The sequence below is a fragment of the Lepidochelys kempii genome, chromosome 2, assembly GCF_965140285.1.
Source record: "Lepidochelys kempii isolate rLepKem1 chromosome 2, rLepKem1.hap1, whole genome shotgun sequence".
NCBI lineage: Eukaryota > Metazoa > Chordata > Testudines > Cheloniidae > Lepidochelys > Lepidochelys kempii.
The window spans coordinates 252,942,119-254,095,551 of record NC_136381.1 but is presented as its reverse complement, the minus strand read 5'-3'; the positions used below and the strand labels follow the sequence as shown (position 1 = coordinate 254,095,551).

Below are 1,153,433 nucleotides of genomic sequence, written 5' to 3'. Positions count from 1 at the left end.
ATCTCTTTTGTTCTTGAAATACTTAAAAAACTCCTCCTTATTTGTCTTTTGCCCTGCCAGGCATGGATTTTTCCATCTTTAGCTTATCTTATGCATTTTCTACATTTCATAGCTTCTAATTTATATTGATCGCCATCTATGTCACTCTTTTCTCATTTCTTATTTTTTTTTTTTTATTATTTCTAATTGCTGCCTTCACTTTCCCTCTTAACCAGGATGGGCTTCTAACCAACATTGTCCTCTTTCTTGATTGTGGAATCATGACTTTTTGGCCATCTAGAAAAATCTTAAAGAACTCCCAATTCTCATGTGCATTTTTCTATCTAACTGTTCCCTCCAAATCAGCTGCTCTCAATTTTTCTCAGCTTTGAGAAATTAACCCTTTTGAAGCATCAAGAATATATTACTGGTTGGGACTGTCCTGTTTGCCTGTGTTGAATGTGATCAGGTTATGAACACTTTTGTAGATAACCATAAACTTCCAGTCCCTTGCAATCCTTCCATCTCTGGCATGGTCCCTCCTCCTGTGACACAGCCAGTCTTCCTCTGGCATAGTTCTTCTTGATCTCTGCTTCTGCAGTGTCATTCCTAAGGGTATGTCTACACTACGGAATAAGGTCGAATTTATAGAAGTCGGTTTTTTAGAAATCGGTTTTATATATTCGAGTGTGTGTGTCCCCACAGAAAATGTTCTAAGTGTATTAAGTGCATTAACTCGGCAGAGCGCTTCCACAGTACCGAGGCTAGAGTCGACTTCCGGAGCGTTGCACTGTGGGTAGCTATCCCACAGTTCCCGCAGTCTCCGCTGCCCATTGGAATTCTGGGTTGAGATCCCAATGCCTGATGGGGCTAAAACATTGTCGCGGGTGGTTCTGGGTACATATCGTCAGGCCCCCGGTCCCTCCCTCCCTCCGTGAAAGCAAGGGCAGACAATCATTTCGCGCCTTTTTTCCTGAGTTACCTGTGCAGACGCCATACCACGGCAAGCATGGAGCCCGCTCAGGTAACCGTCACCCTATGTCTCCTGGGTGCTGGCAGACGCGGTACGGCATTGCTACACAGTAGCAGCAACCCCTTGCCTTGTGGCAGCAGATGGTACAGTACGACTGGTAGCCGTCATCGTCATGTCCGAGGTGCTCCTGGCCACGTCGGCTAGGAGCGCCTGGGCAGACATGGGCGCAGGGACTAAATTTGGAGTGACTTGACCAGGTCATTCTCTTTAGTCCTGCAGTCAGTCCTATTGAACCGTCTTATGGTGAGCGGGCAGGCGATACGGACTGCTAGCAGTCGTACTGTACCATCTTCTGCCGAGCAGCCATGAGATGTGGATGGCATGCAGTCCTTCTGCACCATCTGCTGCCAGCCAAAGATGTAAAAGATAGATGGAGTGGATCAAAACAAGAAATAGACCAGATTTGTTTTGTACTCATTTGCCTCCTCCCCTGTCTAGGGGACTCATTCCTCTAGGTCACACTGCAGTCACTCACAGAGACGGTGCAGCGAGGTAAATCTAGCCATGTATCAATCAGAGGCCAGGCTAACCTCCTTGTTCCAATAAGAACGATAACTTAGGTACACCATTTCTTATTGGAAACCTCCGTGAAGTCCTGCCTGAAATACTCCTTGATGTAAAGACACCCCCTTTGTTGATTTTAGCTCCCTGAAGCCAACCCTGTAAGCCGTGTCGTCAGTCGCCCCTCCCTCCGTCAGAGCAACGGCAGACAATCGTTCCGCGCCTTTTTTCTGTGCAGACGCCATACCAAGGCAAGCATGGAGGCCGTTCAGCTCACTTTGGCAATTAGGAGCACATTAAACACCACACGCATTATCCAGCAGTATATGCAGCACCAGAACCTGGCAAAGCGATACCGGGCGAGGAGGCGACGTCAGCGCGGTCACGTGAGTAATCAGGACATGGACACAGATTTCTCTGAAAGCATGGGCCCTGCCAATGCATACATCATGGTGCTAATGGGGCAGGTTCATGCTGTGGAACGCCGATTCTGGGGTCAGGAAACAAGCACAGACTGGTGGGACCGCATAGTGTTGCAGGTCTGGGACGATTCCCAGTGGCTGCGAAACTTTCGCATGCGTAAGGGCACTTTCATGGAACTTTGTGACTTGCTTTCCCCTGCCCTGAGGCGCATGAATACCAAGATGAGAGCAGCCCTCACAGTTGAGAAGCGAGTGGCGATAGCCCTGTGGAAGCTTGCAACGCCAGACAGCTACCGGTCAGTTGGGAATCAATTTGGAGTGGGCAAATCTACTGTGGGGGCTGCTGTGATGCAAGTAGCCCACGCAATCAAAGATCTGCTGATATCAAGGGTAGTGACCCTGGGAAATGTGCAGGTCATAGTGGATGGCTTTGCTGCAATGGGATTCCCTAACTGTGGTGGGGCTATAGATGGAACCCATATCCCTATCTTGGCACCGGAGCACCAAGCCACCGAGTACATAAACCGCAAGGGGTACTTTTCGATAGTGCTGCAAGCTCTGGTGGATCACAAGGGACGTTTCACCAACATCAACGTGGGATGGCCGGGAAAGGTGCATGATGCTCGCATCTTCAGGAACTCTGGTCTGTTTCAAAAGCTGCAGGAAGGGACTTTATTCCCAGACCAGAAAATAACTGTTGGGGATGTTGAAATGCCTATATGTGTCCTTGGGGACCCAGCCTACCCCTTAATGCCATGGCTCATGAAGCCGTACACAGGCAGCCTGGACAGTGGTCAGGAGCTGTTCAACTACAGGCTGAGCAAGTGCAGAATGGTGGTAGAATGTGCATTTGGACGTTTAAAGGCGTGCTGGCGCAGTTTACTGACTCGCTTAGACCTCAGTGAAACCAATATTCCCACTGTTATTACTGCTTGCTGTGTGCTCCACAATATCTGTGAGAGTAAGGGGGAGACGTTTATGGCGGGGTGGGAGGTTGAGGCAAATCGCCTGGCTGCTGCTTACGCGCAGCCAGACACCAGGGCGGTTAGAAGAGCACAGGAGGGCGCGGTACGCATCAGAGAAGCTTTGAAAACCAGTTTCATGACTGGCCAGGCTACGGTGTGAAAGTTCTGTTTGTTTCTCCTTGATGAAGCCCCCCGCCCCTTGGTTCACTCTACTTCCCTGTAAGCTAACCACCCACCCCTCCTCCCTTCAATCACTGCTTGCAGAGGCAATAAAGTCATTGTTGCTTCACATTCATGCATTCTTTATTCATTCATCACACAAATAGGGGGATGACTACCAAGGTAGCCCAGGAGGGGTGGTGGAGGAGGGAAGGAAAATGCCACACAGCACTTTAAGCACAGCACTTTAAAAGTTTACAACTTTAAAATTTATTGAATGACAGCCTTCTTTTTTTTGGGCAATCCTCTGTGGTGGAGTGGCTGGTTGGCCGGAGGCCCCCCCACCACGTTCTTGGGCATCTGGGTGTGGAGGTTATGGAACTTGGGGAGGAGGGCGGTTGGTTACAGAGGGGCTGCAGTGGCAGTCTGTGCTCCAGCTGCCTTTGCTGCAGCTCAACCATACACTGGAGCATACTGGTTTGGTCCTCCAGCAGCCTCAGCATTGAATCCTGCCTCCTCTCATCACGCTGCCGCCACATTTGAGCTTCAGCCCTGTCTTCAGCCCGCCACTTACTCTCTTCAGCCCGCCACCTCTCCTCCCGGTCATTTTGTGCTTTCCTGCACTCTGACATTATTTGCCTCCACGCATTCGTCTGTGCTCTGTCAGTGTGGGAGGACAGCATGAGCTCGGAGAACATTTCATCGCGAGTGCATTTTTTTTTCTTTCTAAGCTTCACTAGCCTCTGGGAAGGAGAAGATCCTGTGATCATTGAAACACATGCAGCTGGTGGAGAAAAAAAAAGGGACAGCGGTATTTAAAAAGACACATTTTATAAAACAGTCGCTACACTCTTTCAGGGTAAACCTTGCTGTTAACATTACATACATAGCACATGTGCTTTCGTTACAAGGTCGCATTTTGCCTCCTCCCACCGCGTGACTACCCCCTCAACCTTTCCCCCTCCCTGTGGCTAACAGCGGGGAACATTTCTGTTTAGCCACAGGCAAACAGCCCAGCAGGAAAGGGCTCCTCTGAGTGTCCCCTGAAGAAAAGCACTCTATTTCAACCAGGTGACCATGAATGATATCTCACTCTCCTGAGGATAACACAGAGAGATAAAGAACGGATGTTGTTTGAATGCCAGCAAACATACACTGCAATGCTTTGTTCTACAATGATTCCCGAGTACGTGTTACTGGCCTGGAGTGGTAAAGTGTCCTACCATGAAGGACGCAATAAGGCTGCCCTCCCCAGAAACCTTTTGCAAAGGCTTTAGGACTACATCTAGGAGAACCGCAAATGCCAGGGCAAAGTAATCCTTTCACAGGCTTGCTTTTAAACCATGTATAGTATTTTAAAAAGGTACACTCACCAGAGGTCCCTTCTCCGCCTGCTGGGTCCAGGAGGCAGCCTTGGGTGGGTTCGGGGGGTACTGGCTCCAGGTCTAGGGTGAGAAACAGTTCCTGGCTGTCGGGAAAACCGATTTCTCCGCTTGCTTGCTGTGAGATATCTACAACCTCCTCATCATCATCATCTTCTTCGTCCCCAAAACCTGCTTCCGTATTGCCTCCATCTCCATTGAAGGAGTCAAACAACACGGCTGGGGTAGTGGTGGCTGAACCCCCTAAAATGGCATGCAGCTCATCATAGAAGCGGCATGTTTGGGGCTCTGACCCAGAGCGGCTGTTCGCCTCTCTGGTTTTCTGGTAGGCTTACCTCAGCTCCTTCAGTTTCACGCGGCACTGCTTCGGGTCCCTGTTATGGCCTCTGTCCTTCATGCCCTGGGAGATTTTGACAAAGGTTTTGGCATTTCGAAAACTGGAACGGAGTTCTGATAGCACGGATTCCTCTCCCCAAACAGCGATCAGATCCCGTACCTCCTGTTCGGTCCATGCTGGAGCTCTTTTGCGATTCTGGGACTCCATCATGGTCACCTGTGCTGATGAGCTCTGCATGGTCACCTGCAGCTTGCCACGCTGGCCAAACAGGAAATGAGATTCAAAAGTTCGTGGTTCTTTTCCTGTCTACCTGGCCAGTGCATCTGAGTTGAGAGTGCTGTCCAGAGCGGTCATAATGGAGCACTCTGGGATAGCTCCCGGAGGCCAATACCATCTAATTGTGTCCACAGTACCCCAAATTCGAGCCGGCAACATCGATTTAAGCGCTAATCCACTTGTCAGGGGTGGAGTAAGGAAATCGATTTTAAGAGCCCTTTAAGTCGAAATAAAGGGCTTCATTGTGTGGACGGGTGCAGGTTTACATCGATTTAACGCTGCTAAATTTGACCTAAAATCCTAGTGTAGACCAGGGCTAACAGTCGCTCCTCCTCCTCCTCCTCTTCCATGGTCCCTGGCAGACCCTCCTTATGCAGCACAGTCCCTCATCAAGAACTGCTGGCATCACAGCATTGTTGCATCATCTTCTGTGATGACGTATGTCAGGGACACAAGGGGCCCAGGGTGGACAGGGTTCAGACAATGAAGCAGCTGTCCAATATTTCTTTTTATCCTCATTCTTTAGATACCACAATTAAAACTGAACAGACTAGAATGTGTGTCCCCAGGGAGGCTTTATTTACTGTACACCATCTAAAACCTGCCTCGAATTTTGGGAGCACTGTCCAACTCAGGGACACTCTTTTCCTTCTCTCTTCTCTCCCAGCTGTGGGGCAAACATTTCCCTCCCAACACAAGCACTGAGACATTGGTAGTAGCCCAAGGCATCAAGTCTTATTTTTACCTCCCATTGGATTGTGCTTCTGCTATAACCTGTGTGGCTCCTACAGAAATTGGTGCCTTCGCTTAAAGAACTTTAGTACCACGAGTGACTTTCAGCTCCATCCTGTAGAAACAGATGTGTTCCTCTTTCACCTGGTTGGAAAGAGTTTTTGAAAATGATTTTAAAAAATATTTTTAAGCAAAGGTCAACTCCTCCCCTTCAATTCAGGGGTCAGATTGGAAAGAAAAGGTGGTGGGACTCTGGAAAAATGAGACACACTCACAGGAGATGGTACAGACACTCAAACTATGATTTTGTCCTGCTGTCCCCTAGCGTTTACCTTGACCAGGTAACAAGGGTTAGAATTACAGCTGCCTGTTCTCCACTAGAAATTTACCATGGGTTAGATAACAAGGATTAGTTTAAAATGCAACTTTTTCCCCAGTGAAACCCAAGATCAAGGAGATTCTCTATACTAGGGGTTTGGTTTTTTTACCTCAAGTCAGTTGATTGCCAGTTAACTCAAGGGAAATCACATGCTTGTAAAGGGGTGGACCGTGTCTGTGTAGGCCCTCCCCAGACATCTGTTGCAGGATACAGACTGACAGGTTCACCCTAGCCTGAGCCCTGTGACCTGGCAAGAGAGAGAAAGGGGGAACAGGATGGCGTGTGACCTGTTCAGGGGGGATGACTGGGAGCAGAGGGGAGGGAAGCTGCTTCTTCAGTTTCAGGAGGGACAGAGGAACCACGGTGGAAGGTAGCAGAGGAGTAGATGTCAGGGAGCCAAATATAGTGATTGAGGAAGGGGGAAGAGCCCCCATTTGCTGAGTTGGCTGACTGAATTTCTTTAGGGATTAGAAATGATTGGTGGGCAAGGGAGTCAGAAATAATGTTTTATTGGTGTTATCTGGTTGCCCCCACCCCATCATATGAGAGACTGTTGAAAAGGTTCCTGATACTGCATACAATGTATTGTAGATACCATTAAAGGTACTGTGTTAGGAATATTATCTGCCCAAAGCCTTCAGTAACTCAGAGTTAAGGTTGCCCAGTGGTGCTTTGCCCCCTTCCAGAATGTGGGAGGTGGCCAAATTTAAACCTCGAAATATTAGCGAAAGAAGAATTAAAGTAACACAAATGTAAACTTATGGAAATTAGTAATTACAAAGTTCAGGCAAACACCACTCCTGCAATTCAGCCTTAGCTCTGCTCTGCTGGAGCTGGCAGTAGCCACTGGGAATGGGTCAGCAATGGTGATACAAAGGGTAATAAACATTCAAGGGAAGTGATGGATTCTGTATCTCTTGAAGTCTTCAAAGCAAGATGTGTTCATAGATTATCAGGGTTGGAAGGGACCTCAGGCGGTCATCTAGTCCAAACCCCTGCTCAAACTAGGACCAATCTCCCATTCTTGTCCCAGATCCCTAAATGGCCCCCTCAAGGATTGAACTCACAACCCGGGTTTAGCAGACCAATGCTCAAACCACTGAGCTATATGGAAAATATGATCCAGCCAAACACAAGTTATTCGGCTCAACACAGGAGTAACTGCTGAAATTCTATGCCCCTATGTTATGCAGGAGCTCATACTAGATGACCAAATGGTTCCTTCTGCCTTAAAGATCCATTAATCTATAAACACATACGAGGAAGGACTAAGAGAGCATGTCTGTTTTGTGTTCCATAGATTTGAATTCCAGCGTTTATATGCATGCATTCCAGCTGCATTTATTGTGTTATGTGTAGACTGCATTGAATAGCAGAGGGATTAGCTGGAGCAGCTTAGTGGAGCTGTGACTGTAATATGAAGAGAGATGCATATGTACCTTGAGGGATCAAGAATGCTTCATTTCAGCTCTGAATTCTGTGGTTTGTCAGTAGAGGTGCCTCAAAATGTCATCCTGTTATGGGGATTGTCGGCAATCTGGTGACAACTTGACAGTGGCTTCTGGGGCTTGATGAGGGTAAGTGAAGGCAATGTGTCCAAGGAATCAACAGGGCAAGGGCGAAGGGGTGGTAGATGTGATGGAAGTGGAGCTACTACACGTAGATTGTAAGCTCTTTGGAACAGGGAGCATCTTTTTGTTCTTTGTTCGTACAGCACCTAGCTCAGTGGGGTCCTGCTCCAGGAGTGGAGCACCTAGATGCTACAGAAATATGAATAATATGTAATACTCTAAGAATACTGATGATTTCATGAACACTGTCTGTGATCTGGTCAATGAGGGGAACTTATTGTATATTGGGTTCTAAGGCCTTCCCATACGAATGCATTGTTCTAGCGTAATAGGGGGCTGTGGGAAGAACAAACAGGAAGAGTACAACAGTACTAGATAAGGATACCCCGCACACATATGAAAGACAACAGGCAAACGGATCAGCTTTAATGACCTTGCTCCCCATCACCAACAAGTTGCAAGCCTTGTGCTGCCAAGGCTGGGAACTAACAGATCACAGGGCTACAAATAGTTTAAAAAGTGACTTATTCCCTGGGCAGCATGGTGATCAAAAGGACCAAAAAGCTTTTAAAGGGGATTCCCCCTGAAGTAGGGGGAGAGAACTGGTTTGGGAGCTGAGGGAACAGATCTGCCAACCAGACCCTAGAGGTCTTAAGGGGTCTACAGGAAAACTTAGACCTCCCAGAATCCCGCTGTGAAAGATAGACTCCTGGGAAGGTGGATATGTGTATAGCCTGTTTTTATTTTTAAGACCAGTTTTGTCTTAAATGCTTTTGTTCTAAATAAATGACTTTGCTTTAATGAGGCTGTTTGGTCACTGGGTACCAGCCAGTACTCTCAGAGGGAACAGATTTGCAGGTGCCGGACATAAGTCAGACCTGCTAAGGTAATCACAGTTGATACACAGGAGACTGCAGTCAGGGCCCAGTCTGAGTGAGAGAATCACATGATTCCTTCCCAAGGGAGGTGAGGGCCTGAGACCTGACAGGATAGCCAATCTAAGAGACCAGGATGGGTCAGAGGTACAGTTAGCTGGGTAACTGTGACCATAACATTTACAAGCCTGGGTTGGTTTGTGTGGAGCTGGCTCAGTGTTTGAGTGTACATACCTCCTGTTTACTATACCTAGCCTAAACCCAGGTTTTGTCTAAGCAAAGAAAAGGTGTTAGATTGTGTCATACAGTGGTCATGTGCTCTGATCCCAATGGGTGTGGCATGCGTAATGACAGAAGGCAAGTGTAATGCCAACAGACCTTGGTTGTTGGTGGGCAGGGAACCTGGGAACTTTTGGAGCTAAATGCAGGAGCCTCTACTGCATGAGCTAAAAGCCACAAGGCCCTTCGCTAAGGCTGTAGCAGACTCATTAATCTTTAAGTGGTTTTGGTGCCACTACCTGGGACAGAGCACCACACGCAGGAGGTGTGTTGGTTACACTAGTATGAGTGTTATTGACTGGATGGAGCAGCTCTCAAAGATACAGTGTTAAGGTTGCATTTAAGGGATGTTAAGTACCTTAACTTTGTATTTCCTGCCCTTCAGAGGTTTCAGTTTAAGCATTCTCCATTCTGGAAGGGCACGAGACACCACTGGGTAATCTTTACTCTCTGTTATCAAAGTTTTTGGGCAGTTATATTGACTGTTATATTGGCAGTTATATTTGGGCAGTTATATTGGCAGTTATATATATATATAAAATGCAAAATTTTGCAAAGGTTAAGTTTAATTGAAATCCTGGCAGTTTTATGGCATGAAATTTGCAGTTTTGCTGTTATTACTGAAGTTCAAGGTGGAAATTTAGCTGAGTGTCTGCCCAAAGCCCACTGAAGTAGAAAGACTCTCATTGACTTCAGTGGGCTCTGGCTCAGACCCTACATCATATCTGATACTCCCTCCATTGTTAAAATCAATGTCAAAACCTGCTTCAGCGGCAGCAGAATAGAGCCACAGGAAATTAGTAAATGTTTGTATGGCTTGTATTGTTTACCTGGCACATCTCCATTGGATTCCTTGAGCAAAGATGATTTAACATAGCAATTCCACAGCCACAACTTCTGGGTTTTTTCCCCAGAATATTATTCCTCTAGAGCAGTGTTTCCCAAACTTGGGATGCCGCTTGTTCAGGGAAAGCCCCTGGTGGGCCAGGCCGGTTTGTTTACATGCCGCGACTGCAGGTTTGGCCAATCGCGGCTACCAGCTCCCGCAGTTTGCTGCTGCAGGCCAGTTGGGGCTGCGGGAAGTAGTGCAGGCCGAGGGACATACCGGCCGCTGCTTCCTGTAGCTTCCATTGGCCTGCAGCGGCGAACCACGGCCAGTGCGAGCCGCGATCGACCGAACCTGCAGATGCGGCATGTAAACAAACCGGCCCAGCCCGCCAGGGGCTTTCCCTGAATAAGCAGCGTCCCAAGTTTGGGAAACACTGCTCTAGAGAGGAGACATGCTGTTTTTACTATTTGCCTTTTCACTCTGTAGGTTGACCAAAGAGGTTACCAGTGCAAACTGATCTATTGTTACTTCAGCAGACACTTTCCAAAATGACAGGTTTCAGAGTAGCAGCCATGTTAGTCTATATTCGCAAAAAGAAAAGGAGTACTAGTGGCACCTTAGAGACTAATCAATTTATTTGAGCATAAGCTTTCAAAAGTGAGCTGTAGCTCATGAAAGCTTATGCTCAAATAAATTGGTTAGTCTCTAAGGTGCCCCTAGTACTCCTTTTCTTTTTACTTTCCAAAAGTGTCCCGTAAGACACTGGCAGCATTTGTCTGAAGCACACATCTTGTTTGCAGGCATTGATCCTGTTGCAAAACGGTTAAGTGGGTTTTGCTGACTCATTCATGCAGGTTCCTCATTTCTCATACCCTGATACCAGGGAAGTGGGAGGGGCTCTCTGAAGGCTTGTGTTCATTGCAACAGTTAGCTCGAGTTAATACACTCGAGCATCAGCATCACTTGAGCTTCAGCTCCTCCCGCCACCACCATGGGCTAGTTACCTTATGCTTAAAGCATCAAGTAACTCAAGCTAGAGATTTTTGCATTTGGATGGGAGTCGAGTTGGGGTAATACTGCAGTTATAACTCAAGCCAACTGTGCTGTGAAGACATACCCCCTAGACCAGTGGTTCCCAAACTGTGGGTTGCACTCCAAAATGGAGTTGCACCATCAGCAGATGGGATCATAGTGATCCCTAGTGTGTGGAGGATGTCATTTTGCTCTGCACTGCATGACCTTGTGTGTACAGTGCGTGCAAGGCCACGATGCACAGAAGACACCATTTTGCTCTACAAAATGCATACTCCACACAGCATGGCATGACCATGCACCATATGTACAAGGTCACGCTGTGTGGAGGATGCCATTTTAGAGAGCAAAATGGCATCCCACACAAGGTGTGACTTCACATATACCATGTGTAGTGCTCCCTCTTCACCTGGTTACCTTTTTTAATGCCTATCTGCTTACAGGTTTTGATGGACAGGTCTCAGTTCTTCTGGATCCCGCCACCCACTCAGCAGGATGTATCTTCTTTATTTTTCCCTATGAATGTATTTGGCGGTGCCTCTGCCCCCCTTGCTCCTTCATGGCAGAGTCACCAGGGCAGCTTGGGAGGAAAATTCTAACCACAAGGTAACCCCCACTTACTTGCCAAATAGTTGGAGACTCCCAAGAAATAGCATAAATACATACAATGTATTCAACACAGTAATTATATTAAACAGGAGACAAATATAACATAACAGGGTAAAACACTATTTTTAGGGTCACTGGTGCCCACGCTGATAATACCCATGACTTTCCCCAGTAACGGGACCTGATGTAGCAAATGTAAGGTTAGTGTCCTGTTGGTATGCGTACTTTGTTGGGGCCCTTTTTGACCTATGACCACGATATCTTCTCTGCAGTGCTTTAGCAGGGTGTCTGACTGGCTTCAGTACAGCCCAAAGGACCTCACAAGTGGGAGGAGGTGGTAAGTCCCTCCACAGGTTTAATATGCAGCAGGTTGTAAAATCCCCAAACCCTTACTCCCTGGCTTGAGGACAGAGTTCAGGGAGTAAGGGGTCCCCAAAACAATTTCCCTGACTGACTAACTAAAAAGATGGTGCACTCACAAACTCCATGAATGATCCTCAGGTTCAGAGATGACTCTGGACTCCTCAGTCACCGAAGAGGGGCTGATCTCTGCTGGCAGGGATCCTCTTCAGGCAGGAATCAGGGTGCTTCTAGTCCCACCCAGGATTTCCCCTCACCACAAAGGGATGCAGGGGTCCAGGTTCAGATTACACAACTATACTAAAATCCAAACCGTAGTCTCCTAGCCCAGCGTCCAAGCATACTCACAGCAGGCAGAAGCCCTGAACTAGCAGTCAGAGCAGAGCTGACCACGTGGTGACTGGTCTCACCTAGGGAGCTGGGGGACTAACTCAGCCCAGCTGGGGAAGTTTCCCAGCAAAACTCTACAAACTGGGAGTCATCAGTGGAGAAGGAAAAGCCCAGCTGAGGGATCTTGCTTTTAGGTCCCTAAAGGCCTGTTCTCGGGGAGAACCTCGGACTCACCAGCTCCCCACACAGCCACTCCTGCCCTTGCCCTGACTGGCTCCAGACTAACTCAAAAATGTCTTTCCTGAGCTCCCTGGGAAGGGCATCTCACTCCCTATTGGTTGCCAGGCAGATTCTGAGTCTGCCTTGGCTCCCCCTCCCTACTAGGGACAGTGTGCCTCTCCCTGAGCTGCCAGCTGACAGAGCCCCACGAATCTAGGTAAGCTCCTTGGGGGTTATTCGGGTGTGCAAAGTCATGCTGTGTGGAAGATTCCATTTTACTCTTCAAAAAGGCATTCTCCATGCTGTCTGGGGTCCTGGAAGGAAATAATTAAAATGGGGTTGTGCCAGCAAAAAGTTTGGAAACCATTACCCGACTCACGGGATATAGGACGTGAGCTGAATGGTTAAGTCTAAAGAGAAGTTTTGAGAAGAACTTTGTTGTCTTATTGCTGATTTCTTTGTAAATAAAATCAAACCTCAGGATAGGAATCTAAGTTTGGACTCTGCATACGTGTTCATAGAGCATATTGGGAAAGGCAGCTGATCACATGTCCCTTGCAAGTACCACTTTTATACACACATTGCAAATTACACTATCCTTTTCATATATAGGAAACAATGTTGTGAAGAGGTAACCATTGCACATGTGTAGGGTTGTTTACTTGCAGCATTTTCTCTAACTGATCCATTCAGGAGAATTATGTTGGTGGTGTGGGTATAGCCGTTCAGTGGTAGATTATTATTTCTGTCACTGAGCTCTTCTGCAGATGTGATAGACAGAAATTTTGGCAGGGGGTTATGGGGTTTGCAGAATCTCATTAGCCTTGAGCTGTAAACATACTTGTATGCCACTGAGATAAACATGAAATACAACATCCATAAACACTAAACCCCAGGGCCCAGAATGCCTCGTGAAGGTGGACTGTGTTTCTGTCATTTATGTGGATGTGAGACAATGCTACATATTAATTGAAAATTAAGCAATAGTCACTAAGCATTCTTTATAAACAACATTTGTGTTAACACTTACCTTAAATAATACATTATGATAACATCTGCTTACAACATTTTAGGAAAATTATTGCCTTCGTGTCATTTAGATAAATAATCCTTCTGTCTCTAAGTGGCAGTTTGCTGTCAACATTTGCATCTTTTACCCACATCATGACAGCTTTGGCACTTTACCTTTCAAGCCCATTAATATTCAGCAAAATATCAATGTTTGTGTTGGATGTGACTTATTTATTTTATCGATCCTCTATATAGAAGCCAAAAGCAAAATTAAATGAGTTCTGGCTCAGGCTAGCATGCAAAGGCAGTACCTATAAAAAATCAAACTGCAATGTATTGAGAAGATTAATTGAAGAATAGTCTCTTGGTATTAGGCTTACCACATTAAACAGATCACTTTAGAAATCATGCCATGTATGTAATATTGCATTTATCACCATGGTGGTGAAATTTCTGTTTAGCTTCACTGCCATCAGTTTTTATACAATCTGTGATTTGGCTACAATTCCCAACAGCCTAATTGTGTTCTTTTTCTACCTGCCCTTGTTATGCTGCCAGGAGTTTATTATGTGTAAATTAAAAACGAAAATATATCATGTGCAAAGTGTGGAGTCAGCTAGAGCATGTATCCTTTAAACTGCAATGTACATTAGTCCAAGGGCTTGTTTATACAGAGCAGGGATGTGATTTCTAAAGCTCACTAATGTGCTGCACATTAATTGGTCTGTTGGTGTGCAGTAAAGGTTCCCTACTGTGCTTCAACATAGTATTGTTTGAAACAGGTCCTGAGAGAGAAGGAGGGATCAGGGTCCCCTACAGCCTCCCCCAGCCAACAATCTAGCCACTGGTCTGCCTGGCCACTGATGGCCCTATCACAGGCCTGTTTTTCAGAAGTGAGTATGAAGCCTGATTCTAGCATGTCTTTTTAAGGTGTCTCAAGCTGGGTACCCAATTACTGAGACACCCCAAATCACCAGGCACTTTTGAACATCTTGGTCCAGTCAGGTGGTGATTAAGAATAGTGGTCTTCACTAGCAATCCAATCACTGCAGAGCTGCACCACTGAGAGTCCAATAATGGAAAATCTGAGGAAAAGTGTCGGAGTAGACAAGGGCTAAATGAAAGACTAAGGGAAAAGTATGTTCACAATGACAACAAAGATTTTTTTTACGTTCTTTGCAGACTCCTTTCTTTCCTCTTGCCAAAATAAAGTGACAGTGTGGGTCAGAGAACAAGAAGTCACAGAGGTTAAGGGAAGAAGGGACCATCTAGTCAGACCTCTTATAGTACAGGCCATCAGCACCCATGTGCTTACTCAACAACCGAAATCATATGAGACTGAAAACATGATGTGGAGCTAGACTTGAATCCAAAAAGCATGTGCTTGGAGAAGGAAGATAGGAGCATGGCCTGAGCAATAAAATGTTGAAAGCAAACCACAATACATGGAATATTTCCTATTTTGATGTACCAAGTTAACATTTTATGAGCCCCAACATGCAACTTTAGGAGTTTATTTTTCTCTTCACTGGGTTTTGTTGAGCCTGTAATAAACTATGAAATTTGAATTTTTTTTAATAACCCAACATTCTGAGCAAAAGAGCTAAGGAAAAATTCATGCCACTAAAGCAAATTAGAGCCTCACAGGGGTTCCTTAGTTTGCTAAGTGCCAAAAGAATATTTGTTGCCAGTAAATGCTGGGTAAATAATGTGTAACAACTTACAAATATAGTATTTGACCTATTTTGTCTCCGTTATTTTGCCTGTGTATTGATCACAGTTTTCAGCTCTACCTCTGGGCTTCTTTGTAAAATGGGTCTCATAGTACTTCCTTATCACACAGGGGTCCTGTTTGATACTCCAACCCAATGCTGCAGGATCACTGTAAGTTCAGTTAACTCCAGTGTCCAAGAGGTCAGCTGGGAAACCATCTCAGCAAAGGTCTGAAAGCCTTCTGAGAACATCAGACTGAGGGTTGTGAATGTGTTCCATGCTTGAATGCAGAGCTCTGTTTGAGTCAATTCCAGGTTCTATATAAATATTTTATATAGCTCCAACTGTGAGGTTTTGGTCATTCAATTCTACAAAGTGTTGTGAGCTCCTGTGGAAAGATGAAAGGTGCTAAGAATATCAATTTATAATAAACATATACATTTTAAAAATATATTCTGAATATGAAAAGACCACATCAATTTGGGCAAAGTCCATGGATTTTCCAATATTAGTGTATGACTAGGGACTATATACTCCCCTTGGCTCATGCAGAGAATCCTTTGGCATTATTGGGAGTAGCATACGTGTCTCAAGGGCACCATATATGTGTAACTATGTCCTAATCGGGGACCTAAGCTAATAATATTCCTGCCCAGTGTGCAATTATGATTGTGGTCCAAACACTGCGTGCAGTACTCACTTGAGGCTTGATCCTACGCTCATTTAAGTCAGTGGAAAAGCGGCCACTGACTTTAATGGTGTAGCATCTGGAACTTGATTCTTGCAATGGACTCAGCTAGAGTGGCCCACTGGGTCCTGTTCTAAAAGTTTACATTTCAGGATTGAGGCCTTACCCACATAAATGTAAAGGAGTTTTGACTATGTAGGATGTAGCCTTAGGGTTAACAAATAGGTAAATTGCTAAATTGAGTCAGTATGGGAAATTTTTAGAGGCACAACTGATCTTGTTCAGTCCTTCCTACTCTAGAAACTCTGCTGGAAATGTCACAAGAAAAGATAATTCTGGTACCTTCTGATTGTGGCTCGGTCAGAAATGTTGTGACAATAAACTGTCTGATAGTATTTTTGATTCTAGTCACAGCCAAATTTAAACCTGTGAATAGGAAAAAAATAAATAGCGAGCAAATGAAAGTTAGCTTAATATTTATAAAAAGAAAAGGAGTACTTGTGGCACCTTAGAGACTAACAAATTTATTTGAGCATAAGCTTTCGTGAGCTACAGCTCACTAACAAATTTATTTGAGCATAAGCTTTTGTGAGCTACAGCTCACTAACAAATTTATTTGAGCATAAGCTTTCGTGAGCTACAGCTCACTTCACTACTGCTCTAAGGTGCCACAAGTACTCCTTTTCTTTTTGCGAATACAGACTAACACGGCTGCTACTCTGAAACCTTAATATTTATGTTTTCACAGCCACTCTAAATGACTTGGTTCTGTGGCTGGGCATTGAGTTGGGTCTGTGCTTAGTTGCATCTGGCAGTTGGTCCACTAGAGGATTACAGCTAACTACTTCTGCCAGCTAACAGAATTATTCCATTATTTCAAATGATAGCTGTCTGTGATGGGGTTCAACAGTTCCAGGTTCAAACCCTGCTAATGATCCATCCAGAGTGTCATTATTACACTTATTAATTTGAAGTGATTTGCCCAGGATTCCCAAATGTTGATAACCCAGATCTCTATGCCACTATCTCTCATAAGAAGAGCATTCCAGCCTTTTCTCCTAAGAAAGTGTTAGCAGTAATTTTGTTGCAAAGAAGAAAATTCTGCATAATACAACATAATTTATTTGGAAGAAATATGATGGAGGGGTTATTTTTAAATAACATAATAAATAGTTCAGCAAGAAAATAAAATGTGTTCTGAGTCTGGTAGGCTATCATCTGAAAATCAGAATCCCATGCATGAGGAGTACGAAGACAGAAAAAGGGCAGCATGAAAAATTGATCATAGGTATAGAAGCCTTAGCTAGAAAACATTTTTTTCAAAGAAGAACATCTTTTGCACTTTCAAAGGGAGCTCTAACAATTGAAAAGACATTTATAGGAGACAGGAAACTAGTAGAGCTGTGTGAAACATTTATATTGAAATCTAAAGCCTGGTAAAACACGACTGGCTTCAGGTTTTGTTGCAAGCTCAGAACTTGGAACAAATTCACCGAAACTTTTGGTAAATTTTGACTAAGCTTTGAGCAAATTTGGGCTGATTTATGGGTTTTGGTGAAAAATAGGCAATACTTCAGAGAAGAGCAGGGTCTAATCAGCATATTTTGGGAGGCTCAGTCAGTGGCACAGATGAGTATGGTATTGTGCAGTCTATTGAACTCTGATGTCATTTCCTAGTGAGCATTAAGTGGTCCTACTATAATATTACAGCAGTGCCCAGTAAAAGTCAGTGGGAGTTGTGGGTGCTCAGTACTTTGGAAAATTGGCCAGTTATTTACAAGCTTATTTATGGACTAACTTTAGAGGCCTGGTTTTTTTTTAATTGACCCCTACTTTAAGACAATGGTGGGTATCTGTGAATTATTTGGCGTCACTTTTGAGAATTAGGACTTTATCATCTCTTTTTGTGTATTACTGATCTGCTTTAGAGACGAGACTCTTGGCATTTTCCTCCTTCTGTCATAGCTCAGTAACAACCATTGTATCTTCTCTTGTGACTCCATGAAGTTAGCACCACCTGGCTTTGATATATTTCAATAAAGAGATTTCACAGTGAATCTTCACATGGCTCCTGTCACCTCAGACTGAGCTGTGCATACTTTGGGCCTCCTCTTGCAATATTATGAGGGCCATATTCTGATACTCTTACTCATGTTGAATAGCAACTTATTCTGTGAGACATCCCACTGTCTTCAAAGTTAGGTCATCAATAGGATGTCTTGCAGAGTAAGGTGACACTGGGTGTGATCTGAGAGAATAAGGCCCAATGCAAGCAGACCTATGGATTTCAGTGAGACTGTTTGTGTTATCAGGTACTACTCAACATGAAATCCATGGGTGTGCTATGTATTAAGGTACTAGTCAGCCTGAGAAAAGGCAACAGAGCCCAAGTCTTTTGTGTTGGACCTCTTTTAATTTTGTTAGGTTTTTTTTATTTTTTAAACTCCAGTTAGACTTTCCCTTTTGCCCATGTTGGCACTTATGCCAACCCAGATGACATAACTGCAAAGCTTTCCTGGAACTGCTGATAAATCTGCTGCAGGTCTATTGGAACTGATTCCAGCTATGGGGTGTATCTGTATGATACTTTAAGGACTATTGTGAATGCTATTCTTGAGCTTGCTGCAAAACAGTTTGCTTCTTGGTCTAGTGCATCATATTAGTATTTTTCCTTAACTTTCATTTAGATTGGTACCGTACATCGGTACTAATTGCATACGGAGGTGATTCATGACTTTGGGCAGCATTTTAAGGTCACTCTGAAGGAACTGTAATCTGGGGACATTTTGTGGTATTTGTGGCTTTTTCATCAGTTGATCGCAGAAGAATCGAGTCCAAGGCTCCAGGGATTCACAACTCTACTAATCAGCAGGCAAGTGCTTCCCTGCTCCAGGTTCAAAAAGCTGGACAGCTAATGAAAGTGATTTTTTGCTTTGAACACTACTGCCAGAGTTAGTGATGCTACATCCAACAAATGCCCTCGTTTGTCAATTTTTTAAAAATCTGAAATGGGTAGTTTTTTTTCTATTCATTCTACATCTGGACAAAGGGCTAGATCCAAAATCCACTGAAATCATTACAAAGATTCCTATTGACTTCAGTGGGCTTTGGATAAGGCCCATATGGAGCTGGGATTTTAATACATTAAAGCTCACATTTAGAGGGCAGAGAAGTTAAGCTGACTGGCCTATAATTCCGCAGGTTGTCATGTTATTTCCCTTTTTATAGGGCCCTATATTTGCCCTTTTCCAGCCTTCTGGAATCTCTCCATTCTTCCATGACTTTTTGTAGATAATCGCTAATGGCTCAGATATCTCTTCAGTCAGCTCCTTGAGCATTCAAGGATGTATTTCATCAGGCCCTGATAACTGAAGGCATCTAATTTGTCAAAGTAATTTTTAACTTGTTCTTTCCCTATTTTAGCCTCCGATACTACCTCATTTTCACTGGCATTTATTATGTTGGTCATCCAATCACTGCTAACCTTATTGATGGAAACTGAAATAAAAAAGTCATTTAGCACTTCTGCCATTTCCACATTTTCTGTTATTGTTTTCTCCCCCTCGTTGAATAATGGGCCTACCCTGTCCTTGGTCTTCTTCTTGCTTCTAATGTATTTGTAGAATGTTTTCTTGTTACCCTTTATGTCTCTAGCTAGTTTAATCTCGTTTTGTGCCTTGACCTTTCTAATTTGTCCCTACATACTTGTGTTATTTGTTCATATTCATGCTTTGTAATTTGACCTAGTTTCCACTTTTTGTAGGACTCTTTTTTGAGTTTCGGGTCATTGAAGATCTCCTGGTTAAACTAGGGTGGTCTCTTGCCATACTTCCTATCTTTCCTATGCAGTGGGATAGTTTGCTCTTGTACCCTTAATATGCCTCTGAAAAACTTCCAACTCCCTTAAATTGTTTTTCCCCTTAGACTTGCTTCCCATGGGATCTTACCTACCAACTCCCTGAGTGTGCTAAAGTCTGCCTTCTTGAAATCCATTGTCTTTATTGTGCTGTACGATTCCCTCCTACCATTTTTTAGAATCATTAACGATATCATTTCATGATCACTTTCACCTAAACTGCCTTCCACTTTCAAATTCTCAACCAGTTCCTCCCTATTTGTCAAAATCAAATGTAGAACAGCCTCTCCCCAATAGCTTTCTCCACCTTTTGAAATAAAAAATTGTCTCCAATACATTCCCAGAACTTGTTGGATAATATGTGCCCTGCTGTATTATTTTCCCAACAGATGTCTGGGTAGTTGAAGTCCCCCATCACCATCAAATCTTGTGCTTTGGATGATTTTGTTAGTAAAAAAACCCTCATCCACCTCTTCTTCCTGGTTAGGTGGTCTGTAGTAGACCCTACAGTGACATCATCCTTGTTTGTACCCCTTTTATCCTTACCCAGAGACTTTCAATAAATCTGTCCTCAATTTCCAACTCAACCTCAGTCTAAATGTTTACATTTTCAATATATAAGGCAACATTTTATCCCTTTTTTTCCCTGACTGTCCTTCTTGAGCAAGCTGTACTCTTCTATACCAATATTCCAGACTGGAAATATTCCAGTCAAGCATATTATCCTACCAAGTCTCTGTGAGGCCAACTATGTCATAGTTGTGTTTATTAACTAGTATTTCAAGTTCTTCCCGCTTATTACCCATATTTCTTGCATTAGTATACAGACATCTAAGATACCGATTCGATTTCCTCCCAGGTTCTCTCTTGTCTCTCCCTTATCCATGCTATAAGAGACCATGCTTTCCCCAGATTCTGACTCTTCTCCCAGATCTCTATGTTTTTGACTTACTAGTGGACTTTTATCACCTGCCCCCATTGAACCTAGTTTAAAGCCCTCCTCACTAGGTTAGCCAGTCTATATCCAAATATGCTATACCCCTTCCTCGATAGACCCCATCTCTGCTTAGCAGCCCTTCTTTCTGGAACAGGATCCCATGGTCAAGGAAGTGGAAGCCCTCCTGGTGACACCATCCTCTTAGACAAGCATTCATCTCATTTAGGTTGGATATTAGGAAAAACTTTTTCACTAGGAGGGTGGTGAAACACTGGAATGCGTTACCTAGGGAGGTGGTAGAATCTCCTTCCTTAGAAGTTTTTAAGGTCAGGCTTGACAAAGCCCTGGCTGGGATGATTTAATTGGGGATTGGTCCTGCTTTGAGCAGGGGGTTGGACTAGACGACCTCCTGAGGTCCCTTCCAACCCTGATATTCTATGATTCTATGATCTCCAGGCCAGTCCCAGCTTTTGTCAGTCAGAGGTTTAGGGACACCCAGAGCATGGGGTTGCATCCCTGACCACCTTCACTAATAGACATTGATGGACCTGTCCTCCATGAACTTATCTAATTCTTTTTTGAAGCCACATCCCATCACAACATCCCATGGCAACGAGTTCTACAGGTTGAATCTGCATTACGTCAAGAAGTACTTCCTTATGTTTGTTTTAAACTTGCTTAATTTCATTGCATGATCCTTGGTTCTTGTGTTATGAGAAGGGCTAAATAACACTTATTCACTTTCTCCATACCATTCATAATTTTATAGCCCTCTATCATACCCCCCTTAGTCATCTCTTTTCAAAGCTGAACAGCCCCAGACTTCTTAATTTTACCTCATATGGAAGCTGTTCCGTACCCCTAATAATTTTTCTGCTCTTCTCTGTACCTTTTCCAATTCTAATATATCTTTTTAGAGATGGGGCAACCAGAACTGCTGCAGTATTCAAGATAGGGGTATATCATGGACTTACATAGTGGCATTCTGATATTTACTATCTAATTATCGATCCCTTTCCTAATGGTTTCTCATATTCTGTTCGTTTTATTGACTGCTGCTGTACATTGAGCAGATGTTTTCAGAGAACTATTCACAGTGACTCCAAGATCTTTCTTGAGCGGTAACAGCCAAGTTAGAACCCTCCATTTGTATGTATTGTTTGGTTTATTTTTTCCATTGTGGATTACTTTGTGCTTATCAATGTTAAATTTCATCTGCCATTTTGTTGTCCAGTCATCCAGTTTTGTGAGATCTCTTTGTAACTCTTCAGTCAGCTTTGGACTTAGCTATCTTGAGTAACTTAATATCATCTGCAAACTTTGCTACCTCACTTTTCAGTCCCTTTTCCAAATCATTTATGAACATGTTGAACAGCATAGATCCCAGAACAGATCCTTAGGGGACCTTACTATTTACCTCTCTCCCTTGTGAAAACTAACCATTTATTCCTACCCTTTGTTTCTTATATTTTAATCAGTTACTGATCCATCAGAGGACTTCCTGCTTATCCTATGACTACTGACTTTACTTAAGAGCCTTTGGTGAGGGACCTTGTCAAAGGCTTTCTGAAAGTCCAATGACAATATATCCACTGGATCACTTTTGTCCACATACTTCTTGACACCCTCTGATAATTCTGATAGATTGGTGAGGCATGATTTCCCTTTACAAAAGCTGTGTTGACTCTTCCCCAGCACATTATATTCATCTGTGTGTCTGATAATGCTGTTCTTTACTATAGTTTCAACCAATTTGCCTGGTACTGATGTTAGGCTTACTGGCCTGTAATTGCCAGGATTGCCTGTGAAGACTTTTTTTAAAATTGCTGTTACTTACTACCACCACCACCAGCCCCCCAGTGTCATCTGGTACAGAAACTGATTTATGCTATAGGTTACATACTACAGTTAGTAGTTATGCCATTTCATATTTGAGTTCCTTTAGAACGCTTGTGCGACTACCACCTGGTCGTGGTGACTTATTACTGTTTAATTAATCAATTTGTTCCAAAACCTCCTCGATTTACACCTCAGTCTAGGACTGTTCCTCAGATTTGTCACCTAAGAAGAATGGCTCTGGTGTGGGAATCTCCCTCACATCCTCTGCAGTGAAGACTGATGCAAAGACTTTATTTAGCTTCTCTGCAATAGCTTTATGTGCTTCTTTTTAATATGTAACAACATTTCACTTCCATTTCCTAGCCTGGTGCAGGACTAAAGGTTTAGTTGGGGGAATAACATGGAAAGGGGGTTGGGAGAACCATATAAATAGCATAAGAGAGTAAAAGATTGGAGGTATCTAGCTATCTGGAGAAAAGTCCTTCTATCAGAAGCCATGCTGCTGCTTCTCCCTTTAGAATGTGAGTTAGTTACCTCTTTGGGGGTCACAGTGCAGCCATACTCTCTCTAACCTCCTACCAGATGTTTGCTTTCCTCCTCTTAAAACAGGTATAAATCTCTATAGCCCCACGCAGAGGAAGAAGAAAGTCTAGTTTCAGTCACCTTCTTTGCGGACTCCTGTTACAAACCCCTTTAAAGGAAGGAAGATGATTTGTGCTTACTGTGGGGTGCTTTTCGGAAAGTGTTGACTATCCGGTGAAGCATCACCCCTGCTTCACAGAAGCTGAGGCTGAGAGGTTATTTGCTCATAGTTAAATAATAAGCCAAGGGCAGAGTCAGGATTAGAAGTGCAGTCTTCTGACAGTGGTGCTGTACTGCCTCTGCTGAAATCCCTACAGCAACCCACCTTTGCACTAAGAGAAAACACACATTCCCCTGTGAGGAAATAATCCCTTTCTCTGACTTACCCCTTATTTTAATAGCCGCACTAAGCAGCTGGAATTGAACCTAGTTGCACTATGGTTTTGATGGTGAGCATCTTTGTACACCCATCATTTGGTTTTGAAGATATATGAATCATCCTCCTTTAGATCCTGAGTGTCATATAGGTTCCCAGGCCTTTGCCAGGAGAGCGTTCTACTGTACCACTCAATCCGACCCTTCCCTTCTTTTCCTGTACTTATTGACTTGCACGGAATAATACCAAGAGTTGACCCTTAAAACTACGCTCAGCATCATTCATTAATTTATAACCCAAGGCTGTGTGTATGCCCTAGTGCCAGTTCCTTAGTGCAAAGCTAGAGAACAGGAACAATTGCCTAGTTAACCTGGCCTTGTACATCTCAGGCTAGCTACCTATGTCTGACCTTGAAAGCATTAACCAAAGTGAACCATTAAATAACATACAGCAGGGCAGGCAGGGGCATGCAGCTCTGAAAGCAACATAAACAAATTGATTCTTTAAGCTCCATGAATGCATCATTCTGTCTCCGCTAGCACTTCTGCTATTTGCGGTACTTAAATACAATCCTTTTGTGCCCCCTAGGAGTGAATGGGAAGTTACAGGTTATATTCAATCTGAAGTTTTATTGCTTTACAGCAACAGTTGTCGCATGTTTCCCAAGATAGGTACAAAGTCAGGACTCACTGAGACTGACAGTTACAGGGTTGCAAGATTTGTGATCAACATTATACGAAAGGCTCTATCAAGAAATATGTATGCAATGTTATTACACTGCCATCCAATTAGGTACCATCCCTTGAAAAATCATGAGCATTCCTTGTAGGCAACATTACAGATGTTACATTGGAACATAAATACAACATTTATTATGGCATATTGATTTTATACAGTCATTAAACTAATTTATCACACTACTACTTATGGTGATGCAAAACCAAGGGGGTGATTCTAGAGCACTGAATGGCAGCAGGATCAGACCCTAACTAATGGAAAACATTTTCCAATTTTCTTTGAAAAGCAGGAGAGAGAAACCGTGCCATTTTCACTGTGAAAAATCTGATTTGCTGGGTGATAGCTGTTCACCAAGGTGAAATGTTGTGCATTTTTTTACTACTATGTGTGAAAGCTTCAGATTTCTCACTAGAATAATCAACATTCAAACAAAGACTGTTGGGTGCTAGAACCCTTTATAGGAGTGCACAACTTATTTTGCTGACTCATCTTGGCAGCTGAACCAAGTGGGTCTTATTAACATACCACACGCAAGGAGTTCGAGTATATGTCTTTGAAGCAGACAGAATTTGTGGCAGGAGCAAAGAGCTCTAGAGGGAAAAATCCTAAGAAAGGCCAACACTAGGACAGAATTTAGGTTGAGATTTGTTTCCTGAGATTTGTTTAAGATAACAAAGACAAATCACAAAAAGGTCAGTGTGTAAATATCATGTTAAGGGCAAGATAGGAAGGTCACATGATTAAAGGTATGTTTTCTTCCCCCGCCCTTCTTCAAGCTTTCTTGTGTTTACATTGTACATCAGGGTTGAACATCCATCACTTTGACCACAACCACTTGAAAGGTCAAATGCAGTCTGAGTATTGACCAATGACAATGTTTTCTTATTTCCTTATAGAGGTTAATTAGTGTCCAGCTGACTACCTGATTCAGGGTGCATTAAAGATTTTGTCTAGACTGTGAAAAGTGATAGAACTAGTTACTTAGGGTTACTTAGGTGCTAAGTGGCATTTTAAACCATGTCAATTAGCATGTTTTAAAGCACCACTCTTTTCTCAGTCTAGACAAAACCATGGTGATGGTGGTATGCAGAAGCACCCCTGTTACCAGGTATGCCCTCTTTTGTGATTGCCTAGTCCCTAGTGTCCCACCCCATGGTGGGAATTCTTCTTCTAGGAATGTTACCCCAACATGCCTTTTTGGAAGTGGCCCTTTAAATTTAGTAGAGATGTGACTATTTTACAACTTCTCAGTGGTTTGTTGCATCTTCCTTTCATCCTGCTAGTCAGAGTTCTTATCTTTTGCTATGTTTTTCCTTTTTTACATCTAAGGAGATAGCACATCCCCATGCAGGAAGAACATTAAATATATGGTAGTTGAAACCTTTTAAGTAGATAGGGGCCTAAACCAACTTCTAAACCCCAAGGGCTTCCAAATGTCAATAATGATGATGTTGAACTCTCTAGTGAGAATGCATAAATGCACAAACATTTGACAGTCTGCAAATGTTAATTTTCATTTACTGCATTCATAAATCTCATATTACAAAATTAGCTCTTAAAATGAAAGCATTAACTAAGCCGTACAAATATTTGTCAACTCTTATATCCTGTAATTATCATTCGGGCACTGGTACAAAACACAGTACATGACCTATATGTGAACGCCGTAGTCCATAGGAGCTGCTGTGTGCCCAGCAGCACTTCTGAAAATCAGTCCAGTAACTTAGACACCAAAATATGGACTTAGCACCCTAACTTTCAGCATCCATTGAAAAATCTTGGCCCTATATTTTTAGGTTCACTTTTATTTGTATTTCTGCATATTCATTACTGCTAAACTATTTGCTATAACTATTGCCTTCTGTATTCATTATTTGTGATTTATTTGCACGAGTATTTGACATTCCATCAACTTCCTTGAAGACAAAGATTCCCTCTTGATTGTTTGTATAAGACAAACATAAAGGACCATGAATGCTTTTGAGATTTGTTTTTGTTGAATGAATGAATGTTTGCAAGTGACTTTGTGTACCCTATGACCAGCCCTAATGATTACAGTGCCACTACAACTACTAACCTGTGCACAAAACAGAGAAATATTAAAAAGGACAACCATTGTTTTTACAGAGATGCAGTGAATGAAGCTCAGCCAGGCCACTGAATTTATTAGTGGGATGTAGGGTAAGGTTGCTAGATGACATTCATTGTGTGGATCAGTGTGTTGGGACAGGAATAACATGCTTTGCAATGTCACTTTTCATCTGTTAAAATATATATTGGCTGAATCCAACAGGAATGTGCTGACTGCAGATCAGTGGATGCAAGTCCCAGTGATGAGAATTGCTGTGAGATGCTTTGGTTTTGAATTCTTTTCTGCAAAGCCCAATATTTTCTATAAAATAGAGTACAAAATACATATCAGTTACCGAAGAGAAGAGCAACTTTGATCAGACATGAATGAAAGAGGAACAAGAGATTAAAGGAGCCACAGAGGCAGGGAAGCTTCTTGTGGGCCCGAGAAAGAAAACCCTTGGCCCAAAGGATTGCTTCCCCTCCTTGTGGGTTTTCAGCTTCTTATGGTCTTGCGGAGGGGAGGTTGGGTAGAAGGGTACAGCAGACGCCCACTGGCTCCTGTGCACCTGAGGGGGAGGCGAATACTCCCTGCCCCTTTTCCCTGTCAAGGGTGCTATTCTGGAGCAACAGCTTTCCACGCAGTCACCCTCTCCTCAGGATTAGAGTAGGAGCAGTATCATACTAGTTGCCTTTTGGGGGCTGGGAAGGAATTCTTCCCTCACCACCAGATTACACTGGGCGGGCTGGTTTTGTTTTTTGCCTTCCTTTCAGCAGTCTAGGGACCTGTTGAGTAGGTTACGTCATAATGTGTTCATGTTGTTGCATCAGGTGCCCAGGGCAGGTATTTGTTCACTAGGGGATCCAGTTCACTGATAAACCAGATTGGAATCAGGATTAGGGCAGGGTATCCCATGCCCTAGAGAAGGTGGGGAAGGGGCTGGGGTTTCTAATGTCTGGTTTAGCAAAGGGTTTCCCCATATACCTTTGCACAGGGAGAGGGTGGTAGGGTTCCAGCAATGCTGCAGAGACCTAGTTACAGGTTTGGAGGGTGGCAGGGCTGAGGCCAGCCCTCCACAGGTGGCACAGATTATGGAAAGAAGGATGGATGAATTATTGCTGGCTAGTTTCCCAGCAGTGTTAAATTAATAAAGTTAAACCATATTGCAGGAGTCTTGTCAGCCTTCCGGTGGTGTCCAAGACTGGGCATGCTCAGAGGCATTGCCACATACTCAAATAGCCCCACAGCCTCCTAACTCATTGTAGAATCCAGCTCAGAAATTGCACTTCTTGGGTCTAATCCTGCAACCCTTATTCATTTGAGAATCCCCTTAATGTCTGTGATTGCTTATGTAAATGAATGGCTTAATGACTGGATCCCTTGGGCCTGATACTCAGTTACTCCATTTCTGTGCTTGGGGCAGGATGGGTAAAGGTGGTTATAACCACCTTTATACTCCTCAAATTCTTTGGCCACCCAAGACCCTAAACTGGAGCTGCTTCAGAACTGCTCTAACTTACGTTTTGTTTCTCATGATCCCATATGGGCCCTGGAAAGTAGAAAATAATTGTACTGCAGTGCACGCCAGCTACACCCCTGACCGACTTAAGCAATTCCCTACCATTGCAGGGGACTTCGTGTACCTCAGTCCTTCCTGTGGCACACAATAGTCACCTGAGGGCTGTAATTCTTTCACCTGATTCTGGTTGTGGGGCTTGATGTGGAGGTGGCTAGGTTGGGTTTAGTGGCCTGTGATGTACAGGAGATCAGACTAAACGATCTGGTGGTTCCTTCTGGCCTTAAACTCTCTGATATAGTACTTCCTATCCTGGGAGCAGGGCTGGCTCAGAACCCTTAACCAGTTCAAGACTGAGCAAGGGGCATCCCTAGCATGGTGTTTCCACCTATTTAAAGCCTCTTTGCACTGCCAGTGTGGTGTAAAAGGGCTTTAGCATAACTACGAGTCAGGTCTTTTGTTTTCAAAACTTTCCATGGAATTTCTGCAGCTTACATGCTAAACTGCTTCTCTAGTTCTGCCCTTTCTGTCCCTTCATGTACTCCCAAGGCGGTTAATGCAAGAGCCATCTCCTCTGCAGCTCCTGTCATCTGAACAACTGCCCCCCTCCACACTTTTTTCAGTCAGCCATCCCTTTGGAAAACTCATCAGATAATATATTTTGCCTGTGCCACAAATTTTTCTTTTTGCTACCGTTATGTCAAGGGAAGGAGTGGCAACCAAGGTAGAAAAAGTCATTTGTTTTGGGATTTTTTCTCTTAAAAGTAATTGAATTTCCTAAATACACCCTCCATAATAGTACTAATGGGTAGTAAGAAGTAGCAGTATTATTACATCCCGTATATTTTGTGTCTTGATATCATTTATATTTTATTAGCAGGTAAAGTATTTTGTTTTTTGGTTATTCTCTAGGACATAGCTCTCTTCTCAGATCTGCAGAGTAGATCTTGACTCTGAATTTGTCCTCTTCTTAGGTATGTGGAACTGATATTGATGCCAGTTCATTTAGAGAGCTTTCTTCTAAATTAATCTTTTGTTCACTGGGGTATTTATAACCAAGTTTCCAGGCTTCTGTGATGTAATGTTCTTAGAACACAATGATATCTAAATTTTAAAATTCTGATCAATGGAATGACTTGCTTGGGAACTGCTGTGTTAGCATTTACTTCTCTGACAATTTCTCTGAACAGTTCTGGAACCCCGATAACATAATCTATATGAAGCCAACTGGGAAATACCAATGTAAACGTATGCATTCCTAATTTTATGCAGAAAGGTTCACTGCATCTGTGGTCTCTTCTCTGCTGGGGAATATCCAGTGGGGTGTTCCAAAATACTGTAAATATTCTCCTTACAAAAGGACATCAGTTAAAGCCCAGGCTTTTCTAATCAGGATGCCATTGTGATAGATGGATACAGTTAAGAACTATTCCCCAGTCTGTCTTATTACCACAGCTAGGGGCCACGTACCCACCCCCTCCCTCAGCACAGAGAGGTGTGGAAGGTCCCTCTTGCACAGAAGGCTGTCCAAGGGGCTGCGTGAAAGACAAGGGCAGCCATATGTAGCAAATCCAACCATGTAGAATTATCTCCCTCTCTCTGTAGATGCCTGTAGCCTCTTATATGGGAGCTCAGCTCTGTGCACCAAAGAGGGGAGATGTCAAGACACAGTCACGATCTGCCATGTTCCCATCTCTAGGCAGCATTTTGCTCTGAGTAGCATTTTTTTTTCCTTTCTCTGGCTTTAACAGACCACACAATATATGAGAGCCTGGGAAAGGTGTGGGAACCAGCCAATGGCAGTTCTGTGAGCCATGCTGCTATTGTTTGGGTGGCTGGTGATTGGGTAATATAGGGCAGTACAGCTCTACCAGCGAACCTTGTGTATGACTAAAGATCCATTGGAGCGGGCGGCGCTTCATTAGTATTTCCTGTGGATTGCAGACGTATGCAAGTTTGCCAGGCCATACTGCCTGCCTCATTTCGTGATCAAACTGGACAATTTTAGTTGAGATGGAGCAATAAAATTGAAATCCCACTTCTTCCACCTCTTCATTCTTTTGGTACCTTCCCACATAGCAAATTTCTGAGCATATTATTGTACCATCTCTTAACAATATAAGAGTGACCGGGGCAAACCAGCTCCATCGTTCTATTAATGTTAGATGAAGCTGTTCATAAATCACGTCTGAATTTCCTATGTTCCATTATGGCGGAACTGCTTCTGGCAGTGCTCAGTATAATTCAACTAACAAACAAGGATAGATTTATTTTTAAATTGCATATCTACATAGTATCTATACTAAACTCTTTTGGAAAGATGCAAATAACTTAAATGCGTTAATTTATATGAATGCCATTGAGTACAGGTTACAGTATATTTTAATGCAGAAAAATGTTAATAGGCAGCGTACCTAAATAATTAACACAAGCGAGCAAACAAATCGCTGAGATCTCCTCATTTCCAAATTCCAGAGTAGCAGCCGTGTTAGTCTGTATTCGCAAAAAGAAAAGGAGTACTAGTGGCACCTTAGATTGGTTAGTCTTTAAGGTGCCACGAGTACTCCTTTTCTCATTTCCAAATGCCATCCAGTCACATTTGGAGCAGGGTAGATACATCTGCGTCTGTCAATCTTTCAAAACAGTAAGGTTGCAAGCTGAAGGCAATAATGGGAAGATTTATATTTCTTTTCTTGCCTTCCACCTAAAACAATTCACTTAATGCTGCAGCTGTAATGATGGAAGTAATAAGGGAAATGTTAATCTCTCTGAAATGGTCGAGACACGAATTACTTTAAATGAATGTTTAAATTGTGTCATTATTTTATTGAGAGATTGGAAAATGAGGAGTCAATAGATATTTCACAAATATAGATAGATATTTATTATGAAATTATTATTATTTATTTTAATTAGTTCAATTTATACCAGTCGGAGTGGTCATTTCCATGCACCAAACTAGAGTTTGTTATGTCCTGCCCTTACAGGGCTGAAAATCCTATGTAAGACTTAGGACACAAGGCCTTGTCTAAACATACAAGTTGAATCAGTTTAATTTAGATCAGTTTTTAAACCAGTTAGCTAAAGCAATGAAAACCACCGTGTGAACACTCTCATTTCAATTTGAATGGTTTATTTCAGTTTATCTTAAACCTGTTTCTTCCAGACTTAAACTAATCCAAAGTTAGTCAGCTTTAAACTGAACTAAGAATACCTGAAAAAAAGAAAAGGAGTACTAGTTCTGCGGAAAAGGACCTAGGGGTGACAGTGGACGAGAAGCTGGATATGAGCCAGCAGTGTGCCCTTGTTGCCAAGAAGGCCAATGGCATTTTGGGATGTATAAGTAGGGGCATAGCGAGCAGATTGAGGGATGTGATTGTCCCCCTCTATTCGACATTGGTGAGGCCTCATCTGGAGTACTGTGTCCAGTTTTGGGCCCCACACTACAAGAAGGATGTGGATAAATTGGAGAGAGTCCAGCGAAGGGCAACAAAAATGATTAGGGGTCTGGAACACATGAGTTATGAGGAGAGGCTGAGGGAACTGGGATTGTTTAGTCTGCAGAAGAGAAGAATGAGGGGGGATTTGATAGCTGCTTTCAACTACCTGAGAGGTAGTTCCAGAGAGGATGGTTCTAGACTATTCTCAGTGGTGGAAGAGGACAGGACAAGGAGTAATGGTCTCAAGTTGCAGTGGGGGAGGTTCAGGTTGGATATTAGGAAAAACTTTTTCACTAGGAGGGTGGTGAAACACTGGAATGCGTTGCCTAGGGAGGTGGTGGAATCTCCTTCCTTAGAAGTTTTTAAGGTCAGGCTTGACAAAGCCCTGGCTGGGATGATTTAATTGGGTATGGGTCCTGCTTTTGAGCAGGGGTTGGACTAGATGACCTCCTGAGGTCCTTCCAACCCTGATATTCTATGATTCTAGTGGCACCTTAGAGACTAACCAAGAATACTTGCATGTTTTTTGTGCTGCTTTAAAATGAGAAGCTTAGTTAACCCAGGGCAACTTTTTTTTGTAGTCAAGTCCTGAGTCTCCACAGTCTTACAGCTTATACAGTCATTTGCATTTCTGGTAAATGAATGCAACACAGGTGCAAAAGTCTCCCAGTCTGATTCGGTAGTGTTCATACTTTTTGTTAGTCACATGGCACAGGTGGAAATGTTTACAAAGGGCAGTAAAGAATCAGTCCATTTGGGTTAAGTGGGCCCAAGCCACCTTCAATTGACTTGAATAGGAGCAGGATGAAACCCATGACCCAATTTTCCAATGCCTTGTGCAGTCACTTGCACCTAGCCAATTGGTATGCGAGTATTTTACACCAACTTCATATAGGTAAAAATAAGAACACAAGGCCCTGGAGAATCAGGCCCCCAGTATTCCTAATATCTCTGAGTGAGAGTACATGGGATAGGATTGTATGGCCAGTTCTTCCCTAGAAAAGGTCACAGAGTATATTGGAGCATGGCTGTCTGTCATCCCTGTGAGAGCTTCAGTGGAAATGGGAAATCTTTGTATTTCCTTTTTTTTAAGAGCACTTGTTTAACTAAAAAAAAAATCAGATGATTTGTGGAGAAATATTTACAGAGAATGAAATCTCTGTAGCTCTGTGTCATTTTTATACTTGCCAATCCTCCCCAAGGGCAGTTTTCCTCTCGTTCAGAGGTTTAGCAAAAGCCATTAAAATTGGCAAGAAGCTGTTTGTTGTTAGTAATATTCCCATGTGTAATAAACAGAGAAATGTTACTTTTAATATATTTAGTTTTAGTAAACTCTTTTCACTCTCCCTAACTCCTGTTCCTCTTTAATGATGTGAATTATAAACAAGTATCAGAGTGGTAGCTGTGTTAGTCTGTATCAGCAAAAACAACGAGGCGTCCTTGTGGCACCTTAGAGACTGACAAATTTATTTAGGCATAAGCTTTCATGGGCTAAAACCCACTTAAATTTGTCAGTCTCTAAGTTGCCACAAGGACTCCTCGTTGTATAAGCAAGTATGTGACTCACAAGTCATTTATGTAAAATTGCTTTAATTCCTGCTCATGTTTGATATTCTATAAATCTATCAATTTTTCCAGAATGAACAAGCAAGATTAGTATTTCCTGGATGTTCCATAATCTATACACTTCTTATCATGAAATCCATATCAGTGATTTAAAGGAGCAATCATAAGATTATTTATGTTGTGTCTTCCATTCGACCAATAAAAGTGCTTTACAGGCATTAAATAACTATGCCTCAAGTAGCAAAATTCCTAAGAGGCAGGAACCTGTTGAGGGCTGATCCAAAATACACTGGAGTCAACAGAAAGACATTAATTAATTTCAATAGACATTTAATTCAGGGGTAAACTGAGGCACATTTGTGACATTATTTGGATTGTAATCTCTTTGTGGCAGAGCAGGCCTTCTTGTCCTGTGTTTTGTCCAGTCCCTGACACAGTGGGATCATTGTCCATAACTGGGGCTCCTAGATGCTGCCGTAATACAAATATAAGTAACATCTTTGTGCAGGTAATACAGCATGGAAGGATCAGAGTCTGTGAGGAAGGCACTTCTGTAGCATTATAAATACCCAGTGCTGACAGTATGCTTGGTGACCCAGGTGAGTAAGTGGCCCCTGCTTAAAGGAGCTTATGAGCTGATTAGACAGAACACAGTGGGAGATCCCGTGGAGAAAGTTCTATCAAGTACAGTTATTTACCACAAACCTCTAATGGGTGAGGGATGGTATTTTGTTGTTGTTGATGTGGATTTTCATTGGTAGGATTCACAAATGCAAGGAGCAGCAGCATGGAAGACATGGAGTTCTGTGTGAGAAGAATACCAAGGGCAAGGCAGGCCTTGAAGAAGATGAAGGGCAGTGAGAAGAAAGGAGAACAGGATGGAGTTAGGCAGGGCCTTGGAGGCAGAGATGAGAAGCTCAGACTTAGTATAGAAGGCAAGAGGAAGCCAGAGGAAAAACTCGAAGAAGGGTGGGGCTTACATGGGGAGACCTTCTAATATTCAAAAGCACTTTACAAGGAATAACTAAGCACAATGCCCTTGTGAGGTAAGGTTAGAAGCCAGAAGTCCTGACTAGCTATTTCCTGCACTCATCATTGCACAGTGCTACTTAATAGGTATAATCTCCCTTGTTAGTATGTAATGCCTCATCATATTAATGTGAGTGACAAGTCTCTACAAAGGGGCAACTAAACACCTTCAACATCAAAGGGAATGGAAGAGGAACTAGAGTCAGATCTCATCCATATTCCTTCCCGTCACTCCTAGGAACTAGGCCTGAATGTGTAATTTTTCTTTCCAGAATGCAAAACCACCTTCTAACAGCATGCCATATTCTTCTGAACAGTCACAAAGTAAGGTAAACAAAGATATGAGTTGCTGAGTGCTCTGAGCAGCTAAATATAACAGATTCATGGAGATCAGAAATGGGAAATACCTATTAGGTCCTCTAATCCATGCAGATTTTTCTACTGCAGGATTATTCCCTATACTATTACTGCCTTTACCTTCCACCCCCCACCCTCCAAAAAAATTATAGGAAGGAGAAGACGGCAGGCTAAAACCTCCATTTTCTCCCTGCCCCTCTACCCATCCCCTGTCCTCCAATAGTTGAGCTTGTTCAGTGTCTTAATGTTACTTGAAAACTGTCTTGAGAGTTTTAAGAAGCTGAAGTGGGAGCTGGTTTAAGTAACAGTTCAATGAGAAGCAGCCCAGGTGCCTCACAGAGGGCTTTCTCCTTTTGAAAACGTCCCTTACAAATGCTGCAGGGATGCCTTTAAATGGAAAACGACACTACCCCTCTCAAACCTGCAGTGAACTATTTCTAAATATTTCGAAATATTAATGGGAGCAGGACTGACTACAGTTTTCAGTTAATTACAAAACTTTAAAGGTTAGCTTGTAGGCAGGAGAAGAGGCAGTCTGAATCATGGGCAGAAGGAGAGGGAGGACTGCTACAGACTGTGGCTGCCTTTACAGCTGAAGCCTGTAGGGTTGTTCATGTATATTTAAAGACAATGATACTTCTGCTTCAGGTATTATCCCTGTGGGTGCTCCACTTCAGGTGCCCATGCACCCTATGTGCCTTTCATGGGAGACTTTTGGTAGCAGTGCCTACTTAGTCCACACATGCACCCTAGCTATCCTTATGCCCTATACCATGTTTATAGGGCAGTGTCGTATAAACAGACCTAAGTTCCTTCAGAACCACTCGGTTTGAGACACAGCAACTTGCAGTGCCCACTTCTTCATACTGGTTAAGTTTTTATGTAGCTTTCCCTTTCTCTTCTGTTCGTTTGAGTGGATTTTTTTTTCAAGAGACCTTTGTCTCCCTCCCCCCCACACCTCAGTTTTATCTCCCTGTTCCCCCCCTTGGGGGGGGTTCCTTCTTCTTCCAAAGGAGTTTACTTTTTTCCTCGGGGTTATGCCTAGATCCCCCAGTATTTAAGCATTGCCTAATTTGTCAGGAGTCTCTCCCATTCTAGCTGTACGTGTTGCTTAGGAGCCACCCATGTCCCTTCTAAGGAAGGTTCAAGACAGGGAGATAAAGTTAAGGCTTCTCATCATGGAGTATTCCTTCTGTCCTCCTTCGAACCCAGGCCCAGATTCCAGCTCCTCAATACATCAGTTCTGAGAATCAGAGTGCCTACTTGCCAGGGAGGTCTGCCCAGGAAAGTCTGTGAGGGATGATTCTAAGACTTCTATGAAGAGTAACTCTGAATCCCTTCTGAAAAGAGTCAGAACTAAGAAGCTCTGGTCACCTCAGAGACCTGCCACGTGGGAGACCTCACATCCTAAAGAGAGTACTGTTGAGGTTCCAAGATCCTCTGGTAGTGAGTGTCTTGTGAAAGACCCATGTACCTCTAAGGCTCACAGTACCCATCATCTCTCAGTACCTAGGCTAGTCTTGGTACCATCCAAGCAGGATCAGGGCTCTAGAGACTCTAAGCTCTCTGCATCAACCAGACCAGTACCGATTCTGGTGTCAGTGGCTCCTGCACTGCCAGCGGTACCCAAAAACATGTTAGACCAGTTCTTTACAAATAAAAGTCATCCTCAATACTACCAGCATTCAGCTCTGAACCACACCAGGTTCCTGAACAGCTTCACCTGGTACTACAGGAGTTTAGGTTCTCCCAAGGCTTGATTATTTCGGACAAACCCAAGTTACCTCTGTTGATGGGTGCTGAAAGACTCTCACACCTCATTTCTTGCCAGTGCCACACCATTTCACCAGACACTCTCTGGTACCCACTGGCATAGATGGACACCTTGTCTCAATTCCCCGATCACTTGTCCCCATCTAGACTTTGGGGAGGGTAGCTCCTTTGACTCTCACATATTGTTCAGACTTGTTAGATTACTAGTCCAGAGGTGCCTTTTCCAACAGCCTTTCCTTAAGAGAATCCTTGAGGCACAGACATGCATGGGCCACCCCACACTTCTCTTGGTATGAGCATTCATGGGTGCCCCCCTCCCCTTATTGACCACCCCAGTGGTCATTCTGGGATCCATGGGCTGCCTTTAGGGGGCAGTTCTCCAGAGCTCCTAACTACAGCCATGGTGAGCATCAGAGGCAACAACCTCCTACTCCTCCAGCTCTTCCATGTCAGTCACCTCCTCAAGAGGAATTTTTCAAGGATCAGGAGAGAAGGTCTGATGAGGAAGCTACACCCCTGACTAATATCTTTCTCCTCACCTGATGAGGCAGTAAGACCTCCTCCACAGTCACATGCAGATGGTTTTAAACTATTTCATGATCTCATTTAAAGAATTGCAGATTCTCTCCCAGTCCTTTGCAAGGAGATTCATAAGACTCAACACAAACTGATTGACATCCTTCATCCTGCCTTCTCTGGCAGGGTAGCCCTGCCTATAAACTAGGCTCTGCTTGAACCTGAAAAGACAATTTTGCAGACTCCAGCTACCATACCCTGCATGTGCAAGAGGGCAGACAAGATGTACTATGTTCCCACCAAGGGTTCAGAGTTCCTGTTCACATACCCTACCCCAGCCTCCTTGGTGATTGATGCAGTCAATGACTATAACAGGCAGCACCACTCTATGTCCACCCCTCATGATAAATGCCAAAAACAATTAGGCTTGTTTGGCTGCAAGAGTTATTCTTCTGCATCACTATAGTTTAGAGCTGCCAAATACCAAGCCCTAATGGCGAAATATAACTCCACCAATTATGGAAAGTTCAATGTTTTTATTGACCATCTGCCTCAAGAACAATGAGAGCAATTTCAGGCTGTCATTGATTTATAGTGAGGAGTTCACTACAGTCCTCGCTGGATGTAGCAGACACAGCACTCTCTGGCAACAGTGATTGTTATGTGTGGGGCAGGTTGGTCAGAATGCTGTTGGGGATCTCCCGTTCAACAGATCCAAGCTTTTTAGTGAGTCCACTGAGTCCTTGCACCCTCTAAAGCAGGGGTCGGCAACCTATGGCATGTGTGCCAAAGACAGCAGACAAGTCCATTTTTTTTGGCAGGCTGCTGCCTGCCAGGGCAGCAGCAGCCTGCCATTAAAAATCCTGCCCTGCCCAGCCCGCTCTTCTCCGCCCCCCACCCCCTCCGGCAGGGGCAAGGGACAGGGGGCAGAAGCTTTGTCCCACCGGCTCCCCTGCCTCGTCCCACAGTGTGCTGGGTTCCTGCCACTCCTCCTCCTCTCCATCCCTCCCTGCCAGCCGATCAGCTGATGGCCCTTCCAGGGGTGGGGGAGGAGTGGGGTCAGCGTGCTCGCTGCTCCCGGTGAAGGCAGAGAAGTGGGGGCAGGGCCTTGGAGAAGGGGGGGTGGAAGCGGGCATATCCCCTCCAGCCCCCTGCCGTGAGCATCCCACAACCCCAGCCCTCTGCCCTGACCCCACCCTCACACACACACAGCCCTCTGCTCTGAGACCTGCAGCCCCGCACACCCCTCAGGCCCCTGCCCTGAGCCCTGTACCCCCCTCACACATACCCAGCCCTCTGCTTGACTCCTCCCCTTGCCCCCCACGATCCCAGCACCTCCACACATACCCAGGCCCCCCACACCCCATGCCCTGACACCTGCACCCCCCTCACATGCCCCCACCCCTCTGCCCTGACTCTTGCACCTCCCACATACCTAGCCTCCCCATGCACCCACCACATCCTGACTCTTGCACCCCCCACGTCCCTACCCCCACCCTGAGCACCAAACAGGAGCTCCTGCACACACACACCCCCACATTCCCACCTGCACCCCTCCCACCAAATGGGAGCTGCCCAGGTAAGCACTCCACACCCAAACCTCCTAAACCCCCTCCCTCATTCTAGCTCCTGGCCAGACCCTACACCCCAACCCCCAGCCTGCTCCTTCACCCCCAGCCCTGTGCTCAGTGCACTCCCACCGTCAGCTCAGTGCAGAGAGAGGAAGAGGAAGAGAATGGGCCAGAACCAGGGAGAAGGTAGGTATGCACTGTATGTGGGCAGGGTCGGGACCCCAGACCGGCAGCAGGCTGAGCGGGTCCAGCAGCTGGGATCCCGGCTGGCAGGAGCTGGCGGATGGAACCCCTGAGTCGCAGTGGGCTGAGCCGCTCAGCCCACCGCCGGTCTGGAATCCCAGCCGCCGGCCCTGCTCAGCCCGCTGCCGGTCTGGGGTTCTGGCTGCCGGCCCCTTGCCAGCCAGGGTTCCGGCCACAGAGCCCGCTCAGCCCGCTGCTGGCCTAGGTGAACGAAACCCCAGACCAGCAGTGGGCTGAGCGGGCTGGCGGCATAAGATCAACATTTTAATTTAATTTTAAATGAAGCTTCTTAAACATTTTGAAAACTTTGTTTATTTTACAATACAACAATAGTTTAGTTATATAATATATAGACTTTTATAGAGAGAGAGACCTTCTAAAAACATTAAAATGTATTACCGGCACGTGAAAACTTAAATTAAAGTGAATAAATGAAGACTGGCACACCACTTCTGAAAGGTTGCCAACCCCTGCTCTAAAGGATTCAAGCACCAGCCTCCAATCTCTCAGTATTTACATTCCTGTGAACAAGAGGAAGTTCAGTAGGTCGCAAATCACAGTACAGAGGTTTTGCCCCATTCTGTTCTCAGTCTGTCATACACCGCTGGAGCCTCCCAAGAAGACACTCAAGCAAAGGGACTGGGGCCAAGTAACTTGGAGCGAAGTGAGGAGCACTAAAGATGTATATATTTGTCCCCTGTGGAGAAAGGATTAGCAAAACCTACTGTATCACAATTCCTACAGCACCTGGCACAAGGACAAAGTTAATGTTTTGCCCTATAAATAAGGCTACAGATTTGTCATGGACATTTTTAGTAGAAGTCAGGGACAGGTCACGGACAATGAACAAAAATTCATGGAAGCCATGACCTGTCCCTAACTTTTACTAAAAACGTCTCTGACAAAATGGGGAGGGAGGAGGGTCCAGCACCCTTCCCCACTGCATGCAGCAGCAGGGAGCTGTGCCCCCCACCCACCATCACTACCCAGTGGCTGGAAGCTGGGAGGGACCCCTAACTATGGGGCTGGGAGCTGGGGGGGGTCCACCGCTCCTGTGGTAGCTGGGCTGCTGCGGGAGGGTCCCCCTGCTGCCGGCAGTGGTTGGGCTGCTGTGGGGCTCCAATGTCATGAAGGTCTCTGGCAGTCTCAGATTCCGTGACTTCCACAACCTCCGTGATGTACTCGTAGCCTTATCTATAAGTCTAGTGAAGAACTAAGAGAAGTCCTTGCTCATAGGGAATTTCTCTCTTGCCTTCAAATGTAGTTGTAGTTTCAACTCGCTATGAAGAATGGCACCTTGTTACTCAATATAATGACTCCCTGTGCATGTGCACATCCTCTCTGCTTGCTTTGCTGATGAAAACAAGCGTTCACTTCAGCTTTCAGGCTATATTGGCTCTGCATTTCAAACTATGACAGCCATGGATGAGCGAGCTGCGTCTAACTCTGGATTGTGCACCATCATTGATTTAATGAGGAAAGCTCCAACTGCAGATTGTTAACTGCTATTGTGGTTAGAGGCAGGAAGAGTACAGCTGGATTTTCCGATCCCAGGTAGGGAGCACAATTAGAAAAATCACCATAACCTGAGCACATTTGAGAACGTGGTCACTGAGGCAATATTATTCTTTTCACCAGTAGATGATAGCCCACATTTCACTCCACTTCTCACCTGAAAGGGTTAAGGTAGATGGGAAGGGGCTAATTAACCTGACAGGCTGCACTTGAGGGGAAATTAGGCTGGTTAGGCAAGCCCTCATAGAAGATGGAGCCCAGCTGGACAGGAACAGGCTCAGGTGGTCTAAAACTAAGAAGCTGAGAACAGCGTAGGTTATAGTCACTCTCTAACCTTTGAGAGGGAAAGGAAGAAATTAAGGGGAGACTAGAAGTCTTGGGGTCCTGGCCCTGGAAGAGGAGCCTGATAGAGACAAAATAGGAGCAGCCCAGGGAGACAGTAGCAAGGTTTGGGACAGTGTACACTTGGCTGCTGGTTATAGGGTCCCTGGGTTGGTACCCAGAGCAGTGGGCAGGCCTGGATTCCCCTACCAGCCACTGGGGAAGTGGCACAGACCAGAAGACAGCCTAGGACAGTTATTCAATGGGACTTTGGTACCCTGGAAGGGGAGGGCTATAGTGACCTAGCCGGAGGCCAAGCCATGAAGAGGGCCCTGCCTGTGTCAGAGAGAGAGAGAGGTGGCAGAGCATGTGAATGAGCAGCAGAAGTGGGTGTTGGACCTGGAAGGAGCTAATGTGCAGAGCAGCCAAGAGGAGGCCCCCTAGTGGTGAGTGAATCCCATGACAAGGTGGCAGTTGGGTCGAGTAATCCACCATTTGTGCTCTGTATTTGATTTTGTTTTTCCCTTAGTGTTCTCTTTCTTTTAGACCCTTGGTGGCCAGTGGGGGTAGGGTGCTTTCTTGGCATTGTGTATGGTCAAAGATTAGAATTGTGTCAACATATACCAGCACACATGGGAAACATTTTCACTTGTGCCCAATTCTGTGTGGCCTGGAATCAGATTATTTCAGTGCTTGGGGCAAGCCTTCTGACCAGGATGGCTGTGTACTATTTCACTGAACACCATAGCAGGAAACATGCTAACACGACACAAAGTGGCACGTATTAGTGATTAGGAAATCGTCTATAGGAGCATAAAGCCACCTAGGTGGGTAGCATTTGGGGGCTCTTGTTTTCATGCACTGTGTTGTAGTGAGCAGTGCCAGTGTGTGTGTTACCCAAAGTTTGTGCCCAGAACTGCTGGAGCCACAACCACTTCTTTGTTACTCTGCGTTGCTGTTACTGCCACCTTCGCTGGTCAACTGTCACTTTCCAACTGCCACAGAACCCGTGGACTCCAACATTCCATCAGGTTCTTTCTCACAGGGCCCAGTGTCACTGAACCTGGTTATATATTAAACAAAAAAGGGCTCTCAGCCATGCTTGTAGCTGCTTCCATTGCTTCACACTGACTCAACAGACTCAATGACATGCAGACACAGTGACGATCCTGGAAGATTTGTGTTGGTGGCAAATGTGTGCTGCGGTGAGGAGTTATGGGTGCTTGGGGTTATTGTGTCTGTTGGCTGTGTCGTGTGGTTGGTTTTGAAGAACAGTGGCAGTCGGGCCAAGTAATCCACCATCTGTGCAGTCTCCCTCCTGCAAACAATGACATTTGTTGCACGCAAGTTAACTCGAGAATAAGAGTCATGATTGGTTGAGTTACCTCTGATATCACAATGATGCCTATCTCTTGGCATGACATAGATGCATGCCTTACTGTAGCTGTACACTGCAAGAGGTATAATTTGTAAAGTCAAAATGGCTGAGAACCTAAACACTGGCCAGTAACTGTCTGCGAATACCAGTGATAATTCAATCTGGTGATATTCTGAACAAAAATAGCCTTTAGCTATCCTTGTAGATGTTTCCACTGCTTCACACTGAGTGTATAGACATTCTAGGATTCAGAGTAACAATCCTGGAATCTTATTACATAGATTACATTAGTATCACACCATGGTAGGTGTTACATGAACATGGAGCAAGAAATAGGCCCTTCCCCAAAGAGCATATAGCTAAATAGACATGCCAGACAAAAGGTGGAAGCAGGAACAGATGCCTCTGTTCCTTGTGACTTGCCCAAGGTCATATGGCAGGCCAGCGGCAGAGCTGGGAGTAGAATCCAGGTCTTCTGTTTGCCAGCCCAAAATAACCTAGCCATTAGACCACACTGCAACAAGGTATCAATTTGATAATCACTATAATTACACATCACTTTTATTGCATACTTGATCACACAGCCTCACAGAAGCGCTTATCACTTCAATGATACATAAAAGGGCAGGTGCCTACCATGAAGAGTTCAGTCTAAATAACACTCAGTACAGTAAAGCAATAAAGGACAATAAATAAAAGGAGAGGGTTGGGAGGGCTGTAACATTAAATGCATTTTGAGATATCAAAGGACATATAACAAAACCCCAATCTGAGGGCAGTTAAATTGACCTAAATTGCATTGCTCAGGGGTGTGACACCCCCCCCATGACACAAGTTTTGCGCTGTCCACACTGGCACGAGATGCTCTCCAACCGACATAGCTTCTGCTTCTTGCCAAGGTGGAGTAATTAGGCCAATGGGAGAGCGCTCTCCCATCGGCATAGCACGTCTTTACCAGACGCACTACAGCGGCATAGCCGCATCAGTGCACATGTGCTGAGGTAATGCTGAAGTGTAGACTTGCCCTGTATTATCTTTCATCCATAAGGCAGGACAGTTTGCAACAAGGGAGAATTAAGCTTAAATATGTCTCAGACCCTTTGAAAGTTTGAGAGCACCTTCCTTTCTGCCTCTGCTGCCATCGAGGAAACTCTCCCAGCCAGGTGTGCTCCCACCTTTTCTCCTCTTCCTCCAATATCCATTAAGTGATGGGTTTTTGCTTGACATTCTGAACTCCTTCCCAAGTGAGGAAGTCCAGTCCACCCATTAAATGGAGGATTAGTTACCGTCAGCACTGTGATCCATTGCCACCTTCTGCTCTTCCTTGGATTTGTTGCTGCGCCTGACTGAGGACTGTGGATTCCCATGCTCTGAGTATCCACGATAATCCACTAGTGGAAGCAGGAGGTTGCTCCTAAACATGAGCTGACTTCCTGGTTGGTGTATATGTTACCATTAAATGATGCATATGAATGAGCTGGATCAGTTGTTGGGTGAAGGCAATGTGTGAGATGCATAAAGGAAGGTATGTGTTTGTGAGAGACAGACAGATTGTATTTCATACAATTGTACTGGAAAAGGAAGAAGTAGCATCCAAAGTGCATAAATAAACTGTTGCCCAGCTCTGCTTTATGGTTGCTAAGACTTCACACTCCATCAGGTCTAAAAAGACCTCTGCTCCTTAACCAAACAGCAGAGGCTTATATACAACTGGATACCATAACTCACTAAATCTTCATCACTCTACAGATCAAATTCAGCTCTGGTGATTTGAAGCCAACAGATTTGCACATATTTACAGCAGGGCTGAATTTGGCCCATAATCTTCACTGTGTCCTTTGGCACAGCCTACATATTAACTAGAACAAAGCATTTATGTCCAAAATTCAACAGACTAAAGTTATGAGTTAGCTGAATTATGTAATAAGAAAGGGAAATGCAACTTCATTTAGAGAGCTACAGAGATAATTTACAAAAAGAAAAGGAGTACTTGTGGCACCTTAGAGACTAACCAATTTATTTGAGCATAAGCTTTCGTGAGCTACAGAGCTGTAGCTCACGAAAGCTTATGCTCAAATAAATTGGTTAGTCTCTAAGGTGCCACAAGTACTCCTTTTCTTTTTGCAAATACAGACTAACACGGCTGTTACTCTGAAACCAGAGATAATTTAGTGTTCCCTAGAGCCTCTTGACACGATACCTGAAAAATAAGGGTTTCCTCCTCACTCTGTTTAATAACCTAGCTTTCCTAGGAACTTTCAATTCAGTCAAACAACTTAAAGCCCAATCTAGCAGCTCCCCACATGGTACTGGGATATTTATAAGCAAGTTACAGCTAAATTAATTCAGCCTTTGCTAAATCTATAAATACCACTTTTGGAAGTGAGGCATCTGAAAAAACTGGGCTGCTCATCATAGTTCTCTTAGAGTATCTTCCAGCATCCAGCCTTCATATTTCTTGCCCCACAAAATAACACAGGCACTGATTAAAAAATGACCTATGCTGGATTATCTGATTCTGATTTATGGTGATCAGAAAGGATGGCTCAGTGGATATTTATACACGTTTCTCCAAAGGCCTTTGACTTAATTGTCTTATGAGCTCTTTGGGGCAAGGACTATCTCTTTTATTACAGTGCCTAGCAAAATGGGGCCCTGATCCTTTAGGATGCTCTTACAGTATACATAATATTTAATTTATCCTAAGAAATATATTAGAATTGCAAAAAACAAAGGGACACTGAGGGGCTTATTTCCAGTGGGACTCCTCAATTGAGCCCACAATATTTGCACTTGCTTTCATTTCTAGGGATGTGAGTTAGAGCTGAGCTGGAAATTGTTCAAAATTTTTCCCATTTTGTATTGGGATGAAACTGAGATATTTCTCAAAGTTTTGCAAAGTTCCTGCTCCGACTCAGGCAGGAATTTGAACTTGGGTTTCCTACACAATGCCCTTACCTCTCTCCCTGTCTCACATACCCATTCACAGTGAAAGTTTAATCAAAGCTGATACGTTCCTATAAAAAGTTTGTTTTGACAAATCAAGTGTTTAGTTGAAAAATTCCCATGCAGGTGTATCATGAATGAGCTTGGATGGTTTTCTGGAGGTAAACAGTGGTTGGGAGAATGAGGAAGGGCCTCATTTGGGAGTGAGGAGAGGTTGGAAAGGAACAGCCATCTGAACATAGAAATGATCCTTGATCATTTTAAACTGTTTGCATGTATAAATGTGAAGGTTTGATTGTGCAACCGACTGTGTGCACAAGTATTAGAGGACATTGAAGAGGCCCTTTGACAATTTGATCCAACATATTTTTATTAAAATATGAATCCAGATAATAATAAATGACTGTTAACTAACACACAGACAGAAGTGATAACCTATTGAGATGTGCAGTTAAATACCTTCTGCAGCTTCGAAGGTTTCTTTTCATTAACAGATACATCACTGGATTTGTTCGGTTGTTATGACTTAGGACAGGTCTACTCTACAAACTTTTGCCAGCATGGCTATGTAGCTCAGAGGTGTGATTTGTGACTGACGTAGCTGTCTTAGTGTACACAGTTATTTTGCCAGCCTGATTAACCTAAGTTTCACCAGCATAAGTGGTAGTGCGGACAGCACTATGTCGGCAGGAGAGTGTCTCCCGCAGACATAGCTACTGCTGCTCATGGAGGTGGTTTTATTATGTTTATTATGTTTACGAAGAGAGGGAAGAGCATCTTTGCGAGCAGGCTGGCTAACCTAGTGAGGAGGGCTTTAAACTAGGTTCACCAGGGGAAGGAGACCAAAGCCCTGAGGTAAGTGGGAAAGCGGGATACCGGGAGGAAGCCCAGGCAGGAATGTCTGTGAGGGGAGGGCTCCTGCCTCATACTGAGAATGAGGGGCGATCAGCAGGTTATCTCAAGTGCTTATATACGAATGCACAAAGCCTTGGAAACAAGCAGGGAGAACTGGAGGTCCTGGTGACGTCAAGGAATTATGTCGTGATTGGAATAACAGAGACTTGGTGGGATAACTCACATGACTGGAGTACTGTCATGGATGGTTATAAACTGTTCAGGAAGGACAGGCAGGGCAGAAAAGGTGGGGGAGTAGCACTGTATGTAAGGGAGCAGTATGACTGCTCAGAGCTCCGGTACGAAACTGCAGAAAAACCTGAGTGTCTCTGGATTAAGTTTAGAAGTGTGAGCTCAGGCTGACTGGCCTGTAGTTTCCAAACTTTGGGTAACACACACACTGGCACTGCTCACTACAACACAGTGCATGGAAACAAGAGCCCCCAAATGCTACCCACCTAGGTGGCTTTATGCTCCTATAGACGATTTCCTAATCACTAATACGTGCCACTTTGTGCCGTGTTAGCATGTTTCCTGCTATGGTGTTCAGTGAAATAGTACACAGCCATCCTGGTCAGAAGGCTTGCCCCAAGCACTGAAATAATCTGAATCCAGGCCACACAGAATTGGGCACAAGTGAAAATGTTTCCCATGTGTGCTGGTATATGTTGACACAATTCTAATCTTTGACCATACACAATGCCAAGAAAGCACCCTACCCCCACTGGCCACCAAGGGTCTAAAAGAAAGAGAACACTAAGGGAAAAACAAAATCAAATACAGAGCACAAATGGTGGATTACTCGACCCAACTGCCATCTTGTCATGGGATTCACTCACCACTAGGGGGCCTCCTCTTGGCTGCTCTGCACACATTAGCTCCTTCCAGGTCCAACACCCACTTCTGCTGCTCATTCACATGCCCTGCCACCTCTCTCTGAGCTCAGCCTCAACTCAGTCCCCGGAAAAATCATGGAGCAGGTCCTCAAAGAATCAATCCTGAAGCACTTACATGAGAGGAAAGTGATCAGGAACAGTCAGCATGGATTCACCAAGGGAAGGTCATGCCTGACTAATCTATTCGCCTTCTATGATGAGATTACTGGTTCTGTGGATGAAGGGAAAGCAGTGGATGTATTGTTTCTTGACTTTAGCAAAGCTTTTGACACGGTCTCCCACAGTATTCTTGTCAGCAAGTTAAAGAAGTATGGGCTGGATGAATACACTATAAGGTGGGTAGAAAGTTGGCTAGATTGTCGGGCTCAACGGGTAGTGATCAATGGCTCCATGTCTAGTTGGCAGCCGGTGTCAAGTGGAGTGCCCCAGGGGTCGGTCCTGGGGCCGGTTTTGTTCAATATCTTCATAAATGATCTGGAGGATGGTGTGGATTGCACTCTCAGCAAATTTGCGGATGATACTAAACTGGGAGGAGTGGTAGATATGCTGGAGGGCAGGGATAGGATACAGAGGGACCTAGACGAATTGGAGGATTGGGCCAAAAGAAATCTGATGAGGTTCAATAAGGATAAGTGCAGGGTCCTGCACTTAGGACGGAAGAACCCAATGCACAGCTACAGACTAGGGACCGAATGGCTAGGCAGCAGTTCTGCGGAAAAGGACCTAGGGGTGACAGTGGACGAGAAGCTGGATATGAGCCAGCAGTGTGCCCTTGTTGCCAAGAAGGCCAATGGCATTTTGGGATGTATAAGTAGGGGCATAGCGAGCAGATTGAGGGACGCGATCGTCCCCCTCTATTCGACATTGATGAGGCCTCATCTGGAGTACTGTGTCCAGGTTTGGGCCCCACACTACAAGAAGGATGTGGATAAATTGGAGAGAGTCCAGCGAAGGGCAACAAAAATGATTAGGGGTCTGGAACACATGAGTTATGAGGAGAGGCTGAGGGAACTGGGATTGTTTAGTCTGCAGAAGAAAAGAATGAGGGGGGATTTGATAGCTGCTTTCAACTACCTGAGAGGTGGTTCCAGAGAGGACGGTTCTAGACTATTCTCAGTGGTAGAAGAGGACAGGACAAGGAGTAATGGTCTCAAGTTGCAGTGGGGGAGGTTTAGGTTGGATATAAGGAAAAACTTTTTCACTAGGAGGGTGGTGAAACACTGGAATGCGTTACCTAGGGAGGTGGTAGAATCTCCTTCCTTAGAAGTTTTTAAGGTCAGGCTTGACAAAGCCCTGGCTGGGATGATTTAATTGGGGATTGGTCCTGCTTTGAGCAGGGGGTTGGACTAGATGACCTCCTGAGGTCCCTTCCAACCCTGATATTCTATGATTCTATGATTCTGTGTTGACGGGAGAACTCTCTCCCATCGGCATAGTGCAGCTACACAAGTGATCTTACAGCGGCGCAGCTGCATTGGTACAGTGTGCCACTGTAAACTTGCTAGGGTAGACATGGCCTAGAATAAGCTATCCCAGCAGTTTTGCCTGTATAAGCTGTGTCCACACGAGGAGTGCTTAACATCCCTCCAGTCATGGGGAGGGGAAGGAGCAAAAAAGCCGGGAGCCACTTCACCTTGAATGGTCCCTTGAAATATGTGTTAACTAGTTATGCTAAACAATCCATTCCACCTTGTATTCAGCTGTGACATTCTAGATATATCTACGCTGCTGCTAAACACCAGTGGCTACCCTGAGTCAGCTGATCTGGGCTCGCAGGGCTCAGGCTGTGCAGCTGTTTAGTTGCAGTGTTGATGTTACAGCTTGAGCTGGGTTCTGGGACCCTGTGGGATGGGTGGGTCCGAGAGCCTGAGCTCCATTGAGAGTCTGAATATCTACACCGCAATTAAATAGCCTGGTGAGCCTGAACCAGCTGACACGAGCCAGCTGCAGGTGTTTAATTGCAGTATAGATAGACCCTCTGAGTACATGTCCAGACCTGAAGAAGAGCTCTGTGTAAGCTCCCAAACTTGTCTCACTAACAGAAGTTGGTCCAATAAAAGATTACCTCACCCATCTTGTATTTCTAATATCCTGGGACTGACACGGCTACAACAATGCTACATGCTTTATTAGTTGCACACTTCTATCATTGCCTTGATCAATGTACTTCTACAGTGTGCTGCATCCCTGGTCCCTTTCAGATTGTGAAATTTTGGGGTTGGGGACTGTTGTCCCCATTCTCCACAGTGCTAATTGGCTGTAAAACTGCACCATTCAGATTTGGTAGCACTTTGCATAGCTGTGAAGGTAGACACAAGGTGCAAGGCTGCAGAGACTCAGGCCCTGTGTCTTCTTGAATGAGCCCTTCACACATGATGGGTGTGCACTGCTGCAGTCTAACTAAAGAATAATAAGGATTTGATCCAGAGCTCATAGATGAGCTACTTTTTCATGTTCCTATGGAAAAACCAAGTATGTTTTAAAACAAATACTTTTGTTATAAGTTGACTGAGCTACATGATTATCATGATTTACTATTTGCATTAGGATAGTGTCTGGAAGCCCCAATCATGGAGCAGGACCCTGTTGTGCTAGGTGCTGTACAAACACAGAATAAAATGAGAGCCCCTGCTTCAAGGGGCTTCCAGTCAGGACGATAAATCTCTGCATTCAGAAAAACATAGATGGAATCATGGCACTGGGGCCTTCGTATGTAATTTACTTCAGAATTTAAACTTCTCTGTGTTGTTTTCAAACAAAATTACTTGTAGACCTTTTGGTTCACCGCATGAACCCAGGGGGATTTGGCCAGATCCCAGGAGGTGCGAAACACTCTTAGTTCCCACTGACAGCACTGGGTACGTGGGCACTAAGCACTCACTATGATCAGGCCCCCATTTCTTTGAGTCTCCAACCAGAGGGACAGAAGCAGGAGTACCAACAGAGTTATGCACTACCTGCTGCCCCCTCATTTATCTCCACAGAGTGTTACTTTTGAAGCTTAATTATCAGCATCCGTGATCCTGAGCAGACAAGCTAAATGTAAATTTCATGGCAATGCAAATGCAGAATTTCCATTTCATGCTTGGAGGAGGGAGATAGGATTGTGAGACCTTGTCCAATTGCAGCCCCTTCCTGAACTAATAGATCCAATCTGATTCAAAGCTGCTGCTGCTTCTGCCCTTGAGTCTATAAAATCTGCAACTTCCCTTGCTACTTCTGTAGCTTATTCCTTGAATATGATACTCTACTCTTCCCAGTCCCCCAGAACTGATTCAGTTTCAAACACACTGGCCTCTCCCCCACCTCCCAGGATTTTAATCCATGACCCTGTGTTGCTGCATGTAAACTCAGTCAGGTCCCTGGCCATTCAAGCGCTATAGACTTATAGTGAGTCTACCCATCACAGAATTAATATCACTGTGCCCTTACCCCGTCTAAGGACTCCATTGCCCTGACTGGGAAAGATCAATTTTTAAAGTGAATGTTAATCTTCTTTCTGTGCTGCTCCCATTGCTTTAGGCTGCCGTCCAAATTTGTTACTGTACTGAGTTGGCTCTCTTCTGCATTCAGTACTTCCTTGTACTAAGCACACTGTGTGTGTCATGAAGCAAACAGTGCTACACAGCTCCTGAGTTACAAGCTGTTTAACACCTTCAGGGGCAGCATACTCCTATCTAAGGGCATGCCGACACTATAAGCTTAAGTCAACCTAACATAGGTTGATTTACTGCCACCGTCGTAATCACCGTGGTGGTTCATGGCCACTCTGCCCTTCTTCTGCGGGTGGTGTGTGTCCTCATAAGGAGTGCTTCTCTGAGGGGTAGTGAGGTGGTGGGGATGAGAGCCACAGCTCTCAGTTCCATACACAGATCCTTTTGCCCCCTCAGCTCCCTGCCAGGAGCCCAGCTGCCCCCCCCCCCCCCCGGCTCTTGGCTCCCTGCCGGGAGCACAGCAGCCAACTGGACTCCGGGCATGGAGATCCATGCTGGGCACAGCTTTGCTCCCAGTGGAGAGCAGGAAGCCGAGAGCCTGCGGGGCAGCCGGGCTCCTGGCAGGGAGATCCACACCTGGAGTTTGGTCAACTACCGGGCTCCCAGGGGGGAGCTGAGAGCCCTGGCAGCAGCCCAGCTGGGAGCCCTGGCTGCGGGGGCAGCTCCAGCTGGGAGTGGGGAGCTGGCTTTCTTGTTAATTTCATGGTTGGAGCAGAGTTGTGAAATTGACAAGAATGACACCCAATAGATGTAAGTCACCTGGTGTCTACAGGGAACACAGTGTCACCCTAATTATACCAACGTAAGCCCTATGCCTCTTGTGGAGGTGAATTATGTCAATGTAGTAGGGCCCTTACATTGGTGGGAGCAAGGCTGTGTACACTGACATAATTAGGTCGACATAAACTGCCTTACATTTACCTAACACTGTAGCGTAGACCAGGCCTTAGGGCTTGTCTACACTTACAGTGCCACAGTGGAGTACCTGCCGCTGTAGAGCTTAGTGAAGATGCTATCTACGCCAACGGGAGAGCTTCTCCTGTCAGTGTAGGTACTCCACTTCCTTGAGAGGTGATAGCTATGTCGATGGGAGAAGCCCTCCTGTTGACATAGCACTGTCTACACCAGGGGTTAGGTCAGTATAACTGCGTTCCTCCAGGGTCTGGGTTTTCCGTACCCTTGAGTGACATAGTTATACAGACCCAAATTCCTAGTGTAGACCATGCCTTAGGTTCTTCTATGGTCCTCATCTGAGCTCCTCACAATCTAGAATGTTTTTATCCTCATGACACCCCTTTGAAGTAGGTAGTACTATTATCCCCTTTTTTCAGATGGGAAACTGAGGCATAAGAGGCTAAGTGACTTTCCCAAGGCCACAAAGGATGTCAATGCCAGAGCAGGAAATTGAATCCAGGTCTCTCAAGTCCTAGGCTAATACTGGACTATCCTTCCTCTCTACTCCTGGGTGCTAAAACGTTATTTTAAAAAACACCTTCCCTTTTCCCCAGCTCAGGCTACAGAAAAACAGCAGGCAGTGTGAAAAAGGCAAGGTTTGGAGAGAAAAAAGGTGATGTAAGGCAAAGAAAATACCCCTCTCCAGTATTTTATTCAGGCACTCAACTTCTTAGGGTTCTGTTTCCCTATCTGCATAATGGGGCTATTAAAACCTACAAGAAATTAAAACCTCCCTGCTTTATAAGGATGTAAGGCTCAATTTATGGATATTTGCAATGCACTTTGAGATCATGGGAAGATCCTATAGACATGCAATTTAAGTGTGAAGCGCCAGCAACAATGCTGACAGATATTCAGAGGGCAGAACCCTCAGAGAACCATATAATGCCAGTGAATTCCCCTGTAATTGTCTAGCAGCTCCTAGTACAATCTCGGCCTCCAAATCATGAAAACAAAATGTGGCCATTTCAGTCCAAGTATTCCAGTGTTTCTGCATTTGTGATATGAGAGATGGTGAAGAAAGATTCTTGCAAAAATACACCCTGGCATGTAAGCCATGGAGTGGGGATATGGGGGGGGAGAATAAATGCTTGTTCTTTGTCCTTCTCTCTCCTCCCATACTTAAATCAACTTGTGTAATGCCCCATGATCTACACCTCTGATCATTGTCTTGAGAGAGTGCATTGCATATATATCAGAGCTTGGGATACCAGAACACTCTAAAGCAGCGGTTCTCTAACTTTAGTAACCTGAAGGCCCTCATTTTGATTTAAAATTTTTTCTCGACCCCCTCCCCAAGTCCTCCACGCCACCCCAGGCCTTGCCCCCACTCCACCCCTACCCCCATAAGGCCCCACACCCACCCCTCCTCTTCCCTGCCTCTGTCTGCCCCTCCCCCTAACTTGCCCCCCTCCCCCTCCCTTCCAGTGCCTCCTGCACGCCACTGAACTGCTGTTCCCCAATGTGCAGGAGATGAGGTGAGAGGGAATTGATCAACAGGACCTGCAGCCCCCTGGAGTACTCTCACAGACCCCAAGGGGTCCGTGGACCCCAGGTTCAGAAATGCTGCTCTGAAGGCCTGATTCTGATCACCCTTTCGCCACGGTACCTCTATTCACTTAATTACACCCTTGTGAGCAAGATCAGAATCCTGACCCCTCAAATAAATGAAGCATACTATTTGTTTCTTTTGGTTTGCTTTATGCAGAACATTTATTAGTAATCACTAAGAGGTGTGTGCAGTGCATGCAGGAGATACTGTCTTATGTCCTGCTGAGCACTCCCTTTTAATAAATAATTGAGACAGCAAAAATCCATTGCCAGGCTGCCAGATACAGCAAACCCTTAACAATTCTAGGTTACCTGCAGTTCTGCCCAAAATATGTTTAGTTCGTAATGATTTGAAGTGAACACACTGCTTTTCCTGATGACTTTGCACCTTTTTGAATTGCTTTCTCTTCCAGTGACACAGATGACTTGCTCATTTAATGACAGAAAAATTCTTTCATTTATCATTTCCTCCCCCCTCCCTTCTTCTGCATTCTCAACTTTTTACGATCCTAGAGGTTCTATGGGGAAAGTCTGCATTGAATACATGACCAGATTTGTTTAGTAACAAATTCCTGAATATGTAACTAAATATAAACTGGTACTAAATTACCAGCAGCTGGTGAGAACATTCACTATACAGATGAATTAAGAAACAGAATTTAAAAAATAATTCTGTTTTATAGTTGTGATTAATCTCTGGGGGTTTCTGCTCTGTGATGTTGATGTAATATGTGAATACGCTCATAGGTGCCAACTCCATGGGTACTCTGGGGCTGAAGCACCCAAGGGAAAAAATAGTGGGTGCTTCGCATCCACCGGCAGCTCCCCCGATCAGCTCCTCCCCCAGCACCTGCCTGCCTGCCAGCAGCCCCACCAAGCAGCACCTCCTGCCCACCAGTGATCAGCTGTTCAGCGGCGTGCAGGAGGCACTGGTGGGGAAGGGGAAGTGGGAGGAGTGAGGGCGGGGTGCACGCAGGGGCAGGAAGGGGCAGAGGTGGGGGCTTAGGCGAAGGAGTGGAGTAGGGATCCAGCAACTCAGATGGTGCCTCTGAATGCAATATTGCTGTTGGTTGGTCGATTCCTTATGTAACCCCCCACCCACCTTTCCTCCTAGGGTTACTCAGGAGCAGGCAACACTCACCTATGTGCCTGGGCTCCTGCTGTTGTTGACATTAAAGAAGATCCTGAGTATCCCAGTGGTGATGTTGGAGAGGTGGGAATCCTCTATTCACCCCTCTGCTGCAGCAGTCCCTTTACTCCGAGAGGAAGTTAAAATTGGCAGTGTCTCCACCTGGCTGGCCCCTGTACACACTCAATGGCGTGCCTTGGGAACCTCCAGGAATAAACCCCTTCAACTAGTAATAATAATAACCTGCGGCATGGGTCTAACTCAAAAATACCAATTATAAATAATATACATCCAATGTAGTTAAACTAGCGTTAGCACACCTTTACTTAACAACTTAAAGAAACAGGGTATAACGGACTCAGATAAAATGTCACTACTAATTTAAATCCACAGGGGGCAGTTGAATAAAATCAATTAACAAATATAATATACAGTAATAAATGAAACTTATCTAACTGGCATGTGTACTGCCATCATTCACCCTACCCCGCAGTGTACACCCCTCTGGATTTCAGAGTCCTAGACGCTTGCTTGCGTGGGCGCGCTTGAAGATCTGAAGCTGGAAGAGCACTCTGTTGGTTTTGTGTATAAGTCCAGCGAAGGCAACAAGCTGCACAACCCCTCTGACAATTGGAGCTGGCCCCACCAAAGGTCAGCAGCTCTGGGTCCTGGTTCGGTGGGAAGATCACTCTACCTCTCCTCAGACTCAGTCTCTCTGCTGTGCCCCTTTCCATGCAAGTACTTTCCCAAACAAGAGTGTGGTTACTCACAGTCCCTTCACTGCAGACTCACCTCAGTCAGCTCTAGGCACAGCAACAGCCTCTGCCTCTTTCCCCAAGGCATCATAGAATATCAGGATTGGATAGTCTATGATCCCATCATGGGAGTTGTAGTCTCTAAGGCTAGATTGCAGCACACAGGCTTTCCCCCTGGAACACTCCCAATAAAGTTCAGAGGCCCTCTAGTAAAGGGTGCATGCACTTATTAAACATTCTGTAGAAAAATATGTACTGCAAAAATATAACAAGAAAATTGGAATATTCAAAAGTAAGCTTCCTCCTTTCATCCACTACTGCAAAGTAACCTCTTTTACGCTGTGGCCATGTATCATAATGTGCAACAGTTATGGGCATGCTAGAAACAGGGCCAGCTCTAGGCACCAGCCTAGCAAGCTGGTGCCTGGGGCGGCAAACAGGAAAGGGTGGCACTGCGCTGGCTTTCGGCGACATGCCGGCGGCAGCTCCTCCACTTCCCTCTTCGGCAGCATTTTCCTTTGCCACTTGGGGCGGCCAAAAAGGAAGAGCCGGCCCTGGCTAGAAAGAACTATTTTCTGTATAAACGAGGAGTATGACTCAATGGTTACAGCACGAGATTGCAAGTCAAGGTTCCTGGGTTTTATTCCAGACTCCATCGCCATCTCATTGTGTCATTTAAGGAAGTCATTTAGCTGTTCTTTGCCTCAGTTTACCCATCCATAATGCAGGTGTAACAGCAAAATAATTATTACATGTACTTCAGTCTCAGAAGTGTTAGCTGTAATTAATAGATATTTATAAAACCCTTTGAGATTCTCTGAAGAAAAGCAATATATGTGCAAAGTATTATTATAATCATGGCCTAGTACTTAAAAAGGAAAATTGCTATTGGGTTGGATGCATTTCAGCAGAGCATAAAGTGATCCCTTTATATGATTGTATATCGGTTTAGTTTTTAATGTGCTTTGGGATCTTTCAAGATGAAGGGTGCTATATAAATAAAAGATTATTATTGCTTCATGTTGCTGGGGCTGGAAGAGCCTTGTGGGATAATGGAAAAACAAAATTCTAGCACAGCATTCCATAAATGGAGTAGAGATGATTGTTTTTTGAAGCAAACTACTCCGAGATGAGCATTTGCAGAATGACTCAGTGGCTGTCTTAATCCAGCTTTCTGAAATTTAGAATATTGACAGAGATTGGGCAGATACACGCCCCAGACTGTGAAGGCAGTTCCCATTGCCAAGAGTAAATATCTTCTCTTTCTGGGAATGACATAACCTGCTAGAAACGTGAACTCAGCCTTGTCTCATTTGGGAGGTTGCATCCAGAGTGATTCTGTTTGCAATTAATGATTCCAAGAGAGGAGTTTCATTTACCGCGTGCTGGGTAATAACATGAGAGGACTCCATGCTTGCATAGCTAAACGGGCTCTTTATTTAAAAAAACTAATTACAGAGATGCTGCAGCTAGCATTCCAGTCATGTGCACACAGATTTACCTCCTGGTGCCTCTCAAAACGCTTCCTTCCTGCAACCTTGGCTCCTCCCTCCAAGTTCGATGCAGGTTGTTACAGGAAAGATCACCCAAGTTGGCAGTAGTCACTCTGCTGTAGTGGGAGTGGAATGGGTATAACATTTGCTGCATTGTTGCAGGTAATTCCTCGTAATGCGGCCAGCTTCACTGGTACATTCTGGGCGCTCCACTGATGCGTAATAGCCAAAAACCTGGCTTAGCTGTAGAAGCAGGTAGAGTAGTCTTCAAATAGCAAAGGACAATTCCACTATTGCTAGTGCCATATATGATGTCCACCATCTTGAGCAAAAGAGCCAGGCTCTCAGGCTGAGAGCTGTGACTGACCCATATCTCTGGGGATTGGAGACATATTCACTAGTTAGTTACATAACATCACAGTGTTTGATTGATAGAAGTAACTATTCCGGGTTGCAATAGCATGCATTTTACAAAAAGTGGAGGTAGCAGGCCTGTTGAATATGCTTCCAGCCTTTCCCAGAACAATCTGCCGAAAAATCTGCATTTTTTTTCTTGTGCCTAAATACATTTTGTAAAATTCCAGTTCACTTTTTAAGTCGCAAAACATCCTGCTGTTTTTTTCTGCTTTCTAGCTTTAGCCTTTTTTAAAATAGGAGCATTTTGCACTCCTAGAGGTAGATGTTGTTATTACTTTATCCCATTGGAAAGCTGCAGTTCCAAACTTCCAGATGCTGTGTGGCATTAACGTTCGCTTTAAACTTTGCGTTCCTCAGATGAAGTCGATTAAAACCAAGACAGTGAAGTTGATGGTGGAAGGAGAGTTGGGGAGAAGTAGCTGGGAACTGGAATGGAGTCCGTCTTTAAAGTCTTGATTCTGCAATCAGTCACATATATACTTTCTGCACATTAAGTCAACGGAATTACTCAAATGGTAAATGTATTTAGTTTTTAAACTAGCAATAGCTTTTATCCCTGGTGGTTCATTGGATATTGTATCTTAAAATGGAGCAAGGAAAAATACAAGCTATTTATCTTTCAATACTCCCATCCCCCTGGGCCATTCCATAGATTGGTAGGTGATATAATGTCTATTAGGCTTGGCAGAACCTGAAGTTTTTTATAATTTCAGCAGATAATTTTTTAAAGCATTTGTTTTTATCTGTTTAAATTTTTACAGTTGTGGGGAAATTAGGGGTGGGGTGTCAGAAAATAATTCTTCAATGACAGGAAATGTTGAGATTCAAAAAGTTAAAGCTACCTCAATGGCGTCTCCGCTCCAGCTCCACGAATGCCGGCATTATGTTTTATACGAACTAAGGTAGGACTCGAAGTTCTCCAGCAGCATTTTTCTTTGTTTGCCCATCTGTAATTTCGATTAGTATTGATGGAAATTTTTTTGTCAAGTTGGGTGTGTACACTGTAATCAATGTTTACTGAGATTTACCAATAAAAATAGAATCCTTCCAAGACTATATATAATCTGCTATATTTACTGTACTTTAATTCATCCGTTTATCAGTGTAGTTATTCCTATTAATATCAATCATGGAACGATCACAAAAGTAAACATCCTTGTTCTTACCCCTCACATCTGCCCCAGTGAAGACAATGTAGCCTACTGGATGCTGCACTGAACTGGTACTCAGGCAATCTATATTCTAGTCCTGGCTTTGCCACTGCCTTACTGAATGATTCTGGGCAAGTCATGTCACCTCTTGTGCCTCAGTTTCCCCATCTGTAAAATGGGGATAATGATACTTATCTCCTTTATGAAGTGCTTTGAGATCTACTGATAAGTGGTATTTAAGAGCTACTAGGTATTGAATTTATTTATTCCAAACCTTCTGGGAATGTCTCTAACTGGATTCCTATTTTTGACATCTTTTATATAAACTTGTAGGTAAACTCTGTCATCTTGTTTTATTTATGCCTGTCTCCATCTCAGTTCAGGGTATACATTTTGTGACTTTGACCCAGCATGAACTGACAGAGAAAACCTTTCAGGCTAACTGACAGTGGGTATCTTTAATCCATCCTCACCAAATGTGTATCTAATTTACTTACTTTAATCCTAAATCACAGTTGTTCATTTTCACGCCTCCACAGGAAGGCTAATGTTTCCATCTTGAGCCTTGAGAATAAACTAGCTGGAATGCCCAGTGGAAACACTGACAGTAAGAAATGCATGCCCAGAAATGCATCCATTTGACAGCACTTGTCTTTTCCCGGAGGCCAAGGTCTAAGGTTTCTCATCTTTTTGAAGTGCTCAGCTAGGATTATGAGTTTCCAGTGGTCTTGCACTACATTTGGGAGCCCCTCATTTAACTTTGTGCACCAATATAGTACATTTCTGTGTAACCACTTAAATATTCATGCAGTGAACAGTGATGGAAATCAGACTTTGGACAAATGCTGTTTTCTTGATATATTACCAAAATTGTTAATCATTTCCAAGGACTGAAGTTTTGGGATCCTTATCCCAGCAATAATAGTCTCATTTCTGATCGTAGTCCTGAAGGTGAGCCTGAATGAAGTCCCGGATCTGAACACCTCAAAATGTACTACTTTATCTCTTTTATACTGCACAAAGGCAGAGAAGCCTAATCTAGGCCGGGACCCATTGTTCTAGGCATTCTACAAGCATATCATAAATGACAGGCCTTGCTCTGAAGAGCTCATAGGCTAAAAAAGTTAGAAGTTGGGAGCTGGATCTAAATTTTGGGTAAATTTTTCAAAAATGCCTAAGTCCTATTGCAGGTGAGAGCGATACCATTTGTGGCTTATACTCTGGCCTATTAGACTTGCAGCGTGCTGTCCTGGATAATGGTATTTACCAAGTATGGAAAGCATCCACGGAAAGCCTCAGACCTCTCAGTGCAGGCAATTAGCCAGCCTGTACAAATGTCTAGTGCAGCACATGAGTAAGCTGGCTGGCGTCACAATTAGTTACCCTGCTCCAATAGTTTTGGAGAGGAGGGGCTGGTGGTGATAATGGGGTAGTTAAAGAGCAGTATTGCTCTGAAAAGTGGCTATGTAAAAACAAGGGTTTCTTACTCATCAAATCGTCTCCCTCTGATTCAGAATCAGATCTGCTGATGTCAGGAGGAAAACTAACTTCTACTGCCTTTTGCTCTTGTTAGCATTCGCCCTGCAGCAGAGAGCTGAATTCTGTTCCTTCGTGGGCATCTACAGCATCGTTTGTGAGTTTACAATAGTCCAATCATTTACGCCTGTGCAAGAAGGAACACAACTGGAAGACTATAAGGTTGCATGGGTGTAACATAGGGTATAATATGGATGACAGAATCTGTTAATGCTTGAGATGGGAAGAACTCACTTGACTTTCAGATTCCAAGGTTGGATTATAGAAATTGATCATTATAAAAACAAAAAACCCACCACCTTTTCATTTGTGAACTAAGCACATTTTCTATGGAATAATGAAGAGGCAGGAGTCGGGGTACCCATTTGACACAGCCACTTTTCTGAATAAAACCATACTTAATTTTTCTCCTTTGACTCCATCTATTACCCCTTGGTGTTTAAGTGTGTGCAACTCTTGTTAAAGTCAATGGAAGCAGTGACAATTTACACTAGGACTGTATTTATCCTCTGTATTCAGATATGGCTGAGTTCACAAATAAAATGAGTCTGGTTATCTCTGTGTAGTTCACTGTTGACATCAAGGAATGGATTTTCAAAGGCAATCTCTAAATTCTGACACTTTCTTCTAAATGAAGAAATTGTCCATGCAACAACAACATGCATTTGATTATGAAAACAACATACATTTGGTATAATTGCATTCACAAAACCATGGGATATTTTTGTTTCGCCATGAGCCATGGAGGTGATCAAATGTGAATAAAAGAAGTGGAGTGTGGTAGATTGAGGTTTGGCACACCTTGTAGGGAGAAACTTGTTTAGCACTTTCTTGCCTACAAAAAACTTGACAAAGGTTAGGCAGTGGTGTGCTATCATGCTGACAAATAGTGTTTCATATTTCCTTGTGCTCTGCTCTCTGTACCCACCTGTCATTTCTTGTGTTATACTTAGATTGTAAGCTCTTTGGGGGCAGGGACTCTTTTTGTCCTGTTTGTACAGTGCCTGGCAGAATGAGCTCCCGATCAGTGACTAATAATGCTGTTTAGCTAGTGTTATTCATCTTAATTTTGTGAGCACTAAAATTCATCCAAAAGGTATTTATTAAAAAAAATAAGAGCTGTCAGGTAGAGTTATTGAATTTCTTATTTGTGAAAAATGGCGTGAAATTAAATACTTCAAAATGTTTTCACAAAAAGAAAAGGAGGACTTGTGGCACCTTAGAGACTAACAAATTTATTTGAGCATAAGCTTTCGTGAGCTACAGCTCACTTCATTGGATGCATGTCTTCCCTCCCATCAACACCATCAGACTCTGCTTGTGCTGATAGACAAGAAGATGTGTTGTTCATTGGTAATTTTATTTCCATACCTATTTCTTCAGAAGAGCGGGTCTAGTTAGGAAGATTGTCTTTCAAAGATATAGTTTTAAGGCATGAATAATTTAGCAGCTTCCTGGCACACTAAATATTTATTTGTGGCACCAGTCTGGGCAGAAATGAAACAAACCAACAAAAACAAAACACATCTAAAACAAACTTTACATTGGCCAGGGGGATATTTACAGTAGATTCTGCTTAATAGCAATCCTGATATTAGCAACTTCCTGTTAATGGCAACATCCTGCTGGGAACCAATCCTGTCCCATGAATATCAATGTTAATAGCATTCAGATATTAGCAAGGCATGCTGCTTATTCCCAACTTTTTGGGGGAAGACTGGTTACACCTGCAGGCTGGTTTGCAGGGGTTCAGTCCCAGAAGGTAGCTCTGGGATGTGCAGAACACCCTTTGCAGGCAGGTTTGCAGGGCTACAGCCATGGAAGGAAGTGCTGGGACATGCCATCTCTAGCTGTAGCCCTGCAAACTTGCTTGTGGTCAGTGCTCAGCCTCCCCCAGCCTTTTCTTCTGGGTCTGCAGTCAGGCAAACCTGCTTGCACACAAGCACAGGAAGTAAGGGGCTGTGAGGGCAGGCTGGGAGCAGGGCAGTAGCAGGGAGGAGGGGTGCAGCTGAAGCTGCTTGGTACCTCTCACTGTGCTCTGTGGGCTGCATCCTGATGGGGGACTGTATGAAGGGAGGGAAGTGCTGGGATGTGCTGAGCCCCAACCCCAACCCCAAGAGAGGGCAAGGAGAGGTATGGAAGGCAAGTTCCATGGGCATCAGTGCCCCTGATCCCCATAAAAGCCCCAGCATCTGGACTACAGCCCTCCCCCATTCCTGCCCTCCCTGCAGGCTGGTTTTCAGGGCTGCACGCAGGGAAAGAATCTCTCAGTGCTTTCTTCATTGTGAGGCTGCAGCTTCATAAACCTGCCTTCCACTTATTAGCAACAGCTGGTTAATGGCAACTCTTTCTGGCAACTGAGGGGTGGCTCATAAGCAGAATCTACTGTAATAATGAGCAGATTTACAAAACCACTTACAAGATTTCATAGCATAAATGTCATTGCCAATGGAGCTTGGATTCCTAAATCAATTCAAGAAGGATGCTGATAAACTGGACAGGATTCAGAGAAGAGCCACAAGAATGATTAAAGGATTAGAAAACATGCCTTATCATGGTAGACTCAAAGAGCTCAATCTATTTAGCTTAACAAAGAGAAGGTTAAGGGGTAAGTTGATTACAGTCTATAAGTCAGTACATGGGGAACAAATATTTAATAATGGGCTCTTCATGCTAAGAGAAAGGTATAACATGATCCAATGGCTAGAAGTTGAAGTTTGATGTATAAGGTATAAATAAGGTATAAAACTTTTAGCTGTAAGAATAACTATTGGAACAATTTGCCAAGGGTTGTGGTGGATTCTCCATCACTGACAAATGTAAATCAAGTTTCAATGTTTCCCTAAAAGATCTGCTCCAGGAATTATTTTGGGGAAGTTCTATGGCCTGTGTTACACAAGAGGTCAAACTAGATGATCACAACAGTCCCTTCTGGCCTTGGATATGCGATACACCCAGGCATGAAGCTTTCTTTGCTTAGGATACTCCAACTAGTACAGAATGCTGCAGTACATTTCTTCAGCAACACAGGCTATCACAGGCACGTCAGATCTGTCCTCCATTCTCTCTCCACTGGTCACCTTCCCATAGAATATGCAACCCTATTCAAGGTCTCAGCCTTTACCTGCAAAGTGTTCCATGGCCTGACCCAGGATGTCTAAAAGACTGACTAAAGCTCCTGGATGTCAGCTGACAAATTTGCTTCTCTGGCACAATGGAACTCCCTCCAATAAAGATAAAGCTTGCCTGTGTGGGAGATAAATTTTTTCTCAGAGGCTGGTCCAAGACTGTGGAATTAACTCCCCCAGGAACTAAGAACCATCACAAACCCCACCACCTTCTGTTCCAAGGCTCATCTCTTTGACCTTGCTTTCTCTAGTATAAACACATTACAGTAGGTATATTTATTAAAATATAAATATCCTCCCCACCTTAAAATCTACCAAAACAAGACACTCCACAGCACATGCTTCTACCCCCAGGGAGAGGATGAGAGAACAAACATATGACAGATGTGTATTCATGGTGCTTAATACTATGGTGTTGAGGATGGTATAAAAACCTAGAATAGAGTGCAACCTTAATTCACCTCATTTATGCATTTTGATGATTTTTTAATTACAAAATGAATTATGCATTTAGTTTTGATACTGTCATTAATTATATGATCCCACAGGAGTTTTGGGGGCAGCAAAGCATTGGCAGGTGGGGCCAGAACAACCACCATTTCCTCTGATCCTCAGTTTCTTCCCACCTCTGTTTGGGATTGGTGGTGTCATGGCACTTCGGTGAATGGCTCTGCACCTTATGTGCTCTCTCTGCCCCCCTCTCACTTACAAACGTTCCCTGTAACCAGCTCATTTGCTCTGATATTTAGGGCAGGGGACTGTGTGTGTGTGTGGGGGGGAGGGGGTGATTACTTCTTTGTGTCACTCACATCACTATGAACTATAGCCAGCAATTGTTGTATAAGCTGCTTAATAGCTCAGCCATTTCACATTCCATTTGCCTCCTTCAGGTCTCTCTGACCCACATCTTTGCTTTTGGTCATTGTTCCCCTAAAATCTTCTCACTGACTCATTAAGTTCTAATTTTGGAGTGTAAATTTGAAGTGTTTGTGAGGGGAAAACTGACTGCATTGGCTAGAGCCAAGCATAGTTCATGGGTATCTATAGGTTTCTTCATAGAACTCTGCTATAGAAAGGAAGGATGGTCTAGAGACCTAGGCTATGAGTGACCAGTATCAGTTCCCTACTCTGTAAAAGATTTCCTGTGGGACCTTGAACAAGTCACTTAGTCTCAGTACCCACCAGCAGAATGGAGATAAAAGCATGCTCTACCTCACAGGGCTGTTGTGAGGATAAATGCTTTAAAAAATGTGAGTTGTTCAGTTAGGGCTATGATGGGGGACTATAAAAGTGCATTAGGTAGTGTGATGGGGCACCTGCGCTGTACTGGCCCTGAGAGGGTTAAAACTAGCCTAGGGAGGCTGTGTGGCAGGCAGCCAAAGGAGTGGCTGCCGGGGAACCGGCCAATCAGGGTGGTGGCTGGACTGGCCAGTCAGGGCCCAGCCAGCTCATATAAAACAGAAGCTGCAGACCAGAATGAGGAATCTGCTGCAGGGAGCCCTAGGGTGAAGACTGGCTTCCTACAGGACTCCTGGTGGGTTGCCAGGACTTAGGAGCAGAGCAGCAGGAATGAAGGCTGTGGGGAAGTGGCCCGGCCCAGGGAATAGAGACAGTGAGCTAGAAGGAAGAGGCAGCAGGAAGCTGCTGTTTGCAGGGTCCCTGGGCTGGGGCCCAGAGTAATGGGTGGGCCTGCCCTCCTCTCCCACCCCCCACTAGCGGATGAAAGAGCAGCCTGCCTGTGGACTGCCAAGCTGCTGCAAGGAGTGGCTGCACTCTTGCTGGAAGAGTCCCCTGGAAGGTGGCGGGGGAGGGAAACCGAATGGTGACACAGCTGGAGGGCTGTGCCGCGAAGCAGATGCCGAGATTAATGGGTCTGCAGGCGGAGGTGAGGACAGCGGAACCACCACCGCCCCAGGATGCACCCGCTGGGACTCAGCTAATTCACAAACTGCCCAGGAGGAGGCTCCAGTGTGGTGAGTGACCCTGTGACAGTAGATAGAAGCCCTATACAACATTTAGATTTTAGATTGTAAACCATTTAGATTTACAATCTAAAACATTGTATTTCTGAAGCATATTTTATGCATGCAACTGTTCCTTGTACCAGCTGCAATAAAAAATTCACATGAGCCTCTGCAGACAGAGTCAATAGGGAGCTGTCTGCCTACATGTGGTTTTCAAACATGTTTCTCATAAGGGTGTTGTGAGGCACTCATACTACAGTTATGGGGGCTGTATCAGTAACTTAGTTGAGATACCAGCAAATCTCACTCAAAGCCTGTCCAGAAACACCTTTCTTGAGCCTGTCCAGAGCAGAAGCTGTTAATTATAACACCAAATTTAGTGGTGGGTTTATCCACTACAGACTAGCTTAACTAATTTTCACTTGTTCTGTATAGAATCGGAACCTAAGTCTCTTGAGCCTTAGCCCATATCCTATTCAACTTCTACTCCCACTGTTTTGGTATGTCTTCTTCTGTGGGCTTAATTGTAAGCTAGGATCCACAGGATCCTATCACGTGTAAAAACAGTCACAGAAGATGCAAAGGCTGACTTTTTCTGCCCCTCTTTTGCATGTTGCCCAGTGATAGGTCCCCCCACCTACCTGAAAGTAGAATCAAACTCTTTGTTTACTGCTAGGTGTGTGAAATTGTTCTGCTCGAATTTCCGAATGGTTAGCTTGCAATCCCTGGATTTTTAATTACTCAGTACTGTACACTGCATCTGTTAAGCATTCTCATTTCTTTCCATAATCTGGATATCTTGACTTCTTCTGATAACTGTAACCTCATTATCTATTATTCACAGTAACCAGCCAAAGTAAAATCAAGGTAGGAATTCCAAGTATGAGAACTAACAAGAGCCTTGCATATTAACACCATCACTTCTTTGCACTTGGTTCACTTTCTGTCCTTCCATTGCTGTCTTCTATCCCCTATCCTATTTAGTTTCTTCCTATATAGACCATGCTGGTCTGTGAGTTAAGGATATTTCCACAACTTATCCCTACATCATCAGCGCTGGACATTGTATGACTGCTCCATTTCACATGTAAATATTTTTTAGCTAAATGTTAGCTGTTAGTTGCCATTTCATAGAATCATAGGCATTTAGGGTTGGAAGAGACTTCAGGAGGTCATCTAGCCCAACCCCCTGCTCAAAGCAGGACCAACCCCAACTAAATCATCCCAGCCAGGACTTTGTGAAGCCATGTCTTAAACCTGTAAGGTTGGTGATTCCATCACCTCCCTAGGTAACCCATTCCAGTGCTTCACCATCTTCCTAGGGAAATAGTATTTCCTAATATCTATCCTACACCTCTGACACTACAGCTTGAGACCATTTCTCTTTGTTTGGTCATCTGCCACCACTGAGAACAGCTTAGCCCCATCCTCGGAACCCCCCTTTAGGTAGTTGAAGGTTGCTATCAAATCCCCCCCCCCCCGCACTTTCCATGTCTCTTAGAATCTAGCTTTGTTGTTCAGCATCATTTGTTCTTCCAGGTGTAGACAGAGTGAGTGGGTGACGCTACCTATATACATGTGTGCTGCAATACCTAGGCACAACAAGTTGGTGGTGGACACTCCCTTTTGGGTAGGATTTTCAGAAGTGTTCGGTGTTGGCCTAACTCTGTTCACATTGGAGTCAATAGGACCATCCTTCACTGTTCTATTACCTGTGGGTTTTTAGATATTTTTAAAAACCAGTGTGCCCATAATTAGGTCCTTAAATCCATATTCAACTACTTCAGTGAAAGCGGCAGGTGCTCAGCACCTCCAAATCGGGCTACTTACTTGAGGTGCCTAAAATGTGGATTTGTAAGCCTCATGTTTGGAGGCCCGATTTGAATATGTTCCTCTGTGTGAAAGAAAATTTCCTCTGAGAAGGACTGCCTTACCTTCCTCCAGTTAATTAAACTGATCTTTCTTGAGAGGAATAACCTTAAATACAGCATCCAGTGAGTGTCTGGCTCAAAATACTTAGAGCCATTGAGAACAGAGGAAATAATCCATGACCCAAAACTTGCCACCTCCCTTAAGAAATATACTTAGCTTTTCTTGATATGTGGAGAGTGTGTTTAATGACTCCTAACTTTATACAGTCAAAATCTATAGTGCTGGTGCTTTTCTACAGCATGACAATAACTCTTTTTTTAGGGGAAATGGTAAATATGTAGCTTTTTATGGCTTTCTGAGAATAAAAACTAAGTCAAATGCACTGAACCTGTTTGCAAAAGAGGAACCAATGACAAAGATGTAAGGGATACCCACAAGTGCCTTTCATCAAACACTGCACAATCAATATGACACTAAATGAAATCTAGACTGCTGGGGTAAAAATAACACATTCAAGATCACTTTGGAAATTGGGCTAAAAATAAAGATTAGGTTTTGTATTAGGATTAGGTGGTTTAATATTTTTTTTAAACAAAGGAGGTTTGGAGACACAGTGGTTAATGTCTCTCATGGGATATAGGGTTTTTTGTACGTGCAGCTCAATAGAAAATTTAAATGCCAAGAGAATCTTCATCTCATTCTGAACACCTGCTTTTCCCACACACAGATCCCAGTCCTGCAGTCCTCCCCAGCCTGTGTGCAGTGTAATCTCCCTGAAGGTAATAGGATTGCATTTGTGCAGCTTCAGGCCCTCAGATGTGCAGGTACAACTCCATTTCCTCTTGTGGGGGTTGCACCTGCATGCACTACTCGAAGGCAAAATTGCTTTCTTGATAATTGGGCACTTAGTCAAAATACCGCTGGATGCCGGGCCGCAAATAAAGGAGTGGTTAGAACCACTTAGCTAGAGTGGGGGTGTGGGAAGGTGGCTCAAAACTCACTTTCAACTCAGTCCTAGCATTTAAGACCGGAAAGGACCACCAGATCATCTAGTCGGCCCTCCTGTATATCACAGGCCACCAACACTCCCCAGCACCCACACACTAAACACAACAAGCGAAATTCGAGCAAAGTATTACAGCCCATAAGAGACTGGAGCAGAGGTCAGCAACCTTTGGCAAGCGTCCATCAGGGTAATCTGCTGACAGGCCATGAGACACATTTTGTTTACGTTGACAGGCCACAGGCTTGGCCCTCCCGCAGATCCCAGTAACCATAGTTCCTGGCCAATGGGAGCTCTGGAGTCAGTGCTCTGGGTGGGGGCAGCGTGTGGACACCCCTGCTCTTCTTCCCCCCCCCCACCCCACAGGGGCTGCAGAGATATGCCTGCTGCTTCTGGGAGCAAAATGACACAGAGGGAGGGAGGCAGAGCGGGCAGGGAGATGCCCTAGCCCTGCTACTTGCACGTCTGTGCGCTCCTTGGGGGGCAGAAATGTGCCAGCAGCAGGCCGCTTCTGGGAGCAGCGTGGGGCCACAGCATGCATGTAGCCTGCCTGCCTGAGCCCTGCTGCGCCTCTGGCTGGGACTCAAGGGCAGGTTGTCAGATATGTCTGGCATTTTGGGGGCCCCCTGTCATTTGGGGGGGGCCCTATGCCACCGCATGGTTTGTTTCACGGTAAATCCGCTCCTGCGGCAAGGAATACTCTTCTGGAGACAAGATACAAAAAAATTCCTTTTAAAAACATCAGAAACAAGCTTCCTAAAACAAGGTAGTTATTGCTATTGTTAATTACACCTGAGACAGTAAAAAAAAAAACTGAGTTTATCGCAGAAGGGAAGGGAAAGAGTGAATATGAGCGTGCATGTGAACCCAACATTTTGTCTAATCTTAGTCTTGTTCACAGTGGGAATTCAGGGAAAAACTAATTGAATTTCCATCTCGGATGCTACAATGAGAAGTGGATTTTAACTGTACAGTGCAGTAAAACAATTTAAGTGAGATTAGTCTTGGGGGGGGGGGGAATATTTCATTTGTCTTGGAGTACAAGATAGTGGTAATTTTCCATCAGTTTTATAGTGTTACTTATTCCCTCAAAAGAGCTAGTGTACAGCTAAAAAAATAGAGTGCTGAGCATAATGTGATAATCCTGTGAAGCTAAATAGAAAAGGATGCTCCTTCAGTAAATCTAAGGATTCATCAAATATTGATATGTGGGCTTGATTTTATTCATCATTTGTTCGAGTAAAAGAATAGTTTAACTGTTTTTGCTATTTGTTGTTTCCAAAAAATGGAAATATTTTTGTACTTTATGATTACATCTAGTGCTATTTTTCTAGCCATCTTCACTGGGAAGAAGAATAAAGAATAATAGTTAATCTGCCTGCTAAATCAAAGGGCCATACTCTTCCCCTCTGAATGCAATGAAACTTAATGTAATTATACCAGCAAGGAACTTTGGCTCAAAATATTGGTCTACCTGGTTAACTCTAATGTGTCTTCCTGAGGCATGCTGGTATGTGAAAGTATAATAAGGAGTTCTGTACATATCTTCTCCCATCTCTCTCTCACTCATTCGCTGTCTCCAGAAGTCCAAATCCTACATTCTCCCCCCTCTGGTCTTATGTCTTTATTGACATGGATACAAGACTGTGAGAAGGACTTTTATGTTCTGTCTTCAGTAGTCTTTTAAACTTAATGCTTTGCGTATTCTGTTTATCTTTTCAGGAAGACCATTATTTCCAATGGAATGGGTGGGTATCATGTAGGCATATCATAGGTTCACACTAAAATGGGATGTACAAGACCAAATTCTGTTCTATGGTTTTTTACCACTGTAAATACAAACTAATTCTAATAGTCAGTGGTATTGCTCTGGATTTACATGGTGTAAAAGGCAGCAGAATTTTATACCCACTGTATGATCTTTCACTAATTTACTGTGGATGTATGTATTTCCTTTTCAATTGATTCATCTTTTCTCCCATAAATGCTAATTTTTTTGTACATTACAGTGGCTTGTGATTCATGGCTGTGTTTAAAGCAATGTTTTCTCATACAGTCTGATTCAGGAGACTTCTGTACTTGCTGTATGAAAATGGTTATGTTCACCATCCATCATCAGCATGGAAGTCACAACGTGAGAAAGGTGTCACCTAGGTTAGACTTGCCTTGTCAGTCTAATCACATGGTCCCTGTTAAGACACTGCTGAGCTGCAGTAAGTTATCAACCTGCCAAATGAAGTCAGAGGTTCCAGAACATCTGAATTTCCTTACTCAAGCCAGCAATTTCTGAAAGAACAAACAGCTCTGCATACATATGGATGGGAGGGAAATCTTGCTGGCCTCTACAAATTGCCATTTGAATAACCATGTTGATTGTTCTTCTGCTCTTTGAAGCAGACATCATGCAAAAGATTGAGGGGAAACGCATTTTGAAGGACCACTCTTCACATGTATGCAATTATTTAAAAATGCATTTCCCTAAAGCCCTTGAATCTCTCATTTCCCCTACATTTTTTCTCCATCACTGCTGATTGCCAAGATACTTTCCTGTACATTGGAAACTCTCTCCCTATAATCAGCTACCTGTTTCTGTTTGATTTATTTCTTCATTGATGTCATACTTAAATGTTTCTTACAGCAAAATCATGCCTACCATGGTGGTAAATTATAATAGATGGGCTGTGACTTGATTGCAAATACTGAAATGTGACATTGCTGAGAAAGAGGGAGGTGAATTATTATTAGGAAGTACATTAGTGTCCTGAGTACACTTTCTAATAGCGGCAATGGAAAAGAAATCACAAAATCCGTATGCCACAGCTTTGGTAAAAGGAGGGTGTAATAACTAATGCTTACCTGACCTCAGGACACTGCGTATTAAGGCTTCCAAGATCTGTCCTCAACTCGATTGCTTAGCTTCTTTGTGCCCCATGCACCCTCCTGTAGAGCAGGCACAGTACTTTTTTCTTATTTCAAAGGTGTGTTGGAAAACCCAAAGACTTGATTAATAAGCATCTTATGGAAGATACTGTATGGGTCCAATGGGATGTCATTGTTAAAGTGTATCTGGCAGTGGGGGCAACTCTTCAATAGTGGATCAGGTTGTTTTGGTTGGGTTTGAGCAGTCTCTTTGTAAGTGATCTGAGATTCACCACTCTCTAGCTCCAGACATGGAATAAGCTGTAAGATTGTTCAGAGGGTTTGCTACTTTGCTGATGTAGCTATGTATATAAAATGTGATGTCCTTGTTTAAAAGCACAACACACAAAAACACATCAGTCTCCTGTGCAGATACAGGGGGCAGCTGTGAGAGCTTCCATTTTGTAGTTCAGTTAACATGCAGAATGTTGCTGAGTGAGTCACTGTTCTTTCTTCGTCTGTCTTGGAGACTTTACATTTGTTCCTTCTTTCTTTGCTCTTTTCATTACTCTGAAAATAAAAATTCCTGAAGCAACATGTTTATGCCGAGTGTCATCTGATTTACTGGTGAGAGCTCTCAAATATGTTGATGCCAAATGGTTAAGACAAAGTGTCTGGCACTGTCTGCACCATGTTGTAGTATAGTACTGCAGTTTGGAAGCTCTGTAACAGTAATTGTCGTCTTAGATTTGAGAAATCGTTTTCCCAATATAGAAATACAAATATAGCAGAACTGACCTTGGTTCTAGAATGTATCCCATCTTACAGCAGAGTGGAGTTCAAATGTAGCTTAATGTGGGCAATAGTCTGCTCTTGGAGTTTGCCAATTGTTTAAACAGTAGTGGCCAGATTCTCAGTCCTGCTATCGCACCACTTTAAATATGGCTTAAAGAGCCCCTGAAGAGTCTTTTGGTGGTCAGGGGGAGGGGAATGTTTGGTTAGTGCACAGCCCCTATATTGGTCTCCTGGGCAGGGGGTGTGGCTTACAAGCTGGGGGCAGCCAGCATGATGCAGTGCAGCCGATTAGGAGCACAAAGTGGGTACAGATCTTAGATTTAATCTTCTTTTAGACTAGGAGCTGCTTGGAGCAGGGACAGTCACCTACTGTACATTGGAGACCTGGCCTGGTTAGGCAGTAGGTGCTGCCACACTATTAATGTCAGATAGGAATAACATACAAAGCCTTGGCTACAACAGGCATGAAAGCCCAGACCCCAGCATCTGACCCTGAATGTATTAAAAGGACAGGTAGTTTCTTGTTTGGGGTCCAAGCCCACAGTGGGGCTTTAAACCAAGTTTCAAATACAACTATGCCCAAGCATGGTGGGTAGAAGGCTTGTGCCAATACTCAACACCATTACAAGTCATGGGGCCTGGGCCTGCCATCCTTTCTTAGTCCTTTGCCCTTGAAAAGTTGAGATTAATGGGAGTCCTGACAAGATAAGGACTGTAAAGACTCAAGAATTGAGCTCCATGATACAGTGGTGTTAAGGAGCCATGCAGAAACACTGCTACTGTGTCATTAATACACTCTCACATAGAGAGGAAGGCTGGTCTGGTGCTTTGGGCCCTAGTGTAGGCCTTGGGTGATGTGGGTTCAAATCCTTTCCCTGCCAAAGACTTCCTCTGTGACCTTAGGCAAGTCACTTAGCCTCCTTGTTCAGTCGATTGTCCTCCATTGTAAAATGGGCGACAGTGATTCCCATATCACAAGTAGCGGTAGGGATAAATAAATTAGGCAGTGTTGCCTAGTGGATAGAGCAGCTCACTGGGGTTCAGGAGATCTGGGTTCCATTCCCAGCTCTGCTGCTGGGTGACCTTAGGCAAATCACTTCACAGCCTGGTGCCTCAGTTTTCCCATTTACAGATGCAGGTAATGATACAGATCTACTCTAAATGCTTTAATCTACTGTAAAGAGCAAAGTGGTATTATTATTCAAGACAGTGAGTTGCACATATACTGTAGCAATGAGGGCCATGTAAGTACTTTAGATAGCAGACTTGTTTTAAAAAATCTGTCTGCACTGGAGACCCAGACTGTAGTAAAGCCATAACAATTAGGGCTGTGGATTGATTGCAATTAACTCACACAATTAACTCAAATTAATCATAATCAATCTCACTGTTAAACAGTAGAATACCAATTGAAATTTATGAAATATATTTGGATGTCTTTCTACATTTTTTTAAAATATATTGATTTTTATTACAACACAGAATACAAAGTGTACAGTGCTCACTTTATATTTTTATTACAAATATTTGCACTGTAAAAATGATAAACAATAGTATTTTTCAATTCACCTCATACAAGTACTGTAGTGCAATATCTTTATCATGAAAGTGCAACTTACAAATGTAGAGATTTTTGTTATGTAACAGTTTTGGTTTTGAGTGCAATGTAAAACTTCAGAGGCTACAAGTCCACTCAGTCCTACTTCTTGTTCAGCCAATCACTCAGACAAACAAGCTTGTTTACATTTGCAGGAGATAATGCTGCTACCTGCTTCTTGTTGACAATGTCACCTGAAAGTGAGAACAGGCATTTGCATGGCACTTTTGTAGCCTGCATTACAAGGTATTTGTGCCAGATACAATAAACATTCTTATGCTCCTTCATGTTTTGGCCACCATTCCAGAGGGGATGCTTCCATGCTAATGCATTATTTTTTTAACTAGCATCAATTAAATTTGTGACTGAACTCCTTGCAGGAGAACTGTATGTCTTTGGCTCTGTTTCACCCGCATTCTGCCACATATTTCATGTTATCACAGTCTCAGATGATGACCCAGCATGTTTGGTTTTAAGAATCCTTTTCTTTGCATTTGTCAAATCTGCTGTGAAAGGTACCAATGTGAGATTTCTAAAGATAGTACAGCACTCAACCCACAGTTTAAGAATCTGACGTGCCTTCTAAAACCTGAGAGGGACAAGGTATGGAGCATGCGTTCAGAAGTTTTAAAAGAGCAACACTCTGATGCAGACACTACAGAACCCAAACAACCAAAAAAAATCAACCTTCTGCTGGTAGCATCTGACTCCGATGATGAAAATGAACATGTGTCAGTCCGCGCTGCTTTGGATTGATATCGAGCAGAACCAGTCATCAGCATGGACGCATGCCCTCTGGAATAGCAGCTGAAGCATGAAGGGACACATGAATCTTTAGCTTATTTGGCATGTAAATATGTTGCGACACCAGCTACAACAGTGACATGCAAATGCCTGGTCTCACTTTCAGGTGACATTGTGAACAAGAAGCAGGCAGCATTATCTCCTGCAAATTGTAACCAAGTTTGTTTGTCTGAGCAATTGGCTAAACAGGAAGTGAGATTGAGTGGGCAGGTAGGTTCTAAAGTTTTACACTGTTTTGATTTTGAGTGTAGTTATGCAACACGTAGATTTTTTTTTAAGTTGTACTTTCATGATAAAGAGAGGAATTGAAATAGTATTTATTACAGTGCAAATATTTGTAATAAAAAATATCAAGTGAGCACTGTACACTTTGTATTCTGTGTTGTAATTGAAATCAATATATTTGAAAAAGTAGAAAACATCCAGAAATTTAAATGATATTCCATTATTGTTTAACAGGCAATTTAAAAAAGAATCGCATTGACAGCCCTAATAACAATACATCATCTCTCTTGCCAGTTCCCTATTCACAGTTGGTGACTTTTTGTAATAGCCCTTTTCCAAAACTCCTCATAGTACACTAGGCTGTCCTGCAGATTGATCTTTCTGAGGTCCACTGATATCTGGTCCATGTACTAAGTTTTTGGCGTCCGCCTTGGTCATCTTCATCCACAATGTTGCAGGGGCCATCCTACCGATATAACTCTCCACTTGCTGCTGGATATTCCCATACCAACCTAACCTAGCTTCCCTCAACATGTCTTCAAGTGGAGCAACTCGCATTAGGCCCTTATAACCTGTTTCTTTTCCTAGCGGGGCTGTCCAGTCATTTCTGTGGTGGAGAGCATATTGATTTCCTTTCTTGGGGCTGGCCAAATCTCTGTTCCATACATTAAGAGGGATCAAATGTATACTCACCTTTTAGCTTTATTGGCATCCCTGGGAACTATATCTGTTTGCAAACACTTCCTGTGAAGTTGTTGGACAGGGTGAAGGATCTTGCACTGAATTCCATAATGATGACCTCTCTGAAACCCGGATGTTTATTACTATGACAGAATCCTGTTTCGTGCACTCAGTGAGTGCTCCCAGGAATACTTCTGAGATGCATTGAGAGAGTTCATCTTGGAAAATATAACTTTTTTTATTGAACTTTTGTGGCTGAGCATAATGAAGTCTCAACAGAATTTTGAGTGAGTTGCTTTTGATTTTTTTTCATTGTTTTCTCAGTGAAATTTTAAAAGCAAACACTTCTGCAGATTTGACTAACTTGTTCAGCTCTTAGACATATCAGCAATAATAACGTCTCTGCCATATATACCCCAGCAAAACAACTCAGAGTAAATGAAAGTGATGTGACCTCTGAGTTTATTTAGGCACCTGGAAATGTCAGTCTTTTGTTGGCATTCTTAATTATGGGGTGAATATTCAAAGTGGTGCATAAACTTTAGCTTTCCATCTCCTCCCAATAAAAGGAATGGAATGTAGTGCAGCTAAAACCATATTCAATGCTATAAAATCTTATCCTTTGTACACCTATGCTTAAGCATCCTTCTCAAATGGAGAATGACAATAAGTTTATGAAACTAAGTTTGAGATGCTTATTTTCCAAAGCCCCACTGAACAACTCACAACAGCTCTATATGTAGTTGAAGGTGTATATAACACCTGGGATATAAATACCATCTACTGAAATGTAGTTGATCAGAACAGAAGACTTTTGAGTAAAGGAATCATCAGATGAGATGGAGAGACAGAGCTGGGAGTCAGTCAGTTCCTGATGGACCATGGTTCCTCAACCTCCTAGGAGCTTCACTAGCACATTGAACAAGCAGACAATCACATAGGACAACCCTCTGGGTTACTTCAAAAAGAAAGGAGGGAGCAATTCTATAGCAGGGCTCAAGGAATTTGGTAGCAACCACAGATGTCCTCAAAATGTCATGATCACCAGTGTCAAAGGCTGCTAACAGGTCTAAGAGAAATGAGAATAGATGAATCACCAAAAAGATGGCATTGACTGATACTGGTGCTTGTGGCACCTTAGAGACTAACCAATTTATTTGAGCATAAGCTTCTGATGAAGTGAGCTGTAGCTCATGAAAGCTTATGCTCAAATAAATTGGTTAGTCTCTAAGGTGCCACAAGTACTCCTTTTTCTTTTTGCAAATACAGACTAACACAGCTGTTACTCTGATACTGGTGCTGTTTCTCTACAATACCCTAATGTGAAAATAGACTGAGGTCTCCTGAGAGTAATAAGTTTGTGTCCGCACCTTTCCACCTACCTTTCTGAAATAACCAGTGAGGTTCAAAAGCAATCAGTCAGATAACCGGAGAGACAGAGGTTCCACCAGTGCTTGAGGCCTCTGCAATGTCAAGGAATTCATTAAATGAGAGATGCACGGAAGAATTTCCCACTCTGCAAGAAGCAACTGATTACATGAGAATCTCAGCTTTTATTTACACAAAGTTTCTGTCCTGCATGGCTGCAAGTAAAGCCTGAAAATATGAATCATTTGGACCCTTAATGGCTAGAAGGCAAATAAAAAGAAACCAAGTGGGGTGTTGTTTTTTTTTGTTTGTTTGTTTTTCAAATCTCACTTCTTGAGGACTCGCTCATGATTTATGAACACTTGAGGTTGGCAAGTCAACTAAAATCATCCTCCACAACATCCCTGTGAAGTAGGGGAATACTGCTATCTTCCTCTCATGGGTGGAGAACTGAGACACAGCTGAATCAGGGTCTGGCTGACTCGCCCAAAGTCCCAGTCAGAGAGAACTGGGAATTGAATCTATATCTTCTGAATCCCATTCCACTGCCTTAACCCCAAGAACATCCTTCTTTGTTTCAGTTTTCACCAAAAAAGTAACACTGATCAGAGAACATCAGTGTAAATGGGGTAGGAGCTGAGGTTAACATAGGAAAAGAACAAGTTAAGAATTACTTAGACAAGTTAGATGTCTTCAAGTAGGCAGAATCTGATTAAATACATCCTAGAGTACTTAAGGAACTGGCTGAAGAGATCTCTGAGCCATTAGCAATTATCTCTGAACTCATGGAGGAAGGGAGAGATACATGAGAACTGGAAAAGGGTCAAATATAGTACTCCTTAATATAAAAAAGGAATAAGGACAATCCAGGGAATTATAGACAAGTCATCTTAACTTTGGTACTGGAAAGATAATGGAGTGAGCAAACAATCAATTTTTGAGTACCTAGAAGAAAATAAGTCAACATGCATTTGTCAAGAACAAATCATGTCAAACCAACCCATATCCTTCTTTGAAAGGGTAACAAGCCTTTTGGATTGGGGGGAAGCAGTAGATGTGATCTATCTCAAGGCTTTTTTGATACTGTCTCACATGACCTTCTCATAAACTAGAGAAATATAGTCTAGACGAACCTACTATAAGATGGGTGCACAACTGGCTGGAAAACTCTACTCTGAGTAGATTTCAGAGTAACAGCCGTGTTAGTCTGTATTTGCAAAAAGAAAAGGAGTACTTGTGGCACCTTAGAGACTAACCAATTTATTTGAGCATAAGCTTTTGAGAGCTACAGCTCACTTCATTGGATGCATACTGTGGAAAGTGAGCTGTAGCTCACGAAAGCTTATGCTCAAATAAATTGGTTAGTCTCTAAGGTGCCACAAGTACTCCTTTTCTTTTTACTCAAAGTAGTTTATCAGTGGCTTGCAATCAACCCAGAAGAGCATATTGAATGGGGGTCCCCCAGGGATCTGTCCTGGGTCAGGTTCTAATCAATATCTTCATAAAGGATTTTGGATAATGATAGAGTACACTTAGTGTTTGCAGACAATACCAAGCTGGGATGGGTTGCAAGTGCTTTGGAAGACAGGATTAGAATTCAAAATGATCTTGACAAACTGGAGAAATGGTCTGAAGTAAATAGAATGAAATTCAATATGGACAAATCAAAGTACTACACTAAAGAAATAATCAATTGCACAAATAAAGGGTGAAATTTCTGCAGTACTTAGGCGGTCAAGAATCTGGGGGTCATAGTAAGTCACTAACTAAATGTGGGTCAATGTAATACTGATGCCAAAAAAGTGAACATCATTCTGGGATATTTTAGCAGGTGTGTTGTAAGCCAGACACAAGAAGTAATTCTTCTGCTCTACTCAGCACTGATCAGGTCTTAGCTGCAATACTGTGTCCAATTCTGGGCACCACACTTCAGGACCGATGTGGACAAATTGGAGAAAATTCAAAGAGCAACAAAAGTGATTAAAGGTCTGGAAAACATGACCTACAAGGAAAGAATGGGCGGGGGGGGGGGGGGAATAAGCTTGTTTGGTCTGGAGAAGAGATGACTGAGGAGGGACAGAAGAGTTTTTTCAAGTACATAAAAGGTTGTTATAAAGAGGAGGGTGAGTAAATTTTTCTCCTTAACCACTGAACAGGACAAGAAGCAAGGGGTTTAAATTTCAGCAAGGGAGATTTAGATTAGACATTAGGAAAAACTTCCTATCTGTAGTTAAGCACTAGAACAAATTCCCTAAGGAGGTTATGGAATCTCTGTCATTGAAGGTTTTTAAGAGCAGGTTAGACAAACACCTTTCAGGGATAGTCTAGATAATACTTAGTCCTGCCTCAGTGAAGGGAACTGGACTAGATGACCTCTTGAGGTCCCTTCCAATCCTGTGTGTCTATGATTCTTTAGACAGTCCTTGGTTAGCCAAGCTATGAAGTGGCCATAGCCATCAGTGTTGGCTAGCTGCTTTTCTTGGAATAATAGCATCAGTGAAGACCTCCCTTTATACCAGTGTTACTCATGCTAGTACATTTCAGTTGTGGCAATGGAAGAGCAGCAGTGCACTCCTGTCCCTTCTGACATTGCAGCCTGTTAAATGATCCCAGGGATCATTGGCAACATCACTATCACTTATTGTGGCCATGGTCAGTGTGAGGGCGGCATGTTGGCAGATGATAGGCTGGTAGATGGGACACTTCTGTTGGTCCATGGAAAACATCTGTGCCTTAATTTAATCAATAACATTAGTCCTTCCTCTCTGTCTGGACAAATGGCAAGGAGATGTCCACTGCAGCAGTGAGGGTTACTGTGATCACTAAATAGTCAGTATTTGCATGATGTTACTTACCACGCAGTTACATACCATGCATATTTTTCCATATACTTGTTATAGGAAATACTCTGAATAGGGTGGGACCTGATGGAAAATACTGACTATAAGTGATCACTGATTTAGTCTTTTCCATGCCTCATCCTCTTGTAGCTTGTCAAGAGGACAAGCTGTTCGGTTTGGTATTTTTTTAAATACATAGTGTGGCCTGGTAGAGGTCTGGGTTTTTCTTGCTGGATTTTTTCAGTTTTTCAAAGCTTAGATAAATGGGACAACTGCTTAAGAATGCTGTTTCAGCTATGACTACTTCAGTGACAACTATAAAGGGCTTTGGGAGGTGTTTGAAGCATAGTCCAGGCAGAGCAGAGAACAAAATTGTACATGATTTGTTAAATTGCTGTCTCATAAAGACTGTTCAGTCATGTAGTAGGTAAAATCCCATCTGGTCTGTACACCCTGAAGAAACTGCTGCACTGGACATTTTTTTTTCTCTGGTGGATCTAGGTAAAAGCAGTCTTGCAAAACTCTCATGAGAATATACCAGTTCATACACAGATTAGACTTGCCCGCTCTTTGTCATGATAACTCAAAAAAATTATGCACGTTATTTGCCTAGCAAAAATATATATTAGGGCTGTCAATTGCAGTTAACTCATGCAATTAACTCAATCACTACTAAAAAATTTATCACGATTAATTAGTTTCAATCTCACTGTTTAAACAATAAAATACCAATTGAAATGTATTGAATATTTTTGGATATTTTTCTACATAGTCAAATATATTGATTTCAGTTACAACATAGAATACAAAGTGTACAGTGCCCATTTTATATTACAAATATTTGCACTGGAAAAATGATAAAAGAAATAGATTGCACTACAGTACTCGTATGAGGTGAATTGAAAAATACTGTGTCCTGAAAGTGCAACTTACAAATGTGTAACAAAAAAATAATCTACATCTGTTTTGTTTGAGTGCAGTGTAAAACTTCAGAGGCTACAAGTCCACTCAGTCCTACTTCAGCCAATCACAAAGACAAACTAGTTTGTTTACATTTACAGGAGATAATGCTGCCCACTTCTTGTTTGTGTCACCAAAAAGTGAGAACGGGCATTTGCATGGCACTTTCATAGTCAGCATTGCAAGTTATTTAGGTGCCAGATATGATGATCATTTGTATGCCCCTTCATGCTTCAGTCACCATTCCAAAGCACATGCTTCCATGCTGATGCTTTTTTTTAAAGTGTTACATTAGTGACCTCCTTAAAGGAGAATTGTACGTCTCCTGCTCTGTTTTACCTGCATTCTGCCATATATTATATGTTATAGCAGTTTCAGATGACCCAGCACAGTTCGTTTTAAGAACACTTTACTGCAGTTTTGACAAAACACGAAGGTACCCATGTGAGATTTCTAAAGATTGCTACAGCACTCGACCCAAGGTGTAAGAATCTGAAGTGCCTTCCAAAATCTGAGAGGGACAAGGTGTGGAGCATGCATTCAGAAGTTTTAAAAGAGCAACACTCTGATGCAGACACTACAGAACCCAACCACCACAAAAGAAAAGGAAACCTTCTGCTGGTGGCATCTGACTCTGATGATGGAAATGAACATGCATTGGTCAGCACTGCTTTGGATCGTTATCATGAGCATGGACACATCCTCTGGAATGGTGGCTGAAGTATGAAGGGACATATGAATCTTTAGCACATCAGGCACATAAATGTCTTGCAATGCTGGCTAGAACAGTGTCCTGCAAATGCCTGTTTTCACTTTCAGGTGACATTGTAAACAAAAAGTGGGCAGCATTCTCTCCTGCAAATTGTAACCAAGTTTGTTTGTCTGAGCAATTTGCTGAAGTGGGACTGAGTGGACTAGTAAGTGCTAAAGTTTTACATTGTTTTGTTTTTCAGTGCAAATTTGTAAGTTCAACTTTCATGATAGAGACTGCACTACAGTACTTAGGTGAATTGAGAAATACTATTGTTTTTTACAGTGCAAATCATTGTAATAAAAATGAGCACTGTACAATTTGTGTTCTGTTTTGTAATTGTAATCAATATAGTTAAAAACATAGAAAAAATCCCAAAATATTGAAATAGTATTCTATTAATGTTAGAGCAATTAATCACAATTAACTTTTTTAATTGCTTGAAAGCCCTATTATATATTCACTATGGAAGAGAAGAATTTGCAAGGCTGTGTGAGAGGCTCTTGAACTGAATGGCTAAGCTGAATGCAAATTTCACTATATATAGGAAAGGCAACCTACTTTAGTGAAAGGGGCATTAGAGTGGGACTTGGAACACACACAGGTTCTATTCCTGGCTCTGTCACAGACCTGTTGTGTGATCTTGAGCAAATCACTTCATGTCCCTGTTTCCTGCCCTAGTCTTTGTCATGTCTAGCTAAATTGTAATCTCTCTGGTGTGATGACAGTCTCTTAAGATGCATCTGTACAGAGCCTAGAACAATGGGGTTCTGATCTTGGTTATGGGCCTCCTAGGAGCAACCATCCTATAACCAATTGATAATAGCATGGTCACGTCTAACAAATTACAGACTGTGGATGTAAATGAGTCCAGAAGCACCTAGGGAGATCATGTTTTACTGATACTATTTTCTGAAATGAAGAAGCCTTCTGAAGTGAGCTAGTAGTTTACAACATTTCATCAACCCCATCCCACAACAAGAGCAGAAGGAAATGTCACCTGGGAGCACAGCCATTTTCTCTAGCATGTGTCGCTGCCAGAGTGTCTACTTAGGGCTTGTCTACACTTACATTTTATAGCACTCTAAATGATGTCACCAATGCCTGGTCCTGAAGCTATGCCAAAATAAAGAATGCTAGTCTACCCCCTCTCAGTCAAAGACAAACTAGTATGCTGTTAAATTCCAGGCATTTGGCTATTGGTGCACCTGTGTATCAGCCTGGCTTAACATAAATAACTTGCCTCATTTCTTAGTGGGCATCATTGTGAAGGTGAATGGTGTAAATAGGGGCTTGACAAGCAGTATTATGAGGTCAGGATATCTGTATCAGCTAAGATAAGCAGCAACACCCTGATGCTAGAGACAATGGACAAGATAAACGTGGAGTATAAAGATCAGGTTTCACGTGGACAAACCATACTGTACAGGGATTGGTTCCTGCAAAGTAACAAAGTCAAGCCAAAAATGTGTGGTGTAATTTTTGCAAATGAAACATGTAAATGTATATCAAGGAAGAGGTTTTTCTGTGTAACTTTGGATGTATGGTACAGCCTATACCTACATTTGTGTCTGATCAACTCAGCGTGGCTTTGCTGTATGCCAAATAAAGGAACTGAATGATGAAAATCTGGAGTCAAACTGAGTATTTTGGATTCTAGAGAACTGGATGAGGTCTTCTGGATAAGATGAGTGAAAAAGGTCTCAGAGGGAATCCCAGCAATGTGTGGCAGAATGTATGATTTGACTTGCCTGACAGGTCAGGGATGTAGACAACATTTTTTTTGGCAGGGAGGGAAGGCTACAGTTTAAAAATAATGACTATCATTTTACGCTAACTTATTGTAGCACAGATCAGCGCCTGGTAATTCAGTTTATTCTCTTCAGTCCAGGTGAAGGCAGTGAAAGACTCCACCTGGTCTCATGAGGACATCTGGCAAGAACAGTGCAAGGATATGAAGTTATGTTCAGTGCACCAACAGATATACCAAAGGAGACCCAAACTAGAGAGATTGAATGCAGTTCAGGAATGACCATCCATTGATCCACTAGCCTCTTAATCTTGATCCCGGACTACCTTAAACATGGGTTCTCAGGAACTCAAAATCCTCTAGATTGACTCCAGAAAGCTCACTAGTTCAGTTATATCAGAAAGAGGTACATGTATGGTGTATGAAGGTAACAGGATTGTTTTGCCAGCAAGCTTACAGAGATTAGTACTGGAATGCCTTCATGATAAAGCAGCAAATCATGTGGGGTATGAAAAGACACTGAGCTGAGTGTCTGATGGGGTTGGTTGGTTGGTTTGGGGGATTTTTTGGCTGGTCAAGACTGTAGAAAAAGGAGAGTTGGGTGCTGTGACTGCTCTCACTCAGGGTTCCTCTGGTTTAGGCTTAGTAATGTGCCTAAACATTAGGCACATTACATAATGGGGGTTGTTGGTAGGAAGCCCAGGCTCTCCCATCCACTGGGCTCTGACCCAGGGCCCTCTGAGGGCTATCGGTTCTCTGACACCCAGGGATGCCTAAGGCAGTCATCCCTGAGCCACTTCCTACCACCTCCCTGCAATTGTCCAAAAGTCACTCTCTGGGGACATGAGGACAACTGCCTGCTCTTGTGGTATGGCCCAGCCTCCTGGGCCAGCTCAGTCCAAGGCTTTCCCATGCTGGGGTAGTCCAAACAAAAATAAAGGGGATCAATCAAGTCTGGAATTCATGAGAGAGGGGAATGCTTCCCTCTCAGGTTGTCTCTGTAGCAGGCCTTCTCTTCTCTCAGGGATGGGCCTTTGGGCAGTTGTTTAGAGAGAGATTCTGCCTTCCCTCAGCTCGTCTCTCCTGGAGTTGCTGGTAGTAGATCTGCTCTCTTCCCTGGTCTACCCCAAATGAGGTGCTCCCATGCTTTAACTCCTCCTCCAGTTGGTGCACTTGCTACAGGTGCAGCAGGGCTGGCTGAGCCCAGAGTAGTTCCTTAACCCCTTGTTGCTCAGTGTGGGTTTGTACACCCCATCACAGGAGCCCATTGAGAAAGGAGAAAAGGTGTGACTACACAACTGGAAAAAGCAGCCTGGAAAAAATCCCAAACGTACAGCTTTTTGGAGGGGACCTTACACAGTAATTAAACTGAACAACTTGTCCTTGGTGATATAGGATCAAGAGCTTGCCCCATTGTAGTGCACAGAGAACTACAAACACCTAGGAGGCTGAACCTGCATCCCAGATGGATGCAGAAGACAATATGGAGGTATCCCAGCAGGTTCCTATGGCCATAATGGGAATTGGTTGTGGAGGAGGAATTGCCAGGGTGTCTCAGGACCTCAACACACCAGTCTTCAACAGAGTCTGTGTACAATGGATAGGCCTAACCCTATAGGACATGAAACCTGCACTCAACAATAATCTAGTTCTAACTGCAATTGGTGTTGCAATGTCTGAATATAGGACTCAAGTGGCCAGAGCAACATGGAAAACTGTATGGATGGCAGAGGCAGTACTGTTTCAGGTAGAGAGGGGGAAGTTGTAGTGATTAGTGTAGAGAACATCTCCACCCAACAGATGTTCTGTGTCTTTATCTTAGTGTTACATTGTTGTCCTGTATATTAGTAAGTTGTATCTGATGCGGGAGGGGGGGTTAGCAGAAGGTTCTGTAGCCCCAGAATTTGACAGTACTTCAGTAAGCCCTTTTGTATGTTCAACCACTGCCAGCTGAAACCCAAACATCACATAGCTAGGGATAATGTTAGGACCATGAGATGCAAGGCTGTGCAGCTGCATGTTTGCAGCTCTGCTAGTCCAAATGGGAGGTTGGGATAGGGAGTTTAAGGTTTCATGAAAGTAGAAGCAACGTTTGGACAGCTGTTTTAAGCATCTTTGACAAGTAAGTTTTACTGTTATGATTAGAAATGCTTTGCTGATAAGGAGAATAATTTGTTTTTGGCTGTTTCTAGGGAAATTGTTAGCGTGTTAGGAGCTATTATGAGTTGTGTGCTTTGTTCAGAGAAAATTTATAAAAAGTTTAGTTAAAAAGTGTGTTTTGGGTGCAATCTGAGGAAGCTTTCTTTGGGCAAGGATCTGACACCTAAGTTCCCCAGCAGCTAGATGGAAGGAGCTCCCTCCCTCCCCTTGCCCGAAAGCCTGGCTGTTGATTCCTTGAAACCATTTTAACTTAAATATAATGGTTTAAGATGCTCTGAACCTACTGCTACAGCATAGATAAGTGCTTGAGGACTAATAAAAGTTGGTTTAGGTGAAAGTACTCTTGTTTGTATCAATCGTATATCAGACGGTGGTGCTGTGTCCCCATTTGATTTATTCCTGACATCACTTGGAGTGAAATAGTTAAGTTACCACTGTTTTGGGTTTTGAAACCCTGGTAACAGTTTCAATCCTGTCTGTGTGTGCTGGAATTGGTTCTAGCCAATAAATCTGTGTGATCCTATAAGCGAATAGTACAGTATTTCAAAGGAGCTGAAAGAGTCAAGAGAAGTCCCATTATTCAAAATGAGATAATGGAAATTATGGCTCTTCAAATCATGGGGGATATTTCTGAGAAATGTCTGGAAAATGGTATACAGTTATGGTAGATGAAACAGACTTCTCCAGCAAAGAGTAAGTGGCTTTATGCTTGCGATATGTGGACAATGACAAATGTTCACGAAGAGTTCATTAGATTGTACAATGTAGAGGTGGTAATCTGTAATTAGAGATATTATTGAGTCTAAATCTAAGGATTGACAGCTGTTGTCAATGCTATGATACTATTGCTAATATGAAAAGGAGTACTTGTGGCACCTTAGAGACTAACCAATTTATTAGAGCATAAGCTTTCGTGAGCTACAGCTCACTTCATCAGATGCATATCGATATGCATCTGATGAAGTGAGCTGTAGCTCACGAAAGCTTATGCTCTAATAAATTGGTTAGTCTCTAAGGTGCCACAAGTACTCCTTTTCTTTTTGCGAATACAGACTAACACGGCTGCTACTCTGAAACCTATTGCTAATATGGTAGTCTGAGCATTAGGTGTAGCAACCAGACTGCAACAAAAAGAACCATGAGCCACATGTACTCATTGCTATAAGTACACTTTGAATTTGGCATGCCAGGACAGTTATGAAAAATAATGTAGTCCTAAGAGATACTAACAACTGTTTACAGAAATCACACAGTTAATTAAAAATCACCCAGATGGTCTGCTGCATTTAAGGACATAATATATGAAGTGTTAAGTACATCACATAGCATCTGTGTCGTCTGTCAATCCAGAATTCACTCTCCATGCAGAAGCATTGGCTTTAGTTTCTGAGCCCTATCTTGAACTGTCTGCAACTTGGGAGGTTGTGAAGGATGCAACAAAAGATCTTGTAATAAGGGCTTGAATTGGTGGCTTTATGGCTCAAATGAAAAAGTTTAACTTCCTCTTTGGTGGTGTTCTGGGTCCAGATGCCTAAATATGGTAGACAATCTGTCCAACTCTAATGGATAGACGTTGCAGCAAGAGAAGGCCAATCTCTTATGAAAATAACACTTCAGCCCCTCTGATCAGAGAAAAGTTATAACTTATTCTGGGAGAAGATTCATCAGAAAAGTTTGAAGTTGGAGATTTTGGGAATGCCTGAGCTTCCAAGGAAGATAAAAGGTTCCCAAGAAAATGCAGATGGAGACAGATGTACCTAGCTACCTAAATTCCGCAAAGGAATTTTATATGCATATCTACTTCAAAGTAATTGATTTTACAATGTCTAGTATTCAATCATGATTTGAGCACATTTTATAAAATCTTGAAACTCTTATAAGAACTCCAAATGTAATAGAAATGAAAGTTCAGATGAGCTTCAGGTGTATGGTTCCAATTTCAACCCTGATTAACTAATTATGGAGCTTCATCTGTTGCAAGCCAGCCAACTGTCATCTTACAACAAGATAATTGAAGTGAGTTCAGAAACATATCAGATTGCTCAGCCAAACCATACATCAGCTGTTTTTTCAAAGTGGTGAAGCTGATAAAAATGATTTTGATGGTATCAGCCACCAGTGCTGTAAGTGAGCATAGTTTCAGTGCTCTATGCTATGTTAAAACATGGCTGTGATCCACAATAGGACAATCACAGCTCAGCTAGTATATGATTTTACATGTACACAAGGATAAAACTGATGACTTACAGCCTATAGATGTTGTAGAAGAATTCATTTCAAGAAATGGGACTTTCATATTTATAAGTTCTTTTTAATCATGTTTATAAAAGTAATACTTTCATGGATACTCTTATAGTGAGAGAAAACCGCTTCTGTTCCTTTGAGTTCCAACTGAGAATATTAATTCAGGATGAATTGCTTAGAGCAGGACAGTCACAGCCCCAGGCTGGTGGTTCTCCACCTCTAAGGCACACCAAACCAGCCAAACAGAGAGGACTTCTGGCTAACCATAAGTCATACAAGGAATTCCTTTAGACACTCCAGTTTCCCAGTATCACCACCAGTGCCACTTGTTATAGGGATGAATGGTTATGAAAACCAATACCCCAGTAAAAGAAAGGGTTCTCCTGATCCCAAAGGACCAAGCCCCAGACCCAGGTCAATATACAGGTCAGATCTTACCCACAAATCATGCTGTTGCCAATCCTGTAGAATCTAAAGGTTTATTCATAAAAAGAAAAAATATAGATGAGAGCTAAAAATTGATTAAATGGAATCAATTACATACAGTGATGGCAAAGTTCTTGGTTCAGGCTTTTAACAGTGATGGAATAAACTGCAGGCACAAATCAAGTCTCTGGAGTACATCCACAGTCCTTTGTTCAGAGCTTCAGTTTGCAGCAAGGTTCCTCCAGAGGTCAGAAGCAGGACTGAGGACAAGATGAAGGAGATGCAAGAGACTATAAAAGGCTGCTGCCATGTGGCCTCTGCTTTCTTTGTCCTAAAGACAAGCTGTCCATCACATGGTATGGAAAAACCTTAGAGTTCTGGCCATAGGCATGTCCCTGCCTGCCTTGCTGAGTGATAAGGTGTATCGGCCTTCTCTCAGTGGGTCAGTTGTATAACTGATGGTCCTTAATGGGCCATAAAGCAGGCTAGGCCTTGCTGACACCAAATTGTCTGGGGTGTCACCCAGAAGCATAGCACAAGTTTGAAATACAGGCAGTATAGAGCCAATACTTATAACTTTAAATGCAAAAATGATAGGATAATCATAATCAGCAAACCATAACCTGGTCTTAGACACCTTATTTGACCCCCTTGATACAAGATTTGGTGCCACTACAGGATCTTGTTTGCAACAATGATCTATACAGTCCCCATTTGTGTCAATAATGTCACAAATGCACTCTCTATTTTTTGGGGGATGGCACTAAAGCCCTCCAACCCCCCAGTTGTCTATGTCCATGCAGTTTAATCAACAAGTTGTCAGAAATACAAGGTACTGCAACAGGTGAGAAGAGTTTTCTGATTGGGATACAGTAGCTCTTTATGCTGCAACAGCACAAATGGGAGTGAGTAGAAATTAGAGCAGAACCCATTGTTTTTTCTTAATGGGGAGGGGACATAAATGGCTGGTTTTAGTACTAGCTGGTACTGTCCCTCCCCCCACACACACACTTTTTTTTACACACCTGAATTCCCTAATAATGGTGGAGCTATCTGCCGCTTTTATGCTAACAAAGGCCCACGTGTTCTATTGTATGAGATGGAAGGAGATAGTTTGATATCAAAAGGGGCAGAAGAGGCAATAAGCTACCACCAAGCTGCCATCGATCCCAGTCACACATTCTCCTTACAGCAAACCGTCCTTGAAGAAAATAATACGGTGGCCTGTAACCAGGGTAGTGTGGTTAGTGCAAGGTGAACTTGTGTTCAACAAATTATTTTTTTATTTTAATATTGCATCCACCCAGCTTAAGTATGGCATGCAACCCTTCATCTGCTTAGCATCACAGTGCCTTGCATTGCAATGTGAAGGTTGACGCTTCAGACTCTCCACCCATCTCTCTCATAACACTAGCAGCTACTCCACACAGGTAAAAAGAACGAGGAGTACTTGTGGCACCTTAGGAGACTAACAAACTAACAGAGTAACATGGCTACCACTCTGAAACCTGTCTCCACTCAGGTAGAAGTCAGAGAACCACAGCCTAAAACAAGCTAAAATAGTCCATTAAGGTTTGACCTGAGCAGGTCAAGACGACAAGGAGTCCTGCATGGATGAAAGGACCCATTTAAATGCAATAGGCAGAGACATAAGCTGTAACAGCGTTACAGACAACTGGTACAGTCTAGTCCAGATGCCACCCTTAAGTCATTTGAACTTTCCAAGATGCAAATTGTGTGATTCTCCTAGGAATCATTTGCAGCTTGGCAAATTCAAATGACTTAAGGGTGGCATCTGGACTAGACTGTACCAGTTGTCTGTAACGCTGTTACAGCTTATGTCTCTGCCTATTGCATTTAAATGGGTCCTTTCATCCATGCAGGACTCCTTGTTGTCTTGACCTGCTCAGGTCAAACCTTAATGGACTATTTTAGCTTGTTTTAGGCTGTGGTTCTCTGACTTCTACCTGCGTGGAGACAGGTTTCAGAGTGGTAGCCATGTTACTCTGTTAGTTTGTTAGTCTCCTAAGGTGCCACAAGTACTCCTCATTCTTTTTACCTGTGTGGAGTAGCTGCTAGTGTTATGAGAGAGAGAGTTACTTCCCTTCAGGATCTTGTTCTTAAAGTCATCACAATCAGCTAGATTACAGGATCTTGAAAGACACTTAGCTATGTAAGAGCCTGAGGCACACGGTATTACTATCAGTCAGTTTCAAAGAAACAAACACAACATTAATTGTTTGCCTGCTGTAACAGTTGACTTTTAAACTGATAAAGGCTAATTCAAATCATGCCTTCATTAAAGATGAAAATGCGCTTGGACAATCAGAATAAAAACTCAAGCACCATCCAAATTAAACTGTTAAGTTTAGAATTAACAGGCCATACATCTCTTCTGATTGACAGAAAAATTAGTCATTAAGTGCTGATTATGTTGATTGATTTTCACTACGTATATTTTCTAAATTTGCAGCATGCTGCTCGGCCATACTAGTTGGAGAATCATAAAAATTGAATCCTGTTTACAGTTTTGTAATAACAATCCCTGCCATTCCTATAAATAAGAGAAAAATATACAGCACCCAGTCAGATATGCTTTCTAAATAGGATACTAAGAAAACGCTACATTTTGGTATACTGTATAGCTTATTTTTCTGCCTCTAATTGCCAGTGGAAATTTGTTTACTGAACACAGGATCCAAACTGGGTTAAGATATTAATTTTTAACTGTCTTGTGTAAGTGGCTAATTAGACACACTTCCAGATTCAGTTACATGACTGATGTGCACCATTATGCTACTTGCATGTGCAAATTAGGCGCACAAATGTGTTTCTAATGTGTGCATGCAGTTTTGTAGCTAATATGTTTGAAAATCTTTCCTCTAGTCTTTATTATTGAATAATAGTTTTTTAATATCTGTCTGAAGAGAGAATCTGGCTATTTTTTTTACCTGATGCAATACCCATTGAAGTCACTGGAGCCTTTGCATTGATTTCACTGAATATTGGTTCATAAAACCATAGATATGTAGGGCTAGAAAGGACCTTGAGAGGTCATCTATTCCAATCCCCCATGCTGAGGCAGGACAGAGTATACCTAGACCATCCCTGTTAGGTGTTTTTCTAACCTGTTCTTAAAAACTTCCAATGGCAGGGATTCCACAACCTCTTTTGGAAGCATATTCCAATGCTTAACTATCTTTATAGGTAGAAAGGTTTCAGAGTAGCAGCCGTGTTAGTCTGTATTCGCAAAAAGAAAAGGAGTACTAGTGGCACCTTAGAGACTAACCAGTTTATTTGAGCATATGGTTAGTCTCTAAGGTGCCACTAGTACTCATTTTCTTTTTATAGGTAGAAAGTTTTCCCTAATATCTAACCTACATCTCCCTTGCCACAGATAAAGCCCAGTGGACATAGAGAACAATTGATCACCACCCTCCTTAAAACAGCCCTTAACTAGGGCTACTGATCGCAGTTAACTCACACAATTAACTCAAAAAAATTAATTGCACTGTCATAAATATAAAGGGAAGGGTAAACCCCTTTAAAATCCCTCCTGGCCAGAGGAAAAATACTCACCTGTAAAGGGTTAAGAAGCTAAAGGTAACCTCGGTGGCACCTGACCAAAGTGACCAATGAGGAGACAAGATACTTTCAAAAGCTGGGAGGAGGAAGAAAAACAAAGGGTCTGTGTCTGTTTGTATGATGCTTTTGCCAGAGACAGAACAGGAATGGAGTCTTAGAACTTAGTAAGTAAGCTAGCTAGGTATGTGTTAGATTATGATTTCTTTAAATGGCTGAGAAAATAGCTGTGCTGAATAGAATGAATATTCCTGTCTGTCTTTTTTTGTAACTTAAGGTTTTGCCTAGAGGGATTCTCTGTTTTGAATCTAATTACCCTGTAAGGTATCTACCGTCCTGATTTTACAGAGGTGATTCCTTTACTTCTATTAAAAGTCTTCTTGTAAGAAAACTAAATGCTTTTTCATTGTTCTAAGATCCAAGGGTTTGGGTCTGTGGTCACCTATGCAAATTGGTGAGGATTTTTACCAACCCTTCCCCAGGAACCCCAGGTGGGGTACAAGAGTTGGGAGGAATTTGGGGGGAAAGACGTGTCCAAACTACGTTTCCCAGTAAACCCAGATAAAGTTTGGTGGTGGCAGTAGAAATCCAAGGGTAAAATTTTGTACCTTGGGGAATTTTTAACCTAAGCTGGTAAAAGTAAGCTTAGGAGGTTTTCATGCAGGTCCCCACATCTGTACCCTAGAGTTCAGAGTAGGGAAGGAACCTTGACACACTCTTAATAAGAAAAGGCGTACTAGTGGCACCTTAGAGCCTAACCAATTTATTTGAGCATAAGCTTTCGTTGCATCCGATGAAGTGAGCTGTAGCTCACGAAAGCTTATGCTCAAATAAATTGGTTAGTCTCTAAGGTGCCACTAGTACGCCTTTTCTTTTTGCGAATACAGACTAACACGGCTGCTACTCTGAAACCTGTTAAACAATAGAATACCAACTGAAATTTATTAAAATTACAACACAGAATACAAAGTCTACAGTGCTCCCTTTATATTAGTTTTTATTACAAATATTTGCACTGTAAAATGATAAACAAAAGAAATAGTATTTTTCAGTTTGCTTCATACAAGTACTGTAGTGCAATCTGTTTAGCATGAAAGTGCAACTTACAAATGTAGGGGTTTTTTTACATAACTGCACTCAAAAACAAAGTAAAACTTTAGCACCTACAAGTCCACTCAGTCCTACTTTTTGTTCAGCCAATCACTAAAAAAGAAATAAGTTTGTTTACATTTATGGGAGATAACGCTGCCCACTTCTTAATTACAATGTCACCTGAAAGTGAGAATAGGCATTCACATGGCACTGTTCTAGCTAGCATCGTAAGATATTTATGTGCCAGATGCACTAAAGATTCATATTCCTCTTCATGCTTCTGCCATCGTTCCAGAGGATATGCTTCCATGCTGATGACACTTTTTTAAAAAAAGGCATTTAATTAAATTTGTGACTGAACTCCTTGGGAGAGAATTGTATGTCTCCTGCTCTGTTTTACCTGCATTCTGCCATATTTCATGTTATAGCGGTCTCAGATGATGACCCAGCACATGTTGTTCATTTTAAGAACACTTTTTCACTGCAAATTTGACAAATGCAAAGAAGATACCAATGTGAATTGTCATAAATATAAAGGGAAGGGTAACCACATTTCTGTATACAGTGCTATAAAATCCCTCCTGGCCAGAGGCAAAACCCTTTCACTTGTAAAGGGTTAAGAAGCTAAGGTAACCTCGCTGGCACCTGACCCAAAATGACCAATGAGGGGACAAGATACTTTCAAATCTGGAGCGCGGGGTGGGGGGAGGACAAAGGGTTCTGTCTATCTGTGTGGTGCTTTTGCCGGGAACTGATCAGAAATGCAAGCCTTCCAACTCCTGTTAAGTTAGTAAGTAATCTAGCTAGAAAATGTGTTAGATTTTCTTTTGTTTTAATGGCTGGTAAAATAAGCTGTGCTGGAGGGAATATATATTTTTGTAACTTAAGGTTTTGCCTAGAGGGATTCTCTGTGTTTTGAATCTGTTTACCCTGTCAGGTATTTACCATCCTGATTTTACAGAGGTGATTCTTTTACCTTTTCTTTAATTAAAATTCTTCTTTTAAGATCCTGATTGATTTTTCATTGTTCTTAAGATCCAAGGGTTTGGGTTTGTGTTCACCTGTACCAGTTGGTGAGGATTATTATCAAGCCTTCCCCAGGAAAGGGGGTGTAGTGCTTGGGGGGGATATTTTGGGGGAAGACTTCTCCAAGTGGTTTCTTTCCCTGTTCTTTGTTTAAAACACTTGGTGGTGGCAGCATACTGTTCAAGGACAAGGCAAAGTTTGTACCTTGGAAGTTTTTAACCTAAGCTGGTAAGAATAAGCTTAGGGGTCTTTCATGCAGGTCCCCACATCTGTAGCCTAGAGTTCAGAGTGGGGAAGGAACCTTGACAGAAATTTCTAAAGATAACTATAGCACTCGACCCAAGATTTAAGAATCTGAAGTGCCTTCCAAAATCTCTGAGGGATGAGGGGTGGCGCCTGCTTTCAGAAGTCTCAAAAGAACAACACTCTGATGTGGAAACTACAGGACCCAAACCACCAAAAAGAAAATCAACCTTCTGTTGGTGGCATCTGACCCATAATGATGAAAATGAACATGCTTCGATGTACACTGCTTTGGATGGTTATCAAGCAGAGCCAGTCATCTGCATGGACACATGTCCCCTGGAATGGTGGTCGAAGCATGAAGGGACATGTGCATCTGGCATGTAAATATCTTGCGACACTAGCTACAACAGTGCCATGCAAACTCCTATTCTCACTTTCAGCTGACATTGTAAACAAGAAGCAGTAGGACTGATTGGACTTGTAAGCTCTGAAGTTTTACATTGTTTTATTTTTGAATGCAGGGGATTTTTTGTACATAATTCTACATTTGTAAGTTCAACTTTCATGACAGAGATTGCAGTACAGTACTTGTATTAGGTGAATTGAAAAATACTATTTCTTATGTTTTTTACAGTGCAAATATTTGTAATCAAAAATAAAGTGAGCATTATACACTTTGTATTCCATTGTAATTGAAATCAATATATTTGAAAACATCCAAAAATATTTAAGTAAATGGATTTCTATAATTCTTTAACAGCATGATTAATCTTAATTTTTTTAATCGCTTGACAGCCCTACCCTGAACATATTTGAAGACTTATCAGATTCTCTCCTCGGTCGTCTTTTCTCAAGACTAAACATACCCATTTTTTTAAACCTTTCCTCATAGACCTGGTTTTCTAAATCTTGTAGCATGTTTGTTGCTCTCCTCTGGACTCTCTCTCTCTCTCTCTCTCTCTCTCTCTCTCCAATTTGTCCACATCTTTCTTAAAGTGTGATACCCAGAACTGGACACAGTACTCCTGCTGAGGCCTCACCATGCTAATTAGAGTAGGACTCTTACTTTTTGTGTTTTACAAGCAACACTCCTATTAACACACGCAAGAATATCAGCCTTTCTTGCAACTGCCTCAGATTGTTGACTCATTCCATCTGTTATTTACTATAACCCACAAATCCCTTTCAGCAGTACCATGCCAGCCAGTTATTCCAGATTTTATAGTTATGCATTTGATTTTTTTCTTCCTAAGTGTACCGTGCACTCTTTTATTGAATTTCATCTGGTTCATTTCAGACCAATTCTGCAATTTGTTGAGGTCATTTTGAATTTTAATCCTGTCCTACAAAATGCTTGCAACCCCTCCCTGCTTGGTGTCCTTTCTAAATTTTATAAACATATTCTTCACTCCATTGTCCAAGTCATTAACGAAAATATTGAATAGTTCAGGGCCTTCCATTGTTCAATACAATGTAATAGCTTTGTTTTGTGTCTCCCTCCAAATGCTCAGCTAGCTAAGCCCTTCTCTATCTGTATAACTGCGGTTTCAGTAAATCGGGGTCACCTCAGTCTTAAATTGATGGGTCTTTAAATTAGCATAAGAGCTCAAATCTTCCTTTGAAGATTATCAAGATATAAAAGTCCTTCCTCTTTAACCACAGAAAAATTTGGACTGACTAAGGTATTCTAGAAGGACATTTAAAATTGTGAAAGGAATTTTGCTAAATGAATTTGCATCCCACCCCTTATGTGTCAATTGTTGTCTTAGATTATAAGTATGTAAGAGAAGGGACTGTCTCTTCTTACCCACATGGTGTATACAGGACCTAGCATTCTGGTGGCACCATGGCTTACATTTTCAAAAGTGCCTTGTGATCGTGGGAAATGACAACATCTCTGTGCCCACCTGGAGAAACTTTAAAGGAAGATGGTCACCAGAGGGCAGGTTCTCAGAGCTTTGTAAAATCAGGCTCCATCAGATCTCGGGTTGAGCACCCGGTCGTTTTTGAAAATGTAGGCCTGCATAAATCACAAATTTAAATGAGATTGCAAAGGATCTCCAGGGCAGGGCCCATATTCGTTTTTTACTGCAAAGAGGCCCCAGGTGGTAAATATATATATATATTGTTCTTTCCAGTAATCTACTTGGAGGGTAGGGTCAGAGCAACCCAGCATTCCCTAGAGTGAAGAGCTGCAATTCTGTCTGGGCATTAGGCAGGCCATGCAAGGAAGGAAAGTTTCTAAGGCCCCTTCCTCACTGCACATCAGACTGGCCTAGCCTAGGTCTTCTGTGTGATCCATACTCCTGTTTGCTGTCTTGATAACTAAAAATTAAAAATTCAATGTAGGTGGTGTGTTCATGTCTGGAATGGGAGTGGGTCAGTGGGAATGGTGCTTCTGGTAATAACCTCCTTCAGCAGAGAGGTAAACCTGCCATCTTGAGTTCCTTTGTACATTCTCCCAGCTCCTCCACTGTCTTACTAACATGGCAGACCCATGCCAAATGGAGGAAATGGGAGAAGGCGGCAAAATAAAGAGTGTCAGCCCCGCCCACACAGCTGGGGAGGCAGGATAGGATCACGAAGGTCCTTCGTGGTGGTGGCTTTGGAAATTGTTGTGGTAAATCAGAAGTCTCCTCATAAAATCAGGAGGCTTAACAGACAAGCGGATAAATTATTAACATTTTTATGTTAATATTGTAGATGCTCACTGATATTTGCTGCTGCTTGCCACTCCTTCAAGTCCTTCCTAACAAGCCATTCTTAACTAAAGCCTTATGCTTTCATCTACCCCTCCTCTCATGCCTCCCCTCTAATTTAGCTCAATGACATTTTTCATATTAAATTAAGTCAATGGCACTAACAAGGGGCATGTCAGACTTAGCAGCTCCAGCTCTTTATTTTTACATTGCATTCCTTTCCCCCACACTTCCCTGGGCTGAATTTTAGCTGCTAAGAGCTAGATTTTGAAAAAAGAGCACAACACCCCACCAGCCCCCATTTAGATCTATAAATAAGGGTATGTTTACATTGCATTTAAAAATCTGCAGCTGGCCTGTGCCAGCTGACTCAGGCTTGCAGAGCTCTGTCTGCAGGGTTGTTTAATTGCAGTGTAGACTTCTGGGCTTGGGCTGCAGCCTAAGCTCTGGAACCCTTCCACTTCACAAGGTCCTAGAGCCCATGCTCCAGCCTGAGCAGGGAAGTCTACATTGCAATTAAATAGTCCTGCAGCCTGAGCCCCATGAGCCCGAGTCAGCTGGTATGAGCCAGCTGTGTGTCTCACCTTGCAGTGTAGACATACCCTTAATCGGCAGATTGTCAGAAGAGACCAGCTTCCCTTTAGGCACTCAGTTGACCACAATCCACTGTACCTTAGAGTTAGTGATAGCTCAGTGTCTGATCAACGGTAACACCAAAAAGAAGATAAAGACAAGGGTTAACATCCTCCAGAAGCTTGCTGGCACATCCTGGGGTTGTGATATATGCACACAATTCAAACAGCAGTACAAGCCCTAGTATTGCCAATAGCAGAGTATTGTGTGCCAGTTTGGTGCAACAGCTCCCACAGCAACCTCATTGACACCGAAATCAGTGCTGGGCTCAGGACTGCTAGCAGTTCTCTCCAATCAATTCCAATACTGTAGTTCCCAGTTTTGGTGGGCATCATACCAGCCAACGTCAGGTGAGATGCTGCTGTGATCCAGGAGAACAGGATCATGGTTGCTCCAGGCCTGCTGATACACCGAGACCTCAGTTCACCACCACTCTACCAACCCAAAGCCAGGAAGCCTTTCTGGATTTATGTGTCAGTACTAGAGACCAACAGAAAGGATCTCAGGACTCAATGGCTCAAATCATGGGCCCCTTGTGATGTCTCAAACAAAGACCTGATTGAAGAACCAAAAAAAGAAGTGCTGGGATACTGCCTTTCCAATAGGCAGTGGATTTCACTCAACGGCATTGGACAATGCACGGAAGGTGTGGCTATCTTCTCCACAAATGGAAAATCACAGAATCGCCAAACTCTGACTGTGATGAGGTACAAACCATGCAACACATCATAGTCAACTGCCCCATTCACACTGACAGTGGTGGCACAAGGGAGATCCACCTAGGTATCCCAGAAGCATTAGAATGGCTTTTGGATATCAAGATTCATTTATAATCCCAGCCTGTTCCTTTTCAAATGCCATATGGAAGAAGATGATGAGTTCTCAACCTGGAGATTGCAAGCAGGTTTCAGGGGTTCACAACCATCATCCCTGTCTTTATAGCTAGATGGAAAGAGGGGTCTTAAACTTTAGGGGTTCCTATAACATTTTTCTGTTTGTAATGTGGAATCACAATATGGAAAAGGCTGAGAACCACTGACCTAGTTGGCGCCTTCAGATTTTCCTACGTGTTTCACATCCATCATGTCACTGCCTTCTTCATATAGGTGTTTCTTGAAAATATGATCCTGTTTGTGGGTGCTGAGCTCTGGGAAATCAGTCTTAGATTATAAAATCTTCTGGGCTGGGAGCTTGGCATCTTAAATGTCTGTAAAGCTTCATGGGTCCAATGATACTTAAGACATATTGTTAATATGATGCTGAACTTTTAGCGTATGTGTGAAACGTATTTCGTTGTCTTAACCTTTATCTCCTGCTTTTGTACATTCAGTGATTATGGTAGGTCATAGCTAATCCTTAGAGATAAATTGTTTAAACTTGATTAATATTAATACTTTTTTGCTAATTAATATAGCATTTCTATTTTTGCCTAATTATCTTTAAGGGATTATATTTTTTCTCTCAGCATTTGCAACCCCAGAAGCTCAGTGTTTATTGATCAACACTTTACTATACATTTTAATGTAACTGCAAGGTCAGTGTAATACAGTTTGATCCTTCTTCATATTGGCAATGAATACCCAGTACAGGCAAATGAGGTTAACCTTGGCTTTAGTATCTCATGGAGATCCTTTGGAAATGTATGAAATAATGTTGCAGACAATAGTCTTACTGGTAACTTAAAAGTTCATTACAATCATGCCCAGAGATCTAATTCTAGTTAGATTTAGACTGGCGACTTCCAAATGAAGGTCTTTATTTTGCATCAGCAAATGAGGTCCATAGCATTCTGCAGCACAGAAGCAAATGTGGGAGGTAATGGACCTTGACTCCATCACTGCCAAGGGAGAGTGATCTGGTGGAAAAAGCAGGAAACAAAGTCCGGACTTCTGAGTTACAGGTTAGCCACGGATTTGTTGTGTGACCTTGGGCAAGTCGTTTAACCTCTCTCCACCTTGGTTTCCCCATCTGTAAAGTGAGATGCTATCTATCTAAGCAGGGGGCTGTGAAGCTCAGTAGGAGTTTGCCAAAGCAGATGTGTCCTTTCTAGAGGACAGGAGTAGAAGCTGGCAAAGGGGAAGGGCTTCTGCAGGAAGGAAAGAGGAGAAGGGAGAGCTGAGGCTATTTACCTTCAATCCCTGTGTGAAGACCACTGAAGTGTTCTTCTGGCATTCCAACAGTTAAACACTGAAGGGAAACCTTTGGGTTAAACATCGAGAATTGGGAAGCCCTTGATGCTACTGGGGTAAGGCCTAAATCAGATGGCCCTGGAATTAGTGCTGGAGTTTTTTGTTTTGAGAGAGTGGGTGGATCCTAAGGGGGAAAAAAAACTTGATGGGAGGGGTTGGTTAAAAATGGGATATGTGGATTCTCAATGCCTATGAAGTCTAGGCCCAATATTTAGGTCCCTAACCTAAGAACCTGCAGGTCTAGAGTCTGGACCCATGGGGGTTGTGGGCTGCTGATGCTGCCACATCACCAAAGGAAGCTTAGGCTAAGCTCCCAAGGAAAGACTCTGTGAAGCTGGGCTCAGGAGGAAGTACTGCTCAGCAGGACCTGAGTGGTAGCTCCTTACACTCCACTGATTGGCTGGCACCAGAACCTAAGCCAGGAAGCCATGATGAGCTGTCTGAGCAACAGCACAGCTTGCATGCATGCTTCAGAGCCTGTGTGCAGCAGACCCCAGACTCTGGCTTCTGACTCTGCATGTCTCCTGATACCTGACTCTTGGTTTGTCCTCTGGTCTGTCTTGGACTCTGGCCTTCTGGTATCTGACCCAGCCTGACTCCCACATTCTGATCGTGACATCCAAGTTTGACAAATTTGTTCTTGAAGATGATCTCTAGTACTGGGAGGCATGAGTGGAAGTGTGCGCCAGTCCTGAGATCTCATGTGATTTCAATTGAGATACTGAGAAAATCATAGAATATCAGGGTTGGAAGGAACCTCAGGAGGTCATCTAGTCCAACCCCCTGCTCAAAGCAGGACCAGTCCCCAACTAAATCATCCCAGCCAGAGCTGTGTCAAGCCTGACCTTAAAAACTTCAAAAGAAGGAGATTCCACCACCTCCCTAGGTAACGCATTCCAGTGCTTCACCACCCTCCTAGAGAAATCTTTTTCCCTAATATCCAACCTAAACCTCCCCCATTGCAACTTGAGACCGTTACTCCTCGTTCTGTCATCTGCTACCACTGAGAACAGTCTAGATCCGTCCTCTTTGGAACCCCCTTTCAGGTAGTTGAAAGCAGCTATCAAATCCCGCCTCATTCTTCTCTTCCGCAGACTAAACAATCCCAGTTCCCTCAACCTCTCCTCATAAGTCATGTGTTCCAGTCCCCTAATCTTTTTTGTTGCCCTCCGTTAAACGTTTTCCAATTTTTCCACATCCTTCTTGTAGTGTGGGGCCCAAAACTGGACATAGTACTCCAATGTATTATCCATGAGCCATTTCATAGGGCATTCATGGATTGTGGTCCTCAGATTTCATTTCAATATTTCCCTAGCTCCCAAGAGTGTTTGATTAATGATTGGTTTCAGAGTAACAGCCTTGTTAGTCTGTATTCGCAAAAAGAAAAGGAGTACTTGTGGCACCTTAGAGACTAACCAATCTATTTGAGCATAAGCTTTCGTGAGCTACAGCTCACTTCATTGGATGCATACTGTGGAATATACAGAAGATGTTCTTATACATACAAACCATGAAAAAATGGGTGTTTACCACTATAAAAGGTTTTCTCTCCCCCCACAAACCCACTCTCCTGCTGGTAATAGCTTATCTAAAGTGATCACTCTCCTTACAATGTGTATGATAATCAAGTTGGGCCACTTCCAGCACAAATCCAGGTTTTCTCCCCTCCCCTTCCCCCCCCACAAAACCACTCTCCTGTTGGTAATAGCTTATCTCCAACACACCTCTGAACAACATACTAATCCACAGAGACCTCCCTGCCAACACTACAAAAAGAAGGATTCTAGGTGGACTCCTCCTGAAGGTTGAGACAGCAGACTGGACTTCTACATAGAGTGCTTCCGCCGACGTGCACGGGCTGAAATTGTGGAAAAGCAGCATCACTTGCCCCATAACCTCAGCCATGCGGAACACAATGCCATCCACAGCCTCAGAAACAACTCTGACATCATAATCAAAAAGGCTGACAAAGGAGGTGCTGTTGTCATCATGAATAGTTGGAATATGAACAAGAGGCTGCTCGGCAGCTCTCCAACACCACTTTCTATGAGCCATTACCCTCTGATCCCACTGAGAGTTACCAAAAGAAACTACAGCATTTGCTCAAGAAACTGCCTGAAAAAGCACAAGATCAAATCCGCACAGACACACCCCTGGAACCTTGACCTGGGATATTCTATCTACTACCCAAGATCCATAAACCTGGAAATCCTGGGCGCCCCGTCATCTCAGGCATTGGCACCCTGACAGCAGGATTGTCTGGCTATGTAGACTCCCTCCTCAGGCCCTACGCTACCAGCACTCCCAGCTACCTTCGAGACACCACTGACTTCCTGAGGAAACTACAATCCATCGGTGATCTTCCGATAACACCATCCTGGCCACTGTGTATGTAGAAGCCCTCGACACCAACATTCCACACAAAGATGGACTACAAGCCGTCAAGAACACTATCCCCGATAATGTCACGGCTAACCTGGTGGCTGAACTTTGTGACTTTGTCCTTACCCATAACTATTTTACATTGGGGGACAATGTATACCTTCAAATCAACGGCACTACTATGGGTACCCGCATGGCCCCACAGTATGCCAACATTTTTATGGCTGACTTAAAACAACGCTTCCTCAGCTCTCGTCCCCTAACGCCCCTACTCTACTTGCGCTATATTGATGACATCTTCATCATCTGGACCCCTGGAAAAGAAGCCCTTGAGGAATTCCACCATGATTTCAACAATTTCCGTCCCACCATCAACCTCAGCCTGGTCCAGTCCACACAAGAGATCCACTTCCTGGACATTACAGTGCTAATAAACAATGGTCACATAAACACCACCCTATACCGGAAACCTACTGACCGCTATTCCTACCTACATGCCTCCAGCTTTCACCCTGACCACACCATACGATTCATCGTCTACAGCCAAGCTCTGCGATACAACCGCATTTGCTCCAACCCCTCAGACAGACAAACACCTACAAGATCTCTATCAAGCATTCTTACAACTACAGTACCCACCTGCGGAAGTGAAGAAACAGATTGATAGAGTCAGAAGAGTTCCCAGAACTCACCTACTACAGGACAGGCCTAACAAAGAAAATAACAGAACGCCACTAGCCGTCACCTTCAGCCCCCAACTAAAACCCCTCCAACGCATTATCAAGGATCTACAACCTATCCTGAAGGATGATCCAACACTCTCACAAATCTTGGGAGACAGGCCAGTCCTTGCCTACAGACAGCCCCGCAACCTGAAGCAAATACTCACCAGCAACCACATACCACACAACAGAACCACTAAGCCAGGAACCTATCCTTGCAACAAAGCCTGTTGCCAACTGTGCCCACATATCTATTCAGGGGACACTATCACAGGGCCTAATCACATCAACCACACTATCAGAGGCTCGTTCACCTGCACATCTACCAATGTGATATATGCCATCATGTGCCAGCAATGCCCCTCTGCCATGTACATTGGTCAAACTGGACAGTCTTTACGTAAAAGACTAAATGGACACAAATCAGATGTCAAGAATTATAACATTCATAAACGAGTCGGAGAACACTTCAATCTCTCTGGTCACGCGATTACAGACATGAAAGTTGCGATATTACAACAGAAAAACTTCAAAACCAGACTCCAGCAAGAGACTGTTGAATTGGAATTCATTTGCAAATTGGATACCAATTATCTTAGGCTTGAATAGAGACTGGGAGTGGCTAAGTCATTATGCAAGGTAACCTATTTCCCCTTGTCTTTTCCTACCTACACCCCCCCACACACACCCCCATTCCTCAGACGTTCTGGTTAAACCCTGGATTTGTGCTGGAAATGGCCCAACTTGATTATCATACACATTGTAAGGAGAGTGATCACTTTAGATAAGCTATTACCAGCAGGAGAGTGGGTTTGTGGGGGGAGAGAAAACCTTTTGTAGTGGTAAACACCCATTTTTTCATGGTTTGTATGTATAAGAACATCTTCTGTATTTTCCACAGTATGCATCCGATGAAGTGAGCTGTAGCTCACGAAAGTTTATGCTCAAATAAATTGGTTAGTCTCTAAGGTACTTGATACTCTGGTGTGAGGGCCATATGAGTAAGTAGAAAGACATCAGTACTTGATGGGAAATGGTACAAGAAATAGGGGGATAATTTATTTTTTGGGAGAGAGCTTTTGGTCCTGTTTTTTATAAACATGTTATGTTCCAAGAATCATGAAACTCAAGCCAGGGCCATTTTATCAGTTAAAACACTATGGCCTGAGGCTACTGGGTGATGCCATTAAGGCATTTCACCACTGTATCACTGGGTTGTTGGAGGATTTTTCCCTTTCGATTAGCAGCAAATGGCATATTGCCCTGGATAAACTAGAATGTGTCCCTGTCCTTTAAGCAGAAAAGGTATGGGACTAGCTGGAACTAGCTACTTTATTGAGAAAACTGAAAACAGCCTTTGGGTGTGCTCATATGCTGTCAAGGAGAAGATAAGACTCCAGACATTCAATGTAAAAACATTTTGCCACCAGATTCAAACAGTTCAAGGGAACTATCAGCAATGAACACCTTCCCCTGCCCCTCACACAGTTTGTTTGCTTTACATGTTTATTCCCACTTCGGGAAGCTCAGCAACACGTTGTCGTCCTGCTGCATCTGGGTCCGACACGATGGTGACCAGTGCTAAATAAGCACTTGGGCAGATGGAGCTTCTCTAATTCCTCAACGTTCACATTTCAGTGTCTGGAATATATTCTGAAAAGTCAGGGGTTGGATTAATACTGCTTCTACTGTACAGCATGTGTTTTGCACTTCTTTTATTTATTACTGGCCAAAATCTTCAAAACAGGGTGCTCGAAGATAGGCTCCTAACCCCATATTTAGGCACCTAAATCTAAGTGGCCTGGTGTTCAGAAGTGCTGAGTGCGCACAAAGCCCATTGACTTCAGCTGAGTGAGTTAGAACGCTGTAATAATAGTAATTTGTTCTTCTGTAATATCTTCCGTTGGAGGAACTCCAAGGCCTTCACAAAAGAATTAAAGAATTGAACTGCATGACATCCCTGTGAAATAGCTAAGTTAGTTTATTGATGGGTGAAATGAAAGACAGAGAAAGTAGGTGACTTGAGGAAATTCACACAGAATCAGACAAAGAGCTGGGAGTAGACGCTAGGAATTGTAATTTCCAGTTTCCTACTCTAACCATTTAGTACCCTTCTCTCACTAATGCTAATATGCTCTGCAAACTATTTCAGATTTACTATCCTAATTTCCACACATTTGGAGAAACTCCTTCTGGGGTTGTAACTACCATAATTTTTTTTCTATACCACTTTTCAATTATGATTCCACCTCTCATTTAAATTTACCAGACTTCGCAAGTCCTTTCTATGTGTTCCTTACACCTGTGTCTGTTAAATTAAATTAGGACGCATGTTTCTCACTTTTAATACCATGTTTAATACAGGAAGGTAATTGATCTAATATTGTGCGCACTTACAACTGGTGGAAGGGAAATGAAGGACCATCCAGCTGAAATTGCAATTACGCTGCATTTACGCTGCATTAGCTTGAATCGTGTCCCCTGTTATCACGGATATTACCCTATCAGTATAACAGTTTTTGTCAATGTTTCAATGTATCGAGGGTTTTTTTGCAATTCTATATTTAGGAATAAGGATACATAGCCAGCTATGGATTACTAATATATAGTAAAGTTGCCAATTCACAGGCTCATAGATTTTAAGGCCAGAAGGGACCATTGTGATCATCTAGTCTGACTTCCTGCACATCACAGGCCACAGAACCTCACCCACCCCCTCCTGCAATAGACCACTAAGCTCTGGCTGAGTTAGTGAAGTCATCAAATCATGACTTAAAGACTTCAAATTACAAAGAAGCCACCATTTTCTCTAGTTTAAACCTTCAAGTTACCCATGCCCCATGCTACAGAGGAAGGCAACTCCCCGCCTCCCTAGGTCTTTGCCAATCTGACCTGGCGGGGGGAAGTTCCTTCCTGACCCCAAATATAGCAATCAGTCAGACCTTGAGCATGTTGGCAAGACACACCAGCCAGACGCCTAGGAAATAATTCACCGTAGTAACTCAGAGCCCTCCCCATCTAGTGTTCCATTTCTGGATTTGCTAGGAGCAGTTGCAGATTGGCCATATGCCATTGTACACAGTCTCATCATACCATCCCTTCCAGAAATTTATCAAGCTCAGTCTTGAAACCATTTAGGTTTTTTGCCCCCCACTTCTCCACTTTGAAGGCTGTTCAAACTTCCAGTTAGTCCACTGCTGGTTAGAAACCATCAAATTTCAAGCCTAAACTTGTTAATGGCCAGTTTATATCCATTTATTCTTGTGCCAACATTGGTATTTAACTCAAATAATTTCTCTCCCTCCCTAGTATTTATCCCTCTGATGTATTTAAAGAGAGAAAACATATCTCTCCTCAGCCTTTGTTTTGTTAGGCTAAACAAGCCAAGCTCCTTGAGTCTCCTCTCATAAGGTAGGGTTTCCATTCCTCTGATCATCCTAGTAGCCCTTCTCTGCACCTGTTGCAGGTTTGAATTAATCTTTTTTAAACATGGGGGACCAGAACTGCACACAAATACAGTCTCAATAGTGGATTGTATAATGTACTAACACTTCCCTGTGTCTACTGGAAATATCTTGCCTGGTGCAACCTAGGATTTCATTAACCTTTTTCACAGCTGCATCACACTGATGGCTCTTAATCATCCTGTGATCAACAATATAGCCAGGTCTTTCTTCTCCTCAGTCACTTCAAACTGATTTATCCCCAGATTATAGCAAAAATTCTTGTTGTTAGTCCCTAAATGCATGACTTTGCACTACTAAATTTCATTCCATACTCCCACTTTCAAGGTCATCCGATCTTCTTGTATATATTCCTGTCTTTCCAACTTCATGTCCATTTGCAGATTTTATTAGCACACTTCCCACTTTTTCGCCTAGGTCATTAATGAAAGATTGGTCCCAAGATCCATTTTTGAGGAACTCCACTAGGAACCTCCCTCCAGCCTGATATTTCACCTTTCAGCATAACCCACTGTAGTCTCCTCTTTAACCAGTTCTTCATCTTTTGCATTTCCTTTGTATAAAAAATATCAGTTATCTTCTTCAGGAAAGAGAGAGACTGTGCCAGACCAACCGATCTCTTAAGCCCATCCCCACTGAAAAAAATCTCCTTTAGAATATAACATACTAACATTTTTAACTACTCCATATAATTTAATAAAAAATTATCCCTGCTATAGAATTCTGTAGGATGATTCCAAATATTTGTAGAAAGAATATCTTTCTCTGTCAAATTCTCCAGGTTTTTAATCAATTTACAATTCTGTAGATTTCATCCCTATTTACATTCAATAGGAGTTTCCTATACAGGATCTCTTTCTACCACAGTGTCATCTTTAGGAAACTGGTCCAGAACTCATGGAAGGTATGTAGTGCCATCTTCTTTTATCTCTCCTACTTCTTCCAGGTATGCTGGGTGGACTCCCAGTTAATTCCTTTCATTTTTAATTGGGCCACAGGATTTGAAACTGGAAAATAGCTAACCGCTCAAGTCTACCCCCCTTGTGATTGCAGGACACAGTCTCCCCAGCTGAAGCTATATTGGCTATTAAATTTATGGTGCACTTCATCTTAGCTGAGCTGCTGAGCAATAAATCACTGTGAAGCAGTAGAAAGGGTTATGCTGCAGCTGAAATGTTGGCGCCACTGGTGCAATCTGGAGGTCATACTGAGTTAAGCGCACCGTAAGCTTCCACTGTTGCTGAACAGGAGGTCAAGAAAAGTTCATCATAATTAATAGTTAAGAGATACATGGGATGGAAAAGTACTAGGCAGCATTTATTTAAGGAACTATAAAACTAGTAAGAAATAGTTAGCCTGACAGAGAGGGAACTATTAGATTCAGTCTTGGTTGGGAAAGTTTCTGTAATAGTGTTGTGATTCCATAAATGTGTGTGAAACTGTCTGAATAAAACCACATGAAACTGATTTCAGCAGCCCAGGAGCCAAGAGAGTACCAACTACTATTACTAGCTCTTTCTGCCATATGAATGTGTGTGTTTGGGATGCTACTGACTCTTAAATGGCCAGCATGCCATGACACACTAATAATCATTCCCAGCTCTTCTAGCCCTTTTCAGCAATAGGTCTCAAAAAGCTTTACAAAGGAGTTCAGTATCATTACCCCCAATTTACAGATGGGGAAACTGAGGCAAGTGACACAATCGCTCCAGGTCATCTAGGAGGCCAGTAGAAGAGCTGTGAATAGAACCCAGGTCTTTTGAGTGCCTGTCCAGTGCTCTGTCAGTAGGCCCCCTGCCTAAGATATTTCTAAGGGGCCTGCTACTGTAGTATCCAAGCACTGCCTAAGGGAAGAATCATCACTGTACTGCGGTCACTATATATTGACTCTATCAGTGTAAAATGGCCTCAAAGCAGCCACAGTCCCCCTACCCTCAGGACGGGTGCAGAACCAACCCCATGGGCTCTGTACTGCTTTGCAGAAGCCCCATACTCAAGAGTGTGCCCATAGGAATGGGGAGGGCACAGATATAGCAAAGCCATTCCTATGTCCTGCTGATCAGTTGCTGGCACAAGCCCCATTGGTGCTATAGTAGCATGGAACATAGTTTAGGGAAGCACTCAGGCTTCCCCAGCTTGCATTAGGATCCAAAACTGGGCCACACACCAGCTGAATAAGGATGGCACAAGCCACTTGCCTTTAATCCCTGCACTGGCCCTCATGCTGCCACAAGGATGAATTGGGCTGAGGAAGGGTTACTTCACGTCATCTCCCACTGCTAGTGCCCTTCCATTGAACTGAAGGGAGAAGGCTTTCCTCCCTTTCTGATGGGGGCAGGCGGATGGGATCAACTCAGTAAAGGGAAGGTGAAAGCTGCAAAGTTCAGATCTGCATGTGAAATGCCACAATGTTTCAGTGGTGTCTTTGAGCTGGGGGTAAGGGGTTCGTTCATTCCATTATAAAGTCGGGAGGTATTTTCAGAATACGAGCACGTGTTTTCCAAGCTCCCAAATGTGGCTATGCCAGTGAACTTCCATCCTGGCGGACAGCACCAATCCATGCCTGGGACTCCCTCCCATTTATTGCTCAAATCTAATTGAATTTTGTGGCTAACTAACGGTGACCATCAAATTCACTTGACCTTTGGGAACCAAACCAAGGTCTCTGGACGGGAAAGGCTAGTACACAGAGCCACTTAACTATTGCTGTGCCATTAATGTGAAAGCTCTGCTTGTCTAGTCTGGATGCTGTGTCTCTATCTTCTAATGCAAATCCATAAAACAAAAACTACAACGTTTGAGCTAAGAGTTTTGCAGAACCATGCTCTTAAACACCTATAATGTCCTTGATAAGTATCCTTGAAAGCTGCTGGCATTCATTTGTAAACAGAATTCTATTATCTTTGCTGGAAGTTAGTTTAATATTTAATTTGATAAATCTTGTCTTAAAATTGTTTTTCTTTCTTCCCTCCATTATAAATCACCTGTCAAGGTATCCATGGGACTATAAAGCATCAGAAATAAACAAAGATACTATATTAAAATGATGATTCAGATTGCAAAAATAACAAATGACCTGCCATTATTTAATGTGGACATTAACTCACACAGATAGATCAAATGCCCCTTTTAGTGTGAATATATCACTTGGTTAAATTCATGCTGTCCTCTATTGCAAGTGCCCAGCACGCCTTGGGTGCTATATAAAATAATGGCCATCATTAAATTCTGCCACATGTATAAAGTAGAAGTTTTCCCTCAGTCAGAACTGTGTAAAAACTACAGCATTTGGCTCACTGTATTTTCCATTTTGTACAGTACTTTTATATACGTTTTTGCACTTGCAAGAAGAGAATGGAGCCTAGAATGGAAAAACTGATCCATGAAATTTCACATTACTATAATTAATGGGGGGTATTTTTATTACTAATATAAATTTAAACCGCACTTTGCAAACCTAGCAAGATATTGTCTATGCCCTAAATACCTTATGGTTTTAGAGAGACATGCCAAATCATGGATCAGTCATTCATGTTCAAAGCATCTGAAATCATTCTCTGCAATGTTTGCATTTGAGAAGAATTTCATAATCCTTTTTTTATAACTATGATTGGCAATACAGACCCTTGTGGCCTAAAATGGGGGTCTTGGTACACCCCTATCTTAGCTTCTCCAGTAAAGTGAGGAGGCATTGCTCTAGGTATTGAGTCAGAATGACTTCTCAGGAATTCCTTGTGTGGTTCAGAGAATATCACCCTTTGGGAGTCAGGCTGTGTAACTGTGTTGAATTTCTAACACAGTAGAAACATTCTACAGGAGCTTGTAAAGGCAGAGCAGACTCCCAAAGGAAACCTGTTCCCATTTACCCAGATAGTTTAAGGAATTAACTTTGTTGAAATCAACATCTATGCTGAAGGTGTTATATAGCTAGCCCCGTGGCACTGGGCAGATCATTTGGGTCTTGATGCTGTAAGGTGCTGAGCATTCTAGTCCTGATCCATCAAAGCATTTAAGCACAGCTTACCTGTAAGCATGGGACAGAACTGTTTATATGCTTAAAGTTATACAGTGCTTAAGTGCTTTGCTGATTGAGAGCCAGAGTGCTTAGCACCTTGCAGGATCAGGTCCTGGAATCGGACTACCTTTGTATGTTTCATGTTTCCAAACCTAATAAATGAGGGATTGTAAGACATAATTTACAGTACTTTCTTTTCTTTAAGTGGAAGAGTCTGTGGTGATTTGTAGTGGGGAACAAGAGCTCTCTGTTTGTGGGTGTCCTGTTTCTTCTTCAGAAAAAACATCATTTGACTTTAACAACAAAATCTAAAAGCTACCACCTAAAACTTCTCTCTTCCTTTTGTGGTACCATGTGAGAGGCTGTCAAACAAAGGTTTAAAAGACTCGATACAGAGTGAGTGAATGATGGGAATTGTTACAAAGCAAGGATTACTACATGACTTTCTCCATTTTCTTTTCCTGTGGTTTGATGGTGAACAGCAAGCAAAACTCAGTCCCGATCAAGAGAATGCTGAATGCAAATTATTAGTCACATTGTTGCAGTAAGAAAAGTAGCAGCTGGGCTCATTTTAAAAACAGAGCTGTTTGATAAAGGGAATTTTTGTCCTGTGGGAAATCCTACTGTTTCAACAATTCTTTTCTTCCCAAAATGAGACCAAAAATTTTGGAACGAAAAGTTCTGAAAAATTTTGATTCGGAAGTATCAAAAGGAGAAACTCTGACCTTTTTGATCAAAAGGAAACCGGTTTTAAAAGGTCAATGTTTTTAAAACATTGAAAATGTCGATTCAAAATTAAACATTTCCATTTGAATTTTCCTACTGAAAAATTGGAACACTTCATCAATGTTGACGTTTCCCATGAAAAGTTTCAATTTCAACTAAACCCCATATGTCATCGGGGGGGAAAATGGTCACAATTATTTCAGCTGAAGTTCTACAGTGCAGGGACTGTAGCTGCCCCTGACCTTGGGCAGGTTGTGCTGGCTGACGAGAACTCAGTGCTCCATCCAGCCACACACACACACATCCCCACTCCCCACATGCACAGAGCACTTACATCTGGTTTCTGCTGGGAGCATGTCCACCCCAATCCCCATAACAAGAGTCTGATGTATGATGCTTATACTCTAGTTCTTGTTTGCCCATTACTGCTGCTCCAGGTTTAGTACAGCTTCCATCCAGTCAATGAGAGTCTGCAATTGTCATAAATCAAAGTGAGTTTGGGACCTATAGCAGGATTATTTGTGCAATCTTGTCCTCGGTCTCTCCTTGTGCTCCCCTGTCTGTAAGCATATGTTGTCTTTTGTCTTATACTTCGGCTACGTCTACATTACGAGGAAGGGGTGTGATTCCCCTGCTCCGGGACACACGCCCGCACTCGCTCCATGAGAGCTGGCATGAGTATAAGTGGCAGTGTAGCTGCCATAGAACAGGTAATGGCAGCAGAGGCACAGCTGAGCCATGCCAAGTACAAACCAGCCTAGAAACCAGCTGTCCGTGCTACCATGGCTACACTCCTATTTATCCTTGCACTAGCTCTCAACGACCTACTGTGAGTGTATGTACACAAGCAGCGGAGTCACACCCTTAGCTTGTGGGGTAGACATAGACTTAGATTGTAAGCTCTTTGGGCCATGGACCATGTTTTTGGTCTGTGTTTGTACAGCGTGTAGCACAGTGGGGTCCTGGTCCATGTCCTTGACAATGCGCCCCCCCCCCCCCACCGCTGCAGTGTCTTAAGTCCTGCAAGCCTTTCTGGGAGCATTCGTTTAGCTTCATGCAATCAGTCTATGATCAGAAGGAGGCTTGGAAATCATATTGGGCTAAACAAGGCTTAAAAAATAAGCACCTTGTGCTGGATCCCGTGCAGAAAGTTCCTGGGTTTGACCTTCCATGGTCATCTTGGTCAACTCTGAACCAAATCTGAACCAACCATGATAAATGCGCACATCTAATGCACAAATGGAAAATCAAGGACTCCCCAGCGTGCGAGTGTGGTTCCCCACAACGGACCATCAGACATATCACTGTCTACTGCCCAATTTATAAATATAAAGGAGGCATTATTGCAATAAATTCTGATACTCTTGATGTAGCCATTTTGCCCAATCAACTTCAGATGAAATTGTACTTGCTGGTCTACACCAGCCATACGAAAGAAGAAGAACTGGGGCGGGTAGGTGCTACAATCATACAATAGTAATAACAATCTCCTCAGTGTGAACATAATGGATTTTAATAGTATGCTGCAAATGATTCTTTGTTGGTTAAGCACCAGCACTCTACTTGGGTTTGTAAGTACTGAAGCAGTGACTTGTTTTCTAAGGCGTGTATTTGTTGTGACTGGGTGAGGGTCAAAATGTGGTTGTTAGTACATAACTTTAACTCTTCATGCTCCATCTGACAAAGTCATTATTCAGCAGACACTTTGGTAAGCCAGGATTTTCCAATAGTGGCATGTCTGGGTTCATTACTGCTTTAATTTTCAAGTGTTTATTGACAGTTAGCCATTCTTATAATAATGTTACAAAACGCTAAAGATAAGGGATTGATTTTTTTTGGTGGTTTCTATACACAGAATAATCGGTGTCCTGTGTTATGTTAGCATTTTTTCTAAGTCCCCACAGTTACTACCTTTACACCATAAAAGTACTGTGTGTGTTGAAGGCAAGCTGCCCAGTAGCGGTCACAACTCACTGTGGACACCCAAACTACCATTTCTTAGGTTAATCAATGATAATTCTGAGGACTTTATTGATCCGGTTATTAAAAATGAATTCAGCAACTTACAGAACATGGGCGCCAATCCTGTTCCCACTGAAGTTAACTGGAGTTTTGTCACTGATTTCAATCAGGATCAGATATGACTTCAGTAGGAGAACTGGCATGCAGGGTACCATGTAAGACCTGTAAGCTTGGTCAAGCTTTTGTGTTTATCCATGGGATCAATTCATAGCAAAGGATGTTACTCTGTTACAATGCAGGGACTCTGCTTTTCAGTCTTTAATCTTTAAAGAGTTGTGTTCTGTCATTTTGAGTGTTTGGGTTGGGTATTTTTAATACTATAAGCTGTTCAGACACATCAGTGCTGAAACTTCTAAATATCAGTTAGCAATGGTGTTTAGTGTTTTATACACCTACATTTACGTTAACCATCACGCTAATCTTTTGTGATTCCCAAGAGAATTTCCAAGCACCCTGATGCACTTTACAAGTACTAGGTAATTATTATTTATCAGAAGCCTTTGAAGAGTGGAATGAGAACAGGAGCCATATAGCAGTCAGCCTGTCAAGATCCCAGTTCCGGAGCCTGGCACAGGTTGAGGTTGGGGCCTGGATTGGAGCGGGTTTGAAAATGTGGTCTGAGTTCAGTCTAGAGGATCAAGGCCAGAAGCAGCAGTCCATACTTGTATCACATTGTAGGATAAGGCTGGAGTTGAGGTTGATGAGCCACACCACATTAAAGCCCAGGGAGTCAGGTTAGTGGAATGGAGACAGGGTGAGTGGTCAGGAGTGGAGCAAGGCACTGGGAATCAGGGCCTGGAATGAGACCAGATATCAGGAGTGCAGAGGAGGATCTGTTTGCAGCAGCAAACAAGGGATCCACCTATTTGCACAGACAGCCTCCAAGTGTTTTCCCTAGGCCTTAAATAGTGTGCCTGAGCCATTCATAGAACCATAGGATTAGAAGGGACTGCAATCAGGGAATGTTGTAAGCTCTGCCAATAAGGACCTCCAGGAGCAGGACATCCACTGGTGCTTGAACAGGTAGGGCTCATAGGCTGCAGGTCTCCATTTCACCGGAGCTGTTGGGCACCAGTGTAGACACAGCAGCCACCTAGGCAGCAGGAGACCAGCTCCCAGACCCATCATCACATGGGCTTTTTAGAACCTTTCTTCTTAGCCACAAACAAATGCTTAATTATCGCAACTCCACCAGACCAGTATCTCCCATATACCTGTGCCATTTTGTGAACTCCCACCAGGCATTTCACACTAAAAGAAAAGACTCAGGCCCATACGCTTGGCCAGGGCCGTAATCGGGGCAGGGCAAGTAGGGCAATCACCCAGGGTGCAAAGCCCATGAGGGAGAAAAAATGGGGTGACATGGGGGGCATGCAGATTCATGTGCCCCCCCAGATTTCTGCCTTCTATTTAGCACACAGATTTTCAAATGGGGTGACATGGGAGGCATGCCCGGGGGGGTGCACCCCACAGTTTGAAAAGCATTGCCTCCTGCCATGAGCTTGTGGATCAGAAGCTGATGGGAGCCACCTGGCCCTATCAGGCCCCTGGCTGTCCACACTGTGGGGGCAGGGCCATTGGCTGCCTGCCCAGCAGCCCTCCCTGCCTTGCTTTGCAAGCCAGGCTGCCTCTGCATGGATGGGTGCTCCCCAGGCAGGGTGGGTGGCACAGATCCAAGCTGTGCCCCAACACGCTCTTGCCTCTCCCCTGAAGGAGCCCAGTGCCAGCCCCTGCCTGTGGAGCCCAGCTGGTGTGAGATGCTCTCTGAGGCTCTCTCTCACCCCGTAGTTTGAAAACCTCTGTGCTAAATGGAAGACAGAAATTGGGGCGGGGGCATGTGCCCCCCCATGCATTGCATCTGGGGGGTGGGGAGGTGTGGCAAATATGGTCTCTCCGGGCACTAAAATGCCCAGTTACAGCTCTGGGTTTGGCTGCTTTCTTCTTCCAGCTCACCACGCTCTGATAGTCCTCCTTTGTTCTGATCATTTGGCCTACTCCTCTGCTTATGATTATTACTTATATAATGGTAGGGCCTAACAGTCCCAACTAAGATCAGAACTCCATTTTGATAGGCACTGTTCAAGCACATAAGTCCCTGAGCTGAAGAGCTCACAGTATAAATAGGCACAATGGACAAAGTGGGGGAGAAAGGAAGTATTAACCCCAGTTTTACAGAAGGGGAGTAAAGACATTAAAGGATAAAATTTTCCAACATATCTAAGTCCTGGAACTTAGACTCCTAAATCACTTCAGCCCCAATTTTTAAAGGTACTGAGGCATTGCTCCACTCAGCGCTGCAACACCCAACTGATTTAGGATCCTAAATGTCATATTCAAAAATGACTTAGGCCCAGATTTTGAAAGGTATTTAGGCACCTAACTCCATTTACATTTAGTGAGACGCAGGCTCCTAAATGCCTGTTACTTCAGAAAATGAGATTGAGGCTCCTAAATTAATTCGGCATTACAACACTGATTGAAGCCATGCCTAAATACCTTTAAAAATCTGGGCCTTACGCACTTCTGAAAATGTTATCCTAAGGGACGTGCCGAAGGTCATGCAGGAAATCTATCAGAGCTGGCAAATAAATCCAGATCTCCTAAGATCTAGTTTAACTGCAAGAGCATCCTTCCTCTCTCTACTTCCACCTGCTGCACTTTGTGAAACATTATGAGCTTCCCCTTTATTCCATCTAGCTACAAGTAAAATGCTCATCATCCTTCTGCTATAGAGATTTTCTTGCCTCTCACGTTTCAAATTTCTCTTTATACAGTGCAAACCAAAGAACAAAATCGCCTCAGTCCCCCAGTGTCACTTCCGCTTTTGCATGGTTCATCTTTTGTTCAAATCCAACATTTTTGTGTGAGGTAAATCAAGTCCCCAAATGTTGCCAGTCTTTCCCATTTCTCACCCTGGGCAATTAAATACATGAATTACTTAGACTTCGATAGTTCATCAAAGGTCATCATAAGCTGCCTTATCAAAATAACTCAGTTTTTTTCCTTTTAGTGATGACATTATGATGTCATGGGAAGAACTTGCCAGAAGTGCTTTCTGATAGGTAATAAATTCATGTAGTAAACATCAGCTCAAGTAATATTGAAAGTAGAGGCGCTAATGGAGATTAGCCAAAAGTAGCTGTGTTTTAATACTAGCAGATGTTTTGCATCCACAGCTATCATATTTCACAGCCAGCGTGTTATAATCAGAAGTATTTTGAGACAATAAAAACAACAATCACACTCGCTGTTTCCAATTTGCTTATAAACCATTCAATCTATCTGGCCAATTTCCAGAAAATCAGCTCTGTATCCCTTTACCTTAGCTATGATGAGCACCAAGGCAACCACTGGGAAAGGTTCTTATTTGCAGCAATATTCCACACGAAACCCACATCACAAATACATGGTCTTTCCAGAAGATACTGCGTCCCCATGCAGCCTTGTAGTACTATATACACAAGCACTTTAGCAATCAACCAAATAGATTTACTGATATTTTGGGAGAGAGGCATTGTGACAGCAAAACATAACCACATACACTGAAGTCTGTTACCATCAATACGAAAACTATTGGATTAACATTTTTTAAGATGGAAAGGGACACTGTCAAGTACTGTACCTTTAACTCTGTTTAACTTGACTGTAGTTATGTGATTATTTGGCAAGTTCCATCTATATGTTTAAAGGAAGACATGGGTCCTGCCCCTAGGAAATTTGTCTTCTAAATTAGAGAGAAGATACAGTTTGATATATGATCAAATGAAAAGCCAGCATCAAAGCAATGTTGGTGACCTTTTTTAAAAACAAAAATCTTCACCAGATTATCATTTGAAGGCTTTATAGCAGGTATGATTTTCGGCGAGGAGGGCTGAATGATAAGGGTGGTCAGTGTGCATAATACTTATTTAGAAGTTGGTTGTCATGGGTAAAACTTTCAAAAGTGCTTAAGTGATATAGGAGCCTAGGTCCTAGCCTCAAAAATGACTAAGGCACTTAAGTGCGGATACAGGCCTTGAAATCAATGGGAGTTAGGTACCTAAATGCCTTTGAGGATCTGGACCTTAGGAGCCTAAATCTCATTGCAATGTCATTTGTAAAAATGGGTCTTAGGCTCCTGAGTCACTTGGGGTATGTATGTCTATTCTACAAAATAATGATGATCTAAGTTGTGTTGGCATACAGCCACCACAGTTGTTACATCACTTGTGCATGTCCACACTACGCTCCTTGTGTCGATGGTGCACGTCCTCACCAGTGCTTGTAGCAAAGTAACTTGCAGTGCACTGTGAGTAGCTATACTAGCGTACAACTTGCCTCCTTGCAGAGCAGGATGTTTTGGGAAGTTTTCACAATGTCTCATGGGGCCAAAACAAGTTGCGCAGGGAGCATGGATTCAATTTCCCGTCATGCAATGTTCTCCATCCCATAATTGCATCTACACTCCGTAATGTTTTGTGCCTCTTTTCAAAATCCCACAAACCCACGCCTGCCTCCTTGCTGTCCACCATCTCCCACAGAAGCACAGAGCTTGCACAGCTCTGCACTGTTGTGAGGAGGAGTGCAAACATGGGTCTACCTGGTCCTGCCGTATTTACAGAGCCACAAGATGAGCCAAAGGGACCATGACTATTCCTTGGAGTTCAGATTGCTGTGGGACATAGACACAATTCAAGGTTGTTGGTGGCATTCACAGAGCAGCTTCAGAGGGTGGAGCGCTGGTTCTGGGCCTGAGAAACAAGCACTGACTGGTGGGATCACCTTGTCATGTGGGTTTGTGATGACGAGCAGTGGCTGCAGAACTTTCAGCTGCACAAGGCCACATTCCTGGATCTGTGTGCTGAGCTCACCCCAGCCCTTCAGCACAGCGACACCAAAAGTAGAGGCATTTGTCAGACCCAGATGGGAATGGGTCAGGTGGTTGCCTGGTTAGCATTTAATTCCTAGAAAGGCTGAAAGAGCTCAGTTGAAGTGGAGAGTTATGGGAAGCAAGTTGGTTATTGCAGCAGGGGAATCCCAGATAGATGGCCTATAAGAGGACTGGGGAAGAGGTGCCATGAGCAGGGAGGCTCTGGCAAGGAAGCCCATGGGCCAGGGAATGGTAGCTGCTGGATTTATGTAGAAGTTTTTTATTTTGGGGTTTGCTGGAGATTGTTGGTGCAACCAGTAAATGGTGCCCTGAAGGAAGGGCCTGAACAGCCTGTGGGTGTGGTGCTACTGTGTCCTGGGCTGGGGAAACAGGCCAGCAGCCAACAATAACAAACAGCAAAGACTTTACACTCCTCACTCTAGCCATGATGTGACGTGTGAGTTCTCAGTCTGAGGACTGTGACCCTTAAGGAGGCTGTAAACAGGTCACGGGGTTGCAACCACCCCTCCCTAGTGGCTAGATGGGAGGAGACTCCTGAAAGTCTGGGCGAGGCTGGAAGATCTATTTGCCATTGTAATATTAGTTCACAGTGCAGAAAAAAGTCAACATACCAGCAGAAAGAGAACGCAGCAGGGTAAGGTCTATGTCATATAGTTGACCATTTCTGTTTCTCCCTCTCCTCTCTGGAAGACGCCTCAGCACCGCAGCATGAAGAAATGGAAAGCAATATTTTTCAGTGGTTAGGGCCAGGGTGTTAGAATTCACAATACCTACATTCTATTTTCATTTCTGCCAGTGACACATGTGACTTTGGTCCAGTCACTTAGATCAGTGTGCTCAGACATGGTTGCCTAAAAGCCAGGCACCTAAATAAAAGGCCTGATTTTCAGAGGTGCTGAGCACCTGCCATTTTTATTGACTTCAAAGAGACTTCATTACAGTGAACCATTTACAAAGAAGCAACATTTTGGGGTTAGCTGTTTGCTACTCTTTAAGTTTAGTTTTTAAATTGGATGTAAGTTTTCTGACCAAAAAGGAATGATTCCCATTACAAATAGTTTGTAACCTTCCTAGAAACTAAGACACAATCCACTGAGTATTTCTGATAGAGAAGAGTACTCTCTCTAAAACTGAGAGAGGAGAGTACTCTAGAGTATGGTGTTTTTAACTCATGTAAAAATAGAATAATAGAATCATAGACTTTAAGGTTAGAAGGGACCATTATGATCGTCTAGTCTGACCTCCTGTACAACACAAGCCACGGAATCTCACCCACCCACTCCTGTAACAAACCCCTAACCTATGTCTGAGCTATTGAAGTCCTCAAATCATGGTTTAAAGACTTCAAGGTGCAGAGAATCCTCCATCAAGTGACTCGTGCCCCACGCTGCAGAGGAAGGCGAAAAACCCCAGGGCCTTTGCCAATCTGCCCTGGGGGAAAATTCCTTCCCGACCCTAAATATGGCAATCAGCTCAACCCTGAGCATGTGGGCAAGACTCATCCACTAGACACCCAGGAAAGAATTCTCTGTAGTAACTCAGATCCCACCTCATCTAACATTCCGTCACACGTCATTGGGCATATCTACCGCTAGTAGTCGAAAATCAATTAATTGCCAAAATTATGCTATCCCATCATATCATGTAGCATTTTACTAGATCTTCAAATCACGCAGCATATACAGAACAACTTTTTGATACAGGGAGTATATTTTACAGCAATATTTAATAGTTGTGGAAATGAAAAGCCTGGGGGTGGTCTAATTAGAATGTTTGTTTAGTTTTTTTATAGTCAGAGTTAACAATTATATTGTTTTTTATTTTGCATGAGCTAATTGCTTTTCTAATGAGGATAACCAGAAGTGGACTTTCTTTGAGATTGTGACGGAATGGTTGGCGTGTGTCGTGTTTCAACTGCTCATGTCACTTTGCATTGTATCAAACTTTGAAGTGTAATGCTGTTACACTGCCACGTGCAGTAAGATACATTTGTATTTGAACACTACAAATCCAGGGCCTGCTCCTGCTCCCGCTGCAGACAATGAGAATAGGACTGGGCCTTTTAAAAGACTCCTTTTAAATTTAAATATCAGCATTTTTAGGTGAATGAGCTATCTATGGTGGTAGTATTACTTATATCTTCCATTTCACAAGTTTATATATTGTTTGAACAGTATGAACCTGATCCAAATCTGTCAACGTCAATGGTCTTTGGATCCAGCCCTATATGAATCCATTCACTTCAGGATTACAAGTTCCTGAGCACTAGTTAAAGAGCCAATATAAATGAACTCTGTTGAATATTGTGCAGTATCATGTTTATTACGGTACTACCTGAGGCCTCATTCTTGGTTGACCTTATTGTGTTAGGTGCTGTACAAACCCTTAGTAGCAGATAGTCCCTGCCCCAAGGAGCTTACAACTGAAATAGACCAGACAGGCACAGTGTGTGGGAAGGGGTAGAACACACAAGCAGAGTGAACCATGTAATGGCAGTAAATGGCATGTTAGTCCTGTGGTTTTATGTATTTATTTTTGAGGGGGTGCATTTAGGAGGGGATCAACTGAGTGGAAAGAAAAGTGAAGGGAGAGGGCACGTTGGGGGAATGGGAGTAAAGGGGAGAGGGTAGGAGGTAAGAGGATCAGGTGTGGAGTGAAGCTGAGGTTAAGAGACTCTGAGGGAAAGAGTTGAAGTAAATAGCCAATCAACACAGGAAAGAGAAAGGTCCCTGCTTCGGCTGCTTCTGCAACTGCTCCTTCTGGCTGGTTCCTACCAGGAGTTGTTCCCCAAAACTATAAGAGAGGAGGCGGCACCTGGGTCCTAGTGCTCCGAGCGTGTGTGGTTTTGGGTCTACGCATACAGTTCTGGGTTGGGGGGTGTGTTGAAAGGAGAGGTTCCCCATTTCACCCCTTTTCCTCATTACTCCAGATGTTTCTATTCTGTGAAGATCTGATGGAAAAATTATTAGGGGTCTGGAACAGCTGCTGTATGAGGAGAGATTAATAAGACTGGGACTTTTCAGCCTGGAAAAGAGATGACTAAGGGGGGATATGATAGAGCACGTCCCTTGGCCCGCGCCGCTTCCCGCAGCCCCCATTGGCATGGAGCAGTGAACCGCAGCCAGTGGGAGCCGCGATTGGCCGAACCTGCGGACACGACAGGTAAACAAACTGGCCCGGTCCAGCAGGGGCTTTCCCCAAACAAGCAGCGGACCGGCTTTGAGAACCACTGTGATAGAGGTCTATAAAATCATGACTGGTGTGAAGAAAGTAAATAAGGAGGGAGGAGGGATAGCTCAGGGGGTTGAGCATTGGCCTGCTAAACCCAGGGTTGTGACTTCAATTGTTGAGGGGGCCATTTAGGGATCTGGGGCAAAAATTGGGGATTGGTCCTGCTTTGAGCAGGGGTTTGGACTAGATGACCTCCTGAGGTCCTTTCCCACCCTGATATTCTATGATAAGGAAGTGTTGTTTACTCTTAAAGAACTCTAAAGAACTAGGGGCCACCGAACGAAATTAAATAGGCAGCAGGTTTCAAACAAAAGGAAGTATTTTTTCACACAATGTACAGTCAGCCTGCGGAACTCTTTGCCAGAGGATGTTGTGAAGGCCAAGACTATAACTGGGTTCAGAAAAGAACTAGATAAATTCATGGAGGATAGGTCCATCAATGGGTATTAGCCAGGATGGGCAGGGATGGTGTCCCTAACCTCTGTTTGCCAGAACCTGGGAATGGGCAACCGGGGATGAATCACTTGATGATTACCTGTTCTGTTCATTCCCTCTGGGGCACCTGGCATTGGCCACTGTCGGAAGACGGGATACTGGGCTAGATGGACCTTTGATCTGACCCAGTAAGGCTGTTCTTATGTTCTAAAACAAATTGCAGCTTGAAAAATCTTTCAAAAACTTTGATGAATTGCTTTAAGAAAGTGAAAACAGTCCTTGGAATCACTCAAGTTTAGGAACAACATTTATTTGGCACATGTAGTTCTCTGTGATGAACCCTTATGAATTTTGAAAAGGGTGCCAAATGGAAGTCAGACCGCAACACACTTCCATTTACCCTGGTGACCTTGTTACAAAAGTTGCATTGCACTGTACTTGGTAACGGATTGCATCTGAATTCTATGCAAAGTACCAAATTCTTGCTGTCAGTGACATTAATTTAAATCTGGAGTAGGTCAGTGGAATTACTTTGGACTAAGGCTAATGGAAGTGAGTGGAGAATTTGATCCAGAATCTCTTCTTGAAACTTGTAATATAGATTGATTGAAACATTATTTCAGAAATATAGTATAGTCAATACCATGACTTCAAGGCTCAATGTCATCTTAGCTCTGCTGGCATGAGTACATGACATTTATTAATAGAGGTACAGAAGGACTAGCATATTTAAATCCAGTTGATGTCATCAGCCAAATTACTTCTCCATTACTTATTGATTAAAGATGTGCTTGGCATAGAACATGTGCTTTCTTTTTCTACCAATGGGAAATAGCAAAATACAATAGCCAACCACCCAGGTAGTTATCCAGTTCCTGACACACCTTAACCAAGGCCAACTAGAAACTCCAGCTTATTCAACATGCAGCAATCCACCTCCTAAATGGGAGGCGCCATCAAAAACATATCACGCTAGCACTCCTCATGCTTCAAATGGTCTTTCCCACCTGATACTAGGCTGAATTCAAACTCCTAGTTCTATTCTACAGAACTAGGACAGATTAAGTCAAGGGCCACTTTGTCATGTGTGATCCCCAAGTCAAGAGGGGGTCATCAGTAGAGCTGGTCAAAAAATGTTGACCAAACTGTTTTTCTCAAAAAATTGCAGTTTTATTGAAATCATAATATTTTGTGGGAACACGTTGATTAAATTTTCAATGGGAAAAAGTCAAAATGAATTGTTTTGACTTTTTTGTTTTGTTTCAATCAGATAAAAACATTTCATTTCAATTCATTTCATTTAGATTTTGCTGTTCTAATAAAATATTAATTTTAATAGATTGTGACAGTGCCATATAGGAGCTAGGTAGTATTATTTTATTTTATTACAATGTTTCAACATTCTCAAAATGAAATGTTTTTTTGTTCTGTGGGAAATTTTGAAATTTCAACTTTTCATTCTGGTTTGGGATGAAAACAAATTTCAAAATGTCGTAATTTCACATGGCTCAAAAGTTCCATTTTCTGGCCAGCTCCAGTCATCAGCAACTTTAACTAGAGGGTGACTCTTCGGAACTGGGGATAATGCATTTTTGGTACTAGGTCTAAGGTTTTGGAAACTATACTTGGCTCTTCTTATGCGCTTTAGTCTGACCACCTTTCCGAGCTTGATGCAAAACCCGCTTTGTGTGAAAATACCTAGAATATTATTATGATGTATTCATTTGTATTCCGGCAGCACCCACAATATAAAGTGTTTTCTAAACACGTATGAGAACATAGCTATGAGGACCAAGTGGGTTCTTATTGTTTTTAAGCTAGCTCACCCCTCCCTACAGAAAAATCCATAAAAGGTGCACAGCTATTATTCCTTCTAAATAAACCTTCTTGTCTGTCTCTCACTCAGAGGTGGTGCCTGACCATAAACTTTATCCTCTGGTTATTTATGTTCTGGATGCTTTCAAGCCTTTCCTAAGGAGAATGTACATGTAGCTGCTGCTCTGCTGTTGGAACCAGCAGCTGCTGGTCAAGAATGTATTATAGATAGCTGCTGCTCCCAGCTGAAGTACAGTCATCTGCTGAGATGTATTTTTCATGTTTGTGCAGAGAAGGCTCTTGATTTAAGGTATCTTGGAATTATTTGAAAAGTTACTTGGAGGGTTGCTGGGTTGAACTCTGCTCTGATTTATGTCCTATGCAGTCACAAAGACTTCAGTTGACTTGCGTGGGGAGTAAATCAGGACAAAATGTGTCCCATTGTTTATGCTCAGTGAATATGTGACTGAATGGAAGCTCTTTGGATCTGGCAAGCAACAGCTGTGGGGCTTCATGAGCAATTTCGACATCCTGTGAAGCATAATGCAATGAAAAAAATCTGTATTTTTCAAACTAAAAATCTATGCTCCTAGGGACAGAGCTGTCTGAGTCACTGGCAAAAAATGGTAAATGAATTGAACTTCTTAGGTTGAAAGCGAAGAGTGCACAAGCTGACTTACTTTGTTTTCAAGGCACCTAGTAACAGTATTCTGGCTGTGATCTAGTCCTTGAGCAGCTCTAAAAGAAGCCTCTCCATATATTTATTTAAGAAAAACAATAATACAGAAACTTTGCTGAATATAAGTTTTAAAGGGAAAATTGTGGCCGTCACTATACTATATAGCAGGGGTCGGCAACCTTTCAGAAGCGGTGTGCCGAGTCTTCATTTATTCACTCTAATTTAAGGTTTCGCATGCCAGTGATACATGTTAATGTTTTTAGAAGGTCTCTTTCTATCAGTCTATAATATATAACGAAACTATTGTTGTATGTAAAGTAAATAAGGTTTTTAAAATGTTTAAGAAGCTTCCTTTAAAAATTAAATTAAAATGCAGAGCCCCCCAGACCGGTGGCCAGGACCCGGGCACTGTGAGCGCCACTGAAAATCAGCTCACGTGCCGCCTTTGGCACCCATGCCCTAGGTTGCCTACCCCTGCTGTATAGACATTGACCATTCTAAAGCGTTCCTAATCTTCTAACAACCATAACTCCACTTCAATCCACCTGTTTTCCTGAATACAAGAGGAAAAATATTATAAGCAGGGGAGGTGGGACTCGTAGGATGCTATTTTGTCCAAGAGTGACCTGTACTGAGTGAGTGACTAAGTTATCTGTAGCTACTGGTGGGTTCATAAATGCTTTGTCCTCATGGTGCCTGGCCAGCTGTTTACCATGGATGTTAGTTAACATCATGAATGGTTAGAAATGGCATTTTATAAAGAGCTACCTGAATCAGTGTCTAGCAACCAACATTAAGCCCCTAAAATTAGTTGACTGGTAACTTTAGTTATCACTAATGAATCCAGTCCTGCAAGTGCTCCACAGGCTTGCAGACGTGGGCCCTTTACAGGCCCAGACTTGGCTGCTGGATAACCAGTCACTTGTCAGGTGGACTGGTCACTTGTTGCATCTGTAGGTATGATCCACTGGCACGTAGGCATTAGTTGAACTGCACCATCTGCCCTGTTCCATCAGGGGATATTTCCACATGGACAGTTAGGACATGACTGCTGCTCTCTCTTGCAAAGGCCCCACTGCTGCCACCCTATGTTCCCCGGGCTGGCCTGCTGAGATCTGCTGCCCAAAGGCTCCTGCCTTTAGTGCCTGGGTGTTCCATACATGTATTCTGAAGCAGGAGAGGCAAGGGTATAATATCCGTACAGGAGCACGGCTACATTATAGCACCTCCCTGTTAAAAAGGAGGGTTGCTGTTCCTGTTTCATTTGTCTGAACTGGGTGTAGCCTCCAAGCTTCTGATAATACGCCAGTTCAGCGCTTGGTTGGGAAAAGCTTGGGTATCTTGCCTTATAGGGTACGTTATTAGCCAGGTACAAAAGGTGTTACACAGCCATGTGCCATTATTTTTAACAGGCAATAATGTATGTAACTGTTTGTGCCCCATGCTGAAGATTTAACCACACATCCCAAAGCCCAGTGAACTGATAGTTAGGAGCCATCTTTCATACCTGAAAGGCAGATCAATGAAGAGCTGTGAGCTTTTTATTACAGCTTCTGTATCTGTAAATATAGCCAGTAGATGACTACCTTAAGCAAGTTAAGTTGGAAATGTAGTACCATTCTGTGCTCACCGAAGTAGAAAGGATCACTTTTCTGGTGTGATGGGGAAGTTTGAATGCTATTACAAGCCCTGTGAGCATGGAGGTTTTAAGATTACAATTCCAGAAACTGAATCAATTGAGTGATACATCAGAGACTTGAGTCTGAAACATGTGTCATGTGTGGGTCTGTGAACAGAGGTCAGGCCTGTGAAAGGCATGTAAAACAGCACCCAAAAAGTCGGCACATCTTTAAAGCAATGGGCTTTAGCAAAAGCCAGGTAGATTTTTAGAGTTTCCATGGGGTTTCCAAAGATTTCTCCTCCGAGAAAATTGAGTGCAAGGAAACTGAAACAATAAGATGAGGTTTTAATGGTCATGGATAAACACCATTCTTCCCTACCCCTCTAGCATGGGCAGTAGACAGAATGGGTGAAATCAGGGTCCTATTGAAGTCAATGGCAAAACTCCCATTGACCTAAATGGGATCAAGATTTCACCCAATAACTGTACATTTCCAGGTTTCAGAGTAGCAGCTGTGTTAGTCCATATTCGCAAAAAGAAAAGGAGTACTAGTGGCACCTTAGAGACTAACCAATTTATTTGAGCATAAGCTTTCGTGAGCTACAGCTCCAGATGATAGATCTCAGTACCAGATACCTGTTTGCCGAATGTTTGAAATGCTTTACAGAATGAGAAGATACCTGTAGATCAGTGATGTCTTATAGTGGCTTGTTTCTCATACAAAAACTTCACTGCAGGCGGAGTTTCAGTATCTCAGATGAGGACCTGTCTGACAAAAATGGTATCAGAGGAGTATATGAGATGGCAGGCGGGACTCTGTTCCACTCTTGAACATGTGAAGGGTACACTGGAATCTGTGAGGATGGGAAGAGTGTCTCTCTTAAGAAGTCAAAACTTCATTCCCAGTGGCCAATAGGGGGCAGCACCCCTTCACAGCGCACTGACACCAGTTACTGCAGAATGGGGAATCAGATATTATTCCTTCCCCATGTAACCATTTTTCTTCTCCTCCTCCTTCCCCTCAGGTGGAGGAGGAGGAGGATCTTACTGGAGTGTGTGGCCTTCACACCTACCAAAGGGCTGCATTCCATTGACATTAGCACAGCGGAACCTGTTTATAGGGCCTGATCCAGAGCCCTTTGAAGTCAATGGAAAGATCCTCACTGACTTCATTGGGCTTTGGATCAGGCCCATAGTGATGTGAGGCTATAAGCAGGGTGAGACTTTGCTACATAAGGGGAGTGGAAGTGCATTGAAACAAAGTTAGGAGTAACCCTGTGTTCAAGTTTGTACGGGGAGGTTACACTGTCTTTGATCAAATTCCTTTTTATTGCTGAGAAGCTGACACAGGAAGAACATAAAACAAATGTGTGCAAATCTACTTAATAAGTAGATAAAACAGGTGCATTATTACTTCACCAAGTACAATTTGCTTCATCAGTGTGGTGACAGCAGCTATCTCTGATGTTTCTCAGGCTTTTACCCGAATTGTCTGTATACAGGCAAAGCAATACAGATATTCTACTATTGTTCAGCAATGCCCTTCCTCATGAGCATTTGGCCCATGCTCAGCCTTCAAACATACTTCACACAACAATACAAAATATAGCTGAGACAAGTAATAACACCACTGCGATTCTAAACCTCATCCGCATTCCACTGCATGGGAAACAAATGGGGAATGAGATAAAAAGATTAATACAGTAAGTGCTGGAAAGATCTTTTTAAAACAAAAAACAGAGGGATAAATGTCAGCCCAAGGATCAAAAGCTTATGATGCTTGGAGACAGGTTGTCGACAAGCAGAACACAGCCTGCCCATAGAGTAGCATACAAGCAATTAGAAAATGTCCAGCTTGAGAAACCTAAGTCATCTTTAAAGAGTGCCAAGAACTGATACATAATGGATTTGATTCCTCATTCCTTCCGCACCCAATGCTCTCCTTGGAGTCAGAGGGAATTTTAGTCATGCCGGGAGAGTGAAATTAACCCCCACGCAGAGGTCCAGCATAAGGCCCAAACACCACTTAAATTCCACTCACCCCTTATCTGTCCAGGGGTGGTGATAGTCTGTGTCCAGGAGTGAATCTCTATCTATTTTAGGGTTTTATATTGCTGCCCATCACCCTATTATCTCAGCTCCTATCTCAGCCAGAAAACAGGCCAGGGACCTATCTAAATAAGATTGTACTTGATTTTGCTTCTGTCAAGGTTCCTTCCCCACTCTGAACTCTAGGGTACAGATGTGGGGACCTGCATGAAAACCTCCTAAGCTTACTTTTACCAGCTTAGGTTAAAAATTCCCCAAGGTACAAGTTATTTTACCCTTTGCCCTTGGATTTCCACTGCCACCACCAAACTTTATCTGGGTTCCTGAAGAAATGTCTTTCCCCCCAAAATCCTCCCAACCTTTGCATCCCACTTCCTGGGAAAGGTTTGGTAAAAATCCTCACCAATTTGCATAGGTGACCATAGACCCAAACCCTTGGATCTTAGAACAATGAAAAAGCATTCAGTTTTCTTACAAGAAGACTTTTAATAGAAGTAAAAAGAAATCACCTCTGTAAAATCAGGATGGTAGATACCTTACAGGGGAATTAGATTCAAACATAGAGAATCCCTCTAGGCAAAACCTTAAGTTACAAAAAAGACACACAGACAGAAATATTCATTCTATTCAGCACAGCTATTTTCTCAGATATTTAAAGAAATCATAATCTAACACATACCTAGCTAGATTACTTACTAAGTTCTAAGACTCCATTCCTGTTCTGTCTCTGGCAAAAGCCTCATACAGACAGACACAGACCCTTTGTTTTTCTCCCTCCTCCCAGCTTTTGAAAATATCTTGTCTCCTCATTGGTCATTTTGGTCAGGTGCCAGCAAGGTTACCTTTAGCTTCTTAACCCTTTACAGGTGAGAGGATTTTTCCTCTTGCCAGGAGGGATTTTAAAGGGGTTTACTCTTCCCTTTATATTTATGACAGCTTCACTGGAAGAGAAGCACAAATGCTTGCAATTAATGATGTGCAATTAATGATAACACTTAATCATGTGTTTAATTTTAAGCATATGTTTAAGTCCCATTGAGAACTAGAGTCCCATTGATGTAAATGCCTGTGCTTAAGAATCCTTCCTGAATAGGGGTGCTGGGGAAAAAAATTAAAAACACCTAGGTGATTTAAGATCCTAAGTTGCATTGGAAATGGTGACATTTAGGCTCCCAAGGCTCTTAGGCACTTCTGAAAATGTATCCCACTTTCCTGAATGAGGGCCTAACAGAAAGTGGGGAAGACTAAGGATTAATAGACCAAGTAGGTACCTCATTATAATATCCAATAATATCTCTTTCTTCTCTCATGCTTTACAACTGCTCTTTAGAGTTGTACATAGGTGTGGACAATACCTTCCCTCTTGTAGACAATGTCCAGAAGAAAAAGTTACCATATCTCACCCCCTGCCCCACACACATACAGTGTTTATTTACAATGCCGGACAATTGTTTTAGGAGCTCTCCAGAAGAACTTTGATAACTTGTTCAGTCAAAAGCTCACCATTGTCAATGACAGGAATGAAACATGACAGCAGAGTAGACAGGGACATATTTCATCTGAGTGCCAGAGTCAGACACCCCTTCCAATTTTCCCTGGTCATTTATTTTTTTGGTGGCTGTTTTATTTGGGCATCTTGGTTAAAGGAGAGGGGAAATCAGGGCACATAATTCCCATGATTGGAAACATTTGGGTAACCTCCCCAATCTTTGCATCTCCTCCTGTTTAGAGTTAATGGTAGGAGTTATGGTATAGACCACAAGGGCATATATTACATGTGAACATCTGTCTCGTGTACAGCAGTTGATGGATCTTGTATGTTTAATAATAATATTTGTCACTTGTATAGTGCTTTCCTGTTGAAGGCCTCCAGGTGCTTTTCAAAACTGGGTGATTATTATTGTCTCTGTTTTACAAACCAGGAAGCTGAGGCACAGTGTCTGTGATGTGCTCAAGGTGACATGGCTTGCCAATGGAAGAATAAGACATAGGACTTTTGTGTCCTTATTTGCAGCCCTGTCTATGCTCCATCCACTAGACCACAGCTGCCTTTGTGTTCAGTAAATCACGGGGTAAGCTTATGGGCTCTATTATAAATAATAATCCTCCATATTTATAGTTTGATAATTTGAGTTTGTGGACTGGAGCATGAAATTGTTGCAGTAGCCTACAGGCTTCTCACAGAGACAAAGGAGAGCAAAATGAATCGCCTGGTGCAATTGTTAGGATAGGGGAGAAGTTATAGATGCTGAGCTGTATTTTAAAAGAAATTTTCAATGACAATCAATACACACTTGTCCTCCTGGCCTCAAATGAAGGTCAGACACAAGAAGGTGAGCTTTGCTTCCTTTCAGGCAGGCTTCATTGACATCTGGGCATATCTGACACCTGTGCTTACCTCACCTAATCAATTCCCTTCCACTACAGGGGCCATATATACAGTGAAACCTTGGTCTCTCCTGTTCTCTGCCCATGGCACACAAGAGATTAGTATCCTGGGGACTGAAATGTTGTAGTTATTGGGTTCAATATGGGGTAACTGGATGAAGTTTAATAGCCTGTGATATATAGGTCAGACTAGATGATCTACTGATCCCTTCTGCCCATTAAACTACTACACAAAGGGAGGACTAAACCAGTGTTTGGACAGGAGCAGGGGTGCTCAAAGGTGATTTAAAACACTTCTGCCACCCTGCTATGCCAAGTGGTCCTTGGTCTCATCTGAGCATCTGGGCAATAGCCTCCTTTCAAAAACCTAACCCAACACTGTATGGAAGGGAAATGGATTCAGAATCTAGGAATCTGAATTCTTATATCTACAACATTTCTGGTCACCAAGTACCTTAACTCTGTCACATACCAGCTCTTCAACTCCATCACAGACACCATATGTATGTTATAAAAGTATCAGTTAGTGCCAGTTACTTTAGACTTGATGACAAGAATTCCAGAATGGCAGGTGAGCCAGAGAAGGAGACCTCTGAAGGACCTATTAGGAGTTGGTGGCATTCATTTCCATTAACAGAGCTTAGAGAGATGTGTAGGTTATACTGATGTATGGTGCCTCTGACTGCTGGATGTTGGGACTGGATGACAGGGGATGTATCACTCGATAATTCCCCCTGTTCTGTTCATTCCCTCTGAAGCATCTGGCATTGGTCATTGTCAGAAGACAGCATAGTGGGCTAGATGGATCCTTGGTCTGATGCAGTATGGCCATTCTTACATTCTTAAAAGGAAATCAACTGCTATTTAGCAGAGCTGTGTCTTTGCAATGTTAGAAAAAGTCCTACTTATTCTTATACAAGAAATTGTGGGCCAGATTTTTTAAAGGTATTTAGATGCCTAAAGATGCAGACAGGCGCCTAGTGGGGTTTTCAGAGTTCCTATGTGGATCTTCAGGTAGCTAAATACATTTAAAAATCTGCTCCTGCATGATCGGATTAAGAGCAGACAAGGTGACTACAAATTGGATCACTACACAAAGGGTAAAAAACCACATTGATTTATTTGGGTTTTCTCCACACAGCTGTTCACACCACCACCACTACCACCATAAAGACAAGACTTTTTTTAGTTTAATAGAATAGATATAACTTGAAGTACTGGAATGAAACTGGGTGGAGGGAAGACCAGTATAGTCTGAATATTAGTAAGTATTTCATAACACTGGACTAGCAATGGTCTTGATTACAGTCCCTCAGATAATGGAAGCTTCACCCCTGGAGTCACTTAAAAGTGGACTCAAAAAAGTACTGAATATATAGACTATTTTCAAAGCTGCCAAGGTGATTTTGACATCCAGTTGCCAGGCGTTCAAATCTTCCAGGAGGCTTTGAAAATTTCAACCACATTGTGATGAAAACCCCTGCACTAGTAGCACAATGAAAGCATGAAGAGTAGGCCTCTCCTGTCTCTAACGTATAGGTTTCCCTTTCATTTGTTAGATTGTGCAAGAAGTGGAAGTTTCTCAAAGGCACAAATGGCAGCTGCGCTCCTAACTCACTTGGTAAGTCATTGGGAGTTGGGCACCTAACTACTGTTTGTGCCTTTGAAAATCTCCCCTGCATTCTCCAGGTTTTGATGACATTGCCTTTTATTACCATGTACTCTGGTAACAGGCATTGGGAAATATTCTCTGCTCAGCTCATGAAGTTTTAAGTGTGAATCTCCATTCATCAGAAAATATGCCCTTAAACAGAGAAACCTGTCCAATTTTATCTCCTTAACTTTTCTGTCCTCTGAACGACATGAGTCAGTAGCTAGTGCCAGTGGGTGTGCCTGGATATTGTTTTCAGGGACTGTGTTAATGTTAACATGTTCTGGCTTTTGAGGAAGAACTTTCTGTGCTATGGGATCGTGCTTTTTCCTGTTTGATGGTCTCGCTGATACAACCAATGGAGGGGGAACGGAGGCTGGGGACATAGTACACGCAGTCTGACAAAGAGTGAAGACTTTGCTTTCCTTTTGAATTCCCTTCTGGCAGTCTGCTGTTATCAGAAGCAATAATGCAGCAGCCTAAATGCCACAGTACTATACAAGTTAATAAGTGCTGGTGTTTTACTTCTACATGATATTTTTCACACTTCCAGCTCATGAGCTTTGTGTTTGATCTTTGAGCCCTTCAGCATGAGTTTTTATAGTCTCTTTAGTGTACTTGTGTGGAAAAAAATCTATTCAAAAACCTTTTGCAAGAATCTCACTGAAGCTTCCTCTTGAGGATGCGCCAAGCACCACACATCAGTATAACTTCTACACATGACTCCAAGTTTTGTTAATGGAAATGAATGCCATCAACTCCTAATAAGTCTTTCAGAGGACTTCTTCTCTGTCCCACCTTCCATTCTCGGGTTCTCGTCATCAAGTCAAAAGTTACTGGCACTAATGGATACTTTCTTAAAACATACATATGGTGTCTGTGATGGAGTTGAAGTGCTGGTATGTGATAGGGTTAAGGTGCTTGGTGAAAAGAAATACTATAGCTATTAGAATTCAGATTACTAGGTTCTGAGTCTGTTACCCTTCCATACAGTGATGAGTCAGGTTTTTGAAAGAAAACTATTGCCCAGATACTGAGATGTGACCAAGGACCACTTGGCATAGGAAGGTGGCAGAAGTGTTTTTGAGCTATATTTGAGCACCCTGCTCCTGTCCAAACACTGATTTAGTCCACATCATATATTAAATACCCTGTTTATTTCTCTTTGTCTCTCTGCATCCTAATGTCAAACAAGTTGGTTACTTCAGCCAAGGGTTAGAGTTGTAGAAGATAGGGTGTAGAGTGGAAGTGTAGAGTTAACTATGAAGTTGCTACCATTCCCTCCATAGCAAAAGGTTTAGACATAGTAGATGATGAAAAAGTCCCCCAAGGAACATAGTGGATGCTCCATTGCCTGAGTTATTCAAATTGCACTGGACTAAGCACTAGAGAATATACTTTATTATCATTATTATTATTTATTAGTGATCATTATTGTATTATATTATTAATAATAAACATTTATATTAAAGTAACTCTAAGAGGCACCCAGGCCATGGCTCCACTGTGCTAGCTGCTGTATGAACAAATTAAAAATAAAGTCCCTGCTCTAAAGAGCTTATACTCTTAAAAATGACATAACAGGTGGATGAGACAAACAAATGTGTTGGGGGGGAGGTCGGGGAGACAAGACAAAACAACACAAACAATTAGCAAATCAGAGGCAGTACCACCTGCCTAGCCATTCCCTTACTCTAGGGAACAATCCATTACTGGGCAGTGAATAAACTATATGATGTAATTGGTCTATCCCATCTGTAAATTAATCACTCTATGCGACTTTAAAAATATGAACTTGGTTATGAGAAGGCGTTGACTTTTCCCAGCAGTAACGTTGCCAGTGGTTAGTTTCATTGTGTGTCATTCTAAACATTCCCTCTTCTTAAATAGGTGTTCCTGTTTGCTTCTTTGTTGTACACACTGTCAATATACTTGACAATTCCAAGGGGGAGGTTATTTTAAGGCACATGGGGCAGTGAGGCACCCAACTCCTACTGAATAGCAAGGGGGGTTGGATATCTCATTTCTCTTTGTGCAAAGGAAAATCAGTCCCCTTCTTGTATTTTTCTCACATGGCTGTGACTGGATGTCCTTGGGCAATAGATCTCAGTATACCAGGAATCTTATCTAAGTACTACGATAAAGTATTATACAATAAACCCTTACATAATTATTGATGCTTCATTTCCCTTAGAAAATCCCATTACATCTGACTTCACGAGATAAGGATTTATCAGATATACTAGGACAGCTTGTTACTGTCAGTAAATTCCATGTCCAATACCACCTCTTTTTTATTAAAATGTAAATTATTTTGTTTTATTAGCTGGTATTTCCCCCCCTAAATACGTTGCATAAACATATTTCAGTCACTGCCAAAGCACCAAAGCTAAGCTATGCAATGTCACTTGCAAAAACCGGACACTTACTGGCCCTCTTCCACAGAATGTAATGGCAAAGGCCCAAATTCTGTCCTCAGTTAAACCAATGTAAGAGGGAGGAACCTCACTGATGAGTATTATTATTTATTTTGTATTGCAGTCACACCTAGAGGCTTGATCTTTAGAATACAAGGGTACCTCAAGATTAGTGCAGATCAGTGTGGGTACGTTATAGGCTGGAAGCATCCATGCAGAGCTCTCTACACTGCATGCCTCCCCACTGTCTCTAGGTTTTCCTATCGTCCCCTTATCTCCTTCCAGCTCCATTGGAATCACATTGGCACAGACTCCTTTGCCCGCCTCTGCCTCTGGAAAACACCTCAAGGGGCTTTGTCAAGGTTCCTCCCCCACTCTGAACTCTAGGGTGCAGATGTGGGGACCTGCATGAAAAACCTCCTAAGCTTATCTTTACCAGCTTAGGTCAAAACTTCCCCAAGGTACAAAATATTCCACCCTTTGTCCTTGGATTGGCCGCTACCACCACCAAACTAATACTGGTTACTGGGGAAGAGCTGTTTGGACGCGTCTTTCCCCCCAAAATACTTCCCAAAACCTTGCACCCCACTTCCTGGACCAGGTTTGGTAAAAAGCCTCACCAATTTGCATAGGTGACCACAGACCCAGACCCTTGGATCTTAAGAACAATGAACAATCCTCCCAACACTTGCACCCCCCCTTTCCTGGGAAATGTTGGATAAAAAGCCTCACCAATTTCCATAGGTGACCACAGACCCAAACCCTTGGATCTGAGAACAATGAGAAAGCATTCAGTTTTCTTACAAGAAGACTTTTAATAAAAATAGAAGTAAATAGAAATAAAGAAATCCCCCCTGTAAAATCAGGATGGTAGATACCTTACAGGGTAATTAGATTCAAAACATAGAGAACCCCTCTAGGCAAAACCTTAAGTTACAAAAAAGGTACACAGACAGAAATAGTTATTCTATTCAGCACAGTTCTTTTCTCAGCCATTTAAAGAAATCATAATCTAACACCTACCTAGCTAGATTACTTACTAAAAGTTCTAAGACTCCATTCCTGGTCTATCCCCGGCCAAGACAGAATATAGACAGACACATCGACCCTTTGTTTCTCTCCCTCCTCCCAGCTTTTGAAAGTATCTTGTCTCCTCATTGGTCATTTTGGTCAGGTGCCAGTGAGGTTACCTTTAGCTTCTTAACCCTTTACAGGTGAGAGGATTTTTTTCTCTGGCCAGGAGGGATTTCAAAGGGGTTTACCCTTCCCTTTATATTTATGACAGGCTTCCACAGCAATGAGCTGGCTTAGCTTCTGTTTGCATTCATTTATTATTATGTGGTTTACAATAATGCCTCGAGCCCCAGTCAGGCATCAATGGGATGGTGGCAGGGGTTCTAATATGCAGATTGTGTGAACCCTGGACAAGGAGATGTACCTTATATCATGTTCTAAAAGTGGGGAAATTTGGGATCACATGTACATTGAGTGGGACACCAAGAGGCCACAAATGAGAGTAACTTGTTTCCCAACCTCTGTACTTGGGACAGACAGCTGAAAGCATCCCTCCTGCTGCTGTCAAAGTGAACACAGGTAAAGCCTACCAGTTGTAATGATGGGGCTTAGGAAAAGAGGTGGGATGATTAAGACCCAGGCCATTTAGGGCTTTATAGATGGTATCCAGTATAGATGGGTCACCAGCATAGAGCACAGGTGTGATGTGCTCTGGACAGTGTGCTCTACTCAAGAGATGACTGGCCAATATGGCAAAAGAGCAAATTTTCCCAAATAATATTACTATCAATTAGTTACCATCTCCAGAAGCTGATGTTTGTTAATTGCTTTACCACAGGGGTACTGCTGTGGCATGTTTGGTATTATCTAATTTGGTAAAATCCATATCTATTTAATATTGAACTAAAGTTTAATATAGTTTGGGTTTTTTTAAGTAATAGCACCCAAAATCAATGTGTTTGCATTGTTAGCTAGCCACAATGCAATAGTTAGTCCTTGTGTGCGCATGCTTTGTGTGCTGTCTGCATAAGCTATGCGTGGTACACCTACCTTTCTCTATTAAAACACAGAAATATAGGCAGTAATGACAATTTCCAATAAGTGAACTCCATCATAAGTGAGTTAAATGGTATCTATTTGTTTTAATTTGGGGTTGACTCTAAATTAACCTACCAACCTTGCAAAGGGAACAGTGACCTCTTCAAATAAATTGACTGCCTTAAATTTCCAAGTGTCTTATGATTTTGGATGTCTTAAATTTTGCGTGGGCAACTTGAGATGCATTAGGTGGGTAAGAGTGCTCCTACCTGAGTTGTACTGACACTTAACGTCAAAAATAAAAAAGTGACCTATTTGTTCTTAGAAACATATAATAGACTCAAGTTAGATCTAGTGGTCTTCCATACCAGAAAAACAGGCTTAAGGATGGATTGTTGGCAAAAGGAGCACACTGTCAGAAAGCCATCTGTACAGTACTTTATTACATGTAGTTTTTTCCAGCAACTAACAAGTTGTTGATCTAACTTAACTAGCCACAAGATAGTGTGACAGGGTAGCTGGCCCCTTAAATTAAACTGGGCTCAGCTCTCCTGTTCCCCTCCAGTTGCCCTAGTACAGTGTAAGGAGGAGGGTGGGCTGCCCCTGGGAGTTATAAATGAGAGTCCTGAATCCTGAGAGAGAGAGAGAGAGAGAGTGTGTGTGTGTGTGTAGAGGGATAGTTCAGAACCCAGAGTTTAGAAAGGGATGGAGTCCAGAGTTCTGATTGCTCAGAAGACAGACAAAGCTGGGGTGAGAAGATGCCCCTGAAGGAGGGAGCAGTGAAAGTTCCCTGGTTGAGCAGTGGCACCAGATCAGGCTGGTGAAAGCGGAAAGCAATTGGGGGTCACCTACAAACTTCCCCAGGCCACAAAGCCATGGTCAGAGAGAGCTGTGAAGCCTGAGAACAGCAGAGGGGGATGCTTGCTGGCTTTCTGAGCCAGAGAACTGAAGCCAGGGGACCAGAGAAGGCTGATGGCTGAGGAATGATGGAGGTTGAGTCCACTGATGTCTCCAGGCTAGATCGGGACCCTACCTGGGAAGGAAACAGAGCTGAGAGACATGGTGAGAGATGCTAGAGCGATAGTTTGTATTGGTCTGTTGGGGTGAATGTATTGTTTGGACTGTGCTGGGGGGATTCTGGTTGATGGACGTGAGACAGTGGGTGATAAATTAACTCCACAAAAGGGCTATTTATATGCTCTGAAGGCTGTACTCAGTTTTTCTGAAGAATCAAGAGATAAACTACAGTGAAGAGCCACTTGCAGAGCTGCCCTACTGGCATCAGGGGATGCCTGAGAGGAGGCCACTTGTTTACAGACAATCTTAGAGACTTACAGTGTTGCCCACTGTTGTGATTTGTATCACAAGCCTGGTAAACTCTGTTTTTTTCGAACCCCAGCTCCTGAAGTCGTGTGATCACCTGAGAACCTCAACTTTCTATTTTTAAAAAGTAAGTTTCTAGCTTTCCTGGAGAAATGCTTGGAAACATGACTTGAGTGCTCCCTGATCGCTTTTGTCATAGATGTCATTTTGCTGATGCTTTTCTCCATGGCTTTGTAGCATGGCTCATCTTAGGAAATAGCAGAAACTTGCTACTGGTTGTCTTTCTGAGTTCCCATAAAACATCTTTTTGTCTTTCTCCACAATCATTAGAGTGGCTATTAGTGTGCTGCTTACAGGACTTTGCATCTGTCCTTAGGAGGGAATCTACGGTAGTGTTCAGAGTACATTTTTGGTCCTCCTAGAGGCCAGACTCTAACAGAAGAGGTATTTTACTTTCTACTAACGCCACTATTTCCTGTGTAGAGAGAGAAGAGGAGTGGGCTGAGGTCAGGGCCTTGGAAAACCCCCACAAAGAAGAGGATGACAACCCATCAAAAGAGATGCTGAGACAAATGCTTCTGAGAGGCGGGGAATGGTGCTTTATTGCCTGAATACAGCCGTGGGTGGCAAGGTACCTGGGTTCTGATCCCAGCATTGTCATTCTCTTGCTGTGGCCTTGGGCAAATCTGTAACCACTCTGCCTGTTCTCCCATCTGTAATCTGAGGATAATAATGTCCACCAAAGAGAGTGCTGTGACTAGTTACTGTTTGTGAAGTGCTTTGAATGTGCAAAGGTCTGTGTAAATGCTATGTTTAAATATTCCTGTAATACAGGATTATGTGAAGTGGAAATAATCTTCGAATTCAGACCTTTTCAAACAGACGTTTCTCAGTTCCCAGTAAGTGATCAGAAAGTAGAGCATGACAAACAGAAAGTATTTTAAAAGCTTTCACTTTCTTTACCTTGGATCTGATATCTCCTTTAATCCCACACTTTTTATAAGTGGCAATGAAATTCAATTTACAGAGACTAGCAAACTCAGTGGTTTAACATTTCAGATGTGTGCCATTTTCTGGAGGTATTATCCTCTTTACCGACAAACCAAGTGGAGTTTAGTAATTAAACCTCAGAAGTTTAATGTGAGATTATAAAACTTCTGCCTTGAGATTTTTTTCCCCCACAAAGGTATCCATCTGGATGCTGTTGTCTTAAAAATAATCCTTTCTCAGGGTTTGGAAATAGCTAGGATTGTGACTATTGGTTTAAAATGATAAGGATTCCCCTGCCTTTTTCCACTCTTGTTCTATGGCACATTCACTCCCACTAGAACCTTGTCACTCTTGGCCCTGTTTTTATAATCATTGTTGTGTCATCTGCTACACTGCCTGATGTATATTTCTTTCCCTGCAGTCAGTAGCAGATATCAACAGTCTTCATCAGTCAGCAGGCCTGGTTTTAGGGATTTTATGTTCCCCACCGACCTGTCAGACTACTCTATCCTATCCCAATGTTTGCTTTATTATAGAGTTATTTAATTTTAATGTTCTGCCAGTGAGCTGGAGAATGTGGGGAAGAAAGCATAAGTGTAAAAGGCTGATCCGGGGGCAGAACGGGCCCTCCATCCACCTGCTGCTATACTGTGTTGTATCTGGAGCTTACTAATAAACATATTTGGTGAAGGTCCCTCAGTAGATTGGGTGTGCTGTATAATTCACCTGGAGGGCTGATCAGCCTGGGTCTTCAGGAGCTTCACAGGGGGCAAAAAGGGGTAGTTTGCCCTAGGCCCTCTGTGACGTTCTGTATCTCAAGGGAACACCCTGCACCCCCATGGTCATTCTTATAATATGATTATGTGGTATCCAATGCAAAGGTTATCATGTTGGATGTTTTCGGAAAGCTCATGATGCACTGAGCATTGTTGTTATAGTAATGTTATAGGTTGTAATTTCATATATATAGCTGTGAGGCTGAAAATGTGTCCTCATGGCTTAAAACAAGCCCAGGCAAAAACTCTCCAAGAGCAGAGGGGCAGTTCACACCTCATCAGGGCTTGTATGGGATGAACCCAGCCCAGCCTCACAGGAACAAAGGACACTGCCCTAGGCAGCAATAAAGGAAATGTTGGACTCTCGAGTGAGTCACCCCCCTTCCTTTGGTCAGTTTGAGACTGCGATGAGGTAATGCTCACATGACTCCGAAGAGGGGGGCAAAGCCAAGAGAGAAGAAAGAACATAATAAAAGGGAGAGACGTTTGCCATGCTCTCTCTCTCTTTTCCACCTACATCTACAGACTCCACCACCAAGCGACTGAAGCGCTGATCAAAGGGGAGAGCCTGGCTGAAGGGCAACCAGCTAGCCTGTGATGAGAAGCATCTAAGTCTGTAAGGGCACTGAAAGTGTTAAGATCAGCTTAGAATGCATTTTGCTTTTATTTCATTTGACCAAATCTGACTTGTTGTTCTTTGACTTATAATCACTTAAAATCTATGTTTGTAGTTAATAAATCTGTTTGTTTATTCTACCTGAAGCAGTGCATTTGAAGCGTGTCAGAGACTCCCCTTGGGATAACAAGCCTGGTACATATCAATTTCTTTGTTAAATTGACAAACTCAGATAAGCTTGCAGCGTCCAGCGGGCATAACTGGACACTGCAAGATGGAGGTTCCTAGGATTGTGTCTGGGGTCGGAGATATTGGCTAGTGTCATTTGGTTACACAGCCCAAGGAGCAGCTTACATGCTAGAGGCTGTGTGTGAATGGCCCAGGAGTGGGGGTTCTCACAGCAGAGCAGGGTAAGGCTGGCTCCCAGAGTCAAGGATTGGAGTGACCTAGCAGATCACCAGTCCAGATAACACCAGGGGAACCTCACACCCTCCACTGGAGAGGGGCCCCAAACCAGAGTCACAGTGCCACTCGGGTATGACCTGGCTTCCCGTCCATCTGTGAAGGGGAAAATGGGCCAAATCTGAGTGGTGCTGCAGCCTGCGTTAGTCACTTGAAATAGCTGGAGGTATGCAATAGGCAGGGGGCAGAGCAGGCTCACAGTCCCTGAGTGGCTTTGCTGTGATCTCAGCTTCAAACTGCTTCCACCAATGAAGAGGTGAGCACTTGCATTTGTAATGCATTATGGGACATATCAAGACTTCATTCAAAGGCAGCTTCTGCTTTGGACCGTCTGCAGGGTTTGAACCCAGGAACTTAATCATCTACTGGTTGAGCTAAAGGAGCTATAGCACTAGCCGATAGCTGTAGTAGACTCTTAACTTCTCACACAGAGTAGCCACAGCAGAGAGAGAGAGACAGTCAGCCAGCATGGGTTATATAAGCAGGAAGTAAAAATGTATTGTACAACATGGATGAGAAAAATTATGGACGTCAATAAGATGTTGATATCGCTCTAGAAAGAAATTCTCTCCTTTCCACCCCATATATATATACAAAACTCATATGTGGTCCCTCAAATCACGTTTAATGTGTGTATGAGTCAGGCACATGTTCAATTCTGCATGTGCCCTTTGAAACAAATGCCTGTTTGTATGTTGTCATATGTTCTTGGGGAACATAATTACAGAAGGGCGAGTCCTGCAAAGTGCTGAGCATACAGGAGGTTTATTCTAACAACTCTGTGCTGTAACAATAGTGTTCTTCTCTTTCAGCATGGGTAACAGTGAGACCTTAGACAACTAGAAAATGATACTGTGTTTTATCTAAGCAAATGAGCTTTCTCCCTGAAAACAAAGGTTTGTGCTCTTCCTTAAAAAGGCGGTCCAGTGACTGTCCTTGCTCATAGAAAGCAATTGACATGGGAGAAAAATTATCATTAGCAAATTCTCCTGGAGATCTTCCCAGGAAAAATCTCAGGACTGAGAGGGTGAGAAATGCAATCTCCATCAGTTACACCTGACTGTCCAGGGAATTAAGCTTGTCGTAAGAACAATAACAAATGTGTTTTCTGTCAGTGGGAAGTTCACTGCACAGACATGTTACAAGTTATTTCAAGAATTGCTTTAACCCATGACGGATGCTGTTAATGTTTCCTTATGGAGTCTGGTATGTTTGGATTTCCTGCAAGGGCACCAGACAGCTTTCTGCCTTCTACTCTCAGAAATAGTGTGATCAAGTGGCTAGAGCCCTGGACTACAGCTCAAGAAACCTAGGTTCTGGTCCAGGCTACATTGCTGACCTGCTGTGTTATGCAGTGCAAGTAATTTCTCTTTGGTGTTTCCCCTTCCATCCTCTGCCTCAGAGAGGGGCTGAAGGATTGTCTCATACTGTGTGTATGTACAGTGCCTTGCATAAATGTCCCAATTCTATTATGTGTGTTGTGGTAGCATTTAAGAGCTCTTGTCATTGACCAGGACCCCATTGTACTAGGTCCGAACAAACCCAGAACAAAATGACAGTCCTTGGCCCCTAGGGAGCTTACAGTTATTGGGGCCTTGAGGTGCTACTATAATACAGATAATAATTTGTAGATATAGATATTGGCCATTAGATTGATTTGTCTTGTTCTTATGTAATGTCATGTTCCTATTGCTGTCAGCTTTGGGGGCCTCCTCCTTTCCTCCATTGGGTTCTGTACTCAATGGTGATGTCACATCCCTGCTTAGGATCTGATCCAAAGCCACTGATGATCAGTAGAAAGACTCCTATTTGCTTCAAAAGTCTTTGGATTGGGGTCATAGATGTAAACTCTCTGGGGGTGGGATTTTAATTTTGTTTGCACAATGTCCAGTGTAATGAGGCCTGATCCTGATTGTGATGTTAGGATTGAGGGGGGACCAAAGGAGGAGGATAAAGAGGGGAACACAGGCTCGGGTAGAGGAGGAGGAACCTCTGGGACTCAAAGCAGAGGGGGTACATTAGGTGGAAGGGATCCTCCTCAGGGCTAGAGAAGGTTGAGAAGGAGGCTGCTAGGCTTAAGGATTGGGGTACCTTAGGGATCACAAGGTAGGCAGAGGAGGAGGGAAATCTGCAGTACAATAGGAGAAAGGGAGGCCCTCCCTCAAGGCTTGAAGAGGTTGGATAAGGTGAGAGAGCCTCCTAGTATTCAAGGAGGCCCAGGGGATGGGGAACCTCAGTGATCAGAGAGCTGTCAAGGAGGAGCAGCACTGTGGATGTTTTTGGAAGAGCGCTGTTGGGGCTCTGTGTTGCTGGGGGTGGTGGGTTTTGGAGCAGAGAGGCTGCATGTTGGGATGGAAGTTTTCTTTGTGCTCCTTTCAGCAGTGTCTGTGAGCAGAGTTCGGGGCTGCTCTGTTGCAGAACCATTGACAACTGGGAGAGCAATTAGGGCAACGAAAGAGTAGACTGCCTTATGCCATCCTTACTGCCTCTGAGCAGCATGTACTGAGGGAGAAAACGTTATTCGGCTCCTGTCAGAGCTTTGTGATTATCCCCTTGCTAGGGGACAGAGTCTGTAATGCTTATTTATTCCCGCTTCCCATTTCCTTCAGCGGGACTACCTGTCTGAGATAGCATGACTCATGATGAGTGAAGGCTGCAGGATCTGACCCATAGGGAAGAGCAAGATACCTGCATCATCTACAGTAAGTGAATAAACACAACTGAGGGCAGGTCCAATCATTAACAAGCCCACAGAAGGCAGATGGAAATGTTTTCCATGAGGATGACATTTCCCATGAGCCTTTGCAGCGCTGTTTGTTTTCTCCATCACTGCTATGTGGGTCACATACAGACTTCTTGCTCCCGAACTGTCAGGGTGTTTTTTATCTGCCAGACAGACTGCCTCAGTTCTACTTGCTATGCGCCTCCCTGCCTTGTTTTTGCTCATGACTGTTAACCCTTTGAGCACATGAGATATGGCACGAGCTGCATTTTTCTCCAAAACCATATTCACACTTTACAGAGTAAAAGGAAACTACACACAGCTCAGAGCAAGGAATGGAACAAAGCAGATCTCTCTCCTTCCACCCCAGGAGCCTCCCCATGCTCCCTTGTGTGCAGGGAAAGAAACCCAGTGCTACAAGCCCCTTCAGCAGGTGCAGCATGAACCCCACTGGGCATTGCCCCTGCAGCAGAGGCCAGTGCAAGGAGGGGAGGTACAGCTCTACCTCACAACTCCTTGGAGGTAGACTGCACCCCAGGGTCATAAACAGGAAGCAGGTCCTTTTCCCCGCCAGACAGCCTCCTGCCCCTTCCCTGTTGTGCAACTGCTGTTTTGCTGGTAGAATCTTCAGGACAGGGACTCTCTCTTAACCTCGTCTAAACAAACACTTCATTCACCGCAACCTCGGGTGTAACTCTACTCTGCACTAGCCTGCCGCATGCCAAGTGTCCACCTGGGCCCTGCTGCTCCACACTAGAAGTTCCCTAGTGCACTTCAATATACGTCCAAGCAGGTTACTGAGGAGTAGATTTACACTCCAGCTTACTGCCCTTACTGAGTGTATGCATGTGCAGCACCTGGCACAAATGGACCTTGATCCCAACTGGGTCCCTCCAGGTATACTGCAATAGAAAGAGTAATCATCTGTCCCTCACTGTTCAAAGCATTTTAGCAGCCTGGCAGAGGTGGAGGATATTTGATTTGTGCTTTAGCTAGAACATTGAATTAGGCTGTTACGTACTTAAATGTATTTAAATTACTCCTCCATCAATCACTCTAAACCCATTTATTTTACATAGCACAGAAACACAGTGCAGATGGTTGTGCAGAATAGGTAGCCCAGGGGGTTTGGGAGCCTTCCCCTTCCTGCCCTTTCCAGAGGTCAGCCAAGGTCCCAGTCTTTGTGCTCTCTGATCCAATTCACCTGCTGTGCAGAGTGGGGGGCAGCAGTAGGTGAATGCACTGATCAGGTCCCACTCAGACTTGAAGGATGCATAGCCCCTGCACTGCTCTGGACTCACCCCCTTGGGGAGGTGTGAGCAAGCCCGGCAAAGGAAGGAGATGATGAGGCAGCCTGTCATTGGGCCTGTGCTCCTCAAGAACTTGTCAAAGATCCTGAGCATCTGGCTCAGTTTGTCACTAATAACACAGGTGCTGCAGTCCATCGGGGAAAGGCTCAGGCCCATTGATTTGTCCTGCCCCTCATCAAACTGGGGGGAAAGGAACAGAACAAAAATAAGCAAGCAACAAAACACCCCTCTCAGATTATCAACAATCTCTATCACCAGCCCCTGGACAGCGCTGATTGGCTACCCTGAACTGAGGTCTCGTCTCCTTTCAATATGCTGTCTTGTTAACTTGCTGCAGATGAGAACTCAAACCCCAATAGCCACTGGTAACCAACACCTCATTCCCGGGTGCATACAGTCTGCCATGACCATCCAGACCTGTAAATGGAAAAACAAACAAAGCCCCAGACAGTCTCTTAAAGCACCTGCTTCTGCCGTGCTGTAGGGATCTAAGAAGAATTGTGGCTGACACTGCTAGAATTCCCACACTGGCATCTTCTGCTTGTCTTCAGATTCCTCCCTACACCCATTCCCATTTCCTCAGCCCATGCACCTGTTTTGTGAACCCAGAAGAACATAAACCTGGCAATGGCTTCTGAAGAGGCATAAAATTCCTGTAAAGTTTGCCCTGAACTTTAACTTTTGTGGTGCTGGGTTTTTGGGGTTTTTTTTACCAAAATGTAGTTATTTCTGGGTGTGCAGGATGCTTAGGTGTGAGCATTTCACATTTTTTCCCTGTAATGCATCTTTATTTTAGGAAAAGGGAGAAAATGAGTATTTTGGCTCTGATATGTAATGTAATTGTTTAAATTATTGATATCCATGAGATAGAGCTGCTGTTGGGATGACAGTGCAGCTTTAGTATGCACTTGTATTTCCCTTTATTCTCCAATAAGACAAGCTTTTTTTGTTTATGCCTTGTGCAATCTGTCTTGCCATCCAGACAAACAGGACTTTGTGATAAAACGGTTACTTACACCAAAAATCACATCATATTTAATTTGCTTCCAGTCCCAAGAGACCAGTTACTTACCCCAGATCAGCTGGTAATCTAGATCTTACAACAAAGACAATGCTGATAGCTAATTCTGTAATAAACTAATTAAAGGTTTATTAGCTAAGAAACAGAAATGAGAGTTATTGAGAGGTTAAAGCAGGTAAAATATATATACAGGTAAATTACAGGTTTCAGAGTAACAGCCGTGTTAGTCTGTATTTGCAAAAAGAAAAGGAGTACTTGTGGCACCTTAGAGACTAACCAATTTATTTGAGCATAAGCTTTCATGAGCTACAGCTCACTTCATTGGATGCATACTGTGGAAAGTAGAGAAGACGTTTTTATTTGCAAATTGGATACAATTAACTTAGGCTTGAATAGAGACTGAGAGTGGCTAAGTCATTATGCAAGGTAACCTATTTTCCCTTGTTTTTTCCTACCCCACCCCCCTTCCTCAGACGTTTTTGTTAAACCCTGGATTTGTGCTGGAAATGGCCCACCTTGATTATCATACACATTGTAAGGAGAGTCATCACTTTAGATAAGCTATTACCAACAGGAGAGTGGAGTGGGGGGAGAGAAAACATTTGTAGTGGTAATCACCCATTTTTTCATGCTTTGTGTGTATAAAAACGTCTTCTGTACTTTCCACAGTATGCGTCCGATGAAGTGAGCTGTTGCTCACGAAAGCTTATGCTCAAATAAATTGGTTAGTCTCTAAGGTGCCACAAGTCCTCCTTTTCTTTTTGCAAATACAGACTAACACGGCTGTTACTCTGAAACCTGTCATTATGCAAGGCACTGCATTTAGCCGTATGGAGTGGAAATCTATCAACTGCATGAAAAAACTTGTACAGATACAGACAGACATCATCTTCCTTTCCAAATGCAAACAGATGGACATCATACCAAAAGGACTGAAGGTAAAAAATCCATTACAATCTACATACCACACAGACTATGCTGACAGCTTGTGCCACACGCTCTCAAAGAAACTGCAGAATCACCTGATCAACATCCTCTACAGCAAACAGGGAAAGATAAAGAATGAGCTCTCAGAACTGGATACTCTCATAAAAAACCAACCTTCCACACAAACTTCCTCATGGCTGGAATTTACTAAAACTAAAGCCATTTACAACACACACGTTGCTTCTCTACCAAAGAAAAAGGACACTAAACTTTCTAAACTACTACATGCCACAAGGGGCCACAGCAATGGTTCCCTCAACCCACCCAGCAATATTGTTAACCCAACCGAATATACTCTTAGCTCAGCAGAAGCAGCTGTCCTATCTCGGGGCCTCTCCTTCTGCCCCTCCACCCCCATGAACATGATATAGTTCTGTGATGACCTAGAATCCTATTTTCGACATCTCCGACTCAAGGAATATTTCCAACACACCTCTGAACAACACACTAATCCACAGAGACCTCCCTACCAACACTACAAAAGGAAGGATTCTAGGTGGACTCCTCCTGAAGGTCGAGACAGCAGACTGGACTTGTACATAGAGTGCCTCCGCCGACGTGCACGGGCTGAAATTATGGAAAAGCAGCATCACTTGCCCCATAACCTCAGCCGTGCGGAACACAATGCCACCCACAGCCTCAGAAACAACTCTGACATCATAATCAAAGAGGCTGACAAAGGAGGTGCTGTTGTCATCATGAATAGGTCGGAATATGAACAAGAGGCTGCTCAGCAGCTCTCCAACACCACTTTCTATGAGCCATTACCCTCTGATCCCACTGAGAGTTACCAAAAGCAACTACAGCATTTGCTCAAGAAACTGCCTGAAAAAGCACAAGATCAAATCCACACAGACACACCCCTGGAACCTCGACCTGGGATATTCTATCTACTACCCAAGATCCATAAACCTAGAAATCCTGGATGCCCCATCATCTCAGGCATTGGCACCCTGACAGCAGGATTGTCTGGCTATGTAGACTCTCTCCTCAGGCCCTACGCTACCAGCACTCCTAGCTACCTTCGAGACACCACTGACTTCCTGAGGAAACTACAGTCCATCGGTGATCTTCCTGATAACACCATCCTGGCCACTGTGGATGTAGAAGCCCTTTACACCAACATTCCACACAAAGATGGACTACAAGCCGTGAAGAACACTATCCCCGATTAATGTCACGACTAACCTGGTGGCTGAATTTTGTGACTTTGTCCTTACCCATAACTATTTTACATTGGGGGACAATGTATACCTTCAAATCAATGGCACTGCTATGGGTACCCGCATGGCCCCACAGTATGCCAACATTTTTATGGCCGACTTAAAACAACGCTTCCTCAGCTCTCGTCCCCTAACACTCCTACTCTACTTGCGCTATATTGATTGACATCTTCATCATCTGGACCCATGGAAAAGAAGCCCTTGAGGAATTCCACCATGATTTCAACAATTTCCATCCCACCATCAACCTCAGCCTGGTCCGGTCCACACAAGAGATCCACTTCCTGGACACTACAGTGCTAATAAACAATGGTCACATAACACCACCCTATACCAGAAACCTACTGACCGTTATTCCTACCTACATGCCTCCAGCTTTCACCCTGACCACACCACACGATCCATTGTCTACAGCCAAGCTCTGCGATACAACCGCATTTGCTCCAACCCCTCAGACAGAGACAAACACCTACAAGATCTCTATCAAGCATTCTTACAACTACAATACCCACCTGCGGAAGTGAAGAAACAGATTGATAGAGCCAGAAGAGTTCCCAGAAGTCACCTACTACAAGACAGGCCTAACAAAGAAAATAACAGAACGCCACTAGCCATCACCTTCAGCCCCCAACTAAAACCCCTCCAATGCATTATCAAGGATCTACAACCTATCCTGAAGGATGACCCAACACTCTCACAAATCTTGGGAGACAGGCCAGTCCTTGCCTACAGACAGCCCCGCAACCTGAAGCAAATACTCACCAGCAACCACATACCACTAACCCAGGAACCTATCCTTGCAACAAAGCCCGTTGCCAACTGTGCCCATATATCTATTCAGGGGACACTATCACAGGGCCTAATAACATCAGCCACACTATCAGAGGCTCGTTCACCTGTACATCTACCAATGTGATATATGCCATCATGTGCCAGCAATGCCCCTCTGCCATGTACGTTGGTCAAACTGGACAGCCTCTACGTAAAAGAATAAATGGACACAAATCAGATGTCAAGAATTATAACATTCATAAACCAGTTGGAGAACACTTCAATCTCTCTGGTCACGCGATTACAGACATGAAAGTTGCGATATTACAACAGAAAAACTTCAAATCCAGACTCCAGCGAGAGACTGCTGAATTGGAATTCATTTGCAAATTGGATACAATTAACTTAGGCTTGAATAGAGACTGGGAGTGGCTAAGTCATTATGCAAGGTAACCTATTTTCCCTTGTTTTTTCCTACCCCACCCCCCTTCCTCAGACGTTTTTGTTAAACCCTGGATTTGTGCTGGAAATGGCCCACCTTGATTATCATACACATTGTAAGGAGAGTCATCACTTTAGATAAGCTGTTACTAACAAGAGAGTGGAGTGGGGGGAGAGAAAACCTTTTGTAGTGATAATCACCCATTTTTTCATGGTTTGTGTGTATAAAAACGTCTTCTGTACTTTCCACAGTATGCATCCGATGAAGTGAGCTGTAGCTCACGAAAGCTTATGCTCAGATAAATTGGTTAGTCTCTAAGGTGCCACAGGTAAATTACAGTTTATAATTCCAAATGGCAGCAGTGATGTAATAAACTGCCAGTTTCTCAAAACTCTTTTCAGGGTATCCAGATTTTCTCTAAGGATCTCTGCTTTGCATCTGGTACGCTTCTCTGTAAGAGGGCAAACAGTCAAGAGATCCAGGATCTTTCCATGAACCCATATTTATAGCTTATTCTCACAGAAAACAAGCTGTCAGTATCACTACTCATGTGGGCTTTTCCTCTGATGACGGAGTGTGAGGAATGCATTTTGAGCCTTTGACCTCCGATCATCACATACAATGACCACTTGCTTTGAAATGAGCACTTTTCTGTTAAAGTTCTTCATTTGCATTCCACAAGGCTTCTTGTTCATTTGATGGGTTATTTAGTTACAGGAGTATACACAATGTAAACATTTGCTACTATATTGTAACATGATACAGATAAGTCAGAATAATGCAAGTAACATCCCACTAGTTTTCATGAAGTTCAAACACCAAATACACTCTTATACATTTAACAATCACTTTGATCTATACTAACACACAGGTGATTTTGTAACCCGTGCCTGCTTCACGTGCTGCTTTGTCCCCCTTTAGTGGCACCTAGACCATCTAGAACAGTGATTCTCAAACAGGGGTACATGCACCCCTGGGGGTACACAGAGGTCTTTCAGAGGGTAGATATTTGCCTAGTTTTACACCAGGCTACATAAAAAGCACTACTGAAGTCAGTACAAACTCAAATTTCATTCAATTGTTTATACTGCTCTATATACTATACACTGAAATGTAAGTACAATATGTATATTCCAGGAGATTTATTTTATAATTGTATAGTAACAATGAGAAAGTCAGCAATTTTTCAGTAATAATGTGCTGTGACACTTTTGTACTTTTATGTCTGATTTGGTAAGCAAGTAGTTTTTAAGTGAGGTAAAACTTGGGGGTACACAAGACAAATCAGACTCCTGAAAGGGGAACAATAGTCTGGAAAGGTTGAGAGCCACTGGTCTAGAGATTGATGATTCTGCTACAGCCTTTGCTAAGAGCCATGTGGTTTTTAGCTCATGTAGTAGAGGCTTATACAGCAAGGTTCAGAGCCCAGGTTGATCCTGCCCGCCGACGACCAGGGTCTCTCAGCCTTTCAAATTGTCCTGGGGCTCTGGCATGAGGTGGCACCTCCTTGTCGATGTCACAAATGGCATCCTGACTGAAAGTACAGGGTTGTTCTTTGTTTGTGGGAAAACTATGAAATCCCTCCCATTTCCTCCTGGGGCGTAGGAGTAAAATCGCAGCTGTCACTGAGGAAGACAAAAGCTTTCTGTTGTGAGGATACTAAATTAGCTTCAGCTATTTCAGAAAGGTGCTGAAAAATCAGGTCGGATTGTGTGTGTGTGGGTATATACATAAAAGAGTTGAAAGAGTGTCAATATTCTATTAGCTATTTAACATTTTAGAATGAATCACTGTAGTTTACCTTTCATGCATCATCAGATGACAATAACCTTAGGAGTCAAATATATGATAGGTTCAACAGATTACCTCATTGTAACAAAATACTGTTTGGGATTGTTAAAGAGTATAAGTGAAACCATGACTAGGCATGACAGATGCTCCATTGTTATACTGTCTACTTTTAGACCTTCTTATGCTGTTAATAAAATGTTACAATTAATCTGTAAACAGTGAGTAATTACTACGATCCCATCACCTTAACAGCAACCACGTGGGTAGTCAAAATCAAGGATCTCTGCAGCACACTGCATATTGTGCATTTCTTCATGTATGCATTAGCGCATGGAAATATACAAAGGCCCTGTCATGATGCACTAGAGCACCAAATCACGGCACATGGAGAGATGCTTAGGGACTCACTGCAATATTCATGCAACTATATGAGCAGTCCAGTCACACACCCCAGATACCAGCTCCCTGTTTGAAGTGCTGCTTGTATCTTCCTGCACCTCTGCCAGTTGTCGCAGTCCGTTCTGTTCCACTGGATCGGATATGTAATGAATACAGAAGCCTGCCTTGAAACTGTAACTTCTTGTTTCTGACCCCAATATGAGTAGTTCAAGAAACTGAATGATTCTGGAAGACTTAAACAAAATGGGGATTAACTTCTTTCCAGTTTGTAACACTCGCTATCTCAGTTTCATGGTTCAGCACTGGATCCTCAATAAATAAGTTACATTACCAAACCCAGTGTGGGCAAAGGTAAATATGTGTTTAAAATGAAGGATTTTTCTTGGAATGGGAGACAGTTAAGAGGTACAGCTTTTTGACCTATATTGTGCTGCTCTTTTTCTGGTGAGAACTATCTGAATTTTGCTAAGAAAGCCAGATGCCAAATGGGAAATCTTGCCATAGGCAGCAGTTGCAGTTAGTCACCAGTGCTCGTGGCTAGTGACTCAAAGCACAAGGCTTTTAGTGATTAGTGCGTTTTTATGTAATGTTTCTTTTTTTCACTCTTGTTGATGACAAAGTCAACAATTGTTGGACTGAAAATTATCACATTTAGATTTCTTTTATGCAAAATATCTCACTGAGGCAGCAAAGTGCTTTTTATGTCACTTCATTGCCCGAGGCATTTCTTAAAACCTCTCTTCATGAGCTACTTTCCCCAATGTATGAGCACAGCTATTCATTTTTAACACACATTTTGATTTTTTTCTTAAATGAAAGAGACCTAGGCTGGGAATATTATTGGTGCTAAAAGTCCTCTTCATTCATTCTAACTCACGTAATCATAGAGATTAGAGACAGAAAAGATTTATTGGGTCACTTAGTTCATCCTCTTACCATTACTGGACTGTCATCTAGTGCACGTACAGTGTTTTGTCCAGTTTAAAATGACTGGAATGATGCAGTTTCAAACAGTTCTCTTAAAATAATAATTCCACACTCTCATGTTGACCTGAATAATAGGAGAAAATGTTCAGAATTTCTTTACTTAATTATTATTATGTCTAGCTGTACCGTTTGTACCACTGTAAGCTATTATCAGCACTTATACCTTTTCAAATTAACTCCTAACAGTACCACACAGACAAGTAACTGTGATTTTGCTTTCTGTGCGCTGCACCTTTAAGTCTTTAAGAACTCTCCCTAAGGCAGTTGTCCGCAAACTTTTCAGGGTCACGCCCCACTTACCCCTGTCCGCACCTCCCCTGCCCCAAAGTCAGGGCCAGGAAGGGGGCCATGGCTCCAAGAGGGGGGACGCAGACAGGGGTAAGGGGGCCAAGGCTGGGGTTGCATCGGGGGGGCGGGTCTGGGGCCGGAGCCAGGAGTGGAGCCCCAGCTGGGGGCTGCGGCTGGGGGCTGCGGCTGGGGGTGGGGCTGGGAGTGGAACCCTAGCTGGGGGCAGGAGCAGGGCCGGGAGTGGAGCCCCATCCAGGAGCTGAGAATGGGGTGTGGGAGTGGGAGTGGAGGCCAGGGCCAGGTATGGGACCGGGAGCTGGGGCCACAGCCATGGCTACAGCCACTTTAGGTACCAAAATACCAGAATCAGGCCCCATTCAGATTAAAAAACCACTCAGCTGCCACTGAACCTTGTAGGCACCTAAACCCAATCAGCCCCTACATTTTTGCAGTTGAATTTCCCTAGGTACCTATATTTCTGCTTCTGGACATGAGCACTGCCACCCCAGGGTGATGCACGAGCCAGGTGAAGACAGCTTTTCCTCCACCTAACTGACCTGCAGGGCCCAGTTTGGTAGGTGGGCTCACAGCTTGCCTATTGGATCAGGCCTCTATAGATGAACTTACCAAAAATGGCTGGGGTGGGATGAACTTGAACTGGGGGGGTCTCCCACACACCAGGTGGGTACTTTAACCACTAGGCTAAAAGTTACAAGGGTGGGCTCTGTCGTCCTCCACTTCTTGCCAAAAATGGCATAGGTGCTTAACTCCAAGAGAGGGTTTGTTTGCAGCTGAGAATCACATGGAGAGTGAGGTGCCTCCCTGCAGCCTGGACTTAAGCCCCAAACTCCCTTCGGAGGTAGGACTTAGGACACACTCCTCTCTTCAACATCTCCCATTAGGTAGCTTAGGTGGACAGCGGCCTAACAAGCTGGCTTTTGTGTATCCCATTCTGAGCCACCTGTCTCCGCATTGATTGTATAGGGAGTCTCAGTCTCTGTGAATCCCAGTGTTTTTTATAGGTTCCCGAAAGTCAGGTTTGATGATGCTGAACACCTCCATGCCTAAATTTCTTTGTGAATCTAGCCCTGGGTGCTCTCTCCTAAAGACTTTCCTTTTGTTTTTGTTCTCTTGGGATAAGATGATCTAATTGAAAGCATCTGGGTTTGTTCTTTGTATGTGATGACTACCAGTCAGGGTATGTCTACACTGCAAAAAACCTCACAGCAGTGAGTCTGAGCATGGGTCAGCTGACTTGGGTACATGCTAGATGGCTAAAATTAGGAATGTAGACATTCTGGCTTGGGCTGGATCCCAGGCTCTGAAATGGGGGGAGCGTCTCAGAGCCCAAGCACCAAGACCAGGCCCCCTTGCTGGGTTGGAGCCCAACTATCTACACTGCTATTCTTAGCTCTGTAGCACAAGCCTGAGTCAGTCGGCTCTGAGACTTGCTGCCATGGTTCTTTCTTGTAGTGTAGGCGTACCCTTAGTGTTCATGTCCTGCTCTATTCCCCCTCCAGACATCCCTTTAGCTGTCATTTGGCTATATATTTAGATCTCTTTAATCTTTCCTCACAATTCTACTCCTCCAGATCTATAGTCAAGTCAATTGAGTCTTTAAGTTCCTTTCACTTTGTTGGTATCTTTGTGCAGTCTCATCAGTGCCATAGAGATAGCAGCTCTTGCCTCTCTGCAACAGGATGTGGAGCCGGTGCATGTGTAGTGCAAAGTCGCAGTGTCTTTTGTCTGCACCATTTGAATTACAAAGTCATGGCTGTCTGATAGCCAGACTACTCAGATTTCTCAAGTTAGTGGGGCAGTATAGAGGTAAGCCAGAGCACAATCTGGCTCTAAGCACCCCATATTAAATGTGTCTTTCCAGAGAACTTTTTTGAAAAATCAGAACTAAAATTTTGACTCAGGTATGGCATTGACTTTAGTATCTTTTAGGGCCAGAATATAAACAATTCAGTCATCTGGTACTCAATCCTCATGGAAGTGCTTTATTTTTTATTGGAAAATATTGTGCCACTCAAGCTTAGGTCAGCACAGTCTTTACTATCTGTATATTTTCCAGTTTCCATAAAACAGCAAAAGTCCTAGGAAAGGTGCTGATTGTTCCTGTCCCCTTATATGGATTAGGGCCAGTTTAACAGGCAAAACTCTTCACTGGTTCAGTTTCTCATTCTGCGGCTGATGGCACTTTGATGTATTACAGAACTCCCTTCCTGGACTGGTGCAGGGTTTGCTTGATACCTTGTGTTCCTGGCTGGCCAATGAGTGGGATGGTAATTGCATCAGGCTTCCAGCAGATGAGGCCGTTGGTTCAAAATTTCAACCAATGGATAAAATATGATTGCAACAGCTCCTGGTGGGAGTGAGGGAGGAAGAGTTTGGAAGGTTTTGCCCCCAGTACAAGAGGGATTTCTATCTCCATCTGATCCAACATGAATCTGGGCTGGGAACAGTGATGGGTGGAGAATCCAGTTAGGTCTCTGAAAGGAAAACAAAATTCTGAGTATGGCAAATTGGAAAATTGCACTTGGGAGAGCAACGTTGCTAAGAGGGAGTGATCTGTCACGGAGGGTAAAAAGCTTGTTTGGCTTTTTACTAGTCCATTACTTGTGTGTGTGTGTGTGTGAATCCTAGTGCCCATGACTCACCTGCAATGGACAGGAGACTGTTGAAGTGGTCACCTGTAAGCATTCCCAGTGTTCCCAGGACAATAGTATTCAACGGTTAGTTAAATACCGTCTCTGACAGGCATCTGATACTCTTCATGTCTCATGGGTGTTCACTTAAGAAAGGCATCAGTGTATGGAACCAAAGGGATCATTTCAAACTTGGGCCCCTAAGCCCCTATTTAGACACCTAAAAAAGTGGCCTAATTTGTCAAGGGTGAGCATAGGCGTCTCCCATTGACAGAAGTGGCAGCTGTGGGTGCTCACTGTCTCAAATCAGGCTATGTATTTAGGTGTGTAACTTTACACACAAGTTTGAAAAGTTTGGCCTAGCACTCTTAATAGCCACTAACCCCCAGACCCTCCAAAGCCTGGAAAAAACAAAAACAGACTTTGCATTGTACCCCAAGTCAACAGCCCACTCAGCAGTAGGTCTCTACGTTACCTGTGATACTAACTGGCACTGCTATTAGCACTCTCCGTCAAAAAGCTAATAATGCTTTTAGCCTTTCTGCTACTACATTATGGAAGAGGAGTCTGGGGCGCATCCTGATCTCTTCTGGAGGGGAGTTTCACAGTCTAGGACCTCCCAATAAGTAGGCGCCTTCTATGCCTCCTGTGAGTTTCCCCTTGGGGGCTGTCAGCTGGTGTCCTGTTCGATTATAGCTCATGCAGTGGTAAACAGAGGAAGAGGCAATTCCTGAAACATCTTGGGCCTAGTCCAGTGGGGTCTCCAAAGGGTCTGTTCTTGCAATGGATACAGAGCCAGTGGGGAGCATTCCCTAGCAATAAGTGATCAGGCACAATTGCAGGAAAGAAATCTTTATTAACTATGGCCAATAGCCACATTACATGCTGAGGTGCTAGAGTTCTGTGTGCCAACAACGTGGGACTAGCTTACATTCCTGAGCCTCCTGGTGCCATGCCAAACTTTGTCCCTCCAGACGTCTGACTTTGTTTCTCCATTTCCACTCATCGTATTTCAGCTACGCCCTTTCTTCAGTCTCTCGCTTAGGAGGTGGGCTGCTGCAACCCATGGGGGCTACACTATCAGTCCCAGAGAGAGTGCATTTGCAGACACCCAGGCTGATGGTGACAGTTGCATATAGCACAGTGACTAGAAGCTCTTCAAAGAGGAAAGGACAGTGTCTCTTTATGGGGTCCATATTGTCCCTTGAGACCACTTGAGAGATGATTGAGTCCTGCAGCACTCCAGAAATGGAGCCCTTAGAACAGGAAGAAGCTGCTCATTATGACCATCTGCAGGAGGTTTGTTCCTGATATATGTTCACCGTTGGTTTGTCCTGGCCAATTTTAAATAACAAAAGCAATGAAGATTCCACCTTTTCCCTTGGACTATCCCATTAGATTGTAAGCTCCATGGGATGTGGACTGTCTCTTTGTGCTGTGTTTGTACAGTGCATAGTACAAGGGGGTCCTGTACCATGACTGGAGCTACTAGGTAGTGGTGGTTGTGTTTTTGTTACTGTAGTGCCTAACTGATTTCACTGTTGAAAACTTTTCCTGATATTCAGGTTACTTTCTCCTTTATTTAATTTCATCCCATTACTCCCCTTCACCTCCTACATGCAGTGTGCTTTGCAGCACCTATTCAGTGAAGAAATATAAATCTCAACAATCTGTTTTTGAAAAAAGAAAAGGAGGACTTGTGGCACCTTAGAGACTAACCAATTTATTAGAGCATAAGCTTTCGTGAGCTACAGCTCACTTCCTCAGATGCATATCGTGGAAACTGCAGCAGGCTTTATATATACACAGAGAATATGAAACAATACCTATTCCCACCCCACTGTCCTGCTGGTAATAGCTTATCTAAAGTGATTTCCAGCACAAATCCAGGTTTTCTCACCCTCCACCCCCCCACACAAATTCACTCTCCTGCTGGTGATAGCCCATCCAAAGTGACAACTCTTTACACAATGTGCATGACAATCAAGCTGGGCTATTTCCTGCATAAATCCAGGTTCTCACATCCCCCCCACCCCCATACACACACAAACTCACTCTCCTGCTGGTAATAGCTCATCCAAACTGACCACTCTTCAAGTTAAAATCCAAGTTAAACCAGAACATCTGGGGGGGGGGGTAGGAAAAAACAAGAGGAAACAGGCTACCTTGCATAATGACTTAGCCACTCCAAGTCTCTATTTAAGCCTAAATTAATAGTATCCAATTTGCAAATGAATTCCAATTCAGCAGTTTCTCGCTGGAGTCTGGATTTGAAGTTTTTTTGTTTTAAGATAGCGACCTTCATGTCTGTGATTGCGTGACCAGAGAGATTGAAGTGTTCTCCGACTGGTTTATGAATGTTATAATTCTTGACATCTGATTTGTGTCCATTTATTCTTTTACGTAGAGACTGTCCAGTTTGACCAATGTACATGGCAGAGGGGCATTGCTGGCACATGATGGCATATATCACATTGGTGGATGTGCAGGTGAACGAGCCTCTGATAGTGTGGCTGATGTTATTAGGCCCTGTGATGGTGTCCCCTGAATAGATATGTGGGCACAGTTGGCAACGGGCTTTGTTGCAAGGATAAGTTCCTGGGTTAGTGGTTCTGTTGTGTGGTATGTGGTTGTTGGTGAGTATTTGCTTCAGGTTGCGGGGCTGTCTGTAGGCAAGGACTGGCCTGTCTCCCAAGATTTGTGAGAGTGTTGGGTCATCCTTTAGGATAGGTTGTAGATCCTTAATAATGCGTTGGAGGGGTTTTAGTTGGGGGCTGAAGGTGACGGCTAGTGGCGTTCTGTTATTTTCTTTGTTAGGCCTGTCCTGTAGTAGGTAACTTCTGGGAACTCTTCTGGCTCTATCAATCTGTTTCTTTACTTCTGCAGGTGGGTATTGTAGTTGTAAGAAAGCTTGACAGAGATCTTGTAGGTGTTTGTCTCTGTCTGAGGGGTTGGAGCAAATGCGGTTGTATCGCAGAGCTTGGCTGTAGACGATGGATCGTGTGGTGTGGTCAGGGTGAAAGCTGGAGGCATGCAGGTAGGAATAGCGGTCAGTAGGTTTCCGGTATAGGGTGGTGTTTATGTGACCATTGTTTATTAGCACTGTAGTGTCCAGGAAGTGGATCTCTTGTGTGGACTGGACCAGGCTGAGGTTGGTGGTGGGATGGAAATTGTTGAAATCATGGTGGAATTCCTCAAGGGCTTCTTTTCCATGGGTCCAGATGATGAAGATGTCATCAATATAGCGCAAGTAGAGTAGGGGCTTTAGGGGACGAGAGCTGAGGAAGCGTTGTTCTAAATCAGCCATAAAAATCTGTTTTTGAGTTTCTTATAAGTTTGGGGTTGAGAAGAGACGGCATTAAAAAGTCCTGACCATTCCTCTCAAGTACCAGGGTGTGGTGGAGGAGCAGTTGGCTTAGGCCAGTGAGACCTGCAGCCATACACACATTACACATGGTGCATACCATTGGCAGAGGCAGGGCCACCCAGAAGGGGGACAGTATGCAATAGTGCCCCCAATTGAGAGGGCCCCCAAACTGAGTGGAATTTGCTCCGGGTTGCAATGCCACTCATTGAAATTTGGCACAGTGGCTCCTCTGTCATGACGGAGGGCCAGCCAAGCCAAATGGAAGGGGGACACGCTAAGTTGAAGGAAGAGAGTTTCAGTTGTGCATACCATGTGAGAAATTTCTGGGGCACTCTGGCTGAGACAGTTCCATTCAGGGACCCAGGGTTGAGGAGCAGCTGAAGAACGGAGGGAGAATGGGGAGTCATTTAAAAAGAAGACTGAGAATAATAGTTCACCTCTTTCTTGTGAGTAACTTTAGCTGGGAAGTGTGGGGTTGTTTGTTTTTTGGATGAAACTTGATAGAAGAAGAGGGAAGATTTGCTCAAATTGAAGAGATTTCATCAAAACTTTGCTCTACTGAGGTTTGGGGTTTTTTGGTAGCTTTCCCATCACAAAAGATTATGAAATGCACCATGACAGAGACTGGGAGGAAAAGATCAAGGCAGAAAAAAGATAATTTTCTAATTTAAACTGTTGCTTCTAGTAATCATTTGAGATGAAAAGCTGTCAGATTGCCCTGCCTAGGCTTGGGGTCATAGAAAGACTGCCTGAGAAATGAATGTACAGGATGTTAATCCTTTTAGTGAGGTTTTTATAGACTTTCTGGGACTGAGTCTCCATTCACATTGCTTTTACACCACTGTTACCATCTAACTCCATTACTTTCCATGGAGTTTCTCCTGATTTACATTAGTGAAAGGGAGATGAGGATCAGGCCCTCAGGTCTATGTAGCAATTAAGCCCAGGGTTAGCAGAACTGAAGTTAGCAGACCCTGGGTTTGTTAATCTAGGGCTTGAGCATCTACTCATTTGTAACGTTAGGAATTGTTGAATACTAGCTCCCAACTTGGGGATCTAGTGTCTATACCTCATTATGTGGGCCCGAGTCCAACCACCCCTAACCCAGACTTCCCAGCACCATCCTAGTATGTGGCCACTCTCACCCTTTGGTGGTGATGCAGTGTGGGAAAACTTGACTGTTCACAAAACTTGACTGTCCAGAGGACAAAGACAGTTGGCCTGTGGGATTGCAGGATACTTTTGGCCAACTCCCAGAGCAGAAGTCCAGTGGGATTGCATCTACACTGCAAAGCAATAGAGCTTAAACCCTGGGTCCTGGCTTGACTCAGTCTCAGAACCTCCACTGCCAAGGGGGCCTGGGACCCTGGGTCCAAGCCTTAGCTTAGGGCTGTTTGTGTGTAAAGGGAAGAGGGGGTTAGACTTGAGCCTGAGTTTGAATCCTGCAGTTACACATAACCGGCAACACGCACAGCTGGGCTGTATCACCTGACTCAATGTCATGGGGCTTGGACTGCAGTGCTGTAAAATTGAAGTGTAGACATTTGGGCTCAAGTGGGAGCCCAGGCTCTGGGACCCCCAGAAGGTGGGTTGGGAGGGTCCCAGAGCCTTGGCTCCAGTCCTAGTCAAATGTCTATTCTACATGGCAATTTTATAGCCCTTCAGCCTGAGCCCTGTGAGCCTGAATCAGCTCCCCTGGGCAAGCAGCGGTGTTTTACTGTAGTGTAGACATACCCTCAGTATCTGGAAAAATCAGTATTAGATTCAACTGGCCAAATTCTATCCTACGTCCCAGTGCAGAACACTCCTTGGTATAAATAGGCGCCACAGGAGAAGATGCAGGTAGAATACAGTCCTTAAAGTGCAGTCTACATTAATAAGGTATTGGGACACTAACTCCCTGCATTTTTAATGAACTGTGTGGGGAATCTTGCTGCACAGTTCCCATTAATCCAGGGAAGGCTCTTTGCTACACTTTGTGATTACCACTCTGAAATTTTGAGATTTGCTAGATTTGTGTAGATTTGACCTAGGAGCACGGAGTATATGTTCAGATGACTTGGAATGGGTGGATAGAGCTGAGTACAGTTTGTGATAAATCACAGTGTGGTTAAACATGTTGTTGTGCCAGATGAAGTCAATGGAACCATGCCAGTTTATGCCCGATGAAGATTTGGCCCACTTTTTGTTTGATGGATTTACACCAGTGTTACTGTCTAAGGGCTCAACCCTGCAAGGCGCTGAGTACTCTGGCACCAAAGTACTTACGCCTGTGCTTCATTGTTAGCGTGTGAATAGTAGGGTGATCAGATGTCCTGATTTTATAGGGACAGTCCTGATTTTGGGGTCTTTTTCTTATATAGGCTTCTTACGCCCTGTCCCGATTTTTCACATTTGCTGTCTGGTCACCCTAGCGAGTAGTCTTGTTGAAGTCTGTTTACTTGTGCATTATTGTTTGTATTACCATAAGCTCCTAGGTGCTCCAGTCCCCCATTGTGTTAGGCACCATACAAACACAGAACAAAAAGATCATCCTCACCCTAAGGAGCTTACAAACTGGACCACAGGTCTGAGTAGCCTAGGCACAGGTGTATGGAGGGTTTCTGCCACCCTGTTTGCCCGTGCACATGCTCATCTAGCCCGCAGGGAATAACATGCAATCACTGTTGCTTCTTGGGAGGATGGGTTGGGCTGCAATCCCCTCTAACCTTTAAGGAAATGAAATGGCATTATAAAAAAAGTTACATAAAATAGAATATCAGGGTTGGAAGGGACCTCGAGGCCATCAAGTCCAACTCCTGATCAAAGCTGGACCAATCCCCAATTTTTGCCCCAGATCCCTAAACAGACCCCTTAAGGATTGAACTCGCAACCATGGGTTTAGCAGGGCAATGCTCAAACCACTGAGCTATCCCTCTCTCCCACCCAATACAAGTATTTCAAGTACAAATACAAGTATTACAATAACATAGTATAGCAGGGACACTCCGTCCTGCTGTAGTTCCCAAAACATCACCATTCATTTAATTTTTATAAATAAGAAAGATGCAAGAGATCACTGAGTGGAAAATCAAAGGCAAGTTCAGCAGTCAACAGGATATAATAAGAACAAATAGAATATCTAAAGAGCATAAAGGGACCAGGACCTGCCCTTATAATACCACATGTGTAAAATACCACATTTATTTGATAGATCTTCATTATCTCCCTATGAAGCAATAGACTGATTAGACTAAGATTGTATTGGTGTGAGGAAGTGTTTGGGAAATGATGTGTTACTATTGTTAACTCTGAAGCACAGTGGAAACTAGCAGTGGGCTCTTGATGATACATCTGAGGAAGAACAGTTGTGAGGAGCTTTGCATAGAAACTCAGTATGAAAAAGGCTGAGAACTGCTTTCTCCAACTCACTGTCTGTGTCATGCTACATAGAATCAGTCTCTTAAAGTGTAGGTGTATGTTAAGGTAGCTGCAAACTACAGACACTAACAAGCTTCCACACAGCTTGAGTTCCAGTGCAGGAGGTCAGACTAGATGACCATGATGGTCCCTTCTGGCCTTAAAGTCTATGAGTCTCTCTTGTTTACGTGGGACTGTGGTCTGCCTAGCACGCTGCAATATAGAGAGCTATCTAGTGGCTGGATAATGTACTGCAAATAAACATGTTGATGAGAAACTAGCTTCCTTTTACTGTCCCCTCCTCAAGCTAGGACGCAAATGTTAAGTTTCACTTGTGATCTTTCAGGTACCATGAGTCTTACTGAAGGAAACTTAATCCGCTTTTGGACCGCTATGTTTCTAAATCTTCTGTGATTGTGACAGTTTGGGAAATCTGTCTGTGTGAATTCTGGGTGAATTCTGGGTGATTTTACAAACTGTATCATTGTGCCTCAATGTATACGGATTCAGCCATTTGCTAACAGGGACTGTGGCGCATACTGCACAGACCCTACCTAGAGAGCTGTTACAGGAACATCAAGACTCATTATGAGCATAAATTTGATCTAGTTGGTATTACTGAAACCTGGCAAGATGATTCGCACAATTGGAATGTTAAAATCAATGGTTATCACCTATATAGGAAAGGTCAAAGGAGAGTGGCACTGTAAAACTAGTATTGCCTGTTTCTGAGTCACTCATCTTGAATGCTTATGGCTCAACGTCCTAATAGATAAAGCACAAGATGAGGTGTTAGTTGGCGTCTGATACAGACCACCACATCACACTAGGGAACAGGATGACCACACCCTTATGTGTCTGTCTATAATGTGTAAGAAAACAGACTGCATGTTCACGGGTGACTTCAATTTGAGTGACCTGTGCTGGAAGTCTCATGCTGCCAGTACTAAAACATCGCTGGAATTTTTAAACATTATAGATGATGATTTCCTATCTCGAAAAGTGTTACAGCCAGCACAGGGGAATTCTTTATTATACTTTGTCTTAACAGAGAGAAAGGAATTGCTTACAGAACTAAAAATTAATGGTAGCTAGCTACAAGTGATCATGACTTGATCACATTTATAATCAATTTACAATGAAGTACAAACCAGTAATATATTTACTTGGTGCTTTAATAGGACCGGTTTTGCAAAGCTGAAAACAATTGAGCCAAATCAGCTGAGAGGAAGAATTTAATCAAAATATGTGAATTGTAATTGCGAATCATTTAAGGATACCTTACTAGATGCCCAAATAGCCGGTATCCCACAATTGAGGGAAAAGACTGTTAGTTTTTTAAAAGATCTGGTTTGGAAAGGAAGTGAAGGCAACTATAAAAATAGCATATAACAAATGCAAGAAAGGGACAATTGACAGTAATGAATATAAATCCAAAGTAGGAAATTTTAGAAAATTGATAATGGAAGCAAAGAGACACGACAAGAAATCTATCACCAGCAGAGTTAAGGACAATAACAAGGTTTTTTTAAAAAAAAAAAAATATTAGGAACAAAAAGAATTCTGACAAGGTCCATTTCAAGCTAGAAATGATAAAATTATCAGTTATAATGCAGAAAATGCCAAAGTATTCAATAAATATTTGTTCTGTATTGGGGTGGAGGGACAGATATACTTTCATCATATGGTGATAACACTCTTTCCATTCCACTAGTATCTCTAGGGGATGTTAAACGGAAGCTACTAAAATTAGACTTCTGGACCTACTAATTTAAAAATAACTTGTATTCAAGAGTTTTAAAAGAGCTAGCTGAGGAGCTTTCTGTACTTTTAATGTTGCTTTTTAATAAGTCTTGGAGCACTGGGAAAGTTCCAGAAGACTGAAAGAAAGACTATGTTGTGCCAGTTTTTAAAAAGAGTAAATAGATGACCCAGATTTTTATAGGCAGTCAGCTTGACATCAATCCTAGGCAAGATAATGGAGTGGCTGATATGAGACTTGATTAATCAAGTATTGAAGGAGGGTAATGTAATTAATGCAAATCAACATGGGTTTATGGAAAACAGATCATGTCAAACTAACTTGATACCTCTTTGGTGAGATTACAGATTTGGTTGATTAAAAATAATGATGGAATCTCCCATCGAGTTTGACAGATGAGTTGAAATCACTTATCGTGAGTCCTATGAAGAAGTAATAATGTTACTTAGACTTGTGTAAGGTGTTTAACTTGGTATGACACAACATTTTGATGAAAAACTAGAATGACGTAAAATTAACATGGCACACAAATGGATAAAAAAACTGACAAGTAGGTTTCAGAATGTGATTGTAAATGGGGAATCATCGTTGAGCACATAAATTTCTAGTGGGATCCCATGGAGATTGGTTCTTGGCCCTACACTATTTGATGTTTTTATCAGTGACCCGGAAGAAACATAAAATCATCACTGATTAAGTTTTCAGATGACACAAAGGCTGGGGGAATGGTAAAGTAACTGAAGAAGACAGGACGCTGATTCAAGCAGATCGGCATTGCTTAGTAAACTGGGTGCAAGTAAACAATGTGCATTTTAATATGGCTAAATGTATCCATCTAGGAACAAAGAACGTAAGCCGTACTTACATGATGGGGGACTCTCTCCTGGGAAGCAGTGACTCTGAAAAAATTTGGGGGTTGTGGTGGATAATTAGCTGAATGTGAGCTCCCACTGTCAGACTGAGGCCAAAAGAGCCAAAGTGATCCCGGGATGCATAAACAGGGGAATCTCAAAGGAGCAGAGAGGTTATTTTACCACCCTATTGGGATATTGTGTCCAGTTCTGGTGCACACAATTCAAGAAGGATGTTGATAAATTGGAGAGAGTTCAGAGAAAAGCCACAAGAATGACTAAAGGATTAGAAAACCTGTCTTGTAGTCATAGACTCAGAGAGCTCAGTCTATTTAGCTTAACAAAGAGAAGGTTAAGTAGTGACTTGATTACAGTCTGTAAATACCCACTTGGGGAACAAATATTTAATAATGGGCTCCTCAGTCTAGCAGAGAAAGGTATAACATGATTCAATGGCTCAAAGTTGAGGTAAATAAATTCAGACTCAAAATAACGTGTACATTTTTAACAGTGAGAGTAATTAACCATTGGAACAATTTACCAAGGGTTGTGGTGGATTCTCCATCACTGACAATTTTAAAATCAAGATTGGATGTTTTTTCTAAAAGATCTGCTCTAGAAATTATTTTGAGTTAGTTCTGTGGGGTTTATTATACAGGAGATCAGACTAGATCATCACAATGGTCCTTTCTGGGCTTGTAATATATGAATCTATTAACATTTGAATAGGTCTACCTTGGCCATACAAAGAGTTGGCTACAGTTTTTGGTTGGTTGATTTTTTGTTTCCCCAGTCTGGACTTTAGGCGGGTGGTAACCAATCAGCAAATCACTTATTGGGGGAGGACTTCATCACCTGAGGGGGGCTTTGAGGCTGACCAACTGGGTCAGATGAGAGGGAACTGCAAAGTTATAAAAGGACAAGGTATGCTCTGAGTAGCACTCTTTTTCACAAAACAGATCAAGAAAACAAGACTGGGCAGGAGGAAGGAAGGTAGGTGGAGAGATGATCTTGGGACCCGGAAAGTACTGGCCAAAACCCAAAGGGCTCTAAGTAGTGAGGACGCTGGAGGAAGGTTTTTTACATCCACTTATGTGTTATTTTTGCAAGGATCTTTAAGTGCCTTCTGCCTTCTGTGAGTAAAGTGAGTGTGTTTGGAAATTCCTTTGCAGAATCAGCATGTCTGGCTTATAGTGCTGCACAGTCCCTGAAGCAGGAAACAGAAAAACAGAGGGTCCACAGTTTCTGTGGATCCCTAAGAGCATGCAGCCTTGTGAAAAGTGACAGTAGTTGCAGGGCCTAGGCAATTGGACTGTGGGGTCCCCACTGCCAAGAGGGGTATCAGACATGAAGTCTGTACTTGGAGTGTGCATCTAGGAGGTCTGGAGCTCTGCCCGGCCTCAGCAAGCCAAGTGTACATGGTTTGGGTCCAGTACAGCAACGTGGTGGGTATCCAGCAGGGGGAGCGCCTTAGGAGTGGAGCAGCCATATTTAAATTAACCCTGCATGTATCACTTTAAAATGTAATGTATTTCTAACCTTGTGCAGTTTGACTAAAGCGCCATGCCTGGCATGCAGGAAACTTGCCTGTGGAAACATAAGATTTGTACAGTGTGTTTATGTAAAGAGAAGCCAACAATGTGCAGTTTGGAGACAAAACAAAAACCATCATATTTAGCATGGCATGAATACTAAAAGGACATTAAAGGGCAACAGCAATGGTTCAGGTCTCCCGCTTACCATGTATTATATAGTACGTTACACAACCCAGGCTCTGCTGCTGCTTCTTTTATGGCCATAACAGGGGAGTTGAACTTCTTCCTCGGAATCTGGCCCTGTGATGTGGCCCTCGATAGAGTCAAATGGGAGCTGTACAACTTCTACCGGAAGCCAGTGCCAAACACTGTATGACAGAGACAAATAGAGCCACTCTTCCCCTCCCCCGCCACCCCAAGGTATCAGAGTCAAGCAAGTAAAAATAACTTGAATTATCAGAGGCCTGCTGAGAAACCGCTGCAGAAAAAGACAAACAGAATAGCCTAGTATTACAACAAAAGTTAGGAGTTAATCATCAGGCAAATTAAGCCTCTGCACTCAGCAAGACCTAAGTTAGATGACTGAGAAACAGACCTGGAATTAAAGTGCTGCAAGAAAAGAAAGAAGCTGGATCTTGGAGTGAATTTAGAGTGCTATTAAAGATGGTAGAAGCAGCTGGGGTCATCACAGACAAGTCTGAAGAGAGAGCTTTGGATGGGTATAGATGGTCACACTTAGCACAAGCCCCACTAGGGAGAACAACTGGGTGCTTAGAACCAGTGTGGAGAGACCTTTTTCCTCTAGTGAAAAGACATGATTATATCTTGAATAGTAGGGAAAGTGGCCTGGTGTTCATAGTCAGAAAGGAAGATTACTTGCCTCAAGCTGGAATTCTGCTATATTGCCTCTGTATCTGAGAAGAATAGACCTCTTTGGCCATGCCCACACCCTGTCATGGAATTGAGTCTTCATTGTGAAGCTTTCTGACAGACTTCAGCCACAACTGCTCCACTGGCAAAACAGAGGAGACTCAAAGGAGGAAAGTGAGTGAGAACTCCAGTTACAAGTAAATAACTCCCCCATTAGGAATGACTTGTGCAGATTCACACTTCTTTTGGATACGGGAGCTGTGGCAGATGAGTGAAGAGATGGACTTTTTAATTGCACAGGGCTGAAAGCCCTTCCAAAATGAGCATTGGACTAGTCTCCTGAATTGAGAATGTTACTAAGTAAAGGAATGCACTGAGTTACAGGTGTCAAACATTTCTCAAGTATACCACAGAAGTTTTCTTAAACCTAGTGTAATGTGACCTTAGGCTGTGATACTGTCATCCCTGCTGGAGAACAGCACAGTTGACATAGCCTGGTGCATTCAGATGATCTCTTGGTAAAGGTTGCTTCTTCTCTGGAGTTGTCCCCCAAATGCCACAAATAACTTTGGAACTTTACAAAATGAGTTTTTGTTTTGTTTTTGTTTTCTGCCAAGACAATGCTATTGTATAATGCTCTTGACATCTAACTTATTACAGATAGATTGTGAGGTTTTGGGAATACTGAATGATTAGGGCTCTAACTGTAGGGTGACCACATTTCACTATGCTGAATATGGGACATCTGGCAAAACTACTCATGTTCAAGTGAGTTCAACAGCAATCAATCAGATTTATGCAGTACAAACATTCAAATTAACATCAAGTTGACTGAGGTGCCGTTAAAAAGAAATACTGCATAGTTGGACTCTTTTTACTTACCTTCTTATCTTTAAGGCTTTAGGGTTCACACGGGAAGGGGTGACACACACTCCCCTACCTCCCCACACACATAAAGGAGAGGTGACACACACACACACTTCCATACACCTCTCTCACACAGGCGGGGTAACTGACTGACCCAACCCTCCCTACCCAGCGCTTTCTGCCCTCCATGCCTGGCTGGGCCCCCGGGATGGACCCTCCTCTCCTGGTACTTGGCGCTGTGTCTTCCTGAGGCAACATGTTGGGGGAGCATGCAGGGTCACATGCCCCCACCCCCCAGATTTCTGCCAGGGTTTCACACCAGAATGTGGCCAACAGCAACCTTTCCGCACTGTGTGGGAGGGAATGGATGGGAGATGCTTCCAGCTGCAGGGGAGAAGCGGGAGGGAAGGGATGACCTGGCCCTTGTCTTTGCAGAGTTTCTCTCTTCTCCCGCACAGTGTGGCTGGAAGCAGCTTGTTCCTTTCTGTCCACATGGTGTAGAAAGCCAGCTAACACCTCCAGGCTGCTGCTGGTCGCTGACCTAAGCAAGCTGCCTCCCGCTACAGCACAGGGAGGAAGGGGTTAAGCCCTAAGAATTCGTTGTGCACCAGGGCCCAGGGAACCTGCGTGCAGGGGTTTCAGATAACCTGGCCATATAGAGGTGGCTCAGCAGGTGAGGGTACCTAGGGCAGGACCCAGGGCGGAGGAGAGGGGGTTGAAGAGGGTTGCAAAGCCCCTGCCCCAGGGAATGCTGTGGAGCCTGCAGGTTCGGGGCATAAACAGGATGGCAATCACTTCCTCCCGCCACCACCACCACCAATTTAATCAACTCAGAGATCCAAGTGACGATTCAACCCTTCAAGTCTAACTCTTTCAATTTGCCTACAGCCAAGTTGCCTGTCCAGTACAAGGGCTGGTCAGGAACGTGGACTTTTGCAGTCTATGATGATTATCCCATCCCTATGCTGTTGGGGGAAGACTTGGCTAATCGTGTGAAGCCAGCCAAGAGGGTGGGAATGGTCACCCGCAGCCAGGCTAAACCAGTCGTCACGCCTAGCTCTGTTCTGGAAACTTCTACCAGGACCCGGTCAGAGGTGATGGACCCAGACCCCAGGCCAATGTCTGCAACAGCAGTAGTGGATCCCGTCCCAGAGACCCAGACAGAGCCAATCCCAGAACTGGAACCAGCGGAACAACTAGCACCAGACCCATTGCCAGCACTGAACCCAGTACTTGCAACCCCAATACCAGAGGGCCCCACTGAACCTAAACTGGCAGCAGCTGATAACCCTACACAAGAGGCTCAGCTGGAGCCTGAACCCCAACATAGTGCACCAGCGGAGAGCGGTTCACAGTCAACAGAAACAGCTCCATCCCCTACATCGCTTCCAGAGGGACCAAGTGTAGGTCCACAATCCAACGAGGAACTGATGTCTCCAGCATCAGGGGAACAGTCCCAGACCGAACAGGAAGCAGATGAAAGCTTCCAGAAAGCTTGGACGGTGGCACGGAGCAACCCACCGCCTCTCAGCTCTTCTAATCGGTCCAGGTTTGTTGTAGAAAGAGGACTTTTATACAAGGAAACTCTTTCTGGGGGACACCAGGAAGACTGGCATCCTCAGAGACAGTTAGTAGTTCCAACTAAGTACTGGGCCAAGCCCTTGAGCTTAGCCCACAATCATCCTAGTGGCCTTGCTGGGGTGAACAGGACCAAAGACCGTTTGAAGAGGTCATTCCACTGGGAGGGAATGGGCAAGGATGTTTCTACCTATGTCTGGTCTTGTGAGGTATGCCAAAGAGTGGGAAAACCCCAAGACCAGGTCAAAGCCCCTCTCCAGCCACTCCCCATCATTGAAGTTCCATTTCAGCGAGTAGCTGTGGATATTCTGGGTCCTTTTCTGAAAAAGACACCCAGAGGAAAGCAGTACATACTGACTTTCATGGATTTTGCCACCCAATGGCCAGAAGCAGTTGCTCTAAGGAACACCAGGGCTAAAAGTGTGTGCCAGGCACTAGCAGACATTTTTGCCAGGGTAGGTTGGCCCTCCGACATCCTCACAGATGCAGGAACTAATTTCCCGGCAGGAACTATGGAAAGCCTTTGGGAAACTGATGGGGTAAATCACTTGGTTGCGACTCCTTACCACCATCAAACAAATGGCATGGTGGAGAAATGTAATGGAACTTTGGGGGCCATGATACGTAAATACGTAAATGAGCACTCCAATGATTGGGGCCTAGTGTTGCAGCAGTTGTTCTTTGCCTACAGAGCTGTACCACATCCCAGTTTAGGGTTTTCACCATTTGAACTTGTATATGGCCGCGAGGTTAAGGGGCCATTACAGTTAGTGAAGCAGCAGTGGGAGGGATTTACACCTTCTCCAGGAACTAACATTCTGGACTTTGTAACCGACCTACAAAACACCCTCCGAACGTCTCTAGCTCTTGCTAAAGAAAACCTACAGGATGCTCAAAAAGAGCAAAAAGCCTGGTATGATAAACATGCCAGAGAGCATTCCTTCAAAGTAGGAGACCAGGTCATGGTTTTAAAGGCGCTCCAGACTCATAAAATGGAAGCGTCGTGGGAAGGGCCATTCACGGTCCAGGAGTGCCTGGGAGCTGTTAATTATCTCATAGCATTCCCCACCTCCAACTGAAAGCCTAAGGTATACCATATTAATTCTCTAACGGCCTTTTACTCCAGGGAATTAAAGGTTTGTCAGTTTACAGCCCAGGGAGGAGATGACACTGAGTGGCCTGAAGGTGTCTACTATGAAGGGAAAAGTGCTGGTGGCGTGGAAGAGGTGAACCTCTCCATGACCCTTGGGCATATGCAGCGACAGCAGATCCAGGAACTATGCACTAGCTATGTGCCGACATTCTCAGCCACCCCAGGACTGACTGAAGGGGCATACCACTCCATTGACACAGGTAATGCTCACCCAATTAAAGTCCAACCTTATCTGGTGTCTCCTCAAGCTAAAACTGCTATAGAACGGGAGATCCAGGATATGTTACAGATGGGTGTAATCTGCCCCTCTGGCAGTGCATGGGCATCTCCAGTGGTTCTTGTTCCCAAACCAGATGGGGAGATACATTTTTGCGTGGACTACCATAAGCTAAATGCTGTAACTCGCCCTGACAACTATTCAATGCCACGCACAGATGAACTATTAGAGAAACTGGGACGGGCCCAGTTCATCTCTACCTTGGACTTAACCAAGGGGTACTGGCAGGTACCGCTAGATGAATTCGCCAAGGAAAGGTCAGCCTTCACCACCCATGTCGGGCTGTATGAATTTAATGTACTCCCTTTCGGGCTGCGGAATGCACCCGCCACCTTCCAAAGACTTGTAGATGGTCTCCTAGCGGGATTAGGAGAATATGCAGTCGCCTACCTTGACGATGTGGCCATATTTTCGGATTCCTGAGCAGAACACCTGGAACATCTACAAAAAGTCTTCGAGCGCATAAGGGAGGCAGGTCTAACTGTTAAGGCTAAGAAGTGTCAAATAGGCCTAAACAGAGTGACTTTCCTTGGACACCAGGTGGGTCAAGGAACTATGAACCTCCTACAGGCCAAAGTGGATGCTATCCAAAAGTGGCCTGTGCCAAAGTCAAAGAAACAGGTTCAATCCATCCTAGGCTTGGCCGGTTATTACAGACGATTTGTACCGCTATACAGCCAAATCACCGCCCCACTGACAGACCTAACCAAAAAGAAACAGCCAAATGCCGTTCAGTGGACCAAAGAGTGTCAGAAGGCCTGTAACCAGCTTAAAGCGACACTCATGTCTGACCCTATGCTAGGGGCCCCAAAATTTGACAAACCATTCCAAGTAACCACGGATGTGTCCAAGCATGGTGTGGGAGCATTTTTAATGCAGGAAGGACCAGATCAAGAATTCCACCTTCTAGTGTTCTCAGAAAGAAGCTGTCTGAGAGGAAAAGCAACTGGTCAGTGAAAAAGAATGTTACTCCATTGTCTACGCTCTGGAAAAGCTACGCCCATATGTTTGGGGGTGGCGTTTCCACCTGCAAACTGACCATGCTGCGCTACAGTGGCTTCATACCACCACGGGAAATAACAAAAACTTATTTGGTGGAGTTTAGCTCTCCAAGATTTTGATTTCAACATCCAACACATCTCAGGAGCTTCTAACAAAGTGGCTGATGTACTCTCCCATGAAAGTTTCCCAGAATCAACTGGTTAAAATCACCCTTGAGATGTGGAAAATATTGTTAGTCTTTATATACTTGGTAGTATATTTAGAGGTGCATTTAGAGGTCTTATTAACTCTGTTTTTCCTAGAGCTCCAGGAAGAAATCCCAGCCAGCGTTTCACCCTATCTGTGATTTGGGGGGCATGTCATAAAAATAAAGGGAAGGGTAAATACCTTTAAAATCCCTCCTGAGGAAAGGAAAAACCCTTTCACCTGTAAAGGGTTAAGAAGCTAGGATAACCTCACTGGCACCTGACCAAAATGACCAATGAGGAGAGAAGATACTTTCAAAAGCTGGGGGGAGGGAGAAACAAAGTGTCTCTCTCTCTCTGTGTGATGCTTTTGCCAAGGATCAGAACAGGAATGGAGTCTTAGAACTTAGTAAGTAATCTAGCTAGATGTGCGTTAGATTCTGATTCCTTTAAATGGCTGAGAAAATAAGCTGTGCTGAATGAAATGGATATTCCTGTTTTTGTCTTTTTGTAACTTAAGGTTTTGCCTAGAGGGATTCTCTATGTTTTGAATCTAATTACCCTGTAAGGTATTTACCATCTTGATTTTACAGAGGTGATTCTTTTTACTTTTTCTTCTATTAAAATTCTTCTTTTAAGAAACTGAATGCTTGTTTCATTGTTGGGGTGTGTGGTCACCTATGCAAATTGGTGAGGATTTCTATCAAGCCTTCCCCAGGAAAGGGGGTGTAACATTTGGGAGGATTCTTGGGGGAAAGACATTTCCAAACGGACTATTTCCTAATAATATACTGGTTAGATGTTTCGTGGTGGCAGCAAAAGTCCAAAGGCAAAAAGTAAAATCATTTGTACCTTGGGGAAGTTTTAACCTAAGCTGGTAAAAGTAAGCTTAGGAGGTTTTCATGCAGGTCCCCACATCTGTACCCTAGAGTTCAGAGTGGGGAAGGAACCTTGACGGGGCAGAAGGGTTGCAGAAAGCAGACTTGTCTCCCACCGCATGCCAAGTCTGAGCAGCAGAACAGGCTGTTGATTGACTCCCTCACTTCACAGGAATCTCCCTCAGAGATCTCCAGGAAACTGTTGTGGAGATACTGGGCAATCCACACTGCCACAGATTCTTTGGCAGAGCTGTTTTGTTTCTTGCCCCATTAACAGCAACTTTCCTGCACCACTGTGCCATCATGGGGAGGGAGGGATCATTGCTGCACACAGGCAAGCCGCATAGGGGCCAGGGCAGAAGCCGCAGGCTTGGAGAAGACCTTCCATTGATTCCCTGCTCACCCTCAGCAGCGAGATATCTTCCATAATGATCAGATCCTGTGGAAAGTGTAGGGACAGGAATGATAATCAGGCCCCCCCTACAGTGCTGGCTCTCCCCAAGAGCAAGGTGCCCAGTGTACAGCAGGATCCGGGAAGAGTGATTTACCCTGCCCCTGCAGCTACTCACCATTTTGGGGGTCCTATGGCTCATGTGTGCTTGCCTGGGGTCAGCAAGTTAGTGACAGGAGTGTGAATACTGGCTGTGTTTTAAATCACTGAATCAGCGTTGTCTATGTTGCAAATAATACTGCTTTTATAAAATGTTGCATTTAAACTTCACAGAGATGACCTTGGGATCCCAGCCTCCCTCTCTGTTTTCGGCAGCCGAATGGCTGTGCAGAATTAGAAAACAGCCAAGAAGAACTAAGGAGATGTTATGATGCACTCTGCCACCGAGAAATAGGAATTGAAGGAGTGGCAGGACAGCGAGAAGAGGGACAGAAAGGAGAATGCGGCATGCTAGAATGCTTTGAGCAGGGGGTTGGACTAGATGACCTCCTGAGGTCCCTTCCAACCCTGATATTCTATTCTATTCTATTCTATAAATGAAGCCGCAGAGAGGCTTTTAAAGGTTATGGAGCACCAAGCAGACACGCTCCAGGCGATACTAGCTCTTCAAACTGAGCAGCTCCACGCCTGCCCTCCCCAGCAGCCGCTTTTGCAAAACTCTTTCCCATATGCCCCCCAGACACCACCAACATGCTCTTATCAACCTTCTGATTCCAGTCTATACCTGCGGCATTCCACTCCACCCCCCTCACAGTCAAGTACTGTGGACTCCCACTACCCAATGCACTCAACACTCATCCCTCTGCAGTTTGGCCCTGCTGAAGTACAGTACCCACTGCAATGTACTCCAAAGGAGAAAGTTGGATATGATCTCTGGACATACACAAATCTTTAGCCGTCCTGGGACCCCTTCTCCTCCTGGGACCTTCCCTACTCCCATCCCGCTCCCTGTTGATGGTTTGTTTGTTTGTTTGACTCTCTCCTCTGGTTGTTGTCTTTTCATAAAAGAATTGTGTTGGTTTGAAAGCAATCTTTATTCTATTAATTGAAAGTAAAAAGAGCCCTGCAAAGCAACATACAATTATGTTAAACCCCCTTATTGCATCATGTGCACCAGGCATTGAGGTTCTGCAGTGAAGCTTTCACTCTTTCCTTCACAAATATTATGGAGTGTACAGCACATGGCTATAAACATAGGAATATTGTCATCAGCCAGGACCAGCATCCCATAGAGGCAGCGCCAGCGGGCCTTTAAACGGCCAAAAGCACACTCAACAGTCATTCTGCACTTGCTCAGTCTTGCTTCATAAGCCATGGAATTTAGGGGTAGGCAGGGACTTCCAGGATCACAATGGGCATTTTGACTTCCCTACAGTGATCTTCTGGTCCAGGAAGAAAGTCCCTGCTTGCAGCTTCCTGAACAGGCCAGTGTTCCGAAAGATGCGTGCGTCTTGCACCTTTCCAGACCAGCCTGTGTTAATGTCTGTGAAATGCCCGCAGTGATACACAAGCACCTGGTGAATAATTGAGAAATATCCCTTGCGATTAATGTACTCAGTAGCTAGGTGGTCTGGTGCCAGAATTGGAATATGCTCGCCATCTATCACCCCTCTGCAGTTAGGGAAGCTCATTTGTGCAAAGCCATCTATAATGTCACACATGTTGCCCAGAGTCACGGTCTTTCAGAGCAGGATGCGATTAATGGCCCTGCACACTTCCATCAACACGAGTCCAATGGTAGACTTTCCTGCTCCGAACTGATTAGCAACCGATCGGTAGCAGTCTGGAGTAGCCAGCTTCCACAGTACAATCACCATGCACTTCTCCAGTGGCAGGGCAGCTCTCATTCTTGTGTCCTTGCACCGCAGGGCTGGGGCGAGCCCCTCACACAGTCCCATGAATGTGGCTTTCCTCATCCGAAAGTTCTGCAGCCACTCCTCATCATCTGAGATGTGCATGACGATGTAACCCCACCACTCAGTGCTTGATTCCTGAGCCCAAAAGCAGTGTTCCACTATGGTCAGCACCTCCATGAATGCCACAAGCAATCTTGTGTTGTAGCTACTATGAGTGGCAAGATCAATGTCGCACTCCTGTTGCCTTTGTAGTTTAAGGAATAACTCCACTGGTCAACAGTTCGGGATCCATTCCTGCAGCCTGAAGAAGCAGGGCGCGGAATACACAAACCATTGAAAGATGGCACCAAATGCAGATGGAAGCACAGGGATTGCTGGGATGCGAAGCAATGCATCACGTGGCATTGGGACAGGATCTAGGATGTCCTGCGACTCGCTCCGCCTTCCCACAAGTCTTAGCGGCAGAAGAGGAAGAGGTGCTCGGTGGTATAGCTGCCCAGAGTGCACCGCTCCAAATACTACTGCAAGTGCCGCAAGTGTGAACACGCTATTGCGCAGGCAGCTGACAGTGTGAACACACAACAGTGGTTCCCCTTCAGTGCTCTCTGAGTGGTGCTGTAACTTTGCCAGTGTAGACGTGCCCTAAGAGACTGACCTACAGAGGTCACAGCAGAGAGGCAGGTGGCAGCAGAAGGTGACTGACGAGCGGCCGGTGGGAGCAGTTGGCAAAAGTGGCGAGCAGTCAGCTGGCAGGGCAGCCAGGAACAGCGGCTGGCGGCACGGTAAGCCGGAACAAGTGCTCAGATGTTGAAGCAAGCCAGGTGCCTTCTTCCACGGGTGGAAGGTGAATTCACACAGTTGCACTTCTGGGTCAGTGAAGATCCTGGGTTCAGAACAACCACTGTGCGTGGGGTGTGGTGAGGGAGCAGAGGGGGGCACAGTAAAGGAACTTTTGGTTGTAGAACTCAAAAATAGAAGGCACTGCCCCACGCACTCTGGGGTGGGTGTCCTCCTAGAGGTTTATGATTATGAATCCTGCTTGCAGCATTATCCCTAATTAATGTTGGGGGATTTCTCTCCTTTCATTAAAAGTTTCTTTTCTACACTCAGACTCTGTGCTTGCAAGTGGGGAAGTACTGCCTCTCAGAGGCACCCGGGGTAGTGTGTAATTTTCCCAGGTTACTGGGTGGGGGTTCAAGCCAGTTCTGTGTTGTATTGTTGAAAAGGAACAATAGGGTATTGAACCCAGCCCTGCTTGCTGCCGGCTCCACCTGGCAGAAGGTTACAGTAGTAATAGTATAGCTGCTTAGTTTAAAAAAAATTATTTTCTCCCTTATTTTATTTAGATACTAGTTAATTAGTAGTTCTTACTGAGAGATTATGCCCAGTTCTTCCAGCTTCAAATGCTGTGGGTTGTGCCAGGAGGTGATCCTAGTAAGCGACAGGCACTCCCGCTGCTTCCTTTGCCTCAGGGAATCGCACGTTGCCCAGAAGTGCAATTTTTTTCTGGTGCTGAAATCAGGAGCCAGAAAAAACAGAGATAAAGCTTCGTCTCCTCATGATGGACAGCTCTCTATGCCTGGCTTCTGAGCCAAGCCAAGGGACCCCCATATGGTGGTCTCTGAACAAATCTGCTGCCTCCATGATATCAGAGCCGCACACCTGCAGGGCATCTGAAAGCAAGACACAGGACTCCTCTCATAAACCCTCAAAGGAACGTGCCTCTCACTCACCGGGCAGAGAATCTACCTCTAGAAAGCCAAGGTCGTCAGTGTCTTCAGCCAGTCCAGTACCATCAGCTCTCCAATAAGGTACTCACGAGGCTGCTGGTTCCTCAGGTAACCAGGGCTTGGCCTGACCAAAAGATGGCAAAGCCTTGGGCCCAGAGAGGTCATTGGTACTGTTAGCAGACAGAGGTGGCAAGAGTGCTTCCTCTGCACCAAAAAGCCCACTTGGGCTCTAACCATGCTTCCCTCCACACCTACAATGCTGTCAGTGTCCTCGGCCACAATCACCTAGGTACAGACTACAGGCTCCGTACTGATACCACTCGGTACTGCAGGAGTTCTGTTTTCCCCAGGACCTGGCTGTATCTGAGACTCCCGAGTCTCTGTTGCTTGGCTCCGACATGCTGTCAGTACCAAGAACATCAAGATCTCCTGAAGCTTGCCTGGTACCGGTGGTGTCACCTCCGATCTCCCCAGGTGGAGACTGACTAACATGCACACGTGGGCTGAACAGACACTACTGTGGGAAGTCTCCAATCAAAGACGCAGTGCCGCTAGTGGCCCGAGAGTGGAGTACCCATAGGGAGACACATCTTGAAGAACCACAGTTACTGCACAGGGTGAGTAACCATTTCTTTCTGAGTCCCAATCCATTGTCTTCTCCACTAGATCACACTGCTGCCCCCAATGTAGCCTGCCAAAACACTACCCAGTGGTTAGGCCCTGGAGTGTCATAATTATTGCTGATCAGGCTGACCAGTTCCATCTCCTTGTTACTTTGTGCTCCCCTATGTCTGTTCATGCCATGTCCTCAGATTCTAACCTGTTCCAGGCAAGGACCATTTTCTTGTTACCTGTATGTACAGCACCTAGCACAATGGAGCCCTGATCCATGACTGGGGGCCCTGAGTATTCCACACTACAAATGACAATGAGGGTTTCATTCTTTTAAGTTACTGTCTTTCCAGTGGAGGAGGGAAGGAAGTCCGCTGTTCATCACTTCTTTTATGCTGTAAGCAGATTTACTGAAAAAGCCCCGTCCATAACTTCTTATTTACTGCTGTATCATTCCTACCTCTGTTCTGTCCAGAATATTTTATCTTCAATTGTTCTCCTTCTATGTTGTTGTTTTGGCTTTGGTTCTTTTCTCCACCTTTTCTCCACATAAGCTGTGTGTGTGTTTGTGTGTTCATTGTTTTGTCTCCATATTGTCTTCCCATCTACTTTACTTTCTTCTTTAATTCCTGGGACAACACTCTTTGCCTGTGATTTTTTTCCCCTCTTCCTCCCCACTTACTCCCTTAAGCTTACTACAAAGCGTATTGTCCTTCCCTGTAATGTTTGCAGCTCCAGCTTTGCTGTTATCTGTGTGATTGTCTTTATTTCACGTTTTCCCTTCTCTTTAATTTGTATTTTTTACAATATTTGGGGTGGGGTTTTTTTCCCCTTGTGGAGAGTTTCAACATTGCACTTGTCGCTCGCTATCTTCTCTTCATTCTATTCCATCTGTTCTTTTCTCCTATTTCCAGTATCTTATTTCCTGGGGATTGCCACTTTTCTTATTAAAATTAATTCTTTCCCTCTGATTTTATTTCATTTTTTCCTGTCATTTTATATTATACTACACTTCTGAATTTAAGCTTCCATTCCCTTTTCAGCAGCATATTTCTGACTTGTCTGTATATTCTCTCACCCACCCACCCTGAGCCTATCTGCATTTCTTCTCTGTGTATGATAATATGACTCACGTCTCCTACTCCTTTCTGAAGTTGGGGGCTTGTTTGTTTTCCCTTTTGCTTCCTATCCAATTTGTCTGCACAGTGATTGTGACATTGATTTTGTATTGTGTATTCACAGCCATGTAGGCCACACTCCTCCACAGCACTAGGGAGCTGATCCTGTACTCACCAAAGTCAATGGGAGACTTGCCATTGCTATCAACAGGAGCAGGACTGGGTTCTTAATGTTGTGCCCATTTACTTGTTTCAGCCTGACTGTCACAGAGCTGTGATGGTAACTACACAGGATCCCTCACCACTATGCAAAGTCCAGATACAAAAGGACTTTCTTTGCCTGCAAGCAAAGTAGTAAAAAGGAAGCAGGGCTGATCCTCACATGGTGAAGTCAATGAAGCTGACACTAGCTGAGGATCTGCCCAAGGAGGTCTGAGAAGTGACATTCTCATTCCCCCACATGTGCTTTAGGGCACTGGTGCGACTGATCCACTGCCGCTGTAGCTAAGAAGTAGCAGATGTCTCAGCTGCTCCCTCGCCAGCAGGGTACTGGGGGTGTGGAATTCTACTGTGTGACCAACAATTCCCACACATCTCAGTTTGCAGTTCACCCCTTGACTTCTGCAGGGAAATAACGTGTACTTGGAGCGTCCATGCCTTGGTCCACCCCCCTCCACACCCCACACCCCTCCACACACAGCAGAAACACATCATTTTCATTGCATTAAGCTTTTATAGGCCTGCCTAAGCATTTTCAGTATTTGGGATCTAAATCATTATTTTGCTGTCAAAATGTTCCATTATCTTTTCCTTCCCCAGTCTATAATTCTTTTGTGAGTGATGACTGCATAGTTAATCAGCAATTCATTATACGGGCTGTCAAAAATCCAAGCCTATGTTCCTCTTTATATATTTAATAAGTGTCCTTGGCTTGTGTACAGTAATGTGTGGTATTTTTTAGATTAAACTATTGTTACTGGTTTTTAACAGGTTATACATCTAAAATGTAGTCATTGCAGGACATTGGAGACGCCTATGGATTGGAAGGGTTGGGGTGAGCGGCAGAAAAAACACAAGCTATGGTGAATGAACAGGGAAGTGAAGTAAACTGAGCTCTTACTACTTAGTTCAGTCTAGCCCAGATCAGTAGTGTCTGAAAGACATTCCCCTCTGATGGATGTTCTGTGCTTTTTGTCAAGGGTTTGTTGGTTTCAATCCTGTTTAAAATTATGCTGTGGAAAGAGGTGACAGCAACAGGAGACACCTAGTGGGGGAATGAGAATGAAGAAATTGATGCACCCAGCAAGTCTCACCTTCCCTTTAAAAAATAAGTCAGACTGGCACTGAAGCTAGAATGATAGTGTATCCCAAATCCATCTCTTTACGCATATAGCATTCAGAGACCTTCGCCTGGGAAATGACGTACAGCTAGATCACACAATTCCATCTTTCACCTTTAGATTATTGTCCTAGGATTCGCAAAAAGAAAAGGAGTACTTGTGGCACCTTAGAGACTAACCAATTTATTTGAGCATGAGCTTTCGTGAGCTACAGCTCACTTCCTAGGATTATTTTGGTTGGGCGGGGCCTCCAGTGTGAGCCTAATCTAGCTGCATTGTTAAGAATTAATTGCATTAGGTTGCTCAATTCAAAAAGATATATAAACCTGGACTGTTCATAAGTCACTACAGCAATTTTCCTCTTCATTCCAGTTCGGAAAAGTACATTACTAAGTTAAAGGCAGTGTAAATCAGTCTACACCCAATGCAAAGTGTCAGCACGTTAAAAAAATATACCCCTTCTTAGCTATTCTGTGTATGTCCAGCACCTAACACAATGAGGTCCTGGCCCATAATTGGGGCTCCTAGGCACCACCGCAATACAAATAATGAGCAATAATCTTCCCATACAGAACCCAGTTCTGCCATTGTTACTCTTGTTGAAGAGGACCTTTTCCCTTAAAATCAATGGATCTACTCATGGAGAGATTCACTGCTCAGTATGGGGAAAGGAAGCAGAATCAAAGGGTCTTTCCCAGATGAGAAGACATGGATCAGAGGAGCAATGGTCTCAATTCAATCATTTGTGTTGGGTGGCTAAAACCTACTGATCCCAGAGTAGAAGCACACAAGTGATTTCAACATGATCTGACATGGGATGGTGAACTACAGCCAGCCAAGTAAGAACAGCTTTGATGCAGAAGAGCTTTTTCCTTCTCTCTTCTGGTAAGAGCAGCATGTGATATGAATCACAGAAGGCACTGGGCTGCTATTAAAACAGGTGAAATAGTTTGATAGTAAAGCTTCTGATGGATGGGAACTTTCAAAGCCAGGAGCCTCGATTATGCGACCACTAAAATTTTAAAACAACCAAGCGACTGTCTAAATTACTGTTATAATGCAACAAAATGTATATTTATCTCGTTTTGGAAAGATTCGTTTCTTTTCAACTGGTAAAAGCTCATCAGCCTATAAATCACTTCTGTACCTATAGTACCTCTAATAATAGCATATAATCCGTCTGCTTGGGAATCTAGTACAGAAACTCTTGGTGAGAAAATAGAAAATCCAGGCAGGTCCTGAAATACAGGTGTCTGCCTTGGAGGCAGAGGCAGATAGTATAGCAGTGCTTACCACATTAGCTAGCTAACATAACATTGGTTGATTGGGGATTATGGACACTTTAGACTCCATATAGTTAGAGTGGAAGCTACTTGGTCATTGCAAGCCTGACTTTGATAAATACATGCCCACTCCTGACTTTGCCAAAATGAAAATTACCCACCTGCGATTTCACCTGAGTGACCCGGTGACAGATCTGAACTCTTCTGCAAAGCTTAAGACAGAGAATAAAAGGCACCGGGGACAGAGAAGGGTTCAAAAATGGAGCTCATTTTGATATTTGGAAATTTTCCTAATGTCCTTCTGGCTTGTAATATCCCCACCGCGCAAAACCCAGCGTGGTCTAGAAACACCAAATGTGTCTGTTATGATGTGGACTAGTGCCTTTAGCTAGGTATGGAGCTAGGCTGAGGGAGTTGTGTGGCTATTAGACACAAGAGCAGTATTTCTGGTAGCACACAGTGTTGATGCAAGACTTAAGAAGCTTGCAGCCCCTGACGGGAGACCTCCTAGAGCACAGCTCTATGCTACAGCATGTGAATATCAATAACTCCACTATTAGTGGATGTCGGCTTCCTGCAGCTGCAGCAGCAAACACCGCTGTGGCGTTTGCTCACTGCCACTAGCAGCATGGCCTAAAGAGGAATGAATGCAGAAACAGAGCTGTCTTGAGTTCTAGTCTCACTCCTGCAAACTGGTCTTCACAGTATTTTACACATATGAAGTAGCACCCCTGTAAGGTAGATGAATATCACTGGCTCAGTTTTACAGGGATTAATGGCTATACTTTTCCCCAAAACTCCATCTACTTTTTGGTGCGTCCCTTCTTGGGTCTATTGACATAACAAACTTGCATGTTGTTGAATTGGCACCCAAAACATGGAGGCACCCAATACTGGATGCCACTTTGGAAAACATGACGCTCATTGTCTCATCAGGACCCTAAGCTTTTTGCTCTGTGGCTACGTCTATGACTTCCCACCATGGGGCCTTTTGGTGCAACTGGCAAGTCATGTACAGTAAAGGCTGCTCTTAGTCCTGCTGCTGACCATGTCATCTCCTCAGCCCTCTGACTGGTGTGAGAATCAAACCTAGGCCCACTGAATGACACTCTAATGTAGTCACTAGACGACGAGGCTGACAGTCTAGCACCAGGAGATCAACGTATTTATACAACAAATCTTGCTATTGTACTAAAATGGCCCCCAGAACCATAGCGTTTGCGCACCTCAATCTTTAGTGTAGATTTCCTCACAACACCCCCTGAGAAAGAGGAAGTTCTGTTATCCCCACTTTAGGGATGAGAAACTGAGGCTTGCAGATTTTCAAAGGTAATTAGGCATCAAAAGCTGCAGATAGGTACTTTCAAAATCCACAAGGCATCTGTCTGCAGCTTTAGGTGCTGAAATACCTTTGAAAATCTGGCCCTAAGTGACTTGCTGCCCAGGGTCATACAGGAAGGCTGTAGCAAAATGGGGACTCAAACCTAGGAATACGGAGACCTAGGCTAGTGGGCTAGCCACTGCGCCATCCTTCCACCTTCTACCAAACTGGCACTGATAGTCCCCTTACATTTTTATTAGGCAAGTACTGGACTGTTATACCAGTTTTAGTCTATTTATACTCTCACCGACTTGAGACCTTGCCTCTATTGTGTATAAGTGCATTGAGGCAGCCAGATAGCAGCTGGTGCAGTTGTGACAAGCTCCACTGGTATGTCTACACTGCAGTAAAACACCTGCGGCTGGCCCATGTCAGCTGACTTGGGCATGCAGGGCTCCGGCGGTAGCGCTATAAAATTGCAGTGTAAACAGCAAGCCTCGGGCTGGAGCATAGGTACGCCTTTTACTGCACTGTAGACATACCTTCTCTTTACTCCTGGATGTAGTAGGAAGATGCTTTCTAACCAAGCCCTTTCTAACCAAGCCCTTCTAATGTTACCTGAAGAGCAAATAGAACCTGTAAAATTATGGATTCTCTTTTTAATACATGTCTGAATATTGTCATCAGTTCACTATTATTTTTGTAGATTGGTTACATCTCACCCAATTTGCTGTCCAGCTCTATTTCTTCACCAGTGTTGACACTAGTTTGGTTTGTTTGCAGCTCAGGGTTTGGTTTCGAAGGGGTGTATAGAAGGAGGAGGAGGGACCTCCTTCTTACATACTCACAATGAGCCTGGTTCTGTAAAGTGCTGAGTATCTCCTGCAAAGTGCCAAACTCCCTGAGCTCCCACTGCACTCCGTTAGAGTGGAAGGCGCTCAGTACCATGCAGGATTAGGTCTGCAAATTGGAGGAATAATTCAGCCAGAAAAGATGATCCAGTAGCAGTCAGCAAGGCCTTTCCCAGGAGAATTAACGTTTATTACAAGAAAGCAAGAGTAGCTGGAAAGGAAACAGAACATTCTGCAGCATGGAGTCCAATCAACGTCTCTTACTCTGAGTGCAGAGCCCCACCTACCCACTGCCAGACTCCCTGCTCTTTCTTCTAAGCAGGATATCTTTGCTTAAATCATTCTCCATGAAGCGGGTGTTCACATCTGAATTGTATTTTTATAGCACTGATGTTTCCCCATGTCAGGTGCTATAGCTATCCAACTGAGTAATTGGTGACTATGACATATGGCCCTCTGTGCATGTGTGCACCCGCTGAAAAACAACGTACACAGCAAATGAAATGTTCATTTGAGCAGACCTCCCTTCCTCTGCACAGTAGGCTGATGTGCAAGGTGAATATTTAGGCAGTGTTGAGTATAATATTTCTATAGCAAACAGAAATATGGCACTTAACATGCTCCTCCTCTTGGTAACTTCCTGCAGCTTCCAGTGTGCACTTTAACTAAAGACCCAGGTCCTGATTCTGATGTTGCTTCTGCCATCTTTCCTCAGCCTGTTGACTTTGGTGGAGTTGCTCTTGACTTTCACCAGTGGTGAAGCCAGAATTGGGCCCTCCAACCTGGATGCAGAAGGCCTTACTGGGCCTCCAGGCTCTATCACAAAACAAATCAGCAGTGATAACTGAAATGCTAGTGATACTGGCTTGCTTAAGGACCGGGGGGAGGGAAATGACATTGCAGTTTGTACTATTATGAAGGAATCCCAGCCTAAGTGAACGTGGAACCATATATGTGAGCTTGGTGGTGGTCTTTGCATTGATAAAACAGTGATCTGCTCTACAGCACCTCTTCCTTTCTAATTGGATACACCCATTAGAAATGAAACTGTGATGTTAGCTCGAGTAATGCTGTCATCTAAGCCTCTGTAAGTAACTAATGTTCCCAGCCTAAAAAATCTTAATCTCATGGACTCCTGACTTGGTTAAATGTAAATGGTTTGAAGAACATTTTTCAGGAAGGGATTGTTTGTTTTGATTATATGCTTTAAACATATTACTTGAACAGTTCTTATCTAAAAGCTGGGTTGTTAAGATATCATTGTACTTCCAAGAGCAGTGGTGAAAGACTGATAGATTGTCCGTGCAATGCATGAGCAAAAGAGGCAAGTTAAACATCAGGGTCTGGATGAATGATTATTTAATCTGTTTACCAATGGCAATATATTATCAGCCATTTTTGATAAATTCATTTTATCCACATCTGCTTTTCCATAAGAATGAGGATATTTAGCTTGATTCAAATTTCATGGTCTGAGGGAGCCTTTAATACCAATCATGCCAATAATCTATGAATATAAATAGGCTAAAGTACTAGAGAGATGTGCAGAAAAATGTTATCTACCAAATGGAACTGGGGAGAGACAAAGATCTTTCTGCCTCCCTTGCAGCTGCAAAAGGGGCAGAATCTTAATGAGTTTTAAGCTAGTATCCTCCCATCTCTCTCTCCATTTGGGTATCTCTGGCTACAGTCAATCTCTGAATGGGACAGGAACTGTATGTCTCTATTCCCCTGTAAAGTACTGAGCACACATATGATGCTATATAAATAATATAACAGCATCAACTGCTAATGTCCTCTCTAGACTGCCCTAAGGGTTTAGCTGATCATGGGTACATACCATGGGCATGTTACAAAACCTGTGTGGTCTAGGCTTTTTTGGTCCACAGCCAACATAAGGGCTTGAGCGTGCAGCTGACAAAGCCATGTGTAGTGGGCTTTCCAGAGTCACCTCACCCCAGGAAGACCATGAAGAACTGCGTGGGGCACATGGGGAGTGTGAGGTCTGTGCCATCCCTAGGGATCATGGAGCTTGTTGCCTCTGGTGCACTGGTGCTCTTCTGTGGGCTAAGGGTGAGGGTCGAGGTGGGGCATGGCCCCAATTTCTCCTTGCCCCTTTGAGGTTGCTTTGCTCTCTGGAGGGAGTAAGGACCATATAGTCTCTGCACAGATGGACTGCTGGTTTTCTCTGCTCTTCAATGTGCAAGAGATGATCATATCTCCCATTTGGAGACTCCCAGCTCTCTGAGCTAGTGGAATTTTCTGTATCACCATTCAAGCTCAAGATGGTGGTGAAATATATGCGGCCACCATTTCTGCCTGCACACTCATCAATCTCTATATCAAGATTTGAGTAATACAGTGGTTTTGGTGTTTTTGTTCCCCTCTGTCTCAGACAGACAACTGCCCAGTTAGGGAACGTGAGCCATCCAAGACTACCCAGGAGCCGGTAGAATGCCTTGCTGTGGTGCAGTTCATAAAAACAGTTTCTTTCAATCTGGTTCTGGAGGCCTCCTATAGCTTCTCTGTTGGCTCGGGGAGTGAGTTATTTAGTCCACAAAATTGCTTTTTCAACATAGCAAATTTTTAGCATGAAAGCAAGATATACTAACACACAGGGCTTTTGTAAGTAATGAGAACATGACTTGTATCAGACGTGTGAATTTCTCTCCCGCCTGCTCTGTAGTCTACTTACAATCTACTCTGCCCTTTCAGGAAGGACAGACTGCACTGGTCTCAGAAGTAGGAACCCTTTCTCAGCCAGTGGAAGGCCAACTGGTCTGGAGGGAATAGCAGCAAGGACAAGACTGATGTCCTTGAATCCTCCATTCAATCTGTTTATAGAGGTTAGATACCAGCACATTATTCAAATCCCTTCAGACTGTAACATTGGGGTGAGATGGTATTCAGATATATCCTGCAAACTCCAGGCCCCATTTTCTATTCTTAATGCAGTTACCCTTACTACATAGAGAGAAAACTCTCTCTCAATAAACACCGAGGAAATATAACTTAATAGGCAAGTTAGAACTTTGTTTAAACATCTTGTTTAAATGTTGTTGTTAATACCCTACAACAACAATGATAGGTTGGAGCATGTGTGCATCACAACTCCTATACTGCAATAGTAAAATAAAGGAAAATATTTTTACCACTTATTATACAGAAAAGGGCAGCTCCCAGATTTAATTTTAAGGCAATATGTACTTGTCAGTAGTTTAGTTGTTTGTTGGTGGCTGAAAATTACCAGTTTATAAACTGAGAAGCATTTAAAAAAAGGTAGAAATCTTGGCTAGATACAATGATATAGAACAGGCTATTCCTTCTAGTGGCCTTGATCCTGCAGTCATCACCCCCCAGTCACCCATCTGGCTTCAGTGAGACTCCTTATGGGTGCAGGGCTCCTCCACATGGATCCAAGCCCAGGCTCAAATGGATGCTTGTAAAATCAAAGTCCTGCTAGATGTAGCAGGAATCTGAGTGGTGGCACTCATATGCCCATTTCAGAGCATTTTAAAAGTATTTAGTTGTAAAAAATTCATAAATGAGTCTAGAAAATATCTGAACCTATGTTGACTGATGAGAATTTGAGACTAACTTGACCATCTAGAAATGGCTGCTTACAAGAATTGATTAACGGTAGCATTCTCTGATCTCTCATTTCATCCAGCAATTCCCCTTGGCTCTGCTGTAATTCCTGTATAGCAAGTAACTCAGTCACAATTTTACAACCACAGCTGGTTCTTACAACTCTTAAATCAGAACTTTCCTGTCTCTCCAGTATTTCTGCTGCTTCCAAAACAAGGCTAAACTTGCACTAGACTTGAAATCTTTGACTTAAAATCAGTCTTGCTATGACAGTCGGACTTGATTAAAAATCAATGGGTCAGCCAACAACTAGCATATTAATTCACTTGAAATAACATTTAATCTCGCTTTATCCTTCCCAAAATGCAAAAGGAAAAACGAGCTAAATGTTTGTCACTATTGGTAAAAAGGTGAAAATGATCAAACAAAAGTTTGTATCGCAAATCCAACTAGTGGTACAAAGCAAGTAATATAACTAGAATAGGAGCGAAGCAACCATGAGGCAGGGGCTTTAGAACAATACAACATCCTCATCTTGGCCTTTGAGGTTCTATGTAGATCTCTTCTAGATAGTCTCTTTGCTTCATCTTTCCACTTCGCACCTTCTGTTTGTTCCAGGTAGAGCGAACAGACTCCAACTTCATTTGTGCCATCCCCCCCTTCACATCTTTTCTGTAAATCAGCTTTCTCAAAGCCATTCTTCAATGCACTACATTCAGTGTCGAAATTGCAATTCATATAGGTTCTGAGAAACTAGTTTGGAAATCTAAGAGTAGATCTTAATTAGACTGTAAGCTCTTTGGGCAGACTACTTTTTGTTCTGTTTTTGGACAAAGCCTAGCACTGTGGGGTCCTCGGCCATGACTGGGGCTCCTAAGTGCTACTACAACACACAGTCTTCATGCTGCTAGCTTAGACAATTGTAACAATTTAGCCCAAGCTGAGCAAAGTCGTCTTCTAACGTCTGGACAGCAGAGAAGCATGTAAAATCTTTGGCGAAATACAGTGAAGCCATCTTAAGCAGGAGGGTAGTGACTATGGCTGCTTTGTGTCTGTGATATGAGCATTTGTTGCAGTTCACCCTAATTGAGTAACTCCAGTGTGGCTCCCTGGGATCCCGGTCACACAGGGCAATTGCGTGGGGGCCACACGTCACAGGGAGCCCCATGAAACTAAGTTGCTCGGGCTTCACCTTCAGCCCCAGGTGACGGGGCTCAGGGCCCCAGGGCTCAGTCCCCTAAGGTTGGGCTTTGGCTTTCTGCCCTAGGCTCCAGCAAGTCTAACACTGGCCCTGCTTGGTGGACCTCATGAAACCTTCTCACAGCCCAAGGGGCCAGGGATCCCTGGTTGAGAACCACTGCTTTATTACACATTATATATACATGAAGCTATGGACCAGAACTGTCAAAAGTAACTAGTGATTTTGGGTGCCCAACATGAGGAACCACTAGGGGACTTGATTTTGAGAGTGCAGTTTCTGAGTATCAAATCCCTTTAGGGTGTCTGGAGTTGGGCACCCAAAATCACTAGTCATTTTTTAAAATCTTAGCCATGTTCCTTGGAGAGAATTGGGGAAATTATCAAGGCACAAATGGTAGTTAGGATCCCAATTCTCGCTTCAACTCAACGGGTGCTGGACACCTCCCTCCCCTCTGTGCCTCTGGAAATATTCCCTAGGATCTACAAATTGCATAATGGAAATGGGAAATCAGTGCCCAATAGTCTGCCTGTGTTTTGGTGATGCTGTTTCACTGCCCGGCTAAAGGCAGTTAGATGAGCAAGCATAGCTGCCCCCCCCCAATAGTAACATTTAATAGAAACAAAAATAAATTGCATTTAATAGAAACAAAAATGAATTGCATTAGAATAAACATATTTCCTTGCCCTTGAAGGGTGATTAAACTTATTTTACTGGTGGAAAAGGGAGCTTAATAGAGTTATAGGTGTTTTAAAACTCATAAAAGAAATTTTCACATTCCCCCTTCACGGGTGAGCTGTCATCAGGCATGTGTTTGCAAGCTTATTACCTTTCGCCATTCAGAGACTGGCAGCACGGTTAGAGAGCTTGGCGTGTACTCTCTTTCCTTTCCATGCTTCGCACCATGGGTTCACGAGTGCTTTTTCTTCCTTTCAGGGAATTCTAGCCATCTGCAGTCCTGTGTTAAGAGGACAAAGAATGGATTCAGGAGCTCACTCTTTTTCTTGATTCATCCAGCTCTTTATTTGCCAGATATCCAGCCCTCTAAGCTCCGGTTGGTTTTCTTCTGTCAATTGTTGAAAACTGTATTGGTGAAATTGGTGAAGACATGTTAGGCTGTAAGCTCTGTAGGCCAGGGACTCTCTCTTCTTGTTTTATGCTTGTATAGTCCTTAGCCCAATGGGGTCCTGCCCTGGCTCATAACTGGGGATCCCCTAAGGATCCCACAGTACAAATAATATATATGTTCATGTTTTGACCGGTGGTGTCAGATTCCTGTATTGCCTAATGCTTGGAATAGGAAGTAAATGCAGCACCTGAGACATCAGAGTGTCTTTGTTTGAATGGTCACTATTGTATCTACATAACTCAGAATTTAAAAGAAATATTCCGCAAAAATATAAGGACTGGAGCTTTAGCTCTGTGGGCTACATTTCCATTGTGGAAGTGACTCTGTTCAGTTGAAAGATGGATTCCATAGGCTGAAACGGTGGAGAACTAGGGCTCCAAGCCCAGAGAGAAGTCACCGAGCACCGCTGGAATTTTCAGAAGGAGTTCGTATGCACACACCCAGAGCAAGACTGTCGAGACCTCAGCCCCTATTGAACCAGCTTCGTAAGTGGCCTGCTCTTCAAAAGCTCTCAGCACATTGAATTTTTTTTAGTCTGCCTATCCCATGTGTGAAGTGCTGAAGCCTTTAAAAACTATTTATCAACACAGTAGCATGGTGGGAGAAGCACATGGCCTAGAAATCACCCCTGCAATGGTCTAAAAAATTCTCCCAACAAGGTCTGGAGGCATTTATTTTAAATACACTGCAGTCAACAGAAAACATAAGCTTCTACACAAGTGTTGAGTCAGTTGTGCCCAGGTTTTTCTATTAAACGATTCTGCATCATTCATCACGTCATTAACTTTCTCCCCTTCTACGCTTCAATAAGCACTCCATACACATCACACCCCACATGCACAAACACATACTTTAGAGAGAATTTATCTTTAAAGTGCTCAGATACCACACTAAGGAAGGCAGTATATACACCTGTATACATCTATCATCTTCATTATATTTTGCTACATATACCAGAGTTCATTTCAATAAACCTGCTAAAGAAATAAAGCAGATTTTTATAAAATCTTGGTACTGAAAATAACTTCTGAAGCGGTACAAATAACCTTAAGTCAATGTTCTTTTACAGGCTTAGCTCTGCCACAAGATAAAATATTGTGCAAATATTGTCTATGCTGACATACACCCGCAGCAAACGTCAATAAACTTGAATGGGGGTACAAATCCCAGAACTTGGCCCTATATGTAGTAAGATCAAAATGATAGTGAAATTTTATCAATGCATTATCTAGACACAAGTCAACTACACAGAATGCTAGGATGGAGCCTAGCACACGTGGGTAAAACAAACTTTGGAGAAGAATTTATTATTTTAGTTCACACAGGCTATATAATTAACAAATGTCTCCATCAGTCACAAATTCAATAAGCTCTCAGCATTCTGTATGGAGCCCAAAAATAACAGTTACTTGATGCCTGCCACTTTACTGCTCTCTATTAAACAACTCTCTAGTGTGAAATACTGTTAATTGATCAGTATGAAATATTGATCATTTTAGTGCTGCTGTAAATAAAAAAAATGATTTTGTACTTGAGTTGCAGTGAGGATATTATTAACTCTTACAATGTGGGAAGGATTTGGGGGACCCATTTGATTGGTCAATACTAGCTTCAAGCCCTGTATGTAAATCACAAACTCAACAGATCATAATTCATTAACCTGCATACTTAATTGCTAATAAAAAGGGAAGGAAAAAAAGAACTGGAGGAAAATCTTTAACTCCATTCCCTTTTGTTGTGTGGTGGTGTCTTGTTTCAGAGGAGTATAAATACACTATGAGCTTTAGCTATGTTGGTAGCTTGATGCTGTAGCGTCTTCAAAGGATCTGTCTGTTATAGCCACAAGTTAGCTGACTCATCAGTGGGCTAGCTCTTTGAAGTTGCTGCAGCCTAGAGGAGAGGCCAATGTGTTCACAAGAGACTGTTCCATTAAAAGACAATTATGTTGCGCGGATCCAAGTTCTGAAGACAATGCACTTCCTAGAAAAAGAACTGCATTTCCAGACACCATTGCAGTGTTAGTCACAGCAACTGCAAATCACCCACTGCCTAGGTAGAGGCAGGCTGAGAAGAAACTTGGCATGGTCTAGTGGCTTGACCATCACCAAGGAAACAAAGAACTCCTGGGTTATAATCTTGGCTCTTGGATATAACTTGCTTTGTGGCCTGAGGCAAATCATGTAAGCCAGCATTTTCAAATCCAGTAGCATAAATTTAAGTATGTGGCCTGACTTCCCTCCACCCCTCACCAGTGCTGACTATGCAGAGTTGCCATTAAAGTACCAGTGTTCAGCATTATGATATCACAGTTATGCTAACTGTTCTGTCTCATGCTACATCTCTAGACAGATATATTTGAAGTATCTCCTATTTAGCTGCACCATTCTCTGCTGGAGCCTCTTGCATAAGTTTCCTATTTAAACAATAAATTAAGAAGCCAAATATCAAAGGGGTTTGGTGCCTTGTGTTTCTAAAAGGGCTCCTGAAGTTTGCACTGGGAGCATCCATTCAGAATTTGTGGTGGGTTTGGAGAACCTACATTAGTGATAGGCCCTGTATTTTCAGCTGCTCCAGGCCATGCTTGGCCTTAATCTGACATTCGCCTCCACTGAAATGGCTTGCTGGGGCACGTAGCTCCAGTGGTGCTGACCTGAGCAAAGAGAACTTGAAGAGCATTGTTTGTGGCTTCAGATACATTGATCTGATCACTCTGACCTATCACTCATTCAGGATAGGTATTGCTGCTGTTACTGGTTTCGAAAACCAGGGGCTGTATCACTCACATAGCAAAATCCTTAGAAAGGGAAAAAGTAAACTCCTGGAGCTTTTCCATACATCTTTCTGTTAGGGGGCTAGAAGGCTGTGTTGGCATGAGAGACGATTTTTGCTCTCAGTTGTGCAGAGCCTCTGGGATCACTAGAAGGGCTATGCACAGTGACTCCACTCCCTATGCAAGGCTCTGCTGCCTGGTAATGGGGTGGGGCTGATGAGCACATGCCTTGTGTGCCATTACTTCCATGAAAAGATGAGCAGGTGAGCCAGATGCTGGAGTCTGGCAGTTTGATTTCCGCCCATTGCCCATTAGGGAATATTAATATTATGGTTTTTGGCAGCTGAAGCACACAGCATGCAAACCTCTTGCTAAAACAGATCCAAACACAAATTGAAATGGAAAGAGCACTGACATAGCAGTGGTTTTACCCCTTAGCTGTTCACAAACATGCAGTGGGCGTAGTGTTGGAGAGAGAGTGGAAGCTGGCCTGCTGCCACTGTTTTTCCAGCATTGCTGACTTTTTATTGTATTTCAGCCAAGCAAAGTAATATAAAAATGTGGTCCATACTATATCAGACCCCACTGGTCTACCTAGTTCAATATCTCATCACCTACATTAGCTTCAAAGGAAAATGCCCCTCCCTATCTATTACTATAGAGGCTGAATACCTCACAACATCCTGTGAGGTAAGGAAATGCTTTGATCCCTAGTTTTATGCAAGGGGAATGGAGGCATAGAGAGACAAGCTGCTAGATTGTTGAAGAGATTAGGCACCTATCTGTGTCTGAAAATCTGGCTTTAAGTGAGTTGGCCAAAGTTACACGGAAACAGAGCAGGGAATTAGGTGTCCCAAATCCCTGACTAGCACCTTAAGTGCTAGATTATCCTTTCACTCTGTGGATAAATACATACCAGCTTCTGGGTAGAGAAAGTGTATCCCTATCCCTAGGCACATAGGGTTTGGTATTTGCCTTCTGTGATGGGCTTCCCATACCACTCATGGAGCCTCCTCCTGGCTGTCCTGGGGATTAGCTCTGCCAGGTGCTACACTCTCCTCAGCAGTCTCTCTACCCATCTTGCGAACCAGAAGCTGCTGCTCTGAGAGCGGCTTGGCCCTCCTGCCAGGTCACTAAGGTCCTCCCCTCCAGGGAAATCACAGTCCCTCCAGACCAGCTATCCAGCTGACATCTCCAACACCCTGTGCCACAACCCAGCAGCTGGTAGGGGAACCCAGGCCTGCACTCTACACTGGGTTCCTGTAACATACAGCCAAGGCCTGTACTGTCCTAGCCCTTGCTGCTGTTTCCCTGGGCTTCTTCCTACATAACTGGCCCCCCATTTTGGGTTTACCAACCCACTCTCCTTCCTCCCAGGGAGAAGTAGCAGAGACCTTCCCTGCAAGTCCCCTTTGCCACTTGCAGCTCCTGGGCCCTCCTGTTCCTGCCCAGCCAAGCCTGCTTCTAATTAGTGGCCTCTTTGTAGCCTATGTCTCTCTCCTGTGTGCTGCTTCATTGGTTAATTAGGCCTGCCTGGCCTAATTTACCGTCTCAGGGCCAGTATGGGGAATATACATCACATCTTCTTGCATGAAAGTTCCTATTGCTTATAAATGTATCATCAATGTAATGTCTAATCCTTTTTTAATCCTACTAAACTATTGCCATGAGTTCCATATTATTCATAATATGATCCAAACAATAATAATAATGTATTTGTGAATCAGTTTTTTTATTATGGAAACTGTTTTGAAACATTAATTATATCACTTGTTACCCGTGTCTCTTCAAATTAAACCAAAAACAGGTATATATATATATATGCTCCTTGTAAATACAGTTTGAAATACGCACTTTGGGGAAAAAAATAAAGCTAAGGAAACAGCAGATTTAGGAAAAGTAATAAAAATGCTTTTGTTTTTGTTGGAGCAATCAGGCATGACTAGTTCCAAGGTGGGATTAGAGTAACAGAAGAACCTGTATTAAATGGGAAGTAGCTCTGTTTGCTCACAGTAAATGTAAAGAAATTGTGAGATCTTCTTAATTTATTGTTGAGAAGATGAGGCCAAAAGCTGAAGTGATGTCAGTGCAAGAATTATTAACCGCAGAGGAGTAATTTCTCCTATCAGTGCTATGGGGATTCCGTTAATGTCTATGGATTAAGCACCCTTTGTAGTAGGTTTCTGCACCCTGCTGATCCAGTAGCCATGAAACACAGCTGAGCAGTGGAAATTGCTTTAGTTCATTACTTCCCAAAGACTCTCTGCTTCTCGTCTATACGAGAAGTGAATTAACAGCCATATTCATTGGAAGGAGTGGGATCCAAGTCATTCAGTCCTCTGGGCTTCTGAGCAGTGGAAATTGCTTTAGTTCATTACTTCCCAAAGACTCACTGCTTCTCATCTATACGAGAAGTGAATTAACAGCCATATTCATTGGAAGGAGTGGGATCCAAGTCATTCAGTCCTCTGGGCTTCTGCGCATATGTCTACACTACAGTGGCGCCGCTGCAGCGCTGTTGGGTAGACACTGCCTACCATGATGGAAGGGTTTTTCCCGTCAACGTAGGTAGTCCACCTCTCCGAGAGGTGGTAGCCAGGTCAGTGGAAGAATTCTACAGTGAGCACGAGACCAACCCAATTATGTTGCAGAGGTCACGGTATTTTTTTACAGCACTGAGTAATGTAGCTCGGGGTCGACCCAAGTTTTACGTATAGACCAGGCCTCAGTGAATCTTCTTGTGTACATTGTAAACTCTTAAGGGAATGGCTCTGTATCTTGTACAGTGCCAAGCACACTATCAGCAATTAAATAACTCCACAGTGGCTTCCAGTGGGGAATCAAATCTCATGGTTTTATTTTAACTCATTTTTTTAAAGCAAAAAAAAAAAAAAAAGAGTTATTCCTTTATAACCTGCTCTTTGGAAGAAGGATTGTCTTTTCTCTGCGTTGTACAGAATCTGGCACAGTGGGGCCTTGGTCCTTAATTGGGGCCTCTAGCTGCTACCATAATACATAATAACATGACTATCAATAATGTTACTTCAATAGAGCAGCTCTCTTCTCCTTTAACACAGATGGGTGAATTCAGGGTGGACAGACCTTTAAATGTTCTTGTGTAACTTGTGCCGTCGGCATTCACATCTGACTCATCTACATAGTCTCTTGACTGCTCCCACAACCATCTGTTTACATGGCATGCGGCCCACTCAGAAACTGGTCATACCCTCGCCCTTGGATACATAGTTGCTGCCAGTGATGAGCTTAGAAAAGGCCAGCCTGCATGATACTACAAGAGACCTATCCAGCAGGGATTCCCTTCCCTGTGTCTTATGGATGAGTGTATGTGGGAGCTCTGCCTCTTCTCCCTTCTAGCTTTTTCTTAGTCCCTGCTGGTGATGTGAGAAGGCCCAGGAAGTGAGTCTTTCATTTCTTCCTGAGGCCACTGAGGTCCCTGACCATTCTCTGCTCAGGGGCACTCTCTCAAAATTAACCCCAGTTTCTAGGAAGAGCCTGCTCCTGCCCTCCTTAAATCCAATGGCAAAGCTTCCATAGACCTCCATGGCAGCAAGACAGGCCATAGTGAGTAGAGCACTGGGGTGATGTACTCACAATGGCTGGTGTTGCTTAGGAAGACCAGCTGCTGTTTTTTGAGCTGACTGGTACATGTTTTTCTTTATGGAGGGTGCCACTATTCAAGTGCTCTGGTATGAATCTTGGAGGTGCAAATTGTATCCATGAGAAGGAGGCTGCCCTTCTACAGATCTGCCCCAAATTAACGAGAAATGACACACGACATCAGGAGGATTTTCTTTCATGTATTCGTGCAGGTCATTTTTCACCATGTTGAATGTGAACAGGAGTAGTGAGCACTGGTCCTTCATTTTTAAGGCGGGTTAGAACAAAGAGACTTATTTGAAGGGAGTAAACATCCTCAGAGGAAAGCAGGTGGCAGGTCCAATTCAATGCAACATTAATTAAATTAGAGATTCTGGTAACCAACCGTCAACTTGTCCTTAGGTAGCTTGTAGGAACTTTTTGTATGGATTGATTTCAGAGAATGTTTATTGCAACTTTTTATTACAGCTAACAAAAGCTGGTCATATACCTTGATAAATCTTTACCTCCTACCATGATCATGAACTCTCCATGAACAGATAGTGATTTACGCTCTGTGGTGGAATCCTCACTTTTATAAGTAGTTCTTGGTCAGTAGCTTGACCAGAAGGTGGTTCATTGCAAGTATCCTGGCTGGGCTATTCAAAAGCACTCAGCATTGACTTAGCTCTGCTCCCCTTCAAGACAGTGGCAGTTTTCCCAGTGACTTCTGTGAGAGTAGAATTACGACCACTGCCATCTTGGCTGACACAGCAAAGATTGAACTGATACCTCCAGAGCCAAAAGCATAAGTCTCTACAGCTTGAACTAAAGAATTTGTCAATGTTGTACCTACTCCTTTTAACATACATGTTATATGTTCTCCCCTCAAGTCAGTGAATTGTGTCCAACTGGTATTTATGGTGGCCATTGTTTTATATTGATCATTTTTGGCTCTTAATATTCAGAAGTAGCAGGCATTTTATTGACAGTCAGTACCATATCTAACTAGAGAAGCACTCTGATTACAGTATTTAATTAATTAAGGGTAAGTGCCTGAGCATTAGGGTAATTGGAATTATCAGTGTTATGCAGTGTACTACTGTAAACTGTCATGCACTGAAGTCCTGCTCGCCTGACTTATGTGAGTAATCCCATTGAAGGTAACAAAACTACTTGTATGTGGGATTTCCCCCTAAGGGCATACCGGGTTGATGTGATATTTAGGTTCTGCCTTTACTGAAGGTCATATTAGCTGGGTTTTTAATCTGTTTCATATTAATATTCAGTTACGAGTGTCATGTAAGTTTCAAGGTCACAAAAATATCACCATAATCCTTGATTCTGTGCTCCATGCTCAGGCAAAGCTCTCATCAAAATAAATCAGTAAGAAGTATAGGATCAGCTTCTTGTTATAACTTGCTTGTCTTTAGGATCTAGTTGAGCCCTGCTTAGTTGTATGATATCTCAGCTCCACTTCCCCATTACTGTTCCTGAATTTTTCCAAGAATAGTATTAAGACTGAAGCCAAACAAATATAAAATACTACAAATAATAGATTCAAGGCTTATCTGGGTTTCTCCTCACACTGGCTGAAATGCAGTTCACTGTCTCCAAGAAAGCTAAAATAGCTTTTATAGCAGTCACAGATATACGGCCTGGATGCAGTTTTTACCTCCCAGAACCAGCCTTGCCTCTTATACTTGAGTGGGGATCTACCCCAGGGAGGGCAGGGAGTTTCTATTAACTAGGAGTAGCTTTAAAATCTACCATGGATTCCAACATGAAGACTGAGGAGAGGATAATTGGCACAACCCCTGCCAACTCTGCTTGTCCGTTCCCCCCCCCCCCCCCCGCACTAACCAGTTTTGCTCGCTTCTGAGTTGCAACCATTTTGCATTGCCATAAGCTCTGCTTGACCCCATCACCTTGACTACTGATCAGGATCTATGATGGACCATGGACTGAATCTGCAAGCTTTGCTTAAATGCATAGCCTGATAGATTCACAGATTTATTTTTAAAGGCTAAGTGCAACCACTCGAATCATGCATTCCAGTGGTTCTCAATATCTTCATAGTCTGACCCCATATTTCAACAGAAAAAAGTTTGGGAGCCCTCCCTCACCCCAACATCCCATCTAGCTATAAAGTAAGGGGGAATGGTTCCAAACCCTAGGCTGAAAACACCCATTGTCTAGCCTGATCTCCTGGCCAATACAGGATGCCTGATCACCAGGCCTAGATGCCACAACCACACAATAGTTGAAGATGGCCATACTGATTAAAAAACTATCTGGTTTAGAGGGGAAGTGAAGGCAGCTATAAAATATAATATAACAAAAATGGAAGAAAGGGGAAGTTGATAGTAACGATTATAAATCAGAAGTTAGGAATTATAGAAAATTGATAAGGGAAGCAAAGGGACACAAGGAGAAATCTCTGGACAGCAGAGTTAACAATTAAAAGGAGTTTTAAATATATTAGGAACAAAATGAATCCTGGCATTGGTATTGGTCCATTACATTGACCATTGGTCAATTATTTGTCTACCTTTATGCCTTGTTCCCTGTCCTGTGCATTGAAGAAAGTGGAATGACCCAAGTGAGGTGTCAGAATCACTCAGCCCCATGATGTTTGTCAGGCTATTAGAGATTAAAGGATTTAGATCACTTAGTCCATCCACCAAGCCATGTGCATGCTAATTTCATACTGTGTATTTGTACAGTCTAGTTTTATAGAAATGCTCTTATTCTAGGGGTTCCCATAACTTCCCTTGGAAAGCTATGGCTAATGATCTCAGTGCTCAGAAAATGAACCAACAGCAGGAGCAAAGAGAAGCTGGAATGATATACACTTTAGTGTTCAGATCTTGGGAGAGGAAATACCCTTAATGGTATAGAGAGAATAAACTGTACTGCTGCAGAACAATAATAAAGATGGGAAAAGGTGGAGGTGGAAACAGTTTTCTACAAAAAATCCTATGGTGAAAAAGTAGTAGGTATCCAAAAAGGGCAGGGAAATATATACAGTATGTATTAAATACAATTAAATCTAATCTCTGAAAATAAGAGAAACCAGTGGGGTGGAACAGTCATGCAAAAATCACTATAAACTATAAAGAACATTAATCCTTCCAAAAATATATCCTGTAAGGTTTGGGAATGTTAATTATGGCCTGATTCTGAGAGGTACTGAGTGCTCATCACTCTCCTTGCTTTCATCAGGAACTGCTGGTACTTCCCGCCTTGTAAGGGAAGCTCAGCCTCTTTCAGGAACTGGGCCAAAATTAATGAGCAGTTAAGTTATTAGTAAAACAGAGGAACAAAACTTACAAGTGAGCGTTTATTAAATCAACCTCCAATCTGAAATCATTCCTTATGTGCCTTGTCTGGGTAAAGTGTCCAGTTATAAATGGAGGATCAAACATAACATAGTCCAAGTTAACTGCTATACTTATTTAGCACAGGAAACAAAACACTTCAAACCTATGTTTGGGAAAAGAGTACTGATGCATCCGGCCGAAATAACACTAACCACATGTGGCAAGATTTTCAGAAGTGCCGAGCACCTAAAATGCCACCAGAAGCTGTTGGAGCTGCAGGTTCTAAATGCCTCTGAAAATCAAGCCCATATTGTTTCCATATTCTAAGTAACATAAAAATGTTTAACTCTCCTGAATCCTTGCTAGGCAAGTAAATATTATCCCCATTTTCACAGATCAGAAAACAAAGGCAGAAAGCTTCAAGTGCCTAAAACGGATATTAGGAGCCGAATTTAAAAGTTTAAAAAAAAGTTTACTGTTTAAATGTAAAATCTCCACCCTAGTTGCTTTGGGTATTCTTAGAAAGGCAATGATCAAAGTCCCAGGACTGTATGGTGTAATTGCTGTATACACAAACTTCCTTTCAGATCAGTAGGACGGCAATTCTATGCCACCTACCGTCAGAAGAGCTCATTTTTTTCAGAACTGTCAATGAACTAAGCCTTTACAGTATTTCACAAGGAAACTGAGGCACTGAGAAGTCATGTCACTTGCCAAGGTCATACAGGAAGTCTTGAGACAGATCTGAGAGTAGAAGCTAGTTCTGCCAGACCTCCTAGCTCTTAGTCCTATGCCTTAGCCACAACACTATTCTTTCTACCCTCCTATGAAAATCAATGGCTGAATGTAGCCCGCAGAAATGTATTTCAACCCCTTTGTATGATAAATCACCCTTCACTTTATGGGGTAGAGAATTGATACCTCTGCTCCTACACTTCAGAGATTTCCTTAGAAAGAAAATTGTTTCCGTCTGTTTTGAGTTGTTTGGTTTAAGGTCTGGAAAAAGATAGGTCTATTTACATGGAAGTAAATTTCATTTTTATTCCTAGCTGCATCCATAATCCTGTCGTCTACTGCGGTTGAAGCAAAGTTCACATGATGTGCTGCTAGAGACAGGTTTATGATTGTTTCATTAGAATTATCTATTTATTTATGGACTAGATTATCCCATCTTAAATAATGTACTTGATAGTCCCCATTGTTTGTCAGGAATATACGATGCCATCACCATTCAAAAGGTTCATTCTGAATTAATGCTCAACCCATTAGAAATAGTTTTCGGTGTAGTACATATTAGTGTTCCTCTCAAACCTCATTCATAGTCGTGACTGGAATAGCTTTCCAAAGGAAGTATTGGGAACCCCTAGGATGAGAACATTTTCTGGCTCTAATAGTCTGGCTAATTCATAGGGGCTGAGTGACTCTGTCACTATGACTCAGGCAGAGCCCTCCCACTTTCTTAAGTGAATAGGACAAGGAGCTAGGCATAGATCTGAACAAATAATTGACTCTTTGTTTCGGTTAGCACATGAGAAAATATTTCCTTCAATTCTGAAAATGTTTAGAACTTGTGAGCAAATCAGAGAAGGCCACTTCAGGCCAGCAACGTTTGTCTGGGCGCACACCTGCCTTTGTAACCTTTAGCCCAGTGATTACAGCACTTTCCCCGGGATGGCAGACTGTATGGCAGACCCAGCTTTGAATCCCCACTCTGGACCAAGGACTTGAAGTCAGATTTCCATGCTGCAGACTGCTCCTGGGTGAGTTGCTCTCACTTGCTCCTGCTGTTGGGGCTGTTCCACTTTGTATACATGTGTAAAATATTCACTGAGCCAAAGAAGCGGTGAGTGAGAATGACTTAGGATAGCCTGTCCATTAAGGCACTCACCCCAGAGGGAGTCAGTGGGGATTCAAATCTTCTCTCAGCTTGATCCAGAGGAGGGATTTGAATCCATAGTGCCTACCTCCTAGGGGAATGTTTTAATTGCCAGAGCCATTCTCTCTCTTTGGCCCAATGAATATTTAAGTATTTACGGCTTCAACAGGAGGAAGTGAGAGCACCCCACCCCAGAACAGCCTATAGCCTGGTGGTTAGGATGCTCAGCTGGTACGGGAGTGATTTGAGTCCATTTGCTGCTCTAGAATGGAGATTGCAGGCAAATGCCCTAACTGCTGGGCGAAAGGTTATAAAGGGGCTCATACACAAAATTTGCTGGCCCTGAATAACTTTTCCCAGCTGAAACTATCAGATCAAATTCGCATATAGTTTTGAGTCAACCAAAACTGTATTTTTCAGCAAATAAATGATTTTGTCTGAAGATATTTGCCCAGCTCTAGCTAGGAGCTCTGCCTCAGACTCCCTGTATGAACCTGGGGAAAGTCCTGTAGCGTCTCTATGTCTGCAATGTAGAGTGTTGTGAGGTTTAATTCTTCAGTGGTGTTCCTCAGAGTGAGGAGCTATTCCACGTGAGGGGGGGAAGAATCTGACTCTATGCTAGCTTCTTTTCTTACATTTTCCTGATTTACTGCTCTCCTGTCAAGGAAACCACTTCACTCCACCAGGGTTTCACAAAAAAGCTGCTGTAGTTTCCACTTTGCAGAGAAGTAAATTGTAATATTTTTCCACGTTGTCAGTTTCGGTTCTGTTACTTCCAGATTCTCCTCTGCAATAGTTAGCCTTGGGCACTAAGAATCAATTCTCATCTTCAGAGACATTTAAGCAGGTGATAAGGTGTTAAGGTCTTCGGATGAAGCTGGTCAACTTTTGGCCATGTCGCAATAGCTCCGCCTCCACTAAAGAAAAAAGCTGAAAAAAATCATCCCTTTGCCCAAATCCAGTGCTTAATTTGTGCCGGGGCTTTCCAGGGCTAAGGCCCAGCACCTCTAGGCTTGGCAGTTCAGAGCCCCAGCACTTCTGGGCTTGCTGCGTCAGTTATGAAAGTAAAAAAATTACTTGAGCCCCGGCATCTAATTGGGTGAGCCCCAGCACTTCTTTCATTACAAATGAAGCACTGGTTAAATCCCATAGTCCTTTGCAGCCACAAAGAATTGTGGGATATGATTGGTCACAGAACAGTTTGTTGGCCATCCTTTGGGTTGTGGTCCACAGGTTTAAACTATTGAAAATGAAATTCTGGGCATCTAATTATCTGTCATCTCCTACTGTAGTTACCTCTTGTATCTATCTTAATATCTAGGTATTTATAGCAATGCCTTATTTCCATTGTATTTAGACCCAATCTTCCCACTCATCACCACAGCAGTTTTGGGTGTACAAGGAATGGAGGATTGGGCCCTCTATTTAGAACAAAAACTGGCAATAACTAAGGAGCATGCACAGTCTTCCCTGTATAGGTGGGAGAACGAATGGTTGCAGAACCTCTGTGCTTCCTCTGCACAAGGGAGGCAGCATTTGGAGTGGCTATATTGGAGGGTTGAGCACAGAGGTTTGCTCTGCAGGCTCAGTGCACAGGAGCTGCCCAGGAGTGGGGCAAAGATGGGAGGGAGATGCAGCTCCAGTTACTGTGTGGATCTTTCAGGCCTCCCAGCAACAGAATGGCCATGTCACTGAGTTTGGCAAGGACAAATTTCACATTGATCGTAGACTTCACATTTGCATAAAAATTGTAAATATATATCAATAAACCATTGTGTTTAACTGATACTTATACATATTGTGACCAGGGAAACTAAAGTTCAGCATTTCATTTTAATCACAGAAAAACATGGGGTTTTATGCTTTTTATTGGAGAATTTTGGGGGTTTTATCACAGAAAAACTAGGGTCCCTGGTGTTCACGTAATTAAGACATAATGTGTGTGCGCAAGGGGGCCAAATTAAGGTTACACAAGCAACTTTCATTCTGGCATTTTCCTAGCTTTTGAGTACTTCACATTGCAGCACTATTGTTCTTTTAATATTGTGTGTGTGTGCGCGGCTGTGTGTGCACACGTCTTTGTGTGTGTGTGTGTGTGTGTGTAATTTCCTTGATTTATAAAAACCAAACTAAATTAATAGAAAGTCAGTCATGTAGCATCATTGACACCCATATGGTTCATCAGCAGGGCTGGAACCTTTAGGTCCAGTGCACAGACCTCTGCCACTTGAGCTAAAGGAGTAATTGATAGCAGTACTAGGCGGTCAGCTGCTATGTGGACCAGTATTACAAGGGGATGGGACACATTACCAATGGGTTTCATGGATATTTGCTGGCAGCAGCAGAAGGATGAGACTCAGGAATTTTGGGTTCCATTCCAGAGCTGGAGAGGAGTGTGAATTAGTGGGCACAGACTCTTCTGCCCATTTACCCCCAAATTTGACCCCTTTTGATGTGTTCCCTTCAAACTATCTTTGTCCTACCCTTGGCTCCTTGTCCCCAGTCTCCTTGCTCAGCCAGTCCCAATTCCCCCTCCATAATACTCATCCTCTCTCTCTCTTCTCTGCCTCCCTGCATTACTCATCTAATCACAGTCTCCCACTGCCCTGTGCAGGGCTCCTTGTCCAGCCCAGTCCCAGTCCCCAGCTACCCCCAGCTCCTTGTGCAAACTCAGTGCTCCCACCTTGGTCCCAGTCATCCATCTATCCCCCAACCCCACTCCACCCCCACATGCCCTGTTTCCCTCACTGTCTCTCAGTTCCAGACCCTGACTTCATCCCCCCTTCCCTCTGGTCCGGATCTTGCCCCTCTGCATTTGAATCAGAAGGCTTCCTCCTCCAGGATGCTTCGGTGCCAGCAGAGGAATCACTGAGAGCACACGAGACACAGGCTCCCTGCGCTCAGATCCAGTGCCTGGCCCAGAGGAGCTGGAAGCAGCCATTATAGGGAAAGTCAGGCTTAGCCCCTGTAGCCTTGGGGCCAGAGGGCACATGTTTAGTCACTCTGTGGGGATGGCGCATGCACAGTCTGGTCAATACTAGGAGCTGTGAGAGGCTTGAGCATGCTCAATGTGGACAGAATATTTGGAGATTTTAGCTTAGCTCTAGCTAGTCTCTACTGAGCATGAGCAAGCTGTGATTCTTCTCCCCGCACCAAGGCTTATAACTTGGCCAAATTTTGGTGGATTTTCATGGGGGATGGCTGACATAAGGGCCACCCCCACCCACATTTCAAGTCCCTGTTCCACAGCATGTGCGAGGATCATGTTGCCAGAATTTTTCAATATGGGCAAAACAATGCCTTTTCCCCTGGCCTTGTTCTCAGTATGGCTGAACTACTTTGGCTGAAATTTTCCCCCAAAATCCAGGTGGAAGCAGACACCTGGCATGTCAGCCCAAATGATTAAAGTTTGGCAAAGTTAGAAGCAACTGAAAAGGGGTCTTATAATGGGAAGGGTCGGGCAGCCTTAATAATAGGCAGAGCTATCAGCCCCGCCTATGGTGTTTGTGTAATAACATGTCAGGGGAGGTGTTTTCCATCCGGTAATCAGTTAAAATAGCCAGGGTGACCCTTTCAGTACAGAATCAAAAGCCACCCAAAAGACAAGACATTCAATCCCCATGTCAGCCTACTTTAGGGTGACTGGACATTAAGTGTGAAAAATCGGGACAGGGAGTGGGGGGTAAGAGGTGTCTATATAAGACAAAGCCCCAAATATCAGGACTGTCCCTATAAAATCAGGACATCTGGTCACCCTAGCCTACTTGCCTCCAACCCAGTTGAACAAAAATAGCTGGACTGGTTAATTAAAAAGTCATATTAGTCAAACCAAGGAAGGGATCTGCACACACACACTGATAGATTACCAGGCAAATTCAGAAAATGGGGTTTCCTGACAGACAAGAGCAGTGAAATCAGGTTCTGACCCTGAAAACTCTTGTTTGCATGAGTCATTCTGCTGAACTGGCAGGATCAGACTAATAAAAGGAAAAGAAATAGTGACCCACACTAATTCCTCTAGTTTGGGCCATAACATACTCTGCATCTTTGTTCAGAATTCCCACCCATGTTATGTCACTTGGTACAAGTGTAGAAGTATATGGCATTGTTCCTTTTTCAAATGAAAATGGTAGGTGTTTATCCAAATCATTAATCCGATTTTAAAGCCCAGCAAAGGATGGGGTCCATTTCGGAAAACCCAGGTGACTTCAGGAAAACCAGGTTATGCTTCACTAGCTTGTTAAAATTCTTTGAGTTTTACTGTCAGTGTAAAGGCTGCTGTAATGAAACTGAACACTACACAGTGCTAGGATATTCATAACGCTTTTAAACACAAATCCTTGGTTTCCAATTAAAATAACATCTAAGGGCAGAGCTATGGAGCCGGGAGATATTAGCGCAGTGCTTTAAATTAGACTAGTGCTAGAAGCAGTAATGTTTTGTTTCCTTTAAGATTGTCAGAAAAACTCCACAGAAAGCAGCATTGGGACATGAGCTTTGTTACTGTTTATATTAACAATGTGCATAATGACACTGAAATCAAGGTTTTCAGGTTTGTAAATTATGCTAAAGACCAACAAATGATAATGAGCTTTGAAATTGGACTCCGAAGTAATATCTAAATGGCAAATGTGATTAAATATAGATAAACAGAGAACAATCAGTCATGGAACAAAGAACCAAAAGAGGAATTGCAAAATGGAAATGTACTGCTGCATACTGCCAAGAGAAAAGCTTTGGGAGTGCTTGTAAGAGGGGGAGAAAATCAAATCCAGGATGTCCTAGCTCAGGCTGTGGTTTCTCTAAAGAAGGCAAACAGGATTGTGGGTTGTGTTGCTAGAGAAATATAATTATACAGTAAATCAAAGGAAGTGGTAATACAGTGTTTCTATATTAGGTACTGGTTACAGGTCACCTAAAGTGTCTGTCAGTATACCTTTGGAAGAATATAACTCCTTCTAATGGGGCACAGCATGGAAGGAGTGAAAAGTTACACATCTCAAAGCTTTGAGTTATGAGGAAAGAGAATGAAAATTAAGCTTATTCCTCACCACCTGTGATTAAAGGCGACCAGGCAACAGAGATCTTAAAATTCTCAAATGAGATTGATGAAACTGCATCAAACTAACACTTCCCCCCACGGATATGATAACCAAGAGGGAAATGCATTCAACTCAGAAAGCTAGCGTCTAAAGGGAGTCCTGCATCACACTGGGAGTGGAGCTGTACACATAAGGGAAAATGGACATACAGTGTTCAGCAGTCATCTACAGTTGTGACTTGCTCCCCAGGAGGACAGATGTTGTTTGGATTGTTGTTGTTATTAACTACTTTTATTTCACTAGCATCTTGAGGCCCCAACAAGTTAGGGCCTAGGAAGAGACTGCCCCTGCAGCAAGGGTTTACAAACTGATGGGACAAGATAGAAGCCAGACTTACCCATGGTCAGTGGGGGAACCAGGAACAGAACTCAGATTTACTGACTACTAATCTGGTGTGTCTGAGTCTAGGGTCCTAGCCACAGACCCACATTGCTTTGCTAAGGTATAGAATTGGCTGTAATTTGATCCTGGGGTCTAGTCCCACCTTTTCCATAGCTTCTTGAGTAACAATCTGTATCTGCAAAAAGAAAAGGAGTACTTGTGGCACCTTAGAGACTAACAAATTTATTTGAGCATAAGCTTTTGTGAGCTACAGCTCACTTCGAAAGCTTATGCTCAAATAAATTTGTTAGTCTCTAAGGTGCCACAAGTACTCCTTTTCTTTTTGTGAATACAGACTAACACGGCTGCTACTCTGAAATCTGTATCTCCATTTCTCCATCTGTCGAATGGTGGGGATGGTATTTCCCTGCCTCCCAATGGTACTGTGAAGCTTAATTCAGAGTATGTAGAGGGCTTAGAGATCCTCAGAGGACAGGTGCTGTATAAATACAGAGTATTATGCATGGATTGCCAGCCCTCACTAGATCCCACTCTCTTTCCCATGTCACTGCTATTCATGGGTCTTGCACGCAAAGTGGATAAGGACCACAATGCAAAGGACAGGGAATTAGAAATGAATAAAACTAAAATTCCAGATATGGTATTGCATAATGAATGGTGACTTTCTTCTTTCTGAAAACTCTTTCCACTTCATGTTCAAATCAAACCAATTCATTTATTACCGTCTCTAAAAGAAATGCCTATTCTGCCCCCTAGATCCTAATTGCTTTTCAGATTGTGTATATCATTAGTACAGTATATCTTCATTTATGTAGTAATTGAAAGTTCAGTCATTGTTATACTCACCATTCTGTCAACATTTATTAAAATAGAGCAATTAACTATTGTCTTAAATGGAGTTTAGAGGTAAGGCTCATTGGGTTTAGACTCATTACAATTAACTGGGATGATAAATGTAAAAGTATTTTATTGAAGCTTTGTACAGAAAAGTTGTTCGAACTGATTATCTAGTGTAAATGGTCTTTCTGCACAGTGCGTTTAAACTAATGTTTTTTCTGGACCTGTTTAATAATAAAACTCTGTAACTCTAAAATGGACACTGAAAAACAGTAAATCTCACAACTGCTCATGTAGCATTTGAAACACCATTCATCTTGCCCGCTGCAAACCATTGTCAGAAAATGAGGATTAGCTCTGCTGCTTTTCGAACGTACTCAGACTTTCAATCCCTGCGTCCATTTCATTCTTCATCCTGGCTCCTTTGGCATTTGATTTTTCATTATACTAGTTATGAAGACCATAGTTCAAAATGGTCAGAGCAATAGCACAGAAAGGTTATTCTTCTTCTATTCCCTTGGCAAGTGCTCTCTGTGTTACCATAAATACTGTTCTGTCAGGGTTAATTGGCTCCAGTATCAGGAGGCCAATGAATTTTCAGGTTCCACAGCCCTACAAAGCATGGTACAGAAAATCCTCCTTCACTCCCATACGTAATGGTTAGGAATCTGTTACTTTTTTTTCTGTGGGTCATAAAGAGCAGCTGGTCAAACTTATGGGTAGGATTTTCAAACCTGGATGCCTGACATAAAGCACCTAAATCTAGCTTTGGCATGCAGCATGGCCAGACTTTGAGGCTCAATGCCCATCATTTTCATTTAATTTAATGGGAGTTGTGGGTGCTCTGCACATCTGAAATGAAGGTCATTTTCAATTAAGGTCCATACCATGGGGCTAGGCTAGGGGTGGCCAACCTGTGGCTCCGGAGCCACACGCGGCTCTTCAGAAGTTAATATGCGGCTCCTTGTCTAGGCACCGACTCCGGGGCTGGAGCTACAGGCGCCAACTTTCCAGTGTGCCGGGGGGGGGGGGGGCTCACTGCTCAACCCTGGTTCTACCACAGGCCCTGCCCCAACTCCACCCCTTCCCACCCCCTCCCCGAGCCTGTCATGCCCTCGCTCCTCCCACTCCGAGCCCCCTGCACTCCATGAAACAGCTGATCAGGAGGTGCGGGGAGGAAGGGGGAGGCGCTGATCAGCAGGGCTGCTGGTGGGCAGGAGGCGGGGAGCTGATGGGGGCTCGCTGACGTATTACTGTGGCTCTTTGGCAAGGTACATTGGTAAATTCTGGCTCCTTCTCAGGCTCAGGTTGGCCACCCCTGGTCTAGGCCCTGATTCAGCAATGTGCTTAAGAGCATGCCCCGCTTCAAAGATCTGAGTAGTCCCATTGAAGCCCAATGGGACTATACATGTGCTGAAAATTTTGGCATGTGGCAAAGTACCTTGCTCAATTGGGGTCTTAGGTGCTTAGTTTTAAAATATTGGCCCCAGCTCTTATAGTGTGTTCCAACTATGGTAACAAAGTTGTTGCCAGCTCTATATCAATGCTCCAGACTTCATTAAATCAATATGGAAGACATTGCATTTGCTTCTCTCTTTGAAAGTTTCTAGTCTTTCACATAACTTCCAGAACTTTACTTAATTACTTTCCCTCATTTAAACAGACCTTTCACTATTAAAACGGTGGGTGGGGGAGGGGAAAGCAGTAGGGATATTACTAATACATAAGAAACCAGAGACTGGAGAAAAACAAAACAACTATCAAACTCAATAAAAGCTCCTCTAATGGTCAGACCTTATAATGTAGTCTCTCTGTCTCTGTCCTTTCACAGGCTTCATAAGTGCTTTGGAGGTCTGTGAGAGATCCAGACAGTATGCATTCTTGGATTCATCTTGGGAGGAGCATATTGCAGCAGCTCAGATCTCATTCGACAGGTAGGCTACAGCAGCAAACTTTCTAATACTCCTTTAGGGCAGAGTAGAAAAGCAATGGGAGGGGGGAAGCCCCTAGATCTGTCCTCTTCCCCACCACCAACACACACACTGCAAACAAACTGATGTGCCGCTGGTGAAGGTTGTGGGTGGCTTCTTGAAAGCTGCCTGTCTTCTCCCACTCTGCCAATAAGTCTTGAGGACTCCCAGAATGGTGTCCAAAATTCTGCTATTGCAGTGCTCGCTCTGGCCTGTCCAAGGCCCTGACCAAAAAAATCAATGGGAGCTTTGTCATTGACTTCAGTGAGGTCGGGATCAAGCCCAAAAGTGCACAAGTAAAACCTGTCAATTAAGAGAACGACCTTGTTCATCATAAAAATATCATTGACGACCTAGAAAAGTTGCCTCTGTTTTCACAAATCTGAAATGTAAAAGATTTGTGTGTCTGCCAGGTACATTTCTGATGCTGAGCAAGTGTTCAGTCTTGAGGAGACACGCTATGTGACAGTGGTAGTTTTAACAAATAAATTGGTTAGTCTCTAAGGTGCCACAAGTCTCCTTTTCTTTTTGCAGATACAGACTAACACGGCTGCTACTCTGAAACCAGTGGTAGTTTTGTTATGCAAGACTCTGGGGACCTATGTGGGAAGCAGGAGAATTGACTCTCAGCTGTGGTGTCTGACAGGAATCAATTCTTGATGCAGAGCTGCTTCCTAAGAACTGGACACTGATGGAAAAAGCAATTGCCCTGCATGCTGTTTAACCATCTCTGCTCCAGGGCTAGTATAAATAAAACAAGTTACACTTGGCAGTATTCCCAGACTGCATCACTGATTTTTTTCCAGTGGGAAATAGACCTGCAAAGCCCCAGACATCTGCTACCACTCAACAGAGGAAGGAGAGATAGTTCACAAAAAGAAAAGGAGTACTTGTGGCACCTTAGAGACTAACCAATTTATTTGAGCATGAGTTTTTGTGAGCTACGGCTCACTTCATCGGATGCATACCGTGGAAACTGCAGCAGACATTATACAGATCCAGACATTATACACACAGAGATCATGAAACAATACCTCCTCCCACCCCACTGTCCTGCTGGTAATAGCTTATCTAAAGTGATCATCAAGTTGGGCCATTTCCAGCACAAATCCAGGTTTTCTCACCCTCCACCCCCCCACACACACAAATTCACTCTCCTGCTGGTAATAGCCCATCCAAAGTGGCAACTCTCTTCACAATGTGCATGATAATAAAGGTGGGCCATTTCCTGCACAAATCCAGGTTCCCTCACCCCCCTCCAAAAACCACACACACAAACTCACTCTCCTGCTGGTAATAGCTCATCCAAAGTGACCACTCTCCCTACAATGTGCATGATAATCAAGGTGGGCCATTTCCAGCAAAAATCCAGGTTTTCTCACCCCACCCCCACCCCCATACACACACAAACTCACTCTCCTGCTGGTAATAGCTCATCCAAAGTGACCACTCTCCCTACAATGTGCATGGTAATCAAGGTGGGCCATGTCCAGCACAAATCCAGGCTTTCTCACCCCCCCCCCCTTTCCCCGGGACACACACACACACACAAACTCACTCTTCTGCTGGCAATAGCTCATCCAAACTGACCACTCTCCAAGTTTAAATCCAAGTTTAACCAGAACATCTGGGGGGAGGGGGGATAGGAAAAAACAAGGGGAAATAGGCTACCTTGCATAATGACTTAGCCACTCCCTGTCTCTATTTAAGCCTAAATTAATAGTATCCAATTTGCAAATGAATTCCAATTCAGCAGTTTCTCGCTGGAGTCTGGATTTGAAGTTTTTTTGTTTTAAGATAGCGACCTTCATGTCTGTGATTGCGTGACCAGAGAGATTGAAGTGTTCTCCGACTGGTTTATGAATGTTATAATTCTTGACATCTGATTCGTGTCCATTTATTCTTTTACGTAAAGACTGTCCAGTTTGACCAATGTAAATGGCAGAGGGGCATTGCTGGCACATGATGGCATATATCACATTGGTGGATGTGCAGGTGAACGAGCCTCTGATAGTGTGGCTGATGTTATTAGGCCCTGTGATCGTGTCCCCTGAATAGATATGTGGGCACAGTTGGCAACGGGCTTTGTTGCAAGGATAAGTTCCTGGGTTAGTGGTTCTGTTGTGTGGTATGTGGTTGTTGGTGAGTATTTGCTTCAGGTTGCGGGGCTGTCTGTAGGCAAGGACTGGCCTGTCTCCCAAGGTTTGTGAGAGTGTTGGGTCATCCTTTAGGATAGGTTGTAGATCCTTAATAATGCGTTGGAGGGGTTTTAGTTGGGGGCTGAAGGTGACGGCTAGTGGCGTTCTGTTATTTTCTTTGTTAGGCCTGTCCTGTAGTAGGTAACTTCTGGGAACTCTTCTGGCTCTATCAATCTGTTTCTTCACTTCCGCAGGTGGGTATTGTAGTTGTAAGAAAGCTTGACAGAGATCTTGTAGGTGTTTGTCTCTGTCTGAGGGGTTGGAGCAAATGTGGTTGTATCGCAGAGCTTGGCTGTAGACGATGGAGCGTGTGGTGTGGTCAGGGTGAAAGCTGGAGGCATGTAGGTAGGAACAGCGGTCAGTAGGTTTCCGGTATAGGGTGGTGTTTATGTGACCATTGTTTATTAGCACTGTAGTGTCCAGGAAATGGATCTCTTGTGTGGACTGGACCAGGCTGAGGTTGATGGTGGGATGGAAGTTGTTGAAATCATGGTGGAATTCCTCAAGGGCTTCTTTTCCATGGGTCCAGATGATGAAGATGTCATCAATATAGCGCAAGTAGAGTAGGGGCTTTAGGGGACGAGAGCTGAGGAAGCGTTTTTCTAAATCAGCCATAAAAATGTTGGCATACTGTGGGGCCATGCGGGTACCCATAGCAGTGCCGCTGATCTGAAGGTATACATTGTCCCCAAATGTAAAATAGTTATGGGGGGGGTGAGAAAGCCTGGATTTGTGCTGGACATGGCCCACCTTGATTACCATGCACATTGTAGGGAGAGTGGTCACTTTGGATGAGCTATTACCAGCAGGAGAGTGAGTTTGTGTGTGTATGGGGGTGGGGGGGTGAGAAAACCTGGATTTGTGCTGGAAATGGCCCACCTTGATTATCATGTACATTGTAGGGAGAGTGGTCACTTTGGATGAGCTATTACCAGCAGGAGAGTGAGTTTGTGTGTGTGGTTTTTGGAGGGGGGTGAGGGGGTGAGAGAACCTGGATTTGTGCAGGAAATGGCCCACCTTGATTATCATGCACATTGTGAAGAGAGTTGCCACTTTGGATGGGCTATTACCAGCAGTAGAGTGAGTTTGTGTGTGGGGGGGTGGAGGGTGAGAAAACCTGGATTTGTGCAGGAAATGGCCCAACTTGATGATCACTTTAGATAAGCTATTACCAGCAGGACAGTGGGGTGGGAGGAGGTATTGTTTCATGATCTCTGTGTGTATATAATGTCTGCTGCAGTTTCCACGGTATGCATCCGATGAAGTGAGCTGTAGCTCACAAAAACTCATGCTCAAATAAATTGGTTAGTCTCTAAGGTGCCACAAGTACTCCTTTTCTTTTTGCGAATACAGACTAACACGGCTGTTCCTCTGAAACCTGAGAGATAGTTCAGTGGTTTGAGCATTGGCCTGCTAAACCCAGGATTGTGAGTTCAATCCTGGAGGGGGCCATTTAGGGATTGGGGCAAAAATTGGGGATTGGTCCTGCTTTGAGCAGGGGGTTGGACTAGATGACCTCCTGAGGTCCCTTCCAACCCTGATATTCTATGATTAACAATAATAATATCCTATGCAATTTTTAAAATCAAATGGTCTGTTCCTTAAAAGGCTTTGGCGCAATTTGAGTATAGGCAGCATATTAGCAGCATATTCCATTTCAAGTTACTCAATAATGATCACTCCATCTAAGATACTTATCTGGCCCCAATCACTGTAGTAGTAGCTGAGCCCTTCACCAACTTTAACATATTCATTCTCACAACACCCCCATAAGATAAGGCAGTGCTGTTAACCCATTTTACAGAAGGGAACTGAGGCTAAGTGACTTGCCCAAGGTTCCACAGGATATCTATGACAGAGCACCGAACCCAGATCTCTGGCTAGCACTCTAACCACTAGCCAATCCTTTTTCTAATGTTGCATTACTCTATCGTGTAGACACAGCAACAGCATCATAAGGCTCAGGAATTCAGGATTCTCTCAATAGCCTTCAGATGTAGATTACAGAATGTGGGACAAGTCTATGAAAAGTCAGGACCATAGTACCAGTATGGGAATGGGCGTCACTGCTTAGCAAAGCCTCTTCCAGTGGCAGCGGGCATCGTGGGTGCCAGAGCTGGTGCTGTTCTGCATATTCATTGGGACTTGCCTAAATTCACTGATCAGCTGAATGACTTTCTTGCTGAACAATAATTAATAAAATCTAAATTGCTTCAAAATTATAGGCAGAGCTTTATGTCTCAGAGCAGCAACAGGAGAAAAGATGATATTTTTCATCTGTTTAATGGACAGGAACTTGAGTTAAAGATTTCATTCTCTTCAAGACAATTATGGATAATACCCATCTTTTATTCTACTCACATTTTTATAGAATGTTTTTCATATTTTAGAAACAAAAGGGGATAGTGTACAGAACAGACAGATGATAATAGTGGGGAGAAGACAAAGACATGTTCGTGAGAAGTGGGGGAAGAGAGGGAGGAAAAAGACTGAATAAAATCTTGGGCTCCGTTGAAGACAATAGGAATTGTGCTATTGACTTCAGTGGGATCAGGATCCCACCCTTTGTGTGTGTACACATACATCTGAATACTGGCAGGGGGAGACTTTTCAAAGGCAAAAAACAAGAACTAGATCCCAACTCCTAATGAAAGGCAACGAGAGCTAGGTGCCAAGCTTCCATTTGTTCCTTCAAAAACCCTGCTAAACAGGGAGCAGGAATTGACTTTTAAAGTGTTTTGTACGGCGCTGAGCACAATCCAATCCTAACTGGAGCCTCTGGGCTTTGATTAATCAACACTGTATGGTATTGTTGAGAGTAACAATACTGTATAGTATCACTGAGAGTGAACAGTACTTGAAGTATAACTACAGAGGTTATATTATGTTACTTGTAGAGCTGGTCAAAAATTTTCCAGGGGAACAGTTTTCCATTGGAAAATGCTCATTCAACTGAATTGAAACGTTTTGCAAGGACATTTCAACTTCATTGAAAACATCAATGTTAAATTATCAAAACATTTCTATAATGGTTGAAATGTTTCGTTTCGACTTGTATATTATAACAAAAAAATCATTTCAACCTTATCAAAATAAAAAATATGATTAAAGCAAAATATTTCAGAATATTTTGTTTTGTGAAAAATTCTGATTTTAGCTTTTCATCTGATTTGGGATTAAACCAAATTTTGGACTCTAGGAATGTGCCATGGGATCAAAATTCCAGTTTTTGGACCAGCTCTAGTTACTAGTGTGCTGAAGGGGCAAGGTGAGTTAATGAGTTAGCAAACCAGAAGTTAGAAGAGTTACAGAGATTCATCCCCTCTCAGAGAACAGATGTCCAGAAACCTTGTAAACCTTCGTTAGTGAAACAAATATTCTGTGCAGTTTTGAATGGTTTTGGTCATATGCCACTGCATTGCTGTAACGAAGAGAAGAATTTAGCGCTTTCTAGGGAACATTCTCAGCACCATTTGCCTCTGTTCTTGAGAACCAAAATCACTGAAGCCAGCAGATTCATAGTTGTAGCAAATACGAATAAATGAAGCCAAGCTACTGGCTTCAGCAGTAAACTTCCTTCCAGCATGCCTCATTCCTCTTGTTTGGAAGAGGAATTTATATAAAATACAAAGAATCAGACTTGCCCTATCAGCCTGTGAATTCTCTTTAATCCCTGTAAATTATTCCCTTTCTCCAGCTTTCAGAAAGGCATATCATAGACTGTCTACTCTTGACACTTAGCCTTGTGTTAAAGAAATGCTAGATGCAGGTGTGGGCAGCTTTGATGGTCTGTTATAACCGAGGCATTCTGTATTTATAAAACAGACTGGAGGATTCACTGAATTACTAGATTAAATATTTCATATCCAGCTCAGAATAGAGTGACCGAAAATCATTATTAGTTATTATCTGTGAAATGTCCAAAGTGAATTGAGACTTTGTGGTCTCATCTAAATCCCTAACGGACTATAATCCCTAAACATAGGGGTTGAGATGCATTGAAATGACGTAATATCATCTGTAATTAGGTAGCTTGGAATAGCAAAGCTACGTCAGCCTGCAATGTAAATCCTGCATTCATCAGGCAATGTTTTTATACAGAATAAAGAGAGAGCAACAAGGAAACCACACGATTTAAAAAAAGAAATTGAACCAAATACTTCTATAGCTCCAATTCCCCGCCATCCCCCCGCTTCTCTGTTTGTTTCCTAGTTTGAAGTTGAATGATAATGTTTAACATTGGCTTTTATTTCAATAAATAGCACCTCCTTCTTATTAGAGGTGATTTGAATAACTCAGTTATGAGTGTCAAGAAAAGGAGAGCAGTACCACATTAATTTAGATCTCCATTTCATGCACATTTAGATCATTGCTGACTTCAGCATCTTGGGAATGAATATGTTCCTACTGGTTGCAACTTATATGGCTGGACATCTGATTATAAAAGGCTTTTTCTCAGTCTTTCATGCTATTTTTTTACTGCTAGCATTGATCTTTGTTCTTGACTTTCATGGGAATGTTGACAGTAAAAGGGGAGTTTTGCATGAGTTAGGATTGCAGGCTCCAGCCCGGAGCGCTGTTTCACATTGCCTGCTGACATTTCAGTCACTCTGCTGCATTTTCACTGTTCAGTATCCAATCCAAGATTATCTGTGTCCATCTGTTATCTGTCCTGCTGCTTACGTGACCTGTGTATCACCCTACATTTATTTTCAAACCTAGTTCAGTTTTGTATCCATTCATTATTTGAGCTTTGTTACCTCTGTCCAAAAACTTACAGCACACACTTTCCTCTAACATGTATTTTAAACAAGAGTAACCTGCAGATTATTATAATAGAGGGATGTGTGTATATGTATTTAAATCATGTTACGTGTTTTACACTGGGTTACATCACCTCCCCGGGTTTATATTACCCTTGTGCTAAAGGGGCAATGGAATCATAAGAGCCAAATGATTGCAGGATGCAATGCCTCAGGAAAGCCAGATGGTCATCGCATTAATCTTTGCCCATGAACCTGTAATACAGCCCCCTTGTGCATATGCATTATGATACAGTCCTTAATTACATGATTGCATACTATTTTTCCCACAGGACCCCTGCCTCATTCAGTGCACAGAGGGGGCCTGCTCTGGGGATGGAGCAGGGCTGTGCGGTGAAGGAGAGTTATCTGTGGACTTGTCTCCTCTTCATTCAACTTGGATGGCTTTCCTCCTCCATGCTTCATGGATACAAACGTAGGCTCCCTGTTCTGGTGCTCAGCCCAGACCTGCAGTGACAAGGAAAGTACTTCTCAGCCCCTATGCAGATGGAATCTTCCGGAAATTTAGCTGTGAAATTCTAGCAAGCACCTGCTGAGCATGTGCAAACTGTGACTTTTCAAAGGTATAAACCTGGCCACATTTGGGTAGATTTTCATGACTGCAACAAAAGGCACATCCCTGACACAAAGGCCACCCCTTTGCTAAATGTCTTGTCCAAAGCACATGTGCTTAAGAACGTCTCAAAAAAGAGGTTGCCAGAAGTTTTTGAACAATGTTTTTTCCCTAGCCTTGTTCTCAGATGGCTGAACCAAACAATTTAGACGGGGGCAGACATCCAGCATGGAAAACTTTTTCCCAAACACTTTAAAGTTTGGCAAACTTATAAGCAACTGAAAAGGTAGGTCTTATAATAGGAAGTGTCAGGCATCCTTAATAATAGGCAGGCAGTACCAGCCCTGCAGGTGTTAATGATTGCTATTGCTAATCCATTTAAAGGGGGCATCATACTTTCTTCCCCACAACAGCTTCCACTCACTAGTGATACAGAATGAGGTCTGTGGTCACACTTTGCAGGGGGTGTGGTACTATCTGGTCCCACGTGCCTGCGTTCATGCTTCCCTGCACATTATGCTCAGGGTGCAAGCTCCAGAATTCTAACCGCTACTTGTAGAAGTCAGGAAGGGCATCCTGGCCTCTTTCCTTTCCCACCCCACTCCAACTTGTGCACCTGTGCATGAGCAGGTGGATTCTTGCCCAGCATGCAAAGATGTCTCTGCATTTTGGAAAACAAAGTAGCATCTCCACAACACCAAACTAAAGGCAACTTTTCCCGCCCCCAGAATAATTTACAAACCATTGCCCGTCTCAGCCAGAGTATTACTGAAGCCGTCAAGAGAAAGGAATCCATGTAGAAACATCACTTTGCTGGGAAATATAAAACGGCAACAAATGGGTCCCTCCTCAGCATGTCCAATACTTAATATAAAATGATGTACAACTAACCTGCAATGAGTTCAGTGCAGCAGCTCTCTTCTGGGCTGCCTAATAGCAGGTATTGTGCTTGTTCTGAAAAACAGAGCTTTTAAAAACAGTGAATAAAAAAGCTATGTGGCATATCAGTTGTCAATGTGAGCATGGTTGGGAAATGTTTTTTTCATTCCTAATTATTTCAACATAGCTTTAACTCTCTCCTCACCTTAACATGTGTCTTCCAACCTATTGGCTCTCTTGACAATTAAATTTATCAAGTCAGTGACTGAGTCCTTTCCACTTTATTTTCTCCTCTTCTCTTGATACCTTTGCCCCTCTCTCCCTATGCATAGTCTGTTTCTCCAAACCCATCTTACACCCAATATCCAATTCATCTGCTCTTAAGCCGCCTCTAGAGAAAGTTCCTAGTGACTTTATGGATGTCTCCCACAATGAGTTTGTCTTGTGCTCTTTCATCTCTATTTTCTTTGTCAAACAAACACTGTCTTTCCACCCACATTAATTTCCACACCAACAAACCACATTGTCACTTGCAAACCTTTCTTAACTCTTTTTTTCAAAAACAACAACAAAAAACCAAAATCTTGTCAACATCTTCAAAAGAAGATTGACAAGATCCACCAAAATGTCCTCTTTCATCCCCTCTTCTTTCTCTCTCTGACTCTAACGTCTCTTGCTTACTGTCTTCCTCCACACTATAGACTTCACCCTGTCCTGGCTTCTGAACTCCCTTCCCTCCTCTTTATCCTCTCTCTCCCCCACTCTTCTGATTCACCCAGTCAGAGTTCAAGTATGGTCTGGTGTTCCATCCCCACCTGCTTCTCCAACTAATACCACATTTCTAAATTCATTGTACATGCCAGGTAAAACAATCACTTTGAGTTCCTTGTCCCCACCACAGTCCTGAATCCCCATCCCCTTCACCAAGACTGCTTTCAGCAAGGTTTTGAATAATCTCTTCCTGGACAGATCACAGGGTCTCTGATCCCCATACTCTGACACCTGCTGCTTTTGACACTGCGTGATGCTCTTTCTCAACAACTTGTGCTCTCCAGACTTCCACGCTATTGGCTTCTCCTAGTTCTCCACATATGTCTGTGGCCATTTCTTCAGTCTCTCTTTCAGTGAGTCCTCCTGCCCTCTTCTACTTTCTGTGAGGGTCTCCTGGGCCACCTCTACTTCTCCCTTCACATTTTTCTGTGTGATCTTATCAGCTGATGTGGCTTCAGTGACTCTTTATACTGATGACTCACAAATGTACCTCTGTACTCCTAACTTATCTCCCTCCATTCAGTCTTGCAACACAGTCTCTGAGAGCATCAGGGTCAACTTAAACACAAGATGACCCAAAATGGACTATTTTTCCTCTAAAGCCTTCTCCTTTCTCCATTTTCTGTCATAGTTGAACACACCACCAGTCTCCCTACTGCCCAGGCCCACAACCTTTTACTCTCCCATTTTCTCTCACCCCACGCATCCAAGCTGTGTCTGAATTCTGCTGTTTTTTCCTCCATGGCAGTCATCATCATGGCAAAACTCAAAGGGGCATAGCTTCCTTGCAGATCAAGTGACACCACGATCGATCTCTAGCTAGGTCCTTGAGATGGCAATAAGGCAGGGTGTCCTCCTGAGATGGGCCTCTTCTTCTCTTGATTAATACATGGAGTCTCCATAGAATTATTGCTGAGAAAGCACTTCATACAGGAAATATGCAATGTGTAACTGATTTCTCTGTGTTCTGCACATTCAGCAGAGTTATTTGAACTTAACTGTTGCAGGAAATGCACTGAGTGTGGTCCAAACATTTGTAAAAACTAGGTCAGAGTCTAGCACTTCTTAATAGTGTGGCAGAAGTCCTAAGGCAGGAATTTTCCAGTTCCTACTAGACATTATTGCCTATTAAGATGATCTGTTGTAACCGCTGTTCTTCCCTTAGGAAGCAGTAGAGAGTGACTCTTATAAATTATCTGAGTTGAGCTCTAGGATGAGTAAATATATATGGTAATCCTGAAAGTATCATTTTGCACCTCACTCCTTTTGTTTTAATCATGGTTGTAAGACACTTATTTTGCAGGCGTTTTCCATCATCAGATCTGTGGGGCTAATAGCAGATCTCTAAATGTGATATATGCATTTTGACGGGGAGGATACAGAGAACATTTACATGGAATTGATTTTTAAAAAATAAATAAGCCAAGGTGTTTGTCACCCAGACAAAGAGACAGCTGTGTATTGTACAGCTATGTCACTGCTTCTTAAACTGTCTGTATTTGAAAATCAACGATAGAGGAAGGTGCAAAATCCCTCTGGGCTTCCTGCCATTCTATTATTTTAATCATGCTGTAACTTCATGTTCATTAAGAATACAAAAGGATTTTCAGTTATACTAAGGCCCCTTTACACCACGCTGTAGAGTAAAGGGCATTATAGTGAGTAGGCCTGTCACAGGAGGGCTGGCCCTTTTAGAGGAGTTTGATTCAGCCCCACCTGTACCTAGTCATCTTGTTTTTGGGTGATTTGGGGTTGGGGTGGTAGTTGGGTCAGGTGACCAGGCATCAGTTGGGGCGTTGCTTCTGATAAAAGGCAGCCAGATCACCTGGGAAAGACAGGCAGGGTATCTAGAGAGGCTCAGGAAGGGGTTCTCCACACTCACCACAGGGAAAAGCTTAGCTACACTTCCCTGTAGTGAGGGGCAGGTGCAAAATTTCTTAGTAGGGAATTGGTGGCCATGAGAAAGGGTCTGGTCCTTCCAGAAGGAAGTAGCCTGGATTGGACAGAGCAGATGGATAGTGAAGGAAGTTGACACTTGTTTAGGAATCCAGGCTGGGACATCCAGTGAGAATGGGAGGTAGTCCACCTTCTCGTGCACTGGGCTGCTGAGCCCTGTGAGGGCACATAGACCAAACAGGGCAGGACCCAGCGTGAGGCTGCTGGGCATCTGTCCAGTTTGTGTTGAACTGTGCTGTGTTAATAATAAAGTAGATCCTGGCAGGGGTGGCCACTTGACTTGCATGGTGTCTGGGGCAGTTTTGAGAACCCCAAGAATGGGGAAACTAAGACAGCAGCAGGGTCTGATGCTGGATGAAGTGAAACCTTGTTACACAGCCCTTGTCTATTACCAGACGGGTGTAAAGAGGTGATAGCGCAGCTGTCCCTCTAGACTAGAGAGGAGTCTTTTTCAAGGAGTTGTTTGCCCACCCCAGGCACCTGCCAGCTTGGCTGGCTGGCTAGTCTGGGTGTAGGGCGTGCTGTGCACTCCCCACCCACTTACTCATAGAGAGGATTAGTGGGCACTCAGTCCTCATTCCCTTCCCCCACTCCTCAGCTAACATAGTAGTTTGAGCAGGGCTAAGCATGTGAGCCCTATTCCTCTGCCTGGCTGAGTCAAAGCCTCTGTTCAGAAGGCTAGTCTGGTGGTTAGCACACTAGGCTAGGATGCTGTAGAAGCAGGTTCAATTCCCTACTTTGCCACAGATGTCATGTGTGCAAGTCACTTAATTTTTTGACTCAGTTTCTTGTCTGTAAAATAGGGACAATCATCCCTAGCTAGCAGGGGTGTTGTGTGAGGATAAATACATTCAGGAGTGGGAGGTGCTCAGATACTATAGTAACAGGGGTGATAGCTGTACCACAGACAAGACTGTGACAGCCTAGCCCTTCATTTTTAAATAAAATACAGAACCTTTTCTCTGAATGTCTCTGTTGCTGCTGCAGAGTCCATGCATATGTGCACACACTGTGCAGTAATTTGATTAGGGAGACCAAGATAGTAACAATTAAACAAGTAAAGCTGCATATTTATTCTGTCAATCCGACTTGCTCACGCTTCAGTTGATAAAATTCCACCACTTGAGAGAAAACCCTGTAGCTCAAAGGCATCAGAGGGGGTGAGGAATACCTAGACGAGATTTTGGTTTGTAGGGAGCAAAGCTCCCGTCTTGGAACTTTTGATTAAGATAGGGACCTTTGTGTCATGTCATCCTAATGTGCCCTAATTGACTGCTTGGTTAGTCCGAAGGATAGTGCTGTTCAGTTGATTCATGCAGGCTGAGATTTGCTCTGAATGGTTTAATGAATTTGGGCTCTCTTATTTCAACAGGGAAAAAAAAGTGGGCATAGGTTTGGATCATCTGGATCTGAACCCAGGTATTAATTTGAGGTATCACGTACAAAGATGCTACAGCAAGTATTTCTGGGGGTTATGTTTTTCACAGCTGGAGAGCTAGTTTCATGTTTTGGCTCTGGGCTTATGTGCAATGTGTTGGTTTGCAGGACTCTTTGTCTTTAAAAAGGACATCTATTCATCCGACATTACCATCATACTGTTGAACTCAACTTGGCTGTTTGCTCTCAAGGGGTCCATGCCTGGGATAGCAAGGAGGGTTGCATGTCAGGCATGAGATATACCAGCATAGGAGTGGGGAGGAATCAGAATATCCAACCAATGTAACTGTTCTTCAGCAATTCATTCTCTGATCCATAGAATCCAGTGGTCAAAAATAGGATCTTGGAAGTGGATAGATAATGTAATATAAACCTACTGGCTCTTTCACATAACAGCCATGCCCCACTAACATACCACATTTAAGTATATTCATAACATATATATAAAAGCACTCTCGGGAATGTATAGTATTTGCTTAGTAATTGCTCAAGCGCTGCAGAAAATGTACAAGTAGTTTCTCACTTAAATGAATAAATAAAGTGATGGCAAAACTTATGGTATGATCTGATTGTACATACACACTGCTTGTCAGGTGACGCTGCAAAGCACGGAATACCTAACTCCCATTAAAGTTAGTCGAGAGTGTATTTACTGAGGGTAGTATTGCCTAGTGGACAGAACACTGAACTACGACTCAGAATACCTGGGTTCTGTTCCCATCTTTGCTGCTAGCCTGCTGAGTGACTTTGGGAAATTCACTTCACTGCTCTGTGGCTCAGTTTCCCCAGCTGTAAAATGGGGATAATTATACTTTTGGAAAGTGCTTGGAATTGTACTGATGAGAGGTGCTTTATAAGAGCTGGCTATTATTCTACAGCACCTTGCAGAATTGAGCCATTTGTTGTTGTTCATTATTTAACCTTTACATTGTGGTAGTAGATAGGTCTCCATCAGGTAAGTCTCCCATTGTGCACAGGTCTACAAACATATAGCTTCAGCAGTAGAAAACAGTTTACATGGATGTCTTTTACTTTTAATAGAAGTAAATTTATCAGCATGTGCACAGTGTGCCCCACCATTCAACAGCATCCTCAGCCAGATGTGGAGCTGGTAGCCCGCTATTGATTAAAGTCAATTGGCACTCATCAAGGATATGAGACAGTCTGAAACTGACCACAGCTGCATTGCAGGTCATTAAAGAGAATGGCTGCACAGTTGTCCTGTCCTGTTCGAAACAGGAACGTAGTACTCTGCTGTTGAATAGCAGAGGGCTAGAGCTAATGTTCAAAGTATCAGAGTGCTCACACCCCAGGTTGAACTGGCCAATTTTCTGGCAAGTTGTTCTGACTACTGACTTTGACCATCAACTTCCTCAAGTGGTTGCACTATATTAATGACCTGTCCCATGTCACACTGAGGTCAACGGGGTTTGGGTCATGCTGCAGGCACTGGCCATTGAAGAAAGTATTTAACTCATGTCGTGTGCTTGCATTATGCAGATGAAATACACTAGAAACCATCTTGGAAAAGCTCAGCTACAGGCACCACTGACTACAATAGGCCGCCATGAACTTCCTGTCGCTCAAGACTGTGTCAGTTTGAAGGAGGACTGAGCTTGGTAGCTGCAGCAGATGTCGTCAGTATAGATCAACTTGCGTGAGAGTGTAGCTGGCACAACTTGCGTGAGAGTGTTGATGTACACATTGAACAGGATCAGTGAAAGAACTGAGCCTTTAGGAAGGCCATTGCACTGACGCTTCAAGAACTACCGCCGTTTCCCATGTGTACTCTAAACCGCCTGTTTTGGAGAAAGAGCTCTCCTATTTTGACCACTCAGCAACTTGAGAGAGTTTAAACAAAAGGCCTCTGTGCCAAACTGTGTCATAGGCATAGGCATCAACTCCATGGGTGCTCCATGGCTGGAGCACCCACAGGGAAAAAATGATGGGTGCTGAGCACCCACCGGCAGCCCCTCTATCAGTTGCCCCCTGCAGCACTTCCCATCTGCTGCCAGGCCCCCACTCTCTCCCTGCGCCTCCCGCCCACTGCGATCAACTGTTCCACGGTGTGCAGGCAGGAGGCTCTGGGAGGAGTGGGCAAGACATGGTGTTCTTGAGGGAGGGAGCAGAACTGGGTGGGAAGATGCCGGGGCAGGGGTGGAGTGGGAACAGAGCCTAGGGCAGAGCCCTGGCATTTTGGAAAGTCAGTGCCTGTGGTCATAGGGGGTGGTCAAATCCAAGAAGATGGCTCCAGTCATTAGATTTTGTTGAAAACCATTTTTGATAAAGGTGGTCAAGGCCAGGACTTGATCTCAGGTGCTACGTCCTTTCCTGAACCCTGCCTGCTTGACTTGCAAGACATCCAAATCCGGAGCAATTCACTGGTGTCTGAGTGTTTGATCCTCCTTGAAACACACTGACAGCAAGGATATTTGGCAGTAATTTGATATGTTGTAGGGGTCCTTTTCTGGCTTAAGAATGGCAATAATCTTTGCTGGATGCCAAATACATGGTAAATTCTTCTCATTAGTGACCCGTATGTAGAAGATAGTAAGTCACTCTGATGCCTTTGGTCCAAGGTGTTTAATGATTTCCTGTAAAATGTTATCATACCCCGCCACTGTGCCTGGCTTGATGGAGTTAAGGGTCTTATCTAGCTTGTTGACTGTGAATGGTGCTGGTTGTCTCCTACCCACATTCTGATGTCGCAGTTGGTGCCATTTGTCATATACTTTGCATTTCAATCGCTTCTCCAGCAGGACCTTTGCTGCCTGCAGTAGATGGATTGAAGTACAGACAATATATGAATACATCAGCCTCTTGGGTTGAAATTCACCCTCTTTCCAGGTCTCTACAGAGATTCATCGATTTTAAGTCCAGAAGGGACCATTAGATCCTCTAGTCTGTCCTCATGCATAACACCAGCCATAGAACTTCATTCAGTCACTCCTATACTGAACCCATTTTGAGTGCGTATGTGGTCTATAGGGCTTGTGTGAGCACACTTTCAGGAGGGGTGAATTTCACCCTGATATTGCTAAATTTTTTGAAAATGAAACACTCTCTGGGCTACAAATTTACAAGCATCAAATTCCAAACTCTTCCCTCCCCCTTTTAGCACATGAACACCTTTCCAAGGTGAAGATTTTATGGCACCATCGTTTGAATTTTCAAACTCCTGGGATTGAAAGAAGTGGGTACTGTTTTCTTCCAACCATGTATAAACTTGGCAATAAGCAAGGATGGAAGCTGGCTCATTTAAAGTGCAATGGAACAGTGGCATTTTGTGGCACTTGTCATGCTTACTAATGAGCTGCCTCTCTGTAGTAGTAGGTCACATGCAAGCAGGGATATGCAAGACTTAGTGGACCGACTGTGTCCTGATAGAGAGCACATGAGTTACATGAACTTTTACTGTGGCATTGTAATGTTTTTGATGCCTATTGTTTGAGAGAACTCATTTAGAGCAATCCTTTGGATCACCTGGGGCTCTTCTCTTTTGGCCCTAACGTGTATGTTTCAGACTACAACCCTGCAGCTGATTCCCAGGGCTGCATATGGGTGCAGATGGTCCATCTGTGTGGACCCAGTTGTATGATCAGGACCTATGTAACCACAGATAGGCAAGTGATCATTATAATTTCAGATGATAAAAATTAGGTAAGTCAGTTCCATACTTGGCAGATCAAATGTTACCTTGAACAGATAAAGTATACTCAACTATAGCCACATATATACACACACACACACTTATATATATATATATATATTAGCTGAACAATGACCATTCATTTCTGGAGTGTGGCACTTCAGACTTCTTCCCCATCCTTCAGGAAAGGTATTAGATCAAAGCTGTGCATGTCAGGGCCTGAACAGAGACTAGAATAAAGTTGAAAGCTAAGTGAAAATCTCCCAGATGGAAGAATTTCATCCTGAGTTTGGATTAATATTAACTAAAACCATTTCTGACATGTCTTCTCTTTAAATACATATATAGTTAAAGACAGACTGAAATACAATATAAGGCCAAACTGTGGAATCTTTAACTCATGTTTGATAGTACTTTTGCTCCACAAACAGTTCCATTGACTCCAATGGAATGTCATCTTGGAGTGAGATACAAATGCAGGGCAAGCAAGGGCATTGCAATTGCCCTTTCAAAAGCCTGTATTTTAAAAAGCATTTCCCTAATCCTTAAATATCAAAGACTCTTATATCTATTGGGAATCTAACTTTCAGAAGAGATTAATAGCATCACTGTCCATATTTGCATTTTTTGAGCTCACTAGAATATCAAAGGGATATGGACATAAGAAATTTTCAGACTTTTTAAAGTGGTTATTAAAACAAAAAAGCAGCTTCCTTGCTCTCTTCCTTTGTGTCATTATGGGAAACATGCTATATTCTAGCATTAGCCTAACTTTGATACTTGGGAAAATATTGGAACAAATTATTAAACAATCAATTTGTAAGCATGGAGGATAATAGGGTTTTGAGGAATAGCCAGCATAGATTTGTCAAGCACAAATGAAGCCAAACAAACTGAATTTCCTTCTTTGACAAGGTTATTGGCCTAGGGTGTAGGGGGAAAGCTGTAATTGTGATAGATCTTGATTTTTAGAAAGGCTTGACACAGTCCCACATGACATTCACATAAGCAAACTAGGGAAATGGGTCTAGATGAAATTACTAGAAGGTGAGTGCACCACTGGTTGAAAGACCACACCCAAGAAGTAGTTATCAATGGTTCACTGTCAAACTGGGAAGGTGTATCTAGTGGAGTCCCATAGGGGTCAGTCCTGCGTCTGGACCAATTCAATGTTTTCATTAATGACTTGGATAATTGAGTGGAGAGTATACTGGAAGGGGTTACAAGCATTTGAGGATAGGACTCAAGTTCAAAATGACTTTGAAAAATTGGAGACTTGGTTGAAAATCAACAAGATGAAATACTATAAAGTCAAGTGCAAAGTACTTCACTTAAGAAGGAAAAAAATCAAATGCTCAACTACAGAATGGAGTAACTGGCTAGGTGGTAGTACCGCTGAAGAGGGTTGGGGAATTATAGTGGATCACAAACTGATTATGAGTCAACAACGTGATATGACTGCAAAGAAAGCTAATATTCTGGGGGTGTTGTAACAGCATGGCACCCACCTCTCATAAGCATCCCTTCTGGTCAGGCTGTTTGTGGACTTTAAATAGTCTCAGCCCAGGTATTGGGCCATAGACCTAGCGCTTTGTCCCTGGAGGCAATAGTTTTGCCCTCCTGAGCTATTCTGGTCCCAGCTGGGGCACTAAGTGGTTCAGTTCCCATTCTGGGGTTTAATCACTGTCTGATTGTAGGCCAATTCCCCAGTGACCCATGAAGTCCACCCTGTCACAGGTGTATTAACAGGAATGTCTATATAATACACAGGAGGTAATTTTCCTACTCTCCTCAGCACTGGTGAGGCCTCAGCTGGAGTACTGTACCCAATTCTGGGTGGACGAATTGGAGAGCTTCCAGACGAGAGTAACAAAAATGATGAAAGGTTCAGTAGAAAACCTGACCAATGAGGCAAGGTTACAAAAATTGGACATGTTTAGTCTTGAGAAAACAAGCCTGAGGGGGAACCAGATAACAGTCCAAATATGTTAAGTGCTATTACAAAGAGGATGGTGATCAATTGTTCTCCATGTCCACTGAAGTTAGGACAAGTATTAATGGTCTTAAGGCAGAATTAGGGTAGATATTAGGGGAAACTTTCTAACTATAAGGGTAGTTAAGCTCTGGAATAAGCTTACAAGGGAGGTTGTGGAAACCTCCTCACTTGAGGTTTTTAAAAACTGGTTGGACAAACACCTGTCAGGGATGGTCTAAGTTTGCTTGGTCCTTTCCAGCCCTACATTTCTATAATTCTATGATTTCTATGATTTTATATTCAAGACGCAATTCTGGGGAAATTACAGCTTCTATTCAGCAAAGCACATAAGCACATGTTTAAGTCTCATTGACTGCAAGGTTAAGCATTTGCTTAAGTGCTCTGCTGAACTAGGGCCTAGTACACCTCTTATTACGCCAAATTAGATAGTATTAAATACACAGGGCTAGTGTCTAACCAAGACTGTGCACTCAGACAGGGACCTAAGGGCATGTAAGATAACACTCTTCGATCAAGGGGAAATGGGGGGAGAATCTTGGCTCTCCCTGTTATGGTGCAGTAATGCACCGCTCCTTCCTATGAGCTGTATCCCAGGGACATAATCTAGCCCAGAGATATCAATTATGATTCTGTGTTTTGAAAGTCTTTGGTATTGTGACTGTTTTTTAATGTGGAAGTTGTGCGTTTCTAAAGGTAAAGTTTCCCATTAATGCATCTCTCTGTCTTTGCCAGTGGAACTAAGGTACACAAGCTTAGTGCCAGGAGATAAAAATTATTGAAAGTAATAGCAGTTGATCTTTCTCCATCTGATCTGTTTTCATTCTGTCTCTCTCTCTCTCTTTCTGTGTTATTTTTCAATGCTCACTCTTGAAAGTGAAGCTCTATCAGCTATCAGGCATCAACACTATCAGAGAGAAATTGTTGAGGTACATCGGTCTGCAATCTTTCTCATGTTGCTTGTTTTTTGTGTGTCCCTTTGCCAACCAGTGTAATGTTTTGTTCTTGTCTGTCACTGTCTCATTTTCTTTCACCCTCCCGGTAATGAATGTGCTTTACAGGAGTTTGAAAGCTACTTGGGATTCTCTGGGTGCCACATAGAAAACAATGGTCTCTCTCTAAAGATAGGCTAACAAAATGCACTATAGTGAGAAAAGGTAACAAGATCTGACTCCTTCAACTGGAAGCTTTGCTCACACTGTGAGACAAATTATTTTTCATCAATTTAGAAAGAATGTTTCTTGCTTAATACATTCCTGCTGCTCTTATTTACTCTGTACAAAATATATATTGTGATCATTTCACTTCTGTTACCTATAGCCTATGTAAGCAGAGTCTGAATGAGTTCTCCCCTGACAGCTAGTTCGGGAGGGGGAGAGACTTCAGGAGCAAACTGTATTTACATGAACACACCTACTCTGTGCAGGTATCTAGCAGACAGGAGTTGTGTAGCTCCAAGTGATCAGCTTTGGCTGGTGTTGGGTTACAAATTACTTTAGTATGGAATGCGGGGGTAGGGAAATGTTGTTATCAATGTTGTTGTCTTCATTGTATGACTAAAGGGGAGCAGAACTGTGCTGAGCTTGTTCTGATTGAGGGGTCACCCTCAGCTGAAAAGGAACTCGCAAATCCAGGAGCTTGACTGCCAGACCCTTGTGAAAATAAGAGGGTAGGGGACAAGTGTCCCAGATAGGCGGTGTGGATTCTCCCTAAGGGTTCCCGGTCTGGTTTTTAACCTGTTCCTCCCCACTGTTCAAAGATAGAGCTAAATAGGCTTTATGAGGAGACTTTTCTTATCATAAAGTACTCAGTAAGAGCTGAAATCACTTGTAGTGGGGCAGTGTTTCTGCCCAGGCTGCAAAGAACTGAAAATCACAGCAGAGAGGCAGGTGGCAGCAGAAGGTAACTGAGAGTTGGCTTGCGAATGAAGAGGTGGTGAGCAGACTGAGTGGCTGGCAGCTGGCAGGACAGCCAGCAGAGAAGAATCGTGGCTGGTGGGGCGGCCAGGTGGCAGGAAACAGTGGCTGGCGGGATGGCCAGCCAGAGCAAGTGCTCAGATGGTGGAGCAAGCCAGGTGCCTTCTTCCCTTGCTGGTAGGTGAACTCACACAGATGCACCTCTGAACCCTGGGTCCTCGCTGACCCAGGACAACCACTGTGAGTGGGGTGTGGTGAGAGAGCGGGGGGGAGGGGTCAGAAAAAGACCTTTTGGTTGTAGAACTCAAGAACATGAGGCAGAAGACTGCCCCACGCACTCTCTGGAGTGGGTATCGTGCTCAGAGGTTTATGATTATTAATCCTGGTTGTGGCATTTTCCCTTATTAATGTCCGGAGACTTCCTTTCTTTTATTAAAAGTTTATTTTCTACATTCAGATTCTGTGCTTGCGAGTGGGGAAGTACTGCCTCTCAGAGGTGCCTGGGGTAGTGTGTAATTTTCCCAGGTTACTGGGTTTGGGCTTGAGCCAGTTCTGTGTTGTATTGTCGAAGAGGAACCCCTAGATATTGAACCAGGCCCTGGTTGCTGCTGGCTTCACCTGGCAGAAGGATTACATCTACCTACAAAGTAGTGTCCCTTCATTTCTCTGTTTTATTTCTGTCTGAACAAATTGTGATCCTAATTATGACACTCTTACTCTCATTGAGCTCTACCTTCTTCTACAGGCAAACCCAATTAAGACCCCTGATCCTGCAACATGCATATGCAAGTTTTACTCATGTGAGTAGTAGCATTGACTTCATTGAGTAAAGTTGCACACATGCTCATGGGGCTGCGGAACTGAGGCCTAAATTAGTGGAGCTACTCACGGAGTAAGGTACTACTCACTGTGAGGAAGGGTGAGAGTTCTGGGCCTTATCTACAATTAAAAAAAAAAACCTGCCAGAAAATTAGATGAACAATGGCATGCCTATTTTGCATGCCTAATTTTTTCTCCAAAATAAGGGAACTACCCACTTCAATAATTGGCCTCCAATAAATACATGGTTTTTTTTAAAAATAATGTTGGTATCAATGGACCTATGCCAGTTTACACCAGCCCTATATAATATTGCTGTTCTGCAATTAAGGACCTGATCCTGCAATCCTTTCACATTCAAAACTCACTAACTATGTTATACTTCTATTCATTTTATTCTGCTAGGCACTTTAATGTACTAAAATGGCATTGACAAAAATCCAGGGAGTATAGTGAAGAATAAAATAAGTGTAATGTACATGGCAAGCACATATGGAATCATACATACTCCTAAATATACACAGTTCCCCACCATATCTTCATTTAATTCAGAAGATTTCAAATACAAGATATACACACACTATCCATTTCTTTTTGCTTTAATTTTGTGGAGGAAAGCAAATTTCTAAACCGCTGTCAGACATACTCCTAGCCTTCCCTAATGGTTATCTAGTTAATGAACTGTTTGGTGTGGAGATGAAGAAATGACTACAGGGTTATTGCTCAGCCCAGTCTACCATTAACTAGTGGGAATTGTGTGCCTTCAATTGGTAAGTCTCTTTAACTACTGTGTGACTATAATGCTATGCTATATTTGGAGTTTACAATATTGGGCATTAATTTTGCAGTATAAAAAAGGGTGCAAGTCAAGCTAGATCTTAGTGCTATAGAAACATTTTGATTAAGATATTTTAAAAAGTTTTGCTTTTAGTATTACTTTTATGTCAGCTAAGTAATTTGTTAGTCTCTGGGAAAGCAAATGAAGTAGTTAAAAAATGAGAACATCCTGTTAAGCCTTGAACTGTAACGTTTTTGTTCGTAAAACAGACACTTAATAGGCACAGTCCTTCAGTCATCCACATGCATAACTCCAACAGACTTCAGTGGGAGTTGTGTTTGTGTAAGGACTGTGGTACTGAACCTGTAGTGATCTCAGGTACAGCTTTAGATGGCAAAGGGCAATGCAGAAACCAATTACTGTGTTTCAAAGAAGTCCTCCATAATTTTAAACTGTTGGAATAAGACACTACAAATACGTCTGCGCTTATGGCATCGTGTAGAGTACTGACACTGCACACCCAACTAGGACAGAGCAGGCAACTGAACCTGGTTCTCCCACATCCTAGGTTAGTGCCCTAATCCCTGGCTCTCAAATAATTGTCCGGATAGATGTTCCAGGAGAGGTGTATCCCTGAGGTACACAAAGTCCAGTGTAGATGTACATTGAATGCCATTTAATAAGACAGCGCTGACAGAGTTACCACATTGTGATATCTGAGACACGACAGTTATACCTTGTGATTGGGTGTACTAACCCCACACTGGACAACAAGGAGTTAAGGAACTGCTCTGGGCTCAGCCAGCCCCACCCTGTCACACCTGTAGGAAATGCACCAACTGGAGGAGGTGTTAAAAGGCAGGGAAGCAGCCTGCTTGGAGGCAGACCAGGGAAGAAAACAGACATGCAATCTACAGCTCCAGCAGAGAAGAGCTGAGAGCAAGGTGGACTCTCTCCCAATGACAATTGGCCAAAGGTCCTTTCCTGAGGGAAGGGAGGGCGTACTACAGAGACAGCCTGAGAGAGAAGTATTCTCCTTTCCCTCTCATACAAACTCTGGACTTTGGTAATTCCCTTTGTTTGGTTGGACTACATGAGCAGGGGAAAGTCTTATGACTGGGCTGGCCCAGGAGGAAGGGCCATACCACAGAAGGAGGCAGTTGCTGCCTGAGAGAGGAAGAGAGCTACCACACTACACGTAGCCTCCAGAAGGTACCTTGGGGTATACGGTCACCCTTCACACTACCTTAACCCAGACGGTGACTTTGGGACAATCACAGGAGGGAGATAGGATGTGGCCCAGTGAGGGCAGCCTTAAGCAGCCCCTTGGCTGTCAGAGCACTGATAGCCTTCAAAGGGCCTGTGTGAGAGCCCAGTGAAGTGAGAGGGCCCCATTCCCCTACCAAGTCCTGGACCTAAGCCCTGACCACTACATGATGCTATCCTACCACCCAACCTCCCAGCAAGGACTGTTGCATACCCCTATATTTTGAATAGGAAATAAAGCCCCAGTTTAGCAAGACACACATGTACATGCCTAACTCTAAGTAATAAGAAGCCTCATTGAAGTCAGTAGTACTGTTCACATACTTTGTTAGGCATGTACTTAAGTATCTTACTGAATCTGGCTCTAATTGCAGAATCTCCGTTACACCCAGGTATTACATATCCCATCAGTAAGTGTTGCCACCTCAGTGGTTACCACAGTCAGCAGGTGGACATTTTTGCTTCACCAATGTAAGCAGGGTCTGAATGAGCATTTAGTGATGGGCTGGGGGGAGAAGATTTCAGAAACTGACCTTGTTTGCATAGACACACCCACTCTGCCTACATGCACAGCATGATGAAGCTGCTTTGCCCAAATGATCACTTTGGCTCGTATTGGATTGCAAGTCACTCTGTTATTTGGTGCAGGGGTAATAAAGTGTAGTGTTAAGAGCTGTGTCAAGTTGTGGGAGCTCAAGACATCCCAGAGATTGCAGTAGAGAAGGCAGTGGCAGAGTGAGCAGCTGACAGAGTAAGCAGAGCAAGCAAGCAGCAAATGGTGGAGTAAGTGAGCAGCTGGACAACAGCCAAGTGAATTGAGAGCAGCCAGACAACAACAGCACGGCCAGGCGACAGCAGAGGCATTGCTCAATGCCTTCTCCCCCCACCCATAGGTGGGAAGTGAATTCAGGTGAATGTACCTCGGTACTCTGGGTCTTCACTGACCAAGGACAACAATTATGTGTGGAGGAGGGATAGGGGAGTGGCATATTGAAGGCACTTTTGTTTGTTGAACTTTCTTACCGCAAGGTGAGAACCTGAGGCGAAGGACACTGCCCAACGTACTCTGGGGTGGGTGTTTTGCTCATTATCATATACTTCTGAATTATGCTTGCAGCGTTTTCCCAAATTAATACTGAGTTCCTTTCTGCTTTTTATTAAAAGTTTCTTTTCTACACACAGACTCAGTGCTTGCGAGAGGGGAAGTACTGCCTCTTAAAGGTGCCAAGGGATAGTGTGTAATTTTCCCGGGTTACTGGGTGGGGGCTCAAGCCAGTTCTGTGTTGTATTGTTAAAAAGGAACTTTAGATATTGAACCTGGCCCTTGTTGCTTGCAACTCCACTGCTTTGTTAAGCAGTTGAACTACTGCTGATGTGTTCATCTCATGTTTTGATAAGTAATAGTTGAGTATTTTGGCAATATAGATTGGTTTAATCTCTCGCTTCATCCCTGTACATAGTGTGGCTACAAACAGCAAATTAAAGCTGACTGCCTCTTTTTTAGCTATCAGCTCTGTTGGGGGAGTGGAGAGGTTTTTACACTTCGGAAAGAATACCGAATGTACTACATATCTAGAGCAATTCAGAGGTTCCGTCATAAACTTTCCTAGTGACGGACATGAGCAAAATCTCTTTAGATGGATAGTAAGAAAGAGAGCTTGCCTTTTTCTCTCTGTGTGGGTGTAATCAGGACCATTACCCACTGAAATCGAGTAGTAAATCTAGTGTCAACTTCAAGGTTAGTATCATCTGGGGGGGTTCCAATAAAACCCAGGTTTGCTGGGATGAAAAATTTTGACTAACCGCTGTTGAGCTACTCTTGATGTAGTTCTTCAGCCTTCTGAGCACATCTCTGGGGCAGCGTCCCATCTCTGCCTCCTTAAGAAGATTTGCGGGGGGGGAGGCCATTTATGCACAAAGGATGACTTTACACACACACACACACACACACACACACACACAGCCAGAGCAGGGGGAAAGCATGGAAGGTCTGAGGCCAAGGCATAGGGCTGCAGTGCCCCACAGCCATTCCTCCCACTCCTGGACCAGGGGTCCCCAGTTCTGTTCAGCAGAGGGCTGCAGCCACTTTGGGCCACTTGCATGGGACCGCTGCAGCTGTGTAAACTTGGACCCTATAGCCTCCTCCTTGGGTCTGTTCCCTGTCCTCCCCACTGGCTAGTGGGACACCATTATGGGCATCCTTTCTCTAGCATGCAGCAGGTGCATAGACCTCACTGCACAGACACAATCCATAGATCCCTCCCTCCACACACTCCCGGTGTGGGGCATTAGTGGAGCTGCAGCCAGATTCACAGAACCTGACGCTGCTGCCCATCTCTGTTTGCTCTGCCGTCTCCCTGGGGGAGAGTGTTCCTCCCCTTCCCTGACTGCCCCCAGGTAACTTGGGGATGAGAGGGGGATGGGAGCACAGATGTTCCTTCCCTTCTCCCTGCTGGTGCTTGTACCCTGTATCTTCAAAAGGATTATTGTCCCCAGTCAACCCTTCTGTTGCCCATAATTCTTAGGGGAGAGGTAGGAGTACAAGCCCCCTTCTCCCCTTCTTCTAGTCGTCTTAGAGAGGCTGCAGAGTCTGCAGCCTATACCAGCCGCCCATGTTATGGCACAGATGGCCCTGCATGTACTGATGACATAGGAGCCCATGTAAGCAGGGGGTGGAGTTTTACCTCCCAAAAGAAACAAAGAGGAAATTGTTGGAGTCTCCAAAGCCTCCCAAACATACATCCAGACTAGGAGTGGCCATTTGCTCATGCTGACCCTCCTTCAACTCTTTGAACAGTGAGTGGCACGAAGGAGTGCAGCCACACTTCACACTAGGGCCTCCTCTCAGGTGCAGGGGGTGGGGGAAAGCCACCCAACCTAAATACCTAGATCATTCACGGGTGGTTGGGCGGCTCTGCTGAGCGGCCATTGATCTCCTTTATCTACACCTTCTCCAACCTCCCTGCACTCAGGGCTGGTTACTAGCTTTCTCAGCTTGTTACTTCACTGAAAGATTCTTAAAATTGCCTGCAGCATGGCTCCAAAACAGGCTTTCATGGTCCTCCTGCTGCAGGCCCTGAATCAGCAAAGCCCTTGAACACATACTTAACTGTAAGAAATAGGAGTGGACTTAGGCATTTGCTTAAAGTTAAGTATATTGTTGCCCCTTTTCAACCTGAGTGGCTAGTCAAGGTTTGGGGCCTAGGGAGTAGAAACTGGTGAGAAGTATTTCTTTGATGTAGTTTTGTTTATTTACAAAGTCCTCTGTCTCTAAACACAAAAGGAATCAAATATCAGGAAGCAACTTCTTTTGCTCATAGCTAAGGCTGCGAGTTTGTCACTGACATCGCAGATTCCATGACTTTCTGTGACTTCTGCAGCGGCCAGTGTAGTTGGCCTCGGGGCTGCCTGAGCAGCTCAGGCAGTCTCTGGGTCAGCTGCACTGGCCACTGCTGGGGCAGTCTTGGGCCACCATCCCCTCCCTCCCAGCAGCAGCAGAAGGAGTTTGGGTGGGGAGCTCAGGGTTGGGGAACAGGAAGGGGTGAGGGCTCTGGGCAGCACTTACCTCAGGGAGGCTCCCCAGAAGCAGCAACATACCTCGGCTCCTAGGGGGAGGCACGGCCAGGGGGCTCTGCGTGCTGCCTCCGCTGGCAGACACTGCCCCTCTGTTCCTATTGGCCGCAATTCCCAGCTAATGGGAGCTGCGGAACCAGCACTCAGGGACGAGGCAGCACTCAGAGCTGCATGGCTGTGCCTCTGACTCCGTCTAGGAGCTGAGGGATGTCGCCACTTCCAGGGAGGCACGGAGCCAGGTAGGGAGCCTGCCAGCCCTGCCAACCTCTCCCTCACCACTGGGAGTCCAGAGCTGCGTGCTATCCCCTGCCCCTTCCAGCACCAATGGGGTTCCTGCCCCCTACCCAGCACCTGCATGCCGCCCCTGGGCTGCCACCACCCCAAGATTTAGTTAGGGGGGTATATAGTATAAGTCATGGACTGGTCACAGGCCGTGAATTTTTGTTTACTGCCCGTGACCTGTCCATGACTTTTACTAAAAATATCTGACTAAAACGTAGCCTTACTTATAGAACCCACAACTCTCTTTTCAACCTGCACCCCAACCTAAAAATCTTTCTCCTGGGGCTATTCCAGAATCACCCCTGTGCTTTCAGCTATTCCTGTAGGTGCACACGTGCTCTCTCTCTCTCTCTCTCTCTCTTGTTTTAGTTTTCTATGTTCTCTCTGTAGCCACCCACACCCCTGGAGTAGTCACAATACCCAATCAAACCCCCCATCAACCTGGGGCTAGTTTCTGGGCAGACTAATAGGCTTTATTTTATGTGTGACCTCTTAATTGTCTCTTACAGCTGTCTTAAATGGGGGATGCATTCACACATTTTTAACTCAGTCCATAACAATATGCGGAAGTGTTTTGCTGAATTAAGGCTATGTGGCTGAAGGATTTGATGTTCTCTAATGCTGCCTCGCCTCCAATTAGATTTGAAAGGTGTCAGTGCAGCAAAACCTCTCCAAAAGAAACCAGAGAGGTTTCTCCAGCACTCTCACTTTGTAAGGCTGTATCCACTTTCTTATCTTACCACTTTCTTGGCTTATAAATGGCTCCAAGGCCTCCCGGGTCCTAGCTCTCCTACTGAGACACAAATCTACTGAAATAGAGAATTCTGCCCCAGGGGGATTATAAGGGCAAGAGCCTCAGATTTATCATAATAAAGAACTGATGAGACTGTAACTACAAATTAAAATTTTTAGCATAGATTCTGAGGGGGTGTAATTAGAGAAACCAAATTATACATGTTGGCTGGCATTCCAGAGCAGCAGGCTTTAAATGTGGAGGGTCAAAACACAATGCTCAACAAATAAATTAACGGGAAGCCAGTGAAGGCATTTAACTTATGGAGTACTTGTGGCATCTTAGAGACTAACCAATTTATACTCCTTTTCTTTTTGCGAATACAGACTAACACGGCTGCTACTCTGAAACCTGTCATTTAACTGATGGAGTTGCAAGACAGTGAGAACAGTGAAAGCAAATTTCAGCCATTTTGATTACTGAACATAGTTGTACTATGCCTACAGTGATATGTTTTGTATTGCCTGAGCATAGCACAAATGTTAAACAATTCACCCCCACAGTATCCCTGTGAGATAGAGAATTGAAGTACACAGAGGTTAAGTGACCTGACGCAGGTCACACATGAAGTCTGTGACAAAGTCAAGGACTGTTGCTAGATCTTTTACGTTCCAAGGCCCAGACTTTATCACAAAACCACCCTTTCTCCCCAGCTGATACAGGAGAGACACCAATGAGGTTATTCAAATAATCCAACCGGAAAAGGACTATTGTGCCATCTTGTTTGCAGTATTGTTGTAGCTATGTTGGTCCCAGGATGTTAGAGAGACAAGGTGAGTGAGGTAATCAATACCTTTTGTTGGACCAAATTGTGTTGGTGAAAGAGACAAGCTTTCAAGCTCCACAGAGCTCTTCAATCTTTCCATCTTCTCTACAATGCTTTATTCCCTCCTAACTCATTAAGACATGCTTGTAAAAACTATTGAAAGTACTGTTTTATGGCTTGTGGCTAGAGCCTGGGTTTACTCTATTGTTACACGCCAACCCAAACATCAGTAAAGAGAGTTCTGAATAGTTTTTTTTTCCTTTTCTTTTTCTTTTTCTTTAGTTAAGAAAGTACTTGTGTAAGTCTGTCTCTGTGCTATATTTCATGAATCTTTCCCTGACTTAATGTTACATGGCCTTTTTTCAAGCTTGACTAACTGTATTATGGCAAAATGCTCATGGAGGTAATTGAAAGGGTCTCCGGTTCCGAATTGTGCAAAATGCTCAGAGTAAGCTAATGCAGTTATTTTTTCTAATATGGTTGAAGTCACCATAACTCCCAAACAAATTCTGCTCTCGTTTTGCCCCTGTGCAGAATTTCAGCCATGATATTTCAAAGCCACATTTGAATCACAAAAGTTTTTAATTTTGCAGAGCTCCATCAGACATTGAGGGTCAGATTTTCATAATCCCAGGCCTAATGCCCGTGCGTATTTTCCCCCTTGTATACCTACTTTTATGCATGCAAGTATCACAGCTGCCTGGGCAAATCAGGATTTGGTTCATGCAAATGGGTGCTTAAATGGCTAATTTGTACACATATGGCTGTACTTGTACCTGCAGAAAATAATCATGCAAATGCACAAACAGTAATGCACGTGAAACTCGGGCTTCATTTTATGAAGCTCCAGCCTGTTTATTAGCAAACATGGGTGAGAAACAGAGTTCAGCAAAGATCTTTGCATGGTTGATTTTATAATAAATGCCTGAGGCCTGCAATTGATTTTAGTGAGAGTTGCTGTCTCTCTCCACCTCTCAAGATTTGGTCTGTTAGCATCACTCTAGATCAGGGGTCGGCAGCCTTTCAGAAGTGATGTCTTTCAGAGTAGCAGCCGTGTTAGACTGTATTCGCAAAAAGAAAAGGAGTACTTGTGGCACCTTAGAGACTAACAAATTTATTTGAGCATGAGCTTTCGTGAGCTACAGCTCACTTCATCGGATGCATTCAGTGATGTGCCGAGTCTTCATTTATTCACTCTAATTTAAGGTTTCGCGTGCCAGTAATACTTGTTAATGTTTTTAGAAGGTCTCTTTCTGTAAGTCTATAATATATAACGAAACTATTGTTGTATGTAAAGTAGATAAGGTTTTTAAAACGTTTAAGAAACTTCGTTTAAAATTTAACTAAAATGCAGAGCCCGCCCAGACCGGTGGCCAGGACCCAACACCGGGCTGTCTGAGTGCCACTGAAAATCAGCTCGGGTGCTGCCTTTGGCACACGTGCCATAGGTGCCTACCCCTGCTCTATAGAATTCAAGGTTTCTGTCGCTTGAGAAATGGGCTGAAGCATGGGTAGAATGGGTTTCCCTTTACCTTCCTAAATAGAATGTATATAACATAACCCAAAATAATAAGCCTGTCTATGGTTGCTGTAGGAACTGCATACTATTTTCTCCTCAGGTTGCTCGCTGGCATGATAACTTTATTTGGTAATACCTCATAACATGATTGACATGTCCATGTCTCCTTGTAGGGTCAGGATAATGGGGGGTCTACAAACAACATTGCCATGGCTTACTTGAAGATAAAATACAGTGTGTGCTATCTGGTAACACATGGACCAAGTTGATATTTGCAATATAGCATGTTTCCTTCTTTCTTCTTAATGTTGTTAGCCTAATAATCTGTAACATACAATTATAATTTATTATAACTAATAGGCATAAATACTATCAAACCCAATCACAGATGCACTGAAACATGAAGAACACAGAAAAATAATCAAGCTGTGATTCTAACTGTTATGATGAATCAGAGCTCTACAAATGCTTTTTATGAATGAATACCTCAGCATGCTTTGGTGGCTCAGAAAGAGAGTATTACAACTGTGACAAGGACAGGCCAGATGGCTACAAGAGAGTGGTCGAAGGTAGATACATTAGTTCCAGGTTAAGCAGGTCCCTTTTCCCTGGGTAAGATAATAGGGACTATTCCAGAACACCCAGGAACTTTCTAGAACTAATTAAGGCAGGCAGGCTAATTAGGACACCTGTAGCCAATAGGGAAGCTGCTAGAATTAATTAAGGCTAATCAGGACACCTGGTTTAAAAAGGCTGTCATTCCAGTTAGTGAGGCGTGCGTGTAAGGAGCTGGGAGTGAGAGGACATGCTGCTGGAGAACTGAGGAGTACAAGCGTTAACAGACATCAGGAGGAAGGTCCTGTGGTGAGGACAAAGAAGGTATTGGGAGAAGGCCAAGGGGAAGTAGCCCAGAGAATTGTAGCTGTCGTGCAGCTGTTCCGGAAGGCACTCTAGACAGCTGCAGTCCACAAGGCCCTGGGCTGGAACCTGGGGTAGAGGGCAGACCCAGGTTCCCCGCAAACCTCCCAACTCCTGACCCAACACAGGAGCTTCCACCAGAGGTGAAGGTCTCTGAGCTGGTCCCCGACCCACATGGTGGATCAGCAGAAACTGCAGGGATTGTTCTTACTCTTTTTTCCCCATGCTGGCCAGTGATGAGGTTATCTGAGTGAACGGCAGATTTGAGCCATGAAAGTGGCCAAACTGAGGGCTGCCATGAATCTCTGAGGTGAGCAAAATTTGCCAATAAGCGCAGGACCCACCAAGGTAGAGGAGGAACTTTGTCACACAACTAAATTTTTAGGAAACCCGAATAATTCCCAGTAAGATACTGTGTATTATTATTATTATTAGGCTTGGCAGAATTTTATTTTTATTTTCTGTCATTTTGATGGATAACAATGTTAATTTTTAAGCATTTTTCCTGTTTTTTCCATGCAAAATTATGGGCTTTAAATATTTATCTATTAAATTTTCACAGTTGCGAGAAAGTATGGAGGGAGATGATTATTTAATAACAGTAGATAGTGAGATTCAAAAAGTTAAATCTTTATAATCCTTAAAACACAAATTGTCAACATCAGATGTCCCAATATACAAAGTAAATATCCTTAAACCAAACTAAGTTTTCAAGCTGCATTTTTCTTACTTTGCCTACTCTCAGTTTTGATTATTAACAATGGAAAGATTTTTTTTCATCAGTTTGTGTGTATGTGGTGAAATAACATTTACTGATAAAAATCGAAGCCTGCCAAGCCTCATTATTAGTCACCATTTTTATGATACTATATGTATCCCTATTCAGGAATGCACTTAAATATGTGCTTAACTTCCATCGACTTCAGTGGGATGGAACATGCTGAATGCTTTGCTGAATCAGAGCCTTACTCTGAAAGTAAGCCTATGGGAATCCACAGCCTTACTCTGAAAGTAAGCCCATGGAAATCCTCAGCATAAGTAAATGTACCAGAATCAGAGCAGAAGGATGCTCCAGTGGTTAGAATGCTAGTCCGGGGCTTCGGAGCCAGTTTTAATTCTGTTTGACCCAACAGACTTCCAGCGTGACCTTGGGCAAGTCCCTTAGAGCAGTGTTTCTCAATGGCCAGACCCTGGGATCTCCCTGATACAGTTTAGGAAGACAGCAAGCCAGTCCCTGGTATCGAAAAGGTTGAGAAACAGTGACTTAGGGCGAGAGTCACAAAGGGCCTTAGGTGCAGTAAGTCCAACATGAAGACGCCACTGGCATTCACAAAACCCCCGCTCAGCTACCACCTAACTCTGTATGTGCTGAAGTCTCCACCATTAAAGTTCCCAAGGTGCCTATAGTTTGATAGCTGGGCAGGCATAGAGTTGCCTCAGTCTTGTCACTGCCCTGCAGCTTGGTACCTAACTCACATCTAAAGTTCCAAGGAGGGTTGCAAATTGAGCATTGCATCACTTATGTCTTGCTTATGAATCCCACCGTGTGTGCCTCAGTTCTTCACTTGTAAAATGGGGATAATAGCACCATCCAACCTCACAGGGATGTTGTAAGGGTAAATAAATTAAAGACCATGAGGTGCTCAGGTACTACAGTGATGGGGGCATTTGAGTACATTAGACACGTAGAATCAGACACTAAGGAATTGCATTTCCCTGAGATGATCCACTTGGAGGGAAAACCAGATCAAAGTCAAGAGGAAAATACAAATGGAAGGGGGGAGGAAGACCACCTCCACCCCTCAAAAATAGAAGGATTTCTATCTTAACACCCCACTGGCTTTGTAAAAAGAATAACCCAATACAACAAACCTCCATGAAAATGGCATTGCTACTTTATCCCACAGTCTAGCTACACTCTAAAACAGAACGTAAAACCAGCGTTTATATAACACATTTATGTCTATAGTTTTTTGGAAAATGTTACAAATCCAGCAAGAAAAATCTGTCTAATTTCCATGTTCCGCAGGTAGGAAAACACACTTCTTGTCGTTTCATGAGTCACGTTTTCTTGATTTTATCCAGAGACCCCTCAAAGTCATGATTTATGACTACATGGTTTAACCTCAAATCAGATTGTCGGAGAAGATTAGCTTTCCCTTTCTGTCCCATAATAGGCATTTAAAGCACATAGATCTTTCTATTTAACTGCAAGCTTCAGCCCCATTCAGTCAAGTTTTTTGGTTTTCCAGCGATCCTGTACATTGTACTTTAGCTTTCATAGATAACAGCTAAAACTTGCTTTGGAGAAATATGTGAATGAATAAATTTTTGATACAAAATTAAAAAACTAGAGACAGATGAACTGTACTTTAAATTTTCTGGCCACTTCATAATTTTGAATGAAAGGCAGAGTCAGAATAAAGGCTCTGATAGATGCTTGGAGGCCAAAGTCGATTGGAGTTGTCCTTCCTTGTGCATCATATTGAAGAAGTTCAATTACTGCAAAAATGCAGCTTACTGGAGTGGAACTTCTTGCAGAACTGGGGCTTTAGTTCCACATGGGCAGACTCCATTGAAATCAATAGGGTGTCACACGGATGCAAGGAGCTGCTGCCTGTATGGGGCTCGTTGCAGGATGAGGACTCGTGTGTGTGTGTGGGGGGGGGGGGGGCCTTCATCCCACAGTTTGGTAATTCTGTTAAGAACCAACTCCGAAAGTCTGAGACCCATATACTGACAAGTCTGCTGTTGATCATTCAGAAGCTCTATTCTATGCTGCCATTGGAAACATTTCTGTGTTCATGAGTGTTGTTCCTTGCATATGAATTCAGAACACTTTCCATGGTCTGTAATAGCCCAGATGCCTTAACAGCATGATGCAAGGCCTATCCTTTCTTCTGGGTCCAGTGGCAACTGGGCTGTGACTGCAGGTGGATTCTGACTGTGATTTTCTTAGAGACTTACTACATTTCTTCCAGTTGTCTGTGCTTTTTTATAGTGCTCCCTATGGATAATTGCTGGAATTCATTTATTTTAAAGTATACATTTTTAAGAGTTTGAGGGTGCCCACAGCTTAGGATGTACACACTTTTATTTACTGCACCATACATTTTAAAATAAATACTCCATGAAGAAACTTTGGTAAATATACACACTGAGACCACATTTACTTGCTAGAATTGGTATTAACATTGTATAATAATAATACAGGAATTCAAGCTCTTTGGGGCCGGGCTCCCTTCTCTTTTTGTGGTGGATGCTGTTCAAATACAATGAGCCTCAATCCTGACAGTGAGGTCTGGCTCTACCACAATATCAATAATTAACAGTGGATCCTGTGATGCTGTATAAAAAGAGTGATAACCAGATATACACTACTGCTACAATCATTAATGTATCATTACGGTGACACAATTGCACTAGATCTGATACGAAGTATGTCATTTAAGGTATCAATGGAAAAGTAATGTGCTAAGTATGATAATCCTGTTTAAATGCATATATCATCTTTGTATCTGAAGTTATGAATATTTGCCATGTATGTGTTTCTCAAACATGCATTGTGTTTCTGTGTGACACCTCGCCCCCAGACAAATTTACATTCAGACTAACCATCACTGGTTGATGGGTCATTGAAGGGAATCAGCTCTTCAGTGAGTCTTTCCTGAGGCTGCCTCAGACAACATGGAGCCAATGGCTACCCCTAAGAATCAGTACAACATGTAAGGACATACGATCTAAGACTCCATCTTTTGCCAATAACTTTCCATGCATGTAAGCTGAGCAATAACTTGTAAGCTGTGACATCACTGCTTTGTCTTCATTCCTGCTTCTCTCTGGACTGTGATTTTTCTAAGGAAGCTTTGAACAAAGGATGGAATGAACCCCAACTTGTTTGGGCAAACCAGAGAGACTCGTTACAAATTAGCAGATTTAACATCACTGCTATTATCCTGATCTGCAAACTCTGAAAATGAGTTGTAATATATATGATTCCTTAACCATTTGATAACTCTCTTCTTTTCTTTTTATATTATTAAACCTTTAGCCTTTAGTTACTAAAGGATTGGCTACAAAAGTGTTGGGGTTTTTTGGGTAAGATCTGAGCTATATATTGACCTGGGGAGGTGGCTGATCCTTTGGGATTGGAAGAACTTTATGAATCTGGTTTTCAGAACCTCTCATCATCATCATAAAGACCAGATGTCTGGGTGGTGATAAGGGCTAGATTTCCTAAGGGGACAGTGTTTTTTGTCTTCTTGTTAACCAGTGTGGTGCTACAGAAGCTCGTTTTGTTACTGGTTTGGTGAACCAAAACTTCCAGTGGAAATTAAAGAATGCAGGTCCTGCTGTTCTTAAAATAACTTTTGTATGGAACATGGTTTCTTTTTTCAATGAAAGGCCTGATTCCAAATGTTATATGTGCGTGTAACTTCTGTTGAAATAAATGGGAGTTTTATGGGTAATGTTTCTTCAGTCCTCCCTGCACAGACTAATTCAAAATGTAACATGTCAAACAGAGCACATAAAGGGTTTTATCTGTAGAATCAGGAGTATGTGTGTTTTGATTGCTGATTGCCAAAGTGTACTTCTAGGGTCTTGAAGCTGATTGTTTTTCATTTTGAATAATTCATCGCTAGAGGATCAACTGGTGTGTGTTCCTTTAATGTTAATTAGAATAAGATGGCATCTGCTTGTCCTGAAAGCCTCTTATATTGTTATTATGATGACTTTGTTATAACATCACAATGTAAATTAGTCTTTATTGATCTCTCATATGGTGGTGGCGGAGGAAATCTAGATGAGTTTGATGTCAGCTATGGGCCTGATCCACTGACATCAGTGAGAGTCTGTTCGTTGAGCTTTGGTTAGGCCCTGTATGATCTGTGCCTTTTATTCAGTAAGGGTGTTTCAAAAATTGTTTATTAAAAAGCAATTATTTCAAAGACAAAGAAGCCACATTTGTATGACTTGGTTTTTCTTTTGTAACTGTTCTAACACCTGCACTCCCTCACATGCTTCATTCCACTCATAAATAACACAATTGCTCCATTTGCTGGGCTTGGTGCAATGAGAATTTTTGTCTCAGAAAACCATGGTGGTCTCTTCTCACTCTCTGAACAAATTCTAGGATTCTGAACACTTCTTTCACGCACTGTGGGTTTTCTCATCCTCTCGCAATTCACTTCTAGGACCACTAAACTATCTCTGTAATGACTCACTCAAATAGGTATTGAAAGATAATATGCCCTGCTTTTTAAAAGGATTCAGCTGAATCATTATAGATTTTTTTTTTATTTTTTTAGTGCTCAACTGGATGTTACTATATGCATTTTAAGCATTCACACTATAATACCACATTTACTTACCAATTTCTTTATACATCTCTGATCATCAGTAACTTTTAAGTTAGCAGCAGCTCTATAAAGATAATACTATACAAGATACTGTCAGGGATGCTTGAAGAGGTGATTATATTTTCTTTCAGTGTAATGAGTGATTGTGTTTAATATATATGGCTAAACAGGCTTACAACGTAACACACCATGCCATGTAATGTCATGGCCTCTCAGGGTCTTTCTCAAAGATTTCATGTATCAGCCCCCTGGTGCAGTTCTTCCAGGGGGAAGAAGTCCATTTATATCACAGTTGGCCTGGACTTTTATATATGAAGATCATACATCTAATTTCCTCCTGATTGCCCCCTCCATTAGATTTTTAGCAGCCTCCACTAGTCCTCTGAAGATGGTCTCAGTTTGCAAACCAACACGCTGGTATTGGGGTTGTTTTTAGTCTTTTAGTTACAGTCGGTGATGTAAATGTCTTCTCTTTCATCATTTTTTTTTAAAGCCTCAGTGGTAAACCACAAAGTTTTGTAACTTATGTACTATAGGGAATAACTCAATAAAATCTCTTGCTATAATGATAAGGTAAATTATGTACGGCCCAATACAATTTGTACAGAAAGTGCAAGGTAAAATCTTTAAGACATACAATGCCTTCCATGTAGTATTTATGAGCAATTATTGCATACATTATGTGGCATTTGTAAGACATAAGGGTGAATGCCATATGACTTCATGTGAGCAGTACCTTCCCTAGAAATACATCTAGAATTTTTTATTCCTGATAAATTTGTTTGTGTGGGGGTAGGTCTTATAGCACTTATGCTAGTGATTGCTATATTTAAGGATGCAACACAACTTCCATTCTAATCCTGTTTGTTCAGTTGCTCATAATTTTTGTGAACAAATTTGTTAGTGTGAAGGTCAATGAAATTTTCCATGTGTGGGCTTTTCCCAGATGTAAATTTTATTTTCATTTCCCTGTGGTTTAAAACAAATAAAAAGATACAACACAGATTCAGATCCTAAATTGTGAACATGTATGAGTTTTGCTCAAAGTTGGCTTGTTTTGTAAAGCTCACTGAGAGAAAAAGAACAAGTAAGTTTTTAAGGAAATTGGTTGAATGGTTTAGATTTTGAAAGCTTGAATGCCACAGCAGGAGTTTCTGTCGAGTCCTGTTGCTCAATCTAGTGTTCAGAACACTAGGGGCACACGTGCAATAGAATCTTATGCTGCATAATATTTAGTCCATCTGAAGCTGTAACCTAATTTGGAAGAACTTTAAAAGTATCCATAAAACCCTACAAACACCTAAAGAGGTTTGCAACATTGTAAATCCTGAAGAGGATGAAACTCTTTGACGGGAACATGACCTACATGAATAAGTCTAGGCTGTGAGAACAGAACTCCTGCATGTGGTTTCCGCTTCAAGCCCTTGATAGTGCTGTACACAGCTTGACACCACTCCTTTGAAGGAGATAAATACCTTGAGCCTAGCTTGACAGATGGTAACACTTATTACACCTTGGTTTCCCCATTTGAATAACTGGGCTGACAGTACTTACCTTCCTCACAACCCTGTTCCCTAATGTAAATGGCCCTCACTTTACTGGCATTTCATCTGTTGACTTGGGAATTGTGTGGGGGAAACAATTAATCATACAGACCACTGGCAATAAACAGTTGTTAACCTGCTAACACTATGAGTCTGATTTGCAAGAGGTGTTGAGGACCAACAGCTCCACCTGATGCTAATGGGAGCAATGGGTGCTCAGCATTTCTTCCAATCAGGCCAGGCCTGTGAGCACATTCAGTTGGTCAGCAAAAAAAAGGGGGGACGTTACACGCTGGGCATCTAGCTTCCAATAAATAAGTAACATTCTACCTATAATCTGCACAAGATGAGGCAGGTAATGAATGCATCTACTGCCTCTCTCTACCTTGGGTTTGTGGCCTAGAGCTGTGAAGCCAAGGGAAATTGTGTAAGGTTTTACTTCTGGGGAAATTCTGCACCACTGCGCACACATAGAATTCATGTCCCCTGTAGATTTTTGTTTTCTGCAGAATATAGATTCTACTGGAGTACACTGCGGTCACGCCTCTTGCCCACCACGGGCTACTGTGGTGCCAGAAGAGAGGGCAGCCAGCCAGCGGCTGTGTTTCTTACAACGGGGCCAGGTAAGGAGGCATGGGGCGGACAGAGTGAGGCACTCGGAGCTGCTAGGGGGTCACAGACTGGGATTCAGAAGGGCTAGTGGGGAAGACAGATGGGTGTGGCTCAGGAGCTAGTGAGGTGACAGCACTGAGCCAGGGCTGAATGGGGGGGGGGGCTGCAGAGCCACAGGGGATAGGGAGTGCAAGGACACATGGGGGCAGAGGGTAGGGGGTGCAGGGATACACAGGGATGGGGCAGATGTGCCTGACTGAATGGGAGAGGCTAAGGGTCAGCCAGGGTCTGCATGGGGGAGGTTCCCCAACTCCCTAACAATCCCCCCCCAAACCTGTTCCATACTTCTCCAACCATACCAAACAACCCTTGAGGTCTGCTTCCAGGCTCCTTTCTACTTGCTTAGCTCCTCTGTTATCCCTGACTCCTCCAAGCCTTTGTGCTGCTTCTAAAGGGTGCCAGAAATACATTTCTGTATTGTAGTTTAAATCAGTTACTCAAAGTTCTGTATTAATATGCCTAGTAAGCAATCTATTTGTCAAAAAAACATTTCCTGAATCTTTTTTGTTGTCTTCTGTATTGATATAGACATACTTGCTGACAGGTATTTTGAAATAAATTACCCAAATAATTGAAACTGGTGTGACTATATTGTGTTTATTTTGAGAAATAAAATATGCAGAATTTTGCAGACTTTTAAAATATTGTGCATAGAATTTATAAATTGTTGGCTCAAATTTCCCCCAGGGGTAATGTAAAGTTTGTAGTAAAGTGGATTACTCAGCATATTATGGGTTGGTGTATGCTTGACCCCTTCCCTTCCCTCTTGTTTAGAGAGTGGGAGACTCCTCCACCAATACCCTATTGTTTGTTATGTAGCTGAATACAGCCGCAGGTTCACAGCCTGAAGTCCTGTGAGTAGTATGTGTTTCTTGTGCACTCAGTTATCCCTTTACAAGAATGTTGTTGTGTAACAACTGAGCTAGACAGAGGCTCACATATGACATGGTTTGGGGGACTCTTGTGAGAGGTATATAGTCTACTGCAGTGTTTAATCAACCTTTTTGACACCAGGGACTTGCTTGCTGCCTTCCTAAACAGTTCCAGGGAGATCTCAGGGACCGGCGTCAACCCACAGACTGGTCATTGAGAAACACTGGTCTACCGGACAGGGCCTGTGACTGGGAATTACAAGTCTAGAGTTCTGTGCCCGTTTCTGCCACTGACCTGCAGTGCGACCATGAGCAAGTCATTTCACCTCTGTTTCTCTGACCATGCTTTGTCTCGTCCATTTAAATTGTGTGTGGTTGAGGTAGAGATTGTTAGATTTGTATCTTTTATATTGTAGTGAAATTGAGAAGATGGATAGTCTGGTGCCGTGTTAAAGGAATCTTATCTCACTGCATCATTGGCTGTTTCTAAAAAAATGATGTTACCTCTAGACAAGAGTGTCTTTCTGTGTTGTGCCAGATTGTCTAATTTTCCTGCTTGAGTCATACCCATTGCTTTATGCAAACTTCACACCGCTGGGCTTGTAGCTCTGGAAAGGGTTTAGAGAAATGTTTTCAGCTTGTTCCTCTCTTTGATATTGTATTATTGGCAGAAATTACTCCAAGAATGTCTTGACAGATGGAAAAGGGTGTTTTTCAATTAACATAAGAATGGCCATACTGGGTCAGACCCCAAAGGTCCATCTAGCCCAGTATCCTATCTTCCAGCATTGGTCAATGCCTGGTGCCCCAGAGGGAATGAACAGAACAGGTAACCATCAAATGATCCATTCCCTGCTTCTGGCAAACAGAGGTTAGGGACAGCATCCCTGTCCATCCTGGCTAATAGCCAGTGATGGACCTGTCCTCCATGCACTTATCTAGTTCTTTTGTGAACCCTGTTATAGTCTTGGCCTTCACAACATTCTCTGGCAAGGAGTTCCACAGGTTGACTGTGCATTATGTAAAAGAATACTTCCTTTCTGTTTGTTTTAAACCTGCTGCCCATTAATTTCATTTGGAGACCTGTACTTCTTGTGTTTATGAGAAGGAGTAAATAACACTTCCTTACTGACTGGTGTGGAGAAAGTAATGATTTATAGACCTCTATCATATTCCCCCATCAGTCATCGCTTTTCCAAGCTGAAAAGTCCCAGTTTTATTAATCTCTCCTCATATGGCTGCTGTTCCATACCCCTAATCATTTTTGTTGCCCTTTTCTGAACCTTTTCCAATTCCAGTATATCTTTTTTGACATGGGGCGATCACATCTGCATGCAATATTCAAAATATGGGCATACCCTGGATTTATATAGAGGCAATGTATTTTCTGTCTCATTATCTGTACCTTTTTAATGATTCCCAACATTCTGTTTGCTTTTTTGACTGCCGCTGCACATTTGAGTGGATGTTTTCAGAGAACTATCCACAATGACTCCAAGATCTTTTTTGGGTGGTAACAGCTAACTTTGACCCCAATTGAGTTAACTTAAGATGGAGGCAACTCACATTTGAAGTCTAGGCTTAACAGGACTTTTTGAAGGTTTTGAGCTAATTTCATTGCAAATGTGAATTGGAAAAACACTCCTTTTTAGCCTGTCAGGGCAGAGCTCTGGTGATCTGGAATTATTGTCTTAGAATGGATTCATTTTCTGGTTTTGTCACAATCAGTGCAATAATGAAAGCTGAGGGCCAAAGCCCTTCTAAAGATTCCTCTACTTAAAGCCATGCAACGCTCTTGGGACACATTCTGCTCTGTCCTACTGCTGTAAACTTGGAGTAACTCCATTAACTTCATTGGATTTACACCAGGATAACTCAGAGCATTAATTTCCTGTACATACTGTACGTCACTGTGCTTATCTAATCCTTCCATGTTTCATGGAAGGAAAATTTGGATTTAAAACACCTTGGATGAAATCCTGATCCCATTCAAGTCAATATCAGTGGGACCATTATGTCAGCCCTTGTGCTTCTCTTAAAACCAAATGTACAATATGGGCTTGATCCTGCAAGGTGCTGAGCATTCTGGCCCTGCTCCAGCAAAGCACTTAAGCATGGAATTGACTGTAAGTGCTGCAATGGGACTACTTACCTGCTTAAAGTTAAGCAGGCACTTAAGTGCTTTGCTGGATCAGGGCCAACAGAGAATTGGGCCCATGGAATTTTTGTAAAGAAATATGAGGTTGGTTCTGTAACTTAGCTGGACTCTGCTGAAACACTATGTATATATTAAACATTTTTGTTAGTGAATTTAGACAGATTGTCCAATAGAAGTATAAATGAAGAAGTGGAGAGGTGCAATAGATAATCCACCTGCTCCGTGAGAACAGCCTAAAACTGAAGAAAGAAAGTCTTCAGCTGGTATTTCTCCATCAGTGGATATAACAATAATAATATAATATTGAACTACTACAATATATCTTTTGTCTGATTATCTCAAAGTGCTTTATAAACACTTAGGAGTAGTCCAATTGATTTAAATGGAATTGCTTACACTAGTAAAATTAAATATGTGCATAAGTACTTGTAGAAATCTGGAAGTGTTGAACATAGTGATGATCTTCGAGCTACTCTCATGTGTAAAAGAGAACAAGAGTTTTTTCCAGTACCATATATCTACTAAGTACAGTTAGTCTACCAGAGTCTATTCCTGGTCTTACTGAAGTCACTAGAATCACTTGCATTGATTTAAATGGGAGCAGGACACCTGAAGAAGGTTAGATCAAAAGACTCAAAGCCAGACATCATAATGATGACGTGTCTTGTAAATTGCACTCATATTTTTAAAAAAGTCTTTGATTTCATAGTTAACAAACATAATACGATTTTCACAAGTATATGACCCTCCCACACCAATTACCACATGTAAGTTCCTGTGTTTGTTTATATTTATATCTGTATACAAATAAATATAGGAACATACATGTGCTAATTGTTACACAATTGTAGGCAAAGCTACTCTTAAACAGTGTTCTTAATGACCTATAAAGGGGTATTTAATTTAAAAATTGGTGAGGTCACCAGGTATAGAGAAACTTTTTAAAGCTCTGTATGAGTGAGAGCAGAGGTAGAGGGATAAGGTTGTATCGAAGAGGACTAGTGAAGCCAGACTGAGACAATCCGAGATCTATGTTAGTTGGAGGTGGGGGGTGAAGTGTAGACTATGTTACACTGTGAGCCAGAAGCAGTTGTTCATGGTCTGTGGCAAACTGGTTGGTCCCATGATAGTGACTCACCACCCTGGTTCCAGCTGCAGTGTTAAATTGCATTAAGAGACAGCTAAAAATACATTAAGGCCAAGATTTTCAAAAGCAACTCTATTGTTTTGGGAGCCCAACTTGAGGCTTTTTAAAGGGGCCTGGTTTTCCACAAGTGGCTGATCACTGAGAGCCAGGCCCATTTAAGGTTTCAGAGTAGTTGCTGTGTTAGTCTGTATCCACAAAAAGAAAAGGAGTACTTGTGGCACCTTAGAGACTAACACATTTATTTGAGTATAAGCTTTCGTGAGCTACAGCTCACTTCAGAGCTGTATTTTCCACTGCATGCATCCGATGAAGTGAGCTGTAGCTCACGAAAGCTTATGCTCAAATAAATGTGTTAGTCTCTAAGGTGCCACAAGTACTCCTTTTCTTTAGGCCCATTTAAGTTGTTTCAGGTGGTTAACCAATAATTGAGGCATCCAAAATTACTGGTCAGTATGAAAATCGTGGCTTAAATCTTTTTCTGCTGTCACTTTCTTGTGTAAGCAATTGTTGTAGTTACCTCAGGGATATTCTGTGTCCATGACGCACACTCTTCATGTTAAATACAGATCACATAGAACGTGTAGGAGAACTAAAAGTGGTCACAAATTTTTCATTTATACTGTTTTTGATAGAAAATTTGGATTTTGATGCAATAAACTTTTTCATGAGAAATTTCTGCTTTCTGTGGAAACTTTTCAGTTTTTTTTTTTTTCAATTGAAAAACCAAAATATTTTGACTGGAAAACTGAAATGTTTTGATTTGGAAATGCTGCCATGGCACTTCATAGGAGCCATAGTTCAGTTGCCTCATGTCCCCATTCTTCTCTATGGGCCAGGCTCCCCGGTCAAGCTACAGCTCCTGTGATGCACCATAGCCAAGGACTCCCATGATGATCTCCAAGAGGAGAAACTGCAATGCATCATGGGAGATAGTCTGACCATGGAGCCTGGCTGGTAGAGGAGAATAAGAACACCTGAATTACAACTCCTGTGAGGCACTGTGGCAGCATTTCCAAATTGAATTTGTCCAGTCTTAACCTGGAATCTTTGTTTTTGAATTTCTGTTGAAAAATTGAAAATTTCTATGGAAAACTTAAATAAAAATTATTTTTGTCAAAATTTTCTTCCGGGAAAAAAAATGTTAACCAGCTCTCTTGAGAAGCTCTGGCTAAGAGACAGTCTTTCGATTAAACAACTTTTCCTCCCTTTTATGAATTTTCCACCTGATTTGAAAGATGTGAACAATGGAAATTTCAAAATTCTCTAAGTGATTAGGAGCACAAATCCTTTTGATATTTTTTTTGTGTGTGTGTGTAGCAATTGGTCACTTTTGAAAGTCCCACCCAATTTGTACACTGCTAAAACACTGCATAATCCTGTGGATGGTCAGATTAATAGAATCACAGCATAAATCCTCCTCTCCTCCCCTTATCCTACATGTGGTGCTAGATCCTCAGCTGGTATAAACCGCTTCAGTGACTTCTCTGCAGCTGTGCACTGACTTGCACCAGCTGAGGATTTGAGAGTTACGCTCTTAACCTGCACACTCCTGCAGAAGTGGATCTAAGTAAAATTACTTTTTATGGGCCTGTTCGAGTAAAAGACAATCAATGTATTCTTAATCTAGTCTCAGAAATATTCAAAGGAAATGTACAGTGGGTGATTTTTCTGATGTTTATATAATCTGTAGAGATTATGCAACATTTTTGTTATATGCCATATATCGTGAGGTGGTTTAATACCCTTTAGGAAGAATTTCAGACACAAGTAATGTGAAGATGGAAATCTAATTTATTGATACTTAATGGCCTTTCATAGAGTGAGATCTGTACTTGTACTGAATGAATAACCACCCTTGATAATCTTATGGTCTCAGAGGTGTGAGTGGATTATTACTAAAAGCATGCTAAGTGTTTTACTAACAAAGAGACAGGGTCCCTGGCTCAAGGGTCTTACAATCTAAGGCTCCAGGTCTGCAGGCTCCTCTGAACAAGTTGAACCATGTATCTGCATGGAGTGCCACTGAACTTAATGGGGATTCAAATGGATGCAAGGATATGTTTGTGAGCAGACAAGGTCAGACTGAAAAAGACAAGCAGGCAAGGGAGTGAGTGAGCAGAGTTATCTGCAGGCATTCATAGAATAACAGAGTATCAGGGTTGGAAGGGACCTCAGGAGGTCATCTAGTCCAACCCCCCTGCTCAAAGCAGGACCGATCCCCAATTAAATCATCCCAGCCAGGGCTTTGTCAAGCCTGTCCTTAAAAACTTCTAAGGAAGGAGATTCCACCACCTCCCTAGGTAACACATTCCAGTGTTTCACCACCCTCCTAGTAAAAAAGTTTTTCCTAATATCCAACCTAAATCTCCCCCACTGCAACTTGAGACCATTACTCCTTGTTCTGTCATCTGCTACCACTGAGAACAGTCTAGAGCCATCCTCTTTGGAAACCCCTTTCAGGTAGTTGAAAGCAGCTATCAAATCCCGCCTCATTCTTCTCTTCTGTAGACTAAACATCCCCAGTTCCCTCAGTCTCTCCTCATAAGTCATATGTTCCAGTCCCCTAATCATTTTTGTTGCCCTCCGCTGGATTCTTTCCAATTTTTCCACATCCTTCTTGTAGTGTGGGGCCCAAAACTGGACACAGTACTCCAGATGAGGCCTCACCAGTGTCGAATAGAGGGGAACGATCACGTCCCTCGATATGCTGGCAATGCCCCTACTTATACATCCCAAAATGCCATTGGCCTTCTTGGCAACAAGGGCACACTGCTGACTCATATCCAGCTTCTCGTCCACTGTCACCCCTAGGTCCTTTTCCGCAGAACTGCTGCCTAGCCATTCGGTCCCTAATCTGTAGCGGTGCACTGGATTCTTCTGTCCTAAGTGCAGGACTCTGCACTTGTCCTTGTTGAACCTCATCAGATTTCTTTTGGCCCAATCCTCCAATTTGTCTAGGGCCCTCTGTATCCTATCCCTACCCTCCAGCGTATCTACCTCTCCTCTCAGTTTAGTGTCATCTGCAAACTTGCTGAGGGTGCAATCCACACCATTCTCCCGATCATTTATGACGATATTGAACAAAACCGGCCCCAGGACCGACCCTTGGGGCACTCCACTTGATACTGGCTGCCAACTAGACATGGAGCCATTGATCACTACCCGTTGAGACCGACAATCTAGCCAGCTTTCTATCCACCTTATAGTCCATTCATCTAGCCCATACTTCTTTAACTTGCTGGCAAGAATACTGTGGGAGACAGTGTCAAAACCTTTGCTAAAGTCAAGGAACAAAAAGTCCACTGCTTTCCCTCCATCCACAGAACCAGTTATCTCGTCATAGAAGGCAATTAGATTAGTCAGGCATGACTTGCCCTTGGTGAATCCATGCTGACCCATTGTATGGATCAGTGTTTGTTTTTCTTTTCTTTATGGTAGTTTTGTGTGTCTTCTCCTCCTCCCATTCTCACCAGCATCTCCTGGGGTTTGTTGGCCTTGTAGAAGAAGTAGGTTTGAGGGGGGTGGAATGAGGGCTGTAGGTGTAGGGGCCACATGGAGGATGGCAATACTGGTTAAACATGGTATCGTATGTGTTCTTTATATACTGCATGGGTTGTCAAAACTTTTGGAAAGATCAATTGAGATACACTGGGAAGAGTAAGTGCCAGTTCTAGGTCAAAGTTTTAGGTGAGTTTGAATAACTCACATTTGTTGCTTGTGTCCCTATTAATAAAGTCTGGAAGCCAAAGCAGAAAGGTCTTTTCAGTGCTAACATCACAGAGGCTGTTTCTACATTAGCATTTTCCCATCACTGCATTAGCACTGATTCAGCTCCACAGCTGGTAGCAACAACAGGAGCTCTAGTTTAGACCACCATTAGCATTTTACCACTGTGTCATCTAACTTTGCTTAGAGCAGGCCTAGAGAACTCAGCCTTTTTTTAACCAATTTACTCATGCTCCCCACTGTTGCACTTACAGTGGTGGAAACGTTGAAGCAAAATGCTAGCACAGATGAGGCAAAGAGGTAGGGGGCATATACTCATCGGGGACATCCTGATTAATTAGTTTTTTCATTTCGGCCTTAGCTGAGATTGTGAATGATAATGTGACTCTCATCTGTGAAATCTTCTTGAGCAGGCTTGATACAATTCTTCTCTTGCCAGGCTCTCTGCATTAGCTGTGTCCACTTCAGTGGATTCAAAAAGCTCAGCCTGGCTCCTGGCTATGACTAAATCATCTAATTATAGCATTCCCATGCTGTGCTTTTTGGGTTCATTCCAAATCCATCAACACATTGATTTTTGGAATGGCATTCTTTACTGCTCCCTAGTCTTGTTTCTCAAGACCTCCTTGTTCACTGTGCTCCTTTCACGTGTCCCGGTTCTCCATCTGCAGGCATCTCCTTTTCTCCAAGCCTTGCCTTTATTTTGCTTGCCACCACGTATTTGCCCACAATTCTCCTCCTAGATGGAGCATCCTATCCAATGAAAATTGTTTCAATCCATGTGGATTCCTACAGTCTGGGTCTGATTCTCTATTGCCTCTACTTTTTGCATAGTCACTTATACCTGTGCAAAATGGGTATATACCAATACCATTCAAATGTGATTAACCCATTGTGCACCGGTGTGATTGACTACACCTGGGGCAGAAAAAGGGCGAATCTGACCATCACCGAGTTTTGTACTCCATTTGCAGAGAAGACAAATAGAAAATTTCAGTCAAAATTACATCAAATCTGCAGGGTTAAGTTGAAGACCTGCAATACCATGAAGTGCATATAACAGTGAAGCAAAACCCTACGGAAGCCCAATTCTATGTGACCATGAGCTACCTTAGAAGGCTTATAAACATTAGCAAATCTTTCAAGGGGCCTGGTCTAAGTCTGGAGCTTGTGATGACACCAGGTGAGTATCGCAGCATTTCCAATTCTTGTAGTCCTATCTCAAGTCTAGCAATATGTGGGATTTCTCTTAAAGCCCTCACTCCTGCCTTTGAGGCTGTCAGCTTTTTTTGTTTTTTTTTAAATATGTTTCTAGTCCCTCAAGGATACAGAGAAAATCTGGGACATGTGTAATCTATAGGCTCAAACCAGAAGGCAAATAAAAATCTACGGTATTACTTTTTAAACAAGAATCTCATGATTTTAAAGCCAATGTAATGAGATTTCCTTTTAAAAATAATACATTTTGGGTTTTTTATTTGGGGGGGGGGTCTAACTAATGCCTTGAGTACTTACAGTTGAGAAAATGATTTTGCATAATTTTGAGTTGGGTTGTGAATATTTTGTACAGCTGTAACTCTGCTCCCCAAACAAAATTATTAGATGTTCTTAAAAGTAGGATTAAGACCTCTCCTTTTTAATACTGTTCTCAGCTGAGTGTATATATATAATCCTTTTCAAAGTATAAAATGCCCGAGGATGTTTCAGCAGTGCTTCTTAAATGACAGCATGTTTGTTCTTTTGCACTTCACTGAACAGCCTATGTTGATCTATACACTACTTTTTTTGTCATACACATTTTAAAATTAATATTTGAATTTGTGCCACTGCTGGCATTTCTGTTTGCATAGCTTGCAAAGTAAGACGCGCAGTATCTTTTAGCCTAAAAAGCAATATACTGTAATTATTTTAGTTGTATTATGGTAGTGCCTTGAGACCCCCAACTGAGATAAGAGCTGAATTATGCAAAGCACTCTGTGGATACATAACAAAAGCCAGTCCCTGCCCCCAAAGAGTTTACAATGTAGACATGACGGACAATGGCTGGGAGAAAAGAAGTCCCCATATTGTCCCCATTTTGCAGATGACGAACTGAAGCACAAAAAGTTCACTTCCTTCAGGTCTGTGGCAAAGCTGGGGACATAAGAATGGCCATATGGAGTCGGACCAATGGTCCATCTTGCCCAGTATCCTGTCTTCTGACAGTGGCTGATACCAGATGCTTCAGAGGGAACTGAACAGGGAATTATCGAGTGCTCCATCCTCTGTCATTCACTCCCAGCATCTGGCAGTCAGAGGCTAGGGACACCCAGAGCATGAGGTTGCATTCATGACCATCTTGCCTAATTGCCATTGATGGACTTATCCTCTATTCACTTAGCTAATTCTTTTTTGAACTCTGTTATAGTTTTGGCCTTCACAACATCCCCTGGTAATGAGGTCCACAGGTTGACTGTGTATTGTGTGACAAAGTATCTGCTTTTGTTAGTTTTAAACCTGCTGCCTATTAATTTCATTGGGTGACCCCAGATTCTTGTGTTATGTGAAGGAATAAATAACACTTCCTTATCTACCTTTTCAACATAATTCATGATTTTATAGACCTCTATTATATCCCTCCTTAGTCATCTCTTTTCCAAGCTGAACAATGCTAGTCTTTTTAATTTCTCCTCCTATGGAAGCTGTTCATACCCCTAATCTTTTTTGTGGACCTTCTCTGTACCTTTTCCAATTCTAATATCTTTTTTTTTTTGAGATGGGGCGACCAGAACTGCACACAGTATTCACAGTATGGGTGTACCAGGGGGATTACCACTGGAACTAAATTAAAATCTCCCAAGTCCCAGCCAGTGCTTTAACCACAGGCTCCACCTTCCTCTTTAATATTTTGATGTTTATTAGGGCTTTGAAACACTTAGACACAACCAAAGTATTAAAAGATTCTTTAAAAGCAAAGTTCTCCTCTTGTGAACATTGAACTCTAAGCTAATTGGGGGCTGCCATTTTTTTATGGCAGTGTGGTCCAATGCTCTTTTTTTTTTTTTTCAGGGAAACAGATGAAATCCAAGATAAAACTGCCCATTGGTGGGGAGGACATGTAATACCGGGTAGCCCTTTGTGTGGGTGAGGGATAGAATGCAAGACTTCCCTTCCTGCTCAGGGGCTTCTAGCCACCCCCCATGGGTGGCACACAGGGAAGGCAGAGCCATAGCCCTATGTCTCTCTCTCCCCCCGCCGCACCAGCTAGTGGAGCTGGTTTGCTGCAGCATTGTAGTGATTCTCCATGCAGCCAGTCTCTTAGTCCTAGTCTACACTAAGGGCTTGTCTCCACTACAGGGAGATTGATGCTGCTGCAATCGATGCAGCACGGGTCGATTTAGCAGGTCTAGTGAAGACCCACTAAATCGAAGGAGGACTGCTCTCCGGTCAACCCCGATACTCCACCTGTCTGGGAAGAGTAAGGTAAGTTGACCGGAGAGATGCAGCGCAGTGAAAACACCGGGATAAGTCGACCTAAGCTATGTTGACTCCAGCTATGTTCACGTAGCTGGAGTAGCATAACTTAGGTTGACTTACCCCGGTCGTGAAGACAAGACCTAAGAAATTAGGTCGGTATAACTGCTTTGCTCGGGGGGGGGTGAAAAATCCACACCCGTGAGCGAAGCAGTTAAACCAACCAACCCCCGAGTGTATACAGCACTAGGTCGACCTAGCTTACAGCTCTTGGGGAGGCAGATTACACTACTGTGTTTTAAGTGTAGACAAGCCCTTATATCTGCTGTGTCCTGCCAGTGGTCTTCCGGTGGTAACTCCTTTAAAGAAACAAATTTTAAATACAAAAGCCGTTCTGAAAGAAGACGACCTGCCAAGTATTCAGTCTGTGAAACAACAGTGTATGTGAGAGACTGGGGAGGAATATTGCTTTTAACACTCTTTTGTGTGGCATTTACTTTTTGCAGATCTAAAAGATAGGAGGAGAGCAAAATAATAGAACTTTCTTCTATTCCACATCGTTGGCAACAGGGTTTAAGACATTTAAAATCTCCTTTTGCAGTATCCCTTCCCCCATTGCATTTTCTAACTGCAACTGCAGATTGTTTCACCAAGGGGGTGTACTGCATGTCTCAGAGCAGCAAACTCTGCTAAAAGAATAACATGCAGCACTACCAATAAAATATGCAACTCGCAAAATATATCATTTGATTTATTAGGCAGCATCTTGCTCAGTAAAGTATGAAAACTGAGCCAGAAAACTATCGGGCCAGATCTGTAAACTTTAAATCTTAATCAGTATGAAAAGGAAGAGCCACCAGAGATGTGAACCAAAACAAAAAAGAAAAACAAACCAACCCCAAACAAAAACATCACTGAGTGTATGGTAAAGTTTGCCAGTCTAAGATACCTGATCAGTGACTGTAATGCTCAAAGTGAACCGAAGCTTACTGATGCTGCTTCGCAGGAGGAGCTGAATGACATCACTGGGAATTAAAGACTGTTTTACTAAAACAAGGGAAAACCTACTGCAAATTACAAGAACAGAGTATGAGCAATAAAAGGTGAGAGCACATTGGGGAACAAGGGTTGGCCCCCGAGGAGATGGTTTCTTGCCTGGGGCACCTATTTCTGCTATTGTATGTCCCTGGTGTGGTATATGACACTGCCGACTCCCTTAAAGCCCAGGCCACCCTACCAAGAGGGAGGAAGAGAAGCTATTACCTTCTGGATCAGGGACCAAACACTTCCCTGGCTCAGAAGTTAGAGGAGCGGCTCTAACTGTGCCTTTACCTTCTAGCTAAGCTGTTTTAGGGTTAGCTATTTCCATGACCCTATTCTTGCCCCAAAGGTCTAGAGTTGGAAGAATATGTCCAGCCCCCGCCCATCCCCCCAAGCACACTACATGGTAGAAAGAAGAGCTCTTCTGGTTCCTGGGCTCCTCTTTGGAATGGTTGATGGAGGGAAAGAATATTTCTCTGGCCCTCTGGAAGGATCCATTTTACCACCCCTGGTGTGTGTGGTGGGGAGGGGAGGGAAGGAGAGGGTAAGGGCCATATGAACAAAGGCTGTAAGGGGGTCTTGTGGGCAAAACTGCACAGGCCAAAGGATGTAATCCACTGAGTCACCTTCTGTATCACATCAGAATCTTCAGTGAGTCTCCATTAATGTGGATCCTTTGTTGTCACAGGAGAAACTGGTGGCCCAATAGACAGCCGAGGGGAGGAATTTTGGTGACTGCAATGTTCAGGTTGGGAAAGTAAACATACAGAAGTCAGGAAATCAAAGTTGGGAGATTGAGACATTATGGGTCCTAAAGCAGCTTTAACTCAGACACATAGGCTACACACATAATGGACTCGGGTCTCTCTCCTTATGTTTTATCTTATGGGCCAAATGGACCCTGGGGCAACCTCTGTGAAGTCAATGAAGTTACAGCAGGAATGAATTTGGCTCTATACTTGTAAATTTTTACCATGCCGTGTCTGGGCAGTTCAGCATTATCATCCCCCTGCATTCATGAGGGAGGCACCCCAAAGCAGGCGACTGGCTTAAAAAGGGTGAGATTAATAATAGAAGTGTTGGGTTCTTTTTCTTTGCCCTAAGGTTTCTGAGTCTTCAGGGTGCCTTCGGGTCACATTTTCAAACTTTTCTCTGCAATCATGGGAACTACAAATGTATTTTTGTTTAAAAAATGAAAGCTGACATTTTTTTCTTAATTGACTCCCAGAGATGGGACTTTAAGAAAAATACCAACTACAGTGAGACTTGCAAGCATATTGTGAGTGATGGCAATGCTAAGGGTATGTATACACTGCTTCCCCATGCAGCCCCACCCCAGCCCATCCAGCACCTGGATCATGGTACTATTTGGTCCCCAACCCCAAACTGTACAATCTAAACAGAAAACAAGTGTAACTGTTCTTAGTCCACTGCAAACAGCTGGACCCTCCCTGATTCATCCAACCCAAGAGCAGCTGGAAAATGCTTCTCTGATTCCTGCCAGTTTTTAACCTCTCTCTCTCAATGCTGCTGGCTACACGGGAATTAAATATAACTGGTCCTTGCAAACACCCAGCTCTTGTTGCAAAGAGCAATAGACGTTCGGGGCCCAAACTGGGCCGGATTCAGACTTTGGAAGATGTTGCTGGCCCCAGCCCTGCTGCCATGAGCCAGGGCTCGCTGTGCTCAGAAAGTGGCCACGGTGCTGGTTATTGCAGGCGCAGTGGGGCACAGGAGTGGGGCACGGGACCCCGCACGGGCAAGGCGAGAGGGGTCTGGGTCTGGCTGTAGCCTTGGCGGGGAGCAGCCAGGCGGGAGGGGCTTCGCCAGCGCCTCCCGCCCGTGCTCTCTGTTGCGGCTGCTGCTCACGGGGGTTGGGGGGGCAGGCGCCTGGCAGAGCCTCGCGTGCCACCTCCTGACGGTCCCGGGAAGGGCCGGAGCCCAGCGCGGGAGGAGGCGGGCGCGCGGCGCGCTCGTTAACCCTTGCGCGCCCGGCTCTGAGGCCGTGCCCGGGACGGGAGCGGGGAACACATCCCTGCGGAGCGCTCCCAGCGGGACGGGAGCGGAGGGAGCAGGGCTCTGCCCTCGCCAGGCGGAGGGCGCGGGGGGGGGGGTCCCGGCTGGTGCCCCAACGCGCATGACTCGGGGCCTCGGAGCGGGAGCACGTTGGGGAGCGGACAAGGCGGCACCCCGGAGTCTGCCAGCGAGTTGTCTCCTCCTGCTCCCCGCCCTCTCCTCCGCCCGGGGCTCCTCTCACCTCCGGCCTTGTCAGCGGCAGCCGGCGGAGGCTTGCGGGCCGGCCTCTCTTCGGGGGGGGACTTGAAGCGCCCAGGGCTTGCTCCGCAGCCCCCCGCTGCTTGGGCGGCCGGGCCCAGAGGGCGTCCCGAGGGCGGGAAGCCCTGGGGAAGTGCCCCGCCCTGCCGGAGCCCAGCAGCGCCCCCCGCGCCTCCTGCAACTCTCCCAAGTCAGCCCGCGCCGCGCGCCTGCCGGGGCGGAGAGGGCGCTTCGTGCTGCCGCGGAGCGCGCCGGAGCGGAGCCTTCCCAGCAAGCGGCCGCGAAGATGAACCAGACCGCCGGGGTGTCCAACAGCGTCCGCTGCCCCAGCGGGAAGGGGCCAAAGGTAAGGGCAGCTCCGCGGCGCGCCCCGCGTTTGCAGGGGATCGGGCTTCGAACCAGCCCGTTGGGAAAGTTGGGGGTTGGTGCAAAGCAGCGGAGGGCGGGGAGGTGGCATCGGCTTGTGATTCCGGGCCCGGGACGCACCGTTGTGACAGTAAGACAAGGGCAGTTCGCCGGCCCGGGCTGGCGCTTGGAGCGCTGGCCGCTTTAGACGCGGTGTGCGTTTGTTTTCCCCGAGGAGATGTTTGGGGGAGAGGGGTTTCAGCCGCGCCGCTAGGTCCTTTACTCAGCCCGTCCTCGGCATTAAGAGGTGCTCGAACTGCTCCCATCTGATCACTTCCGCGCAGTGTGCGGCGTGGTCTGCTGATAAATAGCAGCGTCAGTGTTTCCAGAGCGGAGAGCCTTGCTGGAGGGATGAAACTGGGATTTAGCTGCGGGAGGCTGGGTGGGCAACATGGAAAGCTCCTGAGAAGCTGGAGTTTTGCCTTTCCCGTGTGTCGGTAGCGAAAGCGCTTGTCATTAGCGGGTGTGCGTCCCGCAAGCCAGTGTGCCGCCAACAGTGAAGGGAAACCGTCTCCGGCGAGGAATTATTGCAACCCAGGCAATGCGAGGTACAGCGAGAGGAGGAAATACACGAGCACATGGGGCTGTGATGTGCAGGAACGAGGGGAAGCTCCAGGGAAAGGATCCTGAGTCCGATGAAGTGAGCTGTAGCTCAGGAAAGCTTATGCTCAAATAAATTGGTTAGTCTCTAAGGTGCCACAAGTACTCCTTTTCTACTTGCGAATACAGACTAACACGGCTGCTACTCTGAAACTTTGCTCATAGTTATTCACTGCACAGCCATGAAAACCAAACTCCTCTGTTTTTCATTTAGCCGTTTACGCGAGGAACTCCGGCATCTTGATTTCTGGAGCATCCCTTGCTGTAGCTGCTAGTCACTTCATGCAAAAAAGCACCATCTTAAACTTTCCTAGAGAGACATTGATAATCCATGTGGTGTACTCCGGGTTAGCTGCTTAACATGACTTAAAAGTTTCCTTAACAGAGACAAACGCTGCTAACCATATGCTGTGCTATTTAACCAGGTACAGACACTTTGATTGCAGCATGCCTGCTCTGTTCAGGATAACTTTTCTGATGTTTCCATGTCAGGTTTTCCGGTTTTTGTAAAGAGTTTCAAATACGTGTCTGTAGCTGGAGTTTTGTATTGGATGTTCTGTGATAATGCACAGTTATTTTTCCTTGCATTTTTCAGCACTGAAATCATGTTCTCTCTTCTGGGCTTTATTTCATATAGTTTGATTCAGTACTGATTCTTGCATGTTCTGCAGTTTTGCTTTTTAACTAGTGGAGTTCTGACCCTGCAAGCATGTGTGCATGTTAATCTATCCTGTATCTTAGTTCCCTAGCTGTAAAATGGGGATATTATACTTCCCCTCCCCACAGGAGTGTAGAGAGGATAACCTCCATTCATGATTGAGTTCATGTTCATATTCACATGATGAAAGACCTATAAGTAAGGCTATGATTTAGTTCATGGGTATTTTTAGTAAAAGTCATGGACAGGTCACGGTCAATAAACAAAAATTCATAGCCCGTGACCTGTCCATGACGTGTACTATAAATATCCCTGACTAGATCTTAGCTGGGGATGCGGGGGCGCTGCTCCGGGGGGCTGAGGGGTCGCTGCTGCTGGGGGCCACCGAGGCCAGCGGCACGAGCCGCTGGGGGCCACCCCCAGGGCTGCCTACCCGCGGCTGCTCCTGGGACCACTGCCAGGAGCTGCGGCAGCTTCCGCTCCCCCTGAGACCGCTGCTCGGGTGGTCCCTGGGGCCACCTGAGCAGCAGCCAGTGCAGCCGGCCCTGGGGCTGTTCCAGCAGCACCGGTGCAGCTGTCTGCGGGACTGCTTGAGTGTCTCGCTGAGGAGTCGCTCCAGCAGTGGCCGGTGTGGCTGTCCACAGGGCTGCTTTAGCAGCTGGACCCGGAGCCAGCCTCACCGGCCGCTGCAGAAGTCACAGAAAGTCACGGAATCCATCACTTCCGCAACCTCCACAACAGACCTAGAGCCTTACCTATACATATCTAGAAAAATTAGATGAGCTCACTGAAATGACTAAGTCTTGTAAATATTTTCAAGGCAAGGCCTCCTTTAACACCCCTGTTTTTATTTGCGTGAAAAATATTATTTATTAATTTAATAAATCATATCAAATGCTGGTCTATCATTTATTTAGTGGAGGGGGAAGAGAGTGAGTCCTATTTTTTTGTTCTGCATTTTTCAGTGCCTAGTACAGTGGAGTCCTGGTCCTTGACGGGGCTCCAAGGTGTGATAGTAATACTAATTAATAATACAACAGTTTGACCCAGTAGGTCAAACCCCAGTATACCTACCAAGTAATTCATATAGTTTTAATTTAATTCAAAGACACCTGCAGCATATTTTCAAACATTGTAAGCTGTAGCTATTATTTCCTTTGGAATTGTATTTCTTTTCAAGACAGATGACTGATGATTTAAGCTTTTTAATTAAAACATACAGACTCCATGCGTGACTAATTTTGTTGCAAGGAAGCCCTCCAGAGTTCAGACATAATATCACACAGGAAAGGGATGACAACCTCCTGTCTCTTTAAAATTAGTTAACTTGCCTGGGATGCTAGGTATTGAAGAGCATAGAAGTTTTCATGAAGTTTATTTTTCCTCCCAAGATGTGTTGGCAGACAATGTAGATTCAGTGCCTTAAAAGAAACACGATTGCCAACTTGTTGGGAGCAAGGTCAGGCTGATTCCTGGCTTAGCTGTGTTTTTTCTCTCTCTGCAGAGTAAATCACTCAGATAATAACTTTCCTTTGCAAGATTTACAGCTTTGTATGCTACTCTGAAGCTTTGTATGGTTGCAATGAGCAATGGAGCTAACATTTTAAAGATGGAGATGCTATTAAATGAATTATAAAAGTGAATAGATTGATTCATTGATTGTAGCAATATGTAAGGATCCGCTAAAACCATTTGCATCTTATTGGCAAGACCATTTGACTTCGTTAGCTGGCTTAATAAACATCTGACTTCATGTTACTCACAGTTACCACTGAAAGACTATAACTGGTTGGTACTGGTTTTGAGGAAATATTTTGTATACACATAAAGGGCATATTCTACTTGCTTTATGCCATGTGTGTAACCCCATTGCCTTCACCAGGACAGCTGGTGTGAACAAGATGAGAAGGATTTTTTCCACAATAGTACTCTTTGGGAAACATCCTCTATTTAAGGCTTCCTAAATTTGCAAATACTATGGGTATGGGGTCCACATCTGTTTACAATGAAGTCACTGGGGGAAATCTATAGATTTCAATGGAAGCAAGATTGGACCCAAGTTAGTAAAGTCTATATTAAAGGAAGGATGGTCCAGTAGTTGAGGGTTTAGCTTAGGACTTGAGAGACCTGGATTCAATTCCAATTCCCTGCCCTACCAAACTTTCTGTGTAACCTTGAGCAAGGCATGTTGCCTTTGTAGCTATGCCTACATAGGGAGGGGCAGCCCGTGGCAATGAGTCTCAGAGGCTAGGTCGATGGACTTGCGCTGTGGTGCTAGAAATAGCACTGTAGACTTTGTGGCTTGGGCTCTCAAGTGCACCCCCCTTCCTAAGTTTCAGAGCCTGAGCTGCAATGTCTGCACAGCTATTTTTAGGACCATAGCGCAAGCTTGACTCTGTCACTCCACGCTCTGAGGCTCACTGCCACTTGCTGTGTAGCTGTCCCCTCTGTGCCTTAGTTCCCCATCTGTAAAATGGGATAATGTCACTGCACTGCCTCATGGGCTGTTGTGAGGTTAAATACAATACAGATTGAATCACTCACGTACTGTGGTGATAGGAGGCATGTAAGCAGAGCTAGGCAGGAAATGGGGTTTTCTTATCCTGCGGATATTTTGTAGAATCTGACTTTTTTTTTCCCATCTCAGAATAGGACAATAAGTCAAACTACTGAAAATATTCATAAGCTGATAGCTGAAATGTTTTTCATGTTGGCTCAATCAAATGTTTCATTTTGATTTCAACCTTTTTTATTTAACCTTTTTTTGTTAAGTATAAAAGAAAATAATTTTGAACCAGAAAGCTGGAATTTTTCATTTGGAAATTGTCTGTGCTGGTTTCAGTGAATTAGCATTTTTGATGGAAAAAAAAACAATTTATTGAAAATTTCTCAAGCAGCTCTACCTTAGCTATCTAGAAAATAGAAAGGGATTCTGAAAACTTCCAACAGGAAAGCATTGTACCTGTCACAGATACAAGTAATACCTTCAGTCACTGTCACTGAAAGAAGCTGCGGTGGGGGGGGGAATATATCTGTGTCTTGTTTCCATTGTGCCTTTGACAGGACCTTGTGCGTAGTCAGCTTCACTACTTTGCTGATGGTCAGTGTCACTTCCTGTCTCATGCACTCATGTGATGACTGCATTCTCTAGTGCTGCCTGGAGGGTTGCTCAGGTGCACTCTCTTCCACCGGTCTTTCAAGAGGGAGTTTGGGGCCAGGAGGATTACTCCTTTTCCCACACTCCCTGCATAGAGCTGAAGTGGGGGAGGACTATGGGGAACTTCCTCCTTCACTCAGTCCCCTGCATAGAGCTTGGGGGAGGGGGCGGCAACCAAAGGCAACCAAACTTCACTCCCCAGTTCCCTGCATAGCGCTGGTGGGTGGGGCTAGGATCACCTTAACTCTTTGCATCTGGACTCGTAGCTGGAGTGCAATGGAAAGTCTAATGGGGAGCAGCTGGGGACAGGGTCCTTCTTTCCCTGGCACTCCCCTGCAGATCCCAGAGAGAAGTTCAGAACTAAGAGTGGAGCTTACCTGAATGCCTGGTAGGCAGCAGGCATAGGCACAGATGTATCAGATGTAACAGATGTGGGGAATGGGTATGAGAAGCAGAGTGCTCCTTTCTCACTTGGTGAAGTGCACAGGAACCTTCCAACCATTATCGGGGAGATCAAAAAAAAGTGGGGGGGGGGAGAGAGAAAGAGGTAAATTTAGGACATATTGAGGATGTTCTCTCAGAAACCTCAATTTTTAAAGACATTAGTCCATTCAAAAAGCTCATCTCAACAGTGTCCCTTTAAGGGCCAGATCCTATGCCTTTTGAAGTCAATGGGACACTTTCCATTGTCTTCCCAGCACACTGGGTCAGATCCTATAAATGGCTAGAGTATAAATCCAAATACTGAAAAGGTTTGAAATCACTCACAAATAGAGTAAGCATGAATGATGCATTTTGGTCAAATCTAATAATATTGCATTAAAGTTGAGCAAATGGGAGCTCAAGTGGTGGAAATAGTCACTAAATGCTTCTAGTGGGACACACTGTAGGCTATTGGGGATGTTTACTAAGCATGAGCCATATCTTGGCATTAAAAATATAAGTAACAGGAAAAGTTAGTGCATTAAAGAACTGTGTTTTTTGGACAGCAGTCCAAATTATTGTAACCTGACCACTCTTTAGCAATAAAGAATGCCTATGGATAACAACGAACGATTTATGCAGACTTTGTTTTGAGGAAAAACAACTGTACTAATTAGCAATACCAACTTCTAAAAAAGAGGCTGGAGAAAACAATTAAAGGGTTTTTAAATTGCTTCCTGCCCCTATATGAAGTCCTTGCTCCCTTAAGCTTAGCCTAAATAAGATGTTCAGGACTCAGTGCGCTGTTGGTAACTACCCTATTGCTGTGAAAAGAATACATTTCGTATATAGAATCATAGAATATCAGGGTTGGAAGGGACCCCTGAAGGTCATCTAGTCCAACCCCCTGCTCGAAGCAGGACCAATTCCCAGTTAAATCATCCCAGCCAGGGCTTTGTCAAGCCTGACCTTAAAAACCTCTAAGGAAGGAGATTCTACCACCTCCCTAGGTAACGCATTCCAGTGTTTCACCACCCTCTTAGTGAAAAAGTTTTTCCTAATATCCAATCTAAACCTCCCCCACTGCAACTTGAGACCATTACTCCTCGTTCTGTCATCTGCTACCACTGAGAACAGTCTAGAGCCATCCTCTTTGGAACCCCCTTTCAGGTAGTTGAAAGCAGCTATCAAATCCCCCCTCACTCTTTTCTTCTGCAGACTAAACAATCCCAGCTCCCTCAGCCTCTCCTCATAACTCATGTGTTCTAGACCCCTAATCATTTTTGTTGCCCTTCGCTGGACTCTCTCCAATTTATCCACATCCTTCTTGTAGTGTGGGGCCCAAAACTGGACACAGTACTCCAGATGAGGCCTCACCAATGTCGAATAGAGGGGAACGATCACGTCCCTCGATCTGCTCGCTATGCCCCTACTTATACATCCCAAAATGCCATTGGCCTTCTTGGCAACAAGGGCACACTGCTGACTCATATCCAGCTTCTCGTCCACTGTCACCCCTAGGTCCTTTTCCGCAGAACTGCTGCCTAGCCATTCGGTCCCTAGTCTGTAGCGATGCATGGGATTCTTCCGTCCTAAGTGCAGGACTCTGCACTTATCCTTATTGAACCTCATCAGATTTCTTTTGGCCCAATCCTCCAATTTGTCTAGGTCCTTCTGTATCCTATCCCTCTCCTCCAGCGTATCTACCACTCCTCCCAGTTTAGTATCATCCGCAAATTTGCTGAGAGTGCAATCCACACCATCCTCCAGATCATTTATGAAGATATTGAACAAAACCGGCCCCAGGACCGACCCTTGGGGCACTCCACTTGATACCGGCTGCCAACTAGACATGGAGCCATTGATCACTACCCATTGAGCCCGACAATCTAGCCAGCTTTCTACCCACCTTATAGTGCATTCATCCAGCCCATACTTCCTTAACTTGCTGACAAGAATACTGTGGGAGACCGTGTCAAAAGCTTTGTTAAAGTCAAGAAACAATACATCCACTGCTTTCCCTTCATCCACAGAACCAGTAATCTCATCATAAAAGGCGATTAGATTAGTCAGGCATGACCTTCCCTTGGTGAATCCATGCTGGCTGTTCCTGATCACTTTCCTCTCATGGAAGTGCATCAGGATTGATTCTTTGAGGACCTTTGAGGATCTATGAGGATGACAAGCTGCTAATTTGTATAGAGTGGAATCCACAAACATACTTTGGTGCCTGAACGCCATATTTACACATCTAAGTCCTGGGTTTAGGCACCTAAGTCCCAGTTTTGGCTCCACTGTGATTCACAAAACTCTCATCAAGCCCTGTGGCCACATAAGCGCACTTGGCGCCTAAGTATTTTCAAGCTCTGGGCAGGCATACTGCTGCTCCCCTTCAGGCATCCGTGCACCTATCTCCCACATAAGCCTCAGAGTGATTCATGAACCAGAGGAAGATTGGTTACCACATACCACTTAGACATTTGGCCACCTATCTCATAGGTGGCCTCTGAGCTCATCTATCAAATTGGGTCCAGTTCAGAAATCCAGCTGTGAGGGGAAGGGGGGAACATTATCTTTTAACTTTTACCCCATTGGTTAGAGCACTTGCTTGGAATATGGGACACCCAGGTTAAACTCCCTCCTCTAAGGCAGAGGAGACATGATTTGAAAAGGGGGTCTCCCACCTGTCTCATGAGTGCCCTAATCACAGGACTACAGAGTTAGAGTGTCTCTCTTTCTCCCTCCCACCCACCCACCCACTCCTCGATGACTGTTCCCCTGTGGATAAATGCTTAATACATCTTGCTGTGTCTACATTAGGGTTTTGAAATATGTTAGTTGGGGAATTTTAAATATATACCTCCTATCCTAGTCTAGTCAGTACCTTAGTAATCACATTTCTGTCTGAACATTTTAACCTATTAATGCGATATTACCGTAACACACTGAGATCTATTTTAGGTTGGATATTAGGAAAAGCTTTTTCACTAGGAGGGTGTTGAAGCACTGGAATGGGTTACCTAGGAAGGTGGTGGAATCTCCTTCCTTAGAGGTTTTTAAGGTCAGGCTTGACAAAGCCCTGGCTGGGATGATTTAGTTGGGGATTAGGTCCTGCTCTGAGCAGGGGGTTGGACTAGATGACCTCCTGAGGTTCCTTCCAACCCTGATATTCTATGATTCGGGCCCCATTGTGCTTGGTGCTGTACACACACATAGTAAGAAACAGTCCCTGCCCTAAAGAGCTTACCATGTAAATAAAACAGTAAGTGGGAGAAATGAGAATTGTAATCCTTATTTTACAGACAGTGAGCTGCGGTTTGGAGATTAAGTGACTTGCCCAAAGACAACAGGAAGTCTGTGACAGAACTAGGAATTGTTTGTTAAAAGTAACACCTAAGGCTACTATAATGACGCATTAGAAACATTTGTTTTGTGTGTGTGTATGTGTGTTTCATTTAATAGTATTTATGTAGAATCAATTTCACTCTTTCCTCTGTACAGTCAGTCAGTTTTCCCACTTGTTTGTTTGGGTCTTTCACATGGCAACAGAGGAGAGAAAAACATGTCAAAAATAGGAAAAAAATGTCCAGAAAACTAAAAAAAATAAAGAATTGACAGCCGGACTCTGGAGGGTCTAATCCTTGACACTGCTTTTATCTTTCTTTTTTTTTCTTTTCCAAATTGATGCTGTCTCTTTAATGAGTAAATATGGGAAATGTGTTTTGCAGCTGTTGATGTAAATTAAAAGAAGTTGCTTTTGTAAGCCTTTTAGGCAGACGTTAATTAATGCTACAATGAGGATTCTAGTATTAATGACGCCTTGTGAGGTTCTTGGCCAGAGCTTCTGTCTCATTTTATTTCAGACTTTAGAGTTTCTGCCCTCTTCATACTTTTCCTTGTAAGACTAGTGTTCATTTTCAGTGAACTTCATAAATGAGTCCCCACTAGCACATATAGGTCAGTTCTTCTATCAGCCTTCCTCCAAACTCCCATTACCATTAATGGGAATTTTACATGCAGAACAATGGCAGATTCAGCCCCGTAAATTGCAAAGAAAGTCTTTAGTCTTCCTTTTAAAAACAAAATAACCCCCTAATATATTTTCTCTTCAAGAGAAGAAGGTGACACCGTAAAACTTACTGGCAACATAAATATCTGCTAGACGCTAAATAACTTTTGAAAGTTAAATGCAATGACTGGCCCATCAATTTGTCTTCCTTTATCAGTCTTTCCAGGTCTTGAACACTCCTGCAAGGGGGGGCAACATGATCTAGTGGACACAGCACTGGACTGGGAGTCATGGTTAGGCCACACCCCTCTCCTTGGCATTTCCTATAGGTTAGTTTAGGCAGCTCCCTGCTTGGTCTGCTGCAGGAGGGCTGGAACCATTTTTATAGTGGGAGTGCTGAGAGCCATTGAACCAAACTGTAAACCCTGTTTATAATGGAAACCAATCCAGGGGGTGCAGCAGCACCCCTAGTTCCAGCACCTATGGTCGGCTGGATTTTGTGAATCCCATTTTTGGGCTCCCAACTCTCCCCCTGTGTTGTATAGGGAGACTGGGTACCTAATTTGCAGTTGTGAATTCCACCAGGTGGCAGGGTTTTTAAACACTGTACAGCAATGCTCTGTGTTGCAGCACCTAAAGGTGCTAGCTAGCACACTAAAATAGCCGTGTAGATGCAGTGGCATAGGCAGTAGGATGGGGTAGCTGCCCAAGTAAGTACCTGCAGTCCCAGGCAGGATGGTATTTGGGCAGCTAACCCATCCCACTGCCTGTATCACTGCACCTACACTGCAGTTTTTCGTGCACTAGCTTGATAAAGCTAGCATGTGTATATGTACCTGAGCTGGGAATGACACCTCCAGTTCGAGTGTTGACATACCCTAAGTCCCCTTTGTGAACCTAGCCCAATGTGTTTGTACAGGGTCTAGTGTAATGGGGCCCTGATCATATTTGGGGCATCAAGGCATTACTATAATACAAATAATAAAAGGTGCTGATTGCGTAGTCCCCTCAACTCCGCCTGACATCAGTAGGAGTGGAGGGTGCTCATGACTGAGCCCTTTAAATCTCCCACCCCAAAGTAATCTTTCAGGAATACATTAGTGAGCCAATGTAACAATGAATGGGAAAGAAACTTAGAATGAGTCTGTATCCAGCCTGATGCAGGGGTTCATGAACTGTGGGGCTTAGAGCTGGGCAGGGGTTGGAAGGGTTAAGCACAAACTTTCCTTGAATTTCTTTCCCAAACAGGTTTAGAACTTTTTTTTTTCCCACTAGCACTGTTTTTTAATATTTTGCGTGGTGCAGTATAAAGGGAGCGAGGCGCTCCTTGTCCCTGGCCTTTTCACCCTCCGTGTGAGAGCTACCCAGAGCTTGGGTTGCTGTTACCTCCAGGCTCTGCCAAGTGGGTTGTAATGGGGAGAGGGATGGTGCTCGCTTCAGCTCCGGCAGTTAATGTATTACTGCCTGCTTCAAGCACACATCCGCTCTTGGGTGAGTGTATCACTGAACTGACCTCTGACCCAAGGGGGTGAGAGAGACCTCCGTGTATGTATCGCTGAAGTTGCATGTCAGGTCAGCGTTGGGAAGATTGCAGTGCTATTCTGGTCTGTGTATATCCGTGGGTGCTGATATCTGCTGCTGGTTTTCATCATTAATGAGAGATAAACACATCATAAAATTTTATTGGGTGTTCGTGCTAACAAAATTAGCTAACAGTTGGTGCTTTAAAAACCCAGGCAGAGCACCATCACTAGAATATGCAATGGCTTTTTAACTAGCATACAGCAGAGAGCAAATGTCTGAGAACCTAATATGATGTAACAGATTTATATTTTTATCTTATTAGTTAAAACAGGTGAATGGAAATTCAAGAAAAATCTTACTACATATGCACAAATTAAGCGGCTTTTATCAGATTAAAAACTCCTTAAAGGAGCTCAGTCATTAAATAACTATGAGCTGTATTAAAGTAGTGATGTTAACTTGTAATATCGAGAGTAGTGCACTACTCAAAAATAAACTAGCCTACCAACTTCAGTACTCAAACACTAAAATCAAATAACGTGAAGAAGATTTATTTTAGCATTTAAATGATTTTATGTCCCCATAAGCCAAAAATGATATGCTGTGAATATAATATGGGTCATCTAGGGCCAGTACCATTGACTTCATTGGGAATCAGACTGGTCCCCTAAGCTATGGGGGCGGGGGAGAGGGAGAGAAAGGTGACTTCATTTCAGACTCCTTTCCTTGGTCACTGGAATGTGGTTGGGTCATTTTGATATCAATGTTCTATCAAGAGGGGAAAGATTTATTTATTGAAACTTCACCAATGCTGGGCCCTTTTATTCTCAGTGAATATGCTGTCTGGATAGAGTTTGATTTTTAATCTCTAAATTGTGAAGAGACTCTATAGTTCTTCATTCCCACCTTAAACAACAGGTAACTCCACACAGGTGGGTCAACCTTTTTTTCTGTGGATAAAGTAGTCTGAGTATTAGTTAACTTGCACTGAGTAAGGTGCAGGTGGGTGTCTCCGTCTATGGGTCTGGGTATTTGTACGGCTGTCATCTCAATAGTGTCAGAGAAGAAGGATGGCCTTGTGGCTAAGGCATTGGGCTGTGATGTGAGTGTTGGGTTGATTCCTGGCATTAGGACAGTCTTCCCCAGAGACTGGGTAAGTCACTTAGACCAGTGGCTCTCAACCTTTCCAGACTACTGTACCCCTTTTAGGAGTTGGATTTGTCTTGCATACCTCAAGTTTCACCTCTCTTAGAAACTACTTGCTTACAAAATCAGACATAAAAATAAGAGTCACAGCACACTACTACTGAAAAATTGCTTACTTTCTCATTTTTACCATACAATTATAAACTAAATCAATTAGAATATACATGTTGTGGTTACATTTCAGTATATAGAGCAGTATAAACAAGTCCTTGTATGACATTTTAGTTCGTACTGACTTTGTTGGTGCTTTATATGTAGCCTGTTGTAAAACTAGGTAAATATCTAGTTAAGTTGATGTACCTTGGTTGAGAACCACTGACCTAGAGTCTAATTCTGCACCATTGAATCAGTGGGAGTTTTGCCATTCCAGGATTGGGGCCATTATCTGTGCTTCATTTTCCCAGTCATAAAAAATAGGGATGATAATATTTACTTTGTCTGTTTGCATTGTAAGTTATTAGGGGCAAGGATTATCTCTTCCAGTACCTAGCTCAATAGAGCCCTGATCCCAGCTGTGACCAGGTGGTACTACTGTAATATAAAATAATACAAATCTGAGCACCTCACACACCTTAAGGTCATTAATTAAGGGCATATAGTCTTTTTTTTTTTTAAGGGAAAAAAACACCTAGAAGGGACAGAAATACATACAAATGTGCACAAAATATGCATAGGAAGTTTCCATGTGTCATGCCATCAGATATACAGAAAGATATAAGTTGTAGCAAACCAAAGGTATGTTCCCTGTGAAAACCCCAGAGAGCTGAAACCTGCAGATCATGGGCTGGGGAAGATCTTAAGCACTGTGATCCTTCAGGTGTGTCTGCAAATTGAAAAGGAGGCAGGGGATCAATGTGTTTGAGCCCCTTACTGTGTGAGGTCAACAAACTCTCACATGTTTGTAGATGGCCTTTCTGTGCTTGGTATTCCAGAGACTTTGCTGAGAATAATTTGCTGCTACCCAAGGCAGCAGTAACTTGCAATGTATTTTTTCTTTTAGTGAGTTAGGCTGTGCTTGCAGGTTGCTAACTCACGTACTTTGGCTTTTCTCTGACTTCTCCCTAGACATCACAGACGCATCCTCATGGTTGCAAATTTTGGGCTGGATATCTTATTAAAGTAGGAACTTGCTCAATGTGGCATCATCCCAAATCTGAGGTTTTAAGACTCACATGAGCTTTTGGGATGGAGTATCTGCCCTGCTCATCTGAACCTATGGAAACCTATGACTTTACACAAAAAAACAGAATAATAAACATTCAATAACTGCTACTCCACTCTAATATTATGATTTGTATTGAACTAGCCCCTAGGAGTCCCAGTCATGGGCCAGGACCTGACTGTGTGGCTGTACAAACACAGAAGAAAAAGATGGTCCCTGCTCCAAAGAGCTTAGTCAAAGCTAGTTTTGATTTGTTTGCTGGTTTGTTTTTTCATGTGCTTATACCTTAGTCACCTGAATTAAGCAGCATCAAAGTAAATATTACCAAACCGCACAAGCATGAATAGCACATCTGCTAACCTTTCATTCCCTCGTGTGGTGTTCATCACAGCTTCTTCCCTCTTCCTGCTCTACCTCCGCTGTATTTTCATGGCAGGGGTGGACGCTGCATATGCTACTTCTAATGAAGTATTTTAAAAGTGAATTTAGCCTTTGTGAATATAGTGAAATTAGTCTTGCTTCTCCACAGAACAGGTATCCTTCCCCAGCTGTCCTGATGATACCCCTCAATCTTGACTCGGAGGTGCCTTTGGGGCCCCTCTAGAAGGTGTAGTTCAGTCTCCATTCCATTTTAGTCGGTGTGGCCTGTAATGAGAGGGTTTTGTTTGTGTGTGTGTCATTTACTGCTTGCAAAAGGCCCTAGATGGACAGCCTCAGAGAGAGGAATGTTCTTTTTTCTACCACAGAAACAGCACAGCCAGCAACAACTGTAGCTACTCCACACTGCCGTGGCAATGCGTCTAACTCTTGACCCGGAAAGACTGCTAATAGATACCTGTTCACTAGGCACTGGACTGATACTGTCACATTTCTTCTCCCATAGAATACGGATAGGCCTCACAACTCTTGGTCACTCCTGACCTGGGCCCTTTAAGATGCCTCCAATTGGACATCCAGAAAAGCAAGGCACCTAAAATTACTTGTCACTCTTGGAAATGTTGGGCCTGTTCTAGCCAGTGATCTAGGTGAAAGACTCCACAGGCTGCTGTTTACTAGCTGTTTCAAAGACTCTATTTCTGACAATGCTTTGAGTGGATTTTTTCTTGCAGATGAATGGAAGACTCCAGTGCATTACTATGACTTTAATGCAATGAACTAAATGTTATGTGAGCTCACCTTATTATGATAAAAATATCTTGTTTGAAATTACACCTTTGACACGAGGACTATAAGTAACCTTCAATTATTAGCCTTCCTCAGCCAAGTATTTTTCATGTTGTGGTTTCAGTGTATTTTACAGTTGATTCTACCCTGAGAAATTTCGATTGCTGACCGACATTGACACACAAAAGATTAGAGACTTCTCCTTTTTATGCAATGGGGATTTACGTGTCTTACTCCCATTAATGTTAATGGAGCATCACACCTAAATCTGATGTTCATGGATAGGAGAGAATAGCCACTAAAGCTTTTTCAGAGTATAAAGCATAATGTTTATTAAAGAACTGGTAAATGAAAACTATGCTTCCTGGCACTTATATTTCGGTGATTGTACAAAAATGAGGCCTCCAGCCCCTTAAATTGTAGTTTGCAGTGACATTACCACAAATCACTTAATTTGTTTCAACACTCATCTATTCTAACTTCCTTGTAGGCATTTATTTGGATGGTCTCCATATCAGAATCCGCATCTGAGCACAAATATCAATGTGTTAGCCATGAGCTGTCACTTGCAGGTTGTTAACTCATGTACTTTGACTTTTCTCTGACTTCTTCCTTGACATCACAGACACATCTCTATGTTTACAGTTTTGGGCAGGGTATCTTAATAAAGCAGGAACTCATTCAATATGGCACCATTAAAATCTGAGATTTTAAGAATCTTATGAGCTTTTTTGACAGAGTTGTTTTAGGTCCTATCTCCAGCAAGGAACGTGATATATTTTTTTGAGCTTGTAAACATTCACAACACTTAATGTATGCAGCTGAGAAATATCTACTTCTTGCAAAAGCTAAAGAGACAGATGCACCCAGATATTGAGATGAAAAGAGAAGATGTAAGTGTAATCAAAGCGGAGTCCTATGTGCAAACCGGGATATATGAGCCCGAACCCTGTTCCACTCCAGATATAGGAAAGTCAATATGCGTGTAATTTTCAATAATACAACATAGTTCAAGCACCCATCAATGCATGTCAAAAAAGAGAACCATGATGCAACTGGGAAGAGGACTTGAGCACTGGACTGGAATTTGGGGAACTTTGGTACTATTCCCAGTTCTGCCACTCACCTGCTGGGTCGTGACAAGCAGTGACGTGACTTGCCCAAGCTCACCCAGCATGCTGTTGTTAGAGTCAAGAATAGAACCCAGGTCTTTTCAGTTCCGTTCCAGTCCAGTGTGCTAGGCCACAGTGCATTCCTATGTATTGCTTAAAACGTGACTCAGGACTTTCAGCAATTTTATCCTAGATATCTGTGACTACTTTGTCTGTCCCACTCCCTCGCACACACTTTAGCCCACCTTGCATGTGAAGAGGGGCCCTAACTCAGGGCAGGATTGCGCCTCTCTGTGTATCTCTGTATTTGGCTACCTTTGTTTTAAATTGATAGTGACTGCTACTGAGTGCTCTTCTAATGAAAAACAAATGTGCTAAAATTAATATACTGAGCACCATGGCTTTCCTTTTTTAAACTAGAATTACGATTTAGCTTTTTTTTGTTTGCATGTTTGTTGTGATAAAGCCATAACTCGCCCCACTCCTTTCCCCCTCATGACAAATAACCAGCCTTGATCATAGCTGATCACAAAGCTGTCCCTTTTATTATTTTTGTCAGATACTCAGCGTAAAAGCTTTAGTGTTTTTGCAGTTCTGTTTACTTGTGGTGTTATATTTAGCAACTGTTTTTTGTTTTTTTGTTTATTTCCAAGAAGAGGGTCTATATCGGGCTCACTTCTTTCCTCGGTTGTTTAACATATATCTTGCCATTTTCTGCATAATTACAGTGAATGGCCAAGATTTTCAAAAGTGACTGATTTTTGAGGTCTTTGGTGTTTTGCCTCCCCAACCTGAGGGGAGCCTGTGTAGAGGAGACAAGGTGAGAGAGATAATATCTTTTATTGGACCAACTTCTGTTGGTGGAAGGAACAAGTATTCGAGCTAGACAGAGTTCTTCTTCATGTCTGAGGAAGGAAACTAGAGTCCAAAGAGGGTCTGATTTCCAGAAAGTGCTGAGCCTCACACCTTGTGAAAATCAGGCCCTTTTAAATGAGTTAGGCAGCCAAAATGTAAGGAGTTAAGTACCTAACCACCTTTATAAATCTGGCCTTTATCTCTCTTGAAAAATCTTGGCGAATGTGTGTGGATTGTTATTAACCATTTGGTTGGTTGATTTATTGCATTAAGAGAATTTGTTGCGTCCATTTTAACAAAAAACAAATGTTCATTCTTGACATTTCCTCCTGAGGAAAGTTCAGTTTTTGAGTGTTTGGGTATCTCTTACAGGTGCAATTTATCTGTCAAAGCTGTTTTCATTATGCATTTCCCGCTGCCTGGCAATTTTTTTTTTTTTTTTTTTTGCTGCTAACAAAGGACATTTTAGATCAAGGCCACTAACTAATTGTGTAAAATGCATGCAGGAATGCCAAAGAATTTGAATAGAGTATTTCTCCTTAAAATGTGTGTGTTTTAACAGCATATGGCTTGCAAGAGTGTATATACATTTTGGTTAGCTAGGTGCATAATTACCTGTTTCTGGACTATAAGCAGCTTTCTTATTACAAATTGAGATTAGGATTCCAGTTCCCTAAGGTCCAAATCTTTTTGCTCAGAGCAGTACTGCTCAGGATGCAACAGAAGTGCTGTACTTCTGCTGTGTGGTGGGAGGAGGCAGCATGTGAGATGTTTACACTCAGGGCTTTCATGGACTACCTCACTGCTGCACTCTGCAACAGACCTCTAACCCCTAGCTGAAGAGCCTGGAAATGGGTCCTAGTCTGCCCCAAACCAGAAGGTCTTAGTCTTACATAGCAGCCTTTGTGTAGTCCTCTTCAAACACTGCATTTCTGGGGGATATTTTATACATGCAAAATATTCCGTGAACCAGCTGCAATAAAAATTCACAAAAGCTGCCTCAGACACAGAGTCAACAGGGAGGTCTCTGCCTACATGTGATTTTTTTTTTTCAAACATCTTTCCACTAACTTGGAAGTCCAAATACAAAACGCAGAGCATGGAGATATGTGGATTTGTGACACATTGTACAGAACTGTCTAAGGTCTATAAAGCAATGAATGAATGACTGACTTCAATCAGTGTAGTTGTTTACTGTGATATGTATAACATGTATTCTTTGTTTAATAAATAATCTAAAGTAATATTTCAATACGTGACTGATATGGTAGAAATTAGAGCTGGGCTTGAGCTAAAAAGTTCAGCTCCGGGAGTCAGAGGTGTTCAAGGCGGGGATAGTGGTTTGGCCAGTGATAGTCATGGGGGCCCAGTGCAGACAAAGTCAAAAAACCAAGTGTCCAGCCTGGTCCTCTCTGATTCAGTTTAGTGCTGCTTTACAGTGTTCTCTGAAGCAGGGAGGATTTCCCCCCTCAAAACTGTCTCTCCTTGCAGTGTGCAGCCTTCTCACTGAACACTTACAGAAGTTAAGTTAGTTGCTCCTTTAAAGAGACAACACTCTGCAGCTCATTCATTTAACTAGGGTTTGAGTAACACTTTTATTTCAGTCACATTACTGAATTGGTTTATTGTAAAAGTGAAACAAGTGTATTAAATAAAAAGTCCTAGGTTTTAAGTGATAGCAAATATAAGGAGCAAAGGCAGAAAGGATTACAAACAAACAACAGTAAAAATATGCTTTTAAGACTAAAGTCTGCTTTAAAACACATTAGAATCTTTGAACAAAAGAATTGTTTCCCAATAAGTCTCTTTTCAATCATGGCTGATCAGACCCTTGAGCCAGGACCCAACACACGGCACTCAAAGCGCCGGGCTCTTTGACTCGTCTGGTGAGGGGTAATTTAGGGGTTCACTCCCTCTCTCTTTATAGTCCAGTAAACCTTTGAAATGTATTCTTCTGAAATGTATCCTGGGGATGCCTTGCTGTTCGGTGTATACTCCATGCTGTCTTCGCCCCCAGAGGTGATTTTTGTAATGAAAATGTTCTTTTCCTGCAACCTCTGGTACAGATGAATAGCCTACTGAATTTGGCCACACCTGCTTTGAGGTGTTGCCCTCTTTCATTTGTCTGAAGAAAACCTGTTTATCAACGCCCCCTGACATGCCTTGTTTAAACTCATTTTAGTCACATTTCCACCATATTACTATGAAGTTCTTTCTGGGTTTACTCTAAATATATCAAGCAAAAATATTAATGATCAGTGAGGTTTTTAGTTTTCCAGTGATATTATGCGCCACCGTTTGGGTATATATCATGACAACAGTGTGTTAGGTGTAGTGAGTATGTCACGCCTGACAAGAATTGCTGACAGACTAGTGAACCACCAACAGGCCTGTGTGTGTCAGGGTTGTACCACACTGTCTCCACACAGGAAAGTGTTAGTCTGTCCTTTAGGCCATGCCCATTGTATGTTTTCCCAAAGCCATTTCCTATTACAGTCATGGCCTCTGGGTAAACAAGTTTAGGCTCTTTGTCTGGTACTGATGGCTGTTGTGTATGTGTTGCTCATCAGAGCTAACTTGGAAGAGGCAGACTTCAGCAGTTGCTGGAGCCTGTTTTAACTTTAGAGTGTGATCATCTATTAACATTTGGTGCAATGCTTCAGCTTGTCTCAGTGGTGAACGGGCTATCGCTCTATCTTGCTGGAAACTCCTGACGGTGGAGTTCTGTTGGACAACCCTGAAGTTCCTCTCCAGCATGTGCAGTTAGTTCTTGCCCCATTTAACTCAGCTGTGATGTTCCTAATACCACTCTAGACCAGGGGCGGGCAAACTTTTTGGCCTGAGGGCCACCTCAGGTTTCTGAAATTGTATGGAGGGCCGCTTAGGGGAGGCTGTGCCTCCCCAAACAACCAGGCATGGCCCAGCCCCCGCTGCCCCATCCACCCCCTCCTCTCATTCCTGACTGCCCCCCCAGGACCCCGCCTCATCCAACCACCCCTTCTCCCTGACAGCCCCTGCCTGCCCACTGCTGCCCCATCCAGCCCCCCCCCTCCGCTTCCTGACAGCCCCTTGGGACCCCTGCCACCATTCAACTCCCCTGTTCCCCACCCTCTAACCACCCCGACCCCTATCCACACCCCCGCCCCCTATCCACCATGCTGAACTTCCCTGCCCCCTATCCAACCCCTCTGCCCCCTGACCGCGCTGCCTGGAGCACCGGAGGCTGGCAGCACTACAGCCTTGCCTCCTAGAGCGCCAGGGTAGGCAGCCATGCCACCCGGCTGGAGCCAGCCATGCCACCGCGCAGCACAGAGCACCGGGTCAGGCTGCGGCTCTGCAGCTGTGCTGCCCAGCAAGAGCTCGCCGCCCCGCCACCCAGAGCATTGCGCGTGTGGCACCGTGAGCTGAGGCTGCAGGGGAGGGGCCAGGGTTTAGCCTCCAGGGCCAGGAACTCAGGGGCTGGGGCAGGCTGGGCCTGATGTGGCTTGCAGGCCGTAGTTTGCCCACCTCTGCTCTAGACCCTCTCTTACTATTGCTCTTAACACACCAGTATGGAAAGATGAAAAACTTGCCCTCTTCCATATAGACATTTACAAAGCCATGACCTATTCATTGTGTTGCCCTTATAATGCCCAGTCCAGCTGTCATAGAAGCAAATGGACAAAGTCCTCTGACAATGGGAGTAGGTTCAGGACCACCTTTTCTAGTCACACTTTTTTCATGCAAAGGACAGAATTAAGACATAACTACAAAAATCTTGTGATTATCTGGCTCCGATCCTGAAATTTCATGTGGGGGGGTGGGGAGGATGAGAGGATTGCTGAGACCGCTCTGAGCCTGAAGGCAGCAGGACTCTGATAGCACAGCACTCTATACATGGTTAAGAAACTGCAGGATTCGGGCCTTAACATCTCTCCTAAATGTTGGCACTCAATCTGAGCATTAACTCTGTGCAACCAGCTTAATTTTACAAGAAAACAATTGCAGCATGCAGTACAGTCATGCACACCTTTCTCAGGGGCAAAAAGAGCAGACCACCACAAAACTAGGTCCCATAAAAGAGAAATATTTTATTGCTGGATGGTGGGAAATTGTAGAAGTATAATTAGAGAGATAGTCTGACTCTGGAAGCAAAGCCTTAGATTGTACCACTGAATGCAGTCAGATCCTCAAGAAGCAATATCCATAAGGCATCGTAACACTATTCCAACACTTTCTACACATTGTATTGTAGATAATATACACTAAGTGGGATGACTTGTTAGACTACAGCTGCCACATAAAATCATAGAAATGTGATGTATCAGAATGAAGTATATACACCTGCTAAGATCAGAGCTGAATTTGGCCCATTGATTTGACTCCAGTTCTGCATTTGCTAATGTGAACAAAGCTTCTAACACAATTAATAATATGCAGTTAATACAGGGCCAGATTCACCTTGGGTTTTTGCCAGCTTCAACTGGGATAAATCCTAGCACAAATTACCAGCAGTGGAAAGTCCACCAGTGACAGGGGAGTGGCAGCCTCCTTTCTGCAGGTCAGAGGGGTGGTCATCCTTTTCTTGTCACATCCCTGTGGTGGTGGTCTTGTCTTCACATAGGACTAAATGATGGCATTTAGTTACTGGCCTGATGTAGGAGTAGTATCCAGACCATAATAGAATGCATGGTGTGATCTGAATGCAAAGCCATTCCCTGGCATGTGTTTCCAACAGAAATTTAATTTCTTTGCTATTTTTTTTCATTGGCCCACTTAAACCCATCTACATCTGCCTTAACCATGGGGGGCCAGCAGCCAGACATTGGGAAATGTGCTAGCATATTTAAAATTTACTCCTGCTGCAAAAGAACCCTTATACATTTCTGACTGTTAATTATAAGAAACTACTTTGATAGCAGCAAAAATAAATTAACTGTTCTCTTACCTCTCAACACGTGGCATTGAACTTGTCATTGTGTACAAATGCATATCTTAATACAGTTTGATCACAAAGTGGAATAAATGGCTAAGAATAGGCTGTTGTAAATGAGCCTATGAAAACCTGAAAACAATATTTGGAACTCAGTTTCTGTTGGAGTTAATGAGCATAGTGCTATAAATATCCAATTCCCATGAATCTGAGAAATGAAATATGTAAGGGTGTCAGTATTATGAGGGGCATATTTATTCATGCTGCTGATTGCATGATATTAGCACCTAGAGGCCCCTCCTAAGATCAAGGTCTCAGTGTTCTGTAGGTGCTTTTTAAAACACAAGCCCCTGTTTTGAAGAGTATACAATTTAATATCAAAGATAAAGGATGGAAGAGAGATATGAAGTAACTTGCCCAAGGACTCACCCAAGCTCCCAGAGTAAGTCATTGGCAGAGCCAGAAAAAGGAACCCAACTCTTCTTCCCAGTGTAGCGTTCTAGCCCTTAGACCATGCTGATTGTCTTCAAGAACTTCTTTTTTTTGTGTATATAATATCTTCTACACTTTCCACAGTATGTATCCGCTGAAGTGAGCTATAGCTCACAAAAGCTTATGCTCAAATAAATTGGTTAGTCTCTAAGGTGCCACAAGTACGCCTTTTCTTTTTGCGAATACAGACTAACAGGGCTGTTACTGAAACCAATAACTACTGTGAAGCTTAGGACATTGGTACCCAAACTGTTATTCTTGGACTATTTGTACTCCATGGAGCTTTATTGGTAATCATGGAGATCTGGCAAGTCACATGTACTGTCTCTTCCTTGCTTCCCAGTGCTTCTATAGGCATCAGTGCAGAATCTATAGATGACCTATAAATGTAGCAAGAAGCAAGGAGGAGAGGGCAGCTGGATATGAATCTTCTCCTCCATTGCATTTCTTAACGCTTTATAGATTTGAAAAGGAGCTCTTCTCTGTGAGAATATTGGATTTGCCATTCTGGCACATTATTCCATCATATTCACTATCCTTGCTTTGGCAGTGACCATTACCTGACACTCCAGAGGAAGGCAACATATCCCATGTTATTCGTGTGGCTAATGGTGCAGAGGCCCACGTGGAGGGGAAAGAAGCCCTGCCGATTGCTGCAGAAAGTAGGGAAACAACCAGACATGGAAGGCCTGATTACAATGGCTTTGGCATTCATACCTACTCATAGTAATAGACCTAAATTACCCAGTGCCCAGCAATATTAATGAGACTCTGATCCTGCATGGAAGGGAGAATACACCTCATACAGTCTGCTTGAGGAGCTTAAAATACATTTTGTTCTGAGCCTGTAGGATTGCTCATACCAGGGTAAACCACTGGCAAGGTGGGTTACAGGATCCCGTCTGTACCTGATCTTCAGAAGAGATGAATCTGGGATTACTGCCCCAGCCGGAAAGTATTGGCTCTTTAACACAAGATATAGCCACTCAAAGAATTAGACTTTAAGACCAGAAGGAACCATCATGATCATTTAGTCTGACCTCCTGCAGGCCACAGAACCTCACCCACCTACTCCTTTAATAGATCTAACACCTCTGCCTGAGTTACTGAAGTCCTCAAATGATAAACACGTTAAAGTACAGCAAATCCACCATTTGTACTAGTTTAAACCTGCAAATGGCCTATGCCCCATACAGCGGAGGAAGGCACAAAAACCCAGAGTCTGTCAATCTGACCTGGGGAAAAATTCCTTCCTGACCCCAAATATGGTGATCAGTTAGACCCTGAGCATATTACCAAGACCCACCAGACAGACACCTTGCAAAAAATTCACTGTAGTAACTCAGAGCATTCATGCTTTTAGTTCTGCAGATCTCCAATTCACTCCCCTGTGCGTGGGACAAGATGGCAGCTTGAATACTCTGAATGCTTCAAGGGGAAGGAAACCAGAGAATCACTTGACTCTCAAAGGAGCTTACACAGAAGAATAAGATAAACACCATATAATCTGTGGATGAACACTTTTCACAAAAGGATCTCTCCATATCTGATCTTTCAGTAGTTGTCCTCAAAGGAAATGTGCACAACACCTTCAAAAGGTTAGCTTGGGAACTTAAATTCATAACAGTGCTAGACATTAAAAATCATGGACTCCACAGGGCATTGGTTTTAGGGCTCATTACAGCAGTTTGTAACACACCTGGCTGCTCCTAAAGAAACAGTACATCCCACCAGTAATCTTACTAGTTACACCTCAGATCACTGCTTGGCTTGACACACAGCACTTAGATAACTTTGTTAAATAAACTTTCTACTTTATAGTGAAAACAAGTAAGAGATTTGGGTGACAGCAAGTAGAAATATTGAAAACAAATGGTTATGTATACAATAAAATCATAACATGCTTTCTAAAGCCTAGACTTAACAAGATACTCATTTCTAACAAAGTATTGCTCACCAGCATTTTCCAGCCACCTCTGTGAAGGATGCCAAGTGTTTTAGTACCTGTAGGTATGTTAGGTCACTCCTTTGTTCTTTTTCATAAGCCAGACTCCCCCTGCTGATTGTTTTTTCCTATAGCCTCCCTCTCTTGTGGGCTTTGCAATATTTTAATCAGCATCTGGCTCTGTGTGCAAATAAGCTTCCATTGTGAGACAGTACACAGTGACCAGACAGGGAGATAAGCATCTGCTACCTCCTACTTGAAAGGGAGGTGTTAGCTTTTTGTTTACCTGCCTTAACTCCAAGGCTTTGAAAACATAGTTTCCAGTATAGATATCCAACATTTCAAAATGATTATGATGGCCAGTGGCTACTGGCTTTTGATACAGACCTTACTTTTGGTGAATTTAATCTGACCCAGTGGACCCCTGTAAAACCCTATGCATCCCCCATGTCCTCTGCCAGTTAGTATCAAGAGGTTCCTGGGTCACAGTCACTACCTGCTGTTTTCAGTTCACAGAGGAGCTATGGTAGCCCTCCTCATGGAGCCAAATACAATCTTACATAATCTATTAATTTAAAACAATGGACCCCAAAGATACTGCATTGCAATATTGGTCACATCTCCCCTGAAGAGAGGTTACATTCAATTCCAGCCCACAATATATAACCTTAATACCAGAAGGTCTGTCAAAGAGATTGACAGATATGTCAATTTCCTGCACGCTTGTGTGTTAATCATTCTGAATTCTAAGGAATAAAGTAGTGTTACTTTAAAACCTTACAGCCAGAGTCTTTGTTTTTTAATTTAGCTTCTCTGTGTGTGCTGTGAACATCATAATCCTGAGAAGCAGGGTCATTCAGTTGCTCATATGGTGCAACTTTGCTCTAAAAACCCGTAGCTGGATGGTCTCGTGTTGAAATAGTTCTTTTTAAAAAAAAACGCACATGATAAAAACAATGTAATTCCACTTCTTTCAGTGTCATTAAACCATTCAGCAAGGTATCCCAACCAAAAAGATAAGTTTGAGAGGAATATAGCTTGGTAAATTAGTTTGCTGCTTCCAGACGTCTGGGGACAAGACCAGAGTACACTTATCCCTGCTCAAACTGCTGAATTGAAACTGCAAAAAAAAACCCTGGACCTTTGTACTTCTGGTTTGCATTTTAACTCTGTTATCAGAACTAGTACATTTAGCATAGACTGTACATAATTATTGCTGGACAGGTTTCGAGGATGTGTGTGGTGGTATAGTCTGAATAATTTGATACTTGTGAAAGTGTTAATTCAATGACATGTACCCACAGCAAGATTCCCTCCCCCCTGCCCATGGTCAGCCCACCAGCAAAATCAGGCAATGTCAGGTGCTTTAGGTTCACCAGCAAATAAAGAAAATGTGGAATCCAACACAAAACAGTTCTGGAAATAGCCCAGCACAGAAATAACTAGCACCAGCAGGCACCCTCTAGAATATAGTGCCTTCCTCAGGGCACTCCTAATTAATGGAGGCCTCCACAGCATCACCCTACACTCATATCTATGGAGGTTCCCAGTAAAAGTTAGGGCTGACCCTAGCATGGGGCTGGATGGGGGTCAGAATCAACGGCAGAGGCACAGGATTGTTGTGTGGCAGGTCTTTACCATGACAGCCTTTTGTAACCCTGACTTATGTCATGGGTCTTGAGCCAGGCAATAAAGATCAGACTTACCAGTATACCTGTGCTCTTGTTACACCTCAGTTTCCCCATTTGGGGGATAAGCAGGAGCCAGTGTGATCTGGTGGACAAATAGGGTTGCCAACTGCCTAATCGCACAAACCCGAACACCCTTGCCCACCCCTGCCCTGCCCCTTCCCTGAGGCCACGCCCCCTGCTTACTCCATCCCCCTCCCTTTGTCACTTGCTCTCCCCCACCCTCACTCACTTTCACCCGGCTGGGGCAGGGGGTTAGAGGGGGTGTGGGCTATGGGGCTCGGAGTGTGGGAGGGGGATCCGGGCTGAGCCTGGGGCGGGGTTTTGGGGTGCAGGAGTGGGTGTGGGCTCTGGGAGAGAGTTTTGATGCAGGAGAGGGCTCAGGGCTGGGGCAGGGGATTGGGGCATGGGAGGGGGTAAGTGGTGCAGGCTCCAGCCAGGTGGCACTTACCTCAGGCGGCTCCTGGAAGCAACCGGCATGTCTGGCTCCTAGGCTCGGGCGGCCAGGTGGTTCTGCGTGCTGCCCCTGCCTGCAGGCACTGTCCCTGCAGCTCCCATTGGCTGCAGTTCCTGGACAATGGGAGCTGTGGAGTCAGCGCTCAGGGCGGGGACAGCGTGCAGAGACCGCCCCCCCCCCGGCTGCCCCTGTGTCTAGGAGCTAGAGGGATGTGCAAGTCCCTTTTGGGAGCTGCAGGGAGCCTGCCTTAGCCCTACTGTGCCACCAACTGGACTTTTAGTAGCCTATTAAAATCTCCTGGATGGATTTCAGTAGCCACTGGGAGATAGATTCCAATTCCAGGAGACTCCCGGCCAATCCGGGACGGTTAGAAACCCTGTGGACAAAGCACTGTACTGGCAGCAGGACACCTGGACTCTAATCCCTACTCTGCTGCTGATTTGCTGTGGGACTTTGTACAGATCACCTCACCTCTCTCCTGTCTGTTTTGTTTCTATAGCATGACCACTCTTTGGCACTCACTCCTGAATGTGTTGGTGATGATGAGCTGTAACTCCCTAATGCCTCCTGCAGTGGCATTACATCCAGGAGCATTGAAAGGGGAAACTATTGCTGCATAAACAGTTTGAGTAAATCTGAAGCTGGGCTCAGCATCCTTGGTGCTTTCCAGTAACACTAAGTGAACAGGAATTAAAAAGGAAAAATAACTTTAATGAAAACCACTAATGAGGGCAAGCTGCAGTTCCCTGGCCTACCCTCCAGCAGAGTCTTAAATATATGGGGAACAACAGGAAGGAAATTACCTAACTGTAAACAGCTTATCTGTAAGTCAGCACCTGGAGAGAGCATCTGCCTTCCAATAATACTGTTAAATACACAAAAGGCAAAAAAATCTTGCAAATATATGCATCTTATGAGGGTGAGCTACAGCACTGCAGTGTTCATGGAAGATCTCTTTATAGGGCTACTTCAGCAATCCTAATAAATCACAATAAAATAATTAGCAATCTGGGCCCATTGTTGTAGCATAGTATCTAAGGCCGAGTAGTATTAACATATTTAGTATCCCAATTGATGTCACTGGAACTGCTCCAATGAGTAAATAGAATTAGTGGAAGTTGGGGATACAGAATCAGGCCCATCTATTTGTTTTTTTCTTTCACTTCATCGTTGACATTTTCAAAAATACTTTAGGAGTCTGGATAAGATAGTTTAGGAGCAGACCCTCAGCTGGTGTAAATCAGCATAGTTTCATTGAGTTCAGTGGTGTGCACTGTTCTACACTAGCTGAGGATCTGGCCTTAAACAGAATTACTTTCCATGTATGCTACTGGAAGGAAATTACTCCTCTCTCAAAAGAGAAGGATTAAAAATGAATTCTGTGCTGTTTTCACTTGGTAGGTAGTTTTTATTAGCATGTAGGTAGGGTTTCTCTCTGTCCTACCCCAAGGGACCCTTATCCTGAATCTGTACAGTATTTCTACTGTCCTCAAATGAGGAGTCTGCTTGGATTTTCTCCAGTTCTTTTATAGGACTTCTCCTATATACTTTCTGGAGTATTTCTTGGAATCTTTCTTGGTGCTTCTGTGTTTATGAGTCCCATTCTAGGTTAGGAGTCCCTCAGAATCCCAGGTGGGGAGCCCTGAGGCTGTAGTTAAACCTGTAGGAGCTCAAGCTCTTAGCTGTTCAGGTCCCCAGTTTGATCTTTGCTGTGTCAGCCAAAATGGCAGCAATTTACAACAATTAATCTGGATAACAACAACACTATTTGCCATCTATGAAGCTTACCACTCTATTACAGAAGGCAAGTATCTGGATTTCTGTTTTACACACATGGAAAAGAAAAGTTAAGAGTAGATGAAATTTTTTGGCCAAAATGGAGGGTTTAAGTGAAAATGCTATTTTGGCAACACCAAAATATTTTGCAAATTCATCTCTATTCAATTTGAAAAAACCCCATCTTTCCAAACAAATTAAAACATTTCATATCAACATTTTGAACATTTGAAATTTTCCTTTAATTTTGTTTAAAAAAAATGCTCAAGATAAAAATGAAAGAGTTTGTTTTGGGTTGAACAAAATGTTGCATTTCACCTGAAATGAATTTTTTGTACTTTTTGATTTGCCAAGGTCTTAGAAAATTCTTGGGTTTTTTTTTTTTTGGTCCAACCCAAAATGAATTTCGTTTCAACTTTTCAAAATTGCCAGCAAACCAAGAGGTCGGTTATTCTCCCAGCTCCATTAAGAAATATGATCTGCTGCTCTTACTCATATTGAGTAGCATCTTACCTTCCACGATTAGTGGGATGCAGAGATGTTGAGTGACTTGCCAAGCTCTATTTGTTTGAGGTGCTGCTATAGCCCCCATTGCTGTAGTTTGGGCACCTCACCATCTGTAATGTTTTTATTCTACAACTCCTGAGATATAGAAAAGTGTTCTCCATGTTCCAGAGGGGCACACTGAGAGGCTGTGTGACTAGCACAAAGTCACGCTGCTTGTTTGTGGTAGACCAGAGATTTGAATCCAGGACTCCAAAATTCGAGGGTAGGAGCCTAACCACTGGAGCATCTACTGCTCTGCAACCTTCTACACAGATTGAAACTGTAGAAACCTAGCTAGGTGTCCCTGCAAGGGTTTTCTCTGTGTAGAATGAGCTCTAGTTCAGGGGTTCTTAGCCTACAGGTTGTGACTTAGTCTGGAGTTTTATAAGCATCTTTATCTCAATGGCTAGAAGGGAGAACTGAGTCCTGAAATGCTTTGTTATAATGTGAGGGCCATGGTGTGGAAAGGTTCAGACCCACTGATGTGACTCACTGATTTCTCAGAGGCAAGAACTGAAAAACAGCAAACAAAAAAAACCCTAAAATGTTGGGTCTGCAATCCTTGATAGAGTTCCTTGAAAGATGATAGACATGAGTTTAAGAAGTGGGCGTCTTGTTTTCTCTTTTAACATTTGTAGATTTCTCACCCTGAACTGTTTTATAGTTAGTTTAAATACTGCAGCCTCTGCATTCACCTTATTTTGCTCTGTACTACGCTATCAAAAAGCATTGGAGCCGTTCCTAGGTGCAATAACCAAGGCTAGGTAGAGTACGCTAGGAGAGGTCTTACCAGTTCCTTACAGTATATAGCAGTGCTTTTGATTTTATTATATTCTCCTAGCAACCAAACATTCTGTTTGCCTTCATTTCAGCTACATATTGCGCTAACGGCTTTAGGGATTCCCCCCAATAAAACATCTTTAATCTTCCAAACAACTCCACATCTTTTTCCTGGTCAGGATGCTAGGGCTTTTTTTTTTTTAAAGGCTTTCCCCCCGCCCCCTTATTGGTGTCTTGGACTTTATTGATTAAAAGGTCTGGCTGTAGTTTTGTTTGTTCTCCCTTTGTTTATTCCAAGCTTGTATTTGCAAATTTGCCAATCTTATCCAAGTCTTAGGTGCAGATGTTGAAAATCAGGCACCCCAAAGCTTATGTTCCACCAGCAACTTTTTCCGTTGCTTCTGCAGCTGTTTATTTCCCTCCCCACCCACAGGGCATTCACAGCAGAAATTAGTTTTCCCACCCCCCTTATACACAGGGAAGACGGAGCATTTCTGCTATTGTGGTTATAATTTATGATGGTTTTCTAAATTTTTGTACTACGAAATGTTCCTTTGAGAACAGGCAGCTTTTATAGTGAGAGCCATCTGTACAAAACTGAACTCAATTTAATTTCTGTATTTATAAAACACAGCTCTCGCTCACATCCCTGGACCTGTACACCATAAGAACAGACACCAGACTTCTCACTATCTTGTTACGACAGCATAGGGCTGTATAATTTGGCACTTTCCATGTGGCATAGTGAGCAAATGGCAACCTCTGTGACAAGAGTCTGGGCCTGTTCTGGCTTTTAATACTTTGAGTCAGAGCAAAACTTGACTTGCCTGTGCACTACTATTTCTGTTTATGTATCCATAGTGAAGCAAAGACTCACCGGCACGGCACCTCCTGCTGGTTGTCTGGGAATTAGCTCTTTTCCAGCATACAGCACACCCTCTGCAGGTTGGTGTCTCACCTGCCGCTGGCCCCGTGTCCCTCCCGGACCCTGGTGTCCCTTTACCTCAGGGTTCTGCCCTAGTAGTACCCCCTTACTCTGGATCTCCCCTCCCAGGGGAACCTCCAACCCTCTTTCCCCACATTGCCTCAGTGGCTACTGCCAGTCATCATGTAGCCCCCACTCACTGGGGCAGACTGCAGTCTGTAAACCACTCATTACTGGCAAGGGGGTTTGGACCAGCTGCCTCTGCCTAACCCCGGGCTGTACCTCTGCAGCCCCAGTACCTGTGTAGGCCTTCACCAAGGCCTGCAGCCTGGGGGGTTGCCAGGCTGGAGCTCCCCAGCTCCTCTTGCCTTTCCCCCAGCACTGCTCTATTCCTGGTACCCTAAGCTCCCAGGCAGCCAAGTCCTTCTCTCTCCAGAGCTAGAGAGAGACTATCCTCTAGCTTCTGGCCCACAGCCCTCTTATCAGAGCCAGCTGGGCCTGAATTGAGCTGGTCACAGCTGTGGCTGCTTCCCCAATCAGCCTAGCTTGGCTGCTTTTAACCCCTTCCCAGGCAGCCACCCCACTACAGTATTGTATTTATTATTTGTATAAAGCATAGAACATGTGACTGGCTCTACATTGATCAATGAAGCCAGACCCTGCTTTGAATAACACTAGGGGAAAAAACCCAACATTTTCCACAATATTGTGCAGACTCATGAAGCATGGATGCTGGCCTCCCTTCTGTGCTGTCATATCTCTATTTCTTCTGTTCTATGCAAATGAAGGGCTGATCCTGCTGAGATGCCCCTGCTTAACTTCATGCAGGTGCGTGGTCTATTGACTTCAGTGAGACTACATGTGTGTATTACGCCTTTATCTCCTAATCCTGAATGCACAACAGACTTTAGAGTTTTCTATCATGTATAGTCTCACTGGGATCATTCAAGCATTGTGCATGGCCATGAGTGTTAGCAGGATCAGACCTTAATGCAATCCTTATGCCTCCTGAAGTCATTAGAGCTACATATGAGTAAGCACCATTGAGTGAATTACTGTTGCAGATGCAGGCCCTGGAATGGTGATTTTCATGAACAAGTGTGGCTGCATTTCAGGCCCCTTTCTGCTTTCAAGACCCTTTGTGGAAAATTCAGAATTGGTGTAAACAGTGACTTCACTCGAAGTGACTAACATGTGACTTGAGCTTCTCTATAGTTTACTCATTCTTGGGGTATGTCTACACTGCAATCAGAGGTGTGACTGCAGCACTTGTAGACACACTCAAGCTGGCTTTAATCCAGTTAGCTCAGATAATAGCAGTGAAGCTGCAGCAGCACCTTTGAATATGTACTGAGGGTACTGGGTGGGCAGGGCTAGCTCCCCTTCCATGCTGCTATGGCTTAACTGCTATTATTACTGAAGCTAACTTTGATCTAGCTAGAGAAAAGCTAGCTTGGGTATGTCTATACGTGCTGCAATCATCCCTGCCCACTTCAGTGTAGAGATACCTTAGCTCTGGAGTTGACCCTTTGCATGGGCGTACAAGTCATATTTAAAATATTCCTGGATGAGTAGAATTAGATGCCTTTATTTTGTGGTATGTCAAAACCTTCCCAATTTCTGAATGCAATTTCAGAGTTAAAGTTGCCACAGGCTTCTTATAAGCAAATAAAAAGCACCCTCCGTTTTTCTTGTATTGAATGTTGGCAGAAAATGCAGTGTGTGTGTAGTGTATACCTAGAATGCTGTACCTTGCTGTAAAATAGGTAGGAACATGGTATCTTGGAATCAAAGGTATTGAATTGTTGCCAGTTGTTCTTGTGTTGGTGCCTCTAGGTATTCTGGGGGTGGGATCTATCAATTAAAAATTCTGTCTACTTTGCATAGCCCTTGGCTTTTTAGAACTAAAATTTTATAGGTATGTTTAACATAAGAATTCAGGATTAGAGTCTCACAACTCCCTGCACATTGACATGAGATGATATGCCCCTTAGGGCAAATGCCCCAGATGGATTCACATGCTAGATGTAAGAAAACCCACCAAAGACTGACAGAAAAAATGTTAAGGTGACAACAGAAATCCCACTTGCCCAGACATTAGAAAGTGGCTGTGTATTTCTAATGGGTATTTTTATTATGCTGTTCAGATTACACGTGAACTGTGGCACAGGTGTTATAAACAGCCTAAAGAAACAGACTACATAGCAGATCTTTGTCACGGTTTCTAGAGACATTAGTCTCCTTTTCACACAGTGCAGCTGCCTTTAATTACAAATGCAGGCAAACTATCAGGAAAAATAGTTTAATAATATTTCTATTTAATTTATGTTAAAATGGAATCTGTTACACTGTATTCAAAAGACCCGTATCTAAGCAATGTCTTTTAGTTTTCATTTTCAAATACAACTTCTTCCTGTGACGCTGGCCTCTTGGATAATGCCCTGAGACAGTTTCTCTAGGCAACTTGTCTTAAGCCAAGTGATTACTGGGGAGACGTTCATGATTTACGTAACTACAAAGGAAAAATGAAATTGTGGTTTATATATATATTGTGTGTGTGTAAAAAGTCATTTTGGGCAGATGACTGATGTAATCCTACATTCCATATCCATTTCAAATGTATTAGTGGAGAACATATCTGTTTCATAGATTCATAGATACTAAGGTTAGAAGGGACCATTATGATCATCTAGTCCAACCTCCTGCACAACACAGGCCACAGAATCTCACCCACCCACTCCTGCGAAAAACCTCTCACCTATGTCTGAGCTATTGAAGTCCTCAAATCGTGGTTTAAAGACTTCAAGGAGCAGAGAATCCTCCAGCAAGTGACCCATGCCCAATGCTACAGAGGAAGGCGAAAAGCCTCCAGGGCCTCTTCCAATCTGCCCTGGGGGAAAATTCCTTCCCGACCCCAAATATGGTGATCAGTTAAACCCTGAGCATATGGGCAAGATTCACCAACCAGATACTACAGAAAATTCTTTCCTTGGTAACTCAGATCCCACCCCATCTAACATCCCATCACAGGCCATTAGGCCTATTTACCATGAATATTTAAAGATCAATTAAGTACCAAAATCATGTTATCCCATCATACCATCTCCTCCATAAACTTATCGAGTTTAATCTTAAAGCCAGATAGATCTTTTGCCCCCACTGCTTCCCTTGGAAGGCTATTCCAAAACTTCACTCCTCTGATGGTTAGAAACCTTCGTCTAATTTCAAGTCTAAACTTCCCAATGACCAGTTTATATCCATTTGTTCTTGTGTCCGCATTGGTACTGAGCTTAAATAATTCCTCTCCCTCTCCGGTATTTATCCCTCTGATATATTTATAGAGAGCAGTCGTATCTCCCCTCAACCTTCTTTTAGTTAGGCTAAACAAGCCAAGCTCCTTGAGTCTCCTTTCATAAGACAAGTTTTCCATTCCTCAGATCATCCTAGTAGCCCTTCTCTGTACCTGTTCCAGTTTGAATTCATCCTTCTTAAACATGGGAGACCAGAACTGCATACTGCATTCCAGGTGAGGTCTCACCAGTGCTTTGTATAATGGTACTAACACCTCCTTATCTCAACAGGAAATACCTCGCCTGATGCATCCCAAGACCGCATTAGCTCTTTTCACAGCCATATCACATTGGTGGCTCATAGGCATCCAATACTCCAAGGTCCTTCTCCTCCTCCATTACTTCTAATTGATGCGTTCCCAGCTTATAACTAAAATTCTTGTTATTAATCCCTAAATGCATAACCTTACACTTCTCACTATTGAATTTCATCCTATTACTATTACTCCAGTTTACAAGGTCATCCAGATCCTCCTCTATTATATCCCGGTCTCTCTCTAAATTGGCAATACCTCCCAGCTTTGTATCATCTGCAAACTTTATTAGCACACACCCACTTTTTGTGCTGAGGTCAGTAATAAAAAGATGAAATAAGATTGGTCCCAAAACTGATCCTTGAGGAACTCCACTGGTAAGCTCCCTCCAGCCTGACAATTCACCTTTCAGTAGGACCCGTTGTAGTCTCTCCTTTAACCAATTACTTATCTACCTTTCAATTTTCATATTGATCCCCATCTTTTCCAATTTAACTAATAATTCCCCATGTGGCATGGTATGAAACACCTTACTGAAATCTAGGTAAATTAGATCCACTGCGTTTCCTTTGTCTAAAAAATCTGTTACTTTCTCAAAGAAGGAGATCAGGTTGGTTTGACACGATCTACCTTTTGTAAAACCATGTTGCATTTTGTCCCATTTACCATTGACTTCAATGTCCTTAACTACTTTCTCCTTCAAAATTTTTTCCAAGACCTTGCATACTACAGGTGTCAAACTAACAGGCCTGTAGTTACCCGGATCACTTTTTTTCCCTTTCTTAAAAATAAGAACTGTGTTAGCAATTCTCCAATCATACGGTACAACCCCTGAGTTTACAGATTCATTAAAAATTCTTGCTAATGGCTTGCAATTTCATGTGCCAATTCCTTTAATATTCTTGGATGAAGATTATCTGGGCCCCCCGATTTAGTCCCATGTTCGAGTTTCGCTTCTACCTCAGATATGGTAATATCTACCTCCATATCCTCATTCCCATTTGTCATGCTACCATTATCCCTAAGATCCACTTTAGCCTTATTAAAGACTGAGGCAAAGTATTTGTTTAGATATTGGGCCATGCCTAGATTATCCTTGACCTCCACTCCATCCTCAGTGTTTGGCGGTCCCACGTCTTCTTTCTTTGTTTTCTTCTTATTTATATGGCTATAGAACCTTTTACTATTGGTTTTAATTCCCTTTGCAAGGTCCAACTCTACTTGACTTTTAGCCTGTCTCACTTTATCCCTACATGTTCTGACCTCAATAAGGTAGCTTTCCTTGCTGATCCTTCCCATTTTCCACTCCCTGTATGCTTTCTGCTTGTTCTTAATCACCTCTCTGAGATGCTTGCTCATCCAGCTTGGTCTACAACTCCTGCCTATGAATTTTCCCCCCTTACTTGGGATGCAGGCTTCTGATAGCTTCTGCAGCTTTGATTTAAAGTAATCCCAGGCCTCCTCTGCCTTTAGATCCATAAGTTCTTCAGTCCAATCCACTTCCCTAACTAATTTCCTTAATTTTTGAAAGTCAGCCCTTTTGAAATCAAAATCCCTAGTTGCAGATTTATTTTTGTTAATCCTTCCATTCAGTTTGAACTGAATTAGCTCATGATCACTTGAACCAAGATTATCCCCTACAACCATTTCTTCTATGAGGTCCTCACTACTCACCAAAACCAAATCTAAAATGGCATCCCCTCTAGTCGGTTCAGCAACTACTTGCTGAAGGAATATATCAGCTATCGCATCCAGGAAATTATTATTACTAGTACTCGTCCTCCAGTCTATATCTGGGAAGTTAAAGTCTCCCATGATCACACAATTTCCATTAGTATTTACTTTATTAAAAACATTAAAGAGGGCTCTGTCCATATCCAGATTAGATCCCAGAGGTCTATAGCGCACCCCAAGCACTAGCCCAGGGGAGGCTCTAGTAGTTTTCTCCCCCAATGTAATTTTTGCCCAGACGGACTCTGTCTGATCCATTCCATCACTTCTTATTTCTTTACATTCTACCTCATCATTGATATACAGTGCTACTCCACCGCCTTTACCTTTATTTCGGTCTTTCCTAAACAGCACAGACCCTTCAGTACCCGTAGTCCAGTCATGACGACTATTCCACCATGTTTCCGTTATCCCCATAATATCTGGTTTCACTTCCTGCACCAGTAGCTCTAGTGCCTCCATTTTGTTACCCAGGCTCCTCGCATTGGTTACAAACACCTTAATTTTTGCTGTTTGGCCTCGCTCACATTCTGTACCCTATTAGGCCCGGTCATTCTACAGCCAGTATAACCTATTAGACTGGTATCCACACTGCCCTTCCTCCTTGTATACATTCTCCTACCCACAGCTGTATCCTTTCTTACTTCGTTTTCTTCCCTCTCAATGCTAAAATCTGGCGTGGAGATTACCTGGACATCTCCCCCAGATTCCTAGTTTAAAGCTCTCTTAATCAGTTGTGCCAGCCTCCATCCTAGAAATCTATTTCCTTCCCATCTCAGATGAAGTCGAACCCGAGAGAACTGTCCTCTGTCCATGAATGCCTCCCAGTGTTGAAGGAGGATTGATGTGAGCGGTTTCACCAGAGTCGCTGAGAGCTCACCAATGGAAAGCAACTTTAAAAAGAAATACTGAAGTATTCTTTTGGTAATATTTCAAGTGCTGCCATACTAGTTAAGTTTTGGAGCCTTGTTATAGTACAACAATGGAGTCAGTGTTTAGGAATGTGAAATAAACAGCTGCCTGTAATTGCAGTCTTTCAAAGTAGAAAGATCTTTAAGGGACATGTGATACAGACCTACAGGACTGGAATGAATGGCCCAGGAATTCCCATGAACATCCTTTCGAAGAGTTTCCATGAGAAAATACTTCCTCAGGAGGAGAGGCAGGCAGGAGAGGAAATTGCAGACCCAAAGCATGCTAACCCCGCCATGGTAATAGCTGATTTCTTCCCACCAACCTCAGTGCTGACATAGGTAAAAGGTAAGGCTTAATGATACTTGGAGAATTATGGCCTGCACGAATATCCACCATATTTGGTGGGGAGCATTTTACAGAATGGTGGATATTAAGGCCCCACTCTTGTTCCCCTCTGACATGCTCATGTCTTATCTGAAGATCCAGAATGCCATGGACTTGGGGCAGAGAGGCTTCCATTGCACCAGGAGTGGGTGGAAGGCAGAGCATGTACAGAGCTGCTATGCCACCTTTTATACCTTCCAATCCCATTCTGTTTTTGCTCCTCTCACGCTAGTGGAAGGGAACAGAAAAATAAAGCATCTGAACGCATCTCCCTGTGCAATGTGTGCTCTCCAAAGCAAAAGCATAAGGTCCTTTTGCCTTTTGACTTGCTTCTCTGCCAGGGCACAACTGAAGAACATATTATGAGTGGGATTTTCTAAAGCACTTCATCTAATTCTGCTCTCAGTGAAGTCAGTTTGGGTTGTATTATGAATACTTTTCAAATATCTTTATATCTACAGTTCTGTCTCTTGCTATCAGAGATGTAAGTATATTTAGCCACCTATGGAATATTTAATCCTCAGCAGTCTAATATTTATGCATTCTTTTATTACATTTTGGCCTTTGAAAATCTTGATGTGCCTTTTTTAAAGTTTGCCTTAAACTAGTAGAAAGATGGACATGCAGAGTGAAAGCTAAAATTCTAGCTTTGCCTTGTTCCATTCTCTCCGTTACAGGTATAGTTTTAAATGACCAACTTGTCAAAAAAAAAATCCTTTCTTGTGCTGCAAGTTCTCATAATGGGCCTTAAGAGCTTCTGTGGAGCCATTACTGTTTCTTGTGTACAAGAGATCTGTAAAATACTGACCCGGGGCTATGCTTAATGGACTGAACTCTCTTAGCATGATTTGTGAATCAGCTTATTTTCCAGTGGAACTGGGAACCTTTGCCCTCAGCGTGCGCGCGCACACACACACACACACACACAATATTGCAATCTGTTACTTCTTTGCTTTGAAATGGTTTCATGTTGGAGCCAACTGTTTAAAAAAGCCAAAACACTATGCACTGTGACACTATAGCTACTGTGCAGTGAGGTTAAGAAAAATTAAATTTGTATTCAGATTAAAAGAGGTATGTGAGAGGAGACTGAACGAGATATATAAAAACGAGGCCTCCAGAAGACAGCGGATGCCACAAAACCATATGACTCTCAAAAACAAGAGACAGGAACTTAATTAGAACCAAGAAAGCTCTTAAGTAAAAGCAGCTTCAGCAAGTTATAGACCAGAGGGCAGTTCTTTCTGCACAAATTCAGTGAAGTTCTTAATTTTGTATTTGGTTGATACATAGAAGGGCAAGGAATGCATTGAAATGTATTAAACAGAAAAGAAAGGAAGATGATATAGCAAGAGCCAGGAGAAATGTATTCTTTAACTGTCCAATTTTATTTTTATCACTGAAGATTCAGGATTTCTTAGGATATTAGTGTGGTTTTTTTTTTTCAAACAAACAATGCACAATGAGTTTGTGGAACTTATTTTCACAAGATGTGTGTTCCGTATCAGTCTGACGCTGCCACCCCCTTCTATCCAATAAACTCCTACCAAAAAAACCCACAAACAAACAAATAGAAACACTGTCCCTAATCCCAAACAGAGCTTTTACCCTATATATTGAGAAATACCTGAGACTCCACGAAGCCCCTTTGGACTTGGATATTGTTAATGATTTTGCAAACAGGGCACTTAGATCCTATGCTGATGGGCAGCAATATAAAACCCTGAGGGCTTGTCTACACAAACAATTAAACTATGGCAAGCTGGGGCGTGAATCTATCCACTTAGCCTGCCCTGGTCTAACTATCCATGCGCACCCTGCTGATGCGGATTACTGTTGTTAATGTGCTTTGAGCTAGATCTGTTTCAAAGTGCTCTAAGGAACTGTTAACATGTGCCAGTGGGATGCACGTGGACCGTTAGACCATGACAGGCTACTGTGGGGTAGATTCACACCTCAGCATGCCCTGTTCTAATTGTTCATGTATAGAAGCCCCGAGATAGCTAGATATCATTGAGGGCAAGAGCTCAGAAAGACTTAAACAAGGACTGGTTATGTATATGAATAGCAAGAACATCCAGAGTTCTATTGGTGACAGACTGACATTGTCCTGAACATCCCTTATGGAATTAAGATAAACCTTATCAAATTAGGGCTAATAACGTTGGGGTACATTGTATTAAAAATGCAAGTTGTAGCACTGTATGTACCTTCTCTAGGAGGGAGGGGGATGCTAATGTTCTTCCTCTGTTATCAGCCCTTTAAATCCACGCCCCCAGTCAGATATGCATGTACTACTTCAAACCGGATTGCCCAGGGACCAAGAGACAAAGAATGCACTTTCAGATAAATAGCCTGGTTTTAAAAGGACAGGACCCCAGTCCTTGGAGCACCCGCAGCCCTTAGGTAGGGTTGGAAGGACTGGACCTATTGAGGCCTAATAAGACTAGGGACTTGTTCAGAGCTGGAGCTGTGACAAACTTGTAACCACAAGGAATCCCCTTGGGTGGGGTTTGAAGGACTGCTCCTGCCAGAATTCATGTTAGAGTTGGGGTTTGTAACCATGTGGCACCTACCTCTTGCCAGTGCCCCCTTCTGATCAGGTATGTGTGCAGTCTTTAAACTGTCCTGGTATTGGGTCATGCCCCACGCCTTCTCCCCGGCGGCACTGGTTTCACCGTCTTGATCCGTTTTGGTCCCAGCTCTCCAGCTGGGTCTCTTAACAGTTCAGTTCCCCTTCCAGGGTTTTATCACTGTCCGAGAGGAGGCCAATTCCCTAGTAGCTGCCTACGGAGGGGGGACCCAGGCCCACCCACTACTCCAGGTCCCAGCCCAGGGACCCTACAAATAGCAGCCACATGCCACCAAATCCCTTTAACTACACTGCTTTCAGTTCGCTGGGCCACTTCCCCACAGCCCCAACCTTCACCAAAGCTTCACCCTTACCTGAGGGCTCATGTAAATTCAGGCCCAGCAGCCAGCCAAGAGCTCTCCCTTGCTGCCCCACTCCCTGCCACCACTGAGCTGTCCATGGTGCTGCAATTCAGTTTGACCAGCCAGGAGCACCAGCTACATTTCTCCAGTTCCAGCAAGGTACCAACTTGTTGCTGGATCTCCAGGTCCTTTTATGTGGCCCTACTGGGCTATGAATGGCTGCTCCCTGCAGCCTCTCTGATTGTCTACTTCCCCTCCAGTGCCTCTAGGCTGTTTGAAGGACTCCTCTATCACTCCTTTCCTGGGGTAGGTGTGACAGGACACTGAAGCCTTTCCAGCAAGGGGCCTAATCCACCCCATCACAGGGAAGAACTTAGGTATGCTTATTAGCATGCATGCAGCTTCATTTTTATTTTTAATATGTTTTCTCTGTAATGCTTTCTACCTTAAGAATAGAATAGACTTGCACAGGAATTGCTGTATGGCACTATGATGGGGTTTACAGACCCCACACTAAACCAGGACAAGGCATAGAACAGTACTGGGGAAAGGCTGCCCCTCTCTTCCCCTCCCTCCCACCCACCGCTCAGCAGGTGCACGGCATACTCCAGGTGGAAAGAGAGTTTTTAAAAGGGCATTGGCAGCTCAGGGGAGCAGACAGCAGGAGGTGCTAGTATGAAAGAACCCCTCCAATGCTGTGTCCTTGTTCAAGGGAGTGCTCAGATGGTGAGCTCCCCCATTATATCTCTTATCTCTTACTATTGCCATATTAGCTTTTGGTGCCTTTCCTCTCCTGAGACTATGGAACTTAATGAGATCATGGTCTTTATTACTTAATGGCTATTTTTGATTTATTTAGTAGCTTCTCTTCTTCTGTGTTCTGAACCTAGCTATTCCAAGCAGCAATCATTTAAGATATCAAGAAAACTGCTTCTTATCTGTCCCAGTGTGATATTTGATCAGTTTATATGTGGGTAATTAAAGTCTCTGATTATTACCATTTTATTGGACTTTGTTGTCTCTTTGATCTCTCTGAGAGAAGTGTCCCTTTCCTGGTCTGGAGGTTAAAAGCATAATCCTATTAATATATTTGTATGCTTATGACTGGAGATTTTAAAATGCAATTCTCTTGACTCAGAATTCTGGTGACACTAGATTATGTGGAATTTTTTAGGTATAGTACTACTCACTGCTTTTTAACCTAATTTGTCTTTCCTATATATTTTATAGCCAGATATTACACTATCCCATTGTTTTTCTTTGTCATTCCACTGTGTTTAATGCTTATTATGTCAAGGGACTCTTCCCTTGCAAGAATTCTGGTTCACCTGTTTTTGCTTTCAGAGTTCTTGCATGCAAACATATTGAACCAGATTCTGAGCTGATATAAATTGGCATAGCTCCACTGAAGCCAACGGAGCTACACCAGTTTACACCATCTCAGGATCTGTCCCTCATAGTTTATATTTTTCACATGTGCTTATTTTTATTTAAGTCCTTTGTCTGACATCTTGTTAATTTATCAGAATAAATCATGTATAATTAGGTCAAATTATACCTAACACAAGCATTACTTTGCATTTGTCAAAACTGAAATTCATTTGCTACCATGCTGACAATTCACCTAACTTAATCAGACCTGTCTAAAGTTTCTCATAGTATGTTCTAGTTCTGGCTAATCTAAATAACTGTGTAATCTGCAGATTTTGCCATCTCATAGAATATGCCATGACCTAAAACTCTGATAAATATATTGGATAACACAAGTCCTAGTATAAACCTTGGAAGAGGCCACTGTTACCCATTTTGCTATTTTGAAAAGTGACCATTCATGCCTACTCTGTTTTCTGTTTTAGCCGGTTTCCCATCCATGACAGTACTTTACCTCTCCGTTCATGACTATTCATGGCCTGATCCCAAACCTGCTGCAGTCTGTGGGAGTCTTTCCATTGACGTCAGTGGGCTTTGGATCAGGCCCTATGTTTCCTTAATATTCTCTTTCTGGGAGATTTTGTCAAAGGTTTTTTGAAAGTCCTTATATTACATCACTCTCTTCTTCTTTATCCCCTATCTTATAGAATCATAGAATATCAGGGTTGGAAGGGACCTCAGGAGGTCATCTAGTCCAACCCCTGCTCAAAAGCAGGACCCATCCCCAATTAAATCATCCCAGCCAAGGCTTTGTCAAGCCTGACCTTAAAAACTTCTAAGGAATGAGATTCCACCACCTTCCTAGGCAACGCATTCCAGTGTTTCACCACCCTCCTAGTCAAAAAGTTTTTCCTAATATCCAACCTAAACCTCCCCCACTGCAACTTGAGACCATTACTTCTTGTCCTGTCCTCTTCCACCACTGAGAATAGTCTAGAACCATCCTCTCTGGAACTACCTCTCAGGTAGTTGAAAGCAGCTATCAAATCCCCCCTCATTCTTCTCTTCTGCAGACTAAACAATCCCAGTTCCCTCAGCCTCTCCTCATAAGTCATCTGTTCCAGACCCTTAATAATTTTTGTTGCCCTTCGCTGGACTCTCTCCAATTTATCCATATCTTTCTTGTAGTGTGGGGCCCAAAACTGGACACAGTACTCCAGATGAGGCCTCACCAATGTCGAATAGAGGGGGACGATCACGTCCCTCGATCTGCTCGCTATGCCCCTACTTATACATCCCAAAATGCCATTGGCCTTCTTGGCAACAAGGGCACACTGCTGACTCATATCCAGCTTCTCGTCCACTGTCACCCCTAGGTCCTTTTCCGCAGAACTGCTGCCTAGCCATTCGGTCCCTAGTCTGTAGCTGTGCATTGGGTTCTTCCGTCCTAAGTGCAGGACCCTGCACTTATCCTTATTGAACCTCATCAGATTTCTTTTGGCCCAATCCTCCAATTTGTCTAGGTCCCTCTGTATCCTATCCCTGCCCTCCAGCGTATCTACCACTCCTCCCAGTTTAGTATCATCCGCAAATTTCCTGAGGGTGCAATCCACACCATCCTCCAGATCATTTATGAAGATATTGAACAAAACCGGCCCCAGGACCAACCCCTGGGGCACTCCACTTGACACCGGCTGCCAACTAGACATGGAGCCATTGATCACTACCCGTTGAGCCCGACAATCTAGCCAACTTTCTACCCACCTTATAGTGCATTCATCCAGCCCATACTTCTTTAACTTGCTGACAAGAATACTGTGGGAGACCATGTCAAAAGCTTTGCTAAAGTCAAGATACAATACATCCACTGCTTTCCCTTCATCCACAGAACCAGTAATCTCATCATAGAAGGCGATTAGATTAGTCAGGCATGACCTTCCCTTGGTGAATCCATGCTGACTGTTCCTGATCACTTTCCTCTCATGTAAGTGCTTCAGGATTGATTCTTTGAGGACCTGCTCCATGATTTTTCCGGGGACTGAAGTGAGGCTCGCTGGCCTGTAATTCCCAGGATCCTCCTTCTTCCCTTTTTTAAAGATTGGAACTACATTAGCCTTTTTCCAGTTATCCGGGACTTCGCCCGTTCGCCACGAGTTTTCAAAGATAATGGCCAATGGCTCTGCAATCACAGCCGCTAGTTCCTTTAGCACTTTCGGATGCAACTCGTCCGTCCCCATGGACTTGTGCACGTCCAGCTTTTCTAAATAGTCCCTAACCACCTCTTTCTCCACAGAGGGCTGGCCATCTATTCCCCATGTTGTGATGCCCAGCGCAGCAGTCTGGGAGCTGACCTTGTTTGTGAAGACAGAGGCAAAAAAAGCATTGAGTACATTAGCTTTTTCCACATCCTCTGTCACTAGGTTGCCTCCCTCATTCATTAAGGGGCCCACACTTTCCTTGGCTTTCTTCTTGTTGCCAACATACCTGAAGAAACCCTTCTTGTTACTCTTGACATCTCTTGCTAGCTGCAGCTCCAGGTGTGATTTGGCCCTCCTGATTTCATTCCTACATGCCCGAGCAATATTTTTATACTCTTCCCTGGTCATATGTCCAACCTTCCACTTCTTGTAAGCTTCTTTTTTATGTTTAAGATCCGCTAGGATTTCACCGTTAAGCCAAGCTGGTCGCCTGCCATATTTACTATTCTTGCGACACATCGGGATGGTTTGTCCCTGTAACCTCAACAGGGATTCCTTGAAATACAGCCAGCTCTCCTGGACTCCTTTCCCCTTCATGTTAGTCCCCCAGGGGATCCTACCCATCCGTTCCCTGAGGGAGTCGAAGTCTGCTTTCCTGAAGTCCAGGGTCCGTATCCTGCTGCTTACCTTTCTTCCCTGTGTCAGGATCCTGAACTCAACCAACTCATGGTCACTGCCTCCCAGATTCCCATCCACTTTTGCTTCCCCCACTAATTCTTCCCGGTTTGTGAGCAGCAGGTCAAGAAAAGCTCCCCCCCTAGTTGGCTCCTCTAGCACTTGTACCAGGAAATTGTCCCCTATGCTTTTCAAAAACTTCCTGGATTGTCTATGCACCGCTGTATTGCTCTCCCAGCAGATATCAAGAAAATTAAAGTCACCCATGAGAACCAGGGCATGCGATCTAGTAGCTTCTGCGAGCTGCCGAAAGAAAGCCTCATCCACCTCATCCCCCTGGTCCGGTGGTCTATAGCAGACTCCCACCACTACATCACTCTTGTTGCTCACACTTCTAAACTTAATCCAGAGACACTCAGGTTTTTCTGCAGTTTCGTACCGGAGCTCTGAGCAGTCATACTGCTCCCTTACATACAGTGCTACTCCCCCACCTTTTCTGCCCTGCCTGTCCTTCCTGAACAGTTTATAACCATCCATGACAGTACTCCAGTCATGTGAGTTATCCCACCAAGTCTCTGTTATTCCAATCACGTCATAATTCCTTGACATCACCAGGACCTCCAGTTCTCCCTGCTTGTTTCCAAGGCTTTGTGCATTCGTATATAAGCACTTGAGATAACCTGTTGATCGCCCCTCATTCTTAGTATATGGCAGGAGCCCTCCCCTCACAGACATTCCTGCCTGTGCTTCCTCCCGGTATCCCGCTTTCCCACTTACCTCAGGGCTTTGGTCTCCTTCCCCCGGTGAACCTAGTTTAAAGCCCTCCTCACTAGGTTAGCCAGCCTGCTCGCAAAGATGCTCTTCCCTCTCCTTGTTGATACATCAAAAAGAATTATTGTACAACAGAGAGTCACAATCTTTTACTCCATGGAAGTATGAGCACTGGGAACTTACAGCTAATGAGGTAGTCCCAGGGTTTGTGTTCTGCACTGCTTTGTGGCAGACACAAGTTTTGATTCCCAGTGCTGGACTCTTTCTCTCTAGACCATTTACTTCTCCTTAGCTATATAGATTTGGATCTTTAAAAGGTAATCTTCACAATGTTTAATAATTGCCTCTTTATAAATTAAGTAGTGCGTTTTCAGTTAGTCAAACATTGCATATAGGCAATTGGCCAAGAGCAAGACAACATCAGTTATGTTTAAATACCAGCATAAGAGTCAACTATTTTTGCATTCCAACCAGACCTGGTAAAATACTAGTCCACTGCCTCTAGACTCACAGGAAAATTGTGTATCGAAACTTTAAACAAAGCAAACATTGCATTAAATAAAGCATTCTCCTTTTACAGGGTTTTCCCTGTTGAGGCACAAAATTAAATAATACAGTGAAACAAGTGCAAGAGACCATCCTTTCTCAGCAGCCCCAAACTTTTGCTGTGTTTTATTGAGTGCAGTTCTGCTCCACCTTTGGACACCACTTCTGTTGCAACCAAAATGTGCTGGCCCCTTGACTAGTCACTGAAGACAGATTTTACTGTACTCTTAAGGATATTTACCTCTCTTTTTATTTAAAAACTCATTAAGAAATAACTGTTGATAAAATCAAGAAGTACAGTGAGAGAGGGAGAGTGATTTCATTTTATGATAGAGGGAATTGACAGTACATAAGAACGGCCATACTGGGTCAGACCAAAGGTCCATCTAGCCCAGTATCCTGTCTTCCGACAGTGGCCAATGCCAGGTGCCCCAGAGGGAATGAACAGACCAGGTAACCATCAGTGATCCATTCCTTGTCGCCCATTTCCAGCCTCTGGCAAACAGAGGCTAGGGACACCATCCCTGCCCATCCTAGCTAATAGCCATTGATGGACCTATTCTCCATGAATTTATCTAATTCTTTTGTGAACCGCATTTTAAAATCCCAAGTTATAAGCATACAAATATATTGATAGGAATATGCTTTCAACCTCCAGACTAGGAGATCAAAGAGAAAACAAAGTTCAATAAAATGGTAATAATGGGAGATTTTAATTACCCACATATAAACTGATCAAATATCACACTGGGACAGATGAAGAAGCAGTGTCTTGGTATCCTAAATGATTGGTGCTTGGAATAGCTAGGTTCAGAACACAGAAGAGGAGAATCGACTAAATAAGTCAGAAATAGCCATTAAGTAATAAAGACCATGATCTCATTAAGTTCAACTGTCTCAGGAGAGGAAAGGCACCAAAAGCCAATATGGCAACAGTAAACTTTGGATAAGAGATGTAATGGGGGAGCTCACCATCTGAGCACTCCCTTGAACAAGGACACAGCATTGGAGGGGTTCTTTCACACTAGCACCTCCTGCTGTCTGCTCCCCTGAGCTGCCAATGCCCTTTTAAAAACTCTCTTTCCACCTGGAGTATGCCCTGCACCTGCCGGGGGCGGGCAGCCTTTCCCCAACATTGAATAAAATTAAAGCTTTGGGAGGGGGCTTCTGCAACAGCCATGCTGGAGTCACCTAAAATAATTTGGATTAGAAAATTGCCTAGAAAGCTAATGACACTTTTCTGTTCATATTTTTATAGCCATAAGGCAGCTTCACTGGTCGCAGGGTGTTTCCCTATCAACAGGTAGGAGAGGGAGGCACATAGAAATGATATGAGAGAGGCTATAGTTATGCAGAATGCAAAGCACGGGAAGGAGGTGGAATCATGCTTCTCTGCACATGCTCCCACTAGGCACCAGAATGGGTCAAGGCAGAGTCCAATGCTGCACGTGTTGCACAAGCTGGGTACCATGGGCTGGTGCCACAGGGTTAGGATCAGGAGGAAAGCTGCTTTGTTGGCTAGCTGGACCAGGATGCTTAGCAGGAAGCAGGACAGCAATATGCTATCTCCCCAGCAGCTGACAGAATCCTGAATACACAGGTCACACCCTCAGACCCCCACTGATGAGGAATCCAGCTGGGAGGGGGGGCATGCGGCAGCAGGGAAAGGACAGTGTGCCTCCTCTCTGTGCCCCTTCCTCCTATGTGCTCAGTAATCTCAATCTACTTCAAATCCCTCCACAAATTCCCTTCCTTCAGAAGCTTTGCACCACTAATCTTATCTCTGCCACAATCTGCTCCCTCTGTGGTACCTGACCACCAACAAAAAGAAATGTTAAAGCTAAGAATTATATGAAACAAAACATATGTGATTTTGCTTTCCTAAAAAAAAACCCCACACTCTTCCACGACCCTGATACCCTCCCCATTGTCTGCTGTTGTCTTTTCACCCCCATTTTCTACCCTCTGTGCACCACAGCCTCTGTTATTTGTTCACTCTCTTGAATTTAGACTATAGGTCCTTAGTGCAGGGATCTTGTTATCTTTTATGTGTGAAAACTACCATGTACGCCGGGGCGGGCAAACTTTTTGGCCCGAGGGCCACATCTGGGTATGGAAATTGTATGGCAGGCCATGAATGCTCACAAAATTGGGAGTTGGGGGGCATGAGGGCTCCAGCTGGGGGTGTGGGCTCTTGGGTGGGGTTGGGGATGAGGAACTGGGGGTGCAGGAGGGTGCTCTGGGCTGGGACTGAGGGGTTCAGAGGGCGGGGGGGGATCAAGACTGGGGCAGGGGGTTGGGGCACGGGAGGAGGTTGGGGATCAGGCTCCGGGTGGTGCTTACCTCAAGCAGCTCCCAGAAACAGTGGCATGTCCCCGCTCCGGCTCCTATGTGGAGGCTCGGCCAGGTGGCTCTGTGCACTGCCCTGCAGGCGCCACCCCTGCAGCTCCCATTGGCTGCGGTTCCCGGCCATGGGAGCTGCAGGGGTGGCACTTGGGGTGGGGGCAGCATGCTGAGCTCCTTGGCTTTCCCTATGTGTAGGAGCCGGAGAGGGGACATGCCGCTGCTTCCGGGAGCCATGTGGAGTGGGGCAAGACCCCGACCCTGCTCCCCGGCTGGAGCGCCGGAGCGGGCCAAGTCCCAGACCCTGCTTCCCGGTGGGAGTTCGAGGGCCAGATTAAAATGTCTGGAGGGCGGGATGTGGCTCCCACTCCGTAGTTTGCCCACCTCTGATGTACGCACATGTACTATAGAATGGGTGCACTTAAAGAGGTCATTCTGGTTTTAGAAATATTACCAGTTATGGCATTTATTCTCTATATTTATAATGGAAGATCTTCAGATCTAGTGAATAATCCTAAGAGCAGGGAATAAATTCTTTGAAGTTCCTCCACCCTATAAATAATAATCAACCACTCTATTTTAGGTTCAAAAAAGAGATATAGTTTGTATTAAAAAAGCAGCCTGCTTATACTGTATCAGGAGATGTTATGCATTGTTTTTGGTAGTGCTTACAAAGAGCTAGTTGCTTTCTAAACATAAAAGAAAACCCATTCCCTCCTCTGGAAGGCTTACAAGCTGAAAAAGAGCGATTCAGTCTGCTGTCCCTTGCTGTGTACATCTAACAGGATATTGTTTTCTACTGCTCATGGCAGATGATTTCCACTCCCAAGTGCCTTTCCCATGACAGGCTGGTTTCTGAGTAGTTTGGTTGGCCTTGTTCCTCTGTTTGGAATAGTGCTCATCCTGGTGTGGAGGTAAAGGTCTGCTTTGTCACTTGTCAAAATGATCTAGTTCTGTTTAATCTTAAAATCTGCTTTCTCACATTTTGTCAAGACAGTGCCTGATCTGAAGGAATTATAAATTACTGTTTTTTGTATTATGTTGATTTTCTGGTAAAAGCAGATGATGTGCCTGGTGCTGTACAAGACACAAATAGAGTTCTTGTCCCCAAGTAGTTCACAGTCTAAGGCTTTGGTCCAACACAGATTCATGCATATGCTTAACCTTAGGACACAAACAGTCCCCAGTTTAGGGGGGTTGCTCACATGCTTAAAGTGAAGCAAATGCATAAGTCTCTGCACTACTGCAGGTAGATGCAGGATAAGACAAAATGCAGTGGGAGGTGTGGAGGAAGGTGTTAACTTAGATGTATTGATTTAGTTGTCTCTCTTTCTCTTTCTCACTTCTCTTCTATAAAAGGTGGAGAAGGAATATGACTGATAGGTTAATAAGAACATAGGAACATAATGTGTATGGGCCTTGCAGAAGTAAAACTTCAGGAGGGATTTGAATGAGTGAAGAGTGATGGCCCTGATGCTTTGGGATTGGGAAGTCATTCTGTGCATAGTGACCAGCATAGAAGAATGTACAGAATTTTGCTGATATTTATCTAGGGAGTCTATATTGGTCCTGTACCTCCGTACATGACTAAAGAATCCTCTCATCATGTAGCCGTTTTACAAACCTAATATATCTCTTCAGGCTCACATCTTCCATTAAAATGCTTCCTTACTGTTTTGAGCAGTGGATTGTACGGTTCCGAGACTCCCACTTAAAGCTGGTTGAAACTGATGTGATAGACCAGTTTTGTCAAAACTGAAACATGTCGTGGGAATGTGTCAATTTTGATGAAATTTTAGATGGGGGGAAAAATGGAAACAATTGTTTTGACTTTCTAATTTTGTTAATGTGGAAGCATTTGTATTTATTATTTTGATTTGACTTTAATATTAAAATATTAATTTGTGTATACTGTTTGTGTGTTTATTTATATATATTTTGAAATTATTAAAACAAAGAAAATCAGAAAAAAAATCTGTTTGGAAATTGAAATTTTCTGATTTTGTTTGTTGGCATTGTTATAAGTTTTGCAGAAAATTTCAAAATTCCATCTTTTTGTTCCAATCTGGATTGCAAAGAAATTTCACAATATCAGAATTTCCCATGGAATGGAAATTCTGGTTTCCAACCAGCTCTGCTCACAGTGAGCCTCCTTTCCATAAATATGCAGGATATAGGTTCCCCAGATTTCCTCTCCATTAAGAAAGTGAGTCAAATAGTTTCCACTAATACAGCCTTTGACATCAGTGGAGTCTCACAGATGTCAGTAAGAGCAGAAACTGGCTCAGTGGATATTGATGTTCCTTTAGCCAGAAGGTGATATATAGGACAGAGAGGCAGCAATAGGGGTTGCAGCTCTGTGTGTATTTGAAAAAAGATCAGTTCTGGGAAAGAGGAGTACAAAGATTACGTGGGTGGTATGGTGGATGAGCCTACGAGGTTCAATTGCCCTCAAATGTTGCTGCCTTAAAAACAAATGACTGTTGCATGTGAGTTTTGAGGCTGATATCACAGTAGAGGAGAATGGATAGTACTGTACTGTATGACTTCTGAGTTCTTATTAAAATGTAGATCCAGCTATCTTTGCCATCAAGTGCAGTGCGAGCATGTCATTAGCTATGCCATTTGTGGAAAGTTTAAAACCATATATTTCTCTAAGGGTTATGCATCCAGTATTTTCTTGGTTTTCAAGCCATGCTCAGACATCTTTCAAAATGAAGTGTAAATACTGATTTAGTGCCCTGCTTAAACATGCATCTCTAACAAAGACTCTACAGTATGTGTACCTGTGTCAAATAGAGAATTAAATTCACAGCCGGAGTTCAGTATAATAATTGTCTTATTTATCGGATGCTGGCTTCTTGCTGAAAACACTTTAAAGTGTGATACAGCTCTGGAAAGTGATTGTAAAAATGGTGTGGTGGGGTTCCATGTTCATTTTCTCTATGTGATGGCCTGTTGTGTCTCATGATCGTCCTTGTTTTATTTACAAGTTAAATGATTGGTTTTTTTTTTAATTGTTACCCCATCACACTCAACCTGAGATCTGTAATCCAAGCTGGGCTCTTCTCTGCTTACATATCATCAGCAGTAATGAAGGTTCTACAGGTAACTTTTGCTCTTGGTTAATCCAGTGAAATTCCATCGTGTACGATGGGGCTAGGGTGTAACTACGTTTCAGTGGGGCTACACAGGTGAAATGGAGTTGTGATTTATCCCCATGATTAGAGCATAGTTAACAATTATTTCCTGATGTGAAAGCAAACAAAATCCATCTCTCTCTATGCCAGAATTGTTAAACACCAGCAGGACAAAGAACAGGTAAAAAGTAGTAATAAATTGAAAGACATAAAGATATTTCTGAATAGACACAAGGAACTGATCTGTTGAGTAATTTGTGTAGTCCCTTTTCAGAGTAGAGCCATGCTTTGGGGCAGATTCTCAGCAAAGAATGTGCCCCTATATCCCAGATCCAGTTGAGCACTGGGCCATAGTTCAGGTCTGCCTCAGGGCTGCTCTGTTAGTGATCCAGAGGGTTGTTTTGGCATATGGGGATTGCCAAGATGTGGGGAAATCCCATCCACACCCTCTCTTTTCTGGACATATCTCTGATGCTAGGGCCCTGAAGGTTCAGGAGCTGCTATGGCATTTCTACACCACTGGACTCCTCCATCAGCCAGAGCCATGGGGCTTAATTCTTGGGCTCAACAGTCCAGCACAAAACAGGCTTGACTTAAACCTTGGAATCATCATAATCATCATATTCTTTTTTCAGTGCAAAAGTTTTGTAGTGCCACAGTTTGGAGCAGATTCCATCCATGTAAATTTTGAGCGGGCAGTTAGGCCTGTTGGGGATTTACCTGGATGGTTTCATATACTACGTTATGCCACTGTTGTCTTGGACAGCCACATTCCACACACACAAAGAAACTTAAAGAACAATAAAATAATTTAGCCGTAGGCAAACAGTGAGATAAAATTGGGAGGGGAGAAACCAAGTCAGCTAGTCTGCGAAAGCATAGTAGTCTTGACCATCAGTGGTCTTTGAATGGCCGCCTTCTGTTGTTGGTACCCTCCACCAGTGTTGAGTGGAAGGAATATTGAACTCTCCCCCCTCCCAGCTCCTGGTACATTTGTGGGAGGGGGATTGTGAACAGTGCGATGCTTGCGGGCAGTTCTGCAGGGGCTGCAGAGGGAATCTAGCTTCTAGATGCTTTTCTTGATGCTCACCCAGATGCCTCAATGAGTCTGATTGGAGCTTCATAATCTGCAGCATCTCGTCCTGCGTGGAATGCTCCTGCTCCTGGGATGCTCTCCTGCTCCCCATGTCTATGCCCAGTTTTTCAGATAATGAAATCCTCCAGGAATGAGCTCCGTCTCAACTGTCCCAGAGGTGTTCATTATCTCACTGAACGTGTCATCATCACGCATCCTCTTTTTCTGCCTTCTAATCTGCGAAAGCCTCTCTCCCGGTGTAGATGATGCGCTGAAGGATAAGCTTTCCGCTGTAAGGCATGCAAAGCACAAGGCAACCATTGTCAGCACGTATCCTGGGTCTAGTGCAAGGTTGCTATATAAAAAATACTCCCCTTATTACACTCAAGTGCAAGCCAGAACATACTCAGAATCCCTAGCTATTCAATTAAACAGTTCCAGCCATGGTGAGTATGGCTCCGCAGCAACGTGTGATAAACCTGCATCCCTCCCCATAGCAACATGGACATTGCTTTGAGACAAGGGACGAGAATTAAGCCTCGCAAATTGCTGTCTTTGGCCCAGGCAACTCCCGGGGTGGGTGGGGGAGGGAGATAGCAGCCACAAGAGAACACAGAAAGCCTATCCACCCCTTTGTCTTAACACTGCTGGCAGTAGTCACCCTGGACTTTCAGAATCTGAGGTCTACGCCAATCCCTGCCAACCAAACCACTGGCATGTTAGGGAAAGCATGGTTGAGGGACCCAGAAGTTATCATGGGTGGTGGATCACATGCGCTAGTGTTTGTGGTATGAGCACTTTTAATTAAAACTTCCCCCATTTCCCCGAGGTGACCCGATGTGATATCAGTCTCCTGATGGTAACAGAGGCTGCAAGGGAGCAAATGCTGCAAGTGTCTTGGTACAGACCTGGTCCTTATGCTGCTATGTTATGTACCGCAATGATGCCAGCAGAGTTAATACTGGAGTCCTGTGGGAAAGTGTCCTCCTGTGTCCGAAGGAAGGCAGCCCTCCCCAGAAACCTGCACAGGATTGCAGAGTACCTCCATGAAAAGTTCCTAGAGATCTCCGTGGAGGATTTGCGGGCCACCCCGTGCACATAAACGGTCTTTTCTGGGGGCCACCCTCTGTGTAGCTGGAGCAGCCACTGGGAAGCAGATATCCATTGCATCTCACTTTTTCTTCAGATTATGCATAAACTATAAAAGTCTGTAACCCCTACAGTTTGATTGCAATTGCATACTTACCAGAGGTGCCTTCACCAGCATCATACTCTGCTACCATGCTGTTCTGGGACCGGCTAGGCTCTGGGGTTAAAAACAGCTCCTGGCTCTTGGGGAGAATGGATCCACTGCTCACCTGTTTCCCATTCTCCTCCTCTTCCTTGTCCAGAATATCCTCCTTGTTGTTGCCTGAGGTGGCCCAGTACTCAGACTCCTCGGAGGTGTCCACACTGCGTTTGGGGGTAGTGCTGGGGTTGCCGCTGAGAATCGCATTGTAGAAGTGGCATGTCTGAAGTTCAGAACCAGAACAACTGTTCGTCTCCCTTGTCTTCTGGTATGCCTGCCAAAGTTCTTTGATTTTCATGTGGCACTGCTGTGTTCTCCTGCTGTAGTCAGGGACGGTGGGTAATGGAGGCTGGGGGAGGCTAAGCCTCCCCAAACCTCTGCTAAAGCTCTTTGCCACAGCCCCAGGCCTGAGCCTTGGCAGGGCTCAGAGCTCTTATGGGCGACCCGGGCTCAGGGCTCGGTGCTGGCTGGGGTTTGGGGCTCCTCCAGAGACTGCTCTGGGTGCCGGCGGTCTGGCAGGGCTGCTTAGGGCTGTGCTGGTGGGCCGGCTGGTGAGAGTGGCCGGGGGAAGAAGGGGCAGAGTGGAGGTGGGGCCTCAGGTGGAAGGGCTGGGCTTCGGGTGGAAGAGGTGAGGCAGGGAGCTAGCCTCCCCGAACAGGGGGGTACACGTGTCACCCATGGCTGTAGACCTTTTCCTCTGTGCTCCGTGTGATCTTTTCTTATATGTCTCTGTTGATTTGGCTGGATCAGAACTGTGCCTGCACAGACTCTTCTCTCCATGCACCAACAGGGTCCTCCACCTCCTATGTACTCCAGGCTGGAGCGCGTTCGGGGCGTTGAGTCACCATGATCAGCTGGGCTGGTGAGTTCTCCACACTGATCAAACAGGAAATGGGAAGTCAATAGTTCCTGGTGATTTGACAGGGGAGGAGCTGTTTCCCGTGTACCTGGCTGTTGTTGTGCAGAGGAGCTGAAAATGATCTCCAAAGCAGTCACAGCAGAGCATTGTGGGACACCTTCTGGAAGCCTATTCAGTCAACTTACACAATGCTGCATCTACACTGCCTCTCTGTCAACCCATCAACATCAAATTGAGCGCTACGTCTCTCCTGGAAGTGGAGTAATGAAGCCAACGTTACAGATAAATTAGGCTGGCTGAAGGGATTGGTAGTGTAGATGCATACATTATTAGGTCAACATAAGGTGGCTTCTATTGACCTAATTTTCTAGTGGAGACCAGGCCTTAGAACCCGTGGGGCTGAAGAAGCCATGTTGGAAGCAGCCACAATAAAGCTGGAGCTTGTTAATTAATCTTGTGTCAGACTGAGGCCTTATATGGCAATGGATCCGACACAACGAAGCATAAAACACTAACCAGCCCTTTCACAAGAACTAAACTGTGTATGAAAGGACATAGCAGAAAAGGCTCAGAGGTCAATGACTAGGATGATTACAGGCATGGAAAGAGGTGAAGAAGATTAATTTAAAAAATAAATAAATGTGACTTCCATGCTGTGAGAAACTCTACAAAGCTGTGCAAGCCCCCCAAAAAATATTTTTTCAAGACATCAGTGGTGTGAATGGTGATGTACAGTATGATTTTGTTGAAGAGTGCTCAGTCAGTAGCATTTAAATGTAACTCTCATTTTTCTGAATGTGCAGTATTATAGGAATTTGGTATTCTTCACAAAGAGCATAGTGGTTGCAGTACTGGATAAGATCATTAATCTGTCCTGTTTGGTCTCCTGCATTCAGCAGAGTGTGACCCACTGTGGCCCTCATAAACACAAACCTTTCTACTGTCTGTCTATACCAGGGGTCAGCAGCCTATGGCACGCTTGCCAAAGATGGCACACGAGCCAATTTTTAATGGCATGCTGCTGTCTGCCGGGGACCCCAGCAGACAGCAGTGTGCCATTAAAAATCCTGCCCGGCCCGGCCTGCTCTTCTCTGCCCCCCCAGCCCACTGCTCTCTCCTTGCAGGGCAGGCAAGCTTCCCCCTCCTCCTGCCTCTTCCCCCACCATGCTGGGTTCCTGCCCCTCCTTCTCTCCCTCCCTGCCACTGATCAGCTGACGGCCCTTGCTATGGAGTGGGAGAGGGAAAAGTGGAGCCGCAGTGTGCTCTCTGCTCCGGGGACCTTGGGGAAGGGGGTAGAATTGGCATATCCCCTCCAGCCCCCTGCCATGAGCTGCTCAGGGCAGGGGGCTGGGAGCACCCCCATGACCCCAGCCCACACCCCCATTCCCCTGCCCTGACTCCTGAACCCCCACACATACCCAGCCCACCCATGCCCCTTGCCCTGACTCTTGCACCCCCCACATCCCCATCCCCACCCTGAGCATCAAATGGGACCTCCTGCACACACACCCCACATTCCCACCTGCACCCCTCTCACCAAATGGGAGCTGCCCAGGTAAGTGCTCCACACCCAAACCTCCTGCCCCAACCCTGAGCCCCCTCTCTCATTCTAGCTGCTGGCCAGACCTTACACCCCAACCCCCAGCCTGCTTCTTCACCCCCAGCCCTGTTCTCAGCACTCTCCCACCCTCCTCTCAGTGCAGAGAGAGGAAGAGAATGGCTAGAACCAGGGAGAAAGTAGGTACCTACTCTATGTGGACAGGGCTGGGACCCCAGACCAGCAGCGTGCTGAGCGGGGCCAGCAGCCGGGACCCTGGCTGGCAGGGGCCGGCGGACAGAACCCCAGACCGGCAGCAGGCTGAGTGGCTGTGGGCTGAGCCGCTCAGCCCACTGCTGGTCTGGGGTCCTGGCTGCCGGCCCCGCTCAGCCCACTGCTGGTCTGGGGTTCTGACTGCTGACCCCTTGCCAGCTGGGGTCCCGGCCGCAGGGCCCGCTCAGCCCACTGCCGGCCTAGGGGAACAGAACCCCAGGCCAACAGCGGGCTGAGCGGGCTGGCAGTGTAAGATCAGCATTTTAATTTAATTTTAAATGAAGCTTCTTAAACATTTTGAAAACCTTAGGATCTTTGTTTACATATGACAATAGTTTAGTTATATAATAATATATAGACTTATAGAGAGAGACCATCTAAAAAACGTTAAAATGTATTATTGGTATGTGAAACCTTAAATTAAAGTGAATAAATGAAGACTCGGCACACCACTTCTGAAAGGTTGCTGACCCCTGGTCTATACACTATGAAACGTGGAGGAGAAATTCCTTCCTGATGCATATAGATGTAAAACTTATGGCCTGAAGTATGAGTTTTGTTGAGCCTTATTGTAGGGAGAAATTCTGTCCAGTGGCAAAGGAGGCATGGGAAACCCACAATGGAGAGGAAGTGTCCATGGTTGTAAGGCAGTAGGGGACAGAGCAGTTAAGTGGAGGGGCTCTGGGGCTTCACATGGAGAATGTGGATTTCAGCCTTAGCTTGCATAGCAACCAGTGTTATTGGAGGCAATGGGGCCTTGACCCCAGCCTGCTCAACTACTGCTGCCTGATCTACTACCCTGCTCTGAAGTAGTACATGTAGGGCCCTATCAAATTCACAGCCATGAAAAAAGCATCACAGATCGTGAAATCTGCCTCCCCCCTCAACCCCCCCCCCGGTGAAATCTGGTCTTTTGTGTGCTTTTACCCTATACTATACAGATTTCACGGGGGAACATTTCTCAAATTGGGGCTCCTGACCCAAAAGGGAGTTGCAGGGGGGTCACAAGGTTATTTTAGGGGGGTTGCGGTATTGCCACCCTTACTTCTGGGCTGCCTTCAGAGCTGGGTGGTTGGAGAGAGGTGGCTATTGGCCAGGCCCCCAGCTCTGAAGGCAGGACCCCATCAGCAGCAGCGCAGAAGGAAGGGTGGCATACCACACCATGCCATCCTTACTTCTGGGCTGCTGCTGGCGGCGGCGCTGCCTTCAGAGCTGAGACCCCAGCCAGCAGCCGCCACTTTCCAGTGCCCAGCTCTGAAGGCATTGCCGCCACCAGCAGCAGCGCAGAAGTAAGGGTAGCAGTACCACAACTCCCCCCTACGATAACCTTGTGACACCCCCACATACACACACACAACTCCTTTTTGGGTCAGGACCTCTACAATTACAACACCGTGAAATTTCAGATTTAAATAGCTGAACTCATTAAATTTATGATTTTTAAAATCCTATGATTGTGAAATTGACCAAAATGAACCGTGAAATTGGTAGGGCCCTAAGTATGTGTCCTGCTATGAAGGGCTAAGTCTCTTTCGGAAAGCATCCAGTAGTTATGTATCTTTCTGAAAACATCCTCAAACAATGAAATGCATGTGATACCTATCCGGCCACTTCTGCTTCCATCAACTTTCTCAGAAGTTTAACTGACCGAAGTTTAACTGAAGTTTCTCTTGTCAGTTAAACACCTTTATTAATCTGCAGTTTAAGAAATCTGGGCGTAATGCTGATTCTTCTAGCACCCTGTTATTTTTATAACAGAGGCAAAATAAATATGGATCACCACTGTATCTGCTGCTTTCTTTTTTTTTGTGATTTATTCCAACTTTTCTTCAAAAAAGCCTTGCCCTCAGTCCTCTCATTTAAAAAGATGAATGCCCAATATTTTGTAATAAACACAGTGAGAGGTATTGAATGTATACTCTGATGGCTCTGTGCAAGTAAGAGAATGTTTGTTACTTGTAGCGTTGTCACTTTAAGACACTGATGGATCAGGTTGCAGATTCAGAGAGACCGGTTGATGTCCTCAGGAAGATAGATGATATGAGAGGTTAATTAATGGCACATGGTTAATTTTAGATTTAGGCGGGGCACCAGCTGTACAAGTTGTAAGACAGGCTTATTGGAAGGGCAACACTGTTGAAACTAGAGGAGCCAGATTCCCTCTTGCTGGACCAGGCTGGCATATTGCATTTCCCTGTGCCAGCCTAGTTAATGGTGCTCTTGGGGTATTCACCCAAGAGGGACTGATGTATTGGTTCCACCCTTAGCCTTTTATCTTTACAAAGAATTATAGGCGTCAAGCATTCCCAGGACCAACGGTTCCTAAATGTCCAAGTTAACACTGGTTCCTTGAGATAAGGCTCCATTCTGCAAGGTGCTGAGCACTTTGGCCCCAATCCAGGAAAACACTTAAGCACGTGCTTAAATTTTGGTATGCAGATAGTTCCAGTAAGTTGAAGCATATGCTTAAGTGCTTTTCTGGATTGGGTCCAGGGAGTTCAGCACTTTGTGGGACGGAGCCCCATGGTGATCAAGTACTACTTATAATAATAATAACAATAATTATAATTAATTCCTAGCTCTTATATAGTGCTTTTAATCAGTAGATCTCAAACCAACTGACAAAGTAGATCGGTGTTATTCTCTCCACTTGATAAATGGGGAGACGTAGGCACAGAGGTGAAGTGCCTTGCTAAGTGCACCAGGCAGGCCAGTGGAAGAGCTGAGAATAGAGCCAAACTTTACTGAGTCACATGTATATTCATGGAGTGAGTACTGCTGTCCTGCTGGGAGGAGCTACTTCATCAAGTTTGTTCAGTGGGGCCCTGTTCCCTGACCGGAGTCCTTCGTAGAAATAATTGAGAAATTAATTATTAATTCCTGTTCTCCATCCCATGCTGAAACGTTGTAAAATGTAATGGGTTGGATCACCCTGGGTGGATCCAGGAGGTGGGATTCCTTCACATGTGGATCTCCGCCTTTCAGCAGTGAAGGGGTGGGGAGAGGGGGAAGTGCCTCATTTGTGACTTCTTTGTCTTGTGAGGACTGAAGCTCTATGGACTACAGGGGGTGGAGCCAGGTCAGGAGCAGGATGGGGAAGTTAAATGGAGCAGGAGAGGTGCTGCTGACACAAGATCTTTGCATAGTAAGCTTATGCTCAAATAGATTGGTTAGTCTCTAAGGTGCCACTAGTACTCCTTTTCTTTTTGCGAATACAGACTAACACGGCTGCTACTCTGAAACCAGATAGGAGTTAATATTCCCTCCTTCTGGGTCTCTTCCCTGGCTGCTGTTCCACAGTCCTTGGGACCCTGGGCCTTGATGGAACTAAGCTACCAGAGGAAAGCCGGACAAGCTGAGACAGGGGCTTTGCATATTGAAAGCTCCTGTTAGCACCTTGTTCTTAGGATATTCCTGCTGCTCTGGAATTCAGTTGATTGAAGCAGGCAGGAGAGTGGTTTGACTTTTGTTTTGATCTGTCTCCACTGGCTGGTTGCAGGGGTTATTCCATTAGATCTGTGCTAGTACAGAGAAATACCCAGGGAATCTGTTTTTCAAACAGAAAAGGATTAATTTTCCGCCTATTAAATCCATCCAGCCATGAACCTTTTCAGCTAAAACCATTCCTTGTAAAAGTCCCATTGGTTTTGCATAGTTGTAATTAAGGGGTAATTTTTAAAATTTGTGCCAGAGGCAACAGGTACTTTCAAAAAATGTTCTCAGAGTCTCAAAGAATTGTATGTGTCATGGTGTGCCATTCTTGGAATAAACGTTGCTTCTTTAGGCAGTAGCTAAGTGTTAAGGAAACCAGAGCTTGTTGAATGGCTAAACATACTGTCATTTACTCAATAACGGAGCAGGAAAGTGAGTTCCTTGATTCTCTGTATGTACACAAGAAAGCTCCAGAAAATATGTATGCAATTATAATGAGTTCAGGGGAGGATTAATGGAACAAGACCGTAGTTTACTGGTATTTAATGTATTGTTTCTCGTCAGTTTGCTGATTTTGTAAAATGTTAACTGCCTTGACTGAAAAGCCATTGAGTGACAGGTGCAATTTATGCTGATGCATCTCTTAAGCTCTGTTGCTACATGTTGCCACATATCTTTATAGGTTATCAAGGAAAGATAAACATCCAAAAACAACAGCTTTCTCTTAACTGTATTATGAACATTTTGAGAATATATAGACTAAGTTTGCCCTCTACTGGATTGCACATGCATCTGATGAAGTGAGGTATAGCTCACGAAAGCTTATGCTCAAATAAATTTGTTAGTCTCTAAGGTGCCACAAGTCCTCCTTTTCTTTTTGCGGATACAGACTAACACGGCTGCTACTCTGAAACCTATCACTGACATTATGACCAGTTAGAGAAAAGGGACAATAATTTAGAATACACAGGCATTACTCCCTAAGAATTTGCTCACCTTTAGTATCACCTGTGCAGCCAACAGGACAAACTGGTCCCTGGATTTAAAAAAGCATTTGTGAAAAATGACCACATACAAAATTAGTGTCCTACAGTATTCCTTTGTATAGACTCGAGGCCAGTCTAGATACCAGCACACAGCATTTTGGCAGAGTTAGGGGCATCCATGTATTCAAATACAGAGGGTTTTTTTAAGTGTGGGTGGGGCAAAATGGTTATAGAACCATGACAAGGAATTGTGTTGCAACCTACCAAAATTCTGTAACTATTTTGTCACTTCCTCATTGCCAGCAAAAGGGGTTTTTTTTTAGTACATTGATGGCCTTAACAGTGCCAGGAGACCATTCGCTAGCAAGGTTAGACTTATAGGGCCAGATGGGCCCTGAAATAAAATCTGAGCGTCTTTTAAACCTTTTTTAAACCATGTTATAGCTTTCATTCCTGTATGGAAATGGTGTGGTATTTGTTATTTTAACATTCTATAGGGGTTTGAATGGGGGAAATTATTATAAAAGAACTCTGAATAAATGTGAGGAAACATCCAGCCACTTCACATGATTCCTCTTAAAGAGATACTTTCATGGTAGTGAGACCTAAACATTGACTTACTCTGATTCTGGAGCCTACTTAAACAGTTTCATTATGATAAAAGACTGGAAACAGCAGGAGATGTGGGGAAAAAATACAACCACCCATTCCACCACTCAAAGAGCTGATTTCCTATGCCATTTGCTGCCTGAAATTGTAAGTGGGGAGAGAGGAGAGGAATCAGGGTAAGGGAGAAAGTTAGGGAATTTTGCCTTGCTCTGGTTCTCCAATGTATAGCTGTGATCTTGTTTAAATCTCAACAGCGTAATCAACTGCAGCAGGAACTTTTACATTTCTCCTAATGATGGAAGCAGGAACAAATGGTGTCAATTAAATGCAACAGCTGCAGCTGGTTGAATAATATTTGTGAGTAGTTTATTTGACAAATAATTGTTCAGGAATAAAATTTGTCATTATTCAGCCCACTCTAAAAATTATTTTCTAATTTTATATTTTTAATGCAAGTCAAAAAAACTATAAAAGGGAACAAATTTTGCCTTCAGTTACTCATGTCACCTCAGGTTTATGGGGTCACACAGATGTAACCAAGGGAGAATTTTGCTCTCTAATGAACAGTTAGTTGTGTGGGGTCAGATCCTCAGCTGCTCTATTGATTTCAGTGAAGGTATGCTGACTTACACCAGTTGAGGATCTGCATCATTTTCCATGTCCTTGGGATTTTTCCTCCTTGGGATTGAAAAAGGGACTTGTAATGCACATTTACTGGTCTCATCCCGCCATTTCAGACTGGTTCATCACTGTGTGATTTCAGAAAGTGCTGTTTTACTACTGGTATATACATTATTTCAGAATGTTCTATTTTCTCTCGAATAGTACTGTTAGGGGCTTATTTTTCACCCACTTACTTCCCTGGTTCTTCTCTCATAAACAGAGAGCAACAATACCCGAAGTCCAAAGGTGCAAATAATTTGATGTTTATTGGGGTGAACTTCCAGCAAGCATAATTCCAGTTTCATAGAATCATAGAATATCAGGGTTGGAAGGGACCTCAGGAGGTCATCTAGTCCAACCCCCTACTCAAAGCAGGACCGATCCCCAATTAAATCATCCCAGCCAGGGCTTTGTCAAGCCTGACCTTAAAAACTTCAAAGGAAGGAGATTCCACCACCTCCCTAGGTAATGCATTCCAGTGTTTCACCACCCTCCTAGTGAAAAAGTTTTTCCTAATATCCAACCTAAATCTCCCCCACTGCAACTTGAGACCATTACTCCTTGTTCTGTCATTTGCTACCACTGAGAACAGTCTAGAGCCATCCTCTTTGGAACCCCCTTTCAGGTAGTTGAAAGCAGCTATCAAATCCCCCCTCATTCTTCTCTTCTGTAGACTAAACATCCCCAGTTCCCTCAGCCTCTCCTCATAACTCATGTGTTCCAGTCCCCTAATCATTTTTGTTGCCCTCCGTTGGACTCTTTCCAATTTTTCCACATCCTTCTTGTAGTGTGGAGCCCAAAACTGGACACAGTACTCCAGATGAGGCCTCACCAGTGTCGAATAGAAGGGAACGATCACGTCCCTCGATCTGCTGGCAATGCCCCTACTTATACATCCCAAAATGCCATTGGCCTTCTTGGCAACAATGGCACACTGTTGACTCATATCCAGCTTCTTGTCCACTGTAACCCCTAGGTCCTTTTCTGCAGAACTGCTGCCTAGCCATTCGGTCCCTAGTCTGCAGCGGTGCATTGGATTCTTCTGTCCTAAGTGCAGGACTCTGCACTTGTCCTTGTTGAACTTCATCAGATTTCTTTTGGCCCAATCCTCCAATTTGTCTAGGTCCCTCTGTATCCTATCTCCCTACCCTCCAGCGTATTTACCTCTCCTCCCAGTTTAGTGTCCTCTGCAAACTTGCTGAGGGTGCAATCCACACCATCCTCGAGATCATTAATGAAGATATTGAACAAAACCGGCTCAAGAACCGACCCTTGGGGCACTCCACTTGATACCGGCTGCCAACTAGACATGGAGCCATTGATCACTACCCGTTGAGCCCGACAATCTAGCCAGCGTTCTATCCACCTTATAGTCCATTCATCCAGCCCATACTTCTTTAACTTGCTGGCAAGAATACTATGGGAGACAGTGTCAAAAGCTTTGCTAAAGTCAAGGAATAACACGTCCACTGCTTTCCCTTCATCCACAGAGCCAGTTATCTCCTCATAGAAGGCAATTAGATTAGTCAGGCATGACTTGCCCTTGGTGAATCCATGCTGACTGTTCCTGATTACTTTCCTCTCCTCTAAGTGCTTCAGAATTGATTCCTTGAGGACCTGCTCCATGATTTTTCCAGGGACTGAGGTGAGGCTGACTGGCCTGTAGTTTCCAGGATCCTCCTTCTTCCCTTTTTTAAAGATGGGCACTACATTAGCCTTTTTCCAGTCATCCAGGACCTCCCCCAATCGCCATGAGTTTTCCAAGATAATGACCAGTGGCAATGCAATCACATCAGCCAACTCCTTTAGCACTCTTGGATGCAGCCCCATGGACTTGTGCACATCCAGCTTTTCTAAATAGTCCCTAACCACTTCTTTCTCCACAGAGGACTGGTCACCTCCTCCCCATGCTGTGCTGCCCAGTGCAGTAGTCTGGGAGCTGACCTTGTTCGTGAAGACAGAGGCAAAAAAGCATTGAGTACATTAGCTTTTTCCACATCCTCTGTCACTAGGTTGCCTCCCTCATTCAGTAAGGGGCACACACTTTCCTTGACTTTCTTCTTGTTGCTAACATACCTGAAGAAACCCTTTTTGTTACTCTTAACATCTCTTGCTAGCTGCAACTCCAAGTGTGATTTGGGCTTCCTGATTTCACTCCTGCATGCCCGAGCAATATTTTTATACTCTTCCCTGGTCATTTGTCCAATCTTCCACTTCTTGTAAGCTTCTTTTTTGTGTTCAAGATCAGCAAGGATTTCACTGTTAAGCCAAGCTGGTCACCTGCCATATTTACTATTCTTTCTACACATCGGGATGGTTTGTCCCTGTAACCTCAATAAGGATTCTTTAAAATACAGCCAGCTCTCCTGGACTCCTTTCCCCCTCATGTTATTCTCCCAGGGGATCTTGCCCATCAGCTCCCTGAGGGAGTCAGAGTCTGCTTTTCTGAAGTCCAGGGTCCGTATTCTGCTGCTTTCCTTTCTTCCTTTGTGTCAGGATCCTGAACTTGACCATCTCATGGTCACTGCCTCCCAGGTTCCTATTCAGTTTTGGTTCCCCTACTAATTCTTCCCGGTTTGTGAGCAGCAGGTCAAGAAGAGCTCTGCCCCTAGTTGGTTCCTCCAGTACTTGCACCAGGAAATTGTCCCCTACATTTTCCAAAAACTTCTTGGATTGTCTGTGCACCGCTGTATTGCTCTCCCAGCAGATGTCAGGGTGATTGAAGTCTCCTATGAGAACCAGGGCCTGCGATCTAGCAACTTCTGCGAGTTGCTGGAAGAAAGCCTCGTCCACCTCATCCCCCTGGTCCGGTGGTCTATAGTAGACTCCCACCACGACATCACCCTTGTTGCTCACACTTCTAAACCTAATCCAGAGACTCTCAGGTTTTTCTGCAGTTTCATACTTGAGCTCTGAGCAGTCATACTGCTCTCTTACATAGAGTGTGTGTGGGGGGGAGAAAACCTGGATTTGTGCTGGAAATGGCCCAACTTGATTATCATACACATTGTAAGGAGAGTGATCACTTTAGATAAGTTATTACCAGCAGGAGAGTGGGGTGGGGGAGAGAAAACCTTTTGTAGTGGTAAACATCCATTTTTTCATGCTTTGTGTGTATAAAAAGATCTTCTAAACTTTCCACAGTATGCATCCGATGAAGTGAGCTGTAGCTCATGAAAGCTTATGCTCAAATAAATTGGTTAGTCTCTAAGGTGCCACAAGTACTCCTTTTCTTTTTGCGAATACAGGCTAACACGGCTGTTACTCTGAAACCAATCCTTTTACTGAAATTTAACTAACCAATCCTAACATATTGTAACATGATTACTTAAGCAATTATATCCCACCACCTTAATTAGTTTACACCCAGCAAAATTAATTATGCAGCAGACAGAAACAATCACAGAACCAGACAGAGATTATACAGACGAACAATGTGGAAATGGGGACTACAGTGATAGAACAAATACAGAAATGAGGATTTCACACCCCAGCTATTGATAAGTGAGTTCTTGCCAGACAGGATGCTATCAAACTAAGTTTCCTTTTACATCTTCTAGGCACTTCCCTTTCTCTGGAGGTGATCGGCATTATCAGGACAGGATTGTATTCCTAACAGCCCAGTAGCACCTTATTTCAGTGTGACTAGTTTGGAATGTGAGGATGTGACTGGTCACTTCCCAGGTTATGGCTGCCTCTGTTGCTTAGCCAGAGGCCTTAGCCTAAGAACAGGGTCTCGGACTGTCACAGTAAGAGAAGGACCTTACACCGGCAGACAGTGATTTTGATTCTTTCTTTTATACCTCTATAACTAGCCAAGTGATAAGAATACACCTAAATTCTTAGAGTATAGGCCTTTACAGACAGGCCTGAATATCTATATCCTAACAAGTACTGACTGGAAAAAAAGCATATATATTCCATCTACAGTCTGTACTATGGCCTGGAAAAGTCAGAAAGAAGTGAGATTTTAGGGCTGGACCTTTAGGTCTTTGTTTTGTGTGTGTGTACAGCCCCCTACCACAGTGGTGCCGTGGTCCATGACTGGGACTCTTAGGCAATACAAATAGTCAGTGATGTAGATGATAATTAGAGTCAGGTTCCTATCATTTTATTCATGGAGTCACTTCTGAAGTCGTTCTTGAGAGCATCTACAAAGGAAAAACATGGACCCTTAATTTCCCTGGGCTGATAGCCAAACTGAGAACTGTAGTGTTGACAAGACTCTTGTATCTTTTACCCCCATGTCATGTCCTTCCAGTCAAGTGGAGACCTGTATGTCTGAATTCTCAAAGTGCAAACAAGCCTATTCAGGCAAAATGCCTGTTGTCCTGGGACAAAAGAATGCTAAAGGGGCATGGGGAAGGGTTCTGGAAGCCAGAGCCAATGCCTAGGCACAGGGTGTATGGTGTTGGTTTCCTACAGATCATCTGGGTATATCTTACTAAATCATTGCCCTGCCATTGCAGGGGCCTGGAGCATTCCAGTTAAGTACTGGAACAAATCACTTACAGAGGTTGTGGAATCTTTGTCACTGGAGGTTTTTAAGAGCAGGTTATACAAATGCCTGTCAGGGATGGTCTAGATAATACTTAGTCCTGCCTCAGTGCAGGGGACAGGACTAGATGACTATCAAGGTCCCTGCCACTCCTACAAGTCTATGATTCTGAGATTGGTGGCACAGGTGCTGACTTCTATTTTTCCTGGTGGGTGATCCACCCACCCTCTGCCCCCTCCCCTTAGGCCCTGCCCTCACTCCGCCTCTCCCCGCCCTTGCTGTGCTCCCCCCCCCCAAGGCCCACCACTGCCACTTGCTTCTCTCTGCCCTCCCCTGAGCGCCTCCCACCAGCCACTCAACCTCTGATTGGGGGCCCCTCCCAACAGCTGTGGCTGGTGCGTGCTGAGCATCCCCTAAATTTTGTTGGTGTTTGAGCCCTGGAGCATCCACAGAATTGGCACTTGTGACTGGTGGCACTTCAGCACCATCTGTTCACTCCCTGTGGAACACAATATTTAGTCTCCTGAGGGCTGTTGTGCTTTGGTGTAATTCTGGTCATTGGGCTTCACTTGGAGGTTGCTGGGTGCTGTTGAGTGGCCTATGATATACAAGAGATCAGACTAGAGGATGTAGTGGTCCCTTCCGGCCTTGAACTTTGAGATCCCCAAGAATCTGGGGAAGCCTTGTCTGTGAGGAGGGAAGAGCAAAACCTGCTACTTTGACAGGGTGATCTGGGGTGGATCTTCACAGAGCTTGCCTTTTCCAGAGCACCCGTCTGGCAGGGTTTATTGGAAGAGGGTTTATGAGTCCAACAGTGCGGAACTCAGAGGGAGCCATAAGAATCTATGACAGTAACTGTAAAACAGCTTTGTTGCACAAAAAAAGTCACAGATTAAAAGTCTCGTACCTCCAACTGCGTTGAGGCTAGGCTCCATCCATTAAGAGATAGGAAGTCTTTCCTTTCCATTAGTATAAAGTTCCTGTCTCCTGCCATCTGAGGCTATGAGAAAACCAGCTTTAACGCCATGACATTTTCATTTTTGTATACAAAACCTGATACAGGCCCAGGACTGAATACTGCCACTTCTGGGCCTCAGGAGTAAATTTGGAGGTGGGGTGAGAACTTGAGAATTCTTCATTTTGGGCTAAGAAAACAAACAGTTCTCTGGCAAGATGACTTTTTTTATGGAGGCTCTTTGTAACTTCTCAGTGCTTTGGGAGTTAGAGTAAGTCCCAGGGGAGATAAATTAGTGAGCAGAGGGCAGGTAAGTTGGTCAAAGGCACAGGATAAATAAAATGTACTATATGGCTCAACAGTTTATCACGGGGATATCCAAACTAGAGGATAATATGGCTGCTTGTTAAATAGCAAAAGGCCTGCTTCTTCAGGTAGGGCTTGGATTTTTAATCAATGAACGGTGTGCCACTGTCTGTAACAAGGCCATCTGGACCTCCCCAATGTGCAAACACACATGCTTGATCAGTTTATAACACTCAGGATAGTAATGCCTGATAAATGTTTAGTTTCTGAGTATCTGTAAACCTCTGCTTTTGTTCCTGTAATTCACTATTCCTATTCGAGTGATGTCCCTATGGGTCCTCCACTATAGGTGCAGCAGCGCCTGGGATCTTCACCAGCAGTGCCTATCGGACAGCACATGAGCACTCCCCTCTCTCTTGTGCTGTGTGAGGAATGTATCTATAGCGCTGTGTGGTCCAACCTCCCCCAATTCTTTCTCTACCACCTTTGAGCTGGGATGGAATTCTCTAGCAGAACCCGCTTCTTCTGTTTCCTCATAGATAGTGCCTTACCTGTTTAGTGTAGTTAGAAAGAGAAAGAAGAGGCGGAAAATACTATCTTAATAAATAAATTTTTGTTTCAACTTTATCTTTACAGTTCTTCTCATAGCTTAGGTTTCGTTTATGCTACTTCTTGCCATTCCTGACTGGGAAGCCTTTTCTCTTCACACTTATGCCTGGATCTCCCAGATTTAAGAGGTTCATTTTGTGCGAGACCACCTTCTCGATAGTGGATGGCCACCTGCAGTGTATCCGTATGTCCCTCAAAAGTGTTCCCACTGCCTTGGCCTTAAACCCAGAGCCTGGAAGGACAGGGACATTAGATTGAAACTTCTTTTCATGGAGAACTCACTACATCCAGCATTGGACGTAGGCCTGGACTCTTCCCCAGATAGGCCCTCTTGCTCTGCCAGGTCGTTGGCTGACCCCCGACTCTCCATACCTCGTGAAGAGAAAGTCATCCTGTGATCATGTGGATGACAAGAAACTGGCTTCCTCTTCCTCACACTGTGAGACACAGCCCGCTAGAACACCATTCCTGGCTAGGTCAGTGGTTTCAACCTAATTCGACAGGGGACATAGCTCCAGGGCTCACCTCTGGTACTGGCTCAAAGAAAAGGTCTAAAGACCCTCTCTGGGCAGACCTTCAGCCCTTGGCACCATTTCCCAGCTCTGGGGACCAAGGTGGCCCACTTGCAGGAGCCATGGCACCGAAGCCATTTCTGGCACTGACGAAGCCAGCAGCACTGGCCAAGTCACCAGCACTGACCAAATCATCAACACCAAAATCTTCGGCACCGGGCAAGTCTTTGGCACTGACTAAGTCTCTGGCGCTATCTTCTGCAATTTCATGGACATATACCCTCTCTTTGGCACTGTGCATTACAACGGCACCAATGATGCTCCTTCCCTCTCCACAAGACTTCTGATAAAGTCCTGCGAGTCTCTGACACTCCTGAGCCTCTGCTTCCTCAATGGGACCTCCTTCCTTTCTGGACTCACAACATTCCTCCCTCTCTCTGATGAGTACCACACCTCCCGTCCCCAGTGAGGAGGAGGAAGAAGAGGAGGAGAGGGAGGAGGGCTCCGTTGTTCCCTTGACTACTGGACAAATTGTACTGGCTTACCCTCACTATATGCAGACTATGTCTAGCCCCAATCCTGGCAGGGACTACTGTGGATGCAGCCACATGTTACCACTCCAACCAAATTGGCCATATTGGGACCCTGGGACCATGTTCAGGGCACAATTTGGGAACCCTCTCAGAGAACAAAGAAGGAGACCTACATCTCTCACTTCTCCATGCCCTCGGGAAGTCAAACCGCCTCCGGCACCAACTGAGGAGGAAGACCAGGAAGAGGAGGCTCCCCCGACTTTTACATTTTTCCTTCTCCTCACCTGTTGAGGGGATTATGCCTCAGCCCCCTACATGTGCCGATGACTTCAGGCACATTCAAGATCTAGTCCATAGGATTGCAGACTCCCTACAGATCCCATTGGAGGAAGTCAAAGGCCAGCAGCATAAACTGATGGATATCCTCCACCCATCGTCTTCCTCAGAGATCGCACTATTGATCAATGAGGCCCTTCTCAAACCCATGAAGGTTCTGTGGCAGACCCTGGCTTCCATCCCGCCAACCTGCAAGCACGTCAACAGAAAATATTATGTTCTGGTGAAGGATGCTGAATTTTTATTTTTGCACCTCCCTCCAAATTCTTTGGTGGTCAATGTGGTGCAGGAGAAAGGCCATCAGTACCAATCTTGACCTAGTCATCCAGACAAAGATTGGAAATGCTTGGACTTATTTGGGTGCAAGACCATACTCTTCAGCCACGCTCCAATTTAGGATTTCAAATTATGAAGCTCTCATGGCCAAGTATAATTATCCAAACTATACCAAATTGGAGGAACTCTGCCATGATCTACCAGAGACCAAAAAGGAGCAATTACCCTTCTACTTCAACAGGATAAAACCCTTCCAGAAATCGCTGTGATTATTCTTCTCCACCACCGAAAGATCCAGAGGCACTGCTGTATCTAAACAACGCCTCTCTAAATGGATCTCACAGGGTATACATTTATCTTACAAACTCCACAATAGACAACCTCCTACCTCAGTCAGAACACATTCCACACGAGCATTATCTACCTCGATTGCCTTTCTTAATAGTGTCCCCACTGATGACATTTGTAAGGCTGCCCCACAGTGGCATCGGCAGACACTTTGCCTGGCACTACCCGTTTTATGCATGGTACCGCAACGAACACTCTCCTTGGACATTCTGCCCTATCCTCGACAGTACATGTCGCTCCGAAGCCCCAGCCTTCCAACTAAGGGCACTGCTTTATAGTCACCTACTGTGGAGCACCCATAGGGACATCACTCGAAGAAAAAGAAGAGAGAGTCACTCATTCTTTGCAGTAACTGAGGTTCTTTGAGATGTGTCCCCCTGTGGGTGCTCCACTACCTGCCCCCCTCCTCTCTTCTTCAGAGCTGAAAGCAGTCTGCAGCAGAGAAGGAACTGGGGGCGGTCGGACCGCACAGCTCTATATATACATCCTGCACACAGTGTGCGAGAGGGGAGGAGGTGTGCATGTGCAGTCCACTTAGCACTGCTGATGAAGACCTCCAGTCCCAGGTGCCTCACCTAGAGGAGCACCCATAGGGACACACATCTTGAAGAGCTTCAATTACTGCACAGGGAGAGTAACCCTCTCTTCTCAGTCCCTGGTCTCTCCTGGGGTTTCCTTGGAGGCTAAGCAATTACTAGTGGTTGCTTAGGCTGGATAAACTCTGATTCCAGGGAGAATTGGGTGTATAACCAAGGGTGCAAGTTGGTTCTGAGCACTAAAATCAGCAGGTGTAACTCTGACTATATACTGGAGATAGAGCTGTCAAATTAGGGGCTTTCTATTTAAAGAACGAACAAAAACTTTCTGAGTAGTTTTTGCATATCAGAGTAAAGCTGCACCAGAGGTCAGATTAAGGTCTTTCCACACTTGATTTCCTAAAACACCAGATTTCAGCTCCGTCTTCTAGGATAACCAAGGATCTCTTGGCATGTAGTTGTTCTGCATGAGCACAGTTGAATGTGGAGTACCATTTGATGTGGATCCCTGCTCAGTACAAATTCTCTGTGGCAGTGTGAATGGTCTATGTGGGAGCAGGGCACAAAGAGAACACAAACTAGCTTTGGGACCGCTGGTGCATGGATCCTTTCATCCTCCCTCACCCAAATGGGAGGGACCTGTAAAGCAAGGCAGAGGTGCTATTGGGCTGAAATAATCTCTGTGTTCTGAGAAAGAGACTCTCCCCTAGCTCACGAGTCACCTGCCAAGTGCCTGGTCCAGCTACTTTTTGGCCATACACAGGGCTCTGGATTTGACCCTCCATGCATGCAGCTCTGTTAACATGGCTACAGGTATATTCTTGTTCTGTAATCTTGGCTCCCTTTTGCAAATTCTGTCTTTGATTTTATGCAAATTTCCCCTTAACATCACTGGGAATTCAGATGCACAATATGCAGCTGCCATTAGGAGCTCAGTAATATGGATCCAAGAGCAGGATTTTGCGCATAATAAAGTAATTTTGGGTATAAAATATATTGATTGTGGTGCATATCCTGAACATTAATAACCTGCTCCTCAGGTGTGCACAGCCCAAAAGGCAACAGACCCTGTGCGGTTTCACTGCATGGGAAGGAGGAGGCAGGTATGGAGAGCTCACACAGGGATCTCTAACTACCTGGACCTCCAGCAAATACCTGTGAAATCATTTTGTAGCTACTGTACGGGCTACAACAGACCTAAAACTGGAGTAGCATGCATGGAGGAGTTCCACTGGTACTCTGCATCCTGGAGGAGAGGAGATTGTATGGAAAACTTTAAAAACTTTTACTGGGACAATATTTTGTGTCCTTCCACCTGTAAAGCCAAGTTGCCCTAGCACCAAAAGTGCTCCAACCACTGGATCGTCCTTCCTGTGTGCTACACAGATCTCCTACTGTAATATATTTTAAAAACCTGTGTACATTACCTAATAGTTTTCCTGTGCATAAAACTTCACAGTATATTGGTTCCTTTTTTAAAGATAGAAGCAAATTCTGTGTCCCATCAGCAAGCTGTTCTTATCCCCCTTCTCATGGAACAATGATGAAGAGCTGAGATATAACAGACCTTAAACTTCTCGCTGCTCTAGGACTGAATTTTGCCTCCCCCCCCTTTTCCCCTCTCACTGTGGATCACAGGCCATTGTAACTTTATGGGGCTGGGGGGAATTAGACATGTGGGATAAAGGAGAAAAAAATTGTTGTGGTAGTTTGATTGTTTTAAATGGATGTTTGAAACTGCTCAAAGGTTTGGAAATGCAAATATACCGGGGGAGCTGGAGTAATGGGTTGAGTGCAGGCCAAGTTGTCAAAGGATCATAATGTAATTTCTCATAAGACTGCCATTAATCACATAGCTTTGCAATTTATCATATTGATATATAGTATATCATATATCATAGTGATATATCTAATCTCAAGAGAGGATGGTTAAATTAAAGGAGGGGTAGTGGCGGTCAGGGTTATTCATATGTTCTTTGGCTAGTCCTTTATGTATAATGATTATACAACCCTGTGACGGAGGGGTCGTGTTTTGCCATGTTTGTACTGTGTACAACACCCAACCTAATAGGCACAGGAGGATCCTGATGGGGGTCTCTGAGCACTACTATAATACCAGTAATATTGTAAATTCTAATACAATCACTTTTAAGCATTTAAATTTAAGATGATTCTCTGAGTGTGGCTCTGGCCTCCCATGCATCCCAGGGGATCAGTGAAGAATGGTGATGAGTCCCAAAGCCTTTTCCATGGGGAGCAAACAGCCCTTGATGAGACAATATGGGGGGATTTCTATAAGGGAATCCCCTCAAAATCCCTTCCTAGTGAGACCCTTACCATGTTGTTGTGTTCCCCTGCCCTTCTCCCCCACCTCCTGGAGGGGATGATCTGGGCCAGTGGATATAAGTAGGAGCAGCATTAAGTGGTGTGTAAATTCCCCATGTGCCCCTGACAATGCACCTAATTTATGACTTAGAACCCCTCCGCTGTTCCAGGCTGTGGACAAAAGTCCACTAGGGGCCAGGCTGAGACACTCAAATTAATTTGCCTTGCACGTAAGGTTGGCTTTGAATTCAGTTATTGAGATATCACAGGCTAATGTATTGCCCCACTTTGCAAGCTGTAGTTCTCTGTTTTCACTTTTGAAAAACAGTAGCTGTAATATTGAAATGAATTCACAGGCATTATACAGAAAGGAAAATGAATTTCTCTTGCATTCCATCATATTTGCTCTCATCTAATTTATTCACCGCACATATGCATAAATCCACAAAGAAGCTGGAGTCAGCTGAAAACAGAATGGAGGAAGCATTTGTTGTGTATGCAAGATATAAAGCATTCTAAGAACGATGTTGTGGGGGGCAAGAGTGCAGAATTGGATAGCGGTAACCTCTGCCCTAATAAGATGCTTTTCACACTGTCCTGTGCAGGAGGGGAAGGGGGAATTGTTCTAATGTCTAAGCAATAGCTTTTCATTACAGCTGGCTAAAGAACACGTTCATCCCTCTTACAACAAAATGCCCCCATAAAATCATATTAGGTTAAACTTTATATTTCTGCAGACATTTAAGAGGAAATGTGTAATGATTGTAATTGCCAAATCCTGCTCTCAGATTGGAGCAGTATGAATGGAAGTGCAAACCAGATTTGGTCCAGTATTGTATGATTGTTTCAGAAATTATTATTTCACTTTTTTTCTGTTAAAACATTTAAACAATTTAAGTTAATGGGGTAGGAGGTGTTAGGCAGGAGGAGAAAAGTTTTTGCATTTGTGTGGGATTGAATGGGAGATGGGCAAAAAAAATCTTGTGGTTTACTCATATTATTATTTTTTTAATTTAACTGTAGGTGGAAAAAGTTTATTTTTCCATTTTTATTTCTTTTTTCCTACAAATATCCCCATTAACTAAATTTTTCCATGTGTTTTATAAACCAGCTATAATTTATTTTGTGAATCAGATTATCTTAAATCTAAATAGCAAAATGTAGAGGGGCTTGTGATGGGGTGTACCAGACATTTGCTGCTCCCTGCTGGAGGCCCTGCCACCTTGGCGCTCCCACTCTAAGAGTGTGCCCTGCTGGAAGGGAAGAACATCGAGTTCAGACCCCCGGGGACTGCATGGAGAGGCCTCCTATGATCAGCTACAGGCAGAACCAGTCTGAGTTGGTCCTCTGGCAACTAGAAGGGTCAGGAACAGGCAGAGGCCAATCAGAGCCCAGCAGACCACATAAAAAGGGCTGGCTTCTTCTAGTAGGGGCTGCTTTAGGGTGAAGCTAGGACTGTGAAGGATGGCTCTCCCAGCCCTAACCCACGTAAGCTGCCCCGGTCGGGGGTCTAACCTTGGCAGTATTTGCCTTGAACCTCTGTGGAAGACTTGTGTTTATGTTCTGGACTTCAACGCCCAGGTGGCTATTTTGAGTTCAGCAAAACCCAAAGTGAGCTTGCTCCATGGGGTACGTGGCTCAGGTCAGCCCTTGACAGGGTCTTGTTCTCATTTACACTCAGATATATTTATATTCACTTTAAGGCTTCTTTCCACTGCTAGAACAGGGCTTTATTGTAAATGAGAATCAGACCCATGTAGTACAATGCAGTTCTGAGTGCAGAATAGATTAATAGTGTGAATTGAATCCTAAATTCAAGTAAGGTTTGAGGTTAACAGTATTATCAACCTAAAGAAATCAAAAACTGTTAGTCATACCCCCGTCAAGAGATCAAAAATAATGACTCAGAACCTAAAAAGCCTTGATTGTCCCCCAAAATTATAAAATTTAAACAATTAAATCATGTTTTCTAGTCTGTGTTTTGACTTTTTAACCCTCCTCTATTCCTCTGCCAATGTTTGAGAGAGAATTTGAGATTGAAAAGTCAACCTTTAATTCACACACAAAATGCATACCTCTCCCTGGCTGTTCAGATGGACATTCTGCTTACCCTCTCCTTCCCCCCCTATGACGGGGGAACTACCATCCATTTTCAGGTTTCAGAGTAACAGCCATGTTAGTCTGTATTCGCAAAAAGAAAAGGAGTATTTGTGGCACCTTAGAGACTAACCAATTTATTTGAGCATAAGCTTTCGTGAGCTACAGCTCACTTCATCGGATGCATACTGTTCAGTTATTGTCTTGACTCAGTAACAACACCTCTCTGCCCCCTGCTGAACCTGGGTCCCAGCAGCACCACTTCCTCAACTCCCTACTCCTCTGCCTCCTGCTGCCCTGGGACTCCCTCTCTGCTGTAGGGCTCAGTGGCATGCCAGGTCTCTGTCCTCATCCCTCAGGCTCTCCCCAGTCCTGAAAATCATGGGATCGGAGGAGCTTTTCAAGCCATCACAACAGCTCCTCCTGCAGGCATCAAAATTCTGTGACTCGCAATCAGTTTGTGAGAATTGGCAACACTGTCTTCCCCTGGCTGCTCAGAGGGGACTCCCCTGATCTGCCAAGACCACCAGACTGGAGGAGCTGCCATTCAATCCCTCCATCTTCTACCCTATCGCTATCCTCTTGGCCCCTGCAGCCCATTTCTCTACACCCCTAAATCTACCTCCTGTCCCCCCAGGACACCCTCGTTCTCCCCATCAACCTATCACAACATCAGTGATGTGTCCTCTCATCGCCTGAACCATAAAGAGGCAGCCTGTGGGCACAAGCTTTAATCCATTGAAACAGTGGAAGGTGATAAGCCAACTTTATTAACGGCAGCCTCTCTTGAACAGACAGACAGGCTACAGGGAGATGGTGCCTATCTTGTTGGCTGCAGCCCCATTGACAGTACTTGGAGATGGTGGCCATTTTGAATAAGTGAAAATTCATGAGTTGGGGCTTCTCATCATGTTTTCATGATACAGTTTAAACCCCTCTCCCCCCCAAAAAATCAGGATGAAATCACACTAGTTGGCAATACAGGGTTAATGTTTGGTATTAACGTGCCACTTACATAGGGTTGCTAGGCATCTGTTTTTTGACCAGAACAGCTAGTCTAAAAGGGACCCTGGCGGCTCCAGTCGGCACTGCCGACCAGGCTGTTAAAAGTCCAGTCAAGCGGCACAGTTGGGGCCTAGGGCTAAGGCAGGCTCCCTGTCTGCCCTAGCTCTGCACAGCTCCCAGAAGCGGCTGCCAGGTCCCTGCAGCTTCTAGACACATGGGCGACCAGGGAGGCTCCGCACACTGCTTCGCCCCAAGGGACGGCTCGACAGCTCCCATTGGCTGGGAACCGTGGCCAATGGGAGCTGCGGTGGCGGAGTCTGTTGGCGCAAGGGCAGCACGCGGAGCCTCCCTGGTCTAGGTAAGCGCTGCCGGGATACTGCACCCCAAACCTTCTCCTGCACTCCAACCCCCTGTTTCAGCCCAGAGTCCCCTCCCGGAGCTCTCACCCCTCCCAATACCCCAAACCCTTCGGCCCCACCCCAGAGCCACACCCCCAGCCAGAGGCCTCACCCCCTCCTACACCTCAACCCCCTTCCCCAGCCTGGAGCCCCTTACTTCACTCCAAACCCTCATCCCCAGCTCAGAGTCCACACCCCCAGCTGGAGCCTGCACCCCTTCCTGCACTCTGAACCCCTCGGCCCCAGCCCAGAGCACCCTCCTGCACCCTAAACCCCTCATCTCCATCCCTACCCTAGAGCCCACATCCCCAGCCAGAGTCCTTACCCCCACTCACTCCAACCCCCTGCCCCAGCCTGGAGCCCTCTCCTACACCCCAAACCCCTCATCCCCTGGCCCACCCCAGAGCCCACACCCCCAGCTGGAGCCTCACCCCCCTCCCACACTCCAACCCCCTGCCCCAGCCCAGTGAAAGTGAGTGAGGGTGGGGGAGAGCGAGCGACAGAGGGAGGGGGGATGGAGTAGTGGGGCGGGGCCTCAGAAGGGGTGGGGCAGGGGTGGGGCCTCAGGGAAGGGAAGGGGCAGGAGATGGGGCAGGGATGTTTGCTTTTGTATGATTAGAAAGTTGGCACCCCTACACTTACATAGGAGGAGGTATTAAAATCATAAACCATTAAAATCAGTTTTCAAAATTTAGATGGATTTAGGCAAGCTACATTAATAATTTTTGCTTTAATATTTCTGTTGGGATTGCACCTAGAGGCCTCTGTCAGAAATTAATGCCCCGCTGTGTCTAGACCCTGTACAGACACAGACAGACAGACACACTGAAAACACTATCCCCTGCTCCAAAGAGCTTATGGTCTTAGGCATAGATCTTGTATGTGGATCCATACCTATGCAGAGCCAATGGACTTCAGCTCTAAGTATATGACAGGAGTCAATAGGTGGATACAACAAACACATGGAGGGAGCACAAGATAGCAGTGAGACAAGTGTGATCAATGTAATAAGCAGGAGTCATTCCTTTGCTACTGTGTATTTTCAAATGTTTAGTCTTCCTTTCACATCCCATCCTTACACAACCTCCGTAATGATTAAATTTTGAACAAAATGTTTATACTTCTGTTCTGAATTTATTCATCAAGAATGTACTACTTATTGACTTCTGGTGGTCAGTCTCTCTGAATCATAACCTAGTTCCTTTGATGTAGCCTATTTCTATCAGAGAACTGTTCAGGCTATATTTCCCTTACTACGGCTTTTGTGAGGTTTGTTTGTTTTTTTGATCTCTATCGCTTTTACAGGAAGGATTTAGATATGCTGTTTCTTTGTGATAAATGAAAGCGGGGGTAGCTTCCTTTTATGGACACCCAGCCAGGCAGTTAGCTGTAAAATCCCTCTTAGGATTTGTTCTCTACTTGCTTTACCGGTAAAGTGTTAAAAAGTATCCCTGCATAGGTAAAAGGAAGGGAGTGGGCACCTGACCAAAAGAGCCAGTGGAAAGGCTAGAACTTTTTAAAATTGGGAAAAAACTTCCCCTTCCTCTGTCTGTTGTTGTTCTTGGAGAGAAGCAGAGACAGGGCTGGAACTATGCTGTAAGAAGCTTGGGGCTAGGTATGAAAAATCATCTGAATCATACCTAGAAACTACTCACTTGAAACCCTCAGATATGTAAGTAGATCAGGAAATGTCTAGGAAGTCGCAATTAGGTTTATTTCTTTTTATTTATTTATGGCTTGTGGACTCCTCTGTGCTAACCCCAAATGCTTTTGTTTTGCTTGTAACCTTTAAGCTGGATCTCAAAAAGGTTATTCTTGATGCTTAATTCTTGTAAGTGGGTTTTTTAAATCTAGCAATAGCCTGAGTTTTCAAATATATTTTCTTTCTTTTTGTTTTTAATAAAATTTACCTTTTTTAAAAACAGGATTGGATTTTGTGTCCTAAGAGGTTTGTGCACGTTGTTTAATTAGCTGGTGGCAACAGCTGATTTCCTTTGTTTTCTTTCTCAGCTCTTCCCCGGAGGGGGTGGTGAAAGGGCTCGAGGGTACCCCACAGGAAGGCATTCCCAAGTGTGCTTTCCTGGGTTCTCAAAGTAGTTTTTGCACTTGGGTGGTGGCAGCATCTACCCATCCAAGGTCATAGAAAAGCTGTAACCTGGGGAGTTTAATATAAGCCTGGAGTGGCCAGTATTAATTTTTAGAATCCTTGCGGACCCCCAACTTCTGCACTCAAAGTGCCAGAGTGGGGAATCAGCCTTGACAACGTTTTGTATCTGTTGCTAATTCAGTCTAGAAACCAGCTATTCTACATTTTGTATGACTTTTTAAAAAATAAGTTAGGTTGGTTCACTTTGTACAGTTATTCTTAAGAGCAAATAGCTTCCCTGGTGTAAATATGCAACTGCTATTTACATAAGTCACTTTTTAGTCTTGTTTGTGAGGAATTAGGACCTGATTTTTCAGTTGTGTGTGGAACTCCAACTGAAGCCAATTGGAGCTCAGAGTGCTCAGAAAATCAGATCCTTAGTGTAGGACTGAACAGATATTTTTTTACCAAATTGTTTTTCAATGAAAAATTGGGGGCTTGACTGACTTAAATTTTTCATTAAAAGTGCATGCTTTCCACAGGAAAATGGTGGTGGTTTTTTTAATGAAAAAATCAAAATATTTTTTGGTGAAAACTGAAATAGTTCAATTTAGAAGTGTAACCAAGATGGTTTATGGCAGTTGTAGTTCATTTGCTTCATGTTTCCATTCTCTTCTATAGTCCAAGCTCTCCTGTCAGACTACATCCCATAGTGCACCCTGGCCACAGACTCTTTTGATGAACCACCTTCCGTCTCTTACAGGAAAGATTGTGGTACATCATGGAAAATGTAATCCAGCTAAGGGGAGAGGCCTATAGAGGAGAATGCAAACATGAGGTACCCAAACTATGACTCCCAGGAGGCAAAGTGGCTGCATTTACAAATCAAAATATTTATATAGAAGAATTTTAGATGAAAATTAATGTTTTATTTTTGTTGAAATTTTCTGTGGGGAAAAAAAACACAGTTCTTGACCAGCTCCACCTTTACACCCTGTTCTAAATAAATAATAAACTTAATAAATTCTAAATTCTACCAATTTTGCATGCTGGTATTTAATAAATGTGGGTTTGTTTTTCAGATATAATAGGAGAAAATGAAGGTGCTTTGCTGTGGCTGAGTTAATTTAGATGCACTGTGTAATTAGAATTATGAGCCCGGCAGGCTGTGTTGTTACTGTTATTGTTAATGTAGTAATGCAGTTAAGTTACATTTACATGTTTGTAGCTACATTGCCACACACAAGCTTATACAAGCAACAAATGTCCAAAACATCCCATGAATTCTACTCTTCTCAGCAAAACAATTTGAACAAATTAGACTGGAAATCCATAGTAAAATAATTCAGACAAAACCCACAGAACTGACAAAGCACATCCAAAACCCACACCATTCTATCAGTCTGCTTTTTATTACATCCCAGTCCCTGTTCTTCATTTGTCCATTGTTAGTGTAATTTGAATGCTCTTCAGGCTAGTGATTTTGGCCCTGATTCAGAGCTCAGGGCAGCTTGGGGCAAAGGTGGCTGTGCAACATCTTTGTCATCTGTTGGATTCTGGGAATGGCCACAGGCCAATTTGGTCCTTGGCATAAATTACAGTAGCTCAAAGGCTGCTCTATGCCAGTGGTTCTCCACCAGGGGTACACATACCCCCAGGGTATGCAGAGGTCTTCCAGTGGGAACTCAGCTCTTCTAGGTCAGTGTTTCTCAACGGGGGGTGGGGTGTCACAGGATGGGTTTAGGGGGTTGCAATTGCAGGGCTGGTATTAGGGCAATTGCTTGGGGCCCCACACCTCAGGGAGCCCCACGAAGCGAGGTTGTATGCTTCAGCCCCAGGTGTCAGGGCTTGGGCTTTAGCTCCAGCTTCAGACAAGGCTCACAAGTGAAAAACAGACTCAAGTATTGCACTGAAATGTAAGTACAATATTTATATTCCAATCGATATATTTTATAATTCTATTGCAAAAATGAGAGTAAGCAATTTTTCAGTAATAGTGTACTGAGACATTTTTGGATTTTTAGAGTCTGATTTTATAAGCAACTAGTTTTAAGTGAGGTGAAACTTGGGGTATGCAAGACATAGACTCCTGAAAGGGGTACAGTAGTCTGGAAAGGTTGAGAACCACTGTTCTATGCTGTGCTTGCCTGCCCACAGCCCCAAGGGGCTGTATCCAAAATTGAGAATAGCCAGAGCATAGCCATGCCCCCTTTCCCTCCACTGATCCCTGACACGCTCCCTTACATTATAGAAGGGGTGGCTTGGGCCTTTGTAAATCCACACTACCCTGAGATCTCTCTGTGTAGGGGAATTCCCAGATAGCTGATTAAGCTAGTTCTCCTCCTGCTATGCCCCAGAAAAGTAACATTAAGCAGGAGGAGCAGGGCTCAGAATACCTGTCTGTAAAACACCTAGACAAGTGGTAGCATGAGTAATAAATTAACGAATTAGAGAGAGAGAGTGATCATGGTGTATCAGTTCAAATCGCTAATTTAAACAAGAGTAACAGCTAGTTCCAGCTCACCTCACACAGGGGAGTACTCTCAGTGAAGTTGCCAAATACTGTTGCAGTCAATGGAGCTTCTCGCATGAGTAAGGCAAGCAGGATTTGATTCATAGTTTGGAATCCATATCTCTGTCATATCCATCCATACCTTTTTGAGATAATAGCACTTCCCTCCCTCACAGAGGTCTCTGTGAGGATAGATACATTGAAGACTGTGGGGTAGTTGGACACTAACATGATCGGGGCCATATAAATATGTAGATATATAGAAAGAGGGTCATGATAACCCATATGTTGTCTGAAGGGACCACCTAGAGTGCTGGAAACCTGTTATAACATTCTCTCTCTGCTTTAGTCATGTCATTTGTTTCAATTACTCTTTTTTTTTTTTACTTAACTCTTTACCCGTATTTAACTTATTGTGCCCAGATATCACTTCCACTGCATTTCATAGAATCATAGAATATCAGGGTTGGAAGGGACCTCAGGAGGTCATCTAGTCCAACCCCCTGCTCAAAGCAGGACCAATTCCCAATTAAATCATCCCAGCCAGGGCTTTGTCAAGCCTGACCTTAAAAACTTCTAAGGAAGGAGATTCTACCACCTCCCTAGGTAACGCATTCCAGTGTTTCACCACCCTCCTAGTGAAAAAGTTTTTCCTAATATCCAACCTAAACCTCCCCCACTGCAACTTGAGACCATTACTCCTTGTCCTGTCCTCTTCCACCACTGAGAATAGTCTAGAACCATCTTCTCTGGAACCACCTCTCAGGTAGTTGAAAGCAGCTATCAAATCCCCCCTCATTCTTCTCTTCTGCAGACTAAACAATCCCAGTTCCCTCAGCCTCTCCTCATAACTCATGTGTTCCAGACCCCTAATCATTTTTGTTGCCCTTCGCTGGACTCTCTCCAATTTATCCACATCCTTCTTGTAGTATGGGGCCCAAAACTGGACACAGTACTCCAGATGAGGCCTCACCAATGTCGAATAGAGGGGGACGATCACGTCCCTCGATCTGCTCGCTATGCCCCTACTTATACATCCCAAAATGCCATTGGCCTTCTTGGCAACAAGGGCACACTGCTGACTCATATCCAGCTTCTTGTCCACTGTCACCCCTAGATCCTTTTCCACAGAACTGCTGCCTAGCCATTCGGTCCCTAGTCTGTAGCTGTGCATTGGGTTCTTCCGTCCTAAGTGCAGGACCCTGCACTTATCCTTATTGAACCTCATCAGATTTCTTTTGGCCCAATCCTCCAATTTGTCTAGGTCCCTCTGTATCCTATCCCTGCCCTCCAGCATATCTACCACTCCTCCCAGTTTAGTATCATCCACAAATTTGCTGAGAGTGCAATCTACACCATCCTCCAGATCATTTATGAAGATATTGAACAAAACCGGCCCCAGGACCGACCCCTGGGGCACTCCACTTGACACCGGCTGCCAGCTAGACATGGAGCCATTGATCACTACCCGTTGAGCCCGACAATCTAGCCAACTTTCTACCCACCTTATAGTGCATTCATCCAGCCCATACTTCTTTAACTTGTTGACAAGAATACCGTGGGAGACTGTGTCAAAAGCTTTGCTAAAGTCAAGAAACAATACATCCACCGCTTTCCCTTCATCCACAGAACCAGTAATCTCATCATAGAAGGCGATTAGATTAGTCAGGCATGACCTTCCCTTGGTGAATCCATGCTGACTGTTCCTGATCACTTTCCTCTCATGTAAGTGCTTCAGGATTGATTCTTTGAGGACCTGCTCCATGATTTTTCCGGGGACTGAGGTGAGGCTGACTGGCCTGTAGTTCCCAGGATCCTTCTTCTTCCCTTTTTTAAAGATGGGCACTACATTAGCCTTTTTCCAGTCATCTGGGACTTCCCCCGTTCGCCACGAGTTTTCAAAGATAATGGCCAATGGCTCTGCAATCACAGCCGCCAATTCCTTTAGCACTCTTGGATGCAACTCGTCCGGCCCCATGGACTTGTGCATGTCCAACTTTTCTAAATAGTCCCTAACCACCTCTTTCTCCACAGAGGGCTGGCCATCTATTCCCCATGTTGTGATGCCCAGCGCAGCAGTCTGGGAGCTGACCTTGTTTGTGAAGACAGAGGCAAAAAAAGCGTTGAGTACATTAGCTTTTTCCACATCCTCTGTCACTAGGTTGCCTCCCTCATTCATTAAGGGGCCCACACTTTCCTTGGCTTGCTTCTTGTTGCCAACATACCTGAAGAAACCCTTCTTGTTACTCTTGACATCTCTTGCTAGCTGCAGCTCCAGGTGTGATTTGGCCCTCCTGATTTCATTCCTACATGCCCGAGCAATATTTTTATACTCTTCCCTGGTCATATGTCCAACCTTCCACTTCTTGTAAGCTTCTTTTTTATGTTTAAGATCCGCTAGGATTTCACCGTTAAGCCAAGCTGGTTGCCTGCCATATTTACTATTCTTTCGACTCATCGGGATGGTTTGTCCCTGTAACCTCAACAGGGATTCCTTGAAATACAGCCAGCTCTCCTGGACTCCTTTCCCCTTCATGTTAGTCCCCCAGGGGATCCTACCCATCCGTTCCCTGAGGGAGTCGAAGTCTGCTTTCCTGAAGTCCAGGGTCCATATCCTGCTGCTTACCTTTCTTCCCTGTGTCAGGATTCTGAACTCAACAACTCATGGTCACTGCCTCCCAGATTCCCATCCACTTTTGCTTCCCCCACTAATTCTTCCCGGTTTGTGAGCAGGAGGTCAAGAAAAGCTCCCCCCCTAGTTGGCTCCTCTAGCACTTGTACCAGGAAATTGTCCCCTATGCTTTCCAAAAACTTCCTGGATTGTCTATGCACCGCTGTATTGCTCTCCCAGCAGATATCAGGAAAATTAAAGTCACCCATGAGAACCAGGGCGTGTGATCTAGTAGCTTCTGCAAGCTGCTGGAAGAAAGCCTCATCTACCTCATCCCCCTGGTCCGGTGGTCTATAGCAGACTCCCACCACTACATCACTCTTGTTGCTCACACTTCTAAACTTAATCCAGAGACACTCAGGTTTTTCTGCAGTTTTGTACCGGAGCTCTGAGCAGTCATACTGCTCCCTTACATACAGTGCTACTCCCCCACCTTTTCTGCCCTGCCTGTCCTTCCTGAACAGTTTATAACCATCCATGACAGTACTCCAGTCATGTGAGTTATCCCACCAAGTCTCTGTTATTCCAATCACGTCATAATTCCTTGACGTCACCAGGACCTCCAGTTCTCCCTGCTTGTTTCCAAGGCTTTGTGCATTCGTATATAAGCACTTGAGATAACCTGTTGATCGCTCCTCATTCTTAGTATGAGGCAAGAGCCGTCCCCTCACAGACATTCCTGCCTGTGCTTCCTCCCAGTATCCCGCTTTCCCACTTACCTCAGGGCTTTGGTCTCCTTCCCCCGGTGAACCTAGTTTAAAGCCCTCCTCACTAGGTTAGCCAGCCTGCTCGCAAAGATGCTCTTCCCTCTCTTCGTAAGATGGAGCCCGTCTCTGCCCAGCACTCCTCCTTCATGGAACACCATCCCATGGTCAAAGAATCCAAAGCCTTCTCTCCGACACCACCTGCGTAGCCATTCGTTGACTTCCACGATTCGACGGATTTAAAAAGTAAAGGGAGAAAATGTAATTATGTGTAAGTCCAAAAGACACAGAATTTAATGAAAACACAATCCCGTGCAGGATTAACCCTCATTCTCTGAGCCCAATACTGGCAGGTATAGTGCCTAATCTTTCATCTAATTAATTTTGTTAAAACTTCCAATGATTTCCTTGGGAGCAGCATTGGGCCCATAATTGTCACACTGCATAGAATCTGAACCTGCCTAAGGAAATCAGATCTTAATCCATACCTCCCAAAAGTATGTGGGTGTTCAGATCCTGGGATTTAAGTTTGTGGCCATCACTAACTGACATTAGAAAAAGAAATATTCTGCTGTTGTTTGTATTATAGAACAGAGGCTAGGGCCCTATAGGCACTAGGCACTGTAAAAACGCATGGTAAAAGGTAGTCCCTCACTCAGAGTTTACAGTTTACTGGAAATAAGGGATCAAGAGATGGAGGGGAAGCAGAGAGGTAAAGTGATTTGCCCGAAGTCTTGTAGCAGGTTAATGTTAGAGCAGGGAATAGGACCTAGGTCTCATAGTCCCAGGCCAGGAGACTATCCACTGGACCATGCTAGTGCTGATCTTCTCCCATTGACGTTAATGGAAGTTCTGCCATTAAATTCAATGGGATGGAAGTAGGCACTACTGTACTAGGTACATGTAGGTAGACTGCATCTCTTGTGTTCCAAAACTTAGTGTTGCATTGATTTCAATTGCATTTAAAATTGAAGCAAAAAAAAAAAAAATCTGCAGATAAGGTGGAAACAAGAGACAGCCCAGCAGCAAAAGGATTTAGCATTGTACACAAAGGTGTAAAAGGAATTTAAAATTCTTTAGTTCAAAATGCATTAACTAGCTTTATGTCAACTTGGACATGTATAAAATGTAATACAATTCAGTTTAGCCTTATTTTGTTGAAACATTTTTGTCAGGTGCAGGGTCTTTCTGGCTGATTCAGATAATTAATAGTGATTTAATTATCCAAATCTAGAATTTTTTTGTCAAAACACAAGGCTTGCCTGATTTGAAATTAGAATGTTCTAAGTGTAAGGCAGATGCTAGGTCTTCTAGGATAGAGAGTCTGGCTAAAAGCTAATGGGAATTGGCAAACGTTAAATTATCTTCCTGAAAAAGCCTATATAATTTCACAAATGAAATAATTTTTTTATGGTTCTCAGTATATTTATACATCTATGGCTACAGATTTCAAATGGTAATTTTCTTTCAGCTTATATTAAGATCAACACATCAGATGTGCCACAAGCCATGTAACTAGCACATGTATCAAAATAAGTCTTCATGCACGGGGTCAAATCCTCTACTCATATAAACTCAGTTTCAGTTTACATAGTAGAGTGGTGCCACTTTATACTAGCAGGGAATTTGTTCCACAGTGTTGTATATTTAAAGTAAAGTTTTAGGGCTAGATTCTGTACCATATAATTAAATGACAAAACACTTCAGCAGAGCCAGAGTGTTTGGCATAGTCATGACAATATGTTAGATTCTCCATCAATGTTTGTCAAGCTAGTAATGGTAGAAGTGATTTGTTTCCAGCTTGGCAGAAATTGCTACTATGATTGATTTGAATGAACAGGGACTTCAGTGTGTTTTGCTTTTCCAACATAGTTGAAATTATCTGATGACAACTGTCAGACCAGTACTGGAATTGAAATGTTTTAACATAGAACATTTACTATAACAAACTTTTTCACATGTTTAAAACAAAATATTTTAATATTTTATTTCAATTACTAATAAAAATTCCTAAGAATTTTATTTTTAGTATGTTATATTTTGAATATAGTGAATGTTTTCATGTTATTCATTCACGTTTAATAATTTTGATTTTTCGAAGGCCTCTGTCTACACTAGGAGAAGACATCTGATAACATAAGGTTCTTTAATTTAGCAGACAAAGGCATGACAAGATCCATTGGCTGGCAGTTGAAATTAGCAAAGTTAAACTCGAAATAAAATGCACATTTTTAAAAGTAAGAGTACTTAACTGTTGGAACAGATTACCAAATTACATGGCTAATTTCCATTACTTGAAGTCTTCTGAGTCAAGACTGCATGTCTTTTTAAAGAATATACAGATCAACCACAAGTTGTTGGACTAGGTGCAGGAATCACTGGCTGAAATGCTATGGTCTGTGTTATGCAGGAGGTCAGACTAGATGATCATAATGGGCCCCTTCTGTATTTAAAATCTATTAATCTATCAGCAAGAATTGTAAGTGAGCTTCCATATGTTATGGAAACTCAGTGATCTGGCTTCCACGGCAGAGCCAGAGGAAAATGTAACTAAGGACTGGTCTACACTAGAAAATTAAGTCATCTTAACTACGTTGCTCAGGGATATGAAAAATTCGCACCCCTGAGTGGCGTAGTTAAACTGACCTAATCCCAAGTGTAGACAGCACTAAGGCGATGGAAAAATTCTTCTGTTGACCAACTTACTGCCTCTTGGGGAGGTGGATTACCTTTGTTGATGGGAGAATCCTTCCTGTCAAAGTAAGTAGCGTCTACTCTGACCTGCTACAGTGGTACAGCTGCAGCAGTGCCATTGTAGCAGTTCAAATGTAGACAAGCCCCAAGATCATCAAGTACTTTCAACAGCAAGCTACTCAAAAGGTGATTATTTTTAGATTAGTGTTTTCCTGTATCCCTTCTAATCCCCTACTCCCCACACCCTGCAATGGATCCTGATTCCCAAGAGTCCTAGAACCATCCTAGGGTTCTCAAATTTTTATATAAAGTGGACCATATTTTCATACAGAAATGATTTCATAGACACCTCTTCTCCCATTCATCATCACATCACAGATCTGTGGCAACTTCAGCAAGTTCATGCATGGAAGAGTAACATTTGGAAAATATTCCATATTTTTTTAGCTTTTCATGGAGTTTAGCAGCTGGAAACGGAGAGAAAATCAACACAATGTGAGCATAACCCACGTGTTTGTACTACTACAGTTGATATTGTTTTGTTTAAGTCTAAAGAGGGTAGAAAAGCAGTGGTGAGGAAATATGGATTTTTGTTGAATTCTCTTTGCTTCTGCACTTGTGGAGAGCAAGGCAATGTGCTTAGTTTGAAGGGCCCAGGAGCTTCTAGAGGTAGGGTGACCAGATAGAAAGTGTGAAAAATTGGGACTGGGTGGGGGTAATAGGCACCTGTATAAGAAAAAGCCCTGAATATCAGGACTGTCCCTATAAAATTGGGACATCTGGTTACCCTATCTAGAGGAGGGGGTATGTGGTAGTTGCTGGTCATGCTCAATGTCTGTCTCTGAAGCTGTGCATAGGGTTCCCATTAAGGGAAAAGAGTCTAGCAGGTTCCACACATCCACCATCTAAGAGCTGGGTCAATTGACGCTCAGTGGGGGAAAGGTTATAAATAAGGGGAGGGGTTTTTTGCACATTTCATTTCTTTTATTGAGAATAAAAATCCAACTACAGGAAGCTCTAACCCAGCTTGCCCCACCCATCAGAGTGGCATGGCATCCCCCCAGGGTCCTAGCCTCTCCAATCATCTTCCCCTCCCTGCCATATTATACAAGACACATTTATATAAATATAGCCCCCACATACAGTCCAGCACTGGGTGCCATGTCTCTGGGGCTGGAGAGGAGGCTGACATCCTTGGGAGGCCAAGTAGGGAGCAGGGGCTGTGTCCTGGCAGACGATGCCGCAGATGGGGAGGTAGCTCCAGCTGGTGCAGTTGGACACAGCCCTTTGGACTCAGTGTTTGAGCAACATAGGACCAAGATCTGTTTGCTGTGAGAGCAGCATCCCAGAGCCTGTGCTATTTTGGATCCAGACTGCACATTCCCTGTCTCACAGGAAGCTGAGGAGATGCCGACTATTGATACCAGGACTGGAATTGCTGCTAGCTATGAGGATCTTTGGGCTGCTTTTGCTGAGGAGATTGAGGAGTCTGGAGGGGAACTTTGGGGCTGCCATTCTTCTCTGGCTTTGAAGAATCCGAGTGACACACAGGCACTGCACTTTTGATGCCGCCCTGCAGAGACTGAGAAGTCATCTCTGTAAGAAGATTGGAGTGGAGGGGCAGAGGGTACTTACGTAACAGCAACAAAGTGAGGAAATCCGTGTGGGGAACACCAAGTGAATTAGTGGGTAATAGTTGTTTAAGAAAATTTTCAAATACTGGTTACAGGCAGAGGATTGTGTGTGTGTGTGTGTGTGTGTGTGTGTGAGAGAGAGAGAGAGAGAGAGAGAGAGAGAATCCTTAAGAAGTTCTTGTTTTTTCTCTCTGTGTTTAACTATGTGTTATACTTTCCTTTCAAAGTCCTGGAAAGACTGAGGTTTGGAATATGCTTTAGCAGAGAAGTAGGCTGAGGTACAGGAAAAAGTGGAGTGTGTTAGAGTTCTACATAATGTGACCTCAGCACCCCGCAACCCATGGCAAGAGCAGATCACCAGCAAGTGCTTCATAGGCCACAGTGTGAGAACCTCAATCCTAATCTGCTTTTGTGGGAGTGATCTGTTATTTACTAACTTGAATCAGATCTGAACTGCAGTCACCTCCATTCCAATCTCAAAAGCTGTGCGCAAAGTGCCTTTTCAACCTTCCTTGTACCCTCTCCTGCAAACCAAAACTGATGTGAGGGCAAAGGTTTATATTTCAAACAGGTGCGAAGTAAGAGATGTGGGTGAAGTCTCTCAAACAATTTCAGACCACATCTAGCAATTCCTGTGTTGTCTAAAACCCAGAAATCAAAGTACAGGTATGTACATTTAGTGGTTGAATAGAGTGGATAAGCGAAACGGAAAGGCTTTCAGGTTCCCCACAGATTTTCAAGAAGAACTTTGAAGAATGAGAAATACGCTGTCCGGTTACTCCCTTAAGGAGGTACTTCCTCAAACAGACCATCAGTGTTAACATCAGTAACCCTTTTCTAGTGCAGTAACTTTTCAGCTCTTATACAGTACATTTTTGTAGCATTTTAGCTAGCTAAGTAATGCCTCTCATTGAATGAAATAGCTCCTGTGTTTTATGGGAAGCACATTTTAATAAAGCTAGAATGATGAGAAATGAAGGGAGAGGCTAAAAAAAAAGGAAACAGTTGGAAAATGAGAGGAAGGAGACACTGAATGCTAACAATATTGCAGCTAATATGCCTTTAACTTGGTGTGAAAGGATACAATAAGATAAAATAATCAACATTCAGAAGATGTCTTTCTAAGACATATTGCCATTAAAAATTCAAAATTTTTGACATAGTGGTATCTGGGTTAACACAGGTTTTTTATATTCTAACTATGAGGGATAGCCCACTATGCCGTAGCTGCTGGCAAATGTTGACTTCTTAATAGCAACCACTGTACAATCAGGTCTAGTATTCTCGAGGCAGCGGGGAGTCCCAGATGTCAATGAAATACTTTTTACTTAACAGTTACATCAACATGGGGGGAGGGAGAGCTCAGTGGTTTGAGCAGTGGCCTGCTAAACCCAGGGTTGTGAGTTCAATCCTTGAGGGGGCCATTTAGGGATCTGGGGCAAAAATTGGGGATTGGTCCTGCTTTGAGCAGGGGGTTAGACTAGATGACCTCCTGAGGTCCCTTCCAACTTTGATATTTGATTCTATGAACATAATGGATTAAACCAGATTAACTGTCTGATTCAGAAAACATTTAAACCTAGTCTCTCTGTATGTCTCCTTCTATTCTACACCTTACCTCTGAACTTCCTGTTACAAGTTATTCTTGCCCTCTAATTTCCTGTTAGATACATGTGGCATCCACAAGATAGCACTGTACCACATCAGCCAATACTGTGAAGAGTTTATCCATTCCTGGTCAGAAGCACAATAATGTAGCAGCTGCATGCAAATCATCACCAAACATGATAATCCACTTGTGAGCCCCAGCTAAAAAGATCTCCAGAATTCCAAAGTCCTTCAGGTCATCTGAGTTTTCACTTTCAGTGGTAGTTGAATTGGAGCTCAGTCAGTGGAACCTCTGTCCTTTTTCACATGAGGAACAATGCTATCTGTCTTTCTCTCCTTTTATATCAAATCTTAAAGCATTGAAATGAAAGATGTGAGCTGCTGCTCTTCATTTAGATACTTATGTGCTTTGCTGAATAGGGGTAGACTTAAGCCTCTGCGTAAGGTCTTTACAGTACTGGGCCCTTAGTCAGTTGATGCTCTGCTTCATACTGCCTGGTTATTCATGACTTAATATCTCTCTGCATAATGGTATTTTTTCCTCTTTGTTGCTGTCTGGTAAGGTACAGAAATAGGTCCCAGTGGGGCCTTTTATTATACATTTTTAGATATGGGTCTATGCTGCAAGATTTTGGCCCAAATCCTAAACTCTCAAAGATTAGGGGTATTTGGATCTAGGATTGTTTTGTGTTTTGATATGGCCTGTTACAAACATAGGGGCAAGCTGAAAAATTCAGAACTGGATTAGGTCTTTGATTCTAAAACATTCCAAATGGTGAGGGTGTTCCAATCCATGGTTTTGGCTTGTGTACAGTTCTAATACATACCCAATTGATTTTACAGATGTAATGGCTTTCATTGTTAGACTCTAGCACTCTGTTTAGTCAATCACTTCCAACGTAGTAGAACCTCAGAGTTTCGAACACCTCGGGAATGGAGGCTGTTCGTAACTCTTAAATGTTCATTACTGAACACAACTGAACGTTGACTTTATACAGCTTTGAAACTTTACTATGCAGAACAAAAATGGTGCTTTCCCTTTATTTTTTTAGTAGCTTATGTTTAACATAGTACTGTACTGTACTTGCTTTTTCTTTTTGTCTCTGCTCTGCCTGATTGCGTATGTCCGGTTCCAAAGGAGGTGTGTGGTTCACTGGTCTGTTCATAACTCAGATGTTCAGAAGTCTGAGGTTCTACTCTACTGTTACTTCACTTCATGCCTCTAATACATTGTGATCCCTTATCAAAACTCTGGATTTTTTTTTATGTATCAGTCTTGCTATCTACTAGCCAGTTCGTAAGGGATCTTACCATGCTCTGCAATGGGGCCTCTGCAACTTGCAAATTAATTGGCTAAGTTTAGGTCACTGTTAAGTATTTTCTATAGCTCTGTTAATCCTATCAATGTTTGTGTTGTACATCAATTTGCAGGAAATGGAAGTTCTACTTGTTTTTCTGTGATGAATAAGCAATTTTGTTTTCCTCTGAAAAATACGTGAGAATATTGTGGTATAGTTCCCCTAGGATACCAATCCCACATCCATTGCAATCAATGACAAAACTCTCCTTGACTTCAACAGAAGTAGGTTGGGGTTGTAGATGAGTAGTCTGAGAACCATTTTAGCCAAGCCATGCTACAAATTGACCCACATTGGTGAGGGAAAGGATGCTAGTTACAATAGTGTACATATACGTGGTTGTAGCAGCTACTAGCTATCCATTGTGGCCAGGGTCCAATACTAATGCCCTGTTCAAGGTCTCCATTATTTCCTTGCAGGGTAGATTGATTTAAATCACCAACTGGAAAATCTTGATTTAAATCGCCAACTTCAATTAACTTTTCCATTTGTACTTTCTTTATTTTCTAAAGAAAGGTGCATTGTCGTTGGTTGTTGTAACCATTAAAACATGTAAAGGCTCTATTTAGTTGTAAATCAACACTAGATTTGATACATCTTTTTCTACTTGGCAGGGTACACTATAACTGTATACATTTATTTAAACAATCATAATGCATAATATTTTCAGGTTCTTATTATTTGTACATTTTAGTATGTTAGAAAATGTTGAGTGATATGTTGCTTATTTACTAGATAATTTAACTTTTTGCTCATGATTTGTGTCTAGCTGCATTAGGATGGTAACTGGAATTTAATGAAACACAATACAGCATATTCAATTCATTTTTATTAAACAAAACAATCTTAAATGTTTAGGACACATAAACCTCTAATCATAATGTTTCATATTTACAATTAAATTATAATAAGGTTAGGCCTTAACATATTTTGTATTAAATTAAGATTTCATTTTAAACAGGTTTATTTTTAAAGAAAAACTTGTAATAAATAACAAAATAAAATGGATTTCCTCCCCCCAAAAGTATTATTGGTGTTTTATCCACCCTGCCATGCAGTATTACTTCCAACTATTTCCAACATCTGACATCTGCGTGTTGTATTATTGATCACAATTCTCCCTAATATGGTAAACCGACTGTAAGGCTGATTCTACTGATAACCTGAAGCAGGCAAGCTCTTCATGCTGCTTCCCCCTCCCTCTCCACAGTATATTTCTGTTGTCAAAATACGATCATGGTCCCCTTTGTCAAAGTGAGAGCTGGCCCTCTAGGGGGTTGGGGCTCAACAGCTGCACCCTGGCATGTTCAGACCACCTTCCCAGATGAAATGGATAAGACTTAGAGGTCATGGGGTAGAACACTGTGACTCAGAGCCAAGCCTGCTGGCATAAAAAGGGCAGGCTGAATTCAGGGAAGGGAGAGGAGAACCTTCAGCCTCTCCCTGACTGCTAGGCAGAGAGCTTAGGGAGTGCAGCCCTGCAGGGAGCAGGCTAGAAGCAAGTTTTCTGGAGGAAAGACTAAGCAGAAGGGAGCAGAAAAACTCTCCTTAACTTGCAAGCAGAGGGCCTGTGGAGTGAGACCTACAGGTAATAGGCACTGCAGGAGACCCTTGGGCAAGGGAAAAGGACATCGTTTATACGTGACACTTACATTAAACTGTTTTATTTGGGAGAAAATAAAGGGTTATCTTTAAAAATGGGACTGAAATCCTGATGCTCTTGGGATTGTTTTTTAGATACACTGGCTGGTGAGTTGGTCCACTGGATTGCACCCTCAGCAAGTTTGCAGATGACACTAAACTGGGAGGAGAGGTAGATACGCTGGTGGGTAGGGATAGGATACAGAGGGACCTAGACAAATTGGAGGATTGGGCCAAAAGAAATCTGATGAAGTTCAACAAGGACAAGTGCAGAGTCCTGCACTTAGGACAGAAGAATCCAATGCACAGCTACAGACTAGGGACCGAATGGCTAGGCAGCAGTTCTGCAGAAAAGGACCTAGGGGTTACAGTGGACAAGAAGCTGGATATGAGTCAGCAGTGTGCCCTTGTTGCCAAGAAGGCCAATGGCATTTTGGGATGTATAAGTAGGGGCATTGCCAGCAGATCGAGGGACGTGATCGTTCCCCTCTATTCGACACTGGTGAGGCCTCATCTGGAGTACTGTGTCCAGTTTTGAGCCCCACACTACAAGAAGGATGTGGAAAAAATGGAAAGAGTCCAACGGAGGGCAACAAAACTGATTAGGGGACTGGAACACATGAGTTATGAGGAGAGGCTGAGGGAACTGGGATTGTTTAGTCTACAGAAGAGAAGAATGAGGGGGGATTTGATAGCTGCTTTCAACTACCTGAAAGGGGGTTCCAAAGAGGATGGCTCTAGACTGTTCTCAGAGGTAGCAGATGACAGAACAAGGAGTAATGGTCTCAAGTTGCAGTGGGGGAGATTTAGGTTGGATATTAGGAAAAACTTTTTCACTAGGAGGGTGGTGAAACACTGGAATGCGTTACCTAGGGAGGTGGTACAATCTCCTTCCTTAGAAGTTTTTAAGGTCAGGCTTGACAAAGCCCTGGCTGGGATGATTTAATTGGGGATCGGTCCTGCTTTGAGCAGGGGGTTGGACTAGATGACCTCCTGAGGTCCCTTCCAACCCTGATATTCTATGATTCTTATATCCTTAATATATATTTTAAAAAAACTCAACAAATGAGAGTCTCTGCTATGCAAACAGTAAATATTCTGTTTGAAATTAAGTCTTGAAATTAGTATTTGTGATCTCTGTTGATTTCCAGCCTCAACTGTATTCAGTGGGTTTATATTTGATAAAACAAGTTCCTCCATCCCTGTTCATCACAGGTTTGAACAGAATATTTGTGAACAGGATATAGTTCTTGTGATCTCTGTTGCTTTCCAGATAGAGTCCTCCCCATCATAGTGAAACCCACGCTGCACTGAATATTTATGGTACAAGTGAGAAAAGTACTGTTCCTCAAGCTAACCCATAAAAACAACAACATACAGGGTGCTATATTTGTTACCATGATAGTAGCTGAAGTTTGGAGAAATAGTCTTGTTCAGGTTTATATATAAATCTTTCTGAGTGTAGGATTCTCCCATTGATAAATGGACACAAATCTGACATCAGGAATCATAGCATTCAAAAACTGGTAGGAGAACACTTCAACCTCTCTGGCCACTCAGTAAAAGACTTAAGGGTGGCAATTTTGCAACAGAAAAGCTTCAAAAACAGACTCCAAGGAGAAACTGCTGAGCTTGAATTAATATGCAAACTAGATACCATTAATTTGGGTTTGAATAGAGACTGGGAGTGGCTGGGTCATTACACCTATTGACCCATGTTAAGTATCCTCACACCTTCTTGTCAGCTTGTCTAAGTGGGCCACCTTGATTATCACTACAAAAGTTTTTTTTTCTCCTGCTGGTAATAGCTCATCTTAATTAATTAGCCTCTTGCAGTTTGTATGGCAACTTCCACCTTCTCTGTATGTGTGTGCATGTGTGTGTGTATATCTATCTATCTATCTTCTTACTATATGTTCCATTCTATGTATCTGATGAAGTGGGCTATAGCCCATGAAAGCTTATGCTCTAAGAAATTTGTTAGTCTCTAAGGTGCCACAAGTACTCCTGTTCTTTTTGTGGATAGAGACTAACACGGCTGCTACCCTGAAACCTCCCACTGAGAAGTATCTTTGCCTGTAATGGATAGATCTTCCAAAGTGCTCAGCAGCCAGTGGCTCCCTTTGAAATCTGGCCATTATGGCCTGATTCTAATATCACTTTCACTTATGTAAAGAAGGAGTAAGTGCACTGAAGTATATAGTTAATACCAGTGAAAGTGAAATTGCAATGGGCTCCCACACTCAAGGAATAATAAGAGTCATATGTGTTCTGAAAGCTTACCTCTGACCCTATATAATGGTTTATATAGCATTGGACTTAACTGTGTAATTGGGAAGTGCCAAAAGGTGCTATGATGAAGGCATTTTTTGTGCATACATTTTAACTTTCTTTGTGGAAGTCCTCTGGCTCCCACCATTTGGTCCTAAACCCAAAACAGTCACTGCTGCCAATGGCCACTGTAGCAAATGTTCTACCCTTATAAATCAAGACTTCCTGGACAATCCTTCCAATCTATTACAAGTGTGTAATAACAAAATAGACTTAACAAAATTGGAAGTGAAAAATAGGCTAGTTTCATGCAGCTCCCAGCTACCTACCTTGTCATGCCTGAGTCATGAAAGTCAATTCCTGCGCCAATAGAGCTAAGTATCACGTGGAGCTATATAAAATTTGCCTTACAATGACATTTGAATAGATCGATGCATGACAGATATCCTCAGCCAGTGTCAGGAAAGACAGTAGCCTGAATCTTGGCAACATCTTGGAACATGATGGATATACCTGAAGGCATAAGAAAGTGTTCATTGGTAAAGAATATTTCAAAATCTCTTGGAAGATAATACAGGTGGCTATCTCTCATGTCAAGAGTTTTATCTATCTCTTCAAATTCACTAAGTAGCCTCCTGGCTCTGTGTAAGGCACTGTCACGGTTCTTCCCCCACTCTGAACTCTAGGGTACAGATGTGGGGACCTGCATGAAAAACCTCCTAAGCTTATCTTTACCAGCTTAGGTCAAAACTTCCCCAAGGTACAAAATATTACACCTTGGACTGGCCGCTACCACCACCAAACTAATACTGGTTACTGGGGAAGAGCTGTTTGGACGCGTCCTTCCCCCCAAAATACTTCCCAAAACCTTGCACCCCACTTCCTGGACAAGGTTTGGTAAAAAGCCTCACCAATTTGCTTAGGTGACTACAGATCCAGACCCTTGGATCTTAAGAACAATGAACAAGCCTCCCAACACTTGCACCCCCCCTTTCCTGGGAAATGTTGGATAAAAAGCCTCACCAATTTGCATAGGTGACCACAGACCCAACCCTTGGATCTGAGAACAATGAAAAAGCATTCAGTGTTTTACAAGAAGACTTTTAATAAACAATAGAAGTAAATAGAAATAAAGAAATCCCCCCTGTAAAATCAGGATGGTAGATATCTTACAGGGTAATTAGATTCAAAAACATAGAGAACCCCTCTAGGCAAAACCTTAAGTTACAAAAAAGATACACAGACAGAAGTAGTTATTCTATTCAGCACAATTCTTTTCTCAGCCATTTAAAGAAATCATAATCTAACACATACCTAGCTAGATTACTTACTAAAAGTTCTAAGACTCCATTCCTGGTCTATCCCCGGCCAAGACGACTACAGACAGACACAGACCCTTTGTTTCTCTCCCTCCTCCCAGCTTTTGAAAGTATCTTGTCTCCTCATTGGTCATTTTGGTCAGGTGCCAGCGAGGTTACCTTTAGCTTCTTAACCCTTTACAGGTGAGAGGAGCTTTCCCCTGGCCAGGAGGGATTTCAAAGGGGTTTACCCTTCCCTTTATATTTATGACAGGCACTATGATGGCCAATTAAAAAAAAATGATCATGCCTTTCTGTGGGGGAAGCAGACAGTGTTTTGCATCCTATGGGTCATAAACCTTTGGTGGCAGGCTGTTGACTTAGTTCTGAAACCATCCTACCCAACCTGGAAGGGGGTTGGGGAGGAAGTCATGCCTTGCCACAAAGCAGAACTTGCCACAAAGACAAGAATTTCAGTTTTGTAAAGGATTTTTTTCTTTTCCCAATGTACCCACTCCCATTTTTTGTACAGCATTGGAAAACATATATACTGTAATTATATTGGTGCATGTGTAGGGTCTGTTGCCACATCACTTGGAGTTGATAACTGTGATGGGAGTAGGATCCATGGCCATGTGGAAAAGCAATAGTGCAGTAATCCTAGCCAAATGGACCAGGAGTGTCTGTGCTGAAGGCAGCGGGGGAGAAACCTGAATGGTATCAGAAGTGAAACCAAGCATTTTGCCAGCAATCTTCAAACTAGACTCTTTTAATCAAAGCAATTGCTACAGCAATGCCAAAGACACATAAATTAGACCTTAAATAAGAGTAAGCAGACAAAACCAATACACAGCATTATGAGAGATTGGGGGCGGGGGGAAGACTGCTGCCAGAGTTAGTAAGTGATTCTGTTGGTATATAAAATCATTCAGGAGGCAAATGGGAACTACCTACTATGAAGCATGTATCAAATACTCTGTCTTCATACATAATTAAAAGATCTGAAGATAAAGCACTCAGATGCAATAGGCAAAGCCTGATAAAAATAAAAAAATGAATTAAATGGATTAAAGAAAGCAGAAGGCAAAATTTTGGGGAGCACAGAGAAGACCTTCCAGTCAAGATGAACAACATACATTAGCTGTAAGCACCTACCACGTAAAGGCAACTGAACAGACAAAATCAACAAAGCAGGGGTGAGATGTTTGTAAATCTTCCTAGATGAGCAGGGCAGACAGGCAGGGTTAGCTCTAGCACCATGTGCAATTCCCAACAATAAGAAACTGACCCAGGTGCCACCATGCTCTTCTTTTTGGAGGGTTATCCTCTAGAGTGGATAGGCTTCTGACAGCGTTACAGAATAATTTGATTTTTGCATGTGTTGGTTTCTCTGAGCACCCTGAAATGTCCGAATCCTAAATCATAGGAGCAAGGCTTCTATCTGAGCCTCTTTCAATCAACAGTTCATTTGGGTGGATAGGCACTTGTTAACTGGTTTGGTAGCTGAAAGAAACAAAGTAGTTTGTAACCCACATTAGGAGATTGTGGGTCTGTCTCTCCCTCTCCTGGCTGGGCCACATAAGAAGTTAATGTGTTTGCTACAGCTGCCAGTTAGGAGCCTTAGTTTTTGAGCTTGTGCTTTTAATGGTAAAGGGCCAGAATACAAACCTTTTTACAAAGTGAGCTACAAACAGAGGTTAAAGCAAAGGGGAAATATAGAGACATGCAGCTCCTCTTCCTCTGTTAAAAGAAGGAGCTTTGCCTCCTGTTCTTGACTTGAATAGCAATGTTCCCCCCTCCTCCTTGGCTTCCTCCCTTCCAGTTTCAATCTTCTTTAACCACTAGACACAATTCTCTCTCTTTTTTCAGGGTCTTTTCCTTCCCCTTTGATTTCATACATTCTGTTATTTCTGCAATCAGTATTCATCTGTCAGCACCAGAAGGAGCAGCAGAGTCCTGAAAAGTGAAATTGATGGGATCCTACTTGGTTCCATTTTACTCCTCCTAGGCAGACTACTTCCCTGAGTAGTTGTATCAGTTTCATTTTCCTGCTGTTCCTAACCACCTCTGAGCAAATTACACAAGTAGGAGGGGGGGGGGAGAGCAGGAGCTGTTCTTCAACAGGGAATTTTTAAAATGTTAGGTAGTCCAAGAATGTGTGGATCCTGATCCAAATCCAACCCTATGGTTAGGGGTGGTGGTTGGTAAAGGGAGAGCTGATACATGTTTCAGAAGCAGGACACTGTACCTTTAAAAAGTGTGACCTATTGTCATCCCTTAAAAGTAACATTTGGGCAGGTCAGCCAGTGAGCACTTAGCTTGAATCTGGCGCCCTCCTCTGGTCTAGTGAGGAGCAGAAACGGCTAGGTCCAGCTTTCTATCCATTGGAGACAGTAGCGATAGCATGAGGCCCCTGGCCACGCTAAAGAGGAAAAGGAAGGGGGCGGGGCATCAATGAAAAGGTGAGGCGAGACTGGTCGGTGGTCCAAGGAGTAACAGCAAGAGAATGGTGCATGTTTGGCTTTATGAAATATAGACAGTATCTGCCCCTCTCTCTGCATTTCCCAAATTGCGTCCTGTCTCTCTAAATGCCACTCTTGCTGCCTACATAAGGGTTAAACCTCACACAATATATTGCTCCTGAGCCTTGACATTTTTGGAAAGCCTTTTAGATGATCATCCCAACATTTCTCTGATGCGGCGTTAAGCAGCCTCCGTGTTTATGCTAATAGGATTGTATTGAATTTTCTGCTGTTGTATATCATCCAAATTGCCTGTTTTCAATAGCATTGAAAAATACATGATGGGGTTTGTTTTATTTTATTAATAAAGGAGGCATCAAAACGTAACACCCCAATACACCTTTAGGAGTCATCGCCCCTCTCTACCAGCGGTTCCTTTGCCTTGCCACAAGCACCTGGGGGAGAAAACCAGCAGGAGGGTCATAGCATTAGAGTGACTGGACTGTAAATGAATCCTGCCTCTCTGCGTGTGTCAGCCCAAGAACAAAGTGGGGTTTTGAATGCCTGGGGTCGCCGCGGGAGGAAGGGTAGGAGGGAGACGTGGGTGCACGCAGGCAGGCACCAGCGGGCTGAATGAAGGACAGGGGGCTTGGGCAGAGCCGCAGCAGCCAGAGGGGCTCGGAGGGGTGGGGTCAGAGGAGACAGGGCGACCCCAGAGGGCGGCTGGGCTGGGTGCGTGGAGGCCACGCAGCAGCCCCCGGCGCGGCGGGCTCCCTGCCGGGGGACGAGCTGGGGACGCAGCGGCCGGCGGGATGCGGCTGCAGCCCGAGGAGCGGGAGCCTCGGGGGAGGGCTGGGGACGTGGCCGCGGCTGGGCCGGGCGGGGCGGAGCACGGCGGCCCCGCCGCGGCGGCGGAGCGGAGTCTAGGCAGGCAGGCGGGGTGCAGCGGGGCAGGCTAAAGGCGCGTCACCATGGCAACGCGCCGTGCGTGACCCCCCCCCCCCCGGGTAAGGCCAGGATTTACAGCCCCACCCTGTGGGCAGCCGCCGGGCGGGTCCACTTCCTGCCTAGCCGCGGCCGGGGAAGAGTTAACGCCGGGGAGGGGCGGCTCCGGCTCCCGGGCCAGACGGCGCGGCTCCTGTTTGTGCTGAAGCCGTGCGCGGCCCCCGGGAGGGGGGGGATGCGCCGCCCTGTAGCGGGGTCTGAATGTGCTGGACCTCGACGCAAGTGGCGCTTCCTCTCGTCCCCGGTGTGAGCAGCAGCAGCAGCCTGCCCGCGGACCTGCCCTCCCACCCCCCGCTCCCGGCCCCGAGTGTCATTCAGCTCCCGCTCCCCAGACCCATCCCACAGGCTACTCGCAATAGCCGCCTGCTGCGTGCGTGAGTGCGAGTGAGTGTGCGGGGATGGGGCTGGCGCGTGTCTCTGTTTACCCGGGAGCTCTCGCCGGGCAGGAGCTGAAGCTGCTGGGTGTTGACTGAGGATCCCTTCCCCCGCAGAGCGTGGCTGGGTTTTTCCCTTGCCAAAGGGGAGCAGTTATCACTAATCTGCTCCAGGGGTGGAAGGACACCCTCCGCCCCACCAAAGAGCCGCCGCAAGGGCAAGCCGGCTCCTCGCTGAAGTGCTGGGGCCGCTGGATTAAGTAACTCCCGGGGAGCCGCACTCACTCACTCACTCCCGCACGCTCCCGCACGCAGAGCGAACATGAAGGAAAAGCCAATGATAAAAACCGCTAAAATGCAAGGAAACATGATGGTAAGTGGCCGCTGCTGCCGCCTCCAACGACTGTAAGTAATTGTGGGGCTCGTTCCTCGGGCTTGCAACTAGGCTCACCCCCCCCCCCTTTAGTGGAAGCATGTGGGGTGCCCCTGGCCGGCTCTTCAGCCCCCCCCCCCCCACTTTCGCTTTGCTTGGAGAGCCCTCCTCTCAGGCTCGGTTGATGGTGAATCGTGGCTGTGGAGTGCCCCTTTCCTAGCAGGGTTTTGCTTAGGCAGAGGCTCCCCGTGTGCCAGGGTCCTTTCTCCTGCCCCTGCTAGGCACTGTGCCAGGGAGAGAGGGATTGACTTGAACCTGTGGGTTTGGAGGGAGCCCCCCCTCTGCCCCCCCCCCCCCCAACGCAAGCGACTGCTCTGCTGTCTCTGCACTCTGCTGGGAGCTGCTGCTGCCCGGACCCTTGTGGCGAGAGAAGTGGGCACAGGCTGGCTGGGTGACGGCGAGAACCTCGCTCCCCAGGATTACAAAATGTCTGGAGAAGGGGGTGAGGCGGTTTTGGGGGGAGCTGCCGAGCCGAAGTGGATCGCTGCACAGACAACTTTGATAACTTGAGGGCCATAGTGGGGTTTTCCCTCTTCCCGGTCTGCCTCCTGCGTGACTATAGCAGTTGTCTTGATGTATGTGTTTGTTTCTCTGCACATCTGTCGTTCAGCCAACGGGGCTGGGGGGAAAACCCCCACCAAAGGCGGATGATCTCCCGGAGGAAGTGCCGGTTGCCATCTTGTGCTGCTAGAGAGATGTTTGTCTGTGTTGTCTGCTGTCTTGAGCCGCTTGAGGTGTTTGGGTTTTGCTTGGTTGGGGTAATTTCCCCCCGCCCGCACGCCCTTTGCTTGCATGAGCGGATACTCTGCCGAACTGCAGGGATGCCATGGGTAGTGAAAGTGGATTGCAGCGGTGTGGTGGCGGTCTTTGTGCTGAGCAAGGGATGCCGTGAGACGTGATGTCTTTATAGAGGACTTGGCTTCCAAAAACAACTTATTGTAAATAACCCTGAAGCCTTTTAAAGACACCTGTTGACGATTAAAAACACACATACAAACATGTGAGATTTGTATTCCGCCTGCCCGCCTCTTAGGGAAATGCTCCCATTTAATGTAACGGGGGCAGCACGCTTTCCCCCCCATCCTGAGACGTGTAAGAAACGGCCAAGGTGTTCTAAATCCCGTGGTAAAATCACTCATTTTCTATACTATCAGGACAATCATGTTGCTTTTTCTAGCATTAGTTTTAACAGGAGGTGCCATGCGATGTGACCTGTGAATTCAAGTAAGGGAGCTGAACAGGAACTTCTGCAAACATTTCCCCCCTGGAATATTACCTTAAATGTGATTGCAACATATTCTTTTTTATTATGCCTGTAAAAATACTTGGTGCTGGGGTTCTATACCATGCGGGAATCTGCTTTTTTTTCTTAAACTACTGTTGTAAAGGTCATTATAGTCCTGATATACACCACTAAAAGAATAATTGACCGCATGAAGTGATGCTGTCTATTAAGGGACAGTGTTAACCTAATTTACATACACAACATCACAGAATTAATAAAAACCTATAACACATTATCCTTTGGGCTCTACAGTCAAGAAATAATTGGAGGAAGGGATCCCATTACTATTACTTATTCAAACGGCTGTATCTTCTGGTGTTATTTCTCTGTGTGACAAAAATGGATCCATCTAAGCACTTCTGTGCTAATGCATGCGAGACTAGAGTGCCTGATTTAAAATCAAAATAACATTGTAGGAGCTGTCCGCCCAATCAGAGCCTGATGCGATAGGACTCAATGGAGGTTTGGCCACTGAATTCGGGTTAGCAGGGTCTTGTTAAATCGCAACCATAATATCTTATTGGCCACTCAACAGTCTGTCCCCCAACTCCAGTGCCAGTTTTTAATCTTGGTTTTGAAAAAAATAATATTTCAAGCTGAATTGGAATGCATACTGAGAGATTTTAGGAGAGCATAACTGTTAAACTGGCATGGGTGACTTAGATCCATACTACTTAACTTTGGGGGTTTGTTTTACTTGTAGGAGAACTTGTTTCTGTTATAATTTGGCCACAAGGACCTATAATTTGGTTTGTGGCAATTGAGCATGTAGCTAATATTTAAAATGAGGGTTGACTTTTTTTTTTAATTTGGTGGACTCAGAATATTTTATCCAGAAAATACTGGAAAGCTTTTACCTTTCCTCAAAGTAACAATTACTGGATCCAATCCTGAAATCTAGGGCAAAACTCCCATTGACTTTAATGGAAATTCTAGCAACTTCAAACTGGTGCATTTCTTATCCTGGCACACTTTTTAAAAAATGTCATTTCAGTAAGTTTCATTTTACACATTTTTATTACTAGGAAAAAATGTAATCTTTGGTCATTCATATTAAAGCCTAATATTTTAAGTGTCCTTGCTAGATAATGCACATGGCAATATTCTTTAAAAAAAAAAAAATTCTGCATGTAGTGTGCATGCCTGTATGTGTTGTCTGAAGTAACTCTGATTGTATTGCAGTATGTATTATCTTAATTACCTGGCAGAATTTGAAAGGTTACTGAAAATTCAAAGCTTGCTGTTTGTTTGTTTTTTTGTTTGTTTGTTTTTTGACAGTTTCACTGTTGCTTTGGATCTTGACAAGAAACTAAGTACATATTGATTTTCTTCCTCTCTTTAAAAATCTCTCTTAAAATGAGATTTTTTTTCTTAAAATGATGTGACTGTGTGTGAGAATCTTGGCCCATTGGCCTCTTACCTCACAGTGCACCCTGAAGTGTGGTGATCGCTCATGGAGTCACTACATCTGGGGATGTCTTTTTTTTTTTTTTTTACTTTAATTAGACCAGCCAAAAGAGAAGTCATACTTGTGAGAGTAAGATACATTTTTGTATCCTTGTGGCAGTCTTTCACAATACGGTTTAAAAAAAATTTACCTGGACAAGTGTCATTTTTATTTTACTGAATTGTTTCCTATCCATCATTTGAGCTGAGGGACTGTCCTATATGGAAACACAGTTCACAGCCTTGATAATGGAGTGTTTCTTATTTTCATGGGAATGCTTTGGCAAGTGGTCACTTGTTTCCTTTTATAAACTAGGTCATATTCCATGAGCTTGTCAGGATGTTTTTCAAACTATTGTGTGGTAACAGAACTCGAATGATATTGGGCAAACTCTTTGCTCCTGTCATTATATACAAGTATTACTTAATTTTAATTAGAACTTTATTCCCCTCGGTTCCCCATCAATCTGAGCCAAGTCTGGCAAACGAATACTATTCCCTCAAGTAAGCATGTTTAATAAATCTATAGCTCCCTGGCTTTGCAGTGGCTGTCACCTCACACATGCCAATTTTCTTATATATTTGCAACAAAAACGATAGATGACTGTTTATTTTAGAAAAGGATCTCCTGTAGTGAGCCCTACAGGACCAAAGTCTGCCCCCACTTACACCAGTGAAAACCCAGTGGGCCAAATTCATGGCAGGCACAATTGCACTGAAGTCAGTGGAGTTGCACCCACATTTGCCAGTTGTGAACTTGGCACGTAGAGTTCAGTGAGAGAATGGCTTTAGTGAAGTTGTACATGAATAACGGAGGGCAGAACTGTATGTAAGGGAGAGTTTTATGACTGCTTTGTCCAAGCAATTTATTATTCAAAGGAACAGTGAGAGGAATGTGCACATCAATAGAACCCGTTGTGTCTGTTAGCAACAGAGTGGTGGTGCTGTCCAGTTCTTGTTCTGAATTTCATCGTCTGGCTACAACAGAGGTCAGCAACCTTTCAGAAGTGGTGTGCCGAGTCTTCATTTATTCAATTTAATTTAAGGTTTCATGTGCCAGGAATACATTTTAATGTTTTTTAGAAGGTCTCTCTCTATAAGTCTATATATTATATAACTAAACTATTGTCATATGTAAAGTAAACAAGGTTTTCAAAATGTTTAAGAAGCTTCATTTAAAATATAATTAAAATGCTGATCTTACGCCGCCGGCCCGCTCAGCCCGCTGCCAGCCTGGGGTTCCGTTCGCCTATGCCGACAGTAGGCTGAGTGGGGCCTGCGGCTGGGACCCTGGCTGACAAAGAGCCGGCAGCCAGAACCCCAGACCGGCAGTGGGCTGAGCGGGGCCGGCGGCCGGGACGCTGGCTCCTGCCAGCCGGGGTCCCAGCCGCAGGCCCCGCTCAGCCCACTGCCAGTCTGAGATCCCTGCCCTGGCCACATAGATGGGTACCTACCTTCTTCCTGGTTCTAGCCCATTCTCTTCCTTTCTCTCTGCACTGAGCTGAGGGTGGGAGTGCACTGAGCACAGGGCTGGGGTGAAGGAGCAGGCTGGGGATTGGGGTGTAGGGTCTGGGCAGGAGCTAGAATAAGGGAGGGGGCTCAGGGTTGGGGCAGGAGGTTTGCGTGTGGAGTGCTTACCTGGGCAGCTCCCACTTGGTGCGAGGGGTGCAGGTGGGTTGGGGGGCTGCAGGAGCTCTTGTTTGGTGCTCAGGGTCGGGGTGGGAATGTGGGGGGGTGCAGGAGTCAGGGCATGGGGTGTGGGGGGGCTGGGTATGTGTGGGGGGTGCTGGAGTCAGGGCTGGGGTTGTGGGGGCATGCAGGGGTCAGAGCAGAGGGCTGTGTGTGGGGGGCTGCAGGGGTCAGGGCAGAGGGCTGGTGGCATGTGAGGAGGGTGCAGGAGTCCGGACATGGGGTGGGGGGAGGCTGGATATGTGTGGGGGGTGCTGGAGTCAGGGCTGGGGTTGTGGGGGGTGCAGGGGTCAGGGTAGAGGGCTGTGTGGGGGGAGGTGCAGGGGGCTGGGAGCACCCCTATGACCCTAGTCCACACCCCCAGCCCTCTGCCCACAGCAGCTCACAGCAGGGGGCTGGAGGAGATATGCCCTGATTCCAGCCCCCTTCCCCAAGGCCCTGTCTGCACCTCTTCTCCGCCTCCTCCCCCAGCAGCGAGCATGCTGCAGCTCCGCTTCTCCCCCCCTAGAAAGGGCCATCAGCTAATGGGCAGCAGAGAGGCAAAGGAGGAGGGGCAGGAACCCAGCATGGTGGGGGAAGAGGCAGAGGGAGAGAGGACCTTGGCTGCTCTGCAGCAGCAGCCGCCGGCAGGACCAAGCTTCTTCACCCTGCCCCGGTGGGGGGGGGGGGAGGACGGGGAAGAGTGGGCCGGAGCAGGCAGTATTTTTAATGGCGTGCTGCTACCTGCTGGGGTCCCGTCCTGGGTTCGCAGCGGGCTGAGTGGGGTCGGTGGCTGGGACCCGGCAGGCAGCAGCGTGCCATTAAAAATCGGCTCGCGTGCCATAGGTTTGCCAACCCCTGGGCTACAGTATTGTCTGTATTTAGAAAGTATCTAGACAGATCTTAGGCTGCTGCATCACTTTTACATTTTACGATAATGAACACTGTGTATGTATATGCATGTATAGGGCTTTGTATATGTATTATGCTAATGCTTAGTTGGAGGGCTAAGGTGGTTAGAGGAACATATGGAGCCTTTCACATCTTGGCCTGGATTTTAATTCAGCCACATTAGCTGTGGCCAAAAACTGTTGCTATTTAGAGGTGAATGTCAAATAGGATTAGTGGCAAGTGTTCATAACACAAGAACTCAGTTTGCATCCTTATTTAATGCCTCAGAGAACCCAAGGATTGAACAGAGATAGAGATTGAGCTACACTGTCATCACCAGAGGACCATCCGTGTCATACTGGAGACATGTTGGTGCAACAAAATTGAGACACTTGATTTGCTACTGCCCTTTCTGCTGTTCAGTCTCTGGTCTTGTCAGTCTGGTGCCTGTCATGAGTAATAAATTCATATTAAAACAATAAAAGGCATCAATGCTCTGTTGTGATTTCCCTTATTCACCATATTTCATTCCTAGGTTTATTGCTTGGAGATATAAAACACATCAGGCTGAAACTTGCCATAATGGTTCTCAGCCAGAGTACAGTTGTCTTTGCACTGATTCAGTGTAATCAGCCCATGTGGCAACTGATATATCTGGAAATCCATACGTTGAAGTACATTGTGAAATCTCACACTCTTGACTGTCCCTTCACCTTGGCTTCCTCTTCTCTGAGCCCCACATGTCCCATTTCTTTAGAGCATGCAATACTTTGATCGCACATGCAGTTAATTGTTTGTGTGCTATATGGATGACTGCTATTTTGGCTGACACGCCAACGATTGAAGCCGGGATCTCCAGTACTGAAAGCATGAGTCTCTACAGCTTGAGGGAAAGGGCCAGGCTCCATGTCTGGGAGCTGTAACAGACTCACATCTGTGGATCAGATGTAGAGGGGAATATGTAACACACCCTGACTTGTGGATTACACTATGATGTTATGTGCCCCAGACTGTGCAGTGCCCTAGGAAGTGCCAAAATATTCAAATTGCTGGCACTGAGGCCTAGCAGAAAAGCCCCAAGACCTGCTGAGCCAGTTCTGTTGCCCTCTTACAAGTAAGTGGAAATCAGCATCTTGACACACCTAAGATGGGATGGGAGAGGAAATCTCCCTGAGGATCCACTCATGGAAATTACCCCACATCATTCCACAGGGGGACAGGTTCTGCTCCCCTGAAGAGGACATGAGACCTTAAATATCGGGACTGTCCCTATAAAATTGTGACATCTGGTCACCCTATATAGGGTCCTCACTGCTGTACTATATGAGGGTGGAGTGGAGTTAAAAGAACTGAATGAGCTGGCAGTTGCAGCATTTGCGGCTTTTTGGCCGGTGGGAGAAACCACTGCAGATGGCATGAGTTCAGCTGGATCTGAGTTACAACCAGAGCTTGTAAAACACTGAGGATTGCTGTTGTGTATGTCTGCAAGGCTTTGTACAGGAACTGCAGACCCAAAGCTTTCCCACTGCGGTACAGAGGATGTGTGGGGTTTTTGTTTCTTTGTTTGTTTTTTTCACCTAATGTAGATAAGGCCTCATGGGTGATGTGGCCCACTGTTTTCAGGTTTGTTTTTTTTTCCAGGTGAAATCCTCCCAAACCTGTTAAAGAACAGGTGAATGTGAAAAGCTCCCTAGTATTTGATCAAATCTCTGTGAGTCTGTATTGTGAGAAGTAAGCAGTGTGTGTATTTTCAGTGTGTGAAGATGGTCCAGAAATGGAAAACATAAGGCTTACCTTCAGATGAAGTAAAATCATCTGCACTCATGGCTGCTGCATGCCCTGATGCAGCAGACTGCATATGTGATAAGCAAAGCGGTCAGCACTAGTGTGAGAATCCCTTTTAGGTTGAGTTAGAATCATTTGCCTGGCACAACCTTCTATCAGCTCAGGCATGCATACAGACAGTATGTAAATTTATTGGGGATTAATTCTGGTAACCCATTAGAGGACCTAATTCTGAAATCCATTATTCAGCCTTTATTCAGGCAAAACTTCCACGAAACTTGATGGGATTACTTCTCCCATTGAACTCAATTTACCTGAGTAACTGACTTCAGGATTGAATCTAGAGACAACCTCTGATATTACAGTAAGGATTTTTCATTATATTTTAAAGATCTGAAATGGTGAAATATACTGAATTTTACCAAAAGAGGGGAGGGCAAGGAAAAAAAATAAAAGAAAAACAGAGCAAGTTATTTAAAAACTCAGGCGGTTACAATTTCAGGCCCTGATCCTGCAATTGACTGAACAATCACGTATATGCTGGAGTGAATGTGGCCTCATTCTGCATGTTTTCTACTTGCAGAATCTCATCAGTCCCTCAGATTGCTCACAGGGTTTACCAGACTCCAGGACCTTTGTTCGGCTGTGATTTTATTGATGATGCAGATGTGTGCTAGAGATATGGCAATCAAGGATGATATCTAGCATGTTTTGTTTGGTTACCCTTTTGCACTGATGTTATTAAAAACACAGATGGAAAATGGAATTATAGTTAGGCATGTTTCCTCTACTATAAATACTGAATGTTTTTTCTATAATATATAACACAACCAGAACATCCCAGAAATGAGTTTATATTGCTTTTTTTTCTTGTGTCTAATTATGAGGATGTGAAAAACATACTTGTACTAATGTCTTCTCATCAGACTTTAAGAGGGCTGAAAGTACCTTTCATGAAGATCTAGTCTGTGAAGCAAATTATTGTAATGCGAGAATGTTACTCTTTATGAACTCTGGTTATTGATCCAGTTAAAAACAGATCTGTGGTCCATAGGAAGGATATCTGAAATGCTGGTGAATGGAGCAGTAGTTAAAAATTACAGCATGTCTTCATTTTAATAGGGCCCAGTCCTGCCTAATCTTCCCATTCATTGGGAGCTTTGCCAGTGAAGAAAGTTCAGGGTCAGTCTCATACGGTCCTTGTACTGTATTGTTTCTGCGTACTGTATTGCAACTTAATATTTTAAATTTGTTAAAATCACTTTTTTTAAATAAAGATGTTTTTCTAGATGATCTGGATACTTTCCTTGGATTCAAACATGTAAAAAAATCTAAAAATGAGTTACATTAAAAGTATTAACTTTTCTATTGATCTTGTATTTTCATTTCTTTGAGCTCTAGGAAGTTGTTTTTATAGATGTATTTTGCCTTTATAAAGGGACTGATTCTTACTGTGTGTTTGTACAGTACCTAGCAAAACAGGTACCCTGGTTGTGGGGTAGGTGTCTTTGGATGCTACCTAAGGCAAACAAATAAATACATGATATTTATAAGCAATAATGGTTAAAACAGAAATCGTATACACCAGAGGCATATTCCCTATTTTGGCCTCAATTCAGAAAAATCATTGATTATGTGTTTAATTTTAAAGGGTAGCATATGTACTGGTGCTTTACCGAATCGGGACCTATAAGAAGACTATAACACAGACGCAGCAGTCTAACACCTGTCCAGCCATCTGTCTTATAGTTCTGTACTGGTGTCCAGCACTGTGCTGGATAAGCATTTTCCAAGTTAAATAGCTTGGTGTAACAAGTTCCTTAGTGGTCTTCCTGGCATCTTCAGCTTGTTTATGTTTTATGGTTATAGAAGTTCTGTTTTGGGGTTGTGTAATTTTTTGCTTTTTTGCTTAATAATTGAAAACTGGTGCACTGTTGTATAGCCAACACATTCCAAGGGATACTGTGAATACACAATAAATATCAATTCAATTCCATGTCGCTAACATGAATTTGGAACATAGAACGTAGTGTCCACCCAGGAGTACTTACACAGGGCTATCAGTAATGGCGGTGTTTTAATGAATTACATATTTATTAGCCCCTAAACCCTTACCTATCCCTGGTTTAGAATATTCTTCGATGTTTGAAGCTGATTCTGAGTATGTGTGGTGGTTACTTCTCATAAAGTTTAGAGTCCTCACAAGTTTCTTTGCAATGTTAATCAAAGTCCATTGTGGCAATGGCTATGGTAAAAAGTGAAAGGAATTCTGAGGCAGTGTAGGAAAATCAGGGCTGATGTTCTGAAGAGAAGTGAGATAAGGCAAAGGTGTATCAAGTCAAAGGAGATCCAGCCATGATATAAAGAAAATGACTCTTTTCAGTGCAAAGGGATGGTTAGCGTTTTACCCAACAAAGAAAGGCAAGTAACACCAAAGCAAACCTATTGACAACTATCTGCAGTGTGGACAAAGTAGAAGCTATGGCCGTGTTGTTATGCCAGGAACAGCCAACAAGTATCAGTTCAAGTCTTTTCAAGTGTAAAAATGTAGAGAACAGAAAACTCAAATCTAGAGAGATTAAATTATGATACAAGGAAAGGCACAATGATATCAGTGATGCCAGAATGTGCATTTAACTCTTTCTGTATTTTGGATGGGAGGCTCTTGGGTTTCTTCACAAGGTTCCCTCTTTATTGCCTTCTTACCTGTGTCTGTCGAGTTTAAGACTTACAGCTTTTAACTACAGTAGAACCTCAGAGTTACGTACACCTTGGGAATAGAATTTGTTCAGAACTCTGAAACGTTTGTAACTCTGAACCAAAACACTGTGGTTCTTTCAAAAGTTTTCAACTGAACATTGACTTAATACAGCTTTGAAACTTTACTATGCTGAAGAAAAATGCTGCTTTTGGCATCTTAATTTTAATGAAACAAGCAGAGAAAGTTTCCTTATATGTCAAATCTTTTCTAATCTTTACCTTTATTATTTTTTTTAGTAGTTTAACACAGTACTGTACTGTATTTGTTTGGGTTTTTTTGTCGCTGCTGCTGCCTGATTGCATATTTTTAGTTCCAAATGAGGTGTGTGTGGTAGACTGGTCAGTTTGTAATTCTGAGGTTCGACTGTATGTAGAAAGCATTTTATTTTAGTGTGGGATTTGTTTTACCTGTACTCTGTTTTTAAGAATTTGTTGTGTACATTGTGACATTGGAACATAATGCTGACATGTCTTAATGGTTCGTGGTTGACAAATGCAGACACTGGGGCTGAAAACTCTGCTTTTTGCAATCCTAAAGAAGGCTTGTTGCGTGTAACTGTGACCGAGGAAAGGTAAACACTTACCAATATTAAGCAAGGTGGAAGGGATTGGAGGCCTTGCGGTTGGTAATGTGGTGTGAAACCTTTCACTTTTAGGTCCATTTGAATCCAGCCCCGGCTAGTAGCTGTTGAAAGTTCTAATATCCATTGACTGCTTGATGGTCTTAGTCTAGCTGTGGACTAGAGTCCCCATCACAAAGAGCACCACCACAACGGGCACCTTCATTGACAGACACAGGAGGACCTGACTGGGCAAGGAAAACGAATGATTTCTCCACTCCTAGAAGTGGTCCCTTTAGAGCAGGGTTGAAACACATTGGTGAGGTGGTTTGGGGGAAGTTGCATTGTCATTCCCCAGGCTGTATCATTTCTGTGAATAAATGGGGCATCAATCACCAAGATGCTGTCATAAACACTATAATGTAAAACAAAAACTACATCAAAATGCCAGTCAGTGTCCATGGCAAGGAAACATGGATGAAAGTCTGGGGACAGCCACTCTTATAAAATGAGGGAAGACAAAACATCAGTGAGAGAGTCTGGTCAAAATTCTATCGTGTCAGTAAAATGATACAACTTGTGTATCCATACCAGTATGGGAGGTAGTATGGGAGCATGGTGGTATTGTTTACTATACACTTCTTATTTGCAAGCAGAAAAAATGTCATGTGATGGTGAGAGGAAATGCAGAAATGGTATTGTACAGAAACAACTTTATGATGTGAAAAAAGGCAGTAACAATTCCCAGCTATTAAGACGACATGCTGGTATAAAAAGCAAAAGAATATTAATGCAACTCTATTGATGCAAAGCTATAGTGTGCGAAAATATAATTGAAGGTCAGATGCCACATTTCTCCAATACAGAGATGCTTAAGAATGCAAATACCTCCTGCTCTGGTGGGAAAGGCAAGTCCAGAGACATAACTATAAACATGAGAAAGGACAAACATACGGTAACGCAATGCTAAAGGTCTGATCAAAATGCAGATGTTCACCTGAATAGTGCGTTGTTTTTTTTAATGAATGTGTCACTCAGCTCATATAGTCCACAAGATTCTCTTCTTGCAGCATAAGCTGCCCTTGGTATCCTTTTTGATTGCAGATTCCAGTAAAATGTCATTGTTACTGGTTGGTTTGCTTGCACAGCTGCATGAACTCAAATTGCTTTGTCCAGTGGTTTCCTGACTCTTGCAGGCTGCAGTCCATGTAAGACAACTGTGACGACTTGTCCCAAACTTTCCATTTTAAACATCTGCTCACAGATAGGCCCATTTATAAAATGTCAGTTTTTCCTTTTTTCTACAGTGTATCCAGTCATAAAGAGAGGAAATGTAAAATGAAAACTACATCAAAATGCCAATAAAAGTAATACAGAAAAGAAACTAAGCTGTGGATGTCATGGTGGCTTTAGCTTTATAAAATTATTGATGTAACATTGTATAGTTCCTGAGAGGAAATATTGTCTTACAGCTAAGGCACTGAACTCTGATGCTCAGCAAATCTGGGTTCAACTCCCAGCTCTGCCACAGATTTCCTGTGTGACTATGGGTAAGTGTCTTAGGCTATGTCTACACTTACAATGGTATGTATAGTACAGGCACTACCCATGTAGCTGCATGCTGTAGTGAAAGGCTCTAGCAGCAGGGGAAAGGCTCTGGTGGTGAGAAGCTGCCAGAGCTTTTACTTGCTGCCATAACCTTTTCCCGCTGCTGGAGCCTTTTGCTGCAGCGCAGAAAGGCTCCAGCAGGCGGAGGCAGAGGGACACTATGCTGTTAAAAATAACAGTGTAGATGTGGGATGCACTGCTTGGGCATGTAGAGAGTCTTATAGGTGTATATGCTCTGGGGAATCAGGTGTGTAGGGCACTCTACTGTAGTCACCTAAACTGTGCCTCACCAGCTACACTGCCATGTATACCCATGCTAGCAGGGCACGGAGGGTCTGTACACTACATACCATTATAAGTGTAGATGTACCTTTAAACTCGGTGCCTCAGTTCCCATCTGTAAAATGGGGGTACCTCTTTTGACTCTTTGTCTTGTCTATTTAGACTGTAAGCTCCTTGGGTTAAGGACTGTTTCACTGTGTGTATGTGTGTGTTTTACCTAGAACAGGATTCCATTGTGCTAGTTTGGGGTGTTTTGAGTGGTACTCTGTTATAAGAAATTAATAATAAGCATTTGGTTGATGTATGGAAAAATTGTACATATAAGAGCAATGGACAATTAGTTATAACATTGCTCTATGCCAGTCAAAATGCACCTACAGTATCTACTGTTTTATTTTCATGTACAAAGAAAAGTAAGGAAAATATTGTATAAGTTCCATTTTTGCATGTGATTTATGTGTTTGTGTCTGTTTAGTGTGTTTTTTGTCTTCTTTAATCAAAAACCTGAGCAGAGTTTTTTCATATGTGGTGGACAGCAATTTACTCTTATTCCTGGACCAGACATTATCCTATATGTAAAAATAAGCTATTAAATATTTTTAAATGGCTATGACAGTCTTTGGATGATGACTATTAGAAATGGTCAAAAATTTTCCAAAGGAATGTTTTTCTGTTGAAAAATGCTGTTTCATCAAAACCAAACTTCCCACGAGAACATGTCAATTTTGAAGAAATTTTGTTTTGAAAAAAAAAAATACTCAGTTTTGTATGCAGTGTTGTAGCCATGTTGGTCCTAGGATATTAGAGAGACAAGGTGGGTGAGGTAATATCTTTTATTGGACCAACTTCTGTTGGTGAGAGAAACAAGCTTTTTAGCTACACAGAGCTGCTCTTCAGGTCTGTGTAAGCTTGAAAGCTTGTCTCTCTCCCCAACAGAAGTTTGTCCAATAAAAGAGATTACCTCACCCAGCCTGTCTCTCTAAGTTTTGAAATTTTGGAAATGGAAAGTTTTGACTTTCCCCTCTCCCCCCCTCCCTCCCCAATGACTTTTAGCTCTCTTATTACAAATATATATATAAAATGTTGACATTTTAAATGAAACATTTTGATTGACCTGAACTGAAATTTGTTTCATGTGAAATTTCAAAAATTTTTGTGTTTGGACCAATTTGGAACAAACAAGTGTTTGGAAATGGAAATTTCAGTTACTGCACATCTCTAGTGATTATACATCTTAACACACACATTCTTTCTCACACCATGCCCCATAACTCAGGCATACTGTGAAAAAATAGTAAAATAACACTGAACTGCCCGAAGAAAGCATGCTGAGTTATAATGCTATCAATTGGTATTTGTAGTTAGCAGGTTTATTATGGCAGTGCCAGTGCCTAAGGGCCAACCAAGAGTGGGGTCTCATTGTGCTAGACTCTGAACAGAGCAGTAGACAGTTCCTGCCCTGAAGAGTTTACAATCTGCATAGACAAGACAGACACAAGGTTGGGGAAATGGATATAACACAGAAGCCTAGTGATCAATATGATGGCAACAAACATCGTGTTACACAATTTTTTCATCCTTTACTATTGTAATGAGAGGTCACACACTTCTGTATAACCCCTATAATATCCAGCACAATATTTTAAGTGTGTATTGACTTCCATTGAATGCTTGCAATAATAAAGTGAGCAGGATTTGGTCCAGAGAGGTTTAAATTACAGTAACGAAGCTTTCACATAGTTGGGGGATTTCATTTTCTTTTCCTTCTTTTATTAAAAAAGAAAATAAATCTGCAATTTGAGATTGTAATGGGTTTGGTAGATGCCTCTGTGTTGCTGTCCCTTTGGATCTGATCTGATTCCAAAGCAATCATTCTGGCCTGCCCAGTAAAAATGCAGTGGGTGTTTTGTAGCTGTTTCGATCCCTATAAAAATGCCTGTTTAAGTCATTACCCAAGGTATACAGAAGTGAACTGAAGTATTACTCTGTGCCTTCTTCAAACATCATGGTGTGGTTTCCAATGTATTGTTCCCAAATCTCCTTGTGGACAAATCTGCTTCAAATGTGGCCCCCAGAAGAAAACCTACAAATCCCACACTGGGTGGTGAAATCCCTACTCAGGCTCAGGTGCTACCACAAGCATAGTTTGAGCCTTTAAACTTACCCCTGCAGAAGGGGCAGAGTCCAGCACAGGGGTGGGCAAACTTTTTGGCCTAAGGGCCACATTGGGGTGCGAAACTGTATGGGGGGCTGGGCTGGATAGGGAAGGCTGTGCCTCACCAAACAGCCTGGCCCCCACCCCCATTCGCCCCCTCCCACTTCCTGCCCCCTCAGAACCTCCCACGCATCCAACCCCCCCTGTTCCCTGTCCCCTGACTGCCCCCCCCAGGCCCCCATGCCCCTTATCCAATGCCCCGGCCCCCTTACCATGTCGCTCAGAGCAGCATGTCTGGCTGCCATGCTGCCTGGCACCAGACACGCTGCTGTGCTGCCCTGCATGAGCGCACAGCCCTGCCACTTGGAGTGCTGCCTGCATGGCGGCATGGCTGCGGGGGAGGAGGGACAGCAGGGGAGGGGCCAGGGGCTAGCATCCTGGGCCAGGAGCTCAGGGGCCAGGTAGGATGGTCCCCTGGGCCGGATGTGGCCCACGGGCCGTAGTTTGCCCACCTCCGGTCTAGCTGCATCTCCCCAGGAGGAGCACAGTGAAGAGGATGTGACTGTCATAATTCCTCCTGGTTTGCCCTTGCTCTGGGGAGCCATTTGTTCCCTCCCCCCTACCACCCCTTTTCAGGATGTAGCATACTCCCCCTGCTTGCCTGGCCACTTTTGGCTGTGGTGAATGTTTAGGGAGGTGGAGCCAGGGGTTTGCCTACAGCTGAGAGTGCTGGGTGTACAGTGGTGATGGAAGATCTTATGCCCCTTACACTCCTTCCTGTAACTGCATAAGTTTTGGGGCACAGTCTATAGGCTATGGTGTTGCTATCTGATATACAGCAATGAGCACTTGTGCATAGAACAATTTGAACTACTTTCTGGAGGATCTGGATGGAGGTGTCCCCATTTGATCTATGTTTCTTATTATCCTTACATTACTGACATGACATATATGGAGACGTGGTGGTGCATTGTTGCAAAACGTATCATGTAAACGTTTAGTCCAAAGAGCTGAATTTTGCAAACTAACCATATGTTGCTGTAGACAAAAGCAGGCACTGAACATGTGCAGTGTGTGAGATAACTTGGCCTTTAAAAAGGAAAGCAATGATTTGTTTTAAGGCCACAGTGCACATAGGAGCCCTGTCTACAGGAAATGATACCTTCAGCCTTCTGTGTTATATAGGAAGAAGACCACAGATTCTGGCTGCACGGCAAGCTGACCTGACCTAGTCAGAAAGCTGGATGGCCTGTTGCATAAAGCCATCTTCCTCTGAAGGAGTTCCAGCCCTCCACAGCAGGGACTTGTGGAGCACTCCTGTAAATGACCCTGATTATCACTTTCATAAATGATTCTGCATTTTGCAACCTAATGGGTAATGATGTGAAAGACACTGAACAAGATTTTTAATTATAGCAAATGGAATCTGTGCTCCCTAATCGGATTGCTGGATAGGTGGCTATTATTCACTGCTAAAGGTTAAAACATTAAACTTCTGCTTGTCATCAGGCAGACTATTCATAAAAGCACTGGCTAGTTGTTGTTTGTTTTTAAATTACCAGCTCTTGTGGAAGCTCGTAGATCAGTTTTCCAATCCTGTCTGAATGTATCAAGTCAATAGGTGTAAGAGGATAGCAGCATAAGGCACAAATATTCATCATCTAATGTGAATAAATCTAGGGTCAGTCATTTCAGGAGTGAACAAAAGGATCAGAACTTGTTGGTGCCTTGTGCTTTCAAAAAGGCAAACTTTTTAGTAGCACGCACCAGACTTGGTGTGAAATTTTGTGAGATCAGAGTTAGGCTTTGTCTACACTTCCTGCCTTTTAGCAACACAGCTGTGCTGCTAAAAAGCACACAGTGTAGCTGCTGTTTGTCAGCAGGAGAGAGCGCTCCTGCCGACAACGCACTGTTCACTCTGGTGCTTTTTGTCGGTAAAACTTTTGTCGTTTCGGGGTGTTTTGTTTTTTTTTAACACCTCTGAACAACAAAAGTTTTGCTGACAAAGTTCCAGTATAGACAAAGCCTCAGTGGGTGATGCTTTTGAACCACCTTCTTTCTCTCTCCTTCCTGATGTGTGCCTCTTTCCCATTGTTTTCTTGTTCTGGTCTGACTTGGGGACTGAGTGTCTGATCTCCCGCCTCCTTTGCACAGCTGCACCTTTAATTCACTGACTGTGTTTAGGCAAACCAGGTAGGACTTGTTGATAAGCGCATTTTTTGCAACGGTCATGCATTAGTACAAACCCCCAGAGTAGAAGTGCTGGCGCAGCTTACCCTGTTTTTTAGAGTAAGCCACACTGCTGCAAATCACCTTTTAGTCTGGTGTCCCACATCTACACTAGGGATTTGCATTGGTGCAGTCACGTTGGTGCAAAAATCCACATTATAGGCAAGCCCCAATTAACCTGTCATATGTTTACCTATTTGTAAAATGGGCAGCCTAGCACTTACCTATCTCACAGCGGTGTTGTGAGGCTTAATTAATTGAGGCTTATAAAGTGTACGGAGATCTTGGATGAAAGACATTATATAAATGCTAATAACTCTTTGCCCCACTCCACTGTTGCTTTTTTTTCTTTATTAGAATCAACTTGTCAGCTGCAGAGAAACTAGCACTGTGCTCTTCCACAAAAGCAACTTTGCCCACATTTCTTATTGTGGAGTGAAATTTATATTAATCAGAAGTGGCTCTCACATAGCCTTGGAAATTAGACTAAAGGCCCACAATCGCTAGTCAATTTAACTCTCAGCATGCACCACAGGTGAAGTGTATTCATAAAGGAGCAAAGTTTTGCCAGCTGCTGGCAACATTTGTCTAGCGGAAGTTAGTTGCTGAGGAAGAAATTAGTCCATGTGTATTTAAAGATTGATCTCTGATGATGGGAGGGGCTACTTTTCTTGTCAGTCCTGGTCATTTGGTATAATAGAAGCATCTCGATACTTATATGGACCCATCACCGTAGTGTCTCAGCATCCTTGTTAAGGGGTCAGAGTTGCCTGCTGCTACAATATGGCTGAGATTTTTCCAAAGCTCTTGATGGGATTTGGATGTCCTGTTCCAATATATTTTAATTATACCCAGGCAACTTCGACGATGTCAGCCTGAATGTTGTGCCTTCAGAATGACCATTATTTTCTCTAAAATCTTTTCTATAAAAAACCTTTTGCCTTTGTTAGAATATATTTGTTTATGCTGGTCTTTTGTGAGGTTTTAGAATAAGGAAATGGCAGGGAGGTTTGTTCATTTCAAGTTAAGGCTAAAGATGCCAGATTGATAGCCCTGAAAACCCCAAGTCCATCCGCACAGCTGGGATAGCATGAGTAGATAAATTGTCTGTCAACGTACTGCCCAATCCAAGAGCATCAGCTCTGTTTCAGGGGATATTGCTTACAAGGTACTTCATTTGTTTCAAGCCTGTTCAGTGCTTGGCCATTCTGCTGAGATTGCCAGTAAACCATCTGAAAGGTGATGTGGAAACCTGTCCACAAGAACTGCACTGAGACCCATTTCACATATGCCACCAGTGATGGTTTTGAAATATGGTCCTGGTTGACCATGACTGAAACACTGATCTCAAGGGGCAAAGCAAATCTCCTAAGTCCTGACAGTCCCCACTTAGCATCTAATCCAGCTCCTGTTGACATCGATGGGTATTTTCCCATTGATTTCATAGTCATAAAATTTCAGTGGAAGCAGAATAGGAACCTAAGGCCCTGATTTAGCAAGGTAGCTTATGTGCATCCTTAGCTTTAAGCATGGCAGTAGTCCCACTGACTAAGTGCTTTGAATCAGGGACAAAGTGCTTAGGCTTTTCCATGACACTTATGTGGCTGCCGGAGAAACTCTAATGACAATCTCTCTTCATAACTCAAAAAGTTTTTTTTTCCTTAAAAGTTTGTATCCATCTGGACAGTTCAGTATTTTTGCTGATTTGGCTCCTAAGTTTCTTAGAGCCTGCCTTGCAGAAAGCGATGTACTGATTGCAGTTTTATTGCAGGAAGCAGGAGGATTGGGCTGTAACTTTTTTTTTTTTAATTAAAGTTGTTTATTACTTATTTAGTAAGGATACTTTTAAGCTGATCCTGTGGAAATAATGACTCAAAGGGTTCACTGGGGAATCACTGCACGATTCCACAAAGATCTCAGAGTGAGTTTGAAATCATCTATCAGATATGGTAAATAAGATTTGGCATTTTTGTAAGGTCCCTTTTAAAAAAGTTATATATTTTTAAAGATTAATACCCCTAAATTAATGGTTTTAACATCTACCTAGACACTTACAATTTATAATTGCAAGAATGACTGGTTTTGCACTCTTGATTTTTCACTGTCATTGGGCTGACAGAAGAACTGACGTTTTAGGTAGACTGCTACTTGAAGGCTGCAAAATTCTGTGAAGCAATGTGAGTAATAATTTTATAACTTCCGTTGATGCCTCGGACAAGAATGAACCATCTGTGGGGTTTCTGCAAATACGGGGTATGCTCTCAAGAATGCACAGCTGAAACTCATGATGAATATATATTATTTACCCATGAGATCCGGCATTCTTTTTTTCTGATGGTAGGTAACATTATTTTTGAATATACTGACAAATAGAAAAATTAGTAAATTAAAATAAATTCACTGTAAGAACAAACCCCCACTAAAAACACAACAAAGAAACCTTCTGTGGTGTTTAAAGAAAAAGAAAAATGCTTCCTTTTAACAATCACAGCTCGACTCTTCTGCTGCTAATTTGCAATGGGTTTGCATAGCTATAAAGAAGCACATCTATTTCATAAGGATTCTTTTACTTACTGAAAAGTTATGTTTGTAATAAAATGTAAACTGCACTTTTGCACAATTTAGGCACAGTTTTCCTCATCTAGGGCCTGATCCAAAACCCACTGAGTTTAATGCAAAGACCCTCCTTGACTTCAATGGGCTTTGGATCAGGCCCTCTGTCTCCTCCTATCCTGCCAGCGTTTGTGCATGTGAGTAACTTTACATATGAGAATAATACAAAAGTATAGCTGGGTTCAAAAAAGAACTAAATGAGGTCAGGGATGGGTCCATCAATGGCTATTAGCCAACATGGTCAAGGATGCAAACCCATGTTCTGGATGTCCCTAAGCCTCAGACTGCCAGAAGCTGGGAGGGCGAGACTGGGTGGATCAATCCATCTGCTCTGTACTGAACGCTCCCCTTGATGCTATGATACTGGCCACTGTCCAACGCAGAATATTGGGCTAGATGGATCATTGGTCTGACCTAGTGTGGCAATTATGTTCTTAAGTGCTATTGAACTCATTGAGGTGACTTGTGAGAGTAAAGTTACTCGCCTAGGTTAGTGTCTGCAGGAGCAGCCCATTAGTATATTTCACCGTTATGTCGAGTAAACTGATGCAACTTTCATTTTATATCCTTCAAGTCTTGCCTCTGTGGCAAAGATGACTTCCCTTTAACTACTTGATCCTGTATTTTAATACAGGACTGTTTAAACTAACTGTCCTGTCATTTGTAGTTGAGACACTCATTGGTTGTCAGTAACAACACTTCCATGGTGCAGTTGATAGTATGATACCCTATGCGCACAATTACTTCACAAATGCATTTTTCTCCATTATAAATTAGGTTCTAATAGGTTAGCCTTGAACATTTATTATGGCTTTAAGCAATGCATTTCAATTGTCTTTAAAACATTTTGATAAAGAGATCTGAAGAGCAATGTCTAAACAATTGGTGTGAGGATTTTAGTATTTCAGTTATTTTCTTCTGTAGGCCCAATATTCAATGGAAAACACATGAAACATATCTGCCTTTTGATTATTAAAGTTTAAAAACATTCATGGACTGGAATGAAGTTGAATCAGTATGCTTACTAGTGTTTGAATATTGTGGATTTTCTAATTGTGCTGATCAGAATCTCAGTACGGGCCCAACTGATCAGATTAAAGACCATTTTGATCAGACATTCAACTGGACAAAGAGCGGTACAAATAAAGAAATGAGGAATATTTTTTTTAGCCTGATCTACAATTTTAGTGTGATCTACAATTTAAATTACATACTTAAAATAAAAAAATCTTTAGGAGTCACAAGTGACTTGTGATTTTGGGCTGCCTCAATTTTTGAGTACTGAATTTGCAATACTTTAAAGAGGGTGTGTTTTCAGGGGAAGATGCTCAGCACTTCTGGAAAATCAGGCTCCTTCAAGGTGTGACAAGATGGCCCAAAAATTGCTAGTCACCTTTGAAAATCTTGGCTTATGGAGTAGAGAGTTATTTTACCTCTGTATTTGACACTAGTGCGATCACTGCTGGAATACTCTGTCCAGGTCTGGTGGTCGCAATTCAAGAAGGATGTTGATAAGTTGGAGAGGGTTCAGAAAGGAGCCATGAAAATGATTAAAGGACTAGAAAACATTGATAGACTTAAAGAGCTTAGTCTATTTAGCTTGACAAAGAGGAAGTTAAGAGGTAACTTGGTTAGTCTCTAAGGTGCCACAAATACTCCTTTTCTTTTTGCGAATACAGACTAACACGGCTGGTACTCTGAAAAGTATCTTCATGGGGATCAAATATTTGATAATGGGTTCTTCAGTCTATCGGAGAAAGTATAACAAGTAGATAAACTCAGACTGGAAATAAGTTGTTAAATGTTTAACAGTAAGACGAATCAACCATTGGAACAATTTACCAAGGTTTATGGTGGATTCTCCATCACTGACTCTTTTAAATCAAGATTGGATGTTTTTCTAAAAGATCTTCTCTAGGAATTATTTTGGGGAAATTGTTTGGCCTATGTTATACGGGAGGTCAGACTAGATGATCACAATGGTCCCTTCCAGGTTAGGAATCTATGAATCTATACAAATCTTCTACTCCCATCCCTCATACAAACACGCTAATATATTTTTAAGTCACTGAAAAAGGACTGGGTGACCAGTCCCAGGATAACAAGCTATTTGTTCCTTTTCATATGCTTGTACTTTTTGGTGCTGTTAGTATAAGTTTTTGTTATACTTTTTAAAAGAAAACAAACAAATGAAATTTGCTGGATGGATGTAAAAAAGGGCCATAAACTTTGAAAGGTCTCTACCAGGCATTTTTCATGTCGCTCTTGTTTCTCTCCATAATTTCTACTATAACACATTATGGGAAGCTTGCAAGTACATCTAATATCCTGTGGTCTCCTCTTTCTGGCATGCAGCGATTGTTTGCATGTATGTAGAATTAGAAGAGCATGGGCTTTTCACAATGCCTTTTAGATCCGGGGAGTGCTACAAAGTACTGAAGAATAGGGTTGCCAGTTTTGGTTGGATGTATTCCTGGAGATTTAATCACATGACATAATCTTTAATTAAAGATGAATCTTTAATTCCTGGAAACTCCAGGCCAATCCTGGAGGGTTGACAACCCTACTGAGGAAGAACCTGGGAGTGCAGGGACTGTGTGGGATGGGCCAGTATACACACAGCCACACTTCTGGAGCTCTGTTCGCCAGCCACATGATAGCAGTCCTCTACACTGATCAATGGGAATGGTTCCAGCTGAGGTGGGAGCAGAGGGCTCTTGTGGACATTTTTGAAAAGGGGGAAATCCTGCCTTTTCCTCTCTGGGTGTAGAGTTCCCCCTGGAAGCAGAACTGGTGTGATTCCAGTGCTGGAGCGTGTGTGTGTGATATTAAATGGGGTATAGAAAGGATACAGTCCCCCCCCCAGAATGTGAAAATTGGCTTTGCAGGGGTGTCTATGCACAGTATATGGGGTGGAGGTGGAGCTGCCAGATCTGCTCCTTGATGGATCCTATTCAGTCAGATACTGTAGTGAGTACCTGGATGGATGAATCTTCCACTTAAGGGTTACTTCAGCATGGTGGTAACAGCCCATCCAAAGCAGCTTCCCTGCCACTTCATGAAGTTGGGGGAACATTCCTTGGCCTTCATCCACCCACAGCTGATCTATCCAGAGCACAGATCTCAAAGTGTTGTGGGAAGTAGCATTGGAATTCAAGCAATGATTGACGTGTTTGGAATTCATCTGATCTAATCCCTATGCAGTGTGACGAGACTAATTTCAGTCATGAAAGTATCCCCAATAGAAGGGTTGATCAGAATACAGTATCATGGGTGCTTTGCCACTGGCTGTATAGTAATGGGAACAGAGTTAGGCCAATGGAGTGTGCTTTTTGGAATTGCGTGCCTGTAGGTTTACTTCAAATGGCTTCCCTGCAAAGGCCTCTCTTTCTTGTCCTGCTCACAGTTTGATTATTCTGTATGTCAATGTTCATCTCTACATACTGGTCCAAATTCACCCTGTGTCACTAATATATATGCCCATTCAAATCCGTAGTATGATACCACTGCCTCCAGTGGGGTTGCACCAGGGATGAGTTTGGCCCATTGACCCTTATATCCTGTCAGAAAAACTGACATTTTGTTTATCTTTTCCTCTGTCTTGTAACAGAAGCTATTCACTCCCCAAAACTCAGTCTTTCCCAACACGGTCAGCACCTACCACAGCCTAATTAAATTCTGCCATTGACAAGAGACTACATGGACCTGATTTAGCCAAGCAAATCCTCTTAATTAAAAACTCGTAGAACTTGAACACAAAAGCATACTTACCTTCTCCAGCAATCTTTAAGGGATTACCAGGCTCCCTACCTGTAATTGTAGACTTGACCCCACTCCACTTAATACCCCCCCCATCACAGTTTCATTAGAGAAGGCAGGATGGGAAGGGAGCAGCGCTATCCATCCTCTGCTAAAGCAAGAAAGACAGAGCTCCCTTTCTCTCCCTGGCTTGTTTAGGCAGTGCTCTCACAGAGCCGCCCTTATCGGTGGCTGTTTCAGGCTGTTCTGTTCATTCTCTCTGGGGCACCTGGCGTTGGCCACTGTCAGAAGACAGGATACTGGACTAGATGGACCTTTGGTCTCACCCAGTATGGCCGTTCTTATGAGAGGGGAAACTTGGCCTCAGTGTCTGCAATCAGAGGGCTGGAAGTGTCTTTTCTAGAAAGCAAAAAAGATGGTATGGTATTGGTGTCTGGCTGGCTTCTAGTGGAATAGCTCATCATGGACTCACTGGAATTTGGGTGTGTGTATCTGGGCAAAACACTCAGGGAGCTGAGCCCCTTTGAAGTGTCTATTTAGGGTTCAGAGTAGCAGCCGTGTTAGTCTGTATTCACAAAAAGAAAAGGAATACTTGTGGTACCTTAGAGACCAACCAATTTATTTGAGCATAAGTTTCATGAGCTACAGCTCACTTCATTCCACTGAATGCATCCGATGAAGTGAGCTGTAGCTCACGAAAGCTATGCTCAAATAAATTGTTTAGTCTCTAAGATGCCACAAGCCCTCCTTTTCTATTTAGGGTTGTTTTATTATCTAGCCCATGCACCAAGGATGAGATCAGTGTTCAGGTGGCTGACTGTTGTTGTTATTTTGGTTCTTTGGTTGAGCCCTGAACATTAGAGGTGAAATCCTATAAGAGAGGGTTTTCTTTGATTTTTTTTCTTTTTTTCCAGTAAAACTCTGCCTTAATTTGTAGGGACTTGGAACCACAGCCACCTGCATGTTGTTTATTTAAAAACATCTTCAAAAAAGGCTAAAATGAGGAAAATCTGCATGCAAGAAAGAATTCCATGCACACGTGAACGGTGCTCCTGAACTTGAGTTCTGAAGCTAGAATTCTGGCACCAAATAGCTATGAGCTGTGGAGTAGCTGTGGGATGGAAAAGCATTCTGGGGATTAGCATACAAATAAGGACACAAGTGTAGCACTTCGTTTTCAAATTTCCATATTCAGTACTTCTACAGCAAGTGTCTCTAAACTGGAGCAGAGTTTACCCACAAGGCAGATTTACAGGAGTACTTCTTGTATACCTGTTTAACACTGTCAGGGCTCATCACTCTAATTCAGTGACCAGTCCTGTATGCTGCTATTTCACAGCTATTTAATGTCAGAGCACTAGGGATAAAGTGTGAGGTGTACCCCAAAGCTCATGGTGCAGCGCGTGAATATATAGTTTTAAAATTTTTTTGATGAATTTAGTGCTGGTTAAAGGTACCAACTTAGTAGGTCTAGCAATTAAAAGTCTTCTGTTCTGCCACAGTGCAGGCACATTATGGACATTGCAAGCTTGCAGACATTGCCTTATTGGTGTGTCTCTAGCCTGACCTAGAGGGACCAGAAGTGGACATTCTTGATGACCATCCATGCTTGGCCTGCACTAAGAGGGCATTTGGTAATATGGACACTTGTCCACTAGGAATTGAAGTGAGAGCACAAACCTGCACAGCGCTTAGTGCAGTAAGGCCCAGTCTGGAGTGGGGCCTTTGGATACCACAGCAATACAAAATGGATAGTAACTCCCCAACCAGCTGCTTCCTGTGTTAGGGTTTTGAGAAATCAGGGAGAGGGGCGATGGTGAAATAATCATAAGCCACTAATGAATTTAATTACATCTGAGCGACAAGTAGAGTGTAACAAGTAAAAACTTGTGAAGATCAGACAAAATATTACAATGATGCTGAATTTTAAGGCCTTTTCTTGAGGCTCTTTAAATACAAAAACTAAACTTGAAAGGATATGTAGCCCAATGTAAATGTAACTAGTGACAATTCCCTAAACTAGGGAGAAGAATTAACAATTAAGATATTACAAGGGGGTAGATATGGCTAAGAATAAAGAGATTAAATCCAATAAAGGATATAATTTAGGATGAATGTCAGGAAAGGTTCCTAGTAGACTAACACATTTGGTCTGACAGATCCAAAGGACAGAACCCCTGCTGTGCTGGGACAGGATGAGGGGACATATACCTGATCTGTGGTCTAGTCGTGTGGTGCAATTTGGGGAAAGGTGTGGCAGTGACGGCTACTCCTTCCCCTGAGCAATCCTATAAAGATCCTGACCCTTTGCCAGGGTCCTGTAGTTACTCCAACCCGAGCTCTCTCCTCTGATCTGCCTACCCTGTCACCATGGATAAGGCTTCTTTAGTCCACATAGCCCTTCTCCGCTCCATAACTAGGACTCAATTTCGGAACTGTCAGGAGGGATCTATGTTTGCCTATGCAGCTCGCTCAGTCTTTCTCCAGTTGTCAATCAGCCGTTGGTCCCCACCAGCTAAACGGATGTTAGTGAAGCACAGCGCACGTCTAGGGCCTACCTTAGCAATACCCTCGAGGGACTGGTTGCTATGTGCCCCTCCGCTGTGGTTGGTGGGTTGAGCGGAGGCACTTCACAGATACCTCTGATGGTTCTCCTGGCCCCGTGAGATGTATGGAGCTGGAGAGCCCAGTAAACGAGCATAACACCAATGGTGTTGGAGACAGTTTTACTCTCAGCCCCATAATGTGCACTTTGCTGGTACACCATGCTGAACAATTAATGTAAGGCTGTGACAAAATACTACATCTAATTAATTATTGTTCATTATTTGTATTGTGGTTGCACCTAGAGACCTGGTCACAGACCAGACCCCATTTGCTAGGCACTATGCAAACACAGAACAAAATAATGGTCCCTGCCCCAAAGAGGTTACAATCTAAGTAATTTAAAAAACTAATTACAGACAGGAGTTAGTCACCAGCACAACTGAAAGGCATAAAATACAGTTTTGAAAAAGTCATTAACAATGAGACAGGAAGTCATCATTTTAAAGGCTGGTTAGACTGGAGAAAATTGAGGTCCCACTAAAAATCTGACAGTTTCAAAGTTGTTTTAAGGTAAATTCTATTTTTGCAATATTTTCAGTTAATTTAATAGTCCACTAAATGTTCTGTGGAGCTGGTTAATATTTGTTGAACAAAAAGATTTTTCATTGAAAAGGACCTTTTCCAGAAAGGAATTTTTTTTGAGAAAAAAAATTGGCTTTATTTCTTTTTCCATTTTTTTGGCAAATGTTATAAAAAATGTTTGTCAGAATTTTCCGTTTACTAAAATATATCCACACCTTAATATCTTAGTTTAGGTTTAGTAAATGAAAAATTCTGATAACCATTTTGATAACATTTTATATAAATCTTTAGAAAAAAAAATTTCGCAAAAAAATGGGTTCATTACAAACACTTCCAAACAAACAAGCCTCTGACTGCCAAATGCTGGGACTGGATGACACTTACACTTGATAATTGCCGTGTTCTGGTCATTCCCTTTGTAGCATCTGTGATTAGCCACTGTCGGAAACGGATTACTGGGCAAGATGGACCATTGGTCTGACCCAGTATGGTCATTCTTATGTTAACGTCAACATTTGAAAAATAGGTTTTCATTTTTCAATCAGCAGATTGATTAGCTTAACTAAGATTTTGTGAACATACAACTTTGTGAAAAATAGATTTTACCTTAAAACAGCTTTACAGTTGTCTACTTTTCACTGAGTTTTTTCTTGAGAACTTAATAGTTTTCATTTCTAATGTATCTCCATGGAGTTTGATGACCTGCTGAAATAAAGTGCTGTAGCACTAACGGTGAATGGCAAAGCAAAGTGCTCTTTTTTTGCTTCTCGATTAGGAATAAGACAACCTTAAAGGCTTTGTTTCCACTGGGGAAATTAAACATTTTTGACTAGTTCATCTATATTGGGTGCACTGGTATTGATGGGCCACTGGCTGCTGGCACTGTTTTAAAATTTTTGTCCAGTAACCCTGCTGAGAGCAGATTTACAGTACACAGCTGTGACGGCCCATCTGTGCTAACCGTGATGGGAAATCCCAAGTGTAGATGGAGCTGAAGGTATTTTTTTAAATGTTGTTTTCTTTTTGTTTTTTATATTAGGAATATCAGATCTTGATTTTCCTTTTTGTGTTGGAGAGCTTTTCTTACTGCTCAAGTAATCATGTGGTATGTTGGGATGGTGCCAAATTATTATGAATTGCTGAGACTGTTATGAATGAATGTGGTAAGCATGAGTTCGGTATTGCTTGGTATTCCTGAATTTGCAAGAGGATTCTGGGAGCAGGATTCTCTTAGCATTATACATGATGTGGAAAATTACTAGAAATGCTGAAACTGCATTTGAATGGTTAATATAGGCTTGATCTGCATGTATGTTTCAACATCGAACTTTGGGGGAACCAGCTCGCCAAAGTAAAGAAGACGTAAAATCATGCGATTGGGCTTGGTAGAGGCTGACCTCTGAATGGCATCATGCTAAGAGCTTAAGTGAATGATTGATGAGAGGGTAAGTGTTGACTGAGCTTTGGTCTGTGTCTGCTTTGCAGTCCCTTCTAAAATATTAATTAGAGAAAACCAGTAATGAATGCCCACAGGGCATATTTCTGGGACACGTGACTCCTTTGAGAACAAAAAGGTATAAATGCTAAGCAAAGTAAATTAGTTAGTTCCCCAGTTAACATCTGAAGAGGTTCAAGACTGTGAGACAGAAGTCCTCGGGGTAACCTAAACCCTGCTTCGGGGGACACTTGACAGACCAAGTACCTGAGAGGAGAAAGAAGAGAAGAAAAGTCTCCATCTAGAACTGATAGCTATACCTGCTTTGTTTGCTAAACAGGATACTTGTGTAAGGCCAACATAATTACTGAGGGTTTATGCTTAGGGAATTGAGGCTTATTAAGGAGTTTGTGTTATGTAACCTTTACTGCTTGTGTGATTCTTTCTCAAATAAATTACTATGCATTAAGCATATTGTTTTTCAAATTTTCACTGGTACTGGTAACTATCTGCCCAGCTGTGGGCCGTTAAAGATCCATTTCAATATGGTGCTGTAATCTAGTTCCTCCAAAGATCTTGCAGAGGTCTCTAGCCAAATGGGGGAAATCAGGACAACCTGGTATTTCTCACGTAATAAACAGATCAGAAGAAAATTGAAACAAGCAGCACTATATATGAGGACATCTGTAATGAACTGGGAAATACCAGTATTATTTGTCGGACTACAGTGCATGCCTGTGTGTTTTTATGATGGGTTACTTGTTATGGAGTTGGATCAAAAGGGATTGTGAGGGGAACCAAGCAGGAAAGATGGAAAAAATGGCCTAAATAAGGAGTACTCCAACAAACGCTGAAACAGAAGAGCCGGGGTATAGCTGGGAAAAGGTGACACTTCCTCCACCCCAGCCCTGGTGACGTTGCTGTTTCGCCACACCTGAGAAGAGAGAGAACAAAGGAAATGCTAAACCATTGCAGGACACCTGGACCTAGCAAAGAGAGCGGAGCTGGGTGAGCTAAGAGGACATATCTACACAGCAGCTGGAAGCGTACTTCCCAGCATGGGCAGACAGACCCACTCTAGCTCTGTTCAAGGTAGTGCATTAAAAATAACAGTGTGGCCGCAGCAGCACAAGTAGTGAGTGGCTCAGGCTAGCCACCTAAATACGTACCCAGGGGATTAAGCAGGTTTGGGCTTGGGTGGGTAGCTCAAGCTATCATCTGTGCCGCTGCAGTCACACTGCTATTTTTAGCACTGTAGCTCCAGCAGAGCTAGCATGTGTCTGTCTGCTCCTGCTGGGAAGCATGCTCCCATCTGCTGTGCAGACATACCTAGAGAGGCTGCCCAGGGTGTCAGTGAGGCCTGACAGGCTGGCAAGGAAACGCACAGAGACAGAGCCTGCTGTGAGAAGGACAGTCTGTTTCTCTCAGCTAGAGATGGTCTGAGGGGCACTTACAAAAGCTGGCAAGGAAAGATTAAGGCATAAGACAGACCCATGCATATATGCCTTTTATTGTTTTTACCCTTTGCTCCATGTGCTTTGTACCTATGGGGGAAGGAATACATGCAGCTTCATCTGGAAGACACAATCTTTGAGTCGCTTTAATCAAAATCACTGGTCATAGGTTCTTGGAAGGAAAGGGCTGACAGGTGCCAAACACAGTTGGGCCTGTTGTATTAACATAAGTAGGAAATGAGGGCTGAAGCCCAGAGACCCAGTCCTAGAGTGGTTGGATCATGTGATTCTCCCAGGGCGAGGTGCAGGAAGCCAGGCCTGTCCCTGAAGGGGTGCACTTGAAAGGGTCGGAAAGGGGTATAAGGTGCAGTTCGCCGGGTAACTGTGGCCGCGTCTTTATGTAATAAAATACAGATGCTGTAGAGGGGTGACTGACCATTCCTTTCTATGTTTTCATTGAGCTAGAATCTCAAAACTTCATACCCTCATTCATAATAAGCTGCACAGTCTTGGGGAAGGAACGTACATCTGAATTTTGGCCTTTCCAGAAGAGGTCAGTAGACTTTTAGTGGATTTCAATTGTTCAGGTATCTTATTGCATTAGTCTTGGGATAGTCCTTTCTTATAGGATGCTAGTTACAGGTTCGAAACAGCACATTCCTAAGTATATTTTTATCACCATAGGTCATCAGTCTAACAGTTTAAAAATTATGAGTTTCTTGTATGCGGAGGTCAGTTTGGGTCTGAGGGTGCCAGTACAGAAAAATGAAGATCCTGGAGGTCACCATTTATATTTATCAGGTTTTAGCCAAGGAAATAATTTCATAATGATAGTACTTTTCTATTATAGTATTTTTCATTCATAATTATATTTATCCAAGCAATTGGATCTTTATCGCAATTATTTTGGTGAGGAAACTGAGGCACAGAAGTGCGGTGACTTGCTCAAGGACACAAAACAGATCAGTGGCAGAGCTGGTACTGGAATCCAGGTCTCCTGGCTCCCAGTCCAGTGTATGATCCATTGGACTGCACTTTGTGGCCCTGATTTTTTTCAAAGACTTATTCACATTCTTAAAGTTAAGAATGTGAATAGTGTCAAATGAGTACAGTGGGACTACTTGTGCTTAGAGTTAAGCGTACATCAAGTCTTCAGGATTAAGGTCACTACAGGCAGTGACCCAAACAGATGCATCCACCTGTAGTATGAATTGTCAACTGGAATATCCTCAATGAGCTGTAAAGAGTACAAACAGAAGCAGCTGTAATGGAATGCACCCCTATATTCACACCATTGTAATAATCTTTGTACAAAATATGTCTTGTAAGGTATTGTTTGAAAACTAATAACTCCCTGGTCAATAATATCATGATGACATATGTATAGCAACATTATATGTAAAGTTATGAATTCCCCCTGAATGATGATGGTGGCACATGTTCAACCCACATAGCCTTGATTAGGCTAGTCTGATACCAAGCAGGTCTTAAACAAAGGAATGTGCATTTACCTCAATTTACATATATATAGTAAACAAGGTCCTTGAAACAGCAAGAGGGAGACAAGGCAAATCTTCATGTTAGCAAACAAGAGCATGAAGCCTCTTTCCCAACAGGACTCCTTATCTCTTCCTCACAGCAGGAATGAACTGTAACAAGGGGTAACCCTCAGGAAAATGCATTTCAAAGGGGAGTGAACTATAGAAGAGCATGGCAAAACCCCAAGTTCTCTCCCTGTCCGTCTCTCTTTTCTACCTAAGAAGTCAAAAGAACAGTCTATTGACTTGGGGAGCAGATCCTGATCGGAAATTTGGTCAGCCCTGTATCTGGAAGCATGTGGTAAGAACTTCACCTTGAATCTGTCTAGTTTAAGTTTGAAAGCATTTTATCTTTGTTTCTCTTGTAACCATTTTTTACCCTAGTGCCTTATACTTGTGCTCACTTAGACGCTATATCTTTGTAGTTAAATAGACTTGTTTTATTCTTTAATTACAATTAATTCCGTGTTGTGCATTGTTTGGGTATCTTCATTTAAGGTAGCAGATTGTTGTATGTTGATCCCCTGAGAGGGACAATGAACCTAATATATCTGGACTGTCTAGGAGAGGACTGGATGGTGCAAAACACGCATTTTGGGGGGGAAAACCTGGGACTGGGAGTATGTTATGGTCACCCTGCAAGTAGTAACCAAGGCTCCTGGAAGCCAATGTGTGGCTGGTATGTGCTAATAGGCTGCTGGGGTCAGAGTTGCTGGACCAGGGCTGTGGCTATACACAGACACTCAGGGTGTGACCTGTATGCTGTTTGTGAGGAGCCCAGGTTGGGAGCTATAGACGCCAAGCATTGTGAGGCACCCCAAATTGTAGGGTAAGTGGTCATAGAACACTTCACTGGTCTGGACTGCACCCTGGAATATCATAGCAGCTTCTGGGTGTGGCTTCAGAATTCACAATTAATCTGTCAGCCTCATAACAGTCAAGTGTCTCAGTGAATGGAGAGAATGAAATAGTGACAAATATTTCTGAAAACTCTCTTGAAGATTCATATGTCTGCATGTAATTCCTATTTTTTTGTAATATAATACAGACATTTAATAAGTGTTTCATTTTGTGCAGTGATTAGTTTACAGTGCCTTAGTTTCCCTTCAAGTAACTGTGAGCACTGACCCAAGGATTATTGAAATCAGTCATCTTGTGTAGGAAAAATATGAAAGTATAGTATGATCTGTAGATCTACTGAATATTCCTAGGCCAGTGATGGATTCACTTACTTTTTCCAGTCAGGAGAAATACATCTGAACTTATTAAAGCCCAACTGTGGGGCAAAAATGTAGAATGAGGGACACACAAAACATACTCATTCAAGAAACTCAACTGTGTAGGATTTATTCATTTAGTGTTAACAATGCTTTTCTGTAAACCACAATTTCATGATTCTTTATTTCTGAAATGTTCAACAGGAAAGTGAGAGGGATGCCAAATGTGAGAGCAGCGCATGCAACTTGGGCCTGCCATGGAACTCGCTTGAATATGAGTAATTTTACCAGGTGTCCCATATTCAGCATAGGGAAATATGGTCACCCTAGTAAGTGGTGTAAGCTATACCAGCAAAAGCACTCTTGAGCCAGTATAAGCTGCACCTGTGCTAAGGGGAGTTTACCAGTTAACATTTCTAGTATAGACAAGGCCTAAACCAAGGGACGGTTGATAGGTAAGTTAGGAGTCTTTCCCTCCATAGTTGGTGAATACAGCAATGCAGTGGAAGTAGCACGTGGTACAAGGACTTTTACTTTGTCTGGTGATCTGAGGCTTGGCCTACATCTAAAACTTTGGTTGACCTAGTTATGTTGCTCCGGGGGGTGTCAAAAATTCACATCTCTGAGAGGTGGAGTTAAGCTGACCTAAGCCTTGATTCTTGTGGATCTAGCTACTACCTCTCAAGGGAGTGGGTTTTCTACAGCAACAGAAAAACCCCTTCGGTTGCTGTAGTGTCCAAGCTGCACTGGTAGTGTCGATATAACCACCTAAGAACTTGTCTATACGTGACCAGCAGAGCTGTAGTGGTGTAATTGTTCTACTGTAGCTATGCCAGTCAATTTTCCAGTGTAGACAAGCGCTAAGAGTAACTTGTGTTGAAGCCTAGCTACAGCATAATAAGTTAGAAGAGATTCAGTGTAAAAACTAATCAGAACACCACGGTCAGTAATGTAAAAGGTACAGCTACCTCTTAGCACCTCTGAAGTCACACTCTATACCACTCCAGGCGTGCATGAGTAATCACTGTGTGAATTACCAAGAGCAGAGCATCATTTGAAACCATTTGTTGAAAATCAGTTCTCAGGTCGGTGTTCCAGTTAAGCAAGGGCCTCATTTAAACTACATGCCAATTAATGGGATTCTACTGCATAGCCTTATACAGAGAAAGAGGTACCCCAACAAGCAGTATATTTATCTCCAGTAGCCTCAGTTTGCCACTAAAAACAAAACACACATACCTGAGCAATTCTTTGTTCATATCCTACTGTTATAATATTTCTACCTTTACTGATTCTGTTGTGTGTTGCAGTGGGTTTGACCCTTCTGTAGGGGTATTCTGTTCTCATGGCTGAATCAAGCACCCTGTTATTATATTGTGCTAAATCTTTTGTTCCAGATCTGTCAGTTCATTAGAAAGTGATTTTGAGAGATGCCGAAGGAGGGGTTTCATAATATTGGTTCTGTGTATTAAGGTGCATAGCCTTCTATAATAAAGAGTAGCAAACAAAAGGAAGAAATCCTAAAGTAGGTTTGTTCACTGAAATCAAGTAAATTGCTGAGATACATTCCAATGCTACCAGTTAACAGCACCAGACCTAGAAGACCTACAGAGACATGAGGGTGTTCTGAGCATAAGACTAGGAGGCAGGTAATTGTAGATTTGAATCCCAGCTCTGATAGTGACACCTTCTGTAGTTTTTTAGGGCAAGTCACTTAGGAACAAAGCAGGATATTGCCCTTAATCTCTATGCCTCAGTTTCCCTCTGAGCATTATAGGGATAAAAAGAGTTACTAGGCAGGTCTGTATTAGTATTAATTATTGCTGCAAGAATTCACATCAGTGAAGAGATTAAAATACATGTAGACATCGGGCCATATGTGGTTGTGGTATAAGGAGACTCAGTTCTTAGGGAGGGAGTATTCCTTACTATTTTGTCTACACAGTGCCTAGCACAATGCAAACTTGATCACGGTTGGAACCAATAATAATAATTGTGCCCATTTATGTGGAGATTAATTTAGCCTTACACATTGTAAAGTTGTTTTATGTCTATGCCAGCCAGCACAACTGATAGACCTGGTGGTTTGGGGACTTTCTATTGAAATTGTAGGTGCCTTAATAATGAGGAAACCTAGCACTTCACATCTTCCAAGCACATGAGAAACATTAAGTAACGTGAGCTTGCTCTCTCTCTTCTTGTTGCAACCCAGGGACAAGTTAATACAATTTTGATAATACTACTAGTAAAATGTTACACACCTATTAAAAGCAGCTGATTAGATACCTAAGCATACAAAATATGGAATGATTAGATACCTAACAGAAGCTGCTTTTGCTTTGCTGTGGATAGCATATGATCTAGAACAGATGTTGAATTTTACTTACCAGATGTTTTCATGGTGTTATGTGTTTTACTTTTGAATATGTCCTCACTTCCAGATCAGAAAGGTCTGTATTTACAGTACTAAAATGTATACATCAAGGATAAATAACTTTACTATGGTAAATGGGATCCCTTTTCAAAGGGATACTGAGAAGGAAACAAACATTTAGTTAGGAAGATCTTACAGCATCACCTGTATGTAAGATGTTACTCATTAAACATTTCGTTTATTCTCACCAAATTCAAATGTGTGATTCCCACAGGCTATAGCTTTAAACTGCTACCAGCTGATCAATCTTTGAATAACTGATGTAACTTCAGAGGCGTGTAACAGAATACACTAAAGACTTTTGTCCATTACATTTTACTCTGAAAGTCTGCTTATGCAAAATCTGCCCTGATCACCTCAGAATGTAAGCATCAAGCTAAATTGGGAAGCATTCCCTGTATACTATACATTGGACAAGAAATATACTCATTGTTCTCATCCCTCATTAGTCAGCAGAGCAAGTTGCTGTCTAGTGCATGGCTCTCATTTTCTATCAGAAGCTAGTATTGATCTATACAGCCTAATATTCCAAATATTCAAATTACACAGAAGTTTTCTTGAATTACAAGTATTTTCTCATATGAATCTGAAAGCAAGAACACTTGTGTTATTAACCATTGCACACTGGTACTACCTATTTCTCAGAATCTTGGCATATTAGACAATACTTCTGAGAATGATGCTAAATGTGATGAGGAACTTGTCGTCTCCAGTGGTGAGTTGGGTATCAAGATATGTGGTCTTCTCCTTAGTTAGATGCTAGTTCAGTTATTTGTACTGTGGTAACACTTAGTAGCCCCAGTCATGAATCTGGACCCGCTGAATCCTAGGCGCTGTACAAAAACAGTGTCTGGTGTGTCCTCTGTTTCATACTGGCTCTCATTTTGTCCAAGGCAAGTGATAACATCTTCAAGGGAAGTTTCTCTGGGATTCCAAACTCATCACATGACTAATTTTCATCTAAGAGAAGAATTTTACCATTTTGAAACATGAAATAGTCCATTCTCCCAAGAATCAGACTCTAATATAAAAATAAAAGTCAAATAACACCAGGGTGTCAGGCTTTGGAACCCTGCGTGGGGATGCAGAGCTATTCTGGTGACTCATCCAGGCAACCAGACCAAAGGGATCTCATTAGCTTCTACACAGTATGATTAAAAATTCTGGGGGCCTGATGCACATCTGTGTGAGATTAAACTCAGGCCCTGTGTGTGTGGCTGTGGAAAGAGACAAAGTGAGCAGTATAAAGAAGAACAGAAAGAAGCCTTGCAGCCAAGAGTCCTGGTGATAGCCAGCCCAGGAGGATCTCCCCTGTGGAGGGGATCCTTAAGTGGCAGAGAGCCACTGTAGGAAGGAAAGCCTATGCCATCATCATTCACATGGCTGGCATAGAGGACAAGGCCGTGACTACCTGGCAATGCTTTGCTGCCACAAGAGTCCCTTGGCAAAGTGCATACCCATCATAAGAGTACATGAATCTAAGATTTTTAACGATGTACAGAAAAAAATGAAATGTTTGATGAAGGAGATTTTACATGCCCCATTTCTTGATGCCCATTATAAAGGGGAAATCTGAGCCCATGACACTTACATATTGATTACTGAATAAATTAACAAAATCTGTATTGTCTTATAATTGGGCTAAACCAATTCTACCAGGGAAGTTTGCATTATAAAAGCCAAACATCAAACAAATACCAACAATTGCAAATGAAGATGAGCAGGGACCACAGAAATTCCAACAGAAGCGTACAAATAAGGTGTTTGTCTGCTCATAAAGGGCTTATAATATGATTTTTCCACGGACTTCAATGAAAGCAGCCCCAGACTCAGAGGGAAACACTGTCAAAAGATCTTGTTTAATCTATCTAGATGTTTCTTGTGAGCCCATTGTGACACTGGCAGACCAGGTGCTAACTCATGCCAAGGTACATAGGCTCTGTGGTTAGATGTTCGGCTGCGTGTGTGTGCTGCCTCAGCTCTCCGCAGACAGCCGACACCGCAGAGCTCGAGCAAACCGCCCAATGACCACTGGATCTCTCTTCCTACTACATTCCCCCACTTTTTGTCTTTTTATAGTGAGGGTCTCTTTGCTGCTTGGTCCTTGGGAGAACAAGATTTCTAAGCATAAGCAAATGATCCCCAACCAGCTTAGCCTGGGTTAGCCCTAAAGGACATATAGAGCTTGCATATTACAGGAGCTTCTATCACCTTTTGGAACCTAAGACTATAACTCATTTGTGTATGTATGTTTACCTGCTTTAACTTTGTAAATAACTCTTATTTCCTTTTCTTAGTTAATAAATCTTAGATGGTTTATTATAGGATTGGCTACAGTGTTGTCTTTGGTGTGAGATCTGAGGTACAGTTGACCTGGGGTAAGTGACTTGTCCTTTGGGATTGGGAATATGATTGTGATTTTTAGTGTAAGGGACCATCTTTCACAAAGGAAAGCTTGCTTGGGTGCCAAGATAGATCGGAGTACCCCCAGGGGCTGTCTGTGACTCCATGGTTAGGTTGTTATAGTGCCTGAGGATACTTGGTACTTGGTGAAATCTGTAAGTATGGAACTCACAAGAAGTTTGGGATTTGTGCCCTGCTTCTTAAAGCCTTCCCTGAGGTTATACTTCCTCATACTGTTTAGCCACTCCAGACAGCTTGACACCCATCACCATAGTGTTTGTGTGTCTAATCTAGCATATAACATACTCTCTCGCTAGTGCCATAAAGTTGAACAAATTTATTCATGACAAGTTAATGTGGCTGTGAAAGTGCTTACTCTGAGTAAGCAATTTCCAGCAATTTCCATCCCACCATCAACCTCAGCCTGGACCAGTCCACACAAGAGATCCACTTCCTGGACACTACGGTGCTAATAAGCGATGGTCACATAAACACCACCCTATACCAGAAACCTACTGACCGCTATGCCTACCTACATGCCTCTAGCTTTCATCCAGACCACACCACACGATCCATTGTCTACAGCCAAGCTCTATGATACAACCGCATTTGCTCCAACCCCTCAGACAGAGACAAACACGTACAAGATCTCTATCAAGCATTCTTACAACTACAATACCCACCTGCGGAAGTGAAGAAACAGATTGACAGAGCCAGAAGAGTACCCAGAAGTTACCTACTACAGGACAGGCCAACAAAGAAAATAACAGAACGCCACTAGCCATCACCTTCAGCCCCCAACTAAAACCTCTCCAACGCTTCATCAAGGATCTACAACCTATCCTGAAGGATGAACCATCATTCTCACAGCTCTTGGGAGACAGGCCAGTCCTTGCTTACAGACAGCCCCCCAACCTGAAGCAAATACCACCAGCAACCACACACCACACCACACAACAAACACACTAACACAGGAACCTATCCTTGCAACAAAGCCCGTTGCCAACTGTGTCCACATATCTATTCAGGGGACACCATCACAGGGCCTAATAACATCAGCCACACTATCAGAGGCTTGTTCACCTGCACATCTATCAATGTGATATATGCCGTCATGTGCCAGCAATGCCCCTCTGCCATGTACATTGGCAAAACTGGACAGTCTCTACGTAAAAGAATAAATGGACACAAATCAGACGTCAAGAATTATAACATTCAAAAACCAGTCGGAGAACACTTCAATCTCTTTGGTCACTCGATTACACACCTAAAAGTGTCAATTCTTCAACAAAAAACTTCAAAAACAGACTCCAACAAGAGACTGCTGAATTGGAATTAATGTGCAAACTGGATTCAATTAACTTAGGCTTGAATAAAGACTGGGAGTGGATGGGTCATTACACAAAGTAAAACTATTTCCCCATGTTTATTCCCCTTCCCCGCCCCGCTGTTCCTCAGACGTTCTTGTCAACTGCTGGAAATGGCCCACCTTGACTATCACTACAAAATGTTTCCTCTTCCCCCCCCACCTCCCCCACCCCCCGCTCTCCTGCTGGTAATAGCTCATCTTAAGTGATCACTCTCCTTACAGTGTGTATGGTAACACCCATTGTTTCATGTTCTCTGTGTATATAAATCTCCCCACTGTATTTTCCACTGAATGCATCCGATGAAGTGAGCTGTAGCTCACGAAAGCTTAAGTTCAAATAAATTTTAGTCTCTAAGGTGCCACAAATCCTCCTTTTCTTTTTGTGGATACAGACTAACACAGCTGCTACTCTGAAACCAGTTACCCTGAGTGCTCATTCAACGACGTGTGCCCTGTTATAAACCACAGACACCTGGTCATTGAAAACATTTTTAACGCATTTGGGCAGTAAATGCCCTCATTCATTCATAACTATAAAAACGTCCTGTTAATACTGTTTTGGGTACTTATCAGATATGAGGGATTCTCCAAAGTTTGGGTTCATTTTGGGTGAGCATTCTTGATACTTACCAGGCCTGGCTAAATCTGTTTCCTTAAAGATTCTAAAAATGATTTATCTTGCGCACAATATGTTGCTGCTGGGATTTTGCATGTTACACACTTTGCAAAAGGCTCAGGAACTTTTTTACTCTGTACTGCGGCATATGTATATGATTGAGACACTTTCTCAGGGCACCCAGAACTGTGAACAACCTTCTTACCCCTTTGCCTTAGCAAAAGAGAGATTTGTGGAGCTAAACTGGATGACCGCTCTTTGTCACCCCAGTCTGTTAGCCTTTACTTTGCCTTGCAGATAACACTTGGTGCACCCTAGTTCCTGGGCCTCCTGGAAGAGCATTCCCTAGGCGTATCCAGTTCCTATCACTGGGCACTCACAGAAATTACCAAATTCACTATCTCCAAAAAGACAGTGTAAACACCAGCTTGTCTGATTAAACTAAGAGTTCATTCTTTGCTTCAGATTAAAGCACTGAGAGCTACTTACGATAAAACAAAAGTTTATTAACAAAGGTAGAGATAAAAGAAAAGGAGTACTAGTGGCACCTTAGAGACTAACCAATTTATTTGAGCATAAGCTTTCGTGAGCTACAGCTCACTTCATCAGATGCATTCAGTGGAAAATACAGTGAGGAGTGATGTAAGTGATACTGAGTAAGTGTAATGGGAACAGAGTTGATTACAAATAAAACAAAAGCATAATCTGACTAAGCATAACTTTAGCAAGCTACTATACAATCTCTTTGGCTAAAGCAGTTTTCTCACCCTCTTAAGTCCTTTTGCAGAGTTTGCTGATTTTCAGTCAAACCAGGTTCCAGATCTTTCACGAATCATTCCCCTCTGCCAGGAGTGTTCCTCGGTGAAATGGAAAACAACATACATTTTATTTCTCCTTAAATCTCCTCCAAACTCATTGTTATGGCCTGTGAGGCTAGACAACTCCCATTCTGGTTTTAGTTTCCAGTGTCATCCAAGGCTAATTTCACATTCTCTCTCCTCCCCACTTCCCCCCAGGTCAACCTGACTTTTCCTGTTGACTTATATGCAAATACAGCTTCCTTTGTGTTTGGTTTTCTAATGCTTAATTTACATTAGAGGCAGGGAGATAACTGGTTTCAGAGTAGCAGCCGTGTTTAGTCTGTATCTGCAAAAAGAAAAGGAGGACTTGTGGCCATAAGTACTCCTTTCTTTTTAGGAAGATAACTGCCTTCCTTCTTGTCTGGAGGAGAACCTGTTTCTCCCTGTGTCTGGTTTCAGACTTTTAAAGCATGATATCAGTAAGTATCCATAATTCCTTATACAGTGTTAATTCAAATGTTTCACAAAGATATTAGTAACCCTAGTGTCATTGGTTTTCATTTGATATATTTCAAGAGTCTTCTTGGCTAAACTCCATGATGGTGACAAGTTAGGTGTAGTGAGTTTGCCAGACCTGGCAAGAGTTGCTGATACAGAGTAATGAACCACCAGTGGGCCTCTGTGTCTCAGTGATCTACCCTGCTCCCACTTAAGGTCCATGCAAAAACTCTCAACAGTGCAGGTTCAGGCCCTGTATGTGGTTGCATTAGAGTCCAATCCTGCCATCTTTACTCAGTCGAAAACTCTCATTTACTTGAATATCTGTTTGCCTGAAAAAAAGATTGGAGACCTAATTTTATAACCCTTACCTGGTGGAGAATGAAATCCTGGCTCCATTGAAGTCAATGGCAAAATTGCTCTTGATTACAATGGGGTCAGGCATTCACCTGCTGAATAATACAGTACCTTTATTCTGGGATCAGTTTCACAGGTTTCAGGGACCACTCAAGGAGTAAGGTAGATTGCAAGTATAGTTAGGCTCTGAATAAGGACTTCAGAATTGAGTCCACTGTATAATTTTTCAGTGTGATGCAATAGCCACCCAGGATGTGCTGTAGTAGCACAGAGCATTTCACAAACAAACAAAGCTTGATTTTGGTTTGGTCTGATTTGGTTAGCCTTGATCAACCTTATCTAGGCATAACTAGACAAACTGAATATTCCCAGCTCTGTTCTGTCTTTAGCAGCATTCATTTTTAGAAAGTGTGAAGGCTTTCTTTTTATTGCACTAACTGTACTAAAAATGTGTCTTTAATATCAGTTCACCTTTTTTGGGTGATCTGTTTTAGAGACATTACATTCTTGTAGGACAAGGTGTCTGTAGTGGGTTTGTGCCTTGGGAAGTGTCAGAGAGAAAATGTGGTTTTTGTTTTTTCTAATTTTGTACTGCTTTGGGGAAGTACAAAAAGGCATTAAAGACAAGAACAGCTTTAGAGAGACAGGCCAATGTGCAAGCGTCACCAACAGCAGAGGCAAATAAAGGACAGCTAGACAATCACTATTGACAAGTGATGATACTTTCAATTTGTGTTATTTACATTCTTAAACACACAGATGAAATGGACCTGATCCTGTAGAGCTCATTGAGTCAAAACTCCCATTGTAGTCAAGGGTGACTGAAGGATCTGTCCCATGAATCTATTGCATTTGCATGGTGATTTCTGTGGCTTTGTAACAGCTAAACCATTATCTCATTGTACAGTGTTTATGTGAATTTCAATCCAATCTGGGGAGAAAATCATAAAAATAAATGGAAAATGCCATCAGATACATTATGTGGCTCTTTAAAGCTCATCTGTGTTTCCTTGGTAAGTCTGAGATGCTCATTCTTGCAACCTAACCTTCAGATAATTAGGCATTGTTAATGTATTGCACATTCCAATAAATAACTTTGTTCAGAGTGGGGGACTCAGTTCAAAGAAACTTTTTTAATTCCAAATCTTCTAGACAAATTCAAGCTCAATCGAATATTGTCTACTTAATTCCCTCCCTTCTTTTTGGGCACATTTATTTTAATGCACACTAGGAACAATAGGATTGGAAGGTGATTATTTTCCAGAGATAAGTTTGGCATGCAGTTTGCTAGGATGCTCTTATTCCACTTTCATCAGCAATTTTTTTCTTGTCCTTCCTACTACTGTGTTTTGGGAGGAAAGCTGAAGACTTCCTGCTGTCTTTCTTCCCCTCCCTCACGTAGCATTGATTTGTTGTCTGATTTAAATACGGAGTTCAATATTAAGGTAGGTGAGTGCAACATAAATAAAATGGTATATTCTGCGGAGCCACAGGGGCTCTCTCTTCCTGAGAGCTGATATAACTTAGGACAGGCGAGGCAACCGCATAAATATTATTCGTGCCTTATCGCACCCAAACAGTAAACCACACTGGGCTGGTGGAAGACAGCTGGGCGTGGGAAGAAGAGAAGAAAACACACCCTAGGAGCTTTTGCAGCTCCAAGTTGGGGTGAAGGGTTCAAGTCAGATTTGCCTTGGTGTGACTCTGGAAAATTGGACCAGCGCTGCCCGCTTCAACACACGAGATCACCGAGTGAAAAGAGGACGGTTTTCCTGAATGGGGAGGAACGGAGATTTCATTTTGAGGATCCATCAGTCTCTGAGCAGGGGGATGGCAAGATGCTGTCTTCCCTGGGTTTGATTTCCTGACGACCAGAGGAGGGAAGAGCGGACTCTTTGGCTGGGGAGGAGGGCATGGAAGAGAGGGACTGTTGATCTAACTGGGAAGGGGATCTCTCTCTCTCCTGCTTTGCCACAATGTCCGTGTTGATTTCGGCTCACGAGAAGGTGACCACCTCCTTCTCCACAGCAGCCACAGCCGTCAGCAAGCTGGTAGGTGTCCTTCCATCCAATGCTCCCTGCAATCACAAACCTCCCTGTTCACTGACCTCTCAAGTGTACCTGAACCAAGAGCTCAACAGAGGGTGCGTGTTTTGTGCAGTTGCTGCTTTTTGATCCAGGCTGTGCAGACGGAGGGAGCCTCCTTTAGTGCATTGTGTAGGGAGAAACTTTTCTGTGAGCTCGGTATCCTTGCTTTGTTTCGCTGATTAGTAGCCGGTAGCTCCATTGTGCTATGGTGTGCCTGGGAAGGGAACTTTGCTAGCGGGTGAGCATTATGCGAACTTGATTCTGTCTTAAATACAGGAGCCAGGAGCAGCTCAGCTAGAATCATAAAATGGAAGAATACATGAATCTCCAGGATGCAGTTTCACTGTTTCAGCGAGCCACAAATTACAATGCAAATGGCATTCTTTCCCCCTCCTCCCGCGGCATGAAAAAGGAGAGTCAGCTTAAAGCTGAGGGTGATGTATAGAAAGGTGGTGAATGGTGAGAGGTGAATTACTCCATTCAAAACAGGTTTCAGAGTAACAGCCGTGTTAGCAGCCCCAGCGTTTGTGCATTTGTGAAGTCTCCAGCTCAGCATTTCCCCGTGGCATACTGTGTGTGTCCTAAAAAAAGGGAGCAGCGGGATCAAAATTGGGGGGGGGTGTGCGTGGGGGGAAATCCCGCGAAGAGAGAGACCAGGGAATCCCCCAAAAGGCATCAGATTGGGATTTAATGCACAGCCTTTTCTTAGAGCACGGGTGAGACGTGGATGGCTTCTGAGAGTTCTGCTGCTTCCTTGCCCACGTGCACTTTGTGTGGCCCGTCGCGCCGTCCTGCACCATAAATCAGCAACTGATCTTATTTTCCCGGGTCTCTGACACCAGCGCCGCAGCCGGGGAGCTGTGCCCAAGGGGCATCCAAGCCCTCAACAGGCTGCATCGCGCTGCCATCTCCAGCGTGTCCTAAGTCACTGTCCGAGCGGCTCCTTTGCACCCCGGGGGGGGGGGAGGGGGCAGGCGCTCAGGCACGCGGACCCGGTAAGACAGGCGGCTTTGGGGGGTCAGGCTCTGTGTCTTTAAGTCGGAAGGGCGGAGCACGCTGCTATGTGCTCCCCCCTCCCGCGCGGTGCGTGAAACTGCAGCCCAGTCCAGGGCGCCCCCTGGAGGAGTTGAGCCTCCCGTGCACGCTGCAGGGTCGTTACACTCCCCCATTCTTTGCCCCGCTGCTGGCTGAGAAAGCCGCAGCTCGGGGCCAGCTTGGAGAGGCTCCCCCAGGCGGCAGTGTCATTCGCAGCCGGTAGATTGGAGTTGGGACGGTTTTAAATGGACAAGTTATTTGCTTGACTGCAAAGCAGCCGGGGTTCACCCCCTCCCCCCACACCTGAGCGATTTCTGCCACCAGCAAATGTTGGTGTAATGCTTGGTAATTATGATGATTGTAAAGGCAAGACCTCTCCAACGCACACCTGCTGCTCGCTGATGCTCTTAGGTGGGAGCTCGGAAGGCTGCTAAACCACAGGGTACTTCTGAGGTTATATTTGTCACCTGTGTTAGGGGGCTTATTCCTTCACCCACTTACTTCCCTGGTCCTTCTCACATGAACAGAGAGCAACAATACCCGAAGTCGAAAGGTGCAAACAATTCGATGTTTATTGGGGTGAACTTCCAGCAAGCATGATTCCAGTTTCCTTCCTTAGTATCCTCCTTCCCAGCTCTGACACCACAGAGCCTTACACCTGTGTCCCTGTTCCCATTCCTGCCCTTAGCCAAGCATGATTCCAACTTCCTTACTCCCATTCCCTGTTCCCATTTCCCCCTTCAGCAAAACATGATTCCAATTTTCTTACCCCTGTTCCCACCCCCACCCCCACCCCCATCACTTCCTCATTGACTACAGATTATATAGTAAAACTTGAGTTCTGCTTAGCTATACCTTAACCAATCATTTTCCTGAAATTTAACTAACCAATCCTAACATATTGTAACATGATTATGTAACCAATTATATCCCACCACCTTAATTAGTTTACACCCAGCAAAATTAATTATACAGCAGACAGGAACAATCACAGAACCAGACAGAGATTATACAGACAAACAACAGCAAAGTGGGAACTATAATGACAAGACAATACAGAAGTGAGGATTTCACATCCCAGCTATTGATAAGTGAGTTCTTGCCAGACAGGATGCTATCAAACTAAGTTTCCTTTTACATTTTCTAGGCACTTCCCTTTCTCTGGAGGTGATAGGAATATAATCCTGTCCTGATAGTGCCTAACAGCCCAATAGCACCTTATTTCAATGTGACTAGTTTGGAATGTGAGGATGTGACCCTTCGCTTCCCAGCTTATGGCTGCCTCTGCTGCTTAGCCAAAGGCCTTAGCCTAAGAACAGGGCCTCAGACTGTCACAGTAAGAGAAGGCCCTTACACCAGCAGACAGTGATTTTGATTCTTTCTTTTATACCTCTATCACTAGCCAAGTGATAAGAATACACCTAAATTCTTAGAGTATAGGCCTTTACAGACAGGCCTGAATATCTATATCCTAACAACCTGCAGCTCTGATCACCTAAAATACCTACAGAAAAGCTTTTTTAGAAGCCTGAGCCATAATTTTCAGGTAGGAGACAGTGTAGGGGGAAGGCACTCTTCCATACTGGGCATGAATAGCACTTGGATCACATTTCAGCACTTCCAGGCGCTTTTAATCTTCCAAGCCCTTGACTAACAGCAGCTAGTAAGTGGGTTGGAAACATGTTTGGTTTGTTTTATTTTGACTCCTACCAAGAGAAATGTATTTTCCCTGATTTTTAAACTGTTTTTCCTGTTATGATTTGAAAACAGATCAAAATTAATCTTAGGGCTTTTTCTTATTTAGTTCTTTACGGTAACACCATAACCAAGTTGAATTTGTATCCCATCTCTCATATAAACTGCACGCTTTGCAGAGTTAAATAACAGCCAGAGCATTAAATTGTAAGTAATGGCAGAGGCAGAGACAAATTAAGAGCTGCAGGCAAGAGAAGAATAATGCTTTCTGCTGAGATTTGAAAATAGATGGTTTAGGCAACTATTAATATTATTTATATTCCATTAGCTCCTAGGTGCTCCAGGCTGGGACCACGGCCCCACTGTGTTACAGGCACAGCAAGACACAGCCCTAGCCCCAAAGAGTTTACAATCTTGACTGAAGACAAGATGCCACCGGTGGATGAAACAGACAAATGAATAAGGGGTGGGGAAGATGATGTAACAATAATATGACCAATCACATTGGCTAGCTGTATTCATAGTATAGCTCCCCAGCTGCCCTAGACTGGCAGCAGCATGGTATAAGAGGGTTTAAGGAGAATAAGGTGATGGTGGGGTGACTGGATTTTTTTTGAGGGAGCTTGTTACATCCATGGAAAAAAGCAGTGAGCGGGAGGGATACAGGAAGGCTGTGCATAAGAACAGGGGATGCAGAGAAGGTCCTCCCACTAGCAGGGCCTAGATTGTGCAAAGAGACAGAAATTAGTCTGGTGGCAGATAGATGGAGGGGAGCAATGGCAGAAAAGATTTGTGTAATAGGCTGGGGCAAACAAAAATGAGGGCATCTTGGCTCTGGAAATCATGGGGAAGCCAATGGAGTCACATTTCCAACTTTCTTTTGCAAGCCTCCCCCTACATATTTAATCATGTTGTCTGATATAGGAGTAAGAGACGGGTGAGACTGTTAAAATTAGGAGTGTGTGCTTGCACAGATACATGTGTGAGCACAAATACCCCATGTGCATGTGCAAATCAGACATTTTCATGGCCAGTTACTTAATGCAGTTAGCATGTATTCATGGATATAGTGGACTTTTACATGCACATAGAATATTTGTGTACAAAAGTTAGTCATGGATAAATTTATGCAGGCACTTGGTCATACCTAACTATGATAGTTGGTTGCAGTTCCTACTACATCAACATCTAGACACTGTGGGCAAGAAGCACAGTTGTGCTCATCGGTAAGTCACACAGCTTTGTATAATAGAATCTGATGGAATATAGCTTTAGAATATTGCAGTTATCCATTTTTTTTGTTTTTTTTTAATTGCAACCAAGATTGCCACTAAAGACATGACTGTGGGATCCGGATCTTGATATGACATCTGACCTGAAGTCTTGTATTACCTATATCTTTCAATGGTAGACTATCCTTAGAATAGCACTGCATTTAGGTACAATCCCAAATCCTTGTGTGGGACTTGGACCCACAATTATCCAGCCAAAAGAGGAAAGTGTTGCCAGCTGAACCATACTGCCTTTTCCAGATGAGAGAAAATCAATATATGGAAAATGAATTAATAAAATTTCAAATATTAAATGTTTGTATGAATAGTTAATTTTGTTCATTAGTAACAAAATGTTGATCTAGTACAGTTAGATAATGTTGGCATTTAATACATTACTCTGATCACTTTGCAAACATTTCAAGCTTAGCTCTTCACTGCTTTGTGCCTTAGGCAGTCACTAATATCCAGGTACGCTGCCACATCAGAGTGGTTGTGATTTATATTCACTTTGCACAAGTGCATATCGTTTCATGTACTGCATGCTAGGTAATAACATAAGGGGACTCCATGTTTCTTGAACTAAACTGGCTCTTCATTAAGAGAACTATTTACAGAGATGCCAGCCATGGGCAAATGGACTGACTTCCTGGTGCCTCTCCAATCTCTTCCCTCCTGCAAACTGTGTTCGTCCTGCCAAGTTCCATGCAGTTTTCTACATAAATGACTTAAGTTGCCAGGCAGCACAGAACTAGGCCCTTAATCTTATTTCTTGGGTGGAAACTAATTCATGAAGATTGGCTGCAAATCTGTCTGTCATGTTCATGGCATAAATCTAGAGAGTTAGAAATGAAATATAAATATTCTTCCTGAAGGGTTGCAATGTAACACTACTTTATTTCTTAAAATTCAGAAATCTACTGCACAGCGATCAAATACAGGGAGAGACATAGGAGGCTGCTACCTAAGGCAGAAAAGCACAACTCAACCTATGTTGCCCCAGACTGCCTCTTTTGCAGACTGAGTGCTGAGGATAGATCGCATGCTCCCCCTAGGCTGTAAAAAGGACCACAAACCCCTTAGAATTTAAAGTTTAAAGTTAAAGCTTGTAATTTTAACAATATTCAACATCTTCCACTGTCTATCCATCTCTTGATGTTGGTGATCTCCACAATTATCCCTTTTTGCATAAGATTATTGAGAAAGTGATGAGGTAACTTTGGTGCAATCTGGACCTTAGATTTTCTCAGTCTGGTTTTTAGTAAGAAGACTGCACTAATTTGGTTGTGGGTGTCTTTCTGTTGATTTCAGGGGGCTTTGGATCACGTCCCCAATGATGGACAAGGTCAACTTTTCTGTTAATAGCCTTTGATGTCACTGACCATAAAGTTTTGTTGACTCTTGCACAGACCTTGGTTAGTGTTGTGGAATAAGCATATTTATTCTAGGGAGTGAGTCCTTAAAACTGACTGCTCACCTGATCAGTGTCTAATTGATGGACATGTGTGGGGACAGAAGGAATTTTTCCCGCATGTCAGATTGGCAGTGACTTGGGGAGGTTTTGCTTTCCTCTGCAGCATGTGGGTGCGGGTCACTTGCCAGGATTGTCTGGATATATCTCACTTAATCAGTTCCCTGCCACTGCAGGGGCCTTGAGCACTGGTGCACTTCAGTGCCTTCTATACTCTGTCTGTGGCATGTGATAGTTTAGCCCCCTCCTATGGGCTGTAATACTTTGGTCTCATTTCAGTCGTTGGCTGTAGTGTGCGGGTGCTGGTGGCCTGTGATACACAGGAGGGCAGACAGGATGATCTAATGGTCCTTTCTGGCCTTAAACTCTGAACTTTAACATTGGCCAAATGTACAAATTCAGGTTTGAGTATGTGGGGGAGAATGGCCTGTGGGCAGAGCCTGATTAAGATTTGTTGGGGTTCTGGGCACAAAGAACATTTGAGCCTCCCACATCCCCCTCACCATGGGGCTCCCCCTCCTGCTCCTCCTCTTCCCCCTAAGGCCCCACCCCCTGGCCAGACTAAGTGGGAGTCGGGCCATGGTAAGAGCCACCCAGGGAGCCCAGACCGCTGTGGGGAGCCCCGGACCCTCCACTTGCCCGGGGTAGCATGCCTCGGGGGGCAGGGATGTGGGACATTCTCCCAATCAGGGCAGTTGGAAGGTCAAGCTCCCCACAGTGGCTCAGGCTCCCTGGACAGCTCTTACCATGGCCTGACTCCGGCTTCCATCCTGGCCAGAGGGTAGGCCCTTGAGGGGAAGAGGAGCAGCAAGGGGCAGGGCCACAGTTCCAGCAACAGTGTCCCCCCACTTTCACACAGGTTCTAGCGCTCCTGTGGGGGCCTCCAAATTGACCAGGGCTCCTGGGCATGGTGTGTTTATCCACCACTGTCCGTGGGGAACATATTTGCATAAACACAAATGTATTTGAAACTTAGATCATCATTGTTTGTCAAATCTTAATTGTCTTGTCATTGCCTTGTGCTCCCTCCCTCCTATGAGGTTGAATCTTATCTTAACTCAGATTGTCAGAAGCTGGGAATGGGTGACAGGATGGGTCACTTGATGATGACCTGGTCTGTTCATTCCCTCTGAAGCCCCTGGCATTGGCCACTGTCAGAAGACAGGACACTGGGCTAGATGTACCTTTGGTCTGACCCCATATGGCTGTTATGTTCTCTGCAGGATATGGACTGTCTCAGCATTGCCAGTCCCTGCTCCTGGAGTCATGTGAGAATCTCAGATTTAATTATTTCTTTTAAAGGAAGTTCCCAGCCCCCCACACCAACTGTGGCAAAAAGCTTGCAACCTGAAAGGTTCAAAAGCCCGAAAGCAAATAAAAAGAATTCTAAAGTATAAGTGGTTTTTTTTTATTTAAATTATGGTTTTAAAGCCAATCTCATGATTTTGGAGTGGGGGTGGCGGGGAGACAAGTTTTATTTTTTTGATTTATTTATGTTACTTTTGAAAATTTGGAATTGGCAAATCTGCTGCCTTTCTTTTGTGTGTTCATATGGTACTTGTCTCAGTGGGGCTGGGTCCTCTAGGTGCTACTACAATACAAATAATAAACAACAACTTAGTAAAACTGGCAGGAAAAGTATGGAGAAAACACACGTACACAAGACCCCAGGGGAAAAACGCTACAGTTTATAGTGTAAAATAATATTTAAAGTTTTTCTCTAGCATGAACATATGATATTACAACAAGGTAATACATCTCCAGTAGACTTTTAAAAGTTTAATTGCAGCAGATATTATGAAAGAGATAAATCGAATAAGTTGTCATTAATTCCAGGTTATAACACATTGTTCCAGATGCATGGCATACCAATGGCTGAATTCAGAAAGCACAGGAAGGCATAAAGTGATATTTCTCTGTAAATAAATAATACAGAAATTCTTCCACTGGCTTAAGTTAACATTTATAGTATTGACATTGAGTAGTTCTTAGGATCCCCAATCATGGACGAGGACCTAACTGTGCTAGGTGCTGTACAAACACAGAATACAAAGATAGTCCCAAAGAGCTTACAATTTAAGTAGAACCCAGGGTTCCCAAATGCAAAGAGAATTCCACTCAGCAAACCATGCAGTTTTTGCAAAATTGTTATATTTTGGTAATGCATTTTGCCCCCCTCCACAGGCTGGGCCCCAATGCAGCTGCCAAACACTTCAGATCTTGAGGGATATGCTAGCAGGCAAGGCCATCCTCCTTGGAGAGTCTCTGGCTCTGCTTTGGTGACCTGTCTTCCCCCATGGCTCCCTGATAGCTGGATACCAACTGTATAGAACTGGGTGCTGAGTTGAAACCACTTGAAAACTTTGGCCCAGATTGTAGTTTATTTTAAAAATAAAATAATTAGAACCCAGAGTCTGCAGGCTCCTGCACCTGGGTAGACCACATGGCACTCTGTTGGCTTCAGTGGGATGTGCCATGGGGGCAACTGTCACCCACATGCAGGATTCAGGCCCAGTTTTGTTTTCATTTATGTGGCAGATCCAAGTGTTGCAGGGGCTATTTTTCCTGTAAAAGTTATTGATATCACAAATCCCTAAACATGAACAAGGGGCTACAGTCCACAAACTATAATAGGAAATCATCAACTGGTGCAGGAGAAGTAGCACTCTGCTCACAGGTCTTGGCAGATTAAAATGCTTTCATTTAAAATGTATTGGACCACGCCTGGCCCTTTGATATGTAAAGTTCAAGTTTGCACGTTTTCTGTTGATGACTGGGGTTATTAAACTGTTTAAATTTTTAGGGTACATAATTTCTCCTTGAAAGCCCTGTGAAGACATGACTATAAATATGTTCAAAATGTGACTGTTACAATTCAGATGTACTTCAGACAGAATATTGCTTTTAAATAGATTTGTGACTGAGGAGTTCTATAGTCTTGCTAAATTTAATATACTGAAAAAAAAAATCACAGGGTTATGCCTTCCATGTTCCCCGCACATCATTCTGGGACTGAAAGGAAGTAGCACCAATACATTTCCCAAAACTTTTGCCATCTCACCATAGAAACTAGAAACTTTTTATCAGTGGGGATAGAGTTTTCACATGCTAAACCCATGGCTGGTGATAGTTCACAAGTAGTTTGCATGCACAAAGGGTGATCAGGTTGTTGGCTTTATTGGAAAATCAGACCCATTAGGTCTTCTGTTACATCTGCCTTGCAAGAACACAGTGGTTCAATGACCACCACTTCTCTCCTGTTCATCCTTCAATCCCTCAGCAGCTTAGCAAACTAAACAGAAACTCAACCTTTTGCAAAGCTCTGAAATGATCAGGTAGAGATAGATATACATTTTTCCTTTTCTCATTTTGCACTTCTGGCTTCGAGCCCCAGTGTGCACCAGAAGAAATGAAACTACATGAGTGAAGCTGTCTCCGCAGTATTTTCAGCTGGAAGCCTTCCAAGAACCTGTTCTGCTGAGGGTCTGCTGGCACCCACCCACTCTGACTCCTGCCCTCCCCTTCATCCTTTGGCTTCTCGCCATTGTGTTTGCTCACCACAGCCTGATGGCAACACAGCTCTTTGGAAGCAGATATGTCTGCCCATGCTCTCTAAGTGGTGGTTGTGGGTTCCAGAAACATTTATCCTTCAGGTTTCAGAGTAACAGCCGTGTTAGTCTGTATTCGCAAAAAGAAAAGGAGTACTTGTGGCACCTTAGAGACTAACCAATTTATTTGAGCATGAGCTTTCGTGAGCTACAGCTCACTTCATCGGATGCATACCGTGGAAACTGCAGCAGACATTATATACACAGAGATCATGAAACAATACCTCCTCCCACCCCACTGTCCTGCTGGTAATAGCTTATCTAAAGTGATCATCAAGTTGGGCCATTTCCAGCACAAATCCAGGTTTTCTCATGATCTCATGTTTCATGATCTCTGTGTGTATATAATGTCTGCTGCAGTTTCCACGGTATGCATCCGATGAAGTGAGCTGTAGCTCACGAAAGCTTATGCTCAAATAAATTGGTTAGTCTCTAAGGTGCCACAAGTACTCCTTTTCTTTTTATCCTTCAGCATCACTCCTTGGAGAATACAGGAGTACCCTGTTCTGTTTGGGGATGTTTGTGAAATTACCCATGCAACAGTTATCTTAAAACAAGATTTATTAAAAACAGGGAGAAAATGGAATTAACAAAATAAATTGTTTGCTTAATATATCTAGATGTACATTTCACAAGCTAAACAAGAGAAGGCATTCTCATCTTAGCTACAGAAACAAAATATCTTCTGTCTTTGACCCTTCTGATCAGTCTGTCAGCATTGTTTGCGATCCAGAGACCAATACCAGCTCAGATCCAGAGATTTCTATCATCAAGTCCACTCCTCAATTGCCCCAATCTAGGCTGCTGCCCTCACTTTCCAAAACCATTTTCTCCAGTTACCTACATGTACAGTAAGATGTGTTTTCACTGCTTTCTCAAGCAGATGGACTATTAAGGATACAAAGACCATTTATTGATGGTAAATAGCTATATTTCAAAGGCTTAATAACCCAGCTTGGTTACCATTTTCCATAGACCATTTGCCTAGTTTCAGTCCTACCTCTAGCTAAAACCCCATAAGCAATTTTTCTTTTGCTAAGAAGTAGAATTAGGGGCTCTGTTGCAGGGTATGCACGCCCTGTCCTCTTTTGGGGCAGAGTGCGATCCCTCTGGGGTTACAGCCTACCAGACTGTCCTTTGGCTGAAAACAGCATGGCCTAGCAGCTGGAGTCAATATGACTGCCCCTAGGGTCAGGGCTGTGTGGCCTAGTGGCCAGAGTCAGGGAAGCAGGCCGTGGTGGGGGACCTGGGCCCTCCCTCTCCATCGGGGCCCATCCCAGGGCCTAGTCAGCAGAGAATCCTATTACAACATGCTGACCTTGCTAGAGTGATAGATACCACTCCCCTTTCCTCCCTGGGCCACTTTCTACCACGGTTCCTGAGGTAGCAGCTGCTATGCTGTCAGGACCTCTGGGCTCACTGGTGGGGTTAACTCCCTGGAACTCCGGTTCTCGGCTGCTCGCTCAGGGTAGCAGGTCACCAGTCTGGTCTCTGGGTACTCAGGCTCCTGCAGCCCACAGCTGTAGCAGCTCCTGGCCTGGAACCTCCACCAAGCATGCACTCTCCTCAGCCATCAGCCTAGAATGAGCTGGGCTGCTCCCTTTTATACTGTGGTAGCAGTTGGAGCATGCCCAGCACAGTCTGAAGGGCAGGATGCCCATAATGTGGAGTTAACCTTATCTTGCCCAGTGCAGGGTATGCACATCCCATCACAGGCTGTTCCCCAGACTCTCGAGTACTGGTTTCCAGTGCAGTTTTATACACTTAGGAGTCTTATCTGAGGTGACCCATAACTCCAGACTTGATTGCTTTTTGCACATCACTGCTTTTAGGTCTGTCTCCATTGCACCACATCTGACTAACTGCAGCAGATTAAGAGAGAAGAGTATGAATTACCAACAGTCATAGTGAGACAAGTTTCCTTACAGCACACCAAGCCTGCTCGACTCCCCACAGGACTTGTCTCAGACACTGATTAAATCTTCCTCTGCCAGCAAGTCACATCCCTGCAGACAACAAAGGGAAACAAGGAAGCATTGCCAGACTTAGCAAGATATATTGTAATGTAAGAGGCCTCACTTTCAGGAATTGCCTCACAATGTTACTGCTCTTAGGTTTTCAAAGAAGCCTGCAGATGAGATTTGAACATTTAACTGCCTTAGGCTCCTTTGAAAACCCCCAGCCTCAGTTTAAAAGAGGAGAAGATTTAATCATGTATTCTTGGTCCAGCTCTTACACACCCTTGAATCCGTGCCCCTGACAAACTGGGACAAGAAACTCTTCTACACAGGTCATCTCCAAGGAAGACTCATCCAATGAACTGAGCCTGGAAGAATTCCCCAGGAAATCTGGGAAGCAATGGCTAAAGGGCTGAGTTTAGACCTCTTCTCTTGCTCACCTCCACTGAAGAAGCCGCTTAAATACCCCTTTTGGACCTGGGGTGGTAAAGGAACAGGTCTCCTCTAGAAAATTTGCCTCATTTATATAAAACTGTTTTCCTAATAATTTCTCCTTTTCCAGCCTGGCCTTAGATATTTATGGGAGAATTAACTCCAATTGCTGAGAGAAGACCAAAGAGCAGGTATTTCCCAGTCATCCCTCAATCAAGGCATTACTGACGAGCATGGGATCAGCTCCAGGTTCTGAATTCTCCCTCCCACTCAGACAGAAGCCATTTATTGTCTACCATCTGGGAAGAAAAGTGTGGGGGAAGGAGCTGGCAAACACATTGGGAGATGGAGGGTCAGTTCTGTGCTCTGGAATTCTAAAAATAAAGACTTCTCTATAGAGAAGGATAGGCAACACTGATGGAGACTAATGGCCACACCACCCACAGATGAGAATGTAAGGGCAAACAAGGTGATTCACTACTCCAAAATCATTTACTGCTCTGTGTATAGCAACATCTCACTTAAGTCAGTTGCACACAGTTGTATCCTAGATTTGTGGTTTGATATGTGTTGTCAGTGGAGAAACAGAGTAAACAGATTTTTGTGATTTAATTAGTTTTTTTATTTTAAGGTGTAAAAATAGGAATGTATTAAAAAAATTAGAAGCTATGGGGCCAGTCCCTCAAAATCCATCACTTCTTATCCACACCAGGCCTCACTTTTCTTAGAGTGTAGTTGTTAGATGGTATTGCTTCTGCTAATTACCCCTCAGGTGAAAGAGTGAATGGGAATTTAGGAGGCCCTTGTATGTTTCAGCATTTCCCCTTATCTTCAGTAAGTCAACACTAACGTAATAAACCTGTTAAATAAGTAGTGTCTAAGGGCCAACGAAGAGTGGGGCCCCATTGTGTTACACTGTACTAACAGAGTAGTAGATGGTTCCTGCCCTGAAGAATTTACAGGCTGAGTAGACAAGATGGACACAGAGAAGTGGAAGGGTATAACACAAGCCAAGCAATCACCAGTAATGGTAGCAAACAGCATGTTAGTTCCACAATTTTTTAAAGTTATTTATTTATTGGGTGGGTTAGTGAGGAGGCGACCAGCTAAATGGAAAGAAAAAGGGAAGGGAAAGGGAGTGAGGACAGGGCAGGGGAGAACAGAGTAAGAGGGGCAGGTGTGGAGGTAGGTTGAGGTGAAGACACTTAGTAAGGAGGATGGGAAGAAGGGATAGGACTGGAGCAAACAGCCAGTGAGCGTAGGGCAAACCAAGTCCAAACAAAATTGTAGAAACCTAGACTGTTTTCAAAATATGAGAAGCATGTTTGCTACCCCTACTCTCACCCCTATAATCTGGCCAGGCAGACTGGAGATCCCTCTGATTCCACTCCTCCATGATTCCTGACACCTGTTATGTCTGAATGTTCAGAAAACTGAACATTTTGTGCTAATGAACCATGCTCTGATTTGCATATTGATGAACATACTTTACTTTGGCTATCATTTATGCAAATAATGTCCTGGTTCTGACTGACAAGTCTGTCTCATAGAACTAGCTTTAGGAACACAGGAATTGCTGTGTTCCTGGCTGGCTCCTGTATCTCACAGGCATGATGTCTAGGAAAACTCTGGTGGTTCCTTGAGGCCCTGCCCTTGGTGTCTCCTAGTCCTGGAGTGGGTGGAGGGCTGTGGTTGTGTTGATAACCCTTAGTGCTGCTGCTCACTCTCAGCCAGGAAAGGATTCTGGTTGCTTTCCCCAACACTGGGAATGCCCTAGCTGGGCTGTGGATCTCTAGCTGAGTGCCCAGCTTTTGTTGTTCATTGCTTCCTGAGCGCTGTCATCCTGCCCTTGCTTGTAGCTTCCTGGCTGGGGGCTCTGTCTGGCCTACTGTTCCTCCTTTGCAGGCAGCTATGGCATGGAAGAGATAGAGTACTTCCCATTGTCACCCTTATTGTAGCTCCCAGTCCTTAGCCATAGATGGGTTAAAAGACTCTGCTCTAAGATAAGTCTCCATGGTTAGAATCCTCTTACCTGGATCGCTGTGCTTAGAGTCCCGGAGAACTAACTAATCATAGGGATCCTGCCTATAAGCAAAGAGCCACCATCTAGAGTATCTCCAGAGAGTAGCTGAAAACAGGAGCCTGCCAGCCAAAGCACATGATCTGCCAGCTCTGATGCCCATCTAGCTGGTGTATGTCTTTCCAAAGGGAGATGGCCTGCATTAGGTTCTGAAGACTGCTTAAAAATCTGCAAGCAGGAGATGGTTGGTTATAAGGGCAGGGATCCAATATGTCCTGAAGACATTTCCTTGTATTTGTTAATGAGTGCAATAAGGGTTTAGACACAATTGTTAATTAAATTTACTTACCGCCTCCTCCCCCTCTACCAGATTTCTTAGGAGTTCAGAGGAATCTTTGTTGGTTAAAGAAATGGATTTCAGTCTTTTCCTGAGTTTCACAAATATTGCAGTCTGTCACTGATGGACAAGAAAGTAATGCACATAGGTATTATTAGAATTTTATAATAATTTTTAAGTTACTGATCTAACAATGATCTGAGACTCTATAACTTTGACATCAAATAACCAAATTATTCTAAAGTTTCCCTAGTTTGCAACCTGAAACCTGGAAAGAGTAACAGATTCTAAGGCCAAAAGGGACCATTACAATCATCTAATCTGACCTTTCTATATAACATGAGCCATAAGAGACTGAGATGACTTCATCAGTTAATTTAACTGCTACTTCTTGAGTACAAGATATGAAGAATGTGAGATATCTGTAGTAATTTCTGTGACTATTTTGTGACCCTCTTGTTTGCTGTTTATGGAGTTGCTTGCTAAAGGATAACTAAGAGTTAAGTAAGTCTTAGGTGGTTTTCACTGCCGGAAGAACCAAAGTTAGATGGCCTAGTCACTGGTGTTTCATTGATAGTACAGGTGTCAAGACCTTTGAAGTTTTCTCTCTGTCCAAGTTAGGTACAGTCATCCCTAGCTGAGGCCCTCCAAGTGGGAAACTTTAAACAAAGAACTTGGAAACTGAAAAGAGCAGCCCTGATGAGGGGAGAGGCAGGGTCTGCAGAAATGCAGATGGAACACAGGGTCCTTGGCAGCGTCACAGGGGGTACCTCTGATAAGCTGGGCTGGGATACGTTTTGAGGGAAATGCTGTGCTTTAGGTAAGGGCTTGTTTACCCAGGACATTAGCATGGATCAAGCTACTGTATGAATCTACAGCACACCAGCTTGCTTTGGAATACTTCGCAATGCGGACACAGCTCTAATGCCCTTAAAGTGCTGTAGTGCCCTTTGATATACTCCTGTTTCAAACAACAGGATGTCAAAGGGCACCACAGAAATTTTAGGGCACTGTTGCAGCATCTGCATGGGATATTACTGCGCAGCAAATTGGCATGCTGTAGATTCACATCCTATCTCGCCGCGCACTAATGTTCAAGGCACTATGAATGTAGGCCTTCTGTTGTTTGAAGCCTTTTCTCTCTGATTGCTCTCTCTGTGGTTAAATAAATAATACTTTGTCTGAAGAAGAATTCCAGACTCACTGCATTTTCATACTGATCATGGCTCCCAAAGGGAAGTCTCTGGCAGGTGCTAAACCCAGCTGGGCCTGTATAGGAGCTACAGCTGGTAACCAGGGGCTCTGTAATCTGGAGACCCAGTATAAAGGTGGGGTACATCACGGGATTCCACCTAGAGAGATGTATAGGTGCTGGGGTCTGTCATTTGGAAGGTGTTCCCACAGAGTGATTGAGAGAGAGGTCAAAAGTCTAGCTAGCTAGCCCTCTAACTGTGACACAGGGCCTTATCTATATATAGAGGGAGGGAGCAAGAGAGAGCTAATTAGCTATACTACAATTTCACCAAGGACTTCTCCCCATATTTTCAGCTGTTTGTAGTTTATGCCAATTATCCATGCACACAAAGGTTAGCAGCTTAGCTTGTGATAGATGACTACAAACTGGTCTTTTACTTTTCAGAATAAATTTGTTAATTATATCTTTCAGATAGTGTTCTAGATGTAACTTTGCTATACACATGGACACCCTAATAATTAACGGTAGATAAAAACCCCACACAATTTTTTCCTACTAACTTTACCTAACCCCTTATTTGACAATAGCACTTTCCTAGCTCAAGGCTGTTTTGTGTAAAATCTGTCATTCAAGCACAGGTTATTCTAGCTATGTAATTTTGTGACTATTTTTAGTCCTATATGTGCATTCACACCTCCTTGTTAATTAGGTACTTACTCTTGGGAGGGGATTGACAAATCTGTTGGGTCTGCCAATTGCTGACAGTCTGATGCTTGATCTACAGAAGTGTCATAGACCTGTGGAATGGAAATGACCATGATTTCTTTAATGGCTGGACCCCCTCCCAGTTGTTAACAGTCCTCACAATCCAGGGAACAGTACTCTTTTGATAAGGTCAGGGATTCATGGTGGACTCTGTGAAGAGCATCTTAAGCCAGCCAGGGTTTTCTAGAAGAAAAGAGGCAAAGCATTGCATTTGAAGTACAGATTCACTGATGATCCACAGCAGTGTTCACAGGGTCCTCAGTTAATCTCAGTTTTGGAGTTGGCTGTTTTTCATCCCCTGGGTTGTATGGACCTACCTCCACTTCAGGCACTTGCACTTACTACTTCTACTTCTTCTTCTTCTTCTCATATACCTATTGCCTGGGTTTTCTTGATCTTCTCCATGTAGAAGTCCAGCATTTGCTATTGTAAGAGTTGGAAAAAGATCTACAGGTGTCCTCTTGCAGATGTGGAGGGTAGAGGTGCATTTGGACCATTACATGAGTCTGGGCAGGTAGTATTCCTCTGCAAAGAGATTATATATAAATGCTTTGGAGCATTTGGTTAATTTGAAAAACCCTCATGTCATTTCTAATTCTAGCTGCAAGAAAAGACATGCTTAGGGAGATCCAAGAAGAAGGGCTGCCCCCCACTTCAACAAGCAGGAAAGAACTCAGCAGCCAGAGAGGAGTCAAAATCTCTGTTTTACTCAGTGGAGAAAATCTACTGTTTCTCGCTGCCTGCCATCTTCCAAGGGAAGAGGATATTCTGGCAGAGGACCTAAATTCACTCTTTACTGATGCAGAGAGAAGGGGCCCTTCACCCTTGCTGGTACTGTTCTCTAAAAGATAAGTAGGGAGAAGGCCTTGTAGACATGTTTTGAAGAAGGGCAGTGATTCAGAAACTATAATGGACCAGATGCAGATTTCCTGAAGCCTGTTAAAGACTGAACGGCTGTCTGCTTGCATTTCAGAACTATTCTATTAATTCCTTGGCCACTTCCAGGGCAGAGAGAGAGGCTTCAGCAAAGATCTTCAAGATAGTCTCTAGGGCATTGAGTAGACATGCATCTATTTTGGCAGGTGTGCCACTTTTAGGTGCAGGGTTCTCCAGAGTATTCTGCAGAATTTGTAGTGTCCACCCCTACACTGTTCTCTCTGATGGATTCTCCAGTCAAATCTTATCCATCCCAGACTAGTGCTCAGAAGATGCAGAATGTAAGATTTGTATTTGTAAAGGTGATATCTACATATAAGAGGTGTGAGGTTTGGTACTGATGCAACACTTCTGGGAATCTTTAGTTATTTGTGATGGAACAGAGTGTGTTTAGAATGTTTTCACTTTAGCTTACTTTTGTTACAGAGTTGATAGTTGCATTTGGATGCACACTTACATCACAAGTATTTGTTTAGAGTCGCCTCCGTATAATCCTTTGCATGTTTGCGCTATTCATGCTTATAAAGGCTTTGTCTAGGGGTCGGGGTTCTGGGTCCAAAAAGAGCTCAAAATTCTTGGTATTATCACAGTTTCCTGTCGTGTGTGATATCAAGGTGCATCCCATCAGACCCTAGAGAGGCAACATTTAGGTTAAATCTTCATTTCGGAGTTGCTGCAGCATACTGGTCTTGTTCTATGGACATTTTTGTGGATATTTTTTTTACAGTGATATTAATATACTCAGTTGCTCTTTTTTCTTTTAGCAGTCTGCTGTATTCAGCAGTTTGCTGAAGAGATTTTCAATTTACCTGTATTTAAAAGCTGCTGGAGTGAGTTACAAATCAATCTAACTCCAGCTGCAGGGCTCTATGGTGGTTCATCTGTCTTTTTGTTACAGCGTAAGCAAGTGTGTCTTCAACAAGCACGTTCATGCCACACTCACCAAGAGGGATCATGAAGGCAATTTATAGACATATGCCCTGAAACTAAGAGGACACTAGTGGCTTGCCACCAAAAAAACCCCCAAACCCAGGAGACTGAAAAGCATGCAGTCCTATGCCCTTGTTACATATTTAGGGTTGTTCCTGTTCTCACTTTTCCTGGTGTAAATCAGTAGTAATACCACTGTAATCAGTGGAAATACACCCATGTGAACCCAGTATACGTGAAGGTGGAAGCAGGCCTGTACTGTACTGGAGGCCATCTTAAAATTTGATTACTTGAAGTGCCAGGTGTATTCTGAGTGTGGTGGTCTGAACGTTATGGTGCCACTCTTTGTCACTGATTCCATATCAGAGGTATTCAGTTTACATGAAAAAATATATTTTTCAAATGCCAGAATTGTGAACTCCCTCTGGGATCTGAAAGCCAGGCTGGGTGTTGCTCTTCTTGAGCATTACCAATAGTAAATACTGTAATGACAATACTTAGCTATTCTATAGCACTTTTCACCTGTAGATCTCAAAGTGCTTTACAAAGGAGGTCAGCATCGTTATCTCCGTTTTACAGATAAGAAACTGAAGCACAGGGTAAGGCGACTTGTCAAAGTCACTCCACAGGCTAGTGTTGGGGCCAGGAATAGAACCCAGGTCTCCTGAGTCCCTGTCCAGAGCTTTTAAATTCTACAGGTCAAATTATGCCTCCCCCAATTAACACCTGTGAAAATGCTGCTCCCTTAAGTGGTGGTTGCACCAGGTGTAACTGACTGGGACCATAGGTGCGGGAACTAGGGGTGTGGGGGTGCTGCAGCAGGGTCCCAGCGGCTGGCCCTGCACCCAGGGTCCTGGCTGCCAGCCCCAACCTTGGCCCCCTTACCATTGTCCAGGTCCCCCCCTCCCAGAGACACAGCCCTGCTCCCTGTCTTAGATCTGGGGGGTGTGGCTAAGGATAAGGGGACTCGCTTTCAGCTCCCCCACTATTAAGTGTTCCCACACCACTGATTGGGACTTAGACTATAGTTCTGTGGATGATGCACCAGAAGGAAAAGAATCAAGCTCACATCCTCTCAGCTATGCTGACTCTGCAGGACTAATAGGCACAAAAACATCTCTTGTCACTAACATCTGCAGATCTGACTCTAAGTCAGAGGTGGGCAAACTATGGCTCATGGGCCTGTCCTGCCTGGCCCCTGAGCTCCCCACTGGGGAGGCTAGTCCCCGGCCCTCCCCTGCAGTCCTCCCCTTCCCTGCAGTGACGCTGCCGTGTGGGCAGCATTCTGGGCAGCGGGGCTGTGCGCTCCTGCAGGGCAGCGTGTCTGGCTCCAGCTGGGCAGTGCAGCTCCAGACATGCTGCTCTGAGCGGCGTGGTAAGGGGGCCAGGGCTGGGGGGTTGGATAAGGGGCAGAGGATCCCGGGGGGCAGTCAGGGAGCAGGGGGTGGTTGGATGGGATGGAGGTTCGGGGGGGGGCACTTGGATAGGGCAGAGGTTGGGGGGGCGGGGATGGGGAATGGGGGGGTTGGATAGGGGGTGGGGTCCTGGGGGGCAGTTAGAGGCGGGGGTCCTGGGAGGGGGTGGTCGGATGGGTCGGAGGTTCCGAGGGGGCAGTCGGGGGTGGGAAGTGGGAGCGGGGGCCAGACGATTTGGGGAGGCACAGCCTTCCGTATCTGGCCCTCCATACGGTTTTGCACCCCGATGTGGCCCTTGGGCCAAAAAGTTTGCCCACCCCGTCTCTAAGTAAACACAGGGAGCAGATCTCCCGTGGAAGATGGTGACATGTTTACATCACTTTTTGAAGTAAAGCCATACGTTAATGGCTCAGTCCTGGAAGTTGCTGAGTAACTTCAGTAATCTGCCAACCACCTGATATTCCCAGTGACTCTACTGGGGGATGAGGGGGCTCAGCACCTTGCTGGGTCAGGCACACTTTTGTTTTGTAAATAATGAGCTACTACAGCATTTTCCAAAACATCTTATTGGTAACCAGTAGGTGTATATGACAGTGATTAAAAACTCACTACAGCATTACCTAGCTCTTCACAGAGAGAATTTTTCTATCGCTTTTCAAGCTGAAGGCATAGTAGGAAAAATGTATTTTTTTTTCTGCAGTGCTTTTATCCTCTGAAAAAATCAAGGTGAACTCAAACCCATCAAAGCTGTGCTGAAAAAAATTTGCATGATGAGAATATGAATGCAGTCGGTGGGAAAATTCTATTCTCTGCCTCTATACACTGAAAATACAAACCAGATGACTGAATTCTGCATCCTGGCTGTAGGTGCTTTGTGTATGTGTATGTCGGTCCTGGGTTTACACGCACTTGTTTTTACATGTATACACGGAGCACTATTGTATATATTTGGGGAGAGATTTTGGAAGGCAAAAATGGCAAGTCAGAGGGAGTGACATGTCTGACTGACATTTGCACCTTTAGAAAATCTCCTCTTGGATAAAATTTTCTAAAGCTCCTAAGTGATGTAGGTTCCTAAGCCCCTTTTCCAAAAGTAAGTGGCACTTAAGGTCTTAAGTCCCAGTTTCAAAAGTAAATTTCAGGACTTAAGATCCTAAATCACTTGGGTAGTTTTGAAAATGTTACCCTTGAACTAGTGGATGAGATGATGATATGATGTGCTTGAGATGCCTTTTTTATTTAAAATATGCTGTAGAAACACCTATGCATGCTAGTAACAAAACCATATTTGGCTTGCTGTGATTTTTTTAAATGCCTGGGATTGGTTTAACATTCATAGCAGTGATAGGGGATAGCGCTGGTTAGAACTAGGGGAGACAAGAGTCAAAGTAGACACTATATTTAATGGCTGCAGAGTCTCTCTGCTCTGCGGACCTGATATTTCTGTGACTGTTCAGTGGATAAGGGGCTGGACACTACAGGGGAGCACTTCAAAGGGGCTCAGAGACTGGGATGCACCTATGGTTAACTAGCAAGGAAAAGGAAGGGCTGGCATAGCCCAGAGGAGAGTGCTTGGGTGGCTAACAGGCTGGGGGTGTCAGGGAGCTGACACCCACTTAAGTGCAAGCAAATCTGCCTCTTGCTGGTGGCAGGGAGATAACAAGGTGACTCAAAGTCCTAGGCACTCCAAGAACTATCACACCAAGTCCTAGGCTAATGCCCTCATCATTGGCCCTGTGGCAGCATGGGTGCAAGAGCAATGTTGCCTGTACCTCAGAAGGGGGGTGCACAGTGCAGAAGGTGACGTGATGCTAACTGAGGCACCAGCAGTTTGCACTGGCCTGCCTGGAGGGAAAGCAGAATGCAATGGAGTATGGCTGGCTCTCTGCATCTCCTTCCTGCTGACTCAGCCTGAAGAGTGTTGACAATCTGTGAAGAGGAGCATTTGGTCTGTAGGATCAGAATATCAGGCGTAAACGCCAGTCTTCTTTCCTTTGCTGAACGTTTTAGTATATGCTCTTAGCTATCAAGGAGTTGGGTGAAGAGGAGAGACTTATTGTGTTGCTGCCTGGAAACTCTGAGGCTGGTCTGTATTGATTTAGTCATAATTGACAAAGAATACTAAAAAATTAGACCTGCTATACTTGTTACGTCTTTCATCATAAAACTTTTATTGAGCAGCATGGGCCAATAGTAATTGATGGAACTCTATTAAACCCAGTGGTCCTGCAGGTCAAATAAAGTCTTCTCAAGCAGCTTTTAAAGATTCTGCATAACATCCATTTGCCTATGTTTCTGCAGTGCAATTTTATTGGGTAGATAGAATGCTTTGCTCCTACTGCTTTGCTCTACTGTTCCCACACTGTTTTGTATAAAAGTGCTGGTTTTTCAGGTCAGGTGACTCTAGCATGGGTCTGGTCCTTTGGGCACATGCATAGCCCAACTTGACTGTTACATCAGAGTAGCCCTTTTAAGTCCAGAGTCTGGGGAAATTTAGTTGTCAGATGGAGCATGTGTCTGAGGGATGAAAGTGACTGGGGATCATGTGAATCTCTTGGGATTACAGAGGACAAATCTCTTGGCTTAGTGTGGAAGAGATCAGAGTTGAGAAAAGACCTGGGAAGTAGCTAGGCACAAGGCCTGGACTGGTAAAGTTCTTAAAGCAGTGGGATGCTGGGGCAGATCAGCAGGAGGTCTCCTTAGGGAGGCATGGCAAAGTTATGATTCATGATTGACAGCTGAAGTTTGAGATGAGTGACTATTATGGGGCAGGTCCTCTGTCTCTCCTACCCCCCACTCAACTGCTTTGCACCTCTCCTAATGAACCTGTGGACCTGTGAATTACTCTGACATAGATGAGGTAATTTCCCCCTGATGATACTCTCACCTTCTTGTCAGCTGTTTGAAATGGGCCACCTCGATTACATTGGCCTCATTAGCACTACAAAAGTGATTTTCACCCCGTCTTGTCAACTGTTGAGAATAGCCCACTTCCACCTTAATTGAACTGGCTTGTTAGCACTGACCCTCCACTTGGTAAAGCAACTCCCATCTTTTCATATGCTGTGTATTTATACCTCCTTACCATATTTTCCACTCCATGCATCTGATGAAGTGGGTTTTAGCCCACAAAAGCTTATTCCCAAATAAATGTGTTCGTCTCGAAGGTGCCACAAGGACTCCTCGTTGTTTTTTCTGTGGGTATTCCTGGATGGCATAGAGCAGACATAGGTGGATTTATATCATCACAGCAGAAAGGATGTGACTGGATTAAGTGGATGTGAAGAGTGTGTCACTGTGCTCTGGCGATTCCAAGCTGTTTGAATAGCCCTGCGAATGGGCATTATAGCTGGGAACAAATTAGAGTAGCCCTGAGGGTGCTCTAACTTGTGCCCAGGGCATGCAGCCACTTTTATACCCCTTCCCCTCAGACTCTACACTATGCAGAAACCAGCTGAATCCAAGGGCCAAGCCCAGTGTCAACAGAGCAACAAAGAGAAGCATGCATTTGGCTGACTCAGCAGACATTCTTGAAATGAAGAAAAGAAAGTAAGAAAAAAAATATAGTGAGCCTGACCCTGGCGGCCTTGCTCAGGGAAAACTCTCCTTGATTTAAATGGGAACAGTGTCAAGGATCAGGCCCAATCTTTCGGTTTCGCTATACACCTCCTGGGCAGTCCAGGGAATGCATGCACATTTAAAGGAGGCCTATCAGAAATGCAGGTACTGTGGTGTAGATTTCAACTACTCAGATACTGAACAGAAAAACAATAGTGGAACAAAAAGAAAAGGAGTACTTGTGGTACCTTAGAGACTAACCAATTTATTTGAACATAAGCTTTCGTGAGCTACAGAAGTGAGCTGTAGCTCACGAAAGCTTATGCTCAAATAAATTGGTTAGTCTCTAAGGTGCCACAGGTACTCCTTTTCTTTTTGCGAATACAGACTAACACAGCTGTTACTCTGAAATAGTGGAACAGTTAGCGAAGGAAGCCTGTATCACCTCGAGGAACAGGATTATCCCCTTATGCAGTGGGCTTCATTTTCAAATAGACGTCCTTTTTTTTCCATGCTCCAGTCTGGTAACTGTGTACCAGACAATTGCACTTGCACTCTGACATCATCAACAGGTGGCTTTGAAGAGTTTAGAGGTTATTGTACATCCAAATGAGAGCCCCAAATCCTCAGGGCATCGAGCTCATTGGAAGGGACTGCAGGTGTACCCAGCTATGATGGTGTGTACTTTTAAGTGCCTATTTGGAGTCCAGTCTAGCTGGTGTAGCAATGGATATTTTATCTTTGACTCCAAGGGGAGTAGCTCTAGGTGCAGGTAGATGCCTAACTGGCCTTTTAAACCTAACTGTTGTATTTCTATATAGAAGTCATTACGTTTAAAAGCACTCACATTGGAATGCTTTGTTCTCCATTGACTTCAAATCCAATTATTGTGGAATTAATAAAAACTGAACCTCTTCAAGTGGGGTACAGTAACTCCTCACTTAAAGTCGTCCCAGTTAACGCTGTTTTGTTGTTACATTGCTGATCAGTTAGGGAACATGCTCCTTTAAAAGTTGCACTGTGCTCCCTTATAAGCTTGTTTGGCAGCCGCCTGCTTTGTCCACTGCTTGCAGAAAGAGCAGCCCGTTGCAGCGAACTGGTGGGGGCTTGGAACCAGGGTGGACTGGCAGCCCCCCCCGTCAGCTCCCCGCTCCCCTAAGTTCCCTGTGCAGCAGCTGCCCAGCAGGCTACCAATTGCCTGGCAGTGCAGCTGTCCCGCCCCCCACTGCAGTGTGCTGCTCCTGCCCTCTGCCTTGGAGCTGCTCCCGGGAGCTTCCTACTTGCTGTGCGGGGGATGTGGGGAAGAGGGAGGCTAATGTCAGGGTGTTCCCCTCCCCCCCTACTCCTGCCCCCCACTTACCCCTTCTCCATATAGAGCAGGGTGGGGACAGGACAGGGCTCAGGACAGCAGGAGCCGCTGTCTCAACTTCCTGATTTTTTTTACAAGCAATGTACCGTAGAGTGGGGTCAGCGTACTTAAAGAGGCAACGCACGTCTCTGTCTCTCTCCCCCCAACACAGGGTGTGTGCCTCTGTCTCTGCCTGCCATGCTGTCTCCCTTGCCTTGTAGCGTGTGAGGCTACATTAGCAACCAGGTGTTAACCCTTCAGGGCTCAGCCAAATGCTAGTTGTTCATTTAGCAGTAAGGCATTTCCCCAGGAAATATCCCACTCTCTGACTTCACCACCTCAACCAAGCTTCACGACATCATTGCTGTGTACAGTATTAAATTGTCTGTTTAAAACTTACACACACACACAGAGTTTGTATATATATATTTGTCTGGTGAAAAAAATTTCCCTGGAACCTAACCCCCCCCGTATTTACATTAATTCTTGTGTGGAAATGGGATTAGTTTAACATAGTTTGGCTTAAATTTGCATTTTTCAGGGACATAACTACAACGTTAAGAGAGGAGTTACTGTATTTTAAAGGCTGGGCCACTTCCCCAAAATGAAGTGGATTGACAGAGCAGTGGGTTGGCATTGTGTGCTCTTGTGAAGATGGTGAAATAGGTAAATTCTAGCAATGGTTAAGTTTTACTTTGGGGGAGCTGCTAGACTTTGAAGATAGGTTAAATTTTGGGACTATAAAGCTTGACCTTGTTTCTCTAAAAGATTTTAACTCTTGGTGTTTCTTCTCTTCTGTCTTCCTAACAAAATTCTCCTCTCATTCCCTCAAAATCTTATTTCTTATAGCCTACTGAGAGTGCCTCTGCTGCTTTAAGAGAAGTTAAAAAAAATCCCAGAATTGTAAGGCTAATTTCTTAAGGGCATGAATTATGAAAATCTGGTGATATAAGGATTTTACACAATAGACTGAAGCAAAATGATAAATTTATTTAAAAATTCACTTGTGAATGGGAATCCTTCTTTATGACTCTGTATTTATTATACACTGGGTGTGGGTGTATGCATGTGTAATGTATACATGCATGCACACACATGGGTGTTTGTGAACACATTCATTCATACAGTACATTCCTAAGTGATCCTGGAATTAAAGCACCATCACCCAACTGTTGATGTAGTAACCAAATGCTTTTTCTTCATATGTCAAATGCTGTACAAACAACTCTAAAACAAGCAACCCCGCACTGATCTGCCATCTGCTTGTCTTGCCATCTCTGAGGTAGAGACGACATCTGAGAAGAACTGTCAGCTGTGAATAACTTTTTGGCAATATCAATTGGGACTAGTGAAATCATCATGGAAGGAAATTGGTGAAACCAATGCAAAATAAGGGTCCTAAAATAGATGTTTATTTTTCCACTGTCAAGTAGGCACAGGAGTCGGGGGTGGGGAAAGGCTTAATTTTTATTGCCTTTGCTTGGTGTTCTTTGTTTTTTCTTCAAATGTTTGATTGAAGTGTAATTAAATTTAAGATGAGAACACGAATTATGCATAGAGGCATGTTAAGGGATTAGCAAAATGCAGCCCATCATGTCTATAAATTATAATGTATTATAAATTAGAACATAAGAGTCGTGGAGATGTCAAAGAGCGAGAGAAAATATTATTTATTTTCTGTAAAGTCTAGAATCCTGAAGTTTGCAAACAAAACTAGATTCAAACCATTCGTCACCTTGTGACCAGGCTCAAATGCCGTAGGAGATGATTTAATGGCAAAAATCTATGCATCCTCTCTGTAAGGGCTCACATTGTGTTTGTTTGAGACATACTGCAGAAGTGAAACAAAGACATTTGTCTATTCTTAGAACGCACTGATGAACCTTGCAGTTGTCCCCATACCTCTTTCAGTGGAGAGGATCATAAACGTGGCAGGGAATAAATCTTCTTTATGCTTTCACAGGGTTATAGCTTCATACTGCAGAAGAAGAGGTGAACTACTTTTTTCTTTTCTTTTCTTTTTCTTTTCTTTAAGAAAGGACAATAAAAGAGAAGTAGAGGACAAAGGAGCAATGCCATTCGCTGGATTCCTGAAGAACTATAGCTGGATAAGATGGCCATTTCCATTTAATCATTTAGGTGTGATTCAGCTGCCTTTCTTTGCACACTCACTATAGCTGAAGTAGTAGTGGCTGTGACTCCATAGAGGTTAACATGGAAAACAAGCAACAGGAACTTGGGAGCACCAAGTAGAGGCTTGGTGCTCTTAGTGACTCTGAGTCCATACAGGTTAACATTGAAGGTGTTGAACTATTTGAGTTTATATTTTTGTAGTCATTTTAACTGACAGACAGTGTGATCTAGAGGATGGTAGTGGGAGTTAGAGGGATCTGGGTTCTGTTCCTGGTTCTGCTAATGAGCTTGCTATTAACAAGTTAATTCACTCTTCTACGTCGGTTTCCCTTCCCACCTTTACCTGTCTTGTCTCTGTTGTAAGCAATTTCCTAAAAGGTCTGTCCCCTCTTCTGCAGTATAATATTTTACAATACGGGAAATATCAAGAGATGTAGAGTTAACGCTAGTGAAAGAAAAAAACAAGATCATTATTTGTATTTCAGTTGATTCTGAAAGCCCCAACCGAGTTCAGGGCCTCACTGGTGCCGGACACATTACAGTCTTGATATTTCGCTTGTTGTAAAACCTTATTTTGCAGAACTGGGGACATACTGTTTAGGAAATAGCAATATTTCAGAGACTCCATGCCTTTGAATTGCCTTTGAGATTCCCTGCCACACTTTGGTTTGGTAACAGTACCGCTCCAGAGGGGTGTGCTGCTGTAGACTCTCCAGCTTGTGCCTTCCCCTAGAACACCATCAGGAATAACTTTGGTACAGAATCTCTGTGGGCTTGGTGGGGAGATGATGTGCAGAGAGCATCTACTCCTGCAGAGGGGTATTTTTGGGGTCTATGGAAATGGGGGACAATGCTGCAGTGTTGGGACTTCCCTCTGGGATCCACAGGGTTTTCCTTCCCATGATTACCTTTGTTTTCCTTGCTTGCTTTCTCCCTCTTGTATTTGTTTTAGGCCAGTTGCTGGTTTTTGGACTAGCAAAGCCAAGTAGTGCAATCTGGAAGCAGCAGTGCAAAATACCATGTGCTGGTAAAACTTAACATTGACGTATATCAGTCTAAGAGGGATGTATGGGGAAATGGAAAGCATCAAATAACAAAACCATAACTAAAGCCAAATCCTGCACCCTATGTAATCCAATAGAATTGTGTGAAGCTTAAATCAGTACACATTTGATTTATATTTTTTAAAACTAGTCAATGAGGAAAAATCTATTTCCATAGATCATGATGATACATATCAGAAGTAAAATGTTTGCATTTTTTAAAAAGTAAAGGTTGATTTTTGATATAAGGAGAAAAGACCAGTTTATTAGCAATACTGAGATGAACCCAAGCGAGTGGTGTCAAAGATTGGTTTCATTCAATTCTTTTTATGCTGCATCAGTTTGCTGCATTATTTCAATAAAGAGAAACCAGAATAATTTCAGTTGGGAATATTAGTGTATGAATGATACAGACCTGTGGCATTGACTCGGGAATAGGCTATATAGTATAAGAAATATGGAGCATTTTGTATATGTGTATGGAAAACTATTGCTTTTCATGTACGTATTTGGTTTGAAAACAGCAGGAAGAAAATTGTCCATTACAAATGTTCAGTTCACTCAGACTCATATCATTTCATAACCTGCAATGCTGTTTTTTTAAAACTAAGTTGCATCCTCAGCTTATGCCATTTATGCTGCTTCAATGGGAGCCAGGTTTCTGAAATAATTTAGATGTATTATTTTGCTACAATATGTTGTACATCGTACTGCAGTAAAACACACTAGTAAAATGGCTAAAAATACTTTTTCCAAAGAAACATGCAGGTATTAAACATCTGCTTTCAGTAGACAAAGTAATGGTTTCCATTTGTGCCATTCCAACTTAAAATATGGAGAGCTTACATGGAACATGGCATGATGGACGAAGTTCATAGTGAATGAAGAGAGTAAAATATTGCTCTATTTTATATGTAACAAAAAAGCACACTGAAAATATCAAAAGCCTTCCTGTTCATTTAGGCTGTGTGTTGTGGATATCCTTTTCTTCTCATACAAATACACCAAAAAGCTGGTTCATTGCTTTATAATAAACTCTGGGTTCAGTTCAGTGCATAGGAAATCCATACTGCCTTATGTAGTATTATTTGGCTATATAAAGTTGTCTGGGAGGACTTAGCCAACATTGGGAGATATTCATATCTCCTCCACACATTGCAGAGAAGGCCTAATCAAATGCCTATGAGGTCAATGGAGAAATTCCTATTGATGTCAGTGTTTCTTGGATCAGGCCCACAGTCATCAATGGCCAGACTCAGATCCATAGATTGTAAACCAGAAGAGACTTTTGTGATCATCCACTATTACCTCCTGGATAACACAGGCCATAGGACTTCCCTGAGTAGAGCAGATCTCTCAGAAAAACATCCAATCTTGATTTTAAAATTGCTAGTGATGGAGAATCCAGCCTTAGTAGGAAGGGATAGAGCTTTTTGTACAGTGCTGGTTTTTGCTTTGTTTATTACAGTGTGTGTTTGAGGCTTTTGAATTTGTAGCATTTTGTAAAGTAGCTTTTACTCCAGATTATGAGGTGCAATCTGATACCTTTTAAAGCAAAATTTAAAACAGGCACAAGTAAAAATGTAATGAAAATTCCTTAGACCTGGGATCTTGAATACCCAGGCCGATTCTCAGGGCAAGTGAGCAGGGGGCATGGCTCAGCCTGGGTGCCAACTTTCTAGGGGGCATCATACTGTTGGACTGCTTGGTTCGTTTTTTGGGTTTTTTTGCTTTGGGGGACACACACTGAAAACATTTTCCGCACTGGCCGGCAAAACATCTAGGGTCACTTCTGTGCATGCCCATTGTCTAGTTGAAGTGTAAATCCTGACATGTAATATGCACGTTAATGCTTATATTTTGAAAATATTATAACATGTAAAAATGGGTCAAGATTTTCAACAGTGAAATTTGAGTGCGGGGGACACATTAGTGTCCCCACTCAGATCCTTTAAAGGGTCCGCTGTTGGGCATCCAAAAATTGCCCCCCCCCCAAAATACTAGCCACTTTCAAAAATCTTGGCCATTGTGCATGTGCATATTACACATGTAATGTGGCTTTTGGAACATTATCATAACCGTTGTACAGGCAAGGATACAATGACTTCAGACCCTCCATGTGCCCCATGCCAGGAGTGACAGCAAAAGGGTAGTTACTCCAAACTGGTACTGCACTGACATTGTACTCCACAGAACATTTCTACCCGAAGCATGTATTTAAGCAGGTGATGTTTGTTTGTTTGTTTTGTTTTTTTAACTTTTATGCTGTGGCTATGCAGGAGGCAAAGAAAAAGTTCTTTTCCTCCACTGCAGTATCCTCAAAATCTCAGATAGCAGATTTGTTTCATGTGGTAGACGGTCTGGTAAATCTGGACTGTCTCAGCTGTCTGAGTCTGTCCTGTTTGTGAGGAAATGGCTTGTTGTTTTGTGGATTGATCAGATTAGGGATGGGCTGTCTGTTTCTGTGGTAGCAGAGCAAGGTCGTGAGGGCACAGGCCTCATCTTCTCTGGTGAATTTCAGCCAGTAATGCTGCCTGAGATACTGGAAATGTGGGAAGAACTTTGTCCCACAGTCTTTGATTTGAATCCATGTCCTTCCTGGATGGGGAGGGCCAGTAGGTTTCAGAGTAACAGCCGTGTTAGTCTGTATTTGCAAAAAGAAAAGGAGTACTTGTGGCACCTTAGAGACTAACCAATTTATTAGAGCATAAGCTTTCGTGAGCTACAGTCTGAGGAAGTGAGCTGTAGCTTGTTGCGGTTCAGTGATGAGACAGAACACAGCTTTATGCAAGCAAACAGGCTGGTCAGCGGAGATGGGCTGTTCTGCCCCCCCCGCCTTCCACCTTCTCCTTTTATTATATTTCTCCCCCTAAGCATTACACACTGCTACACAAAGGAATGTATGACGTTGATTCATATGCTTAGTTACCATCCTCTATCTACTACAATCCTGGTTCTCAGGCCTTGAGCCCAGGCTAAAGAAACCTCCCACAGTTGCTGTCCAAACAATCAAGTTCTCAGGGTTCATATCTAGCCCTTGTCCTTGGATAGAGCAATGTGTGCATTGCTCCTAGGAAACAGTCAGGGTGTGCCCCGCCTGCTTCCAGGTGGAATAGCTAGACATTAACCCTTCAGTAGCTCACGAAAGCTTATGCTCTAATAAATTGGTTAGTCTCTAAGGTGCCACAAGTACTCCTTTTCTTTTTTAGGTAAGTACTGAATCTCTTACTTGTTGAGGTTGTCAATGCCTCTCTTGGAAGGAGCAGGCTGCTTATGGCTTTGAAAGAGTCATTTGCATGGCCTTTGTGTAACACCGACAGGATCTAGCCTGGGACCTTTGAAGCCAAATGCATGAACTAAAAGCCATATGGCCCTTAACTAAGGCTGTAGGGCAGGCATTTTAATCTCTAAGTGGTCTCGGTGCCACTAGATAGGAGAGAACACCACATCCTGAAGGTGTGTGGGTTATATATTTCCCCTAGATGAGGAAGCGTGTCCCAAGCTTCAGAGACTTCCTAATTGGAATCCTGGATGAGCCCCCACTTGTAACACTGACAGACCCTGGTTGTTGGCGGGCAGGATCGAACCTGGGACCTCTGGAGCTAACTGCATGAGCTTCTACTGCATGAGCTAAAAGCCATATGCCCCTTAACTAAGGCTGTAGAGCAGACTTATTAATCTCTAAGTGGTCTTGGTGCCATTAGATGGGACAGAACATCACACCCTGGAGGTGTGTGGATTACATTTGCTCAAGAAGTCATCACTGGATGCTGACAATCTTGCTAATTATCAATCAGTATTGCATCTTCCCTTTCTGGCTAAGGTCATAGACAAGGTTGTGGTTAGACAAACTCTCATGATATCTAGATTACTTCAATCTCCTTGACCCTTCTCAGTCTGGGTATAGACCTGACCCAGAGACTGCATTGCTTGATGATGGATAAGGACCAGATGTCTATGCTGATGGTATTAGATCTATCAACATTTGATATCTTTGGTCACAAGGCGTTGCTGACTCATCTGCAGACCCTGGTTGGAATGGAAGGGGCAGCTGTGTTCTTTTCCCTCGGAGATCTCAGTGGGTAGTTGTGGGCAGTTCTCTTCCCAAAGGCCCTTCAAGTGTGGGGTGTCACAGGTTGCCATTCTGTCACCTTTTCTGTTCAATGTTTATATGGGGCCCTTAGAAAGGTTAATAAGAAGCCATGGTGTTTGGTGTTTTCAGTATGATGGTGACACTCAATTGTAGGTCTCTGTCTTGTCTGAGTTGGATGATGAAGTTCCATGCCTCAGCCCGTGTCTGGTTGAGACTGGGGCCTGGATGAGAGCGAGGTGGCTGAAGCTCAACTCAGACAAGACTGAGGTGGTGATGATGGGTTGGGGGAAGCCAGCAGAAGCGGTGGAGGAGGTGATATCAAGGAATATGGCCACCATTAGTTATTAGCGTTCACAATAATGATCATATTACAACAGTGACCCAGTCAGCTTTTTACCATCTGTGCCTGGCTGGGCAGTTGTGACCTTTCCTTTGGGATGCAGACCTCGTCACTGTTATCCCTGCTTTTGTCACCTCAACACCAGACTATTGCAGTGTGTGCTACATGGGGCCATGCACTCGATAGGGTTTATGGAGAGGGCTGCGGGTTTGCTTCCCACAGTGGTGAAGGGATGGAAAGGTGTCTCTGTAGGTGGCTGGCTGGATGTGTGCCTGTTAAATTGATTACTTCAGTGCTGCTGGGATTTTATTGTTGTTAGAGCATTGAGAGCCTTGCAGAGGTGTCTTTTTAAAAATTATTTTAAATCTACGTAAATAAATTACTGTAGCATTTCAGTTGTCTCCATCTGCTGTTGACAATGACTCCCACCATCTCCAGAACTTCCCCCATTTCTACTGTTCTGCAGTCATTAAAGCAGAGGGAATGGGCATGCAGTGGCTGATCCATAGTTGTGATGCAAGGGACTACAAATCATGGAATAGCCAGGGCGTAGAAACCCCACCCCATACCTTTTCCTTCCTCCAGCTATCCTGTCATGCAGTCAGCCCTACGGCTCATGTGCTAGGTACTCTTTTTAAGGCGGGGCCTTCCAGATTAGGTCAAGGGTGGGTGGGGTGTGCTGTAGCAGAGGAGGCATGTGTTCCTATGGCAACCCGTCATCTCAGGCAGGCCCAGAATGGGAAGGGACAGTGCCTTCCCTCTGTCCCTGCACTGACAGAGATGAATTGTGGCTGCAGAATGTAAATCAGCATAACACATGGAGCTCCCACGGCTGTGACACCTGATCTGTGAAGCAGTGGAGGTAATACATGAGCAGGTTATGATGGATGATGCTCTGTTTACATGCTGCCTCAGTGCATAGCTCCTTGCAGCACAGGGTCCCAAGAGAGGACACCCTCTATAGAGCTAGAAACAAACTCCAAAAGAAAAATGGAGTAAATGCCTCAGAAAGGAATAAATACCTGCTTCTAATGGGTATGTGTTGTCAAATTCGTCTTTAATCTTTTCTCAGCTAAGGCGTGGCATTAGCTACTAGCACTTGCCCTCCCTTCATACCATACATTGACTCTTTGAGCCTGTGCTGTCCTTAGCTTAGCTACTCTTTCCCTTTGCATCACTTGATTGCTTTGGTTATAGTATGCATATTGCAGATATTAATGCAAAATAATGATAATACATCCAGTAGCTATAATCATAGTAACCAGAACAATCAAATGATTCTAAAGGCCAACATGTTTCTCTGCTACACTATTGTAAATATGGAACCAACTCTGCTTAACTAAGGACAAACTCCGTTGACCTTTGTGGAGTTGCTGTTTTTCTACCTATATAATGGAGAGCAGAATTTGTCTCCTAGTAAAAACTAACTAAAACAAGGGAAGTCCCATGACACATTCAATAGGGATTACGCATGATAGTTACAGTGTTCAGAGCAGATTCTCTTTAACTAAGACCAATTGTCTTTATTAACTAATTTTAGATGGAATTAATACAATTAGGAAACCATTATTCACATGATTGCTCCCACTGATGTCAGTGGAATTACTTGTGTGAACAACTGATCGCTAATATGGGGAAGGAGTTTACAGTCTGGCCCCTGATTTTAAATTTTGATGTGGGAAAGTTCCAAATAGTCTAAACTACTTACAAATAATTGTGATGAGAGTTAAAACCTCAAAAAAAATTTTTTAAAATTCTTTTTGCAATTCTTTTATGATACTGGAGGAAAAACTGAAAACTGTCTGGGGGTCCTTATTTTTGTATATTGGCAAAGAGGAGACTTACAGGGAAGATTTTTCAAAGGCAGAAAATGCAGTGATGTGTCTGAAATCCAGTAGGACTCAGGATCCTTCTAGTTAGGCTGAGATTACCAAAACTGCTGGAGGTGTATAGACACTTAGTTTGACAGCTCGTCGAAAAAAATCAATGGAACAGTTTTGTCATTTCCTTTGGATAATGTCAAAACAATTTTGTGTTCTGTTATTAATTTTATTATATGTATATATGTTATAGTTAACATTTTAATATAATAAAAAGTTAAAACAAAAATGAATCAAAATGATAAAGGCAAAATATGTTTCAAGGGTCCTGCATCAAATTTTTTTCAGAATTTTTGTTTTGTGGAAAATTTTGACTTTTTGTTCAATGTGGAATGTAAAAAAATTAGAAATGTCAGTTTCTAGGGGAACAAAAATGCTGGTACCTGACCAGCTTTATCCAGTTTCCTTAGACCTCTTAGATATGGTTGCTCTCTATAAATATATCAGAGGGATAAATACCATGGAGGGAGAAGAATTATTTAAGCTCAGTACCAATGTGGACACAAGAACAAATGGATATAAACTGGCCATCGGGAAGTTTAGACTTGAAATTAGACGAAGGTTTCTAACCATCAGAGGAGTTAAGTTCTGGAACAGCCTTCCAAGGGAAGCAGTGGGGGCAAAAGTCATATCTGGCTTCAAGACTAAGCTTGATAAGTTTATGGAAGGGATGATATGATGGGATAGCCTAATTTTGGCAATTGATCTTCAACTATTAGTGGTAGATATGCCCAATGGCCTGTGATGGGATGTTAGATGGGGTGGGATCTGAGTTACTACAGAGAATTCTTTCCTGGGTGTCTGGCTGGTGAGTCTTGCCCACATGCTCAGGGTTTAGCTGATTCCCATATTTGGGGTTGGGAAGGAATTTTCCTCCAGGGCAGGTTGGCAGAGGCCCTGGGGTTTTTTTGCCTTCCTCTGCAGCATGGGGCACAGGTCACTTGATGGAGGATTCTCTGCACCTTGAAGTCTTTAAACCACGATTTGAGGACTTCAATAGCTCAGACACAGGTTAGAGGTTTGTTACAGGAGTGGGTGGGTGAGATTCTGTGGCCTGCGTTGTGCAGGAGGTCAGACTAGACGATCATAATGGCCCCTTCTGACCTTAAAGTCTATGATTCTATCTGAGCCTTAGGACTCTAACTGATTTCGCAGGGGACGTATAGAATTTTATCAGTTAAGGGCAAAAGTTAAGGCCCCGATTCTGCACAGAAGGATCTCTACACCTGCGCAGACCTTTCTGCAGGATGGGGGCATGTGACTACACTTTTAATATCACACTATTCAAAAGTTTCTAACTTGAGGACCACTCCTGTTCTCATTGAAAGTGATGGCAATAGTTGCACTGACTGTAATGGTGCTGATTGGGACCGTTGGTGTGGAGTGCATCCTATATTTGCAAAACATTGCAAAATCTAGCAAAAATTGCACTGATCACCATAATCCTGGAATGTGCGATTTCCCAGTCCCCGATCCCCAAGTTTTTAATTTTCTTCTGTTCTAGGTCCTAAGGCTTTTATAATTTATTTTTTGTTATATGTGTTTCAGTAAAACATTTACAATCTCTCTTTCATGCAAATTGTTTCAGAGGTAACATTGTCCCTGTTCTCCCAGTCGGGCCTTGGAAAGAGAATAAAGACCTGGTTCACCATTGTGTTACTCTAATTCTAAACAAACATTACACAGCATAAATCTGGAGTAATAGATTAGGTGATGAATCAGACCTGTCTGTGCTGAAAACAGAAGTGTTCAGCCCTTTGCAGTTTGGAGTGAGAAATAAATCCATTTAATATTGAAGCTATTAGAATTTTTCCCCCAACGGAAAGTTCATTTTGTGACACTTTGCCATAACTTAATATTATTAAATACCTCTCTCTCACCCACATGCATGCACACACAAATCGCAACCCTGCATTGCTTAGCTTGAAAAATTTCAGCCCCAAGACCAACATTCTTCAGAAACTTCAGAGCATGTGAAAGCAGAATGTTTAATGGAAACTGTTTGGCATTCTCAGTTATAATGGGTGCATTCAGGCATCTGCTGTGATTCGAATACTCACACAGAGAGGAAAACTAGAAAAATTAGAAATTGTGATATAATTAAACTGAATGAACTGTAAGATAAGCACTCAAATAATACAAATGTTTAATTAAAAATTATGTGCCCCTAACATAATTCTAATACCAGAGAACCCAGAACGGCTGACATAATAATAAATGCACAATTCTCAAAGAGTTTTCTACAAAACATAAATCCTTCTTTTAAAATAAGGCACTGCAATAAATCACGTCACAGTGGAAACAAATAACTTATGCAAATTAGACTGTCTGAGTTGTCCTAGTATGAGGACGTCACACATTTGTTACGCTGACCTTTACATAATCAACTATATTTACAATGTTGCATGTCATCTGTTGTTAATTATGTCAGTTTATTCAGATCTGTAGTTCCAAAACTCGTACCTAGATACCATGTATTAAATCTGAACTAATTGTAACCATCTGCTAAGAGACAAAATGGTCTGATTATTTTTCATTTATAGACATAAATAGAAAAAACACCTATAATAATACTTCACATTTTCAGACTAATTTCCCAACACTAACCCTCACAAATCACTGTGGGCTAGGTTATATACATTTTATTCATGGGGAAATTTAAACATACAGAATTAAAGTATCGTGGTCTAAGGTAATATTCTGGCCCCATTAAAGTCAGGGGAAATTGACAGGACCAGGGTTCCACCCTCAGTGTCCAAGCCAGGATTAGAACTCAGGAGTTCTAGATCACCAGTCCTGTGGTCAGAGCACTAGCCCATGCCTCTCTCCTACCTATCGTTCCTTTTGTATCGGTCAAACGTTAGTCCCATTTAAGTCAATGAGAATTTTAATCTTGCCTTTAAGCCAAGATTTGGTTCTATTCTTTTTACAAAATCATCAGAGTAGAATCTCATTACAGTGGTTGCCATTAAAGTGTTAACTATTCTCACTTTGCACATTGGAAATGTTCCCTGTGGCATTTGTGGTCTTAGCATAGAGAAGTTGGTGAATATTCTGATAGCATTAAGTACTTGTAAAGGCATTTATAAAGTTATCTGATGATGACTTCGGGTGCACCCTTTGTGAATTACTGAGATTTACTAAAACTGAGTATGTGAGTAAACACAATCTACTAGTAAATGTTCTGTACTAAAAGTCACCCTGGTGTCAGCACTGTCTCCATATAGGGTGGGTACTTTTTTTTTTTTAGATGGACTTTGAGGGGGTTGTTCTAATTTTAGCTACCAAGGTGGGTAAGTGAAAGCTCTCTGTAGTTATAGATTCAGTTGTTTAGTGTTCCTGTTTGCATGTGTGGTCAGAGAATGAGCAGAGAGAGCTTAATTTTGTTGCTTTTGATTTTGTATTCTAATTTTGGGGGGGAGGGGAGGAAGGATAAATGCACAATTCTCAAAGGGAGTTTTCTACAAAACATAAATTCTTTCTTTAAAATAAGGCACGGCAATAAATCACATCACAGTGGAAATAAATAATTTATGCAAATTAGACTGTCTGAGTTGTCCTAGTATGAGGACGTCACACATTTGTTACACTGACCTTTATATAATCAACTATATTTACAATGTTGCATGTCATCTGTTGTTAATTATGTCAGTTTATTCAGATCTGTAGTTCCAAAGCTCTTACCTAGATACCACTTATTAAATCTGAACTAATTATAACCATCAGTTGTTTAGTGTTCCTGTTTCCATGTGTGGTCAGGGGCGTGATCAGAGAGAGCTTAATTTTGTTGCCTTTTGATTTTGTATTCTAATATTTTTGGGGGGAGCAGAGAGGAAGGTGAGGTGTGCAGGTCCCTGCTGTCTGTCCCTGTTGATATTAATTTTTGTTCTGTGTTGTCTGATGTTGGCATCCAGGGAAATAGGTTCTGGTTGGGGAGATTTATGAGATGGATAAAGGCGGCGGGAGGGGGGCTGAACTAGGGGGTTTACAATTGCCCATCATCATGGCTCTTTGTGGGGGAGGCAAGCCTTGGAGTTGGAAGAGATTGACTGGACTAAGCCAAAACCACTTGGTATGCACTGATGAATTCATGAATGTCCTGGCAGGAATAGGTTGATCAAATCCCATCTGCTTGAAACTACAATTGTGATGAAGGCCAACACTATCCATGATTCTACCAGAGTTGTCATGAATCTCGGACCAGGTGTCACCATGGTTGTTGGAGACCACCATAGACTGTTGCTGCTGGAGTCTTCAATGCATGTGTGATATCGGTTTAGATGGGCCAGGATGTCTCATCTTGGTAGTGAAGGATTCTCTGAGCTTTATCCAGAAGATTCCGGGACATTCCCACTGGGAATTTCTCAGTCTTGCCTTTGACTATTTCAAGCAGCATTAGATCACTCCCCTATTGGGGGTTTATTATCCTGTGTATTTCAGCACAGGGGTTGCTCCGCCCCCATATCAGTGCCAAAGATAGTCTATTTCTATTCACATAAGAACCTGGTGGATTTCTGCAGTCTCCTCCCTGGTGCTGAGTTAATGGCAATACTGCTGTCTGGCTGCCAAATTGCTTCTGCCTAATAGCAGGAATAAGGCCAAAGAGGGAGTGTGAAGCTAATCACCCCATTTGCATGCTAAGGATCCAACTCATGGTCTTAGACATGCCCATTCTTGGCTCATATGCCTTCCCTTTGTCCTCCTTTGCTGTAGAGAATAAGAGAGGTGGCATGCAAGGAGTTGGGGCTTGAGACTTTCTACCAATCAGTGCAGAGGATTGCTGTTAGCATGTACTCCATCCTGCAGCCTTTACTCCCACTTCTGCTGGAACACCAGAATCTTACTCGCTGTGCTAGTACCTTGTCAGGAGTTGCAGGATCAAGGTCCAAATTGTCGCCATCGTCATTCTGAGTGCATCTATGCAGCCTTCCAGGTTTACACATGTAAATAGCCACATGTCAGAGAGAATTACAGCTGGGTGGGAAATGGTTTTCTCATCTCAAATTGGAATGAGAAGTTGAAATCTTGAATATGTTCACAAACTGACCATCTGAAAAAAGGGATATGGTTTGAGTCAATTGAGACATTTTTGTTTTGATTTTCACCTTTTTTATTTTCAATTTTTTTAACTGTTACAGTTAGCTTACATTTTGAATAAAAAAGATGTTTTAAACTGAAAAATGGACATGTCTAAGAGGGCCACTTTGATTATTTCAAAACTTTTTCCAAAAATCTTCTAAAACAAGATATTCACTGAAACTGACCCTCTCCTGCGAACCAATTCAGGTTCAACCATTCGTCATTTTCTGATGAAAAATCATTTCACAGAAAAATTCCCAACCGGTTTTAGTGAGAGTGCTTATATAATAAGGGCCAATAAGATAGAGGAGCTAGTATCAGGAATGCCAAGTACCCCCAAACCTTAGAAACCTCAATTAAATTAGCATCATGACATTCTTGTTATAACAGGCAACTTTTCCCCTTTTTTTACGTCATTCGCTCTCTTCTTTTCACACACACTGTCTCACACACCTGCATGTGCACAACTGCCTGTATAGGAAAAGGAAGATAGTAACAAAATAGGAAGATCCATGGCAGGGGGGTGGGGTTTGATTCAATCCATTAGCATAGGTTGTTGTGTCCCTTTTGAATCATTATCTGTTGTGTTTATGGCTTGTTTTTTGTTTTATTGACTATTCAATAGGTCTCCTGCAGGGATGGGTCCTATTTATTTCCTATGGCAGAGACTATTCAAATATCCTATGATCCTATACTAGTTTATAGCAAAATCAATGCACTGGAAATATTCTGTTTTATGGCATTCAAAGGAATGTTTTCACTTAGCCTCAGAATTTATATTTATGATGAATTTCTGAAGCATGGAATTGTGTGCATGTGCATTATTGATGTTGCCTTTTTCTTCTGCTTGATCTCATTAAAAAAAGAGAGAGAGAGCGAGCGAGAGAAAGAATCTCATTTGGTCATTCTAGTTACTCAGAAATGTCCAACCCTAGCCTTTGCTGTGAAACTAATTCTAAACTTTAAGTTCATAAATTGAAATAATTAGATGAATTACTGCAATGTAGCTCTGTGCACAAGTACCAGTCTCACAGAACATCTTTGAGCTAATATTTTAAGAACTGCTGTAGCACCCTCAAGTGGTGATGCTGATCTTTATGTATAGCTTTTTCTAATCTTTATTTCCAGGCCTTCCATGATTCAATTTCATGCATAGTGTTGAACTGTTTAGATATTAAGTCTGATCCTGCACTCTTAGTTCAGGTAAAACGCCATTGATTATAGTTAGTCACACTGCAGTCTGAAGTGGAGGCTTGGGAAAGATTTTCTTGCAGTGCCTGATGATTTTAAGTGGCACATAAAACATTTCCTGTCCCCCCGGGAACCGTTGCTGCTGCTCTTTATGCTGGCAAACACAAATGTGCCGATCTTTAGAACACTCTACAGAAAAGAGAAAAACAAAAGCTAGGACTTTCCATGGCAAAGGACAAAGATGGACACTACGGCAGAAACTCAAGAAGGCAAGAGCACAACATCTGGAACTTGCTAAATTAGCTGCACCCTTTCAGTGAAGCTTATTGCAGTTATTTATGAAGTTTACTGTGTCTCAGTGAAGTTTTCTAGGTTCACCTATGGACCACTGTGGTTTCAGCTTTTCTCTTGTGGCTGCCTGTTTAAGTAGGCTTCCATCCTCTGGCTCTCTGAATTACCACTTGTAGATACCAACAAGTGGGCAAATTCTTGCCTCAAAAAATAACAAGTAGCATCCTATATTCATGATGCCCTCTCCTGGGACTTCACCCCTTTCCTAGTACCCAAAGAAGGAGAAGTCAGTAGAACATTAGAATATGAGAGATCAGGGTTCTGTTCTGTGCTCCAATACAGATTTGTGAGACCCTGGACAAATCACTTAATCCCTCCATGCTTCAGTTTCTCATTTGTAAAATGAGGATAATGATGTCTACTTACCACAAGTGTTGTGAGGCTTAATTCATGTTTGCAAACCACTTTCCAGTCCTTGGTTGAAAATAGCTATAGGCGTGCTTGTTGTCAAACAAATATTTTACAATGTCCGTTTTCTTGAGATAGAGATAATCTCTAGACCAGCCTCGTGTCTTAGATGAAGGAATGTGTATGGTTTTGTGGTCTGTGTGCCTTTTTGACCAAATGGTTACTAGATTTATGCCCTACCATTTTCAATATATTTACAATTTGCAATTAAACACTCATATAAAATATTCTGTATAAAGCACAGATCACAATAGCTAACACTTATATTCATCTTTCAAAACACAGTATAAAAGAAAATAGCAGCGAATGTTAAAGCAAAATAGATGTTATAAACCTGTATTCCAGAGTCTGTGCAAACACATTTGAAGGTTTTAGCACTCGGACGTGTTATCTTCTTTGACACTTTTGGTGTGTCCCTGGTTGACAGAAAGTACAACTCTCCTAGGAATTTCCTTAATTAGCTTGAAGATTCCATGTAATGAAACAAGCTGCTAAAACATAAGCATGTGAGCTACCATGTTCTCCAAGTATGATGTGTATGAGAATAATTATATCCTTTAAAAATTCAGTAAAGGCACAGGCAAGTTTGTAATAACCTAACATTATAAGAATAAATTATTATAATTTTATTAACATTTTTGCATCAACAGTGTGGTGTTTTGTGGTTGGAGATATTTTTAAATGTTAATTGACATCTGTTCCTTTACTATAGCACAGAAATTCATTTATGTTTTTAACCACGTGACCCAGTCAGTCAAGATAAACCCAGGGTGCACACAATTGAGAACATAATTTGATCCATAAGTTGGGAGTTGTTTGTATAAGAAAACATATTGCTTAGTTAAGACTGTAAGATTTACATGGGCATGGTTAATAGGCAAAAGCCAGACCTCTTTGCCTTAGGCATACAGAGCCAGACTTTTAAAGATATTTAGTTGCCTAAAGATGCCAATAGGCACTTAAGTGAGATTCTCATAATTGCCTTCGTGCCTAACTCCTATTTATTTCAAAAGCCTAAGCGCATTTCAAAATCCCACTGTTCACCTGTCTGTATCTTTAGAGATCTGCTCCGTAATCCCTTCAGTTGACCCACTCTGAGGGAGTGGAGTAAGTTTTTAAAAGAAAGCTTATATCCTGATGCAGTAAGTGCAGGAAGATTCAGATGAGGTGTTTGAAATGAAATCTCTTCTTGTGTGACTAGCAAGTTCACTAAGTCTGATGTGCAGCTACCTGTGCTCATAAACTCCTGTTAAACCCATAAAGGACATGCCTAGAGAATCTTCCATCAGCATGTCACTCTTCTGCCCAGGTCTTGTGTTCCATGAGAAAGTAATACATTTGCTTGGAGACCCACTTATAAGCCAATTTATTTGCTGATACTTAATAACAATTGACCAGAAACATTAACAAAGCCTTCAACTAGCATTAGAGGTTCTAAATTATTTCAGGCCTCATGTGACCAGGAGTTGAATAAATGGGGCAATTTGTACTTAGAAAAGTATTTATAAATGGATTAATTAATTTTTTAACTTTTTTATGAAGGTGAATGGGCAGGAAAAGAACATACACCAGTACTAACCTTCCTTCCCTTTCATATTAATAATAATGTCAGACTGATCTTCAGTTGTACATCCACGGATTCAATTTACTTCCTTTCACGCCAACAAGAAAGCTGTCAGCCAGAGATTGGGTGACGAGAAGTGCTGTTTAAAGGAAATCTTTTTTATCACAGGGGAGAAGTCTTCAAACCAAACTATTTTATATCTTGTCTGTTCATTTTTAAAGCTCTGGTATTTCTTTGAAATGTTGTCTGGCTAAATCACTTGCATTTCACTAGAATTTTATTTTGTCTGCAAGTTCCTTTTGGTAGGTGGCAAATTCAGAATTTTTCTAAAGTCCACTTGTTCTGTGCTGTCAATGTAATATTGATTATAGATTAAATATAAAGGGGTGGCATTGGACCATTCCAGAATGGGGAGTCAAAGAGGTCCAGACATATTTCAGGTGCTAGGATGGAGAGAGAGAGCCTCTAAACCTGCATCGCATGTACAGCTACATCACACTTTATGCTTCTAGTCAGCAATTGAGAATGTAAGAATGGGAAGAATAATGTCAGCAGTATTCCTGCAATAGAGATGGAAGTGGTCCAGGTTATACAATAAATAGGGACTTTTCAAACATGACAGCATGTAGCTTCACAGACAACTTCCGTAGATAAAAATCATCAAAGATAAGATGGAATTTTCCCCTCCATTCTTTATAAAGCTTCAGAGATAAAGCTCACATTCCTGTAACAGCCACCTCAGCCTTTGGAGCTTCTTTATGAAGCAACATCTGATCATTTTTCCATTGATAATCTCCTCCAGTAATCACCTTAATCAGGCAACCTAGCTGGCACCTCTACATGTATCCAATTCTACCATCAAATATTGGCAGAACTTTGCTGCACAGTGAACTCGTGAAGAACATACATGTTAGAGACCAGATTCCAGCGTTTGCCCTGTCCTGCAAGAAAGACTCAGACATTTTTTGTACTCAGAGGACAGCTGCATCTCTCCATAACTGTTATAATAGAATAATTGAAATGTAGGATTGGAAAGGACCTCAACAGGTCATCTAGTGCTGTCCCCTGTTCTCAAGGCAGGAATGTTTAGTGTCTCTGCCTGTCTTAATGACATAGTTTTGTAGTTTCATCATAACTTCTTTCAGATAAAGGTTTTAAAGAGGGAAGTGCTTTTTTTGAGTGAGAGGAACAAGGTCAAGCACAAATCATAATTATTTATTAATTTTATTTATTTATATTGAGTAGGAGTAACAGGCATGGCTCCATTGTGCTAGGCACTGTACAAACACATACATCCAGTCTCCTTGAACTCCCTTTGCTAGTCAGGCTTCCCAGCTGCCTCCACTGGCAGTAAGTGTGACTCCATCATTGCCCCTTGTACTCTCTTTTTCCTCCATGTTGTTTGTCTGCATTTCATCACCTCTGCACATTTGCAGAATTGTAGAAATTAGAGCTGGAAATGACTTGTCTGGTCATCTAATCCACCCCAACTGGTAGGATTGCCAACTGGTAAGATTGTTCCTTACAGTACATTTCCTAATGCTTTGCTGGGGACATTTAAAAATGCATTGAAGAATGGGATTTCCATCCCTTCCCTATGGAGACTATCCTGTTCTTGGAGGATCTCACTTTGGCAAGTAGTTGCTGATATTCAGCCTACATCTTCCGTCTTTTTATTTTTATCCGGTTACTTCTAGTTGGGACCTCTTCTATCTAATGTTTTTATCTATCTCAGGTATTTCTAGGATACCTGCCACAGGAAAGTGCAGCATCCCGGGTAGCATCCTAAGGTAATTCATTTTCATCCTTGGTGTTTACAACATTGCCATTGCATGTGTTGCTATGGCACTGTCTTCATTCTACCTCTTCTCAGCCATTCCTTTATCTATTCACCTTAATCACTGAAACTCAGGTCTCTTTGGACCCACCAAGTCTCATCACTTCAGACAACCATGTCTGTACAAGCATAGCAGCATGACTGTGTCACCCCCAGCCTCAAACAACTCCACTAGCTTCCATTTCAGGAACTAGTTTAAAATTTCCCTCCTTTGTTTTAAAAATCTTCTGTGGTGTAACTCCACTTAGTCTCTCTGTTCCCCATTCTGTTCCTTTGCTAATCTGCCATTAGCCTCCTCTCTGTCCATCCGCACACATTATGGCAACTGCATATGAGTCTTCTCCTCTGCAGCATTTGCCATTTGAAACAGACACTTTGTTTCTTTCTGCCTCGTCAACTCTCCATCTCATTTAAAATCACTTCTGAAAACCAATATTTTCCCCCTAGCCTGTACCTCTTAATTTTTCTCTGTGAATGGTAGATCTAGGATTTTAGAATGTTGGATGATGGAGGAAATAGAATCAATATCCACATTAGATGCTGCTTTCAGAAAGTCTGCAATTCATTGTCTATCTCAGTGGTTCTCACCCCAGGATACGTGTACCCCTGGGGGTACGCAGAGGTCTTCTGGGGATACATCAGCTCATCTAGATACTTGCCTAGTTTTACAACAGGCTACATAAAAAGCACGAACGAAGTCAGTACAAACTAAAATTTTCATACAGACAATGGCCTGTTTATACTGCTCTATATATTATACAGTAACGTAAAGTGCGTATATACACTGTACTGGACATGCATTTTATGTCATTTACTGATGCGTGCAAGCACGTTAATGATGTTGAAGTAGTCATGGTGTGTATGTGGTTGCAATGTAAAAATGGATAGATTTTTTTTTTTTTGAAATGAGGAGCTGGAAGCGGTGGTAGTGGTGACAGTGAAAATTGTAAGAAATTGACAACGAATGGGGAAAAAACCCATCATCAGTTCTGCGAGGAATATATTGCTTTTGGGTTCACATCTACAAATAGCAATCCACCTCAAGCTTTGTGTTTCCTTTGAGGAGAAACGCTATCAAATAACAGTATGAACAGTGCATTTGCAATGACATTTTAAGACAAAACACTCTGTGCATGCAGGTAAGCCAGTAGAATTTTTTCAGAGAAAGCTTTCTGAGTTCCAGACTTGAGAGCTTAAAATGAAAAAAAGGTTTCAACTATTTCTACAAAAGCACTTGAAGCTTCATATGTAGATCATTTGGCCCACTTGACATCTGAGTTCAAGTGATATTTCCCCAACATTCAACACAACTCAGCTCAACTCGACTGGGTAAGAAACCCATTCATTTTGTCAGAGGTTAGCAGCAGTAACCTCTCTGCACGTCAGCAAGAAAATCTTCTTGAGCTGTCCTCAGACCATGTTCTGCAAATGAAGTTTAATGACTTCACACTAACCCAGTTCTGGTGTTTAGTACAAAAAGAGTACACTGAACTTGGGAACCAGGTGTTGGATGTTCTGTTACCTTTTGGGTCAACATTTCTTTATGAAGTCTTATTTTCTGCTATGACTGCCATCAAGACAAAGAGCAGAAATAGACTCAGTGTGGAGAAAAACTTGTGGCTGTCGCTTCACTGCCTCCAGAATGACAGGACTCACAAGTGAAAAACAGGCTCAAAGATCACACTGAAAGACTCACAAGTGAAACGGTTTAAATTCCAATCCATTTATTGTATAATTATATGGTAAAAATGAGAAAGTAAGCAATTTTTCAGTAATAGTGCACTGTGACACTCTTTTATGTCTGATTTTTGTAAGCAAGTAGTTTTTAAGTGAGGTGAAATTTGGGGGTATGCAAGACAAAACAGACTCCTGAAAGGGGTACAGTAGTGTGGAAAAGTTGAGAACCACTGGTCTATCTCATGTGTCACATAAGCAACAAACTTTTAAGATCTTGGCTGTCCTGCGAAGAGGTCAGTTGTATTTTCTCTCTGTTGTTAGTGTCTTGGGTCAACTCTTCATGAGTGCTCATCCGGGTTAATACATTCAAATGGCCTGCGGCCATTGATGTATATCTGGAGTTTTTCAGGGGAGCAAAAGTTGAAAGAGGCCATTCCTTAGAAGCTGTAGCTACAGGAAGAGCTGCAGTTATTCTTCGCAATATATGATGACTGTAGAGCCCAAACACATTAGGGTGGGGAGGAGCTAGTTACTGCAGCTCCTGCCTTGCCTTCCACCGTACAACTCATCTTTTTACCCTCCTACAATTCCTGTGTGCTTTTCCACTTCCTTGCTGTCCCGTCCCCACCAATCACCCATACTCCTTGTCACTTTCTGCCTTTGGGTCTGTTTCCTCCTTGGCCATTTGTCCTCACCTTCTCTCAATCCCTTCTCCTCTTCTATTTTTTTTCTATCCTCCCTCCAGCCCCATGCCAAATCCTGGAGCCTGTTGTTCCAACACACCCTAAATTCCCTATGTCTGGATACCATTCCTTCCCTTCCACATGGACAGTGTTCCCCCCACTCCTGGAGCACTGAAGCATTCAATGCAAAGAGCCCTGGAAAACGATTATTTCCCAGCTGTACCCTCTCCACTCAGGCTTAGAAGGTTTTCTTTGCAGCCATCAAAACTATTAGCTGGACTATTAGTTGTCTGGTTAACCTTGAGGCCTGGGACAAATATTTCCTATGTCCTTCCCATTTGTCTCCCAGAATCAGCACTGTCCTCAGCTGCTTGTCTATATAAAAAATTATTTAATTCTGACATTGTTTTGAGATGCAGTTTGCCCCCAAAAATGCTATGCAAAGTGAAGCTGAAGAGTATTGTTTGCTACTCTCAGACAGCGCATTCCCCCTACAATCTTCAGCAGAATTAGTGTGAGTTTTGGGCATTCATTCAGGATCCTGTGTTTCCCTAAACTTTAGGTATAGGGTTTAAGTGGCATTGATACTGTCAGCCAACAGCCACCTCTTTGCTCTTTCCAGCACAGCTATTAGATAAAAAACTGAACAAAGTATGTCCCTGGAGATTGTTAACCTGGTGCAGAGTACTCATTCGACACAGAAAAGAGAGATTTTGCTCTTGTATTTCTTAGATGGCATAAAATCGCAAATAAATAGATGGCATAAGCCCGAGGCCATTAAATTTCATAAATTGAAAGTTTTATCTGAGCAAAACAAATTCTTATAGGAGTGGAAAAATTCTGTTTAATGCTTGGCAAGTTGGTATTTAAATTAAAAAAAATACCGCCAGAGATGTTAGCTCTAGGTAAATGAGATCCTGTGTTAAGAACAGCTATGAATTTTGTGGTGTTTCATGACACTAGAAGACAATCCTCTAATGACCAAGTGAACTATTGATGAGACTTTTGCAGAGCAGCTAGCCTCATGCTATAAAACTAGTGTGATAGCCTAGACTAAAGCTAATGTCTGTCTAGTCGGTGGACAAGGCTAGATTTTGGTGGATATTAGGGCTCCAAGAGAAAAAATGTGATGACAAATATTTTCTTTTCTTCCAAGGAGGAAAGAAAGAAAAAACCTATTCACACAATCCATTCACAAGAAGCATAAAACTTATTAGACTAAGTAAACTATGACTAGGCAGTCTATACTAGCCATAGCTTAAATCTCCAATACTTTTGTTTGTGTTCAGACTAGGGCTGTCAAGCGTTTAAAAAAATCAATCACAATTAATTGCACAATTTAAAAAAATAATCGCAATTGTGTGATTAAAAATAATAATAGTGATTAATCGCAGTTTTAAACAATAATAAAATGATTTATTTAAATATTTTGGATGTCTACATTTTCAAATATATTTATTTCAATTATAGTACAGAATACAAAGTGTATGGTGCTTACTGTATAGTTATTTTTATTACAAATATTTGTACTGTAAAAAACAAAAGAAATAGTGCTTTGTTCAATTCACCTATTACAAGTACTGGAGTGTAATCTCTTTATCATGAAAGCTGAACTTACAAATGTAGAATTATGTATAAAAAAACTGCATTCAAAAATAAAACAACGTAAAACTTTAGAGCCTACAAGTCCATTCAGTCCTATTTCTTGTTCAGCCAATCTCTCAGACAAATATGTTTGTTTACATTTGCAGGAGATAATGCTGCCCGCTTCTTGTTCACAATGTCACCTGAAAGTGAGAACAGGTGTTCTCATGGCACTGTTGTAGCCGACGTTGCAAGATATGTACATGCCAGATGCACTAAACATTCATATGTCCCTTCATGCTTCAACCACCATTTCAGAATACATGCATCCATGCTGATGATGGGTTCTACTCAATAACAATCCAAAGCAGAATGGACCGACACATGTTCATTTTCATCATCTGAGTCAAATGCCACCAGCAGAAGGTTGATTTTCTTTTTTGGTGTTTTGGGTTCTGCAGTATCCACAACAAAGTGTTGCTCTTTTAAGACTTCTGAAAGCATGCTCCACACCTCTTCCCTCTCAGATTTTGGAAGGCACGTCAGATTCTTAAACCTTGGGTCAAGTGCTGTACTATTTTTAGGTTTCAGAGTAGCAGCCGTGTTAGTCTGTATTCGCAAAAAGAAAAGGAGTACTAGTGGCACCTTAGAGACTAACCAATTTATTTGAGCATAAGCTTTCGTGAGCTACAGCTCACTTCATCGGATGCTGTAGCTCACGAAAGCTTATGCTCAAATAAATTGGTTAGTCTCTAAGGCGCCACTAGTACTCCTTTTCTTTTTGTACTATTTTTAGAAATCTCACATCGGTACCTTCTTTGTGTTTTGTCAAATATGCAGTGAAAGTGTTCTTAAAATGAACATGTGCTGAGTCATCATCCAAAACTACTATAGCATGAAACATATGGCAGAGTGTGGGCAAAACAGAACAGGAGACATACAGTTCTCCCCCAAGGAGTTCAGTCACAAATTTAATTAATGCATTATTTTGTTAACGAGCGCCATTAGGATGGAAGCATGTCCTCTGGAATGGTGGCTGAAGCATGAAGGGGAATACAAATGTTTAGTGTATCTGGCATGTAAATATCTTGCAATGCCGGCTACAAAAGTGCCATGCGAAGGCCTATTTTCACTTTCTGGTAATACTGTAAATAAGAAGTGGGCAGCAGTATCTCCCGTAAATGTAAACAAACTTGTTTCATTTAGCAATTGACTGAATGAGAAGTAGGACTGAGGTGATTTGTAGGCTCTAAAGTTTTACATGGTTTTTTTTTTAATGCAGTTATGTAACAAAAAAAATCTACATTTGTAAGTTGCACTTTCACAATAAAGAGATTGCCCTACAGTACTTGTATGAGGTGAATTGAAAAATACTTCCTTTTATTTATCATTTTACAGTTCAAATATTAGTAATAAAAATAATAAGGTAAAGTGAGCAGTGTAGACTTTGTATTTTGTGTTATTGAAATCAATATATTTAAAAACATAGAAAATCATCCAATAATATTTAATAAATTCCAATTGGTATTCTATTGTTTAATAATGCAATTAAAACTGAGATTAATCACGATTATTTTTTTGGGTTAATCGCGTGAATTAACTGCGATTAATCAGCAGCCCTAGTTCAGACTAAAAAAATCTCTAAAATGACTAGTTAAAAAGGGATATTTTGCTATTTTGAAATATCAGTAGTTCCAAGTAGTCCCAATTTTAAAGGCACTGTAGTTGATGTTTCCCCTTAAAAATAGTCTCTTACTGCTTGTGACTGTGAACATATGAAAATAATAGGAAGCTGCTTGTTTAGCTCTATTCATTTTCATACAGCGAATGCTGGCTGTAGTGTCTGGATGTCAAGTTCAAAAGTAAATAGAGGCATAAATTTTCTAACAACAAGATATGAAGGTGGAACATGAAGAACTCTTTTTGCAATCCTAAAACTTAGTCACCATGATGAATAATAGTAATATTTAATACTAAAAGAAGAGAAACAATACTAAGCCCTTTTTCTGAAAATGCCATTCCGAGAAGTCTTACACAAAAAAGATGTCCTATATTTAGCCCTAAAGGCAGTCACTCCCAACCTAATTTCTGATGGCCTAATATTGATAGGACTCAAATGTGGGTATTAAATCATTTGCAGAGCAAGAAGAACATAAAGAAGGAATATTGTCCTACCTTTACATAAGAGCGGCCAGACCAGTGATCTCTCTAGCCTGGTATCCAGTCTTCAGACAGTGGCCAGCACCAGATGCTTCAGAGGGAATAAATAGAACTGGGGAATTATTGAATGATCCATCCCGTCTTGTCCACTCCTACCTTCTGGCACTCAGAGGTTTAGGGACACCCAGAACATGGGTTTGCATCCTTGACCACCCTGACTAATCACCACTGATGGGCCTAGCCTCCATGAACTTATCTAATTATTTTTTGAATCCAGTTATACTTTTTGCTTTCACAATATCTCCTGGCAATGTGTTCCACAGGTTGACTGTGTTCTTTGAAGAAGTACTTCCCTATATTTGTTTTAAACATTCTGCTTATTAATTCCATTAAGTGATCCCTGGTTCTTGTGTTATGTGAAGAGGTAAATAATACTTTTTCTTCACACCATTCCTGACTGTATAGACCTCTATCACGTGGCTCTGGGAAGAAGGATAAAGGAGTTTGAGGTGCAAGTGGTGTTCTCGTCCATCTTCCCCGTGGACAGAAAAGGCCTGGGTAGAGACTGTCGAATTGTGGAAGTCAACGAATGGCTGCGCAGGTGGTGTCGGAGAGAATGCTTTGGATTCTTTGACCATGGGATGGTGTTCCAAGAAGGAGGAGTGCTAGGCAGAGATGGGCTCCACCTAACGAAGAGAGGGAAGAGCATCTTCGCAAGCAGGCTGGATAACCTAGTGAGGAGGGCTTTAAACTAGGTTCACCAGGGGAAGGAGACCAAAGCCTTAAGGTAAGGGGGGACGTGGGATACCAGGAGGAAGCACGAGCAGGAGAGTGCGAGAGGGGAGGGCTCCTGCCTCATACTAAGAAAGCAGGACAAACAGCAAGTTATCTTAAGTGCCAATACACAAATGCAAGAAGCCTGGGAAACAAGCAGGGAGAACTGGAAGTCCTGGCACAGTCAAGGAATAATGATGTGATTGAAATAACAGAGACTTGGTGGGATAACTCACATGACTGAAGTACTGTCATGGATGGATATAAACTGTTCAGGAAGGACAGGCAGGGCAGAAAAGATGGGGGAGTTGCATTGTATGTAAGAGAGCAGTATGACTGCTCAGAGCTCCGGTATGGAACTGCCTTAAAACCTGAGAGTCTCTGGATTAAGTTTAGAAGTGTGAGCAACAAAGGTGATGTCGTGGTGGGAGACTGCTATAGACCACTGGACGAGGGGGATGAGGTGGACAAGGCTTTCTTCTGGCAACTCACGGAAGTTACTAGATCACAGGCTCTGGTTCTCATGGGAGACTTCAATCACCCTGATATCTGCTGGGAGAGCAATACAGCGGTGCACAGACAATCCAAGAAGTTTTTGGAAAGTGTAGGGGACAATTTCCTGGTGCAAGTGCTGGAGGAACCAACTAGGGGAAGAATTAGCAGGGCAAGCAAAAGTGGATGGGAACCTGGGAGGCAGTGACCATGAGATGGTTGAGTTCAGTATCCTGACACAGGGAAGAAAGGAGAGCAGCAGAATATGGACCCTGGACTTCAGAAAAGCAGACTTTGACAACCTCAGGGAACTGATGGGCAGGATCCTCTGGGAGAATAACATGAGGGAGAAAGGAATCCAGGAGAACTGGCTGTATTTTAAAGAATCCTTATTGAGGTTAGAGAGACAAACCATCCCAACGTGTAGAAAGAATAGTATATATGGCAGGCGACCAGCTTGGCTTAACAGTGAAATCCTTGCTGATCTTCAGCGCAAAAGAGAAGCTTACAAGAAGTGGAAGATTGGACAAATGACCAGGGAAGAGTATAAAAATATTGCTCGGGCATGCAGGAGTGAAATCAGGAAGGCCAAATCACACTTGGAGTTGCAGCTAGCAAGAGATGTTAAGAGTAACAAGAAGGGTTTCTTCAGGTATGTTAGCAACAAGAAGAAAGTCAAGGAAAGTGTGGGCCCCTTACTGAATGATAGAGGCAACCTAGTGACAGAGGATGTGGAAAAAGCTAATGTACTCAATACTTTTTTTTGCCTCTATCTTCACGAACAAGGTCAGCTCCCAGACTACTGCACTGGGCAGCACAGCATGGGGAAGAGGTGACCAGCCCTCTGTGGAGAAAGAAGTGGTTCGGGACTATTTGGAAAAGCTGGATGAGCACAAGTCCATGGGGCCGGATGCGCGGCATCCAAGAGTGCTAAAGGAATTGATGGATGTGATTGCAGAGCCATTGGCCCTTATCTTGGAAAACTCATGGTGATTGGGGGAGGTTCCGGATGACTGGAAAAAGGCTAATGTAGTGCCCATCTTTAAAAAAGGGAAGAAGGAGGATCCTGGGAACTACAGGCCAGTCAGCCTGACCTCAGTCCCTAGAAAAATCATGGAGCAGGTTCTCAAGGAATCAATTCTGAAGCATTTAGAGGAGAGGAAAGTATGGATTCACCAAGGGCAAGTCATGCCTGACTAATCTAATTGTCTTCTATGATGAGATAACTGGCTCTGTGGATGAGGGGAAAGCAGTGGACGTGTTGTTCCTTGACTTTAGCAAAGTTTTTGATATGGTCTCCCACAGTATTCTTGCCAGGAATTTAAAGATGTATGGGCTGGATGAATGGACTATAAGGTGGATAGAAAGCTGGCTAGATCGTCGGGCTCAATGGGTAGTGATCAATGGCTCCATGTCTAGTTGGCAGCTGGTATCAAGTGGAGTGCCCCAAGGATCAGTCTTGGGGCTGATTTTGTTCAATATCTTCATTAATGATCTGGAGGATGGTGTGGATTGCACCCTCAGCAAGTTTGCAGATGACACTAAACTGGGAGGAGAGGTAGATACGCTGGAGGGGAGGGATAGGATACAGAGGGACCTAGACAAATTAGAGGATTGGGCCAAAAGAAATCTGATGAGGTTCAACAAGGACAAGTGCAGAGTCCTGCACTTAGAATGGAAGAATCCCATGCACCCCTACAGACTAGGGACTGAATGGCTTGGCAGCAGTTCTGCAGAAAAGGACCTAGGGGCTACAGCGGACGAGAAGCTGGATATGAGTCAACGGTGTGCCATTGTTGCCAAGAAGGCCAATGGCATTTTGGAATATAAGTAGGGGCATTGCCAGCAGATTGAGGGACGTGATCGTTCCCCTCTATTCGACATTGGTGAGGCCTCATCTGGAGTACTGTGTCCAGTTTGGGGCCCCACACTTCAAGAAGGATGTGGAAAAATTGGAAAACATCCAGCAGAGGGCAACAAAAATGATTAGGGGACTGGAACACATGACTTATGAGGAGAGGCTGAGGGAACTGGGATTGTTTAGTCTGCAGAAGAAAAGAGTGAGGGGGCATTTGATAGCTGCTTTCAACTACCTGAAAGGGGATTCCAAAGAGGATGGCTCTAGACTGTTGTCAGTGGTAGTAGATGACAGAACAAGGAGTAATGGTCTCAAGTTGCAGTGGGGGAGGTTTAGGTTGGATATTAGGAAAAACTTTTTCACTAGGAGGGTGGTGAAACACTGGAATGGGTTACCTAGGGAGGAGGTGGAATCTCCTTCCTCAGAGGTTTTTAAGGTCAGGCTTGACAAAGCCCTGGCTGGGATGATTTAGTTGGGGATTGGTCCTGCTTTTGAGCAGGGGGTTGGACTAGATGACCTCCTGAGGTCCCTTCCAACCCTGATATGCTCTGATTCTCTGATTCTATGTCTCCCTTTAGTCTTCTCTTTCTAAGATGAACAGTCCCAATTTTTTTAGTCTCTCCTTGTATGGAAGCTGTTCTACACCCCTAATAATTTTTGTTGCCCTTCTTTGTACCTTTTCCAGTTCTAATATATCTTTTTAGATGGAGTGACCAGAACTGCAGGCAGTATTCAAGGTGTGGGCTTACCATGGCTTTATATAGTGGCATTATGATATTTTTCTGTCTTAAAATATATTATTTTCCTATTGGTTCCTAACACTGTTGCTTTTTTTTTTTTTTTTTGACTGCTGCTGCACTTTGAGCAGGTGTTTTCAGAGTACTATCCATTGTGACTCCACAGTCTCTTTCTTGAGTGATAACTGTTAATTTAGACCCCATCATTTTGTATGTACAGTTGGGATTAAATTTTCCAATGTGCATTACTTTGCACTTATCAACATTGAATTTCATCTGCTATTTTGTTGCCCAGTCACCCAGTTTGTGAGAGCCGTTTGTAACTCTTCTCAGTCAGTTTTGGACTTAACTATATTGAGTAATTTTGTATTGACTGCAAACTTTGCTATCTCACTATTTACACCCTTTTCCAGATAATTGATGAATATGTTGAACAGCACAAATCCCAGTACAGATCCTTTCGAGGACCCTACTATCTACCTTTCTTCACTATAAAAACTGACCATTTATTCCTAATCTTTGTTTCCTATCTTTTTAACCAGTTACTGATCCATGAGAAGACAGTCACTCTTATTCCATGACTGCTTACTTTGCTTAAGAGTCTTTGGTGTGGGACTTGGTCAAAGGCTTTCCGACAGTCCAAGTACACTATGTCACCTGGATCACCTTGTCCACATGTTTGTTGACTCCCTCAAAGAAATCTAATGGACTGGTGAGGCATGATTTCCCTTTACAAATGCCATGTTGACTTTTCCCCAACAAATTTTGTTTGACTATGTGTCTGATTATTCTGTTCTTTACTATAGTTTCAACCAATTTGCCTGCTATGGAAGTTAGGCTTGCTGGCCTGTAATTGCCAGGATCACCTCTGCAACCTTTTAAAAAAATCGGCATTACGTTAATTACCCTCCAGTCATCTGGTACAGAGGCTGATTTAAGTGATAAGTTACATTTCACAGTTAGTAGTTCTGCAATTTCATATCTGAGTTCCTCTGGAACCATCTGGTTCTGGTGGCTTATTACTGTTTAATTCATCAATTTGTTCCAAAACCACCTCTATTGATTCCTCAATCTGGGACAGTTCCTGAGATTTGTCACCTACAAAAAATAGCTCAGTGTGGGAATATACCTCACATCCTCTGCAGTGAAGACCAATGCAAACAATTAATTTAGATTCTCTGCAAAGGTCTAGTCTTCCTGGGGTGCTCCTTTAGCACATCGATCATCCAGTGGCCTCACTGATTGTTTTGCCAGCTTCCTGCTTCTGATATACTTAAATTTTTTTGTTGTTGTTTAGTTTTTGCGTCTTTTCCTAGTTGCTCTTCAAATTCTTTTTAGGCCTACTTATTTGTATTTTTACACTCGACTTGCCAGTGTTTAGGCTCCTTTCTATTTTCCTCACTAGGATTTGACTTCCAATTTTTAAAGGAAGTCTTTTTGTCTCTAACCTCCTCTTTTACTTGGTTGATTAGCCACGGTGGCATTTTTTTGGTCCTCTTACTGTTTTTGTTTTTTGTTTTAATTTGGGGGATACATTTAGAGTTTATTATGTTTTTAAATAGTTTCCATTCAGTTTGCATGCTTTTCACTTCTGTGTCTGTCCTTTTAATTTCCACTTAACTATCTTCCTCATTTTTGCGTAGTTCCCCTTTTTTTAAGTTAAATGCTACAGTGGTGGGTATTTTCCCTTGTGCAAGAATGTTAAATTTAGTTACATTCTGATTGTTATCACTGAGAGATTCAGCTGTATTCTCCTCTTAGATCAGATCATTTGCTTCACTTAGGAATAAATCAAGAATTGCCTATCCCCTTGTAGCTTTTAAAATGTCATTAAAAACATAATATATTTTCTCTGAAGTAGCAATTCTGTTTGTTAAAATAATATATTTATATGGAAGGAAATGTTACTAGTTAGGAATTTGTATTATGTGTGTACAATATTGTATCCTAAACTAGACAACCAGGAGGTTTTGGGAGGAATCATATTTGTTTTTAAGGGTCTTATTCTTGTCTTCAGTTATGTTCCCAGGATGTTTGGGAAAGATAGGATTTTTTAAGAGGGAGATTAATTTAATTAAATACCTCAGATCTTAGTGTTTGTATTTTTGGAAGCATTTATGTTTGACTTCTAAATTTATTTCACAATACAAATTACTTTCTTTACCAAAAATAACACCCCAAGCTGACTTGCTCTTTTTCTGCAATGAAACCACATTTGTGCAATGTCTGTACAGGAGTTATTTATTGCCACTTGGATGTTACATTTCAAACACTGGCGCTTTTTCCTTTTTGGGGGGAGGATCTATCCTGTTGTCTATGCCATCATGGTGCATATGTATTATGATGCACTGTTTCATTACAGAACCACATACACAGAGCAACGTCATTCAGTACACAGATGGACAGAGTGAATGAGGCACAGAATTAAAAGAAGAAAAGTGGAACACTCAGTTTCAGACATTGAATTGGGACTCTGCAGTGCTGGGCTCTGTCCCTGGCTTTTCAACATGGACAAGATATCATAATTAGGCTTGGTAGAGTTCAGTTTTTAGTTTTTTAATAATTGTGATGGATAATATTGATGTTTATTTTTAAGCATTTTTATATTTTTTGTCCATATAAATGTTCACAGTAGGAACACTTCTAGGGGGTGAGTCAGACAATATGGGAGGTCAGACAACAATTATTTAATGATGATAGATATTGAGATTCAAAAAGTTAAAGCTTTATAAACATTAACCACAAATGGTCAACATCACATGTCAAAATATATCAAATAAATATCCATAAATTAAACTCTAATAAGTTTGCAAGCTGCATTTTTTCCTTACTTTGCCTATCTGTAAATTTCAATTAATATTTATGAAAATATTTTTGTTTGTTTTTGTGTTTACAGTGAAATCAATGTTTACTGAAATTTACTGATAAAATCTAATCCTTCCAAGCCTAATCATAATGTATATGCACAAGGAAGCTTAAATTAGGTTGCGTGGTCAATTTAGATCAGAACCCTGAGACTTCTTGTGAACAGGCGGACTTCCCAGCCCTCATAGAGCCCCATTGAAGATAGTGGGGTTCCACATGGGGACAGAAATTCACCTGCACACAAGAAGTTGCAGGATCAGGGCCGTAATTCTGCTATTTCCTAACTTTTGAGTACCTGACTTTGCAATCTGAATGCTCTTTTAATGTAGTGTTTTGTATCTAGATATATATACATTACCATATACGCTGTATGTGTGGGTATAGTCCAAATTTGAATACATGAAATCTCAGTTGTCAAGAATTTAAAAAATACTTGAAAGCTATTGAAATTATATGGGCTGCTCAGGGATCTTAATCTTTCCCTTTTAAACTGTGAATTAGACCAGAGATGTTTTCTTTTTTCTGTGTCATCAGTTATTTTTCTCACTTTTATACAGTCATTCATGGTTTCTGTGCTATTTTTGCCTTTTTTTTTATGCTTCCTTTATACCCATCATGTTTTTTTTAAAAACAAACAAACTATTTTTCCTTTTAGTTTGGTTCTTGTTGTTACCCTTTTTTGTTGCTGTTTGTTGCTAATAGTTCCAATTAGTCATAAGATCCCAGGAGAATTCACTGACTTGTTCATGCAATTTTCCTGTGATCATGATGAGATTTAAATGAGGAAACTGACAAGGACTCTGGACTAATGTTCAGCTCACTGGTGACAGAACCATGAAGCAATCAGATGGACCGCTGACCTATGGAAAGTTGCGTTGGTAGAATGCATACCAAGACCTTTACTTCTAAGAGTCATGAGTTCACCTTCTAATTTTAATTAAATGTCAGGATCTAAGTTCTGAAGATCAAAATGATTATTTCTTTCTTTCAAGTGCAGTCAGGAAGGAAGCACTGCATGTGTTTTTTCCCGATCCTGATGAGATAAGGGTTCCTTTTCATCTAAATGTTATGACTTTCCATCCCTGACTTTGAAGACATAAAAAAATAATGCATGAAAATTGTTTGGGTATAAAGTGATGTATGATCAGACTGGTGTTTTAATAGAAGAAAAGCAGGTTAATTGCACAACTGCTTAATTTTTTCTTCAAACTATAGGGTTTAAATTGTTTAAAAAGATATATGGATGATGAAGTTATTTTTGTAATCAAACTAAAAGTTTCAATAAGATCCAAGGGTTTAAAAAATTAATGATTTCTCCATGTGCTTCATTCCCTAAACTATAACCGAGGGAAAGGATTTTCTAAACAGCTTGAGGGATCTGTATGTAGGAATGGACAGGTATGGCGTATGTTGGGTGTTGCTGGTCTAAAAGGGGGTAATTCCCATAGTGGTTGGTTAACTTGGGTATCAAAGGGACGAAGAAGACTTCTGCTAGAGGAAGGGAAGGAGATTGCAACTCTGACTCCTTTTCTCTCTCCTTGGCCTCCGACTTTAAAACCTAAGCATCTGTTGCTATGGAAACCCAGGAGCCTGATGCTCAGAGAAGAGGCATTGCAACCCTCTCTGCCGAAGTATTCACACTGGACACCAATTGCAGACCCCCCCCCCCCGTGCCCACTCTAATCGTGTGCACATTTTCTCCTCCATTAGCTGTAGAAGTGCATTAATTAGTGGTCCCATTTAGCCTTGAAATTAACACCGCACAAAGCGCAGGTCGTTTTGTTTTGCCCTGTAACTGAAGAGAGGTGAGGGTGATGACAGAGAGGACCCCCTCCCCCGCAGTCTTCTTCGTCCCCCAGCCCAAACAGCTTTTGATCCGACAGTTCCCATTTGTTTATCGCCGGCTGCTCCGGCGCGGAGCACAGTTCGGGTGGATTTCCACAGAGGGGCGCTGAAGCACGTTTTAATGCAGCAAAATGAATTAATACAAAGATAGTAGGAGGCACAATATACTGGATTAAATAAAATAGAATAAATCGTGAAGAGCGTGGGGGTGGGGGCTGGAAAGCTTCCTCCCCTCCCCCCAGCTAGTTTCAGAGGGATCGTATTCGCTGCTCATTGCCTGGAGCCAGAAATCAAAGCGCACAGAAACTGGGGAAGCAGCTTGGACGCCGGCTCGGCAGCCAGTGGCATCAGGCGACGCTTTCGTCCTCTCTCCCCTTCTGCTTTTTTTTTTTTCTTTCTTTCCCCTGGGAGTTTGCTGTGAGCCGAGCTAGGTTTTCAGGCATAGAAACTTCCCTGCTCCCGGCCGCTGGGTCCTGTCTCCCGGGCTGCGATCCGGTGTCTGTTGCTCCTTTTCAAGTTCCTTCCCGAAAAGCCACAGGGAGAGAGAGCTGGAGAGGAGCCCGCCCTCCCTGCCCAGAAGTGCAACGTGTTTTGAATGAGGCTTCCCAGTTTGCAGCCTGCTCCGCTCGGTGGCTCTCCTGGAATGCGACCTCGGAGACGCCGGCCCATCCCGGGGAGGCACTGACAGCTGCGATCCGTCCGTCCCCCCCAGACAGCCCCCCCCCAACCCCATTTAATACCGATCCTCTCCGGCGCCATTCGCTGGGGTTCGGCGTGTCTGGGTGGCTTGCAACCTTGGCTGGTGCAACATCCCCGGGGCCTGTTCTTTGTTTTTGTTTTTGGTAATTCCCCCGTTCCCCCCCCCCCCAATGCTGCTGTTGAAGCAAGGGAGAGAAATAAATATGCTGTCTCCCTCCTCGCTCTGCCCTGCACCCCAGCTCCACTGATGTGCTACGGAGAAGAGCTCACTTGCGTGTAGCATGCTGTAACCCCCGCACACCCACCCACCCCCAAAAAGCGCCTCTCGTGCCCCCCCCCCCCCCCGCGATTGACTTCATGGCTTCGCTGTACCAGCGATTCGGTGGGAAGATCAACACCTCCCGATCTTTCCCGGCGCCACCCGAGGCGAGTCACCTTCTGGGGGCTCAGTGCACCGAGGAGAACAGCGCTGCCGGCCCGCCCGCCCGCCAGCTGCAGCCGGAGAGCCGAGCCCGGTTCCAGTACCAGGCCCGGAGTGACGCCGAGGAGGAAGATGTAAGCCCCCAGCCTGGTTTGGGTTTTGCTCTGTTTGTCCGAGTGTCTCGCGTGTGTCTGTGTGTCCGGAGGTCGCTTGGCTGCCTTCTCTCTCCCTGTCTTGATCTGCGCCCCCGCTTCCCCGGCAAAGGCCAGCGAGGGTACTTTATTCCTGGCCATGTAAACAAGTCCCCAAACCCCCTCGGCTCCCGCTCTCCTGGGCTGTCTGGGAATGAGCCGGGTGGGGAAGGTCGGGCTGCTGTGCAGTGTGCATGGTTTGGGTGCTTTTGGAAACCGCCCGTGTAAACTGCCTCCGTGCCCCTCCGAGTGTGGCTAGAAGTTTTTGCCTGGGGCAGAACCAGAAGGCTTCGCCTTGCCCCCTTCTTGTCCTTCCTGCCCGGCTCCAGAGCCCTGCCGGGGAGAACTTCGCACCCGACGCGGCCATTTTTGTTTTGTTTTGGTTTTGCTCGAAACTCCTGGTTAATGACCCAACGTGATGAGACGCGAGCCCCCGGAAGGTGCTGGATGCAAACTTCTCTCCCGGCACGTTCCCACCCGCCGCTGCCGCGGGGAGTAGCGATTTCAAAGGGGGGCATTTGCATATTGCCTTAGTAACAAATGACTCATCCTGGCCACTGGCTTGCTGCTGGGACTCCTGGATGGAAAGAATTAAATCACCTTGGATCGATTGTTCCTAGTTTTTTCTTGGGGGGAGATTTAGAAAGAAGAGGGCCCCGGAAGAAGGTCCAAACAATCAATCCATCAGTTTCCCATCACTATTTCAGACTGGCGTGCTATTATGTTTGTAAAGGGATTTCTCTGTGTGTGCGTGTGTGTAAACGGCAAGGGGGAAAGTCGCTGCAATTTGGAATAATATTCCTATCTATTAAAATATTTATTTTCCCTAAAGGTAGGTTTGGAGCTGTGATCAGTGTTAATTATAGAAACCACTGATAATGATCCCTTATAAGTACCGACTGAGAGCGTAGTTTTATGTCTGAATCCCTGAGATCCCTGTTGAGAGGGGGACTGCAGCGAAGGGAGTTGTGGGATTTTGGTTTTGCTCTCCCCCTCCCCCCACATGAAAACTTTTTGTAGTTGTAGCAGGTAAAGCGGATTAAGTTTTTCTAGCAGAGAGGAAAGTTGGCCTCAAATCCTCTGGCAGGATTTCCATTCTGTTCATTCCAAGGGCCAATAGGTCGCTGGAGATGAGTTTACTTTTTTCGGTGGCTGGTGAAATCCTCACTAGCATCCTAAACACGACACACAGTTCCCGGGGGTGGCGGGACGCCTAACGTAAGGTCACGCGCACAAACTAAAAACACCGGAGACTTTTTTTTTAAGTGTTGATTTAAAAACTTTTCATTCTGAAACTCTTATCTCCTGCGATGTGACCCTGGAGCGGAAATGTGCCGAAACTTCAGCTCATTGGCCTCTAGGTGTCGCTACGAGAAAGCGAAGTTGCTGCTTTGGTATTGGTCTCCGGAATATCTTTCTCCCCTGGATTTATTTTTTTTTAATTTAGCTTGGAGCGTATCTTTGTGGGTTTTCAATACGACAGATGTCTGGAACGGGTTGATCATCAAAAGCTTTGAGCCAAGAAACAAAGGGAATTTAACATGTGCAAATGATTTCTGCTGACAGGGCTCTAAACAAACCAAACAAACCCTCTTTCCCAAAGTTAAGCTCATCAGTGAAGTGATCTGTACGACAAAAATCTGTATTGCAAAGGCCTTCAAGCGGGGGGCAAGTAAAGGTGATGTATGTACGCAAACAGTTCAGATTAATTCCAAAACCCAGGCTGCTAGACTGCAAGGGGATTTATTTTATTTTATGTATTTAGAAAAAGAACTTTGCCGTTGACTGCGAGAGCTAAGTGTATGTACCATGTCAGGGAGTTAGAGCTTGGGAACTGCAATGCAAATGTAATTGATTCATAAGCTTCACATACGTTTCCCTAAAGAATCATTTCGGCAGTTAAAGTTAAGATGTAACCGGAAAGGAAGTAATGAAATTTGCCTTTAGAGTGACTATTGTAGAAATATTCAATGACTGTTTCTGACTCAGGTTGGGCTAGGAATTCCAAATAGTCATATAGTTGAGGTAATAACCCTTGGTTTGTTTAGATCTGTGCAGTAAATCGGCATTAATTTTTGGAAACTAGTTGTGCTAAGGGAAAGAATAATAAGACACCTCTAAGGTGGTAAAATTTAATTTTGAAAATATATTTTTTCCAAGAAGCAGAGGCACAAATTATGCTATACACCCCCTCCACCCCCCTCCGCCCCACACACTCACACCCACGTTTCCCCATTAGCTCCGGAGAGCTGTGACTTTGGGAGCTGTCCCAGGTGCTGACGTGATTCAGCTCTGCCAGGGAATAAGTACTCTCGCTTTGCACTGGGCAACTCAAACGGAAACTGGTGGCTTTATTGCTCTGTTGTGCCTTGTTGTCAGTCTGTGAAGTGTGCTCAGATATACACCAGACGGATTTCTGACCTTGGCCAGTAAACAGAAACAGAACGATTCCCCCCCTCCCCACCGCCTTTTGCAACTGAACTGGCTGCTGAATATCTGGATGACAGCGACAATAAGGCTTTCTCAGGACAAATTAATGCAGCTTTTGGCATAAAGTCCCTGAGGGGAAAACAAAATTTGAGGCAAGCACAAGGACAAAACTGGGTGCATGAAGTGCAATGGTTGTGTGATTTGGTGATATATATGTGCAGAATCCACTGACACTGAAGAGAGAGAATACTGACTGCTGGCAGTTCTACTGAATTGTAGTGGTATATGATATTGCTATTTGTAATTAGGGGGAGCCTGCCCGTTATTGACTGCTAAACCCCTTTTGAGAGAATTAAATCTCTGATGTAAATTTCACAGTGAGACTGAAACTGAACGTTCAAGATATTTTTCCCAGTAGAGGATTTTTTTTCTTTTCCAATTTCAAATTAACAGTTTCTAAGTCAGAGGTAGGAAATACAAAAATAGTTTTTGTGTGTGTATGGGGGGGGGTAATACTTCAACTAAAAATGTAGCTAAGATTTCTTTTTAAAAACCACTAAATTGTTTTATAATGTGCTTAATAATCAGGCAGACTGAGAGTTTTTGAAAAGGCTAATGATCATGATCATAAGGTTTTTATACCTTAAAGATATTTATTCTGCATTCTATATCATTAATTGGTTTTATGGGTCAATTATTTTCAAGTATTTCTTAAGTATCAATACATTCCCCAGTGCTATACAAGACAGATGAAGACGGGTCTGGCCTTTCCAACCCATGCTGATGTTTATATGCAATATTTCCCCTTTCCTATGTATTACTTTCAGTACTAGAGGAAACTTACATGTAATTAAAATAAGAAACAAAAACCTGTATTGAAGTAATGCAAAGAGTCTGATTTGTACCCCCACAATTAAAAATGAGGAAATTTCAGAGTTAAGATTGAAACTCCTCATCCCACCATGAAGTAGCTGGTGAGAGCGAGGTGAGTTTCATCATGGAATTTGAACTTTTATAAATGAGATAACACAGTTGTCTGGATGCAATTGGTATTTTGGCATCTAAACTTCACAGTAGTTAATTCTGGTTGCTGGTTCTGCATACCAAAAAGAAACAAACATGTTCAGTGATTTGGGGCATCCTGAGAACTTGTGTAAATATTTATAAGTTTATGACATTTGTTCTTGATTTTGTTATACTTCTGTATCATCCTAAACTGCATCCTTGATTCAGTTCTCTTTGCACAAATCAATCTCCCATTGGTTTCAGTGGAAGTACTGAATTGACCAGTTATTAAAACTGTAAAAATGAGTGGTCATGTAAACATAACCCAGATGACATAATAGTTTTGCTATTAATGTGCCTTTTCAGATTAATTTATTGGGATATGGTACAGTACCTTTGAAGAATGTAATCAAAGTCCAGTAATAGCAGAGTATTAATTTATGTTCTGGCAATGTAATCACCGTTTTTCCCTCTATGAGATTCATGTTTTGTATATTATCATGTAAACAGGAAATCTTTCTAGATGCTGGCTTTAGCTTTTTTCCCCCACATAAAGTAGAGCTTTTTCATTTTTCCTAAGCTTACTTTTCTTTGGAGTTATAGTGATTAATGAGTTTAATTTTTGCAGGCAACTGCCAGGAGGTGCTGAGTAAGATATACATGCTGATTGTGTATAACCCTGTTCCTTTTAATTACTGTGATGATAGCAATGCATTAATCAAGTGCATAAGAAATTGAGCACTTCTCTGTAATACAGAATATTGATCTATTTCATAATGCATTGACTATTAAAATGATAACCACAGTAATCCTTTTAAAATTAAATTCCTGATGATAAATGAAGTGTTAAAGCTTTCTACTGAAGTATCATATATAGATTTTCTGTATAAAGAGCCAAATGCTGCATTCCTTTTTCATTTATTCTTCAGGTAAAACTCCTATTTTTTGCCTGAGTAAAGGATTGGACCAAAATAAAGTAGCTCTAATTTTTACTTTGAAATCTGGAATACTTTTCATTCAATTGTATATTGAATATTTGCCTAGTTGTATAAATTTATGCTAATTTTTAAAAGAAGAAACTTAGCTATATTGTAGTTTTATAATTTTCAATAGTGATAATTCAAACTGAGTCTATTTTATAGAAGTTATCATTTCAGTTTTAAGTAGTAATTCTAGAAGATAAAAAGATGTGATTGCTGGTTTGAGAAGTAAATCAAAGGTTACATGTTTCATTATTGTTCAGCTTGTTTGAACAATATTACAAATATTACAGCCCCTGAAAATATTTGACATTTAATATGTAAGATTTGCTAACACCTGCAATAAAAGTATTATTTTTCAATCCATTATTTTACTGTTGGATAAGCTATTGCTTCCCAGAAGAGTGTGTCCAGGTCAGTCTTATATAAAGGGTTAGGCAAGAGCTGCAGAACAACTTAAATGTCAGAAATTCCCAAACAGATGATTTTTTTTAATTGTATATATTTTGGAGTGGTCATTAATCAGTATATAGTGAAGTAGTCCATATGGCTACCAAAAATCTCTGTATAGATCAGATCAACAGTTTTCTTTCTGCAGTATTTGATGCCTTCTAATGGTCTCGCCTGCAGCCTATTCTTGGTAGGCTCTAGGATGTTGGATGCAGTTATCCTGCTCTCTGTATGCGACTGAGGCCACTAATTTCAGTGGAAGCAGGATTAGGTCCCTATTGATTCGTTCAGCCCATCTCTTTAAATTAATAAAAATGCAGTTTAGTTCTATGAAGAGTAATAATTATGCATTCATAAAGTTAATCTTCTCTCTGATTTGTCTGAATGCAAGTTAATTATATATTTCATTATGTAACTTAACATTGGATAATTTAAAATTACAGCAATAGGGGCTTTTCATGTATTGCTTAACAGTTGCTATATTTGGAATTCAGTGGCTTCATGATTTTTGTTGCTGGTTTAAAATTAACCTTCCTGTTTTGCAAGCCTTACTAACAGTGATCAGGCCTTTGATGTATTATGCATCTATTAAAAATCTGCTAGGTAGAATATGTTTTTAAGACACAAGAATAACTATGCAAAGAAGTTGACTCATCTGTCTTGTGGTAGTGAAATGCACAGTAACTTGAATCTCATCGAGTTAGAGTACTCAGCTCAGGTCCTTCCTCCTGAGCTTGCAGGGGCTGGGAGGAATGGGAAGAGAAGGTACAGAGTCCCAAGAGGGAGTACTTTGTATTGCTTTTAAAGGAACTTTCCAGCAGACTAAAAGAAAGAGGCTGATGGGCTCCAGATGAAGCTGTATAGAGCTCTCCATTATCATGGCTTCAGTGAATGGCAAGAAATGGGGGAGAGAAGGGTGGATTCTCAGAGCTCCAAGAAAGGCTTCGAAAACTCCCCTGGAGCACTAAAGAAAGACAATCTGCAGGAGTAGAATCATTCGTATAAATGTCCTTTAAGGGCTCGATTCTACAGTCTGCATTCTAGCAAAGATCCCCTTCAAGCCCAGTGATTTCAAGTTGCTTTTACAGGGAGTTTTTACCTAAGTAAGTAAGGCCTGCAGGATGTGACTGGCAGAGTGCAGTTTGAAGTATGGATTTTCACACTGTGACCAAGGGGTGGCAGCATCTCTTATTTAGTATTTTGCCATAGATCACTTAACATAGCAGTTTTTTGTAGTAAGTCATGAACTATTTGTTCATATAGCCACTCCTGCATTTAAAGGTTACCTATGTGTTTCTGTTTATTAAGGGCTAGTTTCCCAGATCTGCAGAAGAGGTCTGTGTAGGCTCAAAAGCTTGTCTCTCTTACCAACAGAATTTGGTCCAATAAAATGTATTACCTCACCCACCTTGTCTATTTATTAAGGGTCATTTTTGTTGCTTATGATTTTCTGAAGGTTTTATAATTTCGCCAGAAATTTGGCATGCTCTCTCTGTCAGGGACTAATGGGATTTTCAAAGTTTCTTCAAAAATGGTTTGAGCCATTTTAAAGCATAGTAGGAGTGGGGGAGAAATTCATGCTCTTTGCAAAGAAAAACTGTTTGCTACTTTTTAATAAACATTTCTCACTCTCCAGAGGAAAGTGAATTCAAACTGGAACAGGTACAGAGAAGGGCTACTAGGATGATCCGAGGAATGGAAAACTTGTCTTATGAAAGGAGACTCAGGGAGCTTGGCTTGTTTAGCCTAACTAAAAGAAGGTTGAGGGGAGATATGATTGCTCTCTATAAATATATCAGAGGGATAAATACCAGAGAGGGAGAGGAATTATTTAAACTCAGTACCAATGTGGACACAAGAACAAATGGATATAAACTGGCCACTAGGAAATTTAGATTAGAAATTAGACGAAGGTTTCTAACCATCAGAGGAGTGAAGTTTTGGAATAGCCTTCCGAGGGAAGTAGTGGGGGCAAAAGATCTATCTTGCTTTAAGATTAAACTCGATAAGTTTATGGAGGAGATGGTATGATTGGATAACATGGTTTTGGTAATTAAATATTCATGGTAAATAGGCCCAATGGACTGTGATGGGTTTTTAGATGGGGTAAGATCCAAGTTACCCGGGAAAGAATTTTCTGTAGTATCTGGCTGATGAATCTTGCCCATATGCTCAGGGTTTAGCTGATCGCCATATTTGGGGTCGGGAAGGAATTTTCCTCCAGGGCAGATTGGAAGGCCCTGGAGGTTTTTCGCCTTCCTCTGTAGCATGGGGCACGGGTCACTTGCTGGAGGATTCTCTGCTCCTTGAGGTCTTCAAACTACAATTTGAGGACTTCAATAGCACAGATATAGGTGTGAGGTCTTTTTTAGGAGTGGTGGGTGAAATTCTGTGGCCTGCGTTGTGCAGGAAGTCGGACTAGATGATCATAATGGTCCCTTCTGACCTAAATATCTATGAATCTATGAATCTATGAAAGGGATGGAAACTTTTTATTTGGTAGCGTTATAGGGTAAATTTTCAAAAGCGCGTAAGAGATTTAAGAAACTAAATCCTGTTTTCAAAAGTGAGTTAGGTAGTAAAACTTAGGCTCCCAAGTCATATAGGCATTTTTGAAAATGTTACCCATAGTCCTTAGGTTGTAGATGTGCCAGATATTGGTATAGTAAAAATTGGACTTCCTTTGGCTAAGTTATATGAGTTAAAATGCATTTTGCCTATGTGCACTAGATTATGTTAATAAATCTGACATTCTCCTACTGGTCTATTGGCAGTGTCCATGTGTGTATAAAATGAGCAGAAAAGTCCACAGAATAGTCAGTTTCTCAGGATCCCACTGGAAGTGCACGTGTATGCACCATGAAATAGAATGGAGTATAAGTGTTAATAGGTACAGAATTGTATAGTACGATCTGGGAAGGTATTCTGGGGAGTGAATGGATTACACTTGTTCTGTGCTTGTTGTGCAGAGGGGATGTCTGTGCGCTGCCCCACTTTGATGCCCATTAAGTGGCTGGGCACATTCTGTCCCCCGTCTCCCAACGTTAAATTTTTTCCATCAGCTTGGAAGCACTTTGCTGCAAGAACTTTTTATTATTTATTTACTTGTATAACGGTAGCCCCTACAGACCCCATTTGAGATTGGGGCACTATTGTGCTGGGTCCCAAAGAGCTTAAAAACTAAATAGAAAAGGCTGACAAAGAGTAGGAGAAAGTAAGTATCATTATCCCCATTTTACAAATAGTGAAACTGAGGCACAAAAGGATTAAATGATTTGCCCCTGGTGAGACAGGAAGTCTTTGGCAGAGCTAGGCACTGAACCCAGATCTCTTGAGATCCCAGTCCAGTGCTGTTCACCACCTGACCTTCCTTCCTCGCTATTTCTTAGCTCTTACTTTGTCTTTTGAGGCTTAAATTTTTTCATAATCCTGCAGAATGCAGAAAAACCCGCACACCCACACCCGCCCCCTCCCCCCACCCCAAAAAAACCTACAGAGAAACCGAATATCACTGGCTTTGGAATATTCTTTTGTCCCTTAAGCTATTTTATTTGTTGGAGGGTTTTGCTGTGAGTGTTTCAGCAGAATTCTTAAACATTCTCTCATGTAACTTGTCCTGTTAGTAGCCCTAGAGCACTTGCTTTTTGTCTTTGCTCAGGCTAAGTGGACAAAAGAAGAACATAAGAATGGCCATACTGGGTCAAACCAAAGGTTCATCTGGCCCGGTATCCTGTCTTCCAACAGTGGCCAATGCCAGGTGCCCTAGAACAGGTAATCATCAAGTGATCCATCCCCTGTCGCCCATTTCCAGCTTCTGGCAAACAGAGGCTAGGGACACCATCCCTGTCCATCCTGGATAATAGACATTGATGGACCTATTCTTCATGAACTTATCTAGTTCTTTTTTGAACCCTGTTAGTGTCTTGGCCTTCACAACATCCTCTGGCAAGGAGTTCCACAGGTTGACTGTGCATTGTGTGAAAAAATACTTCTTTTTGTTTGTTTTAAACCTGTTGCCTATTAATCTCATTTGGTGACCCCTAGTTCTTGTGTTATGAGAAGGAGTAAATAACACTTCCTTGTTTACTTTTTCCACACCAGTCATGATTTTATAGACCTCTATGCTATCTCCCCTTAGTCGTCTCTTTTCCAAGCTCAGAAGTCCCAGTCTTATTAATCTCTCCTCAGATGGCAGTCGTTCCATACCCCTAATCATTTTTGTTGCTCATTTTTGAACCTTTTCCAATTCCAGTATATCTTTTCTGAGATGGGGTGACCACATCTGCATGCAGTATTCAAGATATGGGCGTACCATGGATTTATATAGAGACAATATGATATTTTCTGTCTTATTATCTATCCCTTTCTTAATGATTCCCAACATTCTGTTTGCTTTTTTGACTGCCGCTGCACATTGAGTGGATGTTTTCAGAGAACTATCCACAATGACTCCAAGATCTATTTCTTGAATGGTAACAACCAGTTTAGATCCCATCATTTTATATGTATAGTTGGAATTATGTTTTCCAATGTGTATTACTTTGCATTTATCAACATTGAATTTCATCTGCCATTTTATTGCCCAGTCACCCAGTACTGAGAGATCCTTTTGTAGCTCTTTGCAGTCTGCCTGTGACTTAACAATCTTAAATGTTCAAGATGTCATAAAGAGGATGTATCCTCATGAATATATGTTATATTCTTAGCAGATTTTTATTGAACATGCTCAGAAGTATGTTTTTAATTTCTTTTAACATCTATATTTTTAAATTATTTTCCTCCAAACAAAGCAGACACTAATCAATAGTATTCCTGCTTCTATCAGTTATCTCAAAGCCCTTTAGAAATGCAGATAGACATCATTATATTCATTGTACAGATGGAGAGTCTAAGACAGAGAAAGAGTAAGTGACTTAGCAAGTCAGTGGCAAAGCCTGAATAGACCCATTTCTCCTGACACAGTCTGGTGCCCTGTCTAGTCAACTACAGTACATCATTTGTCATGGCTCAATCAAGAGAAGTGCTGAGAATGCTGGACCCAATCCTGCACAGGGCTTAACCGCATGAATAGCCCCATTGACTCATTGAAACTATTTATGTGCTTAAAATTAAGTACATGCTTAAATGCTTTGCTGCATGCTCAGTGCCTTTCAGGACGGAGCCCTCATTGACTACAGTATTCACATTGCATTTCAAACATTAGGTGATTTTCTGTGGCTGCTTTAAAAAAAAAATGGTTAGAATGTTTTTACAAGGAGATGATGTTTAGGTTTTTTCTTGTTTGTCAATAGGAACTAAAAGCATTTTGCTCCAACTTTCCAAGAAAGTTCAGCCCCAGACAGACACCAAACCGTGAACATTGCTTCTCAAAAGCTGAATATTTGGAAATGTAGAAGTATGTGAAATGGGAAGGAGACAGTGGGAAAATGCTTTGCAACCTGAACTCTTGTTATGCTGCAAACATTCATTTGTGGGAGTTTAATACATAAATACATTTGTTATTACTTATTTATTACTAAAATGAGTTCTAACCCCACGACAGCCCATGGAGTTTTGCCCATCTTAATTTAATTGCTATTTATTGCTAAATCTCTCCTAATGTTCTCGTAGCTACAGATTCCATGACAAAATTATTTGTTTTTCTCCTATTTCCATTAGGTACCAGAAAAGAAAGAGGACACTTAGAAGACCAGGCATCTATTAAAGTGCAGATAGGAATGCTGTAGAAAGCCACAATGATATTTCTATAGAACCATAAATGGCCTATAGTGAACCATGTCTCTCCAGTTCTCCTTGTTTTACTGTTTGCTATAGTGAGTACAAAAGCATTATTGATACAGTCCTTCATTGTCTCTCTCTGTTTTATATTAGGTAACACACTATCTATTGCTCAGGCATTTGTAATCCTAGGTACAAAAGGGGCACCTGAAAAGAATTCTAAAGGGTACTATAATGCTTCACAATTATATCTCTAATAATACAGTCTCTGCTGAAACAGCTGTTTCATTCGTCTGCAAACCACAGGGTAAACAATACTTGTCAAAACACATACAGTGATTCACTGCAAACGTTGCAATTAATGAAGACGGACACAGCCATGGTTTAATGCCACAATAACCTGATCCATTTTAGTTACATTATGAAATTCTGCTTTGCCAGGCCTGCTTTATTACCTGTAAGCTAATTTTACTCAAAATACAGATTTAAATTTAAATGTTATAGGTTGTCACTTATAGAGTGACATGTTAAGGAAGGCCGCATGGACTAGTGGATAGAGCCTTGGGCTGGGAGTTGAGGGACCTGAATTCTATTCCTGGCTCTTCCACTGACCTTCTGTGTCACTTTGGGCAGATTACTCCTCTCTTTCTGCCTCATATATTTAGAATGTAAACTCGTTGGGGCTTCCTGTCTGTTTGTATTAGAGAGACAAGGTGGGTGAGGTATTGGACCAGCTTCTGTTGGTGAGAGAGACAAGCTTTCAAGTCACACAGAGCTCTTCTTCAGGTCTGGGAAAGGTCCTCCAAGCCTCATAGCAGCTCGCACCACAGGGCCCAGATCTCAGCTGAGGCCTCTAGGTGGCGCTGCACAATTAAAGAAGTTCTGCCTTTTGACCCAGAAGAGTCTACACTTCAGTGGCATGGTGAAGTAACTCTTGTATATAGAATTATAGCGTGCTTTGGGATGAGAAGGATCCATAGAAATGGAAGATATTGTTCCATTGATATTACTGTGGTCCAGTCACCCATTCTGTACCAAGCAACTCTTGCCAGAGCATCACTAATTCCCAAAATATCTGATTATGCCCTGTTTGTGGTAGGTTAAAGGCCTTTCAGTCATTGCTGCGTGTCACATGCAGTGCCATGAGTGGATAATCACTATAATGCACATGTTCTTCTAGCTAAGGGACACTAATAAGCATCTGTAACTTTGAAAATGTCAGAATGAGCCAAAGTGCAGGCAATTAGATAAGGATAATGTAACAGATAATAAGAATATGCATGATGCGGGATGAGTAGTTATCAGACTATTGTACTTTGGCTGCTAAAGTGCTGTGTGTCATAAAAGCAAGTGGCTTGTTGGCTGGGGAGAACATGCTGCAAGTTGTCAGAGACGGAAACATGAGTTAATGCGGTGTAGTGACAAGATTAACCCTGGTGAGTGTAAACATACATTTCAGGCTGTTGATGGATGGAAGTGTTGTGTGGGTTAAAAGTCATGTGCTTATAACATGAGAAAAGAAATGGGAGCAAATATGGAAGAGATGGCTGGCAGGGTGGGGTCCTTTCTTAGAAGGTGTTTCAGAGATAACTGGCTCTGTGGATGAGGGGAAAGCGGTGGACATGTTGTTCGTTGACTTTAGCAAAGCTTTTGACATGGTCTCCCACAGTATTCTTGCCAGCAAGTTAAAGAAGTATGGGCTGGATGAATGGACTATAAGGTGGATAGAAAGTTGGCTAGATTGTCGGGCTCAACGGGTAGTGATCAATGGCTCCATGTCTAGTTGGCAGCCGATATCACGTGGAGTGCCCCAAGGTCGGTCCTGGGGCCGGTTTTGTTCAATATCTTCATAAATGATCTGGAGGATGGTGTGGATTGCACCCTCAGCAAGTTTGCAGATAACACTAAACTGGGAGGAGAGGTAGATACGCTGGAGGGTAGGGATAGGATTCAGAAGGACCTAGACTAATTAGAGGATTGGGCCAAAAGAAATCTGATGAGGTTCAACAAGGACAAGTGCAGAGTCCTGCACTTAGGACGGAAGAATCCCATGCACTGCTACAGACTAGGGACCGAATGGCTCGGCAGCAGTTCTGCAGAAAAGGACCTAGGGGTGACAGTGGACGAGAAGCTGGATATGAGTCAGCAGTGTGCCCTTGTTGCCAAGAAGGCTAAGGGCATTTTGGGCTGTATAAGTAGGGGCATTGCCAGCAGATCGAGGGACGTGATCGTTCCCCTCTATTCAACATTGGTGAGGCCTCATCTGGAGTACTGTGTCCAGTTTGGGGCCCCACACTACAAGAAGGATGTGGAAAAATTGGAAAACATCCAGCAGAGGGCAACAAAAATGATTAGGGGACTGGAACACATGACTTATGAGGAGAGGCTGAGGGAACTGGGATTGTTTAGTCTGCAGAAGAAAAGAGTGAGGGGGCATTTGATAGCTGCTTTCAACTACCTGAAAGGGGATTCCAAAGAGGATGGCTCTAGACTGTTCTCAGTGGTAGTAGATGACAGAACAAGGAGTAATGGTCTCAAGTTGCAGTGGGGGAGGTTTAGGTTGGATATTAGGAAAAACTTTTTCACTAGGAGGGTGGTGAAACACTGGAATGCGTTACCTAGTGAGGTGGTGGAATCTCCTTTCTGAGATATTTTTAAGGTCAGACTTGACAAAGCCCTGGCTGGGATGATTTAGTTGGGGATGGGTCCTGCTTTTGAGTAGGGGGTTGGACTAGATGACCTCCTGAGGTCCCTTCCAACCCTGATATGCTCTGATTCTCTGATTCAGGGGATTCTGGTTTTCAGTTTCTATTGTTGCTTGTTTTCAGTGCTTTTTTTTTTTTTTTTTTGCTATTTTAGTGCCTTTGTAACATTCCAGAGAACATTTTTCTTTGAACAGTCTCATTCACACCCTTGGTGTGCCCACAGCAAAAAAACAGCCACGTACCATGCCACTGCTGTGTGTGTCCAAGATGAGCACCTCAGGGAATGTCTACACTGCAGTAAAACAGCTGTGGCTGGCCTGTGTCAGCTGAGTTGGGCTGAGACTGTGGGGCTATAAAATTGCAGCGTAGATGTTTGGGCTCAGGGACCCTCGCCCCTCACAGAACCCCAGAGCCCAGTCTCCAGCTTGAGCCCAAATGTCTACACTGAAGTTGTATAGCCCTGAATGGAGTCTAGCAGGCAGCCCGTGCTACAACCTTACTACCTGTCCCTCTCCCCCATGCTTAACCCGATCTAATGTCCATTTGTGGGGGTTGGGCAGGGCCCCCCAGGCCACCCCTTTTTGGGGTAACTTACATCTATACCAACAAGGAGCTGTGCTTGTGTTCCTCAACAGCACTCTGCCCTCTACCTTTACCCATATCCATTTGTGCCTGGGCTCTCCAAATGTGTCCCACAGAGTTCAGGGGAGTGACATGCATGTTGCTTACACATCTCCCTTCTTGCATCTGTCTGGGCAGACTCCCTTACAACTCTGCTAATTTGGGGTGCAAGGAGGGAGCCAAGGCTCAGATCATGTCTCCAGCATAAATACTCACAGAAAACGATTTAAACATTCCCTTCTTGTGATGATTTGAGCATGTGGATTTAAATTCACATTTCCTGAACATTTATAGAATCATAAAAATGTAGGGCTGGAAGGGACTTCAAGAGGTCGTCTAGTTCAGCCCCCTGCGTGGAGGCAGGCCAAGTGTACCTAGGCCATCCATCCCTGCCAGTTGTTTGTACAACCTGTTTTTAAAACCACCAGTGACGGGGAATCCTCACTCTTCCTTGGTAACCTATTCCAGTACTTAACAATCCTTATAGTTGGAAAATTTTTCCTAATATCGAACCTGAATCTCCCTTTCTGCAAACTAAATTGTTTACTTCTTATCCTCAAGCAGAGCTCGGTTGCTCTGAATGTTCCCAGAAAGCGAATTCAAAAACGGTGCAAGCATAGTCTAAATGATTAATTTCACAATCTGAACGAGTGCTTGTGGAAGAGTTAGGAGTGGTTGATTTTTTTACAGTTTAATCAATAGCAAATTATATGCCCCAAAACAAGTTGTTAAAATCTCTCCAGTGAATACAGTGCTGCATAACCCTTTATTACATCCTCCCATGTTGTGGAGCTTGCACCAAGATGAGATTCTGAAGACCTGTGCTTTCAGAAAGATAGTAGAATACTGGTGGATTGGAAAGATATACAAGAAGGCTGCTGTCAGAAGGCTGACTGTGCAATTTAGTATAAAATTTAGGGAGCTGCAGTGTGAATCAGCAGGTTGAGTTTCCCCTAAAATTTCCACAACAGGCTCTTCTTTTGTTAAAGACGGTTTGTGCCACTCCAACCTGAACAAGTATAATTTAATTTGAAAGCAATGTTTTGCATTCCCTTTCACCTGATCTCAGTTGGTGACGAGCCATAAAATTTCTCCTTGGTCTACTGGAGTTCAATAGATGAGAATTTCCTAACTTGGTAAAATGATTAAAAGCACTCCAGATGTATATTATCAGTGAGGCTTCTGAGAAAGAGCTCATTCAGTGGTCTTTAGGAGCCAGGGTAAGAGGCTTTGTGAACACTGATTGAATGGGAGATTGCCAAAGTAATTATTAATAGTAGGGAAGGTTAATAAAATGTAAGGCTTTATGTTAAAATTAAATTCAAGAACAAATAATGGCATATGTGTAAGAGAGAGCTTTTACAGCTTGCTGCAGTGTATTTACATTTGACAAGGCTCAATGCTTTTGGCAATGGTGAGAGGTAAATGTGGCTGCCTCTTTGGCTAGCAAACCTTTCCTGTACCTTCTCATTTCAAACACATTTGAAATCAAGACAGACTGAGAAGATCAGTTTTGGTTTATTTTGTTTTTTAAATACTCAGAACTAAGTCTCAGCTAAGAAACCCAACTCCAGTAGCAAGCCATAGGGTAAACTAAACTGATTACAGTATTCTTACATGAACTGTTCTTGATTGCAAAAAGAAATCATATTAGGATAATCACGCTCTATTCATGGATATTCCATATCCAGAAAAAAAAGGTGAAATTGCAAAACATTTGCTCAGCACTGTTGTCTAGAGGGGCATCTCCCTGCTTCCCTTTTCCCACATATTGGCCAAGATTTTCAAACTGACTAATGACTCTGGATGTCTCAATTTTTAGGAGAGACGCATTAAAAGCCTGACTTCCCAGGGGTCGGGTGCTCAGCACTTTCTGAAAATCGGCTGTCTTTTTGGTGTTTCAAGTTGGGCACCCAAAACCACTAGTCACTACTAGCAGCCCTGGCTGTTGCTTTTAGTGGAATGGATTGCTAAAGGCCTGATCCAAAGCTCACTGAGGTGAGTGGGAATCTTTCCATTGACATCCGTGGGCTTTAGATCAGGCCCCCAATATGTATCTAGCACACTTAGCACTTATAAAGTGCTTTTCATCTGTGTAGCTCAAACAAATTAAGAAAGCTGGATCCTTCCTGAAAATGCTCAAGAGCCTATTCTAACCTCAGTACTCATGTGACCTTCAAGGACGCTCAATGGAATTATGCATGACTTCTGAGAGGCAAGTAAGCTTTCTGTACCTAGAGTAGAGATCATCTTTTAAAAGACAGATAATATAATTTTCTGTAACATAGATTCTTCCCTCGTCTGGAAATTGTGGGAGTGAAGAACGTCTTTCTACCTTTTGGGGGCCCATCTGGAATTAGGCACCTGAACCTTGTCCGGTCCAGGTGGTCTCAACCTTTTTTCTATTGTGATTCCACATTCAGCGTTCTACAGTCATTGCACCAAACATGCATGTGGTGGCAGTTCCATCAGTATTTAACAGCAGGTGGTACAGCCAATGGCTGACGACCCTGCCTCCAACCAGGAAGTGCCAAATAGAGCCAAAGCACAGTTGTAGTTGCAGCTAGCAAGGGATGTTAAGGGTAACAAGAAGGGTTTCTACAGGTATGTTAGCAACAAGAAGAAGGTCAGGGAAAGTGTGGGCCCCTTACTGAATGAGGGAGGCTACCTAGTGACGGAGGATGTGGAAAAAGCTAATGTACTCAATGCTTTTTTTGCCTCTGTCTTCACAAACAAGGTCAGCTCCCAGACTGCTGCACTGGGCCGCATAGCATGGGGAGGAGGTGACCAGCCCTCTGTGGTGAAAGAACAGGTTAAGGACTTTTTGGAAAAGCTGGACATGCACAAGTCCATGGGGCCGGATCTAATGCATCTGAAGGTGCTGAGGGAGTTGGCTGATGTGATTGCAGAGCCATTGGCCATTATTTTTGAAAACTCATGGTGATTGGGGGAGGTCCTGGATTATTGGAAAAAGGCAAATAAAGTGACCATCTTTAAAAAAGGGAAGAAGGAGAATCCGGGGAACTACAAACCAGTCATCCTCACCTCAGTCCCTAGAAAGATCATGGAGCAGGTCCTCAAGGAGTCCATTTTGAAGCACTTGGAGGAGAGGAAGGTGATCAGGAACAGTCAACATGGATTCACTAAGGGCAAGGCATGCTTGACCAACCTGATTGTCTACTATGATTAGATAACTGGCTCTGTGGATATGGAGAAAGTGGTGGACATGATATATCTTGACTTTAGCAAAGATTTTGACACGGTCTCCCACAGTATTCTTGCCAGCAAGTTAAAGAAGTATGGATTGGATGAAAGGACTATAAAGCAGATAGAAAACTGGGTAGATCGTCCGGCTCAACGGGTAGGGATCAATGGCTCGATGTCTAGTTGGCAGCCGGTATCAAGCGGAGTGCCCCAAGGGTCAGTTCAACATCTTCATTAATGATGTGGTTGATGGGATGGATTGCACCCTCAGCAAGTTCGTGGATGACACTAAACTGCGGGGAGAGGTAGATATGCTGGAGGATAGGGATAGTGTCCAGAGTGACCTAGACAAATTGGAGGATTGGGCCAAAATCTGATGAAGTTCAACAAGGACAAGTGCAGAGTCCTGCACGTACGGCGAAGGAATCCCATGCACTGTTACAGGCTGGGGACTGACTGGCTAAGCCGTAGTTCCCCAGAAAAGGACCTTGAGATTATAGTCGATGAGAAGCTGGATATGAGTCAACAGTGTGCCCTTGTTGCCAAGAAGGCTAATGGCATATTGGGCTGCATTAGTAGGAGTGTTGCCAGCAGATTGAGGGAAGTGATTATTCCCCTCTATTCAGCACTGGTGAGACCACATCTGGAGTATTGCATCCAGTTTTGGGCCCGCGCTACAGAAGGGACATGGACAAATTGGGAGAGATTCCAGCAGAGGGCAACAAAAATGATTAGGGGGCTGGGGCACTGGGGCACATGATGAAGAGGCGAGACTGTGGGAACTGGGTTTATTTAGTCTGCAGAAAAGAAGAGTGAGGTGGGATTTGATAGCAGCCTTCAACTACCTGAAGGGAGGTTCCAAAGAGAATGGAGCTAGGCTGTTCTCAGTGGTGACAGATGACAGAACAAGAAGCAATGGTCTGAAGTTGTGGTAGGGGAGGTCGAGGTTGGATATTAGGAAAACCTATTTCACTGGGAGGGTGGTTAAGCACTGGAATGGGTTACCTACGGAGGTGGTGGAATCTGTATCTTTAGAGGTTTTTAAGGCCCGGCTTGACAAAGTCCTGGCTGGGATGATTTAGTTGGGGATTGGTCCTGCTCTGAGCAGGGGGTTGGACTAGATGACTTCCTGAAGTCTCTTCCAACCCTAATCTTCTATGATTCTATGATAAGTGTAGGAGGGGCTTCATAATGGGGGAAATCAATCTTTAATTAAACAGGCCAAATATCTTTTTAAAGAAGCCCCAGTTATTATTAGATAGGCTTTAAAATTTAGAAAAGTTTTAGTGGGGTAAAAAATGGCAGCTGGGGCCAAATTCAACTCTGCGCAAGGCTATTTGGCCATGTTTGTTCATGATGATCCATGGATTGTTGTTTCTGGAGACACCATGTAAAATCCATAATATTAAGCAAAATTTCTTCTTTGAATAGATGCAGCCATCTATTCTACTTCAGTGTGGGTGTGCCCTGTGCACCAGATCTGGAGAACTTTGCCTAGCAGTACCCATAGGGGTAACAGTCATGCCATACAACCCTGGCCAAGGGTGGCGCCACCCCAACCCCTTCTGTTCCTTCTCACTGCCTGTGGATAGAGTCAGAGTGCTGGGTGGTGTTTTTTCACCTTGTGCTTTTGGTCTCAGTTTCTGAGAAAATTTTCTTGGATGTAGTAGTTAGTACCTTAGGTTAAGTTTAGTAGTATTTTAGTATTAGTTAGAGTGGTTGGTTGCCCTTTGTGATTCCCTCACCAGGGTTCACCGTCTGTTGTATGCGGGGGGAATCCCCAACAGTGATCTCAGATGAGGTGCTTGTTGTGTCTCAGTGAACAGTATACTAAAGAGCTGTGCTCCATCTGCAAGTTATTCACAAATGGTATGTCTACACAGTAATGTAAGCCTGGGCTTGAGCCCAGGCTCAAGCCAGCCAGCCCCTTCCCCCTGATTGTGTCCACAAGCTAATTGTGCTAACCTAGGGTGAGGACCCAGGGTCTCCAGAACCCTGCAGGACTGGAGGGTCTGAGCCCATGTTAAGCTGGGATCTACGTTCCAAGCCCTAGTAATTTCCTGTGCACACAGTCCAGGCTCGGGTCGGGTCCTGGAAGTCTTCTGGATGTATCCCAGAGTTCTTGGCAGCAGAGGAGCAAAGCTGACAGGCAGGAGGCGGCTCCCGGCACCAGGGATCATCCCTCCCCTGGCCTTGCTGAGCCAGGAGCTCTGCTGCTCCCCTACCCTGCAGAGCAACTGCTTGGTCCCATTCTGATCTCTGGCCTTTGCTCCCAGGCTCCCCCTGCCCTCCCTGGAGCTGCATGTGCAGGCGTACCTGGGCAGCATGCACTGTGAGGGTGGCAAGTGAGAGCCAGCCTCAAAACTTCCCTGCAGCCTCCCAGGGATCTCTTATCGCTTTTTCTTGAAGGGATAAGGGATCCTCAGGACATATTGCCTTTGACTGAAGCAAAAAAAGGAACCCAGCTAAAATGAGAAAAAGGAATTAAAAAGAAGTTGATGGCATTTTGCCAGCTGGTAGCAACATCTAATTTTTGTTAAACTTGAAAGCAAAATCACCTTAATTGAACATCCCATCTTAAAAACTAAGAATTGCAATATTTCATTTGAATAGTTCGACAGCCCTGGAGACTGATGTCCTGATTATCCTCAGAACCTGTGCACATGGGCATTTTCCTGCCACTGTGGCTCAGCCTAGAGGTGGAGAGCCCAATTCTCAGGTGAGACAGCAGTTCAGTATAAAGCCTTCTCAAAGTGCAGCCATTCTACTGAGACATCCACCAAAGCAGCTAATTATGCAGTTTATGGACTCATGCACCTTATGGGCACCTGAGTCCCATCAATAGCACTGTTAGAAAACAGGGTGGGCAGTAGAATTTTCCCAAGGTGCACCACGTTCCTAGGGCTAGAATGTTGACATTGCGGGGGGCGAGGGGGTGCTGGGCGCTCTGGTATAGGGTTACTTTGACTTGGGTCTGTGCACTGCAGTGGGGATGTCGGAGCTGGAGGTTCAAGCACAGCTCAGAATATCCTTAACCTACCGGTAAAATGCAATGTGGACACTGAAGCCCATGTTCCCTGACTCAGGGCAGCTAACTGAAGTCCCACTAAGCCTAGACTTACATTGCTGTGTAGGCATACCTAAAGAGGACTCTGGTGGTGAGATCCTTGTGGCTGAAGCAGCACCTGCTTCAGCCCTGAGGCCCATCTCTGATCAGTCACTTTCGGATGTGACAAGTGATGCTGCTCCACACTTGGGCTGTGCTGGTTCCCCCAGGAGGAAAAGAGGCCATTCCCCCTCCTCTGGTAGAACGAGAAAGAGGCCATAAAATAATCAGGACCATTCCAGGACTTGGGGAGACTCCTCCTCCTCTTTTAAGAGGACTACTGACCAGCAATTCCCTCCAGCTTGCAGGAATGGAGCAGGTCCATCTAACTGCTCCCTGGCACTGCACTGAGAGAGGCGAGACCCTGTGTTGTTGACTCCAGTTCTGGCCAGGGGGGGTCTGCTGCGTCCCATACCAAAGACACCGGCACCACCTCCAGCTGTCTCCACAGTGGTGACACACTAGGTGGCATCAGACCTTTGCCCCTCAGTCCTGGACTCCTGACTGTTTCAGGAGTTCGCTGGTGCCATGAGTCTGAGCATTTATTTCCCCATCAGGGTTGACGTCCCCATTGTCACAAGAGAACCTCTGGGACTCTTCAAGATCCAGATTGGGGTTGACCTCTCCCTCATCATTGGAAAAGCGCCAGAGATTGCCCTTGGATCACAATCAGTATCGAGATCAGCAACTGTTCCACAGTCAGAACGGGGCTTTTGGCCTGTTGCCTACTGGCCACCAATACCTTTCCATGTGCCTGGTGATCTCCTTGGAATCCTTGGGTTGCTCTTTGATCCCAGAGATCCCACTCCTCAACTTCCTCCAGCATGAGATCACCGGTCTGGATGGTGACTCCTGCTCTCAAACCTTCTCAGCCACAAGCGACTGCAGAGTCCGTTCCCTCTGGATCTCTGGGACTATTCTAACTGGAACCTGTGGTGCAAGAATAGGACCCATGGTCTGCACAGCAAACCCCCTCTTCATCCTCTCTGGTTGACTGTACCGTGCTGGAATCTTCCTCTCCCTCAGTGCCCGAGGACTTTAAGGTGTATCAGGACTTCTTGAGGCATTTGGCCACTATTTTGGGTATCCAAGTGGAAAACCTGCAGGAGACTGTGCATAAGTTTCTGGATATTCTCCGATCATCAGCTCAAGGGAGAGTAGCCTTGCCAATAAATGACGCTTTCTTGGACCCTGCAAAGGCCCCTGGAATACTACAGCTTCATTGCCTCCCACAGTGAAGCATCTAGAGAAGTAGTACTTCATTCCTGTTCAGGATTTTGAGGGTTTTTACTCCCATCCAGCCCCTAATTTGCTAGTGGTAACTGCAGCAAATGATAGGGCATGGCAAGGGAGGTATAAGTTCACCCCTAAGGACAAAGAATCCAAGAAAATGAACTTAATGGGGAGGAAGATTTATACCTCCTCTTCCCTGCAAATGTACATTGTGCACAAGTAGGCATTGCTCTCTAAATATGACTTTGTCAATTGGGCAGCCATGTTTGAGTTTGCAGACAAGTTGCTAGAAACCTCCAAGGAAGAGTTGATGGCATTAATTGCGGAAGGCCATATGCTGGCCAAGACCTCATTGCAGTCACCTCATGGCAGTTCCTCTCCATGTCTCCTCCCCACCCCCAACCCATCCCTCTTCAGGGGCCCTCTTGTGAGATACTGCTCCTTGAGCAGTTTCAGTCTCTGCTGGCTTTGAGGGCTGTAGAGGAGGTTCCCCGGCTGCATCAGGGAAAGGGATTCTACTCCTGGTATTTGCTGGTTTCCAAGCCCATGGGAGGGAAGAGACCTATCCTTGACCTCTGCGATCTCCACAAATACATCAGATACGTGAGATTCTTTATGATCACCCTCGCAAATATCCTCCCCACCTTAAACCACGACTGTTTGCTGTCCTGGACCTTCAGGACACTTATTTCCATGTAGCAATCTCTGGGGTTTCTTCGGTTTGTTGTGATGGACTAACACTGCCTGTACACCGTGGTGCCTTTCAGCTTGTCTTCCACTCCTTGTGTCTTTACAACATACCTCAGGAAGAGGGGAACTCATATCTTCCTGTGTCTTTCTCAGTAGTAGAAAGCTGTCCTCCAGAGTGACCTATTCAGCCAAATGGAAGCAGTTCTCGATGTGGTTGTTAGTCTGGGCAGTTCAACTGAAACTGGCTGGTATCCAGGACCTAATGGAGCAACGGTTACACCTTCTGTCTTCTGGTCTTGCGCTTAGTTCATTAGGAGTCCACCTAGTGGGGATTTTGGCATTTCATCTGCCTATCCATTGGAAGTCTTCATACCCCGTGACAGTGAGGTTCTTGAAAGGAGTCACTCATCACCTAATGGTTAAAGAGCCGATTTTTTTGTGGGACCTTAATACTGTCTTAGCAGCTCTTATGGGATCTCCATTCAAATCTCTGGCAACTTTCTCCTTCTCCCTTCTCTGTCAGAAAACTGCCTGCCTTGTGGTGATAACATCTGCAAGGAAGGTGGCTGAGTTACAGGGTTGGATGGCGGAGCCCCCTTACGTGCATTTCTCTAAAGACAAAGTAACCCTATCACCACACCCTAAGTTTTTATCCAGAGTGGTTTCCCAGTTTCACTTCAGCCAAGCTATATATTTACCAGTGTTCTTCCCTAAGCCGCATTCAACCCCAGAGGAACAACATCCTCGCATGTTGAATGTCAGGAGATGTTTAGCTTTTTATCTGGATAGGGTCAAACCTTTCCGCTCCACCTCTTATGTATTTGTTTCATATGCAGACTGAATAAAGGGTCAAGGGCTCTCCTCACAGATGATCTCCAGGTGGATAACTTCCTGTATAATGACCGCATATGAAGTAGCCTAGGCTATGCTGTCTCAAAGAGTGTGAGCCCATTCCACAAGAGCTCAGGCAACATTTGACGGCATTTTTAAGTGACCTTCCTGATTTGGACATTTGCAGGACTGCCCTTTGGTCCTAGGTGCATAATTTTACAAACCACTATGCCACCACTGCCTCATCCAGATCAGATGCAAACTTTGCAAAGGCAATCCTGCAGTCTTTGTTTAAATATACTCTGAGCCCCATCACCTATGAATACCGCTTGCACGTCACCCATATGGAATACACGGCTGCATCTACTCAAAGAAGAAACAGACAGTTACCTATCCGTAACTATTGTTCTTTGAGATGTGGTACAGATATGTATTCCACGACACACCCTCTGTCCCCTCTGCATTGAAATCTGTGATTCTGTCATTCAGAGCAAAGGAAGTGAGGGGGTCAGTGTGGCATTGCTTAGGGGAGGGGTCAGGGCCACAGGGCATGATCACCACCCCTACGGGTACTGCATGGCAAAGTTCTCCAGTTCCATTGTGAGGGGCACACACACACCTAAGTCGAACACATGTCTGCATCACATCTCGAAGGAAAATAGTTACAGGCAGGTAACTGCTTTTTTTTCTGATTTACCAGCAGTCTGATGATCTGTTTCTTAGAGAACTCTACTGCTCCTGTGGGCCAAATGGTTCCCCTTTCAGGAGAGAGACACAGGGTGAAATGTTAATGGATCTTTGCTCACCATAAGAGCAGTAGCATTCACAGCCCTTTTCTTTTCCCCCATGCTATGCTGGCAAATATGGCTCTGAGCGTTTTTCTCTTTTTCCTTTCTGTTATGCACTTTTATAATTTTGTTCCTCCAGAGTGCTTTTTTCTGCCTTTTCTATACAGAACAGGCTTCCTAAATGTTTCTTTACCTGAAATAGCTTTGACTGTCTCACTAAATACAAATGGAGGAGCCTGGATAACAGAAAAAAAACAAGGCAAATGTCACATAAGCATTTCTTTTATGCAGCAGTACAGTGTATGAGTCACTGTCAGGGGCCCTGAGGTTTCACTTGAACATAGATTATCCAAGTCACATTAATTAAAATGGTCAGGATTACTGCAGGTAAATATTGTATCCTATCTCAATAACACACAGCTGGGTTTCCTGAAGTGCTCCACATTCACCTAACTCTGATCCCATTGAACTCAGCCAGCAAAATCCCACCTGTGGCACAGGAAACAGGCAGCATTTCTGAGAGACTCATACAGCCACGTCTTCAGATACAGTGACGAGTGCTACAGGAATGCCTCTGTGTTTGTTTGTGTACACACACACACACACACACATTCTTAAATTTAGATATAAAATTTAGTGAATTCAGTGGTGTTGCCTGATTTTAGGAGGTTAATATTATTAATGTGGATAGTACTGGTTATAAGCTCGCCAATTAATCTGATCAGAAGATAATAAGGTTCTTGACCCAGAATCAGGCTACTCAGAGTTTGCGAAGGGGGTATGACAGGATGCCCACACTGAGACAAATATCATCTTAAAGATTTTTATTGAGATAAATGGAATACTGCTCAAATAGTAATCAAATGGTAAAATAATCAGAGTTACAAATGCGGTACTATTGTTCTAGGGGTACGGGTGATCTTAAATACTATAAACCTTTTGATTAATATACTCACACCCTTCTTTGATAACCTGGTGGTCAGAGACAAAGGACCAACCTCACCTCTGGCATGCCAAGAGAGTTGAGGTCCAGGTTCTTGAGTGGCAGGTGCAGAGCTTAGGAGGAGCTAAGAGTTGCCAAAGCTCACTTAGAGTTTTACTTAACTAACTGACTTAAAACTTACAATTAGGAACTAACAGACTAATAGACTAATAAACAAAGAAGCCTTGAAACTTAGAAGCTTTGGAACTCAGAAGCTTCCTTGACATGGTGAGTAGCTTATAGAGCTTGAGCACTCAGGCCCTCCTTTTATATCCAAACTCGGTTTCCTTTGGGTGCACTTACACCATTGGCTGGTATGTCTGTATGTATTCATGACATATTCATACATATTAATGACATTAGCTCATTCTCACAACTGTTACTTTTGTCAGTTCTCTCCTTGTGGTGTACCTGTTAAGTTTTAAAGGCCATGAATTTAGGAAGCCCCCTATGCCAAGCTGCTTCAACACATCCTTTATCTATCTATGTTAAAGGTCGCAGCCATATATGCACCTTATGCTTTAGCTCATCACCACCTATCTAGGTGAAAGGTCCCGAATATGTGTATGCTAACTTTGCTATCTGGGTGAAGGGTCTCAGACACATGTATGCTAACTTTGCCTTAGCTCAACATACAGGATGTGACTTGTAGGTCCCCTGCGTTACAGCCAAAATACTTTAATATAAATCAATAAACCTATTATAATAAAACAAATAATCAAACCCATCAGAAACTAAGAAATCCATAAGAAAAGATATATAGGCAAGCAAGCAGGCTAGTCCTATAGGCTACAGTATATAGTGATGATTTCTCTTGCTTAGCTACCTCACCTATTATTCCAGCACTGTGGTAGTGGGAAAGGCTAATGTAGATAAGAACCCTCTCCCTTATCGAGAATGGCGGGGGGAAGGGGAGAGCTTGGATGGGGCAGGATGAGTACTCTATACCTGTGGGGTGGGATAAGAAAACATTGTTAACCCTTTCTATGACCATGGGAGTGTCACACAAAACAAGGTGGGGTGGGGTGTGCATACTCGTTTTTTATGAGTATGTTCAATGTGGTGGGGATCAGAAAGCTAACCACCAGTTAGCGTTGGGGGTCAGAAAGCTAATCACCAGTTATCACACCTCAGAGGCAGAGGGCAGGGAATGGCCCTTTACAGCATGCTATGTGTGAAGTAACAGTATGTTAGCCAAGAGTTAGCCAACAGTATGTTAGCCAGTGGATAGAGTTCATGACTGAGACTCCAACCATCTGGCTTTCACTTCATTTGAGTCAGAAGCTTTGAAAACACTGTGCAACTTTGGACAGAAGATTTTGATTTATACAAAGAAAGCTATCTGTGATAATGTGTCTGCTCTGCACTGCACTGAGGATAAAGTGTTCTTATTATATCCTATAATCTTACTGGGCTTTCTCTTCTTGATGGTTTTCGTAATCCCTGGACTAAAAGATATTGTGACGGAAAGGATGGAAAGGATTCATCCAACAAAGAAGTTAAAATTCTTAAGCACTAACCATCATACAGGCGTTTTCTGCATTTCTGCAGATGCATTTCTGCAGACATTACACACCAAAGACTATGCATCCAATGTGTACTATATAAAAGTGACAATGCACATGGAACACTCATCATTTTTGTAGTTATTTGGCCTGGAGTTACAGTTGCCTCCAAACACATGGCTTGTTTGAGTCAATGGGACTCCATGCACACTCAGGGGTCTGCCTGCCTGCATGGAACTCCTTGAAGTGTAGGGGATGATCTGTGTAACATTACATTAAATGACCATTATTAAGGTTGCCAATCAAGCATTCAAAAATTAGAAAATATCAAAATAAAGGTTGCTGCGGAACATTTAAGACGACCCTCTTGTGTGCATACGTATCAGGATGCAGTCTTTAATTACCTGCTCACGTACTGCTTTTTCCACCGGACATCTACCTCTTTCAATGACCAGAATCGTGCTCACTTAATGAGCAGCTATTCGATATTTTGTTTTCTCCTCATTGTTCAATGTGTGGCCCCAGGCCTTATCTAATGCACACTATTCCAACGCTGTTCTGAAGACAGAATTATTAATTTCCTCGTGAAGTTTTTCTGTTACATCAGTATAGTATCTGACCACTTCAGAAACATTCATAGAATTTATTTTCACAAACCCTCTGTGGGGGAAAGCGTTATCATTATCCACAATTTATGGCTGGTGAACGGAGGCCCGGCAAGATTTAATGTCAAAAGTGTTCATTAATTTCAGGTGTCTATATCCTGATTTTTCAGAGAATGAAGCATTTTATAGCACTTTATATGTTCAGAGCACAACCTAATGTCCCACTGACTTGAGTAGCAGATGTGACTGCTCAGCACTTCTGTGAATCACATCATAGGTGTCTCAAGTTGGGCACCCAGAAAATGAGGAACACACAGTGGCCACTTGTCAAAAGTTTGGGTTAAATATCTTGCCCAATATCACACAAGGACTCTATGGCAGAGGCAGGGACAGAAGCCAGTTCTCCAAGGTCACACTCAACTGCCTAAACCACAAGACCATCCTTTCTCTTCCCGCAGTCCCCTGCCTCATTAATTACACACCCTCCAATTTCTGCAACAAATAGGGAAGGGGTCATACAAACAACAGCCTTCTTCACTACGTAACCTTCACTCCCAGAGCACCATCCATCCTGTGGCAGGGGTCCTGTGGGAAAACCAGCATGTGGTAATGTAATTTAAGATGCTCTATTTCCTAACTCTTCAGTGCTTGGCTTTGCTTGACAATAATGTTCTTTTAATGTAGTTTTCTTATATGTCATTTCCTGTGTTTTTAAAGAAGGAAACTAAAAAAAAAAAAAAAAATTCAGGTTGTGGAACCATATTGATGGCCAGATGGCTCATCAACAGGGTTAGAACTATTAGATCCACAGCACAGACTTCTGCTACTTTTGCTAAAGGAGTGACTGATAGCCATATTATTATTTGTGTATTATCGTAGCCCCAAGGTGCCTCACTCCTGGACCAGGACCCCATTGTGCTAGACACTGTAGAAATAAACCAAAAAAATGGTCCCTGCCTCAAGGAGCTTGGTCTCTCACATCCCAGGAGAGTGCCCTAACCATCAAGCTATAGTCAGTTGCTTGTTTTCTTGCCCAGTGAATATTGAATTAATTATACAAAGGGGAACAGCAGGCGAGAAAGAGAGAGTGAGAGAGAGATTGCTTCCATATTCTCTGCTGCTGATCGCATTTTACATATGTGCAAAAAATGGGAACATTAATGTCTTAAGGAGCTGGGGGGACGACCGATGTATGGGGAAAGATTAAAAGAAACACATACAGCTCTACAAAATTGTGACTCAACCTATGAGGGAAAAATAACTTTCTAGAAGTGTCTGAAGCATGTAAACAGCCAGCAGGAAGAGGGTTTTCTTATGGTCATACATGGGGGTAAAAGGATGAAAAAGAGAAAATATCACAGCTTGATATAAGGATGACTTTCTAATGGTGAGATCTATAAGGTCATGGAACAGTCTCCTAAGGAAAGTGGCAGAGATTCCACTGTGTTGCCAACCTTGAAATCAAAAATCATGAGTTGTACCCCCTCAAGAGATGAGAAATCATGAGTCAATTCCAAAAAAAAACCCCAAAAAACCCATGAGATGGCCCCACATATCATGAGATTTTAAAAATATCAATCAAGCCATGTGTTTTTTTATTTGCCTTTTGACTTGTTAATCCCCCTCTACTCTTCTGCCAATGTGTGTGAGATAATTTCAGATTGTATTAACGCACAGTAAAACACACGCATCAGATTGAGACTACACTTACCCTGTACTCACCCCTAATATCCTTATTTTCTTGTTTTCCATAACACTTACAGCAGTCTTTCTCTTCCCTTGAATGAAATGACCTTCCATTACTTGTTAAAATACCTCCTCAAAACACATTATTTCTGCAAACCCTTCCATTGATTGCCTTAAGCTCTTACTGACACCCGGATCTGTGTGTCTGACTAGTTAGGTCTGTACAGGATTTTAATAAGCCTTCTGGGGCATAAAGGCCTGGTTATGTTCGTATTTTATGGATTTCACAGATTTTAAAGCCAGACCAGAGCATTGTGATAATCTAGTCTGACCTCCTCTGTAACACAGGCCATAGTGCTTCCCTGAATTAATTTTTGCTTCAAGTCCAATAGCTATGATTGAACTAGAGCATATCTTTTAGAAAAATAGCCAGTATTGATTTAAAAATTTTCAGTGATGGAGAGTCCACCACAGCCCTTAGCGAGTTGTTCGAATGATTAATTACTTTCACTGTTAAAAACTTAGTTCTCATGTAAATTTGTCTAGCTTACACTTCCAGCCATTGAATCTTGTTGTACCTTTGTCTGCTAGATTGACTTATCACATTTCTGATCCCCATGCAGGTACTTATAGATTTTGGTATGACACCAGGCCCATGGCTGGTGCTCGATAAATACACAATTCATGCCACTGTCACTTTCTCGTTCTCATTTTTTCACAAACCTCATCTACTGTCTTGTTAGCGTGATGAGAAACCTGCCCAGATTCTGCATAGATTCATTATGGAGTCATGTTATCCTAATTTATTTCCTCATTCTCCCCATAATCTACGGCTATTGTCATGAAACCCAAATGAGGATTAATTCACACTGTTTAGGACTCAGCAAGGAAAGTGAACTCTCCTCTCCATCTAACTATTGGCCCTTGGGAATGATTAGAATGGAAATTCTTCCGAAGGATATTAATCCATTTTGACAAGTGGGTTCTAGCCCACAAAAGCTTATACCCAAATAAATTTGTTAGTCTCTAAGGTGCCACAAGGACTCCTTGTTGTTTTAAATCCATTTTGAATAAACTGCTCCTTCTGCTAGAACATGTGTCTGCCTTAGCTTTACCATAAAAGTTAAGGCTGAGTCTGTATTGCATTGTGAAATAATGTTAATGAAACGTCTTAAAAACCGAATTGCTTAAACCCTAGAAACACGGAAAACGTGCAGCTAGTTCAGACTCCAGCAGTTACTAATGGATTTCTGCGTGTAGACCCCCGACCAACATTAAAGGGGAAAGAGAGAAAGGGGTTGAAAACACCTATGTCTCCAAAGCTAATAGACACAAGAGATCAAACAGATTGGAGCGGGGTTGGGGGGGGAGGGGAAGCAGAGGGAGAGTCACAATGCAGGTGAGAAAAGGTATAACAGTAGAACCCACATGACAGAAGCAGCATCTTCCTTCCTCTAGTGTACCTGATGAGCTGCATTTCACCTTTCAGTGTGTAGATTTTGGGTGGGGAAGTCTTTGGCCTGCATTGGAAGCGCAAATGTAATAAACTGACCAGTTAATTTTGAGCAGATTAAGGGTCATTGCAAATTTCTTGAGGGCCTGATTTACAGAGATGCTCCTTTCAACTTCAGATAGAGTTGTGGGTGCTCAACATTGCTGAAAATTAAAGCTTGATTTTCAAGCATTTAGGTGTTTTTAAGCAAACAGATCACAAAATTCTGCTAATATTGTTGCAAAGGGCAACCCAGCCTTAAGCTGAACTCTTGCTCAACAGAGTTTCAAGTCTTGGAATGACTAGTAGAAGTGGCAAAGACCAAGTAGGTAATCTTGTCTGTCTCCCTGCCTGCTGCAGCAGGATGTTTCCTACACTATTTTCAAGTGTTTTGTCCAGTCTAATTTTAAACTATTCAAACCATGGGTTTCTCAGAAGTAGCCTGTTCCGTGCTCTCTCTCTCCCCCACCCCCTTGTAACTAGCACAACAGTAAATCTAGTGGAGAGCTATACAGATCCTCAGTCCACAGAATAAACCCTCACTGATGCCAGTGGGAGATGTGTGTGCTTATCAGAGATAGGTTATGGCCCATGGAATATAAATTCTTCAAGAAGCAAGAGTTCCATTTGTCCCCATGATCCAGATTGTGGGCCTTAAGTTTTAAAAACAAACAAACAAACAAACAGTGTATACATTAGTCTTTCTCTCATGCATTCAAACGGCATTAATGACCACGGGGAAAAATCTTGGCCCAGTTAGGAGTCCTGCTATTCACTTCAGTGGAACTAGGATTTCACCCCTGGCATCTAGGCATCTTTAAAGGGGCTACCAGCAAATGCCATGCATCAGCATTTGATTTGCTAGTATTCTGCCATTCTCCAAAAACTGCAGGTCTCTACATCTGCATTTATGATAGTAGATTCCTTCCCTTTAAAGGTCTGATCCAAAGCCCATTGAAATCAGTGCGGGTCTTGCCATTGACTTCAATGGTCTTCAGATCAAATGCTGTAAGAGCTTGGTTTGGCACTTCAACACCAGATTCATTCTTAGTATTGTACCACCTGAAACAGTCATACCTTAAGTACAATATACTGCTCCTGCTTGTAGGACATATGAGTGTTATCTGATTTCATGTGATTTAATGCATCTTTTAGATCCAAATGCCCATTCAGGGACATTGTATGGCTCTTCCTGGAGGACTTAGGTTCTGTAAAGCAATGAATGAAATACATCATACATGGGGATGGGGGCGAGGGGCTGCAGGGACACATGGGGATGGGGAAGGAAGCTGCAGAGATCCATGGGGGTGGGGGTTAGGAGGACAGGGGCAGATGTGCTTGACTGAATGGGAGAGGCTTGCGGGTCCGCCAGGGTCTGCATGGGGGAGGCTCCCGAACTCTCTAACAATCCCACCCCTTCCCCCCAAAAAACTGTTCCATACTTCTCCCACCCACTCCCAACAACCCGCTCCAGGTTCACTCCAGGCTCCTCCTCTCTCCCTCAGCTCCTCTGTTACCTCTGACTCCCCCAAGCCTCTGCACTGCTTCTGACAGGTGCAGGAAATACAGTTCTGTATTGTAGTTTAAATGAATCACTCAGTTATGTATTAATATGCCTAATAAGGAATCTATTTGTCAAAAAAATTATCAGAATCCTTTTTTTGGTCTGTACTGTTACAGACGTACTTGCTGACTGGCATTTTGAAATAAATTACCAAAATAATGGAAACTGGCATGATTATATTATGTTATTTTGACAAAATATGCAGAATTTTAAAATATTGTGGGTAGAATTTTTTATTTTTTTGGCACAGAATTCCCCCAGGAGTATTTATTTGTATAAAACTACTTCATTTATAACACAGATGGGTTATTCCTCATATAATGCTGCTCTTCTCACTGAACATTGTGAGCTAAATTCACTGTTGGTTTAAATAGACATAGCTCCATTGAATTTCACCCATTTATACCTGTAATGAAATTTTCCCCATGCTTTTATTAACAGTATGGAGATACATATTTGTATGGTACCTTCCATCTGAGGATCTCAGAGCACTTTAGAAACTACTGAATCTCAAAATAGTCCAGTTAATGTGTTGGCAGATGCAGTAAAAGATATCTGCAAAGCCCATTTTGAATTGGACAGTGTGTCTGAAGCACATTGTGTGGGGAGAAGGCGGGGTGCAAAAATTGTTGCAAAGTTATTGCACTATTTAGTGGTGCAGTCAATGTGAGATTGGGTTTGCTGCCTCAGTGGCTCTCATGTCCCCAACATGTGCCAGAGCTTAGAGAGAAACCACTGGTATCTCCAGGACAGCTTGACATGGGCAGAGCTTTGGTAGGCAGCTCCCAGGTGAGAAGCATTTTAAAAATCTTGTCAGTTTCAAGCTGTTACAGATGTAGCATTTGCAGGATGTGCTTGAGATGTTTGGAGGAATAGAAAAGGTGAGGATAAAAGACAGGAAACAGAGAAAGAGACAGAGAGGGGAGATACACAGAAGTGGGCATGCATCGTCGCCGTGTATCCTAAGAACAGGGCTGGCATCTGTGTGAATCATAATGGATTTGTCAAGTGATATGGTGATTTGCAGCCATGCAGAGAATCTGAGATTACAGTAAAATGGGAAAGCTGTCAGCCACATGGCCTGAAATCCATTCCTCTGCCCTGGCTTTAAGCTACCAAAATGCAATTAAAGCAGCATGAATAGTATAAACAATATAACTCCCCGAAACAAAGATTGCAGTGGTTCCAAGTCTTCCAGATGTGTCTTCAGGAGGGCTCACTAGAGAAGGCAAATCCCACAAGTGGTTTGTACATCTCCCAGGTGTAGGTTTATAGGTCAAAGGACCTATAAGACCAGGCAGTAGCTAATGGCACAAGCAGATATGTGAAAAGAAGGCCAACGGGGGAAAAGAGGGAGTAATGGAAATGGAGACAAAAGATAAATAAAATAGAGCCCCATTATTCCTTCCTCCTTCCCCAATACTTTCTGTAGCACAAAGAGCATGGCTCAGCGGGCCACTGAGGTTCTGCCTGCATTAGAGAAATTTGCACCATATCCCTAATGCAGTCTTGCTGAGCAGCAATTTACCAAATGTAAATTGCACCCATGTAAGCCCTGTGTTACATTCTTGCATTTTCCCTAATACAGATAGGACCTAAGTTTCTTTTTAGAGCAATGAGACCATTCACCATTCTAGTGCTGTACAGCCTGCTATAATGTTGCAAACTCCAAAAGCTAAAATAATCATGCCTCAGACCGCCAAAATCACGATACTGAACCAAAACCATATGAGATTCAAAAAATATATCAATTAAATGTCTGTTGATTTATCGTCTGATCTCTGATCTTCTCCCCTCGGCCTGTGAGAGACAATTACAGTGTTTCCTCTCTTGCAAATGTACAGTGAGCCAGGTGATTTTGGTTCCTGCTGCAGGAGCTCTCTCTAGAACAGTGGTCACCAACCTGTAGCGTGCGATCGACTGGTTGATCCTGGAGTCAGTCAGTCGCGATCTCTGGCTGCTAATAGTCCAGTGGGTCTAAGGCTGCCTGCCCGGGCCATACGCTGCTCCCGTAAGTCGCTGGCATGTAGGGTGACCAGACAGCAAGTGTGAAAAATCGGGACAGAGGGTGGGGGGTAATAGGAGCCTATATAAGAAAAAGCTCCAAATATCGGGACTGTCTCTATAAAATCGGGTCATCTGGTCACCCTACTGGCATGTCTCTGTGGTCCGGGGGGGGGGGGGGGAAAGGGGGAGGTGGCTCGTGCACTGCCCCTGCCCCCAGCACCGACTCTGCAGCTGGCCAATGGGAGCTGAGGAGGTGGCGCTAGTGGGCGCGGGCAGTGCACGGAGACTTGCTCCCCCACAGGCAGCCACAAATGCTGCCCCCGCAGCTCCTATTGGCCACACTTCCCGGCCAATGAGATGTGAGGAGTCAGTGCTTGGGAGCCTGCCCCCCACAGGGGCCACAGAGACGTGCCAGCCGCTTCCGGGAGTGACATGGGGCCAGGGCAGGCAGGGAGCCTGCCTTAGACCTGCTGCACCACCAACCAGGAGCTGCCTGTGGTAAGCACCTCCCGGCCGGAGCCTGCACCCCACGTCCCCTTCTGCACCCCAACCCAGAGCCCCCTCCTAGAGCCCCCTCGTGCACCCAAACTCCCTCACAGACTCCACACCCCTGCCACAGCCCGGAGCCCCCTCTTGCACCCGAACTACCTCTCAGAACTTGCACCCCTCACCCCCTCCTGAACCCCAACCCCCTGCCCCTGCCCCAGGCTCTGCCCAGAGCCCCCCTCCCATACGCCGAACCCCTTGGCTCCGGCCCAGAGCCCGCACCCCTTTCCACACCCTAAGCCCAGCTCGGTGAAAGTGAGTGAGGGTGGGGGAGAGCGAGCAACAGCAGAGGGGGGAATTGAGTGAGTGGGAAGGGGCAGGGCTTTGGGGAAGGGGCTGAGTTGATCTTAAATTCAAAAAGTGATCTTGTGCGTGAAGACCAGTGCTCTAGAAGACTGAACTGAGATCAAGTTACACAAATTTGTATAAAATGCTTCCTGATGCTGCAGAGCTTCCACCTTATCCCCAACCCCCAACTGACCATTTTAACTGGGTGCCAACATCTGCCCATCCCCCAGCCCTGTGCCCATCCTTCAGTACCAGACCCCCAGCCTCACATCAATTCTATGGCCCCACAGGCCCCCATCAGTTACTTTTGTGCCTTCAGTCCCTGGCACTCATTAGTGCTGCATGCGTACACACACACCCATGCCTGCCCCTTGCTCTGCTCCTTCTGCAGCTGTGGATGCCCTTCACCATGCTCACCAGTCCCTGGCCGGGGCGGCAGCTGCATCAGAGGTTGTCTTCCCTCTGTTCCCAGGCCTTGTTCTGTAGGGCTGGAGAGGAGATGGGAGGAGGAGGAGCAGAGAGAAACTGAGTCAAGCCAATTTTCTCAAGGAGGGAGGATGGACCAGAACAGATCTGAATTGCTTTGCTTATTCCACTCCCTCCTCCCACCTCCCGCACTTGAGAGAATGGTATCTCTGCTCCTCTCTGCCCTCCTCAACCCCAAAACATCTGGGCCCTGAGGGGAGAGTGGGAGAGCTCTGCCTGCCTCCCATAGCAGTTATGATTGGCTGCTCTTTCCTGGGAGGTGGGAAAACAAGGAAGGCAGCCAGTCAGAGGGGGCTTTCCTTTTGACAGCTCTGAAAATTGGCAAAGGCAGCCACTGGAAGTCCACTTGCAGCAGAAGCCAAAATCCCATTATTCACGGGAGCTGGTGATGCTGATTTACCAGTAGCCCTGATTCAGCAAAGCGCTAACACACAGGTGTAAATGTAAGTATGTACATAATGCTATCTCTGCTCAGGAAAGCACTTAGGGCTTGTCTTCACTACCGGGGAGATGGATGCTGCTGCAGCGGGGATCGATTTAGCGGGTCTAGTGAAGACATGCTAAATTAATGGCAGAGCACTCTCTGGTCGACCCCGGTACTCCAGCTCCCCGAGAAGAGTAAGGTAAGTTGAACAGAGAGTGTCTCCCATCAACGCAGCGTAGTGAAGACACTGGGGTAAGTCGACCTAAGCTATTATTCACGTAGCTGGAGTAGCTAACTTAGGTCAGCTTACCCCGGTAGTGAAGACAAGCCCTCAGTCATATGCTTATGTCCCATCGATTTAAGCACATGATTAAGCACTGTGCTGAATCTGGACAAGTGTGAGCAAACTGGTGTTCTATGAATAGTAGGAGGGAGAAAGGAAAATCTGTTTTACAGGACCCCGTGAACTTGAAATTCACACACTCTCTGAAAATTGTATGCGCTTTAATTAGCAGTAACACCTAGGATCCCTGTGAGGGAGAGAAATTAGTGGGGTAGAAAAGGTTTCTCTTTTCTCAGCTTGTTTACTTTGCTCTTCTATCTTCACTGCTTTGTGGCTGGCCAGTTGCATTTCCTGCCTCTCACGCTAGCATGATGACCTTGCTCCCTTTCTGCTGTTCTGAAGGGAGCTCATGGTCATGCTCTGCCCCAAATTCCTGCTGCTATTCCTGAGTTTGGGCTGGGAGCAGCGGGAGCGGGGTCTCCTTTTCCCAGGAACCACTGTAATGGAGCCTGGGAACAACAAAGGTGGTGCAGTAGCAAAGAGACACTCTTACTCACTGCTCAGCCTCCTGGATGGGCTTGTGGGGATGTGAGGAGTCCCCTCCACTGTGCAGGGATTGACTGAGACTGAGATAGCCCTGTTATTCCCTACCTCTCCCCAAGTATTAGGCTGGGGAGCATTGGGGCAGGGGGTTAAGTGCCCTTTTTACTCCTTGGTTGCCACATGGGACTGGGGAGCAAGCAAAACTAGGGGAGCCATATTCACCCCCTACCCCCAAGTCTTCTATGCAGAACTGGGGAGCAGTGGGAGCCTTGTGGAATGGGGTGAGGAACCAGGTCAGAGGAGTAATGGGAGTTTAGATGCTGGGAGGGAGGGGCATATCCAACCGTGCTGCATCCGAAGAGACCTGCAGACAGGCACGTGCACAGCAGGAGAAGTGCAGGCCTGAACAGGGAGACAGACAGGACTAATGGATAGACCATGGAACTGGGACTCAGAAGACCTGGGTTCTATTCCTGGCTCAGCCAGTAGCGTCTCTGCGCCTCAGTTTCCTCATCTGTAAAGTGGGGACAACAATACTGACATCCTTTGTAAGCACTTCGAGATCTGCTAATGAAAAGAGCTAGGTATTATTATACTAGCACATTTGGTGGGGTTGCTCTCTGACCTGCCTGCACTCCCTTCTGTGAGAGAGGTCATCAGGGGAGCAGGAAACCCTGTGTAAAATATTTTTAAAGGAAAATTTAAAAAATAAAAGGACAGGCTGTACTATAAACAGGCTGCTCTATCAGGAAATTGAGCTTTGCAAAAGTTATTGAACTTACAATTCAAGCGGTCAGCATGGTGTTCTTGGAGGATCTGATGAAGGGGTCAGAAGCCAGTGTATGAGAAAGAGAAAGATGTTTCTCTACTGAAGTTAACACCCAGCCTGTAACAGCATGTCTAACGTGGAGCTAGCTGCTGCAGCTTCACTGAACTCCTCAGGGTAAATGTATCAACTTATTAGAGTTGCTAAGGCGAGAGAGAGCGGAGTCTTAAAGGGACATGATCCTCATAGTGTCCCTTTAAATCCATGGCTCACTTGGAAGCCGAAACCTTGTTAGTTTCAAACAGTTTTGGAGACCCTTGCTTTTTGTTTCACCTCTAACACATAATATTGTATCACAGCCTCTAAGGCAGCACTCCCACGGCTGCAGTCATTTACCCAGGTAAGAGTTGGAATAAATTTTCAGTAACATACTTCATACCTGTTGTTCAATCCAGAATGAGTTTTCTGTAACTTTTTCCCCACAGTAGATCTCAGACTTTACAACCCCGCATACCACATGTATAACTCAAAAGTAGTTGGCAAATGCCACCTTCGTGGTATTAATCAGTGTAGGTAGAATGGGTTTGCATTGTGATTCTATGCTTCAAATCAACCTGTGTGCCCCTGAGTGTGGCCAATGTACCAATGCTAGGGCACATACTAGCTTTTGGTAGAGCAGCTGTTCTCAGACATCGAATTAACATGCATGCTAACTTGGCAGTTAATGAATGGCTTCCAAGGAGCTGTAGAATCCTAACATGAAAGGTGTTTTCTATGTGCAAGCTATTGCTAAAAATAAAATCTCATCAGCAATAAACAAGAGAGAGCCCCTAGGAGACTGGAAGCGAGGACAATGGTTCTGCGAATACAGATAAGGCTAGACTTGCTGAGACTGTTACAGGCCCAGAGAACCTTCCTGTCAGCCTCCACTCGAGGTGCCAAATCCTGCCTCAAGAAACTATTCTGGGTGGTAAACCTGCTTCATCAATCCAAAATGCCTAGCCCTCAACAGAATCTAGCACCAAGCGCTGCAAAGAACTATCAATCTACTTCACTGAAAAGATTGTGCATGTTTGGGAAGCCTTCTCAGTCAGCATGGACCTGCTCCCCTGCTGCCAGCCAACAAACACCTGCCTGCATTCCCAGAGTTCAGTACATTTGCTCCTGCAGAAGTACTGCAAGCTTGAGCCTTGACCCAAGTCATGTACGTCTGACTCATGCCCTTCCTGAGGGATGAAAGAGCCACGAGCAACTGGTACCACTTGTGACGGAAATAGCTGATGTCTTGTTCGGGGAAGAACTCTTTCTTATCTCCTTCAAATTCCTTCCCAGTGTAAAAGCTTCCATTGCTGAGCAAGCTGAAAGAGAAGCTAGCCAAAGGCCAATGACAAGTTCATCTTATTGAATGTAATATCTTAGACCCAGCACAATCTGGATTCAGGCCAGGACATGGGTCAGAAACAGCTTTAGTAGTACTAATGGATGATCTCCTGTCAATGGATGGAGGGCAAATATCCATTCTCCTCCTCTTGGATCTCTGGGCAGCATTTAGCACCGTTGACCCATAGAATACTGCTGTATTGCCTGAGAGAGGTGGCAGGGAGTGCTAAAACCGGGTGAGTCCTACCTGAAGGGAAAAGTAGTGATGGGTTACTGCACCCCCACAATGCTCACTTGCAGAGTCCCAAAAGGGTCAGTTCTCTCTCTAGGTCCTATTCAGTGTCTACATGCCAGCACTGGATGAACTGATCAGATTACATGGACTCAAGTGCCAGCAATGGACAGATGAAACAAAGCTCTACTTATTCTTCACACTACTAACCACCATGACAGCCCAGTGTTGGAATGAAATCAGATCACAGATTAAATATGGCCAGTTGAATCTAAACCTAAGCACAACAGAGGAGATGCTTGTGATCAAAGGGAAGCATTTTGAAACATTTAGTATGATGCAGTATCCTTTGTGTACCCACAATTAATTAGTCAATTCAGTCCATAGCTTAGGTGTGCTCCTGGATTTCTCACTAATGCTAAGTTCTCAGATAGTTGAATCCACCAGTAACACTTTCTTTCTACTATCTCTGGTTGGCTATGAGACCGCATCTTTCCCTGAGGGATGACAACCTGGCCTCTATTATTCATGCCTTTAGTTCTTCTCAGCTGGACCACAGCAATTTAGCATAGCTGGGCATGAAGCCTTTAGGAAACTCCAGATATTACCAAATGCTGCAGCACACCTCCTCAGCCTCACACGCTAATGGGATCACATCACCCATGTCCACTGCTCCCTGTGCTGGCTTCTCATAGGCTACTGAATCAAGTCCACAGTCTTGGTCATTTTCTTCAATGCACTCAATGGGCTGGGCCCTGCATATCTAAACGATCGACTGCAACTCTCGGATGAAGGCCATAGCCGATAACTTCGCTCGCCAGGCACAATGTAACTTTCTACACTAAGGATAAATCTCATCTGTGTGAGAGACAGAGCTTTTTGTACTGCCTGAGACTGCAGTACAAACTCCCCCAGGATCTAAGGACTATTGCAAATCTTATCACCTTCCACTCCAAGGACAAGGCACCCTTCTTCAACCTGCCTTCTCTACCGTAAACACAGAACAGTATGTGCATTTAAAACCAAAACCCTACCAATCAAAACACTCTACTGCACATGCAGTTCTCCCCCTGGAGAGATGTTAGTCACGTCACTTAGAGCACTAGTGGAAGTTGTGATGAGGACAGTAGAAGAGCCAATACAGAATAAAATAGTCAGTCCCTTAAATTTCAAAGTGGTGTGCAAGGTATGGACCATGCAACTCATAATGGTGTTAGCAATGGAACGATAAACTCTGGGTGCCTTTCTGGAAATGTAGTGACATACTAATCCCTGCCCTTGAAGTTTATGGGCCTGATTCTGTGGCCATTTAAATCAATGACAAAGCTCCCATTAGTTTCAGTGAAGTATGACTGTGCCTATAAATTTGTAGTTTTTCCAATTTACTTAATTTATATAGTAGGCTAGTTCTAAATCTCTGTCTACAATTGCAATTCAAGAATATTACTTATTTTTATAAACATTCCAGGGTGTCGAGTGTTTTAGTAAAAATTTAGCACTTTCTTCTATTTTTATGAACCATTAGTAGGTGACCTTATACACAATGGAGGCCTACATTAGATGCATGATTCAAATAGAAAAATAGTCATTTTGTATTAGCCTGATATCTACTTGGGAATAGAATTTAGACAAGAATGGATTTACATATGGAGATTGAGTATGAACTTTGGAAAATGTTTTTTGCATGTGATTATATGAACAGCTAGAATTCACAAATATCTTCATTTCAGCAGAAAAGCTAGTAGCATTCTCCCTCAACAGGAATAATAGTGTGGGACAATATAAATCAACATTATACAAGCTTTTAGTTTAGAAAAAAGAGAAGAAAACTACAAACATATTTTAAAAAGCGTCTCAAAGAATAACCTCAATATTTTTTTAAAAAAAATTATACCTAATCTAGTTTTCTAATTTAAATAGTGTGCCAGGTCCTGTTTCTGTGACCTTAAAAACTGTTTAGTCTTGAAAAACTTAGGTTCCTGATTGGCCAGATGTGATAAGTTTAAGGCCCTGATCCTACCAAACGTTCACACACGCTTAACTTTTACTTTGTGACTAGTTCCATTGCATTCAGGGGGACCACCCAAAGTGCATAGAGTGAGACGTGCATAAGGGGCCTAGTAAAAATGCTTACTCTCCAGTGCTCTTTAAATGCCTGCTCCTCTTGTGCTATTTCGATGGATGGGAGATGAAAGCCTTAAGAGACTTCAGTGGCATTCTGGGACCTTGTGGTGAGTCAGGGAAAGAGGGTCGATTTAGCAAAAACAGGGATGAATCAGAAACATAATTTATGCATATAATGCTCAGGGCTGTGCATCTCTTTTGTGGAAGAAATGTGAAAATCTGTCTGGCATGGAACACACTTCTATTTTTAATGATTACCGATTGAAGTTCTTAAGCTGAAGTATGCAAAGTGCCCACCCTAAACAGCTAACTGCAAATAATGAAAGCAGAAAATCAAAGCAATGAGCAGAGACTGCACTATTGTGATTTAGTCACCAGAGGGCAGAATTTGCTGACTAGAAATTGTTGCTGGTAAGAAAAATAGGGCTTAGAATGGAACCAAGCATGAATGAAGGAGGAATTTTACTTATTTAAAAGAACTCTTTCAAATTTCCTGGGGTTCAACTTTGGCCTTACTTCTTCTTTGTAGAGTTTATGTAGTTCATTGTGGGTTTATTCTACAACATATTCTTAGGGCCCCAGTTATTTAAGCATGTGCTGAATCCGGAACTGTCTGCTAATTTTCATAAATAAATAATTTTCCTAAATCCAGGGCTGTCCGCTAATTCGCAAAAACAAATCATTGAAGTCACCCCCACACTTCTGAGGAATCTTCAAATGACAATATAATGCTACAATACAGTGCAATACAATAAAATTGCAATGCAATAAAATGAAGGGTGAAATTTCTCTCTGAGATGAGGGTCAGGAAAAAGCCTGTCTCTGACAGGGGTGAATTTTACCCACTGTGAACAAAAATAAATTCCAGGCTTCTTTGTCTAAGCATGGTTATTAACAGCAGATGGTGTTAGAAATAAAAAGTTTGTTGACTGCGTCCCTTTACTATATAGGGATATGTCTACACTGCAGTCAGAGGTCTGACTGTAGCAGGTGCAGAAGTACTGGCCTAGCTTTGATCTTGCTAGCTTGAATAACAATAGCAGTAAAGCCATGGCAAGAGGAGCAGCAGCATGGGCTAGCAACTCCAGTAGACATACAGGGCCCTGGGTAGACTAGTACATCCCATGCTGCCCTAGTTTCATTACAATGGATATTTGAACTAACTAGCTCTGATATGTCTACACATGCTGACGGCAGCATAGACATATCCTGGGAGATCATTCCATGAGATGATATTAGATACTCCCAAAATTATTTTTGATTGCATGTGGCAAGTTGTCAGAGCTATTTCCAAAGCCAGTTTGCTTCTAGGATTTGTTTATATGTTAGCAGATTTTAACCAAGAGATGTGTACTGGTAGATAAGTTTATTGATCAATCAAGGCTTAATAAAACAATAGTTCTCTATTCTCTTCCTATGGTCATAGGATGGCTTAGCCTTGGAGCTGGGATTTAAAAACTTTTGGGGGGGGTTCTCTTTGGGGAACTGATTTCTTTTTAAAATGTCAGAAGGAAATCTTATGTATAAGGAAGAAAAATCAACTTTGGGCCTTTCAACTTTGGCAATGTCCTTTTAACCTACTGTTTATGTCTAGTACAGGAATTGACTCCATGTAGATATTCCATAAGGTTACACTCACATAGCGCATGCAGAGTTATTCAGTAGGGAGAAAGAAACTTAATGGTACAGTATAAAGAAATAAGTACTGTCCATATTCTCTCAAATATAACTGAGATGGTTAGGGTTTTTATTGGGCCCATTTCTGCTCTCATTAAGTTCAAAGGGAGTTTTATCTTATTTTATGTTTATTATTTGATGAGTTTTGTCATTGACTTCAATAAGAGCAATTAGATTCTGTGGTAATAGATGCTCTAGAAATGCCTATAACAGCAAGATAGAGAGCTGGATCAAGGGGATTAGGCACTGCAGACTATGGAAGAGTATCCTTCCATGCTTTCTCAGAAAGTGCTACCTGCCCTTGGACTTAGCACTGAACTGCTCTGCTTAGAATAAATAGAAAGATACTCAGTGAGAGGTAGATGTTCAAAGAAAAAATATTTTGAATAGAGGGGGATGTTTCTCAAGAGGAGTTTGTTCAGGTACCAACTGACGTTCTGATGTTGGCATCTGCACTTGCACCCTTGTTATCCTGGGAATCTTCTGATTCTTAGGAAGCCTTATCTCATATAAAAGAGGGATTTCTTTGCATTGGCTCTGCTAGTCCTGGCTGCAGGAGCAACAGATGCTTCAATCACTTTCTAAAAAGAGAGCCGCAGCTCTATGCAGACTGCCAAGCAAGGACAGCTGTACAGCACACAAAGTGCATGCTGGAGGAAGCAATTGGGGAGTTGTAGCCAGGTGTTGTGAATGTCACAGGATGCTGCTATACTATTTTGAAGAGTCCTATAACTATCAACTAATCTTACACACTTACATGGCCCCATTTCTGTAGCATCCGAGTGCCCCAAAATATATTTAACTTCCCACCACCCTTGGGACGTAGCACAGTGCTGTTATTCTCGTTTTACAGATGGGGAACTGAGGCACAGAAAGGCGAAGTGACTGCCCAAGGTCACACAGGAAATCTGTGGCAGAGCAAGGAATTGAACCCAATCTCCCAGCCTAGCATCTTTACCATTACACCATCCTTCCTCTCTGTAATACAACTAGTGACATTAATTGTCTCTGTCTCAGGTGTTTCTAAGGCACTGTACACACTGAGTTATTTGCACAGCTCTGCTCTTAACAGATCTGTTCATAGCTACAGATTCACAGAGAAATATAGGAATGGCAAAATGGGTTCAGATGAAAAATAGTTCCAGAACCAAATTGTGCCTGAAACTTCACTTCTACACTAAGCTGTAGATTTGTTGGAGGTTTTAGGATTACAGTGAACTGCAGTCCATTGAATATTTAAGGAACTGTCAGGCAGCAAAGTCTGTGTACAGTATAAATTAGGACTCTCTAGAGAATGAAAAGATACGTGGTTTTTCTTTTTTATAGTAGGTAGTCTACTATTGAAAAATAATGAGTAGTTGCCATAGCAATGCCACTTTCTCATAGTGCACACATACCGTACTGACCTAAAAAAAGAACAGTATCAAAGAAGGAATCAAACCTAAGCTTTGTGTGTTTGAATTGTATTCTCCCATCCCAAACGATCCATTTCCAAAGCAAAACTGGTTTTTTCACATTAAATAATTATTATAATTTGCACCTGATATTTGGAAAGGGACGGAAAGTTAGAAATATTGCAGACAGAGGAATGTCCAAGGAAATAAAGGCTCTATTCTTTCATAATCTGCAGGCTGAATGAAGGGAGAGCACTTCAAACTGTCAGGTTTTTCTGCCTGTTTCTATTTCTGAATCCAGTCCAGAATATACGTGAAGGCTCACATCATTTACTTCGTCAGCATCTCTCAAGGCAACGTGACACACATGTTGCTTATAACTTGAGCTGTGCAAAGCATTTGTGGCAAAGCCCAAAAGCAAGCCAACTTCTTTTGGTCACAGATCCTCCAAACCCAGCCTAGATTTGTTGAAAGGATTGCCAAGTGTTGTGATTTCTTCATGAAAACCTGGATTGATTTGTAATTACGCAGAGAGACCTCATGAAACCTACATGGTCTCTACAAAAATCCAGGTGACACTTGGTGATTTTGACTGAGTTTTGCTTTGGTATTTTGTGTCAGTTTGAATGAATCCAAAACTCAAACAATTGTTATGAGTCATGAACTCATGTGAATTGAAGCTGAAGAAAACTTGCAAGAACCAACACAAACTGAAACCGCTAGATGTGTTTGACCCTATCCTCTTATCAGACATGCTGATCTTTCACTATTTATGTCATATTCTCTTTAAGAATCATTTACTAAATACCCAGAAAGCCACAATCAAGAAAGAAAAATACTCTGGTTAAAAACCAACCTAGCGTAGAGAAGTGAAAGCAGCTATAAAAACCATATTTTATATATATTCATTTATACATATAATCCAGAGGTGGGCAATCTATGGCCCGTGGGCCACATCTGGCCCGTGGGACTGTCCTGCCCGGTCCCTGAGCTCCTGGCCGGGGAGGCTCACCCCCGGCCCCTCCCCTGCTGTCCCTCCTCCCCCACAGTGACGCCACCAGGTGGGCAGTGCGTCTGGCTACGTCCGGGCAGCAGGACTGCGAGCTCCTGCTGCTCTGAGCAGCATGGTAAGAGGGTGTTGGGGGGTGTTGGGTAGGGAGTCCCAGGGGGCAGTTAGGGACCAGGGGGTAGGGAGCAGGGGGCAGTTGGATGGGGCAGAGGTTGTGAGCGGGGGGTGGTCAGGGGTTGGGGAACAGGGGGAGTTGGATATGGCATGGGAGTCTGGGGTGGGGGCCTGTCAAGGGACGGGGGTGTGGATAGGGGTCAGGACAGTCCGGGGACAGGGAGCAGGGGGGGTTGGATGGGGGTGGGGTTCTGGGGGGGTCTGTCAGGGGGCTGGGATATGGATAGAGGTTGGGGTGCAGTCAGGGGACAGAGAGAAGTGGGGGTTGGATAGGTGTGGGAGACCCGGGGGGCCTGTCAGGCGGCGGGGGTATGGATAGAGTCGGGGCAGTCAGTGGACAGGGTGCAGGTTGGGTTAGATGGGGGTGAGGTCCCAGGGGGCGGATAGGGGCGGGGGTGCCAGGAGGGGGCTGTCGGGGGACAAGGAGCGGCGGGGGGTTGGATGGGAAGTGGGTGGGGGAAGATGGGGGGCACTTGGGGTGGGAAGTGGGTGGGGGCGGATAGGGGGCAGGGGCTCGGCTGTTTGGGGGGTACAGCCTTCCCTACCCAGCTCTCCATACAGTTTTGCAACCCAATGTGGCCTGTGGGTCAAAAAGTTTGCCCCCCCGATATAATCAATGTTCCCTCTAATTGTTTCCATCCATGTGTGGAATGAATTTTATGTGCCCCAATATCGAGGTGATGTGTGTCCCCAGTAGAAACAAAAAACCTAGATATATATTTTTTAAAGTTACCATAGGGATAATTCCTCAGCCAGGACAGGTTAGGTATTTTAGAACTCCCGACTCAAAGTATTACATTTAAGCATAAGAGAGAAATAAAAATTATGAAATGCACAGACCAGTCAACTAACTAAAATAACACACCTTGAAACAATAAAATTACAGATAATATATGTGCATTGCAGAAAGTACCAAGAATTAACACCAACAACAATAATACAAGTATGTGTTGGGAGGTCAATGTGAAAGACTGAGACAGTGTGTGTGTGTGTGTGACCCAGAGACAGTGTGTGTGTGTGTGAGAGACAGTGTGCGTGTGTGCTGGCTACTGGGGAAGTCTATGAGAGACCATGCGCTGTCTCTTTAAGGCACGCACTTACCGGAGGGCTCCTCCAGACCTCAGACCACATCAGCTGCCAGCAGTTCTCCTGCTCCTGAGCCCTGTTCCCACTACCCCGCTCCCCAGAGATGGGGTACATGGGCAGGGGGGAGGTGGACACCCTGACATCAGCACACCCCCCTCACCCTCCGCTCTGCACAGGAAGCAGGACGGTCCAAGGAGCAGCTGGCCAGGGGCTCCAAGGCAGAGGGCAGGAGCAACGCAGCTGCAAAGCAGCAGGGGGAGGGGCACCTGAGCACATGCACCCAGATGTGCTCAGCTCTGCTAGGGTGACCAGATGTCCCGATTTTATAGGGACAGTCCCAATATTTGGGGCTTTTTCTTATATAGGCACCTATTACCACCCACCCTGTCCCGATTTTTCACATTTGCTATCTGGTCACCCTAGGCTCTGCTAATGAAGTGCGCGGCACCTGATTCACTCTTGGGTGGCCGCACAACCGCACAGCTTAGAGGGAACACACATATAAAAAAATAAATGGAAAAAAAGCGGAAGTTGATAGCAATGAATTTAAATTAGAAGCTAGGAGTTGTGGAAAATTGATAATGGAAGCAAAAGGACACAGGGAGATATCAATGGCCAGCGGAGTTAAGGACAATAATAAGGTGTTTTGTCAGTACATTAGGAACAAAAGGAATCCTAACAGTGCTATTGGTCCATTACTAGATGGAAATGGTAGAATTATCAGTAGTAATGTAGAAAAGGCAGAATGTTCAGTACATATTTATGTTCTGTATTTGGGGGAAAGCCTGATGACGCATTCATATCATACGATGATGGTATATTTTTCATTACAACAATAAATTTAGTGGCTGCTATTTAACATCCTCCAAAGTTAGATATTTTAAAATCAGAAGCTCTAGGTACCTTCATCTATGATTCTGAAAAGAGTGGGAGGAGGAGCTCTCTGGACTGTTAATGCTGATTTTCAATAAGTCTTGGAATACGGGGGAAGTTCCAGAAGACTGGAAGAAGCATTTGCTCAAACCCCTCAGACAGAGACAAACACGTACAAGATCTCTATCAAGCATTCTTACAATACCCACCTGCTGAAGTGAAGAAACAGATTGACAGAGCCAGAAGAGTACCCAGAAGTTACCTACTACAGGACAGGCCCAACAAAGAAAATAACAGAACACCACTAGCCATCACCTTCAGCCCCCAACTTCAGCCTCTAACGCATCATCAAGGATCTACAACCTATCCTGAAGGACGACCCATCACTCTCACAGATCTTGGGAGACAGGCCAGTCCTTGCTTACAGACAGCCCCCCAACCTGAAGCAAGTGCTCACCAGCAACCACACACCACACAACAAAAACACTAACCCAGGAACCTATCCTTGCAACAAAGCCCGTTGCCAACTGTGTCCACATATCTGTTCAGGGGACACCATCATAGGGCCTAATCACATCAGCCACACTATCAGAGGCTCGTTCACATTTACCAATGTGATATATGCCATCATGTGCCAGCAATGCCCCTCTGCTATGTACATTGGCCTAACTGGACAGTCTCTACGTAAAAGAATAAATGGACACAAATCAGCCGTCAAGAATTATAACATTCAAAAACCAGTCAGAGAACACTTCAATCTCTTTGATCACTTGATTACAGACCTAAAAGTGGCAATTCTTCAACAAAAAACTACAAAAACAGACTCCAGCGAGAGACTGCTGAATTGGAATTGATTTGCAAACTGGATACAATTAACTTAGGCTTGAATAAAGACTGGGAGTGGATGTGTCATTACACAAAGTAAAACTATTTCCCCATGTTATTTCCCCCCCCCTACTGGAAGGCTGTATCCCATTCTCGCATCCACAGTTTAAGAAAGATGATGAACAATGGTACAGTGTTTAAAGAAGAGCTGAGAGAATGATTAAAAGACTGGAAAACATGCCTTATAGTGAAAGACTCTGGGTGCTCGATCTCTGTAGCTTATCAAAGAGAAGGTTAAGGGGTTACTTCATCACAGTCTAAATACCTACATGGGGAACAGGAATTTGAGACTAGAGGGCTCTTCAATCTAGCAGACAAAGGTATAACAAGATCCAGTGTTTGGAAGTCGAAGCTAGACCAGTTCCGACTCAAAATAAGAGGTAAAATTTGAACAGTGAAAATAATTAACTATTGGAACAATTTACTAGAGATTGTGGATTTTCCATCACTGGAAAGTTTTAAATCAAGATAGAATGTTTTTTTGAAAAGATATGCTCTAGTTCAAACAGGAATTAATTCAGAGGAGTCCTATGATCTGTGCTAGGCAGGAAGTCCAACTAGATGATCACAGTGGTCCCTTCTGGCTTTATAATCTAAGAATCTGTGTGTCTCTGCCACACTCTAATTCTCATGATACCTGAGCATCTATCAAATTATGTAGAAGGTCTGCTATAGACATATTCTTTCTTCTCTCCCAGTTTTCAGAAATGGGTGTTTATTATTTTTAAATAAAAATTGGCACTAGTTCCAATGTATCTGAGAGATCTCTTAAAATAAACCTTCTACAATATGAATGACTTAATATTTCACAGCAAAAATTTAAAAAATTATTAAAATAATGAATTAAGATTTTACTTTTGCAATATAAATCCTCTTTGTTTATTTCCATTTTTGGCACATTCAATAGCTATGACTTGGTATCTTTCACAATCATGTGTTAAATTTTACTCTTTTAGGCCCCAATTCAGAAAAGCATTTAAGCATGTTAATAACATGCAAAGAACTTAAGAATTTCCTCACTAGATCAGACCCAAGGTCCACTTAGTCCAGTATCCTGTCTCTGACAATAGCCAGAACCATTTGCTTAAGAGAAAGATGATAGGTCCCCTCAATAGGCAGATTTGGGATAATCTGCTTCTCTACAAAGACGCACAAGGTTTAATATCCCTTGCAAAATTTGTATCATCTTTAAGGATAGACGTAAGCATAGCATTAAAGTAAAGCATATGCTTCAGTGCTTTGCTGTATTGGATCCATGCATTTACAGGGAAGGTTCCTTTTTCCAAACTAGACTGATAAAAGCAGTTGTTTTCCATACTGGATTTTTTTCCCCATCCGTTTTCACACTGAAAATCCTGAATTCACCTTATTCATTGTGTGCAAAGAATTTTTCATCCAGGGTTAGTCCTGTCAAATATTAAAGGGCAAAGCACCACCCAGAAGGGTCTGATTTAAAATCCACAAAAGCAAATTAATAGGTAAGTCCCAAACTTTCTCTAGCCTCTTATTAAAACTGTTCTAGATGTGCTATTTAAAGCCACAGCAGCCTGCTTGATAAAATACTGCTTAATGCCAGATGCTAATTATTAGTGGGAATACGCACTTCTATAGCCCCAGGTTGTTGCAGAAAATGACAGCTCTTGCTGTTAATAAATAAAGTAATATATGAGTTCTCCTGTGGTAATTCAATGCATACTATATACAATGAAAAGTGGATTTTTAAGGTCATTTCATTACTAATGACCTCATTGGATTATTTTTTTGTGTCTGATAATACAGTAATATATTTATTGAAAACATAAGAATATAACAAAAGAGTGGCCATATTGTGTCAGGCCATGTAGCCCAGTATCCTGTCTTCTGACAATGGCCAATGTCAGATGCTTCAGAGGGAATGAATAGAAAAGAGCAATTATTGAGTGATCCATCCTGTGTCATCTAGTCCCAGCATCTGGCAGTCAAACAAACCAACTTACAAGTGGTTATTTTTTATCTGGCAAGTATACTATAGTGTCTTGAACGCTGCAATTCTAACTATTTTTCTTTACATATATTGGAGCAAATATTTTATATCTTTGGCATAGATGAAAGCTGATCTAATTGGCTGGAGAAGGTTCCAGCCCATATTTTTTCTGTACAGGTCAGAACTATATTTCCTCTTCACCAGTCATATTATTTGCTTTCCCACTCCACTTATTTTTCAGTTAATCTTTTTTTTCCTTTTGTATCATATTTTTAAACGTTTCAGGAATCTTCTGTTGCTTCCAAGACACTTAGGTCTGTTTAGGATCATCCCTATGTGAGTTAAGTAAGGCTCCAGCTGCTACTGCTGCACCTGGAGCTCATTGGGAACTTGTCTTAACTACAAAAATGCTGTACATAGATCTGACCCTGGCCCCATATAAGTCAATGGGCAGTTTTGCCATTAACTTAACTGGGAGCAGATTGGACTATAATATACCATATATGTGGCACAAAATGAGATTTAGATTTAAGGATGAAGACCCATTGGCAAATAAACTGGGGGTCCCAATGGTTCAGAATCTCTCAAAACCCCTGGCCCTGTAATAGCCCAAAGTAGGGAGGGTCAGGTCAGCATTTGTGACACTTGTCCCCCTCAAATATGTTCCTGCAACATGTGCTTGAGCTACTTCCTCATGTACCTGGTTTCACCCTTTGGTACCACTGTTACAATGAGACTTTTATACCACTAAAGATGCTGCTAAAGCCTCCTGCAGCATAAAAGTGGTTAAATGATTTCCACAGGCTGCTCTCAGTTCTAGGTGACCTCTGCTGATGGTTAGCATCTCTGGGACCACTTGCGTCTCCTCACAAGCTACCCAGCTGACCCATGCTGGTTATTTTCTTCAAAGGATCACTGTTGCAGCTGCCGCTCCCTTCTGTGCAGGGAGCCTTTGAAACTGTTGCAACCCCTCCACCTCGTCAGAGTAACAAGCATTAAAATATTTTAAAAGTTAACTCATGCGTTTTGAATTTTGCTGGATTCCATGGAAATAATTTAAGTTTATGTATCTCTGTCTATTGGAACATTCCTTGGCAGTCTCGGTAGCTGAGTCATGCCAGTTGCTAGGATCCCCCAGTTTCTTGCACAAAGCTGGGCATCCGTGGTGATGGAAGAATTCTTTGTAGAGAAGACGGCTCCAAGGGAGCAGGTAGGCAGACTGGGGTGGGCTCAGATCGCCCTGGGCCCTTGGGAACCGCAAATGATCAAGCAGGCCCAGGTTCTGTGCAGTTACCTAACAAACAGCATTGTTTGAAGACTTGATCTTTCAGGGATCTAATGGGATTTGGCTCAAAGCAGCCTATAATGGGGTGTAAGGACACCATTCAGGGTCTGGCAGAGAGAAGATTAAATATGTCCCCAGCTAGGCAATAACCCTTGTGTTCTGCAAATAGGGCAGGTTCTGCTGGTAGCAGGTAGCCTATTATTTGATGGGAGGATATAAACCACCGGCAATTAAGTTGGAAGAGGGAAAGGGCTGGAATCTGAAAACGAACTGGGAAGGGTGAGGGAGTGGGGGTTTCATCCCTCTTTTGGCCTGTGTGAGGATTGAGACAGTTTTACCACTGAGGCCTAGCTGCCTTTCTCTGTGATAGTGAGGCCAGGTCTACACTTACTGGGGATCCATCCTGCTGTGATCGATGCAGCGGGGGTCAATTTAGCGGGTCCGGTGAAGACTCACTAAATCGAATGCAGAGTGCTCTCCGGTCGACTCCGGTACTCCATCGGAACGAGAGGAGTAAGGTAAGTTGACGGGAGAGCGTCTCCCATCAGCACTGCGCAGTGTAGACACTGCAGTAAGTCGACCTAAGCTACATCGACCCCAGCTATGTTATTCCTGTAGCTGGAGTAGCGTAACTTAGGTCGACTTACCCCGGTAGTGAAGAAAAGGCCTTAGTCTGTTACTTGAGTAGCACATGTGAGGAAATTGTTGTTTTCACCACAATTACACTAGGGTGGAATTTGGCCCCTCTCCTTTAGTGTGTACCATAAAGGGACAGGATATTTTTCCTATTTATCTTTTTAAATTATTCCCACCAGCTGCTAAGCCTTATGCCTCAGCACACCATGTCTATGTGTATATTAAATGATGAATGCTTGTCACTGAATGACAAGCACAGGGTTGCATTAGACATGTCCCACCCTGTAGTGTAGTAGGGTTTGATCAAAGCGATCCAGTACAATACAACAGGTAACACACTAACCCTGTGATTTTTCAGAAAAGAGACTGATTTGAAAGAATCCCATCCCCACTTCTAGCTTTCCCATTTGAGCCAGTAAGCAAGTGTCCTGTGTTATGGGCTTGTGCCACCACTCAAGAAGAAGTTATTGGAGTCATTGTGGATTGTTCTCTGAAAACATCTGCTCTATGTGCAGAGATAGTCAGAAAAGCCAACAGAATGTTAGTAACCATTAGGATAAGACAGAAAATAGCATAATGCCACTATATAAATCCATGGTACGCCCATTGCTTGTATACTGCATGTAGTTCTGGTCACCCCATTTCAAAAAAGGTATATTAGAATTGGAAAAGGTACAGAGAACGGCAACAAAAATGATTAGGGGTATGGAACAGCTTCCATAGGAAGAGCGATTAAAAAGACTTAGAAAAGAGATTACTAAGACGGGAGATATGACAAAGGTATATAAAATCATGAACGGTGTGGTGAAAGTGAATAAGGAAGTGTTATTTACTCCTCACATAACATAAGGTCCAAGAGTTACCCAATGAAATTAATAAGCAGCAGGTTTAAAGCAAACAAAAGAAAGTACTTCACACAATGCAGTCAACCTGTAGACCTTGTTGCCAGGAGCTGTTGTGAAGGCCAAAACTATAACTGGGTTAAAAAAAGAATAAGGTAGATTCATGGAGGATAAGTCCATCAGTTGTTATTAGCCAAGATAGCCAGGGTGTCCCTAAACCTCTGACTACAAGAAGCTGAGACTGGACGAGAGAGACTGGATTGCTCAAAATTTGCCGTGTTCTGTTAATTCCTTCTGAAGCTTTTGGCACTGGCCACTGTCAGAAGACAGGATACTGGGCTAGATGGATCAGTGGTCTGACCCAGAGTGGCCATTTTTATGTTCTTTTGAAGAATCAGAATTTCAGTCAAATTGTTTCTTACATGTTTGTCCTTAAGCCATGTTACGCAGTAATGCTTGGAAGGTAGTTAGCAATATTGTGTGTATGGCATGCCCTGAGAGGTAACTTCAAATGCTATTGACATTTCCAAACATTATTTGGAAAATAATGGAAAAGTATTAATAATTCATACTGATCTTTTGAATAATGGATACATTTTAAAAATACATTAGAGATTGTCTTCTACTGTGTCAGTAATTCAGAGTAGCAGCCGTGTTAGTCTGTATCCGCAAAAAGGAAAGGAGGACTTGTGGCACCTTAGAGACTAACAAATTTATTTGAGCATAAGCTTTCTTGAGCTACAGCATCCGATGAAGTGAGCTGTAGCTCACGAATGCTTATGCTCAAATAAATTTGTTAGTCTCTAAGGTGCCACAAGTCCTCCTTTTCTTTTTGTGTCAGTAATGTGGACCGAATCTTGTTGGAACGTGAATAGCTGCTGAAAGCATTCGCTCCATGGGCTCCAAAGGAGCTCTTTCTGCTTCCTCCTTGATCCTCATGCATAAATGCCATGTAGACTATAACAGCTCATGACGCCCTAGTGTCTTAAACCTGATTTTTCAACTTCATCCATTACAAACCCTGGGTGTGTCTGTAGTAGAAATTTATATTGGGAATGGGAGAGGCTGAGTCAAAGGTTCCCAGAAGGAGGAGGAGCATCCAAAAGAAGTGTTGAGACACCTGAAGAAATTAAAATCAATAGGCCTGGTTCTCCTCTCATTTACACTTGTGGGCCATCAGTGAAGTTAGTTCTGATTTACCTTTGGGCTGATAGTATATGAGAGAAGAGTGAGTAGCTAACACCCCTGCATTAAATAACAGGTTTGGCAGATCAGTAATAGGCTACAACATCTTTAAGAAGATTTGAGTGATTTTAGATATGAGCTTATAATTCATACTAAATGCAATCCTTCTCTGCTGTGTGGCTACTTTTCAGATGCTTCCAGGCAGATATTTAGCTGCCAACAGGACAAGACCTCAGTTTAATGATAGCTAATATCTGAAGTTTAGGATTTTGAAATAGTCTTGTATAACTGCGTACTTTGGAAGTTGTAGGTTGCCTATGACAAGAGCACTGTTTAGACCCCGGTGAACAAGGAGTTCACTTGAGTTGGACTTATTTACCCCTTTCCTTGCACAAGTGCTTAGGGGAAGGACTGTGAAATGGCTGCCTCGGAGGCTCTGCTGGGAAGAATGGGTTTACGAAGGCCAATCTTCATGCCCAAATTCACAGAGGACTTGGTTGAACCCCAAGCAGGGGAATTTTCTGTTTCTTCTCATCTTGAGAAAAAGACCTTGGTGACTGACTGTATCCTTCTGCCGATTCATTCCACCAGCCTGGACTCATCTTACAAAGCCATGTTTTAATTTGAAGAGAAAACAATTTGTACTGTAAACTATATATTTATGATAAAGCCTACCAAATGTGTGCGGCATGCTGTGAAAACAGTATTATGGTGTATTCTTAAGATGTGTGTTGCAGAAGGATGGAAGAGCTGTGCAAAACCCAAATGCCAGCTCTGCCAACATGCTCCCATTGAGTCTCTTGTGCTTCTCATGTGTAGAATGTTGCTGCAATTGCATTAATTTGGGCCAGTGCCAATGGTATATTTACATAACCTCTACAGATCAGCAACATACTAATGATGCCTGGGCTGGTAAATATCCACTTCAGAACACGATTGCTTCTGTGTATAAGACAACAAACCAACCAACCACATCTTGCTCAGCAAACCCTGTCATTGTAAAGTAATGGGAAAGATCAAAACCTGCTCTTACAAACAGATATTCCCTACAGGTGGGTCTGTTTGCGGAGACCATCATTATCCTGGTGCTTGCTATCATTTAACTGAGTGCAGCATATGTCATTAGGTTTGTGGTGGGGTCTGTGGTGTACCAAGCAGGTTTCAGGTCAGGTGAAAGCTTCAGGTGTAGGTGCAGTGACTGTCTTTCAGGAAAAGACTGCTTTCCTTTCAAGCTAGCTGAAGCGTATAGTAAAAAAACGCAGTCTTCCTTCCAGGTTCAGTTAAACATAGTGAATGAGCCCAGATTATCGTCTGCTTGACTTGTTCGTGAACAGCTACAAGAAAATATTAGAAAAAGGATTTTTCCAGTGACATAGAACCTGAGCAAGTTCTTAGACTCAAAGCAAATAAAACAGGAGATTGTTGGTTGGTTTTCAGCCTCTAGATTCTTTTTTTAAGCCAGTGATGTTTGCAGTAGTTATATTACAAAACAGGAAGAGCTGTCAATTTTCTTACTCAACGGAGTGGAATGTAATAGGCTGAACATATTTATACGGGGCAACCGGGCATTTTAAAGAGCACCCAGGATGGGTCATGCATGTTTATGATCATTTGGTGGCGCTTGTGTGCGTGATGTGTTGTTAGGGCAACAAGTCAAAGCTGAGGGGATTAGAAAAATATATCATAACCCATAAAAGAGATTTAAGTCTTTAGAATAATGGTGGCTTTTGCTATAAATAAAATCATGTACCAGCAACCAGCTAATTAAGATAGCTCTCCTGACTGCTTTGGGTTTCCACAGTAAAATATCAGTGAACTGGGAAAACTATGTTAGTATTGTTGTTAGATCAGGTTGAATTATTCATTGAAAATAAATTATGTAGAGAATTTAGTTCTTTTGTTTGTTTATGAATTGTTTGCAAACCAATACTGATTTCTTTGAATGTACTTACTTGTTTTCCGGGTTCATATCATGTTTTATACACACGGGTTTTGTGCAAACTTTGACCTTTCGCTGAGTGTGACTGGTCACTTAAATCTGATGCCATTGTTTCTGTTCAATAATTGGATGACTGAACATTTTAAAAACATGATATTAAATGATTAATAACAATGCATTTCTAGCAGGAATGGTCAGATAACTAATCATGCTAAAGTTCATTAAACTTTTGGGATTCACAAACATGCTCATTAATAATCTGGTGCATATCTGAATACTTATGAATAACAGACACAGCAAACAGTAGCAGGGTGAAATCCTGCCCCCACTGAGTTATTAGAAAAACTTCTATTGATTTCAGTGGGGCCAGGCTTTCATCCATGGAATTTATGCACAAAAATATTTGCCAGTCACTGAACCAGCTCTCACTGTTATTCCTCAAGAATCCCACTTATCCGACATGATTCACTGGCTATCTCAGTTTTCTTTCATCAACATCAGTCCCTGTAGAGCTGATCTTGCTCCCATTGAAGTCTATTGGAGCACTGCTATTAGAACTGTATGAATTATGGATTTTCTTCAGTTTGTTGGCAATTTCAAAAAGTTGAGAAAAATCATTTCAGGTTGGACCAAAACCAAATTTTTTTGAAATTTTCAGCAACTCAGGAAGTCAAAAAAACTTTTGTTTAAGGTCGAACTTAATGTTTTGTTTTGATAAAGTTGAAATGTTTCATGTTGATGTTGACATTTTTGAACATTTTTTTAAGTATAAAATTAAAGAAAGTTGTGACTGTGGACTTTAGTGGCATCAGAATTGTGTCCTATACTTGCCGTGTTATGATCGCCACTCCCCAGACTCCACCTGGTTAATCACAGTATTCAATTTCCTCCTGGCAGCACGTTAGGCTGAGACCACAAACTGCTACTGCGGCACAATCGTTGGGTCAGGAAGAGAATAATTTAGCTAAAACTTTCATAGTAAATCATAAAATAAACTGGCACTTTGGGGTTCCCGTTATGATTCTTGCTGTTTTAGTGTTAAACCTTGGGAGATTTTACTATCTGAAAATTTTAGTAATTTTTATGAAGATAATTTGTCAGTGGTTTGAAAATTGGACATCCTAGATTCATGGGGCTGGAAAACTAATGATCTCTTTCTTCCGTGCTTTGTCAAAGTCTGGTACATTGCCCGTAAGCTAGCCCCTGCATTAGTAACTTCTTTGGGATGTGCTCTGGTGATTAATAAGGCACAGTTTTGATCTTAAATTAATACACTGACTCCCTCAGAATTCTTTTGATTCAGATATGCTTTGATGGGGTTTACAAATCCCATACTGAGCATAGGCAGAAGGGAGATGAGAGTCTTCCTGGTTTACAGGCAACCAGGTTGACCACACCCCCGCACAACTGCCAATCATGGAGGCAGGCACCCACAATTGGGATCAATAAAGCAAACAAGCGCAGCTATAAAGGAAGGAGAACAGAGAGTGATGGGGAGGCAGAAAAACTGGGATAGCAGAGGGGCAACAGCCCCATGACAGGCTGCCTCTAAGAAACTGGCAGGGAGACAAAGGACGACTGCAAGCCCTGGAGTTCAATGGCTGATTGATACATTTTAGGCTAAGTGCATGACCTGGGCTATTTTGAGGTGAATGCAGGGAGAGCAGTTAGGAGAAAGCTGGGACCTCTAGAGAGACTGCCACTAGAGCCGTTCACAGCATGGTGCCGGAAGTGGGGTTGACTTTGCCAAAAAGGGAATCACTTACAAAAATCCCCCCCAAACAAACCCAGAACCAAAACCCACTTTCTTTCCTGCTGATATATATGCCAGAGCGCTATGGAGATAAATCAACTCCTGCAGTAGCTGGCTGACTCTCAAGCACAGCAGCAACAAGGGCAGCCACAAGAGTTTGAACAGCAACAGTTGTTACAATGGATGGCCAAGCTGTCTACTGGCTGCTACTCCTCAGGGTCCTGCCACAATTAATGCGTCCCACACGCTTCAGGGAACTACTCTGACCCTGAGGCTTCCCAGGATGATGCTAGACAATGACCCGTAGTTATTCATGGTAACTTTTGAAAGGGTGTCCACAGCCTCTCATTGGCCCCCAGACCAATGGGCAAGCTGGCTCGCTGCACTCCTCGTTGGGGAAGCCCTGGCAGCATGCCAGGGACTTGACAGTGCAGCAGCCCAGGACTATGAACAGGTGACCACAGCCATATTGGACCAGCTAGGCCTAGATGAAGAAACTTTCCATTAGTGTTTCTGCCACGAGCACTTACTCTCCCAAAGCATGGCCATGGGCAATGACCCAAAGGTTAAAGGACTTCTTCTGGTGTTGGTTAAAGCCAGAGTCTCAAACAAGACCCCAGATAGCAGAACTCATAGTTATGGAGCAGTTTGTAGACTTCTGCCAGCAGGCCAAGACTGGGTTTGGAGACACTACCGGTAAGGCTACGTTTTAGTCACGGGTATTTTTAGTAAAAGTCACGGACAGGTCATGGGCAGTAAACAAAAATTCATGTCCCGTAACCTGTTCGTGACTTTTGCTATATACTCCTGACTAAAACTTAAAACTTAAAAACTTAAAAAAGTTTTAGTTTATAGTATACCAGCATGACAGTAAATCTGACTGTTGACTGGAACCGAGGCTGATTAAAGGTATGAATGTCTCCGGATATCCCCTATCCAGAGATATTAGGCTGAGACTAGATGTATTTCCCTGAATTCTTCAAGAAGTTTCTCTAAGCGCAGGATCACAAGGAAGGCATGCCAAAAGAAATGTCAGGGGTCCTGTTCCCTTTTAAGGACCCTACCCTACTTACCTCTTGGCCCAGAAGGAAAAAGTCCCAGAGGGAGACATGGATAGAAAGGAAAGAGTGGAGAGAGGTGAGAGAGGCAACCCCCTCTGTAGGCATGATGGGAACCACAGATTCCGTAGTTGATCAGGGCAGTGCAGAAGGTGCTAGAGAAGGGCCTTCCACGGATCCAAACAAGACGCCCCCCTGCAACTGGACCTGAAGAGATTAACAGGCTTCTGCATGGAGAAAAGAAACGGCGAGACTTTGAGCCAGGCCTTCCAATAAGTGGCAGTGATAGACAACAAGGAGATGGACCACCTGAGGGCACAGCAGTACCCTTGTTTTACCCATGAGATGGACTTGTTATATTGCATAGATCAGACAAGCAGATGCAGAAGTTACAGACACAATTACTCGTGCCCCATGTATATAATCATGAGCTTCTATATCTAGCACATGGAATTCCATATGTGGGACACCTTGGGAAGGATTAGACAGTCTAGGATCCTAGCCCAACACTTTTGGCCAGAGGTTCTTAAAGTAGTCAAGCATTTCTATTTGTCATGCCCTGAGTGGCAATTAATGGCTCCCAGGGGAGCCCCATGGGCTCCACCACTATTCCCTTTGAATGAATAGAAATTGACCCTATAGGCTCCCTAGAGAAGAGCACCTCTGGACACCAACATATACATGTTACTGTGGACTGTGCCCCCTGATACCTGGAAGCCAGGCCACTTGGGTCAATGAATACCAAGACTATCTTTAAGGAGCTGCTGAAGGTCTTTGTGTGAGTGGGATTCCCAAAGAGATCCTGATGGACCAGAGAACATGAACTCCAACTGGTGGCTGCTTTTACAAAGGTATTTTCAGCCCACCTTGAAGATACCCAGGGCCCACCATCACATTAATATGGAACCCATTAAAGTAATATGGAAAAGGCTCCACCCAATCCACAGCAAATTGACAGGTACCCTCGAGAAAGAGCTCAAGGCCATGTTAGAACGTGGGATAAAAGAAGAATCCCAGAGTGACTGGAGGAGTCCTGTTGTGCTGGTTCCAAAGCCAGATGGCTCACTGCATTTCTGTATAGAGTTCAGAAAGGTGAACACTGTTCCAGAATACAATGCCTATTCTATAGCATGGGTGGATGAATGATCAGATGTGTTGGGAAAATCCCAGTACACCACCACTCTGGATTTGACGAAGGTGTACTGGTAGATTCCTTTAACATCAGACTCTGAGGAGAATATGGCTTTATCTATGCCACTCATCCTATTTCATTTTAAGATGATACCTGTCGGGTTATACAGAACAGTGGCTACTTTTCCACATTTGGTAGACTGATTACTCCAATAGCATAATCAATACACAGCAGGTTGGGATTCCTGTCCATACAAAATAACTGCTGTTCTCTGATCACTGTGGGAAGCCAGGTTAATAGCTAACCCCTCCAAGTGCATGATAGGAAAACAGGAAGCCCGTTATCTAGGAGACGTTGTCAGTGGATGGCATGTCTGCCACCTGGTGTACAAGGTTTGAGCCTTACAGACATACAAAACTTCCATCAGCAAAAGGAAAGTTTGGGCCTTCCTAGGCCTCATTGACTACTATTGTTGGTTCATACCACATTTTGCCATCATAGCAGCCCCACTAACTGACCTAACTAAGGACATCTCCCCAAGATGGGTCTGATGGATGCCCAACTGGAAGAGGGCCTTACAAGAGCTCAAGGAAATACTCCGCAGACACTCTCTGTTCATAGTCCAAACTTCAGGAAGGAATTTGTATTGCACACAGATGCATCAGAGGTAGGTTTGGGTCAGGGGGTCCTTTCCCAAGAGGTAGATGGAGAAGAACACCTGATAATTTACATCATCTGGAAACTCTTTCCTCACAAGAAGGTACACTTGATGATAGAGAAGGAATGTTTGGTCGCCAAGTGGGTGAGAGACAGCCTATGGTGCTACCTCCTGGGGAACGAATTCACATTAGTTACCGATCATGCCCCCTTGCGCTGGCTGAATGTAATGAAAGAGATGAACCAGAAGATCATGAGATGGTATTTGTCATTGCAGCCATATGTCATCTGGTTACAGCACCAGGTAGGAAGTTTGCATTACAATGCTGATTTTTTGTCAAGAGAAGTAGTCTTTGTCAGCCAGGGCCAGGCCTCGGCCTTGAGGGGAAAGATATGTAATGGGGTTTACAAACCCCATAGATGGAAGGGAGAGGAGAGTCTTCCTGGCTTACAGGCAATCAGGCTGAGCACACCCCAGCACAGTTGCCAGAACTGCCAATCATGGAGGCATGCACCCACAGCTGGGACCAATAAGGAAAACAAGCCCAGCTATAAAGGAAGGAGAACAGAGAGAGATGGGGAGAAAGGGAGGCTTGGGACAGAGGAGGTGCAAGAGCCCCATGCCAGGCTGTCTCTAAGCAACTGAAAAGGAGATACAGAAAGACTGCGAGCCCTGGAATTTAAGGGCTGATTGACTCATTTTAGGTTAAATTGATGGAATGGGCTAATTTGAGATGAACACAGGGCAAGCAGTTAGGAGAAATCTGGAACCTGTAGAGAGACTGTCCATACAGCAGTTGACACATGCTTATACCTCTTTGTGATCTTTGTATATAATACGATTGATCCCATTGTGATAAAAAAGCCTCAGAAAGATTGTATGTTTGCATGGATGTTGTTTTCCACTTGTGGAAAAGTGAATTATTATATCATCTAAAAGACTGGGCTTTCTTAGTGTTCTGAGAAAACCATGCACTGCATCCTTCAGCCATCTGATAAATTCCCTGGGTCAGGAACGGTTGAATAAGTCAGTCAAGTCAAAATAAAGAGGTGTTAGCAGCTCCGTTAGTTTGGTGAAGTTGCAAGGTGAAAGGAGAATGAAATTGAATGGCTTTTGAAAATGAAATGAAGGAAGATGGGGGAGTTTGCACATCTGAACTCTGGAACCGTTCATCCTTGTTCCAGTTGCAACACTGATGAGATAATTTCCCAGACAGGGAATTGTTTGTCCCCTTCTCTGTGTATTTTTCTGTGATTTGCATTAACAGTGTTATTCATTAAATCTTATTATTACACACCACAACTCTGCACAGCACTTTATGGAGTTTTAATAAGACATAGGAGATTTTTAAAGGCTCAAATGGCAGTTAAGTGCCTAACTGTCTTTGAAAGTCAGTGGGAGTTAGACACGTAGTGGCATGTGTGGCTTTGAAATGCTCCCCCATGGTCCCTGTCCCAAAGAACTTACAATCTGAGTGTCTGATTCTATGGCCATGTCTACACTAGAGAACTTACAGCGGCACAGCTATATTGGTGCAGCTGTGCTGTTGTAAGATCTCTCGTGTAGCTGCTCTGTGCCGACGGGAGAGATCTTCCCCATCGACATCATTAAGCCACCCCCAACGAATGGCAGTAGCTATGTCAGTGGGAGACACTCTCCCGGTGACATAACACTCTCCACACCAGTGCTTCTGTCAGTGTAACTCATGTTGCTCAGGGGTGTGTTTTTTTCACACCGCTGAGCAACATTAGTTATACAGACAGATGTGGTAGTGTAGACATAGCCTAAGATAGATAAGGTGGGTGAGGTAATATCTTACACTGGACCAATTTCTATAGGTGAGAAAGACAAGCTTTTGAGCCACACAGAGCTCTTCTCCAGGTACTCCCAGAAAGGTACTCCCAGTGTTACAGCAAAATGCAATGTGGAACAGATTATTTAGCACAAGTAGTTAGCATATATCATGAGGGACCATTCAAGGTAGTGTGGCCCCTTAACACCTCTGCAGTCATAGGACAAAAAGAAGGGTTAGTGGGTTACAGATTGTTGTAATAAGCCATAAAGGTTTTCTTTGAGGATGAAGACTGATAGGTCAGATAGAGTGATCATTTTGTGAAAAGAACTCACCCACAGGGGATCAGGTGTTTTTGTCTTTTATCATTTGCCTGTGTGAGTTCATTCAAGAGTGTAGTGATTGTCAGGTTTCACCCACATAGTTGTTATTGGGGCATTTAGTGCACTGGATGAGGTACACCACATGTTGTGATAGGCATGTGTAGGATCCATGGATCTTGAAAGGTGTGTTATGGGGGGAGTTGATCATTGTAGCAGTGGAGATATGTCCTTCTGCTGCAAGTGCAAGGTACACCTTTCCAGCCTTGCCTTTGCTAAGATAAACAAAGAGCACAGTGTATAGATAATTTTTAACAACTGAAACAAAATGCTACACTTCATGCACAATTTTCCCCCTGGGGAAAGAATGAAAGCAAGACTGAGTTATCACATGTGACTGAGTTATCACAGCACTTAATACACTTCTGGAACGTGCTCAAATACTACAGTAAAAAGGGAGGTATAAGAACCTGTTTAGAATGGAACAGAATCAGAAGGGGGCCTAAATTAGATAAACACACAACATGAAGAGGTAAAGCGACAGGATTAGGGGTCAAACAATATGAGTCAAAGCGTAGGGTGAGCAAATCACAGAAGTTCTGATATTTTTTAGACTTTGGGCCCAATTCTGCCCTCCTTACTCATGGTGAGTAGTCCTTTACTCTGTGAGCTCATGCTGTTCCACTGAAATTAAGCCTTGATACAGAGCTGGGTTTGGTGAAGAGGACAGTTGCTAAAAATTGCAATTAATTTTTTTTCCAAATAAACCGTTCTAAAACTTTTTGTTTTAAAATATTTTCAAAAGTATACTTTCTGCATATAACATACCATCTCTGTTAGACTGCTGCAAAGTAGCTTTTAAAAAAAAATACTATGTGGCACCTGAATTTTTGGTGATTTAATCTGATCAAGTGATCTGCAAGGTAAACACGTGGTCCTGTGATTTGTTGATGCACCTAGTAATTTTGTTGCAAATATATTTCTAGCCTTCTGTGTTTCCATTTGTTCTGAGGCTACAGGTTTCTTAGCTTTTAAATAATATCATAGTATCTCCCTATTATTCAGGGTAAGATACCTGGCCTCTGTGACAGCATCATTCCCTTTTCCCCTGGTCCTTTACAATAAGTAACAATAAAGCAAGATTGCAGGTGTAAAAAGATGGAGCTCTGTCTCCTTCTTCTTAGAATGTATCCGAGCTTGGCATTTGATATGAAAGACATGAAAATAATTGTGTGGCTGACTGCTCATGGTGACTAATTTATTTTAATCTTTTTTTCCAGTTCATGTCATATTTTTTGTAATCATTAGGATTTTCAAGGCTGGAAACAGATTCCTATATGGAGGAAACTTTCCAGAAGGTGTGTGTGTATGTTGTAAGATAAGCTAGATATTGAGTGTGAATTTTCCATAGTATTTCAGATTGTTCCTGTAGTGACCTCTTCCTTTCAAGGCCTCAGCAGTGTCCTCGGAATTGATGCTTTTTAAAATGCCTCAAGCCAAAGTTTCTTTTTGTAGGCAGGGGAAAGGTGGAAGAGGCCTAAACTCCTTCCAATTTGCATCTCCTTTATGGGGAAGACTTCAAATTCCCCTTCCTCCAGCAGTTCCTGAAAAGTGACCCTCTTGCACTAGCAGGTCTCCTTCAAACGGGAAGACCTGAGGTCCTCTCTCTGCTGTTTACATGCTCTATGGTGTGTTTACTGACAGTCAAATTTGAATTCCACAGCAATTGTATGCAAGAAGAGAAGCTGCTGGATGTACTGGCACCTGGAGCAGTGACTACTGAGGTCGATTAAGAAATTTAAGGAAGAGGGGTATGACTGATGTGAGGGGAAAAGGGGCAGTGGTACATACCACTTACAAGGGTGTTGCCGAGGGGGCTGAATCAGAGGATCATGGAGAATGGTGGGAGGGAGGTAAGGAGGAACTCTGTTTTATTCATACAGCAAATACTGTAATAATATGTATATCAGCAGTATTATTCAGCCACTAGATGTCTCTGGGACCTCTACAGAGCTCAAGATAGTGTCTGTTCCATCATAAATAACAGGGACAAAGCAGGAACTCAAGCTGTGTAGAAGCCTGTTTTCTTCTGTAGTTCATAGTTGTTCTCTATATAAGATGCTGCCTGTTTGAGAAGGGCAGTGATTTTATATATCATGACAGTTACTATGTGTGGTTGTTGAAGCACCACTAAACCTATTTATTCATTCAGCTTGCAAAACTGCCATGGAAATTTACCAGCCCAGGCACAAAGTCTAATCTCCTAGCCTTAGCAGGCTGGAAAAACTAATGATATTTTTCTTCTCTATCAAAAATAATTACATGTCCCAGTTGAATGGACAAGTAGAATTTGCATGACTTGATTAAATGCCTACATTTGGGGGATTCTATATGATATTGTTGTAAAGCACTTTGATACGTGTGATCAGTATAAACTAACTACTTCAATGCTGCCTGCCTAAACTACCAGGTACGTGGGCAAAACTCAGATTCATTGGTGTCTTATTTCAGAGTAGCAGCCGTGTTAGTCTGTATTCACAAAAAGAAAAGGAGTACTAGTGGCACCTTAGAGACTAACAAATTTATTTGAGCATAAGCTTTTGTGAGCTACAGCTCACTTCATCGGATGCAGTGAGCTGTAGCTCACGAAAGCTTATGCTCAGATAAATTGGTATCTTATGTAGCTTTGACAGGATGTTTCTATTGAGAGCCCGTGTTGGAAGATGGCAGCTGTAGCAAAGAAATTGCAGCCTAATGCTGCAGTGATACATAAACACTAATAAATGAATGTTACAACAGCATTGTGCTGAAAGACCAATATTTTCCGAGTTTTGTGTGAGGTTATTGTGCATTATGTAATCAGTGAGTAACAACAACTCAGTGAAAGATGAAGTGTGGCGCTCCCAAGGCACAGCCCAGCATTAAGAGCATTGTAGAGCCAACCTGCCCCAGGGGAGCTTGCAAAGGGGGTTGTTCCTTAGTGAGATATGATGCTTCTCTGATCTCCCTGGTGTGCCTGAAGTGTGCATTCTGCTATCCTGGTCTCCCCAACTTGGTCTGCAGGCCAGTCTTGGGCAGGTGAGATATAGCCCTGTTTCTTCCTTCCCCATGCATTGTGTGTCCCTGGGGGAGAGAGGAAGAGCAGGGTCTATGCTCTCCTGTGTACCAGGACCCTCCAATTGTAGCTGGCCCTTAAGCAGATTCTGCCAAGGAAGAAACACTGCTTCCACTTCCTCACCTACATACGATCAGGTACAATCTGGCCATTTGTGTGCCATGTTCTTGATAAGGAAAGTCTTTGAAGACGGAAAGCTAATATTTGTGATGAATGTGTCACATACAGCACTAAGTAATGAGATCATCCACTTGCCAGAAGCCTTAATTGTTGACACTGAGTCAGATAATGAAAGTTGTGGAGCAATAATGGTCCAATATCAGCCACCTACAATGACTTTGAATCCGCCACGTATGCCCTTCCCTGCATACTCTAAATAGATTCCACTGGTTCTGTTCTAGCCCCCTCGCCCTCCTCCAGCATCTCAATCAAAGCCAGGTTCCGCTGTTGCTAAGCCAAATCTTCCTCAAGTAAGTGCTTGCAAGTCTAATTTCTGACAAATAGGAGCTTAGTGGAGGATTTATGCAACAAAGTCTTGTATGTAGGGTAAATGAAATCACTCTGTTTCCTGACATAAGTCACAGAGCACCTGCAGTGTGAATGACTGTCCCTTAAATGTCACAGGGACATTGATTATTCTGGAAACATTACAGATCTACGTCATATTACTGAATAGAATCATAGAAAATGAAAATCAAAGAGAACTGTTAGCACATCAAGCCCATCTCCCTGCCAGTGATGCTGGTTTCCTATTACTCATCAAGCACAGTGTCCAGTAACTCTCCTCTTGGACTGCAGTTAGTGCAATACCTAGCTTGAAAGCTACCAAGCCAATATTAAGCTGTTTTATAGAAAAAGGCTCTGATCAAACCAACGCATTGAAGATTTTTTTTTAAAGAAGCATCTCCTCCCATGGAGCCCAGGGTGCAGTGAATAATTCTAAACACTATAAAACAATGGAATTCATAATGATATAATAAAAGCTGTCTCCTAACACTTCAGAACAAAGGAGACAATTAGAGGAAGATCTGAGTGTGTGGAGTGAGAAGTTTGATATCAAGTAATGACACAATATGCAGAAAATCAGTAAGTCATAAACTATTTTGTCTTGAGATTTAAACAACCCAAAAAACCTCACCCATATAAAAAGCTCGAGACCACCTAACAATTAATTGAGCTTACAATAAAATGACCACCCACCAGCATTAACTACTCATAGTTAGGTAACAAATTAGCTCAGCCAGCCAGCAGCATTAAATAATCATTCAGACATACATAACCTCAGCTGGCCAATAAATCAAAACAACTGAAAAGCCCTTTTCCCCACCACCTCCTCCAACCCTGTCAAACACACGGCTTCTGTACAGTGTCTGGGAGGCCATCGAGTTTTGGCTATTTTGGACCCGGAGGGGGAGCCAGTCCCAGAATGAAAGGCTCTCACAGACAACACTCTGCTGGCCATTGGCTCCCTAGAGGAGGGCTGTCTACCTCAAGCACCTCTGCTTTTGCAGCTCTGGCACCGAGTGCTGGGAAGAAAAGCGAGCCCTCAGACAGGCAGCTGTGAAGGGAGAGGAAGAGTGGGCCAATGGTTAGAGCACTAGCCTTGGCTGAGGGAGACCTGAATTCAATTCCTGCCCTGCTACAAACATCTTGGGTGTCCCTGGGCACCTTACTTCAGCTCTGTGCCTCAGTTCCCTATCTGTAAAGTGGGGATAATAGCACTTCTCTCCCTCACAGTGAGGATAAAGACATTAAAGATTGTTTTCAGAGTAGCAGCCGTGTTAGTCTGTATCCACAAAAAAAAAACAGGAGTACTTGTGGCACCTTAGAGACTAACAAATGTATTAGAGCATACATACAGAGAAGGTGGAATTTGCCATAATTAATTAGCCTCTTACAGTTTGTAGGGCAAATTCCACCTTCTCTGTATCTATCTATCTATCTTCTTACTATATGTTCCATTCAATGCATCTGATGAAGTGAGCTGTAGCCCACGAAAGCTTATGCTCTGATAAATTTGTTAGTCTCTAAGGTGCCACAAGTACTCCTGTTCTTTTATTAAAGATTTTGTGAAGCTCAGATACTACACCAATGGGGCCATGTAAGTCTCTTCCATAGATAGGTTGGTCCCTGGTCATTGAGGGATTTCTAGATCATGGCTGAGGCTATGATTTAGTCATGGGTATTTTTAGTAAAAGTCATGGACAGGTCACGGGCAGTAAACAAAAATTCATGGCCCGTGACCTGTCCTTGACTTATACTATAAATACCCCTGACTAAATCTTGGAGGTGGGGGGGTCACTGCTGGGGGGAGGGGGCAGCCTGGGGGGGTTGCTGATGAGGGGAGTGATGGGGGGCACCGGGACCAGCGGCACCAGCTGCCAGGGGCCGCTGAGCAGCAGCTGCTCCAGCCACCCTGGGACCATGCCGGGGGCTGCTGAGCAGCAGCTGCTCCAGTCCCTGGGCCAGCTGCCTGGGGCCGCTCTGGCAGCAGCCAGTGTGGATGTCCCCAGGGCTACACGAACAGCTGGCCCTGGAGCCAGCTGCTTGGGTGGTCCTGGGGGTAAGCCACACCAGCCGCTGCAGAAGTCACAGAGGTCGCGGAAAATCACGGAATCCATGACTTCTGCCACCTCCATGACAGACATGGAGCCCTAATCAGGACTAACACCTTAAACTCCACCCAGAGACCAACAGGCAGCCAGGGCAGACCCCAGAGCACTAGTGTCAGGTGAGATGCAAAGTGCCACCCACTGCACCAGCTTTAGTCTCTGAATGGCTTTAAGGTGTGGCCTCATGAAGAGCCCGCCGCACTTCGCTAATCTTGACGTGATGAAGGCATGGATAACGGTAGCAAGTGCCACATCCGAAAGCCGGAAGGAAGTTTTTGTGGCAGAACCTGTGCCCTTGTGGCCCCAAATGGTTCCACACAACTGGAAGGGTCTGCCTGCATGGATTAGCTTGCTCGATTGCAGTCTGTCTTCCCCAGCTGTAGGAAATCGGGCTTCTGACCAGCTAGCTACTGTGAGAGTCTCATGATTGTTTTACATTTAATAGATAAAATCAGCCTAAAAGCACATCTGTGAATCAGTTAACAATGGAAGGCAAATGCTTCAGGAAAATGCACTTTAAAAAATATGACTTTCGCAATGGTTTTGAAGTGTTTAAAACTTGTCACTTTCTGAATCTGGTCTGCTCCTCAGGAGTGTAGGGGAAGGAGGAGAAGGGTATAGACTCTGAAATAACAAAGGGATAAGATGCAGATTGCTAGGTGTCCCCATAAAAAGAAACACATGTTGGAGATTATGAGAGAAAAACCACAGAATAGCTAATAGCCCAGTGGCTTTTTGGCCCAAGGGCCACATGGGGGTTGCGAAACGGTATGGAGGGCCGGGTGGGCAAGGCTATGCCTCCCCAAGTACAGGGCTGCGGGAAGGGCTATAACATGTAGATGGTTGTGTTAACCATTTCCTATTGGGATCAGTACATTATTCCCAAACGATTCCTCAGCCTTGTCATCATTAGCCAGCAATTGTGGCATCTTTGGTATTAAAGAAATGTGATATTTGATGAGGAAGTGTCTGAGTGCAGAATTAATAATCTTTAGTATGAAAGGTTTCAAAAAGCCAGAATTTAAAACCCCCACATAACAGTACCAGCCTGTTAGGCACAAGTGTCCCAGTTCAAAAGCACCAGTCTATCAACTTGAACAAAATGTGCATTGACCACCTCAGCTCCAATTTTAGCCTTAGTGACATGTCTCGTGCAGATCTATCCAGACTGAAAAGACATGTGAACAAAACAGTAACTGATCAGGTCTGCAGAACTGAGTTTGTCAGGTATTTAAACTCCCAGATATATTGATGGAAAATTCTTGGGAAATAAAATAGCAGGAGAAGTTGAGATTATAATTACTTCTATTTGTGAACACCCTTACATGACTGTAGGACCTGATATGTAAGCGAGCATTCTCCACTGTGGCTTAAGGAGGCTGAGTCGTAAAGTGAGTAGAGCGCTGAACTGGGCGCCAGGAGACCTGAACTGTATTACTGGTGCTACTTGAGCAAGTCATTTCACTTCTGTGCTTCTGTCTGGGTTGTCTGCCGTGTCTGTTAAGGTTCCTATTGCACAATTGATAACACATGCATGGAAATCAATAGGGGTCCATGCAGGCTCAGAAGTCTGTCTACATGCTATCACTTGCAGGATTGGAGCCTTAGACTGTAAATTCTTTGGGGCAGCTGTTGTTTCTTACTATGTGTTTATACAGTGCCTAGCACCAGGGGACCCTGATCGCAGCTGTGGCTTCAATTCACTACTGTAGGAAAATATATAAACTCAACGAGGTATATGCCCCAAGTGCTGGCAGGATTGGGCCCATGAATTGTATGTGCAGAGGTCATGGTTCCATCTGACAATATGTCTGCAATATGGTGTGTTGCCCTGCTGGGAATTAGCCAATAACTTATTCCCTGGTTCATCCAGAAGATCATCATTTTCCAATTTATCCTTTAATAGAAATTAATACATGGACATAGAGAGAGTGGTTCTTCCTGGGGTGTTAAAGGATTCAATAATCTAAACGAGCCAGAGAAAACTCTAACCAACCTGAAAAGATAAGTGTGACAAGGATCTTTATTCACAAGGTGTATTTACTTGGAAAGGATTTACAAAAACTACAGAAATGTATTAAAGTTATATATTTTTTCCAGTTTATGAGAAGATATGTCACTCAGCCTGGCCTGGGGAACCTTTGAAAAGGCATATAATTGCAGAAACAAAGGTATTAAGAAAAATGAAAGCCTTGGGAAATAAGTAGATTGGCTCTAGGGATGACAAGACACTGAACAATATGTAGCGTCAAGGGTATCCGCATAAAGGAGGAGCGACAATGTTGTCTTGTAATCTAACAGTTCTTTAATGCACCCTTACACAGCAGCACCTGTCTCCCCGAGAGTGGGATGCAGGCAGCACCATACCAAAGAACATTTTCTTTTCCCCTCTGCCTTTATTATAGTTATTTGACATTTATATTTTGCTAGCACTTAAAGGCTGCAGCCAGTTTGGACTGCACTGTGCTAGGTGCTGTACAAACCTACCATAACTGACATCCTCTGCCCCAGAGAGTGCGCCAGGCTAAACAAACAAGACAGACCAAAGATGTGAGAAAAGCAATGGTATTATTCTCATTTTTAAGTTGGGAAAATCGAGCCACACACTTCACAAGTCACACAGCAGACCTATGCATAGGTCAGAGGGGTCGAAACGAATGGGGGTACAGAACCGATCTATTTGGGGACTGGGGTGGATTTGATTTATTTGGGGGAATGAAGATGCTCCAATGAAAACCAAATATTCATGGATTCGGAGGGTAGGGCAGCAGAGTTCTTTTTTATTCAGGCTACTAATATGAGCCCTATTTCCCATTCCCCTAGCCTCTCTCTCACCACATCCACTTGCAGCCCAGTCAATGGAAACCCATTACACTAAATTTCCTTTAAAATACAAATTTCACCCTATTCTTAATGAAAGATCAGGAAAACCTCTATTGTGCATCTAAACCAAATACTGTACAGAAATTAACATTGCTGCAAATTATATAGAATCTAAAGAATCAGAAGTAACATTTTTATTTTTGGAGGGGAGCTCAATACAAAAGTCAGCCACCAGTGATGTGGGTTCTGTCTTAGTCCTTTTTGGAACTGTACCCCGGTTGGTTTGCTACGAGAAGAAAAGGGGGAGCTGAAGATATAGGGCATGATTTTGGGAGTTATTGATTTCCTCTTGTAATGTGCTGAACTTTCTCACTGCCCAATGGCTATAATGGGAACCAAAGGTACTGAACATCTTGAAAGATCAGGCCCTTTATGAGAACTATAGAACATCACACATAACTTGGAATAGTGAGTGGGGTCAAGCCTGCCAGATGGCAGCAAAAGACTGACAGTGGTAGCAATTCCAGCCAGGGGTCAGAGAACGTTTTCTATGAAAGTAATCAAATGGGTTGAAACACCTGATGACTCTGTTATTGATACACAGACTCTGGAGTTCTGAGTAACACAATCAGATGGAATCCCAGGGGAGAGGGAATGCTACATGGGAAATGAACTCTAGTCAGCTTCATTTCCTTTAATAATTCCCCCCAAGTCTATTATGTGTGTACCACATCGAATGATTATATGTTTAATTCTCCTTTCTATTTTGATCTATATGTTACCTAAGGCTGTGTTCGATTTGAAAAAAAATCTAGTTAAATAGTTTATTCTTTTAATACTGTTGGGCCCTGCTTCTTCGCCGCCTTGTGCAGTTACTTGTGTCTGGGCAAAGTGAAGAGAAAGCAACCTCGGAACAGACATGTAAATGACGGATCAAGGTGTAAGGCAATGGAGAATGAGGCCATTGTTTCTTGTAGTGCTTAGGCTCCATTGAATGCACCAATTTATGTGGGTGCACAATTTAAAAAAATTGTCCCTGCAAGCAGTTCTTATGCTGACCTTTCATTTTGCATTAGAGTAAGGCAGAAACATTTATCTATAACTCTGAATTTAACAAGAATGAAGAATTGTATGTCTGTTTATTTGTAGTGATAGAACATCTTTCTCTCCCTAAATATGACCCCACTTTTGCAAAGTGGTGTGCACCCTCAACGTGGGAATGCGTGGATGACGAGGGTGCTAAACAGGATTGGTCCCATATAAATAATAGTGTGTCCTCTTCTTCCAACAACAGAATCCTACTACTAACCTCTGCCAAGTGGTAGCAGAATTCTGGGTCCTTGCAAGATGGCTTTCCAGTGGAGGAGAAATTGGTGATGTGGATTCTGGGTGTATTCTAAGTGTAATTTGTTTTATTTACCCTGGATACACTAGTACTGGAACAGCATGAAGGGCAGTCCTCTCTTCCAGAAATCGCAATCCTCACACCAATGCCTGGTTTCCAGAAAGATACTCTGCTTCCAAAATTTCCTCCAAATATACAGACTATAACTCTTTGCTATCTGGTACAACTTCTCTCAGAAAACTGCTACACATGGCTAACAACAAAGCATTTCTTCAAAGACTAAAAACCTGCTCTCCTCCTAGGAAAAAGAAGTTTGAAGACTATGTGTAACAGAGCCATCTGGTTACTTCCACCGTAGCCAAAGGGTCATGTAGTTGGCTCCATTCTGTGGTCACCTCCTTCTCCCTAAAGCTAGGTTCTCTGATTACTTTCTCCCTACTGTAAGGGAACTCTGGAGACTTTGCATTGGCTGCTCAGGCAGAACACTTTGGGCCAAAGCACCCTGGTGTAAGCAGGTGATTATTAAATTCAATGGGCATTGGACTTGTTTACATCAGGGCTGGAGGTGGATCTTTGTCTCTCCTAGGCTGGCCCTTAGCCCAAAAGTCATGCTCGTCTTTGGAATAATTTGTTGTTTTTTTTTAATCAGTTTGCAAAGCTGTGGTAAGCAGAGCATGTATTCTGCTGTGGAAGGTCCAGATTTATCCAGAATTTGAATAGCATCCCTCAGCCTTTGGCAATTATCAGATGATTGTGTCCTAGTTGCAGTGATCTTTGGGGGCACTTTTAATAAAAGGGAAACATTGTTTTAAAGGAGACATAAAGGGCCAAATTGCATCCTCCACTGAAGGGTCCCTTGGGAGAGGGGATTGAGGCCAGAAAGATCTGTCCGCTATCAGGGAGGGCTAGAGAGTCTTTGAAAGAGGCTGGGAGAGTGGCCTCCCAAACCAGTGGATCACTGGGATTCTCAGGGTGGGGCACCTCCAGTCCACACCCACTTTGCTGCTCCTCAGTCTTCCCGTTGGTCAGGTTGCCAGGTGCCCATCTCCCCTCTTTGTGAGTGAGCTCCAGGCACAGAGCAGGGGTTAATTTTGCTTCTGGAGGGAATGAGGGAATGCCCCTGGTCCCACTCTCTAAAACCCAATGGGGCCTAATCTCCACAGAGAGGGGTCTGGGAGAAGGAGGAAGATGCCCCTCCCGCTCCAAATCCCCTCTGCTTGAAGATGTGGAGGGAAGGATCTGACCCAGGGCTGATTATTCCACCCATGTACAGAGTACATTAAATATCTCAGGAGTGTACATAGAAAAATTCAACATTTCCATCCTTGAAAATTAGTCCTAGGAAACAGCGGAATTGAAGTGGTGGGTGGCAAATTCTGTACTGACTTACAATCCACTGAATGCAATTGCCTTGTTACCAAAGCATGTGGAACTGCATGGGGTGCAAACCCAGCCTTTCACCTTGGAAACATAAATGGACGCTTTGGCTCTGGTTTTAATTTGTGTTTGCAGATGCATTGAAGCATTCAGTTGGATGGGTGAATTTTGTAAAGTTGAGTTCCTTTTCCAGATCGGCTTTGCATAGCCATGTAATGCCATGTGTGTGGTAACATGAAAGCAAACACCATACTAAGAGGTCACAATAACTTCTTTAAAAAGAAAAGGAGTACTTGTGGCACCTTAGAGACGAACCAATTTATTTGAGCATGAGCTTTCGTGAGCTACAGCTCACTTCGTCGGATGTGATGAATCCGATGAATGCATGTGATGCATCCGATGAAGTGAGCTGTAGCTCACGAAAGCTCATGCTCAAATAAATTGGTTCGTCTCTAAGGTGCCACAAGTCCTCCTGTTCTTTTTGCGAATACAGACTAACACGGCTGTTACTCTGAAACCTGTCAATAACTTCTTTGTACTATGAATGACAGCATTCACCATTTCATGCCAGATTACATCCAACTGAATGTGCATGCAGAATACCAACACCCCCTCAATTAAGCTGTTCTAGACGAGCCATAAATCTCCTCTCTGTGTGGTGGTGTTTTTCAGCACTGCACCCTGTGGACTGCAGTCATTCTGCAGGTGTGCTGCAATAAGCCACATAATGCAGCTGCCACAAAAATGTCTAGGAGTGCTGGGCCCAAATTACTCCTGCTGTATTATGTTGGTTTGACCAAAAGGACGAATTGGTTGACAAAAATGCACAACAAAATTGAAAGACAGCCTTTGTAACAGCTGTACAAGCTAAGCAGGAAAAGGTAGGACAAGACTTCAGTCAAGAACCTAACAATTAGATTGTCCATTTCTGTTTTATATCTTGACTAAATGCCACGAGACTTGACAGTTGTGTGTGTTCGCTGATTATAACTGTAAATGGTATTATTGCAATAAGTATGTGAAAGCCACAAGTGACAGCTTGTTTAGTGCTTTCCTTGTGGCTTTGGCTCATCGCATTTCTGACTCGGCAATTGTGCAAATAGGCACACACAGCGAGTCTTTTCAAACAGAGGACAGATGTCACGGACTTAATTTTCAATTAATGGAATCTTCTCTGCAACATACACATGTGCTTTGCTAGTCAGAGGACAAGAATGCAAAATAGGTAGTTCCTTTGGTCTTAGTTCTTTGTACAGTAGCAGCAGACGGTCAGTGTCATGCTTTTGGGGGAATCAGGAGGAAGGATGGCTTGCTGATGCTTGCTAGAGGTGTCTCCAAGCGCTGTGTAAGTTTATGTCTAAAGATGGCATAATGCAAAGACAGAGACAGGTAGGATATCATGGGAGACTCGGAATGGTTGGATTGGAATGAGGATTCTGGATAGCTGGAAATGTAGAGTGACTCCAGGGAGTGGAGTGAAGGAATTACTGAGGACAGTAAGTGTCAAACAGAGCCACAGGAGAAGAATCTGATGAGGAGTCTCAGGTGACAGAATTTGCTGTAGAATGAACAGAGAGGCGAGGGACATAGGACATAATAGTGTCTGAGGGCGGTAAGGTACTAGGATGCAATAAGGGCTTCTGAATGGTAAATTCAGAGAAGAATCCCAGATGATGAGAGGTGAAGAGAGACTGGAACCAGTAGAATGTGAAGAGAAATGAAGTGGCCAATAGACTGCATGGTGTGATTTGAATAGGAGTGTAATAACCAAATCAGGGATGCATTTCACTGCTACCACAGAACCTCACAAAGTCTCACATATCTAGTGTGCAGCACAATCATTCTAGTGTGCTCTAGTGATGGGGCTCTGGTCTGGGTGTCAGGAGACATGGGATCTGTTTGCAGCCCTGCTACTGATCTCCTGTGTGATTTTGAGCAGGGCCACTTCTCTCTGACTCTGGTTCCCCTCCACTCTTTGTGTGGCTTGTCTGCCTAGAGTGAGACTGTAACTTACCCAATGGGGGTAAGGCGCCCTCTTACTCTTCTGTACTGACTACCCATGTTGCAGGTAGAAGTACAGTGAGGAGATCAGCTTCCAGGCATAGGTGAGTGGGGAACGGTAGAGCCTCTATTCCAACCAATTGCCCAGTACCCTGACCAGCCTCCCAGAGGCAGTGAAAGAGGAGAAACAATCTACATCAGCTAAAGGGTCATCATAAGTTACTTCACCCTCCACCCTTCCCAGAGCTCTAGGGGACCCAGGAAACAGATTGTGACTCTGAGATGTGTCACAGGGTGGGATAGCCCTTTAAAAGAACTAGGTTTAGCCTCACCTGTGACTCACTAGCTGCCTCCCAGGTGATGTGTTTGAGGCCAGGGATTAGGTGGTATCTCTGCAGGTCTTCAGATAAAAGACCAACAAGCAGCTCAGCTAGCGTATGTCTACACTGCAATTAGATATCCTCGTCTGGCCTGTGCCAGTTAACTCAGGCTTCTGGGGCTTGGGCTAAGGGGCTATTTAATTGTGGTTTAGAAGTTCGGGCTCCAGCCTGAGCCCAAATGTCTATACTGCAATTAAACAGCCCCTTAGCCTGAGCTCCGTGAGTCTGAGTCACTGGTATGGGCTAGCCACAGGTTGTTAATTGCAGTGTAGACATATCCCTAGAAATCTGCAGGAGACCCTGGGTCATGGGAAAACAGGACCAGGGTTTATCTGTTTAATATTGGACTGCTTTGGTTTTGAGGAATAAACCCATCCCTGAAGAAAGGGACTGAATTTCTGCTCCGTTTGGCAGGTTTATTTGATGCACCGGCTGGTGAGTTGAGCACCACCTCACAAAACACACTCTGGTTCTTGGTCTACTCCACCTCATACTGTAAGCTCTTTGGGACAGGTATGCAGTCTCACTATGACTTTGTAGCAGAATAGGGACCTCAAGATAACCAGCCCCCCACGGCTTAGCAACAGGTTAATGGTAGACTGCTATTGAGAGGTCTTGATACTACCATGTATACTACTCTAGTTTATACTTAAAATAAATCAACTAAGCAGGGTTGTGTTGCAGTGTCCTAGATCCCTCTGTATGTGTGTGTCTGTGTGTGTGTGTGTTCTTGCTAACTCACAAATGAGTCCTCCAGCCATTTGTGATAACTAGAGAAATTCTGTATGAGTAGAATGGAGGATGAATGATAAAATACATCAGGTGAGATCATTGCCCTCTTGAAGTCAATGGCAACATTCCCATTGACTTCAGTGGAGCAAGGATTTGATCCTTACTGTAGAGGGAAAAAAGATGCAGCTGTTCTAAAGAGGTGACAAAGTGATGACAAACCACTACACAGGTTTGGGACTACAAGTTGTCATCAAAGAAAAAACACCATTGCAAAATGCTCCTTCTGCCAGACGTATTGCTTACACAGAATAGTTTTGAATACTTGATTAAAAACTATTTTATCTGATCAGTAATGCAACAGTAAGGAAGTCAGTTTTGTTCTTAATCTTCAATTGATTATAGCTATAGGAATTAATATTGCCAAAGTTTGGAGAAAATAAGGATTTTAGGACATTTTAAGGAAGAAACTAATTTACATCTATGGAAGTGCCCTCTTTGCACATTCCTGTTTGCATTAAAACAAATGCATAATGCAACATGAAATGAGGTCTGTCTACGGTGTAAATTCTGATTGCAATTGAAATAAATTCCATGTAATAGACTGTATGCTGTTCTGAAAAGTTAAATATGAGCTTGATAATGTGAAAATAAATTTGGTCTTTTTATTCTCTCTCTAGCAAACTTTAACAAATAAAATGTAATGTCCCTGAAGGACAAATGATTTAGAAAACTGAAAGCAAAAAACCTCTATGGATTAGGGTCATGCACTCAATCATTTCTTCAAAACTTAACCATAGGTATGAGAAACACTCGTAGCTCTTTATATATCAAATCCTGGGTCTTGACTCCATACTGTTGTCACAATTTGTTATTGGGATATAAATCACTAAACAGAAATCTCCATAAAGCCTCATTATAAAAAAGACTTCTTCTGGTACCATTGATTGATTTGCTGATGTACTGCTTGCTCATCATTGATCTGATCAAGTCATCCTTTCAGCTTGCTAAATATATTCCACATGCGTCAAGTAAAATTTTTAATGTTTTCAAAGCAAATAAGCTGAGAGTCAGACACACATTCATTTTCCAGTATCCAAACCTAGCTCTGGCCTAACTAGTCAGTGCATTATAGTACTCGTCCAAAATTAGGGCCCCGATACAGGAAATTACTTAAGAACATCCTTAACTTTAAGAATGTGCTTGTGTCCCATTGAAGTCAATGGGAATTAAGCATATGCTTAGTGCTTTCCTAAATCTATATTTAGGTGACTAAGAGTGGAAAGTCTAAAATTGCCTAAGTGACTTCGGAGCATAAATCCCAAAATGCTCCTTTTGAACATCCCACCCTGAGGTGCCTAAATATGGATTTAAGAGTCTAGCTTCAGGCTCCTATTTTTCAAACATTTGGACCGATGTGCTCAATGTTAGATTTAATCTAGAAACAATTTCCTTTACAGAAATCAGTTTTGTGCTTTAGGAAATATTTAGACATCTATACTGCTGGGCTTGTTGCGCGGCAACTCCGTCCACAGAAGTCAGATACAGGTTGACGTGCCAGTAGCATGCCTATGATATCCAGCTCTTTACACAATGTATGGTGAACAGCTTTCTCAGTGTGGTCTGGAAATGAGCGCCTGGATAAACAGCAGTTGACTAAAGATCAGCCCAGGCAAAACATATGAAATCATAGACACCGACTCCGTGGGTGCTCCAGGGCTGGAGCATGCACGGAAAACAATTAGTGGGTGCTTAGCACACATAGGCAGCCAGCTACTCCCTTCCTCCCCCAGTGCCTCCCATCTGCCGGTGGCCCCGCCGATCAACTCCTTCCCCTCTCTCCCAGTGCTTCCTGCCTACAGCAGTCAGCTGTTCCATGGTGTACAGGAGGCGCTGGGGGGGGGAGGGGAGGAGCAGGGATGGGGTGCACTCAGAGGAGGGGGTGGAACTGGGCAGGAAGAGGTGGAGTAGGGGTGGAGAGGGGGTGGGATGAGGCAGGGCAGGGGTGGGGGCTTGGGAGAAGGGGTGGGGGTGGGGCCTGGGGTGGAGGCTTGGGAGAAGGGGGCGGCACCTGTGCATAAAATGCTGATTGAAAGAAAGAAATGTTTTGAGGAACATGCCTCCTCTACAACATGCTTCACTATGTAGGAGGCACATACTCCAATAGGATCCTTTAGGGCTGCTCAGCGGGTTCCCAAGATGGCAAAAAAGCCCATGTCTGCTTCATCTACACATGGCCAGAAGAATGTAGCCTAGTGAATTGGACGCTGACTGGGCACAATGATGTACACGTTCATGATAGAGTCGCAGCGGTTAAGGCCAGAAGGGATCATTAAATCATGTAGTAGTCTGACCTGTATATCACAGCCCACCTGCACCACCCAGCACCCACACACAAAACCTAACAATGGAAATTAAACCAAAGAAAATGAGACTTACTGGAGACTAGACTATGATGTACCCCAGGCAGCAAATAAGAGGGGCCCAGGTGCACCCAGTGCCCAAGACCTCTGCAGTGGCTGGGAATGATTAAGTGAGATACACCCAGATAATCCTGGCGAGTAAACCACACCCACCGAGGAAGATGAAAAACCACCAAGGTCACAGCCAGGGTCCCCTGCGGGAAAACTCTTTCCAGTACTCACACATTGCAATCAGTTATACCCCAAACGGAGCAAGAACTAGCCAGGCACCTGAGAGAGAATACTTGGTGCTACATCAGAGCCCTGGCCGATCCTGTGTCCCATCTCTAGCTGTGGCAATCCCACAGATGCTTCAGAGGAAGGAGATTAAAAAAGCCCTCCCAGAATACATTGGGGAAGGAATACCTTTCTGACCCTCTGCAGGTAGTTGGCTGAAACCCTGAAGCATGAGCTTTTGGAATATGATATAAACCAGAAGTGAGCCCCAGGGTTGTTGAGCCCTGCCCCACATCATCACAAGCAACCCTGTTATATAATCACACTCATAAATTGGTCCATTTCTCTCTCTCAAAACTAATTACGTGCTTTTGTCTCCACAACTCTTGCTGGGAGGCTGTTCCAGAACCTCACCCCTGGGATGGTTAGAAACCTTCTTCTAATTTCCAGCCTGAATTTGTTGATGGCCAGTTTATATCCATTTGTTCTTGTGCCAGCATTGTCTGTTAGCCTCAATAGCTCTTCACCCTCCCTGCTATGGACCCCCCTAATGTATTAATAGAGAGCCATCATATCCCCTCTCACCCTTCTTTTTGCAAGCTTAAACAAGCCAAGCTCTTCCCTTCACTTCTGGGGCTGTCCATAAATTATATAACTCGCTATGGGGTGGGTGTGTCCTTAATTTTGTGTGTTTGTTTCCACATTACAAAGGTGGGGAGTCTTGAAAAATTACCAAAAAAATGTGTTCTGTAATGTATGGATATCACCTCTCATAAGATACCCCCCCCCCCAGCTCCCTGATCATGCTACTAGCCTTTCTCTGAACCTGTTCCAGTTTACATTTGTTTTCTGGTCACCCACGTTCAAGAAATTGTGCACAGTATTCCAGATGAGGTCGTACCAGTGCCTAGTACAATGGTATTAATACTTCCCTATCTCCATTGGTAGTACCTCACCTGATACATACTAGGAAACATTCAGCATTTTCTGTCAACATCTTTTGACCAAACACACAAAAGCAAAACTATTAGGACTGCTAAAGCTTTGAGTTGCATTATGTAACCATTATGTACTTACCAATATTTTGATTCTTTTAACGCATATCTAGTATCATGAAAAAGCTCCACATTGTAAAGGTTGAATAGTGGCCTCATGGTTAAGGCATAGGACTGGGACTCAGGTGATCTGGGTTGAATTCTCAGCTCTGCCACAAACTTTATGCGTCACTTCATCTCTCTTGTCAAATGGGGTAATAATACTTCCTTTATCCCTCTCTTTGTCTGATTTGTCAATTTAAATTGTCAGCTTCTCCTTTCAGGGACAGTCCCTAACTCTATGTTTGTATATCAAGCAGTGGTCAAACAGCAGAAATAACTGCAGCATTAGTATAAACAGTTTGCCTGCTTTTCTGTGGTTTGGATTTACTGTATGTTATAAATAGCCATAGAAGTAGCTGCCACACATAGTGTACTATGTACTCAATGTGATCATCAATGATTTTTTGTCTGATAGCTTAACTACTTGAAACACTCCCTATAAAAGAACACCGCCGCTAATGAAATCAACAAACCAATGCAATGGGCTCCATTTCAGGCTAGTTAGCCTTCTGAAAAGCTTCTAAAACACTCACTCACTCACTGTATACTTATTGTGGGAAGCACCTGGTAGAAAAGGTGGATTATGTCCTCCGCTCCATGCACTCATCACCAGTTCAGTTAACTTCCTGTTTGAACTGATCGCTTAAGATATGGGGATATGCAAGTTTAAACCAAGTACTGAAGCTGGTGACTCAGTATTTCCGCTACTTCGTCTTAAAACTAAAATGTAAGGAGAATTTGAAGTCAAAGGAAGCAAAACTGCAACCCCGCAGGTCGAGTATCTGACTTATCAGATTTCTTTCAACAGCACAATTAGAACATTTGAAGAACAAAAATAAATAATATACCCTAGGGGCAAACACTGAATACCTGCTTTCATCCTGGGCTGAAAGATCATTTGTAGTACAGTATGTTTTCTTCCCTGCGTTCCAGAGGAACTTGGGCTGTCCTTGGACAGCTGTGCAGAAAAAGGCCGGATCTCTCCTGCTACATACCTGTGCTCCTAATGGGTGCTCCTAGAGCACTGGGCTTTTCAGAATTTGTGGCTGCTTTACCATGGCCTACCTCTCTTCTCATGCAGCATGACATCTACAACATTGCAAGAGACAACTATGCAGGGTCGCAACTCAAGCAAACAAGAAGTGATTTTTCTACTGTAATATACTTGCTTTAGGTTGGATTTCTGTCAGACTTGCATTTCTCTGAAACTGTTCATCTGTCTCTTAAATTAAAGCTCCATTAGGTAGCACACAGCTTTTTCAGATTAATATTGCTAGTATTAATTCTTTTGTTTATTACAAACATTGCCACTACACATCATTCACATATGAATCTATCCTTAAATATACCCCGTATTCTAGATACCCAATTTAACATGATTATAATGTATCATTATAATTAGTCAATACATTTTCTACTTCTAATAAATACAAGCTTTGGGGAGTTTAAAGAAAAACAACAACCCAAAATATTTATATTAAATATATATGAAAGCATTCAACCATATCCAATAGAGTATCAGGTTTACCATTGACAATACAGGGATGAAATCTCTAGCATTTGGGAATTTTAATAGATTTTACTCTGGTTCTAATAGTGCACCCATCACCAGGGCATCTGAGCGCCTTCTGGAAGTGCAGTAAGTGACATGACTATTATCTGCTATATGTGATTCTTTCCTTTTTTCTCTCTTTTGCTAGGGGGAAACTTGGGTGTTGAGTTCTCAAATATTGTTATTTTCTTTAACGTGTGGTATGTTCTGTGGTTTGATTACTGAAGAGACAGTCAAAGAAATGTGCGCTGGTGGAATTTGTGGTTCATCTCAGATGCTGTCAGAAGCTAGTTTCACAGTGTTGGTCTAGCCCCCTGAGAATGCTCAGTCTCCTGTACAAGGAAACTTTACGCTTGCAGTAGATATAGTCCCATTGTGCCTGAGGAGTGGAGTTGTTGATTGAGGTCTGTGACAGGGCGACATCCTGCTCCTGTCTTCTGCTCTGTCTATACAGACTTGGAGACCTTCAGTTGTTAGATAGCCCAGTACAGTTTATTCATGTTTTGCTCTTTTCACCACCTGACTGATCTATACACCATAATTATTTATCTCCTCAGTTCTCTGCCAAGAAGAGGAGAGAGAAGAGATCTCTCTACCCAGAGATCCTTTCTGGTCCTGGTTCTGGTTCTGCTAGCCTGCCTCTCTTTCCCTATGCATTTCCCTCCCATGCCTTCTTATACCTCCTGTGTTAATGGGCCAATTTGCTTGTTAGTCCTCCTCCAGTCCTTTCTAATCCGTAATTACATCCTGTCCAGTTCACCCTGGGGGGGAATTAATTGATGTTTCAGTGACCAGAGTGCTGGCTCAGCTGTTGGTTCCCAGCACTCTGTCACCTACCCTTCTATTTCCCTCTGTGCGTTTACATCCTTTAGGAAGATCCCTAGAAGTAACAAAACTAAGAAGACAAAATGGTGTGTGTCTTTCTGGGTCACCTAGCCCCCAGCAGTCAGTGTATGAGGCCTCTGCGTCAAGTTGCCATACAAAGGAAAGGTTGCGCAGAGGACAAAATGGGACGGAAGGCGGGTAAGCAGCTCTTCACTTGGGCAATGAGTTTCCCATCTCCTGTGAACCACAACTCCTAATTCTACCCCTCTCCCTCTTTTCCCACCCTCACCCTGTCAGCGGGGCCGGGTTGGTCACAGCACTTACTGCAATTCTAGGGCCCAGGTGTGTCCAGGAGGCAAAAGAAAACAGCTGAGTCTTGGGCTGGGTTTGAGTTGCGACAGTTTCCATTTCTATGTTCACTCCTATTGAGGGGGGGTCTCTTGCCCTCAGTTATCAGAGGTGGTAAGTGAGCCCCCACTCTCTGAAACCTGGTGGAGAACGGGCTGTCCTGAGTGGCAGAGATTCCCCCATGATTGCTGTTTGAGAAGGGAAATCTTCAACCTTACAGGTTCCTATCAACCCTTTGAGCATGAATGGAGCTATCAGCCAAGGGGAAACATTTCAATCTATACACCCCCCTCCCCTTTGCATTTTCTTCTGTGGCTAGCTGAGATCAGATCTCATCCCCCAGATGTTTTTCTTATGAGCCTGACAGTCTTACGTTGCAACAGTGGGGAAGCGTGGAATCTGGGTCTCCCTATGGGTAAGCAGGGTACTTAGGCAACGGCAGTATTTCTGGCGTAGGGGGCCTACTAACTTAGTTACCTTCCTGATGGTTGGTTCCATGTCACGATGGTTCTATTTAGAGTATTCAAAAATATCACTTACCAAAATGCTAGTCCTTTCAGCTTATTTAAATGCAGACATTTTCAAAGCAGCGAGAATGTGTGCAATGTATGTAGGAGTCATTAAAACTCTAGTTAGGCAGAACATCACCAGTTATCTATCTCCCTGCCCACAATGCAGAGGGCGACTAGCCTCTGAATTGCCTTCTCCAAAAAATGCCGCCATTTCGTGTTAAAATGCTTTGTTTTTTGGGCCCAGGTTTGATCACAATTCTGTGTGAATACATAATAACTCCTTTGACTTCAGTCAAGTCAATTCATGATTCACACTGGGACTACTGTCTGTTATTTGCATTGCAGTAGCACATAGGAGCCCCACTCTTGGATCAGGACCCTGTTATGCTAGGCACTGTATAAACACAGAACAAAATGACAGCCCAGGCCCTTTGTTGACTTTTACCCTACCTTCAAGTTGGAAATAAATACTGTCAAGCCAGAGCCACTTGTTAACTTCCCCTGGTAACCTCTTGTTTTCAAATATGTTGCTTTCGCTGAGATTTGCATTTCTTTTTTCTATAATGACCCCGTAGAGCTTTTTAAAATCTTTCAGACTCTAAATGGTATAGTCCAACTCGATCCAATCCATCCTCATTATTGATACCCCCTAAAAGCTATATCAATCTGGCAATTGTCTGTAGAATTACTCCTTGTCTACAAGTGCACTGGCATTTTGTATGGAAGTAGAAACATTTAATATATAATTCACTGGAGGAAATGACTATCTGCTGCAGAGTAGTTATGAGAATTACAGCCCGATGTAAATAAAGTGCAGACACAGTATTAGGAGAATTGTTAGCTATTACTGGGCAAAAAATAAAATAAAATAAAATCCCAAAACAAAGCGCCTATTCTTGTCTGCAGAGTGAGCAAGAGCTTGCTCCAGGAGACAACAACATTTAAGGAACCAGCTTGTAAATCTCTCATCATGCTTATTGCATACCCTTTGCTGGGGAGAAGACCAAGAGCTCTCATTCTCTCTTGCTCTCTCGCTCTCTCTTCTGCCTTTTCTTTCTAGGAAATTTTTTGCCAGAAATTTTGAAAAAAAAATGTTTTATAAAATTTCCCCCCATTTCCCTCCCCCGTTTTTGACACCCCACCAAATGGTTTTGGTCTGTTTGTTTTTCCTGGTTTTCTGTCCATTTTCCTCCCTTTTACAGTTGGGGGGAAAAGGAGGAAAGTGAGGAAAAAGGGGCGGGGAATGAAAAAAATTAACCCACTTATATTTTTGCAGTTTGTTTTGTCAATGAAAAACTTGGTAAGAAATGAAAATTTTCCACAAAAAGTGTGTTTGGGGAAAAAAAAGGTAATTTTCCATTGAAAAATGTTTTCAATAGAAAATGTTTCAACCAGCTCTATTATTGATCCTCCTTTTGTGTTTTTCCTCATACCTCCTCTTTCTTCTCCTTCCACCGGTTCATCTGTCCTTTTATATCCAGTCTAATTTTTCTCCTTTCTTCTATAATCTGTGTCCTAATCCTCTTCCTTCCTTTATTATTTTCTATGTGCCAAATGATAGAGCTCTGTATAGTTTGAAAGCTTGTCTCGCTCACCAACAAAAGTTGGTCCAATAAAAGATATTACCTCACACACCTTTTCTTTCCAAATTGTACTGAGCATTTTCCAGATAAAGATCAAGCCAATTTTCTGTTTTAAATGTAGATTGCAACCTCTTTCAGATAGGGTCATCAAATGTGTTTTTACAGCACCCAATGTAATGCTCTATTTGGAGGCTCTAGGTGACACTATAATGCAAATAAATTATAAGACAAGGTCCCTACCTAGAAGTCTTTTTCTTGTCCATTTCTTTTTTTTTTTGTGCTTTCTGCCCCATCTCTTTCCTTCCATTGTTACTGCCCATCTCTCTCTCTTGATGCTCAGTCCTTGTCTTGGGTTTTGTACCCTCTATCATTCTGCTCTTGTTCTCTGCCTGCCCTGTTTCATCCTACCCAGCCAGGTTCCTTCCCTACTTTCCCCTTACTTCTACCTTTCCAATCTCCACCTCTCCCCTTCTCCAAATCAGAGATTTCTGCCACCCCAGCTGATTTATCACTTGGCAGTGGTGGGGAATGCGTTGCACCTATTTGCAGTGATTAACTTATCAGCACTTATTTACAGCGATGATCCAGCACGATAATGCAGTGCAAATCTAAATTACATCAGGTTAGATATTATGCAATCAACTACATTAAAATTTACTGCAGAATTCAGGAAAGTCACTGGTTCAGCACCTCATCCCAACTGGCAGTTATTTTGCCAGCCTATCAACACTTTATAACAAACAGATGCAGATAGTTCTTCGAGTACACATCCCTATGGGTGCAACACTGTCGGATATGTACATGCCCATGCACTTTTGACCAGAGACTTGTAAAAGCAGTATCCACGTCCCCACACCTGCACAGAGCAGCACCACATGCTTCCATACAAGGGCATATGAGGAGTTGCGGGACCTGCCGTCACTCAGTGCCTTCTCAGCTGCCTGTGGATCCAGATGAAGCACTTTTGGCATCTGCTGTTCTCAGCATCCTGCCTTTTCTCACTTACAGTGAACCATACATTTTTTTAATTTCTTAAGTTTTTATTTCATTAGCTGTTATTTTTTTCTCATTTTCAGCGCATTTGTGCTTTGACATGGAGGGTCCTCGCCCCCCATCATCTGGGCTTCTTATTTACTGCTTTGGCACTTCTCTGGGTTATGTCGAAAACCCTAGAGTTCCAGCCCTGCCACAGGTCTTTTCCCCAAAGCTAAGGGCACTCTAGCTGTTTATGGTATTTCTGAGACACCCACGTCCCATCACAGTGTATGTCTGCACGGGGTTTCAAAGCAGGCCTTGAAAGGACAGAGAGGCTAGGTTGAAGCTCCTCTCAATGGAATGCTCCCTTTTCCAGGAGGATCCACTTCCCTTCTCCCCGCTACATTGGCCTCAACATCTCAGGCTGCTCTGGCAATTGCCGGACCCCCAGCAGCAGTTCCAGAGATGAAGATGTTGAACAAAAAGAAGCATCTTTCTCCTTCCAGGGAGTCTAAGAAAAGGGTGGGTCACCCCATAAATCTGGCTCCCGGGAGACCTCGTGTCCCACAAAGGGCACCGCTGAGGCTCTGGCTGAAACCCGTACTGAGGCATTTGTATTGCCTAAGAAGCCTCAGTCTGGGAAGTCTTCTGCTAGGCAACACAGGGAAGCACCCACCTCAGTACCATCTGACACTGCTTGGCACCAAACGGTCCTTAGCCACTGCAGTTGTTATGTGGTAAGCATCTTGGCTCCAGTCTCCTAGACTGCTAAGGGAAGTACAGAGGTACAGGGCCCAAGCTCTTCAGTGCTGACCTGGACCTCTCCCTCCACTCCCTTAAAGATTCAAGGGCAACATTAGACTGTCACTGTACCATACAGCATTGCCTTCAATGGGGAGGAATCATAAGTCAGGACACTTAACCTATTTAGGAAAAAGTCCTATCGTTATTTAAACTTCTTGCTTCTAGTGACTATATTTTGGCTTTGGATCATTCTGAGGTATTTACTTTTTGGCTTATGCTCTTCTCATGCGAACTGAGCTTTCTGTGTATAGAAGAGATGCAGACTACTAATATTTAACATACCCTAGAGAAGTTAATTAAAAACCCACATAGCTGAAACATAAGTCTATATGAGATACAACCCAAAGTGTTTAATATACTACATACTGCCAGAAAATGTACTTCTTCAGCAGGAACTATTCTCAATGATGCTAGACAGGCATTTAATTAAACTGAATGGAAATAATAGATTTATGTAACATTCTGGTTAGAGTTCTTCTATCTGCTGTATTTTACTAAGTATAAAATTATGTGAGGAGTCCAAAGCTATTGAACAAATGTTGTGAATCTCCAGAATTTGGGATAATTTCCATAACTTACTTTTTCTGTATTCCTAAGTACTGTTCCAAAAACCAGGGCTATATTCTGATATCCTCACTCATGTTGAGTAATGCCTTCCACTGGGCACATTCCCAGTGAAATCAATGGGGCTGTTTGTGGAGTAAGGTCCTATTCTGTTTGGGCGAGGGTGTCAGAATCTGCCCCTAATTATTTTAGGGGATGACATGATGTCACCTGACATGTGCAGAGAGATTAAAACTGTAATTACATTCCAAGGCCCACAGTTTTCTGAAAGTGGTAGTTTTTGGAGCAATATCAAGAAAGGGCAACAGTCTCTGCACTGTCAGAGGAGTCAGAGGTAGAACATTTTTAGTGAGCTCCTGCTAATGCCTGAGATTGCAGTATCCTCTGTATTCCCAATGTGACAGTATAATGCAAAATGCCTTAGTGCTCTCCACCATTTAGCAGGCGCCTGATACTGCCTCCTTTACCTCCTCGAGTATTAACTTACCTTGCAAGTAGTCCTACTTGGGCAATAAGGTATTATTCAAGGGGAGATAAGTCACAGATGGCATCTTTGGACTGTAGAAGTTGTCAATGACCCCCTATAGGTTGAGTAGCTTTTACTCTTTCCTCCAATAGTAGCTATGAAGGAGTAAGTCAGTTTCTCAATTCCTCCATTTTGTTGCTTTTAATTGACCAAACATATCCTTGTGTGTGTCCTTCCTTTGTTAAATACAGTGGCTAACATTTTCAAAAATTATCTCTGATTTTGCGTCCCAACTTGACACACCCAGGGTCAGGTTTTCAGAAGTCATGAAACCAGTGGGCGCTTCCGGTGCCCAACACCCCTGAAAATGCCACCCAAGGTATTGGAGAGGCAGAAACAGAGGCACCCAAAATCAGAAGCCCACTTTTTAAAAAACTTGTTTACTGCTGAATTAAACTACATTGTGTTTTGGGGAGCTTTGTAAAAGGACTGTATGTACTATTGAAAGAGATACGCTGGAGTACACAGTGATTTATTTCAGTCACATAGTGTAGAAACTGGCGTGGTGACATTTCTTGGGTAACTCTCCAAACAAAGGAAAACAATTGAGTGCAGAAATATCACTTCAGCCAGAAAAAGTATATTTTATCTACAAACCTTTCAAGAATAGCCCTGGCTGACATTGACAATGTCCAAAGAAACCAATCATAACAAGAAGATAAAGCTTGCAATCACCCCTTGTATGTAGGTTGATATTCTTCTTGGCTACCCCGATTTGTCTTTTACTAGATAAACATTCAACAGCCTTGTGTTCTGTGGACTTTCTTAGCTCCTTGGGGTCTACTGCGTCACCTGACTCCTCCAGATGCAGAGCTGCATTTCTAAAACCCCAAATCTTTCAGAAAGCCCAGCTCTTTTTCCAAATCTACACATGCCACAAAGAAAGTCTTGAAGCAAATTTTATTACTTAGAATCATAGAACCATAGAATATCAGGGTTGGAAGGGACCTCAGGAGGTCATCTAGTCCAACCCTCTGCTCAAAAGCAGGACCCATCCCCAATTAAATCATCCCAGCCAGGGCTTTGTCAAGCCTGACCTTAAAAACTTATAAGGAAGGAGATTCCACCACCTCCCTAGGCAACGCATTCCAGTGTTTCACCACCCTCCTAGTGAAAAAGTTTTTCCTAATATCCAACCTAAACCTCCCCCACTGCAACTTGAGACCATTACTCCTTGTCCTGTCCTCTTCCACCACTGAGAATAGTCTAGAACCATCCTCTCTGGAACCACCTCTCAGGTAGTTGAAAGCAGCTATCAAATCCCCCCTCATTCTTCTCATCCGCAGACTAAACAATCCCAGTTCTCTCAGCCTCTCTTCATAAGTCATGTGTTCCAGACCCCTAATCATTTTTGTTGCCCTTCGCTGGACTCTTTCCAATTTATCCACATCCTTCTTGTAGTGTGGGGCCCAAAACTGGACACAGTACTCCAGATGAGGCCTCACCAATGTCGAATAGAGGGGGACGATCACGTCCCTCGATCTGCTCGCTATGCCCCTACTTATACATCCCAAAATGCCATCGGCCTTCTTGGCAACAAGGGCACACTGCTGGCTCATATCCAGCTTCTCGTCCACTGTCACCCCTAGGTCCTTTTCCGCAGAACTGCTGCCTAGCCATTCGGTCCCTAGTCTGTAGCTGTGCATTGGGTTCTTCCGTCCTAAGTGCAGGACCCTGCACTTATCCTTATTGAACCTCATCAGATTTCTTTTGACCCAATCCTCCAATTTGTCTAGGTCCCTGTGTATCCTATCCCTGCCCTCCAGCGTATCTACCACTCCTCCCAGTTTAGTATCATCCGCAAATTTGCTGAGAGTGCAATCCACACCATCCTCCAGATCATTTATGAAGATATTGAACAAAACAAAAACTTATAGAATTGCTTTTGCTTTGTAGGATTGAGCCAGAATTCTAACTCAACACACACAATACTGCTAAAATACACCTATACACCTTTCTTTCTTTTGAGCCTAAGACTATTTTCAAGTGACCTCTATGGGTGTGGGCTTGTACTCCTTGCCAAATTAGGTTTAAATTCCGAGGCAAGGGTTCTCTCTCGGTTTCTATAGCATGTTAATGCAGCAACTCCAGAAACATTCAAAAAGAGACTTTTTCTTGATTTAAATATGCAAAGGAAGACTACAATGAATGCAGGATTTTGATATTAAATAGCATCTATTTTCCCTTACCTTTTCAATTTTCAGTGTAGCACAGATTTTTGCATTTGCAATTCAGGAATTCCTTCCTGAATTTGGCAGGGTGGAAGCTGGAGATTTTGGTAAGAGACAGCTGGGGCTTTGGGCAACAAAACGGCTTGGGAGGCATCTTGGGATTGTAGGATAAATACATTTGTTGGATTTTTTTGCTAAAGTGATCAGCAGTGAAATAGTTAACAAAGTTGACATTTCCAACGTTATCTAAGTTTCAGGGTTAACAACCGATTGAGACGAATGGAGCAGTTCAAACCCCAGAGCTATTGTTTCAAAACTATCTATCTACAGATTGATAGATAGTTTTGAAACACCATCTCTGGGGTTTGAACTGCTTCATCTGTGAATTGAGTGAATGCAGCAAGGTCTATCTATAGATAGATAGACCTTGCTGCATTTACCAATTCACAGGTTTAAGGATTTCTCTGCAACCATTCAGGCTAAAAATTATGTTTCTAAATAATAATAATACCTAGCACTTAGATTGAGGTCTACTAATGAAAACCACTAAATACTTTACAAAGGAAGGTATCATTATCCCCATTTTACACATGGGGAACTTAAGGCATAGGGAGGCGAAGTGACTTGCACACGGTCATGCAGTAGGCTAGTGGCAGAGCCAGGAATAGGCTCCAGGTCTCCTGAGTCCCAGTGATATTTTGTTTTAATTTGCATGAAAGAATGCGATAGTAGCCTAGAAACTGTGCCAGTCACATTTCTGCCCATAGAGACATGATACGAAAAAAATGTTCCCAGCCAGGGTGGTAGATTGTTACACTTCACTGTGGCTAACAGGTGCAAGAGAGGGAATGAGCCATCCATGTTTTAAGTAATGTTTAGTTTTGTAATAGTGGGTTGTTTAGATTGTTAAAAATCTCAGACCTCTCTAGCTATAAAAATGCCAATGGATTATTTAAAGTTATCAAAGCCATAGAGGGACTTATAGCTTTTGGATCACTTACGATCATTGCTCTCATCTCTGCTCTTCCATGCTAACCCCATTTATTTTTTTCTTTTTCCTTTTAAGGTTGAGTTGACATTGGGCAGTGCCGCTGCATGACAATCCCATACCATTGCTGCTGTCTTCCGACATGGTTATCATACCTAGGCTGCTGCTAACAAAACAGCTGCACTGTTAATCTTGCATGGTATTTGGAGAATTACGGTACCCCGCAGCCCCTTCGTAAAATTACAGCTATTTACTAACGAACTGCCTTCTGCAAGTGACAGCACTGTATGATTAAAACTTACACAGCCTCTCTGGTGGTATTAATCAGAGTGATGAGTGATTGAGAAAACCAACGGACTAATGCAAGGTGCTGTTCAATGCACATTTAATTTAATCAAGTAAAAGTAGGCAAGAGAGAGCCCCTTTCTCTCTCACACATTTTGTGGGAGCTCTAAAATAAAATTTCATTCTCCCGCCTCACGCCAAACTCTTCCATTCTCTCCTTTTCGTTGTCACATAAGAAGTTTTTAAAGAATCATTTAGGATTGTATTCTGTGTTGTGGAAATTGAGGAGATTTCAGTGGGAGGAGAAATGGACCCTACATTTATAGCAATTGCCAGAAATGGTGTGGGGAAGAATCACACTCGAAATCAAGAGGCAAGGTGGGTAATGGTAGGACACTGGAATAGGACTCTAGAGACCTGGGTTCTATCACTGACCTTGGGCTAGTCACTTGACTTCTCTGGACCTCCGTTTCTCTCCCATTCTTTGTCTATCTTGTCTGTTTTGAGTCTAAGTTCTTCAGGGCATGGACAAATCTTATACATTTGTACAGCACCTAGCACAATGGGTTCCAATCTGAGTTAGGGACTCTAGGTGCTACCATAATATAAATAGTGATTATTATTCTTTAGCAATTTATCTAGGGTTGCCAGGTGTCCAGTTTTCGATCAGAACATCTGGTCGAAAACGGAACCTGGCAGCATCTAGTCAGCACAGCTGATGGGATGCTAAAAGTCTGGTTGGTTGCAGTAACTCGCCTCTGCCGCTGCGGGGGTGGGGGTTGGAAGAACAGCTGGAGCCACATGGAGGAGTTGCTCTCTGCTCAGCTGTTGACACCTAACAGGGAGCAGCGGCTGGCTTCTGGACTGGGCTCCAAGAGATGGGTGCTGCTCCCCGGGCGAGGGGATCCTGTTCATCCCCCCTTCTGCCCCACCATGCCCTGATTATCCCAGTCCTGGCCCCTCACTATGGGGACCAAATCCGACCCCTCCCCACTCCTTGCTCTGGGGACTGACCCCTGCTGTGCCCCAATTGCCCCAGCCCTGGCGCCTTGCTACGGGGACCGAGTCTGACCCTTCTCCAGCCTCTTGCTCCAGGGACCAATCCGCGCTGTGCCCTGATTGCTCCAGCCCTGGCCCCTCGCTACGTGGACCAAGTCTGACCCCTCCCTGCCCTAGCCCCTCAGTACGAGGACCGAACCCTCCCCACCCCAGCCCCTCAGTATGGGGACTGACTGCTCCCCAGCCCATTGCTTTGGGGACCAACCCCTCCCTGTCCTAGCCCCTTGCTCCAGGAACTGGCCCCTGTCGTGCCCCAGCTGGGCAGGTGGACAGGCTCCACGTCAGCTCCTGCCAGTCCGGCACTGAAGGCAGCAGGTCAGTCCTGGAAGGTGGGGGATTGAGCAATGGGGGGTGAGAGCGAGCAATGGAGGAAGGGGGAGAGGAGTGGATGGGGGGCAGGGCCTCAGGGGAAGAGGTGGGGCGAGGCAAGGGTATTCAGTTTTCAGCTTTTAGAAAGTTGGCAACCCTAAAATTATTCCTTTTTATTTCTAGTAGGTTTGTTCCTTCCAATATCACTAGGTTGCCAAAAGCATATATTAAAGTACAGGGAACAGGAGGTGTGAGTCTCCTCTCGAACATCTGAAGGATACGGCAACCATTCGACTCTCTGAATTCTGTATTGTTCTTGAGACTTTTTTTAGACATGGTTGACTCAGGTGAAAACAAAACAGCATGCCCCGAACTCAATTCAGTAGCAGTAGATTTCAGTACGATGCTCAATGGGCTGCTGAGTTTCCCCTCCCATATTGCTTCGGGATCAATCCTGTGAGGTGATGAGCATGGACTTCAATGAGAGATAAGGGTCTCAGGAGACACTGGGCACCTTGAAGGATTGGCCCTTTAGTGAAACTGTGGATCTAGTAATCTCATGGCCAAACTGAAGTGAAGTATCGTTACGAAAATCAATGAGGTTGTATTCATGATTAACCATTACTGACACAGTTTTGTTTTTCTTCTCAGCTGGCTCATTGTTGTGTTTCTTAGGGTTGTTTTCCGTTACATAAGTGTTCCCTCAGCCTCTGAGTTTTGAGGTCAGCCTAGGGCCATGCTGTTTCTAGCCATCCTCCTGATGCAGGCAGGAAGAGGTTACGCAGGGTAACTTTGCCATGCTCCTTTCTCTGTAATCTATTGAAGGTGGATTCTGGCAAAATGTGGTCGATACGTAAACATTATTTCAAAGTTGTTTTTTTCCTTTGAGTGGCACAGCTGGATTTCTATAACCTCTGAAGCTTTGAATACAGGTGGTGACAATAAGCAGCTATTTGTCACACTAGAATGCCGTGCTTATGTAAACTGCCTTTTGAATGACTACAATTCTCATGGATTCTAGAAATGTACTTCTGGGTACAGAAACTATTTTCATCTGTTGCTGTTTAAATACTGAACTCCTGACTTTGGCAAAATAGCCATTGTTTTCAATGGGGGTTTTGTCTGAGTAGAGGGTTGAGGCATGGCTCTAGTATAGGTGTGTGTGGACTGGAGAGAAATCCACTTTGTTTACCAAGACAATATTACTATCCTAGGCCCCAGTCCTGCAAACACTGAAACCTTGCAATCAATGGGACGGTTCATCTGAACCACATTATCCATATGTATGTTTGCAGGATCAACTTGTGTCACTGTTATAAAGTATGCTAGAACTCAGATTTGACTTTCACAATAGGCTGATGATAAAGTAAGTATCATTAATTCTTAATAAAATGGACCAACCTTTGCTTCTTTACTCTGGCCGTACAAAATGGGAGCTAACATTCAATGCAGGTTATTCTTAGCACCTGGAATAGGAACCCTTCGCTTACAGTTTGGAGTGCTGTCTCTTGGCAGAGAGAGATGATGATGAAGTCTAAGGTTTTGTCTACACGGGAATTTTGTCGGCAAAACTTGTTGTTCAGGGGTGTTAAAAACCACTCCTCCCCCTCCCCCCAGATGACAAAAGTTTTACCGACGAACAGCGCTGATGCGAACAGCGCTTCGTCAGCGGGAGAGCTCTCTCCTGCCAACAAACAGCAGCTACTCTGTGCGCCTTTTAGCAGCACGGCTGTAGCAGCACAGCTGTGTCGCTAAAAGGTGCATAGCGTAGACAAAGCCTGAGTGTAAAAGAGAACAGACGGGTGTTTAGCTAAGGGTTTTGAATTCACAAGATCACTGTGCAGAGTCTTCCTTATTCAAAGTATAACATGATGTGTTAGGTGTTGGGGCAGGGGTGGTCAAACTTTTTGGCCTGAGGGCCACATCGGGGTTCCGAAACTATGGCGAGCCAGGTAGGGAAGGCTGTGCATCCCCAAACAGCCTGGCCCCTGCCCCCGTCCTCCCTCTCCCATTTCCTGCCCCCTGACTGCCTCCCTCAGAACTCCCGAGCCATCCAACCCCCCTTGCTCCTTCGCCCCTGACCGCCCCTTCCTGGGACCCCATCCTCTATCCAACCTCCCCTGCTCCCTGGCCCCTGACTGCCCCAACCCCTGTCCACACCCCCGCCCCCTGAGAGGCCCCCTGGGACTCCCACGCCTATCCAACCACCCCTGCTCCCTGTTCCCTGACTGCCCCCCGGGATCCCCTGTCCCTTATTTAGCCCCCCCCCCTTTACCATGCCTCTCAGAGCACCAGGACTGGCAGCCGCACCACCCGGCCGGAGCCAGCCATGCTGTCGAGAGCACCGGGGCAGGCCAGCAGCTCTCACAGCCACGCTGCCCGGCAGGAGCTTGCAGCCCTGCCACCCAGAGTGCTGAGGCTGCAGGGGAGGAGGGACAGCAGGGGAGGGGCTGGGGGCTAGCCTTCCCAGCCGGGAGCTCAAGGACCAGGCAGGAGGGTCCCAGTGGGCCAGATGTGGCCTGTGGGCTGCAATTTATCCACCTCTGTGGGGGGGGGGGGGGAGAAAATAAAGCCGCCACAAAAGTTAAGCTTCTAAGTAAACTGCTGAAAATTGGAATGAATAAAAGCAGAATGTTCTGTTCTTGTATGTTGTGGATCCGAAAGAGGAGAGACCTGAAGCAGCGTTGTTTGCAAATGTAGCAGAAGTGGCACATCCTCTTCAGTCTGATAAGAGAGAGCCAGTGAGAAATTAGAAATAGGCATGAATAGTATGAAATACCTTGTGCTTCCAGGAAAATGTTACCCATAAGAAATGTACATTTCCCAGGAAGAAGGTCACACAGATCAGCATGTGACAGACTAGAAACTGGCTTTGAAATGGGTGGAATACGGAGATCACTGAGGCTTATTAATAAATAACAAAATCATGCTGTGTTTCCAACAATTAAAAAATAAACAGTTCCAACTTATCCTCTGCACAATAATTTTCAGGAGCCAAATTTAGGCTTTGATGGAGCAACTCTAAATGGGCTGAATAAACAAGGCACGACAAAGTGATCGATTCCTTCAGCTGACTGGTTAAAGGGTTTTACGTCCCAAGGTCCCCTGACTTGGAAATCCTGTCGTGGTGTCTGTTGCATATCATTGCAGTATAAAATTAGCCTTAGCCACATACGAAATATAATACATGGCAACAAGCACTATGCCACCATGACTTTTTTTTTAAATGTAGTTGTGCATCCAAAAATTATTTTTTAAGGTGCACGTTAGTAGAGGTGGGCAAGTTTTACTTTACTGTGTGCTATGGGTGTCGAAAGCACACTTGTGTTCATAGATTTTTAAAGTTAAAAAAAAAAAAAAAAGAAGTATTTGGTCGTCTAATCCAGGGGATGGCAACCTTTCAAAGAAGAGGAGCCATTTTTTTGGTTTTGTCTTTGACCAAAATATTTCGAGAGCCGCATCACATGCAAAGCTACTTGTAGAGTTAGAATTTACCAACTAATAATTGAACATATTAAAGTTATTACTCTCACTAATACTTTTAATGTGACTTCTGCTGTTTGAATTTGAATATAAACAGGAGGGGGCTGTGAGCTGGGGCAGGTGATTGGGTTGCAGGAGGGGTTGTGGGGTCTGGAAGGGAGTTTGGGGGCAGGACGGGGTTCTGACCTGGAGCATGAGGGTGGAGTGCGGGAGGGGGTGCGAGCTGCAGGCTCTGGCTGGGAGGCGCTTCCCATAGGTGGCTCCCAGCCGGCAGCGCAGCAGGGCTCAGCAGGCTGCATGCCTGCCCTGGCCCCACGCCACTCCCAGAAGAGGCTGCTGACATGTCTCTGCGTGCCCCTGGCGGGGGGGTGGAGGGAGGCGGCTCCATCTTCACAGCTCCCACTGGCCCATTGGTAGTGGAATCTAACTATTGGAATAAAACACCAAGGGAAGTGTTAATCACCCTCAGTGTTAAAAATAAGTGTTTTAAATGACTGTGTATCCTAATACACTATGCAATGAACAGGCTTTGGCAGGTACTGTGGGAGCATGGAAGAAGAACAGATACTCAAGGTCAATGTTCCCTCTAATTTTTGACAGGCCGTGTGCGCAATATATTTCTTCTGTGCACATTTTGGTGCGTGCAGTGTTTCGCCGTATGCGCAGGGTTTAGGATCTGTGTGTGTGCGCAAATGCACACAGCTTAGAGGAAACAGTGCTCAAGGTGTGTAGAGCTGGTTTGACAGCAATACTTTTGTCCCAAAGGAAAGTCTCATATTTTTAAATTTGTCTAAATCCCAAATTGGGACAACATTTCAAAATTTTTCACAGAATAGAAAGGTCAGAATCATTTTGGTTCAGAAATGTCAAGAAATTCTGCATCCAACTGTAAAGAAACATTTCAACATTCCCAAATCATAGAGTTTCATTCCAGGTTGTTCAATGGAATCAACACAGTTAATTTTGGTTTGGTTCGCCATTAATCTGTGTCTCTTTGAGCCTCCTGCAGTGCCTCATGGAAGATATAGTTCTGAAATCTCATGCCCCCATTCTCCTTTGGCTGGACTACATTTCCCCTGGTGCACACTCAACACGTGACTCATACAACATACTCCATTGTCAGTTTAACCAGAGAGACAACTATGGTGCATCATAGGAAATGCTGTCCATCCAAGGAGACAGAGAAGAATAGGGGAATGAGACACTTAAACTTTACAACTGCCACGAAGCTTTAATGTCAAAGTGATCCAAATGTAATATTTTGATTTGGTTTGACAAATCAAGATGTTTCATTTCAGTTTTCCTGATGGAAAATGGAAACATTTTTGCAAAATAGTGATTTTGGAGAAACTGTGTTTGTCACTAAAACAAAACAAATAAACAAACCAAAACATTTCAGTGGAAAATTCCCAACCAGTGCTAGTGTTCAGCCTGTATGAATCAGAGTATCACCATCTGCCATGCCATTAGAGAAGTGCAACAACATGTATTTCCCTGATGTTACTGTTTGATACTTACAAGACAGACAACATGGTAACATATTGTATTTGGGAATTCATGGGAACATGTTGTGAAACTTCAATAGCTTTGCAGAACTGAGGTGGAGAGGAAGATGTTTTCAGTCTGAAAATAAAGAACAATCCTAAAACAGGTACTGTAGCTCTTGAAATAAAAAAAAAATAGACAAAGCACTGTAAAAGAAAGATTCCAGTCCTGCAAGACATTGAGCATCTCCTGCAAGGCATTGAACATCCTCAGTTTCTACTGAAATCAATGGGAACAGAGGGCACTTAACACCCAAAGAAACAAAAATGATTCTGGTGTAGTGGTAAAAGTTACTGTTTAGAAGTGTCACCATTTTATTCATATCTAATCGAGATGGTCAAAAAAGTGGGGTTTATTGTTGGAACATTTTGATTTTTTCCAGAAGGAATTCAAATACTGAAAACTTGGGCCAAAACCCAAAGTTTTTTGATTTGGAAATACTGCCACGGGGACTCTTTGGAATGGTCATTCAGGTGCTTCATGCCCCCATTCTCTTCTGTGAGCCAGGCTTCCTGGTCAGACTACATCTTCCATGGTGCACCACAGTCTCTCCTCTTGAAGATGCAAGGCAGTGCATCATGGGAGATCCTGTCCATTGTGCCTCATGGGAGATGTAGCCCCGCCCCTAGAGTAGAACGGGACATGAGGCAATTGAACTGTAGCTCCCATGGGGCACCACAGTGGCATTTCCAAATCTAAACTTTCTGGGTTTTGACTGAAATATTTTGGTATTTAGAATTTCATTTTTTCCAATGAAAAATCAAAATTGTTTGCAGAAGAGACACTTTTTGTGAAAAAAATTATTCAATCCAGTTAATTCAATCAATTAATCCAATTTTCTGTCAAAAAAAGTTTCATTGGGGAATGTTCAACTAGCCTTAGTAACTACTATTTGTATCTCTCATCTGCAGACTTTACTGACAAGAAAAAGTCTACACTACCCTTAAAGCTGCAGAGCCAATATAGCTATGGACGATGATGCTGCATTATATTATAACGTATGTAGAACACACAAAATTGTTGTCTGCATTTCTAGTTTGTTATTTTACTGATGGCAGAATTTTTATTACTGGCAGTGATTTCAGAGGCAGGTAGAGCATAGCCTGATTTGCAGATCTCAGACTGAGTTTGCAATGATGAGAAAAATCTTATTTTGACATGTAAGCTAAAGAAGTTTGATATGGAACTCGTTGAAGCCTGATCCAAAACCCATTGACCTTTATGGAAAGACTCATTGATTTCAGTAAGCTTGAGGTCAGGCCCTGGGGGATGGTATGAAACACCACAATGCTACTTTAACAGATTCACTTTTTAGAATACAACATAATTTAACAGATTAAACTGCACAACAAAGGTGGTCCTATTTTTAGACAGCAGTATAGACTCTACAGGGACTTTTGGAAGAATTTTGCAAAGAAAATGAGACAGAACAAATGGAAAGTGTTTACTACAGAAGGTGGCAGGCAATCTCAATAATTTTTTTATTGGCATGCTAACTAATGAGCCTTCTAAAGAAAGAATGCTGTGTAAATCTGCTATTGCTATAAAAGATAATAAAGCAGTGAGAGCCATTGGGTCAGTCAAATTTCGTATCTTCTACATTATGCAAGAATTTGAATGCAGAAACACTGCAAAATTCTCAAAAAGAAAAGGAGTACTTGTGGCACCTTAGAGACTAACCAGTTTATTTGAGCATAAGCTTTCGTGAGCTACAGCTCACAGCTCATGAAAGCTTATGCTCAAATAAATTGGTTAGTCTCTAAGGTGCCACAAGTACTCCTTTTCTTTTTGCGAATACAGACTAACACGGCTGTTACTCTGAAAACTGCAAAATTCTGTGTCAGATTAATAATAGATTCTGAAGAAGAACTGCAAGTACTTAGTAAATGCAATTTGAAATGCAGATTCCTCTGTACGTACCGAGGAGAGACATTAGAATTTCAAGTTGTGAAGCTTAAACTCTTGAGCTGTCCTGGGTCTTGCAGCAGTAATTTGTTTAAATCTGGTGCAGAAGGTGAATACTGAAAGGTAGAGGAGGCATCTGACATAGTCCTGACCCTCCTGAGTTCATGGATTCTTTGAAGGCCCAGGTAGTTAAACAGGAAAATATTAATGTTGAACAGACTTTAAAGGGTTCAGCTGAGTTGAGATAAGTGTTTGAAAGTGTGGATACTTTTCTGAAGCTTAGAATAATTATAACAATAATATGTTTTACTTGTGTAATTAGTTAGTATTTGTTCAGCATAGTCCAGATGGAAATTTCTATGTGGGTACTGAGAATTCTGTATTTTAGCGTCTATGGTGCTTTTCACCCAAGCCTCTCAACGTGTTGTTTATGCATCATCTAAACCCCCACCGAACCCTTGTGAGATTGGGAAGGATTATTAATTATTTCCCCCCTTTCATAAATGGGGAAGCCGTGGTTAAGTACATTATCTAGGGTCACAAGGACAGTCTATGGCAGAACTAGGATTGTAAACCAAGTCTCTTAACTCCCAGAATATTAGATTGCACTGTTTCCTATCCCAATTATCCTGAGTCTCCTTCCACTATCATCCTAACATCCTCTTTCTCCTTATTGTGTATGTCTCGGACTGTCCTGGCTTCCTTCTGACATAATCTGCCCTGGCTCCTTCCATCTCTGCAACCAGCTCACTTACATATCTGGCCTTTCAGCCTCTCTGGGTGTGCTGAATTAAATTTTTGAACACATTAAATTTTTGAACAAAATGCACCGTGTGCCTGAGAGCTCTGAGACAATACCATGGAATAGTAAAGTTGTAACAAGAGTAATTAATGAGTAAAGAGTAGTTAATTGCCAGAAGCTGGGAATGGGTGACAGGGGATAGATCACTTGATGATCACCTGTTCTTTTCATTCCCTCTGGGGCATCTGGCATTGGCCACTGTCAGAAGACAGGATACTGGGCTAGATGGTCCTTTGATCTGACCCAGTACGGCCGTTCTTATGTTCTTAATGTACTTATTAATGGGAAAATACCACAGGGCCATGTTGTGATCAGTGGAATAGAACAAGAGTGTAATTCAGGGAGGAATTTGTTCCGCAAGATATATGGAAAAAATCTGTGAGCCCACAGAGCCTGATCCAGAGCCTGTTGAAGTAAATGGGACTCTTTCCACTGATGTCTGTGGACTTTGGATCTGGCCCACACCTGACTAACTGTGACTGTAAATAAGCCCTGTAGGGCAGAGGTTCCCAACCCTTTTATTGCTGTGTCCCCCTCAGGCAATTCATGTCCCTTGAACCGCCCCCCCCCCCCAAGAACCAGTATTTTTGCATAGAACAAGAGGGTCTGCTCCACAGCATTGGGAGTCTGGCCACGAAGCTCTTTGTGGGTGTTTATTGGACAGCAACTCCCCTGGGTGGGGGTTTCAGTCCCCCGCACCACTCCGGGCACTCTGGGCCTGGGGACGCAGCTCCCTTCATTGCCACCTTTGGGCAGCAACAACCATTGCATCCCTGGAAACCAACTGCTGGGCAGTCAAGGGCGGTGCTTTGGCCCTGTCAGGCTGCAGCTCCAGAGCCTCCACTGAGCAGGGCCAGCACTGCAGAGTTCAGCTGTGCCCTTCACCTAAGGTCCTGTGCAAGGGGTATCCCTGAGCATATCACTGGGACTGGAGAGGGTTGTGGGGGATGATCAGAGATGCCTCAGGGGATGTCTGCACTGCAGCTGGGAGGTGTGATTCCCAGAGCGGGTAGACGACTTGCGTTAGCTCAGCTTGAGCTAGCACACTAAACAGAGCAGTGTGAATGTTGTGACACAGGTGGTAGCGTGGGTTAACCACCTGAGCTCAGACCCGGGGGGTTAGTGGCTGATCTGAGCCATGCGGCAAAGTCCACCTTGCTATTTTTAGCACGCTAGCTCAAGCAGAGCTAGTGCGAGTCTGTCTACTCGCTCTGGGAATCACATCTCCTAGCTGCAATGTAGACCATACCCTAGAGGCAAACTAAGTATTAGAGACATGAATGAAGGTCCTGAAAGACAGCAGCAGAAACTTGACTGGTAGAAGAAATAGTTAGCCAGTCAGTGCAGGAATGTCTGCACTACTGGACATTGCTAATGCATGGTGACAAACCTAAATGGGAAACATTCTGAGGTGCATCATTCAGGCAGAAGATGCTCATATTTAGGAGATTATTGTTGTGATTGTGTGCTCCACTTGCAACAATATAAGAGATTCAGAGACCATACATGACCATCTTTGGGGGACTTGGCTGGCAAGCACATGTTAAGCAAGACTGAAGAACATGGGGCAAAGAAAATTATGATTAAACTGAAAAAGAATAAATAGAATCAGAAACATTACCCAATAGTCATTGAAAACTGAACTTTTAACTGTAAGGATGTGGGGAAGAAATTATTATATATTGTTGTATTTGTGGACATATGCAAATCTTTGAGCAAAAAGGCCTGCAAACAAATCTCCAGCATTATAGTACATGAATGTAAAAAAGTAAATGACTGATGGGTGGAAGTTGGCTCAATTGAATTAGGAGTTGACCTACTAGAAAATGAGGCACCAGCAATAAAATAAACAATGTAGCATAATTACAGTTGTGACCTTCCGTAATTAACAAAATTACTGCTTAAGATCTTAGTTGATTTATTGTACATTTTGAGCTATTGTTTTTCTCCTTCCCCAGAAACAACAACATTCGTAGATTTAGAGAGAACTAGAGATGGAAAAGATAGTTTAGATCCTCTAGTCCATAGATCTGACTGGCATGCAGCCTTGTCCAGTACTTTGTCCAGTTGTGCTGTGAATATACTCATGTAGTGAAGGATTGTTTCTTGTGTCACTCTCACTGTGAGACTGTTCTGCAGCCTAATTGATCTTGCCCTTTATTAACATTTTTGCTTCTATTCAGCTTATATTTGTATTTGCTCAATTTCATCCCATTACTACTTTTTATACTTTCTTTTACCACTCAAACTCAGTATTATCCCTCCTTTAAATACCTCTGCATGATCACTTGGTTCCCCTTAATCATTGTTTTCCCAAGCTCTAGAACTGAGTAGGGTTAAATTCTGCTGTCCTTGTTCATGTGGAGAGAGAGTAGGTGTGGTAATATCTTCTATTCCAGTGGTTCTCAACCAGGGGTATGTGTACCCCTGGGGGTACACAGAGGTCTTGCAGGGGGTACATCAACTCATCTTGATATTTGCCTAGTTTTACAGCAGGCTACATAAAAAGCATACAAAGTCAGTACAAACTAAAATTTCATACAGACAATGACTTGTTTATACTGCTCTATATACTATACACTGAAATGTAAGTACAATATTTATATTCCTTTTGATTTATTTTATAATTATATTGTAAAAATGAGAAAGTCAGCAATTGTTCGGTAATAATGTGCTGTGACACCTTTTTGTATTTTTATGTCTGATGTTGTAAGCACATATTTTTTAAGTGAGGTGAAACTTGAGGTACGCAAGAGAAATCAGACTCCTGAAAAGGGATACACTAGTTTGGTGCAAATATGGATGATTTGCAGTTTTGCACCCAAACCATGCAAAACTCATTTAATTACTTGACTGTTTTGCCTGTAGTTCACTGTGACATTATGGGTTCATTGGAACCTCAAACTCAGAGAAGCTCCTGTGTGCCATTGTAACAGTGGAAGTAATTCATAGACTAAAAGAGACTGGGTTTCAGCAAACCTCCTACCACACATATGGGGGTCACATGGAATCTTGAGAAGGCTGTTAACAACTGCAGTAACAGGGAGGAAAATAGAAACAGCTACTGTAGCTAATAGCTAACTGAGATCATACTTGTAGCCAATAAATGACTCACCGATACATGAAGAGGATACTTTCACACATCTATTGAGCTCCTGTTTTCTTGTCTCAGATCAGAAGTTTAAACAATTTTCAGAAATCTGCCATTAATGATATGGCTGATAAAAAGTCATTTAAAAATCATTCTTAAGGGGTTGTCGGAAGTAAAATTCAAGAGACTGACAGCTATACCAATAAATCAGCTGAAATAAAATCATTATATGTATTCTATAAGTATTCACACACAGATTAGATGGTATGTATATATAAAATGCACACACAAGACATATACAAGAAACCAACTGATATAACCGAGATGCAAACAGCCAAACTTATATAAGTAACAAACACATAACCAGCTGAAAAAATAACAGTTAATTTTAAAGATGAATTAAGTATACTCAAAGGGTTAGTACTCAAATATTAGTGAGTGGTAATTCCAGGGACTCTGAATAAAGAGATTCTGAACATACTGAGATATAGTTGAGAAAGAAAAAAAGTTAATGGCTGATCTTAATGGCTCAGATAATAGAACTGACTGTTAATATACCGAGAGATAGTATAGAGTGATCAGGATAAAACAAGAATAAGAAATACAAGTAAGAACACTGCCTTATGAAAGACCAGACAAGTAATAGAAAATAAATGCATTGAAGTTTCATGAAATTGATTGACTAATTTGAAACATTCTTCATTGTAAATTGAAGATTTCCAGACACCTCATACTTAAAGGGAGAGTAAGTGACAAGGGGACTTACTTAGTATGAAGAAGTGATGTACTTAAGGCACCAGACTAGGTGTCAGGAGACCTGGGTTTATTCCCCAACTCTGCTACAGACTTCCAGTGAGACCTTTGGGGAGGAGGAGGGGGGAAAGACACTTACTCTGTGCCTCAGTGTCCTGTCTTTTCATTGCCTCTTTTGGGGATGACTTGCGCCCCTGAGGGTGCAGAGAGGCAGTGATCCCTGAATCTTGAATGTGGAAGGCAAATCACAGTAGAGCCAGAAGCCAAATAAAATGTAAAAGACTTTGCTTGGAATTAAATATTTTACCCACATGAATAAAACATTGAACAGCTATATGGGGAAGTGTCCCTGATCTTTCTGACAGACCAAGTAATTTTTCTGCTAATCTCATGGCTGGTCCTTCAGAGCTGAGGGCTATCACCTGTCCTAAGGAACTCAGAAGGTAACATCGTGAATGATAATAGTATGATTTTTGAAGGAATTGCTACCTTTTACGCAAACACATCCCTCTGAGGTCTTAAGCCTCATTTTCAAATGCAGTCCTCCTTAGATAAGCTACTTCTGCCAAACTTCCAAACTCATTCAGAAGATTTAGTTGAACCTCTCTCCCTTGTGAGGAGGTGCTACACATATGCAAAGACTTCTGTAATAATACGTCCCCATGTCTAGATAGCCTCCCTCCCCCCTGATTGCTACAAAAATTAGGACTGTTACTACCTGCACAACTGGATGCACTACATAGGCATATTTCCCCTTCTTTTAATTTACTTAAAACTGGGACAGTAGCACATAGCTCTGTAGTGCTGAAGAAATCTAAAGACCTGTTGGCCTGATCTTCCTGCAGAGCAAGATCTAAATTATCAGGTGTCCAATAATTCCCTCAGCTGGCCTGTTTAGAGCCAGGCCCCATTTTTTCCCCCTCTCAGACTCATAGTAGTCAAGATATACAACTCTGTTGTGACAAATATAAAGGCAATTCTTTCTTGGAGCTGCTGGATACAGACATACCCTGTAGTTCTTGCTGGCACTCTGACTCCCAAACTAAGAGCTTGTCCGGCAACATGACAGCTTACAAGGCCTCCCTAAGTCCTGTCCTGGATTCAGCAATCATGGAATGAACTGTCAACTAGACCACAGGTTCCCAAACTGTGGTACATGTACTCCTGTGAGTATGCAAGAAATCTCGGGGGAGGGGGTACGTGGGAGAAATTGTGTAAAGGTGGATTTTATTTATTAATTATTTTATTTATTGCACTTTCATAATAGGCTACTCAGACGAAGCTTTAAAACTGTGGAAATTTGGTACATCTTGAAATAAATTAACTACCACATTTTATACAACAATGAGAACACAGATACACAGAGACATTGACGTACAGAGCCCTCACCTCCAATCACTGTACAGCATGGGTTCAGTTGCCCAACAACTGTCCAGTCTAATTGAGCTCAGAATTTAGGGGACTTGGGAGTAGGTTTTTTTTGGGTGTATACCTCGCACTATAACTATATCTGTACCTAACAGTGAAATATGGACAGATGGCTAAAGACAGGTAGTGTTAAGTAGAACACTCAAAGTGTCAGTGATGAGAAAGAGAAGGGTACATGGCCAGCTTGTAGATCTGTAAGGGGGTACTCAATAAGAAAATTTTGGGAACCTTGAACTAGACTGTAGGTCCTAATAGCAAAATGTATCTCTGTGCAGAGATTGAGGGTTACAGTTCAGGCCTATGTCTATTTAATATCAATGTGATGGACTTTCCCAAGCTGTCAATAAGGCACCCTACCATTATTTAATCATAATATTAGAGTAGAGGTGCACAGACAGTTTCAAAGAGACAAGCTAGCTAGTAATTAGTCTTTTTAATCATTGTATATTAAATAGATTATTTTTACAAGCATCTCAAAAGGAATGTAAACATAAAGGGATAAAATTGGCCTATAATAGTTTTGATTTTGTCTTTAAAAAAATCCATAGCTTTTCAGAGGACTCAGCAGAGGTTACCTTCTCTTTTCTCCCCCCACTATTCATTGCATTCAGAATGGAATTAATGATTTTCTTAAAGGCCTATTCCCTACTGAAATGAATTTAGAAAAATCATCTGCCCTGACAAAATAGGCAGAATTTCTCTAAAATAAGCCTTGTATTTTTTCCTGACTGATGAACTGAACCTTGAACTTGGATGTCCTGCACAAGTGCTTCAGCTTGAAAGATAGTTTTCATCTTCAGAAATTTCAGTATGAGCTTTCCAGCTGTGCAAGCAAGGACTTTTTATGCATGTGCATAGCACCACAGATACATGACTATTTGTCCCATATGGGCTTTATTATAGTCTTGAACTCACTGAATGTGACTGGTAACTATAGTTGAAGAGGGATGAGGTTTTGATGGAGACAACAGGGGAAAAGAGAAGAAAAAAAAAGGTGGCTTATATATAATATGCCATATTGTTATCTCTTCCTCTAAGCAGTGGAGAAGATTGTGGTATCTCAGATACCTGTGTGGTGACTGGTAGTAGAAGCTGACTTTTTAGTGGTGACTACTGGGCGTTTATTTGACCAGCCACTCACATTTTCTCACATTCAAATCTCTGACTAACATCTACCTGTACAGTAGCTTGTAGAGGCTTCAGTCCAAAAGGAAATTTGTTCAGCAACTTATAAGTAAGGCTAAGATTTAGTCACGGGTATTTTTAGTAAAAAAGTCATGGACAGATCATGGGCAATAAACAAACATTAATGGCTTGTGACCTGTCCATGACTTTTACTATATAAATACCCCTGATCAAAACTTAACAGCTCCTGGAGCCCTGGGGTGCTGCTGCTCTGGGAGACCCCAGGACATCACTGCTCTGGGGGCCCCCCAAGGGCCGACTAGCCTCTGCACTGGCCATGGGGACTGACTGCCCCCTGCCACCCGCTGCTCTGAGGTCTTGGGGAGCATTGGTCAGGCGATCCCCGGGACTGCTGCTCAGGGGCTGCCCTGGAGCCAGCCATAGTGGCCACTGCTCAGAGGCCACTCCCGGGACCACTGCTTGGGCGCCCCCCCCAGGGCCAGCTGCCTGGGCTGCCCGAGCAGTAGCCAGTGCAGGCTGGTTCCGGGGGAACACCTGAGCGGCTGGCCCCAGGGCCGCTCCAGCAGCTGCCAGTGTGGCTGGCCATTGGGCACCCAGCAGCTGGCCCCGGGGTCAGCTGCACCAGCCACTGCAGCTGCGAAAGTCTTGGAGATTGTGGAAAGTCATGGAATCTGTGACCTCCATGACAGAATTGCAGCCTTAGTTATAAGGCCTAGAAAATGAGCTTATCATGAAAGTGCACAGCTGTGATGATAACATCACACTGCTGGACTCTGAACTGTATGGAACATAGTGTTTTTCCATTTAGCCATTTACTGTGCGCTGTTGTTTTGCTATCCTTACCTATATTGGTTCCCATTCTGTGAAGCTGGGAGTAGAACTATACGAATCTGTCATAATGAAACGCAGAGATCTGCCTCCTTTTTGGTTTTGCAACCAGACCCAAATGGGGCCCAGTTTCACCAGAACCACTTCTGAAAAGTTCATCTGAAACTAGGCTCCTCCTGTGCTACACAATGTCCCTCCCTTCCATTGGACACCATGGGCACATTGGACCAGTGACTTGCCCAAGGTCATCAGGACATTTGTGGCAGAGTCAGGAATTGAGCCCCATCTCCTGATTTTCACAAGACCATACATCCTCTTTCTATTTGTTATCTCTCTTGCTCCCAAACATCTCTTGCTTTCAGCCTTTCCTTTACAGGTCTCCTAGTTTTCTCAGGCCAAAAGCATACATTTGAGAAGCACTCCATAGACCTCTGCTGTTGGTTCCTTACTACCCTTTCCTCTTCTTCCATGATTCAACTTACTTTCAACATGGGAACAGCCATTAGAGATGAAAGGATGAAATGAAACTCCAACTTTCTGGCTCCATATGGAGATTGTGAACCTTCTGTAAAAATAAAAGGAGTACTTGTGGCACCTTAGAGACTAACCAATTTATTTGAGCATGAGCTTTCATGAGCTACAGCTCACTTCATAGCTCGCGAAAGCTTATGCACAAATAAATTGGTTAATCTCTAAGGTGCCACAAGTACTCCTTTTCTTTTTGTGAATACAGACTAACACGGCTGTTACTCTGAATTCTGTAAAAATGTGGCATATGTCTGGAAAGTGTACTATTCCCTTTATCCCGTGTTACTTTTCATCCATTTGTATGGATAATCTACAACACTTCGGTCAAAATATTCCATTCAGTGCAGAGAACAGACACTTGACATTCAGGTAAGATTAAACAGTAAAGATCTCCAGGTCACACTTCACAACAGGGAGATAAAAGTTTCCTGGCTGCTATTCCCATGCTCAGTGCATGCACCCTCACAAGACTGGGTACAATCTGATCACTCTCCATTGTGAGGCAGAAGAAGAATTCTGGCAAATGTAAATTGGTTATATGAGAGACATGATGGCAAGAAAAGAAGGAGAACTCTAATTTGAGCAACACACAACAGTACTATCTGCCTCTGCTCCAGCTTTCCTAGCACTGGGCTACATTGTTCCTCGCATTCACATGGGTGCACAGGGAGGGTTGAAAGAGTCTTTCCCCTACCTCTATATTCTGAGCTCCTTTCTCAAGGTATCAGGGAGAATTGCAGACCCTGCTTTTGATGGAGTGCAGGGACTGCTCTCTACATGTGCAGTTTACCCATTTCCCTTGCATTGCAGGGAGCACAGAGAGAGGTTGCACCTCTGTAGCCACAATCTTTCTCCCATCTGTATCTGGGGTGGTGCAGCTTTGTATCATAACCTTGTCAGCGCTCTGCCTTCATGGCACTCTCAAGCCCTTTGCAATTTAAATACATAGCAAACTGCATTTAATAAGTAATACAGAAACAATCAGTTCTCTAACCCAGCCCAAGCTAAGGGGGACCAAACAAGACCAAAAATGGGCTTAGAAGTTGCCCTCTGTGGTTTTGAATGCACTTGTGGCATTTATTTTAAAGGGCTGAAAAGCATTTCAAGTTCCAAACCAAGATGATCATTATGATTTTATGTGATATTTTTCTGTAAAAGTTACAAGGATCCTCATTTGCCCTTCAATGATCTTAGCTGGCAGAACAACAAATCTACTTTTTATGCTTTTTCAGGCCTTGTTCAACTGATGACAATGAATGGGGTGAAATTATGTACTTCCTGTTTTTGGTGGTGGTTTTTAGCAGTTCATACAATTTCTTGACTTGTAGCAGGGTTGCTCTACCAGAAACTGAGGCAATTTGCCAAAGGCTAATGATCCAGTTTTATGATTTAGTTTCCTTAGCCAGATCCTGAGCTTTAAAGGAACTAATAAATTATTACATCACTAATCTCTAAAATGCTTGCAAAGCCTCCCATCTAACCGCATCAGGACTTTAAGCCCGATATTCTTTTGTTCATGTTTCTGTTCCATTTTGTTTGGAATCAATACATTAATGTAAGTACTGAACAACTACTGGATTATATGACCCAGATAATTTTGCACAGTTTGCTACCACAAGGATTTATAAACAGAACAATATGATGGAGAGGCATATAGGAAACTGCAGGTTTCATTAGAGGAGAATGCTGGGGCTATGATCTGCCATTAAGCTTGATGCTCAATCAAAATGTTTTTAAGTGGGAATGGAGCCTAACGTTCTGGAGACCGCTGGTCTTTTTCTGCTGCTCCAAGCAGACTCGGACACTAAGCTCTCAATTTTCAAAAGTGACGAGTGATTTTGGGTGCCTCAATTTTTAGGTCCGCAACTTGAGAGTGGAAAGGAGCCTGAGCCATTTTTATAATGTGCCCTTCTCTCTCTACACCCCTTCCTCTAAGCACCAGCAGTCATGATTGGGCTTACCAGAGAACCTTTCAACGCCTTATAGGATGCTGAATGTGATTATAAAACATTGCATTTATATAGCATTATTCCATCAGAGGATCCTGAAAAAAATGAAGGAAGTTTAGTCTCCCAGTGCTTCTATACGAAGGTATGTTATTCTACAGGTGAGGAAACAGGCATGGAGATGTTGAGTGGTTGAGTCAATGATACATGAAGTTGGTGGGAACTGCAGGTGCTGGGCAGCTGTGAAAATCAGCCCCCTTTTAGGGAAACTAAAGTTGGCTGTAGGAGCTTAACTTTAGATCCCCTCGTTGTTTTCTGAAATGCAGTGGTGTGAAACCCACCGTTTGCAAACCAGCACTCTTCACACAGAAAAAAAATCCTTTCCTTTTTAACAAAACAGCCTCAGTTGGGGTTTGTGGCCCTCGCCTATCTAAATTGTTGTATTAGCATAGGAATTGCCAAATTGGAATGCCATAAACTAATGTTCTATTGGGTCCAATGTTGTTTCTAACAGTGACTCACACTATGTGTTTCAGGGGATTAAGTGCTTTAGGGGAGGAAGAAGGCGCTCCCTAACTAAGTTTCCATCCACTAACTTGATCATTGGGTCACCGCTATCAAAAATCTAGTAATAGACAGAGCCCACCAACACTTCTGCTTCTCTAGTAAACAGCACAAAGAAATATATTTCCCTGGGGAACTTCAGTATCTTACATCCACTTCTATGCACAGGTATCCTCCCTCCTCTTCTGAGCACATCCATGCACATACACCCAACTCTTGTCCTCTAAATGCAAGCAGTCCAGAAGATTCCACCAAGCTGAAAACTTGCTAGGGTATGTCTACACTGCAGTTAGACACCTGCAGCTGGCCAGTGCCAGCTGACTCGGGCTCATGGAGCTCCGGCTGTGCAGTTGTTTAATTGTGGTGTAGACATTCCAGCTCTGGCTGCAGCCTGAACTCTGGGACCCTCCCACGGTACATCTAAATGGCAAGCAGAAACGGGCAGCAGCAAGTCTCAGAGCCTGGGTGTGCAGACTTGGGCTCACGCTGTGGCGCAAAAAATTGCTGTGTTGACATTCGGGCTTGGGCTCTGAAGCCCAGGAATGTGGGTGGGAAATGACGACATAGCTATTGTAGCATCGTGGCGCAAGCCTGAATCTGTAGACCTGGACTCTGAGGCAACGTGTCCACTTCACACGTGCAGTGGCATGTAAGGTGTGTGTAGCTAAGTGCTGCCGTGAAAAGCATGCTTAGTCCACACTGTGGTGTGTGGCTACATGTCAACGAAAGGCTCTGACGGGGTGGGGGCAGCACGGAAAGAGTCCAGCAGCAAGATGCTACTCTGCTAAAACTAGCAGGGTGGATGTCGGGGAGGCACGTCTTGGATGTGTAGAGAGCTGTGTAGGGTGCATACCCACAAGGTACAGGTGTACCTTAATTCTACTCACCTGCGCCGTGCCTCACTGTCTACACTGCTATTTACACCCTTGCTAGTGGGGACGAGTAGTGTTTGTACTCCACACATCGCCGAAAGGAGTGTGCAGTGTTGACGTACCTTCAGTGAAAAAGCTAACATTTTTAGAAGGATGGGAGGAGGAACTCAAACGGTTAGCATCCAAACCAGTTAAGGCCTGGGGTCATATTTCATTATATCCCTCTTCTTACCTCCCACTCCGGTCTAGGCAGTAACATACATCTAGCAGAGTATAGGTGGTTATGGTAATAGAGGAAGTAGTGTTTTACCTCTAAATAGTCATCTCAGAATGATCCAGCTCAGTAATGACCAATAGTTGTTAGTGTTAGATGGCTGTGACATGGGTTGGTTGTATCGCTAATGGGATGATGGCCCCCATCGCACAAAACACTGTCTGAATTAGCAGCCTCCTTGGAAGTTTCAGCCAAAAAACCAAAGCCCCAATAAACATTGATAGTGACTGGGCTTGTATCTCACCTATACAGTTTGTTACTCAAGTTTGGATGGAGGGATGGAATAGGGGACACTTGTACTACTGCTGCCTGGGGATAAAGATGACTGCGTTCTCCAAGTCTGGCATTTTTCAAAATCACTCTATTTACTTACTTACCAAAAAAAAAAAAAAAAACCCACTCTAGAATTGTGTTTTTAGAATTGAACACTTGGTTAACTAAACCGCAAGGTTAATTTTCCTCATTTAAAAAAAAAAAGTAGTTTGCTGTATATTCTCTTAAAATCTGCCCTGTTGATACTTATTTACTGCAGCTGTGCTTGCTGTGGTAGAGGGCTAGTTTACTGCTAAGTAGCCTCAAAATCGCTCAAAGCTTAAGCAGCTGTGAACTGCGATGTAAAGAATTTCATGGCTTGAAGCCCATAAACATTCATAGCAGACTTTGCCGACAAAGGACATACATACAAAAGCAGAAAACGGCAAGGCATCACATCAGGTGCAAAATGTTCCACCACCAATTAAAGGCGTACGACAAGAGATATTAAACACCTACTGTAAAAACGCTTTACAAATAACAAAAAAGAGTTCAGAAAGAGACTTGAGAATTCCTAGGTAGAACAACCAAAATGTTTTTGTTAAAAACAAAATGTTACCAGATGTGAGACCTAGAACTGCTGTATGCATGGAAAATCAGTCTGAGAACTGTAAGGCCAAATTCAAACCTGGTGTAAGTGGGTGTGACTTCACTGATATCAGAGGAGTGGGACATTCTTGCATGGTGGATGAATTTGGTCTATTCCATATTATGCGTTCAGACCTCGTATAAATGTTTGTTGTTCCACTGAGCTCAGTTGAGCTACTCTGATTTACACCAGCTGGTCCTAAAAGTGACTAATAATTTGGGGACCCTCAGTTTTTGTAGGCCCAACTTTAAATACCTGAAGGGGGCCTGAGGTTGAGAGGGCAGGTGCTCAGCACTTTCTTACTGTCTTATCAGCACCTCTCAATCCTCTCTGTGGTAAGGAAGTGTTGTTATCCCTGTTCCACAGCAGGGATGCTGAGGCTCAAAAAGACTAAGAAACGTAACCAAGATCACACCAGAAGCCTGTGACAGAGCAGGGAATTGAACTCAGATCTCTGGTTAGCGCCTCACCACTGGACAGTCCGTCTACATTTTAGATAGCCTTAGGGGGTCTCAAGTTGGACACCCAACACTTGAGGCATCCCAAATCTCCGGTAACTCTTGAAAATGTAGGAAAACATTCCTCCTTTACCAGTTTTAATCCAAACATACAGTTTTTCAGTGGCCAGTATGTTCTGAAATATTTTTAACAATGAAATGATGGGGATGTGTTGCCTTTTGTTGGCATGTGCCTACTGTCCAGAGGATAAAGGTACAGCCTGTCACAGTTTAGGGCAACTGCACCTGTGGTTCCCTTCAGCGTTCAACGGGCTCCCACTCTTGGCTTCCAGCTCCCCAGTCGTTGCCTTGATGGGTGGAGACCTGCATCTCACTGCCTTCTGAGCCGGGTATGTCCAGCCTGAATGGTCCTAGGCCTTCACTATGTATTCTCCACCAAGATAGTCTGCCTAAACAGACCTGCTTGCTTTCTCTTCCGAGACTGGCAATAAGTGTCAGGGCTATAGAGAGTTACGTTATCACACAGCTCTTTCTATGCAAGCCTATTTTTTCCTTAAGGTAAAAAGCATTACAGAGAAAACAATAAAAGAACCTGAACACATGCTAACTTCTAAGCTTACTAGAGTTCATCCCAACTCTAATATGGGCGTTGTCAGGAAAAGTCTTTTAAAACCTCACCCTTGCTGGTCTCCTTTTGGACCAGAGGTGCTGTTTGCTGGATCAGGAAGAAGGCCCTGTGTTAGTTTAAACTGAGGCTATTTATTCAAAAGTCTCTTCTTTGTTTCTTGGTCTCTGGAGAATCCTGTTAGAGCTAGTATATGCGTATCTCTCCAGTGGAGATGGCTTCAAAGGCTGATGGTGAGGAAGTTAATTAGCATCCCTCCCCTCCATACTAGAGAAGGTGCATACAATGCCACAGCACATATACCACTGCATTTTTAATACAATGTACCCCACAGGTATTAAGCCTAATTTAATAAGTTTTAATTTAATTTTGAAAGTTTATCTTAATTCCATAAGGTTTACTCAGGGCATTACAAGATAATTTCAGTCTGTCACACAGTCCATTTGGTTGTTATGCTGTTCTGCCTGAGAGACTGGCGGAGGTTGAAAATTGCTGGTCTCATTACCAAACTGATTTGGGAAATTATGGACATAGCTGAATGCATGTCAGGCTCACAAAAAGTACTAGGGAAGAGAACAGGAGTACTTGTGGCACCTTCGAGACTAACAAATTTATTAGAGCATAAGCTTTCATGAGCTACAGCTCACTTCATCGGATGCATGCAAGTACTAAGGTGCCACAAGTACTCCTGTTCTTTTTGCGGATACAGACTAACATGGTTGCTACTCTGAAAAAAGTACTAGGGTTTTCAACATGTGTGAAATACCAGGAAGATTAGAGAGATTAGGTAGGTAAAACTTTTGAAAAATTGGTTTGTAAATACGTCACTTATCAGCTGGTAAATGTAATTGGCATAGGGGAAAAAGGTTGAATATCAGTAAAGGGGAAGTTTTAGAGATGAGATTGTAATGGAAGGGTCAGAAAGTTACAGTCCTGTGGCCCTTCCTTGCGTGAATAAGGACTGGATTCTTTCTTTGACCAACTATGTGTAAATAGAAGACGACTTATGTTCCACACATTCACATGGCTTATAAAAATCAGAGTAATAATACTAATTTCCAAGATATATTTAGCTGGTGTACTCATTCTGGACTCTTAATTTTTCTTCGGTCATTAATGCCCCAGTTTTGTAATGGTCAAACAGAGCTTAAAAACAACAAGAAAAATACCTCAGGATAGAACAGGGTGTATTTATTTGTTGAAGTTCATGGGTCAGCTGCTTGGTTACTTCTGGCCTCTTTATGTCACCTGAGGGACTAGAAAATAGCCTGCTCTGGACAGGATTCCTATGGCATGCGGGAGCTTTGAACTTGTTACAGGGCCAGTATAGCTGATGCCTGATGTTGGGGGTCACTAAAGCTCAATGTACTCTGGCTGTGGTTAGCTGGCAGATGGTCCCTTATTGACCATTGTCAGATAATGGAAGTTAGAGTAGCCCCTAAGCCACTGCTTGGGGCAGAACATAGCTGGCCTGAGAAGCCAGGGTTTATAACCAGCTCCCTGGCAGGCCCCTCTGTGCAGCTGAATGTCTGGGCCAATGTGTAAAGTAGAACTCTGTCTCACTAAGGAATACAGTCAGGATAAATGTGTGTCTTCACAGCTAATATTTCAGAAAAAGTTAGGCTAATGTTTGAAATTTGAATGCAACAGTTCTTTTAGTGTGGCACCACCTAGAGAGGGGGCTACAATGGATAGTGTTAGGCACCACAGCAGCTCATTTACAAACACTGTGCACCAGACACAGCTTTGCAGTCTAATGTATAAACAGCTATTTTTCTACATCTTTCACCGCTATTTGTGACACATTGCACTAGAGGTGTTCTCCTCAAACAGTTGCTCTCTTTTTTCCTCCACGGTCAGCTACTCCTGGGTGAAGTAGGAAATCCTTAGCAAGTTACTTACAGTGGTATGTTAAAAAAATCAGATATATTTGTTTTCTTTTTACTGTTGTTTGGTTTTTAAATGTATGTGGTAGTGGAGCATAGTCCAGTGGTGTTACAGAGAGAGATGTATGGTATCAATACTGACAGTTTGACTTCACTGTGGCGGAGGAGTGTCTTCTTGATGGCATGTCCCTATGTCCCAATGAAAAGGGTACACTGTACTGGCAGTGTCACGCAATCAGTCGGCATAAGCAAAACTCTATCCTGTGGCTGATTTCCCCCACATTAAAGTGGGCACAGAGAATACTCTTAGGTCTGCTGTAAACAATGGGCTAAATTCTGCTCTCAGATAGACACATGCAGCCCCACTGCTCTCAGTACGGTTGCAGGAATATAACAGAGGACACAATGTACAGAGTTCAAATGCACTGAGATGACTTTGGCTCACTGTAGTTAACTGAAGAACTGCACTAATCCGTAAAAGGTTGAGCATCTCGACATATTGGAAATGAAGCAGCAAAAACAAAAAGTAGCTCTTAAAATATTCTTGTCCTGAACTCGCTGCTATGGTCCTTTCATTGCGCCAGCAAGTTTACACTTGCAGCTCTGTGTATACATTTGGCCTAAACAAGTATTCCTGTTGTCAAAGTTCTCATCTTGTGGCTTTGGAGTGTGTTATACCAAACACCAGAATGAGTTTTTACACTATCACTAAGAACGGTAGTGCCAACTCTAGAGAGTTTATTGAGAGTCTTGTGATTTTTTGGTATATTTCTGAAAACCCCTGATGCTGGAATAGAGAAATGCATGGGAATTTTTAAAAAAGTTCATGTTACCCAAGATTTTTAAGTCCATCTCATGATTTTTGGCCTGACTCATGATTTTCAAATGCTTGAATTGGCCAGACTGTGAGAACCTGACAAAGACCATGTTTGGTTTTGGTGTTAGATTTTGACACTGAACACCGGACACAAAGCGTGTTAGAGCATGTAACTGGAATCAGCACCTCAAGGAGTTAGTGACTGGGGGCTTGGTGTGGACAGTGGAGGATACTAGTTGCTCAGACGTGTCTTTCCATGTGGTTCACTGAGATTTAGCCACATGGTTCTCATTCATGAGTTGTGTGGCTGAAGTCCTGAACACTGGGTTGAAAATGTAGTTACAGTCTAATCATGTGCTGATTACAGGACAATGGCCAATCCTGCATGCTGGCATAAGGGAATAGAGGGAATATAATTTATCCTTCCTAATTTACTTTCTTGCACTTGACAGGTTTCAGAGTAGCAGCCGTGTTAGTCTGTATTCGCAAAAAGAAAAGGAGTACTTGTGGCACCTTAGAGACTAACCAATTTATTTGAGCATAAGCTTTCGTGAGCTACAGCTCACTTCATCGGAATGCATCCAATGAAGTGAGCTGTAGCTCACGAAAGCTTATGCTCAAATAAATTTGTTAGTCTCTAAGGTGCCACAAGTCCTCTTTTTCTTGTACTTGTGCACCATATTCCCACTTCCTGTGTATGGCTGGGGGAGAGGGAAGCAGGGTCCTCCGCGTGGGTGGAATTTTGACTCCTGTCATCATGCCTCAGCTAGTCAAAGCTGAGAATACCAGATTCAGGACAAACTGCTCAGATCTACCCCAAACTGGTGGTTATTCTTCCATAAGGTATACCAAGCCAGTAACACAAGTAAACTTCAGTCTCACCATTCTGGTTAACAAGAAGTCAGAAATTCAGTCTCCTTAGATATCCCAGCCCTTGTTTCACAACCCAGACACTAGACTTAATGATGAGTGGTTATTTAAAATTAATTTCATCAAACAAAGGGTTCTTCTCATCACAAGAGATCAGCCACATAGCCAGGCCCATATACAACGCCAATCTTACTCAATAATCATGCTGTTTCCAATCCTTTAGTATCTAATATCTAAAGGTTTATTTATAAGAGAAAAGAAAGAGGAGAGAATTAAAATGGTTAAGGAAATCAAATACATACACTCATTGCAAAACTCTTGTATCAGGTTTGAAGCGATGATGGAATAAACTGCTGATTTGTAAAATCTCTGGTAATTTAACTTACAAAAGAGTGGAAGGGTCCTCAGTCCATTGGTCAGAATGCTCCTTTTAGTGTAAGTCTAGAGGTCAGAGCAGGAAAGAGGCAAAATGGAGATGCTTCCAGTGCCTTTTATACTTTCTCCCATGTGGAGGGATTACTCACAGTCTTAGTTTGTGGAGAATTATAGGCACAAAATGGAGTTCAGGGTCACATGAGCAAGTCATATGCCCTTGTATGCTCTCATGAGTCATAGGAGCAGCCATTACCCGTACTCTGGCTAAGGCAACCATAGAAAGGCTCACAGGGCAGGGATAAACTTCATCTATGGCCCATTGTGTTTGTTAATGGGCCATCAGTTTGAATGGTCCATTCACAATGTGCTGGCTAGACTGGCTGTAAACTACCTGGTGGGTTTCAGAGTAACAGCCCTGTTAGTCTGCATTCGCAAAAAGAAAAGGAGTATTTGTGGCACCTTAGAGACTAATCAATTTATTTGAGCATAAGCTCCAGGCCAATTTATTTGAGCATAAGCTCCAGGCCAATGGGGGCTGCAGAAAGCGGTGCAGGCTGAGGGATGTGCTGGCCGCCCTTCCCGCAGCCCCCATTGGCCTGGAGCCACAATCGGCCGAACCTGCGGACGCGGCAGGTAAACAAACTGGGCTGGTGCACAGGGGCTTTCCCTGAACAAGCGGTGGACCAGAGTTGAGAACCACTGTAGTACAGGCTCACAGCATTAGTGGTGTCCAAGAGAGCTTACTGAGGAAGGGATTGAAGAAAGGGAAGCAAGGCTACTGGGACACAAGAAGAGGGAGAGGCAAATGTATTCAAAGACATTTGGGGAAAGGTAGAAAGGGGACGGTGGGAATGGAGGCTTGGGAGGAGCAAGGGGAGCCAGCGAGTACATAGATGATAATGAGGGCAGCAAGAGGTTGGCACTGAGAAGAGTTTGATCAATTTGGAAAACAAAGGGTTTTTAACAATGGAGCCATGTTGACAGAATTGAGGAAGAGGACAGGACTATACGAATTCTGGGGGAAAGGATTTTGTTAGGCAAAGTGGTTTTTGTTCCATGTTCACATTTTTAGCAAATGTCAGTTTCCCTTTATAGAATCCAAAGCCTGGAGTTGTGTTCTTCATCTCTCTCTCTCTCTCTCTCTCTCTCTCTCTTTCTCTCTCTCCCTCAGGTCTACTGTATTTTTCTTACAAAGTGTAGTTCATCTGGTAAGTGATCAATGGATTAATAAAAGGAGGGCAGCTATTGATTTAAAGATAAAAACCACTGGATTGTTAGCACTTTTTTACTGAATGGAGCCTGAGTTTCAGGTCAGGGTGTACAGAAAAAAGGGGTGGACTTAATGTTTATCAGGCTTGGTAATATCAGCTGGGCTGCATTCTGCTCTCTTTCAGATCCCTTATCTTAATCAAGGTACTTACTGAATGTCATTGTTTTAACATTTGTGAGCTTCAGCCTTTTGAATACAGTGAAAAGTGATTTTTCCAAAGCACATGTTTCAGGTAAAGGAGTTTGGCAAATTAACTCTTCTCAATTATTTGCAAGTTAGGCCTTTATCCTGAAATCTACACCTAGGGAAAAAGTCAGATTGAAATGTTGAAAAGCTGTCAAAGCATTTTGTATGATTCCAAACTGGATTTAATTCAGATGTAACCATAATTTCTCTTGGCTTTAATCATAATACCCAAACCACAAAGGAGAAAGCCGCAAGACCAAATAGTGTTCACCTTGACCTTGACCCAGGAATACAATGCTATTTATAAGCATTGATCAATGCAAGGGAAAGGATTGCACTGAACAATTTTCAGCCTGTACACTCACTATAGGAAGTAAGGGTCAGAAGTTCCTATTATACTTCTGAAGGCAAGGAACTGTAAGGTGGATTGTTTTTCTGCTTAAAGAGACTGGCTCAACTATGATTAATAGATTTCATTTTGGATAACCACTGGAAACTAGATGAATTGCATACTGTACTTTCCATGACTGTAGCCTGTACTATGAACACCAATAGAAGAGAGAGGGTGGGCAGCATTAAGATAAGAACAGAATGGGCCAGGTTCTGGCCTCTTCTTCAGTAGTTTAATTGCAGCAACTTAAAACTGAGTATCTAAGGAGGGGAATCCCTCTCCCTGTGTAGGGGAATCCCCAAGTGGCATAGGGCCAGCACCTCTTCTACTATACTACTGCTCTCTCTGTTCGAAGAATAGAGGGAGTTGCTGGGCCATAGAGGCATGGCCTGCGAGCCTCTGTGTCTGGCTGATCCTTGGCTGGACCAGAGAACTTGGTCCATTGTCATCTTAATTCACAGCAAAAACAACCTAGTTCCAGATCTATTGATGGCCTTCATCCAGTGTCTATTCATTTCCCCCTTCTCATGTCCAGATCTTCCTTCTCCTTCCCCTTCTGAACCCTGGAATTAGTATAAGAGTTCTGTCCCAGAGACCTGTGAGCTATGAGAACTCTGGAAAAACAGGAAGCCTGGTAGAATAGACCTCATATTGTCTTTGGGGACTGGCTGGGATACCTACGTACAAACAAAAGTGCAAATTTGACCACTGAGGTAAGAGCAGCTTTCACAGATCAGCGACTGTCAGTTCAGACCTAACATACTGACTTCTTTGAAGACCACACTCATTCTACAACATACATATAATCAGACACTAAATCGTAAGTGAAATAATCGCAAATCTCAGATGAAAACGCTCAGAGAAGAAACGCTGTGTATTGTATAAGATTTTTTGCACCATGTGATAAAAGGGCAGGATGAAGTTTCCTGTACCCCAACCATTTTTAAGACATTGATTTGTAAAGGTGCCAGAGTCCCAGCTCAGTCCTGTTGATGCAGCTTTTACTGGACAGCCATGTTTTTAGTGGCATATAGTTGATATCAGTTCAATTCTTATGACTTTGTTGCAGGCAATACAGTTACCTGAAGATTCTCGTTGCTTAAGTTACTGCTCCTTTTTTGAGGGGGGAAGGGTTATGTGACTGCTCCACTTTTCAGTATTAATTTATTTTGTCTTCATGTCATCACTGCTCTACATACAGCTTAACTGCAATTACGACATGCTTAAGTAAAAATACCGCATAGCTTCAAGAGTACATGCTAGAGATTCTTGTATCTTCTAAATCCCGAGGTGCCTATGAATATGAAATTGTTTTATCTGTCTTTTCAATATTAATTAGATTAATAACAAATTGTCAGTGTGATTGAAAATAGAGTTGGGATCCTATCCTGAATCAATGTGATTAGAGAATTTCTGAAAATCATTATTAAGGCAAAGTACTTATAAAGCATCAAATTAGATGTAATAAGTTTCTCTACCAGACATGAGGGGCTTTTATTCTTTATTAAACAAGGATCCAATCATGCTTCCATTGAAGTTAATGCTAAAGCTCTCATTGGCTTCACTGGAAGTAGGATCAGGCCTTTATCATCAAACATTAGAACAAACTTATCAAGAACTAAGGAAATCCGCAAAACCAGTCTGTGACTTCTGAAACGAGTACAATTTTTTCTCTTATATGTGAACCAAACTTGATAGTCATTTTAGAAATGAAGTCTTACATATAGTATCAAATTTCTTTACAATCACAAACTGTGGGCCAAATCCTGAACTTATTCAGGTTTTTACTTCCATAAGGATTTTGCCTTCAGAAGTTCACTGATGACCCACTGGAACTGTTAGCAGCAGGATTTCATCCCTATAGCTTCAGAACCATAGCACAGACCTATAGATCTTTGCCTCTTGAGCTAAAGGAGAGTTGGTAGCAGTAGCAGGCTGTTAATCCTCTAGTGGACGAAACACTAGAGCAGAGGTGGGCAAACTCCTGCCCAGCCCCTGAGCCCCTGGCCCCTCCCCTGCAGCCTCAGCTCACTGTACTGCCGGCACAATGCTCCGGGCGACGTGGCAGGGCTGTGAGCTGACCCGATGCTCTGTGCTGCGCGGTAAGGGGCCAGGGAGCAGGGCAGGTTGGATAGAGGGCAGGGGAGTTCAGGGGGATGGTCGGGGGTGTGTGTGTGTGTGGATAGGGGTCGGGGTGGTCAGAGGGCAGGGAACAGGGGAGTTGAATGGGGGCAGGGGTCCTGAGGGGCAGTCAGGGGCAGGGGTTCCGGGGGCAGGCAGGGGACAGGGAGAAGGGGTGGTTGGATGGGGCAAGGGTCCTGGGGGGGCAGTAAGGAAGGAAAGGGGGGGATGGATGGGGCAGCTGGGGGGGCAGTCAGGGGCAGGGGTTCCGGGGGTGCTCAGGGGACAGAGAGAAGGGGTGGTTGGATGGGGTAGGGGTCCTGGGGGGCCGTCAGGGAATAGGGGGAGTTGGATGCGGCAGGAGTCCGGGGCGGGGGGGGCTGTCAGGGGATGAGAAGCGGGGGCGATGAGGGGGCGGGCCACACACCCCTCCCCTAACCAGCCCTCCATACAATTTTCGAAACCCAATGCGGCCCTCAAGCCAAAAAGTTTGCCCGCCCCTGCCCTAGAGGGAGACATGAGATACACTTTACTAGTGTGTTTCACAAGTACTTCATGAGCACTAAATAAGAACATTGAGATTTGGTCCTATGTACATTGAAATCACAGTACCCAGCAACACTGTGCCCCAATTAAAACTGTAGGTGAAGTTTAGGCAGGTTGAATGTAAATCATGAAGAATGAACTAGAATTTGGATAGGATGTCCTCTCTGCTCTTGAGAAAAGAGCCATGTAATGTTTAATGACCATTACAAGTGAAGACCTGTTTTTGTGTTTCGTCTGAAAGACTGACTTTCTGAACCACAGTGCTCAATTGCACCATGCTTTGGATTACTGTTGGCTCAGAAAGAAAGGTGAAACCTACTCAATCACCAAGGGCGCTTCCTGGAGCATTCTGTGGTTTTTCTTTTGTGGTCCACCTGTCAGAGTCCTGACCATGGCTGATGTTGTTTATCTGGCGGGATGTGACTAGATTGCATGCTGAAGTGATATGATTGCAGTTGTGTGTTTTTTTCTGATAGCTACTAGAGCAATCAGCTGCTATAAAGATCTGCCTCACAGTCAGTACTTGTTCAAAAGAAATAAGGATGTTCTGTAAACAAATTTATTTGCTCATTCTAGAAACGGATGGTGAAATAATGAGTTATATTTTTTACTGAAATTGAGTTTCTAATGCTCTTAATCCTTCGTTTTCCATTTGCTGAATTTATGCCAAGGAACATAATTAAACAAAGTTGAAGCTACTGCATGAAGAAACTCGTAGCATCATTCCACTAGAGATTATTTCAGACATTTTTTAATGTCTGTTCATTTCCATATATTTTGGAGCAGCTTTGGGTTTTATTAATATACGATTAAAGCAATCCCTAAGTAAGTTAAAGCTAAGCATGACAATGTTTCATACCATCACCATTTTCAGTTCATGAATCTTCTTAAGGTTGGATGTCTGACAATAATATTTTTTCCCTGACCTAAATCAAGCATTGGATGGATCAAGACTGCTCCCTCTATGATCTCTGTAGAGCGTGGGTTTTTTTTTAATGTCATGTTCAGCTATTGGTTACTTTATGCTGAGCTGTGAACTGTGTGGTTATTGGAAGCAGCATTAAAAGCTAGGGAGTGCCTCTGTTTTCAAGAATAACTAGCACTTTACTGTTTTGGACATCAAGCTGATGTAGAACATATTTGCTGCTACATAGGATACATATCTGACCTGCAGACATCAGGAATGAACAAAGCAAAATTGTCCAGAGTGAAGAGATTTAAAAAATTGTGGAGGGTGAGTGAAAAATATACATTAGCCTACTCAAAAAAATGTAATGGTAAAAAATAAATTATAAGCAGGTGATCTATTTCAGGACAAATGGCCAGCTGTATGCGCATTAGCTGATCAAACTGAACAACGCAGAATTTGATTGTATATGCTTTGTTCCTTTGCAAATTAATTTCCTTGTAACACATTTTTTGGTAGGCACGTTTAGCATCAATTTGATATGGTATGAGAAAAGTTTTAGAGAGTTTGAAACAGAAGCAGTGGTTGTACGTAGAAAACACTTGCGAATACCAGCCTGATTTCTTCCATGTCCTTTAAAAATAGATTTACTGTAACCTGTGTATAGAATAGCATTTTTTCACTCTCTTTCCACTGACACTGTATTTCAGAGCTGAGGGTGAGGCTGGTATGAAAAGTAAAACACAGTGTGAAGCAATCATCTTAGTTTTACCTTCTGGGAAAGTGGAACAAAATAGAACTGTCAGATTGAGGGGGGAAGGTTTGAAAAAGCTGAAGTATTTTTTTCTTGCCATTGATAATTAAGTATTTTTGAGATTATCAAGGAATAAATAATCTGCATTACTCACACTGGCATTATACAGATTTCAAATTTACGTTGTTATCCACTGCAATGGTCAAAGGAACTCAAATCTAATATCATAGCATCTTAATCCTAATAGCTCTTGCATCGTTTGTGGGATTGTAATAAGATCACAGAGAAATCATACAGACCATTCTTTGGAATAAGTAGGCTGAATTTGATGCAACAAGTGAAACGGTTACATCTGTCACGTCTCTTGAACTATTTTCTTCAGTTTTGGTGGAACAGATTTGTGGTATTTTCTTTATTGTGAATGCATATGGCATAAACAGAGATTACTTTAAGAAAGCTTTGAGATAAATTATCTGTATGTATTCAGAATATGGGAACTGTTATCACTTAATGAAACTACACGAAGTGGCTTCGATACAGTTATTAAATAGCATATATATTTTCAGTGACCTAAAGCTATTTTGATTTGCTTCACAATATTTATTTGGCTATTTAACATTAGTTGTGATATGAGGGTGGGAAATAGATGATTTACATGATTATACAGCTATTTGTAATCAAGAGCAGAATAATATGGGATTTCCCTATTTTTAACAGTCTATCTTGCAAACACAGTGATGTGTTTATTTAGGTATTTGTTTATAGGAAAATATGCATTACCGCTTGAGTGAAAATTACATTTTAATCACCGTACCGTGTTTCAGTTGGGCAAAACAGAAACTGTTTCCTCGAAAATTAAGGCATATCCATTACACGTAAGTAGACATTATATCATATTAAGTGACATGAGATAATTACTACTGTCAAAGCATAGCACTTAAACGGGCTTAGGAAGCATTTAATTTTAAGCAGGCAAGATGTCCTCCTTAAATAGAAATATTTTATTTATATATAACTTTTTACAGTGTTCTGCTGCTCAACATTTAATCTTTTAGCATGGGAAAAGCTAGAAACTGTTTGTAAGAGCTATTCAATTTTAAGAACTTAAGCTTCCTTTATTTAATGCACATACGGTACTTCCTACCTACCTGAAGCTCTTGTACCATTTCCATCACCCTGGTATCTGTTCTTTTAAAGCTACTGAGTTCAAAATTAATTTCTGGAGAGGAAAGTTTCAGTTTTCAGTTTTATTGTTTGAGGGTTTTTCCTACTTTGGACTATTCCAACTAGAAATACGCCCAAGCCTTGCAGAGAGTTATTATGGCTGGAATGAGACTATAATGGATGGACATTTTAGCATGAAGTATTTACAGTTATAACAGACCATAATATATTTAAGCAGGAGATTATATAGCTGTATAATATGGCACACGGTCCCTTCACCCACTTAACTCTGACTCTTAACTTGCTCAGTATTGATGGCTACAGTTTCACATAATACTGATCATTAACATCCCAAACAGTAGCTCTCCAGAGTTCTTCCCACCCTGAGGAATACAGTAATAAACTGAATCTAATACCAGATAAACTAAATCCTTAATTGTTTTGTGATGATGAATTCACGGGATGATTGCAGAAAGGTTTAGAGAGCCTTCTCCCTAGCTGGTGTTAATAGTGTAGCTACATTGAAACCAGTGTGGTTATGCTATTTTATGCCAATTGAGAGTGTGGTCCATATTGTTAATTATCAACTCCCCTTTTAAAATGTATTAATAATAATAATTGAATGTAGGAAGTGTTTATTAAAATAAGAAAAGTTTCGCAGATAATTCTGATGTACTATCTCAAATTAATTAAATGAAAACAATGCTTGAATATTATCAATTATATTCACATCAGAAAAGAAAATTGTGTGTTCCTGAATAAACATCTAATTTAAATCAGCAAAACCCAGTGAAACTTTACCTTTATCCTTTCCTCCGATGTCCACTGAAGTCAGTGGAAAGCCTCCCATTCTCCTCAGTTGAGTCTGGAATCAGGCCCCTGGGTGCACTTTGATCTCCAAAAAGTGGATGATTTATACGACAGCCGGATTTTCAAAAGTGCTCTGCACTCAGTCACTCCCACTGAGGACAATAGGAGTGACTGGATGCTGAGGACTTAAAAAATATGGCCATATTTGTGTTGCAAAACCAGGGCACAACTAGACTAATTGAGGACAGAGGGACAATTTTACTGCTGCTAGAAATCTGAAGAAACATTTCATCAAGGCTACATTTGTCTCAAGGTTGGAAGTAGGAAGAAACCCTATTGTGTTTGATTCTGAGTGTGTTTGCTTTAAAAAAAATCTGTTTGTAGTAATTAAAAAGATTGAAGATTATAATTAATTTACATATGGGGGTGTCTTGAGGATCCATTAGTAACGTTTGTTAATGTGAGAGAAGTCTTTAGTTAACATTGTTCCGTGCTTTGATACACAGTGCTAAGTATTTAGTTATAAACAAGAAAAGGAATTGTCATGGAATCCTATGAAAACTGATGTGAAAGGATATAACAGCTTCTTTAAGGCCACTGCAGGCTCTTCTGTAAGCCTTTAATTAGAAAATGTTTAAAGCACTCGTTATTTACTCAATAGAATACTCCACTGTGAACGTACTCATAAGCATTTAAGCGCTATTTTAAAATCAATTTTGACCCAATAGAGCATAACAGCTATAAAAAAAGCTATTTTGTGCCAAGTTTTTGAAGGGGATGTGTACAGAGTAAATATGCATTATAACTCCCCCTCCAACCCCCCAACATCCCAACCCTATAATTTATTTAGAAAAATACTAGTGGTGTTTGGTGAGGCCTTAGCCAGTCTTCAACATCTAGCTCAAGGAACCATCAAGGTTTCCATCAGAAACCTGTATTTTCCCAGCTTTATAATTTGTTCATAAATCTGTTTTAAGTTGAAAATTGGTATAAAAAGCATCAGCCCTGAAGCAATTTCTCTATGTTTCTTTTTCTCTCCACCTTCAAAAATCAGCCCATGGTAAACCTTGGGTTAGCTCAGGGGTGGGCAAACTTTTTGGCCCGAGGGCCACATCAGGGTGCGAAACTGTATGGAGGGCCAGGTAGGGAAGGCTGTGCCCCCCAAACAGCCTGACCTCCATGCCCTATCCACCCCCACCCACTGACTGCCCCCCTCAGAACCTCTGAAGCATCCAACCCCCCCTCTAGCTCCTTGTCCCCTGACTGCCCCCTCCCAGCACCCCCCACCCCTAACTGCCCCTGGGACCCCACCCCCATTCAACCCCCCCACTCCCTGTCCCCTGACTGCCCCCCGTGACCCCCTACCCAACCCCCTTTGCTGCCATGTGTGCCGCCGCTGCTGCCCCCTTACCATGCCGTTCAGAGCAGCAGGAGCTCACAGCCCCACTGCCTGGACGGAGCCAGCCACGCTGCCTGTGTGGCGGCATAACTGCAGGGAAGGGGGGACAGTGTGGGAGGGTCTGGGGACTAGCCTCTTTGGCCAGGCGCTCAAGGGCCGGGCAGGACGGTCCCGCAGGCCAGATGTAGCCCACAGGCCGTAGTTTGCCCACCTCTGGGTTAGCTGCTTTTCAGTAATATGTGCAGAGAAAAAAGTGATGACCCTTTTGTTCCTAAATCCTCAAAATCCCTCTTACTGAAACCTTTTAAAAAATTCGGTGACACTTTTAAAAATACACCCCAATCCTTCACCCCCTAGTCCAAAAAAGGTTAAAAATTTCAGCTCACTATAGGCCCAATCCTGTATTCCTGATTTAGTGAAAACATTGTGACTACAGTGAGAGAGAGAAGGTGGGTGAGGTAATATCTTTTATTGGACCAACTGCTGTTGGTGAAAGAGACATGCTTTCAAGCTACACAGCACCCTTCTTTAAGTGACTACAATGGGAGTTTTAACTGACTGCCTTTCTGTTTGAGGGATGTTGCCCTCTACTGTCTCTCTCAGAGACTAAAGGAGTTGCTCCTGATTAGTTACTAAAGGAGACCTGCCTTAGATCAAGTAGCAAAGTCCTGTGGTTTTTGTGCTGAAGGAGCAGGATTCTAATACATGTTCCACTGAGGGCACATCTACAAGGAACACTCCAGAAAGTTAAGGTGAATCAACCAAAGAGCTGAAGTGAATTAAACCCCTGTGTGGAATCTCTTGCTCAGTGTTTTACTTCTTTGTAACTTTATCCTCAGTTACACTGAAGTAAAGCCACTTTACTACTGAGTGAAAGCATCCGGGGGGTGAGGAGAGAGTTCACACAGCTTAATTTATCCACCTTGACTTCATATCTTTAGTAGATTCACCTTAGCTTTCCTAGGTGCCCCCAGGTAGCCAAGAGTGTGGCTTTATAAAATAGCTGTGTCCATTTGTTTGTAGCACATAAAATAATCAGCAATAGGTTGCATCTGCAACTCTGCTGAGAATTCTGTTGCATCCATGCAGTGTTCAGGGTCTGCCTTTTCCACAATAGCATGACTTCTGCATGAGCCATAACCCGCCCTGTCCAAAGGAGATGTGAGTACATAGGATAAGCTAATGGCGCAAGACTTACACATGGACATACAATGGTTTTGAAGGGAGCATGTTGAATAGAGCATCTGCTCCTTGGTTCCTCTTCCTCCTTTCCCAGTGGTGACTGCTAAGGAGGGTGCTCATGGGACTAATGTCTACCAGTTAAGTAGCCTCTCCTTAATTAAGGAGGTGCCTTTCTTTTCTGTCATCTATCAAGCAGCACCATGGAGAGAGCAACAATGGGTGGGAGAGAATAGGAGATGAAAGGAGGGACTGGAGGATTCTCACTCTTCAGAGCAGCACCACAGAGGGCAGGCTGGGAGGGGCCAGCAGCCTCCAGGAGACCTCCTCCATTGGCCGCATGCAGCAGTGCGGAGATCGCACAGGTCGTCCTGCAGTCTTCTTCGGGGCAGAATCAGAGTAGCCTCCCCAGAGCATTACGCAGGCATCGAACCCTGCCAAGCCTCAGGAGCACACCAGGGAATGAGACTGCTGAGCTTGAGCAGAGGGAGCGAGGAGGCAGCCGGTAGGGGCTGGTGGTCAGGGTGGGAAAAGGCTCTTCCTGCCCAGGGAAAGGAGTGAGGGTGGGTGTGTGACCTGGCTGGGGAGATGGGCAAAACAGAGGGAAGAGCAGTGGCAGCAGAGCAGGGAAACTATTGGGGGTGGTATCAGAATTCCTTTATTGGGGAGGAGCAAAGGGAAGACCCCTCCCCAGGCTGATTGGTGTTGGTTGATTGATTTTATCTGGGAGATCGGAAATATTCATGGAGGGGCAGAAATGTATTGAGCGGAGTGGGGCAGTATCCAAGTCCCTTCTCCACTGGCCAACTCTTAATTTGGGCATCAGTCCCCACTTCTTGAAATCCCACATGTGGTGCATATACAGTGCAGGTCAGGATTTGAGAGCCCCCTTCCCAGTGATATGAAGCAGTACATCCTGAATTCAGTTAATCTGGGATTTAGCAAGCCAGAGAGAGATACAGGGCATGTCTGTGTGTCCAGGAGCCTCTACATTGTTTGTGGGAGTATAGGCCTGGGTCAGGACTACGGGATGAGGCTCTATATATACACCCTTGATATCACATGTTTTAAAAGTAAACAGATAATCATATTTTTACCTGCCAATACATGAGAGTCAGGGGCCTGTGTTTCTCCCCTTCAAACAGCCCATATTTTCAGGCTGTGCAAAGGAACCAGAACTCTGCCCCATTAAAATGATACCCCAGTGTTTGTTCAAATCCACTTGGAAAGTGTTCAGAAGAGTGAACCAGTAAAACTATTCAATATAAAACAATTTTTAAAATGGCAAATAGGTTGTTTATTTCTTTCCTTTTATGATGGTGAAAATGTCAAATTATTTATCTGAGGGAGACCAGTTGGCACCACTACTTTGAATGCAATGCAATTTGCTGCAGAGAATGACCGAAAATAAAACATGCTTTGCTGTAAAACAATAATGCAAAATGTTTTTAATTGCTTTGGCTGGTAATTAGTTCTAGGTAAGATATTAGATGCTTTTAAATAACATCAGTGTTACATTTCATAAATGTTCAGCTGGGCCCATTTCCTACACGTTATGAAAATACTGGAACATGCCTTAAATAAGCTAGTTCTGTAATAGTTTCAGATGCTGTCGTACATTGCATATTCAAGATCCTTAGTAATGTAACTATTACATTTCATACTTTAACATCTGGTTTTTAGGGCCAGATTGTGAACTCCTTATCTCACGTGTGTGAGCAGTGGACTTTTCATGTGAGTAACTGCTCACCATTGTGAGTAAAGAGTTCATAATTTGTCTTCAAAATTCAGTAGATATTCAGTGTAAAATAAATTGAGCAAACTTCTTCAAGAATTAGTGAGTCTTGTAAGAATTAGTGAACTCTGATCAGGGGGAATAACTTAAATCACTTGATTTTTTAAAAATCATTGATTTAAATCAGACTTTGTAAATCTCATTTGAAAATATATCCTTCAGTGTTAGCTAGCAACAAATGAAAAGCTATTTACATTTTCAATACAATGCAAACGTATTGTGAATTTTTTTGTGCACATGAGCCAAATTTTTTTGAAAATAAGAGCCTAAAGTTAGGCTCCAAAGGGCGATATTTTCAAAAGCACCCAAATAACTTTGCAGCACATGTTGGGTGAGGTAATATATTTTATTATTTTATTTATTATTTACAGATGTTGATTCAATAACAAAAATATTACCTAACCCACCTTGTCTCTCTTAGGAGCACAAATCCTATAGACTTTGAACCGCAAAGCAACCGCTGATGGAAGAGTGTAGCCTTGTCAAAGCATTTCAGCTTTCTTAACTTGTGGAAGTCCAGTATATCAGAAGATGAGGCTGGTTGCAAATACAGCAGGGACTACTTGATTATCAAATTTGTGTTTTGAGTTTTTGTTCCCAGCAGAAGTATGTTAATGAGGTCCTGGACTTGTCTCCTTTAGCATAGGGTGAGCATTTCAAGTGTGACATCTTGTATTAGAAATCATCTCTGTGTAAAACTGAAACTCTGCTAAATAGGAAACTAACAAAGGAAACAAATACAAAACAGCCACATAGCAATTTAACATTACTAAATGGGAAGAAAGTAAAACATTAGCAACATATAAATAAAAAATATGGTTTAAATATTAAAGTTTTTTTTTTGTAAATCATGTCTCTTATGCACTCTGATTCTCATTCTGACAGAAGATACTAAGGGAGCTGTAGCTCATGAAAGCTTATGCTCTAATAAATTTGTTAGTCTCTAAGGTGCCACAAGTCCTCCTTTTCTTTTTACGGATACAGACTAACACGGCTGCTACTCTGAAACCTGTCAAGATACTAAAAGACACCCATAACTCATCCATTTTTTATTCTTTATTGCTGATGCAGTACTAATGTGTGTTTATAACCATCACTGTTAGCAGTGAAAGCACACTGTATAAAAATAACGTTGGCATTTCCATTTAGCATTCTGATTATGAATGAAAAGACGCTGGGTTTCTGAGGTGAAACCTTGACCCCACTGAAGTCTATGGCAGAGCTCCCATTGACCTCAATAGGATCAGAATTTCACTTCTAATTTTTCCAGTAAGTGCACCCACTTGAAAAAGTGCTGTACCTGAGCTTGGATGCATTGGTTGCACAATCAAGCAGTTCGAAAAAATTTATTCTTATTCAAATGAGAATCAACATGTTCCTAAATGGTTTAATTTATTTTTAATTGACAGCATTGGAAGCTCAAATGCTGCAGTTAGCCACAAAACAGGAACAAGTGAGCAGCTGCATTTGGAACTCCTTTGCTCTGTATCATCACCCCTCAGTTGGAGGGACCATTTTCGAGCACAGCACAATCTCCCTGGCCTCTCTACTGAGACTGTCAGCATGGGATATGTTGTTTTTTGTGATTTGGGCTTCTCTCCATAAGGCACTGCAGGGAGAGAGGCCACTAGTCCACTTCATGTAGGCCTCTGTTTAATTTCAAATGGGGCACTAGATAGCCATGATGCTCTTCCAGTGGCTAGCATTCTGGTTCAGAACTACAGCTGTGTCTCATTATCAGACACTGGAACTAACAGTCCTCCCCCTCCCCCCCCTTTTTTTTTTTTGATAAATAACAAGCAAAACAGGAAACAGACCAAAGTCTTCATAAAACTTCCCTTCTTAAATGTACCGTTTAATTTTGAGAAATTTGTGAAGAGCCTACTGTTGGATGGTGAGATTGGAGTTGTTGAATTAATTGGCAAACAGATGGGCTTAATTTATTTGTATTCAGCAATAATATTTTTACCTGGGATCTTTCTCTTTTTTGTGCTGATGTGACAGCATTAAGTTATAATGCTCTGGTGATAGTATTGTGGCAAATAACTTTCTTCCTTGCTGGCTGGATGCAATATTTCCAGTGTAACAGAAATGAGTGCCTGTTACTTGTTTAAATGGTTATTTGTCTGCAGTTTGGTAGCACCTGGGGGGCCCTACTGAGACTGGTATCTCATCTAGGTTGGTATCGCACAAATGTTCTGCAGGACAAGGATTGCCTCATTTTAGGCTTACAATATAAACAGACAATAAGTGAGAAGGGAAACTGAGGCACACACCGCATAATTCACTTGCCCCAGGTCACATGGCAAGCCAACGGCTGAATGACAAATAGAACCTAGGTCTCTTGACTCTCATTCAAGGCTCTTCCCATGAGAACACACTGCCTCTCAATTAAACAGTTAGGGAGTTCTACGAAATGCATTCTATTATAGCTCATGTATCAGAGCAACCATGAATGGTGGGGGTGACGAAGACCGCAGCCTGAACTGGGGGTGAGGAAAACCACAGCCTGAGCTGGGACACTGATAGGTCCTAGTGGGTCAGTGAAGGAACAGGCATAAAGATGCTAAGGGAAGCATAGTTCAGAGCAGCAGCCGATATGCTACTTTTATAGGCATAGCCTGTGCTTTCCCCACTGCTGTCCTGCAGCAACAAAAAGGTGCGCAGGGAATGGGAGGCAAAAACATCACTTACTGGCTGGTGCACCCTCTCTGGGGCTTTGCACTGCATTGCAGCCAGTGCTGCTTGGCCAGTCTCAATCACTTGCGTTTTTGGAGTGGTAGTCATGTCGTTTCAGCTGACTCCAGGGTGAGCAAATGTGGCTGGGATGCTGCCTGAAGTCTCTCCCTCCCCTCCCCAGGGCACACCAAATGGATACCCGTAATTTAGCCTTAGGTCTCTCAGAACTCAGCACCAGCATAAATAGATACTGCTTCATTGGCATTGGCCCTTTGTGTTCTCTTGTTAATCATATATACACATAGGCCTATTTGTACAGTGTCTAGCTGTACTCAATCAGCCCCATAGATTATAGAATCATAAGAACAATGGGGAGTCTGGTGGCACCTTAAAGACCAACAGATTTATTTGGGCATAAGCTTTCGTGGTAAGTGGGTTTTTTACCCATGAAAGCTTATGTCCAAATAAATCTGTTAGTCTTTAAGGTGCCACCGGACGCCTTGTTGTTTTTGTGGATACAGACTACCCCTCTGATACTTGAGAATCATAAAATGTAGGACTGGAAGGGACCTCGAGAGATCATCTAGTCCAGCCCCCTGCTCTGAGGCAGGACCAAGTAAACCTAGATCATCCCTGACGAGTGTTTGTCCAGTCTATTCTTAAAAACCTCTGATGATGGGGATTCCACAACCTCCCTTGGAAGCCTTTTCCAGAGCTTAAATACTCCTGTAGTTAGAAAGGTTTTTTTCCTAATTTATAACCTAAATCTCTCTTGCTGTAGCTTCAACCCATTATTTCTTGTCCTACCTTCAGTGGATACAGAGAACAATTGATCACTGTCCTCTTTATAACAGTCCTTAACATAGATGAAGACTGTTATCAGGTCCCACCTCATTCCCTCCTCAGTCTTCTTTTTCTCAAGACCAAACATCCCTAGTCTTTTAAAATCTTTTTTCATAGGTCAGGCTTTCTAAACCTCTTATCACCTTTGTTGCACTCCTCTGGATGCTCTTCAGTTTGTCCACATCTTTCCTAAAATGTAGTTACCCAGAATTGGACACAGTACTCCAACTGAGGCCTCACCAGTGCTGTGGAGAGTGGGACAAATTATCTTGTGTCTTACATATAACACTCCTGTTAATACATCCCAAAATAATTTTAACCTTTTTTGCAGCTGCATCACATTTTTGACTCATATTCAATTTGTGATCTGCTATAACACTCTGATGCTTTTCAGAAGTACTACAACTTAGCCAGTTCTTTCCCAGTTTATAGTTGTGCATTTGATTTTTTTCCTTCCCAAAGTGAAGTATCAGACTTTGCACTTATCGTTATTGAATTTCATCTTGTTAAATTCAGACCAATTATCCAATTGGTTAGGGTCACTTTGAATTCCATTATCCAAGTCATTAATGAAAATATTAAATAGTACTGTACACAGGCCTGACCTCTGTAGGACCCAACTAAATATTCTCTCCCAGTTTGAGAGCAAACCTCTGATGATTACACTTTAAGTATGGTCTTTCAATGAGTTGAGCACCCATTTATAGTAATTTCATCTAGATCACATTACCCTTGTTTGCTTATGAGAATGTCATAGAGTCCCACATGTGGGACTGTGTCAGAAGCCTTACTAAAATCAAGATATATCATGTCTACTGCTCCCTCATCCACTAGGCTGGTAACCTTGTCAAAGTAGGAAATTAGGTTGGTTTAACAGCACAAAGTCAATGAGACTTGTCTTTCTACATCCCTCAAGTGCTTTTGAAAACTTCCTTCAGTAGATATTGGGCTCAAAATGGGTATGTGGGCGAAATTCGATCACTGGTGTTATACAGGAGGTTAGAGTAAATGATCTAATAGTCCCTTAGTTTTATATATGTACCTAGATAGGTAAATAGGATGTTCAAGTCCCCAGCATCCTGGGTCCCTATCACTGTAGCATTGAAGTACTTTTTATAGTCTGATAGTGAATACACCATATTTCAGTATTAACTCTGTAAAAGTTTCATATTAATTGAGGGAGACTTCAGAACTCGATTCCCTAAAAGAGAAGATAAGCGAGGCCATTTCTGCAGCTATGTTGTGTATCTCTTTGCACACCGTGCTTCAAAGAGGTGCTGCTAAGAAATGTGACACAGAGAATTCCTGCTCTCAATTTCAGCTGTATTTCCTGTCAGCTCTGCCAGTATCACTTGCTTGCACAGAAAATGTGGTGTTAATGCTGAACATTATTAGGAATAAATTTAGTTATTTTTACAACAAAATAAAACGCAGCTGAGATTTTTTGTATAGGGCACTTGAATGTCTCCCCACAATCACTGAACGTATGGTAACTCGTAAATTCTTTATAGTTTAGATTCTTCTTTGACAGCTTTTTGCCCTTTAAATATGATCTAGATTTTGTTGTTTTTAAGTTTTCTAATTAGCTCCCTTTTCTTAGATATTGCACAACCTGGTATGTGAAATAGTTATTGAAGTTAGGGATGGAAGAGACCTGTTAGATAATCCCGTCCAGCTGCGAATTAGTGCAGGTTTGCTTTCTAATGTGCATTTCTAGTCTTGTGCAATCTGGTTTAAAATGTTGCAACCTATGGCTGTGATCTTGCAAAGACTTAAGCACATGCTGAACCTGATGCACTGTAATTCCATTTCAGTGGAGCTATTCACAGTGCATAAAATAAGGAGACGTGTAAATCTTTATAGGATCAAGTCCTATGTAGCTTACTCGCACTGCCCTGGGATGCTTCTGTAGCCTAGTACTCTGCTTCTCACAGTTGCAGTTTTTCTTATCAGTTTCATCCCTTTATACCTTGTAAATATAGAAACAATAATATTCATATAATAAATACCTGCTCTCCAATCTGGCTTTTATCTTGTGTGCCATAGCCAAGTAGTTGACTTTGACCAATGTGGGTTCTGTGAGATTTCATCTGTGACTGGTGCTACAACTCTGGGGCTCTCTCCTACTCTCCCTGCTCTATTAGGATTTGCGTAATGGTGGACCTGCCTTGTCTCACACAATGCTCAATTGCTGAAGGATGTGCAAGAAACCTCTGCAGAGCCTGAGCTTCAAATCCTCCTCCCCCAACCCAGTGCTGCAGAACTGCACAGATTACACTGCATTTAGGGCCCTTCTGTACTGCAGTGTGGAGACGGGATTAACCCATTGGTGTCTACGCCCTTCAAATATTTGTAGACTGTTATCATTGCCCTCCGTTGGCCTTCTCTTACTCAAGCTCCTGTCTGGATATTTAGCTCTTTTAATCTGTCACTGTAAATCAATACCTCCAGCCCTGGATTACTTTTGTTGATCTTTTGTGATCTCCCACCAGTGTGTCAGTCTTGAAACATGGTGTCCAGAACTGAATGCAATACTCCAGGAATGAAATCCTGACTCCATTGAAGTGAATGGCAAAATTCTCATTGATTTCAGTGGGGCAAGGATTTCATGTTTCACATGTTAATGCCAGCACCACATAGAAGACGATTGCCTCTCTGCTTCATGACATAATTTCTCTAAGTGGTTAGTTCAGATTTCCATTGGCCTTTCTTTGTGCTGTATAGTATTACAGATTGTTGTTTACCTTATTCTCTGCTATGAACTCCTAGGTCTCCTTCACTGCTATTGTTTCCTGGATCTCTCCTTCCTATTATGTGTAGAGCAACAAAAGTGGTCAGGGAGTTGGAGTGATAAGTGTATGATAAAAGATTGAAAGAGCTAAATATGCATATAGTGGCTTGGCTAAGTGACGACTAAGAGAGACAGGTTATAACAGCCGGCAACTATCTGAAGGACAGAAACACCAAGGAAGGTGAGGAAATATTTAGTGTGGTACATCGACGTATAATGTAGAATAAGAGATGAAATTTTAAAGGGAAATGCTGCCTGAGAGCTGCCTGGAAGAACTACTCGGCTATAGACTAGTCTCCCAAGGGAAATGACAAAATCCCTATTCCTTTATTTGAAACTTCTAAAACTGGACTGAAGGAAATACTAGAATACTGATTTTAAGGGAACAATTCTGCAGTAGCAGGGTTATGGACTGGATGATCTAATGATTCTTTTCCATCCCTACCTTCAGGGATCCGATGGTTCTCTGAATTTACCAACATCTACTGAGGATAAACACAATATAAGAGATGTTATATGATGCACTGAGAATAATCCGAATTTGGGGAATAAATTGTAGCTGCTGAAATTAATTCGGGCCTTCGTAATCAATTATTACAGCTAATCATATCCTCAGCAAAGCAATTCAATATTGTTTCTCTTGATGCTTAGAAAAAAAGTTTCTAACTGTTTCTAACAGTAGTTTGTATTCCAAGGTGCTGTGATAATTCTAGTATAAACAGTATCAGTGTAGTATAACCAAAATAAATATCATGGAAATGCTCTTTCTAATTACTTGTAGGAAAGACTAATATTTAGCCCTTGCACAGTGTTTTAAATTTTCAAAGTGCAATATAAACATTAACTAATGCTTACAGCAGCCTTCTAAGGTAGGCATCAGTATCCTCATTCTGCAGACTGGAACAGTAGGATAGAGATTAAGGACAAAACTTTCAAAGATGGATGCCTAAAGTTTGGCAGGTAATTCACATGGAAGTCATTGGGTGCTGCAGGTGCTCAGCACCGCTCAAAACCAGGTCACTTTGATTTGGGTATCTAAATATGGGTGTAGATACCCTATTTTAGACCTTCAGGTTGTAAAATTTAGTTCTTAGACACTGGCCCAAATCTACAGGAGTCTGTACCAAAACTAGGATTAGAACTCAGAAATTCTGGCTCTGTCTTGTGTTCAAATCCCATGGATAAGGATCTCCATCCCTCTAGTGATGTCAGTTTCTTCAAAGGTTTCCCAAGGGGCTACCCATATACAATAACAATTCTTAAGGGAGAGAACATGCATTACTGCAGTGAGGGAGGGGTGTTTTGACGGAACTTCATATGCTATAGACATTGCTGGAACGGGTTTCTCTTGGTGTGAATGGGAGGCAGACGAACTCCTCTCAAGTGATATGAACTCTCTGAAGGTTGAAAACCTCTCTCAGCAGTGCCTGATCTTTGAAGTGGAAACCTTCACAGTGTGAGGGAATGTTTGAAGTATGAACTCCGCTCTGCTCAGGACACCCACCCAGCACTGATCAGTGGGACTGTACAATGAATTATAACAGCTGCACCACTGTTTTTCTTTATACTTCACATTTTTAAATGTCTCTTTATGGCTGCTGGTCTCCCAGGCTACACGGCAGTCATATGGGGCCACTGAAGACCTCCCACTTACTAGATGAAATATTGCAAGCCATTCCTATGGTGGCATTCAGTGTCTTGCCCCATATACGCACAACTCCTTGGCATGGGGTGGGGGCTCATTATCCTCTGGCTGGCTGACACTTGAAGGGTAAAAGTGTAAAGAGGCCACACGACCCAGAGCCAGATCCTGGGTTGGTGTAAATCATTGTAGTGCTGCTGATTGAATGGAGCTATGCTGGGTTACACCACCTCAAGGTCTGGCCCCATGTCTCCCTGGCTGGTGGTATGAATAGGGAGCATATCTGGGAAGATAAAAAGGGTTCATGGGGTTGAAGATTCCACCATTTGGCAATTATGGGGAGGAGCACCCCTCTCTGTTTGGGAAAGCCCTCCACAAAGGTGCTGGGCAATTGCCACCTCCTATGATCAAGGACAGGAGCCTCACCACTCATCTGCCTGCACTGATAGGATGTGCTCTTGCATGAACACAAGGTCAATGACCCAGCTTATGACTGTCGTAATTCCCATTGGATGCGCAGGTCCAGCAGTATCATGCTACAGAGGCTGCGGTGGCAGGCGTGACGTAGGTGGTCTGGCTATCTTCTGAGTAGGCTATTCTTGAGTGAGAGACAGCATCTTGTGTCTAGAAGGCCACAGATAACTAAAGTACTTCCTGTATTGGGTAAGACCAAGGGGAATGCAAGGCAATTGGGAGTGGCTCTATAATATTTTAGCGGAGAGGGAAATGATACTTGGCTACAGACATTATAAAGTACTCATGGAGCACTGACATTTTTCCATAGGGAAAAAATAACCCCATAAATCTATTTTTTCTTAATGTATCCTCCTTTCTTGCTAGTAACCATAAAATAATTATTCTATTAAAGAAATGGAGAAGGCGATGACAACTCTTCAGGAGATTGGGTGATCTGATTGGCTGAGCATCTGTGAATGCTCTATTTGAAGCAGAATATTTAAACATTTATTTTAAATGTCCTGCTTCAATTAGAGCCTTGCTGCAATCCATATTTAGACTTCATTTTCAGCCAGAGCCGCCATTCTTTCTGCTTCTCTTGTCACAAAACGGGATCAAGAAAATGGGTCACAGGTGTTTTGATCCTTCTCACAAAGTTCTTTGCTTTTGTAGGCTCCTGTCACAACCATCATGTGTTTTCACAATCCTGAGGAAGATGTCTCAAGGTGCCAGACAAGGGCATTGTAACTTGGCCTACTGCAAAGAAAAGGATATTAGGTTCCAATAAAAAAAGATTGGTAATGTAAAAAGTGCTCTGAATGCTTTCAAGGATGCCCTGAAGAGGAGGGCATTATTGGTCAGATCTCTTACCCCAGAGAGAAAGCGCAATGTTGACTTATGAATATTGTTTCTGCATTTCACATACACAGCTTGGAAATGTCCTCCTGGTAGCTTAGTATGTTATGAGGTTATTGTTAATTTTTTAGGAATATGCGATTTCCCTTAGGATGAATGACTGCATTTGAGCTACTCCTGTTCTACGCAAATGGTGAGCAAGATCAGAATCAGGCCCCTGAAACTTCCATAAGAGTTTTGGTTGCACAACAAATGCAGTAGCAACTGCTTTGCTATTACCATGAGGGCCACTAAGGCTGATGCACAAATATAAGTTATCCCCGACCCGTGTGTAATAGTTCCCTTATGTTCAATAATGGAAAGTGTAATGAAGGGAACAGAGGTATAGGTTTGAAGAAAGTTATGCCTCAGGGCTCCAGACAATTTTCTGGTTGGCCTACATACTGTGTTTATATCTACCAATTATCCATAAATATTCAGATAGAAAGCTCCTTGCCTGGCCAGAGGATCTTGAGATATAATTTATTATGAGTGCATATTCTGTTTATATAACTTTTTTTTTCACTTTTGCATAACCACAGCTTCCCTGTGATATTTCAAGCCCTGCATATTTCAGAGACCCCAGGGTGATTTAGTCCATCGGGATACATTATGGATAGTTACTCAACTCATGTCTAACTTCTGCACTCTATAATAAGTACTGAGCGATTGCTCTGTGTTTATGTAATTTGTAAAATGGATCTGCTAACTAAACGTCTGACTCACTGACAAAGGAAAAGGAAAGACAAATTAAATGTCTTATGCAATGGTTAACTGCACAGCACTATTTGGGTATTAGAGATCTACCTAGCAGACTCTGGGAGCATCTGAAGCTAGCACACTTTTGAAGCTGTAGTCTCTTTATTTGTCATCACGCACATGTATCAGATACGACATATTTTAAGGTGAACTTATGAATGTGCAACTTCTCCTGCCCACATGGAAGTGCTGGTTGTAGAAGCCCACCCTTCTCCCTGGATCCCCAGGGATGTCCCTCTGCTGAGATGCTGCAGAATCTGTGGTCCAGAGTAATGGGCACAAGTAGTGAGAAACAAGGCACTGGCTGCTCTGTAGAAAACCCAGGTGCGGCATTAAGATTGCTGAAAACCATAACTCCTGGGGAATCCTCTTTATGACTGCTCCTGAGCAGCCATAGCATCCTAGAGTCATACTGGCGAGGGATGGCAGAGTGATGTTGCTGAGGGATGTCTAATGAAACCTACCCAGTGTATTGTTTTTGTAAAGAACATAAAGATTATGTTTTCCAGTGTGCATTACTTTGCATATATCAACACTGAACTTCATCTACCATTTTATTGCCCTGTCACCCAGTTTTGTGAGATCCCTTTGTAACACTTTGCAGTCTGCTTTGGACTTAACTATCTTGAGTAATTTTGTAACATCTGCAAATTTTACCACCTCACTGTTTTCATCTTTTTTCCAGATCATTTATGAATATATTGAACAGCACAGGTTCCAGTTTATATCTGTGGGGAACCCCACTGTTTACCTCTCTCCATTCTGAAAACCAACCATTTGTTCCTATCCTTTGTTTCCTATCTTTTAGCCAGTTGCTGATCAATGAGAGGACCTTCCCTCTTATCCCATGACTGCTTAAGAGCCTTTAGTGAGGGAGTTTGTCAAACGGTTTCTGAAAGTCTAAGTACACTATATCCACCAGATCCCCCTTGTCCACATGCTTGTTGACCCCCCTCAATGAATTCTGATAGGCTGGTGAGGCATGATTGCTGTTTGTAAAAGTTGTGTTGACTCTTCCCCAACATATCATGATTATAGATGTGTCTGATAATTCTGTTCTTCAATATAGTTTTAAACAATTTCCCTGGTACTGAAGTGAGGCTTACTGGCCCGTAATTGCTGGGATCGCCTCTGGAGCCTTTTTTAAAAATTGGCATCACATTAGCTATCCTCCAGTCATTTGATACAGTGGCTGATTTAAATGATAGCTTACATACCATAGTTAGTAGTTCTGCAATTTCACATTTGAGTTCCTTCAGAATGTTTGGGTGAATGTCATCTGGTCCTGGTGACTTACTACTGTTTAATTTATCAATTTGTTCCAAAATCTCCTTTAGTGACACATCAGTCTGGGTCAGTCCCTCAGATTTGTCACCTAAAAAGAATAACTTAGGTGTGGGAATCTCCCTCACATCCTCCGTAGTAAAGACTGATGCACATAGATGCTGAAACTAGAAGTGCTGGGGGTGCTGCCAGACCCCCTTTTAGAAGTGGTTTTCATCATGTACAGAGTTTACAGTTTGGTTCAATGACTCTTAGCACCCCCACTATACAAATTGTTCCAGGACCCCTGCTGAGGCAAGTAATTCTTTTAGTTTCTCTGCAATGGCCTTATCATCCTTGCGTGCTCCTTTAGCAACTCGATCATCCCGTGGCTGATGGTTTCTTAGGAAAACTGGGTTTCTTGGCAAAACTGTAGAATGCACAGAAACAATGTTTCATGAATTGTGGCCTGTACTTATCTGATTTTATGGTAACATGGTGCTAGATTTTCACCTAAACTTACACTATTTTTAAAATTAGGTACCATGTGGCCATTAATGTACATATATGAAGCTTGCTTCTTTGTGTTCTGTTTATTGATTCTTTGGCACACAGTTTGCCAATCTAGATGTCACTTCATTAAAGAAAATGGAGAAAAAATAGTAAAGGGAAGGAATGAGTGGCTGAATTGGAATTCTGAATATGCAATAACTTAATTATATGCTTCAGATGCACATATATATATGCATATATATATATATGACTACATCTGAAATTATAGGATAGTGCAACAATTATACATTTTAATCTATTAGTATGTGTTTAGTTTATCATCAATATAAAACTAATTACGGTGGGCTAAAATGTAATTTTTTCTGGGTACAATTACCAGTGACAACAATGCCTGTTCTGGTCAGGTAATTGAAAAGCTGGCACCATTCCTGTCACTGAGTACAAAAGAGATGCCACCAAAAAGTATAGAAGCTTTTCTCCTGTAGTTGTAATTTGAAACAGTGCATCCTGTTTTTTTCCCTCTCATCTATATTAGACAGCTGTACAGCAATTGCTGTCAGCATGAATTGAGCAAGCTTGCAAATTGCCTTCAAAGTCATCCAAGAAAGTAACTTTATCCTTCAAAGTAACTGAAATATTATGTTGATATTATGTACAATTATTCAGATAATTTATCAGTTTTCTTCAGGACAAGTTAAGTGCACTGTGTGTTTTTATCTGGATGACTCCTAATGCATGGAAACTTGAATTATTCATAAATTGTCCTTTGGTTGCAGGAATCTTTATATAGCTTTTGTTTGCTAATGCATTTGATAGGCTTTTTTGTGCACTAACACATCTGTATATTACTAGCAGTAAAATAAATGTTAAATTATACATTCCATAGTTCTTCATTAAGAGGTTGCACAATATGATTTATCGTTTTTCCTGTCTTCCTGTTTACAGATAATTCATACTATGAAATTGTCTCGAAGTTCATCTAAAATACACCATTATTGTACAACTATAGTATAGTGTGTTGATGCAGAATTGGCACTGTTGACCATTCATTGTTAAAACAAAGGTAACACTTAAAGTCCAAATTCCAAAGCTGGGAACCTCAGTAAAACATCCAGATTCCATATTTAGCCCATAAAACTTGCATGTAGACAAATACAATTGGAGTTTATATATGTAAGTGATGGTTTGATCATCATCCAAACGCAGAACCTGAGCATCATGTAAGGATGCCCATGTGTGAATCTGAAGTTATGAAGGCACTAGTGGACAAAAAATTAGGCCTGGGGTCCGAAATGCCTGCAGATACAAATTCAGTTTGTTTCCTTTCATACTGTATATAGTTTCTTATGGAATAAAGGGATAGCTGACGCAAAGATCCATAACTGCCTGTATATGCATGCCATAGTGAATCTATCTAGCTAGCTACTTATCTGGTTGTCATCATCCGAGTATATGATCATCTTGTAATCTGCATTGGATTTTAATTTCACAATACTTATGTGAGGTATGGAAGAATTATTCCCATTTTACAGATTGGGAACTGAGGTACAAGGCAGACAGTGACTTTCCCAAGGTCATACAAGGTGTATGTGGCTTAGCCACCAATAGAACACAGGTCTCCTGATCCCCAGTTCAGTGCCCTGTCTGCTAGACCTAGCTCCTAAATGACTATCAAGTAAGTTTATCAGAAGTAATAAAATGAAGGGTAAGAGGAAAGATAACGCAACAGAAAGGGGGCTCGGCTTTGTAGAGTAAATTGCAAAAGGAAGATTTTATTGTTTGAAAATAATATATAAGAATGGTGATTATTTTTTAAAATATCTTCATCTATTGTCTTAGAATTCCAATATTCTAAATTTCCAGGGGACTGTGTGGTTAAAAGTAATCAGAGAATTGTTATTAACCTCTCCTGAATTAAGAGGATGGATGGTTGAACAACCTTGGAGGGACTCCAAACCTTCATAAACTTTGTGAGTTAGGATATAATAGACTTGTTAAATCTTATGTTTCAATTAATCCTTAGTGTAAAGATTATTCCTTTTCTACAATTCATAATAATGTCTTCAATTGCAGAGCTCAGCAGGGTATATTTAAAGAACAACTGCTTTAACTGAAGCGTATGGGTCAGGTTCCCCATTGCATTACAACTTTTGTCAGTCATTTACACCTGGGTAAGGTGGGTGTGAAATCAGTGATAGTGTTTTACACCTACCTTGTGCTTGCTTTGCATCCGTGTAATGACAAGACAAATGCTAGGGGCTCGTGGGTAGGTGGGTGTATCATTCCAACAGGAATTCATTTTCGAGATAGGAGACGAGGAAAGTGCAACCTCTACCCTACCCTTCCTGAGAGTGGACCATACATGCCCAATGCAGAGGGCCAGCACTGCTGGTCACTAGGGGGCTTTGCTCCTTCCTATCCCTTTTTGGACCCTTTTGAGTGGCTAGTGCTTTTGAGGGCACCAACTGGAAGCTACTCTCGAGCTCTCTGAGCGTGCCCCAGAGTGCATAGTAATTGTGCCAAGCCCTTGCATCTTTGAGGCAGGGACCGTCTTTGTGTTCTGTGTTTGTACAGTGCCTAAACAATGGAGTCCTGGTCCATGACTGGGGCACCTAGGCGCTGCAGTGCTATAGCAGCTAGGTGCTCTAGAAATGATGGCACAAGAGGGAAAGAGCCTTCTCCTTCTCCCCTGGCCCCAGCTCCTTTATGTCTAAGGACCAGCCCGGTTTAGTCTTGAACATATAGTGTGTTTGAAAGGTCATTTTCTTGGGGGAGGAGGGTTGGCTTTTCCAAACTAACTACATGACTAAACTCTCTCTATTTAACTTTCTTCCTGGGGGTATGATGGAACTCTGCGATGACAAAGTGTGGCCCCAGGAAAATGCTGCATTAGACAAAGTGTTAGAGTCAGATACTTCCTTCCACTGTATGGTATGAATGGGAGCAAAGGACTGGAAATCCTTTCAGACAGGGTACAAAACTCTCATGAATAGGAAAGCTCCCCCACTCCATTCAATCCTGTCCAAGCCCCTCTATGTGAACACTATGGGGTTCTGGTTCTGCAGGTTTTGTGGAGCTATGATCACTGCAGTATGATAGATCCAGGAAGCAGTTACTTTGTATGGGGTATGCTCCCCTCCCAAACAAATGGATATACTGCAGTGAATCCCTCTTGAGAATAGTGTCATCTTCAGCTCAGTGCTTTCTAGTCCCCTTTCGAGTGAGTTAGGTGTGTATGCAGCAAAGAAGTGCCTTAAGCTTAGTCTGCACAACAAAGTTGCATCAGTTTCACTCAAATCAGTTGTTTAACTAAGTTGATTTAAAAAGTGCAAACCTCTGTGTGGACAGGCTTATTTTGGTTTAGCTTGAACCCTTTCCTAATTTAGTTAGTTAAACTAAGTTAACCTGAAATCAGTGTGTCTACTCAACCTTTTGCACTATTTAAACTAAATTGGTTTAAAATCAAAACTTTAGCTAAAGGAGTGCAGATGAGAGATGTAAATATCGTTTAAAAAGTTAACCATTTAAATGATTTAAAATATTTCATTTAAATGGTTAACTGATTAAAGGGCCGGCTGGTTCACCATTCCCAGCAAATGGGAGCTGCGGGAAGTGGCATGGGTCACAGGGACGTGCTGGCCGCTGCTTCCCACAGCTCCCATTGGCCGGGAATGGTGAACCACAGCCACTGAGAGCTGCAGGCAGCCGTGCCAGCGGACGGTCAATGTAAACAAACTATCTTGTGGCCCGCCAGAGCATTACCCTGACGGGCCACCTGCGGTCCGTGGGCCGCAAGTTGCCCACCACTGGGTTAACTGGTTAACATTTTACATACGTAGTGCAGACAGGCCCATAGACACCAATGGTAGAATGACTCTTGAGTGAGCTGTACTGCTTGGGAGACTCTGGGCCATTGAGCAGTGCAGGAGCAGAGATGGATTTCCCTAGAGATCCTTTTGCTCTGCATTGCTAGATGGCTACACCCCTAACCACCTATATGTGGCTAATAATCCTTCATACTGCACAGCAGAATCCATTGATCTTTTTTCCATGTAGTCACTTGCCCTGAGTTTTGTGTGTGTGTGTGTGTGTACTTCCCCCTCCCTTTAAAGAAGAAAGAAAAACAACAACCTTGTGGCAGGGAAAAATATGGACTAGGTCCGTACCAAATTCACAGTCCGTTTTGGTCAATTTCACGGTCATAACATGTTAAAAACCATAAATTTCATGATTTCAGTGATTTAAATCTGAAATTTCTTGGTATTATAACTATAGGGATTCTGACCCAAAAAGGAGTTGGGGAGGGGGGTTGCACGGTTATTGTAGGGGGGTTGTAGTACTACCCTTACTTCTGTGGGGCTGATGATGATGGCACAGCCTTCAGAGCTGGGCAGCTGGAGAGTGGCAACTGCTGACCAGGACCGCAGCTCTGAAGGCAGCGCCGCCGCCAGCAGCAGCACAGGAGTAAGGATGACAACGGTATGTTATTGCCACCCTTACTTCTGCGCTGCTGCGCGCAGAGCTGGTTCCTCATTCAGCAGCCGCCACTCTCCGGCCGCCCAGCTCTGAAGGCAGCAGCACAGAAGTCAGGGTGGCCTGGTATGGTATTGCCACGTTTACTTCTGTGCTGCTGGCAGGGCGCTGCCTTCAGAGCTGGGCGCCTGTCCAACAGCCGCCACTCTCTGGCCAGCCAGCTCCAAAGGCAACGCAGAAGTAAGGATGGCAATACTCTGATCCCTCCACCCTAAAATAACCTTGTGACCCCCCTGCAACTCCCTTTTGGGTCAGGATACCCAATATGAGAACGCTGGTCTCCCCGTGAAATCTGTATAGTATAGGGCAAAACACAAAATAGACCGGATTTCATGGGAAGAGACCTAATTTCACGGTCCGTGACATGTTTTTTCAAGAATTTGGTAGGGCCCTAATGTGGACCAAATATCTCGAATCTTTTTATATATATTGAATTATTCTAACCTTGAATTCTGAGAGCAATTCTAATGGCATAAAAGTCTATTCCTTTCAAAATGGAAAGTGCAATATCTCCCTAATATAGCAGTATGGATTGGTTGTTAACTACATTGTGCCAATTTAGATAACCAGACCTAGAATCCCTTAACTTCATAAATCATAAAGTTGGTGTGGTCATGCTGAGAAGAAGAGAGAATATTAATAAGACAGCCATAAGATTTGATTGCCTCGAAATATTATTTGATTAGTTTTTATTTTAAAAAGCTAATTAGAAAAGTGATTCATATTTCACTGACTTCATCTCTTATAATCTGTATAAGGATGTGAAAATTATTTATAAAATATCTGTGTGGAATACTAATTTTGGTATGTCTTTCTGCAAGTTCTATTTGAACTTTATGTTATATTTACTCTTTGTATATGGTAGTGCTTTATGGCTGTGATTTTTAAAAGACACATAGGGGATTCAGACACATATTTCCCCCTGAAATTAATGGAGTAATGCATCAGTATCCAGCAGGTGACTTTGAAAATCTCAGCCCATATCTTCAAAGTGGTGTGGAAACGTTAATTAGTTAATCTTTGCAACTCCCCTTTGAGAGAGGTATATACCCATTAAATATTATATTTGTATAAGCTTGTACATCTAACATATGTACTGGAGTCAAATTATGTGTAACAAAAGGCAGGTCTACACTACTGCTTAAGTCAATGTAACTTAATGTCACCCGGGGTGTGAAAAAGCCACTCCCTTGAGCAATGCAAGATACAGTGACCTAAGCAGTGTCCATACTGGTGCTATGTTGGCGAGAAAGCATCTCCTGCCGACATAGCTTCCACCTCTCATGGAGGTGGAGTAATTATGCTGACAGGAGAGCTCTCTCCCATTGGTGCAGCTGCGCTAATGTAGCACTTCTAGTGTAGACTAGCCCAAAGGGATGAAAGACATAATGGGCCTGATCTCATGTCTATCCAAGTCAATGGATAAACTCCCTCTGACTTGGCACGAGTAGGAATCATGAGCCTGATCCATTATATAGCTATCAGTTCAATTTGTCTGACAGTGCTTCGTCTCCTGCTGTTAACTAGAGTTTGTCAGAAAATGTTTTTTCCCTGTGGAGAATTTTTGTGTGTGTGAGAAAATTCTAATACTGAACTATTTCAGATGCAAACCAAAAATTATTTTGAAATGTTGCCACAAGGCCTTCATAGAAACAGTTCAGGTGCTTTATGCTTCCCTTCTTCTCTAAAGGCCAGTCTCCGTGATCAGACTAAATCTTATGGTGCAGTAGGGTGTCCCCTTTTCACAGTAGGTGTGCATCATGGTATATGTAGTCTGGCCAGGTATCCTGGCCCATAGGGGAGAAGGGGGACACAAGGTAACCAAGCTACATCTCCAATGAGGCAAACCAAAATATTTCCGTTTGTGGGTGTTATTTCTTGACCATAAAAACCTAAAACAAAACAAAATTGTGTGCAGTAAGCAGACACATGTCATTAAGTTGAAATCCTTATTTTTACATTGAAAGTTTTGATAGAAAATTTTTGACCAGCCCCACTGTTAACCTAATAAGCTCTTATGCCAGTACAATTTTTTACTTTTAATACTCCTCTCCCTCCCCAAAGTAATAAGGATAATAGAGACTCCAGGCCCATCCTACTGTAGCCAGGCCCATCCTATTGTAGCCCTTCAAGTTAAATTTAAAGGACTTTTTTTTTTAGTTGGACCACAGAGAGAGAGAGAGAGAGAGAGAGTGAGAGCTAGAGACAGCATTAGAATTCTGGAGCTCCTGGCTTGCAGCCCTGTAGTACACAATATTAACAAATGTTTTTTCTATTCTCTGCAAGTTATGATTCTAGTGATCCTTTGTGTGTGGTGACTGGTACTGCCCTCAGGGGTCCGCACTGTTCTAATACACCCTTAATCTCAGTTTCCCCAATAAGGGGAAGCAGCATTGCTGGATAGGGCTCCAGGGGAAGCTCAAAGCCAGAAGAGTTGCTCTTTCAACTCTGGCGAGTTGAGAGGAATACCTGGATCTTTCTGGAGCCTGGTTCACTGAAGGCAAATGCTCTAAAGGAAATTGTCTGGGAGGTGCTCTCCACTTTCCCCTGGATCTTGAGCTGCCAATGCCTAGTGGCAGTTTCTGGAAAGTAAGCCCAGATGGTGTATGATATTTCTAAATACTTGGATTTATTTTAGCCACCAGCGTGCAGGCTCTGGGAGGAGGGGGCTCCAAGTCAGTTCCTCTTCTGTGTTGCTCTCCAAACCAAAAAATGAGCCTCTCTAAGGCCTCTTCTAAACGTAAAAGTTTTGCTGGTATAGCTGTACTGGCAAACCCTCCTAGTGTAGATGCAGTTTATAACGGCAAAAGAGACTTTTTGCTAATTTCACAAACTTTTTCACTTTTTTGCTGGTATAAGTGTGTTTGCACTAGAGCTTTTCCTGGCATAGCTGTACCAGCAAAAAGTTACACCCCAACCCACGTAGATATGCCAGCAAATCTTTTAAGTGTATACAAGGCCATAGAAGGCAACTTTGGAGACTTTTTTGTTTTTTGTTTCGGAGGAATCTCTTGTGGGGGACTGGAAGTGGGGTTGGCTTATGATGTTTGACAGAAAACCATAACACAGCTGCCATCTTTAAATTACAAAAACAACATTGAATCTAAAATCACACTGTTGCCAGCTCTCTTGGGTTTTATCGCCTGTATCGGAATTTCAGAGGGTTCTGGAACCCATCTCACAATGACGTGAGAAGCTTCAGCCCTCTCACAAAGTTCAGCTCTGCTGGAAGCTGGCGGAATCTCTCGCCCTCTGCTGGCAGTGTTCTCACGGGACAGGGGGAGGGAGCAACGAGTCCAACAATCGGTGCAGCTCTGCTCCCTCTTCCCCCATCCCCTCCTGTGAGAAACATGGATGGGATGGCGCCTCCGCTCCTCCCCCGCCTCCACCCAGTGGCACCAGGCCTGGGACGGGGGTGAAGAACTCCTGGAGCCATTCCCCCCAGCCTGGCACAGGGGAAATGAGAGGAGACCTGACTGCAGCCCCACAGGCCTGGGAGAGCGGGGGTGAAGAACCCTAGGAGGAGCAGAGGTGAGGCTGGGGAGGTTCAGCTGATGGGGGAGGGAGGCCAGCAAAACTGATGATGGCGGGGGTGGGGGGTGGGGAGGGGTGTTGCCAGGTTCGAGGAAGGACAGTAGCTGTGGGAGGAAAGAATATAATGAAAATGAATTATTTTTAGCAGTTTGGACAACTCAATATGATTTTTAACCCCTAAATTTAATTGTAATTACAGGATAATGTCTGCATGTAATTATCAAAATTATATAAAGAAAGAAGAATAATTTAAAATAATTCAAAATACTTTGAATGTGACTGAAGTGATTATTTTAAATAATATTTAGGGATTATAAATATAATTACAGCACTGAAATATAGAAAGCTCTGAAAGGTGGCTGATGCTGTAAAGATATTCTTGCCTGTAAAGATATGTAAATCTTTATTGGAAAACTTGATACTTAGAGTGAGCACTTTGTGTTACTTGGATGTTTGTTGTTCATTTTCCAGCTCCATTTTATAGGCCTTGTACATTATATTTTGAAATATAGTTCTGAGTTAAATAAGTTTTTCATCATATTTTAACTTTATCATACTATAGAGCTGCCCACTGAATACTTACGTTATATCTGTGTACAGGATGCTCCACTTTTCCCACCAGCATGGATGCCTTCCCTCCAACCCATCTCTCCACTTTTGAAGGGATGCGTTAGAGGGAAAATCCATCCTAATAATGAGATACTATTAACAGAAGCATTTGAATTATCTTGAAACGAGTCTCTTGCTACCTAAGACGAGACCAAATAAAATAAGACTTAACCATTTTGCATCTTCTCCATTCTTATTCTCCTTAAATACGTTTGTGTACCTCCAATATAAACAGAGTCTCCATTTGAGCAGCCAGGAAGAGGCATGTATGCAGTAAAGGTTGACTTTCCAAGCTGAACTTATCACACACATGTTGCTGGAAGAGTAGAAGGGAGTTAAAAAGTCAAAAAATGGATTAAAACCATGGCTTAACATTTTTTTGTTAAATTTCATGATTTGTTGGACCAGTGTAATGGTTTTTGAGGATCTGATCATTATTTTTGATCTCTTGAGGTTGGCAATACTGTTATCAAATACTTCCATTTTGAATAAAAGAGAAAAGAACTGATTCCAGCCCTAACACAGAATGTGCTAATTCTTTGTACAGGAAATAAGGTTAAAGCAAAAGCTAAGTAATGTTTGTATCGAATGGACAAACTGCGATACTAGCAGTATTACTGAATTAGTCAGATGAGTACACACTCATGTGTGAAGGATTTTACCCACCTGACTGCAACCCTGAAATCTTGTTCTCCAAAAGATTCCTCTTACTATATTACACAAATAGAACTTAATTTGTTCTGTATGTTAAAATGCAAGGCGTTTCAATGTTTAATTCATGATCATTTTACCATATGAACTTTTCATCTCGGTCTGTGCTGCTCACGTGTTGGGAGATAGCTCTGTTATGCCTCCGTCTAGGAGGCAGAGGGGTTTGGCTTACTTTTTAAGAGGGTATTTCTGTGAGCCATTATGAGACCAAGAGACTCTCACGGTGACATTCAGAGGTTGACCCTGTGAGGAGATGAGTGTCCCCAAGTTCATTTCGCTTTAACCAGAGTTAAGAGTGCTCAGTACGTCATGCAATTGGGCCTTGAGAGTTCATAGAGTTTAAGGTCATAAAGGATCATTAGATCATCTAGTCTGAACTCCTGTATATCACAGGCAGCTACATTTCACCCAGTTACCTACCTGTATTGAACCCAATAACTTGTTTCACTAAAGCACATCTTCCAGAAAGGCATCCCATCTCGATTTGAAGACTTCAAGAGATGTAGAACCCACCACTTCCCTGGGCAGTTTGTACCAATGGTTAATCACCCTGACTGTTAAAAAATTGTGCCTTGTTTCTAATTGGCATATGTCTGGCTTCAGCTTCCAGCCATTGGTTCTCATTATGCCATTTTCCGCTAGATCAAAACAGCCCTTCTGTACCCAATATTTTTCCTTTCAAAGGTAGTTATACACTGTGCAGTCTAGTTGCCTCTCCATTTTATTTTTGATAGGCTAAACAGATTGATCACTTTAAGTCTCTCAAAAGATCTTTAAGGCTCTTTCTCTAGTGCCTTAATAATTTCTGTGGCTCTTTTGTGCGCTCCCTCCAGTTTTTCAATACTCTTTTTAAAAAGTGGACCCCAGAGGAAGTATCATAGAATCATAGAATCTCAGGGTTGGAAGGGACCTCTGGAGGTCATCTAGTCCAACCCCCTGCTCAAAGCAGGACCAATCCTCAACTAAATCAAGTATTTCAATATATGTCTTGCTAATGCTGTATACAGAGGTAAAGTCACTTCCCTACTCGTATTCACCACTGCCCTATTTATATATCCAGTAATTGCCACTCAACATGGTATAAAGTTTGATTGATAAAAGTAACTGTTCAGATGTAATTAGGGTGACCAGGTGTCCCGATTTTATAGGGACAGTCCCGATATTTGGGGCTTTGTCTTATATAGGCTCCTATTATCCCCCACCCCCGTCCCGATTTTTCACATTTGCTATCTGGTCACCCTAGATGTAATATATTTAGACTTTTGTAAGGCATTTGGATTAATACCACATGAAATTCTGATTACAAAATCAGCACTATAAGCTATCGATAAAGCACATATTCAATGAACGGGCTAACTGTAGTTGTCAAAAAGTAGTTGTCAGTGAGGAATCACTTTCAAATGGCGGTGTTTCCAGTTGTGTTCTACAGGGATTGGAACTAGTCTGATGCTATTGAACACTTCCATCAACAATTTGGAAGTAGACATTAAAAAGTTTCTGCTGGATAAAATTTGCAGATTACAGAGACTGGCAGAGTGGTAAATAACGATGAGGAAAGGGCAGCCACACAGGATAATCTGGATCATTCGGTAAGCTGGGCCCGTTCTGGTTTAAAAAAAAAGTTCATCCTTAGTAGATGTTATTTAACATGCTCCTTAGTTACTAATGGACTGGAAAATATTTTATCATCCTCATGTGATAGGAGCACATCATTCTGCTTGTTTCCAAATGCAGAACAGAAATATTTATTGAACGCTTCTGCCTTTTCTGTATCCTTATTAACTATTTCACCATCTCTACCTTCTAATGGGCCTATATCCTCACTAAGTTTTCTTTTGTTCCTAATATATGTAAAAGAACAAACCAAACACGCACACACACACACAAAATTCCTTCTTGTTGTCCTTTGCCCTGCCAGCCATGGATTTTTCTTTGATGTTTTTAACTTATCAATTTTCTACATTTCATAGCATTCTAATTTATATTGATTGCTATCTATTTCCACTTTTTTCCATTTGTTATATATTGCTTTTTTAAAAAATTTCTAATTGCCATCTTCCCCACTCAGCCAGGGTGGGCTTTTGGCCAAAGCAATCCTTCTCCTTGATTGAAGAATTGTGGGATCTTTTGGCCGTCTAATAAACTACTAAAAAGAATGAATTGCTGGATCTGTAAAGTCACATTTTAAACATTGTGTAATACGTTTTCAAATGAAGAATAATAACTTACGATAGCATCACCTCGAGGCCCTAACCAGGAGCAGTGGTGTTAGGTGATATACAAACACATGGTAAAGTAGGAAGGATAGTCCAGTGGGACTGAGCACTGGATTGAGACTCAAGGACTGTCTAGGGGACAGTTCATTAGATCAGACAAGTTTCGGCACCTTCTGAACTTTATGGGGAGTGTTCCAGAGAAAGATCCTGTGTGCTGCAATCTAACCTTAGAAACTACAGCTCCCACAATGCCTTGGGAAAAGGGTGAGAAACTCTTTCTTCCAGGCAGTGCAGGAAGAGCAGGGGTGGACGCCATTTTGGGAAAAGGAGTGAGATTGCTGCTGTGGAGCTCTGTCCATACTAGGAGCTGCTGCTGGGAGCCTACGGGGGCTTTGATCGAGCAGGGAGCCTCAGAGGCTGTTGGTGGCTTCACTGGAGCCAGGGCAGAGACTGTTGCCGTGCCTAGAGCTGACTGAGGTGAGCTTGCAGTGAAGGGACTGTGAGTAACCACACTCTTGTTTGGGAAAGTACTTGCACGGGAAGGGACACAGCAGAGAGACTAAGTCTGAGGAGAGGCAGAGTGATCTTCCCACCAAACCAGGACCCAAAGCTGCTGACCTTTGGTGAGGCCAGCTCCAGTCGTCAGAGGGGTTGTGCAGCTTGTTGCCTTGGCTGGACTGATACACAAAACCAACAGAGTGCTCTTCCAGCTTCAGATCTTCAAGCGCGCCCACGCAAGCAAGTGTCTAGGACTCTGAAATCCAGAGGGGTGTATTTGAACTTCCTTTAAGAGTAAAGGGACTGCAGCAGAGGGGTGAATAGAGGATTCCCACCTCTCCAACATCACCACTGGGATACTCAGGATCTTCTTTAATGTCAACAACATCAGGAGCCCAGGCACACAGGTGAGTGTTGCCTGCTCCTGAGTAACCCAGAAAGGAAAGGGGGGGTCGCACCAGCATTAATCAGTGCCACAGGTACACAATCATGGATTAGTAGATAGTGCAGTGGACTGGGTTCAAATTCCTGGCTCAGTCACAGACTTTTTGGGTGACCTTGGGCAAGTCACCTCTGTTCTCCGTCTGTAAAATGGGGATAAGATTACTGTGCATTATTGGGTGTTGGGGTACAATCCATTAATGATTGTAATGTGCTAGGATACTACAGTGATGAGGACCTTATTGGAAAAAAATCACAATAAGAGAATGTCCTTGTCCTGAACAGTTTACAATCTGAATGGACAAGATATAAAAAGGGTGTGAAAAACAGAATATTATCCTTGTTTTACAGATGGGGAAACAGAACCACAGACAGAATAAGTGATTTGCCCAAGGTCAGAGGGAAAAGTTTGTGGCAGAGCTGGGAACTGAACTCAGATCTTTCGGGTCCTGGCCAGTGCCTAAACATAAGACCAGTCACTCTTCCTCTTGTAATATATAAATTCACAACAAGTATTATTGTAATTTTTAAAAAAATATAAAACTCACCCTGGCAGTTCACTGTTCCATTGCAGGAATTGGTATTTATGGTATCATCACTAGAAGTGGTCAGGCACGCAGCCAATGGATTAGCTTTTATGGTTTCATCCTGGTGGAGATGCCAGAATTAACAGTGCACTGCTCCTTTCTCTTTCACTGTGTCCAGGCCTTTTTCCACATTGCCCAGGGCCATGGAATGCCTTCCCTTTCCTAGTTGACCAAACTACTACCCTCCCGAAACTGAAATTTTTCCTAAAGACTCAAAACTTCCGTGCTTCTCAATTAATAATAACCCCCCCTCCAATGTTATTCCCTTATCATGGCTTCCCAGTGTGTCCTGACATGCCTGTGTCTTCTAGACTGGAGGCTCTTTGGGACACTGTCTGTACTTTAGCTTTGTACAGATCCAAGCATCCAACCTGATACAATGCCCATTCAATCAATGAGCATTGACTATAACAGTTGTTGGGTCAGGCCCCGGTCGTTGCTTCAGTAACAATGATAATTACAGGTCTGTTGTGTTTCATAGCATTTGTTGAGGCCAGAGGCAAACTAGACAAAATAACTGATTTACTTAGTGAGATAAATTCAGCGGAGGGAACAAACAAAAACACTGTAACAACAAGAGAGAGCAGATTGCCATCAAAGCTCTCTTCCCAGTGCTGAGTGACAGTACATTCAACCAATGACTCATCAGATTATTGCTCCTTTGGATGATCCATGATGCCATGGCAGGACAGTTACCTAGCAACTACTGAGTTGCTGTCTTTACAATTAACCCTTCAAAATTTCAACATATGCCTCAAAGACCTATTTGTACAGACACTTCTGCTACAATTGAATCATATTCTTGTTTTAGTGCGCTTTGAACAATATAGGGGGCAGGCTAGAGGACTCTTGAGAATCAACTTGGTTGAATCGGACAGGTCAGTGGAAACATGGCCTGCAAAACTTTTTCCCCTGCTCTCACCTCTTCTTGCATTAATCCCTGAAGTGTGTACAAGTCTCCATCAGGAGTCTCTCAGTTGGACTCGCTGAAAAGCGCTGATGGTGTGAAGCAGGAATGCTGAAGGCCCAGAGGTCCAACCTAAAGAGGCAGTGAAGTCATGGGGCTTCTCCTGGAGGAAGAATGGGACCCATAGGGGGTCTGGCACATTGAAGGGGTTCCTCCTAGAGACTGTTCCAGATCTGGGGCCATAGCACTGATAGTATGGATCCAAAAGAGCATGCAAACACCCTTTTCAATAAAATTTGTGCAAAATCTTTCCCTCATTCATATGACATGTTTTTCATAGATTCCAGGGCCAGAAGAAACTATTGTGATCATCTGGTCTGACCTTGTGTATTACACAGACCATAGAACTTCAACCAAATAATTCCCAGCGCATATCTTTTAGAAAACATCCAATCTTGATTTAAAATGTTCAGTGATGGAGAATCCACCAGAACCCTTGGTAAACTGTTCTAACGATTTTCATCAGGAGCCTTATAAAAAGTTGAAAAACCCCTGCAATTTCATGTAAAATTTTGGCCAAGAGAAGGAACACTTATTTTTTAGAAGGACAAGGGGCAGGAGTTTGTATCTTTATTCATAGGCGCCAACTTCTAGTGTTCCCCAGGAATGCTCCACTCCGAGGCCCCACCCCACTCCATCCCTTCCCCCAAGATCCCGCCCTCACTCTGCCTTTTCCCACCCTCACTCCACACCCTCCCCCAAGGCCCTGCCTGCCTGTCGCTTGCTGCTCTCCACATTCCCCCAAACCTCTCCTCGAGCTGCCAGACAACTGTTTGGTGGTGGCTGCTGATCAGCTGTTTGGCTGTTTTTTTCCCTGAGGGTGCTCCACACCCAGAGTACCCATGGAGTTGGCGCCTATATCTCTATTTGTAAAATGGGTATAAGAATTCTTATGTTTCTTCCATACACAAAGTGCAAACTGACACCTTCAATCAGAAGAACCTTTAGTTTTAGATTAAAAGAACAACAAAACAGCTGTTCTTGTGTGCTTATTATTTTCTCTCAGCTTGTAAACTTTTAACAAAGCAAAGCCTTGAATTTTTGATTATTTAAAGTTGCTAAAAACTTTTCAACACTGTCATTTTTCAGATTTACTTTGCTGACCAGAGGAGGGTGCACGATCGACCAAACACTGCATAAATAGTAGAACAGTGCAGGAAAGTGGAACTGATTTAACTGCAGCGAGTTAAACGAATGTGACTATGGTGCCATTGACTTACAGATTTATAAACTGTAGTGTTCATTGTCGGTGTAGTTAGTTGGCAAGAAAAGTCATATATAAAATCAATAACAGTGCATGGATGGTTATTGCACTAGCCACAGGTACATGTACTGACCTGTCACTTCTGGAGACCCTAGTTTAAATTTGACTTGGGGTCACAACTGAAATGAATATGATTTTTGCCTCATCCCTAATGTGTACATACATTGGACATATATGTACTTCTTCACATTGCAAAACTAGCACTTGGTCCTTTGCTTCTAGGTCACTGGCTTCAATCCAGTCCATGTTCACTTGGACAGAATGAAGAAACTTGCCCCAGTCTGAATAGTTGTTCTATAGCCTGTGAGAAATGTGTTGGTCATGTCAGTCTAGTGACTGGTGTCCGTATATACAAAGCTATCACCACGCTTGGCACTGGTTTGGCATTTTCATTGGAAATCTCATCCTGAAACGCACAAGACTGAATAGTCTCTAGGAGATCGAGAGTCGTGGTGTAGCCGTGTTGGTCCCAGGATATTAGAGAGACAAGTTGGATGAGATACTATCTTTTACTGGACCAACTTCTGTTGGTGAGGGAGAAGCTTTAGAGCTCTGTGGAGTTCACCCACCTTGTCGCTTTAGGAAAGGCTTTCAAAGGTGGTACTTAGACATCTAGCTCCTACTGAAAGTCAGTGAGAGATAAACTGCTAATTGTCATTTGTGCATCTGAAAATCTCCCCTGGGGCAACTGAGCCCCATTCTCGTCTCTACTCCATCTCTTGATTGAGTTGCAATTGGTAGGGAAGGGTAGGTAACAGGTACATGGGAAAGAAAATGTAACTGCCTCTGCTGTGTGTATTCTGAAGATAAATGAAGGAGCTCAGAGTCCAGGGCTCTCATTTTATCACCTTTCACCAACTCTAAAACCCCAATAGCACTCACTTAAGTACATGCTTAATTACATGCATGTGAATAGTCCCATTGCCGTGGCACTATTCACAAGCAAAATTTTTTGCTGGAGTGGAATCTATGTTCTGTAGAGAAAAAGGGTTACAAACCCTCCACAGTTTGATATTATGTTGCAGATCTTGCTATATCTATTAAGCAGAAGCTCAGGGCTCAAATGTTAATGATACTACAACTTAAGAAGGAGGTGATCTGGCAGAGTTGCCTGGGGAAGTTTTCATACACTAATATCTCTGCCTCTTGCCAGTGAAAATAATCTCTCATGAGAACTAAACTTTGCCTAACTCATTTAGAAATGTCAAGGAGAAAACAGAAAATCAATAATAATGAATAATATTACATAAGGAAGATCTGACTGGGAATTGTTTTCCCTTATTGCACTGATAATTGTACATTTTAAGAATGACATCATTACAGAATTCAATAGTTTAAGTATGAGAATGAATTTAAAAAGAAAAAAAACCCCAAAACAAATGACCAGATCAATAGCTTCACACACCACAAGATTAGATTCTACAGAAACTCCCAATAAACACTACAGGCTGAAATGTGATACTCCATTTTAAAATAAATTGTAGGAAATGTTGTTCTTGTGAAAGCTGTTGCCTTGACATTTCTGGAGAGTGAGTAGTGCTGTTTCTCCTCATCACAAGCACAGTATGGGCAGTGGGAATAGAAGCTTCTCTACTTGGACCTGTCTGAGAGTCAAAATTTGTACATGGAAGAAGCATCTTCCTGCAGCCATCCAACAAACAAACCTTCTCAGAAAATCTGGTACTCTATAGTGTGTTTTGTCTGTTTGTTCGGTGTGGGGTTTTTTTCCAGGTTGGGAACTGAAGAAACACTAGAAAAACTCAAATTCTTCCTCATCACTGCAACATTGTTCTTTAAAGAACTTCCTTAATTTCTCCTAAAGGCAGACCTAAAAGCACTTTAAATGATCTTTTAGTAAGTGGAGGTTGGCCCAACCATAACCTTTGACCTAGCCTCTCTCTACTCCACATGATGAAAGCAGCTTTTATTCGGCAAAAGTAAAAGTCAAGCAATGTGTTTTTGCAAATCCAAAGCATGGCTCCGTGGGCCTAATGCTTAGAATTCAGCAAGGTCTGGATTGAGCAAAGCACTGAAGCATGTGCTGAAGTTATAATAATGTGCAGAGAATCTGTTCTATCCCATGGTCCAAGATATAATTTGCCAATGGCAATTTTAAAAAAATCTACACAGCTAATCTTGACTCAGTCTGCTCTCCCTGCTTGCATGAAGTTCCGATTGGGAAAGTAGGATATCTAATGTATAAATCGCTCTAATGAGCCTATTGTTATGGTTTCCAAATAAGAGTTCCACCAGGCATATCTGTGAACAGAGTTTTTTCCTGTATTCTCATTAGGGAATATTTTAGAAGGAGTAGTTATTTGGGAAGTTGTAACGTTAAATACATTTATATAGATAAGAAAAATAGAAAAAAGATAATATTTGAACAGATAAAACTTACTATATAAAGAAGAAAATAACAAAATATTTATTAAAAAAATACCAGTACAGTATTGCAGCATATGTAAAAAGCTTAGCTAAAGGATGAAAGGTTACACCAGGATGAAATTTTCGTAGCGGAGGACATGCAGAGAGAAGATAAGAAACAACATACTGCATATCATATTTTTAACCAAGATTTGAATGAAAAGAGCCTCAGTTATTGGAAATGGAGCTGAGTGCTGTAACGCACAGCTCGGCAAAAGGAGTTCATCACCAGTAACAGAATTTGAATTACTTTTTACAAGATTTCCTGCATATGTCAAAAATAAATAATTGCCAATTGCCCTGCTCAGAAGAGCTGATGAGATACAATAATTTCACCTGAGTGCATAAGTGCAAAGCCAGAGACCACTTGGGAAGGATCTGTGCAGAGAGACTGAAACTTCAAGCAATAGATGCTGAGAAATCAAAATAAGTTGAACAAAAGGAAAAGTCAATACTAGCATGGTTCTGGAATGGAGGTGATCGGCTGTGAAAAGAAACTAAGGTATAGCACCACGCAGTCTAATGCATTTGTCCTAACAACAACATCCTAACAACAGTACATCTAGGAGCAAAGATGTAGACCATACTTGCAGGATGGGGGATGGCTCTAACCTGGGAAGCAGTGACTCTGAAAAAGATTTGGGGGTTGTGATGGATAATCAGCTGAACATGAGCGCCTAGTGTGATGTTATGGCCTGAAGGGCTAATGTGATCCTTGAATGCATAAATCGGACTATCTCAAGTAGGAGTAAAGAGGTTCTTTTACCCCTGTATTTGGCACTGGTGCGACTGCTATTAGAATAATATGTTCTGCTGTCAGCAATTCAAGAAGGATATATATAAATTGGAGAGGGTTCAGAGAAGAGCCGTGAGAATGATTAATGGATTAAAACACATGCCTTGTAGTGACAGATTCAAGATTTAGCTTAACAAAGAGAAGGATAAGGGGTGACTTGATTGCAGTCTGTAAGTATCAACATGGGGACAGATGCTTGATGAGGGGCTCATCAGTCTAGCAGAGAAATGCAATACCTGATCCAGTGGTTGGACAGAAGTTGAAGCTAGACAAATTCAGACCGGAAATAAGGTGTACATTTTTAACGGTGAGGATAATTAATCTCTGGAAAAGTTTGCCAAGCGTTGCCATGGAGTCTCCATCCCTGGCAATTTTAAATCAAGATTGAATGTTTTTCCAAAAGATCTGTTCTAGGAATTATTTTGGAGAAGTTCTCTGTCCTGGTATACAGGAGGTCAGACTAGAGGGGTTCTCAAACTTCATTGCACCATGACCCCCTTCTGACAACAAAAATTACTTCATGACCCCAGGAGTGGGGACTGAAACCTGAGCCCGCCCAAGCCCCACTGCCCTGGGGTGGGGCAGAAAGCCCGAACCCCACCGCTCCAGGCAGGGGGGCCAAAGCTAATTCTCAAGGGCTTCAGGCCCTAGTCAGAGGGCCTGCAATCTGAGCCCTGCTGCCCAGGGCTGAAGCCCTCGGGCTTGGGCTTTGGCCCTGGGCAGTAGGGCTCAGGCTTCAGCCCCGGGCCCCAGGAAGTCTAAGTCAGTCCTGGCGACCCCATTCAAAGGGGGTCATGACCCACTTTGGGGTACCAACCCACAGTTTGAGAACTGCTGGACTAGATGATCATAGTGATTCCATCTGGTCTTGGAATCTATAAAAACACTGTGAGGTCAGGCAGTACCATTATCCCCATTGTACAGGTGGGGAAACTGAGGCACAAGCAGACTAAGTGTCTTGCTTGAGATAACAGAAGAAGTTGGTGGCAGAGCAGGGAACTGAACCTGTGTCTCAAGCTAGCACTGGACCATTCTTCTTTTTGAAGGCAGCTAGTTAAAACATTTAATTGGTTTGTTTTATCCATCTGTGGAAGGTTTATAGAATTTATATGGAAGCCAGTATATCATTTTTCCACCAACTAAAATGGGTATAATACCACGCTTGCAGAAGTATCATGAGAGTTGGCTGGTGTTTGTGAAGTGCTTTGAGACCGTCCGATGAAAGGCACTCTCGAAATGCCGGGTGTTGGAGCATGACAGCCTTTGTGATATGTGGAATGGTACACGTAAAAACTAAATGCATCCCCAGTAAAAAACACTAAACTCCATTTCAAATGGTAAATTCATTTTATTCTTCTAGGCACTGGCCTATTGATGCAGCTACCCACAAGACACAATGGGAAAACTCCCATTGGCCCTAGTAGGGCCAGGATTGGGACTGTAACTCTAATAGCTGTAGCTTTTTAATAAAAAAAAATTAATAATTAGGAAATAATTAATAAATTGACTTGTGAGAGTCAGAGTAGATTGCAGTTAAGGAGTATTGGGCATTCACTAGCATGTATCATCCTGATCCTTGCTTGCATAAATTTAAATTCTTAAGATTAGAGTATTTCCAGCAGGGCTTGCAGTAAGTGTGCTCAGGTCAGGCTCTATAATTCCCAAGAGGCACAGGAAATAGCAAGGTGGTCTCTTGCAGTAGAGAAGGGACAGGACTCTGTTGTATTGAGTATAGAGGAGATTCTTTATGAGACAGCCAGACACAGACAGACCCTGTAGCTTTCAGGCTGGCTAAAATAGCCAGCGGCACCACACAGGGGACAAGATCGGGCCAGGGGAGATTTGTCCCTGCATTGGGGGATCCTGGGGTGGCACCTGTCATCCCTGAAGCTGGCACAAGGGCTGTGGACCGGGCATCCCTGTGCCTCGACAGTCACTGGCTGCTGTAATGGCTCCCTGTTGGGGCTTGTCAGCCTACTTTAAAACATGTGCTGGGGACAAACTTAACCCTCTCAATGGCAGGTCTGATGTCAAATGAATAAAATGTGTATTATTATTAACATCACTTTGTCTGGATATGTTCTTGGCCCAAATCCCTTAGGTACTTTGTTGTTTGATCACACTGGAGTTTTCTTTCTTTCTTTTTAAACATTCCTTCAGACTTTCTGAAATTCTCCAAGCTGTTCTTTAGTAGCCTATATGCTAGCTTAATAGCTTTTGGAGCAGTCTCTGGGAAGAAGGGGATTTTAAACTAGTAAGGAAGTCACAGTACATTATTTAGAAACAGCCTGAAAGGAAAACTTAAGACAATAAAAAAGACAAAATCTATCAGATCAGCTTGGTAGTTGGTAAAGAACACAGTCTGAGAGCCCCTGGAGGGTAGATGACCCTATAAATGAAAGTAATAAGACACTGTGAATATGAAGAAATGGTCCATGCCCTGAAACTTGTGACTAAGGCTACACCGGAGACACTGTGAAGCTGAGACACCCCTTTGAGCCATAGTTCATAGTTCCTCCCCGCTTGCTGGCCTGTACTAGCATGTAATTAGCACACCCACTGCATGGGCTCAGCTGTGCTGGCCAGTGAGCGGAGGGTTGCACTTGTTCTTCACCCGCTTGGCTCTGGGCCTGCTTTCTCCCATTCAGAGTCTGGGTATGGTAGCATGCGTAATGATATAAAGGAACCTTCTTACAGAGGCATGTAGTCCATCACAATCTAGCTTTGAGAATCTCCCTGCTTAATCCACTTAATTAAATTGTGGTCAGTTACTTAATGGCTCAATCACCCTTAATTACTAAATTAACGGCTGTATATTACTTAGGGCGGTGTAATCCTTTTCCCTGCCTCTCACCTAACCTCCTGTTGTATAGCCAACAACTCTTGGATTTTTCTCATCCTACCTATTATTATGAAGGTTTACCCTCAGTATTAGCCCACATTACAACTTTTTTTTTTTTTTATGGAGGTTTTTATGCTTCTTGCATTTGTAGTTGCTGGGACATAGTTTGGCCTCAGTTACACCAGGCTTACTCCTGATTTACACTGGTGTAACTGAAATCTGAATCTTGTCCCTTATTTCTCGTAGTATGGTGGTTATTTTCATTAACCTCATCTTCCAGGCACCTTGGACTTATCCTTTACTGGATTGCTTTTCCTTTTCCCTGCCTGCCATCCTGAAAGTACAAATAGACACTGTCCTATCCCCTGCTGTTAGATACATAGATTAACTTGTACCACTGCTTTCCCAGAATTAATTGTCTGACCTAATTCTTCCAAAACATCTGCTGGCTTTCCCCCAACTCCCAGTTAAACAATCTCCCAAACATTATTCATTTTCATTATCAGCAGTCTACTTCTCTTTCTCTTCAAAGTGAAGATCATTTCTTCTTTTACAGGCTCTTCCTTGAAAGGTTCCCTAATGACTATTAAAGTGAAACCCCTTTTTTACATCCTCTCTTTTTATTCATGTATGGAGACAATGCAAATAAAACAGACAAAGTGAGCTGAAATAACACAAACCTTTGTAAAATGCAACAGTTGGAAATTTAACTGGTTGTTGCTATTGGAATAAAGTGGTCCTGTATTCAGTTCTTAAAGAGGTTAGCATATTGATTCAAGCATCAGCTCAAAGGCACATAAATAGTGCCAGGTGTTTCATATTTTACAGCCAGCTGAATTTGCCTCTCTGGGCTGTTAGTGCTGTGTGTCTTTCTTTAAAAAGGTCATTTCTAGAGTCCAGATAAGTCCACTGACTTTTTTTTCTTCTGACCCAATTTATGGATTCGGATTATAGTTCTGTAATGATGTACTAGGCAGATCCAAAATAGTCTGAGAACAACGTCTTTAATGCTTTAGAGGATGCTGACATGGTTAAAAACATCTATAAAATCAGTAGCTTTCACTATACTAAAAATGTCCCTTAAACTAGGTTCTTCTTCAGCCCTCTAGTTCTTGGGAGTTACCCCTTCCCCCATACTCAACAACCCACATACTAAAATGTCTGGGTCATTTACCGGAGGATCAACAGGTAGCTCAAACATTCACTGCTCTCACTCTCAAGACTTTCTGGGCTTCAAGCTTGGAAACCAACTTTTTCAACTAGTTCCGACTGTTGGAAGACACCAATGTCACCAAAAGAAGTTTATGAAGGTTATTGGGTAGGTCTAATGCAGCCCACAATTAAAATCTTCCCTTCATTCTGCCCCAGCCTCAATTAGGTATGAAAGGAGCAGCTACATGAATCTCTCTCCAGATGAATCTAGCAAGCATTCAAAATCATTTCTAATCTCAAAGAACCCAAAACCAGAGAGAACAAAACCAGGCTGCTCTGGAAAGCAGTGAGGCACAACTCACCCCACCTTGCTTGAAGATGGCTTTTTCCACAATGACTCTGACTGCTTTCCTGCAGAGCCCTATAGACTGTAAGCAGGATCAGAAAACCCCTTCCACCTCCCTTCACTCTTAAAGTGATAGTTTGCAATTCCAACACAATCCTTAATACACCACACAACCCTCTCTAGTGTGGGTGAAGCTACGTTGGTATAAAGGTGCTTTATATTGGTATAGCTATTCCTGTACAGAAGGGAAATAAGATCAACTGGTGGAAGGAATCGTTATTCCAGTCTAACTGCGTCCACACTAGCGGTCATGTCAATATAATACTTTTGGTAAAAAAAATCATTACGTTAACTAAAATAGTTATACTGGTACAAAAACTGTGCATAGACCAGGCTTCAGACTAAGACAGTTACCATTTGGGAAACAGTAAGAAAGTAAGTGAGAGAAACACTTAGATTTTCAATGGGGGAAAAGACAAAAAGTGTGGGAAGACTTTGTTTCATTTAATTTATGTTGTTTCAAAATGGCATTATGAAATGAAACAAAAATTCTCAATAATTTTAGAAAATTCCTGCAGAGAATTGACATTTTTCAAATGAAACCTTTTTATAAATTCCATTTTCCAATCCGCTCTAATGTTAAGACTATTGAATATTTCAGAAGCTATTATTTATGTATAATTCGGTATCATCTACAGGCCTCAATCTGAGATTTATTAATTGTTTGTATTGTGTTTGTAAACTCTACATGCTATTTAAATAGATAAGATAGACAAAAGGTGGGAGACAGGAAGTGTTACCCCTATTTTACAGATGGGTAACTGAGGCACAGAAAGATTAAGTGACTTAAAGCAGGACCAATCCCCAAGTAAATCATCCCAGCCAGGGCTTTGTCAAGCCTACCCTTAAAAACCTCAAAGGAAGGAGATTCCACCACCGCCCTAGTTAACCCATTCCAGTGCTTCACCACTCTCTTAGTGAAAAAGTTTTCCTAATATCACAGAATCATAGACTTTAAGGTCAGAAGGGACCATTATGATCATCTAATCTGACCTCCTGCACAACGCAGGCCACGGAATCTCACCCACCAACTCCTGTAACAAACCCCTAACTTATGTCTGAGTTATTGAAGTCCTCAAATTGTGGACTATCCAACCTAAACCTCCCCCACTGCAACTTGAGACCAATACTCCTCCTTCTGTCATCTGCTACCACTGAGAACAGTCTAGAGCCATCCTCTTTGGAACCCCCTTTCAGGTAGTTGAAAGCAGCTATCAAATCCCTCCTCACTCTTCTCTTCGGCAGACTAAACAAGCCCAGTTCCCTCAGCCTCTCCTCATAAGTCATGTGCTCCAGCCCACTAATCATTTTTGTTGTCCTCTGCTGGACTCTTTCCAATTTTTCCACATCCTTCTTATAGTCTGAGGCCCAAAACTGGACACAGTACTCGAGATGAGGCCTCACCAATGCCGAATAGAGGGGAATGATCACTTCCCTCGATCTGCTGGCAATGCTCCTACTTATACAGCCCAAAATGCCATTAGCCTTCTTGGCAACAAGGACACACTGTTGACTCATATCCAGCTTCTCGTCCACTGTAACCCCTAGGTCCTTTTCTGCCCAACTGCTGCCTAGACATTCGGTCCCTAGTCTGTAGCGATGCATGGGATTCTTCCGTCCTAAGTGCAGGACTCTGCACTTGTCCTTGTTGAACCTCATCAGATTTCTTTTGGCCCAATCCTCTAATTTATTTAGGTCCCTCTGTATCCTATCCCTACCCTCCAGCATATCTACCTCTCCCCCCAGCTTCGTGTCATCCATAAACTTGCTGAGGATGTAATCCACGCCATCCTCCAGCTCATTAATGAAGATATTGAACAAAACTGGCCCCAGGACAGACCCTTGGGACACTCCACTTGATACCGGCTGCCAACTATACATGGAGCCATTGATCACTACCCGTTGAGCCCGACAATCTAGTCAACTTTCTATCCACCTTATAGTCCATCCATCCAGCCCATACTTCTTTAACTTGCTGACAAGAATACTGTGGGAGACCACATCGAAAGCTTTGCTAAAGTCAAGGAATAACACATCCACTGTTTTGCCCTCATCTACAGAGTCAGTTATCTCATCATAGAAGGCATCTAGGTTAGTCAGGCATGACTTGCCCTTGGTGAATCCATGCTGATTGTTCCTGATCACTTTCCTCTCCTCAAAGTGCTTCAGAATTGATTCCTTGAGGACCTGCTCCATGGTTTTTCCAGGGACGGAGGTGAGGCTGACTGGCCTGTAGTTCCCCGGATCCTTCTTCTTCCCTTTTTTAAAGACCTCCCCGATCGCTGTGAGTTTTCAAAGATAATGGCCAATGGCTCTGCAATCACATCAGCCAACTCCTTTAGCACTCTCAGATGCAGTGCATCCAGCCCCATAGGCTTGTGCTCGTCCAGCTTTTCTAAATAGTCCCAAACCACTTCTTTCTCCACAGAGGGCTGGTCACCTCCTCCCCATGCTGTGCTGCCCAGTGCAGTAGTCTGGGAGCTGACCTTGTTCGTGAAGACAGAGACAAAAAAAGCATTGACTATGTTAGCTTTTTCTACATCCTCAAGCACTAATTTGCCTCCCTCATTCAATAAGGGGCCCACACTTTTCCTTGACCTTCTTTTTGTTGCTAACATACCTGAAGAAACCCTTCTTGTTACTCTTAACATCCCTTGCTAGCTGCAACTCCAAGTGTCATTTAGCCTTCCTGATTTCGCTACTGCATGCCTGAGCAATATTTTTATACTCTTCCCTGGTCATTTGTCCAATCTTCCACTTCTTGTAAGTTTCTTTCACTGAGAGATCCGTGGACAGATATGATGAGTCTGCCTGGGTTCCCTTGTTTGTGTACCTTAGTAAGCATGTAGAAGGTGTCTGGGGTGGGTTTGTGGGGGATGAAGGTGTATAGTTTTTCTTGGAGTTTGGGAGAAGATTTGATGATATTTTAAAATTCCTATATGAGTTGTAGGGTCTTTGAGTTCTAGATAATGGGTCATGTCAGAGTGCTGTCTGTTGGCCTTGTTGACATAATCATCATGATTAAGGACTGTGACGGCACCCCCTTAGTCTGATGGTTTGATCACTATATGGTGCTTGGATAGGGACTGTATAGCTGTCCTCTCAGTGGTAGAGAGATTGTGGTGGATGTAATGTTCAAAGATTTCACAGTCAATTTTTTTGCTGAGCAACTGATATAATGATCCACTGTGTGGTTTCATCTGCTGATTCTTTTTTCTTATGACTGTTGGTGGGGATGTGGGAGTTGTGAGCAGTGTCATCTTTGTTGTGAAAGAAGTCCATAAGGCAGAGTCAGTGGAAGAATTCACCTAGTTCTCCACATGGTATATTATATCAGGCTCTATGGTGGGGCGGAAGTACATATATTATACAGTTCTTGTGAGGGGTAGTCTTGGTAGGTTGATAATGCTGGTGGGTCATGTAGTGTCCAAGAGTTGGGTCCTGGTGTCATGGTTTCTTCCAGAGGTGGTGTTCTGTTGGTTGTGGAGGAGTTGTAGTTGGTTCCACCAATTAATAATTTCAGAGCTCACAGTAGTTGCGGGTGACAGTATCATCTGACATTAATGGGATCGACAATCTCCAAAAGCACAATGAGCTCTGTAATAGTCTACCCCCATTAAGTACCCAGAGAGATGTCTGTTTAAAATAACTAGTGTGTCAGAAAACAACTCAACCATTATCACCATCCTTTTCAAGTGCATTTTGTAGAAGGCTCAACAGAGAGAAACAGATATTCACAAGGAAGATTAATAACTTCCTAACCTGATCAGCTGTTTCACAGATTTTTATAAAATAAAAAATGAATGAAAGACTTAGTGAAATGAATGCAAAATAGAGTGAAAGAGGAAACAGCTCTGAACATAATGAAAACTCTTTTTGAACAATCTGAGAACCCACATCAAGCAAGCAAAACTTCCTTCTTCCAAAATGAGAGTGATAATAGCCCACTCCACTGATTTGTTACTTTTGAAAGAGAAATACATTAACAGTTTCTGCATTGTCTTTCTCTTGTAGTATCCTAAAATGCAAATTTGATGAGGACAACATGTAATGCGTATCAGATTTTTTTTTTCGGAAGTGGTATGTTGTTCAGTATTTTTAATAGCACCATCTGTCACAGCAGCAAGTGCCAAGCTGCAGTATTGATCTTGTCACTTTGGGGAACGGTATGATATTTAGGATTATAAAAAACAGTTTTCTTTGCTCTGTTCAAATTTTTAGTTTGTATATAGAAACTGAGCTCCAAAAACCACTACTCTTATCACCAAATCACACATACAAGTGTAGTCAAGAACTAGCATGGGCTTCCAAGGGAGGCTGTGAAATCCCCATCATTGAAGGTTTTTAAGAATAGATTGGACAAACACCTGTCAGGGATGGTCTGAGTTTACTTGGTCCTGCTTCAACACAAGGGATTGGACTTGATGACTTCCCAAGGTCTCTTCCAGGCTACCATTCCTATGATTCTATCTACTTTTTCAGAATCTACAAGAGAAGTATTACTGGATCCTGAAGAACACTGTTGATAATATTAGCTGTCGGACATTAGCGCTGTGAATAATTTAATCTTGTCTACGGTATTTTATATACCACGAGTCATGGTAGCAGCCTCACCAAAGATGATGGCTAATAGTTGTCACAAGGTCATCATTGGGCATAGCTGTCTCTGTGTAAAATAGGGATTGCTATGCTGGTGAGATTTTAAATAAGGAACTCTCACAAGTACTGTATTGCTATCTATCTTCTCCTTCTGTCTTAAAGTCTTAAGTAACTGGCCCCCAGGTATTTACAAGCCTCTTGTCACCTTCGTATCAAAGTGTCAATCATCAACTGGATTTTGTTTTAAATCTTCATTTGGAAAAGAAAAGATGTCATACACGGCTGACTTTTGTTCCAGCTACACTCTAGAGAGAATGGGGGCGTTGGAACCAGGTTGAGGTTATCAGGGAATTGGAAAGGTTAAAGCATATTGTTCTGCTTGCTTCAAAATAGTGACTCTCTTCTGAATGAAACAGTGTCTAGATCCTTCTGTCAGTATGGAAACTTCTGCCTTTTGTCCCAGTTTGGGATCTGTTGAGTTAGATGCTTTTCTAAACCCATTGGGCTAAATTCTGCTTATAGTTATTTGGTTGAAGACAGGGGCTCAAAAGGGGGAAATGCAAATTGAATCTGGCACGTTATTTTACAAGAGGTGCAGGGTTTGTGAACTTTTATCTGTAGTTCTTTCTTTGACATTTGACAGTGGAAAAATTAACGAGATTTTAATGAGGTGCCAATACTTTTTTCATTCCACAGTCTCCTTTTTATTTTTTTAAATTACACGGTGCGTTGTGGGCTAAACATAGCAGAGTTTCATTTGAGATGTGTAGAGTTAAAGTATTAGAATGGAAATGTTTTAATAGCATCTTTTCTATTAGGACTTTTCCAGCTTCTGAATGTATATTTATCCTCCACAGAGCAATTTCACTTGCAACTTCAAGGCATCACTCACACCTCCATAAGTGCTGTACTTTATAGACTGTCAGTGGTTGTCATTAAACATCTCTCTTGAAAAAAGCACTGATACAAAACATCAAATGATGGTGCTAAAATAATTCATTATGATCCCATTCTTCATTCTTGATGGGGTGAGCAATGTTCAGATGAAATCAATTTGCACAACTATGTACAAGTGGTTGGGTGCCCTTTTCTTTAAAGAGATTTACTCTTACAAAATGCAGTATTTTTTACAGGAAAAAATTGGAATCTTGTAAATGGGTTTCTAGATATAGATATAAAATACGGTATACACAGCAGTGCAGTAAGGTCATTATTTGTGGACTTACATGCAATATTTAACAGAAATCAACTAGCCACTATAGAAAATTATACATACAGTACAGGGTAAGGGCAGTATGACAAAGACTTGACAGTGATTCCAGAGATGTCTTAAATCCCAGATATTTTTCTTCACCGCAGCAAACACACAGAGTGGAAGCTGAGAGAGACTGCCTGGAGAGGAAAGGTGGCTACAGGATAACAATGCTCCTCTAAGTAGCTGTCTCCAGCCGTTACACAGCCGCAGAGCGGGAGCTCAGTTCCACATTGCCAGTGCCTGGTCAGCTGCACTGAGAAAATAGTAATCTGCCATTCACGGGGCATGTTATCCTTATATAAAATTGTAACTTATAGTGCATTTTAAGCTACTGCTACTGTGAGTAGCTGTGACTCTCTCTCTCTCTGCAGCTTTTATGCTTTGTGGATGGCTGGCTGCAGACCGCACAGCAGCTAAGTGTTGCACGAGTCCTGGGCAGAAAGCAGCCAACCTGAGATTCATGGGAACTGGCCTTGTTCCCACAGATGTCCGCCTTCCAAAGGAACTGACAGCAAATGCAATGCTATTCCCCAGTCTACCACACCCCTTTCCAGCTCCTTGGCACCTCCCTCCCACACGGCACCCCCAGAGTCGGCTCCGACTCCTAGGCATCCCCCCCACCTCTGGGCAGCATCAGGGTAGCCCTGGTCCCCACCAGCTAGCAGCAGGAGGAGCAGGAGGTCCTCCACTACTGCCATTCTCTGTGGCCAGGGAGAGGAGACCTCTGGTTCAGCTCCACACTGCCTCTGAGGCTGCAGCAGTACTACCAGCTGGGAGATAAATTCCCCTCTTTCCCCCACCCCCCTGCCTTGTGGAGCCCCTCTGGCAGCACCTCCAGGAAGGGTTTCTAGATGCGAGAAAATGAAAGCGGCTTCACACTGGTGGATGCCAAAAGCAGAGTTCTTTCTTTCCATCCCCTTTTATGCATCAAGGAAAACACCTTTTTTGCTGTTTCTGGCAAAACTTTAGTGCAGAATCCTGTATGCAAATATAAGGGTTCTCTGTATAGTGTGGGAGCAGGCACCAGTGGGCTGTGAATTCTAATGCGCACCGACATGTCCTGCACTAAAAGTTGCCTAGTGCACATTAACATAACACTGTATAAAACAGCTCGGTGGGGAGGAGCAGGGGCATCTTGGGAAGGAGAAGAATGAGACAGGTACAAGCGGTAACTTGGGGAGAGGGCGAACAAGGACAGAATCCGCTTTGTTGGGGAGGGGAATAGGGACAGGAGAATTTCTGTGAATCTCTGTGACCAAATAAAAGTGTTGGCAGTGCTGGATTTGATCAGAAGTACATTTCCAGCTCATAGCGAAGCACTCTCATCTGGGCTGGGTTATGCTAGCTGCATGCTCCTCAGTGTGGATTTCAAATGAAGAGAAAGGGATTTCTTCTCCTTGTTATATCAAATATGGGAACTGAAAATGAGTGTATCTGTCTGATTAGAACAAAATCCCAAAGGAAGCTAATTCTGACAGTTGTCTTTCAACAGGTGAAGCTTTGTACGCTGTATATGCAGCCCAAATAGATGGGTTATACGTGGGAGAAATGAGCCCTGAATATTGTCGGGGAGATAAGCAGAGCTGTGCAGAGAAGCTGAGGTGGAAGGGGCAACTGCGTCATAAAGAGGATGCAGAGAAGAGCAGAAGCATTGTTAAGAGGAAAGACAAAGAAAAACATGCACTTTGAGTGGAAATTAATTAAGCAGCAAATTTAATGTGGAATTTGCGGGCATTAATATGAAAGAAAATTATCTCCAAAACATATTACTGTGAAAGTCCTTCTGTATCCAGACACAGTATATTGTGCAAATGCACAAATCCCGGCAAGCAACGAAAAGCAGCAGATCAGGAAACATATGGACATTCTAAATGTGACATTCTAGCTGTTCCTTAGCCAATATGATGAAATTGGCTCAGACAATAATAGCTTGGTGACTAATATTAAAGGTCACAGTTAAGAAGAGATGGGTGTTAATTGTAAGGATGAAGCACAGCTTTATTTGCAAATGAGAATTTTGTAATCCTTAAGACAACATAAACTTTTGGGGGCAGGAATTGTCTCTTCTTAATTGTCCATGCTCCCCCTCTCACATTTTGGGTGCTATTGTAATGTAAGTAGTAATAATCTGGTAGAAACTGAGAAGAGAATCAAGTGGCATGAGGACAGAGATCTTCTGGACTGTAATGACCTTTTAATGTTATAAGCCTCTTAATTAAAAACAGCAACAGGACAATGAATAATGGTAGATATAAAAAAAAAGCATGTTATGGAATTCAAGCGGCAGTTAAGGGATATTTTGCTTTAGCTAAGTAGAGTGTGAATTATAAAATGGATTGAGTGTGACTTGCCCAAGCACCTTTCACAATTTTCAGAAGTGGCCATTGTTAGAGAGCTTATTCCTTCACTCTCCCACTTCCCTGGTCCTTCTCACATGAACAGAGAGCAACAATACCCGAAGTCCGAAGGTGCAAACAATTCGATGTTTATTGGGGTGAACTTCCAGCAAGCTTAAATACAAGTTCCTTTTCCTTATTTCCGAATCCCAACTTGCTTCCTGTTTTCCCCTAATTTATATAGTAATATTCTTAGCTATACCTTAACCAATCATTCTACTAAAATTTAACTAACCAATCCTAACATATTGTAACATGATTATGTAACCAATTATATCCCACCACCTTAATTAGTTTACACCCAGCAAAATTAATTATACAGCAGACAGGAACAATCACAGAACCAGACAGAGATTATACAGACAAACAATAGCAAAGTGGGAAGTATAATGGCAAGACAATACAGAAGTGAGGATTTCACATCCCAGTATTGATAAGTGAGTTCTTGCCAGACAGGATGCTATCAAACTAAGTTTTCTTTTACATTTTCTAGGCACTTCCCTTTCTCTGGAGCTGATAGGCACTATCAGGACAGGATTGTATTCCTAACAGCCCAATAGCACCTTCTTTCCATGTGACTACTTTGGAATGTGAGGATGTGACCGGTTGGTCGCTTCCCAGCTTATGGCTGCCTCTGCTGCTTAGCCAAAGGCCTTAGCCTAAGAACAGGGCCCCAGACTGTCACAGTAAGAGAAGGACCTTACATTGGCAGACAGTGATTTTGATTCTTTCTTTTATACCTCTAACTAGCCAAGTGATAAGAATACACCTAAATTCTTAAAGTACAGGCCTTTACAGGCAGGCCTGAATATCTATATCCTAACAGCCATTGACTTTGAGTGCCTGTGGTGCCCCATGTAGAGGTCTCCAGATGGGCACCTATAACGGAGGCATCCAAAACTACTGGGAAGTCTTGAAAACTTTGGGCCAAGATTACAGAGGTGCAGCAGTTGCCATTAAACACTCAGCACTGTCTTTACTGTAGTGCTTGTAGCATTTCCTATACTTATAACAGGAAGTTCGTAGATGCAGGAGAGACAAATGCTGCAGTGCAGTAAATACCAAGGAATTTCTGCCAGGAACTGGGGGGAGAAACTCAGGCCAGTGTGCAGGAGTGGAACCTTTTCGTGGCTCACACTGCAGAGTTCTGGCTGCAATAGTCTTTGCTGTAGCCACGTCCCCACACAAGTACCCTGTAAAATGTAGCCAGTGGATAGTGCTGTAAGTAATTTCCAGCATCTATCAAAACCCTGCGCACTAGGGTGACAGGACACTCCACAGAGCACAGCTCAGTGGTATGAAGGGTGTATGGATGCCTTATATGAGCTCCTTCCATTGAGTGCAAAGCGCACCAGTGGGGAGTAGACGAGGCAAAATTAGTCCCATGCAAATCAGCCCACTTGGATGATATGCATCCTAGAAAATCCATGGGCCCCTGAAAAAAAAAAGAGAGTGATCTTGTCAATCTGTCCTCACCTAATAAAGGTAACTTTTGCGCCCAGTAAAATAATAGAACAAAACTTACTGTGAAAAGTTACGTATGAATTGGCTTGGCTAGAAACACTAATACAGCAAGTGGATTGAAAACTGGCTGAAGGGATCTGATAAACATTAAACAATCTACCTACACAGAAAGAAAAGGAGTACTTGTGGCACCTTAGAGACTAACCAATTTATTAGAGCATAAGCTTTCGTGAGCTACAGCTCACTTCATCAGATGCATATCGTGGAAACTGCAGCAGACTTTATATATACACAGAGAATATGAAACAATACCTCCTCCCACCCCACTGTCCTGCTGGTAATAGCTTATCTAAAGTGATCATCAGGTGGGCCATTTCCAGCACAAATCCAGGTTTTCTCACCCTCCACCCCCCCCCCCCCCCACAAATTCACTCTCCTGCTGGTGATAGCCCATCCAAAGTGACAACTCTTTACACAATGACAGGTTTCAGAGTAACAGCCGTGTTAGTCTGTATTCGCAAAAAGAAAAGGAGTACTTGTGGCACCTTAGAGACTAACCAATTTATTAGAGCATATGAGTGATATATGCCATTGGTGGATACCAATGTGATATATGCCATCATGTGCCAGCAATGCCCCTCTGCCATGTACATTGGTCAAACTGGACAGTCTCTACGTAAAAGAATAAATGGACACAAATCAGATGTCAAGAATTATAACATTCATAAACCAGGCGGAGAACACTTCAATCTCTCTGGTCACGCAATCACAGACATGAAGGTCGCTATCTTAAAACAAAAAAACTTCAAATCCAGACTCCAGCGAGAAACTGCTGAATTGGAATTCATTTGCAAATTGGATACTATTAATTTAGGCTTAAATAGAGACTGGGAGTGGCTAAGTCATTATGCAAGGTAGCCTGTTTCCTCTTGTTTTTTCCTACCCCACCCCCCCAGATGTTCTGGTTTAACTTGGATTTAAACTTGAAGAGTGGTCAGTTTGGATGAGCTATTACCAGCAGGAGAGTGAGTTTGTGTGTGTATGGGGGTGGGGGGGATGTGAGAAAACCTGGATTTATGCAGGAAATAGCCCAACTTGATTGTCATGCACATTGTGTAAAGAGTTGTCACTTTGGATGGGCTATCACCAGCAGGAGAGTGAATTTGTGTGTGGGGGTGGAGGGTGAGAAAACCTGGATTTGTGCTGGAAATGGCCCACCTGATGATCACTTTAGATAAGCTATTACCAGCAGGACAGTGGGGTGGGAGGAGTATTGTTTCATATTCTCTGTGTATATATAAAGTCTGCTGCAGTTTCCACGATATGCATCTGATGAAGTGAGCTGTAGCTCACGAAAGCTTATGCTCTAATAAATTGGTTAGTCTCTAAGGTGCCACAAGTGCTCCTTTTCTTTTTGCGAATACAGACTAACACGGCTGTTACTCTGAAACCTACCTACACAGAGTTGTCTACTGTGGTGCCCTCTAATCTGTATTAGGCTGGGTCTCATGTAACATCTTCATTAATGATCCTGATGGGGTAGTAAACAGCCCATTAATGAAATTTGTATGTGATGCTATATAGAGAAGAGCCTCAAACAGACAGGAAAGAAATAGTACAAAGGGAGTGGAGAAAGTAAACATTAGCAGAAAAAAACAGAAGAAAGTTCATCTTGGAATAACACAAACTAATACATTGGGGGGGGGGAAATTAACTGAAATGTTGGGGAGAAACCATGACAAAAGTCATTTAGGAGGCTAGCAGGCAGGAAATTGGACATGAGTCTGCAACATGATAGGGCTCCAAAAAAGGCCAAAGCAATTGCAGCACGTGTCACTAGTCAAGTAGGTAAGAGTCCTTCTCTGTCCATTGTCATTTGACCACAGCTCGAATGTTGTGTTCAGCCCTAGCTTGATACCAAAAAAAAAAAAAAAGAGATTTACATAGTGAGAAAAGCTCAAAGAATAGTAACAAAACTAGTTAGGGGGCTGGATGAACTGATTTATGAGGTAAGATTAGAAATGCTAAATTAGAGCATGGCTAAGTGTTGGCTAAAGTGGGGGACAAAACAGAGATTTTGGAAGGGTGCTAACAGCAAGGAAGGAAAGACAGCACTTAGGGTGACATAAGGGAATAAGTAGGAGTAATCAAATGAAATTAAGAACGGGGAAATTTGAGCTGGCTATCAGAGAATTCTTTCTGATAGTCTCCCAGTGGAAGTAGTGGATGTCTCATCCAATTGATTAAGATCAGCTGTGGCAAAACACTAGGAAAGGTACAATGGGGAAAAATCCTACATTGTCAGAATGGACTAGATGACTTATAGGGTGTTACCCTGTGGGCCTTGCTCTTGATGATACTAATTCTGCATCACTGTACGTTGCCAGAGTAGTGTTACAGGGGCTTTAGTGTAAATGAGAATCTGGTCCTATGATTCTCTTCTCTAGGAGCAGGCATCATCCCAGCATTTTAGCGCTTCAGTTTCCTGTCCTATCTGGATCCAGAAATGAAAATCATTAACTGGGCATTTCAGTAACTCAAAGGTTTGGCTCAAATTCACATCTAAAAATAGGTGATTTGCACGCATTTGGATCTTAAAAAGAAAAGAAGGACTTGTGGCACCTTAGAGACTAACATATTTATTTGAGCATAAGCTTTCATGAGCTACAGCTCACTTCATCGGATGCATTCAGTGGAAATGATCTTAGTTCATCTGGTTTGCTTGCTTTCTCCTGAGTGTCCCCAAATGATGGAAGAATGTTTTGGGAATGTTCTGTACCTAAACCTAATATTTCAAAAACTGATTTCTGAAATGAATGGGGGCTGATGTGTGTGTGTGTTTGTGTGTGTGTGTGTGTGTGTGTGTCTAACCTTTCATAATGTTTTTAGGCCTCTTACCTAGGTAAAGTGCTCGCTGCATTTATTTAGCACCGTGCCTCATCACTCTTTTGTCATGTCATGCTGTGAGAGAAATAAATAATTGCCTTTTTAATATATCAGCAGGGAGAAAAAAAGCATGCAAAATTAAAAAATGTATCTAAAAACTTAAATTGGGCCAGCAGGCCAAGTAATAAATAAGCAATGCATAAATAGCAACAATGTCCTTAAACAGCATAAAAGCAACTTGGCAGTCAAGAGGTCAGTGGGGGCATTAAGAGACATGAGTGGGAAGTGACAGATGAGGCTGATATTGCGGAAACCCTCCGTGAATTCTTTGCCGTCAGTATTAACAGAAAAACCTGAAGGTCACATCAGAGAGACTAGAATACATTTTCCTAGGGGCAATGTGAAATGTTAAAAGGTTTTATGATTATGCCAGAGCAGATAGTTAGGCAATTAGAACTGTTAAAAGTTGACAAGGCACCAGGTCCAGATGAATTACATCCCAGAATCGAGAAGGAAGCAGCAAGTAAAGCTTTGGCAGAGATTTTTGATAGCCCTCCAAGGATGGGGTGGTTCAAGAGGACTGAAGGCGAAGAGCGGCTAATGCAGTTCCTATATTTAAACAGTGATCAAGAGGAGATCCAGGAAATTGCATACTGCCTACAGTCTGTAGGTAGGAGTATAATGATATTGATAAAGGAGAAGCATATTCTGCTTATGCAAGGGTGTGATAATGGATTGTTTTCATGGATTCGGGGAAAGGAGCTGCTGGCTGATGAATGTGCTTGAATTTCTGAATCACATTATTGCACCAGTAGACAAAGTCAAACAATGACTATAATTTATTTGAATTTTCTGAGAGCCTCACATGCAGAATATTGATCTATTTAATAAGCATGCGTTAGCTACTAAAAATTATTCAAAATTAGTGTAGGTCGAAAGAACAAATAGTGTCAGTAACCAGGGCCAGATGTAGCCTCCCAGGTGCTCTGCGCTAAACTCTTCTTCTTGGATGTGATTTTGAATTGTAGTCAAGGAGGGTCACTGACTACCACAGCAACGCCCTCTGTCTTGGCACTGCAACAGGGTGGTGGGGAAAGCTGGAGAGCGAGCTCATCCCTCACTAACGCCACAGCAGTGGCTGCTGTCCCATGGACATGAGCCTGGCTCCCCACCCCAGGCATTGTGCACAGGATCGCAGCACCACTCAGGCATGGTACCCTTGGTTTACGATTTCTGTGGGTGCAACGGAATCCACGAACCCACACTGAAGCTGCCCCTGTCGGTAACATAGTTGAGGGTAAAGAGACAGTAGAAGCATGAACACACATTGGATGCTGTACTCTTGTATTAGACTTGCTTTTTAAGGACCTGATCCTGCATTTCTTACACAAAGCTCCAGTGATTTGATATAGCGTTCCATATCATGGAGAAAAGGGCCAAATTGTGCTCTTCTTCACAGATGCTGAGGTGCTGTTCAGCTGCACAAATGGGCAGGACTTGTGATGGGCTATGCAAGGAGTGTGTAAGCCAGGCATGGTAGCTAGGGGGTGATTGGGGCTGTGGTATCTATAGCCACCATTTTGCTAAAATAGCCTCAGTTGAACAGCTCATTCTGGGTAGCTCAGCAGTGTGAGCTAGGCTAAAAATTGATCCCCTGTGTATTAATGGTATTTCAAATACTGCTAAATTTGAGGCATCACAGAAATGAAAGGGCAGTAAGATAGAATGGTTGAAACCATTTGCATAAATAATCCTTCATGAGCAAGTATTCCCTATACTTGTATAATAGGGGATGCCACTACCACCAGTAATATTTTATCACTAAAAAAGTAAAGGAGACAATCTTTCTTAACTGCATCCTCCATGTGGTGTTCTGCTTTCCTTTGATGTTATTAAGTATCGAAATCGAGGATTCAAATTGGTAGGTCTAATAGCACGTTGAGCTCCTGATGTGACAGTGTTCTGGCCAGAGGACAAAAATAATAATAGGAATTACAGTCACTTGTGAGCATGATATGGAACATGAAACAGAGAGATCTGGGGGTGATCATGGATATAACACACACATGATATGTGCAAAATGTTTGGCATTATTTTTTGGGTTTTTTTTTAAAGACAAACAACCAGGTTTGATGTAAAGCAGCCAAGATTATTCTGGCACTATCAATGGCACTAATGAGACTGCATTTGGAATATTGTCTGAATTTGTAGTCACCATATTCTAACAAAGTTGCTGAAGAAGTGTAGCAGAAGCCAGTGACAATGATTCAAGATTTAGAGGGTAGAAGTAAAGGGAGGACAGGTTAGACATCCCTGGTGTGAATGGAAATATTGAGTTACTGTTTGTGATGTCACAAAGGAGAGGAATTGAGTAAGAGTTAAGGCTCTGATTGTGTCACCTTGAGATGCTGGGGTACTTGCGAAGTAAGGTTCTCCTTAGTCCTTTTTGTGTTATAATGTGGTGTGAAAGAAAAATGGCGGTACTAATAAAGTGATGTTGCAATAATTGGCTTAAAGTAGGAGATTGTAAGTCAGGGTTAAGGAAGAGAGAAGCTGCTATACAGGGACCTATTTATGAAACTGCAGAAGAGATGAGTACAATTGGTCAAATTATATGTCATCCTGTATTTGGCAAGGATTCTCCTCCTTCCCTTCTCACCCATGTCTTCTGTGTTACATTGCACCTGAGCAGCTGCTGTGAGTGGGTCCTAAATGTTAGAGTACTGGGCTTATTAAAAGAATTGCCATTTGATTAATTAGATTAGTTTCCCATTGTGAAGGTCGCCCCATCCTTGCTCAGATCTCTGTGGTTCTGTTGTTTGTATCAAATGGCACAGTATAGGAATCACTGTTGTTCTATGGCCTGTGATATGCAGGAGGGGCCTGACTAGGTAATCACAGTGGTCTCTTCTGACCTTCACAGTTAATCTCTGTCTAACTGTATTAGAATAGAAAACTTGAGTGCAGAACTGGACTTTTTCACTCCCAGGGCTGGAAAAGATAAAGCATGGCAAAGGTGTGTGCTGAATCTATGAATGCAGCTCTCCTGACTCCACCGGGTCTCCTTTGCTGAATTTAGCATCTCCTAAAAAAGGGATCCCATCTTCCATTGAACTTACTACAGAGAAGGAAAGGTTAGAAAATAAACAGGACATGTTCTAAGGATGAATGGGAGACAAAAAACCTCCATGTCCTTCCACCCTGTAGAGCAAGAAAGATATTGCAGAATTAGGGGGGATTCAGACAAGATTAATTAGGTCTTTGGAAAATTCTCACATGAAGGATGATTGAAAAGATTGGGATAATAAAATAACATAAAATAAGGACTGGTTTAGAGAAGGCAGATCAGGAACTTGTCCTTCTTTCATAACCCAAGAACAAGGGGACAGTCCTTTAAAGTAAAAAGCGGAAAATTCAATGAAAGGAAATATATTTGGCATAACGCATCATTAGACTATGGAACTTATTGCCACAGGAAGATATTGACCTAGAATTTAGCAAGCTCCGGAAAGAGAATGACACTTATATGGATAGTAAGACTATCCAGAGTTGCTATAGTTAATGGGAACACATTTTGGAAGAGACAGTAAAGCTCATGCTTCAGGGCTTAAGCCAATCTCTATCGGAGACCAGGATGAGAACTGATTAAAGGTTTTTTTTTGGTGTGTGGGGGGGAGACTCTTACACAGTGCTTCTAAAACATTTGGTACTCGACAGGATCGAGTCTGGGAATCCCAGTGTTACCTAGATAACTAGAACATCCAGGGTTATAACTATAAAATTTGAAAAATAAAGTAAACTTTTAGAAGGGGTATAAATCCTCCTTCCTGGGGATATCCTGAAGCATTTTTCCATCTTCTTCTTCGTAGCATACATACACTGTGCCTCAGGTGGCACGAGACCAGGATTCATCACTGAATTTGGTCCTCTGGTTGAATCATTAATTTCTCTGTCTTGGACCTGGTACTGACAGGGAATGTGACGTAAACGCTGATCCATGCCCCCCCATGTTTCCCATAACTTCCTATTACAGGTTCTCTTGCATCGTCCTCTGAAGCTAGTGCTGTCTGCTGTCAGAGACAGCACACTAGACTAGATAGACCATTGGTTTAATCCAGTATGGCAATTCCTCTTTTCTTATGTTTTGGGAGAACATTATCAGTTGTTCAGGATGTCTTCACCCAGCACGTATACTTGCATGGGCTCCAACTCAGGAAATCGCATTACAACACTTGGCAGAGTGACACCCCCGTACTATTCAGCACTACTATGGCACAGATAGTATTATCAGAACTAAATAAAAAAATAAAAAAGCCTTTACATTTTAAAATCTTCTTCTTATTGAAAATGAGCCTAACTTTGTTATTTTGGCCAGAGGGCCTTCGACACGCTGTAGGGATAAATGTTTTATTTTATTACAGTAGATTAAATTATGTTCTGTTCCTTTTTTACATGTTTTTTTCCCACTAACAGAAAGCATGCTGTCTAAAATCTTTTGTCTCTTGTTCATTTTGATTTAAAAAAAAAAGAAAAAGAAAAGGGAAGTCTTACTTTGTGAGTGTCACAGCAATGAAACAAAGCTGTACGCAGGTGTTGCCTTGCATGCAGGCTGAAATGGAAATGTATGAGTGTATTACTATTTTAAATAGCTCTGCTACATGAAGTGGTGATGTGTCCATACTACCTTGGGCTCTGATGTCCTCAGCTCATAGAAACTAAGCATGGTCAGTACTTGGATAGGAGACTTTCAGGATTGCCAGCCACAAGAGGTCAAAAATAATGAGCCAGAGCATCTCAAATCATTAAGAACCACAACACTTTCAAAGCAGTATGATTTGGATTCTCTTTGCCTTTGGAGTTAATGCTTTCAAATTTCTCTCCAAAGCCATGAAGGCTAGAAACTTATGTTTTTAAATGAAATCTGAGTTGGTCGCATAATCACATGACTCCAGGAGCTGAGGCTTTAAGGAAAAGACTAAAAATTGTGACACTCATCAGGCTTGGCTGCACTGGCACCTGCAAGGAAAGCCCAATATGGAGTTTTAGAGGATGGAGCTGCGATTCAGTAGGAAGTGATGTTCTGCTTTAAGTCACTGCGGATGGAACCAATGCCCCGTATGATGGAAAGACACTGCTGTTTGGAAGATGCACTGTCTCTCAGTAAGTGCCCTGGAAGGCATTGTGCTAGCACTCCTTAGTGCATGGTGGTGGCACGCACACTGCTGTTACCTCCACAGTCGCTGCTCCCCTGGCCTGCCTATGGGGAAGGTGGAGCCATGGACTTGCCTTCTCACCTTCCCTTCCCTAATCCCGTTGGAGCGTTCTGTACCCTAAAGGGAGTGAATAGTCTATGTGCTCCCTCGATCCCTGGGACTGGTATTCAGTCTGGTCCTTTCGCAGTTCCCACAAGTGATGAGGGAGGGTCCTTACTCCCACCGTACTCTGCACCCTGGCATGGGGCCAGGTAGGATCTGACCTATAGACTGGGAGCTTTGAGGGGCAGGAAACATCTTTGTCGTCTGTTACGTGTCATGCCCATTTCTGTTGTTACGCTAGTAATAAATAACTTGATGTGAGATGTTGGACAAGACGTTTAATTGTTGTGCTCCGTCTCCCTACCCATGGCCCCCCTCTCCCCCCCAAGGGTCATGGTATCGCTTACCCACCTGAGCAATGGGGACTGTGCTGCTACCCTCCTTTATAAAGCACATTGCGGTGCAGCAATAAAATTTGCTATGCAAGTGCTAAGTATTGTTATAAATAATGATTGTAGTAATTAAAGCTCCCATAGCACTTATTACCTGTATGTGTATGGGGGGGGGGGGCTGTTAGTGTACAGCCTGTTTAAATTCCACTGTGAGTAATTACTTTCTGCTTGTCACATTTTCCTATGCAGTTTAAATTGGCTATGGCAGTGTTTCTCAAGCTGTGGGTCGTGAATCCTCGGGGGGCAGGGAAGTCACACAAGGCAATCAGTGCGGTTGCAAGGTGTTGAACATTGTATTACAATTGAAAGCAAAGAAAAACTTGCTCCCCCCTACCCATTTTCTGCACAGCCTTATCCTTCAAAGCCATGTATTCTCTGTCAAACTCATGGAATGAACGCAGACACACACAAATTATTCAGTCTTATCAGTGACACATGGTTTTACTCCGATCTTTATAGTAAATGTAGGAAGGTTGTGAATAGTTTTGACTTTGAATATGGGGTCACGAACCTGGAAAGGTTGAGAAACTCTGGGCTGTGGTATTCTTCACTTGCTGGCTGAAATTATGGTCATTTGTTGAGGTGTGCTGTTGAGCAGCTGCTCAGTGTCAGTCCAACGTTGGCTGCAGTTGGTGAAGCAGTTACTGTCGGCAAGGCTTGTAAATTCTGAAAGGTGTTCTTCTGAGTTGAATGGTGACTTGGAAATGGATGCTAATAATAAAAATAATTACAAATGAAGGCTTCTGGAAAGAATCCTGACATTTTAAAAGAGCTATGTTAAAGGTCTGATCAGAATTGGTGGTGCCCTTTTAAAACCTCTTTACCTTTTCAAGCTGACACCAGTGGTCTGATCAAGTCATATCAGCTATGTGGAATTACATTATGTTAAACTACTGCTACCTGAAAATGTACATTATAGCACAATGCAATAATTGACAATTTCCCCCCTAAATGTGGCTTTCGGAAAGGAGTGATTTTAAGGGGAGGGCCATTTGAATTATTTCCTGAATACCTAGGAGCTTAGGCTGGTAAATTCCACTTTGCAATTAGGGAATCTCACAGCTCCAGAGAACGAGGAATAATCTGAATCCCTGTGACTCTTGCTAGTCACCTGGCCTGATGTGACTGTCAGTATGCTTTTACAGACCAAAAAAAGTCAAAAGTAGAAAATGACAGGAATACGTGAATTATCTTGTGAAATTCAAGTTTCTTAGAAGCTTGTATGGTGGATGTAGAAAGTTGTGGGTTAATACTGAGTGTCCTCAATTTTTGGGGCACTTCAACCCTGCATAATGACTTAAAGAGCCATAGTTTAGTGCAATGGCCAAAGAGTACAGTTGGAAGAAGCTTTTAATCATTGTTATTAAATTAGAAGATTATTTTAGAGCTGTAATCCAGTTTTATACAGCATGATAACACTGTTGGTAATGGTTTTGGACTCAGCCAAAGTTATGTTGAATCAACATTTGTCATTTAACATTTCCTGAATCAAGGTAATATTCAGTGATCCTTAACTGAATAAAACACAAAAAGGTTCTGTTGGAATAAATGCAGATGTGAAATACTGAATTTCTCAAAGAAAGAATGTTTTCACTTTTGTTTAAACCAGAGCATCAGCTTATTGAAAAATGTAATTGATACTGGGTTGAATAGTATTCCTAGAGTACATTAAGTGGGATAGCACATCAAAATAATATTGTATTTGGTGAAGAGCAATTTAAATAGTGCACAATTAACCATAATGGATTTCTGAAATGAAAATGAACTGACATGTCCCTATTTGTGTGGATCAGATATTCTTCATAAATGGCTCTCTAGACAAGTTCTGCACTTTTAATGCTAAAAATAAAGCTTCACTTTGAAATGCCCCCTGACATTAACTTGTGATGTAGCTATTATTTCTGTGGTACCAGCATGCTAGGTCCTCCACAGGCAAGGGTGAAGACTAGGGCTTTAGCCCCAAAGAGTTTACAGTCTCGGGGCTTACAGCCAATGCTCATTGAAGTAAATGGGAGCAGTGCTACTGACTTAAATTGACTTTGTGTCAAGCCCTAAATAGACAATTTACAGACAGAGGATGGAACATGGGATGCAACAGAAGCCAAATCTGTTGGGTAGTGATGTGATTTTAGGGATTTTTAGTTGTTTTTTGATACCAGGTATTCATATGTTTCAAAGAGGGGTCTGAAAGGAGGAGAGGGATATCACATAGCAGACTTGCTCAGGAAAGGTGTTTCAACTGTAGGGTGCCTCAGAGGTGAGTGTGGGGGAGAGAACCTTCTATCCTGGAAGATTTAATCAGACAGCTTGCTATTATTAAAAGAAAAATCTACCCTGAGACATTGCCATGACAGCAATAATATTCTTACTTGGATTGTAAGCTCTTTGGGGCATGGGCCACCTTTTTGTTCTGTTTGTGTAGCACCTATCAAAGTGGGGTCATGGTCCATGGTTGGGGTTCCTAGGTGTGAACACAATACAAATAATAAATAACACGAGTTCATCTGTTCATGCTTTAGCTTCAGTCCAGAATTTCGGCTAATACGTAGATTTCTAACACACTAACTACAATACACAATAGAAATTTTCTGAATCAATGCCTTTTTCTGATCATTTTGGATACATAGGGCCAGATTCTCATTTTATCACAAAGGCCCCTTTATATCACACAAAGCAGTGTAAAGTGGCCTTAGTGTAAACGAGAACAAGGCCCATAGTATTCTGTCTGGATAGATACAATATGTTTGTTTACTTATTAACCTTTTAATTAATCAGATATTCCTAATGATAAAATCTCAAGTCTTGTCTACAGTACAAAATCTGAAAGGAAAACATAGTTTCTGCATCTTTAAAAATAAACTGATTTTCCAAAACCACTAACAACTGTACCTTCAGTCAGGCAAAGAAAGCCTCAGAGAAGATATGGGTCTTGCATTGTGCCCTAAAAGTATGCTAACCTGTATGCAAACAACCTTTACATGAAATGTAATTTTACATAGACATGCTTACTATGAATGCAGTCTATTTACCTTATATCACTAACCACAAAGCTAAATCAGTAATCTTCCTAGGTGAGTACATAACATGTAACACACATACCTTAACCACAAATATTGAGCTATGTAATTCCACCTCTGATACCATCCTATATGAAATCACACTGAAGAAAAACATCCTTTTAGGACTGCAAGAGGCCTGTCTGAGGTTTGTGTAACACAGCTCCTTTCAAAGGGCAAGCACATACAACTACTGTCTGTGACATCTAAGAGGACGGGGGGAAACCTTGTTGAAAATAAAACCATCAAGTTTTGAAATCTTGTCTGTTGATTTAACTCTTAAGCAGTAATTAAATGCCTTATTCTGCTCCATTGAAGTCAGCAGGAGTTTTCCAGTTGACTTCAGTGATCTTGCCTTTATGCAACGAGGACATGTTTCCAACTTTAAGAAGGATCATAGCCATGAGACAAAACCCCAGGGTATAATTTGGACATTCTACATAATTCCCTGGTGCTTGACCACTAAACCTTTTTGCCACAGCTTCCTTTCCTTGCTAGGATTATATTCACTGGAGAAAAGCCATGTGTCCACTTCCTTCAATTCTTTTCCCTCATGTTAGCCCTTCTAGGGTGTCATTAGCATTTTTAAAACCATCTTTGACATATAATACTGTTCTAGTTGCTTTTAGGAAAGCTGGAGTTTCATACTTCCTTGGCTTCCTGTTGGATGCTCATTTGTAAGGACTTTGCACATTCTTGCATATTTATATGTTACATATGAGACAGATTGGGATACTGTAGAACTTCCTGTCTGTCCCCAAAGCATCTAAAACTTTCATCCTCGTGCTATTTTATAAAAATAAAAAGTGCCTTGCATTAGGTTCATTTCAGAGATGTGCTAATTTTATTCTGTCATAAACTACCTTGAAACAATGATTGAACCGTTATTTCTTCCTTGCTGCTCTTACAATATGGCAGAATGTACAGAACAATAGTATGATCAGAGAGCTTTTACTGTGCACAAACTCATTTGTGAGTAGTATAGCGTGGATGTGTGCTAGTTGTCAATTCAGAGTTACATGGAGGAAGATCCTCTTAAATAGGTCATAGCAGACAGTCTCATTTTCAGTGTTTCAGAAATGCTGCAGTGCATTTTATTCATATTAGTACAAACACAGGGGACCACACTGTGAGGTCCTTATGCAGACAAACTCCAATGAGCCAACGCCTGAGCCAGACTGAGCCATCTCTTTTTAAGCAGTGCTCCCCAATGATTTCCTGATATGATACTGCTGAGCACATTCAGTGCCCACTGAAGTCAATGGAAGTTTTAGATGTTCAGTACTTTACTGGAGGTGGAATTCACCTGCTGCAGAGGATTTATAAACTGCCCATGTCCCACTTATATCCGGGAAATTCGGTTTATGTTGAACATAGGACTCATGCTGGCCCTCTGTATAAGGGCAGATATTTCACCCATGATTTAGCCCAGAGCGAGTTCATCTGAATTAGGAGTGAATAAAATAAAACTAATAAATACTGTGGGATTTGGCCCCTTCTTACACCACTTTATGCAGCTATTGGTATTGGTCAGTGTATTCAGCAATAATATATAGTAAAACTTTGCATGGCATGTGGTAAAGCATCTGCTTTCTACATGTTATCAGCTGGTTGCAGGGGTGTGGATTTAGTTTCATGTGGGATCCCAGCAGTGACAGTGGAAATTGGTGCTATATCATTTTCCAAAAGCACTCAGCACCTTTCCAGGTGTGTCATGCTGGGCACCCAGAATCACGAGGCCATTTTTAAAATTTAGGGAAAGCGACTTACTGACTTATTTCATCATAAGAAATGAGTGAAATCTTGAGGCTTTGCCAGTAACAAGCAAACATCCTTCATTTTTTCCTCCACTCGTCAAACACAGACACACCCAGCTTCCTGTTAAGGATTCTGGGTAGAATAATCCAACAGGCCTTTCTTGTTCTATAATTAGCATTTCCACTAGAGGGCATTAAAAACACCGGGAACATACTACAGCCATCATATGCTTTTAAGATATATTCTAAAAAGCCACGTAGGCCAGACATTTGAGCACAATAGCAGCAGTGTATATTGAGAGTGCACAGTTATATAGAGTACTTAGTGCGTTCTCCCTCTGTGCCCCTTTGTTTCACTCTTGTGTGCAGACTACTAAAGTGAAATTGCCTAAAATCTTGTTCTGCCCCACCCTCTTTGCACTTCAGAACGCATTGTTTTTATATAGTTGATATTTCTGTGGTCTCTCTCTCTCTCTCTCAAAAAAAAAAAAGCGGGGGGGGGGGGCAGGGAGACATAGCAGGGGGAAGCAATATGGTCTTTTGTGTGCCTGTGAACAGAGAGAAAGAGAGTCTCCTGCAGTGTGTTTGTTGTTTGTGCACTTGAAAATGCTGCTTTTGGGGGGAATAAACTGTTAGGGAATCAGAGGAATGGTATCAAAAATGTAATAATGTATGTTTACACATAACACCTTCAATCCTACAGGATCTCCAAATGACTGCAGCCATCACAGCCCACAGTGATAGTTCAGGGTAAGAAGTGTGGGAGAATGCCACATGGCATTAAACTCCAGTGGGTGTTCAGGTTGGTGGTGTTCAAATACCCAACTAGGATCTTTAACCAGGATGCCAGGAACAACAGCCCTGTACCTCTGGTATTAAGTGAAATCTTTGACAAGCAGATGTCATTTCTGCAGCTGTACATCTCATCCCAGCGCTGAGGCATTGATTCAGAAGGTGACCTACAGGAAAGAGCGTCACCTCCTGCATGACACCACTTCCTCTAGCACCTGTGGGAGATCGCTCAGCCCTTCAGATCTGGCTTGAGCACTCTGCTGAGCTTGTGAGATTTGCCACCTTGATCCTACCGGGTGCTGAGCGAGTGCCCTCAGCTCCCATTGACGTCAATAGAAATGGAAGGCATTCAGCATGTTTCAGGATCAAATCTGACCTAACCCATATCTGCTATTTGTGCGACCTCATAGGACGAGGTGGTATGAGCTGCGGCTAAAGATGTCACTTTTAGGGTGGGGTTGTATATTAGACCAACAGTGTCCCTTTAATTACTTATCATGGATCATTGTATTGCATAGGTTCCACCACTGAAACCATAGTAATCTTATTGTGAAGTCCAAGTATTCTTACTCTCTTTCTTGTTTTTAAGGCCAATATAAAATAAATGAAAAGCAACAATCATTGCAATGAGGAGCATACTTCATAAAACAAAAGCTTAAATAGCTACTCACTCCAGCTGTGTCTTTTATGTACAAGGATCTCTGGGGCAATGGTATGTGCTTACATAAGATCTTTCATAACATTTACATTAAAACCACTCATCATCTTACATGCAGATAATTTATTCAGCCTGTAAATCTGTACTGTTATAGATAAAATGAAGATGAAGCTCTCCCCTTTCCAAGCATTAAAGAGGACAATAATAAAAGCTAATATGTTTGCAGCTGCTTAAGAGATGTGGATTCTCTGTTTTTGAGTATAGTGGGGTTTTTACCTCTCTCTTCCTTTCATTAATGGAGAGCTTACATTTCTTGCTGTGTGTACTTGGAATACTTGAGTGGTCATTTTATGGATCTCACATTTTAATAATAAATTTTAAATTGTTAGTAAATAAACCTCCAAACTAGAAACAAAAACTCCACTCAACCAACAAGGAATTAGCTCCGAACCTATCCAGAAATAAACAAGGAGGATTTTTTTCCTCAGTGAAGACTGATTTATAAGACTGGAGGGAGCAGAAGGGCAAGCCAGGCCATGAGGACCCTGTTTCACAGCTGGCACTGACATTGGGACCTCAGAACTCTCTCCCCTACAGATAAACAGCTAGAACTAGGCATCTGTTGCATTACAGCTGCCAAGGTCACTCCAGCAGGGACAGAGAAGGAGGGGAAAATGGTAGTAAAATCCATATTATAAGCAACAGTAACAAAATGGCAAGTGACTATGATGATCATATGCGTGTACCTTTGGAGTTATACTGAGATAGTGAAAAGTATTCAGTGATTCAAGGAGCAACCCCAGTAAATAATCATGAGAAACTTTTTTGTAAAACATAATCCCTTTAAATTGGTGACTCCTGCATATTAGCACATATGATTAATCTTTATTTACAAGGAGCCAGATTCTCACACCAGCCAAGCTGCACACATTATCCAAATGGGTGTGGGGCAAAGATGGCTATCATGATACATGGAGTCACAGTCCATTTTAGACAAGAGATATTTATTACACAAAAATGATACAGGCTACAGGCAAACAAGCAGGCTTCTTCACAGCTTGAGTCCCAGCATTGTCTCCTTTGCTTACCAGGAACCTCAGCTTGTCTGGAATTCTGTACAGCACCCAGAAACATCTAGTGGGCAGCAAATAAACCTTTCTTTATTATTCAGCAAGTAAACCTATTATAGTGATGTTACATTGCCTTTCCACACCCACTTTCTCAATTCCAGGAGCACAGCTTAGAGCAACTTCTAAATTGTGTCAACAATAAGAGCCCCTTCGGGCCATTCTACTAGCCTAGGATTGCTCTGGCTACACCCACCACGCAGTGGATGGGGGGAGTTCAATATCGTCCATTCGACATATAGGAATAGAAGGCTTTCTCAAACTAGTAGAAACAGTAGAAACACTTCTAAGTGTGGCCTCTGTTGCAACAGATATTTATCTAAATACACAATTAACTGACATCAGTTAAGTAAACTAGCTGAATCTATTGAAAATATTGCATTAAATAGGTTTCGTCCTAAGGCAGTTCCTGGACAGGTCATGGATAATGGAAGCCTTTTGTATTTTCATCTGTAACTTCATCTTTGAACTGTTAATGTCTCTAACACACTAGATCTTTGAAGAGCAATCTGCGTGGGTGGGCCCTGTGCCTGTACAGAGTCCCACTGAAGTTGGTGGGAGCCCACGGTGTGTAGGCATCCCCAGACACATCTTTTTGCAGGATCAAGGCCTTACAGAGACTCCAGGAGATGGATACCAAGGGCAAGGCTATTGCAAGATAAAACTTGTTTGTTCACATTATTGAACAACGGTGCTTTTTCCCCTTTCCAACAAAATATCTTTTGTGATGCAGCAGGTCCTTTAAAAACTATCAATTCTTCTTAAAAGAGGGATGTTCGTTTGTGAGCAAGGTTATAAGTGTGTTAGCTGTTCCACCGTCAGTAAGATATATATAGGCAGCAAGTAATGTAGAAGGTGGGTTGGAGATAATGACTATAAGTACTTCTGCTGCCCTTCATAGGAGTAGAAATGTGTGTCCCCTAAGCTCATTGTTAAGTGTTTCAAGTTCTCCAGTGTGACAGAGGCCATTACTGTAATATCCCACTCAGTGAGGTCAGCATGTTCACGGAGAGGGCCAGGGCACAAATTGCATTTTCTGAACAAAATAACAAATTCTCCCCATCAGAAGAAAGTCCAGAAAACAAATTAAAAGCTAAAAGAATAAACAGCCAAACTACTCTGGTCCCCAGAGACAGAAGTCCTTTTAAAGAGGTTCTTTACTCGAAGGAGTACCAAGCTCTAATTATATAATCACATCCTGGAGTTCTGGGATCTGATTCTCTAAGGTGTGCTGGTAGTCCTTTGAGTTTCATAGGTAAGGACCCAGTGCTGTATATATCTGGGCACAGCGATGAGTCTTCTAACATCCACCCACCAGCACCAAAGGAAAGCTACAAAGTGCAGTGTCATGCCACAATGTGCCCTTTTTGCTACTGAGTGTGTGCAGACTCCTCCAAACGTGCTTTGTGAGCTCGTGTAGGGAAACCATACATTACACTGCCAGAAGAAGTGGAGGCGTATTTTGTTGGAGTGGGGACGCATTTTGACATGACAGTGGTCTTGCTAACGGGCTGCCATGCACAAATCCAACTGACTTGTTTTGCTGCTCTTGGCAATGAAGCCAAGCCCACCTGGCACTTAGGAGTAAGCAGAAGAGCTGTGATCAGGGAGGAGTGAGGTGGCTGCAGTCCTTCTCTGTTAGGCCTGGAGGATGAGTGAAACTCCCTCTCCAGGAGGCCACCGCTGCTGAGCTTAGGGGGCCCAGAGCACATTTTGGCTGAGCAGATAGCTCAGCTACGGAGCAGAGCCACTGGGAGCTCCCCGCAGCTCACAGTTGCTGCTGCTTCTGCAAGACCTGCCAACTTTGTGTCCTGCTCTCCTGTCTCCGCTCCGGAAAGCAGCGGCATTGCATATTGAACGCTTTCCCCTCTGCCTCCTGTGGGTCTGTTTTGATCCAAGTTTAGTCAGTCTCCTTCCACATTAATAACATTAACACATGCACAAAATAGAAATTCCACTGGCTATCTCATTTGACAAGCTCCTCTCCCTGCCCCACTGTGGACTTGACCTCTCGCGGGTTGTTTCTTGCTGGTTCTCTCTTATTTACCTTGCTAACGCTTCTTAGGTCCACAACACCACGTTCTAAAACCTTCTCCAGGAGGGTCTTTTCTTTACAGTCTGCATGTGAGCTAGCATGGGAAGTAGGGGATTGTGCATGTGCTTATACACTGCCACAGATGGCCAGAGCGAGTGCTCCCTTTTGTCACATGCCACCCCTGAAGTGAGAGGAGACCAAGCAAAACAACAGTGATTGTTACTGATTAATATCACAGAGGAAATACAGAGGGCTTGGTTTGCCCAAAAGCGGACTACATGAAGTGTGACACTCAGGACTTCTGCCAAAGATGTGAATGACAGCATCCTCAGGACTAATGGCTTGGACTCAGTGGGACTGCAGGTGCTCAGCACTACACTGCATTTAGTTCCACATGTGCAATGCCATGGACTTCATCTTTCTCAATGTATTGAGGACAAATGAGCAGCTGGCTTTGGCCCAGCCAGAGTCCCATGTGGCCCGAGGGCAGAAGGGCCACCATGCAGCTGCTATTGCTGCAGGACGAAGAAAAAGCTCAAAAAATAATAAAAACGAAAAGCCAGCCAAATACCTCTCATGCTGCTCAGGCTCCATTGTTCACCTCCCAATCAACTGCAGGCTACAGTAGCCTCATTTCGGCCATGCCCTCTTGCTTACATGAGGGGCTGGTGGGTTCCCAGCATGTAAGGGGTGGCCTTGGAGCTGGCCCTTGGAGTGTGCAGTACAGCAGGGCAACTATTTATCTCGAAATGGTAGATTCGGGTTGACTGAGAGATCTTGTGGATCTGTATCGAATTGTTACAGTAAAAAAATCTTTAAAAAGTTTCATTTTGACATTTTCACAACAAAATGTTTCTATTTTTTATTCTAAATGACTCTTTGTTTCAAAATTTTTCACTTTTAGTTTTAAAATAAAAGAAAATTAAAGGTTTGGGAGGGGGAAACCCTTAACACCTCAAATGAAATATTTTGTTTGACCTCAAACATTTTTTTTTTACTTCATGATTTGCTGAAAAATTTGATTTGAGGTCGACCCCCCCCCCCCGCAACAAATGTTTTATGATTTTTCTATATGGCCAACAAAGCAAAAAATCAGTTATTTGTGGTGCTCTAATGTGCAAGGGGTATGGATTCCCTGCACAGACACCTGAAGTCCTACCTCCACCCTGTCTGGTGGGTAGGGAATTCCACAGATATGGAGGGAGGGGTCAGGAGACAGATTCCCTTAGGAATTCATTTAGGCAGGAAACAGTAAACAGGGTTGCTGTTCCATCCAGAACACACTCACCACCTTGACATGATGGGTGGCCATACAGAATAGCTACTCTGCTTCAGCCATTAAGAGATTCATAGGGATTCATGGCAATACAAGTCTTTTTAAGCCTTCAGTTTTCTCCCTCTTATTGACCCCTCTAATGTTATCTTCCTTTGGTACTGAAGTAGTTTTCGTCAGACAGGAAACATGTCTGCACCAAGGGGGAGCTAAAATGCTGGTTCTCATTTGGTTCATAATTTCCTAACAGTGTTGGGCAATTGTCATCCCTGACTTAGGCCAACTTCCAGCTTGGTCAGACAGGATTACGAGGGTCCCACCATCATCTTTTTCTGTCGGCTCCTTCCCCCACTACACTAACTGATACAGTTGGTGTAAACTCCTTTGCATCAACAGCCACGGGACTCTGGAGATAAAGACTCTTGTCAAGTTACAGGAGTTTGTTTAACCTTTTGTAACTCGTGACTCAGGCCAAACAACGAAGTCCAGTCTCTAACCGAGCATGGAGGTCAAGATAGAAGGCCTGAACACCACCCGTACATGAAGATTATTCTGCCTGCGTCAGTCAGTACTGTTTCTGAATGGCAATGGCTTTTGGTGCACATGGCCACTGCCTGTTCTCATAACAGTTTCTCCTGCAACGACCTGTTTGCTGACTATCTGAATCACGCTGTCTGGGAGGGATCTTGTCAGAGAACTGGAGGATGTGCTTGCTTTGTTGCTTCCTTGTTGTCCTAGAAGAAAGTGGTATTGCACAGAAATCTGAGAGGATTGAAATCCTCCATGCATCTATGTGTGGCATTTCAAGAGGCAATGGAGATCTACAGTACATTCCAGTGGAGTGCTGGGATCTAGGTAAAAATGTCACCCACCAGCAAAAAGCACAAGAAACTGGCTGCCAGGTGAGAGCACTGAACATGAAGTTATGGACCTAGTTAGCAAAGCTAAATGTGAATTTGGATAGTTAACTAATGGACTAATTAGGACAATGAACACTTTGTGTATCTGAGGCCAAGCTTATTGGAAGAAATTAACATAGCATTGCAAGTGAGGGTGGATATCTGCAAAGCTGGTGAAAACTGTGCTTAAATTTAAAATATTAACAGTGGAAGAATATGTATATTGAAAAATGCATGCCAAGGGATGGAGGCAGAAGAAAAGGGTAAACAAACAGTATAAACCATGTTTGTTCTCAATAAGTGTCACAACACACATCACAACACACTCCAGCATAAAGGGTGTGGCATCATGCATGCAATAAACACAACCATTTTTGCAAAAGCTTGTTTTTTTAGGCACAAATTGAAAAGAAAAATAAAAGCAAAATTTATTTTAAGTACTCGTATAAAGAGGGAAAGTCAGAAGTAAATCTGACTCAAGTTCTACCCATATTTGAAAGAAAAATAGACAAGGTCAGGTGTGAAACACAAAATGACCAAACATTTACAAGACCTAGAGCATAATTCTAGTTGGGTAGGTGGGCGGGGTAGGGGTAGGGACTGAAAAACAAAATCCTAACAACCTAACTATTGGGACCATAGAACTGATATTGGTCCATGTGATGGGATTGTGATGAAAAGATTTTGTGTTACAGTATCACACAGCATGAGATCAGAAATGCTAAGCATGATCCATAGTGTACATATGGCTACTGAGAAGTGTGTGAACAGAATCCAAGATATCCTATTGTGGCTAGGTGTGGACACTGTCACTGAAGATAATTATCTAAGTGTGAGATCTGCAGTGAATACAGGGAATAGAATGCAAAGAGTCCCTGGAACCACATGAGATTCCTGATCACCCTGGGTCCAAGTTTGGCCCAGCTCTGTTAGAATTAAATGTGAACCTCTTGTCAGAGGGCTACTACTTTCAGTTTTCTTTAAGAATTAGCCACTGCACAGCTTCAGCTGAGTGGGCGCAGGCAATAATATTCCGTTTCTTAAAAGCTCTCCTGTATTTCACACCTATTTCATGTCCTAGTTACTCTGAAGTTCAGTTTTGCTGGTGGTAATGCAGAAATGCTTAGAAGGCCTTTGGTGAATTAGTGAGAGACTCTTTGGAAAAATTAGCCTGATTTTGTCCCATCTGTGCATTTAGGATCAAATTCACCATGGGTCTAAGAGGGCTCATCTCCATCAACTTCAGCGGAGTTGCACCCACGATGAATTTGACCCCAAGTGATGAATTCCTGAAATAAAAATTGGACATTGGTCACCTGCCTGCCCTAGAAATACTCTGATATTCCACTTTCTTGGTCAGCAATCTGCAGATTCAGCAGGGGGCCAAGCGCTGGACCTTGAGGAGGGGTGTGTAACCTTTCCAAAACACTAGAACAACGTGTAATCACATTCTGAACTACAATGAAGGATCCAATCCAGGGCTGTGGTTCAGCTGGCAGAGGAATGGTGGCAAAGGTGGCTTTATGGCACCTGCACCTTCATATCTGTCCAGTATTGGAGCTGATTAGAGACTGGCTCTGTGCCCAGCATAATTTAGAGCATTCTCAGAGCTGCTCTAAATTATTCCCAACTGCCTGTGGCCCCAAAGGGGCCATTCAAGAGTTTTGGTTTGCTAGATATAGCAACCAACCATATGCCCCCTTTCTCCCAGGAATGCTCCCTGTTGAGGGCTAGTTCCATGCAGCCCTAGGGATTCTCTTTATGCCAGAGGAATCCTCAGGGAGCTGGCCAAGCTGTAATGGAGCAAAGCAGCTAGACCAAGTGCTATGTGTAAGCTGACCTAGACAGCTGAAAGTTAGTGTAAGACAGCAACAATAACCAAAAAATTTGAAGTAACCCCCTCAAGACAGCAGGTGCCTGTGTGGGGGCAGGAACAGAGAATTATGCTATACCCTTCTCAAAGTGTGGGTCTCTAGCCAGTGAGGCAAAGAGCTCTGAGTGCAGAGCAGTTTCTGATGCATGCATGATATCTGTTGGAATTTGCCCCTGAAAGGTCTGTTGTACTCTCTGCGATTTGTCCCTTCTGCGTTGGAGTGGGGGTTCAATGTCTGTGGAGTGCATTGTAACCCTTGCAATACATTTCCCTTCTAGATAGGGGGTGCAAACAGGCGGGGGATGGGGCCACTTCCAAGTAAGGAGATATGGGTGGGGACAGTAGTTTTTGTGGAGTATGTCACTTTCATCAGAATCTGCCCTCTCTGGACAGAGGAAAACACTGGGGTGGGGGTGGGGGGGTGAGGGCAGTTTATGTGGAGTGCCCTGTATCCCCTCAGCATTTGCACCCCTAGATCCTTTATCCCAAACGCTGGGAATGCAAGTGGCTGCTGAGCTACATTCTCAGAGGGAGGCACATTCTGCTACCACACCAGCCGGTGCGTGCGCATCTCCAGCGCTGACTGCGTGTGGAGGTGGGGGAGCGAGGACCACATCGCTGCCTGCTAGCTCTGAGCTGCCAGTTGCTGGTTGCCAAGCAGTTATCATTGTTTCTGTGACGATTGCAGAGGCTGTTGCTAATTGAAGAAGCCCCCACAGCATCCTTCTTTTCCTTCTTTTATTTTAGAGGAACAGGGAGAGAGAAAGAGAAACTGAGATTTATTGCTTTACATTTTTATTTTATATTTTTGTGGGGGTGAGGGGAATTTCTCTCTTTCTCTTTTAGCTAGTGATTAACTGATGGACTAGTTACACATCCTTATCCCTTTAGCTTTTGTGTGTGTCCCTACACACACACACACACACACACACACACACACTCTGTAAAACCCTGTTTACCACTGCAGTGGGGACAAATAGGTGAGCATGACTACAGCCAAGGAACAAAATGCATCAGGAAAACAAGCCCAACAACAAGAACAGGTAATGCTGTTTATTTTCCTCAACTAGAAGCAAATATAGATTTGAATTATATAGCTATCAATTTCCTGTATGATTTTTGGTTTTGTTGTTCTCTTTGGTGGCTGTTACTAAAATTACCACCTGAGTCACTAGTTAGTGGAGGGAGGAAAGCGCTTTGGAGCAGGTGTGTGGTTCACTTGTTTGGGGCTTTTTTTGTTATGTTTAAAAGATTGCACCCTGTAATCAATAATGTATAGGTGAAGAGTGTTCTGCTCTGTAACTTCCTCCATCTGTGGCATGGGGCTGATGTTTGGTACAGTGGGATGGGGTAGGGGTCCCTTGGAATAATCCAAGCTTTGCATGTGGAACTTCCTAGGCTTTTTTACAACTACTCTGTAGTTGGGCACAAAATTGCAAAAGTAGATTTCAATTGCTTCAGAGGCATGTGTGTATTTGCCAGATGTAGCCACAGTATAAAGTAGGCACAACTCCCATTGACTTAAATGGAAATACCAGCTGCTTACACCACATCTGAATTTGATTTGCTCTATCTTTGTGTTTGTCATTGCAGGTGTGTTTGTCTTTATATACAAGCAGAGAGTTAAAGACTTAATTTCCTTTCTGTTCCATTGTCTCTGTCAGGTTTTTGAATATGTATCTCTGCTCATCTTCATTCTGTGCTGGTAGGCAAGGGGGAAACTTTCTCTGACCGAAAAGCAGGAGCCACATCATTAGCCCTAAGTGATATGCAAGATAAGAAGTGGTGACATAAGGGGAAGTCAGGCTGAGATACAGCTAAGGACAGCAAAGATTTCAGAGATTCTTTATATGGCAACATAGCAGCAGTTCTGTCCTCTCCACAACCCTGCTTTCCTCTACACATTGTCAGAGTCTACAGGGAAATAAAGATTAATCCTGAATTCTTATAGTTTCACTGAATGCATCTGATGAAGTGAGCTGTAGCTCACAAAAGCTTATGTTCAAATAAATTTGTTAGTCTCTAAGGTGCCACAAGTCCTCCTTTTCTTTTTGCGAATACAGACCAACACGGCTGCTACTCTGAAACCTATATTTTCATTGTCTCCTTAAAAGATTGGAAGTTCAGTGCTTTAATCATTGGTTAGGATAGCACAAGAGGATAATTTTAATCTCTCGGGACACAAATTAATTCTTAAAATAGTTTCTTCCTAGCTCTATACATTGGGAGCACCAAACATTTTCCCTGGTGTTACATTTTAAAGACAGGTGGGGAAGGGAGAGGTTGAAATCTCATTGGGTGTCCTGCCACCAAAGGTAGCACAATCTGATATTTATTTTCAGGGTGACATTTTACTAATGGCCAGAGCTTTATCAGCTGTTCTGCTAAAATGTGAAGAAATCAACTTTGATCCTGAGAGCAGAGAGACTGCCTTTACCTAAACCTGCCATCTACAGAACACACACTCTTTTTTCATTGTTTGGTTTTGGGACATACCCATTGTCATTGCTTGCTGAAGATAAAAATGAACAAAGCTGTATGTCCAGGAGGAAGGAAAATAAAAATTGCTTCTTGTGAACAAAGGCAGCGGTAGGGACTATTCTCCCCAAGTGTAGTAAAAGTGTTGATACTAGTTAGGGTCTGTTGGTTCAGAAAGTGTAAATCAGTTGCCTTTTGTAAAGGAGTCCTGCTTTTGTTTTTAAGTATTGTTACCTTCCTAATGCCATTTTGTTTTTGACTTGTCCCTTTGTGACCTTTCCCCATTTTTAGTGCACGGCATGTGTGTCCACCCTTTCGCATGATGCAAAGGTTCTTGATTGTTTTCAGTCAGTTACGGAATTAAGTAGCAATTCAATCCATATGGTACATTTAATCGTTTGAAAAGCGTGCGTTGTCTCAGCGCAGCCCTGATGTGGGTATGAAATAGAAATATCAGGCATATAGAAATATCAGTGGATATTAATCTTTGAGTCAGTACAAAAGTTTGCCGGCTGCTATAAAATTTTTGTTTTGTTTTCCCACTGCATAAAATGGTTTGACACTCTGGGCCAGATCCTAAGTTGCTGTAAATGGGAACAGCGCCATCGACTTCAGTTCAGTTGCACCCATTTACACCAGATGAGGAACTGGACCCCATCAGACTTAAGTAAGTAGTTTGTAATTGTAAAGTAGTACAGAGTTCTCCAAACATTTTCCACTGGATATTGGTTTGTGGCTGTTGAAAAATCGCTGTTCTTCTCTTGCTTGAAACTGATCAAGCTGGAGATTTTACCTGGAATAACACTACAGTGAAAGTGCTCCTCTGACTGTGTAGAGGACTGCATGTTCTATAGGAGCAGCTGCTACTGTCATATAAGATTGTGACTGTTTCTTTTCTGCATTCCTCATTGTGACATCTTCTTGATCCGGAGGCATTCAAGTTGCACTGTTGGCAGAGGTATAGTCTCTTCCCTTATAATACTAAGCTAAACAGAAAATGGTCAATAAATGACACTGCAGGAGGGGGTGGAGAAAGTTTTTTTTTTTTTAAGAAAAATACAAGCAAAGGTTTTATACTTAAATCAAAAAGTTTTTTTTTTTTAAAGAAAAATACAAGCAAAGGTTTTATACTTAAATCAAAACCTTTATAGTGATCTGTATGCCTGTAAGGCAAATGAGGTTGTATTGACATGAAGGTCTGATTGCTCTTGAAATATGAAATAAAGAATTTGAAGCTGTACTATGCAGATTCAGCAGCCTGAAGAAACGAATGAACAACCCCCGCCCCGTTAATTAAAAATGTTTATTTTGATTTTTATAACATTATATTTGAACTTATAACATTAAACCTCCTGAGTCGAGGAAAGATGCCCTCAGGCGGTTTTTGATGCTATCTAAAACCCACAGTTTGTGATGGCTTTACCAAGGTGGGAGTTGGATGTAGTTTTCTATTTATGCTTAGTTACCTCTGCCACAATAATGATTTCCCCCCAGATGGTTGGAGAGCACTACATACAAGTGACTGTGCATGTTATCATAGACCCTCACCCAAAGCCCAGTGAAGTCAGTGGAAAGACCGCAGCGGGGTCTGGTTCAGGCCCTAGAGAATACCAAAGCTTTGCCTATGCCTTTGGGGATTGCTAGCCGGACATGTGACTGAGCTCTGAAAGCTGTTTTTGCATGTTAACGATTTAAACAAGTGAATATGAAGAAATAAGAAGATTCTTGACTAGTGGAAATCAGCATAACTCCACTGAAGTCAGTGGAACTACAGTGACTTACATCAGCTGAGGATCTGGCCCAGGGACTTTAATGGTAGCCTAAAAAACATTGCTTGTTGCATGTAGCAGACTGTGTGTTTTATATATAGTTTAGTCTTATTTTCTGCTACTGTTACATGGCATTTTGTGATGTGATGGGCCTGGGAATGCACATAGCTCTGTATTCCTACATAAAAATAATTGGGCCAGTTTTCATCAAAATTTGGTACTCAGCATAATGGTAAACATTTTAAACATAAGGCTAAACATTTTAAAAGTCATGTATGACAGGAATAAAGAGAGAGAGAGTGAGGGAACAGTCCATCTCTTTTGAAAAAAACCCCTGTAATTTAAAAGGTTGCTGGGTTAGCTTCATACTTGAACATACAAAATTGATTAAGATGCTGATCCTGCTTCCATTCTAGTTAATGAGAGTTTTGCCACTGACTTCAGTGGGAGCTGGCTTTTGCTCTGACACAGACATTTCCTAGACACGCTTGAGTTAACAATGACCATTTATGCCTAGTGTGTTGTCACATGTGCTGACCAAATGTTAGATAAAAAGGCAAGAAAGAGAAGGGCTGCTTTGGACTGAAATATATTCCCACAAGGAAATGAAATGGAGTCAGATCAATAGAATAGCTCTCTCTAATAGTCATTAAGTTAATAATTTTTTTAAATTTATTTTCAAAGGTGCCATTCTAATTTCAAATTATAGGAGTTTGAAAAGGGGTGTGGGTAGTTAATTCAGGAAACCCAATTGAAGCTCGGTGAGGAGTGGAAGGAAGGAGAGATTAATGCTCCCAATCTACCACGGCACATTGTACTTCACAGGCAGAACTGTAGTGTGTTGTCAAAGACGTACATTAATAGTGTCTTGTACAGTGTGCTAAAGTCTGCCTCTACTTCTGCAGGTTTGCTCGAAGAGTGCCAAAGGGCACCGGGCATAATGTGTGGCTCCAGAAGGGGCGTTTCTGAACGTGTGCCAGGGCCCCATCTCCTGCCAGGATGGCTGGTTGGAGGGAGATCTGGCTAAGCCTATTTTACAGCTGTAGCACTCCCCAAAGGCCCCTTTCAAAGACACATATCTATCCAGCCAATGCCAGTTGGGTTTTGTGCTGCGGCTTCCTCTCCAGTGTCACTCAGGCCAATAAGAACCATGACCAAGCCCTGAATGTGCCTTTAGTAGGGGTGGGAGACCATGACTCAGCACACTTAGAACGGTGCATATTCATATATGGGAAGTATATTTCTGAACTGAAAAACTGTAAAGGTTTGTTATTCCGAGTGATGCTACTTTAAATTGCTCCAGGCTCTGCAAACCTGATTGCTGGTCCCACAAGTCCTCACTGATGTGTGCTGTATATGCTGGGCTATATGATACGTACAACCCTGTACTGAAGGGGATACAATAAATCCGAGTCTCAGTTACTCTAAAGCCTCCTCATGCCACCCTGGCAATATAAAGTGGCCTTAAAGAGCGTTAGGCTGCTTTACATTGCCAGAGTGGTGTGAAAAGACCATAGAGTAGCTGAGAATCAGGCACAGTCTGTCTTGTTCATGCCACATTATAATGGAGGTTGTGAAGAGTATTCTCTCCTGTCTATTGGGCCCATCGCTTTTGGTGTTGGTGTATCTTATGGGAGTTCTCCAATTGGTTTCAAGGGGAATGGATTGGGGCCTAAATGTTTCTTACAACAAGAAAGTTCTGTTCACGTCCCAGGTTCCTTCCACCTGCTTGTACTGTCAGGGCTCTGGGAGCACAAGATTTAGAATAGAATTGGGGAACACAGTGGCACAAACTGTCTGTCTGCTACCCAACTTCCACAGGGGGCTAGGAGCAGTCTGGGGTGGACCAGGTGGGGCTAGGGCACCCAGGAAATGAGCTGATTCAGCACATCATCTCAGCAGCCTGGGACACCAATGCTCCTACAGAGCCTTGGCTGGAGCTGGAAGCTGTCCTTTCCCAAAGGTGAATCCCCACATGTGCATACCAATCTTTCTAGCCAACTTGACATAATGTCTTGGCTCTGCTTACTCTAGTTGTGCAGAAGGCAGAGAGGAGTGTCCTCTGGATGCTGACATTCAAGAGTAGGAAAAGAGCAAGGACGCAATTGGCACTGACTTAGACCAAAAACAAAGCCAGATTTTTTTAGTGAAAACTGTGTGTTAAATTCACATTTTAATTTTTTTTTAAAAGAGAAAACTCTTGACATGAGAATAATTTTCTCATTTGATAACTATTCCATAAACCACATTATCATACTGTAGATCCAAAACCCGACTTTCTCCAGGAAGTCATAGTGAACAGTTGTGTTTTATTCCATTAATGGTATTTGATCTATTTCGCAAGAGATTAAATTTCCATAATAGGGCTCCTGAGAACACTGTATTCGAGAACATGAAATTGCATCAAACTGTGTCAGTTTTTTCAAGCTGCTAAGTTGCTGTATGGAGAACAGGCCACTAAGAGGTGGTGGAGGACAGAGATGGAAAGGAGTAAATTTGGCACATAACCATTTACAATTTTTAGTATTTAACGTGCATTGAAGTAGAACCCAGAGGCCTCAACCAAATCAGGACCTTGCTGTGTTCGACACTGTACAAATACATTGTAACTGGTAGTGTCTGTCCCAAAGCATTTAAAGTACATTGGGCTTGACTCACCCCTGCTTCATCTCCCATAGTCACCCTCCACACACACAGCTGGTACATCCCTAGTGCTGCTCTGAGGGTTCCTCCCCTCTTTGGGGATTCCACTTCAGGGAAGTACAAGTGTTAAGTTGTAGTCCTGACTCCTTGGGAGGCTTAAGCAGAGATTGCCTGTTGGATGTGCACATCTCCCTGCTTAGCCATCAGCATGCTCTACTGGGACAGCTCTGGTTGGCTGTTGTCCCTACCTCACTGCTGAGGAGGAGTTTGTGGGTAGCATTTATTGCAATTTTCCCCCAGCTGCCTTTTCTGCAGTGGGATGCCTTGAGTTTGCTGCTAGAAACCAGAGGAACCCAGTTGTGCAGGTAGTCAGTTAACTAGCATTTGCAAGACATGGCTTTAAACTCCAAAAGAAAACCTGCTTTATCAAGGAAAAGGAATTAACTGGCTCCTTTGTCCTCGTGTAGAGCATCTAGCAGCTTGGACTCAATTGTGATGCATTGGAGAAATGTTGTCATGCACTGCTGCAGTTAACCGGTGAACTAAGATTTTCTACTTTGTAGTCTTCTGACTTTAATGCTGTTCCTTTGTGATTTTTGCAATATGTTAAGTAGCCATGAATCATGATCACTTTAGACTGTGAATTCAAAACAAGGTAGTAAATTTAAAATAATTTAAATGACAAAAAATACCTTGTATTCATGTTCTTTGTACCATATATAATAGAAAAAAATCCACTGAACGAAATGTTACTCTTTAGTGTATTATCTGAAACACATCTTGTGACCAAATGCTGTGAAGAAGGAGTAGCCTAAATAAAAAAGGACAGTTTTAAAATGGGATTTAAATAAGGAAGAGCAGGGTAGCAAATCTGAGAGAATAGGCCCCATCTGTGAAATGTGGATGGGAGGGCACAAACTGGAGGAGTGAAACGGGTGGTTGAAGCAAGTCCACAAAGTGTTTTGTAAATTAGAAGGGCACTTTGATGGTGGAGATGTTTAAAAAGCCAGTGCAAGTGAGGGCAACTTGGCATCACTCCCTAACTCAAGAAGAAAGTTTGGCTGTGGCATTATGGGCTGCTTGACATTTAGAGAATAGACCTATGGGATAGACTGTAAAAGAGGGAATTGAAATAACTAGTATATAGAGTAAAGGCATGTAGGAAGATTTTGGTCAAAGAGTGTCAAGGTGAGGACAAATGCTGGCAGGATTCCAGTGGTGGCAATAAACAGACTTGCAGACAGGAAAGATGTGGGAGGCAAATGGGAGCTTAGGTTTATATATGACACTAAGGTTTCTGGAATTGGAAGCAAACAACGTTGGAGTGAAGGTACAAGAACAGAGGCATGCATCACTTTACATAGGGTAAAAGGACATTTTACTTACAAGAGAAACATCAGCATTAGGAGTGTGCAGTGCAGCTGGAAGTTGGCAAAGGCAAGACACATAGGCAGAGCTGCAGATGGGAGGAGTCAGGGATGATGGTAAAGTTGGATGGCATCCTGGGAACAGTAACATTTAAGGCTGAAGTGAGAATGTGCAGCAGGAGAAGACCTATGTGGTGGAGAGAAGAGGGTTAAAGGGAGGGGCCAGACCCTCGGCAGTTGGGGCATGGAGCAATGGACGTAGCTCCACCGAAGCCGATGGAGCAGTGTAGATTTACATGGGCTGAGGTTCAAATCCAGGGGCTTGTGGCACTGCATAGTGAAAGGTAAAGGCTCTACCAAAAGCAAGGGAGGGGAAGGATTCTTAAAAAGGTAAGCTGGAAACAGAGAAAAGAGTGCTAGGGGCACCATCTCTCCTTGCTTGAAGCACTCGGGGCAGGACAGGAGGATGAATGAAAACCATTCAGAGACCGAGCAAAATGAAGAGAGAGAAGATCCAATCTCTAGAGAGGTGCCAGGTGGAGAAGGGAAGCCTCAGTCCCGTGAAAGGTGCCTGAGCAGAATGAACTTAGGTTTGCCGAGGTGGTAAAAGAGGACCAGCTTCTCCAGAAGCTTGCTGAGGAGGCTGATGGTCAGTAGCCGAGCAAGAAACAATTGTGGACACACCTCTTCTGTCCCGCAGGGAGTGATGATGAGAGTAGCTGTGAGACAGGGAAAGATCAGATGAAGTGCTTGAAGGTTAGAGACTCTGGTTTATCACAAATACGAAATAAGAGGAAAGAAAATGAAAAAGACATCAAATGAAATAATACCAAAAAATCACTTGTTACCGGAGCTGCAGTTTTCAGCCCCACCACTCCTCGGATGCTGCTGCCTGCAGCAGGGCCCACCAGCCTCTCCACAACTGGATGCATGCACTGCTGCTCCCTGCTGACGAGGAGAACAGCTTGGCTTGAAATGGTGCCCCTGCGTTGCGACCCTATGCTCCAGGTTGCAACGCCATTCACACTGGTTTGGCCTGACCACCGCAGAGAGGCGAGTCTCTGCTACTGGCAACAGCGCCCCAGCACTGGTGGTGTTGAAATAAGTCCCTGGCAGCCTGGCCCATTAGGGAGCTGTGCCATGTGGGGAGGGGGACCCTGTACAGCCACTGAGGCAGGGGTGCCCAGTCCATGCGCTCCTGCCCTATGCTGCGACTGCAGCTCCCTCCCGGGTAGCAGGGAAAGGGGAGAGCAGGGCTTGATGTGGGGATTTATATATGGTCATTTCAGGTATTTGATTAATGTAAATGTAATAAAAAAAGACAATATTTTAATGGATAAAATGAAATAACATGAAATTCCTGAAAAATAATTTGAACAATTATACAAATTAAAAGGATTTCACGGGGCTCTATTAATGATGGCTGTAATAACAGGCTCTCCACTGCAGTGCCCCTTGTGTAGTCCTTTACACCCGTGCAGCGTGCATCAAAAGTGTTACCAGCTTAGAATGGGAAAGCTTTGTACCCACACTGCACACTTTTCACAGGTGACTGTGACTGCACAAGGTAGTAGAGAATCAGGCCCTAGGTGTTTCAGGTGGACAATATGGAATGAGACGTAAGCACATAAGAACATAACATAAGAACAACCATACTGGGTCAGACCAAAGATCCCTCTAGCCCAGTATCCTGTCTTCCGACAGTGGCCAATGCCAGGTGCCCCAGAGGGAACGAACAGAGCAGGTAATCATCAAATGACTCATTCCTTGTCTCCCATTCCCAGCTTCTGGCAAACAGAGGAAGTACTTATTTTAAAAGAGTTAATTTCCTCCTCAAGTCCACCTTATCATAGAAGGCATCTTATAGAGAAGACCAAGAGTTTATGATGATTAGAATAGTAATAAAACAACAATCTGAGACCTTAGTGTTTTCTTAATAATACTCCTGAGGTTCCCCCCGTCCGCTCTTGGCAACAATGCAAAAATGTGCGGATTTTGCTATTTATAAAAAATAGCTCAGTTGAAAATAAAGGCAAATTTTATGAAAAGATTCACACTTGCATTGGCCTAGAGTATTTTAGATTACTTCTTACCTGCTGTGCGGCTTGAAATTGGAACAATAATAAGCTTTCAGCTGAAGCAATTAGTCTGCAGTTTTTGACTCCATTACCTTCACTTATGCCTGTTTCTAAATAGCTACACTAAGATACTTAAAGCTTAGTTGTAGTATATTACGTGTCAAAAGTGAATTTGCAACTTAGAAGTTGATTTATTGTTAAGTTAGGTGAGCAAGATATCACTGTAAACATGGGAGTTGACTGGTGGTGAATCTATATAGTTTCATTTTATGCAGAATGCGTTTTGCATCTTTAATTTAGCATAATCATACACTATGACCAACCTCTCAACTCTTCTTGTGCAGAGCCTACAGGGCCCAAATACTTAATCTCTGTATGGTTGTAAGAGATAATTAGCATATATTAAGCCATATAAGTAGGCTTGGGTATGTTGACAACCTTAAACTTTTACCTTTCCATTTTTATGGCCAAGAGCAAATAGGATAATCTATTACATAGCATTTTCCATTTACTAACAGAGAGAAGCAAACGGCTATGGAAGGGAAAAAATATTGAAATTTAGCCATTATTAGAATGAGAGCTAGAGAGGGACACAAATACCTTGTTTGTTAGCTCTGCAAAATTGGCTTCCACAAACTAGAACTAATTCTATAGCTTGAAAGAGGCAATAAGAAGCAGATTCCTTGTTATACTTAATAGGGACCAGAGTGGTGCTTAAGATTTAGAAACCTAGTGAAACCTTTTTTTTATTTTTGTTGTTCTCTAAGGATCAGTTTCTGTAGATGTTCCTGCTTTACTCATCATCACAGGAAATGTGTGCGTTTCTTTCACTTAGGAAGTTCTGGCATTCACAATATATTCCAGTTCAGGAGAACCTAAAAATATTCAAAGCCTCTCTGGGTTGTTTTTTTAGATGTTGCAGTGTGGTTAACGCAAAAGCTCAACACACAAGTATTTCTTAGAATGTTGCTCCATTGAATGGAACGGCTTTCACAGATTAATCTTGGTGAAACTTAATCAGCACAGGATTCAGTTGCATTAAATCAGACTCTTTTTCTGTGGTCTTTTCCTCTTAAGGTGTAATACATGGTTTTACATGGATTATATTGATCCTTGATTTTATTGTTGCAGTCTCATTATCATTAGAAGTTTTATTACCCCACGCTCAGAGTTAAACCACCCCAGTAAAACACAGAACAGTTGTGAATATACAGGATAGCAAATCCAAGGAGAAATTGACTGAAATAGTCCTGTAAAGTACTTAGCACATTCCATTAGTAAAATGTGTATTGATTAGTGAACCTTTTGACTTTTCTTGTTGGGAAGGTTGAAGATTTTTCAGTTCTTTGTTGTTTAAATACTCAGCCATCCCTCACATGAACTGTTGGTAAAGCTCTTTCTAACTGCAACACCCTGCGGTATTTTTGTACAGATGTCCCGTTCTGCTATCACTGTTACCCCTCCATCCTCATCTCCCCTAGCCCAGCTGTTAGTGGGGAGAGCTGTTTTTTGCAGATGCACTCTTCTCCCACAATCACTGTAAATGGCAATGCTTCTTGCTCTACCTGACACACGTGGCCAAAGGGGAGTTGACTGAAAGAGGAGCAACTAAGCAGATTTATTCCCTGGGCAGTGTGTGGCTCCCCAGTCTGGCCAGATGCTCCAGGCCGGGAAGTAAGACTGCAGTAACAGAAAGAGAAAAGAAGGATGGTGGAGTAGCCCAATACTTCCCAGATCCTCCAGCATGTTGGGAGAATTGTCCTTGAAGTTTGCTCTAAAATATTAGATTTTATGGTATCGAGTGTCTTACCAAGGACACATGAGAATCATGACTTCACTCTGGGGACTGTAAGGGAGCACAGCCTACCCTTGTTTAAAATACAGATGTATTTGGTACATAAAAAGAAAAGGAGTACTTGTGGCACCTTAGAGACTAACCAATTTATTTGAGCATAAGCTTTCGTGAGCTACAGCTCACTTCATTTGGTACATTGTAACACAGACTTGGAAAACTTCCAAAGAGGAAATCAATTTAAGGTCTGATGAGAAGCCTTTTGATCCAATAGCCATTGATTTCAGTAGGTATTGGATCAAGCCTCTCAGCCAATTTTTTTTTGACTAGTATGGAAGTCCCTCTGAAGTAAATTGGGACCATGAGTCTGATGAACAGAAGAGCTTATTGCCAGCAACTCTTCTCACATCTGCCCATACTACTTTCATCTGGATTCTGGGCTTCAATTCAGAGAGTTTTGAATATTGGAAATGATTTCTTCTTTATATGTCTGACTGATTAAATGGTTTCCTGGTCAAATAATGAAACAATTCCTAATTCCTCCTCCCCCTTCCCTTCCAAAAATATATCCCACCATTATCAAACAGCGAGCCCTTTTTCAGTTTGATCAAGCACAGAATCACTCTCCATCCATCATTCTGTGGTTTTTTTTCCTTTGCAAAAGGTTTTAAATGCGGTTTATTTTATTTTCCTAAGCGTCAGTGAAAGAATTTTTGAAATAAGGGAAGGGTGAAGAACAGCACCCTTTTCAGCCGCTCCAGATAGAAATAAACTCACTGGGAAACTCCACCAGTAAGACAAATGCTACTTTCAGCACGTGACCAATGTCTCTTTAATCTTCCGCTGCCTGAACTCTGTTGGTGTTTTGGCTAAGGACTGACGGATCAGGACCATTGTGTAAATTACATAACTGGACTGATGCTTAGATATACACACCTATCACCACAGTACCTTGGTACTATATGAAAAGAAATCAGCATCACAGTATTTCCTGCCAGGAAGGTAAAAACCTTCTAGCTTCCCAGGACACTGGTGTGAGCTACTGAAAATCTGATCCTTCAACTGGCTCTGCAATGTTGTTAGTGTCTGCTTGAGCCACTTGCATGATTTACTCTGTCACAGGATTGGTGCCAGATCTGGATTCTCCAAAATTTATATTAAGGCAGATTTCACATGGCTGGGAATTTTTCAATAAACCATTTTTGCCAAACGATGCCAATGTGTTGAAACTGAAACTTTTAGACAACAGGGTTAGTTTTAATGACTCTCCTGACTCAAAACATTTTTGGCAAAAATAGTTTTTGAAATTGTTGCAAGATCCCATTTGGACATTTTCAAAATCGAGAATTTCGGTTCCTCAAGTTGAAATGACTTTTTGTTTTGAAATTTTAGTAATTTGCACTTCAAAAGGCTAAAAAAATTAAAAGGTCAAAATCAAAATGAGATGCTCTGAAATTATTGAAACTAAACATTTTGATTGACCTGAACCAAAAAAATGTTTTGGATCTTGATTTGTGAAAAATTTGGAGATTTCATTCACTTTTTGTCCCAGTTCTGGATGGGCGAATTTTTCAATATCTCAGATTTTCATAGGACAGGAAAACCATTTCCTGCCCAGCCCTACATAAATTATGGGGGTTTGTTTTCACTCATTATAGAAGAGGGAGCAATCTGAAAAAAAAATTAGATTCAACGTAGGAAGTGTTCAACATCCTCAAGGGCTAGTATTTAAGACATGAAAGAAAACTAAGTTATTAAAATGAGAAAATAAACATTAAAAACCCCACTCCAGTTTGGAGTTCAGTCCAGTCCCCTTGGTGTGAAGCTAAGACTTATCAAAGGTATTGTCTTCGCTCTGTGCCCCAGACATTTGCCCTTGTAGCCATCCCCCTGACTGCTGTGCAAGGAGAGGGGGAATCTGAGCTGGAATCAGTTTGTTCATTTGGACAGTACTCCGACACCCTGAGAGAGAGAATGTAGCTGTGGGTCTACTATTATATGGAGCGTTTTGTTTAATAGTGTAGACAAGAACAATACACATGTTGGAAACATATTATGCAAGTAGATATCAGATGAATGGAACAGATCTGGATGAGCTCTCCATTGCTTCTGAATGTCCATAGTGTGAGTGAACAGAAGTCTACGTACTTCATCCACACTATGTATACAGGTTGATTGTTCTATTCTGTTCATTCTATTCAGCTGCTTCTACTGTGCTCATCACAAGTGCCCACAGGTTGCCACCTCTAATATCCAGCAAAGTCACGTTTTGCCATTTTTTCCCCTTGAGTAAATGCTTGGTGTCAGTTAAAGAGAAACCCTTCTTGTGGATAAAAGGAATGAATTTGTTTCAAGCCGGGTATCAAATACTGTTTGGCTTTTTACATTTGGCCGATTGTTCATTGGCTGTAATGCATAACTTTTATTTATTTTTACTGCTGAAATGGTTGATAAAACAGGAGATGGCAGGTGCTCTATAGAGACTGAATTTAGGTGATACTACTATGTTTATATTTCATTAGTTTTTACTGAATTGACAGCTCCCATAGAGTTTCTTTCCATCCTACAACCCTTCAATAACCACATGAAGATCGCTACATGGCCCCAAGCCAGGAGACTATTGAATAGGAGTTTTTTATATTCTTCAGCAACATGGACAATACAACTGACTCAGAAAGAGATCAGCCTCAATTAGATTTTCTTGGAGAATAATTGTCTTGGCAGAGCGAAAAAGTGAGGCCTAAGGTTGGAGTGCAAAAATGCATGTGATTGCTCCTTTGCTGCATTTGTGCATCCACATGCAGTAATTGGGTGCACAAATAGTGGCAAGCAATTGCCCATGCATTTTTGCATGCAGATAAAGGACAGGACAGGGAGCAGGAATTGTCAGCCCCAGCAGTGCCAGACCCAAGTATTCAAAAAACCACAAGCGAGGTCTTAAAAACAATCCTGAGATTGGCGTAAAAATCATGAAACTGTTGGTTGGGTTCTGTGATGGGGCTCAGCTCAGCACTGCGGTGCCTCCTGCTGGCTGTCCTGGGAATTAGCTCTGGTTCACTGGTGCGCCTTCATCTAGTGGTATCTTGCCGCCATTGCTTCTGCTATCAGGACCCGTGTCGCTCTCAGGACCACAGTGTCTTCTTCTGGACACACAGCCCTCTGGCTGTTTCCCACTTGGTTCTCCCCGCCACACACACATTTTTGGGGGGCCTCAACAGTCCTCTGTCCAGCTACTTGCCTCAGTGGCAGGCTGCAGTCCAGGGTCTAGCCACCTGTGTCAGTGGCAGCTGGGGCCAAAGGATCGGGGGACTGGCAATCACACACTGCTTCACTTCGAACTCCCGCCATCTGTTTCCCTGGGCCACTTCCCTGCAGCCCTAGCACCTTCTTCGCCCTTGTATCAGGGTCTCAGTCTAGCAGTAGTCAGCCGGGAGCTCACTCATGCTCCCCTGACCCCACGCAGCACTGCTCAGATAATGGTGCTGTTTCTTCTCCCTCCTTCAGGGCAACCAATCCTCCCTCCTCAAACTCCGAGGAGTGACTGAAGTGGCTCTGTTCAGCAGCCCTTCTTATATGGCCTAGCCTGGCCCTGATTGGCTGTCTCTCTAAACTGTCTCGAAAAGCCCTTTCCTAATTGGCTGCCTCCTGCGCAGCCTCCCCGGGCTGCTTTAACCCCTCTTCTGCCAGTGTGGAGCAGATTCCCCAACACAGGTTCTTTTTATTTACCTTCAGATGTCAAAACCATTTAGCTGCACGTGGGTCACATTTTTAGGCTTTTCTCTGCAGCCACAGGGACTAGATAGTTTATGTATTTATTTTTAAATAAAAGCGGAGATTCTTGCCTGAAAGAGCAGGGGCTTTAAGGAAAGCAACAACAATTGTGAGACTTGTGAGAGTGAGCAACACTGCAGTCCATATCTCTCACTTTCCTCCCTTCCCCAAAAGTATTGCTATGAAGCCTCCCTGGCCCCCTTATATTCAAATGTTAGATTTGTTGCCTATTCCCTGGCTAGTGTCATTCCCCCTCTTTCTACTGTTTTGTTTGAGTCTTCAGCAGAGAGGAGAGCAGCTGAGGTAAGGATGAGATAGGACTGAAGTAGCATAGGTGCCTCCCAATGCCTTCTCTAGTGACAAAAGGCCATCTACCCTGCCTTCTTCTTACTCAGCTGGTGCTCAGGACGTTGGCAGGGGCTGTAAGTACCCACGAGTGGAGTTTACAAATGGGGAATAGCCTCAGATTTTTAAGAAACTACATGTGGGGCAAATCCTGCCTTCCATTAGCCCTGTGCAACTCAGTTGAAGTCTGTGGCAGCGTTTGTTTAGAAATGGAGTTGCAGATATGGACTGGCTGGCATTCTGCATTTAAAAAAAAATATATAGAAACCTGCAGATCCTTATTTTGACAGCTGGGATTTGGCATGAGCTGACCAATTAACTCAAAAAGCCAGGAAAAAATCAAATAGCTGCGGGAAACATTGAAGGTAACAGATGAGAGAGAGTTGCCTGTAGAATCTTGATTCTACACAATAAATTAGTGCAGTCAAATGGAACTCCTACCCACTTTTCAGTGGTATTAGAGAGCTGGAAATGATGCATATTTTGGCTAGGAGATCATCCACTATCTCTTATTGACAGGCGAGTAAAATTGGAAGGAGGAAAAGCACTAATTAATCATTACTTTATGTAACCTTTACTAGAATGTTATAGTCCTGACATTTGAATCCCACTTTGCAATGTTCATTTAAATACAGTGTGGTTTTTATGCAGTGTCATCTGAGGAAAAACATGCACAAGTAGTCAGAGTGGGATTTTCAAAGGCACCTAACAGAATTAGAGGATCAAGTCCCACTGAAAATCACAGTCTCAAATCACATTGACTCACAGAGTACACAGTAAACTCATTTAACCTAGTGTATGCCACATACCCATAGGAAAAATTGCTGAACCATGTGATAAATTGTTGGGCTCCCAGCAGCTCTTGTTGAACTCATTGGAGGCTTCTGTGGGCTCAACACTCTTGAAAATCAAGCCATTTTTTTGGGAGCTTCAATATGGACTTGGTAGCCCAGCTATTCTTGCCTTTAAATAGTATTCTGGTGAATTGGTCTTTATTTCCTAAATAACTTAATTTTAAAAGAAACTAACAGCTAGCAAACTTGGGATAAATTAAATGAACTAGTACTTCACACAACCCAGTGGATAGTCAAATTCTATCATCTAAATTTGGGAAAAGGTGGATAACCTTATGGCCGGTAATAGTAAAGATGACAAAGGTAACTACATCCAGAGTTTCAGGGCAGAAGACAATATTGCCGGGGTTTGCTTTTTTCTTTGCACCCAACTGGTAATTGTGGGGGATGCTTTAAAATAACTATTCATATAACTAATACTAATATTTGAATATAAGTACATGGCTATATTGCTATAATATATCCCCTTGCAGAATGGTGTGTTATTAAACCAGCTCTCCTAGAAAAATATAAGTAGTCAGCTAATAACACTTAGCATTTACTACCTGGAGTACTTTGTCTTGAAATCACTTTAAAAAAATTAAATATTCCACATGATATCCCAGAGAAGTAGGTACACTGTAATATCCCTACTCGACTGATGGGGGAACTGAGACTCTGGGGTAAAGTGAATTGCCCCAAGCCACACAGCAAGGCTGTGGCATAGTTAGGAGGAAAACATGGGAGTTTCTTTCTCCCACTTTCATGCTCAAACTATGCGACCATACTTTTTTACTCCAAGTAACTCCCCAAGTGGATAAGGGATATACAGTAACATTTTCAAATGTTCATGAATGACTTCGGAGCCAAAGAGCCTACAGTACTTTGGAAAAAGGGGTTTGGGTTCCTAAATCACTTAGACACTTTTGAAATGTTTACCCATGATATTAATTTATTAATTCAGATTTCTGTGACTTTAAATAAGATAAGATCCCAAGCTCTGGACATCTTTGGGGCACCTCTAGGGGTCTTGACAAACTTTTAGAACACACTTTGTAAAATAGACTCCAGCACAGTACCCTACTCCCGAGATCACAGTACCACAACAGCAATACAAACGATAAAGCTTCCATGTAAATCCCCACCAGAGTTCCGCTACAGCCTTTACCAGTGTGAAAAGTACCTTCAGGGCATGCAACAAGGCCTAACAAAGTCAGATTGTTACGTACCAAAGAGACTGAAATTAGTATGGAGTATTAATGATTGTCGCATGCAGAAGCTCCAAATACGATCAGACTCATATTCTGCTAGGCATAGTCTAAGAGCCAGTCCCTGCCCTGCCCACTGAAATTATTACATGTGCAGTGTGTCCACAGTGCTGTGTTTGTGAAGCTCCTAAAGTGCGAGAACCTAAAATCTCAGTTGTTACGGTGTCTGGGTGAATTCTAGAGCAGTGTGTGGCTGCGTGTGTGGTGACAACAGAGAGCTGGGCTCATGTTCAGTCTGTCAGAGGTACTGTCAAGGTTCCTCCCCCACTCTGAACTCTAGGGTACAGATGTGGGGACCTGCATGAAAACCTCCTAAGCTTACTTTTACCAGCTTAGGTTAAAACTTCCCCAAGGTACAAATTAATTTTATCTTTTGTCCTTGGAATAACCACTGCCACCACCAAACTCTAACTGGGTTTACTGGGAAACGTAGTTTGGACACGTCTTTCCCCCCAAAATCCTCCCAACCCTTGCACCCCACTTCCTGGGAAAGGTTTGGTAAAAATCCTCACCAATTTGCATAGGTGACCACGGACCCAAACCCTTGGATCCGAGAACAATGAAAAAGCATTCAGTTTTCTTACAAGAAGACTTTTAATAGAAATAGAAGTAAATAGGAGTAAAGGAATCACCCCTGTAAAATCAGGATGGTAGGTACCTTACAGGGTAATTAGATTCAAAACATAGAGAATCCCTCTAGGCAAAACCTAAAGTTACAAAAAAGACACACAGACAGAAATAGTCATTCTATTCAGCACAATTCTTTTCTCAGCCATTTAAAGAAATCATAATCTAACGCATACCTAGCTAGATTACTTACTAAAAGTTCCAAGACTCCATTCCTGGTCTATCCCTGGCAAAGCAGCATACCGACAGAGAGACAGACCCTTTGTTTCTCTCCCTCCTCCCAGCTTTTGAAAGTATCTTGTCTCCTCATTGGTCATTTTGGTCAGGTGCCAACGAGGTTACCTTTAGCTTCTTAACCCTTTACAGGTGAGAGGATTTTTCCTCTGGCCAGGAAGGATTTTAAAGGGGTTTACCCTTCCCTTTATATTTATGACAGGTACTTACATGGCTCCTGTTACCATACTATCTGAGCACCTCACAGTCTTTATTGTAGTTAACCTTGCAGCATGCCGGTGAGGTAGGGAAGTAGATTCATAGTTAATAAGGGCTATTGCGATCATCTGGTCTGAGTTCCAGCACAGCACAGACTATAAGACTTCCTTGAATTAATTCCTGTTTCCCCATTTTACAGCTTGGGAACTGAGGTACAGAGAGTCTAAGCTAACTGCCCAAGATCACACATGTCTATGGCAGAGTAGAGAATCGAATCCATGTCTCAAGTTTGGATAGTTCCCTAATCACTGGACGTTCCTTTTTCATTCTGAATTCAGTTTTTCACTTCCCTTGCTTGGTAGAGACCAGGAAACTAGAATCTGTGTATATGCTCGGCTCCCTTAGGGATGTCACTCTGCAGTTGTACCTGCTAGACAGTCAAGTGTGGCATTAGTGTGCACTTTGAAGAGAGCTCCTTTTAACTCTCCTGGTGGGCAGACGGGTTTGTTGATGTGAGTCATTTGTCTGGGAAGAAGGAAGCTTATAAGGCTTCCAGAAAGGCCCAGGTTTGACCTCCTGGCTTTTATAGCCTGATGAGGTGCTCCCTTTTGTGAAACTGGGGAGTACATTTAGGCCAAGAAAGTGCATGAAGGCTGATGGAGAGCGATTCCTAGCATTGACAGTAGATGCGGAGGGGGGAAGAATTTTTAAAAAAATTGATGGAGCGTAAATCCCATCATTTAACTAGAAAGCCAGACAGTCTGTCCATTTTGTTGTGTTGACTTTGGCAAAGCTGCAAATAAAACTGGAGACAATGTCTGCGATGAAATATTCTGCATGGGATTTTTTCCCCCCTGGCTCTATAAACAAAAGCAGTTGTAATGGTGGCTAGACACAACCTGTTTGCCCTCAGAGCAGCCACTCCATTTTCAAGAAGAGAAGTGTTCTGGCAGTGAGAGGACTGTGATAAATGTTGTTTTCAGGAAATACTTTCCAATTAAGAGAGATAGCTCTTTGCCTCGAACTAATGATTGCAAATTACTCCCTTCTCCTGGCTTAATAGTTCAGTTTTAAACATACTTACAATACCTTCTCTGCTCTCCTGGTTGTTTGAAGAATTTGTACTCTTCTGTAAATGGTTTTAGGGTTGAACAACATTATTTTTTTCTTGTTTCCTAATTAGACTAATTGTCAATAATAACACTCTCCACCCCTCATGCCCCCAAAAAATCTACCTGATTTTAATATACAGTTAAGGTTGTGAACACCTGTTAATTAGTAATGGGGAGAAGTGTTAGAACTGTAGTTATAAATGTTTGAAACCTAGAATATTCTAATTTAAGGGTAAAGTTTTAAAAAGTACAGTTCTGCAAAGTCAGGATGGCCCTGCTCTGGGGCTGATTCAAGGTTGTTAAGTAAAGGAGGCTTTTGTCTGTAAGGCCACTGCCTCATTTCTTGCAGAAGTTGGAAGGTGTGTAGTGATTGAGGCAGGGGAATGCAGGGGAAGAAGGGAGGTTCTTACGGTTAAGGTTAACTGAATGTTAATTCAACTGAATACAGTTCCTAGGTGATGCTGGGCAAGTCACTTAACCCAAACTTTTCCCAGGTGGTCTCTAATTGTGTCCTCCTCATTTTCTGGGTGCCCAACTGTAGACCTTGGTATCTGAAGTGCTGAGCACTCACAGCTGCAACGGAAGTCAATGGGAGCTGTTCCCTAAGAAAATAAAGTGCTATAAAATGCTAAGTACTCTCATCTGTATTTAATTTCAAGAGACTTCAATCCCTCCTTGGTTGAAGGACCCACCTTTCTCAGTTTGCATGAGCTCTGGCCTCTTGTGTCTCTCTAGTGATAGATAATTTAGGGGTTCTCTGCCCCTCCCTTTTCACAGTCCAGTAAACCTTTGGAAAAGCATCTCGCTCAAAGTTCATTTACCTTGCTTCTAGAGGCAAGATGACCTCATGCTGTTCCTCCCTTCCTGTGCTCTTCTCATTCCTCTGATGATTTCTGTGTAAATGAGACCTCCACTGTTTTTGGGTCATGTCTAGCTTAATTTCTTTGGAGACAAGTAGATAGCTGTGGGATACACTGACAGGTCAGGCCAGCTGAAACTCATTACCTGACACTAGTGGGCTCCCATCCCCTCTGGCACGGGGATGCCCATAGGCTCACACCAGCAGAGCACATGGTTTGGGGAAAATTCATGGGTGGGAATGTGCTGGGGTCACTGTGCTGGTTTTAATCGAGGCTGATGGAAGTCGGAGTGGGGCTGTGGGCAGGCTGCTGGCGTCAGAGCTGCTGAACCAGGGCTTTCTAGCACACAGACACTCATGGTGTGACCTCCATGCTTATAGGCTGGCTGTGAGTGTCCCAGACTGGGAGCTACAGTAGCAAGACCTTTCAGGCACCCAAAGTTACGGGACAGGTGGTGACACACCCCCTCACTGGTCTAGATTACACTCCATGACAGAGAGAGTCCCAGTTAATCCAGGCAAGTGACCTGTACTCTATGCTGCAGAGGAAGGTGACAACCCCCATACCTCACTCTCATTCTGCCCTGGTGGAAGATTCCTTCCCGATGCCACATATGGCGATCAGTTAGACCCTGAGCATGTGAGCAAGAACCAGCTGGGCAAGCACCTGAGACAGAGTAGGCCTATCCCATCCAGTGTCCCATCTCCAGCTGTAGCCATCCTTGATGCCTCAGAGGAAGGAGACCAAACTCTGCCCCCACAATACATGGTGGGGGGAATCCCTTCCTTACCCATGAAGGTGGACGGCTGAAGCCCAGAAGCATGAGCATTTAGAAACATAAGACACATACTGGACGGGACCTCCAGGGCTGCTGAGCTCTACCATCTTAAGCAACCATGTCATACAATCACATTCATAAATTTGACCGATGCGCTTAAAACTAATTAAATTGTTTGCTCTCACAGCTCCTTTTGGGAGGCTGTTCCATGTCATCACTCCTCTAATGGTTAGAAATCTTTTAATTTCCAGCCTGAATTTGTTCATAGCCATTTTGTATTTGTTCTTGTGCCAACATTGTCTGTTAGCTTAAATAACTCTCCACCCTCCCTGGTTCTTACCCCCACCCACAATGTATTTATGGAGAATAGTAATTTTCCCTCTCAGCCTTTGGTTTGGTAGGCTAAACAAGCCAAGCTCTTCCCATCTGCTGTCATAAGATAGGCCCTTATTTCCCCAAATCATCCTAGTAGCTCTTCTCTGCACCTGTTTCAATTTGAATTAAACTTTCTTGAACATGGGTGACCAGAATTGTACATAGTATTCCAAATGAGGTCTTGCCACTGCCTTGTACAACGGCATTAATACTTTGCTGTCTCTGCAAGGAATGCCTCACCAGGGACATACTAGGGTCACATTTGCCTTCTTCACAGCTGCATCACATTGGTGGCTCATTGTCATCTTACGATTGACCCATGCACCCAAGTCTCTCTCGAACTCTGTCACTTCCAACTGATGAGCTCCCAGCTTGTAGCCAAAATTCTTATAATTAGGCCCTAAGTGCATGACCTTGCACTTTTTATATTGAATTTCATCCCATTTCTGTCTCTCCAGTCTTCAAGGTCATCCAGATCTCACTGTATAATATTCTGATCTTCCTTTGTATTAACAATGCCTCCCACCTTTGGATCATCAGCTAATTCTGCCTTCAGAGCAGGGTTTGAATGGTGTGCAGTAAATAAGGTCATGGGCCACATATTGAAAAATGAGACTAAAACAAAATACTGAATAGCTGCTCATTAACTGAGTACCATCCGTCCTGTGCACTGAATGAGGCAGGGGTCGTGTGGAAAGATTAGGATGTGATCATGCACTTAAAGATTATTATAATGCATACACTCAAGGAGTCCAAACTAAGCTTGCACAGGCAACTGTTCCTAACTTTTGAGTGCTTGACTTTGCAACTTTAACATTCTTTTTAATGTGGTTTTTGTGGGTAATATTCAACAAGGGTGAAATTTTTCAAAAGCACTCAATATGAGCCACACTTGTTTGCGTCTGCCATTAAAGTCAATGGGTGTTTTACCATTGACTTCAGCGGAAGTAGAGTTAGGTTAGTGTTGAGTGCTTTTAAGATCCCGCACGATGATTGTAATACTGCTCTGAGAAACACACTGGTAGAGAATACCGTAGCTTACTTCAGTGTGTGAACTCTGCAAAGGACTTTTTAACTCCTAAGAGTTGTTTGCTTTCTCTGTTAAAAAACAACTTCATATGTGATATTCTAAAATTTGTTGTTGGCAGTGTTTCCTGTTGTTTGCTAGTGCTTAACATAAGTGTACACAATTTCTCATATAAACCTTTCAATAACCTGACTCTGAATTTTAGCCTCATTGAAGTAACAGAGTATTTTATTTGGTATGCATAGGTTTAAAGGACCTAAGGTACAGTTTTATTATATTATACTAGCACTGCAAGCCCCAAGCTTTACCAGAGCCCCACTGTGCTAAATATTGTACCTACACGACCCTGAACAGCTTACAATCTAAAGAGACACAAAATGGGAGAAAGGAAGTATTTCTTATTCCTGTTTTACTCTTGGGGAGCTCAGGTACAGATTTGCTCAAAGTCATACTGGAAGCCTGAGGTAGAGCCAGTAACTTAACACAGACCTCCTGAGTCCCGGGCTTGTGCCTTAACTTCGAGACCCTCATTCCTCACTCTTCTTTTAAGAACATCATATTCAAAGTTGATGTATATGCTAAGCTATCTCCGTATCCTATTATGGTTTTTCCCCCAACTCTTTCAGTATGCAATATACTTGAGAATATTAGGATAGTGGCAAACTGTTGCCTCCCTCTACCAACAAGACAAACATTTTATTAAAGCTAATGCTAAAAAAAGTATGTAATACATAGGTTGAGAAAAGAGTGTCTGTACATCTGGGCATAGTGCTTAGATTATCCACAAATACAGAGTGTGTTTTTAAAAGTCTTGTGATACATAGAGTACATAATCAGCGGTAACCCAAATTTAGGTGAATAAATTTAAGAATACAGTTTAGAAATTAGCATTCAAGTATTCGGGTACATCACTCATGAGACATTGTACAAAAATTTGGTTGTGGAAAGCAAAATGTATCAATGAGTGGAGATTACCCCTTAGTAATTGATAATCAGGGTAGGTTGTCCATTTAGGAAATACAATCTATCAGGGAAGTCTTTCAGTTACTTTCCTTACTGCGCTTCTCATCAGCACTCCAGCTCATCTATCCTGGTATTGTCGAGGTCCGGTGATGTGTTCTATGTAGATGTCCCTGGACCATCTGATGGCGTTCGACACCATGAGTTGCCGCATCAGCCGAGCGTAGTGTTGACTGATTCTGTGTTCTCGCAACACTCGCTCGTTATTGGGGTCTGACGATCAGTGCGTCTGTCTGAACCTGGTTACTCCTAGGTCTCAAGGTGTCGGCCAGAGTGATGTATTTCTCCACCTTTTGAGTTCGGGCATCGTGGAAAGCAGGGTTCCTGTTCTCGAAGGGCACTGTGATGTCCACCATGATGATCTTCTTCCAGTCCTCGTTGGTGTTGATGATGTCTGGTTGCAGTTGGCTGTCGGTTCCGGGGATGGCGGAGTTCACAGCAACCTTCCCTGTGGGTGGTGGGATGGCTCTGATCAGGCAATCTTGGATTGCGTTGTGTCTCAGCTGCCAGGCTCTGGAATGGGGCTTGCAGCTACACATGACATGGGATAGTGTCTCGTTGTCATACCCACACTTCCTACATCGCTTGTCCCAATTCCCGTGGTGAATGGCTCCATTGAGCAGAACACAGTTGAGCCAGGCCCTGTGGATGAATCTCCAGTTGGCAAATTGCGTGAAGCTGCCCCTGGGGAGGAAGTGGTTGCTGGTGTCCCACTTGCGTGTCAGCTCAAACGCCTTGCCCTGGCCCAACTTCTACTTCAGGTTTTCCACATACTGGCAGCAGATGGCATCCTTCAGGGTCCTCTCTAGCATCGTTCTAGCTTTCGGACTGAGGATTGTGTGGTCCGTGTTCTTCACATTATTATTTTTCCCATCCCACCTGCCACATCCCTCTTTGTACTCTTAAACAATTGTAAATCAGAAGGTAATCAGTGCTGATGCTACAGCAAATGAATGACTACACAAGAAGGAAAAAGTCACAACAATATATAATTTCATGCATTGATTTTATTTATGTTGTCATGCAAACATTTTCAACATTAAGAAACAAACTGTTAATTATAACTATTTTGTTATGATCTATTGTGCAATGCAAGAAAAACTTACTTTTCTTAAATATGTGTTACACATGCAAGTAGAACTAGTCTTTACACTGAGGCATCACAATGTATATAAGACAAGGTCAGCTCCCAGACTGCTGCACTGGTCCGCACAGTATGTGGAGGAGATGAGCAGCCTTCAGTGGTGAAGAACAGGTTAAGGACTATTTAGAAACGGTGGACATGCACAAGTGTGCTGATGGTGTTGGCTGATATGATTGCAGAGCCATTGACCATTATCTTTGAAAACTCAGGGCTATCGGGGGAGGTCCTGGATGATTAGAAAAAGGCAAATATAGTCCCCGTCTTTAAAAAAGGGAAGAAGGAGAATCCGGGGAGCTATAGACTGGTCAGCCTCACCTCAGTCCCTGGAAAAATCATGGAGCAGGTCCTCAAGCAATCCATTTTGAAGAACTTGGAGGAGAGAAAGGTGATAAGGAACAGTCAACATAGATTCATCAAGGGCAAGTCATGCCTGACCAACCTGATTGCTTTCTATGATGAAATAACTGTCTCTGTGGATATGGGGAAAGCGGTGGACATGATATACCTTGACTTTAGCAAAGCATTTGGTAGGGTCTCCCACGGTATTCTTGCCAGCAAGTTAAAAAAGTATGGATTGGATGAATGGCATATAAGGTGGATAGAAAGCTGGCTAGCTCATCGGGCTCAACAGGTAGTGATCAATGGCTCGATGTCTAGTTGGCAGCCGGTATCAAGTGGAGTGCCCCAGGGGTTGGGCCTGGGGCCAGTTTTTTTCAACATCTTCATTAATGATCTGGATGATGGGATGGATAGCAACCGCAGCAAGTTTGTGGATGACACTAAGCTGGGGGGAGAGGAGAGATACGCTGAAGCATAGGGATAGAGTCCAGAGTGACCTAGACAAATTGGAGGTTTAGGCCAAAAGAAATCTGATGAGGTTCAACACGGACAAGTGCAGAGTCCTGTACTTAGGACAGAAGAATCCCATGCACTGCTACAGGCTGGGGACTGACTGGCTAAGTGGCAGTTCTGCAGAAAAGGATCTGGGAATTAGAGTGGACGATAAGCTGGATGTGAGTCAACAGTGTGCCCTTGTTGCCAAGAAGGCTAACAGCATATTGGACTGCATTAGGAGGAGCATTGCCAGCAGATCGAGGGAAGTGATTATCCCCCTCTATTCAGCACTGGTGAGGCCACATCTGGAGTATTGCGTCCAGTTTTGGACCCCCCACTACAGAAAGGATGTGGACAAATTGGAGAGAGTCCAGCGGAGGGATTAAGGGGCTGGGGCACATGACTTAGGAGGAGAGGCTGAGGGAACTTGGCTTCTTTAGTCTGCAGAAGAGAAGAGGGAGTGGGGATTTTAGAGCAGCCTACAATTATGTGAAGGGGGATAACAAAGAGGATGGAGCCAGGCTGTTCTCAGTGGTAGCAGATGACAGAACAAGGAGCAATGGTCTCAAGTTGCAATGGGGGAAGTCTAGGGTGGATATTAGGAAAAATTATTTCACATGGAGGCTGATGCACTGGAATAGGTTACCTAGGGAGGTGGTAGAATCTCCATCCTTAGAGGTTTTTAAGGCCCTGCTTGACAAAGCCCTGGCTGGGCTGATTTAGCTGGGGTTGGTCCTGCTTTGAGCAGGGGGTTGGATTAGATGACCTCTTGGTGTCTCTTCCAACCCTGATCTTCTATGACTCTATGATAATTTTACACCTAGGTATAAGAAGTGCCTGTGCTAGCCACTGGAAGCTGTCCAATTTGGCAGTCTAAAAATGTGCTTTGAAAAAATACCTATTAGCTGTTTCCTCCAAAGGAAGCACCATTGCTTTGCTATATTTTCTTTTTCTCCACTGGTCCACTGCTTCATATCTACCATATAGAGTTGGGATAAAGCTAATCATAATACCTAGCACTTCTCTTTTGCAAAGCACTTTACAAACATCATTATCTTAATTGCTCTTCACAAAGCCTCGTAGTAATATGGTTCCCACTTGCCAGATGGACAGACTGAGATGCAGAGAGGTTAAGTGACTGGCCCAAGACCAAGGTGGGAGGAGTTGATTCAAAGGTGGATTAGAATTCAAGGAAAATGAGTAACTCCCATTGACATCAGTTGATCTCACTTACTTGAAATGGAATATATATATATATCCTGCAGGAGATACACTATTTAACTTCTCATACCATTAGACTACTGCTCTCCCTCTCCGGAGCTTTCATTAGCCAGTGAGTAGAAGTTCTATTTCTATTATTATTTTATTTATTTGTATTGTGGTTGCTCGTAGGAGCCTCAGTTTGTTGTGCTAGGCGCTGTACAAACACAGGACAATATACTAAAATCTAGATAAGAAACAAGAGACAACAGGTGGAGATAGATAGGCAGAGGAGCACAAGGAAATAATAAGACAATAGGGAGAGGGAACGGGGTAGCAGATGTGTGGTAAGTGTGTTACGATGATCTACTAAAGAAGCATAGAGTATTAGGGTTGGAAGGGACCTCAGGAGGTCATCTAGTCCATAGCTAACAGCCTGGAAGAAAGACCACAAAACTACAGATAAGTGAACAGAAACAAATGGGTCTCCCATGTGAAACTGAGCACTATTTTGGAACACAATGTTGTCTTCAAAGGGACTTCAAGTGGAATCCCTTCCCCGGTCTTCGATTCAAGAAGAAAATCCAGAGTGCAGCTCAGAAAGGTCTATAATAGGGCTAGATAATCTAGGTAGTGGAGGCCCTACAATGCTTAATGCATGTAATGGCTATAGAATCACAGTTCAAAGGGTAAGTCAAACACCCTGCTTTCATTGTTCCTCCTCTCCAGATATTTAACCCCTTCCTCTGCTGTATGGGCTTCAGTAATGTTCATTTCTAGAGCACAGAATGTCCTATTTTAACTTGCTCTGAAAGTCCTAATCAAATAATGACAATCCACAAGACCTTGAGATTTTAAATGCTAGGTGCAGAATGAGTTCAACTAAAGCTTCCAGCAAGCTGAGTGTCTGATCTTGCCCCGACATAGGCAGGTACATGACACTGTGCATCTTATAAAATTAGCCACTAGCCATGTGTGCAAAAGAACAGTAGCTGATTTCACATGATATGCATTGATGCATGCCCATATCTTAGAGGTGGGCCAACCACTATATGTCTGTTAAAATTCAGCAGAATGAAATCTCAGTCCTTTATCAACCACACATCCAGCGTTAATTCTGAAAGAGGCAAGATTTCCATTGCCCGAATGTGTTGCAATTATGTGGCTGAATTCTGCGCTTTGGTGCACATCTGTGGTTCTTGTAGTCATCCTTGGGAATGCTACACATACATCTGAAGGGAGAATTCAGCCCATCATCTCTAAGTGCCTTTTTCAAACAGCTGATTTAATGAACTGCAGAGTGAAAATTCTGCTTTTTATTCATCTCACAACAGATTTGTGTAAAATAAAGGGAGATTTCTAGTGCAAACTGAATTATTATCATGTGTTACAAGGATCTGTTAATAATAAAGGAAATGATTACAAGACTTGGATACACTGTGTGGCTATAACTTTACCAATTTTTTCCGAAACTTTAGTTATTTACTTAGGGCTAGATTGATACTTTCCTCCCGTGCTGACTAAGGGATAGTCTATAGCAGCACCCTCCAGGAGAATCCCTGGAGAGGAATTGTGACTTTCCCTGACATCTGGAGGGAAGTAATTTATTGTAGCCCTAAAAAGGATTCAGTTTTAGCTCTACTTTTGTTCTGTCCCACCTCTGCTAGCTGGCGAGTTCAAGGGTCTGTAGTGGCCCAAGGTTCTACACAGAGATGACCCGGTCCTTCCAATAGTGTGTGTGTGTGTGTGTGTGTGGAGGGATGGGGGGCAGAGTCAGGGCAGCGGGCTTCAGCAGTGTTACTGAGTATGCTCAGTCCAAGCCAAGCAGCAAATGGGGAGGAGGAGGCGACACGTGACACTGTAAGCCCTCCCCACATATCACCTCTGCAGGCCACTGTCCACCTTTCTCTACCTCCCCCTCCCCCAGTTGTGTCAGGGAGTTTACAGAAAGTAGATTTTGCTCCTTTGCACAGCTGAATAATAAAAGGTCACTATGTAGCCCATAATGGATTAAAAATTGGGCCATCAATGGGAGTATTTAGTAAAGTGAGCAGGATTTGGCCCATTATGTACAGTAATTGGTATAAACTCTCCAGTAATTGGTATAAAACCCTCTGTGAACAACTTCAGCAAAACCTTCTAGCCAAGCCATTATAAATACAGAACAAGTGTTAATCTTGGAAACTTGGATTACGATGCATTTAATGAGAGACAGAGAGACAATTCAGTTTAACCAGTAATTGCATGTCAGCTCCATCAAATGTCTGGATTATTTAAAACTCATCTACCACAGCAAGTGATATCTGGAGCCATTAAATCCTGCTATTTGACATACCTTTATCCCTTTTAGTTACTTTGATTTCTTCATTGACTCTCAGATTTTTTCCCATTACTTACATTTCTCACTAAAACAGCATATTATCTGTCTTCCATAAGATCTTGTACATCCGTGTTACTTCAGCAAAATTCCATCTCTTAGCACGCTGCTCTAGATGGCATTTTTGCAATTTGTAGCCAAGATCTAAATTGTTTTCTTTTACTTAAACCCAAATTGTTCTAAGATGTGGGTGTCTTGTGGAGCACTGTTGGAGTGGACTATGTGGGGGTAGTGCGGAGTTGTGCTGGCCCAGGTGACAGCACTGGGATGCTCTTGGCAGACAGGAAAAGCGAGCCTACTCTTATCTCTTTGGGATGGTGCACGGGGTCTGCTCTTTGAGATTTCTCTGCGCTGGGTCTGCTCTTCTGGCCAGCACATAGATGTGGATGGAACTTCCTCCCTACATCCTTGAGGATGATTTGTGAACCTGAGAGCACTAAGAGGGAGCAGCCCCTATTATCTGGAGAGCACAGGGACTACAGTTGTGATTGGCCTCTGGGTAGAACTATAAGGGTATGGGTGAGTTCTTGCAGCATTTTCCCATGGGGCCATTCCCAATCAAGCCCCAAGGAATTCTTTATTAGGGTCCAACTCTGATCTCAGAGACACAGTGATGGTTATCCATGTTTTGTGAAAAAGTGGATTTGTCTGTGCTGGTTTTTGTTACAAACTACATTTCCCACCTCTCCATATATGTGATATCGGAACAGGAAGCTTAATGCAATGCAGTAAAGATTTTTTTTTCTGTTCAGTTTTCTTAATAATGCCAGGAAACTTTTGCTAGGTTTTTTAAAAAATGCTTTTAATTTGATTTTTGAAACACAAAATTAGCTGCCCGTACCCATCTAGATTCAGCAACTGCATCAACTCAGTCCAATCTATTGTTGTACAATACAAGCCCTTGTTACATTAAGGATCAAATTTGTTACAATAAAAAAAATACTATATGAAACATAAAGGTTTCTATTGAATGTCAGTCTGACAAAGATTTCCATATTTCCCTCCTACGTCTATTACAAAGAGTGTTATATTTCTCACTTAGTAGCAGGTTGGTTTTAACTTTATTACATTTGAAAGTGGTATGAAGCAAAAATTCACTATTCTAGCCTCTTGTGACCAAGTGACCTGAAAGTGCCTGCATCCATTTAAGCATTCCCAACCTACTAAACCGAGCCTTATTGTTTTCTGAAATTACACTGCCAGTTATAACCAATGGTATCATTAATCATTGGCGTCATTATTACCGTAAAGGATTCTTCTGGTGAACTTACAGTATATTTAAATTGCACAAAAAGCAGTTAGACATTTTTTTCTAAATAACGAGCTTGTTGCAAACACCTAAAAAATTATGTAATCAGAAGAGACTGTCTGGCCCTGGTGATTAGTAATGGGATCATCTTTAGGGGCCAAATCTTGGTCCCACTGAATTGATGTCAGTGGACTCCCAGTTTGGCCTTAAATGACTACCTTGAAGTTAAAGCCTGAATGGCCTTGAACATAAGTCATTATTACCCTCTAGTTATTCATTAGCTTTGTGAAATGAGTTAGAGTCTTCAGTTCAGTCCCTACTAGAATTATAATTACATTTTCTTTTAGTCTCCTATAGAGATTAGCCATTGTTAGCTAAAACAATAGCAGTGATCATGAAGTCAGTTGAAATCTTTCCATTTACCTTGATGGACATTGGATCAAGTGCTGTATGAACCAATGTATAAAGTGTCTTCTTCCCCGGCCACTTGCTGTTCTATGGGTCAATCCTACAGACTGCTGAGCGCTCCTTGGAGTGGTTGAGCATACTCAACTCTATTTACAATGGAGGTTGACAGTGCTTGGCACTTTGTGGGAAAGCCGCCCCTAATACTTTCGCCCACTGATGTCAGTGACAGCAGAATCTGGCTCAGACAGCCAATACCTGTGGAGCAACCTGTTTGTATTAATGATGCTCAGGATCTCTGCACTCAGCAGTGTGCACGCCATGCTGCCTGACTGCAGTTCAAAAATGGAGCAAGCTTTCAAGAAACAGAAGAATTATGGAATTCCAGGAAATGAATCATGGGAGTTGTTTCGTTTGACCCCAAATCCCAGAATTCCAGTAGATTCTGGTAGGCATCTCACATTGCATCATGAGAAAAATCCTAGCATGCATAGAGGCCAGTGTCAAAACACTGCACTATGGGATATCTGCCCAGTGTCCTGTGAGGTAGTTTTGAAAAAGTCGAAGGCTATATGGACACAGCAATTCACAAGGGAAGTCGCTTAATCCAGCATAAACAAAGCATGCGGATGCACTCTTTCATTATAGTTATTCCTTATTCGTTATAGAGGGAAAAATTATTTCAAACAAACTTCTCTGTGTAAACAAGGCCTTGGACACTGTAAAACCCATCCTGAAGGAATGAAATTTGCTTAAAGATCTTAAAATGACATATTGCCCTCTATTCAGAGTGGTCTGTGTATGTTTGAGATGTTATATCAACATCTCTTATGATTTTGGTTTCTGTAGGCTCAAACTTGTAAACAGTTTGAAAACCTGAGAAATCCCAAAACAAGGAGTGGCCACCTGAGCATCATGTTTGCCAAAATTAGTTTTCCTCATTGTAATTTGCCTCACTTCTTCCTCATCCCTCCATCCATTGCCACGCTCTGTCACAGCAGACACACATCAAGTTCTCTTGGCTTAAATTCATCAACGCTCTTTGGTTCAGTGACTGTTCTGAATAAATGATTCCATTGAGTTTTGTATGAATTTTGTTTTTATTCATGTACTCCTAATTAGAGATCTGCTCTGCTTTGACGTGACAAAGTTAGATCCTCATACACCATCTGTTTGCTACCACAGTGAGAGATTTCCTTTATACATGAGTGCGAAGACATAAATGTCACATGGATTACTCCAGGAGTTGCTTCTTTTTTGATGTCCTTAGGAAGTAAATCAATAATCACTGCCTCAGAGAGTTTATAGTCCTGGGCCCTGATCCTGCAATTGACTCCAGGTGGCTGGACCCTTGTGCCCATGCAGAGCCCTGTTTGACTTCCTTGAAGCTCCACACAGCAGATTGTGCAGATTCCACTGCAAGATCAGGGCATAAGACCTCACATTATTAATATGTATGTTGCAGTACAGCTAAAGACCACAACCAGGTTGAGCCTGCAGTGTAGGCTCTAGTACAAACATACGTCAAGTGGCAATTCCTGCCCCAAAGATTTATAATCTGAAAGACAAGATCGGACAGGTGGGTGACACAAATAAACAGGCGGGGGGGGGGGTGGAGAAAGATTGTGCACATCCTATTTGTATTTGTTTGTTACCCTTATGAATGCAAGGATAATAAATACTAATGATAGATGCACAGTACTTCTAACCCAGTGGAGCAATTAAAATTAAAGTGCTATTTGTCTTCAGTAACTTCAACAAGAAACTGATATTTTTATCATCAGGAATTAGCTCCAGTAGGACAAACTTGGTAGACTGGGGACACCTGTTATCGCCTGCATTGTAATGATTCTCTGTGCATGTTGATGCTTTTGAGTTCCATTGCTTGCAAATGAGACAATGGATTTCCAGATAATACGTGTCACCATTTAGCTTAAGTTTTCACAGACTGATAATAATACACATGGTTCAACTTCTGAACTAATTTACTTATTTAGTAAAGATAAAACCAAAGAAGCATTGTGTGCCCTTCCTCACCCACCACTGTTGGCTTCCTTCCCATTTCTAGTTACATAAACATATTAATTATACATTGTCTAATGAATAAATTATAAGATATTATCACAGTTGCTGCTTTTTCAAGCCTTTACCTTACTGGTTGTACATCATATTTATGGCCAAATCCTGCGTGCTTTACTCATGCGAGTAGTCCCTTTAACTTCAGTGGGGTGACTTTCATGGTTAAAAATTACTTAAATATGGGTGGCAGGATCAGGTCCGTATTTTTAGTGGCATTCAAACAGACCATTTTACTTCAATGTCCACCCGATATCTGTGGACAGAAAGTGTTAAGTTACCCATGAAAGACAGGACAACAGATCCTATTCTGTTTTAATTTGGATCTTACATATAGAAAATACAGACTACTGGAGCTTTAAAGTACCATCTGTCCTCCAGAAAGGAAGTGTGTGTATTTTCTTAGAGGAACTCCAGATTAGCCATACTGTAAATTCAGCAATCCACTGAAGGACAAGCAAAGGATTTTTAAAAAGGAATTGGTCCCTTTTTAGTTTCCATCTGATGTATAATGTAGACATGAAAGGCTGGTTGATTTATTTTCTTTGTACATAGATACATTTATAGATGCATTTTCTGCTTGTTTGTTTTAGCTTACAGATATCAGGAATTCCCTGGTTTTGTTGGAGCCAATGGAGGAGGTCTCAGGGGTGCTTTTTATGAGCTCTCACGCTTTAATTGAAAGGATCCAGACTCTTTGCTCTCTAACAAAGGCTTCCTGTCCTGAAAATGTTAGTCATTGAAGGGCATTTTTATAAATATGATGAACTCATAAAATAAAATAATAAATTTCACTTTCTCTGCTCATCAAAGTTGTCATGCATCAGAGGAACCTGAATTTCTAATTTTAAAAAAACCAAGCAGGCAAGGGGAAAACAAACAACCACCCACCTTTTCAGGCCTTCTTCATACATAAAGCATTAAAAAAAGTTAAAACTCCAATTTGCTTTTCCTTCAGTAGGTCACCTGTAAGACTCCAGAACTGCATGTGTCGTATTATACATGCACAAAAGGCTTTCTATTTATATTAGATCTAAATAAGGAGCTTCCAGTTCATATATACTAAACAGAATTTATTTGTGCTTTGTGTATTTTTCATCTTACACGGTGTGTGATTTTTTTAACCTTGTCTTCAATACTTTGCTGTTTCTTCTGGATGTTTTGGACATTATTTCAAGTATTTTTCAGCTTATTTACTGAATTTTTAGTATGTTTGCCCCAGTTTAAGGACCCTTTAACCAGCTACCAGCTGCAGTTTGAATTCAGAGAGTGAGGCTGTTAATATGGTAGTGTGGGTTTCCCTCACTGAGACAGCAGGTGTTGGCCTCAGGGCACTCGTTGAACAGGCAGTGGAAAAGGGGTTGAGATTAAGTGCAAGTGTGAGTGTCGGTGTGCGTCTCCTGGTGTTCAGAATTTATTCGGAGACTTTTTTTCCCCAGCACATTTCAGACTGGAGCGTTTCATTCTGCTCTCTGCAATGATGCTCTCGGTTGTAACTAACTGCTGGCATTTCATTCTCTCCTTCTGCAAAATCGTTATGGCAGCTTATCCTGTAGGCTATTTTTTTACCTTCGGTTTCAGTTGTGATGTTGTCTCTTAATGGAGCAATTCAGAAATATGAAGTACTTAATCTTAACTTGGTTCATCAGATGCAAACCAGGGGACACCTGATGACATTAAATGACAGAGTATTTAGGATCAGTGCAGTCAATACAGAAAAACTCTGCAACGTCCCTCAGAACACCATCCTTGCCACAATGGATGTCACTTCCCTATTCACTAACATCCCTCACAATGACGGCACAGGTTCCTGCCTGAAGTATTTACAAGCCACTGGACAGTCCTCAGATATCCATCCCAAACTCATCGCCAAACTCATCCAAACACTTTGTCCAAATGTTGAGAGCAGCCATGGGTACTAGAAGGCCTTGAAGAAGAATTTCTGGACAAATGCACCATGAAACCAATGACATACCTGAGATACATTGATGGTATTTTCATCCTGTGGGCAGATGACTCATAGATGTCCATCACAACTTCAGTAAACATCACGCATCCATTAAACTCTGGAACACGCCCACACTAGTATCAACTTCCTCGACACCCACAATCAAACCCACAAACAACTATATACAAGAAACCCATGGATTACCACACTTACCCCCACAGATCCAATAACCAGCGCAAACACACCAAGAAATCATAGAATCATAGAATCGTAGGACTGGAAGGGACCTCAAGAGATCATGTAGTTCAGTTCCCTACACTCATGACAGGACTAAGTATTATCTAGATCATCCCCAGGTGTTTGTCCAACCTGCTCTTAAAAAGTTCCAATGATGGAGATTCCACAACCTCCCTAGGCAATTTATTTCCGCGCTTAACAACCCTGACAGTTAGGAAGTTTTTCGTATTGTCCAATCTAAACCTCCCTTGCTGAAAGTTAAGCCCATTACTTCTTGTCCGATCCTCAGAGGTTAAGGAGAACAATTTTCTCCTTCCTCCTTGTAACAACCTTTTATATACTTGAAAACTCTTATCATGTCCCCTCTCAGTCTTCTCTTCTCCAGAAAACCCTATTTTTGTTGCTGTTCTCTGGACTGTCTCCAATTTGTCCACATCTTTCCTGAAATGTGGCTCCCAGAACTGGACTCAATACTCCAGTTGAGGCCTAATCAGCAGGGAGTAGAGCGGAAGAATTATTTCTTGTTTCTTGCTTACAGCTCTCCTGCTAATACATCCCAGAATGATGTTTGCTTTTTTGAAACAGTGTTACACTGTTGATTCATATTTAGCTTGTGATCCACTATGACTCCCAGATCCCAACTCTGTTTTTACAGCCAGGCACTCAGATACCACAGAATGTGTTCTGAGAAGAAAGTCCTGGATATACACCTTAACACACTCAAAACTGCCTTCACCAAACAAAGACACTGTACCAGAGAAGTAGATCACATTGTGGAACGGGCCAGATACCCTGGAGAACCTGCTTCAATACAGATATAACCCCTCCAACCACACACCCCTAGTTGTCACCTACCACTCCACACTGGAACCCATACGGATTATCATCAAACAACTGCAACCCATACAATGGGCAACCCACCCTGGAAGAAATCTTTCCTGCACCCCCACTTCTGGCTTTAAACAACCCCCCTCAAAGCTGATCATCAGAAGTCCATTTTGATAAATTTCATGGTCAGGGGATTTTTAAAATTGTAAATTTCATGATTTCAGCTATTTAAATCTGAAATTTCATGGTGTTGTAATTGTAGGGACCCTGGCCCAACAGTTGTGGGGAGGTTGCCAGGTTATTGTAGGGCAGGTTGTGGTACTACTACCCTTACTTCTGCACTGCTGCTGGTGCCGGCGATGCCTTCAGAACGGGGCAGCTGGAGACTGGTGGCTGCTGGCCAGGCCCCAGCTCTGAAGGCAGCGCCGCCGCCAGCAGCAGCCCAGAAGTAAGGATGGCCTGGTATGGTATTGCCACCCTGACTTCTGCGCTGCTGCCTGCGGAGCTGGGCCCTCAGTTAGCAGCTGCCACTCTCCAGCCACCCAGCTCTGAAGGCAGCAGCGCAGAAGTAAGGGTGGCAATACCACAACCCCCCTCCCCCCCAAAATAACCTTGTGTCCCCCCCCAACTCCCTTTTGGGTCAGGACCCCCAATTTGAGAAACGCAGGTCTCCCCCGTGAAAACTGAATAATATAGGTAAAAGCACACAAAAAACCAGATTTCTCCGGGTGGGGGGAAGGTGGTGATGCATTTTTCATAGCCATGAATTTGGTAGGGCCCTAATCAGAAGCAAGCTCCCTGTAGAGCACTCAAAGTGGCATCAGACCTGCCACAGTGATCAATACCCCCAACAAACACAACTTTCAAGATCCATGGAGCCTACATGTGCCCATCACAGCATGTGATGTTCTTCAGCCAGTGCATTAGATGCCCCAACAACAACTATGTGGATGAAACCAGACAACCACTACACTCTCAACTGAACTCTCACAGGAAAATGGTAAAAGACAAAAATACCCTGTCATCTGTGGAGGAACACTTCACAAAGCGATCGTAGAATCATAGGTTATCAGGGTTGGAAGGGACCTCAGGAGGTCATCTAGTCCAACCCCCTGCTCAAAGCAGGGCCAATCCCCACTATTTGCCCCAGATCCCAAACGGCCCCCCCAAGGATTGAACTCATAACCCTGGGTTTAGTAGGCTAATGCTCAAACCACTGAGCTATCTGTCCCCCCATCACTCTATGTCTGACCTATCAGTCCTCATCCCCAAAGTAAACCTGCACAACACTTTCAAAAGATGAGCCTGGGAGCTTAAATTCATAGTACTGCTAGACACTAAAAATCATGGACTGAACAGAGACACTGGATTTATGGCTTATTACAACAATCTGTAACTAACTATTCCTCTCCCTTTTTTTGTCCTATAACTACAGAGGTTTTAACAAGCCACTCCATCTTGAATGGTCCCTTAGAATATGTCCTAACTACCTATGCTAAACAATCTGTTCCATCTTGTATTTTGCTGTGATGCTCTGAGTGCTTTTCCCAGATCTGAAGAAGAGCTCTGTGTTGCTCGAAAGCTTGTCACTATCACCAGGAGAAGTTGGTCCAATAAAAGATATAACCTTACCAATCTTGTGCCAGTTGGATACATACACACATGGATAAATGTGCTTGTTGGATATACACGCACATGAGCAAACATTAAAATATAGGGGGAATTTTCAGTAGAACTTACATGAGCTAGGAGTGCAGATTCCAAATTCCATTATTTTTACGTAATGCCCTTAATATACAATTCAATACAATGTTTTACAGTGTGTCAAAACAGAGCAAAGTGACTCAGTGAGGGAAGAGTGACACAGTTAGGGGCAGTCAATACAAAAGCAACTTTTCTGGGAGAAGTGAAGATTGGAGTAGGGGGATGTAGACTAAATCAGAGGGGTAAAGTAGAGCATGACAAGGGACAGTTTTGAATCCAAGAGAACAGTCTAGATTTTGTGAATGATAGGGAGTCAATTACTAATGCATGGGATGAATGCTCCCATATTTTGTTTTGAGAGACCATAACATTCTGACCCCACTGATTTTAGAGAATAAGGATTTAGGAAGCAATAGATTGTAGGGGAATATAAGAAAAAAATAAATCAGTGAAATGTCCCTGTCCTTGGTAGAAAGAATTTTGTCTGTGAAGTCACATATTATATTGCATATTAAGGAGTTGGTTTCTATAAAATTAGTTCAGTATCGCACTCTTAGCATTTAAAATAATGTACGAACTGTAACAATACTTGTAATTTATCGTATATAAGTAAAATAAACTCACTTTTGTATCCTCTTGATAAGTGATTTACTTAGCTTGTTGAAGCAAGAATGCTTTATTGAATTCCAGTAGAGACCTCCATGAATGATACATAAGATCTCACTTAATTGATCCTTTGGTCTTTCCATTTCATACTGTATTCCCTTTGCTTCCTGAATAAGATTAGTGTTATATAATGTATGAACTTGCCATTTGTAAGGAACGTTGCTATTAATATTGGAGTAGTTCACAGAGGCCCCAGTTAGGATAGGGCCTCCCTTGTGCAAGGTGCTATAAACATGCATACGAACACATAGTCATTGCCCCATATGAATATGCACTCATTGCTCCAAGAGCTTGCAGTCTGTAGGCCCAAATCTCCTGCTCTTACTCACCTTCTTCACTTCATTATTTTGAGTAACTTCTTATTCCATGAGTATTTCTTTTGAAATCATACCTTCTTCTATGCTACTACTACTACTCAGCAGCCTTGGGAAGGGTGGCAGAATCTAGCTTGTAATGTTCGGACTAGGTATAGGAAACTGGGATCAATATGAGATTAAATAAACTTGTGTCATCTTAAAAAGAAATTGGAAAACTGACTGTATCTTCCTGGGGACTGTGTGAAAGTAAGGGCTATGGAGTATGGACCCTTTCTTTCAGCACTTGGTCTCATGAATGGGTCTGGAATTCATCAGCACTGGACCCTGAGTCAAGAGTTGAGGTTTTGGCCCTGTGTCGTTACTATAACCTCTAGTTTATTCATTGCATTCAATGCCTGGATCATAGGTAGCCTCCCATGGGTTTGCAAAACAGCTGGTGGCTGGCTACTCTGATGAAGGCTGGCAGGAAAATGTACCTTTCTAATCTCAAGGTAGGTGCTCTCATGGGCTGCTTGGAGTCTGTAGGCTCGGTCCTGAGGAAGGGGTGGTGTGAAGTGGAGGCACACAGGGAAGGAATTGCAACTTTGAGTCACCGTTCCTTCCTGGGGCCTCTTCATGTGTTAGAAGAGGAGTAATTTACCACATGCCTTTTGAGGCTGCACCACCTTTGTGCACTGGGGAGGGAGAGCCGTGGTCCCACGTATTTGCTCATGTTGGAGAGAACTGGGCACATGGACCTGATATCTTGCTCTGCACTCAGAGCCAGGTTCTGAGCTGGTCTTACCTAGCTGTGCAGGAGGGTGGGGCCTTACTGTCCGCACTCCCCTGTATGACAGCGAAGGACCAAGGCACAATCTAGCCTTGTAGAACTACTGTGACTGCAGAGTCTCTGTTCGATTGTCAGGTAGGTTTAATACCACCTTGTCAAGGTTCCTCCCCCACTCTGAACTCTAGGGTACAGATGTGGGGACCTGCATGAAAACCTCTTAAGCTTACTTTTACCAGCTTAGGTTAAAACTTCCCCAAGGTACAAATTAATTTTATCCTTTGTCCTTGGAATATCCACTGCCACCACCAAACTCTAACTGGGTTTACTGGGAAAAGTAGTTTGGACACGTCTTTCCCCCCAAAATCCTCCCAACCCTGGCACCCCACTTCCTGGGAAAGGTTTGGTAAAAATCCTCACCAATTTGCATAGGTGACCACAGACCCAAACCCTTGGATCTGAGAACAATGAAAAAGCATTCAGTTTTCTTACAAGAAGACTTCTAATAGAAATAGAAGTAAATAGAAGTAAAGGAATCACCTCTGTAAAATCAGGATGGTAGATACCATACAGGGTAATTAGATTAAGAACATAGAGAATCCCTCTAGGCAAAACCTTAAGTTACAAAAAAGACACACAGACAGAAATAGTCATTCTATTCAGCACAGTTCTTTTCTCAGCCATTTAAAGAAATCATAATCTAACACATACCTAGCTAGATTACTTACTAAAAGTTCTAAGACTCCATTCCTGGTCTATCCCCGGCAAAAGCAGCGTACCGACAGCCACAGACCCTTTGTTTCTCTCCCTCCTCCCAGCTTTTGAAAGTATCTTGTCTCCTCATTGGTCATTTTGGTCAGGTGCCAGCGAGGTTACCTTTAGCTTCTTATCCCTTTACAGGTGAGAGGATTTTTCCTCTGGCCAGGAGGGATTTTAAAGGGGTTTACCCTTCCCTTTATATTGATGACACACCTGTACTACTGTTCAGATTCCAAATTCTGTATTTGATTATACCCTTTATTTACACGTTGTAGATTACAATTGGTTAACCAAGGAGTTTGCAGTAGACACTTAGGGAAATATGGAAATTAAGTGCTTCAAGGGCAGAATTAATAGGTTGCCATTAAGAGACCTAACAGGTACTTCTGCAGTGTTGGAGATAATCTGAACATAACATTCAGTATGCAGTAGCAGTGGCTATTCTGAGGTTATTGCATGGGAACTGGAACTCCTGTGAAGTATTCCCAATTTTGCCACATGTACTCTGGGGCCAATCGCTTATCCATGCCGTGCCTCAGTTTCCTCATCTAAAGGCTGGGTACAGTTATGCATACTTCACGGGGATGCTGTGTGGCTTACTTAAATATTGTAAAATGCTTTGAAATTCCTAGATGAAAGGCACTTCATCAGTGCAATGTACTATGACCACTTCACCCCAAACCTGCTCCTTTTGAGAGGTTAAGGGTAGAATATCAGCATGTTTCCTTCCAGATCTGTTACCTGATTCCAGAATTAGACCATTTTGCAGGTATGGGCATCTTACAGGCCACCTGTCCCTACTGTGTGAATGGTTCGATAATAATTCTATCTGCTCTGTTGGCCTGTGACGGTTGCGAATTGTCCTTTGTGTCTGAGGGAAGAGATAAGGAGACATTCACAAGAAGCTTTCTATTGGGAGGAATCTGAGCCTGACTGGTGCGGTACAAGCCCCTGCAATTCCTCAAACTATGTATATTTGTGATTTTCTTCTTTTACCTCCTTATTGCATCTAGAAAATGTGATGTTTACCTGTTGTTTCCTTACCATTGTTTCAAATATGTGGGTCTGAGGGAAAGATACCAATTACTCACCTCTTCATCAGTTTCATTTACTTGGAAGAAATGGGCAATTTTAAGGCTCTCCATGGTTTAGTGTTTAGCAGAGGCAGTGTATTTCTAGCACATTTCTATTTTTGGCTTGAACATACTTTATAAATAGGAAGAGAGAGGATCTTGCAGAAACAATAACTACACAAGATGTTGCTAGTCCAGCTTTTTTTTTTTTTTGCACTGATTCAGTGATGTTTTTAAAAAGGCCAGATTATTGTCACACTTGAACCATTTCGCAAAAAGAAAAGGACTACTTGTGGCACCTTAGAGACTAACCAATTTATTTGAGCATAAGCTTTCATGAGCTACAGCTCACTTCATCGGATGCATACTGTGGAAAGTGTAGATCTTTTTATACACACAAAGCATGAAAAAAAACCTCCCCCCACCCCACTCTCCTGCTGGTAATAGCTTATCTAAAGTGATCACTCTCCTTACAATGTGTATGATAATCAAGGTGGGCCATTTCCAGCACAAATCCAGGGTTTAACAAGAACGTCGGGGGGGGGGGGGTAGGAAAAAACAAGGGGAAATAGGTTACCTTGCATCCGATGAAGTGAGCTGTAGCTCATGAAAGCTTATGCTCAAATAAATTGGTTAGTCTCTAAGGTGCCACAAGTACTCCTTTTCTTTTTGTGAATACAGACTAACACGGCTGTTACTCTGAAACGTGTCATCTTGAACCATTTCAGCTCACAGAGGAACATAAAACAGCAGGAAAAGCAGCGAGTGCTGTCTATTTTTCCTTAGATCTGAGCACAATGCTCCCATTAAACTTCATAGGAGCTACACATAGGTCCCTCTCTGGCCAATTTGTGACACAGTGACATTATGCCGTTACAACCCCTTCCTCATGAACACCTTCCTGTGAGACTGTTTGGTCTCTACCTTACCACAGGTTGCCCTTTTATAGGAACTTTTTTCGGAGCATGGTTTTCTGTGGGCTGCCCCTTTAAATCAGGCAGAGACGAGCAATAGCTGCCCTCAGTGCTGTTTGCTGTATCTCTTTCTTTCAGCTGGGTAAGTATTCTTAACTTCTCTTATGTATTTTCTCCAGTTTTCCCCTCATCACTCCTGAGCAGATGGCACACATCTATTGTTTTCAAATGTGATGATCCCAAGAAGAAGGATGTTTGTAGTTAAAGCCCAACGCTACTGGGCCTCAGGAACCATGAATCTCATTCCCAGTTCTGCCACAGACTTCTTGTGTGCCCTAGACAATTCACCTTATGATCTGATTTTTGGAAGCACTGAGCATCTCTAGCTCTAGATGACTTCAGCAGAGGCTCAGGTTGGGAGCATTTCTGAGAACCAGACATTAAAATCTTTGTGACTCTATTTTATCACCTGTAAATTGGGGATAATATTACCAACATCTGTCATGAAGTTTTGCAAGCCTACATCCAGTAACATTTGTAATGTGAGATCAAGTATTTGATGAAGTAGGGAATAAATCTGACACATCCTCTTTGTTGCATGGGGGAGGCAGAGGAAGACTGGTAGCTTATTTTGAAATGAACTTGTAAATTGGTGGAGTGGATCATCCGGTTCAACAAAGAAAGAACAACCCTTAGGTCAGCGAGGTTTCCTTCCCATGCTATTCTTGCAGAGTTCCAGTATGTGAGTTCCAAGATAAATAAAATAATGTATTTACACAACTAAGAATCAGAGGAGGAATTCCAGCTTGCAATATAACCTGGCTCTTTAATAAAAAGCTGTGGCTTTCTCAAAGTTCTACAACCCCTGCTCCCACCCCAATTTCTGCAAAGCAAGTAGGTTTCTAGCTTCCTATGTTTCCTCTTGGAGCCTGACCTGGCCTTAAATCCCCTGCCCTGGATTGTTCCTCCACCCTGTCTGCTTCTGTAAGCTCTGGCCTGAATCCTGAAAGCTGTTCCCTGTGAGGGGAACCCTATACCAGTGTGGAGCCCTGTTGACAGAAGTAGGCTTACACATGGCACAGGAATCTGCATGTGCAGAGCTGCTTGCAGGACTGGGGAGTCTCCACTTGACACTGTGGTGGGACTCTCTAACCCTACACAGAGCTCGTATGTAAAAAGTATTTTTCTAAGGAAAACTAGGACTTGTGTGAGGAATTAAAAAATAATTTGCATAACTTGGTATGTGTGCGTGTGTGTGTATTAGTGGCCACTGAAATACTGTATAAACTTTCTATGACCAAAACATGACATTAACACAAAATTAATTGTAATTAATCATAGCTGGCTGCTAATTACCTGTAAAATCTGATTAAAGGGAAAACTAAATTTACTGTAAAGTAATTAGTGTTTTGATACTAAGGTTGTGTCCATGGAAATGTGCCTAGCTCCCCTTGCTAATTTATTACCAGTGATGTTTATGAGCATTTTATTTTTTTTCCTTGTTCAAAGGTTACAAAGACTGAACGACAAAATTAGAATAATGAATGTTTGTTTATTAATACAGCAAAAGAACAAATATTGTACAGATGTTTGTAGAGGCCAACATTATGATACTGTCAGAGGAATGCAGCTTTTCAAACATATTAGCATAGAAATAGGTTCTTTTCCTGTTACTTCAAATAGTTTTACTTGCACTGGTTTGTCATTCAGCTGTCAGTGGCAAGGCAACAAATCTTCACTGTGAATTGACCCCCCCAAGAAAGGTCCTGACAAGTGGATCCTGAAATATTCATATAATTAAATCCCCTAAACAAACAGACTTTAATAGCTAATGGGGTTTCATAAGGCTGCATAAAATCATTTTATATTACTACAGCAGGACATTCTGCTGTGAATTTTCAAGGGAGTATGCAGGTGTGTATACCACACACTTCTGTGGTTAAGAAAAGGATCATGCGTTAACACCCTACTTCCGACAGATGCATACAATCCCACGGAGTCTCTATAGAAATTGTTCTCCAGTGAGAGCGGCGTAAGCAGATGAGAGCCCCTGTTGTGGAGAAAAGAGCAGGCTACGGTCCTTTCACAGGCTGTGTGTGGAGCAAGAGTAAGCGTAGATTCTGTTACTTACACAGGGAGCTGGAGGATAACAGCAGCTTCTTGGATATGATTCCGCTTCTCCGCACCTCACTAGGGTCAGAGTAAATAGATGTTCTCCTATTAGCTTTGTGCCATCCGGATACCCTTATAGCAAATTAAAGAGAAAAAACAAAATATTAAAATAGCATTACAGTTTTCAGGCAACCAACCCCCAAATAAAAGTAATTTGGACTTCAGCCCCTTAACTCTGCCCTAATATGCCTAAAATTACAGCACAAATGGTCAATTAACATATGGTCTGATAACAAAATCTATTATGACTACTGTGCGTGCTGATTTGGACATCTGTGCTGCAAGGTAAGGCATGGTGGAGCAGAGTTTTACTCCTGAGGGCATTCTGCTTCAAAAAATTAAAAATTCTGCAACAAAAAAATAAAAATTCTGCACACAGTATTTTAAAATGCTGCACATTTTATTTGTCAAATAAATGTGGAGGCTCCAGCATGGCAGTGGGGAGCACAGGCCACTGGCTGCGCAGAGGTGGAGATCACTGTGCAGCTCCTCCCCCCCCCCCCCCCCCCCCGGGACACGGACTCAGTGGTGAGGCTGCACCCATCCCTGACACAGTGCAAGGACCGAGCCTGCCCAAGAAACACCACAGACCTCTGCCTCTCTGTGCCAGGTGCACCAGTGTGGGCAGGCCCAGCAAGGCAGGATCCAAGTGTGGAGGGGCTTAGTGTGGGGGCAATCCAAATGTGGGTTGAGAGGGTTCTGTGTGGGGCAATTTGGGTGCAGGTGGCTCAGTGGGGGATCAGGGTGCAGGGGGGATCTGGATGCACAGGGGCTATTTGGGGGGTTCTGGGTGCAATGGTAATGGGACTCTGCAGAGGGGTCCAGGTGAAAGTGGTTGGGATTCAGCCAGGAGGGGTCTGAGTGTGTGTGGGGGGATAGAGTTCATCGGGAGGGGGGTTGGGTGGGGGAGTCTCCGTGGGGGGTCTAGATGCTGGGGAAATGGCACTCAGTGGGGTTGGGATCCATGTGAAGCTGGCTGGGGCTCATTAGTAGGGGATCCAGGTGTGGGTGGCTTGTCGGGTTGGTCCAGGTGCAGGGGGAGCAGGGCTCATACAGGGGGTCTGGGTGTGGGGTGGGGGTTGGTGAGGCTTGGCGGGAGGATCTGGGTATGAGGGGGTCTGGATGCATGGGGGTTGGATGGATGGGGGAGTAGCTCCCTTTACAGTGATCCCTCCCTCTGCAGTTGAGGAGCGATGGGTGCAGGCAGTGGGGCGGGGAGGTGAGGGAGTTTGCAGAGCTTCCTACAGCCAAGGGAGAAATCTGGGGGCGGGTCTCTGCCAGCTGCCCTGGGCACCCGAAACATACTGCGGGGAGGGTGGCATGACTGCTTCTGTGGCTTCCCTTTGCTTCCCCATCAGAAAGTCATTTTTCTGTGGGGAAACAAAGAAATCTGCCGGGGACCTAAATTGTGCACGTGCGCAGTGGCGCAGAATTCCCCCAGGAATGAGTTTGTTCTCATAAAGGGTGAATGATAACATATTTAATAATAAGCATGTTAAGCCAGATTCTGCCTCTAATTACCCGTGTGTTCCCAGGGGGTTAACACGTGTAACAAAGGGCAGAATTTAGCCTCAAATGCAAAAATATGTGTTGTGAACCAGGATTATTATGTTGGTTAAAGTGTCCTGCTCAGGGTATATTTAATGTGATATGGAGCATTTCATCTACATGTCATGGATATGACTCCAGTCCTGCTCTACAGTGACCCAAAGCAGATACCCCTCTGATGACTCGTCAGTGGCTTGTGTGAAGTGAGTTGGCAGACTCATTCCAGGCCGCAATGAGAGCTATGCACATCACAAAAACAACCGTCACAACTGGCCCCTTGGTTGACAGCTTCAGCAGAGGTTAAAGAAAAAGAAAACCATGACCATGGAGACTCAACTGCTCTCTTGATCTTTGAAGTGATCCCTCCCAGGTTCAGGGCTGAGCAGAATGGCAGGCTGGTGTGGGCAGTGTTTTATTTTGCTGTCAATCCTTTGCCTGTTCTGTGGATAAATGGAAGACTTCAGTCTTTAGGGCACTTTTCATGAACATTAATCTAACTAAAAAAAAGTAGCACGATACTTCAAGTTAGCAGCTTGCCTGTTCAGTTCCATAATAAAGTTAACATTGATTTTCCAGCAGTTGGGAGCCATCAAGTTGTGTAGCAAATACCTGTGTCATGGTGTGATCAAATTTTTATCTTGGTTTTCTCTTCAGTCCTTCTGGTGGTCAGACTCATTGGATTCCGATTGTTCAAATTAGATCATAAGCTCCTTTTAGCAGGGATCCCCAGTCCTGACTGGAAACTATCGCAATACAAATAGGAATGCTGTGGTAGCCAGTGAAAAGCATAGAGAAGAATGAGAATGCCTTGTATTTCATCCTCAAGGGCATATTTCCAGTTGACAGTGTCTATTCTTATTTTGAGATAGACAAGTTGCTCCCACCTTCAAGGACCTCCACCGACTGCTTTGCCAGGCAAAGCCATGCTTTGCGCTTCTGGTAAGTGGTTGTGATGATAATAACTTTTGTTATTTAACTAGCAGTAAGAGCTGCCACATGTTTCATTATAATTCTCCTGAGTAATATTGCTGAGTGCTATGGGGCATGGGAATTTAGGTCTTGTTTATAGTGGAGATTAACCCCAGATTTCAGTAATTGGTGGTATAGTCATTCCAGTGCAAGCCTCTCATGTAGACAAGGAGAGCCACAATTGAAGTGGATGGACCTCACCCGGGCTTCAGGTAGGAGTAAGCCACTGGTGCCATGTGCAGTCTTCACTGGTGCATCAATGACTAAAATGAGGGCTAACATCCAAAGTCTCAGGTAGTAATCAGATACCCAGAAATTCAATAGATAGATACGATCTGGCCCAACCAACTGCTGTAGAATCCTTAGCACCAAACCCTCAGATGAAAATCATTTGGCACTCCTGTCTGCCCCTGGTAACCCTCAGTTCGCAGGCTGATGTAGCTGAGGCCATGTCTACGCTACAGTGGCACAGCTATGGCACTGCAGCTATAGTGCAAACACTTCCTACAAAGACGGAAGGGTTTTTTCCATTGATGTAGGTAATCCACCTCTCCAGAGGTGGTAGCTAGGTTGATGGAAGAATCCTTCCGCTGACCTAACTGCATCTACAGTGGGGGCTAGCTTGACCTAACTGTGTCGCACAGGGCATGAAATTTTTCACAGCCCTGAGCAATATAGCTCAATGAATCTAATTTTTAGGTATAGATCAGGCATGAGATGCAGCAAAATTATGATTTACAAATAAAACTTTTCATTTCTGTGGCAGAAAAGATTTTGACAAATGGCTAAGCCTGCATCTTGTGAACATCTTCAACAGCCGTAAAAATGACTGAACAGCTTTAGATGTAAAAATTGTTTTGTCTCAGAGTCAAACCTGTAGATTGATGGCTTAGACAATAAAAGATGCAAAATACAAACTGACTGGAACTGCCAAGTGAACTGTTACTATGTAACTATGGACAATTTTAGGACATTTCCGTGGTAATTTAATAGGGTGAAGGACACATTTTTGTTGATAACTGGTATGAAACAGCTGGTACAATATCTAACCAGATTAAAAAATCATTGGTTATTATGGGCTGACTAACAGGATTTTAACAGTGCTCTCTTTATGCAATGGTCATTTGTTTTTGTTGGCACGTGGAGGAGTTTTTTCTTGGTGTTGAGACACAGCTCTGATTACAGAGGCTGCAATTCTTCTTTTATATAAAAGACAAAAACAGCTAATGATTCAGTCTATTAAAGTCAAACTGCATCTAAATGAGTGGTGATTCTGTGTTTGAAATCAACACAATAGGCCACTGCTAGCATTAAAATATTGATCCAGAAGCATCAAGTCGGCATCTTTCAAAAATTCAGAAGAAAAACAAAAGGGGTCAACTACAAAATTAATAAGATACTTAAAACACAGACTGAACCTCTCTCCAGTGAACCAGATTTTCTCTCTCTCTCTGTCTCTCATTCTCAAAAAAAAAAAAAGGAAATTAAGCAAGCAGATACATATATATTTGAAGAGAACTATAACAGGAACTTGTGGCAACCAGATTGTAAGCAAGGTCTATCCATTTCTTAGGCAGGAATCCAGGTAGGATTAAGCCATTTGACTTCAAGTAGAGCAGTCTCTTCCTGGCTGTGAAAAGAGAATTAACAGGCGTGAGCTCTCTGAGCTGAGCTGGTGTAAATTCCAGTATAGCTACCCAAGTTCCCCCTTCTTGCTAGTGTTCTGTCTGTGCCTGTACTGTTCTTACCTGCATGAACCAAAGCACCTGGGAGTTAGCAGTGCACTTGAAACATCAGATAAATAGTAAATAGCAGGGCTGGAATGTGCAGCCAGATGAGTTTGCTGAAAGTCAGGTGGACAATTGAAGATCTTTACAAATGCTAGGAGAAGATGAGTGAAAATGAGCATGTTCTTTAATCTACTATGTCAGCAGTTTCTCCTCCTCCTTTCACTCCCAAAAGGAGACAGTACTTAAAGAACGAATGCTGTCTTTCCCTTCAGGAGATTTCTGGAAATCCATTTAGCATCAGCAGTTGTTTTAAGTCTTTAAAGGAAGTGTGATCAATGACAAGCCAGGGTGAAAAACAGGATTCTTAATTCAAATCATGTCCCGTCACGTGGTCGACCATCAAACTACTGCATATAAACTCTGTGTCTTTGCTGGCTTTTCCTCTGTTTGAAAGGGATGCTGCCAAAGTAAAAAAACAAACATATACTTACACAAAAACAAAACAACAACAAAACACCCAGAAGAGAGAAAGAAATTCCCATACCTCTTTCACAAATAACATTTTAGTTGATTCAGATTGAAAGAATATTAATATAGGGCCAGATTCTCAGCTGGTGTAAATTGGCATAGCTTCACTGTCTTCAATGAAGCTATAGTGATTTACAAAAGCAGAGGCTCTGGCCCATAATGTACAGTACTTTTCACTATTTACTTAATCACTCTTTGCAACCCAAGAACTTCTTAATGCCAACTGGTAATAAGCCAACAATCTGTAACCCACTAGCCCCCTTTTTTTTGTCCTGTGACAACAGGGGAGTTAACGGACCCACTTTACCTTGAATGGGCCCTTAGAATGTGTGCTAACTGCTTACGCTAAACTATCTCTTTGATCTTTAATTTATCTGTGACTCTCTTAGTACCTGAAGAAGAGCTCTGGGTAGCTCAAAAGCTTGTCTCTCTCACCAACAGAATTTGGTCCAATAAAAGATATTACTTCACCCACTTTAACTCTCTAATATCCTGAGACCAGTACGGCGACAACACTGCATGTCCAAATACCGTGTAAAGAATTAGGTATATATACTGAAAATATGTTCGTAAAGTGTGTAGAGACTGATCACTAGCAGGTTTTCTGTCAGACAAATTACGTCAATCCATCTATCTGTTTTCATGCAAGTTGAGTATTGTCTCATTCACAGTGGGTTTCATATCACTCATCTGAACCGAATGCAAATAAAATATTGTCAGAACTTCAGAAAGAATGGAACAGGAAGAGAAAAGTGGTGCGGGGAGAGAATCTTATCTGGAGGTTCACTTCAAAGGTTGGCTTCACTATATTTTGGGGGCAGAGAGGACATCCATTAACCCTTCACTGAGGAAGTAAAGGGACAGTGGTTTTGCTTAATGAAAAGGGGGTTTCAAAGAGGCTTGGCTGAAAACACTGCAGAGGACTTTGGGTGAGATAAAACACCTTTAGACAAGAGGTTAACCTCTTAGCTAAGTTTAGTCTCTAGAAAGTGTGTTATGATTTTGCTGTATATGTAACCATTTCTTTCCATTATTCCGACTCGCTACTACTTGAATCTCTATTCTTTGAAAATAAACGTGTTCTGGTTTTCACTATAAATATATCTAAGTGCTGTAGTGTTAAGCAAAATGTTTGTCCTGAACTGCATCTTACTCACTGGTGTGTACTGTTCCTTTGGGAACAGCAGGCCTGGTAGTTCTGTGAGAGTTCAGTGGATAAGGCTGTACCCTGCAGACAATGCGCCAAGGACTCAGGGGTTGCTGTGTACAGAGAGAGAATGAGGCCTGAGGAGGCCTAGATGTCAGTGCTGTGTTGTCAGAGGCTGCTGATTTCAGGGAGCTGATCCACAGCAAGCACAGAGAAGTTGACTTCACACTAAGGGCAGCTGGTGATGAGGTGCCTCACAACCCTGGGTGCCTCTTAAGAGCATCACACTGTTTTGGCTCAGATTCTCAAAGGAGCCAACGGAATTTGGTAGTCTAGTTCCTTTAACCACATTGGGAATTGGGTGTGTAATTCCCTTAAGTGTCTTTGAAAATCCCAGCCTTTACTTTTGCTTTTCTCCCAGCTAGGACAATGAAAACTTAATGCAGAAGCATTTTTTCCTAGTAAAACGCCTTCTTCTCAGGATACCCACACCCAACTGGTCATTATGTGGAAAGGTGGCAGGACCATAGCTCTGACCCTGTCTCTTCACACTTCCTTTGTAGTATCACCACATCTGCTAGTTCTAGACACCCTTGGCCTCCTGCATATCAGGGGTAAAATTCTGGCCTCATTGAAGTCAATGGCAAATCTCCCATTGATTTGAGTAGGGTTAAGGATTTCACCCCTGAGCGTGAAGAGTGATTCTGTACATAGCCTTTATACAAGGGTAGCCAAGGCTCTTTGTTCCTTCATTCCCACCATTTTGTCACAATCTGTCCCTGGATAGGCTCAGGTTTCTTATGCAAGATTAAAGCTAAAACAGTGTTTGAATGAATTGATTCTAATGATTTACATTCATGTGATATGGTGAATGTAAATCAGATGAACCGCTGCATCTGTCTGCCTACCTAAATAAAACCTAATGCTTGAATCAATAGAGTGAAGCTCAAGGAGATCTATTTGAAATAAACATCTCAAGAAAAGGTACTAATTCTCTTTAATCTTGAACCAATACATTTACAGTGGTTGTTTCATTAGTGCATTATGTCCCAAAGGTAACTGGGTTTGTCAGAGTCGAAATAAGATTAAACGAATCAGCTATTGTAGTTCATCTGTTAAATCACAGCACTTTGCTCTCCGTTTGTAAAATGATCTTCAGACTAATGAAGTAGGGTCAATCTCCTGCATTTTTGCAGGAACGAAATTGCCATTAATTGTATCATAGCTTTGGTAAGGTCAATAAATGTTGCCTTCATACACTGAGTATTACAATGGCAGAAAATAAAACCATTTTTCACTGTCATGGGTACAGATTTAGGATAGGGCACAGATCAGAAGTCTAATTTCTACCATATATCAGGCTTCCTAAACAACTTACATTGTTCACACAAACATCAACAACCTGAAAGTGTGCTATTGCCAAAATGTGTGCAGTGGAAGCAAGAGTAGGGATTGTGCAGAGTGCAAAGCTTTGAGTCCATTGGAAGCAGTGGACAGCTGGAGTAATCTCATAGTATTCAGTAAAGGGCTGGATCCTAGAGCCATTCCACAGGTTCAAATGCCATTGTGACTTTAGTTAGAGTTGTGTGTGTTAGAGCACCTTTTGTGGGGGAAAAAGTCCACAGCCATCCTGTTTTGGTCTATAACTCTCACTATAGTATGTGCGGGATGGGGGGCGGGGGGAACTGATCTTTACTGAGTTTTAAATAAAATATCTTGAGCAGGTATTGTAGTGTTTAAAAGTTACTGAAGGCATATATTGAGTTTCATTTGCTAGCAGGTTAGTCAGGAAATGCACCCAGAAAGGGAGGAGATGTTGGAGCCTGATATTCATACCTCCTGGCAAACACTTCAAGGTATAAGAGACAAGACAGAGACATCCAATTTGAAGTGCACCTCTGACAGCCTGCAGAACTGTTGGATTTACCAGGCTCAGGAGACACTGGTGAGAACAAAGATCTTTGGCTGGATTTAAAAGGGGAGTCCTTGAAAGACGGGGAAGACTGAGGTAGAGACTACTGGGGACAAGTCTCACCACCATTCCTCAGATGTTAGGTGTATGGGGTAAGATAGGCCTGCCTAGGTCTTTAGGTATGATAGACATACATAAGATGCTTTTATTTTATCCTTGCTTCCTACTGTCAAGATTGAACAGTCAGGAGGGTGCACTCAGAAAGACCAGTGAGGAGATGCAGCTAGCTCTGTAATTGTCACAGTGAATACTTCTAATGTGCTAAATACCACAGTGTGGCCTCTTCATACAAAGTCTGATGCAGTCTCCTCATAAGATAATAAACTGTTTACATAGGCACAAAGGGAAAACTTGCCTCTGGTTCAAATCGTGTATCTTGGTTTCAGCATTCAGCTTCCCCTTATGTGTGAAGAACTCCAACTGGTATCAAAAGGACGTCTTTGCAAAGTCTGTAGTAGTGACTCGAGAGTAGTGGAGTGGAGCCGAGGCATTTCTGCTTAGGTGTGTGTTCAGTCAAATCACACTAAAATAGAAGCCCCAGGCCACCGATTTTTTTCTTCTTTGCTTGTTGTAGTTGCTAAATGCTGTCCAAACATAATTGTATTCGCTAGACATAGCCTGCCTTTTTATCCAGATATTGATATGGCTCTCATAAGAAGTATATGAGCACCTAATTTCCCTGCCCCTAAAAACTCCCCGTCTAATCTTAATTTGTTGTTAATATACCTTGTGCAGAACAGCCAAATAGAGGAATCTGGCAAAAATGAAAGTAAGATACCTAATTCAAATATAGAAGAATAGAGGACAAATACGAGGCTAAAGTATGCTCTCACTTGACTCACATGAGCTTTGCACGGGTATATACCATGAAGGAATTGGGTCTCAGGTTTGTTTTTTAGGTGTAGGAATTGAACATATACCAAATCAGTATGAAAAGAGAGCACCAAACTCTGGAAAGGTCAGTACGCTTCAGCAAGCCAGGTTGTGTCCTCTGATGTACACAGAGAATTCCTTTGTTCTCTGCTTTCTCAGCTGAGTGAAAACCGAAGGCAGAATCTGGCTCATGAAGCAGATTGCTTCTCATCCCTATCTTCTACTTGTCTATACCTTTTAAATTTGGTATATATCTACATTGTACAGCTGTCGGATCTCAGGGAGGTTAACAATCAAATGTAATACTTGGGACTCAATTCTGCCTTCAGTTTCCTGGTTGCAGCTGTCATTAAAGTCAGTGGGAGGTACTCATCTGTAACTGAGGGCAGAACTTATCCCATTGGGTAAGAATTGGCAATAACATTCTGTACAGAGGTCTTTTGTTTTTGAAAATTGTGCTCTCTAGTACACACTCATAGATCCCTCTTGAAGTTAATGAAGGTGGAGTGAGCTCAACTGAGAGCAACGTTTGGTTACTGCTTATACTACCTGCTTACCTATCTTGAATTAAAACCAGGCAAGGCAAAGAGACTATTGTATTTGAGATCTTACATATAAAAAGGACTCAAGATTCTGAACCGTTCTACTAGAGACGCATGGGTTTTTTACACTTTAATCATAAGAATGCACCATGTTTGTCAGCACTGCAGCAGTCTAGGCATGCTGTTAAATTCATCTGAGCAGCCGTGCTTGCCAAAAACTGGTATCCCATGGAAGCGAGTAAACAAAGAGAGGGTTTTTTTAGTTATTATTTTGATTAAAAGCAAAGCACATGTGGTTGTCTTTATGCTCCTTTCGTCAGTCCCCTGCAGGGGCAAATGTGTAATAGCTGTTGTTTGAGGAGGGGAAAGGATATGTGAAAAGGGATTTGACTCATCATTTCACTAGGAGGGATTTGTTTCTAAATGCTGTGTTACTGCAGTGCCGTTCCACAGAGCCAGCACCACATGCAGCGATTGTCACCGGAGACACAGGGCTGGGCAATGAGGCAAATTGTATTTCTGCATGGGAGAGTGATTGTGCTAGCTGCACAGCATTCGGCATGAAGCATCCAGCATGTACAAGCCTTTGTCATGCATTTATTGTCTACACTCATTCCTCTTGGGCGTATGGTAGCAGAAGCCAAGCAACTCATTACAAGCTGCAGAGGGCTCCTGGAAAGTCCACTTACTGGGTGAACTATTAGAGTGGGTAGCTGGGAATAATACCTCATGGTGAAATAATTTAACACCCTTTCTTTGCACTGTATTCTGCACAGCACTAGATTGCAGTAGCTATGACTTCATTACAGTTGCAAGCTGACATTGTTCCTCCTGGCTTTGTATCTTTAGGATCCCACATGCAGAGCCCTAATTACAACATGTTTACACTGCCAGGCAGAGCACTCACTCATGGGGGATGACTTCAAATGCTACAATGAGGAAAATGTCTTTCACTGGCCCAGCAACTGCAGGCACAAAAGATCCAAAAGCACTAACAGTTCTTTCACGTCCCTTGTAAGAGCCTCTGTGACCCACCCCACCTGCCTCAGACTTAAGCCTGGTGCCAAAATACAGATTTACACACACCGTAGAAGTATAATATTAACCATACTTTGCATTTCCATAGCACCTTCCAGCTGAGGATCTGAAAGTGCTTTGTAAATGCTACAATGCTGCCATCCTCATGTGCTCAAAAATCGGGAGCCATGTCCCCCCCAACACCATAGGACAGGATTACAAATCATGAAATTTAAGAAAAGTGATAAAAGTGTTCTTTTTAGTTGCTTTCTGGTTTTTGAGCCTTTAAGGATGCACGTGGGTCACACTTTCAAACGTCTCCATAACCATGAGGGAAAGAAACCTACTGTAAACAAAGAAAGCCGTGATTCTCACATAATCACATGAGTCCAGGAGCAGGAGTTTTCAGAAAATGGCTAAGTGGGCATGATTTTCAGAAAGGCTTAATGCCCTACAGCTCCCACTGAGTTCAGTTGGAACAGCTGTTGGAGCTCTGAAAAGGCATTCAGGTACTGTGGTAATGAGGAAGGGCATATAAAAGTATCTTAGCTAGTATGATAAATGCCAGACATGAAATCCTTATACAGGACTCACGCTGAAGCCAAAATGAGTTTTGCCTGACTGCTGACTGAAAGATCAGACCCAAAGTCAGAGGAATGAAGCTGTGAAAAGTGGTAGCTCTTTATGGATCTGACTTGCTTCCACTGAGTATTCCTGAAAGTGAGGATCTCCCTCCAGCAATCAATCTTACTTTAACAAGGTGAAGCCGGAAAAAAAGTCCCTGTGTTTTACATATCATCCCACAGGACCCAGCTCTAACAAGCAATTCTACTCCCCTATTTCAAGAAATAGAGGAATTAAGGAATTGATTAAACTATGTTATTGATTGCAGATTAACTGCATTAAATTAAATGATTTCATTCAATATAAGGTGATTTTCCAAATTTACCAAATCGTACATTATTTTAAACATGCATCTAAATAAGAAAAGCCAAACAAACATTTTAAATGGCTAAAAGAGTTAGAGTCAGAAAAATAACTTTCCAATCAAAATAAATAGGTAGGGTCAACTTTCAGTCTCTGTTACTCCATTACTAAAGTCAACGGAGTTACCATAGAATTACACCCGTGAAGTAAATGTTAGGATTTACTCCCTAGGGGTCTGCCAAAATAGATACCACTTAATCCTCTCCCCTCCAGAATAAACAGAACAAATGATAATGAGATATGGGACATACCAAAAGGAAGCAAAAACATATCTTTAAAATGAACCGGAATCTAATCAAAACTAAGAGTGTAGGGGTATCTGTGGGATAAAAATCACACATCAGAATTACAAAGAGGAATTATACAGTAGTTTGCTTCTTTGAGTCCAATGATTTCTCCAGGATTCACAGTTTAGATATAAAGTGTTTCTGACTGGTGGAGCTGTCCATGCTGTCTCTGTGCCTCACTGGTGTTCTCCCCAAACTGATACATTTAAATGTTACCTTAGCTGGATGACCTTGGTGATGGCCTGCAGCCCTATCATTTCTGACTATGACAGGTCTCTAAAGCTAAAGAAAAAGAGGTTTCATCAGTGACCAGAAAACCCCAGTTGTTGCTAGAAGCACGATTTATGATTTAGTGCATTTAACATTGTGAAAGGTGTAGGACAGAACTGGCAAGAGTTGTCATCACACTGTTCCAGACATGAAGAGCCTCTTATCTGCTCCAGGTCCCTCATTGTTCCCTCTGACTCTCTATTAAGTCAGTGGGCCAGTGTAATGCTAGTTGGCATATGCTGATGGAGGTGCCATTTTTCAGATGAGATGTAAAACCCTTGTTACTGCCCATTGGTAGTTTTTTAAAGATCCATGGCTTTCCTCCCCATCCTTCCCACCCCCAAAAATATAAGGGTAATATATACTTCCCATATCTTTGCTAAGTTTCAGCTGAGATCCAGTGGGGTGTTCTATTGGCTGCCACATTACACCCCAGAGTTGGCTGGCCAATTCAGTGACTGCTGCGTTACTTCTTATCTGTCTAGGCAGACAGGGCCACAAGCAACCCCCGCTACTAAGAGTGGTGGTTATCAGTGTTGTAAACCCTTGCTATTTTATCACAAGTCTGGCAATATTTGGTGTTTGCTTAAAGCTGCAGCTCTCGTCTGTGAGTGACTATATGAAAACCTCAGCTTCCATTAAAAAGAACCGAGTCAGTGCACTTTAAAGGCCCCAAAACCAGAAAGCAAATATCAAAATTCACTATTGCACTTCACTTCTCAGCTCGGGGTTGGAAGTGCCCATGATCCTTTGCCACTCCTTGTGCTCCATGGCATGGGTTTGTAGGTCTTGGTGTTCCAGTCCTTGTGTCTTCAGAGTTCTCTTTCCATCATATCCTCAGTCTTCCACATCCTTTCTTGCTGTCCTCTTCCTCCCAAGCTTTCTTTGCTGTTCATTCCTCTCCCATTCTTATCGTGTGTCCAGCCCACCGCAAACGTGCACTCTGCAACCTATCACTGACAGTCCCAAGTTTATCTTCCCCCTAACTTCCTCCATGCACACCGTCTGCCTACCGCTTGCTCGCCATTCTCCTCAATATAATATTTTCTACTACCTGTGTAGTCTTTTCTTCCATATCTGTAAAACCCGTCATTTCCAAACCATAAAGCAGGTAGGGATAACAACACACAGCATAGACTTTTCCTTTCAGTTGATTACTTAATTGCCAGTCCCACGTTACTCCGGCCACCTAGTTCATTACTGCCCATGCACATTGGGTTCTTCTTTTTAATTCTCCAGATCTCTCTCCACTGGCACTAAGTGCACTTCCCAAGTACACAAATTCTTGTTTCTGTTTCAGCCTCTCTCCTGAAAAATCAGCCAACAGCACGTCTTTCAACTTCCCTACTTCCATAACTTCCGTTTTCCTTGTGTTTACTTTCAAACCATGGTCTGACACAGGTGCCTACTCTGATACCATGTTTACCAGTTCCTCTTTGCTGTCAGCCAATAGGGCCAGATCGTCAGCATACATTTAGTTTGCTCTGTCTCCACAGGCATGGGTCTCCTCCTAATGAACTCCATAACTGGGATGAAGTAGACTCAGTGTACTGCCTGGTCTCAATCCCACCACCACCTCAAAACTCTCTGAAATTCCATGTGCTGTTACCACCTTAGCCGTTCACCCTCAACACAGCTCCTCTATCAACTCCACTTCTTGGCATCCCCACCCCATCCATCTCAATACTTCCAATACTAGCTCCCACAGAACCAAGTTATATGCTTTCTCAAGATCAATAAATGCTACGTAGGAGTTACGACCTCCATTTAACTTTCAAATGGCTGCCTCACTGCAAATATTGAATCTATAGTACTCCTTCCGTGTCCTATATTTTCCTCCACCTTGCCTCCAAAGCTCTCTCAAAGACTTTGAGAGGCTGACTTAACAGGGTGATGCCCTGATAAGTATTTGGATCATTTGTGTCACCTTTACCCTTCCAAAGAGGCAAAATCAATCCTGTTCTCCAGTCATCTGGTATCCTAGCTTAACAAACACATAGTAATCTATGAAGCCACTTGACTCCAGGATCTCCAACTACCTCAGTCATATCAACAGTTATCTCATCTTCACCAGTTGCTTTACCTTCTTCATCTAAGGCTATGTCTACACTACCGCGGTAAGTCGACCTATGCTATGCAACTCCAGCTACGTGAATAACTAAAGAGCCTTAGGTCAAGTTACTGCGGGGTCTACACCGTGGGGGGTCATCAGGAGAAACTGTCCCGTTGACTTTCCTTACTCTTCTTATTGGAGGTAGAGTACAGGGGTCGACTGGAGAGCGATCTGCTGTCGATTTGACAGGTCTTCACTAGACCCGCTAAATCGACCGCTGGTGGATTGATCTCAGAGCACTGATCCGGGCTGTAGTGTAGCTGTAGCCTTATTCAGTGCTTGGTATACCCTTCACACCTTTCACCATTTTCATATGTTCTCTTTTTATCAAAATATAATCCACCTGGGCTTTACTTTTTCTACTGTAATACGTCACCATGTCAGATTCTTTTTTTTTTTCAAATCATGTTTTCACCACTGAAAACCTGTTAAAGAAACACAACAATTCAACTCATTTCTCTCCTGCATTTCTTTTACCAAAGCAATATTTACCCACCACTCTTGGTGGGCTCTCTTTACCAACATGGCATTATAAATTGCCACCAACCACTAGCAAGATGTTACTCTCAACTATAACTATCAACTCTTCCAGCTTCTTTCTAACGTTCTCCTTCTCTTCCATAGGTCTACCTTGTTGTGAAGCATACTCTGACAGCACACAAATAACCCTACTGTCTATCATCAATCATACTGCTGTCAATCAGTCTCCTCTTCTTTCTACCCTCATGGCACCTCAGCTGTCTCCTGAATCAAGATAATAGCTACTCCATTCATTTTCTTTTTTCCTCCCGGGCAAAATATTTTAATTCCATCTTTCAATATTTTAACATTGCTACCACATCCCGTAGTTTCCTGCAGACATAGGATAGGGGTTCTCCTTCTAACCATTGCCTCAACCACCTTTCCTGACCTGCCCGTAACTGAACCTGTTCCAGGTTGCAATTCCCAGATCCTTGCCAGTTTGTCTCTGTTGCCCAGAAGACGGCATGTCAGTTACTTTAAATGCAGAAGCATGTTTTAAATGACTAAAGTGTGAAGAATCCATGATACACAAAGAACCTAGGAGACAAATAGTCTGCCAGCACTGCCCCTCTTTGCTGACCCTGCAGCGGTGTTCATTTGGATTTTACCTTCTCCTAGATCAGCCGCCATCCAAAGCTTCCAAGCCCAATCCACCTGTAGCAGAGCATAGTCCACTCCTTCCTTCTAGTACCACAGAAACCTGCCCAGACTCCACCGGTTGGGTATCCACACCATGCTGTTTGTTTATGTTCCCTCCACCAACACCTTTACAGTTTTGTGCAGCAAACAATCCTCCACCCTTTTCCCAAGAGAAGAGGTCTCCCTTCCTGGAGATGTTGCGGACTCTGGGCTCAGCTAGCCCATATCCTTCCTGAGCCTTTCTTATCAGTCTTAAACTGATGGGCTGATTGGCTCTTTTGCTCACCCAGCCTGCTAATCACATTTCCTTCCCCAATTAGACCTTTCTGGGGAGCCAAGTAGTGCCAGGGTGATCAGAGTGTAGACTCACCTGTTAACTCCCTGCACTCCGTCACTCTGCTCTCCTTGAAATGTTCCACCGCCCAGTGAGGGGTGATAGCTGATACCGGTCCTCAGAGCTGTACTTGCCACTCATTGAGTGTTACCACCCTTTATTACATTAGTATTTTCCTTTTGTGGGAGTGGCACCATAGGGGCATTACTCAAACTCCTCCAGTGAAATTGGGGGTGGGGTAGGGAATTCATTATTTATATTTTAAAAAATCAAAAATCAAAAACAATCAAAAACCCCCTCATGACTTCTAAGCCAGTCTCAAGATTTTGGGGGGCCTGACTCGTGATTTTTGATCACTTTAGGTTAGTGATACTGGATTAGCAAGTAGGGGGGGAGAAACATGGCTTTCCTGCATTGTTGCATTGGCATCTGGACCCTGTTGAGGCCCCGCTGTAGGGTAAGGGCTCTGTTTGTGGAACTGTGGGTAGAGATTGGAAGGTGCTTCAGGATACACCATGCTCCTCTTAGCTGTGGAACGATTTCCTAGTGGAAGTCTACTCGCAAGTTACTACCATCATACTAGCAGTAACCTCTCCTACAGGACTCTGAACCCTTCTGTAGAAAGGATTTTGATGCAGCCATTGGTGAAGGAGGGACGGCATGACTACTATATGGTAGCACTGCCAAGATGGACGAGTGGAACCAATGGACACAGTGAATGCCTTCCCCCTTGGGGCTATCCGGAGAGCCTTCTTCACCCTTTCATGGGTGACCTCCCTGCCATTTCCCTGGAGGTGAATTAGGGAGAATATCCAGCACATACTCACTGGATTTCCAAGTCCTTATGCAGGAAAAACTTTAAGGGTAGCATGGGTGGGCTTGCAGCTTGCAAAGCACTTTGGGCTCCTTTTGGTGAAATATGAGTTGGTTTGGTAATTACACTAAAAGTGTCCATCCATGGCATATTATTTTCTTGTTGGATTTAATTGCTGTCTGATGCTTAGCTGTGTGATGCTTCATTTGTGTTTCTTCCAGCATATGTTTTCCCACATGGACAATACACCGTGCTACAGAAAATGTTAAGTAATTAATAAAACTGTATGCTTTACTTCCCTTTTCAGGGAAAGAATGATGGCCTTCTTGTCTGTTGCAGATATTAAGGCTGTGATAGTTACTCCCACTGTATTACTCACAACTTGTTTTGTCGATACTAGACCTGCAGTGCTGTTGCTAGGTTCCTAATAGTTGTCTGAACTAGAACATCCTTTACATTCAATGCTAATTTAATAGGATTTTTTGGTGTTTCATTACTCAAAACTGACAGCAAGGGATTCTTGGATCAACTTTCATGGTGCCTCTTTATAGCGTTAGAAATTTTATATAGAGAAGGTGGTCTAGTGGTTAGAGCAGTGGACTGGGCCCCAGGAGATTTGGGTCCAATTCCTGGCTCTGCCACAGATGTCCTGTGTGACCTTGGGTAGGTGCTGTTTGTAACAGAGAGGGCCCTCCAGCATGAGCTTGCTTGAGACCATGTCATAGGATGTGCTCATGTGTATAGAACCCCATTAAAGTCAGTGGGTTTCCTAAACATGCGTGACTTCACCCATAATGAAGTGCAGAGGAGCTTGCAGGTAAGAGGCCATAGCCGGGATTCAAATCAATGACTGACAGTTGAAATGCTCAGTATCCCATTACCAATGTAATCTCATATCTACTACCTATTAGACAACATAATAATAATAATTAATTGTAGTAAGCAGACACTGTAAATTGTATTCTACAGTTGAAATCGTCTTCATTTTCACTGATAAGAGTAGAGGTAGTTTTTGCATCTAATTAGGAAAAATTGATTCAAAGAGTGTGTGTCATTTTCATTTATGTGACAATTAAAAATGTGCCAAACATTTCAAACTGCAATTTGTGAGCAGCTAGCATTTGATATTAATAATCTTATTTAGTATCAGATGTGTTTTAAACAGAATTTCTGTGAAACTGTAATTATATCTAAAGAACAATTAGATTAATCCCATCTGCATAACCCTTATGCTTTTCTCAGTGCGTATAATACATCCCCTGCCCACTTCTTCTGTGTAAGGGTGACAAATCAAATCCAGGAAGATATTCAGCTATGAGGAAAAAATTACTTTTCTCACTTCAAATGAAATGCTGAAGCCATATAACTTCACTTTATTTATTACAGAAATATTTCATTTGTCTATGCAACCTCCGATCATCACTAATTCTGAGCAGGGATAATGGGTCACCTGTATCCTGTATGAAGGAGGATATTGGTAAGAAAGAAGGGTCTAATCCTGTAGCTTTCCTCCCATGAAAATAAATGGTGTTACTTACTGAAGGATCAGGCCCTAACACTGACAAGAATTGGACTTCATCATGAAAAAAATGAATGCAATTTAACATGCCCATGCTGGGGATGAATTAAATTTTTATTTCCTAATAATTAATATGTACTTGAAAAAAGGCCTCTCTGCCTCACTTTACCCCCCTGTAAAATGAGTCTAATACATAGTTACTGATCTGAAGGAGTACTGGGGTCCTTTGACATGAGAGGTATATAGTGTTAATTAGTAAGTGTTTATTTGTGGAGCACTGTGGAAATGTCAATCATTATTGTATATAAGTGCTAAGTATGATTCTTAATACATAATTGACTGAGGTGATATGAGATCAATGCTTAGGTAGTAATGCAAGAAGTCTTGCAGTTCAGCAAAACGTGATGTGTGCAGAGCAGGGTCCACACGGACAGTTCGTGTGTAGCATACCTAGAATGCTCTAGGTTTACACCCCAGCTTGCCGCACACTACTGTTGCCTAGACAAGCCCGGAGTGTGTTTACTTACACACACACACATCAAGATCAGTCCATATAGATATATAGTCTGGACTTAAAGTGGAATAACTTCCAGTGATCTCCAAGGGGAGTTATTCAGAGTAAGGGCTGCAGAATCTATTCCTTAGTATATTCATTAGAACTGTTTGAAAATCTGTTCAGTACAGTCATGACTTCAACGACAACAACAAGGAAATATATTCACTTAAACTAACTTTCTAAAGTGGAAAGGATTTTAAAGATCTAGTCCTACGAGGTGAGAGTAATAATTTTCTAACTAAACTCAGCCAAGCAGAAGGATCCATTTGCATGTGCAACCGGATTGACTGGCATTTCTTTAGTGCTCTGTCTTGTTTACCTTGGAGAAGGCACATTATACTCACATGCTGTTTTTAGCCAGTCATTACACTATCTGTCTCACAGGAATATTGTGAGGTTTAAATCATTCTTGTCTGTAACTGAGCTCCTCAGATGGAAGGCTCTATAGAAAGAAGAGCGCAATATCGGTTGTAGTATCATATTCAGCAGTTCATGCCTAAGGTAACTCCATTGACTTCCAGGAAGTTACATCAGAACTGAGTTTGGCCCATTATTATTTCCGGTAATGAGGCTCTAATGCCAAGGGTCAAATTGTGGTATTTAGCCATGGTCTGTGCTCGGGGTGGTCCTGAGCTGCAGCAGCCGTGTTGGGGGAGTCCTGGGAAGGGTGGTACACAAGCTGCCTGTTGCATGTGGAGATGATGGTGCAACCTGTTCTCCGTAGGGGGTCATGCCCCCTCTTCTTTGCACCTCTTTTGGGAGTATGTGGCCCCCGCCAGGGTGCAGTGAGGGAGTTGTCTCTCTGCTTCCATGAGTGCAGTATGCACTGTGGGGAAGCTCCTTGGGACACTCCCCTTGTGCACCCACAGAAGGAGCTGTGACAGCATGCCCCCCCAAAAAATAGCCAGTGGAGGGGAAGAGAATTCCAATCCGCCACGATGCTCATTTAGCAGTTGTCTGTAGACTGATGACCACAGAATCCCCCATATCCAAAGATGTAGGCCCATGTTTTTCAAAGGCAGGTGCATGAGTCAGGGATCTGGATGCATGGAGTTTTGCATGAGCACAGTCCTAACATCAGTGCATGTGGTAGGTCTTTTAGACTTTTGCATGCATGCTTTTCTTAAAATGAGCACCGTAAATATTCAGATCTATCCAACATCTTAACATTAGAGCTTTGATGGTGACTTTCTCCCTCTCCATTCCAAAGTTCTGGCACACAGGGCCTATCTGTACCTCTGTGCATATAGAGCTGTATATCCAGAATCCACCAGTAACCTTCTGGGTAGGCCAGAGTCCAAAAGGCAGAATGTACAAGCACTGTCTTGTCACCAGACCAGCACAAAGGCCTGGTTAAGTTTTTAACTACTCATGGGAAAGCTAAAAGAATTTCCCTATCTTGCTATTTTCTGATTCCAACAATTAGGAAGTCAAGTGATTTGAAGATGGTTTTAAAAATGTAGCTTGTACAAAAGCAAATTACCATGGTACTAGTAAAGTAGGCGGGAGACTATATAATATAGCATCTAAGTATGCATAATTTAGCTATTCTCCAGCTGAACGTTTGTTCAAACATTTGAGTAGTTTTTGGGAGAAAACATTTTTCTTTAGGCAGGTTTATTCTCCCTACTAATATTGAGGAAATTTTACTCCCAAATGGAGCTATTGTTATTTATTATCGGTGACACAGGTATCGATGCCTACAATTAAAGTAGCTCAAATACTTTTCATTATAAGACCCTGTTTTCAGTAGCTTATAACTTTGCCACACTTCATTGGCTTGGGCTGAAATTTTCCATGCCGGGTATCTGCCTCAGCCTAAGGGTTTGTGGAAAGTTTCAGCTAAAATGGTGCAGCCATTTCTCAGAATGGGGTTTTAGGGAGGGGAAATCTGTTGTTTTCCCCATGTTAAAAACCTTCTTACAACCACTTTGTTGAGAAGCTCTGGCACCTCTCTGCTTTGGAGCAGTGATTTGACATTTGTCAAGGGCATGGGCAGTCTGTCCTCTCAGTGACAGGGATGTGCCTATTGCCATCCCTGTGAAAATTCACAGGCAAACTTATAAACCTCTGAAAAATCTCTGGTTGCACATGTTCGACAGAGACTTGTTAATTTGGCTTCTAAATTCTTTGAAGATTCCACCTGCATAGAGCATGCTCCATTGCCTTATAACTTCTACATGTTACTGCACTGTGTGTGCGCCATCTCACAGAGTGACTGAGCCTGCTCCATCCCAGGGCTGCTGGGGCAGAGCAGGACTTTCCCTGCAGTTGCTGCTCTCAGGAGCCACTGTGGCACCTGGAACAAAAACTGAGAGCAAGGAGACTGTGTCCCTTGTGCTCTCAGTGCTCCCCTGCAGGCATCCAGGCAACAGGGAGAAAGAAGCATCTGCCCTGGAATGCCGAGGTGAGGTATTGGACCTGAGGGGGGTTAGCAAGGTTGGGAGACTGGGATATGTTGTGAAGAGGAAACTGAGAGGAGAAGCTGAGGAAGGGTGGTGGTGGGGAACTGGGATGTCAAGCTGTGTAGAGGGGAATGGAGGTGAGGAGCCAAAGGCGGGCTGTGGGAGGGATAGACAGACTGTGAAGAGCACCCAAGGTGTGTGTGTAGGGGACATTGGGATGAAGAGCTCAGGCTGGCAGGGGGGTAGAGGGATGCTGACACTGGAATAAGAGAGGAAGGATTGTCCAGTGTTTAGAGCTCCAGACTAGGACTTGGGAGACCTGGGTTTAATTCTCTGCTCTGCCTCAGGCTTCCTGAGTGGCCTTGGGTTAGTCACTTCAGGCTGGAGGTGTGATTCCCAGCCTGAGGCGACATACCCATGCTAGCTCTGATTGAGCTAGTGCACTACACATAGAGGGTAGTCACAGCAGTGTGAGTGGCAGGAGGAGCTACCTGCCCTGAGTACAGTCCCATCCAAGATGCTACGCACATCTTCAGCACAACTAGCCCCTCCTGCCGCTTGCGCCACCGCAGCTACACTGTGTTTTCAGCATGCTAGCTCGATCGGATGCTACACCCGCAGCTTGATGTGAGGACACACCCTGAGTCTCTGTGCCCTAGTTCTGCATCAGTAAAACAGGGGTAGTCCTTACCTACCTCACAGGGTGTTGATGAGAGAATATATTAAACATTGTGAGGCACTCAGTTACTATGGTAATGGGGTGGTGGTGCTGTAAGTATGAAAAATAGACAAATAACAGACAGGCTGGAGGGGCCAGGGACAGAAGGTGTCAGGCTTGGGACAGACAGGAGCAGAAGAGTCTGAGAGTGGTAGAACATGCTCCCCACAGATCCTGGAACAGAAGCTGGGATTCCTGAGTCTCCGCATTCCTCTGCAATTAGCAAATATTTCTGAACCCCACTAGCAAAATGTGTCTCTCCTGTCCCTCTGGCATAGAGGATGACTGCTTTCTACTGTTATCACTTTCCTTAGCTCAAGTGCAAAGGCTTGTGCTGTGTATCTGAAGATCCAAACCTACTGATGAATCATTTGGAAACAATATAGTTCCACATGATGGCATTCCTCTTTTTTCAGTTTGCTTTTTTAAAAATCTAGGAAGTTACACACAAATACTCCATTACAAGAATGTTAAGATTGCAAAGTTGAGTATTCAAAAAGTTAGGAAATGCGAGAACTAAGGTTGCCCATCTAACCTTAGTTCAGCTATTTTATAGTCTTTAATTTCAAGATCACATGTTGCTTGTTCCACAGGACCGTGCTCTCATTCAGTGCACAGTTCAAGAATGGTGCTCTGGGAATGAATTGGGTTGTGTAGTGAATGAGGCTGTTGTCTGTGGGACCCTTGCATCATTTGTTGCAGGAGTTGAAAGGTGTGCAGTGAACGAGGCAGGGGATTGCAGAAAGAGAAGGGATGTTCTCATGGTTAAGGCTGGTGGAATGCTGTCCTGAAGAAGTGGATTCTATCTGCTTCTGCCACAGAGTTCCTTTGTGATGTTGGGCAAGTGTTTTAAACCAAACTTTTCACTAACTGTTCACTGGCCACTAACTGAGTTCCTCTTTTTTCTGGGTGCCCACGTAGGTCTGGTTTGTGCTCAGCACTTCTGCAAATAACTGCAGCTGACGTCAATAGGAGGTGTGCACTAACCATAGCAAGTTCTGTAAAATGCTAAGGTTTCTGAAAAATCAGGCCATCGGCATCTTAAGTTGGACACCCCGCATTTCACATTAATGTCTCTGTGCCTGTGATGCCAGGCTATCTTTAAAATGGGCATAATGCCAAATTACTTCACCAGGATGTTGTGAAGATGAACTTCTTAATGTTGTGAAGCATTCAGATGCTAGGGTGAGGAGCAGCGTCGAAAAGCCCGTGAGGATATTAATTATTCTGTATTCAGAACAGAATGTGAATGGTGTGCAATAAATACGGTAGGGGGACACACAGGGAATAAAACTAACTATTGAATAGTAGCTCATTCAGTGAGCTTCATCCACCCTGTGGACTGAATGAGTCCTGGGGCCCTGTGGGGAAAAAAAGTATATAATCATGTAATTAAAGACATAATCATGTGTCTTAATGCATATGCCCATGTGTTGAATGGGCAATCTTAACTCTGGCGCATATATATGCACGCACACACTGGAGTATCTTCAAATGTGCTAGCATTTTTAGAGACCATATGCATTAGCACTCATCTGTAGCAAACGTGTTGGATATTCAGATTGTTCATATGGTGCTTTGGAGAATCTGTTGGTAATGGGTAATTTGCTGGAGATTTGTGATTTGGGGCGAAGGACAGACTAGCCATGTATTTGAGCAGATGGTGGTCATTACTTTTGCCAGTATTTGACTGCGTTTAATTATAATGGAACTGCTGAGACGGATCATTTTGCTGGGCTCTTTATTTTACATATACCTTCATAGAAAAAGGAATTAAGTATTCAAGGAGGCATGGAAAATAAAATGTCAGAGTTGCCATAAATTCATTTTAATCACATCCGTATTTAAAAACCAATTTCCAATGTTTAGAAAATCACAGTCTCACATTTATTTTCATGTAGATACTTGGCTCAGGAGTAAGAGAACTTATTCTTCCTAATTTTACACTGGCCAGGAATTACGGTTCAGCACAATGAAAATTGCCTTTAACTGCAAATCCATCAGGCCGTACAGAGAAGAGTGTGCTTTGCCCAACTATAACAATAAAGGTGGCTCCACATCTTAGAATACAGGGTACAACTTGCTGTTTTAAACCAAATTATACAGAATTAGCTTTAAGGCAATATGATTTCACCTTGGATCTCATTTTTTTTATATGTAAATGCTCTCTTTTAATCATATTTCAGAGCAAATGTTTATGGATTATTTTATTATTGTTTTGCTGATGACATTCAAATCTACTCCTCTCTCTCCCTGAAAACGCATCTTTGGAGTCAGGGGATGTGGTATCTTTGGCTGTACAATTGTGGTTATGGAATAACTTTAAACAATTAAATACGGTACTGATTAAATTGCTTCTTCTGCTCCATAACTGCATGATGTAGAGAGGAGAAAAAAATTGCAGGAACAGCTGTAATGGGGTAATGTGCAGGGAAAAGGGGAGTATGTAGGATGTTTCCTTCACATATCCCAATTATTTCAGGCACCTTTCTATAGCTTCACTGACATCCTCTGACCAACAACCCATGTGGAAGTGCTCCAAGTGGAAACTGTTCCATATTCAATCAGATAGATCCTGCTTAGAGTGGCCATGAGAATGGCCACGAGCTTTGAGATGTGTATTGGAGGAGTCTCAAGATTCCAGCCAGGGGCCTAGCAGTTAGTGGCATCGTGGTAACTAGCCTGACAGTACTTCCAATGGCTTGGGAAGGTGTGCCCGGATGGAATCATGGGTGGGGTTCAGTGCCGTCCTTGTGCATCCAAGAACTGTTCCTAGCTCTACATTGCCATATGGACCAGTGGTGTGAATTCAGCTGAACTCCAGCTCATACAGGAAGAGTTTGATTCTGCACTATGGCACTCTAAGAGGTGTTTTGTCATTGATTTCAGTGTTGGGCTTCAAGGGCCTAGCACCACCTTGGGGGCAGTATAAATAACAATGCACCTTTATGAATCCTTGGTGTGTCTGTCATTTTGCTCTTTTATAATGGTCATATTGTGACGGTCTCCTCTGCCAGAGATTTGCATGTCATTTGGATGCCAGGCTAATTATGATTAAAGCCAATGAAAGTGTCACTAAATGTGTCTCTTCACAATAAAGTAGATAGAGTAAAGTTCTTTTCCCACTAATAATTATCTGAATATCTTAATTATTGCTGCCTTGGTTGCCTTGTAGCTTGTTTTGTTACCTCTGTTTGCTGGACTACCTGCTAAATCAATGGAAGCCTTGAGCTTATCCAGGGCTCAGAAGCTAGAATTTTGCCCAAGGCTCCACTAACCCAGCCTACTCTCCTATCCAATAGCGTATGCCAGGGTTTTGGGTTCCATTCCATGTGTTTGGTTAGAATTTTGCTAGTATCCTTCAAGGCATTTCTGAAGCTTAGTCATTTGATCTTTTAGTTATTGTGACAGACACAGACCAGTGGGGTACAGGAGTCTGGTCTTATTGGGATCCAGGAAGTGGGCGGGCGAAGCTCGCTCACTGCTAAAGGATCCCCCCCCCCAGCCTAAGGGGGAGATCCACAGGACCTGGGATACAGGAGTCTGGTCCTAGTGGGATCCAGGAAGTGGGCGGGCGAAGCTCGCTCACTGCTAAAGGATCCCCCCCCCAGCCTAAGGGGGAGATCCACAGGACCTGGGATACAGGAGTCTGGTCCTATTGGGATCCAGGAAGTGGGTGGGCGAAGCTCGCTCACTGCTAAAGGATTCCCCCCCCCAGCCTAAGGGGGAGATCCACAGGACCTGGGATACAGGAGTCTGGTAGAAGGCAAATATACTGGCCGCTGGATGAACAGTTTTCTGTTCCTTGAGTGACCAGAACAGGGGCTGCACTAGAGCAATCAGGAACCTGCTAGAACCAATTAAGACAGGCAAGCTAGTCAAGACACCTGGAGCCAATTAAGAACATACTAGAATCAGTTATGGCGGGCAGACTAATCAGGACACCTGGTTAAAAAGGACCTCCCATCAGTTAGGGGAGGGGGTGCAAGGAGCAGGGAGTGAGAAGGCGTGCTGCTGGAGGACTGAGGAGTACAAGCGTGATCAGGCTTCAGGAGGAAGATCCTGTGGTGAGGATAAAGAAGGTGTTGGGAGGAGGCCATGGGGAAGTAGCCCAGGGAGTTGTAGCTGTCACGCAGCTGTTACAAGAAACACTGTAGACAGTTGCAGTCCACAGGGCCCTGGGCTGGAACCCGGAGTAGAGGACGGGCCTGGGTTCCCCCCATTCCCCTCAACTCCCTATCTGAGACAAGAGGAGGTGACCTGGACTGTGGGTCCCACCAGAGGGGAAGGTCCCTGGCCTATCCCCGGACCCACTAGGTGGGTCAGCAGAGACTGTGGGGATTGTTCTCCTCCTTTTCCCCATGCTGGCCAGTGCTGAGGTTAGCTGAATGAATGGCAGGTTTGAGCCACTTGCAAAAGTGGCCAAACTGAGGGCTGCCGTGAATCTCTGAGACAAGTAAATCTGCCAATAAGCACAGGACCCTCCAAGGCAGAGGAGGAACTTTGTCACATTATATTAACCCCATATTTTTCACCCTGTATTTTTGTATAGCTATTAGAGATAGGGCTGCTATTTGATCCATCATTTAATTTGATGGCCTTTTGAGGTTATCTGGCAGCTTCTAATGGCATTCTGCCATAGAGATTGGTAACTGTGGGGCTACAGTAGTTCTCAAGTGAAAGATTTCAGCTTGGTGCACAGGGTGGGTGGGGGGAAGGGGGGATTCTTCCCTTGTTTAGAGTTAGGGCCCTTTAGCTGAGGGAAGTGGAGCAGACCAGCCCTGGAGTGGATTCTTTGAGCCATTCTGCCATCACAGAAGAGAATAGCTAAGGCAGAGTGGGAGATGCACAGTGCCAACTCACAGCACTCAAGGAGTCCTCAGGGGGACTCATATTCTTTTGCTGAACACATGCACTGGAGGCCTGGGGAAAATCCTTATTGCACCCTGTACCCATTTTTATCACAACCACATCTCAGGGTAGCTTTACCCTTAATATATATTTATGTGGTGGTATTTTAATTTTATTTGAATATGAAATTCTTTGAGATGTCTTTTGTTAATAGCACTAAACAATTTTTTATTGCAGTGCATGCAGGTACAGGACGCTTCTGAACAATGCACATGCATAATTTTTCTGGTGATACAAACTTATTGCTAGCTGGTAAATCGACTGCTACTGTGGTATGTTTATTTTTGTTTGCTGGATAGATTTGCCTAAGCTGCAGCTGTTATGTACTGTATTCCTTTGAGCCTTATCACACCCCACAACTCTTTAATTAAACTAAAATGACAAAAATTAGTTAGGCCCTACAGGAGATGGTTTTAGTCTTTGCTACTGACCTTCACTTAAGCATTTTGTACTGTATAAATATTTAAAGTAAGCCGTGAATCAAGATTAATGCATTAGTGGCTACCAAACCATTAACACTGCAAGGTAAAACAAGAGGTTTTATTAAACAGGGTGTGTCAATCATTAAGGATAAAGGGACAGTACTGTGTGTGAGAGCAGCATCCTGAGTGCCCTAGGCATGCAGCCCTGTGTAGCTCGTAAATCTTGGTACCTTAGGTAATAACTGTAGGGCTGTGTATCTAACTTGGTTGAAATCACTACTGTGACTGAATTCTGATTAGGTGATTTACTCCATCTCTTCCCACAATGATGATGATGACAATTTACTTTATTTCCCATCATCCTCAAAACCATAATCTGAATAGTGCTGAGAGGAGAGGGATTTGTTAGAGCGTCAGAAACAAAACATTGAAAAGAACAAAGTGCCAAAGTGTAATACAAAACTCACAGATTATAGCAGGTATTAAAAGTCTACTTTTTTTTTTTTTTTGGTGGAGATTGGAACAATAACAGACAATAAACATTATGAATCCAATCCCATGATAGACTATTCAAAAGATAAAAGGAGAAAACCCAGAATCCTAATTTTGTTTACACTTTGAATTTCCGTAGCTCTCTTGAATGTAATTCGTTTACTCATTTTGTTTGGTTCCCCAAATAGTTAGAATTCTAGCTTTTGGCAAATACAACAAAGATATATATCGAGAGAGAGAGAGAGAGAGATTTGCAAACATTCTTTTGAATAATAACTGAAAATTTACTTTGGTTGCATCTTCTTTTGCTTTTCATGAAGTTTTTATGAGTGATTTTTTGTTCGCAAGGATGATGGCCATAGGAGAAAATATCACAGATATCAGTGTGAATATGTACTCAAGTGAATGGTGTGTATTATGCATGAGTATTCACACTGAAAGTGTTTGGCACTCATCTTGAAAGCCCTTTCTGAGTTTTTTGAGTTATCTAGTCAGGGAGCAGAATTACAGGACTCTAGGTGACTGGTCCCTAGTCTGGAATATGAGTTCCTTATCTTCCTTGCCAAACCTTCTCCAGTTTTCCCCTTTCTCTATTACTGTTGACAATGTTGCCATCTCAGTGCTGCCAATGATTTTCATTTTACGTTACTCTCGCAATATTTAGTGCCTTTTTAAAAGTCCCAGCTACTGGAATCCTCTGACTACATGAGACTATCAACTTTCAGTTTTAAAATGTAAGTTTCTAGCTTCACAGAGAAAGTTTGAAAACATGAGCCAAGTGCACCCCAAAACCCAGATAACAAATAAACTCAACTGTTACAATTTGTTGAAAACCTTGAGATTTTTAAGCCAGTCTGCTGATTTTTTTGGATGCCTGACTCATGATTGTTGAACACTTGGGACATCGTCCCAGTCATTCAGGTCAGTGCTCTGGGGATTCTTTTAGACTCTTCCCTCTCCCCTGCTTCACGCTCTGTCAAGGTTCCTCCCCCACTCTGAACTCTAGGGTACAGATGTGGGGACCTGCATGAAAAACCTCCTAAGCTTATCTTTACCAGCTTAGGTCAAAACTTCCCCAAGGTACAAAATATTACCCCCGTTATCCTTAGACTGGCTGCTACCACCACCAAACTAATACTGGTTACTGGGGAAGAGCTGTTTGGACGCGTCCTTCCCCCCAAAATACTTCCCAAAACCTTGCACCCCACTTCCTGGACAAGGTTTGGTAAAAAGCCTCACCAATTTGCCTAGGTGACTACAGACCCAGACCCTTGGATCTTAAGAACAATGAACAATCCTCCCAACACTTACACCCCCCCTTTCTTGGGAAATGTTGGATAAAAAGCCTCACCAATTTGCATAGGTGACCACAAACCCAAACCCTTGGATCTGAGAACAATGAAAAAGCATTCAGTGTTTTACAAGAAGACTTTTAATAAAAAATAGAAGTAAATAGAAATAAAGAAATCCCCCCTGTAAAATCAGGATGGTATATATCTTACAGGGTAATTAGATTCAAAAACATAGAGAACCCCTCTAGGCAAAACCTTAAGTTACAAAAAAGATACACAGACAGAAATAGTTATTCTATTCAGCACAATTCTTTTCTCAGCCATTTAAAGAAATCATAATCTAACACATACCTAGCTAGATTACTTACTAAAAGTTCTAAGACTCCATTCCTGTTCTGTCCCTGGCAAGCGCAGCATACAGACAGACTCAGACCCTTTGTTTCTCTCCCTCCTCCCAGCTTTTGAAAGTATCTTGTCTCCTCATTGGTCATTTTGGTCAGGTGCCAGCGAGGTTACCTTTAGCTTCTTAACCCTTTACAGGTGAGAGGAGCTTTCCCCTGGCCAGGAGGGATTTCAAAGGGGTTTACCCTTCCCTTTATTTTTATGACACGCCCCCCAAATCTCAGCTAGGGTGAAACACTGGCTGGGATTTCTTCCTGGAGCTCTAGGAAAACAGAGTTAATAAGACACATGCATCTCTAAATATACTACCAAGTACATAAAGACTAACAATATTTTCCACATCTCAAGGACGATTTTAACCAGTTGATTCTGGGAAACTTTCACGGGAGAGTGCATCAGCCACTTTGTTAGAAGCTCCTGAGATGTGTTGGATGTCGAAATCAAAATCTTGGAGAGCTAAACTCCACCGAAGAAGTTTTTTGTTAGTTTCTTTGACAGTGTGAAGCCACTTTAGTGCAGCATGGTCGGTTTGCAGGTGGAAACGCCGTCCCCAAACATATGGGCGTAGCTTTTCCAGAGCGTAGACAATGGCATAACATTCTTTTTCAGTGACTGACCAGTTGCTTTCCCTCTCAGACAGTTTTTTGCTGAGAAACACTACAGGGTGGAATTCTTGATCAGGTCCTTTCTGCATTAAAACTGCTCCCACACCATGCTCGGATGCATCTGTGGTTACTAGGAACGGTTTGTCAAAGTCTGGGGCCCTTAGTACAGGGTCAGACATGAGTGTCGCTTTAAGCTTGTTAAAGGCCTTCTGACACTTTCCGGTCCACTGAACAGCATTTGGCTGTTTCTTTTTGGTTAGGTCTGTCAGTGGGGCAGCGATTTGGCTGTAGTGCGGTACAAATTGTCTGTAATAACCGGCCAAGCCTAAGAAGGATTGAACCTGTTTCTTTGACTTTGGGACAGGCCACTTTTGGATAGCATCCACTTTGGCCTGTAGGGGGCTGATAGTTCCTTGACCCACCTGGTGTCCAAGGTAAGTCACTCTGTTTAGGCCTATTTGACACTTCTTAGCCTTAACAGTTAGTCCTGCCTCCCTTATGCGCTCAAGGACTTTTTGTAGATGTTCCAGGTGGTCTGCCCAGGAATCCGAAAATATGGCCACATCGTCAAGGTAGGCGACTGCATATTCTCCTAATCCCGCTAGGAGACCATCTACAAGTCTTTGGAAAGTGGCGGGTGCATTTCGCAGCCCGAAAGGGAGTACATTAAATTCATACAGCCCGAGATGTGTGATGAAGGCTGACCTTTCCTTGGCAGATTCATCTAGCGGTACCTGCCAGTACCCCTTGGTTAAGTCCAAGGTAGAGATGAACTGGGCCCTTCCCAGTTTCTCTAATAGTTCATCTGTGCGTGGCATGGGATAGTTGTCTGGGCGAGTTACAGCATTTAGCTTACGGTAGTCCACGCAAAAACGTATTTCCCCATCTGGTTTGGGAACTAGAACCACTGGAGATGCCCATGCACTTTCAGAGGGGCGGATTACACCCATCTGTAACATATCCTGGATCTCCCGTTCTATAGCAGTTTTAGCTTGAGGAGACACCCGGTAAGGTTGGACCCTAATTGGGTGAGCATTACCTGTGTCAATGGAGTGGTATGCCCGTTCAGTCAGTCCTGGGGTGGCTGAGAACGTTGGCGCGTAGCTAGTGCACAGCTCCTGGATCTGCTGTCGCTGCATACGCCCAAGGGTCATGGAGAGGTTCACCTCTTCCACACCACCAGCACATTTCCCTTCGTAGTAGACACCTTCAGGCCACTCAGCGTCGTCTCCTCCCTGGGCTGTAAACTGACAAACCTTTAATTCTCTGGAATAAAAGGGCTTTAGAGAATTAATATGATACACCTTAGGCTTTCGGTTGGAGGTGGGGAATGCTATGAGATAATTAACAGCTCCCAGGCGCTCCTGGACCACGAATGGCCCTTCCCACGATGCTTCCATTTTATGGGCCTGGAGCGCCTTTAAGACCATGACCTGGTCTCCTACTTTGAAGGAACGCTCTCTGGCATGTTTATCATACCAGGCTTTTTGCTCTTTTTGAGCATCCTGTAAGTTTTCTCTAGCAAGGGCTAAAGAGGTTCGGAGGGTGTTTTGTAGGTTGGTTACAAAGTCCAGAATGTTAGTTCCTGGAGAAGGTGTAAATCCCTCCCATTGCTGCTTCACCAACTGCAATGACCCCTTAACCTCACGGCCATATACAAGTTCAAATGGGGAAAACCCTAAACTGGGATGTGGTACAGCTCTGTAGGCAAAGAGCAACTGCTGCAATACTAGGTCCCAATCATTGGAGTGCTCATTTACGAATTTACGTATCATGGCCCCCAAAGTTCCATTAAACTTCTCCACCATGCCATTTGTTTGATGATGGTAAGGAGTGGCAACCAAGTGATTTACCCCATGAGCTTCCCAAAGGTTTTTCATAGTTCCTGCCAGGAAATTAGTCCCTGCATCTGTGAGGATGTCGGAGGGCCAACCTACCCTGGCAAAAATGTCTGCTAGTGCCTGGCACACACTTTTAGCCCTGGTGTTGCTTAGAGCTACTGCTTCCGGCCATCGGGTGGCAAAATCCATGAAAGTCAGTATGTACTGCTTTCCTCTGGGTGTCTTTTTCGGAAAAGGACACAGAATATCCACAGCTACTCGCTGAAATGGAACTTCAATGATGGGGAGTGGCTGGAGAGGGGCTTTGACCTGGTCTTGGGGTTTTCCCACTCTTTGGCACACCTCACAAGACTGGACATAGGTAGAAACATCCTTGCCCATTCCCTCCCAGTGGAATGATCCCCCCAAACGGTCTTTGGTCCTGTTCACCCCAGCATGGCCACTAGGGTGATCATGGGCTAAGCTCAAGAGCTTGGCCCGGTATTTAGTTGGAACTACCAACTGTCTCTGAGGATGCCAGTCTTCCTGGTGTCCACCAGAAAGAGTTTCCTTGTATAAAAGTCCTCTTTCTACAACAAACCTGGATCGATTAGAAGAGCTGAGAGGCGGTGGGTTGCTCCGTGCCGCCGTCCAAGCTCTCTGGAGGCTTTCATCTGCTTCCTGTTCGGTCTGGAACTGTTCCCTTGATGCTGGAGACATCAGTTCCTCATGGGATTGTGGACCTAGGCTTGGTCCCTCTGGAAGCGATATAGGGGATGGAGCTGTTTCTGTTGACTGTGAACCGCTCTCCGCTGGTGCACTATGTTGGGATTCAGGCTCCGGCTGAGCCTCTTGTGTAGGGTTATCAGCTGCTGCCAGTTCAGGTTCGGTGGGGCCCTCTGGTGTTGAGGTTGCAAGTACTGGATTCAGTGCTGACACGGGGTCTGGTGTTGGTTGTTCGGCTGGTTCCGGTTCTGGGACTGGTTCCGTCTGGGTCTCTGGGACTGGATACACTACTGCTGTTGCAGACATTGGCCTGGGGTCCAGGTCCATCACCTCTGACTGGGTCCTGATAGAAGTTTCCGGAACAGAGCTAGGCCTCACGGCTTGTTTAGCCTGGCTGCGGGTGACCATTCCCACCCTCTTGGCCTGCTTCACATGATTGGCCAAGTCTTCCCCCAACAGCATGGGGATGGGATAATCATCATAGACTGCAAAAGTCCACATTCCTGACCAGCCCTTGTACTGGACAGGCAACTTGGCTGTAGGCAAATTGAAAGAGTTGGACTTGAAGGGTTGAATCGTCACTTGGATCTCTGGGTTGATTAAATTGGGGTCCACTAAGGAAGCATGGATAGCTGACACTTGTGCTCCGGTGTCCCTCCACGCGGTGACCTTCTTCCCGCCCACACTCACAGTTTCCCTCCGCTCCAAGGGTATCTGGGAGGTATCTGGGCCTGTGGACCTCTGGTGTGATTCCAGTGCAATGAACTGTAATCTGTTGGGGTTTTTGGGGCAGTTGGCCTTTACATGCCCCAGCTCGTTACACTTAAAACATCGTCCAGCTGACGGGTCACTGGGGCGAGGAGGGTTGCTGGAGAACGGGGTGGTGGGACGATAAGGGGTCTGGAGGGTTCTTTGGGAGGTAGGTGGGGCTTTGGGCGGCCCCCGGTAATAGGGTGTGGTCTGGGGTGGTCCCTTCTGGTCTCCGCTCCAACTGCGACCAGTTTTCTTCTTCTCTGCCACCTCCACCCAGCTGGCTCCAATCTCTCCTGCCTCAATTACAGTTTTGGGTTTCCCATCTAGGATGTATCTTTCTATTTCCTCAGGAACACCCTCTAAGAATTGTTCCATTTGCATTAGGAAGGGCAAATTTACTGGAGATTCAACACTTTCTCCTGATATCCAGGCATCCCAATGTTTTACAATGTGGTAGGCATGTCGGGTAAATGACATGTCTGGTTTCCACCTTAGGGCTCTGAACCTCCGACGAGACTGCTCGGGTGTTATCCCCATTCTGACTCTCGCCTTGGATTTAAACAGTTCATACTTGTTCATGTGTTCTTTAGGCATTTCAGCTGCCACCTCAGCTAAGGGTCCACTGAGCTGCGGCCTCAGCTCTACCATGTATTGGTCAGTAGAGATGTTGTACCCAAGGCAGGCCCTTTCGAAGTTTTCTAAGAAGGCCTCAGTATCATCACCTGCCTTGTAGGTGGGGAACTTTCTGGGATGGGAAGTGGTACCTGGAGAAGGATTGCTAGGGTTTGTTGGTATATTCTGCTGGGCCTTTATCCTCTCCATCTCCTCCACATGCTTCCTCTCTTTTTCCTTCTCCTCCTCCACATGCTTCCTCTCTTCTTCCTTCTCCTCCTTCTTCAGCCGCATGAGTTCTATCTGTCTTTCATGTTCCCTTTGTTTTTCCTCAGCCTGAAATTTGGCTAATTCCAGCTGTAGTCGAGCTGAGGATTTGGCCATTCTAACCTCTCTGTTTTTAACTAACTTTACACCTGAGGTTTAGAAATAAACAAACAAAACTTGGCTGTAAAATTTTGCTGTGCTGGAATAGAATACCTATTCTCTGATAGTGATTGTCAGCCTACAGAAAAAGACAATTCCCTTGTCTCTGCTCTGGGCCCAAATTAAAGCAAAAAACCTCCAACTACTTGGAAACCTGCTTACCCAGCCCAAAGAAGAAAAAAAATTTCTTTTCAAACCTGTGCTCCTTGTAAAACAAAAAAAAAATCAAAATCCTAAAAAAAAACCCTGCCACTTTTGTCTCCAGGCAAATGGGTAGAGCACACACCCCCTATTTACTTTTAGGAAGAAAGGAAAAAAAAAAAAAAAACCTCTGGGTTGGAAGACTGTGAATTTCCCTGCAGGAGTTAAGTACCCTGCCTCCAGGCAAAGAAAACCTGCAATTCACAAGATAATCCCCTTTTGTCTCTGCTTGGCCACAAAGCAGAGAGAAACCAAGCTGCTTTCAGTTTCAAAGCTGCCTTCTGGACTTCCTAAAAATTCCTTTTTAAAATCTGTATTTCTAGTTCAAAAAATCTCAACTGGATCTCAAAATGATTTCAGGTTAATCCCACCACTGTGCCACCATGTCAAGGTTCCTCCCCCACTCTGAACTCTAGGGTACAGATGTGGGGACCTGCATGAAAAACCTCCTAAGCTTATCTTTACCAGCTTAGGTCAAAACTTCCCCAAGGTACAAAATATTACCCCCGTTATCCTTAGACTGGCCGCTACCACCACCAAACTAATACTGGTTACTGGGGAAGAGCTGTTTGGACGCGTCCTTCCCCCCAAAATACTTCCCAAAACCTTGCACCCCACTTCCTGGACAAGGTTTGGTAAAAAGCCTCACCAATTTGCCTAGGTGACTACAGACCCAGACCCTTGGATCTTAAGAACAATGAACAATCCTCCCAACACTTACACCCCCCCTTTCCTGGGAAATGTTGGATAAAAAGCCTCACCAATTTGCATAGGTGACCACAAACCCAAACCCTTGGATCTGAGAACAATGAAAAAGCATTCAGTGTTTTACAAGAAGACTTTTAATAAAAAATAGAAGTAAATAGAAATAAAGAAATCCCCCCTGTAAAATCAGGATGGTATATATCTTACAGGGTAATTAGATTCAAAAACATAGAGAACCCCTCTAGGCAAAACCTTAAGTTACAAAAAAGATACACAGACAGAAATAGTTATTCTATTCAGCACAATTCTTTTCTCAGCCATTTAAAGAAATCATAATCTAACACATACCTAGCTAGATTACTTACTAAAAGTTCTAAGACTCCATTCCTGTTCTGTCCCTGGCAAGCGCAGCATACAGACAGACTCAGACCCTTTGTTTCTCTCCCTCCTCCCAGCTTTTGAAAGTATCTTGTCTCCTCATTGGTCATTTTGGTCAGGTGCCAGCGAGGTTACCTTTAGCTTCTTAACCCTTTACAGGTGAGAGGAGCTTTCCCCTGGCCAGGAGGGATTTCAAAGGGGTTTACCCTTCCCTTTATTTTTATGACACGCTCCAATGCCATAGCCAAATCCTGGTGCTACTTTCTCTTCAGCAGCTCCAGGCTCTGTCCTTTATCATTCCATGCCCAGAGCCAAATCTCACATTCAGGTTGTTGCTATAACCTGCCTCGACAATGTGATGTACCTTCTTAGCCCAAAAAGAAAAGGAGTACTTGTGGCACCTTAGAGACTAACCAATTTATTTGAGCATAAGCTTTCGTGAGCTACAGCTTACTTCATCGGATGCAATGAGCTGTAGCTCACGAAAGCTTATGCTCAAATAAATTGGTTAGTCTCTAAGGTGCCACAAGTACTCCTTTTCTTTTTGCGAATACAGACTAACACGGCTGTTACTCTGAAACCTTCTTAGCCCACTCATTTAAAAAATGCAATATGAGTCAGTTGAATGTAAATTCACGACTCCATTAATTCCACATAGTTTTCAGGGGAAGAATCTGAAGTCCTCATGATTTCAGCGATGTTGCTTAAGGGCTGAAATCTGCATCCATTGTATATGCACGATTCCCACTGACTTCCGGAAGGCACTCTGCAGTGGATAATTAGCACTTCTCGCCCTCGGGCCTCAGCTGCAGCCAGCAGTTCAGGATTTGGCCATTGGTGAGGAAAAGAGAACAGCCTGTTCCTGGCCAACATTTTGTTCATCTCCTTGCTGCTAACATCTTTTGTCCACAGCACACTTTCTCATTCTCTGCCTTCTTTCTCAAATATCATGTTCCCCTGAGATATCCGTTTTCTTTCCCCTAAGGTATGGGTGCATCTTTACAAACATGTCAGCCAGAAGGAGAATGCCAGTATTTGAAATGGCCAGATTTCCTGGAGAATCCTGGAAACCACTCTTCTCTTTTGGGTGGTTACAGAACAACTACTGTGATTTTAGGATACTGATAAAGATCTCTATCCTACTCCTATTGACATCAATAGCAGAACTTGCAATGACTTGAATAGAATCAGGCTAAAAGAGAGAAAATTCCAGCAAGTTACTGTTGTTAAATACAGTATCATAAGATTTACATTGATTTGTGTTATAGTCATGGTACTGTGTTATAAAATGTTGATGCCTTTTATATTACATTTTCCAGAGTTGAAGTTAGCATTTTTTGCATTGCATATTTTTCATAAGCAATTACTAATGTGTGATTTAAAAGATCAATTTATATTTATCCTAGGTTTATGTCTTATTTCATAGTGATTTATTTTTATGTGGAATGTGGTTTTACGATATGTGACATTCTGGTAGCAGATTGCAGTCTCTGGAGTCCTTGAACTATTTCCAAGCAGTAAACCTGCTGGGATTTAAGCCAGTTTGGAAATCTGTCTTGTTGAGTTGATGGATTATAGCCCATGTAGTGAGCACTCAGCCTCCACAAGGTTCATGGCATCTTCACCTTTAAGTATCTAATTTATGTAGAAATGCCGATAAATTATTTAGAACGACATTCTTGTTGATATCAGCAGTTCTGGAGCAAGTAAAAGAAAATGGTATGACTTTGCAAGTCATTGGAAATGTTGGCAGATCTTCAGCAATTCTTCAGAGGTTCATACTATAAATTTTTGGGAATTGAAAAGCATATTCCCCTCTCTCCCCCCTAAGATTTTCCTGGCATTTATTTAGAACTCTGTTATTATGTTTTTGGAGTTATGTCAGCACCGAAACAGTAGAAATAAATTAGGGAAAAAACAAAATAAAAAATTATTTAACCTTGGTAAAAATATAAAAATCTTCTTTCCTTCCCTTGGTTTATTAAGTATTCAGACTTGAGTTCACGTAGTGGTTAGCCAGGGAGTCACTTTACTGCACAGCTGAAAATATGTTTGGCCACCAGAATCCTAAATGATCTGTGGCCAAAATTTTCAAACTTAGATACTTAAAATGAGACCCCCCCGCCCTACCAAATCCATATTTAGACGTCTAAATAAATGACCTGATTTTTCAGAAGAGCTGCACACCCACACTTTTTGTTGAAGTCAACAAAAGTTTGACAATGTGTCTCTGTGGACAGAATTTCGTGAAAGTCTTGGATAGAAGTCTTGTATTGTCTTGGATAAAAAGTGCAACCTATTATTATAATTTAATCATCATCCCCATAATACCATTCAAAGTTGGCCTTAAATTATATATCCAGGTAGACATGCTATACCAATCCATGCAGTGAAATATATTTTAAAGGAATATGACACAGTGCATTGATTTTCTTGCATCCTGAAATTCAGTGAAACAATCATTCAGTTCTATTTTTAGCTCAGATCCATTTATATAAAACATTTATTATTACTTTTTGTCAAGCCTAATTGAATTTTCTAAACAGGATTAAATCTTTAAACTTTGAAGTGTAACATAGTAACGATTATGACAGGCTATATTAATGTAATTTGCTCTAATTCTTGACAACAGCATTGCAAACCATTCTCTAATGGTATCACTGCACATATATCACCACTCTGTGGTCATGTGGCTACGGGCTCATGGCTTTGGGAATATTCTAATGATCTGGAAGTGTCTATACCTTTTCACTCAAGGCAGCAACTGCAAACCACAAGGGTATGATTTGTGTGTGTGTGCATCACAGAACAGCTGTCAAATAGCAGCTTTCAGTCCTTATTAACACAGGCAGAATTTGAACCAGCTATTTGCAGTTGTAGTACCTTGTACCCTGTTACCACTCCCCTGGGTCATCATGTTCCCCTGTTGCTATTTTTTAAGTTCTTGTTTTATTCATGTATGTATTTGTTAGGCTATTGTCTGACTAGAAGGATGTATCTGTCAGCTGCAAGCAATACTCTGACAGTAATCAGTAAACACAAACAGTAAACATAGCTGTTTCTTCTCATCCTTTTGGAGTAGGCCATGAGACAGTAATTTGAGTATGTGATCCGCTCTAGGATACTGTACTGGAACATCAGTCATCAGAAGAAGATAACTGTTTTTCTAGCACTCCCTAATTCTCATAAATTGGACTGATCAGCATGAACTCTCTGACCTTAAACTTCAGGATCTGATGAGAGGTGGGGAGAGACCCTCGAAACATTTAATTATAGGGGAGTGTGGAAAAAATACTTAACTTGCTTTAAAGCATTTCACAACTTCTTGCTGTTCTCAGTCTTGGAGATATGTTGGTGATGCAGGTGAGTTTCAGGTTGTCAACATCAAACTCCTCAGTTGCTGGACTCAAGGCAACGGAGTTCCTTCAAAGAGGATTTGTAATTAAGTCCTTTTCTGTTCTGAGTTTGTACAGCACATAGCAAAATGGGGTCCTGGTCCCTGGCTGGGGCTCCTGGGTGCTACCCCATTACAAATAAATAATCATTATAATAACGGAGGTCTAGGTTTTCAAGATAACTCACCTTCCCCTGAGCCACTGAAATAAAAGGCCATATTTTCAGAAGCGATGAGCACATCAGATGCTGACTTCATTTGAAAATCTGGCCCATAAGTATCAGAATGGGAGATGCTGGGTTTTGAGTACAGTACTGACCATTTGGCCGTTCATTAGGTGCCTGAATGGGAACGGAGCTCTTCTGAAAATCAGGCTCCCGTTGTGGGTGCTGAGCACTTGAAAATCTGGTCTCTGAGAGAATCTTCCGTGGCGCAGCCAGCACTAGTACCATCTGTTTTGTTGGTCTCTGATATGTCAGACTGTTTGCTGCCCCAGTCTGGGCCTCTGACATATGGTGAGCTGGAGCCTTAATGGCACATTGGTTCACTAACAATGCCACAGCATTTTTTCTGCTAGTGGCAAATCCATCCGGCTCTCCTGCCACCTCACTTGGTAGCAGGAGGGTTATGGAGGCTTCTGATAGCAAGGACTGGGAGAGGGGCAGGAGTCTATCGATGGCTGATTAACCGGAGAGAGAAGAGTGGCTGGAAGTGGTGAAAAGGGCTGGTGTTCATTTATTAGTTCTGGTTTTGCATAGTCATATTGATTTGGTCCTGCTCTGAGCAAGGGGTCGGACTAGATGACCTCCTGAGGTCCCTTCCAACCCTGAGATTCTAGGATTCTATGATTTTAGCAGTGAGATTTTGTTCTCCTGTATTTTTTCTTGGGGCCTGGGGAGTGTCTTTGAAATGGTTTCTGTGCATTCTTTTAAAATTATTTGGACTATATTAGGATCTTTCCTTTAGATGTTTGTGCATCATGTCATGTAGAAATAGCCCTCTAATTCTGCAACAAATAAAGACCTGTCTGAAGACCCCAATAACTGTTTTACTGATCACCCTTTAGATCAATAAATACCCACCTGTTGCTCAACAGGAGCTGAAATTTTTATGGTTGGCAAGAATTCTTCGAGCTTTAAGCCAAAAGGAAACTGGCAGTTGTAGCCTATGGTTCATTAATACATGGTCCAAGCAAGTCTTGGCTGTTAGACTGAATGGGTGTTGAAATGTTTAAATCTTTCAGAGCTCTCCTAATCCAGGTACTGAGAACTACACAAGATATTATCACCCCAGAATGAGTACATGCTAAAGTAAAGAGGTAGATTGTAATTTACCTTTTGGTTTATGAAGATGCAGTACAGTAGGGAAAAAGTAATGAAAAAGGTAATCAGTATGAGGATGGAAGTACAAGATTTATATTTCTGTTTTAATTTTTAATCACTAGCAAATCCATTAGGGAAAAGGAAATATAATATCATCAATTGATATAAAATGATATTTTCCAAAAATGTTAATGTCCGTATTATGAAGTAGCACCTGTTACTGAAAGTTATTAAACTGCATGTGCATGATATAATTCCTGTAGAAAAAATTAGATGAATAACCCATAATAAATCATATGCCACAAGGGTATGCAGTTAATATCCAGATTAATTATGTACTGATTTCTGAGTCATTATAGCATAGATTACAATGCTGAGGTTTAATTTTTCTGTAAAAACTGATGAATTCTGATATAGTTGTTTAACTATTTATAAACACCCTGGAGATGCAGGCTAAAGCAAGACGTGAAAACGTATTACTACTACTTTGGTTTGCTTGGCACAATGGAGTGGTTAAATTTACAGTATCAATCATAATAAAGCTTAATTAGAGTTTTTGGTTTCCGACTCTACCTTGTTAACATCTCTGTGTTATTTTGTTTTGAATTTTAAATTGTTTTAGAGAAAGATGCTAGTAAACTGCGGTTACTCTTTTTTAATCTCCTTGATAATTTTCTATTGAAATTGTACCACAGTGGCACCATTTATATCTGATATATGAAACTGATTTAAAAACAGGAAAATACAATATAGATTCTGGCACCTTGATAAAGTTTTATGAGTTGTTAATAGGCAATTTGTGTCAAATGTAATTTGTTTTCTTAAATAACTATCATGTTAAAACTATACATATTCTTTTAAGGTGTGGTGATAGGACTCAGGCCCTGACTCTGCAAAGCATCCCTCGCTATTCAGGAAAGTACCTAAACTCAGCTCTAAATCCTATTGAAGTTCATGGGATTTGAGCACAGTGCCTGCCTGTATACAGATGGATTTAAGGATTTCCTGAATCATGGACATCTCTGGACCCTACGGGAATCTAGAACAAAAGGAGGCTGTTACTCTCCCCCAAGCACTATACCACATCATCATTCACCCCTATTTTATTAGGAAGGGGAGAGCATCCTATCAAAGAGATAGGGGAAGACTAACCATAGTACAGTATCAATCCTTGTTGATTAATTCCTATTTTGATGGCACTGTTTTCTAATCTATACTGAAAAGAATTTAATGGAGTATTTAATCTCATTAGAAACTCTCCATAATATGCAGTTGTTAAAATTATATTCAGATAGAGAAATCAGCAGTACCATAAGGCACAAAGCAGTTACAGTTAAACAAGAAAAAAATCAAACAAGCAAAATCAAAATACATAAAACCGCCACAATACAAGACATGCTTTAGCTGCATCAGGAATGATAATGTTTCCTTTGTCTGACCAAAACAAACAAACCAAAAAAAACCCACACAGAGGGTGAAATTTACAATGCAGAAGGACCACCCAGATCGTCTGTGTACATCAGGGAAACTCTGAGCTAATTGAATGAATGAACACAATTTGTGGGAAATACTTTCCTGAGAGAGGACATGCAGCATGACCCCAATGTCTTGAGGTGCTAGGTATGTGTTGCAAGGTGCCGAACACTTTCAACTCTCATTGACACCTATGTCTGCTCCACTGTGCCAGTTCATGTCGAAGATATTTTCAGGATCAGACCCCTTGAAAGAAACTATTAAGCATTCCACTGTGACCTCTCTAACAGTTAGAGCTCCCGTACATGGAAGAAGGATTCTTCTCTGCAACCAATATTTTAATAATTGATAATGAAGGTATTAATGTGAAACTAAACATGATATTCATTCATGCAGCATAATAGGAGCTAATAAAATATACAGAGCTTGGATCTACCTGTGTAAGATAATGGAAGACGAATAGTATGCCCAGTGATATTCTTCAAGCAGAGTTGAAATGTTCCTCTCCTGATAAAGTAATGAGAAAAGGTCTGATTGTTTGCGGTAATGACAGTTGATTAACAGTAACTGCCTGCTTGTATTACTCAAAATGATGTCGTTCCTTCCCCCATGCTGCTCACACCACAGCTGTGCTGCTGGTGGATATGGATGTAAGATTAGCTGCAGTGCTGGAATTTGGGCATAGGTGCAGGTGTAACCCACACACCTCCTGGGTGTGGTGCTCTATCCCATCTAGTGGCACCAAGACCACTTAGAGAGAGAGAGATGAATGAGTCTGCTCTACAGCCTTAGCTAACAGTCACATGTCTTTTAGCTCATGCATTTAGTTCTAGAGGCCCCAGGTTTGATCCTGCCCACAGACAACCGCGGTCTGTTGGTGTTACATGGGGACTAGGCATGCTGGGGGTGCTGCTGCACCCCCTGGCCTGAAGTCGTTTTCATCAATGGCCCTCAGCACCCCCACTATACAAATTGTTCCAGCACCCCTGAACTCGGGTATTATATTAGCTGTCCTCTGTTTGCATTAGAGTGTAGAACTCTGTTGGTTTTGGTGGAGTTGGGCCTGCATATGCCAGTAGTAGGCTTTGGCCTTTTATGTTTCAGAGAAAACCAGTGAACCTGTACCTTTCCTTAGTGCCACAGTCAGCAACCTGCTCCTGAGACTTTTCTGTTCTGCAGTCATTCCCATCTATTGATATGTTTACACAGGCAGATGCTTTAGAATTGTACAGGCAGATTGGAGAGTAGTGTGGAGAAAACTTAAAAATGCTTCTGGTTATACCAAGCCGTACCATTCTAGGTGTAAAATCAGTTCATTCTCACACTGATGGTGACACTCAAAGGCTCCCTCCATGCTCTCAAAATCCCTGGGGAAATGGTTTTGTTCCAGACATGGGCAGGGCACCAGTGGAAACATGGCTTCTAAAGCAAGTTGTTCTGTCACAGGTGATAAAGAACCTGGCGACTGGGCCTCAGTGTAAATTCCCAAGCCCCCTCTGTAGATGCCCTGACAGGTTTTCCACAGGTCACAGGGCAATCCATAGGGCGAGAATCTCCTCAGGCTGTGAAGAGGAAAATGAGGGGAAATGCATAGCAGTAGCTAAGGATATGTACCTGCTAATAGAGAAGGAGATGCAGAATGGCTACCTTACGGCTGCTGGTGCGTGTTAAGGCTCAGTTACCAGAGAGGCACGCTGGAAGAGGTTCCTATAAGAGGGCAACATAATAGTGCGGAGGGTCAGTATTGATCATAAAGGTGCTTATGGGCAAGGGGCTGATTTTGTGTCCCTGCCACCTTCTCTCCCGCCAAAGTGGGATGACTTGGGGCCATTACCTCAGTGGGTCCTCCTTTGAACTAGCCCTGGGCAGATTGAGTGCAGAAACCATAAAATCAAACCACTACAGTACACTGAAGACAATATTCAAAATAAAGTCTCAGTAAGTTCTTTCAGTTGGGCTCTTCTGCTCAGATGTTTCTGCAGAAGGAGCATTTTGCCGGTTCTCAATCCAGAGAGGAAATGCGAAGGATTTTGGGTTCCATAATTAGAAGGTATTTGGGTTGTGCAGGGCATAGAGCAATTTAGAAGTGTGTCTGGGAATCTACTCCCTATGTGATCCAAGTTATAGCTGCTTGTGGTTTGATCTTTCAGGGCCTCTGCATTCAGAAGTACCTTTGGCTTCAGTGGGAATTGATGACATGAGTAGGTCTGTAGGATTCAGTCATTCCCACAGAGAATAATGCCATCCTGAATAATGTCCCTGATGGCAAATGTGTGTCTTTCCTCTGCAGAGTTATTAGCCAAAGGTTAAATGCCTCTAAAAAATTCCAAATGGAGATTTGATTCAAGCCTATGGCTACCTTTCTGTCTGTGGTATGCAGTTTTTTTGTTTGTTTGTTTTTGCTAGAACTCTGCCTTGTTGTGGACACAGGGTAACACAGGGGTTTGCTAAGAGCTTGGAAGGTTAATTTATTTTCCAATTCATGTCTTTCACTTGGAAAGGGGCTGTGCTGTGTGACTGAGTAATCCATACAGAATGTGTGTACTGCTTGGAACTTGCATCGGGACTCTCAGCATCTGTGGAATTATGTTATTGGACCCCAGGGAAAACCAGGCATCAGTGCTTATTACCTACAAGGGAGAATTCTTTTTTTTTAGTCAAGCATAAAAGGAGGTACAGGCAAGAGACAAATCTGAACTCCTTTTTCTCCCAGCAGAATTTTTCTGCCAGGAGGAAGCCCAAATAAGTAGTGAAGCAGCTATTAAAGATAAATCCAATTAAGATGAGGTTTTGAAAGATTCAAAAAGAAAGCTATCTGAAGATTGTGGAATAGATGTACGGTTGTCTGAACAGAGTATAAGGCTCTTTCCCATCTCACATATTTTCATTAATTAGTCAGTATGGTCAGAATCCCTCTCCACACTGGGAGGAGATTAACTGAACAACTCATTTCTGTTGCACCCTGTCACGGTTCGGTCTGTGTGAGCACAGTGAGTGAAGCACAGGGCAAATGGCTCCAGCCAGTGACTTGCTGAATATTTGTTTAGAGACGCCAAGATCCAGCTCCATCCAACTAAGGAGGAAAAATTCACTTGTAACCCACCTTCACCATGCAGAAGGTGCAGAAAACTATGAACAGGTAGAAGACATCAGCTGGATTTGTGCTTATGTCAGTGGGGAGTTGAGCACCAGCTATGCTGTGGTCAGAAAGCAGAGCCAGCCTTTTTCTATTTGCCACTTTACTGTAGCAATATACTGTAGCAGATTCACTAGCGAAAGGCCAATTGCTTTTTTTACCCCACCAGCACCAGTGGTCCAAAGAAGTGTGAGGTAAATACTTGCAAGTATTTTAGTATCATGGATTTTCAATTTCCAGACCAGATAATGGGTTCTGCCATTTCATTTTATCAGAGTAACAGATGGCTGGTCCAGACTCTCCCTGAATTGATCCTCAGACCAAAGTGTAGGTAGAAGGAGTAAATGATTCATAGTGAGCAGGCAGAAGACAGTAGGCAAACAGGATGGACGCATGCATGCACCCACAGATAAGCTAAGGTCAAGGCCACACATGTTAGCAATTCAGAACATCCAGTTAGTTGTGGACCCGTTTGGAGGACATGGTGTTTCTAGATGCCACATAATTGTGTTGGTAGCTTATGAAGATGTAACTTCCATATCTCATGTATAACCACAACAAATTGCACTCACGTTATGTATTATCGGCATTACGTTAATGCTTAAAAATATGATCGGCATATGCACTGCTGGCCCCAAAGAACTCATCATTTGCAAAGAAATAAAAGGCAATGGGGGTGGAATGGGGAAAGGGACACATCATACAAACAAGTGTGTGTAGTTTTTCGAAGTATAAAAGTACTCATTTTTTCATATGTAATGCTTTAGAAGTAGGTTTTGGGGTATGATTTGAATGAGGTAGGGATGAAGAACACACAAATTTCAAAAAGGGTGTTCGGAGTATAAGGGGCAGCAGGAAGAAAGGTACAGCGACAACTGTGCATGTGAGAGAGAGAAATCAAGAGTACTGAGGTTGGTATCTTTGGCTTAGCAGAGAGTGCTGAGTGGTGGGAGATATGAAGAAGGAGCAGGGCAGAAATGCTGGCTTGGTCCTGTCTTATGATGAGTCTTGAAATCAAGGGTGAGATGTTTCAAATTGATGTACAGCACCACGAGGAGCCAATGGAGTGACTTCAGAGGAGGGTGGCATGAAATGATGATCGAGAGAGTTTTGGAGGCAGCATTTTGAATGGACTGGACAGATGTGAGATTAGTATGAAGAAGACCTGAGAGGAGATTACAGTAGTTGAGGCCAGATATGATCGGGGCTTGGACAAGTGATTTGGCCATTGGAAAGGAGAGGAAGGGAAGAATTTTAGAGAAGTCTTTCAGAAGTCTGGGTTATGGCTTGGATGCATGGCAAGAAGAGGAAAAAAGAGAAGGAGAGGATCAAAAGATTATCTTCCTCCCCCTCCCCTCCCCCTGGTTGTGGGTTTGAGTCACAAGAACAGAGGATTTGTCAACAGTAATGGAGAAAAGAAGATGAAACAAGGGGGAGGAAAGATTAGGAGTTTTGATTTGGCCATATTGAATTTGAACTGCCATCAAAACCAGAATGAAATACAGTGATCACTGAGAGATCTGAGATCAGACAGATGGCAGTGGGTCTGGAGTGCAGAGTAGACTCGAAAATCAGTGGCACAGAGATGATAGTTGATAGATGATAGCAAGTGGATACAGTCATCAATAACATGGTGACAATGGAGGAGAGGAGAGGGCCTGAGAGACATCACAGGGAGGATCTCCCCATGAGAGAAGAGTGGAGTAGAGGAAGATTTGCAGAAAGAAACAATGGAAAAAAAGTGTGTGTGGGGGGGGAGAGCAGGTGAAGAAGATATTATCAAAGGCAAGTTAGGATGGAATATCTAGGATGAGAGTGTGAGTAACAGTTTCAAAGGCAGCAGAGAGGTCAAGGGGGTTAATGGTGGGTACTGGTTCTGATACTTGGCTGGTGTGCTTCAAGACATCATTTAGCAATGGCCAAAGACTCACTTCATGCTGAAAGGTAACTCAGTCTCATTGTACACCAACATCCCTTGTAAATGCAGATTTCATGGATGGACCAAATGAGAACCATGGGCTGTTAGCTATGTGTGAGGGGTAAATTAGGTATTTATATCCTTGAAGTAAAAAGAACATGACACAGCTGCTTTATCTTGACTCACCCATGCAATCTATTACCTTTCCCACCGCACAGCTATCTTGCGGCACACTGCAGTAATGCTGGTATACCAAACACACATTAATTGTCATATTCTTTTTTTTCCCCACTTCATTGGCAAACATATCGCATGCCACAAAATGTTGCCATCTTTAATATTCCCTTTGAGAACCTAACCCCTTGGTGCAGTGAACAAGACTTGGCAGAGAGGCCAGCAGAAGGGTTACAGGCAGGGTGACCAGATGTCCCGATTTTATAGGGACAGTCCCAATACCTGGGGCTTTTTTTTTATATGGGCACCTATTACCCCCCAGACTCTGTCCCGATTTTTTATACTTCCTGTCTGGTCACCGTAATTACAGGTGATTCATGGGACACGTTGTATGGAGCAGTGTAATCTTGAACAGTCTTTCACATTATGTGTTTTTACTTGGGTCTTGCAGTGCCAACATTCATGTGCTTGTAGGATAATGTTAGTTCAATAGATTCACCCCAGTGGTCTAGTTGGGAAAAATCCTTATGCAGGTTTATTTGCATGTTCAGTAAAGGCTTTGCATGCATAAAGACTACCGGATCAGCTGCCCCATGATTAGGAACCAAATTCTGCCTTTAGTGGACCTACAAGCATAGGTGAAGTAGGGCTGAATTTGGTGCATGTGGTGACAACTGACAAATGTGGTTTGTATCCAAAATGATTTTATAGTGCGCTAGATAAAATGCTGGGCCCTTCAGGCTGGCAGAAGAAAGAATGCTGCTTCTATTCACAATTCAGCATTTTTTTTCTTTTATGATAGCCTTTTTGTAGTCAAAGAATGTAAAAAATGAAATGGATGTTGCTGGTTTTTGAGTGCATTGATGAGCGTTACAATCACAATGTAGTTTCAAATTAAATTATTTTGTTCCCTATGTTAATATAAGCTTTGGTTTTCCCCAGTGCCACAGCCTAATTTACAACAGAGAAAATTCCCTTTAATTGTTTTTTAAAAGTGCACTCACACCTGCTGCATTAACCTTTTCATTCCCTTGTGGTTTGTGTCAAAGGAAAAAGGGATTCTTCAGCTCTGGGTAGTATAGACACAATACATATGAAATGCATTAATCGGATGGAGTTTCTGTTCTGCATTGAACAGATGCTACGCACACTGGGAGAAATCCTAGCTCTGTTGAAGTCTGTCTTCGATACTTCTGTCCCCCCATCACTCAGTGAGCACCTCACAGCGCTCCAGGCAGTGCTGAGGCACTAAGTGACTTGCCTGAGATCACACAGAAAGTCTGGAGGAGCAGGGAATTGAACTCCCATCTTCCACGTCCTAGATTAGCATCTTAATATTGAGGCCTTCCATTCTCTGGATATCACTCCCATTGACTTCAATAGGGATAAGATTTAACCGCTTTGTTTAGACCCCTTCTGTGACTTGGTTTCACTGGTAACTCAAATAATAGCCCCAAAATGTAAATCTCATGCTGAGCCTTCTTCCCAAGATAGATTCTTCCTCGGATTTACTTTTCAGATAACTCCCTATGCACATACCCAGCTACCTCTGCTCCTATGGGGCACTCCCACCTCCCTTCTGTCCCTGGTGGAGTTAAAGAGCCACAGCTGCTCCAGTGAGTTAGCAGGAACCAGTTAGTCTCTTTCAGCAGGGATCTGAGACACCTGTTAAGCGTAGGTCAGCAGAAGAGCATGGTTAGGTCTGCCACCCTGGAATGTAATGTGTATGGATGCTGAGGTGTGGTAGAAGGGTTTCAGCAGCATGGCATAAGTTTGAGATGACCTCATTGCTTGTGAATACCACAGCATGGTGAATGGATGGGATGGAGAATGGGAACATATATTGTCTGCCCCTGACCCGCATGGGCAACCTGCAGTGGAATTAGCGGAGCCGTAGAAAGGGCTGCAGCCTGTGGAATCCCTGACAGCAAGATTCCAGTGGAGCTGGACTACAGAGGTGTCAGGAACCTTTGGAGCTGGTGTGGCCTTTGTATAGATGGCTCTCTCCCTCTGGTGGGTCCCCCTAGATCCATTCAGCTTGGGTGTGAAAGACCCCACTCGCTGTCTGTTCTGGGGGGTAGAGATGGGATTGGTGTAGGAAACAAAGAACTTGGAGGAAACTCCACAAGCACTGCCCTTTCTTTCTCCTGTGAGTTTTCCCATGGGTGGGGCGAACTGGATCATGGGACTCAACACGTCTTCACCGTCTCCACTGTGCTGTTTTTTTCTCTTTTCCAATCCTACAGCATGTTTAAATTAGTGTAAAATCATTGTGTTTGGCCCCTGTTCCCAGTGCAGAGGGTCCTTGTTAGATAGTCCTGCAGTCAGTCATTGATCCATTCTCTTGCCTTTAAATTCCTCAGCTTGGGTGCAACAAGACATCCACCAAATTTAAAGAAAATACTTTGATAATGGAGGAAACTTCTGGTTTGAGACCAGTAGAAAGAATACAGTTCAACTAACAGCCTCTTCCAATAACAGAAGCATTTCTCTCTGGTCCATTTTTTCTCACCACTAAGAGGGTTAAATGAGTTACCATGCTGGAGGAGTGGGGATTCAAATCACAATTACAATGCACTGGCTCTGCTGTTGTGCTGTAACTGAATGGCACGGCAGCCTTAATGGAATGGATTATGTTATTTTCTAGCAGGAAAATGATGGTTTATGTGTTTTTTAATTCATTTACCCTGAACCTGTTTCCAGGGTTTTATTTTATTTCATTAAGGATATTTCTTTTAGATTAATAGTGACCAAGAACAGTGTTTCTCAGATGTAAGAAGACATGTTCCTATATTACTGTGTCACAGATAAGATAACCTGATATATGAGAGAATTAGCATATTGCTTTCCTAAGGAGAAATGACTTGCTATCTGTTTGCTGCTGTCCAATAAGTTGCTCTTTGAAAATGAAAACGAATGAGTTCTTTACAAAACTCTCTGCAATGTGCCGCAGAAGCCTTAATAAAAAAATAAATCAATTAAAATAAACCGAGCATAAGACTTATACAGCTCTGAAGACCTTGGAGCCACTGTGTCTGATAGTGGCATTCTGTATTGAGCCAAAGCCAAAGAGCTGGCATTTCATGACAAAGGCCCTAAAACACTCCAATGAGTTATAATTCTTCAGATTGCATTTCTACCAAGCTAGAGCTGGACAAAAGCCTCCGGGGTCGAGACTTGTTTAAACTTCGAGACCATTGATCCGGAACATGCACATACTGCACTTGTAACGCTGTTCAAGGATAGCTGAAGAAACTGTAACAACATGCCACTCGGAAAACAACTCAGAGGGTACAAATGTCTCAGAGCCATTTTCAATAAAGCCATAATTCCAGACTATGTTCTTCCACCACAGGATACAAGCAGGTCCCATTGAAATCAGTGGGGGTTACTGATAACCTGCAGAAGGAAAATCAGGTGTCATTTTATTGTCTTGAGACCCAATTCTGCAGCTCCTTGCTTGAGTAGCACTTACTCAAGAAGTGCCAATGAGGAAGCACTGTTCAGAGTGATGAAGGGTTAAAGAAAAGAGCTGAGTTAGTAACTATGAGCCAAACCTTCTCAGATTCCCCTTCTTTTTAATAGGTGCTGCATGGGTGGAGTCGGGCTGCATTTCTCATCAGGATCAAGTTAATTGATCACAAGAAATAGTTCAAAACATCTTGCCCAGGTTGTCTGATATGACGTCATTGTTTCAAGCTGAATAATAAGTGACCATATACAACCACATGATAGGTTTTGGTTTGCTGCATTCTCATCTTGATGAGTGTGGGGGTTTTATTTGTTTTTAAGAAAATTATTTTGCAATTTTTTTTGTAAATTGTGCTTTACAATATTGGAGAATAGTGGAAATGGCAAAACAGCCTTATGTCCTACAGGCTTTTTCTCCCAAGGACTAAATACTAGCAGTAAAGGGCCTCTTGCAGTGAATGTTTTTCAGCAAGTAGCTCAGGGGTGGGCAAACTTTTTGGCCTGAGGGCCACATGTGAGTGGGGAAATTGCATGCAGGGCCATGAATGCAGGGCTGGGGCAGGGGGTTGGGCTGCGGGAGGGAGTGTGGGAAGGGGTGCGGTGTGCAGAAAGGGGCTCAGGGCAAGGGGTTGGGGCAGAGGAGGGGTGTGGGGTGTACAAGAGGGCTCAGGAAGGGGGTTGGGGTGCAGGAGGGGGTGCACAGTGTGGGAGGGGACTCAGGGCAGTGGTGCAGGGAGGGGTGTGGAGTGCGGGAGGGGGTTTAGGGGAGGGGATTGGGGTACAGGAGGGATGCGAGGTGCGGCAATGGGCTCAGGGCAGGGGGTTTGGGTGCAGGAGGGGTGCGGGGTGCAGTAGGGAGCTCAGGGCAGGGAGTTGGGGTGCAGGGTGAAGGAGGGGTGTGGGCTTCAGCCCGGCGCCACTTACCTGGAGCAGCTCCGGGGTGGCAGCGGTGTGCACCGGGGCCAGGGTAGGCTTCCTGCCTGCCTCCCCGCTCTGTCCCCAGCCCTGCGCTGCTCCGCTCTGGGAAGTGGCCAGCATCATGTCCCTTTGGCCCCTGGGGGAGGGGGGCCAGAGGGCTGAGCGCACTGCCCTTGCCCTTGGGTACCCACAGCCAGTGGGAGCTTCGGGGGAGGTACCCACAGGCAAGGGCAGTTTGCTCAGCCCTCTGGCCCCCCTCCCCCAGGGGCCACAGGGATGTGGTGCCGGCCGCTTCCTGCAGCAGAGCGGGGCCTGCGGCACCACGGGGGTTGCAATCCTGTGGGACGGATCCAAAGCCCTGAGGGGCCAGATCCGGCCCATGAGCCATAGTTTTCCCACCCCTGAAGTAGCTCAATAGAAATAAAATGGGCCATTCAGGGAGTAAGATATGACACACTATGAATAATGGTGCTAGAAACTGATCTAAAGCATCTCTGAATGAAATTCAGTATTTGTCTTTTTCTTGTTGTTACGATGCACCCTCCTTCATGGTATGACACCAGATCTAGGCTTGAGTGGTGTTTTCCCAATGCCAGCACCTTTAGAATATATACAAGCAAGGCAATTGAAGCAGATTCCTTCCATAAATTATCATGAAAACCTCAACTATATGCTACAGATCTGAACAAAAGATTTGAGCCCCAAATGTCAAGTATGACATCAAAGGATATTTTGGACAGCAAATCTTTTTTGTCTTAGAAACAGTGGAAAATGAAGATTATATTAATGGTAAAATTGCACGACAAGTAATGTATTCATCTTGTATTTTTCAAAGCAGTAAATGTTCAATGGTTCTAATAAAAATTATGCTAAAGCTGTTGTAGCTCTTCCACTGTTTGTTGATAACCTTCCATAAATTTCTGCTGCTCCCATATACTTTGGAGTCAGTCCTGTATTCTTCACACACCCTACTGCTCAATATAATTTTAGTGGGAGTTTTGGGTGCATAAAGAATACAGCATGCATCACATTTTGACTAAATGTATATTCTATATGAAAATTAACTAAAGGACTCAATCCTTCGACTATGAATGTTGCTATTTGACTTCAGTGGGTAAAGGTTCAAGTGCAAAATAAGGAGGAATTTTTAGCTTTCGAGTTATATTGGCTTACTTGAGTGAAACATTTCATTTAATTGAATTGGACATTTATGTAAAAAACCAAAACTTTGTGCAATGAAAATGTCATTGCATGAATAATAAAAACATTATTTTTAAAGCTGTATAAGATTTGCTGTATTGTTTAACAGGCTAGTTTAATCCCAGTACAGCAGAACCTCAATAGGATCTTACATTGCAGAGAGGACTATGGTGATTCTCACTGCTTCTTGATTAAAGATTGAGAAGGTTTTCATGTGTGGCCATCAAGCTAACTTGATAATGTCATAGCTTTCCCTTAACTTTCCCTTCTGTCCTGGTTTAGTTTTGGATGTTGCACTTTGTCCAGAAAGTAACTGCATTTTGTATCTCAAACACTATGTTCGGTGAGTTTTTAAGACACCAAATGCCATGAAAGTTCTTCACTGATCACTTTTTTAAAATGATGATTATCTTGGGTCAGATACTCACCCACTCTCTAACTCCTGCATCGACAGCTGCATTTGCTCCTATCCTCACTTCTTTCCAGGCCATCCAAAAGCATCTTTTTTGCCCATCATTTTTGTCCACGTCTCCCGTGCCTTTCTGTTAATTACATCCCTGGCTCCCCAGGATTCTGTACATCAAGCTTACGCTTCTTGTTCATACCTTCAAGGTACTAGATTATGAAGCCCTTGTGTACATTTCTTACCTGTTTTTCTCTAATGTTTCCACTACTTTGCCAGTGAAGCAAGGATCTGCGTCCCTTTCATCTGCCTCTCTTACAAGTGTCTCTGTGCCTTCTTCCATGCTTGGAACCGCCTTCCAAACATTTCCTCACCAAACTGCTCTCCGCTCATTCCTTTCCCTCCTGAAAGCCCAGGTCTGCCATAACACCTACAAAGAAGTGACAGCGAGGGAAGTGTATTAAAAACAAAAAGCAGCTGAGTAATTTCAGCCAGCAGTACTAGGGTCTATGTGTCATTGCAGTAACACTCAGTATTGCACATTTCTCAGTTAATTAAAGTCAGAGGCAACACCTGGGGCTTACACAGACTGAGCATGCTCAGTAACATCTGCTGAAGCAGCTGACCTCACTTTGCCCTCCCCCCACTATCAGCTGGTACGGGTTGTCTCTGTTTAAAGGTTTATTTTGTATCAGGCAAGGTTTTGTAAAGATTTATATCAAGTTACCATCCTGCTATTGAAGATCCCTAGAGGTTAACATTCTCTCTTCCATGTGTGCACTGAAGTCTGATGAGTGCTAATGAGAATATGTTTATCAACTGGAGAGTGAGCCCCTGACTATCTTAATCCATCTACACATTAGTATAATAATAATTACTTTATCACTCATTTGGTTTCAAGTATGCTGCCAAGGTAACATTTACTTTCTTCACAGGCAGTGCAATTTTTGGATCCTGAGTGTGATGGACACCGGAGAAGCACTCAAAATGAACCTGATAAAACCATTTTCTTCTTTCCAGCTGTCCATACCATTTACATATTAAAGACAGAACCTCTTCTGGATGCCTCTGCAGCTCTGTTATTCCAAAATTCTGTTATCTTTGTGTCTATTTCTCAGGTTGTTTAGAAGCAAATTATTTTGAAATTAAATTAAGGGGAGGAAAACCACTACCCTTAGATAGTGGTTCTCAACCTATTTCCCATTGTGGGCTGCATCCACATACCAGTGTGTTACATGGGCCGCATCCAATACTACCTGTAATGGCCCTGAGGATGTCACATGGGCCACAGCTCTGTGCTGCTTGGGCCGCAAGTTGAGAACCACTGCATTAGGGAAATGTAAGTTGTTAAACAGCACTGGTAATGCAGAATTTTTACACTGTGAGATTAAACATCTCACTACTTCAGTTATCTCAGATTTCTTCACAGGTGTCCAGATTTACAAGCTTAATGAGATTTACCTTATTTTGAAACACAAATTCTCCATGGGTTTTATTCTCCGTTCCACTAATGTGAGGGATGGAGGCTTGGAAAATGTCCAGTGGGCACAACTGCAAATTGGAGGGTGGAATCACTGTCTCTGCTGCAAGTTCCCCAAATCACATGGAAGCACGTCCTTCCCCATTCCTTGGGACTAGAATTTCTTAGTGTGGAGGTGCAAGGTTAGGGGAAGGGCCATGCTCTGCCACACGGATCACTGGAAGCATTCAGGGAATCCTGCATGGAAGATAATGCTGATGCAGTCGATGTGATCTCCTGCAGATTCCCCCTTCTTGCCCTGAGGGTATAGATTGGTTCAAGGCACCGAGGGCTCAGGAGTCCATAGCACAGCACAGCTAACTCCCTGTGCCTATGGAGTTAGAGTCCCAACAGCACTGTAAGGCAACTGTGGCCAGATTGGGTGTTCTAAAATCTGTGGTATATCCCTGGATTTGGGGATATCAGCTGGTTTGGTGGGTCTTGTTCCTGCCTGCTTCATGGAGTTGTTCATATCCCTATCTCTTCCACTCCGTTTCCTGGCTCCACCATAGATCTTTCATCAGAGAGAATGGTTTTGCCTCATGTTTGCAGATAGCATGTTAGCTCATATCAACTACTGAAATAAGAACAAAGAAACACTGTTCATTTCATAAGCCCTATCACTTCCAGGAATTGAGCTTTAGTTGTTTATATTCTGGTAACAGCTAAGGGCTCCAATGAGGAATCAGGATCCCACTGTGCCAGATGCTGTAAAATATCTAGGTTACAACACAATCCAAGAGTTGAATGAAAAAAACTGGAGGCGGGGGATGATGATGTAGAAATAATCAAGCCTGCCACAGGTATGTGGCTAACTGCGCCTCTAAGCTCTCCTGGTCTCTTAAAAATGCACTTCCTCTCAGTCCTTGGACTGTTGCCTCTCTCTCACGGTGGCATCATGTGATTCTCCCACCCCTGGACCAGGCTGCCGTCCCCAGGTGCAAATCATGATGTCCTCAACAGGCCTGACTTATGTTTAGTAGCTGCAGTTCTGTTGCCTCTGGCAGCAATGACCAGTGATTAATACAGTGACCACACAGCCTTAAAGCAACATATTATTTATTTAGAACAAGCATTGCAGAGAAAAAGATCTTAAAACGATAAAATAGATTATGCTTGTGTCTGTCTTACCATCTGTCTGTCCTTCTTCCACCTGGACATCCTAATAGACCTAAGCTTCCCACAGGCATCTCAAGATCTCTAGGGTCTAGGTGACTGTTTCTTCCTTGAACTCACAAATCATTTCTCCTTTCTCTGCTTTGAGGGGTGGCTGCTTTAGAAGGTGCTGAGTCTTTTTGATCACCTCACACCTCAGGGAACACATCATTTTATAACTGATTATAGCCCTTTGATCTGTTAGTTCCCAGTCTTGGCAAAACAGCTATGTAACTTCAGGTTGGAGCCTGGAAGTAGGCCATTGTCCTATAATTGCCCCTGAAGGGTTTGTTGGATGATTGCGTAGCTAGATCCATTGGGTTGCTTTCCTGCACATTTTTCCAACAGACTCCTGGTTATGCTAGGCCAGTACATTCATACAGGAACTTTATCTCATTGACCAGGTCACATACCGCAGTGATTCTCAACCAGGGGTACATGTATCCCTGGGGGTACTCAGAGGTCTTCCAGTGGGTACATCAACTCATCTAGATATTTGCCTAGTTTTACAACAGGCTACATAAAAAGCACTAGTGAAGTCAGTACAAACTAAAATTTTATACAGAATGACTTGTTTATACTGCTGTATATACTATACACTGAAATGTAAGTACAGTATTTATATTCCAATTGATTTATTTTATAATTACATGGTAAAAATGAGAAAGTAAGGAATTTTTCATTAGTAGTGTGCTGTGACACTTTTGTGTTTTATGTCTGATTTTGTAAGCAAGTGGTTTTTAAGTGAGGTGAAACTTGGGGTATGCAAGAGAAATCAAACTCCTGAAAGGGGTACAGTAGTCTGGAAAGATTGAAAACCACTGACATACCATACCCACAACATTATTACATAATGATGTTCATATATTATTACATAACAGCTCTATGTCTGCCACAAAGCCTGTCTAGCACAATGAGCATTAGTCATGCCTTGTCATTGTCAGTGGTCAAAGTCTTGTAGGCATTATGACAGACGGGAGTTTTAAGGAGATACCTCTTCAGAGTTAGCTAGAGTGAAGAGTCAGTGAAATAGTCTAAACATATAGGGTAACAGCTCAAGATCCAAGGGCTCAATTCTCAGCTAGTGTAAATCAGCCCAGCTACTTTGACTTCAATGGAGCTATGCCAGTTTGCAACAGTTAAGGTTCTGGCCCTATGTTCCTTATGAACTAGTATTAAAGTATGACTGCAGTCAGAAAACAGTGCTTAAAAATGCCTTCACGGTGTGCTGTATTCATTCTCTCAGAGACTTTTGGGGTTGCAGGGGAAGTGGCTGGGTGGTGGTTAGTGGCCTGGGAGGTCAAATTAGATCCCTTCTGGCCTTAACCTCTATGACTTCTCAATTGAATTTGCTTACAATTCTTCACCATAGAGTTAAACAACTAGATTGCTTTGACTCAGTATTTCTGGCATTCCCTGTGCCTCTCTCTATCCACTAAGGACCAGATTTTTAAAGCTAGCTAGGCACCTAAAGATGTACATGGGCTCTGTGTGGAATTTTCAAAAGTCCCCAGATGGCTTACTCCCATGGCATTAATTCCCTGGTTATTCCCAGCACCTTTAAAGGTATTTAAGCCCCTAAATATGAAGATAGGTGCCTCATGGGTCCTATGGGAATTAGGCATTGAGGTGCTTTTGAAAATCCCACTAGCTGCCTATTTGCATCTTTAGGCACCTAGATGCATTTGAAATGGCCTGAAGTGCTGGGAATATCTGGGGATTGCTGCAGATACCGTTATTTATCAACATGTAAGGTAATGGGTACATTTTTAAGTGGTAAGTGCCACCACTGTATTGAAACAAACAATAATGAGAGACTCACCATTTTCCCATGTTTATTAACAGCATTTGCTGAAAGTCTTTTATTGTTAGCTGACCTGGAGAAGGTTCCACAATCGTTCTCATTATAATGCTCCTTAAGCCGTATGATTATGTAAATTTCGTAAGTATGCATTCTTCTATTACCCCTTTGCTTGCTTCATATGCTGTCAGAGCTTTCAGTTAATGCTGTATCCAAATAGGGTTTTTAGAAGCATTTCTACTTAATGGTAACATTGGGCCTGATCCTCAGTTGGTATAAGTTGGCGTTGCTCCATTTTGCTCTAAAATCTTCAGAAGAATTGTCATATGTTAAAACTAACTGTTAGCCTGTATGTATTAGCGGCAGATGGTGTTTGGTTTCTACTTTTGGCTCTGTAATAACTTGAAAGATTGGAGGCTTGATCTCAAGACATAAAATATGCAAGGATTATTCTTATTAAAGGCTGAAAATGACAGATATAGGCTTTTCCTCTATCATTCTCATATATTCCCTTAACACCAGAGCACAAAGCATTTTAATGTATACTTTATTTTAAATGATGACAAGAGACATACCCGCAGAGACAAAAAAAATGGTTTACTGATATGAACAAAGGGGTTCGTAAGATGAGCTCTGAGGCTAAGATAGTGTGTTACAGTTAAGCAGGGCACAAGATTCTATCCTACAGTTTCACACACTGGGCAACTGTGACGTTAAGTATAAAACTAACCCATTGCTTCTTGCTAGGAAATACATCTTTTAGCCAGTCAGCGGAAGATAAGCATAACCTGGTTGCCTTTTATCATTGCAGCTAGCAGGAAGTCATGGCCTGTTGTAAAGTTTTCCATTCTGTAATCCTCTGAATCTTGCCAGAGGACACTTGTAATGAGGCTGGTGTATTATCCATCCTACCTCTAAAAGTAGGTCCAAGCTTTTTAGATTCTCCAGCACCAGAAAGTGAGGTGACTGTTTGCACTGTCACCTCTAGCGTCTGAAGCACAAGGGTTGAAAAAACCTTTCCCCACAGAAGAGGCTTGTTCTTTAGCATCACTCTTTAGCTGGAATACAAAAAACTAGAAATGCACAGGGAATCTGCAGAAGGCAGGCTATTAGAAAGGGAATGGGGAAGAGATGGAAAAAGTCACTCCCTTAATTAAAAAACCCCCACCCCAAACCTCCCTCCTGAAACCAGAGAAGAGATGTATTGATACGTTATTGTTATAGATAGTGTTATTATTTATTTGTATTACGGTAGTGCCAAGGAGCCCCCATCATGCACCAGGAACCCATTGCTCTAGGTGCTGTACAGACACAAAATAAAAGGTAGCCCCAGCCCCAAAGAGCTTCTGATCACAGTATAAGGCAAGAAACTAAAGGTGGGTACAGACAGACAGGAGAGCACAAGAAAACAATGAGGTGATAATGGTCTGCGGGATAGGCAGCGGTCTCAGCACCCCAGCAGTCTGGGTTCAGGTTTTAAGTGTACTGCCATTATCCCCATAACAAACATTTTCTTATTGCTACTACAGTTAGTACTGTATCAGTAAGAGGTGCCCATGCTGTAGCTCATTGTAGTAGTTGTGAAAAAGTTCCTCCTCTGCCTTGGTGGGTCCTGCGCTTATTGGCTGATTTGCTCGCCTCAGAGGTTCACGGCAGCCCTCAGTTTGGCCACTGTTGTGGCTCAAATCTGCCGTTGACTCAGTTAGCCTCATCACTAGCCAGCATGGGGAAAAGGAAGAAGAACAATCCCTGCAGTCTCTGCTGATCCACCTAGTGGATAGGGGAACAGGCCAGAGACCTTCCCCTCTGGTGGAACCCACAGTCCAGGTCAACTCCTCCGGTATCAAGTAGGGAGTTGGGGGGATGGGGGAAACGCAGGCCCGCCCTCTACTCTGGGTTCCAGCCCAGGGCCCTGTGGAATGCAGCTGTCTACAGTGGCTCCTGTAACAGCTGTGTGACACCTACAACTCCCTGGGCTACTTCCCCATGGCCTCCTCCTAACGCCTTCTTTATTCTCACCACAGGACCTTCCTCCTGATGTCTGATAATGCTTTTACTTCTGAGTTTTCTAGTAGTACGCCTTCTCACTCTCAGCTTCTTGTGCCTTTTGCTCTCAGCTCCTCACACACACACCACAAACTGAAGTGAGCTCCTTTTTAAACCCAGGTGCCCTGATTAGCCTGCCTGTCTTAATTGATTCTGGCAGCTTCTTGATTGGCTGCAGGTGTTCTAATCAGCCTGTCTGCCTTGTTTCCAGAAAGTTCCTGATTGTTCTGGAACCTTCCCCGCTACTTTACCCAGGGAAAAGGGACCTACTTAACCTGGGGATAATATATCTGCCTTCTATCACTCTCCTGTAGTCATGTGGCCTGACCCTGTCACATAATGCTTAGTGGCTGATAGTAACCTACAACAATTTTTCGTGATAAAGTACTAATTCATGGATGGATTCCCACTGAACTCCACTGGAGTTTTGCCGGGAGCTTCGGTGTTCATCGGAGTAGACCCTAGTTCCTGAGGAATACATTTACTGTGGGCCTGATTGTAAAATCAATCTATGAGATGACTTACGAAGTAAGATGCTGCTCAGCACAAGTCAGAGTTCCATGAATAGCCCTTTATTTGTTGTATTTATGACTGTGCTCTTTATTATCATACTTCAGTTAATTAACATTTGTGAGCAGATCCTTCACAGGCCTAGAAAAGATGCCCACCTGAGGAAGTGGAAGCCCTAATCCTCATCCTTCTCCCTTTTCACAGCCCCAGGTGTGTATCTCCAGTGCTCCCACATGCCTGCAGGAGTGGTATTTTTCAACAAAACAGGCACTGCCTGGCAGAACTTTTTCTCCTGGATTGGAATAAGGTGTTTTACAAATGGCTACACCTCCTCTCTGCCTACATCATATCTCCTTGTCCTATTTACATGCACACCTGAGAGCAAGGCCTGTGGCTGTCACTCTTGCATTGAGTATTCATAATTTGATATACTACTTAGTAAACAGATGTAAATAACAGGCATTTAATTTTATGCCCGTAATTACTTGGAGTGCACGTGTGTTTCCCTCTAAAATGTTATTAAGACTCTTCCAAACCTTGTAGTGTACATTATTCTGAATACCATAAGTACATAGTATACACCTTAAATTGAAAAAATCATGTCATTTTTTTACTGTTTTCTTCTCCACCAGCAGTTTAATTATTTTTAATTATAGGCGTGAAGCAAGTTTTGTTGTTTCTGGTTATATATACTTAAATTTAGGATGGGTTTGTTTTCTTTCAGTTGTAAAACATTGTAGCCTTTCACTGTGATCTGTGGCAGGTGGGCTCTATAATGAATACATCCTACCCCACTGTTATTACTTAGAGGGTGCCTAAAAGTGAGATAGATTAAGAATTATTATTCAATTAATAAAAGCAAATATGTGGACCCTACCCCCAAAATTTCTCAACCTGAGGCCCCAATTCTGCAAACACATGAGGCACATTACTCAGCCCAGTGGTCCGAGAGATTTCGGTGGCACTATTCAAGTGACATTTGCAGGATCCATCCCCAATTTTAGATGTGACTCAGTGAGCATGTGAGACTGGGGTTTCAGTGGGGGCCATCTGAGGTCACTCAATTAGGGTGAACTGCAAAGAATGGGGCAGACAAACCCCAAAACTGGTGGATAATTCAATACTTAGATTTACCAAGCCAGCATAAAACAGCTTCTTTATTACTTCACTGGTTGCCCCAAAACCAACAACACAGATCCCTTAAAGTAACCCAGCCTCAGTCCTCCATCCAGGTACCCGACTCAAATATGATGAAGACTTCTGAAAATCTTATTTCATCATATAACAAAAAGGTTCTACTAATCCCAAAGGATCAGACACATTACCTCTCAGGTTATTGAATATTACAGATCTTACCCAAATACACACATACAGCCAATTTTTATTAAATAAATTAAAATGTATTAAAAAACGAGAGAGAGAGAGAGTATGATTAAAAGATCAATATACATACAGACATAGCCGAGATGGTGAGCTTTGTAGTTGCAAAGAGTTCTTTTAGAATTTAGTTAATAGGTTATAGTCCAATGTCCAATATCCTATTCAGGGTGGACCAGTCAGCATGGGGATCCCAATCTTGTGGCTTAAGCTTCCCCTGCATTGAAGTATCAAGCAAATCTGAGATGAACAGGATCAGGACCAAGGGTCTTTTTATACAATGTTCTAGCATCCACTTGACCACACAGTCCAGGGTAAACAATAGGCTTTTGATGTAATCTTCTGTTTTCTAAACACTACCAGTAATTGTTACACAAATTAACATAGGGCAATTTATTTATTAGGCAGGCTATCACAAACTTCAAAGAGTCATATGGACAATGACATTACTTCACCTAAGATTCATCTAAATGTTAATATTCCCTTTTGATCTCTGAATTAGTAGCTACAGTAACAGACAGGAACTGTCTGTTTACATGGGTAGCATCTAAGATACACACAATTAATAATTTTATTAAGATGATGTTGAAGTAAAAAGAAAACGGTACAGAGTTTAAGCATAGAAGTTTCTGGTTATCAGGGAATAAGGTACAGATTATCAATGGGTGCGAAATTCGGTTTAGGAACAGGTGGCATAAGGAATACATAATCTGCAATCTCCCCGACTGGGGGTAAAAGTTTAACGGGTCAAAGTACAGACATTGAGATATGGGGGTATGTTGTTCATATAATGGCTATGTTCAGGTGTGGAGTATAATGAGTGGATACGATGATGAGGATGGATTTACCCTATTTGGTGGGATTTAATGTTCTGTGAGTTTATGGTTCCAGTTCATATGGTCCAATGGAAAAAGTCTCTCAGTCCCTGTCCCATAGTTGATGCACAATGTCATACTGGCTCACACCTCCTGGTACTGTCGGTGGCCGGTGATGTGTTCGATGTAGATGTCCTATTACCTCTAACTTCTAACAACATAGGTTTGCATTTCAAAGTTCTAGCCTATTTAGCATGCAAGGGCCCTAATTAACATTTCTAACATGTCTTTAAAGGTTGGCTTTGGGTTAGTTAGCCTGGCAAGCTGTTTAACCCTTTCTGGCCATGAGTTATATTTTGTAAAGATTCATTGCAATTAAATAACAGTGGTCGCAGTAATGATTTGCATGGTTATATTTTAATTAGGCAACGTCACAGTGAGATTCACAAACAATAAGAAGGTTGGAGTGAGGAGCGATATAGGTACTGTATGTATTTTCCCACCCTTTGCATTATTAGGAAGGGCAATTTCCCATTAAAAAATGAAAACTGCTGCTTTTACAGACTCTTCAAGATGGAGACCGTCTTTTGCGGTGCTTGTACAGCACTCAGCATGATCTTGATTGGGGTTGTGGGTGCTAACTTACAAATAATGTATAATAATAAACTTCCAACACTGATGGAAAGGAATAAAGAAAATAAGGCTGTTTGTGCTATGTAATTCTCACTCGTCTGAATGACACTGCTTTTCCTAGGGAACGGTATATGACAGATTTACATCAACTTTTCATGGGGCTTGTTATGCCTACATTTTGAATAACAGCTGCCAGTAGTTGCGAACACTGTGGGTGAACTCCTGGCCCCATGGAAGCCAATGGGAATTTTGCCATTGACTTCAGTGAGTTCAGGATTTCACCCCATGACTTTATACGCTTGTTAAAGCACATACTGCAGTGCTAAACATTTTCTTAATCTTGGAATCATACAAATTGGAAAGAGACTAGATCTATTACAGTAGATCATCTTTTCCATCATCCTACTAATACACAATATTCCCTTAACTTTATTCTTGATTGCTTTGTGCAATCCAGTCTTAAATAACTTAAGCAAAGGGGCTTTCTCTGGCTTCTTTGGCAGGGTATTCCACAGTCAAATGAAACCCAGTATAAGGAATTTAATAAAACCAAAAACTCAGCCTAAATTTACCCCGTGCTTACTGTTATCCTGTTATTCCAAGTTATAAACTCCGGGACCATCCTAAACCATTATTCTGCTTCTTTGGGGGTTGTTGTTTTTTATATATACGAATTCAAATACTATGAGCCACATCCTCACCTGCTGTAAATAGACAGAGCTGCATTGTGAAGTCAGTGGAGCTGTACCAATGTACACCAGTTGAGAATCTGGCCCAATAAAAGGGCCTGAATCTGATCATGCATATCACTGGTTGTATACCATATATGTAATTTCATTTCAGTAGAGTTACTTCTGAAGTAAACAGATGTAACTCAGAGAAGAGCCAGGCCTTGAACATGTTTATACATGTACAGCATCACCCACTAACTTCAATGGAGCTACCCCAGTTAAAACACATCTTGTGCTGGTCCAGGGCACCACCCCGTCCACTGAAATCTCCCCTGTCTGTGGAGGGGACATTGCTATAAAACCATTCCCTTTTGGGAGATACAGAATGACATTAGGGCTGGCAGAAGGGACTGGCTGGGTCAACAAGCTGGGAAGCTGAAGGCCTCACACCAATGGGCCACAGAGAGCAAGGATGGCCTGATGGTTAGGCTATAAGTAAGTCCCTGCTCTGCTACGGACTCCCTGTGTGACTGTGGACAAGTCTAGACTGCAGGGTATGTCTGGACTGCAGTTGCTGGGTGTAGCTGCCGCTCAGGCTGACATACCAGAGCTGGCTTGGGTCCTGGAGAAGTGAGGGTGTGGCAGGGTGGGCTGTACACCCTAGGTAATTACTCAAGAGCCTGGTCCGTGCTGCTGTGTCTTTACTGTTCTGGTACCTGAGCTAGTGAGATTAAAGCTAGTTCAGGTATGTCTGTTTGGGTTGCCGACGCCCTGTGCCTCATCTCCCCATCTGTGCAATAGGGATAACAGCACTGCCTGACGTCACAGGGGTGTTGTGAGTGCATATAGGTTTTGAAGTCCTCACACCATCAGCCAAGCTGTGCCAGTGCGAGCCACTCTCCACCAGGGAGCGTCACACACTATGTGCTAGTGTCATTGCACAGCCAGCCGGGGGAGCTCACACTGTGGCTGGAGAGGGAGTACACAACATTGTTAGATTTTTTTGTGGGTCCTGAAAAAATGGTAACTCCTTCTCAGACAGAATGTCTAAAAGACCCCACATGACTAGCCTAGCTTGAGTAGTTACAAACTAACTACTAAGTTGGGACTGAGGATCTAGCTTGCTATGCATAGTATTAATAAGTCATATTAATATACATGGGCATAAGTAGTACTGGCAGGTAACATCAATACTGTCATCTGTTTAAGTAGCCATATAAATATTGCTAAATGAAAGGGCAACAGAAGCTGTACTTGATGAGCTTTTGTTTTCAGAGGGTTAGGTCTGTATATTATTATTCTAATATGGCCACCTAGCTGGCAGATTTTTGGCAGGTTTGAAATAAACATGCCAGAAATTATTTTGCTGACAGCCTCCCATATTGGAGCATTTCCAGCATTCATCCAGTGCATGCCAGTGCAGTGATTCTTTTACATTCATGAGAATAGCCCATCACAGATCCATATTCTAGAGTCTTAAAGTACTGTAGGTGTGAGGGATTTATGACTTCGAAGTCATCCTAGCAGGTGGGCAACATTATGGTGCAATCATAAAGCGAGAGGAAAGCGGTAACATTTATAGGGTTTAATACGCAGTTTGAGTGAAGTGTTCTTATTTTAAAACCTACAGTAACATCTGTTTTACTTTTCTAATCCAGAAACAATTACGCTTTTATGTAAGCGGCCAGGGCAGGGGGAATGAACAGCAAAGAAAATGAGAGGGGAAAAATGAGTTTAAGGAGTTTAATTTGTTTGCAGAGGTCGTTTGAGGTTTGTGTTAATTCTTCACCATTAGTAGCATTAAGCAAGTGAGTCCTTCAAATGATTGACATTGTTTTAATGTTTCCTTTGAGCTGATGTTGGTATTATTGGTGCTCTGTTAGAGCGGAAATTTTATGCACTTGGTTTGTTTTCACTTGAGTAATAACCACTCAGACTCAAATGACATCACTATTCAAAACAAAGCAGCATCTTTAGGATTAACGGCCCAAGATGATTTATGAGTGGTGTCTGGTTGGTTTATTGTTTTATCTTCATGCTGGTATCTTTCAGTACAGGGCAGATTAGGCTTCTCCTCCTCATGGTGGAATCAAATGTCTCTGAGGCCCCAAATCTGAAAAGCACTTAAGCACCTGCTTCACTCCATCCCTTCCCAGGACATGAATTAGATATGTGCTTAGGTGCTATCTTAATGGAGATGCTTTCCTGACTTAGGGCTGCAGTGGAGCGGAACTGGTGCTGTTCCTCTGTGCAGGGTGTCAGGGGGAAGGAAGAAGGGAGGAAGTGCAGGGGGTGCATGCATCTTTACTGAGGAAGGAGGGGAAGCAGTACTGGGCAGGGCGCCTGCCAGTGAAAATGACTTTGTGAAGTCACCAGTCAATCTCCCCATTCCCAGTGGAGACATAGTGTGGCTCCATAGCTTTGCGGGAAGGATTCTTTCCATCTACATGCTGCAGAAGTGGCCCATGTGTAAGGGGTAGATTCGGCCCCAGGTGAAATTCAGATAGCCCAAAAATCTCACTTAGTCAATGAGGAATTTCATCTCTTGAAATCATGACCTATTAAAGTCAATCGGAATTTTTGCCATTTACTTCAGTGGAGTCAGGATTTCGAGCTAATTAGTTCATCTCGGTAAGGACTATATGGGTGTCATCCAAAGTCCACTGAATTATGTTGAAGCCTCTGCACTGACTTCAGTGGGATTTAGATCAGGTTTTCTGTAAATGCTGCAGGGTTTAGGCCACAGGTTTGGTGTCTGTAAGAATTGGTTAGTTTCTAGCTTTCATTTTTTAATGTACTCCATTACATCACTTTATCTTCAGATTAAATCAGTTCCACAGGGGGCCTTAACATACACTTTTCTTGTGGTTTCACTGTTACACACAATTAGAATGAAATCCAAAGTTAACTATAAATTCAGTACTTTGAATGCAATACATATTAATACCGTTGGGCCAAGAAGTAATAAATTAATCAGGGGTAATAATAAAATTGGCAGCATAGATCAGGTTCTGAATTCTGTATGCTATGTAGGTATGTTAACATCTCAAGATTTTCCCTCTTCTAATATCATCCTACAAGAAACAGAAATGATTAGAAACCTGTTTCATGCGCCTGAGATGTATGCATCATTGGTTTTGTAATTTGTTCTTACCCTCTCTACCCGTGGTAAATGGCCCATGAAACATAAAATAAATTTATAGAGCATATCTTTTCAGCATCAACAAATATTAGGAGGAAAGTCTATTTGAACTATACAATGAAATAACTCTGTGAAATATTTCTTAGCTCAGGTTCCTCTGTCCCTACCTGTCTCCAGGACTTTATGTAGTTACTGTGTTGAATTTCAGTTGATTGGCTGTCTGAATTCACTGTTTGTCATATGAATAACACAATAGTTTGTTTGAGTTTCCCTGAATTTTCGAGGGGAAAATCAATGGTTAAGGCAACAAACCGGCGCAATTTGCATTTCAAAAGTGGGGGGGGGGAATTTGTATACTTAAAAAATCATCTTTTTTTGTAACAACTTGAAATTAAGCTAAAGGTAGCAGAGAAAGACTTCCTAGAAATAGGCTGCTTGGGATAGGAAGGATGGCCCTATGGACAGGGCACTGGACTGAGCCTTCAGAAAACAGGGTAATTTCTGCCTCTATTGCAAACTTCCTAAAGGACCCTGAGCATGTTGCTTAGTCTCTCTCTGTCTCTCTCCCCATCTATAAAATGAGGGTAAAAGAACTTCCTTTGTCTGGCTCATGTATTTAAATGGTAAACTCTTTGGTCCAGGGATAGTCTCTTATTACATGTTTGCACAGCGCCTAGCACCCTGGGGTCCTGATCTTGGTTGGGGCCTCCAGTCACTACCATAATGCAAACAATTAGCAACAAAAGATTAAATACTGGGGTAATAAAAAAGTAAGTGTGGTTGGACTTCATAGTCCCTTAATGCCACATAGGATCCCATCTGTAGGATTAGTTGCTAACATTTCTCTAGAACTACTTTAACACTTTGTAGGGTCCTACCCCAACTTCTGTCAGTCTGTGTCATGGTCATCTCTGTGAGCTGACAGCACTGGAGATTCTGACATGATGGAAGAGGCTTTCTATAGGGATGGAGCTCCCACCACAGCAGCAGTGCTGTGCAGACTGTCTCTGCCCCCAGAGCCCCGATTGGTTAAGGAATGGGGAGAAAGTAGGAGCTGGCCTCTCCCCGAGCCCTGGTTGGCTAGAGCCCTGGCAGGAAATCCCTTCCTACTGCTAGTTTTCCTCCCATTGAAAACCAATAAGCCATTCCATCAGAGACTGCAGGATTGGAGGAGAGTTTGTGCTGCAGAGTTTGAGTTCTTTTGTGAAGCCTTGAATTTATTAACATGAACTGTCCTTTTCAGTGATGTTGTGATTCTGCGATAAAGGTGTTGGAATTAGAGCTGTACCTTGGAGTGATTCCTGGGTAAATTCCTGTCTTCCTAAAAACTGTATGGGAGGATTCTTCACCCCAACACAAGGGGTGGGAGTTGGGGACAACTTTCCAGAAAGAAGAGCCTCCACTGCAGTACGAAATGGCAAGTCACTGGGAAGTAACAGCGTGTTGTAGTGACCCAATATTGCTTCTTTGAAAGAGACAAAAGTATTAGAAAACACAGATAGAAAAAGCACATGGCCACAGTCCTTATGGTCCTAATCTAGTTCCTTCCCCATTACAGCATGTTCATTGTGAGAGACACTGAGAATTAAGCTGCAGGATGAGGACAAGAACAGAAGTAACCCAAACTTTGTTGAATAAAGCCATTTACCTATTTTTGTTTTGTCTATTGTTTATACTCCTCTTTTTGTTTCAGGAACTGCTGTCTAAAAGACCTTAAAGGTCACTTGCAAATTAAAAAAAAAGTTTCCTTTTTTGCTCTTCTGTAATATATAAAAGCCTGAGGCTTTACCAATATTTTCCCCTTTTTTTGATGGTAGAAGTATCAGGTCTTGTCTACTGTAGTGTTGCTGGAGGACTTTATGGATGACTAGGGATTTAGTGGGATTATGATACTATTATGTGTTCAATGGGAATGCACAAGTACATAGAGTTAAGGATGTCCATAAACCTCTGCTACATTCGGATCTAAGGATGGGCAGACCTCACTTAATTCAAAGTTTTATTAATCTGTGGAACTATATCAGAGTTTTTAAAACTAATTTGAGTTTGTGAATCTTTCGTTTTCTTCCTGTAATTTTAAATCCTTTGGGTGGTGGGGGGTTAGTTTGTTTTCAGGAATTAATGGCTTTATTAAAAAGTGACAACATTTTTCTGGCTAAAGGGAAGCCTCTTCTGTATAGGGCACAGTTCCCAATGACTTAGCTGTTCTGTATGCTGTTCTGTACACAGTTCTGTATCTGTTTTTATCAGGTTTTTTTCTTTCCCCTTCTCTGCTCAACCTTTTCAGTCTCTATTTGTTTTTCACTCCGATGGTTTTCTCCTCTGTAATTCACCATTCTCCCTTATGTTTTCTTTCTCCTCTCTCCTCCTGCTGTCATCCTGCCCTAGGTGGAGGGCAAACCCAGGAAAGCTGGAATTTACATCAGACTTTCAAGTCATAATATTCAAGTAGATTCAACTTTAGGCAAAGTGAATTCTGCCTTCCCTAGGAGAAACCAGCTGCTTTGACTTCCCCTTTTCTCTATTAACACTACGTGCCAGTTTGTTCTTACAACACTGTAAGAGCTAAGATATTTGAAACCTCAGGACTGCATATTCTCTGAAATGACCTTTTGTCTATTGTCTGTAACTATTGTCTATAATGTTTTTCTTGGCACATAGGTTTTCCTTGCTTCAGTTCCTTCTGTCATGCTGAGGGCTGTAAGACAGTAACAATTGATTATGACTGCATTAGTATGTTGATAGGATTACAACATTCTAGCCAAATGCTTCCACAAAGTGTAAGATCTCAAATAAAATTCAATAAGTGTAGGATAAAATAAATCTTTGAAAAGTTATATTGGTCTGTGTAGCAGCATCAAGACCGACACACTGCTGGAATCATCATCTAATGTATTCCATGTGCTGCATCCAATATGAATTTTTAATATTTAGGAAGGCAGAAAAGACACTCTTTGAGCTACATTTAGATTTTGCAGCTGGAACCAACACTTCAGAGATCAAGCTTTCCAATATAGGATCATGCAAAAATATGTATGGATTTGTTGCATCCCAATAGTCCACCACATTGACTTGTTCAAATGGAGCATTAGATTAGCAGCTATTTAGAGCTTGTCTATACAGTGAGTAACTTCTCATGCAAGCCGGGATGTGAATCGTACAGCATACCAGCTTGCTGCACAATAACTCACCGCATAGAAAAGCCCTTAATCTGTGCAAGAAAATCCCCCTGAGAATGCAGAAAGGTTGGGTTTTGTGGGCAAACCTAAGCCCTAGAAGAATAAGTGCTGATACATTAACACTCCCTTTTATTTACAGTTTATCCAAGAACCTAATCCAACTGTCATTGAAGATTTTCCAGTGATTTCAATGGGAGTTGGGTCAGGCTCTAAGGTATATAAAATTCAAACATTTCCTTCAAAAGGTTTCTACCTCTAACCCATAACTATGCTTTGAATTAGGATAACACAGTGCAGTATAGCTTGCTTGTTTGCGGAAATGTTTTCTCAGGTAACTCTGGCAAACAAAATTCTACAGCTACCTTTTATAATTATACCAGGAGCTCTAACTCCTGGTACCACAAATATGGACCACATATTTCCATGGGAATGAAGGCCACAGTCACTACCACGTGCTTCCTTTTTCCTGGGAGCGAATTTAGTATTATGGTCTGTGTGGGTACCAGAGGCCTTATTCTAGATTGCCAAGAGAGTGACTTGGTGTGTGTTCCTTGTGGTATATTTTTTAAAACTAAAAGAAACCAGCGTTTCAGAAATAAGGAGCCCCACTTTCTAGCATGCTAAAGTTCTTTACCAGTGAACCCTCCTCTGTAGGATAGCCCCAGTTTTCATGAAGCAAAGTCGTGTTCTGTAAGCTAAACTGCAGTTTGGGTTACAGAACGTTGAGGTATCAGAGGTAGCCCATCATACAGTGTGGGTATCATGAACATCATCACAAAGGCCTTGCTGGCCACAGCCCTTACTTGGCCATGTAGGGGAATAAAAAGGAATAACCTCTCCTGGCAGGGGCCGATTAAGACCTTTAGAGGCCCTAAGCACTGAAAAGATTATGGTGCCCCTCCCATATGTAATTCAAAATAAAAACAATACTATACCATAAAATAATATTTTATTTTTCGAAATGACACAAAACTTACATGTATGCTGAAATTAAAATAGCTTCTTTCTAGATTTTCTGATTGCAAAATTCTGGATAAATTCATTGAAGCTGACTCGACGAAGCATGTCCGCTTCCATACACAATAGGGAAAGTGAATCAAGTCTGTCCTGACACATTGTTGTTCTCTGAGGGTTTTTTATTTTTTTTAGCTGAGAAATAGAGCGTTCTGTGGAGCAGTTAGTAATCATCAATGTTAGAAAAATACGTAGTGCGATCTCTACATTTGGAAATACATTGTATTCCATCTTTCAATGTTGTGTCATGAAGATCAATTTGACTGAATTTCATTTTTCCTGTTTCATTAAACTTTGCATGCATATAACAATGGAACTGCTGTACTGTTCCACAGAGATTCATGTTCCAGTCAACAGGGTATGAGTCAACTAGCTTTTGGGAACCTTGCCAGTATTGTTTGTCAGATAAGTCCATATTGTTTAGAAAATAAAATCTACTTGATACTTCTTTGTACACTTCACCTCTCCTCTTCATATGAGTTTCAGTTGTATCAATTATAGTGTAGTAAGTAGATACGCAAAATTTGTCTCTAGGATTCAATGCTGTTTCTGTTGCACTGCTATCATTTGCTTATTTTTTCCTGATTCGCTTGCGGGACTGGGCTTCTTTGTAGTTAGTATCAGGCAAAATATCTTTTGATATGTCTTCAAATCTTACGAAATCACTCCTCAAAGTGTGTAAGTGGTCTGCTAATGCTTGACAGAGGTCTGTACATTTTTTCAAATCCAGTTCTTTTTTTTGGAGAGCTTGACTTGTGTGGTAAAAGAGAACAGAAAAATGGGGGAAGAGTGTGTAGTAGAGTGTAAGGAAGTCTAACAAAGTTCTGATTTTTCCCATGATGACTACTTCAGTGCTTTTTTTGAAATATCAAATATCAAATTTAAAAAAAAAATCTTATTTTTTTTTGTGCCCCCTGCTTTGCTGGTGCCCTAAGCATGTGCTTAGTCTGCCTGTTGGGTAATCCAGCTCTGCCTCCTGGCTCTCCTACTGAGATTACAGAGTAGCAGCCATGTTAGTCTGTATTCGCAAAAAGAAAAGGAGTACTAGTGGCACCTTAGAGACTAACCAATTTATTTGAGCATAAGCTTTCGTGAGCTACAGCTCACTTCATCGGATGCAACTCTGTTTTTTTCTAGAGCTCCAGGAAGAAATCCTAGCCAATGTTTCACCCTGCCTGTGATTTGCGGGGCGTGTCATAAATATAAAGGGAAGGGTAAACCCCTTTAAAATCCCTCCTGGCCAGAGGAAAAATCCTCTCACCTGTAAAGGGTTAAGAAGCTAGGATAACCTCGCTGGCACCTGACCAAAATGACCAGTGAGGAGACAAGATACTTTCAAAAGCTGCGGGGAGGGAAAAACAAAGGGTCTGTCTGTGTTATGCTTTTGCCGGGGACAGAACAGGAATGGAGTCTTAGAATTTAGTAAGTAATCTAGCTAGATATGCGTTAGATTATGATTTCTTTAAATGGCTGAGAAATTAAGTTGTGCTGAATAGAATGAATATTCCTGTCTGTGTGTCTTTTTGTAACTTAAGGTTTTGCCTAGAGGGATTCTCTATGTTTTGAATCTAATTACCCTGTAAGGTATTTACCATCCTGATTTTACAGAAGTGATTCTTTTTTACTTTTTACTTCTTCTATTAAAATCCTTCTTTTCAGAAACGGAATGCTTTTTCATTGTTCTTAAGATCCAAGGGTTTGGGTCTGTGGTCACCTATGCAAATTGGTGAGGATTTTTACCAACCCTTCCCCAGGAAGTGGGGTGCAAGGGTTGGGAGGATTTTGGGGGGAAAGACATTTCCAAACAACGCTTTCCTAATAAAAATAAACCCAGATAAACATTTGGTGGTGGCAGTGGAAGTCCAAGGGCAAAAGGTAAAATAATTTATACCTTGGGGAAGTTTTAACCTAAGCTGGTAAAAGTAAGCTTTGGAGGTTTTCATGCAGGTCCCCACATCTGTACCCTAGAGTTCAGAGTGGGGAAGGAACTACTGACTTGGTGAGAAGAGCAGGGACATCTTGCTTAATACTACTCCCCCCGAAAGTGAGTGGGCAGGGAAGGGGATGAAGGGTGAGTAGATGGAGACTTGGCTCTGCCCTGCGCCTCTCCCACCTTCCACTCCGCACCACAGCCAGAGAAGCTGTGTGAGAACATGGGGTTGAGTAATTTCCTCAGAGCAAGGGGGACCAGGGAGGGACTTTAAACTAGTTTTGAAAGCCCAGCTGTGACACAGGAGCTAAGACCAAGTCAGACTTTTTTTGAAACTCATCTTTTAATATTTCATTGCCCATTCCCACTCCCAGCTCCAGTGAGCAGAAGCTACCAATGTCGTTGACTGAATGATTGATTAGTTTACTTTGTGTAATGCACAGACTGTTACTAGAGAACGTGGTATGCTTGATGGAATGAAACTATAAAATTCTGCTCTGAAGTCGCAAGGATTAGACATTGCCTTTGTCTGGTTAGTGGGAGAAGTAGAAGATACTGCACGTAAAAATATCTTTGACACTTACTGCTATTGCTAGCCCTGGCTGTCTCTTGTTAGTGCTTTTGCCATGTTTGTAGCAGTGCTTTGCAAGGGAGGAAGTGGGGAGTAGATCAAGCCCTTGTGCCATCCTTCTTCCACCTTTGCCTATTGAAGTGTAAGAACCATTTGGTTAGGCTTTGGCTGCACTCAGTAGAAGCACTGTGCAATTTGGATGCTTTCTTTTCATATGTCCCTCTGTTCCTTCTGCTCTTGCTGGGCCCTTTTACAGGGAAGGACAAGTGGTCCTATGGGTAGGTGGCATGTCCTAGATTCTTTTCCTGGCTCTTCCTCTGAATTCCTTGGGGAAAATCACAAAATCTCTCCGGGTCTTAGGTTCATCACCTGAAATATGGGGATCGCAATGCAACCCTGACTCACAAGGGTGTTGGAGGCTAAATTAATTAATGTTTGTGAAGATGCTCAAATGGAAGGCACTGGAAAATGTCAGGGCATTTCTATCTTCTCTATTTAGTTGCTGTCAGTCTTGCATTTCTCAAAGTTCCTGACCTACTTTTCAGATTCTTCTTCTAATATAAATGATAAAACAGAAATTATTTGCTCCTTCTAATTATATTTTTCTTTCAAGTACAAAGCCAAGAAACAGAATAAACAGCTGAAATACAGATGTCACTTTCAGATGCTTACTGGCATGGGTTCTCAGCCTGAGTTCAAGACCTTTTGTATGCCTTGATCCCAAACCACATTAAAGAAGGGTTCCAAAATTTTATTTTGTTGTGACATGGGGGTCACGATGTGGAAAAAGTTGAGAGCCACTGACATGTAGCATTATCCCCATCATTTCTCCAAGATCAAAGGGAGAGACATTTCCATAAATGTCCCACTTTATGTACCATTGGGATGACATTCTTTGTACAAAAAAACTCTACATCACAGCAAATAAAATTAATCTTTTGAACTCCACAAGCACTTAATTTGGACAAAACAGTTTTGCTAGCAAAAAAAAAAAAAACCATCACCCATAATTCTTCAAACTAGGCTAAATCCCAAATTAGTAGAGTGTCTAGATATGAAGGTTTTAGTGCTCTAGCTATAAGCCCAGATTTGCTGAGTGATTATTCAACCTAGTCAGAAAGCAGAGTCCATTGGATGTTTCAGTGCTAAGGGAAATCCAGTGGAAGCTAGGAAACTAAGGCGGGGAGAAGGTGCAATAAATATTTAAGATCCTGTGAATGTGTATGTTTCAGTCTCTGAGTCTTTTAAGTCAAACTTGTTTCTGGTGAACTTTGGCCTGACGATTTTCCTTAGCTGCAGCCAAAAATTTAGCATCACAAGGGCATGATCACTTCCAATATCAGCACCAGAACAAAAGCGGTTTTGTGCCATGATGTAGTCGATCTGACTATGATGTAGACCATTAGGTGTGTGCCATGTTCATTGTCTGGATGCTTTACGTGCTCCTAATGTGTTTGCGAGAACCAGTTTGTTATAGCTGGCAAACTCCAAAAGTCTCAATCCTCTCTCATTGGTTACCGCATTACTGAAAGGGCCACAATAATCTCACCAATCTGCCTGTGCGTCAGTACCCACTTTAGCATTCCAATCTCCTTGTACAATCAGGATATCTTTCTTGTGTACCTTATTGATGATGTCTTGGAGCTCATTGTAAAAATCTTCGATTTGCTCATCGTCATAGTCTGTTGTAGGGGCGTAGACTTGTACCACTGTGATATTAAATGGTTAAAGCAATGATCGGCGGAAAATTTGTCCCGCTGTTTGCTCGTAGAAACAATGACGAACAATTTCCACTCTGTAATGAATGAGACAGCAATGGACATCCTTGGGAAACATCATAAGAAAACAAAACCATGGGTCACAAACAAAATACTATATATGTGTGACATAAGAAGAAAACTTAAGAGAGACACTTCAGAGAGCACTGAGGAAGCTGATAAATACAGAGCGATTGGCAGAAAGATCAATAAAGGAATGAAGGTGGCCTAGGAGATATGGATTGAAAAACAATGGTCTAAAATTGCAGAGTGTATCAATAATAAAAATAGCAAACAAGCCTTCCAGGTTGTAAAAGATCTGATGAAGGAAAGATGGACCAAAGCTAATGCAATTCAAGACAAAGAAGGGAACAGTCTTACAGAAGAAAGGGACTTGATCAATAGGTGGACAAACTACTGCTCTGATCTATACAACCACCAGACAAATGGAGATCCTAGTGTCTTAGACAGCCCACATTCAACAGAGGAGGATGACTTTCCAATACTGCATGAAGAAGTGGACACAGCTGTGAAATCACTCACGAATGGAAAGGCTACAGGTATTGACAACATCCCAGCCAAACTGATGAAATTCGGAGGAGAAATAGTAATAGATGTACTCACCAAGATCTGCAACAAGATCTGGCAGACCGGTGAGTGGCCCTCCACGTGGACACAGTCACTAATTATCACTCTGCCAAAGAAAGGCAATCTGTAACTGTGTCAAAATTACCGGACCATAATCTTAATTAGCCATCCCAGCAAAATGATGTTGATATTGAACAGGTTGAAGCCACAAGCAGAGAATATCATCACTGAAGAACAGGCTGGCTTTTGTGCTGGAAGAGGTACCACAGAACAGATTTTCAACCTTTGTGTTCTATGTGAGAAGTACTTACAACACCAGCAGGACATCTACCAAGTCTTTGTTGACTTCAAGAAGGCATTTGACAGACTATGGCACGAAGCTCTCTGGGCAACCATAAAGAAGTACAATGTTGGTCGTAAGCTTATTCTTACCATGAAACAACTATATGCCAAGGCCAGCAGTTCAGTTCTCATCAATGGCACAATAGGAGAGTGGTTTTGCACCACTGTTGGAGTCCGGCAAGGCTGCCTTCTTTTGCCCACACTGTTCAACATCTACTTGGAGCGCATAATGACTGATGCCCTAGAAGATCACATATGCATAGTCAGCATTGGGGAGCGAACAATCTCAAATCTTTGGTTCGCTGATGACATTGATGGCCTGGCAGGCAGCGAAGATGAACTTGCCAACCTTGTGAAATGATTGGATGAAACCTCCGCAAAATATGGCATGGAAATCAGTGCAGAGAAAACCAAGCTGATGAAACACGATGGGATCAGCTCACATATCACTGTCAGTGGACAAGAGCTGGAGACAGTGAAACAGTTCAAGTATCTGGGGGCAATCGTCACTGATGAAGGATCCAAGGCAGAAATTCAGGCAAGAACTGCACAAACAACAGCACCAGTGGCAAAGCTAAAGCCAATCTGGAGGAATAAGAACATCTCCGTGGAATCCAAACTGAAACTGCCCCACGCAATGGTCATCTCCATTTTTCTGTATGCATGCGAGACATGGACTCTTATGGCAGAACTTAAATGGAAAATACAGGTAGTAGAGATGAGATGCTTCCATAAAATCCTGGGCATCTCCTACTTTGACCACGTCACTAATGAAGTGGTCAGCAACATCATCACCCAATGCGCTGGGTCATATGAAGACCTCCTGATGACCATGAAAAAGTGCAAGCTGAAGTGGTACAGCCATGTAACAAGACCATCTGGCCTATCCAAGATCATCCTCCAAGGGATAGTACAGGGGAATAGAAGAAGAGGTAGACAGAAGAAGAGATGGATTGACAACATAAGAGTGGACAGGAATGGATTCGCGGAGACTCAAGCACTGTCACACAATCATCAGGGGTGGAGACGATTGATTGCTCATCAGTGATGGTGCGCCAATGACCAATGCGGTTATGGGAGTGATGATGATGATGAATATGTATGCAGTACTTCATAAAACCCTCAGTGAGAAATGCCAGAGAGATCGGAAACAGAACTATATGGTAAAACCTCAATAATGTCAGGCTTATCGGTAAATAGCAGTGTGGCTTTCTGAATGTTTCGGGTCAGGCTCAGGGCTGATGTGTAAGACTTGCTTCTGATGTGTCAGTGAACAGAAGGAGGTCTACGTTGATGCAGTATGTTTTGAGGAGCGAGAAAAAGGTGTAAGTCAAGGAAGGGGGTGGCCTAGTTTATCTTATATCTATTTGCACCCTCCTGTATATTGCTTTACTTTCTGGACTCCTCTCTATGGTGTCTTTGTACGAGACTTCCTGAGAGTTACATTAAAACTCCTTACACGCAGACTCAGTGAGGGGAGAGTACTGAGTTGTTACATGGTGGTAAGTGGGCGTGAGTCTAAGCGAGTCTTGGTCTACATGAAGCTAAGCTGGTAAAATATGCATGTTGGGGCGTTGTAAGAAGGTGCTGTTTACATGACTGTAGCTCCCTCTAGACTTCCCGGACTCATTCACACCTACCTGTTAAATGAATGTGCATCACACAGCCCTTTTGATCTAACTTTTTACCATTTTAGATATGATGACTGCAGATATTTATGAAGTCCTATAAAGTGAGTGCCAGATGATGGCTGCTCCAAAACCTGTGCCCTGGGGGTAGGGGCGCCCACACCAAATACTCCCACAAAGGAAGAAGCAATGATATGACCTCCCTCACTCTGCAAGCGCAGGGGATTGGGGAGAGGACCCTTGCATAGCTGTGAGCACTCATTAGCCCCAAGGAGGTATGCCTGGGCACTGCTGTCACAGCAGACAGAGGCTGAAGAGCTGTGCTGGTAAGGCAGGGTGAGGAGGAGGGAGTGTGCTACCCCCTTTTCCACAAGTGTAACAAGGGTGACTGTCCAGGGGATACCCTTTCCACTCTCCCCTTGAAGCATTGTGGCTGCTCCTCCTTTAGATACACACAGTTACCCAAGGTTTCAGAGTGGTTTCAGAGAGTTACCCAAGAGGAATTATCTCAAATATGGATTTGGCCCATCATATTTATTGGTTCTATACTTTGATCAAGAGTGAATCAAATAAACACCAGAACATAGTACTATGAAATAAACTGTAGCCTGAGTGGCTGTTTGTGCTACCATGTTCACAGCGATATATGGGACACGGTGAATATACTGGGAAAAGTGCACTGCTGTTTGGATTTTGTTGTTTATTGCCTTGTTCTGGTGCCTTTACTTAATATTCCCTGTCCTTTTGTTATTTCTAGGAGCTGGTGGGGAGTAATCCTCCACAAAGAAACTGGAAAGGAATTGCAATTGCTTTACTTGTTATTCTGGTTATCTGCTCCCTGATTGTCACCTCTGTTATACTCCTGACACCAGGTATTTATAATCTTTAACTCGCTTGCTTTCTGTTTTTCTTTTCTAATTTTGCACCTCCAAGGGCAGAGACATGATAAAGTGAATGCAAAGTAGAGATCAAATAGTTTCCTATTCTTTAGCGTCCTTTAACATTGGGTGCAGAACACTGTCCAGAACATTGTTTTATATCAGGACTCTCTAGAGTTCTGATCCAAAGCTCTTTTCAGTTGATGGCAGGATCCATTTGACTTCAGTGGGGTTTGGATCAGACCCCAGCTCTTTATTTTTCTAAGAATGTAAAACACAACAGTGCACTACACTGTTTTGTAGTGGAGTAAATAATTTATACTTCCCAATGGGTGATCTTTAAACTTCATCTTTCAGCTGTATTCTGTATGCCTAACCTTTGTAAATTACTTCTCTTACGATAACTGCCAAGTACCAGGCAGAGGCCATAGGCATGAATTTTAATGTGACATCATTATATTTATTGATTATTACATATTTCTATGGCTCGTAAATTTCCATGGGTATTTACAGTTTAGAGGTAAGATGCTTTCCCTGCCCTGAAGTGCTGGCAATCCAAACAAGACAAGAGAAACAAATGTAAGACAAGACATAGCACAACAATTCAGTAACAGGAAGGTTTAGTGGTTGCTAAAGATGGAGGGTGGAAGGTTTCCCTGAAGAGATGGGTTTGATGGAGGAAAAGAGAGGATTCTCCATAGACAAGAACAGATGGGTGGTTGCAGGCCTAGGGAGCAAGATGATAAGAAGCCCAGAGCCAAAATGGGGAAAGGAGACAAAGGGAAGCAACAGGAATGAGAAGAACATAGGGCATGCAAATGCAAGCTCTGGGAGCAAGATTGCACCAAAGTTTGTGTGGGTACCAGTGCTCCATGTATTCCTTAGTAAATTTGACCTACCTTCTGTGTCTGGAGTCTATAATCCCAGAGATTCTGTGTCAGCCTCAGATAAACCAAGAAATGCAGGTTTCTATTACACTAAATATGAAAATGAATTAGACAACCACTACATTATCCCTTCTGCTATTTAACTTGATACCATATTCAGTTTATTTGATTTGGACATCTAAATTTTAAGTGTGCTACAGAATTTTGAACTTGGTCTTCAGCTGGTGTAAATGAACATGGCACTATTGACTTAAGTATAGCTATGCCAAGATCAGTGGACTGACGATCTGGGTCCTAGTATTGAAAACACACCACTGCATTGTAGGATTTATGAGACGGAAGCTGGAGGTTTGGCTAGCTGGGGTAGGGGGCAGTTGCAGCTTTTGACACCTGAAAAGGTGTAGCTGTCAGTTTAGTATTGTGAGATAAGCACATTAGCTGGATGTTTGTGCTAAAATGATCCACAGCAAAGTAGTTAAGGTTACTGTTTAAACTTCATCATTAGGTTTCAAAGTTAACACCCCATTGAGATGAATCTGTCTGTTCAGGGCACATTGAGCTACTTTTTCAGGCTTTCTGCTGACTCGGCTTGCATCATCTAGGTAGGTAGAAATTTTCCTGCACTGAATCTTCAGAGTTAGTAGTTGGTGAATAACTTGTCATTGAAGTAATCTGCTGTGTAATCTCAAAAGACATACAGGGAACAGATATAATGAGTAAGCTCTTATTTGTACATAATAGTGTGTGTGTGTGTCTGTCTGTGTGTGTGTGTATAAGCACATGTGTGCACACATATATACCTTTTCTCTCTTGGGATGTACATATATGCATGTACATATATCATATAACTATAAGAACACACAGAGTAAATAAAATGTAGGGAAATTTTCCTATAAATAATAGTGTCCCGGACTCAATCCTACAAATGCCACCCGTATAATACCAGTAGTCCTGTTCCTGTTGGCCTGCTGCTGAAAACCTCTTCCTTTCTTTGTCCAGTTACTCTTCCCTCATACCTACCTTTAATAGATCTATCACTTACCTGGAACCAGCTCTCACTTTAGTTCATTGCTTTGAGCCACTGTTCCAATGGCCCACTCTGCAGTGCTTCCCCCAGGCTTGCCAGTGCATAGATCTTCAGAAATCAATCATGAGCATGATACAAATGCCCTAAGTAGGTAGAGTCTGAGGCAATTTGGGAACCCACTGCAGAGTGCAGGATTGCAATACAGCTTTAAGCAAAGCAGCAGTGATTAATTGTATCCATACCTAGCACATGATGGTGGGGTTTTCATGCAGGGTCAGTATCAGGACATGCTCTTCAGAAAGAAGGGTGAGTGGTAGGTGTGGGAAAGGGGGAGGATTTGCTTAGAAGGTTAGGTGGCTGGAGCCCAGTAATTGAGGAAGGGGGTTTTATATCCCTCTTTAAATTTCTCTACCAAATTGATCAAAACCTTTAAAAAAGGTTTTAACTCTGGGTTCAATTTCCGGTTAGGCTGAGATTCATGCTGGTTCAGATGTTTAAAAAACAGGTCACTATCCCTGTTTTAAGCTAGCCCATAAATTATGAGCGGAGTTCATTACATGCCTAGAAAGTCTAATTGGTAACAGCGGTGCTTAATTTTCAACTGCTTTTTTATTTCTTATTTTACAAAACCCTACTAAAATTGTGAGATTTTTCCTTTAGACTTGCAGGGGCAGCATTTTCAAGTCCTGTATCTGCTTGTCTTAGCGGATATTTGCTAGTGAGTATCTGCTTGTGCAAAATTGCCCACAAAACCCATAGTAGTTTGTGGCTTCAAATAAAGATTTGTGTGAGTACAGCTGTTTCCTCCTGCTTTGAAATGCAGGGCCAGTTCCTGCTTCGAGTTCACATCAATTAAAAAAAAACCGCACAAATTTTGCTTGAGTCCAGTGTTGTAGGACTGATACTTTACCAAACAATATTTAGGCCCCTTCTCACAAGAGGTGATAGAAACTAATATATAAAGTAAAGGCTTGCTATCAGTTTGGCCCAATCCTGCAGTGCTTTCTCAATCAAACTTCTCATTGACTTCAGTAGGTGGTTTGCCTAAGGAAGATCTTCAGGATCGGGCCCCGTGTTTGGAAAGCAAAGCTAGTCAATGGCTTTATGCATGTTTCCTCTTAGGGTATGTCTATTCTGCAGCTGGAAGCATGCTTCCCAGTGCAAGACACCAGCAGCTCTGCTCAAGCTAGAGCGCTAAAAATAGCAGCATAACTGGGGATTGGGGGGGGGGGGGGGCAGCTCAGAGACAAACCTGCCCAGACCCCCTAGGTACGTACTCAGACAGCTAGTCCGAGCCATTGCCTGTGCTGGCTTTGCTGCTCTTTTTAGCATGCTAGCTCAAGCAAAGCTAGCACATGTCTGTCTATCCAGGCTGGGAAACAACCTCCCAGCTGCTGTGTAAAGATACCCTTAGTCTTTAACACTGTCTGGAGATACACTTCAAGATGGTTCCTTTCAAGTCTGACCTTTAACTGTGTAAGTAAGTGCATCCAATTCCCTATTAAATTTTTAGCAGATGTCACAGGCACCTTCTTGTACAGAGATAGTGTGAAAGGCAGTCACTGTAAAGCATTAGCTCACTGAGCACTACCGGCAGCTGCACTGTCGGTGAGCATAGTGTACCTAGCATCACGGAGGCTGTTCTAAAACAGTGGCAAAAAAAAACCCTTGTGTGTTTTCCATTTTATTTTCTGAATTTCTATTGTTGAATTTCCTGTTATTGTAATAGCCCATAGGGGACCTGAGCATAAGTTAGAGTAGCCTTTCCAGAATATGGGGCATGCAAAGATGGCTTAAAGCCACCTTATCCTTCTGGGATATCAGTTTCTGTGTACCAGCAAGACACCAGAAATCCTGTTTTTCTAGCTGCACAAATCTGGGTTTTACAGCTCTAGCTGTGGTCTTTAAGGGCCAGGGAGTCTGGGCCCAGCCTGCCTTGTTCAATAATCAGATCCAGGTGAGAAGGGGTCACGTGTATCCTATAAAGGGCTGAGAGAACTTGATTTGAGGTGGAGCTGTGGGAAGCAGGTGGGTTCCTGTGGCTGGCCCTGGAGCAGTACAGGGAGATGTAAGGGGAAAGACCTCTGGGCCCCTGCTTGGTCAGGGGAAGCTTTGCTTTTATTTCTTTGTGTTACTTTGTGAGTTTGTGATGTTGACTCAAGGCACCTTATTCCAGCTGCTCAAAACACAGAACAAGGTCCTTGGTTAGTCTCCAACCTGAATGTACATAGGCCAACACTTACTGAGGTTAATGTTCTCCACAGCACGTTGCGGGCTATGTTGTACCCATTAGCCCAGCCGTGTGATGGTGTTGAGTTCAAGGAGAGACTGTGCCGCAGCTCGGCTGCTCCGTGTGTGTGTGATGGGGAAAATAGCACTGCCTAATCCTCTGCTCCTTTGGACCGTTAGGAGTGCCCAGGGCCCTGTGGAGAGAGTGGTCCTGGGGCTGAGTGCAGTCGTCCTTGGCCTGTGCAGATAGGGAAGGATCATGCCCTCTTTCCCATGCCATCCCCAGGTTCCAATGTTGAAACAAGGGAGCGTCTGTCCTTATGACTGTGCTGGAAGACCAGGGACCCAACGTATATATCCAAATGTTTGTTCCATAGTGGATTTTCCTAGTAAATAGTTTCCCCATCAGCTGGTGGCTGGCATTGCTATTTAGGCTTTCGTAGCTCTACCATTCCTCCCACACCTATTCTGGTTACTCTGTTCGCTGCCACCAGGTACCAAGTATTAGCACCCTGCTGTTTATCACTAATTGAAGAGATCTGTTCCCTTGAGTTCCTCAGAACCTATATTGTTGGTTTAATAAAAATGTGAAGAGCATGGAAAAATATTATTGCATAGAGGGTTTGACAGGGGATTTGTGTTAGGCTATTTCAGTTCTTGTAGTGAGTGAGGCCAAATCAAGTAAAACAATTAAAGACTCAATCATCGTTTGAAAATAGGAAAACTGAAGAACATTATAACTTGGTACAGGATGTTTGAGCACCTGCTAGTGAAACAAAACATGTTTCACAGTTAATACTAAGTAGCTCTTGGTTGCTCAGTAGCTGTAGATCAGTGAAGTAAAAAGCCATTTTCCCCTCCCTTAATTGGCTTCAAGGAGTCTGTTTCCACTGTATGTAAATGCATAGCAAGTTAATATTAAACAGTAGTAAAGAAAATTAGAGCCACATGATACCAACACACCTCAGGCAATCAGATCCTACAGTGATGTTGTAGAAGTAGATAGACCTGCACTGGTGACCTCCAAAATTTGACTTTATTTCTGCATTTGAGGAATAAATATGTGTACTAAGGGCTGAATGAAAAATTTTCCATTTTTTTCGCCCCAAAACTGCAGGACAGAAAGGGGGTTTCCAGCCAAAAAATTGTTGGTATTTGGTTTTTCTATGAAAAGCAATAATTTTCCATTTTCCACCCAGCTATGTACCTAATCTAGGCTCCATTCATATTACATATGCTCTTCATCCATTGGCCTGAGAGCCTCTATCATGTATTTATGAAATAGTTTGTGTAGATGTGGCATGGAAGTGACGAGACAAATGAGATGTCATGTTAGTATGGGAGTGTCTACTATGCTAATGTCTGTGTTAAGTTTCTGACCATGCCTGGTGTGAACTACATACGTCCAGTGTGAAGCTAATAACAGTGCTATGCCCTCCTTCTAACCATCCTGACTCCTGAGTGCTTATTAAACACTGCAGACATTAATTATACCACAGATAAAATTAACTTTCCTTTAAGAATCACAAAGCTGTTGATCTTCTCTGCACTTGCTTTGGATTGTCACCAGACCTCTAATGCCATATGGGTTCAGTTTTTAATAGGGCCCACTGGAAATGTACAGAGGAAGCACTCACTTAACTCCTTGAATCCTATATGCCATATTGCATTACACACTGGAATCAGAAGACTTTTTTTTTTAAAGTGTCAGTTAGCAATGTCTGGGAATCTTGATGTCACTGTTGGCAAAAAAAAAAAGAGGAAAAAAAAGTGCTAGATTGCTTTGTTTGTACCAGTGTCATGCTAGCCAAAGTATCTCCCGGCAAATCCTAAAGATGGGCAAGAGACTCAGAATTCAGAGCAGAAGGGAAATCATGAAAACACTGTGGTTCTTGCTCAAGAGTGCTGAGAAGGCAGCATCTTAATGCCATTGAGAAGTTCTGCCTCTTTAGTAGAATGCCCCCCTAGTTCTGTTTTCTAGTAGCTGGTACAAAATCCCTCTGCAGTATAGTGCAGCAGTTAGGCCCCCGTATTTAAGTTTCACAGCATAAGTACCTTCATTACATGTTCAACACTACATTACAAGGATGGGGCTGGGACTCCATAGAAGAATAAATAGTACAGGAAACCAGCTTTCCTTCTGCTTCTGCTCTTCTCCTCTTTGTCTCCTCCCCTACCCCTGTTCCACAGCAATGGCTGAAAAGACAGCGTTTGGCCCAACCCCAGCCAGCTGTGTTCAGGCAATTAGCTGGTGCCCCAAACACCTGACCTGAAGAATTACACATCAAAGCAATCTTTGCTCTTCTTCGAGTGCTTGTTCACGTCCATTCCACATTAGGTGTGCACGCACTGCGAGCACGAGCGTTGGAAACTTTTTCCCTCAGTGGCTCCCATTGGGCCGGCGGGCCCCCCGAGTGACACCACTGCACCGTGCATATATATCCCTGCCGGCCCAACCCCCTCAAGTTCCTTCTTACTGCCCGTGGCGGCGTGGAACAACCTCTCTCTCTCTCTCTCTCTCTCTCTTTCTCTTTCTCTCTCTCGTACAAGAGCAGTCCCTTAGCCTTTAGAGTAGCTATTATCAGTTAGTTTACATACAGATTGTGGACACTTAACTCATTAGGTGCTTGGAGGCCTCTAGCACCTGCCCCGGGCCACGGGGCATGCCGCAGGCCCACGGCTTCAAGGCTTGTGCCACGTGCCGCAAACCTATGCCAATTAGTGACCCCCACGACTTGTGTCTACGTTGCCTGGGGGACGGACATCAAACTGAAAGGTGTAGGATTTGCAAGACGTTTAAGCCAAGGACAAGGAAAGAAAGAGACTTTTGCCTAAAGCAACTGTTGATGGAGGCTGCATTGCAGCCGCCAGGCTCAGAGCGCCCGACGCCGGCTCAGACTTCCTCAGTGCGTAGTGCCCCGGAGCCGTGGAGAGACCCGGCACTGGCTAAGCACCGTAAACTGTCGGCCCCGGAGCGCCAGGCTAGGCCCCGACACTGATCATCCTCCCGGTGCGGCCCCCGGCACAGCCTAAAGGAAGGCGCGGTCGTTCCCCGCACAGGAGGCCGGCGCCTCCCAAGGCTCCGAGCGCCGACAAGAGCGGGAAGGCTGCGGTACCGGTGCTGACGCAGGCAGTCCCAGCAGCACAAGCCCCACCAAGCCCAGACCTAAGTGAGCTCAGTGTGGACGATGGGCTCGAGGGCATAACGGATCAGCCCTCCGCGCCTGGCACCTTTGAGGCTGCAAAGGACCTCATTGAGCTGTCAGCAGCGAGCTCTCTCCCATATGGGGAAAACCCTCCGGCGCCCATGCCTCGGGTGCCGTCAAGGGATAAGCTGGCAATGGTGTGCTGCTTGAGGACACCGTCCCGGTGCTGCTCCCGGAGTTGGTCCCGGTTGAGCTCCAACTCTGCAGACTTGCACTTGCCAGCTGCCCAGAAGGAGATTGCGGCACCGGCAGTGGGTCGACGCGCAGAAGAAGCACCAGAAAGGGCACGCCGCTCTCCAGCACTGCCCAGAGATTGGCACTGGGAGGAGTCGAGACGGCCCTCACCAGAGGTCTCCCACAGACGGTCCCAGTCCAGGGAACGCTGGCACCGGTCCTGATCCCGGTCCCGGGGATACTGGTACCGCTCCCAGTCTCGCTCAGCCAGGAGCTGCTCGTTCTCCCGCCGGCGCAGATCATTGGCACCACCATGGCCTTCGCGATCGGCGTCACCACAGTCCGGCGCCCACTCCAGCCGCTATAGCTACCCGCACCGGGGCCCAGAAAGCAGGGACCCTCAAGGGAGCTGGCAATCTCAATGGGGGCCGCCAGGACATTGGCCCTTCTGGAACCCCTGGGCCTATCAGGAGCGCCAAGGGGCTCCGTCCAGGGCAAGTTACTCTATGCAGTGGTCCTGGTCCCCACACCGATGCCAGACGGTGCCGGAGGCAACAGTATCCAGGCCTCCAGCATAGACCAGAGAGTCCAGCACCAAGCCTGGTGCCATCCCATGGACTCCCATCCCAGCCTGAGCCGGAGGCCCCTACCACCGGAGATGGGGAGCAGGAGGACCAACCAGAGGGGGTCGAGTGGCAGCTAACCTCCTCGTCTTCTCCCGATGAGGCGGTGGTGGGTACAGAGGTGTCCGGCCCTCCGCTGATAGACCATGGAGCCCACCAGGAACTGTTGCGCAGAGTCACCCAAAATTTGGGGTTGCAGGCCAAGGAGACGGTTGAGCAGGAGAACCCCATGGTGGACATTTTGAGCCCCGAAGGTCCATCCAGAATAGCGGTCCCGTTCATTAAGACCATCCAGTCTAACTATAAGACTATATGGCAGACCCCAGCCTCCAGCACTCCAACGGCTAAAGGAGTGGAGCATAAGTACTTTGCCCCATCTGAGGGCTATGAGTTCCTGTTCTGCCACCTGAGTCCATGCTCCCTAGTGGTTTCAGCAGTGAACGAAAGGGAGCGCCATGGTCAGCAGGCTGCAGCCCCTAAGGCCAAGGAGTCGAAACGGCTGGACCTTTTTGGTAGAAAGGTGTACCTGGGGGCCTTCAGCTGAAGATTGCTAACCAGCAGGCCATCCTCAACAACCACAATTTCAACTCCTGGGCGGTGGTGGGGAAGTTTAAGGACAACCTCCTGCAAGGTTCCCAACAGGAGTTCACGGCCCTGATGGACGAGGGCAAGGCAGTAGCCAAGACCTCTCTCCAGGCCTCCCTGGATTCGGCAGACGTGGCAGCTAGAACAATCGCGTCGGGGTGGCATGAGGCGCTCGGCATGGCTCCAGGAGTCAGGCCTGCCCCGGAGGTCCAGAATACACTCCAGGACCTCCCCTTCGAAGGGCCCGGGCTCTTCTCGGACCAGACAGACTCGAGGCTGCATAAAGTCACTGGGTATGCAGACCCCTGTGACTCAGAGGAAGCCCTTCAAGCCGCAGCCTCCCCCTCAACACCAGTACCAGCCTCGCCATAGGCATGATCCTTACTGTAGGTGAGGCAGGGATAACAGGCGACAGTGCAATAATAATAATAATAATGCGCCGGGCCAGAACCAAGGCAAGTCCCAGCCGGGCACTAAGCCAGGCTTTTGAAGGTGCACTAGAGGACAGCGTACCAGACCAGTCACCGGATCCATCCCTTTATTTCCTGAACCGCCTGTCCCGTTTCTCCCGTGCGTGGTCCATTACATCAGACTGTTGGGTCTTACGCATGGAGCGGAACAGGTAGTCACTGCAGTTTGCCTTCCTCCCCCGCCCCCCCACCCCCCACCCTCCCACCTGGTCCCTCTTCAGGAACCTCTCTCATGAGCATCTCCTAATCTCCTAGAGCAGGAAGTTCGCTCGCCACTAAAGGCGGGGGTGGTAGAGGCGGTGCCTTACGGCCTAAGGGGAAAGGGGTTCTACTCCCGGTACTTCCTCATCCCCAAGGCCAAAGGGGGCCTTCGCCCCATCCTAGACCTGCACGGGCTCAACAAGTTCCTGGTCAAGGCCCGGTTCCTCATGGTCTCTTTGGGCACCATCATCCCTTCCCTGGATCCAGGGGACTGGTGACTGCTGGGCCACATGGCAGCATGCACGCACGTGGTCAGGCATGCCAGACTGAGACTCAGGACTCTGCAGGCGTGGCTCGCCCAGGCAGGGACCCCCGGACTTGGTAGTGACAGCCCCACGGGATGTGCTGGACTCCCTGCTGTGGTGGCAGTCCCAAACTGTGGTTTGCAAAGGCATCCCCTTTGCTGCCCCACTTCTGGACCTGACTCTGGTAACAGATGCGTCAGACCACGGATTGGGGGCTCACCTGGGGGACCTCATGATGCAGGGATTGTGGTCCGAGGCAGAGCGGTCACTCCATATCAACGTGAAGGAGCTCAGGGCGGTTTGTCTCGCCTGCCAGACCTTTCACACCACTCTGAGTGGTCACAGCGTGACAGTTCTGACGGACAACACTACTGCCATGTTTTATATAAACAAGCAGGTCAGGGCTCGTTCCTCGCCACTCTGTCGTGAGGCTGTCCTCCTCTGGGACCTTTGCATAGCCTATGCAATTCACCTCGAGGCATCCTATCTCCCGGGCGTGCGGAACGAGCTGGCAAACTCCCTCAGCAGGTCGTACCGCGTGCATGAGTGGACGCTTAGGGCAGAAATCGTGCTTTCGCTCTTCCACAGGTGGGGGTTTCCCCAGGTAGATCTGTTTGCCACCAGGGCCAACACCCAGTGCCCGTGGTTCTGCTCGTTCCAGGGCCGCAGCCCGGGCTCACTCACGGACGCGTTTGCGATCCTGTGGAGAGGGGGCTTGATGTATGCCTTCTCCCCGCTCCCCTTGGTGCACAAGGTCCTGCTCAAGGTGCGCAGGGACAAGGCAGCAGTGATCCTCATCATCCCAACCTGCGCCCACCAACACTGGTACACGTCGCTCCTAGAGCTGTCAGTGGAGGCCCCAGTAGTCCTGCCCCTACACCGGGACCTCATTACACCGGTCGGCAGGCGGCTTCTCCACCCTGACCTGCAGTCGCTGCACCTGACGGCATGGAGGTTCTGTGGCTAAACGCCCTGGAGAGCCAGTGCTCCCTTCCTGTACAGCAGATTCTGCTTGGCAGTAGAAAGCCCTCTACCAGGGTGGCCTATATGGCCAAGTGGAAAAGATTCTCGTGTTGGTGTGAACTGCGAGAGGTGCAGCTGGGCCAGGCCCAGTGCAGGCCATTCTGGAGTACCCCTCACCTCAAGCAGCAAGGGCTAGCCCCATCCTCGCTCAGAGTGCACTTTTTTAAAAAAGTGAAGTTAATTCATATCTGAAGATACATGAAGATTTGACTTTGCATTGTGTGAAATTAGTACTGAACAATGAAAGACTTGCTCGCATATTTATGTTTGAATTCCCCTGTCTCCCTATTGTTGTATCTCAGTGTACCATTGGATGAGTTCCAGACTCAAAGGATTCTTTTTAAGTCCTTCTGCCATAGAGCAATTGCTACTGTTTTGTGGTCTTCTCTACCAAGATTTCTACCCTTTTGATGTTGAAATTGATTCTCCTCCTATTATGTGAAGATATATAGTGGGAGTCCTGTCCTATTGCATGACAGTTTGTGATGATAGCATCCAAGTTGTGTAGGAAGCATTTTTTGGGGCAGGGAAGGGAAAGCAATAGAAGTAAGCATCATCAAGAGACACAGTATGTGTGAATGATGCTGGGCCTATCCCTCTGCTGTCTACTAAAAAGTCTTCCAGAGTCTCAAAATTACGTGCATGTAATCCAGAGAACAGCTCCGTTTTCACTGTTCTTGAGTTTTGTCTTTTTATTGTAAATGTACCTGAGTAGGGGGAAGACTTATAAAGGAGCCTAAAGATGTAGAGAGTCACTTAGTGCGATTTGCAAAAGCCAAGTTTTAGGTACCTAACTTGCCCTAAAATAATTTGTAAATCCTACCAAGAACCAATCTGTATCTTTAAGTCCTAACTATCTGTATTAATCTAGATTTGTGTTTTGTTTTTCTTTTCCCACATGTGAATGTCTAATTTATGGCATAATTTAACCAGTGGTGTTAGAACTATAATTTCTATTGCTATGACAAATACATTAAAAAAAAGTTTTGTTCAGAAGAAACCCATACTTTGGATCAGATCTTGCTCCTTTTGTAGTCCTTGGGACCAGGCATTGGCTCCTAATACACAGTATATATGAACGTCAGAATACTGAGCCAAATTTGACTTTACATTAAGGTCCCATTATACCACTCAGCCTGCCTACAGGGGCCTTAACATAACTGAGAATTCAGGCCATGATGTTCTCCCCTCTATTCTGAAACTTGGAAGAGCTCAGCCTGGGGAGTTATGCTATTCACAACTGTTGCGTTTGCAGATAAATTTCAAAATAGGAATAACACCTATTTCCTTCTGAATGTTTTACAGTTGAAGATAACAGCCTGTCTCAAAAGAAAAAGATAACAGTGGAAGATCTGTTCAATGCTGATTTCAAAATTCATGACCCAGAGGCTAAATGGATAAGTGGTGAGTCTTGCATGCACACTTGACAATAATTCTACTCTCACTTATTCTTTCCTCTCCCTGTCTTTCTCTTTCCCTCCTTTTCTCACTTTTTCTTCTGACTTGTGTCTCTAGTGTCCAAATTCTTACTCCAGCTTTCCTCAGGGTAAATGTGTAAATGATATTTCTCCATTATACACAGCATCACATATGTGTCCGTAACACCTAGAGGCCCCAGTCAGGGCTGTTGGTAGGTGCTGTTCAGACATGAAGTGAAAAAAACAGCCTCTGTCCCAAACAGCTTACAATCATGGTAGCTGACAAGATGGAAGAGGTGGTCAAACCAAATGGTTAGAGCACTGTCATGGTCAATCTTTATTTTACCATAAACAAATCTTCTGATTTATATTTTCATAATGTATTCCCTTGCCAAAATATTTTTTCAGGCAGAGAGATGAAGCGTTGCTAGGCAACTAGCAACAGAGTGGTCCAGCAACAGCTGGTCTGCTCCTTGTATGTAAGCCATGTTTTCTTTTTATCCTGTCTTACAATCTATATTTTCCAGTACCAAGGGGAAGAGACAGAATAATACCAGAATTAATGCACACCATATTTGCAGCAGTGGAAATTGTTCTACAGATGCAAATTCCAGCCCCCCACTGGCATCTGCTACAATCTAAATCAGCTCTTGCTGGAATGAAACAACAACGTGCTATACAGCTCATTTAGGGCTGACTCTCATTAAATTGAACGGGAACCTTTCTATTGACTTTAATGGGAGCTGAACCAGGTCCTCACTGCTGCAGTCTGCCTTTTTTTTTCTTTTTTTTTTAGGGGTTCTACCCTGTGGGAGCAATTTTAATCCCCGGAGGGGGTGGGGAGAGAGATTGCCAAGGGAAACTAGGCTGGATCAGTGCATCCCCCAGTCACCCTAAGCGCATCCATCTCTGGCCAGCCCCATCCACTGTTTTCTGCTGCACTAGCAGCTGGTGGAGAAGCCACTGCAGGCAGTGTATGTCACTACAACCCATCGGATACTTGCCAGAGGAGTTCTGGCAGGTGAGTGCCCTTTTTCAGGTTCTGCACGCTTGTTGGAATATGGCTCCCAGTACAGCAATCTATGGGGAGAATAAAGGTGGAAATACTTCTTGAATTTAGGAGTTCAGAAACCGTTCTTCAGCATTATTATTTAACCTTTTCATGTCTAAAGGCCCCAATCAGGAGGGGGCGCCACTGCTCTGGGCACTGTACAGACACCTATTACGAAACATTCCTTGCCCCAGGTGAATTTGTTTGATTTTTTTGCTTCATAATATTCTGTTCCTATGAATATTTTTGCCCCTAAACTCTGCCACTCGAATATTTGTGGGATGATAATGCAATATATTTTTTTATTGGAACAAACATCAGGAGAATTTTCCAGCTCCACTTAGAGGTTTTCAAAAAATAATTTCTTTCATGGTTAAAATGTGTTTTTCTGCACAGTAATGTTCTTTTTTTCCCCCCTGTGCAAATATAAGCTTTCCCAAACTGTGTTTGCATGCTGGTACTGTCTATATGTTTTTATTAGCCTCTAATTTTTGGCAGGCATTATAAGTCCCACATTGAATTGTTGGTAAAGGTCTGGATCCAGTGCCCACTGAAATCAATAGACTCTCTTGGACTTCAGTGGGCTTTGGATCATACCTAAATAATCTAAGGTTATATAAAAGTAAAAAAAATGATATTAAGCTGTCATTGGTCAAGCCATTATAAACATGGCTGATTAAATGATTTTCCCTTTGGTGCTTGTTATAATAATTATGTATCAGATTCCGTTGTCAGATACACCAGTGTAAATCTGGAGGAACTCCATGAAACCAGTGATATTCCTTTAGATTCACACCAGTGTAACTGAGAGCAGAGTCTTGCGGTAAAATACTATAATGCTCTTCATCCAAGAACCTCAAAGCACTTTACAAACATTAATTAATTCTTACTACATCTCTTTGGATAGGGAAATATTACACTCTTTGTACAGCTGGTAACTGGTAAATCAGGCTTACGGTGACCAACAGCTCAGTGGAAAAGCTTGAAATAGAGCCCAGTAGTCCAAAGTTCTAGTCCATGCTTTGCTCACTCCACCATACACCCTGTGTCCTGTTGTACCACTGTTCTTGGTTCTCAAAATGCAAGTTCGTCTTCCCTCAGGACTCACTGAAGAAGCCTATTTCACACTAACACAGCTTAGTAGAAAATAGTGCTGAAAGATGTGTGTCAAAGTAGGAATTAATGGGTGGAAGGAACCCTGGTTGTTTTGGGATTCCAACAAAATAATTGAAACCATAACAGTGTCTTATATCCTTGTCCCCATTTTTCCCCTGTTGTTAACAACACAACATAAACCACTCTAATGTAAAGAGATCTGAAAACTAGATTGCAAAAATCGATGCTCTTGGCTCTTTTCACATCTACCAGATTTCCTTTAAAGGGTATTACTCTCTCGCTTTATTTTTTGTGTTGTTATAAAAGACAAGAGTTTGTTAGCCTAGCCAATGATAAGCACGTTGCATGGCTAGGAGTATTCAAATTGTCTCAATTATTTGCTTTCAAAGCAGTTCAGCCAATTAAATCTCTCAATTCTGATCCATTTGCTTCAGTGGGGTTTTTTTGGGGGGAGAGGGTTGTCTTTTCATTGATGTCAGTGGGCATTGGATCAGGTTCTAAAGCCCCAACACAAGAAGGCATCTCTCTTCAGGACAAAAATCCCTTTGAAGTAAATGGAACATGCGTAAGCACTTTCCTGAATTGGGGCTTGAATGCAGAAAGTGTGTGGTTCTGACCTACACCGATGTAATCCCATTGATTTAATAGTAGTTAACAGAGAGAGTTAATTCATGGTGTCATAAATATAAAGGGAAGGGTAACCACCTTTCTGTATACAGTGCTATAAAATCCCTCCTGGCCAGAGGCAACATCCTGTTACCTGTAAAGGATTAAGAAGCTCAGTTAACCCGGCTGGCATCTGACCCAAAGGACCAATAAGGGGACAAGATACTTTCAGATCTTGGGCCAGGGCGGGGGAGGCTTTTATTTGTGCTCTTTGTTTATGTGATTGTTCTCTCTTGGGACTGAGAGAGGCCAGACAGAAATCCATCTTCTCCAACCCATCCTAATCCAAGTCTCCAATATTGCAACCAGTATAGGTAAGCCAGCAAGGTGGATTAGTTCATCTTTTGTTTTATACTGAATTTTCCCTGTGTTAAGAGGGAGGTTTATTCCTGTTTTCTGTAACTTTAAGGTTTTGCCCAGAGGGGGATCCTCTGTGTTTTGAATCTGAATACCCTGTAAAGTATTTTCCATCCTGATTTTACAGAGATGATTTTTACCTTTCTTTTTTTTTTAATAAAATCCTTCTTTTAAGAACCTGATTGATTTTTCCATTGTTCCAAGATCCAGGGGTTTGGGTCTTTGATGATTTTGTAACTAATTGGTTAGGATATTATTCTCAAGCCTCCCCAGGAAAGGGGGTGTGTAGGGCTTCGGGGGATATTTTGGGGGAAGATGTCTCCAAGTGGTTTCTTTCCCTGTTCTTTGTTTAAAACACTTGGTGGTGGCAGCATACTGTTCAAGGACAAGGCAAAGTTTGTACCTTGGGGAAGTTTTTAACCTAAGATGGTAAGAATAAGCTTAGGGGGTCTTTCATGGAGTGGGGAAGGAACCTTGACACATGGTATGCCCATATCTTGTTTACTGTGTGCAGACGTGATCACCCCATCTCAAAAAAGATATATTGGAGTTGGAAAAGGTACAGAAAAGGGCAACAAAAATGATTAGGGGTATGGAACAGCTTGAACTTTTCAGCGTGGAAAAGAGATGACTAAGGGGAGGTATGATAGAGGTCTATAAAATCATGACTGGTATGGAGAAAGTAAACAAGGAAGTGTTATTTACTCCTTCTCATAACACAAAAACTAAGGGTCACTAAATGAAATTAATAGGCAGCAGGTTTTAAAACAAACAAAAGGAAGTATTTCTTCACACAATGGACAGTCAACCTGTGGCACTCTTAGCCAGAGGATGTTGTGAAGGCCAAGACTATAATAGGGTTCAAAAAAGAACTAGATAAATTCACGGAGGATAGGTCCATCAATGGCTATTAGTCAGGATGGGCAGGGATGATGTCCCTAGTCTCTGTGTGCCAGAAGCTGGGAATGGGCGACAGGGGATGGATCACTTGATGATCACCTGTTCTGTTCATTCCCTCTGAAGCATCTGGCACCAGCCACTGTTGGAAGACAGGTTATTGGGTAGATGGATCTTTGGTCTGACCCAGTATGGCCATTCTATGTTCTTATGAGATCAGAGTTGACCTTAGAGTGTGACATAGCTACACTTCAAGTGCTCAGAGTGCAGATCTTCCTCAAACTTTGAGTATCTCTTTTAAGTTGGTTTGAGTGTTTTTATTGTATTGGCAGATTGTTATAAGTTAGATGATTTTCTTAAATTCAAGAGAGGAGCCAAAACTGGTACTTTGGCTGTGAACCCTTAGAATTTTTGAGGAGTTGAGGTGTTTTTGAACTCATGGATTCAAACCCTAAAGGTTTTGGTTCCTGAATTCAGAGCAGCACAGGAATCTTCATGTCTCCATGACCCATCTTTAATAATTTCCCATGGTTTCCAGACTGCTGATTACAGGCGAAAAAGATCTAAATCAGCCCCACAAAGGTGTCTTCTGGGGGACAGGATCACAGCTCCAGCTCTCAGTGTGAGTAGGCACAGCCTTAAAGGAAAAAAATTGGCAGTTGTAGTGTGTGTAGCAATGTAAATGTAGGGAAGCAATGCAGTGGGCCAGATTCTGAGCTGGTGTAAAGCGCCACAGTGTCATTAAGTGCCAGGGAGCTGTGCTGATTTATACCAGTTAAAAAACTGTCCGTCTGTTTTCTGCACTTTCAGATCTCAGGAGCATCCCTTCCTTTACACAGGGTTGTGAGTCGTGTCCAGGTGGCTAGGTCACTGAGACTTACATTTGTTCTTTGTTGCTTTTCCTTAGTGTCAAGTGCATTTCACCCACCCCAAAAGTACGTGTTTTCTTTGTGAATGGGAAACGTAACAGCAGCCACTTCACTGGTTACTGCAATTGACTGGATGGAGTGTGCCACCAGTGCCTGCTATTTACAGGATGTTTTTCCAGCCCCAGTTGAATTAGTGTTTGCTGTGACATCTGGCAACACATGGTTATTTATTTTTTGTATTATGGTAATGTTGAGAGGCCCCAGCTGAGAGCAGGGCCTCATTGTGCTAGGCACTGTACAAACACATAGTGAGAGCTGGTCCTTGACCCAAAGAGCTAACAATCTAAACAGAAAAGACAGTCAAAGGATGAAAATCAGAGAGTACTGTTATCCGCATTTTACAGATGAGGCCTGAGGCACAGAGACATTGAGTAATGGAACTGAGCCCTGTTATCTTGAGTCCCAGTCCACAAGATTACCCTTTTTCACTGACATAATATTCCTTCTCCTACATGAAGAGACCCAAGAGGTACAATTTTCAGAAGGACCTGAGTCCCATTTTCAAAAGTGGCGTAGGCACTTAGGAGCCTAACTCTCATTGCAAGTCAAAGGCTTTTGACTGAGTCACAGGCCCTTTTGAAAATGTTACCTAATAACTGAGATCTAAACAAAGCAAAGCCTTTTCTTCATTATGCTGAACATCACATTAGTTTTATTGTATATTTTACTAATACAATTATAAAATAAATCTCTAGGCTCTTTTAAAGTCTGATATTGAATTTAATGATCTAGAACTAATATGTTTTATTTACCATGCTGAAAAATGTTGTCTTGTACTAGCAGCGGTAATTTATTTCAGTTTACCTTTAGTAATAATGCTCAGATCAACAAACCCTGAGAGCCTTGATGTCCCCAAGCCTATTCTGCATAATGTAAATTCATTGCACTGTATTGATAGAACCGCTGATGCATTTCAAATGATGCAGATGCATGTGGAGTAAATGAATTATTTATGGTTCACTCTGCATAAGTATTAGAACTTTTTAAGTGCTAACATTTTTCACTTTTTAAAGAAGTATGAATTAAGGTGCCACAGTGACATTCCAGGGGACTGAAGTCGCAGTGGTATAGCACAGTTAGCTGGAATTGCAAGTTTCCCCAAACTGCTCCTGTAATGAATTTAGAGGACCAGGGGAGCGACTGAGTATGGGACCCACCCAACTCCTGTCAAAGTCAATGGGAGTCCTTCCACTGACTTCAGTGGGTGTTGGATGAGTAATTACAGGATGTTGGACTGCTTCCTGAAGGAGTGGCAGAATAGTTCATCTTCCTGGCCCAGTCAATCCCTGGTCCTAGTTCAGATGGTCTTGTTTCAAATCTTTCCTCTTAAATACATCCCATGCATCTACTTTTGAAACTAAGTACATCTTAGTGTTCTCAGATGTGTGTGCTGGTAGATTAGGGCAACATACTTGTCCTGGTTCTCCTGTTACTTACAGCAGTGTAAATTCTGCATTACTCTACTGGCATTAATGCTGGTGTGAATCTGGGGGGAAGTGGGAAGAATCAGGCCTGTTATATTTTCATTTTTGCTTGGCTCTTCCGCTATCTGAACTCCTAATTAATCAAGTTTTATTTCATTGCATTCTCAAATGTGTTTTGCTGAGATGGCTGAAAAGAGACCTCCCTCACCCTGACTGTGGCCAATGCTGGAATCATCATTCATGGCTGCCTATTCTTGTTCTACTCCAGGGTGCTTTTTGCCCTTTTGTGTGCAACTGCAATGTTTTGTGATGGATGTATCAAAAACCACAGGCCCATTCTTGCCCTGGTCGCATTAGGGTGAAATCTTAGCTGTCAAGTCCATTGTCATGGTGTCTAAGTGCTTCTACCCCCAGGTGCAGAGGGTGGTGAAGGCCCTGCAATGTTGCAGATCCGCAGCAGTTTCAATGTGCTCATGGCCTCTAAGGCTTGAAGGGGAAAGAGAAGCAGGTGGGGGAAGGGTCTGAGAGGCTGCAGGTACCTCCGGTGTGCAGATACATTAGCCACAGTCCCCTATGCAGCCAGTTTTTGAACCATGGCAGGGATATCAAGCTACCTTGCCCAGGGATTGAGTATTGGGTTCCTTCCATCCCAGTCCTATTCCTTTCATGAGGCTTGTTTACTAGGGTTGTGTAAGTTTGTGTGCACCAATTAATCATAGAAAATCAGGGTTGGAAGGGACCTCAGGAGGTCATCTAGTCCAACCCCCTGCTCAAAGCAGGACCAATCCCCAATTTTTGCCCCAAATGGCCCCCTCAAGGATTGAACTCACAACCCTGGGTTTAGCAGGCCAAATGCTCAAACCACTGAGCTATCCCTCAAGGAGTTTAAGCTCATGCCTAACTTTCAGTAGGTGAGTAGTCCTGTGGAAGTCGGTGGGACTGTTCATGTGCTTAAAGATAGTTACTATTCATGTGCTTAAGTGCCGTAATGAACTCAGGCCTAACGTTGCAAAACCAGAATTAATATAGGCCCATGGTCTGTCCTGCCTGAGCACCTGCCCCCAAAGCCATGGAGATCATTCATGCTCAGTGCAGGATGTTACAAAGGGAATCAAAGGACAAGCATATTTACACTTCTTCATGCACCTGTTTTGTTTCGTTGCTGCTAAAGAGAAGGAAACAGGAAATCAATCTGGCCCTCCTGAAAATTAATTTTGTCTGCAGAAGCATACAGTCTGTTCTTTCACTTTAAATGTATCCTAGTGCATTGCAGGGGAAGGCTGTGCTTCTCTGCAGTGCTAGAAATGCTGTGATGCTACATATAGCTGTTAAATGGAAAGGCTTTGGGCATCCTTTGGCCAACCACAATTCTGCTTAGTACTTGTGTCTTATTGATAGGACTCTTTCTAGGCAAGTTCCTCCTCCTGGACCATCCGCTCCTAGGCATCATTCCCTTTAACATTATATATTATACCGTAATATTATGGTTTATGGCTGCAGTGTAATAGTGTGCAATGCACTTCACAAAAAATATTAGAACTCAGCAAGGGATGACAATGAGCAAAGAGTGAGCGGGGAAGCTCTGGGGAAAATTTGGACTGCCATAGTAAAAGAAAGGGACATTCTCTTTTTGTGTATGCAGGCCAAGACTTTCAAGCGTGATGCCTAACATAGGCACCTAACCCTATACTTAGGTACCTTGTTGTATGGCCTGGTTTTCTGAAGTGTGCTGAACACCCATAACCCCTACTGACCTCAACGGTTGCTGTTGAGTCTCAGCACCTCTGAAAGTCAGATCACTTATTGAGATACCCGAGCATGGAGTCAGGTGCTTAACTTTAAGCACCCCCATTTGAAGATGTCGTTATGTCATTGCTTCATACCAGGCTGAGTGAACCGAGTCCAACCCGAGAGCCAGAAATGAGGAGTGAAGATCAGCTTTGCAAGGCTGGATGAAAGGAGTGACTGATGAGGAGGGATTTGGAGGAGAGTCGTGTTGCATGGTGTGAGAAGAAGTTGCAGAGTCATGTCTGGGAGAGGACCAGAGAAGTTGTGAAGATGCTCTGCATTGACAAAGCTGACGGCGTGAATAGGGAACTGGGGGAAATGTAGGCAGGGTCAGAGCTTTGCAAGACCTTGGGGGTGAGGAAGAGGAGTGAAAGAGTGAAATACTGAAGGAGATTAGAAGGCAGTGCAGGATTGGCAGAACAGTGGGGCAGAAAAGATGTTTTAGGCTTCAGCAGGTTGGATAGGTTAATGGGGAGCAATGTGGGTTTCAGAGCCAGAAAAAGGGAAGTTGTTCTACAGCATTACCTAGAGAGCTTTGTGAACCTTTGCCTGGCCTTCCATCCTGGACTCTACCCACTTTCCCTAACAACCTCCCGATAGCCTGTCTTGCTCCCACTGAAGTCACTGGCAGGATTCCTATTGATTTCAACAGGAGCAAGATCTGAATACATACATTTCCTTAACACCAGGAGACAAGGTGGGTGAGTTCAGATCTTTCACTGGGCAAACTTCCATTGGGGAAAGAGACAAGCTTTCGAGCTCTTTCACCAACAGCAGTTATTGCACCCACCTTGTCTCTCTCATATCCTGGGACTGACATGGCTACAACAACATTGCAGTCAACACAAGGAGACAGAGAGGTGACTCCTTCTTGGGGCAGTGCTGCAGGTGGGGTCAGCAAGCAGGGTTTCTACACTTGTTACAGCTGTCAGGTATGCAAAAGCAATTACCCTGTTTCCCCTCACTCAGCAAAATTAGTGCTTTCCTCTCAAACGAACACTCATGCATACCTCCTGCTGTGATAGTGCCTCTGAGCAAGCAATGGGTGTCAGGAGAACATTTTGGAATGGTAGCAGGTGTGGTCTCCAGGATGACTGCTTTTGCGTTATATGTTTGCTCACAGGTTTGAGGTCCAGATCCATGAAAATTAAATGCCAGCTCTCCCTTTCAGTTCCTCCTCCTCATCTGTCATCTTCTACCCTTGTCACCCAAACTACATTTCCATCCTTTTTGTTACATGGTGTGTGGCAGCACAGAATGGTTCCAGACAACGTCAAGGTTATGGACTGCTAGTGTTAGTGGCTAACACATAGCTGTTGGGTGTAGTGCTTTATCTCTATAAAGTGACAGATGGACAGAATTATTGCTGTATCACCCCATTCACCAACGGAGCCTCTTTATAAACAGGATAACAGAGGGGGCGGGGTAGGAATGGCAAACTAGTACGCTGAGCTACTCCATTTGTGGGGGACTTTGAAAGAGCGTGATGCAGCTCCCACACATCTGTTTACAGCCTATAACACCACAAATTCAACATACGTGCTTAAGAATCTGCAATCAGTTAAAAGACAGGGCCTGATTCTCCTCTTACCTGTGGTGGTTTAAATCAAGAGTTGCTCCTTTTGAAGGCAATGCAGTTATACTGGTTTTACACTGGTATAACTGAGAAAAGAATAAGGCTTACTCTATCTAATCTATAATTTTAGAAGTCGGTGTGACTAATTGCCTACACAGTGGGCATGCCTGATTTGCATGTGCACTTACCAGGTTTACACATGCAAATCAGATGATTGTGTTTGTGGTTGGTATTCATGCTAACTATACACCTAACTTCTTTAGAAAAAATCAGGTCACTGATCAGCTAATTTGGATACATTGTATCGAACTAACAAATAGCTATTTGAGCCCCTTTATCCCAACATATCAGAATCTATATCATAATGGCAACTGGTGCTATTTAACATCAACTTTTGAACAGGTCAGTATCAAGGAACAGAACTGCTTCTGAAAGGGATATGAACAACAACAAAGTCTTAGGTCTTAGAAGTTATTGTGGCTCTTGTAAGCAAACGGGTCAACTCACCAGTTAGTATCAGGGTTGTCAACTTTCTACTTGCACAAAATCAAACACCTTTGCCCCACCTCTTTCCTCTTCTGAGGTTCCTCCCATCCCCTTCTAAAAGCTCCCCCGCCCCCCGCTTATTCCACCCCTCCTCCCGTCACTTGCTCTCCCCACCTTCACTCACTCGCTCATTTTCACCGGGCTGGCTCAGGGGGCTGGGGTGCAGAAGTGGGTGAGGACTCTGGCTGGAGGTGCAGGTTCCAGGGTGGGACTAGAAATGGGGGGTTCAGGGTGCAGGAGGTGGCTCTGGGTTGGGGCAGGGGGTTGGAGTGTGGGAGGGTGAGGGCTCTGTCTGGGGGTGCAGACTCTGGGGTGGGGCTGGGGATGAGGGGTTTGGGTTTAGGAGGGTGCCCTGGGCTGGGACCGAAGGGTTCAGAGGGCGGGAGGGGGATATGGGCTGGGGCAGGGGCTTGGGGCACAGGGAGGGGAGTGAGGGCTTCGATTGGGAGTATGGGCTCTGGGGTGGGGCTTAGGGTACCAACCACTTTAGCCCACAGTTATCATCTTGAGCAGAGCATTCCAGAAATGTCTATGTCTACAGCAGCCGAAAGGCTACCTTTTAGGTGACCCCAAGCTTTGTAGGGAACATTAGTTAGTAACTTACCGGTGTTGCCCTAAAGAAGCTCCCAAGTTCTCCACCGCTCTCTACTTCGAATCATAGAAGATTAGTATTGGAAGAGACCTCAGGAGGTCATCTAGTCCAACCCCCTGCTCAAAGCAGGACCAACCCCAACTAAATCAGCCCAGCCAGAGCTTTGTCAAGACGGGCCTTAAAAACCTCTAAGGTTGGAGATTCCACCACCTCCCTAGGTAACGCATTCCAGTGCTTCACCACCCTCCTAGTGAAATAGTGTTTCCTAATATCCAATCTAGACCTCCCCACTGCAACTTGAGACCATTGCTTCTTGTTCTGTCATCTGCTACCACTGAGAACAGCCTAGCTCATCCACTTTGGAACTACTTTCAGGTAGTTGAAAGCAGCTATCAAATCCCCCCTCACTCTTCTTTTCTTCAGACTAAACAAGCCCAGTTCCCTCAGCCTCTCCTCGTAAGTCATGTGCCCCAGCCCCCTAATCCCTACGCTGGACTCTCTCCAATTTGTCCACATTCTTTCTGTAGCGGATGGCTCAAAACTGGACACAATACTCCAGATGTGGCCTCACCAGTGCCAAATAGAGGGGAATAATCACTTCCCTCGATCTGCTGGCAATGCTCCTACTAATGCAGCTCAATATGCCACTAGCCTTCTTGGCAACAAGGGCACACTGTTGACTCATATCCAGTTTCTCATGCACTCTAATCCTCAGGTCATTTTCTGCAGAACTGCCACTTAGTTAGTCGGTTCCCAGCCTGTAGCAGTGCATGGGATTCTTCCATCCTAAGTGCAGGACTCTGCACTTGTCCTTTTTGAACCCCATCAGATTTCTTTTGGCCCAATCCTCCAATTTGTCTAGGTCACTCTGGACCTGAACCCTGCTCTCCAGAGTATCTACCTCCCCACCCAGCTTAGTGTCATCCGCGAACTTGCGGAGGGTGCAATCTGTCCCATCATCCAGGTCATTAATAAAGATGTTGAACAAAACCGACCCCTGGAGCACACCGCTTGACACCAGCTGCCAACTAGACATTGAGCAGTTGATCACTACCCTCTGAGCCCAACAATCTAGCCAGCTTTCTGTCCACTTTGTAGTCCATTCATCCAATCCATACTTTTTTAACTTGCTGGCAAGAATACTGTGGGAGACCATATCAAAAGCTTTGCTAAAGTCAAGATATATCGTGTCCACTGCTTTCCCCATATCCAATGAGCCAGTTATCTCATCATAGAAGGCAATCAGGTTGGTCAGGCATGACTTGCCCTTGGTGAATCCACGTTGACTGTTCCTGATCACCTTCCTCTCCTCAACTCTTGATTCCCTGCTGGAATTCAGACTTGGCCCAAATAATATTTTCCAGGCCCAATTGCATTTATTGAGCAGGCAGTACTAGTTGCAGATGCAGACAATTGGAAGAGCGCAGTACATATTCCTCCACTTGCCCTGTGCTGTAAAATATTAATTTCATAATAATTCAGCAATGGGGAATACCATACTCCTGGTAATTAAACTTTATATCAGATATTTGTAATTGAAAATGTGCTGGGTAAAGACTTATTCATCTAGCAAAGAAAGTCTCTTGTGACTTTCAGATCTCTTGATTGTAATGGTGTTCAATAGCTTAATGATATAAGCCAGAATGTAACTCTTCCCCCTTTGGGTCCCCCCCCCCCGCCCCATGAGACACTATGTTGGATTTACATCATTCATTACAGGAAACTGTGGGAATTTAGAATCAAAAGAACATCACAGGGTAATTAAATGTAATCCAGTCTCAAAATATGAGCCCTCTAATCTCTCCTATCTGTGAAGAATAAATTAAGAGTAGGAAAGAAGCACTAAGATGTCATGATAATTAAAGGCAAAATTTCCCTTAATATAGTTAACTTGACCCAGAAGAAGAGCCAAAAGATTTTCAGCTTGCTTTGTATCAGAATTCAAGACTATATGCCTCAAGACCTACTCTTTACATTGCATCACATAAAAAGTTGGCATAATACCACATAGTATCAGACAATCTAGTACATTGTTCTGCCCTTCCCAGTTAGGGTGCCATTTAGTTTCTGGGTAGAGATCAAGGTATTGGTTTTAACGTTGATTGTCATAAACTTCTTCAGAACTGGCTACCTCAGTGTAAGGGGGAATCCCAGCTAGATAGTGAAATAATCTTGTGGTGGTCCCAGAATGGAAAAGGGGATCTCTGAGGTAGGGAGAAATGATGATTTAGTGTAATATGTCTTCTACAAAATTGACTTCTGTTCCACTTCATGCAGTATCCATACATTTTAAATAGCCCTATAATTCTTACACTCATTTATATGAAATATTCTCATTATTTTGTAATATTTTGGTGTTTGATACTCATTCAGATTATTTGAAGCAAAATGTGTAGTTACTTAGAATAAAACTTAACGTGTTCTTTGTTGGATCTAAAGGACAAAGTAAAACTTGGCATTCATTCAGGAGTGCAGGAACAATTTGTATGGGGTGTGTGTGCTGAGAGCTATTGAACCAAACTACAAACCCTGCATATGATGGAAACCACTTCAAGTCAGGGGGTGGGGCAGCACCCCTCGTTCCAGCACCTATTTTAGAAAACTGAAAAACAAAACTACTGCTGTCCTTTTAAGGGATGGGAGGCGTGAAATAAAATGCAGTGACAAAGTCCTACTGGAGAGGCTATGGCCTGAAGCCTTTGACTGGTTGAGAGAAAGAGACCTGAACTTTAAAAACAAAACTGTGATGTGTCTCAGTGTGGCCAGAAAGAGAGCTGGCATGTACAGTGTTGCAAGCTCTCATTATTTTATTGTGAACCCTTGATATTTCATGTTTTACTTAAAGGCCCGAACTCCTGGAGTCAAGTGACAGCTTGAGAATCCTGGTTTTCATTTAAAAAATGTAAGTTTGTAGCCCTCATGCTTGCACAGAAAAGCTTGAGAATGTGACCAGAGGGCACTAGAATGGCTGAAAAATGAGAACACAATGAAAAGAACATGATATTCTATTCATAAATCTCATGATTTTTAAGCCAGTCTCATGATTTTGGAGGGAGCCTGGCTCATGATTCTTTCCTGTTGGGGACTGGCAGTATTGCAGGTAGTCAGCCTGAAAGCATGTCTGATTTTAAGAGCTGGCAGACCACATAAGAGACATAGTAACAGTGAAGAAAATCTAGGAGAAAGGCAGTGTTGCATGCTGAAGCGAAACATGGCAATGTTCCAGACTTGCCATGGGGCTTAAGTCACATGGAATGCCTTTTCAGACTCTCATTTACCCTTGGTTGCTATGTGGGAGACTGTTACATTTTCTATCCATTCCATGAACATTAAAAACATTCCTTCCCCTCTCTCCCAGTCCTTCAGCTGGTTGTTCTGTGTTCTTACCATTTTATATCATATTGACATAGCTGAAGCGAACTTATGATTTTTGTCCAATCCCTACAGACCAGTGCCTGTATAGAAACCCCACTGCCACAACAGGCACTAATGGGCCAACCTGTTGGCTGTGTCAGCAGAGACTGGAGACCATGGAGACAGAACTGTCATCTCATCAATAGCATTGCTAGGGTTGAAGTACATTAGCAGGGCAATATGTTACAACCTTCACTGTTGCTGATGTTTATTGCACCATTTGATTTATTTATATTAATGAATTTAACATTTCATGGAAGATTTATACATAAACCAAGACCCTTATTCTTCATTTGGAAGGCTCTTTCCTTTCTTCACTTTCATTCCAGACGGCAGGATTGATTCTGTTATTAAAACTGGTACCTTACATTCAGATTTTTTTTTCTGTAAATGCAGTTCTGGGGGTGGGTAGCCAGGGGGGATTTTCAGTCCTTTTTCCAGGTTTTATTCCAAGGGAGACTTGCATGCAGACAAGTCCTTTGTGCCTTTTCCTGCAGTCTCCCTTACTCAGGCAAAATTCCAGTTGAAACCAGTACTGAACTAGATGGAGAATCCAGGATATTGCTGTGACAACACTAATCAATTAAACTTTATTGTTTCTGTGTTTTCATGCAGCAAGAGATGTGGAAAAAAATTTCGAGAAGTCTAATTTATGTAGGAATTAGCCACCAAGATATTAAATAGTCTTTTTTTTCTTCTGTACCCCCCCATTTTTTCCAGATAGGAGCATTCTCATGAAAATGTCCATTCAATGGAGATGTGGGCATAAAAAAAGGAGAGAAGTGGTGTTGAAATTCTGTGGCCCCACATTCGGTTTTTGTCCCTGTTGGGCAGGCAATTGAAAACATCTGATAAATGTGCCGTGCCAATCTAAAAAAGCAAGCAAGATGATAGGCTGTGTTAAGAAAGAGCATGAGAGAATAATATTGAGAATATAATGCTGTTATCTAAATTGATGGGACACACTCGCCTTGCTCACAAACTACACTGGATTTGGGTCAGTCATCTAAAAAAGATACATTGTAGCAGAAATAGAAAAGGTAAAGAGAAGGGTAAAGAAAATGATAAAGGCTTCCATATAGGGAGAGATTTAAAAGATGCCACCAATTTAGTTTGAAATGGAGATGAATAAGAGGTGACATAATAGAGACATTGAAAATAAGGAATGGTATAGAGAAGGTCAGAGCTTATCATAATACAGCCATTCAGTAGTTATAATACAGCCCATTTAAAACAGTTCAAAGGAGATCTTTTTTTACACAGTACATAGTGAACTTGTGGAACTCATTGCCACAAGGTCTTATTGAGACCAAGAGCTTAGCAATAATCAAAAAAGGATTGAGCATTTTTTGAACATAATATTACCCACCACATTTAAACGACCTGTGATAAGAATTATAAGCAATATCAGCCCGCCCTCATGCTTCAGTACATAAACCAACAAGTTTGCCTGTGATTAGGAAGGAACATCCCCGGTAAGTGTGTTTTTGCATAATAGTCTATTATGTGGGGTTTATACCTCTTAAGCAAGTACTTGCCACTGCAGGATACCAAAATTGATTGAACTTTGATCTGATGTGGTAAAGCATTTCCTATGGGAGAGAAGGGGGTTTGTGCAGTAGAGAAATTTGACGCGTCAAAGGAGAAGAAAACATTTTAGTTGATGCTATTTTTTCCCACCATAGTTGCTGTTCAGTTTCAAACTCATTAGTGTGTATGTATAATCCCAAACTACTTCTCCCAATGTGCATTGCCTTGCACTTCTTTGTGCTGCCCACTTGCCTTTCTTTGCTAGGTCCTCTGCCCCAGGTCCTGTTCAATTCTTTAGCATCATTTCTCTGCATTTCTCAAGATGGTCCTATTGACTCTGTAGAGGAGTGCCCTCTTGTGGCCAATCCGACATCAATCCGTTTCCACAGGCGGTTTAACGACAATGTGTAAGTTGTTGAATAAAGGGCCTGCCTTGCATTTCAAAGGCATTAAGTTCAAATCTTTTGGCAGCTGAGTTTTTTTTTTATTTACTTATAAACAGACTCAGATACTGTGGTGATCAGTGTGCTAGACATACCTTGAAGTAAAGGGATCATCCAATGCTGCACTCAGGAATAATGAAAACATTAATGCAAAGCTACAGGCACAACCTAATTTGCTTGTTAATATTCAAACATTTCCTTCCATTGGTACGGCAACCGAAGCACCCTGCCGGCCTGAACATGAAGAGAAAGAGCGAAACGTCTTTTAACTGGCTTTGTGCTCTATCAGGACTGCTAACATCTGTAATACAGTTGGGAGCAGAGGCAAAGAGGTAAGGAAACGCACAGGGGGATTAAGAGAGCCAGCCGTGGGGTCACATTTTAATGAAAATTTATTCATAGATTCTGTTTCTTCTCGGTGTCAAATGGATTATTACATTTATGGGTAACACTTAGGGTCACATGCTCCACTGTGTGAAGGCAAGCTAAATGAGGCAGATAAGCCCCCATGCGTTCGGGAGTGAAAAGCAATGTCCCGGAGTGATGCTCCCACCAGCAGCCGACTGTTGGAGTCTCTCTGCCTGAGAACGGTGTGGATCTGGGGAAGTTTAAAAGGAGCAGCCACTACAAGGTGTCCTGGCCTATGAGATTACCTGCATAGGGTACGGCTGACCCATGGACTGAGTGCCATTTAGTTTCTGGGTGGAGATCAAAGTGTTGGTTTTAACCTAGCTTGCCCTAAACAATTTAGGGCCTGGTTACCTAAGGGACAGCTTCTCTTCCCTTGTCATAACACCACGTCTGGGAACTCCAGAGGCACTTGAGCTGACCACACCCTAGTTATAAAGGGAGGGGGCCTGTGCCAGGGCATTTCCAGGCAGATATCTCGGCTCTGGAACTTCCTTCTTGTGCTTGGTTGATTCACCACAAAGCTCACCTTTCCCCCAGGGGTTCTGTGAGGTTTGTGGATGGTTAGAGGTGGTTTTTGCTGTTGTTATTTTGGGGAGATTTTATATTGACCTGGATAGGTTGGGCAGTTTATGGGTGTGCTTGGGTGGGGGATTTTTGTTTGTGTATTTTTTGTCTATTTTAAGTATTTTGTACATGCTGCCATATTGTAAAAGCATCCAGAGCCAGGGTAGAGGCACTTCTGTGAAACTGAAATCGGGTCCCCGTTTCTCACCCGGATCTTTAGCGAGCACAGCTTTACCAAAGATGGATACACCTGAACTACAAAGCTGGGATCCCCATCCAAACCAGGGCTGTTCTGACCTGGGGGTTTGGTTCAGACCCTTAGAGCTAGCCGCATAATCTGTCTCTTAATCCGGAACTCCACCTCATCAAATTTTGGGTTTAAGACTTGGGTTTGGTCCCAGTTCTGCTCCGTATCTGGACAAACTAATCTTTTTCTAACTTGGATTTTCCAGGGTTTGGGATCAGACAAAAGATATAAATAGAATTTTGTAACTGATGTATATATTTTTCTAGGAGACCTCAGCCTCTCTTTTAACCTTGGACATGTAAATTTAAAAGGCTGCTAGATGCATGTAGATGGTGGGGGCTCTTTCCACCTTTAATTTGCCTGGGATATAATTGTTTTACTTGAATGCTGCCACTGAAAAAGCATCAGATTGTTGCAGTGGGTATGTGCTGCATTGAAGTGATGAATGATTAAAACTACTTCTTGCATAATAAAGCACACTCTGTCATGTTGTGCTTACTTAATGTACCAATGCAATGTGATATTCAGCAGTTAGCTAAATTACAGTAAATCACCTATTTAGAAAAGTTTTCATCTTAGCTCTTCATGCAAAAAGTGCTAAAGGCAGTAAAACGATAATGACCCATAATGCCAGAAAGATAAAAATGAGTTTCCTCCCAGAATGAAGGGCTGTACTCATGTTGTTGTGGGCAAGCTGTTCCCTGTTCCTAGCTGCTTCCTTACAGCAGTGTCTGGGAGTATATTAAAAGGTCGCTTATTTCTGCACTGCTGAGTAACAGCCCTCAAATAAAAGTCAGAGAGCCGAGGAATCCGCCTGGAAATGCCCAGGCACAGGCTCCCTCCCTTTTTAACTAGGGTGTGGTCAGCTCAAGTGCCACTGTAGGTCCCAGATGTGGTGCTATGGCAAGGGAAGAGAAGCTGTCCCTTAGCTAACCAGGCCCTTGCTTGTTGGCAGAGAGCGGAGCTGCGTTGAGGCTGGAGAACTGTGTTCCTAATGAGCTACACAGGGGGCACACCTCTGTGTGCCATGGAGGCCAGCTCCATTGGCCATCGTTCTGTAGCAATACTCATGAGTGGGGGAGATGGGGAGGTAAAATTGTGGGTGAGTCAAGGGTGTGCCTAGGCTGCGAGCTAGAAGTCCCCTGGTACATAGGTTCTCTGATTTCCTCATCCCCCACTGCAGAGCAGCTTTGGTGCCACCCCAAAGACTGGGTAGATGGGAGGAGTTCTCTCCCTTTCCTCGTTGTGTTTTTCCCAGCCTCTGACCAAGGTGCTTGGGATGTGCATTGGGTTGTGGATTCACCAGTAATTTGGGGGTTTAATTGTAATTGTTTGTGACTACACTTCATAGAAGATTGAAAGACACACTGCAGCATGGCTGGTAAAAATGAGACCTTAATTTTATAAGGCTTCATTGCAACACTCTGCTGTTCCAGCTTTGCCCACTTTTGGGGGCAAGCTATAGTTTTTGTTTATATGGATCACAAAGCAAGCATTTTAGCAGCACAAGGCTTAGTGAGCTTGTACCGTGTTATTTCTTGTTTGGCGTCATCTGAATCCTTGGTGCTATACTGAGGAACACACAATGGCTGCCCCTCAGAGAAACTCTGATGAGTCAGCTCTGCCTCCTTTGCACTGAGTTACTATGCAAGTTATCCCATTGATTGCAGCAAGAGAGGTACTACCCAAAGTGAGCAGTTAAGCCAGAACCAGACCTACACTCTAAAATATATAAAAATTTACAGCTTCTCATATCATGAATGCAGAATAAAATCAGTATTACTTTCTAAGCTTGGCTTCTTCACCATCCTGTTCTTGGACTTTCTCTTCCCACTCATTGCATTTCTATTAATCTCTCTGTTGTGTTTGTCTCCCACCAGACTTTCCCTAGTTCCCTTTTCTGTTGCTTTAAATTTCCTCTTCTTTGTACTTTGTCTCATTCTGTCCTTGTTTTCTCACAATCTAATTCCTCTGCTCTCGAAATCAATCAGTGGGAGCTGTGGTCGCTCTGCACCTTGCAGGATTGGGCCCGTTTGTATGGTACTTATCTGTGCGCTGATCACAGACAGAGCAGCCTCTTCACCTCAGCCTGTCATGCTTGCTATTTCTCATCACTCAGAAAACATTGTTTTGACTGGAATTCCCAAGCCCTTCACAATTTACATTCCATGTGTGCGTGTTCAGATGTCCAGGTGAATTGTTTGGCTGGAAGGTTGGCTGTTTTTAATCTGTAAGCCTATTGCAGACTCAGTGCTTGCAGGCTGCTTTATCACCTCAGTGGTTTGCTGAGAGAGGGCATGGTTACCTAGTGAATACAAATGGTACTCCATGCTACATGCAGCATTTCTAGGTTCAAAGTTTGCAGGTTCTGTTGCTATTGTGACAATAAAATGTTATTCTTTAGCATAAGAGCAGAAATGCAATTCCTCATACGCTGTAAGGCCTAAATCCCACAGGGCCTTAAATCCTCCCCCACAATGCACAGAGGCAACAGTGATCCCTTGGAGAGTTGCATCCCCCACTGTGGTGTGAACGGCTGCTGGATTTGTGTAGCCTTGGGTTGACTGCCTTATAGACTCATAGATATTAAGGTCAGAAGGGACCATTATGATCATCTAGTCTGACCTCCTGCATAATGCAGGTCACAGAATCTCACCCACCCACTCCTGCAATAAACCTCTCACCTATGTCTGAGCTATCCTCCATCCTGTCCCTGTCCCTGTCCCTTTTCTTCATCCTTTCCCCCAAGCCTTCTACGCATTGAGGTGCAAGGGCCTTGGTACCCTGTGCATGAGATTTTTGAATCCCACCTTCCCCCAGTGGATGGTAACTGCACTGCTTCTCAGGTCCCTGTGTCTGCTAAGGCAGTGTGGTAGGATTTGAGCCTGAAAATAACATAAATAGAAACCTCAATGGGAAAGAGGGAAGTAAAATATTTTTCTCTCATTTAGCCTCATTCCATTCCATTGCGTGAGTCATTTATTAATTCCCAATGAATATTAATACAGTCTGTGTCTCAAACACTATCTTACAGTCCTACATCCTGGCTGTTAGCTTGTTTGATTGTAAATGCTAACCGTGTAGGCCTGATTAACCCTTGACTGGGACAACATCAGGGAAATCCCAGGTAGGGGTAGGAATTGGCAGTGATGAGTCAGCAGATGGAACCTTCCCACTGCCATGGTGCTGAGCCACGCCTCCCTTCCCCTCACCCCCTTTCCTTCCTCCCCCCAACTCCCCACCCAGCGTCTTGGTATTAGGGGCCATTGCACCGCCGGAAGTTTTGTCTTTCAGATGCAATATAAAACCAAGGTCCTGACTGCTTGTGGTCATTAAAGATACTATGGCACCTTTCAGGAAGAGAACGGATATTAATATTGGTGTCTTGGCTCAACTCCAACTCAAATAATTACATTCTTCCTATCTGAAAAGTTCCTTTCCAGTTAGTATTGGACTCAGTAATTTCACTTCCTGTGAAGCTCACTGGATTCACTGAGAGAATTCTGTAAGTCTGTCAGATATTAACTATCAGCTAGTTAATGTGGCTAACATTAGTGGAAGCGGGATCTGTTGCAAATGTGCTCCTTCATGTGAGCTGCAATGGTGAGAAATACAACAAAAGATACCTTACCTTCTTCCGATGGTCCAACAACATTAGGTATGCCCAGTGAACAACTAAATCACAGCAGGTTACATTGCGTACTCCAGAATAACTTCAGCCATGAGAAAGCAGAGTCAAACTGCTCTTGTAGGGCGGTCTACAGCCTACTCTGTTGACATTGTCTAATTGTCATTGTCTTGAGATGTCATTTTTTCTTTGCGTGATTCTTGATTAGACCACTAATTAGGGCATTCTCTATCACAGACTGAACCTGTCCTAACAGTTCTAATGTGACTTTCTGGTTTTTACTGTGATGTCTGAAAAGTAGCTGCATGACAATTTTAGAATTTCTATTTTTATGCCTTTCAGTCATTTGTTGTGTTTGCTGAAGTCTGAAAAGGTAACAAAAGGCTACATTATTTTGTATTTATCTGGATGAAATTCTTATTGCTCTATATCATTGAACAAATAGTTATGCTCTCTAGAGACAAATAATGTAACAGGAAAATTCTTCTCAAAAGATTATCAGTCTCTCATGCATCTTGTGTTCCTATCTCTGAGCTATAATATTGGATGTTATTACTGTATCAGTTTAATATTGATAGAATGGTTGTAAAGCCATTATTTCTTCCTGTTCTTTGACACTGATGTAAATATTTGTCCCCTAGTCCAGACTGTAATTCCTTAGAACTTCTCATGTCCGGCTGTGGTCAACCTTATTTTTACCATGGGGTATCTGGAAGGATCACCGGCACAATATTTCAATAGAGGTCAGTTATTTGGCTGCCCAACTTGAGACGTCAGGAAGGCACCTGATTCTCAGACACCAGTGCTTAGCATTTTCTGAAAATAAAACCCGTTTAGGATGTGTTGAGTTGGACATCTGAAAATGGAGGCACCCAAAATCACTAACGAAATTTTGAGCCACAGTGCAGTGTACCACCCCTTTAAGTGGGAGCTCTGCGTTTCTTCTTGGTTCATACTAATGGAGAGGAAGCAGGATGTGCTGCAAGAGAGTACAGAGTTGACAGAGTCCTGGGTAACCAATCTAACGGACACACACACACACACACAAGAAAGGAAACTGTTGCTGACAAATGATGTCATGCATTGGTTACCCACAACTCTTTCAGGTTTGAAGTTAAAATTCACTTAATTTCAAAGAAATATGGATACCCATTTAGTATGGTTGCCATAAAAAGTAAATGTAATCAGAGAGTGTCATCTTTTAGGTTGCTTGTGACCCCTGGGTTGTGCTTGGATATGTCCAAAGGGCATTTAGAAGCACAAATGTCCTTTTAACTATTGCCTTGTAAAACATACATTAAATTGTGTTGGCATAATGATTTCTTTCATTAGTTTCTCTGCATCTCTCATTGTGTTCTTCTGCGGAATTTTTCTGGCTTGTGGCTAAAAAGGGCACAGAATATTGGGCCTTGTAAGCTGGCAGAAATCCATAATAAACTGTGTAACGACTTAAAATGTGTTAAATGATTCTCAGTGGACACTCTCTTCGCTGACAGGATCTTTTGGCAGATGATTTGAAGGGTGGCTCTGGAAGAACAAATCATTAAATTGATATAAGTCCATCTAGTCAATTGGTATCTCTATAAAACATGGACTTAGGTGCACACAGTCCCTAAAATGATATTAACTGAAGCCTTTGTTGTTGTTGTTGCTGGTGGTTGTTCAAGAATATATACGTTGCTCTCCATTTGTATACAGCTCACTCTGGGTTGTTTTTTTTAATCAAGGGCGAAATCCTGGGCCTGGTCTACACTTAAAAGTTTTACCAATGTAGCCATCCATGTGTTACCAGATTTGCCCATTACTTTGCGGTTTGCTCATTTATTAGGGTTACTCTTCGTGGGGAGAGGGGGTTCTGTATTTCTATCAATGTACTGCCTGTGTCCCTTGTGTTCTCATATGGAGCTCTACTTCTCCCTGCTGCAAGTTCCCTCCCTATGGAGCTGTCCTGCAGGAGCTAGGTTCCCCAGGGCTGGGTTCTTCCAGCCCCAGAATCAGATGGACACACACACATTAACAGAGCACGTCTGAGAGGACGAGTTAATCAGCACTCCCAAGGTGACCCCTTATATGTCCCTGGACTCAGTAAGCTGGGTCTAGCAGCACTTCCAAGCTGTCACCGTCATAGGCCCTTGGACTCAGCAGGCTGGATCGAGCAGCACCTACCTCCAAGCTGTCACCCTCACATGCCATGGGCACCGCACCAGAATAGAGCACGCCTGAGCCGGTTGGGTCAAGCAGCACTTTCAAGCTGCCACCCTTATATGCCCCTGGACTCAGCACGTCCTTCTCCCCACTTTCACGTTACAATTGTTCTGGTAGTAACCCACCGGATGAGCAAACCCCACAGGGTTTTTGGGCGCTGCAGGGATCTTTAGCTTAGGTATGAGGAGTGTTGCTGCAGAGAGAGAGAGAGAAGCAACCAGCTTAACCATGAAAGTTATTTCTTGCTAGGTAATAACCATACAAGGGGAGTCAAACAAACAAAACAGTTATAATATTAAGTCTAACTTAAATTTGATTATAAAAGTCAGGTTTAGAAAACTATACTGATCGCACAAGTCAGGGTCAGAAGGCTGTACTTAGAGAGAGAGCTGGGTTCTCACCACTCCGTGAAGCTTGAATCGATCAGGGGTCCCAGGTGGTGGTGGTAGCTAAGGGTCTGGAATGCTGGAGTCAGGCAGAGCCCCCAGGACGATCAGTCAGGAGAGGATGAAGTCCCAATGAAACTGATGCAGATTTTGGATCCAAGCAAAAGAGCACTTACTTGAGCATGGGTAGGAGTTTTTGTAGGGAAAGAACAATGGTTCAAGGGAGAACACTAGGTTTGTTTGTGGGTAAACTGATGGCTCAAGGGAGTATACCAAAGTTGTTTTGTTCAGGCTAGACAATAGGAATGGATCATTCCTGGCTATGGATAGCGTTCCTTCGAGGGAGCTCACAATGCAGTTAGGCAACTTCAGTATTTTGGATACCAATAAAGGATTTATTACTAGAATTGGTCTGATAACTACTGAGCTGGGTGTGTGCAGGCATGGGTTCATTAACATCTGGAGCAGAGATTCCCCATCATGCAGTGCTTCCCTGCTTTTCTGGTCCCAGAGTTCCGTGTGGTTCTTGCCTTGGAATCGCTGTTCTCCGTTCTGTATGCTAATGGGGATGCCTCCCTGTCCCATCTTCGATGCAATTGAGGCTAGGGGAGTTTCCTTAATCCTGTCACCCTTGTCTGGAGGGGTTTAGGTGGGTCTCCCACTCCCTTTTCACTGCTTTTTCTAAGTCTTTCTTCTGATCGGCGTTGGTTCAAGCAGAGGCTGTGTCGGGGTGGGGGGAGAGGTCTTTCGTGAGTCAGACAGGCTGGATACTGCGCCCTGGTTCCCGAAGAACACAGAGCTGGTAGGTAACACATGTCAGTTAGGGGGCTGATTTTTAAAAAAAAAATTTTTAACCAAGAAAGCTACACCAGTAAAAGCCCCAGTGTAGATGCAGTTTTACTGGTATAACTGTGCTCATACTAGTGTAGCTTCAACTGGTGAGAGGAACCAATTTAAGCGATACTAGTATGAGCACTTGTATACCGATATAACTTCAGCCACACGAATTGGTCTTGCGAGTTTAACTACACTGGTATTAGTATACCAGCAAAACCTTCGCATTGTAGGCACGGCCTGGCTCTTTTTACTCATACAAGGAGTTCCGTGGATTCAGTGGGACTACATGCAGGTGTAAGATTAGCAGGATCTGTCCTATGTGTTTATTCAATCTAGGAGAGGTCATGATGGTACATTAGAGGTTCACTTGTTCATCTTATGTGCAGTGAAGCAGGTCTATACTGAATTCTTAGATTTAGGACAATGTGTGGGAAGGTTTAATAATTTACAGCATCAGTAACTTTAAAAAAAACCATACCCGTGCAGATAAAAAGCCTTCAGAAGAGGAGGTGGGTAATCATGAAGCTTCCCTTTTAAGGAATGAAGCCAAATTAGTTGTGGCCTGTTGTATTTCAATAAAGGCAAGTTCTGCACTGTAGACATTGAGCCCTCAACAGCAAAATTTTCACCTAAGTCCAATTTTTGAAAGAGACATAGGCACTTAGGATCCAAAGTCTCCTTGACTTTCAGTGGGTTTGAATTCAATTGTTTGAGACTGTGAGTTGATTTCAGTGGCAATTAAGTATCTAAGCAGGTTAGGCACCTAAATCCCCTTGAAATAAATTGAATTCAACAGGATAGGTGCTTTTGGAAATCCTAGTAGGTGCCTTTCTGTATCTGTACCTGTAGGCCTCTAAATACCTTTGATAATCTGGTTTTAAGGCCCTTTTGAAAATTTTACTCCAAGTCCTTACCCAATCCTGCTCCATTGAAATCAATGGGAGTTTGACTGTTGACTTTACTGGAGCAGGATCTGGCCCCTGTTGTGTCCAACAAGTAGAAGCTTCATGTAAGGTTATGCACAATCCTTATGCACTGGGTAGCAGAATATCTCAAGTCCTGTGTGTGCCCTTTCTCTTACGTTCAAGTGTATAGAATGAATAAAAGAGTCAGGGCGTGGGCAGAGGATGGCCATGTTTGAGGAGGCAGGGACTTCAGAAGGATACTCAGCCTGCTGCTAAGACTAATTCCTGCTTCCCAGCACACTCACTAATGCAGAATTGGGTTCTGTGGCATTGTCTGGTTTTCATGTCATTGTGCCTTTACCTTGTGCCAATACTCTCAGTGCTCCACACTTGTATTATACAGGGTCAACCCATAAGGTTATTTCTGAACACTTTTGTCATCATCAATAATGGAGAAATGTGAATTTTTTTTAGAAATTCTTTCAAATGGTCAATTTCCTGGAAGTTGGACGAGGGGGAGGAGTAATCTAAGTGACCTAAACTTCTGACTGCTGGAAGTTGAGACTGGCTGATGGGATAGATCACTCGAAATTGCCCTGTTCTGTTCACTCCCACTGGCCACTGTCAGAAGACAGGGTACTGGACTAGATGGACCATTGGTCTGACCCACTGGGGCCATTCTTATGTTCTAACTCTGCTGTTCAAGAAATCCATTATATTGTGGAATAAACAGCATTATGCCTAAAAATTACAATTTTTCAGCAACATTTACACTGAATAGCAGCCACACCGAAAGGCAGATGTAAACAATGAGATTCAGTGATGACCTTTATCAACTGTAGTGACAGCTATTAATCAGACTGCAAATTCTCATCAGTTCGCTGAACAGAATTCATTAGAGACAAAGATTACTGTGTTGCTTTTGTCTTTGATTGAGGTACGTCCCATTAAAAAGAATAGTCTTTTACCGGAACAAATCACACATTTCAAAACAAAAGCCTAATATTATTCATTGATTTGTTTGATGACTAAGATAACCTGACTAGAAGACTAGCTAAAACTTATTGTGTTTTGCCTGGAACACAGTGTGGATCAATTTGTTCTTCCTTTAAGCAAACCAATTTTCTGTTCATTAAATTGGACCCTTTATCGATGGCCTGTTCTGAATATAATAGCAAGATATAGAGCCTTGACAAATGAATGCTGGTTTTCTCTTTTTAAAATGTGTTTTAGTAGTGCTAGAAACACACAGAAGAGATTAACACAAGATTTTAAGCTTGTTAAATTTTTAGGCAAGTTTACTACTTCCAGCTATGGAATAGCATTTACATAGTAACCTTGAAGATTTACAGTTCATTAAAGCATTTTGTTTTCATTAGGGTAAGTGTAACCAGGGAAATAAGGAGTAATAAAAGTTTAGTAGAGATTTCATTAGGGAGAGCAATATAATTCTTGTCAGTTTGTGTTATGGTCTGAGAAATAAGTACTAATTATTAATAAACCTACAGACCCATTTGATTAATAATATACTTCACCTATGTGTTCAAAAGGATTGAAGTTCTGGAACAGCCTTCCCAGGGGAGCAATGTGGGCAAAACACCTAACTGGCTTCAAGACTGAGCTTGATAAGTTTATGGAGGGGATGGTATGATGAGACTGCTTACAATGGCATGTAGCCGATCTGCGACTGCTAGCAGCAAATACCTACAGTGGCCAGTGATGGGACACTAGATGGGGAGGACTCTGAATTACTACAGAGAATTCTTTCCCAGGTATCTGACTGGTGGGTCTTGCCCACATGCTCAGGATCTAACTGATCGCCATATTTGGGGTTGGGAAGGAATTTTCTCCTGATCAGATTGGCAGAAACCCTGCGGGAAGTGACCCTTCCTCTGTAGCATGGGACACAGATCACTTGCAGATTTAAACTAGTTGTAAATGGTGAATTTCCTGTAACTTGAAGTCTTTAAACCATGATTTGAGGACTTCAATAACTCAGATGGAGGTTACGGATCTATTACAGGAGTGGGTGACCTGCAATGTGCAGGAGGTCAGACTAGATGATCATGATGGTCCCTTCTGACCTTAAGGTCTCTGAGTCAAGCTTCCAGTTGGGGGTCAGGGTTTAATAATCAATTTACTTAGAAATTAGAAAATATCTTAATACTTTGAATGGTGTATCTGACCACACTTAAAGTTGGCCTGTTGTATACTGAATAGAATATATAATTGAAAGATCTCGCACGTTGCTACATAACACAACGACGAGTCCGGTGGCACCTTAAAGACTAGCAGATTTATTTGGGCGTAAGCTTTCGTGGGTAAAAACCCACTTCTTCAGATGCATGGAGTGAAAATTACAGATACAAGCATAAATATACTGGCACATGAAGAGAAGGGAGTACTTTACAAGTGGAGAACCAGTGTTGACAAGGCCAATTCAATCAGGGTGGATGTGGTCCACCCCAATAATTGATGAGGAGGTGTCAATACCAAGAGAAATTGGTATTGACATCTTGGTATCTCTTGGTATACTTATTTTATACATTATGCCAATTAAATTTCAATGGTATTTTATTCAAATGGAGAAGATGGTTTGCAAGCAGATATAGAAATATGCTAAGCAACGTTACTTATACTAATAATGTTGTACACTTAAACAATACTTTCTATCCAGAATAGAGGTGCATAGAGCAGATGGCTTTTGAATTTGGATTAGATTTAGTCTAGAATTTGAGGCCAGAATAAGGCTAGAGTTTAGATTCAGGTTTGGATTTGACAGTCTTGGAATCTTGTGAGCTGTTCTCATAAGACTTTGCCCCAAGCTGGTAGAATTCTCATGAGACTACCTGATCACATTGGGCTGAAATCTCTTAAATGCGGTTGCATCCAAAACAAAAAAAGGCTTCACTTGGCCCAGGCTAGGGTTTAAATTAGTGAAAGGAGAAGTTGAGGGAACAATCAGCTCCCTTCCTCCCCAAGCTAGTCAATGGGGGGCTAGTATCAGAGGGGAAGCTGTGTTAGTCTGTATCCACAAAAACAATGAGGAGTCCGGTGGCACCTTAAAGACCAACAGACTTATTTGGGCATAAGCTTTCATGGGTAAAAAACCCCACTTCTTCAGATGCAGTGGGGTTTTTTACCCACAAAAGCTTATGCCCAAATGAATCTGTTAGTCTTTAAGGTGCCACCGGACTCCTCAAATGAGTGGCTAGAAACTCTGAAGGGGAGGGGCACCCCCTGCATCCCCTCAGCGTGTATTCTCCTCCCCCTTCAACTGGGACTGTCCCAGTCATTGCCGGATCGATCAATTTCCCCACCTGTTGAGGCAGGTTTGTGGCATTTTAAGACAGGAAGTGAAGAATTGCTTCCCTAATTTAAACTGGAAGGGGGAATTTAGGCAGCTAGAATAATAGCCCAAGTTCTTAATTCAGCTAGGTCTGAAAAGTGTCATGGGATCTTTTAATGATAAAGTGGTCAGGACCTCAGTTTTAGGTTTTATTTGAAAGGTGCAGTCTCCAGCAGCATGCTCCACTGGAATGCAAGGACATTACTGACTCTAGAGAAGAGATCTACCTTCAAACACCCTTTTGTGCAGTACCATGATTTTTCTCCGGTGTTCTCCCATCAAAGTACTGATCAAGCCCAACCCTCATCTAAAGGACCCTCACAAACCTCACGACCTTCCTGTCATTGCTTTGACCTGGCTTTCTGTAAAATAAACGTGTAGCACTCTCCCTCCTGCTCTGCGCATGTCTATGTGTATATAATTAAAAAATCGGAACGAAAACACTTCCCTGCACACATTTCTCCCCCTGGACAGAGGATGAGAGAACAGAAACATCACAGATGTTAGTCATGTTACTTAATGCACTTCTGGAAGGAACTCAGAGACAACAGTCATGAGCAGGTTTTTAGACCCTATACAGAATAGATTAGAATAAGTGTGGTATAAGAACACTAAATAGAATAGAAACTAGCAGTTCTTTTTGGGACAAATCCATAGTTAGTTCTACATAAATAAACAACTTTGCTGGCTAAAATCTGTCCAATTTCCTTAATGTTCTTTTTTCTTTTTCCTGCAGATAAAGAATTCATTTATAGAAACCAGAATGGCACTGTGATCCTGCGGAATGTTGAAACAAACAATTCAATGGTATTAATAGAAAACAAAAAAATCGTAAGTATCTTCTTTAATAAGCAGAATAATTTCACAGTTTTCTTGCATTCAGGTCAATAAAGTAGAAAATGATGTTTAATTTTCAACTTCATGTATTGCCAAACAGAATACTATGGACTAAGCAACTACAGATAATGTGAAATAGAATCTGTGCTTTCTTTATTAAGCCAGAAGCTCAGTTTCCTTCTGTTTGCAGAAAACTCTCTACTACAGGTATTTGAAGCAAGCCTTGCATATCATATGTCGCTGAAAGAGAAATACCTTAGGCTTTTACACAGTTACTTTAAAGAACTTTGCAATTATATATTTATAATTTGCTTTACACTGCTAGGACTGATTCTTTCCCCCCTCCCCACACACACAAATATTTCTTCAAACACTTGGGAGATGCTGATTTCATTTGCACAGAGTTTGAACTGGAATGAAATTATTAAAAGAAATTTTGTTTAAAACATCTGGAGCAATGTAATGGGGTTACTGCATGTCAGGTTACAGGGAAAAATCAAATGGGTTATGGGAATAAGGTGTTAGTAAGGGGTTCCTGTAGTAAGTTGAGAGAACCAATTGATGCATAAGACAGAATTGTATCTATGTAGAAGATAATGGAAAAGTTTTGTAACATTAAATCATATTCCAAATTAACCCAGCATGATGACGAAGCTAACATGTTAAATACCAGAATATTATCAACACTTGCTGTAAAAATGAATAGATCTAGTTAGTAAAAGACAATTGCCTGACATTAAAAGTACACTTGTATTTACAGCGGTAATGAAAGATGAACCTCATTGTCGTTCTAAAATTAATGCTCATGCATTTGAGCTGAAGACATTCTGGATGAGAAGCTAATACTGCAAATTAATATCATTCACCACTCCACTATAGACAAGAGATCCCTGTCACTTTGGATGACCTGTTCTGCCTATCTCATCTCTACCGTGCACTCTGGTTCAGATCATTCCCACACAATTGTAACCGTCAAGGGGACACCAGAGGCATTTAAACACCTCAGTCAGGAACACGATATAAATACCTATCTAAACTGGTGTGAAAGGTGCAGAAGACCTCAAACCCCAAAACTGTATTGGAGGGAGCAGAACTGAATATCAGTGGCATCTTGCCTTCTTCTCTGATGTTGTGAAAGCCCTTCTGGAGATATAACCCTGATAGGATTAACTCTTCTAGTCATTCATCCCCTCCTGCTGCGTTTTTGAGGCCAGGCAAGGATGAGGAGACACAGCAGCAATGCTCTAATGGTTTTTAAACTTTACTGCAGCCTGCACCCCTTTGGTTCTCAAAATATATTCTCGCACCCCTTATCAAAAATTGTTGAAGTAGGTCAGTTCTTTAAACCTAGATATATTTTTGTTTGTATATTACAGTAATCGTTAAAAATATATCATGTTAATAAATACATAGGTTTGATTAAACAAAGTAGTTGTATTTATGTGCCTGTGCTTAATTTGTGTTTTCGATGATTAACCTTCTAAAAATATCTGGCATGTCTCGCACCCCCAGAAAGGGCATCTCGCACCCCCAGGGAGTGCATGCACCCCAGGTTAAGAACCACTGCTACATGGAGTTGCCTTGGAAGGCAGAAAGCAAGGTGGCTTGGGGGATATTGCTGAGAGTCTGATCCTCTGTGCAGATGCCCCAGTCCTCTGCTAATACATCCAGATATGTAGAATTTCTCCCTTTTGCTGCACCCGAATCCCTTCAGAAAAGACTATGTAGCAGAAAGCCTGCTGCCTCAAAGCTACAGTGTTTATTACCTAACTTTCCCCCCCATATAGGAGGGATTGGGCTTTCTCTTATCCATATGCACCATCCTCCCCATGCTAAGCCATTTTGCTCTAAGTTGCACTGACTGGAAACATCCTTCAAGAGGCCATTTTGCCAGCCAACAATCGCATTCCCATATGCAGGGGAATCCCCACATGGCTGGTAGAGCTGCTTTTCTGCCTGCTTTGCAGGGCTGGAATGGTGCAAAACACCATCAAAGAATCCACTGCCCTTTGGCATCAAACTTTTGTTCCTCTAAGTTTTGGTGCAGTCAAAGGTTCTTCTCCTTCCAAGATCCCAGAAATATGTCTGGTCACAAAAGCAGAACAAAGCTAAGGTACGTTTAACATAATTGCCTAACAGCTATTAAAAAGAGCACTGGAAATTGTGGACTGAATTTTGCCACCCAACCCCCCCGCCCCCAAGAAAGCCTTGTTCAGAAACCTGTTTGGCTTCAAGAAAATACTAAAACCACATTCCATATTGACTTCACGCTGCAGTAATCTCAAATTTCCTCATACATAGTTCTAGCACAGTGTCAATGTGTTAAATATGCCTAAAAGATCTGCCTAAAAGCAATATTGAGGTACTGTCTTCAAGCTTTTTATCATTGTGCTATATCCAGCTTTAAAGGCCACATGTTTTCATTTTACCTTCACACCTTGCTACGTCTCCGAGGCTGTACTGTTTTACCATAACTTTGTCCACAAGCAGACACTGCATAGCTAATTACGTCAATGACTGATTCCCTGGCACCTTTACAAAGTAAACCACAGAAATTCAGTTGAACCACAGAAATTCATATCAGGGAGCTAAGAAGGGGAGAATAAATAAACCGCATCTGCCTTCAAGGACATACCACTAGTGTCCTGATGTGTATTTTAGACCTGTGGAATAAGGGTTTGGTCGTGGTTTTCATGTTTCAGCTTGCAACAGAGCCAATAGTCATCCAGCTCTTTCTTTGTTTAGTAGTGCAACTCTACAATATGACAAATATTTCATGCTTTCCTCCTAGGAAACCCCCATGTTTGTTTTTTTTCCCTATTCATTTCCCACCAGCCTCAAAGGCCACATGCTGAGGTGCCTCTGTTCCCTGACAATGACTGTTGAATGGAATTTTCTCCAGAACCTATCGGTTGTGCCTTTCGGGTCAGTGCGGAGCACGGTCACACAGTATATGCTCCCTCTAATATGGCCTAAGAGCACCATCAGCCCATGAACAGACCGAGGCTTGTTTTCATCCATTCTCTGCATGACAGCACCACGTGTTGGATCTAGACCAGTAGGCTGTCTCTGTTGAATACTTTCTGCCAACTGCATATAATAATTGTTCCTATAACTGCTCTATGCTGTTATTCCCACGGAGAGCATCATCTGTGCTCTGTGTAGAGGAATAGACTAGATTCCTTTAATAGCTGACTCTTCTTAGCTGAATTCATATGAGTTTTATTTTCTATGGCTTCAAATAGCCTTTCACTGTCTGCTTTTTATTCCATAGGTTCTTAGTTTTTGGCCATACCATAAAAGAAAGATAGTCTCCAGACTAGCTCTCCTTCCAACCCCCAATCCCCTACTACTTTGATTTCCCCCCCAAAAATATTTAATTCTGCAGATCACCAACGTGGGTTCTCCAGCCCAATTGATGGCAGTCCATGGACCTGGTATGAGAACCCCGCTCTACCTTATTCAGATGTTACAATAACACTGTGACTTGCAATAACTTTTGATGGTAAGGTATGCAGGACCTCACACAATATTCTGAATGTGGCTTCCTTTGTTTGGCTCTAGAAGATCTTCCTCTCTATTACATTGGGCCCCTGTCTCTAAACTCTGCAGAGCTGTATTCGCTTACTCTTTACTGCTTCTCGTGCCCTGTGCTGGAGGTTTTAGATCTGTTCTTTGTGGAAGAGCCTTTTCCCATGTGCTGTTTTATCATATAGCCACTGAAGGAACATCTAATTTTTGATTGTTTTTCCTTTGTCTCACTACCTCAAACTGTATTGTATAAGCATCGTATCTGTTTATGCTTCTAGACTGCCTAGTTTGTCATGGATTTTATTATCCATCTTATTTACATTGACTTATTCCTTCTATCCCATCCACCCCCTTCTTTCATCCTAGTCTTGTGTCAGAACTACTTTCATTGTCTTGGCACAGATTCCTTCCTTCGCATTATTAATATATCAGCAAACAAACTCTGTCTTTATGCTGACAGTGCTGCCTGGCACACTCCTACAGACACCCCTCTAGTCTAAACTGCTTTCAGTTCTCACTGCCCTCTGCCTTTGGATAGCTCATCTGATTCTTAATGCACTCGTGCAACTCGAACCCGCTCTCTGACCTTGTGAAGGACTTTTTTGTGTGATACCGTCCGCTTGCACTATGTCCAAGATCCTACTTCATTGTGTTTCTTGGTAATATCTCAAAGAATTCTGTCCAATTTGTTATGTGGAAGAAAAGGATTTAAAAGCATGAGGATAAAAGACATATTAGAGTGACCTCTCTTTGGCCTGTTGGAGCTGGCACTGCATATTAAAACCACAGAGGAAAGGGGAAGGGACATCCTGCACTAGACAAATTATAAGCAGAGGAGGGAAGAGACATCTCCAGACCAGTATCAGGAGCTGCTGTATATTAACGGTAATGCTAGGGCTAATTTTAGTCATGGCCCTCAGGAAAGGCTGGCACGTAAACTACATCACCCCAGAACCAACCTTGGGAGACATGGTGACTCAGAGACCCCTGTGAGGAACAATCCCTACTCTGATTCTGCATTGCTCTCACTAGGGGTGGGTGGCAGTATGTTTTATGGTTGGCCTGTACCAGCAGTGATTTACTATTCCTCCACCCCTGTTTGGTGGCTCAGATACCTCGACCAGTGACTGTGGATAATTGGGTGGAACCAAGGCTTTTCCTATTGCTTCTCATTCACTTCCTGCCCTTCAGCTACAGGGAGGAAGTAAAAAAATAAGTAGGCCTGTTTACTCCTATGCTGTCAGCTCCAAGATAGCCTGCATAGGCATGCAAGGGGGGTTCTTACTCCATGGGGCAGGCACATAACCCAAGTCACAATGTAGCTTTTATGCAGCACCAGCAGTGTGTTGGGCATGTCCCAGGTATAGAAGATGGCAGGGGTTCCTGCCTCAGGAGTTTACAAACAAAGGAGAAGACAACAACACAGGCTCAGCCTCTGAGGGGAAGAGAAGGACAGAGTCCTCTCCAGTTTTTACTATCCTGTGTTTTCTGTCCCCATCCTGACATGCATTTGCACCTACTTCCCACTCCATCAGCTTTTTGCATAGGACTACACATATGTGGTACTGTAGATGGATCTTAGTGTGAGGGAAGGAAATGAGCAGGGGAGAAAAACACATGAGTGAGACATGGTACTGTGCCTCCACAGGGTGTGCAGGTGTAAGGGCATATGCACAGATGTGTATAATCTGTTCACCTTTTTATCAAGACAAAGTAGGATTTACAAGTGTCTTCTAAAAAAATGAAGTCAGACAATACTTCCCTCCCTCCCTCCCCCCATGACGAGCATGAAAATAGTTTGACATATGAGGCTTTAGAACTACAAAATCTCTTGTATTTTAACATCTGATTATTTTTTAGGAGTCCTTAAAGGCCATTCGCTATGAAGTGTCACCTGATCGGGAGTATGCGCTTTACGCATTTGACGTTGAACCAGTAAGTACATCGATTTCATCGACAATATACATTAAAAATTAATCACTTTTTCCCTTTGATTCTGATACAATATTTAATTTCATTCATCATTACAAAACAAAGAAAGAAAGAAAAGCCCCTCACTGCCATAAAATATATCCTCCAGGTGTGTGTCACTGCCATCTAATAGAGGGGAAAGGTATAAATAACACCATGGGGTAACACTGTCAATGCCAGAGTTTTATAAGGTTTGGGAGCGAGATTGTAAGGATATGTCTTTGCTACAAGGATTTCTGTTCCCCTTTAGTGTAATTCTTTTCCATGACTCCTTTCTCAGTCACTCTATAAATTTCTTCCTAAGAGCAAAAAGCAACTGTCAGTGTCTCCCACAACTGAAATAATACATTAATTATAGTATCACTGTTCCCAGCGCTGCAGTAAGGTTGAGCTATTACTTTCATTATAAAGCCCTTTTTTCAGAGATTTATACATAAATCATCCATAAAAATTCACCCCAGGCTACTACTAAGTTTTAGATTAGGGGTTTTTTTTTTAATTTTTTCAAGTTAAAAGGAAAAAAACCTGTAGTTTGGTCACTTTTAAATGATCATTAAATAAGAGGAAACGAGACATTGCCTGGCTCCGGATGCTCTTTTTGGGCTTCCATAATGTTTCGTTTTCCTTTTAAACCTTGTATGTATAAAATCTGAAAGTTCTGAATGATGGGTGTGTGGTCCTATCTGGGGATGCTATAAGCATACAAGTTTTGCTTTCAGAGTTTACAGTAGCACCAGAACCTCACAGTGGAAATCATTCAGTCTGTGCCTGTTGTGGAGGGGTTGTTGTTTTTTTTCCTGTATAATGACATAATTACCCAAAGGACCAGCACGTTTCTGCGGCTTTAGTCGAGGTTGTAACCCTGGTTCTCATTTCACTTAGTCCAATATCTTCGTTGGAGTTATTCCTAGTCCCCAGTGGAGTAAGGAACAGGAGAGTCATGCCTGGTGCTGTTAGATAAAGGTCAGGTAAAATTGTGGTGGAATCTTTAAAGGTGATTTTAAAGGCTGCTTGATGTGGGATGCTGCCTGGTGGAAAATGGTCCTTAGCGCAGATTTCACTGTATGCTACTTTGCAACCTTTCTTACTGTACATTTCCCCAGAAGGTTAGTACAGTTCAGAGTGAGCCATTCCAGACTTTGGAAGGGAATAGAAATTTCTTAAATTAAAAAATACTGACACTGTGAAAACTGCCTAATGCTATGCTTACCCAAGCAAGCAGAATCTGCACCCTCTGGCCGGTGTCTCTGATAATTATGACAGATATGGAGTAAAAGAGTGGATTAGATACTGCCAGTAAAAATGCTGGGCCCACATTGTCCCCTTTTGGGGTTAAACATCATGAAAAGGCTCGGGGGGAAAAAACTCCCACGATGTGTCTTAGTTTTCTTCAAATTCTTCTGAGAGTGAGGGTGGAGTTTGCATCCCTGCATAAGAAGCAGCAAAGCCAACAGATCCCCATTCTCCTGAAATCTGCACAGACCTCAGAAGATATACAAGAGGCCAGGATCCTTTTACACAGTAGCTCTGTGACTCTACCCGGTTCTCTGTGACTTGCCCAGTTCAGGGGCCGTTGCAGATCAAACCAGGTTCCCTGTTTTCAGCAGAATTCCTGTTGTAAGGGAGAGGCAAGGTGCATTCCTTCCACTGGCCCCCTCCCCTCTCCACATTTGCAACCTCAGTTCCATGAAGGGTTCTCAGTAGGCTCCCAGGCAGGAGTTTGACAGTGGTGTGGAGGTGGAGAACCCTGCCCAAGGATGGATGGATGGATGGATGGATGGAGGATTCTGTCCGCATGCAGAAGTAAGGAGCACCATCTCTTCATGGTTTGCGCTCCCTCCTGATGCCTCATGCCATCAGAAAAGGAAAATGCTAGGTTTAAGGATGGAGAGTCACCCTTTGCAAAGATGTCAGAATGTTTCACACTTGTGATTTTACAGCCATTTGTATGTAATCTGTATCTCTGCTTTTACTGCTTTTACTGATCCCTGTTTACAAATCTGGACTCGTAAGTTAGGATGCTCCTTTCTAAATTTGAATGTTCAAAGGATTTTTTAGGTATCACAAGCAGTTATTTGGGCATCTAAGTGCTGATCTGCATTACTAGATGTGACATTAGGCCTCCAACCTTGTAACTTGTTCTCTACAACATGGTCATATATGAGATTATTATAGCAACAGTTTCCTATTCAAGAGTATTTGTATGTTCAGTAGAAACCTCCAGTTCTTAAAGGGAGCTGCACGGGTTCCTTATTTTGCATCCTGAAAGATTATTGAATTTTGCTCTTGAGTAATGTACCCATAAACCATGTTTGTGGCTCCTTGATTAGCGGAATGTAGCTAACTATTCAGTTAATTCTCCAGATATATTGTCATTTTATATATAGACTGCAATTGTAAATGACTGCACATATTAGTAAACTTTTCTCACTTACTGTCTTAGGATCGGATGAAATTAAAATTGTGTTGGTTTCTATAATGCAAAAGCTCCAAGTAATTGATTCCTGGGAATTTTGGTGGTTGTTTGTGATGCAAAAGTCAAAAAGGAGATTTCAGTGAAACTGTTAGAAACATTTTCATCATATTTCAGTTTAAATCTACAAATCTTTTCAAAACAGATTTTTGCTTATACATATATAATCACTTAGCATTTGAAAATTACTAGGTTATTCTTTATATTTTTGATCATTAGAGTATGATACAGTACATTTTAGATATATGTTTTGTATTGTGACAGGGTCAGGCCACATGGCTACAGGAGAGTAATTTTTTTTTGAAGCAAAAAAGGTGGTTTTTTTTTATTTGCATAACACACTTACAAAACAAAACAACAGCATATTCAATGTGTAACACAGCAACCAATCACAATTGTTTTCTCATTAGCTTTAGGGGAGGGAAGTGTTCAAGCTTGCCTGGGCCCAGAGCGGGGGGTTTCCTCGACTCTCGTGGTCTTCCACCCTTCCGAGTTACCTGGTGGCCCAGAGCGAGGGGGCTTCATCGACTCTCAAGGTCTGCCACCCCCTCGAGTTACCTGGCGCCACGCCCGAGTGTCACCAACAGTTCCCTCTTCTGAAAGCACCCAACAAAAGGGGCCGGCTGTGCGGTGGACAACCCGGAGGGAGGCACGTGCACCCACGTGAGAAAGGACCCCTCTAAGGTGGTGGTGTCCGCAGCAGCAATGGCTGGGGCTGGGGTCCCTTACTCTCTCCCCCAATCAAAGGGTCAAAACAAAGGAAGCCGGACGGGGACACCGAGCAGAGAGCCTTGGACAGCTCCTCAAAAGCATCAAGGGAGTTGGTGGACGCTGCCCAGAGGAACTCCGCCCAGATACGTGAACTGACCGAGGATCGGAAAATGGCCCCACAGTCACAGGAAACTCCATCGGCCAACCTCCTCTCTCTGGTTTTATAGATGGCCGTTTTAGCCAGGGCCAGGAGGAGGTTAACTAGGATATCCCGTGACTTTGTGAGGCCACGGATGGGGAGTGCATAAATAAAAAGGTGAGGGGAAAAATGCAACCAAAAACGTAATAAAAGATTTGTGAGGAGCTGGAACAGGGGCTGTAGCCTGGCGCACTCCAAATATACGTGCGCCAGGGTTTCCCTCACACCGCAAAAGGGACAAGTATCTGGGATGGGGTTGAACTGCGCCACGTACGTGCCCGTGCTCACAGCTCCGTGAAGGAGCCGCCAACTGATGTCCCCAACAGGCCTCGGAACCAAGGTGGAATATAGGCTGGCCCACCGGGGCTGCTCACCCTCCAAAGGTGGCAGAAGGTCTCGCCACTTTGTGTCGGGGCGGGACACTAGGGTGAGGGCGTGAAACGTGTGGAGCACGAGCGTGTATAGATGTTTCCTTGGCACAGTTTGGAAGCATACCGGCTGCAGTAAAGGGGTCGGGGGTCAATTGGGTCTACAGGGCAGGGGTCCAATTAAAAGGTCTGGCGGGCCTGGAGTAGAGGGTGGGTGGGGCGTGCCCTCGAGCAGGACCCGATTGAGGTAAGCTCTAGCAGCGGGTGGCAAAGCGGCCTTCACCCCCTGAAGTACGTGCCGGGGGGTACGAGGTCTGGAGAGCCCCATGCGCTGAGCGAGCATCAGGGGATCCAGGCAGTCTCCCCGGTCATAGTCTAGGAGGTCTCTGACTCTCATGACTTCTGCCAGGATCAAGCTCTGGCGCACCGAGCGGGACTCCGCCACCTGCACATGGAGCTGGGGGTTGTGTAGCAGGGGCTCCGCGAGGAGATCTGCCCCCTCGGTGGCTGCCACGGACCTGGTCGTTAAAAACCGTTTCCAAGTCCGGAGGAGGTCCTGGTAGAAGACCGGCAGCCCGGAGAGGTCTCGCGGAAGACCTCCCAGACAGAGATAAAAGAACTGCCGGTCATATCGGAGCCCTCGGATGTGGCACAGGATGGCATGCGCCAGTATGCTCCACGCCGAACTGCCTGCACTATCAAGGAGCCTCTGTAGGGCCTGGAGGCGGAAGATGCAGACCTGAGTGTGCAGACACTTCAGGCCCTGTCCTCCTTCCTTCAGGGGTAGATGAAGAACCCCTACAGGGGCCCAGTGCATTCCTGACCAAAAGAACCCCAGAATCAATGTCAGGAAACCCGGGGCCAGAGCCAGGGTGTTGAGCCGGTACCAGAGCGTGGACAGGACTAGTTGGTTAAGCACCAGTGCTCTCCCTCGGAGGGAGAGACATCGGAGTAGCCTCATCCATTTCCGGATCCGCTCTATCACCCCGCCCTCTAAATTTTGCCAGTTCTCTGGTGGGGAAGGGTGCGTGGCGGAAAGGTAAACGCCGAGATAGAGCAGTGGACCTGCACTCCACCGAATGGTCTGAAGCGCGGGTGGGAGGGAGCTTACCTGCCGCCAGTCCCCCACCGCCAAGCCAGAGCTCTTGACCCAGTTGACTCGGGCGGAGGAGGCTGCCGAATAGATGGCCTGGCATGCCTCCACTCGCGCCAAGTCGCCCGGGTCCTGGACCACAAGGAGTACGTCATCGGCGTACGCCGACAGGACCAGCCGCAGCTCCGGCTCCCTCAGCATCAACCCTGTCAACCTCCTGCGGAGGAGACAGAGGAAAGGCTCGATCACCAGAGCGTACAGCTGGCCTGAGAGGGGGCACCCCTGCCGTACTCTTCGCCCGAAGCTGACCGGTTCAGTCAGGGTCCAGTTGAGCCTAACCAAACACTCCGCGGAGGCATACAGCACCCGGAGAAAACTCACAAACTGAGGTCCAAATCCAAAAGCCTGCAGAGTGCTCAGGAGGTACCCATGGTCTACTCTATCGAATGCCTTCTCCTGATCAAGAGACAGGAGGGCGAACGACAGACCATCTCTCCGCCCGAGTTCCAAAAGGTCTCGGACTAGAAATAGGTTGTCAAAAATGCTGCGACCCGGGACAGTATAGGTCTGGTCTGGGTGGATCACGTGCGCCATCACGGACCCTAGCCGCAGCGAGATTGCTTTCGCTACGATTTTGTAATCCGTGCTAAGGAGTGAGACGGGACGCCAGTTTCGTGAATCACGGAGGTCCCCCTTCTTCGGCAACAAGGCGAGCACCGCTCGCCTGCACGACAGAAGGAGGACCCTGCTCTGCAAGGACTCAGCCCAGACAGTGACTAGGTCTGGGCCGAGGATGTCCCAGAACGCGTGGTAAAACTCCACGGTCAGCCCGTCCATGCCTGGAGATTTATTGGTGGGCATGCGATGGAGGGCTTCCGAGAACTCGGCCAGGGTGAGAGGCAGCTCCAGCCAGTCTCAGTCGCCCATGCTGACTGTGGGGAATTCCTTCCAGAGCACCCTGCAAGCGCCAGGATCGGTTGGATCCGGGGAGAAAAGGCTTGTGTAGAAGTCACGGGCCCTCCCACACATCTCCTCCGGATCCGTGAGGGGGGTGCCATCTTCCGCTAGAAGGCAGGTGACGTGTTGGCCCCCCTCGTTTTTTCCAGGGCATAGAAGAAGTGGGAGCCGCGGTCCATCTCCCGAAGGAGGCGGATGCGGGACCGAACAAAGGCACCTCGGGCCCGGTGGTTCTCGAGGGCCTGGAGCTCCTCCCGCTTCTCCCGGCACGCTCCGCAGAGGGACGGGTCCTCGGGATCGGCGGCCAGGCGCCTCTCCATCTCTAAGACCTCCCATTCCAACTGCTCCATCGCCGCATTTCACCGTCAGCTGGTGCCCCGAGTGTAGTCACGGCAGAAGAGCTTGGCGCGCACGTTCCCGAGATCCCACCATCGCCGCACCGAGGGAAAGGCACGCCACTGCTCTCGCCAGGCCAGCCAAAACTCCCGGAAGGACATCACAAAGCTCTCGTCCTCCAACAGGCTGTTATTAAAGTGCCAATAGGCCGGCCCCGGTCTCTTTGCACGGAGGGAGACCGTTACGGTGGCTAAATGATGGTCGGAGAATGAGGCCGGCCGAATGGTGGAGGAATGGGCCTGTGAAAGATGGAAACGGGATAAGTAAATACGGTCCAACCGAGAGTGGTGTGACCGATGGGCCTCCACCCGGACAAAAGTGAACGTGGAAGTGTCATCTGGGTGATGGTCACGCCAGACGTCCACTAGGGAGTGATGTTCGACTATTCCTCGGAGAATGTTCGCGGCGGCTGGGCTCGGCTCGGCCCCTGAGCGGTCCTGTTCCTTGAGGGTGGTGTTAAAGTCCCCTCCCAGGACCAGGCACTCGTGTGAATCTAGGGTGCCGAGAAAGTCGGACACCCGCTGATAGAATTGTGGCTGCTTTGGGCTCGTTTGTGGGGAATAGATGTTCACAAGGTTGATCACGAGCCCCTCCATATGGACTCGAAGGTGCAGCAGGTGGCCCAGCATGGCCTCAGTGACCCCTAGCACCTCGGGCCGTAGGGTGGGGGAGAACAGGGTTGCCACTCCAGCTTGCCAAGTCGTGAAGTGGCTAAAGTGTACCCCATCCCCCCACTCCAGCCGCCACCTGTCCTCGACGGTCGGATCCGGATGGGTCTCCTGCAGGAAAGCTACAGAGTACCCCCCTTCCCGAAGGTCAGAGAGCACCTGGGACCTGCGGAGAGCCATCCTACAGCCCCTGGTGTTCAAGGTTGCAATAATGAGAGGCGTCATGCGGAGGGCTGGGGGGGGGGTGGGTTTCTTATTGGTGGGGGTGTTCGTGGCATTGTGAGCAGGGAGAGACGGGGAGACACCGGAAGGAGGAGGGGGGAGGGAGAAGCAGATTAACCGCTCCTCCCTGCTGGGCTGCAGGCGGGGGCGGGGTGGTGGTACCAAACGGGTTGGACTGGAAGGGGGGGAAAACAAGAATTGGGGTCCGGTAATAGGGGCAAGCTGTGGGATAAACAGTCCCGGGGGGGGGAGGGTTGGACCCACGCACGTTTGTCCAAAAAGTCTCGTTTGGTCGGCTGTTATGTCCAGTCCGAAAGGCAAAGTTCAAAGCAAACAGCTGGATCCGAGGCAGATGGCAGGTTGCCAGCAGGGACAGATGGCGGGGGGGCCGTGACAGTTGTAATAAAGTTGTGGGGGGCACCGGTGGATCGGGGGGCAGCTCCATGCCACACCCCCTGTGCCGCTACAAACGCAATTAAGCCACAGTCAAACTCCCCTCCACGAGAGTATAATTCAAAAAGTTACTCAGTCTTACGGCCCCCTCCACAATGATTTGTAGCTTTCCTGGGTGATTTCTTCTGTCTGCTATCTTCTTCTTCTCCAGCTGTGTTGGCTGTGTTCCAAGGCTTTTGGCAGACCGAGAAGAATTGCAGAAATAAGCTGACAGCAAAACGGCTGGGTCTGGGGGCTTCCACTCCCCCCTCCGGATAGTGGGTCGGCAATCTTCCCCCCCTCCTGCGGGGATTTCAGCTGAGGCAAATAGCTGCGCCCGGGAGCAGGCGTGGCAGGGGGTGCTGGCGGCAAGTTGGCAGCTGACCAGCACTCAACAGCAGCAGAAAACGGCAGAAAGATAAGACGAAACAAAAAAGTGTCTGGCCCGGTCCGGGGGGAGAACTAAGGCAGGCTCAAAAAGTAAGAAAAATCCAGGCCAGGGGGCTTTAGGAAAGAATAGAAAGCAGGTAGCTAAGGAGCAAGCGAGGGACGTTCCGTTTCCCAACAGGGAAGGTTCTAGAACAATCCGGAACCTTCTGGAGACAATTAAGACAGGCTGATTAGAACACCTGCAGCCAATCAAGAAGCTGCTAGAATCAATTAAGGCAGGCTAATCAGGGCACCTGGGTTTTAAAAAGGAGCTCACTTCAGTTTGTGGTGTGTGTGTGTGTGAGGAGCAGGGAACAAGAGGCACTAGGAGATGAGAGTGAGAACGTGGACTGTTAGAGGACTGAGGTGTACAAGCATTATCAGACACCAGGAGGAAGGTCCTATGGTGAGGATAAAGAAGGTGTTGGGAGGAGGCCATGGGGAAGTAGCCCAGGGAGTTGTAGCTGTCGCACAGCTGTTCCAGGAGGCACTCTAGACAGCTGCATTCCACAGGGCCCTGAGTAGAGGGCGGGCCTGGGTTCCCCCCAAATCCTCCCAATTCCTGGTCAGACACAGGAGGAGTCGACCTGGACTGTGGGTTCAGAAAAACGGCCAAGCTGAGGGCTGCCGTGAAGCTCCAAGGCGAGCAAATCCGCCAATAAGCACAAGACCCACCAAGGTAGAGTAGGAACTTTGTCACAGTATATATAATTATATATATTACCGATATTCTTTTTTCAATATTATTTATATCTATATCTCAATATATTTCAAATAATTAATTAAAACTGTATCTATCATTTTAATATTGAGAGATGTCTCTTACTTTAATGCTAAATTTGAACAAAGGCCAAAATAGAAAAATGCTGTATATTATTAAACAGTGGTGAAATACATATTCATATGTAAGAAGATACTGCAGACAAAATCAGTTGCCATAAAAAGTGCTGGTAATCAGGATTATTGGATTGAATCCAGTTTAATGATTGTAGGATTAGAGGAATCTTAAAAGTAAAGCTATTTTTTCTGGTCCAGGCAAGAATTTCTCTGTAGTCTTGTTTCTGGTCCGGCACTGATGACATTGTTGCTATATGGTAGCCCTGAATTGGCAGATAAATATTGTGCTAAGAAAATAGAAGTAACCAACATGCATGTTTCATGCTGTATCACCTCATCATCTCAGTGCAGTAAAAACCAAAGTGGAATACTTGACATGTATTTCTGATTGAGAAGTTTGAATGACAGACATGGGAACCATTGTCTATATATTTGAATATAGATGTTGTGGTTGGTCAGATTGCATCAGTTTCTATTGTAATACTGTTTTTGGTTGCTCATGTTTATGAATCTTTCACCTTTGAGGCTACAGTTTTCTATATGTGCTTTCTGTGAATAGATTTTTATTTTTAAGTTTGTGCAAAAAAGGTTTACAGTTTTCTCATTCGTAAAAAAAAAATTTAAAAAATTCTTGGAACTTTAACAATGCTAGAGTCAAAATGGCTGGGATTTAGATGTTAGAGTTTGACGTGGGAAAGGTCACCATTGTGCATGTTTTATTCTAGACAAGATTGCTTTTGCATTGACCAGCTTACGGGAAGACAGCAGAATTTGATTTTTATTTGTTGATAATTTCAACAGATCATATCTATGTGTATTTGTAAGCATTTTATTTTTTTATTTTTATTGATTTAAGTTTTCTCCTTTGTAGGAAGGTCACAGAATGGGTGTGGGTGGGGGTGAGTGTCAGACAATAATTATTTAATAACCATAGATGTTGAGATTCAAAAAGATAAAAGCTTTATAACTGTTAAAACACAAATTGTAAACATCACGTCAAAATATACCAAGTAAATATGAAACTAATAAGTTCTCAAGCAGTACTTATCTTACTTTGCCTATTTATAAATTGTAATGATTATTCATGGAAATACTGTTTCATCAGTTTGTTTATGTGCAGTGACATCTGTGTTTATCGACATTTACAGATAAAAATTTTGAATCCTTCCAAGCCTACTTGTTAGAATTGCAAAATAGTTCTGAGCATGCTCAGTAGATTTTATTCTGCTTGCTCAGGAAGTGCTTAGCTAAGGAAATGTACGCAGCTAAGTTAACTTTCTAATTAGGGTCATCATCTGGGACCATGACTGAAGCAAGGTGCACAGAGCAGAACCTTGACCTCATCCCCTGTACTCCATCTGAGGTTGTAAATAAGCAGGGATAAAGCCAAGGCAGTAGTATACCTTGTGAGATGCACAGAGGCTGAGTTAAAGGCACACTGGACTAGATCCTCAACCCTGGTTAAGTCCTCTTTGCACTGATCCAGTTTAAAGCTGCCTCAATCAGGCAGCCTCTATTGTATCATAATACAACAAAAGCAGAGTTATGTCACTAATTTCCTGACTCTTGAGTACTTAACCTTGCAACCTTTGTGCAGCTTTTGGTATAGGATAGAGGTAATATACTTGCTTGAGAAGGGAGGAGCAGGTGGTGTTTGTATCCTGGATTCAATTTAGATTAGAGTTTGGATGTTTTAGCACCAAAATTTAAAAACACAACCATTTGAAACTTTGGCATTATTTCAACTAGGAAAGCCCCTTTTCGTTTCGGTCTGACCTGGAACGGGTGATCAGATACAAAGGCCTTAGCCCCCTGGAATTCAGTGGGGTTTGGATGGAAGGGGATATACTCACTCGCATGCTGGCTTTTCTTTGGGGTTCCTCTTTCTTAAAATATGCCTGGATTCTAGCCACGAAGTTCAGTGCCTCCGAAATGCAGAGGCATATGATTTTTTGTGCCATAGCACCTTGATGTTAAATACATCAAATCTCAAGGCCAGTTTCGCAGATTTATGCTCTGGCAGGAGGCCATACTTGGATCATGGATGTCAGGAAAGGGCACTCTTCTTCACCATTCCTTTCTTCATGTGGTCCACCCCGCTTGCCAGCTGTACTCCCGAAACACACTCCTGAAGAGCTGACACTGCAGTCCCTTGAACTGACCCTGCTCCATTCAGGTTGCGCATGTGCCACTTATGCAAGTTATAATGATTTGATCTTCTGCAATGCCTGTCATCAGAGAATCTCAAAGGGTCCTGCTGGTTTTGATTTCCACCCGAATTGCATGCCGAGAATGTTTATGGATAATATAGCTTTTAGTGACTGAATTTTAAAATACCCTCGCAAACAGACAGCTTTTCTGTATTCTGTCCCATATCCATAGCTTGTTGGATTTGAAGAATAATAATTTTAAAAAAATAAACCATAAACTTAGAATCATAGAATATCAGGGTTGGAAGGAACCCCAGAAGGTCATCTAGTCCAACCCCCTGCACGAAGCAGGACCAATTCCCAGTTAAATCATCCCAGCCAGGGCTTTGTCAAGCCTGACCTTAAAAACCTCTAAGGAAGGAGATTCTACCACCTCCCTAGGTAACGCATTCCAGTGTTTCACCACCCTCTTAGTGAAAAAGTTTTTCCTAATATCCAATCTAAACCTCCCCCACTGCAACTTGAGACCATTACTCCTCGTTCTGTCATCTGCTACCATTGAGAACAGTTTAGAGCCATCCTCTTTGGAACCCCCTTTCAGGTAGTTGAAAGCAGCTATCAAATCCCCCCTCATTCTTCTCTTCTGCAGGCTAAACAATCCCAGCTCCCTCAGCCTCTCCTCATAACTCATGTGTTCCAGACCCCTAATCATTTTTGTTGCCCTTCGCTGGACTCTCTCCAATTTATCCACATCCTTCTTGAAGTGTGGGGCCCAAAACTGGACACAGTACTCCAGATGAGGCCTCACCAATGTCGAATAGAGGGGAAACGATCACGTCCCTCGATCTGCTCGCTATGCCCCTACTTATACATCCCAAAATGCCATTGGCCTTCTTGGCAACAAGGGCACACTGCTGACTCATATCCAGCTTCTCGTCCACTGTCACCCCTAGGTCCTTTTCCGCAGAACTGCTGCCTAGCCATTCGGTCCCTAGTCTGTAGCTGTGCATTGGGTTCTTCCGTCCTAAGTGCAGGACCCTGCACTTATCCTTATTGAACCTCATCAGATTTCTTTTGGCCCAATCCTCCAATTTGTCTAGGTCCTTCTGTATCCTATCCCTCCCCTCCAGCGTATCTACCACTCCTCCCAGTTTAGTATCATCCGCAAATTTGCTGAGAGTGCAATCCACACCATCCTCCAGATCATTTATGAAGATATTGAACAAAACCGGCCCCAGGACCGACCCTTGGGGCACTCCACTTGTGCAAGTTCTTCTGGTAATCTGAATAACCAGTGGAGTTTGTGTAATTGGTAATAAAAGAAATAGAGGAAAGTAAATGAGGAAAAAAGTGGTTTTGCTGAGTGACACAGTGAGATATTAAATAGAGAATACTTAATTGGTTTTGTTATGAATGGCTATTATTGTAATGTGGCGGTAAGGGGAAAAAAATTGCCCAGATCTTTTTTAGAGCTATTTGTTCTTCATTTCCAATTTAGCAGTCCATTACTGTGTGTGAGCTAGTTAAGAACAATTATATCCAGGAAATCCAAGCTGATTAATATGGACCAAACTACTAGAGTTTTCTGCACGACAAATTAGGACTTAGGGACTTTTATGGCTGGTACAACAGACACTATTATCTATTTTGCAGTTAAAGCAGTTCATTTTATATTGCTGAAAACTATGAAGAATTAATCATTGTAATTAGAGCTGGTCCAACTGTTGAGAATAGTTTATTTGGTGAATTCAGCCTTTTGTTCTGTTTTCAAGTTGTGACAGAGCCCATGATCATTTACAAAGTTTTTGTTTGTGTGTTTAATTTAGCATTGCATGACAAAAAGTTTGTGAACAAATGCCAGCCCCTACAGGCTACTCACAAACTGTTACACTTAGTTATTCACTGTTTGGAATGGACTATGTAAATGGCTTTACTGATCACATGATATTCCTTCTGTGGAGCCATGATTGACCAAAGCATTTAAGCACACGCTGAACTTCAAGCACAAGCAGACTTCAGCATGTGCTTTGCTCATTCTGGGCCTAGATTATTTAATTTTATAAACTACGTCTGTGTCCACCCAGAAAAAAAAAAACTAGGCCATGTTGCTATTCAATTAATTTTGTTTCTTGATTAAATAAATCTCAGCTTTGGGTCTAGAACTTGTGAAAAATTGTGCCAACAAAACCGCACTCACATGAATATTTTCCAGGCCTAGATTTGTGCTTTTGACTCCAATCACACACTTACTTATTCTACTTTAAATAAACATTTAAAAATTAATAAAATAATAACAATATGTTTGTTGCCTTCAAAGCACTAATGTTTATGGAAGGATGGATTCTCCTGTCGCATTGGTGGATGTGTGTTCAGCTAGAGCTGACTTGAGTTCTGGGTTTGTTTGTTTTTATGGCTTCTCAAACGGGAAGCGAGTCCAATCCGGGATTTGAAAATGGGGTTGCATGTCTTGCAAATGTAGTCATTGTTGGGGGTGGGTTTAAGGCCTTACGAAATGCTTTCTTCTCCTTCAAAGACCTCACACATCCTCCTCAAAAGCAATCATGGCCCCAGGGCACAGACCCCTCCGTCTGGGTCTGTCCAGTGCAACAATTTCCCAGGTTTTACTGTCTATCTTTCATGCTTTTCATGGCCTTCAAGGTGTCTTTATATCTGAGGATGGGTTGACCCTTAGCGCGGGTTCCTGTGCTCACTTGGCTGTAGAGCACGTCTTTCAGTATATGGGAGATCTCCATGCAGACCCCATGTCTGACCCAGTGAAGCTGAGCCCTGATGAGCACGCTCGCGATGCCAGGGATTTGGCATCTCTCAAGGACTTCAGTTTTGGGATCCTGTGCTGCCACTTGGTGTTGCAGGTGGATCTTAGGCAGCGAGGATGGAAGCTCTTCAGCTGTTTGATGTGGCATTGGTAGAGTGTCCGTGTCTCACAGCCATAGAGGAGTGAGGTGAACACAACAGCGAGGCAGATTTTTATCTTTGTTCTGAGGCAGACTCCATGCTCCCTCCAGGGCCTGGTCTTTGCTAGGCACTGAGTGAGCTCATCATCTAACAGGATGTTGCTGCAAAGTATGCTACCCATGTAACAGAATTTCCTGACCTATTTAAGGAGTGTGTTGTCATTTGTGACAATGGGTTAATGGTCCTCATGAAACTGGTGGCCTGGTACTGACTGGTGCATGACCTCCATCTTTTTCAGGCTGACTGTGAAACCAACACATTTTGAGGCATAGGCAAAGTGGTCCACGATAAATTGAATGTCCTTGAGCATGAGTCACCAGCAAACAGGAGCTCTTTTAATAGCTGTTCGTTTACCTTGATGTGGGCCCGGAGACATTGTAGATTGAATAGACCCTCATCCAATCTGAACCAGATTTATACACCTCTATCAAAGTCCTGGAATGAAAATAAAAGCATGGCTAAAAAGACGATGACAAAGAGGACTGGAGCCATTATGCATCCTTGTTCAGTGCCACTGGTGACAGAGAAGGCTTCTGATGAGTTACCACACTCCATTACCCTGGCTATCATGCCATTGTGAAATGATGATAGCACTCGTCTTCTTTGCGCAGCCAAATTTATGAAGGAGTTTCCATAGGCCCTCACAATTCACCACGTCAAAGGCCTTCGTCAAGTCAACAAACACCATGTACACGTCCTTGTTCTGTTCACAAAATCATGTCCAGGGTTCCACAGCCAGCATGAAAGCCAAACTGTGACTCTGGATATACCGAGTTCACTAGGTGAGAGACAAGCCTGTTGAGGACAACCCATGCAAGGATCTTCCCCACTATAGACAGCAGTCAGAGTCTGTGATGGTTGTCACAGCTAGATACGCTTTCCTTCCTTTTGTACGGATGGATTGTGAAAGCATCCTTTTACTCCTAGGGTACTATACCCTGTTCCTATATAGTCTTGAAAAAGCTGGTGAGTTTTCTGACCAGGTATGCATCTCCACATTTGTACTTTTCAGGTGGAGTACTATCAGGGCCTGCAGACATGCCCGTGGACAGAGGCTTGATGTCTTCAGTATCCTCGTCTAAAGGGGCCATGGACAGCTCCTCCAGGACAGGATGCTGTGGGAGTGAGTCAGTGACTTCATCGGACTTAGTGTATTGACAGTTCAGGAGACTATCAAAGTGCTCTTCCCACAAGAGAGAATATTGCCTTTGTCTGTGAGAAGCCAGTTATTGTCTACTGTGAGGACAGGGGCTGTACCGTTGGATTTGATGCCATACACAGCAAAGAGACCTTCATGGAATTCCTTCATGTTATGCTTGTCAGCTGCTTCCTGCAGTCTTCTCTTCCCATCAGTGGTTCTTCATTAGCCTTAATTGGGTTTGTAGTATATGTTTGGCCTCCTTCATTGCTGATTTCTTGTCCAAGATGTAGGATTTGTGTGTGGTGTGCACTGTCTCCAGTAGCCAGTCTATCTCAGTGTCATTCTCATTGAACCATTCTTGGTGTTTCTGCCTTACAAAGCTAAGAACCTTGGATACTGAACTATAAGTGACAACTCTGAACTTCTGCCAGGTTGTCTCAATGGCTGAGGAGTTCTCTGGGACCTCAGCTAACAATCTCTAGTGTCTGTTCCAACTTTGCTTGTTTGCTGGGGTCATTCATGTCAGCCACATTGATCTTCTTTGGTGTGAGGCATCTTCTGGGGCACTTTGGTGAGGAGTGTAGTGACATGATGCTTCTCACAAGCTGATGGTCTGACCAGCATCTGGTGCTTCTGAAAGAGCAGGTGATGTACACATCTTTAATGTCTTTAGACCATACAGTTACATAGTTCAGCATGTGCCGCTGTTTTAACTGGTATACATCCATGTTGTCTTACATTTGTTGGCACGCGGAGAGAAGAAGTTGACTGTTGGAGTTTGACCTTCCAGTGCTGTGATGGCCTAGCACAATGATCCATGTGTGAGTTGATTCCCACACAAGCAGTAAAGTTTCCAAGGATGATGAGCTTGTTCTGGTGTGACTCTGGTGAGATCTTCAAAAAATATCTCATTGCTCTCATCTATGAGAGTCATTGTCTATGCGTAAGCACCGACAATGGTGGCATACTGTTCTCTGGGCAAGTTTTATAAAGTCAATAATTGACTTCCTTGGGGAGCAAGTCAACCTTGCAGGCAATGTCAGACTATACCATAACCCCCACTATCTCAGCTCATCCTTGGCCTGTAGGAAATGTAGCCTGCTCCCATGTCCTCAAGGTGGCTCTCATTAGCCAGTCTGGTTTCACTGCAGGCAGCAACGTTTAAGTTGTACCTCTCCAGTGTTTTGGCAAGAAAGGCTGTTCTTCATTTCAGTCTTTGGTCACTGTCGAAGAGTTCTGACATCCCATGACCCAACAGTCACCCTGTGAGTCTTTGTTTTATGTCGACTGCTGAGTGGGCTGGCCAGCCAGGAGCGGTAGTGGGTACGGAAAGGGCACGCTATGTTTAGGGTTCCTTTTCAGTCCCCTTTCCCCAGATCGGGGAGAGCAGTGCTGTGCCTAAAAAGGCCTGCTCTGCTACCTCAGCAGGATATGGGCTCCAGATCTGCCCTGATCTGTCGAGAATGGCCATCACCCTGAGGCTGCCAGCGTGCAGAGTTGTGATGAAGAGATTGCCAGCAGCATCCTCTGCCTGTCCCCATCACCCCTTCCCCATCACCGCAGGACTCTGGTGAGTTGAGTAGGTTAAATGAATTGAATGAGTTAGCTGAACAACCTGCACTATGAATGGATTTAAGTGAGAAAGGTCTGTGCAGAGCCTTTCTCACTTTCTCATGCAAGCAGCTGGTGCAGTAGCTGCCACAAACCTGGCAGCTAACGTGGATGCAGGATTTGTATTCAGAGTTGTCCTTCTCCTAGATGAACTGCCAACCTGAGCTAAAGAGCCTCATCTGCTCATAAGTGTAATGCTTGGCCAGTGACTGCATATCAAGAGTGCCAGAACCAGGGGGAGGGGAACAGAGGGGCCATGCCCCCACTTTTAAAAGAGGAAGGGCCATGTCCCCCTCACCCCCCCACTTTTTAGCAAAAGAAACATGCCCTCCAGATTTCTGCCAGGGTTTGTGGCCAGCACAGCCTTTCAGCACTGACCAGGCAGGAAGGGACAAGAGCTGCTTCCAGCTGCAGGGAGGAGGAGGGAGGCCTGTGGCTTTGCAGAGCTTGTCCCTTCCCGTCTCCCGTCCCCCTGTGACTGTGGAGGCAGCTAACACTTCCAGGTGAGCTCTGCTTAACGCCGTTCATCCTCCTGCTTCCTGTGCTGACCTGGCAACTTCTATCTCTCCTCAGCCCACCCCTCCCTCCTCAGCCGCCAGGCAGCCCACAGGCCTGCCCGTGGCATAGGGATACCACTGGGCTGTGGTTTGTTCACAGGATGAGCCGCTCCGGTTCAGCCAGCGTGTGCCCGCACCATGTCCAACCCCCTCGGGCCTGTAGGGGGCGCCGTGCTGCAAGGAAAGGCTGGCGAGCGCCGCTGCCACCCCCGCTATGTACACAGTGGTGGTGGGTGTGGGCAGCACGGTGCTGCACTGCCATATCTACAACGAGGCAGCCACAGTCAGAGGCTCCAGCAGGAAGGTGAATGGACGGAAGAAGGGAGGAGGCTGCTGAGGGTAAGGGGGGAGGAAACTCAGCCCCACTCACTACTACATGCCGTGGGGGTCTTCCTCTTCCCCTTTTCCTCCCACACCCCGTTCCGCCATCCGGGCAGGGTGTACCCCACGCACCCCTCCATCTGCATCTCAAAGATGGGGCTTTGCCCTCACCCCTTCCCCTAGCCCTGCCATGCATTTGGCAGACCCAGACCCCACCCCTCCATGGACAGACTCTGCCCTCCACACCCCCAGAGAGGGGCTTTCTTCACCTTCTTCTGGTGGTGGCTCAGACCCTGCCTCTCTCAGCAAGGTTAACTCCTAGGGTGTGTTTCAGAGTAGCAGCCGTGTTAGTCTGTATTCGCGAAAAGAAAAGGAGTACTTGTGGCACCTTAGAGACTAACCAATTTATTTGAGCATGAGCTTTCGTGAGCTACAGCTGTAGCGCTGTAGCTCACGAAAGCTCATGCTCAAATAAATTGGTTAGTCTCTAAGGTGCCACAAGTCCTCCTTTCCTAGAGTGTGGGGGCTCAGTCCCAGCAAACCCTAGCTCTTCCTCGTATAGGCTGCTCCTTTTCCCACTCCCACTAATGGCGCCACAACCAGGGGGGCCAGGAGGTCATGGCCTCCCTCCACCCACTTCTACAAAGATTCTGGGGTGCCCTTGCTGCATATATAATGCAGGTTGCCCTTATATTGCCATCACAAGGCATATCCTTCATTGCCGTTCTCTGTGTTGACACTGATGTGTTCTTCTGCGTTGTCTGCTGATAAAGACTTTGTCATAACCCTAGCAGGAAGGTTTAGGGGATTCCTCACACTTATCCAAGATATGACCCAAGACTACTGGAGGGCGGGAACATCTCACTCTTCCCGTATAGACCTGTCAGATCTTCCCACTGCCCCAACTAATGTGCATAAATATTAATAAATCTTCAGAACATCCCTTTGGGTTAGTTAAGGACTATTACTATGATAAATATGACTGAAAATTAGGTACTATCACAGCTATCACCAGTAATACTGCTAATATTGTAGCCCTGATACTGAATGAAAATTGAAATAGATTTAACCAGTTCAGTTGCGTACTGGGACCTCGTCTGTAGAGATAATTATTCCCTTTTATTTTATATGGGTATGGAAATGGAGGTTTTGGTACTTGCTCATGGAGACTAGATCCCTTGTGTGCTTTGCAGTTGCAAAAATTCAGAGGAATGTTGACTATCAGCGAATGCTAATTGCTAAAACTCAGGCTAATAAAGAGCATTTAGCAAGTTTTGCCTCTAAACAGTCTTTTCTCAGATTATTGCCATTTTTATATCCAGAACATTTTAGCACCACTAAATGTGAAAAAATGCGTACTTGTTACCTACCATAATTACTCACAGACTAGCTGGATAAATGACAGCAGCTTTAGCTCATACCTACGAAAATTCAGCCTTGAGAAGGTCAAACTTTTCGTCTGCTGAATTGTTTTGTGAGGATTATGTCCAGAAACACGAGTGCACGCATCTCAGGCAATAATAGTTCTCTTTTCCTGTCTCAGTGAAGGACAATGATCATTCAATGACTTTTTTTTCCTCATTCTTTGGTTTGTTGCCATCAGACTCTCAGCAATTTCATGGAAACTCATAGGCCCAGGCGCCAATCCACTTTTTCTATCTGTAACGATGCATCAAGTTTTCTAATCAGTGTTGGATCCCTTCCATGGATATAGCAACTTCAGTCACTTCTTTAAGAATCAGTAACTATACATAGGTCTTATGTCATGTTTTTCATCCATTGACCACAAAGCACTTGCAAAGGGTAGTCATTAGTCTCTATTTTACAGATGAGGAAACTGAGGCAAAGAGAAGATGGAGCCAAAATTTTCAAAAGAGGCCACTGATTTTGTGTATTTTTGCTTGTCCATCTTGGGACAAAAGTCCTAACTGGGATACAAGTCTCAGAGCTGCTGAGAACTGGCTGCAAGCATTTAGCTCTTCTGAAAATCAGGACACTTTCATTTAGATGCTCAATTTAGGCACCCAAGTTTGAAAATGTTGGCTTTCATTTCTTGGACCCTCTAGTACTTTAACCGCCTTATGCCTTTTTTTTAATTCATAATACTCCATTTCCCAAGTGCAATAAAGTCACATCTTTTTGTTTAATCATGTACTTTTGTACCCTATTTATAGTGATAAGAATGAACAGAAATGCTGCAACTCCATTTACATAACAAAAGATGAGTCTTGTATGCACTGAACTATTGTATTAACAAGAGAGCATTGGAAACACAAATGAGGTTAATTTTGTGTGTGATCATTTATTTTAGATTCAATAGCTGTGGAAGTAGCTATTATTTGAGAATACTAGAGGCCAGTCAATTGTTAAGACGCTTGTTTAAAAGTACGTTGCTTAATATTTTTAAAATTGTGAATATGATCTATTTAAAAATGTGTTGCAAAATACTCTCTGCTTTTTCTAATCTCAAAATTACAATGAATAAATTCCCTGATCCCCTTTTTGCAATACTGGGTGCACAGCATGAACAAAATAGGCAATGGTGATTTTAAAAAGCATCCAACAAAGTTAATTTGAAAAGCAACCCCATGCTTTCAATTACCTTTCTGAAATGCCAAAATGGAAGTGTGCAACTTGTGCAGGAAACCAGTGCTTCCTAGCCACAGTGAATTAATTATGCTGTATTGCCAATGGGGCATGAGGATTAATCGGAGGAAGTGACAGATGTTACAGCTACTACAAATTAATCACTGTCCATACACGAATATCAATATTTCTGTCAGACATAACAGCATATGGAGTTTTACTTTACTGCATTGGTAGCATACATTAATTGGTTCAGGCTAATTAAAGCTTGATTTATGTTATGGCGCAGGGGAGAGAACTCAAATGTACAAGTCTTGAGGGACTGATGTTGCCTTTTGGGCTGAATTTTTACAGCCGTCCTTAAATTTTGTACAAATAACAGCTTTTCAAATCTCATATTTTGCAAGTTCTACAGCAAAATCTATTCAGTCAAGAATGCTCACTGCCTTTTATCTGCCTTCCTTCAGTCACTCAGATATTTATAACATTAAAATATTTAACTTGAGCCATCCTGAGATGTATGGGTTTCATCTGAGTAACCCCACTATCAAATTACAGTAACCCTTGTTGTTCCTTCCTGTTATCTGCCTCCTGTCAGTCACTCCCATTCTTGTCACATTTAAATTGGAAACTACCAGCACAGAATCATGGGAGCAGAACTGGAGGCAGGTTGGACATCTATAAGTTCTTCTGAAGGAGAAGCTGCAGAGTGATTGGAGAAACAAGCATTCAGAGCCGGTTTTGAACTACCTTTATTAATGACAAACAAGAAGAAAAGTGCACAAGTACACCCTGTAATTTACTATGCCTGAGCACCATCAGGAGGAGCTCATTCGAATTCCTGACAAAGAAAATGTGTCCCTTTATGTTCTCTTCATATTGCTTTGCCCTTAAAAGTGACCTCATGCATTGACACAGTTCAGATTGATTGTGGAGCATGTCTTGTTTTAAACAAGAAGGTGGAGATTTTCACAGGTGCCCCAGGAGGTTAAGCACTCAAATCCCATTGTAATTCAATAGGAGTTGGATGCCCAACTTCTTTAGGTTCTGCTGAAAAAAATCCAGATTAAATTTAGAATCTGTCATTTTCCAAACATGCCCTCAGGGGATGAAAATATAACTTGTTGCAAAAATGTGGTGGAAACTATGAATTCCAAATATAAGCTGTTTTTTTTTTAATAAAACAAGTACATGATAAGTGTCTAAAACAGCTCACTGGGAGGAATTCCAGGTGACGTTTAATAGACAGCAGCCTTCCATTGGCTCTCCAATGGGGGCTGCGGGAAGGGCAGCCAGCATGTCCCTCAGCTCGCGCCGCTTTCTGCAGCCCCCATTTGCCTGGAGCAGTGAACCGCAGCCAGTGGGAGCTGCGATCGGCCAAACCTGTGGATGCGGCAGGTAAACAAACTGGCCTGGCCCGCCGGGGCTTTCCCTGAACAGGCGGTGCCCCTAGTTTGAGAACCACTGCTCTAGACCTTTAATAATTTCTGTTGCTCTCCTCTGGACTTTCTCCAATTTGTTCACATCTTTCCTGAAATGTGACACCAAGAACTGGACACAGTTGAAGCCTAATCAGGGCGGAGTAGAGTTACTCCGAAGAATTACTTCTTATGCCTTGCTTACAACAGTCCTGCTCATACATCCCAGAATGATATTCCCATTTTTTGCAACAGTGTTACACTATGGATGGAGGTAGGGAGGCTTTGCATGGAAATAGGGGGGTTTTCTTTAGCCTCCATGTGCCCCTAATGCAGGGGCAATCAAAGAGAAAATGTTTGTGCTCCCTAATTGAAAAGATTGAAAGGTGGCCAAAGCATGCCACACTCCCACAGAATCCTGGATCAGCATGTTAGAATGGGGCTGTCTTGTAGCTGGAAGCATTTGCTGGGAGGAGCACATGCTGCTCCTTTACTTAGATCACAGGCTCTTCAGGGCATGGATCATCTTTTGATTCTGTGTTTTGTACAGTATCCTGCACAATGGGACCCTGATCTCTGATTGGGGTCTGTCATAAATATAAAGGGAAGGGTAAACCCCTTTGAAATCCCTCCTGGCCAGGGGAAAGCTCCTCTCACCTGTAAAGGGTTAAGAAGCTAAAGGTAACCTCGCTGGCACCTGACCAAAATGACCAATGAGGAGACAAGATACTTTCAAAAGCTGGGAGGAGGGAGAGAAACAAAGGGTCTGTGTCTGTCTGTAGTCGTCTTGGCCAGGGACAGAACAGGAATGGAGTCTTAGAACTTTTAGTAAGTAATCTAGCTAGGTATGTGTTAGATTATGATTTCTTTAATTGGCTGAGAAAAGAATTGTGCTGAATAGAATAACTATTTTTGTCTGTGTATCCTTTTTGTAACTTAAGGTTTTGCCTAGAGGGGTTCTCTATGTTTTTGAATCTAATTACCCTGTAAGATATCTACCATCCTGATTTTACAGGGGGGATTTCTTTATTTCTATTTACTTCTATTGTTTATTAAAAGTCTTCTTGTAAAACACTGAATGCTTTTTCATTGTTCTCAGATCCAAGGGTTTGGGTCTGTGGTCACCTATGCAAATTGGTGAGGCTTTTTATCCAACATTTCCCAGGAAAGGGGGAGTGCAAGTGTTGGGAGGATTGTTCATTGTTCTTAAGATCCAAGGGTCTGGGTCTGTAGTCACCTAGGCAAATTGGTGAGGCTTTTTACCAAACCTTGTCCAGGAAGTGGGGTGCAAGGTTTTGGGAAGTATTTTGGGGGGAAGGACGCGTCCAAACAGCTTTTCCCCAGTAACCAGTATTAGTTTGGTGGTAGCGGCCAGTCCAAGGATAACGGGGGTAATATTTTGTACCTTGGGGAAGTTTTGACCTAAGCTGGTAAAGATAAGCTTAGGAGGGTTTTCATGCAGGTCCCCACATCTGTACCCTAGAGTTCAGAGTGGGGGAGGAACCTTGACATGGTGGCACAGTGGTGGGATTAACCTGAAATCATTTTGAGATCCAGTTGAGATTTTTTGAACTAGAAATACAGATTTTAAAAAGGAATTTTTAGGAAGTCCAGAAAGCAGCTTTGAAACTGAAAGCAGCTTGGTTTCTCTCTGCTTTGTGGTCAAGCAGAGACAAAAGGAGATTATCTTGTGAATTGCAGGTTTTCTTTGCCTGGAGGCAGGGTACTTAACTCCTGCAGGGAAATTCACAGTCTTCCAACCCAGAGGTTTTTTTTTTCTTTTCTTCCTAAAAGTAAATAGGGGGGGTGTGCTCTACCCATTTGCCTGGAGACAAAAGTGGCAGGGTTTTTTTTTTAGGATTTTGATTTTTTTTTGTTTTACAAGGAGCACAGGTTTGAAAAGAATTTTTTTTTTTTCTTTGGGCTGGGTAAGCAGGTTTCCAAGTAGTTGGAGGTTTTTTGCTTTAATTTGGGCCCAGAGCAGAGACAAGGGAATTGTCTTTTTCTGTAGGCTGACAATCACTATCAGAGAATAGGTATTCTATTCCAGCACAGCAAAATTTTACAGCCAAGTTTTGTTTGTTTATTTCTAAACCTCGGGTGTAAAGTTAGTTAAAAACAGAGAGGTTAGAATGGCCAAATCCTCAGCTCGACTACAGCTGGAATTAGCCAAATTTCAGGCTGAGGAAAAACAAAGGGAACATGAAAGACAGATAGAACTCATGCAGCTGAAGAAGGAACAAGCAAGGGAGGCAGAACAACACCAAGAGGCTGCCCACAAGAGGGAAATGGAGGCAAGGAAGCATGTGGAGGAGGAGAGGGAAAAAGAGAGGAAGCATGTGGAGGAGGAGAGGGAAAAAGAGAGGAAGCATGTGGAGGAGGAGAGGGAAAAAGAGAGGAAGCATGTGGAGGAGATGGAGAGGATAAAGGCCCAGCAGAATATACCAACAAACCCTAGCAATCCTTCTCCAGGTACCACTTCCCATCCCAGAAAGTTCCCCACCTACAAGGCAGGTGATGATACTGAGGCCTTCTTAGAAAACTTCGAAAGGGCCTGCCTTGGGTACAACATCTCTACTGACCAATACATGGTAGAGCTGAGGCCGCAGCTCAGTGGACCCTTAGCTGAGGTGGCAGCTGAAATGCCTAAAGAACATATGAACAAGTATGAACTGTTTAAATCCAAGGCGAGAGTCAGAATGGGGATAACACCCGAGCAGTCTCGTCGGAGGTTCCGAGCCCTAAGGTGGAAACCAGACATGTCATTTACCCGACATGCCTACCACATTGTGAAACATTGGGATGCCTGGATATCAGGAGCAAGTGTTGAATCTCCAGTAAATTTGCCCTTCCTAATGCAAATGGAACAATTCTTAGAGGGTGTTCCTGAGGAAATAGAAAGATACATCCTAGATGGGAAACCCAAAACTGTAATTGAGGCAGGAGAGATTGGAGCCAGATGGGTGGAGGTGGCAGAGAAGAAGAAAACTGGTCGCAGTTGGAGCGGAGACCAGAAGGGACCACCCCAGACCACACCCTATTACCGGGGGCCGCCCAAAGCCCCACCTACCTCCCAAAGAACCCTCCAGACCCCTTATCGTCCCACCACCCCGTTCTCCAGCAACCCACCTCGCCCCGGTGACCCGTCAGCTGGACGATGTTTTAAATGTAACGAGCTGGGGCATGTAAAGGCCAACTGCCCCAAGAACCCCAACAGATTACAGTTCATTGCACTGGAATCACACCAGAGGTCCACAGGCCCAGATACCTCCCAGATACCCTTGGAGCGGAGGGAAACTGTGAGTGTGGGCGGGAAGAAGGTCACCGCGTGGAGGGACACCGGAGCACAAGTGTCAGCTATCCATGCTTCCTTAGTGGACCCCAATTTAATCAACCCAGAGATCCAAGTGACGATTCAACCCTTCAAGTCCAACTCTTTCAATTTGCCTACAGCCAAGTTGCCTGTCCAGTACAAGGGCTGGTCAGGAATGTGGACTTTTGCAGTCTATGATGATTATCCCATCCCCATGCTGTTGGGGGAAGACTTGGCCAATCATGTGAAGCAGGCCAAGAGGGTGGGAATGGTCACCCGCAGCCAGGCTAAACAAGCCGTGAGGCCTAGCTCTGTTCCGGAAACTTCTATCAGGACCCAGTCAGAGGTGATGGACCTGGACCCCAGGCCAATGTCTGCAACAGCAGTAGTGGATCCAGTCCCAGAGACCCAGACGGAACCAGTCCCAGAACCGGAACCAGCCGAACAACCAACACCAGACCCCGTGTCAGCACTGAATCCAGTACTTGCAACCTCAACACCAGAGGGCCCCACCGAACCTGAACTGGCAGCAGCTGATAACCCTACACAAGAGGCTCAGCCGGAGCCTGAATCCCAACATAGTGCACCAGCGGAGAGCGGTTCACAGTCAACAGAAACAGCTCCATCCCCTATATCGCTTCCAGAGGGACCAAGCCTAGGTCCACAATCCCATGAGGAACTGATGTCTCCAGCATCAAGGGAACAGTTCCAGACCGAACAGGAAGCAGATGAAAGCCTCCAGAGAGCTTGGACGGCGGCACGGAGCAACCCACCGCCTCTCAGCTCTTCTAATCGATCCAGGTTTGTTGTAGAAAGAGGACTTTTATACAAGGAAACTCTTTCTGGTGGACACCAGGAAGACTGGCATCCTCAGAGACAGTTGGTAGTTCCAACTAAATACCGGGCCAAGCTCTTGAGCTTAGCCCATGATCACCCTAGTGGCCATGCTGGGGTGAACAGGACCAAAGACCGTTTGGGGGGATCATTCCACTGGGAGGGAATGGGCAAGGATGTTTCTACCTATGTCCAGTCTTGTGAGGTGTGCCAAAGAGTGGGAAAACCCCAAGACCAGGTCAAAGCCCCTCTCCAGCCACTCCCCATCATTGAAGTTCCATTTCAGCGAGTAGCTGTGGATATTCTGGGTCCTTTTCCGAAAAAGACACCCAGAGGAAAGCAGTACATACTGACTTTCATGGATTTTGCCACCCGATGGCCGGAAGCAGTAGCTCTAAGCAACACCAGGGCTAAAAGTGTGTGTCAGGCACTAGCAGACATTTTTGCCAGGGTAGGTTGGCCCTCCGACATCCTCACAGATGCAGGGACTAATTTCCTGGCAGGAACTATGGAAAACCTTTGGGAAGCTCATGGGGTAAATCACTTGGTTGCCACTCCTTACCACCATCAAACAAATGGCATGGTGGAGAAGTTTAATGGAACTTTGGGGGCCATGATACGTAAATTCGTAAATGAGCACTCCAATGATTGGGACCTAGTATTGCAGCAGTTGCTCTTTGCCTACAGAGCTGTACCACATCCCAGTTTAGGGTTTTCCCCATTTGAACTTGTATATGGCCGTGAGGTTAAGGGGCCATTGCAGTTGGTGGAGCAGCAATGGGAGGGATTTACACCTTCTCCAGGAACTAACATTCTGGACTTTGTAACCAACCTACAAAACACCCTCCGAACCTCTTTAGCCCTTGCTAGAGAAAACTTACAGGATGCTCAAAAAGAGCAAAAAGCCTGGTATGATAAACATGCCAGAGAGCGTTCCTTCAAAGTAGGAGACCAGGTCATGGTCTTAAAGGCGCTCCAGGCCCATAAAATGGAAGCATCGTGGGAAGGGCCATTCACGGTCCAGGAGCGCCTGGGAGCTGTTAATTATCTCATAGCATTCCCCACCTCCAACCGAAAGCCTAAGGTGTACCATATTAATTCTCTAAAGCCCTTTTATTCCAGAGAATTAAAGGTTTGTCAGTTTACAGCCCAGGGAGGAGACGACGCTGAGTGGCCTGAAGGTGTTTACTACGAAGGGAAATGTGCTGGTGGTGTGGAAGAGGTGAACCTCTCCATGACCCTTGGGCGTATGCAGCGACAGCAGATCCAGGAGCTGTGCACTAGCTACGCGCCAACGTTCTCAGCCACCCCAGGACTGACTGAACGGGCATACCACTCCATTGACACAGGTAATGCTCACCCAATTAGGGTCCAACCTTACCGGGTGTCTCCTCAAGCTAAAACTGCAATAGAACGGGAGATCCAGGATATGTTACAGATGGGTGTAATCCGCCCCTCTGAAAGTGCATGGGCATCTCCAGTGGTTCTAGTTCCCAAACCAGATGGGGAAATACGTTTTTGCGTGGACTACCGTAAGCTAAATGCTGTAACTCGCCCAGACAACTATCCCATGCCACGCACAGATGAACTATTAGAGAAACTGGGACGGGCCCAGTTCATCTCTACCTTGGACTTAACCAAGGGGTACTGGCAGGTACCGCCAGATGAATCTGCCAAGGAAAGGTCAGCCTTCATCACACATCTCGGGCTGTATGAATTTAATGTACTCCCTTTCGGGCTGCGAAATGCACCCGCCACTTTCCAAAGACTTGTAGATGGTCTCCTAGCGGGATTAGGAGAATATGCAGTCGCCTACCTTGACGATGTGGCCATATTTTCGGATTCCTGGGCAGACCACCTGGAATATCTACAAAAAGTCCTTGAGCGCATAAGGGAGGCAGGACTAACTGTTAAGGCTAAGAAGTGTCAAATAGGCCTAAACAGAGTGACTTACCTTGGACACCAGGTGGGTCAAGGAACTATCAGCCCCCTACAGGCCAAAGTGGATGCTATCCAAAAGTGGCCTGTCCCAAAGTCAAAGAAACAGGTTCAATCCTTCTTAGGCTTGGCCGGTTATTACAGACGATTTGTACCGCACTACAGCCAAATCGCTGCCCCACTGACAGACTTAACCAAAAAGAAACAGCCAAATGCTGTTCAGTGGACTGGAAAGTGTCAGAAGGCCTTTAACAAGCTTAAAGCGACACTCATGTCTGACCCTGTACTAAGGGCCCCAGACTTTGACAAACCGTTCCTAGTAACCACAGATGCATCCGAGCGTGGTGTGGGAGCAGTTTTAATGCAGAAAGGACCTGATCAAGAATTCCACCCTGTAGTGTTTCTCAGCAAAAAACTGTCTGAGAGGGAAAGCAACTGGTCAGTCACTGAAAAAGAATGTTATGCCATTGTCTACGCTCTGGAAAAGCTACGCCCATATGTTTGGGGACGGCGTTTCCACCTGCAAACCGACCATGCTGCACTAAAGTGGCTTCACACCGTCAAAGAAACTAACAAAAAACTTCTTCGGTGGAGTTTAGCTCTCCAAGATTTTGATTTCGACATCCAACACATCTCAGGAGCTTCTAACAAAGTGGCTGATGCACTCTCCCGTGAAAGTTTCCCAGAATCAACTGGTTAAAATCGTCCTTGAGATGTGGAAAATATTGTTAGTCTTTATGTACTTGGTAGTATATTTAGAGATGCATGTGTCTTAACTCTGTTTTTCCTAGAGCTCCAGGAAGAAATCCCAGCCAGTGTTTCACCCTAGCTGAGATTTGGGGGGCGTGTCATAAATATAAAGGGAAGGGTAAACCCCTTTGAAATCCCTCCTGGCCAGGGGAAAGCTCCTCTCACCTGTAAAGGGTTAAGAAGCTAAAGGTAACCTCGCTGGCACCTGACCAAAATGACCAATGAGGAGACAAGATACTTTCAAAAGCTGAGAGGAGGGAGAGAAACAAAGGGTCTGTGTCTGTCTGTATGCTGGTCTTTACCGGGGATAGACCAGGAATGGAGTCTTAGAACTTTTAGTAAGTAATCTAGCTAGGTATGTGTTAGATTATGATTTCTTTAATTGGCTGAGAAAAGAATTGTGCTGAATAGAATAACTATTTTTGTCTGTGTATCTTTTTTGTAACTTAAGGTTTTGCCTAGAGGGGTTCTCTATGTTTTTGAATCTAATTACCCTGTAAGATATCTACCATCCTGATTTTACAGGGGGGATTTCTTTATTTCTATTTACTTCTATTGTTTATTAAAAGTCTTCTTGTAAAACACTGAATGCTTTTTCATTGTTCTCAGATCCAAGGGTTTGGGTCTGTGGTCACCTATGCAAATTGGTGAGGCTTTTTATCCAACATTTCCCAGGAAAGGGGGAGTGCAAGTGTTGGGAGGATTGTTCATTGTTCTTAAGATCCAAGGGTCTGGGTCTGTAGTCACCTAGGCAAATTGGTGAGGCTTTTTACCAAACCTTGTCCAGGAAGTGGGGTGCAAGGTTTTGGGAAGTATTTTGGGGGGAAGGACGCGTCCAAACAGCTCTTCCCCAGTAACCAGTATTAGTTTGGTGGTGGTAGCGGCCAGTCCAAGGATAACGGGGGTAATATTTTGTACCTTGGGGAAGTTTTGACCTAAGCTGGTAAAGATAAGCTTAGAAGGGTTTTCATGCAGGTCCCCACATCTGTACCCTAGAGTTCAGAGTGGGGGAGGAACCTTGACAGGGTCCTTAGACACTATTGCATTGCAAGTAATAACCTCTGAAGGATATGTAGGATCCACTGCTTGTAGGCTTACAGACTCAAGTCTGCATGCCTTAGCCCTGCATAGATAGTTTCCCTCTGGCCCTGGCTGCTGGAATTGTGCACCTCCACTCATACCCCTTGTCAGGGTCCCCCCCCACTCTGAACTCCAGGGTACAGATGTGGGGACCTGCATGAAAGACCCCCTAATCTTATTTCTACCAGCTTAGGTTAAAAACTTCCCAAGGCACAAATCTTTCCCTGTCCTTGGATGAGTACTGCTGCCACCACCAAGTGAGTTAGACAAAGATTCAGGAAAAGGACCACTTGGAGTTCCTGTTTCCCCAAAATATTCCCCAAAGCCCCTTCACCCCCTTTCCTGGGGAGGCTTGAGAATAATCTACCAACAGATAGGTAAACAAGGTGAGCACAGACCAGACCCTGGGGTTTTTAGGACACTAAAAATCAATCAGATTCTTAAAAAACAGAACTTTATTATAAAGAAAAAAATAGTAAAAGAAACACCTCTGTAAAATCAGGATGGAAGGTAATTTTACAGGGTAATAAGATTTAAACATAGAGAATTCCCCTCTAGGCAAAACTTCAAAGTTACAAAAAAAGTTACATTTTTCCCTCTTAGCACAGGGAAAATTCACAAGCTAAAACAAAAGATACTCTAACACATTTCCTTGCTATTACTTACTATTTCTGTAAGTTTAGAGATATCATCCAGTAGGAGCTGGATTACTTGCTTGGTCTCTCTTTGTCTCCCGAGAGAACACACAAAACCCAAAACAAAAACCTTCCCCCACAGATTTGAAAGTATCTTCTCCCCTTATTGGTCCTTTTGGTCAGGTGCCAACCAGGCTATCTGAACTTCCTAACCCTTTACAGGTAAAGGAGGGATTTTATGCTACACTTAGCTGTATGTTTATGACACCCCTGTCATGGCACTGGATGTAAAAACCAGGCTAGAACCTGATTCATTTAGCTGTGTTGCTCTATATGACTCATTTGATTTTCAGTAGTAGGTGAAATTTACAATAGGAGGAATGAGGATATGAATACACACTTCCCATATGAACACAGCAACATAAGAATGACCACACTGGGTCAGACCAATGGTTCATCTAGCCCAGCACCCTCTCTGATGACAATGGCCAATACCAGATGCTTCAGAGGGAATGAACAGAACAGGGCAATTATCAAGTGATCCATCCCGTCTTGTCCAGTCCCAGCTTCTGGCAGTCAGAGGTTTTGGGACATCCAGAGCATGGGGTTGCATCCATGACCATCTTGGCTAATAGCCATTGATGGACCTATCCTCTATGAATTTATCTAATTCTTTTTTGAACCCAGTTATGCTTTTGGCCTTTACAACATCCCCTGGCAATGAATACTTGACTGTGCATTGTGTGAAGTACTTCCTTATGTTCGTTTTAAACCTGCTGCCTATTAATTTCATTGAGTGACTAAAGGTTATGTGAAGGGGTAAATAAAACGTCCTTATTCACTTTCTCCCCACCAATTATGATTTTATAATGCTCTATAATATCTCCCCTTTGTCTCTTTTCCAGGCCAAACAGTCCCAGTCTTTTTAATCTCTACTCGTATGGAAGCTATTCCGAACCCCTAATAATTTTTGTTTCCCTTTTCTGTGCCTTTTCCATTCTAATATATCTTTTTTGAGATCGAGCAACCAGAACTCCATGCAGTTTTCAAGATGTGGGCATACCATGGATTTATACAGTGGTATTATGATATTTTCTGTCTTACTATCTATCCCTTTCCTCATGGTTCCTAACAGTCTGTTTGCTTTTTTGACTGTTGCTGCAGATTGAGTGGATGTTTTCAGAGAACTATCCACAATGACTCCAAGATCTCTTTCTTGAGTAGTAACAGCTAATTTAGACCCCATCATTTTGTATGCATAATGGAGATTATTTTTTCCAGTGTGCATTACTTTGCACTTATCAACATTTAATTTCATCTGCCATTTTGTTTCCCACTCACCCAGTTTTGTGAGATCTCTTTATATCACTTCACAGCCAGCTTGAGGCTTACCTATCTTGAGTAATTTAGTATCATCTGGAAACTTTTCCACCTCACTACATCCATCCTTTCCCACATCATTTCTGAATATGTTGAACAGCACAGATCCCAGTACAGATCTGTGGCATATCCCGCTATTGACCTTTTCTCTATTTCAAAAACTGACCACTCATTCCTAGCCTTTGTTTCCTATCTTTTAACCAGTTACTGATCCATGACAGTGCCTTCCCCCTTATCCCACGTCTGCTTACTTTACTTAAGAGTTTTTTCAAAGGATTTCTGAAAGGCCAAATACACTGTCTAGATCGCCCTTGGCCACATGCTTGTTGACACCCACAAAGAATTCTAATAGATTGGTGAGGCATGATTTCCCTTTACAAAAGCAGTGTTGATTGCTAATCCCACATATATTGTTCATCTGTGTGTTGATTATTCTGTTCTTTACTATATTTTCAACTAGTTTGCCTGGTTCTAAAGATAGGCTTACCAGCCTATAATTGCCAGTAAGAATGTTTTAGGTGTAGATGTACCATAGCTCAGTTTCTGACTGCCATCTCCATTTTAGGAAATTCACCGTTTGTGTCATTGACTGGATGCGTGAAATTAACAGCATTATAAACATATATTGACTGCAACAGTTATCTAGAAACATGTAGTTTCTTAAAGCATTAAACTCTTTCACTTTATAAACTAAGGGCTGGATTCTGTCTGGCCTCTTCTCCAAAAGGTCAAAGACAACTGAGCCCGGGACAAAGAGTAAGCCCTGTGATGTGAGAAGATTCTCTTCAGCAGTTTGCACACACATAACTGAGGGCAAAATTTAGCAGTAAGTTTTTCAGTGGAAGCAGGGCAATTTTGCTCACATAGTAGAGGCCAACAAATTCTCTTACCCATTTATTCACAATTACAGATATACATCAGCAAACTCAACATCAACATCAAATCCACAGTGCTGGGGAACAGGAAAGCAATATCAAGAAGTCAGGAATAATTAGCCTGTCATGCAAGAGTACAGAGAGGTGCCGTGTATCAATATCAGCAATCAGCAATCTCTCTGTAAATATTTTGGTTAGCAAATTAGATTTACATCAAACAGAAAAGGGGGAATTAAAAAGAATAATGATAAAAATCTGTGCTATAAAGCTATGCCTCGCTTTGTTTGGGCAATATAACACCATTTTTCATTCTGGTTTTCTTTAACTCAACTATATTAAAAATTACCAGACACCTCAAAGGTGAGTGTGATTTAGAAAATAAAATAGAAATAAACTAACTGTGTATGTTCCTCCAACTGGTTGATGGCAAAGGGGTATTCAACAAAGAACTGATTGAAAATATTCTTTTCTTATATTTGTCTGAGAAGAGAGTAGAGCGAAACCCTTATGGAGGAGTCTTCTAGACTGTAATAGGGATGAAATAAATACAGTTTCATAGAAATTACTTTAAAAGCCTATATAACATCATAGAAAATTATATCCCTTCTATTATGGCAGGGTGGTGGTGAAGGCTTCATAGCTGCAACTGAGTTTCTATGTTAAGTCCAATTTTGCCTCCCCTGATTCCTGTAAAATGCATACTTGTTATCTGGCCTGAAAATTGGTATGTAGAAGTGATTGGGTTTGTTTAAAATTCGGTCAACAGGAAGACTTTGAGACTGGAACTCAAAACAGGAAAGACGAGCCCAGTGAAAAGACATTAGAAAGGCAAAGTTTGAGAGTTGTGAAGTGAAATTCATTCTTTTTGCTGGGCACTGCACAGATACAGAGGGTATTTCTACACTGCAGCTGGAAGCGAGCCTTCCAGTCCAGGTAGACAGATTCACGCTAGCTTCACTCAAGCGAGCGTGTTAAAAATAGCAGTGTGAATGTTGCTGCTTGAGTGGTGACACAGGCTAGTCACCTGAGTCTCAGCCCACCTGAACCCCTGATCCAAGCTCAGGTGGCTACCCCTACCACCACCTCTTCCACAACATCCACATTGCTATTTTTAGTGCGCTAGCTCAAGGCATGCTGCCAGCTGCAGTGTAGACATACCCATAGGAACAGAGGGGCCCTGCCTATACTAGTTTAAAACATATTTTTTCTGATCCCCACCATCTTCCCCCCAACCAACCGAAATCAGAAAAATATATTTAATGCCTTTCTCTAGAACACCAAATTTGGTTACATAAAGAATCCTCAGGTAAATTCAGGTGCTCAGAAACTCCAGTCTTAATGACACAAATGCGCTCCCTTGTGCTTGAGTGTGACTAAGTCCAGGGAATGTGTTGCCCTGTGTTTACCTTCAATAGATCTCTTTAGTCTCAGTAGCTGCCTGCAGAACTCTGTCTTGATCAGAGATTGTGTTAAAACCAGTAATTAATGCCCTTCCTTGGGCAGCTAATGTCCCAGTTTTGGAAACAGGGTCTCTCTCTATTTTCTTCGCCCATTCTCTCATTGCAAAGGGCCCTGTCCTGGGAATGGGAGAAAATCCAAAGGGTTTTCTTATATAAAAATGTGCTACAACAGCGTGGAGCCCGAGTTTTCAGCCCTAATGTGCTTAAAATGGCAGAACCCCTGCCTACCGAGTCTGGTACTGCTGCTATGGGGGGTAAGCCATGCAGGGAGTAGTAGTATTATTTATTATTTCTATTATCCTAGCTCTTAGGAATCCTAGTCATTGACCAGGACCCAGTGGTGCTAGGTGCTGTACAAACACAACACAAAATGACAGTCCCTGTCCACGTATAGTCTAAGAGACCAGCAGTAACAGATGGATGCACCCCGGTGGCGGAGTACAGGGAAACAATGAGATAATATTGGACAGCATGATAGGTAGTGGTCTCAGCATGGTGAATGCTGCTTCCCTCCCAGTCCCGTTCACCATGCCCCAGCAATCTAGATATTGGTGTTTCAGTTAGCATTTTAATTCTTTACCAAGCCTTGTTCCTGCTTGATTCTACAGTTCTCCTAATCCTAATCCTGTTCTCCACATCATGAATACATCTAAGGGAGCTGCATATGAATGAGCGAAGAAATAGTCACAGAAATAGTCCAAGGTGAAATTTCCCATCATAGCCCTTGGCCTTGGGGCCCTTAGCCCCAGTGTCATCCCCCCTTGGCGGTGGAGAGGTGGACCTTAGCCCCTATGCTGTCCCCAACACAGGCGGGGAGCCAGTCCTCAAACTATACACCACTATGCACCACTGAAGTCCTGTCTCCAGTAGGACTTCAGTGGTGCATAGACGTATGCTCTCCCTCTGTGCAGGATGTGAATTTCACTCTGAGTTATTTCTGTGAATATTTCTTGTTATTCTGCGAATAGCCTTTAAGTCCCTTTGGAAGCCTAGGTGGTATATAAACCTACTGCTGGCTCCCTGCAGAGAGGGGACATCACCTTGGGTGAATAATTTGCATTATAAATACACTCGAGAAAATTGCAAGCTATTCAAGGACAGTTGGTGAAAGACATAGGTGACATGAATTGACTGTGATATTATGTAACTGTGAATTATTTGCCCAGCTCTAGTCACTAAGAGTATTAAAAGTGAAAGAATTATATAGATCTAATTTGGGAGGGCTTCCTGCTTTACATTCAGGCCTTGATCTTGCACTGAAATCTTCTTACCTGGAGCCCTGTACCTATGCAGAGTCCCACTGAAGGTCTGCAGTAGCCAAACCCAGTGCAGATTTGGGGGCCTCTGCTTTGGCAGAAAATTTACTACCTAGCTCTTATGTAGTCTTTTTATTAGTAGACCTTAAACTGCTTCACAAGGGAAGTCAGTATCGTTATCCCAGTATTACAGGTGGGGAAACCGAGGCACGGATGGTGGGGGGGGAATGGTTTGCCCAAGATCCATGGTGTACTCAGCTCTCCTGAAACCCATTTGGAGCTTGCTCCATTAAGCTATTACTACTCAGCTGCATGTCTTTGTTCTCATGGCACTAGCATAGTGCTGCAGCATTTGGTTTGCAAAACAGTTTCTCTGCCATTTAAAGAAATGAATGAAAGTATTTTTTGTTAATGTTTGGTTTTGTACCACCACCACCACAGCTATCTCGTTAAATATGAAACCTTTATTTGCTGGGTTAACTCCTTGTAATGTACCTTTGGCTCTTAGTCTTGGGCCATCAATGTCATCCGATGAAGTGAGCTGTAGCTCACGAAAGCTTATGCTCAAATAAATTTGTTAGTCTCTAAGGTGCCACAAGTACTCCTTTTCTTTTTAATGGGAGTTTTATGACTGACCAGTCAATATAGGATCTGGCGCTAAATAGGTTTATGTGTCTGTTTGATCCTGCATGGTTCTGAGGCTTTTGCAAGGGCCATTTAACTTTGCTGCAATAATTTTTAAAAATGCATGTGTATAGGGTTTTCTTCATTGATTTTTTTAAACTATAATAAATCTGATTTTAACAGACTGAAGCCAAATTCTTCGAAGAATTATGCAAATTATCCAGGTTTACTTTACCTTTTTCGAGTATGCTTGGAAGTATTTGAGAATTTTATTGGATTAAATTCTTTCCTAGTGTAACTTCACTGGAGTCAGTGAACACATTAGAGCAGAAGGGCTATAAGAATCTGTCATACAGAGTAGGATTAGCCTACAGGATTAGGTAAGAAACCATGTAGTCATAGGTTTTAGAGTAGCAGCCGTGTTTGTTTGTATTCACAAAAAGAAAAGGAGTACTTGTGGCACCTTAGAGACTAACCAATTTATTTGAGCGTAAGTCATAAAAGATCTATTGACTCCATAATTAAGGTTGAGTTCTCTTTTGCACTTAAAGGGATTCAACCACTTTGTTTTTCATGAAAAATACAGTGTGTCCTCCTCACAAACTTGCAGACCTTGCTCTTTGAGGACAGAATTAATTTTCTGAAATGTTTACAGGTAAATCATTTAATTAGTTAAAATAATTAAAACCTGAGTGATGTCATGAAAGGAAGAAAAGTATTTAAAAAGTAACATATTTAAAAATCATTTAAATTTAATGTGGGACTACAGATGCTAAAATGCCTTCATCATAATGGTGTCTACATTGCATGACACCACTGCAGAGCAGGAGATTGGTTGGGTGCCTTAACTGTGCATTTCTTACATGTTTGTATTTATTTTACATGTGACCGTAACTCTGAATTGCCTGCGTTTGTAAAGCTGGGCTTTGGGATAATTACAATATCCCTGTAATGCTTTTTACCCTTAATTTTCTAATAGGCACTCTCAGTCTTAACAGCGTTTTAATGTAGTTTTTTGTGTGTCTAGGAATATTTTGACAGGTTTCAGAGTAACAGCCGTGTTAGTCTGTATTCGCAAAAAGAAAAGGAGTACTTGTGGCACCTTAGAGACTAACCAATTTATTTGAGCATGAGCTTTCGTGAGCTACAGCTCACTTCATCGGACACATCCGATGAAGTGAGCTGTAGCTCACGAAAGCTCATGCTCAAATAAATTAGTTAGTCTCTAAGGTGCCACAAGTACTCCTTTTCTTTTAGGAATATTTTATAACCTGGTAAAATAAGATTAAGCTAGAGTTCTGGAATACCTTATCCTTTGTAAGTTCCTGTCCAGGATTTTATAACAGGCAGAGACACTACACCTGGAAAATCCATGCCTGGTTGTACACTGAATGTGTTGCATGTTGGGACAGAGCTTTGGGAGTTTAGTCAGTGCCATGTGAATGCTTAAACATATATAAAAAGGTTATGAACAATAAATTTGCATGCACTTCACTGTCAGTTCTCAGTACCTTGATTGCAGATACTCCTCAGTAACCTGGAATATAACAAGTACAAAACATAAATGTAGGCAGGAAATGCTAAGAGTATTTTGAAGCTGCCATTATTTATTTACCAATAAAATATTAAACAGTATGTCTTCTCTAAGTCACTCAGTCACTGCTAGCCATTGCTATTTCCAGTGGTGCCACGTACGTGCTGTGAAGGACAGGTGGCTCAGGAGCAAAAGAGGTTTTTGTATTGTTTGGCAGGCCTGCTCTGTATTAGAGGAGAACAGCAGTTGGCAGATTGGATTAACATTCTCCTGAGGGCTGGATCTGGTGTGCCAGCTGTATGTTTAATACGTGTAGGTCATACTGATTCCATACTAAATTTGTAAGGAAGAGCAGCCAGCCACTTTACCTCTGCTGCATCACAAAAAGGTCAGTCCTGAAGCCAGTGGAAAGCTCCCATTCCTACAGCATCCACAGGATCAGACTCCAGAAAGTGGGATTTGAAAACAAATATTTAAAAAAGAAAAGTATAATTATGAAATAACAGAGCATGGCACTAGAATCATAGAATCATAGAATATGAGGGTTGGAAGGGACCTCAGGAGGTCATCTAGTCCAAACCCCTGCTCAAAGCAGGACCAATCCCCAACTAAATCATCCCAGCCAGGGCTTTGTCAAGCCTGACCTTAAAAATATCTAAGGAAGGAGATTCCACCACCTCCCTAGGTAACGCATTCCAGTGCTTCACCACCCTCCAAGTGAAAAAGTTTTTCCTAATATCCAACCTAAACCTCCCCCCACTGCAACTTGAGACCATTACTCCTCGTTCTGTCATCTGCCACCACTGAGAGCAGTCTAGATCCATCCTCTTTGGAACCCTGCTTCAGGTAGTTGAAAGGAGCTATCAAATCCCCCCTCATTCTTCTTTTTCGCAGACTAAACAATCCCAGTTCCCTCAACCTCTCCTCATAAGTCATGTGCTCCAGCCCCCTAATCATTTTTGTTGTCCTCCGCTGGACTCTTTCCAATTTTTCCACATCCTTCTTGTAGTATGGGGCCCAAAACTGGACACACTACTCCAGATGAGGCCTCACCAATCTCAAATAGAGGGGAATGATCACGTCCCATGCTCTGCTGGCAATGCCCCTACTAATACATCCCAAAATGCCATTAGCCTCCTTGGCAACAAGGGCACACTGTTGACTCATATCCAGCTTCTCGTCCACTGTAACCCCTAGGTCCTTTTCTGCGGAACTGCTGCCTAGCCATTTGGTCTCTAGTCTGTAGTGGTGCATGGGATACTTCCATCCTAAGAGCAGTACTCTGCACTTGTCCTTGTTGAACTTCATCAGATTTCTTTTGGGGATTTCACCAATCCCCTGCCTTTTAATTCCTTCTCTAGTTGGCATATTTCCTACCGGTGAGCCCAGAGTACTTCCTTAACCCCTTGTTGCTCAGTGTGGTGTTTGTACATCTCTGTCACAGGTGCAGAGAAAAAGCAGAATCCTCTGCCACAGAAGGAAAGGTGACACATCAGAGAGGCACCGTGATAAATACAAAAGATTAGAGAGGTGGAAATAAAGCCTCCAATTACATGAAGTTATCCATTGGCTCTCTCTCCTTGCAAATAGCAGAGCTTCCCTGAGTTTAGGACACAGGTATAACTACATGGATTCCACATTCTTGGATTGCAGTGACTGTCGAAGATGTAGATATTTACATAGTTGAACTGGTTCTGCAGGAAACAAGGTTCTTATGGAACTCTTGTTAGCGATAAAATGGTGACGGTGCTTTGATCCGATAATAATGATAGGTGGGAAGAGCATTACCTCACAATCTGTCGCCACCTAGAGGAGAAGCTGAGAGCCATCTCCAAAGCAGTAGGAAATGCCTCGGCTGGAGGTTGCTCCTAGTGTTATAAGTCATTCATATATAAAAGCAAGAAGAAAAATGTAATTGCATTTTATGTGTTTGAGGAGGTTAAAAGTTTAGCAGAACGTTGCCATGGTTACAATGTCCAGTTAAAAAAAGTGGATCTTTCCTGCCTATTAAGTAACATACAGTAGCCAGTACGGAAACAGGACTTCATTCATGTTTGGTTAGTAAACAGAAAAATGTTCCAAATTATGAACTGACTAATCTCAGCCCATAGAAGTCCCATTAAAATCAATGGGCTCACAGGGTGGTTTAGAATATAATTAATCATACAATGAAAATTTAGACTTTTGTGTTATCCTGGTATAAAAATACTGAAATATTACCCAGTGGGGTGCATTGATTTGTTCCAATTCTTTAAAGAATTTAATGAAGAGGAACTGTGATGATTTTTTTTAATCTGACAATTAATCTTTTCAGTGCAGGAAGATTTAAACCACCAGGAAGTAACAACCCAGTATTACTTCTTAGTGATTGATTGACTCAGGAACAGATGTGACAATAGAAAAGTGAACAGGCTGTTACTATGGGTCATCTGTTTTAGCACGCATAATACACGCTATACGGAGGCAGTCTTAATAATGTGTAACACAGCCTACCACTAACATCTGGATCTTATTTCCTCTCTGGACACAGTTCTCCTGTTGATCCCTTTAGTAGATAATAAAGCAGGTCCCTTGCACCCCCACCTGTCCCTTAGTACAGCAGAGAAATATGCTGTCACTGTGTTCCACTCATGATCTTGTTTTTCTCCTTCTTGGTACTCTTAGTTTGTCAGCTTCAGAGCCTAGTTATATTCCACAGGCCTAAAGAGTGAAATGTCCCAAGGCCTCTTTTATCCTGAGTCTCCTGCATCACAGTGTGGGTTACTGTTCCACTCTGAAGTGGTATTAATAGTTAACTCTCTTAAAGTGCCACGGCCTCATGTGTTTGGTCTGACACTGATATATTCATTTCTGCATTGCACAATTGCAGTGAAGATAGGAAAAATGACCTATATAAATCTTCTGCTGACAAACCACATTGTTAGAGATATTAATGGAGGACTTTGCTGGCAGATCTAGCAGCTCCAGTTTCACACACCATCTGAGCTTTATTTGTACTGCTTTTCTCATTTGAGAGGAAAAGGGACAGATGATTACAAGAATAGTTTGAGTCCAGTGAGGATTCAGAGCAGAGGTGGGCAAACTACGGCCCGCGGGACCATCCTGCCCAGGCCCTGTGCTCCCGGCCGGGGAGGCTAGCCCCCCGGCCCCTCCCTTGCTGTTCCCCCTCCCCCGCAGCCTCAGTGCACCTTGTTGCTGGTGTAGTGTATTAAACTGCTCCGCGTAGGAATATGCTACTGGTAGCAGTTATGGAGAGCAATTTACTACACTGCACCGTGCAACGCTCTGGGCGGCACAGCTGTAGCGCCGGCAGCCACCATTGCTCTGCGCTGCATGGTAAGGGGGCAGGGAGCGGGGGGGGGGGTTCGATAGAGGGTAGGGGAGTTCAGGGTGGTGCTTAGGGGGTGAGGGAGTGGATGCGGTTGGGGCAATCAGAGGGTGGGGAACGGGGGGAGTTGAATGGGGGCGGGATCCTGGGGGGGCAGTCAGGAAGGAGGGGGGGGTTGGATGGGGCGGTGGGGGGCAGTCAGGGTCAGGGGTTCCGGGGGCGGTCAGGGGACAGGGAGCGGGGTGGGGGTAGATGGGGCAGGGGTCCTGGGGTGGCCGTCAAGGAACAGGGGGGTTGGATGGGGCCGGAGTCCCGGGGGGAGGTGTCAGGGGGCGAGAAGCAAGGGGGGGATGGATAGGGGGCGGAGGCACAGCCTTTCCTAACCGGCCCTCCATACAATTTCTGAAACCCAATGTGGCCCTCAGGCCAAAAAGTTTGCCCTCCCCTGTTCTAAAATGTTTTTCCTCTTGTGAACTGCCAATAAATTGGACTTCTGAGTTCAGTGACCAGTGGTGCAAGAGTAAGGTTTGTAAGATTAAGGTTTGTAAGAGTAAGATTGCCCTTGGAGGACCCTAGTGAACTTCATATTTGAGCAGGATTTGGTGAGTTACCACCCTGTTGATTTTCCTTTTTTAAACTGGCCCAATGACATTCTTAATAAGTAATTTTTCAATTTATAAGGTGATAATTATGTTTTCAGCTTTGAGTCTCAATCCTTTCAGTTTGTGCTCTGTGTTTTTCTCATGGGGAGATATTTCGCATACCCTGGAGCCTTAGCGTCTAAGACATTTTCTGATCCTCAGCTACTCTGTTTCTGTTTTGTTTCTGAATATTTCTAATTAGTGATTCATTTTTCTCTGAAATTTGATTACTTTTCCATCTGTAAAAGCAAATCACTTGCATGGCAGCAGAGATATCGGAAAATAGATCAGTCTTCTGTCCTTCTAACCATTTCCTTTCCGGGAGGTGGTCTGATCTCTTAATTTGGTTTCCTTTCTCTTTATGTTCCTCTTTGGGATATAATTGTATGATGCCGAATCTAAAATCTTCTAGTGACATTTTTAAAGAAGGTTAGGAAACCTTTAAAATCAGTGACGATAGGAAACAACCATTTTATAGCCAGATTCTGGCTGGCTGTGTGTGGCTCTACTGGACGATAGGAAGAGTGGAAACACACCCATGTTAGGGGCAGCTATGACCTGACTGTGAAGCACAGGAGTAGGGGGAGATCAGCTATCTGTGCCAGAGTCTGGGAGGAAAAGAGAATTATGCCGTCCTTCTGACCCTTGGAGCACTATCAGATGCTGCTGGAGCTGTGATGAGTTTTGGGGCAGGAGCAAGGGCTATGGACTCCCCAGTACAACACCTCACTTAAACAAGTACTTAACTTTAAGCACTGCCAATGAATAGGTGAGGTCAAATCCATGGAGCTACTCATGTACTTCAGCAGCACATGCTCAAGTGCTTTGCTGGCCCAGAGCTTCTATGGAGACATTATAGACACACTACCTTATTCCTCAGTGCTAGGGGCTGGAAGGTGCTGGAGGTTCTACGCCTGGGTGGATGAAGGTATGAAATGAAGTCAATGGTTTCAGGGCAGAGTGTAGTCAAATCTGTATGTCTCTGAATTTTAGATAAAATAATTGCCTTTTAGGCTCTTAGGTACTGAATCTGTCTTGTCATTTGGTACCATTGCGAAGAAGGCATGCGACTGTTGCTGTGGATAATGTGGATGAGAAGTGGAAAAGACCTATGTAGCTGATTGCAGGATGATCAGCCCAATGGAGGGAGATCCTCTGATGGCATAGGTTTGGCACAGTGACTTCTGTGCCACCTGCAGCTGGCATAGGGAACATGGCTGAGGATTTTCTGTGACCTGATCCTCCTTGGGCCCATTGGTAGCAGATGTAATGTAGAGCAGCCCTAATCTTGCTCTAATTTACACTTGGGAAATTGCCTGGCACATATCCAGCCTAGGATATAGGGAGTAAAAACAGGTTGCTTCAAACCAAGCCTTTTTCACACACCCCTATCCTTGGTTGTGCTGCAAGCTGCTTGGGTTAGGCAAGGATCAGGGCTGAGAGCTCCAAAGCTGTGCAACTCCTCACAATGCTCCAGGGAAGCAGATAAGTAGCATTATCTTCCCTCTTCCCCTCTTCTCCTTGTATTGGTGCAGAACATGAGAGACCGAGAGATTTCATGATTTACCACCAAGTGAGTCTTTGGCACAGCTGGGATTAAAATTAATGAATTCCTCTCCCTTTGTCACTCACCTCATTAAACCATGTTGTTCCTCTAAGTCAAAGTTTAGCCAACCTGTGTGAATGGAGAAGTGAACTGACCACAGGAGGGGAGAGGGTTCCCTCGTGTCCATGCTGTTAGGAAAGTCTGATACTTATCATCAGAAATTCTTCAGTTGTTCATTTATTGGAACATGTAACTCAAACACACAGAAAATAACTTTGAAGAGTTTGCCAGCCACAAAGCCTGAGTCTTTGATTCCAGGTCTCTCTGTCCGATGTTTTGCCCTTTGGGGGACATTTCGGCAAATAAATAAGAAAATTGCTCCAAATTCCATCAGAAGTCAACAGAAATTTCCATAGAGATATTAGATAACTCTAGCCATTCTCCCAGGACTTTGGACTAATTTAGTTCTGATTCTCATACCAAAGAAAGATCCAGCTATTTCATATTGCACCAAGGTCTCTTTTGCATCCCTTTCTATTTTAGGAATATGCCTACCCATGTGTAATCTCAGCATGTATGAGACAGTGGGAGTAACCAGAGCCATTGCAGCCCATAGTCTATTAAGGCTAAGAGGTGAAGTAGCACAGCTAGGACCTGTTCTTGCAAACTTTATTCTCATAACTAGTCTTTTGATATCAGGGATTCAGTGGGATGGCTCACATGAGCAACGGTTGCTGCCATGAGTGACAAGTCATGGCGAGTCCCCTTAGGAGACAGCACACCACAGTTAAAGCCAATGTAACATGATAGACTCATAAAACAGAGAGAGATTGGTCTCTCTCTTTAATGAAAGATGATCCTGTGTGCATCTGTAAGGGTTGGTCCCAGACCTGAGCGGGTGTGTGATGATGATCAGATAATAAAGCAGTCCTCAAAGGACGAGCAAGTTTGGCCACCCTCTGCAAGACACAGGCTCTTCCCTTTCTGCTGCTCCAGTATGAGCTCCCTTCCACTCCCATTTTCTCCACCCCATCCAGTTTACCCTCTCAATCTCTGTGTCTCTCTGCACTTAACAACCTCTGTGCCTCAGACTCTGCTAATTGCTGTGGTGTTGCGCCTTCTGACATGGCTGCCTGTAATCTATAGTAACCATGGGAAAAAGCACTAACCAATGCCTTTCCCAGCAGTTGCCCTGTCTGTTTGCCTGCCCACTCCATTTGTCATCTCCTCTCCTTCTCCTTTGTGTGAGCCTGACAGTGTTCATACTGGTACTTCAACTGTCTTCAGATACGTGGAATAGTCCTGTCCTGTTTGAAAACCTGCCTATGTTAATAAGCAAGAGAGTCATGTTCTGGTCCTGAACTTAACCTGTCTTCCCCATTTTTCCCCCTTCCTAGAGGCTTTGGAGGAATATTTAGTGCTTCCGAGGCATTTTAAAGATGAACAGTGCTCAGTATTTATGGGTTTCAGAGTAACAGCCGTGTTAGTCTGTATTCGCAAAAAGAAAAGGAGTACTTGTGGCACCTTAGAGACTAACCAATTTATTTGAGCATGAGCTTTCGTGAGCTACAGCTCACTTCATCGGATGCATACCTTGGAAACTGCAGCAGACTTTATATACACACAGAGAATATGAAACAATACCTCCTCCCACCCCACTGTCCTGCTGGTAATAGCTTATCTAAAGTGATCATCAGGTTGGGCCATTTCCAGCACAAATCCAGGTTTTCTCACCTTCCACCCCCCCACACAAATTCACTCTCCTGCTGGTGATAGCCCATCCAAAGTGACAACTCTTTACACAATGTGCATGATAATCAAGTTGGGCCATTTCCTGCACAAATCCAGGTTCTCTCACCCCCTCACCACCCTCCCAAAAACCACACACACAAACTCACTATCCTGCTGGTAATAGCTCATCCAAAGTGACCACTCTCCCTACAATGTGCATGATAATCAAGGTGGGCCATTTCCAGCACAAATCCAGGTTTTCTCACATCCCCCCCACCCCCATACACACACAAACTCACTCTCCTGCTGGTAATAGCTCATCCAAACTGACAACTCTCCAAGTTTAAATCCAAGTTAAACCAGAACATCTGGGGGGGGGGGGGGGAGGAAAAAACAAGGGGAAATAGGCTACCTTGCATAATGACTTAGCCACTCCCAGTCTCTATTTAAGCCTAAATTAATAGTATCCAATTTGCAAATGAATTCCAATTCAGCAGTTTCTCGCTGGAGTCTGGATTTGAAGTTTTTTTGTTTTAAGATAGCGACCTTCATGTCTGTGATTGCGTGACCAGAGAGATTGACGTGTTCTCCGACTGGTTTATGAATGTTATAATTCTTGACATCTGATTTGTGTCCATTTATTCTTTTACGTAGAGACTGTCCAGTTTGACCAATGTACATGGCAGAGGGGCATTGCTGGCACATGATGGCATATATCACATTGGTGGATGTGCAGGTGAACGAGCCTCTGATAGTGTGGCTGATGTTATTAGGCCCTGTGATGGTGTCCCCTGAATAGATATGTGGGCACAATTGGCAACGGGTTTTGTTGCAAGGATAAGTTCCTGGGTTAGTGGTTCTGTTGTGTGGTATGTGGTTGTTGGTGAGTATTTGCTTCAGGTTGGTGGGCTGTCTGTAGGCAAGGACTGGCCTGTCTCCCAAGATTTGTGAGAGTGTTGGGTCATCCTTTAGGATAGGTTGTAGATCCTTAATAATGCGTTGGAGGGGTTTTAGTTGGGGGCTGAAGGTGACGGCTAGTGGCGTTCTGTTATTTTCTTTGTTAGGCCTGTCCTGTAGTAGGTAACTTCTGGGAACTCTTCTGGCTCTATCAATCTGTTTCTTTACTTCTGCAGGTGGGTATTGTAGTTGTAAGAAAGCTTGACAGAGATCTTGTAGGTGTTTGTCTCTGTCTGAGGGGTTGGAGCAAATGCGGTTGTATCGCAGAGCTTGGCTGTAGACGATGGATCGTGTGGTGTGGTCAGGGTGAAAGCTGGAGGCATGTAGGTAGGAATGGCGGTCAGTAGGTTTCCGGTATAGGGTGGTGTTTATGTGACCATTGTTTATTAGCACTGGACCCTGGTAGTTTTAAATACAGGTATAAAGGGAATTATTCTGAGGACAGTTTGGTCTGACTTCACATGAAAAATCTTATAGGACATTTCCGAAAAGGTTTCTAGCTTAGCTGTGCCAAGATTTTACTGTATAGTTCCATGCAGCATTTCTCCTTTGTATTCAGGATTTGCTATTCCCATTCTTTCCCTTTGGGGAATCAGAACAGCTTTATAACTTCAGTAACACTAAAGTAAAACCTAGGGACCTATGCTACCTTCAGATTCACACTGCAGCTCTCCAAGTTTAAACTTTGTGACCTCTGAGGAGACCTCAGCAAACTTAATGGAATTAAGGGCTGGGAGGGAAATACAACACTAATTAGCATTGCACCATCTCAGAGGGGTAGAGGGGACATGTTCAGCATAAATAAATGCGAAACTGCAGCAAAGTCATTTGCATTCCTGAGCCTTCTCAGGTGTGTAGTCATGAGGTAGTTGTCTAAGCTACAAGTGGTTTTGCATATCTATCAAGTAAATCAGAGACTCAGAATCCTAACACACATTAATAGGATGTGATTTTGTGATGCTCTCTGAAGGAGTTTGTGGCTGTAAAGGAATGAATGAATAGAGACAAAAGGTGCAGATTGCCATCTATAACCAATTAGATATTGTTCCGGTGTCATACCTCCAGCTTTTGGGAGACAGCTCCCTCTACACCCTGATGGCTGCTTCCCCCTTTCATTCACTGGCTTTCATGCACTGGCACAAGGCTGCAATGTTTGGGTTGCAATTGCTACAAAGGAGTGTCTGTGTTGGTAACCCAGTAATCAGCGTGTATTAGGTTTCCCTCTCTGCCCAATCCACAAGAGGTGGGTCTGCTGAAGCCTTGTGCATCAGGCTAGCTCAAGCTGTAGCAAATGCTGATATCATCTCTGGAGGTCTCTAGTTCAATCCCTGTTGAGTTAAGCAACATGTTGGCCCTCACACTTTCATTTTTAAAAATTTCACAAAGCTCTTCTATTATTATTGTTTGACTATTTTGTAATTTATATAATGAAACCTACACTTTCTCCCTAACCCTCCTGACTGTGTCACATTAATCAGTGTCTACAATGTGAACAAAACAAGGAGCAGGATAAAGAAGGAAGGGAAGCAGCTAGATACTGCAGCCAGTTTTTATACTAATTTCTGCCGTTGCTTCTCCTCAATTCTATAGCATCATCTTGTATTCTGTGGCCCTGGCTGTGGCATCACAATCAAACAGATTTTAGTTAGTGTGTGAGGATGGTAATAGGTCTGTGTTATGGTCACATCAAGGCTTCTATCACCCTTTAGGATATCTGTTGGTCTGTGGGAATAGTCAGAATATTTTGTACAAGATAATAGGTAACTCCTGGAAAGAGTACAGTGATGTTGTCTATGTATACAGGACTACTATTCAAGAGGCCCTCAATCTATGACAAAGTTTGAGTGCTTTATGAGCAAAGGTGGGGGCCACATAAACTAGACATTGAAATCAGAGTGATATCCCAGATGCCATGGAGTGGTCTATGTGGGTAGATGTTGACTTTTTAATGTGTTTTAAGTTAAAGCAATAGACCAGAGTTTGAAAGCATGAATGCCTAAAGTCAGATACCTAAATCTATATTTACATACCCACATTAGCAACCTAACTTTCACAAGTGCTGAGCGCCCATTCCTCCCACTGAGCAATCAGAAATCCCCGGGACAAATCAATTCACACTGAAAATCCGTCCACCAAGTTTTAAACCATTAAAACAAGTAGTAAATTTTCCCTTCTCAAAGGGCCTAATCCTGTGAGGTGAGGAGTGCCCTCACCTCCCAGAAAAGTCAGTGAAAGTTGAAGATGCTATTCAGCCTCTCTCAGGGTCAAACAGACCTTAAGCCATTGCTGAGCCCAAAATCAGCCAGCTTTTCTCTGATGGTTACGAAAGGGTGTTGCAGTATATACCATATCCCTGTTGTGTCTTGTTATAACCATGTCGCCTTTCTCCAACTGACCAAGGTGTCCTCATTAAGGATTGTTCTATATTTAGCCATTGCTGGGAGCATGTGCCCCTACCTTAATCAAAGACCTGGTAGCCATGGCAACGACACAGAGCATCTGGATGGATACAGTTTGCCAAACATTTTAACAAGGTGTGAGATGAATATCACATATCACCATTAGGTGAATTAATTTATCGTTCCTTTCCAGTACAGATTACAAAGTATTCATAACAGCTCCCTTGCCATAAAATGCTAGACTTTGCATTGATATGAGCCCCGTTAACATAGATTACATTACTAATCTTGTTTTCTTTTAAATTTCATTTTGCAGGTGTATCAGCATTCGTTTACGGCATATTATGTCCTCAGCAAAATACCTTTTGGGTAAGCAATAATTCAGTCTTCATTTTAAAACACAGCAATTTAAAATTCTACAAAGTAATACAAGATACAACTAATGATTTGCCAATAACAATTTCTGTGCAGCAGTCTAGCATCCACTGTACTGTGTGTTGTAGAACAGAACATAACCTGAAAGAAACAAAAGTAGTCCACTTCCGGGAGAGGGCCTAGTTTTCATGCTGTTGGCTAGAATGTAGTATAAATAGCTAAAAACTGGGAAGTGAACATAAATTTGTGTACTCTGAATATCACACTAGCTACTAGTCACGTGCAAATTTTTACCAGCAAAAATGGGGAGATACAATAGACCTGTACTTTGCTGTTATTAGAATATTGTAAGTGCAATTCTCAAACTAAAGCTCTAGTTTGCTATTCACTGTATTCTTTCACTGGTTTATTATTCCTATAGAGAGTGCCAAACAGGTGGTAAGCATTTCTCATACCTAAAAGTCAGCTCCTGCAAAGACTTGCAAGTGTGCCATTTGTTATGCTCCTGAGTAGTTTCAGTGAAGTCAGTGACACTACACATGGCTCTTATCTAGCAAAGCACTTAAGCACTTGCTTAAGTCCCACTGACTTCAATGGGATTTTTTATTTCAATTGAGCTTAAGCATCTGCATGAAATTAAGTATGTGTTTAAGTGCTTTGTTGAATCAGGATCCTGTGAACAGTTGTGCATAAAGTTTGGCAGGATAAGGGCCTAAGTAGACAAAATGGGAGGAGGAGAAGAGATGTTACATGCCTTTTTATAAAGTGCTGGATTGCAATATTCTATAGTACCTTTCTCCACGTGAAGCCCCACTGAAGTCAGTGGGTATTCGATGAATAAGTTACCACCAACCACAAGGAAGTGGATATCAAAATGTGGCCCAAAAATTGGTTTTACATTTTTCAGTATGTTTATCCTACCATATTTTTATATGTAACAGGAAAGTAGAAATACAAAGTATTTGTAATTATCTCTTGGAAAGCAATTATTAATATAATACTTTTTATAAAAATTCAAGCATGAAAGAATTTAGTCATGTCGGCACAAATTTTTAAAGGTATTTAAGTGTTGCTGTGCTCAGCATGGCAATGCCTAAACGATTTAGGAGCTTAGATATCATTTTCGAAAGGGATCTAGGTACTCAGCAGTCTAAATTCCATTGACTGCCAGTGCAGTTTAGACTCCTAGATGCCTTTTGAAAATGAGATTTAGGCTCCTAAATCAATTAGATGTTGTGATGCTGAGTGCAGCAACACCTAAATAACTTAAAAAGCTGGAGCGTAGTTTTCCTGTTAAAGGTCTCTCTGATTTTAGGTTTGAAAATAAATTCCTAACTTCAGAGTATGATTTAGACCTCAGTCTGACAAACAGACATCATGTTTAGTTTCTTACAAGGCTGGTAATGTGCAGATGTTGTGTCAAGGAGATATCTCAGTATATGCCCCCACTTAGTTAAAAAAGAGTTCACATAGAGAATTTCTTTCAGTGGTGTCCAGTTAACAGCCAAGAAACATCACTGTGCTTTCTTTACAGAAATTCTGTTTTCTGCACATATATATATTTTAAAAAATCCCCAAATGTTAGAAACTCTCTAAATTGGCAATTTAGGAATCCAGACAGTTCACTACTACCACAGAATCGTTCATCATCCACCCCACCAAATTTACATTTCACTAACAAGGTCAGCTCCCAGACTGCTGCGCTGGGCATCACAAAATGGGGAAGAGATGGCCAGCCCTCTGTGGAGATAGAGGTGGTTAGGGACTATTTAGAAAAGCTGGACGTGCACAAGTCCATGGGGCCGGACGAGTTGCATCCGAGAGTGCTGAAGGAATTGGCGGCTGTGATTGCAGAGCCATTGGCCATTATCTTTGAAAACTCGTGGCGAACCGGGGAAGTCCCGGATGACTGGAAAAAGGCTAATGTAGTGCCCATCTTTAAAAAAGGGAAGAAGGAGGATCCTGGGAACTACAGGCCAGTCAGCCTCACCTCAGTCCCTGGAAAAATCATGGAGCAGATCCTCAAAGAATCAATCCTGAAGCACTTGCATGAGAGGAAAGTGATCAGGAACAGCCAGCATGGATTCACCAAGGGAAGGTCATGCTGGACTTATCTAATCGCCTTTTATGATGAGATTACTGGTTCTGTGGATGAAGGGAAAGCAGTGGATGTATTGTTTCTTGACTTTAGCAAAGCTTTTGACATGGTCTCCCACAGTATTCTTGTCAGCAAGTTAAGGAAGTATGGGCTGGATGAATGCACTATAAGGTGGGTAGAAAGTTGGCTAGATTGTCGGGCTCAACGGGTAGTGATCAATGGCTCCATGTCTAGTTGGCAGCCGGTATCAAGTGGAGTGCCCCAAGGGTCGGTCCTGGGGCCGGTTTTGTTCAATATCTTCATAAATGATCTGGAGGATGGTGTGGATTGCACTCTCAGCAAATTTGCGGATGATACTAAACTGGGAGGAGTGGTAGATACGCTGGAGGGGAGGGATAGGATACAGAAGGACCTAGACAAATTGGAGGATTGGGCCAAAAGAAATCTGATGAGGTTCAATAAGGATAAGTGCAGGGTCCTGCACTTAGGACGGAAGAACCCAATGCACAGCTACAGACTAGGGACCGAATGGCTAGGCAGCAGTTCTGCGGAAAAGGACCTAGGGGTGACAGTGGACGAGAAGCTGGATATGAGTCAGCAGTGTGCCCTTGTTGCCAAGAAGGCCAATGGTATTTTGGGATGTATAAGTAGGGGCATAGCGAGCAGATCGAGGGACGTGATCGTTCCCCTTTATTCGACATTGGTGAGGCCTCATCTGGAGTACTGTGTCCAGTTTTGGGCCCCACACTTCAAGAAGGATGTGGATAAATTGGAGAGAGTCCAGCGAAGGGCAACAAAAATGATTAGGGGACTGGAACACATGAGTTATGAGGAGAGGCTGAGGGAGCTGGGATTGTTTAGCCTGCAGAAGAGAAGAATGAGGGGGGATTTGATAGCTGCTTTCAACTACCTGAAAGGGGGTTCCAAAGAGGATGGCTCTAGACTGTTCTCAATGGTAGCAGATGACAGAACGAGGAGTAATGGTCTCAAGTTGCAGTGGGGGAGGTTTAGATTGGATATTAGGAAAAACTTTTTCACTAAGAGGGTGGTGAAACACTGGAATGCGTTACCTAGGGAGGTGGTAGAATCTCCTTCCTTAGAGGTTTTTAAGGTCAGGCTTGACAAAGCCCTGGCTGGGATGATTTAACTGGGAATTGGTCCTGCTTCGAGCAGGGGGTTGGACTAGATGACCTTCTGGGGTCCCTTCCAACCCTGATATTCTATGATTCTATGATACATCTCATATTGAATCTTTATTTTATTCTGTAATGGAACCATGCTGTTGGATGAATACTTTTGATTTCATTTATTCATTCAGTGTGAAGTGAAGATTCTGAAAGGAATATAGTGCCAGGAGGCACTGAGTTACGTCAGAGTCCTGTCTGTTTTCTCAGAGTATGATGTGTTGGTAGAGCAAGAAGATATTTTAATGGAGAGAATTGGTAGGATTGCTCTGTTTGGTGTTATGAAATGTGTTGATCACATAGTGTGATCGGGTTGTGTAAGTATATGTAGATCTCGCAAGCTCACATTTTTATCTGTATTGTAGAGCAACTAGCAAGTTGTTTCAGAGTAGCAGCTGTGTTAGTCTGTATCCGCAAAAAGAAAAGGAGTACTTGTGGCACCTTAGAGACTAACCAATTTATTTGAGCATAAGCTTTCGTGAGCTACAGCTCACTTTTTCCCCAGTGGGTAATGTTGCATGGTGCAATAGTGCAATAAGTACATTGTAAATGCATCCCTTGAGGAGGGCTACTGAAGGGGAATTTATAACCTTCTAGAAATATATTTGGAATTTTGCACATGATGTAGGAAATTCTAGTGGATATAGTTAAAAGGGTGGTCCCAACTGAGTGGTGTGATAGTGGGCAAGGAAAGATGACGCACAACTCAAAAGCAGTGCTTTCATTTAGAGAACAAAACTCTCGCATCACACTGGGTGGGAGTGGGGAGGGGAGGCTGTTGACCTAGTAGGGACACACACACACACCTGCCTTAGAGCAGAGTATTTATTTTATTGTATTTCTTTAGATTTGACATTCCTGAGCAAAGCTCTTGTAAACACTTTGAGCGCCTTGACAGCAATTAAACTTACAATAACCACCCAGCAGATTTAGTACCAATATGCAAACAAATTAATGTCACTAGCCACCAGCCTTAAATAATCAAATGGAGGGAACCATTTACCTCAGCTTGCAGTCAGTAAAAATGACAACTCTCCCAGAAAGCTGCTCAGCCCCAAATCCTGTCCCAGAACACCCTCATGTCCTTCCCCCAAAGCCCTGTCAGGTGCAGTGCACCCTACTTCTGCTGCAAAACGAGGCAGCCTATGTACCCTGTTAGTATGTGCTGCCAGCTGAGGAGCTTGGGGCCTGCTCATGCTTCCAAGCCAGTGGCCACAGCTTGAGCCTAGGTGTCCACATTAGCTGTGACCCCAGCCCATCTCAGTCCTTCTGTTTCTAAATGTGAATTCCACAGAACGTATACCCCATGGGCTGTGCCAGTGTAAGTTTCCCTGAACTGTCTCACCCACCTTCCTCGCCCGCAGCTCTGACCTTTCATAATGAGAGGAGTAGGTAGTTCAGCCTTCACACTCATTCAGCCCTTGCTGCCTCTGCTGGGATTTCCTAATAAGGGAGCCAATTAGTGTCACCACTTTTAAAGAACATGACATTAATTTAATTCAATTCTCTCCATAAATTGCTTTTTTTAAGGGAAATTACTGATTTTTTTGCTGGTTTCCTGCAGATCCTGGTTATGATTATAAACAGAGATGGATCCGAGCCACCAAAGTTTGGCTTTAGATTTGAACTTTCCCCAAGTTCTGGTTGGGAGCTTGACTTGGGTCCACCTCTAGTTTACACTGTACAGTTCAAGTAAAGACACTGGCAAATAGTGAGTGAAATGTCCCGATCTGGAAACCCTTACTCCTTTCAGTGCCTTTGGAGATGTATATCAAATTGTTTGTGTGAATAAGAGAAGCGGGTCTGAGCCCCTTGTGCAGAGTGAGTGATAAATGATAGCAGAGATAAGCCTCATAGTATCTTATTAAAAACAAAGTATAAGGTTGAAGTAGAACGGAAAATAATCCCTGCAGAGTTTTAAACCCTTCCCTTCCCCTCCCATTATCTCAGATTTCTACAGATTTTTTTGTAGATTCAGAATAAAAATCCCCCATAGATTTTGCCAAATTTCCCTTCAGATTTCTGTGGCCCACTGATGTTAAGAAGGGTTTTAGTTTTTTTATGAAGGGACTGATTTATGGGTCTATAATTGTTCTTATTTTCAAGAGTATAGGGGGTTTTTTGCTTTATTTTTTTTTAAAGGCTGCTCAACAGAGCTAGAAACATGGCACCCACTACCTGTACCCCTGTTTTCTTTCTATCAAGTGTCAGAGCAGTGAAGCTCATACTGTTCTTGGGTGCCATCTAGTGGATTTGTTACTTTTGTAAAATTTAGCAGGTGTTTCATCAGACACAGCTTTGTATCCCACATTTGTTTTTCTCTTACTGGTGCTGTCAAGGAACCTGATGGAAATGGCTTGTTACCTGCATTTTAAAATACTTTTGCAAAGCTTCTAATGCAACATGATGGCTTCACTTGCCAAGCTGTAAGTGGCCATCTGTTATTATTTATTTATTATTTGTGTTGCAATAGCACTTATGAGCTCCATTCCTGGACCAGGACCGCATTGTGGTAGGCACTGAACATAAATACAATCCTATTTGTTAATTTCTGATTGTTGTTCTTTTGTTTACCCATGGGAGCATGAATTCTGCTCACTAGAGTTACTCAGTGTAATTGATCCTTGCTAGGCCCCAACTGCCCAGCCCCGCAGACAAATCTTCCACTGAGGTGGAAGAAATGTATGATTTGTGTACAGTCTGCAGGATGAGCACTGCATTCTTCAGCTAGATTGAAAAAATATCTTCCTGCTTGACTCTTCCCCTTGAGAACCACTTGCCAAAGTTTTTGTATTGAACTACATCATATGACTCCCTATTTCTTGTTAGGTTTTATTACATGTTATTCGTGCTCTTGCTGTGTGGTGCCTATTACTGATTTACATTATTTAATAAACCAACACAGTGTTTAATGGACTGTATGTTTTTTTTTGTCTTTTCCACTGGGGCTCTGCACTGGAACCTTGCACTGAATAATCACCATCTCTTATCTAATGCTTTTTGTCCCTAGCTCTCAAAGCACTTTACAAAGGAGGTCAGTATCATTATCCCTGTTTTTCAAATGGGGAAACTGAGGAGGAACTGACTTGCCTAAGGTCACCCAGCAAGACAGTAGCAGAGCTGGGACTAGAACCCAGGTCTCTTGAGTGCTTCAGAAGGCAGGTTATTGCATGAGTGCCTACTACACTGACCTCGAGGTTATTGGTTACTGGCCGCTGTTTAAAACAGTATGCGGCACTAGCTGGACCACAGGTCTGTTCTGGTATGGGAGTCCCTATGGAAGAGGTAGCATTTGATTGTTCTTTTTCCAAGTACCTATATCTGTTGCCTTCACCAGGGCCTAAAAAAGACACCATTTTCAGTTCTGCTTTATTTTTAAAATGCCCAAAGTAAAACTTAGCATTAAAAGTACAGTCTGTCAAACTTCCTGCTGTTCATTTGTTTCTGAGCTGATTGTTATCCTTTAGCACTACTGGTAGGAAAAGATTGCTACTGACCGCCAAGCAATGAACCCTCGCCACAATATGTGAGAGAAAAAAAAAACCCAAAGCAGAATTCTCAAATGTGCTTGTAAGGCTCAGACAGGAGGAGATTTAGCAGCGATTACATTGTATGCGGAGAGGAGGGAATTGTGCACAACAGCTTCTAGGCAGGATTTACTCTTCTTGCCAGATTTATACTGTGTAACAAGAGGCAGCTGGTAGGCATAGCCAAGGAGAAATCTTAGAGCACAGTTATGTTCTTCATATCCACAGTGTAGAACTCTATTCAATATTCCACACTCATCCCCCACACAGAACTCTGATTAGCATCAAGAAAAGTTCTGTGCGTGGACTAAGTGCCAAATCTGCAGTAGAGATCCCCACAAAGGATAAGAAATAGGAGAATTTTGCTCTTTGTGCATCAGGGATACATTTTCAAAGCAGTGTGTGTAGATTTCACTGTACAACTCCCACTAATGTTCAGAGTCACCCTGTGTCCCTTACACCAGCTACTGATAGTAAACAGAATAAAATAAAATAAAGAAAGCCAAATCAGACCTTGTATACAGAAATATAGTTATCACAAACACACAAGAATCTCGTTGCAAAGCAGTAGAGACTAAAATCTTTCTTGTTGAAGGACAGCAAGATTTTATCATAACACTTAGGGTCTGTGACAGGAGGAAGAAATTATTTAATATTTAGTCTCATGGCTAAAAGAAACAAAAGTACTGGGAGTAAAGAGAACTGGGTTCAGTTCCTGGCTCTGCCACTGACTTCTTTTGATTTCACCTCTTCCTTTGATTGCTACACATCACTATAGTATTTGAACACGGTGGCAAGTCAAATAACTTCACTGTGCCTCTGTTTCCCCAACTCTTAAAACAGGGATGATAATGCTATTTATCTACCATGCACAGCTGTTGTGAGATTTTATTCATTAATGTTTGAGATACTTGGATGGCAAATGCTACAGAAAGGCAAAGTACTATTATTATATCTATTTGCAGCTAATCGGATTTTAACTAGCAGAAACGAGTGATTTTCTCTCTCTCACTTACCTATACATATATAGCTCCTCCTACAACTGTATGTAAAAATGTAGTGATGTGAAGTATGTTAAACAAATATGGAACAAATACCTTTCATTCACTTAGAAAAATCTATGCTCTCCTATCACTGCTACTTTCTTTTCTTCCTCCACTTGCCTGAGTATTGCTGCCATCATTTTTGTTGTATCTATTGTTGTTGTAGCCTGACCTCAAAAAGAGAGGTCTGTGTAAGCTTGAAAGCTTCTCTCTGTTACCAACAGAAGTTGGTCAAATAAAAAATATTATTTTTGTTGTCTTTTCAATCTAATTTACACTGTGAGCTCAGTGGTCCAAGGTCCATGCACACCTGTGTCTCTCTATAAACAATAATATCCTCATGTTGCAATAGGCTTATTTTTTATTTTGTTCTTGAGAACAGAAGAATTAGCAGTGGGTGAACACAGTGTGATAAAGCCCAGTGAAGTCAGTGTGAATCTTTCCGTTCATTTCAGTTGGCTTTGGACAAAGCCCTGATAGAGATGATGTTGGGTCAATGAACTTGTTGCTATTTTAAATTGATCTGAACCTCAAACTCTACAGGCCATTGTACACTGGCTAAGTTATTACAAGGGCATTTGTTTGTTTTTAAAGCCCATTTTGTTTCCTTTAGTAAGAAAGCACCAGCCATTTTATCCAACAGAGCCCATGCTTAGGGCAACATCCCCCATCAAGTTTCGGACTCCTTGTTGTTTTTATCCCCCATCAAGTGACTGCTCTGCAAAAGAGATTCAGATTTGAAATGCAGTTCCATTTGACAGGTTTCAGAGTAACAGCCGTGTTAGTCTGTATTCGCAAAAAGAAAAGGAGTACTTGTGGCACCTTAGAGACTAACCAATTTATTTGAGCATGAGCTTTCGTGAGCTACAGCTCACTTCATCGGATGCATACTGTGGAAACTGCAGCAGACTTTATATACACACAGAGAATATGGATCTTTGGTGTGCACAGTTAGAGGGAAATCCCTTTCAGCAGATCAGCACCGCATCATTTCAGGAGGATTCCCTGTTCATCCCCATAGGTTGATGTTTTTTTTGTGAATCTCTTCCATCTTCCCCCAGGCTAGAGCTACCTCCCAACCAACCCCCAACTCTGCAAGGTGTATACCCTTCACCAAACTGGCCAGCACCAAATCTCAGCAGATGGGGCTGAGTTTCACTCCTTGTTTATACCCAGCATTTTAAACATGGTACAAAGACCACAGTTAGAAACAGAACAATGTAGAGGAAAGTGAGAAACCATTAGATTACAGTGCCATCATTCACCACAAAGCAGGCCACACACGTTTGTAGAAGCCCTTTCAATTGTTCTGCTTTTCTGTACACACATCCTGAAATAGAATAGAAGAGAATGCACAGGGTTTTTCTTTTGTTTTGTTTATTTCTTTAGCTGGGACGTTTTCTGCATTTGTTTGGAGGTTGGAGGAGCTGCTTTTTTGTTTCTTGTTTTGTTTTGTTTTGTTTTTGCTGATGTACAAGATGCCATGGGATTTTCATGTTACACAGAAGTAAACCAGATGCATTCCCCCAAGGGGCCCATTTGTGCGTTGGCCCCTATCACATAGTAGATAGACCCTACAGGCATGAACTTTGATTAACATTTGCAGCTATGCACACTGTAGGCTCATAAAGTTGTTAAGCCCATTTAAAATCTGGGTGCATTATTTATTGTTCAATTATGTAACATGCTATTTTGTGCATAGTGCATTGCAAAGCACAAACAAAGGCATGGTAGTCCTTAGAAAAAAATTGCAGCCTCAGGGCCCAATCATACAAGGTGCTGAGCACCTCCCCACTCCTGTGGGTTTCAGTGGGGGTAAGGATGCTAAGCACCTCTCCAAACTGTGCAGTAGTGCATGCAATGATGTTAGTGTGTCTCATGGGCTCTGGTTCCGTTCATCAGCACCCTGCTACTAGGGACTCTTCTGGCTGCTGCTGACCCTGGGAGCGAATTCTCTATGGAAAACATAATATGGTCCCTGGTGGATGAGGCACTTTGAAACTGGAAGAGGGGAATGATACATATTTGCACCGGGTCTTCCTTCTCCCATCCCACCCCTTGGCACAGATCTTGGCCTCACAAAACACCCACCATGGCGTACGGAAGAGGAGAAGGAGCAATGGGAAATAAAGGTGACTGATCTTCTCCACCATCATATATGTGAGGGAGAGATCAAGGCACAAAGGATCCTTACGTATCCAGGGGTACATGTGAGCGCACACGTGGGTGAGAGGGAGAATCCATGAGATTTCAGATGTGAAGACTTCCCCTTACGCATGTACTTCAGGTGTATGCATTTCTTTTGTTTGGCAGAATTATAGGGATGGAGTAGTGCGTTGTTCCTTCTAAATAAGGAATGTATTTTATTAATCCAGTTTTAAAATGTATCTAAAATCAAGTTAATTGTAGCACTGCCTATCAGTGACCATGTCCTCATTGACAGGAGTCTAGTAATAATGGGTCTTCTAAATTTACATCTTGGATCTTTTGTCTGATGAGTAAACCCAGCTTGAGTCGATGGCATTTAACAGAAAGGTGTGTTCTACCATCCTTGAAACACACACACACACACACACTCAACCCTCCAAGATTGCCTCTAGTCCTGTTGACTTGACATGAAAATGAAATCTGAAGACAGAGTCCTAGCTTTCAAAAAGATATGTAAAATACCAAGTCAGTCTTGTTTATCTAAAACCCAGTAATACAAAGTGATAGATTACATCAGACAACAAACCCAAGAACCAATCTCTTGCCAGAACTGAGGGCCTGATCCTGCTTCCAATGAATTCAAAGTTGTTGGTTTGGGGGTGGGGGGGGGGAAATAGAAGCAAGATTAGGTCCTTACTGATTTATCTCAACCATATCTCCTCTGAGATCTTGGTGCCCAGAATGGCTCTCTGCAGGCATTGCCTCCATGTGTTGTAATCCCAATAGATCTTACAAGTCAGCCCAGGGCAGTTGGATGGGAATCTTCAAGGCAGAAGTTCTCAAACAGCCTTTCTTGGTCCTATTGGGATCCAGGAAGTGGGCGGGCAGAAGCCCACCCACTGGTAAAGGACCCCCCCTCAGCCTACGGGGATCATCTACAGGACCTGGAAACCAAGTGATTTCAGGGGACAACTAATGAAATAACAGGGACAGGAGTGCGGTCACCTTTCTTGGTGGTAGGCAGAATTAACCACATTTAGGAACCACATCTAGGAACATCTGTAGTGGAGGGAATGAGGTGGGGTGGCAAGCAGTCCAGGGGGGAGGGGAAAGGGACCAAACCTTTCTTAGTAGAGCTGCTGCTCTAAGGAATACTTAGGTGCTGTATGTAGGAAGGTGTTGGGGCTTCACTAAGTGGTGTTTCTCAATCTGAACCAATGACCCAGCTGATTTTTAGGAGATGCAATGCTGAGGTGTAAATACGAGGTTTGTTGGTCCTAGGATCTTCCAGAGATCACTTCTGAAGTATATAGGTTTTACATCAGGGTCTCTCTAGCCCCTTCCCTCCCCATTTTCTTATTTGGGAGGGCTGATCTTCACATTTTTATTTATTGTTTGTATTGTGGGAGCACCTAGGAGCCCCAGTCATGGACCAGGACCCCTTTGTGCTAGGCTCTGTATAAACACAGACCCAAAAGAGGGTCCCTGCCCTAAGGCGCTTACAGTCTAAGACAACTGGGAAAAGATGGATAAGGACAGATGCGGGAGTGCAAGTGACCAGTGAAGCAATATTGGTCAGGGTGACAGGCAGCACACCAACAGGCTGGCCATTATCAAGATGTCTGTATGCATCACGGCAAAGGAGCTTTTTGAGAAGGGATTTGAAGATGGAGAATGAAGTAATTTCGTGGATCACCTCGCAAACATGTGGTTTTCAGCATGGGAGAAAGCGCGAAGGTGCTTGTTTGAAAACCTGACAAGTGGGCAGTGGAGGCTGATGTCATGGGTCAATCGGAGAAGACACACGGCTACTGTAAATGTACGGTATCCCACGTAGTCCTACTCGCTTTAACATTTCTAGTCTCCCTCTCAGGGGAGTCTTTTCAAGGTCTGGGTTTTATTGCTACACCTCGGCTGTTGATTGCTAACCTGACTTATTTGAGACCCTGCTGATTCCCATGGAAGATTCACCTTCTGCCTCATGGAGCTCCAAGACTAGATAGCTGCAAAAACTTAATGGAGTTAAACACCAGTCAGAGAAAATGGCTTTTAAGTGGCTTATTTTGTCCCTTGGAGACTGTCACCTCTTCACCGTCCCTTTGTGTGGACTAGACGTGATTCCAGCAGTGGAACCAAAAGTTTTTTTTTTAAAATCTCTGTCATATACACTTTCAAGATGTCACATGAGGAACATAAAGACCATTTCCAGCATCTGCAGATGCTTAGAGAAAACTAGAGATTCCAGTCAATGCCTCCATTCCTCCAGACTAGATTACTGTAACTCCTTACCATTTCCCAATTTCTGCTGGATTTTTAAATCACCTCCAGTGTTTTCACAATTTCACAACAAAGACCAGCCTGTGCCATGAATTTTACATCGTTCCGAATGGACATCCGCTGGCTCCTGCTATGACAGATGATTGATTTTAATGTTGTATTAGCATTTTTGCCAGGTTGTGCTTGGCCTACTGCCAGATATTACATCGTTGTATGCGGTAGCCACACAGACAGACTGTAGTCAGCTAGGCTGATTAGACTCCTTACATTTGTGGCTGAATTTGACTGGGTTGCTGACTCTGTTGAGCAAACTTTTTTTGTTACCTGGTGCTTTTGTGTTTTATGCTCCATGTCTGGAATTCAGTGCCTGTGGGTGAAATGTGTGTTATCCCTGGTTGTTTTTAAGACCAAACCACAGATCTCCTATATAGCTGTGCTTGAACCTTCAGTGGGTTTCATTTGCTTTCATTTCCTGCATTTTCCTTTAATCATTGAAAAACACTGCTTGGGGCTTACATGAAGTGGGCTGTACAATAAAATGTTGGGTTATTTCTCAAGACATTTTAAATATGTTTGAGTGTGTGTGCTTGCATACGTTCATGTGCACACACATACACGCACGCTTAAAAGAGAAAGAGCTCAGGAGAGCTCAGGAGAGGTTTTCCAATCTATTCAAGCACTTACATTAAAATGTGGGGTGAGGAGAGGGGTCCTAGTGCTGCATCTTCAGATAGTCTAAGTCCTTGATTAATTGTTCCAGCATGTCTTTGATTCCCTTCAATATTTTGTTTTCTTCTCTCTCTCTCTTTCTGGGCCTTTCTGTAGATCTGTGTGTCTCCTGGGAAGTGTTTCTCTTTCTGAGATCTGTCTCTTCTCCTCCTTTGTGTACACTGAAGTAAACAAGTCATTTAATTGTTTAACAATGTCTTTTCCATCTCTTAGAAATAACCTTCCTATCTCTTGGAAGATTTGCTTTTTCTCTCAAAGTCATTACTGTACCTTTGGTTCTTTTGTACTTGGACACATTTTTAGTTCCCGTAATCTCTTCTACAATGATTTTTGTGTTCCATCTTGCTTTTCTTATCATACGTCAAACATGCTTAACTGTATAGTCTTCACAGTTCTTTAGAGTCCTTCTGCTCGTACACATCCACCATCCTGTTTGGAACAATTTAACAGTCTCTCCTCTAGAAAGACTTAGACCTAGCATAGCAGGGTTTAAACAAGTCAAGATAGAGGTGCATTGGGGATGTTTGCACACCTGCCCCATCTTCTATCTGGTTCAAAACAGTGAATATTGTTCCCTCACTTCCCAAGCACTAAAATCAATCACAAGTTTAAGGGACTAAAGAAGAGACAGTAAACCTTTAATAGGAGTGTTCTCAGTGATTTCCAGGTTTGGAAATGAAGGCGAATGTAAAGAGTGTTTGGTTACAGAAAAGGATGGTGTACAATAAAAATAGTAGAAATGTGTAATGGAAGCGGTTCATTAATAAACATTGTATGAACTAACTAATAGTGCACGGAGATTTATCCAAAATCACCCATTTTCAAGCCAACATCCTGTACAAATGAGACCACAAGGGAAGGTTCAGAAAAAACTGCAAGGCCTACATACAAGTAGCTGTGAGAAACACAGCATCTTCAGAGAGGCCTGAATGATTGTTATAAATGATAGTTCTATACGCCTGGGGAAAATTCTGCACCACTGCATGCATGCAGAATTCATGTCCCCTACAGATTTTTTTGTTCCCCACAGAAAATAGATTCTGCCAGCAAAGCACTGCAATTACACCTTTCACCCACCAGGGGCTGATGTGGTGCCAGAAGAGAGGGCAGCAGGCTCAGGGCCTGAGCAGCCAGCCACAGAGAGGGAGAAGGAGAGGCTGCTTTCCTCACAGCACCCTGCCCATGGGGCGAGGTGAGGAGGCAAGGGATATGGGGGAAACAGACAGAGTGGGGCACACAGGGCTGCTGGGAGATCACATAGCTTGGGGTTCAGAAGGGCTAGTGGGGAGGACTAACTGGGGCAGGGGCAAAACAGCTACTGTGGTGACAGCATTGAGCCAGGGGCTGAATAGCATTGGCCTGCTAAACCCAGGGTTGTGAGTTCAATCCTTAAGGGGGCCATTTAGGGAAATGGAGCAAAAATTGGGGATTGGTCCTGCTTTGAGCAGGGGGTTGGACTAGATGACCTCCTGAGGTCCCTTCCAACTCTGATATTCTATGAATCTATGAATCTATGAATGGGAGTGGTGGTGCATGGACATGTGGGAGTGTGGGGGTGCAGGGCCACATGGGGTCAGGGGGAGGGGAGTGGCTGAGTGGGAGTGCAGGGACATATTGAGACAAGAGGGTGAGAGGTTCAGGGACACATAGGAACAGAGGAGGGGGATGGCTGAGTGGGGGTGCAAGGACACATAGGGATGAGGGAGAGGGAGTGCTGGGACACATGGGGATGGGGGGCAGATGTGCCTGACTGAATGGGAAAGGCTAGTGGTCAGCCAGCATCTGCATGGGAGAGGCTCCCCAACTCCCTAACAATCCCTCTCTCCCCCTCAAAAAACCCCTATTCCATACTTGTCCCACCCCCACCCAACAACCCTCCAGGTTCACTCCCGGGCTTATTCCCAGCAATTACTTCCTTGTCCTTCAGCTCCTCCATTACCCTGACTTCCCCAAGCCTTTGCACTGCTTCTGAGGGGTGTGGGAAATAAGTCTTGTATTGTAGTTTAAATAAATTACTACTCAAAGTTCTATATTAGAGAGGAGAGGAGGGATGGTCCAGTGGCTAGAGTGCTCGTCAGGGATTAAGGAGACCACCACTCCACCAATGGCTTCCTGTATAACTTTGGGCAAGTCACTTTGTGCCTTAGTTCCCCATCTGTAAAATGGCACAATAGCCTTTCCCTATCTCACAGCTGTGGTGTGAGGCACTCCGATAATACAGTAATGGGGTCCAGCTGCCTAAGAGAGATTTTCAAATGAGCTCAGGATCAGATTTCCAAATGCTTGGCACCCACAGTTGGGGCTGGATTTTCAAAAGGGCTCAGGACCCATTCTGCTGTGGAGCCCTTCTAAAGATCTGGCCATGCTGCTCCTCCATGCCATGGCGACGCACTGCACTGAGCGAGCTACTGCTCTCTGGTTTGAAGTCAAGGGTTAGCACTGAAAACAGTTACTTTGAATACATGGCTTATTAAATCCTGCAACCACACAGTATAATTTGCTATCCGTTATCTTTGTAGTTGGAAGCACAAGGTTTGGAAATGAATTAGCGCAACTGCAGCAATGTTTTTGCTGCTTTTTAAACTCTGCAAACATCAGATAGTCGCAGCCCATCTAAACGATTTAGGAGCTAGTTCAGTGGATAACATTCTTTTGTCTTTAAAAATAGGTGTGAGGGAGAGAGAGGATGACTCTTCCTGCTTTGTCACTAGCACAGCACCTTTCTGGTAGAGCGAATGGTGGTCTTGTCTTTCTGTGTTGTGTTACCCCTTATCAGTTACCAAAGCTTGTTTATGCTGCATTCTCATTGTAATAGAATTTAGCTCTCCTGAAAGATGATGCAGTGAGCAGAACTGACATGACTTGTCTGTTATTGGTCTGAATTATTGGCTAGAATTGATATGCATGTCCCTCAGCTCCATATGCTTTCTTTGATGTGTTGCTGGCTTGAATTCTTGTAGTTTGTCCAATCTGTTCATTTGAGGGGAACATTTTAGTATTATAATATGTGACAGACCCAGACCAGTGGGGTACAGGAGTTTGATCGAAGGCAAATATACTGGCCACTGGATGAACAGTTTCCTGTTCCCTGAGTGACTAGAGCAGGGACTGCACTACAGCAATCAAGAACCTGCTAGAACCAATTAAGACAGGCAAGCTAATTAAGACACCTGGAGCCAATTAAGAACATACTAGAATCAATCATGGCAGGCAGACTAATCAGGACACCTGGTTAAAAAGGACCTCCCATCAGTTAGGGGAGGGGGTGCAAGGAGCAGGGAGTGAGAAGGCGTGCTGCTGGAGGACTGAGGAGTACAAGCGTGATCAGGCTTCAGGAGGAAGATCCTGCAGTGAGGATAAAGAAGGTGTTGGGAGGAGGCCATGGGGAATTAGCCCAGGGAGTTGTAGCTGTCACGCAGCTGTTACAAGAGACACTGTAGACAGTTGCAATCCACAGGGCCCTGGGCTGGAACCTGGAGTAGAGGATGGGCCTGGGTTCCCCCCATTCCCCTCAACTACCTATCTGAGACAAGAGGAGGTGACCTGGACTGTGGGTCCCACCAGAGGGGAAGGTCCCTGGCTGATCCCTGGACCCACTAGGTGGGTCAGCAGAGACTGTGGGGATTGTTCTCCTCCCTTTCCCCATGCTGGCCAGTGATGAGGTTAGCTGAGTGAACGGCAGATTTGCGCCACTAGCAAAGTTGGCCAAACTGAGGGCTGTCCTGAATCTCTGAGGCAAGTAAATCCACCAATAAGCACAGGATCCACCAAGGCAGAGAAGGAACTTTGTCACAAATATTTTACATGTCTTATTGGCACAGGTGAAAAATTGGCCTTAATAATTTGTGTAACAAGTGGTTGAAGTGTGTTTTTCCTCTCAGTAAATCACAATACAATTTTTCATAATTTATCAGCCTGCTATGTTTCTGCCACACAAAGAGGCTACTCTCTGTTGGGGTAACCAAAATGGCTAACCACATTGCTAGAGTTTTGACAGAAGTGGCTGGCTAGTGGCTTAGGCATAAAGTACATGTAACCCTAGAATTAATCATAAACAGCTGTGAAGTTGTTCCATTGTGGTGACTGGGAGCTTTGTGGCTGATTTTAATGGGAACAGAGAGCACTCAGGATAGAGTGAATCATTTACTTGCTCCCCAGCTCAGATCTTTCAAAAGCAACTAAGGACTATGATAAGCCCTTTATAACCAAACTTTGCAGGATGGAAGCAGAATTTGCACTGCTCCAGGAGACATTCTGTCTTTGGAGGACAAAGGCCGTACGAATGCCACAGGGGTCATGCATGCTATGCCAGAGCAGCAAATGTTATGCATCTTTTAAAAATGAGTTCAGTGACTTCATAGCTTTCTTTGACAGTGTAACAAGCTTTGTGGATGGGGGAAAGCAGTAGCTGTGGTATACGGGCAGTCCTCTGACTTACGACACAATTGGTTCCTGATAATTGTGTCATAAGTCGAAACATCATAACTTGGAGCCACAATCCACTCCAATTCAGAAATGTCGTAAGTCCCATTTGTCATAAGTCAAATGTTGTAAAGTCGAGGACTGCCTGTATCTTGACTTTAGTAAGGCTTTCATACTGTTTTGCATGACCTTCTCATAAACTAACTAGGGAAATACAGCCTAGATGAAGCTACCATAAGATGGGTGCATAATTGGTTGGAAAACCGTTCCCAGGGAGTAGTTAGTCCCAGTGGTTCACAGTCAAGCTGGAAGGGCATATCAAGTGGGATCTGGCAGGGTTCAGTTCTGCATCCAGTTTATCAATCGTTGAATCGTAGGACTGGAAGGGGCCTGAAGAGGCCAATAATTTAGATAGTGGCACAGAGAGTACACTTGTAAAGTTTGTGGACGGTACCAAGCTGGGAGGGGTTGCAAGTGCTTTGGAGGATACGATTAAAATTCAAATTGATCTGGACAAACTGGAGAAATGGTCTGAAGTAAATAGAATGAAATTCAATGAGGACAAATGCAAAGTACTCCACTTAAGAAGGAACGTTGCACACATACAAAAGAAGGAATGTTAAGAAGGAATGTTGCACACATACAAAATGGGAAATGACTGCCTAGGAAGGAGTACTGTGGAAACGTGTCTGGGGGGCAGAGTGTATCGCAAGCTAAATATGAGTCAATAGTGTAACACTGTTGCAAAAAACACAAACATCATTCTGCGATATATTAGCAGGAATATTGTAAGCAAGACACGAGAAGTAATTCTTCCGCTCTACTCCACGCTGACTAGTCCTCAACTGGCATATTGTATCCAGTTCTGGGCACCACATTTCAGGAAAGATGTGGAAAAATTGGAGGAAGTCTAAAAAGCAACAAAAATTATTAAAGATCTAGAAAACATAACTTATGAGGCAAGATTTAAAAAACTGGGTTTGTTTAGTATGGAGAAGAGAAGACTGAGAGGGAACATAACAGTTTTCAAGTACATAAAAGGATGTTACAAGGAGGAGAGAGAAATTTTCTCCTTAACCACCAAGGATAGGACAAGAAGCAATGGGCTTAAATTGCAGCAAGGGTGGTTTAAGTTCGACATAAGGAAAAACTTCCTAACTGTCAGGGTAGTTAAGCTCTGGAAAAAATTGCCTCGGGAGTTGGTGGAATCTCCATCACTGGAGATGTTTAAGAGCAGGTTAGACAAACGCCTGTCAGAGATGGTCTAGGTAATACTTAGTCCTTGCCATCAGTGTGGGGGCTGGACTAGATGACCTCTTGAGGTAGCTTCCAGTTCTATGATTCTATGATTCAAGCAGTAGGCCACCAGTGCATGTGGCAAGGGGCAAGGCTACAGCCTTGGTTACAGCCATACCCTATCATGCCCCATTTACGGGTCCTGCATTTGTTGCTCTGTGCAAGCCCTGGGTTTTAGCTGTCCTCTGGACAGGTGCACAAGGGAAGGGCTTACTCTACCCTCATTTGTACACCCATGCAAGAACAGGCAGAACCTAGCTGTACATCTTTGTCACCAGTATATCTACACCCCAATATTGCAGACCTTACACTGAGAGAACACCCAGTGAGGAAAGGAAGTTTTTGGCCAATTAAAAAGAGCAGGATCAGGCCCTTATATATAGCCTCAGCCACAAAATATAATGCATGTGAACTTACTGTGTTTTCCCGTCTAAAAGGGAAAAGGGCACACATTTTTAGACATAATTGGATTTAACTGGTGGTGTCTAATTATTGCCTTTCATTTCATTGTATTGTAAAAGAGGCAAGAGAAAACAATGTGTTTAAGGAAGGAATAAAAGTCATACACATGAAAGAAGAGAGGCAGTGTGGTCTAGCGGTAGAGCACTGAATTGAGACTAAGGACACCTGGATTCTATTCTCACCTTTACCACTGGGCTACTCTGTGACCTTAGGCAAGTCACTTTGCCGCTCTGTGCCTCAGTTTCCCCATCTATAAAATGGCAATAATGATACTGACCTCCTTTGAAAAGCATTTTGAGAGCTATTGTGAATAACAATATATGAAAGCTTTATTAATATTCTTATTTATAGAGTTCTTATATAAATAAAAAGGGTTGTAATAGCAACTTCAAAATATCAAAAATAATTATTTGCATTGAGTATAAGCGCCATCAAAACAATGGGAGACAGCATGATGCCTGTTATGTGACAAGTTAACATTGTGCAGCACTGACATTTACAGAAGAGCACTATTTTTTATTGCATTTGCCATGTCCACTGATGTCCTTTTCTAAAACAAAGGTAACAGGAAAAGCATTTCAATTTTATTTTTAAAAGATTGAGATTCAGTATTATTAACAACTTTTCCCCTGAAAGCCAAGCTCTATATCAGTTTATGAGGTAGTAACAGAGATGCCAAAGTTCTTTGCCATCATGTTCAAAAGAAAATTATCAGGCAGAAAAGCCATGGGATGAAGAAGATGAAATTATATTATCTCATGGCAGTGTGTTTCAGAACTGTAATTATTGTTTGTCCTTTGTGGCTATCACAAGTGTTGATAAATGTAATTATTTTGTTTGCTTTCCCTTGACATTGGTAAAACTAATGTATTTCAGTCTTGTATGAGGGAGAAGAGGTATTTGTCAGCTGATCCTACCCACACTTGTTACTGGAAGTCGTGCTGACTACATGTTAAGTAGTCATTGAAATCCAGTAGTAAGTGCTGGCAGGTTCTAGCCAAAGAACCGGACGCAAATGCATGTGAAGGAACTTCAAAGTAGGGACTGCACACGTTTAAAGGATGAAACTCTAGAGGCTGAAATCTTTGTTTGTTTTTTTGCAGGGACCCCCAGAGTTTGTATCCACCTGAAGTTAGTAACGCAAAGCTTCAGTATGCCGGATGGGGGCCAAAGGGGCAACAACTGGTAAGATAGCACAAGCATGGAAATGAGTTTATACAAACACATACCATTGTAATTTTGCAAAATAATTATAAATAGATATTGTGCCAACTAGACCCTTTTCTCTTAGAGCCATTCTTCACGGGCTGATTTCTTACAACCAACATAGCAGATTTAAGTCTGGAGCGTTTATGGGATATTGTCCTCACACTATTAAAATCCTAACTCATCGCTGAATGTTGTGGCCCCAACTTTTCAAAAGTGGGCATGGTAGGTTGTGCCTGTCCATCAGCACACACCCAACTTGTACATGCTCAATACACTTGTATACTCAAAGCATGGGGATACATTGGCATTTTGTGCCTGCACATACCGTTGCTCATGTGCAAAATATCAAAACATATGTTTGTGGACAACAACCCAGTGAAGCCACGATCCCCTCAGCGCTACTGCAGTGTAAATATTTAATAGAAGAAAGTATTCCATAGGCAACGTCTCCAAAGCTTTGTTTTCCACTTATCTAGTATAAATTGTCTCCTTTCGTGCTGGCTCTGCCCTGCTCCAGTACAACCCTTCCTCAAGTCCCTTCTGTTGTTCAGTCCTGCATGTTTCTAAAAGGAGTTGATTTAGCAATAGCACCTATCGCATCTGTATAGGGGTTGTTCTTAATATTAAGAAATGTATGTCATTTATTAATATCCTATAGTAGGAAAAAATAGATTTAGTTCAAACTGCTGATTATTTGAAATATAGAAAATGAGCTCTTTGTCAATAGCGACTTGAGATCCTGGATTTGATTCTCCTGGTGTCCTGCGTAGGGCAAACTTCTCTACACCGGTCTGCCAATATATCATAGCTGAAACATCCCTGCTTCATGAGAGGTTTCTGCTTCCATGGAGCGTCTGTAATTATTTGTGCAGACCCAGAACGGTAGCTGGGACATGGCAGTTTAAGGCTAAAATGTATTGACAGACCTGTGTAGAGATGAGCTATGTGTATACAGCAGCTTCCACAGAGCTACTGTGAATTTGCACCCAAATTTGGCCCACAATGGCTTGGGAAATGGACAAACGTAGACAAGGACCCAAATCTGCAGGGGTGAAAAAGGGAGCCCTCATGGAGTGCATTGTTCCCAAAATTGTCATGGTCTCTTTGTGGCTCAGGCAGGTTTCCACGCGGTGAGAGTTTGGGCAAGCTCAACTATGTCAGCTCACAGCTCCTGCCACCTTAGAGCAAGAATCCCCTGCCCTCATTTCCTGGTGCAAATCCAATATCTAAACTTTTGAAGAGTCAACTGTCACTTTTCTCAGAAGGCACAATTAAAAAGGGGCAGCCACAAGTTCTGTTAAGCAGGCAGTGAAGCCGTGATGTTTTTGCTTTTATAGAAAGCCTGTTTTAACCTTTGCAGTCTGATAGGCTTTCCATGTGGTAGAGCAGGAGGAGGAAGCCATGAATGTTTTTGATAGCGTTCTCTAGAGAACTTAACACCTCTCGTGTTGAAATTGTACCTTCTGGGAGAAAGTGTTTGTAGCCGGTTCTAAGGATTTGTGATCTGCTAGAGGCATTTGTGCTACTGCACGTTCAAATGGGCTTTTACACAGAAAATTAAGCTTGAAAAGTGGACAGGGGAACCACACTTGTTTTCCTCTCAAGAAATATTCTCACAGGCTAGCTGTCAAAATGTGGCATTGCTGGAAGGAAGATAGCTTCAAAACACTGAAGGAGCCTTAGGTACTACTGTGGTTCATGACAAAGAAATGATAGCAGCTGCCACTGCTGGTGTCTAAGTCCTCTCTTCAGCACTGTAGCTTGTAGGAGACACAGGAATGACACTTGTCTTCCACTTCACCTGAAAAGTCAGCTGTGACGCAGCTGCAGGCCTAAGAGTTACTGCGCAAAGAGCCTTGCAATACTGATGCAGGGGTTTTCCTGCATGTGAAAAATGATTAGAAAGAGATTCCTCTTCTCACTGCACACACTCACACACCTTTCTCTCACTCCATCTGCCATGTGTACCATTGGACGCCTTCCGGATGTTGACCTTGTGGCCATTGTGGTGTGGATTGTACTGGCACACGTGAGGTTTGGGTTTGAGAGAGCGCTTTGGACTCCCGACTCGTGGAAATGTGGGGTGTTCACACTGACGTAACTCCATTGACTTCAGTGGAGTTGCTCCTGATTTCCACTGGAGTGGAGAATCAGGCCCTACTATTCCCAAGGGTGTGAAGAATCTGCTGACAGTCTTCTGGAGAACATCTTGCTGTCTTATAAGAATCAACTTTTTTTGGTGACCTTAGTGAAATGACTTGGTGAGCTTCATTCTGTTGGCTTCCTGTGCTATACATACACTTTGTGCTGATAAATAGCAGACGGCTGCTTCCAGAGTTAAAAATGTGGCACTTTTTATAAGGTATAAACAATAAGGTACTGGTGGGGACCTTTAACACAAGAATGAGAACAGTGAAAGAGGAAAGCTTGTAATACCATATGTGTAAAGACGTTTTCATTAATAAGGAACTGCCTTTAGAAAAATTGAAGAATAGAACAAAAGAAGGGTTTTTTTTTCCTGTTACTTAACTGTTTAATTTTTATTTTAGTACAAAGTGAGCTGTTCGAAGCACAACAAAACCTGGACTCTTCTAATCTGAAAGACAAGGCAACCTGAATTGTGCTTGGGCCGTTTCCTATGTCATGAGCGTATCTTCCTTTCTTCAACAGATTTTCTGCTGGGGTCGATCGCTATAGTTACCTGCCATTCACTCCTAGAATCATAGTGTAATACTACTACCCATTACTTCAGATTTATTTGATGGTCATCAAGGCCACCCATCTGTACTGAGACAGGTGTCGAGGACGGAGACTATCCCTGAGAGGTGTTTGTCCAAACTATTCTTTAAAATCTCCATCAATGGGGATTCCACAATGGGCAATTAATTTGCATCTTGGAAAAAGGAACATAGCCATACCAAAACCCAGACTGACCCTCCATTCAGTTCAATATCTTGTCTCTACCAACAGCCTATAATGAATCCTTCATGGAGAAATGAACAAATTCCATATCATACCTCCCCAATTGTTTAAGATGCAACATGAGACAAAATCTCTTCCTCTCTTCACTGGTGATCATTTAGGGCCTGATCCTGCATCACTGATGCCAATGGGACTTTTTTCCTTTGACTTCAGGAAGAGTGGGATCAGGGGTTTAATGCATTAGGATTGGTAGTCCTTATCCTGACTAGTGTAACTGCAGATATTCTTTTACATATAAGTGTCTAACCCCATTATGAATCTTGCAAAGATATTTACATCAACAGCCTCCTGGAACAGCAAGCAAATTATGTGTTTCATTAAAACAGTATTTCTTTTTATGTTGTCTTCTAATGTAGTTGTATTTTTGTCCTTGTATTTTGGGGTGAGTTAAGTTGAAGCTTTTACACAGGGGTGACAGTAAGTCGAGTGACTTACCAGTTCTCTGGGGCCTGCTCTGGCCCCCAGAAGGGGCGGGGCTTAGGGTGGAAGGGGCGGGGTTGAGGTGGTCAGAGCCAGCCCCAGCCCACTCTGTAAGGTCAGTGCCTCCCTCGCCCCCACCGGGGTAACAGCAGCAGCCCAGGGCTCCCCTCTTCTACTGCCCTGACCCTTTAAATAGCCGCCAGAGCCCTGGGGAAGCGGCGGGGCTCCAGGGGCTATTTAGAGGACCGGGGCGGCAGAGGCAGCTGGAGCCCTGGCCTTTAAATAGCCCCTGGAGCCCCTGCTACCCCAGGGCTCCGGGGGCTATTTAAAGGGCCCGCGGCTCCCCTGCTTCTACCACCCCATCCTTTAAATAGCCGCCAGAGCTCTGGAGTAGCGGCGGCAGGGCTCCAGTGGCTATTTAAAGGGCCCGGGCGGTAGAAGCAGGGGAGCCCCAGGCCCTTTAAATAGCTGCCACAGCCCTGCAGCCGCTACCCCAGGGCTCCAGCAGCAGGGCTCTGGAGACCCTTTAAATTGCCCCCTGGGGAATCCAGGCTGCCCCAGTATGGTGCACCGGCTCTTGCCCGTATGCCGTACCAGCGTGTACCTGCTTACTTTCACCTCTGCTTTTATATATACTGTGCATTTTATATACCTCTAGCTTATTGCTATTTTTGCTCTGTTCCTTGCCAAGCTAAATAATTTTAGACTTTTAAACACAATGTTGTTCTTAAAAGAAAAGGAGTACTTGTGGCACCCTAGTAAGCTGTGGCTCGCGAAGGCTTATGCTCAAATAAATTGGTTAGTCTCTAAGGTGCCACAAGTCCTCCTTTTCTTTTTGCAAATACAGACTAACACGGCTGTTACTCTGAATGTTGTTGTTGTTTTCAAAAAATTCAAGTATGTAGTCAGGCCTTGGGATGCACTAATGTAGACTTTCCAATTACATAAAACAAATTAGTAACATATTGTGGCATAGATGCCCAGGAAAAAAGGGCAGGATAAAGAAGATGGAAAAAAACATTCTGTGTTCCTTATTCAATATTCCAAAACTACTTAAACTGCACCAGTGTGTATTGGTCATCTGCTTCCCAGTGGACATAATGCCTTCTCACAGGGAAGCAATCCAGACTCCAAAACCAAAGGATCTGTTTTTTCTCTTTGGAAAAAGGTTGGTAAGGTTCTGAGAGTTACACCCAGTCTTTCACACATTAAGAGGAGAACAGACTATTTGATTGTTTATTTCACTTGAGTCTTCCCAGTCTTCGTAAACTCCATGGGCTGTGCTGAGCTTATACATGGTGCAGTTGAGAGCAATGAAGGGATGGGGGAAGATGGCTACCTGTGAGCCTCATTTCTGCTCCTCCAATCCTGGCCTGATGGAAGCCCAAAATGGCCCTTAGAGTGACTCAGATCTGCTCCAAGCTATGTCAGCTGTAGGGCCGCCATTAAGTGTTTTGTCACCCGGCGGTGGGGGGAATGTTTTTAATTCTACGCACCCACCCCCACTCACCAAGTCACTCTCCCAAAGGTAACAAGAAGTCTGGTGGCACCTTAAAGACTAACAAATTTATTTGAGCATAAGCTTTTGTGGGTAAAACACCACTTCTTCAGATGCGTGGAGTGAAAATTACAAATGCAGGCATTATTTAATGACACATGAAGGGAAGGGAGTTACCTCACAAGTGGAGAACCAGTGTTGACAGGGCCAATTCGATCAGGGTGGATGTAGTCAACTCCCAATAATTAATGAGGTGTCAATTCTAGAAAAGGCAAAGCTGCTTTTGTAATGAACCAGCCACTCCCAGTCCCTATTCAAGCTCAAATTAACGTCGTTAAATTTGCAAATGAATTTTAGTTCTGCTGTTTCTCTTTGAGGTCTGTTTCTGAAGTTTTTTTGTTCAAGTATAGCTACTTTTAAATCTGTTATAGAATGTCCAGGGAGATTGAAGTGTTCTCCTAGGGCTTTTGTAGGTTACCATTCCTGATGTATGATTTGTGTCCTTTTATTCTTTTACGAAGGGGCTGTCTGGTTTGGCCAATGTATATGGCAGAGGGGCATTGCTGACACATGATGGCATTATCACATTGTAGATGTGCCGGTGAATGAGTCCCTGATGGGTGGCTGATGTAGTTGGGTCCTCTGATGATGTCGCTAGAGTAGATATGGGGACAGAGTAGGCAATGAGGTTTGCTACAGGGATTGGTTCCTGGGTTAGTGTTTCGTTGGTGTGGTGTGTAGTTGCTGATGAGTATTTGCTTCAGGTTGGGGGACTGTCTGTAAGAGAGGACTGGCCTGCCTCCCAAGGTCTGTGAGAGTGAGGGATCATTTTCCAGGATAGGATGTAGATTGTTGATGATGTGCTGGAGAGGTTTCAGCTGGGGCTGTACATGATGGCCAGTGGTGTTCTGATATTTTCCTTGTTGGGCCTGTCCTGTAGAAGCTGATTTCTGGGTACCTGTCTCGCTCTGTCAGTCTGTTTCCTCACTTCCCCAGGTGGGTATTGTAGTTTTAAGAATGCTTGATAAAGATCTTGTAGGTGTTTGTCTCTGTCTGAGGGATTGGAGCAAATTCGGTTGTATCTTAGGGCTTGGCTGTAGACAGTGGATCATGTGATGTGTCCTAGATGGAAGCTGGAGGCATGTAGGTAGGAATAGCAGTCAGTAGATTTCCGGTATAGGGTGGTGTTTATGTGACCATCGTTCATTTGCACTGTAGTGTCCAGGAAGTGGATCTCCTGTGTGGACTGGTCCAGGCTGAGGATGATGGTGGGGTGGAAATTGTTGAAATTCAGGTGGAATTCTTCAAGAGCCTCTTTCCTGTGGGTCCATATGTTGAAGATGTCATCAATGTAGTGCAAGTAGAGGAGGGATGCTAGGGGACGAGAGCTGAGGAAGGGTTGTTCTAAGTCAGCCATAAAAATGTTGCCATACTGTGGGGCCATGCAGGTATCCATAGCAGTGCCACTGACTTGAAGGTATAAGTCGTCCCCAAATCTGAAATGGTTGTGGGTGAGGACAAAGTCACAAAGCTCAGCCACCAGGTGTGCCGTGGCCTCATCAGGGATACTGTTCTTAGCAGCTTGTAGTCAGTCCTCATGTGGAATATTGGAATATCCCAAAAGTGCATGCAAAAAAACTTGACAAATAACTGCAGATTTGGCAGCCCTGAATGCGATGATTTGGTGCCTAGGACGGACAGCCTTGTTGCCTGTCCTGAAGGCCAGCCCTGATCAGCTGGAGCCAACTGTTATGCAGGCCAGGGCTCTGTCAGATCACCGTCCCCTTCTGCCCACCTCCTTCCTTCTCTTCTCTTACATGGGTTGGAAGGGACAGGTGACGTGAAGCCAGCTGCACTGGCCTTGTACCGGCTGAGGATTCCCCTGTGTTGAGAGGAAGGTTGTCTCCCCCTTCAGCACAGCTTTCCAGCTGGTGTGTGCTGCTTCAGGGCAATGGGAGTGGAGGGTCAGGGCCCCCGTGATTTATGCTTTTTGTGGCTATTTTTTTTAAATCCCTTTCTTCACATTTCTCCTGGGGGAGCTTTCAGTCACTAACATCAGCTACAATGCTGTCAGCTATTACTCTGTCTTGTGTGCCTAATTATATTAAAGAGAGAGAGAGAGCTGAAACAGAAACAAACTAAATGATCTGCATTCTTTGTAAAAATCCTCTCCCAGGAGCAATTTCTCTTTGCCCATGTTTTCTTTTGTCTTTTCCTGTTACGTTACCTGTCTGTTTTAGATTAAAAACTCCTTAGGGCATGGTCCATAGGATCAATTTATAGGAGCTTCTTACTCATTTCTGCAAAGTGCCATGCACACCAGTGGAGCTATCTAGATAATAAAAAATACCATAGCTGAGAAAATCTACTTGAGTTACAAAATGTATTTCACTTCTGACCTCTTGAAACAAATGTTTCGCAACAACTCTTCCTCCACTGTTTGAAAATGAAAAATCCACTAACCGATAAAAGCATTTCAGTGTGTACTACCAGACTGGTGTAAAAATCAGCCACTAGCCCAGCACTAGGGGAGTCAATAGAAGGACTCTTGTTAACATCATTGGATGCTGTAATAAGTCTCAGCTGAGAAGATATTACTTAAATACAGGTGACTTAATGGGCCTAATTCTTTATCGTCCTGCATCCTGTGTGATCATTTCGGCCTGGGCAAAGTAAATGCAAAGTAGTGCTATGTCAAAATGGTAGTGCGTTATGTTCACTTTCCACAGGTGTAAATGACTGCACAAGGTGCAGGGCAATAGAGAATCAATCCCTTTCATCACTCACCCTGTAGCCTTCACCCTTTCTCCAGTGTTACACCACCATCCTTCAGCTTGTAACAGTACATTGCTAGCTAGGTTTAAATTGATAATCTGTATTTCTGTCAAACTATTGAGATGCGATTTTCTAGAGATGTGGGGAGCTTGATGGTAGATGGCACTAGAAGTATCATGGGATAATCTGTTCATTTGTGGCATCTTTGCCTTATTTCATTTATGCCTGTCTTCCAGGAATTTTTCTTCCCTTCATCCCACAGATATTGGTACCCATGACCCATCTTCCTTCTCTCTATCGTCCTTCTCTCTTGATTCCAGTGCTATTCTGTCTGGCACAAAAGCCCCTATAAATTGATCCCATTGGACTATTTTCTCTGTCTCAGTTTGTAGCTTTAAGGTTTTAGGGTGAAATTCAGCCTTGTGCAGAGGTCTCACACAAGGCTTCGATGGTACATAGCCCTCATGAGAATCATCAGCACAGATAAATGTCCCCCTTGGTGAATTCAGAGATCTTGAACGACGTGAGACTGACCAGCCTAAAGCCCTCTATTTATCCACAGGACAGGTGTAATATGAGCAGCAGCTTCCCTGCCAACTTGTTTCAGCTCTGGCCTAGGGAACCACCTTTAGGAGTGAGAGTGTCGCCAGGGGTCAAATTCACATTTAGGCACTGGAATAAAGGTGCCCAAGGAATGCAGTGGAAATTGGCCACTTTTATCTAAGTACTTAAATAGGGATTTAGGTGACTACATTCACATGCACACACAGGTTTGAAATGTTTGCCCTAAGAATGTGTATGGCTGCTGCTCTTCTGGCTAAGGCACAAGCAACAGGGCTTCTGTAATTAGTCTGCTTAGAAATAGCACCTGCAAAATGTGCCTCAACAAGTTGAAAGCACTTTTCACAAGAGGTGTTCAACTCCCATTTTTAAATCAGATGGATTTCTGATATGCTGCTATTTTCAGATTTCTTCTGTGAGAATTCATAACTGTCTATCCAAACAGATATTCATGATACAGTTACATATCAGATGCTGGGGGAGCAATTCTGTGGAGTCCTGCGGCCGAGAGTTATAATCCAAATGTTCTCTCTTCCTCTGATTATAGGTGATTTATGCTGGTGCTCCCAGCCCTGTCTGTTCTTTGCCGTTTCCACTGTCTTTTTAAATTGCATGAAAGATGTGGAAGGGGATTATATCTGTCCCTAGCAGCTAAACACTTTTTTTTTTGCTCTGGAGTTTATTACAAATCCACAGGATGGTCAAAATTCATCCCTCTTGCATTTCCACAGAAGTCAGTGGAGCTTTTCAAATGTAAGCTCTTTAGTTTTTACTTTTGTGCCTTGTACAGCACTGAGCATGAAGTCAGTGCTAAACAAATTGATGATGGAAGCTGTAGTAATTCCAAGAAGAAATCTCAAATTCACTGAAATTCTTATGCCAGGGAAAAAAAACAACATACATCAGCCAGTGGCAGGTTAAGGTTTTGTAGAAGCCCTCAAGCAATGAACATCAACGCAGGTGAACAGCTCCCTGTAATTAATGGCACTGTATAGAAAGTGCAATGTGGATAAGACTAAAACAGGAGTTCAGGTATATATTGAAGAGTTGAATCACAAAAGCTACTGCACAGGACTGGGACATGCCTCTTTAATTTCTCCATACGGCTGGCATTGAATTAGTTCAGCACTAGTACGTGTCCCAGCTAGCTGGGTTTTTCAGTGGCAGAATGCTGGTTAAGTGATGGCACCTGGAACTAAACTGGACTGACTCCTCTAACTAGCTGCTGTCCGCTTGCCTGAATTCATGCCTGTCCATCTGGCTTAGTTCCAGGTGGAAGTGCCGAGCAGATATCAAGTGAGGGAGACCTCTTTCACAGGAGTAAGCGAATTGTCTCTTGTTGCTTCTAATCCAACAGGGCCTCTGATCTGCAGTGAAAATATAAATCCTGTAGGTATGTTTGTTTCCAGCATTATATCATTAATTTTTCATGCTGCCGTTCTCTTATATTTTCCATTGCGATGACATCTGAATCAATACTGAGCTGCAGTCTGCTATATGTAATTAGTCTGGTTTGGTTTGCTTGTTAGGGACAAGGAGAAAAGGGTAGCCTTTCCGTAATGGCTAAATCTGTCCTGTTTGAATGAAACATTATGGGGCAAATCTGAAGCCTAGCAGCCAGCTGATATAGACAGACAGGGACCTAGGGCAAATGAGCAGTGGTGGAGGAAAAGATTCTCTGCATAGGGTTCTGTAGCCAAGTGATTGGAGCAGTGTACACAGTTCCTCACCCAGGTCTTCTGTCATGTGGAAGACAGGCGGATAGGTGCAACCATGGATCATCCAATCTGTCTCTTCCCCTGCCATGCCCTGAACACATGGTACTTCCTGATCCCCAAGTCCAAGGAAGGTATGAGACCTGTCCTTGATCTCTGCAGTCTCAACAAGTACATCAAATACCTGAGGTTCCACAAGGTTACCCTAGCAGCTATTCTCCCTGCACTGAATGACAGTGACTGGTTTGCAGCCCTCAATCTCGGGACACTTACTTCCCTGTGGCACTTTTCCCAAGTCACAGGAGGTTTCCGACATTTGTAGCGGCAAGTCAGCATTATCGGTACAACATGCTTCCTTTTGGTCTGTCCTCTACTCCATGGGTATTTACCAAATGTGTGTCTGGGTAGCAGCATATCTCAGAAAAAGAGGAATTTATGTCTTCCCATACCTGAAAAATTGGTTAGTGAGAGGCAAATCCAGAGAACAAGTCCTTGGCCATGTCCGATTCACACTATGTCTCTTCGATCATCTGGGCCTGATTTTGAACAAAGGAAAGTCTATATTAATACCACCTCAAAAAATCAAGTTCATTGGGGCCCTACTAGGCCCTAGGAGTTCAAGAGCATTTCTGCTGAATGAATGATTTCAAGTAGTTCGTCACCTGTGTCTGGCACTCCAATCTCAATTTTCAACTATGGTCTGCATATACCTGAAGTTACTAGGTCATATGGCTGCCTGCACTTACCTAGTCCAACATGTGAGATTGTACCTTCTTCCTCTTCAAGTGTGGTTGAAGCTGGTCTGTCACCTGAGTTGTCAATTGTTGAACAGGCTTGTCGGAATGTCTTCAGCAATCCTGGACTCTCTGGAATAATGGACAATTCTAAGCAATGTGTGTCAGCGTGTTCTCTTTGCTTATCCTCCACCAACCAAGACTATAGTCACTGTGCTTACATAATAGGTTGGGAAGCACATCTAGTGACACTGAAAATTCAGATTTTGTGTTTGTAATAGGAGGCTTCCTTTCATATCAACATCCTGGAGCTCTGAGCTTGCCGAGTGTTTCAGGATCACATCAGTGTCACAGCGGTTCATATACTCACTGACAGCACCACTGTAATGTATTATGTGAACAAGCAGGGAGACACTCACTCCAACCAGCTCTGTCAGGAGCCAATAAATGTTGACAGTTCTGCATCAAGGACAGCATCATTCCCGCAACCCCCACTTACTTACCAGGGGTCCAGAATTACTTAGCTGATCACCTCACTGGAAATGTTTCAGAGTAACATTTGTCCCAGAATCAGGAGTGGTCTCTGAAGACCAGTGCGTTCAGGTCCATCATCAACGAGAGGCAGCGGGTCTCAGTCCAAGCTCCTTAACCAATACTTTCCATCTGAATAGGGGATCAGTTCTGATGTATGCCTTTCACCCATACCACTCATTCCTCATCTTATTCTCAAACCAAAGTTGGATCATGCCAAACAAAATCTCATTGCACCAGCTTGGCAGAGACAATGTAGGTTCTATGACCTATTCAGTCCGATCTCCCATATCTCTTTCTCCTGATCTACTGACTCAGCACCATGGTCGAGTTTTGCATCCAGTGCTGAGCAGAGTACAACCTCACAGTGTGGATGCTGCATGGCTAGATGAGTAGGAGGCATATTGTTTGGAAGCTGTTAGACAAGTGCTACTCAATAGTAGAAAATCCTCCACTAGAGCTACCTATTCTGCCAGGTGGAATCAGTTGCTGATTTGGTTACTAGCCCGGGGTATTCAACCAAGGCTAGCCCTCATTCAGGAAATTTTGGAGTATCTACTACACCTTCAATCCTCTGGTCTGTGTCTCAGCTTCTTGAGGGTCCACTTAGTGGTGATTTCAGAGTTCCATCTTCTGATCCAAGGGAAGTTAATTTTTTTGAACTCCATGGGAGCAAGATTTCTAAGAGGAAATTACTCATCTCCACCTGAAAGAGCTAGTTCCCTTGTGTGGCCATAATACTGTGTTAGCTTCCGCTTGAGCCCTTGGTGACTTGTTCTCCATCAGCTCCTTTGCTAGAAGACAGTCTTCCTTGTTGCTTTAACATCTTCAAGGAATGTAAGTGAGCTACAGGCCTCAATGGCAAAGCCCCATATATGCAGACCCCTATAGTCACATCCAAAATTTTTGTTGAAAGTGGTTTCTCAATTTCACCTTAACCAAGTAACAAACTTACCAGTAGTCATTCCTAAACCATGCTCAAAGGCAGATGAAAAGCAACTTCATACATTGGATGTGAGACAATGCTTGGCGTTTTACCTAGAGAAGACTGTGCCTGTGTTATCTCCTATATGGATCAAATGAAGGGCAGGCAGTCTCTATGCAGCTGATTTCCGGGTGGATAACTTCCTGCATTACAACAACATATGAAGTCGTTCAGACCACACCTTCGCAGAGATTATGAGCTTATTTGACAAGAGCTCCAGTGGTATCAATAACATTCCTCAGTGATGTTTCAATATTGGACACTTTTAGGGCTGCTATCTGTCTTCCATACATATTGTTAACAAGCACTATGCTATTACCACTGTGTCTAGGTCAGATGCAAACTTTCATTGTTTAAGTAGACTCAGAGCCCCACCTTCTCTGAGTACTGCTCATGAGTCACTTGAGTGGAATACACATCTGCAACCACTGGAAGAAGAAAAAATGGATACTACCTGTTGTTCTTTGAAATGGTGGTGCTGATGTATATTCCATGACCCACCCTCTATCCCCTCTGCATCAGAATCTCTAATTTCAAACTTCAGTGTGAAGGAATTGAGCCGGGGGTGGGTGGGAGGGAGGCATCAGGGTAACACTATCTTAAATATCCAGGAGAGGAGCTAAGGTTCAGATGGCCCAAACACAGCCCCTGTTGGAACTGCTAGTCAAAGTTCTCCAGCTTCGGTGAGCTGGGCATGCGCACACCTTAGTGGAATACATGTCTGCACCCACATCTCAAAGAACAGCAGTTACAGTACAGGCGGGTAACGGTTTTGTCCAACAGGCCTGAAATATAATGCCAATTCTTTCTTTGGGTCTGTGCAGAAGTATTTCTAGCACTTTATGAAGAAGTAGTTGGTTGAAGCTGGCCTTCAAAGTAAGTGTTTATGAAATTCAGTGTTGCCCCTTGAAAGTTACTATTTTGCACCATTAAAATTGTCCCCTTTACCAAGAGGGGTAAAATACAATCTTAATTGTAACCAAAAGAGCATTGACTTAGTATATTATCATAACAGCTGTTGTTGACGGGATAGCCCAAACAGAACAAAAGAGTGAAATCGAATGGATTGTTGAATAGTCTTTCAAGAGCAGTAGTGGAGGCCTCACCTTCATTAGGTGCAATCAGAACCAAACTGGACAAAGCCACACAAAATATATACTGTAGGGAACAATCTAGTACTAACAACTGAATGAAATAAGCAAGTTGACTTAACAGACGTAGGTGATTTCCATTTCTAATTACTTTGTGTGCAAGGGATGTCATGTGAACTGTCCAAGATCATTTAGCATGTTGGTGAAGAAGCCCAGAATCTCAACTCTCCGTTCTGTACGCTAACCACTAGAAAATGCTTTCTTCTTAGTCAGACATTATAATGTAATAAAATATTTTCAACGAAACAGTGTATCATCCCAGATGACAAAATCTAATTTACAATGGTGCCCTACATAGCCATCACTGGTATTAGGTTACAGAACAACAAGGTAATCCATCATGCAAAACTTAAAAGCACAATCAGAGTTCCATACTAAAGGGCACACTTACATATATACACTTCAAATAATGTAACAAGGCAGTTATAAATTAAAATAACCATATTAGAAACCGTGACAGGGAATTTCAGTCAGCCGTGGTTCTATGATAAGATATAGCATAAAACCCTCTTTTCAGTTCTGCAAGAAAGAAAACCACATATTTTTGAGAAATTTCCAAAAGTACTATATCTGTTTGTTTGGCTGGACACTGAAAATTATAGGCCTGATTAGGATTCATAGAGCTTATGGAACAGCTTGCTCACAAAATATAAATGTGAAATCCACTGCAGTCTATAATGATGAAATATCTAAAAGTAAAAGAAACTTGCAGAGGCATGTGGAGAACATTAAAATAATATACACAGACTAGCCTGGGAATGCCAGAATAAAAATGCAGCCCCTTCAGGCATGATCTGAGAGGGAGAATTTTGGAAGATAATGCCAGGTCATAGCGTTCCATGAAATTGCTCTTGCTGGATCTGACATAGGACTATGTATCATGCATATCAGTTTTGATAGTTATGGATTCTCACAGAAGAGCTTTGAAAAGTGCAGCATTTCACAAATCCTTCTGATTTCAAAAATTTAACTGAAAGTAGGTGGCTCAGTTGCTCCTTAAAAATGGACTTCCAGGATCTGTGTCTTAATAAGAATAAAAGCAGATGTACATCTCTTCTTGCTAAGGAGCAATTGAGCCACCTACTTTCAGTTAACATAAATGGGGGTTTCAGAGCTAAATCTCAGGATGAAGAGTTGTGACTTTGATCTCAGTGAAATTATCAATATGTGATTCATCACATGGAAGATTTGCATGGGACCACCCGTGAAAATGCTAGTGGAAGGCTGGACTATGTAGTTTATAAAGAAACATAAATACCATTGAAAATCCCCTCCATCCCACACCTCCATCTGAATCTGGTATATTTCTCTTTCCTACCATGCAAAAAATTGACCATTTTGGTAAAAAAAAAAAAAAAAATTAATAATAATAATTTCTGGAGCTGTGATGTCTTACCTCCATTTTCAAAACTTATTCCCCCCCCACCCCACCCCGGCTGTCAAATTTAAACAGCAATCTTGAAAAGCTAATTGGAAATGCTAGGTGTCAGCAAAAGTCATGCTCATTAGTATTGAATTTTGTCAGTGAAAACCAGTGTTACAATTTTGTTGTAATCTGTCTGAAGAAATGATAAGATCTGGCATAATTGTGTCAAATGCATAAAGAACAACACCAGCAGCAGAATGTATTAATAGAAGTCAGCTGAACATCAAAGGTTGGATTGTTTTGTAGATCCAGAAGAAAAGATACATCAGTGAAGTGCTCATTAAATAATGCATACTCAATCAGCAACAGGCTTTACAACTGATTGCTAGTTGATCATATAGGTTTATAATGCTGTCTTTGATGGGAGACTAGTAAAGGCAAAGTGACAAGACATTTTCGGTACAATATTTGTAAGATTTCTTTTGTACCCCAAAGTAAAAGCACCCGTGATTCTCTGATGTGCCTCAAGGTGTGTTATGGGCAATGATGGGCAAACTCTAAATCTGTCACCAAAACAAAATAGCAAGGACCCTTTTCTCTTTGTTGTTCATTTTCATGGGCCTCTGTAGATACGTCTACACTGCAATTGGATACCCGGGGCTGGCCCGTGCCAGCTGACTCAGGCATGTGAGGCATGGGCTAAGGGATTGTTTAATCACAATGTAGCTGTTCGGGCTCGACTTGTAGCCCGAGCCCTGGGACCCTCTCACATCACAGCATCCTAGAGCCTGGGCTCCAGCTCAAGCCTGAACATCTATACCACACTTAAACAGCCCGTTAGCCAGAGCTTCTTGCCTCCAAGTCAGCCATGGGTTTTTAACTGCAGTGTCGATGTATCCTGTGCTTCCAGGTTTCATTCAGGAGTGGAAAAGCCAAAATACCCGAGGCAGGCTATCGTCAGAGTATTTGACTGGAAGTGGGAAGTACTAGAAATCTCGAGACCGCCTGTTCTTGATATGCAGCCATGGGACCCAATCTTGCTCCAGCTGAACTCAGTGGCAAAACATCCATGGAGTTCAGTGCAAGCAGGTTCAGGCCCCAGCTTTGCAGAAATAAGAGAGTCAGATAGTTAGGTTAAGTGTCTATGAAGATAAGGACCTGGCCCAAGACGTGGCTCTGCCACGGATTTCCTGGATGACTTAGGGCAAGTCACTTAGTGTGCGTAAAGGGGATAATATTTCCCTACCTTCTAGGAGAGGGGTATGTGAGGATATATCTGTTAATGTTTGAATGGCCTTCAGATGCTGCAGTGAGGGAGACCATATATAAATAAGTACATAACAGTTACACAGTTGAACTCAAAAACCTCAGAGGCCCTAACATTTTTGCTCTGATATGGTTGGCTAAAATAAGTTAACAGAAAATGCTGAAGTGTTTCCTGTGATGTATTAGGTAAGTTATTTCCAGTAGAGATAGAGACGTCTTGATACCACTCTAAGGCACTGGTAAGACCTGATCTGGAATACTGTGTACAGTTCTGGTCACCCATGTTTAAGAAAGAGTAATTCAAACTGGAACAGGTGCAAGAAGGGTTACTAGGATGATCAGGGGAATGGAGAGCCTATTTTATGAGAGGAAACTAAAAGAGCTTGGTTTATTTAGTCTGGCAAATTGAAGGCTGAGAGGGGATCTGATTAAGAACATAAGAATGGCCATACTGGATCAGACCAAAGGTTCCTCTAGCCCAGTATCCTGTCTCACAACAGTGGCCAGTGCCAGAATTGCTCCCTATAAGTACATTGGAGGAGGGGGTAAACACAAGGGAAGGAGACGAGCTGTGTCAGCTAAAGGACAACGCTGGCACCAACATAGATGGGCCATGAATAAATTTAGGCTGGTCATTATAAGAAGACATCTAACTATTAGAGGAGCAAGGCTCTTGAATAGCCTCCCAACAGTAGTGGGGGTAAACAACGTAACTAGTTTTTATGTGACAGGGTTGCCTGCGATAGCTGGAACTGGACTCGATGATCCTGGAGTCCCTTCCAGTCCTGTGTTCCTATGGGTTTTGATGAAGCCTTGTTCAATATCAAATTGTGGGATTGCTCACATGTGTAACTGACAGAACAGTAAAAACAGACTGCCGCCAAATGTGTGGAACAAAGAAACTTTAAAAATTATTTTAGTTACAATGATTTTATTGAAGGTGTTCTTTGTGACAGTAGTAGGTAAAATATTTTCAGGCAGAAGTGTAATTTTGAAGTTGATTTGGCCTTTTAAGTTATTTGCCCAAGGTCAAACTGGTAGTTCAGAGGAGAGCAGCGTTTAAAATTTGAATCTCCTGACTTCCAATCTTAATTGTTTAATCATTGTGACATAATAACTATAGGAAGGCTGATTTTGTGATTAAGGCATTGGATTGGGAATCAGGAGATGCAGGTGTAATTCCTGGCTCTGCACAGAATTCCTGGGTGACCTTGGGCAAGTCTATTAAACTCTCTGTGCCTCAGTTCCCCCATCAATAAAATGGGACTAATAGTACTTCCTTCCTTCTATCTTTTGTCTGTCTATTTAGAGTGTAAGCTCTTTGGGGTGGGGGCTGTGTCTTTCTCTGTGTTTGCACAACAATTAGCACTGTGGGGCCCCGATCTTGGCTCTGGCCTCTAGTGCTACCACAATGCAAATAATAAATGATCATGACAACGCAGCCTATATGTGCTGAAACTTTCACCGCCTCTATGGAATTTGTGTGAGCATTCCATATATAGAGCAGAGTCCACAGAGTAATTTGTTGTTTATTCTGCTAGAACAGTGCTCCTCAAAGTGGTGGTCCGTGGACCAGTGCCGGTCCACGAGCCATTGGCTGCTGGTCTGCATGCACATTGGAAAAAAAATTGCTGGTCCCCCACATCAGATAGCTTGAGAAGTACTGTGCTAGAAGACTCCCTCATGCAAACTAGTTTGCCAGTTTTAAAAAAGAGTTCTTTAGGGGGAAAAATGAGTCATTAATGCTAAAACCAAGAGAGAGTGCAATGGAACTAGCGAAGTCTAGATGTAGAGCAGAATGCTGACTTGCTTATACATTTCCCTTGACTATCCATGGGACCTCTTAGTTCAAAGTCTTTTCAATGTATTGGCATTTGGGGGCTGATTTGAGATGGTATTCAATTTTAAAATATCAGAAATACCAAGAAGTTAGATCTGTTTGGTACTCTCAATAATGTCAAAGCCCAAGCATGTGATCAGGACTAAAACCCTGATCCTTCAGTTGGATCTGTCTGGGCAGATGCTTAAACTGGACAGAGACCTGTTGAAGTCAGTGGGCTCCTGTGTGGGGATGGTTCTCGTCCAAACGCAGGATTAGAGCACAGATATGAGGCACACGGAGAGAAATAAAAAAGGAGAACAAGAAGCTTAAAATGCCACAGGAGGTACCCTCTAACTTGTATGAAAAGTCCCCTGTAACAATGTCAATAATATAATGCTATAAAGAGCCAGAACACCAGGCTTGTGCTTGGTGGCGATAAATTTGGGTAATGTTGCTCATTCAGTTGACAGGCTATAAATGCTGGAAATTATAGGGGAAACAGAACATCAACTTAGAATCCTGCCCTCAAATTGGAAAATAAATAGAAGCAGTAAAAAATACATGGGAGTAAATACATTTTTCTGTCGTCTTGTGAGGAAATTGGAAATACACTCACCTGTGTTGGGTTTTTTTTGACAAGGAGCAGGGATTGTAGTGCTATAAAAAGAGACAGGTTATGAAACAGCACTGCTCAGCACTGGCTGGTACATTACATTAAAGAGATTCTTATCAGTAGGTTCATAGAATGTCGCATATTCAAAAAGTTCTAATTATTCCACTGTTTTCATTACTAAAGCTTAATATTGTTAATACCATGGTAGGTCCAGTTCAGCCAGAGAAAGTGCACTTAGAAGCCTGAGAATGACCGCAGAAATATTAAAAAACGGAGTTTTCCATAGCCATGTTCATGAAGAAGCCCTGATGTATTTTAAATGAATCAGGCAATTTTGTTGCAGTTAGTTTAAACAGTAATACTTTTTAAAGGGCTTAGATCTGAGAGTGTATGCTTCTTATAGATCTTCCTGTGCTATAGACTTTTGCTACTTTTTGGCACCCTTTTTCCTGAGGCAGGAAGGAAGAGATGGCCTAATCTTATCTCATTGGAAAACTACCAGAGTTTTCATACTGGATCAGACTGGTCATCTATTCCAGCCCAATGGTTTTCAACCTTTTTTCATTTGCGGACCCCTAAAAAATTTTGAATGGAGGTACAGACCCTTTTGGAAATCTTAGGCAGAGTCTGCAGACCTCCAGGGGTTGAAAACCACTGATCTAGCCCAATATTTTGTCTGCAACTGTGCCCAGCATCAGATGCCTCAGAGGAAAGTGCAAGAAATCCTGCAATAGGCAGTTCTGGAATAAACTGCCCATAGCAATAGTTTCTCCCAGTTTATATCGGGTAGTGGTTTACTGGTATACTGATGCCTAGATGAGGGAAGGATTTTATCCCTTCCAGAACTTTTGGGGTAAATCCTGTTCCCATTGAAGTCAATGGCAAAAATCCCATTGACTACAGCAGAGCCAGGATTCCACCCTTGGCATTTTTTAAAAAAAAATCCTTATTATAGTATCTGTGAATATTTTTATCTGTATAAATAGAGGCCCAATTCTTTGAACCCTGCTCTGAGAGGATTTTCATGTCTTTGATACCTGTGCCAGTGAGTTTCATAGGTTAATTATACATGGGGAGGGGAATCATTTTATCCATTTTATCCATTTTAAATTTTTTTTCCTCTCAGTTTCATTTAATGTCCTCTTGTTCTTGAAAAGGGGAGAATAGCAGTGCTCTGTCTACCACCTCTGCACCATTTGTTCACCTGTCTACCCTGTTTACCACGCTCCCATCTTTTCATGTATTTATACCTGCTCCTGTATTTTCCACTCCATACATCTGATGAAGTAGATTCTAGCCTACAAAAGCGGTATGCCCAAATAAATTTGTTAGTCTCTAGGTGCCACAAAGACGCCTCATTATTTGTTAGTTTGTGGATCTTTATTTTGTCCCAACCCATTGTTCTTCTCCATTCTAGAGCAAACTGCCCCAGTCTTTTCAGTCTGTCCATGTATGGAAGTTTTTAATTGCCTCTATTCATGCTGCATGTCTATGAACCCCCTCTGTTTCTGCTATTTTCTTTTGGGGAATAAGTTGACCAGAATGGATTGCAGTATTCCAAATGGAAGCATGTTAATAATATTATAATATGTTCTGCTTTATTTTCCATGCCATTAATTATACATCTTAACATTTTGCCTGCTTTTTTTTACCACTGTGACAGTTTCCATAGACTATCCACAGTAAAAAGATGGATAATAATGCATTTAATGCATACACGTAAATCCCACTGCAGTTGAGTTTACACAGAAAAAGGAAAGGGCACCAGTAAATTTAGTGCTTGAGTCTACTCCCATTGAACTCAGTGGGAGTCAAATCAAACCATCTAATTTCCATGCATTATGTTAGAGTTGAAATATACTACTTTATAAAGTAAGCATAAAATAGTGTGGAATTAATGTCCATAAAATGTTGTTTTACAAATAATTCTCATCATGTACTGACTAATTCAAAGGAATCTGGTTATTTTCGATATATTTCTCTTCTAATGTAAAAAAATTGAAAATATTGTAATGGTATTTCATAAAATCATCTAATATCTCTGTAACCTGGGATATGGAGTAACGTAAAGACATTTCTTTTTGATGGATAGTGAAAGTTCAAAAGCTTTTTCTTAATTTATAAACTACATTACACAGAAGTCTTCTATGTGCTGCTTCAGTTATGTTTTATCTTGATTATGGTTGACATTTTCAGGGTACAAGGCACTGTAGTTAAGAGGATAATTTTAAACTCTCTATGAGGTGCTGCAGTTTGGCTCTGAATTATATGGAAATTACTTTAAAGTAAAAATACCGTATTCGTTTTCCATTGCAGCTCTCTGGTGCAGTGTGCACACTGATTAGTGTAGCAAAGCTCTGAAAGATGCAAGAAGTGAAGAAATATAAGCATATTGCTACTCGGATTTGTTTACTTTTCCTGTAGATTTGTTTAAAGGTAAATAACATACAAAGTATGACAAGCCCTTCTGTTTCAATTGCTGTGAAACTCCGAGCAAGGAACATGTTATGTTGCATCACTTGAATAATTTCTTCTAATCTGAATGCTTGATTGGATGATCTTTGCAGAAAAGAATAATAAATCTCAACTAGAGGGGACTAAATGGAATCTTTCTATACAGTGACAAGGCCCCCAGAATATACTGTGTTCATTACTATTCATCATACCATAGAAAGGAGGATGTTGTCTGGGAATGTAGCATTGTAAGTCTGCAAGTACCTGATCCATCTCCCTTTGACGTGACTGGAAAAACTCCTATTAACTTCTGTAAGAGTTGGGGTGGGCCTAACAGTCAAAATCTAAGGCCAAAATTTTCAAACATGGGTGTCTAAACATGGGTGTGTAAACCAATAACTTCACCTGAATGCATAAGAGCTGGGAGTCTGGGGGAACCCCCATCCTCTCCTGTCACTGGGAAGAGAAGGTGTTGGCCAGTTGTAATCTGACCCTTTCCCTTTTGGGAGGCTCCTCTGTTCAGAAGTGTCTTCATCTAGGTTTGGATATAACCTAGTGCAATGTTTATGCTACCACAATCTAAATAAATAGCCATAATACTAACCATTAATGGTGCACTGCCCTGTGTCTTTGGTACTTACAACATCACCGAAATCCTAGACAACTATGAATGCGTTTATCTATCTTAAGTACTTATGTGGCCCCTATTACCTTAGTATCTGAGCACCTCACAGTCTTTAATGCATTTATCCTCACAACACTCCTGTGAGGTAGGGAAGGGCTGTTATCCCCATTTTACAGATGGGGAACTGAGGCACAAAGAGATTGACTTCCCCGAGGTCGCACTAGAAGTCTGTGGTGGAGCAGGGAATTGAATCCATGTGTCTCAAATCCTAGGCTAGTAGCATAATTACCGGACTGTCCTGCCTCTCTCACAGCAGAGATTGGGAGTTGCTAGAAGCTGACCTATCCTGGAGAGAGCTAGGCCTATTGTGGAGAGCAATATAATTTTTTAAAGAACCACTCCTACACATAAGGGAATTGTGGAGCAGGTTGAGTGAAGGAAGGGAATTTGTACAACACCCACAACGTACCCTGCCCTGAACCCGCTACCTCTGCCACTGGGACTGCAGAACCTACAGGAGTTGCCACACCCCTAAGGCCGATATAAATTCTGTGCAACAACATTTTTCATTATTAATATTCCTTAGGTTGCAGTAGCACCCACGATGTGCTAGTTATTTGACAGATGAAGTCACAGACCTCCTGCCCACACACACGCACAGTGGCCACAATTTGCTCTCTTTAATGCAAATTAGCTGTAGTCGTTTGGGCTCCTTGCTAGTTTACAGTGTGTCTGAGCAAAGTTTGGACACCTCTGGGCTTGACTCTGTAAGTCAAGAGTAGCTTCACTGAAGTCAGTGAATGGATTTATACCGATGGCGATATGATCATAATCAGGTACCCTGGTTCTATGTGGCTTAGAGTTTGATTTGTGTTCAGTTTTCGTGACCACAGCATCACTTTGATTTTTTTTTTAATTTCATCCACGAGGGAGAGTGCTGGTTTTAGAAGTGTAAAAGAAAAATCCAGTATTCTTCTTACAGTATGTTATTCTGCTTAGTCCTGACTTTTTGTGTGCATCTAAACTTCAGCATATGCAAAATTGTTAGTTAATATAACAGTCTATGCACAGGACCTCTCATTTGTTTTATCTGCATACTAAAAATAAAAATAAAGGCAGGAGAGAGAGGAGAATTTAATATCTGTCACAGCATATTTTTACTTTCAGAATACATTAATTGGATGCAGCTCTTTTTAGCTCAAAAACTCATGTAGGCTGAAAAAGAATAAAACAAGTTACAGTTTTAGTTCTACTTTTTACCCCAGGCAAATTCACCATAACAGCTGCTGAAATTAAATTTGGATCTATACTTGCTTTTGGCAGCTTTGTAACTCATCTCTGGTTGAAACACTACTGTAATAGGATGTGAAACATGAATTGAAAGCAAATATTTTTTCCAGTTCTACCTTTTCATAAGTACAGTGTAAGAAATTGCATTCTTGTATCGTGGAAAAGATACTTAACATTTGTTCCAATAGCATTAAATGTATAAAAATCCTACCTTAAACGTCCATTAAATGTCATTAACAATTTGTCTATCCAACTGAATTGCTTTGCTGATACTTCTGTGCCTTGCATCTCTGCAGCCTGGTAGAATGAAGTTTAATAGTATTTTTCAAAGCAAGATGTTATTTTTAAAAGGATGAAACTTGCTACAGAGAAAACAACCCCACCCCCCCACCCCAAAAAACCATCCCTTTATTGCATGTGACAGTGATACAGGAAACAGTGTTTAGCCAGAGATAAGGACAAAGATTGAGGCCAAGGACCAAGATTTTCAAGAATGTGTGTTTACAGTTTTGCTCTTACGTCCATATTTAAACACCTAAATAAGAGGCCTAATTTTCAGAAGAGCCCAGCATCCACCAGTTTCTGTTGACTTAAGCAGGATCTGTGGGTACTTGGTACTTTGCAAACCAGATACTTAGTTAGGAGCCTAGCTGTAGGCTTGAGTTCTTGACTGTTCATAAACCCTTGAGGTGTGATGCTGCAACCTTTACTCATGCCAGTAGTCTTTACTCATGCAGATAGTCCCACTGAGTGAGTAGCGCTACCTGTGTGAGTAAAGGTTTCCAAGGTCAGGCCCTTTGGTCCTGACCAGTCATTGTCATTATAGGAGGACAGACTAGATGATCACAGTGGTCCATTCTGGCCTTGGAATCTATGAATTAAGGATCCCCTGTCACCTGTCTCAAGAGTATGCATATTAATGTTCATGTCCTGGCCAAATTTCAGTTTGGGTAATTATCTTCCAACAACTTAAAATTACCCAGTAATTTCAATAGGGTGTGGCAGGAGATTTCGCAGCCCTTTCAATATGGGCCACATGTTAATAGAGAATCTAAATTGTCTTGAGGGCCACCTTCCAAGCCACTAGTAGTCACTCAGCCCACTTCCCCTCCTATTCAGGAGGACATGTCATTCTTGTAGCATCTACAGCCAGACCTTGCATTGAAATCACTATTAAAAAAGTATTTAATACACCATCAGCTATCTTTTAAGGAAACACATTCTTCTACAGACAAGGAGAACCAGCCTTCTATGACCAGCAAGGTCTCCACACAGCAAACGTTCTTCAGACCATCAGTGATCTATGCTCCATGTTTCAGAAACTACTAGGAGGATATGGTATTTTTCACTTCTTGCCCTTAAGCTGCAGATCATTGCTGTTTAACTGCCATATTTCATTATCTAAAGTGATAACAATGTTTTAGTAATGAGTGAAGAAATACTTTAACGGGTTCTGTTAAAGTCAATGGAACTATACCAACTTAAATCAGCTGAGGAGCTAGCAATATACTTGATAAAAGGCTTTGGGATCCTTTTTTGTTAAAAGTTTCTGTAGAAATGTGATCTATCACCATGTACTGCTGATTGTTGTGAAAGCAATGCACTGTTTTATAATGGACTCCCTGCTTACCAGTGTTTTCTTTTCCTTTTCCCTTCAAATTAGATATTTATGTTTGAGAATAACATCTATTACTGTGCTCATGTGGGGAAACAAGCCATCCGAGTGGTCTCCACTGGAAAGGAAGGTGTTATTTTCAATGGCCTCAGCGACTGGCTATATGAAGGTAGGACACAATATTGAAGGCTGCAGTTAGTTATGAGTTTAAGCTCTAGATTTGTAGTATGGGGTAAAATTAGAAGTGAAACATTTGACTTCTCAGGACTGTGGCCCATTAGTTGGAATTTCAGCTGTTCCAACAGTTAACTGAAGTGCTGAACTGGGAATAATGTGAGAGGATGTAAGAATTGTATTTTCCAGGGCTTCCCCCCCTGTTTCAAGGGTGACAAATCACAGGGTGTTAATGAACAGAACAGCTTCATTACATAATGACACCTGCAATAACTCAAGGTTTCCATCAGACGTGCTTATTTTCTAATCACAGTAAGTGACAAACGTGTGTGTGGGGAAGGGGTTGGGGGATAAGGGTAAGAAGTTAACAAAAAACCTCTGGTTTAGATTTCTAGAACCAGGTGCTCTGGCCCTTTTGTACCAGACCAGGTAGCACAAAGAAGCTGGAAGCTGTGCAGATCTAGGTAGCTGAGAATTTCCTTGGCATGGGGAAGTCCTCAGCTGGCACAGAGCCAGTGCAGTTGACTCCTACTCCACCTAATGGTCCCATAAGGGCAGGAGGGCCATAGCTAATACAATGTTGCACGCCTGCTATTCTCAGTTGGCAGATGTCCCCTTGTGTGCCACTGCTAGCTGGCATAGTGTAGAGCAACCCCTAGGCTATTCTACCTTGTGCCAGAGTTAAGGCTGGTAAGGAACTGGCCTCAAGAACCAGAAAACTAAAACCAGCCGTTTTTCAGTCATCACTCCCAAAGACTCGGGGCCCTAAATTGTATGCACATGTCATGGAAGTGTTTGCTACCTGTTTGTCATTGTTTTTGATGATTAAATATATGTTGAAGCTGAAATACTTATGCATCACAGAATACTTAACCGTTAACATTTTCCCTGTAATGAGACAAGGTGATATCTTTTATTCTGTTGGTGAGAGAGACAAGCTTTCGAGCTTACACAGAGCTCTGTGTCTCTCTAATACCTGAAGATAAACATGGCTGCAATGACACTGCATGGAACATTTTCCCTGTAAAGCATTTTGCAGTTAGTCAGAGTGGCTGATGGGTTGTTGCAAAATGCTGATTTAATCTAATTTTTCCTAAAGAGATGAGGTTTCCTTGTTGCGACTCTGAAGGTCAAGTGTACATATCAGTATCTCTGTTTTGCTGATAAACAGCATTTAGTACATAAGGTCTTCTCAAAGTGCGCTGCGTACAGGGCATAATGCTGACAGAAGGAGTTTATCATGTCAGTGAACTCCAAGTGATCAAGCTAGCATACAGTGATGCTGATGTTATGCTGACACACGTTTTTATTCAATTAATGGATTGCTCGGGTTACTTCTTACATGACATTGATTTTCAGTTTTGTCCTTTATAAAAAATTTCTTGTTAAAGCTGTGTTAATTTACTGATAAAATAAATGATTCTGTGATTGAATACAATGTAAATATACAGGGCCTGATTCTGCTTCCCTTACACTGAATAGCACATACAAAATAAGTAACCCCACTGAAAGTGCAACTCAATGGGAGTAAGGGTTACAGAATCAGATCCACAGTATCCATTTGTTTCTTGATAATTTCATTGTTATATGATGATCATACTTAAGCCTTTTGTCTGTGATGCTAACAGTGTCACAGACTATGTGACTGAAAACAGTTTATATTTGAATAATAGAGTGACCAGTCCCCACGAAAAGGGTAGAGAAGGGTCCAGAGCAAAACCCTAGGTAGAAACACCTGCAAGTTTTGAGGTGGAGTTCAGAATCTGAGTTTTGCAGACCTGTCTCTCTGGTCTAGCCCATAGGCCCCACACTCCTCAGGGAATTGTGAGCAGAAGAACCAGGGAGCAGAGCGCTCTGTGCATCTTAGGAGCTCTGGATGGTTCCCAGCTGGTCTCCATAAGTGAGCTCCCTTCCACATTGCAGCATCCCCCAGGCTTCCTACCTTGATTCCCCGTCTTCCCATGAGCCTGATGTGATCTCCACTGGGTTCTACAGATTTAAAAAGTATGTAGGAGGCAACGCTGGGGCTGGAAGTAGGAATCAAGATATTGATTGCTGGGGAGCAGAGAATTGATGACTGGGTGAAACCAAATGGATAGTAAGCAAGCAGGAGGGCTAAAGGATCTGGTGTGCCCAGGGCAAGTCTGTGGAGCTCAGGAGCCCTATAGGCACACTGAATGTGGGTTGGGTGGGAAGTCCAGAGGAAGTTAGGAGCTCAGTAGTACTAAAGGAATCACCAAGACCAGTGGAAGTTGGAGTCCAGGAGTGAAATCCTGACCCTGTTGAAGTCAATGCGAATTTTAACATCAGTTTCAGTGCAGCCAGGGTTTCCCTAGCTGCCTGCATTGTGCTGTGCTGTAATATCCCTGCTGATGGCGGCCACCTTCCCACTACTAATATGTGCTCTGCAGTACTGCCTTTCTCTAATGAGACAAACCAAAACCATGAATCCAAACATGCCTGAATGTGAAGCTAATTGAAATCTGAGCAAAGAGCTAAATTTTGCATCTCAGGATCATCTCTTAGTACTCTGCCTTTTTCACAGGTTCCTATAGCAATGTCTCCCCCACCTCTCCTGTGTAGACAGGCCAGACGTTCAGTACCATATTTATAGTTGTTTGTGCTGTTAACATCTCAGCAAGTTCTTGGGGTGGATTCTGAAAAAATGCAAAGCTCTCACTCCATCTGTACAAATATATGCACCATATAGTCAGAGAATGAGCTACAGTGAAGGCTACAGTATTGGCATAAAGAATGAGAGTGTTCTCCTTTTCTCTTGTGTTCTTGTTGTCACTGATGTTTATGACCTCTGATAATGTTAGCAGCTGAGGCTCTACTGAGTAGTCATTTGGGTGATGGTTACAATTTATGACCTATTTAGTACCTTCTCCAAATGCAGTACAAAAAACTTCCCAAATTTCAAATTTAAAGAGTAGGATTATAAAACCCTTTTGCAGGTAGTCTGCATCTATTGGTGTGTCCCTGCTACTGGTTAATACAAATGACAGCCCCCAGAGGGACCGTTTTTCTTCATAACGTGATTGCTTTTGTCACAATAAAATAGGTACCATCTAGTATTAATCAGATGGTTTTGGTAAATCCGGAAGCAAAAGCAGCTTTAGAGTGGGTTTGAAGGGGTTTTTTTCCCCCCCCCTATAAAAATGCAGACATTCATTGTGATTCACTTTAAGCATTTGCTTTTGTAAATCTGCCAAAGGGGGAAAACTTTCTTCAAGGTACTTATGCTGAACTGTTGTATCTTGATAATATAGTGAAAAACATTTCAAATCAATCAGAGCTGATGTAGCAGCTTAATCTACTTAGTGCATTTAGCTGGAAGGTTGTGGGCTGATACATAGATTACTATAACATGAAAGGCTAGATTAAGCATGGTTTTTATGAAGCTAAAGTAAACATTTCTAGTGCTTTGGTATAGTCTGTTATCACTTTTTTTCTGCCATGCTGTTTACATGTCTAATGTAAAAATGAAGTTATGGCATAGAAGAAAGAGAACAGATCCACGGAGTCATTCCAGGTATCTATGTTGGATGCCCCTTGAGAGTCCTGGGGCTGTAAACAAGCTATGTATATACATGAGTAACCACTATAGAATGGTTTCAGAGGAACAGCCGTGTTAGTCTGTATTCGCAAAAAGAAAAGGAGTACTTGTGGCACCTTAGAGACTAACCAATTTATTTGAGCATGAGCTTTCGTGAGCTACAGCTCACTTCATCAGATGTTTACCGTGGAAACTGCAGCAGACTTTATATACACACAGAAATCATGAAACAATACCTCCTCCCACCCCACTGTCCTGCTGGTAATAGCTTATCTAAAGTGATCAACAGGTGGGCCATTTCCAGCACAAATCCAGGTTTTCTCACCCTCCACCCCCCCACACAAATTCACTCTCCTGCTGGTGCTAGCCCATCCAAAGTGACAACTCTTTACATAATCAAGTCGGGCTATTTCCTGCATAGATCAAGGTTTTCTCACATCCCCCCCACCCCCATACACACACAAACTCACTCTCCTGCTGGTAATAGCTCATCTAAACTGACCATTCTCCAGGTTTAAATCCAAGTTAAACCAGAACATCTGGGGGGGGGGGGTAGGAAAAAACAAGAGGACACAGGCTACCTTGCATAATGACTTAGCCACTCCCAGTCTCTATTTAAGCCTAAATTAATAGTATCCAATTTGCAAATGAATTCCAATTCAGCAGTTTCTCGCTGGAGTCTGGATTTGAAGTTTTTTTGTTTTAAGATAGCGACCTTCATGTCTGTGATTGCGTGACCAGAGAGATTGAAGTGTTCTCCGACTGGTTTATGAATGTTATAATTCTTGACATCTGATTGACACTCTCACAAGTCTTGGGAGACAGGCCAGTCCTTGCCTACAGACAGCCCCGCAACCTGAAGCAAATACTCACCAACAACCACATACCACACAACAGAACCACTAACCCAGGAACTTATCCTTGCAACAAAGCCCGTTGCCAATTGTGCCCACATATCTATTCAGGGGACACCATCACAGGGCCTAATAACATCAGCCACACTATCAGAGGCTCGTTCACCTGCACATCCACCAATGTGATCTATGCCATCATGTGCCAGCAATGCCCCTCTGCCATGTACATTGGTCAAACTGGACAGTCTCTACGTAAAAGAATAAATGGACACAAATCAGATGTCAAGAATTATAACATTCATAAACCAGTCGGAGAACACTTCAATCCCTCTGGTCACGCAATCACAGACATGAAGGTCGCTATCTTAAAACAAAAAAACTTCAAATCCAGACTCCAGCGAGAAACTGCTGAATTGGAATTCATTTGCAAATTGGATACTATTAATTTAGGCTTAAATAGAGACTGGGAGTGGCTAAGTCATTATGCAAGGTAGCCTGTGTCCTCTTGTTTTTTCCTACCCCCCCCCCCAGATGTTCTGGTTTAACTTGGATTTAAACCTGGAGAATGGTCAGTTTAGATGAGCTATTACCAGCAGGAGAGTGAGTTTGTGTGTGTATGGGGGTGGGGGGGATGTGAGAAAACCTTGATCTATGCAGGAAATAGCCCGACTTGATTATGTAAAGAGTTGTCACTTTGGATGGGCTAGCACCAGCAGGAGAGTGAATTTGTGTGGGGGGGGTGGAGGGTGAGAAAACCTGGATTTGTGCTGGAAATGGCCCACCTGTTGATCACTTTAGATAAGCTATTACCAGCAGGACAGTGGGGTGGGAGGAGGTATTGTTTCATGATTTCTGTGTGTATATAAAGTCTGCTGCAGTTTCCACGGTAAACATCTGATGAAGTGAGCTGTAGCTCACGAAAGCTCATGCTCAAATAAATTGGTTAGTCTCTAAGGTGCCACAAGTACTCCTTTTCTTTTTGCGAATACAGACTAACACGGCTGTTCCTCTGAAACCTGTCATTATGCAAGGCACTGCATTTAGCCGTATGGAGTGGAAATCTATCAACTGCATGAAGAAACTTGTACAGATACAGACAGACATCATCTTCCTTTCCAAATGCAAACAGATGGACATCGTACCAAAAGGACTGAAGGTCAAAAATCCATTACAATCTACATACCACACAGACTATGCTGACAGCTTGTGCCTCACGCTCTCAAAGAAACTGCGGAATCACCTGATCAAGATCCTCTACAGCAAACAGGGAAAGATTAAGAATGAGCTCTCAAAAATGGATACTCTCATAAAGAACCAACCTTCCACACAAACTTCCTCGTGGCTGGATTTTACTAAAACTAGACAAGCCATTTACAACGCACACTTTGCTTCTCTACAAAAGAAAAAAGACACTAAACTTTCTAAACTACTACATGCTACAAGGGGCCACAGCAATGGTTCCCTCACCCCACCTAGCAATATTGTTAACCTATCCAACTATACTCTCAGCCCAGCAGAAGCAGCTGTTCTATCTCGGGGCCTCTCCTTCTGCCCCTCCACCCCCACGAACATGATACAGTTCTGTGGTGACCTAGAATCCTATTTTTGACGTCTCCGTCTCAAGGAATATTTCCAAAATACCTCTGAACAACATACTAATCCACAGAGGTCTCCCTGCCAACACTACAGAAAGAGGGATTCTAGATGGACTCCTCCTGAAGGTCGAAACAGCAGACTGGACTTCTACATAGAGTGCTTCCGCCGACGTGCACGGGCTGAAATTGTGGAAAAGCAGCATCACTTGCCCCATAACCTCAGCCATGCGGAACGCAATGCCATCCACAGCCTCAGAAACAACTCTGACATCATAATCAAAAAGGCTGACAAAGGAGGTGCTGTTGTCATCATGAATAGGTCGGAATATGAACAAGAGGCTGCTCGGCAGCTCTCCAACACGAGTTTCTACAAGCCATTACCCTATGATCCCACTGAGAGTTACCAAAAGCAACTACAGCATTTGCTCAAGAAACTTCCTGAAAAAGCACAAGATCAAATCCGCACAGACACACCCCTGGAACCCCGACCTGGGATATTCTATCTACTACCCAAGATCCATAAACCTGGAAATCCTGGGCGCCCCATCATCTCAGGCATTGGCACCCTGACAGCAGGATTGTCTGGCTATGTAGACTCCCTCCTCAGGCCCTACGCTACCAGCACTCCCAGCTACCTTCGAGACACCACTGACTTCCTGAGGAAACTTCAATCCATCGGTGATCTTCCTGATAACACCATCCTGGCTACTATGGATGTAGAAGCCCTCTACACCAACATTCCACACAAAGATGGACTACAAGCCGTCAAGAACACTATCCCCGATAATGTCACGGCTAACCTGGTGGCTGAACTTTGTGACTTTGTCCTTACCCATAACTATTTCACATTTGGGGACAATGTATACCTTCAGATCAGCGGCACTGCTATGGGTACCCGCATGGCCCCACAGTATGCCAACATTTTTATGGCTGATTTAGAACAACGCTTCCTCAGCTCTCGTCCCCTAAAGCCCCTACTCTACTTGCGCTATATTGATGACATCTTCATCATCTGGACCCATGGAAAAGAAGCCCTTGAGGAATTCCACCATGATTTCAACAATTTCCATCCCACCACCAACCTCAGCCTGGTCCAGTCCACACAAGAGATCCACTTCCTGGACACTACAGTGCTAATAAACAATGGCCACATAAACACCACCCTATACCGTAAACCTACTGACCGCTATTCCTACCTGCATGCCTCCAGCTTTCACCCTGACCACACCACACGATCCATCGTCTACAGCCAAGCTCTGCGATACAACCGCATTTGCTCCAACCCCTCAGACAGAGACAAACACCTACAAGATCTCTGTCAAGCTTTCTTACAACTACAATACCCACCTGCAGAAGTAAAGAAACAGATTGATAGAGCCAGAAGAGTTCCCAGAAGTTACCTACTACAGGACAGGCCTAACAAAGAAAATAACAGAACGCCACTAGCCGTCACCTTCAGCCCCCAACTAAAACCCCTCCAACGCATTATTAAGGATCTACAACCTATCCTAAAGGATGACCCAACACTCTCACAAGTCTTGGGAGACAGGCCAGTCCTTGCCTACAGACAGCCCCGCAACCTGAAGCAAATACTCACCAACAACCACATACCACACAACAGAACCACTAACCCAGGAACTTATCCTTGCAACAAAGCCCGTTGCCAATTGTGCCCACATATCTATTCAGGGGACACCATCACAGGGCCTAATAACATCAGCCACACTATCAGAGGCTCGTTCACCTGCACATCCACCAATGTGATCTATGCCATCATGTGCCAGCAATGCCCCTCTGCCATGTACATTGGTCAAACTGGACAGTCTCTACGTAAAAGAATAAATGGACACAAATCAGATGTCAAGAATTATAACATTCATAAACCAGTCGGAGAACACTTCAATCTCTCTGGTCACGCAATCACAGACATGAAGGTCGCTATCTTAAAACAAAAAAACTTCAAATCCAGACTCCAGCGAGAAACTGCTGAATTGGAATTCATTTGCAAATTGGATACTATTAATTTAGGCTTAAATAGAGACTGGGAGTGGCTAAGTCATTATGCAAGGTAGCCTGTGTCCTCTTGTTTTTTCCTACCCCCCCCCCCCAGATGTTCTGGTTTAACTTGGATTTAAACCTGGAGAATGGTCAGTTTAGATGAGCTATTACCAGCAGGAGAGTGAGTTTGTGTGTGTATGGGGGTGGGGGGGATGTGAGAAAACCTTGATCTATGCAGGAAATAGCCCGACTTGATTATGTAAAGAGTTGTCACTTTGGATGGGCTAGCACCAGCAGGAGAGTGAATTTGTGGGGGGGGGTGGAGGGTGAGAAAACCTGGATTTGTGCTGGAAATGGCCCACCTGTTGATCACTTTAGATAAGCTATTACCAGCAGGACAGTGGGGTGGGAGGAGGTATTGTTTCATGATTTCTGTGTGTATATAAAGTCTGCTGCAGTTTCCACGGTAAACATCTGATGAAGTGAGCTGTAGCTCACGAAAGCTCATGCTCAAATAAATTGGTTAGTCTCTAAGGTGCCACAAGTACTCCTTTTCTTTTCACTATAGAATGGTGTAATTTGTTATGCGTGACAACTGTCAGTTTGTGTGTGTCTGTGTGTTAGAAACAGTGAAATGTAAAGATAATATTTAAAGTAACTAGAGGCATGATTGAAAGTGTTTTCTGTGAAATGGAGTGCTATTTTGACAAAAGCAGTGTACACGTCCATAAAAAATGTAGTGAATTTTAGAATGCATTGCACTCATGCATTTTGTTATAACACGCTCTGACAGCAAAACCTAATATTCTCACCCCCATTGTTATTAATGTCTCTTCATAACTGTCAAAATTCTGAACACCTGAAGATACTGTCCAGAGGTCTTGATAAGTCAGAGGATGAGGGGTCATGGGACCTAGACTCTGTTCTTAGCTCAGATGAGCTGTGTGACCTTGGAAAAGTCGTAACGTCCTTGAACCTCTGTTTCCCCACTTGAAAACAAAGAGATAAAAATATTTCACAACCTCACATGTTGTGAGGCGAAAAAGGGCTTAACTGTTCTGAAGTGCTGAGAATACTGTGTTGCTAAGTACCGTAGAAAGGCCTATGAATAAATACATGCTGACACACTACTGCAGTACCTGTAATGAACAGTTTGTGGTGTGTAAGTACTGTAGTTCAGGCCCAGTATACAAACCACCAGAGAAGTTACGCTGCACAAAAAGGAGTTTATCATAAAATCACTATCTGGCCTTCTTTAGCCAGTCTGTAACCACAGTGTTCTCTAGAAGCTGGAGTCACTTTGTGCTGCTAGATGTGTGGCCTCGTACTGCTTGAAGAACGTGAGGGTATTTAAAAGAGACAAGGTAATGTACCAACTTCTGTTGGTGGAAGGGACAAGCTTTCAAGCTTCATAGAGCTCTCCCTCGGGCCTCTTTAAAACATGAACTTCATTTGTTTGTTGGCCATGCTCTGCAAGAGTGGAGGCACGGATTTTATTTAGGCTCTTATCTAGGTCTACCCTGTTTATATACCATCAAACTGAGCACTTCCTTTTTGGTTTTTGTGTACATTTCCTTGGATATAGAAAGTAGCCCCTCACAAAGTGATAGAAGCTGCTTTGTGAGTTGATATATAGGGCAGCGTGACAGAGTATACCTGGCCTTTGCAGCTCCATACAAGAAGCCCTGCAGTCCTACCGGACCCAGGAAAGGACCAGTGAAGATGGTCGTCTAAGCCTGCGTAGGGAGGCAGCCAATCAGAGCCCAGCAGACTCAGATAAAAGGAGCTGTGGGACCATAGCAGTTCAGTTCCTGGTGTTGACCAGAAGGGCAAGGAAGTGTGCTCCTCTCTGGGCCAACAGATCTCGAGGGACAACCAGAGTGTTTCTGGCTGCATTTGCTTAAGCTGGGTTTGCAGGGAGAGAGGACTAAAGTACCTTAGCCCTGAGGTAAGGATGAAATAAATGGGGCAAGATAGGAGGAGGCCCAGAGAAGAAGCAGCAACAAACTGAAATCGAGCAGTGCGTAGCTGCTATTTATATGGTCCCTGGGTTGGAACCCAGAGTAGTGGGCAGGCCCAGGTATCTGTGCCAGCCACAGGTAAAGTGGCATAAACCCCAGGTAGGAGACAGGCCTTATTTTAGAGCCAGAATAAAGGGTCAAATTTAAAGGGCTCAGAGGCAGGGCTGAAGACCCTAGTGAGAGCAAATAGGCTGTTATTTTTTGCCTCTTTAATATCCCGGAAGGGATTCATTTGGACTTTGTGACTCAGCCAGATGCCCAAGCCAGGGAAGACCCACTAAGGTCAGCTGGCAGCTTGCAGGTGGCACCAGGGACGAGATGAGAGCTACAGTACCACATGCAGCCACTAGGAGGTGCTCAAGTGGTGAGTGCTGCCCATTACAGACAGACTATGATTTTTAGGCACCTTGTTTTCCAGCGGATTTCTTCCCCATCTGGTGTGGCTGCCAAAGGGGATGATCAAGCAGAAAGTTGACCTGCGAGTCTGTCATCCAGAAACTGACATCCTCAAGTAGACAGATTAGTGTTGGCTCGACTTTAAAGCTAGCCCTGATTTTCTGGTTACAACACCAGGATATTGGTGTTTGTCTTAATTGTGAGAAAGGGAGCACCATATCTGTGGCACTGGGCAGCAATAGCATCTTAAATGTCAATCTCTTACAGACTTTTGTACAGTAAAAGATACTTGTACCCACAATTTGCAATTGAACCTCTGTTCTTTTGTTGAGCTTTACACAAAGCAACTGTTATTATATTTTATTTTTGGCTAGCAGAGTAGAGAGAAAAAAAAATGAGAAGAGATTATTTTACTCAGCAGTGACCTTTACATAGGTTCATAATCCACAGTTTGTCTGCATCGAATGTTATCATTGCTAGATACTGTAATGTGACTTTGCAGTGACACCTGGTGGGAGAGGCCAGGATGTCATTCTCATTAAGATTAAATATCTTATAACCATACAAAAATTTGCTGCAAGATATTGTAAAATAGTCCCAATGTCTGCCCTCAGATGCATCTATGCAATTCCTCCTGAACTCGAGGCAACTGCTTATACACAGGTGCTGGCAGAATCTTGCCCATGTAAGTATGCACCCTTTCCTGACTTTAAAAGGACAATGCAGGATGTAATTATGAAAAGTCTTCCTCCAAAATTTAATCAACATCTTGCAAAACTTAGAGAGTATAGTAAATCATGTATGGTTGTCTCAGAGGTGCAGTCCTTCACAGTATCTGCCAAGTCATATAGTGTTTACTTTGAATCATAGAATATCAGGGTTGGAAGGGACCTCAGGAGGTCATCTAGTCCAACCCCCTGCTCAAAGCAGGACCGATCCCCAATTAAATCATCCCAGCCAGGGCTTTGTCAAGCCTGACCTTAAAAACTTCTAAGGAAGGAGATTCCACCACCTCCCTAGGTAACACATTCCAGTGTTTCACCACCCTCCTAGTGAAAAAGTTTTTTCTAATATCCAACCTAAATCTCCCCCACCGCAACTTGAGACCATTACTCCTTGTTCTGTCATCAGCTACCACTGAGAACAGTCTAGATCCATCCTCTTTGGAACCCCCTTTCAGGTAGTTGAAAGCAGCTATCAAATCCCCCCTCATTCTTCTTTTCCATAGACTAAACATCCCCAGTTCCCTCAGCCTCTCCTCATAAGTCATGTGTTCCAGTCCCCTAATCATTTTTGTTGCCCTCCGCGGGACTCTTTCCAATTTTTCCACATCCTTCTTGTAGTGTGGGGCCCAAAACTGGACATAGTACTCCAGATGAGGCCTCACCAATGTCGAATAGAGGGGAACAATCACGTCCCTCGATCTGCTGGCAATGCCCCTACATATACATCCCAAAATGCCATTGGCCTTCTTGGCAACAAGGGCACACTGTTGATTCATATCCAGCTTCTTGTCCACTGTAACCCCAAGGTCCTTTTCTGCAGAACTGCTGCTGAGCCATTCGGTCCCTAGTCTGTAGCGGTGCATGGGATTCTTCTGTCCTAAGTGCAGGACTCTGCACTTGTCCTTGTTGAACCTCATCAGATTTCTTTTGGTCCAATCCTCCAATTTGTCTAGGGAGCTCTGTATCCTATCCCTACCCTCCAGCGTATCTACCTCTCCTCCCAGTTTAGTGTCATCTGCAAATTTGCTGAGGGTGCAATCCACACCATCTTCCATTAAGGAAGATATTGAACAAAACCGGCCCCAGGACCGACCCTTGGGGCACTCCACTTGATACCGGCTGCCAACTAGACATGGAGCCGTTGATTACTACCCGTTGATTACTACCCGTTGAGCCCGACAATCTAGCCAGCTTTCTATCCACCTTATAGTCCATTCATCCAGCCCATACTACTTTAACTTGCTGGTAAGAATACTGTGGGAGACAGTGTCAAAAGCTTTGCTAAAGTCAAGGAACAACACATCCACTGCTTTCCCTTCATCCACAGAGCCCGATATCTCGTCATAGAAGGCAATTAGATTAGTCAGGCATGACTTGCCCTTGGTGAATCCATGCTGACTGTTCCTGATCACGTTCCTCTCCTCTAAGTGCTTCAGAATTGAATCCTTGAGGACCTGCTCCATGATTTTTCCAGGGACTGAGGTCAGGCTGACTGGCCTGTAGTTCCCCGGATCTTCCTCCTTCCCTTTTTTAAAGATGGGCACTACATTAGCCTTTTTCCAGTTGTCCGGGACTTCCCCCGATCGCCATGAGTTTTCAAAGATAACGGCCAATGGCTCTGCAATCACATCCGCCAACTCCTTTAGCACTCTCGGATGCAACGCATCCGGCCCCATGGACTTGTGCACATCCAGCTTTTCTAAATAGTCCCGAACCAATTCTTTCTCCACAGAGGGCTGGTCACCTCCTCCCCAGGCTGTGCTGCCCAGTGCAGTAGTCTGGGAGCTGACCTTGTTCGTGAAGACAGGCAAAAAAAGCATTGAGTACATTAGCTTTTTCCACATCCTGTATTGCTCTCCCAGCAGATATCAGGGTGATTGAAGTCTCCCATGAGAACCAGGGCCTGTGATCTAGTAACTTCTATTAGTTGCCGGAAGAAAGCCTCATCCACCTCATCCCCCTGGTCCGGTGGTCTATAGTAGACTCCCACCATGACATCATCCTTGTTGCTCATGCTTCTAAACTTAATCCAGAGACTCTCAGGTTTTCTGCAGTTTCATACTTGAGCTCTGAGCAGTCATACTGCTCCCTTACAGATAGTGCATCTCCCCCAACTTTTCTGCCCTGTCTGTCCTTCCTGAACAGCGCTTATCCATCCATGACAGTACTCCAATCATGTGAGTTATCCCACCAAGTCTCTGTTATTCCAATCACATCAAAATTCCTTGACTTGGCCAGGACTTCCAGTTCTCCCTGCTTGTTTCCCAGGCTTCTTGCATTTGTGTATATGTACTTGAGAACTCGCTGATCGCCCCTCTTTCTCAGTATGAGGCAGGAGCCCTCCCCTCTCACGCGCTCCTGCTCATGCTTCCTCCCAGTATCCCACTTCCCCACTTACCTCAGGGCTTTGGTCTCCTTCCCCCGGTGAACCTAGTTTAAAGCCCTCCTCACTATGTTAGCCAGTGAGGAGGGCTTTAAACTAGAGCAGCATCTTTCATGGTTTTAGTATTTTAAGTACCTGAAATAGACATTTTTCCTTTCTTAATGTAGACTGGTGTCAAATGAAGTATTCATACAGGAGTCTTGTAAAATTTTGACATTGATAGCATGATAGATACAGGAAAGTTATTAGAGTCTGCTGAAAATATAATCTTGATTTGTCTGCTATGTGATTTTTAACTTCATAATATTAGAACCATGAGTCCCTCTTACCTGAAACCGAGAATTTTCATAGTCAGTTTATGCATGAAGTTGAAGAAGAGCCAAGTACGACGACAGCTGTCAGTGAATTACTCCTAAAATTGCTGCTTGGTGTCTCCAGAGAAAGAAAATGGACATTGTAATATTTCACACTAAAAGGTAAACCATAGCCAATAAACAGTAACCACACAGTGTGATGGGGCAGGTGAAGGAAGAAGAATTAGCCTGAGTCATCTCTGATGAATTATTCTCCGAAGGAGTGTCTGTCAAAAGTGTGTGAACCATAATAGCCAGGGCTCCAGAGACAACGAGAACATAGCCCCTGTGGGAATATCAAATGGAGCAAGATAATCCATTTTGAGAATGTATGCTTAGAGTCATTGGTTCCAAAAGAGCAATGAATGGCAAGATTTTTGAATACCTTAACGTCTTTACTCATCCAGAGCACTCTTCACTGTGGGAGATGTAGAAATTCCACAGATCTTCCTCTAGCATAAGGAGGCAACCATGACACTGGGTCCTTTGAGTTTGTGCTTGAAGGTATCCCCAAGTTATAATGCCACAGAGTATGTGTCACACCTGGGAATCACCAGATTGCAAGAGATTTGATACCTAATGAACAGGGATGTTTTGTCAGGCTGTCTTAATAATGCCAATTTAGTTCCAGGGGAGTTGCAAAGAATTCAGCCCATACTGTTTTATAGCTGGTTATTGAGTGGTTGACTGTTGGGGCATGGCCGGAAGCCTACATTTTCCATCTTTCTCTATGGCAGCAAAAATATAGCACTGCTGGAATGATATTCTTAGAAAGCTTAAATCCAAGTTTCCCCATGTTGTATGGGGGCATTATTCATGCATTGTCAGATACATAACCATCATTAGGTTTATGTCACTACAGCAGCAATTTAGTTTGAGGTGGGTGCCTCCCACTGTAAAGAATTCTGTTTCAGGAAAGATTGATCAGATTTGGGACAGTCTTTCCAAAGCATCATGCACCATACTGTTACTGGAGGGAAAAGGCAACTCAGTCTTCACAAATCAAATTTCATCCAGTCATGCAGTCAAAGGTTCTTGATGCTTCAGAAGTTCCTTGTTCAACTTGATGCATGAGGTAAACTTCAGTTGTCAAGGTGAGTTATGCATTATAGTTTGCATCAGATGGATGGCGTCCTTGTCCTTCTCAGCTGGTCAAAGCCAGTGAAGGCTGTCTGGGCCATTTACTCTGTGAATGCCTGCATGGAAAATAGAAAGCCCTGAAGAATTTTAAACATGCTATTACCTGGTCCTTCCTCAAAAAATTGCACTGGGCAGCAACAGCCTTACCAACTTCAGCCCTTTTCTGAGGAAGGTCATTTGGAAAGTGGTTGCAGGCCAACTCAAGCTACAACTGTCACCCTCTAATTTTTTGGATTCCCATCATTTGGGCTTCAAGAGTGACTTTTGGAATGAAAACAGCATTATTTGCCATTCAGTGATCTCCTCAGGGCATGGACAGAGGCCAGATGTCCATGCTGATATCACTAGATCTGTCCGCAGACATCAGTGCTGCCAGTAAAGAGGTATTCAACTAAGGAACCTAGTGAAGATTATTGCTTTGAGACAGCTCACTCCTTCCTTTCATTGAGGTCTCAGACTGGGGCTTTGTCTCCAAAAGAACCCCAAGCGGTAGAAATTCTGTCAGCATTATGCTAATAACCTTTTCTGTTTTCCTTTACTGTCCTAGCATGGGACAGAGATAAGGACCGATTGAAACCCATCTGACTTAGACTCAGTCCAGATACGGCAGAAGCTTTGCTGGACTTGCAATGACAAAGTTTGTTCAATGAACTGAGGGTGTTTTCTCACCAGGCTTGCCACTATAGTTAAGGTTGACGAGACTTTTCTGTTTAAAGAATGTCTTTTCTCGGTGCTCTAAAATCTGTATGGTTACTCAGGTTGCCTTGGAATTCAGTGTTCCTCATGGGGGTATGGGTAAGAGATCCAAATGTGGGGTAATTTAACCAAGGGATTCCTGAGATACAACTCCCCAAATAAACAGCTTTTCTAAGGGTATATTCTGTCCATGTTCTTTTACCTAGACCTAGAGATCCAGCCACGGCTCTGAACCTGGCACAAGGGTCTCACTCACTTGAGGGTTACCTCCAGAGAGTGCATGGCACCCACTAGCCCTGTGGGGGAGCAAAATTCAGAACAGTATTAGAAACGACTTTGACTCTCCTGCTAGACTCTTGACTAAGGGTCAACCAGATAGGTCACACTTAGAGCGAGGCTAAGAGGATTTGTAGGTGGAAAGCTTGCACTGCAGGTGGATAGTTCAGAAGAATAAACAGTAAGCCTTTGATTCTGAACTCACCCAGCCAGTGACAATTTGAGACTCACCTTGGGCAGAAATCTGAGAAAGGTTGAAAGGCATATTGCTAAAATCTGTCAGGGATTTTTGGGGAGGGGCGGAGGAGAGGCAGGTGAACTCCAGCTATCTCAGAGACTGCCTTCCACTGTACCCAGTTATGACAACTAATTTGGAAGCCGTGTTTTGGCTAGCTTCCTCTTGAGTGCAGCTCAAGGGAATCAAGGAAGGTTGTTGTTGGGGACAGACCCTCCTGCCTGGAATTCTGTCCCTCCAAAAACAGTCTATGCCTCAGCCTGGCTGCATTCAAGGTGAGATATAAAATTAATCTTTCCAGTTGGGCTCTCCTAGTCAATCATCTAGATATTACCCTCCCTCTTGGGTCTCTTCAAGGAAAATGAGTCAGCTACTGCAGAAAGGCACGGAGTAGGTGCTCTTTATTCTCATGATATTTGGCTCTTCATAAATGGTTTATACTGTGGATAGATATCACAGTGATAGGAGCGTTGTAAATATTTGCAGCAATAACAGAAATAATATCAGCATATGCTGCTGCTATTCAGAAGTGCCAGTATTTTGATGTTTTGAAACAAACCTCGCATTGACTGCTTTAGGTGCTGCAATTTAAGAGAGTCTGTTTAGCTGTTTGATTAAGCAGGTCACTAAACTTATTATGGACATCCCGGGCATTAAAATAGGATGTATCATATCACATACAAGAGGCTGAATTCTTCCTAGATACATCAGTTTAAATCTAGAGTAACTCCACTGACTTCAGTGGATTTCCTGTGGATTTACAATAGTGTAACTGAACACAGAATTTAACTCCCAAACCATGATCGAGTCTCTTGTCCTTTGCAGTAGTATTACAGTGTAACTTCAATGGAGTTAGCTCCTGGTTTACACCAGGGTAACAGGAGAATCAAGCCCACTGTGTTTGCAAATAGTTAACCCAAGTAAATAACCATTGTGATGCTTAAGTGAATTAAAAATATTCCCTAAGATATGGTATTTAGATTAATCTCTGAACGGTGAAAAATATACCTACCTGTAGGTATTTGAAGTTAGTTAACATCTCATACAGTCAAAGAAGAATATTCTTGAAAAATGTAATGTTTAATGTTGCACAATATGACTATTTTGGGTTTCAGTTCGATTTTAATCTCTTTCTAATGTCACTTTTATTAGCCCCAGTTGAATACAGTCCTCAACATTTCTGATGCTTTTGTTTTTGATTAAAGAAATAATATACTAGCACGTTTAAATATTACCGGCTAGATTTGCTGGCTGTCATACTAAATCTGGAGTAAATCCATTGAAGTCAGCAGATTTCCTCTGGATTTTGCACCAATGTAACTATAAACAAAACTTTGTTCAAGTTATAATATTTATGTTCTCAGTTCACTATAGGCATAGCTGCACAGTCTATGTTTTAAACTTAGATGTTATTCCTAGAAAAAGATGTATGACTGTTACATGCCACCTTGTGGTAAACTCACATAATTATAGGAGCTTCATTTTTTCCTCCTGTAATGTTAATGATTTGATCTGAAGATGCTTGTAATAAAGCAGAAGAATAACAATTGTATCCAGACTGGACCAGAAATTTGTTTGTGTTTTAAAAATACACGTGTGGCACTATAAACATACAATATTTACATTGAAAAATGCTTTCCACTTATGATTTTTTTCTGCAAATTGATTTTTTTAACAAACTTTGATCCCCAAACCCCTCCGCAGGAATTTGTGGGTAAAACACATATTTGTCATGTTAGCTGTGGAATAAATAAAATTGGGGCATTTCTAGGTATAGAAAACTATTTCAGGTTATTTTAGAAGGTGTTATGGCTTCCTCTCTGCAATTAGACTCGTGACAACTCAGAGGATTACAGAGGGTAAAAGAAAAATAAATGTATCCAAATTAAAATAGGTGAAGGCTACATGTGAGAGTTCGGAAAATTTTGCTGAAGAGGGTGAAGTCCACCAGAGAATTGACCTGCTCATTTCTACTGTAAAGTCTGTAAAATCAAAAAAGCATCCAGAAATATGATAGAAGTTGGAAAAAAAAATCTGTCAGCCCAAGGTTATGCAATTTGGACACACTATCCTTGCTACCTAAAAACAACGATGTAGAGTTTAAAGAGCTACATCTTGAAGTCCCCAATATCAAGCTGAAAACATTCACAGGTCACAGAGTTTCTTTGAGTGGAAAGCCGGAGGTGGCAGTGACCTGTGAAATGTACAAGGCAAAGTTACTATTGTATGTCATCTTGGGATCAGGTGTGGCCCTGCAAAGTTGAAATTGACTCTTTCCTCCTGCTGTGCTAAACTCCTAAGCTTCCAACCATACTCTGCTGTGTTTTAAAAGACAGAACAGAGGAGGCATTGAAATGACTGAGAAGTTTGGATGTTATAGAGAATGTATATTATTCAAAGTGATCTGTACCAAAAACCACACGGAGTTATTTGTTTCTATAGTGACTATAAAGTGACATTAACGAGGAGATGGAGGTGACTCATTACCATTTACCTACAACCAGAAGAACTGGATTCTTGAAGCTGCCCTCTCGCTGACACACCAGCAATAAATAACAGATAAAGCATCCAGAGATTATATCACCATCAATGCTCAATTAGGTTTATATTGCCATAAGTAACTACCATATGGCATAGCTTCCACACCAGCTGTTTTCCAGTCATCAGTAGATATTAGTCTACAAAGGACACTTGTGCAAAGTTATGTTGATGTTTAACAGTGATTAGAAGAAAGGAGAGAACTAACACATTTCAGAGGCTGTCTTAAAACATGTAGATTAGTATCCAATATAAGGGGCCAGATGTGATCTGACTGCACTGTACCACTCTGGGGACACTGAGTGGCTGTGAATCCATCTTAACTGGCTGGTTACACTAGGTTTATGGTTGTTTTGTGTCACAAGATTGGTAACTGGAATGTAGTCGAAAAAGTCCACAGCCATATTTTTAACTCCCAAACCCACCATCCATCACATTGCATTTACTGTGAATGCTGAGGGACTCCATCCAGCACTATCCTCGGTGGAAGCTGATGTAAAAGGCTCTGCCCTAAACTATGTGTAAAAGCTGCAGCCACTGCTTGGACATTTTAAATTACCACTGAAATATACTTCTACTGCATCCACATTGGTAAACCTCTGAACAGACTAGAATAGTTTAGGTTACCTGGGAGTGGACTGAAATCTGAACGGAGTTTTCACACACCAGCTTTTATTGTCCACTGATGTAGAGCGAGTACTGCAGCTCCGAGAGTCAGGTGACATTGATCGTTAAGCCAGTGCGGAAATGTCTGCAGGCAGTCTCCAGCAGGAGGCCACTAGCAAGAAGAAGCCGCCTGGCCCCATACCCACCTCCAGAGCCGACCTGATTCCCTGCTTTGGAGGTATTGCTCTGACTCTGCTTGGAAGTGGAAGGAGGGCTATGCTGCTGCTCTTGCCATATGTCTTCTCTACTGCATCGGTGGCCCCAAGGCCCAGTATAGAGTGTGAGTAGGGCCCAGGGTCCTTTAATTCAGCCCTGCAATGTGAGGTCTAAGTGCACTGTGACCAGTTACACTTCCTGCTCATGCTGCTTCATTCAGCCTGGGAGCACTTATTTCTCATGCTGACCAACGTGGAGATCATTCTCTCCTCAACACACCCATTTCAGCAAAATTATGCAGACTAAGCAAGAGGTTTTAGCTTTTTTTTTTTTAATATGGCTGGAAATTTAGCGGACATTCATCTCTGATCACAGAGCATTTTAGGACCCCCCCAAAAAAAAAAGATATTCTAGTTCTAGCTGCATTGAGATGCCAGTGGTGAGAAGTCTAAATGATGGTCCATTTGAATGATATCTGAGAGCACTTCAACACAAAATGCTGCTCTCGTTTTACCTTTGGACGATTCTGTGGCATACTGTTTTGCTTAAGGCCTAAAACAATGTCTAGATCTACATTGTTTTGGTCTACTAGAGTGCAGTGCTGCAGACAGAGCCACTCTATGCTTGTGTAAATGCAGTTAGCCATAATGAATGCAGCTACATCCACCAAACGATTTCCTCTTGCCCTATGCTCATAGGCCTAAATAAGGTAAATATGCGACAGGTGCAGTTACAGTTCTAGCATGCATGATATTATATCGCTATTCTGTTAGCAACAGCATATTTCCATCAGTGTGATATCCATGCCTGGGAGTAAATGTGTCAGAGAAGAAAATGGACACAAAGTTCAGGTGTTATAGTCCCGTTTATATTTCTAGCCCAGGGCAAAAGTGTGCAGTGTGATCAAATGCTGCTGCCACTTTGTTTGACATGTATACATTCAGCAGGGTATTAAAAGCTCACTACAGCATAATAGCTTCGCCACGTGTCAGAACATATTTCTCTTCACAAAATGCACTGAGCAGAAGACAGTGCTGGGTTGTTGTTTTTTCCCCCTCTTATTCTAATTAAGTTCCTTGTTCAGTGTTAGAAGAAAGTGGCTCTTTCTGAGATTATTTTTTTACTGTAATCATGTTAGAGGACGAGGCCCAGAACTCAGGGCCAGGCAGAAGGCCTCAGAGAAGCAGAGTCCTGGACACAGAGCAGGGGACAGAGGTCGCAGGGACCTCAGTCCAAGGCAGTGGAAGGGGAAAGGGGGGCAGTGCTTGGGATCACTGGGGGGGAGAACCTCAGTGATTGCCTGAAGAGAGGCAAAGTCTTGGTTTTTGAACCCAAGGGGTTACAATTGTGTTTATACCAGGGAACATGAATTAAGCCAGCACAGCCTGAAAAGTGGGCAAGGCTGGGCAGAAGGTGGCGTAGACATTGTGGCTGGTGAGCACACTGATTCACTGGCACCCAATGACACCTTCCATTGGTGGAGCTTCAGTGCAAGTTAAAGCTTTCCACCCCCTCAGTGGAAACCCTGAGGGAAGGCAGAGGGGGGAGCTGCACCTGTCCTCCCAAAGCTCAGGAGGTTAGCTAACACAGAGAGGTGCAATTTACATCAACGGGGTAAACTGAGAGCTTCCGTACAACGCTGACACCAGTAACAAATGAGCACCCTCCTTCCACCAGCTTTACTGAATTTCGCCCTGAGTGTTCTTGAAATGGTCCTGCAGACATTATGCCTTGAATTGGATTGCCATAGTTGAATATAACCAATTAAGCCTTAAATTTGTGATGTATGAGCAGAAAAAAGTGGGTTTTGGCTAAGAATAGTTAGGATTGTATGAGCAGAAAAAAGTGGGTTTTGGCTAAGAATAGTTAGGATTTTAATTTCAGTCTGAGAAGTGTCAACAGTTTCCCAGAAAGTGAGGGTTAAGTGATATGTCAGTATATCATCTTGTATCTGAAATTGTATTTTTAAATACACACAGCAATCATAGTAATTAAAGACAGTGCAGGTTTACTCCTTGCCATTGTTTGCTAATGTTTTGTCCAGTCTACCTTTAAATCTCCTATGCAACAGGTTTTCTACCACATTCCTTTCCACTCCTCTCTTTATTATTTTCTCTCTGTGCCTTTGCCTTTCTCTCTTGTGCTTCAGGCCTTGCTCTTTTCATGAGTCATTTTTAAACTATTTTTGAAATAATTGAAATTAGTTTTTAAAAAATTATATTACAGAGAATAAAGGAGAAAAGGATTGAAGGAGAATGGGACAGACTGTCCACATCTTGAAAGGGAAGGAGTTAACACAGGGAGAAAAAAGAATGCATTGAGCAAATAAAAATAATTCCAAAGTCATAATCTCAATTTTGGGTTTAGTTGCAGGTTTGGGGAACTTGTAATATTGCATTAACTGAAAGGGAAAAGCTACTAAATAAGTGTTTAGTGTTCTTTGAAATGAAATATAGTTTATTTGAAAAAAGAAACCCATTATATTTTACTAAATTTCTAGAAGAAATGGAAAGCAGCCATCTAAAAGATTGTAATGGCCACCTGCTCGGATAATAATGATTCTGGATAAGAGGTAATGAAATAGGAAATCAGAAAAATAACCTGTTCCCTTCTCCATTAAGAGAAAGATGGAAGTTATACCGCCACCTTGTGGTAAAAATATTGCAAGTTAGGAAACAGCACTTCGATGCTATGCTTTAGCATCAATTATTTGACATAAACATTCCAAATGATTATAATTCTGAATGATTATGTTGGAAAAATCTAATATGTAAATAACATCACCCTAATTAGAAATGGGAAGTAGTGCAAGGAAAAAGCTCAGTTTGCTTATTGATTAGTATATGCTTTTTACCCTAATTTTAGTTCAAATCTCTACCTCTTGTATTAAATATTCCGTGGGAGGAGGGGGGGGAAGTGAGCAGAGTGTGGAGAAGAATAAATAAATTGTTCTCTGTTTTAAAATGAGGACATTTACAGGCCTTCATGAATACAAAAATCCATCATCATGTTATTTGTCTTTTGCAATTGTTTCCAAGCTTCTCCATTAATTTTGATTTTCTCAAATACTGCATGTAGCTCTGGGACACTTTCCAACTCTATCACAGTTAGAAACATAGGGCCTCTGAAGCATCAGCAAAAAAAAAAACCTGGAAAATTCTCTGCTTAAGAAATAGTATTGCTCATATATAGTGTGTTCTAAATTTCTCTTCTCTCTTTGTTTCTAGGAATATTAGTATTAAGAAGAAGATTTAGGTTTCCTAGGTATTTGTAAAAAGAACAGGAGTACTTGTGGCACCTTAGAGACTAACAAATTTAAGCTTATGCTCAAATAAATTTGTTAGTCTCTAAGGTGCCACAAGTACTCCTGTTCTTTTTGCGGATACAGACTAACACAGCTGCTACTCTGAAACCTAAGTATTTGTGTGAGCCTGTGCTTTTCCTCCAATTTTAGTTCATAATCCTTTGTGCTATAACAGCTGGTTGCTGTGGAACTTATTGTGATGTCAGACAATTATGGTTTCTGAACCTGATGAGCTCTTAGCAATCCTCTTTTCATACCAATTTCATATCAGATTATTGCTGACTTCTGTGCTAGCGTGTGCAGGCAGGAAGGACAAAATGAACCTCTCCACAGGCACCTTCCTGAAAAAGGGACAGGCCCCAGTTGTTCACTGTCTAGCTTCCCACGTGTGTTAGCTAACCCAAAGAGGGTAGGGAAGAGATGGAGTAATGGTGAGGTGTTTCCGTGCTGCAGTGCTTATTAGAGTTAGGGTAGCCACCTGGTGACAGCAAAGAAATAAATCTTTCCTGAAGTGAATTTTCTGGAAATCATTACATTTATTGCATTTATTTTGATTTTTCCAGCCCGTTTCAGGCTCTAACCACATCGCATTCAGAACAAAACATACAGTACATATTTTTAAAAAAATGTTTAATTATTGGACTGTCCCATGTTAACATGGTGATTATTATGTCCAAACACAGCAGCATGCTAGGCACCATGAAATACAAAAAGGGAGACCGGATGCATGCCCCAAAGAGCTTAAAAGCTACTTTGGACATGATGACTGAGATTCTGTGCCACACCTCTAATAGACTGGGCACATTTTCTATAAAATGGTAGGAGACATATTTGGGGGAATGTAGGTAAAGAAGTTATCTTTCATAATTTGAATGGACTGAAGTTGAAACAAATGTTTACCGAGCTGAATTTTGAATATTGTGCCTTCTAAACTGGAGTTCAAAAGTTAAGTACATTTTGAAAAATTAGCATATTTCTATAGGTTTTATTCCACTACAAACAGTTGATATATCCTGCACATTGTTTAGACAAGCATAGTTTAACAGTTCCTACACATGCCAACACACCCCTTGCACTTACAGGCCCCAGTGCATGCTAATGTCGCATTTCTGTAGCTACCCCGTTGTGATATGCACCTTTTGAAACATCAACAGGCAGGGGAGCTGGAACGATTTGTAGAGTGGGGACGCTGAGAGCCATTGAACCAAACTGTAAACCCTGTATATGATAGAAATCACTTCAAGCCAGGGATGGAGCAGCACCCCCAGCACCAGCACCTATCTCCACTGGTAACAATTCATGCCCAGCTTTCAGAGATTGGCTCCAGGATATTAGCTTGGGTACCAGTTCTCCACTGTATTTGATACAACTCATATTCTCTGAGTGTAGTGTGGGATTGTTGCAATTTGCCTGCATCCACACCATGGCTTGAAAGTGAGTTCTTTGGATACAATAGTACAACATATCACTTGTTAGTGGCAGGGCCTCTGGTGATCAAATGGTTGGAGACCAATGCCACCTATGCCTTGTTGCAGCTCTCCTCATCAAGTAAATTGTACATGCTGCAGATGAACTTTTCTGCTGAAATGATTGTTTCATTCTATCAGTCATCTTCCACGTTTCTTAGAAGTCCATGTTTCTCCATGAATGTTGTCCAAGAAGTTTTCTTGCTGTGCCCAGCAATAAGGGAAACAGTGTCTTGGCCTGTCAGTGCATGGAAGAAAAATATTGTTTCTATGTCTGCTTGAAAAACTACAGGCAGAAGCTTCTCTCGAATAGCATGAACAGAATTTTTTTTTATGTTCCAGCCTTCATCCACAACTTGCTTCAAGGTATTTTATCGTAGTGTGCCACTAACAGAAGAAGAAGATCAGTGTCTTGTGCTGACACAGTGACATAGTCATCATGTGTATGCATGCAGTGCAATACAATCCTGGTGTCCACCTCTTCATGGTCAGCTTGCAACTGAGTTGTGTCCAGAGCTGGGTTTGATGATTTAACCATACTGTCTTTGAACCCTCCGGATATGACAATTGTTTTGTGTTGTGGAGCATTGTCTAGGAGTTCTTCAGAGGCGAAGCAAGCCAGACCAGGCTTCTTTGTGGGATGGGCCAAGAAGTCTGGCCATCTGTTAGGAAGTGGACCAGATCTATCCTCAGTGATTTTCTGACTTGACCTAGGAGCTTCGGAATGCTTCTGTCGCATAATTCCTTTAATAGAATCCCATCTTATCAAAAGTTACATCAGTCCTGTTGATATGCTGTCCAGAATGAAGAACCGACTCAACAAAAATGTTTACAAGGTCACCAAAGGTTGTACATGGAAGAGGTTTTCCTGGTGCCATTACAAGTGCTTGGCCAACCATCACCACAGAGGATGTTCAGGGGAACAAAGGATGTGTCTGGTTAAAACATTTATCATAACATTTATCCAACTCTAAAACACTTGTACCTGAGCAAGAGCAAAGGGAATGCAATGTTTTATGCCGACCCATTGTCCTTCCTGCATTATTGGCACTAATGATGCACTGTTCTTTGAGACGATCAGCCTTTCTCTCTTTTCTCTTTTCTCTTTTCTCTCTTTTCTCTTTTCTCTTTTCTTTTCAACTGCATAGTGGGAGGAAAATGTCAGAGTCCTTGTCTTTTTCTGTGGGTCACAGAATTTGGTATGCGGGCTTCCCTCCTTTGGCATCATGAGCCTTTCCTGAACAAAGCTATTCAGTTGCTCCTGGCCAAATACTTTTGTCATCAGCAGAGCTTCCTGAATTGTTTCTGTGGCCAAATCCTTCATTGCAATGTTTTGTAGTATGTCGGAGGCTGGCTCACTAGTGAATAATTCAAATCTTTGAAGGTCATTAACATTTTATTTTCATCAACGTGATCACACTGCTTTCGTGCTGGTGTGGATTCATTGCAAGTCATTAGGTCAGCAAGTTCAAGACTGAATAATTATCTGGTTTGGGGTGCAGTTTGGGCATGAAGATTATACAAGAGAGCCCATAGGCTGAGGCCATTCTTGTGATACCTATAAATCCTGCCCCCCCTTTTTTTAAAAAAACAGTGGTATTGAGCCACTCTTGGGTGTGAACCAGATCTACCTGATTAAATCTTTGTTTGGAACCTTTCACGACCCATTTGCCCCTATAGAACTCTTCAGATACCCCCAGAGTGAGCCCGTTCCTTTTTGCTAAGTTCACAGATCCCTATCGAGCAGAATTTGTGTGGTCATATCAGTAAAAGAACAGAAGCATTCTTTTGAAGGCATGCAGATGAAGGTCCCAGCTTCAGTCCCGTGGAGCTCTGGTAAAGAGTATGAGGATGCATACCATATGTATGTACTAACATCGGTACTGGAAATTGGGATGGTTGTCTGTGTTGCTCAGCACAGATGATGCCATCTGGTGACCGAAAGTTGCTGATGACAGAAGAGACACTAGGTTATTGTGATCTTCCGCAGCATCAGATTTTGCACAATCCAGGAGTTTTTCTTTGAGTTTCTTGTCATTTAGCTGTAGATAGCTCAGAGGTTCTGGTAATAACAGTTGCCTTGTTGCCTGCAGAGTGATCTTGTGAGCACAAGATGGCTTTTGCATAATTTTTACCAGCAATTACATACTATATCATTCATCTACCTAAAATTCCACTTTCAGTCCGCACACTTGACAATCCAGAATCTTGTGTATGCTTCCCCAGGTCTTTTGGGAAGTTCATTGATATGTGTAGACCACCTAAGTGTGGAATCAGGATATCTTTATATTCTTGTACCAGCCATTTTAGCTCCATCAGAGCAGGGAAGAATGTTTGATCAACTGTCAAGATTACATGTTTCTGTTGAAGATAATGTGTGACTTGTGCAAGTCTTTTCACGACAATATTCAATGTATCAGCTTTATGATCTGGGGACTGAATGAGGCATGTAGCCATATGTAGGTAATGGAGAGTTATTGTTACTGTGCTTTTTAGTAAAACTTGTCCCACCAGATTTTGGATTTTCAAATTGACGTTTAAGGAAAAATGCCATATTCTGTGCTTCTGCTTTGAAAACTGACTGGCAATCATTTATGTGTCGATTTAAACCATTCTGCCAAGACATCTTCATTGAGTTTGGGTTCTGCTTTACCTTATGTAATATGAGCAGGAAAGACGGTGTTCATTACATCTGGAACATTCAAAGTAACATTCTCTGTGGGCTCAATGTTCTGCATATCAGATTAGATGTGAGTCCTCTCTTACTGTGTGGCATGAAATGTGTTTTGCTCATCATTTATATCAATGTTCTCTGCAGTGAAATGGATAAATCTTTCTTTAACCAAGTTTGATGGGATCACTGTTCCATACTCATTCATTGCCATCTTGGCCAGTGCTGAGACAGCTCAGAGTACATCCTTGTAGCTAATACAATGCTCAGCAATGTGTAATATTTGGACATTTTTTTTTTTATTTTGTGACCTAGTGAAGAGTGCTTCCAAGCCCAACATTTTTTGGTGTCCACTTCTTACCTCCACCCTTACACTGTAGATGAAATCTTGTGCAATACTTAACATCCTGGACTGTTTATATGATTCCAATTTCTCATCTTCACATACTTCTACAAAGTTATTTTCTGTGTCGTCCTTCTCCTCCTCCTCACCTTCTTCATTTCCCCCTACCTCAAGAATATACTGGGCACCTACGAGGAATCACAAAAACATTTATACACTTTGGCACACAGGCTAGTGCCTCTTCCTCACTGACCTTTAGCCCCTTGTAATCAAGATGAGCAAGTAGACCTGCGCATAATTTCAGTGCTGCATGCACCATTGAGAGAAATTCATCTTCCAGCTCAATCTTGTAAACTGGAATGGTTGGTAAATGTTCTTCCTCTCCTCTGTCGAACAATTTAGAGAAAGGGATGTAATGGAATTTGACAGACACCAGTAATGTTTGTCTCTCTGAAGCAGGTTGATCATAAGAACTTGTAAGAACAATCAAGATGTAGAATAAGTTTTTCTTTGAAGGTTGCCATATGACTTGCAAATGAACATGGGACCTCTACACCAGCTTCATTTGAGAGAAAACAGTAACGAGCCCATACCTGTGGAAGTTCCACAACAGCTTTTTTCTGCCCAATGTTTTAATTCATTACTAAGCTAGACCATGGCCAAGACAGTACCATTATGAATGGTTTCATGCTTAGTTTTTGTCACTTTTCTCAAAAAAAAGTATAGCAATTAGGGTGGTATTTCCCTTTTGAGGCTATAAGGTCACTTATCCCAGCTCCACATACACTGAACTAATGTTCATACTCTCCAGTGTCAAATTTGTTTGTTTATTTTGAATGTTGTTACAGAAAAGTTTTTTCTTTGGAATTTCCATGCTGGCAGAAAATGCAAAGACTCTAGTTCACAAGAGGGACCTTGCTTCAGAGTACTCTCAAGTTTTTGGTGATTGCAACACAAGATTGGGTTTGCAGTTCACCCTTACTAGTTGATGAAGCAGCTTGAATGGATTTATGATGTCTGCCAATTTTACCTTTTATCTGTGTACATTGTATAGCTGTTTTTATGCCAAAGTAATTATTGCTTTTATTCAGATTGAAGAGCTCTTAGAATTCTACTGGTTGCAACTGTATTTTGGAAATTACTGAGTTTCTGCCTTGCATTGGTTCCTTCTTGTATTGTAGCCAGTCCCTGTTCACAAGAAGCAAAAACGTTGTCCTTTTTCACTTGTTGGCAATAATGCATTGTTCATAAGATACTGTAGAGGGACGCGTCAGGTTCAAACTACCTCCATGATTCGTCTGTGGCATACCTGCTGATGATGATAAATATAATTAATAACGATCATATGAATATGAATAAATAACAAATATATAATAAATATTTACCAGTATATAGCTTATGCCATGGCATTGGTATCCAAATCAAAACTCAACTCACTTACACTGTAAGCAAAAGTCAGCTATTTTTGAAAGAGGAGAACTTACTGAAATAAACTATTTTGTACTATGTGTATCATACTGTGTGTAATGCACAGCGGTGCATTTAACTCCTTCTCATATGAAAAATACCTGAAAAGTAGTTAGTTTGCTTAATCTTAAATGTCGTCCTTACTGCAAAACCAACAAAATTCAAGTGCGTGTCATCACGTGACCAGAGGAAGCTGAGAGTATGTTCTTCAAGAGAGATCTATCCCTGCGTTTCCTGAGACCACGATTTTCGAAATTAAGAACATATTCCATATTTAGTACCTCTCCTTTACTTTCTATTTAAGTTACAAATGGTAGCCATTTTTTAACTTATCTTAAAGTTCAAAATTCAGCTTGATAAACATCATTTTCAGATTAAGCACATTCAAATGGTGAAAGAAAACATGTTTACCAAGTTTTCCCTGGAAAAGCTTTCTGTTTCATTAATACAGATTTATCCAGGAATTTGGCATACTCTAGAATAGGCACAGCACAAACTTGCAGCCCTGGGGGAAGGTGGCTTTAAATCACATTTGCACCCTCCATGTTCCAGGGGCTATCCCCAGATGTAATTTAGACAACCCTTGAGGCCTGTTCGAGTTACAGCAGTTTCCCAGGCTGCCCTGTAGTATGGGTCACAGTACTGTGGAGATTCCAGGCTGCACTGCTTGCTACAACCCTGCCCCCACCTTCACCCTCACCCATGACTGCAAGTGCCTTGTGCTACAGTTAACAAGGGGGAGCCTTATAGCTGACAGGAGGCAGCCTTATAGCTGACTTCCTCAGTGCCTGCTCCAAGGAAATCCTCTCACAGCTGGATATGGGGCTTTCATGGCCCCTTTGCGCTGTTCCTGGCCTTTTACCTAGTATACAGAGGTCAGAGCAGCAATGGGATTGTAGTAGAAAGGGCAAGGGCAACTTCAAGGAGATGACATGGTTACTGGGCAAAGGCTAGTGCAGAGCATAAAGGAGCAGAGAGGGTCTTGTAAATCTGCCAGACCACAAGCCCAGTACAGCCTTCAGCTCTCAATCTATCAAATCAACTCTGTCCTAGTGCCCACAAACAGATGTATTTAGTGGGCAACAGGGTGTATGAATTAACTATCGACCAGTGAAGTCACTGCTCAGAGAATCCCTATCAACAGAACTGGTGGGAAAAACTACTAAAAAAACATTGAGAGGGATTTTTTTTTTAAATTTTGTATGCTTTTAAAAATAATTTTGACAGAAAATTTCACTCAGCTCTGTTGCTGGTGGGAAAACCTGCAAAACTTGGACAAAAATGTTCATTTTCATTAAAAAATAAATTATTATTTTTTGCTTTTTTGTTTTTGTTTACAAGTTGCATTTTCAATTGAAAACTTGACATTTGGAAATTTCTACCACCTCTATCTATCAGCCTTGTTCTCTGCATAGCAGAGATCTGCAGCCAGATCCAGGAATTGAATATCACTGGTGGAAACTCTGGTTTTTGGCCTCCACTGGTGGTAAATCCACTTGGAGCACAAGATGCTCACTGCTCATGTACGGTGCGTGGAGCTGGTTAGCACAATCCCTGTAGTATATGAGGCCATCCCCAGAGAGGGAGAGGTCTGGTTGGTGAGGGTGCACTCATTTAGTGCCTCTCTTATGCATCCTCTGCCAGAAGAAAGGTGTCCTTTGCATTCCTGACCAGATCTGAAAACTATCCTCGTGGCTAAATCTCTCGTCTGCCCCAGGAGGTGCAATTTGTACCTCCTTCTAGCTTCAGGACCCAGGGATGAATCTTGATCCTACTCTAAATACTGGGTTCCCGTCAGTGCTTTTCTCCTCACATCTCCACTTTGATATTCATGCATTGTCTTCTCCTGGCTAAGCATGGATGTTTGAATAATATTCCCTAAATATGCCTCTCATATACAATGGGGATCTGGGCCAGATCCTCAGCTAGCGTAAATTGATGCAGCATTCACAGAGATGATTTTTGATTGGTACAACTCCAGACCAAAGAGATTGATCATCAAGAGGGATGGTTTGGGTTCTTTTTACAACTTATTTGGCAAACCGTTACGTTGTGAAAAAATTGTTTGTAAGCCAATGGGTGGGTGAACTGCAGGTGTTCGGCCCTCTGAAAAGAGGCTACTTTTATTTACGAGCCTAAATATGAATTTTAGGTGTATAACTTCAGTTAATCAGTTTAAAACTTGTGGCTCATGTGTCTTCCCAGTAAGCAATTGAGCTTGGGAAGTCTGGCATTCATCAGGAAAGGCTTTCTTCTCTCAGTGCTTTAGTGAGAGTCTGGACGAATGCAAGAAAGTCAGTAATCTCTCAAAGGAGAAAGGGGAGCTTCCAGTGGATTACTCTGGCTCTGTTAGCATACAGCACACAGTAACAGATGAGAGGTGGGAGTAATAAGATTGAAATGTAGACATAATATCAATTTTCTTTCAGTGTGAGCTGCCATTCAAAAGTTCTGTACTATGTGATCTACTCATTATAGAGGCCCAAGATTATCTTTAATAAGCAGATCATGTAGTACAACAATTCTGAATGGCAGTTCAGACTGAAAGAAAATTGCAAGAAGAACGGACTATTCATATGATGGAGGAAAGCATACTTTTTTTCCCTTGTTTTTCTTTAGCGGGAGAATGTTATTGATACTGTATCACAGCCAGACAAAAGGGGCAGATAATAGCAGTGTACTTTGAAGAAAAAGTATTTCAATATTCTGCCTTTAAAGGGACACTGCAAGATCAAATTAGGCACCAAATTTAGGGTTTTTAAAAAATAAATTAGGATTTTTTATTAATTGTATAGAACATTATGAAAGTATATAGGACTTTTCCATAAGGGTTGGTTGTTTCACTCTTTATACCCTTTATATGTATCACTATGGTTACTTCACTGAGGCATTCCTCGTCACCTTCTGCTTCAAGTGTAAGGTGCATTTCTTTAATCTTGCTTTCACTAATAGAAATACATAGCAACATGTATATTAAAAAAAGAAGAGGAAAACCCTACCTAAACAAAACACTCCCGTGCTCAAACTTCTCTCTCTGGGGAGAGGATAAGAGACCAAACAACACATGACAATATTAGTCACATAGTTTAATGCACTACTATGGCGATGAGCGTGGTATAAGAACCTATATAGAACAGAACACCCTTTACTGCCATTAACCCTAATGCAGCACAGTGTTGTTCAAACCAACAAGACTTTTGTTTCTGTATCAGGCTGGATGTTCTCCATTATGATCTGTTTTCCTTCTGCCTGGGTGTAGATGATTAGTGCAGATTCTCTGAAAGATTTGTACCAAGTAATAGTCATTGGTGGAGGGGGACTGGATCCTGCCTCTCCCACACCTTGGGGGAGTTCTTTGACCACCAGGCTATAGAGTTATTCTCATGCTTCTGCTTTCTCCTCCTTGGACCAAATGACTCTTTGAGAGGGTGGGCACAAGCATGACAGTGACTCTGTGGACTGGTCATTAGAGCACTCAGTCCCCCTGCTCTAATGACTCTTTAATCATTTATCCAAAGTGTAACAAGAGAAAGTGAGTGCCCCCTACATCATAATAGTGGTTAGAGCCCCCACTCCTGAGAGGGGGGAGACCTCTCCTCAAATCCTTTCTCTCCTTCAGACAGAGGAGGAAATTGAACTTGGCTCTCTCGCATCCTGGGTGAGTACTCTAACCACCGGTCTAAATGTTATGAGGTAGGCACCACCATCGGGCCTCACATATGACTTAGGTGGCTGAGCACCTCTCTTCCCCATGTGTGAGACTCGCTCTGGGGCTTAGGTGAGAGATAGGTGCCTTGGTGCTTACCGGGAGACAGCAGTGCATATGCTCAAAAGCAGAAACATAGGTGGCAGGCAACTTTTAGTGCACAAACTTAGGTGCCGAGTAACTTTAGGCACCTACCAGATTTGGCAGGGGATTTTGTTCATTGACGTGGTGCCAATACTAGGACTTAGGCACCTAACTCCTTTTGAGCATCCAGGCCTTTATCTTCTAGAAGAAGAAGGTGTATATTAAAAAGCACAATGGTGATACATTTTATAACGATATTGCAAAAGCCTAGCACTCTATCCATATTTTAGCAGCTGAAATGTGCTAAATGAGGCCCAAGAGATCATTTTGCTGTCTGACTTCGTCTTGAGTTGGTCATTTAAATTAATGGAAATGATGTGCTGTTTGATGGACATTTGAAAACAAGGAAGGGTGTAAGACAGATGTGTGCTCACGTAGTTTTGCTGTGTAAATATCTCCGTTTTGTTTTTAAGTTGCTAGTGATGAGTTATGCTAGAAATCCATGCAAGGCTGTGAAGGAAGTGTTTTGGACCTTATAAATACTTTACAAGACTTCATTGACCAAGAATAGCATTGTGGCATTACATCGCTGTATGTTAGAATGGAAACTAAGGGCAGGGTCCTCAGTTGGTATAAATCAGCAAACTCAGTGGGGTTACGCCTCTGTACACGAGCCAAGAATCTGGCCTTAAAATTGTGCTATGACAAGTTTCTAAATACATAATACACAGGTATACAATTTGCAGGCTTCTGGTCAGCAAGGAGGCTGAGGTTATGGCAATACAACATTGTTAGTTTTTTGTAGCTAATGAGCATGCATTTGTAAATGGACATTAAACTCTCAGTGAGTATTTCATACAAAAGTCTCTAGCTACTTTAAATTGAAAATAATAAAAATCTGTCTCATACAGTGGATCACACATAAGCTCGTCTCTATTTTTAACACATTTTACAATATTCCAGCTGAAATTTTCTAAGCGTGATGCATGATCAAGATAAAACCTCACACCTTTCATGCTGATGTGAAATAACCAGAATTTATAACTACAGAGTAAAGCAGGCACTCTCTAGGGGTGAGAGTGAGCGAGAGAGAAATATTCCTTTTGAAGACATCAGAATGATAAATCATTGCAGCCATTTTTGATGCGCATTTACACATACTGATCTGTATTCCCCTGGAGCCCAGGGCGTATATACCAGGGACTGTCCCGAGCCGTTAGGTATTGGCTAAAGGGAGCATTTAGTCAGCCTGCAGCGTCCTAACTTATCCAGGGGAAAAGTGTTGTCGTGAAAATATCATCATAGTGATCCCGGAAAGTTTAAATGTTAACTCTGCTTAAAGTACACACAATATTTTGTTTTCCTCTGTTGGCAGCAATGCAGGTAGAACTCAGATCCAAATGCTTCAAAAATAACAACACAAATTAAAGGAGAATCAACTTTAGCTATTAGCTTAGGGGCTGGGTGCATGAGTCAGCGGTTCTGATTCCATCTGATAAATGACAGTGGTTCGCATCCACAGGAGTCAGGGCGTTGCAACTGTAATAATTCGTGCTTTTATAATGCTTTTCATCCAAACATCTCAAGCACTTTGGAACATTAATAAAACCTCAGTGAGACAGGCAGATGAATGATTAACTTGTTAGCAAGTTAAATGTTATTGCTGTTATTTATTATTTGTTTTTGCAGTAGTGCCTAGGAGTCCTAGTCATGGGCCAGGACCCCATTGTGCCTAGGCGATGTACAAACCCAGAACATAAAGATGGTCTCTGCCCTGGAAAGCTTCTGATCTGAGATGGATACAGATAGATGGACGGGAGAGCACAAGGAGACAGTATTGGTCAGCATGATTGTCAAGGTTCCTCCCCCACTCTGAACTCTAGGATACAGATGTGGGGACCTGCATGAAAAACCTCCTAAGCTTATCTTTACCAGCTTAGGTCAAAACTTCCTCAAGGTACAAAATATTCCACCCTTTGTCCTTGGATTGGCCGCTACCACCACCAAACTAATAAGGGTTACTAGGGAAGAGCTGTTTGGACACGTCTTTCCCCCCAAAATACTTCCCAAAACCTTGCACCCCACTTCCTGGACAAGGTTTGGTAAAAAGCCTCACCAATTTGCCTAGGTGACTACAGACCCAGACCCTTGGATCTTAAGAACAATGAACAATCCTCCCAACACTTGCACCCCCCCCTTTCCTGGGAAATGTTGGATAAAAAGCCTCACCAATTTGCATAGGTGACCACAGACCCAAACCCTTGGATCTGAGAACAATGAAAAAGCATTCAGTTTTCTTACAAGAAGACTTTTAATAAAAATAGAAGTAAATGGAAATAAAGAAATCCCCCCTGTAAAATCAGGATGGTAGATACCTTAGAGGGTAATTAGATTCAAAACATAGAGAACCCCTCTAGGCAAAACCTTAAGTTACAAAAAAGATACACAGACAGAAATAGTTATTCTATTCAGCACAATTATTTTCTCAGCCATTTAAAGAAATCATAATCTAACACGTACCTAGCTAGATTACTTACTAAAAGTTCTAAGACTCCATTCCTGGTCTATCCCCGGCAAAGACAGAATATAGACAGACCCACAGACCCTTTGTTTCTCTGCCTCCTCCCAGCTTTTAAAAGTATCTTGTCTCCTCATTGGTCATTTTGGTCAGGTGCCAGCGAGGTTACCTTTAGCTTCTTAACCCTTTACAGGTGAGAGGAGCTTTCCCCTGGCCAGGAGGGATTTCAAAGGGGTTTACCCTTCCCTTTATATTTATGACAATGATAGACAGTGGTCTCAGCACAATCTTTGCTCATTAACATTTCAGCGCAACACATTACAAAAATTAGTGGGCAGAGCCATGCCTGTCTGCAACAGATCAGTTGTGGTATATGCTCCATCCTTGGATTCATTGGGCCCCTCACTGAGAGTTTCCCTGTTGGTCTTCATTGTTATTATTGTTTGTACAGCAGTAGCACCTACAGCTACAATCAAGGGGCAGAGCCCTGCTGTGCTAAGCACTATAAAGTCACACTGTAAAAGGATGGTCCCTGCCCCAAAGAGCTCAGTCAAAATTAAGACAAGGTGAACTAGGTGGATGAGACAAACGAACAGAGGTAGGAAGAGATAACAATACAGTCAGCAGGAGGTCTCAGCTCACCTCCTTCCTAGCCAGCTTCATTGTGTGTTTATGCATTTTTCAAAAGAATGGACCTTCTGTACAGAAGTCAGCTGCGACCCTGCTGGAAACAGGAAATGCCTTGTTTTACCATGGAAGAATATCAGATATTTTATTTTATTATTTTTATTGTGGTAGCAAGTAGGAGCGCCAGTCATGGATCAGAATCCCATTGTGGTAGGTGCTGTACAAACACAGAACAAAAAGATGGTCCTTCCCCCAAAGAGCTTACCTCTTCTAAACGTTTGTGCAAGTAAAGGTCTCGCTTTGTCACTTTTCCTCATGCTGAGGAGTTACTTCACTCTGTGAGGGTGGCAGAACTGGGCCTTCTATGCCTTAGGAACCCAGTTCTTTTGTTTTCATTCTCTGTCTCCCTTGTTGTTGTTTCTTTGTTTGTTTGCCTAGTTATTGTAAAGAGATTTTTAAATGTCCACTCCAGGGATGCACTTCTATGCAATCCTTTAGAGCATTTATGAATCCTGTGAATGACTGTGCTTCATCCAAGTCCACCAAATGGAAGAGATGTATGCACACAAGTATGTACTGTTTTGTGAGGGGCTGTACACGTTTTCTGCTCCGTTCTCTTGGCCCTCCTATTGTATAGCATTTTCATATGAGCAGCAAAGTTGCAGGTACAGAAGGGATTTCACTGAGTGGGCACTTTAAACAGAGTAAATAAAATATATATTTTTGAATTTAAAAAGTAAGCATGTGTTTTTCTGGATAAGAATGGGTTTCAGCATCTGCTTAAGGACTTTTTCTGAACTGGGGTCACACTGTCCTCCTCAGAAGTGGGTACATACTCATCGGCTCTAGTATGTGTTGGCAAACATCAGATATGGCTGCAATAGTGTATAACTCTGGTTATTTCTCTCTCACTCTCTTTCTCTCCACCTTTGGCAATGACTTACTCTATAGTGATGACAGTTTTCATCTTGATAATATATCAGGTTTTGGAGATTGGGCAAAAATTTTAGAAATTTTAGAAAATAGAGATTTTGTTCTTAGAGGGACTTAGAATGTGTCACCAGTCTAGAGCCTAACTATTTCATGCCATCAGTATAAAAATAGCATTTTAATAATAAATTTTGCTATTATTTAAAAAGATGGCTATTCTGGCATACTGCTATGGACTCAATCCTGATCTCACTCCTATATTACACCAGTATAACTCCCTTGACTTCAGTAAAGTTACTCCTGATTTACACTTCTGTTCGATCATATCAGGCCCATAGCCTTTACTCAGATAAAACTCTCATTTGACCAGAGCCTGAATCCTTATTCAGTGCTGAAGATAATGGGAGTTTTGCTTGAGTAAAGACAGCATAACCTCTGAGTGAGGGTTTCATGTGTTGGCTCATAGGATTCTGTTTTGCCTAGGTAAGGGCTTCAGGACTGTATCAAGGTCTATTAATGTGCAACAATTTCCCATTTTACAACTTTGGACCTAATGGTGCAACCGTTAATGACATATTTTAGCACTTATACCAGGTAACCTGTTTGAAGTGAACAGGATTTCCTGGGTGAAGGAGTGCTACGCAGATTGAGTAACAAGTTACTCACCCAAGTAGTTTTGACTTCAAAGAGGGCACCTTGTGTGAGTACTAATAAAAGTTCCATTGACTGTAGAGTCAGGTTCTGTAATAGCAACCTGCTGCTGTTCAGCCTTCTTGTCTTTCCTGTTCCTTATGAAACTTCAAGGGAGAATGCAATATTTCAGGAACACAAGTGCCCCACAGCAATCTTTTAATGAATTTTGGATCGTCGAATTCAGGGGGTTTTGTGATTGCTAACTTTCTCGTATGTCACTTGCAATTGGCACTGGTCCCTTGTGTCAAGCTCTGCACCGCATTGTTTTTCGTTCTTAAAGCCTACAAGTCAGCCAGGCAGAGTCTATAACCCTTTTATTTAAAGGGAAAGAGGCAGTGAAACCTACTCATAGTGAGTTTGAGTAGACTAAACCTCTGTTCATTGTGAAAGCCCCAATTTGTTTCCTACATTGCACAGATAAGCAAACTGTATTTCCAGCCACAGCAAAGCTGTTATGTGGAAGGAGAAAGACTTCTCTGTAAGGGGATCTACTGTCTTCCAGTCAGATGTGCAAACATCACTTCTGTCTCAGTTAAGTCTTAACAACTGAAAACTACGACAGGCCTGGCCAAACCATGGCTCGAGAGCTGCATGTGGCTCTTTTACAGTTAAAGTGTGGCTCATGAAGCCCCCCATGCTTCCCCAATTCTCAGCTTACCAGCCTGAGTGGCAGCTCGGGGCTCCTGCCATGTGGCAGGGTGGTGGCGCTAGGGGTTTCTGCCCTTTGGGGAGGAGAGTCTCAGGGCTTTAGCCCCACGCCCTGGGAAGCACTGCCCTGTGGGGCAGGTTGAATCTGTCTTGTGGTTCTTGAACTTCTGAAGATTATCGTATGCGGCTCCGATGGTCAGTAAGTTTGGCCACCCCTGACTTTTGATATGACCTCCTTGCAATGAACGCCTAATACTATACCAATAAAGAGTGCTTGTGCGAAGTATTGCAAATCCTCAGAGGATTTCTGCCAGCAAAAGGCTATTATATATTCAATACCTCTATCTCACAAGCTTTCATGGAGAACTGTCAACAGGCCATAGGGTTTATGTTTATGCCAAGTGACGGGAAATTACATTCTTACTGTGCATTAGCAATACACAAGCAGATTGCTGCTTTGAACTGGGTTTCCCAGGTGCGCGTGCTGTTTTGGAATGGATGTTAGAAATGAGAATAATTCATTATGAAATCTGTAATTAACATCCTTACTTTCATAATTCATTCATTGTTTGATTGTCGCCAGGTATCTTGGCAGATGAGAGTCTCACTTGTTCCTAAAATATCTTCTATGCATTGATCTGGCAACAGTGATTCAAGAGAGATTTTACAGCGACAGTGATGGATATAAACCGGGGGAAAAGATAGCTTGCTCAGCATTGAGTGCCATCCTGAGAAACACTGTGGACATGAATCCATCACGTGCCTGAATGTATCTAACAGCAAACAGCTATGGCTGTTTAGAGACTGTGAACTGACTGATCTCCTCCACTGCAAGGCATGGACAAAAAGCCAAAAAAGGCCTGTCTGAAAACAGCAAAAGTGGAAAGAAAGAGAATTGTACCTGCCTGAAGGGCCATGTCTTCCTATGTGATAGTACAGGGCCTAACACATCAGATTCCCAATCCTGATAGGGACCTCTGAGTGGACTGCTAAGTAAATAAGAACAGCACTGGAAAGAAGAATCAGATCTCAGCAGAGGTGGGATTATTCGTCTCCCCACAGAGAAAAGTTTGGTTTCCAAGTGAAATCCTTGAAGAAAAATCCCCCCCTCCATGATCTCTTTGTCTCCTGGAGTGGGGCTATTGGCAGTACAGTTCTTGTGTGAGCCAAGACAGCGTGGAGGCACAGACATGATTCACAGCCCCCGGATCTGTAGGGCGGGGCCTGACTTTGAACTCTGTGGAATTTCAAGGCTCCTCAGCCCTCTGAGCATCTGCAGCCGCTCCCCCCAATGAGAAGAATCTGTTCATCCCCCCACGCCTTCACCATGGGTAGCACAATGTGTTTCTGGCCCTTTTTTCTTTTTTGTGTTTGTTTCCAGGGATGGGGGAGCTTTTGACCCACCCTGATTACCTGGTTAGTACAATTACATGTCAATAAAACGTCCACAGCCCAGTTCTTCCCTCCCATATGTACGCCAGTGGGAGTTGCAGGATTTACCTGAGGGCACAATTAGGTCCTTAATGGGTACCATCAGCAGTTTAAGCCCTCCAAAAGTTCTGAAATCAAGGATGTTTGCCAATTGCTTAAATAAAATAAGTGCATCCAAAACCTGTTGTTATCAACAACAATGCAGAAGAGGCAGAAGTGTTCAGTAAATATTTCTGTTCTGTGTCTGGGAAAAAGACAAGTCTTGTAGTCTCATCCTGTGGTGATAACACTCTTTCCATTCCACTAGTATCTCTGCAGGTTGTTAAACAGAAGCTATTAAAATTAGGCATTTTTAAATCAGCAAGTCCGGTTAACTTGCATCCAAGAGTTTTTAAATTTCTGGACGAGGAGCTTGCTGGTCCATTAATGTTGATTTTCAATAAGTGTTGGAGAACTGGGGAAGTTCCAGAAGACTGGAAGAAAGCTAATGTGCCAACTTTTAAAAAACAGTAAAAGGGACAACCTGGGTAATTATAGGCCTCTCGGCCTGACATTGTTCTGGGGCAAGATAATGGAGTGGCTGAGATGGCCAATCAGTTATCTTGTGTTATGAGAAGGAGTAAATAACACTTCCTTATTTACTTTCTCCACACCAGTCGTGATTTTATAGACCTCTATCATATCCCCTTTTAGTCGTCTCTTTTCCAAGCTGAAAAGTCCCAGTCTTATTAATCTCTCCTCATATGGAAGCCGTTCTATACCCCTCATCATTTTTGTTGCCCTTTTCTGTACCTTTTCCAATTTCAGTATATCTTTTTTGAGATGGGGCGCAGTATTCAAGATGTGGGTGTATTGTGGATTTATATAGAGGCATTATGATATTTTCTGTCTTATTATCTGTCCCTTTCCTAATGTTTCCCAACATTCTGTTACCTTTTTTGACTGCCACTGCACATTGAGTGGATGTTTTCAGAAAACCATCCACAATGACTCCAAGATCCCTTTCTTGAGTGGTAACAGCTAAGTTAGACCCCAGTATGTCAGAAAACTATACTCTAGCAATTAGTTGGGGACATTCTATGCCCTGTGTTACACAGGAGGTCAGACTAAATGATCACAGTGGTCCCTTCTGGCCTTGGAATCTATGAATCTTTCACTTTAGAACTTGAGTCTCTCTGTCATTTCTGTGATAGACCTAGCAGCATATCAGGGGTTGGTGGTTTTGGTGATATTCCTTCTTAAAATACATCAAGAAATTTAGTACTTGTGGCACCTTAGAGACTAACAAATTTATTTGAGCATAAGCTTTCGTGAGCTACAACTCACTTCATCGCATCCGATGAAGTGAGCTGTACTCACAAAAGCTTATGCTCAAATAAATTTGTTAGTCTCTACGGTGCCACAAGTACTCCTTTTCTTTTTGCAGATACAGACTAACACGGCTGCTACTCTGAAACCTGTCATTAAGAAATTTGTGCTTTGTGGGTTTTTTATGGAGAATATGGGCTAGATCCTGCCCTCTGCTGGGGGGAAGGAGAAAATATCAGCAGCTTCTTTGCCTATGGCTCATCGTGGCTAAAGCAGCAAAGCACAGTCTCTTGCCAGCGTGCAGAGAGCTGGCCAGCTAACGTGGCAGTCTGCACACAGCGTTCCCCAAGAGGGCATGGTCTACAGATTATGAAACATGTCTAGCTTCCCACCCGGGCCCAGCTACCCCATCCTGATAAGTACTGAGCACCCACAATCTCATTCAAATTAACCTCCACTCAGTATCAATGAAAAACAGGCCATATGCTTATCTTGTGAACAACAATAAGCCCTAGTCAGCTGCAGGTAGGACTACACTGTGCTTCTTCTCAAAGCAGCAGTCAAAATGTATCCCGCTGGTCCACCCTGAAGAACTCTGCCCTGGCTGGCAAGATCCCTGTACCAAAGGAAGCACTGCTCACATTCTGCTCCAGCCAGGGCAGGATTTGGCAGCGCAGTGGAGACCAGGATGATAGCTAACCTACAAACACCATTAGGTGATCAGCTCCACACTACACATGTTGGCTGGGTTGATAAATAAACCCCTTCTTTGCCTGTCACTTTTCAAACGGGGGAGTCCACATAGTTCTCTTGATGAATACTAGAGACTAATGAGAATGTTGTGTGTCGATGCCGGGGACTGGAAGGCTGCCTGAGCGGAAAACAATGTGTTCCAAATAATTAAACTTCACGACTAAGAGGAGATTAACATGCCATTTTCAGCCCACTCCTTCCTTGTGCTTGAGGGGATACACAGTGACCCAGCTGTTCTCATTTCCCTGAGATTATGGCTTTTAAAATCCTTAGGCCTGCCACTCACATCCAGGCATTTCCTAAATACAGGCTGTTGGTTCTGCTCTGTGCCTCATAGGGATGGCCTCTCTATAACACTGCTGCCACTTGGCTGTGAGTTCCTCAGAGCCGGGACCTTTGTTGTTTAAAACTGCCTGGCTCGAAAAGCACGCTCTACACCAGGGATCTCAAACTCAAATCACCACGAGGGCCACATGAGGACTAGTACATTGGCCCAAGGACCACGTCACTGACACCCCCGGCACGCTGCCCCCAGCCCCACCCCCACTCCACCCCTTCCATGAGGCCCCACCCTTGCCCCGCCTCTTCCCGCCCCTTCCCTGTCCCCATTCCAATCCCTTCCCCAAAGTCCCCACCCCAACTCCACCCCCTCTCTGCCCCTATTCCAACCCCTTCCCCAAATCCCTGCCCCTGCCCCACCTCTTCTCCGCCTCTTCCCCTGAGCACGCGGCTCCCTGCTCCTCCCCCCCCTCTCCTGGAAAGCGCATAGTGCCACCAAACACCTGTTTGGTGGTGGGAAGCACCTGGAGATAGGCAGAGGTGTGGGGACGCGGTCGGGGGGGGGCGGCGGGTGAGAGGAGCTTGGTGGCCATAGGAAATAACTCGTGGGGGGGAGCAGGGAGCTTGGCTGGCTACAGCAAATAACTCCGCAGGCCGTGGACACTACACCAAGGACACTACAGAAATTATGAATGCTTATGGAATTTTTCAAAATGAACATGGTGTCCTTTTGTTTGGTGTTTATTTTTCAGGTTCTTTAGAATGTATGTGTTTGGGAAGGGGTCTGGGGCACGACCTGGTTGTCAGTAGTGCAGCTCTGCCTCCCCCTCACTTTGCACAGATGTTCAAGGGAAGGGCTGCTTGGAAGAGTGGGAGAATGCCTTTTTGGAGGTTGGGCTCTGCACACAAGATTCATAGGACTGGATGGAACCCTAGCACAATGGGATCCTGGTCTATGACTAGGGCTCTGAGACAATATGATAATACTGTTAATGATGATAAGTAGGAGCATTGCCAGCGGAGCGAGGGACATGATTGTTCCCCTCTATTCGGCATTGGTGAGGCCTCATCTGGAGTACTGTGTCCAGTTTTGGATCCCACACTACAAGAAGGATGTAGAAAAATTTGAAAGAGTCCAGTGGAGGGCAACAAAAATGATTAGGTGGCTGGAGCACATGACTTATGAGGAGAGGCTGAGGGAAATGGGATTATTTAGTCTGTGGAAGAAGAATGAGGGGGGATTTGATAACTGCTTTCAACTACCTGAAAGGGGGTTCCAAAGAGGATAGATCTAGACTGTTCTCAGTGGTAGCAGATGACAGAACGAGGAGTAATGGTCTCAAGTTGCAGTGGGGGAGGTTTAGGTTGGATATTAAGAAAAACTTTTTCACTAGGAGGATAGTGAAGCACTGAAATGCGTTACCTAGGGAGGTGGTGGAATCTCCTTCCTTAGAGGTTTTTAAGGTCAGGCTTGACAAAGCCCTGGCTGGGATGATTTAGTTGGGGATTGGTCCTGCTTTGAGCAGGGGGTTGGACTAGATGACCTCCTGAGGTCCCTTTTAACCCTGATATTCTATGATTCTATGATAATCTGGGAAGATTCTGTCTTTGCTTTCCTATAATACATTCACCATTCCTTGGGGATTGCATTTTTTTAAAGTTACTGCAGCATAATGCTTGATTCTGATATCATGCCAGTGTAAATCAGGGTTATGTCCGCCAAAGTTAGTGGTGCTACATGACTATAAGTGAGATCAACGTTTACAGTGGTATAGAAATACCGTAGACTGGCTGAGTCAGGCACTACCTATGTAATATGTATTACCTTGACCATTTTGTGCGCACAGTAGGGCACATAAAATTATGGAGTCGGTGTTATTCTGGGATTACACCAAAGTAACTGAGAGAAAAATCTAAGTGAGCATGGCAGGAATATGACACTGTGATCTTTGGAAACAGTCAGCACAATATGTCTCACTGAAGGCCTATCTGAACAATGCATTTTCCCTAACAGAGTAAAACAGCCTGCTTTAAGACTGTAAAATGGTAATCTAGTTGGATGTGTGGTGGGTGATTTGAGATGATCTAATAATTGATTTTTAAAAAGATGGCACCTGTCAAATAAGCATTTGTATGGGTTTGTTATTTCAGTGAAGACCCCAGTGGTTTCCCTTATCTCAGAACTCTTTGTTTTCTCCCTTTGCAGACCCTCTTCCCTTTCTCTGATCGCTCTTCCTCTTATCTTCTTTTGATGGTTCTTACTGACAAATTCTTTGAGTTTTCTCTCCTAATATAAGATGTGGCCTTTCTGAGACTTTAATTTCCTTTTGTTTAAACTTCCTTTTTATTCACAATTTTAATAAAACAATACAGTGTTTTCAGTGCACCATCTGCAATATACTCCATAAATAAAATTGCTGATTTTCCTTGATCAGCTGTCACTCTTACTGGGTTTAACACATTAGCAATCAAAGTAACAACAGAAGAAAAGGAAAGTATCTTAGACTGAGAACATTTTGCATAACTTCTTATGGGAAAATTAATATATACTGAGATTAATTTGTTCTATTGACAGCAAAGTGTGTGAAGAAAAAGAATCAAAGTATTTACTTTCTGTCTATATTATCACCTGTGGTCATGGCTTTCTTGGTCCTTGTTTTGATTTCCTACTGAAAGAGAGAGGACATGAGCTTTGGTGCATGAACAGAGTAATCATGTGAAAGATAAGGATTTCTTGGGGGGTGAGGAGGCGATAAATAAAAACTCCTTCAATCCATTTCACCCTCCTTAGAGGTTGCTTCTCACCTTTTGAGATGCAAAAGGCTTCTGCTTGTGTAGTTGCAGTAAAAAACATAACCCTGACTGCTGAGCCATTTCCAGGGATGGCTGGTGTGAATTGGGGTAGTTAGGTAATGATGGTGTATCAGTTTATACCACCTGAAGATCTGGCCCATACAGCTTAATAGAGTTCATCACAGCATACTCCAAATTTAAATCTTTAGAAGCTTTCTTGTCTGCCACAGACATGAATGAGTCTATACTTTAGTTATTACATCTAAAAAAAAGAGAGAAACTCTTGGCTTCTTTATTCCTCGCAACCTTCCCTGCTGGGCATGCTGATAACAATCATAGAAATTAAGGATAGAAAAGACCTTGGGGGCAATCATGCATTGATTTGCATTATCCTGAAGAAGGGCTTTGTAAGTACCTGCAGGACAGCTGCATTCAGTGCAATGCTCCGCTCCATATGCAGTGGTACAAATTGAAATGTGGGTATAGAGTGAGGGCGACCATGGTTGGAACTCCTTCCATGTGGTCCTGCCCCCCTGAAAGCTGATGTATATCGGTCCCTTCCTGCATAACTAGTCACTCCAGCTCCGTTGCAGGAGTTATGGAAGATAAGCAGCAAAGGCGGAATGGCTGCTTAGGGAAATATCTTCCCCGCACATCACCTGCATCATCTGAAGCTAGGATGTTTAGCCCCGTACTGTGTTAAGCTGTCTGCAGATAGCATGGAGACCTGTAAGTACTCTCAGCACAGCAGTGGCCCAGGATGTTGGCTCTTTCAAAATACAACAAACATGAACTGATGTTAGTGTTTAGAGCTGGTCAAAAACTGTAAACACAACTGTATGAAAAATGTCAAAATTTTGGAATTACTTTCATTTTCCAGGGTTCAAAGCTGACCTGTGGGGTTTTTTTTAATTATTATTATTGGCCCGGGGGGAGGGAGGGAGAGAAAGAGGGTTGGATTGATGGATCGATCGATTGATTGATTAGAATTTTTAGGTTTTTTTCTATGTATTTTTCTGTTTATCTTTTTTCACTTTTTGGTTTGTCCTTCTATTGTCTGTTTTGATTTTTTCCATTTTTTTTCTTTTTCAATTCATTTTTTTAAATGACTAGGATGGAGGGAATCGGGGGGCAGGAGGGAATAAAGAAGAAAAAGACGAAATATAAAATTGATAACTGGAAAGATAGAGAAAAATGTCGCCAACAATGCTTTTTAGGACAGCTCTAAGGGTGGAGTGATGGATAGATGCTTAACCCAAATGCTGCAGACAGTGCCAGCCAGCACCTAGAGTGAAATGATGATGATCACATTCTGCATGGATGGACAAAGGACAGGCGCTCCCTATGAGCTTTCTCCTTCCAGTGCACTCATGCGAGAAAAGGAATAATTTGTCCCACAATTTCAGCTCTTACTCAGGCCAACCTATTCCCTGATAAGATATCAGGAGTGCCCTTTTCATTCCCATCCTCAGCAAAGAAACTGATCATGGATGCAGTAGAGCTAGGTTGCGGAGCTCATTTGGATCACCTATAAATTCCAGGAACTTGGTCTCTGGACAACATGAGACAGTTTATGAAAGTTTTGGAGCTCAGGGCACCTGTATGGCATTCCTACCTGTCCTTGAAACCCCAATAATACAAGTCTTTACATACAACATGAGAGCTGTGCACTACATAAACAAACAAAGGGTGCCTGCTCCTTGCCATTCTGCTTGTAAGCCATCAAATTCAGGATCTGGTGCCAGCAGAACAGGGTATCCCTGATGACCTTCATCTCCCAGGAGTTAGCAACAGCCTAGCAGACACCCTGAGGAGCTAATCCATAACTAATCCTGAATGGTCCCTGCAGAGCTCCATCATAGGAGCAATAATCCATCTTTGGGAATCTCTTATAATAGACTTGTTCGCCAACAAGGAAAAGAGCAATTCTCAGAACTTTTGCTTCAGAGGGGGCCTGAGAGCTCAAGACCAGTGGAACAGATGTTCTGTGCCTTTCCACCAATTCCCCTGATTCTCAGGATGATTTCCAAGATCAATAGAGACAAAGCCATGATCATTCTCAAAAAGAAAAGGAGTACTTGTGGCACCTTAGAGACTAACAAATTTATTTGACAATAAGCTTTCATGAGCTACAGCTCACTTCATCGGATGCATGAAAGCTTATGCTCAAATAAATTTCTTAGTCTCTAAGGTGCCTCAAGTACTCCTTTTCTTTTTGCGGATATAGACTAACATGGTTGCTACTCTGAAACATGATCATTCTCGTAGCTCCATACTGGTTGAGGCAGTTTGGGCTGACTGACCTCTCATAGATGGCTTCCAGACCACCAAGATCTCACAGCACCATGGCCAGACGCTCCAGCCAGACCCAAAGTGACTGTACCTGATTGATGGCCTGCCCATTGGCTGGCTGAGTATGATGGACACGTGCTGCTCCCTGCAGCTCCAGAAAATCCTGGTACGGATCAGGAAAACATCTACCAGGAAAATGTACTCTAAATGGAAGAGGTTCTCGATATGAGCAGCCCTGCACAGTTAGTACCTTTTACAAACCCCAACATCAAAGACCCTGGACTATATATTACTCTTAAAGCAGGCCAGCCTTTTGTTCAGCTTGAATAAGGTGCATCTGGTGGCAATTTTGGTTTGCCATCTGCCTGTGCAGTTGTATATGATCTTTTCTTACCCAACATTATCAAAAGTTTCTCACACTGGGAACTACCCCTGCCTAAGACTTCAGTATAGTCCTTCTGAGGCTCATGGACTCTCCCTTTGAACCTGTCTTAGACAGCTCCATGCATTACATTACTCAGAAGACTGTTTTCCTGGTGACTATCAATTCAGCCAGAAGAGTGAGCGAGCTCCGGGCACTTGTGGCCAAACCTCTCTATATGATGTTCCAATAGGGACAGGGTGATGCTGAGAGCTCACCTGAAGTTCATTCCTAAGGGGGTCTCAAAATTTAATCTAAACCAGTCAACTTGTCTATCTTCTTCCCAAAGCCACACTCGGCACCATGAGAAAAGAAATTACACACATTAGATGTATCCAGGACTTATTAAGTTGACAGGTTAAGTCATTCTATTTCTATCCATAGGACAGAATGTTCTAAATATTAAGCTGTCTCATTACAAAGGAAACTGGCTGATGCACCTCTCCCCCCAAACATCAAGGCTCATTTCACTAGAGCAAAAGCAGTATCCTCTGTCTGGTTCAGGAATGTGTCAGTATTGGAAAGTTGCAAGGCAGCACTATGGAGTAACCTACTGACTTTTGTCAAGCACTGCACCTTGAACTTAGGCACCAGGTCAGACGCCACATTCAGGAGAGCAATACTGCAACCGCTGTTTCACTGGTACGCTGAAACTCTTCGTTCCCACCGTCCTGAGGGGATACTGCTTGCCATTCACCGACAGTGGGTTCCACACTGACACACACGTGAAGAAAGATTTCTTACCCTACAGTAACCGTTGTTCTTCCAGATGCTGTAGTCAATGTGGATCCCATTACTTACCCTCCAGTGATTTCAGATACCATGGGCTTCAAGCTGTGAGAGAGCCGAGGGAGGGTCACAGGAGCCCTGCCCTTTATGTTTTCACATGGACACATGAGGAGGCAGAGAGTGCATGCCCAGCTCCAGTGGACACTGCTAGCCAAAGGTGCTGATCCCATGTTGCTGTACAGTGGGGTCGATGTTTACAACATCTTGAAGATGCACGGTTGCTGTAAGGTTAGTAACCGTTCCTTATGTTCATGAGGTGATTATGAATACGAAGAATAAAGAGGCCCCCACTCTCTGATACTTACTTTGTATTCATAAATACGTTCTCTGCTTTGCTAAAGCTAATTGCTCTTTCGAATAATGGCAAGATCCTGGCATTGTTTCAAGGCAAAGGTTCACGCAATTAAATCTCAGCAACAGAGGCCTACAAAATGGCCACTAAAACCTCACTTGGCATGTGACCTTCAGCTGAACTGCTTCATTAAGCCTGAGAGCTTGGAGAAAATGTTTGCTGAATAAAGTCATTCCTAATTAATGTGAAAATGTCAAAGATTTGTCTGCAATCCTTTTTACCCCTTTCCTTCTAATGCTCAATTATGTCTTTAATGAGCTGCTAACATAAAAAGCCAAAAGCCGTATTTTAATAGGACAATACAATGAAAATATTCCAACAACATTTTGCCAAGTAGATCTATTCTGCTGTTTGTAATATTTCATATTTCTCATTCACCCTCCCAAGCTTGTACTGGGAAGGTCTTGGGTTGTCATTAAGTTATGATTATTATTAGTAGAAGTAGTAATTATTTACATTGGTTGCCATCAAAACCTTTTCAATGCTGCCTTGTATAACTGGACAGCAACCACAATCTCAGTGTTTGCAACGTCCCCTATACTTAGGCAAATATTATCCTTAAACATAAAGGAATATTGCCAATACTGTCCTAATGTATCTAGCTACCACAGGCAAGCTAAAAAGTTGTAAGAATGACTGCTGTATGTAGCTTTGTATAGTGTTATTAATTTCGTTGTATTAAAATTGAAAATGTTGCCTTAAGATATCAAACAAGAAATAATGTCCCTGTCCCTTAGACATTCCAATCTGACAAATGATTTGAAAGAAGGTGAAAAGAATGGGCCCAGACCTACTCATTGACTTAGACAAAAGCCCACTGAACTCAAGGGAGTGAGATTTGACTCTTGATGAAAATAGCCTGAGAATGTTTGGGTAAGATGAATAACAGTTATCTACCCCAAGGCTGCATGATTATCATCTGTTCAAAAAAGGTTCTCTTGATCCGTTTGCCAAATTATGTAGTGGGATTTTGTTATTATTTCTTGTTTTATTTGAGCATTTAGGGACTAGGATGAGACAACCAAGGTCTTTCAATAATATATACATGAAAAAATATTTTAAAAGTTATAAAGACAGTTTACGCATAGTAATTACTCTAGGTAACATGTCTAAATTCTTTCCCCATAGAACAATAAACAGCATTCTGTGACAATCTCTCTCTCAGTTAGTTTGAAAAGAATAAATCCTTGATCACTCGATACACCCCCATTTGTGAGCGGGTACCTGCATGGGCCATGTCATAAATATAAAGGGAAGGGTAACCACCTTTCTGTATACAGAACTATAAAATCCCTCTTGGCCACAGGCAAAACCTTTTCACCTGTAAAGGGTTAAGAAGCTAAGATAACCTCCCTGGCTCCTGACCAAAATGACCAATGAGGAGACAAGATACTTTCAAAGCTGGAGGAGGGGCGGGGGGGAACAAAGGGTCTGTCTGTCTGTGTGATGCTTTTGCCAAGAACAGATCAGGAATGCTCTTCAGAACTTCTGTTAAGTTAGTAAGTAATCTAGCTAGAAATCCGTTAGATTTCCTTTTGTTAAATGGCTGGTAAAATAGGTTGTGCTGTATGGAATGTATATTGCTGGTTTTCTGTCTTTTTGTAACTTAAGGTTTTGCCTAGAGGGATTCTCTATGTTTTGAATCTGATTACTCTGTCAGGTATTTACCATCCTGATTTTACAGAGGTGATTCTTTTACCTTTTCTTTAATTAAAATTCTTCTTTTAAGAACCTGATTGATTTTTCATTGTTCTTAAGATCCAAGGGTTTGGGTCTGTGTTCACCTGTACAGATTGGTGAGGATTATTATCAAACCTTCCCCAGGAAAGGGGGTGTAGGGCTTGGGGGGATATTTTGGGGGAAGATGTCTCCATGTGGTCTCTTTCCCTGTTCTTTGTTTAAAACGCTTGGTGGTGGCAGCATACTGTTCAAGGACAAGGCAAAGTTTGTACCTTGGGGAAGTTTTTAACCTAAGCTGGTAAGAATAAGCTTGGGGGGGGTCTTTCATGCAGGCCCCATATCTGTACCCTAGAGTTCAGAGTGGGGAAGGAACCTTGACAGGTCACATGGAGAATGCCACACTCAGGGCACACTGCAAGAAATAGGGCAGACAATCCCTCAAACTGGTGGTTTATTTATAATTAGATTCACCGAGCCAGTAACAAAAGAATAGTACCACACTGGTTAACAAGAAGCCAAACACAGTCTCCTGTAGGCAACCCAGCCCTTGGCTCCCCTCTAGACAACCAAGTCTAATATAATGAGAGGTTACTGAAAACTCTATTCACTATACTTATAGTTCTGCCAATCCCAAAGGATCAGACACTCACCCTAGGTCAATATGAGTCTCAGATCTTACCCAATAACTGCACTGATGCCAATCCTTTCATAACTAAAACCTAAAGGTGATCGAAGAGTTAAAGGATCATATACATTCAAGTGATTTTCAGAGTCCATAGTTCAGTATCAGAGCAGTGATGTTATAGCTACTGGTTTGCAAAAGTCACTCTGGAATCATCCCAAAAGGTCTGAATCAAAATGCAGTTTAGATGTAGAGTCTGATAGAATCTTTTCATGAGAATTCCAGGGTAATCCAGGTAACTACTTGGTGATCTGGTACTATGGTTTAGACTTTCCCTGTTAAAATTTAAGCAGACCTGAGATGAAAGGATCAGGCCCAAGATTTCAACTTTATAGTGAAGTGGGCTGTTAAGTGTTTTGAGCACAGCGTGTGACTGAGGATTCTTCTTTGTAGAGCACACATTATCTCATCACTTTGAAGTTAACATTCTAGTTACGATGCATACACAGGTAATCCAATTATACTTTTCAGAGTAACGGCCGTGTTAGTCTGTATTCACAAAAAGAAAAGGAGTACTTGTGGCACCTTAGAGACTAACCAATTTATTTGAGCATAAGCTTTCGTGAGCTACAGCTCACTTCATCGGATGCATACTGTGGAAACTGCAGAAGACATTATATACACAGAGACCATGAAACAATACCTCCTCCCACCCCACTCTCCTGCTGGTAATAGCTTATCTAAAGTGATCACTCTCCTTACAATGTGTATGATAATCAAGTTGGGCCATTTCCAGCATAAATCCAGGTTTTCTCACCCTCTGCCCCCGCACACACAAACTCACTCTCCTGCTGGTAATAGTTCATCCAAAGTGACCACTCTCCCTACAATGTGCATGATAATCAAGGTGGGCCATTTCCAGCACAAATCCAGGTTTTCTCACCCCCCACCCCCACCCAAAACACACAAACTCACTCTCCTGCTGGTAATAGCTCATCCAAACTGACCACTCTCCTTACAATATGTATGATAATCAAGGTGGGCCATTTCCAGCATAAATCCAAGTTTAACCAGAACGTCGGGGGGGGGGGAAGGGTAGGAAAAAACAAGGGGAAATACGCTACCTTGCATAATGACTTAGCCACTCCCAGTCTCTATTTAAGCCTAAATTAATAGAATCCAATTTGCAAATGAATTCCAATTCAGCAGTTTCTTGCTGGAGTCTGGATTTGAAGTTTTTTTGTTTTAAGATAGCGACCTTCATGTCTGTAATTGCGTGACCAGAGAGATTGAAGTGTTCTCCGACTGGTTTATGAATGTTATAATTCTTGACATCTGATTTGTGTCCATTTATTCTTTTATGTAGAGACTGTCCAGTTTGACCAATGTACATGGCAGAGGGGCATTGCTGGCACATGATGGCATATATCACATTGGTGGATGTGCAGGTGAACGAGCCTCTGATAGTGTGGCTGATGTTATTAGGCCCTGTGATGGTGTCCCCTGAATAGATATGTGGGCACAGTTGGCAACGGGCTTTGTTGCAAGGATAGGTTCCTGGGTTAGTGGTTCTGTTGTGTGGTATGTGGTTGTTGGTTAGTATTTGCTTCAGGTTGGTGGGCTGTCTGTAGGCAAGGACTGGCCTGTCTCCCAATATTTGTGAGAGTGTTGGGTCATCCTTCAGGATAGGTTGTAGATCCTTAATAATGTGTTGGAGTACTGTCTCACATCTTTGATTTTAAGATTAACTGACCCATCCACATATATGATGTAAGGAAATTAAGACGTGGCAGGGAATTAGCATCCACAAGCTAATCTGGTTACACTGTTAAACTTTTAACAAGATATAGGTAAACACAGACCAATGGATCATACACAGGTTGGCTGGTCTGTCAGTGTCATACTGTGAAAAGCCCAAAAAAACACTTAAAAGTTATGTGTGTCTGTGTGTAGTGACAACAGTGCCGATCTGGCATATGGGGACTCTGTAAACCCATCCCTATGCACAACAGAGGAAGGTCATATTCTGGTCAGACCAGAGGATCTCTTTGGAGTGGTGTGGTGCATGGATCCAGTGGACCAAAACCCTGTATGACCAAAGCTCTGAATGTTTTCACTCTTCTTCATAACTTCTAGTTTCCAACACTCTCTCTAATCCTGTCTGCAAAGAGGCTTTCAGCTTTTAGATGCATACAAAAGCTGTAGAAATCACTCTTTAAGTCCTAAACTTCTCTATTTATTGGCATTTGGAAGACACTAACTTGACTTCCTAAAGTTCTAGTTTTGTGAAAGGTAATAATCTATTTTCTTTAAGAGGTTTAATATCATATGAATGATCCTGACTAAAGCACAGCAGAAGGGATTGCATGTCCTGTACAGATTACTGTATAGGAAGATAGGTTTTGTTCTTTTGATGTGAGACTAAGAATCACAGATTCTGTAGAGCAAAAGCTTCTAGAGAATTCAGCCCTAAAAGGCACAGCTATGTAGGCAGACAAGCCCTGGCTACTACTACAGGTTCTTGGAATTCATATTAGGTAAGCATTAGAGGTGGTTCTGGGCCTGGCATGTTGCAAGACACTGTCTTTCTGATTACCATTTTGATTTCCCACCAAACACACACACGCACACGCACTTGAATTAGGACATAATTTTTGTGACTCATGTCTGAACAACCAGTAGATACTACTGCAATAATATATATATATATATATATATATATATATATATATATATATATATATATATATATATATATATATATATATATATATATATATATATATGCCACCTGAAAGTCTGGAGTCTCAGCATTCAGTGCTGTGAAGCATTAATTCCTGACTCCAGCAGTTTATAAAATACTGGTTTGAAAAAATTGTCAGAAATGAAGTGGTAATAAAATGCAAGATGGTAATCAGAATGACATGCTTTTAGTATGTCAGTAGCATATGATGTGCCAGTGTTACCTGCCCTCTTCAGACCAGCAAACTTTTCCAAACCTGGGAGCAGTAATTAGAAAGATAAAAATTTCAGTCCTTGACATGTGCTTGTATCTATGTTTCAGTGCTATAGCAATTTAAGACCACCAATACCTCCTTAAAGAGAATAAAATCTCAATCTCAGAAGCATTTTCAGTAGTCCATAACAGCTATGAAATATCATCCTTTTTGTTGCCAGCAATTAGCTATAGGCCCAAACTGTCAATATACTTATACATGACATTATGTACAGTACGTACTTAATATGTACGTTCACATATCTGTGTACCATATACCTAACACAGCGACAGCAGTGCCTTTTATGGTGTCATGGGCATATGTGCCTGATAATTTAAGCAACCTGATGTTTCTTGAGCAGTATTTATGCCTAGTAACCTATATGTTGAGAATATTTATTATCAGTTGTGTTCATTAGTGATATCGCATAATTTACCGAGCATTTTTTACTGATTTTCCTGTTGCATCCTCCATGTGCTATGATTAGAGTAGGATCTTTAGCTCTATGCTGTTTGGTTTCATGTCTAATAGGTGCTTTTTTCTTTTTAAATTAGAGGAGATCTTGAAGACTCATATAGCACATTGGTGGTCTCCTGATGGCACCAGGTTAGCATATGCAACAATAAATGACTCCAGAGTCTCTACTATGGAAATTCCAGTCTACACTGGCAGCCTTTACCCTACTGTTAAAACATATCATTATCCAAAGGTAAGGGAAAATATAAACAAACAGTCAACAGGTTTTGAATTTTTCATGGTTTTGTTTCCAGCTGACTCTGATATGGTAATGTATAATAGAACATATTCATAAGCAGTGCAATGAACAGAGAAAAGATCATTCATTCCCCATTGAACTGTTAAACTGTGGTCTTCACTATTCTTTTGCTGCCTTTGTAAAAGTACATTTTTCTGACACTGCTAATAGTCATTCAAAAGTGTAAAAAGAAAAAATAAAGTCTAAACTCTTTCTCCCTCTTGTACCTGGACAAAATCAGTTGTATTTTGATGCTAGATGGGGCATGACTACATCTGAGAAGTTGCAAACAAAATTATGATATTTGTTGGTTTTGTGCCTTTACATCAAAAGGGCAATCAGGAAAATTTAGTACTCAGACTTTCCTGTAAAATTCAAGATGGGATAATAGACAGGACAGATAGTCAGGCTTCTGAAACACACCACACCTTAGCTTTAGGGAGACAAAATGAATTAGGGATGAAAAGGGCCAATCCTGCATTGCTTTGCAGAGCCCTACAGAAGATTGTCACTGCAGGTGAACAGCATTTGGTGCAAATCTCAAGCCAGTGTGGAATATTATTATTACTTTCTGCTGCAGTATAGTATGTTGTTGTACTGTACTGCACAGCTGCTTCCTGTAGACATCTCACTTTGTGTGGTGGTCCCCTCAGATCTCACATGCTAAGCCAAGTCAAACCCAGCTACTCCTGAAGATAGGAGACATCGAGAGAATACATAGATGCTGCAGGAAGTGGTGCTGATGATTCAGCAGGAGGCGCTCTTTCACATAAGCCAGTGTTTAACCAATGTCCAACATGGGGCTAAAGGCTACCCTGCCATTTTCAGATAGGGCATCAAACTGAGATCCTGACCCTTGTTACTAAAAATACCATGACATTTTTCACAAATGTGGTAGATGTTATTGTCAACGTTCTAGCCAAATTTCAATGTGGGCCATTACATCCGACCATCCTAAGTTCCTCACACTTCAATGCCTGCTCAAAACTGTTGTATGCTTTTTCTGTGCATTGTTAAACAGTTTCTGCTTTCCAGCCCAGGGGTGGTTGCACTTCATAAGATAAGATATTTTTGTGTATATTATGATTACAAAGCATTTTAGGATCTCTTCAGATAAAAGGTTATATCTATAAATGTAAGGTGTTATTTATTGTCATTTTTAATTTCCAGGCTGGAATGGAAAATCCAAGCATTTCTTTACATGTCATTGGTTTGAATGGCCCTACCCATGATCTGGAAATGACTCCCCCTGATGATCAAAGAATGAGGTAAGTTGCTTAGTATGTTATACTATTGCTTTACTTCAAAGATTACCTTTATAAATATTAATTGTACAGCCTTTTCCTCCACTGCTATTAAATGATTTCATTCTGTGCAAATAAAAAAAAGTAACTACTTGAACCACTTGAAAGTGATTTTTCTTCTTAAGTGTGATTTTGTATAAAGGTTATTTTTGTTGGTTTGTTTGTGTGTTTTTTCTCCTTAAAATCATTTTGCTCAGGATTAGCCTGAGGGCTATTCTGAGGAAACTCTTTAGACTGCGCTAAAATCTGCACAACAAATTCATTTAATGTGCTGATTTTAACTGTTGTAAAGACAATACCTTAATTACAATTTTCACCAAATATGGGAGAGCTTCAAAGTAGACATTGGGACAGACATATAACCACTGCAGCGCAAGCACGAAACTCAGCTGGTTTGGCACTCAAACATGAAAATGAAACCAGGAAGGCTTTATGCAAATGTTTTTAGATCCAAGAACCTTTCATCAAAACTAGAAGCAAAATTTTTTGCTGTTTCTGCATAGGCTTCAGTTTTTAGAAAGTAAGGCCCCAGTTCAACAAACTAGTTAAAGATGCGCTTATCATTAAGCATGTACTTAAGTCTATTACTATTCAGCAAAGCACTTAAAAACCTTACTGGGATTTAAGCATATTCCATGGCAAAAAACTATGTTAACACAGAGTCAAGGTTGCTTGGTGATATGTCATCCCCTGGCAGAACACTAAGTTGAGCAAAACAACAGACTTCTGAAAACCAGGACATGCACAGTTGGGTTGCCTATGTAACCTAACTCTGCCCTCTTTCAGAAGTGCCCCAGTGTGCCCTGTTAACACACACACCTTTACTCTGACTAGTCTACAGTTTCTGAAATGTACAAAAAGAAAAGGAGGACTTGTGGAACCTTAGAGACTAACCAATTTATCGGAGCATAAGCTTTCATGAGCTACAGCTCACTTCATTGGATGATGAAGGTGCCACAAGTACTCCTTTTCTTTTTGTGAATACAGACTAACACGGCTGTTACTCTGAAACCTGAAATGTACACGCTGCTCACCTTTTACAGCCCATCGACTCCCACCCACAGGGTTCCATCCAATACCATTAAAGGGGAAAAAAAGGTTATTAAATCTTTATATTGCCCAGGTGTACAAAGGTTTGGACTAGAACTGTCATTGGTGGGGTGCTCACCAGGGGCAACGATGTTGGCACAGTCTCTTGAGTTACCCAGGCAAGTATAAAATGGTTGCATAGAAACCCTCTCATGGGTTTTTCCTTTTCTGGTGCACGTGTACTGTAACCACAATAAATCTATGCAAGTGAAGAAGTGTACGTTCTCTTATACACCATTCACTGTTTGGGTCCCTCAAAGACTTAGTGGGTGCCATGCACTACCGTGTGTAAAAACTGGCCAACTGAGACCATTTTGACCTGCGTCACAGCAATATAATAGTTTTCTCTCTAGTGCTGTGCAAAAAAAATCCACCCAGAAACTTTTTGAAAAATAGCTCTTCTTTATGGGGCCTATGTTTCTGGAACTCCTGGCTCAACTGACGCCACATTTGGGTCACTAACCCTATCTTACACACCCATGAGGCATAGAAAATTTCATGATAATCCATGTCGGCATGCGGATTTCAGGGTATTTTAAAGTGTCTTCCTTTACATAGGAAGGATAGAGGCACAACACAGACATAAGGCTCCTCTAAACAGGCATCTGCAGCATAGGAAGCTCTGAAAGGTGTGAACTGGCTCATTCACCTGAATGTGATGTTCTCAGTTGAATGAGAACACCCCTTGGAGATTACTACAACCTGAAACAATAGCTCTGAGACTTGTGAACTACTCCATTCATCTGAGCAGGTTTTCCCTTCCAGCTCCTGAGTGCTTTAGAGCCACCCTGTGATATGAATGAAATATGCCTGTTCTCAGCTCCCTGCTCAAAGGGAAGGATTTCCGCAGATCCTGGCTCACATGGATGCAGGGAGGGAGCTTCAGACCCTCTCAAAAGGGCAAGCCCTGCCCCCTCAAAACCCAGCTCATGTGATGGAGAGTGGGGGTCCAACCCCTACTGGTGGGCATTGGACTCTCAGACAGTAGCATACACACAGGGGCAGTGAGAGGGGCTCAGGCACCCCCAGAGGGGCAAGAGCCCCCCCAGAACTGGGCATACAAACAGTAGACAGAGCAACATGGGGCTCACAGGTGCCCCCGCACCTATTCTGCCACAGTCCTCCTGACACTTATACCTCATACCCCTTCCCAGTGTCTCACTCCTCCACTCCCACCAACTCCCACGCCTCCCTCACCTAAGTCCCAAACCTCTCTGCCCTTTTTACTCCTGGGGGAATTCTGTGCCACGACGTGTGTGCAGAATTCATGTCCCCTGCAGATTTCTTTGCTTCCATGGAGAAAAATGAGTTCTGATTGGGAAGTGAAGGGAATCCTCATGAGCAGTCATGCACCCCACCCCATCAGCACGGGCATGTCATTTTGGGCACTCAGAGCAGCTGGCAGAGAGATAAATCACCGTGGGGGTGGGAGATTGGGGCTGGAGATGCCTTGGCTTGTGGCTCCTACCGTGTATCGGGCTCAGCTGCTAGTCCCAGCTTCCCCTGTAAGGAGAGGCCACGGCTGGGGCAGGCTAAGACCCATCCCCAGAAACCTCCCCCAGCTGCAGGAAGCTCTGCACCTCCCCTTTACCCTCTTCCCCCTGCTTACTGCCCCCATCGCTCCTCAGCTGCTGGGGGAGGGGTCACTGTACTGGGAGCTGCTCCCCTGTTCACCCAACCCCCGTGCACCCAGACTCTCCCATGACCCCCCCCACCCCCCCGCTGCCGCCAAACCTCACCCCCCTGACCTGGACCACTCCAATGAGCCCCCCCCCCAGACAGATCCCTACCCCACCAAGCCCCCCTCTCCTACACCCACCCACCACTGAGCCCCCCACACCCAGACTCCCCCTGCTGAACCCCAATCACCTTCACCTGGATCCTCCAGCAGTGTCCCATTGCCCCTTCAACCGGAACCTCCCAATGAGCCCCTGTGCATCCAGATACCCCCTGCAACGAGATCCCAACACTGAGCCACCCACATCCAGATTGACCCACACAGAACCCTCACACCCCGCACCTGGATTGCCCCACACTAAGCCCATCCACACTTCAATCCTGCTAGGCTGAGCCTGCCTGCCCACTCCTGGTGCACCTGGCACAGAGGAGCAGGGCCGCGGGGTGTTTCTGAGGCATGGGCGGCCCTTGCACTGTGCCAGGTTTGGGTGTAGCCTCACCACTGAGTTTGTGTCCCATGATCTTCCACCTCCATGCTCCCCACTGCCATGCTGAAGCCTCCCAATTTATTTATAGACAAAATTTGCAGAATTTTGCAGAAAATTAAAATATTGTGTGCAGAATTTATATATTTTGATGCAGAATGCCCCCAGAGTACTTTCTGTATCAACACCCAATTTATCCCCCTTCCCTTACTGCATTGCCAAACACCACTCCCCCAATTTCCCCACTCCTCCACCCCCCTAATGACCCTTCTCCCACCCAGGAAACATTCACATGTCTAATTTTGTCCCCAGATACTTTCATTACATTCCCCCTCAAATAAAATTGCCACCCATGACTCACTAATTGTAGCCACCTCCAGGCACTCAATCCAAAATGCCTTTTGTCTTATGTGGGGGCTTGTGATTAACTTATCCTTAATTATGTTAATTGAAGGGTAAATTCATGGCCATCAATCTCAACAAGGTCTGTGACTCATCCCAGTCATCAGTTCCTCTCAGGTTAACAATACAAGGCAGTTGAAGGAAACTGGGATTTCGTTTTGTTTGTTGGGGCAGGGAGGAAAGGAGCTGTAAGGCAGGAACCCCTCAGTCAAATGACCCCAAATCTGAAACAACTAACCATACCCTGCACTCCCATCAGGCACAACAAATTTGAAATCAATCTGAGTAACCATTCGAATTCTTGAGCCCTTATAAAGGTCGGGCTTTAAAGCACATACGTTGGTGGGAATGGAAACGCTCTAGCTGTTTCTCTGAACTGGCACATATACACTGTAAAAAACAGTAGTTTTCTTAAATATTGGTCTCAGTTTGGGTCCCCAAATATTTAGTGAGTGCCATGCACTTCTTTGGGTAAAACTTGACAAATTGAAACCATTTTGACTCAAATCACTTCAGTAGTTTGCTCTCTAGCTCTGCACAAAGAAAACCCACTGAGAAACTTTTTGAAAATTGCAATCTTTTCAGGGGCTGTATCTCCAGAACCCCTGGCTCAAATGACCCCAAATTTGGGTCACTGACCCTACCCTGTACGCTCCTGAGGCATGCCAGATTTCAAGGCAATCTGACTAATCATGGCAATTTCAGAGAACTTATGTACAAAGGTTGACTTTTAAATAGAAGTCATGATGTAATCTTAACTATGGTGACACTGCTACACCACAATAACTCTTAAGTGCTTAGCTGACCTGGGGCCTATATGTTGTGGTTTCTTGGACACTTGAAAACAAATCATTATACGGCTATAAAGAACAGTGTAATGTTTTGGCATAAGAATTTATTATCATAATCAGTCTGCCTTCAGGGGAGAAGAGTTCTAATCTGCTGCTTTAGCTCAAGTTTGATGCAGTCACCTACAAAAGCCTGGAGGCCAAATCCTGATTTCATTTATGCTGATGTAAATCAGGAGTTAGTCCATTGACTTCAGTGGACTTACACCAGTATAACAGAGATCAGAATCTGATTCCATGCCTACACTGCCACTAATCGTCCCTCTCCAAATACTAACAGAGCACTTTGTGTGAATGTCAAATACAATTTGTAAAGATCTCTTCCTCCAGGATATTAATTTGTGTATGGTCACCAGACAGATATACTGGTACCTCTGGAATATTTTTAATTAGATGTTGGGCCTCCAAACAAAACCACACCAGCCAGTAGGCACTGCACAAAGCAGATGAAACTTGCCTGTTTGCCGGGGGGAGGGGAGTGTAGTGGGTTAATCTTCATTGTGCATGAGAAATATAAAGGGCCAGATTCTGATACCGTTACACAGGTGGAGTAGTTCTGTACTCCACAAGTGGTCCCAAACCAATAGAACTATCTGTGGAGTAAGATGTCCTTCAATTTGTTTTATTATAGTCTATTTGATTCTATATCTTATTCTAATCTATTGTAGGCTTTTAAACTGTGCTAATCACTAGTATCTGAGCACCTTCTGGTACTCCTTCAGTGTAAGGGGTATCAGAATCTTCCCCATGGTGTTTTTGGCATTGTCATTCTAAAGTGTTACATTACAGATCCATTTATACTACCAAGACAGAAGTGTCACCAGTGAATACACTCAAAAACATGCAGAACAGGACTTGTCTTATAAAAACAATTTCAAATGTGCATGTATCAAGCAATGGCTCAGTATAATGTGATACCTTAAGACCATTGTTACTGTCATTTTTCTGTTGGACTGGTGATTGGGAAGTAGCATTGTCTGTATGCAAAGAGGTACAAGCTAAAATTCTTTAACATAGTTGTATTGTTATAACAGCTTGAAACAGTTTATAGAACTGCCACATCTTAGTACTCTAATAAATATGTGTAGTGTGGGGTTTAGCTATAACAATCATGAACTAAAATAATTTATTTGATATAATTGATATTATACAATGATGCAAAATATACACAAATTAATGACCCTATGTATTTCATCAAAAACATTTCCAGAGCGTAGTACAAGTGGTTCTGCTAGACTCAGGGGTACATTTTCATTATGCATATATTGTTCTGAAATGAAGGACTTACTGTGATTGCATTTTATTAGAACAGACAGTGGGGATCTCCTATATAATTAGGGTTTGCCTACACTTGAAACATTGCATCACTGCAGTTGCGCAGCTGAAGTTCTTCAGCGTAGACATTACCTATGCCAACAGGAGGAGTTGTCCTGTCAGCGTAGGTAATACATCTCCCTGAGAGGTGGTAGCTAGGTCGACGAGAAAATACTTCTGTTGGCCTAGCGGTGTCAACACCGGAGGTTAGGTCAGCTCAACTGTGTTACTCAGAGGTGTGGATTTTTCACACCCCTGAGCAATGTAGTTGGATCAACTCAATGGTATAGTGTAGACCAGATCTTAGTCACTGAAAAGAGCTTCAGGGAGGAAGGGAGTGTTTCTCACAAGTATCTACAAACAGAGAAGTCAGTATAAATAAAGCTAACACACACGCAATCGATTCACTTAGATATATGCAGTCAGTGGCACTTCCTGGTGTGCCGGGGGATCTTCTTAGTGTGGGGTTCTCCTCAAGGGAACTGGAAGAGCTAGTAGTAAAAATGCAAATTATTTTCCAAGGGAATTTTGAGAAATTTTCTTTTTTTCCCCCTGAAGTTTCCTCCCGTCAAAATTATTTTTTACGTCAAAAAACCAAAATTGATCAAAGACAAAGTTTTAGTTTCCAAATACTGTTTTTGTTAAAATTTTTCAGGTTTTGGTAAAAACAACTGGCTTTCAAAACTTGAAGACTGAATATTTTTATCAAAACAGAACAATGTTACCAAAAAAAATAAATAAATTGTCACAGAAAATTTTGGTGTCTGTTTTTTGCTGAAAAGCCAGAAAATTTGGACCAAAATAAAAATATTTTGTTGTTGCAAAGCAAGCTCATCACAAAAAAAAATATTTTGATGAAAAATATTAAACCAGCTGTAGCAAGTAGCCTGATCAATCAGCTAGTCATCCTGGGAGCACGGTAATGTCCCATCTCCTATCTGCCCCATAAGTGTGCCTCAGTGGTGCATTACAAGAGCAGACACTTGAGTGCAGAGACTGCGATTGCATCTGACCCTTGCACAGGTCATCAAAAAATAAACTACTAAGAAAGGAGCCCAGTCACTAGAATCTGAGATAGGAACTGACTGCACATGCTTTGAGATCACAAAATGGAAAGTTGTGTGTCATTTTGCCAGGCAACATTTCACCGTTTTTTGTGATGGCTGACATTCCTATTATTAAGTGCATGCACAATTTGGATTTTAGATTCCTAGCTGCAAACCATACATGTAGTTATGGGAATGTAAATGTCTCATGATGAAACAGTGAGATGATTTCTGCTATGAGAAGCAATGTGATCCTCTTCAAAGGGGTCCATATATTTCCTGAAAGACTTCTAAGCCTTTCAGGTGAATTTCTTGTGAGAACAAATGAAATTCATTATTATTGTTGTTTATTACTATTCCATCTGTATTACAATAAAGAATTGGAGGCCCATTGTGCTGGGTGCTGTGCAGACAATAGTAAAAAGGTGATCCCTCCCCTTGTGAGCTCACAATCTAGGATTGTGATAGGATGGACTAGGTGGATAAACAGACAAATGTCAGGTGGGGGACTCAATAATGCAAGTGGAGAAATGAGGAATCCTCAACACTAAACAGGAGTTTCAGTTTGCCACTTGCCTAGTTGCTAAGTAAGAGGAAGTATGATCCAGTGCTTAGCATGGGACTTTGAAGACCCAGGCCCAATTCCATGCTCCACTACAAACTTCCTGTGTGACCTTGAGCAAGTCACTTAGTCTCCTTGTATCTCAGTCCCCCAACTGTAAAATGGGGATAATAGCATTTCCCTACCTCACAGGGAGGTGCTCAGATACTACGGAAATGGAGGCCACATAAGTACTTAGGTAGATTGCCAGCTGGTCAAGTTCTGTAGGCAATGTGCAGAGATAAGTGATAAGGAGGGAATTTGAGATTGCACTCCCATCTTCATTTTTTGCAAGGGAGACAATATTGGACCTGAACTAATATGTGTAGTTTCTAAGATAAGAGCTTTAGTTGTTACATCCCAGCCAGCTTGTGTGACATCAAAATTTAACATAGAATCATAGAATATCAGGGTTGGAAGGGACCTCAGGAGGTCATCTAGTCCAAACCCCTGCTCAAAGCAGGACCAATCCCCAACTAAATCATCCCAACCAGGGCTTTGTCAAGCCTGATCTTAAAAACCTCTAAGGAAGGAGATTCCACCACCTCCCTAGGTAACCCATTCCAGTACTTCACCACCCTCCGAGTGAAAAATCCAAATTCATATCCAACCTAAACCTTCCCCACTGCAACTTGAGACCATTACTTCTTGTTCTGTCATCTGCTACCACTGAGAACAGTCTAGATCCATCCTCTTGGAACCCCCTTTCAGGTAGTTGAAAGCAGCTATCAAATCCCCCCTCATTCTTCTCTTCCACAGACTAAACAATCCCAGTTCCCTCAGCCTCTCCTCATAAGTCGTGTGTTCCAGTCCCCTAATCATTTTTGTTGCCCTCCACTGGACTCTTTCCAATTTTTCCACATCCTTCTTGTAGTGTGGGGCCCAAAACTGAACACAGTACTCTAGATGAGGCCTCACCAATGCCGAATAGAGGGGAACAATCACGTCCCTCGCTCTGCTGGCAATGCTCCTACTTATACAGCCCATAATGCTGTTAGCCTTCTTGGCAACAAGGGCACACTGTTGACTCATATCCATATCATGTCCCCCTGTATCCTATCCCTACCCTCCAGCATATCTACCACTCCTCCCAGTTTAGTGTCATCTGCAAATTTACTGAGGGTGCAATCCACACCATCCTCCAGATCATTAATGAAGATATTGAATAAAACCGGCCCCATGACTGACCTTTGGGGCACTCCACTTGTTATCGGCTGCCAACTAGACATGGAGCAAATGATCGCTACCCGTTGAGCCCGATGATCTAGCCAGCTTTCTGTCCACCTTATGGTCCATTCATCCAGCCCATACTTCTTTAACTTGCTGGAAAGAATACTGTGAGAGACCGTATCAAAAGCTTTGCGAAAGTCAAGGAATAACACGTCCACTGCTTTCCCCTCATCCACAGAGCAAGTTATCTCATCATAGAAGGCAATTAAGTTAGTCAGGCATGACTTCCCTTGGTGAATCCATGCTAACTGTTCCTGATCACCTTCCTCTCCTCAAAGTGCTTCAAAATTGATTCCTTGAGGACTTGCTCCATGATTTTTCCAGGGATTGAGGTGAGGCTGACTGGCCTGTAGTTCCCCGGATCCTCCTTCTTCCCTTTTTTAAAGATGGGCACTCCATTATTTGCTTCAGATTCTCAATGGGATTTACGGAAAAATGCTCCAATCAACAATTTGTCCTAAATGAATAGTTACTCTTGCTTTTTTAATATTTTTATTTATATGTTTACTTGTTGCCAAACCTGCTGCTGACTGTCATTTTTTTAAAACAATTTAATTTTGCGTGACCGTTTTCCCCCCACCTAGGGAATGTGCTACTGCTGATATTGAGTAAAATCACAATTTACTTCAGCCACTGAATTTCCAGGACACTATTACCTTGCCCAAAGGTGCCCTGTCTTCCAGCATTGTGCATGCAGCTGAACTCGTTCGTTTTTTCCCCAGCCAAATTCATGCTCTAAATATTGCTGAAAGCTACAAAATTAATTTCCAGCTTGTTATTTTGCTCGACAAACAGATCGTTGTTGCTTTTGCCCTTTCTCTGCACTATGTATGGGAATTGTTGCCAGAATACTCTCTAGTGACACAGCACATTAATCCCAAGGAGAGCAACAACTCCTTATACATATCTTATAGCAAACAAATGAACTCATAAAATTTTTATAGACTGCACACTATGAAAAGTCATTGTATTATAATTTAAAGGTGCTTTTGGCCCATACTCCTCCAGTATATTATTGTATCTCTACGTTTGTCAGTTCAGCAAGAGTCTCGCCCGTTAGATTAATCCCTCTGTGACTGAAGATGGAGAGTTGTGATTGCTACCACTAACTGGCTAAGAATTTGCACTTCCTATTATAGTTATTTGTTTACACATCTCCTTCATTCCACCCCAGCCTGCTTGTTGGTATCATCCAGTTGTTGCACCTTGTCTTTTATAAGCTCATTGGGGCAGGGACTGTCCTTTATTATATGTTTGAATAGCACCTTGCACAATGGAACCCAACCTGGTTGTGTTCCTGAAGAGTGATCGTAATGTAAATGTTTAGTAATAAGAAGATGGTGACAGAGGTTGTGGGCCAGGTTCTGATGTAAACTGGTGCAGCTCCATTGACTTCTTTATACAAATCTTTGCTGTGCTAAACACCTACAGTCTGATTTTCCACTCCATAAAACTAGTTTATTTTCAGCATGGCTTCACTACTAAGCCTCTATAGTTTCATACTGGTTGTAGAGGTCTGTTTGAATGGGGGATTAATTTGTTCTTTAACTGAGTCAGACCTCTTGGGCCAGAGTCCCCAGAATCTATAAACCATCTCTTTCTATTTCTCCCCAGACCCTAACAGGCATTTTAACTAATATGCATATTTAGAGGCCAGTAGTTCTATATGAGAGTGGAAATAGTCCATGTAATTTGTTTGTTTGGTCATGTATGCTTGAATATGTAGCCCAATGCACTTTCCACCCATTCCTGGGAGGTTCTGAATAACGTGTGTGATGCTGTGTTGGTAGATCTGACCCCTCTATTTTCACAGCTGGCAAGCAGAGTGGGAAGTTGCAGATACATGCATAGCCCAAAAAATGCCATTTTCAGGTGTTCATATGAATGCATAACTAGCCCTAGAAAGATCAAGACAGAGATGTTCTAATAACAATAGACTTTTCCTTTCCTGTCCATTCATAGTACGATCCACAAACCCCAGTGTTCTGCTGAGCTGCAAAATATTGTGGCATTAATATCTCTTGCACGTACTTTAGTGATGTAAGTGATCACTGCGGCAATACTAGCTGAGTGCATTTACATGTTTCCAGGGACTACTACATAACCATGGTGAAATGGGCAACTAGCACCAAAGTGGCAGTAAATTGGCTGAACAGGGCACAGAACGTTTCTATCCTGACGCTGTGTGATGCTACCACTGGAGTCTGCACAAAGGTAGGAAAGACACTTAAAAGAAGATTGTTTGACCTTCCGTATTTGTAATCCCCCTGGGGAGAATATCCTTCAGTTCTTTTATCTGAAAGTGGGTCACCGGACACACAGTACTTTATGTATAGATAGAATATAAGAGATGTATACAATATTTACTGTGCAAGGGGTATGGGCTGATTGTGGCCCCGTACAGAAAAGCTAGGCACAATCCAGTTCTAGCTGTACAATATATATGTGTATTTATATATAGGGAGAGAGAATGTAGGTGCATTCTCTGTCACACACACACCCCTACTATTTTTAACTTGGGTGTCCTTTTTAATATCTGAGCTCAATAGAAATATACATGGGTTTGTCTATACATCGTTTTGTACCAATTTAGTTAAATTGCTGCAATTCCCTCATGTGGGCACTTTTATACATACATGAAGACCACTATAGTTTGTTTCAGTACCAACATATAAACAACTTTTAACTGGTATAACTACATCCACACTATGCGGATGCACCAATTTAACTAATTCGGTTTTTGAACTAGTATAGTTAAAGTCAGTGCAAACACTATGTGTAGACAAGGCCCCACACAAAGTTGCTGGGAACAGTGTAACAACAACTAAATTGCTATCTTTCTTTAGGGAGTAATGTATCTGTTGGGTTCCTTTTTCTGTCAGTAGGCTAACATGCCTTCCCATATGCTCACTTGCTTGTTTATCAGAGAGAAACAATAGAGGACAAAAAGAGCAGCCCAAGATTACGTTCTGAAACAGCATGCTTGAACAGTTTCTCGCTGCTTGTTCACCCCTGTTCAAATTCAGTCAAACTGCTTTCTGCACCAATGAACAAAATGTAACCTGTGCAAATTACGCTCTTTAATTATGTCCTTTCATTTTAGAAACATGAAGATGAAAGTGAAGCCTGGCTACACAGACAGGTAACAGTGATCTTCTCTTCGTGATTATATTTTCAAATGTTTTTTCCCCCAAGAGAAAAAGCTTATTTTTGGAACTCCAAGTGGTACTTTGATATCATGATGGTTCATATTATAGAAGGGATTTTCTTAACAGAATATACAAGCTCTTCTTGTTGAAGTAAGGGGCATCTTCACCTAATGTATCTGAGACGCCCTCTTACATTGCAGACCACAGTGGCTGGAAACATAATTCCCAGCATATGTTGAACTTGAATTTAAGGAACCTGAAAAACAAGTATTGGGCGAAATTCACAGAGAGCCAGCACACAGTCTGTCCCCTAGTGAAGTCCCTGATTAAGCCTTATTTTGGGGCTTACATTGTATTTAAGTTGTGTATTGGCCTTTTGCTGGCCCTCCGCACAGGGTAAATTCTACCTATTGCCGTTAAATGATCAAAGGTCAAATTTTCAGAAAGGATCCAAGTGACTTAGGAGTCGTAAATCCCATTTTCAAAAGTCACTTAAACGTTTAGGAGCCAAAGGGTAAAATTTTCAAAAGCACCTAAGTTGTGTTTTAAAATCAAAGTGACTTAGTGCCTAAGTTACTTTTGAAAATGGTACTTAGGCTCATAAGTCTACACTACGCACCATTTTTGGCAGCATGAAAGGTATGTGTAGCTGCACAAGTCAGTGAAAGGCTCTGGCAGAGGGGAGGCAGCAGGGAAAGGCTGAGCCTTCCCTCATTGCCTCCCCCATTTCAAAGCCTTTCCCCACTGCCTCCCTGCTGCCAAAGTCTTTCCTCATTGACGGAATCTTTACCCTGGCAGGGAAAGGCTCCAGCAGTGGAGAAATGATGGAATCCTTCCCTGCTGTCAGAGTCCTTACTTTCAGCAGGAGTCTTTTCCTCCAGCAGGAAATAATTATTATTATATGAACGTTATAATGTTCTGTAGATAGCCCTTACCTAGCTCCAGCAAGACACTCATTTCCAGGAAGCAAGGACAACAATCAAAGTGAGAAATTCATTCTGTAGAGAAAGCAATGGGAAAAGCAGGTACCTCTGAAGGCTGGTTTTCAATGAGTTTCAGTTGTGGTTTATTTACCTATTTCTTGTAAATATAACTTTGTCTTAAATTTAACTTTTTTAAATAGGCAAGTGGAATCCAGGGTGAAATCCTGACTATATTGACTTCAGTGGGACCAGGATTTCAAGCCAGGAGTTTTACATAGAGAGAGAGAACTGACAACACCTACTTTGGCTGAACATAGATCTACCCCTGATTTTGTTCCCCTGGGGTTGCACTCTTCACACCAGTCCTCCTATTTCCATAGCTGCCTCAGCTTAGCCTTGGTCCTATAATGAAGAATGTTGTTGTGTGTTACAGTGAGATATTGAAAACCTCATTCAACCTCCCTTGTTCCCATCACCATGGCAAGATGGCCCTAGCAATGGTTCTCTCACAGGTAGTTAGTATGCAGCATCAGTTACATTTTTCAATAACAGCAGTACTCTGGGAACCTTACAAACAAGTTTGGCTTTTTAATCCTTTACGCTCAACCTTCAGTGAGGATTTTGTATTTAGAACCAATGAAGTATAAAAAATGCCTAGCTACCTTGGACTTCATTTCTGCTGCACTGCTATTGCCTTCAAGTTCCGAGTGACCCTGGTGCACAGCAGGGATAGAACTCAGAGCCTCATGATTCACAAGCATAGGACCCTTCTGCCTGAGCTAAAGGGGAATCCCTGTCTGGTGTGAGCAGCATGGGGCTAATGGCACTTAGTTGAGCAGTTCTGATTCCATCCAGTGGAGAGCAGAGATACACATAGACATACACATACTATTCGGTTAATCAGAGTATTTATGTCGTGTTCTAATATTGTTGGGGGTGGACCCTCTGGCCTCAGAGATCGACATTGGTATGTTGAACCCAACCTCACAGATCAGTGGGGGAAAAGGAGACTCAAGGAGTGGGGATTCTGGCCCCTTAGCTTCGGGGATGAAATTAGTACGGGAGGGAGGAAGCTGGCTCCCATAGCTCCAAGGATAAGCAGGGATAGGGGTGGTGAGGTAGCTTGCCATGAAAGGGGGATGGTTCTCACTGACATTAACCCACAATACAAACATTTCAGCAAATCCCTCAAATCCACAATCTCACTGAAAGGTGAACTGCAAAGGGTTAAAAAGCCACACTCATCTGTGAGAGTCCCATACCATCACTGTTACGGAAAGCTGCCATTCTTGGCAAGCAAATAATTTATGGGGCCATCATTCTGGGAATTAGGAATACTGTATATATCCAACAAAAATGAACATCTCACTGAAAGCCACATGACAAAATTATTCATTGTGGGACCCGGGGTCAACTGGGTCAAGCAGACAAATAGCAGGATTGTCCTGAAGAGGGTAAAGGGAGCGGGGAGGGCATCACAGGAGTTATAGGAGATGGACGGGGTAGTTCAGAGTATCTGTTTCTGTGTGAAACTCCTAGACCCTTTGCCTATAAAATGAACAAGAGCAAATTCATTCAAAACAAAACTATATGTACCAATAAATAAATACACATTGACCCTTACTTAAACCAGCTTTCAAAGCGCCCTGCTTTTCTCCACTCATCTCTATGCAGAATTATTATAATTAGTTAGTATGGTAGCACCTAGAGGCCACAGCTAAGATTGGAGCCCCATTGTCCTAGGCACTGTACACAGAAATAATAGGAGATAGTCTTTGCATCAAAGGATTTGCAGTCTAAAGAGACAAAGGGTGGGAGGGAAAGACAGAGGTGAAGTATCTTACTTGAGGTCACACAGCACATCAGTGGCAAACCAAGGAATGGAACCTCACTTTCTCAAGTCCTGGTCAAGGTCCCTGTCCTCTGGTTCACCCTGCCTCTTAATGAATCAGTAAATTCTTCCTCCCCCCAGTTAGCCTTGCTTCCTGAAAATGGGTGCATCCAGAGTTAATTTTACTTTTTATTTTCATCTGCACCATGCTAATTTTTCTTTCAGTGCCAATTTTAGTATTTTTATACTAGACTGTGTGAACCTAAAATGCATTTCCTTCCAGTTCATTTTTTCTCTTAAGATAAGATGAAAATATTGCACACATCAGCTTTAACTCAGGCCAGGTTTGTTTTCAAGATCCTTAGTGCTGCTCTATACAATATGAAGATTATATCCCCAAAATCTCTGTCCCAGTGGCCTCTTTTTGTGTGTGTCCATACTGAGTCTCTGCAACACAACTACAGGTTCTTAAAAAAAACCTGACTATATTAAGGGAGTTTTTCCATCAGTAGATACAACAAACAGACCACTCATAACCTCAGAGGAGTACTGATGAAGATCAGTAATCATTTGTCTGATGTATGACTTTTCTCTGTACCTGGAAATAGATTCAAGTAATCTGTTAAACCAGTCTGTACAAAGTCTACTTCCACTGCCAAGAGAAATGCTGCTACAGTAGTACAAATTTGTATAAACAGTACAAATTCTGTACCTTTCTTGATTGGTACAGCTCTATTGACTACAATCGAAGTGTGCCAGTTTACACCAGCATAGAATTTGGCCCATGGTGTGATAGTAGTTTGCCAGTGGTTTTTTTAATCTTCTTAGCATAACTCTGGAAATAATCATATAGATTTTCATACTTAAAGTTCTAGAAACTATAAGAAGCAGGTGAGACTTATTTCCTGAAATTTTGCCAAGCGAGAGATGGTCGTACTTTTACAATCTTCTAGACAGGTAAGGAAAGAAAAATACAAGGAAACCTGGCAAGTTAGGCCCAAAATTTAGACTTTGTAAACCTAACACTAATAGAAAGTGAAATACTTAATGAATGATAAGGAGCAAAGTAAAATAAAGCAAGAATGCTGTTGCAGCATTAAAAAAATTAAAAGGATTCATTTGTTGTTAATGCAAATAATTAATCTATAACATTAAAACAATCCGCAGTATGATCAACTTATTATTATTGATCTTGGTTGGTTCTGCTTGGTGTTTTGACATGTGTTAAGAATAAGACCAGAATATCTGCCATGGCAGATGTGTCCATTGGGTGGCTGGTGGAACACACAAGGGGCTTACTGAAAGAATCGCTCCATTGAACAGTACTCAGAGAGGGGGAAACTTATGGGACTTAACAGCATACTGAATATGCAAAGAGTGCCCCAGGATAGACAGGGATGGTGGAGCCTTGTTCATACTCTAAGCAACATCTGATGGCGTGGGAAGGAAGGCTTCAGATTCTTCCTAAATTCATTCGATATGCACTTTTGGGAGATTAAATTTTGTACTTTAGTAACCAGCCTTTCTGCCAGTAAGAGCTAGAACAAAGGAGGTGCAACCAGCCGAATGCCATGGTATATCGAGCTAATGATTTTTGCCACCCTCAGGGACCATATATATCAAAGTCTTCTGCATTCCCTTGTAGTCTACTACACAACTATCTCCCCCAACAGAAAGGTCCCAGCCGCTCATGGATTTCTACAGCAGAAAAGAAAACAAAACAGTCTTAAGAAAAGAACTAGTTACTGCCCTGCAGTGTTTGATTTCCATGCACAGCACCTTGTCTCTCTCTGACTGAAAGTTGCAATAATGGGATGAAAATCAATCACTAGGTTCACCTGGGAACCTTGAAGCAAAGACAGTTTTAAAAGACCTTCTTTCTTTTTATTCTTTCGCCTCCTCCCTTTTCCCCCTCCCTCCCCCCCGGGTAAATAATTTTGTGAATTAATCATCTGTGAGAAGGTAGGGAAGGAGACAGGACTTAGACTCTGAAGTACAGGTTGGTGATGTTTCTTTAAGAAAATGTATGTGGAATGATACACAGCTCAGTGCAGTTTTTCCAGCTGAGTAAACAAGATTTGCTAGGCACACACTGCTAAGTCTATGTTTATTAAAACGCTTCATTCCGGTTGCCCCCAAACAGACTTCTCTGTAGGCATGTAGGTTTTTTCCGCTTTGCAAATGGGGATTGCCTTTGAAGCCAAGAATGCCGCCTTACTGTCTGTCTCCCTTTAATTCCACAGGAGGCTAGCTGAAAGATGACTGCTTCTCAGGGGATACAAAAACAAGGGTTTTCAGAATTTCAGGGCTCATTTTTCCCTGTTTTGAGGGGGCTGTTTCTTTGTTTTAGGTGGTTGTTAGAAGTCCTCTGTGGACAGTTTTAAAAAACACCAAGAAGCCCAAACTAGTGAAAATTAAACCCGCTCAATTGACATTTACAGAATGAAGAGCCAATCTTTTCCAAAGACGGACGGAAGTTTTTCTTCATCCGAGCCATTCCTCAGGGGGGGCGAGGAAAGTTCTACCATATTGCCATGTCATCGTCACAGGTGAAACAACCATTATTATTCTTTTTCAGTGCTGACTAGAACATTCCATGAACATAAGACCTGTGTTTAGACCCAAGATATATCAAGGTGTCTATGGAGAATTTGAATCCCTCTGTCCATAAGGATGAATACCTTAACTGTGCTAAATGCTAGTAGCATTTCAAGCATAGGAGGAACAAGAGTTTCAAGTGATGCAGTTTGCTTAGATTTATAATTAAAAGGTCTTCACATTTCAAGTAAAATTCAAAGAATGTCACTTTTGGGTTTTTTTAAAACAAGCTTCTCCTTCATTATTCGTAAATAAGTGGCTCTCTGCACAATTATCTGAGGTTATTATCCAGAACCCATGGGCAAAAGAGGATCACAGGAAAGGACTTCCATCTGTATTCTTTATGCTGGGCCTAATTAATTCCATTATCATCAATTTAGTTATGCCAGAGATTAATCTGATTCAGTATATTTAAGTGTATCTGCAAATTCATAGCAATACAGTACTTTGGGGGAATCACAAATTAGTGATTACTTTTAACAAGCATGGAGGAGTCATGAGGGCATCATGTTTTGAGAAATAAAAAGAGAGGTTTTTTAGTTGTGTTCAAGTGTCGTCTTTTCAGAAAAAAGAAAACACACTTTTCTCTTCTTTTTTTTTTTGGCAGCCCAATAGCAGCAGTGATAACTTACAGTCCATTACATCTGGTGATTGGGATGTGACAAAGATTTTGGCATATGATGAAAAGAGGCATAAAATGTAAGTAAAGAAGTCGGTGTAAGTAACAAACCAAACAGGCTTTCATCTTTTAGTTCTGGCTCTAGAGTTAGCTAGTCTACAGTAGCCATCTTGAAAGCATCAGAAGTGTGTGTGCATGAACAGCTAGATGTACAGACAGCAGGAGAGGGTTGTCTACATCTGTTCGTGGCTTAATCTCTAGTTTACAATCTAGTGTTTCAATGAAGTCTTGCCTTGGTTTGTTCCCTCCCCTACCACTGACTTTGTGTGTTTAATAATCAATCTCATTTTGATATTTGACACACAGAAAGAAGCCTGGTTTACATATATATACGTGTGTGTATGTTTGTGTGTGTGTTGCTATGTTTCTTCATCAACAACATTTGATTCAAAATTTGAAGAGAGAGTTCTGTGTTCTGTGTTGGATGGCTTTGCTCTGTTAGTCCTCCTAGTCTTGGAAAAAATTCTGTTTGACACACACGAAAACTATTGTAATGAACAAACATTTTTGCTCAGTAAACTGCCATCTTGTTTTTACAGTTTCCCTCATTTTCACCTTGATCCTTTGTTAGTGATGTTCCAGTTCTTGGTGTGCTTCCCATTGTCCTAAATCTCAGCAAAATGTCATAGAAGAGAGCACTCTGAAAGGGTTTCCAGTTCACATTGTATGGAGTTGCTCTTTCAGGCAAAGTTTCAGTGAGATGCAAGATGCTGAATTCTAGACTTCTTAAATTTAAAATGATCTATTATCTCCAGCACTATCCCTCGTTGGCACTAAATAGCTGAGTCAAAAGGCATTAGCCCATCCCAAACACTGAATCATAATTAAGGGCCCAATTCTGGAAGGAGCTAAAAATGCCCACAGTTTCTGTTGACTTCAGTGTGAGCTGAGGGCTAAGCTGGCATAATTACTCACATTGCAATTTTAACAGTATGTGATATTTGTGGTTTGACTGCCCAATGTGCGAAATCTACATATCCAGGTGAGCACAGTTTATAGGAAATAGACCTGCTGGATTGGGTACGCCAGCCGTTATGTTATTCAGTCCTCCCCTCCCACCCCCCACTAAAACAATATCTGCTCCTGTGGGTCATCACCACCCTTGTAAAGCTTATGGCCTTTGGCCCCCATGGAGATATCAACCTTGACTTTGCACTCTGAGTTGAAGTTGGCCACCCCTTGCATATCCAGCTAATTCACGGACTGAAACAGTAATGATGACCTCAGAAAGCTGGTGCTTTCATTACTTATCACACAGAAATGGAGCTGGCTAGAGTGTCTCTGTGAAGGGCTTGTCTACACTGGCAATTTACAGTGCTGCAAGTTTCTCGCTCAGTTGTGTGAAAAAACACACCCCTGAGTGCAGCAAGTTTCAGCGCTGTAAAGCGTCGATGTAAACAGCTGCGCTCCCAGCGCTGGTAGTTACCCCTCTCGTGGAGGTGGTATTTTTTAGAGTGCTGGGAGAGCTCTCTCCCAGCACTCTGCCGGGACTACACAAGCCATGTTAAAGTGCTTGTGTTGCCAGTGTAGACTAACCCTTAGACAATGACATTCCTCTCAAGTCAAGGCTATATCTTCCCTAACGGTTGGAATCCCCTCTTCAAGCTGAGGCTCTCAATGGGTTTTTCAGGTGCCTGAAGCCACACAGCTGTTCAAAGAATCATAAGTGATCAAATGTTTTGGGAAGAGGGGTGGGTTGCTTTTTTAAAATCTCTAGATAAAAAAAAATCTATTTAAAGGTACGGTGCATTGTAAAGCTTTATTCCTTGTTGGGGTAACTTTTCTGTGGTGAAAAAAGAGGTCAAGTTTTCTTGCTTCATATCACTTAAGACCACTTTTATTTTGTATAGTATGTATTCCTCACATATTACACATATTATTATTTTAACACACTGACTTAATGCATACTTCTTTACAAGCAATTACAATATTATGTATAATATATAGAGGTAACAAAGCTTCCTTAATGAGTCCTTGGTTTTGCTTATTCAGTGGATGCAGTAATTTTGCTGCTATCTCCTATTGAAATGCTTGGTCATGTTCCCACAGCATTTCTATATCAGCTTGGTTTCTGAGAGACACACCAATTTTAAACAGTCCGCTTCCTCTGGCAATTCTATTAAGTTTCTTTTGGTGTACTTGCCCTCCCACTTGGCAGTCTTATGCATTCTAAAGTGTACATTTTTGTTTAGAAACTTTTTTCAACAGTTTTTAACTATATATTGCACTAAATTTTAGTAGGCATAATTCTTTAGGTAGACCTACAGACCTGTAAAATGTAATAACACTGACACATACATAAAATGAACATTTTTGTACAATATTTCCTTAATAGGTCTTAACCCTAAACCCTTTGGACCTGTTTTTAGTCTAAGACATTTTAATCTTTTTTTTTCTTACAAAACTCCACCATATAGTTTTTGTTTTTACTCTCTTAGTAAAATGTATTTTATACCACAGATAAACAGAACTTTTGAATAGGATTTCTATAGTTGGAGGTTTTGTCATGTTTTTGAATGGCCACTGCACCATTCACAGTAGCTCTTTTATTCATAATTAATAACTTCTTAAAAGAAAAGAGAACTTGGATGGCACTTTCAAATAGGTTTTTGGTGATTGGGCTTCACTACTTATATTTACTGCAACACCCCCCAACTATTTAATTGCCCCAAAACTTTGCAGTGTTCATTTGTGCAAAAGATACTTTTAACTTCACAGTCTGTCCTTAAATCACTTACTTATTTTCCAAAGTGACACATTTCTCAGCTGAATTCTTTCAGCGACTCTAAACTTATTTTTTAATGTTTTTCCCCACTTGTTTCTTAATGTAGTACACTTTGCTTGCAAAGCTGTGCTCACTAAATACAGTCTGTGAAGGATGGCTGCTTTTTACTTTGGATTTATGCAAATAGGTAAAAGAGATTGTTTTCTCCCTGACCTTTCAGGAATCATTTCCATTTAGTTTATTTCCTTCTTTACAACTTTCATTTGCTTTTAATGCCTTTTACACTCATCCCTTAAGGTGGCACATTTCATTTGTAAAGTTTTAGCCACGAGAAATAATCCACATGAAACTTCTGTCTTGATTCGGGTTTTCTTTACCTTAGGGAAAAAAGAAACTAAATACTATTTTTTCATGGCTGCCAATGGGTCTTATTTTTTAACATTTCAGTGGCATTCAACAGACCTCTACTGTTCTCTGACAAGTATTCTTTTACATAGGTACTGAAAGTAACTCTCTAGTGTCCACTTTTATTTTGTTTTAAAAATGCCTCATTAGACTGCACAGCATATGCCTTATGTATCTCTTGGTGCTCTTCCAGCCCATTCTTTTCTCTCTCAAAATTTCCCACATAATGGTTAGCTATTTTACTTCTCTACGCAGGGCTTTTATTTCCTGGATTAGTTCCTGCAATAACAAGCTTTTTGCTTCTCCTTTCTGCATTTTTTATTTAGCACTATTCGTTGGCGTTCCTTTTCCACCCAGTCTCCCTCAGTACCTGTCTGGGAAATCCATAAGATTTGCCCTTAGATTTAACCTACTCCTCTGGTGCCCTGGAAACCACCTCAGATTTAAAGCCTTCCAATGCCATTGCTAAACTGATGGTTTGTGATCCTTGACAGTAAAGCGACTCGTATAATAAACTGTATGTTACTTGCTCAAGATGAATGGATCCGATCTGAGTCCCAGCACCAGTATGTTGGGGTTGCCTCTGAGACATCTTCCATTCAGTTCCCCCAGAACTCAGTTTGACTCTGGTCTTGACGCTTAGGTTCCTTTATTTGACATACAGAAAAGCTTCGCTGAGTTGATGAGACTTAAACGTAGAGGCTGGGTACAGGGTATACCACACAACCAAAGTTACACAGAAGCCCCCTTCCTTTATATACCTTTACACATTACATTGCATCAAATGTTTTGGGATTGGCTTGGTCACTTTGCTGGAACCAATCCCTGTACCGCATGCTCTGTCCATTCACTGTTCATATACAACTCATTCTTTACTTCATCTTTATGTTCCCGACTTATTGTATTCATTGTTATCTTGTCCACTGTAAATGGCTCCCTGAGTGTTCCTCCCCTATCTTAGCTGGTAAAGACATTCTGCTTCCATTCCAACCTGCTGATCCATTTACCTGCCTAATGCTGTCTCCCAAGAAATGAGGCCTCACCCTTGTCCAATTACTCGTGTCAAGCCAAGCCTACATACCTGAATTCAGGGGGTTTTTGCATGGAGCATTTTTCCCTTGAAGCACAGCTATCATGTATACTTCTGCATTGAAATATTTTTGTTTTTATTTTTAATTTCAGTGCAGTTTACAAAACATTTCCTTGATTCTGTGCTGAAGAGAGGTCTCTTCTGATTGGTTTTCTGATTCAGTGAAATGGAGAAGTCACATATCCTTGCAGTTTGCTTCACAAGATCAAGGAAATGTTCAAAAGATGGGCGTGAGGATGGAGATGCTGTTTAATAACATATTTGTAAATTCCCTTCCAAAACTCTATTTCTCACTACTGTACTTTGTATTTTTAGTTACTTCCTCAGCACAGAAGATTTACCAAGACGACGACACTTATATAGGTATGTTTTTCAGTTCTTTCATAGAGATCATTTTCCAGTTATTCCTCTATGAATGAGATCATGATAGAAGATGGATTGTGCCCATCATTACTGACATTGTTTATTCTCTGATTGAAGCTAAGGAATAAACATGAGCATGTCACCAAATGGGAAAGAGGTTTGCAACCAAATTTGAAATGCTTGAAATTTGAGCATTTTCTCATTTCATTGCCCATTAGAAATTGGTCCCATTCTAAAGCAAATGGCACATTAAAATGGAAACATTTTTAAACAAAATTATTATGCACTGCAAAAAGTTGCATCATTGCATACATTTGTATTTTTCACAATCACGTTACTGTTTGTATGGAAATCTAACCAAACCACAGAAGTTCTGGTATTTGAAAATAGGCAGAACAAAATTGCTGAACATTTGTGAATGTTTTTCTGCAATTTCATGTGGCTCCAATATGTTCTCAGTAGTGGTGTAATAGGTAAACAATGGTTAGCTTACGTACATGGTATCTATATTACAGCTAATAAATATGTCGCTGTGTGAGAAGGAAACCGGAGTAAAGAACAAAAATTCCATCCTAGAAAATGCTTGTTTCAATTGCCAAGAGGCTTTAGGAATCCAGCCTTATTTTTTCTCATACAAGATTTCTAAGCACTGGAAAATGCACATTTATTAATTCTCACAACACCCTGGGCAGGAGGGAAGCATTATTATCCCCATTTTACAGATGAGGAAATAGAGGCACATACTGCAAGTTAAGTTTGTTGTATTCCTCTCTTTTAACATCCTTCCTTCATCCCATCTTGTGGTATTTTTTCCTGCCTTGGAAGCATCCACAAAGAAGGGAAGGGCCGTGCTAGCTTCATTTGATACGAGATTGTCAGTATATTTACATCCTGCAGTATGATGTTATGTTTTTTTCTCTCAAGCAGAGAAGGGACTACAACAAACTGAATTACCAGTCATTTAATTTTTTCCTTCATTCTTAAACCTCTGTATTTGCCCACTGCTGTCCACAGGGCTTTGTGAGAGGCTAGGGTATTTTCAGCATTTTTTAATTAAATAAATCATGCTGAGTCTGTTTGGGCCAGTCATTTGTATTGGAGTGAATAAAATTCAGTGTTAAAGCTCAATTCGGGGAGAATTCTTCACAGGAAACAGTGGCACAATTTACATTGCTTCCACCTTGCCATACCCCACTAGCCTTTAAAGGTGGCTCATGTAGTGAACTGACTTATGTAAGTTGTCATAGCCCCATTGAAGTCAATAGAGCTATGACAGTTTATATCGGCTGAGGATCTGGCTCTCAGTTTTTAAATTCAGAGTTAGTGAGTCACACGGGGATTCCTCTCCTGAAGAAAAGTGTGAGCTGGAGAGAACACAGGAACGGGAGCCGGCGACAACTGTGTGGTGATCCTAGCTCTGCCACTGATCGCTCCTGTGGTCTTGAGCAAGCCACACAGCTGCTCTGCTTCAGCTTTGCTATCCGTGAAATAGAGTAATAATCTTGACGTGCCTCACAGAGGTGTTCTAAGGATCAGTTAGGTAATGTTTGTAAAGCATTTTGAAGTTGAAAAGTGCTATAGATGTGCTAAGTATTATTTATTATTTGTTAATAAATGGTAATTTAGTCTTTAACCAGCATAGTGCTCTTGAGCGCACACACATGCCAAATTGCGTACTTCAAAAACAAAGCAGGCAAAACATGATCTTTTCTTTCTACCTGGATGTTGTGGTTAACACTCCATGACCCACTCTTTGAATGCTAAGGGAGAGGATTGTCTATGAGGTAGCCACTAGCAAGTCAGAAAAACTGCCTTTTAAAGACAAGATCTCTAGTTCTCCTTTGTCTGCAATAAACGTCATCTAACATAGAAATAATCCCTAGTTTCATGTCTATTCCCTGAATTAAAACATGTTCCGTTTATATTGAAAGTTCAGTTGCATCCATTATTTTCTGGAAAGCTGTAGCATCTAACATAACTACCTGCCATGCACAAAAGCCATCAATACCCTTTAATATCTTTTCAGTTCTGGCAACCGCCCCTTCCCCCCCCCCCCCCCCCGCAACAATTTAGAATGCCTCGTCTCTTAGTATAGTTGAGAAAGTTATGTTCCTTTTTTCTGGTGCAATGAAGTTTAAAAAATGTAGCTTCAAGATAACCCTCGCTCAATTGACCTTCATGTACTTGTATTAACTTTTTCAGTGCAAACACAAATGGAAACTTCAACAGGCAGTGTCTGTCCTGTGATTTGATTGAAAACTGTACTTATTTCAGTGCGTCATTCAGTCACAACATGGAGTACTTCTTACTGACCTGTGAAGGTAAGTTTCTTTTATTATTAAGGATAGATTTTAGAGCAGGCAATAACCAAGCTCAGTATATACCTTCGAACTGTGACTAGCAGCACAAAAGTCTGTTGCCTTCATAAAATCCATTTTGCTTGATGATTTAAAAAACACATTTTAAGGGGGACAAAGGTCTTAATCCTAACTGAGGGCAATGGTTCTCTCTAATTCAGGCTTTAGTGATTTCCTTGATCCATTGTAGTGTGTTATATTGTGACATTATGAATTTAGTGACTGTGGGTAAAATTTCCAGAAGTGCCTTGGGCACTTAAGAGCCTAAATTCCATTGATTTTCAATAGATTTAGGCTCCTGATTTCAATGGTAGTTAGGCACCTAACCTGCTTAAGAGCTTTTGAAAAGCCCACTAAAAGCCTCTCTGCATCTTGATGCCCCTAATTACCTTTGAAAATCTGGCCTTAAATGCTCAAGTTACTTTTAAAAATGGGGCTTAGGCTCCTACATCACATATGTGCTTTTGAAATTTTACCTGGTATGTCCATGTTTTAACACAGACTTTTGAATATTATTATCAAACATAGGTGTATATAGCACTGCAGTTGTGTATGGGGGATTTTCATGGTGAGTAAAGACAGCACACAAAACAGGATGCTGGGGGAGGTAACTAAAGGAAGAGGGTTGGGTTATGGAGTTGCCTGGTGGTACAGTATACATCCTGGTGAAGTAGTTGCACTGAACAAGTTATTTTATTTTGAAAGATTCTTTCAGTTTCAAATTCCTTGTACTTAAAATGGGAATACACCTGAACCAATAATCTCAACACAGAGGTAACTTTAACTGTCACTATTGGTCCAAGTTTTCTGTCCTTTTTTAGATAATTATATTTTTAAAGAAAATTGTTATCTGGGGGTTGTGGGAAAAGATGGGTAGGAGGGATTTGAAGAAGTGGGGAGGTGGATTGGCCTACAGAATCAGAGCGTTGAAGAGATTGGGAGAAGGGTGTCACAGTTGTGTTTGACTTTAATAATGTTCTGTGTACTCAATACCGTTGAATTACCTTTTTAAAGACATATTAGGAATAAATGCAGAACTCTACAACTTTCTAATGCAGTCATCACTTAGTTCTACCAAATTACATATAAACGTAGGGCCAGATTGCAGGGCCCTTACTCACCTTGGTGAGCAATTACTTACACCAGTAATCCCACTGAAGTGAATGGGGCTGCTTAAGTGAGTAAGGGCTCACCAAAATGAGGAAGGACTTCACGATCTCTTTACTGTGGTTGCAGAGTAAAAAGGGTTCTTAATTCTGAGGAGTTTGTAATCCTATAGTAAACATGCAAGGACTAAGGGCCTGGTTTGCAAAACTTCAGGCATCAATGACCATCCTGGTACATGCAAATAGTGTGTGTGTGTGTGTGTAAAAAGTACCTTATTTTTTTAATGTCAGCAAGCTGTCAGTCAGGATGTGAATTGCTCCTTGTCTAACTGTAAAGCGCTTCTTGTGAGCCAAGAATTGTCATGTTATAATCAACTCCAAGGACAAAGAAGTATTGAGGATGCTACATGAGGAAATAACCAGAAGCAATGTGATGAAACTAAGAAAGGGAACAGTTAGAATGAATAACAGGCAAAACTTACTGAGAGATATGTAAGGCTATGGAGTATTCTACCCAGGGAAGTGGTATAGGCCCCATCATTTGGGACAGTTGTCATAGGAGACTAGATTAAACATTAGAAAATACCCTGTAGGGAGCATCTCTGCACTGTCGGTGTGGTGAACTAAGTGGCCTCAGGGATAATTTCCACTTGTAATTTCTGTGAATCTATAACAATGGAAGATTTTTACACTGGAGTATAATTGACTGGAAAACGTACAGTAGTACAGTAAATACCATGTTGATCAGGTTTGCCTTTTGACAAGGAAAGCTGTGTACATTTTTTTTAAAGTGTCAGTTTCAAGACAAGCTGTCAGTAATTGCTGATAACATTGCCCATTTTCCCTTTTTATAGAGGATAAATGTTTTAATATAATTAGAAGCACATGTGAATAGCAAGATTATGGTTCTTATCAAACCCTAAGTGTTGATAAGTTCCTATTGCATTAGAGCCAATCTACAATAAGGCTGCTGTAATTCTTTGAGAGATTTATATAATTTATTAGAATATATGTCCCTACAGTAATAAATTACCCAAGTACAAAAGATCATCACTTTCAACTAAACAGCTCTGGACCAGCTCCACAGCTAGTGTAAGTCAGCATAAGTCTATTTACTTCAATGGAGTTGTGCTGATTGACACCCACTGAGCATCTGTCCCTCTGTGTTCTAATTGTACAGTACTATGTTCTCAAAATGTAATCCCAGTTTAAATGCAAAAGTCAACCCTTAACAATGGGATCGCCACTGACATCTCCATAATGAGATAAGCTGGGAAGATATATGCATATAAGAAAAGACAGGGGTCCCGATTTGGCTTTCCCATACATTTGGTTTTAGATCAATGTCATTCCGCTGACGTCAGTGGAGTTACTCCTGATTCACGCTACTGGAAGTGAAAGGCATATCAGGCCCTTTATTTTCAACGAGCGTACAAGGAAAACATCGTTTTGCAGCAGGTATGGGCAAAATATCAACAATGAGGCTTTGAGCTGTCTAAGATATGCTGAATATGTGGAGACATTTCATAATTTAAGCTTTTTCTTTTGCAACGTATCCATTTACATTACGCTTCATATTAAGTGGCACAGAGAGCTTGCTGGTCTTTATTTGCCTTTTACTCACAGTGGTGAAAATCAAAAGTAACTCCCTCAGAAGTCAGTGGAACAACACTAGTGTAAAACTGGTGTAAGTTAGAGGAGAATGTAGCCTGTTCTGTTCTATGAGTTTGAATAATATGAGAATTCTTTTTTCATGGTGCTTTGTCGTGCTTAGCATGAATCTGGCCCCGCTTCGGTATCCAAAATGTTTTTTTTATTGCTGCTGGATAGCTCAGATCCAGGGGTTTTGGAAGGAACTTCCTGATAAGTAAGTAGCCATACCTCCCTGTGTGTCCACATATAAACATAGCCCACACAGACATAAAACTACTTAAATGAGCATGTTGGAGGAGCACTGCCTTTCCCCTCGTAGAGAGCTTTGAGGTTGACTCTGCAGCCAGCCACTTTTGAAGAAGAATGCAAGCGTCTTTCTAATGTCTTTGCCTGTCTACGCTTTCCAGGCTCCAGACATTTCTATGTTCCAGTTCTCGAGTCTAGATTACGCGAGTCACAATATGTTGCACCTGTCTACATCTGTCCGTGACTAGTGATCAGTGGCACTACAGCGCTAGGGCCATTAAAAGTCCAGTCGGCGGCATCAGGGCTAAGGCAGGCTCCCTGCCTGCCCTGGCTCCACACAGCTCCCAGAAACGGATGGCACATTCCTGCAGCCCCTGGGCACAGAGGCGATAAGGGGGGCTCCGCGCACTGCTCTGCTGGCTTTGCAGCTCCCATTGGCCAGGAACCGCGGCCAATGGGAGCTGCGGGGGCAGCACCTGCGGGGAGGGGTAACGCACAGAGCCCCTGGCTCTTGCACCTAGGATCCGAACATGCTGGCTGCTTCGGGGAGTCACACACAGCCAGGGCAGGAAGACCCTGCCATAGCCCCGCTGCGCCGCCGACCAGGAGCCACATGAGGTAAGCGACGCCTAGCTGGAACCCACATCCCGAACTGTCTCCCACAACCAAACCCCCTGCCCCAGGTTGGAACCCTCTCCCAGAGCCCGTATCCCACACCTCCAGCCCTCTGCCATACCCAAAGTCCCTCCCAGAGCCCACACCCCCTCCTGCACCCACCCACCCCCAGGTCGGAACACCTTCCTGCACTCCCGGAGCCCGTACCCCCTCCCACACCTCAACCCCAGCCCTGAGCCCCCCTCCACACCCAAACTCCCTCCCCGAGCCCACACCTCGCACCCTTTCCTGCACCCCAACCACCTGCCCCAGCTCTGAGCCCCTCTTGCACCCCAAACCCCTCATCCCCAGATCCACCATGAGCCAACATCCCCAGCCAGAGCCCGCACCCTCTCCTGCTCCCCAACCCCTGCCTCAGCTCTGTGTCCGCTCCCACGCTCTGAACCCCTCGGCTCCAGCCCAGAGCCCCCTCCTTCATTGAAACCCCTGATCCCCAGCCTCACCCCAGAGCCTTCTCAGAGTGGTGTGGCGTGGGGCCAGGGCAGGCAGGTAGGGAGGCTGCCCTGGCTCCGGTGCGCACTGCTGCCACCCCGGAGCCGCTTTAGGTAAGTGGCACCGGGCCAGAGCCTGCAGCCCGAGCTCCTCCTGCATGCTGCCCCCCAAATCCTTGCCCTAAGCCCCATGCCTGCACCTCGCACCCTTCCTGCACCCCAACTCCTGCCCTGAGACCCCTGCTGCACCCTGCACCCCAACTCCCTGCCCTGAGCCCCCTGTCGCACCCTGCACCCCTCCTGCACCCCAACCCTCTTCCCTGAGCCCCCTCAAACACTCCGCATCCCTCCTCTGCCCCAGTCCCTTGCCCTGAGCCCACTCCTGCACACTGCACCCCCTCCTACACCCCGCACTTCCTCCCACACCCCAACCCCCTGCCCCGCACCTGCATACAATTTCCCCTCCCAGATGTGGCCCTCGGCCCAAAAAGTTTGCCCACCCCTGATCTACACAAAGACTGTGACAGTGCTGCTCCTGGGATGTGGATTTTTCACACCCCTGACTGACATAGTTAAACTGACCTAATTTTCTAGTGTAGACCAGGCCTCAGTCACACTCTCTGACCCCTGTAATGTGAACACACAAATGGTATGGATGGGAGGGGGGTTAATTGAATTTAAATTTCTCATTGTGATGATGGTATTTTCTCCTCTAGAATGTGCTGTGAAAACTCAACAGTTGTATAAAGAGGGGAAAGTGCTTGTGTACAGTGAAGAAAATGAAAGGCATAAAAATGACAAGGCTTGGCTAAAGAAAGCAAGTTACTTTTGGTCTCTGTAATGGGCTCCATCCTGCAAAGTGCTGAGCCGTCTGACCCCAATCCAGGAGAGCACTTAAGCACATGCTTTACTTTACTCTCATGAATAGTCCCATGAACCTTGCAGCATCAAGCCCTATCAAAGGATATCCCTGTAGCCGCACTCCCTGCCAGTGATCAAAGGATCCTTCCCTCACTCTTTACCTTAAACTAATGGCATTGCCAAAGGACCAATGTAATTAAGATTGTGCATGATGCTGGGAGGCAGGGAAGGGAGGCACAGCCTGTTTTGGTTGCGTAGGAAATTGTATACTTCTCCATCAATTGACTTCAACAGGCTTGATTCTCCTGTCTTCTCTCCGACAAAAATCCCTTTGAAGGCAATGGGATGTTGCCCACGTAAGGACAGCAGGGCCCAGCCCAGTACATTTTGGGAGGCAGGATCTTCCCCCAAAATGGTTAATGTTTGAGATTGCAGAAACAAGATTAATTGTGAGGGAAACCTACGGTGCACACATACGTTATTGCCAATTAGCACATAATAAAAATGATGTGGATACATGCAGTTCATGAAACACTTAGCAGCCCTCAAATTAAATCTCTTCTGATTCAGATGTCAACTCTGCCAACACAGCTGTCACTAAATAGCCTTGGCCTTCTTGCAGTAGGTCAGAGCAGTGATATCATTGAGAGCAGTGATATCATTCCCACTCTTCTTGGCAAATAAATGTTGCAGATGTAGGACCACATGCTCAGATCCAACCAAGCTGTGCTTGACACAAGAGCTTAAGGGTTGTGGGAAGCCAGGATACAGCTGGGTGCAAGTGCACCTTAGCTAACACCTGCTTTTCCTAGCCATGTCCCCTATTCCAGTGGTGAGGATGGGGTAGCATTGAAGCCACTGTGGTGACCCCACAATGCTGGAGAATGTCCCTAGACATGAGAAATCCTGCTGGGGGCAGTAAAGCTGGTGTTAGAGCTCCTTTGTGCTGCCAGATCACACCAATGAATCAGACCCATAAGGCAGAGAACAGGAGATGTAGAAGCAGAGGGCAGGGAATGCGTTGCAACATATGGGACTCCCTGGAGAGAGTGATTGATACCAATGTAGAAGCAGCACACTCAAATTAATGATAGCTGCATCAGATTTCAAATGACCTTGTCTTAATTGGTCGTGACATTGAGGCATCTGGTACTATGTTCATCATCATAGCCAGATTATTATAGTTATTTAATATTTATATCGTGGTGTGCCCTGAATCCCCAGTCAGAATCGGAGCCTCATTTTGCTAGGTGTCAAACACACCCAAAGGCAGGGTCTCTGCCCTCAAGGGTTTATAATTTAAAATCCCATACCTACACATATATATACATTTACTATTCTGTTCAGGGTCTTATACCATGCCAGTGAATGCACTGTGGTATCTAAGCATATGTTGGAGTTCAGTGGAGCTGCACATGTGCCTAAACTTACTTGTGTATGTAAGTGTTTGCAGGATAGGGGTCTAAGAAGGCAAGTACATATATAGGGCCATGGGGAGGAATACAGTCAAATACTGTAAGGGACCAGGGCATCGGCAGTTTTGCCTAGCGATCACAGCTGGGCTGGGGTCCACATGCCAAGAGCAGTAGTTGGTGAGCAGGGGTTGGAGGAATCACTAGAGCCAGGTTCAATAAGCAAGAGCCGGGCCAGGGTTGGAGGCCAGAGATCAGAAGATGAGGTGAAGTCTGGAGTCACATCAGGCCAGAAGTCTGTGTGGTTGCCTAGACAACATCCTGGGCCTCCTGCCAGGGTTAAATAGTGTGCTTGGCCAATCAGAGGGGCGCAGGATATTAGCACTCTGAGTCCTTTGGGCGGTACTTTCCACAGCGCCTACTCTCCACAGTTCTCCCTTGCTGTAGTGTTGTGTGGCACTGTCGGGCTATCGGCCATCCTAGGCCCTGCAGATGTGGGTTCTAGTCCACCGGGCCTTCCAAAGCAATATAATTTTCATATGCTTTTGCAATTTTTAAAAATGTACAACTAAAATAAATGCAAACTATCCCCCTCAACGCCCTGGAGCCACTCTCAATTAGCTGATTAGTGCCAGAAACCATAGGAGAGGCTACCCACATCATCCATGCTGACGTGGCAAAAGACACATTCAAGAGTAACAGTAAAACCTGGGGTAGATCTATGATTGAACGCAGGTTATTGCTATAATGAGTGAAGATGGTAGAGAAAGTAATTGGGAGCCTTTACAGGCTATGACAGATGTCAGACAGAGCGGGGAAAGCGTAAGACTAACAAGTACCTGTTCAGAACGTATTAAAGTTATTGTTTAAACCCTATACAGAATATTTGCCATTTTTATGTTTATCAGAATAAAATCTATGTGCTACAAGCTTAACGTTTACAGAGTCTCCCTGTAGCTATAAACACTTAAGCTCTTTCAACTGTTTTCTGAGGACTTAATTTACCTTCTTACCTCCCTGTAGGAAGAGCCTAATATGTCATATTTTTAAGGAACACGCAAACATCTGGAAAGTGGAGCACACAAGTGCAATAGATACTTGCTGTCTCCATTTTTCAAGTTTATGTCTAAGCATTTGAAAAATGTCTTCATTATTCTGCATTCATTTTGTTTTCTAGGCGATTGTTGGAGTCGTCAAAAGCTTTCACTACCAAGTTGTGCTGACTCAGCTGTTTTAGAACATCCCAATTCCTAGGGGCCCAGCCACACTAGAGTTTTAACCATGTTGTAATTCAGCAATGTCCAGACCATGTTTTAGCAAGTTTGGGCTTACCTGTGTGGAATCATTTGATTACATCCCTAAGCTTTACAACATGTAACATTGGGTTACAACATGGTTAGTTCTTGTTTACAGATGTACTGTGAGACCAAGCTGTATTGTAACAAGGTTGGAGCACTATCGTGTAATGACGTGATCACTCGACATGATATATTTTGCATATAGATGACCCAAAGGGACATTATTAATCATGCTGTGAAGTCAGTTATGTGTCCTGAGGGCAACTTCAGCAAGATATGTCAGCTTTGTGTTTACACTTGTAAGGACCTGTGTGTCCAGGGATCAGAACCTTGGTAGCTACAATCATGTTTCAACACAGTTGTTGCTAGCTGGATTCTAGCATGGTTTCTCAAAACAATGTGGACAGAGAATTTTTACTTAGAACTGTACTAGGCAACCTCCCTAGTAAAAGGGGCTTAAGAAGAAGTTGGACTTGGTCAGGAAAGTGGGCAAGTTAGTTGATTATTGTGTCAGCATATGCTGCTAACTAAGCGTGCAATATTCTGTGAGATGAACCTAGATAGGATTCTGGTAGGCGTTAATGTTGTTTGTATGCATTAGGATCAGAATATGGTACTGCGTAGTCCAGAGGGTTAAAAGACCAGTGATGGTCAAAGGATACTTGTGAGTAGACACAAAATTCACACCATTGCTTGTACTGTTATATATTCTTTGCCAGGTGACATTACTGAAAATCAGCTGGCTTCAACTTTCATTTCTATTGACCATTAGTATCACCTTAAATTGTGTATGTATTTTCAGTAAGTATGTATGTTAATATCGAGCCAATAATTAGGGCCCTACCAAATTCATGGTCCATTTTGGTCAATTTCATGGTCATGGGATTTAAAAAATCTTAAATGTCATGATTTGAGCTGTTTAAATCTGAAATTTCACAGCGTTGTAACCGTAGGTGTCATGACCCAAAAGGGGGTTGTGGTTGGGGGGTCACAAGGTTATTGTAGGGGGGGTCATGGTATTGCCACCTTTACTTCCGCGCTGCTACTGGCAGTGGTGCTGCCTTCAGAGCTGGGCTGCTGGCCGGGAGCCCCACTCTGAAGGCAGAGCCGCCACCAGCAGCAATGGGGAAGTAAGGATGGCCTGGGATGGCCTGGCCTTACTTCTGTGCTGCTGCCTTCAGAGCTGGGCACCTGGCTAACAGCTGCCACTCTCTGGCCATCCAGCACTGAAGGCAGGCAGAAGTAAGGGTGGCAATACCATGACCCCCCCCACAATAACCTTCTGATTCTCCCCCTGTCCCCTCCCCCCCACAACTCCCTTTTGGGTCAGGACCCCTAGTTTGAGAAACCTTGGTCTCCCCTGTAAAATCTGTATAGTACAGGGTAAACGCTCATAAAAGACCACAAACGTCTGTGAATTTAGTAGGGCCCTATTAATAATGGATTCAGTGTTGCTTGAGTAAGGACCCCAGGATTTGCTCCAGTACTACAAAGGTAATTCCAGTTTAAGATTTTGCCCTTTTTAGGTGTCAGTGTTTTGCTATCTCTCTGTTTAGCAATTACCAGTTTCAGATTTAAGTTCACCAGGCTTGCATGTATTACTAATAAAAGATAAATTAAAACCAATAAAGCATGGATTTATTGATGAATTTTACTGTAACAAAAAGCAACATTTTATGATAAGCTCCTTTTTCCAGATTGAAGCAGATACAGTTTATCAGCACATCTTATAATGCTGGGTTTTGCGAGCTTTCTTCTGGAAAGCCAACTAAACCTCTGAATAATCTGGGTTTTAATGTTCACGTATCTACTCAGAAAAAATATATTAGTTTTAATGAGTGGCCACCCAGCAAACTCTGATCTGTAAGATTGTAACAAAAAGTTGATCAGATGCTTTATCCTGTAAGGGTCCCATCTGAAGTACTGAGTTCCTTGTTCCCCTTTAACCATTGGAACAATTTATCAAGGATTGTGGTGGAGTCTCCATCACTGACCATTTTTAATTCAGATTGGATTTTTTTTTCTAGCAGCTGTGCTCTAGGAATTGTTTAGGGGGAGGGGGGTTGGGTCGAGGCCTTGTTACATAGGAGGTCCGACCAGATGATCACAGTGGTCCCTTCTGACCTTGGTATCTATAAATCTTTAAAGATTCTCTACATCTTATGGTTATCAGGCACTTATTCTTTGACTCCTTTCCCAGTTCCTTCATTTAATCAAACCTTTTAACCTACGCTTTTGGGGCCAGAGCCAATGTCCATGGAAGTCAATGGAAAGACCTGAGATCAGGCCATTTGATACCACCTTAGATGCCAAGGTGACAGGAGCCGTAGAAAAATCTAAGGTTCTGTCTACACTGCAATTAAAAACCTGCAGCTGGCCTGTGCCAGCTGACTCGGGCTCATGGGGCTCAAGCTAAGGGGCTATTTAATTGCAGTGTAGACATTAGGGCTCAGGCTGCAGAATGGGCTCTTGGACTCTGCAAAGTGGGAGGGTCCCAGAGCTCAGGCTGCAGCCCAAGCCTGAATATCTACAATGCAGTTAAACAGCCCCATAGCCCGAGCCCCACGAGCCTGAGTCAGCTGGCACAGGCCAAATGTGGGTGCCTAACTGCAGTGTAGACATAACCTTAGATTGTTTTAAGGCTCCTCCGAGTCAGTGGAACCAGTTCTTAATCCAGTATTCTGTATCCAAAACCTAACCACACTTACTAATGTGTTGTACCAAGCATTGGATAGAAAACTTGTATATCATTGTTTCAGCAATACGGTTCCCTAACCTTAAAATCTGATTGCTTTTAGTAGTTTTTCCCCTAAATTTCATTCTCATAAGCATCAATGAGTAATGCTGAGAGTAATGGTGAAAATGCACAGCTTGGGGGGGTGGGAATATGTTGAGCTTGACATATTTCACACAGCAGCCGAGACTTTAGGCAAATTAGAGAAAGCAATAGGTGGACTGACCTTTTTATCCTCTTCATGATTTATAATAGAAACTAGTCTTAGTTTTGGAGCATCTGCTGATGCTCTAAATCCCATGCATTCTGAATGTGGACCTGTCCAGTGGGCATAATCACAAAATATGCATAAATTGCTGGACAGTCTCTAATTAGGCTTGGCACAATTCAATTTTTTAAAATAATTTGGTGGATAATACTGATGTTTATTATCAAGCATTTTTCTATTTTTATCAATTTAAATGTTCAGAGTTGTAAGAAAGTACAGAGGGTCTGACAATAATTATTTAATGAGAGTAGATGTTGAGATTCAAAAAGTTAAAGCTTTAAAACCATTAAAACATCAGTTTTCAGCATCAGATGTCAAAATATACAAAGTAAATATCCTTAAATCAAACCTTAAGAAGAAGCATTTTTCTTACTTTGCCTATCTCAAAATATTTTTGTTTTCGTTTGTGTGTGTATGGCGAAATCGACGTTTACTCACATTTACCGATACAACTCTAATCCTGCCAAACCTAGCTCTGACCTGCAAGTGTTCAAAGGCATTTAATTCATGTTTCTGAGGGTGAAAGGACAGTTTAGTGGTGAGGACTCTAGCCTGAGAGTTAGGAGACATGGATTAGATTCCTGACTATGACACAAACTTCCCATTTGACTTCAAGCAAGTCACTTAATGCCTCAGTGTCCCATCTGTAAAATGAGGATAATACTTCTCTAGCTCACAGTGCTGTTGGTGAAGCTAAAATCCATTAATGACTGTGAGGTGCTCAGACGCTGTGGTAATGTGGGGAATGTAAGTATCCAGATAGATAAATTATAAAAGAGCAGTTCTGTAAGATTCAATGAGTCTTGAATCCCTTAATTGCACAGAAACCTACCTAATAGAAACCCAGCTATTAACACGCAGCCCAAGGTTCCTGTAACAAAAGCAGCGTGCTGGATGATTCAACCATGCAGCAGTGAAGATTTAACGAGGTTCAGTGGTTGCACCCATCTGTTTTTAGCTCACTGCCTCAGTAGCAACTCAGTAACCATGCTGTAATTACAGAGCAAACTTTAATAACTATGGGCGTGATCCTCCAAGATGCTGAATGGTCTTAACTCCCACTGGCTTCAATGCGGGTGGAAGGCACTTAGTGTCTCATAAGAGATTCTGAGCACAATGCCGGATTGGATCTCAGCATGAATCAGCAGCTTGTATCATCACATTAAGTGCCAATAGGTGCCTTTATGTATGTATATGAAGTTCAATAGTCTCTTGAGCAGGGATTGAGATTTCAGTCACATCTGTGTTAAAATAAAACAATTATGAGAACTATAACACGTTATTTTAAGTTTCACTCTGCCATCTTACTGTGGTGGTATTGTTGCCGGCACCCAGTGCCGAGAGGCTGAACAACAGCTTGAGTTGGTTTGTTACCCGGTGTGCTGCACCCAATAATCACAACGGGGTGGAGAAGCAGAAAAGTTTATTTGAAGCTTTAAAAAGGTACAGGGAGATTTGAATCTCAAATCCTGTACAACAGAGCAGGAAGTTACACAGGCTTTTATACATCCTTTTTCCCAGCATACTTATCCAATAGCAAGCTGCCCCAAGTATCCATATAGCCAGCCAATCCAGTTCCCAGCTAGTTCCCTGATTCTCTGTATCATTTGTTAAACTATACATAAAGCTGCTTTATTCAGCATTGTTCTTCCATATCTCCCCTGTTTGGCCTTGCTTAGTTTCAGGCAGTCTGACTCTGCAACATACTGTTGCAGATTTTCAGCATAACTGCTGTGTGTGCCTCCAGGCGGGGGGGCCAAGGACACTTGGGCCTAGTACGCAGAGCTGCTGCGAATGCCTCCAGGCAGGAGGGGGGGGCCAAGGACACCTGGGCCTAGTGCGAGGGGGCTTCATCGACACTCGTGGTCTTCCATCCCCTCGAGTTACCTAGTGGCCATGCCCCAGTGTTCCCAACAACTCCCCCCTTTGAGAACACTCAACAGCCTTGGCTCTGAGTTTTCTCACTTGGGCTACTTATTTTTTACAATATGACTTTGCATAAGCACTTTGTGATAGCCTGAAGAGAAGGACTTATTAACTTTTGCAAAAGGGCCCTAACACATGATACTGCACAGCACAATACCAGTAAGATAAGCAATACGGGAAAGAGAATTTTTAATAGCAGGCTAAATAAACCACCAAGCCAAGACGACAAACCCCAGCCTGAAAACAAGGTTTGCAACCAATTGTTCTCTGGGGCAGTATAGGCAACCTGTGCTCCGGCTTGGGCATGGGCCTTAGCCTGTACCACCTTTTTATAGATCTTATAACTGCTATTATTTACATATACACAACATCGGGGCCCGACGAGGGCACAAACCCCGCCTTGGGATGCCAAGAGATAGTTCAAAGCCAGCCTGTTTTGGAGGGAAAACGTCCTGAGCTGCTGTACCTTTTTATTTAAAGTTTTTACTGCTGACCCTAAATTACTAACCGAGTTTTTTAACTTTAAGGCCACCTTTTTAAGTACCATCTGCAGCCTTACAGTATAGCGGCCTATGCATGCCAGGGCTGGCCCGGTAAACAGTGGCGCTATTTTCAGTACAGAGCACCCTACAAGCTTCTCGGTTGTGAGGGGATTTTTTATATTGCCCTCCTTTGGCCTTGCTTAGTTTCAGGTAGTCTGACTCTGCAACATACTGTTGCAGATTTTCAGCATAACTGCTGTGTGTGCCTCCAGGCGGGGGGGCCAAGGACACTTGGGCCTAGTACGCAAAGCTGCTGCGAATGCCTCCAGGCAGGAGGGGGGGCCAAGGACACCTGGGCCTAGTGCGAGGGGGCTTCATCGACACTCGTGGTCTTCCATCCCCTCAAGTTACCTAGTGGCCATGCCCCAGTGTTCCCAACAGTATCATTATCGATGACTTGTCTGTGTAGTGTCCAAAGTGTCTGTGTAGTGTCCAAAGCTCAGAACTTGACAGAACACATTCAAACACATATGCTTTGCCCTGAAGTGCTTACAATCTAATTGTAGATATGCTGCAACAAGTGAGGGAAGGATGGGGTGAGAAAGGAAGAAAAAACAGTACTAAGAACACACAGTTACTCTCGCTTGGCATGTGCAGTTCTCAATGGTTCTGTCTGTGAGTGTCTGTGAAATTTAGAGAATTCACTCCTTTCTTATAGGTGACACAGCAGGTGTGAGCTTTTAGGAAAGATTTGAATAGGGAAAGGGCAGTTGTTTGGCAAACAAGGATTGGGTGATTGTTCCATTTACTGTTTCAAGATTAAGCTGTTTGAGCCCCTTTCTGTTATTGACGGGCCTGGAAAGTGAAATTACTCTTTAACCTCTACTTCAGGCTAGGGGGGAGGCGCATCCGTTGGCCAATGTATTGTATTGCCGCTTGTATTGTCGCTTATTTGTGCCAGACTTTCAGTCCAGGACTTTTCACAAGCACTAAATGAACAGAAACAAAATCCAGATTGAATCCCTTTTTCAACTCAGTTACATAGAAGTTCTACTGTCAGGCAGTGTCTAAGAGGAATGTGGTTTCATGTCTTCTAGCAACATCATACAATTACAAATGGTGATGATTACAGTGGTGATGAGAAAGCATTTTGGAGTAAGAATCTGTGAAGCATTTCCTACTTAGATTCAGGTTAAAGCTTTTTAAATGTTGCTGGGCCAGCTAGGACATCTGAAGCTTGGAATTTAGGGTAACCTTTGGCAGGGACTGTAATAGATGTGGTCTGCACAAGTGTAACTTGAAGCTGAAGTAATCACTGAGGCTGAGACAGGAGTTTAATTGACAGCCAGTAGCTGATGAATAAAGAACTACAACAGACATGCTTATGTGTCAACAAAGGTAAAAGGTTGGCTCTCAAATTTAGCAAAAGTAGCGAGAGCCAGCTATTGTTATTATTACTATTATTATTTATTTTTTATTATTTTAGTTGTTGTATTACAGTCACATTTAGAGACTCGAGTAAGATCAGGACTCCATAGGCTGGCGACGTATATATTGAGAGACAGAATGCCATTAGGAGATTATAATCCAGACTAGTCCAACTAAGGGCTTGTCTGCACGGAGACACTCAGGGGATGCCTAGTCTACAGCAGCACAGCATAACATGGCTACACGAGTGCTCTTACGCTGTGCCGCTGTGAGCTTGTAAGGGTAGACCTGGTTACCATAGTTAGGTCGACCTGGCCTCTGGTGTAGATGCGGCTAGATTGACAAAAGAATTCTTCCATTGACCTAGCTACTGCCTTTTGGAGAAGTGGATTAACTGCATAGTTGGAAAGGCCCATTCCATGGATGTAGGAAGTATCTACACAATGGTGGCTCAGCAGCACAACTGCAGCACCATACCTGTGCCACTGTGGTGGCTGTCATGTAGACATGTTCTCAGTGTCCTCAAATAGGCAAGTCCTAAGGCTGGGAGGGGAAACTGAGGCACAGATAGGTGAATTGACTAGCCCAAGGTCATGCAGCAGGTCAGTTTCAGAGCTGGGGAGAGCCCAGGTCTTCTGAGCCCCAGGCCAGTGCACTTGTCTCTTCTATCCCCATTAAAGTTAAAGAGCAGTGCAGGTCGGCATCTTATTTTATGATTCCTAGTGTCTGTCAAGACACTGTATTAATAATTGTGTTGTAGACAAGACATGGGGTAGGATTTTAACCTGCAATCAATTTGTCTTTAAAAATAAATAAATAAAGGCAGTGCTGATGAAAACTATGGAATAAAGGGTTTTGGAAACTGAAGTCCTTTATTGAGCTGTAGGTTATGGCTTGAGCAGGAAGCAACAGTGCTGGAGCTTTTCCATGTTTCCTCTGCCAATTGGCCTCCATGATGGTAGTATCAAGACGGTAGCTTAATCTCCAGGCCTATTCAGTCCATGCAGCCTGTCAAGGCTGATTTCCCACTCTGGCACTTTGAGTGCAGAAAGTGGGGGCCTACAAGGATTCTAAACATTAATACTGGCCACTCCAGGCTTGTACTAAACTCCCAAGGTTACAGCTTCTCTCTGACCTTGGATGGGTAGATGCTGCCACCACCCAAATGCAAAACCCCTTGGAACCCAGGAAGGCGCACTTGGGAATTCCTTCCTGTGGGGTACCCTCAAGCCCTTTCAACCCCATTTCGGGAAAGAGCTGAGAAAGGAAAACAAAGAAATCAGCTGTTGCCACCAGCTAACTAAAAAACATGTGCACAAACCCCGTAAGACACAAAAATCCAAATCCTGTTCTTAAAAAAGGTAAAGTTTATTCAAAACAAAAAAGAAAGAAAATACATCTGAAAACTCAGGCTATTGCTTGATTTTTAAAAGAGCAATTCCAAAAATTAAACACTCAAAATCGTTTTCTGGGGGTTCAGCTTAAAGGTTACAAGCAACAAAAGCATCTGGGGTTAGCACAAAGGAGTCCACAAGCCAATAAGAAAAAAACAGAAATAAATCTAATCGCATCTTTCTAAACATTCTTGATCTACTTACATATCTGGGTTGTTAAATAAGTAGTTCTGATTTTCATATCTGGCCTTCAGCGTCTCACAGCATAACTGCTCCCTGTTCCCCTCTTTCCCGGAGAACAACAACAGCACACCAAGGGAAAGATTTATTCACAATTTTAAAAAGTTCTAGCCTTCCCATTGGCTCTTTTGGTCAGGTGCCCACTCCCTTCCTTTGCCTGCAGACTTTTTTAACCCTTTACAGGTAAAACAAGCAGAGAATAGCCACCAAGAGGGACTTTATAGCTAACTGGCTGGCTGGGTGTCCATAAAAGGGAGCTACCCTTGTAATGGCAGACAGCTAAAAGGAGACAAGTTTTTAAAGTGCTTATATACCAATGATAGAAGTCTGAATAATAAAATGGGTGAACTAGAGTGCCTCGTATTAAATTTCGTATTTAATACGAAATTTAATCCTCGTATTAAATTTCATTCCACCAAGTTTCGTATCACAGAAACTTGGTGGAATGAGGATAATCAATGAGATACAATAATACCAGGGTACAAAATATATCGGAAGGACAGAACAGGTTGGGCTGGTAGGGGAGTGGCATTATATGTGAAAGAAAACACAGAATCAAATGAAGTAAAAATTGTGAATGAATCAAACTGTACCATAGAATCATAGAATATCAGGGTTGGAAGGGACCTCAGGAGGTCATCTAGTCCAACCCCCTGCTCAAAGCAGGACCAATCCCCAATTAAATCATCCCAGCCAGGGCTTTGTCAAGCCTGACCTTAAAAACTTCTAAGGAAGGAGATTCTACCACCTCCCTAGGTAACGCATTCCAGTGTTTCACCACCCTTCTAGTGAAAAAGTTTTTCCTAATATCCAACTTAAACCTCCCCCACTGCAACTTGAGACCATTACTCCTTGTCCTGTCCTCTTCTACCACTGAGAATAGTCTAGAACCATCCTCTCTGGAACCACCTCTCAGGTAGTTGAAAGCAGCTCTCAAATCCCCCCTCATTCTTCTCTTCTGTAGACTAAACAATCCCAGTTCCCTCAGCCTCTCCTCATAAGTCATGTGTTCCAGACCCCTAATCATTTTTGTTGCCCTTCGCTGGACTCTTTCCAATTTATCCACATCCTTCTTGTAGTGTGGGGCCCTATCTCTATGGTTAGAAATTCCATGCTCTAATAATAAGAATATAGCAGTAGGGATATATATCCGACCACCTGACCAGGATGGTGGTAGTGACTGTGAAATGCTCAGGGAGATTAGAGAGGGTATTAAAATAAAAAACTCAATAATAATAATGGGGGATTTCCATTATCCCCATATTGACTGGGTACATGTCACCTCAGGACAGGAGACAGAGATAAAGTTTCTGGACACCTTAAATGACTGCTTCTTGGAGCAGCTGGTCCTGGAACCGCTAGAGGAGAGGCAATTCTTGATTTAGTCCTAAGTGAAGCACAGGATCTGGTCCAAGAGGTGAATATAGCTGGACCACTTGGTAATAGTGACCATAATATAATTAAATTTAGTATCCCCATGGTAGGAAAAACACCATAACGGCCCAACACTGTCACATTTTATTTCAGAAAGGGGAACTACACAAAAATGAGGAGGTTAGTTAAACAGAAATTAAAGGCTACAGCGCCAAAAGTGAAATCTCTGCAAGCTGCGTGGAACCTTTTAAAAGACACCATAATAGAGGCTCAACTTAAATGTATACCCCAAATTAAAAAACATAGTAAGAGAACCAAAAAAGAGCCACCGTGGCTAAACAACAAAGTAAAAGAAGCAGTGAGAGGCAAAAAGGCATCCTTTAAAAAGTGGAAGTTAAATCCTAGTAAGTAAAATAGAAAGGAGCATAAACACTGCAAATGAAGTGTAAAAATACAATTTGGAAGGCCAAAAAAGAATTTGAGGAACAGTTAGCCAAAGACTCAAAAAATAATAGCAAAAAAATTTTTAAGTGCATCAGAAGCAGGAAGCCTGCTAAACAGCCAGTGGGGCCACTGGCTGATTGAGGTGCTAAATTGAGCACTCAAGGACAATAAGGCCATTGCGGAGACACTAAATGAATTATTTGCATTGGTCTCCACAGCTGAGGATGTGAGGGAGATTCCCAAACCTGAGCCATTCTTTTTAGGTGACAGATCTGAGGAACTGTCCCAGATTGAGGTATCATTAGAGCAGGTTTTGGAACAAATTGGTAAATTAAACAGCAATAAGTCACCAGGACCAGATGGTATTCACCTAAAAGTTCTAAAGGAACTCAAATGTGAAATTGCAGAACTACTAACTATAGTCTGTAACCTATCATTTAAATCAGCCTCTATACCATTAGCTGGAGGATAGCTAATGTGACGCCAATTTTTAAAAAGGCCTCCAGAGGTGATCCCGGCAATTACAGGCCTGTAAGCCTGACTTTAGTGCTGGGCAAACTGGTTAAAACAATAATAAAGAACAATATTGTCAGACATATAGATGAACATAATTTGTTGAGGAAGAGTCAACATGGTTTTAGTAAAGGGAAATCATGCCTCACCAATCTACTAGAATTCTTGGAGGGGGTCAACAAGCATGTGGACCAAGGGATCCAGTAGATATAATGTACTTAGATTTTCAGAAAGCCTTTGACAAGGTCCCTCACCAAAGGCTCTTGCGCAAAGTAAGCTGCCACGGGATAAGAGGGAAGGAGCTCTCACGGATTGGTAACTGGTTAAAAGATAGGAAACAAAGGGTAGGTATAAATGGTCAGTTTTCAGAATGGAGAGCGGTAAATAGTGGTTTCCCCCAGGGGTCTGTTCTGGGACCAGTCCTATTCAACATATTCATAAATGATCTGGAAAAAGGGGTAAACAGTGAGGTGGCAAAATTTGCAGATGATACAAAATTACTAAAGATAGTTAAGACCCAGGCAGACTGCGAAGTGCTACAAAAGGATCTCTCAAAACTGGGTGACTAGGCAACAAAATGGCAGATGAAATTCAATGTTGATAAATGCAAAGTAATGCACATTGGAAAGCATAAGACCAACTATACATATAAAATGATGGGGTATAAATTAGCTGTTACCACTCAGGAAAGAGATCTTGGAGTCATTGTGGATAGTTCTCTGAAAACATCCACTCAATGTGCAGCAGCAGTCAAAAAAGCAAACAGAATGCTGGGAATAATTAAAAAAGGGATAGATAATAGGACAGAAAACATCATGTTGCCTCTATATAAATCCATGGTACGCCCACATCTTGACTACTGTGTGCAGAAGTGGTCGCCCCATCTCAAAAAAGATATATTGGAATTAGAAAAGGTTCAGAAAATGGCAACAAAAATTATTAGGGGTATGGAATGGCTTCCGTATGGGGAGAGATTAATAAGACTGGGACTTTTCAGTTTGGAAAAGAGACGGCTAAGGGGAGATATGATTGAGGTCTATAAAATCATGACTGGTATAAAGAAAGTAGATAAGGAAGTGTTTACTACTTCTCGTAACACAAGAACTAGGGGGTCATCAAATGAAATTAATAGGCAGCAGGTTTAAAACAAATAAAAGGAAATATTTCTTCGCACAACGCACAGTCAACCTGTGGAACTCCTTGCCAGAGGAGGCGAAGAGCATAAACTGGGTTCAAAAAAGAACTAGATAAATTCATGGAGGGTAGGTCCATCAATGGCTATTAGCCAGGATGGGCAGGAATGGTGTCCCTAACCTCTGTTTGCCAGAAGCTGGGAATGAGTGACAGGGGATAGATCACTTGATGATTACCTGTTGTGTTCATTCCCTCTGGGGCACCTGGCACTGGCCACTGTTGGAAGACAGGATACTGGGCTAGATGGCCCCTTGGTCTGACCCAGTAGGGCCATTCTTGTGTTCTTACCCCCCAACCTTCATTTATCACACAGCCCCTCTGCTGAGATTGCCAGCAGTCAATGCTAACTGTAAGGGGAGGTGATGTGCGGTGTGGTGGCATTTCTGTGGAAACCACTAACCAGCTGAACTGGGAGTCAGGATACCTAGGGTTCTATTCTGGCTTCTGCCACTAGCCTGCTGAGTGACCTGGGGCAAGTCACTTTGCCTGTCTGTGCCTCAGTTTCCTTTTCTATGACACTGGGATGATGATACTGACCTCCTTTGTAAATCACTTTGAGTTCCAATGATGAAAAATGCTATACAAGAGCTAGCTATTGTTATTATAGTAATCAAACAGCCACTATATAAATCCATTGTATGCCCACACCTTGAATAGTGCATGCAGTTCTGGTCACCCCATCTCAGAAAAGTTATATTAGAATTGGAAAAGGTACAGAGAAGGGCAACACAAATGATTAAGTTTCCATATGAGGAGAGATTAAGAAGGCTGGGACTTTTCACCTTGGAAAAGAGAGAGCTAAGGGGAGGAAATTCCCTAAAATCATGAATGGTGTGGGGAAAGTGAATAAGTAAGTGTTATTTACTCCTTCACATAACACAAGAAGCAGGGGTCATCCAATGAAATGAATGGGATGAAACAAACAAAAGGAAGTATTTCTTCATACAACGCACAATCAACCTGTGGAACCCCTTGTTAGGGGATGTTGTGAAGGCCAAAACTATAGTGGGGTTCAAAAAAGAATTAGATAAGTTCATGGAGGATGGGTCCATAAATGGCTATTAGGCAAGATGGTCAGGGACACAACCCCATGCTCTGGGTGTCCCTAGCCTCTGACTGCGAGAAGCTAGGAGTGGACAATAGGGGATGGATCACTGTATGATTGCCTGTTCTGTTTATTCCTTCTGAAGCACCTGGCATTGGCCACTGTTGGAAGACAGGATACTCGGCTAGATGGACCATTGATTTAACCCATAAATGATCTGGAGGATGGTGTGGATTGCACCCTCAGCAAGTTTGCAGAGGACACTAAACTGGGAGGAGAGGTAGATACGCTGGAGGGTAGGGATAGGATACAGAGGGACCTAGACAAATTAGAGGATTGGGCCAAAAGAAATCTGATGAGGTTCAACAAGGACAAGTTCACTTGGGACGGAAGAATCCCATGCACTACTACAGACTAGGGACCCAATGGCTCAGCAGCAGTTCTGCAGAAAAGGACCTGGGGATTAGAGTGGATGAGAAACTGGATATGAGTCAACAGTGTGCCCTTGTTTCCAAGAAGACTAGCGGCATATTGAGCTGCATTAGTAGGAGCATTGCCAACAGATCAAGGGACGTGATCGTTCCCCTCTATTTGGCACTGGTGAGGTCACATCTGGAGTATTGTGTCCAGTTTTGAGCCCTCCGCTACAGAAAGAATGTGGACAAATTGGAGAGAGTCCAGCACAGGGATTAGGGGGCTGGGGCACATGACTTACGAGGAGAGGCTGAGGGAACTGGGCTTGTTTTGTCTGAAGAAAAGAAGAGTGAGGGGGGATTTGATAGCTGCTTTCAACTACCTATAAGGTGGTTTCAACTGCACTATAAGGTGGGCAGAAAGTTGTCTAGATTGTTGGGCTCAACGGGTAGTGATCAATGGCTCCATGTCTAGTTGGCAGCCGGTGTCAAGTGGAGTGCCCCAGGGGTCGGTCCTGGGGCCGGTTTTGTTCAATAGCTTCATAAATGATCTGGAGGATGGTGTGGATTGCACTCTCAGCAAATTTGCAGATGATACTAAACTGGGAGGAGTGGTAGATACGCTGGAGGGCAGGGATAGGATACAGAGGGACCTAGACAAATTGGAGGATTGGGCCAAAAGAAATCTGATGAGGTTCAATAAGGATAAGTGCAGGGTCCTGCACTTAGGATGGAAGAACCCAATGCACAGCTACAGACTAGGGACCGAATGGCTAGGCAGCAGTTCTGCGGAAAAGGACCTAGGGGTGACAGTGGACGAGAAGCTGGATATGAGTCAGCAGTGTGCCCTTGTTCCCAAGAAGGCCAATGGCATTTTGGGATGTATAAGTAGGGGCATAGCGAGCAGATTGAGGGACGTGATCGTCCCCCTCTATTCGACATTGGTGAGGCCTCATCTGGAGTACTGTGTCCAGTTTTGGGCCCCACACTACAAGAAGGATGTGGATAACTTGGAGAGAGTCCAGCAAAGGGCAACAAAAATTATTAGGGGTCTGGAACACATGACTTATGAGGAGAGGCTGAGGGAACTGGGATTGTTTAGCCTGCAGAAGAGAAGATTGAGGGGGGATTTGATAGCTGCTTTCAACTACCTGAGAGGTGGTTCCAGAGAGGATGGTTCTAGACTATTCTCAGTGGTAGAAGAGGACAGGACAAGGAGTAATGGTCTTAAGTTGCAGTGGGGAGGTTTAGGTTGGATATTAGGAAAAACTTTTTCACTAGGAGGGTGGTGAAACACTGAAATGCGTTACCTAGGGAGGTGGTAGAATCTCCTTCCTTAGAAGTTTTTAAGGTCAGGCTTGACAAAGCCCTGGCTGGGATGATTTAATTTGGGATTGGTCCTGCTTTGAGCAAGGGATTGGACTAGATGACCTCCTGAGGTCCCTTCCAACCCTGATATTCTATGATTCTATGATACCTGAAAGGGGGTTCCAAAGAGGATGGATCTAGACTGTTCTCAGTGGTAGCAGATGACAGAACGAGGAGTAATGGTCTCAAGTTGCAGTGGGGGAGGTTTAGGTTGGATATTAGGAAAAACTTTTTTCAGTAGAAGGGTCGTGAAACACTGGAATGCGTTACCTAGGGAGGTGGTGGAATCTCCTTCCTTTGAAGTTTTTAAGGTCAGGCTTGACAAAGCCCTGGCTGGGATGATGTAGTTGGGGATTGGTCTTGCTTTGAGCAGGGGGTTGGACTAGATGACCACCTGAGGTCTCTTCCAACCCTGATATTCTATGATTCTATGAACCCAGTATGGCCGTTCTTATGTTCTTATCAGATGATCATGACTTTCAGTCACTATGAACCACAGCAGGAATTAAAGCCATCAAACATCTTATTCACAACCATGTATATGATTATCATCTGTTTGCCTAGTATTCCCTTGTTTTCTAGTGCACACAGTGCATATAGTAATGAAGCATACCACAACTAAGTTGAAATTAAATATAGGTCAGAACTACCCTTGGCACAAGTCTAGAGAGCCGTAAAGGAGGGAAGATGGTATATTGTATTCTGTATACTGTACCTTTGTATTCTGTCATCCTCGGGTTAGTGGCACCAGTCATTTACCTGGGCACAAGGGCAGCCCCAGCCATGTCCCGTTTCTTCTGGGGGCTGGGAGAGGGTTTTAAAGTAGGCACCATTATTCCACTCTTAGGCCATAGCAGCAAAGCAGACTTAGCAGGCCAAAGAATCTGAGACAGGTGTGTAAAAGTGAAAATAAAATGTCACTGCATCTCACATTGAGATGATGATCTGCAGAACTTTGTGCATGACAAAATAACAGGGATGCTTGTTTCCCATCCTGTAAAATACTAAAGAAGTGCAGCAGTAGGATTCTTGGCTGGAAGGACGCGTTGGTTGCTGCTAGTGTATTAGGTCACTGAGTGACTGTTATCTGTTGTGGCCAGAATGGTTTCCTACACAAGGACAATTATGAAGATTCTTTTTTTTTGTATACCCAGTAGCAGGAGGCTGTAATTAGTGCTTCAAGGCAAATGGTGACCTTTTGGAACTTTTCCTGAGGCTTCTGAAGCTTAAATTAGTTTCTGATGTTTGAAAGGTTGCACAGACTTAATCTCTGGGTCCCATTTATATTATAATTACTGCATGATTCATATTTGCATTCACTTGTCCCTAGTTCCAATGGACCTGTATCCTTAACTGTTAAGGATGGCTTCATGTCTCCAAGCTCCTTTGTGTATGGCTCTGTGTCAAAACTCCTCTGGGTGAAGGAAATAAGCAGTGTGCCCTCCTCTTTCAGTGTAGCATTGCTTCAAAATATAAGGCTGATGTGCAAGTCTCTTTCACACAAGCAGAAACCCTCCTAGGAGCTTTTCCTGCAGGAAAAAAAATAGGATAGTATTAGCTTGTTTGGTTTTTAAAAGAGAACATCTGTTCTGTCAGTCGTTTACAACATAGTTATTAAAGTAGTCTGAGATTAATTAAAATTGTCACTTTTGTGGATGTTCAAATTACATTTCCGCTTCCTTTGATCAGCCTTTCATTTATCTGTTATAAAATATTTCATTGTAGTGTTATGCATCATTAATTTTGCGTAGATTACCCTTAATTGTTCTCTGACAGGGATAAAATGTGAATAGGAAATGATGCACAGGAGTGTTTAATAAAAAGAAAAAAGAATGAACACAAAGAGCTCCATATAGTTTCCAGTGTTATAAAACCAGAGCATTTATGGGATGAGAAATGAAAATCCCATCACTCCCAGATTCTGAAAATCACTCCATTCTGAAACTGGTGCAGTTACTTGTTTTACGTAGTTTGATCCTGTTTTGTTCTTTAGTTTTGCTTTGTAAATATGAGCCACCCCAAACCACCCAAACATTGTTTGTTTATAGCCAGGAATCTTCATTGCTTGGTTGCTCTGTACTATTTTTATATATTTAAACTCCACTCCAGGGACATAAATGACCATGACAACAGGATCCCCATGATGCTTCAAATAATGAATCTTCACAAATCAGGCAGTGGCATCTTGCATTCTGAAAATTATTTTCAGCTATATGAGCGACCTTGGATGAACTCATTATTCTTGAGTGTACAGTACAGATGTTACTAAAGCTTGCTCTAAGGAAAACTGCTTCATTTACCTGGACCACCTATTAGGTTTATTGTTGGCTTTTGTTTCTGGTTGCGAGATACACGTTTAGCATCTTTTTAATGCAGTCAAGGACATATTAAATCCTGGGAATCCATCTGAGGAAAAATAGATTAAGATATAAACCTGAAAAGCAAGGTTTATACCTTTTCAAGTAAGGATGATATCCAGCATTGGATATCGAGCTAGGAAGCTATTATTTTGTTGTAGGAGAAATTTTCTTATGGAAGAGAATAACTTAAGATGGTTCTTTAAATCAGCTATGCTAGTTAATTGCAAGAATCTGGCGAGCTAAATAGAGGCAAGTGCACATGCAACTGTACATTTAGGAGTACATCTCTCTCCTTTGCACCTGCATTTGTTTCATTAGTGCTAATGAGTTACATACGTGCTTTGAAAAGAGAGTATCTCCTGAAGGATATGATCATGAGGAAACACCCTTTTCTCCTGCATGAACTTGGTTGTATATTATATACACAGGCACACATCACAAATATATGGGCCTGTGAGAAATGTTCTACTGCAAATGGTGTTTCTCTTAATATTAGCATATTGAATGCTATAACAAACTCCAGTATATTTGAGAAATACACCCAAATGGTAACCTGTGCTCCAAACCGACTCCTGAGCTTGGGGAAAGCTTGGCTTAAGACTCCTTGCATAAGCCTAACTTGATAAAGGACCCAACACAGAACATGTCTGATTCTGAACTTGGGGAAAGTTTGGATCACAGTCTGAACTTCACAGCTCAGGCCCAGCTCCCAACCCTGGGTTGGAACAACAATACTGGATCCAAATGTTTTATTTTATTTCAGGGGATGTGGGGAGAAGGGTTTTTAGGATCCAGCTGTGAATGACACAGCTCACTCCCCCTCTCTATTATATACATATCTGAGGCCTCAGTAATGGTGGAGGTGTAGCTCTGTGTCCTCTGCTCCATGCCAGATGTGTCTGAGCTGCATGCCCCCTTCAGATGCATGTGCCCCTGGTTTAGGGGCCCTTTTCCATCTGACCTGATCACTGGGAGTGTGTGAAAATCCCAATGACTTTCCCTAAGTATCGCAGATTATTCAGATTCCTCCTTACAGCTACCTACAAATATTAAAACCATGGCCACAGATCACTTGATAGGTGAGAGATCTCAGATCAGTGTGTGACTGGAGAGGAGAAAGAGCCATCCAAGTTGCTCCTGAGGGCACTGATACCATCACAAGCACCGGCCCAGCCATTTTCCTGCAGCAAAACTGGCTCCTCACAAAATCTCTCCGATTATCTGTGAAACTGGTTTATTTTCCAGAAAACCTTGATTTTTTTCAAACTGCACTGATCCCACAAATGCTTATTCACGTCAGTAATTTCTCAATGAGCTCAATGGGGATATTCATAGATGTAACGTAACTCAGGTTCCTGAGTGCTTACAGGATCAATACTTGTTTAAATTTTCCTCACTCAGTTGCCCTCCAGACTCTTCTTTATCTGGACAAGTAGGTGTGTCTGTACTTCAAGCACGTAAGCACAGTATCTCCATACAGTAGTACAGAAGCCTGCAGCCCCGTCAGTGTTGAATGAACACCTCACTGTATGTTACATTAAAACAAGACAGGAGTGATGATTATTTTTCCAGACTAGACACAGATAAGAAAGTAAAGATTAAAAAATGAAATGTCTTGAGAGAGGGTGAATAGCAGCATAAATCTCTGTTTGATGTTTGTGATAACTAGGTTGCACAATAAAACATCAGGAAAATTTGTCTGTGGCACTAACTAGGCAATACTGTTGACCGGACAAAGATTTTAATTATAAGCAGTGGCTCAGAAGACTCCCCATGCCTTTATTTATTAGTATGATAATATCACCTGATGTATGAACTTTATGCATTATGTATAAATAATTCATGAATTAGCAAATAAAGAGATCTGGAATCTGTACGCGGAGATGGCTGATGCCAATTATCTCACTTCTGCAGAGCCAGACCCTCTCGGTTCACATTGTTTGCAGCTGCTCTTTTAAATCATTCATCAGCGCTTAAGAGATATGCTGGTGGGGCTGGGAGAGACTATTTGAATTTTCATTGTTTACACACTGTGAATTTAGCTTCTGGTCTGAAATTATCTGCCACGGTGAAGCCTCTGAGAGAATACAGATGAAAAGAATAGGACAAGCAGCATCTCTTACTTTAAAAAATATGTATATATATATTCTTGATTATTTTTCTTTTGCAATTTTATATCTTTTTGTGGTTGCTGTTTAATTTTAATTTTGAATTGTCAAATTTTTGTCATGCTGCTCAGAGCATGGAAGAATCAGAAACATTTTCAAAACTCTCTCACAAGGTTTCTGTATGAACGCATGACAAACGTTTTGCTCGTGGAGGTGTTGTGTGACAGAATGTGAGTTTTTGGTTTTTAATTTAGCAATCTATTCTTTTCCACCTAAACACCTACGATTGTCTCTTGGTGTCAGGTTTAAAGCTGAATTTCCCATTGAGAATAACGATAAAAGCTGCTTTAAAAATGTGCCATGGTCATTAGCTTTTTCTTGTCAAATTACTCAGTTATTCTGTTCATACTTATTTTCAGAATATTGCCAGTACAGTACATACAGTACTCTAAATTTATAACATAAGAACATCTATACTGGGTCAGACCAATGGTCCTTTTAGCCCAGTATCCTGTCTGACAGTGGCCCAGATGGGAATGAACAGAACTGGCCAATTTTGAGTGATCCATCCCGTCATCCAGTCCCAGCTTCTGGCATTCAGAGGTTTAGAGATTTCTGGAGCATGGGGTTGTGGTCCTTGACCATCCTAGCTAATGGCCATTGATGGACCTATCCTTCATGAACATATCCAAGTCTTTTTTGAACCTGGTTATACTTTTCACCTTCAAAACATCTCCTGACAATGAGTTCCACAGGTTGATTCCGCATTCTGTAAAGAATTACTTCCTTTTGTTTGGTTTAAAACTGCTCTCTGATTAATTTGCCCTTGTCATTATGGTGACGTGGCTTAATGTTACTTCCAGCATGGATAAGGACTGTGATTGTGTTTGCATGAAAGGCTATGTGAGAAAGCCAAATTATTAGTTTTATTAATTGAAATCCTGTTTCTGTAGTTATGGATTGATATAGGATCATTAACTACAGTACCATTTAGGAACACCCAGCATATTACATTTCATGTGCATGTCCCCTAGTGAAAATCTTCGGGCCTGATTCCCCTCTCACCTATGCCAAATGTAAATCAGGAATGGAGACATCAGTGACTCTGGAGTCAGTGAGGTTACATTGATGTAAAACTGGAGCCAGTGAGAGGAGAAACAGTCTGTTTATACGACAAACCCATGTTATATTGGCTTCCTTTTGATACTGGTGGGAAAGCACACTCTGCAGATTGATAATTGCTGTATCGTTCCATGACTATGCTTCTTTCCCACCCCCTTTCAGTCACTGGGCACCCCCAGTCCCTGCACTTCCCTACGGCCTGTGAAGGTGTTTGGCTTTTCATGGGCCATGCAACGAGTGGGAGGCTCCATTCTGGCCCACAATAAGAAGTTTGATATAGTCTTGGATTATTTTGGCCTAATTCTGATCTTCTTTGCACCGCTTTTACCCTGATGGAATTCCATTGATTTACATGAATTTGCTACTTTTGATTCTGGACTCGATCCTGTGAAGTGCTGAGTGCCTTCAACTCACTCTGAAGACAATGGGTGGGTACTAAAGGCCTCAGTACCTCTCAGAATCAGACTGTCACAGGTGTTAAACTCCCATGCAGTGAAGCATTAAAGTATATGCTTAACTTTAAGCACATGCCTAAGGCCATCTGTATTTGGCAAAGTACTTAAACAAGTGCTTAATTTAAGCATATGCTTAAATCTTATTGGGATTTAGGCATATACAGTACTTAAGTGCTTTGTTTATTCAGGGCCTAACTGAAAGCAGAACCAGGCCCTGGTATATAGCAGCGAGAAGGGGGAACACGCCCATACATCAGTACTTATTTTAAAAAATTAATAAATAAGTGGTATATGTCAGGACTCAGGAGTCCCAATCAAACTTCCATTTGAAAGGGCTCCAGAGAGAGAGACAGTACCGTGCAAACTGTGCCCTCGCTCTGTTTCTGTCATCTCTGAATATTTCATCGAACAAATTAGATTTCACTATTAGATCTGTAAATGACAGAGGATGGCATTTGCCAGATGGTGTGTGTATTGTAACTGTCACATCATTATAGGTTTAAAATTAAAGTATGGGAAGGCGGCTAATGAACATACACTATATAATTTCCAGAATTCAACTCCGCAATGGTAGACATTAGCCACTTAGCGCATTGTGTGTGGTAAAAAACAGTTACATTTAACAATTTTCCACATTTTTAATTAGGCTAATTTCTAAACTGGTTTGTTCAACTTAGTTTAAAAGTCAACAGTGAACAAGATTATTTACTTCGTGCCTGAAATTATAGGGTTTTTTTTCTTGAAAATTTATACCCTGGCCATATCTAACAGATGGAATTATGAGGAATACTTAACTAAATGGTCAGGAATAAACTTTCAGATTAACTGGGTGACTCTATTTAATATACTATGTTGGCCATTACCATTTTTTTCCACTTGCAAAAAACAAACAAACCACAACTGAGAACTCTAATTCTTTTGGATTGTGGATATATTTTTTTCAAATGCCTTTATTTGATATTACCATGAAATGAGAACCTGGGTGGGAGCTTTGCTTAGCTTTATAAAATTTGTTTGGGTGGAGGGCAACAGAGAGAGAGAGACCACCCAAATAAAATTATACATAATATATATTGTTGCTAATCTACATAACTGGATTGTTACTATTTATCTTTTGACTTCTCACTGTGTTGCCAATGGTAGCACAAAGAGGTACAGAAAGAGAAATCAGAGTATACATCATGTTTCTCACTTGCATTCTCTTCTTTGTATAAGGGATATCTTTATTAGTAAGAGACTGATCCAGCTTCCACTGAAGTGAATTGAAAGACTCCCATTGTCCTCAATGGAAATTTGATCAGGCCCTATTTGAACAGTACTTTAACTTAGTTTCACTCTAAAAGCCTTGGTTCGGTGATGGGGGGGAGGAGAAGCTTTATAAGTCAATATGTTTAGTATGTCATTGTATATCAGTAACTGAAAAGCTGCACCGCCCTCTCCAATAATATTTAGCACTGTGTTTGAAATCGACTTTCTATTCAGCTTGCTACCAACAAAACAAAATTACTAGCCTCTTTCCATGCTCTGTGATGATTCCGTTTCATTCTGAAACCATTTAGCAAACAAATAATGAAGGAATCACTTTGTTAATGAAGAAAGTTCGCTGTTAACAGGGACTGAAAATCAGACCAGCCATATCAATCAAACTGTAGAATGATTAAACCTACTGTGCCTTCATTCATATCTGTGCTGCACAAATGGCAAACCTGTCTGAAATGAAGAAACATATAAATTTGGCAACAGTATGTTTTCTCTATATCAGAACCTGATCTCATTTACACTGGTGTAAATCTGGAGTAACAGCATTGCGTTTAACACAGTTGGTGTTTGATTTACACCAGTGTAATTGACATCAGGATCTGATCCACTTAATTCGATTGATTCCTTGTGTTCTCTATGAAGAAAAAAATACCACACTTTTGTGTTACTTTGTCCCTTTCTGCAATACATACGGTGCTGTAGTCCTCAACAACATTAAATCTAGTATTTTCTGTGTCAAAAGGCACATCATAGCCCATGCATTTTTATATTGCATGTAAAGCACTAGCGCTAATCAGAAAACGATAAGTATTTTGCATGAAAATTTCAGAACGAAAAGTAAAAAATAGTTTTGTTTGGTTTTTCAAAATTTTTTATAGGCTAGGTGTACACTTTGCTGGCAGAATAATGTTGGTTAGGATGCAGCGGGTTTTTTAAAAGGACATAGATATAGCTCTTGTGTAGACGCAGTAGTACTGGCATAAAAGTGCTTTTTTCGTGTATAGCTTATATCGATTACCAAACCAGTATAAGCTATACTGACAAAAGCTCTTTTCTGCTAGGATATGCTGCACCTACACAAGGAGGGTTTGCTGGCATGACTGTACCACTACAGTTATACTGGTAAATCTTTTCTAGCATAGACCTGACCATAGAAATTTTCTGATTTTGCAGTGAAAAACTAAAAATGTTCGGTTTTCTGTCCCTGATCATTTTTTGTTTAGAAAAAAGTGACAAATGATTGTGGGTGCTTCAAGTTTTGGGGCGTTGAAGTTGAGACACCTTAAAAGGGAAAGGTTCTCCAAGGGCGAATGCTGAGCACCATCCGAAAATCAGGCCCCTCTGAGGTGGTTAAGTTGGCCACCCAAAATAATTTAGTTGCTTTTGAAAATCTTGGCCTGTCAGCTGGAACCCACCATCCTCTCCTGGTAGCACTAAGGGGACTAAGAAGCTGGGCAACTCTGCAACATATCCCTCATGTCATTAGCAGTGGGCAGGGTTTGCCCCTGGTATGGAACACACTACACTTCTATCCCAAGCACAAAGGGATTCTGAATGATCTACAGGAGACAAGACCCCTGTGTCTCCATAGCAGCTCTGGGTCCTGGGCAACCTACCCCAGTATATTTCCTGGCAGCTGAGTTCCAGTAGGGCCATTCTACCAGGACCTCCTCTGGCCACAACTGCCCTTGGAACACTCCAATGCAGGGAAAACAAAGAAACAATGGTGCTGCTGAATGGATTTGTTGTTTTTATTTTTAATCTTGAATGTGTACTTCAGGGATTGATACTGCAAAGTGCCAAGAACCTTCCAAATTGAAGGTCAGTTAATTTCAGTGGGACTGCTCATGTGCTTAAAATTAATCCCGTGCCTAAGTGCATTGCTGGGTGGGTGCCAGAGTTTTCAGCACTTTTAACGGATCGAGCCCTTAGCTGTACAATTGTTAAAGCGTATCTCCAGCTCACTTTCCATGTGCTTACTGGCCATGCAACTCAGAGCGTGCTGCGCCCTGCAGATCACTTGGCATTTGAAATGATCAGCACAAGGGGAAATGCCAAAATGAGCCCCTTCCAATGCCACCTTAAAGACAGTGGTGGGATAAGGTTTCTGACAAGCCTTCTGCTGGGTTTCCCTACACAGCCAGATTTAAACATTGCAACCTCAGCAGCTTGCACAGCCACATAGCATGCATGATTTGAATTGGAAATATACACTGTATGTGCTTCTAGCAAAACCATGCCACTAAGAGTTGAGCCTGCACCAGCTGCAGGGAAGGAAGCAGAACTGACCACGAACCTGGCACTGTAGCCAGTGCCACAGAAAGGTTCAGGATGGAAAGTGCTGCCAGGAGCATCTTACTGTCTTTCCATAAAGCTAGCATGTATTCTACTGCCAACCATAGTGTGCACACAGGGTGGCTGGGAGTATGGCCAGTATCCCCTTGCTGCTGTGATCCACCCCGTGTTATTGTTCCCTCTTCCTATTGCCTGGGTGCAATAATGGGAGAAGACAAGCAACATAAGCTAGTTTATCCATTATGGGGTTTCTTCCTCATCAACACTGCTAGTGACAGGATATTGGGCTTGTTGAACTGCTGGTATGAACTGGTATGGCGGTTCCCACCTTTCTGCCACTATCCCTACCGCTCCTCAACATACCTTCCCACATGACTCCTCCAGCAACAAAGGGCAGGAGTTAGACTTCACTGCCAGGTCTCCTGCAGAATTATGGCCAACTTCTCTGAGAAAATCACTCCCTGCAGTTGGCAGGTGTTGGTACAGCACTTACCACAATTTGTACAGCACTTAAGGACACTGGTTGTGGCCTTTTGGTGCTAACTCAATATAAATATTAAATAATACTCCTCCTCTTTACAAACTGGCTGATATCATATTGCACACAGCTATGCACTGCAGTTCTAGGCTGAACCTTTTGTATTATTGGAACGTACCTGGTGTTTGATTTTAAAAAACATACAGCATCTATGTAACAGCAACTATTAGCCAGGGCACATAAAATGTAAACGTTCTGTGCAGTGATGTTTGTGTGTCATTAGAATAAATTAAAAAGCAAATGATTTAATTGTGTTTGTGCTAATTAAAATATTTACAAATTAGAGAAAGATGCATTTATTGTCCCATTGGGAAAGGGCCTTGAAACCTCGCATGTCTTGGAGTCTACAGTGCTGTCATTTATTCATAGACTGCTGTGCATACCTGGGTGATTTGCTTTTTAGATTACTCTTCCATGACACGTAATTCTCAGGAGCCTCCAACTTCAAGGGATTCAAAAACAGGTTTACATGTACACATATGTATGTATGTGTGTATTTTAACCAAATGCCTTTCTTTCCCCTTCTTTTCTAGGTCCAAGAGTTCCAATTGTGACTGTTCACAACACGACGGATAAACAAAGTAAGTACTGGGCTGTATTTTGTATGTCCTCAAAGAAAAGCAGTCAGGCAATGTAATAAAATACAGCCATTCTCCATTACTTTCAACAGGGAGTACCCAGACTTTGTCTATATGTGGGCCACACAGACATCTTAGCTGGAGCTGAAGGGTTGAAACTAATGTATACTATACTGAGCAGATTGCAAGGCAGGTTGTGTGCCTTGAGTAAAGCTCATTGTGCTAGATGCGCAATGTTCATGTTTTAATGTTACCTCGTCCTCCCCTCCCCTGCTGTGTGTTTTATCTACCTGTTGCATGTTTTTGGAGCCTAGGCTGAAAAGGGCTGTCTTTCAGTAAGGGTTTGTACAGCCTCTAGGACGGGGAGCCCTGGTTGCTGAGAGGAGCCCTAGGCATGACTGTAGTACAAATAATAAGCATTAATAACAGACTGTTGGGGAAGTGTAGCCAGCAGAGACCACAAGTTGCATCCGACAGTGCTTATCTTTACTGTGGAGTGTGGCCCAAAGCTGAGCAGATGTAGCTCCCAGCCAGATGGAGCATCGCCTCCTGGAACTGTCGTCTCCAGGGGTCACACCGCCATAGTAAACTAAGTGCAACCACACCTGAGCTTCACTGGCAGTTCTTACTCCAGACTTAAAATTATGGGCTGAACACATGAGCAAACTAACCAGGTTTTGTAGCACCGTATCCAATGGCTATTGGATTGTGTTATTCTGCTCGCTGTCAGCATTCAAGTAGTAATGAATAGTTGTAAGAATTACTAAGGGGAATGATTTTCAAGGGCACAAAAGGCAGTTTGGGGCTCAACTCCTACTGAAAGCCAATGGGAGTTGAGACCTAACTTCCATTTGTGCCTTTGAGAATTTGCTCCTGAGTTATTTATTCTAGTGGCATGTAGGTGGATAACATTGTAGCTACGTACTTACTTGGCCTCCATTACTGTAGTGTCTGAGCACCTCACAATCATTAATGTATTTATCCTCACAACAACCCTGTGTGATAGGGCACTGCCATTATCCCCATTTTACAGATGGGGACTGAGGCACAGAGAGGCTAAGTGACTTGCCCAGGTCACACAGGAAGTCTGCGGTGGAGCAAGGAACTGTACCCAGGTCTCCTGCATGCTAGGCTGTCACTCAGACCATTGCAGTTTAATTTCTGCAGTTACCTTCAGAGAAATATTTCTAGAAATTTTACTTATATGTTTGCTGATCAAAAGCAAATTGGAAATCCCAGTCATCATTACAATTTCAGAGAGTTGCACAATCCAAATATATCTCCTTGTTATTCTTTCATTAATCTCATACTACGTCATCGTGGAAAAGACATGTTTAACAACCAGTTGATGGAGTGATAAAAGCCATTACCATAGGTACCTACCAAGTGTGTGTGTGGTGGGGGGCAGTTATCTATTGATTCAATCACCAGACTTGGACTACGAAGTTCTGGATTCTATTCCCAACTCTGGGCGGTGGTTCCAAGCATAGAGAATAGCGTGGAAGAAACTGTGAAGCCAAGGGTTTTATCAAATAACAAGCCTAGACTTGAGCAATCTTAGGGTGTGTCTACACTTTGAGCTGGGGGGTGATTGCCAGCTCAAGGAGACAAACCTGCGCTCACTCTGCTCAAGCTAGTGTAGCCAGGGTGACGCAAGCAGTGGGAGGGGCTAGCGTACTTGAGGTGGCTAACTCCTCCCACCATTCCCTCTGCTGTGGCTACACTCTGTTTTTAGTGCGCTAGCTTGATCAGAGCTAGTGTGGGTATGTCTCCTTGAGCTGGGAATTACGCCTCCAGTTCAAAGTGTAGACACACCCTAACATTGTCTTTATGGACCTGATCCTGTACTCCTTGCTCAGGTAAATCTCCCATTGAAAACAGGATCAGGCCCGATGCAGTATCATGATGTGTAAAGAAAAACACAAGGCTTCCACCTGTTGTTTCAACGTTGTGTGTGTGTATGTGTGATTTCTTTCTTCCTGCTCTCTCAATGTGCTTTGCTGACAATGTGCCGTTCAACTACTTCTCTCCACACCCCACCAGAAGAGTCTTGTACATAAGCAGAGCTGGCAGGGCACAGCCACAGATGTGTAGCTGAATGATTTAAAATCTCTTCCGGTAAGAACAGGTTTCAGAGTAACAGCCGTGTTAGTCTGTATTTGCAAAAAGAAAAGGAGTACTAGTGGCACCTTAGAGACTAACCAATCTATTTGAGCATAAACTATGGTCAAATAAATTGGTTAGTCTCTAAGGTGCCACAAGTACTCATTTTCTTTTTCCTGTAAGAATGCAACTGTGACTGGGTAAAGTTATGGCTGGAGAAGGCATGTAGTTTAGATTCATATGGGTGTTTGGGGGAAAAGCACAAATAAAATCAAGGTTTGCTTGTCGTATGGTTTAACGGAAATATAAGAGGGTGAATCAGAGTGGAAAATGTCCTATTTTATATATATCGTAACTTTTGTTGTTAAGCTATAAGCACTGAGTAGAATAGTGTGCTTCATTTGGGAGATTGCCAAGGAAGATACATTGTACGCTGTAACAGAGTCCGATGCCTTCTGAGTGCCGCCACGTGGCCTGCCTCAGTTTCCCCTCTTGGTTCCTCAAATAACTCAGACCTCTCCGTGTTCAATAATACCCTTCCTTTCAGCCTGGTTTTATTGGCAAAAAAGCTAAAAACAACACAAAAAGTCTTCTCTTTCCCACCCCTCACCTTAAACTGGGCACAGCTCCTCCTTTCTGAGGTACTGTCTCAAAACTCCCTGCCATCTCATGGCCCCACCCTTCCCCCCCGCAAAGAACCTGAGCCCAGGTCTTCCTGCCTGGAAACTTGCCTGGTGTCTCAGGAACTTCCCTGCTTAAGCAGGCCACTCCCAGCCCTTCCTAGCTGGAGCAGCTCTCCTTGTCTCACAATCTTCCCTGCAGGAGCCTTTCTCACTCACTGCTACAGTTTCCTCTTCCTGTTTCCTGGTCTCCTGGCTCTTTGTAAAGCCCTCTGTCAGGCCCCATTGGCAGCTGTTAATGAGGCACAGGGGGGCTGGACCAGTTCTCTCTCAATGGGCCAAATCCACCTGTGATGTACATTTAACCGTAATTTATTCCCCTTCCCCATCTCCAATTAACTGTTTAAAATGAAAGGTTTTCTTTATGATGAAATTCTTAATACAGACAGCTCAGAAATCAGCAGCATCCCATCTCTGAGAGCCTTGGCAAAAACAGAGCACTGGGCTGGGTTTCAGAACACCTGGGTTCTATTCCAAGCTCTGCCACTGGCCTTCTGGCTGACCTGGGGCAAGACCCTTCACTGCCCTATGCCTCAGTTTCCCCATATGGAAGGTGGGGCTAGCGATACTGACCTCCTTTGTAAAACGTATTGAAATTCTGGATGAAAAGCACTCAGTAAGAGCTAGGTGGTGCACTTCTCTCTGACGCATTCCTGGAGGAATAGTACGGACACGAGCAGCAGGAGCTAACCAAGAGCAGATCACCCCTTCCTGCAAGAAGCATCTGGGGTGGGGAAAAGAAACTCCATGAGGTTTCCCCAGATCATTGTGTCTGATAGGGAGGGTTTGTCCCAGATGGAATGGACAGAAGGGTTCTGCCTTATCTCGCAGATCCCCCAAGATCTGTGCTGATCTCCACCGGAAGCACAGCACCACCCACCCCCTCTAGCTCTGTTGGACACCCTGAAACCTTCAAAGGACCCTTTCTGGGAGTCACCCCTAACGGGTGTTCCCCAATGTGGCTACCCTGAAACTACCTTTAAAGAAGGGTTGTCACCATGGACTGAGCTGTGTAGAAAACTTATTCCGGCCTAGGCCTTCATTTATTTTTCTGCACATATATTGCTGGTTTCAGCGGTGGGTGTGGGAGAACGGTGTAATTATCCCCAGGCTTGTGGAACTCCCTTTCTGGGATCCAGGGCAGAGCAGAAGGAAACAGTGCCATGGAGGCAGGACAGAAGCAGATCCAAGTACAGAAGGAATTCCCAATGTGTGGAGCTGGGCCCTGGTGAAGATGCAGCTTTTGCAACGCACAAATACCAACTGGTACTTTCTGATAGATACTAGATGCTAAAACAATCAAACAGGCTCAGAAAATACCTCTTTACATGTCAGCTAAATAATATTGAGAACATATTACAAACATGCTGTTTCTTTAACCTTAACACACTGTATAAGTATCTACCAGCATCTCAGCCTCTCTGTGCTCTCTACAGCTATAATGAGACATCCACCTATTTTGTCCCTGTTGGAGGCTTTGGCCTGACTCCTCCTTTGCACCAGTTTAAGTCAGGAGCTGTCCCACTACAGTCAGTGGAGTTACACTGGTGTAAATCTGAAGCAACTGGGAGGAGCAGCAGGGCCATAGAAAAAGCCAAACTTCAGCCCAGGCAATCTCTGTGTTTCCTCAGGCTACCCAGTCCTAGGAAGCTACAGCATTAGGCTGTCAGAAACATTTCCACAAGTCAGGGATTGCTTCATAACTCTGGGAACTGCAATTACAAGAAGGCTATGTGAGCTCATCATTAATGAGTAATAGTATTCCTGATCTCACCCTCATGCCTAGCGTATAGTTTTTATGCAACTCATTCAGTATTGTTTGGTCACTGTTAAACCTAGGCCAGTTTTTCATTTTGTTTCTTACAGAAGAGGTAAGGGGTGAACCACTCATAGGAGAGGGGGATCTTCTGGAATAAGCTTCTTCATTTTACCTTTTAAGTAACTGAGAAAATGGCCTGCTTTAAATCTGCTTATTTTATGTTTCTGTCAATGTCAATGAGACTAAGAGCATGACTAAAACAGTCAAGATTTGGCCCTGATTTTGAACTTTAGCATGGAGGTGATTTAATTTTTGGACATTCATGAGCCTTTTTTGGCTGTTTTTTTCTCTCCATTTTCTTTTTCCTTTTATGTAGATAGTTTGATTTTCCCATGGCTTTAGATGTGACTGACTGCATATAACAGCATATACCTTCTAGTGCTCTCATGATATTGAAAACAGTGTCATAAATGACTATTATGTGTATAGCATGAGAACTGTCATGGAACGGAAAAAGTAAATAAAATACTTGACAGAAGTGGCATAAAACATACTGAGAATGTCGATGTATATTGAGAGTTATAGATGTATAGTATTTATTGCACAGGTAATTAGATAGAGGTGTGCACAAAACTCATCCTGTTTGCTAGAATGCATGATTTCTACATTTGATTAGCATTTCCCCTGGCTCCTCATTTTCTAGCATTTTGTTGCTTCTAAAGAGAGGAGACAATTATGACAGTTGAATTTACTCATTTAATTTAAGGCCATTACTCTATAAAGGGAGTTTGTCTCAGTATTCTGCAATAATCTGATAACAATGAGTCACGCCAAATATTATAGAGTGCTTACATTTAATTAAACACTGACCATTTGTACTTCACAGATGAGGGTTCCCTGTAGTCCTAAAGCAGAAAAGAAAGTCCTTTAGGAGATGTGCCAATCTTTTCTTATTTCCTTCACTCTATTCCTGCCTTTCTCTGGATGCAATTATATGAACAAATAAAATGGCTTTACTGAACTCCCCTGTGTGGCAGACCTCTTTCTGCTGATAAAGCTAGTTGTGTGGGCCATAATTAAATGAGAATCCTAATATTTAACTAAACTTAATAGTCTGTTGCTTTGGAGCTTTTGTGGGAGTTATGAATTCAATAGAGATGATCCAGGCTTTTCAGAAACATGTTGAATAGTCATTGAACCATTATAGCCACTTGCTGAAAGATCTATGAAATGTATTAACTGGTAACGGCATGTTTTTGTACTGTGCCTGCTTTTCTATTCACTGGAGATGGGCATGACTAAATGTGATTCAGAACATGATTATGAACTTCCTCCAGTATTATATATTTTCAGGAGGGCCTGAGGGAGTAGTATCCATAAGCATAAGTGTCATTAAAGTGCTGTTATAGTCAATAAAATGTGTAATTGGTGTTGGGAGTTTCCACATTATATTTTACTCAGTGTCTTCCAGATCAAATAGACCATGTTTATTATCATTTCATAGGGAAAAAAATTTCTGGGTCAGACACTCAGCTTACAGAAGATGAAGTGTTTGTGGGGTCCAGATTTCAAGAGGGATGGGGTCAGAAGGATGGGCCCCTGCTGGAGAAAGTCCTTGTATGTGGAAGCTGAGTCCTCAGTACACACAGATGAGGTTCATAAATCAAGCCTGCCTCAGCCAGACTCTGGTTACGAGAATCAAAAGGCACTAACCCTTGTCAGAACCCACTGTATCAAGGAAAGGAGGGAAGGTATCAACTGGCTCCCTGCACCCATGACACAGAAAACTTACCCAGGGCCAAGACATTAGGGTCCAGGCGTGTGGTTTAGAATCTGGGAACCTGGGAGTTTTACAGCTGGACATGAAGAGGCTGATTGAAGGAGGCTAGGGGGCAGGCGAGTACTTGGTTGAAGGCCTGCTGTTGCAAGGACCACTCCTCTGACAAAGTCGTTTCTGGCATAGCCAGTCCATTGGAAGATTCAGAGAGCTGGGTACATGCAGGGCTTTGAAGGACCCCGGGGAAGAGGACATTGGATTCTCCCTGGAATGGAACATTCTTGTCCTGTCTTGATGATTCAGGTTGGCCACCGTGGTTCTGTTGTCCAATGTGATCAGGATTTGGCTGAGGAAGGAACTGGAGAGACAATCTCTGGCAGCCTTGAGCTCCAGGGAGTTGCTGTGGCATTTTGTTTCCAATGGCCTGACTCTGATGAGTTGTTAGATGCTAGAGGTCCTGAAGTAAGGCAAGGCCTGTCCAGCCTTCACTTGCTGAAGGAAATGAATTAGGCCTTCTCTGTCGAGAGGGAAGATAGCAAGTCTTGCCAGAAAGGCTAAGAATGGAACCTGGCCTGCAGCAAAGCCATGCATGATCAGACACAGTTGCTCCATGTTGGGATGTGTCTCCTGGCTTTCTCTCCACTTAGCACATGTTGCTGCTGAGAACCTTGAGAGCTCTTCAGCCAAGCAGCCGCTCAGCTGAGTGCAGGGGGCCATTGTTAAGCTGTTCTGGAGAGAAGTCGCTCGGCTGCTGGCCTCCTGCCTGGAAGGGAGGGGCAAGCTGGAGATGAACCACCCCATGAGGGCGAGAGAATTTGGTTCCAGAGCAGGAGGGAGGTTGCTGCTCGGCAGGAGGCAGCTCAGCGTTCAGGTACAGCCTGGGCAGGAGGGAAGGGGATGCCACCTGGAGAACAGCCGATCAGGAGAAGGGAACAGCTCAGCAGAAGGCAGTGGAACAGCCACAAGGAAGATGTCACCCTAGCAGCTGTGTGATATGCCTATAAGATAGGGCCAGTCCTGGCACCAAACACCCATGAATCCAGTCAAAGTGGGAGCCACATGGGCTCAGAAACTGGGACACTCAAGTCTGGTGGGACACTTGAAAATATAGGGCTTAGGCCTTGACCACTAGATCCCCTCCATAATACAAGCGCTGTCTTGTCTGTGTTGTCTCTGTGCATGGCTGGCTGGCTGTCTGATTCAGAGCATAGTGCTGGTCCAAGGGAGATGTTCAGAATGTGAACCAACTCTGCTGCAGTTTGCGGAGCTGTGTGGTAGACGATGAATGATGTTCTGTTGAGAGCTTTCATTGACTCTTAATTGTTTCAGATTGATTTCACATGCCTGGAGAACTCTCGAACAGAATATCTTCCCCTTGAGTGAAAATCTCAACGAAAATATATCTGCACCAAAAAAATCCTCTTCTCCCATTCCACTTGAACTGCAGAGCGAGCTCTTAAAATGCATCGATTCAACCGTAATCTTCTGTTGCTTTGTCTGAGGCGAAAACACTGTTACAGCATCTAGACTTAGAAGGCTAGATCCTCAGCTGGTGTGAATCCACTTAGTCCTTTTGATTTCGGTGGACGCCAGTTTATACTACCTCTTGGTCTGGGGCAAAGGTGTTTTTTTTTCCTCTCAGGTAATAGAGCCCATAATAATTCTTTGGATCTGAAGCATGTTTCAGAAATATTGCAAGGTAACTACTATATTTTAGTTGTGCATCTCTCCTCATGGACTTCAGAGGGGACAGTGTGTCTAGAAGGAAAATATTTGTTTTAAAAATATTAGGGGCATGGGCAAAATGTTAAGTTGTCCATGAATAACTCCGGAGGGTTTGTGTGGTTTTTGTCCTTATTCTTTCAGAAACCTTTGAGCTGGAGGTAAATGAAAATGTGCAGCTGGCTGTAAATGACAGGCAAATGCCTAAAGTGGAGTACATGGAAATCAAGATAGATGATTACAGTAAGTATCTCTTTTCGCCTTCCGCTATTATTGTTGTGAAATGGCACAGTATCTCGACTGGATTGACAGGAGGAAAAATTATTGTGGCTGTCAGTGATGTCGTCCAGTTTGGGAAGCACTAAGTTGGGAAATGCTACATAGAAGGAAGTTATTCTGGAGACAGGAGTTGATGAGGATGGAGGAGACAGAAAGAGAAAAGGATAAAAATTAGCTTTTATATAAAAAAAGTAATTGACACTGGGAGATGACATGATGTGGATCAGCTGTCCATTACAGGGTGTGTTTGCTGTAATATGATTGGTTTATTAGTTACAATATTCCATTTCAAACCTATTGTATGTGCTTACTAGCTACAACTGTGGCAGTCTCTCAGTACAGAGCAGTAAATTGCAGTGAATCAAGCAGCAATTACCAATCAGGAGACATGCATGTAAGAGATTTTCAGTCTCAGTGATTTAAAATTTTTCATAAAACCCATGTAATTTGATAGAGGTTGGAAAAAACAGCTGTACAAGAAAAGGAAAGTCCAAAATCTTATTTGCAGCAGAGAAGAATGACATTTGGAGCAGTTTACAAACGCAGCTAGTTCTTTTTTGTGCCACTCCTTAATTAAATATTCTCTCCACATCTGCAAAAGAGCAGATGTGCAAAAGAGGCGAGACTAAAGGAAGGGGATGGGGACAGAGATACAAACAAATAAACCTAATATAGACAAAGGTAGGGCCAAATAGTTCAGATATTTTCCACCAGCCCCCTTAGCTGCACCTGCAACATTTTTAAGAGTGTCTGTTTTGTTACATGGAAACTCCACATTTGAAATCCCAAAATATGTAATGGCTCCCAAAGATCCTCATTTCTGAGTGGCATTTGTGTGGCTATACTTGACAATTTGGAAGCAGTTAAGGAAACAGGGCTGAAAACATGTTCCTTGATATTTTCCCTATGATGGGATTGGTCATAGTAGAGATTTTCTTCAAATGCAGAGTACTGTAATAGAAAACATCCATTCAGATAGGACATAGAATGACACTTACACGGAAAGGAATGAGAGATACTGTGTAATCTGGACCAGTGAGTGGTGTTATAAAATATGAGGCCAAAAGCCGAGTGGCTGTAGCTGTTTGAACACTGCAGTAATTACCTAAAATGCTCTGCCTGAATCATTGATATTATGAAGAGAAATGGATGCATAGAAATAAGGAAAACAGAGCTGTGCATTTCCTGAACATTTTGGGCAAAGATAGAACATCAGTGACAGCCTATCATAGACAACTCTATCCAGACCCTATGAGCCATTTCATAATTATATTTTGAATTGACTATAAATAACTGAAGAACTGCGGCTAACATTATTAACTGCAGTTGTTGGTGAAAGTATCTTCTGCTGATCTTAACTAGCCTGTTTTTTGTGTGTAATAAATACAAGCTGGCTGTATTTTTTCATGTGCCTTCACCATGTATCCAAGGTCTGCCCTAAAGGCGTCACCGTAACTGGAGCACTGTGTGCCATGTTTTATGTATATTTAAAGTCAAATGGCTGACTCTCTGACTGTCCCTGGGCCATTGATCCAATTTGCAGTCCATTAGCATTCAGATGGAATAAGTAATTAGACTGAGTCTCACAAAATGATTGCAGAACAAACCACTTAAACCTAGTGCTTAAACTGTATATTAATTCTATTGAAAATCCTGCTAATACTGATTTAATTGCCATGCCTTTGGTAATCTGGATTATAGTTAATATTTTAAAAACAAATGCAGTCTCATTAATGCAGAAAGCATTTGTGTGGGAGCACTTTCATATACCGGTTGGTGGTCAAGAAGAGCATCTCAGAGAATTTAAATGAAGTTTTAGGGGGTATCATTGCACAACTGGGGCCTAACTCAGATGTCACAGATTTTATACCAGTGTAACTCTGTCAACTTGGAGTTACTCCTGATTTGTATTATACCAGAGGAAGTGAGATCAAAATCAGGCCCCTGGAATTTAGGATAAGAGGCAAGTCCATCCCCTAACTGTCTTGAAGCCCCTAAAGCAGAAAAATTCTGCCTGTCACATCAACAACAATGTTATTTGGCAATTGTACCTTACATTCCTTTTGTCTTCAGCTATTGTTACCCTCCCTTTCTCTGCCTCCCCAAAATATTGATTCTTGGCAGTGTCACTCATCCAGCTGCCTAAAGGGAAAATAATAGCTATTGCCAGATGTTAATTGCCTGTTGTGTAAGTGATGCATGACTAAATAGCTCACTCTAGGTTTAAATTTCTTGTCGCCTCAGCTATTACGGTCTGGATCTTATCCTTGATTACATCTGTGTTTTTAGGGTTTTATTTACCAGAGCATCTTATTAAATGTTGTTTTATTTCTGTTGATAATGGCCACAACATTGTAAAAATCTGTGATAGTTATCTCAACATTCCCATATTAAATCCTTCTTGTTGTTTGTTACTTTTGCCTAGAATTGCCAATGCAAATCTTAAAGCCAGCAACCTTTGCGGACACCATACACTATCCTTTGCTACTGGTTGTGTAAGTTTTCTTATTTTTATTTGTAATCTGTAATTCTTATTTTCATTTGTAAAAGCAGCCAAGATCAGAGCCATGGTGGGGTAGGTGCTATACAAACAGAGGATAAAAGATGATCCATGTACTAAAGAATTTACAATCTAAGGCCCCTATTCTGTAAAGAATTATAGACAAGCTTAATTATACACTCTCTTCAGAGGAACAGCCGTGTTAGTCTGTATTCGCAAAAAGAAAAGGAGTACTTGTGGCACCTTAGAGACTAACCAATTTATTTGAGCATGAGCTTTCGTGAGCTACAGCTCACTTCATCAGATGTTTACCGTGGAAACTGCAGCAGACTTTATATACACACAGAAATCATGAAACAATACCTCCTCCCACCCCACTGTCCTGCTGGTAATAGCTTATCTAAAGTGATCAACAGGTGGGCCATTTCCAGCACAAATCCAGGTTTTCTCACCCTCCACCCCCCACATAAATTCACTCTCCTGCTGGTGCTAGCCCATCCAAAGTGACAACTCTTTACATAATCAAGTCGGGATATTTCCTGCATAGATCAAGGTTTTCTCACATCCCCCCCACCTCCATACACACACAAACTCACTCTCCTGCTGGTAATAGCTCATCTAAACTGACCATTCTCCAGGTTTAAATCCAAGTTAAACCAGAACATCTGGGGGGGGGGGGTAGGAAAAAGCAAGAGGAAACAGGCTACCTTGCATAATGACTTAGCCACTCCCAGTCTCTATTTAAGCCTAAATTAATAGTATCCAATTTGCAAATGAATTCCAATTCAGCAGTTTCTCGCTGGAGTCTGGATTTGAAGTTTTTTTGTTTTAAGATAGCGACCTTCATGTCTGTGATTGCGTGACCAGAGAGATTGAAGTGTTCTCCGACTGGTTTATGAATGTTATAATTCTTGACATCTGATTTGTGTCCATTTATTCTTTTACGTAGAGACTGTCCAGTTTGACCAATGTACATGGCAGAGGGGCATTGCTGGCACATGATGGCATAGATCACATTGGTGGATGTGCAGGTGAACGAGCCTCTGATAGTGTGGCTGATGTTATTAGGCCCTGTGATGGTGTCCCCTGAATAGATATGTGGGCACAATTGGCAACGGGCTTTGTTGCAAGGATAAGTTCCTGGGTTAGTGGTTCTGTTGTGTGGTATGTGGTTGTTGGTGAGTATTTGCTTCAGGTTGCGGGGCTGTCTGTAGGCAAGGACTGGCCTGTCTCCCAAGACTTGTGAGAGTGTTGGGTCATCCTTTAGGATAGGTTGTAGATCCTTAATAATGCGTTGGAGGGGTTTTAGTTGGGGGCTGAAGGTGACGGCTAGTGGCGTTCTGTTATTTTCTTTGTTAGGCCTGTCCTGTAGTAGGTAACTTCTGGGAACTCTTCTGGCTCTATCAATCTGTTTCTTTACTTCTGCAGGTGGGTATTGTAGTTGTAAGAAAGCTTGACAGAGATCTTGTAGGTGTTTGTCTCTGTCTGAGGGGTTGGAGCAAATGCGGTTGTATCGCAGAGCTTGGCTGTAGACGATGGATCGTGTGGTGTGGTCAGGGTGAAAGCTGGAGGCATGCAGGTAGGAATAGCGGTCAGTAGGTTTACGGTATAGGGTGGTGTTTATGTGGCCATTGTTTATTAGCACTGTAGTGTCCAGGAAGTGGATCTCTTGTGTGGACTGGACCAGGCTGAGGTTGGTGGTGGGATGGAAATTGTTGAAATCATGGTGGAATTCCTCAAGGGCTTCTTTTCCATGGGTCCAGATGATGAAGATGTCATCAATATAGCGCAAGTAGAGTAGGGGCTTTAGGGGACGAGAGCTGAGGAAGCGTTGTTCTAAATCAGCCATAAAAATGTTGGCATACTGTGGGGCCATGCGGGTACCCATAGCAGTGCCGCTGATCTGAAGGTATACATTGTCCCCAAATGTGAAATAGTTATGGGTAAGGACAAAGTCACAAAGTTCAGCCACCAGGTTAGCCGTGACATTATCGGGGATAGTGTTCTTGACGGCTTGTAGTCCATCTTTGTGTGGAATGTTGGTGTAGAGGGCTTCTACATCCATAGTGGCCAGGATGGTGTTATCAGGAAGATCACCGATGGATTGAAGTTTCCTCAGGAAGTCAGTGGTGTCTCGAAGGTAGCTGGGAGTGCTGGTAGCGTAGGGCCTGAGGAGGGAGTCTACATAGCCAGACAATCCTGCTGTCAGGGTGCCAATGCCTGAGATGATGGGGCGCCCAGGATTTCCAGGTTTATGGATCTTGGGTAGTAGATAGAATATCCCAGGTCGGGGTTCCAGGGGTGTGTCTGTGCGGATTTGATCTTGTGCTTTTTCAGGAAGTTTCTTGAGCAAATGCTGTAGTTGCTTTTGGTAACTCTCAGTGGGATCATAGGGTAATGGCTTGTAGAAACTCGTGTTGGAGAGCTGCCGAGCAGCCTCTTGTTCATATTCCGACCTATTCATGATGACAACAGCACCTCCTTTGTCAGCCTTTTTGATTATGATGTCAGAGTTGTTTCTGAGGCTGTGGATGGCATTGCGTTCCGCATGGCTGAGGTTATGGGGCAAGTGATGCTGCTTTTCCACAATTTCAGCCCGTGCACGTCGGCGGAAGCACTCTATGTAGAAGTCCAGTCTGCTGTTTCGACCTTCAGGAGGAGTCCATCTAGAATCCCTCTTTCTGTAGTATTGCCACTGACTTAAGGGAAAACATACTGCATTTTTAAGAGATCTCTTACACCTAGCCCAGTGCAATGTTGGGTACCAACCACACACAATACTCCCTTTATGCTATGCCAACTTCTTTAGACTGAGGGTACGTCTACAAAGCAAGTAGGATTTCACGGCAGCACGTCTCAGAGCCCAGGTCTACAGACTTTGCTACAGCCCTAAAAATAGCTGGGAAGACATTCAGGCTCCGTCTGTAGCTATTTTTAGTGCATAGCATGAGCCCAAGTCCGTAGACCCAGGCTCTGAGACTTGCTGCCATGGGGTCCAACTTGCTGTGTACACGTACCCTAAAGACCTTCATAGTTAAAGCTAGAATGATAGCAGACCCAAAACCTTTGGGATCATGCTATTTCAGGATGATAAAGGAGATGTCTTCAAAAGGAGGGCTGCCTACAAAAGAACTGGTCAAACAAAAAAAATCAGCAATTTTTTTTAAATTTACATCCTGCTCCCTTTGGGGCGAAGCTCAGGGGACAAGCTATAGAGTTTCCAATCTGCTACAGGAATGTGGAACTTCCTTAAAGATCTTCAAATAGATTTTTCACTGAACAATTTGTATCATCTCTTCACCACAAATAACAGTGCTGGCTCCACTCCACTCTTCCAAATTGGTTATTATCTCTCTCAAACCTGGCTACAAACACTGTAAATTGCCTTGGGCAAAAATGGACAAGGCCTTAATGAAAATTCACTTTAAACCTAGCAGAGAGTTGTGAAATCAGCTTTTCTCAGTACTGCAACTATTACAAGGGATCATTTTTATTTAACTTGAACCCACGGCACACCAGTCCCTCCCATGGCTCCTCAATAGTGTAATATCTGTGGATCTCTTAGCAGGACTGGGTGAGCCCACTCACATTAGAATACTACATTAGGGGATGCATTGTCTTCCTGTTAAACTGTGGCAGTCACTGTTGGGGAATAGTGGACATGTTTACTTTTTAATGGGCTATTATAGTCTCTGCAAAAGCTTAAATCTATAGTTACTCTGCCGTGTAGTCCTAGAAATAGCAGTGAATAACCAGCCACCTCCATGCAAATGGTGCCTTCCTCATAGCAGCACCAAACTATTAATGCCATCTATCCCAACAACTGAACTATCCTTATAACTAGTTCACTGAGTCATTTAGGCTCAGATCTGCAAAGATTTTCAGGCACCTAACTCCCATTGATTGCAAGCATGGATGCACTTTGCCAGGAGAAAGGAGTCTGATATAGGAATGAAGGAGGCAAAGATGCATTGTGAATGAATTCCAAAACACCATCCTGCAGCTTCTTTCAATGAAGGATAAAAACACTGCAATAAACAGGCTGCCACATCACAAAATTACGTCAGCAAAAACATACTTCATTATACAAGTGCTTGAGGAAGATTGGTACTCATCAAGCTAATGACATTTGGTTAGGCTGCCTCTGAAAGTGGATGCTCCTGGGCCTTTGTGGAAAAAATGCAAATAACTAAAGTCATGTGCATGTTAAAAAATTGAGAGAAGTTTTCTTGTGTTTCTGGGAGCCCATAAAAGGAAGTAGATGAAAATGCCAGTATCCCTAGTCATTTAGAACTAACTCCACAAAATTTCCTGTCCCTTGCTCACCCTATTTCTGTGGGTGCACTGTAATTTCTGCTTTGTATGGAGAATTTGAGAAGTTTGAGATGCTCAGCTAAGCGCTGTTTGCAGTGTTTGTGTGGTCATGTGTGTTTCTTGTGATCATTTAGGACTAAGTGCCCCCAAAGAGCATGTAATCTAAGTCCTTGATCCTGCAAAGAGAACTGCATTGGTGGGACCCGATTTGGTGGGTGGGTGGAAGAAGTCTGATTACACAGTTCTCTTCCAGGACCAGGATTTCCCTGAGAGAGAGCCCTATTCATCTGATCACCCTGACTACCCACTGCAACCAGAGCTGAACTGTTATTAAAGTCAATTGTTTTATCACCAGTTTGTTTTTTAATTTGCTTTTCCCTTGTATCTATTTTAAGCAATAGTGACATCAAGTGTCTGACAGTCACATCTGTAGCCACTATCCGACACTCCTGTAGGAGAGGGGAGGTTTGCGATGGGTGACAGGAGTCTAACGAGTCAATAGGTTTTCTTCCCCAAATTTTCTGCCATGCTCCCAGGCTAGGCCCTCCCAGTTAACCTCCACCAGCAACCCCACAAGAGTTCAGCCCCTACAGACTGGAGGGATGAGAGAGAAAGGAAGAAATATAGATTGGGGCCAGCTCCTCAAGTGGTGTATAATGACATAACTCCATTAACTTCAGTGGAGCTATGCCACTTTGGCCAAGTTGAGGATCTGGTCCATTTATGTGTATGCTTCCTAGTTTCACAAAATGCTCCAATATCCTGGTGGTGGTTGCCATATGAGAATCTAGATAGATAGCTGAGAAAACCTTCCTGCAGCTTCCTCACCTGCCTCAAACCCATCCCACACACCAGACCTCCCTGCGGCAGTGCTGTATGAAGACAGAGACTTTCTCGTTAAAATCGATGTCACCTTATAACGCATGTGGCATCGGTACAAGCTGCTCTGCAAACTCACCTTTAAAAGGAGAGACTATGTTGTCACTTTTAAAAGAGATTATGTAGCATGAAAGGTCTCTAGTCTTAGGCAGCCTTGACATTGTTCCATTGAGCATGAGTAAGATGCATTTGTTTTGTCTCTGTTTTTGTTTCAGTGACGGAACACCTGGTAGCCAGAGTGTAACAGAAAAGTTTGAAGTGAATTGGGAAAGCGTGCTGGTCAGCTCCCACAATGCAATTGTGATGAAGTTTGATGGCCGGGGCAGTGGATTCCAAGGCACTAAGTTGTTACATGAAGTTAAAAGAAAATTGGCCCTTTTGGAGGAGAAGGATCAGTTGGAAGCTGTCCGGTGAATGACACTGTCATTATAAAAATTAATTGCATTTATAATTGAAATGTATTCTCAAAGGCTCCGCAGCTGTATCTGGACACTAGAAATTACTCTAAGGCCCTGATCCTGCAAAGAGAACTGCATTGGTGGGACCTCACTGAAGTCAACAGGGATCTGTGAGGGAGGGGTGGGAAAAGTCTGCTTACACAGTTCTCTTCCAGGATCAGGGTCTCCCTGAGAGGGAGCTCTGTTCATCTGATCACCCTGCCCAGAGCTGAACTGTTGTTAAAGTCAATTGTTTTATCTCTCTAGGTACCACTCAGTGATGTATCTCCTCCTATTTGAATACTGTTGTGTAAACAATTGAAGAAATGTGATAAATTGAAAGTACAAATACACTCCTGTATATTTCAATATGGGGAGTAAAATGTCAGCTAAATAAGAATTCCATTTATAAGCCAAAAAACTTTTTCTGATGTTAACATTAATAAGAATGTAGCTGAAGGTCTTACCTTTTAAAAGTTCAAGGGTCTGCTTTAAAATATTTGGGGGAAGGAGAGGAGGAGGAATATTTTTTTTTAAATGGTTGGGTTTGGTTGAAGGCTCATTCAGTTGTTAAGAGAAGGATCTGTTGGAGGCCTGTGAGATCTTCCTCAGAGGTGTTGCCAAACCATCAGAGTAATGCATGCCATGTGACTACAGCAATAGCCTAATACATAGGAATGGTGGTTCCATGCCATTATGAAGCTAGTTCGGTTGATAAAAATATATACTTGGTCTCTAAGGAAGTGGGCACATATATGGATGATGCTAATGTTTATTATAATAAATAAACAAACAGACTTTATTAAGGCTAATAATTTGGCATGAAAATGGTGGATTAAGATGTTTAAGGATTTACGGAAAGATTATTTACATAACATTCTGGGGACTGTATTAAAGATGACTATGAATGTTTCTGAAAAACATACAAAAAAAATTTCTTACATTTTTAGTCTTACAAATAACTTACAATGATGTATTTGCTTATAATTACTTATTTGCTGCACAGGTAGAGACTTTGGCTAATTTAAATATTTAAACATTGTTAAATGAAGCTATCTGCCCCCTGCTTATGTTCAAGTCCTATCCACTTACTTTACTGGGGGGGAAAGTAACGTCCATCAGTAACGTTCTGATTTCAGACTCTGTGCCACTGGGGATAAATAACAAAAGGGGCAGAAAGAATACCGTTTGATTTTCCGTACCTGGATTAATTTTGCAGTGCTAGCAGCTGAGAAAAAAATCCACCTTCTGACTTGTAAAGTGAAGATATTTTTAATTTAATTGCAAGACAATAAATATGAGACCCTGTACTGTTTGCAGAGTTACTGTTTTAAGTATTTCATACCTTAAGAATGCCATTGGAACCAGGTATAAGTAAGAATTTTGTTATTGGCTCTACAGGTAAGATGTTGTACTTCCATGATCCAATCAAAATTAACGGAAATTAGGGTGTACCTGGTACTTTTTGGCTCACAGGAGGTGTGTTCTGCATGATGTACCTGGAATATTCCATATCAGGCATAGGGTTAAAAGAGCAAGAACAAATCAAACAGAAAGCTACATGATAGCAGTAGCCATCAGAGTGAGTTTGGATTAGCCTATATAATTCGCTTGAGGCTTGGGTAATACAATCATCCTAAACTCATGCTTATAAAATCTTCAAGCCACACAATGCCATCATGTACAGTATTCCATGTATCTAATAGTGTCCTCCTTGAACTTAACTATTTCTCATCTGTTTCATATTTTAGGATAATGTTGAAAGAACATTATATTGATAAAATGCGAGTTGCTGTATTTGGGAAGGTAACATTTTCCTGTGATTCCTACCCTTTGTTATTGTTTGCTGATGTATTTAAGCACTTGCGCTTAATCTTGATTTATTGAGTGTACTTGTGGTGGTGGTTTTGTTTTTTGAGATAGGCTACTTCTTGCTTAGAGATTCTAAAGATGAGAGCTTTCATTATATCAGCCCATTTGAAATGAGCTGTAGCTCACGAAAGCTTATGCTCAAATAAATTTGTTAGTCTCTAAAGTGCCACAAGTCCTCCTTTTCTTTTTCCATTTATCAATGTTTCCTTTGAAATTATCTTGAAAAGGAAAAACATCTATTATTTGTGAGGAAAAAATGCTGTCAGATATGAGAAGGGGATTGTTAGAAGAAACTATTGTTGCTATCTGTATAGAGGTACAGTGGGTGAAAAGTGCTGAACAGATCACAGAATCCTTGTCTCAGAGACTGCTTACCAGTTCATAGCAGCCACTGAAATGCTAATAACAGGTTTGCTATTGGCACTATTTCTGAAGGGGTTGAGGAAAGGAGATGGATTCTTGGCTTGGTACCAGTTCATTCAACCTGAGGGGAAACATACTAAGATTGACACTATAGAATGAATGTACCATTGTAGCTTTGAAAACTCAGACCTTACACCCAAAAAAATGGGAGTTTTGCCCAAGCAGGGACTGCTGGTTCAGGGTCTAAGTGTAACCAGTGCGAGTCCGACTGTGTGCTCTGTTTCAGGTAGATGAGACACATCCAGAATCTTTGCTGGCACTTTGGGCATTGCAGTAACCAAATTCAATACCAGTGACTGGTGTTTTTTAGAGGATGTTGCAGTTTTACAGACTCTGCAACAGAGCAAGACTTTATTTAACCACACAGATACAGGGCCCAATCCTGGACACAGACCTATACAGTTATATTGATGACACAAGTGGTCCTCATAGGCCAGATCATTCCTCTCCTTTGGAAGAGCACACAGGAGGGGGCTCTGGGGAAAGTTAAAATTGCCAAGAGGAGCTAGGAGACATAGGCTATAGGGCCCACTCTTGAACCTGGCAGTTCCCCAAAGATCCAGGGAAGGCTTGGCCATCTGTATGCACCCTCCTGTACCTCTGCACTATCAGGGACTCCTATGGCCACCGCTTTCCTTAGAGACCCTGACTGAGTTAACTTTCCCTCCCATGCACTCTTCTCACCCTGGTCTGATGAGCGTCCACACCTCTTCCTGCACAGAGATCAGACTGCAGAGGTGCCTGATATCTTTACACAAGAGGGAGGGTCCTCTCCTGTGTACACATCTGCAGGCAGACACTCTCAGTTTATAACCTTTAGCCAGTGATTAGAACACTCACCCAGGATGTGGGAGATCCAAGTTCAAATCCCACTTCCTCTGACAGGCATGGAGCAAGGATTTGAATCTAGGGCTTCAGCCTCTCAGGCAAGTGCCCTAATCAGTGGGTATTTGAGGTATGCTGGAGTGGGTCTCATTCAGTTGCTCCTGCTGAAGCTGTTCCACTTTGTATGAAATACTTAGTAGTCAGAGGCCAGAAAGCGTGAGAATGACTGTTAGGGCATCCCCCTGGGCCATGGGAGGCCCAAATTCCAGTCCCCTTTCCAGTGCCTATGTAATTGTTTATACAAGTGAGCCTATGTAATTGTTTGTACAAGTTTCCATAGGTGAGATTGAGAGAGACCCTCCGCAGAAAACCCCACAGCCCAGTGGTTAGGATGCCTCCACCTCTGTTCTGGGTGAGGCCCGCAGGCGAGATAGGTGGGGAAACACCTAGTTTGAGGATCCTGCTTGGGCAGTAGGACTGAGGCAGCTCTGCACATGCCCAGCAGCAGAAAAATGCAGGTGCCATGGGACTTTCCCAGTGGCAACTTAGAGGCCTAGGGACGTAGGTACCTGCAGGGTTAGGCAGCAGCTGAGCAGGGTTTGAAGATCTAAATTTTGGATTTAGTTGCCTAAATCACTTAGTGGATCGAGGCCAAAGTTATTCAAGTGCATAAATGGTTGCAGGATCAGGCCCATAGTTAGGACCCAGGCTTCCACTACTTACGTGTGCAAAACTCCCACTGAAGTAAAAGGGAAGATTTGCCTGTGTAGGGCCTGCAAGAATCCGGCTTTAGGAACTGGCTAGTTTAGTAACTCTTTTGTGGGGCTGTGGCACTGGTTTAGAACCCTGTTTCCCATTCATTAGACTGTGTATTGAAAACACCACTGCCCCATATAGGTGCACACAATGCTCGCAGGTTTGTCAGAACGCACCTCACCGTGCCCCAGTGCGTCTCAAAGTAGCTACCAGCCCATTACATTGGGAAGCAGAGTTGAATGGTTTTTAATCAAATGAACACTGTGTTCTGCTGTACCTTGGCCTGGTGGGATTTTGTGTCATCTAATGGCGGTGGGGGAGTTTGTGTGTGCTTAACACCCAGGCTAAGACATTATCTTGTATTAGTTGGGCTCAATTTACAGCTAATCCCCACAGAGTCACAGCGGTGGCTCAGGGTATGTCTGTACTGCAGTCAGAGATGTGCCGGCAGCACGTGTAGACATACCCAAGCTTGCTTTGATCTAGATAGCTAAAATGGCATTGCAGCTCCTGCAGCATGGACCAGGTGGGGTTGTACAGCCCATGCTTCGGCCTGCGTTAGCGAGCTGTCTAGAGCAAAGCGAGCTCGGGTATGTCTCTGCATGCTGCAGTCGCACCTCTGACTGCAGTTTAGACATACCCTCAGATTATAAGCATTCTAGGCAGGGAGCCATTTCTTTGCTGCATGTCTGTACAGAGCCTAGCACTCTGGGGCTGGCACCTCTAGGTGCAATACAAATAAATATAAACAAAGAGACTGTATGCTATTTGTCATAAGGCACCCACGGGGTTATTGGCCCTCAGATGTGCGTGCCTCTATGACCCATTAACACAGCGTTGCATCGTGTCAGCATGGGCACGGTTCTTGGTAACACTGACCGATGTGTGAGATGACGGCTTTGGTGCCCAGCATTTCTGCATTCTCGCTGACACGTGTGCTGTTTGTCTGTCTGTATTCTAGGATTACGGGGGCTATCTGAGCGCTTTTATTCTCCCAGCTGGTGAAGAGAATCAAGTGTTCACGTGCGGAGCCGCTCTTTCTCCATTGACAGACTTGAAATTATACGGTAAACACCACTCCCCGGAGGCCACAAAATGCCAGCTCCTAGCCATCAGTGACATTCCCACCCTCCCCTTACTAGGTCTCCCTTCTCGTTGTTTCTTAAAACCTGGCTTCTGCCTCTCCCGGGGTCTTTGGTGTTTGTCTATTTCGAGCCAGACTGTGAACCCTTTACTCCCATTGGTGAGCAGTCTCCTTCACTTCAATGGGATGAGTCCCCTGCATAAGTAAGTAAGAGGTCTACAATATGGCCTCAGACAGTAGGGTCCTTAAGGTAGGGACCCTTTGTCCTTCTGTGTCTTATACCATGCTGAGCACACATGAAATAAAGAGTAACAATGGTAATAACTGCAAAGTGCGGCCATCCACATTGCCACTGCATACCCCAGTAATTCTAGAAACTCACCCATAATAGCATAGATAGAATCATAGAATTGTAGGATTGGAAGGGACCTTGAAAGGTCAACTAGTCCAGTCCCCTGCACTCATGGCAGGACTAAGTATTATCTAGATCAGGGATTGGCAACCTTTGGCATACAGCCCGTCAGGGAAATCTGCTGGCGGGCCGATCGCGGTTCCCACTGGCCACGGTTCACTGCTCCAGCCCAATGGGGGCTGTGGGAAGGGTGGCCAGCACGTCCCTCGGCCCGCACCACTTTCTGCAGCCCCCATTGGAACGGCGAACCACGGCCAGTGGGAGTTGCAATCAGCAGAACCTGCGGATACAGCAGGTAAAGAAACCGGCCTGGCCCGGCCTGCCAGGGGGCTTACCCTGAACAAGCGGCGCCCCTAGTTTGAGAACCACTGCTCTATGCCATTATCCAAATCATTGATGAAGCTATTAAATAGAACCGGACCTGGAACTGATCCCTGCCAGATCCCACTCATTATGCCCTTCCAGCATAACTGTGAACCATTGATAACTACTCTCTAGGAACAGTTTCCAGTTATCCATCAACCTTATAATAGCTCCATCTAGGTTGTATTTCTCTAGTTTGTTTATGAGAAGGTCATGTGAGACAGTATCAAAAGCCTTACTAAAGTCAAGATATACCACATCTACCACTGTCCCCCATCCCCAAGGTTTTTTACCCTGTCAAAGAAAGCTATTAGGTTAGTTTGACACGATTTGTTCTTGACAAATCCACGCTGAGTGTTACTTATCACCTTACAAATGGGTGATAAACAAATACATACAAATGTGTCATAAACACAACCCAGACATTTATCAAAAAGGTTTGTTCAGTATTAGGAAGAACTAGGGCTTGAGCTCCAAACTACTCCACCCTGTTTAACGTTATACATTCTGACTAGATTTTAAAGCAGCCTGCGTCAGCTTGTGCATGCAAATGGACACATTTGCCTAGGTTGCAGACTCACCTTCTGATGGAGCTTTGTGAGCTTGATAAATGGTTTGGTCACGTGTTAAATGAAGGGTTTTGAATAAGGTCTAAATAGAGACTTACTAGCCCAGTTCTGTGCATGGGCAGACTCCTGCACCTGCCCAACGACCCGCTGGGGAGCCCCACAGAACCTTGCTCCTGTGGAGGGCCTTGTAGGATCTGGGCTTTATTCACTGAGTGTCACACCTGCTGGGTCTGCAAATTCTCACTATTGCTTGTATCAGCCCATTGGAAACTCAAACTTGAAATCTTCTTCCAAAGGCCAAATATTCCCATCATCATTTGCAAAGGGCTGCTCCCACTCTGATCTAAGGTCACCTGCTAGCTTCTCCCATCAAAGCACACCTCTAAAGGGAAGCTATCCCATTCCCATCCAGTAGACCTATTTAGGGATTTTCCTCTTAGCTGCTGGAAAGCACAGCAAACTCCTTGCCTCCCCTCCATTCTCTCCTTGGCTGGCTACTCAGTGGGACTGATACTCTCTCACTTTGCACTGGTGTAAATCAGGAGTAGCTCCATTAAAATCAATGTGCTACTCCTGCGTTAGGGCCCCTGCAACTTCCACTGAAGCCAATGAGAACATTCCGATTGACTTCAACTGGAGTTGGATCGGCCATTAGGTGAGAGCAGAACAAAATTATATAACTTGTAGCTCCCAGTGTATTTCAGTTGCATTCAGAAGTCAATAGCAGAGCCCCGCTGTGACTAATGCAATACCTCTCTATGTACATTCATGGCGAAAGGCCATGTAGCACAGTGGATCATTGGTAGCTGTATGTTGCAAAGGTTTGGCATTACAAATGTGTTTTGACTATTCTTTTATTAGAATTAAGTTTTCTCTATCAACGTTATTACAGACGGAGTCATTCATTCTGATCACATTTCTAAAACAAAACAAAAATGAGAGTCTTGTTAAGTCTACATTTCTCATTTAATGAAAGCTGAGTCAGGAAATGTGGCTTTTATTTTTGGAACGGGCTGCACTGGAGTGAAAACTGACCAATATGTTCTCTTTATTTCTTTTCAAGCTTCTGCCTTTTCTGAAAGGTATTTGGGACTACATGGGATTGATAACAGAGCATATGAGGTAACTGCATGGAGTTGAGCACAGAGCTTTGAGCCAGTGTGCGCACTTTCATGACAAAATGTAAACCTTTCTTTAACTTTTTAACCCTGTCTTCTTATGTACAATTTGGGGGAGGAGGGAAATACCAAAAACAGTGCCTGCGAGTAATAAAAAGATCTTTGTTGGAAAGTTATTTTGGCTTTAAGTCTACAGACTGACTAGCTGTTTTGGTTTCCTTGAATTTAACAGTAAAGTAATTCATAGCCTTGTCATTCATTAATCCTCAGGCTACCCCTCTAAAGCAGGTAGGTATTATAAGCCCCATTTTGCAGGTGGGAAATCTGAGGCAGAGAGGTTGAGTGACTTGTCCATGGCCACAGGACAAAACAGTGTCAAAGCCATGATTAGAACTCTGTTCTGGTGCTCAGCCCATTAGATCATGCCTTTTAAGCTACATCCATTTAAAGTCCCTTTAACATTTCACCCCAGGATGAGCTGCTGATGGTTGTAAGCACAGAATGGGTATTTCAGAATTCTGAAGCTTGAGTTGGTGGTAAGCAGACCTCTGGGCTTGTGTTGAGCAGGGTTTAAAATGAAGATAGCTCATTAATTAGGGTGTTATTGTTCAGGGTGAGAGGGAGGCTCAATGGGTGTGAATGCTTCAGTTATTCTGAAGAAACTAGAAAAGAGTAGCTACATGGAGGGAAAGGGTCACTGGGCTGTGTCTGTAAAGTGTGGAAAAATTGGTGCTAACCCTGCACACAGCCCGATGAAATGGATTTTGCACAGGCATTCACCACTGGGGTTTGAAGACATTGCCCACTTCACAACAAAATAAAATCAGCCAGAGCCCCTGTGCGCCTCCTTCACAGGTAGGGCTCGTGGGTAGGTGATCCATATAGTGAATTCACTGGCCTTCTGAAATTTCACGAGCGTAGTTAGGCCATGGTAGGGTTCTTTTTCTAGAAATTTGGAGGCAAATGAATCAAAGTGAAAGGGGTTCCAAAGCAATCAGTGTTCTCATTTGGATGTAGTGCGAAATAGCTTGGCTGTATGTTTCTGAAGGTTGGTGTGAGTAAGTACTGGTGCGTTTGACTAGCTTGGGGAGGGAACTATTTAACTGTTAAACGCCATTGACTGTATCTGTGGAACGTCACAGTGTTCTAAGTGTGGCCTGCTATGCCAGACACTGATGTAACGTGTGCTTCCTAAACACCACAACTAGGCCATGTACTCTCTAGGAATCAAGGAGCACAAGACTGCCATTTCCTGAGCCATGGAACTGTGATGTGGAATTTATAAAGGCTGCTGATGCAGACTTTATAAACCATATTATTCTCCTGGAGGCAATGTTATAACAGAGGGAGCAGCATGTGGGGAACTAGATGAGAACCAAGAGTCTGTGTGGAAGGATGTTCCCTGCTGGGTTTTTTTTTCACGTGTGTATGCTTACATTCAGGTTTCCATTTGTTTCCTCCCTCCCCCATGTCTGCTTGAGAACTCTGTTTCCTGCTTAAATGCAAATTAAAGCAAACACACATTCCTTTGTTTAGGACAGATTTGTTTGCTGACTTCTGCCTGGGTAGGGTAATGGGGAAGATGTGCTAATAACATCAGAATCTTATTTGAAAACTCATAACTTGCTTGTCAGCATTGTCATGGTGAAATGCATATAGCAATCTAAGCTATAATTAAGTTATGATACCTCACAAGGCATACTTTTCAGAGTAGCAGCTGTGTTAGTCTGTATTCACAAAAAGAAAAGGAGTACTTGTGGCACCTTAGAGACTAACCAATTTATTTGAGCATAAGCTTTCGTGAGCTCATGCATCCGATGAAGTGAGCTGTAGCTCACAAAAGCTTATGCTCAAATAAATTGGTTAGTCTCTAAGGTGCCACAAGTACTCCTTTTCTTAAGACATACTTTGTACAAAGATTATTACAATAGTGTGTAGGGTGTGAGTGCAGGGGTGCATCCATCACACCCACCATCTACAGTTGGGGCAGGATTGGTCATGAGGGGCAGGAAAAGGTTAGACAAATAGACAGCATAGTTCCTCCTCCATTCTGCTGCTGTAATGATTCAAGCCGCCAAGAGGAAGAGGTTGCAATGATATCAGCTTGTTATTCTGGTGATCAAATATAAAACAGCGTTAAGTGCTACTTTGCTATGTATACAGAAATCACTCATTTCTGGCATGATGCTTAATCTTACCTGCAACTTTTATCTTCACAGATCACCAAATTAGCACACAGAGTCTCATTACTGAAAGATCAAAAGTTTTTGATTATTCATGCCACTGCTGATGGTAAGTGAACTCACTATTTTAGTGCGATACATTACGTAGTTTATGAGACTCTGATTTTTTTCTTAATTAAATTTGCCACTTTTATGCATTTATTGATACTAATCTGATTTTACAGAAAAAATCCATTTCCAGCATACTGCAGATCTTATTACACACCTAATTAGGGCAAAGGCTAATTACAGCTTGCAGGTACAGTATATGTATGTTTCCATTTTTCATACTTAAACAGTCACTTTGCACTTTGAACAGAAAACAGATGTTATGAAGTAAGCTTTAGAAAGTCCTCACTGTATATACAATACAATATAAAAATACAAATAGAACAGTAATTCTAAGTTATATGTATATTATATAGTTCCTCTCTCACACACACACACACACACACACATTATTATCATTATTTAGATTTGGCCCAATCCTGCAGTTGTTAGAGCTCCATTCGTATGTTCTTACGCTGGGATTTTCAAAGGAACTTGGTATTCAACTCCTGCTGACTTTCATTGAGAACTAGGAGCCCAGCTCCCTATTCTCCTTTGAAAATTACAGCGTTAGAAGTCTGTTATAATCAACTGGCATTCATATAACATGTACAAAAGTTGCCGGTTAGATCTGAATTAAAAGCATAGTTGAGATTATGTAGGACAGTTCCTTTACAGAGTTATCAGCGTTCCTTGTAACAAAACATAAATTCCTTTTTCAACAAGTTTACATTCAACTTTTTAAGTAATGAAACTCTTTTAATTCATATTGCAAGGAGTAGATCCTAAGGCCTTGTCTACATAGGACTACACTCATTTAGTTCAACCGGTGGATACCCCTGTGTGGTCACCCTAAGGGCAGGTCTACACTACAAAGTTTTGTCAGACTAGCTATGTCGGTCAGGAATGTGAAAAAACCGTCGCCACCTCCAACCGGCATAGCTATTGGCAACACTCCCAGGTCATGTCCTTCAGGAAGCTGGTGGTACAGTGACAGAGAAACTCCTTCTGTCGGCATAAGCTGCAGCTACACTAGAGGGCTCTGCTGGTGTAGCTATTACTTTCAAAGCATTCGTACTGTAGCTAAGGCCTGTTTAGGCTTAACTTAAACCTGATCAGAATCTACTTTTAAATTGAAATAAGAGTGTCCACACAGACGTTGGCACCAGTTTAACTAAACAGGTTTAAATACAGTCTGTTCGGTTAGCCAGTGCAAGACAAGCCCTAAGTGCCACACGCTAGTGTTTGTATTGATGCTGATTAGCTAGAGCTGGGCCCGAGCTGCAGAGGTCAGCTCTGGCTGGATCCCAGGTGTTCAGATCTGGGACTGCAGTTCGGGCCCCTCTCTAACCTTAACGTAAAGCTACTCATGGTCTCCTTGGTTCCTTTGCAGATATACCCTGACGAAAGCCATTACTTTAACAGTGCAGCACTTGAGCAACACTTGTACAAGTCCCTTGTCAATTTCTTTGTGGACTGTTTCAAAGTTCAGGACAAACTCCCGATAGTCACACTGAAAGAGGAGGAGGAGGAGGAGGATTAACCCTTTTGGTTCGTGCAAAGCACAAGGCCGTTCTTTATAACAATATGCAACTGAATCATTTTCCTGGAGAAAGAAATGTTATGTTGTTAGCATGTGTTTAAACGAAACTGAAAGCAGCTCGCCTGCTTGACAGACAGCAACTCCTTCCTGAATGGAAGAACATTGCGCATGATGAACTCAGCAGAAACTGCTGTCTGACATGAATCCGTCACAGACATCGCCGTCTTCTTTGCCACAAAATGACTTCTGGAGTAAAAGGCTCTCAAGAAATTGGACTTGAAGGACCACACCAAGAAACTACCTTGAGGACTAGAAGGTTAAATGGCCCTTTTGCATTCAAGAAATGAAGCAGTAGCAATGAAATACATCATCTCTTTTAGGGTTACCATAGTTAGCATCCCGTTGTGTCAGATAAAACTTAATAAATGGAAAAGATTATAGCACAATTATTTTAAAGGTACTGATTCATACATATTTGCCTGCTCTCCCCCATGTTTAGAAGATTCATCACTGCTATGGGGCATACAGATTCTAATTATACCAAGTATCACTGTAATTACACTAATGTTTAATTAGCCTCATGTAATTAATTACGATTTTATATTGTTTTTACCTGTTCCTCTTTACATTTGATCTCATGCTCACCTTATCAGCTTCACCACTTGTCATGGATGTGGAAGAAAACATGCATTGAACTAACTAGACCAGTGTTTTTCAATTGCTGGGTCATGACCCTAGAGGGGGACACAAAAGGCAATCAGGAAAGGGGGGGCGCCAGGTGTTAAATTTTTATTATAATGTAAAGCAAAGAAAATCTTGTTCCCTCCCTCCCGGCACGCGCTTAACCCTTCAATTATTCTCTGTTAGCCTCTCCAAGCACACACTTAAATAAATTATTTTGGGGCAGTTCAATGGCTTGTGTTATACAGGAGGTCAGACTTGATGATCACAGTGGTCCCTTCTGCTCTTGGGATCTATGAATTTAGGCTTAGCTTTGATATCATTTTTACTCTTAAGTAAATGTAAGGGGGTTGCAAACATTTGTTACTTTGAATAAGTGGTCAGAAAAGATTGCGAACCGCTGATCTACACTCTGGTAGAGGGAGTTTGTATCAGATACTTTGCTGGTCATCTTGTGAAGCATTAAAAAAGAAATCAGTATGGATAGATTTATTTCACATGCTGTCTGCAGCTTAGTTTTGATTTTGGATTCCAAGTAAATGATTATCACATTCCACTTTTAGTTATGTCTTCTGCTTGCAGGAGGTTTGTAAAATCAGAGCATCTAAAATCATACTGGTCTGTGCAGGGGTGGAGAACAATGTTTAAAAACCCAGGGGAAAATCGTTCAAATCTCAAACATCATTCCTTCACCTCCAGTTACCATATCATAAAGATTTTGGCTAGTGTTGCTCCTTGTAAGATATTCTGACCAAATGTACAGCCAGGATTAATAATGTATATTTCATTTTGTTGTATATAAAGGAATGTAAGTCAGTTATTTGTCAGGTCTCCAATCCAATATTAGTCTTGTGTTAGCATGCACACTATAACCTTCCTTTGCTGATCAGGACTCTTTAGAAGTACTAGCTTGGAAATATATCAATTAATGTAATTTCTTTTCTTGTTTTGACAACTTGAATGTCAGCACCGGTTTCTACATTTTTACACAGTACTGTGGGTAAACTCACATCCTGACAGCAATGATGATGTATCCATTGTGCTCCTTAATGTGTCAAGTTTTTTTTTATTTTAATCTCTAAGCTTTGACCGTTGGTTGTAGTTAGACCATCCTGGACACTATACTGGTAAATCACAGAAGCAATCTAGTTTGGTTTGGGGGGGTTTCTTTAATTTACAGTGCATTGATATTTTGCGAACAGGAACTACAGTATAAATCTGCTTTACTCGGCAGTATGCCAAATAGACAATACGAATGCTGGGTGTCCAGGTTTTACTACACTAAATGGGCTCAAAAGTCTGAAATGAACTGGGTCGGAAAAACATCAAATCTGCTCTGTCCGCAATCTTTTGTAGGAGGACATTTAGGATGTGGCATGGTAGTGTTCGTTCATCCATGAAATAAAACATTATTTTACCACCCTGCTTGCTACTTTTTGGTTTTTAGTTAAGTACTTAAATAATAGTTACCATTAAGTGTGATTTCTATCTGAGTTGGAACCCAAGCCCCAGATGAAAAGATGCAATATACAGCATCTCAGTGTGACTGCAGAAAACCACTTACTGAGCACATCACCCTAAGGAGTGATTGCTGTTTCTGAGGAAGACATGAAGTGCTGTGTAAAATGTGTTCAGTCCAAAAGAACCGGCTAATGCAGGGGCGGGCAAACTTTTTGGCCTGAGGGTTTTGGAAATTGTATGGAGGGCCAGTTAGCGGATGGGGGCATGGCCCGGCCCCCCACCCTCCCCTGCTTCTGGCCCCCTGATGCCCCCCCCGGGACTCCTGCCCCATCCAAACCCCCCTGTTCCCTGACGGCCCCCCCTGGGGCCCCTGCTCCATCCACCTCCCCCTGCTCCCTGTTCCCTGACTGCCCCTAGAACCCCTGTCCCCGATTGTCCCCTGCTGCCCCATCCAATCCCACCTCATTCCTGACTGCCCCCCCCGAGACCCCTGCCCTAGTCAACCCTCCTGTTCCCCGCCCTCTGACCGCCCCGACCCCTATCCACTCCCCCACCCCCTGACCACCACCCCCAACACCCCTGCCCCCTTACTGCACTGCCTGGACCATCGATGGCTGGTGGTGCAACATCTGCACTGCCCGGCTGGAGCCAGCCACCCCCCCACGCAGCACAGAGCACCGGGTCAGGCCGGGCTCTGCAGCTGCGCTGCCCGGCAGGAGCCAGCCACCCCCCCACGCAGCACAGAGCACCGGGTCAGGCTGGGCTCTGCAGCTGCGCTGCCCGGCTGGAGCCAGCCACCCCCCCACGCAGCACAGAGCACCGGGTCAGGCCGGGCTCTGCAGCTGTGCTGCCCGGCAGGAGCCAGCCACCCCCCAACGCAGCACAGAGCACCGGGTCAGGCCGGGCTCTGCAGCTGCGCTGCCCGGCAGGAGCCAGCCACCCCCCCACGCAGCACAGAGCACCGGGTCAGGCCGGGCTCTGCAGCTGCGCTGCCCGGCAGGAGCCAGCCACCCCTCCACGCAGCACAGAGCACCGGGTCAGGCCGGGCTCTGCAGCTGCGCTGCCCGGCAGGAGCCAGCCACCCCTCCACGCAGCACAGAGCACCGGGTCAGGCCGGGCTCTGCAGCTGCGCTGCCCGGTGGAGCCAGCCACCCCCCCACGCAGCACTGAGCACCGGGTCAGGCCGGGCTCTGCAGCTGCGCTGCCCGGCAGGAGCTCCCCGCCCAGAGCATTGCGCCGGATGCGCAGTGAGCTGAGGCTGCGGGGAAGGGGGGAATATCAGGGGAGGGGCCGGGGGCTAACCTCCCGGGCCAGGAGCCCAGGGGCCGGGCAGGAGGGTCCCGCGAGCCTGATGTGGCCCGCGGGCCGTAGGTTGCCCACCTCTGGGCTAATGTGAGGGCCTCTGTTATTCAACAGTCTTTTCTGACAACTGTGCTCTTCGATGTACATTCTCTTTCTCTCCCAGAAGAGTCATGAGTGTCCTTTCTACCATCCACCCCATTAACCTTGGGGCCACCCCAATTCTTGCCTGCCTGCGGCTGAACAGCAAGGACATGGGCCAGTCGTCTCAACTAGGGAAGCTTGGCCAAATGGACTTTTAACATCAAGGACAGCAAGTTGCAACGAAGACCACAAAAGAGTGTTTAACTCTGTTGCCATCTCTCCCCTGTCTCTTCTGCTTGAAGAACAACGGTTTTCAGGTTAAAGTGAAAGGACTGAGAGTGAGAACGTGCTATTCCAACACTGATTTCCTGTGTGATTATGGGCAAGTTACCTGTGGGTGTGTGGGTGTCTATCAGTAAAAGGGGAATGATACCCATGGCTACATGGCATTGAGCTCCTTGGTTACTAGGGAAGGGCTACATTTTCCTCACATCTTAGATGTAGCCTCTGTCAAATTGGAAAAGAATCCTTTATTGTTATAAGCGCTGGTGTAAATTGCAGAGTTTCTCCCATTACAAGCCTTGGCTATCTTCCCTCCCCCTTACATACACACAAATGTTACACAGTACCCTCCGCCTCAGGCTGCTACTTCAAGGGGAGGTGGAAATCTGCACGCCCAGAACTCATCATTCCACCACAGGATTTTTTCCCTGTTATCCCTTTAAAAGCTTAGGGTCAGGTGCTTGCTCCTGGAATAAATACAGAGGGGGTGGATGGCACATTTTGCAGTGGCATCTTGCTAATTGTTTAGGTCACATGGCCTAAGCTCAGAATGATGTGACATTATCCGATTCAGTGTGCTGGACCGTATCTCTGAGGGAGTGCAACAAGCAGATTTCACAATCAACCAAGGTAATGGTGGACAAAGTCATTTTAATCTCTGCTATCAGCAATTCAGGCATCAAGAAGATTTGTCATTGCTATGGGCGTAAGGAGTCCAGTTATCCAAATTATTGCTGTAGTTACACTACAGTTTAATTAACTTTATGTAATGAATTACTATTGCATTGGCTGATCGAAGTGAGCTCTTACCTTCAAATTGATGGCAGTTTTGTCTGGCTGGAACTTTTGAGCATTGCCTCTGATCAATTCCAAAAATTCAAGGACCATTCAAAGCATGGATTGAGCAGAACCCTATTGATTTGGGGGAGCTAAGGGACACAGAGCCCCTGCCAGCTGGTGAGCAAACCCAAACACCTTTATAACTGTCTATAGATTAAAAAAAAAACAAGGATTGATGCAGCCATTAACACCTTCCAGCAAATCCCTCACTCCCCACCCTCCAGCCACCATATCTCAGCTCTATTCACCCTCCCAATATAGTTTAACTTGTTGACTCCCTGAATGACTTACCTCCCAGACAGAAAGACAAGAAATAAGAACTGGGGGGAATTGTGGCACATACAGAGCCCCTGTCTTGGTGGGAGAGAATGGAGGACCCTGTCATGGAAGAATGGGGGAGGCATACGGACCCTTGCTAAAGGAAGAGAATGGGGGAAGGGAACATGGATACTCAGCTGTGCTGTGGCATGGGGGACCAACAGGGCAGGCATACAGCCATTGGCCCGGGGGGAGGGACACAATGAGCACTTGGCCTGACTGGGGGTGTGGGTTTGTACAGAGTCTCTGAAATAGAGATCGGAACATAGTTTCTGTGAAGGGAAATCATGCCTCACCAACCTATTAGAAATCTTTGGGAGTGGGGTGGTTAGCAAACATGGACAAGGGTGACCCAGTGGCTATAGGAGCTGTACTGGGATCAGTTCTGGTCAACAGACTCATAGGTGAGCTGGCAAGGGGGAGTAAGCAGTGAGATGGCAAAATTTGCAGGCGGTACTAGATTACTCAGTCCAAAGCTGACTGCGAAAAGTTACAAAGGGATCTCAAAAAACTAGGTGACTGGGCAACAAAATGGCAAATGAAATTGAGTGTTGGCAAATGCAAAGTAATGCACATTGGAAAACATCATCCCAACTATATATACAAAATGGTGGGGTCAAAATTAGCTGGTACCACTCCAGAAAGTGATCTTTGGAGCTATTACAGATAGTTCACTGAAAACAGCTGCTCAATGTGCAGCAGACATCAAAAAACGCTGACACTGTTAGGAGCTATGAGGAAAGGGCTAGCAGATAGGCCAGAAAATGGCATAATGCCACTATATAAGTGCACGGTATGTCCACACCGTGACGACTACATTCAATTCTGGTCAACCCATCCCAACCAAAAGATATATTAGCATTAGAAAAAGTACAGCGCAGGGCAACCAATATGATTATGAGTATGGAACAGCTGCCATACATGAAGAGAGTAAAAAGACTCAACCCTTTCCATTTTGAAATGAGACAACGAAGGTGGATATGCTAGAGAGCTATAAAATCACGACTGGTGTGAAGAAAGTTGAGGGAACTGTTATAGACGCCTTAATGTAGCACAAGAAGTGTGTGGGGGGGGTCACCCAATGAAATTAATAGGCAACAGGTTTAAAGTAAACAAGAGGAAGTACTTCTCCATACAATGCACCGTCAATGTCTGGAACTCATTGCCAGGGGATGTTGTGAAGGCCAAAAGTGTAACTGAGTTCAACAATGAGTTAGATAAATTAATGGTGGACAGGTCCAGCAACGGCTGTTAACCAAGATGGTCGGGGCACAAACCCATGATCTGGGTGTCCCTGACCGACATGAAATGAGCCATTTCCTGTCGTCCAGTCCCAGGGTCTAATTGCTCTGTTCTGAAGCCAGGCTACTGGGCAAGCTGGGCCATGGTCTGCTTCAGTACAGCCAGTCGTATGTAATGCAAAGAACCCCTGGTGTGCCCAATGAGAGGCGTTGACAGAAGCAGCAGCAAGTGCAACCCTCGAATGCAGTGTTCACGTGTTGCTCTGCGTTCTTTAGACTCATGCGCACCTATTAGCTCCTCTCAGGCCCCCTACAACCCTTCTCCAGGGAAAACAATGCCCCTCCCCCCAGGCCACACTGCAACCTGTTGCTGGCTAGAGGACTGGTGCACTGTGGTGTAGCGGGCCGGCATGTTCACTCCCTGGCTGGTGGCACGGGACACTCACTCCCCTGGTCGAGTTGAGAGGGAAGCCTCATATCATCCGCTCTAGCCTCCTGCAAGGGTTTCACGGCTCTCGCTCTCTACCCACCCCTTGACTCCAGTCGTGCTACGGAGGGGGCCCTGTTCTTGCATCCAGCCCATATCTCAACACAATGCTTCTGCTTTGTCCAGGCATCTGGGCGCCCATTGCCCAGCTCCTGTACCTAGGTTTGTCAATTTTGGTCAGATGTATTCCTGGAGGTTCCACACATGACATAATTTTTAATTAAAGATTAATCCTTAATTCCTGCAGACTCCAGGACAATCCTGGAGGGGTGGGAACCCTACCCGTACCCAGTAGCGCCTCCTCCCTGGAGCAAGGCAGACGTACCAAGGAAGGGGATGCACTGGTTGTAGAGTGCACGAAGGCCCCCACACAGCAGCAGACCCTGGTGCCCCAGCACAGCTGAGCAATGCCAGTGTGACCCAAACAGGAACTACAAACCAAGCTGTGCAGTGCGGTGCAATGCAGCTGACAATACTAGAGGCAGGCTGGCTTAGTGGCTAGAGCTCTGGAGTGGGACTCAGTCTGAAGACCGGAGGGGGGGCTTCCTCACCCTGCCACTGACCTGCTGGGTGACTAAGGCCACTTCTCTATGGCTCAGTTTCCCAGTTGTAAAATGGAGCTAATGCTACTGCCCTTCTCTGTAAAGCACTTTAATAATAATAATCCAGAGATTTCAAAGCACAGCTAGACTGTACCCTCACAGCATGACAGGCATTGGCTCTGTGATGCTGGGGGGGAGGGGGGTAGAAATAACAAGTGGGAGGAAGAACATGGCCTCAGTTTCCTATTTTAGTAATTGTATGGGTTTAAAACTCATTTTTCTCAACAAACATCCTCCCCCTTTCCTGTTCGCATCCCTCTTTCTGACCTGGAACACTTTTTCAGCCCGGAGCATCAATGCTTTCTCTGGTCCACTGCTGACCCCTCCTCGGCCTCACCACCGACAAATACGAATAAAGCTGGAAAGCATGCCCATGGCCCCCTTGCAAGGCACTGGCTATAAATAAAAACCAGGGCCAAAATCAATAAAGCACTCCAGCAATATCCACTTCATTCCTTGGGAGCGTTGTGTGGTTTGTATTTATTCCCTCTGTGGCTGATTTGCAAGGCCCAATGAGTCCTTTTCTAGTGTAGCCCCCCCCCCCCCCCCCCAGGAGCCTGACTGCTTCAAGGATGCATTTCAATGCATACTGGCCCCTCCCCAGTTTGCTTTGCAGCCCACCCGTTTTATTTAGTTGTGTACCTTTGGCTGCGTTGCTGCAGAGCGGGATTGTTCAAAGAGGAGACGGGGCTGGATACAGTCTTTGGAACCATAAACCAGCTCGTGCACTGGTCACGGACTTGATGGCTACAATGAGTCTGGCCATTCAGTGTCCTGACAGCCACTCAGCACCAAGCACAGACTGGGACACTGCACACCAGCTGCGGATTGGTCACATTAAGGGCACTGGATTAGCTTTCACCTGGCCCATGCTCATGCTGCGGCTACGTGGTACAGTGAAGCCCCACTGACTCAGGCAGGCATTTGTTCAAAGAGCAGGGCTATTAAGAATGTCCCAGATAAACCCAACCCCCCCGGCCCCCCCCCGGCCGGGATCCTGAATTTATCCAATACACCATTGAAAATTAGAGGAACCTACCTCCCCATGGCACAACTTGCCAGGCCTCGTACGCTAGGACTCATTCCTGTCACCATTCATTCAGCACGAACTAGCCTGGGCCTGATCCAGTTTCCATGCAAGTCAGGCTGGCTGTGGAGATGAGAGCCTGGGGCACCGCAGGGAGGAGGTGTGAAGGATGGTGCAGGGGTAGGGCTGGGATACCTGGGGATGAGCTGCAGAGTTGGGGGGGCCAGGTAGGAACCGGGAGGGGAAGCGCAAAGTTCCAGTGGGGTACAAAGCGCTGGGCTTACAGCAAATTTCAGCTTACAACCCCAAGTGCACAGTCTCTTCAGTCCGGCTGTTTGCCCACCCCCCCCCCGCTCCCCTTCACTGCCTTCATTCATTCAGTCCTTCCCGCCCCTCTGACTCCCTCTATACAGCCCATGCCCCACATGCATCATGCTGCCTCTGCTCTCCCTGTGCCGCAAGCCCTCCCCTTCATGGTCACTCATGGCAAGGGTGAGTCCCAGGGCAGGGGCAGGGACAAATAGGACTTTTTGAGGGAGTGCTGAGATGACAGAGCCTTTTCTTTTCCACCACTATTGCGCTCAGTGCGGTCAATTACCCCAGTAGCATGAGGCATAGGCGCCAACTTCCTCTGTTCCCAGGGGGTGCTCCACCCCTGCTCGACCTCCAGGCCCTTCCCCCCACCCCCCCACCTCTTTGCTCAGCTGCTGCTCACTTGGCACATTTACTGGGAAAGCCAGACACCTGCAGTGAACACATGTTTTCACTGACGTCTGCTTCTAGCAGGAAAAGCCTTGAACCAGACTTCACCGGGTGTAGGGCGGGCGGGGGCAGGGATATCAGGCACTGCCAAGCTAGTGGAAGGTAGACGAGCATTCACTCGAAGGTTAGGTCTCCCCTTGGTGCCTGGGCCGGGTTGTTGGGGGGGGGGGGCAATTACCTGCACGACTAGCTGTACCCACACTAGTGCAAGGAGCACTACGGTGCTAAACTTGGCAGTGTAGCCATGGTAGCCCAGGCAGTGGCAAGCAGCGGCATAGACTACCTGCCCTGAGTACAAACCCTCCCAGGCCCTGTGGGCACGTACAGTGTGGTTCAGGCACCGCGGGCAACAGCTCGGGCCAGCTGCTCTAGTGCTTACACAGGGCCAGGCAGCTAGCCCAAGCCACCGCCGCCTGAGTCCAAGCCTGCCCAGTCCCTGAGCATGGATTCACACAGGACTCTCACAGCGGCCCGGGCTGCTGCAACCACACCGGTATTTTTAGCACACTGGCTCAAGGTGAGTGAGCGTGTGTAGGTCACCCATGCAGGGAGTTACACCTCCCAGCTGCAGTGTAGATGTATCGAATGCATCGTTAATAGCAGCCTAATGACGCCATAGTCACCAAGCGGCCAGCACTGCCTTGCACACAGGGCCACTGGAACTCGGGGCCACCGCAGCAAGAGTGACAGACCTTAACGTGACCTAATGCAAAGGCACAGGGCGCGATTGCTTAAATTGAAGGATCCACTCTGTTCGCTGGATCAGAGAGGTGCCCCCCAGAAGAGCAGTTCTGAGTCCTCCCAGTAGAGGGCAGTGGTGCACACTAGGCAATACCTGGCATTTCACACCTTTAAAGGCACACATTTTAGCTAAGGCGTTCTCACAGCCTTCGTGTGAGGGGCATGCGTTTCAATCCTCAATTTAGAGAGGGAGAAACTGAGGCAGGCAGTTTAAGGCTACCCTTTTCAAACTTGGGTGCCTAAAATTAGGCACTTACATGCATGTCTATCTAGCCAGGTTCTGGTGTCGTCTTAACATAGCCATCATGGCCTAATTGTCAGCGGTGCTGAGCACCCACATCTCTCACTGGCCTCCAGTGGGATTTGGGGCTGGGGCATGGGGGGGCGGTGCTCCAAAGGTCAGACCATTTCCAGGTGACTAAACATAGATTTTTAGGTGCTTCACTGTTAGTGCCCAGACTTGAATTGTTTCACCCAAGTGGCTTGCTCAAGATGCGAGGAGGACACAACTGCAGCACCAGGAAGGGGATTTAGCAGGTCCTGAGCCCCTGTCCTATGCTCAGACCACTAGCATCTTTAGTGTCCTAGTTTGTTGAACTCAAGGTATGACATTCTGTAAACTGAAACTGGGGTGAGGGCACCTAAGTAACTGGGCTGAAGGGAAATATGTCTCATGGAGCAAAAGTTAGGTTTCATTGATTTCATACGGACACTGATTTCAATGGGAGTTAGGAGCCTAAAGACGTTTGTGGAGCTGGGCCATAATCCCACCTAAAAATTCATGTGCTGCCTATGAACTGGAGCTTTGGTTTTTCATAAATGTGTAACCCTTCTGCCAGGTGGGCCTGGTTCAATACCTCGGGGTTCCTTTTCAATAATACAACACAGAACTGGCTCGAGCCCCCTGTAACTTGGGAAAATTACACACTACCCCTGAGCACCTCTGAGCGGCAATACTTCCCCTCTTGCAAGCACAGAATTTGAGTGTAGAAAAGAACTTTTAATGAAAGGAGGGGTGTCACCCGACATTAATTAGGGAAAATGCCACAAGAAGGATTCATAAGCCTAAAACAGTGAGCAGGACACCCCCCCCCCCCCGGAATGCGTGGGTCAGAGCCTTCTGCCTCATGTTCTTGAGTTTTACAACCAAAAGTTCCTCTATTGCACTGCGCTCCCTCACCACACCCCACTCACAGCGCTTGTCCTTGGTCAGAGAGGCCCCAGGGCTCAGAGGCACATCTTTATGAGTTTACCTCCCACCCAGGGAAGACTGCACCTTGCTTACATCACTATCTGAGCACTTGCTTTGCCTGGCTGCTCTACCAGCCACGGTTCCTCTCTGCTGGCTGACCCACCAGCCGCTTCTTGACTTGTCAGCTGCTCGTTGCCTGACAAGCCGCTTGTTCTGCTCACCACCTTACCAGCCACTTTCTCGCCAGCTGACTGTCAGTCACCTTCTGCTGCCACCTGCCTCTCTGCTGTGACTTCTGCACATCGGTCTCTTAGTAATTGTCAGCTCTTTTCAGGCTGGGCAGAAACACTGCCCCAGCTCAAGTGATTTGGGCTCTCAGTGATTTTTTTTTAGCTCTTAGCAAGCTGGGCAGAAACACAGCCCCACCACAGCTGATTTCAGCTCTGATTGAGCATTTAAAATAACAGGGAGGCTCCCAATGAAGCCTATTTAGCTCTTTCTTTGAACAGTGGGGAGGAACAGGTTAAACCAGACTTGGGACCCTTGAGGAGAGGCCACATCTTCTGGCTAGGACACCTGTGCCCACCCCTCTTATTTTCACAGGGCTCTAGCATTGGAGCCGCTGGCTTAACAAGGTCCTTTCAGCTGTGGGCCCTCATTTGGGGCAAATTAAGCACAGTTCTCTTCCCCTTTATTCATACAATAATAAGCCCTAGGGTGGACACAATTGTACCAGCATAAAAGTGCCTTATAGCAGCATTGCTCATTTGCCGTACTATACAGGAATGAGCTATCCTGGCATACGCACTTTTAGACACACAAGCTCTCACACAGCCAGTACACTTAGGTCCCTTCAGCACTACATCTAGCCATGGTAACAAGCCGTTTGTTAAATTAATGGGTTCTGCTAATGCGGTTGTTGTGGTTTCTGCCAGTGGCTGGGAGAGGGCAGCAAACGTTTAAGACATTTATAAAAAGAACATTTAACAAAGTGCCGTCCTGTGCCCATCAATCAATGTGACCAGGTTAGCAGAAACTATTTCAGTAAAATATTCCTTTCTGGGCACAGCTGCATACTGGAGTCAGGGCCAGACACAGCTGTGACTGGAGACAGAGCAGACTATACACTGTGGAATAACAAAACACAAGAACAAACCATGCTCCCATGAACCATGCTTCACCTTTAAACTTTAATGAGGTATATAAATTAAAAAGTGTCTCTTTTTGGTACAGCGAGCATTATACAAATTGCGCTCGGTGTCCTGAGATCTATTCCTTCATACTCACTGGTGCAAACACACAGGACATACGTTTCTCATGTTTGCAGCAGCTGTTGTCAAAGTCCTGAAATGTAATTTGTGCTGAGCAGCCACGGGTAATTTGAACTGACATGCAATTTGTCTTGAGGATTGGCAGCTGGATTGCACAATCATTAAAATACCTACTACCCACTGTCTCCTTCAGAACTATGTTCTAATAAGATAACTCCTCTGCTATAGCTTCAGTAAACCCTCAAAACTCCAACAGAAAGTAGCACACCGGACCCACGAGTCCAGCAAAGCCGCTCTCTAGTAGCATCCAGCCACTTTGTGTCTACAATGGCCTGTGCATGTTTACCATAGCTCATAGGAAAGCCTCTCTGACATACAGGCTCTCCAACTGCTCCTAAATACCACCCCATCAGCTCATTCATCTGTCAATCAAAACCCTTCTCTGTGATGATGAATCGGTATCCAACCTGTTATACCAATCAGATCCATGTCCAGCTTTAAAAAACGGTTTCCCATTGTAAAGCTCCAAATTTCAAAGAAATTTGGCTTTTGAGACACTGAGTGCTGTCAGGGAGATGGTGTCGTGTTTCATATCTACAGTCCTCGCTTATAAGCCTGCCAAGATACTGAGCTGGGGCAGGCCACCTATAAGTAGTTTTCAAGAGTATCGCTCTGAATGGGATAGTTCTCTATCAGATATACATTATTACAGGTTTCAGAGTAGCAGTTAGCCTGTATCCACAAAAAAAGCAGGAGGACTTGTGGCACCTTAGAGACTAATAAATTTATTTAGCATAAGCTTTCGTGGGCTACAGCCCACTTCATCGGATGCAATGCAGTAGAAAATACAGTGGGACGCTTTTACATACACAGAGAACATGAAACAATGGGTGTTACCATAGACACTATAAGGAGAGTGATCAATTAAGGTGAGCTATTACCAGCAGGAGAGAAAAAAGCTTTTTGTAGTGATAATCAAGATGGGCCATTTCCAGCAGTTGACAAGAATGTGTGAGGAACTGTGGTGTGTGTGTGTGTGTGGGGGGGGATAAACATGGGGAAATAGTTTTACTTTGTGTAATGACACATCCACTCCCAGTCTTTATTCAAGCCTAATTTAATGGTGTCCAGTTTGCAAATTAATTCCAATTCAGCAGTCTCTCATTGGAGTCCGTTTTTGAAGTTTTTTTGTTGAAGAATTGCCACTTTTAGATCTGTAATCGAGTGACCAGAGAGATTGAAGTGTTCTCCGACTGGTTTTTGAATGTTATAATTCTTGACTTCTGATTCGTGTCCATTTATTCTTTTACGTAGAGACTGTCCGGTTTGGCCGGTGTACATGGCAGAGGGGCATTGCTGGCACATATCACATTGGTAGATGTGCAGGTGAACGAGCCCCTGATGGCGTGGCTGATGTGATTAGGCCCTAATAATGTAGTGATTATTACAGTTATTAGCTCTTGTTCCAGGGTTTATCACATCATAAATGCCTCCTATATTACAACTCCATTCTCGCCAGCTCCACACCACACAGTGTTTTGTGAGAAAGGCTCTGGAATATATCACCCCACAACCAGTGATTACTGCAGGAGTTGTGGAAATAACTTACAGCTCCCTTTACCTCCTAATGACTCTTTGTGGTTTGAGAGGGCAATGCTAGCACTAATATTAATTAGTTATGCAGACTTTGCCTGTGTTTTGCACGCTTCATGATTATTATTAGTAGCACCTACAGACTCTGACCGTTCTCAGGATGCTATTGTGCTAGGTGCTGTACAAACATCCAATACAAAGTCCCAGCACCAAAGAGTTTGCCATCTGTATAGAAGAGACAATATATATGGGAAACAGAAGTGCAGACAAAGACAAAGGAATAGGACCGTGGTCTCTTACCACTCCAGCCAGTGCCCCGTTTGACTGGACCACACGGTCTCTAATTTAAAGAGTAACTCACCATTCACTTCCCCTTGAGAACCACAGCACCGAACCCTGCTGCATGGAAATACAGCAGGGTTCAGTGCTGTGATGTTGCTTCTATATCTTCAGCTACAGTAAGCTATAAAAGCACACAAAAAGCTGACCTATGTGTCCAAAGCATGAGATCTGTTTGCTAAGCCATCATGTCAAGACAGGCTTTGAGTTGTGGAAATTGCACTGCTTGTAGCTTTTAGACGTGCTTGGCACAGCAGGAAATACACACATACAGAGATCAGTCGAGAGCAACAAAGATAAGGAAAGGTGCGTGGTGTTCTTACCTTAGAACTATCAGCCCAGCCAGTGACTGTACCCATACCCTCCACCCATAAACACTAATGGGAAAGTGTCTTTTGACTGAGAATTGGAAAACTTTAAACCTTATGAACTGTAGGGGAGTTATCCTTGCCTAGCAGGAAAGGGATGGACTAAATGACCTAATCAGCTCCCGAACTGCTCTGATTATATAATTCCAAGGAAACTGAGCTGGAACAAACGTTCTCTATAGCCACTAGTGGCAGAATATAAATGATTTATTGTCATGCAGCACATACCAACAGCAGACAAAAACTCAACTCATACTTCTCTGACAGTGTCTCCAATCTCTGTTCCAATAAGTAGAATGCTGAGTCACATCCCAGGGCAGTGCACTTTCAATACATGAACCACCCTTATTTTTAAAACACAATATCCACAATTTCTCCAGTCTGCCCCTCCAAAACAAACTCTCCCTCTCCAAAGTACTTAATTGAAGCAAGATCTGTGGCCCCAGTTTTTGTTTTCCAATGCCCATAAGTTTTTGACATGCTGGTAGATGCTGTAGCCATATGTACTTTAAAGATAGGTTCAAGGCTACATCTGCTTTTCTGGACAAATGTTAACTGTTATATGATACCTACAGTTAGTGAAGGATTACAAGGCAAGCATTCCCCAGTGAACAGAGAGTAGGGACTGGGACACAGGAACCTAGGTTCCATTCCTACCTCTGTCACCGGCCTGCTGGGTCACTGACCTTCCGCAAGTCACTGTACCTCCCTGTGACTCAGTTTTCCCATCTGTAAAATGGGGATAATGATATGTGTCTCCTTTCTAAAATGCCTTTAGATCTATGGATCAAATCTGCTCTACAACAGTAACAATACCTAGATCTTATAGTAGAGAGACAAGGTAGGTGAGGCCATATCTTTTACTGGACCAACTTCTGTTGGTGAGAGCTTACACAGAGCTCTTCATAGCTCTTATAGAACATTTTTCATCAGTAGTTCTCAAAGGGTTTTGCAATGGAGGCATATATCATTATCCCCACTTTACAGATGAGGTATTTGAGGCACAGAGAGAGGCAAAGTGACTTGCCCAAGGTCACCCATCAGGCCAATGGCCAAGTCAGGTATAGAACCCAGGTGTCCTGAGCCTTAGTCTAGAACTCCATCCACTAAGAGATAGATATTATTGTTAAATAAGTTAGGGGAGAAATCAAAATGAAAGTGCAGGTAAACAATTTAAAAAAAAAAAGGTCTCTGTGTCTACTGAATCCTAAGAAGTCAGGTTAATGCCTTAGGACACATTTCAGAGTAACAGGCGTGTTAGTCTGTATTTGCAAAAAGAAAAGGAGTACTTGTGGGACCTTACAGACTAACCAATTTATTTGAGCATAAGCTTTCGTGAGCTACAACTCACTTCATCAGATGCAAGCTTATGCTCAAATAAATTGGTTAGTCTCTAAGGTGCCACAAGTACTCCTTTTCTTTTTAGGACACATTGTGTGGGCAACTCCTTTGAAAGAGAGAAACATGGAAGCGTCTATCGGAGAGTGAGTGTTTTACCAATAAATATTAATTACAAGACAATATTAAAGTGAACAAAATCCCCAGCTTTGTTACAGACTCCTTGTCATAATGATAACCAAAGAATTCAAATGTTTCCTATTATATATTGATTTGCTACACTTTTACACAGACAGGAAAGCTTCTGGGTGGTAGGATGCCATCTGCTGCTTCAAAATGTTATTTTCTTGTTTCCTGTTCCTTACAGGATCATTCAGGCATGTGACTCGTACATACTGGGGTTGGGTGGGGGGGACAATTTTGTATCGAACTGAGTTTATTTGCAAAGGAAAACATGTTGGTTAATGAAACAGAATTTGCCCAGAGAAAAAAACATTGACTAAAAAGTTTTGAGATAGGGCAAGCCTGGTTTGGTTAATGAATGAGAAGAAGAGGAGGAGTTATAGAATAAATGAGGCATCTCAGAGAACACATACAATATTTACACTATATCATGCTTTGAAAACAATATTGGAGTTGGTGTAATTTTCAGTTTAATCCTGGGATTCAGTTATAAACGCAATTCTCTTCTATTAAAACAATAACTATTCCCCTGAGCCAACTCAACAGCCTGAAATATAGACGCAGCATGTCATTTTAAAGTCTGCAGAGTGAAGAACAAATTAAAATACTCTGTCAGATCTTAGGAACTGGAGTTTAAACCTTCAAGCAAGGTTGATAAAGTCCAGGCATACTCAACACCACAATGGAAGTAAAATGAAATGCATGGTATATCATAGTCGCTGAAACTCAGGCAGTAATAAGCATCACACTGGGCTCACTGCACTGGCTAATGCATAATTTATCTGGCTTCATAAATATCAAAACACACCACAGCTGTTAGTACTTCAGTGCAAAACTGGCAAATATTCTTTCAATTATTCAGGAGCCCATCTTAGGGAATCAGTTGACTCCTCCAAAGCTGCATTTTTAGAAAGTATCAATTACTCAAGTGTTGCAAGGACGCGATGCCACACCAGCTCTAGCGTCGCCTTGCGGAAGGTACAGTGACGAGAGTTCAGAAGTTGCTTCTCCTGCTGAGTGGGCTTGCAGAAGTCTGCAGGATCCTGCAAAAATCCTGGTTGCAATGCACTGGCACAGCCCAGAGGAGCCCACTCCAGGACAGTTTCTCGGGAAGTTTTTAAAAGGCTTGCTCTTGTAAGGCCTAGCTTTAAAGTAGCTGCTATAGCATCACTAACCGAAAGGGTGCTGAATTATTCAATAATAAAGTGAATCACCAAACACGTGTATTTTCCAAAAAGAGAGGGGAGAGGTTAACAGGACTTTGGGGAAGGCAATAATTTAAAGTTAAATATCCAGAAGATATCAACTGACCTGTTTTAAACAAACACACAAGTATTCAAAAGTCCATGGTTAGTTATGCCCGTCCAACCTTATTATTGAAACAGTAGTTGTGGCCAAGCAGGATGTTCCTGAGAGTATTTCCATCCCCTTAGGGAGGATATTTAAATGCCACAATGATTGCGGCTTTAGAAGTACCGAAGACAGGGACTGGCAATAATGACTGATTGGTTATCTGAGGTCAGGGTTTTGGTTACAGTATCACAGAAAAAACAAGGAGTCTGGTGGCACCTTAAAGACTAACAGATTTATTTGGGCATAAGCTTTCATGGGTAAAAAACCCACTTCTTCAGATGCATGGAGTGAAAATTACAGATACAGACATAAATATACTGACACATGAAGAGAAGGAAATTACCTCACAAGTGCTGACAGGGCCAATTCGATCAGGGTGGATGTAGTCCACTCCCAACAATAGATGAGGAGGTGTCAATTCCAGGAGAGGAAAACTGCTTTTGTAGTGAGTGACCAACACACAAACACCAGTTCCAGGGGATTTGGACATTTCTGATCATTCACTGGGTCAGTAAAGTATATCCTCATTTTTTATTTTACTATCCACTATTCTTTTAAAATATGATGGTCTGTCAGGAAACGTATTTATATTTTCACTTTATAATACAGTCCACACATTAGACTCAGTACACAAAACCAAATGTAAAACATATGCAAAAACCAGGTCAGATTAATCCATTGCCAACAAAAATGACTAGACCAGATTGAATCTTTGTCAATAAAAGTTTTTTTGTTGAAAATTTGTCTTTTTTTCCATTTTTACTAAAAACATCATTGAATTTTTTAAAATCAGAATGAATTTTTGTCAGTAAAAGATTTTTTGTTGAAAATTTGTCTTTTTTTCCATTTTTACTAAAAACATCATTGAATTTTTTAAAATCAGAATGATCAAAAACTGGATTTTCTGTCACTAAAATTTGTTCAATAATAATATCGATGTACAATTATTTTGTAAGGAATGCAAAAAAAATTTGAAAAACAAAAAGAAAACGTTAAGCTTCCAAATGTTTCACATGACCATTTTTCCATTTGTGGGCTAGCTCTCAAAATAACACAAACTCACCACCCAGCTACGAGAAAATAAATGGAACTAAAAATCCTCCCAACTCCTGAACGAGAGCCTGGGTAAATACAAAAAGAAAAGGAGGACTTGTGGCACCTTAGAGACTAACCAATTTATTAGAGCATAAGATTTCGTGAGCTACAGCTCACTTCCTCAGATGCATATCGTGGAAACTGCAGCAGGCTTTATATATACACAGAGAATATGAAACAATACCTACTCCCACCCCACTGTCCTGCTGGTAATAGCTTATCTAAAGTGATCATCAGGTGGGCCATTTCCAGCACAAATCCAGGTTTTCTCACCCTCCACCCCCCCACACAAATTCACTCTCCTGCTGGTGATAGCCCATCCAAAGTGACAACTCTTTACACAATGTGCATGACAATCAAGTTGGGCTATTTCCTGCACAAATCCAGGTTCTCACATCCCCCCCACCCCCATACAAACACAAACTCACTCTCCTGCTGGTAATAGCTCATCCAAACTGACCACTCTTCAAGTTTAAATCCAAGTTAAACCAGAACATCCGGGGGGGGGGAGGTAGGAAAAAACAAGAGGAAACAGGCTACCTTGCATAATGACTTAGCCACTCCCAGTCTCTATTTAAGCCTAAATTAATAGTATCCAATTTGCAAATGAATTCCAATTCAGCAGTTTCTCGCTGGAGTCTGGATTTGAAGTTTTTTTGTTTTAAGATAGCGACCTTCATGTCTGTGATTGCGTGACCAGAGAGATTGAAGTGTTCTCCGACTGGTTTATGAATGTTATAATTCTTGACATCTGATTTGTGTCCATTTATTCTTTTACGTAGAGACTGTCCAGTTTGACCAATGTACATGGCAGAGGGGCATTGCTGGCACATGATGGCATATATCACATTGGTGGATGTGCAGGTGAACGAGCCTCTGATAGTGTGGCTGATGTTATTAGGCCCTGTGATGGTGTCCCCTGAATAGATATGTGGGCACAATTGGCAACGGGCTTTGTTGCAAGGATAAGTTCCTGGGTTAGTGGTTCTGTTGTGTGGTATGTGGTTGTTGGTGAGTATTTGCTTCAGGTTGCGGGGCTGTCTGTAGGCAAGGACTGGCCTGTCTCCCAAGATTTGTGAGAGTGTTGGGTCATCCTTTAGGATAGGTTGTAGATCCTTAATAATGCGTTGGAGGGGTTTTAGTTGGGGGCTGAAGGTGACGGCTAGTGGCGTTCTGTTATTTTCTTTGTTAGGCCTGTCCTGTAGTAGGTAACTTCTGGGAACTCTTCTGGCTCTATCAATCTGTTTCTTTACTTCTGCAGGTGGGTATTGTAGTTGTAAGAAAGCTTGACAGAGATCTTGTAGGTGTTTGTCTCTGTCTGAGGGGTTGGAGCAAATGCGGTTGTATCGCAGAGCTTGGCTGTAGACGATGGATCGTGTGGTGTGGTCAGGGTGAAAGCTGGAGGCATGCAGGTAGGAATAGCGGTCAGTAGGTTTCCGGTATAGGGTGGTGTTTATGTGACCATTGTTTATTAGCACTGTAGTGTCCAGGAAGTGGATCTCTTGTGTGGACTGGACCAGGCTGAGGTTGGTGGTGGGATGGAAATTGTTGAAATCATGGTGGAATTCCTCAAGGGCTTCTTTTCCATGGGTCCAGATGATGAAGATGTCATCAATATAGCGCAAGTAGAGTAGGGGCTTTAGGGGACGAGAGCTGAGGAAGCATTGTTCTAAATCAGCCATAAAAATGTTGGCATACTGTGGGGCCATGCGGGTACCCATAGCAGTGCCACTGATCTGAAGGTATACATTGTCCCCAAATGTGAAGTAGTTATGGGTAAGGACAAAGTCACAAAGTTCAGCTACCAGGTTAGCCGTGACAGTATCGGGGATAGTGTTCTTGACGGCTTGTAGTCCATCTTTGTGTGGAATGTTGGTGTAGAGGGCTTCTACATCCATAGTGGCCAGGATGGTGTTATCAGGAAGATCACCGATGGATTGAAGTTTCCTCAGGAAGTCAGTGGTGTCTCGAAGGTAGCTGGGAGTGCTGGTAGCGTAGGGCCTGAGGAGGGAGTCTACATAGCCAGACAATCCTGCTGTCAGGGTGCCAATGCCTGAGATGATGGGGCGCCCAGGATTTCCAGGTTTATGGATCTTGGGTAGTAGATAGAATATCCCAGGTCGGGGTTCCAGGGGTGAGTCTGTGCGGATTTGATCTTGTGCTTTTTCAGGAAGTTTCTTGAGCAAATGCTGTAGTTGCTTTTGGTAACTCTCAGTGGGATCAGAGGGTAATGGCTTGTAGAAACTCGTGTTGGAGAGCTGCCGAGCAGCCTCTTGTTCATATTCTGACCTATTCATGATGACAACAGCACCTCCTTTATCAGCCTTTTTGATTATGATGTCAGAGTTGTTTCTGAGGCTGTGGATGGCATTGCGTTCCGCATGGCTGAGGTTATGGGGCAAGTGATGCTGCTTTTCCACAATTTCAGCCCGTGCACGTCGGCGGAAGCACTCTATGTAGAAGTCCAGTCTGCTGTTTCGACCTTCAGGAGGAGTCCACCTAGAATCCCTCTTTCTGTAGTGTTGGTAGGGAGAACTCTGTGGATTAGTATGCTGTTCAGAGGTATTTTGGAAATATTCCTTGAGTCGGAGACGTCGAAAATAGGATTCTAGGTCACCACAGAACTGTATCATGTTCGTGGGGGTGGAGGGGCAGAAGGAGAGGCCCCGAGATAGAACAGCTGCTTCTGCTGGGCTGAGAGTATAGTTGGATAGGTTAACAATATTGCTAGGTGGGTTGAGGGATAAATGGACACAAATCAGATGTCAAGAATTATAACATTCATAAACCAGTCGGAGAACACTTCAATCTCTCTGGTCACGCAATCACAGACATGAAGGTCGCTATCTTAAAACAAAAAAACTTCAAATCCAGACTCCAGCGAGAAACTGCTGAATTGGAATTCATTTGCAAATTGGATACTATTAATTTAGGCTTAAATAGAGACTGGGAGTGGCTAAGTCATTATGCAAGGTAGCCTGTTTCCTCTTGTTTTTTCCTACCCCCCCCCCCCCAGATGTTCTGGTTTAACTTGGATTTAAACTTGAAGAGTGGTCAGTTTGGATGAGCTATTACCAGCAGGAGAGTGAGTTTGTGTGTGTATGGGGGTGGGGGGGATGTGAGAACCTGGATTTGTGCAGGAAATAGCCCAACTTGATTGTCATGCACATTGTGTAAGGAGTTGTCACTTTGGATGGGCTATCACCAGCAGGAGAGTGAATTTGTGTGGGGGGGTGGAGGGTGAGAAAACCTGGATTTGTGCTGGAAATGGCCCACCTGATGATCACTTTAGATAAGCTATTACCAGCAGGACAGTGGGGTGGGAGTAGGTATTATTTCATATTCTCTGTGTATATATAAAGCCTGCTGCAGTTTCCACGATATGCATCTGAGGAAGTGAGCTGTAGCTCACGAAAGCTTATGCTCTAATAAATTGGTTAGTCTCTAAGGTGCCACAAGTCCTCCTTTTCTTTTTGTGAATACAGACTAACACGGCTGTTACTCTGAAACCTGGGTAAATACATAGGCCTTGCAACTTCCAGGAAAGTCAACAAACTCAGGCAGTGCTTGGTGGACCAATTGTCACAAGTGCCATAGCAGAGGGCTGTCCTGCCTCCACTCTCCTGATGTTTAAAATCTCAGAGCTGTCAGAGCAGGTATTCCAATGGATCTCATCAGCCCAAAAGACAGGCAGTCTCTAAAATGTACAGGATACATACCATAAAAGGCTTTTTCAGATTCAAACAAATGCATTGAATTGCACCTAGAATCGAACTGAAAGCCAAAGCAGTCTCTGGAGTATGCAGGGAAAGAAATGGGTGAAAAGCTGTACAGAAAGTTGTACAGAAGAGTTGGTGTTTTAAAAATAAAATCACAATGTGCATTTTTCACAGCAGCTCTTCAGTGGAGTGGGGGAGGATTGTACTTCTTTTCCTGTGGACTGTTCTAGCCCAGGGCCATCTATTCAAAAATGCCTTCTAATTTTGAGTGCCCAGCTTGAGACAACTTGGGCTTGACTTCCCGAGGCATTGACCACCCACAGCTCCTGCTGACTTCATTTAGAGTTTTGGATGCTCAATACCTTTGAAAATCACATGCAAGGCATCTCAAGTGTGAGGCATTGGAAGTCAGTGATCACTTTTAAGATTGTTAGTCTAAGTGTCTGGGCAAGAAAGTTTAATTCCCAACTTGAGTAAACATACACATGCAAGCTCTGGTCGAACTACCACACTAAAAATAGAACAGAAGAATGGCCATACCTGGTCAGACCAAAGGTCCATCTAACCCAGTATCCTTTCCTCCAACCATGGCCAATGCCAGACACTTCAGAGAAAATGAACAGAACAGGGCAATTATCAAGTGACCCATCCCCGTTGTCCACTCCCAGCTTCTGGCAGTTTAGGGACACCCAGAGAATGGGGTTGCATCCCTGACCATCTTAGCTAATAGCCACTGATGGACCTATCCTCCATGAACTTATCTAATTCTTTTTGAAATTCATTTATACTTTTGGCCTTCACAACATCCCCTGGCACCAAGTTCCACAGATTGATGCTGTGTTGCGTGAAGAAATGCTTCCTTAGGTTTGTTTTAAACCTGTTGCTTAGTAATTACATTAGGTGACCGCTGGTTCTTGTATTATTTGGAGGCACTTCCTTAGAGGTGCAATTGTGACAGCATGAGTGGCAGGAAGAGCTACCTGCCCTATGACCCTGTCAGAGAGCCTAGGGTCCCCAGGGAGCTAACCTGTCCTGCCACCCATGCTGCAGTGGCTACACTGATATTTTTAGCAGGTGTGGGTATGCCTCCTCTAGCTGGAAATTATACCTTCCAGTTCCAGCAGAGACATACCCTTAGAACAGAGAGCTCACAATGAAGTAAGCACTGTTGTATCTGCTGTGAGATCTATGCACTCGGGCTACACATAGAATTCATTTCCTTCAGTGATCCTTTCTCTCCTTTACTATCTCCCTCTTTGTTTGGTCTTGAAAAATATTTAGGAGTAAATGGTTTCAGAGTAGCAGCCGTGTTAGTCTGTATTCGCAAAAAGAAAAGGAGGACTTGTGGCACCTTAGAGACTAACCAATTTATTTGAGCATAAGCTTTCCATGAGCTACACCTCACTTCATCGGATGCATAGGAGTAAATTCATAGGAGTAAATGGGAAACAGAAACTAACTCCTCTGTTACAGAATTTGCTATAAAAAAGAGATGCCTGTATATCTCTCAACAGATAATAGATAAAGTGCCGGTAGATGGTTTTCAAGAATACACAGTATTGTTCCTGGACTTTGTAGGACCAATGCAACCTCTTGCTGTGCACTGCAAATGGCTCTATGTGTGTGCTTTCCCACTACTCAAAGCAACAGAGCACACTACCTTTCATATAATGGTAATGTGGTGTAATAGACTGGGTTTTTATAAAGACTTTAAAATAAACTGGGTACTCCATATTCAAACCCCCGTAATGAGTAAAAGTGAAAAGTCTCACTGCAACAACTGCACAGCTGCTCAGGATGGACAGATCACCCACATAGAATAAGGACTAGACCAGACCTTTAGCTATGTCTAACCAATTTGAGGATCTGGAGCTAAACTTCGTGGCTGAAGCCCATTTTATTCCCAGAGTCCTGATCATGGTCCAGCCCCTAATGATCTGGGGTTCGGCAGTCTGCATCAGTGCTGCTAATACAGAGTCCCAATAGTATTTGCTGTTCTGCCCACTCCAGTGCTCCAAGACCTCTTGCTCACTCTCCCAAGGCCTGGTCATGCATCACTGGGAGGTTTGCCATGCCTTCAGTGGGAATAGGAGCAGATTCCTGGAACTATGATGCACTCATGGCTGTGAGCAGGTCCCTTTATCTGCTAGCCCATCTCATATTTTTTTTTGGCAAGTGGCAATTTTCTGGTACCATTACCTTTGCAAGAAAAATAATGTCCTATATTTTGATTAAGAGCATTTCCCTTCAGGACCTGAAAGGACAAGTCAGCAGGGAGACAGACACCTGCTGCTAGGCACAGCTCTTGCAAGACAGTGGCATGAAATTTTCAGGCAGATGTTCCCAGTTGGGCATCTCAAAGCCCATTCCCAGACCTCTATCCCTCCCCTTAGTGAATAAATCACTCAGCCTAGTTAGTGGTATCTCCAACAACAGGGCAACAGGCAGTCACCTAAAATGCTGAGCTTATCAGGAAATCTGACATTACCAGGGAGAAATGTTAGTCTTAAATTTGTGCCAAAGAGGACAAAAGAAAATAAGAAAAAAATAGCAGAATAGTCTGATATACAGTGACAGAATATGGACATAAGTGAGACTTGAGTGCTGTTCAGGTGTGAATTTCACCTGCATTTTATCTCCTTGGGTAGGTTAACAAATAATTTCTGAATCAATCCCAGATTTTTTTTAATGTATTTGTTCACTGTAAATATTCACTAAATACCATGGGGGGAAATTCTTACTATGTAGATTGTAAACTCTTTGGGTTAGGGACTGTCTTCTTGTTATGCATGTATGGCACAATGGGGCTCTGATCCCTGACGGGGATCACTAGGTGCTACCATAGTACAACCATTAATAATATTGGTTGCTCAGGCTATTCACTTGGGTTATATTTGCCATTCACTATTCATGTTCTGCGGTTGGTCACCTAAGTCACATGATATTTACTCTGATCCCTGATTGGATGATAAAACTTTCTGGAATGGAAATAAAATAAATCTTGAATAAATTTAATTTGTTCTGAATTTCTGGAGGAATAACCATTTGTGCTAAAATGCTGGACACTTTCTGGAATCATGAACATTTTCACAAAGAACTGGAGATTACGCAAATACTCACAAACAAGGACTGAATCACAGATGGCTTAAGGGGCACATAAGTGGTGGACGGGCCTTGCGTAAAAGTGAATTTCACCCAGAACGAACACTCAGAGTTTGAACGGCTCCGCTTTGTAGTACAGATGTTGTCCTGATATTGTCCTAAAAACTTCTTGAAGTTGTTTACTTCCAGATCAGCTACCAGGAAACATTTTTTTCCTTTTACCTCATTCATTCGTCACCTTTACTGTACAGTGCCGTCATGTTACAACACAGAAGAGTGTTCCCTGCTAGCTATAAAGCGGGGGTAATCATAGCCCCCCTGAACTCTATCCATGAACCCCAGGCTAAGAGCCATTCTGCTCTTGTATTTACAATATTCTCTGCATTGTTCTGCTCTAACACTGACTTTCTCCAGCCCCTCTTTCAGACTAACAGGAACTGTTCTGCGCTCAGAGACATATTTGGAAACATATTTTGTATTTCAGAGACCTGAAAAATATATTGGGTAGCACCTTCCAAGTGGTACTTTCAATCCATTTAAATTCACACTGACACTTCAAGACAGGGAGGTGGTAGAATCTAGGGAGGTGGTAGAATCTCCTTCCTTAGAGGTTTTTAAGGTCAGGCTTGACAAAGCCCTGGCTGGGATGATTTAACTGGGAATTGGTCCTGCTTTGAGCAGGGGGTTGGACTAGATGACCTTCTGGGGTCCCTTCCAACCCTGATATTCTATGATTCTAAGACTCCTGTCAAGGTTCTTCCCCCACTCTGAATGCTAGGGTACAGATGTGGGGACCTGCATGAAAACCTCCTAAGCTTATCTTTACCAGCTTAGGTCAAAAAGTTCCCCAAGGTACAAAATATTCCATCCTTTGTCCTTGGATTGGCCGCTACCACCACCAAACTAATACTGGTTACTGGGGAAGAGCTATTTGGAAACATCTTTCCCACCAAATACTTCCCAAAACCTTGCACCCCACTTCCTGGACAAGGTTTGGTAAAAAGCATCACCAATTTGCCTAGGTGACTACAGACCCAGACCCTTGGATCTTAAGAACAATGAACAATCCTCCCAACACTTGCACCCCCCCGCTTTCCTGGGAAATGTTGGATAAAAAGCCTCACCAATTTGCATAGGTGACCACAGACCCAAACCCTTGGATCTGAGAACAAAGAAAAAGCATTCAGTTTTCTTACAAGAAGACTTTTAATAGAAATAGGAGTAAATAGAAGTAAAGAAATCCCTTCTGTAAAATCAGGATAGTAGATACCTTACAGGGTAATTAGATTCAAAACATAGAGAATCCCTCTAGGCAAAAACTTAAGTTACAAAAAAGATACACAGACAGAAATAGTTATTCTATTCAGCACAATTCTTTTCTCAGCCATTTAAAGAAATCATAACCTAACACGTACCTAGCTAGATTACTTACTAAAAGTTCTAAGACTCCATTCCTGGTCTATCCCGGGCAAAGGCAGCATAAAGACAGACCCACAGACCCTTTGTTTCTCTGCCTCCTCCCAGCTTTTGAAAGTATCTTGTCTCCTCATTGGTCATTTTGGTCAGGTGCCAGCAAGGTTACCTTTAGCTTCTTAACCCTTTACAGGTGAGAGGAGTTTTCCTCTGGCCAGGAGGGATTTTAAAGGGGTTTACCCTTCCCTTTATATTTATGACAACTCCACGCTTCCAAGAGGCTGTAACAGTCCCCCTTGTGCCCATGTCCAGCAGGTGTCCTTCACCAACCTGCATACAGTCATGACAAGCATTAATAGAATACGACATAATGCTGAGCAAAGGACTAAAATGCTAAGATACTGGGAGGCTATTAATGCACGGGGCTGCATTTTGCTATGGTCAAGGAGCTTCATTTCCAGAATGATTACAACTCTCGGCCCCTCATGACGAGAGTGTCTTTGCACTGAGTGTGAATTTTGCATTAGGTGCACTGTTCACCCACTGAGCTTCTCAGCTTGGGAATGCCCTTCTGGTGCCAAGTTTACAAAGGGTTAAGACAATTGCAGGTATAGGGCTAGGGTCCTATTTTCTTAGCCAGAGGCACATTGGAGGGGACGTACTACAGCGAAAGAGCCAGACAGAAGTACTCGTAGGCTGTCTCAGGGGAGGCATGCTGCAGTGGCAGCAAGGCCCCCCCCACCCCCGCATGAGGTTCGGTATGAGCCCAATGAACAGCCACTGACTAGTGCAGAGGAATAGAACCGTGGTCCCACCCTCAGCATTCCTCGTTCCCTTTAGGGCAACTAGCACTAGCCACACTGTTAGCAGGGAGTGGGTCATGTGCTCCTGAATGGGATTGTGCCAGACCACTGCAAAGTGGTGCAAGGGAGGGGAGGCGCCGTGTTCCTCCTGGTACACCTCTGTACAGGCAGGTACCATCTGGTCCATAGACTAGAGATAAGCCTGAATTGGCACTCTGTGTCCAAACAGCCCTGAATTTGAGGGGGCTGAGGGGATTGAAGGGTCACCAGTTCTGAGGTCGACAACAAATACTTGAAGCCAACAGTCACATAAGGGGCCAGAAATAAGGCTGCAGGGACAGTCTCAGCTGTCAACTTTCAAGGCAATTTAACATTCTTTTAACTTTTTAAAAAAGTAATAATTGTATCTATATATCAATTTTGCGAACATATATACATACATACATATACCGAAAATAATAATGTTGTCTCTTTTTCCCACTTAGCAAGCAGTAGCAAATGTCTGGGGCCTTGCAGGCTGGCTGCCCGGTAGACAAAGGAAAAAAAAAATCAAAGGAACTTTAAGTGTCAAAAACAGCCAGCCAGGAAATCCCCACTGTCAGAGATCTCAGTCCAACATCAGAGCCCAGTTGCCAGGGAGAAACTGCAAACTGCATTAAGAATGGACTCCAGTCAGAGACCCAGGCTGAGAGCGGACTGCTGCTGTTGCTCACAAAGTTCCCTCTCCCCAAAACCCTGCAGAAGAAAACTATCACCACCCAGCATGCCTCCCCAAGACTGAACATTGCTTCACATGCTAAGAAAAAGAACTTGGAAGACCATATTTAACCTCACCATCTGTTGGCACCTGCCATAATAGTTAAGTCGTACGAAGTTCAAATCCAGAATTCACACCACCAGGTGCTATCAGGTTAGCACTGCAGTGCAGCACCACGTAGCACTAAGCAATCCGTTTACGTGAGGGTTCTCAGCCCCCTTTTCACTGTGACAGAACAGCAAGTCCAGTGCTGAGTTCAGAGCACTGTTTATAATCCGGATGGGGAATGCACTTTACTAGCATAGCTACTTCTTAAAAATGACACGGACTAGCAATCTACATGCTTCCAGGCAGCATATGAACATATGGCAGTTGCTGTGCTTCTTCTAAACTTCACAGCCTTTTCATCCTGCAGGGCTCCATAATTATCAGCTTCTTTGTATATGCGTCAGACCACCTTAACTTCAGCAAGATACACAAGGAGAGCTAGCAGGCAGGCAGGCAGGCATCTGCTATGGCCCATAGCCCAGTGGCTGTCTGCACACTGTCAGCTGCAGTAGATAAACCCTAGCTTCTTTAAGAGCATTTGCAAAACCTTCCATTGTCGATGGAGTCCATTTGCTTAAATGCTAGGCTAATCTGAGTTATTTTCAGGAGATTTCCCTGGCTGCTTATTGTGGAGACGAATGGAGGTCAGTAATTCCAGGCTACTGCTTGCTTTATTAATGCCTGTTTTCCAAATTCATAAGCTTTTTTCAACAAAAATATTTGGAGTAATAGGGGAAATAAAATACCTGGATTCAGACAATTTCTTTTAAAAGAACAACAACAGGCCACATTCTGCACTGACTTACCCGCAGGGGATTGAAAGGTCACCAATTCTGAGATCGACAACAGAGTCACAGACTATAAATGGGTGCAGAATTTGGCCCTAGATGCATGTTTTGTCAGAATGAGCTAATGTCACAACCTTGTATAGACCAGCTCATAACACCATCACCTTGGTGTTGTCTGCTGACCCATAGTCAGTTGTTTGTGTGGAGAGGTTTATATTCTATCTAGGGAGCAGTGCACAGGCTGCTGTTTGAGCACCTTAACCTACACCTTCTGGGTTATATTTGTAGAACCTAGAGCACCCTTGAGCACTTCCAAGTGCTAACGCTATGCTCCCCAAGCCCCATCCACTTGGAGCACAGGAGCCCCCTAGAGCTCAGGGGACTTAGGCACAACCACACACCAGCTTTGAAAATCCCCCTGGCACCCAATGCCTCAGATGTTATCACAATGGGGACCACATGGCTATTGACACCATCATGACCTTTGAAAATGTAGACCTAGATTTAGATATTTTGGGTTATCTAGAGGACAGAGGAGCTCATTTCTTCTTATGAGAGACATGACTGAGGTCTGTTTCACCTTCTACGGCCATTTCATCCCTGGATTAACTCCCCAAGGAGTCCTGTTATTGAGTATGCTTAAAATGTCTTCTAGGGAGCTAGAAGGTAGACAGCTGAATGGTGGCACTGTAAATCACAATACACTGTGAAAAGAGGAATGGAGTGAGTCATGGTGTTTTGCCTTTGCCTGTTACTGGGTCTTTCTCTATATATTTGTCACTAGACAACCCTACAGCAGCTCCATTGATTACAATTTTGATGAAAACTTTGCAAACATTTATTGCAGTTTTTCAGACCAGGTTAGGTTTTAAAAATGGGAAATTTCAATGAAAAATTTCATTCCTCAAAATGTTAATTTGTTTTAACGAAAATAGGGTTGGGTTTTTTTTTTTTTTTTCATTTTTCCACTCACTCTAACCCCAGGGCTTTAAATTAACCCCTCTCACAATTTTCATCAGCACTCTATGGTTTACACAGTGAGGGTCAGCGAAAGCAGAGCTCCCCTGCACTTCAGTTCAGGGTACCTGAGAAATCCAGAGTAGAACTGGCTGAAACAAGTGCAGATGCTTGGATAAGATGAAGGACAACAGAAACCTTGAGATGTGGGTTGCAGATTCAAACCAAGGACTTTGAGGAGTTGTAAGAGATTTTGGGGAAACTCTGTTTTCAAGTGCCTAACTTGAGATTTAGAAAAGCTGGACGAGCACAAGTCCATGGGGCTGGATGCTCTGCATCCGAGAGTGCTAAAGGAGTTGGCGGATGTGCTTGCAGAGCCATTGGCCATTGTCTTTGAAAACTCATGGTGATCGTGGGAGGACCCGGACGACTGGAAAAAAGCTAATGTAGTGCCCATCTTTAAAAAAGGGAAGAAGGAGGATCTGGGGAACTACAGGCCAGTCAGCTTCACCTCAGTCCCTGGAAAAAATCATGAAGCAGGTCCTCAAGGAATCAATTCTGAAGCACTTAGAGGAGAGGAGAGTGATCAGGAACAGTCAGCATGGATTCACCAAGGGCAAGTCATGCCTGACTAATCTAATTGCCTTCTATGATGAGATAACTGGTTCTGTGGATGAGGGGAAAGCAGTGGACATGTTATTCCTTGACTTTAGCAAAGCTTTTGACATGGTCTCCCACAGTATTCTTGCCAGCAAGTTAAAGAAGTATGGGCTGGAAGAATGGACTATAAGGTGGATAGAAAGCTGGCTAGATTGTCGGGCTCAACGGGCTCATTGGCTCCATGTCTAGTTGGCAGCTGGTATCAAGCAGAGTGCCCCAAAAGTCAGTCCTGGGGCCGGTTTTGTTCAATATCTTCATTAATGATCTGGAGGATGGTGTGGATTGCACCCTTAGCAAGTTTGCAGAGGACACTAAACTGGGAGGAAAGGTAGATACGTTGGAGGGTAGGGATAGGATACAGAGAGACCTAGACAAATTAGAGGATTGGGCCAAAAGAAATCTGATGAAGTTCAACAAGGACAAGTGCAGAGTCCTGCACTTAGGACGGAAGAATCCCATGCACCTCTACAGACTAGGGATCGAATGGCTAGGCAGCAGTTCTGTAGAAACGGACCTAGGGGTTACAGTGAATGAGAAGCTGGATATGAGTCAACAGTGTGCCCTTGTTGCCAAGAAGGCCAATGGCATTTTGGGCTGTATAAGTAGGGGCATTGCCAGCAGATTGAGGGACGTGATCGTTCCCCTCTATTCGACATTGGTGAGGCCTCATCTGGAGTACTGTTTCCAGTTTTGGGCCCCACACTACAAGAAGGATGTGGAAAAATTGGAAAGCGTACAGCGGAGGGCAACAAAAATGATTAGGGGACTGGAACACATGACTTATGAGGAGACGCTGAGGGAACTGGGATTGTTTAGTCTGTGGAAGAGCAGAATGAGGGGGGATTTGATAGCTGCTTCAACTACCTGAAAGGAGGTTCCAAAGAGGATACATCTAGAATGTTCTCAGTGGTGGCAGATGACAAAACGAGGAGTAATGGTCTCAAGTTGCAGTGGGGGAGGTTCAGGTTGGATATTAGGAAAATCTTTTTCACTAGGAGGGTGGTGAAGCACTGGAATGTGTTACCTAGGGAGGTGGTGGAATCTCCTTCCCTAGAGGTTTTTAAGATCAGACTTGACAAAGCCCTGGCTGGGATGATTTAGTTGGGGATTGGTCCTGCTTTGAGCAGGGGGTCGGACTAGATGACCTCCTGAGGTCCCTTCCAACCCTGATATTCTATGATTCTATGATTCTATGAGATGCCTAGAAGGGGCATGATTTTCAGCACTTCTTGAAGCCAGGCTGCTTTAAACTGTCAAGCTGAGCATCCAAAATCACTAGTCATCATTGTTGAATATTTAGGCAATGGTTTTTTAATGATCTGATTTTGCTCACCGCACAGCACTGGTGGAGCATTAAATACAGAGCAAACAAATCACGTATTAGTTGGGCTTTTGGTCTAATAAATGACCTTGTTACTTTAAATTTTGGTAATGTAATATACAATAATCATTAGGACTGTAGCCTAAACTGAAGCCATCAGTCTTTTGTCTCTATGCATCTCTCTTTAGAACTATATCTAAGGTCAACTGCAAATGCTCATTCTTCCACTGGGGATAAAAGTTTACTTTTAAACTTGGGATTTTTAATTTTCTTGTTTCTTACTGTTTGGCTGTCTCAAAGACTGAAGAATTACTCTGCAATTGAAATTGGTTAAACTGAAGCCTATAATCATGGAGTCATTTCATGGTCTCATTTCTTCTAGCCTGCTCATTTACCATTGATTGCCATGGGATGCACAACAAATCATTTGCAATAGGGAGTTCAGAATTGCATTTTGTCTGGAATAAACCTTGATTGGTCGCATTGTGCTCATAACTGATCAGCACTGCCTTGCCTCATCTTTTCAATGCTGAAAGCAGTTAATCATGTCTCCACCGCTTAAACCTGAAGCCCTTGGAGTGCCCTTTTTTGCTGAGCTGCTGGGATCAAAAGCATGAACACTCAAGGCAATCAAAAATCTGTGGGCTCAGCTAGACTTCAGCTACATGGGTGTAGCTGCTATTAGCTTTGTGGGAATAGCACGCGCCCCTCCTCCCCGCAATGTAACTGAATGCAGAGTGGAGCTCTATATAGGCTACTTTAGGGCACTGCTCTGAACTCCGTACTTGGGCAAAACTCCAGCTGGATTCAGTGGGAGTTCCTCATCAGTAAAGGGTTTGGAGATGAGCCCTTGGATTAATATTAGTGGCTGTTCTTCCTTCTTTAGTCTCTTCCTTAGCTCCCAATCCTGTGAGTTTCTGAGTACCCCCAGCCGCCATTAACAACATATATTTGTAGGGTGCAATAAAGCCCCTTCCAAAGACAAAAATTTGGCAAGCTATACGTAGTCAGTTCATAATCTTTTGTAGTGTGTCAATGCACCAGGCCCCTAATCATTTTTGTTGCTCTGAATTACAGATTGTCAATGTCTTCTTGGTAAAGAGGGGCTCAGATTTGCATATAGGTTATGTCACACAAGACCCATACAGAGAAAGCACTATATGTCTGTGGGACAGGAACTGATGGGGATATCTTAGCAGCCTACAACTATACTGGCTTTTTGGGGAGAGGTGGGAGGGAGGGTCTGTCATTACTCCTTGTAGAATCACATATGAAAGGATGAGAGAAGGTTGTGAGAAAGGATGATTTTGAGATTAGGGCATTAGAGTGAGATTCAGAAGATCCGCATTGAGTTCCCACCTCTGCCACAAAAATCTTTGCCCAGATTTTGGCAAGTCACTTGATCTTGCTGTGCCTCATCAGTAAAAATAATATAACAATACTTCCTTCTTTCCATAGTCTAGAGGACTACAAGGTCACACACTTTACCACTCATGTAGACTAAGCACTGTGTTATCTGACTTTTTAAGTACAAATGGCTTTTCAGGTCTAAGGACCCTCTGAAAAGATATTGGGGGGAGGTGGCAGAATCTGAGCATGGCTGCCCACAGAAACTGAGAACTTAGATATGGAAGCTGAGGCTGGAATAGCCTCAGTAATAAATTCTCCATGAGAACAGAATGGTTGAAGTCTACCCCAGGTAACAGACTTCACAGACTCAACAGATATTCGTTAAGAGCCCATAGAGGAAAGCAGTTCCTCCTGTTTTGCTGAGAAAACACTGGGCAAGGAGAGAGAGCTCCAACGTATCTGGCAGGGGCTCCTCGCCCACCTACTCAGGGTTTAACTGATATTTGGTGCTGGGAAGAAATTCCCGCACCCCACCCCAGTCAGATTGGCAGAGACCCCTGGAGGGGTTTGGCCTTCCTCTTCAGGGTGTGGCACGGGTCACTTGAGGGTTTGAAATAGAGTAATTGGTGGATTCTCTGTAACTCAGAGTCTTTAAATCAAGATTTGAGACTTCAATAACTCAGCCAGAGGTGTGTTGGGCTTCTTACTGGAGTGGCTGGGAGACTTCTGTGGTCTGCAATGAGCAGGATGTCAGACTAAATGATCATGATGGTCCCTTCTGGCTTTAAAGTCAATGAGATTAGGATGGGAGTAAAATTGATTGGGATTGTGAGGTGAAATGTCCTGACAGAAAAACACTATGTTAATATTACACTCCTGTTGTTGTACTCGAAGGCATTAATGGCTGCCATCAATCAGAGACCTGGTTAAAGCTGATGGTTGTACCCCTCCATTTCCCCTATTCTCCCACAATGCTAGGGCTCTGCGTGACCTCGTTCCCTTCCCCCCATATCTGGATCTCCCATTTTCTGCCCTTGTACGCCCGGGCTCTGGGCAGGAGTGGTAGAAGCTCCACCGGTGCCCGAACCATGGCCCCATCCCCTGCGCCGCCCCTTCTCCCCAAGTCCCTGCCCCCTGCTCACTCCTATTCTCCCCCTCCCCACATTGCTTACCCTTACAGCTGGTAAAAAGTGATGGGGCCATGGCTCCCCTGTTCCGGTGCCCCAGGCTCTGTGTGTCTCTCTTTTTTCTCCACCTTCCCCCTATATGGGAAGGAAGGGACAGACAGATGGTGCCCTCTGTGTGTCTTTCCTTCCTCCAACCTTGGAGAAGGCTTTGGGGAGGCAACACACTAGGAAGAGGAAGGAATGAAACCTCCCTCACTGCCCTCTACCTCTGTCTTCCTCTGCTGGCTGGTGGGTGGCTCTCCACAGGCAGATCAAGGAGTTACTGTTTAAATGTGAATGGCTTTTCTAATTTTACAGTTTTTACCAAAATCAACAGGATTTTGCTGATTGATGCCGAGAAAAGTTGCTAAAATTTTGCAACTGGTATTTATAAGTTTTCATGTTACACCAAGTCAAACAAATTCCTAGATTCCAAGGCCAGCAGGAACCATTGTGACCATCTTGTCTGATCTCCTGTAAAACACAGCCCATAGGATTAATTAATTCCTATTTGAACAGACAGAAATGTTGAACGTAGAGAGCTAGCCAAAACTCAGGATTTTCAGCTTGTGAGAAATTTAGAGATTTCACAGTTTCAGTTTTGATCCGAACTGGACCAAAACCAAATGTTTCAAAATATCTTGCAAACTGGCAATCTGGGAACAAATTTCTTTCAGAACATTTGACACATGGTGTTTCCTAAATGAAATATGTGTCCCATAACTGAAGACGACATGCTTGTCAGTTTTATTGTTTCTATTAGACTTTATGGCAGCCTCAGGGCTTCAGGCAGTCTTCATGGGAGGGCTGCCATGGACCCTGGAAACCCAGGCTCCCCAAAAGCCTGCCAGGAGAGCTGGCAGGAAGCCAAGCAGTTTTCTGTCTGAACCCTGCCTATGATGCAAAGAAAGTTTGTCAAACCCGGCTAACTTTCGCAAGACACTTTGGGTTCAACAAGGTAGCATTTGCTGACGAAACTCTGAGAGCCCCTCTATACAATATTGTAAAACAAATAATAATAGAACTTGTTACCTTGAAACATCTTTTTCTGTATTATCAACACCAAGTTTCTCTCTGCACTGATTGTCTGTTTAGTTTTTGCCCCATTCAGCTATACTCTTCCCCTACATTCATTACCTTGCATTTTTCCAAGCTGAATCTCATTTTCCACTTAGATTTCTAAACTTCTCCTAATTTTCCCCCCATCCTTCATGACATTTTCAGCTCTTCTCAATTTATTATCATCTGCTAATTTCATTAATTTGCTGTTGTGCCCCCTCTTCCAGAACATTCACGTGCATAAAGTAATGGAGACTCGATTCTGAACAGGTCTCCAGGGTGAAATAATGTGAAAAAAGATTGGTTTTAACACCAGTCCTTGTGCTACCTTATTACATACCTTTCCCCACAGTTCAATACACTGCAGTGTATCATGATGTTTTTATGTGTGTGTCTTTCAGCCAGTTTTCAATCCATCTGACAGTTTTCTATTAGAATTCATTTTGGGTGTAAGATTTTTTGATGCTCTCTCAGCTACTTTACTAGCAGCCCAATATACTGCATAACATCCACATTCCTTTCAATCACTGAGGCATGAATCCTGCAAGCACTTTGGCACATAATTCAAACAGATAAAGTTACTTTGTAATTCCATTTAAAAACCGGGCAACATCTTGACCTTACTGAATGGAATTTTGCCACTGACATCAATGGGGCCAAGATTTTACCCAGTGTTTAAACAGGGGAGTTTGGTCCAGCCTATTATAGAAACAAACAAGCTGTGAGTCTGGACTCCTCCTCCCTTGAAGATTTTGGCATGGGCCTGTCTCAGATGGTTGTAAGAATAGCTCTCCTATTCTTCCAACACTGCCATTATCCAATTCCATTACTGTGTGAAGGACGTTTGTGACACAACCAAAGGAAAAAAACCCACGTGTATATATATAATCCTGCCTAATACACTTATGAAATGAGAATGTTATTAAGGCAGAGAGGAATTAATCCACGATGCTGATGCTGTGCCTTGCTGAAGAGGTGCCTCGCTCAGAGAGTGCTAATTAAAAGAAACACTTTCTGCATAAGAGAGCTCTTTTGCTGCAGAGGAAATAAAAATTTTCTGCTCATTTTAATCAGACATTGACAGATTGCATTAATCAGGTGCAACAACATTTTGGCATTGTCTTCATGCTATAAACCTGCAGATCACTCTGTCTTATTTGCTGAATATCCTTAACACTCACTTTGGGACATGATCCAAAGCCCAATGAAGTCAGTAGAAAGGCTCCCACTGACTTCAATGGGTTTTGGATTAGGCCTTTGTTGAACAAAGAAAACATGCATTTCTGTCCCAAACCCTAAGGCAGTAGTTCTCAACCAGGAGTACTGTTAGGGGGCTTATTCCTTCACCCACTTACTTCCCTGGTCCTTCTCGCATGAACAGAGAGCAACAATACCCGAAGTCCAAAGGTGCAAACAATTCGATGTTTATTGGGGTGAACTTCCAGCAAGCATGATTCCAGTTTCCTTCCTTTAGTATCCTCCTTCCCAGCTCTGACACCACAGAGCCTTACACCTGTGTCCCTGTTCCCATTCCTACCCTTAGCCAAACATGATTCCAACTTCCTTACTCCCATTCCCTGTTCCCATTTCCCCCTTTAGCAAAACATGATTCCAATTTTCTTACCCCCATTCCCTGTTCCCATCTCCCTCACCCACCCACACACCTACCCCCTCCCACCCACACCCACTTCCCCATTGACTACAGATTATATAGTGAAACTTGAGTTCTGCTTAGCTATACCTTAACCAATCATTTTCCTGAAATTTAACTAACCAATCCTAACATATTGTAACATGATTATGTAAGCAATTATATCCCACCACCTTAATTAGTTTACACCCAGCAAATTTAATTATACAGCAGACAGGAACAATCACAGAACCAGACAGAGATTATACAGACAAACAATAGCAAAGTGGGAACTATAATGACAAGACAATACAGAAGTGAGGATTTCACATCCCAGCTATTGATAAGTGAGTTCTTGCCAGACAGGATGCTATCAAACTAAGTTTCCTTTTACATTTTCTAGGCACTTCCCTTTCTCTGGAGGTGATAGGAATACAATCCTGTCCTGATAGTGCCTAACAGCCCAATAGCACCTTATTTCAATGGGACTAGTTTGGAATGTGAGGATGTGACCGGTCGCTTCCTAGCTTATGGCTGCCTCTGCTGCTTAGCCAAAGGCCTTAGCCTAAGAACAGGGCCTCAGACTGTCACAGTAAGAGAAGGCCCTTACACCAGCAGACAGTGATTTTGATTCTTTCTTTTATACCTCTATAATTAGCCAAGTGATAAGAATACACCTAAATTCTTAGAGTATAGGCCTTTACAGACAGGCCTGAATATCTATATCCTAACAAGTACATGTAGCCCTGGGATACGCAGAGGTCTTACAGGTCAACTCATCTAGATATTCACCTAGTTTTACAACAGGCTACATAAAAAGCACCAGCAAAGTCAGTACAAACTCAAATTTCATACAATGACTTGTTTATATTGCTCTATATACTATACACTGAAATGTACGTAGAGTATTATATTCCAGTTGATTTATTTTATAATTGTATAGTGAAAAATGAGGACGTCAGCAATTTTTCAGTAACTGTGCTGTGACACTTTTGTATTTTTCTGTCTGATTTTTGTAAGCAAGTAGTTTTCAAGTGAGGTGAAGCTTGGCGGTAGGCAAGACAAATCAGACTCCTGAAAGGGGTACAGCAGTCTGGAAAGATAGAGAGCTCCTGCCCTGTGGGCTCCACAAAGCTCTGAAGCATTTGCATGATTTGTAGGCGGCAAAGTTCTAAAAGTTCTCCAAAGGCTTGATCCTATTTCCACTGAAAGCAGAGTTTTGCCGTTGACCAGAGTGGACACATGACCCGACTGCAAAAGTGGGGTTTTTATAAATTCCAAAATTTGCTCCACCCCCTCCATAGGACAACCCCCTTTGTATTCTGGATTTAGCCCCACTAGTTGCTGATGCTTCTCCCTTCAACTCCATGAAAGAGATAACATTTCCCTTTTCTCCTGACTTCATAGTACAAGTGTAGTGATGGAGAGACGTGCCAACACCTCAGGAGATTTATTTAGCCTTTTCCAGCACTGATTTGGAACTCTGGGTGCTATACAAATATTAAAGCCAAAATAATTTTACACACATGGGTGAAATATTTTGGTCAAATAGCAAATCCATGGAAACATGCAGTTTCAGGGCAACTGAAACTATTCTCGAATTGGGATCAAATTTGGCAAATGCATAGAACATAAGAACGGCCATACTGGATCAGATCAAAGGTCCATCTAGCCCACTATCCTGTCTTCCAACAGGGGCCAACCAGGTGCCCCAGAGAGAATAGATTTAGCTGAATAAAAAATGACGGGAAAATATTTTGAAAAGTTAGAAGTTAGAGAGACAAGGATGGTGGGGTAATATCTTTTATTGGACCAATTTCTGTAGGTAAGAGAGACAAGCTTTCCAGCTACGCAGAGCTCTTCTTCAGGTCTGGGAAAGTTACTCTGCGTGTCACAGCTAATTACCAGGTAGAACTGATTTTTTAGCATAAATAGTTAGCACATATTGTAAGGGACCATTCAAAGTCCACTCTGCCTTGAATAGTCCCTTACAATATGACTTGGGTTTGAATAGAGACTGGGAGTGGCTGGGTCATTACACATATTGAATCTATTTCCCCATGTTAAGTATCCTTACACCTTCTTGTCAACTGTCTAAATGGGCCATCTTGATTATCACTGCAAAAGTTTTTTTCTCCTGCTGGTAATAGCTCATCTTAATTAATTAGCCTCTTATTCCACCTTTTCGTGTTCTCTGTATGTATGTATATATCTATCTTCTTACTATATGTTCCATTCTATGCATCCGATGAAGTGGGCTGTAGCCCACGAAAGCTTATGCTCAAATACATTTTTTATTCTCTAAGGTGCCACAAGTCCTCCTGTTCTTTTTGCATAGTAGTAATCCCTCTCGCACATGTGATTTTTTTTTTTTTTTGAAAATCAGCTGTGGTTGAAATTTCAACTCACCTCCTATTTTGAGCAGAACATTTTTTAAGAAGATGCTGCAATTTCACAAAATCAAAACCCTCTAATATTATTACACCCATTTGATTAAGGGTAAATGCTCAGAGAAATTAGGTGACCTGTCTAAAATCACACAGCCTATCAGTGGCAGAGCTCTGTTTAGCACCAATCAACAGATTGACCACTGCTTTGTACAGTCATTTAACGCCTGATCCAAAACACCTTGAAGTCCATAAGAGTCTTTCATTAACTTCAGTAGACTTTAGGTCAGCTCCGTATGTCTGTTCTAGGTGGGTATAAAATGCTACTTCTTGAGCAAGAGGGTGAGAATTCTGGTTTGGTAGCATTTTACATCCAGTTTGCACAAGTGTGTTAAATGACACCACAAGAACAGTGGGGAATCTGGCCCAAGATCCTAACTCACAGTCCTGTACTTTAACCAGTAATGAAGACTACCTCTCTTCTAGTACTCTGTGCTTCTGGAAAAAAAAATCAACAATCAAGAAGTGCAAAGGTATGTGTAACCCTTCTGCCCGTCAGAGTTGGCAGCAACAAGGGCCGGGTTCAATATCTAGGGGTTCCATTCCAATAACACAATGCAAACCGGCTCGAGCCCCCACCCAGTGACCTGGGACAAATATATACCACCCCCGCTGGGCGCCTCCAAGAGGCAATACTTCCCCTCTCGCAAGCACATAGTCTGAGTGTAGCAAAAGCCTTTTAATAACAGAGAGAAACAATGTGGCATTATGTTGGGGAAACACCACCAACAGGATTCATAACACAACCCATGAGCAAAAACAACCCCACCCCAGGCAAATTGGGGCATGCCCTTTTCCCTTTGGTTCTTGAGTCCAGCAACCCCAAATCACCCAAAGTCCCAAAAGTCCAATGCCCCAAAAGTCTCTGTCCCTGGTCAGGGCAGCCCCAGAGTTCGAAAGTTTATCGGCGGAGCTTTACCTCCCAACCTGGGTGGAAATGGGACGGGGGTAAGAGGCACCTTACGTGATCTGAAGCTGACCGCCCCATAGCTCCATAGCGGCGCTCCGCTCCGCCAGCCGCCCCATAAAACTCCTTCGCGCAGCTGCACTCCGCTCCACCAGCCGCCCCACGAACTCCTTCGCTCAGCTGCGCTCCGCTCCGCCAGCCGCCCCACGAACTCCTTCGCTCAGCTGCGCTCCGCTCCGCCAGCCGCCCCACGAACTCCTTCGCTCAGCTGTGCTCCGCTCCGCCAGCCGCCCCACGAACTCCTTCGCTCAGCTGCGCTCCGCTCCGCCAGCCGCCCCACGAACTCCTTCACTCAGCTCCACGGCCCACAAGCAGCTCCTGCCATCCACACACTGCTCCGTGTCGAACTGCTTCACCAGCCGTCCCGCAAACTGCTCCACAATATATCTTCAGGCTCCCCCACTACTTAACACAACACTCAGTGATTTCAGCTCTTAGGTGAATTCAGCTTATAGTAGGGGAGCCCCAGTGCTGGTGCACTGTCAGCCCAAAGTGAGCTCAGCAGCCTATAACGAGACTTCTAATGAAATCAAAATTAGCTCTGATATTCCACAGTGGAGAGAGGAGGAAGTGCAATCAGCATGTAAGGCCCTCACCAAGGGGCCCATGCCACCAAGTATTAATACTTGTCCCCAGCCTCTCTCCATTCACACAGTTTTGGAACCCATGACCCTTGCCTAGCGAGTGCTACTTAGTTGATGGTGAATCCCTCCATCATAACAAAAGGCCACGTACAGTTCCAAGCACAGTTCCCATAATCAGGGTAATAACAATTTATTCTTCCTGCCCCAATAACAGAGACACTGGGGATCCCACAGCAGCCAAAGTGACCATTTGGGCAGCTATGGTCTCATTCTAGGCATGGTGGGTGTGCCTATGCAAATGAGATCGGCCCCTGAAGTTCTTTTCCACAACTTGCCACACCTCACCACCAGATGTCAGGGTGGAGCTCATCCTGACACTGCTTACATATGCAGGAGATAATTCAAAGTTAGCCATGTTTCTCTGAGATCTCAGTAAACATTTATTTTGGGAAACGTATTCTGGATTAGAGCAAAAACTTGAAGTTGATTTACTTTTACCTAACCCAGTCTGCCCAGAATCAGTAATGATAAAGCCAATAATTTGACAGGTTTCAGAGTAGCAGCCGTGTTAGTCTGTATCCGCAAAAAGAAAAGGAGTACTTGTGGCACCTTAGAGACTAACAAATTTATTTGAGCATAAGCTTCCGTGAGCTACAGCTCACTTCATCAGATGCATTCAGTTTCGTTTCAGTGTCCATCTCCCCATGATATCAGGGTAGGTTTATTTTATTTTAAAGAGCTACTTCCAACATCCTTGTGATGTGCTATCTTAGCTCCATGTAGGGAAAGAGAATAGGCACTGTATGTTGCACTAAGTGAGCATCTCAGTTTAGGGTCAAGCTGCGTGCCAGGGGCATAGTCAGAAACCAATAAACGGCACACAAACGTTATTGTAATGCTGCATGTGCTTGAAGCACACTCACTCTGTTTCTCTCTCGGTAGCCTCCCCCAACAGCCAGAGCCTTAGCTTAGATCGGTAGTTCTGCCTTCACTTTCTTGAGGCAACGTTCAAGACACAATGGTGTTTCTTTGAATGAAAAGAGCTTTCCAGCGAGCCAGTTGTTATTTTGAACTGTGGGCGGAAGAGCCATGAGGGGATCTGATCTTAGTTTGCTCCTGGTTGCTAGAAGCACTGTCCAAAAAAAACAAAACAAAACAAAAAAAACAAGGCAAGACATTCCAGGCTCCAACTGAGTGCCAGGAGCATCTGTGGAATCAAACATCTGCTCTAGGAAATGGAAGGCAAAGTTAACGGGTAAGTATTTTGGACTGGGTTTCTGGAAAGCCTCATCTTTCCCATTGCTCCTCTCCCACACTCTCAGCTCCACATGGGGAAGAGTTAAAATGTTTGTTAAAGGAGGGAGCTGTGTGTTGGGGTTTCCCTCAGCCCCGTGTGCTGGTGGTTTGATGCCTGCCAAATGAGCTAACTTGATGCAGCTGATACAGAGATGCATGCTGGTGGAAGACTGTTTGGGACAATATCGCTGCTGTTGCTGCCATTGCTGCTTGGCCGTATGTCTATCCTTCTCTGCACTGAGACAAGACATTAAGGGAGCTCTGTTACTGTGATGATGTGTGTGGCATAACAGACAAAGATAGATAGGTATAGCATGAGAGAGGGGCATAATTTTCGAAGTAGGGTGCATGGAATTGCATGCACATAATCATGCAAGGCTACAGCATGCCTGCAAATATTCAAAGTTCTTGCTTGAAGTATGTGCATGTTCAAAAGGCGCAGTGTGAGCACATAAGTATGGAATGTCCAATTGTAGGTGCACAGGGACAATTTTGAAAATGAGGCCCCAGGAGTGAATATGGGCCCAAATTAGAACACAGAACCTCAACCCTCAGGAGCTTTGGGGAAGGCTAGATGGATCCCAACTTCTCAACTTGGACCTATTTCTCTTTTAGAACCAAACATATTCTTGTGTTTATGCTCTGTCAATCCAGGGCCAGATTTCCTCTCAGTTACACTGGTGTAAAATAGGAGTCAGGGACAAATTTCTTCTCAGTTACATTGGTGAAAATCAGGAGTGAATGGAGTTAAAATGGTGCAGGTGAAAGACGAATCAGTCCCTAGATTGTCTGGAAGGAGTGGCTCAGTGGCAGAAAGCTTAACATTTCCCATGTAAAAGCAGAATGAAGAATCAAGAAAAGAATGATAGTATGAGTAGCAGAAATGAGTTGGAGAATGCGGGTAAGTAGATGGAGGAGAAAGAAGAATTGAGAAGAAAGCAGCGGATGGCTGGGTTGAAGTCACACTCTCCAGGAGAGTTCTATACCCTTCTGTCTCTAGCAGGACCAAAATTCCAACACTGGAAACCCCAAAGGATAGACCCTAGACATGTGAATTACCAACAAGTCAAATTCTTGACAGGGTCACTATCCCAACACTGCAATTTCTGACAGTAGTTCCCAATTCCCTCTCACCAGCCCCCGGGAATGAAAGATATCTTTCCCTCAAGATGATCTACCATGGAACCCAATGTGACATCACAAGGAGTCGCTGCAGGTTCCCAAACCCTCAGAGAAGCAGAAGACCCTCTGGTGGTTCAGCCCTTCTGGAAATGGCCATGACATGTTGTGCACATGTATCAATACAGGATCATGCATTGATACGGCTTCTTTCTGAAACCCAATGAGGGCTTTCAATTTGGGGACTTTGGTGTAGGGCTTTCAATCAGGTCCCACCCCTTGGAAACAAGAGTTTGTCTGATGTATGTTCATTTGGGAGTTCACCAGAATTGCCTGGACAACAGGAAGATTTTACTCAGTTACATATTGTAATGGGAAAAAAAAAAAAAAAAAAAAGCCCTGGAAGCAGCCTGCACCTAAATACTTCTTTAAGGGAACTCTGAACATGTCCATTAATCACTGCAAATAGGGAGTTTGAGGAAATGAAAGCCTTCTCGAAGAGAGAAAATCTAACTCTGTGAACATATGGGGTTAGATGTAGGGGATCGTGAATGTGTGCGTGGATATGTGCATGCATCTCTGCCGTCTACAGGACAGAATCAGAACTGTTTCACTGAGAGTCTAAACAATTTGAGCTAATGAGCTAAAAGAGATTCTTTGGTAGCACAAGTGGTATTGGCCTGTACTTTTGAGCACAAGGATCCCTGCTGTATTCCCCTCTCTGTGTGTAAAGTTCTGACTTGCTATGGTGTCTAATGTAATAACCATTAACTCTCAGGATACCAAGGATTGCAAAGTACAAACCTAAAGTGGCTGTGTCAGCCACTGGTTTCACTGTCCTTGAGCAGGTTCACAATTACCAGTACAGTCCAGCTGAAATATTATGTATTATGGTAGCCTAAATTGCCTTGAACAATAGTTCTTTTATAAACTGAAAAACCAGCTTTAATGTGGATTCCTATTCTGGGTGGTATGGACCACACATTCAGGCCTTTATCGTGAAGCAAATGAGCATCACGCACCCATATGCAATTTTCTTTATAACTTTGCCATCAGTCACAAACCATCAGCCCCTGGGAAACTCCCAACTAGTATGGAATGCTGCAGCTAGTCTCCTCAACCACTTGGGCTACTGTAAGCACATCAGACCTGTCCTCTGCTCACTACACTGGCTCCCCATAAATATAGAGTCAAATTCCATGCTCTCAGTGAACACGGGCCCAGGGTATCTAAAAACAAAAGCTGTGGGATGAAGACTGTGGTTGATGACTCTGCTCCACAGGCATAATGGAGCTTTCTATAATAAGGGCAAAGCTCATCCGTACGGAAGATTGAGCTTTCTCAGGAGCTGGCCTGAGACTGTGGAACGAATTCCCACAGAAAGTAGGAGCCATCACAGACCTCACTACCCTCTGCTCCAAGGGCATGCTGGATTTCTTCATCCTTTCATTCTTTCATTCTTCATCATTTCTTCATTCTGTGATACAGAGCACACTGTGTACCTTCCAAACAACAGACATACCCAGAACAAAACCCTACCCAAACAAAGCACTCCGCCACAAACACACACCACTCCCCCTGTAGAGAGGATGAGAGAATGAACCCTATATGACAGGTGTTAGTCATGATGCAGAATAGCACAACTGGAAGGCCCTCAGATACTATATAAAATAGAACAGGACCTTGAAGACCATTCCAGTAAGTCAGGGCATAGTTGAGATTGTTCTCTTTGAGAATCTTCCCTTGAATGTAAAGCATAAATAAAAGAAACAAATGAATCCAAGGCTGTCCGCTAACACGTGCAATTTGGGAGGTTTTTACCTTTCTAAATCCAAGGCTGAATCGCCGTCAAAGCCATTGTTTGAATTACAACCACACTGTGAAGAGGAATAGAGTGAATTTGTGTGGGGGGGTGGAGGGTGAGAAAACCTGGATTTGTGCTGGAAATGGCCCACCTGATGATCACTTTAGATAAACTATTACCAGCAGGACAGTGGGGTGGGAGGAGGTATTGTTTCATATTCTCTGTGTATATATAAAGTCTGCTGCAGTTTCCACGGTATGCATCCGATGAAGTGAGCTGTAGCTCACGAAAGCTCATGCTCAAATAAATTGGTTAGTCTCTAAGGTGCCACAAGTACTCCTTTTCTTTTTGCGAATACAGACTAACACGGCTGTTACTCTGAAACAGATCTAACCAGCTGTTCCAGCAAAGAAATATGCTCCTGCTCAGTGCTGCTTGTAAATAAACTGCCTCAATAATTAATTGTCAGCAGAGACATCACAACAGAAAAAATCCTCAGGTGATTTTTTTTTCAGTAACATTTAAAAAAGCAGCAGTACACACATAGCTAGAAAAGCTGCATTTAAGAAAAAATAACCAAAACCAACCCTCCCCCCAGCCCACAGCTCTTCTTTAAAATGAAATATTGATGGTGGTGGAAAGCACTGGCCGCTCTGACCTAGGTTAGAAAGGACAAGGTCTCAGAAAGAGGCTCCACCCACATGATACAAATGTCCACCCCTCAGTGAAAGGGGAGGAGCCAAAAATTAATGAGGGTCAACTGAAAGGGAGCGTGAATAAAGAAAATGGAAGGGAGGGGAGGAGAAAGAGTGCAGGGTCAGACATGGAGGAGAAGGGGTGGGGGGGACGGGATGGGCAATCACTGTTGCTTTGACAGTCCTGGAGATGGAAGTGCCCAGATGCAGAGAGCAGCCACACAACAGACAGTGAGAGCTTCGCTTACCAATATGCCCCGCATCCACCCACAGCAGTAGGAAAAGTGGAACTGAGTAAAGACCAATAAGTTTTCTGGTGGCTAGTCAGAAAGAAGGAGGGAAGCTCTGCTTCAATCTCCAGCCAAACGACAGAGGTTTGGCTGGTCTGAGGCATGGGTGACCAAGTCCCACCAGAAAACTGTGGCCACCATCCTGTCAAAATATGCCCTGCATGAAAACTGTGTTCTCTTGGCTACTGTGAATATGACAATATGATGGCTGCCATCTTGGCCGATACAGTGGGGATTGAACCTCCAGAGCTAAAAGCATGAACTGCTACATCTTGAGCTAACAAGTCAAGGTTACCTGTGCTGTAGCAGACCCATTTCCTCTGTGGATCAGGAACACACAACCTGTAACACACACCCTTCTCTGAACATACCTGGTGGGCACGTGCCAGGTGGGTGCACGTGCACACTGGGGAAGTGAAGCCCTGCCCCCTTTCCCTCAGTTTCAGTGAATGATTAACTCTCCCATCCACACTGTGACAGTGCGGAGCTACTGCAATGATGGGCATTTGCAGCTCTTGGAGAACCTTCTCATCCAGGCTCTTTAGTGCTCACCACGGAGCGTGAACTATATCTGGACACTCACTATGATGGCGGGGGGATCATCCAATTAAAAATGATAGATCCATAGGAAGGCACATTTTGATAGGAATGGGGAGCCCATCAAAATGTGCCCACCCACCCTCATTTTTCACCCCTAGCCCCAAGGAGGGGCTCCTCATACCTGTCAAAATACACAACCCTTCATTACATTGCCAGAGCTTAAGATGGCAGCCAGGTCCATTTTGATGGAGGGCACATTCTGACATGACATCACTCACCGTCCGGGGGAGAGGGCTGCTGTACAGTTATTCACCAGACAAGGGTAGTGCAATGCACAGGTCAGGACCTTCTAGGACTTACAGGCTGATTGCACGAGTGTTGGAACCAGCTGAACAGAGCGCAGCCATGGATTCTCTGTGCAAGAAAGAGCAGCTGCTTTTGTTCATTACAAAGATGGAGGCATAGTCTTTCATTAAGACAGACACAATAAAGGTTTGCGAGAATCCCCTCCAGAGGCCTGCCACAGGGTACAGAGAGCAAGCCATGTGGCCACTCCCTGCAAGCAGAGCTAATGAGAAATAAATGCACCGAACTAGCAGGACTGCAGTTGTCACTCGTAAACTCCAGCTGCAGAAGGTCTCCATTAAAGGAACAGGAGGCCTTTGAAATAGAAATGGCAAAAAGTCACTAAATCTTATATCCTTTAAAAGAAGAAAATTGCACTTAATTTTACTAGTCAAAAATCAGCTGCTTACAGTACATGGCAATGTACCAAGTTAGTGGCCATCTGGAACCTCCTGGTTGTCCTTACAGTGAAAAATTTGATCACTTGGAACTTCATGGAAACATCTGGGATAGAACACAGACCCTCCTGTCCCAGAAGCACAGGTCCCTAACACATGGGCTAAAGAAAAGTCTCCCTCAGCTGTTAGGAGTATAGGGCCTCTGGCACTTTTAACTGAGCTGTTCTGATTCTTTCCAGAGGAGGGTAGTGCATGCATGCATGAGTGTTGTCAGTTTAGCCATTTTCCAGCCATCCTGTAAATCCAAACACACACCCCTAATTTCGATTCCTGGGGAATACTCTGCAGCTGATGGTCCAAATCCTGGCTCCTATGCTAATCCTGAGTAAAAAAGCTTGGTGCAGAGATACTCTGCATGGGACAGAATCCCTCCACTTCACCCAAAACAAACACAAAAGAGACAGCAGAACTACGCCATAGCCATTACTGCAAGAAATTGGCTTAAATTTTTGCTCTTAATTTCATCCCATGACTCCTATTTTAGACTCTTTATTACATTAGAAATTAATTTCCTAAATATAGTTGAAGATGTAAGGCCAGATTCAGAGGTGAGTGTCTGGAAAACTGGTTAAAATCTCGATAATGGTGTAACACGCTGCCAGAGGCTGGAAGAGAGGTGGGTAGCCTCTGAATTTGGTTTATGTAATAATAAGATAGTGAGATGAATGTGGCAAAGATGGATTGGTATATGCCGCGTGCTTTGGAATGATTATGTTTCAAAACTATGCACTTAATAAATGGGCTTATTTAAATTAATCATATTTAAAAGAACCAACTGAACAATTTAATTCTTCGAATCCTTTTATATACTTGTTTCAGAGTAGCAGCCGTGTTAGTCTGTACTCCTTTTCTTTTTATGTACTTGGTTATAATTGTGAAAGAAGAAAGGTGAAGAAAAGACCCAAGGATATTGTACCTGATTTAGAGTCCAGCTCTGTTTCTCATGCTTTGGTGTGTGACAAGGTTGGATTCACTGTCATATACACCCTTTGTTAGTGAACCAAACCGTTTTTTTAAAATATAAAGCTGAACGGACACAGCACTTAAAACTCACGCCCTGCATGTTCTAGGATTCTTTGGAATTCAAGTTAAAAAGTCAATAGAAAATAAATAGAACAAAATGATACTGAAATGAGAGATTATAAACCAGAGTGGTGAAACCACATCCCCACCAGGGTTACAATTATTGTATATAAAATGAAATGCAGAGGTAACTATGCACATCAAGCTAATGAAATTATCCCACAGACTCACTACTAGCTAATGAAATTGCCTATTTAGTACACGTTAACCAAGCTGCATCTCAAATTCCAATCCAATTGCATTAACACAAACACATACATGTTCTATCACTAGTGAAAGAGCAGGGACCCTCCTAATTCTCACCACTCAGCTAGAGGGAGACAGGTTCATATTATATCATAGCTACTGCAGGCATAAGCCCAAGGTACAAAGCAGAGAGATTAGAATTTGAATTTAACCAAGGTTCAGGAATATTCGTATAAAAGGTTCTGGTCCATCTCTCAGTTATGCCCACAGCAACTGACTGCAGAGATTGGAAACCACAGGACACAGTGCATTGTGTGTCCTGCTGGTAAACTCAGATGAACAAGCTCATAACGATGTAGCCCTAGTGTGAAAAGCAATTCTATACCAATGACATCGTGTGGTTCCACATTTATGGTTTTTCAGTGACTCCACGTCAGATTTTCTCACGTTATAAAAGTAAAAGATAGTGTCTTTACTTTGTGCTGGCCCTGCATATTTCACCTGGAATACAGAATTCAAGCCAAGTTCTTTCTGGCTCATGGATCACCAGCAGTAATATTCTGCAGCTGGAACTTCATTAATTAACAATTCTGTTGATTACACTATAAACCAGAATAGAATACAGCTCATAGTCCTGCAGAGATAATATAGCTCTGGGAGTAATAGAAGTGAATTTAAAAAAACAACAACAAAAAACCTACCTTATTTTTACCTCTAAAGTATGACTGAATACAGATAGGAAAGTGACATGATGAGTGAGGAGGTGAGATTTCTACACCCTCATTATTCTGACTATAGTCAGAGAGCCCTTTTTATTTTGATGAAAACTGGAAAAACCTGATTTCTCCTGGTATAAAACAGATTAGTCACCTGTGACTAATACACCCAGAAGGCACTTTCTGGGGAGTCGAGCATCTCTAGTATTTGCTATGAAGAGGAAGATATGAAGTCTTCCAGCTTATGGGTGATCTAACGTTTTGAGCACATGCGATCAGGTGGATTAGGATAAGGATAGTTAATCATGTTGGGAATCACAAGAGTTAGACATGGAAACTGTCTAATGAATGATCCAAATTTTCTTCCTGGCAATGCAGGATTGTCCCAGTTTTAAATTATCAATTATTTTGCCAAGGCTAATTGTAAGTGTCCCAAGTGAGGCAGCTTCCACCATTTCCCTTTGCAGATTATTCCACAGCCCAATAGATCATACAGTCACTCCTTTACTTCAGTTTACCTATCTGTAACACAGACATAATTGGCCAAGTGAAGTCAGGCCCTACATTCAACTCTATGGCATTTCTCTCTGTTGCTCTGTAACACTATAACTCTTGAACGGTGTATCCAATCAATTCAGAAATCTCAGGGAACATTCTCAGCATCAATGGGAATAACCCTACTGATTTTGATGACAACTGGAAAAGCCTGATTTCTTCTGGTGTAAGCCAGATTAGTCACCTGTGCTTTGCTGATGATATTGACCTGATTGGATTGTCACAAGAAGAGCTGCCAAAATTGCAAGAAAGAGTGGAAGTAGAAAAGTTAGGCTGAAAGATATCACACAAAAAGAGAAGAAGAAGATGGTGACATTTAAGTCTGTTGTAAAGGTGAAGCTATTGCTACCCAAATCTGAAGATGCACTGGACTGTGCTGAGCACTTCAGATACCTGGCTAGTATGACTACTAGTGATGCTAAACATCATATAGAGATCCGACATAGAATAGGATTCGCAACTGCTGCTCAAGTGACACTCGGCCACCTTTGGAGAAACAAAGGTGTTACCGTGAAGTGTAAAATACAACTGCTGCTGTCTCTTGTCTTCAGCATCTTGCTATATGCACGCAAGATATGGACGCTAAAGAAACAGGGCATTCAGTGGCTTTCTGCCTTTGAATTGAAATGGTACAGATGATTGATACGCATTAGCCATATCTTGGAATTATACTAGATATCATCAAGAGGATCAGACAAAGAAAACTTGAGTTTGCGGGATGTGTGGGCTGGATGGAAATGGAGGAAGATTTCCAAATACCAGGGATTGGTACTAGCTGTCAGAGGCACACCTGGCAACTATGGTTTGACGATGTGGCTGTCTGGACAGGATGTGGTATGGCGCACTTCTCAAGGCTGTGTGTAGACTGTGAAATGTGGAAGGAGATTGCTGGCAAATGACTCCCATGTGTTATATTTTGCTGTTCATTGTGATGCGACTTTACAGTGCTTTGCACTGGGAGAGAAGGGAGAGGAAAATCAGTCCCACAGAGTGCCCGTTTTGGAGCCATCAGGCGGAGGAATCTCTCTGATGCCTCCTGCGGCTGCCTACACATATCACAGGCAGCAGCTTAATATGCTGCTCTCACCACTTAGTACACAGCTTGGCCTACAGAAGCAATGAAGCATGAGACGCTCTCGCGATACCAACTTTCAAGTGTGTAGAGATCTGTGGATGAAAAGTGCTGCACAGCAACTAATATTGCGGATATCGCTGACAGCCAGCTTCACTGGTGTCCTCCTGTCCAGTGAAAGCTGGAATTTGGGTGCTGTATTGCTGTTGAAATTCAGCTGGAGTTTGCTGCCTAATCATTTCAAATCTGAAAATCCCACGCTGCAGCCCTAAGTAGACACCTAAAATGTTCAACCGTTAACAACCATCTATATCTTTTCACAGTTTAAATACACTCAAACGCTGACGTGTTTCCTGTGAAAGGATGGGTTTCAGATTACATGCTGAGCAACATGAAGTTTCACATAGTCCTCAGATTTCAAATTGACATTTATCAGGACTTTTTTTTCCCAAATCCTGCCACTCACCTAAACAGCCAAGCAATCCATCTTCCAGAAATCCTGACTGAAAAGGTTGGCTTCATGGACAAATCCATAGCCCCATAGGCTGGAATTAGATCTCAGGTCTGGTCAGCATTTGGAGGGGAAAATGCAGGTATTATGGAAGTGCTGACCCCCCTGAGTCAATATATTAGCATGGCTCTAGTACAGCGGTTCTCAAACTTCATTGCATCGCGACCCCCGCCTTCTGACAAAAGTTATTATATGACCCCAGGAGGAGGGACTGAAGCCTAAGCCCACCTGAGCCCTGCCATCCCGGGTGGGGGGGCGGGGAGGAGGCAAAGCTGAAGCCCAAGAGCTTCAGCCCCAGGAGGGAGGCCTCTAGCCTGAGCCCCGCCACCCAGGGCTGAAGCCGAAGCCTGAGCCCTGCCAACCAGGGCTGAAGCCCTTGGGCTTCGGCCTCGGGCAGTGGAGCTCGGGCTTCAGCTTTGGTCCCAGGTCCCAGCAAGTCTAATGCCAGCCCTGAAGACCCCATTAAACAGGGTCATGACCCACTTTGGGGTCCCGACCCACAGTTGGAGAACCGCTGCTCTAGGAAGGACCATGCTGCTGGAGGGAGGAGCCATCTTTTAAACGAGGCACAAAGGTTAGGCCCTTACCATCAGAGGTCATTAAAGAACCCCTGCACTGTTCACAAAGTCAGGAATATTAATCCCATTTTCAGAGGCAAATTCGAACCTGGGCAAGTACTCTATGTGCTGCCTACAGACATTCCTCATCTCGCTTCAAAGTTATTCTTTGCCTCTCTCTCCCAGAGATGCAGAACAGACACTGTGAGCCATCCCAGAAGGGACCACTTTTCACTAGTGGGTGAAGCAACCTTTCTACATACAGCTCTTTGGGTTGAAGATTGCCACATCAGATAAAAAGGCCTATGAGTCAATCTCCTCTGCTCATTTGATTAGTTCAGTCTTTGATGAGCCAAAGAACTGGCCTCCATTTCCCACATATCCATCTTGCTTCAATCTCAACCCTTCAAGGTCAGTTAAAGTTTTCAAAATGTATTTGAAAAAAGTTCTATCTCCTGAGCAAACATTTCCATCTCCTGGACATGGCCTCATGTTAATAGCGTAGAGTGTCTTTCAGCTGTCTTTATGACTGATTCCCTGCTTGGATCCTATTATCACTACTCACTGGGGACACCAGGTATGTTTGAAAGGAGCCAAGTCTTCCAGCTTGTCAGTTCTGAGATATGTCGCCTCAGGCGGCTCGAGATCTTGTTATTCCTTATTCCTTATGTGGTCTCTGGCTAGCTGCTGCTCTCACCCCCTTCCCTGCACAAATGTCTTCATGTTTCAGCTGCTGCCATTTACAAAGGGATGATTTGTCTGCCTCTTCGGACACTGAAGGCCTTTATATTACACACACAACTTTATTCAAGGCTGAGGAGCTGTGAAGTACAGTCTGAGGGCAGGAAGCATTGTTGTCTCATGAGAACCAATAATAAAACCATATGTAAATGGCATTCAAATACAGGCAGCAATTGCAGGTCTGCACCCTGATGTGCCGGTTTTAATTTCCTGAATTTATTTAATTTCCTGGATTTATTTTTAGTTCTTCATCAACTCTATCAACACATTAGTTTTCTCTCTCTCTACCCCCCCGCCCCCACCCATGCTGTGGTCTCTAAGTGCAGCTGCCAAAACCAGCACGTCAATAGCCATTCCAGGTGCCTACGTGCCAGCCCAAGCACCCAAAAGGAGGACTGGGTGCCTAAGTATGAACTTTTGGTTCAGTGTGTGTAATATGGCCCATTTACCTAGAACAGGGGCAGGCAAACTTTTTGGCCTGAGGGCCACATCGGGTTTCTGAAATTGTATGGAGAGCCAGTTAGGGGAGGCTGTGCCACGCAAACAGCCAGACATGGCTCGGGCCCTGCCCCCTATCCGACCCCCTCCTGCTTCTTGCCCCCTGACGACACCCCCACCCCCCGGGATTCCTGTCCCATCCACACACCCCTCCCCACTCCCTGTCCCCTGACCGCCTCTGGACCCCCCGCCCCTGACTGCCCCCCACTGGCCCATTCCCCCCCTTGACTTTCCCCCCGGCACCCCTGCCGCAATTCAACCCCCCTGTTCCCCACCCTCTGACCACCCCAACCCGTATCCACACCCCCGCCCCCGACCACCACCCAGAACTTCCCTGCCCTCTATCCAACCCCCCCTGCTCCCTGCCCCCTTACCGCGCTGCCTGGAGCACCGGTGGCTGGCGATGCTACAGCTGTGCCGCCTGGAGCAGCAGGACAGGCAGCTGCGCCACCCGGCTGGAGCCAGCCATGCCACCGTGCAGCACAGAGCACTGGGTCAGGCCGCGGCTCTGCAGCTGCGCTGCCTGGCAGGAGCTCACCGCCCCGCCGCCCAGAGCATTGCGCCAGCAGCACCGTGAGCTGAGGCTGCAGGGGAGGGGGAACAGCAGGGGAGAAGCCGGGGGCCAGCCTCCCTGGTGAGGAGCTCAGGGGCCGGGCAGGACGGTCCCATGGGCCGGATGTGGCCCGCAGGCCCTAGTTTGCCCACCTCTGACCTAGAAGCATGATGCCCCAGATTTGCCAAGTTATGCAGATACAAATGTACAGAAATTTGCATATGCAGTTTACAGCAGCAGTACCTGAAATGCACACACAGATCTAGTATTTGCATGTGAACATGGCAAGCTATACTTCAGGGCATAAGTCAAACTCCTGCTACTATTGGGTTAGGAAAAACCTTTCCATGTGACCAGGTTATCCTATCACTGGCTACTTCAGGGTTCTTTTGCACCTGGCTCTGATTTAGCTGGGGGTCTGATCCAGTCCAGCAATTCCTATGTGCCACGCTGGCCATTGGCACGCATTGTGCACACGCATATCGGGCATGCATGTGCATCAATTAGGCATATGCAAATGTATGCATGTGGTTGCAGGCACCTTAACTTTAAAATAAAGGTGGGACTGGAACTTACTGACCCACATGTGTTTGTTAGCAGCACACCTGGCATCAATATTATAAATGAGGTTTAAACTGTGAAATACCAATAGGGAATGTTTAAGGAAGAGCTAGGTGAGCCTGTATGGTAACAAAGGGAATGCCAACAGGATGGCTTTGGGCACCTGGGGAGGGTCTTGGAGATCATTCCAGCGAATGGAAAAGAAAAGAAGAATGATTCTGCCAGCCAATGGTAAGGAGGGGAGGGATTTGGAGTCACCCAATCTGCCAGAGGGATGGGTGGCTGTTTATATTCAACACTCTTTATTCAAACAGACTGGGTACTGACCCCACATGTTCAAAGGATCAGGGCTTAGGAGATCAAACTTTAAACTAGGTTTCAAAGGATAGGTGGGCAGCTCTTGATTCAGCTACATTGCCATGGACTTCCAGGGTAAATAGTCAGAGGGAGGACAGACCTGCAGGCTGGGCTGCTCCAAAGCATTGGCAGCAGGGTCACTCCTGACAGAGGCTAACCAAGCCCATTGCCCAGCTCTGCCGGCTGAAAAGGGGCCGCGTCGGGGGTGACCCGAATGCTGCTGTGGGATAGTCTTCAAGGGAAGTGGTGGGTTGTTTAGGACTGGACTGAACCCAACTCCAGGAAAACCTACAAATAGGGAACAGTGCTTCATTGGCTGGGGAAAGGGGAGACCTAGTGGGTCATCTGGTTTATGGCCAGTTTCCAGAACTCTCCCATGAGCACTCTCCAAGTGGGATTTTGACACCGGAGGTAAATCAGACAGATGTGGCCTGCTGTGGCGGGTAAACCTGGTCCAATAATAGTCACAAAGAATTTGACTGCATTTTTTAAAATCAATGGTTTTGGTTCTGTTATTTGCAAATAAACGTTTCCCACTCCCTGCCCAGCCCTAGAGAGGCTCAGACACCTATTAGCAAGTTATTCATTATCCTTGTCCTGCCCTGACCCACTGGCCAGTAATTCGCTCATTAATACTTCCACCCCCGCTTTCTGCCTGCTCTGCTGGGGGGACTGTGAGATCAACAAGCCAGCCCACCGCTTTGTTTTCCTTTTCTCTCCTTCCTCCACTACCCCGAGGTCATCACTAGTGCCAATGCAGTGCAATGCCGGAGCTCCTTACTGGCCCCGTACGCAGCACAGACGCAATGTAACATTATTATATTATAGAATTATTTAAGGGATGTGACTAGACTCCTCATTACAGAGATTGAGGAGTCGTTCAGTTTCAGAGCGATGTCACCGGAAAGCTGTATTTCACTACAACGAACACACAGCTCGTCGGTTACATCTTATCTGTAAAAGATACCCTATTAAGGAAGTGATCAATCAAACAGGAATATTTTCAACCTAAGGCTATTTATAAAATAGTCAGGCAGATCCAGAGCTTTAAAAGCTCTTCAGAGATGACAGGAGCACAGGCAATGCGTCCTCTAGTGGAAATCTGCCATTAAGTTGTCATAAGACGTTTGTTTATAAACATTTGAAATCTTATTGGCTAAGTCCAAAGAATGACCCATATAGAAGGCTAAAGAGACAGCCTAGAAATCCCTCAGGCTTTGCATTGTGGTTTCCCTGTCATCAGAGCCCCTGGATGGGCATGTTCTAAGCTCATAATTTCCAAAGTAGCACCCCGTCCCCTCATTCAATAGGAGTAACAGACATGCTAGTCAGAGCTAGAAAAAAAAAACCCAAACAAATCATAATGCTTAGCGGCTGCATAGAGTCCACTGGCATTCACCCTCACCAGCCTCACTGTCTAATTTTTACTGCAGTAGCATTTAGAGGCTCCAGTCAAGCTTGAGGTCCCATTGTGTTACCAGCCATATGAACAGATGCAGGCACAGTCCCTCTGCCCAAGAGCTTACAGTTGAAGCTGGCAAATATACCCAGTGATACAGTCAAAATATGGACCACTTTTTAATATACATATCTATTCTTAAATGATAAATCAATACAGATCAGCTATATCCAATTGCCCCTCAGCCTCTTTTGAGTGGTCAGATTTCTAGGGGGATAGCAAAAAGTGTGGGTGTTGAGGGTGGGGATTTGGAGGAGGAAAGTGGAGCGAGCTGGTGGATTGGTCTGAGCAAGGCATTTCATGAGTGGAAGGAAGCATGGCCTCATTTACAGAAGTAGAGGACAACTGAGTCATCACGTTGGGTATCACTGCTGGAGAGAAGGAGACGAAGGAGTGATGGAATGAGAGACAAGAGTAGATAAGCAGGGAGGGGCTGAGCTGGGAAGGGCCCTGAAGACAAAGGGGAAAAAAGCTTAAATGTGATGCAATAGAAAGGGGAAAGTCTCTAGAGGGATTCAAAGAAGGTAGGGGAATGGTGATATGGTCAGAGAATTAGGCAAGGAAGACTATCCTGGTAGCTATGTTTGGAATGGACTGTAGGGGGCAACTGTAGGGGCCAGTGTGGGTGGGAGGGGGCAAGAGAGGAGGAGGCTGCAGTAGTCAAGATGGAAGATGAGGAGGGCCTGGCTGAGATGTATTTTAATGGTGTGAACGGAGAGAAACGGCTGGTTCTGAGCCTCCTAAGCATCTTCCTGCTGGTTTTATAGATGAGGAAACAGGCAGAGAAAGACTAAGGGACAACATGACCAAGGCCACCAAAGGAGTCCGTGTCAGTGCCAGGATTAGGATTCCTGGCTCCCAATCCCGTGGTTAGTCAAATAGATCAGATGCAGTCACACCATAGCTGAGATAGAATTCAGAGGGCAGCTATCACATAGACATGATACGGTGGGAAATATGAATGATGTTCAGTCCTGGCAGAGAACAGGTATAAAATCCCTGACTCAAGCAGAGATGCACCTATCTGCATCCGGGCTGAATTTGGTCTCAGAGATGTTTTAAAAAGATTGTGGGCAAAACCTCAAGACTACTTGCCCAGCATTTTTCAACCCACACAATTACAATTTCTGGAAGTGAACTGTCTGAGCCCAGGATGAGTAATTCAGCCTGTCATCTGTACTTACAGTATATGGCACCTTCCACACAAGTTACTCAGATTGCTTTATTAGCACTAATGAATAAAGTCTCATGCCACCTCTCTGTGGAATGATGGGCCCCGTGTTATGAATGAGGAAACTGAGGCACAGCCAGGTGAGCTGTGACTAGCCCAAGGTCACACAGGGAGTTTGTGATAGACTTAGGGATAGAATCAGGTCTCCTAGCTCCAATCCTGTGCCTTAAAAACAAGACCACTCCACTTCAGCCAATGGATACAGTAGACCGGCAACTCTCAGAAAGTTCTGTTTGGATACATCTATGAAAATTTGGCTGCTTAGCTAAATTAGACTGGTCTAGCAATAGGACTGAAAATTTCGCTAGGGACGTGCTGTTATCAAAATCAGTGGGACTTCTTGTGTGCTTAAAATTCAGCATGTGCTTTACTGCTTTGCTGGATGGAAGACTCAGTGCTGATTGTGTTGTATCTCTCATTTTATAAGAATTCAGTGAGGTGAACCATCTCATCTGTTAGGACTGTCTTTACTTTGCCAACTGATGTGTTGCAGATTCATTATGATGGGTACATCTCTTGTGGCTGGCAGATATCTGCTAAAGCAAGAGTGGTGGTGGTGGTGGCGGCAGTGTGTTGTATTTAATAGTTATTACGTTATTATATTTAAACATAAGGACTCCACATTATGTCCTAGGAAAGTGTGACAGCTATGGTGTAATTTTTAGTGTTAGCCCTGATCCCATAAAAGGTGCAACTGAAAGGAAAGACAGGCCCTGAAGAAAAAAAGTCCTGTTCAAATAGTCCCTGTTTGTTCAAACACATCCAACCCAGGATGGCATAAAACAAACCAGAAGTGCAATGCGTCCAGTGGGTATTGCCACTCTTGGCTTGATGCCCTAGGCAAGGGCTTTAGGATTTTGGCCAAAGAAACTAAAAACAAACACCAGATGGCAGCAAAGGACACGTTGTGGGGAAAGCATGGCCTTGAATACATTCCCATTTTGTCTTGTGGTTACAAGCGTCTCCCACCCTAAATATTATCCTCTGGTTAAGCTTTTCATGTTGATTAGGAGCTCAGATCCCAATGGAGAAAGTTAGTGGGATTTGTGCTCCTAAAACACGTAGGTGCTTTGGAAAATCCCACCCAGAGTCCATCAGTGTTAGGCCCCTTTCTCTAAAAACCACCGATATTTTAAGGACAGAAGGATTAATGAGTTATACTAAATGGCAAATAAAGGAAAAGGAAAAAAAATATGTTGAATTATGAGAACTGAGGCTGAATTGCATTTATGTAGACTCACTATACATGGGCCTGCATGGAAACACCCGTGAACTTAGTAGAGGGATGGAGGAAGCAAACCTGGAGCTGAGCCTATCTAAGCGAGGCAAACCAAACAACAGCTGCGGGAAAGTTCACATCCAGATGTTGCTGAGGCCCATCTCTAATAAATACCCCACTTTCTTAAAGACTTTCAGAAAGCCAGTGGCAGTTATCGTTCAAGATGAGCAGAAGAGTAATGTAGCTACCCCTTGAGAGGTGGAATTTACGGGTTTAATGGCATGCTACCCTGTAGAAGCTCCCAGGAGAAAATGAATTCACTTAGGTTACCTCCAGTGCCCATTCTTTTAAAGGAGGGAGAGACTGTGAGTCTCAAGATTTTCATAGGTGACTAGTTATTTTGTGTGGCCCAGTTTGGGGGTGCTCAGCTTGAGACACCTTAAAAGGGCCAGATATAAGGAAGGTGCTGAGCACCCTCCTTCTGCAAATCAGACCCCTTTAAGCTGACCATCCCAACACTGAACAAAATCACTAGCCACTTTTGAAATTCTTCCCGTCAGATTTTCCGCTGGCAAAGGAGAGGTTTTTTTATTTATTGCTGAGAAGGCTGAATTTCCTACTATAGGATGGCCCATCTGTAATATTTAGATGCAAACATAATCCTAACCATCTGTTCTCTGTACATCTCTAGCTACTTTCCTGTTTTCTACTCTCTCGTCTTTCTAGTAGCATTCTTACATTGCTGACAGGAACTAATTTATTCAAGCTTAGAAAGACTTGGCAGAAGTGCTAGTGTTTATTCTGTTAGAAGACTCTCTTTCCTTACTACCCTCAACATCCTAACAGCTCTAGAGGTTGTTTCTGATGGCAAAGCTTTGCGAAAACATAAAAACAGGGAGAACATGTTAACTCAGCCTACAGAAGACAAGGCAGCATCTTTGTCAAATGATGCCAATGTGTTCAGTGCTGCAGCTGTAAATTTGTATGGGCAAAATTAAATTAACTACAGGACTAATTTTTAAAAATGTTCTAATCATGCCAGCAATGCACATATAAACTGTAGAGTACAAAATGTACAACAAGACATAATTAGGTGCACTATTTATTTCAATTAAGGTGTATTATTAGACATAATATTCAGTATCCCTAGGGATGATGCGTCATTAGGTCTCCAAAGGAATCTATGCAAACATCCTCTTGTGCAATGAGTCCACTCCGCATACTGTGTATTCCGTACAATAAGTACAAAAACAGGACAGCTGCCACCTCCTCAGTGATGTATGGGAAATAATTGCTAGGTGACCATGAAAAATATAGTTTTGTGAAAAATATTACAGGGAAGGGTTGGATAGGAGACACGCAAATCTTTCAAGGTTACAGATTCTAACCTAGTCTCCTAGATCAATGGGGACTGAAAGTTGCCAGCTGGCAGCTGTCCAGCAGCTGTCTCAGGCAAGGCCCTATGGACAGATGTCCAGACTGTGGTTGGCATTAACTGCCAGCAAGAGTGCTGTTCTCATACAGAGATGCCAAGTATTGAATGAGCATTTAGACAGAACTATGGTCTTGCCCCTACAGGTGGCCCTTCCGGGCCATGGTTGGGATGTGTTGATGGTGCAAAGTGGGGAAGGTTGTGTTCTTGCCAGCTAATGAATAGAAGGTTTGATCCTGCAGGGGGCTGAGTGCTCTGGCCCCAATCCAGCACATGACTTATCCCACTTGAGGCAAGCACACATTTACGTGCTTTGCTTGATTAGGGTCAGGTGTTCAGCGTCTTGTAGGACTGAGCCCAAAGAAAGAACTTCAGAGCTGGCTACCTGATTACCATCCAAAACACTGAAGACATTTGAGGCCAGACTCTGACCCCATTGAAGCCTATGGTAAGAGTCCCTTTGACACCAGTAGGACTGCGTGTTGCCTCTTTATATCAACATTTCAAAAACCGACCCCAACACCGCTGACATTTTTCTTGATAGCTGGGGGGCTGGTTCTCTTAGTTTTTCACTTCTGGGATATGAGAATACAAGATATGGCTCAGTTCTACAAGTGCCTCTTGCACTGAGGTCAATCCAAATATTGTCCAATACGGATTGCAGGACTGGACCCCCCGCCCAGGAGTAGGGGGAATTGGCAATGCTATATTCGGCATTATGGGATGTCTGTAGCTGAATGGGAAAGTAGGCAAATGAGCGAGTTCAAGCTATGGCAGAGTGCCATGCTCTCTCAGAAATCTGTATCTAACTTTACATCTGCAAAGCTATACCAAGAGCCACACGCTGTCCTCAGGCCCTGTGTGTGCCCAGTTCCAGGTGTGATCCAGAGCAGGGGTGGCCAAACAGTGGCTCACAAGCCATATGCGGCTCTTTTACAGTCAAAGTGCAGCTCACGGAGCCCCTCACACCCCTACGGGGTATTTTACTCCCTACAGGAGTTTTAGCTGTCCTAAGGATTAAACGTTCTTCAGATCACATTTTAATAGAACCAGAGTGGTAGCTTGCTTGCTTCTGAGCTACAGCATTCGAGGAAGTTATGGGGTACATTGCTTTTCTGTTTCCAAAGGGGGAAGAAAGAAGTCCACCAATGGCATTTCTAGCACACCTCTTCTTGCAGAGCAAGTGCTTGGAAATCAGCTGCCTGACTGAGTGTGCTTCATGCATTCAAAGAAGCAGAATAATTTAAAATCTTTCCAAAGCAGGAGGATGGTTTTGAAACTAAGGCACTTGACTGGGATTCAGGAGATCCGAGTTCAAATTCCCAACCTTGCCAGGGATTTCCTGTGTGACCCGGGCATGTCACCTTAATTGGCTCCCGGCCTGCACCCTGGGGATAATACTTCCTTTCTCCCACCCTTTGTCTGTCTTGTCTGTTTAGCCTGTAGGCTCTTTGGATATGTCTACACTGCAGCTGGGTGCATGTCTCCCAGCCTGCACAGCCAGACTTGCGCTAGCTTGGCTCAAGCTAGTGCTCTTAATAATGGAGTGTGAATGCTGTGGCACTAGTGATGGCTTGGGCTAGGTCACCCAAGCTTGGACCCAGCTGACACCCTAAGTCTGAGCTTGGGTGGCTAGCCTGAGCCACTGCTTGGGTTGCAACATCCATGCTGCTATTTTTAGTGCTCTAGCTCAAGCTGAGCTAGCTCAAGTCTCTCTACCTGGGCTGGGAAGCATGCTCCCAGGGGCACTGTAGACATCCCCTTTGGGCAGGGATTGTCTCCGATTAGGTGTGCAGCACTTACCTAGCATAGTGGGGTCTCAGTCTTGGTTGGGACCACTAATACAAAGAGCAAACACCACCATTATGAATGGGGTAGCACAGTGTAGGTAAGAGCAGCATTTTTCCCACTGCAACAGTTGCAAGTGGAAATAAGGCCATGGAAACTGTAATTTGGAAAGTGACAGTTATTGCTTTACATGTATGTTTACATGAGGCAAAGAAATTTTAATTAACACTTACAGTGCATTCCAGCCCATTCAGTCTTTATTAACCTGGAAATCCTGGACGCCCCATCATCTCAGGCATTGGCACCGGGACTGCAGGATTGTCTGGCTATGTAGACTCTCTCCTCAGGCCCTACGCTACCAGCACTCCCAGCTACCTTCAAGACACCACTGACTTCCTGAGGAAACTACAATCCATCGGTGATCTTCCTGATAACACCATCCTGGCCACTGTGTATGTAGAAGCCCTCTACACCAACATTCCACACAAAGATGGACTACAAGCCATCAGGAACAGTATCCCCAATAATGTCACGGCAAACCTGGTGGCTGAACTTTTTGTGACTTTTTCCTCACCCTCACTTACAGACAGCCCCCCAACCTGAAGCAAATACTCACCAGCAACTACACACCACACAACAAAAACACTAACCCAGGAACCAAACCCTGCAACAAACCCTGGTGCCAACTCTGTCTGCATATCTATTCAAGGGACACCACCATAGGACCTAATCACATCAGCCACACTATCAGAGGCTCGTTCATCTGCACATCTACCAATGTGATATATGCCATCATGTGCCAGCAATGTCCCTCTGCCATGTTGGCCAAACATTGGCCAAACCGGACAGTCTCTATGCAAAAGAATAAATTGACACAAATCTGACATTAGGAATTATAACATTAAAAAACCAGTAGGAGAACACTTCAACCTCCCTGGTCACTCAATAACAGACTTAAAAGTGGCAATTCTTCAACAACAAAAAACAGATTCCGGTGAGAAACTGCAGAACTGGAATTAATTTGCAAACTGGACACCATCAAATTAGGCCTGAATAAAGCTTATGCCCAAATAAATTTGGTAGTCTCTAAGGTGCCACAAGGACTCCTTGTTGTTTTTATTAAAACCAGAACACTCTTAAAAGTTCCAGAACAGTTTTGCAGATAATGCTTTCAGTAGTACAAACAGTTAATAATCTGTTAAAAAAATAAATCAATGCACATTTTCATCATTTAGTGAACAAGTAGGCCTGAACTGCAAAATTTGGGTGCACATCTAGATCTGAAACTCTCCAATGGTCTTTTTTTACTTCTTTTTTCAGAGTGGAGTTGGAGGGGAGAAGAGAATTTGCTGAGTCCAGTTTGATGGATCTATGTAGCTTAATGGAAAAACATTTCTCTTTCTACGTATGTACTCATTACCATTGCACTCAGACTACACAGCTATCATTGCAGTATAATTGCCCATGCAAGTTCTAAAAGAAACACAAAGGTTTTCGGTTTCTCTTCATCTCCCTAATAGAGGGATTTTTTTAAACAAAATAATTATTGCGGGAAAGCAAATTAATATGGTCCCATATTAATGTACTGCTTATTAAACAGAAAGGAAAACCTTTTCATGAAAACCTCCTCAGACACACACAGCCACAATTATCTTTTAAAATTCTAAATCAAAGCAAATTAGCAGCCTAGTGCTGAGCAGTAAACTTGAATTGATTAGGCATTTCATAGGCAGGATGTGACAGAAGTTTTTGAAGAACTCAATTGCGATTTGTGAATCATGCTTTTTCTGTATTATAAAGAGCTCACAACACAATGATGACAGCTAATGCACACAGGGCCAAGGCTTCAAAGGGACCTCAACCAAGCATCGAGATTTATCTTGGCACAATTGGTTGAGCTGAAATGTTTAAACTCCATGTTACCAGTTCTCATAGTTTTATCCCAAGTCTCATTATATTCGGTGTTTTAATTAAAGCCCCAGCTCCTGGAGGCCTTTGAACGCATCAAAATCTAAGCCTTCGGATTTTTCAGAAGTAAGGGTTCAACCTCAGGGTTCAAGAAAAAAGGCTTGAAAATGTGATACCTGAAATCTCAAAAGCCATTAAGTAAACCCAAACTGCTATTTTAAGTCTTCAATTTTTAAGCAAATCTCATTGTTCTGGCCAGACCAACTCCTGATTTTCAGGGCTTCGGGTTGGCAATATTGTAAACTACCTGACTGGGAGAACAGTCTATCATCTGTGTCATCAATTGATTGTGGGCATAATTATATCTATAATATGGCAGGGTCAGTTTGAGGCAGGCTGTGAAAATTCTGACTTAGAAAATCAACAGTTCAGTAATAGTCACCTGACTTGGGTGGCATTTATGTCACTTGGCCACAAAGCTTTAAGTCACACGAAGCTTCAAGTTTAAGCTTTCAGCAACGAAGCTTTAAGTTCAGCTGGAGCAAAGACGTCCTTCAGCACCGTGCTTGCAAGAGTGTAATGGAGGATAAGAGGGCACTTTACACTTACTCTATTCTTCATTGAAGTTGGGCAATTAATGGGCTTGCTGGGTTGCTCCGAAGCTGCTTGTGTTCATTCACAGCATGCTAAGGCCAAAGTTTTCAAGTGGGGCTCAGTTTGGCAGACGCCCATTTTAGCTCACAAGAGCATGCACCTGTCATCCATTGCAGGTGCACGTTTCGTAGTTGGAGTAGTTTTCAAAGGTAAAAGTGGCAATTTGGCACCTCGTTTCTCTTGGTTTTCAATGGAAGTTAAGCACCCGACTGCTATTTGTACTTTTGAAAATGTCCCTCGTGAGGCTAAGTAGCTCCCCATCTGCCAGTCCAAACAGTGTGAGGTCTAACTACTATTTGAGCCTGCAATCAAGTGTGGGTACAAAATTGAGCTTGGAGAGAAGAAAAGAAGCTTCTTTTCTGGTCCTAAATGTGCTAATCCAAGATGATGATTTTAAATGCCCAGAGCATGCTAGGTGTTTTCCAGACAAACAGAAGACATGACCCCTCCCCTGATAACCATGTGGGCTAAACAGACGTGACAAGAGACTGCAAAGCCAAAGGGAGTGGGATAGGACCAGGATGAAATGACAAGGACATGACTTTATGTAACCTGGTCTATCAGCATCTTGGTGGTGCATTGTCATTAGAATATAAGCATCTTGGGAAGGGATCTCCATGTAGAGCTGCCAAACAAGCTTGCACACCTAACAGAGCTATAGTTTATCAATAATAAATCTGAGCTAACAATAAACGGATGGAGAAATCTGGTTTCTCATCAGCTCTTGATTTTCTCCAAGACCGAAGCAGGAACCGAACATCGGGAACATGCCGTTCTGACAGATTGTAAAGTACAAGAAAATCAACGAACAAAATAAACCAGCATTAACAAGCTTGTCAAAGAGGAACTGAAACAGGGCGCTGTTGCCTTACCTAGCTCCTCAGAACATCCCCCTTTCCTTCTGCATCAAAGTAAAACTGTCAGTGCTCACCAGTTCCTTTGCACTGAGTCTTCAGGTCAGTGTAGTTGTAAGGAATTGTGTGCCAGAGAGCAACAGCGTCAGCCAAAGGTGACACAGGAGGTAGCTAATGGATTGTAGATAGGGACATGCACAAGTGGCAGACACATACTACTAGTCATATATTACACCACACACAGAGTACACAAGTGGTACTTGTTAGCCACAACAATCCACTGTGGTCACATTAAGAATTCAGATTTCCCCACCCCCACCCTCAAAACCAACTTTGTAAGAAACAGAAGCCCAGAGGACATCTTCCAGAAGATTCACAGTAGCTAAGAGACCGCAAAAGCCCCGTGTGATGTGCCTGATGCTGCTATGCAGAGGCCAGTCAAATGGAAGGTGCATGTAGGTTTCCTACAAATAGTCCACAGATTAGCGGGCATGATGTTACAAGGCCATGAAACCAAAATCACTTTTCCTTTTCAATTGACTTGTGTGTCTATGTGCAGCTAATTCTCCCTCGGGCTCCCTTCCACTTGATTGTTGTTGGCTCCGCTCTCTTTGAATAGGCCTGGTAGCTATTTGCGTAGGAGGAATGGAGCCTTGAGGAGTTGCCAGTAATGATTACAATGGAAGCAATGCCACATCATCATGCCCCTGCTGACAATTTGTTCAAAGTGGCAGTCATGGATCTACAATAGGGGCGGACAAACTTTTTGACCTGAGGGCCACATCGGGTTTCCAAAATTGTATGGAGGGCCAGTTAGGGGAGGCTGTGTCTCCCCAAACAGCCAGGCGTGACCTGGCCCCCCTGCCTCCTATCTGACCCCCCCACTTCTCGCCCCCTGACGGCTCCCCCGAGACTCCAGCCCCATCCAACCCCCCCTGCTTCCTGTCCCCTGACCACCCCTGGACCCTCCACCCCTGACTGCCCCTTGCTGCCCCATCCAACCCCCCTCTCCTTCCTGACTGCCCCCCTGGGATCCCTGCCCCATCCAACCCCCCTGTTCCCTGCCCTCTGACTGCCCCAACCCCTATCCACACCCCTGTCCCCGACTGCCCCCCCAACTCCCCTGTCCTCTATCCACTCCCCCCCCCCGCTCCCTGCCCCCACTCCCTGACTGTGCTGCCTGGAGCACCGGTGGCTGGTGGCCCTACAGCCGCGCCGCCCAGAGCACCGGGTCAGGCCGCGGCTCTGCACCGGCGCTGCCCGGCCCCCCAGAGTGTTGTGCCAGCAGCACGGCGCGCTGCACTGAGGCTGCGGGGGAGGGGACTAGCCTCCTGGGCTAGGAGCTCAGGGGCCGGGCAGGAGGGTCCCGCGGGCCGTAGTTTGCCCATCTCTGGTCTATAAGGTTCTATACTGTGAAAGTTTTCAGTAAAGAATATGGGTTATTCCCCTGCCAATAAGCTGCCGATGTCAAGGACCTTTAGTGTTAGAAAAGTTGCCTGCAGTAAGATACATACAGTATATCTGTCAGTCATGGAGGCGTACACCCCATGAAGTCAAGATGAGCCACGCCTACTAAAGATCCATCTGAGCCAATGAATTCTGCAAGCAAAGTATGTTAGCCAAATAGGAAACAGCAGTGATACAGAGGAACACCAAAGATTGTTCCAAAATCCATTATATTAATATTTTGATGTAACTGCCACAACACACCTGCCAGTTGAATGTGCTTCCCAATTTACAGATGGAAAAATGGAGGCAGAGATTAAGGGGCTGATAATTTTTTTTAAATGCATATACAATTGCTTTGCAAGCAGAATTTCTGTGCTTACAAGCACAGACTGGATGATTGTTCATGCAAGTCAGAGGCAAAGATAGCTGTTTCCCTTTACGCATATTTGCAGCAATTTTTGTACACGTGGTTGCATGCACTTTCCGGGGTGCGGTGGTGGGGAGGGGTTGGTGATTTGACAAGGCCATGGGGGAAGGGAGTGTTAAAGCTGGGAGGTGGACTTGTGAGTTTCTAGCTCCCAGTCTCGCAATCATTAGGTGATGCCTCTGTCTACTGTGGGCTAGGTCTGCGATACAGTTGGTATTCAGTTAGGCCCTGATTCAGCACTGCATTTAAATAGGTCCTTTCAGCATGGAGGTAGTCCCAACAGAAGCTAATACAACTCATGTGCTTAAGCTATTGGGCCCAGTACAGTGGCACTTAGGTTAATAGGAGTCTCTCCATTGATTTCAGTAGGAGTTAGGTCAAGCCCTGGTTGAATACGGATGGGACTGTTCACATGATTTAACTGCTTTGCTTTGCTTAAATTCAATTCCTATGAATCAAAGATGGGGGTGATGGGTATTCCATGGAGCTCTTGTTCATCTACTGGCTGTAACCAGCAAGGGAGCTGCCAAGGATGTCAGACCTAATTCTCAGCTCTCATTGCTTCTCTGTTTGATAAGCAGCCAACCAGAAAAGGAGGCATGGCTACATATTGGTACGTTGCTATTTTTCCTAACCAATCTAACATTATGCTAGTTTTAGTGCCTAGTTTGACAGGAGAGGGAAAGTCACTGAGGAACCCGAACTGTTTATCGAGCTGGGTAATTTATGCCTTCTGTTTTTTCTGCATTCTGTGTTAAGCCTTTAGTGCTGCCAAGACAGATGGCCATTCTATCCCAGTTCAGTTCAGTGCAGTTCAGTGCAGTGTCAGTTCAGTGCAGACTGCTGCAGAACATCCTCCCACCCTACACACAGTGGACTCAAAGATGGCATCTTCACCTTTGTTCATTCTCGTTCTCAAGCTAACAGCCAGGTCAGTCTGGCTGGAAGTAGTGTTTGTGATTTATGCACGGGGGCGGGGAAATAACTTCTGAAGAGTTAGAAGAATGAAATCTTGATGACTAAAAGGATTAGGTCAGTATTTGATAGATGACCAAAGAAAAGCCAAGGTGATGCATGAAGTTGTGCTAGTGATTCAAGTTGCAGTGGGGGAAGTTTAGATTGGATATTAGGGAAAACTTTTTCACTAGGTGGTGAAACACTGGAATGCGTTACAAAGGGAGGTGGTGGAATCTCCTTCCTTTGAAGTTTTTAAGGTCAGGATTGACAAAGCCCTGGCTGGGATGATTTTTGGGGATCGGTCCTGCTTTGAGCAGGGGGTTGGACTAGATGACCTTCTGAGGTCCCTTCCAACCCTGATATTCTATGATTCTATGATTCAAGAGTTAGCTATTAAGTCAGTGCTAAGCCAATGCCCCGCACAGTGCTGGAAGCACAATGATGATTGAGCTTCTTTCTTGTGTTTGAGATCCTGCCCACTTGCTGTCACTAAGCTCCTACCATGTGGCATTTATCACCAAGATAAGTGTGTTAGACATTGCACCCTGGCAAAAGCCCATTGTGGATATTTACTGCCTGGCTACACTCCACCTGGAACTTTCATCTGGATTTTGATAAATTGGAGAACTGGTCTGAAATCAATAAGATGAGATTCAGTAAAGACAAGTGCAAAGTACTGGGGTTGCTTTTGATTGTGGGGTGGTGGGGAGTGGCAGAGCTCAACAGCCCAGAGGTTCACTTCCAGTTTATGTTTTGTGTTGCTAAAGCTCATGCTTCGGGGTTTCAGCCAGCCACCAGCAGGGGTCAGGAAGTGATTATCCCCCATCCCAATGTATTCTGGGAGGGTTTTTTAAAATCTTCTTCCTCTGAGGCATCAGGGATGGCCACAGCTGGAGATGGGACACTGGGCAGGATGGGTCAGGGTTCTGAGGTGGCACCGAGTACTCTGTCTCTCAGCGGCTTAGGTCACTGGTTCTTGCTCACATGCTCAGGGTCTAACTGATCGCCATATGTAGGGTCGGGAAGAAATTTTTCCTCGAGCTCAGATTGGCAGTAACCTGGGGGGTTTTCACCTTCCTTAGCAGCATGTGGGTGTGGATCACTTGCCAACATTATCTGGGTATAGCTCATTTAATCAATTCTATGCCACTGCAGTGTACTTACAGCACTTGGGTCCCTCTTATTCTCTGTATGTGGCACAGAACAGTCCAGTCTCCTATGGGCTGTAGTACTTGGTTTATTTTAGAGAAGAAAAGGCTGAGGGGAGATATGATGAAAGTCTTCAAATATGTAGAGGGTTGTTATAAAGAGAAGAGTCATCCAATTGCTCTCATGTTCACCAAGGGCAGGACAAAAAGTAATCAGCTTAGTTTGCAGCATGGGGGAGTTAGGTCAAACTTTCTAATGATAAGACTAGTTAAGTACTAGAACCAGTTAGCTAGGGAGTTTGTGGAATCCCCATCACTGGAGGTTTTTAAGAACAGGTTGGACAAAAACCTGTCAGAGATAGTTAAGGTGTACTTGGCCCTGGCTCCGTGCAGGGGGAATAGACTAGATGACTTCCAGAGGACTCTTCCAGCCCTACATTTCTCTGACTCCATGACGGATGACTTCTCAGGTTTGCGACAATTCTAAATATTGCAGAATTAATCATCATAAATTAAAAATGCATTTTGAATGTGGCCAGCAGCCCTGCTACTCTGTGCTGTGATCCTGTCCGAGCAAAGCAAGGACAGGTAGGTTTGGTTAGTACTGACTGGGAGATGTCTTTAAAATACACCATCAGGGTGATGCAGGAAGTGGTGTTGGTAACTCAGGAGCTATCAGTCAATCCTCTAACTAACGAGACAAAGCTCAAATATGTTGAGGGAGCTCTGGGCTGCTAGAGTTGCCATTTTAAAATGAAATGTATGATCTGAACACATGTGATGATCACCCTTATTAAGAATAAGGGTGTCCTGGCGAAATGCAAACTCCAATAATTTTGTTCAATCCAAGGGTCTGATTCGTATTGAAGTCAAGAGGAGCCTTTCCATTGACTTCATGAGACTTCAGATCGGTCTTGAGTGTTTCACTGTTGTAGAGTATTCATCCCCTCTTTTCTTAAACCATTTATGATTTTGGTGAGCTGTTACACAGCTGCTGCATTTCACCCCCAGCAGTAACTGCATTTCAGTGGGTGATTAAATGATCCTTATGTAGAGCTGGTCAGAAACTGGAATTTCCATTCTAGAAGAAATTCTGACTTTTGTGGAGGGGGGCAGGGAAGATTGAATCAGAACAAAAAGCCAAATTTTCAAAATTTCCCATGAAATGAAAATGTCATTCCAACTGTGTCAAAATGTTTTCCTTCTAGTTTATCATTTTGACCACGTATATAATATTTTAATATAATATAAAAAGTCTAAATGAAACATTTGGACTTTTTCCTTGCAAAAAAAAAAAAAAGCAATTTCATTGAAATCCGCATATTCCTGCAAAATGTTTACATTTTGACAGAACTGCATTTTGTGATGGAAAATGGTCAAAAAAATTCCAGCTGCCTATATCCTTGGGAAACAGTTTTGGGACTCAAGATGAAAAGCCACAATTCCAATATAATATCATAATTTAGCAAATACTACTTACAGAACATTTGAAAAAATGGAAGAAAATATTTGCCCATGGTCTTCTTGATGAAAGAGACCAAAAACACCCTACAAGGGAAAGAAGTGGAATGCTATTAAAAACAAGATTTTAATTGGGAAAAAATCCACAGCTTTGTTAATTAAAATTTTGGAAGAATGTCTGTTTAGAATATTAGACACATATGCTTGAAAATGAGTGCAATTCCCCTCTTGCAAATAATAGAGAATTATCTGCAGTGTGGATTGAAGAGAAGGGTTTTGCTCAGAGGATTCATGGTGCATTAAGTCAGAGGTTTCAATGGACAGAAAATGCTTATTCTGACTAAGGGAGGAGAGAGATCGCTCTATAAAGCCACAACGCTTATGGTTCTGGGCCCTGATTCAGCTTAAAATGAAACATGTGCGTGCATGGGCACTGACTCTTGTTTCTGTTGGTGTGTGCTTCTCCCCGCCCCGTGAGCAGTGGGCGGGGCCCCAGGGGGAAGAGGCCAAGCAGGGATGGGGCCTCAGGGCAGAGCACGGGCGGAGCGGGAGGCTGGGCCACAGTCTGAGCGCCAGGGCCCACAAAAGATTAATACGGCCCTGCAGGTGCTGAGCTCCCCCTATTTTTTTGGTGGGTGCTTGAGTCCCAGAGCGCCTACAGAGCCAGCACCAATGTGTGCTTGAGTGTCGTACTGAACTGAGGCCCTGGTGACTGTTTGGCTGGCTCAATGCCATAAACTTGAAGAAAACAAAATCACTAATATGTTTTCGAAGGGAGGAAAGGATTCGCTCTCTCTCTCTCAGCATATGCGCAGTGTGCCCAGCCATTTAATTGCATCGTCAGCAGCCAGGTGAAGCGCCGGTAGCCCACGGTCGAAGTCAGTCAACAGACACTCATCAAGGGTGTGCAACGTAGCCTGAAGTTGACTGCATCTACATCGCGGGTCATTAGATAAACCCCGTTTGAAGAGACTGACCGCACAATTGCCCTGTCCTGTTCGAAACTGTTTCAGGGATGACCACGGGTGCCGTGGTCGGTCAAAACCTGGTGGGCAGATGGCTGGGTCGGTGACAAGAGAGTGATTAACAACTGTCATTGCTGACCACTCGTTACACCAGGAAAGGATTAAAAATGCCACACAAATACCAATGAAGTCTGTTCTATTCACAACAGGATTTGCTTACAATTCTCTGCCACCTGAGAGAAGCTCCCCTCAGTCTTCATCTAGGTTCCTGTACTGGCAGCCAGCAGCACAGCCTCTGAATGCCACACACTGGTGCCCTCTTTGGGCGGCCCAGTCATGCACCTCTACCTGTGGCTGAAATCAATGGAACTCTTCACGTGAGCAAGGGAGGACTACTCACACCAGTAAAGTTTGGATTGGTAATTTAACTTTCAATCCTATCACATGTTTATTAGATGGGGACAACCTCCCCCTCCCCAGTCAAAACTGAATAATTATCCTTCTTCAACCTCCCAAAGACAGCACTTTTTTCTTTTTAAATCCTGTTTTAGAAACTAGAGATACAGCGATCAACTGGATAGGGCACTGCTATGACCTGTTGTATGACCTTGCTCAGGACAGGTTTCAGAGTAACAGCCGTGTTAGTCTGTATTCGCAAAAAGAAAAGGAGGACTTGTGGCACCTTAGAGACTAACCAATTTATTTGAGCATAAGCTTTCGTGAGCTGAGCTGTAGCTCACGAAAGCTTATGCTCAAATAACTTGGTTAGTCTCTAAGGTGTCACAAGTACTCCTTTTCTTTTTGCTCAAGACACTATACCTCACTGTCCTTCTGTTTCTTTCCCACCTGATGCCTCGCTTGTCTCTTTAGACTGTAAACACTTCAGGGAAAGGGCTGTCATACTATTCATTTGTACAATACCTAGCGCAGTCGTGATTCGGTCACAGTGGAGACCTCCAAGTATACAAATAATAAACAGCAACAAATAATGCCATTTGCACTTGGAAAGCTAAAGGAGAGGTATGGCTGGACAGGAGGCTATTTTGCTGCTGAGCTGAGGATTGTCATTTAAATAAGTTTTACAGGTAATTTTAAAACAACACATAAAAGGTTGCAAGGAAAGCAGTTTTTCCATCTCTAGCTGAGGATATTATTTGGACTTGGCCAGACCAAGCCAACATTGCACCCTGAACATTCCCTGTAAATAACAACTGGATATTTGGGGAATAAAATGGACTTCACTTCTGACCAGTTTTCCTTTAATGTGTTTTCTACTGTAAGACAAAAAATTAGCAGTTTCCACAGTAAACTGTTTTTTCCCTCTACTTAGGTTACAAATTGCTCTCTCAGAGAAAGACATTTAATTGCTAAACTTTATGAGCCAGTATATTCAAAGGAAGAAAACATAAATCATACTCACGTGCTTTACAAATTAAAAAAAGCATGGTATGGCATGGTAAGACAGGAAATGAAGTCGTATCAGTCACTGCTAACTTTCAGATAGGGCATTAGACATTAGGAAGAAGTATGCTTTAAAATGTGAGGGAACCGGGAAATTTATCCTAATACATCAACTCAAAGCATCTTTTCTTGTCAGGCAGCACATCATGAAACGAAGTTGTGGAGAAGCTGCTCGTAAACAAGCTGCTTTATTTCCTTTCTGGAGAAAAAGCATTCGGCTGATGACCCCATGTACAGGAGAGGAACAGACTAGATCACAGGGAGGAGCCAGTATGCGAGCCGGAAATGAGAGCTGCTGGCAGCAATGCAAACCTGAATGATCCTGAAGGGGAAAAAAAACAACCAAACCATCAGCTGTTTTTGAGTTTAGATGGAGACAGCAGGCAACCACACACTCCATCATTGAGGTCAATTGACATTATTAACTTTTCACATACATAACTGTAGTGGGGCGGCTGCCCCACTCCTATGCCAGATTGGGCTACAGCAGGCCAGAGCAGCTACGCAAGGCAGCAGCCAATCAGGGAGGGCCTGTTAGAGAGCCAATCAGGGCTGAGCAAGAGGCAGTCAATCAGGGCCAGGCTAGGCCCTATATAAAGGCTGCCAGGTGAGAGGTAGTCAGTCTTTCCTAGACCTTCAAAGGGGAAGGTCTGTCTCCTGAGTGAGGAGACCATCACCTGGGATAGTACAGCACTGTGCAGGCTCGGGGGAGCAGAAGGGAACTCCAGCCTGGTACCTGCCAGGCTGCAGGCCCTGATAGAAGGTGAAAGGGGGCCAAAGGGGAAGTGGCCCAGGGAGGAGAGGCAGACATGGGGAGTGAAGGAAGGTGAGGAGGCTGCTGCCAGAGGGTCCCTGGTTTGGGACCCAGAGTAGAGGGCAGGCCTGGGTCCCCCCCTTGTATTACACCTGACTGTTAGAAGTGGCCATAGTGGACTGCACCTGACCTCTGACAAAAGGGGTTAGACTTTGGAGGTGTGGTTGGCCACTGTGTCTGGGGCGAAGCGGAAAGACTGCTGCCAACCCACCCCTGGAAGGGGGTGAGTGTGGACTAGGGGGCACTGTCAGAGGGCAGTGAGAAGGGAGCAATGGGGGTCCAGATGCCAACAGTGGGCAAGAGATGGATGGGACACCACCAGCGGAGGGCGCACCACATGGACTGAACTAATTCCTGGAAGAACCAACAGGAGGTGCTGTGGTGGTGAGTCCCAACCCTGTCACAATAACCCATAACATTAACCACCTGGAATTATGTGAATTTACCTCAGTGTTAACTGTACCAAGACTAAGAAATGATAATATATGGATACCTTGCCCTTTGGGAGGTGATGAGAGAGGAGTAAGTAGAAAGAGTGAGGATGCATGAGTGACATGGAATAGGAGGTTGCAGAAATCTAACTGGCCTGATGTTCTGCAGCTGGATGAAACCTCACATTGTCACACATGAGGACACTAGCACAAACAAAGATTTCTGGAATTATATTTTACCCTTAACAAATCAGGCAGAATCAGAATGGTATTGACCAGAAAGAAAAAAAGTTAGTAGTTTTTTTTTTTTTAAATGAGCCCCTAAGATTGAACAGATTTCCTTTAGATACTAAACTTCTAAAAGCAGGAACTGTCTTATGGTCATGTGTTTGCACCTAGCACCATGGAATCCTGGTTGGAGCCCTTCAGTGTTACTATAATACAAATAATATCCTCTTCAGAAAGTAAGTGCTAAGAGCTCACACTAAAACTACTCCCGCAGGAGAAGAATGTGGCCAGCACCTAGTGCTTATGAAAATTCCACCCCTACACTAGATAAACACTTAGTAATAGTATTCTGTGGGTTAAGAGAGGAATAGAATTGATAATGGCAGTGGCAAGATTCAGCTACTCAACCAGAGTGAAACTGTCCCCTGTGTAGATGATCAGCCCAAGGCATATATATATTCCTCAAAATAGGTGTGGTGGGGTATACAAACGCCACACTGGGATGGAAAAAGTTAAAGAGCAGTACTGGGCCCAGCTAGCACAACCCCTCCAAGCCTGCAGAGCATGCTTTACTGGAGACAGGGTTAAAAACTGATCAACGCAACTCAGAAGGCTGGAGAGGAGTGTAAACCTACCCTGAAGGCTACTGCCAAAAGGGGCTAGAGGGGCCTTTCTGAAGTACCAGGACTGTATGCTGAGCCTGGTTGGGGCTGACTGTTTGGTTTCCTTTTCCTTACCTGGGAGAGAAGCAGTGATGGGAAGTAGCCCAGGGAGGGTAACTCAGAGGGTACCCCCAGGGGTCAAACACTACCGACCTTCCTAGGGCTCTGGGTCAGAGCCTGGTGGAGCGGGCAGGGTCCCCTACCACTGCCCCATGACTCAGTAGATGCTGACAACTGGGCCTCCGAGCCCCCTGAGGACATTATTGGAGTAGGACATTGGTGGAGAATGTGGGCAGCTTAGGAATCTAGGCCCAATAGTAGGCTAAAGAGAGAAAACTGCACAGACGGATACTGAGAATCTGCTAACGTGCATTCTTGAAAATCACCAGCAGCAGCAGACGGCCCAGCAGCAGCTACTGATTAGAGAGATGGCTGCCCAACAGCAGGAGTAACAAAAGCAACTCATCCAGCAAATGGTAACACTCCTACAAGCATCAGGAGCAAACTCAAGCCTAACCAGTGGAGGAGGGAACGCCAGTCCAACTTTGCCCATCCCAGTGAAGGTGACCAAAATGGGGCCCATGGATGTCCTTGACGCATTCCTGGTCACTTTCAAGCAGGTGGCTGTCGCAGCCCAATGGCCCAGAGAAAGCCATCCTATTGGGTTCTTACTTGACCAGACTGGCCCAGACCACCTATTGAGGTCTCAACAAGATGACTGTCCTGGACTACACAGCTAAGCAGATGCCTTCAACATATTGCCTTCAACAAACCTACCAACAACGGTTCCACCTTGAGAAATGCCGTGCAGTGCACGGCCATGAGCAGTTGCTCAAAGCCTGAAGCAACACCGCTGTCAGTGGCTCCAGCCAGAGGGGTATAGTGGGGTCCAGGTGGCAGATAAGATCGTCACGGAGCAATTCACCCAAATCCTACCAACGGGAAGACGTGTGTGGGGTGAGACATTGGCTGGGGCAGCATCGTTGGCAGGGAACTACCTGATGTCAGTTGAACCAGAGGCTGAAACACTGAAAGTCCGTCTGGCTCACCCTGGATCCTGTTGGAGCACCAATACCTGAATACTGACAAGGTAACAGGGAGCTTGGGTGCACAACCCTACTGTGGGGGGCACAAGTCCACCCCACACTGACCAGAAGCCCCCACTTGGCCCTTTGAATGACCTCACCCAAGGGGATTCCCTTTCTTGGGAGAATCAGCCAAGAAACCAAATATTCCCAGTGGGAGTGCTTTGCATATGGTCAACAAGGACACTTCAGAAAGGACTGCCCATTCATGGACTGTAATTACAGGCATGACTGACAGCCAATAGCCAGGCCTGAAAGAGGAGCCTTGGGAAGATGTGGGTCCCAGTACAAGTGAATGGGGTAGCCATATAAAGGCTGATGGACTCAGGCTATAGCCAGACCTTAGTCCAGGCGAGGCTGGTGGGGACCGGAGGTAAAGATGAAGATATAATCTACCTCCAGTGTATCCATGGGCACATATGACTCTACCCAATGTGAGAAGTACAACTGACTGTACAAGATGATATGGAAACAGTTCAGGCTGGAATGGCAACAGACCTGGCCTGCTCAGTCATACTTGGGGGCGACTGGAAGTTCTTCAAAGAAGTGGTCAAAGGGTGGTGGGATACCTCTATGGCGAAAGTGGAGCCAGGGCCTGGAGACCCGGGAAGGCAGGATATGGCCACAATAGCCGAGGAGGAGCCACGGGAAAAACATGGCTCAGGAAGAGAAAGACCTAGGAGAAGGACCATCCACAGGGGGAAAAGGCCCATCATCTGGACCCATCTAGGGCCATAGGAGTACCCTACTGCCTGTCAACCTCAACCTGATGTCCAGCAATGCGGACTTTGTGGAACAATAAAGAAATGACCCCACCCTGAGCTGAGTTTATGAGCATCTGGCCCATGCAGATGGTGAGGTACTGGATCCCCAGAGTTAAAAGCGTGGCCCATTTTGAACTGATAGGGGAGAGGGCATACCACATGATGAAGGATCCCAAGACGGGGGAGGTAAAGATGCTGCTCCTAGTAGCAAGGAAGTACTGGGGGGGGGGTATTACAATTGGCCCATACAGCCCCATATGGGGGTCACTTGGGGAGGGAAAAGACATTTTGATAGAATGACCCTGAGATTATACTGGCCAGGTGTCCACCTGGAGGTGCAAGACTATTTTGCTGCATGCCTGGAATGCCAGAGGACCAGAAGGCGGTCCCAAAGGCCACTACCCATTGTGTGAATTGGAGTCAACATGGTGGGCCCATTAGAGAAATCCATTGCGGGCACAAATATATACCAGTAATCTTGGACTAAGCTACCAGATATCCCAAGACTGTCCCATCTGGTCTGCAACAGTGGCTGCCATTCCTAGTGAACTCATAAAACTATTTGCCAGGGTGGGAATCCCAAAAAGAAATATTGATGGACCGAGGGACAAATTTCACCTTCTAATTGATGAAGTAGCTATGTGACCTGATGAAGGTAAAATCCTTAAGGACATTGGTGTACCACCCCCAAATTGACAGGCTGGCCGAACAATTTAACAAAACTTGTTTAACAAACAAATTCAAAGAAAAGTCTGAGTTTGTGACCACTGGGACTGCCTGATCCCGCCTCTTTTGTTGGCAGTCTGTGAGGTGCCCCACTGGGTTCTCCCCATTTGAATTATTATATGGGAGACACCCAAGGGAGATCCTGGACCTCCTCTGGGAAACATGGGAAGAGCAAAGCACCAGGACAAGCAATGTAGTGAGGTATGAGATACAGCTGCAGGAGAAATTGAAGACAACCTACAGAAGGTGCAACACACACCCAGGAACAAACCTATAACAAAGGGGCCCAACTGCACAAGTTGCAGCCCAGAGACCAAGTGTTACTCCTACTACCAACCCAAGTCCAAGTTGTTGATTAGCTGGCAAGGCCCCTTTGAGGTGATAAAAACGGTAGGGGTGATCAATTATGAGTAAGGTTAAGATTTAGTCATGGGTAATTTTAGTAAAAGTTATGGATAGGTCACGGGCAATAAACAAAAATTCAAGGTCCCATGACCTGTACTATATACCCCTGACTAAATCTCGGGTATTCTGGGGGCACAGCTACTGCTCTGGAGGGGTGGCCTCCAGGGCACCTGCTGGCTCTGTGCGGGCCTCCAGGGCACCCACTAGTCCTCAGGGTGGGGTGGGCTCGAGGGTGCCCACTGGTGCTCTGGGTGGAGGGAGCTCCAGGACTGCCGCTGCTGCTGCTGGGGGTGGAGGTGGCCCGGGACCGCTGCTGTGGGGGGGCAGCCCAGGACCGCCGCAGGGGGCGGCCTGGGACTGCCACTGTTGCAGGGGAGGGCGGTGCTGCTCTGGCAGCCGTGGGGTCATTCTCATCTGCTGGCTACAGAAGTCACAGAGATCCTGGAAAGTCATGGAATCTGTGACTTCCGTGACAGACTTGCAGCCTTAATTATGAGATCCAGAAACCCAGGAAAAGGAAGTCTGACCTGATACACCTAGATAATCTGAAGGTCTGGAAAGGGCACGAGGGGCTCCCCATCACCCAATTTTCCCCTCCCCCAGTCCCAGAGCTCATGCCTCAGGCCTCAACCCCACAAAGCTATGTGACAGTGCCTGGAGGAAAGGGTCTGCAGCCCGCATAAGAGCGACAAGCATGCCAGCTGATTGAATCGTTCCCAGAGGTGTTTTCAGCGGTACCCAGGTGAACCTACTTGATGTTATATCATATAGACACCAAACATGGGAGGAAGGTATGTGAGAGCCGGAGGAAGATGAGGGAGACAGTTCACCAAGTTATGATAGAACTGAGAGTCCTTGAAGAGTTGTACAGTGAGTGGAGGAGCTCCATCATGCTTGTACCAAAACTGGATGGGTTGACACAGTTCTGTACCAACCTCTGGAAGATAAATGCCATTTCAGGGAGGTGTTTACAACACCTAACTTTGAGGAACTTAGAAAAATCACTGGATCAACAATGGGATCAGAGACTGAGTTGGCACCTACACTATACGTGGAGCAGATGTGTCTCCGCATGTGGAATACACATCAGGATCAGCACTCCAAGTTTTTCTTTCTTTGAGATGTACAGTGAGTTTCCCCTTTAGCATGTCTGTTTTCTTCTTCATTCATCCATATGTGCTGCTTGTGAATTGTATCTAATTATTACTCTGTGTTATTCCTTTAGCCCGATTGGGTTGGTATTTCTTTACTCTTCCTGTGCATATACCTTGTATTTGAAGCTTGTGTGAGGAAGGATTTTTCCAGTGGTTAGAGCTCTAGCCTAGGACATGGGAGACCTACATTCAACTCCCTGTTCCACCAGACTTGTGACCTTGGGTGTTGAGGATAAAACCATTAAAGATTGCGAGGCGCACGGATACTACAGTGATGGGGAACATATCAATACTCTAAAAGAGAGAGCAAACTGGATTCTCAACATAATGTGAGGGATAAATGGATTCTCAGAACCAGAATGTTAGTATTAACACATCAGAATGAAGACTTTCTACAAAGAATACCCAGGAATGTTATGAGCTAAAAATGTCTGCTTCATGTTGCTGTTTACATTATTCTGGAAGGGAACAAGCTGCTCATTTTGTCCTCGGAAGGAGAGCCATTAGGATCAAGTCAGACCCCAAGGGTATGTGTGCAATGCAAGCCCAGGGTTAGTGGAACTTGAGTTAGCAGACCCTAGTCTGTTAACCCAGGGCTTGAGTGTCTACACTCATTTGTAACCCTAGATTAGGACTTGTTGAACCCTGGGCCTCAATCTGGAGCTCCAGTGTCTACACTGCATTATGCAGGCCTGAGTCCAACCACCTAGATCCCAGACTTCCTAGTGCCATCCCAAAATCTAGCCTCTTGTTTTTTGGTGTAGTGTGGGAAAACTGGACTGTCTACCAAACTTGACTGTCCAGAAGACACAAAGTCAGTCTGTAGGATTGTGGAATACTGTTGCAGATTCCCAGAGCATGAGTCCGGTGGGGCTGTGCCCACACTGCAAAGCAATAGGGCTTGAACCCTAGGACCCAGCTTGACTCCAGCTCAGAGCTTCCACCCCCTTGGGATCCTAGGTCCCTGGTTCCAAGCCCTGGACTAGCATGATTTGTGTGTAGATGAAAGGGGGGTTAGGTTTGAGCCTGATTTCAAAAGCTGGGCTTACATTGCAGTATAGATATCGCCCAAGTAACTAACTCCATAAAATGCACCATTCTTTGAAAATACTCTCTCAAAATCTAATATTGGAATCCTGCATCAAATCCTCCCTTGACCACCAATCATACACCCAACATCTGTGCAAGCCAGTTGGCTCTGGACAGCTCCTGTGGTTCTTGAAGGACTATTTCTTGGCAGATTTTTTTCTTTTACTCTAATTGAAAGGTTAATCAAAATCCTTCATATTGTATGTTGGCTACATAAACACTGTCTCCACTGATGATGAAACAGATGCTTTACAGCTCACCGTTCTCAGGGGGTTCATTTGTTCCATCATTGCATTCACTTTTCTTCAAGCTACTCTATGCAATAACTGACAGTATTTTGGATAGCTTTCATGAAATGAAATTGTTACCTTTAAGAGGCTACAAGATTCTCCTCTTCTCACTGTTCTGTATTTCTGGTAAATAGTAATACATCAACAACATAGCTGCTGAAGAGAGAAGAAATTAATCTTAAAGGTCAGAACAGTTATAAAAAGATACAAGTAGGGCCAAATCCAGCAGTTCTATTTCAATCCCTAGGCAAAATTTCTATCCCGTTCAATGCTACATTTGCCTGAGTAAAGATGACAGGATTTGCACTGCAGTAGGTAGCTCTAACAATTTTAGCGGTAAGATCCCAGTCCTGCAAAGACATATGCATGTGCTTAATTTTATGCACCGTGAGTAGTCCCACTGATTTTTGCCATGAGTAGTTACGCACACATGAACAGAGGCAGCTAACAGGAGAGTTTCAGAGGGAGTAGCTCCAGCAGCAAATTCTGTGCTTGGAGGTAGTGGAACTTGGTGGATGGTCTGTCTGTGAGCTGCTGTTCTGTGTATACAGGTTGTGTAGCTGGGCCGTGGGCCTGAGTAAGCCCTTGGAGCTTTGATCACTGCCTTGCTAAGGCTGAAGGGCGCCAGCAGTGTCATGTTCCCTTTCCTGCCTGAAACCAGAAGGAATTTCCTGTGCCTGAAGCGCAAACTGGTGGCTGTGCTGGAGGGAAAGACTCCTGAATGGGAGGACAAGCTGAGACACTGTTGAACTCCTGGGCAACCAAGTTCAGGAAACACCAGGAAGGAAGAATAGAGTTGGCTGTAAAGAAAAATCGGTGAGAGAGGGAGTCAGGCAGGAAGCCTGGCAGTTCATAACCACCAGAAGTGAGTATTTGGCACTGGTGCGATCGCTGCTGCAATACTGTGTCCACTTCTGGTGCCCACAATTCAGTTGATAAACTGAAGAGGGTTCAGAGAAGAGCCATGAGCATGATTAAAGCACTAGAAGACATGCCTTCTAGTGATAGACTCTAGAAGCTCAAAATCTAGTTAGCTTAACAAAGAGGTTAAGGGATCTTCTTGTTGTGTCCTCATACTGCTTCTTGCTACATCTGTGCACATATGATTGCCCAATCAATGCACTCCACCAGGCCACTGGAAGAGCATTCATGCTCAAGCAGATGGCACTGCAGGAGAGGCTTCATATTTTGAAGCTCTCTGCCACAGTCACAGGCATTGGGGCCAGTGGCGTAGCCCCACTTGATCATTGCATCTCTAGTCTGGCTAGCTCCTGTGTGGAGTTGATTAAGGTAACACCATATAGTCCTCAACTGATCTGTAAAAAGTGGAAGGTGGGACTGATCTGTAGCAAGTGGGAGCTAGAGCACACAAGCTATAGGGTCATTCTCTACTCTTTGCCATAACTGTCACCCAGACAAGGGTTCAATGTTAAGTGTTTAATGGTGGCAAGAAAACTTTGTTGTGACTTCAGTCTACTAAGCATCCTGGTTATACAGTGGATGTCTTGGATCTGTGCATCACCTTGTGCACTTGACTCTTAAGTTTGTGGTATATATAAGGAGCAATATCTGCAAGGATGTAGAGGCTGTTGAAGTGAGAGAGCCTAAGGCATCCTGCAATATAGTGGCCTGTGGTGTGAGGGGATCTGGCCTGCGGTGTGAGGGGATCTGGCCCACACTGCACAGACTTATTCAGCAGAGAAGTAGAAAAGGGCCAGTACTGTTCTGTTGATTGGAGAATGGACAGGTCAGCATCCCACTTTGATGTAACCAGCTTGCTGATAAAATTTCAGATGCCAACCTTGGCTTTAGTTTTCTCAGTGTGGACTCTACAGGAGAATGCACAGTTTAACTCTGCGTTATACAAGATTTATGGAGTTTGTGCTCGGTTTTTGAGCCAGAATGCACTGACTTGTGACTTTACTGGGTTGGCATGCAGTTCGTTGGCTGCCTAGTATTTGTCTAGGGTGCTAAGTGCATTCACCAGAGTACTCTCTAATATGCCAAACTTCTTAGGCTGTGTGTCACAGATCATCTGCGCAGATAAAGCATCTTGTGCAGGGTAGGTTGGCTGGTCATTTGTGCAGATGTTGAAAAACCTAGATGCTAAGACACCCCCTTTTGGGGGGGGTGAGGGGAGACCCATTCTTCTGTTGTTCCCATTGGCTCCGTTTGCCACAAGTTCATGAAGACTCTTCTGTTCTCCAGTATGGTCTGTATTAGCTTTGTGAAGTGGTGGCTCTTCATCACCATTGATACCTTGGCAAGGAGCCTGTGATTGACTGTATTGTAGGCGTCTGAGAAACCAACGAACACTGGGTCCATAATCAATCCCTTTTCATATCCATCGTTGATATATGGTCAAATTTGGAAGCTGTCCAGTATATAACTGACCTGGGTGAAAGCCAGCCTGTCATATAGAACAGTTACATCAGTAGGTTAAGGGGTGACTTGATTAGTCTATCAGTACCGACATGGGTGTGATGGGGCTGTGGGTTGCAGCCCTGCCTTTACTAAAAGTTCAGACTGCACTGAGACCTTCTTGTTTGTGAACACCACTGTGCAGTTTAGTGTTCTAATCCCTCCTCCCATACATAGTGTGTAATGGTGTGGAGACACCACTGTATCTCAACTTCCTAACCCTTTTCCCAAAAGGGGTGTGTGGTAAGGTGTCACTGGTTCTCCAAGCCTTCTATTTCTCTCCTTCTCTTCCCCCCCGAAGCACTCCTTCCTGTGCCTTTTTATATGGCTTCCCTATTAATGGGCTAATTGACTCATTAGCCTCAATCTGGCCTGGTAATCAAGTACACCTCTGTCCAATTAAGTCTTCTCCAGGAGATCCTAATTAACACTAATAGTGACTAGGAGTACTGACTTAAATGCTAGCCTTCAGCACTCTGCCACAACTGGGAACAAATATTTAGTAATGGGTTCTTCAGTCTAGCAGAGAAAGGTATAACACAATCCAATGGCTGGAAGCTGAAGCAAGACAAATTCAAACTGGAAATAAGGTGTAAATACTAATTAACCATAGGAACAATTTACCAAAGGTCATGGTGGATTCTCCATCACCAACAACTTTTAAATAAAATAAAGTTATCCACTCTTTCTAAAAGATCTGCTCTAGCAATTTTTTGGGGGAAGTTCTATGGCCTGTGTTATACAGGAGCTCAGACTAGATGATCATAATGGTCCCTTCTTGCTTATGAGCCTATTAATTGCAGGATCAGGGTCTAAATTTGTTAGGAGATTAATCTTTGTAGTGTACTGTGAAGACATGAAGTTTTGTAGAACTCAGACTGGCACAAATGATTATGCATTGAAAATATTTCTGCTTCAGAACAATTGCTTTAAATGCAAGGCCAGGAGCAACAAACGCAGGGTTTTTTGTTTTGTATAACAAAAAACCTCTTAACCCCCACAAACTGATACACAGCACAGAGAATGCTTTTTAAACAGCATATAACAGCTAACACATCAGTTTTAATTTTTATATCACAATCTGTGAAATTCCTAAACATACCAAAAGGGAATATTACCCCATTCAATTTAAAAGTTTTTTTTTTTTTTATACAACCATAGACTAACAGAAGTGTAGGACTGGAAGGGACCTCAATAGATCATCTAGACTAGTCCCTTTCACTCAAGGCAGGACTAGGTAAAAACAAACCACTCAAATGGTCTAATCTAATCTTAAAAACCTCCCGTGACCAAGATGCCACAACATCTCTGGGCAATTTGTTCCAATGCTTAACTATCCTGACCATTAGGAAGCTTTTCAGCCCATTGCTGCTTGTCCTACCCTCAGAAGTTAAGGAGAACAATTTTTCTCCCTCCTTGTAACAACTTTTTATGTACCTGAAAACAGTAACCATGTTCCCCCTCAATCTTCTCTTCTCCAGACTAAATAAACCCAATTTTTTTCACCTTTTTTAGATCTTTAATAATTTTTGTTGCTTTCCTCTGGACTTTCTCCAATTTGTCCATATCTTTCCTGAAATGTGGTGCCCAGAACTGGACACAATACTTCAGCTAAGGCCTTCTCAGAGCAGAGTGGAAGAATTACTTCTTGTGTCTTGCTTACAATGCTCCTGCTAATACATCCCAGAATTATGTGGTGTATTTGGTGTGAGGTTTTTTCCCCCCCAAGAGTATTACACTATTGACTCATTTAACATGTGATCCACTATTAATCCCAGATCCTTTTCCACAGTACTCCTTCCTAGGCAGTCACTTCCCATTTTGTATGTTTGCAATTGATTGTTCCTTCCTAAGTGGAGTACTTTGCATTTGTCCTTACTGAATTTCATTCTGTTTGTCCGGATCATTTAGAATTATAATTCTAGCCTCCAAAGCATGTGCAACCCCTCCCAGCTTGGTATTGTCCACAAAATTTACAAGTGTACTCTATGCCATTATCTAAATCATCGATGAAGATCTTGAACAGAACTGTAACCAGGACAGATTCCTGCAGGACTCCATTCAATATGCCCTTCCACGTTGACTGTGAATCACTGATAACTAGTCTCTGGAAACAGTTTTCCAACCAGTTATGCACCCACCCTAGAGTAGCTCCATCTAGGCTTTATTTCCTAGTTTGTTGAGAAGATCACGTGAGACTTTATCAAAAGTCTTAGGCTGTCTACACTACAGCCTATGTTGCCAAAACATATGTTGCTCAGGTGTGAATATTCCATCCCCTCAGAGACATGTTACACTGACATAAGCATTCATGTGGACAGCACTATGTTGGCGAGAGAGCTTCTCCCACCGACATAACTTACATCACTCATGGAGGTGGGGGTTTTTATGCTCACAGAAGAGCTCCCTCCCACTGGTACAGCTGTGCCACTGAAGCACTGTATGTATAGACATATCCTTACTAAAGTCATGATATACCACTTCCCCCATCCACAAGGCTTGTTACCCTGTGAAAAAAGCTATTAAGTTGGTTTGACATGATTTATTCTTGACTGTTTATCACCTTATTATGTTCTAGGTGTTTGCAAACTGCTTGATTTCCTCCATAATCTTTCTGGGTACTGAAGTTTAAACCGATTAGTCTGTAATTCCACAGGTTGTCCTTACTCCCTTTTTTATAGATTGACACTATTTGCCCTCTTCCGGTCCTCTGAAATCTCTCCCATTTTCCATGAGTTTTTGAAGATAATCACTAATGGCTCATATCTCCTCAGTCAGCTCCTTGAATATTCTAGGATGTATTTCTTCAGGCCCTGGTGCCTTGAAGACATTTAACTTGTCTAAGTAATTTTTATCTTGTTGTTTCCCTAATTTAGCCTCAGATCATACCTCATTTTCACTGCCTTTTGCTATGTTAGACATCAGATTGCTGCTAACCTTTTTGGTAAAAACTGAAAACAAAGAAGTTGTTTAGTAATTCTGCCATTTTCAGATTTTCTGTTATTGCCTCCTCCCCTCCCCCGTCATTGAGCAATGGGCCTATCCTATCCCTGGTCTTCCACTTATTTGTATAATGTTTTCTTGTTACCCTTTGTCTCTAGCTAGTTTAGTCTCATTCTGTGCCTTCACCTTTCTAATTTTGTCCCTACATGCTGCTCGTTTGTTTATATTCATCCTTTGTAATCTGTCAGTTTCTCCTTTATGTAGGACTCTCTTGAGTTTCAGATCATTGACAATCTCCTGGTTAAGCCAGTGTGGTTTATTGCCATACTTCGTCTTTCCTACACAGTGGGATAGTTTGCTCTTGGGCCCTTATAATGGCTCTTTAAAAAACTGCCGATACACAGCAGAAATTCCTTTTGAATGAAAACAATAACCCATCAGGAAATACCCAGCTAGTTGACTCCAGCTGCATTTTCGCACCTCTTATGTGATTCCCAGAAGTATTAAAATTAAACAAATACTGTGACGGTTGATTTAAACATCAACAATGAGAATTATTTCACTGCTGATTAAACCCTACAAGAAAGAGATATTACAAAAAGCTGCACAACTTGCTGAGTGGCATCCAATTTTGGTGTCACAAAGAGGTGGAAGTTTGGAGAGTCTTGGGGTTTTTTTGTTTTCCCCTGTTCTGATCCTGGCTAACATCTGCTCCCTTTCAGCCTCTCCACCTACCCTGAAGCAAGAGACAACTTATTTCTCATGGCTTTGTCACTTGTTGATAGGACAGCCATACCAAAACTCATGCCAATAAAACCTTTGTCACCATCATTTTCTGTGCCCCCCACACACAAATCACTACTCAGAGTAAAAAGATAGAAAGTGAAAACTACAATGCTAAAGAAAACTTAAGTGATAGATATTTTCCATGGTGGTAAGAACCTAGGACAACAAGGCTGTTTCCTTAAATATCTTCACACTTAACTCTCAGATTCTAGAAGAGTGCAGTGTACCAACATTCACTGCTTTCTTAATAGTTTCAGAGCTCTTACTGACAATGTCCACATGCCCAAGAGTGAGACTCTGCAGAGGCAATTCTCAATGAAGAATCAATATTTATTTTGAATGATACATGTTTCAACAACAACAAAAAAATTTCAATAGATATCACTAGAACTGGCAAAAAAGTCATGAAAATTTTTAGCAAAATTTTTAACTCAATTTTATCCAGCTCTAAGATCAGCAGTAAACAGACTGTATAGTTTGAAAATGTCATGTTCTATAGCAACCCCAGGGAGGAGCAAAAAATGGTTAAGAAATCACATCAGA

At 43.2% G+C, this 1,153,433-nt stretch overlaps 1 protein-coding gene and 1 long non-coding RNA gene across 8 annotated transcripts; both read left to right on the top strand.

The window, feature by feature from the left end:
- The first annotated feature begins 259,707 nt into the window (after positions 1 to 259,707).
- On the top strand, positions 259,708 to 1,067,520 carry DPP6 (dipeptidyl peptidase like 6). Of its 7 annotated transcripts, none has more exons than XM_073334585.2 (27): positions 259,708 to 260,213; positions 561,633 to 561,719; positions 783,233 to 783,347; positions 795,389 to 795,487; positions 825,099 to 825,193; positions 830,591 to 830,665; positions 878,844 to 878,896; positions 899,192 to 899,273; positions 923,749 to 923,869; positions 978,193 to 978,347; positions 979,563 to 979,660; positions 990,479 to 990,602; positions 991,492 to 991,530; positions 996,733 to 996,840; positions 997,497 to 997,588; positions 1,002,104 to 1,002,151; positions 1,004,354 to 1,004,472; positions 1,037,685 to 1,037,732; positions 1,045,915 to 1,046,013; positions 1,048,475 to 1,048,544; positions 1,053,958 to 1,054,152; positions 1,055,931 to 1,055,985; positions 1,059,017 to 1,059,122; positions 1,061,547 to 1,061,605; positions 1,063,821 to 1,063,893; positions 1,064,009 to 1,064,082; positions 1,065,265 to 1,067,520. In XM_073334585.2, exons 2-27 carry the CDS (start codon positions 561,690 to 561,692, stop codon positions 1,065,412 to 1,065,414), a joined length of 2,382 nt encoding a protein of 793 aa, XP_073190686.1. In that variant the 5' UTR covers positions 259,708 to 260,213; positions 561,633 to 561,689; the 3' UTR covers positions 1,065,415 to 1,067,520. The 7 variants fall into 7 exon arrangements, with proteins under 7 accessions (XP_073190686.1, XP_073190682.1, XP_073190684.1 ...); XM_073334584.2 differs by lacking the exon at positions 259,708 to 260,213 and adding an exon at positions 359,683 to 360,422; XM_073334586.1 differs by lacking the exon at positions 259,708 to 260,213 and adding an exon at positions 462,603 to 462,682.
- On the top strand, positions 453,327 to 459,530 carry LOC140907800 (uncharacterized). Its single transcript, XR_012157627.2, has 3 exons — positions 453,327 to 453,644; positions 457,261 to 457,430; positions 459,081 to 459,530. It is a non-coding gene; the product is annotated as an uncharacterized LOC140907800 (long non-coding RNA).
- Positions 1,067,521 to 1,153,433: the final 85,913 nt, after the last annotated feature.

Bases quoted from the DNA above. Each gene is read 5' to 3' on its own strand.
- DPP6 (XM_073334580.1), top strand. From the start codon at position 462,485: ATGGCTTCGCTGTACCAGCGATTCGGTGGGAAGATCAACACCTCCCGA. The intron at 997,589-1,002,103 runs GTAAGTAAAGAA...TTGTATTTTTAG, and splicing joins GATGAAAAGAGGCATAAAAT to TTACTTCCTCAGCACAGAAG. The intron at 1,059,123-1,061,546 runs GTAAACACCACT...TTTCTTTTCAAG, and splicing joins GACAGACTTGAAATTATACG to CTTCTGCCTTTTCTGAAAGG.